This window comes from Pleurodeles waltl, chromosome 11 (genome assembly GCF_031143425.1).
Source record: "Pleurodeles waltl isolate 20211129_DDA chromosome 11, aPleWal1.hap1.20221129, whole genome shotgun sequence".
Lineage (NCBI taxonomy): Eukaryota > Metazoa > Chordata > Amphibia > Caudata > Salamandridae > Pleurodeles > Pleurodeles waltl.
Window position 1 is genome coordinate 906,574,972 of NC_090450.1, and position 1,153,433 is coordinate 907,728,404.

The window sequence follows — 1,153,433 nt, forward strand, 5'->3', positions numbered from 1 at the left end:
AGGGTTTGTGCTGCAGGGGGTTGGGCCTACTTGTCCCAAGGACAAAGTAAACATAAAAACTTGTAGCCCTTGACCCCAAACAAGATGTCCCCAATATCCAGGGGTTGTGATGTGTGTTTCCAATATTGTAACACAGCAGCGGTTCACTGATACTATAGCAAATAATCTCTGCGACACCCTTCCATTTTTCATTAACAGGTCCTGTTTTGATCTAAAATAATTTTTTTATGGATTTTGCCTGAAACATAAATACAACCTTTTTCTGCAAAATGTCTGTAATAGACTCTCACACATCACCCGCATTAAAAAAAAGAAATATAGGAAATTGGTGTTTAAAACAATCTGTTAAAGAATTATTCAAGGTCATCAGGGAAAGATTCTCTACCGAACAGAGCTGGTTTTATTGGGCTCCCTCAAAGGTTGGGGTCCTGGGCCAGAGCCCACTTTGCAAATGCCTTAAAACGTCTCTGCTCCCGACCCTGAAAAAAAGAGACAGCATACTAATCTCTCCTGAGGAGCTACACTAGGGTTATGGCAGCACAGTTCTCCTGCCTCTATCTCATGCAAAACACAGAGGTGGTCGGTTATGGATAATTAGGACCCCCTTCCTTAGAGGTGCAACAAATACTTTTCATGACGGATACGAACTAGGGTTTTTTTCTTTCCAGTTTTACAGATTCGCCAACCAAACTGATAGATTTTGGGGAATAGGAATGGGGCATATTTAAGGAAAGTGGTGCTGCACCTAGTGCAGCTCAACTTTCCTTGCGCCCCTTAGCGCCCCCCTACCAGCACCATGTGTGCACCGTAATAAAGCTATTGTGTACCATGGTGCAGGGTAGGAGGCCATAGCGTAATTTTTATTGACGCTATTGATGTACTTTGCAGGAGTTGAGCCAAAATATTGGTGCTACTCCTGCAGAATACATAGGGACCCATTATAATGGAAGCCCCCTTTTAACGGCTGCTCTCAGCAGGCGTTAAAAGTGTGGAAAATAATGATGCAAGAAAATCCGTCAGAATTACTTGTGCCATTTTTTCAGCCCCCCTAATGGGGGAACGCCCCTTTTGCGTACATTATGCCTGGTGCAGGCATATTATAGTGCAAAGGGTTACATTGTGGCGCAATGCATGCATTGCGCCACTTTGTAAATATAGTGAGAGGATTTTGGCCTCGTTGGGCCACATTAGCATAGAAAAGGGCACTAATGTGGAGCAAGGTGGCGCTAGGGGCTTATAAATATGCTCCTTTATTTGTGTGAAAAAGGCCACTTTATTGAAAGAGGCGAACATCACATAATATAACCCTGGCCTTAAGCCTTACAAAACTAAACCTCACTATACAGACAAGTTACCTATGTTAAACTATCCCCACCCCTACAAAGGTCCCTTCCCTCAATAACCTAAACCTGCAAAGCTCTACCCCCTTGTGGGTTAAACTTCCTCTCTTGAGGCCTTTAACCTCCCATACAGTTTCAATTCAGCTATTAACCTGCAACTAATTTAACTTGTTAAAGAACCTTAAACTTCCCGCTTTGTCCCAGTGTGCGCATGTCTACCTGTTCCCTTTTGGCCTGGATTGCCCCTGCCAACAACAATAAACTTGGCTAACTCCTGCCAACTTCTCGGACAACTGCCACCTAGAAAAAGGAACCAAGCCCTTCTTTTTCTGCCCCCTCAAATAACCTCCCACCTTCTAGTGGATGTTAAGTGCTGCTGCTATGACCTCACAAATCTGCAATAGGTAGAGTTTCATGCCATAGAAGGACAAATGCACTCCACCCCCCCGGACAAATTCCGAACCGTCATTACTCAGGTCCCTGTGTTCAACTTTGCCTATACTATTCCTTCTACAAAAACTCTTCATCTCCTTGTTAATCTTCCTTCTTGTCTTTTCTGTGGCTGCTGGTTTGAGCGCCCCCCTCCAGACTCTCCTGGGTATAAATTCTGTCCACATAATGTGGCTGCCTGACCATTGCCTCTGGACTTCTATAAGGTCGTCTTTCATTCCTTGCAGTAGTGCTACCCCTTTTTTCATTAACCAAATTGTTTTCCCCTAAGTGAAGAAGCTAAATATCTGGACATTATCTCCTAATCATTAATCTATTCAAACATGGCAAGAGTTCCTTTCATCACATCCCCCCCTTTCCCATGCCATTGAACATACAGCCTTGATGGGTCGAAGCGCAAGTTAGTGCTGTGCACACTTCCCTGTGCCTGTTTCTCCGCCCACTTTACGAACAAACGTCCTACAGTCCACTGGGATAGGCTGGGTGCTTCTGGGCCTGGCACTGAACCTGAAAAAACAGGACATGTGTAAGTATGTGCTCACTGACTATCTCAGCCCTCCCCACTGTACGTACCATCGAAAACAATTTGAAGACCACCTTCCTAGTCTCACGATATTGTCCCTACCCCAACCCCTTTTTCCTGCTTCAGGTGCCATTTCAATGCGAAAAGAATGTGTCCCATAATTCATACCCTCCACACCCAGCTGAGTCAAAGCCTTGCGCAAAACCTCTAGAAGCTGGTAAGCAGTTACTGGCCTGCCGTCTTGCTGCGGAAAACCCCTTATCTCCTGTGACTTAATTCCTGCTCAGTACCAACGCTCAACGGGCAAAATTCTGCTACTGGGTATTTGAACAGGAGTACAAATCTGCTCTGCCCCCTTTGATCCGTCTTGGACTTGTGAAGCCAGACTCCCAGTTCTTCCCTGCAGGGCTACACTTCCCTCCACAGTAACCCTCTCATCCCTTTACCCCCCAAAAGTTTAGATACTTTAAATGACCCAAAGAACATCCATGTCATTAAGGTCGCAAGTAGAATCTTTTCATCCCCTCCTGAACATACCAATTTTAAGGGTTGGATTACTGAAAAAAATAACTCCCAGGACAATGGCTGTCTCTTTGGTCCAGCTCGTCCCCTCTCAGGAGCCCGTCCTTCAAGAATCCTTGTGCCCAATTCCCCAGGCGTTGCGGTATACCCCCAAAACAGCTTGCCTATAAAGGCAATCCCTGCCAGTTTGCCTGCTATTGTCACTCTGGACTGTTCTTTCTCAATTAATAACATCAAAAACTACAACATGTCCTCCACTCGATCCCCCGAATCCCTTTTCCAATGCGCCCCACAATCCAAGAACTACCCCCAACCCTGACTATATGCCTGTTGTGTCGAAACTGCCTACGACTAGCTGTAGCATCCTCTGTTGCTTGCTGTTCACAGTTCGGGTGGCATCCAGCTCCTGACCTTGTCTCCCACTTCTCCCACTGTGAACGAGACAAAGCATCCACAATGTCGTTGTTTACACTTTGTACATGTTGCCATCTGAGCATAATGTCAAACTTCAGACACTGCAAAAAAAAGATCCGCAGCAGCTTCAACACTTGTGTGTCCCTTGCTGAGTGCCTGTTCACCACCTGCACTACTGCCATGTTGTCAAAATGGAATAGTACCTTCCTGTGCGCCAATTGCTCTCCCCGCAAAGACACTACTACTAATGGGAAAAATTCCAAACAATGCAGTGCCCCTCCTCCTGTCTTCCAATCTTTTGGCCATTCTTCTGCACACCAATGGCCTTGCCAGTACAGTCCAAGCCTGATTCCCCAACGTGGGGTCTGGGTAAACTTGCACTTCCCACTCAAGCTCTGGCCTCACCCCGAGGGGCACTTAATTAAATGATTCCAAAACTAAAAGCCACATTTGCAAATCTTCCTTCATTCCCGCTGACAACCTTATGTGGTGGTGTGGCAGGGATAAGCCAGAGAGTGACATCCCCAACCTTCTACAAAATTGAGGTGTCTCAATAACACCTGTACCTCCTTCACTGTCACCTTGTGATTTGCCAGCATCAATTCCAGTAGCAAATGCATTGTCAGTTTCTTGTCCAATGGTAAACAGGTCTCCATCGCCCCTGAGTCAAGTTCAATGCCCAAGAACAGCAGCACCATGCTGGGTCCAACTGTCTTCTCTAGTGGTAGTGAAACCCCTAAGTCTTCCGTAATCCCTTGAAAGCTATCCAGCATGCTTTGACAGTCAAGCATGCCCATTCTTCCCACAAAAAAGAAGTTGTCAAGGTGATAAGTCACATGTACGTAGCCTGTCCCCCACGTAAAGGCCCATTGCAGGAACATGCTAAAACCCCCAAACAATGCACATGAAATCGAACATCCAATTGTAAGCTCCTTGTCCGTGTGCCACTGTTCCTCAAATTGAATATCTAGTAACTGAACATCATCTGGATGCACCGGTAACAAGCAGAAGGCTGACTTTATGTCACTTTTTGTCATCAAGGCACCTCTACCCATTTCCCCGACAATACCTATTGCCACATCTACTGAGGAATATGTCACAGAAGACTGCTCATCCGATATGAAATTGTTGATGGAGCTACCCTCCGGCCACGAGAGATGCTGTATAAGCCTGAATTGCCCTTTTTCCTTTTTTAGCACAACTCCAATAGGTGATACCATCAAGTCCACCATCACCCAGTCATGAAAAGGCCCTGTCATCCTTTCCTTTCTGATCTACTTCCACAATTTGTCTTGCACCATATGCCTCAGAGGAGCCACTGATTTAAGATTGCTCACCCATCTGTGCATCCTCAGACCTACATACCTGTTGCGGGTTTTGGGGCCCACACCCCTTGGCAGAATAAGTGGACAGACTAGGCTGGGTAGGTAATACTGATCCATTATTTTTTGTTTTTTTAAAAAAACAATGCAAATGTCCAGCAATGTTCTACAAAGGGAGTTGTTGTTGGTTTCCTTCCCTGGTTGTTTGGTAACTGTTTTTTCTTTCCAAGGGTCTCCCTTCTGCTTGTGGCTCCACTTGCCTCTTGATTTGCTGTGGACCTCAGGGAGGAAGATAGGAACAGATGGTCAGGTAAGCGTGGTCACTATGGTTGTTATAGGGATGGGAGGGGGTGGGGTATGCGAAGAAATCAGAATCACCCGTGCTTTATATCACCTTTGTGCAGTGTGCAGTAAACTTAGAGTTTTCCCTTGTACTCACCAACGTTTCCGTACTGTGCACGTGGGCCACAATGTGTGCGCTACCATCAAGCACTGGCTAAGGTGGGCATCTTCCCTGTCCCTCTGGAGCCACTGTCCCCACCGTCCCCTCCCCATTAGACCTCAGCTAAACACCACCTCAAGAAAGCCAGCTGGTTCTCCCCCATACTCCAGGTGCACCTGCAGACTGCTAGAGAAAAGATGGAGAACAGCAAGTCCCTGGAAGAGTTTGAGGCCTTCAAAGCTGCCACCAAATCCCACCACCACCTCATCAGAGTCACCAGGAAAGCCACCATGCAGGACTGCATGAGCGTCCCTGCTCACATCACCAAAGAACCCCAATCGAAAACGGCTAGCACCCCTTCATCTCAAGACCTCTGCGACAGACTAGCAATCTTCTTCCACTGGAAAATCAAAGACATATATGACAGCTTTAGATCCGAAGACCCTTCGAGCACTCCAACAACCCCCCAGCCCCGCCCACCGAACCATCAAAGATCCTGCACTGCTGGACCACCCTCACCACAGACGAGACCCGCACCATCCACTCCGGAGCCTCTAGGGACACCTGTCCTCACCACATTTTCAACAAAGCCAACACCTCCATCGCACCCGAGCTCCGCCACATCCTCAACTGTTCCATAGAGACAGCCACCTTCCCAGAGGACTGGAAGCATGCTGAGATCCGCCCACTCCTGAAGAAACCCATGGCTAACCCCTTGGACCTCAAGAATTACTGCCCCATCTCTCTGATGCCTTTCACAGCCAAGTTCATCAATAAGGCCATTAACGCTCAGCTCTGTAAGCACATCGAGGGCAACAAAACCTGGGCACCTCCCAATCATGCTTCAGGAGCAACCACAGCACAGAGACTGCCCTCCTCGCCGCTACAGATGACATCCGCTCGCTCCTTGACCGCAGCCATACAGTAGCCCTTATCCTAAAGGATACCGCCTTTGACACAGTCTCACACCTCACCCTCTGCTCCAGGCTCCACGCAGCTGCCATCCGCGGAAAGGCCCTACAATAAATATGCTCCTTCCTATCCGGCAGAACACAGAGAGTAAGACTCCTGCCTTGCCTGGCAGCTGCAGAGTTCCACAGGGTTCCTCCCTGAGCCCCACACTCTTCAACATCTACATGGCCCCGCTCGCATCCATCGTCAGGAACCACGGGCTAAACATCTTCTCCTACGCCGACGATACCCAACTGATCATCTAACTGACCGAAAACCCCATTACTGCTCAGCTCTGACAAGACCGAAATCCTCATCCTGGGACCATCCACATCAGACTGGGACAGCAACTGGTGGCAATCCCCCCTCGGCAACTCCCCACCCCAAATTATCACACACACAACCTCGGCTTCATCCTGGACTCATCGCTAACCATGACACGCCAAGTCAACTCAGTTGCATCCTCCTGCTTTCACACACTCCGACTTCTTAGGAAGATGTACAAATGGATCTCAAATGACTGCCACGAAACCGTAACCCATGCCCTGGTTACCAGCAGACTTGACTATGGCAACGCCGTCTACGCCAGTACCACCCAAAAGAACATGAAGAAACTACAGCACATCCAAAACGCCTCCATCAGACTCATTCTGGACATTCCTCTCCGCGAACACATCTCCAATCACCTAAGAGACCTCCACTGGCTTCCTTTCGAGAAAAGAATTAACTTCAAACTCCTCATCCACGCATACAAGGCCCTCCATGACCTAGGACCCACTTATCTCAAGCACACCCTCACCTTCTACTCCGCCATCAGACCTCTCCACTCAACAAGCACTAGCCACTGTACCCTGCATACGGAAGACCTCAGCTGGTGGACGATCCTTAGCCTACCTCGCGGCAAAGAGCTGGAGCACCCCACCCCTACACCTCAGGCAGCCACCATCGCTACCTCAATTGAGGAAGGACCTTAAGACCTGGCTCTTCAACCGACCCTCAGAGGACAAACTCCCCCAGCGCCCTAAGACCCTTACGGGTGAGTAGTATGAACCCTAATTTGATAAACCATCCATTAAAGCTATGTATGCTGTCTTGTACCTGAGAGAGCCACTCCCTCCTGGGCGAGGTGGGCGTTGCATTCTCCGGCTGGTCTCTCTGTATGGTTCGGGTGGGTCCTGGCTCCTTCTGCATATGCTGTTCGTTTGCTGTCCTCTCCGGTCGCTCCTTTCAGCCTCCTCCGTCTCCTGCCATGCCTTTTTCCTTCTTCCGCATCTCGTCCCTCATTTGTGTCTCCATTCGGCCTGCCTCCATTCCATGCAGTTGAACGTCCTCACACGCTGCATCCACTGGTCCTGTGCGTCTTTCCTCTGTTGTTCCCTAGGGGTACTTGTCAGTGCATGTCTCCTCATCCGGGTGCACATCTATTACCATTGAGTAATTGGTAGTCCTGTCACAATACCCCAGATGGAAACCCCCTGTGAACCTCTCCAACAGTATTCTGGCATCATCTTTGTTCTCATAGTGAGTCAACCAAACTTTTACTTAGTCTAGCTTAATGGGAGTAAGAGCTCTTTCCACCAGTCCCCTGTCCACCCCGTCCTCACCTAAACCTTGGGATTGTGCCTGTGGCTGTTAAGCCAGCTGTCCTGTTGCCTGTGTCTACTGTCCTGTTGCTGTGTTAGATTGACCCCCCTACCCCATAACAATTAGGAGGGGCGTGTCTGCCTGCACATTTAGATAATTTGTGTCTAAATTTATAATACTGTCTAGTGCACAGTCTGTCCTTATTGTGCTTTATTTGTTGACCCCACTCCTCCCTGAGTGGGGCACCCTTGAAAGGAACGTTACACTAGCTAGGCCACTAGCTGTGAATATAGTCTTGCCAAACTTGGCAGGGCCGAAGGTATGGTGCCAAAGATCAGAATCCTCTCCCCTCCCCATTAGTCTTCAGTGTCTACTGCCATGCGTGCCCTAAACTCATTGTCATACTGGGCCAAGGCGTAGCCCCTGTAATTAACATTCGCCTTCCGTGTTGTGTCAGTGTACTTAAATAGAGTCACACACCACTCCGCCTGTTTCTCACAATATACACTTGCATAAATAAAGAGAGCCGCCGTCCATTTCTCAATAGACAAGGGTTCCTTTGGGCATTTGGCCATCTCGTACTCCTCCTCCTTTTAGCGTTCCTTTGCCCTCAACTCCCTAGCAACGGCTTCAGCATCTCTACATATTCCCCATTTTCTTTTGTTGTCGGCATAAGATGCACTCTCAATGGCTTCAACGCACCCACATATGTCAACTTTTTGACTTTCAGCTCTTTACTCTACTTGGGTTCTTTTTTGTCACATTCTTTATCCCCATCTCTAACCCCAACCTCAGGCTTCTTTACTGTCTCATCATGCAATGCCCTCTGCATCCCCCTCGGAGGTGCCAGTCCTTTTGCCGTCTGCTGTACTAACACCTGATTTCTTGTCCGTCTGACCTTCTTTCCCAGTGTCAATCTCCCTTTCTGCACTGTCCTCTGTACCCACTCCGGTGTCTGTCACATATGCTCCACTCTGAAATCTCATATTGCCCTTTTGCGACTCCTACACATCCACACCCACAGACACCATCACCACCATTTTACGTGCCCCCACATGATCTTTACCTGGCGCCAAGCAGTGCTTAATTTGTGCTTGTTGTTTCCGGTGCAGAGCACCAGCACTTATTTTTCTGCCTCAAACATTTACTGCGAGCAAAAGACACATATGGGAAAGACGGAGGAAGAGAAAAGCGAAAAAGCGTCACAATCGGAGAAAGCTGAAAGCTGCAAGAGCTAGCTGAATGGGCAAGGAGTGGCTATAAAGGGATTGAAGAGGCCCGAGATGGCTTCAGGATTACGCTGCCGTAGTATTATGTGTTCGTACATTTAATTACAGTAGCCGGGTGTTTCATGGGAGAGCTTTGGGCACCGGCATGTTTTTATTTCCAAATTAAACACTGGCGCCAAGTTGGTGCCCCTGCTGGAGCCCGCCGCCTCGCCAACTCGTCTCTCCTGATTGCCACTTCCAATCACTAAAGTGTGGCTTCTTTGTCTTTTCCGTCTGTAACACATTAACCACAGAGTGATGAGAATCTCCCCCCTGACCACCCTACCCCTGGCTTCAACATCGTCTCTCCTCACCCTTCTGCTCGTCTTCCTCAACCAGTTCACCTTCCTCTAAACTCTCATCGTCATTATCCAACCCTGTATCCTCATCCATATAAATACATTCACTCCGTTTGGCAGCCTTTGCCACCTGCCACTGCGGAATTACTTCAAAATACCATTCGGCTCTCTGTGTCCTACTCGGGTGGGGGGCTGTACCTTGCCCTCCCAACCTATTTACTAATGCCTGCGGTTGCACAGCCAAAGCCATACCGGGCCTTCTTGTCGCAGTGATCTTGCTGTCCCCCGACGGAGCCCAGCAGGCCGGACAGGGCCACGCCTTTACTTCTTCTCGGGGTCACCGGCTGCAACCGAGTCCTCTGTGTTTCCATACCGTGTTACCTGTAAAGATCCCTATCTCATGCCGCGCAGGGCTTACCTCCCCTTCTAACATCCCTTTGACTCCCTCCTTCACTTTTCCTGTTCTCACCGGCTTTGTGACGGTGCCCCCTTTGTGTCCCAGCCTTACATATACCCTATGGGGCCTCTCTCGGACTCCCCTCCTGTTTGTCCCCCACCCAAGCTGTATGCCCCCTCAAACATCCCCCCCTTCTTCCTCCCTCTTGCTCTGTTCAAGTCCCTCCACCCAAAGGGCGGCCTTATTACTGCCTCCAGTGGGTCCCCCAAAAACCTCGCCAGCAGTCCCCTTGCCCCCCCCCCCCCAGTACGTGCTCTAACCACCCCTCCTTCCTCAACTCTGTCATATTCACTCTCCCCCTCCTCAAGCAGTCCTTGTCCTCTCATTCCCTCTTGCGCCTCTCTTTCTTCCATAAATAGTTCCCCTCTCTCCATCCCTGCTCTTTCCCATTCATATTCCATGATATCCCGCTGCCCTTTGCTTTCCCCATCCCAGCTTGCTGCCCTATTGTGCTGTCCTCGTCCCCTGCTCGCCCCTCCCCCCTCCCTTTCTTTGATGTTACCTTTGTATTAAATTCTGCCCCACCACTGCTCTTCTCAGCATGGTGCCTGAGAACTCCGTGTTAGTGCTGCAGCGCTTTCCGCTGCTGCAAGCTACCAAAGGCACTGCCTGGGCACCAAAGCTAGGGTGACCACCTGGCATTGAGGCAAATTCTGGACAGGACTGTAAAAAATTCAGGACAAAGGGTCAAAATTCAGGACAGAAATTCAGGGCAAAGGGTCAAAATTCAGTACAAAAATTCAAGAACAAACGTCAGTTTTACAGACACACCCAAGAGAGGCCATGCCTCATATTTATTCACTTTGGTCTTTTTGTGATTGCCTCCTGGTATGCTACATTCAGGTGTCACATTACATCCTTGTTCAGTAGTAAATTAATGCCCGTCAGCACTGCTTCTAGGCCATCATCCCTACCCAAATGTACCCAATCTTTCTTGAAGAGAAAGAAACAGCAACATTTTGATTATGTTTCTGAACATTTTAAAACCCCTGGTAAACAGTTTGGGAAACATTAAGGTAATAAACCTTCTGCTAGTTTAAACAAATTGAATAAAAACATCTGGCTCACCCCAACCGCCCATGAACTTTTACCTAAAAAAATGTAATGAGGCAGGGCAGATGGTGTGGGCGACAGTCTCACACCTAATGTCAGGATGTGAGGTACCCACAACTTGTCTGTAGTCTCACAGCACTAGAGTGTATGTCTGGGACTCTACATTTATCTCAGAAATGGGAGCCCGGACTACCAATCAAAGATAGTAAAAGAGGAGGATGAAATTGTGATCAAATGGGAGATCCACGGCAAGTGGTTCAAAGGGTTGTTGCTAAGAACTGGATAAATAAAGAAGAGAAGAACGAGGTGGGACAATTCCTAAAATCAGACAAGATGGGTCCACCAAGTCTATTGGAAGTGTTGGGTACCTGGGGAGTTGTCTCTGCACACAGGAGAGAAACAGAAGAGGCACTGCCAAGTGGTTGAACAAGCAACACCCATCCACCTTGGCAAACTCTTCTGGTGCAATGGTCTGCTGTTCGTGCCAGACCCCTTGCAAGGTTGTGCAAGGCAATTGCCCGCTTTGTCCATGTCTTTAAATGGTTTTGAAATTGTGCAAAAGCCAAACTAGTGATTTGGGTTATCCCTAAGTGTCAAGTAAATATAGAATCTTCAAAATATTTGGGATGTAAATTGCACAAACATAAAGTAAAAATGTTAAAATGTAATTAGTGTTTCTTTAAAATATGGCACTGTTTTCCCCTTTATATACAATTAGATCTCAGATTGAACTGGGAACCAGTTACCTTTTAATACCTAGTGATTAATATCTACCATTCTCCCACTGATTTGCAGGATGGAAATCTCGGCAGAGCGTCACAGTCCCTCCAATCCCAGTTTGCTTTTTAGTCTTCTCTTCTGCTTCATGTAGTGGGCCATGTGGCACTAGTGAAGATGGTGTACTACGCCAATGATAGTAATATTTTGCAAACCTTCTCCTGCTCATCCTTCATTCCTTCTTCAGACATGCCACACATCTGATTTGGTCGCTGCGGCGCTGGCGGGTATCTCTTTCCACTGTAAAGTTACCCGTGAATGCGGATGGATTAGGTCTTCTGGACTTAGAATGCTATTATTCAGCTGCACAGGTCCAATGGGTGGCTCGCTGGCTTTCTGCTCACCTCCCTGCATGAGATGGGGTTTATCAGTAAAGACTTTTAAGGAAGGCTTAATGCACTGCTCATTGTTTCCTACTGATCATTCCACGGATCATCATCCGGGATTATCATGCAAAGCTTTCTCTTGCCTTGCTAGAACCTGTAAACTCACTGACACATGAAACCCTATGCACCTGCACTATCTTTGCTAAGCCTTCCCACTCGCATAGGACGGCTGTGCTCAGAGCAACTCCATCAGTGGCATGCTACAGGTGTCTTAAAATTGGGGGATTTGTTTCTGGACAGCGAGCTACTAAATTTTCAAACCCTTGTGGCAGACTACCATCTTCACCCTGGTCAACTCCTTACTTACAACCACCTTAAATAATCATTAAATGCCCTATTTCATGTCTGCTACCTAGCACTAGCCTTACAAGAGGTGTGTCAGAAGCTCTACACCATAGGAACTGGTGGCAAACTGTTAGAATGGGTGTACAGACCTTTCCTGCAACATGGAAACCAATCCAGGTCTTCTCGTCATACTACCTGGGTGATTGATGTGGCCAAACCTCTGCAAGATACGGATGGACAAAAATACTGGACTTCCCCACAAAGTATCTCACGGCTGTCACTTTAAGTACATTCATGGAGCTTCCTTGGAAATGCATTCCGCCCGTTGCTTGCCATTGGCCTTGTGGTTTGTAACTCACATTTTGTTGCTTTCAATTTGCTGGCTTTATTTGTTTTAGGCTATGCAGCTTGAGTTCGTCCCTTCCCTTGCCCAAACCTTATTTACAGTATCCTTCCGGGTGCTCCCTTTCTGTAAATAGGCCTGTAAATCTTGTTCTTATCTCATCACATTTGCTGTGCATTCAAAAAACAAAGTTAAATGTCAGGCTGTTTCTTTGGTGGGAACTTAGTGTTTACTTTTCTTTCTCTGACTTCAAAGTGAGAGGATTTATGCAACAGTCTTGCTGGAAACTGGGGTTAGGAAAGAGTTTTTTCTATCACATGACAACATTTAAATAAACTTCAGAATATATCAGAATTAGGAGTACAAATGAAGCACATTTTTGTTAATTCCGAACTCTGCTGGAAAGAAATACCTTTATATGATTAAAACAAATCATTGCATTGGGTGATGCAATTTCTACACATCATCATCTGTGCACAGTATAGTCCGATTTGAAAAATTGTATGTCTGTGCAAATGTAATGACCATTTCAATCACAAATGTGTTGTCTGTAATGGCAGTGTTTTACCACACCAGGCATACTCCATTCTGCTCTGCACCACTCCACACCACTGCACCCTACTCAGCATCACTCCACTTTTACACCACTCCATGCCACTGCATTGCACTCTTCTCCATTCTGAACCACTCCACATTATGCCACTGCACTCTATTCTACTTCACACTATGCCTCTCTACTCTACTCTGTACCACTCTACTCTATGCGAATGCACTTTACGCCTCTCTACACCACTGCCTCTAGTCCGCACAACTCCACTCTGTGCCACTCTGCAACAGTGCACTGTATGCCACTGCACTCTTAGCTAATACACTGTATGCTAGTGCACTTTACTCTGTTACACTCAACTCTATGCCCCTGCACTGTACATCAATACACTGTACGTCACTCGAATCTACTCTGCACCTTTGCACTCTATGCCACGGCACTCTACACCACTTTACTCTATGCCATCACACTCTATGCCACTCTACGCAACTCCACTTTACCCTGCACCTCTTCACTCTAAGCCACTTCACTCTACTGTGAAACAATCTACTTTACGCCACTGCACTCTGTGCCACTGCACTCTACCCTGCTCCTCTCCACTCAATGCAACTGCACTCTACTCTGAAACAATCTATTCTACGCCACTCTGGCCACTGCACTGTAGTTAAATGCACTCTACGCCACTGCACGCTGACACTCTACTCTGCAACACTGCACTGGCCACCACTATACTCTACACCACTCTACTCTGTACTACTACATTCTGCACCAACACACCCTATTCCACTGCACTCAATGGCACTCTACTCTGCCCCATGCCACTGCACTCTATGCCAGTACACTCTAAACAACTGCAGTGTATGCCACTGCCCTTTACTCTGCACCACTGTACTCTATGCCACTGTTCTCTGTACCACTCTACCCTACTGCACTGACACTCTACTCTGCAACACTACACTCTACACCACTCTACTTTGTACTACTGCATTTTATGCCACTGCACTCTAGGCACTATACTGTACTCTGCACCACTCTACAATACTCCACTCTGCACCACTCTACGCCACCACACTTTATGCCATGTGAGTCTACTCTGCACTCTATGACTCTGCACTCTATGACACTGCACCACTCTGTATTCCTACACTCTCTGCCACTCTATTGTATGCCACTCTACTCCACTGCACTCTATGCTACTCTACCCCATGCCACTCTATGCCACTGCACTCTGTGCCAATGCACTCTAAACAATTGCACTGTACACCACTGCCCTCTACTCTGCACCACTGTACTCTACGCCACTGCTCTCTGTACCCACTTTACTCCACTCTACATCCCTGCACTGACACTCTACACTGCAACATTGCACTCTCCGCCACTGTGCTGTACACCAATCTACTCTGTACTACTGCATTCTACGCCACTGCACTCTATGCCACTCTACTCTGTATCACTCCACTCTACGCAACTGCACTCTACACCACTCTACACAACTCCACTCTACGCCACTGCACTCTCTGCCACGCAAGTCTAGTCTGTGCTCTATGCCACTGCACCACTCTACACTATTGCACTCCCTGCCACTCTATTGTATGCCACTGCACTCTATGCCAGTCTACTCTGCCCCTCGTCACTCCATGCCACTGCACTTTAAACCACTGCATTGTACGTCAATGCACTCTAAACAACTGCACTGTACCCCACTACACTGCACTCTGCACCACTGGGCTCTATGTCACTGCTCCTATGACACTCTACTCCACTCTACACCACTATGCACTAACTTTTAGCCATGAACAGCAGCCACTCTGGGGTACTACATGGCTAGAACACATTGGCATGACGAGACCTATTGGCTTTGCCAATGTTTGTTAGTACTATGAGGTACCGAGGACCCTGAAAGAACTGTGAATGTGTAAATCCTTATTTTAAACATGCATTTGATGCCTCGTCAGGGGTAGTAAGCACTAGATAAATACAATTACATCATAATATATGCTGCTACAAAATGTGCAAATTTGTGTAGGGAAGGGGACCCCCTGGCAAGAAGGTCTAGTTCTTATCTGTCTTCCCCTCCCTCCCTCAGAGCACAGGAGACTCCCTGCCCTCCACTCCAGCTGGGCAAACTGATCTGCCCTTAATATCGCCCTGCCGTCCCTTGACTTTTGGTGAAAGGCTGAAATTACAGACAAATGCTGTCCCTTAAGCCTTCCATCATGGACAACAGATGGAAGGGCGAAATTATGGGGAGTCAGTTAAATTTACGGACGGGTGGTCACCCTAACCAAAGCCCACCCCTGAGGCCTTGCTCTCAGTGCCCCTCGCTTGTCTAAAGGGTGCATCCAAGAAATCAACTTGCTGCCCCGCTTCCGCCTCACACATACTCGGGCCGCTTGTCTCACATGGGAGCGGCCCCCGAATCCTACCTCTCGCTTCCCTGAAGAAGCTCAGCATGGTGACGCACACGCCATCACTGCTGCTGCCACCACCGCAAAGGCCGCGGCTTCGGGCAGCCTCCCAACATGCAGCCATCTGCCAATAGATCCCAGCACCTGTCCTCCTTAAGGAGTCACAGGGCCTGCGATACTTGCTCATCCTGGGACATTCATATTGCAGGTAAGCTCCATATGCTTTTTTCCATTGCACAAACTATGCCACAGGCATCAACTTGAGCCACAAAAAAGCCCTTGTCACTACAGCCAGCCACCATTTTAATCACTAAAAACAACAGTCGCTGGCCCATTAAAATGGCCACATATGTATCCTGCACCACCCAAGTAGCCCAAACACAGGCCAAAAAACGGTGCAGTCGTTGTCTGCACCATTCCCCAAACTAGCCCTCCTGATGGTCGGCTGCCCCCAAGACCATATTTTGGGAGGATGGGATTTTGTTGACAATGGGTCAGAGGAAAGCGGTAACCACTGTTTCTGATGGATACAACTACCTGTGGATTCCTCACCTTATGAATTCGTCCTTGCATCAGCATCCAACGGAAAGTCTTCTTCCTAGCTGTCCACGTCGACGAGGACGTCATAATGGCACGGCTCCATGTGACTCCGTCTGACGCCAACGTGCCAATAAGAGGTCCTCGTCGGCGTACTGCCGTCAGTTTTCCTGTTTTCCGTGCCTTCAACGCCAACGGTTTTTCTTCCTGGCTTGTTGATAACTGTAGCGCTTTTTGGTGGTTACAATGTCGCCTCCAAAAAAGTCCGGTTTCAAGCCATGTAGAGAATGCGGGGGTCGGATGTCAGTGACCGACCCCCATTCGGATTGTATTTGGTGCCTTAGTTCAGAGCATGATGTGGAAGGATGCTCTTCGTGCCAGAGCATGAATCCGAAAGCTCTGAAAGAGCGTGAGGCGAAGCTTTTCCTAGCAAAAGCGAAGAAGAAGGGCCATAAAAAGGATTCCTCCCATGCTTCACCCAAGAAGCATAAGAAGCAGCGTCATCATGACTCTCGGCGCCGTCATGACTCTCGGTGCCGGTTGGAGCGGAGCCGATCGAGGTCGAGGTCTCGGTCTTCTCGACGCCAGAAGACATGGGAGATGAGTCCTACTGTGACACCTCAGCCCAGGAGTCCGGAGTTGTCGCCGGCGGCATCTGTCTTTGAGGTCGTTCATCGTAGCCCTCAATTTTCGCCGGCGTCAAGGGAGCCTGATGTACAGCAGACCTCGGCTCAACAATACCCGGCTTTCCCGGCTCCAGGGACGGATCCGGCTGCATTTTTTAATGCAATGTATGCCGTGTTTCAATCCATGGCCCCTGCTGGTGCACCGGCGGGTCCCACTGGGCCATTGGCGTTTGATTTGGGCTCTCCGGCGCCGTACAAGGAGGCTCCATTCATGCCCTTTTGCCCTACGGAGACTGTCGGTTCGGCGCCGAGGGTATCCCCTAGCAGGAATTCACCACTTGTGACAGTGGATCCTCCATCACGTCAGCCGACTCCATCACCGAGCCATCCGACATCGATGATGTTTCCTTCCAGACCGGCTCCATCGCCTTCCTGCCAACCGACTCCGCGGAGGTCTTCCTTGGACTCCGTGTCGGTGCCGGCGCCAGGTGAGACTAGGAGTCATCCGTCTCTTCCTGGGCCTGTTCGAGGTTCGAAGTCATTGGCGTCGATGGACTCTTTATCGACGCCGGCCCTAGAGACACATCTTCGATCTCGTAGGAAGGCATTAAGACTTTTGGAGGAGGAGGAATATATAGACAGCTGGAGGAAGGTGAGATTGAGCCTTCGGATGAGTTCCAGGGTCTAGCCACTGCAAGTGGTCTGGATACTTCCCCGGAATGGGACATTGCGTCTCCGGGGGAGTTTACAGAAGAGGCCGCTTCCTTCCATACAGTGGTAAGGAAGGCAGCAGAGTTCCTGGACTTGCCTTTGTCTGTGGCGGAGGTGAAAACTAACCTGCTCACAGAGGTACTGCATCCCTCTTCGTCCAGTGCTGACCCTTTGCTGCCTTTCAATGAGGCTTTAACTGAGCCTATATTGGACTTATGGAAGAAGCCAGTAACAACTCCTGCAGTGAACAGGGCAGTGGCGAGGAGACATAGGGGCACCCCAGGAGATCCGTTTTTTCTATCACAACATCCAACTCCGGAAAGCTTAGTAGTCCAGGCGTCATGTTCCGCAAAGTCTGCTCCTTGAACATTACCTGGAGTCCCAACTGATAGGGAGTCCAAGAGGATGGAGCAGTCTTCGAAGAAGACCTTTTCATCATGCAGTATGGCACTTAAGGCTACTAATTCTACCTGTGTGCTGAGCAGATACGTCCATGCCCTTATGGACTCTGCTAAGGAGATGGCAAAGGATCTGCCACAGGAGATGCAAAGGTCGTTTGGATCCCTTTTTATGGATGCGCAGGCGGCTGCTCAACAAATTATACAATCTGGCCTGGACACTTCGGATTCGATAGCCAGGGCCATGGGAACATCTGTGGCTGCTAGGAGGCATGCCTGGTTAAGGTCCTCTGGTTTTTCTTCGGATGTTCCATCCACCTTAATGGATCTACCATTTGATGGGGAAAAGCTGTTTGGGGACAAGGCGGACTCTGCCATTGAACGGTTTAAGGACTGTCGGGCGACAGCTAAGTCCTTAGGCTTACAGACCTCTGCTACAACTTCTTATAGACCTTTTCACAGGTTTCGGGGGTTCACTCGTGGCTCTGCCTTTCGGAGGTCGCAGTCCTTCGCCCAGCAACCTGCCAATCTGCCCTATCGTGCCTTTAGAGGGCGGGGTAGTGGTAGAGCTAGAGGGCCAGCCCAGCAGCTGTCATCTTCATCATCCTCCTCTGGTGGACAACAGCAGAAGCAGCCCTAGTTTTCCGCACTTTATCATCCATACTTCTCCTGTAGGGGGAAGATTGAGTCTTTTTCTGAAGAAATGGAAGTCGATTACAACAGACTCGTGGGTGCTAAGAATTGTGGAAAAAGGTTATGCTCTCCCCTTTCAGGAGTTCCCTCCTCCCTTTCCCCCCGTCCCTCCTTTTGTTCAGAAGACCATCTTCTGTTGTTGCAACAGGAGGTTGTAACCATGTTGGCAAAGGGCGCTATAGAGTTGGTGCCGTTGCAGGAAAGGGGTCAGGGGTGTTATTCAAGATATTTCCTGTAGGAGGCTGGACTGGCTTGTAGTGGGTACCAAGGGGTACTTACACCTTGCACCAGGCCCAGGTATCCCTTATTAGTGTAGAGGGGTGTCTAGCAGCTTAGGCTGATAGAAAAGGTAGCTTAGCAGATCAGCTTAGGCTGAACTAGGAGACGAGTGAAGCTCCTACAGTACCACTAGTGTCATATGCACAATATCATAAGAAAACACAATACACAGATATACTAAAAATAAAGGTACTTTATTTTTATGACAATATGCCAAAGTATCTCAGTGAGTACCCTCAGTATGAGGATAGCAAATATACACAAGATATATGTACACAATACCAAAATATGCAGTAATAGCAATAGAAAACAGTGCAAACAATGTTTAGTCACAATAGAATGCAATGGGGGCACATAGGGATAGGGGCAACACAAACCATATACTCTAGAAGTGGAATGCGAACCACGAATGGACCCCAAACCTATGTGACCTTGTAGAGGGTCGCTGGGACTGTAAGAAAACAGTGAGGGTTAGAAAAATAGCCCACCCCAAGACCCTGAAAAGTGGGTGCAAAGTGCACCTAAGTTCCCCAAAGAGCACAGAAGTCGTGATAGGGGAATTCTGCAGGAAAGACCAACACCAGCAATGCAACAACGATGGATTTCCAGACGAGAGTACCTGTGGAACAAGGGGACCAAGTCCAAAAGTCACGATCAAGTCGGGAGTGGGCAGATGCCCAGGAAATGCCAGCTGTGGGTGCAAAGAAGCTGCCACCGGATGGTAGAAGCTGTGGATTCTGCAAGAACGACAAGGGCTTGAAACTTCCCCTTTGGAGGATGGATGTCCCACATCGTGAAGTGTCGTGCAGAGGTGTTTTTGTGCAGGAAGACCGCCAACAAGCCTTGCTAGCTGCAAAGGTCGCGGTTAGGGTTTTTGGATGCTGCTGTGGCCCAGGAGGGACCAGGATGTCACCAATTGCGTGAGGAGACAGAGGGGGCATCCAGCAAGACAAAGAGCCCACTCAGAAGCAAGCAGCACCCGCCGAAGTGCCGGAAAAGGCACTACAAAGTGGAGTGAACCGGAGCTCACCCGAAGTCACAAAGGAGGGTCCCACGACGCCGGAGGACAACTCAGGAGGTCGTGCACTGCAGGTTAGAGTGCCGGGGACCCAGGCTTGGCTGTGCACAAAGGAAATCCTGGAAGAGTGCACAGGAGCTGGAGTAGCTGCAAAACACGCGGTTCCCAGCAATGCAGTCTAGCGTGGGGAGGCAAGGACTTACCTCCACCAAACTTGGACTGAAGTCACTGGACTGTGGGAGTCACTTGGACAGAGTTGCTGAGTTCAAGGGACCTCGCTCGTCGTGCTGAGAGGAGACCCAGAGGACCGGTGATGCAGTTCTTTGGTGCCTGCGGTTGCAGGGGGAAGATTCCGTCGACCCACGGGAGATTTCTTCAGACTAGAGAGGAGGCAGACTACCCCTACAGCATGCACCACCAGGAAAACAGTTGAGAAGGCGGCAGGATCAGCGTTACAAGGTCGCAGTAGTCGTCTTTGCTACTTTGTTGCAGTTTTGCAGGCTTCCAGCGCGGTCAGCAGTCGATTCCTTGGCAGAAGGTGAAGAGAGAGATGCAGAGGAACTCTGATGGATGAGCTCTTGCATTCGTTAGCTAAAGAATTCCCCAAAGCAGAGACCCTAAATAGCCAGAAAAGGAGGTTTGGCTTCCTAGGAGAGAGGATAGGCTAGCAACACCTGAAGGAGCCTATCAGAAGGAGTCTCTGACGTCACCTGCTGGCACTGGCCACTCAGAGCAGTCCAGTGTGCCAGCAGCACCTCTGTTTCCAAGATGGCAGAGGTCTGGAGCACACTGGAGGAGCTCTGGGCACCTCCCAGGGGAGGTGCAGGTCAGGAGAGTGGTCACTCCCCTTTCCTTTGTCCAGTTTCGCGCCAGAGCAGGGCTGGGGGATCCCTGAACTGGTGTAGACTGGCTTATGCAGAAATGGGCACCATCTGTGCCCATGAAAGCATTTCCAGAGGCTGGGGGAGGCTGCTCCTCCCCAGCCCTAACACCTTTTTCCAAAGGGAGAGGGTGTAACACCCTCTCTCTGAGGAAGTCCTTTGTTCTGCCTTCCTGGGCCAAGCCTGGCTGGACCCCAGGAGGGCAGAAACCTGTCTGAGGGGTTGGCAGCAGCAGCAGCAGCTGCAGTGAAACCCCGGGAAAGGTAGTTTGACAGTACCCGGGTCTGAGCTAGAGACTCGGGGGATCATGGAATTGTCTCCCCAATGCCAGAATGGCATTGGGGTGACAATTCCATGATCTTAGACATGTTACATGGCCATGTTCGGAGTTACCATTGTGACGCTATACATATGTCGTGTAATGGTGTCCCCGCACTCACAAAGTCCGGGGAATTTGCCCTGAACAATGTGGGGGCACCTTGGCTAGTGCCAGGGTGCCCACACACTAAGTAACTTAGCACCCAACCTTTACCAGGTAAAGGTTAGACATATAGGTGACTTATAAGTTACTTAAGTGCAGTGGTAAATGGCTGTGAAATAACGTGGACGTTATTTCACTCATGCTGCAAGGGCAGGCCTGTGTAAGAATTGTCAGAGCTCCCTATGGGTGGCAAAAGAAATGCTCCAGCCCATAGGGATCTCCTGGAACCCCAATACCCTGGGTACCTCAGTACCATATACTAGGGAATTATAAGGGTGTTCCAGTATGCCAATGTAAATTGGTGAAATTGGTCACTAGCCTGTTAGTGACAATTTGGAAAGAGAATGAGAGAGCATAACCACTGAGGTTCTGGATAGAAGAGCCTCAGTGAGACAGTTACACATTCACAACAGTTAGCAGGCAAGGGACGAATTCAATCCTAATTTCTAATAACCAATATTAACTCTTGGTTACAGGGGGTAAATTATTTGCCCTTATTTATTTAATCAATTCACAGCAATGCGGCATCAGACTCATTGGAGAGAAATCTGTCTCTATCTCTATACACAAGTCTACATACAAATATTTACATCTGACATATAAAACATAAATACATGTTCATAAAGCATTCTCATATAACAAAAATCATGACAATGATACAAACAAATAATACAAAAAATACAAAAAAGGTGTGCCCGTCTTAAAAGCTTGAACAAATAGTCACTATAACACAATTCACAATGTGATCTAATATCAAATGGTAACCAAGGACCTTACACCCAGCTGAACAATACCTAGATGTTTTTTTGGATAGGTATTGTGTAGTGTTCACCCATTTATGCGTCTCAATACATTATAATTCCAAGCCCTTGATTCCATTAAAGAGATGTCGACGCGTTTCGGCCTAGCACTCAAGGCCTCTTCAGGACTGTCAGGGGGCACTGGCAACACTTTCTTAACGCTATGATTAATATCCAACCTTCCGAATTAATGTCCTCTTCCTTTGTTGGTTCTACTCCTAATTAGTCGTGCTACTCGATTTTAGGTATATCCAAGGAAATGTTGGGGTTTCTATTATAGCCCACTCTGTCCACGTTCGGAAGCCTCGCGGAACGCGTCGGCTGCAGAACAGATTCTTCAATCTTGCAACGAGCCGCGTGGAAAAACAACTTGTAACACTCCGAGCCCAACACTAGATGGCAGGATAATGCACAGCATGTGTATCTGCAGCTACACATGCCATCGAAAATATATATGGAAAATGTCACTTACCCAGTGTACATCTGTTCGTGGCATTAGTCGCTGCAGATTCACAGGCTGCGCACATCCCGCCATCTGGTGTTGGGCTCGGAGTGTTACAAGTTGTTTTTCTTCGAAGAAGTCTTTTCGAGTCACGAGATCGAGGGACTCCTCCCATTTCGGCTCCATTGCGCATGGGCGTCGACTCCATCTTAGATTGTTTTCCCTGCAGAGGGTGAGGTAGGAGTTGTGTATGCTAGTAACAGTGCCCATGCAATGGAGTGAATACATATGTACATAATGTAGTTTAAAGTAATATATTTATAAATTTACAAATGTTCAAGATCAGCTTCTAAACGGCTACAGGCTCCCGGGGAGGCAGGTCTGCGCATGTGAATCTGCAGCGACTAATGCCACGAACAGATGTACACTGGGTAAGTGACATTTTCCGTTCGATGGCATGTGTAGCTGCAGATACACATGCTGTGCATAGACTAGTAAGCAGTTATCTCCCCAAAAGCGGTGGTTCAGCCTGTAGGAGTTGAAGTTGTTTGAAACAATGTTCGTAGTACTGCTTGACCTACTGTGGCTAGTTGTGCCATTAACACATCTACACAGTAGTGTTTGGTAAATGTATGAGGCGTAGACCAGCTGCCTTACATATTTTGGTCATTGGAATATTTCCAAGAAAGGCCATGGTAGCACCTTTCTTTCTAGTTTAGTGTGCCTTTGGTGTAACAGGCAGTTCTCTTTTTGCTTTAAGATAACAGGTTTGAATGCACTTAACTATCCATCTTTGTTTAGAAATTGGATTTCCTGTATGAGGTTTTTGGAAAGCAATAAATAATTGTTTTGTTTTTCGAATTAGTTTTTTTCTGTCAATGTACTACATTAACGCTCTTTTGATGTCTAATGTATGTAGTGCTCTTTCAGCTACAGAATCTGGCTGTGGGAAGAACACTGGTAATTCTACTGTTTGATTCAAGTGGAACGGTGATATGACTTTTGGTAAAAATTTAGGATTTGTCCGTAGAACTACTTTATGCTTGTGTATTTGAATAAATGGTTCTTGTATGGTAAATGCTTGAATCTCACTTACTATTCTTAGAGATGTGATGGCAATTAAAAATGCAACTTTCCATGTTAAGTATTGCATTTCACAAGAGTGCATGGACTCAAAAGGTGGACCCATGAGTCGTGTTAAGACAATGTTGAGGTTCCATGAAGGAACTGGTGGTGTTCTTGGTGGTATAATTCTCTTTAGGCCTTCCATAAACGCTTTTATGACTGGTATCCTAAATAGTGAAGTTGAGTGCGTAATTTGCAGGTAAGCTGAAATTGCGGTAAGATGTATCTTAATGGAAGAAAAAGCTAGCTTTGACTTTTGCAAATGTAGTAAGTATCTTACGATGTCTTTGGCAGATGCGTGTAAGGGTTGAATTTGATTATTATGGCAGTAATAAACAAATCTTTTCCACTTATTTGCATAGAAATGTCTAGTGGTAGGTTTCCTAGCTTGTTTTATGACCTCCATACATTCCTGTGTAAGGTCTAAGTGTCCGAACTCTAGGACTTCAGGAGCCAAATTGCTAGATTCAGCGATGCTGGATTTGGGTGTCTGATCTGTTGTTTGTGTTGCGTTAACAGATCTGGTCTGTTTGGTAGTTTGACATGAGGCACTACTGAGAGGTCTAGTAGTGTTGTGTACCAAGGTTGTCTTGCCCATGTTGGCGCTATTAGTATGAGTCTGAGTTTGTTTTGACTCAACTTGTTTACCAGATATGGAAGGAGTGGGAGAGGGGGAAAAGCGTAAGCAAATATCCCTGACCAACTCATCCATAATGCATTGCCCTGAGACTGATCTTGTGGGTACCTGGATGCGAAGTTTCGGCATTTCGCGTTTTCCTTTGTTGCAAATAGATCTATTTGTGGTGTTCCCCAACTCTGGAAGTAAGTATTCAGTATTTGGGGGTGAATCTCCCATTCGTGGATCTGTTGGTGATCCCGAGAGAGATTGTCTGCTAACTGATTCTGAATTCCTGGAATAAATTGTGCTATTAGGCGAATGTGGTTGTGAATCGCCCAATGCCGTATTCTCTGTGCCAGGAGACACAACTGTGTTGAGTGTGTCCCTCCCTGTTTGTTTAGGTAATACATCGTTGTCATGTTGTCTGTTTTGACAAGAATGTGTTTGTGGCTTATTATGGGTTGAAATGCTTTCAGCGCTAGAAATACTGCAAATAGTTCTAAGTGATTTATGTGAAACTGTTTTTGCTGAGTGTCCCATTGTCCTTGGATGGTGTGTTGATTGAGGTGTGCTCCCCACCCTATCATGGAGGCATCTGTCGTTATTACATATTGTGGCACTGGGTCTTGGAAAGGCCGCCCTTGGTTTAAATTTATACTGTTCCACCATTGAAGCGAGGTGTATGTTTGGCGGTCTACCAACAACAGATCCAGAAGTTGACCCTGTGCCTGTGACCATTGTGATGCTAGGCACTGTTGTAAGGGCCGCATGTGCAACCTTGCGTTTGGGACAATGGCTATGCATGAGGACATCATGCCTAGGAGTTTCATCTCCATTTTGACTTGTATTTTTTGTTTTGGATACATGGCCTGTATTACATTGTGAAATGCCTGAACCCTTTGTGGACTTGGAGTGGCAATCCCGTTTGCTGTGTTGATTGTCGCCCCTAAGTATTGCTGTGTTTGACACGGCAGAAGGTGTGACTTTGTGTAGTTGATTGAGAAACCTAGTTTGTGGAAGGTTTCTATGACATACTTTGTGTGTTGTGAACACCGTTCTAGCGTGTTGGTTTTGATTAACCAATCGTCTAGGTACAGGAACACATGTATTTGCTGCCTTCTGATATGTGCAGCTACGACTGCCAGGCATTTTGTAAAAACTCTTGGCGCAGTTGTTATTCCGAATGGCAACACCTTGAATTGGTAATGTACCCCTTGGAATACAAACCTTAAGTACTTTCTGTGTGAAGGATGTATCGATATATGGAAATATGCATCCTTTAGGTCCAGTGTTGTCATGTAATCTTGTTGTTTGTGCAGTGGGATTACGTCCTGTAATGTCACCATGTGAAAGTGATCTGATTTGATGTAGGTATTTAATGTTCTGAGATCTAATATAGGTCTCAGACTCTTGTCTTTTTTGGGTATAAGAAAGTACAGAGAGTAAACTCCTGTTCCTTTCTGTTGGGTCGGTACTAATTCTATTGCTTCTTTCTGTAGCAATGCCTGAACTTCTAGTCCTAGAAGATCTATATGTTGTTTTGACATATTGTGTGTTTTCGGTGGGAGTCTGGAGGGAATTTGAGAAATTCTATGCAATAACCATGCTGGATAATTGCCAGTACCCAAGTGTCTGTTGTTATCTCCTCCCAATGTTTGTAAAATTTGCTTAGTCTCCCCCCCACAGGTGTTATGTGTTGGGGATGTGTGACTTGGAAGTCACTGCTTGTTTTGAGGAGTTTTGGGGCTCTGGAACTTCCCTCTATTCTTTTGGAATTGACACCCTCTATATTGCCCCCGAAAACTTCCCCGCTGATATTGGCTTTGATAAGTGGGCCTTGCTTGTGAGGTTGTGGCCTCTGTAGCCTCTGTAGGTTGACCTCGAAACCCTCACCTAAATTGTGTTTTGCGAAAAGTGCCTCTGCTCTGTGGGGAGTAGAGTGCGCCCATGGCTTTTGCCGTATCAGTATCTTTTTTGAGTTTCTCAATAGCAGTGTCGACTTCCAGCCCAAACAACTGCTGTTCATTAAAGGGCATATTCAGCACGGCTTGTTGTATTTCCGGCTTGAATCCTGACGTACGCAACCATGCGTGTCTCCTTATCGTTATTGCAGTATTTACTGTCCTTGCAGCCATATCTGCTGCATCCATTGCTGACCGTATCTGATTATTGGAGATACTTTGTCCTTCTTCCACCACTTGTTGTGCCCTTTTCTGGAACTCTTTGGGTAAGTGTTCTATGAAATGCTGCATCTCGTCCCAATGAGCTCTGTCGTATCTCGCCAAAAGTGCTTGTGAGTTGGCAATGCGCCATTGGTTTGCTGCTTGTGCTGCAACCCTTTTACCCGCAGCATCGAATTTGCGACTCTCCTTGTCTGGAGGTGGTGCGTCTCCCGAGGTATGAGAGTTTGCTCTCTTGCGAGCTGCCCCGACAACCACAGAGTCTGGTGTTAATTGCTGCGTAATATAAACAGGGTCTGTTGGCGGTGGCTTGTACTTCTTCTCCAACCTTGGAGTTATGGCTCTGCCTTTTACAGGATCCTGAAATATTTGTTTGGAATGTTTTAGCATTCCCGGGAGCATAGGTAAGCTTTGGTATTGGCTATGAGTGGAGGATAGTGTATTAAACAAAAAGTCATCCTCAATTGGTTCTGCATGCAAGGTGACATTATGAAAAGCAGCTGCCCTTGAGACCACCTGCGTGTTGGATGTACTGTCTTCAGGTGGCGACGGCCTCGCAGGGTAACAGTCTGAGCTGTTATCTGATACAGGAGCATCATAAAGGTCCCATGCGTCGGGATCATCTTGACTCATTGCAGTTTGAGTCGGGGATTGCATCAGTGATGGAGTGGCTACCGGTGATGTGTGCATTGATGGTGGTGGAGATGGTGGTGGAGTTGTTTGTCTTGCCACCTTTGCCTGTGGCTGCTTGTCCTTTTCTTGAAAGGCAAGTCTTCTTTTCATCTTAATTGGGGGAAGAGTGCTTATCTTCCCTGTGTCTTTTTGAATGTGGAGCCTTCTTTGAGTGTAGTCTGGCTCTACTGATTCAAGTTCTTCTCCGAACTTATGTCCTTGCATCTGGGAGGCAATCCCGGTTCATTTGTGTAGGAACCTGTTTTCGGTTCCGAGGCTGGATGTTTCGGAATCAAAACCTTTTCGGTCGCCTTTTTGGGCTCCGAGGAAACCTTCTTTATTTTCGGCGTCGTGGTGTCTCGGTGCCGACCCATTTCGGTGCCACTCTCGGTGCCGAATCTGCTCGGAGCCGCTGTCTCGGGCCCGAGATTGCTGTGTGGCGGTATCTCGACCGGAGTCGGATGACTTCGCCACAAGCGTGCCCTTTTTCGGTGCCGATGATCGGTCACCTATTTTTCGGGTTAAGCCATGGCCTGTTGGCAGTGGAGTCCCCTGGGCTTTTGTGGTCTTCTCGTGAGTTTTATGTTTCGACGTCTTACTCACGGTTTTCGGCGTTTCTTCGGGATCGAGCTCGTCCGAGTCCGATTCCTGGATGGAGAAGGTTTCTTCTTCCTCCTCGAAACGCCCTTGTCCTGTCGGCGCCGACGCCATCTGCAGTCTTCTCGCTCTTCGGTCTCTTAATGTCTTCCTCGACCGAAGCGCTCGACAGGCTTCACAGGTATCCTCCTTGTGCTCTGGAGACAGACACAAGTTACAGACCAGATGCTGATCTGTATACGGATACTTGTTATGACATTTTGGGCAGAAGCGGAATGGGGTCCGTTCCATCAGCCTTGAAGAGACACGTGGCCGGGCCGACCAGGCCCCGACGGGGGATTGAAAAAACCCCGAAGGTCCACCGGAGCTCTTCAAAAGTCGGTGTTGATCTGTTGTAACTAACCCGATACCGAACGCAAACAATACCGACGATTTTTCCGAGATTCTAACTAACTTTCTGACCCGAAACATGGAGCGAAAAGGAACACGTCCGAACCCGATGGCGGAAAAAAAACAATCTAAGATGGAGTCGACGCCCATGCGCAATGGGAGGAGTCCCTCGACCTCGTGACTCGAAAAGACTTCTTCGAAGAAAAACAACTTGTAACACTCCGAGCCCAACACCAGATGGCGGGATGTGCGCAGCATGTGTATCTGCAGCTACACATGCCATCGAACATATATATATATATGTATGGCCCACTAACCACCCCCCTTCACAAACTAATTATTTTACAACTCATTGTTATTCTTTTATGTACCACCTACTTCCTTGCAGGCACAATGATTCTATGTAGTAGTATTTCTGATGGACATGCTTAACATGGAAATAAATACAAACACCAATAGAGCTGTCTCACACACCTGCATACTTTATGCTTATTTCTGTAACGTGAACATCATCACTGCTTATTTCTGCAGTAACAAAACGTTCTTAAAGAAAGAGTATTTGTGTAACAAAATGTTCTGCCAATAAATGTAATGCTAACAATTTCCAACCTCAAAATCACTCAAATAAAACAAACAAATGAAGCACAACAAGGTACTGCAAACCACGTATACCAAATATTTTGCATTTTTATTCAGCGTCCTCAAGTACATTAATGCAGCTGGTACAAACCCACAAACTTCATGTTTAGCAGCCGCATGTGGGTCTCAAAATGCAGCAATATTTCTGAGTGCCAGAGGACACAATGTAACTTGAGTGACTAGGATTGAAATCATTCTCAATGAAAAATACAAAACACAGAAGTTATTATACAATTCTGTATTTAGTGGCTCTTTACAGAACTTGTTGTTTTACTTTAACAATGTTTTTCAGTTTCCTATAGAAACTGAATACAGTACATTAGCCTAACAAAAATTGCCCACATGTCCACTAGCTTTAGTGCAACTGGATTGCTATATTTGAAAGGCTAAGTGCTGATTCAAATCCTGTCGCACTAAAGCTCAACCTAGCACACTCACAAGAATAGTTATCGCAACGGTATTCCTATATTTTAATGCTGTGTCTTAAGAGACCACCAATGTTCCCATGAAACGTGTGAGTTTGGAGCCTGCTAAAGCTAGAAAATGATCATGGGTTTGGGATGCTTACCTCTACTGATGGTCAAATGTGATAGTTGTGCAATATGTTATTGTTAAACACTGGCAAAATGTTAAATATCCATAGAGGAAAGCTGTACAGCCCAAGGCTAGGGGGAATTACGTATGCTTTTGTTTTTTAATGTAATAGTTTAGTCTCATGATGTGTTTTGCACATGGTTGTATAGATTTAGAGCAAGGAGCTCCTCTCTGGCTCCAGCCAAAGTATGAAATGTACATCATCAATCAGCACAGGTCTAAAGTAGCTGTTTTAACCATATTAGAGAGTAGTCAAGAGTATTCCACGTTGGGTCTGAGGGTTTGAGCCATGCCAGATTTTCCATATATTAACATAACTCAAAGTTACATACAGTTAAACTATGGCAACGAGATTTAATTGATAACCACAAATTATGTAAATTATTCCCTTTTGAAGTACCAGTGTTGAAAACTCCTGAAGAAAATCCTTTCATATGAGAAACAACCAGCAAGTGGGTCATGTAGGAAAAGGAAGAAAAAAAACACTCATTCTGTTTACACTTTATAAGTCACAAGGTGAACAGAAAACAGGTCTGACATTATCCGAAGTACTATATTAGAAGTGTATAGCTACTTTTTACTACTAAGCAACTTGTGAGGAGTCGCCACACAGTTGACCCTTTCCATGAAGAATTCATAGTTATAAACAGGATACAATACTCCAAAATGTGCAAAGTATAAATATGTGATGGCATATGACATTATCTTTAATAGTGGGACAGAACGTCAATAGCCAGGCTATGGGAAACATTTAAGTATTAGTTAAAACACTCTTTTTTCAAAACTATTGTTGCTTTTTTAAGTCCCAAGGAAAGCACGGTTAGGGCAGTTAAGTTGTACTTTTTCTTTGCAGTGGAACTCTTTAATGCAGAATAATCTCACTGGCATTAGGCCTTCTTAGACATGTACTATAATACCAATTTGGAACTGTCACCTTAATTATCACACAATTGTGGGGAAGTGCTGTTAAGTTTTTATAAAAAGCATGTTGAGGTACCAACAAATGCATACAACTTTTAAATGCATCTACAAATTTAAGATTTGCCTGATTTGTTTTACATTTCTCAGTGCTTTGTACAATACAGTTTACATGTTCCAAAATATGTTTATTACTTAAAGTGTAGACAATGTTAACAACAAATTTGAGCCAAAGTTCTGTATTTTGTGTGTTCCAACTCATACACTCAAACTCGCTCAGCTACTGCCACAGTTTCTGAAAAGACTAAAAAGCTACTTCTTTGCCAGGTTGTTTTCACTTAACTGAGCAAGAAAAAGTCAAAAATTTGATCTTGCATTCAGTAGATGTTTTCATAGCAAAGCCAGCTTGCAAGAGGTGGCACGTTACAGTTTCTGTATCATCCATCTGAGCTTTTGAAGTTGTTCCAAAATGTTAAATACACGTTTCCAAATGAACAGAAAACCCTGTTGTCAAATCTCTACTTTTTAGTGGACATTTCACCATGTCAAAGATGTGGAATGAGATTTGTTGTTTACCATGCTAACTTTGTTCAGAAAGGCTATTGCAGACATTTCTACAACATTTACACTTGCACATGACACTCTGCATTACAAATGTTTCAAAACGTACCACCAAAACGAAATACAGACTTGAATGGCGTCAGAATTTCAATTTTAGAGTCTTGTTCGGACTATAACAAAGTCTCTTTGAAGGGTTGTGATGCACTGTCTTGCAGACAAATGTGGAAAAACTGTGATTCAAAATGTACTAAATTTGGTCAAGTCTTCTAGTGCTTCTTGATGGCTTTGAACAATTGTCTTTTAATCTCATCCAGTGGCAAACTACAGGACTTCAGTGTACATTTAATGACAACTGCTACATCATGATCATTTTATAGCTATCTTTATTATCAAAGCAGCTTAAGCTGTTAATAAATTCAATTTTATTAAAATATCTAAAAGAGTTCTATAAATATTCTTCTTCTAAAAGTGTTCCTGGTTTGAGCAAGAGTCCAGAGCAAGTGTGCATTGTTCTCTCTTGTATATCAACATCATTTTTCCCCACTACCAACATTTGCCTAAGTGAAACAGGTCAGGCGAATTCCTTGTTGCACTCATTGGTTTCATAAAGATGCAACAGTCAAACAAAAGAGTTAATTAGAACAGTTCAGAATGGTAAAGGTTCAAAACTCCCACTCTAAGGATTCCTCCTTATTTGCCGCTCTCTCCAGCCTGTGGATGATGTTGTTCAAGTTGGCAATTTTCTCATGTCTCCTCTGGTTATTAGATGTATGCTTGATGGGTGGGTGTGAAGATCCCACATCTGTAGAAGGACTTGAGCTCTGAGGCTTGACAGAACTAGGGTTCGGCAATGAAGGGGAAATGGGAGCAGAGGAAGATGGGATGGGAGAGACGGACATCATGAGACCAGGTGAGGATGCTGCTGAGGGTGAGTTGAGAGACACCTCTAAGCTGCAGCGGGAGGACTCGGAAGTTGACTTGAAGCTCATTGGGTCACTGTGCAGTCTTTCCACCGCTTCACTGTCTTGCTGCATGTCGAGCGCAGTACAGTCTGGAATTCCAGACTTGTGAACCTTGGGATGCAATGAGGTTCTCCTTGTAAGAGCTCTTGCACTTTGTATAGTCTTTTGTGAATCTTGACCACAAACTTCATCAGTTTGCTCTTCCTTGAAATCACTAGGATGATCAGCTGAAGTGGAAACACTGTCTATGTCTGCATCCACACTGCATGACTCACAATGTTTGTAGCAAAAATCACCAGCAGCATTTTCCACTTCCTCCTGTTTAATGTTGGCCAGATTCCCCTCTCCTGTCGTATGACGGGTAGAATGGATAGAACTATCACACTGCATGGAGTGCTTGAAATGGTTACGTACAGGCTTCCTGTCTTCTGAGTCAAAATCTGGACTTCGAGGAATAGGTTCTCTGTAAGAGTCGTTAGCCGATATAAATCCATCAGAACTGTTCAGTTCTTGGTCTGTATCATTGTCCTGAAGTCCTTCCACTAACATTTCTCTGCGCATGCGTGACCTGCAAAGGAATTGAAGCAAATATTTAATACAAGAGGTGAGCTGTACTGGGCCTTAGGCACCATGGTTGACATTAATTAAACAATACATTTTAGGTAACTTCCTGCATTCTGCACATGTACACTTGAGAGCTCAACATTACCACGGCACCTACTTTCTTTCTGACTTATCAATATTAACTGTGTTTGTAACATCTTAATTTCTAAAATAGTTAGAAGTATTATACCTAACTAGGTGGGTGTACACATTTTCATGATCTTGGTGCTGTTCCACAAACTATGTGAAAAAAGTGGATGCTGGACTGCAGCATCCACTCCCCTCGGAACCAAACACATGCACACACAAAGCTGTCAACAAAAGCAGACACTTGAATGAGTCCCTTTATTCCTGGTCTATAGATCTGCACATAAATGTGCACTAGCATGCCACAGGATAGCCAGATGCACATAAATGTGCACTAGCATGCCACAGGATAGCCAGATACTAAAAAAAAGCATTAGCATTTTGAATTATAATGCATTCATCTGACACTATACACATCCACAGACTGAAAAGTCCAAACTTGCAGGCAAATATTTTCAATCACAAAAAACCCAAATCCAAGAAATGTCTGAATTAGGAATAGATGACAATCTCCCTTCCATGTACTGCTCATGGCATTACAAATGGCGTCTCTAATCACATCATATACCGTGGATGCCTTGTGCTGTGTACAATAAAAGCTATCCTCAAAAGGTGTCCCCTAAGAGACACTAAATGCACTCTGTTTTTTATAACCAAATGTTATTCATTAAATGTAAATTATAACAATAAATATAGTGCAATCCCGATAGTGAAAATAATCCAATAGACATACATCACAATTCAGTACACCATTCACGCTAATCCATGATTTTATGATGTTTGTGAGGGCAACCTCTTGCTGTATAAATAGGCTCTCCTTGTTTCAGACACCAGTCCTTTGCACTACACCATTTGGCAAAGGGAGGGTGGTCAGCAGAATTCCAGTATCTTGGAATGGCTCTTTTGGCTTTCATGATACCAATCCCCAGTTAGGATTATAAGATTTAAAATTCTAATGCTTTAATCTCACACCACACGCAAACACAGACTGAAAGGTCCAAACATGCAGGTGCATATTTGTACTGTGATTTAGTAGGCTATGTATAAAAGGTTTCAATTGCAATTACAGAATTGCTAATGTGACATGCTAATGGTAAAATAAGTAAACTAAACACTCTTCCATGTTAAACCCCACAGAAATCTGTGTCCACACTGTGATTACCCATTCTGGTGGGTTTAACTGGTAACAGGAGGAATTATGTGCAGCAACTGGGTCCTCAAACACGGTTGCCAAAGGTTTGGTGCAGTACCTGTAATTATGAAACCAGTTGATGACAGTGTTTGTCTTCAGGTTAAGCTGGAATGATAGCAGTTCAATTGTCTGTTGAGACGGATAAGGCTCTCGCTGATAAGCCTTCTTTAAAGCCTCCTTCTCTTCCAGAGCAAGAACAACACGAGGCTTCTTCATGTGGAGAAGGCTAAAGTCATGCGCCTGGAGGCTTGGACTTGTGCACTCGGAGCGGGTAGAGGGAGATTCACTACCTGATCCAGGACTTATCAGTCCATAACGCCGCTTCAAATATGCTGAAAAGGACAAAAGGACAGGGTTTATTTAAAAGAAAGTTGGCAGCATGTGCGCCGACAACTGCTTCTGGTGAGGAAACACATTGTGACCATGTAAACCTTCAAGTATGTCTTCTAAAGTCAACTCATGGTTTTCACTGAATGGAATGCACACTTGTGAAGCTACAAATGTTTAAGGCACAACCTTCTTAAAGAACAACTACTCACTCCTGTAGTTTAAGAATGTTTGGACCTTTACTTACACATCCCAGGCAAACTGTAGTAAAGTACTTTTGCCGTTTAATCCTGTACAATGTTCTGCTACCTTTTGGCTAAGTTTGTACTGTTTAAAACACACACATAAAGTGTATACATACTTACATCCATTTTAGTGCAAGTACCCAGGCAATTTTGAAAACAAAGCATCTCCAATCCTGTAAAAAATACTGACATGGGTACACTGTGTAGGGGTTCACATAATTGTATGGGACTTACTACAGGAACCACTACTTGGATCACTGGGACTAGGGGCGCTGTAAGCTTAAACTCGTTGTGAATATGGTAAGAATGGGCTGACTCTGCCTGGTTTGAGATGCACTCAGATGCCTTTGAAATTTAAGCAGGAAGTAGCAAACGGTTACAAGTCTTAATAGGGAACCAGCACTTTACCTAACAACCTTCCACAGTAGCCATGTGAAGTGGGAAAGAACCACATCAGCCGTGAACAAGTATGATCCATTAAACATTTAGTACATGTGCTGGAGACTCGAGGTGTTCATATTCACATGACTTTTGTACCATAAAAAGAAGGTACAGCTCACCTTTCTTCTCCATTTTCTTCATGTCTCTGAGCCTTTCAACGTTGTGGGGGTCGTTGAGCCAGATCTGCATACGGACAAAAGGTTCTCTGCCTTTCAGGCTCAGCTTGTGCCAGGGTTTAGGCCTGGATAGAAGGTCTGACACTGAACCTTGAGTCAGACCCAAAATGCTCTCTCCAAACAGCCTTTGCCCTGTTTTTCAAAAGAAAAAATCTAAAGTGAATTGCATGATGATGAGGATTAGTGACATAATATCACTTGTCGACATATGTAATTCTTTGCATCTGAGAGTACATCTTGCAGGTATTTCTATGTGATACTCCGCCTATTGTTCTTTGTACGTCCATTACTAATCACCTTTATGACGTACACAAGGACAGTGATTTGCTGTGTGATATTTTTCCTTTCAGACTAAGACATAATATTTTGGGGTACTGTACCATCTGAAGTGCTCACTAGACGTAAACTGCTCCCCAAATGAGTGATCAAAACATCTGCTAATCCTCACAACTTTAACAAAATCAACAAAAAAAAAATCTCCAGATGCTTTGTGTTACAACTGAGATATGCCTACATTACATGGAAAGCATTTAGGTCAAGTTCAGATGTGGAATTTTGTGAGTGAATTTAACAAGTCTGAAATGTTCAGGGGAGGAAGTTGAAGAACATTATGCTATCTACAACAGGGCAAACCTTCCAATACTGAATTGCAACACTGAAGTTATTTTGTTTGTTTGTAGGTTTAATGACTCGAGATACTAGAGCAAGTTTGTTTGGCCCGTAAACAAAGTGTGTTTTTGTGCTACGTAAATTTGTGCTACAGCTCTTTTTTTTACTACAAAATGCAGTTCACAAACCTAGGGGTGGAAGTCTCCTCTTCTACCTTTCCCATCTTTCTATTTAGAGATCTCCACACATGTAAGTTTAATACTTAGAAGTAAATGTTGGAGGGACCGGGGGAGTGGCTGAAAAATGGGCAATCTTTAATACAAAATAAGAGGGGTTTAGAGACGTGACCGGAGAGGTTTAGCGAAGGACATGCTAATACACAAACCCACCCACAAAAGAGTAAGACCACTGCCAAAATGCCACAAAATATTTGTAAATATACTCCAGCTTATTAAGTCCACACTTAGGTGCAAATCTGTACTGAAAATTGTGGATTACACATTTAAAATTATTTTAAAAAGTACATTTACATATGGATAAATCTGCACTTGTAAATATACCTTTGTGAATAGGGCAAACTGTGCAGATGTATAATGTAACAAAAGGGAAATACACAATCGTTATCTCCTAAATAATGGGATCGTATTTAAATATGGAATAAAGACTGATATATTGATCTGCAGCTTCAATCTGTCCCAAAGATCATAATTTTATAAGTAATTATCTGTACTGATTTGTTTCATATTGTATGCATTCCACTGCCTCTTTCCCAAAGTGTAGAGCAAATATTAATGACTGTGTACCTGTTATGCCTGTAATATGGTGGCCAATTCAGATTTGTGAAAAACTTGACCCCCAAAAATGCATGTGAGCAAGTGCAACATCAAGACATGAAGAAGCCACAGAGTGTAAAGTGCTGGATTTTGTATTAGGAATTGTCTTTTGTGTCTGCCATTGACCCTAATTAAAGCATACAGTTTTTGCTCGGTAGGAGTGCAGAGATCAGTTTAGTTTAAACCACCCACTCTGCCTCTGAACAGTCTAGTCACAAAGTAAAATGTGTTAGTTGTCAGGCTGTTACCTGTCAATTGAGAAGTGAGGTAGGAGCCCTGGTTCATCCTACAAAATTGATTAGTTGATTTCCATATTTGCAAACCACACCGCGTCCCAGAGGTTTCCTAACGCTGAACTCCCTGACAATCTGCAAAGGATCTTTACTAGTTATTGTTACTTATGAAGGAAGTTTTTAGTTTTGTGAGTTGGCTAAAAGTGAAACTCTACTGGAATAATGTTCCAAAGAGTGGAATCTCTTTTAAGAGGAGGAGACGTCACCCATCCTTGAAAGTTGGCATTTGGAGACGTTCAACAGAACTGGAGAGGTGGAGGGTCTGAAAAGGTGAAACAAATGAAGTTTAGCCCTGAAAATGGATACACAGATACATTGGACCTGTGCCAGAAACTGCCTTATGAAACAGTGGAATATTCCTAGTGGGAAACCAGTGAAAACTGCTGGCTGATGTATGTGGAGGTAGGCTCTGGAGAAGATGAGCATCCATGTTTGTGTGGTCTGCAACTGTCATTTTAAAATGTTTTAGGTAAAACCAGGAAAATCGCATTCCTGATTTCTGAAGTCTAATCTGGATACCAGAGAAGCCCAAACTGCTATCTGCTTGTCCATAGGAGGTAAATAAGGAAGGGTTTTTCTGAGGCTTTATTAAAGCTGTTTTGTTAACATGGGGTATGAATGTCAACTATAACGCCTAACTTCCAGACAAGAGTAGGAGTTATACCTAATCTTGGGGGTTAGCAAGCCAGACCAAGGAGATGGTTGCCTGCTTAGCTGTAAGACCTCAGTCTTAAATGTTTCAAACAGTTCCCAGTTATAATGGGGCACATACATACTTTTCTGAAAAGCAAAGGCGTTTCCACTTAGCTGGATCAATTGTTGTGTATTGTCAATGTAGCTTAAGAATGTGAAGCCAACGGACCTTTTGAGGGGTGCAAGAGTAACTCTGTTTAATACTGATCTCTGCCGCATTTTAAACTGTGCCCCAGAGGTAAAATACTCTCTAACCCTGGTAAACACATGGGGCATGCAGCCCAGCTGGTGATGCCAAGTTTCAAACCTACAGTCTTTACATGTCACCGTGGATGGAGGTCAACCAATTCTGGTTTCGCAAAACTGATGACAGCAGAGAATTACCATTATGGAGAAAGTGGCACTGACCTACAATCACTTCACAACACTTGCTGCACGATGGCCGCTTTAAACACAACATTTCTAAATCAGGTAATGTACTGCTGCAGGAGATGAATATGTAATCTCCTGGAGTGGAGGTGAAAACTGTTGACTGGTATTCCTAGAGTCAGACAATACTATAGGAAAGGGAATCACTGAACAATAACTCCAGGTGTCAGTGATTCAGCAATCAGTGGTAAGGCATGTTTTTTGTAGTATTCATACAAAATACGGCCCAAGTTTAGGTTTTCTAGATACTCTGGTAAAGTGTAGGCTCAATATCAACTTACTAACTCAAGACACCAAACTTGGTGTACTGAAACCCATGAACTGCAATCAGTCCTGACAGACTCCCAGGAGTATTTATTGTTAGTATGTTCCAAAACTCTTCATAATGAATAGACACACTCAAGGATACATACTAGGAATATATTTCATGATTTTGTTAACAATAAAATCCTATTCTAGCACAAGTAACAAGTACATAGCTGGAACTATAAGATAAATAAAACATTGGCAATGAAAGCAATGAATAAAATAAACAAAATATTAAACAGAACTGCAACACTGTAACAGTTTTTCAAACTGATAAGGCTAGGCTGGCCCTGAGGTGCCTGTCTGTGGCCTTCACAAAGGATATTTACAGCTTCTGGTGGCTCAATCCAAGGTTCACAGGAAATCAGAGATTTCCTCCATGCCTTAAGTTTTTCTGTACACTGTTAAAATCCACTTTTCTGATTATTTTGAGAAGGGCAGTCCTCACATTGAATGATGTGAAACGCAAGAAATAACATAATCTTGTTGCACCTTCATCTATTTCTATAAAATGATATGAATTATGTGAAGTAAATGTTATACCTTATACATGTGCAAACAGTATTAAATGCAGCATGTGTTTATAAATGAGAAACGTGCACTCAACTAAAAGAATATATGAAATGCAATAATGGGTACATAGGCAGAAAATGCAAGGTATAAGCCCGGATGTGGTGCAATCTCTAGCCCCATCTTCATGGCCTATGTACAGGCAAAGAACCAAACTCCATGTCTTTCTGGGAAACAGGCACCCTGGAAAGAAGGCGTGTTTAGTTGTCTCTGAGTCCCTCAGTTTCACAGCACAGGAGACTTATTGCCTTCCACTTCAGCTGAATCATTCCAACTGTCAGAATTAACAGTCCGGGGCGGTTGTCTTTCCACAAAAAGTTGGGTAACTGTTTTTCTAAATTTAAGAAAGTATGGGCATGTGATCAGAATCACGGGACGTTGAGCCGAGGCCAAAGCTCGAACCTGGTTACCCTGTTCCAAATGCCACATCCTCTCCACTTATCTTTTGGATTACGGACAGTCAAGGTGAAAGGCACCACAGATTCATAGCATACTCTTGCAGTTATACAGAAATTATTCAACTTCCCATAATGTCCTGCACTGCTCAGCCTGGTCGGTGGTGAAAGTAGCCAGTAAAGTTCCTTGTTAAGACACCGGATATCTCCCATACTGACAGTGGTACTGTATATACTTCACCTGTGCCATATAATTTACCTGTCTCATGCCCGCCATCTGTTCATTGACAGAATTCTTTACTATAAGACTTCACTTGTCCCCCAGAGTATGTCACTGTCTCTACCCACGTCAGTAGAGGGCCCTTGTGAGCAGAACCTGTGTTGATATAAACGAGCAGACTTACTCTGACCAGAACCACCCGGCCTCTAGACTAGGTCAAGAGTGAACAGGTCACCTCCAACAGGGTCCTCATAAGAGACACCATGGGAAGCATGCAACGCCTAAGAGCGTAGACTGCAACTGTGCCACATGTAGTTGTAGAAATGAAAGCACGTTTCTTCTTGTGAAGCGTGGTACTTGCTGTGCCGTTAGTCTGTAATGAATTCTCATCTTGGTTACAAAACTTATTTCAAAGATATTCTTTTGTAAATGAACGTCACCTGAGAACTGTGACTACTACTTTGGACTTTTTTGTGGCATGCTGGGCTATTTATACTGGTCTCTGAGTCCCAGCAGTAGCATGTGTCATTAGTAGTGTTGAATTTTGATGGTTGCTCTGTATGGCCAGCTTCAGTTTGACTGCTTCCTGTGGTTCCCTTGCAACCAACCCACCAACCTTACAGCTAGCAGGCCCACCCTAGAAGTCAACATCATCATCATGAATTTTGGGTATCCATGGTTTGTAGAAGTGTCAGGCTCTAGCTCTAGTATTACAACAATCATTAACAACAAGAAGTACAGGGAGGTCAGAGCATCAATCCTTAAGTCTGATACGTTCTTGCACTTATAGATCAGGGAGACCTGAGAGCAGTGTTTACTCCTGAAAATCGAGATCAGATTGACCTGCTCATGTGACTCCTTAACTTTAAATCAGTGAAAGAGCATAAATGACAGTGACAGAAATATGCTCAAAACATCCTGTTTGAGATTATTTCTCAAATTCTTAGAAGCCTGAAAAAAAGACGCAGTGATCGATTTTGTTTTCTGATTAGAATGCAAAGACCACAAACAGAACTTAATAACAATTTCACGAGTAATATCAAATGCAATTAATAAATGTGTTTGTGGAGTAGTAGAAGAAGAGGGCATTAAATGGAGTAAGTAGATTTTTGGTGTTTCTTTTACGTTATGTAGAATTGCATTTGGCCTTGACTGGTTGTCTGGAGAATGGCTGGCTATAACTGGCAATGTGATAGAAGTTAGTTAATCACTGAAAATGTTACCTGAATATTTCCTGATTTTCAAATTTGTATTTATGATTGAAAACTTGTAGCAAACTTCTCAGTATATTTTGTCATGGCTTTTTATACACTGGCAAGTTTGGCTGACAAAAATTATGTTTCTACCAAAAATTCGACATTGTTGGATGAACTCTCACAGCCTAAGCTACCACTGACGTGCTTTGGTTTGCTAGTTTGGCCCTGTAAGTGTTCTCTTTTAGACATCTGTGCAGTGTTCATTCATATGACAGAAATGGAGCAAAATCATCTGGTATAGCTTCCTCATAAGATCTGACGGGCAAGCCAGGGCCTTGGCTCAGTTTCGAATTAGACCTATCTTTTTCTGGGCAGTTCTGTGTTCTATTCCCTTGAATGCCATTTGTGATGTCATACGCGGAGAATGCTTTAGCAAACTGTGTGCTTGGTTTGCGGCAAACCTGGCTAGTTTTGACAGCGCACCGGGTGCCGTGGTGCACCGATTGGGAACCGCTGCCTTAGGAAGTGCTGCAAATATTTATTGCATTCATTGGGGATTGATGTTCAGTATCAACTAAGGGACTCAGCAACTAAAACTCAATATTAATTGGCTTGGGAGAGTTTTGGTGGTAGGCACTCACCACATCATGAGCAGCACTGGGTATCTTGTCTGAAGCTCCTCAAAATATTTTTGAAAGTTACTCGATTTAAAAAGCATGATAGACCGTTTACATGGAACTTAAGGTAAGTTAGGTGGGTGCCACATTTGAGGTACAAGCTCCCCTCTAACTTTCTGTTTTTTATCGACACTGTACACATTACAGAAATTTGGATCATGAGCTTTTAGAGGTTTTTAGAGGTTTTTCCTTACTTACTGTCTGCTACCATTAATATTGTTGGCGTTTAATCTGAGGTTAAGAATGAAAATTGGGAAATTATGATATGTATCCATACCCAAGTTATTGTCCGTCAGCACTTCTTTGACCTTCTTCGTGATAGCATAGGTGTCCAGCTCAGGGGACATGGCAACTATCTCCTGGATCCCCGCCGGAACATGGTTGTGGTGGTACACCTTCACACTCTGCGATGAAGGGGGCGATGTGCTCTCTGGCTGTTGATGCTCTTTACTGCTCTCCAGAGATGCACTCAGCGATTCTTGGGAACTCTTGTCTGGCTCTGAGGGACTGAGTGGTGGCGATGGGGAGGACTGTGTCTCTGCAGGACTTTCCTCTGCTTCTGTGCAAATGGAACAGAAGTCATTAGTGCAGCAATACAACACGTACTCAAATCTAAATGCCATCTCACCTCACACTAATTATGGAGATTATGTTTAAAATCATGAAAAGAGAACATTTCAAGCAATTACTTTGCAAAAACCCTAATAAAAAGAGAGAACTGTGTTATTGGCGCTTTCCGCCTCACTTACTGAACTAGCTCAGTCTAGTTACATCTGTAAAACGTGGTTACATTACCACCCTCATCCTTCCTTAACTGGATCCTTGACTGGTGTGCGCTTAGACAGCCCACCTGAAACAAGTAACTGAGGTGGTTACAAATCGCTGTATGCAGTTCCTCTACACTTTGTTTCAGATCCATCTTTATTACACCTTCCTCAACCCAGTTCTGACTTTAAAGCGAGATAACCCTTTCCTAATAGCGTGTAATTAACAGTATGTGTCATTCAATGAGTACAGATAATGAGATGGGCTGGTAGAATGGATGAAAGCAACAGCAAAAACAAAATGCATATGTGGTACTGTGGGTATTTACTCTAGACTCAGGGTACTTGTACCCTGTCTCATACACATAAATACGTATACAGTTATCACATCATGAATACAAAACTTAAACAAAAATACTTTACAAACAATCGTAAGTGTCCCAGATACTATTCTCACACAAGAAAGTGCTTTGTGCTATTAGGATAATTCAATGGCATGTCCACAGAGCATAAGCATGTGGTTTCTGATCAAGATTTATTGCACAGAGTTAGCTTTATCCCTCAAATTTAGCGTATTGTCAAATGCATGCCACACTCAACCTCCTCCCAGCCCAAAAAACAACAACAAGATAAAAACTGATCCCTAACTCTCATCAATTCATGGCAGTCCATAAACTGTATGCTGCACTGACTTCAACACTGTGGCACAGGCGATAGGGCCTATCTTTCCGGTCAATATATTGCCATGCCCCAGTGATCTTAAAGGAAGGAAAACAACTTTATGAAAACAGCGAAGAGAGTCCTTTTTCACTGGGTGAAAGTTATATAGCCAAATTAGGTTTTTGGAGCATGGTTAAAATCACTTGCCTAAAAAACACAAGATTTCTCTTGTAAGAATGTGATATTGTCTTGCACTATGCATGTGAGGCAATGAGTGTGTGTACAGTACTTGAACTGTTTGTCAATTAGGGTCATAACCAAGAATGTTTCTTTTATGTCGAAGCACTGAAATGGCGTATGCATATGCTTAAGTTGCCCTAAATCCTTCCTTTCCTGGTCACCCACCTATGAGACCAGAAAGTGTCAGAAGGGACCCAAGCCACTTGCTTTCGCCAGTTTATAAACTCAGCTAGTGCAGTGCCACAGGCAGATCTGAGGGTGCATTCCAGACATATAGCTTCATAAGCCACTGAGCCCCTCAGCTTGAAAATGCTTTAATTGATTTTCAAACTTTAGAGCCCTAGGCACATGCATATATAGATTAGCATCACATGAGGTACCCTAAATGGGAAAAAAAACATATGTCAACAGCGCATTTCACTACTTATGCTCGTTTTCTTTCTACATGTCAGCATACACCCTAAGCAGCCATCAAAAATTATCTTTCCATCTGCATCCCTGGACTGTAAAGATTCGGAAACATTGCACTGCCATCCTTAATTTCAGCTTTGTCAAAGTCATAAACTGGGAGAATCTTTGACATAGAGGTCTTCTTGGAAACCAATGCTGAGCTTTCACCACTCTGATAATCCACATCAGACAAACTGATACAGCAAGGATACTGCACTTCTTGACATCAGCTTGGCCTCAGACCAAATTATGACCAATAAAAATGCCCAAATAATTCTAACGCTCAAACAAGTGCAGCTTGTGAGCTCCAAAGGACCAATTATGATGCTTTCTGCATCCACCCATGTATTTTGGCTTATTCCCAGATTTACTGACACTAGTAAACCTGGGAATGCAACTAAGTGCTATGCCTTCCCAAGAGTAACGCAACAACGGGTAAGCATCTGTACAAGGCATGTAGTGCAGTAGATTCACATGCTCTACGAAATCCCGCCATCTAGTGTTGGATCCAGAGTGTTGCAAGTTGTTTTTCTTCGAAGAACCATTTTCGAGTCACAAGAACGAGTGACTCCTCCTTCTCGGTAATACTGCGCATGGACATGAACTCCTTTGTTAAATTGTTTTTTTGCAGGCGGGTGAGAAAAGGAGTGTAGAGGAAGAATAAAGAAAGAGGTGTCCATGCAAATGTAACTACATATGTACAAGTATATACAAATATAAAGTAACTGGAACGGCCACAGGCTTCCGGGAGGAGGGAGGGCGCATGTGAATTTACAGCATTACATGCCACGAACAAATGCTTACTGGGTAAGTTATATTTTCTGTTTGATTGCATGTGTGGTTGTAGGTTCACATGCTCTGCATAGACTGTAAAGCAGTCCCTCCATAAAAGCCAGGGCACTCCCAAGCAGACCGAGAGCCTGTGCAGCCTACTGCGCATGTGTGTTTGGCCGGCCCAAGATGGCTGGCCAAAGACACATGCGCTCGGGAGTGCTGAGTACTCCCCCTCAGTGCACACCACCCCCGTGGCCCTGCCACTTTCAGTACGAAAGGAGAATAAACATGGTTTATTCTCCTTTCGTTCTGAAAGGTCTGCAGCTTCTGCTGCTGGGGGGGGGAGAGGGTTAGGGGGGTTCGTGGCAGCACTCCTCCACCCTTAAAGAGAAGCCGCCCCTAAATGGTTTGCCCCTCAGCAACAATTTGCTGCCCTATTTTGCTGCACTCTTCTGGGAGAAACAGGAGGAGTTCCTCCATTTCATCCCAGTGGCCCGGTCATCATACCTAGCTAGTAAGGCCTGTAAATTGGCAATAGCCAATGGTTAGCTGCCGGTGCACCCACCCTTTTGCCGGCAGCATCTACATTTTTTCTCTCCTTGTCAGAAGGACAGTCCCTTATGGCCTGGCTATTGCCACGTTTTCGTGCAGTGGTGGCTACTATAGAGTCTGGGGTGACCCGTGACATAATGTATACTGGTTCTGAGGGAGCAGGCTTATATTTTTTTATCTACTCTGGGAGTGATAACCTTAGAGCGGGGGGACTCTTTGAAAATGCTTTCGGCGTGACGAAGCATGCCAGGGAGCATATGGAGAAACTGGATATCCCTATAAAGTAGATGTAAGGGTATCGAGCAGGAAGTCCTGTTTGATGGGGTCCCTGTGCAGTTCTACATTGTGGAAGGGGGCTGCTCTTGCCACTACCTGCTGGTAGCATGAACTATCCTCTGGTGGGGAGGGGCGTACTGGGTACAAATCTGGGTCACTGCTCAATACGGGATCAGGGTCATATGTGTCCCATGGATCTGGATCCTGCTATGTCCCACCCAAATCTTCCCCAGTATATACAGGAGATCCCTGAGGTGCAAAATTTCCTGAAGCAGATGAGGCAGGTAAATGAGGATGGTAGGGAGGTGGACGAGGTGGAGAAGGTGGATCAGGAGGAGGTGGAGAAGGCTTGTGAGGTGTGCTCGTAGCCTTGCCCTTGGAAACCTTCTTCAGAAGTGGAGAAATGTCCAAAGCCTCTTGGCAGGACAGTTTTCTCTTCAAGCATACAGGGGGAGAAGCAATAATGCACCCTGTATCTTCCTGGATATAGAGGCGGTACGGCTAATGGTTCATTGTCTCCAAAATGGGCTCCACAGGGGAAGGTGTAGCTGAAGAGTGGCTAGAGTCTTTCCGCTCCGATGTTCTCGGTTCTTTGGTTTTCAGCACCAAAGTTTTCGGTTGGTGAGATTTGGCAGGTGGAGGTGGTAGCTGGTCGGCTCGGAGCCGAAGTAGTAGGAGTTGAAGTTCGGACTGAGATGGCATTGATGTCTCGAACTGAGGTGCTGGTGGTTAAAGCCGAAGACGATGTTTTTTCAGATCCGGCCATGACCTGGTGTCAGTGATGGTCCGGCGACCTCTGTAAGGGGCTTTTTAATAGTTTTAGGGTGGGCAGGAGGGGCCACGGTACTCATGAGTTGTGTGGATGTCACTTTGTGGCTTTCAATATCCAAGTGCATGTCAGAGTCCTGGATCGAAAAGGGCTCCTCTTTTTCCTGCTCGTCCTGGGCATGTTCCTTCCCAAAGATGTCCAGGGTGTGGTCCGGAGTCTTCGGTCCGAAGGGTCTTCTTTGACCGGAAGGATTTGCAGGCATTGCAGGGAGCTTCCTGGTGATCGGGGAGAGGTACAAGTTATACAAGAGGTGTTAGTCGGGTGGGGAAATTTTGTGTGGCACCGAGGACAGAAACAAAACAGCGCCCATTCCATCAGCTCAGCATAATGGTCGGTGCCGCATGATGAGGTAGGCCAAGCAAAGATGTCCTGGAGGCGTGCAGTTGGTGCCCAGACCTAGGAGTGGAGACAAACATGGTAATACGCGATCGACAAACAATACCATTGATAAACAGAAGACGGAAAGAAAGATTTCGAACCGCAGCGAGTCGAAAGAGGGAGTGAAGACACATCCAAACCTGACGGAGGAGAGAAAACAATCTAACAAAGGCGATGATGCCCATGACCAGTATCACGTAGCAGAAGGAACCACTCGATCCCGTGACTCGAAAATGCTTCTTCGAAGAAAAACAACTTGCAACAATCCAGACCTAACACTAGATGACAGGAGTATGCAAAGCATGTGTATCTACAGCCAGATATGCCGTTGAACATAATTTTATTTTTCTTGGAGTTTTCCTCTTTATAAATGTGTGGCACATTCCTGCCCTCTCCAATTGACACAGTGCAGCAACTTGTCTTGATGCGCTGCTTTCCTTCAAATCTTTGTAAATATGAGCCCTGATGTGCACGCACCCATGTCTTACTATACACTGTGCTCATATAAGCAAGCTGAAGAGGCGCACCCCACAAGAGCATCTTAGACCAAAAACATGCTCAACTGACCATGTCCAATATGCATAATACAGTGGGACTTCTGCCTTCTGAAAGCTCAATATGGCATTGTTAACCTTCCCTACTGGAAACCTATTGGGTAAATCCTATCATTGTATGGATCAGACCTCTCCACAATCATGTATCTTTCTTTTCCATATATAAAACATGTATTACTAGTTCACTCTTGGGCCTCTTTTTTGTGCCTAATATTCATCAACCTCTGCCCTTGCACCTTAGTTATTCAGCTCTTACCATATCTATCCAGTGTAGCAGACCTCATGGCCCTGTAGATAATGTTTGAACAATCCCTTGACCTACACACTAAAGGTTCAAGAGCAGGATTCCTGCAAGGATGCTTCTAACTATCCTCATCCACTGTTTAGCCACCTCTACAGTAAGCACACCAGTTAAGGCAGATGCAGCCCCAAAGCTTGGTTCACTAAACAATGCCAAACAGATCATCCAAAGGCAAATCTAGCTATATTTGATGGTAGGTTTATTGGGTCATTCGAACCCTATGTGACTTATGTGCAGCCTCTGGCCTTGCCAGTGATTGCATTCTACTGGACAACTCTCAGGAATGTCCTGCCAAGCCTTTCATGACGGCATTCCCACACATCAAGTACAATCCAGGAAACATAATATATTCCAATTCTGTGGGTTCACATGCTTAGTAAATGTTTACATCACAGTGATGTAAATTGTCTACAAAATTCTCTATTCAGATGCGGAGCTTCTAGGAAGCTGGCCTGGTGTGTGATGGGTACCTAGGGTACTTACACTTTATACCAGGTCCAGGTAGTGTAGGCTTTGTCTAGAAGGCAGGCTCTCTAGCGGTAGCTGTGGATGAGCAGCCAAGACTTATCTAGGAGACTTGCGAAGCTAATGCAATACCACTGTAGTCACACAGCACTTACACACATGAAAGAAAACACTCAGTGTTACCAAAATAAAGCTACTTTATTTTAGTGACACAATACCAGTACTAGAGAGGCAACCCTCCAATAGGAGGTAGGTAACACACTAAACATATACCCTAGTTACAAGAAATAGGCATGGAAAGTGAAAGAAAACAGTGCAAATGCAGTAAGACAATAGTGACCCTAGGGGGAGCCCAAACCATATACTAAAAAAAATGGAATGCAAACACAGGACCCCCCACCTAGGTAAGTGGAATGTGTAGAGGGGAACTAGGGGTACTAGAAGCCCTCACAGGTAAGTACGACCAGGAGAAAAGGAGTAAGTTAGTGGATTTTCCCCAAACCACCCAAAAGTAAGGAAAAGACAATGCAACACCCAGACAACACTGCAAGAAACCAGGGGTGGATTCCTGAAGAGGAAGACCTGTGGAAGAAGGGGACCAACTCCTGAAGTCACAGAAGAGTCCACGAGGTTTAGGAGCTAATACCCACCCAGCTGTGGATGCAGGAGTTGATCGGTGATGTGAAGAAAGTCAGCACTGAAGCCCTGGAGTCAAAGAAGAGTTCCCGAGGGATGCAGACGAAGTCCCACTCTGGAAGAAGAATTACAGTCGGGTGTTGGTGCAGGAATTCCACCAACAAGCCTTGGCAAAGGCAAATGTCGCGGTTGGCGAACAGTGGAGCTGCCGGGGACCAGCAAGGCCCAGGAGGACTCAACCCAGGAGGGGTAGTCAGAGGGGACCCTCAGCGACACAGAGAGCCTGCAGAAGCAAAGGCAGCACCCACAGGAGTCGCAAAAGATCATACGCAGCACGACTGAAGAAGGGACCCATGCTGCAGGAGAACCACGCAGAGGGATGTGCATCGCAGGAAGAAGTGATAGGGCTGGAGCTCCAAGTAGCCCAAGGTTCTTGGAGGAGACGCAAACAAGCCTTGGCAGATGCAAGAGACGCGGTGCTCGGGGGTACTGTTCTGCGTGGGAAGGCAAGGGCTTACCTCCATCAAAGTTGGAGAGCTGGCAGAGAGGACCAAAAGGACTACTCCGGACCACCACCTGTGATGCAGAATCCACACAGCTCGGGATGAGAGGAGATCCACGCACCCGATAGTTGTTGCAGTAGGTGCCCGGGGATGCAGGGGAGTAACTCCTTCACTCCAAGGGAGATTCCTTCTTCCTTCTTGGGCAGATTGAAGACTTGCCACCCTCAGAGGGTGCACAGCCATGGAAATGTTGCAGGTGACCATCTATCAGGAGGGGGCTCTGACATCACCTGTCTGGCCTGGCCACTCAGATGCTCCCAGAAGTCCCTGCCAACCTTGGGTTCAAGATGGCAGAACCCAGGGACCCTCTGGAGGAGCTCTAGGCACCCCCTTTCCATTGTCTAGTTTCGCGCCAGCGCAGGGACTGGAGGTCCCTGAACCGGTGTAGACTGGTTTATGTATGGCAGGCACGAACTGTGCCCTTCAAAGCATACCAGTGACTTGGGGAGGCTACCCTTCCCAAGCCATGTAACACCTATTTCCAAAGGGAGAGGGTATTGCCCCCCTCTCCCACAGGAAATCTTTTGTTCTGCCTTCCTGGGCTTGAGCTGTTCAAGCAGCGGTAGGACTGAAACCTGTCTGAGGGGTGGCAGCAGCTTGGGCTGCCTGGAAACCCCTGCAAGACTGGTAGGAGCAATGCTGGGGGCCTTCTAAAGAGCCCTCAGAGTGCATGGAATCATACATACTTCCAATACTGGCAACAGTTTTGGGGTATGATTCCGACATGTTTGATACGAAACATGCCTAGGTTCGAAGTTACCATTATGTAGCTGGACATAGGTCGTGACCTGTCCAGTACACGCCTAACATGGCATCCATGCACTCACGAAGTCCATGAAAATGGCAATGGAGGGTGTGGGGATACCTCTGCTAGGGCACAGGTGCCCTCACACACAGGTACTTGCACCCTGCCTTCTGGGCTAGGAGGGCCTGCCATAGGGGTGACTTATAGTCACCTGGTGCAGTTACCTATGGTGAAAAAGGGTGCATGCACCATTTCACGCAGGCTGCAATGGCAGGCCTGCAGAACACTTTGCATGGGCTCCCCAGGGGTAGCATAATACATGCTGCAGCCCATGGGGATCCCCTGGTGCCCCAATGTCCTGAGTACCATATACTAGGGACTTACATGGGGGCACAAATATGCCAAATGTGGGGTGAAAATGGTATAAGTTACAAAGTTAGAAGGGAGACAGCATAATCACTGGGGTCCCAGTGAACAAAGACAAACACACTGACAAACAGGCAAAAAGTGGGGGGTAATTATACTAAAAAGAGGCTACTTACCTACAGAGCTAAAAAGAAATGTCCTGCAGTTTTAAACCATGTTGTTTTGCTGCACACCTGTGCCAAAATTATTTTGCAAACAATCACGATTTTGACTCTATATATACACTATAATTTTCCATTGTAGGCATACTTTGAAAGGACTGTGAAAGGCGTTTTTAAAAGTTCTTAAGACCCAAGCCAATCTATAAATCTGCCAATGTGATTTTCATGCTCATTGTTGTGTAAATCTGTCTCTTTAGATCTTTGGCATTTACCCTAACTATTGTCAATTCTAGTCAAATAAAACACCGTCTGGGTCAAGCTTAAATTGACAAGGGAACTTTTTTGTGCAGTGAATCTTTTACATCTCCTTCCATTAGGCTAAAAAATAAATCAATGAGCTGCAAAAATCCAAGCTTACTTAGTGTGCCTAGTAAAGCATTTACGCACCAGTAAACCGTATAATACCATATTTTTTTCATTATTGAGTATGGCAATAGCATTAGTAACCCCTGTAGTGTTGTTAAGCTGCCATTTCCATATACCGGTGGATTCAAGCAAAGGCCAGGAAGGAGTAAACTGCTAACAAAGTTTTCTCGCATATCTAGCTCATGAGGATAAGGCAATAGATACACACAAGTTCTTCACTGGAACCCTGAGCCCCGTAAAACTATAAAGTCAAGTGAGGATCAAGTTTGAAAATATCCTCACAATGTATAAAGGTCTGCATCAACAGCCCACAACTCAACCCAAAATGATCAGACTCAACTGTTCTTCACTAATCCCCAGTAATGAGCAACTGAATGCCACAGAACATATCAACTATCTCAACTTCAAAAGCACACACAAAACCAGATAAATTCGAAGTTCCCGGACACCCTAGGATCATCAAACTGTAAGTGGAATTTTATCCCAAGTATAATATTTGTTCATCTTGAAGGCGCACTATGATGGACAAAGGTGAACTGCTGGCACTTTATGAAATAATAAAAATGTCAAATAAAAAACAGATGCCCAACCAGACATTTGTGTTTTTTTCCGGCAGCCAGTGGCAGGATGAACTCTGAGCCCCAGAGCAATTGAACATTATAGATTATTTCACCACACACTGGATGAGGGGAGTCCAGGGCTCGAGCTAATGCTCCATTTAATGCACTTTGTGATGTATTCAATCTTAAGAACATTATTTTCTATCAAGGGTTTGTATTTTTTTTTTTTTACTGCCATTTAAACCTACAGATATTTTGATCAACGGAATGGTCTTTTTCAGTTGTTCCCAGCTATTCCTGGTTTGTGGCCTGCAGGCTGGAAGTGGATCTGAAACCTGAGCCTTTATGGCTAGTCTCCATATTCGTCAGCATCAAAAGGTCTTGAGAAAAGAGATCTCCTGTTCAAGATGTGTGAGGCAAAAACATGTTTCTGAAGGGTCTATGATCTACTGCTTTAACACAGCACATGATTTGGTGGAACTGCAAACTGTGCCTATCTTTCTCAGCCTGCTGAAAAAGGTAGTAACTAGAAGAGTTTCCTATCTGTCCAAAAGGTTATGTGCCAGTGTGGTATGGTTGCTTTTGTTTTATTATGTGACAACACAAAACGTGGTAAGGCGAGAGACAGCAAAATACCTTTTATGGCCACTTAATGTTCACTCAGATTATCATCCCTGTAAGGCCAAAAAAAGAAAGGATTTATTTGGTTCAACCAACTTGCCCCGAATCAAAATCATTCTGCTCCAACAACAAACTCACTCTCATTGTAGGTTTGCAGCAGATATTGAACACCGCGAAATCTCTCAAAACTATTGTAAACATTATTTTCTTTCGAAAAAGCTGGTAGTAAAGGGCATTGAATTGCACTGTTCTTTTCACAAATATGTAAAAACAGATCACTATTTAAATCACCAATGACCGTCATATGAAAAATCACAGGTAAAAAAACACAAGCAAAATATACAAGTAGCCTCATGAACAAAGCCTGCGATTCCCAAAAAACACAACTTTCTGGTTCATAAAAGGGGTTTTGCGATCTACTATAAATTGCAAATGGGAGAGGTTGGGAAAGGGCCTTCCGTCTCATATCTGGGAGTCACAATGAAACTGGTTTGCTACCACAACTGTAATTGCAAACAATTGGTCTATTAACCACTTCGTGGTGGTAACTATTAAAAAGAGGGGAGATGGGACAGCTACTTCTGTGGGAAACATGTTGTGGCCTTCAGGAGGACCAGAGAATGGTCTGGAGGATCAATATCCTCGCCCCCCCCAATGTAGTGCCAAATGCAGAACTTATTTTTAAAGCAGCAGCTGTCCCCATACTAGACAACTACTTTTAAAAGTAAATGTTTGTGGCTGGGAAATGCAAAAGCAGGGATAAGTGTTTCTTGCAGACCTCCACCCTACTTTAGCAGCCAGTTGCAGAGGTTGCAAATTGTGAGCCACGTAGTTTTCTTTAGGACGTCAGATTGCAATCCCCTGCGAGTGGACAATCTGCAATGTGACCTATTAGGATATGGGTTGCATCCCAAAATGCACTCCCATTTGTAAACCAGCCAGTGTGCATATTGCACATTCCTGGCTTGCGAATGGTATTAGTACATCAGGCTCGAGGTCACAAAAAACACGGGAAGCCATCATAGAAGACGGAGTTGGTAAAGTAACTGTTGTTGGAGACTGCAGTACACCAAGAGGTGGGTCGGGTTCCACACATCCAGTGGATTTAAAAAAAGGAACATTGTAGTGGAAGCAAGTGCCCTCAATGTGAAGCCAGCTCTGTAATAAGTAGGCCAACGAGTCAAGAGGGTCTCCCCTGTGAAGTCAGTTAGGAAGACCACAGCCAGCAAAAAAAGAGTTCCTTGTGACCAGATAGACTGCAAAAGCAGTTATTGCACAAATATAGTCTTGAAAATGAAAACACAATGCCTCTCTACAACTTGTGTTTAATTCCTAACTCCAGTCACATTCACTTCCCACATATTTTGGTATTGGTTTAATTTAAAACTAAAGTCCTTGCAGAATGAGGGACAAGCAGTCAGGGCAACTACTCAACGGGGGTGGCTGGCGGGTGGTATACAAAAACCCCAAAATAAACACACAAAAAACATTTTACCTTTTCCGCCGGGAGAGATGGTTCTGTCTCTCCTTAGTTCTCTTCTCTTCCCCAACAACTGAAAGCAGACAGGCTCCCAGACCCCCCTAACAACGCTGCTGTCATCAGCAGGACAGCAGCGTTGTGATTGGTCTGAACGGCCTGGTTCGGCCCTCAGAAAGGAAGTGGGAGCCTGGGCACTTTCTCCACCCGGCTGTGCAATACAGATGGGTAGAGAAATGCTAGGTCCACATGACCATTTGGCCGGCCCAACACGGTGGACCAAACCGTCATGCGCACTTATGGTGCACTCCATTCATCCTCCAGTCCCCCTCCAGCCCAAGCCAGCACCGCCCGCCCTAACCTGGCTCCCGAGGTAAAATAAAATGATAATAAGATTGCGTTATTATCATTTTATTTTTCCTTTTACTTCACTGCACAAAGAAGTGGGGCAATGCTCCTTACCAGAGGAGCCGCCGCTGGGGACAAGCATTTGATAGTCTGATTGATACAGGTTGATATTTTTACAGGGAGATATGCAAGGTCGAGATTTTTGTGGGTTATGTTTTGGAGTCTTTGCATAAGATCATTTTGCACATACCACTATAACAGAGAAGCCACAATGGAGCAGGCATGGCTCACAGCGAGCCTCCACAAAGGTGTAGAACATGCTTGCAACGTTCTGCTAAGGTCTGATACCTTTCTGTAGCAATACAACATGGCACAATAATTGTGTTGAGGAAGCTGTTGCAGTTTGTTTCACAACCTTGTGTCTTGAGGTAGTTTGCCTGAGAAATGTTGTCATACTAAAACAACGCTGCAGCTCTAAACCACAATTACAGGTTGCAATGATTTTGTGAGCTTGGGACCGTACCACAGACCTGAAAGGACAGAAATACGTTTTTGCAATCAGTACGGCGCAAGGAGTATTGCCACCAGAAGCAATAATGCGTTTTAGACTGAAGCATACTCTCCCAGTTATAAGGACCATATTTGCAGCACCCTGCTGCGATACCCGGAGCCCTTTGCTGCCTTGTTTTGGTGGTTCAATATAGGTGCTCCGATGCTGCCAAAAACAATAATCCCCATTTAATATTAATTCAACAATTGTGCCTACGAACATTAGGATCCTCTGTGCTAAAATGGCACTTTGCAGTGGTAAAGCAAGCACATCGACAAACCCACATACCAGTACTTGTGGTTTATCATCTACTTTGACGACACATTCCAATTCCCCATATTACATATTTCTTACCTTTCAGAAGTTATTAAGAGCATTACATTTTGCAAGCAGTCTTGTCAGATGCTTATGTGTCAAAGTGGTGTTCTTCCCTCCCCTACCTTTGGAAACAGTACTTTTTAGAGACTGGGGAGAAGACCTTACCTTGGGAAGAGAGAGATTGCTGGGCGAGACCTTGGCCAAGCTGGTCTGTAAGCCACAACTGCATCCGGATGAAAGGTTCACGCCCCTTTTGGGTTAGTTTACTCCATGGCTTAGGCCGGGACAACATGTCACTCACACTCCCCTGAGACAGGCCCAGCACCTACACGAAATGAAAAACAAAAACAAAAAACAGATAACGTATTCAAAAGGCGTGACCAAGTCCCTGATTTCCCTGGTGACTCTCTCTGGCAACGCAATATATATATATTTTTTTATAACAAATACGTTTTATCTGAGGCTGTATTAGGATGATAGCCGAGTCGTAGAAAAGGCCCCTTGGGTCTTAAACAAAAAACAATGCAATCTGCTGCATGTCACAGTTCTACTGAACAAAGTTTCGAGAACACAAAAAAACACTTTACAGACATTTGCTAGCTCATCTGCAGGAAGACATTCTCAACGGGTAGATCGGTGCTCAATTTGTAAAAAATAAGTACATAAGTGCAGGTCCCATTTTTTTTCCCTAGGAGGCCACCTCTTACCTCCACACGTCCCCAGTGGGGCCATCTTTCCCGAATTGGCACAGGCCACTTTGTCCACTGGCGCCACCCCTGCCTGCAGACAGGAGAGGCTAAAAGTCCATAGAACATTCTGAAAGGGCGCTTGTGAAATGTCCCAGAACGTTCATGGTACAATTTATGAGAAAAGCAAGGGTTGAGATATGTCAAAAGGTGTTTTGTGCCACTAGTTCAAATAAAATACTTAACTCACGTCTAGATCATGTAACAATAAATATGATTTATGTTCAATCAAGTATATTTGGCAACATTCAAATACTACAGTGAGCAGTCGACAAATCACCTGCACTTGTAGGTCCAAACTCCTGAACATAGCGTACATCCATCTTCTGAAAGATTATGGTACCACGTTGACTTATTCTATTGATACTAAATGGCCCCATGTCATCATAAACACCATATGTCACTCAATCCTTTCCTTCTGCTAATCTCAGAATGTACTTAATGGTGTCCATTTCGGGCAGGCTAGCTCTGCATGCAGTGGATGCTTTAACAAAGGCACAGGACTGGAAAGCAACATCAATGAAGACATGGAGACATCTTGCATCGTTTCGAGTGCCATAAGGGTATCAAGGGCTAGTCCTAATCAAAAGGCCTGCCGTCATTTCTACAAGAGATTGCGACTGCACAGTGGCTGTGCATGGTTTGAAATTTTCTACGAGTCAAAATGCGTGTAATCATTTAAGAAGCACAGTGAAGAAAAATATGGAAGTATGGGCATGGAAAATCCACACAAAAAAATATTAAGGCCAAAAATGTCCCATCGCTGTTTTTCTCTCAATTGTGGCACATGTGCGTTGGAAGGGGGCTGCACTCATACTGCAGTGGATTAAGGAGGAACCCCATTTTCACGTGCTGCTTCAGCTCTCTACTGCAGGAAGTTAGGAGGTGGTAGATGATGTGCACATATTGCCCTCACGTTAAAGTACTGCAGTGGATGAAGGGGGTGGGGGGCAATTTCACATGCTGCCTCAGCTCTGTACTTAAGTTATATGGTGGTAGATGATGTGCACAAATTGCCCTCGTGTTAAAATGGATGAAAATGTGTGTGCATGGGTTGTCCTCGATCTACACTGGATGAAGTGATAAGGGGGTACATGGTGTGCACGTGCTGCATCAGTGCACTGGGTGAAGAAAGGTGGTATCACCTATGTTATTTGGGCCCTCCTTTGACCTCTGCACCTGACCGGCCCTGGGTTGCTGAGGGTTTGGTGTTGCCTTGAACCCCCAATGATGGGCTGCCTATGCCCAGGAGACTGAACTTGTAAGTGCTTTACTTACCTGAGAAACTAACCAATACTTACCTCCCCCAGCAACTGTTGATTTTTGCAGTGTGTCCTCTTTTAAAATAGCTTATTGCCATTTTTGCCAAAACTGTGTGTACTACTGTTTTAAATCAAAGTTCCATACTTACCTGTGTGAAGTACCTTACAATTTATGCACTTACCTAAAATCTGAATCTTGTGGTTCTAAAATAAATTAAGAAAATAATATTTTTCTATATAAAAACCTATTGGCCTGGAGTTAAGTCTTTGAGTGTGTATTCTCATTTATTACCTGTGTGTGTACAACAAATGCTTAACACTACCTTTTGATAAGCCTACTGCTCGACCACACTACCACAAAATAGAGCATTAGTACTATCTAATTCTGCCACTATCAACCTCTAAGGGGAAACCTTGGGCTCTGTGCACACTATCTCTCACTCTGAGATAGTATATACAGAGCCAACTTCCTACATTGGTGGATCAGCGGTGGGGTCTAAGACTTTGCATTTGCAGGACTACACAGCCAATACCTGATCACACAACTAAAATTCCCAAAATTTTCATTAGAAATAGATTTTTGCAATGTGACTATTTTTCTAAATTTTAAAAATTCCTGCTAACGCCTTGTATAAGTCACTGTTAGCATTTCTTTTGAAGTTTAAAAGTTTGTAAAAGTTATGATTTAAGTTCTAGAAGTAGGTTTTAGATTCTTAAAACGTAATCCCAAATTTTAGAGTTATAATGAGTCAGACAGATGAGATGGTGGTGGAACTCAACCTCTCACCCCTTACCTGTTTCTAGGGATGTCAGAGTTAAGGTCTCTCTGTAAAACACAAAAGATAAAAACTGGGTCCAACCCTACCAAGACAAAGATCCAGGAGCTCTTGGCAGAGTTCACAAGGGACCACCCCTCTGATATGGAGGATACTCCTTCAGATGGGGAAATTAGTGAACAGGAGGAAGAACTCCCCCTTCCTGTCCTAAATAGGGAGGACATGGCTCCTAGAACCCTGCCCCCAAATGTCATAGTCAGAGAGCCTGGTTCTTCCACAGGGGACTCCAGTGCCTCTGTAAGCACTGAGGACAGCCTTGATGAAGAGGACATACTGTTAGCCACGATGGCCAAGAGATTGGCTTTGGAGAAGCAGCTCCTAGCCATGGAAAGGGAAAGAAAAGAAATGGGTTTAACTCCCATAAATGGTGGCAGCAACTTAAATAGGGTCAGACAGAATACTGACATCCTACAAATCCCCAAAGGGATTGTAACTAAACATGAAGAAGGTGGTGCCATCACCAAATGGTTCACAGCTTTTAAGAGGGCTTGTACAACCAGAAAAGTAAGCAGATCTCACTGGGGAGCTCTCCTTTGGGAAATGTTCACTAGAAAGTGTAGGGATAGACTCCTCACGCTCTCTGGTAAAGATAAGAATCTTATGACCTCATAAAGGCCACCTTGATTGAGGGCTTTGGATTCTCAACTGAGAACAGGATTAGGTTCAGGGGGGCTCACAAATCCTCGAGCCAGACCTGGGTTGATTTTGTAGACTACTCAGTGAAAACGTTGGATGGTTGGGTAACTGGAAATGAAGAGCATGACTATGATGGGCTTTATAATTTGTTTATGAAAAAACACATTTTAAGTAACTGCTTCAATGAATAGTTGCATCAATATCTGGTAGACATAGGTCCAATTTCTCCCCAAGAATTGGGAAAGGGGGCAGACCACTGGGCCAGGACTAGGGTAACCAAAACAGACAGGGCACCACACCAAGGACAATTCTTGACCCAAAAACAACCCCCCAAACAAAATCCCAGGGGTGGCCAGTGTAGCCACTGGGGATGACTCCTCAGATGAGGAGGTCCTCATAGCCTTCAACTGGAGAAGGGGCCCAACAGGTGAGTTGGCGATTCCAGAGGGAAGTAGACTCTTCCACCACCTACTAGTGAATGGAATGCCAGCCACCGACCAGAGAGACACTTGTGCCAGCCACACTATTGTGCATGACAGGCTGGTGCTCTCAAACCAGTACATCGCAGGTGAGACTGCCAGAGCAAGGATTAGCCCAGAAAAGGTCACTGATAGGCCTGTGGCTTTAGTGCCTCTAGAAGTGGGTGGGATGTTTAGCTGGAGAAGGGTGATAGTAAGTACAGACCTCCCCCTTGATTGTCTTCTTGGAAATGACCAACCAGAGGTTGGTCAGAACCCAAGAGGGGAACTGGTTCAGTGCCAGGCCTCTCCCAAGGATTCTGGAGGTGCTGCCCCTGAAGTAACTGCAAGTAGGCCCCAGAAGAAAAAGAAAAGAAAAACGTTCAGGAAGGGTGGACAACCTTTAGCCAAGGTTCCAGCCAGCCAAGGAGATTCTGCTCCAGTAGGGGAGAACTCCAAAAGGGCCGCTGGTAAAGTCCAAACTGACCCACAAGAAGTCCTAGCTAGTCAGGCAACTGTTAAGCATGAGTGGGTGGCTCCTCAGCTAACAGAAGAAAGAGTGGAAGCCTTTCATTACAAAACCTTTCAGTCAGGTGGCACATCCAGCCCCTAAAAACGCTAATAACTCTATATGCTAAGTAATTAAACCATCCCAAAACAAGAAATGTTACAACAGATAACATCTAACTTGTGCACTTCACCCTTGAGGGGTGTGTCACTAACCCCCAACACCGCCTACAACACTTCAAAAGCCCGTCCGACCAACAAGGTACACGACCATCACTCAGAATTAAATCCCACCTGTACAGCTACATCTCAATGACTCGAGGGAGGGCTCCTCCAGCCAATAGTATCTAATCCACGAGTCTCCCCACCAGGCAGCACGGCATCTCTCTCTCTCGCCCCTACCACAAAAACCGGCTTTGCAGGACGCCAAGCCAGCAAGTGTCTTTTTCCGTATCTGACTGCAATCAGTCTACGTCAGCTCTCCAATTAAACCAGCACAGAGACGAAGGAGAAAGGGAAGGTCTCAGACACAAATAACTATAGCAATGGGACTTACAGAGAACAAGAAAAATATCAAGGAAGTGCAGGGCATACTCAAGATATGCAGAGATCCCAAGCGAATCTATGGCACAGGTCTTCGCTACACTCGAGTAATATATCAAAACCACTAAACTATGTTACTCTATTGTAGTTCAAAAAGTGTTCTCCCAAGGAATTCTGTCATTAAGACCTGCCTCTACAGTGACCAAATAGAAAACCCAGAAGACTTCCCGTTTTCTTCTGTAGGTATCCATATTCATCAAACAAGTTGTACCTATCTTTTCCAGGATAATCCACCTCAGATCATTCTCATTGTGTTTGTATTCACTGCAGCATGGAACCAACGGAGCTTGGAATCTTAAACTTCTAATACCAGATTTGTGTTCTCTAAATCTTATCCTAATCTGTCTTCGCATATCTCTTACATGTCCTGCGTTACAGGGACAGATGATACAATATATGGCATTACTGCTCTGGCAATTAGTCATGGTTTTGAGATAGACTTCTTTTTCATTGTAGGAGAAATGTTCTGATACAATCCCTTGTACACATGCATGGCAATCTCTGCAGCGACGGTTCCCTAAAATAGGGTTGGTTTCAACTATAGTTTTCTGAATATATGTATTCTCTTGTGGTAGTCTGGCCTTAACCAACTTATCTGTTAAGTTGGGATTCCTTTTGTATGCAATCAATGAGACGGGGAGTGGATCATTTCCCCCCAAACTATTCAGTATGTTCCATTGTGTATTAATGACACCTCTTATCTTGTTATTAATATTTGAGTGCCTAATAACACATACTAGTCTTTGTTGTTCAGTTTTTTGTCGCTCTTCAAAAAAGGTGTCTCGATTATAATAATTTTGCTCTTTTGCATGCATCTCGGATGAGTCGTTTAGGATTTCCTCTCGGAGAAACTTCTCCTTCAAAACGTTTGCATTTCTGTCATATTCTGCCATGCAACTACAGTTCCTTCTAATCCTAAGGAATTGACTAAATGGAATGCCATGTCTTTGACATCTAGGATGGAAGCTTTCAAAATGAAGTAAAGTGCTACACGCTGTGGGTTTAGTGCAAAGAACACTAAAAGTTTCCTTCATCCGCATAAATAAGGATGTCCAAGAATTCTACTTGTTGATTACTGATGTTAGGTGTGAATCTAAGATTATCATCACATAGATTAAGCTGTTCTACAAATTGCTGCAGATATTGTTTTCCTCTTCCCATATAAATAATATATCATCTATGTATCTTTCCCAAAGTTTAACATTTTCGAAAAAGGGGTTACCTCATTATATATAAACCTTCTCTCAAAAAGGCCCAGATAGATATTTGCCACACTCAAAGCACAGGCTGCTCCCATACTTACCCCTTTCATCTGTTTGTTAATGTCTCTGTCGAATTCAAAATAGTTTTCCCACAGGACAATCTTTAGACATTTCAAAATAAAGTTGACAGGCACATTCGTGGCTTCATCCATCAGTAGAATCTTGACAACCTTATAGGCTCCGTCTTGTAGAATATTAGTATACAACGCTTCTATATCCATTGTTACTAATAGATGTCGATTGGGATCAAACGAGAGGCCCTCCACTTTTAAGCTCATTTGTGACGTGTCCTTGATGTATGATATAAATTCATGAACTAAAGTTTTGAGAAACATGTCAATATATTTAGATATGGGCTCTGTTGCTGATCCTATAGTAGACACAATGGGTCTAAAAGGTGGATCTTCTACTTTTTTTAATGAGTTTTGTGTACTCCATAAATTACTGTCAATTTAGGGATTTCGACCTGGGGAAAATTAAACTCCGTTTTAGAGATGTTACCATTCTGAGCTGCCCATTGACAGTTGTCTTTTATCTTAGAACAGATCTGCTTAGTAGGATTACTCCTTACACTTTGATAATGATCTTCAATAGAAAGCATTATTTCCATTTTCCGTTTATAATTGACAGTGTCCAATATAACTATCCCACCACCTTTGTCAAAAGGGTTGATGGTAATGAATTTATTTTTTTGCAACTCTCTAAGGGCTACCTGTTGTTCTGATGATAGATTAAAAGAAGGAGGTGGAACAAATCTTAAGATCTTATTGATTTTGGTCAAAACTGTTTTTTAGAAAATACCCACTTCATGGCCCACCTGGTCTATACTAGGGATAAAGATAGACTTAGGTCTAAGGCCTAAGGTGTCTTGTTCGACTTGCACTTCCCTATTCAAGAATAACTTTTTAAGTCTGATCATACAAAAGAAAGCCTGGCGATCCTTAATAAGTTCAAATTTATCTATCCTCTGACTCGGGAGAAATGTAATTCCCTTCCCAAAAGATCTATAGCTGCCTGTTCTAAATGGGCATTAGATAGATTGAAGACGGGGAGGACTTTAGAAGTGTCTAAGATTTTCAATATTGTTGTTTGCACGTCTGTAGATACTGATGGGAATGATCTATCTTCTACTGAGACCCTCCTCTCCTTCTGTTCTGTTGTCGTCCCAGAGGGCTATTCTCCCCCTTTGATATTCTAATAACGTATCTCTATTGTGACTGGGTTGTGCTATTCCTTATTTTGAGCAATCATGTGTACTCGATCCTCCCTCTCCATCAGATTCAGAGGTCTCGGAGAATGTAACTCTTGGTGTTCTATAAGAATTTGAACCAGAGCTAAATCCTTTGGATAGCTCGTCTAAATAAAAGTGTTCCCGAAGATAATGGTATGTTTTTTTCTTGAAAAAAGAGTCTCGGATCTTTTTTGAGTTTATCTGTCTTCCTTTTAAAAAGGTATTTGTCATGTTTCTATTTGTTCATTAACTTCAGCAAGTTTCTTTATCGATTCCTCTAATGAACCTTTCTGTTTAATTTTTTCTGCCAGTTCAGCTATTTCTTTCTCTAAGATGTTCATCATTTCTTTAGCTGTCTCTATGATCAATAGCATCCGGTCTCTGGAACAAAGGTTGGCTATCAGAGACCATTTTTCCAAGAATTTCTGAATCTCTAAAAAGAGGCCTGGAATATTCCTACCCCTCAATCCTATGGGGATCACTCCAGCCTTTAGATATTCTAAAATGAAATTGGCATGTGCCTCAATTCTCTTAGCTTTTTTCTTTAGGTTGAAAAGTTTATGTCCCTCTTCATTCTGTTCTTTCCAAGGGACATTTCTACTGGCAGTATCTGAGGAGTTGCCTACCAAAGCCAAAAATTGGTCTTCAGAAAACTCAAACGTTTTCAGAGAATCCAGTTCAACAAATACAAAGGTAGAAAGTAAAAGAAACAAAACACAAGGACAAAGAATCAAACAAGGATAAAGGAAAGGTCCAAGGCACTAATCACACTCCGATAGGTATCCAAATGCACAGTTAGCTCAGATTTTGTGGTGGGTCTACTACACTGAATGTGTCCAGATTTTCTATTTTACTTGAAGTGAGGTGGAAGATACAGTCACCACAGTCAGAAATAGACAACCCAAAGCAGCAATGCTGCAAGTGTAAAACCACTTAAATAAAGGGTACCCTGAAGGCAAAAATTCAGTAGCGGGACAGGGAAAAGCTAAGCAGAAAAAGAAAAACAACCCACCTCCTAATTGGTTCCAATACTGGAATCCTTATAGTGATTCTCTAAACGTTGAGCATAAACTTATATTTATAAAAAATATTTTGAACTTGATTATTTTTACTTGTATTTATGCAAATTATTATTCACTGCCACTGTATATCCATACAACAAGTAGAAGGGCCTACATTAATACCTCCTATCAAAATCACTAATACCCACATACTTTCTTCATTCTCACCAGTTAAAAAAAAGTTGTAAAAATAAAAATGGTCTAATAGATATTACTACCATGCCCCTCCACTGATAAGAAAAACAGTAGCATTAATCACTAAATTTACTACACATTGATAATTTTCGAAATTAGACTCAAAGCACTGTATATTCATCACAAGTCTTATTGTATTAAGTCACATCATGTTATATTGATCCCATCATTCCATGAAACGTCCTCCAAAAGGCTGTCTCTATCAGATGAATGTTGAAGGATTCAAGGAGAGAAGCATCAAGATGTCATATCAGGCCAAAGGATCGTGCCGACGCGCGTTTCAGTGTAAAGTGACCAACAGGTCACACACCTTCTTCAGGGCACAGTATCCGTATTTGCTGATTAAAATTACATATGGGAGTATGGTCCTATCTTTTAACACATCTAGAAAATATCAAATGATATAAAGCCAAGATGACTATTTGCTCGATCAAAAACCTATTTAGATGACTGTTTCTTCCACCATGTTGGTTAGTAAATTGGGCCCATTCATATCTGTGCTGAATTTCACAGAAAACAGACTTGTGGTTCCCGACTGTAAGCTGTGATAAGTGAAATAGGAACATTGTGTGATAAAAGCATACTTGTATAGTGCTCTCCCAACCAAAAAGATCCCAAGATTTTATGTTCAAAGGTCGATGTTAATTAGACCAAGAAGGGATCCAAAAAGGGAAAGAAAAAAAGAAGGAAGGAGAGAGAGAGAAATCTGGAAAAGGGGAAGGGATAAAAAGAAATAGAAGAATAAAAAAGAAACGGAAAGGCTCACCTACTGCTCCTTTGCAGTAAAGGTCTTATTCAAAGTGGCAAACTCCAATACTTGCCACCAAGTACTGACTTCTGATTAAAGTCAATAAAGAATCTAGAGACAGAAATATAAATATATCGATCTAACTTTTTTGTTCCCAAGTCCACATCTTCCTCAAAGATTACATATCAAAAGGGTGTGTCTAAGTTCCCCCAAACACCAAGAAGTTATTCAGGTAAGACTATAATATCAAGTAAAGGCCCGCCCTTGTATACCCTGTGGTATACATCACATTAAATCAAATAGATTAATGGCCCATAAAGTACCCCGATCGCTAGGGCTCAAAAACTCCACATTACTTGTACTATGCATTTAATGGAATAGTTATATATACTGAAGACGTAAATTCCACTAGATGGAGAGCTATATTGAAAGCTGGTATCCATGTGCACATGTTGTCCTTCTCTGTACTGGATATTGTAAGCTGATATCCATGTGCACATGCCCTACTCTGTACTGAATACCGTAAGCTAGTATCCATGTGCACATGTTGTCCTACTCTGTACTAGATATCGTAAGATGGTATCCATGTGCAATTGTCCTACTCTGTACTGAATAGCGTAAGCTGGTGTCCATGTGCACATGTCCTACTCTGTACTGGATATCGTAAGCTGGTATTCATGTGTACATGTTGTCCTACTCTGTACTGGATATCGCAACATGGTATCCATGTGCACATGGTGTCCTACTCTGTACTGGATACCGTAAGATGGTATCCATTTGCACATATCCTATTCTGTACTGGATATCATAGGCTGGTTGTCCTACTATAGGCATGTTGTCCTACTCTCTACTGGACAGCGTTTGCACATATCCTACTATGTACTGGATATCATAGGCTGGTTGTCCTACTATAGGCTTGTTGTCCTACTCTTTACTGGATATCGTAAGATGGTATCCATGTGCACATGTTGTCCTACTCTGTACTGGATATCATAAGCTGGTATCCATGTGTACATGTTGTCCTATTCTGTACTGGATAGCATAAGATGGCATCCATGTGCACATGTTGTCCTACTCTGTACTGAATAGCATAAGCGGTTATCCGTGTGCACATATCCTACTCTGTACTAGATATCGTAAGCTGGTATGCATGTGCACATGTCCTACTCTGTACTGAATAGCGTAAGATGGGATCCATGTGCACGTTGTCCCACTCTGTACTGGATATCGTAAGCTGTTATCCATGTGCACATGTCCTACTCTGTACTGGATATCGTAAGCTGGTATCCATGTGCACATGTCCTACTCTGTACTGAGTATCGTAAGCTGGTATCTAAGTGCATATTTTGTCCTACTCTGTACTGAATATCATAAGCTGGTATCCATGTGCTCATGTTGTCCGACTGTACTAGATGGCTTAAGGTGTTATCTACGTGCACATGTTGTCCTACTTTGTACTGGACAGCATAAGCTGGTATCCATGTGCACATGCTGTCCTACTCTGTACTGGATGGTGTAAGCTTGTATCCATGTGCACATGGTGTCCTACTCTGTACTGGATATCGTAAACTGAATAGCATAATAGCACTCCGTACTGAATAGCATAGGCTGGTATCCATGTGCACATGTCCTAATCTGTACTGGACATCATAAGCTGGTATCCATGTGCACGTATTGTCCTACTCTGTACTGGGCAGCGTAAGCTGGTATCCACGTGTTGTCCTACTCTGTACTGGATATCGTAAGCTGGTATCCATTTGCACAATCTGCCCTCACTCAATGCTGGATGTAGTAAGGACGTAAGGCAGTATTCCATGTGCAGATTTTGTCCTACCTCTGTACTGGATAAAGTAAGGCTATAAGGAAGTATATATGTTCCACATGTTGCCCTTGCTCTTTACTGGATGGTGTGTATATAACATGGCGACTCTTGCACTTCTGTACCACCTCCGTGTCCTGGAGGGGGCTGGAGGAATCTGCCAGTGTGCAGGCTCTGTCGGGGGAAAGAGAGCTGATCTGGGAAAGCCCTGTGCAGAGCCTGGAACAACAGAAGCTGATTCACTAACACCTAGAAGTGCGCCCAGGCCGACAGCAGCATCAGGAGCACCAGCAATGGCGAACAGCAAGAGACAGCTGGGGAATCGCAGACCAGGGCACAGGCTAGAAACAGACGCCTAGAAATGACTGAGACTGCAAACACAGCAGAAAGGCCACAGACTATTACCTGAGACAAGAAGCTAACAGCTCAGAAACAACACTTACAGCCACGTCTGTCAAAAATGGCCCAGACCCTGCCACTGTGTGTAAGTATTTTATTTTAATGTTTGTGCCACACAATATCTATCTATCCTTCTAGTTTTGGATTTCGAATTTTTAAACTTACCTTATCAAAAGTCTTTTAAAAAAGTAATATTTGAGTGAATTTACTTTTAATACTATATATGGCAAACCAAAATGTTTGCAAAAATATGACATTTTCAAAAACATACAGTTTGTAGTAAATTTCAGCTAGCACAGCATTGGCAAAACCATTAGGTATTGCCTTTCAGACTAATTGGTTTGCCAATGCCTTTTGGCAATGCTTTCACAGGGCTTTTTAAGTGCTGTACAGTAGCATAAAAAATAAATATATAAAAAGAAGGTACAATGACATGACTGTTGCTGGCGGTCGTTTCGTTCCAGTGGCGCGTGAATGTGCCAGAACTGATGCGTGCACCTGTGTAATAAGGAAGACGCAGCTTGCTTTAATTTTGTATTTACTGATACAAGATGATGGACACCACTTAGATAACTAAATAAAAAAATGTTTAAAACAATGTAGTGCAAAGGTGCAAAATCAAAGAACTAAAATACAACAGACGTTTAGGGGAGATAATGGAGGAGAGGATAGGGAAAATGGGTGGGGGCGAGGAGGGGGACAGCACTGTACAAGGGAGAGAGCAACACATGTGCAAGGAGAAGCACGCATGGAAAGAGGCACAGAGTGCAGGGTAAAGAAGAACATGGGTTCGGGGGAGAAACATAAATAAAAGCGAGACGCTCACAAAAGTGAAAGTAATACAGGGAGGGAACAGTGGCGAACAACACTAAGGGGTAAAAAAACATGGAGCACAAGGGGGGGTGAGGGAAAAGTATGCAAGAAAGAAACACAGAGCGTAGGCATTGGGCATTTGGGAGAAGCACCCCAGGAGAGGAGAGAGCTGAAAAACACATGGACTCTTAAGGAATGCTTAACTAAAAAGAGAAAAGTAGTTAGCTAAAAGTGAGCAGTGGAAGGATGAAAGCTTGCTAATCAAGAGAGATGGTCAACAGGCTATGGTCCTGGGGAGAGACAATCACAAGATGGACAAGCTCGGACAAGGAAAGCCATCCTGAAGTCTCTTCGTGGCATAGCGCGAGACCGGTGAGGCCTTCGTGTGTTGGAGAGGGGCACTGCCTGGCTTGCTTGTCTTTGGCATGGGGACAGTGGTGGCCAGAGACAAGGCGAGGTCTCAGCTGGAGGGAGGGGGGGTTGCTGCAGAATCTCCTGGGCGGGAGAGCCCCTCCAGCATTGTCAGAAATAAAGGGCAGACCCTGCAGCAGTTGAATAAAATGGACAAGTATGCGGTCCCACTGCAAACAGGGGGGCCCTAGGTGTCAGACAGCGCGGACGGGGAACAACAGAAAGACATGGGCCCCTCTGACAATCCCTCACTGGGTGCAATATTGGCTGCCATTCAAGACCTGAGGGGCTGGTGACAGTGGATTTCACCCTTCTTCGCGCTGACCTAAAGAAAGTCGCTGAGGATATTGCCTGGTTACAGTCTACATCTAAGAGGCTCGAGGACCAGGTACATTTTCTCACCACGGAACACGAGAAAATGGCAGCTCGTCTGGAGGATCAGGAGGTGAGGCCCCTCCGAGGACCATCATTGCGTGAATTTTTCACTTTCGGGACAGAGATACCATCCTGCAGGCTGCCAGATCCCACGGTGATCTACTGTACGAAAATGCGACTGTACGTTTTTTTCCAGACTTTACATTGAGGGTCCAACAACAGCGTCAAAGCTTTCAGGAGGTCAAAAAGGTACTGCGGGACCATGAACTCAAATGATGCTCTTTCTAGCGAGACAGAGTAATTGCAGAGGGGAAAACATGGCACTTTGACTCTCCGGAGGAGGCGTGGGAGTGGCTGGAGGGGTCCCGATCAGAAGGCCGCTCGGAGAGCCGGAGTCCTGTGGTGGGACGCGGTGGACAGAGTAGGGCGCTCCCCTCCTCACAGCGGTAGGAATGAGGGCAGGAGACAACGAGATCATCGCCCTAGCATACAGTGATTGATTTGTGGTGTTGCATGGCTCCGGCTGGGACGCGGAAAGCCCAGCGCTCCATTATTGCTGGCTGGAGGCACAGTGTTTGAATTGTACGTTGGGGGGATTGTCCTGCTTAAACCTGGGTGGTGCTGATGGTGAAGGCAAAGATTGGTGGCACTAGCCCACCCATACAGGAGTTTCAATTGTTTTGGGCGACAGGCGCTCCACGGATTGAGGGGTGGGCAGTTTGAAGCCTGCTAAGTGGGGTTGCACGGTGGGGGGAGTTTCTGGTTGGGGTTTGCTGATCTACTGTTTTGGGGTTTTATATTGTTTCTATGCCATTGTACTGATATGTGCTGCTATATGACGCTGCTCGGATGGAGGTGGCATGCAAGGGACTACCAGGGCAGACGATTGGGGCGGTGACCAGGCTGGCATGGGAGGGGCTTATACATGGCAGGACTGATGGTTCGTCCCCTTAGGGTCCGGACATGGAATGTGAACGGTCTGGGAAGTAGTATTAAACAAACTATAGTTCTTAAGTACCTGCGCTGACATGTGCCAGACCTTGTTCTGCTGCAGGAAACACATCTGAAAGGGAACAAGGCATTAGATAGGTTCGGGGACCAATTGGTTGCTCATGCGGGTTACACAACAGATTCGAGGGAGGTGGGTATCTTTCTAAAAAAAAAATCGGTACCATTTATCCTAACACGCACCTGGTGGGACACACCATGGCGATATGTGGCGGTCTCAAGTGTGTGGGAAGGCCACGTTCTCAACATGTGTTCGGTATTTGCTCCGCCGGGACTGCAGGGGTCTTCTCTGGCAGATCTTGGGGCATTACTGCTGAGTCTCCCATCGGGGTTACTGGTCCTGGGTAGTGACATGAATCTGGTGGTAGACTTGGGCTTAGACAGGCTATCGCGTACAGCGGGGGGGCCTGCCGCCCCAACGGTGCTGTGGTCCTTTATGGGCTATTTTGGCCTGGTGGCCTGTGGAGAGAACAGAATCCCAGGACAAGGCAGTTCACCCATCATTCAGTTCCTCACAATTGTTCGTCAAGGCTGGACTACCTGATCACAGTGGGGGCTTCTGTGGGTAGGTTCCGGGAGGCAGTGCACTACTCGAGAGGGATTTCAGACCATTCCCCAGTAGGGGTCATCCTGCTCTGCCCATCGCTGTCATACTCGGTGCTGCCTCGACTTGACCATTGGTATCTGAGAGACAAATCCTTTGTTGACAAAATGAGAGAAAGGGTGACCCAGTATTTAGAGGAAAATCTGGGATCCGTTGTCTCAGCGTGTACAATGTGGGAAGCCTTTAAAACTGTAATTAGGGTCCACGCACAGGACATGATTGGTGGCCAAAAAAAGGAACGTAAATTGCAAGCCGCAAATCTTGAGCGGGCAATAGCAACACTTGAGGCCCGTTAGCTGCTGGCGAGGAGGCGGAGGGCAATCTGCAGCACCAACTTCGGTTCAAGCTTTCCGAGCTGCGCGCCTTGGCTGAACAGCATGCGCGGGCACATGTGCTGGCGATTCAGCGTCAGTTATAGGATGTGGGTGGCAAAGCTAATAAACTACTGGCCTGGCTGGATGGGAGGGACCGTGAGAGATCGTGGGTCAGGAAGGAGAAGTCAGGGAAGGGTGCTATTTGTGGGTCCAATGGGCCTATTGCAGAGGCCTTTGCTGCATATTATGAGGAGGTATATGCCTCGGTGAATCAGATGACTGAGGCGGACTGTGCGGACCTCTTACGAGACATCCCGCTTCTGGAGCTCTCGGTAGAGGAGAGAAACGTGCTAGACGCTGAGATGTCAGAGGAGGAGGTCGCTGAGGCGTTGCAGGGGCTCTAGTCGGGTAAAGCAGCAGGACCAAATTGACTCCCGATAGAGTTGTTCAAGTGTATGTGAAGCAAAGTAATTAAACATATGCTGGCTATGTTTCAGGAGGCAAGGGCGGCAAGAGTATTGCTGCCGTATCAGCGGACAGCGACTATCGTACTGATCTGGAAGAGGGATAAGCAGATGTGTGCCTCCTACAGGCCCATCTGTCTTCTACTTGCAGAGGACAAGGTCCTGGCAAAGGTCCTAGCAACCAGGCTTTGCGCAATTATCACCAGGTTAATCCATTCGGATCAGGCGGGCTTTATGCCGTCCAGATACACGTGTTTGAACTTGAGGAGACTCTATGGGGTTCTGCACATGATGGAACACCAGAATAGTGAACAGGCAGCGCTGCTGTCCCTCGATGCTAAAACAGCCTTCGATAGCATGGAATGGCCCAATATTATGGCGGTCCTTAGAGGGTTTGGAGTGGGCCCGCGATTAAAGGCCTGGATTCGACTGCTAAATCGCGAACACGTGGCTCGGGTGTGGGTCAATGCGACGCTGTCCACGTCCTTCGCTCTATATAGGGGCATCAGACAGGGGTGTCCGCTCTCCCCGATACTCTTCAAGTTGACACTTAAGCCATTGGCGGAGTGGGTCAGGCGGGATCCCCTGATTCAGGGCATCATTTCTGGAGCTACATGGGAGAAGCGTGTCTCCTTCTACATAGATGATATCCTGCTGTATGTCACCAGGCCCCGATGGTCCATTGATAGGATCATGCAGATTCTTCGCATATTCGGGGACCATTCCGGTTTTTGGATTAACTGTGCCAAGTTGTTGGTGTTCCCTTTGGTGGGCCCCCCACACCTCACCCTCACCCCAGGTTGTGAAGTACAGATCTCACCGGATGGGTTCAAATACTTTGGGATATATGTGACCAGGTATCAGGAGCTCTTTCTCTGGGAAAACTTGCAGCCAGTGCTCGACAGAATTCGTAGGGATGTGGCCCACTGGAGGACACTGCCTCCCTCTCTGGTGGGAAGAGCGGCCCTCTGTAAGATGATGACTCTGCCCTGTCTACTATATGTTTTTCAGAACACCCCTTATAGGGTGCTGGTGGAGGTGTTTCGCCGTTTGGGCTGCGACATTAGGCTGCTGCCGGACGGCGGCGGTTCCTGCGTGGCGTTGACGAAGCTGAAACTCAGGGTATACGAGGGCGGGCTGGCTTGTCTGGACCCTCTTCGTTACTACTGGGTGTCCCAACTGATGACTATTAATGACTGGGCCTTTGTGGACCAGGAGGGCCCAGCGTTTCGAGTGGACAGACAGGTGATGGGTGGGGGTGGATATGAGCGGGCCCTTTACGCCCCTGCGAGTTGCACATACACAGCGAGGGTGTTGAGGGCATGGTGGATGCTACCCGCTTCCTTGGTTGGGGTACTTACTACATTGATGGCACGGACATCCTTGTGGTGTAGTGATCTATTGGGGGAACCTGAAGACTCTAGGTGGGTTCCACGGGTGGTCTCTGCTGGGGATCGAGCATTTGGAGGATGTCTGGAGAGGCCAGGCACTTGTACCTTTTGATGCCCTTCACCAAGAATATGCCATGGCGGGCACAGAGCGGTTCAGATACTGGCAGCTTTGTCATGCTCTGGGCAGATACGTCCTGGAGCATGAGCAGCTGCCTGAGACGGCCCCCCCCTGAAGGACCGCCTGCTGACAGGCCCTCTGGGGGCTAAGGCCAATTCACTAATGTACAAGTCTTTGGTAAATGATTCCCCGGATCTGATGACTGCCGTACGCACTAAATGGGAGGCAGACGTGGGGGCACTGTACGACGAGGACAGGGTGAAGGCGAGACGGGGCCCTCTGGAGATGGCCATGAAAGCACAATTTAGATTGGTTCAGTTGCAGATCCTACACAGAGCAAACTACTCCAGGGTGATACTGCACAAGATGGGCAGAGCGCAGACCTCACTGTGCCTGCGGCGATGCGGGCTGGAGGGTACCTACTATCATATACTATAGTCCTGCCCAGTCATACAGACATATTGGGCAGGGATTGCTGGGGTACTGGCCCGGGTGCTGGAGAGGAAGGTCTTGTTGGATCCCAAGCTGCTTCTGTTCAATGTGGCGGGGAGGAACATTGGCCAAAACATCAAGTACTATGGCTGGCTATTGCTGCAATTGTCGCCAAACGTAATGTAGCGTGGGCGTCGGGTGCTGAATCTCCGCCAAGTATTCCAGGATTGGAGACGAATCTGGACTGGCGCTGCAGCGCTGAAAAAGTAATCTATGAGAGCAGGGGCTGCCCCAAGAAGTGAGAGAAAATATGGGGCGGATGGGGGTCTTACAGGCGCTCGGTGTGACTAATGGTGGGCTGGGTACAAGCGAACCTGGGGTGTGGGATTGAAGCGTACCTGTCTATTTGACGGGGGATTGCCCGACTGACATGTCAGAACCTGGAATCTAGATAAATGCTATGATCATATTGCATGTAACAGATAAGAGATGGGGCTTTTATTGCCGTCCATTAAAATGTACAATGGCTGTTTTGTTGTTTAATAAAAATAATTTTAAAAAAAGATATTACAGCACTTGTGACATCTTCTATGATATCACAGGTAACATTACTGATGATATCTGAAGTGACATCATTAATGACATCATAGTGCATGGCAAGTGCACAAGTTATAGTTATTTCAGCTAACTACAACTGGCGAATTTTTTTTGTTTTTTTAAGTTTAAAATGGCATTTTTAACTGACATCTTCACTTAACTATAAAGTCACTTTAACCTCTGTTTTTTTCAGCAAATGTATTGTGTGTATATATGTGTGTATAGATATATACATACACACACATATGTACATATTTACGGTCTAATTTACAAGGCCTGTGGCACAGGGTTGCCCTGCGCCACCAGGAAAGGGCAGAAATGTGCTAAATCTACAAGACGCGATAAGTACTTCCTTTGTGGTTCATTTACTTGTTAGTTATTGTCATAAAATGAGTCACTATAAATTTCCGTAATAAATTTTGGAAAGTAATTGAACCACAAAGGAAGTACTTATCACGTTTCTTTGAAAAAATTCAGAAAATGTATCCCAACCTTTTTGACCAACCCAGGACAGGTAAGGGTTATTGGGTTTTCCTCTTTTGTATACAAATCTACAAGACGCAGCACATTTCTGTCGCCTCTATTGCGCTGGTGCACAAATTGCTGCTATACACCAACACAGGCACCCTTGCAGCATGGTGCAAGGCTGCCTGCGTTGCGGGGATTATTGTTTTTATGCAGGAAGGGACACCTTACTGCACAAAGACAATCACAAGATGTGTTTTCCTCATTCTATGTGTGCTGCAGAATACAGCACACATAGAAAGGACAAAACTGGGAGAAATAGTGAAATGACATAGGAATCTGACACATTCCCAGACTTGTAAATCTGGGAATGTGTCAGATTCCTTCGGGTTCCACGGGTGTTGCGTCGGAACACCCCAAACAACACCCATGGAACGCCCCTTTCACGCAGATGGTGAAAACCCATGCAAGGTGGCTTTGCCTGGCCTTGCAAATATGGGCTGGCACACTGTGCCACCGGAGCGTCAAAAAAAAAAAAGGATGCTCCAGTGGCACAGTGTGCCCCTAAGGCCTCGTAAAGGAGGCCCTTCGTTTTTTATTTAATTTCTAGCTGTGTGCAGAGAGGTTTCTGCAAGATCGGGCACGCCTGCAGAAGCCCACATGGGCCAGAAACAAATCTTTACATTGAACCTTCAGTGCTCTGGGGCTCACTGAGGCTAATGAGTCTTTTCACATGTTTAATCCTCTCTCATAGCTTTAATGATCTTGCAGCATCTGATCTGGCTGCAGTGCCCCATCTCGTGAACATCCTGACAAGCATGCTAAATGAAGGCTGTCTAGCTGAAGGGGCTCTGAGAAAACCAAAGAGATGATGGAGGGAATGCCTGAACCTGTCTGAAACACCGGCGATTACTCTGAGCTCTTGTTTCGCCCAAACTTTCATTCCAAATACCATGCAAATAGCCCTTGGACTTGTGATGTTTCTACTTTCAGATTTTGATATGTGCCACTTATCAAAATGTATGTCTGGTAAAGCAAGACTCAGATTCCAGTGTTCACAGCCTAGGATGAGGGAAAGCATGCAGTTATGTGGTAAAACTGAAATAGTATATTGTCCCTGACCAGAACTCCGAATCTGGCAGTAAATCTGCTGGGAGGAAAAGCTGCACCATGCTGGAGAAACATCCGTTCAGGTCGTTTCACCTTCCAGAAACAGCCACTAGAAATGAGGGCCTGAATGCATTGCACCATTTGACCCTATTGTATTTTTTTTGTCCTATCTGTTCACTTACAAAAGTGAATAACGATATGCTAATCACTCCAGAGTTGACTTACAGGGAGCCATTCGAGCTCTTCACAACTACAACCAAGCGAAAGAACTCCTGACGAACCAGGGAAAGACTAAAATTATTATTATTGGCAATTTATCTACACAAGAAATTAGCCCAATGGCAGCTAGGTGACCTAAAAATGGTAAAAACTGTAAAATATATTTATCTAGGTGTCTGGGTTACCGAAGAGGCCAAGCCGGGGGCTCATATAAAACGCCTCAGAATCAAGGGGGCCGGGGTTATCCACAGTTTAAAGCGTCTCAACTGCCTTCTACCTTCTACGTAGCCCAACTGCAGAACCAATATTAAATGTCCTGAGGTCAAAGCTGATTCCAACCCTAAACTACGTCCACTTAGCCTTCCTTGGCACACTGGATAGATACCTCACGAACTTCCAAATCTCAGCATATAAAAAAAGAAAATCTTGTACGCTCCTCGGCAGGCCAGAAGAGCAAGTCTGAGACTGGAGCTAGGCCTCGCGAGCCTGGAGCGCACGTACCTTAGGGACCTCCTCAAAGCAGGACTCTGCGGGCCCTGCTACAACCCTCAGAGCACAAATGAAAGCACTCTTCAAAGAGGAGGACTCTCTGTGGCAATCACAAGCTCGCAGTGGCAACCAGCTGTTTGAAAATGGAGACCGCCCGTTACCAAAATCAGGACATACCGTTCTCAACCTGGAAAAGAGCAGTAAATGGGCAGGTTAGGTAAACCTCATACAAACGGGACAGTGAAACCCTCCGCCATAGAACTACCTTCGTGGCACGGGACGCCTCCTACATTCATGGGAAAGCCCAGCCCTACTTTGACCAACCCCTCTCAGCCCAGGCACGAAGAAATATTATTCACATGAGGCTCGGTGTCCTGCCGATTGTGAACTTTAACCCAGCCTGGGCATGGCATGATGAAGCAACCTTCTCCCGACTATATAACTACTCCAGAAAATCCCGGCTTCACCTGTTATGCTGCACCTCCAAGCTTGTCAGTGAACAACATCGTCTGGTAGACCTACTTTGGCGGGCCAGGGGGATCAGACGCTCCAGACAAATTTCGGATTTGTGGTTCACAACCAATTCACATTACCTCGCTAGGCTAAGGAAATTCACAGACACTATTTGATCTGCACCTTTTAGAGTACAGAGTGAGATCTGCTCAGACACTACAGTGCAGACCTGGAGCAGCGCCTCTCTGCTGGTACACCTTGGTCTTCTGACGGACTGCACCGGATCCACAACCCCCAACGCAACTATCAGGTGCAAGCGCCAGCCTTGCTTGGCAAGAAGCCATCTCCTTCCCTCTACCTCCCGGGCTCAGATTCAGCTCTTGAGATACATCCAAAGGGACATAAGTCAGTCTAGCCCTGACCCGGTGCACTGGAACATGAGCACTTTGACACAAGCAATTTCTCCCCCTAACAAATTTTAACATTGCTTTCTGATGCTGCTACTTTTTAAAGAAACTTTTTTAGTCCATACCACTTTATGTAATTTAAAAAATAAAAATAAACTTTTTTACACTTTAGAGGACATTGGTGAGCTTTGATGTTTACATGTAATGATTTTAATTAATCGATCATGTATAAATAAACAAATAAAATACAGCAGCGTAGTCCCGCAGAGGAATACATAGGCAGATCAGTCTTGGCCCTGCCCCCAAAAGAAATTGTCCATTTGAACTTTCAGGCAATGCTCCCTCTGAACACGAGCAATCTCAGGAGTTTTCTTGTCTTACAGTACCTCAGCGTTGAGGTCAGGCTTGCATCTTTGGCACAGAAAGCTACACGGCATACGTCTCGGCAGACATGTGCCAACTACGGCATCTCGCTGAAAAAAACAACTAGAAGATGGATACACGGCAAGTTGAGAGCCTGCTGCAGACATCTGTGCATAACCTACAGATTACCAGCAAGAGTCCCGGCTAGGCAGGTTCAGGCCTTTTATCTTTCTGAGCTTCATGCAAAGGTTTCTACGGCGATGGATAACAATAACACAACAATGTCTTACAGGAACAGTTCAACCCGAACTAGCTAGACAGACTCCCTGCAGGGGGAACGCAAGACACTCCAGACTGGTCCTAGTCAGTCAGGTGCAGCTTGAGTCGTGGGACCCATGTCTGGACATACCTGTCAAACTTACAGCAAAGTGAAACGATTTGAGGAGAGTTGTTAGTGCACACAGAAGATGCATACAGTGCATACAGTTACTATAAGGTAGACATGGAATTGAGTTTTGTCCAGCTCTCTCATCTGCACACAGCGTTTTTACCCAGAGACAGGGATTGGGAGGCAGACTCAGTAAAGAAGCGCTTTCATTTTTGTGAGTTACGTGAGACTATATGCCTGCAAATGCCTCAGTATGTGTATTTCAGGTGTGAGGTCGAATGGAAGAGTAGTGTCTCTACCTTAGCCCTTGCTTGTGAACTGCAGTAGAAAGGTTTACATGTGTTCATGAATGAGTATGTAAAGGTTTGAACTTTCCCTGGGAGTAGATGTGGACACAGTGGTCCCTGTATCTGTATCTGTCAGAGGATCTTAAAGGTGATTTTGGCTTCCACAGACAATGTTAAGAGGTGGCCTGAGAGGAGTCTGATTTGGTTGACAGAGCACTTGACTCTAGTCCCTTAGGTTGGGGGTCTCAGTTCCATAAACCTACCAGGTGTCTTAACTTCACTTTCATTGAATGGTGCAGTCTTACCAAAGAGATGAGTTTCGGTAGAGCCTCAAGTGTTTTAAGGTGGACTAGGGCCCAGACATTTGCTTTTGAACCATCTCATTTGGGGTGTTTTGCCTCATCCACTACTCTTGCATCAAGCGCCTTGAACAGCATGAACAACTGCTCCTGTTTACACAGGGCGCAGAGGGGGATATGTGTGTCCTCGGAACAGGAGTGAAACCGTGCCGGATGAAAGCACCGTAACTTCATCCAGACAGCCAAAGAGGCCACTAAACAGTATCTCTCTAATACTAAACGTGAGTCTTAGGCAAACAGTCCATGATATGGAGGCTTGAAGCAAGCTACTGGTTTGGCCATAATGAAATCTTGACATGTTGTCAGGGCACGGTCTACACTACCTTCAGCACAAAACAAATTACCCGTATCAGGCAACCAGGGCCCTACGTTTCGGAGATTAAAAAAAGTGAGAGTGAACACCATTTCCACTGACTACATTGTGAGCAAACAGGCTTCCGAGTGTACATGGGCAGTTGTAGACAACTCTTATCTTAACGTCCTTCTTCTGATGAGGTGACCAGAGCAGCATCTGGCAATGGCTATGGTTAAATAGAGTACAAGTGTTCTTTCACATCACTTCGCTGGCAAAGGGGGGCGGGGATACCTTTAGGAATCCACAAGTTAATAGGCTGGAGAATGGGATGTGGGGTGGGTAACTCTTGTGAAATGCAAGCTAGGTGTGAGGCCTTGTCCACCGTGGACGCTGGTAAAAGGCAGATGATGTGTTGCGTCGTGTGGATGTTGCCAAGAGGTCTACACGCATGAGCATGAAGAGGGAGCCATTGCCCGCAGGGTTGAGTCCTTTATCGGGAGTGCAGCAGGGGCACAAGGGACAAGTAGTTTGAAGATATTACCGCAGTCCAGTATGGCTGTCTTTTACTAAATAACTCAGTGGCGGTTGCCCTTACTTTCATTAAGACCCATGGCACACTTGCTATGCCAATGTGTCTTGGCACATGATATTAGTGTGGTTTCAATTCCAAGGTGAGGGCAGAAGACAGACTGTCCTCTATTGAGACCGAACTGTGAATCGAAATGAGTCTGCAGTTGGATTACGACCACTTTTCCTAAGGTATAACAGTATTTCAAAGCATCAGTGACTCGTAGCAACCACAGATGCTTCCAGGTGCCTGGATGGGATCTCTCACAAGGCTGCAGGTAAGGGGCCTATTGAGTCCCCACCGGACCTGAGGCCTCGCAGCAGAGGGAGCACTGCTACCGCTGGGAACGAGAAGCTGGGTTTTTTGTCTGACTTATTCCAGGGGTGATAATCGTGCTACCGCAATCTAGTAATGCAGTATTACCTTTAATTTAGGATTGTTCTACCCATCAATGACAGTATTGATCTTTACACCAGATTTTCCACTTTTCTGAATGAAACGCAACTAACTATATATGTAGACGAAGGAATTGTATGGATAAAAACTTTAGCGATATTAAAATTAAGTGTGAAAGGCAACGTGGTAGAGAAATTTCTGTGATAAGTAGGTTAGCATGGCATGACAACTGTTTCACAATAAGAATTGTACACTTTACATTTCTTGCACATTATGGCCCAGATTTATGTGGGCGTAGCGCCATTCTAATGCCACATTAGTGTCATTTCTTTTTACACTAATGTGGTGTTACAAGGCCAAAAACGCCACGCCAAATTTAAGACGTGGTACAATGCTTGCATTACACCACTTTGTAACCCCTTGCGCAACATTATGCCTGCGCCAGGCATTATGTATGCAAGGGGGGCTGTCCGGCGCTAGGGGGGAGCCATAAAAATGGCGCTAAGGAACCTATGAGATTCCATTTGCCATTTTAATCAGCTAAGTGCATGCATTAAAAAGGGGCTCTCATTGTGTTCAATGGGCCTCTGGGTGCTTTGCAGGATTAGCGTCATAATTTTTTAAACTAATCCGGCTAAGCGCCGGACTAGCGTAAAAAACTATGACGCTTGTCCCCCTGACTACAGCCATTGTGCGCCGTATTTTAAATGCGGCACACACCTGGTGGCATTAGAAGAGCACTATGGGGCGCATGAAAAATGGCGCTACGCTAAGTGCGACACTTTTCATAAATGTGTCCCAATGTGAGCTAAGTCAAACCATTGGTTTATAAAAGTAATTCCGGTTTTATATCACATAAACATGAAGCACAAATTCAATGCAAGTTTCCATGCTTGGCTTTCATCAGTGACAACAAATGACCTCCTGGTAACCATACCTTTTCTCCGAAGATCCTCTGACAGATCCCATTTTTTGCCAGTTTCTCCTTCACCTGCCTTGTCAGCTCCAGGGTATCCACTTCTCTGTACATGTACAGCTCGTACTGCTCCGGGGTCAGCGGGGCCACGGTTGGCTTTAGGTTTCTCGGAATATAGGCAGGGTAATAGGGCAGACGGTTCGCGCTCTGTGGTTCTGAGCTTCCCCCTTCGGACTTCACCTCTGGCAGCTTCTGCAGTTCCTCCTCCCCGAGCGTGACCTCTTCCTCGTTGGAGATGCTCTCCCCATTTTCTCCTCGCTGCCAGGCTCTGACGTTCACCGTACTCGAGTAGCTCGAAGAGGAGGAGGACAGTGATGGAGAGACAGACGTGTAGGGCCTGTTCATCATGTTCCTCTCCGAGGCCCAGTGCTGGTCGAAGTAGGAGCCCGCATCACCGATTTCCGACTTCACTTTGCGGATAATGCTCTGCACGAAGGCTGCTGGGGAGACCACACTCAGGGGCGCCTGCGTGGAGCTGATGTTGGTGCTGTTCATAAGCACACCGTCCTCCTGCTTGATGTAGACCTGGCTGATACTCTGGCTGGCAGCCATCAGTGCAGAGCGGTCAGGGGGAGGCGTGGGGATGGACCGGCTCCTGCTGCCGGACTCCATCGCCAGGAGGGCTTGTTGCTGGGCCTGCATCTCCCGCCTTGCCTGCTCCAGAATGTTTTTAATTGCATCTTCAGAGTTGCTGTTGCCGTTTGATGATGCTACTGAGATGGAAGAACATTTTGTTTCACCTGTGAACACAAGAAATGATGATCATCACACAAGGGATGGCACTTCAGAGGTCATTAGCGACTAGCTTGAATACTTTGGTCTGAGTTACAGGGTGATCGAACCACATGGTTTGAAAAAAGAAAGTAGTGACAAAACAAACAGAAGGGTGATACTCTGGAAAAGGGGAATTCCAATAGGAGAAGGGCTAGGTGTAGGGTACAGGTTTCAGGTTAAGATGAAAGTGAGGGAACAGGTTTCATGTTGAGGCTACAGGAACAAAAACATTTAGAATTTGGTGTAGCTTCGGCAGGGGACGATGTCTAGGAAGAGTGTAACACCAAGATTAAGCAGAAGGGTGGTGGAAGTGAAAGGAATGTATCTGAACCAAAAGCAGATTTAAATCGAGGCATTCAAAGAAATGTCAATTTCCATACAAAATGGCATTGCCGACCATTTGCATTCAAACCTTTTACACGAAATTAAATATTTTGGCATGAATTGCCATAAAAACTTAAAAAAGTACACGATCATCCACACAGCCTGATTGAACATGTTCAGTGTAAAGGTATCACGTGAAGTTAAAAGTGGGGGATAGAAGGAATACACGGGTTCTAGCCCAACAGTACTGAGGCACCAGCAAGACATTTGGAGAAGTGCCTATCATTTGTGGTCTTAAAAAGCATGTACTAGGTTCATACCAGGCATTTACAGTTACACCACATACCTGGCAGACATGCAAAATAGCGAAAACCTGGCCGATAAGTATTTAATCTCACCTTTAACACACTGTATTAGCAATTAAAACAGAAAATATGTACCACTTCTTGTCTTATGAGAATTGAACATTTTCCCAGTTATTTGCCTTGATTTTGGAAATACTGATAGTGGTTTGTGTACAAAAATGGTTAAACACCTGATTTAACGGGGCGTACTTATGGTGTCATCATCTGTCATAATAACATTACCTTTTTAGGTTATGTCCTCAAGTAATATCTGGATGAGTAAGAGTGGTACAGAAGAACTTATAGGCGAGAGAGAGAGAATGAAAAAATGGGAGTAAATGAGGCAGAGGGGAAGTTAGGAACAGTACTTCTCAAGAATGAGCAGACCTGGTCATGAGGAATCTCTTTGAAGACATTCCCTGTATTCCTGTCCCAAGAAACAACGGAAGGGATTGCTGTTTGTATTCATTTTCAACACCACAAAATGGGAAAAAAAGGCAACAAACAACCTCTGTAAAGCTTCTGTTATGCACGAGTAAATGTATTATCTTTAAGTATACTGTAGGGGGTACCATTGCCCAAGTTTTGAGAGCCATACTATGAAATCTGTAACATGTGTCCGCTATGCCTACTGTTTACTCCGCGAGAATTAAACATTGCTTATATGCAGGTCCATCTATTAAACATGAAAGAACACATTTGTTTGCGTTTTTCCTTTGCTGCTAGAATTGTGACCTATTTAAAATAGGGATGTAGCAACTCGTATGTTTAGCATTCGCCCGAAAACAAAAGCACTTGGACCGATAGTTCCTTTTATAATTAAAGCTCAAAATCAGATCAGACTCTAAAAGCTCCCTCTTAAGTGTTTCAGGTTTAATATTTCTCTCATTTTCAGCCGCAGAGGAAACCAGGAGCAACGTTTAGCTGTTATTTTCATGTACTACCATTTCGGAATTAATGGATTTTCTTCTGATTAGTTAAGTATGATTTGCTCTACCAACACGGAAGAACTAGAAAAAGTCTGTCTGAGGAAGTGCAACACAATGGTTGTCTGTCCCTCCCCCTCCCCTTTTCTCCCCTTCGAAGAAATTGAAAGGTCTGGCTAATGCACCGCTTAATCGCTTAGCTACGTAAGCAATAAAAGCGATTTCAAATAACAGAAAACAGTTCCTTTACAGAGAGAGTCCACCAGGGGGCAGCTGTGCTTCGGTAGAATGAAAAGAGATGATCTCCACTCCGTCGGGGAAGCTGGCGAGTGCTGGACCAGTGATCGTGCGAGTTATCATCCCTTGCACGAGTACACCATCATGTCTTCTTCTGATAATACCGCTTGTGTCAGCTACAAACCAACACACAAAGATGTGGAAAAAAGCAGCCACGGGATGAGTTGCCATACACACAGCAGGTATTATAAATGGGGTGGGGACTTCTGGTTTGGGGCGTCAAGATGATGGTCGCACTCCAGCAGTGCCCTGGACCCCTCCGTCATCCGCCGCCATCCCTACCAACATCAAGCGGCCGGCGAGGATGTACACACCCTGGTAAAGCCTCCTGTGATCCCACGACCAGTAAACGCCCCGGGCGACCAGGGGGGAGTGGGGAGAAGAACGGAGAGGCGCTGCAGCTGAGCTCCTGCCCCCCCGGAACCAAGGCAGCGGGGCTGGTGCCCCCGGGCATCCACTCGGGATATCCCGGCGGTGCCTCACTGAGCCCCGAGCTGAAGCGTTCACTCACCTCTGGCCGCTCCTTCACGGGCACCGCTCGGGCATCCTGGGGCCGTGATCCCTCCGCTACACCGCGGCCCCGACGGGGCCCTTCTCACCGGGGCCGCGGCGGAGACCCTCGGGCCCGCCCGGGGACTGGTCCCCTTGCTCGGTCTTGCACAGGCGGGGTCGCTGGACTGAGCGTTCCCAAATGATGACGGCCTCTCCCTCCCCATGAGGCGGCCTGGAGCAGGGAGCCGACCCATGACCCAGGGCACTCTGGACGAGATCGGCCTCCGCCCCTCTCCAGAAATGAAGGTGGGGGGAGGACGGAGCGGAGTCCCCTCCTCTCCATAACTACTGCCCGCCCCGTGGGTTCTTCTATATTCCATCAGCACCCCGACGGGCCCATAGCACCCCATCATAGGCTAGGCACAGTATTGTTGGTACCACTTTGGGATGAGACTGAGGATGTTCCACCTCCACGCAAAGCCAGAGATAGCAGCATAAACATGACGTGTACCCCCAGCCCAGCCTTGCGGACATGTACACTTCCTGGCCCAGTGAAGTGACCGAGAGGTTCTGCGACACCCAAGGTCCAACCGAGACAAATTTACCAACCTCCAGTAATCCACCCACAGGTTCCACGTGACGGCCCATATAGGTTGAAGCGCCGAGACACGTAGCACGGCTCCACCACCGAGGAGGTCACCTACTCATCCTCTCTGCTTTAACCGACTTGTGTCTGATAAGAGTCGTTCCTGGGTCCTCTATCTGCCTTCTTCTGGGCCACGTGGTTCCCGTAGTAGCGTACAGCTTCCCTCCCCTGCCACCATCTGGATAGGCAGTGAGAGGGCTCTGCCCACCCTGGCGCCCTGCTGGGAATGTGGGTTGGGGCCCGAGCGGAGGTGGAACCTGGGTCCGTTTTGGCCTAGCAACCTCTAGAGGCATTCCCTCCGCCACTTTCCCTACGCCCGTGCCTCCATGACCCTCAGAATATACTGCCTCGTGAGTACTAGACCTACCACTGCAGGGTTTGCAAGGGACACCCGGGGCCCTGAGGACTGAGGCGACCCCATCCCCCGGGAGTGGATCTGGCGGCGATAAGTTGGGGCCTCCTTCTTGCACCTGAAACAGCTGGTGTCCCCGGAGGCTCGCCTGAGGGGCCCCAGTCACGGTCTCACTGGAACACCTAACAGTGCCCCCTCATCTTCCTTGGGACTGTGCTGCGCTCTGTTGGGTGTAGCGGCCAAGTACCTCTCGGGACGGCACTGCATGGTGGCACCCCGCCCCTCCGGGTGAAACAGCAATCCTGGAAACTTTGTGACTAGCTCACGAGGCCCTCCAGGGGGGTCTGTCAACACCGAGAGGACCTGCCTGGCTCTCAACATGGCTCCATGCTGTCTGGCCACCTCCTCTCCTTGATTCGACCTCACCTGTGCCCGATATCTCCAGACCACATGCAGCACTGACTGGGCCTCACGAGCCTCTGGTGCCCCCAGAAAACCGCCGGCACCCTGCACCCACCCGGGACCCAGCTACTCGTGCTGCCTAACGTCCAGGGTAAGCGGGCTGTGTTAACCTCCTGAGTGTGCAGCCGCTGGTCAAGGATGAGCAGTCATGGGCAAGGGCAAACTGCATTGGAAAGCGACCACCCAGACCCGCATGGAACAGTACGTTACAGGCTTGGCCCTGGGGTGGCAGGGGCGGAGGAGGCACCCCCCCTCCACCGGGGACTTGGACACTATCCTCGGCGCCATACAGACCTTCTAGACTGCAGCGGAGATCAGAATAGAGGAGTTTCGTAAGACGTGGAACTCCTACGCCAGGGCTTGCGCAAAGCCATGACCAGGATCACAGATGCCGAATCCTGCATATCTACAGTGGAAGATGAAGTGACCATGTTGAAATACCAGGTTTCCGTTCTTCTCACCCATAAGTCGGAACTCCACCCTCGCACAGAGTATGCCAAAAATCATTCTCGGTACAACAACATCCGCCTCATTGGCCTCCTGGAAGGTACGGAGCCACAGTGGGTGGCTGACTTCTTGGAAACATGGGTCAAGTCTTGAATGCCATCGGATTGACTGTCACAGTAGTTTGCCACAGAGAGAGCCCAGAGGGCTCTGATGCCGAGGCCACACCCTGGGGGCCCACACAGACCTATTATAGCACGTATCCTTAACTTTAGAGACAGAGAGGCAATATTGGGTGAGGCATGGTCCCAAATGGAGATCCAATGTGGGGACGCCAAAGTAGACTACACCAGGGAGGCCCAGCAGCTGCACAGGTCCTAAGTGGAAATTAAGCAAAAACTCCATGCCCTGAGCCTTCCATACCGCCTAGTATTCCCAGCCAGGGTCCGAGTTGTATTCGCTAACAAAGCTCACTTTTTTGACACTCCTGAACCAGTTCCCAAAAGGCTGACCGGCTGGAACAGTGCTACAATATTTGTCTTGGTTCCCTTAGGGGAGCCAAGGCCAATACCGTAGCACACCAGCAAAGCAGACAGTGCGCATTCCAACGGTGGTGGGTGGGGGGGGAGGGGGCCTGTACTGCCCATGCCATGGCAGTGCAGGGGCCCCCCTGTGGCCTCCGGCACTGGCTTACCGCCAGCCTTTCTATGGCGGGGACCTCGCCATGGATAGGCTGGTGGAAAGCTGAGGTGTAATTAGCTCAGCGGTGCTGAGTTCAGCGCTGCTGTGCCTGAGTACAACTCAGACTCCCGTCAGCGCATCGACAGCCAGAGTCTATGACTGGGGCGACAAAAATGGAATGCTCCAATATTGGTTGGTCTCCTGACCATTGACCATCAGGATTATTCCCAAAATCACAGATGAGTTCAGAATGACCCACCATGCCCTATCAGACATTGCTAATGCATTTTTGCGCTACTACCACTTCCTCTATGCACCGTCTCACCATCCAGATCCCGAAGCAATACAGCAATTCCTCACTGACATGTCCCTTACAAGCCTTACCCGAGCAGAGGCTCAAATTCTTGATGAGACCATGATGTCTGAAGAAGTAAGAACTGATATGTTGGCAGTCATCTCTGGGAAAACTCGGGCCTGATGCCATTCCTTAGGAATACTATGTCAAGTTTGGAGAAATATTGACACCTCACTTGCTTGCCCTAAACGAGGAGGCTGAGCCGAACTGTGCCTTTCCTCAAAAGCTGGAAGCTGCCGCCATTGGAGTCATCCCTAAACATCAACCACCCACCACTTCTTGCACAGATTACCGCCCTATCTCCCTAATTAATGGGGAAGTCAAAATAATTGCCACCTTATTAGCCACTAGACTCAAGACAGTCCTTGGCACACTCATCCACCCTGATCAATGTGGCTTAATGCTGGTCTGCAGTACGCGACACTGCCTAGCCGCATCTACCTTGCTCTTGCACATCGCCACCAACTGATGCCACACCTGGCCTTGCTTTTTATTGATCTTGAAAAAGATTTTGATTTGGTGGATTGGGCGTACCTGAGACACGTGTTGAGGTAAGCAGACTTGGACCCTGCTTCCGAAGGCTCCTTCAGATCCTATATACTAAACCCACTGCATGAGTTCAAATCAATGGAGTACTATCCTCAGCCTTCCCCATCGGGAGGGGGACGCAATAGCGATGTTCCCTGTCCCCCCTCCTCTTCACGCTGGCCATCAAACCCCTGGCAGGTCTCCTCCGGTATGATGCACAGATGCACAGATGAAGGTGGAATGAGTCACAGGGACCTCATATACATGTCGGATCCTGCGGTTAACAGCCCTCGCTGCCTCCATATACTTCACCACTTAGGAGGCATTTCTGGATTCCAGATTAACCCGGCCAAGTCAGTGCTAGTTCCACTGGGCCCAGCCAGAGACTGCTTTGACTGGCAGGATGCTATCACCATCAATGTCTTAGCTTTCGTTACCTAGGCATCTGGGTAGTGCTTCACTCAGAACTCACCTGGTCCCTGAATATGGGAAAACTAACCAAAAAGGTGCAAGAAGATCTTATCAAATGGCAAACCCTGCCACTAAATGTGATGGGAAGAATTGCTGTGTATAAGATGATGATCTTGCCAAGATTCCTGTACGTATTCCAGAACTTCCCTGAACCCATCCGAAGGGCCTGGTTTAGAACACTGTACAGCACGGCGGCCACCTTCCTCTGGCGGGTGGCAAAATCACGCTTGACGCTGGCCCACAGCTGGCGAACCTCATTCACTGGCATGTATTTGTAATATCTTGCTTCCCAGCTCCTAGTAATCAATAATTGGTTTACAGAGAGGTGGTCCGATCCAGCCTACCACCTGGAAATAGGGATGTTGGGGTTCCCCCAGATCTTGGCCCTGATGTATGGTCCCCCAATTCCATTTGAAATCTAGACAGTGACCAGGGTGGTCTTACTATCCTGGCAAGCATCTCTAAGGCATACTCGATGGAATAGTCACCTCATCCAACAGACACCTGTATGGCTTGGAAGTTTGCTTGGTGAAGTAGTAGCACTGAAAGGATTTAAGGGTTGGGACTCCATAAGCATTACTCTGCTTGGGGATGTGTGGGCTGGATCTCATATGCGATTCTTTCAAGATTTTCGAGACGCTTACGCACTTACAAAAACACAATTCTATAAATATTTGCAACTGTGCTATTCTCTCCAACCATACATGACCCGTGACAGCCCAATCCCCGAGTTCAACCTGGTGGAGGCTACTGATGGGTGCGCTAAGCTAGGGAGGAACATCCCAAATTTACCATACTCCGGTGATTAACTCCCCAGAAACCCAGGACCACCTCTGGGCTTGATGGGAGGAGGGCCTGGGTCCAGTGGACGACACAGACTGAAGATATGGGTTGATTGCTCCCCGGGCTCTTGCAATCTCCTCCAAGGTGCATTTGATACAGACGTATTATCTTCACTGCGCATACATGGCCCGACCCGCCAATTTCATGCAGGAATCATGCCCTCTCCTTCATGGCGGGTGCTGAAGATAGGAACCAGCAGATTTTTAACACATGGTATGGTCCTGTCACCGCATTTTAAATAACTGGACAGCCATAGTGGCAGAGTTGACTGATGTCTTGGGGTGGGAAGTAGAGCTCTTGCCCTTACTGATTTTGCTGGGAGTGATCGAGGGCTCGGCTGGTTGAAGGGCAGACAGATCCTTCTTGGGAGTTGCACTTCTTGTGTCCAAACACGGTATAGCAGCTGGATGGAACAACTCTCCCCTTCCCCGACCCTGTCTCATTGGCGAATAGGGATGGACTGGTGTGCTCAACATGAAAAACCTGGGTACAAGGCCTGTCCAAAAGAGCTGGTAGAGTGTGGAAGGAATGGCTGGGTCTAATGGGATTAGCTGTATGTTTACCAGATCATGACTTGTAAGGATTCAACTATGATCTATATTATATGTCACTGTGGTTATCCTAATACGGTCTGTATACTGCTCAGAATGGTGCTGTCACCAACGTCAAGTACATAACATGCTGATCTTGTTCCAAAAATCAATAAAAATTTGTGTTTATAAAAATAAAATGGGGTGAATTTGCTGACCAGTAGTTGTGACCTGGGCATATACCAAAACTGCACTGTATGGTACTTCTATGTGCCAACATTACCACCCCATTCACAGTTATTGAAGCCTAAGTGCGAGTTACCTTTGCTATTGGCGTTCTCACACTTTGGGTTTCCTCTTTTGCAATCTCTTGTCCATTGCAAACCTGGATGGGAACAAATCCTGGGAGTGTGTCAAGTTCACATCTGGTAATCTCAAATCAAGCACAAAAACGTTGTTGCACCTGATTCAAATGTACCACTCGCAGGGTTTTAAGTAGTACTTCCTGTCTGTGCTCAGCAGCAGTTCCTAAAAGCAGGTGCTGAGACGGTCTCTATCGGGCCCTCCATTACTGCCCTTACTCAGGATGAAAGCAGATCTTAACCCGTAGCAGAACCACCCTTCACTTCCTTTGATGTAACTTCAAAGAGACTCGTTATAGTTACTTCAGTCTCATCATGTCAGAACTGAAGCATTTTCAATATTATATACAACAAAGCCTTTCTACTTGTTTAACCAGTGCAAGTAACAACCATTGACAAAGCCAGCACTCCTGGCTTGTTTTAGGTGTAATGCCAGTTGTATTATATATCTGGATGCATTGACAGAAAGAAAAAGGAAAATACCATTTGGGTAGCACACTATGCTAAGCACAGATTTTTAGTACATGTGTTTTTAAGGCACGCCCTTAATTATACAGACCACGCCCCTTTGAGAGACCCCTCCGTTTTTTCATCCATTCTTATATTTCTGCCACTCATAGTAGGATAATTTCACACGTCTAAATCAACAACCTAATAAAATTAGGGGCACTTACTAAAGCTGAGAGAGTAGAAATCTGAAATGCATGCGCTTCTTCAAGAGTGTTTACCGGGGCCTACAATGAACTTTTCACAAAGTCATCCTGCATGAGACAGACTCCTGTGCAGCACATTTCACACTCAGACAAAACGTGAATTGGTAAAGACAACAGAGCTGGAGTAGGAAAGCTAGTGCAATGGTAAATAAAGAATAATTTTAATTTCAAGAAAATCACACAAAAAAGGAAAAATAAATCCCACCACCTAAACATGGTGGCTCTATGCTCGCAATAGAAACAATTTAAGTTAAAAAAACAACAATCATGAATAATTTTAAGAGAGCAGTATTGGTGCTTCCTATGAGGCAGGTGTATTCAGAACTGATACAGAAACCTCTTAGTTTTAAGTCAAATTGCAGGAAAATATGATTCTATTGGTGCAAAGAAAATGTACTACTGGTTTTCAATTACTGGAACATGTAGACATATTTTAAATACACAAGGATGACAAAAAAGTAAAAATGTTAAATAATGGAAAGAAAAGATCATTAGCAGACTAAAGTGCAGGCCCACAAGTTCTGACAGTGAAGTGCCCTTCTGTTTAGGAAGTGCACATGTAATGCCACCAATCACAGTGGAAAAGGGGAGCTGGCTGATGTCAGCTGACACACTGTACCGCTGCTGTCAGAAACAGAATGTGAATTACAGCTGAAGAGACCAATAGATGAATGGGACTGACACAAAGCATCTCTGTGTAAGCATAGACATATACTTTTTTAATTTAAGATATGTTTCTATGAGATGAGGATGGTGAGACAACCAAAGCTACATAATGGCAGACCTAAAAAGGGGGCAGGAGTGGGTGTTTTCTCATGTGTAAGACTGATTTCAGTTTTTTCATCACCTACTGATGTCGCGCCGCACCGCGCGGCACGAGCGGAGTGTTCGGCTCAAGCCGGGCGTTCGGCTCGGGCCGCGCATCGCGTTTCTAAGACGCGGCGCGCCCCGAGCCTTTCCTGTACTTTACGAGGCCCCAGACCTTACATGGGGCCTCGCACTGCTCTCTCCCTCTGCATTTTTGGGGTCCCCTGACCCCTCTTACCTGTTCTTGTTTCCTCTTTTTCTTCTTTCTTCTTTCTTGGGTTTTTGCTGCACTTTCCTTTATGTCTTTTCCCCCTTCCCAGGTTACCTTTTTCTTCCCAGCATTCCTCATTCCCTAGTCTCTATGGTTTCTACTCTATTCTGTTCTATCTACTTTTCCCTATCTAAAATGGTGTCCTTTTTCTTCCTGTGGGTCACTTCCTGTTTTTTGGTATTTAAGGGCGGTGTTTTCTTCTCTTCTTTGCGCTGCAACACTTTCTGTTCAGATGGTGTCCTCGCTCCTGATTTCCTTGCCTTTTGGTTCTGGAATTCGCCAATTCTGTGCTATTTGAATTCAGTTCTTTTTGATTCCTGTTTTTTGTTCTTGTTTTTCAGGAGTCATTCTGTTGGAGGTTTTTTTCCCTCTGGCGCTATTTTCTGAAGGTCACGGTCTGTTCTTGGCGTTTCCATTGCCTACAGCACCGTGGCTACCAGAAAGAGTCGCCCCTTTTTGGGCCAAAGCCGAACACTCAAGATCCACGCCACGAGATCCGCAGATTCCAGGCGCAAGCAGCACGTGAGTCGTGACAGATTGCAGCGCCAAACCATTCCGACGTCTTCAAACACCATGGATGACACTGTGGTGGCTGCTGCAGATCCGGATCACTCTCTCCTGACGACGATTCAGCAACAAGCTCAAGAATTACAACAACTACGCAATGAGAATGCTGCGTTACGACAGGCTTTGGCTTTCCGCAGTGGTGATGTTCCAACGCTTTCAGCTTCTACCCATCGTTTTTCCGGTGAACCAACCAAACTGCGTGAGTTCCTTGATTCCTTAACGGTGTACTTCGCCTTCCGACCCACCCAATTCTCCCAAGACAGAACAAAGGTGGGTTATCTAATCAGTGCCTTATCCGGTCCTGCCTTGGCCTGGGCAACCCCGATGGTATCGTCCAATGATCCGGTATTATCGGACTATTCTGCCTTCGTGAATCGCTTCAAACAAATGTTTAGTCGTCCTGGATTGGAGGCTTCAGCGGAAGAAGCCTTATGCGACATTCAACAAGGTTCACAAGATGTCCTACAATACATAACACGTTTTCGTCAGTTAGCGGCAGAGACCACCTGGGTGGAACGTACGCTGGTGACTTTGTTTCGTAGAGGACTCAAAGAAGAAATAAAGGATGAATTAGTACATTCCACCAGAGTGGAAGATCTTCGTGGCCTGATGGATCAAGCCCTTTCCATTGAATACCGCCTTCAGGAACGGAGATCGGAGAAGAGAAGGAGTAGAGGGTCTTTCCAACCAAGCACTTCACGAGTTTATCCGCACCGTTCTGAGGGACCTCGCCCTCCTGCTAGAGACATCGAAGGAGAACCCATGCAGGTGGATACCACTCGAGGTCCTCTCTCCTCTAGTGAGCGGGAAGACAGGCGAAAGAAAGGGTTGTGCCTGTACTGTGGTTCTGCTGGCCATATGCTTCGTACCTGTCCTGTACGTCCGTCAAGGCCATCGGGAAACGCCACTTCCCGTCCTCTGTAAGAAGGGAGGGGACGGGATTATCTGCCATACCTTCCATCAGTTCCTTTCATGACAATACAACATCCTTACTCATAGTACCAGTCCTGTTACAATTTCCTGATGGCCATCAAGAAAAGACTATGGCCTTACTAGACTGTGGTACTAGTGGTATGTACACGGATAAGACGTGGGCCACTACTCAACAAGTTCCTACACAACCCAAGGAAATTCCCGAACAAGTGCACACAGTGGACGGATCCTTGATATCCTCTGGTCCAGTTGATACAACTACTCTGCTGCTGAATTTACAGATCGGTAACCATCAAGAACACGTTGCCTTTGATCTCATAACATCCCCCAACCATACCATCATTCTTGGAATTCCATGGTTCATTAGACATAATCCGTATGTGAATTGGGCAACCCGGACAGTTTCCTTGTCTTCACAATTTTGTTACGAGCACTGTTTTTCTTCTGACAAGTATTGGTCACCTAAGAGATCAATAATTACAGAAGGTACCACCGGTTCTTCCATTAATACAGTCCAAGGAGTCCATGAACACTATTTGGAGTTTCAAGATGTGTTCCAAAAACCATCCAGACCTGTGTTACCTCCACATAGGGACTATGATTGTGCTATTCCCTTGGAACCTGGCACTGTCGTTCCTTTTGGAAGGATGTATTCCCTCACGGAACCTGAAAAGGGAGTTCTAAAAGAGTATCTGGAAGAAAATATACAGAGTGGTCTTATTGTTCCATCGTCCTCTCCGGCCGGGGCTCCTCTCTTTTTTGTACCCAAGAAATCGAAGGATCTTCGCCCTTGCCTGGATTTTCGAGGCCTGAATAAGATAACTATTAAAGATCGTTATCCTTTGCCTCTCATCAGGGATATTCTAGAAGCAGTCAGAGGGGCTCAACGGTTTACCAAACTAGATCTACGGGGAGCCTACCACCTTTTACGCATTAAAGAAGGAGACGAGTGGAAAACAGCTTTTAGGACCCCTTTTGGTCAATTTGAATACAAAGTAATGCCTTTTGGTCTCACTAATGCCCCCGCAATCTTCCAGAGATTTATGGACTCAGTGTTTTCTGACCTTCTGAACCAGACAGTTGTAATTTACTTAGATGATATTCTTATTTATTCTAGAAATCCCGAACTCCATTCTTCCCATGTGAAACAAGTCCTTCAAAGACTCCGGGCTCATCAGCTATTTTGCAAACCAGAAAAGTGCGAGTTTGACAAGACGGAAGTTAAATATCCGGGTTATCATTTAAGTCCCACCGGCATAGCTATGGATCAAGAAAAGGTACAAGCTATTCTAGATTGGCCTTCCCCATCTTCCATTAAAGAAACACAATGGGGGTCATTCTGACCCCGGCGGGCCAGGGTTGGCGGGAGCACCGCCAACAGGCTGGCGGTGCCCCGCAGGGCATTCTGACCGCGGCGCTTTGGCCGCGGTCAGAAGAGGAAAACCGGCGGTCTCCCGCCGGTTTTCCGCTGCCCATAAGAATCCTCCATGGCGGCTAGCGGTATGGGGTGTCGTGGGGCCCCTGCAGTGCCCATGCCAATGGCATGGGCACTGCAGGGGCCCCCGTAAGAGGGCCCCACTTTGTATTTCAGTGTCTGCTTTGCAGACACTGAAATACACGACGGGTGCAACAGCACCCGTCGCACCTTCCCACTCCGCCGGCTCCATTCAGAGCCGGCGTCCTCGTGGGAAGGTTGATTTCCACTGGGCTGGCGGGCGGCCTTTTGGCGGTCGCCAGCCAGCCAAGTGGAAATCCCAGAATCACCGCAGCGGTCTGACGACCGCGGTGCGGTGTTCTGGCGGGCGGCGGAGAATCAGGGCCAATGTTTTCTAGGGTTAGCGAACTTTTATCGGCAATTCATCTTAGACTTTGCGAAACAGACTAGCCATATAACTCACACTTTAAAGAAGGAAAATTTAACAAAAGGATTTGTCTGGACTAAGGCGGCCGAAACAGCCTTTCAAGATTTAAAGAAGGCGTTCACTCAAGCTCCCATCTTAAGACATCCGGATACCAACAAACAATTTATTGTAGTTACTGATGCTTCCGAAAGAGCCATTGGAGCCGTCTTACTTCAACAACAAGAGGATGATGGTCTTGAACATCCTGTTTTCTACTTGTCCCATATACTCTCTATAGCAGAACAACATTACTCAGTACTGGAAAGAGAATTATTGGCCCTGAAAACAGCCTGCCTAGAATGGAGACAGTTCCTGATGGGTTCCAAGGAGCCTTTTGAGGTGAGAACAGATCACCGTAATTTACAATGTTTACGAAATTTCGTATGCCAGAATAGTCACCAAGCCCGTTGGGCCTTTTTCTTCAGTCAGTATGATTTTTACATTACTTATATTCCTGGATCCCAAAACATTCTGGCTGATGCTCTGTCTCGCCGTTATCCAGATTGTACTCCTGCCCCATCTCAACATCTACTGGAACCTAGTAAGATCATTGGAGTAGCTCAGTCTTTTCTGGAGGAGGTACAACTGGAATATTCCAACTTATCTGATCACGAAGTAGAGAAACTAAGGCCTCTATTACATAAAAGACAAGGTTACTATTATTATCAAGATCTGTTATTCCTCCCTACTGACAGAGTAAGAGAAAAAGCATTACAAATGTGCCATGGTTCACCGGTTGCGGGTCATAGAGGCATAAAGGCCACACAAGAACTTCTTTCGCGATTTTTCTGGTGGCCTACCTGGAGACTGGATATTGAAAGATACGTTCAGGCTTGTCCCACATGCGCTCAAGTCAAGATTCCCCGTACCAGACCTGCAGGATTACTCCAGCCTTTGCCTGTCCCGCCAACTCCATGGCACACCAACTCTACTGATTTTATGTGTTCGCTACCACCTTCAGCAGGAAACCGGGTAATCATGGTCACAGTGGATTCCTTTACTAAAATGGCTCACTTCACTGCCCTGAAAAAGCTACCTACCTCCCAAGAACTGAGCCAGATATTTATCGATCATATCTTCCGTCTTCATGGACTTCCACATACCATTATATCCGATAGAGGGCCTCAGTACATTTCCCGGTTTTGGAGATTTTTTTGTAAAACACTAAATATCAATAGAGCCCTGTCATCAGGCTTCCATCCTCAGACAATGGACAGACCGAGCGTCTGAACCAAGGATTAGAGCAATATCTTTGCTGTTTTTGCAATTCTACCCAAAGCAACTGGAACACTTATCTCCCTATTGCAGAATTTTCATACAATAATACTGTCCATAGTGCCTCCAAGGTCACTCCTTTTTCTGTTCCTATGGCTTTCATCCTACCTCTTTTCCTACTTCTCCTCGGTCTACCTCTCCCCTGCCCGCTATCACTCATTTCTCCAAACGACTTCTACAAATCCATAGACTAATTCGATCCAATCTATTACACACCAAGAGATATATGAAGAAAGTAGCAGACAAGAAACGTAGGTCCACTCCGGACTACCATCTGCAAGATAAAGTTTGGCTTTCTTCCAAATTCTTACCCTCACGTCTTTCTCAGAACAAGTTCACACCTCGCTACTACGGGCCTTTCCGTATTCTTCAGCTGCATAATCCTGTCACTGTCCGTCTTCACTTACCTCGTACGTGGAAGATTCATCCAGTCTTTCATGTCTCCCAGCTTAAACCTTATGTGCCTGACCCTTACTCTCGTCAGTTTCCTTGTCCTCCTCCTGTCTTAGTGGATGATGTTCCTGAATATGAGGTTCAGGACATTTGTGACTCTCGTCTTTCTCACAAACGTCTGCAGTATCTGATTCATTGAAAGGGTTATCCTCTCAGTGAATGTTCTTGGGAAGACGCATCTTCTGTTCACGCGCCTCTTCTGATTCAGCGCTTTCACCGTTTATTTCCTCTCAAACCTGGGCCTTCGGGAGGGGGACCTACTGTCGCCGGGCGTTCGGCTCGGGCCGCGCATCGCGTTTCTAAGACGCGGCGCGCCCGAGCCTTTCCTGTACTTTACGAGGCCCCAGACCTTACATGGGGCCTCGCACTGCTCTCTCCCTCCGCATTTTTGGGGTCCCCTGACCCCTCTTACCTGTTCTTGTTTCCTCTTTTTCTTCTTTCTTCTTTCTTGGGTTTTTGCTGCACTTTCCTTTATGTCTTTTCCCCCTTCCCAGGTTACCTTTTTCTTCCCAGCATTCCTCATTCCCTAGTCTCTATGGTTTCTACTCTATTCTGTTCTATCTACTTTTCCCTATCTAAAATGGTGTCCTTTTTCTTCCTGTGGGTCACTTCCTGTTTTTTGGTATTTAAGGGCGGTGTTTTCTTCTCTTCTTTGCGCTGCAACACTTTCTGTTCAGATGGTGTCCTCGCTCCTGATTTCCTTGCCTTTTGGTTCTGGAATTCGCCAATTCTGTGCTATTTGAATTCAGTTCTTTTTGATTCCTGTTTTTTGTTCTTGTTTTTCAGGAGTCATTCTGTTGGAAGGTTTTTTTTCCCTCTGGTGCTATTTTCTGAAGGTCACGGTCTGTTCTTGGCGTTTCCATTGCCTACAGCACCGTGGCTACCAGAAAGAGTCGCCCCTTTTTGGGCCAAAGCCGAACACTCAAGATCCACGCCACGAGATCCGCAGATTCCAGGCGCAAGCAGCACGTGAGTCGTGACAACTGATCAAGGTTTGTTTTACATCCATGAGTTTGTGGAAAATATTTGCTATAGTAACTATTTCTCAATGGAGCTACCTATTTCCTGTTGGTCACAGCTGATCAGATATGAGGATGAGTTTTAAAAGGTCCAGAAACGGGTCGCTTTCCAGCCAAATTAAAACAGCTGGCTAATTAGCAATACAATGAGACAGCTGTTTTGTCCAACCGGGCAAGGAGTAATATTGGGTTAGTGAGGTGTGATAAACAGTTTGCTAATCAAAATAAATGTGCTCGCACAGCACTCGTTGCCTGGGCTAAAACAGTTCTGTGCTTTAGGTCTAGATAACAAGTGCAAAACCACGGATTTCCTTGCGGCAGCACTTTTCTGTATCCGAGGGTGCTTTGAAAATAGAGCACTGAGAAAGATTCCTAAATAAAAATTAGACCCCAAAGTCTCTTCTGATTGATGGCTTGCAATTTGCAACCCTGAAAAAGAATTAAACAATTGTCGACTGTCTTTTTTGTTGATTTATTAAAGAAGCTAAATAAAATATAAAAATAGAAAACAAAGAAACCAAGAAATACTTTTTTTCTATCAATAATAGTTTACCTTAACTACTGATGTTTTTAGCACTGCTGCCGTTTGGTGCGACGCTCTACGCAACTTCACTCCATGCCTCTCTACACTCTGCACTACTCTACTCTTTGTGAATGCACTCTATTATGCACCACTGCACTACACACAAGTCCAGTCTAGGCCACTCCACCCTACTCTGCACCATTCCACTCTAGGCCACTCTACTCTGCAACACTTCACTCTATGCCAATGCAATTTACACCACTATTCTATGCCACTGCCCTCTATCCTGCCCCACTCCACTCTACGACAATCCACTGTATGCCACTCTACTCTGCAACACTGCACTTTATGCCACTACACTCAAAGCCAATGCACACCATGCCACTGCACTCTATCCTGCATCACTCCACTCTACTCTGCACCATTCCACTCTACGCCACTCTACTCTGCAACACTTCACTCTATGCCAATGCAATTTACACCACTATTCTATGCCTCTGCCCTCTATCCTGCATCACTCCACTCTGCACCACTCCTATACGCCAATTCACTGTATGCCACTCTACTCTGCAACACTGCACTCTATGCCAATGCAATTTACACCACTATTCTATGCCACTGCCCTCTATCCTGCCCCACTCAACTCTACGACAATCCACTGTATGCCACTCTACTCTGCAACACTGCACTTTATGCCACTACACTCAAAGCCAATGCACTCCATGCCACTGCACTCTATCCTGCATCACTCCACTCTACTCTGCACCATTCCACTCTACGCCACTCTACTCTGCAACACTTCACTCTATGCCAATGCAATTTACACCACTATTCTATGCCTCTGCCCTCTATCCTGCATCACTCCACTCTACTCTGCACCACTTCTATACGCCAATTCACTGTATGCCACTCTACTCTGCAACACTGCACTCTATGCTACTACACTCAGAGCCAATGCACTCCACGGCACTACTCTATGCCACTCCCCTCTATCTTGCATCACTCCACTCTACCCTGCACCACTCCACTCTACGCCAATCCACTGTATGCCACTCTACTCTGCAACACTGCACTCTATGCCACTCCACTCAAAGCCAATGCACTCCATGCCACTGCACTCTATCCTGCATTACTCCACTCTATCCTGCAGCACTCCACTCTATGCCAATGCACTGTATGCCACTCTACTCTGCAACACTGCACTCTATGCCACTACACTCAAAGCCAATGCACTCCATGCCACTGCACTCTATCCTGCATTTCTCCACTCTATCCTGCAGCACTCCACTCTACGCCACTTCACTCCACTCTTTGAAACAATCAACTGTATACCACTGCACTCTATGCCACTGCACTCTAGACTGCGCCACTCTATTCTGCACTGATTTACTCCATGCCACTGTCATCTGTGCCACTCTACGCCACTGCACTTTGCGAAAATGCACTCAACACCACTTTACTAAAAATTAATGCACTCTACGCCACTATTCTACTCTGCGGCACTGTGCTCCATGCAACTGCACTCTATGTCACTCTACTCTGCAAGACTGCTCTCTCGGCCACTGAACTCAACACTACTCTACTCTGCACCACTACAATGCACACTTTAACACTCTACACCATTGCACTCTTATGTCACTGCACTCTGTGCCACTCAGTTCTACTTCACACCACTGTATTCTACGCCACTCTACTCTGTCACTCTACTCTGCACCGCTTCACTATACAACACTTTACTCTGTGAAACTGCACTCTCCATCACTGAACTCCACACCACTCTACTCTTTACCACTGCAGTCTACACCATTGTGCTCTACATCACTGCAGTCTATGCCACTCTGTTCTACTCTGCACCATTGTACTTTACGTCACTCTACTCTGCACCACTCAACTCTACACCACTACACTGCATCACTCCATGACACTCTAATCTACTCTGCAACAATGCACTCCATGTCACTGCACTTTATGCCTCTCTACTCAACACCTCTGCACTCTAAGCCACTCTACTGTACACTTCTTCACTCTAACCTGTACCACTCCACTCTACCCTACCCTGATCCACCCCACTCTATGCCACTTTATGTCATTGCACACTATGCCACAGCACTCTATTCTGCATCAATCTACTACACTCAGCGCCATTCTACTCTACGTCACTGCACTGTTTGTCAATGCACTTTACTCAAAACCAATGCACTCTATACCTCTACTCTACACCAATCTACTCTACACCACTGTACTTCTTGCCAACTCACTCTAGGCCATTCTACAACACTCTACAACACTACACTCTAGGATACTCCTCTTTATGATGCTCTACTCCATTAAACTCTACTCCACCCTATGACCCTTTACTCCACTCTAATATACTCTACTCCACTCTACTACGTTACTATATTCTACAATGCTGTACTCTAGTCCATGTCACTTTACTCCACTCTATTCCTCGACACTGTACTCCACTTATGGCACTCCACTGTACGTCACTCTACTCCATACCTCTCCACGCCACTCTACTCCACTGTACATCACTCCTCTTCACTGTGCACCACTCCTCTCAACTCTGAAAACTCAACTCCACTCTATTCCATTTCACTTTCCTATACTACTCCACGACAATCTACTCTGCTTTACACCACGCTACAACACTCTACTGCACTCTACTCTTCACTGCTCCAAGACACTCTACTCCACTCTGACACTCTACGCCACTCAACTCTACTCCACTCTACTGCCCCCATGACACTCCAAGCCACATGTACCAGTTGGAGTCAAACCAATATGAATATTGCTAAACCAGCAGTGGGGGCAGGAGGAACTATGCTGCAATGATGTCTAGGTGTACTGGCCCATTAATATCTATTCCACCAAATGGCATGCCTGCTTTGTGCTCTCTAGCTCCAATATTCAAAGAAGGGTTCTTGGCATTTAAAGGAGTGCCTGCACACCTCTCCAGCGGAGATTGGTGTTGGAGTACCCAACACCACTAGCTCTGGCCCTCAGTTTGCATCTCATGCCACACAGACCACACCTGTTGTGGAGCGAGACTGCTTCTCTCTTGAATGCTACATGGGAGTCTGCAAAAGTTGAATAAGTCTAATATGCGCTGCCAACTATAGGAGTATACTCTATCTTTTAGGATCCAACCGAAAGGGTGGTTGACAGGAGCAAAATGTGAGCTAAATGCGTTTTTTTTACGCCTAAGTTGTGAGGTCACACAAATAGGCTTAGCACTCACCGAACGGGGGTGCCACTCACTGCGGCTTGCTTCTGTGCTTGGCAATGCCATTCTGAATTCAAAATTATAGGAATGAGAAATATCATCTTGCCACGCTTTTATCAAAATGGAAACATTTTAAAAGCTTCTTCTCACCTCCTTTTTGCGACTGGATTTCCTTTTTGGCTTGCTCCAAGATACTTTTGATTGCATCATCCGAGCCCGTTTCAGGAGTCCGAATTCTTGGAGTTATACTACCTGAAAAAAAGCAACAGAAAGATATTTCTCACTAATAATGTATTTCTTCAAGTCCAACGTGCATGTCAAAAGACACGGATGTCGCTGCCGAGTTATTTTTAGGGAGCTTGGTTTTAAGAGGATGACAATCCACATTGGTGATTCGCCCTGAAATGTGCACAGCAAGTAAACTCGCTGTGAAATTTAGCCTAACTCACACACGCTTCAAATGATTTTTTTATAAAAATTGAAGAGAATTACTATTATATCTTCAAATACAAAAAAGAATAAAGGTCCAGAGATATGAATGGCTGTTCGCCCTGGGGTGACATGACTGAGGTACGCGTCTTGGGCAAAGGAATCACTCAATTCAGAAATCTAAGCCCGCCTTCTAAGAACCTCGTAAAAACTTCTGCGCTTAATAGGCTTCAGCCATTATCTTATTTTTAACGCTGTTTAAGACTTGGGAGAAGAAGGGAATCTCAAAGAGCCTCTTAAAATCTTAAAAGCTTCCACGCTCAAAAGGCTTCAGTTTTTAGTCTATATTGTTTTAACTCCAAAATGTGAAAGTGCATATTTAATGTATTTTAAGTACCGTTGTTACTGTGTCTTATTTTGCAATGGTGTTAACAAATCAAGCAATAAAGATATTTAAAATATTAATATTAACAAATATAAGTCCACCCTCTCATTTGTAAATTTCCACTGAGATTCGTTATTGACTAGGCAATCTAATCCCCCACGTAGGGAAGTGGCACAATGCAACAGTACAAATTAGCGACTGTATCCCCTGCTGCAAGCAATGGAGAGTAATCTGTAACAGTGCATAGGCGAAGAGGCACCCATCCGCGTATAGGAGTCCATTTCTCTATAAAAGGACCATGCCAGGCACAGGGAGGTGCTCAGATTCAGGCTCAACCATTTTCCTATTGCAAGGTCCTGCCAGGTCCATTTCACCATTGTAGACACCTGGTTAGATCCATGTCAGGGTATTTACTAATTACAGATACATCGCTGGACAGAAAGCGCAGGCAATGATTGTGTTGGACAACTTAACCATTGGAAGGACTTGAATTAACCAAGGCCCATGTTGAACTATTTCTTCTTGGCATGGATATGACAAGGCAGAATGATCAGGTGGATCCCAGCATTCATAAAGTGCAGGGAAAAGCTTTTACTGCACAGGGCTGTATTTGAAATCACAGTGGGACAAAAACCTAATTGATGTAGGGCTGCTGGCAAATAGATGCCTGAAATCCTTGCACTAATCTCAGGGCAGAATGGAGCCTACATCTGGCAAAGGCATGCACGTAAGGAGATATCTAAACACTGCAATGCACCCTGGTCATTCCTCTCAGCCAGGAAAGTGCATCGACATTGACAAAACCATCTGCCCCGGGACGCACTGAACTCCTTCTGCATTGTGTTGTACTTGTGAACCTCTGCACATGTGTATGTACTGGTTATCTGGTATGAGACCGATCGAACTAAGCCATGAAACACAGTCTGTCTGAGACCATCAGAAACTTGCCAAGATTAAACCGATGAAGACAAAAGTTGACTGTGTTAACTAAGCATGCAGACTGTCGACACAGTCCATGCTAAGTCTGAACAACAAGTCTACACAACCAGCATTAAATTTGGGTAGCACAGAGATGATCATTTCACATAAACAGACTACAACAGACAATGATAAAGAACACAAAGACACCACACGCAGGCACCAACTCAGTAACACACTAAAGCAAAGGCAAAAACAATGACAGCACAGACCTTCTAACGAGTTTCCCATATTTTGGTGCAGGGATACTAGCAATCAATAACTCCGACCAGTACCGTCGCACAAAATACGGGGGTTACAAGTTATTCTTCCTGGAATGGGGCATAACACGCAGACCCGGGAATACCGGGTCCAATTTCATGAGTTTTTCCACATTCCAGGGAATAAAAGGACCCAAATCCAAATTCATTTACCACCACTGTAAACCAGGTGAACAGTGGATGCTCGGACTCTGTTTTGGTCCAGAGTGCGGGTGGGTTTCAGTAGAAGCAGGGCTGGGGCAGCATTTGCTGCTCCTCTGTGCTGCAGGAGGGGGGCAGGTGTGGTACCTGCATGAAGCCCCGACAGCTTCTCATGTCAGGTTTGGGTCTGGTGTTCACAAGCCTGGTCGTCTCAAATAACTGTCTAAATGGCCAGAAATGGCTCCTCAATCATCACATTCACCAAGCTCAAAATGTCTCTACTTGGATAAGAGAAAGGAGAACCCAGCAGCTATCTAAACAGAGGAAGGTATGTCAGACCTCACGATTATCACACTGTCTTGGTTCTCCAATGAACAACAGTGAGTGGGACTGGCAGAAGACGAATGTGATGTCCCAGTAGAAAGGGTGATGAGTAAACTGGTGATGAGATCTACGTGACCAACAGATAGAAAGAAGTAATAGTGGGTGTATTTGCACGAGGAGTTACAATAGGATACAGGCCAGAGAACAATAGAGAATCTCATGGCAGTGGAGACGTAAACAGGCACAAACACACACCACACACTCTCGAAGGACACGTTTGTGGAAGTACAAGGGAAAAGTCTGGCATGTTGGAGGAATGGGGACTCACCACATGAGAAAGGTGTTTTTGAACAGGCCTTACACCCACACCCCAAAAGTATCCACAAGGCATGCCAAAGGATGGCTCACAAACACACACATACACACCAAAAAGATACAAAAAACACAATCCACATCACACCATAGTCTAGAGAGACAGATACAGACAAGTACTTGCCTCTGCAGGCAAGGAGCGCGCACGTCTACAAAACTGACAACCTTTCCCACGGAAACCACACACTGTGAAAAGAAAGCAATCAAATACTACATAATTCAGGCTGTGAGGAGCTCCTCTGCCTGCTTTTTCGCAAATGAACTGGGCTAATACATCTTTGTGCCATTTAACCAGGACCACTTATAAGATGAATAGCATATGAATACTTGAGATCAGTGAAATCCAAATTGTAGAGGTGACTCTAAGGTACAGGTGCGTCTTGGAAAGCATTATGAACTATTTAGGCTGCAAATAAATAGTTCTACATCTCAGACAAACTTGATTCACAATGTTGTGATAGCCACCAGGAAGACTGATAAAAGTAGACCACAGTGAAGTCAGGAAGTGTAAAATAGTCTAATGATAGTCAGAGCAAGTACTCTAGATGGATGGTTAATGGAATCAAACTTCTGGAATTGATAATTCAGGTTCTTCTGCTGTTTATGAGAAACTGAAAAAGACAGTTTTCACAACAATTTAACCAACTGCAGTACAGTTATGGATATTGCTCCATTCTTTATTGTTGAACCTGGTGTCTCTGCAGTCACCCACAAACTCTTCTATTTTGCTGAATTTGTTATTGTTGGCTTTAGGACTCAGTTAACTTTACCACAGCTAACCAGTACTAAAGTGCCTGTGCCCTCTCTATTAATTATGGTAAAACTAGCTTATACCTACATTGCCCCATTTACCTATAAGTCCCTAGTTAAGTTGTACTACAGGTACCCAGGTCCTGTACATTAAATGCTACTAGTGGACCTGCAGCACTCTTTGTGCCACTTACTTAAGTTGGAGTTTAAGCATGTCCCAGGCCTGCCACTGCAGCCTTTGTGTGCCATTTTAAAGTGACAATTCAACTTGGGAAAGTACACCTTTTGCCATGCCTAAATCTTCCTGTTTTTTACATATATAAGACACCCCTATGGTAGGCCTTAACATCCCATAGGGCAGGGTGCACTGAATTTAAAAAGTTGGACATGTACTTTTAAGGTTTACATAACGTAGCGAAAGCTCCCCCAATTCGGGTTTACCTATTGCAAGGCCTACCTCTCCCATAAGATAGCATTGGGTGCCTTATTACATTAAATAAGTGATATGTTTTGTTTCGGAGCAGGTAGGAATATATCATGTTTGGTGTCTGAAGAATCAATTAAAAACCCTTGTTAATGGTAAAGTCAGATTTTAGTTACAATTGTGAAAATAGCACTTTTAGAAAGCTAGCATTTTCTTGTCTCAACCATTTGGTGCCTGAAGCCTGTTTCCTGGGTCACATGGCTAGATGTAGTTTGCAGTTGGCTTTTGTGTGTTCTCCCTGGCAGCCACACAGTAGAGGGTCTGTGTGTGTTGGCAGAATGGGACACCCTGACTTGAAGAGCGGAGTGTCACCTGTCACACTTGCATGGCAAAGACACTGCTTCAGCTCACGCACAAACAGCTTCACACTAGCCCACTGTGCCTGCAGACTGGGACCAGGGCAGGGAGGCAGGAAATTGCAGACACGTCTGTAAGGGGGACACTCCAGAAGTTTCTTCAACTTCAAAGTGGGTACCAGGTATATAAACAGGGCTCTTAAAACCACTCCTCAGTACACTCCAAGATCTGTGGATACTAAAGAAGAAAGACTGTCCTGGAGCTAGAAGACTGCACTGCTGCTTGAGCCCTGCTCTGCTGCCTGAGAAGGAAGACTGGACTTGCACTGTTCAAACCAGGTTACCTGGGTGACTCCAAGGACTAGTTATCTGGCCTCCTGCTCTGAACTACAGGAACTCAACAAGCTCCAGAAGTTTCCTGGCAACTGCCCAGCTGACCTGCTGCACTCAACCTATAACCTGCCAGAGTCCCGCAGACTCTGATGGAGTTAGATACTGATCCCCAAGTGGTGTCTCCTAGATCCTGGACCCTTGGTGTGGCATCAGTTGAGCTCCTCCAAGAAAAAAAGGAGATGTCCTGAATGTTTAGAGCTCTTCGTGACCATGAACAGGCCTGTTCATGCCAAGATCTTGCAGCCTGCACTAAGTGCCAATGTGAAGCTCCGGTAAACCTGACTCTTGGCACTAGAGCAACTGCCAGTGACAACTGGCAAACCAAGATCAGCACTTTGCGCTGCAGTATCGAAAGCCTGTGGTGACCATCTGCAGTGAAGCTTCAGCAACAGCCATCTGCTACACACAACAGTATCTTCCATCTACAGCTATGACTGTCCCTGATACACTGCCTGCTCTTTGTACTGCAGAGACGGCCATCCACAAGACTTTCTCTGTTCCTCCCAGCTCCTCCTCAGAGAATGGAACTCTTCTCACTGGACTATAAAAAGTAACTTTTTCAGCCGGACTAAAATGGTCCCCGTATCCGGCCCATACACCATTGCGGTCAGCCTGAACTTCTGACTCTCATCCGGTCTTGCATGACTAAATTACCAAGAGTGGTGCTTTGTGCTTTTAGGTGCTTTATAAATTGGTGTGGGAGTTTTCATGTTGTGTTTTCACTTCATTGCTGTTTATCACATTTATGTATTTAAGATTTTTTGTAAAGAATTCTTATTCAAGATTATAAATTCAAGATAATTATATTTATATCTATAACGCTAATTGCTATTCTCTGGTACCCTTTAAAGTGTGATTTGTGCTCTGCAAAATAAAAAAAACATGATGGAGTGCAAGACAAGAGTGGATCTCTAATGACACCGCGATAGCCCAAACAGTTGGAAAGGGTATTGTCTGTCACGACCACTACTTGCCATAGGCCTGGAGATTCGGTCCTGAGATCACTTTGTAAAAAAGGTTCCTGTTACAGTTTTAATATGATTAGACACAAGGAAGAGTGCATTCAAGTATGCTGTCCCTTTAATGTCGAGCACATACAAAGGGCACATACCTTGTTCCCGTCTATAAAAACGAAATAAATTTACCAACACAAACATAAATAAATTATCAAACGGGCTGGCAGATAAGCCGATAGTTCATCTTATTTACGACCTTAAATAAGTCATGAGCTGGCTCCCTGTCACTCCAAAACCAGCAGGTCATCAATTATTACTAATAAATTGGCATGAGTTAGTGGCTGTGTTCTTTTAAATGCTCATCAAGACCAATCTCGCTCACCCCTTTACTGGAGAACCTACCTTTTCTGAAAGCTGCATTGGGTTTTTGGCTAGGAAGACATGTTCTTAAATAATTTTCTCTGATGTCTGAGGATAAAAATGTGAAACAGTTACACAAGCGCAAAGAGAACTTAATGAGACACAACTCACCTCGTTGGCGCACCTGGATTGTCCTCAGTGCCAGGACATTTTGCTCATCGGAGATGAACTGTTTCATTTTAATAAATGGCTCCTTCCCCTTCACTGTGAGCTTGCGCCAGGGTTTGGGCCTGGCAAGGATTTCGCTGACAGACCCTTGCGAGAGCCCAAGCACATAGTGTCCAAAAACACGCTGCCCAATGTTGTGCTTCAGCAGCTGTTCTTTCACTTGGAAGGCGATTTCAGAGGTATCCAACTGTTCCTCATCCACCGAGCCGGAACTGCTCCCCTCAGACTGGTCGCTTGGTGGGCCGGAATCATTACTAGCAGCTGGATTGAGGCTGGCAGACAACAGATTTGCTTTGGCTGTGTAAAATGTTGATGGGAATGCCAGAAGGCCATTGTTCTCGCTCTTGAACACCGGTGGCATCATTTGCTTGTGAAGAAGCGTGTCTATTGGCATACGGTCACTGCTGGCAATGCTGGGAAACGGGGAGAGAGAAAAGGATCTTTGAGCTTCGTGTCCAGTGACCGGCACCATCAGAGGTTGGGTGGAGCTGTTACAGGATGGGTCCTCAACTGGTGGAAGGGACATCCTCAGGGGAGAAGAGTATGATCTGTCCATTGTCAAACAGTCCTTCCCCAAGTCATCTTCGGAGTGATCCTCTAAAGGATACAAGATAAAAAATATTCTATAGGTTCTCGTTATAGGATCGGTTAGATACATGTAGCAAAGAACACTTACCCTATGACAAAGTACAATGCTGAAAAATTCATTGGTAGGACAGATATTACAAAAGAGGCTTTGAAAGTACAAAGTACAATTCTGAAATATTCATTGGTAGGACAGATATTAGAAAAGAGGCTTTGATTGTTTCACCTAAGGTTTTGAATTTGCTAAGAAAAAATGTAAAACAGCATGTAATTCTAAAAAACAATTAGTCTTACCATTAATTTATATTACAAGTAACGGAAATAAATAGGAGCAATTTGACTTTTCCAGTTATTGATTCGATGGGGTTTGATTCTGTGTTATTACTTAGAGTTAATAATTGAGATATTTCTATGGAATGAGCAGTCTAAATCCCTGGAAGGTATTAGAGAGAAAGGTCTTGGAGGCTGGTATCTCTCATCCAATGGACTGGTAGAAGAGAACAAAGCTGAGGGCAAGCCTCTCCCTTGACACAACCAACCACTAATGACAGAATCAAAGATCTGCCAGACCAAAGAGGCAGGGACCGAAAACTGACGGACCGTCCCTGCCACAGAACACGTGCAACAAGCTCACATTGGAGCTTCCGTCCTGTCAGTGTCGCCAGAAGCAGTAGCACAACTATTCAGACTAGCAGACCACGGTTCTCACGTGTAGCTTGTTGAAACATTTCCCAAGTTATTATGATTTCTCAAATGGAGCGGTCATATTGCCTAGTCTACCACTTCTTGCAGTCACAAGCGCAAACAGATACAAATGTGACAACTACTCCAGGGCTCTGCAAGAGGACAGGCAGTCCCTCTTCCCTGCGTAAAGAGTCACTGCTCTGTAACTACCTTTGAAAGTCCAAGATGCTGCGAAAATACGGCAAACCAAAGTACCACGGCCCATTTCAAAATTTGAATTATTTATATTAAATGCGCCCATGTAGACAATTCACACTAGTTGCAATTGCCTCATGTAGAATAAAAGTCCGGCAACTGCAGGCTGCATTGGGAGAAACACAACTCAAACAATTCCAGATTAATATTTCATGACGCAGCGAGGCTGATGCACTGGTGATTAAATATGCAAAAAGCATGCAAACATGGACCACCACAAACCAGAAGACAAAGGACCCTTGCCCCAGAAGGTCAACAATGCAACGAAATAGCTCATGAATACAGAAGTCTGACACAAAAGATGGACGTTCCCAGACTGAAGATGCCCAGCAGGATTTTTTCTACTGTGCACTACAATGTGTAAAGGTACCGCCCGACACTGAGGGCAGAAGGCCCTGTTAGCGAAGGAAGACCTCCTTGTGAGCGATTCTCAGACCTGCACCTTGTGCATTTGAAGTCCTGGGTCACTGTGCCTCTCTTGAGTCACAACGACACGTATGGTGATTCCAGCCGCAGCCGTCCTATAGGGCGGAGGGGCCACGCCCCCCCCCCCACCTTTTGCCCCTCATGAAGAGTACCGGGTACCTTGCGGGGGAGCCAATGACAGGGGGCTTCGGTAGGGGTGCGGCAGGCGCTGAACCTTCCCCCAAATAACCTTGCAGGACGTCAGGACAACAAGCAAGACATTATAATTTGAGTTTATATCTTTTTGCATTTGCTGTGAGTCCTAAACCAGAGATTAAATATCAGACAATGTCTTCTGGTAAATTAAGTTATTCCTTTACATAAGGATTGGTGTTTACTTTTTCTTTCTCTAGCTGGGTGGACATGGAACTCCCCTCAAGTTTCGTTACATCACTATGAAGATGGAAGAAGCAGCTATGATGAAAAAAGAGAGAATGTCAGTAGATGCCATGGAGAATTGGCATTCTCGGTGCATTTTACTATTTACTCTTGATACTTTAGAGATCCAAGTACCGCGGCACACTAGTGCAACACCGTGAACCTTGGCTTGTTAGCGTTCTGTATTAGTGACGCTTGATTGAGATTTTGATGTTGTTCTTAATCTATTTTTAGAACTATAGTGTTATATACAGGTCGTTCATTGCATGGTTAGTTTTTCCCTTAGGGCTCCAAATGCTTCAGATCACCGAGAGAATATACTGCACAGCCCACTGCACGGATGGCCACCACATACCATGTCACATGCTCCTCTTTTTGTCGCTGTCTCTCTCCGTCTCTTTCTTTCTCTCTCTGTCCCTTGCTCTTTTCTTTCTCTGCCATGTGCACTCTTTTTCTGTCTCTTCCTCTCACTCAGATCTCTCTTCTTGGCTCTGTCTCTTACACTTTTTCTCTATCTCTCTCTCTTTTTCCCTCCCTGCGTCCCTTTACCTACCTCTCACCTCCTTTCTTAAAGTCACTGTTCGGTCTCTCTCCATGTCTGGCTGTCAGTCTCTGTTTGCCAAATTCTCTTGTTTGCGCCTGTCTCTTTTTTTTTTTCTTCCTTCATTCTTTCCAACTCTTCTTCCACTGTGTAAATCCGACCTCCCGAGTCTGTTCGTGCTTCTGAGTCACCCCCTTCCTCTATTCTCTATCCATCACTACTCTTCCTCTATCCTTTATCTCTTTTCCTTGTGGCCTCTCTCAATGTTTCCCTTCCTCTCTGCCTGAGCACCTCCTCCCTTTTATCTCAACACCCTTCTGCCCCTAATTTCTCTTTCTCTCCTCCCACCTTATTAATTACCTCTCCTCTCGCCCCTCTCTTAATCTCACAAGAGAAAATTAATAACCAACAATATAAAGCCATCAGTGTAAAACTCAAAAACCAGCATAGCCATCTGTGTAATACTTAAAAAACAGCACAGCCATTCGTGTAAAACTCAAAAAACAGCACAGCCATCAGTGTAAAACTCAAAAACCAGCATAGCCATCAGTGTAAAATTAAAGAAAAACAGCATAGCCATCAGTGTACAACTCAAAAACCAGCATAGCCATTCCTGTAAAACTCAAAAACCAGCACAGCCATCAGTGTAAAACTCAAAAACCAGCACAGCCATCAGTGTAAAACTCAAAAAACAGCACAGCCATCAGTGTAAAACTCAGAAACCAGCATAGCCATCAGTGTAAAATTCAAAAACCAGCATAGCCATCAGTGTAAAACTCAAAAACCAGCATAGCCATCAGTGTAAAACTCAAAAACCAGCATAGCCATCAGTGTAAAACTCAAAAAACATCATAGCCATCAGTGTAAAATTCAAAAACCAGCATGGCCATCAGTGTAAAATTCAAAATCCAGCACAGCCATCAGTGTAAAACTCAAAAACCAGCATAGCCATCAGTGTAAAATTAAAAAGAACAGCATAGCCATCAGTGTACAACTCAAAAAACAGCATAGCCATTCGTGTAAAACTCAAAAACCAGCATAGCCATCAGTGTAAAACTCAAAAACCAGCATAGCCATCAGTGTAAAACTCAAAAAACATCATAGCCATCAGTGTAAAATTCTAAAACCAGCATGGCCATCAGTGTAAAATTCAAAATCCAGCACAGCCATCAGTGTAAAACTCAAAAACCAGCATAGCCATCAGTGTAAAATTAAAAAGAACAGCATAGCCATCAGTGTACAACTCAAAAAACAGCATAGCCATTCGTGTAAAACTCAAAAACCAGCACAGCCATCAGTGTAAAACTCAAAAAACAGCATAGCCATTAGTGTAATTTAAAAAAAAAAACAGCATAGCCATCAGTGTACAACTCAAAAACCAGCATAGCCATTCGTGTAAAACTCAAAAACCAGCATAGCCATCAGTGTAAAACTCAAAAACCAGCATGGCCATCAGTGTAAAATTCAAAAACCAGCATGGCCATCAGTGTAAAACTGAGAAACCAGCAAAGCCATCAGTGTAAAATTTAAAAAAGCAGTATAGCCATCAGTGTAAAACTCAAAAAACAGCATAGCCATCAGTGTAAAATTCAAAAACCAGCATGGCCATCAGTGTAAAACTGAAAAATCATCAAAGCCATCAGTGTAAAATTAAAAAAAGCAGTATAGCCATCAGTGTACAACTCAAAAACCAGCACAGCAATCAGTGTAAAACTCTAAAACCATCACAGTCATCAGTGTAAAATTAAACAAAACAGCATAGCCATCAGTGTAAAATTAAAAAAACAGCATAGCCATCAGTGTACAAGTCAAAAACCAGCATAGCCATCAGTATAAAACTGAAAAACCAGCATAGCCATCAGTGTAAAACTGAAAAAACTGCAAAGCCATCAGTGTAAAATTCAAAAAGCAGCATAGCCATCAGTGTAAAACTCAAAAAACAGCATAGCCATCAGTGTCAAACTAAAAAACCAGCATAGCCATCAGTGTAAAATTCCAAAACCAGCATGGCCATCAGTGTAAAACTGAAAAATCAGCAAAGCCATCAGTGTAAAAATCAAAAAGCAGTATAGCCATCAGTGTAAAACTGAAAAACCAGCAAAGCCATCAGTGTAAAATTCAAAAACCAGCATAACCATCAGTGTAAAACTCAAAAACCAGCACAGCCATCAGTGTAAAACTCAAAAACAGCATAGCTATCAGTGTAAAACTCACAAATCAGCATGGCCATCAGTGTAAAACTGAAAAACCAGCAAAGCCATCAGTGTAAAATTAAAAAAGCAGCATAGCCATCAGTGTAAATCTCAAAAACCAGTATGGCCATCAGTGTAAAACTGAAAAACCAGCAAAGCCATCAGTGTAAAACTCAAAAACCAGCATAGCCATCAGTGTAAAACTCAAAAACAGCATAGCCATCAGTGTAAAACTCACAAATCAGCATGGCCATCAGTGTAAAACTGAAAAACCAGCAAAGCCATCAGTGTAAAATAAAAAAAGCAGCATCGCCATCAGTATAAAACTCAAAAACCAGCATGGCCATCAGTGTAAAACTGAAAAACCAGCAAAGCCATCAGTGTAAAATTCAAAAAGCAGTATAGCCATCAGTGTAAAACTCAAAAACAGCATAGCCATCAGTGTAAATTTCAAAAACCAGCATAGCCATCAGTGTAAAATTAAAAAAACAGCATGGCCATCAGTGTAAAACTGAAAAACCAGCAAAGCCATCAGTGTAAAATTAAAAAAAGCAGTATAGCCATCAGTGTAAAACTCAAAAACAGCATAGCAATCAGTGTAAAATTAAAAAACAGCATAGCCATCAGTGTAAAATTCAAAAACCAGCATGGCCATCAGTGTAAATTTCAAAAACCAGCATAGCCATCAGTGTAAAATTAAAAAAACAGCATGGCCATCAGTGTAAAACTGAAAAACCAGCAAAGCCATCAGTGTAAAATTAAAAAAGCAGTATAGCCATCAGTGTAAAACTCAAAAACAGCATAGCAATCAGTGTAAAATTAAAAAACAGCATAGCCATCAGTGTAAAATTCAAAAACCAGCATGGCCATCAGTGTAAAACTGAAAAACCAGCACAGCCATAGCCATTCGTGTAAAACTAAAAAAAACATCATATGGACAACAGATGAGAAAGAGGAATACACCGCTCTTGCCTACCAGTGATGGACGATACGTTTGGTTTCTCCGTGTGGTACTTCTGGGACGGGAAGAAGGGTTCTTTCCCCACAAGCAAGCTGTCATCGGATTTTGATGTACTCTGCAAAACAGGCCGCCTTAGTTAGATCAAACTGGCCAAAGAATCCCAAAATAATGTGACAACATAGGTTTAATTTCCGGAAGAGAGCAAATGACTTGCCTGGGAAAGGCTGCAGTTGGCGGAAGCAGACGTCATCGCTTTCAGGATGCTATTGAAAAAATAATCACGTTAATGTGGGAAGTGGTGCGCGGCACGAGATCTTGTTCACAAATGGCTCTCTTCGCGGTGTCTCGGCCGGAGCTCCGGGGGGGCTGTCTGCTTGTAATGTCTAAGAGACGTGTATTTACAGACGTCTCGTGGACTCGATGGGGGGGGGGGTGCAAGCTGCCTTGGAAACTGGCATGCGGTTTCTCATGAGGTCAACATACTCAGCCACAAATGTACTGATATTTTTCATCTAAAAATATGTGAAAATATGACTTTACTGACTCAAATTGGCACTTAGATACAGGGACGTAAACAAGCGGCACAGCAGTTCCTCTTACCGAACTGAGGTACAGTCACAGACCTCTGAACAACAGGCGAGAGGGGGCAGGCGGCTCAAAACAATTCATTTTACACCAGAGCACGGGGGCAAGCCATTTCAATACCTAGTCCAGTGTTTTTTTTCAACCTTTTGACTTCTGTGGACCACCACTTAAATCATTCGTGGAACCCGAGGACACCCACGGAATCGTTTTGGGAATCTGGACCCCCCTTGACTCATTTTTGGAATCTGAGACCCTGGCCTCGGCATTTTCCATGATGTGAAACACAAAACAATACACAAAAATACAGAAACAAGCATGCATCAAACAAATACACAAACGGTGATTTTTCTTTTGGTTCACAAACATCAAAGTATAAGTTTTTTTAATTTAAAGAGAATGCTGGGAGCTTTTTCTAAGTTCAACTGAGGCCAATGACTATCCATACTATATTCTGTTTAATGCAGTTGCAATGTTCCCACGATACCAACTTAATTTTTAACCTTCAGTTGCAAATTCCATCACATTTACAGAACGTTGTAAAATTTTCAATTTTACATGTTGCTTATTTATTTATATACACTTTATTACTCTGTTAATATTATCACATTTTCTAAGCAGTGGCAAACTCGCTAAGGAGGTGTGCGGACCCCCAGGGGTCACTGGACCACAGGTTAAGTATGGCTGACACACATCATTCCCAAAGGAAGCAACCCTCGGAGATTCAGGAATCCTGGGCACATACAAATACATGCCGATCCTTGCCGCTTTGTGTTTTTTTGTCAGGAATTACACACCATAACTGAATCTTGGAGGGATTTTGCTCTGTGACTGTTGGTTACCAGATCTCCAACGAGGCACACCTTCCACAAATCGTCAATATAAAATTATTTAACTAAGCAGGGCAGAGTCCTCTAACTACTCAGATAACACTCTGTTTGGAATGTTGTTTTCAGATCAAATGAAATCTTGATCACCAACATTTCCTGCAAGCAGTCAAGTCCCCGCTTCCTACTGCCAAGATGTCACCAAGAACTGTATCTGATCAGATATGACAACCTCACTGCGGGGCACGTGCTCTCTAGAATGGTTCCTATGGCTGCGGGTCTGAGGAAGGAGATGGTCTTTAAGCCACACCATCAGAGTGGATGACCCTTACCCTCAAGCATTCGGACTGTCAAATGAGCAGCCTCCAAAGCCAACTGCCCCAAGCTTCCGTAAGCACCAAGAGCTTCCGGGTGAGAGACAGCGATGCCCACCCTGTTGAAGGGAGGGGGCCATGCAGCCCCCCCTATTACAATTAAACGGGCTGAAGAGGTCACTCTTCCTAGTCAGACCCAATGCTGCCTTCTCCCCCAAACCACAAGCTTGAATACTGCACCTCAGCTCTGTTTTTATTTCTTCGTAATCCGACTGGCTCCGCAACTTTTCTTCCAGCTTCTAAACAGATTCAAAGAAAGGGAGAGGGAGTTTACAAAGTTTATCAGTGCTCAGCATTAAAGGTGATAACAGGTTATTTGCACTCCATGTGTGAAATGCTCCTCGGCGCGTTGCTTTTTAATGGGATGCTCTGCTACTAGAAATGCTGCGTTTGGATTGTTATTTTGAGTAAATAGATGTGAAAAACATGAAGGTGTGTGTGTGGTGAAGGCTGGGAGGAGGGCCACCTGGGGCGCTCCGCTTTAGATGACAGGAAGAGAGGGCAAGATGGGGGAGTCTTGCTTTGTGGTTCATGAAAAAGTTCAAAGCATGGCTACACACTTTCTACAGGGTCCAAAAGACCTCCTGCCATGCTAGATTATCAGGATAGCCACAAAGTGGCTTGCATCCAATGGATCTGATTGTGTGTGGCCCGGTAACCTAGGAGTTTGCAACGCAACAGGGATCACGAGTTGTGTGGACACTTTGCACATGTTTTAACCCTGCAGGTCAAAGGTGGTAAAATATGATTTGAAACAAATATAGTATTCTGAGTTTTGCAGCAGGGAATGGGGAAGCCTGCATACACGAACCCCACAATATCTGTAATTCGCCATACAGTACCTGATCATTTCAAAAGGAGTTCACAATGACCCCCGCGTATCCAATGGGGAATGATTTACATACTCAGTGTGCTAGCCAATAATCTGATACTGGTTCCAGTACGGCCGACAAAACTAAATACACAGATCCATACTGTACGAATTTTGGAAGGAATGTGCTTGTCACGACCAAGCACTGCTTTAGAGTAGGGTGTTAAATCCTGGGGTAATACCACAAGGGGGTTATAACAGTACGGCAAAAGACGGGGCAAAATTACACATTGATTGGGAGTCTCGGATTGTGGTATACACTGCAAACAGTGAACATGCTGTACCGCATTTTTGCCACCTCGTTGCACTTGGGTACCATGAACGGGATACAACAGAATAGCTGGATTGACAGAAATGTGCTGAGATCAGACTACTACATATTCCTACCGTTTCTGCATCCATGTACATTCGAGAAGGCCCTTGACAGCATCAATGCAACATCACCAGAAGGCGTGACTTGAGGATGGTAATGTGAGGCACCTATTGGTCAATGTAAAGAATCCACCCACTGGTGGATCACTGCCCCACAGTGATACCGTAGATCATCCGCAGCTACATTAGTTTTCAAGCAACAGATGGGGCAGCATCCTAACATCGCTCTCAGTTTCACATTTACCTGAGCTATTTCGATTTATGATCTGAATTTTGTCAGATTCAGAATGAATTCTGACGGAAACAAGGGGAAGCGTGCACTCAGCACAAACCTAATAAAAGAAATAGACCAAGCACCCTAAACCCATATAATGTGGAGCTGACCATACCCCAGCCTAGTATGTCAAAGATCAAGGTCACCAAGGTGACTCGTGAAGTCACATTCTTTACCCATGGGGATCTGTAAACATAAAATGAATGCTGCTCCATCTCAAACCCGCGCACACTCACCCCGACGGGGCATTGCTGCTGGGATTATGGCATCTGCCAAGACCATCCAGTCCTGACCACGCACCACCAAATGTGTTGTCTCTCACCCTGGGCCTTATGCAAAGATAAACCCTTCTAATTTAAATATTGTGCCTTACACAATAGATAAACCCTCCTACTTTAAATGCGGTGCCTTGTGCAATAGTTTAACTCTTCTAACTTACACGCTGTACCTTTTGCAATGGTAAAACACTTATTGGACTTTTTAATGTCTGAAAGGTAACACAAGAAAGCAACTGCTTCCAAAGCAGCTCAGCTTTCGTGGGGCATAGAAGTGCTCCTGCAACTGGAAGAGAAGACAGCGTTACTGCTTTCCTCTAAACTATGGACAGGTGAAAGAGATGCACGTTGTTTCTGCAAGTTTAGAGAAATTATATGGAACAGAAACTCGCAAGTTTCATAAAATTTGCAAAGTTGTTTTTTAAATGTGGGATGAAAAAGGCAGCAAAATTAGTTTTTGCAGGGGAAGAAAACATGCAAATGTAGATTGATTTTTTTTTTAGCAATTATTCAGAAAGAGCGCATCAGGCATGGCTGGAGATGACTGTAGTGTGATGTAGTGTTTAAAGAACAGTACACTACGAGGCAGTAACAGCCCACAACTACCACTCGCGTCATTCGCTGACTGTATCATTCATCCCATGTGACCCTCTACAGCACCCTGCTGGCTTCTGCCTAGGCTCAGCTATAGAAATGCCCTTCCAATACATATGACCACTTTGTCAGCTTGTGCTCTCACCTCCATATACCACCCCTGCCCTCCCCCACCTGGCCACACCCACGCAACGTGTGCCATCTTTATCCATGCACTAGTAATTATAGCTCCTTTTAAGTGGAGGCGATCAGTGAGTCTCTAAAACGCACATTATATATTAAATGGCGCTCATCTGTATGGCTGAACAAGATGCGTCTACCTCTATCGCCTCCGATTTAATTGCCAGCTGCCGCTCAAGATCTGCGATCCGATTGGCCGACGACTCCTCCAGCTCTTGCAAGGAACTCTGGAGGTGCTGAATGTCCTTTAAAAGGCTCCGAATCTCCCGGTCCTTGGCAGCCAGTGCGGCCTCTACCCTTGGTCCAGAGCACACAGGGTAGCCGGCTTTATCCTTCAATTAAAGTAAAACAGAGTTTCACAGGTTCTTCCAAAACCAATGTAATATAATTTTAGGGTCAATTGCACTACTACTTTCAGTTTACAGATCAATTTTCACTGACTGAGGTAGGGATAACAAAGAGAAACAAGCACTGGTAAAGCAAACATATCTGATTTCAAAGTGTCAATTTATATTAACAGAGGTTTTTCAAATGCTGATTATGTGTATTGCACACACAAATGTTGTCTATTACTTTAAAATTTGCCCTGCTGGCTTTGCCAATGCAGGGAAAAAAATAGCACAAATGGTTGCTTTCTGTAAAAAAAACACAGGAAATAAAGAACTGAATGGGATAAACAGCTTGGCGACGGAGTGTACTTTTCAAATGTAAAATAGTTCCTCGTGCATTCCTTGAAAGCACTTCCTGGGTGGTGGATGATACACCAAAGAGCCAATACTATGAAGGGAGAGAGTAATATTCCCCTGGGTGGAGCCAAAGCCCCTCATGTATAATGTAGAGAATTGGTAACAATACGTATTTCAGACAACTGCGCTGTCAAGCCAGCCCTAACAACTATGGTTCCATATTTTAAGTGTTTCATTGCTGGATTAATTCCTGCTCATACATAATGTTGCCAATGTCCTCCTAAGCAGATGTCAATGTGTTGTCAAATTCCTGATCCTCTTGCTAAACAACATTAACACAAATGTGGAAAAACAAGCACAAAAGGACTTGGATGACCAAATACTGACTCGATGTTACTCGGACTAGATCTCCAAGAGGACCTGAAGAAGTTTTTTTTTTTTAGCATAACAGCAAAGTGACATGATGGACCTCTAGAGAGCTACCTTGTACTGCCCTAGAACCAATATTTATTTGCTCTGTTGTCATGGAGTGCTATGGACCTCTCATATGTCTTGGTTCTAGGACATTTCCTTGTGACATTCACTGTCGCACTCTGTGCGCTTGTGACTGCTCCGCAGTGAAATCGCCACCAGACAATGGTTCCCTAACCCTCTGTTCTTTGGTCAATCTCCTCCCGACATACCAAACATTGTTTGTCCGCCCCTCGTCCTCCAACTCACCAAACATTATTTTCTCTTTCTGTCTGGTGAGTCAAATTAAGAGCATCATCCGGGCCATTTGTGAATGGGTGCGCCGTGACCAGAAGCCTATCCTCTTTCTGAGGGTTGCCTCTGCTTCTGTGTTTTTCTATATTTTTTTTATTATCGGGGTGCTCCCCCATAACCTTGCTATTTTCTCTATGGGGGTGCCACCTGCATCCTTGCCCTTGCTTTTTTTAGTTGTTTTTTCTGCCCGCACCTCCTATGGTGTGTTTGACCACAGTGTGGTGCATGTGGCATATTGTCCATCAGTGCAATACCAGCTGCTTTAGAACCGATTATTATCTATTAGGGCACACTGCTGTAAATCTCCATTTGCAAGAATAGGCTCTTGTTTTTATTTGGTTGGATCTGCAACATACTCCACCACTTCTCAAGCTCTCTTAAATACCTTTTTTCACATACCGTCTCCTACCCAAACAGGGACAATGGTTTGGCAGATCTTAGTGTTGTGGGGGAACAGACCGTAGGATCTATTTGACCCAGTTTCTCACTGATTTCTATCCCAGGCTGCATTAGATATTTACAAAACTTATAATTGAAAGATTGGTAATAGCACCTATGAAATGACAGCCTATCCTATCAATCGCTCACTATCTAAATACCTAAATACTATTTTCTGGGCACTAGTAAAAAAAATTGATTATTGATTAAAATGGCAAACTTTTATCCCAATCCATGTGTAAGAATAACTCAAATGATGAAAGATTCTTTCAAAGCACATCTTATTGTCCATTACCAGAGGACCCAGCCAAGACTCTTACTAATAATTTAACGCCGTGTACTGATAAATACTCAACATAATCCTTCTATAATCTAAAAGCACTGATGTCATATGTAAACAGTAGAAACCATGGTACACAATACGCTCTGGGCCCTCCAAAGGGTAGGGAAGCACTAGCAAATACCAATCCAATGTACAATACAACATACTGACTGTGAGTTGTAATGCAGCACCAGAAATAAATTACTTTGGTACTGTACATGTGATTGATGATATGAATTCATATTGCATATTGTTACTTTAAATATTATGCATGTATCTAGAAAGGTGGCACAGATCAAATTAACTGGGACGTTTTAACCTGTGCTGTCATAAGCTTTCATAGACTGCATGTGAATGATCACACGATAAAAGTGCAGAATATTTATTTTACCTGGGACTATTCCTTCTTGACTAATCCACATCTACATTTGAGGAAAAAAATAAAACTTATATGAAAATAAAAGTGTGCTCGCTGAGACACGGACATTCATAAACCTCGACCATATAAACAGTAAATAACCAATTGTTCATCAACTACTTTATGCTTCATAACATTGTAAGCATCAGAAAAACTAGCTAAAAAAATCTAGTGCCTAAGAGAAAAAAGCAGGCTTATAAAAAAAAAGCAGACTTCCGTGAGGAATCTCAAGCTCACCCTTGGTACCTTGCCACAAGCAACACAACCATCATTAAAGAAAAAAACACATGGTTCACATAAAGCAATAGTGAAAACTGTTGCAGTTATCTTCATCTGACTTACAAGAAACGTTTCTGGAAGTTGAAATCGAACAGCAGGGCAAGGCAGGCCAATCTGACATTGTACCACATCAGAGGCCAGATGTACCAAAGGATTTTACCCATTCTGTGTCTATGGGAAAAAGCTTTAGTACATATGGCCCCAGGTTCTCTAAACCTGTGGCTCAGCTGACTGGTCAAAACAAACATCTTCCCATGGGAACTCTATGGTATATGTTGTATAGTGTTTGTGTAGACAGAACTGAACATACAAATGTCTGCCCAAGTTAAACCTAAAAAAATATCTAGATTGTAATATGAGAAAAGGGAAGTTTCATCCAAATACATTGTCTTTTTTCCCACTTATTTTTATTGGCTTTCTCAAATAACATAACAATAGGAAAATACCGTTCAGTACCGATTCACTTCAGACATTCATATTCTTTTGTCCTCATGTGCCTAGCCGTATTATGATAAATACAGTAAGTATAAAGGTTGAGATCTTACTTCTCATCTTCAAAAACAGCATATTTAGATATTTAGTTAGATAGTATAATATGTCTTTGCCGAGTACTTTTCAACAGGTAGAGATGGTGGCAGCCAGTAGAAAGTTAACTACACAACAAGATAATAGCTAAACAAACGAACTTTGGTCCTTCCTGGGGGTCTACATCAGGCACTTCATGTGTCGTCTTTGTGATCACAATCAGTGCGCATGTTCCTTGTGTCACCTATCTACTCTTACATAAAGCAAGGATGGGGGGTGCTGTGTATATTGGAAGGCCTTTGTCTTCTCTTGTGCTCGGTATCGCCTGTCGATTGGGTGTCTTATAGTGGGACTTGTGGTTAGCGAGTCTCCGTTGTAAATGCCGTCTAATTGGTACCCAGATTTTCCCGTGGGTCATGTGAGTCTGTACTTGTATCTGTGTCCGCTCCAGGGTTTTCCCCCCTATGTTCCCAGGCAGCTAATATTTCAGCCCATGGGCCCGCCAGGGGTCTCCTCCACATCCCTCTTCTATCATCTTTAAGTAGTATCCTTTCCTCCGCCCTAGCCCACGTCGTCACGTCCCGTACCAAGCCCAGCACCGTAGGACCCAACCCTGATGTTCACTGTTTTGCTATACAACGTTTGGCCACTACCATGGCCAGATCCACAAACCTGTTACCTACTGTTTTCCGTCCAGACCTAGGATACAATACCACCAGGCAATTCTCTGGTGTACACAGGAGAGTACGATTGAGTGCCTTATGTAACCTGGCAATAACAGTTTCCCAGAATCTGAATATTATCGGGCAACTCTACATCACATAGCCACAATCTGCTTCTGGGGATGAACATCTCGGGCATTACCGAGGATCACCCCCATTTATGACTTGCAATCTGTGTGGTGATAACTAGGTCATGTGCAAGTAATTAAATTGGGTATATTTCAGTCTTGTGTTTCTGGAGACTCGGTGGGTATAGACCAGTACCTTCCTCCATTCTGGGTCCAGTATATCGTGCCCCAATAATGCCTCCCATCTCACTTTAATCCTCGATAATTGTCTACCGACTGTCTGCAAAAGGGCCTGATAGAGCCATTTCACCACATGCCTGGCCCCACCGGGTGTCAATAGACTTTGTAACACTAAATGTGTTTCCGGCTCTCGTTCAACACCCAGCCACAGGCTCTCAAAGGTACGCACAAGAGCCTGGTAGGTTAGGAACTGTCCCGTGAGTATCCCATTTTCTTCCATTAGGTCTGCCAGTGGCATGAGTGTCCCGTGTTGGAAGCAGTCCCCTATTGTCACTAGTCCTGCTTTGGTCCATGGTTCCAGTTGCTTGTGTGTGAAAGTGGTCGGCGGGTTCCCATTTGGGAGTCCCACCAGCAGTAGCCCCGGCGCATATAATGGTGTCTCCTTTGATCTGCAAAGACACCTCCTCCAGCACCAGACGGTGGCATCTAGCAGTGTCCTTGGTGGTGGGGTACCTACTGTTTTGCTAAGCAAATTTGCCAGGAGGGGCCACTGGCCACTCATTTCTTCTGTGCGCCCCAATTCCTCCAGATTACAGGCATCTAGCAAATATGCCACCTACTACAGCTGTGCCACCTCATAATATAGCTCAAAGTCTGGGGACCCCAACCCTCCATCTGGGGGGGTTACAAAGAACCTCCAGGGACACACCATTTCGTCCGCCATCCCAAATCAGTTCCTGTAGTAAGGAATCTAGTTGCTTAAACCATAAGACTTGTATTTTAACCGGCATGTTTACAAAATAGTAGAGTAGTGTAGGTAGCATTATCATTTTAGCCAAAGAAATCCTTGCCATCATCGGCAACCTGAGAGCCCTCCAAAAAGTCACACAGGTTCGGAGTGACCTAAGGGTGGCACCCAAGTAAGCCTTCTGCAAGTTCGTCATGGAATGGAAAACCCTAATGCCCAGATATTTAAAAGAGCCTGGGGCCCAAACCAAGTCACGTGGGGCAGTATGTGGTTACTGCATGTTTGCTGTCGAGGGGAATAGATATGTTTTGGTCTTATTTATCTGCAGTCCTGAGTAGATTGCAAAGTCCTTAAGTAATGACAGTGTGTCCGTCACCCCTCTGGATCCGTCCCTTAGATAGATGAGCAAGTCATCTGCATATAGGGATAGCACGTGTAGTTTACCATCTAGTGCGATCCCTACTTTCTTTCCTCGCAGACGGAACAATGCCGCCAGCTGTTCAATAGCTAGTGCAAAAAGGGGGGGGGTAACAGGGGGTATCCTTGCCTCGTGCCTCTGTAGATATCATATCGGGCTAAAACAACCCCAACTTTCCGCACCCTAGGTGTTGGAGATGTATACAAAAGCCGGACCCATCACACCCATGCGTCGCTGAGCCCCATTTGCCGCATATCGGCAAACAGAAAGTCCCATTGTGTCGAATTGATGGCTTTTTCCAGGTCCACAGACATTAGCATCACATTAGGGTACCACCCCAATACTGGGTGATACATAATATGGTATAGCCTGCGTAGATTAAGGGAGGTATTCCTCATCGGGATGAACCCATTCTGGTCTGGATATATTAACATTTGCATGTGTGGGGCCAGGCACATGGCCAAAACTTTACTCAATATCTTAAATCAAGGTTGAGCATGGAGAGGGGGCGGAAAGACGCGGCAGGAGCCCTCTAACCCCAGACTTGTGAAGCGGTATCTCCAGCACATCTCTAGATGTCTCTGTCAACTGTCCCAACTTAAGTGCCTCTGCGTAAAGTAATTGTAGCTTAGGAGCCAGTATGTTGGAGAATGCGGAGTAAAATTCTGGGCTGGGCGTTCTCCCACAAGCCATCTCCTTAATAGCCACACAAATCTCCTGTGCTGTCACTGGGTTGTCCAGTGCCTCCTGTATGTCGGGGCCTACTGTTTGCAAAGGTATGTGGTTCAGGTAGCCAGTCACCGCTGCCCCAGATAGTTCCCTCGGTTGGCTATAGTGTAGCTCGTATTATGCATGAAAGGTACCATTAATATTATGTGGCGAGTATCTGCGTAATGGGTTTACCTCGCATTGGTGAAGCAACCAGCCAGGCCACCAGACTTCCCACTCTACCCTCTTCATCATATGTCCTAGCTAAGTATTCCTTATAATCTAGGCAGTGAAGCCGATCAAGTGCCTTAAAGTACTCTACCCTAAGGTCCCCATAGGCCGTTTCCTCGTCCACTCCCCTCCCGTTCTGAATATCCAGTTTATGTAGTCAATCCTCCAGCACTCTAAGGACCATATTTACACTTTTTAGTGCAGCATTTGCGTCATTTTCTTACTCAAAAGCGGCACAAACTTACAAAATATAATCATATTTTGCACGTTTGCGACGCTTTTGCATCAAAAAGTGACGCAAATGCGGCACAAAAAAAAGTATAGATATGGGCCTAAGTTCTTCTAACAGTGCTTTCTTGGCCCCCATTTTTGACCTATACAATGGCCTCGGATCACCACCTTTAGCGCATCCCTCTCAATCTATTTATTAGACGCTGAACCCTGGTTGTGTTCAAAGAAGTCTGTAATGGCTTTGTGTATAGAGTCTTTAAAGGAGCTGTCCTCGAGGAGCGAGGGACTAAGCTGCCACAATGGGATTGCCGGGTGTTCTGGTATCGCCCAGAATCATCAGCAGGGGGCTATGGTCAGACAACGTACGGCTTAAGTATTCTGTTTGTAATACAGAGTGTCCTAATGCGGAGGAACACAAACATGTCTAATCTAGTGTGCAATTTGTATACAAAATTGCTAGTGGGGTGAAAAGCTGGGGTTACATAGGCGCTCGGGATCCACAAATAGCATCAATTATAGATCAAGTATACAGGAAAACAAAGAAAAACCTGGGTGCCTACACAAGGGAACACCCCCATCCCTTAAAGGTTAGAAACAACCCAACAAACAGGATTACATTGTGTGGCACACCTAAAAACACTAATAAAAATAGTCCGTAAAAAATTCTACAAGTTCGAGTATCAACTTTTAATACAAATTAAAAAAATTCATTCAATGCTTTACATATTTGCTCCTCATAGGTATAAACATATCTCCAAAATGGTACAATTCAAGCCAACACGTGTTTCGTCTTGGGAACACTTCAAATCGATCCCACACGACTTCTTCAGGGCTCTTAATTTTTCAAAAGGTTGACCCGACTTCAACAAACACAGTCCACGAAATATCACACAAAAAGTAAGTGATGCTTATCTATCATCACAGGATTTCTATACTCCAATGTACGGTTTTGAACCATCAATGCTGATAATTAGTCCATTAATCGGTGAATGTCAAATACAGTAACCGAGTACGTAATAATCGCGTACTCGCGTTTCCTGTTGGTCTTGCAATTTCACTGAGCCGAAGACTAGCGTACTCGCCTCTCCGGTTTCTGCGCAGTAGTTTTTGGAGCTTAATTCTGCTCATATTGTCGATACGATCTGGAGGCGTAATAAAGGTTACTGTATTTGACATTCACCGATTAATGGACTAATTATCAGCATTGATGGTTCAAAACCGTACATTGGAGTATAGAAATCCTGTGATGATAGATAAGCATCACTTACTTTTTGTGTGATATTTCGTGGACTGTGTTTGTTGAAGTGTGCAATTTGTAGACTGGCGAATAATATGAAAATTCACATGTCTAAGTGTGCTGTGCCCTCCAAACCTCCAAAAAGTCCCAGTTATCTAGCCACTGCATCAACCCCTCTGAAGTCTTCCAGAGTGGGGCCCCTGACACCAGAGATGTAGATATGTCTAATTTTACATTCATTGCACTGTTGAAGTCGCCCCCTATGAGTACGCCTCCACAGCCCATGGAGGCTGGGGGATTTGATAGTCAGTATATGTGCTCAAAAGGTACCCCTGCCATTATTCAGATTAGCACTCCCTGTGCATAAGCCGAGTAGGAGGTTGCATAAAGTTGGCCTCGCCATCTAGGGCAGAGCTGTTCTATTTCCTCCATTGTTAAATGTGTTTCCTGCAACATAACAATCTGTGTCCCTCTGCGTTTCATATATCAGTGAATACCATATCTCTTGGCAGCGAACCCCATACATCTAATTTCCCATGTGATTATCATCAGTGTGGGATTGCAGTTGATTCAATTGAGCCATAGCAGTGTGTTTGTTGAGTTTGGTTCCACAGTCCCCCACCATCCAACCCCCAATTGCTGCCCATGACCGACGACCCCTAGGACCTAAACAAATCATTCCCAACTAAAAATTCCCTACCCAAGGGCAGCCCAGCAACGGCCGGCCGTCCAAAGCTAAAAGACAAAAACATTAGTATAAGATCTCTACTTCTCGATTGCACAGGAAGGCAATCTTCCTGGGGGTCTGCTATGCTACGGTATTCAATGCTCAGCTCCAGCCTTACTCAGTTCAATGGTGGGTGTCGTCTGGGTCCACCGGCCCTTAGTTGCTGGCGACGCACCCCAATTTCCGCTGCCCATCATGCAGCATCTATCCAGGCCTCGTAAATCTTGATTTTTCACAACCTTTTAGGTCTTTGGGCCATGTGTTCCAGAGAGGCGCCTGTCAGATCATAACCTCTGCCGTTTGGGGAGCCACAATAGGCAACGGGTCATCCAGTATGTTAGAGGCCTCTGAGCCTGACATATTCGAGCTGTGCGCCAACAAATTATCAGTTCCATCCACAGTCTGTTGTGTTGCCGCTATTTCAGTCACAGCTAGCAATGCATCCGCTCTTTCTTGTTCCGTCTGTGAGGGAGAAGGTTTTTTTTCAGATGAGTCCTCTCTTGTCTACCCCATGTTTTCTCCTAGTTTTTCGTTTTGGGCCTCGAACTTGCGCTGTGGGCAATGAGTGGGTTGTTCCCGTTCCGTGTTCTTACATTCACTTCCAGGCTTCCTCAGGCGTGTTACAGAAATGCGTAGTTCCATTGTGGATAATCCGTAATTTTGCCGGAACAGCTGGTATTGCAGTCCTGCACCGCGTAAGTTTTTCTCTACCAATTGAAAGGATGCCCTCTGTGCTTGTACTTATGCTGTAAAATCAAGGAACACCAACACCTTCCCATTCCTCAGCTCATAGGGGCCATTAATACGTGTCCTGCGGAGAATGATATCTATGTCTTTGAAGTGTAGCAGCTGTGCAACCACCAGGTGGGGCTGGCAGCCCGGGGCCAACAGTCATGCTGGTGCTCTATGTGCCCTTTCTAGGGCAAAGAAAGGGGTAAGGCCGTATGGTGCCATTTCCATTTGGAGCCAGTTCTCTAGAAATGTCACCATGTCTGTGCCCTCCAGTCCCTCCGGCAGTCCAACTACCTGGATATTATTTCGGCGATTTCGGCCTTCTGCATCTTCAGCCCTGTGTTCCATCACCTTCACTATCTGAGTGAGATTACTCAGGCTGCAGGTCAATTCAGCCTGGTTTAATTTCCTCCATCAACACCTCTACAGTTGCGAGTCTCTCTGGCAGTCTGCGGTGTTCCGCCTGTAATAAGCCCAAGCCTACTGAGACTGTGCTTATGTCCTGCTGCAGCGCCTGCTTGGTGTCCGCTAAGGGAGCCTATACTTTATCGAGGTCTAGATGTATGGGGTCATCTCCAGAGTCCTGTTGTGTCTTTTTCCCTATTTTCGGTGGGGCAGTTGTATCAGTGCCATGTACTATATTATGCATTTTCTGCTGTGCTTTGCCCATGGTGTCCTCCTTGATGTGTTGATTTGTGCCTTAAAGATTGAGTCGATCTCCTGCCAGGGCGACTTGTGTTGTAGCTATGGGTCTGGAAGAGGAAAAGATTCAGTCTACCACTCAATGTGGTGCACTACTGCATCACCACAGTGGTCAGCCATGATCTGTGCTTCCAGACCCCATGGATCAGCAGAGAAGTCCCCCGGCATGCCACACCATCTCACAGTCTGTGTAACTGTGTTCTCCACTGTCTTCCATGTTCAGTGCCCCTCCCCCCCGTGCCTCCTATAGTATATTGCCTCTGGGGGGGCTCCAGAGTAAACCTGGGACCCGTGGCCGCCACTGCAGGACTCTCAACGGTTGAAGTCCTCCTCCCTCTCCTTACTAGCAAGTATGATCAGTTGGGCTGCATGCAGTAGTTCCACTGTGTGGTGTCTTCCGTGCCACTATTCAACCTCGTCAAGTCTTTGGAATCCCCCCTCCCGCTGTCCATTTGTTGGGCCCCAGATCACGCAATCAGAGAGAGGTGGGAAGGGTTGTCTCATGCGTATCGCCTCTCGTAGGTCAGTCTGGGCTTTTTTATTCCGTTTTCCTTTTTTTGTTTCTTTCTTTCTTTTATTTTTCCTCCCTCCATCGCCTCCACTCTGGAATTAGCACCCTGCTGCGGCTCCTCCCACCGCTCTGGCCACCATCTCCGTCCCAGTGTTCCAGGCCCCATCCTTGTGCTCCTGTCCCTCCGCGTTCCTTGGTCAGGATCCCAGGCTTGGTGAGGGGTGTCTCCACCCACCGCCACCGCAGCCCAAACTCGATTAAACTTCCCCCCATTCCTCTGCCCCCAGGCTCCGCTTGGGGTAGTGCCTCAGCTGCAGTGGTCTCACCCAGCCAAGGATGTCTCCATCGCCGTGGCTCCCATTCTCTGTTCTCACCTCCAGTCAGCCGCTCCCTTGGGCTTTGCCCAGATGGAACAGCACAGCGGCTCCGGGCAGCAGCCTCCACATACATTATCATACTACAACTTTCCACATGTTTCAGAACATCTCTGGAATTCAGGAAGGTTTTGCCCCAACAGATGACTTGGTACCATTTCTGCCCAAGATGCAGACTCAATCACCCATGCAAAGATGGTAGACTCAAGCATGTGCAATGTTATCTCCCATTCCTCTTCGTTACACTCCAAGTCTTAAGACTCTCAAACTCTATGCAGAGCTGCTTGGTGCTCTACAGCCTCATGATTCACCATATGCTGACTGTACACAACTCCACTTAAAAGTATGCTTAGCTTCAGACATCCAACACCTAAAACACTGCTCGCACATCATACAGCTCTAGATGTTTAGCCCCTACCTGAAGTTTTACCCAAGACAAAATTCCTGTACTTGACAAGAACAAGAAACAGTACAAACCTGGCTTACTGACCTCAGCCCCAACTTTTACCACATACCAAGGCACCTGAATTCAACTTGGACACCAATCTCATCCTCAAGGAACACATTGTCAAAAAAAACCAAAGACAGGCTGGTACTAGCTCTGTCTTCTAAGTAAGTCAAACTATTTCTTCCAGAAAGTGACTTTAGCATAGGTGTTCAAGCCTTCGGATGGTGGTAATGCCGTGCTCCGTGGCCTCCTAGACTCCACACTGGCACCCCTTAAGGGCATCCTATATGCTACAGCACTTTTCAATCAGGGCCTGAAAAAGTAGGATCACATCATCCCCATCCTGATGGAACTCCTTTGGCTTTCCTTGCAGGCCCACACCATCTTCAAAACCAGCTGCATCATTTACAAAGCTATAATGACCAGCACCACCCCCCTCATTTTGGAGACAAGCTCACCATCTCTGGTAGTTCCCAGCAGGCCCACAGCCAGGACACCATCAGGCTGCAGACTAAAAAGCGTAAAAAAAAGAAAAGGCAGCAGCCTTTTCCATCTTGGGACCCTGGGTCTGGAACAACATTGCCATATCCATCAGGGCCACCCCAACACAGCTCCAATTTAGGAAGGAGTTGAAGGTGCACTGCTTTAGGAATCCTACATCACAATCAATTAACCGTTCACATAGTAGCTTCCTCTCTTCACCTGCTGACTTTATGCTTGTATTTGACCCTGTACAGCACTCTGGTGCCTTTTGGCTAGGTTTGCTTTACAGAAATACCATAAATATACATACGTACAAAGCTACAAGAGTGCAGAGGCAAAATTAGACCATCCGTCTGGTCATCATGCTTGACACTTGACACCAAACATCTTACTACAAAGGCCAGACTCTTATAAACACTCTTTCTGCCCTGAACAGTGATGCTACCTTGTGGTAAACAATCCCATTGCTGACTCCTCGTTCGGCTTCACGTTCACATGCAGCTGCCTGTCAGATGATAAGAGTCCACAGGACCTAAAAACGCTTCCCACCATAGGCCACTCTGTGAACCCACACTACTCTGCCAATGAACCACATTTAAACGCATAGTGGACTACTCGTCCACTGCTTTCAGTGCTTTGGAGCCTAGTCAGGAATTTGAAGTGCTACACAGAGGTAACTACAATCAGGGGTGGCTCCTCTGCTATTGTGGAAGAGCATCACCCCCCCCCCCCTCCACCAGCAGCAGCTGCTGCAAAACTTTTACAAGAAAAAGATAATAAACTATGTTTATAATCTTTTTCTTGTAAAAGGGGCTGAGCCACAGGCTATTATGAGCACGGAGGGGGAGTGCACAGCACTCCCCCTCAGTACGCATGTATGTTTGGCTGGCGGTCTTGGGCCAGCCAAACGTACATGGGCACTAAGCTCTCTCTCTGCATTGCTGGGTTGGAGCCAGCAGGTAGAGACTTTCAGTCTGCCTCGGGAAGTCTTGGCTGGGCACTCCATCGAGTCCTAACGCTGCTTTCATGCTGCCAGCAGCATGAAAGCAGCATTAGGATTAGATGCAGGGCAGGCTGGGAGCCTGTGCCTGCAGTGGAGGAGAGGAGTGGCGTGGATCGGAGCGGCGCACAAGGTAAGTTTTAAAAATATATATTTTTGTTGTTGCCCCCACCGCCACCCTGCCCCTTTTCTCTCCTGCGAGCCGTCACTGACTACAAAACAATCCGTATTTACTGCTTATTTCACAAGACGTAGGAGGCTTGCAGTGGTATATCTTTGATAAGGCAGCACTTTGTTTCATATAAAATTTAGATTTTTTTGTTTTTTCACTATCAAAGTTGTCAATCATGTTTGTCTGTCTTTCGTGTTGAAGGGCACAATAAAATGCCACCAGAGATGCCTCTAACTACAGGCAAATACTTTGCTGTTATAACTAAGAAAGGTACTCAATGTGAATGGAGCACACACATCAACCATGCATTATGCTACTTTTCAAATGCCATTTTCTAATGTATGTTTAGGTTTATGTATTCATGAACAAAACACATAGTGATGCAAGATGATCGGCAGTGGTGCATGCCCCCCCTCTCCCCCCCAAAAAAAGTGACAGTGTGCTAAGAGCCACACACGGGCAAAAATGCACCCCAAACATCAATGAAAATGATTGTGACTGAAGAGGGAACGTGTGAGTCATTAAAATGATTCTAGGTGAGAATGACTGGTGAAGTACATTTGTGTCACGCACACATACCCAGGTTGTCAAAGATTCAGACAAAGAAAATGTCGCCGGTATCATCACAAAATGGCTTACCGCACTGGGTGCTTGGGGAGAGCAGCAGGCCAGCCGAATGGAAGTATTCACTGTGGTTAGCTGCTCGCTCAGGCTCTCCACCTCCCTCTGGGCCGCCTCGGCTCTCTGCGAAATACAAACAAAACTAGATTTCTGTTCAGCTGTACACTTTATCAAGCCAGGCAATGATGTCCTTAAATGTCACAAAAGGTTCCCGCCACAACAAGGCACACATGGAGGGAGCAAATGGTCATGAAATCAAGGACTTGGTTACATTTTCTATTTGTTTATAGATTTCTTTTGCTGTCCTGTATTGTGCCAACATGCACCCTTTGACACTCTGTAGCACCGTGCATACAGGCAATCACAGTGGTGCATGCAGTTGGGTAACTACGGTATGGTCACTACATCGCGGTCAAAATCTCCCCACCTACAGAAACATTGCATGCACATTATCAACTACCACTATATCACCAGGATAGGTATACGTAAGCGAGCAAAGATTTACTATTCTTAATGCCACATTGACGATATAGTGGAAGTCGATGTTGTGGACAATATTTTGGTAGGTCGTTATTTGGACCGCGATACACTGACCTCACTCCCCCCACAACTGCAGCTACATGCTACGCGTGTGGTTAATAAGAGCAGAGTAAATAATGGGCGAGATACCTGCATTTATTAATAGGGTTGATGGCTGCTGTACAAATAGTAACTATAGAAGGTCATTAGAGACGGCGACGTAGAGGAAAACCTAAGAGTTCTAGGTCGTCACAGGTCTACTGGTCACATAAGCAAGGCAGCTGACAATCTGCTGTTACTTGCTGCTGTGTCTGGGGATTACCTAGACATGTCTGTCTTTGTGATTTTACATGTTGCTGATACGAAATATATTTATGTGTATATGTATGAAGTGGTTTTGAAAAGTAATGCCACGTGACCTTATCGCTGCTCTGCAGTGTTTGAGTCAGGTGCCCTTGCACAGACAGAGGACCACAGGAACGCCAGTCTGATGCTCGCAATAGTGGAGGGGTAAAAAGGGGTTGTAACCTCTATGTCAGGGCTGGAGTGCCTTCCTGAGTGCTCCTGGTGGGGGCGGAGCCAATACAGACGGCGCATCAGGCCGTGACCACCATAGTGGTGGAGCACGTTCTTGCAGGTTGGGCATCCATCAAGTTCCACCATATTAACATGCAATATGCAAATGCATGCGTGTCATCAACGACCTCTGTATTCACACATACACATGCGACCCCCCACCCGTCCTCCATATTATCGCTCAGATTCTGCCGGTGAAACTGAAGCACACAATGGCATCGTCTACTTAATACAGAGACTTGTAAGAAACTCTAAGACGAGGTGAAACTTTGACTTTGGACAGTTACTAACATTCCAGATGCAAAATGTTCTCTTTAGGGTAAAAGTTACCTGGTCTTTACTCTTTGAAGACAAAAATGCACGCATATAAGGAAGTCCTGACAATGTTCTGACTCGTGACCTCAACCTGGGCCATGACTAAGGCCGAGGGTAATAATTACACACAGTGATTGAGATAATCACCCAGGTGACACGGACAAGGTTTGAGATCCTGTAATGAACAAAACGTGGCATCCCACCTGTGGGTCAGGTTTATCTCGGAAGCAGGCTGCAGGTAACCACCGTCCCTAACTGGGTGAAGCAATGGGATCTTAAGGAAGAACCAATGAGATAAGGCAGATCTTGTGGGACTATGATTTGTCCACGATGAGGCCCAATGATTTCTAAATGCCATTACACTTCTGCTTCAATGTTTTTTTTCCTGAGCGGTCCATACTCTTCTTCCTGCATCTCATGTTACTGTGATGCCTCCAGGAGGTGCAGGAGTAAAACACACTTCCTTGATGTATTTCACATTTTAACCTAGTTAATGCACAATACTCCTGTCAAACTTGTAAGGCTATATCTTTTTTACAAAGAAATATTTTAACAATGAGAAGGGATTGTAGGGGAGGGCTAAAACTCTGCAGTAAAGCAGACGTCAGGTGCTTTGCAATACAATGACATGAAAGAAAAATATACTTATTATGGGGTGTGCAATTAGCAACAAACTGTTCTCCTAATACCGCCTCCTCCTCTGTAATTGAAATTACAAACATGTATTCAGACTTGAGGCTTAAGGTTAGAATTACAACCTATTAATGCCCCTTTTCAACCACTAATTTGGCTTACAGCTGTGATTTTGTGAAGTAGTCGTAACACTTCAGGGAACCTTTTCAGTTCCACATGAGCAATTCAGAATACACGCAAATCATTTCAAACTTCGATTAAAGTGCAGTCTTTTACTGGTATGAAATAATGGTGTGCTTCCCCTTCCTCAGGCTAAGCAAATCCAGACATATGGAAACCAGTGCACGATACTGCATCAATACCACTTGGCGAATAGTACTTGGGGTGAGCACTTTACGTGAGTATTTACGTATTTTCTTATTTTACCATCCTGGACATGCTCCATTCTCAGAGTGATTATTAGTATTAGAGCCCAGTGCAGAAGGCACTCTACTGCCTGTGGCAGCACTTGGGGCCTGATTTAGATTTTGGTGGGCGGGTTACTTTGTCATAAACGGGACAGATATCCTGTCCGCCAATATATATGTGCCATAGAATATAATGCACTTGTAATACGGCGGACGGGATATCAATCACAACTGTGACATAGTAACCGAGTCCGCAAAACTCTAAATCAGGCTCTTAGTTCCACTTTGTTTTCTGATACATTAGACAGTAGTCATATTGCCTGTCCTGAGCAGCTCTTGGTTGGAGCTTTGCTGCAAGATGCCTTCAGGATAAGTCTAACTGCTCCAAGATCAAGAATATTTATATTCAAGACTTCCTTTTGAGAAGACCAGAGGTTGCTTGTCAGAAGATCCTATAACTGAGCAACCCAACCCTTGAGAGAAGCATCTGTCATGAAAAAGATCTGCTGTTCCACAGCCTAAAGGTATTGTCCCATGTAAAAGATTTATTTGAGATCCTAGCAGGTTTGTTTGATTTCAAAGGTGATTAGGGTCAGTTCATCCCATTATCCTGCAACGTATTGTCATTATAGATTTATTTGTCTCTGTAGTACCCTTAATTGTAGGGGAAATTGAGGAATCAATGAATGGAGAGTGACATATTCCTCAGAAGGACCTTGCATTTCTGGGTCATGATGTGTTGCTTTTATTTGCTGTCTTTCTCCCATTTCTTGAGAGGGGTACGCTTTAGGAATTTCTGCACATACATGTGATGCTAGAAATGGGGCTTAATGAAATGTGAGGACTGCCTTTTTCTTTTTGTGAGTCAACGTAATACTTTCACAAGTTCAGATTTTAGTTGACCCCTTGAGTAGGTTTGTGGCATGAGGAAGATTTGCTATGACAATCATCTGGGCATGGAACATGTTCACACCTTGACCTCTTAGATGCAGTTCAACTGGTTCTAGCCACGTTGTTGATACTTACAGAGCTGTGGCCAAACGGTAATGCCTTGAATTGGGAGTGTTCGTCATCTAACATAAACCGTTAGTCCCTTCTATGTTATGGATGAATGGGAAAGTGGAAGTAAGCATCTTCTAGGTCGAATGACGTCAGGTAATCTACATAACTAATGGCTTCAAATATGTCTAAGCAACACCATCCTGAAACTTTGTTGTTTGAAGAACTTGTTTAGAGTTTCAAGTTTCAAAATAGGGTGCTATTCACCAGATATTTTGCAGAAAAGGAAAAAACTTGAGTCAAAATCTTTGGCACTGGCCTTCTTGCAGACTAGCAAAGTAGTGTGATTATATTTGATTGTAAAGCTTCAGGTGCAGATGGTATTCCTACACTGGGGCCGTTGGTAGTGGACTGAAAACAAATTCTATTGCATCAACATGCCATATGTTATCCAACAATGAATAAGTGGATGTGGTCTGATACCATCCTTTACAGAAAGCTCCCACTTTTCTCACCACTGGAATCCGAAATGAGGGAAGTGGGAGGATCAGTTAGCCCTGTACACCAGGCACAATAGTGGTCCCTGCTAACTGAAGAGTTTTTGACTTGACATCGGTTGTGGCCTCCAGTCTGCCGTTTATTGTGCTGTAATGGAGACACAGTGTAAGTAATAACCCTGACCGTAAGGTCAAAAACAGCTGGAAGAGGCTGGCCAACAGCAACTCCTTTTGCCATATAACCAGTGCCTACATAATGGAAAGAGTTTGCTGCAGTTGAGGTACTCAGATAGATTGCATTTTGTTGTCCATTTTGATTCCCTGTAAGGTGGGGCCAACGTGTTATCAAAATAAATGCAGTCCACTGAAAAGAATGGTCAACACTCTAGACTGGATGGAAGGATGTGCTTTGAAGCCACACACTTTTTTATAGAACTGCTTCTGTTGCCATTTGACAGAAAGCAATATTATGATTCTGAAGAAAGACATCAATGAGGGCTGAAGAAGTATATTCTCTCTCACTAAGAATGGGTTTGGCTTGTGCTTGACAATCATCTTGTAAGTTATCCAAAAGGAGGTCTACGTCATGCCATAGTTTTTCTTGATACGATTGCACTAGCATTTGCAATCTTGGTAGATGCTGCAGCAAAGTCAGTAACTGATTTCCCCATTGTGTTCAGGCAGTGGCTCTTGTCGTGATATCTTTGGGCTGACACCATAAACCCATGGTGGTTTTAATCTAGTTAAAAAGGAATGAGTGTGCTGAATCAGGAACCTTATACTTCTCATTGAGATAAGCAACTAAGGAATACTCTATGGCAAAATTACACATACAAGATAAAACCACTTGTAAGAGATGGTCTAAAATAGGACGAGATCTAACGGATTGATTTGATGTGCCCTTAAATTCAAGAAGAGAAGTAGTAATAGAGAGTACTGGTAAATTACATGAAGCGACTGAATGTGTATATTGTCAAGTGCATATTCCATTGTTCCTGAACATCATCTTAGCCCCCTGTGTCATCGTCATATTCAGGATCATCATCTTCATCATCCGAGATAGTATCTTCTTTGTTGCTTTGTCGTTTCGGATCTGGTACTGGACATTTAGTTTGGTCAGCAGTAGATACAAGTGGAGGAGGTAATGTAGACAGGTTCTGACTGAGGGATGAGCTGAAATGCAACTGGTTGTGCAGAGATAGCCAATGCAATTCATTAAGTATTTCGTAAAGTCCCAAAATCCATAGGGACTTATCACATGGGTGTTTAAAGAAAGTCTGGTAGATCCAGAAAAGGACACCACCTTTTATCAACATGGAGACATTTTTGTTAATCTTACTCTTTCTCAGAATTTCAGGGACATAGTTGTTAAAGATATGAAGCCCCTACCCACCCAAGGACCAGGTCGAAATTTGATGTCATCATTATAGTCTGAATACCTAGTAAGGTGGTTATCACCTCCATAAACAGCCTTGTCACTGCACTCATCCTCATGTGCATAGGCACATCCTCATGTGCATAGGCACATGAATGAAACGGAAGGCAACAATGATATAGTTGCTGATACAGGGCTCTGAGGAAGGGTCAAGATTAGTGTCACCAAAAGGCCATGGCTGACAAGGGTGTAAATGGAGAAGTTATCTAGGAGGAGGAGCTTATCAGTGGGATGGTCATCGTTCACAGGATGGTCATTGTCGGTAGGACGGTCTTCAGTGATGATACAGACCTGCTAAGGGCCGCCATCAGTGGGGATCTCCTAGACAAAGTGTTCATCAGCTGCACTATCATCCAAAGTAGATCCCTCGTCAGTGACATAGATGACAAGTGAGGCTTACTCATGGTCATCGTTAAAAGACACCTGCTTTTGAAGAAATCGTAGATGTCACAAAAGAAGGAAGAGACTTTATTGACAATGCTGTTGCCCCCAAAGCTCAACCCGCAGGCACAAAACAGCTGTAAACTGACTAAGCCCTGTGGCTGGGGATGAGAAGTTCAAGGGAGAGATATGACCCCAAAATACAGAGCTTTTTTTCATTAGAAAGAGCAGAACTCCAAGGGTTCCCATTTGTCAGATTGGCATGTTGTAGTAATTCTGAACTTCCAAACCTCTATGGAGAGTTGGAGCTCTAAATTTATCCAACTCACTGGCCAGAGTTAAGGTCATAAAAGGAGATGCATTGGCTACATTTAGTCCATGTTTGTATATGTACTACAGAGGGTTCCCAGCCTGATGACAATGGAGTATGTTTTAAATACCTTCAGAAACCGGTATCCCCACCATCATAGTGAAATAACTCATCAACTAATACTTTTGTTCACTGCACAAGATCAAATTGACTGCATTTAACTGAACTACATAGGCCTTTTTGCTTTTTCTGAATTCATGTGCTATTGCATTTGGTTGTGTTAGTTTTATAAGAATAACCACAGTAAACTCATCTTGCATTCTTAACTTTAGATGCACTGGCTGATATATTTCTGAAATATGTTACTCTAGAACAATATTTTAATTTTTGAGTGCAGTTTATGAAACTATAAATCTTTCCAAAGTCCAAAATACGCCTGAGGGATCACTCTACAAAGTAAGTTAGGGTAAGCATGCTGTTCTGACTTAATTCAATTAATATGAATTACTATGCTCTTCTGCACATCAGTGCTTGTATTATGTGTCTGACCTTTTTCCACCAGCCACCTTGTGATGGGAGTACTCAGCTCGCTATTCTATTCTGTGCTTGATATGGGGGCCATCTTTGCGAGGGATTAGAAGCTTCTTGCACTCTATGATCTTTCATAGCTTGGAGAGACTGGGAATAATGAAATTGCTGATTTATTCTAAGGTAGCTAGCCCATAATGGACATGCTTTGTGATGCTAGGATGGGCGGATTAGAATAAAAGAGGCTTTGTTTAGTACAGGAATCTCAGAAGGGCTGAGGTTACATTCTGCATACAATAAATGCCTATCTCTGAGCAATGGGTGAATTTGAGATTTCTCATAAAACTGCAACTGTGGGCCAAAATACGGTGGGATTACCTGATAGTGTGATTCCTTTTCTGGAGACTCAGAGATAACTATGGCACCTTTAGCGAAGTGAGTAGGTCTTTGTGATAAACTGCACTCTTTGTTGCAAGTATTTGGACAAACGTAAGGTGGGTCCAACCAAAAAATAAATGGAAATACATGTGGAATTAATATGGACAGACTCTTAGTGCACGTACACTACCCTGTTGCTGCTGGGAAGGTTCACAGATAAGGGACACTTCTCCACTTCACCATAGGAAACTGCAGAGCAGGCAGGGAAACGAGACAGTGCTTTTTCCTGATCAAAACCCAACTACCTGTATTGATCACAACCACCTACTACAGCATCTGTAGCAGTACTTCATCAAATGAGAGTAAGAAAGGGAGGAAATCCAAAGATAAACTGTGGCACAGCCCTTACACAGAAGATGGCAGCAGATGCTCATGACCCGCTAATGTTACACTCAATTATGGTCAGGTCCTCCAGACCCTGGTACAGCCAGGAGCTAAATGACAGGCACCATGCCAAAAGTCAACAGGAGAAGAAGCAACGATGCTTACAGCAACAAGAAGACCCACTGAGCCGGCACACTTTCTGCAGGACAGTCATCATAGAGGCCAGGGTACCTACACCAAGTCCACCATTAGCAAAGTCGTCTACAGGAATAAGACACTCTTCAAAGCCATAAACCACTCCACCATCCCAAAAAGAAATATACGGCCATCTACAACTTTTTAAAAAATGACAGCAATAAAACTAGACAAACATAAATCTAGACAGATAATACATACGTAAAAGATGGAGATAGCTGACCGCAGCACGATAATCCTTCAACATGTCCAAAAGGCCAGCTCTTATGAAGGAAACATCATACCATCATCATCAACAGGGAAGTTAGCTGCTGCTCCTCAACATCATCAATGCCTCCCCTCACTGAAGACTCACTCAAGACCAGACAGATCCTGCCCCTGCTAATGAAACCAAATTACTCCCCGATCACCAACCTGCCAATTCTAGGAAAAATCATTGAAAAACAAGGTGAAAACCAGATTATGACAAGAGTGAGAGGAATACTATCCTTCAGGTTTATCATTTACACGATAGTCCTGAATGTATTACAGAGATGGCAACATTCATGTGGCTGATGTGGCATTACAGATCATGGGAACTGTAGACAATCATCCTGCTCTACCTTCCTGCATCATTAGACAATTCTGACCACAAGCCCTGCTCATCCCCCTCACTTAAGGATGTCTTTAATGGTAATGTCCTGTAATGCGCCCTACCAAAAGGAGAGATCTCAGGCTGACCAGATGAACTCCAGCAGGTGTGCGCTCGTCTTATATTGCAGTGTTCCCCAAAGCTCTGTGCTCTGACCAGTTAGCTTTACCTTCTACATGAAACCCAACTGAGTCCTGCTGAACTGACAAGGATATCAAAATCCATCCGTATGCTGCAACATTCAACTATGCCTGGAACAACAGTGATCATCTAAAATGGTTGCCCTCCGACACTTCCAGCCCAACCCCAAGCTCAACCTAACAACAGAATTTGTGTTCTTTGCCAATGACCATAAGCAACAATAAATGAAAAGTTGATTCACAGCAATGAATGCTGACGACGTGACTCCTCAACTCATCCACAGTGTTAAATCCCTGAGTTTCTGCATTGGCAAGAACCACAACTTAAGAATTCATAGCACCAACTACCCCTGTAGCTAGAAAGTAAAGGTCTTTCTCCTGGAAGCAGAGTTCATGACAGGAATCCCCCCTTTGATCATGTCCCAATGCCTTACTGTCTGGCGTCCCAGGGACACACTTTACTGCTTTTATGTATCATACAAGCAGTGAGCCATCTAATCAAAGGCTTCTGAAAATACAAGAGCTAACACTGCCTTTGGAGAGCTCTACTAGCTTCCTCTGCTTTCCTATATCACATTCAACCATCTTTTACAAAGCAATCAACTATAGCACTCCACCATAACTAACAACCAAGATGAAGATTTCCCTACTCACTATCCACTATCCTAAACAACTTATTTTGTGCAGCACTCTATTGCTCTATAGCTAGGTCTTTGCCATATATGTCACTTATCCACTTTCAGTTATCCGCACAGGGGGAACATGTCATATAGTGGTCAGAACCAGAATCACAAAAATTTCTTAATTCATGAGTTACACTTATCATTGCAAAACACTGGATCTATTGTTGGAATTCTGAAATCCTGATCATGTTTTAGGATTTGACAATCTTTCCAAAGCATCTCTCCAAGCTTAAACAAAATTTACAACTGCTGAAAGACCACTAATCCTGCACATTTTCAGAAGTTTTAGGGTTAGAGCTTGCAGAAGAAACATGGAAGTTCCCAGGAGAGTTTAAATGGGGGTAGTCACTGAAAATGTGGTGAACACACACAGGTTGTAACTTTGCAGGTATTCACAAACATTCTCAGTGGTTTTTCACACCCAATTTGATCACTTAATTTTTGCGCTAAAACTGCTGGAGTAACTGTGCAAGCTGGGTGTGAAAATACCCTTATTTTCTTAGCAAATTACTTTATGTCATTGTGTTTAATTTTGTTAAAAATGAGTGTGTCCTATTTACATATTCCCGAACTCTCCTCTAGTCACAAACTTGTTTCCGTCATCTGGTCTCAAACAGCCATCGTAATGTTCCATATTCCGCAACTCATGTATGATCAGTTCTTTGATGGCAGAAACTTTCCTGAATCGAAACACCCCAGTTCTTGTATTTTGAGCTATTTCTAATCACTAAAAACACTGCTGAATCATTTTCTCCACTGATCCTAGTCAAAGTTTACTTACACTTTAAAATGATGTGCTTGTGAGTTTGCCTGCTACTATCTTCGAAGAGGTGCAGGAATACATGAAATAATTTTTGTCAGCCCAGCCACACCATGTCCCATTCAGTACTCCATTGCATTAGATATGATGTGTGAATGAGTCGGTCCAGTGTTAAGAAATCTTTCAGAGGTATTAACCAATTGGGAACTCACTTGTTTCCCTTTCAGATCGGTTGGCAGCTCAGCATTGTATATAACACCAGCAACAGGTGCAACACGCCTGGTGGTGGCGGTATGTTGTGTTATGTTCTCAATCTGGAACCCCTAAAATATCTGGTAAAGTGAGCCTGAGATTTCAACTGGGATGGCGGGGGCGCCACTGGACCGCATGGCCTTGGCCACCACTTCCTTCATCCATTTCGCATGATAGTGGATGTATCATATGGGCTTCACAGTGACACAGCCTCTTTGAGTGTCGGAGCAGGAAGGATCATATTACCGGTGAGACACTGCCACTTGTTGTGCTCACCCTCAGGGTGTTGGAAACCAAAAATTGACATATTAAAAGAGCATATGCTGAGAATTACGTTTCCCATTCTCCACGGTAAACATTTTTGATTACCAGACATCCGAAAACTAACACTATAAACCAAACCAGACGCAATGCAAGCTAATGAGTTGGACTGATCCACTCATTCAACATATTCAAAACAAAAAGTGACTCCTCACCTGATTGGCCTTTTCAAGGTTGGTCATGATCATGCCCAGCTCATCTGCCCTGAGATAACAAATAAAAAAACAAAAAAGTTGTTAAAATCACCTTTTTTACTGTATAGACACAATTTTATTTTTAGACAACGATTTTTTTTTGTTTGCCTTGGGTATCTTCCGCTGTGAGAAGGAGTCCATAATGCTATGATGCCCTCCACGATGCGCTTCAGAAGCTGCCGAACCCCTGGCGTGACGGCTGCGGTGCGCTATATCGGACTCCATTAGATACTCTTGAGGTTGGCAAGAATCATTCCCTTGGCTATGACTAGGATCTACTCGAATGATCCCCACAGCCAGCCACTAGTCTAGACTTCTCATCAAAGTTTCTAGGGTGCCCTTGAGTTTGGCCAAACTTGTTCTCACGTTCTTTACCCAGCCTTGCAGAACCTGTCCCCACTGGATGCATGTGCCACTAATTTGTGTAAGTGTGGTTATAAAAAGATGTGAACCCGTTCAACACATGGTATCGACTTCACATTATTCTGTGGCCGTATCATACGATGCTTTTGGAAGGCGGCGGCAATTGTGATCAAAGGCAAAATTATTTACAGCAAAACTATGTAGTGATGGCAATATCAAATTATCAAAGAACATCTGCTTTGGTATTACGTGATTAAGTGTCCTCTCTCCGTTGCATAATGTGAATGAAAAATATGTTGCAGTGTGTTAGAGAAACTGGCACACATTTGAACAGCTGTAATGCTTGGCAGGCTCTGCTACTGGTATGTGCCAAAGGCGGGAAGGGGATGTTCCTGACTCATAACTACGTGTGGCATCCCCCCAATAAAGAACAGAGAAGCAAATGTTCATTCAATGTGGTGCAAACGGATGGTGCCTTTTTGTTAAAATATCAAAATTCACAGCACGAAAGTACTTTAGTATTTATTTATATTACCAACGGTAGCAAATGTAATTGGCTCGAGATACTTATGCAAGGAGGTAGCTTTGTTTTACAGAAGGTCAAATCTTCATTTTCGGCCAGTGCCACTACACACAAAAATAGAAATCACAGACAAGAGAGTAGAGCTGCAGACCAAGCAGTGCGTGTTGTATAAAATTAGGGTGGGGAAATGGTCGACCATTTCTAAGGTCTACGTTTGCATTTCTTTGAAAACTTTAAACAACCACATGATATATTAGTTCCTTTAATAAATGATTTTTTGTTTTTTTTTGTTTTCATTCTTATCCTTACAAATTCCAATTTGCAAGAAAATCAAACTGCAAGGCAGCAATGGCATGTGTAATGACCAGAGAGTCAAATACCTGTGTATGAGAACTTAGCAGAAGAAGAAGTGGGCTTTGATATCCATGGTTTTCAGTGACTTCACGATGGAAGCAGATGGTGAGCGTGGGGCTCATTAGAAACAATTCCAGAGAGCCAGACCCGGAATACTGAGGACACAGTGACCGAAGTCGAACAATGAAAACTAGGGACAGACGGGAGCGTAGCAGGCAAGTGACATGATGTTCTGGCCTCAATGTGACAATAATTTTTACTTAGGGGGACTGTTTAGGAGACAACTTCTATATAGGTGAATACGCAGTACTGTGAGGAACACAGAGTCCTTATTAAAAAGAGATGGATTTTAGCTTCTAATTTCACCCCGTAGCTCCTGGGTGCTCACAGCCCTGGCTGGTGTAAGTGGTTGTTCTGGGGAACAGTCCTCTTTTTCATCACATGCGCATACTTTACTCTACTAGAAATCTGGCGGGTCAATCATGGTTGAAAGGGAAAGGTTAGTAAACTGAAGCAGAATACATTCAGTGGTTCATGAATAACCGAAAAAAGCAACAGTTTTTAGAACCTCTAATACAAAAGCCAGTATTCCATCATCAAACAAAATTGTCAAAAGCACAGTTAGTGTCATTTAGAAGTTTTGAGGTAGAATTATGTTTCTATTTAATCCACAATTTCATTTACATGTGCTTAGATAGTGGGACAAACAATATCAGGTTGATTTAGGCGAATTTACATTAACCTATTTGGATACCGTAAAAACTCTCAAACTCGGCTGTTAATCAAGCGGCCCTTCAATATGGCTCAATTAAAAATTACTCCAATACGCAGAGGGGACCAAAGGTACATACAAAATAAATCAGAATCGAGGGGATGGAGGGGGCCTAGTAGTAACTGCCGATATTGGGGCCAGACCTTTTAATAAGGCAACCCACGTACGGGAAACTTAAAGGGACCACGCGGTGAACGATGTCACGATACGTCTGAAAACCCAAGCTGACGTCATTAAACAAGCCAACATTCTAGAATGCCTTCTGTTGGTGATTGCAGAGGGTACAGATTATCCTCACTGGACGGTGCCTTAAAGCCCTGAGCCCCGGGTGGAAGAGAATCCCAGTGACGACATTACGCAGTAGACCAGCTTTTCCCACGCAGGGCTTACGCATCTTTTTTTAACCAGGAAGTTTGAGTGACTTATTCAATGTCAATGAATCGCTCCTTGAAAATGTACTTGCTTTGGGAAATGCTAATTATAACTTCTAATTGTTACCTCCTATGAATATGGGATCCCAGGGGTTTAGCTACAAATCAAGTATGAAGTTCACATTCCAGAGTTTCAACTCATTCGTGAAGGGGGTGAATGAAACAAGGTTGTAACACCAGGAGACTGCGAACATTACTCATGGGGTTGATAAAATGCATGACCCCAGGACTTTGTAAATAGGGTTATGCATAAAGGATCCCATGGTTACTGTTTAGGTAATCAAACTTGTAAATAACATACCGAAGCAGAAAGTGAAATCTCTGAAGCACAATAACTAAAGGTATTTGAATTTTCATCTGACGTCACAAATGCATGCGCTTTCTTTGACATCGCCAAGGTGTTTCGTAAAGTAGCAAACTGGCATTGAATAAGAGCTAGGGGCTGATTCTCAAAAATAGAGTAAGTCAGCATGCGTAGTAGGAATGGTGCTGATCTACTCATTTTGGAAATTCAGTCACAGCCAGCATTACTACGGAAGCCTAGAGTAGTCCCAGGTCATGAGACTGGTGCAACTGCTGACATCTGTTCACAGTTGTAACTGTACAAACCCTACAATTAAGTCATGAGAAAAGTAGCCCCGCTAATAACTGCGCAGTTTTTCTCTTTTTTTCTTCCCAGCTGAGACACCCCTATCCGCAAGCACTCACTACGTTCCTGCTCCGAATGCATACTGCATGTTTGAAATTAATACATTTATATTTTGCTTTGTACAGTTTGCTGATGTCAATATTACAAAGTTATGAGTGAAAATGAGTAAACCGCCTGTTCGTCTTGGTGCAATGGCAACCAAAGCTTGCTTTTATAAACACACGATTAGTCTTCTAATCTACCCAAGCATTCGTGGACCCAAAGGAGGGGACTGACAGCATATGCCAATGCAGCGCTCTCTAGCTCCCCAGGTCCACGTGCGAGAAGCTCATCCAGTCCAGGTGTTTGCACTGCATGCTGGGAGTTATAATTCTGATTTAATAATGGGATAAACAGGTCTACCAGTCCCAAACTCCATGCTGCAAAGCAAAGAACCTGGGATGAATGATAAGTTACTCACATATGAAACCAGGAACCTTTAGAGCTCTGCCACTACTGATCTAGCTCGAGGCTTGGGTTTACTGACCTTTGTAAATATCTTGTATCATATTTTAAAGGCTAATGGACAACCAACATAAATTGCTAGAAATCACTTAATTTGGCTACATATCATCCCAGCAGATATGAGGATGGCTGTACCGAGTGAAAACATGAAGGCAATGTGAAGCAAGCAGTAGCGAGGACCACTCCTCGGTAACTCAAGCTACTTATTCCACAGCTTCTATGGTGAATGATCTGGATGCACTCAGTGCCTGAATACATGCTGGAGTCTTCTTAGCAGCCTACCTCTGGCTCTGCTGAAAGCCAGGGTTGTTGAATAGCAAGGCTGCCTACTCTCGAGTCCAGCTCATTCCTCTTTCTTCCACCTCCGTACATTTCCTGCATCTTTCTTACACCTTTGTGGGCTTTAATCCCTGCTTTCTTCCATTGTCATTGTCTTCCTATCGTTCTTTTGCTTTCTCTCTCCTTTTGGGTTCTTCTCTCTCTTACTCTGAGTCAAAGTCTAATGAAAAAGAAGTCCTGGTCACTACCAACGAATAGTAGTGCCCACCACCTGCAACCACCAGCACAAATTAAGCACAGGTTATCATCCAATGTTGATTGTTTCTACTTTTTGGAGATCCCTGCAAAGCTCTCGGTTATCCCAAGAGTGTGATTGATATGTGTGGAAGTAATACATAAATATGAGCAAGCCAGTATAATCCATCATCAGGGCCACATATAAAACATAGAAGAGGAAACGCTTCAAAGGCCAAGCGCTACCCAGTAATAATAAGGCGCTACCATCAGAGCTCTCATTGATCCATTTGAGGCATGAGTTGCTTACTTCACTGCATTTTGTTCCTTCTAGTGTGGCAGGCCAAAATTCCCCAAATAAAAAAAAATAGTTTGATGAGTTACACGTAATTGGTACAGGACATCTTGGAACCTCAGTACACGAAAAACCGGGGAAAACATACATTTCCAGCTTTAATTGCTGTGACATCCGGAACACATTTTGCACCCAGATATGGATGTGTTTTTGTGCGTTCACTATTTCTGCATGATTATGGACTGAGTGACAAAGCCTCAATTCTTGGTAAATAAATGCCTTTCCATTTCCTTGCTTCACCTCCAGTCAAGAAAGTCTTATCAATTATGCAAGACTGAACTCAACACAAAGTCCACCAAACTGATTTCATTCAATGTTTCAGTCTCCTGTTGCCCTTCTGCTCTGAGCGGAAACCTGCCCCTGGTACCCCATCCCTATAACCCCCCCAGGTCCACCTCATAGTCCCCGATAACATCGCCAGCCAACACTCCATCGGCAGGCGTACATCATGCCCTTGGTGCGCACTGAGCGGCAGACTTAGAGTGATGACACTGGTTGCATCGGGCGCCTATCCAGCCTCATCGCACTTGACAAATGTCGCTTTCAGGATGGAAGATGTCCACCGCCGCTGAAAGAATCTGCTTTTGTATTCGGATTCAGAGGTTTTCTATGTTAAACAAACTGTAGTCACTTACTTTGACGCAGCTTCTTTGTCATATTTACACCGCAGGTCAAGCAGCTCCATCCGGGTTGTCTTCAAGGCTGACCAACACAAACAAATGCACAGTGTGAGTAGGATTTGTAATACACTTAATACATATTCATTCTTTTCAACGAACATCAAAGCTGAACACATTCATTCAATTTGTATTTTTATTTTTGATGGCATTCCCTCCCAAGCCAGTGGGATTACGTTCTATTAAACATTTGTAAGACACTCAGACACATTTCTTGGCTTCCAAGCACTACATTTAGCAACATCTCTAGCCACCGTAGCCAGATGATCCTAATTAAGTGGAACAGTTTTAATTAAACCCCTGATTGTTGTGTAGCCTGAATTCTTAGCTGGATAAGACATCCTATGTGGGACTTGCTGAACTTGAGGTTTGCGCCTTCTACTCTAACCAGGCCAGCCCCGGCCTCACATTCGTCCGAAGACAATGAAATAAAAATCAATTCACAGTCGATGTTTGTGAAAAAAATGTGTATACAAAAGCTTTAAAACGAGTTACAGTGAAGCTACACAATGATTTTTATTGTTTCATAAACCTATATTTACTTTCAGAATTTTATTATGTGAGGAGAGAGAGTCCTTGCTGCACCAATCAGGCTTCCCAGTCAGTACCCAGAATCAAATCCACAGAAGGACATCTAGAAGAAAGTGTTGGAACTCTCTGCGGCAAAGCCTCAAATAATGTAAACAATTCCTTGTAAAACAACCACCTTCCTTCCAATTAATCTCCTCCCTCTTCCTGCATCTCCATTCCTTGGTGCCTGATGCATGTCCAACAGTTTGAGCGCTACAACATACAAAAACATACAAGTTAAAGTTAATGTCAGGCTCTTGTTTGTGGAAGTGAGAATCTACAGTCCAGGAAACGTCTGCAACCCTACACAACTATTCCCAATACATGTCCCGCTCTTCCAAAGACCATATCATGCCAGACTCTTGTACACAGTTTCTGTAAAAGTTTACATATCCTCCCAGTCTGCTCAAATCAAATAGGAACTTAGCATCAATGCCATCGAGGAACGGCCCTACATCATTTATAACCAGGTGGGAAATATATGAATTCTCAACCTTATGAGCCTTTCACTCACAATGTTATGTCAGAGATTGCTAGTGATTCTGCTATGCTGCCGGAGAAACAAGCAATTGAGATAAACAACCTCGACCTAATTAATATTTCTCAACGTTTCTCTTTTTTTTTTTTTTTACCAGCTTTGGCTGGTTCATCAGTGGTCGAAACATCGACTGACTAACAAACTCAACTGGCCTGTCATTACCAGAGGGAGAGTAGTAGACCTCACACTGTGAATTCATGCATTCTTGTAGCTATACAGATGTGCAGTTCTCCTCCACTGACTTTGAGAGGCTTCGGACCATCAAAGCCTTCTTTCTTTTCGTTTTTAACAAATTCTCTTTTTAAACTATACCATTGGCCCCTAAGTGGTACAATTTTTACTTTAAAAAGTAAAACTACTTTGTGTTATTGAGGCTTTTCTTGTTGAAAGACCCTTAAGCCCCCGAGGAGCAGCAACAAGGCTTTTTTTGAAAATAGTCACATCTTTAAATATGTATTTAATAGATACCGACTAGAAATGGACTGCAGTGGCAATCGAATACTATTGTCAACGGATTGTAAATGGTACTAATGAAGTGCAACCTTTAGGCCTGTTTACAAAAATCTAACAACCAATAATTAAGCTTAGTTGTTGGTCAGAGAAAAGATGGTGGGTCATATAGGGTTTACGTTTGTGTTTCCGTAATGAACAACACATCCCATAAAGGGCTTGACGAGTCAAAGGGGGAGTCTTAAACAGGACTCCCTCTGGGACCTGGACCTGAAGATATAACAATATATTCTGAAAACGTGTTGTAAATTAGATTTTTAGGAATCTTTTTTAGGAAATGTGATTAATCACACTCTCGAGGCTTTACACCCATCTACACATGTGTAGTATACATATAGTTACATAGATATATATATTGTCCATTACGTATAGACTGCAACCTAAACAGCAGAATCAATAATGGACCATACCTGAAGTGCAAAGAAGGCTCTACACAGCATCAAGGCTTTGAAGGACTCCCCTGAGGACAGGGGAGCAGCAGCTAGAAGCTGGAGATGCTGGACTTCCCTGATTGTTTTCAAATGTTGCTCAGAATCTCACAACCGAGAGTGACTCATTGCTTGAGAGCTCAGGAATGTTAAAGACAATGTACATAAAGATTTTCTTACATTACAGCCAAATTCATACTGGCCTAGACAGAAATCGCAGGATTCCCCAAAAAGGTATGCCTTTGAAAACTGAAACTATAACAAGCAAGTAACATGTGGCTGGCTTCTAGCCCAGCACTACCTGCCTTTTAGATGAACCTGCATAGAGGGACAATGACTTCTTTCTCCAAGGGCAGTATGCTTCTGTCTCCAGCTACAGACCTTAGAATGCTTTATTTCTTTTATCACGGTGGAAATTCTATTTGGTGTTTTCCCAAGGCAGCCACTTGACTAAATACTCTTGAATGAGCTGATGTTGAGTCTGTCTGGTGGTAAATGACTGTCCGTTCCAATTACTACATTCATCAGGATAACACAAGGATCAGAAATGTGGTAACAAAGGTACATGGGAAGACATTGTCATTCCCTATCCAGAAAACAGAATAACTTCTTCATCCCTTTTACTTAGTCCTTCATGAAGGGTACCACTATTTAAATGCCCTGAGTGCAGAGAAATTGTGACCATAGCTACACCGAATGTTTGATTAATGCCGGCCAACACTAAAAAGTGCAAAATGCAGGGTTTCACCTCTTTCCTGCATTGACTAAAACGGCCCATAACTTGCAGGGCCTGCAGTGGCTTCTTACACAAACAAGGGCGCAATTAAAGGCCATACGACTGGTACACAAATACCTCTTTAGTGAGGCACACAGAACCCTTCAGGCTAAAATCATCAAGTATCTCCACAATACACCTATGAAATATTTGTTCATAAACCCCCAGTGGAAACCAGGTTTAAAGTTTCTACCAAACGTGGTGGATATTTCATCACAATGAGCCACTCAAACTTGTTTCCAAAGTCCATCTGAAATCCAAGACTGACCTGAGAGTACGCATTTAGAGTCTGTTGCAAGGGGCTCAAACGGGGATGCTGAAAGGGACATCAGATTAACACAGCAGTAGGGTAACAAGCAAGAGAAGCAGAATCGACATAAGCAAAAGTAAATGTAGGAATTAAAGTAGTAAACATCTGACTGACAGTACATTTTAGAAGTACTATAGTGGATTAAGCTGAAAGCTGGGTGACATCATAAACTCTAGTCCATAAATAGGAGGCGATAATAAGGGTCCTAGGGCGTCTTCTAAAATGTAGGAAGTCTCAGCAGCTGACAAGGGTGCCACGCCCCCAACATATTCTTGCATGGCATAAAAATAGAGTATATTTTTCATCTGATTCTACTGTTACTTATGTGGCGGGCAGTGTACCATGTCACTTTAATGCTCTCTAGCTTACACAGGCCTAAACAGCTTCTGGACATCACATAGGTGTTTAATAACTGCATGTCCTCAAACTGCTTGCCTTTTCTCCCATAGCTGCCCCGTCAATAATTCTAACTGCATCCCCATGTATCATTTCATTTTGCAGTGGGTGCTATGTGGGTCACAATGCATTCACTCGCTCACTCTTGTCTTTAATGATAGGCACAATGTGATGGTCGCCAAAGGCAAAAGACAATCGGAGGTACATATTTCAAAGCTCGCACTGCCAAACTTAGCACTGGCTTTACACAGGGGTGATTAGCAGCGCTATGCACAAATGTCCAGGATCCAGCTCTGCATGCTTCCGGCGGAAGAGCACGTCTGATAAGGCTGCAGAAGATCTCCCAGACTTGGTAAGGGTTTGAAGCCCACACGCCCCTCCCCATCCCATCGAAAGGCTCTTTACAAGCACATAGCGAAAAGAAATGCAGTTTAGCACTCCTTGGAGAAGGATTCCTTTATTGCTGTTTTAACCTGAAACCGGATGTGGATACCTATGGACACCATCTCTATGATTGGGCCCTAACCTCATGCATAACTCAGACTCCTGGATGAAAAAACAACATATTAGATGAGTCGCAGTAAAACTCTCCTTTACTTCAAAACTGTGTCTTCTCTTCTTACTCTGGCCTGAGACTGATGCAAAAAGGCAGGCCATTTTCGTCACCAAGATGAAACATGGTGTAAAAATAAATTTCAGTCCCATAAGTCAATAGAAAAAAAGCTGAACTGAATTTGTAAAAACAATGTTTTTTTTTTAGTTGGGTGGCTGAAGGGGATGTCGCTCTTTTGTACTGACATTCTAGGGTTTTTTTTAAAATACATTTTGCACTAAAGCATTAACTGGGACAATTTTGTTGTATGTCTGAACTCCGACTGCCTTGGATTTCCTCCTGTTTATTTTTGTTTTTCTGGATTTTCTGTATCTCTTTGACGGACCGAGTATCCTTCTGAACACGCTGCAGACACATTTACACCGTTATAATTGTATTCCTTTGTGCACCGAGAACAGCCATCAAAATGTGGGACTCACCAGCCTGGTGTAAGGCGAAACCTCGAGAGTATTGAAATATTAATAATTAGCCCTCGTTAATGCAACAGCAAAAGTGCAAGCAACACTGCTTGTTGCATCTGAGCTAGGTATGGAGCACAGTATTTGTCCACATTTCAAAATGAATGTAATGCTGGTTAAAAAAAGATGTGTAAGGGTAGAGTAAATAAACATGCCGCCTCTCGCTCAATAGCGGATTAAACCTTGACTATCTGGAAACGCCTATTTAATATGGAGACATGAACAATGTAGGATTCTTTAAAGAACCTTCTGTCTTTTAAATTATATTTTCACAACATTCACCTTTTCTTTTCACTTTATAAAGGAAATAAACCATTTTACAATGTGTGCATTTAAAGGGAGTAATATCTTGCCACTCTCTGACCATGAGGTTCCTTGACAACACTGAGGGGGTTATTCTAACTTTGGAGGAGTGTTAATCCGTCCCAAAAGTGACGGTAAAGTGACGGATATACCACCAGCCGTATTACGAGTTCCATAGGATATAATGGACTCGTAATACGGCTGGTGGTAAATCCGTCACTTTTCCGTCACTTTTCCGTCACTTTTGGGACGGATTAACACCTCCTCCAAAGTTAGAATAACCCCCTGAATGTACACATTTCCTACATATAAAATAGTGTGGATTGTCACTGTCTGAGAACGTTATCATCACTTTCATTGGTGTATTCATATGACTCCTAAAAGATGTTAGTTCGAAGATGGATAATGTGACACAGCTGTGTCTCAATAGCCAAAATATCATTTAACATGCTGTTTTGTCAGAATTTGAGAGTAGTTGTGGTGCCTCAAAAGTGGCGAGAATCTGCCTTTGTCCCTAAAACAGTGCACTCTCAGAAGGAGGAAAAACACCTCTAAAGATAACACCACTGTGGAAAAAAAGAGGTCAGTGGAGAGAGAGAAAGAGAAAGACAGAGGAAGAGAGAGAGAGAGGCAGGTAAAGTCTGGATGGTAATGCAAAAGCATATAGTACATTAGAGGCAGATCTAAACCTAGTGTGCATCACACTACAGCTTGGACTCAATATAATGCTTACCTGGATGAAAAGGGTAGCACTGTAACTAGCCCCGGTCACCGGATTTGAGACAGAGAACTGTCATGAAAGGGAGCGTTGGTCCCGCAGAGCTTTATTCGCCGATGTATCAGTAAGAGCGCACCAACATTGGAAGAACATGAACTGGTAAGTCACAAGGAGCTGCAGGGGACCAGAGGGAAGCAAGTACACTGGTACAGCCCTGCCTAACATGAAGAAAAGTACAGCGCGAACAGTGAGAAGGGAAAACACAAACATGTAATCATTACTGGGGGTGGTAGTGGAATGGCTGATGTATAAGCCCTTTTGATCTGGAAGACACGAATCACAGGATCAATACACCAGTGGAAGGGGAGTGCTAATCTGATGGTTCTGGTATCAACCAACCCTGTGATCTTGAAGGGACCCACAAAACGAACTATGGATGGGACACTGTGATCAACAGATTCTTTGAGGATAGCCAAAGTAGATCTCCTACAATATACTTGAGGTGAGGTTGTCTGTACCAATTTGAAAATACTTTATGGCTGCCATTCACTAGAGACTGCGTTGTGGGATTCTTTAAGACAGCGGGAATGTCAGACCAAATACAAATGTAGAAGACATAAGAACAGTGACAATGAGGAACATCCTCAGGCAGAGAGCAATTAGTTAATAACGCAAACCCAGCTAAAAGTAACTACTGCAGACACTTGGTATGATTGTGCAAGGGATAACACCTCAAGTATCGTTCTAATGTTTGATTTAATCTCTCAATCTGTGTCTGTCTGTGGGTGGTAACTATTGAATGTCGATGAACAAACTCCCAATATCCTCACTAATTCCTTCCAAGAAAAATAAACCAGGACACTCTGTCTGTGATGATGACCTCAGGTAACCCAAGTAACCTAAAGATCTGTTTGTGGAAAATCAATGCCAGTTTGGGCGCAGTGGCTAGCTGGCGTAAATGAATGAAATGAGGTCGCTTTGGTAAAACAGACAACCGCAGCCAGAATGACTGTTCTGCCATCAGATTATGGAAGCTCCACAATAAAATCCACAGACAGTTGTGTCCACAGCTGAAGCGCGCTGGGTAACGGCTGCGACAACACTACAGTTTTACTGTGCTCCTCTTGGCCTGAACGTTGATTACATCAAGTTTCACAAACGTCTTAAGTCATCTTGGGCCACCACAAATGTTTGTGAGTTCTACCAAATCTGGCGTGGCCTGATTCTGGACTGTTATGACACCATCATAGGATGTTTTCTGAGCAGACACATCAGACACAAAGGGCCTGATTACAACTTTGGAGGAGGTGTTAATCCGTCCCAAAAGTGACGGTAAAGTGACGGATATACCACCAGCCGTATTACGAGTTCCATAGGATATAATGGACTCGTAATACGGCTGGTGGTATATCCGTCACTTTACCGTCACTTTTGGGACGGATTAACACCTCCTCCAAAGTTGTAATCAGGCCCAAAATGTTTACCTTCGAGAATTAAATACCAGTGCTGAAATTTTCTCTTTTCTGGTTGTTCTGGAACCCATTCTCTATTCATGTTGAATTTCAGATAACAGAAAATCAACGTCCCCTTGAGTGGGTCCCTTTTAACAGAAGAATACCAGAATGTTCTCTCACTGGAATAGCGTCAACCAAAGTTGAAGCGAGAGCTTCTGCTTTTCGATGGCGATCACTGGGCCAATATGATATATTATACTGGGCCTGTGAAAAGAAGAGAGGCCAGTGGGCATGTCGAGGGTCCAAACACTTCATTGATATGAGGTACCCAAGATTCTTACGGTCTGTCCAGACCATGATAGGGAAGCTGCTCCTTCCAAATAATGTCTCAAATGACAGAACACTTCACGAATGTCCATTGCTTCACAGCCATAAATACTGTAATTCCTTTTTGTTGGATTTAATGTGCACAAAAGTTAAACTACTCAATAAGGCTCCTAAGTCTTGCAATGCCTCTGTAACAACATTGCTCCAATTGCTTACAAGGAAGCATCAGTTTCAGCGACAGAGGGTAAGGTGTGAGCAGGGTATCTTAATATTGGAGTTATTGCAAAAGCCTCCTTAAGTTGAGCAAATGCTGTTTGCTAATCAATACCCCCAGTGAAAAGGAACAGCCTCCTTGGTGAGTTTAGTAATAGGGCGTACAATCCTGGAAAAGTCTTTAATAAAATGGCAATAGAAATCTGTGAACCCTATGAACTTCCTGTTTTCTTTGATGGTGGCAGGAATACGCTGTTCTGACAGTTTTACTCTGTTCATTATCCATGTGGAAAACTTTATCAAACATGTAACCCCAAAACGGTGCCTTCTTTGCGTTTGAATATTTTTCTCCCTTAGAATTCAAATAATCAAGGGAGTTATAGAAAATAAGCATGTCATTTAAATACAGTATAACAAAGATGTCTATTAAATCAGAAAAAAATGATTAATAAAATGTTGAAAAACTGCTGGGATGTTACACAGAGCAAAAGGCACCACTAAGTATTCAAAATGCCCACACCGGGTCTTAAACGTGGTTTTCCATTCATCCAAGCAATCCATCAAGCAGGCCAGCTGGTACTCCATGGAACTGAGAGCATGAGGTAAAGATTATATGCTCCTCTCAGATCAAGTTTTGTGAAACTCAGCTGGTTGACTAAAACAGGAGTCATAAGCAACAGGTATCTATGTCTGACGGTGATCTGATATAAAGCATGATAGTTTATGTACGTGCGGTAATCTCCTCCAGGTTTTGGGATGAAAAGAATGGGAACTTCTGCAGGAGGGTTGAAATGACGAATAAATCCCTTCTTTGAATGTTCATAAAGATATTCCTTCAGGATCTGCCCTTTCTTGGGATTTAATGGGTAAATATGCCCCACATGAGGAATCGTCACCTCAGGCTGTAACTCGATGGCACAATCATAGGGTCGATTCTGGAGGTAATGTATCAGCTCCCTTCTTGTTGAAGACGACTTCATAATCCTTCTATCGCTCTGGAATGTCTGAGAAGTTTGAGCCTCGGGTCACCATCAAACAGGACAGAGGTTGTTCTTTGAGCAGTCCTTTCTTTGGGAACAGTGACTTGCACAAAATTGGCCTGTGAAATGATTACTGACCTTAGCACAATTAATCTGAGGGTTATGTTTCATCAGCCAATTAGTTCCCAAAATCACAGTAAAAGCAGGAGCTGCATAAGATCAATATTACCATTGGCAAGAGTCCAGTTTCAGTGGACAGCCCCAAAAAAGTAGTTTCCCACTTCACCTTTCCTAATGTTAAAGAGGTGCCCCCTACTCCGAAGATTTCTCATGTGCCACAATGGCACCCTCGCCTACAGATCGCATACAAGCACCCTTGTCTTCAGACTTCTAAGACCACACCCTAGTTTCTACAATGCCATCCCCAAATTCATCACGCCTCTCACCTTTGACTTCGAACACTACATTTTCCTCTGAGACCTCAACTTTCACCTCAAAGACCACAATGACGCCAACACTGCCAACTTCCTTAAAAACATAAACAACATTGGGCTCACCCAACTAGTCACCAACCCCACAAAGTACACAGGACACACACTCGACCCCATCTTCATGGCCAGCAACAGAGTCAGGAATAGCCACGTCACCCAGCTCACCTGGACAGAACACAACGTCATCCACTTCACCTTCACAGGATCCCCAGGCACCACCATCAAGCCCCACAGCACTCCACATTACTGCTGCAACAAAGTATCTGAGAGCCAGTGGACTGACGCCCTCTACACATCCCACCCTGACACTTCAATCAACCTTGGACAGGCTGTCAAGAACTTCTCCGCCTGGATCACCGATTCCGTCGACAGAATAGACCCTGTCAAATCCACCAAACCCAAGCAATCCACCAAGCAGGCCACCTGGTACTCCATGGAACTGAGTCGCAAAACACTACTGCAAGCGACTAGAAAAGGAAGGAGACAAAAAGGAGCGCCTTTACCTACCGCATCTAAGACAGTGCTAACCATACCAAAGAAGTCTTCAGCATCGTCAGAGAGTTCTCCTAGCCCACGGCCACCAAGAGCATCATCCCTCCTTCTCAAGAAATCTGTCATACCCTTGCAGACTTCCTCCACAACAAGATCTCCACAATCTACAAAACACAGAACCCCAAACCACCGCTGTATCACCCTCAGCCACGTCACATCTGCTGAGGCAAACCCTGAACCCCTGCTCACCACCTGGGACCAGCTCACCACACAAGACACTGCTGCCATCATGAAATCCGTCCACTCTGGAGCTTCCTCGGACCACATATTCAATCTCGGGACCAAGCAATCACAAGGGGCTCACCACCATCTTCAATGCATTCATCACCTCAGCCATATTCCCCAAAGACCGGAAACAAGCAGAAGTCAAACCCCTTGTCACAGAACCCTCTGAGACTTCACTGAACTCAAGAAGTACCTGCCTATCCGTCTACTCTCTACTCTCCTTCCTCGGCAAAGTCACTGAGGGGTCATCAACCACCAACTCACTATTACCTGGAGAACAACAATCTTCCGAACCCCTCCCAATCTGGATTCCGCTCCAGCCACAGCACCAAAACCACCCTGCTTGCTGCCAATGATGGCATCAGACCCGTCCTGGACCAGGGACAAATAGAGGCCTCGATCCTCCTAGACCTCTCAGCAGCGTTTGACACCGTATCCCACCACACCCTCATCAAGAGGCTTAATCACATTGGAATTCAAAAAGACGCCCTCAAATGGATCGCCTCTTTCCTCACCGGAAGAACCATGAGAATTTGCATTCCACTGTTCATCTCAGAACCTAAGAACATCACCTGTGGAGTTCCCCAAGGATCATCTCTCAATCCCACACTGTTCAACACCTACATGACCCCCCTGGCCAACGCCGTGAAAACCCACGGACTACACATATCCATGCAGACTACACCCATCTCATTCTCTTGCTATCAGAAAACCCCTCCACATCAAAGGCCAGCTTCTACAGTCACATGACAAGCATCCCCGGCAGGATGAAGCACAGCTTTCTAAAACTTAACACAGAAAGAACAGAAGTACTGATCTTCGGGAACAACACCTTTCCATGAAAAAACGTATTGTGACCTTCTGAAGTACAACCCTCTCCAACACCCACAGGCCAACTCCGCAAGCTCAGCATTATCTTGGACAACAAACTCACCATGAAGAGCTAGATCAATGCAGTTTCCTCAGTCTTTGCATGCTCCATAAGATCTTCAGATGGCTCCCCATCAACACCAGATGAATGGTCATTCAAGCCCATATCACCAGCCGGCTGGACCATGGAAACTCACTTTACAAAGGGATCTCCAAGCACCTACTGAAGAGACTGCAGACCATACAGAATGCAGTGGCCAGACTTCTCATCAACCTCCCCAAGCGGACCTACATCACCCCCCATCTCAGGAGCCTCCACTGGCTCCCCATTCCAAAGAGATGTCAAAGATGTTGATCCACACCTACAAAGCCCTCCACAATCAAGACCAGCTTACATCACACAATGCATGAACTTCCACCACTCCCCTGACTCATGCGCTTCACCTCCCTCTCCCTCGCACACACCCTTCTGCATCTACCAAAGCAACAGTGGAGGATGCTCCTTATCCCACGGCGCTGCAAAGGCCTGGAACAACATTCCCATGGACCTCAGGACCTCAGCTTCTCTTCAGGAATTCAGGAAAGGACTCAAGACCTTGTTGTTCAACTGAACCCCCTGGAAGCAGATAGCTTGCAGGACATGGATACCCTCACAAGTGATTAGTCGTGCTTTTAGAATCCTGATTAATTAATCCTGATTGATACTGCCTTCTTGTCACAGGGAATCATCTTAGTCTGTTGAAATGTGATATCCATGAAGCAACAAGAGGCCCTACAATGAAGTAAAGTCCACAACTTTACAGGCTCTGATGGAGCCATTAGTTCTACCTTCACACATTAATGAGTTTTGGAAGAGGCAAACCCCTTATTTACACTAGGGTTTTACCTGGGTTTGTCACTCACGGTTGAGACAAAGAGTTTACCAGGTTTTTTGGGCTGGTACATAGGAATTACCTGGCTTCCCCACAATAGAGACATAATTCTTTTTGTGTTCAGTCTCTCATCAGAGGTCGGAGGCCTTCTCATATTACACGTCTGCATGGGTTTGTTCCCAGATGTCTGAGGAGGAGAAGTAGGACTAGAATCTTAGGACTTAGTCTGAAAAAATGGAGGCGTTACTCTAAACGATGCCATTTCTGTTGTGAATAAATCTGCAATACTAAATCAATCAAGTAATTCAGAGAATCAGGGCAATTTACCACTGGTGCGAGGGAATCTTTTGTTTCTTCACGACCATAATAGATGGCAGCAGATGCTGCCTCGTCCGTCGAGGCAACCTCCGTCAACAGTTGTTTAAAAAACAGATACATGAAACACATATTTAGGGCGTTGTTTGATGTTTACTAACCCTTCATGAGTATCCAGCTTGGTTTCTCTCTTACCAAGTGTGGCCATGAAATTTTTCTTTAACGCGGTAGCCCATGCCAACGCTTCTTTTGAGAGATACGATAGCATAAACAGGACTTAGCTTGATCAGATATAAATACTTGTGGGAGAACTAGAAAAGAAAATAAGTTACTTACCTGCAACTGCAGTTCTCCAGTATTGGTATCTTTCATAGTTTCACATGCTTGAATCATTCTCCGTTGTCGAGATGGGAGTCCCGGGTAACTTAATAAGTTATAGTTCACGTTTGGTACTTTTTAAAAAAAGAACATGGATAGGCTATTGAACTGACCTTTTCATTTCCATTATAGCCCATGATAGTAATATATACTGCTTTTTTAAGTTACCGGGGACTCCCATCTCAACGACGGGGAATTATTCAAACATATGAATCTATGAAAGATTCAATACTGGAGAATGGACGTTACATTAGGCCAGAAATGTATGAAGATCACTTGAATACTTCTTAAGGAAGGCACAACTGTATTAGTGCTAAATCCTGAACTCCTAAAACTACTTCCTATAAAGCTCAACAAATTTAGATTTATGGAAACTGTGGAAGAAGTAGGAGTGGTAATGGTACCACTGGTCAGGGAGCTTAGGGTGGCTCTTGGTGCCATACTGTGTAATACAGTCTAACAAAGATGCCCTTTCTTGACTGGCCATCTTTAATTCATCTTGGATTTTACTAGTAGCTTGCACCACTGGCTGAGGTGGATTCACCTCCTACTGCATGAGAACAACTAAGATGGTGCGTGGCAAACTTTCAGAACTCAGGGCCTCATTTTGACCCTGGCGGGCGGCGGGAGCCGCCCGCCTGGTGGGAACCGCCAAATGGCCGCTCCGCGGTCAGAAGACCGCGGATGCCATTCTGGCTTTCCCGCTGGGCCGGCGGGCGACCGCCAAAAGAGCGCCCGCCGGCCCAGCGGGAAAGGCCCTGCAACAAGGAAGCCGGCTCCGAATGGAGCCGGCAGAGTTGCAGGGGTGCGACGGGTGCAGTTGCACCCGTCGCGATTTTCACTGTCTGCAAAGCAGACAGTGAAAATCTTTATGGGGCCCTGTTAGGGGGCCCCAGCACTGCCCATGCCAGTGGCATGGGCAGTGCAGGGGCCCCCAGGGGCCCCACGTCACCCGTTCCCGCCATCCTGTTTCTGGCAGTGTAAACCACCAGAAACAGGCTGTCTGGAAGGGGGTCGGAATCCCCATGGCGGCGCTGCGGAGGATTCACCGGGCCAGGGGAAAACCGCCGGGAAACCGCCGGATCCCCTTTTCTGACCGCGGCTTTACCGCCGCGGTCAGAATGGCCCTGGAAGCACCGCCAGCCTGTTGGCGGTGCTTCCGTGTCCCTCCACCCTGGCAGTCCATGACCGCCAGGGTTGGAATGAGGGCCTCAGACTGTTTGTGATTGCTCGGGAGTGGTGGGAATCCGCCTCCCTTACTAAGACAATACATTCTCAGAGGGAGGAAAAATACCCCTGGAGATAATTCTACCATGGGGAAAAGACGAGTCGGGGGGAGAGCGAGAGATAGAAAAGGTCCAGATGGTAATGGTGCTCAACACTTCACAAAGAGTTGCTAGACCTTTGGGTTTCTACACCAAAAAGCACACAATACATTAGAAGCAGGTCTTTAACCGGCCTGTTCAAGCTACAGCTGAGACTTAATATGGTGCTTACCGGGATGAAGTTAAGGATAGCTCTGTAACTAGTGCCCCGACTACCAGTTTACAGCCAGGAAATGAAAGGGTGCATCGGTCTCCATAGATGTCTCGGTAACAGAATATCCACAGTGGAGGAACGCCAAATGTTAAATCACAAGGACCTGCAGGAGACCACAGGGAGCAGGAAAACTGTTATAGCCCTGCCTCCCTGAAGAAAACTACAGAGGGAACCGTTGAAGGAGAAAAATACAAAAAACATGATGGAACTCCAAAACGGCATGAACTGGGTCAAAGGTGGATAAAGCTCAGCAACCTCTGTTGTGAAGTACAGTACTCCATCCTTGCCGTCCTTTCAACTGACACTGTCGCTCATAGCCCAGAAGTGAAACTAACAGCTGACACTTCAGACCTGAGCTTTGCAGACATAGCCATAAAGGGTCTTCCCAATTTTCATCTATCCGTTCTCCAGAGCTTCCAAATCTGTGTATGTTTATGCCACTTTTGTAACCGGTTAGGTCCTTTGGAAAACAATGTCCTAACTGACCGGGAATACAATTCTTTAGGCCTGAACGCTGGAGAACCAGAGTCTGGGACTGATTCCTGACACTACCGACCTTGTTAAGTTTTCAGAACTCATAATAAAGGATAATGGACAGGGCACAAATGCTATTGAACACCAAGCCCTGCAGACCACTGCTTGACCTTTAGGTCTATATCACCTGGTTGGTAAAATATAATATTTTGAAACAGTAATGGTAATATAACAAAGGGCCTTAACAGCTTCAGCTGAGACAGTGTAGTAGAGATAGTGTATATAAAATTCTAATTAATCTCTGGGGATAATGAATCCAGTCGAAATATAGGTAAGGTGCAATCGATCATGGTCATGTATCCTAGATGGGGTTTACATGCCAAAGGTAGTAGGGATCATCAATTCTGCTAATCGTCTACAATATTCACAAGAAACGTTTAGTGAGGAGCAAAAGTCCCTGAGGTTAGCAATAAAACAAATAGCACCTCACCTTCACTATAGGCTGTACCTTTCGGAAGATGTACATGATACATATTATTATCATGGTGAAGCTGAATAACAAGGCTACTGGCCATGGCAGGACTCTGATGACATCATTAATCATGCGACCTGAGGTCAAGTGCTTGCGCCAGAAAAACTGAGAGAATTACTGTCATTATATCCTAGCTGTAAGTGGGTGTCAATTTTTAATGCTAGCAAAATGATCAGGAAAACCCAACATTAGACAATTTAATACAGCTTACTCCAAAAAGCTTCTAAAAAGTGATACAAATGTGTTTTTTTTTTTACAAAACTCATTCATCGCCTAAAACAGCATTACTTTGGATTCCAAACTCTTACTAAATGGCACTGAAACATTCACACATTTAACACCCAATTTGTTACTAATTTGTCCTTGAAATACAACTTGTTAACCAGGGAGATGCTGAACACTGTTCATTTCCAGGCACAACAATGGGACTCTGTTTAGCGAGCAATGCACAACCACCTTTATTATTATTATTATTATTATTATTAACACTCATTTATAGAGCGCAAGGTTCACCTCAAAGGTATCATGGCGCTGACAAACTACACGTAACATATGGAACAAAGCAAAAACCTGGTTTCCTAAAATCCCCCGGCCCTTCTACAACTTAGGGAAGAGCTAGGTTTTTATATCCCTCCTGAAACTGTACAAATTTCCATCCTTCCTGAGGAAGAGCGGGAGTTTATTCCACAGGTGATCAGCCTTCACCTGGAAAGACCTTCCACCGGACCTCACCTTCTTGAAACTTGGTACACATACCAAATTTGCCGATGCAGACCATAGCTGCCTCTGAGGCCTATATCAACAGAACTTCTTCTTTAAAAGTGTTGGACCCGTCCCATTTACGGCTTTACAGACTATGCACGTTGCTTTAAAAACTATTCTTTATTTGACTGGTAACCAGTGCAGCTCTCTTAAGGCACTTGAAGCTGAGTCATACCTGGATTTGTTGAGTGCATGCTTCTCTTCCATTCTTTGGACCCCGGCCAGTCTTTTCAGTAAATCTTCAGGGACACCCAACAGAAATGCCTACCCACACACAGCGGCACTGACAAGCAACAGCATCACAGGCTCCTCCTGATGTAGGGTCACTGTTGAGAGGCTGTACGTATCAAGTACGACTGCCTGATGTCACATGCTCTTCGTGCAGTATGGTCACTGTTCAGATAACATGGGCATCACAGGTGGTAATGTGGTTCACTGATCATACTTTCGCTGTTGCCATGCTGTATATGGATGGCCATGTGGCGTCACAGGCTTTCCCTGTTCTAGGGTCACGTTCAGTATGCTTTGCTTAATTTGCGCAAGGTCTTGCAACCGTTCAGTACTACCTCCATCTCTTTACCTCTACTGACACAAGCTGTTCATATACCACGAATAATCCTATGCTATGCAGATTTATAAAGCGTAGCTACCCAAAGGTTTTCCAGTGCTAGGTGAGCTAACGCGTGCAGTAGCGAACTGCAGCTGAAAATAGGCTAGTGGGGATACAGCCAGGCTTTAAGCATTTTTATAAAAACGTAACTTGTTCCTTTCAGTTCTCAGATCAGTGGGCATTGAGTTCCAAAGCATTAGGGTCAGATATGAAAAAAGGCCTGCCTCCCCACCTAGCTTTCTGAACTCTTGGAACCTTTAGAAGTTGTGAATCTGAGGATCTTAAAGTCCTTGAGGGAGTGTACGGTACCAAACAGTCTATGATCAGCGAGGGCCCTTTAAGTTCTATTCCTCTGTGAACCAAGCAAAGTGCCTTGAACTTCATTTTCTCTTTAACAGGAAGCCAGTGCAAGGAGGCCAGCACATTTTTGGGAGAGGAATGTTTGGGCAGTTTAAGGATCAACCTGGCTGCCACATTTGGGTCAGCTAAAGTCTCTTGATGATGTATTTGAGTGAACCCAAATACAGGACGTTTCTGTGGTCTAAATGGGAAAGAATCAGTGCTTGGACCACTACTGTTCTAGAATCAGTGGGTAGGAAATCAAAGATTTTCTGCAGGGTTCTAATTATACCAAAATAGGATGCAGCAAGTTTTTTTGCTTGATCCTCCATGGATAGTGCACAGTTCAACCATACACCCAAACTCTTTATGGAGGATGAGGGGGTTGGTGGTGGTCCCAAACTCTTTGCCCATCTAATAGAGGTTTGGAGAACTGACTTATTTCCTAAAATCATCACTTCTCTTTTATCACCATGGAGTTTAAGTGAGCGGTTCGCCATCCACCAAGCGACTTTCTCTAAACGTGGGGCCAGTCTTTGCTGATATGGGCCATTCTCTGGGGAAAGGGAGGTGACAAGTTGGGTGTTGTCTGTATAGGAGACAACTGACGCCCCAAATTCTTTGACCATATCTGCCAAGGGGCTTAAGTAAATGTTCAAAGTGTAGGGCTCAAAGAAGAGCCCAGCGGGACCCCACGTTTTAAAGAAAAGACATCCAAAAAGCCAGGGGGTTCGCAAATTTGATAGACCTATGTTTCTGGAAAGAGGAGAGCCAACTCAAGGCTTTTTGATATTTTAACAGATATGCCCTTGCCCTGCTGTCTGAAGAGCAGAGCAGGGATTTCCATCTTTGAATTACATTTCACATACTTACAGATTTTAAGCACAGAGATGCTAAGTGATTTGCCCAAAATCACATGGTTTTCAATTAAGTACCGATGCTGGGATTATAGCACAGGTACCAAGAGTCCAAAGTCAGTAGCACAGCAAATTAGGCTACTTATGTCTACTCCATATCCCTGTCATAAACATTTTGTTTATTGCTGTGTCAACAGCAGCAAACCGAGGAACAATGACTTTCAGAAACTTCAATCAATTTTCTGAACAAAATAAGAGTTGAAGTAGTCTGAAGGAGGGCTTGTAGATTTATTTAAATGAGGGAATAGGCACGGCTCTGCATCATGCAAGTTGCTGATTGTTGCATTCTGCAGTCAGGTTCATTGCACCTGTTCACTGCTTGCACCGTTCACATTCAGTGGGTAATACGGCTGTTAGATGTTATTTCACATCACCAGGATGTGCTAATATGAAGAAGAGCATGCCATAATGAGTGGGGGAAACGCCTGTGGTATCTCCACTAGACAGTGAGGCAGGCAGCCTCTAGCACTGGTAGAGCCCTGGAGTACATTATGTAGTTATCTACAAACCTGGAAAAAACATAAGTATTGTTCTGAAGTCCACAAAGAGCGACACAGGCTTTTTTTTAAATTCCTCGTTTGAATAATCTGTGCGTCGTCAGTGAACAAGAGCCGCCTTCCCATGGGCCAGTGATTTGTGATGGAGCACTTCCAATTAAGCTCACAGTTACCACCTGACTCCATTTCCCCCTCTACAGCATGCCTTCAACCAATCACTCAGTGAGTGCAGTCTGAGTTCACATCAACTAAACCAACTGGACTACAAATTGCAATGTTTTGTGCCAGGAAGGCCCAGGACTGGATTGCGGTGTCCCAGGTGACACAAGGTGATCTAATACCTGCAGCCATAATATGTGAGCATCTGTAAGGATGCCATGTGTCATATTTATTTGTACACTACAGAGCACTGCAACAAGAAATGCTGTACACAGCAACATAATTTGGCACACTGGATCTCTTAGCGGTCTTGCATGGGTACACAGAGAATGAGGTTGGATGTGGTGAATGGTGAACAATATAGGAAATTACATATATCCATCAGATAAGCATCTCTGCATCTTTACAGTAATAGGTTAGTGTGTAAGATTATTTTTACAAGACAGCAACAGAACAATGCACATAGGACCTCATAGCAATTTTGCAAGGGTACACAGAGGTGGGGTTGGATATGGTGAACAATATAGGAAAATACAGATATCTATCATATATGCCTATCTACGTTCTTCCAGTGATACAGTAGTGCGTACAATGATTTCTGCAAAATCAGGTTTACCTTGAGAACAGTTTTAAATGATACAGGCAGCAGGAGCGAGTCAGTTTCAGCTGGAAGAGAGTTGAGGTTTAGTGTCTGAAGTATGTGAATGGAGACGTGAGATACTGCGTATGGAGATTTGGTTGTAGGGAGGAGGTTTCTGTTGGTTGCGTGTAGGTTGTGAGTAGGCACTCACCGCCTCAAGATTGAAGAGCGGTACTCATGGAAGGAGGCAATTATGGCTTTGAAGATCAGGATCAGTAGCTTGTACAGAGTTCTGCTCTTAGCTAACAAGCAGCTGGCGTGGTGGTGATAGTGTGGGGTCAGTGTGTGTTTGGGGAGATTCTTGAGGGTTCTAGTAGTAACATGTAGACCTTTGCCAAGAGGGCTAAAAGTATAAAGGGAGTTACCTATAGTAGAGAGTTACTGTAGTCAAATTTGCTAAAGACATGGCTAGGTGAGTGTTTCCTCTCCGTTCCAATGCTCTTATTGTCTGAACTTATTGAGTAGTTTCCTCACAATGAATTTCTAAAGCAACACTGCTCGTAATAAAGGTGACCAACGACACAATACAGAGCGAATTTGGGGCCAGATGTAGAAAAAATCTGAATTGTGACCCGCAAATTGCGAGTCTCAATTCAGAATGTTGGATGGTGTCCTTGACACCATCTGCGATCCGCAGGGGGGTCGCAAAGGCCCACCTCATTAATATTAATGAGGTGGGTCGCAATTTGCATCGCGATGTGCTTTTTGTACGTCGCAAACAACAACATTTGCTGTTTGCGACGTGCAAAAACCTTTGTACATCTGGCGCCAAATTCTTTCCTTTGCCCAAAATCCAACTAAAAAAAGCTAAAGAACTGTATGTTCTGTGCAGGTGGCTCAGTCTATGCCCACCTGGACAGAGTATTCCTCAAAAATACTTTGAGCAGGGTGCTACATATTAACGCCATCATACAGCTGATTTAAGAGAAAATTTTCAGTTATAAAACATGATAGCGGCCCACCCTTGGTACTAGAAATGTTGACACATGCGCACAAGGACTGAAATCAATCACAGCACCACATCCTAGTCTACAACATGGAAAAGCTGTGCACGCTCGCTCTTCTGAGATCACATGGTCGGAGTATCAGTAATGTCCAATCCCTACATACCTGAGTGTAACACCTTGATCTTTTCTTCTGCCTCTCCCAGACGGGCACCCAAAGTGATTTGTGCTTCCTGTAGTCCCCTGTGAAGCAAGAACAGTAAGGTGGTTTTAGGCCTTTGCCACGTTTTGAGTTTTGAACTTGCACTCAACCAAGAGCCGATTGTCACAGTATTTTTGAATGATCCTTTAAGCATCTAGACCTGCACCATAACCATCATTCGCATCACTTTATTATATCAAAATGCTTCAAAAAGCACACATACATAAATAACTACAGTCAACACACAGACAGAATTCAGGAAAAGGCCTAGATGAAGAGGTGAGTCCTGAAGATCACCCTGAGTTGACAAATACTCAAGATGTCCTAAACCTTTGACATAAAGGACTGGCAAACTCTTGGCACAACAAATGAGAAAAACACATGGCCTTTGAGTGTAAGCTGATCGTTAACATGAGGAGTAGCACCTGGCCTTCGAGGGCCAGATGGTGTCTGACAGGAGCGACAGGTAAACTCTTGGCACAGCAAACGAGAAACCCTGTCTGCCCTTCGAGTGCCAGCTGATAAACCCTTGAGAAGGTGAGCAGACAATGCCTTGGAGAGTAAATTGTAAAACAGTCATGTGACTACGTTTCGTCTTGCTCTGGGCTACAGTATCAAAACACCCATGCTCAGACTCACGCAACTTAGGACATGCATATGAGTAATCAGCACATGGCAAGTATCAGACATCCAACACTTTCAGGTGTCATACATGAAGCACTCTCATAGTACATACTTAAAGAATCACCTTATTTCTGTATTGACGGTTGATGTAAAACATTAAACATATGGCCTCCTAGCTTCCAGAGCACAAACAAATGTCATCATTCCACAACTGCAACAAGACCTTTCTCCTACAATGATTTCTCTCAGTCTATACATGTAATGCCTCTTCTTGGGACAACTGGCTCCTGTGGTGCAGTATCAACCCTTAGTTAATACCCTGATTATTGGGTTCCAGGCATTGAGTTATGTGGATTTAAAAAGAGCAAACGCTACCCTACTACAAGCCGTCCTGGAGCTGAGCCATGTTTCGAGGTCAAACCAGGGTTAAAAGGTAGATGTCATATTGAAAGAGGAAGCCTGTTCCAGTACTTTGCAGCCAGGACTAAGAAGGAACCAGGAATAGGTCCTGCATGACACAAATGGGAATACTGGCTTGTAGAAGACTGGCAAGGCGAAACGTAAGGGAGGGTTGATAAAAGGAGAGTTTCCTGATGAGATAATCAGGAGACAAGGAAAGGAAAGCTTTGTCAGAGAAACAAAGAGCTTTAAACATGACTTGTTTTTTCATGGGGAACGAATGTGTGGCTCTGCACATTTTCAGGTAAGAGGATTCAATCTGGTAGACTGAGAACAAACTGAGCAGCATCCTTCTGGGCAACCTAAAGACGACTGGTCTGATGTTGTGTTGTGCCCATGGAGAGGGCATTCCCATAGACCAAATTCAAGGTGATGAAGACCTGAATAATGTTCTTCCAGGCAAAAAAAAGGGGGGGGGGCCAGGCAAAGACTCTTCATAATATTTCAAGGGTGGCAAAGCAAACAGCTGAGACTGGATTGATTTCAGTGGTCATAGCTTGTGAGCAAAAAGTTCTCAAATATTTCTGACTGATTTAAAAATGACAGGGTTATCATCCAGGTTTTCTGGCTAACAGGTGGAAAACCAGATATTGGAGGCTTTGCTGAAGAAGATGACCTCAGTTTTATTCCTGTTTAATTTTTAACAGTTCAAGGACATGTAGCTGGCAATGTCCATGTGGTATCTAGCTGATGTCTGGGAGAGAATGTGGAACTACTATGTGCTGTGGTGGTTCTAAAATGCAAGAGAGCAGGACAGCAGTAGTTAGACTGATTGGCTGGAGGAGGTCTTTACTGTAACCATTTCTGAAGTATAAATAAATTCATATTTGACCTCTCATCGACTTGTATTTATTGAACTCGGACTTCACATTGGCGATGAGTGGAAAAGAGCCTGTACCTCAACAGCTTGAGAACTTGTGGTGTGGTATCTCACAATACTCGTGCTCATTGTTGATGCACTGTTTAGGACCTGAGGGCAGGAGGTATTTGAGCATTTACCAGAATTATCTGATGACGATGCAACAAACTTAAATGAATTTAAAGTTTGTATAAAGAAATTGAACATTGATTATATTTCTAAGGTGAGTACCATTTTGGAACACTATTATTTTGGGAAGAGAATGCAAAGGGTAGATGACGGGGGCGGCTCCTTTGCAATGGCAAAGGAGCATCGCCCCACTGGCTCAGAGTCAGCAACTGAAAAATAAAACAATATTTGAATATCATTTTATTTTTCAGCTGCTGGCTCTGAGCCAGCATGTGCAGGGAGGGGAGGGGCTGGCCATGGGAGGGAAGAGGAGGGCTGAAGTGAGTGCATCTAAGTGCGCATGTCAGTTTGGCATGTGCACTTAGGTTTCCCCAACAAACAGCACAGACTCCCATGCAGGGCCTGAGCGGCATAACAAGCCGCTCAGACCAATCCTGACGCTGCTCTCATGCCAGGATTGCATGGGGAGCTTGTGCTGGTGACCCAGGGACTCCTGGGACACCAACACGATCGGGAGAGGAGGAAGGTGGCGGCGGAGAGGTGTGTTTTTTTATTTACTTTTTATTTTTTTGCCCCGCCCCCCCACTTGAGATTGAGATTTGTGGCGACCGCCACCCGTAGATTAATCAGTTAAAGAGTGTATAACTTCTCTGCATAAACTGGATTCTATGTGCAACTTTGGAGTATGATCTGAAGAGCATCCTCGTGATCACTTTATGCTAGGTTGTTGGATTCAGAACACTAAGGATTTTATGAAGTCAGTCATTGTTTGTTTGGTCACATGACTGTTTTTTGGCTCGATTTCTGTAAAGAAAAAAGTCTCACAGGCTACTTGTAAAGGTAGGTGGATTCCTTGCTTATTATCGCCTCTCACTTCTTCATAAAAGGAGACAGCAATTAAGAATGTACATAAACATTCGCCACTGACATCTACTGTGATCTGCAGTACCAACTAAGGCTTCCATCCACCAGAACTCAAAATATGTGCGCTATTAAACTGGGTAATACCAAAGCCTTTTATTTAAAGCATTCAGAAACGGCCAAGTGCTGTATGAAGCGCTATGTAAAAAATAGTTACTTTTTAATATGATGTACTAAAATGGCGTACAAGAAAGATATAATTTACAGGTAAAATAAATAGTATATTTGGCAGTAATTATATCACTAATAAAGTACACATTTTAGTACGCCTGTAACATTACAAAAATCATGTCTTGGAAGTCAGCAAAAAACAATGTATTCAGAAAGGAAGGCTGTAAACAATGATTTACTGTCCTTCATTTCTAAGGTCGTGAGTCTGCTTGGTTGGGATTTTCATATATATTTTAAACATGATTGAATACAAGAGCATCACTGTTTGCAGGTCAGACTCCCACTGCTTCCTGAGCTCCACTAGGGAGAATCTCACATGCTTGGTCCTGGTTTGGAAAAAGCTCGAGCGCTAAAAAGTTTCCTACAAATTCAAACAGTGGGAGCCTCGTGCAGTAATTGTAACAACAAAAACAACAGTGATTAATTTGTTCATATACTGAATAAATATATGATCATTAGGTATTTCTATATTAAGCAATTATATAACTCTTATTACTCTGCTCATCTTTCACACACATTGCTGCTCTACAGACAGGACACTGGTTGTGAAATCGGACTCGTGTACTTCTGACCCGCAAGTGGGACAGCTGGCTATTTCTACACCATGACCCTTTATGTGACTGGGGGCTCTGCTCATAAATTGGGAAATGTTCATGGCAGTAATCGGGCAATAGCACATCTGGAAAAAGTCAGCCACAATCTATTAAAAAAGGGATGAAAATAACGAAGAACAGAGAAATACAGGGGCAGAGAGTGCTGGTGGTGGGGCCTTCATATGCAGCACCCGGCATTCAACAGCGCCGGCTGCAGGCCTCTGGGCACAACTTGGGGTCCCTGGCAGTGCTTTTAAAGTGCAGGTACTATCCGGTACTGAGTACCTGCACTCCTTTAATTTGAGAGAGTGAGTACCTGCACTTTTCAGCACTGCTGAAAGACATTTAATGGGAGAGTACCGGCAGGAGCAAACAGGTACTGGTACTCTGAATATTAAGTACCTGAACTTTTATTTTTTATTTTTCGATTTAAAGAACTGGGGTTGACACTTATTCTTTTACAATTTAAGTACTGCCTGAGCAAGAAATTCAAATTGGATTTGTCACCAAAAAAAAAAAAAATCAAAAGCGTGTACACTACTCACGTACTTTTCTTGTTCTGCTGCGGCATGTCTCTGCGGCAGGGTTTCTGCTAAAAGTGCTTTGCTGTTAATGGTGGTGACGCGGGCCTCCTCTGACACTGTGATCCCAGCTGGAGACGTTCCCTCTCTCTGCTCTGTAGGTGTAAAAATTCACATGAACAGCACGACCGGAAGAAAACCAACGGCGTCTTCCAACGCTAAGCATCAGTCGCCAGGGTGAAAAATCGATTTTCAGAAGTTATGGAAGAGAGTTAATACTTTCTGCAGGTTTCACCACCAGCGGCGTTAGAAAATCACAGCTGGACGTGAAATTTCAAGTTCAGCCCAAAGTCGCCGAAAGTGGTAGCTTGGAGCCTGAGACGCAGCTGTTAGCAGCCTCCTTCAAAGCCTTGTCTGACAACAAGGGTCTGCAATGTTTGCAAAATACTGTGGGGTCTGAGCTTCTTAGGAGACAAAGAATGGTCTTTTAATACTTATTATCTGCCAACGCATAAACAATGCCCATTATTTATAGGAATAATTACAAACATTCCTTCTTTCATAACGGGCTCATGAGAAACAATGATTCTGAGGTAAGTAGGCATTTTGTAAATGGTTTTGCTGTTGTGTGCATGGATGTGCGTAAGCAGAAGGTTTTCCAGATTCATGAACACAAATATAAGCAGAAAGCATGTAGGAGAAGTTAACACTTGGCTGTTAAAGAGCACAAGGCCTTCAATGACTTTTTAGATGAGGTTTATTCTTCTTTTCTACACTTTCTGGTCCAATGCTTGATGTTACATTTTCCAATAGTTTAAGGGAGCCACCATATGTTTCGCCCTGTGTGATCAGCAACTTATTTTGGCGTGAATTTCTAGAGATTGAAAACATAAGCTGTAAAAAACAGAGGGAACATTTTGCTCTCATTTGATTGTCTTTCATTAGTTAAAATCTCAGCCTTCTGTTTATTTTGGTTGACAAAATGATGTTCTCTGATGCTTCGGGGTAAGTTAGCAATAAAGATGCCAATGTAAGATAGGGAACATAGTCATAACCTAAGTATTGATGTTTGCTTCAAAGTATAACCCACCAAGTGAAGGTCGATGTCTCACTTCAGTCATCGATGACACGTTCTATTCCTGAGCATAAGCATTATCCTCCTTCCATTTAACTGGTATGACAAATTCACCATATAGCAATGATCTGTAAGTGAGAAGCCCAGCACTGGAATCTCAATGGTCATGATGACATGTAGTGACAATGTATTTTTTTCACATTCTTGGCCTTGTCGGTTGGCCACAGTTTAGGTTTCACCCTACAATGATGAAGGAATCTCACTGTGGCATCCCCAGTGAGCTTTATACAGTTTACACATTTTTAGAATTAGTTTTGTATTATTTCGCGACAAAGTGTGCTAATATAAAATACAGGTCAGATGACGGATTCCCAAGTTGTACTACCTGCACAACTTTATGTCCCTTTCATGACTACAGCAATCTCTTCGATATCCTCATTAAACAAGATTATCCTCTGAGTCCAATGAACAATATTTTATAGATGTCCCGCTGTTCTAAGAAAAATTAAATCTTTTTCTTCACAGGTTTAGTGATACTGCTACTTTTAACATCAGGCATCAGGGAATCTGTGCAGGGAACAACACGTTTCTACCTTTTAAGTATTATTTGAAGAGGAAATTGCAGTTAAAGCTGGGAATTAATTAGTAAATATGTCCCAGATATAGCAAATAGGTCAGTAATAAGTAAATATGTCCCAGATATAGTTAATAAATCAGTAATTAGTAAATATGTCCCAGATACAGTAAATAAATCAGTAATTAGTAAATATGTCCCAGATATAGTAAATATGTAAGTAATTCGTAAACATGTCCTCGAGGCTCTCAATAGTACGCAGTTCGTTCTGATCTGTCTTACACATTACAGAATGCAAATCAACAATGCACCATTCTGGGCTGAACAAACAATTTTTCGGGTCTTGCTTTCTTTCTTATATAACTCAATTTACTGTTGCTTAGATTCATGTGCATGCTTCAGGTGTTTCTCCGTTTCTTGATGAACAGGGGATGTGAAGGAAGATGTTGCCCTGGTGAAGGGCCACAACTATGGACTATGAAGAAGACCGACATACCTTTGATGCTCAGGAGGAGCTCTGAGTGCTTCCGCCAGTGCTTGCTAAGTTCTTTGACGGTCTTGTTCTCAGGATCAATGCACTGGAGCTGCTGCAACCTGTTCTCTAAACCTCGGGCGGCTTCTAGCAGAGGAACGGGGTCTGTAGGGGAAACAAATCCAGTTCTCATTTATTCTGACAGGCTGTTCCAAAAGGATGTCCTTACAATGCAGGGGCAGCCTGCAGACCTTGAACGTGTTTGCTAATATTAGGCGAACATCTTACACCTGCAACAAGCATTATCAAGGGCCCACTTGCAAGTTATGTCAGCAAGTGACCAGTCTGTGACAGCATGGGTGGCAAGAAAGCTTTAGATCCAGTAACCACTAGTAACTGGAACTGCACTTTCACAAGGGGAAAAGCTAGTTGTACTGTTTCACCACAACCAGAAAAGAGTTAAGAGGGCTTAAAACAGCAAACTTTGTTGTTTGTGTAATCAATCAAAAGAAGAATTCAGATGCCCATTGCTATTTCACAAAAGCTATCTCTCTTCATCATAATTGATATTTGTGCAAACAAGCGTTGCCTTAGATTTCTGACAGTTATGAAAATATATTTCACTGTCATGAGAAGTGAACTATTGACGTAGGCATGCCATGTTCCATGTTACCACTGAAAATGTTATAATTCGTGTTTAAAAAAATATGTGCATTTAATTATGGATTGATGTCTTAATGCTCAGTTGCTATTACGTTCCAGAATTACTTTAAAACATAGTTTGCATCTGAATACACAAGACACAACACCATGCTGCCCCTTAGTTGGAAAAAATTAAAATCAAGAACTGTAATTAAATATTAGCATAAGGGGAAAAACCACATAAGAAAAAATATGAAGAACAAGTCAATACATTTTGACAGAGGATTGCCAAAGAGCTTTAACTAAAGTAGAATTTAAGTGTCACATTGAAGACTTAAAATTGTATGAAAATAATACAGAATGTCAAGAATACATTAAGAAAATCAGAATTACAGGAACTCCAGCTGGAGGAATCATTCACGCCAACTAGTTTATTTAACAACACAAAGGTCGCAGTGTGTACAATATGATTTGTTTCCCTGTCTCGACAAGCAATTCAAACATTCGACTGAGCAAAATAGAATTCCAAATCTGATAGCCTTTCAATCTCTTGAAAATATAAGAAGTTTAACAGTATCTGCTTCATGTAAAATAAACACAACATCATCTAAAATACATTTACAGCAACGTATTCAAGATCTGGATGGGATCATTTTGAAGTAATCTTGAACACAATGTTGAACTGAAATTAATGAAAATATTTCTTTCCGCGCCAACTATAACACAATGAATGATCCTGCACGATGATTAGAAGCACTGTAAAAGTGGGAATATATATTATCCACTATCAGTACAAAAACCGGTAATTCATGACAGCCATAGTTTACATCCTACATTTTAGAAAAATATTACAGGTAAGTATGCAAAAGTGGCATGCACTTAGGTATATGCAATCTGGGGTCGGCTTCACAGTGCAATAAGCGTCTGGATGGCCTTCAAGCCTGGTTTTGAAGATTCAGTTGCTGACAGGAGCTTTCTGACAATGCCCTATCAGTAATGTGTTTAGGTCTATCCCTCTCCTAGGCCAATGCCTCACATTCATTGAGTTGTGAGTGCATGTTTGCTGGTATTTGTTGTGCGGAAGGAGATGCACACTCCCTATAAAAACAGAAAGGCAGCACGGATGTGCTCCTGGTGCGCACAGGGCAAGCCCGCCTACGCCCGTCCGCGTCCGGCCGGTGTCCAGCGCCAGCCTCGCTGCCCAATCCATCTCTCACATTAATTGAAGTGCTGCCTACTCTGCAGAGGAGCTATTGAGACTGAGATCTTCCTGGCCACGTGAAAGCAGGCGACATGTTGATTGAGATGCACTGCATGAGGTTTGCGGTGAGTGCGGTACCCATTTGTTGTGGGTGAAGCATGCAGTGGCAAGGTCAGGACGTGAGCCAGCAATGTAGGTCCCCCAGGGACGGGGGGGGGGTGTGTTGGGGGGGGGGGGAGGTTCAGGCGGAGCATGCTCTTCTATTCGGGCAACCTTGCTGAACGTCAGATCCCTACACAAAAAGGTGATAAATAGCTTTGATTACTGAGTGAGGATGAGAGTGATCTATTATTTTAACAGAGACCTGGACAAGCAATACTTCAACTCCTGATATTGCTTTATCGCTTCCAGCCAATTCTTTGATTGCCCCAGTGGACAGAGTGGGCAGTAGAGGTGGTGGTCTAGCCACTGTGTTCAGAAATTCTTTTCAACTCGCTACCTTTTCACTTCCCAACCTTTAAGGCGCAGAGACCTTAGGGTTCTGTATTTGTACCTCGCTGAAATCTTTGGTGGGAGGGGTTCTGGTTTACCGGCCCTGGGCTTCCCAGGTGATTTTCTTAACACCTTGGATGATGCAACTGCTAGCTACTTAGTTTAGTACTTACACTTCATTCTCCTGGGTGACTTAAATCTTCATATCAATAGCGCCACAGGGGCTCAAACAAGTGCCTTACTTGAAAAACGTACATTTTTCGAACTAAAACAATTTGTAAACTGCCCCACCCATCAGGCAGGCCATATTCTGCATCTTATTTTCTCGAATGGAGATGTGGAAGTCCAAAACGTTCTGCCCAATCTCTGGTCTGATTACTACCTTGTTTATTTCAAAAGGAGAGACCAGTCCCAGTGGAGAAGTGTGGCTCAATGGTTAGAGGCAGACCCTGAAGCAGAGCTCTGGCTCAAGACCAGGGTTCAAGTCCCGCTTCGGCAGGTCTTGGGCTCAATTCCCCTTGACCAGATAATTCTCGCCTCGGTGCCTAATCTAATTCATGGGTCCCACTCTGCAACTCTGGGCAATAGCTTGCTTAATCTCCACAACGGCCCCAACAGCGCTTGGATGCCTGGCTTCACCCTGGGGGTGCTCAGGAGTGGGCGCCTCACAGGGAAAAGCCAGGAGGGGTTCCATAGCGGTATGAGTACAGCGCCTTGAGACCCTAACGGGTGAGTAGTGCGCTATACAAGTGCTAATTTACATTTACAAGTATTATTGAGGCTGGGTGAAGGCTTAAGTACTGGAGATGGGATCTCTGCTAGCGATACGCTGCCAGCACGGAGTGGGGATATTGAGGGGGACCCTCTAGCCGCCAGCCAGTCGCTTGTAGGAATGGCAAATGAAGTGGCTCCACAAAGGGGCTGTGGACAATTGAGACGGTTGCCGTCGTTCATCCCCTGAACTAGCTGCTATGAGAAAACGGTGTCAAATCCAGGAATGGCACTGGAGGGGTGACTACCATTTGGAGGACAAGTAGAATTATAGGCAGAAATTAAAGCAGTACCACAGATTAATAATACGGTCAGTTACTACATTCAAACACTGTTGATTGATCAGCCTATTACCACACTGCCACACTATGCCAAGATCTATCAAATTCTTTCGAGGACAAGATTACTAGAATTGTGCCTAACTTGGACCTGAACTCGACTCCTAGCAACATAGAGATTACCACAATTAATATTAGTAGTCTGGTGGAGGAAAATCTCAGGGAATCACAGATCTCTATGGCGAAATCCAGACAAGCTATTCTGACTTGTAAGTAGGGTTGACAAGATGATCTCAGTCCCCTGCGGATCTTGCCGGCTCTGGTCAAGCTGATCAACCCCACTTTTAACCGCTTGTTCAATCTATTGATCCAATCAGTCAAGCTTCCGCTTTGTTGGCTAGGTTAATTCCTCTGCCAAAAAAGTCATCTGTGATCGAACACAGTTGGCTAATTTTACGCCTAACTCTCTCCTTCCTGCTGTAGCCAAGATACTTGAAAAATTAATCAACTCTCAGCTTTCTGGCTACCTGGACTAGCACTCTCTATTGCATGTGTCGCAATCTGGTTTAAGACCTCACCATAGCACGGAAACAGCACTGGCAGAAGTAATGGACCCAATCAAGATGGTGCCTATATGCACGTGGCACACATACTTATACAACCAAATCACCCACTACATCTCCCTCCACCTCAACCAGCAAATCGCATCGCACACACACATGAACGTAATAAGTCACACACACAACTCAATGCACAACATGACAGGTATCGATCCCCTTGCTATGTGCACACATGGACACCGTTGACAAGTGTAATTGCCCCTCCACTTTGGTGACTGCACACATTTGGCAATGAATACTGGCACCATAATGACAGCTGTGTATGTGTGCGATATGTGTTGTGTACCAGTGTGTCTCCTGTGTCTGACCCACTTGTGTCCCCCACATATGTATGCCACATACATTTTCAAAAAGTACTGTGACATGTATATGTCTGCAGTGCTCCCAAGCTCATGTGCATTGACCCCCCTAGGTACACAGCCAATGCAGGTTCCATACCTTCATGTCCAGTGTCAGGGGGGTTCTTTTTTTCTCTGGGGGTATAGTGACAGCAGTGAAGGAGGGGCCTGTCCAGTCAAAAACGGGAGTGGAATCGAGAGAAAAGGTGGGTTTTTTTTAACCCTTTTTCCCACTATCCACCAAGTCAGACTGCCACCTTTTGCTTGGCGGTAAGGCACATCCAAATCTGCTCAGCGATAAGTGTGGCTGGAGCCCCACCCTCAGCCACTCTTTCCTCTGGCACCGTCGTGGGGTTTGGGAATCTTTGGCAATGTCAGTGGGACTCAGGTGGGTTAAAGTCTATGGGACCGCCAACATCTAAATAGGGCCGTCGGACCACCATCAAAAGATTGGCGGCAGACCCGTTACCGCCAACATCTAAATCAGGTGCTTAGTTTGGCTGCACTTGTCGGTGGTGGCTTTTGACACGGTATCTCACACTATTTTGCCTCAACACCTAGAGGACATTTGTGTTGTTGTTGGTCCATTCTCGGTGTGCCTGGTCCCCTCTTTGAAGAACTGCAGTCAAGCAGTTTGGATGGTACCTCACTTGTCGCATTTAAAAACACTGAGATTTTGTGTGCCCCAATGCTCGGCTTTGAGCCCCACACTTTGTAATGTGTACCTGGCTCCCCTGGCTCCATTAGTCAAATCTTTTGGAGTCAGGATTGTATCATAGGCTGATGACACACAACTCCTTCTCTCTATCGACAAGGACTCCCCAGAAGCACAGGCAGTCTTTAAGGATTGCCTGGCAGTTGTGTTTAAAAGGGTGTGGGCCTGTAACCTACATTGCAACACAGGAAATACAGAAATCCTGTTGTTCGGGTCCCCTCCTCCAAGGATTACTGGTCAGAGTGGGCTGAAACTCACCCTCCCTCCCTACCTTTGCCTGTAATTTAGGGGGTCAAGATTGACTCCAATTCATCTATGCATGCTCAGATCACAGCTATTGTCAGCTCATACCTTGTGCTACTTCATTCACTGAAATAAAATGTGCGGCTGCTTCCTACGCTGGCTCAAAAAGGGGTGATTCATGTGGTAATTACGTCACACACTGATTATGCCAACATTCTGTACATAGGTCTTCCAGACTACCTGCTTAAACAATTGAAAGTTGTGCAAAATGCAGCAGCTAGGCTTCTCCAAGGTGTTCCTCGACAGGAGTCTATATCCCTTCATCTGAAGCTACTGCACTGGCTGCCAGTGAATAAGAGAATTCAATTCAAGGCTCCAGTTATGGTTCACAGAGCTTACTATGACTTGGGCCCTCGCTACCCTCTGTGAAATTACAACATTACTCACCAATTAGACCACTGCACTCATCTTTTGCAGCTTTTTTTACAAGTTCCAAAGATTAGACACAGAAAGTGGGGTGAGGCATTGCTTACTATCTTAAATCTCGCATCTGGACCCATCTTCTAATCCATTTGCATAGGATTAGATCTGAAATCCTTTATAGAAAAGGAGTGAAGACCTGGCTTTTCTACCTGGCTTTCTGAGAGGTGCACCCTGTGGTCCGAGTATTTTGTGGCACTATTACTAGAGCTGGGACACTCTTTCTAAGTAGCCGATGTCCTTTACAGATTGCCTGATTTGATGGGCAACACTGAAGCACTAAACAAAACCACTTAAGCACTTCTTAGATCGGAAGGCATTCCTATTGCCTAGCAGAGGATTGTATCTAAGGCAGTCAGTGATGGGCAGTACTTTACGCCATGTACAGTTCATTAGTGTTGTACTACTTTTTTGAAGACTCTAAAGCGCTTTAGAGTTGATCGAGTAGTTACGGCCTCCTACAACACTGGTACTGATCATGTGAGAAGGGTGTTGAGTGATTTGAATTATCTATCAGTGTTGTGTTTTTCTGTCATGATTGAGGCTCAGGGATTGTGCTCAAGCCTTACTGTGAGAGCATGTAGTAGGATCTTACAGATAGTAAGCAAAGGGAATGTGGGGGATAGACTTGCATGTTGAGTATACGAGCTAATTGGGTTGTAGTCTGAGCATTACTCACTTAAGACCTGATTTTTTGAAATACCATGTCTTTTTTGCTTATCTGAATTCTAGATGGCCTTGGTGGTCTTTTCAACTTGAAGACTATTTGAGAGTTGTCAACATAGTTGAAGCAGAGGAGCTTGAATAAGCATACAATACCGAGAAGAGGTGAAGTGCACAGTAATCAAGAGAGGGTGAGTTAAACCCTGTTGAATAACTACCTGACTGTTGTAAGGTGAACAGCTGGTCGGAAGCAGCATGACAAGTAGGGTTCTGTCATGAACGTACAATTTTATTCAGTTTAGACCTGTGCCCCATATCTCTCTGTCATGGTTTTTGGAATAGTAGTTAATGTCTACAGTGTCAGATGCTGAGGACAAGTCAAGAAGGAGTAGCATCAATGGAGATCATGGAAATATCCCAAATGGAGACTAGTGCTTCTTCCAGGTCTAAATATTGTCTATCGGACTATACTGTAATTTGTTCAGTATAGCTTGAGATCTGGGAGAAAGCTGCCTTTTCATTGAATTTATCTAGGAATGGGCCATTAATAATTTGGTCTACAGCTTGCTGGTCAACCTAGTCAAGTCCCTGCTTTTCTAGGACCAGTCTGATATAAGATATGTTCTGATCACTTAGCAACTCTCCAGATGATGGGGAGGAGTTGAAGCTCAATCTTACCAGTTTGGCAGCAGAGGCCTGTAGGAGGATGGCTTTGAAGATGTTCAGTGCTAAGTTATGCTATGTGTCATATTTATGTTATTTGGTTAAATCGTTGGTTTCCTGTTACAGGTTAAAGGAGCAGTGTTTAGGCTGTGTGGTCGAGCCCAGCCCAATATGGCAGTTTGAGATATTTTCTGATTGTTTTTGAGAGGATAAAAGAACTTCAAACTTACCAACTTTTTCAGTGAATTGTTTCACTGAGGCATCAGTGAGTTCCTGAAGTGTCTTACATTTCTTTAAATAGTTACTTAGTTAAGTAGGATCCACAATGCTTTGAGAGTAGGGAGAGTTCTTGGCTATGTTTGATGATGGCACTTTAAAATTTGGACTGCCTTTTGGAGGCACTTTTTGTTACTGAGCTTTTACTTTTTCTTCTATTGTCTTTTGGGACACCTGATTGAGTTTTTTTGAAGACTAACATCCAAGAAGAACCAACCTGCCTTATGTATCTGTGCGCAAAACTGTTGTTTTGACAGGGACCAGTGTATTGAAAACCCTTCTTAACTACTGGTACAAGTGCATAATAGAAATCACCCAGTATAATGGAAGGGGAGTAATGAGTTTTGCTTTGAAGGAGTTGATGTTGAAAATCTTCAAGCATCTAGTAAATATTGTTGTATTTTGAGACAATATATGGCTACCTTGCCATTGGGAGGTTGAGTGTTAAATTCATGACGTAGTGGTTGCTCTATTCAATGAGGTTGTTTCCTGTAATAGATTAGTCCTCCTGTAGTGCTCTTGAATAACATAATAATCAGCAAATGGCAAATCTGGGTTATGTTGGATGTAAGTTCTGTTCATTGTGATCTGGTGAAGGTTCTGGTGAAGGTTCTTCTCAGAATTGATGTAGCTAGAAAAATGATATCCAAAAATATGGCATATCTGTGCAGTGCTCGATCAGTGTGCATTATTGGATGTTCTAACTGTTGCATGAGAATCATGCACCAGGGTGCCACATGGAGGACAATTGTGTTGCATACTGGTGCTATTTTGGAAATGTGTGAGCAGTGTTCTATCTACTGTGTCATGATGAGTATTTATGTTTCTTAGTGGTGCATGTTGAATGTATGAAGTATAGCCTGTCAACGGTGCTATGATGGATGCTTAGCTGCAAAGCAGGAGTAATTCAGACAGTACTAACATATTATAGTACTTAGTTGAGATTGCTGTCATTGGGGAACAATGTATACTGAATGACAACTATTATCATTACCAGCAATATCAAGAGGACGTGTTGTGCGTTTGATTAGATATAATATTAGTGTTTCCTTTACAACCACAACACATCTTAGTTCCATGAATGTAGCATTTTACAGCTGGATTTTTCAATGGAAGACGTTTTGCTCATTAGGTGCCTTAAAAAAAGAGTACTGAATTATATATTTGCCTAAGAGCCATACTGAATCCGATGCATAGGTGATCTCTTTGACACTGGACAGTTTTAAGTGATATTCTGGATGGCAATGAGCTGAAGGCCATTGAGGAGCAATGAACTGTTGTGTGGTCTAGTTTCTCCTTTTTCACTTTCCTAAAAAAAATGCACGATTTGTTCACATAGTTTGAAGTTTTCAAGACTTTTAGATAAACAGTAAGTCATTTTGGATTTACTGACTGTTGGTACTAGTACACTGAGGGCCTCCTCTATGTCTTCTGCTTTAGTACTTTCCCAAGGACACGTTATTAAGGGTAAATAGAAGCAGTGATCTGGACATCATACTTCCAGCTAAAGCTTGGCTATTCTCCAGTAGAATTAAGGAAACAAAAGTCTGGCAAGCCACTCTAATGAAGCATCACTGCTGCATGCTGCGTATCATATACTGGACTTCATATAATTTCTCACAAGTCTTTAACCTCTACAGTGCAGTCGATGGTCCATTGAAATCCACTGTACAATCGCCACAGTGTGGAGGATGTCAGTGTGTCATCCACAGATGGAGATGCGGGAGACCTTCTGGTGCTTGCACTAAGGGCTTTGCTGATGTGTTACTTATGCAAACTTCACCTCTCTCTGCCCATCAGTGACAGCAGCTTGGATGACAAACATCTCACCAGACAGCAGGAGAAGGTGGGTGAGCACTGCACACAACACATCTGAGTGGGACTGCTTCACCCTCAAGTCTGAAGCTGGCATTGCTGGAAAGGAAATCACCTTCTGAAGTGGGATCACCTACTGTCCATGATGTATGTTGTGATAAGTGGATGTAAAATGTGAGTGGCACAATAACAGATCAATAGCAGAAGTGGGTTTACACATTGCCCTGTGCTGTGGTGGGAAAAGGCAAAATGCAAATGACACAATAGTAGAACACTGAGTTAATATTCCATGTAGAAGTGAACCGTGGCTGTTATCCATTGTGTGGGTTCTGAGTGATTCACACTACAAACAGTGTTTTAAACCTTTTTTATTCTCTTTTATTCCATGTATTGGACATATGATTATAATTTTTGTTTTTTTCCCTTTAGGTGCACTGACAACAATTAGGTAACAGGCAAGACCTACTCTTACCATTTTGCATTACTCAGGCCTGCTTCACAGACTGTAGGGACCTTTTGTTGAATTTGCCCTGACGAAGGCCCAGGAACCTCAACGGGGAAGCCGATTTAAGTGGGTTCATCCATTACCATAGAATGTATACTGTGCGGAGTTGAATTAAAAGGTGAATGATACAATAAATGCTCAATTGCTGACACATTGCCATATGTTGCGTTTTTTCACAAGGAATACATCCTCACACAAAGTAGTTCCTTTCACTACCAGAGATAACTATTGCAATATATGCTTTGCCTTATTGCTTGTGTTGCAAGTTAAAGTATTTTTTAATTCTCTTTTAGGTGGTTTGCAGAACGTTTTCCTTCATAGCATGGAGACAGATAAGTTCTTTTTTTCTTATTGAGCCAATTCTTTCCAATTACTATGCTCTCACTTGCACAGCACTGCACTCTCACTTGCAGCTCATTTCACTCTCAAACTGAGTACGTCTGCATTTCTACCTAGGGCATAGCATTTATTAAGGAACGTTTTAGATGGTGCCTCATTTGATGACTGCTGTTGTGGCCCTAATTCAAATAAGGGAGGAGATCTCTGAAGTAATTCTGATACGAAGAGAACATCTGAGGGAGGAGGTCATGCACCAGAATCTGGAAAGTCATTTTTCAGTTGTGTAGCTTAATCGATCATGACTTGTCTTCGAGTGAATTTGAAGATCATGCCCATGATAGTCCCGTTTGCAAGCACAATCTGGGAAGCTGAAAGACAGTGGCAGGGTAGCCCAATCTGAAATAAAGTTCAGCCTTAAATTCCCCCATTTACTGCAGATGGTGGATGTAAAGTCAATGCTGCAATTTTTGCCTATTGACTTCTTCCTTCTTTTTCTAGGCGAGGACCTCCTTGAGGAAATTGTGCATCAAACAAGTTTGTGTCTAACAGTTTCTGGGGGGAGGGATGAGGCACTCTGGGGCACAGCTGTGAACTCTAACTTCACTTGGATAGTTCAAAAAACATTTCTGGGCCTTTCCCACAACACAAAAATAGTGCATAAACTAACCGTGCAGTCCTAATGGTCAACTGGTACTGTTGGGGTAACACCACTTCATGAAGTTTATTGTCTTAGTGTGTATAATTTCTACACAAGTCCAACTATTCAGGAAGCTGCACAAAGCTGGCACTCTGACTTGTGGTACAGTCTGAAAGCACTGTAAAGAACTCCTTCAGGAGCTTGTTGGTAAAAAACTACCAAAGGCCAGAGCCGTTGCGCTGTATTGCAGCAAACTACTTGCTGTCAAATTCCCAAATACGCTGAAAGTATATGTGGTCACTACACTTTACAATGAGAGTACCTTTCCAGTCACAGTTTAGGATCTGTTGGTAGAGGTCCAAAAGCACTTGATTACAACAATTATATGGAAGGAGTGTCTAATAATCACTAGGTACGCTAACCATGTAATGTGAAGTCACAAAAACTCCTGATCCAGCTGACAACATACAATGCGTATATTGTCTATTATCAGGCCACAACATGAAGACTGATGACCTTCCTTGACTATCAGTTGGCCATTACTGAAAGTTTCACTGCTAGTACTCACTACTGCATTGGTTGAGGTGGATGCTGCAAAGCTGAAAGACCAGAGCAAAAGAGGCACAGATTGTCTTCCGGGGGTATCCTTATAAACAGCCAAAACATGTTGACATTAGTGGACATGGGGGTTAGTGAGTCCTTATCAATTCAAGACAACCACTGTGGTTGTTCCTGAATAAGGAACAATTGTTTTTAATCCTAATCTGAGTGACCCTATTAATAATGGAGACAGCCAAGGTATGCACTGTATGCACCAAGGCAGTTTTATGGAATTAAGATCTGCCTCCCTACATTTACCAGCGCACACTTTATTCTCAGATCCCTTTTCACAAAGATTTTTTTCAGGTTAAGTTTAAGACCGGGGGCTTGGTATCATCTTAACCTGGGCAGACTGGCTGAGGATGACGCATGCCACAACAATGTGAGTGAGGCCTTTCCATCCATAAACGAAGGTTGTTGGAATGAAAGTAGAGAAGAAGGGTTTCTGAGGTTTGTGATTTCCTAGTTAGTGTGTGTGGATCACGGGTTTGCCCCACCTTTGTGTGACATTAGTATAGGAGTTGGAGACTGTGGGGACTGGCCAAACACACATGCACACTGGGTTCTCTCCAACCTGGCACTGTGTTGGCAGGTGGAGACAGCAGCCAGAGGCTCCCAGAGGCCTCGGAGCGCCAAGCCAGGGCACAACAGCCAATTGTAATGCCGCTTTCACGCTGTCAGCAGCATGAAAGCGACGTTAGGACTGACCACAGGGCAGGTTGGGAGTCTGTGCGTGCTGTGAGGACCAAGGAGAGGGACGGCGAGGAAGGTAAGTTTTTAAAAATTATTATTCACTCCCACCTCCAGCAACCGCACTCTTTCCCCCCCGCGAGCCACAACTGACCATAGGGCAATTTTTATTTATTATTGATTGATAAACTCATAATTTCAAAGTACTGAATTAGGATGGGCCTTCCGTGAATGAGTGTCAAAAGCAGCCAAAACCTAAAGGAATCAGTGCAGTTTCCAGCATGTTATTCCTTAAAATTGTATAATCGCTGTATGTCCCCGCCGCTAACATGTTTCTATTCTTCTGTCTCACCTTAGTGGAGGATCTTTTCTCATTGTCCTGCTTCTTACTGTCTTCAATGCGCATTTAGGCTCATGTAATAAGTTTGAGATATATATGTGTATTCTATACCCGATTGTAAAGGAGCAGATTATAAAAGTTATCAAACAATTTTGTAATATGTGTGTATCAAATGGGGTCTGCACAGCATGATGAAAAGTCTATTTAAGAGTCACTTAACAAATTACTCGATCCGCGGATCGAAATGCCTCTGAAATGTATACATCTCCATAGCTTTTCTGTTTCTGATTAATAGAATGGCTGAGCATTTTGTGTTGCAGCTGGTATGCTTCTGAGCTGACACAGCGACTGACCCTATTGTTTGTACCGTGCTCAGCATATGGCTGAGTGACTGCTCTGGCAATGTGGTGGGGGAGGAGTGGGGGGAGTAATGCTTCAAACAGGAGAGTAATAAAGGAGGATGCTCTTTCTCCGAGAGACAATGTAAGCAAATATATAAGTCATTGAAGCCCACAGACACTAGTTTTAGAATGTAAGGACTCACAGGCCATTTTCAGAAGATAATATAATTGTCATTATTTTTAAAAAGTCAGTAAAGCCCGGCTTCTAGGTACTTTAAAAGTTGTCTAATCTTCTGTCAAGACAATTTTAAAAATTAAGGCCCATGAACCCTCTATAATATGTCAGTGTTTGAGTAAGTCAAGTATAAGCATACGGGTGCGGGGACAGTAACAAATGAAAAGGTCATGTATGTACATTACTTAGGCATTAGGCCCCTAAGATTACAAGATGTGCTGTAACACTGCAGATAGGGAGCATTTTACTATAAGACCTGGAAACTCCTTGGTGAAATACAATTGGAAATCAGTGCAGAAAAAAACAATTGGAAATCAGTGGAGAAAAAACACAAATTCCAAGATGTTATTCCGAAAATTCCCATACTTGGGAGTTATCCACACCCTCAACCTTGGGGTAACCATTTCCCTCGTGTTTGTAAATTCTGTTAGGGAAAGATGGGATACCAGACAAAAAACCTGCCTGACCTGTAGAGGGAGCTTCAGCCTTATGGCTTACCGCACAGAGTATACCGATTTACATTACCATTAATATGAGTAGATGACAAACACAAAGCCTTTCCATCTGCGAGGAACCAACTCCAAGTTTTGGGTGTGATGGTAGCGGGTCATCCATGGCGATTCCAAAACTTAAATCTATGTGGAAGCCCTTCTGCCAGGTAGATCATTTGTACCACGTGGTGTGCCAATGCTGCCAAGAGCAGCTCCTCCCACCTGCTTCCAGGATCTCAGAGGAACTTTCTCACTGCTCAGCATAGTCTGACTGGCAAGGCAAAGTGAGATAATCTCTGCAAAGGAGATAGCGCACCTGGTGGTTTATCACCAGACTCAGTGTGGTGGGATAGTAGTCTTCAATTGCAATCAACCAGTCTGAGACTGGCGCCAACATCTACTTGCAAGCAGAAAAGTAATAACGAGAATGTAGCAATTACTTGCCTATGACCTTCGGCCGGAAGCCAAGTATTACCTCCTGTCACAACATTTAAGCCTTCATTACGACCCTGGCGGTTATGAGACCGCCAGGGCCGTTGTCAAGGTCAGACCGCCGCCATCGCAGCAGTCTGGCCTCTACATTACGACCGTGGCGGAGCCGCCACGGTCTGACCACCGGCACCACCAGGTTGCAGCCAGTCGACAGCCTGGCGGTGCCGGCGGGCTAAATCCACCAGGGCAGCATTGCAAGCAGCGCTGCCCTTGGGATTACGAGTCCCCTCTCTGCCGGCTTTTGCATGGTGGTCCTGCCGCCATGCAAAGGCTGGCGAAGACAGGGTGCCGGGGGCCCCTGCACTGCCCTTGCACTTGGCATGGGCAGTGCAGGGGCCCCCATGGACAGGGCAGTGAAAAGCACAATGGGTGCTGTCGCACCCGACACACTGCAATATTGCCACCAGCTTGATTATGAGCCGGCGTCAATGTTGTGGTGAGTTATCTGCTGGGCCAGCGGAAAACTCATAATTGGGCCAGAGGGCGGAAAACCACAGTGTCGGTTTTCCGTCCTAAAGAGTCTGGGGGTGGCAGACTCAAAATGAGGCCCTTAATGTTGGACCTCTGCTAGCTGTGAGCAAACCACATATTTAAACTGAAGACTAAGTAATAAAGTGACTCTGGGCCTGACGTATCATCATCCCGGTTTGAATTTCCTAAATAGTGATTTTTAAGAAATCGCTATTTAAGAAATGCAAAATGGGATGTATGAAAATTGTGACTCAGTAATAGCGATTTCTTAAAAGTCGCAATCGCTATTACCAAATCGCAATTAGGGAATGGGACTCCATTCATCCTTATGGGCCTGTAGGCCCATAGGTGTGAATGGTTTTGCATTAGCTAATTTGCGAATTCCTGTCAGGAATTTGCAAATTAGGTAATGCAAACCCCAGGGTGCTGGCCGCCTAAGGCCCCCCTTTGATGCACCCCAAAAAAATATTTGTGGACATGTAAAGCGCACACATGCCCAAAGGGGCATGTGTGCGCTACATGTCATTTAAAAAAATGCGTTTGTAATGGATTTTTTAAAATTGCACATGCTTACCACCAACCTTGAGTTTGTGGTAATTGCATTTCCTAAATGCCAAATTTGCATTTAGGAAATGCATAATACATGTGAATAGGTAATTGCAAATAGGTATTCCCTGTTTGCGATTTCCTATTTAGGGACTTGCAAATTGCGATTCCCTAATCGGAGTCCCAATTTTAAGGTATTGCTATTTTTGTGATTCCTTAAAATTGCACTGTGAATTCCTTTCATAAATCATGAAAGGCGATTTTGCATTTGCAAACAGTGGGATTTTGCGGTTCGCACCGTTTGTGAATGCAAAATCCTTTGATACGTCTGGCCCCCTGTTCTTTTGATTGAATGACTCGGTGGTGCAACAATCACTATAAACCAAAAGAAAAACCTTCTGCTAGATACTTTAGATCATGTTGATCTAAATAAGCTCATTGAATATTGATACACAAGCAGAGTAATAGCTTATCTAACACTAAGGCAACATCAAGTTTGAGTTTCAGACTTATGCTGTTAGAAATGTTCATGCTAAAACTATTTGATTTGATAATGGCACAATGTTTTGCACTATTCAAAAACTTCTATATGTTGTTAATATGTGCACTAATCAATACTTTTTGTTTAAGAAGATGTTTAATTGGTACAGGGCAAGAATATGTAAGCTTCGACTCTTATCTAATCATGTTTGCTGAAATTCCATTGAGTCTTTGTGGCATTCATGAGATGGTGATCAGATGGTGATCACTTTGCATACACTACCAAACAGCAACCTAAACTCATTGTGGTGCCCGGCTATGGGAAGGTGGTTAAAGGATGCATGTAACCTATTGTGTGTGAAGTAAACCAGTGGGTACCTATCAATCTTGCTGAAAACGAAGACACACCCAAGATCCAAGTGATAGAGTTGGCAAAAGAGCACAGAGACCTCACTGCAAACCAAATGCCAACCTGATCCATGACTGCAGCGGTTAGGTGGGTACTTGGTGTGCAGACCCTCCGTGGGCTTTAATTTTGGCAGAATCATGATAACTTGCAACATGTGAAGTTTTGCAGTTATGTTTCCTGTCTTTTAATCTTGCCTACAGTAAGACATAATTGTTAGTCCACTGAAAGGCAATTTCACTTTAATTTTTGTCCCTCTTGTTCTCCTTCATGGTGAGGCAGTTAATGCAGTATAGCATTAGGATCTCAGAGCTAGGAGCAGTGCCACATCAAGTAACAACTCAGCCACTGGAGATACTTGAAACACTTGAAACAGTATAAGAAGCTAGCTCTGGTTTCAATGCCCTCGAGCCATGGAGTGATCCCCCGGAAGAAGCATGACAGTCTCAGGGTCATTTTGAAAGGCTTTTTTCATTACTCTTGTTAGAAGAATAACTGCTACCAGCAACTGTGGGCCCTTGCCTCCACTATGTCTACAGTAGATAATGTAGTATCTATTTGTTAGTGAGGATGCACCGTGGGTTGTTATACCAATATCCCTCTTCCTCCTCTATTTTATTACAAGTAATCTTACCAATATTTTAAATATAAAGGATATTAATCAGGTTCTCTGTCCCACAGGGTCAGAGGTAGGGCTAACAACATGAAAAGGAATTTTAAAGAAGGACTTGTGGTTCCAAAATAGATGCTTCACTGATAGACCACAGATTCTATATGACGCATTTGTGTGATTACATTTTTTTATAATAATTGTGTCAAAGGGGGGCAAGACGGTGGGTTTGTTTCTTTCTACATGGCGTACTTCCTCAAATGGCCTACATATGGCTATTTATTCAATGCTTGTAATGCAGGAGAGGTATCCACGCCGTAGTGATAATGAGGGAGACCAGAGATAGGATTTTTTGGATTTGTATCCCTAAACAACCGCAAAATTTTGCAGACCTGGTACCCCTGTTTCATTCTTAAAGTCCTGAAAGTTTTACAGCGTTTTGTCAAGGGTGGTGCAAAGAAAAAAGAGGGGTCTAAAAACGGCATAAAATCCAATGCATTTTACATAGATGTTGTATTTTGCATAGCACGATAATTGTCTGCCTGCTTTTTACAAAATTTGGGAGGATCATACAGTATGGTGCGCAGATGATTCTACAGGGTGCAGCAGGTAAGTAGGGTAAGTATTCTATACGTTTTAAGGGTTTTTAACTTAGTTATATCTGTGGCCGCTGTAGTACCGCGGCACTCCCGAGGTATACACTGAAGACAAGCCATTAGTTGATTGGATATGATTGCCCTTAAAAAAGTTAAAGGCCACTTTAGTAAAGTAGTAATAGATAGAGAGAAAAAATTAAGCTTATATATGTGTTTAAAAAGACAGAGTTTTGCGGGAGTATTGTGTTTGAAAAAAATGGAAATACGCTGTAAGACACCATATTTTATTAATATAGTGTATTAAAGAATTTCTTCAATTTTCCATATATTCAAATATGCACATAAAAGTGCACAGAGTAGTGCGGTAATTACTGAAAATTACCAAACTACTTAAACAGAAAATACACTTCACCCATACCGTGGTATAAAAATGTAGAAAAAAATATAAACGCAAATGTTAACATATGAAAATGTTTAGGGGTACCGCATTATTCCCATGCTACGCCTGAATTTCTGAGGAACAATTCTGTTTATTGGTATAATTGCCATGTCGCCCTTACACAGCATAATGCGTACAACCCCCAGGTGCCAGCTGTGAAAAAGAGAAGGACCCTACTATCACTATATCCACAGCATACGCCTACAACCCGGAGGCCGGCGGGGTCAGAGAGGCAGTCTGAAAGGAAAACATAACAAACAACAGAACAAAAACCCCAGAACTCACCCACCCCACCCCCAGGCTTCGAGCTAACCATGGCTGGGAAGTCTGTCTTGTGAAGCATGTGTTGAGTAGTATGTTGGTTGCACGCACAAGATGGGGAAGCAGGACCCCCTAAGTAGCTGGAGTGGGCGCTTCAGGAATCAGGCATAGTACCCTCAATTGAACCGGGCAAGTCGTCTCCCAAAACTCAGAGGACAGTAACTTAATAAAAGGGGCACACGTCAGCATATCGTGTGTGGTCTATGTCTGCTGCAAGGGATAACTTCTCCATTCCCAAGATGTACCATAATATGTGTAGCCAGGAGATGTGCTCATGTGTTTTGTCTGTATCCCATAAAGAGAATATGGTTTGGTGTGCTGCCCCCAGGGCCAAGGCCATTTGCCTCCCCAGAAGAGACTGAAGAGGATAGGTCAAGTGATTGGATAGGCCTAGAATGGTGTAGGCAGGTAATCTTGGGAGTGAGGTGTTGAAAGCACTATCAATATCTTGAAGGACCAGATCACAATAGCGCTTAAGCTTGGGGCAATGCCAGAGAAGATGTAGTAGTGTCCCTGTTCCTCCACACCCCTGCCAGCATTCCTAGGAGCCACCCTGCTTTCACCGCTGCAGTCGTACCGGGGACAAGTACCTATAAGAGAGAATCTCGAATGCAGTTTCAGTGTTAGACATGTTGTGCCCAGAGTGGTGAGCCCTGTTAAAAACCCCCTCCCACTCTTTAGCAGAGAGGGATCTACCCAGTTCCGCCTCCCTCTGGAGCGGCCCTTTGGATTTAGGTGCCGGGTAGCCCTGATTCAGTAAAGTATACAGTCCCGATTTGAGGTGCCTGTCATCACTCTTAAGAAGCACTCATCTTTCGAAAGGGGTCAGTGGTCATCCCATGCCCTGTTTCGTCTCAGGCCCCGTGACCCAGTGGTGCAATTGAAGATAGTTAACCCGGTCAGAGCATTGGACGGAACAATCATACTTGAGGTGATCGAAAGGGTTCATTCCAACAGAGTCAAAGAGGTAGCCCACACGTTTGCACCCCACATCTCTCCATGGGCAAAACTGTTCAGGCTGTTGTCCCGGCCAGAAGTCAGGGTTGGCTAAAATTGGGGTAATGGAGGAAGGGAATGTCTTGAGGCCTACTTTGATAGCTTCTGAATCCCAGACTTGTACTGTGGAGCTAGTTACAGGGGAGGAGCAAAAGCCCCAAGCACTATGTTTTCGGGGAAGCCAGACCTCCTACCATATGTGTGAACCGGCAACTGCTTGATCCATGAACGTCTAGTGTTTCTCCAAAAGCGGGTGGTTCCACTCCACTATAAAACAGAGCTGAGCAGTCTGGTAACATCGGAGCAGATGGGGGTCTGTCATCCCACCCTCCCCTTTCGGTTTATACATCAAGTATCTGCTTAAACAGGGTTTTTTTTATCATCCCAAATAAACTTGTTGACCATCCCTTGAAGAGTACGAATCGCGGGCAAAGGTGGAGTCAGGTTCAGAGTATAAAACAGATAGAGGATACAGGTTAGCACAGTCATCTTGCCTGCAGTGACCTTGCCAGGCGAGGCGAAGGCAGCCCCACGACTCCAAGTCCCTATGGGTCTGTGAGATTAAGGCAGCATAGTTCACAGAAGTCGGCTGGCAGCTGAACGAACCAGCTCAATGCCCAGATCTGGAATGGACTCTGCTGTCCACTCGAAGGGAAAGAGGGAACGGAGGGTCGCTTTGAGTGCTGAATTAATGGCGAGGTTCAAGATCTGCAATTTTTGCATGTTTACTTTGAAACCCAAGACCTCTCCGAAAGCGCCAAGCTCCTCCACCAAAGCCAGGAGTGACTTCTCTGGGTCTGTTGTGGTTAAGATGAAACCCTCTAAATAGAGGCTTATCAAGTGGTGACCCTGCTGAAGGGAATCCCCCGGAATGTGCAAGATGTCCCTCATACATTGAGCCATCGGCTCCATATACAGGGTGAAAAGGAGGGGGGTAAAGGACAGCCCTGACTTTTGCCCCTCTGAATGGGAAAAGGTAGCGACTAACTGCCACTGACCAAATCCCTCGGGGTGCTGTAGATCCTGCCTATCCATTCACAGGATGGGAAAAGGTAGCGACTTTCTGCCATTGACCCTGACCAAAGTCCTTGGGTGGTGTAGATACTGCCTATCCATTTACAAAAACGCTCATGAAGCTGAATTTCCGGAGCACTTTGAAGAAGTAGGGCCAGTGGACATGGTTAATAGTCTATTCCACGTCAATGGACAGGAGCAGAGCCTCCTTTTGGGACCGACAGGCTTTATCTATGAGGTGCAGCAGATAGCTGGCGTTATCGCTGCATTGGCGCGCGGGAATAAAGCATACCTGGTCCAGGTCAATCAAGCTGGACATCAGGGAGCTAAGACGATGTACTAATATGCCAGCAAAGAGCTTGCCATCTATGTCTAAAAGAGAAATAGGTCTATTCGACCTGCAACTTGCTGGGTCCTTGCCAGGTTACGGAGACAGTGTAATGAGTGCCTCCAGTGTGGAATTTGTAAGTGACCCAGAATCCGCAAAAGAACTGAATACCCTGGTAAGTAAGGGAGCCAATTTGTGGCAGAAGGCCTTATAGAATTGTGCACCATAGCCATCTGACCCCAGAGCCTTCATTGCTTTCTTTCGGGCCATGGCTAATATCGCCTCCTCGATACGAATAAGTTGAGCGAGTGCTAAAGCTTCCACTGTGGGTAGGGTGGTGAGCAAGACATCTCAAAGATAATTCCTGGGGCTGTTTGGCGATTGCATAGAGGGAATCGTAGGAATTCCGAAATGCAGAGGCTATCCCCACTGCTGATCGGGCTTCCTCTGCTGTGCGAGTGCAGGTTGCATGCACAGTCCCACGTGGATCTTGCTGTGTAACCTATGTGCGAGCATGCAGCTATATATCGATTACTACTGAAATAGAATTTATGTTTGAGACGCGCCATGGCATATTCTCCACTATCTAGCTCCAGACGCTTGAGTAGAAGCCAGGTACGTTCTAACTCTCTCCATATCATGTGGGCTCCAGTGCACTTGTGTAGGAAAGTACCATCTTGCCTGGCATGTTACCCCCAATTTCACTGTATGTATGTTTGTTTTAGCCCTTGCATCACTGGGATCCTGCTAGGAAGGACCCCAGTGCTCATAGTATGTGCCCTGTATGTGTTCCCTCTGTGGTGCCTAACTGTATCACTGAGGCTCCGCTAACCAGAACATCAGTGTTTATGGTCTCTCTGCTTTATACATTTGTCACTGGAGCCTAGTGACTAAATTTCCCAATTATCATTGGCACACTGGTACACCCATATAATTCCCTTGTATTTGGTAGTGAGGTACCCAGGGTATTGGGGTTCCAGGAGATCCCTATGGGCTGCAGCATTTCTTTTGCCACCCATAGGGAGCTCAGGCAATTCTTACACAGGCCTGCCACTGCAGCCTGAGTGAAATAACGTCCACATTATTTCACAGCCATTTTTCGCTGCACATAAGTAACTTATAAGTCACCTATATGTCTAACCCTCACTTAGTGAAGGTTGGGTGCCAAGTTACTTAGTGTGTGGGCACCCTGGCACTAGCCGAGGTGCCCCCACATCGTTCAGGGCAAATTCCCCAAACTTTATGAGTGCGGCGACACCATTACACGCGTGCACTATACATAGGTCACTACCTATGTATAGCGTCACAATGGTAACTCCGAACATGGCATGTAACATGTCTAAGATCATGGAATTGTCACCCCAATACCATTCTGGTATTGGGGTGACAATTCCATGATCCCCCGGGTCTCTAGCACAGAACCCAGGTACTGCCAAACTGCCTTTCCGGGGTTTCCACTGCAGCTGCTGCCAACCTCTCAGACAGGATTCTGCGCTCCTGGGGTCTGGGCAGCCCCGGCCCAGGAAGGCAGAACAAAGGATTTCCTCTGAGAGAGAGTGTTACACCCTCTCCCTTTGGAAATAGGTGTAAAGGGCTGGGGAAGAGTAGCCTCCCCCAGCCTCTGGAAATGCTTTGATGGGCACAAATGGTGCCCATCTCTGTATAAGTCAGTCTACACGGTTCAGAGATCCCCCAGCCCTGCTCTGGTGTGAAACTGGACAAAGGAAAGGGAATGACCACTCCCCTGACCAGTACCTCCCAGGGGAGGTGCCCAGAGCTCCACCAGTGTATCCCAGACCTCTACCATCCTGAAAACAGAGGTGGTGGGGGCACAGTGGACTGCTCTGAGTGTCCAGTGCCAGCAGGTGACGTCAGTGACCCCCTCTGATAGGCTCTTACCTTTCTTGGTAGCCAATCCTCATTTCTTGGTAGCCAAACCTCCTTTTTCTGGCTATTTAGGGTCTCTCCTCTGGGGTATTCTTCAGATAACGAATGCAAGAGCTCACCAGAGTTCCTCTGCACTTCCCTCTTCGACTTCTGCCAAGGATCGACCGCTGACTGCTCCAGGAAGCCTGTAAAACCGCAACAAAGTAGCAAGACGACTACCAGCAACATTGTAGTGCCTCATCCTGCTGGCTTTCTCCACTGTTTCCTGGTGGTGCATGCTCTGGGGGCTGTCTGCCTTCACCCTGCACTGGAAGCCAAGAAGAAATCTCCAGTGGGTCGACGGAATCTTACCCCTGCTAATGCAGGCACCAAAAGACTGCATCACCGGTCCTTTGGGTCACCTCTCATCCTGACGAGCGTGCTCCCTGGAACACAGGAACTATATCCAAGAGACTCCCACAGTCCAGTGATCCTTCAGTCCAAGTTGGGTGGAGGTAAGTCCTTGCCTCCCCACACTAGACTGCAAACCTGTGTACTGTGTGATTTGCAGCTGCTCCGGCTTCTGTGCACTTCTCCAAGGATTCCTTTGTGCACAGCCTAGCCTGGGTCCCCAGCACTCCGTCCTGCAGTGCTCAACCCTCTGAGTTGGACTCCAACGTCGTGGGACCCTCTTTTGTGACTCTGAGCCAGCTCCGGTTCACAAATCTTCTAAGTGCCTGCTACGGTACTTCTGCGGACGCTGCCTGCTTCTGTGGGGGCTCTCTGAGTTGCTGAGCGCCCCCTCTGTCTCCTCCTCCAAGGGGCGACATCCTGGTCCTTCCTGGTCCCCAAGAGCACCCAAAAACCTCTACCGTGACCCTTGCAGCTAGCAAGGCTTGTTCGCGGTATTTCTGCGTGGAAACACTTCTGCAACCTTCAGCACGCCGTGGGACATCTTCCATCCAAAGGAGAAATTCCTAGCTCTCTTCGTTGTTGCAGAATCCTAGGCTTCTTCCATCCGGAGACAGCCTTCTTGCACCTTCATCCAGGGTTTCCTGGGCTCCTGCCCCCCCTGGACACTATTGTGACTCTTGGACTTGGTCCCCTTGCCTTGCATGTCCTCAGGTCCAGGAATCCTTCTTCAGTGCTTTGCTGGTGTTTGTGGTTCTTGCAGAATCCCCCTATCACGACTATTGTGTCCTATTGTGGTAGTAGGGGTACTTTACTCCTACTTTTCAGACACCCTGACTGTTTTCTTACAGTCCCAGTGACCCTCTACAAGCTCCTATAGGTCTGGGGTCCATTCGTGATTCGCATTCCACTTCTGGAGTATATGGTTTGTGTTGCCCCTAGACCTATGTTCACCTATTGCATCCTATTGTAATTCTACACTGTTTGCATTACTTTTCTTACTATTACTTACCTGTTTTGGGTTTGTGCACATATGACTTGTGTATATTACTTACCTTCTAACTGAGGGTACTCACTGAGATACTTCTGGCATATTGTCATAAAAATAAAGTATCTTTATTTTTAGTAACTCTGAGTATTGTGTTTTCTTATGATATTGTGCTATATGATATAAGTGGTAGAGTAGGAGCTTTGTATGTCTCCTAGTTCAGCCTAAGCTGCTTTGCCATAGCTACCTTCTATCAGCCTAAGCTGCTAGAAACACCTCTATTCTACTTATAAGGGATAACTGGACCTGGCACAGGGTGTAAGTACCACAATGTACCCACTATAAGCCAGGCCAGCCTCCTACATTGGTGGCAGCGGTGGGATATGTACTTGCAACTTCTTTACCACTTTGTCATTTGGTATTTTCATAAGAGAATCATATACTAAATAGTTCAGTATATGTCAACTTAGCCAAAAAAGTTTACTTTTCTATTCTATAACTTTTAACATAGTTCTGAAAAGTTTTTGAAAACTTCTAAAAGTTTTCCCAAAGTTTGAAAAGTTTTTTCTGTGCTTTCTAAAGTTCTAAAACTTTTTTCTTTCTCACTATCCTTAAACCTATACTATCATGTCTGTTGTAGAGCCCACTCCCAAAACTGTTAATGCAACATATGAGAGTTTAAACTATAAAAGTTTGAGGGGTCTCTGCCTGGATAGAGGTTTGAGTATAGGAAAGAACTCTACAAAAGAGTTTCTCTTTAATAGCTTCAAGGTCTGCGCCTGACCATTCCAGAGCACTCCTCCTGTCCCGGCGGCACTGGTTTTCGGCCGCAGAGATAGCTATCACCTCTCTGCGCACCACCAACTTCAGGGTTTCCCAAAGGAAGGGGAAGTCTCCCCATTATCGTTAATCTGACGGTAGGCAATAATGGCCATTTCGATGGATGCAACAGATGCCGGAGTTTGCAATAAGGAGTCACGCAAGCACCAATCGGAGAGCCTAGGTCAAGGGCAGGGTACTGTGAGTGTGAGGGAGAGAGGATGGTGGTCAGAGAATGAGCGACGGGCAGCGGACGCTTCTTTGGCAACGTTACGGAGGAGTAATGTCTCTAAAAGGGGATCTATCCAGGCATATGTCTTATGGGCAGCCGAATAGAATGTGTAATCCCTGGAGGAGGAATACAGTCCCCGCCAACGTCATACAGTCCACATTCTGAGAGCGAGCATAGACCAGACACCGAGAATGCTCCTGTTTGAGCTGATCATTGGCTGGAGCGGGCCAAGTCGCTGTCCATAACCAAGTTCAATTTGCTCCCCACCAAGACTGCTGCATCTGGGGATTGAAGAACAGAGGACAGAGAACTTGTCACAAAGGCCTACTGTCACTGGATTGGGGCATAGGTGTTCACCAGCGTGAAATAGAATACCCTACTTGAAGGTGAATATTTAGTAGTTGACCCCCAATGTCAGCGATTAGGGGTAGGATTTCCTCCTGAAAGTTGCGTGAAAACAGGATGGCCACTCCCCCCTTCTTAACTGGGCAGGTGGACCAAAATTCTCATGGGAGCCACTGAGAGTTCATTCGATGAGAGAGCTTGGAAAGGAAGTGTCTCTCTTGTAATAAACAGATGTCCCCTCTGTATTTCTCCAAGAGGGAAAGAACTGCTAATCTCTTAAAAGGGTTATTTAGACTGCAGACATTAAAGCTGATAATCTTAAATTCCATTGTAGTGTGTCTGCGGCTTCAGTGTCAGAAGGGTGGTGCAGTGGGCAGAGTTTCCCCTCCTAACCACCCTCACAGGGGCTTTCTAGCAACCAGTATGGAACCAGTTTTGGAACGGAGCCAGTATACCCAAAACTTAACAAAAACAAACAAAGAGCACAAACTCTTGGAAATTCAAGCATCAGTCCATAGAATATAGGTAGGTGAGTAGAAGAATGAGCCTAACATGTAGGTCAGAAGCAGAGAAGAGATGCCCTGAAAAGGATCACCCCCTCAGGAGGCGTAAAGGTGGTGTAATTGACATTGTAAATATTTCTGTTTCTGTCCACACCAATGTCTTCCCTACCCACCTGTAAGTGGGAATGGGTGGGATGCCCCGTGTCATGGTTTGTTCGAGTCCCCATTAAGTGAGTCCAATATTGATTGTCTCTCAAGCGCTGTGGTCTCCGGGTCTGGACGAAGGGCGTCGAGTTGCTTGAAGGGTTTACGTCAGTGCTGCCGATGGAGCGGCACACAAGTGTGCGGGATGCTCGAATGAGAGTCCTGGGCAGGTGCCTCTATGCCCAGCATGTGGTAGGCCTCCTTAAGCGATCTAATCTGCTGCACTTTACAGCCAAGTTTGAAGATTATTCGAAAGGGGTGACTTCAGGAGTAGGAGCCCCCTTCCTTCCATAAATGGGCTGTGAACGGCCAGAACTCCCGTCTTTTTTGCAGAGTAGAGGCTGCTAGATCTTGAAACAGCCTGGGTGTGTGCCCTCTAACTTGAGTGTTGGTTGGTCTCAGGCCTTGCCTAGAATCAATTTCTTAACTTGGAAGTCATGCACACAGACTAAAATGTTCTTTTAGGCCAATGTGTTGTAGCCGGTCCAACTTAATGTCCTCGTCTGACGAACCTCCCAGGATAACGCTGAAGAGAGTGTCTATGTATTCTCTCACGTCTGAACCTTCAGCAGCTGTGGGAACCCCCCGGATTCGTATGTTGTTCCACCTTGAGTAACTCTCCAAGTCTTCGGCATGGGATTGGAGGTCGATTTGCTGCATCAGCAGCCGGATAATTTCTTGCTGGGGCCACTCAATCTAGTTGCTACGTCCAGCGTCCTTCTCCTTGAGAGCTGCTACTCTCTCACCAATGTTGTTCAAGTCATGCTGCACCTCCTGAAGATCAGAAGAGAGATCTTTTTTGACTGACTAAAGGTTTTCAAGAAGGGAGGCAAAAAGCACTTCTAAAAATGATCAGGTGACTTGACTTTCAGTGTCCCCGGGTTCCTGAGCTACATCTGGGTTTGCAGCCTGGAGCTTGTCGCCAGCCTGGCCTCCAGGAATCTTCACCAGCGTATCACTGAGTGAGCATCCTCTCTTACCCCTAGGTGATGACATGGCTGGGGCTTCCAGTGTCTGAGTGTCTCAAGTGCTCACAGCGCACCCGGGGGCAACAGGAGGGTCATGGGGCTCTGACTTGGCCAGGACAGTTCTGGAGAGCAGAAAGCAAGCAGTAGCGCTGACCGACCGCATTCCGTGTGCCTTAGCCCCACCAGGGTGCATGACGTCTGGAACCCGGTGTAGCACAATCAATAGGGCCATCGTGGCTGAACCTCTGGGACTCTGGGAGCTGCTAGTAGAGTGCCTGTAGACCCACAGACCAAAAGGAGTGTCCCTGCTGAGTGGCTAACGTCTCGGGGAGAAGTCCTGGATAAGGGAGGGTCCAAGTACAGTTGTTGCACGGTGTGCAATGATGGCCCTGGGTCCCTCGCAGGACGTCTGTAGTGTGCAGGACCTCATTGATAGAGTCCGGTATTGCCCCCAGGCAGGAAGGGCACCCCTCAGCGTGCTCCTGTCCAGTAGGAACCCCTTGGAGGCCTCTCTCCCAACACTGTTGCCGCGTCATCAATGTCCGGGCCACTGAGGGAGCCTCTCGAGCTTTAGCCTGCTTAAGGTGCTGATTAGGCCAGACAGGTCGCAGCATACCCAGGGACAGCAGGTAGGCCTCGAGCCTGTGTCAAGAGTCAGGACTCAGCGCCGCACATTAACAGACCCTGCCGGGCCACATCTTTCAAATTTGCCAGAAGGTGGAGTGGGTCTGCTGCAAGACTCACCCTGCACTGCTGCAGAAGGGCTGGGTCATACTGTCAGCTGTTGCTCCTTGGGAGCCAGTGGCCCACCGTCTCCCACCTCAAACCGGCACTCTGATGTCTGAGGGGAGCTCACAGGCCCAGCTCACCGCGGCCTCAAGTCGCTGGGCTGGTCTGAGCTCCTCCCACAAGCCGGCAACAGTTCAGTCCTGTTGCCCCCGGAAGGCTGCACATGGCTGTGCTGCAGATGGGAGGGTCACAGGGGAGGCCGGCGTGTCTTGGCGGCTGCCATTTTATGTTGCGCACATCGAGATGGAGGGCCCAGGGCTGGCAGATGTGCGGCAACTCCTCCAAAGAGGAAACCGGCAGGCCACTGCTGCTTTTAAGGTGGTCCCGGGGCCCTCATATCTTCAAGGGTGTATGTCGGAGCGGCAGGTATGGCGCTAAGATGGTGCTGCTGGGTGGCGAGGACGGAGAAACTGAGAAAGACATCTTGTCCACGCTCCCCTACTCCATAGTTTTTAAAGAATATATATAGAAAGTTATAACTATTTTGCCCTACCTAGTACCACTTCACTAAAGTGGTAATAGAGGTAATAGTTAGGGCAAAAATACCAAATCTTATATGTACCTACATAGGAAGGTATAACATATGACGTGGGGAAATTGTACTTAAAAACAACATGGCTGCATTTAACTTTTGGAAAGACAATGATTACCTAATCAGCTAATGACATGTGATAACTATGTATATCAGGCCTAAGGCTAACTACCCCCGCAGTTGGCCAAAATACTGCAATAAGGGATATCACTAACTTTAAATACATTAAAACTTAAAAGGGAATTACATTATTTTCCTGCACTACACAAAATAAACATCTGTGCACGATAACATCTAATCTGGACAAATTTAAACAAAATAACGCTCACGGTTTTGGAACAAGGCAAAAGCGATAATAGATATCACTACATTTAAATACATTCAAACTTACAATATAATTACATTACTTACTTGCACTAGATAAAATAAACATCTTCTCAACATAATATTTAATCCTGCTAAATGTAAACACCATATTATTCCTGGTTTTGTCGCAATGCAAAATATAAAAATGTATGCTAAATATATTGGATTAAAACAAGTTTTTTGATCCCCCTTTTTTGCTTTAAACCCAGTTCACCCAAACCTGCAAAAGTTTTACTTCTTCGAGAATTAAACAGCTGGAAGAAGTGCACTAAACTTTGCCGACATTCCTAAAACAGGTGCAAAGCTATCAAGCGATCCATTTTAAAATAAATCATGGGGGATAATCTTAGCAAATTAGAAAAAAGTTAACATATTACCATTTAAATAAAGTTGAATAGGTCATTAACAATAGTAAAAATGAATAGTTAACTATATGTTACACCCTAAACCACAAGTGAATGACACGCTGACCATATAATAATGCACAATTCGGATAAAACCTATATGGCTGACTGTTATCTTTAATAATAAGCACAGCCATCAACCTATCACATCACCGGTTCCAAGCCCCATGTATTGCGGTATACTGTGAACTGTATATTGTATACTAAAGCACAATATAGAAGTACGTTTTATGCAACTTATAAGTGTACAAAGACATACACTATTTATACGTACAATCTCAAAATTAACATTTACATATTATAATTAATATTTTGGATATATAACATTGACATGTTTTCTTTCTTATATTTTACGGTACCTTTAAATACTTTACAAAACTCCACTATATAACACTAAATTCTAATCTAAACCACTGCATGTTACTCCACTCTACTCTGCCCAACTCCACTGTGCAGTACTCCAGTGTACACCAGTATACTCTACACTATAATACTGTTCACTACTGTATTCTACTACACTTTTGTGGATGCCACTTTACTCGATGTCCCAACAATATACTGCTCCTAACTGTACGCTATTCCACTATATTCTACGCCAGTATACCCCACTTTATCATACACTACTAGACTGTATGCACTTCCAGCGTACGCTACTCCACTCTATGCTACTAAATTCTACTAATATACAGTATACACTACTGCAGTGCACCACAATATACAGTATGCTGTTTCAGTTTTAAAAAAACAGCATTGTGCGCCACTCCAGTAAACACTTCAGTGTACGGTAGTAGACTGTACACTTCTATAATTAACCCTATTTAATTCTACGACACTCTACTGTACACTGTTCCACTACATGCCACAGCAATGTACATCTCTAGACTTTACACTAGGAAACTCAAAGCTAGTATAGTAAACACTACTTAATTATACGCTACTCCACTGTATGACAATATACTTTATGGTACCCCAGTATTCGCCAATTAACTGTACCCTATTACACTGTACCACACTGTTCAGTACACTATTCCACTCTGCACTACTGCACTGTACAACACTGAAATATACGCCACTACACTTTATAGAAATTTACTTTCCAACACTACACCACAGTCGATTTTATGTAAGCCCACTGTACATCACTCAACTGTATGACATTCCACTGAATGGCACTCCACTGTAAACCACCTCAGTGTACGCTATTCCAGTTTTACGCCACTCTCATCTATACTCTTATCACACTCCAGTGTAAGCCTCCCAACTGTATGCTATTTTAGTGTACGATATTCCAATATGTGCCCATACACTATACAACACTCCACTCTATACCACCCCACTGTACACCACTATAGTGTACGCGCATAAACTCTACAATATTTACAGAACATAACTCCACTATACTACACTACATTGTATGCTATTCTACTGTATACCACTACACTGAACGCTACTAAACTTTATGCCACTGCAATACACGGCACTCTAATGTATCAAACTTAAGTGTATGCCACTGCGCTGTATGCACTGTAAGTCACTCCACTGTATGCCATTACAGTGTATGCTACTTCAATCTACCTTATTTTACTTTATTCCAGTTCACGATACCAACCTATATTGTACCACAGTAGACCTTACAACACTATCCTCCACTATATTGTGCCACACAACACTCCACTACAGAACAGTAAACTGTACCAATATTACACATTTATTACTAACATTACAATAAACAGAAATTCACAAAAAATCCTTCTTTCCTCACTGCCTAGACCCTTGCATATTAAAGACGTTAGACCATATGAAATCACTGCATTAATAACACAACATTTGTCAAATTGCATGATTTGCCTGAACACACTACATGGTACAGTGGTGAGTTATAGTTACTGTAGTGTAGGGAGTGAGGTGAGAAGACTATGTACAGAGGTGTGCAAGTTATGTGAATTTTAAGGTGCGTACGTTGAAATGAGAGTGATAAGTATGAAGTAGATTAGTGTGAAAGCAGTGCTTAAATGGTAAATTTAAGACATAACTGTACATAAATAAAGAAGTTTAGCTATCTAGAACCTTTGTTTTTGTGTGTGAACACACATTTATATATATATATATATATATATATATATATATATATATATATATATATATATAGGTTCGGTTCAGATATATGAACATAAGGGGGGGAAGTGTAGGTGCATATATGGGTAGTAACAATTAAAGGCAAGCTCTTGTGAGCAACTGGCACCTAGACAACAGCAGCAGCAGAAATGAAGGGAATGACGAGAAGCTGAGGTATAGCAAACAGAAGTGGTTTACTTTGGAATTGCCTTGCACAGTTTTCAATTCAATTTTCAAGAAAACAAAGGAAAAGAAGAGTGACTATGACTCAAGCATTAATGGCAACCTTTTTATTTAGAAATGATGCTTCTTACCCCCAATAGATCATGACTAATTTGATTATGATTCATTTCTAGAAGCAACACAATAACTGAATACGCATGAAAACTATTTTAATCAGACTGTCTTTTGAGGGAGGGCCCTATCATATGGAAATGTGTGTGATCCGCCGGACTCAAATTGTTTAATTGTTCACTCTTTAACAAACTGTTCAAGCATTCTGAACCCAAATATCTGTCTCATGTGGAACCATATTTAACTTCTGCAATCCAATAATTTGTGGCACAATATCACACTGTTAAATCAACTGATCCACGTATCAATAAACCAAGCAAATAATAAATCACTTTAAAATGAGATCAATCATTAAAAAAGTAAAACATCCAAGCAATCAATAAAGCAGTTGAAAGCCAGATCAATCGATAAATAAGTCAACCAATCAATAAATTCATTAAAAACAGATCAATAAATGTCAGTCAAACCCCAAGCAATCAATAAATCAGTGAATAAATTAACCCACCAACCAATAAATCATGCTCTACCCACGGACATTAACTATGCAGGTACAATGCTACACAGTCTCCTTCCTTCCACAACTTTATTTCATTACTGTTTGGACACTGCTCGTTTCTGGAAATTATAGTTTCAGAATTTAATGTAATTAAAGTTTGTTCCATTCTGGACAGTTTTCGGGTACTTATTTTTTTTGCCAAGGTAGATATAAGAAGTAGGCTGTCAGAGGAAGCTATAATCCACTAGATTGCTGCTGTTCCTTAAGAAAGATTTGCATTCAATGGCAGCTTTGTTACCTTACCACATTTGTGGTCAAATTATATATGTAGCATCACCTACTGGCAAGATGCTGAGGTATAAGTAAAAATGTTAGCTAATTCAATACTGTGGACTGTTCTTGAATATTTAAAGATTTTTAGAAAAAGAAATCTAAAATAAATCTAAGGTGTACTATATCAGAGGTCTTCTGTTTCAGAAATACCTGTAAGAATGAGTGAACTCCACTTGTGAGAAGGTGCGTGACAATGAGTGGTATTGATAATTTAGAAGAAGTGATCGTGACTCATACCCTGTTTTTGCATAGTTACTAGTTGCCCGTGCCACTGCATCTTATGTATTGCAATACCTAAATACAGTTCTTAGGTCAGCTATTGGGTTCACGGCAGGACAATTCCAATGATAGGTTTCATGTCATGCCAGATTTTCCATTCCTTTCTGGCACAGAATTTGTCTCTGTCAAAGGGCATCAGTTGGGAAAAAACAAGACTTGGCAAAGCTAATAGGTCTCGCATTTGGAGCCTGTTGGATTTGTCAGTGCCTTCTGGTAATGATTTACTGTATTAGAAAGATGCAAAAGTTAAAGTAAATAGATACATACATTTTTTTTAAAAGGCTTGAGAACGCTGCCAGCCAAGTCATTTTATAGGGTGTAAATGCCTCAACAAGCATGTGTGTCTACAAAGTGACGCAAGCATCATTTTTTTTATTTACTGATCCACGATGGATTGCTAAATATGAAAACAAAATTAAACTGAAGTAGCGCAGAAACACTTTTTAAAGCAGAGGGCCAGCAGCAATTTGCTGCCAGGTCCTCCAAATATATATATATATATATATATGTGTATATGTATATATATATACATATATAGATATATATATATATAAAAAATATATAAAATATCCATCATGTTTCCTCCGTTGCAGCCTGATCACAAATAGGGTGGCCTCGGCGCTACGAGGACGGAGCACCCTCGCATTTAACATCCAACAAACTTCCCCACACAGAGAAAGAAGCGCCGTATGCCTTGTTTACAGCTGAAAGGCACTTTATTACCACATTCAAATTGCAGAAAACCGGTGTTCTTTCCTGACGCGTTTCGGCTGAAAACAGCAGCCTTAATCATAGGTACATGGTTCTCCAGTTTAAAATAACCACGTGGTAAAGCCAACCACTCATTTATCCTGTGGCCTTAAAGTCATAGCGTCACTATTAAAATGCTGCATTTGACCTGAGGAGGTGAACAGCTTCATGAGGATGCCCCCCCACTGCCCAACACCCCCGCCGATGACAGAGATATAGTTGGCAGCCTTCCCTGTATTGAGCTGCCGATTACATTCAGGCCGGCACTCTCACCGCCTTCGCCCCACGGCGTGAGGCACCGCCTACAAGCACAGCTCCTTGCTTCCCATCACCCCGAGAGAAGGGTGTCAATGAGTACATGAGGGAGAAGCAACACAGAGGGTAGAGCGGAACAAAAAAGGCAGAAATTAACATGGAGATTAGGGGAGTTCGGTGGGGGGGGGGTGAGAAACACAGAAGACAGAGCTAGCAGCACATGATGGCGACAGCACTGTGGAGGGTGGGTATTTGGGAAGCATAAGCACAAGAGGGAGAGAGCTGTAAAACACATGCACTCTCATATAGTGGTAAGCCAAAAGGAAAAAAGTAGTTTCCTAAAATTTAGCGGAGGAATGATAGATGATAGACAATCAGCAAGAAGGTAAAGAACTTATGGTCCAGGAGATGGACAAATGCAAGATGGACAAGCTGGAACAAGGAACTCCTTTGAATCAGAACCAGGCAAATGAGTGACAAAAAAGTTAATCAGTTCTAAGCAATAGGTGGGCAATAAGCCGCTGTAAGTGCCTAGTAATCTCACAATAGGCCATTTGGAACGAGACAACTTTGCTGCCTGGTATACACAAACTAAAAATGGCAGTCAGCTAGATCAACATGACCGCAAAAAGCAGAATTCAGGCCATTAAAAGGACTCACGAGATCCAGTAGTCCGAATACCAATGAGAAACTAATACAGCATGCACCTCTTCACAGGGGCAGTCATTTAAACCATACACTGGCCTTTCATGCCCCTCAATCGGTCCCAATTCAGTGTCAAGAGAAACTCCTGAAAATGTCAGCAAGAAGGACTCTGAACGTTCCATAGCAAAAGGTACTCGTGCATCTCACTCTACGAGAGCCTAAAGACGGCTGCATGGTCCAGCTATTCATCCTCATGGACATAAGTGCTGAGTGCAGGTTTCCGAAACTGTGAGCAAATCCACCATATTGAATTTGTTTTTAACTAAATACATCCTGTTTCTGAAGGTCATTTAAAATCAACCTGTGAGTGAAGACACAATATGCCTCTGAAATTCCTTAACTGTATTAAAGAGCTAAAGTAAAGAAAAAACTTTGGGGGTTAACTATGAGATTAGAACTCAGATTAAACCGGAGGTGTGACAGTGACATGCAGAACCTGCTATGGGTAACATAGCATAATGTTTGCTCTTGGCTGTGGCATAGTGGTGAGAGACAGACCTAGCATTGCATGGATGGCAGCAGCAAACATCAACCTGTCTTTTCCTACTGTTTGTACCCTCCGCATCTTCTGAGTGTACGGGCGTGAGATTTGTGATTGCCATTGCTTGTTGCATACACAGAACTGTAATCAGCACCCCCAGAAATGTGTGACTATCCTTACAGAGAGATATTCTTCGTGCTCGTAGTTGGCACCCTTTCCCTTTTCTTGGCTTCACCGTACACAACCCTCAAGGCGTTTTACTACAATGATTATTCTCATGCATCTCTGCCTCCTAGGGAGGTCTCTCCTTATCCATCTTGCATAGACAAATCATCTCAAACAGCGAAGTGGTTGCTCCTGGCGCTTTACGATATTTGCACAGGTGGCTCTAGTGCCAAGCACTACAACTCTAGCGCCTCCGGCGCTACAAAGAATAGATACGAAACTGGGCCTGTACGCCATGAATGTAGACTCAGTGCCATGGGACAGGGACGCACATAATTGTCACTTCGCCTTAGGGGCAAAAATCCTTGCACAGGCCCTAGAGTCTGCTTTTTGACTCCAGGTAGTAAACGTTTCCCGCCCGAGCCAGCTACATAGCACCGAGTGAATTCTTAAGATTTATCAGCAAGGTTGTGTGGAATATATATGACCGCTGTCACTAGACATTCAGACATTTGCTGCAGCCCTCGAGTAACTTCTGGAGCGAGCCCTAAACAGGAAATGAAACTGCAAAGAGATGTGTGTGTCTGATCGGAGCCCTGTCCTTCGCCTTGGGAGCGACTTGCATGCAGAACAGCCTGTGGATGCACAGGGAGAAATAAACACTACTGCATTCCCGCTAAACCCCCGATAAAGCCTGTTTATTTAAGCAAAGGAAGAAAGCCAGACAATAGCCTTTGTGCAAAGGCAAGCAGGTGCATTCCGAACAGTATGTCTTCTCTCTGTCAGCGTTACACCATCATTAGCCAGTGTCTGCTCAGCAGGGTGTGCCATTATGTCTCCCAGGGCTGGTGTAATTATACATTGACATAATTAACCCAGCAAGCCCATTAGGCAGGCCAGCTAAAATTCATCTATAATTATTTGTTGTGCGCATGCTAATGAGTCCATCTGCACTGCCATTGTACAACATGAACAAATTAATTTACAAGTCTGGGTTTTTAATAAGTTCAAGAAAATGCCTCCTATTGTGACAGTGCGCGTACTGTAAACACTATATAAAATGAGGAGACTGGACTTCAGCCTCATGGGAAGGGGCCGTAGCTATAGAGGCGAAGGGGGCGAGGGTGTTGGCGGTGGGGGGAGGGGGATGCTGTCCTGAAAACACATTGCTTGCAGCTGAGGACCTCACATCCAGGAGATCCCCTGGCCATCCAGAGGGCACACTCCTGACCACCTTTCTGGGAGGCAGAGCAAGCACTGCACCTCATTTTAGTCGAAGGTCTTTCAGGGGCAAGAGTGTTAAATTCTTTGCCCTAAAACTCAAAGTGCAATATGCAAATGTAGTTATCAACATGTAACATAATTAGTAACGTAGCTGCCTCCATTAGGCACATATTTCTATCACTATGGCTTAATGAATTGGGGAAAGGAATGCTTGGACGCATGGAGTCAATTAGGGACAGCCAGGGGTAGCCTATGTCTTTTGCTACACCGGCACTGACCCCTGGCACCCATGCTGTCGAGGTCATGAAAGCAGTGGTGGAACAGAATAAATAGGGCTTTAACATATTATTGCTCTTCCCCTAGCATCTCAGAAACAAAAGAAGGCTGTCAAGGAGCCAAGGCCAGACATCCAGTGACCCAGCTCAGGTCCATAATGTCACATCCGCTCCCCCAGGAATTTTGGACAATCAACATTTACAGGAAGTAGGAGCTGAGTCGCCAAAAGACTACATTTCTTTTCTTGGCAAGGCCTGCGATATACTTTGTATTTCACCTCCAACCAAAAACCTGCTGGGAGATGATACACCTAAAGCGCTCCTTCATTTGCAAACCTGAGTGCATTGTTCAAGCTGCTGAGAAAAAATAGATCGGGTTTCCTGCAGAATATTTGCTAATTTTCCTTATTTAATAATGGTGGGGATATAATTCACCTCAAAAACAAGTATTTTACCGGATTAAAGTCCTCCCAGGGCTCTGGACATTTGCTCGTCTTTCTCAGAGGGATGTCTGAGCTATTAGCTACTGGTCACAGAAGTCGACTCCCTACCTGATAGTTCCCATCTTTCTCTTTCGCATATTGACCCACAAGTGGAAACAAGGAAGGCATCCCGGTCAAAACCAATTCCATAAAAATGGGAGGAGATGCAAGCCTGTGTTGCAGAAAAAATTATGGGTCAGATATGGCCCCACCTCTTAATACATAAACATCACAACCTTTTAAATTGATTCAAAATGCCCAAAAAATCAATGGGCTGCTTTTATCACGGAGAAAATCTTTAATATCCAATAAATCCGCAGTACTTAAAGCAGAGCTTTCAGTAATCAATAAATTACAAACATTGCGGGACAGGCGCATCAGCTTGATTGGAATGGATGAAAACTGGCAGTTATCAGGAAAAAGGTGTTAACAAAGACTCAGGGCCTGACTTAGATCTTGGCGGACGGGTACCACCTGTCACAAACGTGACGGATGTCCCATCTGCTGTATAACGATCCCATTATAACCTATGGAGATCGTAATTCGGTGGATGGGATATCTATCACATTTGTGACAGAGTATTCCATCTGCCGAAATGTCAATCAGGTCCTTAGTATTGATGCCAGATGATATACCAGCATCACCAAGAATTTGATAAACAGTCTGGAGGTGATGGGAAACATTAGCAAATTTCTATGGCCAGTAAATGCTAAAGAATGGTGCTGAGCCCAGGCTATTAAACTACATTTAATGATGCAGAGGAAACTATGGTGTGCCATGTCACGTTCCAGTTCAGAAAAATGTGAAGAGAGACTATGGGTGGTCATTATAAGTTTGGCGGACAGAAAAGGCCATCTGCCAAACTCCTGTGGTCAGGTTGCTGCCAGTGCAGCCGCCTTCCCGTGGGTCCCGTTACGAGTTTCCCACTGGCCCAGCAGCAAACAGCCTACAACATTGACACCGGCTCAATCAAGCCGGCAGCAATGCTGCAGTGTGTAGGGTGCACCAGGGCCCGTTGCACTGTTAACTGTCTGCAAAGCACGGAGGGAGGGGCATGAACAGAGCGATGGGGCTGGCCATGGGTGCCCCTGCTCTGCACATGCCAAGTGCATGGGCAGTGCAGGGGCCCGTCTGGGGCCCCCTGCACCCCGTCTCTGCCAGTCTTTACATGGCTGTGGTATTGCTGTGTAAAAGCTGGCAGAGAGGGGGGCTCATAATACCAAGGGCGGCGCTGCTTGCAGAGCTGCCCTGGCGGATTAGGACCGCCAGCACAGCTAGTCCCTCCTGTGGGGCAAAACTGTTGGTGCTTGCGGTTGGACTGTGGCGCAAACGCCATAGGTGTAATGTGCTGTCAGACCACCGCAACACCGCCAGGGGTCGTAATGAGGCCCTATGTCTTGCTTGGAGAAGGAAAGGATTGTCATGCAATCTGTAGTCAAGGAAGACATCCTTGCCAGAGACATGGTATTGTCAAATAAAGATGCATAATGAGGCAACTTGGGCTTACACCTAATGGCAAATGCCAGCCCTAACAAGTTCAATTGTGAGAGCTCCAGAAGGCGATCAAAGAGCCTAACCCATCTTAATGTGGCGTGAAGACAGAAAAAGATATCAGGTATGGAAAGGCTTTCCAACCTCCTGGTAGGACAGCATTTCTGGAATCTGGGCTGGTATTTTGAGGCAGACATCTATTCTTCTTGTTTTATGGTGAAGCTAGCAGCGTAGAGTCACCTTATCTGCACAGTGCCGTTACTCATATGCATGTTATTTTGAACACAGCCATGAAAAGTCTATGTCCCAAAGACGAGGATCCACGGCTGCAAGCAAAACTCGACGAATATATGAAGACTTTTAGTCAAATTCTTGATGTTTTACATCATTTTCTGAGCTTGATTCGCAATGCTTGGAGCCAGAGTTACATCTCTTGCTTCCCTGCACCTCAATAAAAGGCTAAACATTTATTAACAACGGTAAGTATCTCAGTCAGATGAAAGGGTATTATCTTTGTAACAGTATGATTTAAATGATGTAATACTGCCTACAATATTGCGGCAGACAGGAATACTTGTACATGCACATATTACACAGGGTAATATTCAATTATTTTTTTGAAGCGGGTGCCATCAACAGAAGCAAAATATGTAGCAGCTCATGACTTCATGACTCACGTAAGGGGATTTAATGCTCCTTATGGTGGTTGCTCAATTGTGGTACGGATGACTGGGAGACAGACTGGATCTAGTTAAAGATGCATTGGGGAATAATGTTCTGAGTTTAGAAAGACCCATTTCCATGACCGCTGTTTATCTGAAGGTGGGTCTTATTTCAGGTCTGGCTATATCAGTTTGGGATTTGCTGAATGTATATTATGATGTATATTACGATGTTTAGCTGGCATTATTGTGAAGTTTGTTAATTGCTGTCGAGAATGCATTATAAACAAAACCTTTTAGTATTGTCCTTAAATCCCAGATTAAGAGTTCTTAAAAAGCAGTCCTTCAACAGTAGGTTTTAAAAATGGAGTCTGCAGCATGGCTGAAGTGTAACTCTTGGGTGTGACAGCTGGCACTCTCCAGCTCAGGCGATGTGTTGTTGCTGTATCAGACATATATCAGTTGTTTCTTTTGGTCTTAATTTCTTTTTTCCACCTTTGTGTTGGTATCCCTAAGCCTCCCTCCATTGTTTTTCCACATTTGCTGAGATGAGCATGTTAAGAGCTAACAGTGCCTTATATTGCAATCCAGTCTGTTGCTAACTAGGATGGGGCTATTTATTTGTGTGAGCACTTTCACAATGAGCGTCATCTTGGGATGGATTGGTGCTCTTCAGGTGGGTTGGTGATCTATTTGGATGGATCATTGGAGCTGGTTATTCTTACATCCTGACAGCTCTCTCTCCTTTCCTAGAGATATCGTCCTAGTTACCCCCAAGCAACAGGCAATGGGCTTCCCTTTAACAAAACAAACACACAGCGAAACATATATTAGGAACAGTGACACAGCAGAGATGAAAGGTAGAAAATCTCTTTTCTGTGCCCTAATCAATTGCCACTATTTTCTGAACATCTTTGATCTATTACTATTCCAGCTGTGAAATCTTTTATTCCAAACAGAATCCTGGCTGCACGATCCATCTGGTCACTTAGCTAAACACAGTCTTGCAGTCTTTGAGACCAACCTGAGTGTTAACCTGTTCCAGATTGGGACTCTCTTTCCCTGGGGTCATTTCTGACAGGAGGTCTTTTTAAAGAAGCGTGTGGATGAAGCGGCATCATCAAGTTACAATCTGATGCACATGCTTGGGGGGTGGGGAGGGGTCGTCGTTTCACCCCAAAAGAGGTTCATGGCTCCATTGTTGCAGCCTGCGTAAAACTTCAAAATCACATCAGCATCAACCCATTTCATGCATGACTTCCAGTCTGACTTTTGACCATGCTGCAGCATGGAGCCGCTACCTTAGAACCAATAAACAATGCCCTCCTAACTACAGATAAAGACGATGCCTGGGTCCTGATGTTATTGGACTGCTTAGCTGTCTTGGACTACATTGACCACGCCATTCACTTTTACAACACCAGTTCAAACACATGGGCATCTCCAGGTCCCTGAAGATTCCTATCATATGCAGAGTTTCCTAGGATTCCATCTTGTTCCTCATCATCTTCAAGTCCTACAAGAAGCCTTTTGGGATGCTATGCACTGATAACATCATAAAAATCACTGGTACACTAATGACACACACCTGTATTTGAAAGTGTCCCCTGCTCTAGAAATTCAGGTGGTCATTCTGACTTCAGCTGTCTTTTCCTCAGACCGCCAAAGCCACGGGCGCCAGAAGAACGCCAGTGCTGGCAGTCTTCTGACTGCCATATTACGAGTACTGAAGGATTTCTGCCACAATTTGGGTGGAAATCCTCAAGTAGGTGTGCTGGCGGTCGGAGGCGCAGAGGCCGTTCTATCGCCGGCCCAGCACAGCCAAAAGAACTCAGTCAGCCGCATTACGACCTGTAATACAGCCTGGCGGTGTCCTGATGGTGGGATGCTGCCGGTGATGGGAGCGCCGGGTCCCCTCCCCTCAGGGAGGAGCACCTCGTCAGACGAGGTAAGTGTCCTCTGCAAGGGGAGGGGAGGTGGGGTGTGTGAATGAATGTGTGTGAGTGTGTGTATGTGTGTCATAAATTGGGGTAGTGTGGGGGAGTGTTTGTGCGAGAGTGTGTGTCTGTGTGTAAATGTGGTGGTGGCGATGCGTGTGTGGGTGAATGTGAATGCTGGGCTGGGGTGCGTGTGTGCATGCATATAGGCAGGGGTGGGGGTTATGTGTGTATGTATGTTGAGGAAAGAGGGGTGGGGAGAGAGTGTAGGCATGTCAATGGGGGTGAATGTAGGGATTGCATGTGTGAGTGGGGGTGTTGTGCGTGTATGTGTGCATGGATTTGGGGGGTGTTGACTGTGTGCGCATGAGTGTAAGGGTGTTGCGAGTGAAAGTGTCAGGATGTGCGTGTCTGTGGGTGCGTGTGTGTATGTGGGGGGTTAAGTACGAGGATCGGGGTGGGGAGTAAACACGTGCACGGTGGGGGTGGGAGGTCACTACTGGGAGCGGGGGGCTAGTGGGGGGTTCAGGGAGGTGGGGGGTGAGAATGTTGTAAGGGAAGGGGGGTCGGGGCTCTTGGGTAAATGGGAGTTGTCTACCAGCAACAGGAATGCAAATTCCTGGCCCTGGTAGCCTTTCCACCAGGGATTTTGTGGCAGTGCTACCGCCACAAAATCCCTGGCAGAAAAGGGACTCGTGACACCGCCGGCGGTATTGGGTGGACCGCCGGGTTAGAGATGCCCATCTCCGGCCCGCCGGTCTGACCGCCCTGGCAGTAGGCACGGGGAAGTAGCGGTTTGGCACAGGCCAAACTGCCACACTCGTAAGGTGGCTGTCTTTGCCGGCGGTGAGGCAGCCACCGATGACCGCCAGGGTCAGAAAGACCACCTCAGTGCCTCATCTGCTTGCACCTCACTCATTCAGACCTGGATGCTCTGCACCGACCTACCCTACCTAAGCAGAATTCCTGCTATTTGCCAAGATCAGTGAGCTACAACTGGTCCAAACCTGGCTCAACATCATCATCTGGATGGTGTCAAACCCTAACTTTCACCCAGTGCCAAGTCACTCAGACATATACACATATGGGGGGGGGGGGCTGTCACTATTACTAAAAAGTCCAGTAGCTCATGGACCGCCAGGTCAAAGGTTCCACTGGCTGAGGCTCAGCCGGTGAAACCCAGTAGCTCCACCGACCCTCTAACGGGGCAGGGAAACCATGAGTTTGGCAGGCTGGGGAACTCTTGCTTTTGGCTGAAACCAAACTTCTAAGTATTCTGTTTGAATGACCCCACTGGTCGCTCAACATTTGCTGGGGTGCAGCTGCTTTCACTTAACAAGCTTTAGGTTAAAATCTTATTATTTTGCTTTTTTAAGAATTCTGCTTGCTTTATAATTTGCTTACTATAATTTGCTTACAAAGCAGTCTTTGAAAACTCCATATAATAGTCTGCAACTGTGAAACCAGTTATTCTATAACTTTGAGAGAATGCTCAAGGCTAAAGAAGCCGGACAAAAATAAAATAAGTGTAGGAAGTGAAGAAAGGTAGGAGTTAGGAGAAAAAATTAAAGATAAATATATTCAGATTCCTACAAGAGTGAATGCTCCCAAATTATTTCTACATAAAATTAAAATGCCCCGTCGAGTAAGCATTACGGCCCCACTCTCATATTACAAGAACAAGAGCATGTCATATTTCTCTTAACACGAGACTTATTCTATTACAATGCACACTGATGCACAGGGGTGTAGTTTCAGGAAGGCAGGAGTGGGTGGGGGGATTTGGGGTGTGATATACCCAAAATAAATGCATTCTTTGTGCACCAAGAATAAAAGACAAAACAGTGACCTTTGACGTAAAACAGGAGAAAGAAAGAAACAGAGAGAGATACATTTGGTAGATTTTTTTCAAAATGTGAAACCAGCTAACCTGGAATCTATAGCGGCTTCCCTGCTTGTCCAAACTGTGTGATTCCAGGCAAATATTTTATTTCACAGTCTTCTTTATTATCACATATGATACCACATTTGAATACTTGGGTTCAAGATGTGCGCTATACAAGCACCTCTCATGTTTAATTTAACAGGCAATAATGTTGCTCTATCTATAATAAGAATATAGGTCACATTTAAGGTTTACGTAACTACTGACTTGCCTCGTAGTTCACTAAGGGCACTGGTGTTGGGAGGCGAACATGCATTCAAGTTCATGTTTCAATAACTGTGTATGCAGTGATATAATCTCATGTACTAAGGTGAAACGCTTCTGCATGTTAAAGAAATACACTTTTTTACATTTTGACGAGACAGTATTTTATTTTTACATTATGTTTTGAGTATTATTTACAAGCCAAACATTTTCTTGCCTTGGCATGTGCATGGACTCTTGGAGCCAAGTCAAACCCATGGCTTGGCGCATCCTTTTCATTTGCTGGCACACTCATCTCTATTTGCAACTTGGGCTTAGTACACAGGGCTGTCAGCCACTTGATAAAGTGGTTTTTAAAAAGGTGAGGACTGGAAACATGTATCCCTGCATATATGCACTGATTTGACAACTCTGTCATCAAGGCTTCTCAGAGTTGAGACGAAGAAGAATGTGTGCAGTGAATACAGATTTAAAGTGATCCCAGGTTGTTGTGTTGTACTTGACTCCTCACTGTAGTCAGGAGGTCCCATGAAGAACTACCAGGACCAGGTGGGACAGGCAAAGATGTAGCTTTAGGGCGGTGTTTGGGGTGTGGCAGCCCCTAAATACATTCTCTGATTGGTACTGAAGTTGAGTCTGGGGGCCTTTCTTATGTCTTGTTCCTTTTTTGGAGCAGAAATTTGAATGTATATAGTGATCGGTCTACCAAAGAATTAGGAAATCTGCCCTCCCTCCGAAGTACTCCTTGAAGTGTGCAAATTTACTACTTTCTGGAATTAACACACTTTGGCTGTAGTTGGCTTGGAATGCTGTGCCAGTCTCAGACATAGGGGGTCATTCCAACCCCGGCGGGCGGCGGGCGCCGCCCGCCGGGCGGAAACCTCCAAAAGACCGCACCGCGGTCAAATGACCGCGGGGGGTCATTACAACTTTCCCGCTGGGCCGGCGGGCGATCTCCAAAAGATCGCCCGCCGGCCCAGCGGGAAAGCCCCTGCAAAGAGGAAGCCGGCTCCGAATGGAGCCGGCGGATTTGCAGGGGTGCGACGGGTGCAGTGGCACCCGTCGCGATTTTCAGTGTCTGCAAAGCAGACACTGAAAATCTTTGTGGGGCCCTGTTAGGGGGCCTCTGCACTGCCCATGCCACTGGCATGGGCAGTGCAGGGGCCCCCAGGGGCCCCACGACACCCGTTCCCGCCAGCCTCTTCCTGGCGGTGTAAACCGCCAAGAACAGGCTGGCGGGAAGGGGGTCGGAATCCCCATGGCGGCGCTGCAAGCAGCGCCGCCATGGAGGATTCCCTGGGCCAGGGGAAAACTGTCGGGAAACCGCCGGTTCCCCTTTTCTGACCGCGGCTTTACCGCCGCGGTCAGAATGGCCCGGGAAGCACCGCCAGCCTGTTGGCGGTGCTTCCTCTGCCCTCCACCCTGGTGGTTTGAAACCGCCAGGGTCGGAATGAGGGCCATAGTGTGGGCAAACAAAAGACAAAAGGTTATGGGATGAATGCTCGTAAATAGTCCAACCAGTGCCAATCGCTTAGGGAAGCATTACAACACATTGGTTTTCACCCAATGTGCCACTCTAGACAGAGGACCACCTAGTGCAAATCAGCCCCCACCCAGATCTTCGTGGAAACAGTCCATCCCAAACCATGGTCATCTCACTCCTCCAGGATGCAGCACACTGTTTGGTTAGTCAGGCAGATTTGAAAATCACACCCCACACTGAATTTCAATACCAAAGCTCCACTGATGTATGTCAGAAAAAATATGGGCAAGTCAACGGTACTCAAAAAACAACTCTCTTAACCATGGTTTGCTCTGTGTGTGTTTATTCTATATACTGTATTACATTTCTGTAGGAAAATGTGAGCATTTTTGACTGAACTTTTTTATATCTTCCACTTCCAAGCATTTTATTAACATATCCTCATATTCCACACATCAAAACTGAAAACCTGCATAACTGGTGCATATTGCCACACTTTCAATAGCACTTGTACTTGGATATTCATGGTGTAAATTACATGTGAGAGGATGTTCACCACAATTTGCACTGTATTTCCCTGACCACTCCTTAGTCACATTTCCAGAAACACACACTGATATTCAAAAGCTATGATGGCACAGTCTTCATATAGGAAAGTCCAGTATACAGACCTATGTTGCATGCATTTACCTCATTTTCTCTTTTCTATTGCCTCAATCTTGAATTGTGGCACCATCTACTATTATGCTCATCATGTTTTTTAAGCTGCTTTAGTCTTACCTGACTAAAAGTCATAGCAGGTGGTACATTCATTGGAAAGGCCACTATATGGGTGGCATCTTTGCTTTATGGTGTTCCAAGCCATGCTGGTGGCCTGAACAAACAGTACATGATAAGTGTTCTAGATACATGGAACAAACAAGAGCATTTAATGTTCTTCTAAAAAAACAGACATAAAAGGAGTGATGATCCGGCTTTCCTTTCGGATTGCACTAGTTTCTTAAAAAAAACACACTTGGGATCTTTTTCCTATTACTGACCATTCAGTTAACAATTTAGTAATGGGACATCACCCCGAGCCTCTAAATTCCCAGAACATGATAGTGAAATCCGCCGTCAAGGAACCATACATCAGCCTGGGGTTTAAATCAAATCATCCTCGGCAACAATGACATTAATTATGCTTTTAACACATTTTACTGCTCCTTTTCTGCTTCACATCACATCTGTGTGAACAATATCAGGAAGATTTACGATTTTCCTTCGAAATTACAGACATACAGCAGGCACACTTATCAAAATACTTGCTGAGCAATCAGACCACAAAGCATCCCCAATAAAGAGTTATGTTGACATCAGCCATTCAAAACAAAAATGTTGAATCAGGACTTGAGCTGCCTCAAAACATGGAAGGAACATAAATAGGAGTCTATATGCAGCCTGGGAAAAACAGAGGCGCCAGCGAGAACAAGAAGCATCAATAAAAGCCTCATCATAATAGTATTAGTGTGAGTTTCCTCTACTGCTATCTAAGAACGGGAGGTGTCAATGAAAGCTTTTTCTTACAGCAGTGAAAAGTTTCCCTGTAACCTTCCTGTAGCATTGGATAGTAACAGGACCAGCGGTGGCTCCGCAATGGCGGAAGAGCGTCAGCTGAAAAATAAAACAATATTTAATTAATGTTTTATTTCTCAGCTGCTGGCTGAGCCACCGTGTGCAGGGAGGGGCGGGGCCGGGCCATGGGAAGGAGGAGTGGAGTGCAGTCACTCGAGTGCACTTAAAAGTGCGCAAGTCAGCTTGGCATGCGCACTTGAGTTTTTCCAACCCAACTGTGTTGCACAGCCATTTTGGAGAAACAGCACAGACTCCCATGTACTGCCTGAGCGGCAAACCAAGCACCTCAGACTAATCCTGGTGCTGCTGTCATGCTAAGCATAGCATGAGAGCAGCGCTAGGATTGCATAGGGAGCCTGTGCTGGTGTCTCAGGGACTGCTGGGACACCATTATGAGCAAGAGAGAAGCGAGAAGAGGAGTGAGGCGGCTGCAGCATCGGTGGCAGGACAGGTACGTTTTGTTTTTATTATTTCCCTAATCCCCCGTCCTGCCGCTCCCCTGCCCCAAAGAACAGGTAGTGAAAAATGCTTAACAACAGGAAGTGTCACTGTGAGCTTCCTTTGACACTGGATTACAGGAAGTGTCAATTCAAGTATCATCTCATGCTTATCAGCAGTAGACATAATTTGGAGTCTCTTCTAATGCTAGGCAAGGACAGTACCTGGAGGTGAAAGCTCCTTCTATACTAAACGTATAATTAGTTGTATGATGTAGACAGGCTGCGTTGGTAGAGAACATATTGGGTAACCTTACGGTTTCTAGTGCTTTTTGGAGTTAAGAATGGGCGGAATAACTAAAGATTACCATGACTGCCTTTAAGGTGATGGTTTGATCTCATATGAATTCAGATCACACTGGCATTCCAAAATAATAAGGAGTACCACACACTACCTCCATTTAATATATTGATGGAGGGAGAGGGCACCAAGGGAACATAAAAGAGAGATATAACCACCCAGGGAACTTTTCAAGTTCCCAAGGAGTTCACATAGATTTGAGAATTGAACTTGCACTCCTGTCATAACGGAAACAACATTTTATTGCCCTAAGGAAGAAGAATCCTAAGCCCCGAAATGTCAACTAGAATGCCTCAAAGAGCCAATGATATGAAATATTAATTAATTAATTAATTTTGGCCTCCTAAACTGTAAAATAAGTCAATATGGGAGTAGATGTTAAGGGTAGTGATACTCCAGCAATACATGAATCCTAAGGCACTGATTGTTGTGTGACTGAAGGGTAGCTGCATCCTCAATAAAGAATGATAATGTCGTTATTGAAGCATTTAACTGTCCATTCTAAATAAAACAAGCATTGGCAAATCCACTAAATGTCACCTATGGAAAAGCTATTTTATTTCGCAGTCGGGTGGGGGTGGGTAACAGGGGCGGGGTAAGTGGGAGTAAATAACAGGACAGAAGAAAAAAAAAGCGCTATGAAGCCGCCAGCATTAGCTTTTTTTTTTTTAAGCTTCTGTCACTTGCAAAGGGGAGAATAAACAGAGGCTTGGAGAAAAAACAGATGGGAGGGCGGCTGAGAGAGGTAGAAGAAACAGAGACAGGTGGGAGGGACGAGAAGAAACAGGGATGTATGGGAGAAGAAAGAAGGACAGGTAGATGGGGGAAAAGAAACAGGTGCGGGGGTGCAGGTGGGATGAAAAACAGGGACGGGTGAAGGGGAGGGGAAACAGGGACGTGTGGAAGAAGAAACAGAATGGGGTGGGTGGGAGGGGGGAGAAGAAACAGGATGGGGTGGGTGGGAGTGGGGAGAAGAAACAGGATGGGGTGGGTGGGAGGGGAGGAGAAGAAACAGGATGGGGTGGGTGGGAGGGGGGAGAAGAAACAGGATGGGGTGGGTGGGAGAAGAAACAGGATGGGGTGGGTGGGGGGGGAGAAGAAACAGGATGGGGTGAGTGGGGGGGGGGAGAAGAAACAGGATGGGGTGAGTGGGGGGGGAGAAGAAACAGGATGGGGGTGAGGGGGAGAAGGAACAGGATGAGGGTAGGTGGGGGAGAAGAAACGGGATGAGGCTGGGAGGGAGGGGGTGGGTTGGAGGGGAGAAAAAACAAGATGGGGTGGGTGGGATTTAGGGGAGAAAAACAAGATGGGGCAGGTGGGAATGGGGGGGAAAAACAAGATGGGGTGGGTGGGAGGGAAGGGAGAAAAAAAAAAGATGGGGCGGGTGGGAGGGAAGGGAGAAAAAACAAGATGGGGCGGATGGGATGGGAGAAAAAACAAGATGGGGTGGGTGGGGGGGATGGGAGAAAAAACAAGATGGGGTTGGTGGGAGGGAGGGGAGAAAAAACAAGATGGGGTGGGTGGGAGGGGAGAAGAAACAAGATTAGAAGTCACAGGATGGGTTGAGTGGGGAGGAGAAGACAGGATGGAATTGGTCAGAGTAAAGAAGAAACATGATGGCATAGGTGGGAGGGGGAAGAAGAAACAGGATGGGGTGGGTGGGAGAAGAAACAGGATGGGGTGGGTGGGAGAAGAAATAGGATGGGGTGGGTGGGAGAAGAAATAGGATGGGGTGGGTGGGAGGGTGGGAGAAGAAATAGGATGGGGTGGGTGGGAGGGTGGGAGAAGAAATAGGATGGGGTGGGTGGGAGGGTGGGAGAAGAAACAGGATGGGGTGGGTGAGAGAAGAAACATTATCGGGAGAAGAAACAGGATGGGGTGGGTGGGAGGGGGGAGAAGAAACAGGATGGTGTGGGTGGGAGGGGGGAGAAGAAACAGGATGGTGTGGGTGGGAGGGGGGAGAAGAAACAGGATGGGGTGGGTGGGAGGGGGGCAGAAGAAACAGGATGGGGTGGGTGGGAGGGGGGAGAAGAAACAGGATGGGGTGGGTGGGAGGGGGGAGAAGAAACAAGATGGGGTGGGGGAGAAGAAACAGGATGGGGTGGGTGGGAGGGGGGAGAAGAAACAGGATGGGGTGGGTGGGAGGGGGGAGAAGAAACAGGATGGGGTGGGGGAGAGTGGGAGGGGGGAGAAGAAACAGGATGGGGTGGGTGGGAGGGGGGAGAAGAAATAGGATGGGGCGGGTGGGAGGGGGAGAAGAAACAGGATGGGGCGGGTGGGATGGGGAGAAGAAACAGGATGGGGCGGGTGGGATGGGGAGAAGAAACAGGATGGGGCGGGTGGGAGGGGGAGAAGAAACAGGATGGGGCGGGTGGGAGGGGGCGAAGAAACAGGATGGGGCGGGTGGGAGGGGGCGAAGAAACAGAATGGGGTGGATGGGGTGGGTGGGAGGGGGAGAAGAAACAGGATGGGGTGGGTGGGAGGGGGAGAAGAGCGGGTGGGAGAAGAAAGAGGATGGTGTGGGTGGGAGAAGAAAGCGGATGGTGTGGGTGGGAGAAGAAACAGGATTGGGTGGGGGGGCATTTTGGGAGAAGAAACAGGATGGGTGGGTGGGAGAAGAAACAGGATGGGTTGGGTGGGAGGAGGGAGAAGAAACAGGATGGGGTGGGTGGGAGAAGAAACAGGATGGGGTGGGAGGGGGGAGAAGAAACAGGATGGGGTGGGTGGGAGGGGGGAGAAGAAACAGGATGGGGTGGGTGGGAGGGGGGAGAAGAAACAGGATGGGGAGGAGGGAGAAGAAACAGGATGGGGTGGGTGGGGGGGAGAAGAAACAGGATGGGGTGGGTGGGAGGGGGAGAAGAAACAGGATGGGGTGGGTGGGAGGGGGAGAAGAAACAGGATGGGGTGGGTGGGAGAAGAAACGGGGTGGGAGGGGGAGAAGTAACAGGATGGGGTGGGTGGGAGAGGGGAGAAGAAACAGGATGGGGTGGGTGGGAGGGGGGGAGAAGAAACAGGATGGGGTGGGTGGGAGGGGGGGGAGAAGAAACAGGATGGGGTGGGTGGGAGGGAGAAGAAATGGGAGCGAGAAGAAACAGGATGGGGTGGGTGGGGGGGAGAAGAAACAGGATGGGGTGGGTGGGGGGAGAAGAAACAGGATGGGGTGGGTGGGGGGAGAAGAAACAGGATGGGGTGGGTGGGAGGGGGGAGAAGAAACAGGATGGGGTGGGTGGGAGGGGGGAGAAGAAACAGGATGGGGTGGGTGGGAGGGGGGAGAAGAAACAGGATGGAGTGGGCGGGGGGGGAGAAGAAACAGGATGGGGTGGGCGGGAGGGGGGAGAAGAAACAGGATGGGGTGGGCGGGAGGGGGGAGAAGAAACAGGATGGGGTGGGCGGGAGGGGGGGAGAAGAAACAGGATGGGGTGGGCGGGAGAAGAAACAGGATGGGGTGGGGGGGAGAAGAAACAGGATGGGGTGGGTGGGGGGGAGAAGAAACAGGATGGGGTGGGTGGGGGGGAGAAGAAACAGGATGGGGTGGGTGGGGGGGGAGAAGAAACAGGATGGGGTGGGGGGAGAAGAAACAGGATGGGGTGGGTGGGAGGGGGGGAGAAGAAACAGGATGGGGTGGGTGGGAGGGGGGGAGAAGAAACAGGATGGGGTGGGTGGGAGGGAGAAGAAACAGGATGTTGAAGAAACAGGATGGGGTGGGTGGGAGGGAGAAGAAACAGGATGGGGTGGGTGGGGGGGAGAAGAAACAGGATGGGGTGGGTGGGAGGGGGGAGAAGAAACAGGATGGGGTGGGTGGGAGGGGGGGAGAAGAAACAGGATGGGGTGGGTGGGAGGGGGGAGAAGAAACAGGATGGGGTGGGTGGGAGGGGGGAGAAGAAACAGGATGGGGTGGGTGGGAGGGGGGGAGAAGAAACAGGATGGGGTGGGTGGGAGAGGGGGAGAAGAAACAGGATGGGGTGGGTGGGAGGGGGGAGAAGAAACAGGATGGGGTGGGTGGGAGGGGGGGAGAAGAAACAGGATGGGGTGGGTGGGAGGGGGGGGAGAAGAAACAGGATGGGGTGGGTGGGAGGGGGGGAGAAGAAACAGGATGGGGTGGGCGGGAGAAGAAACAGGATGGGGTGGGTGGGAGGCGGGAGAAGAAACTGGATGGGGTGGGTGGGAGGGGGGAGAAGAAACAGGATGGGGTGGGTGGGAGAGGGGAGAAGAAACAGGATGGGGTGGGTGGGAGGGGGGGAGAAGAAACAGGATGGGGTGGGTGGGAGGGGGGGAGAAGAAACAGGGTGGGGTGGGGGGGAGAAGAAACAGGGTGGGGTGGGTGGGAGGGGGAGAAGAAACAGGGTGGGGTGGGTGGGAGGGGGAGAAGAAACAGGGTGGGGTGGGTGGGAGGGGGAGAGAAGAAACAGGGTGGGGTGGGTGGGAGGGGGAGAGAAGAAACAGGGTGGGGTGGGTGGGGGGGGAGAAGAAACAGGGTGGGGTGGGTGGGGGGGGAGAAGAAACAGGGTGGGGTGGGTCGGGGGGAGAAGAAACAGGGTGGGAGAAGAAACAGGGTGGGGTGGGTGGGAGGGGGGGAGAAGAAACAGGGTGGGGTGGGTGGGAGGGGGGAGAAGAAACAGGGTGGGGTGGGTGGGAAGGGGGGAGAAGAAACAGGGTGGGGTGGGTGGGAGGGGGGGAGAAGAAACAGGGTGGGGTGGGTGGGAGGGGGGGGAGAAGAAACAGGGTGGGGTGGGTGGGAGGGGGGGGAGAAGAAACAGGGTGGGGTGGGTGGGAGGGGGGGGAGAAGAAACAGGGTGGGGTGGGTGGGAGGGGGGGAGAAGAAACAGGGTGGGGTGGGTGGGAGGGGAGGGGAGGGAGAAGAAACAGGGTGGGGTGGGTGGGGTGGGAGGGGGGGAGAAGAAACAGGGTGGGGTGGGTGGGAGGGGGGAGAAGAAACAGGGTGGGGTGGGTGGGAGGGGGGAGAAGAAACAGGGTGGGGTGGGTGGGAGGGGGGAGAAGAAACAGGGTGGGGTGGGTGGGAGGGGGGAGAAGAAACAGGGTGGGGTGGGTGGGAGGGGGGAGAAGAAACAGGGTGGGGTGGTTGGGAGGGGGAGAAGAAACAGGGTGGGGTGGGTGGGAGGGGGAGAAGAAACAGGGTGGGGTGGGTGGGAGGGAGGGGGAGAAGAAACAGGGTGGGGTGGGAGGGGGGAGAAGAAACAGGGTGGGGCGGGTGGGAGGGGGAGAAGAAACAGGGTGGAGAAGAAACAGGGTGGGTGGGTGGGAGGGGGAGAAGAAACAGGGTGGGGTGGGTGGTTTGGGGAGAAGAAACAGGGTGGGGTGGGTGGTTTGGGGGAGAAGAAACAGGGTGGGATGGGTGGGAGAAGAAACAGGGTGGGGTGGGTGGGAGGGGGGAGAAGAAACAGGGTGGGGTGGGCGGGAGGGGGGAGAAGAAACAGGGTGGGGTGGGCGGGAGGGGGGAGAAGAAACAGGATGGGTGGGCGGGAGGGGGGAGAAGAAACAGGATGGGGTGGGCGGGAGAAGAAACAGGATGGGGTGCGTGGGAGGGGGGGAGAAGAAACAGGATGGGATGGGCGGGAGGGGGGAGAAGAAACAGGATGGGGTGCGTGGGAGGGGGGAGAAGAAACAGGATGGGGTGGGCGGGAAGGGGGGAGAAGAAACAGGATGGGGTGGGCGGGAGGGGGGGAGAAGAAACAGGATGGGGTGGGCGGAGAAGAAACAGGATGGGGTGGGGGAGAAGAAAGAGGATGGGGTGGGCGGGAGAAGAAAGAGGATGGGGTGGGCGGGAGGGGGGAGAAGAAACAGGATGGGGTGGGCGGGAGGGGGGAGAAGAAACAGGATGGGGTGGGCGGGAGGGGGGAGAAGAAACAGGATGGGGTGGGCGGGAGGGGGGGAGAAGAAACAGGATGGGGTGGGCGGGAGGGGGGGAGAAGAAACAGGATGGGGTGGGCGGGAGGGGGGGAGAAGAAACAGGATGGGGTGGGCGGGAGGGGGGGAGAAGAAACAGGATGGGGTGGGTGGGAGGGGGGGAGAAGAAACAGGATGGGGTGGGCGGGAGGGAGGGAGAAGAAACAGGATGGGGTGGGCGGGAGGGGGGAGAAGAAACAGGATGGGGTGGGTGGGAGGGGGGAGAAGAAACAGGATGGGGTGGGTGGGAGGGGGGAGAAGAAACAGGATGGGGTGGGTGGGAGGGGGGGGAGAAGAAACAGGATGGGGTGGGTGGGAGGGGGGGAGAAGAAACAGGATGGGGTGGGTGGGAGGGGGGGAGAAGAAACAGGATGGGGTGGGTGGGAGGGGGGGAGAAGAAACAGGATGGGGTGGGTGGGAGGGGGGGAGAAGAAACAGGATGGGGTGGGTGGGAGGGGGGGAGAAGAAACAGGATGGGGTGGGTGGGAGGGGGGGAGAAGAAACAGGATGGGGTGGGTGGGAGGGGGGGAGAAGAAATAATGGGGAGATTAGGAGGGGAAGAAACAGGATGGGTTGGGTGTGATTTAGGAAGAAACAGGACGGGGTTGGGTAGGAGGGGAAGAAGAAACAGGACAGGGTTGGTTGGGAGAGGAAGAAGAAAGAGCATGGTTGGGTGGAATAGTATCCAAATCAAAGTGCAAGCATTAGATGGCCAGTTGAGGGACAATAATCAAATTAAATTAATCTGTGCTCGGTCCGTGCTCCACAGAAGAAAATGGAAGTGGCGCATGGCAAGTGCTGCCCAATTAGAAGGCAGCAAAGAAGAGTGACAATGATACCAAGCCCATTATTGAACATAATGATCTTGCAAGCGCAGGTGCATTGGTTAGCGCACATTCACACAGGCTCGACCAAAATCAGTAAAGATTATATTGTTTTTCTAAAACTTTGGCTAAAACTCTTTTTAGAATTTGTGGCATATTGGCCAATGGATACAAATTAGGTTACTATTGTTGTTAGGGAATAAGCAAATTGAAAACTCTATACATTATACAATGGAGGATCGCTATTGTGGGAGTATAACTATAGACCTGGTTAGTATAGAAATACACTGTGAAAGCGTCTTCTGACATCGGGTATGAGTGCTAGTATGAGTTGAAAGTGTCAATCTAAATATTAAAATAATTACCTTTAGTCCTGTCCTCTACGTACAATCGTTGTACTAGATTCTTCAAAAGATGTAGCTACCTAAATATTTGATTGTTTTCAACTACTGGGAAATTAAGGGAAACAGGGGCATCAAGATAAATCAGAGTTTCTGAGTACCACATAGATTTTCTTTTACCTAATCATGTGGGATTCATTTGTTTAGTTCCAAAGGGATTTACTTTTTTCTTGGCAGCACTGAGCTGTAGCAATTGGTTCTCATCCAGAACTCAATGCCACAAAAAATGTCCTTCAGGAAAGACAGGGGTTTGACACCAACAACAGATGCAAATACATATGCGTCATGGGAGTACTTAAGACAGTTCATATCACACGCTGAAAAATTGAAAAAGGGTGACTTATTCAGTGATTAAATATGACAAGGAAAAATAGGGAGCCACAAGATACTTCACATGTCAAAATACTACATGATGAGCTGCCATGTCAACCGAAACAACCTAGGTCCATTATATAAAAACAAGTGCTACCAGAATCAGTGGTTACAAGGAGATCACACACTGCCCTACATATAGAGTCAAGCCAGGCTTCACAAGGTCAAATTTAATAGCAGTGTTGAAGTGATACGAAAATGTTGATAGCACAATTTTTTAATCACTGCCTTGGGTGTCAGGCTCTATGACTGGCCAAAATTAGAGCATCCAAATGACTTTTTTTCAACTCCTAAGAATCACGCCCTCATTAAAGTGATAGGCTCATAGTCCTAACCACTCTAGAGTAGGATTAACAGGGCTACCAAACCTGTGACCAAAAGCTTTGTCAGACTAAACCCCTCCACTAAGGGCAAACCAAATAGTAGCAAATCACTATGACATCCTGAAACACTTGTTGGCCTTGGGCATCCAATATTGTAGATGCTTCGGTCTACTAAGCATCTAGCTCCCACCATTTAAGAAAGCAGCCATATTTCAGCAGGTAGACATCCTGGGGAAATGATAAAAGAGAGGGATGCTAGAGTGAAGGTGTCGGGAGGTAGGAGCAGGTATACCAAAGACACTATAGTGAAAGCCTGGATATCCACTTGGGTGATTAGCGCACCATACAAATTAACAAACATGTCAGGATGTGCATTGTCAATAATCCAAGGGAAGGTAAGAGCAGCCACTGGACTTTTAAAGAAGGGTGGCGGCCAAAGTTTGTCAGCTACAATGAAGACGATCATGGAACTGTCTGACCATAACTGTAGCTGGTAATCGAGGTATAAGATTTTTGCCAGCAAGGAGAGCAAAACCTCAAAACCAGGGTTGGGCTGGGTTGCTGACAAAGCAGCATAAAGGCTAGACAATCCATATTTACAATGGTCCCTTGCAATTAGGAGCTGCAGAAGTGATCTGCCTATCAGGGCAAGGTGGTTGGTGGTTAACCGATGACTTCCACCATAAGAAAGACAGTGGAGATGGAAGAGCACTTGGTCTCAGTGTGCTCCAAGGAATCACAAAAGAGCACTGGGATCTTCCTGTTGGTAAGCAGATCACAGCAGTCCAAGGCCACTCCCCATTCACTACCAGTAAACATTACTGTTGAAACTGCTGTCCATGATACAGAGTTAGATGAAATGAGGTCCAAGTCAGTGATACTGGACATGGGCGTTGCTAGCTTTATTGGTTTTCATCCAGGAGCTAAGTAGGGCTCCGGAGAGAGAGGCCTCGGACAGAAGCACCCATATGAGGACAAAGTAGTTGTGGTAAGAGTGATTATCGAAAAGAAAGAGGCTAAGTCGCAATGCAAAATCACATGGGGTATGGGAAGTGACAGCAAAACGCTACCTAAAAGGATTGTACACCTGGCCAGTCCATAGGAATGCTCTGGAAGGTGGGTGCTGGGGCAAAGCAACCCGGCAGTAGAGAGTCAGCTTGTGTTAGATGTGTAGACACAAACCTGAGTTAGTAGGCACTCTCTGGCAGTATGTGATTGCAAAAAGTGTGAAAGATTAGCTTAGCTCAAGAAGGCTTCAGAGTGTGGGAAAGGCTGGCAGGCCTGGTAGGTCATAGCATATGCTGCAGAAATACACCCACGGCATGAAAAGTAAACAGTCACCTGTGGACTGCAGCACTAATTGTGTCATCCACTAGTGTGGCAACATGAATCATGGCTTCAGGCTTATCACTGTAGCCTGAATGCAGTGTGATCTGTTAATTAACTATTTTTCAGGCAAAAGCTTCCCTTTTAAATATTAGTAAGTCACCACTATATAAGCCTTGTAGCCCACAAGGTAGGATGTTTTATATTAATAAGTGGGGCTTGAAGAAAATTAATATTAGACAGTGCTTAATTTGAAATAGTTGTTGGGGTGGGAGTCATCACACTCATTTTAGGGGACCTGCATTGATTTTGCCTCTTCAGACATTTCTCAAGAGAAATTCAGGGAAAAAGACACAAAGGGTAAAGAAGGAGGAAGAGAAAGATAGAAAATTGTTACAAAAGGAGAAAGTAGGAACCTGCACGAGTGAGATAAAGGGGCAGGCAGTGTCTAGCAGTGTATTAAAGTAGCCTGGGCAGGATTCAAGACTATGCAGCCTTGGTATTCTGCATGCCAATATTTAACAGTGGCGGCCACGTCTTTCTGAGCAGTGTTTTGGACACCAGCTCTCTTTCTAATACAAATTAAGCACTGATATTAAATAAAGGAAGACACTAGGATTATCATAGTACAATCATCACACAGACACACACACACATACACACACCCCTAGTACTCTTTGGAGCCCATGTTTAGTTTTGATGTAGCCAAGGACGTTTCCCATCTTGATAATGCCCTGGCACATATAGTTTTGGGCCTGTTTGCAGTAAAGCAAACAAGAACAGCTTCAAAAGTGAGGAGAGTTATCGATGTGTACTTCTACCCTACTGACTAGGTGAGTCAGGAGTCACGCCCACATACTAGCTGGTGCCAGTCATAAATGTGGCACCCGGCGCCTTCTTGAGAACCCGTTCTGAACCTGCAGAAGATCAGAAGAGAATTGGACCTGCTGTCTGTGTTCTGAAAGGAGCCCCAAAGGACTGGACTTGCTCACTCTTGTACATAGGACAAAAAAGTGGACCCCAAAGGTCATTTGGTTGACTTCCTGGGTGGCTACTGGGAGACAACCTGCAAGAAGCCTTTTTGCTGGAAGTACCCAGCAGACGAGTGGTAATTAGATCTGGACTAGACCCTGCTGTTGGCCTCTGCCTAACGCAATGTGAGTCTCTAGATCGTGGAGGGGGGGGGCTTTAGAAGTGTACTCCTGTGGTTGATTGGGACTCAAAAGAGTAAGAAGTCAGAAGGTAAAATCTTTGATGTAGATGAAACTAGTTGGAGTACTTGACCCAAGCTCCATTACAGACAGCCAGAAATTGAGCCTAGGTCCCAGTCTTACCATGACCATAGACTATCATTGGTGCCTAGCACTTCCTGGCACTAATGATGCTTACATTTTTCAAAATTCATCTCTCTGGTTTCCGTTATTGGATTTTTGACATTTTGGTGTACTTTTGTCTGTTAAATTTTACTCTATTTTCTATTTGGCTTGGGTTTTTTGTTGTTTGGCATTCTTACTTTCTTACTGTTTCAGTACTGATTAAATCCTTACTACACTACCCTAAATTAAGCCTGTCTGCTCTGTGCCATAGCTACCAGGGGTTGACTTCAGGTTAATTTAATGACTTGGAAGGTTTCCCCTGAATAATGTGATTATTCCTTGAAGTGGGTAGTCACCGACCCACAAAAATCTTTGGCCGAAATCTTAGGATAAAAGTGAGCTTTGCCAATGCTGCATAGTTATCTGTATCTGTTAGCATTTTAATTTGTAATTTACTTATGGCAGTGAATTAACCATGAGTGTTTTGTTTAAAGCGGGTTGACACATGATTGGCACATGTTAGACTGTAGTTCAATAAGTCTAACTAACAGCATCTTCCAAGGTTAGGAGTATGGCACTGAAGCAATTGCCAAAACGAACATCAACACAAATTGTTGGCAAATGAAGCCTCTGTTAGAGAGAAAAGTCCATGTCAAGTATTTGCTGAGTACTCTGCATTTCTTCTCACTTCAGGCTGCTGCTATGTCTCCTGACCCAACCCAAACATTTCAGAAGGCACTGATGAGCAGAAAGATGAGCATCTTTCTGAAAGTTCACAGCTGCCATGCAGATTTAGCGGTACACTAGTTTGGTTTAGTTTAAGGTATTTGTAAAGCGCATGGCTACCCAGAGGCCTCCCAGCGCTAATTCGGACCACCACAGACCAGGGAAGGGTTAGAATCTAAATAGCAAAGTTTTCAATGATCTGCGGAAGGAGAGTTTGTGACTGGTCAGACGGAGGACAGCGGGGAGGGAGTTCCATAGTTCAGCTCCCAGATAAGCCATGGACCTCCCGCCCCACTTTGCTCTTTTTACTGAAGGAAGCCTGGCTAAAGCAGCCGTTGAAGATCTGAGAGCCCTGAGAGGAGTGTAAAAGGCAACAACTGATATTGAAAGGGAGGGCCCTCTGTGGTGTAATGCCCTATGTACAACACACAGGGCTTTAAACTTACTCGTTGTTCAACCGGGAGCCAGTGGAGAGAGGAAATGACCCCCTTAGTAGATTGATGTCTGGGAATATTCAAAAGGAGCCGAGCCGGGGCATTCTGAACCACCTGGAGTCTTCTAATCACATACTTAGGCGAGCTAAGGTACAAAGCATTTCCATAGTCTAGCCGTGAGAGAATTAGAGCCTGGACTATGAGTTTTTGTGCTATGAATGCTAGAATTTTAAAGCATTTCCTTAACAGTCTAAGAAGACTACAGCAGGTCGTTGCTATCTTTTTCGCTTGATGGTTCTTGGTGAGCTGAGGGCCCATCCAGACTCCTATGCTCTTTATGTCATCTTTGGGAGGCGGCAGAGTCTTCAGAGAGTCCGGGATGGGAAGTTGTGGCCCATGGGGGGCAGTAATTCCCCAGTACCATCACCTCTGTTTTGTCTTCATTTAATACACACTTAGATTAAGACATCCATTTGGTTACTGCCTGAAGGCAGGGGGTCAAAAGGGAGTGATCAGTATTAGATCTGGTGGAAAAGGAGACGACCAACTGAGTATTGTCCGCATACAACACCAGAGAAAGACCATACGGTTTTATGATCTCTGCTAATGCATAAATATAGAGATTAAACAATATGGGGCCTAGGGAGGAGCCCTGGCCACGCCACAGTTGAGTGCGACGCAGTTGGAGAGGAATGAAAGGTCTAAGACCTGAAAGGTCCTACCCTCCAAAAAAGGAGGACAGCCATTTTAAGGCATTGCCAGTTATCCCAGCCTTTGCCATTCTCTGGATCAGAATGCCAAGATCAACCATGTCAAACCCTGCACTGAGATCGAGTAGGATGATAGCTGTGGCACCTCCCTGATCAAGGTATCTTCTAACCTCTTCCAAGACCTAAGCAGTGCAGTTTTAGTGTTGCGTAGAGGCCTGATGCCCATTTGCGTAGGGTGGAGGATATTGTGGTCCTCAAGAAAACCTAAGAGTTGGATGTTGACATGTTTTTCGATTATTTTGGACACGGCAGGCAGCAGGGAGATTGGCCTATCGTTGTTAAGAAGGGCTGCGTCAAGGTGAGGCTTTTTCAGCACAGGCCTCATTATGGCGTGCTTCCAGTGGTTCGGGACGAGACTCATTGTGAGAGAGGAGTTTAGAAGGTTTGTGAGTGAGGACCAGCACAATAACTGATGACCCCAATGCCAAAATATGAGGCAGGGCTGGGTCGAGAGGGGAACCTGACTTTAAGGAGAGAAGTAGATTAGTGACCAGGTCTACAGTAAGAGGGAGGAAGCCTGAGATGTTATGATGCTGCAGCGCATGCTGGCCCACAGGGTCGAGTGACTAGTAGGTCTTTTCCGGGAAGGCTGAGTAGAGGTCTAAGATTTTCCTTTGGAAAAAATGTGCTCTGTTGTTACTGTGGTCTTGTGATGCATCCATAAGATCAGTGTGTGTGCCTGGTTGGACAATCTCTTTAAGAAACTGAAAGACCTCCATCGGAGAGTTTGAAGACTGCTCAATTCTGGAGGCTTAGTAGAGTGCCTGCGCAGCTTTGATTTCTGAGTAGTAGTGTCTAATCGCTTTTAGTGAGCTGTCATAGGACTTTCTCCAGCGCCTTTCAAGATGCTTGCATACTAACTATTACACTTCAGGGAAAACCACATCACAGCTCCTAAATGTAGGAGTGGAGTGCTGGCTTCCGAGATGTCTTTGCAACTCATATTCTGTAACAAAGAAGCGGAGGCAGAGAAAAATCCTTCCAGAGTTATTAAAATAATTCCTCCCTAATTTGCACGTCCTCCGTGAACAGTTCTTTGTGATGCGATAAGGTTTGCTAACACTGGATTTTACCCTCTTTTAAATTTTGGCTGAGCAATCTGATGAATTTTGAAGGGGGAGAAGGCCTAATGAATTCTGGTGTAGCGAAAGCACCAAAATCGGCTCATTAAACCTTATTTTAAGAAAGCAAGCTCATAACTGGTGCTACTTATGGCACCCAGCAAACTCCGAACAGCGCTGGATCTCTTGGAGTCTAAGTAATTAGAAGTCGTAAATTTTAAGAAAACTGATCATACGGTTGAGGAAGTTTTTGAGTTGCTCACAGTCACCACCGAATACAGTTTTGTTGTTTTCAGACTGTACAGATGTGTTAAAGCGTAGGACTGCTGAAGGTGGGTCTCAATGCTGGAAGCAATTAGTTTGCAGGGTTGGCTTCTAATGCAGCATTCAACGCAAGAAAAAAAAATCTTTTAGTTAGTTCTCATCCACTGTCACACAATAAGAAACAAAGCCCACTGCTTTAGAAAATACATAGGCTTCATTTAAGAAACAAGCATTGGCTAAGCCAATAGGTCACGCCTATGCAAGTGTGTTTTAGCCTTGTTGTGCACCAGTGTAGCTGATGTTCTGTATGGCTAAAATTTAGTGGAATGGGATGGGGTGGGGTAGATTGAAGGGGGTAGACTGAGGTACAGTAGAATAGGGAAGATTAGGGGTAGAGTGGAATGGGGTAGGGTAGGTTGGCATAGAGCAGAGTGGGGCAGAATAGAGAAGGCTGGACTGGGGTAGATTGGAGTGCAGTAGATTTCGGAGGGAGACAGATTAGCATGGTGGAGTGGAGTGGAGTAGATTGGAGTGGAGTAGATTAAATTGGAGGTAATTCGAGTGGGTTAGATGGGAGTAGAGTAGACTAGAGTGGGATATATTGGGGTAGAGTGGAGTGGGGTATATTGGGGAAGAGTGGAGCACCATGGATTTGGGTAGATAGATTGGAGTGGGGTAGATTGACTGAGTGGAGTGGGGTGGAATGGACTGGAGAGGGGTAGATTAACGAAGGATAGATTGGACAGGAGTAGGGTAGACTCGAGTGAGACAGATAGGAATAGAGTAGATTGAGGTAGATTAGAGTGGGTAGGAATGGATTGGAGTGGAGTAGGTTGGAGTGGAGTTGAAGAGAGTGGTGTGGAGTAGATTGGCATGGGGTGGGGTAGGCTGGAGTGGGTAGATTGTAGTGGGATAGGTTTGGTTAGGGTGGGGTAGATTGGAGCGGGGTGAGGTAAACTGGAGTAGATTGGGGAAGATTGGAGTAGGCAGATTAGATGTGGTAGATGAGTAGGACAGTTAGTGGTGGAGTGGGGGAGGGTAGATTGGAATGGGGTTGATCTGGCTGAAGTGGGTTAGATTGAAATGGAATAGATTTGAGTGGCATGTGGTAGTATGGAGTGAAGTGGAGTGGGGTAGACTGGGTAGAGTAGAAGGGAGTGGGGTAGAGTGGAGTGGGGTAGAATGGAGTGGGGTAGATTATGTGGATTGGGGTAGAGAGGAATGAAGTAGAGAAGAGTGGGGTAGATTGGAGTTGGTTAGATTGCAGGGGTGTCGAGACTGGAGTGAAGTGAGAGACTGGGGAAGAGTGTAGTATAGTAGGGTAGATTAGGGTGGAGTGTGGTAGACTGTGTGGATTAGAGTAGGGTAGACTGGAATGGAGTGTGCTAGATTGGAGGGGGTAGATTGAAGAGGGATGTTTGAAGAGGGCTGATTGGAGTGGGGTAGACTGGAGTGGAGTAGAATAGGGTGGGGTACAGAGGGGTACATTGGAGTAGGGTAGATCAGGGTAGAATGGAGTGAGATATACTCAGGTAGACTGCAGCTCAGTGGGGAAGATTGTACAAGAGTTGAGTGCAGTGGATTGAGGTAAATTGGAGTGGAGTAGATTGGAGTGGGGTAGACTGGAGTGAAAAGGAGTAGATTGGAGTAAAGTGGAGCAGACTTGTTTGGAGAGGAGTAGATTTTAGTGGAGTGGGGTAGTATACTGAAGTGGTGTAGATTAGAGCCTAGTGGTGTGGAATAGAATGAGGTACAGTTGGGTGGGTTAGACTGCAGTGGGGTGGGGTGAAGTGAAGTGGGGTACATTGAAGTGGAGATGATAGGGGTGGATTGTGATGGGGTAGATTAGACTGGAGTGGGGTGGTTTGGGGTGGAGTGCGTTGGATTGGAGTGGGTTAGACTGAAGTGGAGTGTGGTAGATTTGAGTGAAGCATGGTCGATCGGAGTGGGAGAGAGTGGAGTGGGGTAGAATAGAGTGGAGAGGAGCTGGATATAATGCAGTGGAGTAGGTTATATTGGAATGGAGTGAGGCAAATTGGATTAGGTACATCAGAGTGGAGTCTTTTGGAGTGGAGTAGATTGGAGTGGATTCAGGTAGACTGGATTGGAGTAGGTTTGAACGGGGTACACTGGAGTAGGGTAGATGGGAGTGGACTGCAGTGGACTGGGGTAGACTGGGATAGATAGAAGCAGAGTGGGTAGATTTGAGTGGAGTGCAGTCGATTGGGGTGGACAGGTGTTAATTGGAGTGGGGTTGGGTTGATTGTGTTAGACTGAGTCTGGGTAGATTGATCTGGAGTGCAGTGGGGTAGATTGTAGTGGGGTAGATTGGGGTAAAGTAGAGTGGGGTAGAGTAGAGTGGGGATGCCTGGAGAGAGGCAGACTAGTGGAGTGGGAAAGATTGGATCATAGTGTAGTGGGGTAGATTGAGTTGGAGTGGGATAGACTGGGTTACAACAGGGTAGATTGGTTAGAGTGGGGGTACATTGGGTTAATGTGGAATAGAGTGGAGTGGTGTGGGGCAGACTGGGTTGGGTAAATTGAGGTTGAGTAGATTTGAGTGGGCTATACTGGAGTGGAGTGGGGTTGGGTGGAGTGGAGTGGGGTATATTGGAGTGGAGTAGATTGTGGTAGACTGTAGCAACTTGGAGTGGGGTGGCATAGAATGGAATGGAGTGAGGCAGATTGGAGTGGGGTAGAGTGGAGCTGAGTAAGTACTGTGGAGTAGAGGGGTGTAGGTAGGAGTGGTGTGTTATGTAAGAGTAAGTGGCGTGGAGCAGAGTGGCGTGGTATGTCACTGAGTTTCTTAGAGTGGAGGGGCATAGAGTGGAGTGGCATGTCGTAGAGTGGAGTAGAGTGTCGTAGAATGGAGTTGCATGGTATACAGTGGAAGGGCATGGAGTGGAGAGACGTAGTGTGGAGTATTCATGGTGTGGTAGTGCACTGCCATTACAGAAACACATTTCAATTGAAATTGCCATTACATTAGCACCGAAATACGATTTTACTGCACATAAACGGTAATGTGTGCAAATATCTTCACCTCGAGTCTTGATGTGTTTTGATGGTATTCAGATATTTGTTTCCACCACACTTCAGAATTATAAAAAAAAGATGTGCTTCATCTGTACTAATTCTGATATATTCTGAAACCTCAGCATAGTTCATTTTTTTTGCTGTGAGCTAGAAATTCATTTTGAAGTCAGAGAAAGAAACATAAATACCAAGCTCCCTAGAAGAGAGAGCCTGACAGTTGACCTCTGCCTTTGAATGCAAAGCAAATGTGATAAGATAAGAACAAGATTTAAAGGCATATTTACAGAAAGCGAGTTTGTAGAAGAATACAGGTTTGGGCAACGGGAGGAAGAAACTCGAGCTAGACAGCCTAAAGCAAATAAAGCCACCAAATACAAAGCCAGAAAATAAGAGTTACAAACCACAAGGCCAATGGAAAGCAACGGGCAGAATGTATTCCAAGTTCAGTTTTTTCAATGGTCCCAAGATGTCTTAAGCAAGCCGGACAGCCGTACTGTCTGGTAGGCTACGACCTAAAAAAAACTATATACACATTCAGCAGATATCAGAGAACATGTCAATCGCCAACCATCATTTTTGCCTTGCACTTAAACAAATGCAACATTTCTTAATACAATGCTCAGCAAGTCATCTTCTCCAATCAAAGCAAATTAGTTAAACTCATTTAGCTAAAAGGTGCAATGAAAGTGGAGTTAACGCTTGTCTTCTGCCACCATCATATGTGTGTTAAACTTTGCCCTGGAGATCACAGTGGGATTTATTCTTTGTTTTCGTAGTGGGATTTATTCTGTGTTTTGGGGAACTGGATTTGTCTTTTACATTCTCTTTCATTCTTTCATTCTTTTTTCTTTCTTTCCTGCTTTATTTCTTTCTCTCATTCTTTCTTTACTTTCTTCATTCATTCCAACATTCCTTCTTTCATGAATCCCTTCTTTCTTCCTTTATTCTTTCTTTGTTTCTTTTTGTTTTCAGTCTTTTTTTCCTTTGTTGTTTTTCCTACTATATTATTCTTTCTTTCTTCCCTTTCAGTCCGTTTTTATTTCTTTCATTTTCTCTATACTTACTTTTTCCTTCCTTCTTTTTGCTTTGAGCCTTCTTTTCCTTATCTTTGTGTTCTTTTTTGCTCTTTCTTTCCTTATTTTTCTGTCTTTCTTTTTCATCTTTCTTTTTTCCTTCCTTCTTTTGTCCTTTTTTCTTTCATTTTTTCCTTCCTTTTTCTTTCTTCCTTATGGATTTCCTTATTTCTTGTCTTCTTTCTTGCTTGCCTTCAGATCACATGAACTCAGAATATAAGATAATCAGTGTGCCCTATCTTTGCAATCCTGTCTTTCTTTCTTGCCTTCTTTTCTTTTTTGCCTTGTTCTCAAATGCAAGAGGCGAGCAGCCAATGCCAGACCAACTGGCTTGTTTGGACTGTATTAGCCAAGGCCTTTTGATTTTACTAACATTATGTGTATAACATCCTTACTTCTAGGGGTTTTCAGCCAGACTTCATCTATTAATCATTCACATTTTTCTTCCACCCACTCCAGCGTCTATTGAGGGGCAATGTGTCTGCCCATTTCAGCCATTGGCTGACTTCACGATAACTTATGGCATGCTGCCCTTTCACAAGAAACACATCCACTAACAAAGTAGTTCCCTTCAGTGCCAGGGAGTACAAATGGTAATGACTCCTTTTTTGCCTTTAGCCAATGTGTTTTGTTCGATAGATGAGGGCCCAACAGCTTCTTGAATGATAAAGTTGTACGAAAACCCTGACAAAACAATAACTTTCAGAAGGCTGGCAGCCAATGCCAGACCTATTAGCTTTTTCAAAGCTTGTTAATAATGTGAATGAAGAAATTAATTTTCCACCACAAAAAAAGTGCTCTAGATTTTTGGTTTGATATTTGAGAGCAGTTTGTAACCGTCTTCATCCAAGAATATTATCAATGTTTCCGTAACAGTATGATCAGAGCATTGAATGTAAACATTGTGTAGGCTGGACTGAGGTTTCTGTGTAGTCATTTGTGAGACAGATTCAATTCTAAATCCAAACAAATGTGCCTAAAAGTATAAGCTGTCTTACTACTAATAAATAGTATTGGCTGTAAATTGTTATGCATGAGTTACCATACAATACCACATTCCATTAAAAGGAGTATAGCAACATAACTTCATTTTTTTTAATTAATTGAGGTAAGTGCTTTATGCAATGCGCAGACTGTAATGATTGAATATTTTAATCAAAGAAATAAAAGCTAGGGGTGGCGACTGTCTAGACACACACAAACAATATTCTGTATTTTGTTAAAACCAGTTGATATGCACCATTTCAACTAAATATGTAACGAGTTAACATTAAGGATGGAGCATTTACTGAACTTATTGTTTCTTACTACCAGGAAATAGGGTATGGCCCAGTAACCCCTGGGAAGGAGGGAACAAGAATACAGTAAGAAAAGTACACAAAAAATAGGTCATCAGGGGACAAAATCCAAAAACTTTTATAACAGATAGGACTGAAATAAAACAGGCCCCAGCGGACTCAACTGCTGCCTTGAAATATTCAAGGAACTTTCATTTGGCGTTGGAAATAGCCCCTCTGTTATAAACTCATTCACCAGAGCAATAGTCATTAATTTTTGTAAGAAGTGTAAGCAACAAATGAAACATATGAACATCGTTCATCTTGTGACAATAAAGCCAATAAAAATAATATTAATCACAATAATTTTATGGAGAAATTGTGATCTTATACTTAATACATCATCATTTCTTGTACAGACGGTCCACCCCATGTTCAGACAACAGACAAAAAATCTACATTTATAAGCCCTTTTGTGCTATTTCCTGGGTTGTACTGTTTAACAGTATGCCATGTCTGAATGAACAGAAAGTAATTAGCTTGTTATTGGCACTTATTATGATCTCTTAAATACCCGGGGAGAAATAAATGATACAAACGTTTTCCAAACAAGAAGAAGCAGCTCACCTTTGTTAGGCATTTATTGGCACTGGCTACACAAACCTTTATCTATTTAAGACCTCATGTCATCAATTCTGCAAGAAAGTACAGTAAGAAGTACACATAACAAACACTGGCAAAGCCATTAGGTCTTGCCTATGCAAGATCTACTGGCTTTGCCAATGTTTTAAGCCACACTGCAAATGGCTGAAAGTTAAGATAAGAAGATTTATTACACAGCCAGTGTTGACAGTGTTGGAGCAGATATGCTAATATGAGAAATTTCTAATGATTTGCCTATACAAACTAATGAGAAATATTGATAAAAGAAACTAATAATTGAACATAACGTGTATGAGTAAAATGTGCCCACAGGGAATGGTCACCATGTGTGTTAACAATGCTAAAATAATGAAAAATATTAAAAATGATGTATTAATATGTCAGATTTGATTGTATAATCTATGTTTTATGATGCTTCATATTCTTAACTTAGCCGAGCTAGAGGCCTGGTCGGCGCTGGGCTTGCTTGCTTAAATGTGGAGACGCGATGAGCTGCCGAGGACTGGAACTGGAGAAAGGGATCTTGAACTCCACAGAGTTCAGACAGGCTGTGCTAGAAAATATCTGCAAATGTACCAGAGGACAGGAGATGATGAAAACAAATTGGTACAATTATGTGTAGAGTAGGCTAAATGTACTTTCCCAGGACTTGAACAGTAGAGGCACTGACTAAAAGACTGTGGGCAACAATTTCGTTACCTGAAGAGCCGGATGATGTTCTCATCGACAGAAGGACCAATCATATTAATGGAACTTGATGCTTGAACCAACGTAAACAAGTGGTAAACAAAAACTATAGGTTAGAATCATAACCCCTGATGAGGTTGACCAATTAGCAATTTGTGGGACAGACTGAGAGACCCTAATAAAAAGTCATGACTAGAAAAGAGGGGGGAGACCGGAGAGGTGAAAGTTGATGACGTCGGGAGAAGCTGTCTGAAGTGCTGATAATTGGGCTTACTCTCTGTGAGCCTGATACTTGCTGATGACTGATTACCTGGAGACGAAGACTGCTCGCTGCTGATCTATCCTGGATAGGTAGCTATAACAATGTGACTGACGTGTGCTTTTTCTTCTAGGTACCAACTGCGCTGTTTTAAAATGTTTTCTCTCTTTAGATAGATTTTTCCAAATTAATGATTTTTGCCTAAATTGTTTTCGCATGCAGACCCACATGCTGATGCTAATGTGAGTTAGGTAGGCTGACAAGGGTGACTTAACGGTGACAGTTGACTGACTGACTTGCATTGCTGAATTATTCAAAATGTTAAAGAATTTGCTGACTTTTGTGGATGCTCGTTTTGCTTATCAATAATTCATGGTGAATAGTTGTTTATGATGCTAATAAAGTTTGATAACAATAAAGCTGAATAAAGGTTTTTCATTAGAATTGTAACTAATAGGGAATAAAACGATTACCCCTTTTGAGAGTAATGGTATTTTCTTATTAGATAGGGCTTTTCTTGATGTTTCATTGTTGATTGCTATGTTTATAGATAATCCATTGGTTACCGCTTGACTAGGATACTTCATGGGATCCAAAAGGTTCATCGACCTATACGCGTCCCCTTGTAAGTTTACTAAGGACCAGGCACGCTAGCAACAGCGTTGTTCTTTTTTTTTTTTATTTGCAGCTATTTTGCACTGAAGCCAGCGCTGCTGTATAATCTACACCTTAATGTCCATGTAGAGCTATTGTCTGGGGGCTGCAAGCTCACACCAGACCTTTGCATGCAACACCCTGTTCAAAATGGGCAAGCATTATGTACAAGTTAATTGACATGAAAGAAAACAAGTACCTAGTGTGTCCTGCACAATTAACTTCAATTTTAAAGACATTCTGCAACAAGCATGTAAAATATGAAAAAGCCTCTTCAAAAATTCCAAAAATGTATTTTATTCACTTACAGAACTGTTTCATCTTAGTAATAGTAGTACATCATTTATTTTCTCATTTATTCCCTTATTTTTTTAAGGAATAGTTGTCAAACATGTATTTTGAAATGTCCATGTTTCCACTCCTGACAATGTCGATAGTGAACTAATAAGCAAGTCAGTCTGTGAACCCTTTGGATGGCCGGGTTTCTGTTCTACATGGATGTTTTAATTAAATTAAATGTTGGCGAGGTTTTTGTACAACGCACATCCTGAAGGTATGTATTTCAAGATCGTATTATAGATAATAATGAACAAGCATTGGTAAAGTCAAAAGGTTTTGCCTATGCAAAATCTATTGTCTTTATTAATGTTTTTTGTACATGTTGCAGATGACTATAACAGATGACTATAACAAAAATGTGAGATGCCGTCTTGGGGAACCGGGTTTGAGTCTTGGCGTCGGCTCAACATCCTGTGATCCTGGCCAAATCATGTAATCTCTTATAAAGTGCTGAAATACTTTAAAGAACTTTTAAGTGCTTTTTGTAAAAGCTGCCCGTACTGTGAAAAAAGGTGATCTGTAAACTTTTAAGGTGTGTCCGTTTTCCAGGTGAGGAGAAGAGGAAGCCTCTGAGGGAGGAAGCCCATGAGGGGAGAGAGGAAAGGTCAGGAAGCGTGGTGCCAGGAGAGGAGGAGGCAGCGTTCGCACTATGTGACAGGGAGCACTGGAATGGTAGACAGTCATTAGGAAGCGAGGAGATTTCGGCCATAGCTGGTTTTGAGTTGGGTGGAGTAGTAAAATATAGCAATTAACTGTGTCCACGAGGTATCATAGGCCTTTTGGCCCCTGGGCCACTGCATCTGCTGCACCATTCCAATCATGGCTCTAGTGCCTGCAAAGCAAATGCACTTGTGACTGCTTGTTTAGTAGTAAAATATAGCAATAATCGGAGTACAGTGGGTTTCCTAGAGCTTTGGCCCCTGTGCCACTGCATCTGCTGCACCATTCAAATCATGGGCTTAGGGCCTGCAAGGTAACTGTGCTTGTGACTGCTTGTTTAGTATTAAAGTATAGCAATAATCGGTATTCAGTGGGTTTCCTAGACCTTTTGTCCCCTGTGCCACTACAACTACTGCACCATTCAAATCATGGCCCTAGGGCCTGCAAGCTAACTGCACTTGTGACTGCTTGTTTAGTAGTAAGATATAGCAATAGTAGGTGTTTGGTGGGTGTCCTAGGGCTTTTGGCTCCTGTGCCGTTGCACCTGCTGCACCATTCAAATCATCCAAGTAGTGCCTGAAAGGTAACTACACTTGGGACTGTTTGCAATAATCTTTGTTCAGTGGGTTCCCATAATCATGACCCTCGTGCCTGCAAGGACAAATGAGGAAATCGGTTATATCCATTAATATATGTATTCGTACACAATTATTGCATAGCTGACCATAAACAAAAAAGCTTTAAAAAAAGTACCTTTAAACTATTCAACTCTCCAAAACGAGTTGCCACAAATGTCATAAATTAAGCATAGGCTTTACACATCAAACTGGAAACCAAGCATTGTTGAATTGTGTTACAATGCGCTGGCCCTTTTCTGTGAAAAGATCTTATCCTGTGCATAGCAGTGAATGGACCAGTAACAGTGTAAATTGACCAAGATCACTGTTAGGCTGCAGCAGAGACTGAATTGTGGCCTTGTATCTTGTTCTTAAAAAGGCAGTTTCACAAATTAACTGCACTCACCAAATAAGAGGAATTTTGCAAAAAACGTGTTAAATACAAGAAAGTCTCTGTAAAAAATCTGAAAAAAATATTTCTTTCACATTGAGAACTGTTTTTTCTTGGTAGTACTAGTACATCAGACTAGATCAGTACAGTCCGCAAACTCTCTCCTGAACTTTGCTTGTGGCCCCCGTTTAAAAAAGGCAAGCATTTATTTACAAGTTAATTGATGTGAAAGAAAGCAAGTAACAAGTGTGTCCTGCACACTTAACTTTCAGGCCAACTTCAGCTGTAAAGACATTTTGCAAAAAACATGTTAAATATTATAAAGTCTCTGCCAAAATACAAAAAAAACTAATTTCATTCACATGCAGTACTATTTCATCTTATTAGTATTAGTACATCATATTAAATCAGTGCACTTATTTTTTTGTAAGTAATAATTTTCAAACATGATTTTAGAAGCGTTCATGCTTCTACCCACCCTACAATGCCAATGGTGAACTTCATGCCCCATGAATGAAAAGCAAATGTTTTGTGCGACTGAAGAACGAGATACCTTTTGAGATGGCTACGTCTAAAATAAAATAAAAAAGGCACAAGCAGTCTCCATGGAGAAAGTATGCCTCATTCCTTTTTCCTGTAAATGCTCTCACTTTGAAGTCAGCCGAAAGCAAAATAATCATCAGGCTCCATGGAAGACACATCTTGACATTTGACCTCGGTCTTTGAATGGCCAGCAAATGTGAAGAGATAGATTTACATGCCTATTTATTACAGAAAACAAGTTTGTGGAAGCATTCTGTAAACACGGCTTTGGCATGGGGAGGTATGAACTCATGCTGGGAAGCCTAAAGCAAATAAAGCCAGCAAATGGAAAGCCAGAAAATGTGAATCGCATACTACAAAGCCAATGGCACGCTACAGGCAGACTGCATTCCCAGGTGAACTTTCAGAAACTCCCCAAGATGTCTTTCACATACCACGCAGATGCACTGCCTAGTAGGCTGCGACCTAAAATGGAGCAGGATTAAGGCCACACACCTTCAGCCATTGGATTTAATGCATTTTGTTATGGTCACATTTCCACATTGTCCCATGTGTATTATCATTAAGTGTTGGTTACGAAGCATGAAGGTCGTCCTTTGGTTTGACTGAATAGCATGAAGGTTGAAATTGAGAGCCAAAAGGTGTTATTTGATGGCCCGCTGACAGTTTAATTACTAATTCATGCTTTTATTGTTTAAGAACTGATGTATGTGCTGTTTGGATGCCTTAGCCTGTTATAAAGACTATTCACTTGCAGGTTCATTTGTCTTATTTTGTCATCATAAAAAGATATTGTAGTATTCACAGCTTATTTTGTTCACAACATAAATTTGTGCAGGCACATGGGCTTATAAAAAGGGTGCAACAAAAGTACTGGTAAAGTTTCAAAGGTGTCTATTATTAATTTCACTGTGTATGATTTTTGAGTTCACATCTTATGCAAACTACAGCTTCTCCGTTTCATAAAATCCTTATTTGAGGGTACCGTGTAACTCAGCAAATCCAGTCTGTTCAGCAATGGTGCCAAACTCCCAGCTTCCCTACTGCTGTAGCCCAAGGTGCAGCTTAGATTAAGTACTTTCTTGGTCAGCTATGGAGAACCTACACAAAGTTGTTCAATCAAATTCTTAAGGATATGCATGGCTGTACATAGCTCCTCCTGGAGGTGTATTTTTCTCTCACCTCATGCTATTACCAATACCAATTTGGTGTATCATTCATTTGCTTCCTATGGAGTGGCTGCACTGCAATGTACGAGGAACTATTTTACATCTTGAAAATATCCTGAATCCTACCACATTAAACTATTTAGCCAATTGATGCACTGTATACAGAAAGCATACATTTATGTTTTGTTTCTTACTGCAGGAGGGTTTATTTTAATGTTTTAGTCCAGATTCAAAATGTAAGCCCGACTGGTTGGTTTTGCCAATGCTTGTTTTTATGAATGCAGAAGATGTGTAGTCTATTGACTATGCTGAAAAGTAAATAATATCACATACTTTTTCAAATGTTTTTTTAAAAAATCACAGTTTATATTCAAAGCGAATCATGGATTAAAGGGTGTTTTTTTCCCAGATAAAGACTTTCCCAAATGGATGCAAACAATAGAAAGACATAACAAGCCATGAGAGCACGTGGGAAGCAGTACTGCTTTTTTTTCTTTAGTAAACCACACTTTTATTTTTTAACAATTCCTATTATCTACTTGGCACCGCACATGATTTTGCTAATTTAACCACTATCCATTTAGACGTAAGTAGGCCCTTAGCTTCTCCTGGTTTTTGTAGCTTGTGTTGGTTTCTGTAGTTATCAATGGCAATCTGAAGTTACCTTATCAATGTTATAATTGATATAGGATTTTGTAATTGAGTTGTTTAATAAACCTTTGAGTTGTCACTTTCTGTGATATCATTACGCTCACTGGCAATACTGTTAGCTGAAGTGTAACCTTTAGGTGGAAATAGTTGTATTACTTTTGCACATTTCAAATCTTTGATTCTTATAAAGTGTATTTTTGAAAGATAAATGTTCCTTACTCTTGAGGGAAATTTCAACTATCTAGTGGGCTTGCATATACTGCATTACTGGGTATCGCAAGAGAGGAAAGGTGTGTTAGGAGGAGGTGGACATGCGGTGTACTCTGAACACCCACAAAGTCCTCATGGTGTGGGTATTCACAAAAGTTTTTCATTGCTTTCCACCTTTATAGCACATGGAAAACCATCTCTGTAAAATACAGGAGTATTTTCAGGGCACGAAAGTGGAGCCCATAAGCCAACATTTAATGGGGGTGTTGTGGAAGGGTTTTGTTAACAAAGAAAAATTTCTCCCACTGCAGACTCAGACGAGCTCAGCAACTACAGGCCGATCTCACTGCTGCCCTTCCCATCCAAAGTTGTGGAGAAAGTTATCCACAAACACCTCTCCAACCAATTCGAACAACACAACCTACTAGACATTATGCAGTCTGGATTCCGCAAAAACCACAGAACCGAAACCGGTTCCATTACAGCAATTGACAACATCCGGGCCATCATGGACAATGGAGAAACCACTGCACTCATATTATTCGACCTCTCTGCAGCCTTTGACACTATCTCACAAAGTACCCTTATCACAAGACTCCACAACACAGGAATACATGGTCCTGTCCTGAGCTGGCTGGGCTACTTCCCTCTAAACCAGACCTAGTGAATCGGCTCCCACCCTTCACCTCCGAACTTAAGAACCTCATTTGCGATGTCTCTCAAAGATCATCATCAACGTCTACATCCCACCCCTCGTCCATGTCATAAGAACCCACAGAATCAACATTGTATCCTACGCAAACAACACTCAGCTCATCCTCTCCCTCACAGACAACAACCACACCATCAGAGCCAACTTTAACACATGCTTGTCCAACGCAGCTAACAGGATGAAACGGAACTGCCTAAAGCTCAACACAGAAAACTGAAGTCCTGCTCTTCAACAAAAAAAGCTCTCCATGTGACTCCTCTTGTGGCTAAAATATCTGGGACTCAGGCACACTACCATGACCATGCCAAAAACCTTGGTATTATCATGGACGACAGACTCAAAATGGCCAAACAAGTGAATGCTGTTACCGCCTTCTGTTTCTTCATCCTAGGCATGCTCCAGAAAATATTCCACAGGCTCCTCAATGATACCAGATGCATGGGCACCCAGGCAGTTATTACCAGCAGGTTATACTACGGCAACACACTCTACGGCGGCATCACGCATCAACTCCTACCAGTGGCGTGACGAAACTTGAGGGGGCCACCCTGCACATGGACATGGAGGGGCCTCACCTCTGGACTCACTCAGCAGCTCCCAGGCCAGGGTACTAAGCTGAGGGGGCCCTGGAGCTCGCCCCCCTAAACTGCAGGGGAGACGGGGGCCTTTGTTACACCACTGACTCCAACAAGGACTCCAGACCACCAAGAACGCTACCACCAGACTTATTCTCAACATCCCCTGCAAAGCACACATCACACCCCATCTCAGAGTCATCACTGGCTACCAATTCAGAAGCGAGGACAATTCAAACTCCTCATCCATGCATACAAAGCTCTCCACAATGTCGGACCTGCCTACCTCAACCACCACCTCAACTTCCATCAACCCACCCGGCAACTGCACTCCTCCTCGTGCAAGTACCCCGCATCCAGAGAAGCAAGTCACAAGGAAGCTCCTTTATCCACATTGCTGCCAAATCCTGGAACAACCTTCCTCACCACAACAGGACCTACCAATCCCTTCTCGACTTCTGCAAGAAATTTGACCAGGAGCCCGATCGGCCTACTCACCTATTCCTGAACATGGATACCCTTTGGGTGATATGCGCGCTCTATAAATCCTCATAACGTAACTTAATATGGCATAACACATTTTCCTTTTAGAAAATGTGGATTTTAAATATCGTAAGACACTGTAAACAATTTGCAAAACTGTTCAGGATTAGCAGATTTGAAGAAGATACTTGGGAATCTGCAAATGGCACAGACTTAAAAGTATAAACCTCTGAAATTATATCTATAACCACTCCGCCTCAGGATAAAAGGTACAGTTAGTTACTTAGTTTAACATATTTTTTGTGAATGATCCCCCGAGGGCAAAATTGATGTTCTACCTCTCCTTTGCAATACATCAAGAACACTTGATGACATGATAAAAGCCTCATTTCATGGTCAAAATGCATTTTATAGTATTTTAGATAAGCAATACTGGATATCATACACAGCTTTTAGAACTGAAATGCCAAAGGCTCAGCTGATATATATATCACAGTGAGAGATCCCTGCTTCTGAAAACTCAAAGGCCCTTGCATGACACTATGCAGCGTATTTTCACACCATTCCTCTCTGCATGGAACACCCCCAGCAGATCTTACCTGGGGCTTCAATTAACTGCTTGTAGACGCTCAGAAAGGCAGTCTCCGCTTCCTTGCTCCTCCGACTAAGTGCTACTACCTTGGGGAAAACAAAGACGCCAAGTTAGGAGATGGGAAACCAGGGCCACGCAAACTATTGCATTTACAAAGGGAAAACATTTTTTTTAAAAACACATTTCATTGCAAGGCATACTTGTATTCTAAAAGGTAGCTAGTGAATAGTGTTTGACCTTAATACATCGCACGCCAGTCACATTTAAGCAAAACAATCACACAAATATTGGCATTTTTGTGGGCCTGGTGGAATATGCCGCATGAGGCAGCCTCGGACATTATTGGAATCTGTTATTTCCTCTCGGATTCTTGTCGAGATTTTCTAAAGCCAGTAACCTTCACTGAAGTAAATTAGGTACATTATTCTTCCTGTAGAGCAAGTGTCTGAAGGCTTCCAGGTAGGCCAAAGGTCACCCACACAGCCGTCCAGTCGTGAACACCTCGTCTCCTGTGCTTCCTGCTGCCTGACATTCTCTTCTGTCTTTATTACCAGGATGTGTTATTTTGCATCAAGCTACAAGTAAAAACTGGGTCAAGTGAAGGGCAGGATCAGGGCAAATCTGGAGTACACTTGCATCCATGAACATGCGTTTTCTAGATGTACAGGCAAGTGAGTATTTACAGTCACTAGTGAATTCTTGCCACAAGGGTGTGAATGTGCTTTTTTATGTCTCACACATTGAGCATGGGATCGTCTCGATTATCATTTTCCAGACAGGCTAATGATGTTTTAAAATCAGCCAGATTTTCAATGTAATCTTTTTCTAAACGTTTTACATGCTTAGTTTGTTCACTATTTTGTGAACTGGCCTCAGCTAGTAAAACGGGGAATGACAGATGGTGAAACTACCACGTGCTATATTTACATATTTTACAGTAGCAAAGAACTGTTTTGTACTGTATCGTTTTAGCATCAAGCTAAACGTTGTTTATTTAATTTCACTCCGCTGCAGCAATTAATTTATTTTCTTTATTTCCGTCGGTCCTTTGATGCAGTCCTATTTCATGTACTGAAACGATTCATATCAAAGGAGGAGTATAAGGGGGCACCGGTGGGAGGGGGTAACAACAAGCGTTTTCAGTGTGAATTGGTCTTGCTTTTTGGCTTTGTCAATGCAGCATTATTCAGGGTGCCAATGGAAATAGCACTGGAATCATAAAAAAGTATAAATGGCTATGGCCAGTGTTGGACAGCATCGCAAAAAAAGAGCAATGATGTGTATGTGTGTATGTATCAACATGCATGCACACATCGGAGTCATGACGCTAAGGAGGGCATCACATGACATATATGAGCATGTGTATCATCACTCATACACAAGGTTACATCAGGTCGCAGCGGCCATTGTGTTTTTTTTTTCAATTTAATGTTCCAAGATGACAGATGCTCTTGGAATAATACATTAAAAAAATGAAATATATAAAAGGTGTTTGAAAATGTGTTTTTACTAAGGAGCAGTCCAGCAGCAAATCTCAGCTGCCAGGGCAGGTGTGGAAGACCAACTGGGGTGGGCAAGGGGTGGGAGAGCAAGACAGAGAGCGCAGTGAGGGGAAGCGAGCACACAGGGAAGAGAGCAGGAAAGGCACTTCCATGGAACAATACAAGAAAAAGAAGTTTCCTGAATGTAAGCAATGGAAGGGCACACGTCATCCAATCTAAACATGGTAAAAAAGAAATGCTCCAGAGGAGGAACTAACAAAGAATAGGGAGGAAAACCATAATACAGGAAGCAGGGAAATGAGATAGACATGAAAGCTATCTAATAAACAAGAAGGGTCTAATCAAAATGCTACTGTATGAATAAAGTTTAATTTACTGGAGACACTGGGGGCCAAATGTATCAAAGGATTTAGCATTCGCAAACGGTGTGAATCGCAAAATTCCACCTTTTGTGAATGCAAAATCGCCTTTCATGGTTTATGAAAGGAATTCGCAGTGCAATTTTAAGGAATCACAAAAATAGCGATACCTTAAAATTGCAACTCCAATTAGGGAATCGCAATTTGCGATTCCCTGAAGAGATATTCGCAAATATGGAATACCTATTTGTGATTACCTATTCACATGTAACATACATTTCCTAAATGCAAATTTGGAAATGCAATTACCACAAATTCAAGGTTGGTGGTAAGCATGTGCAATTTTAAAAAATGCATTACAAATGCATTTTTAAAAATGACATGTAGCGCACACATGCCCCTGGGGCATGTGTGCGCTTTACATGTCCAAAAATATTTTTTTGGGGTGCATTAAAGGGGGCCTTAGGCGGCCAGCACCCTGGGGTTTGCATTACCTAATTTGCGAATGCCCACCAGAAATTCACAAATTAGGTAATGCAAAACCATTTGCACCTATGGGCCCATAGGGATGAATGGAGCCCCATTCCCTAATTGCGATTCGGTAATAGCGATTGAGACTTTTAGGTAAACGCTATTACCGAATAGCAATATTCATACATCCATTTTGCATTTCTTAAAAATCGCTATTTAGGAAATGCAAACCGGGATGATGATACATCTGGCCCTAGATCTTTAACAACACACAGCCAAACCAATGTTGAATGTAGGAGAGACCTAAAAAGGTTACGAAAACTTTTAAAATAGGAAGAGTATCTGTACGAATCCAGAAGAGCACAAACAGGTTGGTTGCAATGACTGGCAGAAAAACCTCCACATTAATACACAAGATGTAGGCTTCCCTTAGCAAATTCCACAAGCAGAGAATAAAGGCCTGCAAAGGAACTGCAGATCTCCACCTCTGCAATGCCATTCACAAGGCATCGGTATTGACAACCCAACTCCTTTAAAAGGAAAGGAGCCTCAATGCCAAACAAAGTGGTACACTGGGAAGAGGAGCTTGGGGGGAGCATGCAGTGATTTGTGGAACTGCCGTCTGCTCCCTCTAATGCCCACTGAATGTATGGTAGAGCAACGAACGCTGGTACTACGCATGCCTGAACAACGCGGTCGGAACAACGACCGTGTTGTTACCATGAATGCCTTCACCACACATTTTTCATTGTACAAGCATGCCTAGTAAAGGCATGTGTGGGAAAGGCATATATGGGAACGGAATGCGTGGTTCTAGCATGCAACCCCCACCTGTCCTAAGGCCCAGAAGTACCTCACCCCTAATACTAAAACTACTCTGACCCCCCCACTCCTAAAACAAACCTACCCCTGATACCTCCCACCCACCCTGAGCCCTAAAACCTTCCGTGACCTCACCCACCTTTCCTAAAAACAACCAAAGCCACCCACCCACCCGCAAAAACAAAACTACCCCGATCCCCCACCCCCAAAAACCAAATTACCCTAAACCCCCAACCCCAAAAACCAAACTACCAGGACCCCCACACCCCCACAAACCAAACTACCCCGACCCCCACACCCCCACAAACCAAAGTACCCGACCTCCCACCCCCAAAAAACAACCTACCCTGATCCCCCACCCCCAAAAACCAAACTACCCCACCCCAAAAACCAAACTACCCCAACCCCCACCACAAAAAATAAAGTATCCCATCCTGCACCCCCCCAAAAACCAAACTACCCTGATCCCCTACCCCAAAAACCAAATTACCCTAAACACCCCACCCCCTAAAACACAAACTACCCTGATCCCCCACCCCAAAAAAAACAAAGTACCCGGACCCCCGCTCCACCCACCTCAAAAACAAAACGCCCTGCCCCTAAAAACCAGAACTACCCCGATCCCCACCCCGCCCCTAAAAAACAAACTACCCCGACCTCCCCCCACCCCAAGCTCTTAATCCACCCCCCACCCCAAGCCCCTAGTCCACCACTAAAAACTACTGCCAACCCTGCCCCAGACCCACTTACATGCCTGCATCCTCTCCCTTAACCACGTTGTTCAGCACATGCCTGGTTAAGGCAGAGAAAAAGGGAGTCGTCATTAACGCAAGTGTGGTTCCAGAGTCGTCGTTCCAGATGTTCCCCATGCCCACTGTGCCCAAGTTCTCAACTGACAAGGGCAGGCAGTAACCATTCAATGCTTTGCAACTGCATGAACTATCATGAAGTACGGACACATTTTCTTACAAATCGAAAGGAAGGAGGGAATGCCCGTTCACCAGCATATTTTTTTTCAAATTTTTGAGACACAAAAATATTTCAGACTCGTAATATCACTTTGGTAGACTACATTTTTGTTTTTCTCTCTCTCACACAAATCCTGCCAATTTGCGAAGTGTTTCTAATGAGAAAGAAATGTTAATACATCAAACTCAACTTAACAAATTACTTTTGTAAACAGTGCATGTCTATTCTGAATGTAGTGCTCTGAGAAGTGATGATCTAAAAATGATTTTAAAAACGTATGGAAAGCATAGTCTTTCACAACAAAACCCAATTCCTATTACTTGACACCAGTAATCCTCAAATCGTGCTCCTTTATTCCTTGGCCTCTCTGCGACCAATGCCAATAACACAGTCTATGCCAACTACAATCGCAGCTTTGTGTGAAGTGGGCACCTGCCACTTGGGAGCAGGCATGAGGCTTAAGACATTTTGTGTGAACAACAAGGCAAATTACCACAGCTTAATGAACTTGAATCCCCACTGAACAGTTCTAGATTTCAAGTTGTGACCCAACAACTGAAAAGACTCCGCATTCTGTACCTAACAACCTAGGTGCAGGAATTTCAGAACCATGCTAGAATTTGGGATAATCACGGATTACAGCTATCACTGTTTGTAATGTTTCTTCCTAAACTGAGAAGGGAAAGACATACACCCACCCCCCAAGGACAGGCTTTAGTACATCCGTAAACAACAGCACAACCTCAGTCAACTTTGTAGATTTCCCACAATGTTTCACCCATTTTTCTTCACTTCAGAATGTAACTGTCCGGCTGGGCACCATTTTGTCTATCTACACTCCTGGTTCATTCCCCTTAAATTTCGAATTCCTTTGCTGTCAATTTGTTTAACTGTCCTAATCTGATTACATCATCAGCCTGTAGAGGCAAGAATTACTGGGAGGACATGGTCTACTGACATCATTAGGTAGGAATTGGTTAACAATCACAATGAAAGAGGATTCAAGCTGCAGAGGGCAAGGGGCTTGGGCACGAGCCACAAAATGGCGACAGGGCAGGAAGTGGATGGCACGCTCCAGCAGAGAACAGAACGTGAAGCGCCATCAAGAAGGTTGAAATCGTCTCGGCTTCGCGTGGGCACAGAAGTGTCCTCAAATGCCAACAGAAAGAAGCTTTTGATGAGGCCTGCCCTTTACAAGATGTATGTGCTAAAGCACGTGTTTTAATAAAAAATTATTAATGAATATTCATGTATTATGAGTAATGGATTTACATAGAAAATGTATTAACCTAGAGGAAAATAATGCACGCATTTGAAAATGTGTCTACGTGAGTGGCTGCCAATGTTCACGAAGTATACTTATTAATGGCGTATTAGTATGAAATATGGAGTTTTTGTTTGATTAATGTAGTAGTAGATCATAAAAAGGGTTATGATTATGCATTAGTTTATTAACTGGAGTGCTTAACTTAGCGAACGTCCTGGCCTAGTTACACGGCCACATGTCAAGCTGTATTTCTAAACCGATTAATAAAACGTTTGCTTAGAGAATTAAACTATGATTTTCCACTGTGCTGATCAAATGTGCACGTAGTTGAAAGTCTTTCTCATGACCGATGTTCTTGCTAAATGAAACATTATAAGTGTAATGTATGTAAGACTGACTTTCTCAGGAGGAGAACACAGAAGACACTGAATGGAGTATAAGCTGCAACAATATTGTAACCTGATGAGCCGGATGATGAGGACTTTACAAGAGAAGCCAATCAGCGACATGTGAACCGTGTCCTAGTAGAAATCATAGATTTGAAGTTTTTGTTTTAATGGACAAAGTGTGAACATGCGATCCCTTGACCAATAGGGACTTGGGAAGTAGTTTAGGAAATCTAACTTAGCCGGACAACACTGAGAAGAAGCAGCCATTGTACATTTGTCTTTTGCCTAGCCCATTTGCCCATTTTCTTTCTTGCTGAAAGGCTATTACTTTCTTGAGCGTCTTGACAAGAGATGTGCTGAACTTTACTGCTTAAAGACTTTGCGTTTTCTGAACTTTGATGCTGCATCCTGATGCCTTGCTGACTGAACTGATGTCCTGATGACGAAGACTATCTTAGCTTGCCGATCCATTTGAGGAGAGGTATATTATTACTGATGTGTTTCTCAAGACTGTTTGCTTTTCCTTTCTAGGTACCAACCGCACTATTTTGATAGAGTCATAGTTGGATGTTTTTCCAAATTTGTGTTTACTAAATTGTTTTCCATAAAGCCCAACATGCTGATGCTAATCTGGTATTAGATAGGATTCCCTACTTATGAAATTCTGTTATAGGGAGTAACGTTTGATGTCTTTTCGTTGCTGAATCTAAATGTATGTGATATTGTTTGCACACTTATTTTTGTTATTAATTTGCACAGTAACTTTAGAATGTGTAGTGGTTCAAGCTTTGATTAGATTACGTTTCTTTCACCGCTTTGGACAGCTAGTGATGTTTCTGTATGTTTATCATTTAATTTTGAGATTATCTTATGTGACATTAGCATTGTTAATATAGGGAAATAAATATTCTAACTTTTACTAAAAGGTGTGGTTATTCATGACTAAAAGGTCATGGTGTGTGACAATTACTGACTATTGATTATTACTGTGATTGATGGTCGTTGATTATTGATATGGTGTATTGATTATTGATTACGTACTGGAGCTATGGTAAGAGCATCCTAATTGCAAGTCAAAAGGTTCATCGATCTATTCACGTCCCCTTGTAAGTTTACTTATTAAGGTCAGACGCGCTAACATATGTATTTAGGCTAGGCTCTGGACTGGGGGTGCAGACGAGAACCCGATTTTAATGTCCCTCCAAATGTCTCTCACTGTGAGCTCAATTTTCATGTGACAAAATAAGCAAGATTGTGGGATGGATAAAGGGTGGCGCTGTGCTCTTCCAGAGCCCGTCCTCTTCATTACATTAGGCGGCCGAACCTCTGACCTGTAAATCGTGTCTAATGCACATTACACAAACGGGAGGGGCCAAGAGTATGGATTTCAGGGGCAGATGATGGATGCTCCAGCCATATCAGATGAAGGCATTAATATCCTCTTTTAAAGTATTTTGCTCCAACCGCTGCCAAACAAGCAAAAACATTACTTACTTAACAGATCAAGAAGCAAACTAAAACGTCGGTGCCAAAACTGGAGCTGAATGCACTTGTCTCAAGCTGAACAACCTACTCATTTGGTCAATTAATAAATCATGAGTGGCAGATGCGCCGCCTGCCAACAGTACCATAGGGTGGTTGCCTGCCCTGCAGACTGAAAAAAATGATGTTGTTATTGGTTTATTTTCCTTTGCTTAAAGCATGGCCTTAAGCTGATTATGAATGACACAATTAAGACCCTCCTGTCCAGCCACGAACATCTTCCTTTGCTCCTGGTGGAAGTGAAACCCATATGTATAAAAGGAAGACTGAAGATCACACATCTTGTGCAGTGCTGTCAGTGAGAAATGTACATAGTACCATAGTGTGCAGAAATGAGGAGGACTACTTTGCCTTGAGGTAACATTATCCACAGAAATCAAGATTGTTTACAGAATTATTCCTGTGATTGCAGAAAAAAGCAATGTTAGGTAGCCTGTCCCCCTCCACCTGGCCGGCACTTTGTTATGGGGGTCCCCCTTGCCTTGAGCTCGCCCATCTCCTCTTCATCTGCTCATTTCTTTCCATTTGCAAGGCACAGGGCTTGTGCTAACGCATCCATCTCCTTTCCGCTGTTACTTGACAACAGACCTATTGTACAATACAGAATTAGAGTGGGCTTTGTGTCCACCCTTGCTCATGGTTCCATGTCTTTTTCGTCTGTCTCACTTCCTTGCTCCTGATTCAGTCGTTTTCCTTCTTTTTCTTGTGTTTGTCCGCCCAAGGTACATTTGGTCTCGCCATGTTATGATGGAATGAGTTGCATCCTTCCACTGCTGGTGTTATTACCTTGAATTGCAGCTCCGCTGGGTGTCTCTTCTTTTTCGTCCCCCTACTTTCAGGCCCCACACTCTCTTTAAAATTTGTTAGCACCCTCAGCGCCCACATGTCTCCTCAGCGCACTCGCACTGTATTGGCTGGCATCCATCTTTCAATAGATTTTAATATATTTGTAGATGGCTGCCCATGCGCACGAGCGATTTTAGAATGTTTTGTCTAAAATAAAGGAAAACCCATTCCAAGACGACAGTCGTGCATGTGCATGCCTATGCAGTAGCCATCTTTGAATATTTTTTTTATTTGTTTAAAAAAAAAAAACAGTCAAGGATGGCTGCAGTGTTTCATAGAGCGGCCATCTTGAATTTCTTTTAGAAAAAAGGATTTAAAGATGGTCGCTGTGGATTTGCATGCATATGCAGCGACAACCATTTAGTTATTTTTTTAAAACAAAAGAAAAATAATTTCACGATGATGAATGTGCATGCCTGTAAATGGTGGTGATCTTTATATTTTTTTTCTTTTAATAAAAAACATTCCTAGATAGTTGCAGACTATGCACAGCCATTCGCGAAAGCCAAGAATTCATCAGGAAAAAAAAAGGAATGACAAAGCAAAAAGGTATCACAGTCAAAGCCTAATGGCTACGCCAATGCTAATTTGTATCTTACTGTTTTCATCCAGTCTAAATCAACCCTTCACTGCCCTGTCACATTTACAGGTGAGAAAAGCTATGTTACGCGACGCCCACCCAACTATAGCAGTTATTAAGACACTTTCTAATGACAAAATATTTTCCTTGTATTTTTTTCCAAGCGCAACTTCACCAGAAAATAGTTAATGAAGAAAGCAGGTTCCATTAATTTGGTATTAGTAGGAAGCAGAAGGTGGATTATTCCTAGGCATGAAAGAAGCACAGATGATCTAGTAAGGGTAGACAATCTATAGAGCATTTGTTGCACATCACATTGGCACGTTGGCATTAGCTTGTCTTTTTCTGAAATAACATTTGCTTTGTCCCAAAATGCTTTTAAGATTTAATAAAGAAAATCATTTGACTCCATACGCCTGAATTCCAGGCTTCTATTTTTTTTAATGAATAAATATATATTGCCTTACATCCCAGCCTGCAGTATTCATTCAACTTCCATCTATTATTTGCTCTTATGGACAGACACTCCTTCACTTCGTCATATGCCCATGTGCTTCCATCCCAAGCCATGAGCAGCTCATATGTCTTGGATCAACCTCCCCGGCATCACATGCCCAAGCATTGCTTCATATGAACATGTGGCAGTGCAGAACGTCAGGTGTCATTATCACAGACCAGGTATTAGCATTTTTTGCCAGGGATCAAGATTCTCTGCCAGTAATCACCATTACATGCCGGGGTCGAGCTCGCGCCGCTCGGAATCCCAGAGATCCATCTACAATAACACCACACCTGCTGCGGGAGAGGCTCTGCTGACAACAACAGATCCACCACAAATGAAGATAGCAACACATAGGATGCCTGGCAATTACCTGCAATGAAACTACAATTCTCAGTCTGTGAGGCACAAAGAGCCCCCTCCAGGCTTCATAAACCCAGAAAAGAAACATTGTACACAGGTTACCATCAGACCAAACCTAAATCACTTGAATCTCACACACAGGCTGGATATAGCTTTGGCACTACTATCACAAGTTGTACAACATCCCTGGAACAGGGAGAAAGCACAGAAACAAGAATAAATAAGAAAAAACAATGGAACTTTCATGGTCTATATAAATCACTGCCACAAATGTTTAAAGATTCTCAATCATATACCCTTTGTCCCATTATACTCGTGTAGGACTGACATCATACACATCTCTGTGACTCTTTGTGCCGCAAGTGGTTCCAACTTCTATTTTGTTTTTCTTCAGTATTACTGCTATCATAGGTAGTCTGATAGCCAACAGTGTGTGAATCCTTCCAGTGGCAGAATATCAAGACCAACAGTAGCCAGGCATCTCCTTGTATCTCTAAGGTAGGGCCTGGCCTGCTATATATTCAAAACACCCCTAGGCCTAGTTTCCTTTCCCCTTCAGGTACTGGCTTACGATGTAATTGTCTAGCAGGATCTCACAATAGTTCACCTTCCACTGCCATCATCATCATATGAAAAGTATTACCCGCATATACCAAGTACTGCCAGCAAATGTCTGGTATTGTCTTTATGTAACATACCAGGAATCACCGTCATATGCCAAGGATGATAATTCTATTATTGAGATCACTAGTATATAGCGCATAGTCCCATTGCTATCCACCATCAGGGATCGCCATCATACTCTAAGTATTGCTTTCATTTGGCAGACATTCTACCCTACACCTTGTACTACACATACCTGGGATTATCATTGCCTCACAATTACATACCAGCTATTGCCATCACATACTAGGAACTGCCTTTACATGCAAAATATCACCATTGTGGAACAACTTATACCATTATGTGCCACAAATCCCAACCATGCAAGAGTTGAGGATATGATCTCACCACGTGCATACTCAAATAAACAGACAAGCAATCACAGACACATGTCCAAACATATACACACGCAAGGAAACACGCAAAAGGAACTCATACACAAATATGCACTGGCAGACGCATACAATTACACTTATGTAGCCACTGCCATATAAATGTATGCACAAGCACATTTTCTTTTTTTTTTTTTTTTCAGAAAGTGGGCAAGTTAACAAAATGTTTTTTTGTTTATAAGAAAAAAAAAGTTTTTCTGTATATCAGAAAATGCAGTCTACAACAATGACTAACATAAATCAAGTGCGTTTCTCTTTTCAATCTTCCAAGAATCATTAAAATGTGTTTTTGGGGAAACCACCACTGATTTTCAGGTGAAGCAATGCAAGGATCAGCCAATGAGCCAGTTGATGCATGTATCTAGTTCATACATAGCAAATAGTGAACACCATTTTTTCATTGAAAAAGTTAGGTTGGTCATTAATGTCAAAGTCACTCAGTAGATCCTAGAACTTGATTGACTGTAAGCCATAGAAGTCTTATATAGGTAAATATTTCTTATCCTGAAAATGGTAAAATTTTGTCTTAGAACTGCTGTAGTTTTCAAATACACAGCAGTTCGAAAAGCACAATACCCTAAGACCATATTTAATGACTGCTTTGAAACATCAAATATTTCAGAAGTACTTTAGGGCGTTTGATGGCTGCGCGATGGTTTTCCTCTCTGTAACACAAAAGGAACTTGAAGCTAAAGTGTGGATGGACAAGGCAACTAAAAGCCATACTTGTGCTTTGGGACCCTTGGAAATCCTCTAGTATTTCACAAAATACATTTTTCCTTTGGCTTTTGTTATATTCTATATAATTCCAGTTTATGCTGCTGGTGGTGACTTAACTGGCACATGAAACACAACAATTCTGCACAATGCTTCATGTATAAAAAAAAATAACTACACTAAGGAAAAATGCCCAAATAACATCTTCAAGAGGAACATTCAGCTGGTCTCATATATATACAGTAATAATGAATTAAATCTGAAGTTACTCTCATCAATTAGTTTCGCCAGCAACATTTCATCCTTTGAAGCCCCCTGCTCCAGTATGTGTGCATTGTATCTGTTTAGGGAGTATCTGGCATATGTGGTGATGGCGGAAGTATTTACAGGCTCTTCCTTTACACTTCTTCAGAAGTCTTTAAGCCGACTTTCTCCTCCTCTTCTAGTCAATCTGTGCTTGGTTTCTTGAGTGAGAAAGCTACTATCTTGAAATGCTTACTTAATTGGTTCACCACTTGGATTCCATAGTGAATGTGAGCAACCGTGATAAAAGCCGTTAAGGTGAATAGTAGAACTGTTTCGCTGGTCTGGACCAGTCCTGTTAGGATGATGAAGACGACGAGAGCCAATGGCAGAAGCAACCAGTTCAAAGCTTGGCAACGGGTGTTACTCATCTGACAAACTATAAGCTTGCATGTGATATTAGCAAAGGCTGTCCCAACCATAAAGTAGAACACTCTGGGGTGAAGCTCGAGGATGTTCGATGGAGATAAGAAGATCCACAGGGTTGAAAATGTGAAGAGCAGCATGGGTGAAATGAAGGGTAACATTGACTCATATAAAGACGTATGCTTCAATGTGTTATTTCGATATGCTTTGTAGACATTAATCAAGCTCATGGGAAGAGTCACAGTAAGAGCACATCCAACTATCATCGATGTGAAAAGGTCCCTGTATAGCAAACTGAACACAGCAGGTGCATACCAGGTTTCCACTCCAACTACTGCAGTCACCAAATAAACAACAGAAATGGTCACTTGACTGATGTCATACCCCCAGGGAAGGAACAGAATCCCTGTGTTGTATTTTTCCTAGTGAGAGAGTATGAAGGAGAATAAAACCACCCATAGGAGAAAGTAAAGCACGAAGACGCTGACACCATACTGCCCCCTTCCAAAGATGGAGTAAACAGTCACAACAAAGTATATGCAAGCCCAGCTGTCCAGGCCGTGGTCAAAGAGCTCTCCCAACGGTGTGCTGGAATTTGTCCGCCGAGCTTGTTTGCCATCAACACCATCAAGAGTGTAGGCTGTAAAGTTCAAGATACCCACTACTATCCACACCCAGTTGGGAACATGTTAATGACCTGGAGCAGATGCATAGAAGTCTGGGTCAAAGAAAGCCATGAGGAAGAAGTTGAAGACGAGTAGGAGAAAGCCAGAGAACGTGATCAGGTTTGGAGCCAACCATCTAGGGACAATCCAAACTAACAACATTTCCAAGAAGTGTCTTCCAGAACCCCACATCTTCTTAAATTTTTCTGCATGCCTTGCAACTTCACTATGGAGTTCCAAAAGGGGTGCATCACATACAGGGAGAGCGGGTTGGTGTCCACAGTGCTATACCTCTTAGCAAGTGCACAGCGCTGAGGCTGTTCCATGCCAGGTACATTCTATGATCAGGAGGCTGACTGATTCAACCTGCAGTGAAGGGCATCATCATGGTCACTGTAGGTGCTGCGGAGATCCCGGGAGTCCATAAATCACGTTTGTTCGTGGATGGAATAAGGTTCTTAACGCTGGGTGTGACGCTTCCAAAAAAACTTTCACTAAGTTGCCGGGATGGGAAGTACTGCCCACATGCTCATAGGAGCTGGGCAACCTTTAACGGCTTCCAGATTGTGATATACTTGCTGGATCACTTTAAGCACCATTACTGCTAGGAAACAAGAGTTGGTTTTTGACTTGTGGACTGGTGTAAGCTGGTCATAGTGCTAAACTGTGCAGTGCTTAGAAACCCGGCGCAGTCCCTTAAAGTTCACAACTGTGTTTGTGCCACCACGGACTGTACATCACCTCCAGGAAAAAGCTGCAGGCTCCCTGACTGACTGGAACATGCTTCACAAGCACATTTTCTGTCCATCACCTCCCACAGACACTTCCGATTTTAATATGATTATCAGGTAAGTGAGTGGTTTCTCAGCAGATCACAGCTCGTCAACACAAGGCAGGACAGAGGAGGGTTCAGAACAGCAGGCCAGACATGGAAACAACTAATCCCAGGTAAGGACCACTGCAGCTGCCTCACATGGTCTCGGCCCATGTCTGCATTGTTCTCTGATCTCTGGTTTCTCCCTCATATTGGCTATCAGTGTTTGGTACAACAAAACCTAGACATCAAACCTCGTGTTGAGCCGTAAATACATCCATTGTATGTGAATGCTAGTGGAAGCGTTCAAGGCACCGTAGGTGTGATTGTACATAGTCTAGGAGAGACGAGATGCTGAAGGTGCGGCCCATTACAGAATTTTGAGAAGAACATGAAGGAATCCATATTTAATAATTTGGAAGAGAGCCACGAGCCCTTTAGGACCCACTAGTAACGAATTATAAGCTTCCCTCATCATTTGCATTCAAAGAGTAGGTATCTTACCTCACAAAGATTTTTTCTTGTATTTTGTTTAAATGTTTTCTGAAGTACCACGTAAGCCAGAAGTCACTGTAGAGTGGTACACTACAGCATGTTGAACCAGATAATAGTAATAGTAATGTGTACTGTACATACACAGAAATACAATACAAATGTTGACAATAAATCTACATTAAGAGGCCAAAGATATAAAAAGAAAAAAATTCCTAGAAAATCAATGACAAAAATATTTTCGATTGCTTAATTAAAATTATCTGAAACCCTCCAATCACAATGATGTTGGCGGTGACTTGTACACCATTGTATACTTGTGAATGACTGTTCCATGGCTCCTGATAATCCTAAATCTAAGAATCTCCAGACTCATAATGCCTGTATTGCTATGAATAAAACTCTCTTAAAAACTGAATTTTCCTGCTAAATGAGCTGGAGTTCCCAGTGGAAGTATCAGAGAAGCTATCTGAAAATGTAAAATTTCCTAGCTTTAGTAAAGGAAAGTTTCAATTCCATTAAGGACACGTAGGCGAGGATAATGCTCAACTTTCTTTTCCTTTAATATGTCCAGCAGTGTTCAACAACAAACTACCTTTCCCAAGAGCCCCTGGGAAGGAAGTATAGAACAAGCAATACAACAGCCAATCAAATATCCGAGCTACAGTCCATATTACCAAACGTCCCCTGAGGCACTTCCTCTTTCTTTCCTGCTTCCAGCAGCGATGGGGCTCTTTATTTGTTTATTTCTTGTTAACGGTGCTAACCTATTTTTCCCCACAGCGTTTGCCCTGGGATCGCGGTAGTGATCCGCTCCATTCGTGGCTGTCTTTGTCAAGTACAGAGGGGACCGCATTCTGCGGTGAGGCTGGTGGCCCGCTAGAAGGCGAGCGATCGGCGCACTCAGTGCCTTGCTTAGTCGTAGGATGGTGCTTCCACCGATAAGTACTATCGGAGCGACCACCCCTTAGCTTGCAGCCGTCCTGGTAATATGACATTCTCTCAAACTTTGCTGGAATCCGCTTCAGCCTACCTTCAAGTGCAGCTAAAGTCACCCCGCTTGCAGAGGGTGAAAGGGGACCTTGTGACACCACTTAGCAGCACTCACCTCCCTTGAGTTAAAAACATGCAAAGGAGGGAGCTAATAGACAGGCTTCGTAGATTACCATTACCCATCATCCCATGCCTGCCGGGTGACTGTCCTTTGCATAATTGTCATTATTTTGAATGCAAAGAAAGTGGACACAAATGACGTGTCTCTATGGCCATCTGTGTGTCAGGGAAGGGAGCACCAGAGGCCCAAACGGTAATGCCCAGCAGGAGATTCATACAAGCTTTATAGATCCCGATCAGTTAGGGGCAGGGAGCTGCATAATATGTATATTTTCATAAGAATTGCATTATTCTCTTACAGACCAGCATAAAAATGCTTCAAATCAATGGTCTTTTTTATTGCAAGAGAAAAAAATCCATTTTGTACTCAAGGTAAATCGTGGAAAGCACAATGAATTCTGATTCTTATTGAATGAATGTTGTTGTTTTTTTATTGTATGGCATTGTTATTAAGCCATTTTAAAACAGGCTCAATATGACACCCTGACCAGTACCGAGACGTTCAGTTCTAAATTGTATAGCGGGAGATTAACAGATATATTCAGTGCTTAATTTGTGCTTGTTGTTCCCGGTGCTGAGCACCGACACTTATTTTTGAGGGCCGGCGCTTATTCTTCTGCCTCAAGCATTTACTGCGAGCAAAAGACACATATGGGATAGAAGGAGGAAGGGAAAAACGAAAAAACGTGTCACAAAGGGAGAAAGTAAAAAGCTGCAACAGTGAGCTGGAGGGGCAGGGAGTGGCTTTATATCGATTAAAGAGGCCCAAGATGGCTTTTACGCTGCCTCAGTATTCCATGTTCACACATTTAATTGCAGCAGCCGCGTGTTTAAGAGGAGGGCTCTGAGCACGGCACCTTTTAATTTACAAATTAATCACTAATCATATTGTGTGCAGGCTGGAGAGAGGGGGGGCAGAGGTCTGTGGCAGGCACATTCATTTTGCTCAAGACGTAGTCACACTACAAGAGACGGGCAAGTTTCACCAGAAGAGCGCAGGGGAAGCTTCTGCTGGGTAGCGAAGGTTAACCACTGCTACCTATCGGGCCCTGTTTGCAAAATCTATGGTCCTCGTTGCAACCACTCCGATCTAATTTATATGAATTATGGTCCTTTAATGCAAATATACATCCAGTTTTCTCTAGTTTGAAACGCTGCTTCTTTGTGCGTTGTAATCAATAATTGTTTATGAGCACAATATAGCCTTGTGTCCTGGCCATCCCAACAAAATAATTTGTAATGTCACTTCCTGTAATGTCATCATGTCTCAAAGGCACATGTTGACCGTTCTAGCTTTTGGTGTACTAACGCAACTTCAGAAAGGTACTGGTTGATACAGGTCACAATCTGAGACTGAAAGAGTTTCTGGAAAGGGTGGGGCAGGATAGTCTAACGTGAGGCAGTATGTCTTCATAGAAAAGTTAGTACATGTATAGAGCGGTCTCCCAAAAAGAAAAAAGGGACTGGTGCACAAATTGACGAGGAGTAAATGTTGGAAATTTAGAGTAACGGTGTAGCCCAAAGTGGTCGCTCTGACTTTTCATTATACATGAAAACAAGCATCCAATATGGGCCGGATTCACAAAGCTGCTTGTGCATGTAGGCTTCACTTACCTACACAAGTTGCTGCTTTTAGGGGTTCAACACTACTTTTGCAATTCACAAAAGTCATGCTGGAATTGTAAAACATCCACTGACACTAATGCTTCTGTATGAGTAAATGTGTGGAAGGGTGGAATCTTTCTGGAAATGTAGGGATGGCCACAAATGTGCTACTTTGTGGGTATCCACAAACTACTCCACATGCCCTCCCTTCTGTGAAAATGTTTACTCCTGACAACTGTAGGAAGGGTAAGGAAAAGAGGACCCTGCGCTCCCTCACCAAAATTGGTGGGAGTGGAGAGGAAGGACTTTCTCCAAGGGGAAAATATTTTCTCCCTAGAGAAGAATAAAATGAAAACATTTAGCATTTGCCCTTCATTTTCCTATGTTAACAGACCTGCACAATTTCACTTGAGACAACGGAATCTACAAAACGTTTCAGGATTACGCCAGAAGAGCTGTGAGTGACACAGATCTTCATGGCATAACCTCGAAAAGTTTTTTAATTTACCACAAGTTGCAACCCTGCACATATGCGAGATACTGTACTCGCGGGTGCAGTTCTGTTACTCTGACTGCCAATAAAGCCTTACAATTACTGTAAAATATTTACAAATCGCAAGATGCTGATGTTTACAATTCTGAATTAAAGGGGCAAATCGGTAACCACAGCTCATGTCTTGAATGGCGCATCATGGCTTTGCAAAGCACACGGGAGTCACATTTCTCCATGGGCGTGATGCGGGCACCTACCGGGGCCCCTGCGGCGTTAGAGGCCTCCAGCCCTTCAGTGGGCCTCAGACTCTTTCAGGGCCCCCCTATTCAGCGCAAACGCCCTGAATACTTGTCGGAATGGGAGACTCACGGCCACTGGCCACACTCTGCAGCGGAGGCTCAACATTTTGTTTTACACAATCGTTTCTGTCCCCGCATGCATGGTCACACCCCCTGCGCCAGCCTTGCGGCTCAGTTTCAGGCGGACAAAGGGTAAAGAGGCAGGGCTTGATTAACGAAAATAAACAAACACTTGTGGGTAAATTGATGATTTTTTGCAATTCCCCAAGGAATTTTAGTAGTATTTTACAGCTGCCTATTTTTCACATGCACAGTCTCCGCCACGAGCGCAAAGAATCCACAGTCGTTAAGATATTACTCTTAAAATTACTTTATGAATTGTAAAAAATCATAAACTTACACAAAAGTGCAAGTTTACCTTTGTGAATCAGGCCCACAGATTTCAGTCCTTCTCTCTGTGAATGAGAAATGTCCAGGAATCAGCACCTTTCACACACTGAGCACACCACTTGTTTAGTGGCAAAAGGAATGTGGGCAAGCCAATTTATACACACCATCCCAATAAGTTAGCCCCAGGCTACCTACCGCTCAGCTGTATTACTAAACACCTAAAACCAGGTCCACCCACCATGGCCTATTTCAGACTCCTTTATTTCCTCTCTAAAGGCTTTGTCATCTTGGTCTCTACATAATCAGTACATCAACCGTTGTCAATTTTATATTCCCTTAATTCACTGCTCTATCAATGTATTTGACACGCAGGGCTCTGAGACTATTATCAGTAGTTTGTAGCGCTATAAAAACAAAGCAAAATACAAATAAAATAAATTCTGAGCACGTCCAAATTACCTCTGGGAATTAATTCATGTGCAAACTGCACCTTTAAAAAAAAACTCGTCTTTAAAAAACTAAAAAATGGCATTGGGGGGAAGGCTACTTTTAGAAATGTTCCCTAAATTATTGATTATGGAACTTGTCGATCTACAGCTTAAACTGCCTCTCACACTTGCCCAAATACTGCACATTTCTGGAAAAAATAGTTAATCTCCCCCTAACTATGTAATGCCCTGTCAATGTATTGCTCCGTCCATAAACATGCAGTGACACAGATTTTTTAATTGTAAGTTATGGATCACTTCTATTTATTCATTAGTGTAACACAGCTAGTCGCCTACAACCAATCAGGCTGCAGCGACTGATAGAATATGGCAGACGTTTAACACAGCTTTATGCCTACAACCTGGAGGCGGCAGCGTTACAAAATGTAATGAGGAAAAGGGAAAGCAAAGAACCTTAACACCCACCAGTCGATCCCCCCCCATTGCAGGTAGGTGGTCTAAGGAGAATCATATGTGTGTGAGCCTAAGGAGAGAACTACTGGTCACTTGTAGCTATATGGTAACTCTATGTTGGGATCACGTTGGTGTGGGGCACCAGGTGTAGTATCTTCAAGTAGGTACAGCAGGTAAGCTCAGTAAATTCTGAAAAGAGGACCTGAATGAAGGGCACCCATGTTGTAGAGTAATCGTGGCCCTGTTGGTCCGTCGGTAGAGACAGCTTCTCCATCCCCAGTAGAAACCATAACCTAGGAGCCAGACAGTATAGTCTGGTGTCTTCTCTGTGCCCAATGTGATAAGATTACTCGATGTGCTGCACCAAGGGCGAGGGACATCTGTTTCCCTTTTTGAGAGGGGAGCAGGAAGGTTAAGGGTTGGGGAGCCCCAGGGTAGTATACGCAGGGAACTGGGGAATTTCAGAATTAAATGCGTGACCTATGTCGTCCAACATGCGTTCCCAGAACAGTTCAAATTTGGGGCAGTGCCACATGAGGGGGAGCAGCATACCAGTATTCCCGCAGCGCCTCCAACTCTCCTTGGATCTGGTCGGTTTCCAAGAATGAAGCAGTGCAGGAGTAAGACACCAGTAGGGAGTTATTTTGTAAGCGGTTTCAAGTGATATGCGCTATAAAATATGTCTCCCCATTTAGTGTCTGTCAGTTCTCTGCCTAATTCCAACTTCCATCTAGATTGGCCTGACGTCACAGGGGGGATAGGCCTGTGTGCCCAAGAGGGCGTATATCTCCGATATTAGGTGCGGGTCATCTTTCTTAAGAAACATCCTTTTCTTGAACGGCATGAGAGGTCTCTGAGCCTAAGGTGGAATGGTGGGCTGTAGCACCAGTGGCGGAGCTGCAGGTATTGTAATTTAACAGCTTCCGCTATGCCATACTCCATTTTGAGCTAGTCAAACAGTAGAATTTATTGTGGGTCGAAAAGGCAGCCCACTCTTCTACACCCTCCCTCCTGCCAGCGATGGAATTGGTCAGAACACATCCCCGGAGTGAAATCAGGATTGGCACAGATGTGGGGTCATCAGGGATTGAAAAGAGGTCACCTACGCTTTGGTCGCCACCACATCCCAAACTCAAAACACAGAGCTAGTGACGAGGGAAGAGCAGAGTCCCCATGCCCAATGCTTGCGGGGAAGCAAACGTTCCTTCCATATGTGGGACACAGCAACTGCCTGGTCCATAAAGCACAGTGTTTCTCCGAGTGTGGGCCGCTCCACTCCACTAGGAAGCGTAACTAGGCAGCTTGTAACTTTCTCCACAGGCAAGGTACTGCCAGTCCCCCCATCCCGCTTTGGGTGGTACATCAAGTATCTGGAAAAGCAAGGTGGTTTCCCATCCCAGGTCAATTTAGAAACACATTTTGGAAGGGTCTGCAGGGTATTTTTTGGCAGGGGTAGGCGGAGGGTCTGAAAGAGGTATAGGAGACGAGGTAATAGTCATTTTAATGGCCGTGCTCCAGCCCATCCAAGAAAGATGGAGGCGTCCCCATGTATCCAAATCAGCCAGACCATGAGATGTACTGTGAGTTTGTAGTATAGAGCGGGCCAGTTTGATCCTAAGGTAGGCAATGTGGCCGGATGTCCACATTAATGGGAATTTAGGGCCAGATGTATCATGAAGGCCTTTTGCAATTCGGAAATAGCGATTTTAAAGAAATCACTATTTCCGACCTGCAAAATGCCACGTATCACATTTGCGAATCGGTAATAGTGATTTCTTAAAAATCACAAATGCTATTATTAATGCTATTACCGAATCGCAAATTGCGATACCGGCCCCATACGCACCTATGGGCCTGTTGGCGAGGCGTCAACCAAGCAAGACCTGTGCTATAGCATATAATGTGGTAGGCTCAAATGTAGCGACATAAGACCAGACAATATGGAGTAGTAAAAAAGGTAGCCACAAACTCTAACATGTAACCAAATAAACCAATGATGAAACAGAGTTCTGAGTCAGGAATAAAGTACTACTATAAGGGGGTGGACCTGCAGCATTGTGCAGTTTGGTAGGGGGGTATAGCTGAGGGTTCCCCCGCAGTCTCAGGCCCATTTATTTGGGGGCAGACTGGAGCCATGAGGTTGTTGAGGCATGCTAATTGGGAGGGTAGAGGTCATGGTGCAGGTTTATTTGTACCCGAGGCCAGGCTGTCTGGAAAAGATTGTCTTTCTTGAACCTGCTCCTCGGTTGATTATGCTTCTGACGGCGGCCTGTGTTCTGCCACTGTGGGCCCTTTTAGGAGATTCTCAGGGGAATTATTGCGTTGCTTGACAAAGGGGATTGTCAGCCATTTTGCAGAACTCAGCGAGTGTTCTATTGAGTCTTTAGTTGGTGTAGTTGACCTTCAAAGCAAAATATTAATTTGAAGGGGTGCCCCCATGAGTAGAACATGTCCTGGGAACGCAGGAATTCCATGATCAGTTTGAACTCCCTGCACCGTTGGAGCATGAGTAGAGAGATGTCTTGAAATAGGCCCACAGTGTGGTCTCTGAAAATCAATGGGTTGCTTGGCCCTAGCCAATCTTAAAATGTCTTCTTTAATCTGGAAGTTGTATACACACACAAGAATGTCAGGTGGTTTGGAGCTGGGTCCTCGGGAGCGGCCGGCTCTGTGTACTTGGTTTAGTTGTAAGTCTCTGTCTTCCTCCCAGTTTAAGATTGAGCGAAAGAGAGCTAGGGTATATTCTTTTATGTTTGTGCCTTCAGAACCAGTGGGGGCCCCCTCTGAAATGAATATTGTTGTTGTTCTCAAGGTACTCTGATTGGGCCTGTAGTAAGTCTTGTTGCTAGTGCAGGAGTAGTATTTCTTGGCGCAGTAGCTCTACATCCTCGTCTCGAGTGATCTCATTTTCTTCCAGACCGGAGACTCTCTCCCCTATTGTGGTCAGATCCGTTTAGAGATCTCATAGTTCCTGGGACAGGTCTCTCTGGAGGTCTTGTAGGTTAGTTTTCAAGGAATTGAACAAAGAGCTCAAAAAGCCCCTTGTAGCCAGCCCAGTTCAGCCTCGGTGGACAGGTCTGGGCCACCCTGTGTGGGGTGTCTTGGCGACACTCCGGTTTCCTTATTGTGTGCCGGTGTGGAGTGGGTCAGCATCTCACGAACAGACTGGCCTCTTTTGTGTTTCGATGCACCCATGAATGAATGGTTTATTGTACAGATATCAAAATCCAATACAATTAAAGCAAAAAAGAAGATCAATAATACATTTGCAATTGAATGTTAAATATGTAGCAAAAACACTCTATAGTTTAAATGCACATACCACAGTAAGAAACGTTCCTAGATAATAATATGAAACCTTCAATTAAAATAAGGCCGGACCGCCACAGCCCAGAGCCCCACATGATGCATAATAAACAGAAGGGCTCACAGTGCTAAAAGCCCTAAAGTGCTTTAGTGCGTAAAATGATCATTACGTTAGATACCAATAAGGATCACAACCCGAGGTGCAACATTGAAGCTCAGCAACCTGATGAATTACTACAAACCAAAGAGGCAGGAGTGGGTGAAAATTTGAAACAATTATCCACTGCTCGCAGGGCCCCTAAATTTTGTTTGGGCGATTTTAATAAATTTGGTCAGTAACACATTCAACATTAAATTTGCAGTATCCAAGGACTTAATAATGGCCTGTCGACAGGAGCGAATCCCCAGTTCCTTCCACTTACTCCATAGCAGAAATCTACGTTCCTTGAGTAGAGCTGGACACAAACAAACCACATATTCAATTGTTTCTTCCACATTACCACAACCACGGCACATCACGCAATCTCCCGGAGTTAACCGCCATAAGAGTAAATGTTTAAAAAAATAAATAATCGCCCATCCTTAAGGCCATAAAGGCCTCTTAATAACGAAAGTCGTAAGACATGACTGGCTTAAAGGAATTGATTACCGACCAGGCATGCTTAGGTTTGGAAAGGAGGGGGCGATCCGAGTGGTACGAGTATAACTGTATAATCTTTTTGACACCCAGTTTGAACAAGGAATGGGGGGGTTGCTTACCTAGAGGTCATCGGCTTCCAATCGCCATTTACATTCAACCAAAAAATGAAAATGAGACCCCTTCGTTTTCGACGTACTGATTTCCTGTCAGAGAACTGCCTCCAAGCTACCTTCCTTGGCCCCGCCGCAACTTATGAAAGAGCTTCAAGAAGGCTCCAGCACCGACTCACGACTGCCAGCTGATCCAGAAGCCCAAATTCCAACCGCACTTGCGCGGGGGAAGCGAGAAAACTCTCTTATAGATCTTATTAACCAGCCTATTTAATAAACAAGAGCCTTTTTCAAACAAAATGTCCTGACCATAAGACAATGAGGGGATTATCTTAGCTCTCATAACTTCCATTAAAAGGAGAAGATTCAGCCCCTTTAAAACTTTAAATAATTTAGAAAAGGCCACCTGCAATGCCACAGCTTTAGATTCAATCTCCTTCTTATGCTTGACAAAGCTACCCCTAGAGCCGAAATGCACCCCTAAACATTTATAAGACTGGTCTGAAACAAGTTTACTACTCTTGTAATACCAACTGGGTCTCAAATGCTTTTTTCTTCCGAAGGAGACCACTTTAGTTTTGAGCAAATTGACTTCTAATTGATTGACAGGAGTATAAAATGTGAATTGATTAAGCAGTCATTGAAGGCCAATCTTGGTATAACTGAACAATGCAAGATCATCAGCATAAAGCAAGTGCAGCCATGTTTAGGAGGGCAGGAGGTAGCGTGCTCCAACCCAACCCACTCACCCTGCTATGAAGCGTATGTACTGCAGACACTCTGTTTGCCTGTGCGTGTAGGAATCCACACAAAAACTTCAGTTTCTGGAGAAGCTGCAGGGCTCCAAAATGAACGGGTAAAGCAGAGGATTGTATTATCTGAGTCTAAGAGTCTTACATCAGCCAAGGCACCTTCTACAGGGTAAAATAACTGTGGACCCCGTGGCAAAGCCAATACAGAGGGCGGGCACAGTAGTCCCGCCCAGATGGCATGTGCGTGACAGCTTGTTTTACTCCAAGTGCAACGCTGGAAGAGGTGAGTTAAATGGTACGGCCCAAGCTCCTGCGCTACGCCCGACAAGGCCCTTTCGCAAAGATCTACGCTGCTGAGGGAGATCACGGCTGGACCTTGTGGTAGTCTGGATTGCTGCTGCTAAGCAGGTAGGTGGGTAGTGAGTCCAGGGAGGATGTCTCGCACTCTAATGGGAAGGGGGGGGCTGCACCCCAAGAACAGCACACTCACCATCATGTAGAGTAGCGGTGAGGGGGCTGGCCTAGCTCCTCGTTGGCGGTCCATTTGGACCTAGTGGATTCCGTCTTGTTATCCACTTCGCATGTGGAAACCGAAGTATGGCATAGTGAGGAAACAGGAACAGTGTCAGAGCGCCGTAGAAAGTCTTGCGGGCCACGATGTGCAGCCGATTGTCCTGCAGTGCGCTTAGATGGCCTCTCCCGCCCGAATACTCTGCAGTCTCAGTGGTGCTGTGTGGGCCGTGGAGAGGCCGGCCGGTAGTGGATGCACCCTCAGGGACCAAAACCATCCTCCATGTTCAGAAAAGATGCCAAACCGTGTCCGCTCGCCTCATACTCATTCCGCCATCTCGGCAGGCCCCAGGGTGGTCTACAGAGTATGCTGCTGCTTAAGTGTTGTTTCACCAAGAGGCCGGGGTAAGGAACGCGGCCAAGGCCTTTGATCCGGGGCTCCCTGTCCCATGTCCTCCACCGACTCCAGTCCATTATGCGCCCCCTAGGCGGTGTCTCAGTTTTTGTAGACCCCATATGGCTCTAGCTGTCAGGGAAATGTAACTGTCGCTGCTGCTTGACTCAAGGACTTTGTCAGCGCTCGCCTTCCGGCCGATCTCCGGGGCCTCGGGTTCCGCTATTGCAGCGAGGCGGCCGTCATGACTGCTCCCTTGGTGTTGTCGTCTTCTGCTGTGGGCAAGTGTGGGTGACACAGGCTCCACAGTGTGGCCCCCACCTGCCTAAGATAGTGTCCCCTCAGCCGACCATTTGGAAACGGATCCAATGCCCCCGATAATGTTGAGATTGTGGTCCTAAGCAGCGGAGAATTACAGGGTGCGTCCTACTAGACTACTATCTTGGCCTAAATTGTAAGTTATGTGCAAGAAAGAACATGTTTTCAAGCATGAGGCAGAAGAGATGTGATGTAAAGGGGTGCTGGGAGTTACAAAATGGAGACTTATGGCCTATTAATGACCACACAACTGAGGTGTGATTGATCTTTATGATGCACTAAATATATACTAAGAACACTTCCCTTGGCTGGAGCTGTATTCATTGTGTTCTTCACAATATAACACTTTCAAGGGAGACAGGCTGTTCCCAGAGCGATCATGACGCATAAGATAGGAGTAAATACTGGAATGTAATTTGGCTCCAACTACAAATCCAACAGCCAAACTAATAATGTGCGCGCACTGGCTTCTTCATGGGGTTTGCATGCAGCTACCCTGGTCTCACAGCACTGGATGCCAAAGGATCAGTGGAGTCTTTTTATAGGTCTGGCATTATGAATGTCTCAAGGGGCAGGAAGTCATGACAAGTGCTTTTGTAGAATAAGGGAGGAAGGGATTCTAGAGCGATTAGAGAAATGCTGCATTATGTTTTAGGAATGAAATTTAGGTTCACACCTCAATAATGAGGCACCTTCTGTTTTCATTGGTGGTGCTGTGAGAAAAAACAACCTTTACAAAAAGCAGGTGCGTACATCAGTACGACAAATTACAAGAAGCAGAACATACAGAGCATTTTGGAGGTCCCAAAACCTGAGAATCACAAAAACGGAGGTCTTAATGTACAAAAGGCATATTCGAAGTGGAAAAATCTTTCCTACTCATAAAGTGCACTGTGCAACCTATACTGAATCAAAGGGGAAAGGTGGTGGGTAAAGGGTGTTCTCCTTTCCTTTGTGATTCACAATACAATGTACAAATACATTGCAACTACATTTGTGGCCCCAAACCATTGATCTGTTAGCAGCTCCAAAAAAAGATTGGTAATGCGTTTGCAAACTACTAGGGACAGCTTGTACCGGTGGTTGTTGGCACTGGCATGTGGAGATCAACGAATGCCACCATTCACTTTTTAAAACAGCCCCTATGCCCTGTCCCTTAAATTTACAGAAGTTGATTAACAAAAAAAATCTCAGCATTCAATGAATGCAAATAAAATGACAGAGGCTTCCTGACCCCTCCCAGGCCCCAATCCACATTTCACAGCAATTTGCAGGGAGCCATAAAAGGAATCCTGCCTCACAAATAACAAATATTAAGGAGGCATGAGTTTTTCAATACCTGTGAATGTGCATGTTATCCTTTCATTGATTTGTACGTTTGTTGCAGCGAGAAAAACAATGCAGGGATTGCAAAACAGTTGTTGTGCAAGGCACTGGATACTTTAAAATCCTATCTATAATTTCTCCTCGTCCCACTACCATAGTTTATTGCACGAAACTCACTACCTGATGTGAAATGTAAAAGAAAGCCAATGAAAATGTGTGATAGTCCAGCAGGGTAAAACCACTAAACTTTCCTCGATCTTTTTGAAAAATTCCTAAACCGATGCATTTCTTTGACAGCACCAAAACAAGCATTTCAAACTGCCAGCATCACAGAAACCGAAAGGACTTTTTTTTTAAAACGTTGCTGATCATTTGTGTGTGTGTATGTGCACGACCAGTGCTGCCAAGTTGTCAATGAAACCTGCGACATCTGTATACATTTTTGGATTTAAAGCCAACAGAAATGTGTATTTTGCAATTGCTATCACAAGTATGGAGATAAAAATTCCAGGGTGTTAAATGTTTTCAGGGAAAAAACTGACACACATGAAACCGAGGCCGCTTGGCAGCTGTGCATGTGGGCTTATGTGAGTTACATGTGGTCTTTGTGCATAGTTAACTTTGTGTGAGTATGTTTAGGCGGGTGGGAGACTATTCTTGTGTATCTTGCACGTGTGTTTTCTGTGTGTAATTGTCTGCATATATGTGGGACCACGAGTGCAAGCCTGCAACAAGAATCTGCATTAGTGCATGTGGTCCTGTATGTTATAAAAGGGTTAGCCTTGATCTGAACAATACCCCAGCTCCAATAGTGTCTAGATTTTGGCACGGAGACTGTTTTGAAATTCTAGACATTTCTATATTTTTGGTGGCCCTTGAACACAACAGCTGGATAATTCACTTTACAATTACGAAATGCGATCTTGTACCTCTCTCGCCTTTTTGGTAGATAGTTTAAGGCAAAAAGGTAGTAGTAACATGATCGAAAGCCAATGTTTTTGGCTTTCCCTCTACCGCAGATGCCTATGTGATCTACTGCGAACATAATGGCTGGGGCTTACACATACTGGGAACCACAGGGAATTTGTTTTGCATTCTAGAAAAAAATACGAGATTGGGAAACATAAATGCAAGCAGATTATAGCGAAATACCTTGACAGTGTTAAGCCCTGGTTCCAGAAAGCCGTTGCAAGAAATCCAATCATCTATCATGGATATGCCAAGCCAATGGACAAGTGTAGAGTCTGTTACAAACTATACCAGTTTTTGGTTCCTCAATGATAACGCCTTTTGCTTACTGGTCAATGGCGCAATTTAAATGGCCCACTTTGGACTCCAAAAACTGATGTAGAGTAAGTATTTACATTCCAAAAAAAGACGTCACATGCCACTACGACTAGATTAAGCATATTGTCTACACTGAATTGCTGAAATAAACATCTGTAAATATCATCTGTGAGTTCTACCCTTAGGTGGCAGGAGCTGCAAAGCTCGACTACGGAGCCCAAAAGGTGCACTGCAGCTCCATCAGCTTCCTCTCAGGAAAGAAAATGTTTGAAGTATTATTACTCATGTTCACAAGAATTTCATGATGGGTTCTAGCTTACCTGAAAGGGGACATCAGGTGAAGGATGTTACAAGACATCTCAAAGCTCCAGCAGATACCATCTAACCAAGCAACGTTCTAGAATGTCCTGTGATTGTTTGTGATGCAATGACTGGATAAAGAAACCTGTTATTTTACTCTACACTGGATGGCTGCTTCAATGACGTTGCTGTGTATAACCACCCTTATAGAGTGTTCTGTTTCCCAAACAATCTCTAATGAAATACTCGAAGCCTTCACTGTTCCTATTGGGCCTTCCCTCTAGGAAGTAGTAAGAAACCTATCTCCTAGGACAAAGTCTCATCTCTACATCAATCTGTTAAGTGCAATCAGAAGTCCCTTAGGGAAATATGCATGGTCTTTATTTAGTGACCACCTGGGTTGAAGTGTTGACTGAAGGTGTTTAGAAGAGTAAGTAATTTGCACTTTACAAATACTCAAACACAAACAGATAGCGATGAATGATATGTGGCTGTTTCATGCGTGCAGAGTCTGCAGTTCAGTGTGACAGTACTCAGAGCAATGATATGTCTACCAATCACATTCCATAGTGATATCTTTCATGAGGCGATGCAGAGGATATAGAGTCTGCTGACATCAAACAAAATGGGAACAGAGCTTCCCATTCTGGCCCAATTTCAATGTTGGACAACCAAAATGGGCACTGACAATCAGTGAGCGGAAAATGAAGACAGGTTAGATCACAAGTAATTGTGTAACTGCTTCAGTTGTAAATACGCATTGTCAGATATGTAGTGGGCAACTTAGCCGCGTACCAGGTGAGTTACTTTATACATTACAACTGCTCCAAAAATGAAATGCTCAATGAGTGGCACTGTAGTCTGTATATCTGCAACTAAACTACAGATGACCCTCTCAAACAAAGGACTGTGAAGGAATACATAAGAAATGGTATAAAGCTACCAAACCTGGTAGAGCTGTGAGGATGTACTAATATCAATACAGCACTATACAAATCTCTGTTAAAATAACATAATTTCACTGGTTTTGTCAAACAGCCATATGGCAATCCAACTAACAATATAAATTAATTGAGCATAAATTGGGCAATATGATTTTACTCTACTGACACTTAGAATTGACAGGACAATGACAATAGACCACTGTCAGAATGGCCATCTTCAGCATTTTTCCCATTCTAAATGGCTCTGTTAAGGTTGCCCTCTAAATTCATAGTTTTTCTTCTTCTGAGCTGGCAAATCCCAAACAGGACTGTGGTTTTAGAGACTCACCATGAGAAAGACTTATTCTACACAGTAATAGACACACAAGACGTGCCACATGAAAAGTAGCACCAGGCAGGATGACGTTCTTTGGGCTGCTCATACATACCACTGCTAGCGCAGGTGTTTTAATAAAATTATTAACGAGTGTTCATGTATTCTGAATAAGTGATTTGTGTAGAAAATATAATAACATAGAAAAATAATGCACACATTTCAAAATGTGATTATGAAGAGTGGCTGCCAATGTTCACGAAGTGTACTTTTTAATATCCTAATACTGTGAAATGTTGAATATAAGTTTGACTAATGTAGTAATATGTTATATTAAGGGTTATGCATTATGATTTAGCATTATTAATTATAGGCCTTAACTTAGCGAGTATCTTGGCCTACTTGCCAGGTAACATGTCAAAGCTGCATTTCTTAAACGTTTAATAAATGGTTGTCCTGGAGAGTTAAACTGTAATTTCTATTGTATTGTTTAAATGTGCTCATAACAGAAGCTTCCTCATGAGAACCGACTGCTAGAAGATGCTGCTCTTGTCAATGTAACATTGTGTGTGTAATGTGTGTGAGACTGACTTTCTCAGACGAAGAACAATGGAGATACTGACTGGAGTGGAAGCTGCAAAAACATTGTTACCTGACAAGCCTGATGATGAGGACATTGCAGGACAACCAATCAATGACATGTGGACGGAGTAATAGTAGGATTAATAGATTTGGAGTTTTAGTTTTTTTGGACAAAGTGTAAACATGCGACCACTGACTAACTGACCAATAGGGATTTGGAAAGTAGTTTTAGTAGTTTTGATTTAATGACACTGCACTGAGAAGAAAGCAGCATTTTCAGCCCAGCATTCTGCCCTTGCATTTTGCCTTAAGCATTCTGCATTTTCACATTAGCGTCATTGCCCATTTTCTTGCTGGCCAAAAGGTCAATATTTCTTGTGCGTCTTGACAAGAGATGTGCTTATCTTTAATGCGTAAAGACTTTGCGTTTCCTGAACTTTGATGCTGAATCCGGATGCCTTGCTGATAGACTGATGTCCCGAGGACGAAGACTGACTGCTTGCTGATCCACACTGAGGATGGGTATTATAAATTAGACTGTTGATTATTATGCATATTTACTTTTCCTTTCTAGGTACCAACTGCATTGTTTTCATACAGCCATAGTTAGATGTTTTTCCAAATTTGTGATATAAATTGTTTTGCATGAAGCCCAACATGCCTATGCGAGTCTGGTGTTAGTTAAGGATCCTCACTAATTAAATTATTCTAATAGAAGAATAATGCTTGTTGAATTTATCTGCTTAACTTAATGTACGTAGTTACTTTGATGTAGTTGACTTTGTTATTAATTTGCACTGTAACTCTAGAATGTGTTGTAGCTCAAGCTTTGATTAGATTACATTTCTTCCACCACTTTGGACAGACAGTATTGTTTCTGTATGTGTTTCATTTGATATTGAGATAAATCTACATGACCTTTAGCATTGTTAATATAGGGAAATAAATTACCAATTGACAAAGTTCCCATCTATACTTGTCATGCAACAAGAGAAGTTGCCAGAATCATGGTTAATGATGCAGAAGAATCATGTGGAGGGTGGAAGGACGGTCGGGGTAGTGAGGGAACACAAGATTTTCAAAGATTTATTGTATTCGATATTTAGAATACCAATAAAAAGAATGCTTAAAAAATAAGTCAGCTCTGTTTTCTAGGTGTATGAATGATGGTAAATTAATGACACACATGAACCTAACCACTCATCTGTATAGAGATGATACTCAGCAATATTTAAGTCATATCGGATTGCTCAGCTAGCTGAATACCTAAGTTGGAGTATCCATCTTTGGTCCACGAGGTTCAGATCTATGACGGGTTTTCAGGACCTCTCCATGAGATACATTTTCAAATGATCTAAACAGAAATAATTTACATGACCAGAGATAACCCTTGAAATCTACTGAGGATCTGGTCTGTGGCCCAAAGATGTACACCCCTGGCCTATGCAATTAATGAGATGAATAATAGCCTGAAGAATATCGTCCATGAATTGATGGGTGTTGCTTGGTTAGGTTCATATCTACTATAAATCACCCAAGGGGCCGCACACAAATGTTAAACAAGAACGGGGTGAGGATAGAAAATCTAGGGTCTCTCGGATGTTGGAACCAGTGCAGACAGAAAATCCCCAGTTTTCGCCAGCTTAATATTTCTTTAGACTTTATTTATGCAGGAATGAAAACTCTTCGACTCCCGATTCAAATCTGGTAAGAAAATGTTTTCGCAATGCAATAAAATGGAAACAAAAATATTAGGTAGTAGGAATAGAGCACGTGCTAGCAAATAATATTGAAAGTCAAATGACCAAAAACGTTTGTGGAGTGTCCAAAAACACATCTCGTCGTACAAGGAATACTCTTCAGTGAGAATTTTTTATTAAGCGAATGAAGTACGCATTTGGGACTTTGACACCGGCGGCAGCAGAACTCGCATGACCTGTCAAGCATACAAGGAATCCTTTTTGGACTACACATCAAGATCTCGGCTGAAGGCCGCTTGAAAATTACTTGTCATTCAAACAAAAGCAAACAAGCCATTTGTAATTCAACAGGCACAAGAACATATTGCCTTTTCCTCCAAACCCACTGTATGCTCACTGGAGCACAAAGATTATTTTTCTGTTACAGGAAAAGTAAAAGGCGGGTGCGTTTTTTTGTCATCTAACACACAATTTCCCTAATTTTAGCTGCATTTGAAATAAACAAAGAAATTGGTGCTTTCTTCAATGTTTCGCAAATAACGTTTCGCTCGCGGATGTGAAAACAATATCGGCAATAGGCCGGACACAATCAATTTCACAAACCACCATACGTGAATGTTTGGGAACGAAAGACATATCGCCGCGTTATCCAACTCTAATCATCTGTCAGTGATTTTGCAAAACTCAAGGCAGGGCCCACTCATGTCGGCGGGATCAGAAGCGGCGGCAATGTTTCTGCACTAGCAATCACGGGTTACATATTTCTCCTTTATGGAGGGCCTCGATTTTGCCACACAAATTGCTTCAGCCAAGGACAACAGAGCCGGGAGGATGACTTTCATTAGACGCCGTGGCGGCCTGGTTCCACGCGCCGCGGCGCGCGGGCTGACAGCGAGTCACGCCTGCGTAACCTTTCGCTTCAGACTGACAGCAGCGAGCCGAGACTGGCCGCCCCTGAGCACGCGCCTCGGAGCATCAGCGGACAATTTCCCAAGCATAACACGGCTGGCCCGTTTACCTGGTTTTATGCGTTCCTGCCGTGGCTATTTTACATTTCTGCACTCTAATCTGCAGACTGTACGAACTGTTATTATTTGAGATTTGTTACCTCTGCTGGGGCGTTAATGGCCGTCAATTGCACGCCTCACCATTGGAGCCCCGGTCGAAACTGTAAAAGCACACGGCAACTAATTGCTTTTTATATATTACTGAATATCGCCCTGTAGCCACTCCTAAACGCTCTAGAAAATAAATATTACTATTACCCAATTTATGGTAATCATTTTAACCACCTGAGACGGATAGAAGGCTGAGCTGGCCTTGCTAAGGTTCGAAAACTTGACCTCCACAATACCGCTTTTGTCAATACAGAATGTTCAGCACACCGAGTCATCCTCCCAACAATGGGCTTGACTCACAAAGGTAAATATACTTCTGTATATTTACTCACATGTTGATCTACTCCTACACCTAGGTGCAGCACTTCATTTTTTTTGCTATTCTCCATTTCCAAATAAGTTACACCTAGGTATAGACGTATATGCCTTCACCACCTCAAATGAGAACTAGAAGTGTAAAGGTGTTTTTAGTAACTTTCCACCTGTTGGTAGAGATGTCCACTACTGGGGTAGAGCTCTCCCTGTGGGGAAATGTATGGAAATTAAATTAAATGTATTCTATTTTTTAAAATATGTAAAATATTTTCAAGTACAATATAAATGCTTCAATTTTCTTACGATAATGGCATTACTCCTAGTCCTACTCCCTCGCCTTCCTTTTAACCAATGAGGCCTCCTGCCTCCCCCCTAGACCCTCCCTTCCCCTTTCAAAACCCCCCCCCACCCTTATCCCCTCCTGTACAAAAACCAAGCCCAAGCCGCAACTCGGACAGTCCGTACCGGGAGGGTGGGAGGGAACGGAAAAGGAAGGCGAGGGAGTAGGACTAGGAGTAATGCCATTATCGTAAGAAAATGGAAGCATTACCTCCCGTCCCTCCCTTGCCTTCCTTTTAACCAATGAGACATAGCAAGAAAAACACACAGGAGACGGACATCGAGTTGCAAGACCCTTAGTTAATATCCTGCACCAAGAACATCCCAAACATTATCTCATAGAGGATAAGACCCGGTGACCAAACACCGACTCCAAACCATCCAAGTCCGACAGCCTATAATGACGCACAAACGCCGAAGGAGAAGCCCAAGTGGCGGCCCTGCAAATCTCCACCACTGAAGTCCCCTGAAGCTCTGCCACCGTCGCCGCCATGCCTCTGGAAGACCTCCCCTGAATCCCTAGAGGAGGAACCACCTCTTTCAAGGAATAGGCCAACAGAATCAAAGATCGAACCCACCGACTCAAGGGAGCCGTGGAAGGTTTCTCACCTTAGCGCGCCGGACCAAAAGTAACAAACAGTGAATCCCCTGTACGAAAAGGAGCCACCGCCCGCAGATACTCCAACAAAACCCTACGTACATCCAACAAATGCAAACGGACCTCCTCCCCTGATGAGGGATCCGGACAAATTGAAGGAAGGATGACCGCCTGCCTGGAATGGAACGAAGAATTGACTTTTGGAATAAAGGAAGGCACCGGAACCAGAACCACCCTATCGGGAAAAATCTTACAAAAAAGGAAAGGAACATGCCAATGCCCCCAATTCCCCCAACCGACGAGCCGAAGTAATGGCGACCAAAAAGAACGTCTTCAAAGATAGACGTCGCAAATCACAGTCCCCCAATGGGTCAAAAGGGGCCCCCGTCAACACATCCAAAACCAAGGACAGATCCCATGAGGGAAAAGAACGTACCGGGCGAGGAAATAAATTAATAAGCCCCTGAAAAAATCCAGGCATCAATCGCCCTTCAACTTGAAGATTACGCCATGGTCCCTAAATGCCTGAATAGCCGCCCACTGTACCCGAAGAGAAGCCACTGACAACCCTAAACGAGCACCGTCCTGCAGGAACTGCATCACCTCAAAGAGAGAAGCGCAGGAAGGATCCAACTCACGACTTAAGCACCAAGACGAAAACACCTTCCACTGTCTACCATAAGAAAGCAAAGTTGAACGTCTCCATGAAGCCAGCAAGGTAGAACTCAAAGCCACTGGCACCTAACAGAAACGCCCTGAATAGTTGAAACGGAGGGAATGCATATAAAAGGCCCTGCGGCCAAGGACATGACATCCCGTCCACCTCCCATGCTTGGGGACACCGAAACCGGGAGCAGAAGCACTCCACTATCGCATTCTCTACTGACGCAAACACATCCAGCACTGGAAGACCCCAAAGCCGAACCAGATGCCGAAACAGAGACCTCCGGAGAGAGAAAAGTTGAGAGGAAGGAATCACTCTGCTCAGTAGATCCGCCCGAACATTTACCACTCTCGCCGAATGACATAAGCCTCGGCCACTAAGTCGTCTGTGCGAACCAGAACCGCCAACCCCCTCAGGGAATCCTGGAAATGGACCAGAGCCAGGAATATAGCCCGCAATTCTCGCCAATTAGATGACCGACTCGCCTCCCGAGGGGACCAAAACCCCCGAATCTGAGCTGACCCCATCCATGCCCCCCAACCGGAGAGGCTGGCATCCGTCGTCACCACCACGGGTCTCAGAGGTGACAAAGACACCCCTACCCTCAGGTGGTCTGCATCCAACCACCATTGCAACTCTCTGTGAATCAATCCGGACCCTGGAACCCCCTCCTTCAGAGAACCGGACCCTGGATCCCACCTACTCAAGAACCACGTCATCAAGCACAGGGGATGGAAACGTGCCCAAGAACCCAAAATATCACTGACGCCAAATGTGCAGTCGCAACCATAGAAGAGCTCGGGGAGCAGACAGTAACCATACCTTCTTTACCAAAGCCTGGAGAGCATCCAACCTTTTTTCAGACACAGTCACCAACCCTAGAATAGGCTGAAACCGAGCCCCTAGAAAAACCAGATCCTGGGACGGCACAAAGTCTGATTACACCCAATTGATCAAAAACCCGTGTTATTGCAGGACCCCCAGAACTTGGGCCACCTGCCTCTGCAAAAGGTCTCGTGAATGGGCATGAATCAAAATGTCGACTAGAAAAGGGTGCAGAAACACCCCTTCTGAATGAAGCAAAGCCACTAGAGGAGCCAGCATATTCGTGAAAATTCGGGGAGAAGATTTCAGTCCGAAAGGCAGAACGCAAAACTGGAAACGATCCTGCCCCACAGCAAACCTCATGAACTTTTGAGAGGACCATGCCCCCGGTACGTGTGGGTAAGCATCCGGCAGATCCAGTGACACCAGAAAATCCCCTTGCCTGACCAATGGAAAAATAGTCCGAATGGACAGCATGCGGAAATGCCCTGTCCTGATCCAGGTATTCACCTCCTTCAGATTGAGCACCGGTTGAAAATCCCCCTGAAACTTTCCGCACAAGAAACAAGACCGCATAAGTGCCCTGACCTCGGTCGTCTAGCGGAACATGGGAAATGGAGTAAGTCCCGCACTCCGTCCAATAATGCTCCACTCCAAGACCCCTCTGAAGGCAGAGGTGTGGGATGCACCCCGGAATCTGGAGGAACCGCCACAAAATCTATGACATAACCATTGGTCATCATGTCTAGTACCCAATGATCGGTTACACTGTCCTCCCAAGCTGAAAGAAAGTGACACAGTCATCCCCCAACCGGCCCTCTGCCAGGCCCACAGCGAATGCCAGGACCCCTTCTTGAAACCACCCCGGGTCTCAGGAGTAGACTTCTTAGGTGAAAAACGCGGATGAAAACGCCGTCTCCTAAACGAAAAGGATTTAGCAACCCTAGTAGGAGAAGATCTGGAATGCTTCTTCCACCCTTTACCCGAAGAAGAAACCCCTTTATAAGGTAAGGCATGCTTCCGCTCCTTAAACGCCTTGGAAAGTATGGATGGTAATAGTTCTCCAAACAAGTTACAACCCTCAAACGGCAGTCTCAACAAGGCCGCCGTTTCCCCTGGATCAGCCTTCCATGAACGCAACCAGAGGGACCTACGAGCCCCAATCAAAGACCCAGATGCCAGAGCCGAAGTACGGACTATATCTGAAGACACATCCGCCAATAATCTGGCCAGCTGTTCCATACCAGCCAGGAGCTCCGAACACTCCGCCCCTTCCTGTACAGCCACCGCCAGTTTATCAAAGCCTTGAACCAATGATTGTGACGCATAAGCAGAATAAATCCCTGCCTCAGCGCCAGATTCTCCGCCGCAAAAGCCCTCTTAAGACCTGAATCCACTTTACGGTCTGTGGCATACGTAGGCACACAATCCTCCGGATTGACTGCCTTTTTGCCAATTAGAGTAGCCAGAATAGAGTCCAGGCGTATTGAAGGAGGAAAAACCCCCTCACCCTCAAGTAAGTAAAGTTACTGAAGGAATCGTGCAACCTGAGCCTTCTCCACATCCTTCCACTCACGAAACACCATATCCTTCACAGGTCCCTGGAAAGGCATGGCAAACATAAAAGGCGTCTGATATTTGAGGAAATAAATGAGACTCTGAGTTTGTAGGTTGAAACACAGGGAAACCTAAACTGTCCCGAACATGTGTCATCACTTCCCACATTACCTCTTCTGGAAACCTATTTCCCCCCAGATGACGTTGATGGGGCCTCATCTTCACTCTCCGATGAGGATTTCCTTGCCGCTACCGATGAGTGCGCACGCTTAGACTGATCAGTCCTGGCCACGCCAGCTTGCAGTGCCCTGGTGACAGCCATTTCACCCATATCCTGCACTTCCTCACTAGACATGAGGGGAGTACCCCTGCCAGGTACCTGTGGGTTCTCAGGAAGAGCAATGCTACCCTCCCCTCCCACCTCCGAGGAGGAAGAAGAGACAACCATGTCCCTTTGCTGGAGCTTTAGGCATGGTAACCAAAATAACACTGCCTTTCATTCCAAAACACTACCCTACATATAGGACCCTGGTCCTCCCTAACAGGGCTCCACCAAACCCTAAAAAGGTCACAATCCTTGTAAAAATCCAAAAAACCACGGGCAGAACGCCCGTCCTACCTGACCAGCATCCAAAAATTGAAGTTCCTCGGTCCTTGCGGCTCCGCGGCGTGGAAACCCGGAAACTAACGCCCCAGCCACAGAGGGCCGGCTGACCCCGTCAGCCGGCCCCCAGTACACGCCTCTCGAGCAGCCATGCCGTTCGCTCAAGACGTGACCCAGCCATAGCACTCCTCGCGGAGCACCGCGTCCCGAGGAGTGCCTCCATCGACGACCTCCAGGCCCCGCCGTGCAGGTAAGAAAGGGAAAGAAAACCGTCTAGCGTGGGCTAGACAAAAGAACAGGAGGGGATAAGGGTGGGGGGGGGTTTTGAAAGGGGAAGGGAGGGTCTAGGGGGGAGGCAGGAGGCCTCATTGGTTAAAAGGAAGGCGAGGGAGGGACGGGAGGTAATGTACAATAATTATATTCAATAAAAACCTAGAACTAATAACATAAAATGTTAGAGCACATTAACGCAAAATAAATGGGCTTTATTAACCAATAATATTTATGTATGAATTTAATTTATAATTAGTTTTTAAGCAACTAAAGAAATACGAACCTTAGTTAACATATTCATTTTTATTTCATTGTTAATAAACAAGGTTAAAATTATGTAAGTAATTAATTTAAATGCTTTTATTCCAACTGAAATACCTTACAACTGGTTGGAGTTTGGTGCTGTAGATGCCAATAAAGGATATTTTATTACATACAGACATTGCTGCAATACCACCTAATTAAGTACCATATTGTGATTTGGAAGTCCCTTTAGGATATCAAGGCCACCAATGCTGCATGGGGGTTTAATACCCGATGTAGTGCACACCATTGGAATGAGTCCCCTATGTAACGATCGGGCCTCTGCTGGCATAAATTACACTCCATCCTGATATAGTAAATTTACCAACTGCAGAAGAAAGGCGGTTACTACATCAGGTAGTGGCTGTCTAAAGATGACTTTTAAAATATATCTTACAAATAACTGCTACGGCAGCAGTTAGTCTACAGACTATTATGCTATCATGGGCACAGCAGCCATAAAGAGTGATGAAATTCCATTTTGGATCGCTCACACAACCAATCAGTTTGAAGAGGTCTATCCACGTACAACACCCCAGCGTAAACATGGAATCCTAACCACGTGTCTTCCCCTGGGGTTGGTACCACCTATAGAAGCAGCACGTGGGGAAATGTATTTCCAAGTATTTACACATAGCAAATCCCCGTTGACAGTGCTCCCGGAGGTGTTGAAACAGGTACAAAATGAGCATGGTGCTACACCATCTCTTGATTTAGGGATGAAATTGATGGGCAATTTTGAGACAGTCATCACAATAATTCTGAGTAACGTTCGTAGAGAAAGTGCAGTTCTAACAGTGCACCAGCAGCTAGCAGCAGTTCTCCTTCAGGGCTGTGAAAGAGAATTTCCCAAAAATATTTTAGAAGTTTACACCTCTGTGGGACAATACTTTAGGTTCACGGGCTATTAAACAGCATCTCAAAGCAAACAAATAAGAGTGAGTGAGTCTCCGGAAGCAGGGAAAAATAAAAGGGGGAAAAAACAAGCATTGGCAAAGCCAACAGGGTTGACATTTGTTTTTTTCTTTAGCATTCTATCTTAGTAACTGGATTGTAAATATTAGAAAAAGGTTCAATAATATTAATTTTAAATTTGAGAAACCGTTAATAGTTGTTTATGTTGTGATATAAATTGAATTAATATCCCAGGGTTCCAAACTCGTAATTTGTACCTTATTTAATATGGCTTTATATTAAAGTATAGTACTGTGTAGTTAGTAAAGTGCCACTGCACCTGCTGCACCATTCAAACCATGCCCCTTTTAACTAAAAGGTAACTGCAATTGTGGCTGCCTGTTTAGAAGTAAAATATAGCAATACTTGGTGTTTAGAGGAGCTATGACAACCTTTGGCCTCAGTTTCACTGCAGCTGCTGCACCATTCAAATCATGACCTTACTGCCTGCAAGATAACTGCACTTGTGACTGCCTGTTTAGAAGTATAATGTAGTAATACTATGAGTTTAGTGGGGTTCCTAGGGCTTTTGGGCATCGTGCCACTGTACTTGCTGCACCATCCAAATCATGACACCACTGCCTGCAAAATAACTGCACTTGTGCCTGCCTATTTAGTGGTAAAATATAGCAATGTTTGGTGTTTAGAGGGGTTCCAAAAGCTTTTGGCCCCAGTGCCACTGCACCTGCTGCACCACTAAAATCACGGCCCTAGTGCCTGCAAGGTAACTGCACTTGTGACTGCCTGTTTAGTAGTAAAATTTAGCAATAACCTGTGTTTAGAGTGGTTCTGACACCGTGTGGTGCCAGTGCCCCTGCACCTGCTGCGCCGTTAAAGTCATGACCCTAGTGCCTACAACATAACTGCACTTGTGGCTGCCTGTTTAGTAGAAAAATATAGCAATATTTGGTGTTTAGAGGCGTTCTGACAACTTTTGGGCCTGGTGCCACGGCACTTGCTGCACAATTTAAATTAAGGCCCTAGTACCTGCACGATAACTGCACTCGTGGCTGCCCGTTTAGTAGTAAAATATTGTGATATTTGGTGCTCGGAGAAGTTATGACAACTTTTGGCTCCGGTGCCACTGCACCTGCTGCAACATTCAAATCATGACCTTTTTGCTTGCAAGGTAACTGCACGTGTGACTGTCTTTTTAGTAGTAAAATATAGCAATATTTGGTGCTTAGAGGGGCTCCTACAGCTTTTGGCCCCAATGTCACTGCACCTGCTGCACCACTAAAATCATGACCCTAGTGCCTGCAAGCTACTTGCACCTGTGACTGCCTGTTTGGTAGTAAAATGTAGAAATAATCTGTGTTGAGGGGTTCTGTCACCCTGTGTCCCCAGGGCCACCGTACCTGCTGTACCATTTGAAACATCATGACTATGGCTCCTGGTTTTATGGTGTTTATTATTTTAACATTTCTGTCTGTATTTATCCATAATTATTTTTTTGCCACTTTATTGGTATTGATCCATATTTAGGTTGTGTTTTGACAATAAATTGAGTCCTAAAATGCTATATTCTCACAGGTATTTAACTCTTAGACATGCACCCATATGTGGAAGCCTGTTGCGTTTCAGCAAGTTAAGCCACATCTAATAAAACACCACAACGATAGGGGCATATTAGCTTTATACTACCATATACTAATACTGCCCTACCACTACAGTAATGTACATTAACATATGCCTGTACTCAAGGAAATCTGAACTTGTTTATTTGTAACTCCCTACCATCTAGGTGCCCAGCTTTTGCCTGGAGTTCATGAAAGACAGCATGGAGAGTCTTTCACAAAAAGCACAATTTTCAGTGTTTTTCTGATTTAAAAAATAAATACAGACAGGAAACACATTGTTTTCTGTTTGTATTTATCTGTAAAAATCAGTAACAACGGAAAACTGGGAACCTTAATCATGACCCTAGTGCCTGCAAGATAACTGCACTTAGACTGCCTGTTAATAAGCCACTGATAGAATAACAATTTGAAATAAAACATCTTCCAATTATACAAATGACTTCTTTAAAAATGAGTGTCTGGTAATTTAAGAAAGAAACACACAAATAATTAAATATTTACAACTGTTATTTATCAGAAATTTAATTAGGTAATGAAAAACACATAATCATGAGCCCACGCTCTGCTTGCTTTACATCTTACTCGATACTCCACTGCAAGATGGCCGACACGTTTACACACATTTCAACACAAATTGACTTGCGTTCAGTTCATCTGTTTGCGTACAAATACTAACAAGTAACCAGTCACCAAAAACCGGAAGGTGTACTTCGGAACGCTGCAGCGACGGCAAAAGCAGAACAGAGGAGCAGGAAGTGACCTGCTAGCGAATATACAGCAAGTAAATTCAAGCAACATTGGTGCGACATTTGAATGAGCAAACAGGAAGTTCAAGTAAGTAAGGGGCAAAGTAGGGGCAGGTTCCAAGTCCCTTTAAAGATTGTTTTTAATACCATTAGACTTCGCAAGCACAGAGAAACCTAAAAACAATGACTGGATTTCCCTCAACACAAGAATCTAGACGGAGTGGATATAATTTGAGAGACTCTGATAACATGAAAAGCCGGCCCGGTATTAGTATTCTAATAGTCGTTCTTCCTGTTCTTTTCAGGACTCTAGGAACAGTGAAAGGCCAGAAAGAAGTGAATGGAATGAGTATTGCAAAAGGACAAGTTACTTACCTTCGGCAATGCCTTATATGGTATAGACTATGTCTAGCTGCAGATTCCTTTTTTTTAAATTCTCCCCAGGAGTCAGACTGGATCCGGAATGTTTTAGTGAGCTGTACCCCTGCAAGCCGCTGGTGGTATCAATTTGGTCCACCTCTGTTGTCGGTGTCGTCTGCACAAGAAATTACATCACAGTCCCTATATAAGTGCCACCCAGACACGCTGATGTCATTTTGTTTTCACAACTTTCCATGCCAGAAGAGCGGAGCCATAAAGAACACTGACCACAGGTGTGTCAAAACTAGGGTCCTGAAAGGGAAATCCCAGCCCCTAGAAATCCATTTGCAGAGTGCGGAGGATGGGTGGGTCGCAAGGGAATCTGTAGCAAGATACAGTCTCTACCAGATAAGGTGTAACCAAAGGTAAGTAACTTATCCATCTGATAGAGACTTCTAGCTGTAGATTCCTTACCTTTGAATAGATACCCAAGCAATAGCATCCCCGGTGGGTGAGTCTGCGAACCAATTCAAACGAGAAAGTCCTGCAGGACTGAACAGGCAAAGTGCCCATCCCTACTGACCTGACTGTCCAGGCAGTAGTGTTTGGTAAATGTGTGCAGAGATGCCCACAATGCTGCTCGGCAGATGTCCAGAGCTGGAACTCTGCGTGCTGATGCAGTGGTTGCAGCTTTAGCTCTAGTAGAATGAGCATGCAAACCCTCAGCGGGTTGCTTTTTGGCCAATGTGTAGCAGAATTTAATGTCACATACGATCCTTCTGGAGATGGTCCGCTTCTGCACTGCCCGACCTTTCTTCGCAACCACATACCCTACAAAAAGTTTGTTATCCACCTGGAACTATTTTGTATGGTCAAGGTAGGACGACAGCCCTCTTTTTGGGTCCAGGCGGTGGAGTCTCTGCTCTTCTTTTATCATTTTCGGCAGAAAAGATGCCTTAGTGCGAAGCACCTCTTTGTCAGGATAAATAGAGAAGTAGTGAGGCTTAGATGATAAGGCTGCAGCTCACTCTGCAGGCAGATGTAATCACCACAAGGAAGGCTGTTTTCAATGTGAGAAGCCTGAGAGGACAACTGTGGAAGGGGTCCAAGGGAGCATGCATCAAAAAGGTTAGAAACAAATTCAGATCCCATTGGGGCATAATGAATGTTGAAGGATGGAAGAAATGAGTAAGACCCTTGAGGAACCTATGTACAATCGGAGACTTAAACAAGGAGGGTTGATCAGGCAACCACAAAAAAAAACAGAAATAGCAGAGAAATATCCCCAAAGAGAGTCCAAAGCAGAGCTCTGCTAGGCAAGGGAAAAAATGAACAAAAGAACCTCAGAGAGAGGGGCGGATGGGGTCAACAGACTTGTCTGTGCACCATGTCACAAACTTCTTCCAATGACAGGCATTTACCATCATGGTGGAGGGATGTCTGACTGCCAAGATTATGTTGCAGACTTCGGGAGGAAGGTCAAAAGCTGTCAACTGCTGTGGTTCAAACTCCATGCAAGAAGGCAGAGAGTGGACAGGTTTTATTGAAGAACCCTCCCATGCTGCTGCGACAGAAGGAGCAGTCTGATCGGAGGATCAATGGATATGCTCAGCAGCTCGGGATACCAGACTCTCCGTGCCCAGTCCAAAGCCATAAGGATTACTTGGGCCCAGTCGTTCCTGATATTCTTGAGAACTCTGGGCAGGAGTGGTATGGGCGGAAAAGCATACAAGAGGCCTTAATTCCACTTGCCGTCTTGGAAACTCCAACACACAAAACTGCCTACTTTGCGCGTTCTTGGCAGAGGCAAACATATTTAACCAAGGCTCTCCTCACTGCTGAAAGAGACCTTGTGCCACTTCAGGGTGGAGATGCTGTACCTGATCCGCTAGGCATTTTCAGCTGAGTTCATCCGCTCTGTCATTCAGAGAGCCCGCCAGATGGTGAACCACCATTGATATGCCCTGTTATACCAGCTACATCAAGAGCCTCCCGACAAAGGGTCCACAACACCACACCACCCTGCTTGATGCAGTACCACATGGAGGTGGTGTTGTCCGTGAACAACTGCACTATCTTTCCCTTGACCTTTGACAGAGGGAAGAAAGGCTTTCAATGCCAGCTGGATCGCACAGAGTTCCAGCGGGTTGATGTGAAGTCTGGATTTTGCCGGAGACCAGATTCCTCTGTTCTCCACCTCTCCCAGATGGGCACCCCATCCCAGGAGTGACACATCTGTCACTACTGTCAGATCTAGTTGGGGTAGGGAGAGGAATCTGCCCTTGGCCCATTTGCGGTTCGTTAACTACCACTGCACATCTTTTGCAGTTCTCTCGTGAATCTGGACCATGTCAGAGTGTTTCCTCTGATGCTGCGCCCACTGGAACTTCAGGTACCACTGCTGAGGCTGCATATGCCATCTGGTATGCATCACCAGCAGGATGCAGGAGGCCATGAGGCCCAGGAGCCTCAGAGTCATTCTCACAGAAATCCAGGATAGAGGCTGAAACATCGGTTTCATACTTGAATATCCTGGACTTGCCACTCGGGAAGATAAGCCTGAAACTATACTGTGTCCAAAACAGCTCTGATGAAAGGGAGCGACTAAGAGGGAGTCAGGGGTGACTTCAGCACGTTTATAGTGAACCTCAGTGAATGCAAGAAGTCCTCTGTAGTCTAGAGGTGGGAGACAACTGCCTGGGTCGAGCTCGCCTTCAATATCCAGTTGTTAAGATAGGGGTAGACTGATACCCCTGATCTATGCAGTTGAGCTGCAACCATCTCCTTGGTGAACACCTGAGGGGTCAAAGGGAGCATGATGAGTTGAAAGTGCTCGTGGCCTACAGAGGACCGCAGGTAACATCTGCAGACATACAGGACAGGGATGTAAAAATAAGCGTCCTGCAAGTCCAATGCTACAATCCAGAATTCTGGGTACAAGACAGACAAGACTTGAGCCAACGTGACCATTTTGAACTTTTGTTTCCTGAGGAAGAGATTGAGGGCTCATAGGTCTAGGATAAAGAGAAGGCCCCTGTCCTTTTTGGGGACCAGAAAGTAGCAGAAATAGCAACACAGCCTACTTTTGGCACTAGAACCTTCTCTATGGCTCCCTTGGCTAAGAGAGCCGCAACTTCCTTGAGGAGAAGGGAGAAATGATCATCTGTCATCCGATCGTAAAATGGATGGAGGAGTAGTCTCAAAGGGGAAGGACTAGCCTCTTCGGACTATCTGCAAAACCCACCTGTCTGAAGTAATGGATTGCCAGTGGAGCAGGTGATGGCGAATCCTGCCGCCAACTGGCCCATAGTAGGGGGAGGCAGACTAGGAGGGTTTGGAGGCTGCTGCAGAGGGGGGTAGGGGTGGACTGACCAGACCACTGGCCACCTGACCCATGAGGTTAGTGGGTCCCACACCCTCAGCCATACAGAGGCTGGGCTGCATGGGCGGCACAGTGGCTGGATGGAAAATGGCACAGTTGGTAACCCTTTCGTTAGCCACGAAAGGGGCGAAAGGCACACTGGGGAGGACGAGGAGCCACACCAAGGACCTGGTTATAGCGTGTAAATCCTTGAAGCGCTCGTGCACCAAGTCTGCCTTGTCTCTGAAGAGACAGATGCCATTAAAGGGAATGTCCATCAAAAAAGCCTAGGCATCCCCTGAAAAGCCAGACGTCCTGAGCAAGGCGTGGTTCCTCAGGGACACTTTCAATCTTACTCCACCAGGGTCAGACTGCCCAAAAACGAGGCACATGGTCTCATAGAACTCTTTAATTTAGGCAGGGATCACTCTGGGTCCCGGAAATTCAGGGAGGCGCTCAGCCCAGGCATAGGTGACACAGAACAAGATCTAAAATGACAACGCTCCCTCGTTGCGCCAGCTGACGGATGAGGAGAAGTCGAAGAGTGCTTCAACTTCTTTGTTTTCTTCTAATGCCTTAACTTACCCGATTGCCCGAGGACTTCAAATGGGACAGCAACAACTTTGGTCTCCGCGACTGGTCTCAGGACCTTTTTCTCGACCAAGACCTTGACCTGCATGGAGTCGCGTGCTGGGTCACCATTAGCTTTAGGAACTGCTCCCACAAGGCCTTCGGATGCACGGCCTGGCACTCAGAGCATGACTTCGGGTCATGGTCACACTTCAAACACCACAAACACACAGGGTGCGGATCCGTCACGGACATCACCCATTGACAGGATCCGCAGGGTGTGAAACCTGTCTTTCTAGAAGACATCCTCAACACACCAAGAGAAAATTCTTGAAAAAGATTTTGACAAAAGTCAAAAAAAGACTAAAGGTTAGCTCACTTTGGATCAGTGCTGGCTGGCGCGGAACGAAAATAACTGATGTTGGCGTGCCTGGGTGGTGCCTATACAGGGAGTGTAACATCATTTCTAGAGCAGAGAGATGCCAACAACGGATGCAGAGCCGATCAACGCCACGTACCGGCATGCAGAAGTACTGTTCCCAAAAATCTTCCAGATCCAGTCTGATGCTTGGGGAGAATTCAAAGGAAAGGAATCTGCAGGTAGAAGTCTTTATCAGAGAAGATGAATATATCAAGTATAAAAGTGAATTAGGACATGACGCTGAAGTTTGTGTAAAGAAAGAAGATAAAGGTTCGGATTCAAACACTCACAATAGAAAAGGAAAGTGGCTGGTTTAACAAATAAACATGCCCTTCATACTACAGAACGTTTGTGGACTGGGACTTGGGTGGTAGTGCTTCTGTACGGCGCAGCAAAAGTGGTGATATTTCCCCAGAGTCTCAAGAAGCATGTGGTAATGATTCCAACTAAAAATACATACAGGTTGAGATGCCGAATGGACTTGTAAAGCCAGACAGGGCTCAAAATGTAGAAATACATATTGAAGGGGATATGCTGTGCAATATAAAATCTATTTTCTGGTTACTCTATTGGAGTCATATGCTATCATTCTTGGAGGATGGCTAGCCTCTGGGTTTTGTAAGAAATGCCCCTCACGGTGAGGAGGTAAGAACACAAGCATTTTCCTCCTTAGTACGTGAAGAAATCTGGGAAAAATATGCATGAGAGTGGGCGCTGAACAGGTTCCTGCACTGTATAGAAACCAAGCGGGGTGCGTCAAAGGATCTGTTCGACGTGTAATTCTCTGAAGGACTGAACCCCAAGTATATGCTTAGTATCCTTTGAAGCCAGTAACTAAGCTCAATATCAAAGCCATTTTAGACCACCTGTAATATTAATGTGTAATAGGGCCTTGTAATTCCATAATGAACACACCTATTTTTCTGATACTGAAGCCTGATAATTCTTACAGAATAATTTTAGATTATAGAAATTTAAATGTACATACACGCACACAAGCTGTACAAACCACTCATAGTGCTGGACTAATGATGAACTTATTGAGAAAGAAATATAAAATGACTCTTGCTATAAATCCAATGGGTTTTTTGTCCAAACTATAGCCCTAGAATCCCAGTATCTAACCACCTTCTCCTTCAGTTGTTTTCAGCACTCCTAAACAAGATTGCTGATTAGACATAAAAGTGGCCCTGAGCTTTTTGCAGTAAGAATCATGGCAATCTTACAAGAAGACCCAGAGGCTCTACAATATATTAATGAAATATAATATAAATGATGACTTGACCGAACATCTGGTTTGTGTGGACAAAATAATGAATTTGTTAGATCTATAATGTGATTCTGCATGGGTGTGAGTTATCCACTCAGGGTAAAGGATTGGCACCTGACTTCCTACAGAAGTTTGCTATTTTACAACATCCAAATACATTGAGAAGGTTACAAGTCCTGATGTGGTTTCTTAACTTTGGTCAAGCTTACTTGTCAAATTATGTAAAATGTGAGCATTACACTCCACTCCACGTACAAGAATTTTTACAATACACATAAAACACACCACAAATGTATTACCTGTGCATCAGTATAGGAGCATGTTCTACATGGACGGCTCTGCACAATTTATGGCTGGTACTAAACAAAAATACTGCACAGCTTGGCCTGCAGTGCAGGGAATTTTTCAAAATTGTGACTTCAAGGCGCTACATGGACACACTGAAGCTTTAGGTGATTTCACTGCACAGCTAGCAGAAATACATGCCCTGTTTGCATTGCAGAAGGCAGATCCGTTGGTTACTGCACTTATTGTGTGTCCAAGGGTAAAATGTGGATTTTCCACACTGGTGCTTAAACAGATTCAGAGATTCAAAAAGGAAGTCAATAAAAAGTAAACAACATTAGGGAAAGGTAGCTGTCCTTCAGGAGAAGCTTCATTTGGTCCATGCACAGCACACAATGGCCGTAAAAGTAAAATAATTCATGTTAAATGAAACTGTGCAGCAGACTTGACTGAGAAAAAGCAGTGCAGACGTCTAAGGCACCTGTCACCTGATCTCAAACCAAGATCAATGCAAATATTTTGGTAGTGATACAGGCAACCTTGATAGGCGGGAAACATCCTGATGGTTTTCTTTCTAAATACTCCTACGTCCTTACTAAAGCTAATGCTCCTATGGTATTTATACCTGGAGTGAGGGACAGACAAATCCATAATGAGCCAGGTAGGTTAGAGTTAATCAGGGTACATCATGAAGAGACAGCTTCTGCACAAGCTGGCAGTAGTGCTACTGTATCTGTTGTACAGCAACAATACTAGTGGCCATATTTACCGAAGCTTACAAAGAAATACGTAGAGCAATGCAATAGTTACAAACAGATAGCACACGCTAGTGTTACAAAGCCAGCGCAGACTCCCCTTACTATTTTTGCCCCAGCCTCAGGGGTAATTTTCCTTGGCAACACAAAAGGATAATGGATGGAGTGCTGAACAATGCAAACACTCACCCCCAGTCACAGATCTGGGTTTAATCCATTGTTCTTTTGCTCATTATGCCACCCCAGTTTGGACCCAGCTATATGCTAATCAGTCTTGACCCTGTTCCTCATGGAAACAGTCCAGCCCGCACTGCCAAGCCAGGTCCTCCCTGGACCAGAAACAAGCATCCTGGGACCAGTTTCAGGGTTTCACCCTTCATCAGCCAGGCCAGCTTGAATCCAGTGGCACAGTGAGCAAGGGACCCACATCTCGGCATACCCTTCCCACTTAGGGCAACTTTAGCAACACAAAAGGATGATGAATGGAGTACTGAACAATGCAAACACTCACCCCCAGTCACAGATCTGGGTTTAATCCATTATTCTTTTGCTCATCATGCCACCCCAGTTTGGACCCATGGGAACAGTCCAGCCTGAACTGCCAAGCCAGGTCCTCACTGGACCAGAAACAAGCATCCTGGGACCGGTTTCAGGGTTTCACCCTTCATCAGCCAGGCTAGCTTGAATCCAGTGGCACAGAGAGCAAGTGACCCACGTCTGGGCATACCCTTCCCACTTTTTTTCCTTGACACTTTGGGCCAATCCCAAGTGTAAATCGGTTTAAATATATATTGACTGAAGTAGATTCATACTCTAGATTCTTTTGGATTTGACCACAAAAGACTGCCACTGGTGAAGCAGTCATAAAAGGTTTGCAGTGCCTAGTAATGATGGGAGTATTTCATAGTTTTCATTTAGACAATGGTCCGGCATTCACCGTAAGGTGTTACAGGATGCTATGTCTGCTCTTGCAGTACAGCGTCATGCATGAAACTGAACGGTGTTAAAGAACATGCCAATGGTACACTTAAACGAGCCTTGACCGCTAGAGTAATTGACACAGGACTGAGATGTATAGGGGTGATTGCACAGTATATTTCGATCTGATGTAGCAACTGTGTTTTCAATCCATTGGTAAAAACAGATATGTACTGTTTCTGTCACGTCCTACTAAAATGCTGGTGCACAGTTTAAACCATCAAACCCCAGAAGGGGGCTCTTACTGGGACTCTGGTAGGACTTAAGACACCAAAATCAAGAAAGAGGGCTAGTAAGATGGGCACAAATTCAAAAAGGGGGCGGTACCTCATTACCCACATATATACGGTGAAGTTTCAATACTACAATTTACACTGCTCGAGTATGTACTCCTAGGGCCCGATTCACAAAGGCAAACTTACACTTATGTGTAAGTTTACTCTTTTTCTGTACTTAAAAACAAATTTAATAGTAACTTTATGGCTGCAGAGACAGATAAAAAGATAGGACAGGGCTATGTTGGTGTGTGCTGGGTTCTGCGCCCCGACTGCAGAGGCTCTGCAGTCATAAAGTTACTATTAAATTGTCTGTACAAAATGAACAAGAGTAAACTTACACAAAAGTGTACGTTTACCTTTGTGAATCGCCCATAATATGTAACCCAAAGTAAGACATTATTGGGAGATGTATAAGACTTTCGGATAGGGGAGCATCATTCAAAGAGCAGTAAATGCATGCTGTGCTTCCATCCCGATCCCTTCAGTCTGGTGAAGGCACGAGCCCAAATACATAGATGAGTTGAGAGACCAGCAGGAATGTCGGTATAATACTGGGGTTGTCTTCATCTGTGGACCTGGTGCATAAGTTTCATGCTTTATTGGTGTGTCACGACTTCCAGGATGTGGCCTACGCTTAACATTCTTGGGTAACCTCTTGGTGCCATTACAATCAAGAGCACTGGCAGACAGGCAAAAGCCTTCCTGGAAAAAATTTATAGAACTGATGAGAATGTTTGTTGAGTGAATGGTGATAAGGGAGCATATTTGACAGATATTAAATATTTGTAAAAAGCAAGCATGTGCAAAGACTGAGAGTGAGGAAATGTTGCAAAGAGACTAAAAGGGCACCGAAGAGCGGAACCGCATGACAGAATAAGAAAACAAGCATGAGGAGAAAAAGCAGGAAGGAAAAGCTTTAAGGCGTCATTGGAACTGAAGTGTAAAGATTGGAACTCAAACGTTAAGACGGATGGGACGTCTATAAAAGGACTGCAGAGAGACATGATGAGAAGGAATCTTGGCACTGATAAGAAAAACAAGAGGGGAAAAGATCTGAAAACCAAGAGCATGCAACTTTCAAGCGAGACTGAATGACAGGATGAGGGATGCTGGCGGTAGTACATGCTATCACTGCAGCCGGTGCAATAACAGCATCTTGGGTAGCGGTGTTGTCATTTTGAGGGCTCCTCACAGAGAACTCCTTTCTTTAAGTTCTCTATCTCAAAACTAATTTCCATAGGTACAGCAAAGGCTTCACACGTCTTCTGGCAGGCTTTCAAACCTTTGGTGCTCTTACACTGTATTGGCACCCAATGGACATTCGCCACTATATCATGTAATGCCCTTTCTGACCCTGCTGCTCTTGTAATTGGTTAAAGGCAGTGGTTCCCAACCTTTTGACTTCTGTGGACCCCCATTTTATCATTACCGGAACCCAGGGACCCCAACTGAATCATTTTAGATTCTGGGGACCCCCCAACTAAGTCATTATTGGAAGATGGAAACTTAATCTGTTACTATTATTTAATTATTTAAGAAGTCGCGGATCCTCTGAGGAGCCTTTGCAGACCCCCAGGGGTCCTCGGACCACAAGTTGGGAACCTTTGAGTTAAAGGCTTTGGAGCCACCATTCTGTTAGTGACAGTACTATGTATAACGATGATTTAAAAGAAAAAGAAAACACTTGCCTACTGTAAAGTATGATGTCATAACTGGGTGATGAAAATATTAAGAAGTATCCTTCACACTATGATAAGCAAATACAGTTGAACTGGACCCAATGAACAGAGGCACATCAGGTCCTCAAAATCAGGCAAGGAATAGGCAGGCTCGATGCCATGCACACAGAATAGGAGAAGCAGGCATCAGAAGTCGACCTGTTTTTAAAAAAGATGTGTGAACTATTGAAGATGAAGTCATATGGAATGCAATTTGCAGTCAAATAGAAATAAGTCTGGCACTAATGTTAGCTCCGATTGCCAACAATGCAGTATTTAGAGCCAAATGTACTAATACGCAAGTTGCAATTTGATGGTTTGAACTGTGCACCAGCATTTTTTTTTACTTGCATGCAGCTTTCGATACAACCTATTTACTAATGGGTTGCACTGCAAAATTCCGATTGGCTGGGGGTTGCAGAGTGATCTAATGAATCATAATTAGGCAGGTCGCTATTTAAGATCCCCTATGACTGGTTAGAAACACTGGGATGGTGGACTGCAAGGGACAACATACGACTATTCCTGTATTCGCATTCCCAAACTGGGGACATGTTTTTCAAAGCAACTTGTTTCCCTTAAAGGAACAGTTGTTGATTTTTTTAAAGTTTCCCCTTTGGGGAGCACAGACAGTAGCTGCCGCCACAACCCCTTGCACCTAAGGCCACCCAACATTATTCTGAAAGGGATCGCAATCCATAACAGACGACTTCCACTCTGCGAATGAGTTACTACTTCCTTTAAAGAATCAGTAACTTCTCAATGGTTTGCAACTGCAAACGCAATGACAAATAACTGATACATCCCATTGCGAAAGGGACTCCCATTCCACTGCCCCTTGTAAATGTGATTCAGAATGAGTTGCAAAACCCCTTATTCAAATCAGAAAGGTTTTTCAAAATCGCGATAGGGGTACACTAGGTGGTTAAAAGCACCTTTGTGGTCGCAAATCCTATAACTTTGCAAAACACAGGTTTTGCAGCTATAAAAGTGCTTTGTACATCCGACCATTAGCATCTTGTTCAGTACCAGTGGATCTGGGACAGACACATTCTTTCTGTAATCTTTGTTCCTACAGGGTTTGCAGGCATGTCCTTATGAAGCAGCATCGCTTCCCGCCAATGCCCTGAAATAAGAGCTGGGCAACAGCAGAGCATGATGCAGAATGTTTTGAAGGCAAGCCATCAATAATCAAGTCTTGATGTAATTCGGTAATGGAAGAACCCCGCACAAGGATGTATCCTTTGATTGTCATTGCAGTATTGGCTGCAGGTGCACCTAGCGTTACACCTGAGATCAATACACAGACGAGCTGCACATCTAAAAATGATGGAGCGCCAGTGCCAATCACCTGCTGAATAATCAATGAACTGGGCAGACCTCTCCACGGTAAAATACCGCACATAGAGCTGCCAGTGTCTCTCCCTCTACCTTGTACAAGCCAGCCAAACATGCAAACTCTTTGTCCCCGATGTTATACAGCCAAGAGCTCAGGTAAGTCCACTACAAAGGATATCACATAAGGGTTGGCTCTAAGAGGAACTGAGTGTGCCAGTATCAGTTATCAATTACTAACCACGCTCACCCTGTCTCCAGAAGGACATCACACAGAATGGGCCTGATATCAATGATCTCTGTCACTCACTTATCGCACTCACCCTGGCACACAGAAGTGTGCCTTCATCGATGCTCTCACACTACCCCTGGCTGAAGAAGAAACGCCACACAAGAATGTGTCTATACCAGCTATCTCACTCACTCACTTATCACATTCACCCTGGCTCCAAAAGGATGTCACACAGGGCTGTGCCTTTATCAATGTTCTCACCCACTTCCCTGGCTCCAAAAGATATTTCACACAGGTTGTGTCTGCATGAAATATCTCTTTCCCTCACTTATTACATTCACCGTGGATCCACAATGAATTCCACTCAGGGGTATGCCAGTATCGATGATGTAACTCACTCCTTCCCTCAAGAACCCCTGTCCTACACAAGGGCCCATTAGCTCCCAACTTTGCTTGCAAAAAACTTTGCACCCATTCTGCTTGGTCTGCAGTGCCTCAAAGAGGTGCTTCACTTGGGAGTCTTACTATATACATAACATATCTCAGTCACTCACCACACCTGCAAAATGTTCATTGACTCCAGAAATGTCCTATATCATCAGAAAAATTGTGATAGCAGTGGATATACCGTCACTTCTGCTTGGTCTGGACATCATAAATGGATTTTTTTTATCTCAGTTAATTCCGTCAGTACCACCACCATCCTGCCCGATTTGCAGTGGCACATTGTGAAGTGGTACCACCACCATCTTGCCCGATCTGCAGTGTCACATGGGGAAGTGGTACACAACCATCTTCCTGCCCGATCTGCAGTGGCACTTTATGAAGTGGTAGCCCCACCATCCTGCCTGCTCTGCAGTGGCACCTTGTGAAGAGGTAACACTACCATCCTGCCTGATTTGCAGTGACACTTTAGGAAGCAGTACCACCACCATTCTGCCTGCTCTTCCGTGACACCTTGTGAAGTGGTACCACGACCATCCTGCCAATCTGCAGCGGCACCTTGTGAAGTGGTACCACCATGATCCTGCCCGATCTGTAGTGGCACCTTGTGAAGTGGTACCACCATCATCCTGCCCGATCTGCAGTGGCATCTTGTGAAGTACTACCACCACCATTCTGCCTGATCTGCAGTGGCATCTTGTAAAGTAGTACCACCACCATTCTGCCTGATCTGCAGTGGCATCTTGTGAAGTGGTACCATTACCATCCTGTCTGGTATGTAGTGGCATCTTGTAAAGTGGTACCGCCGTCATATTGTCTGGTATGCAGGGGCACCTTGTGAAGTGATAACACCATCATCCTTGCCTGCTCTTCAGTGGCCTCTTGTGAAGTGGTACCACCACCATCCTGCCCGATCTGTAGCAGCACCTTGTGAAGTGGTACCATCATCATCCTGCCTGATCTGCAGTGGCACATGGGGAAGAGGTACACCACCATCGTCCTGCCCGATCTGCAGTGACACTTTATGAAGTGGTAGCCCCACCATCCTGCCTGCTCTGCAGTGGCACCTTGTGAAGAGGTACCACTACCATCCTGCCTGATTTGCAGTGACACTTTAGGAAGCAGTACCACCACCATCCTGCCTGCTCTTCTGTGACACCTTGTGAAGTGGTACCACGACCATCCTGCCCGATCTGCAGCGGCCCCTTGTGAAGTGGTACCACCATCATCCTGTCCGATCTGCAGTGGCATCTTGTAAAGTGGTACCACCGTCATATTGTCTGGTATGCAGCGGCATCTTGTAAAGTAGTACCCACCATCATCCGGTCTGGTATGCAGTGGCATCTTGTAAAGTGGTACCCACCATCATCTGGTCTGGTATGCAGTGGCATCTTGTAAAGTGGTACCCACCATCATCCGGTCTGGTATGCACTGGCATCTTTGCATTGGCTCACTGACTTCAAGGGTGCAATACAAGCGAGAGCACAGTCTACGTTTAGGTTCCTTACACATAACCCTCTTGTTGAAATACCCTCGGACCTCAGGACTGGCTAATCTCTTCCTGTCAACTGCCCTGCTTCCCAACGTAATGGGCATGCCTGCCAAAAATCAGACCAATACTTGCAACATAAAATATATGCAATAAAACATACTACAAAGGAGAAACAGATATGCAATGCCATGCTCCTTGCACAGCTTCACTAAAATATTCCGACTGATGCCAGAAACACCAGGGTGCCACAGGGCAGAACTTTACTGCTGTTGTTACTTAACCTAAATAAAAGTCATTTGAATACAAAAATAAATCTTTACATTTGCGTGGAAGAGTAACTAGAAAGAAAGTATGCATTTCAACAAAATATCCATGTTGGAAACGAAAATCGATGTTTGACTCGCATAATAACACTTCCATCAGACATCGGTATTGTTTTACTTGACTCTGAAAAAATAGCAAGTGTACTGTTAACTTTCTAAAGTAAGAGTACAGTACTCCCGCTTGAAAATGCTACCCAGCATCCTCCTGCCTCACTTACGGACAAGGTTCCCCGAGTACCTTCCGTCGCAGACACGGTACAAGCTCTGACTGCTGCGTTTCCACAGGAGACACACTTCTCCCATCTGGTCTTTTTGTAAGGACACCTCCAGTTCATTGCACCGGCAAATGTGTCCTAATTATTAGACCTGTTTTATTTGCCTGCCTGAAACATGCATCAAGGAACATGTAAAGCCACAGGGCACGGGGACTAAACCCAAGTGGACACACAGTGTAAGATCTGCAGTTCAAAAGGACAGAGACATTTCACCCCAACTAGGCTTGTCCAACAAATGCCGTCATTTCACCCAATGTATAGGGACATTATAAGAGTCCCTAAATCAGAGAGCGACTGCAGCACGAGCCAACTTTTAACAAAAGCCAGAATCTGGGAAAGCTGACCAATAAGTTAAAAAAAGGCCCACAATGGGGCATTATACCTGGTGTATTATACATCATGATTTCTAAATACGGTGGCTAGAAACATACGGTAACATAGTAGGCTGGGGACATTGGCGATGCCTGGGAGCATTATTCTTCTGTTGCTGCCAAGATGTGCCCAACATCTACTGTAAACGCTGGGTGACTGTATGCGACTATATGATACACTGTAACCTAATGGAAAACAATCACCATAAATCTTTGACAAAAGAAAAAACATCAGCTTTAAATACTCCATCCCATCCACATCTGGCAAACCCCATCAATCCTCTCAGCTGAAGACATCTCTTCGAGCAGGACCTCAACCCTGCATTACCGCCTTTGCCTACCAGACTCCTACTGAAGACTGCCCCCTCTCCCTTCCACACACCTGTCTTCCTGCACCCTGCTAGAAGTACCACCCTTCCTGTCTGCGACTTATGTGCACTCTCTGCTGAATCCATCGTCTAACTCTCTTACTGTGCCGCTCTGCGACTTATGTGCACTCTCTGCTGAATCCATCGTCTAACTCTCTTACTGTGCCGCTCTGCGACTTATGTGCACTTTCTGCTGAATCCATCGTCTAACTCTCTTACTGTGCCGCTCTGCGACTTATGTGCACTCTCTGCTGAATCCATCGTCTAACTCTCTTACTGTGCCGCTCTGCGACTTATGTGCACTCTCTGTGAATCCATCGTCTAACTCTCTCATTGTGCAGCTCTCCGTTGCTTTGTACCGAGGTTTGGCTACATAAGTACCACACATACATAAATACATAAAGGCAGAGTGCCAAGGGACATACTCTTTCTTCCCTCTTTAATATCCCATTAGAATTTCTGTACCAGAAAATAAAATGTCAGCAGAATTGCTGCCCCGCTCTCCCTGCCTTTTCCCCGCATGCATTTTCTTTTGTAGAGAGCACATGCTGTTCAACTTCAACCCCTTCAAGACCCCGGGAGAGGCCTGGGGCCACTTGCTTCTTGATTTTACATGCTTCCAAGAAATGGCTAATTGTCACTTACAACTGATTGGAATAAATTATGTCCTTATGGAAGGACAGAAATAGGAATAATTCACATCCGACAGTGCCTCTGCCCATGGCAGGATGTGTCACTACACTGCAGCACAAGGTTCCCCCAGTGATGCTGAACCACGGTATTAAAACACTGTTAATAGCTTCTATGATAAACCTTTGTTTTCAGACCGCAAACATGTGATGGATGGAAATGTCTGAATCAGTGGGCACTGGGAATCCCAAGGCCAACATTCCCTTCCATTGTTGTGCAGTGCACACATATCAGCCTCAGCTAGTCATATAGGAAGGAAGAATGTGCCAGTTAGCAAAGGGACTACTTTAAAAGGTAGTTTGTACTAACTGCGGGATAGTTTGAATAAAAAGCAGTCTTTATTAATAAGCAAAAACTATTACAAAAAGCAGTGCTACTAAGGTAATACGTCACATAAAAGGCAGGTGTATTAATCAGGTATAACCCATATAAACAAGATTCGACACAATTGATCTGGTGATGACGCGCAGTTAAGAACAGCACTTCTATACTTACCTATATGTACTTAACTGCACAATATCGATATTTTGGACATATCATTTTACCAAGATTGTATGTAATCACTCTGTACTGTGGTAGAACACCTGGTGAAGGGATGCTGAATTGACGGTGAATGGATTGTTGAAGGTGGAAGGTTAATGAATGTCGATTGGATGGTAAATGGATGAAAATGTTGAATGATAGAAGGACTGGAGAAGGGAAGCGCATGGTGAAGAAATGGGGTATTGTGAACGGATGGTGGATGAGCTGTGAATTGGGACTGTGTGGTCAATGGCAAATGGGACCGGATGATCGTTGGATGTGAATTAACAGCTGATTGACCTGGGAAGCTGGGGCAGAAAGTCGCAGAGAAGTCTTGGAGTAAGAAAGACAAACAGTGTCAGGGTGAGACAAATGAAGCTAACCAGCAGGAGGTGCAGTATGGAGTGTGGCAACATCAACAGTAACAAGGGAGCTGGAAGCAGAAAGCATTATGAAAGATTGCAGCCCAGATGTAGGTACAAATATTAGTAGCAATTTCCAAATTGCAATTTTATCCGAATCGTTATTTGGAAATCGCTATCCCTTATCTATGAAACGTTTTGTTTCATATTCGCAATTCCTAGTGTGTCCCAAAGAGACCTACCCCATGAATATTAATGAGGTAGGTCACAGTGTGTGACCAATTAGGAACGCCTACCATCACAGGGATGGTGGCCTAATGAGGCCAGCAGACCACCATTTCTGTGATTGCTTTTGAATAAAGTTTTTTTTTTGTTGAAACGCATCCTATTTTCTTTAATGGAAATCAGGATGCATATCAACAAGAAAAAAATGTGGTCTGTGGGACCAGTGCTTACTCTTAAAAAATATTTTTCCAACATTCACAAAGAACAATGGGTCCCATGGAGACCCTTTCCCACTTGCGAGTACATTACCACCAACTTTGAGTTAGTGCTAAACTATCAAGGTTTTGCAACCGCATTTCAGCCACTAAGCATTGATAACACTAGAAGTTACTATTTGGCAGGGACGCCCTAAACACGCCCCTTCCAAATAGTGATTTCAACTCCCCAAACTGTGATTCTGGAGAATTGTAGTTTAGATGCTTGTACATTTCTGCCATCATAAACGGCCCGATTTTGCACATTGGGCCATTTGAGACTGAAAATGCTTTGTACATATGGCCCTTACTGCAGAATGGGCACTGTCTGAGGTGATAGGGGAATGAGAAGAGGTATAGGAGGAGGATGAACTCAAGTGGTACAGATGGGGGAGTTTAAGGGTCATTGAGCATAGACACCAAGGAAAGTGCTGCTGGCACAGAGAATGGAACTGCTTATAGTTCATGCAAGCTTGGAAGCGTGTCATTCTCTTTCTAATATGGCATGCATCAATCAATGAGTCCAGGTTACATCACCTGTACTGTGATTCTGCAATGGAATGCTCTTTTGCACACGGGCAGGGCGTGGTGGAAAAGGTGTGTCATTTTTGTACCATTTCATCTTAAGCAGAAGGGCAAAACATCAGCACTCAGTAGATGCCCCTCTAGAGACCAAATCGTGAAAGGCAGACTGTTGCTAAAACAAAGGTAACTACCAGCAACAGCAGCCTTTATTAAATTAGACAAAATTCCTGTACAAAAAACAATCGACTTCGAAAAGGGAAAAGTATAAATATTGAAATAGTATATTCTGTATTAATTATGCAATATTAGTATGTAAATATACAACCTTGTTCCAGGAAGCAGCAGTAATAAGTAAAAGGACAACGCACACCAGAACATGTACCCTTAAGATTATATTATTGGCAAGGGCATTGCGCTCGCCACCATTGGTAGAGTATTCAGGTGTATTCTCTAAATGGATGATTTTTCATGGTGACCTGGCAATACAATCAACTGCACCATTAAGCAAAATATAGGATCATAATACCCCATTAATTCTGCTGCATGCAGAGGAAGCACTTTAATCCATGGACAACCAACCACCAAATCAAAAAGGAAGGAGCAGTCCTTTGGTGCACCCATCCATACACACCGAAATCTGTAAGGATCTTCTGAGATCGACCTCATTTGAACTTTACATTAACCTACACAAACCACTTCAAAAGTACACATTGAGCAAATTCTCTACTAACCACACACAAAAAACACCAAAGGTCTGAGGTGATGGGAAACACCACATTCCATTGTTCAAGTCTTCATCTCAGTATGACACCCTTCCTGAATGACTGATATCAGTCCAGCGGTGGAACGCTCTCTAGTGATGTCAGGAGCAGGTGGCCTAGATGCGCAGTCTAAGATCAGTTTATCTTACTTCAGCAAAAGTCAAAACTATAGAGAAGGTGTTTTCGTTTTAACACTTGAGTTCCATTTTAATAACCCCTAGTCCTGCATAACAACAAGCACTGGCAAAGCCAATAGGTCTGCTACTGACCACCAGCCTTTTGCCTTTGTCAGTGCTTGTTTTGTTTTTTCATGTTTTTTGCTGATCTCAAAAAACACACATTGCCATTATAGTCTCCGGCACTTTAGGGAACTACTGTGTGTGGGGGTGCGCTCCTTGTGAAAGGACAGAATACCTTCACTCACAGTGAACGTAGCCACTGGCAGATGTGGGCTGGACCACTTACACATGCTGTATCCTGCAGTGGGCGGAAGAAAAAATGTGAACTGTATGGATAAAGAGGGCTGGCTCAAAGCCCCTATGAATAAGTATAGTATACATATATGTTTGGTAAAATCAAAAGGACTTGACTAATGCCAGATCTCATACACACACTGATGGCGCAAGATCGCCATAGGAAGAGCCTTATGAACTGATAACACAACCTATTAACCAAACGGTAGGAGGGTATGTCTGAAAGGGGATGCAATGAGATGAACAGCTCCACAGTTTACTGAGATCACCACTCTAGCATGTTGTCGGCGTCCATTTTGCCCGGCTTGCCTTTACTAGCCTTGGTGAAATCCTTTGATGATCTGAAGCATGCCAAGGGTTCAGCCTCCAGATTATCTATCGATGTATCATTAATTTCTTTTTGTTTCCTGCTAAAATGTACGCTGACTCAAGGTGAGAAAACGCAGCTGCGCCGGAGCAGCTCAAATTGATGAATTACGTTTATGTGCCGGGTCCTTTTCATGGCTGGTGACTTTCCAGCAAAGCAATTATCACTGCAGAATGCATAATAGCCTAATTAATTACTATTGTCAGCCCTGCCTCTGTGCCATGATTATACATTATACAGCTAGCTTTTAAAACATTTGGAGGAAAAAATATTATAATTGACCAGGCGAACTGCTGTGCTGCCCTCTCTCTTGTGATACCCTAAACGAAAAAAAAAATACTTGCTAAAATATACAGCCACTTGGTTTATCCTCTCTGCGTGAAATGGCGAGGAACAGATTAATACTTGCATTCAAAACAAAACGCAGAATAATTAAAGTGATCACCACAGAAGGATGAGAAATGAAAAAACGGATATATTCTCGCCCAGCGCAATGAACATTGGTGTACGGTTGGTATCTAGAGGCGGTTATATAGCGCTTGAAGCCCTTGTCAAGGTGCAGAAGCACGTTTGTGGCAGGGGGGTGTGTCACCCTGCGCCTGGGAGTGCATGGGTGGCAGTGTTCCTGTCATATAGTATAGGCAGGTGGTGTTTTGATGTGCTGGGTGATTTAGGGGCAGAAATGGGCCCGTCCCCTGATTTTGTCTCTGCGCCTTGGTGTGTAGGAAGTGAAAAAATAATGAAAGGGCAGGACGTTTAGGCATAAAGATGGCTGCATATAGATACAAAGTGTAAGGATGCCCACTGCCTCTCTTCTCACGGAGGTATGTTCTTAAGAAGGGCCAAAGCTTTTCTGCCTTGGATAATAATGATGTATATTATTTGTTTCCTTCATTTTACTTTCAGAAATATTTGTACCCAGGCTGTCAAGTTTAGAGAGGGATAGTGGGACGACAGGTCCGTTTAACTGTTGCTACTCGACACTGAATTCACTATTAAAGAGAAAGACGTCTGCCCCAGCATTATCTGTAGGAAACCAAAACTTACAACCGCCTTTTGACGAAGGTGAAAGGATGGTATCACGCCATAGGAGACAAAAAAATCACAACACATGCATCAATGAATTGAGATTCATTTAGAATGTTATAATCAAAGGCCACCAACAGCCGAATGGAGATGTGGGTGAAAAACAGAGACAAAGCAAGAACATGTACTTCATCCAATTTTCTGTCTAAATTATGTATTCGACACCGGAATAGGGATTTGTGGCAGTCTAGACTTAAAATACATTAAGTCGTCTGCAGTTTTATAAGAGAGAGATATATGTTGGCACATCCATAACACCAGACGTGGATAGCAATTATATATGGAGTGGAGAAGTAGATACAGAAGAAATACAACCACGGAATGAAGAAACTCAAGAGTAAGGGGAGTTATTTGGTGGTGGGTGGGAGCAATAATTGCTAATTCTAAATCATGCTTGTAAATCATATATAAATATATAGGCATTATGGGTAGTTACCAAGCTGCTTAGACAGAGAGCAGCTACTTTATATGGAGCACCCTACAACACCAGTGACACTCTGAATCTGCTCACCTCCAATGTCTGTTTTCTAACAGGGTTTTAAGCAGAGGACTAGCACAGAGCCATTAACGCCGAGCTAGAAAGGGTCAAAGCCTTTTGACATTTTAAAGCAGTCTTTAAGCGTAGAATTAGCACAGTGCCTTTTACTACTCCAGGTACAGTGTTACAGCTTTGGATTGGCAAAATACCATCCAAGCCAACCTGGAATGATTAAAAGCAACCACTGACACATTATTCACTCAAGTTAGAGTTATCAGAGAGACATATCTTTCTCCACACACAAGACTACATATACATACACAGACACATATTTATGTATACACACACACATATGTGTGTGTGTGTATATATGTATATATATATATATATATATATATATATATACATATAACATACTGGCAGTCGCCAATAGGTAGTTAAAGTTAGGACCTAGTTTCCATTGGAAAAGCAGTTTTTTGACTTGGCTATATCTTTGGTGTCATTTGACGAATCTTCAAGGAATTTCCCCCCCAAAAAAGTGTGCCTAAGTATCTTGTTGTGCATGGAAAGTTTCGGGGGTGATCTATCATGAGGGGGCCAATAAAAGGGGGGAGGGTCAAAAAAGTGTGTTTCCTATTTCAATTCCCATAGGGATTTTGAACACAATTACACCCCGAACCACTGGATGGATGTACACCAAATTTGGCAGAAAAGTATATTTTGGTCCAGAGATCAGAGTTTTTTTTAATATGGTGTAAATCCATTCAGTATTTGTTGAAATGTTAAAGGAAAACCAAATTTGTATATCTAGAGGTGCGAACACTTTGCAAATCCTCCCCAACTCCTGCAGAGATCTGATTCGCTACCAACACTTCAACCTGGCAGTATTGGCTGCCATTTTGAGACTTTAACAAAAAAAAAGGGGGGCAGGGTGTATTTACCCTAACCCCCTAGTTTTGGTTTAGGGGTCCCCCTGGGACCTCACTAATGCAAAAAACATTGTTTTTTAAAAATTCATGGTGAAATTCACAAATATTTGCAAATTTTGCCATTAATTAAAAAAAATCCCAGGCAGATTGGGAGCTTGTGCAGGCTCTCTCCAGCCCAGCAACTGTGTTGCTGGGCTGGAGAGAGCCCTGTGTGCATGTGTGTTTGGCCGGCCCGAGACAGCTGGCCAAACACACATGCGCTCTGAGGGGGAGTGCACAACACTTCCACTCAGTGCACGTCACTTCCGTGGCCCCGCCTCTTTTCCCGAAAAATTATCATAAACACAGTTTATGATAGTTTTTTGAGAAAAGGTTTTCAGTTGCCGCTGCTGGCAGGGGGGCGACACTCCTCCGCCCTTATGGAGGGGCCACCCCTGGACAGCTTTAATATAGAAAATGCACCAGAAATTTATCCGAGGTAGCACTTACTAATTAGCCAGCAGTTGAGTAGACAGTCTGCTGAAAATTGTGGCCTCCTCTTAGATAAATATGCAGGGCAGGGTTCATTCTGGCACAATGCTCATTTCACAGAAAATAAGCCTCAACAGGAAGCATTTACAGATATAAACAAAGCAGGTTCCCAAGTTTAAGCTCCACTTCTCTATAGTACTAATCATTCTAAGTTTGTGCGCATTACCAAGGCAAAGTAAGTCTGTTTTATCTGCATTCCCACCGTGGAAAGTTATGAGTGAACTTTGAAGGAGTTGTTTGCATCCTTGCTTTTTTTTAGCGGAATAATTCAGATAGTGACTGTGATATGGGGATTCTTTATTGTAATCTGCTGCTGAGACAAGATTTTGTGCTATCCCTTTTCCAAGGAAGATGGACAGCTTACTAAAAGGACCCCATGAACGCATTTCCCACCGATTCTGAAGACATGTTCTTGATGAACAGGAATATGATCACATCTCCACCAAACAAAGAAGCGCTTCATGAGTGCTGAAGGCTGTGCGTGGTGCGGGGTTGGGTGGTTATATTGTGTAGGTCACAGGGCATGGCCGCAAGCCAGGCCCTGAGGTCAACCCCCCACAATGCCGTGCGTGGTGCAGGTTTGGGTTGTTATAGGGGGTTGGCCGCTGGGCTTGTTCACAGGACAGGCCATGCACCGCGGTGATTGGATTAACATATAGGAATTCAAATTATTTGAACTAAAAAAAAAAAATACAAATTCACTGCAAAAATCAAAGATTACAGGGACGTCATAGTTAGGAAATGGATTTTAAAAACCATAGAAATTCACTTAGAAAATCAAAGGTTACAGGGAAGCTATAGTTAGGCTCACATTTTAAATGTACAAAACCACAGAAATTCACCTGTTGTTATTAGAATTATTTCAAGTAACTTTAACTCGTGCACTAAGGTAACTATAACTCCTGCCCTCGCCATGCATGCTAATTACCCCAGATATTACAGCACTCAAAACATCTTTTAGAACATCATTGATAATATCACTGTAACATTTTCAGTAACATTATTAATCAGAAAACTGTGCTTGCCGGGGAGATAATCATGCCACACCAGTAAGAGACATCACATCCATATGTCCCTTCGCTCCCTTTCCCCCCCAGTGTTCAACAAACAGTATTTGAACTAGTGAATTTGGTGGGCTGTGTGTCTGCAGGACGAAGCTGATGCAAATAATACACAGCTGCATACTCGGCAATACAACCTGCATGCCTTTTCTCCCTGTCTTCACTCACCCCACCAGCTTTTTCTTTTTCATTTATTGCTTTAACTGAAATTAAGACTGTACTATTGTAATATATTATGACTATCACAGTCAACTGGCTCCAGGGCTGATCCTCCCTCCCCTCCAGGTAACCCGCAAAGTGATTCACTAGGGCAAGTTATACGAATCTAAGGGCCAGATGTATAACAGTTTTCAGGGGTCGCAAACGGAGACTCAGTCCATTTTGCGACCGCTAAAAAGGGTTGTAGCCTGTATCAATCCCAGTTTGGGAGCTGGTAACTTGTTACCAACTAGCAAAATAGGGTTTGCGAGTCACTACTAGGAAGGAGGGTACCAATGGTATCCCTTCCTAACAGCAAGACGCAGGAGGATGTACGATTGTTTTGCGACCAGAATGCGGTCGCAAAACAATCACAGTTTACCGTCTGCTTCAAGTAGGTGGTAAGCCAGTCACAAAAGGGAAGGGGTTCTAAGGGGACTCTTTCCCTTTTGTGATTGACAGCGAAAACTTTTTTTAAGAGCAGGCAGTGGTCCCACCGACCACTGCCTACTCTTAAAAAAAATGAAACTGAAAAGTTACATTTTTATTTTTGAAATGCATCACGTTTTCCTTTAAGGAGAACGGCTGCATTAAAAAAAAAAGAAAATGCTTTATTTAAGAAGAAGTCACAAACATGGTGGTCGGATAACCCCAGCAGGCCACCATCTCTGTGAGCGCTGGCAATTCCTGATGGGTCACAAATTGTGACTTGCCTTATGAATATTAATGAGGCAGGTCCCTTGCGACCCATTTAGGAATCGCAAACAGTGTCTGAGACACTTTTACATCAACTTTTGTGACTCGCAAATTTTGAGTTGCTAAAAATCACTATTTGCGACTCGCAAAAGCTGACCGTCATGCATCTGGCTATTAATACCAGGGAGGATGCAAATGCCATTTTGGAAACGTCAAGTGGCACCAAGGATGATATGTGACAACTGAGTGCTAGTGTGTGTTATAAGATGGAGGAAAAGGAGCGGTCACAATGCATGTAGTCCTGTGTTGGCTTTTTTATATAATTATACATTTATGAAATAGAAAGCTCATACATTATCACTAAATAGAGATGGTCCAAGGTATTGCCTCTTAGGGCCAGATGTACTAAAGACTTATTTTGCATTTCCTAAATAGCGACTCCTTAGAAATCGCTATTTAGGAAATGAAAAATGGGATGTACAAAAATAGAGATTCCCTAATATCGATTCCTACAGTGTAGGAATTGCTATTAGGTAATCGCTATTTAGGTAATACCAAACCATTCGTTCCTATGGGTCTAAAGGCCCATAACTACGAATGGTTTAGCATTTCCTAGTTTGCAATTTTCTAACAGGAAATCACAGATTACTAAGGGGGTCATTACAACATTGGCGGTAAAAGCCGCTTACCGCCGTGCAGAAGACCACCAATAGACCGACGCGGCCGCGGAATTCCGCCACAGCAATTATGACCCACATCTCGGAATCCGCCGAAACTCAGACACCCACACAAGTCCGCCACACCAAAGGTCAGTGTTAAACTGGCGAAAACAAAACCTCCACCTCCACGCCAACAGAAACACGCCCATGCTATTACGACACACGAATCCACGCGGCGGTCTTTCAACCGCGGTATTCCATTGGCGGTACACACCGCCGCGCTCAAAATACACACACATCTCCAAAACACCACCACATTGGACATTTCGAAATACACACACCTGATACACATACACACACCACTCCCACACACCCAACACAATATAAAACACACACCCACATCACCCACAAACCCCTACGACCAAAAATACAGGAAGAAGGCCAGAGAGAGAGCACAGAATAGACAATACCACCACACAGAGGCACACAACACCATCACCCACACAACATCCACGCACAAAACACCACACACCACTACACATCACTACACTCAACAACACAGACACCACCTCACACATCACACACACCACCCCATGGCACGCCAAAGACACCCCCGATTTTCCGAGGAGGAGCTCAGGGTCATGGTGGAGGAAATCCTACGGGTAGAGCCACAGCTATTTGGATCACAGGTGCAGCACACCTCCATAGCCAGGAAGATGGAGCTATGGCGAAGAATAGTCGACAGGGTCAATGCAGTGGGACAACATCCAAGAAATCGGGAGGACATCAGGAAGAGGTGGAACGACCTACGGGGGAAGGTGCGTTCAGCGGTCTCCAGGCACAACATCGCGGTACAGCGGACTGGCGGCGGACCCCCACCTCCTCCCCCACAACTAACAACATGGGAGGAGCAAGTCTTGACCATCATGCATCCAGAGGGCCTCGGAGGAGTCGGTGGAGGAATGGACACTGGTAAGTCAAATCTTAACTATCAGATCCCCCACCCTAACTGCATGCTATCGCACACCCCCACCCTCACACCCTCCCCTATCACTCCAACTCCACACTAATGTACTAAGAACACAAACCACACATCCCAACAACAAGCCCTGCATGACACAACTAAGCATGGTCACCCCTCACCAAAGCATGCTCACTGCACATACCCAGAACAACCCCCTAACCATCATCACACAAGCCCCCACACACGAATGCTAGCACTGGGGTACACGCTTACCCACCCATTGCACACCATGACACACACACATGCAATAATCATGCTCTTATGCCCCTGCAGGATCACGAAGGACCATCACCACACCGGAGGGTCCAGACATCTCCACTCCACCCACAGAAGAGGCCCACAGTGATGATAGCAGCTCTTCCCTAATGGAGCCTGATGACCAGCCCGGACCATCGTGGGCCCCGGGACAGTCGGTTCCCCTTGCACAGGCACAGTCCAACACTGACCTTCCACCCTCTGGGAACACCAGCACAGCACCCACCCAGTGGGCCCAAACCTCCCTACCCAGGACAGGTCAATCAGCTGTGTGTCCACCACTACAGGGAACCCAGGATAACCCATCACCCCAACAACAACAGGGACCTGGGGGCAGTGGTAGTGGGCACACGGTCCAGGGGATGGAGGCACAGGAACACAGGGGAACTGGGAGGGCTGCTGTGCGACAGGGGGCGGACAGGCCAAGGGAACCCACTCTCCACGATGCCCTATCCTCCATCATGGGAGCATACCACCACTCCCAGGAGACGATGGTGACGGTCCTGGTCAAGTTTCAGGAGACCCAGTGCCTGCAGGAGGAACAGTATTTGGGCTTCAGGGAGGAGCTCAGGACCATCAGCTCCGCCTTGGGCACCATCGTAGGGGTGCTGAAGGACATACAGCAGACCTTGAGGGACACTGTGGCCCTCCAAGGGGCCCCTGACACTAGCATGGACGATGAACTGCCCACCACCTCCGCCGGCGCTAGTGGACAGGAGGCACCGCCACAGGACCACCACACCAGCACCCCACCCCCTGCAGACGGACAACCACCACGCAAGCGGTCCCTGAGATCCAGGAACAGGACAGAGCAAGATGGCAAGACCCCACCAGGAAATGACACCACCCTGATTGTCCCCCCACCGTCCCACTTTGTTACCCTGTCCATTCTTTAACTGCCCCAGCTCCACTTCCTATGCCCAGATGGGCAGTGCACCTGTGAGACTAATAGACTGGACTCTGCCATGGACATTCCTCCACCATCACCCATCACCATTTTACAACCCCCCTCCATTTTTGAGCACTTAAATAAACACCCTTGAACCACAAAACATTCTGGAGTCAGTCTATGATTTAGTAAAAATGTATGATCAATGACAGTGTCAAAATGCTTTTTCTATTGTTAAGGCAGCATACCAATGTCACACATCACAAGTCCTTGAAGGATGCATGCAGATAACACACGTTGGTGTTATCACCTGTGAAATCGTAATGGAAAGGAACAACTCAGTTACCAAATAATCCCATTCAATTACACACTGGATAGAGTAAGACGTGTGACAGTGAATGTCATGTTAAAAAATAATATGTTCTCACCTGTGTGTCACTGGAAATATTGCTGTATGACTGACTCCCTGTTGTCGTTGTCTTCTTCCTCAGCTTCCTCCTCATCACTGTCCACAGGCACCACAGCTGGCACTACACCGTCATCTGGACCATCCTCCTGCAGAAAAGGCACCTGGCGTCGCAAAGCAAGATTGTGAAGCATCGAGCAGGCGATGATGATCTGGCACACCTTCTTCGGTGAGTAGAATAGGGAACCACCTGTCATATGGAGGCACCTGAACCTGGCCTTCAGGAGGCCGAAGGTGCGTTCGATCACCCTCCTAGCCCGCCCATGGGCCTCATTGTAGCGTTCCTCTGCCCTTGTCCTGGGATTCCTCACTGGGGTCAATAGCCAGGAAAGGTTGGGGTAACCAGAGTCCCCTAATAGCCACACACGGTGCCTCTGGAATTGACCCATCACATCAGGGATGCTGCTATTCCGCAGGATGTAGGCGTCATGCACTGAGCCAGGGAACATTGCATTTACCTGCGAGATGTACTGGTCTGCCAAACAGACCATCTGTACATTCATGGAATGATAACTCTTCCGGTTCCTGTACACCTGTTCACTCCTGTGGGTGGTGGACCAAAGCCACATGGGTCCCATCAATAGCACCTATGACGTTGGGGATATGTCCAAGGGCATAGAAGTCACCTTTCACTGTAGGCAAGTCTTCGACCTCAGGGAATATGATGTATCTCCTTACGTGTTTCAGCAGGGCAGACAACACTCTGGACAGCACGTTGGAAAACATAGGCTGGGACATCCCTGATGCCATGGCCACAGTTGTTTGAAAAGACCCACTTGCAAGGAAATGGAGCACTGACAGCACCTGCACGTCAGGGGGGATACCAGTGGGATGGCAGATTGGTGACATCAGGTCTGGCTCTAACTGGGTATATAGTTCCTGGATAGTGGCACGGTCAAACCTGTAGGTCACGATTAAATGTCGCTCCTCCATTGTCAACAGGTCCACCAGCGGTCGGTACACCAGAGGATTCCGCCATCTTCTCAATTGTCCCAGCTAACGGCGCCTAGGAAGGACAACAGCGAGGATCGAGTCAACTTTTTTCCAGGTATGTACCCACAGTAATTCCTGTGTATTTTGATTTACAGGGCGACAAACAGGAATTAGTAGTTCCATGTATATGTAAGTGACGGTTATGTCTCCCAGATAATCTCTGGTTTTGTTAAACTGTACACTCATATTAGGAAACATATGTGGCTCATATAAATTGGAGATTCACGTGGTCATCTAGGTCCTGATGAAGCATCACTGGATCCGTATGGACCACCAGGATGCGAAACATGTTGACCCATGATAGGGTAGGTTTTGGCAAATCCCCAATTCCCCCCTTCACTATCCTATACAGAGTGATTGAGCATTATCTCTGGTTCACTCTCTTGACTATTTATATCTTTTAATCTTGGCCCTGACCGTCCATCTGGTCCAATAAAACTATCGACACAGTGGCAGTTTTGTGAGCCAATTTTAACCACGATTTTTTTCGATCTCCTTTTTCACTCATTCACTTCTGGGGTCTCGGCACCATCATTGCAAAAGATCTCCGGCAAAGAGCCCCCCCATTAGGGGTGGTGCCCGTCAGACATTGCAGCGCCGGTCTGACGAGGAGCAATACCGATGATGAAGCATGACATCCTTCGGATGTGTGATGTTTCTTGCTCCTAAAATTTAGGACCCCCGCCATTAGTTTTCGTTCTTTTTTGGTTGGAACAGTGTATTACGCATTTCTTGATGTACCCACAGTTACACAGAACACGACACCAAACAAAAAAAACCTTCCTGTATGTGTGTTGAGTGTAGGCCTAGCTATGTGTGACGCAGAAGTAAATGGAGCCATGTGGGCCCCTGAAATGGCGGCTGCCTGACCTCTAAACTGGGACAATGGGATTGTGGGGTAACTGCGTTGGCGTTGCACACCATCGCGGTAGGCGGTCGTAGACCTCGGCGCAATGCTGCATTGGTTTACATTGGACCCTGTGGGTCCCAGGAGCCAATGAGGAAGTGCGCCGGTGGTGATGATACGCACCGCCGCGGACGTCACCGCCATTTTCTATCTGTTCTATCACTAGATACCTGATCTTCGACAGGAGAGGACCTACACTGCAAGTGCTGCTGTGACCTCGGTCTGGAAGCGACGATGACTGCTGCGTCTGGGGAAAGGGCCCCTGCCTTTACTGCTCAGGAGTTGGAGAAACTGGTAGACGGGGTCCTCCCCCAGTACACGCTACTCTACGGTCCTCCACACCAACAGGTAAGTACACTGGGAGCACGTTGTATGGGCTAGGCCTGGGTGGAGAGGGCTGGTTGGAAGAGGGAAGGGGGCAAAGTGCAGGGAACATTAATGCATGTGAATGAATGTGCCACATGGCTAGGGTAGGGAGGGGGGCCACGCACATTGACGGTGCGGTTGTTAATGACTTCTCTTCTTCCCTTGTGCATGTCATGTAGGTCAGCGCCCACCAGAAGAAGGACATCTGCCGTGCCATCGCCAAGGACGTCCGGACCCTGGGGGTCCACCAGAGACGGGGCACCCACTGCCGTAAACGATGGGAGGACATTCGCCGCTGGAGCAAGAAGACGGCGGAGGCTCAGCTGGGGATGGCCTCCCAACGTGGGAGGGGTGCCCTTCGCCCCATGACCCCCCTGATGTTCCGGATCCTGGCGGTGGCCTACCCTGCGCTGGATGGGCGCTTGAGGGCATCACAGCAGACACAAGGGGGTGAGTACAACATCATTCTGCGGACTTGGCGCGCAGTGGAGGGGTCTGGGTGGGGGAGGAGTCCTGTGGGTGTACCTAGGCCAGGCAGACATAGGTAGACTAGGCCCCTCCGTAATGCAGGCCATGTGGCTCCCTACCCCGCCGCAGTAGAGTGCCAAGTACAGGTATAGATGCCCCTGTGGCATCCATGTGTGCAGAGGTCCACCATAGCCATGTAGGCCAGATCCCAGGAATAGCATCTGTAGAGGCCAGGAGCACGGCATAGTGCAGGGGGCTGCTGTGTCTGTATTGTCCGCCAATGGTCACGGTATGCCATGCACTCAACCTATCTTCCTTCTGTCTCCCCCCCCCTTTTGTGCTCTCCATGTTCTTATGTGCATCAGCATCATCAGGCGGAGGTACAGTGGCACCGGAGCACGAGGGAGCTGCATCCCACATGGCCTTGGAGGGCCACACCACGGACTGTGAATGCACCAGTGGGACGACTCGTCCGACGATAGGAGCTCCCTTGTGGTGGCGGCACCATCTGTGCGCCCCACTTCTACAGGTACAGCCGCCACCTCCCCTACCAGCACCGCCCTCCCAGCAGCCCCTCAGCGTTCGCCCCGTGCCCGCTCACCTAGGAGGGTGGGCATCACCTTCGCCCCAGGCACCTCAGGCCCTGCCCCAGTCACCCCTGCTGCCCTCAGTGAGGAGGCCATTGACCTCCTCAGGTCACTCACTGTTGGGCAGTCTACCATTGTGAATGCCATCCAGGGTGTAGAAAGGGAGTTGCAACACGGTAATGCATTCCTGGAGGGCATTCATTCTGGTCAGGCTGCCCTTCAGCGAACCCTGCAATCTCTGGCCTCAGCACTGATGGCCGCCATTGTCCCTGTGTCTAGCCTGCCCCCTCCAACCTCCTCCACCCAGACCCAATCCCCTGTACCCCAGCCTATCCCAAGCACACCATCAGACCAGCATGCACACACCTCTACACCCATAAGTAGCTCAGGCAAACATAGGCACCACACAACCCACAAGCACACACGCAAGCATCACCCACGTGCAGACACAGCAACATCCACTGCCTCCACTGTGTCCCCCTCCTCGTCGTCTACCTCCTCACTCCCAGTCTCGTCCACACTCACACCTGCATGCACTACATCTACAGGCACCAGGGCTCGCACCAGAACACCCAGCACCACACCCCGCTCACCTGCACTCACCACCTCCACTACCATTTACACGTCCCCTGTGTCCTCTCCCAGTGTGTCTGTGACGCCCCCTCCCAAAGTACACAAACGCGGACACCCACACACCCAACATCCATACACCTCACGACAGCCTCCAGGACCTGCACCTGCACCCAAAACACCTAAAGTGACACCTCCTACAACCACCTCCTCTTCCTCCACTCCCAGACCCCCTCCAACTAACCATCCCAGTGTTCGTCAGAAACTGTTCCTGTGTAAAGTTGACCTTTTGGCCCCCCCACACCCTTCCACTTCATCAGTCCCGTCGTAGCACCTCAGCCAAAAAGCCTCCAATACCAGTGGTGCCTGTTCAAGGTGTGTGGAGTGCACCGGCCACCAGGACTGGCAGTGTGACCCGGAGCCAAGGCACTGGCAGCCCGCCCCCTGTAAAGGCTCTGAAATTGGAAAGTGGCCGACGGGACCCTGTGAAGACTCCTGGTGGCAAAACAACTCACAGGGGTTCCAGGTGGATGGCAGAGTCAGCTGTGACTCCTCCAAAGGTGGGGAAGGGCCAGAGGAAGTCTGCACAGCCTAGTGTGAGCAGCACGGCGGAGAAGGGCGGCATCCTTCCCGGTGGTCGGGACGCCACCACCAGCACCTTCGTCACTGGTCAGGAGACCACCGCCAGAGTTATTACCCAGGAGGGCCCAAGTATCGTCACTGGTCAGAAGACCACCGCCAGAGTCAGTGTCCAGAAGGGCCCAAGTATCGTCACTGGTCAGGAGACCACCGCCAGAGTTATTACCCAGGAGGGCCCAAGTATCGTCACTGGTCAGAAGACCACCGCCAGAGTCAGTGCCCAGAAGGGCCCAAGTATCGTCACTGGTCAGGAGACCACCGCCAGAGTTATTACCCAGGAGGGCCCAAGTATCGTCACTGGTCAGAAGACCACCGCCAGAGTCAGTGCCCAGAAGGGCCCAAGTATCGTCACTGGTCAGGAGACCACCGCCAGAGTTATTACCCAGGAGGGCCCAAGTATCGTCACTGGTCAGAAGACCACCGCCAGAGTCAGTGCCCAGAAGGGCCCAAGTATCGTCACTGGTCAGGAGACCACCGCCAGAGTCAGTGCCCAGGAGTGCCCAAGTATCATCACTGGTCAGGAGACCACCGCCAGAGTCAGTGCCCAGGAGGGCCCAAGTACCGTCACTGGTCAGGAGACCACCGCCAGAGTCAGTGCCCAGGAGGGCCCAAGTATCGTCACTGGTCAGGAGACCACCGCCACCGCCAGAGTCAGTGCCCAGGAGGGCCCAAGTATCGTCACTGGTCAGGAGACCACCGCCAGTGTCATTGCCCAGGAGGGCCCAAGTATCGTCACTGGTCAGGAGACCACCGCCAGAGTCAGTGCCCACGAGCGCCCAAGTACCGCCACTGGTCAGGAGACCACCGCCAGAGTCATTGCCCAGGAGGGCCCAAGTATCGTCCCTGGTCAGGAGACCACCGCCAGAGTCATTGCCCAGGAGGGCCCAAGTACCGTCACTGGTCAGGAGACCACCGCCAGAGTCATTGCCCAGGAGGGCCCAAGTATCGTCACTGGTCAGGAGACCACCGCCAGAGTCAGTGCCCAGGAGGGCCCAAGTTCCGTCACTGGTCAGGAGACCACCGCCAGAGTCAGTGCCCAGGAGGGCCCAAGTATCGTCACTGGTCAGGAGACCACCGCCACCGCCAGAGTCAGTGCCCAGGAGGGCCCAAGTATCGTCACTGGTCAGGAGACCACCGCCACCGCCAGAGTCAGTGCCCAGGAGGGCCCAAGTATCGTCACTGGTCAGGAGACCACCGCCAGAGTCAGTGCCCAGGAGCGCCCAAGTACCGTCACTGGTCAGGAGACCACCGCCAGAGTCATTGCCCAGGAGGGCCCAAGTATTGTCACTGGTCAGGAGACCACCGCCAGAGTCATTGCCCAGGAGGGCCCAAGTACCGTCACTGGTCAGGAGACCACCGCCAGAGTCATTGCCCAGGAGGGCCCAAGTATCGTCACTGGTCAGGAGACCACCGCCAGAGTCAGTGCCCAGGAGGGCCCAAGTACCGTCACTGGTCAGGAGACCACCGCCAGAGTCAGTGCCCAGGAGGGCCCAAGTATCGTCACTGGTCAGGAGACCACCGCCACCGCCAGAGTCAGTGCCCAGGAGGGCCCAAGTATTGTCACTCGTCAGGAGACCACTGCCGAAGTCAGTGTCCAGGAGGGGCCCGGCTGCCACAGCCCCGCTGGGCAATGAGGGAACGTCATGCCACACACCAATGCCCAATCCAGAGAACGTCATGCCACACACCAATGCCCAGTCCAGAACCGGCATGGCAAAGCACCGCTGAACAGTCCAGACACCGCCATGGCAAAGCACCGCTGAAGAGTCCAGACACCGCCATGGCAAAGCACCGCTGAACAGTCCAGACACCGCCATGGCAAAGCACCGCTGAACAGTCCAGACACCGCATGGCAAAGCACCGCTGAACAGTCCAGACACCGCCATGGCAAAGCACCGCTGAAGAGTCCAGACACCGCCATGGCAAAGCACCGCTGAAGAGTCCAGACACCACCATGGCAAAGCACCGCTGAAGAGTCCAGACACTGCCATGGCAAAGCACCGCTGAACAGGGCATGCACCGGGGAAGTATGTAATGTCCGCCACATCAAGCATCGTTATCCCATGTGCGGGTGGGCCAGGGACGGTACAGGAACTTCCACGGGGAGACTAATCCAGTCTGGGTACCAGTCCCCCTCCTGAACCAGTGGAGGCTGTTATCTACTTTGGAAACTGTGGCTTTGCACTCCCCAGGATGGAACAGTGGGCAAGCCACCCACTTGTGAGACTTGAGAGACTGTGGCTTTGCACTCCCCAGGATGGAACAGTGGGCAAGCCACCCACTTGTGAGACTTGAGAGACTGTGGCTTTGCACTCCCTAGGATGGAACAGTGGGCAAGCCACCCACTGTAGATACTTGAGAGACTGTGGCTTTGCACTCCCCAGGATGGAACAGTGGGCAAGCCACCCACTGTAGAGACTTGAGAGACTGTGGTTTTGCACTCCCCAGGATGGAACAGTGGGCAAGCCACCCACTTGTGAGACTTGAGAGACTGTGGCTTTGCACTCCCCAGGATGGAACAGTGGGCATGGAGCCCCGTCGTGGATCTGGCTTTGCACTCCTCCAACTGAGGTGCCCCCTCCTTCCCTTCCCCCTGAGGTGCCTGTAGTATTTCTATCTGATGCCCCGGCAGTGTTCTCTCCGTGTGTGGACAGGTATCTTTTGTGGGCCTCGCCCATGCATTTTTGGACTAGTGGTGCACTGACATTTATATGTGCATATCTGCACTACTTCTCGAAATGTATATACTTTTGTATGGTTAGCTAATATTTTTGTATCTTTTTGAGACATTACAAGGTTTGGACTGATTTCGTTTTGTCTTTGCTTTCTTCCGGAGGGGTTGTGGGTTGTTGATGTTATTTTTGTAAATGCTTTGGTGTGTGTGTTGTAATATGCGAGTGTGGGGTGGGGGTGGGGGTGTTGCGTGTGTGTCCCCCTAACTGTTTCCTCCCCCCTCCCCTATGTCATAGGTGCAGTACTCACCGTTGTTGTCGCCGGCGCAGGCGTTGGTCTTCGTAGATGAGTAGGAAGAGAAGGGCCGGTAGGATTTGGAGTTCAGGCTCCATGGAGTCCTCCTTCCTCGTGGGATGTGTTCAGGTGAGCGTTTTCCCATTGCAGAAACTGTTTCCGCCGTGTTTTTATCCACGGAGAATCCACCCCGGAAAAGGTGGCGGATTGGCGGGTTGTGATACTATGGGCGGTACATTGTCTTCCGCCTGTCTGTTGGCTGTGACCGCCGCGCTGCTTGTCTGTACCGCCGTGGCGGTCGGAGTGTTAAAGTGGCTGTCTTTGTTGGCGGTTTCCGCCACGGTCATAATTCCAAAATTTTTACTGCCAGATTGTTTGCGGTCTTACCACCACTTTAACACCGTCCGCCAGGGTTGTAATGACCACCTAAATCCTAAAGCAAGGGTGACGTTCAGCCTAAGGCCCCCCTTGCTGCGCCCCAAAAAAGTGGTTCACATGTAAAGCGCACATTATGCCCTAGGGGCATGCGTGCGCTTCAGTGCATGTTAAACAAAGCATTTTCAAGTGCTTTTTAAAAATTGCACATGGTTACCATTGACTTGAAGTCGATGGTAATTGCATTTTCTAAATGCTCATTTTGCATTTAGGAAATGCTTTGTACATGTGCCAAGAAACCCCAAATAGGTAATCCCTATTTGCGATTCCCTAAAGACCTTTGTACATAAGAAAAGGGTGTTTTGCTTTTCTTAGCTGGTCGAAATTGTGATTCGGCCAGTTAAGAAATGGAAAGAGGCCTTTGTACATTTGGACCTTTGTCTCATGTTCCTATTTACGCTTTTAACAGCGACGAAAGCATACAGCTGATTCAGTAACAGGATTAATTTGGTGTTCCTCATTTTGCACCCTTCAAATAAATCACGTTTTTATTCACTTAGTACTAGATGGTAAGCTATTCAAATTAGGGACCTCTATCCTGAAGAAAGCCAGAAACCCCATATGATCTGGTTAAATGGCTGAAACATGTTGTCAATTAGTATGGTAGAGATGTGTGTCCCATCTTTGAAGTCCGCTAAGAATTTTATATCTTACTGCAGGGAGACACCAATAAATATTTGAAGAAGTGCCACTAGTATTAGCATACATTAATGGGGTCTCTCCCCGTTTATATAAAGTCAAGCCCTACGAATAGCATTAACTTTCTCAGTTGCTCAAAACATTCTGCGGTCAAAAAGCTCTCTCTGGCTAAAGTCTATCAGGACAAGGAGCAGTCATCTTGGTGGGTAGAGTTTTTATGTCCTAATATAAAACATGTCATACTCTGACAGAGTCAGAACTACCACTATGCTTCTAATAAAAATATTTCAACAAATATATCCCATAATATCAGTTTCTTTTACTCTTTCTCTTGTTTTATTGTGGAAGTGGAATTAGGCAGGTATTTGGAGACAGGAAAGCAGACAGTGGCGGGAATGGGACTAGGGGCCTGATTTAGATTGTGATGGGCGGGTTACTCCATCACAACAGTGACGGATATACTGTCCGCAAAAATATATTTTGCATTATTTCCTATAAGATCTATAGTACAGAGGATGGGATATCCATCGCCATTGTGACGAAGTTTGAGGCTTTATTTTCTGACCAGGTGGGAGTCAAAATCGCTTTATGGCATCACAGCACAATAACAAAGCCAGCATGTTTAGCGTCAGTGGTAAAAGGGATCTGCTCCCTCAATCCTTTCTCTTTCAGCCAAAAGAAGTCAGCTGCCCAGAAGGAATGCTCACTGCAGAATGAACTGCATATCAATGATGGAAATTACAGAGTCACTTAAAGAGCCTATTGAAATCCATCAACTACATGATTATCACAGGAGAGTAAAAGGGCAGATGTAAAGGGTTGGTTAACGATTAGGGGGCATTTGATGGGAAACGTTTCTGGGGGGGTCTGTGCTACGGCTTCAGGAGGACAGTTGATGAATGCCAAAAGCGTCTTGTAACTAAGTCAGGCTGCTAGATAATGCTTTTTGGCAGTGGGCCACAGACTACTTGGAGCTTCTTATTTAATGATAAAATTCAAACACTATTTAAGTATTCACATTAAACCTCTATTATAAAACAAGAGAAGAAATGGAGTTGGCGGATTACATTCAAAGTTAATGTGCCAGTGCAAATTAGAAATTCCCTTTTTCAGCATAAGTGCACAGATACATGCAGCTGTTGTTGTATGAAGCTGTTAATTTTCAGCTTCAGTAGTATGTCTCCGCTCTCTTCTGATAATGGATTTCTTTTTTGCACTAGGTCAATTTTTACATGCCACATGAAAAGTTGGATTACATTATTGTTCGCCTTTTGCCGACTTTTCCTGCAAAATTTCTCAGAGGTGCTGTATGCTATAATATCAGAATGGCTACCCTGTAATTGTATTTGTAGGCACTGGCTGTTTCTCATCAACATGCAGTGGGCCTTTAGTCCAGACCTGTGCTTAATTTGAGCCAGTGTTTTCCAGTACTCAGCACCTGCACATAATTGTCAACATCGGCACTTATGACAGCTGCTACACTGTTGGTGTGATTTAGAGATAGGCAGAACAACAGCTGTTTATTAACTCACTATATGTGAAAAACCACTAATACAGCCACCCAAGCCATTCTTATAGCTTTGGGAACCTCGAACAGTCTGAATTGTCACACTTGTAGGAGTGTGATGATTAATAGTTATACAGGTGGCAAGGCCAATGGGTGGTGCAAGCTTCAGTGGCCTCCTGATATGGGCAGACACTTCCTTTTTTTTTTTTTTAAAGAAATTAAGCACTGGTCCAGACCATTACTCCCTACTGTATTCACAGAGGGGTGCTGCCTATGTTTTCTGCACTACTGCCTTTACACTGATACCTTCATTAAGTGACTTAAAGTAGTGGAGTATTTGCATAATGGTTTATACCTCTGGCGAGGCCATAAAAGAATGCGATTTTTATCGATTTGTAAGAACCATTCAGAAGTGAATACTAGGTTGGAAGGGTGGTGGATGCAGAACTTTCAATGTGGAGATGTTGGTTGAGATGCATGAGGTCTGAAGACAACTCCAATCATGGTGTGGTGTGCGGCACAACACAGTACACAAAGCGCTGTGGAGACTGCAAGAGAATTATAGTCTGTATCTTGGTCTTATAATGATGGGAAGAGCCATGTCTCTTTGATTCTCTTTTGAGACAGTGATTATTGTCAATACTCCTTATTCAAGCTTGCACTGCATTCCCGAGTTTGCCTATCTGGAAAGTGCAGGCGGTTCTGCCAGTTTGAGCTTTGAGCTCGGAGATTCGGGTTGATAATATGGGTCGAGTGTTTGTTGAAAGAAGAGTGGTTCATTACAATGGATTACTCGGAAAGCTGTACGTATAGCCTTGGAAGCGATTCTTCTAGCTAAGTGGACACACTGTAAAGAAAAGAGGCCAGATGGGATGTGGTGAATTTGTTCATATGGACCCACATCCTATCTGGCCTCTTTTCTCTACAATGTGTCCACTTAGTTAGAAGAATTACTTCTAAAGCTATATGTACAGCTCACCGAGTAATCCACCAAGCGAGTTAAAGTTGGGCATACCTACTGACCAGTTACTATAGTCTGCATCTTGGGCTTATAATGATGGGAAGGGCCATGTCTCTTTAATTCTCTTTGAAGACAGTGGTTATTGTCAATACCCCTTGCTCAAGCTTGCACTGCATTCCAGAGTTCACATATCTGGACAGAGCAGGTGGTTCGACAGTATGAGCCTTGAGCTCAGAGACTTGTGTTGGTGGTACGGGTGGAGTGTTTGTTGAAAGAAGAGTGGTCCATTACAATTGATTACTCAGTGAGCTGTACATATAGCTTTGGAAGTAATTCTTCTAGCTAAGTGGACACACTGTAGAGAAAAGAGGCAAGATGGGATGTTGTGCACAATTGCGCCGCACACCGCACAATGGGTGACAAAATTGACAAAAGTAGAAACAGCAAAAAAGGGCAAAGAATTGAGGTTTGGGAGTTTCCAGTTCTCCGCTCTCCCAACAAAGTGAAAAAGATTGGGAGAAAAAGGGTCCATATGATCTAAAGTAACATGCAGCACAATGAAGCAAATGCTGGCATGCTGGGCATTCAAACTGGTAAATGTCATTCATTTTAAAAGTGTATTTGATTTTGATTTGGGTTCAACAGGAAAGGGTTGTGAAACCCGATTTACTAGGTTGCTTCTGCCCAGATTACATATAAAACATTTATTGCCTCAGATGAGAACACCCCTTAGTGCTTGTAAACACAATCAATGAAATAAATGAACTGGACAGTTGTTTGCTTGGTGATATCAATGAAAACAATAAGGGTTGTGTAGTTGTGAAGGCTGTGATAAAACAAAAATGTCGTAGAGGTGCCAGCAATCCCGTGAAGGAGCTCCTGGGTCATGCAGCAAAAGTGTAGAGGATATATGCAAATATTTATCAGGAGTATCAGAGGGACGATGCTGTTCTTTACACACATGATGCCTACTGGTGGGGTTTTGAAGAGCTTTACAATGGCATACATACCCGTACCTGAGTATACAAAGCTGATGAAAAAGAAAGGGGTTCTGTAACTACTGGGGCTGGCTGTACCACCACAAAGACACACCTATTTGTTTCAGGCAGCACTGAAATGAGAGCAGCATTCAGATGAAGAGCTACCTATCTCAAACCTGCCTGTATTATTCAGAATACTGTTAGCCCTTTCTGTATGCATCGTGTTTTTATAAAATGTCCCTTTAACTCTAGCAGTGCCAGTGAAAGCATTGGCAATGCCACTATGTCTGCTTAAATATGAAACTGCCTCTTCAATGACCGGTGGTGAGTTTAGGCATTCAGTAAGTTATCATTATACATGCACTATGTCAATCGCTCTTGCACTCATGAGTTCATTCATCCAACACAGGGGTGTGGAATTTAATAAAATATCTACTTGTCCATGAAACAAGTTGCTTCATAAATCTTCTTGCCCTGTTAAAAAACGTACTTGTTCTTTAGGTGCCATGTAGCGCAGCGACAAATTATGGCAGCAATCTCATTATGTAAAAGCTCATCTCAGATTATGCCAGGGCTAATACTATAGCAGGACTTTATAACTAGCAAGTCCCTTACTTTGCCACCTGTAAGCAGACCTACTTACTGCGGCTGGAGGTAGCAATAAGCAGTAGCTAAAAAGGTTGGAATGCCCTTTTGAGTCTGTGCAAAGTTAAATTGTAAACGTTCAGTAGATTTCCAGAAGAGTAAATGTCTCTACCAGATAAGGTGTTACAGAAGGAAAGTAACTTGTTCATCTGATAGAAACTTCTAGTCTCTGAATACTTACCTTAGAATAGATACCCACGCATTACCATCCCTGGAGGAGGGTCTGAGAACCAAGATCATATGGGAATAGTACCTGTCCCTCTGGACCTGACTATCCAGGCAGTAGGGTTTGGTGAACGTGTGCAGCGATGCCACGTTACTGCCTGACAGATGTCCAGGACTGGAACTCAGAGTGCTAACGCAGTAGTTGCAGCTGTCGCTCTGGTAGAATGAGCATGCAAACCCTCTGGGGGTTGCTTTTTAGCCAATGCGCAGCACATTTTAATGCAGAGAACAGCTCATCTAGAGATGGTTCTCTTCAGCACTGCATGGCCTTTCTTCGCACCCACATACTCAACAAAGACTTGATCATCCACCCGGAACTCTTTGGTACAATCAAGGTAGAACGCCAACGCTCTTTTTGGGTCCAGGCGTTGGAGTCTTTACTCTTCCTTAGAAGGGTAAGGGGGTGCGAAAAAGTAGGCAAGATGATGGATTGGCAAACACGAAAAGGCGTGACCACCTTTGGCCAGAAGGAAGTCATAGTGCGAAGCACCACTTCATCAGAATAGATGGAGAGGTAGGGTGGCATAGATGACCATGCCTGCAGCTTACAGATGTAATGACCACAAGTAAGGCTGTTTTTAACGTCAGAAGCCTAAGAGAACAATTATGGAGCAGCTATAAAGGAGCGCACATTAAGAAAGTAAGAACCAGATTCAAATCCCATTGGGGCATTATGAATGGTGATGGAGGAAACATATAGGTAAGACCGTTAAGGAATCTACTGACAATAGGAGATTTAAACAAAGAGAGTTGGTCAGGTAATCTCAGAAAAGCAGATATAATAGACAAACAACTTTTGAGGGTGCCCAAAGCAGAGCCTTGCCGGGCTAAAGAAAGTACAAACAAAAGGACCTCAGAAAGAGGGACAGACTTGTCCGTGCACAATGCACAAATTTGTTCCATCGCCAGGTGGATCACATTTTGGTGGAGGGACGCCTGGCTGGCAAGATACCATTATAGACATCGGGCGGAAGGTCAAAAGCTGTCAACTGCCACCGCTCAATCTCCATGCAAGAAGGCAGAGACTGGACAGGCTTGGATGGAGAACCCTCCCCTGCTACTGAGACAGAAGATCTCCAAAGGGGCAGTCTGATCGGAGTATCGATGGCCAAGCTCAACAGCTCGGGATACCAGACTTACCCAGTCCAATGCCGCAAGGATCAGTTGGGCCCAGTCGTTCTTGATCTTCTTGAGAACTCTGGGCAGAAGTGGTATGGGCGGAAAGGAGTACAGGAGGTCTGAGCTCCACTCGAGACAAAAGTGTTGCTGAGCGAGTGCTGCCTTGGAAACCCCAATGTGCAATATTGCTGACATTGTGCGTTCCCTGCGGAGGTGGATCAATCTAACCAAGGCTCTCCCCACTGCTGAAAGTGACCTTACGCCACCTCTGGATAGAGACGCTATTCGTGGTTGAGTAGGCACTGTTGGCTGAGTTCGTCTGCTCTGGTGTTCAGAGAACACTCCAGATCTTGAACCACCAGGAAAATGCCTTGGTGCTCCAGCCATGTCCAGAGGCGCAGAGCCTCCTGACAAAGAGTCCACGACCCCACCCTGCCCTGCTTGTTGCACTACCACATGGCAGATGTGTTGCCCATTACCACCTGCACTACTTTCCCTCTGAGAGAGCGAAGGAATGCTTTCAATGCCAGTCTGATTGCCCTGAGCTCCAAATTGATGTGGAGCCCGGACTCCGCCAGAGACCAGATGCCTCTAATCTCTGCCTCTCCTATTTGGCTGCCCCATCCCAGGAGTGACGTATCTGTCACTACTGTCAGATCTGGTTGGGGAAGGGAGAGGGATCTGCCTCTGACTCAATCGCGGTTCAAGAACCACCACCACAGATTTTGTACAGTTCCCTTCAAAATCTGGACCATGTCTGAGAGATTCCCCTGATATTTCGCCAACTAGAACTTCAGGTCCCACTGCCCACATATGCCATTTGGCATGCGTCACCAGCAGGATGCAGGAGGACATGAGGCCCAGCAGTTTCAGAGTCATTCTCACCAAAATCCAGGAGAGAGGCTGAAACACAGGTATGATAGCCTGAATATCATAGACTCGTCGCTCAGGGAACAAGCCCAAAACTGCACCGTGTCCAGAATAGCTCCGATCAAGGGGAGCATCTGAGAGGGAGTCAGATGTGACTTCAGCACAGTTAAAGTGAACCCCAGCAAATGCAGAAGGTCTGCCATAGTCTGGAGGTGGGAAACAGCCTAGTGGGAGCCCGCCTTCAACAGCCAGTCGTTGAGGTAGGGAAAGACTGAAATGCCTGACCTGTGCAGATGAGCTGCAACCACCGCCATCACCTTGGTGTACACTGGAAGGGCACTGGTAAGGCCAAAGAGGAGCATGGTGAACTGAAAATGCTTGTTGCCTACTGTGAACCACAAGTAATGTCTGTGGGCAGGCAGGACGAGAACATGGAAATAGGCATCCTGCAAGTCCAAAGCTACCATCCAGGTGAGGAAGCATCAGATTAGGGAGGTTTGGAGACTGCGAGGGGTGGTGGTGGACAGGCTAGATCACTGGCTACATGATCTATGAGGACGTCGGATCCAACATCCCCGGCCACGAAGAGGCTGGGCAGCATGTGCGGCACAGTGGCTGGAGTGGAACGGACGTGGATGGACGCCCCTTCTGTAGCATGAAAGGGGCGAAAAGCAGACAGAGAGGCTGGGGCAGCTGCAAGGCCCATGGATCTGGCCATAGCCCAGGACTCCCTAAAAGCGTTTGAGTGCTGAGTCTGCTTTGTCTCCGAAGAGACAGGTACCACTAAAGGGCATAACAGTGGATTGGACATCCTGCGAAAAGCCAGACGTCCTGAACCAAGCGTGGCGCCTTAAGGCCACCACTGATGCAACCGATCTGCCTAGTAAGTCCATTGTATCCTGTCCACATCCTATTGTGAACTTCGCTGTGTCTCTCCTGTTAGCAGCAGCTTCGGATAGAATGGCCTGGGCCTCCTCTGGGACCTGTGGCAGCACCTGCGCAACCGAGTCCCACAAGGTATGGGTATAACAGCCCAAAAAGCATATGATGTTCACAGACCGCAATGCCAACCTGGAGAATGAAAACATCTTCTTCCAAAGCTGATCCAGCCTCCTAGAGTCCCTGTCCGGTGGTGCAGAAGGGAATGCACCCGGTGGCGTGGAGGCTTGGATAATCAACCTCTCAGGGGTCGGGTATTGCGTCAGGAACACTAGGTCTTTGGTGGCGGGTAACTGTCCTCTTCACAGGAGCCCCTGTACTGGGCTTGGAATAGGTCCCCAGCAGGACATTAGTGAGGGCTTTATTAAAGGGCAAAATGGGTTCAGAAGTGAAACCCCCAGGCTGAAGCATCTCTGTCAGGAGGTTAGTTCTGACTGCCACCAAAGGCAGCTCAAAGCCCAGGACCTCGGCGACTCTCCATACCACCATGGAGTAGGACGCCCCTTCCTCCATAGCAATGGTAGGGGGAGAAAGCATACTAGTGTCAGGGAACGTGTCCAGATCACTAGCCTCTCCCAGGTCTCTCCGCCAGTCCATGGGGTCTTCAAGCTGGTATTCCAAAGGGTCCAGCGACCCCTCTCAATCCTTACCATACCCCAACCCAAAAGAATAAGGGTCAGGATCTGACCTAGGGATCAAGGTCCCTGTCGAAGTCGTAATCTGTGTCACGCGATGCCGGTCCGGTTCCATGTCAGAGTCAGCAATGAAGATGGGGTTTACCCTGATTGTGGGCACGTGTGGTGTCAGGAATGTTGACGTCGGAACCGTTGTCGGGAAGGTCGAGTTGGTATGAACAAAGCCAGTTTGGATCCAGGAACAGAACCATGGGTCCCCCCCCCCCCCCCCCCCCCCCGGAGCCAAGGCTGAAGCCGCCAGCGTGGACCCCAAGGGAGCCCCTACTAACTTCAGTGGAGTGAGACTGCCCAAATATGAGGAGCATGGCCTCATAGAACTTGTGGAGTTGGGCAGGGGTCATTCCAGCTCTGGGGTCGGCTCAGACGCAGGCTCAGAGGACAGAGGCCTGGAATGACAATGCTTCTTATCCCTTGTCGCATCGGGCGACAGACAGGGTGAAGTTGAAAAACGTTTGTTCTTCGACTTCTTTTGATGCCTCGACTTACCTAACCGTCCAGAGGGCTTGGAGTGGGATGATGAAAATGGGGGCTCTGTGACCGTTCTCTGGACCTTCCTCTCGACCAGGATCGGGAGTGACACGGTGCTGAGCGCCTGGCCACAGGAGCTTTACGGACCGCTCCCTCAAAACTTTCGGATTCATGGCCCGGCACTCGGATTACGACTTCGGGTCGTGCTCCAAACACCAAAAGCGCTTCAGGTGCGGATACGTCACAGACATTGCCCAACGGCAGGATCTGCAGGGCTTGAACCTGTTCTTAGGTGACGACATCCTCAACGCATCAGGAGTCTAAACACTCAAAAATCTTCAACAAAACATTGAAAAAAGACCACTCAAAAAGTGACTGTAGGGTGGCTTTTCTTTGGATCTGCGCTTGGCTGTCGTGGAAAGAGAAGAACTGATGTCAGCGCACCAGGGTGGCGCCTATATAGGTCTGACAACGTCATATCCAGCATGCACAATGCTAATGATAGACACAGAGCAGATCAAAGCCACCTAACCGCGCACAGAGAAAAATCTCCAGATCCAGAATGACACCTGGAGGAAATTTTAAGTTAAGGAATCTGCAACTAGAAGTCTCTATCGATACAATGATACACCTTACTAATCCGAGGTGACCACTCAGTAAACATCACATTTGGAGGCCATCTTGTCATAGTATTGTGCACAGTCTGTTATTGCTACACAGATTCAAGACTGCTGTCATATTGCTTCTTACCATGAATGCTGTGTGGTAACAGTTAAACAATCTTACACTGTGGACAGCATATTATAAGATGTCCACTCACTGTAGAAGCAGTGGCCACAGAGGATGCAAAGCATGACTACTAATGAGGCAAAGGAGGGGCCCGTTGGCACTGTCTGAGAAACTGCAGGATGCTCTTCAAAAAAAGAGGAACCAAACAAAATAAAAGGAGAAGTAAAATAATGATGAATTACATATAAAAAGAAAAATGGAAAACGAAAGGACTGGGTCATCATCCCTGACATTGAAGCATATTCTAATTCAGGTAGACGTGCAATTGTGATCAGCAAAAATGTAGTTGCTCACAAGACAATAGTAAAAATTTGCATACTTATAGAAACTTACCGTCACAATATTCTTGTCCTCAATATTTTGTTCACGATAATTTGAACTCAATATTTTGTCCAACCACCCTTGCCATCATAAACTTTGCCTAACTGCAGTAATTTCTGACAGTTCATGTAACACAAACCTGTCTATATGTTTTAACACAGTATAATAAAAAATCCACCTATAAATGTCTATTGTCTTTTCACAATATATATGTCAGGTCCATTGTTTTTGTCATGGAAAAGAACACGTCTATAGCGTTGATCATTGGCAAGTCACCACAACCAACTCAGCCCTCCTGCACTGAGCCTAAACTTTCCAGAAGACAAAAATTGAAGTAAATCGCTCTTTTTCAGTAGAAGCACACAGTGTCTGCCCAACCAAATACTGCACTCAAGGTAATGAACATGTGAGTGGAGCAAAGCTCCTGTCAGTGGTGCTTCTTGAAGCTATTTTTCTGTTGATTACACAAGGTTGATGCTACTATGCTGTAAAGCCAGACTTAAAAATGGTCCATTTCAAAGGACAGGATTATTTGATTTTGTTTTCCTGAGTCAGCAAAAGCCTAAGGACTGCTCTGGTGACTCCAAGTATGCATTCTCCTGTTTTTAATGGATTATGGCAGAGCCTGTGGAGCAGTCCCACCTCTGCTCTGCCCCTTGCACCTCAATATCACCACGTGATAGCTTCAATGGGCATTCAGGGACTAAACCTTCAGATAAAGCTCTCAGCCTGAACCTCTACATTCAAAATGAAAATATGCACCGACTGGATATCGATAAATGCTGATAAAACACCATTTGTGAATAAATAGCTCCTCTTGAAAAACCACAGGACAAGGAGTGCAGTGAAGCACTGAAAGGTCTGCTCAGGTGGACAGCAGAATCATCTGTGTTTTCCCAAGAGGTTTCACGGCCAAACTAGTACTATCTGTGAATGGTTCTTCTTTCAAAAAATATATTCTGGAACAGTCAACCTCCCTGCATAGGAAATGCGGTTAGTTCCCTTAAGGGCAGGCAATCTGAAATGCAATGGTTCATTATAGTAATGTATACGGTTTGTAAAGCTAATCAGACTCCTTAACTTTCATACATTAACAACGGAAATGATTATTTGCTTGTGTGTACACTGATCTCTCCACCTGGGGAATGCCACGTGGGGGAAGGGCTCTAGCCCAACCCTGGCTGCTAAGCCAACATTTGTAGGGCTCAAACTAAAGGTGCAGGACCCACAGATTTTAGATGAATGCACTTTAAGCAACAACAAATACTCCTATGTATCACACAATAACACAAACGTGTCTGTACTCAGCTGTAGTGCATTATTTGAAGTATGCTTACCTTGATTTTCAGAGACTGATACTGACTAATCCACTTAGTTCCTGAAGTACACAAAGATGTGTGTGTGCGAAAGACACATTGTGTATATTCACCCTCTCTTGCCATTAGAAAATCCGTATATCAGGCTCTAAATGTGATAACCTGAACAACTGCCTGACAATCCACTTAGTCCCCGAAGTATACCAAAATGTGATGGATGGAATACTTTAATTACTCTCAGCCACTGGTAATGGACAGTATTCTGGAGCCTAAACCTCTAAAAACAAAACAAAGGTCCTGCTTGCCCTCCTCAGTACTGATCATTCAAGCAGGACCTCCTGGCCAGTGTCAATAGTGCCTTTGTCCAGCCCATGTAAATGGCGGAAGAAATTTAAGGATTCAACTTGATTCATCATAGTCCTTAAAACTTCAGGCCCTCATGGTAGCAAATAGCGGTTTCTTCTAGCTCTAAAATAACTCTTCCCTTTTCTGGAAGCTGACTTTCACACACTGGTAGTCACAGCACTAATCCTGTCATGACAGGACTGTGCCAAAGCAGTTTACTTGGTTTCTAACAAACTGATGGAACTTCTTCAACTCCTGCAAAAAGCAACCTCTCACTTTTTGTCCGACTGCACCAGATAGGATAATCTTACGCGCATACTATGATTCCTTTGCTGGTTACCTGTATGTCACACGGCTACTCTTAAATCTTGACGATTTAACACAAAGCCATTCAGAAAGGTTCTCCTATGTTTCTTGCTTGCAAATTGCCTTGGCACAATCCCAGAAGAAGCTTGCCTTGGGCCCACCAGTTCCTCCTTCTTATCCCTACACCATAATAGTCTCCCGTTGTGACAAAGTGTTTTCCATTGTTGCTGCAAAAATCTGCAGCTTTCCCTCCGATGCTATGATGTGGACCTGGTCTCCTGTGTTATAGAAACCTCTTGAAAACTTGGCTCTTTCATCAAGATTCGTCTATATCTGTTTTAGCTATGTCATCAATAAACTATATACCCCAGTGTTGTTATTTGGTTGTATTGGTCCTGCTGCATTGAGGCGCACGAGCCCTTACAGGATACCACATAGCATAACACAACCAGCAAATAACAAGACCGATACACAACGGTGACATTTAGGCATAGTTGTGTTTTGCAATTCTTGTTGCTGCTTGGAACCTCTGTGGAGTGCTTTGTTAACCCAATTTTAAATGACTCGTGTCATACATAGTATCAAGTCAGTTCTCCATTATAGAGGCTATGGCAAGAAAGTACTTCTTTAACTATCAAATGACCTATCCGAGAGAGTAGTTTTTTGTTTAGGACTGCTGTTGTTTTGCGAGCTAATGTACTTGTACATGATAAAAGAACTCAAAGAACTTTGAAGCTGATATTTTTTTCGCCTGGAGCCATAAACTCATCACTGCTTTCCCAGCATGCACGTGTCTCATTTGTTGAACTGCTCAACAAGTAAAAAAGCTAATATAACTGTCGATTTATGTGCGTTTTCTTGTAGATTGTGACCAAATCAGCATGACACATAGGCAGATAATGACTTGGTAGTAGCATGTATGCTTGTAACATCTTTCAGTGCAATAGAAGCTCCACATGACATTTACATATTTTTGAGGGCTTGTAGTAAAGGTTATCACTAGGAAAAGGTATTCAGGATTCCACATGAAATAACATTTATGTATGTATTAAACCAAAATATTTGATATTGTACAGATGGACACAAAGAAAGGTAGAAAGAAAAGAAGGTCACAGCAACTCATGTCATGTGACAGACTCTTTCCAACCCTACCTGCTTTTCAGGAGAACCAGTCTGTTGTGTACTTTCTAGATGCCCCTGTATGCCAGACTGACTTCCTGTTTGGATTCCCACAGCCCAATAAATATTTCGATGTGACTGCATATAAATTGTACTTCTCGAGGTGCTCAAGCAATCAACTGGGCAGGACAAACAACGACATTAGCTGATTTAGAAAAAAAGAAAGACCATTCCTATCACAGGAATTACCTTATTTGAGGGCTTTGAGCTGGATAGGGGTACAAACAATAACAAGCACAAAAAGATCCACATTTTCTAAAGTACTGATCATTAAAGCCTCATAAGATTCTTTTATTTTCAGAATATAGCAACTTCTCAGTTTTCTTGTAATTTGACAAGTTCTGGGAGACGCTGGAGTAGGAAAGTGATGGAATATAGAAAGTGGAGGGTGAAGGAGTTGTGAAAGTGAACTTATATGCTGGATGTGAAAGTAGATTTATGGTGTGAGGGTGGATAAAGGGAGAGAGTAGGAAGTGGTGGCTCCTCCACTGCAATTCCTCTCCCAATAAAAGGATAATAAACCATGTTTATTTCCCTTTCCTTGCGAAAGGGGCGGGGCATTGGGGTCAGGAGCAGTGAGGGGAGTGCACAGTGCACTCCCATCAGAGCACATGTGTGTTTGGTCGGCCGTGTTGGGCCGGCCAAACACACATGCGCAATAGGCTGTCTCCAGCCCAGCAACACGTGAGAGCCTGCACAGGCTCCCAGTCTGCATGGGAGCGCCCTGGCTGTGCACTCCCAGCCAATCCTGAGGCTGCTCCGAGTAGCGTCAGGATTGGCGCAGGGCAGGCTGGGAGCCTGTGCCTGCGGTGATGAGGTAAGTGTTTTTATTTTAATATATTTTATTAATCTCCCAGCCCCCTTGGCTGTTTCCCCCCCTGCGCGCTGCCCCACCCCTGTTACACCCATGAGTCGCGACTGAGAGTGGATGGTGCTGAGAGTAGGCAAGGTGGGCGAGTGGGTTGGGATGAGCATGGATTTGGATGAGAATTGACCGACAGTGGATGCAGGTGAAGGTGGCAAGGACTAGAATGGGTCAGTGTTGCAGGGGTGAGAGTGTAGATGGGAATGTGCATAAGAGGTGGTGCGAGAGTGTGGATAGAGTTTAGAGCAAATATGAATAGGTGTAAACGTAATAGTGAGAGTGACACCGTCGACCTGTGGCACAAGGGACATGAGGGTAAGAGGAGGTGCCGGAGGCTAGTGAACCCAGAAGTGGGTCCCGTTCACAATGTTCCACTGGAACCAAGCTATACCCAACTGATGAGCCCTAATAAGGGCCAACCCCGTCTCGGGGTGCTTGTGTTCCTGTTCAAGGAAAATCTGGCCTGGCAATTCAGGCTGGACTGTTTCCATTGGAGCAGGGTCAAGACTGATTTTCATAAGCTGGGTCCAAACTGATGTGCCATGGGGTGCAAAATAAAAATGGGCTGGGATGTGGTCTTGAACAATTACCAGTGGCTGAGAGTAATTAAAGTATTCTATCCATCACATTTTTGTATTCTTCAGGGACTAAGTGGATTGTCAGGCAGTTGTTCGGGTTATCATATTTAGAGCCTGATATATGGATTTTCTAATGGCAAGAGAGGGTTAACACACACAGTGTGTCATTTGCACACATATTGAATTGTGTCATGTACTGATGTAATAACTTACACATGGGACACACATATACACTAAACAGCAGTGGGGGGAGAGAGTAGAACCCTGAGGTACGCCATAGTTTACCAACTCAGAAATGAGCATGAATGGGTGTGCAACACCCTGAACAGTGTTGATAAGAAAGGACCGAATCCTGAATTTTTTCAATACTTGGCCTGAGTTGCCGGTCTCTTTTAATGTTTGGTTGAGAATGATATATGGCAGATGGTTTTGAACAATGCAGAGAGGATCTAAAGTTTGAGAGGGCTGACACCATAGTCGCCCACAACTCTTCAAAGGTCATCTACAACTGAGAACATCACTACCTCTGTGCTATGACTGGGCCTAAAGCCTGGTCAATGGTGAACTCTAAAAGAAGTCAAAAACACACCAGAGAGGAAGTGTCCTGCATTGGGTTCAGTAGTGTTTCTGCTACAGTATACATCAGTTATGAGTCTGTTTAGCACAGCCCAGGTTGCAGTCTTTCCATCTGAAGCTGAAAACCTCACAGCATCTTCACAAGGCCAGACAGCAACCCCTTGTCAAAAAGAGATCAATAGCGTAAACAGAGCAAGATAAGACAAGTTAAAAAGGAATGTCGGATAAATATGCTGTTCCCGATCAGGTGAATTTTACAATAAAAGAATCAATATTGTTCTTAAAATGTTATTTTTAATGAGAAATGAAAAAACAGCGCAGAACAGAACCGCTCAACAAAAGTAACCCGCATTTATAATTAATTTTACGAAATACGAACTGTTCAATTAAAGAGCTCTGCTTCTGTTGTTTTTTTCATGTTATTTCCTCAAACGTTTTATGGTCTTAGAAGAAGTCCTGATTGCAGACCCAACACGTGCTAGGTCATATCTGTGTTCCAGTGGCAGGGCTCCTGGGAGGCGAGTTGAAACAGGTGAAATGTGTGAGGCTGTCAGGGCTGTCGGGAATCGTTTTCGGAGGGTTTCAAGGTTGGAGAAGGTTAGAGCCAGGGAACATGCTACCACTGACCACACAACAGTTTGTTTTTATATGGCTTGTTCAGCATATTTAGCAATTTTATATGGCGCAAGCTAGACTTAAATGGGTGTCAGAGAACTTTACAAAAGAACAGTTATAACACCTAAGCAACTTTGGTTCGTTTCGTTACAATTTACTTACACAGTGAAGCAGGAAGGGCAAAATAAATGTATGATGCCAGTTTCTAGACCGATAGTCTGCTTTGTTGTAAGGAGACACCCACCCATCGCCTTAGAGCTGGCATTGGTCCAGTCCAGGCTCTTCTAGCAACAGGCCTCACAATGACAATGGGTGGTTTGTACATACAAAAATAGCATGTGCTCACATTGTCCCTAGTAAGACATTTGCTCATGGGCTTGTTTTATGGGGAAAAAAAACATTAGGTCTTTCCTTACAAAAGCAGAGAGCTAAATCTTCAAAATAACTGTGGAAAATTGTTCTGCTATCAGGAATAATTGAACAAATAAGAATACAATTTAGCTTAGTATAACTTCCTGACTTAGACGAGTTGGAATAGATATAAATTACAACCAAGGTGAACAAGAGAACCTTTCAGGCCTCTGCTTTGTGGACCAGCACATCCTTTCATGAGAATTACGTCTTGGTATTGCCCGTCCGAGGAAAGTCCATGAGCACTTCCATTTTACCCACGCAGAAGAGGTGTTGTGCTGCAGAGTATGCAAAATACTCAGGCGCAAAATAAGTCAAGCCAAGCATGCAGCTGTGCATTTTTTGTTGTTATAGTCATGCTGGTGCAGTGCTTGCATAAGGTACACGTTTTGATCTGTGCAAGTCCATTTGCAACCACACAAAAAACTGCAATTCGCTGTAAATTTTCAGCAGATTTGCTATGGTACAGTAAAAATACTATTCTGCAAATCTATCTTGGTTACAATACCGAAGTAAGGCAAAAACATAACTATTTGCATTATCCAATCCTACAATCAGGGGAATTTACCACTGAAGTAAACTCGGTGCACTGCAAAACTTCAAGCTTCAGCCACAACAACGTCAATTTGGATTGAATACAGTATGTTACCCATGCTGCCATAAACTGAAAATTGTGAATGTGATTTTCTGAACGTTTGTCAATCGCTGGGCCCCATTAACGAACTGTAAAGCATACAACAAGCATTGTCAAATCCAATAGGTCTCGTCTAGGCAAGAGCTAGTGACTTTGCCAATATGTTTTAGCCATATTGTCAGGGCCACTAGAATTATGCGGCAGAAGGGGGCCAAATTATGCAGCAGGGTTCAGTAAATTATGCAGAAAGAAAAGGCAAATTTTGCAGCATAATGTGGCACATATTGGTATAGTATTACTTCATAATTTGGTCATTTTAAAACGTGCTATCACTGTCTGGGCCTTGGTTGCACCTCATTAGCACCAATGTAATGCCCAAATATAACAATAAGCAACAAAAAGGTGACTAGTCCAGCTTTGCAAAGGGCCCTCCACCACACAACACGTGTCACTGTATATTTGGTAACTTTTTAACTGTTTGAGCTGGAAACAAATATTTTTTTGTTAACTCTGCAGATTATGTGGCAGATGATGGATTATGTTGCAAATCTCTGATTATGTGAAAATCTCCGCAGCTGCACAATCACATGATTCCACTGGTCCTGCGTACTGTACACCAGGGTAGCAGCATGTCTACCATGGCTAAAAAGTTAGTGGGGTAAAGGACAGCAGAGTGGAGTATCATAAAGAGAAGTAGAGTGGAGTGTTCTGCAGTAACGTAGAGAGTTGTGGCGTAGAGTTGAGTGGCATGTAGTGGACTGTAATGGAGTGGCATAGAGTGGAGTGATGTATAGTGTTGGGGAGTGTCGTGGAGGGAATACAGTTTCAGAGTGGAAGGGCACAGAGTGGAGCAGAGTTGAGTGGCAGAGTGTTATAGAGTGGAAGGGCATTGAGTGTGATGGAGTGGTGTAGAGCAGAGTGGAGCGGCGCAGAGGGCGTTGCATAGAGTGGAGGAGATGGAGGAGAGTGTTGTCGAGTGACAGAGCAGAGTAGATTACTGTTTTAGAGCGGAGTAGTGTAGGTGAGTGGAATGGTAGAGTGGAGCAGAGTCGTCTAGAGTCGAGTGGCGTAGAGTAGAGTGACGTGGCACAGAGTTTCAGAGAGGAGTGGCACAGAGTGGAGTAGCGTAGAGTGGAGCAGTGGAGAGGAGAAGAACGGAGTAGCGTGTCGCAGAATTGAGTGAAGTGCAGTGTCTCTCCGGCTGTGTTAACTGAGTCGCGCAGCAATGACTCACCAACTCCATATTCCTACGTAAGACCTCCACGACTAACTGAACACATTTGTCTATTCATTATTGGATGAACACTTTGCTGTATGAAGAAGAGCTAGCGTTCGGTGCAAGAGTTCACTTTGTTGTGCTGTTACCAGGAGACTTTGCACATCTGTCCCTGAGGGTTTATTTTGCTTTCCCAAGGCCAACAAGTTGTCAAAGGAGCCTGCATTCAAGGTTTGACATTCAAAACAGATTAGGAAAGGCGAATAATGCAGTCACAATTTGTGGATGTGTTTGTTTGCCAGAAGATGTCAGTTGGCAGTCGTGAAAGGGAGACTTTTTGCAATGCCACAGAATGCTGAGCAGGGGCACTGGCTGTGAGAGTGCAGTGGCATGCACTGGATGGGCAGCAGCAGACTGGCATCCATCCAAGAGCAGCTTCCCGAGCTCAGATTAATTGAAGAGAATGTCTGAGAGAATACAGAAAGCCTCAGAACAGACAAATATGCTGATTGGTACAAAGCGTACTGTGAGTACTGATGCCAAGGGTATACCGCAGCCGGAAATCACAGCAGAACTTAAAAGTCCATTAACTGCTTTCAAATAGCAGCATCCGAGAGCATCAGTAAATCGAACACTAGCTGCATGCCTGATCCCAGTGGCAGAGGAGAGACATGCAGGTCCGTCATAGTGAAGCTCGTCAAAGTGTTAAAAAACACGTGAACTACAGCATCCACTCTCAAAGCCATAGGGTTCTGTAGTTTTTCGGCGTTATTATTGTTATGCACACGTGTGTTGTGTGTTCAGCTAACCAAGAGGCACTGGCGCTTTGTGGTGGTCTTAACAAAGAAGCCAATGATCGAACAGGCACAGGCTTGAAACTCAACTCTTACCCTTCTGAGCATGAAGCACACTCCTGGGCAGCGTGAAAAACTATGGACACTTATAGACAAGGAAGACAGACTTGTAAAGGGAAAGACCAGCATTTTCCAGCCTGGCAGTGATATGTTTACGCGTTTCCATGAGCTAAACTACTGAATTCATGGGACAGAACTTCTCAGCAAGCCTTTAATATTTTTGGACAAGAGTACCTAAAATGTTCAGCACGTCTTCTATACTCAAAATAACAAGGCTGTGTTGCCGCATCCAACAACAAGGTAATGGATGGAATGTTTGAATTATTGTCAGCCACTGGCAATTGCTCGGGCTGTATTCAAATCCATAATTTGTCACCCACCTTGCCACGCTATACAAAGGTCTGCAATATGCAAATCAGAACCAACCCTGCTCCTCATGGAGACAGTTTGTTCCGAACTGCCAGGCAAGGCCATCACCAGAAGGGAGCGCAAACAACTCCAGATAGTTTCAACTCACGTAGATCTCTACACTGAGGTATAGTTTAAGGCCTATGGTACAGTGAGCACAGGAACCATGTCTGGGCATACCCATCGCACTTAGGGTGTAAACTACAAGGTGATGGATGAAGTGTTTGAAATAATCTCAGCCATTGTCAATCGCTCAAGCCCACATTTCAATCCATCTTTTTCACCCACCATGCCATACTAGACAAAGGTCCGCCTTATGCAAATCAGTACCAGCCACGCACCCTCATGGGAGCAGTCCGTTCTGAACTTTGAGGCAAGGGCCCCCCAGAAGGGACCTCAAACAATCCCAGACAGGTTTCGACCTACTTAGGTTTTTTCAGTGAGATATAGATTGAGTCCTACAGCACAATAAGCATTAGACCCACATCTGGGCGTAAACTGCCACAACAAGAAGGCTGATGGATGGAATGCTTGAATTACTCCCAACCACTGGAAATCGCTTGGGCTGCATTTCAGCCCATTTTTCTCATTCACCATGCCACTCTAGACAAAGCTCTGCCTTATGCAAATCAGAACCAACCCTGCTCCTCCAGGAAACAGTCCAACCCAAACTGCCGGGCCAAGTCCCCTTCAGAAGGGACCACATGCAACTGCCCTAAGTGGCAAGGGTATGCCCAGACGTGGGTACCGTGCATACTGCACCATTGGAACCAAGCTACACCCAACAACTGAGCCCAAATAAGAGCAAAACTGGTCTTGGTTTGCTTGTTTTCAGGGAGGACCTGGCCTGGCAGTTCGGGCTGGACTGTCACTATTAGAGCAGGGTCAAGACTGATTTGCATATGGTTAGGTCCAAACGGAGGTAGGATGGTGGGCAAAAGAATGATGGGTTAGAGTGCTACTCCGAGTGACTGCCAGTGGTTAGACTTACTGCAAGCATTCCTCCCTCCTTTTTTGTGTGCTTGTATAGCACTAATACTTGTGGGTAATTTCAGTAAAAAGCCAGAAGATGATGGGTCATAGAGCCTCAAAAGCGCTTCAGCCCCGCTTGATCGGTATGATGTGCATTGGTACGTTGTGCATATACCTTCCACAAACCTAGCTCCATCTTATGGAGATCATTTGACTGGTGATGGCCCAGCTCTGCCAGTATTTTGGAAATTCCCACCACCTCAGAGGTATTAGTAGTTGCCCGTACAGAACTGTGAGCCAGGGTAATTAACTTAGGAAGGGCATACACAAAACACAGTTGCTTACATCAGTGCCTATTACTTACTACTGACACTATTATCAGGTTCAGAAACAGATCAAATACCTAGCGCTAAAGTTATTTGCACCAGGTTGCTTGAGACCTTACTAATATCTCACGAGTTTTAACATCTCTATCAGAATTGTATATGCTACTACTTCTTGCTGCTGTCTGAGAATACCAAACACATAACCCCATAGCAACAGATCATTGCTCTGTGTAAGCATGGCATGCAGTTATTGTTTGGCATGACATGGCCGTGCATAGTACAAGGAGTGATAAATGAATCCCCATCAGAGTAGGTAATGATTCCAACGTAGTTTTTTTTCCTATCATGTGCCAACATGCCCAAATATACTACAACGAGAAATATATGGTCTATAAAGCCTGCACTACGAGTGGCACAACTTCACCCAGAGCTATAACTCTGGGTGGAATTACTCCATCCACCATTACAGGAGTCTACAGCCCAGAATTATCAGGTGTGCAAACTCAAGACCTGATAACTATGGGTTCATGGAAACTTGCTGTCTTTGATGATGGAGGGGCAGATGGAAAGCTGAACAGCACTGCCCCTGGTCAACCCCTGCAGCAACACAGAGGGAACAGAAAATACTCCCCCAGGCAGGATGAAGCCTGCCCAGACCCCATGTACCCCAACTCCTCCAGTCCAACAGGCCCATTTGCAGACACGGGTCTGTGCGGTTGTGCCCCATTCTGTGGAGAAAACATGCCATCGACAGATTTTGGTGCCGGGATACTAGCTGGAATCTGGATTTCCGGCCTCCAATGTCCCCATCCCAAAATGTGCCAAACTCGTACTGAGGATCAAAGTCATTTGAGATTCCAGAACCAATGCAAGCTCCGACCAGCATTCTTCCAGAAAAGGACCAGGCATTAACTGGAAAATGGTGCAACCAACTTTGGACCAATGTATGTTCAGTAAAATGACACTTTGTTTACAAAACAAAGCTGTTAATTTATGAACATATCATTCATTGATCTCCCTTTTTAACCTAGAATCAGAGACTGAAGGTCTAATCTGCAAGACTTAAATCTGAAGAAGATGGTAGTTAAGCGCAGTCTATTGCGCTAAATACTAAGTATAGTGGGGCAACAAATAAAAACTGCAATTGTTAATAAATCAATGGCTCCCTTACCTATAACAAGGACTGGAAAGGCAAATAGGTCCCACCTACATGAGAGCTATTGGCTTTGTCAATTTTTTTAGCCATGTTGTACAGCAGCATGTCTGCTATGCAGCATGGCAGACAGTAAACAAACAAAAAAAAAAACACACGGTCAGCACTGGCTGCTTCATACTGCTTTTTTCCCTATAATTTCAGCCATGCAGCACAGCATCTGCGCTGCTGTAAAACATGGGTAGACAAAACTCTGACAAAGCCAATAGGTCTCAGCCAATAGCTCTTTCGTCTGCAATACCTATTGGCTTTGCTAATGTCTGTTTTTCTGTCAGGAGGGGAGGTTGGGAAGGGGCAAGAAACAACACAGGAGGGTGGGAGGGGGCAAGCAACATCAGGGAGCAGGACTGGAGTTTGGGAGGAGCAACGATTGTCATGGAGTGGGACATGAGGGTGGGAGGAGGCAAGCAGTAACATGGAGCAAGAGAAGGGATTGAATGATTGGTGGAAGACAGCCTGCAAGCACATGTATTTTTATGGAGTGCTATCACTAAAAAAAAAAAAACATTTGCAATGCAATAGGTCTCGTGTTTGCTTGAGTTAAAGCTATTGGCATTATAAATGCATAACTGGACTTTTCTTGCACTAAGATAGGTCAAGCCTACCGCATAATTTGGTCCTCTCTGTCACATAATTCCAGTGGCAACTAAAGCACTTCCATTTACCTTATTCCTCTATCTGCAGCAAAAATGAAAATATTGCCATTATTTATTATGTTTTTAATATTATTATTTTAGGGCCCACCGGGGAGGTTTGGGCAAAACTGTTTTGTAAAAGGAATGACCCACAAAGCATTTTGGGGTGAGCTTCCGAGTGCAGTAAATATTGTGGTATCTTGACTGTAATGCTCAGAACATCCCCTAGAGAGCACCACTATAAAAATAACATTTGTAAGAAACATGGTCATGTAACCAGAGTCAGCCCCTAGAGACCATAACCATATGAAAACACAATGGCAGAATAGAGGGTGTAGCGCATTACACATTTTCAGAACTAGCAGGCCTACTAGAGTAATATTACAAACAAGGACCTTAAAACACAAACTACTCCCAGCTGTAAAACAAATGTTCCAGTCATGAGAGAACTTAAAAAGACACTGACTGGCGGGAGGGGTTATTATTTTGCGCCCCCCCTAACCTAGTGTGGGGACACAGAGATACCCGAGACAAAAAAGAGTGTGTTGTGTTGAATGTTTTGATGGTGGTCACATTGTCCTAGGACCACCACACAGTGAGTTATGGGTAAAAATGTTTTATAAAACTAATGCCCAGCAAAGCATTAAGGGGCAAGTTTCCAAGTGCAGTAAATATTGCAGTATGTTGATTGTAATGCTCAGAACAGCCCCTGTCGGACACCATAATAAAAATAGCATTTGTAAGAAACATGGACATGTAACTATACAGTCAGCCCCTAGAAGGCATAACAACATGAACACAGAATGGCAGGAAGTAATGCAGTGTACCCATATATGTAGTCCCTAGAGGGCGTAGTGCCTTACACATTTTCAGGCCTAGCAGGCCTACTGCAATACTATTACAAACAAGGCCCTTAAACCACAAGCTACCCCAGCTTTAAAACAAAAGTTCCAGCCACAAGGGAGCTCAAAAAGGCACTGACTGGTGGAAGAGGTTACTATTTTGCCTGCCCTCCCCATCTAGTGGGGGCACCCAAGTGAGTTATGGGCAAAAATGTTTTGTAAAAGGAATGCCAAGCAAAGCATTATGGGGTGAGTTTCCCGAGTGCAGTGGATATTGTAGTATCCGCTCTCCCACTGTGCCGGGAGTAGCTTTGAGGATTTCTGTGTTTTATTTCTGTGTTAAATGCTCCAGTTTGTATATTTTTTAACTGCTAAACTTGTTAAGTGGTACTCATGTAACGCGCTCCTCAGATCAAGGTTGCGCTATATGAAACTTCACGTAGTCATGTAAAGCGCTCCTCCGATCGAGTTTGCGCTATATGAAACTTCACGTTCTCATGTAAAACTCTTCTCCGATCGAGTTTGTGCACAAAACAAAGATAGGAAGAAACAACATGCGACCACGCAGCACATGCAACAGGGTCAGTCTCCCAGGTGGTAACAAAGCAGCCTCAAGGTGCGACAGACGTAAAGCATTTAAATCAAGGACATTTTAAAAGGCAGGCCAAGGAACGAATGAAAGTGATGGGGTTGAGATGGGCATGTTGCAAGCCCACAGATGCAGATTACAACATGTCAAGCGAGAGCGCTTGTGCGCTGCCTAGGCTTGAACTAAAAAGTAGCTGGGGCCCGAACGCTCACGCAGAAGAGGAACACTCACTGGACAAGGAAGAAGTACCTGGGTCATGGGACAAACACAAGAGGATGTAAAGCGGACACAGGGTGACCAAAGGGAAGCACGGAATTTAGTGACGATGAAGCCAACGAATGTTAAGCAACGGGCAGGTTCTAAGGCCCCTTTAAGCGAACAAAATGACTCATAAGCGACATTGCATGGGCTTCAGGAGTGACCTAAAAAAGAAAGAACACCCTACTTCAACACGTTTGCTAGACTAAAGGAAGTGAGTTTTAAAACACTGGGAGCCCTCATGAGGTTGCAAGAGTAGGTATTTTACTTATGAAAATATACCAAAAACGCCAAAGTTCCGCTGTAATGCCTGACCAATCAGTGTTTACTGACCACTTGGAGAGCAGTGACACGCGACTGCTCCAAGTGGGAAATAGGTGAAGCTAAGCATGCTGGTTAGGGTACCGGCACGAGGAAGAAACCAAGATAGTATCGTACTATTGATATAAACATAGAAATAGCACAAGAATAAATACAGTTATCCAACTTTACATCACATGTAAGCATTAAAAACAAAATGCAGCCGATGCTATAGCTCACTCCTGACACTTAAAATGAAATGTGCATTACTAGTTGGAGTACATCGGCCATCTCAACTATTCTTCATTCGGCAGTGTATCTTAGTATACTCTAATTTTCAATCAGAAAACTGTGACACCAGTTCTCTAAGTCTATACCAACAATTGGAAAACTTTACCATGTGTGCATTTCTATCCTTCGCAACGAAGGTTTCCTGTGCAGCCAGCATCCTCCGGATATCCTGGGGCAGATAGGGTAAGCATCCCTCTTGCCAGCTTTCTAATTTTACTTGTAGACTACTGTATCTGCTGGTAATTGTCTTGTTAGTAACGGCGATTAGTAATTAAATTAGCTTCGTCCAATGTTTAGGCGTTTCGCTAATTGTTTTCAAATGTTTTCACTTTAGCGAGTCTTTCCTTCAATCTGTGTGATATATTGTTATACGTTTGTTTTGCTTCCCTGCGGTGTTCAGCAGTTTTGTCTAGCTGCGGCTCCCTTTTGCATGCAGCAGTGTGTTTCCATAGCTAATCCTTCTGCATGCCTGCTGCTGCAGGAAGTATCACTGGCAAGCTGGAATCCAAATCATATACAACTCTGGTTGGCTCACAGCTGTGAGCTTTGTGGTCCACTTTCTACTGAATTCACATCACCTGGTCTGTAGCCGCTAATCTTTTGTACCCCCTGCTGTGTGGCTTTCACTTGATCTGACATTACTTCATCATGGAACAACTTTTGGCCATGGATGGTATTTAGATCTAGACTAGACGCAGCTTTAGATTCTGCTGTCGAAAGATCTACTATGTACAATTGCAATACTTACATTGGCCTTTGGGTCTGGCAACTACTTAGCTTTCTTGTCAATGTCATTCAGTTGCTTCTTATTCATGCTCCTCTCTCCCTTCTTGTGACTTCCTTTCCTAGGAATATACTTTATTTTCCACCTGATTAAATGAGTTTCACTGATTACATTCAGGAAACTACTTTTTACTTATTCTTTCTTATATCTCTGAGCACTCCATGAGAGTGCATGTGTTTTAGTGTTCTCTCCTCAGTGCAATGCTTACCCCATCATAGCCCTGCACCCATGTTCTCTGTGTTGCATCCTCACATTGGCTTGTCTGCCGCCTTCCCCACCATTTCCTTCCCGCTCAGCTTTCTATCTGTTTGTTTTTCTAAACTCCCCAACTTCTCTGAAGGATGCCAGACTGCTGCCTTAGAAGTTTTATTTATTTACTTATGTTTTTTTGGAGGACTCAGCAGATGCAATTTGCGACCAGGCTGCTCCTTCCTCCAAAAAGTGTTTTTGGGCATAGTTATATAAATGATTTACAATTTACCACTCCAATCAAAACATGCATTATAATGAAGTAGTAAAGTCAATGTAAAAATAAAAGTTTGGCACAGCATCACGACACATGTGTGAATGTGTATAGCAGCACCTAGCCTCGCATACATCATCATGATGTGGCCAGTCAAAGAGTAAAAAAAAAACACAACAAAAAAAAACAAGCACTGCTTTGCCAATGTGTTTTAGCCATGTTGTTCACCAGCGTGACTGCTGTTCAGCATTGCTAAAAGTTAGTGGCAGAGTGGACAGTGGCACAGAGTGTCGTAGAGTGCAAGGGCGAAGAGTGAAGCAGAGTGTTGTAGACTCAAGTGGCATAGTGTGGAGTTGCGTAGAGAGGCATACACTGGAGTGGTATAGAGTAGGGTGGACTGGTGTAGAGTGCATTGGCATACAATGTTTCAGAGTATAGTGGCATAGAGTGCAGTGGCACTGAATCCAGCGGTATACAATGCAGTGCTGTGGAATGCTGTGGCGTAGTTTAGAGTGGTGCACAGTAGAGTGGAGCAGGGCAGAGTGGAGTGGCACAGAGTAGAGTGGCACAGAGTAGAGTGGCAGAGTGAAGTGGCTTAGAGAAGAGTGGCATAGAGTGGTATAGATTGGAGTGGCATAGAGTTAAGTGATGCAGAAAGCAGTGGCACTGAGTAGACTCAAGTAGCACAAAGTGCAGTGGCATTGAGTGAAGAGTGGAGCTGAGTGGCACAGAGTGCAGTGGTGCAGAGAGATGCAGAGTAGAAAATCATAGAGTGGTGCAGAGTAGAGTATAGTGGCGTAGAGTTCAATGGCATACAGTGCAGTGACAGAGTGCAGATGTGGAGAGAGCAGTGGTTAAGAGTAGAGGGGCGTAGAGTGCAGTGGGGTGCAGTGACGTAGAGTAGATTGTTTAATAGTACAGTGAAGTGGTGTAGAGTGAAGTGGTGCAGGGGAGAGTGCAGTTGCATAGAGTGGCATAGAGTTTAATGCACTAAAGTAAAGCATAGAGTGCAGGGGTGCAGAGTAGATTAAAGTGGCATTCAATGGGCTGGCTTAGAGTGCAGGGCATAGAGTCGAGTGTTAAAGCGTAAGGTGTATTGATGTAGAGGGTATTAGCATAGAGTGCAGTGACTTAGAGTACAGTGTTGTAGAGTGGCGTAGAGTGGAGTTGTGTACAGTAGATTGGTGTGACCTAGACTGGAGTAGTGTAGAGTGTGTTGGCAAAGAGTGCAGTGGTGTAGAGTGCAGGGGTAAAGAGTGCAATGGCGTAGAGTGGTACAGGGTAGAGTAGAAAGGCGTAGAATGAAGAGGTGTAGAGTGCAGTGTCAAAGAATGGAGTGGTACAGACTGCTGTGGCGTGGACTAGTGTAAAGTGGAGCGGTGCAGAGTAGAGTGCAGTGGTGTGGAGTAGTGCAGAGTAGAGTGAAGTGACGTAGAGTAGAGTATTCGTGGTGTGGTAGCACACTGGCATCGCATACAACACATTTTCAAATGAAATGGACATAACATTTGCACAGATATACAGTTTCACTAATAAAAGTATACAGTGCACAGACACAAATGTGTGGAAACTGCATCACCTAGTTTAATGATTTGTTATGATCATTTTAAAGTATTTGTTCTCAACTCATTTCAGAAATAACAAAAAATGTGCTTCATTTGTGTGTTCATAATTCTTATTTGTTCTGAAATACTAATACATTTCATTTAAATGTTGTCATATGCTAGAAAAAACACTGTTTCCCAACTGCAGTATCCAGCAAGATTGTCACATAAATCCTCTCACTTTGAAGTCAGAGAAAGGAAAGTAAACAAGCACCCTTGGAAGACAGTGTCTGATATTTGACCTCTGCCTCCGAATGCACAGCAAATGTGATGTGATAAGAACAAGATTTAAAGGCCTGTGAACAAAAAGCAAGTTTGTGAAAAGATGCAGAAAACATGGTTTAGGCAACGGCCAAACTGAACCAGGAGAGCCTAAAGCAAATAAAGCCAGCAAATGGAAAGCCAGAAAGTGTGGGTTACAAACAACAAAGCCAATGTAAGTAACAAGAGGGAAGCATTCCGTTCATTTAAATGTTGACATGTGCTAGAAGAAAAACACACTTTCCTAACCCTAGTATCTAACTAGATTGTCACATAAATCCTCTCACTTTGAAGTCAGAAAAAGAAAAGTAAAAAAGCACCCTTGGAAAACTGTCTGACATTTTACCTCTGTCTCTGAATGCACAGCCAATGTGATGAGATAAGAACAAGATTTAAAGGCCTGTTTACAGAAAGTGAGTTCGTGGAAAAATACAGAAAACACAGAGGCAGCGGGAGGGACAAACTGAACCTGAAGAGCCTAAAGCAAATAAAGCCACCAAACAGAAAGCCAGAAAGTGTGGGTTACAAACCAAAAAGCCTATAGTAATCAACAAGCAGGCCAACTTTCTGAAAGTCCCGAAGATGTCTTTAGCAAACCAGACAGTTGTGCGGTCTGAAAGGCTGAGACCCAAATATGGCTGCTGAGGCATCATGATACATACTCAACACACACATGGTGAGTACTGGGGCTAGCCATTATCACGGTGGAGGGGGCAATATTTAGCAAGCACTCGCTTGTTCTGGGGACATTATTAGGTTTCAATGACGGAATATATTTACCTCTAACTTATGTAGCGTAGGCACTGTACTTTTCACACTTTTTCACTATGTTTGACTACTGGCAAAGTATATTAATTGAAAGGTTCCTGTGACAATAAGCTATCAGATGAAAATTTGAAAAACAATTTTTAGAATAAGTTGTCAGGGAGCGCTCCTGTACAAAGTGACATTCTACTGTGGATAGAACACACATCAAAACATTTTGAAAACACCAAATTCAGTGGTTCAGAATGGTCTGCTAGAAAACGTTCCTACCCTCTACAAACCACAGGGAGAGGAAACATAAAGGAAATTCGCAAAATGTGAGTAAGCAACAGGAAGAAAATAGCCTCAGCTTGGGCTTTGGAAAGGCCTTTAACACAGATACTTAACTCAGCCTTCAACACAATTGGCATACTTGATATTCACAGTTCGTTCTGCACCAAACTTCATCACTTCACAAAACAGTACAACTTCATTTGATGCTAAGAAGCTGCCAAGATTGCACTACTTGCTGGGGATAGTTCTCAATCTCCAGAGGATAATGTTCACTGGAAACTAGTTTGCTTATTGGCTATTACAAACTTCATGCAGGTTCAATTACAATTAGGAGTTTAGCAAGAAGACAAAGCTTAATAATCTAATCTTCTAAGGATGGACAATATCTCAACAGTTCTGTACTTCAATCATTTTGGACATATTAGATTCAGGCCCTCATTAAAACTTCGGCGGTCTTTTACAAAGACCGCCAAAGCCGCTGCAGCCAACAAACTGCCAGCGCTGGCTGTCTGCTGCCCGCCATATTAGGAGTTGTTGGAGGACTGAAAGTCCGACTCAGTCGGCCTAGCCGATGAAGTTGAAGAGGCGGGTGCATCGCCAGCACCGCCACGCCAGCAAGACTCCACCCACCGTATTACGAGCCATAATATGGCTTGGCAGAGTCTTTCTGGCGTGGTGGTGCTGGCAGTGCAAAGCCACTAGGACCCATCCCCTCCCGGACGACCAACTCACCGGAAAAGGTAAGGTGATCGTCCAAAAGAGGGGGGGGGGGGAGCTTTGATGGGTTGGGTACATGTGTGTGGTGTGTGCGTGTATGTATGCAAATAGGGGTGTATGAGTGCATGTTTGTGAGCGTGTGAGTGAGTGAGGGTGTCTGTGCAAGTCTGCAGGTGGGTGGGGGTGCATGTGTGCAAGTGTGCATATGCGGAGGGGGACTGTGTTTACGTATGCGTGCATGGAGGGGGTGCGGGTGTGCATGAATCCGGAGGGGGCGGGGTTGTGAATGATAGTGGATAGGGGATGTGTGTATGAGCGATTGTGGATGGGGTGGGGTGAGTGTTTTTTTAGATGGGGTAGTGGGGGTGTGTGTTTGTGGAGGCGTGTGTGCATGTGTTTGTATGAGTGAACGGGGAGAGCGGGTGAATGTAAGTATGCGGGGAAGGGGGAGTGAGTGTATGTATGCGGGGGAGGGGGAGTGAGTGTATGTATGTGGTGCAGGGGGCAGTGAGTGTATGTATGCAGTGCAGGGGGAGTGAGTGTATGTATGCAGTGCAGGGAGGGTGGGGGCGTGAATGTTTGCGGAGGGGAGGTGTGTATGTGTGAGTGGGGGTATGTGTATGTCAGTGTGAGAGCGGGTGGGGGTGTTTGGATGGATGTGTACGGTTTGGGGCGGTGTTTGTAAGTGTGTGGACAGGTGTGGGGGAGTTTGTACGTGTGTGGACGGTGGGAGGGGTGCATGGAGGTGTAGAGACGTGTGTATGTGTGTGCCGGCGATAAGAATTAGGATTCCTGTCATTGGGTGCATTAACGCCAGGGTTTTTGTGGCAGGGAGACCACCACAGAAAGCCTGGCGGTCTGCAGTCCAGTAATCCGGCCGGCAGGCTGAGGCGTGCCGCCGGGCTGGAGGTGCTCATCGCCACCGCGTGGGTGCAACCGCACCGGTGGGCCAGGTGGCGTTGTGGCAGTTTGGCTTCTGCCAAACCCCACATCTTGTGATGCAGCGGTCTTTCCTACCGGGTCCATTGTGGGAAGACTGCCACAGCAAGGCTGGCGGTCTGATGACCACCAGCCTCGTAAAGAGGACCACAGTCTTCTGGCAGAACTAGCTACATGTCTTGAGCACTACACCTTCTGAAGTACATTGAGGTGCAGACAGAATACTTTCCATTTCTGTACACTGATGTGATGGCCTTGAACAAGAGGCATTTCAAAGATCTCAAGATCACAGGCTGCACTGTTACATATTTGTTGAGCTGGTGTAGAGGCATAGTTTATAACAAAAGAAACTCTTTGCATCTCTCCTAAATTCTTACTTTCCTTGACTTTATAGTGAGCAACTTTCATTTATGATTGGATCACTCTGTAATATTCTGGGAAGTAAGAGAAAGCTGAGGTGGGTGATCAAACCACTGGACTGGCTGTTTCGCCTGACTGTCATCCTTGGGTACAGGCTGGTGTAAGAGGTCCCTGTATTGCTCCTGCTGTGCACCTGGATCGATGGCCCAAAGACAGCTGTAGCTGCTGATGCTGCTGTGTCTGACATACAGGATACCCCCACCATGTACAGCAGCCTATATCATCCTATTAAGGTAGTGCCTGTGAGACCTCAGTGTTTGGAGCCCACAGCCACTGATCCCACACCGCATGGTACACCATTTGCACTTACTAAGATTCTTCATCCTCTTGGCAGGCACAATGGGAGAGAATCTGTCAATCGCATACCTCAGACCAGAGGGACTGACCATCCACCTGGATAAGGTTCCTGAGAGACATTTTTTCTCTGCCTTATTCTCCTTCCAGGTTGCTCCCCAGTTCCTAAGACTCTGACTTTGCAGCATTCAAAGGCATTCCAAGAGGATCAAAGCTTTAGAACACTCTCTGTCCCTGCATAGAGTTCAGTGTCTGGACACTGCTGAAAACGCCCTTCTTGCATCTATCTCCTCATACACCTGTTAGCCACCTTATTAGTTGCCATGATCTGTACCAATCATTAGCCACTCTTTCCATGGGGCTTGCTTTGCATATCATCTGCACCATCTTTACCCCTGACTCACACCTGGTTGTGACTTCCTTGCTGGGTAGAAAACTAAGTGAGCTTTTCTTCTCAACCCTCACAGCCTTCCATAGACTTAGTGACTGCTGTGGATTTGAAACTAAAAACGTGCTCAGGATCTGCCTAAAATTTGAGATACAATATACAGTCGTGGCTGGTGACTGGGCAAAGTGGCGGAGCGGGGGGAATATAACAAAAATAAAACAAATATTAAAAACGTACCTTAATCGCACCGCCAGACTGCAGCTCTCCTCTGCACTCTAGGTACAGGTTCCCACCCTGCCTTGCAGCCAATCATGACATTGCTCAGAGCATTGTTATGATTGGCTGGAGCGCCCTGGCTGGGCGCTCCAAGGCAGACTGGGAACCTGGGCGTGCTGTCTCCAACCCGGCAACACAGTACCGGGTTGGAGAGAGCCCTGTGAGCATGTGTGTTTGGTCGGCTGAGATGGTCGGCCAAACATAGATGCGCATTGAAGGAAGTGCTCTGTGCACTACCCTCAGTGCTCATCACCCCCATGGCCCGCCCCTTTAAAAATCAAATGATAATAAACCTTGTTTATCATCGTTTTATTTTTAAAGGTTTGCAGCTGCTGCTGTTGGCGGTGGGGGTAGGCAGCGATCCTCCACCATAGTGGCGAGCCGCCCCTGACAATATCCCTTTCACAAGAACCCATATTATGACCACCAGAGTGACTGAACACGGGGAAAGAAAGTGCACTAATGGGAGGAAATCTTCAGACGCCATGGTGGGCACATACATAGTTTACTGCACTGTTGCACTAATCGTTCACTCCCTACACCCTTGTTGTTTATTCCAATCATGCTAGCCTATTTTCATTTGGGCCTTTGTTGTATAATAGTGTACTTTGTTAGGTGTTGAGGTGCTGCCATCTCTTTCAAGTGTCTGCTGATCTGTTTGGCCCCAGCTAGTATCAACCACACGGCAGACAGTGTAAAAAAGAAAAAAGGCGGCAGCATGCCTTTTCCATCTATGTTCCCGAGATCCCAAACATAATACCCCTACCCATAAGGGCCACCCCAAAGCTGCACCAGTTTGGAAAAGAGTTGAAGACATACCTCTTTAAATAATAATGTATTACAATTTCAATAACACTCCAACAACCAGCTACTACAATTTGTTGACTGTATGCTCGCCTTTAATCCTGTACATCGCTCCGCTATCTTTTCAGCTAGTTTCGTATTACACAAATACCACATATATACATCTCTCTGTATGAATATTACCTTTGGCAGTGAGTGCACACTTCTCATGCATCCAACACCATGATGGAGAACTGCACACACGTTTCCCTGGGTGACTATTGACTCTGTTCTGTTCCTCGAGACCAATGATGCCTTTACCTTGTTAGGCCTGAGCCGTCCCCAGGAACATGGCGTAGCAGAGAATGATATATGCCCCTGAGGAACCAGAATCCTGCACATCCTCTCTGCACAATCTCACTGAGTCGCTGTTCCAGAAGGCCAGGCTTTTGCCTTTCAAGGTCACCCATAGTTTTCCAGGATATAACGTACTAGAGTATACCATGGAAACAAAAATATTTAACTGCTGTCTTTATTTATTTATTGGTGTTGACCAAACACCAAACCCTTTAAATTCCCTACGAAACTCTATTAAAACTAGGTGAAACCATTTATTGCAACTATGTTCTTGAAACTTTGCATAAAAACCGGTTAAAGGCTTAGAGTTTATTTAAATCTTGTGAAAATGCACTGTGCTTGAGCAAAAGCAAACTGAACACATCTGCAAAGTGTCACCACTCAATAAAGGAAAATGAACTTAGATAAGTTTAAATCATTGGAAATGTCCCGCAGGGATGTGTCAAGGGCAGATCAATTCTCTGTGACATTTCCTATTATAGTAAAGGCATAAGCATCCCCTGCAGGGCTACGGGTATAAAGAGACAATGCTGAACTTGTGTAAGACAGGGTAGTTGCAGCTCAGCAATGGATAGTACATGAACCTACAATTTGATGAAACAGTGGCCCAGCGAGAGAGTATCTATGTGAACTTGAAGAAAACTAATCTAACAAAGTCTGCCATCACAAAGTTTTCTATTCTTTTCTCTTCGGGGGAGACAACATACCACCCGTTTACAGTCCCTACGCCCAATCACCTCCTGATCTTCTCTCTTCTAGCACCATGTCTTTTCAGAGGACTTGAGAGCTGCTCTGTTTTGGCACCAGATGCCAGTTAAGCCACTTCCTGTTCCGCCAGCTGCCTTTCACAAGTTCCCTTTCTATTTCCACTACCAACATAGAAAGGGGACTTGCTGTGTTCTTCCTGGTAATGGAAAAGGAAGCATATGTTCTAGCATTAATCTCCAGATATGCTATTTACCTTTTCCTGCTTTGTGGCCTTTTGTCTCCTTAACAACCCTTTAACTTGCTTTCTTCAAGAACTAGGCCTCTATTCCTAACAACAATTTCTTCATTGTTATGGTAAACTGATCTACAAGCATTTCATCTAGCATGCTCTTTCTTTTTGGGGTTTTGCACTTATTTTTTGTTACATTCACATAAAGCAGAATGGGAGACCAAGAGAATCTGCATGATATTAGGAAGTGATATTACAGAGAGGGAGCCTAAAGGAGCTAAGTCAATGTGCTGCACATGGTTGGTGATGCTGGATGACAGCTTCATACTGACTGCTCAAAGGGAACCACTGCCAGTCTGCTCTTGGTTGCCTATCTGGGAACTCTGTACCTTCCCCCTGCTATGATTGCATCAGAGCTATTCAGGTTACACGCCGACCGCGCAACGAATGGAAATCCAAGCACGTTTAGTTTTGTCTTTTGTTATGTTATTTTTTTTTATTTGTACCGCGCACAGCTGCCCCAGCAAAGGGGCGTCCCGGCGCTTTGAGAAGGAAAACACAACACAGCACTAAAAGCGGGCAAAAGAAGACAAAACACAACAAATAAACTTAGACAAATAAAAAGGTCTTTGACACTGCAATCTTCACTGGTCAGAAACTGTAATCAGGAAGTTGAAGCAAGCTCATAAAATAAATCAAACATCTCAATTCACGTCACCAAATGCTTTAGACAAGTATGTGGGCACAAAAGTTATTAATAAAAGACTTCGGGGAAGTATATATCTATCAACAGAAGATTTGAGCGCATGTTTCACCTGATTCAGCTCTCTGTACGGCAAACATGCATTGCCTTTAAATAATTATTTGTATTGACTTTGTTTGACAGCATGAATAGCACATTTAGAAAAGGAAGGAAACACATGCACCACATTTATAATGGCATGTTTTATCAATGCCAGTAAGTCTGGCTTAAAACTGAAAATGCATTTTCATTAACTGGTGTGTTTAAGCACTAAATTAATCATCATGCGTGCCATCGGTCACTCATCTTTGCAGTTGTGCATCCTTTCATCCATCCTTTGACGCATTCATGGTGTCACTAAGTAATCCAGGTACAATGGAACATGTAAGCTCAACCCGCATGTGCAATATAAATTAAAAAAACAAAACCCGACAGTAGGAAAAAACGTGCTTTGAATAAAAATTTTAATTAAACATAGCAGTGAGTGGCCATGTTTCAGAAGTATTTTACATAGTGTACTGTTGTTCCAACATGGCTGCCACAATTAGAAGTAACATTATGGCCCCCATGCACAGGTAAAAAGAAAGCACAATACCATTCCACGTTGGCCTTTCAGTAACTATCACATCTGGGATGTTTTGTGCATGTTGTACCATTGCTGTACAGATCCAAGAAAGCCAACAAAATGCTCCTAAACACATTAGCCATCTTCAAACAATGAAACAGTATAAGCTGTTGGGTTTAGAACTAGTGGTAGCATGGGAAGTCAAACACTACAGATGAAACAAAATGAATGCAAATGAAATGAAGCAGACCTAAAGCAATAAAGGGAGCTACAGGATGCTCTAGAAAACCACAAAAAAGGAGAATGAAGAAATGAAAGGGAACCTATTAAAGGTAAAAATGGCAAACTAAAAGAATTGCAATCAAGCCCTGGCACTAAAGTGCACTCATCTTTAGGCGGGTGTGTACATGTGATCGAGCAACAGATCCAGTGGCTGAAGTGGGCTGAGCCATTGACCTATGCTGTATGCTGTCATAGGCATAAGAAAATGTGACGGGCACTTGAACAGACCAATAGCAGAGAGGGATGGTCCAAAGCCCTTGCCTACGAAGGTACTCTGTGAGATTCCATGTAACAAAATGTTTTTCCAGTCTTTAACACATTGTCTTTGTTGTAACTTTGCATAATAAACAGATCAATCCTGTGGCATCTGATATAACTTTTTCCAATGAATCAATCTGGTCTATAATTTTTAAAATTAGCTTTCAATCAAAACCAACTCAAACCTACCTTGTTACGCTAAAGCTATTAAGCAGTCATAACACTGAAATTACATATTGCAGTTTGCAAAATAACAAACACCACCCTCTCAAAAGGGGCTTAACAAGAATGATCACTTTGCAAATTTTCCAACACAAAGAGTTTGTCAGAGGAGACACAACAAAATTCTCGTGCTGGAAAGGGAGTGTCCCCTGCGAGGTATAAGGGGTTGACCTGAATGCCCGACAGTTTGTATATCTGGTATCCTGACTTAAACATGCACATAGAGGTCTAGGCCTGTCTCTAACTTTGTGAGGTCCTGGACCATCTTCATGACTTGGAGGGGTGCACCAAGCATGCCCTCATTGTGTGGACTACTATCCCTGTCCTGGATTTACGGCACAGAAAGCGGCAGCAGAGCGGAGACAGAGCAACCATTAGAAATTCCACTGACCGATTATTAACATGGAGCTTCTGATTAGTCTTCCTGAGCCCTGCCAGTTGTTGGATGGCAGGGATGAAGAGTGAGATTGCAGACTGTGTTGGGAGAGAGGAGGGTGCTTCTAGGTAGGCCTGCCCTTTGTTCTGTTCCTGATTACACCTTCAGTTGGGCTCAAAGCAACCAGATGCAAAACCCTCCACCTCTTCGTGCCTCTTTTATGGTTTTCCAAGTTGGAGACAGCCCCTGTGCTCCAAGCTGGAGACAGTACCAGTGTTAGCCCAGTGCTGTAGAGAAGCATCACTCTACATAAAGGCTGTCTGGCGAGCAATCTGATGAGAACACTTCAAAGAAGAACCACCTCGAACTGGTTATATAGTTTGAGACAATGACTCTATCTAGTAGTTATGTATTAAAGTGGGACCCAAACCACCCCACTGAGTTTACTTCCATGTTCTTTATAAGCAAGGAAGGGAGTGCTTCGCAGAGTACTAAAAGGAGTACTGTGTAATCAGGACTGGGGTCTGCCTGATAACCAGTGTCCCAGAGGTCGGGGGACATCATCTAAAATCTGTACTTACAACTGGAGAAGCTGCGGATCTACCCAGAAGAAGCTAAAAGTGAGCCAGACTGCTGAGAGTGAGAAGGAGGCCGCCTGGTCCTGCAGGAGGCGAGAGGTCCAGTGCACTTTGGTGGCTGAGGGACATTCCGGGATAGATGACTGCACATGAAGGACCTGAGTGTCCTGGGGGCCCCCTTTGGTTGTTCATGCAGGTTTCTGTCAGGACCCGCAACACTGTGCTCATCATCAGCCATGTCAGGGCTTACATGTGTGATATCACAGACTGAGGCTGGACAGACGCGCTTTCGGACGTGGCCGACACCGAGCATCTGATGCACTTCAACAGACTTTTCAGCTAATCTCAGCCCCGCAGGATTTGCTGGTGGGTCATGCTGATGACAGGAGTTGAAAAAGACACTAAACATACCAGCTATTCTGAGAACAGGGCGAGATTAAAAAGGGTGAGTGCGCATTTGACTGTGAACATAATACTGCATCTGAGCTTGATTCGCAATAACTCACGACTCCTACAATGGGGGTCGGGGTGCCTTGAAGGATGTAGTAGATGGAGCAGGTAGATGTAGCACCTGGAGAGAATCGTATTCAGAGACACTGACTTGTATGATCATAGGATGTGTATTGCATTTAGTGCAAATAAATGATTAAAGTGTTAATTTTCTTATGAAGACAAGCACTGGACTGGATGTTGCTATTATTTTGTCCGTTGGTTGATTGTTGGGCGCTGAGCTTGGAGCGCCTCTACAGTATCTTCCTGAGAAGCCTGCGGCTGCTCACCCTCACTACAGTGACAGTCAAGTTCAGAAGGGGTTGTATTTGTCCCAGTTTGCTGAGCCATAAATGTGGTGGTTGAGGTCATTTCCCAATAGTGTCTCAGGTCTCAGCCTTCTGAGGTCTTGTATCCCCTGACCGCCTGTGGCCCACCAAACACTGACATATTACCTACTACTGTAATCTGTGAGACTTCATGTAACACAATACCTGCCTACATGCTTTAACACATTATAATAATAACCCACTCTTAAAGGTCTATTGACTTTAACATTTGTTTAGTCACAATAAATAAATCAGATATACTGCCTGTGACAAAACCTTTTGTGATAAATTAGGCTCATAGCCTTGATCAATGGCTCGTCAACATAACTAACTCAGTCCTGCTGTGTTGAACACAAGTTTTCCCAAGGGATAAAAAGTGTAAGACAAGCACTCTTTTTCAGTGTAACATCACAAGTTCTGCCCAATCAAATGTAATACATAGGCTAATCAAATTGTGGGCGGAACCAGAGCCTCTCTCTCGCCAGTGATTCTTGCAACTCTTTCTGTTGATCACATAGGTTTAGGTTATAGCTGCTCTTTCGAGCCAGACCTAAAAAAGAACCTTCACACACTCACCCAATGTGACACTCTAGAGGTAAGATTTCACATTCTAACCACAGCCTACAGTTTTGTCAAAATAGCACACGCTGAGATTAATTGTAAGTAGGGTTATCCAAAGTTTCACATTTGTTTTCTCATGAACCTCCCATAATTCTTGCAAAAGTATTCTGCACGGGGTTTTCAATCTAAAATATGTTCGTCCTTTTTAGGTGTTTAATGAAAAAAAGATCAGCAACATCAATCCAGTTTCAAAGTAGCTAAACAAAAGTTTAAAAATTAATTTGCAAGAAAACGGCACATTCATTTTTACCACCAATTTTAACTCACAATGAAATATTGTCAGTTTGCATGGAAGCACTACACTTGTGCATAGAACTAGCAAAAATGGGAAACTCTGAACTACGTTTTGGACAATGAACGGGATCTATGCAAGGCTTCACTTTACACACCCCTAATTGTAAGCTTTTAACACCAAAGCCAAGAAGGCATGAACCAGGAGGTGAGTCAGAGCTACCGACACACGTGTTTAGGCATGACGTCCTTAATAGGTACTCCCTTGAAAGAGCTAGAGCAAGATACTTTTCTTAAGTTAAAATCCAAAACTGAGACATTCTGTGAAGCCCTGGACATGTTTAAAAGTTTAAAAGTCCTCCAAGAGTCACTGACCCCGCCAGTGTGCTTCCTGCACGATTCTGGGGATCACCTGCCCTAACACATCAAGTGCGCTCGCCCAAAGCTTCAGGTATGTTATTATTAAGTGCATCAAACTCAAGGTGTTGTGGCACATACATAGCACAGGCAGCCGCTCTGCTTGCTTTTTACGGTATCAAAAATGGCGGATCTACAGACAGTAAAACTGACCATTCAGGTGTCACTGTCACAATGGCCAGTTCTCAGCGAGCTCCACTGGGGCATTTGACAAGCTCTTATAACCCAAATGGTGAACTAGAAGAGTTCACTGCACAGACAGCATGCCCCCTGTATGTCAATTCCCAACCGTGCTGAGGTTTGTTCCTGCAGCTGAAACATTCATTTAACGTCTGCCTCCACTATCTACCAGTGATTTACGGTAGTGGGCATTGCCATATCGTATCAGCACTTCTGGAACTTAGGACAGGTGCAAAGATGTATATGCTTCATGTAAAGTGATGGTTAGTTTCTCTGTCTGTGTTACTGGGGCCAAATCTTCTGAATTTGGTGATCTTCATAGGTGTATCCTAGCCAGCTGTTTAGACCTGCCACATCGTAGAACCGGCCCTGATGGAGTTTTAAACGTGCACTGCTGACCAGGAAGGATATTTTCAGTAGCTGAGGATCAGAGCTCATCATTATTGATAGGACTGGTGTTGTACATATACAGTAATACCTTCGATATGGGAGTGCTTTCGGGTCCTAGAAAAGAGTTGGGACAGTCCAACTTCCCTCCACTAGCTTCTCACTGCCACAGACCTATCACAGCTCCTCGTTTCCCAAGGGAGGGGGCGTGAGACCCATAGATGCGAACGGTGAAACAGCTCACACCAACACACAGAGTGTTAGACTCCAGCACCCCTCAAGAAACCACCTTCCCAGGTGCACTTCACAAGCGCCTAAATGTGTTTCCGCTCTAATAATATGAAGCATGAAGAGCATGCTCGGTTGTGTGATCTGGTACTAGCCTCGCTGTACTATGTGGAGCCTCGCCTACGATGTAACTGCAAGGTTGTGCAATGTGTGTCCACAAGTGGCCAATCTAAGCAAGATTTTCAGGATACAGGTTAACTATGTAAATGACTCATCAACCCCGACCAGTGTTGGATTGCCCCTCTTAAAAATGATTATTAACAAATTAAAAATAGAAATAAACAAAATATCTGCAGTGCACCCTTATCTTTCTGTTCACTAGCCCATTGTTAGGAATTGGGTCACAGGTAGGCAGTGGTCTGCACCCTGTCCAAGTATGGACCCTCACTCTAGTTAGGGTAAGGGAGCCACACAGCTAAGATAACCCCTGATCAACCCTTTGGTAGCTTGGCACGAGCAGTCAGGCTTATCTCAGAGGAAATGCGAATAGTATGTGTACACACACAAAGTAACACAGTGAAAACACCACAAAAGTACTCCACACCAGAAAAATAGCCAATAGTTATCTGAGTAAAACAAGACCAAAATGACAAAAATACAGCATACACAAGCAACAATACAAATTTTAAAGATTAAATGTAGTATAGCGCTTAGAAACACAATAGCTCCAACTGGGGCTATCACGACGGCTTCAAAGAGTGGTTCTCAAAAGTCTGCCTGCGGCGTCGGTAGCAGTCGTTGCACTCAGCGGGGACCACAGCTCCAGTGCAGACAGCGGCACAGAGTTGGACAGCGGCATCAGTTCCAAAGTTGCTCTGGAGTCAATGTGCTTGGTTTCTTTTTGGTTGAACAAGAACTCGCTCCCAAGGAACCCAGGAACTGGATCTGGCACCACCTGGCAAGCCAGGACACTCAGTAAGAGAGCCCAGGTGCTGACAGATGAAGTCTTTGATGTCCCTGAGACTTATTAACAGGAGGCAGTCCAAGCCCTTAGAGAACTTTTGGAAGCAGGATGTAGAAAGCAAAGTCCAGTCTTTTCACTTCCAGGACAGAAGCAGCAAGCAGCAGGCCAGCACAGCAAAGCAACATGCATAGTGGCAGTCCCTCCTACAGCATGCTGCTCAGAATGCCCTCAGTCCAGAAGGATTCTAACTATGTGGTGTCAGAGGTCCAGTACTTATACCCATTTTTGTCCTTGAAATAGGCAAACATTAAAGAGAAGTCTTTGTAGTGCACAAGACCCTGCCTTTCTCTGCCCTGGCCACAGACACACTCCTGGGGGGTTGAAATTGCTTTGTGTGAGAACACACACAACCCTATTCAGGTGCAAGTGTCAACTCCTCCCACCACTGTAGCTCAGGGAGACCCATCAGCCTGGTTATAGGCCATGAAGATAGGTAGGGCACACCTATCCTCCCTTTGTGTGACTGTCTAGAGTGAATACACAAACGGCTCAGCTGTTATCCTGACCCAGACAGGCAGAGGCATAGAATGGTTAAGAAAGAAAAGGCCCACTTTCTAAAAATGGCCTTTTCAAACTCAGAGTTCAAAATCCAACTTCATCAAAATATGTATTTTTAAATTGTGAGTTCAGAGACCCTAAACTCCACATCTCCATCTGCTCCCAATGGGAAATTACACTTAAAAGCTATTTTAAGGCAATCCCCATGTTGCTCTATGGGAGAGATAGGACTTGCAATAGCGAAAAACAAATTTAGCAGTGTTTCACTATCAGGACATATAAAACACACCATTACATGCCCTACATTTTAAATACCCTGTTCCCTGCCCATGGGGCTACCTTGGGCCTACCTTAGCGTAACCTACAGGTAATAAAAGAGAAGGTTTGGGCCTAGCAAGTAGGTGCACTTGCCAGGTCGAAATGGCAATTTAAAACTGCAATCACCAATACAATTTAGAAAGAGAGCATATGCACTTCAGCACTGGTTAGCAGTGGTAAAGTGCCCAGTGTCCTAAAGCCAACAAAAACAGGTAAGAAAAAAAGGAGGAAGGCAAAATGCTTTGGGATAACCCTGCAAAAGGGCCAGGTCTAACACACACTATGACCCCTCCTGATTTGACCCCTACTGCACCATGAACACACAGTGATGCCATGCTTTCATGTTAAAATCAAGTTACCATCCCAGCTTACACAACAAAATAATGAAGATGCCTTACTCCCAACTACTCGCTAGGAATACTGGCCCTCAGAGCTTTGAAGCTCCCCTGGATCCGCAAAGGTCCAGTTGTATGTCACAACAGGGTTTACACAAATGTATTATACTACAAAAAGTTTTTTTTTTTTAATACTGCCCCATTGAGTGTAAAACTATTATTAATTCCAAGACGTCAATTTTTTAGACAATATTTAGGAGCCAATATTTATATCAGACAATATTCTGGCACCACAACAAGTCTGCTATACAAAGCGCTTTCACTCAATGTGGCACATATCTTTTCAGTACTATATATATCTGCGACTTATTTTGCATAATTAAGGACTTGTCATATTTGCCACACCAACCATCATTTGCTGCGTTACCAGCAGATTTTAGCAAAAATCTTTTTTTTTATTCTAGCTCAAATGGATCAAAAGCATTGGAAGACTCTTTGCAAATGTTAAATGAACATATTTAAGTTACTTATTTATGTATGTGGTTGTTAAACTGGTACTAATGAGGTGAAATCTACCTCCATACAGTATTACCATGAATACAAATTAGAAGATAATGAAATTATACTAGCAAAACATGTTCTGCTTTATGCCGTAAAATTTGTCTTTTCCTGCTAATTTAGTCAACACTGCCACATGATTTGGTGCTCCCCTGCCGCATAATTCCAGTGGCCCTGCTTTTAATGCAACAGTCCCTTCTTTTATAAGCTGATGGCATAACTGCATTTCGGATGGTTGTGAGTGCAGAGAGACAGTGAAAATCTACATGTATTTTTTCCATTTCAATAGGCATTCCCAGAAGTCTTCTCTGGCTGTGCATAAGCTGTCCTCAAAGACATAAGGTATTGAGTACCAGTACAGACATACTTGCGAATAGATACCCAGACTCAACACCCATTTTCACTTTCCAGCTCCTGCGCCTGCCAGCAATCTCAATGCAGAACCCGGGTTTGGGGGAGGGGGAGAGAATTTACCGTTCCATTTTGGTACATACAGAGCTGAACATTAATCATTCATACCCAACAGGTGCATCTCACTGTACCAGTGTTTGCATGCCCGTCCCTAAATAACCCCCCATGCCAAGCTGTTTGCTTGGTGAGACCTCGCAGCTGAAGGGGTCTGCCCGGTGTTAGAGATTCTGATGACTACAAACGTGGACCAGGCCTGTAACAACCTACAGCAACACAAAAGGATGATGGACGGAGTGCTGAAACTTTTCACTCACTCACTACCAGTTACAGAGCTGGGTTGAATTGACTCATAATCATGGTATGAATGTCTGTCAATGTACCAATTATTTTGCACCCAGGGAGGAAGATTCTTGTTCTTAGAGCATCATGACTATGGCCTGACTGATGTAGCTTGTTTCCATCACCAGGCGTTAGTCACTCTTGAAAATTCAGCAGTAAGTCACAAGTAACCCAGAATTCAATCACACGTACTCACAGAAGAAAACTCTGGGGCCTATTCACAAAGGCATTTTGGAGTACATAAAGTAGTACTCCTGGTACTGTTGTACGTACTCTTGCATGCCTTTGTGAACCAGGCCCCAAAACATCTAACTGGCACAGAATTTTGAATTTTCATAAACAATTAGTACACATAGAGAGCAAACTGCCCTGTTTGCTCTATTACCACAGGGAGTTGGACGTTTCGGGGCCGTAAGAGTACGTAAAAGAGTACTCCTGTAGTACTACTTGCCATACTCACAAATGCGCTTGTGAATCGGCCACCGTCAGGTGGGTGCTATGACATTTGAGCCACAATATATTTTTGAAGAACCAAACATTTTTGGTAGGAGGAGCCTGGACCTGCTCGTGCTTGGCGATCACACTAAAAGTCCTCTTAGACATGTTTGTAAGGCTGTCCACCGTGTGCCTACAGTTCTTCTAACCACAATTTTGCCATTTTTAGTTCATTCAATCCATATAAAATACAGTTGCAAGCACTATCTGTACTATTAATCACAATAGGAATGCTACAGCTAGAAGTATCCGCTGCTGCTGCTGTAAGTGTATTTTTAAAGCACCTTGCACAGCTTTAGTTGTTGCTAGCCACTGTGTAGGCCAGAAGCATGAGAACAGAATCCTCACAGTAATTGCACGTACATGTTAATAAGCAGAGAGGATAGTGATGGCCCCTGGCCATTCCATGGCCACTTGCACCAGTGGGCGCATGTAGATATCCAAAAGCAGGGAAGATAGGGATGGCCACGGGAGCATGTAAAAGCAGACAGGATAGGTATGGCCTGTGAAGCTCTCTGTGGTCAGCTGTGCCAGCTGGCTTTCACAGATATTAAAGTGAAAGCAGGATAGTGGAGGGAGCTGGAACACTCTATAGCGGGTGCATGCAGATGAACAAGTTTCTTACTTGAGGTAATGCGCTTTCTGGTGGATGCTCTACCTAACCGCAGACTCCATCTTAGAATATTCCCTAGACGTCAGAGTGGATCAGGAAATCTTTCTTCAGCAGTGGCCATGCGTCCCACTCAGTGGCGGCAGGCAGCTCCAGTTTGTCTTCGTACCCCCCCGCAAATGTGATGGAGCGGAGCAGCATATAAGTGCCACCTGTGCACGCTGAGATCTGTTTTTTTCTCATTCTGCATCCTCAGATGCAGAGTATGAACAAATGTTGGTACCAGTGTGCTGATCTCTAACTTAGGACCTTTCCAAATGTTAAAAAGCAGCCACTCCATGGAACGGGAAGGTGGTGAGGAAGCTGTGGTTAGATTATCCACCAGAAAGAGCACTACTGAAGGTAAGTAATTTGTTCTGCTGATGGGTACTTCTAACCGCAGATTCCTTACCTTAGAACAGATACCAAAGCAAAACCTCTGAAATAAAGTAGGGTAGACGAGTGATGGCTGTCTCACCTTTTATTAAAGCACTGTGAATCACCTCAGCTGCCTCGCTTGCTTCTGCTCTCATCAACCCTCTCTTCTCATTTCAATCCTTATCCTACATTCTGATCTCCATGAATACTTCACAGGAGATTGGTTCTATATGACATCACACTTGACATAGTCCATTCCATAAAAAGAAGCTGCAGAGGTAGAATCGGCACATTAATGGATACAAGCAAACACCACAACCTCCCCAGGTGGAGGGTCTGTGGAGTGGACTCACACGAAAAAGTCCTACAAGACCAAACAGACTCAGGGCCACATTATGAGTTTCTCCAACCGCCAAACTCTTACTGCCATCAGGCCACCTGTGCAGCCTGAACCCACTGGCCTAGTGAGGAACAGGGCCTTAACATTGTAGCCTCCTCCTAATGGAGCAGGCTGCAATGTGGCGGTATGGCGGGTGTAGCAGCACCTGTTGCACATTCCACTGCCCGTAATCTGGGCTGTGGAATTTGCAACAGGGCTGTGCATGGGGGACTCTGCACTGCCCATACCAAGTGTCCCCCAGTCCGCCAGGTGTAAACTGCCATGGACAGGCTGGCGGATGGAGAGTCGGAATCCCCATGGCAACGCTGCTTGCAGCGCTGCCCTGGTGGATTACAACAGCCAGGAACACCAGGCTGCAGGCTGGCGGCAGCCTGGCGGTGTTGAACCGCCGCGGTCATATTGTTGCAGTCGGACCACCACTTTAGTGACCCTGGAGGTCTGGTGACCGCCATGGTCATAATGAGGCCCTCAGTATCCTTCCCATCAGACCTGGTTCTCAAGGCAGTATTGCATCATGAACATACGCCCTGATGCCCACGATGCAGACTGGTACATGTCAACTGCAGGCACCTGACAAGCCAATACAGTGGCAGCAGCATTGGCCCTGTGGGATGGGCTTTCACACCTTCCCACAGTTGCATCTTGGCCAGTGCATAAAATATATTGAGGCAGAGGACTCTCCATCACCAAAGGAACGTCTGCACTGCCCTCTGTTTCTTCATCGAGGAGAACCCCACAAAAAGATGAGTGTCCACACAGCGTTCCTTGGTACAATCAATATAAAATCTTAAAACCATTTTAGGGTTTAGCCCACAGGGCCTCTCCTCCTCTTGCCAAGTTTGAGTGGAAAATGCAGGCAGAGTGATGGGTTGGCCAGAATGTCACCCAAGTCCTCAGCACCCACTTGTCTGGGTAAAAGATGGTGGATGACGAGTTTCTCCGGTGACAAGCTGATGTAATTACAATGAAGAAGACACTTTTCAAATTCAGGAGATGCATCTTAAAACTATGCATTGGCTTGTAGGGCGCCCACATCAGAAATGTCAAGATCAAGTTAAGGTCCCACTGTGGCATCACAAACAGCTTGGGAGGGAACATGCGTGTCAAATCTTCAATAAATCTCACCACAATAGGTGATTTAAAGGAGGACTGCTGGTCTGATAAATGAAGAAGAGATAAAAAGGCTGACAACCTTGCTGAGCTAAAGAAAAAAAAAAAAGGCTGTCCAACAGCTTTACTCGAAAGGTATCTATTTTACGAGTGCCACACCACACCACAAATTTCTCCCAGTGCATAGCATAAATGGATTTCTTGGAAGGGCACCACCTGGTGGCAAGGATGATATCTACCATCTCAGGCAATGGAGTCAAACGTAATGAGTTGCCACTGCTCAATCTCTGTGCATGGAGATTTAGTGACCAGCCCAATTCCTGCAACAGAGGCTACCAAAGTGGTAGCCTAATCAGAGTACAGATGCTGATGCCCGGAAGTACTCGGTACAATACTTTCCTGGCCCAAATGGGACCCACTAGAATGACTTGGGACGGTTGTTCTTGATCTTTTCCAGAACTCAAGATAGAAGACAGGGTCAGGAAGGCATACAGGATTACCATGTTCTATTCCAGTTAGAATGTATCTTCTAACAAGAAACTAGCAGGAACAAATCTTGCAACATTGTGCATTCTTGATGGTGGCAAGAACATCTAGCCTCTTAGAAGACGCCGTGATCCACCTCAAGATGTAGACATACTTGTGATCAGAAAGATACTGTTTTCTCAACTTGTCGGCTCTGGTATTCAGGGACCCTACAAGTTGGTTCAAGATCAGGGGTATGCCTTCGTTTTCTAACAAACTCCAGAGGTGCAAAACATCCCGGCACAGGACCCAGGATTCTACTCCATCCTGACTGATGGAAAACCACATGGCAGTGGTGTCATCCATGAGAACCTACACCAGCTTTCCATTGATGAAGGAAGGAGCCAGAGTAATGGCCTGCTATTTTAACAGACTGACATGGAGCCAAGATTCTGTTGCAAACCAAAGTCTGCTGATCCACAGCTTTTCCAGGTGGCATCCCCAGTCCAGCTGGGGCACATACATCATCTACATCAGCTAGATTAGAAAGAAAGGAGGACTGCGTCTGTACCACTTTTTTTTAAGCTGCCATTTCTGCTAGCTCGTGAGCAGTCCTCCCTGAAATCTGGATGACATTCGTCAGAGTTCCGTGATCCATAATCGTGAGCCTATTGAAACCCACATATTCCACCTGACACAGGTGACAAAGAGAATGCAGGAGGATAAGAGGCCAAGAAGTCTCTGAGATGCTCTCATCAGGATCCAGGACCTAGACTGAAACACCAGGATCATAGCCTAAATATCCTGGACTTGTTGCAAAGAGGAAAGGCCCAGAACCTTACTGAGTCCAAGACAGCTCCAATGGATGGAAGCCTCTGAAAAGTAGTATGATCCAGGACCTAGACTGAAACACCAGGATCATAGCCTAAATATCCTGGACTTGTTGCAAAGAGGAAAGGCCCAGAACCTTACTGAGTCCAAGACAGCTCCAATGGATGGAAGCCTCTGAAAAGTAGTATGGTGCCACTTCAGCTAGTTGATAGTGAACGCAAACAATGTCAGGAGGTTCACTATGATCTGGAAGTTGTCTACCACTGACTATGGTGAGCTCGCTGTCAACAGCCAGTTGTTAGAGTAGGGGAAGACTGGTACCCTAATCTATGAAGATGAGCTGCAACCATCACACTCACTTTTGTGAATATCCGAGGGGCACTGGTAAGGCCATAAGGGAGCACAACAACCTTAAACCGCAGGTAAAGTCTCAGGGACTGCAAGATGGGTGTATGGAAATATGCATCCTGCAGGTTCAAGGACACTATCCACTCGTTGTGTGCCAGGCATACAGTATCTGGACCAGTGTGAGCATCTTGAATTTGGCCTTCTGCAAGAAGGCATTCCGAGATGGAAAGTTCAAAATATTCCAGAGGCCCCCATCCTTTTTCAGCACAAGGAAACAACAAAAGTAACAATCTTCTCCTCTTTCTGAGTCCAGTACCCTTGAAACCGAAACCTTAGAGAGTAACGTTCACACCTACTGCAGAAGAATGGACAAGTGCTTTTTTGGAATTCTCTCCGATGTGGGGGGAATATTTGGTAGGCAAAAGAAAAAGGTAGGGCTAAGCCATGCTGAATGATTTGCAAGACTCATCTGTTGGGCATAATGGTTTGTAACTCTGGGATTAAGTACCGGATCCTACCACCAACTGGGTGGACATGGTCCACTAAGGGCAAACTAAAGTGGTTTGATGGCTGTTGCAGCAGAGGAAGAGGAGTGTGAATACCGATGCCCCTGCTGACCTGAGCTCTGCCTGCCAGATTCATGCCCATGGCCTCAAAAGGACTAGGGTGACTGCTGTACTGGTTGGGGAGATGTTCTCTGTCTATATGCCAACTCACTGAATTCACCTCTGAACTTTTGAATTTGTTTGCAAACAGCTATGCAGGGGTCAACAGACCCAGGTAGAGCAACACAGCTCTATTTTCCTTAAAGCACTCTAGTGCAGAATCTGCCTTTTTACCAAAAAAAGCGTGCAGCATATGCACACAATTTGGTGTTACATAACACTGGTGCCAGCTGACATCCTCTGTGGTATCAAGGCCAGCTCGGAAAACACATGTGGCCACATCTTGTCCATCATGAACTGTCTGAGCTACACAGGCCCTAAGGTCTTTTGGGACTGCAGGCAAGATCTATCAAAGTAAGCCTGGAGGAGAAAACCAGAAGACTGCCAAAAGCCTCAATCCTCCTGGACTCCCTATCTGGAGGAATTGTGTGGAATGAACTGGGATTGACTTTAATGGTTGAAGCTTGAATTACAAGGCTCTCTGGAGTTGGAGGTTTAGTAACAAACTATGAATTGCCAGAAACTAGTCCGTGAGGTGGCCAGAAACATTGTTTTGACCAATTGGCCATCAAAGTATCAGCAAGGGTGTCGTAATAACTGAGCATAAGTTCAGATGTGGCTGGCCCAAGCTGTAAACTTTCTGTTTAAGGTTATTCTTTTTTATTTTGACTGAGGGCAGTTGTAAATCTGGGACCTAAGCAGCCTAGACTACCACTGTAAAGGAGGCACTTTCTTCTGTTGGTGGCCCAAGTGGCAATTCAAACTGCGTCTTAGGGGAGGTATCAAACCCAGCTGCCTGTTGTAAACCCATGTAAAAGTTCTAATCTGTGTAGTGATGGAGGGTGGAAAAAAACATCATCACCCCCATCATGGGGCATCACTTGTTCAGAGTCATAGCCAAAAAGATAATGGTGCCTCTGCTGGTGCATTCACCCTGGTAAAGGTACCAGGTCAGAGTCTGGATGTATGACGACTGGTACCACTTTTGGAATTTCATATTATAACATTGGTCGATATGGAGCTGAAATCGATTCAGTGTCTGACATTGGAATCCGCAATGGATCCACTGTCGGCTTCTGTGGTATTGGTACTGCTGTTGATGTGGACGGCCCGGTGCTGGCCTTGAAGCTTGGAAAGGTAAATCGCACTGACGTTGGTATTGAGCCTGAGGCTGCCCAAAATAACCCCATCAGCAATGATAATAGCAGCAGGCTTTACTACAGCCTGATTAGTACAATAGATGAGCTGTGAAAAATGGAAGGGGATAAAGAAAACAAAATAGAATCCTCTCCTCTACAAGTTACAGCAGAAAATTAATTGAATAGTCAGTCTACAGGTACCTATTTCCATTTGGAGTAAAATTTGTTTCTTGTTTGAAATATCAGTTAGATAAACAAGGTCTGAAAACTTACTTCTAGTGATCTCTCCGTTTCCACCACAGATGTAAAAAAGCACACACGTAAATCCTAAGTATCTCCTTTAAAATATCATGCAATATTAATGTGAATGAGGCAAAAGAGACACTGAGCACCATTTATGGATTGGTGAGTGGCCTGCCAGCCTTGTCATGAGGTGAGGCAGAGACCCTGACCTCTTCCTGCCCAGCACAGGATGCCCTGGCCAATCTAGAGATCCACTCTGATGGACCGTTTTCGTGAAAGTGCTTCCGCCGATGCAGTGGTGGCACTTAAACCAAAACTGTAATGGCAGTGGGCTGCCATGTAATGGCGAATGGCCGGCATTTTCTTTTTGCTTATCAGAAACAAACCCTCAAAGGAAGAGTTTGCTTCTGAAATTTAAAAAAAATTAGAACATTGGAATGCTGGGGGCTCCATTGAAAACAATGGAGTGCTGCGGGCTTTTACTGGCCGGTAAAAGCCCGCAGCGCCAACATTCCAATGTTCGCTTTGTTCACAGCAACAGCTGTGAACAAAGCCTCACGGAGCCCGAGGGGATTTTAATCCCCTCGGGCTCCGTGAATATATTGTTTTTTAATAGAACATTCTGCCCTGAGTGGCAGAATGTTCTAATAGCCTTAGAACCCGCCGTAGCGGGCTCTACCGGCTATTAAAGTCCCTCTCCCTTGTTAAATGCCCTCGCCTTCGGCTCGGGCATTTAACGCGGGGAGCGGGCCTTTAATAGCCGGTAGAGCCCGCTACGGCGGGTTCTAAGGCTATAGTAATTGCCCTGACATGGACAGCATTTTACCCATGCCCTTGGGATCTAAATCATTTTTCCTGTTCGAGTATGTGTTGGACCTCAGGGTCCTAGGTCTCCTTCTGTAGAGATGGCAGAAGCAATAGCAGCTCCAATGCCTCTAAATGAATCTGGGGAACCGTGAGGTGGGAGGGGGAGAAGCTTTGTCGATTTACAGTGGGGCTCCAGAGAAACTAGAAAGGAGGCCTGTGTCACTTTGCCTTTGGGACCGTTAAAAAAATAACAAAGAGATAGCAGACATACAACCCACAACTACAAACACCCCTTATCACTTGGTACAATAAAGAGAAAAAAGAAAGATGGTTTCCACTGACCAAGTCACAATTTAGTTCAAACCAGTAGCCAGAAATAGAAGCCGAGGGAAGGCTAGATCATCACTCAGTCCATTATTACTACAGTGCAGCTCCTTCAGAATAACAGTGAAAGAACATGAGGCCCGATGCAAAAACAGCACTTCCTGTCTTGCGTCAAGCGTGTTTTAGGGGATATCATGATGCCACTATCTGCAGGAATAAAAAACACATGGCCACTGGGCTTTTCAAAATTCTCTGAAGCTCTTTCAGATGATGGCTAGCACATAAAAGAAGCTTCTCCAGAAGAAAGCAATGGCTCATGGTACGTCTCAGCTCAGGTCACTTGAGAGAATGCTTGACTTGGGCACTTTCTTGAATTCTTTTGCAGTTCTTTCCACTGAAAGCTGAAAGTGGGGTATGTGGTTTTTGCAAAATATAATGAGGTGTATAAAATATATATTTTCACTGAAAAAACAGCTTAAAGTGACTTTAAAGTTGGGTGAAAATGTCAGCTAAAATGTAACATTTTAAACAAAAAAAAAAACACTAAAATACATCAGTTATAGTTAACTGAAGAAGCTATGAATTGCCCCTTCCAATGCAAAGTGTTGTCATCAATTACGTCATTTCAGATGTCATAAGTGATGTTATCAATGATATCAAAGGGCATTTTATGAGTGATGTAATAAAGGAGGTCATAAGCACTGCTCGGCAAAGGCGTCAGGTATAGTTTCTTCAGTTAATTATAACTAGTGAAATTCATTGTTTTTTTTAGTTTAAAACGTTTTAACTAAGATTTTAACCTAACAATAGTGTCGCTCTAACCTTTGTTTTCGTTCAGTAAATTTCGACTTTTTTTCATCATAGGAAGCTGCACCAGCACTTCCCCCCAAAAACAATGCCAGACCCCGGGGGACAGCGCTGGGGGATGGATTTTCCGGGGCCTAAGGTGGTTATAGAAGGGGGAAGGGAGAAGGGGGGGGGGGGGGGGGAATGTCGGGCAGCCTCCATCCCCTTTACTTAAAAACACAAACTGCCCTGGGAAACGGGTTCCACAGAGCCAGACCCTATGGCCAACCCTGCACTGTGCACATCATCTGATGTCAGAATTCATCAGTGATGTCATAAATGATGTCATAGAACATATCATGAGTGATGTCATATGTGAAGTCATGAGTAGCATATAGCAGAGACACAAGTTATAGTTAGTGCTGCTAACGATTACTGGTGAATTTCTGTGGTTTTTTTTTAGTTCAAAACCTTAATGTTGTCATTGACAAATTCACCTAACTATAACGTTACCTTAACGTTTGTTTTTTTCAATTAATTCCTTAGGTTTTTTTAAACGAAAAACAGATCTTTTTATCACACCTATATATAACGTTACTTTAACCTTTTTTTTAGTAATATAAATATGTATATAGATATATATATATATATCTATACACATATTTATATCACTGAAGAATATATGAGGTTTGTATATATGTGTATATATATATGTGTGTGTGTGTGTATATATATATGTGCGTATTGATGTAATTGACACACTGGCGACGTGTCTTGACAGCACCACCACGATTTGGTTGCCACACGGCAACGCCATTATGAAAAGTATTTGATATATATATATATATATATAAATCATTCTGAAAAGCATTTTATATGAAACTAAAGAAAAGGGCAAGTTAGCCCTTTAATGGATAAATGTATCAAACAAAACACTGGGGGTTTAATCACAATAATGCAATTGCATATTTGCAATGAACATTTTGCTCCTCGCAGATATGCAAGGGTATTCCTTCAACACTCAGGTACCATTAACCAAGGGGATGCTCTGGTATTCATTAGCTCCCTTTAGCCAAGTGGCCTACGGGGCAGGAGCCTGCAATGTCTGCAGGTTCCTGCTACTCCATCCAGGGTGTCTGGGTCCACCTTTACTCTGCACATGAAACAATGGCCCTTGCAGAGACAGGCAATGGATTACATTCCTAACCCTAACCTTGGGACATATTTGCCCATTACATGCACTGTGCATTCTTGTGAGGACGTCCTGCCAAAGTCAGGAATGATGTAGGGTCAAGAAATCTCCAAAAGTATCACAATGTGATCACGGTCTTCCCTTAGTCACAAATTAAACAAAAAAAATTACGTACATAGAGCAATTTAAGCATGTGCATATGGTGCATGGGGAAATTCGTTCTGCACTTTTACACATGTGCAAGATCTGCCCTTTTTATGTCTGCGCCAGATTTTGGCATAAGCATCGGCACACCCAGTACATCTGGTACTGGCAGCCAGCCTTCTCACTTTGCCAGAGCTAATTTTGTTTTGCCAAGGCTTATGTAAATAAACACTGGTCTTTTGGTCTTAAAAAGCACACACCGTCGTAGTGTTTCTGGCCCTCAATGGATCCTACTTAGTGTGGAGATGTGCTCCTTTTAAAAGGGCAGAATGTTGTCATTGGCAGTGAAATTAGATAACAGCTGTAGTGGGCTGGCCCACTGCTCTATGCAGTATGCAGAAATGTGAGGACAAAATATGTGAATGACAGAACAAGAGACCAATGGATGAAGAGAGCTGGCTAAAACTACTGTACATAAATATATTATATATGCAAGTATATTTTTGGTAAAACCAAAAAGATCTTGACTAACACCAGACCTAAAAAGGAATTGAGAGTGTGTTCCAAAGTTACACAAACAGAGAAACATGCTTATGGGCTATGCTCAGCTTCTTGCAGATATGCTTTTAGCAAACACAATACTATTCAACACTGATGCATCAAATCTAAAAAAACAAAAAAACAAAAATCAGTGGACACTACAGAGGGAGTTCAAAACTTTAATATTTTCATTAGCATAACAAAAACCTCTAATTTAGATATTTTCATCTTTGTATCAGAGTAGAAATATGTTTAAAATAATGACTCTCATAAATGAAGGTAATTAATAGTAGTTTGTTCCTGTACTGTCTAGTCAGCTTAATTTTACCTTTTCAGCTAATAATGAGAAAATAATTTTTGTGCTCGGGGGGTTAATGACATGTAACTGCAAGAGCTGCTAATTGCATGTTCCAACTATTCATCAAAATCCCCATCTGTGCTACTTGATTATGTTTGCTAAATCATTGCTTTGAATTATCTTTTGTAAAGCAACTTTTCTAATTAGCAGGGCTTTCTTGTTGCTCCCTTTTTGTGTGCGGGGATATTCCACCTTTGCCCATTTCAAGTGGGTTCCAGCAAGCTCTCTTTGAGGAGACATTTGCTTCTAGTTGCGCAGCTCTCTTCGGCTGAAATTCGTAATGGTAATTTTATTGATAATTTTCGAACACCATCAAGAAATCATGTGGCTTTCGAATCTTTGAAGAAATTATAAAGAAAGGGATGTGTTGCCATTTTATAAATAGTTTTAGGAGTCACTCACAAAGAGTTTTTTCATGTAGAAGTTGAATTTAATTATGAAAAGAACTGATCTGTGGGGAAGAAATTCCTTGATTCCCAGAATCAGGCCCTTGTTCCCAAGAATCAAGATCAGTGGACATCAGTAACGGCTCGCTGGCTTGGAAGGGGCGGGGCGGCACTGGGGGGTGGGAGGAAATATTATAATTAAAATTAAAAAAAACACTTACCTTCTCCGGCGCCGCGCTCCGATGATTCCTCGCTGGCGCTGCAGGCTCAGGCTTCCAGCCTCCCTGCGCCAATCCTGACGCTGCTGGGAGTGCCCAGGGTGGACGCTCCCAGGCAGACGGGGAGTTTGTGCAGGCTTGGGCTGGAAAGAGCCCTGTGCGCATGTGTGTTTGGCTGGCCTGAGACGGCCGGCCAAAGACACATGCGCTCTGAGGGGGAGTGTACTCCCTCGCAGTGCACGTCACCCCCGTGGCCCCGCCCCCTTTAGCAGAAAACCATCATCAGCAAAGTTTATGATGGTTTTCTGGTTCAGGTTTTGCCGCTGCCGGCTGGGGATTGGGCGTATATTTGGGAGGTGTGGGCGACGCTCCTCCGTCCAAACGGAGGAGCAGCCACTGGTGGACATTTCTGCTTGCGGACTGGATACAGTCATGCAGGCGTACTAGCAGTTTTGAGGATTTTCCATTGGAGTTTCTCGCAAGGGGTGGGAAATTCAGTGTTTCTCTAGGGCTAGCCAGAAAAAGACTGAATAACACTCACAAAGCCTAAATTTGGTTTGAGACCGTTCAGAGTCTGAAGTCCTTTCTCAGCCTGGAACATTACTCATCAAGAGAGCAGGATAAGTCCTTTTTCAGGACATCAGAATGGTTGTATTCCAGTGAAACGGCTTCTCTACTAGAATAAATATATTCCCAGCAAGAAAAAGCTGTTAAAAATGAGGTTTTCACATATCGATATTCCAGTGAGTGTCTAGTGTATGCACAATCCATTGCAGAACATTTAGCAGACAAGAATACATGGCCTGTAGAATCCGGGAGTGTGTACATTTGTGTGGGCAGACAGCTATGATTTGTATAGGCTTACACAATTTTGGAGATGCAATGCCCCCCTCCCCTCAATACTCCTACTCATAACGCACTACGGGAAGCATTTGAACTTTTATAGCTACCCTGACATAGTCCTGTAGTCCTGTAAACTCTAATCCCATGCCTGCTGGTTATCAACCAAACAGATAATTTACATGTGTGGAGTTATCATAAATGTGACATTGCACATGTTGTTCTTTTTGTTCCTCCACTCACTTCACTCTTCCTATTAGTAAATCAGCGCCTAGTCTCTTAAAGGAAATATGAGTATTTGAGGCACTTTCCTACACATACGTCTACGTGTCTGCCCTCCTACAGCATATCCAATGGGACCAGCGATTTTCTGATCAGCACCTGCCAATTTTCCACAGTTGAAACTGCCAAATGCCCAAAAATATTTTGTAATTCCTGATTTTATTAATCCGGATCTGTGATTTTCCTTAACGGATGATGATGTTTTGTGCACCTTATTTTCACATATATGAGTTAATGTATTGTGAGGGAACACCCAAGTGCAACAGATTCGTGCTTTTTTTAACAGATCCCTGCAAGTCACTGAGCCTAACTCAGAGACTGATTCACGAACTTTTTATCGATGCCATGTTCACCTTCAGTTACCGAATCAGAATCTGAGGAAACTTCCCTCCTCAGTTGAAACTTCAAACAGGGCAAAATCTGTTAGCATGCTTACTTCTGCAGCCGGAATTTAGGAGTACGGATCTGGAAACAGTAAGTGGGAAAGGGGATGTCATGTAAGCTTCGTGGGTAGTCACAAACATCTTGCACTTTTCCTACCTTTGGAATGCAAACACATCTAGTCTTGATTAGTCCTGAATTGCAAAGGAAAAAACGCCTCCACATAATACTTGAGGGGAAGAGATTTCCTTGGAGGAGGAAATAAATGCACAAAACCACCCTAAATATGCATGCAAACTTCCAATCATTCCCATGACTATTCCCGAGTATTTGTATGAATTCACTAAAAGTGGAAATCTATTCAAATTATAGGTATTTTTTCTACGATTTGTAAATTTCCAGCGTTTACTGTGCTTTTGAACTGGCCTTCCAAAAGCGAAAGGATGATAATCTACTGAAGAACCAACAAGCGATAAAAAACATTTTTTTAATCAGCAGAGGAACATCTTTCTTCCTCGTGCAGGAGATAAGGAAGCCACAAGCTAAAAAGGAAAAAAAACAACTGATGTCAGCTTACTCAAACACACTGCTGTACTCCGTACTCGTTCCTCTAACAAGATCCATAACATGCAATGGGAAACAGCAGCCACAGAGAGATCTAATAACAGCCTCCCACTATTCTGGAAAATCAAGAAAAATAAATTCTATGAAATAGGTTAAAAATACTGTTACTGATCAGGGGTTCAGGTGTCTGGAAGGATGAAGAATGTGGACAGAATAGGAATAAACCTTTCTGGCAAGGATGAAACCATGTGCGGGCATATAAGGAAGGTGATGTTTATGTTAGTTTTAACTTTTTGATATGATGACATTTGTATAAAATCACAATCAAGACTCTTTAGCTGTGAGTTAAAGGCGGGTTTCAATTTTACTCTATCCAGGCTCATCAGAGTGGGCATCTATAAATTAGATCCACAGGAAGGTGGCTTGTAGACGGAAACCATATGAAGAAGTACGCCAGTTCTTGATGATCTTATGGATCAAGTACTTGGGTGGGCTGGGGGGGGGGTGGAGTTTTATTCGTTAGTTAGCAAGAGGCCTCACTGATAAATTTAACAAGGTTCTCCCCCTTCAGCCAATGAAAGCCCTCTCTGGAGTTGGATACCTAATTCCATCTTCTCCCACCAACATGTAACCCGACTCCTGCATTCATAGCCACGTGCCCTGATTGCAGTAGACATTCAGCCACACCCACGTAGAGAAAGTTGGCAAAACCTAATGCTGATTTCACTAAAGCTGCTCTGACGTATGGTCTTTGATTTTAGGGGAATAAAGTGAACCACTTTTTGAAGTCTTGCAAAATAGTAGAGACATTTGTTGAGGCAGGCAGAGAAAGAGCGCAGTGGTGTAATTTATGTGCTCCATAACTCATGGAACAGATTACCACTATTACCTAATCAATGTCTCCCTGAAATTAACCTCTTCAGTTGATTCTCTTAGTGATATGGACCCTCGTGGAAGGATATAAATATAGTTACAGGCCCTAATGAGGGAGTAGTCCTCTAGGAAGTCATACTAATCATGTCAAATGTTTAAAATGAGTAATCCAAGCTAAGCAACAGCTATATAACAACCACCCACATCCAACAATCAATATATTACACCAGAGCACCGAGACAGCCCTCATTGTGGCTACCGACAACATCCGAGCCCTACTCGACTGAAGAGAAACAGCGGCTCTGATCCTCCTAGATCTCTCGGCAGCCTTCAATATGGTCTCCCACAACACACGCATCACAAGACTGCACAACACAGGCATCCAAGGAGCCACTCTCAGATGGATTGCCTCTTTCCTCACCGGAAGAACGCACCTCACTGGAAGAACTCAAAAAGTCTGCCTTCCTCCCTTCACCTCTGAACCCAAGGAAATCATCTGTGAAGTACCCCAAAGATCCTCGCTGAGCCCCACCCTCCCAACACCTATATGACCCCTCTGGCCAGCATCACCCAAACCCACAGGCTCAACATCATATCCTACAATGACGACATACAACTCATCCTATCCCTCTCCAAAGACACCACCAAGACCAGCTTCCACAACTGCATGACAGACGTCACCAACTGGATGAAGGACAGCGGCCTGAAGCTCAACACGGATGAGACAGAGGTACTGATCTTCGGAAACAAAAGCTCCCTATTGGATGCATTCTGGAACTCTCCTCACTTAGAACTAATCCTACCCCTACTTACCACGCTAGGAACCTAGGCATCATACTGGACAACAAGCTAGCCATAACTACTCAGGTCAACTCCATCTCCTCCTCCTGCTTCTTCAACCTCTGCATGTTTCTTAAGATATTCAAATGACTACCCCAAAGCTCAGGACGCACAATCACCCAGGCCCTCATCTCCAGCCAACTGGGCTATGGCAATGCTCTCTACCAAAGGATCGCAGCTCACCTCCTCCAATGACTACAGACCATACAGAATGCTGAAGCCAGACTTGTCCTGGAACTCCCTGAACGAACCCACATCACCCCCACCTCAGGGAACGCTACTAGCTCCCTCTACAGAAAAGATGCCAGTTCAAGGCCCTGACCCACGCATACAAGGCCCAACACAACTGCAGACACACCTGCTTGAACCACTGCCTGAACTTCCGCCCACCAGACACCTCCGCTCCGCTTCCCCTTATCTAACCCTCACCCCCCGCATTTGACTTAGCAGATGTGAAGGTTGTTCCTTCTTCTACCTAGCAGTGAAGATGTGGAACGAACGGATCTTTCATCTCCAGACCACCCCATCTCTTTCACACTTCTGAAGGTCCATGAAGACCTGGCTATTCGGCTAATCAACTGGACCCTGCGAGCACCTGGGTACCCTCATCGGTGACAAGAAGTGCTATACAAATCTACTGATTGATTGACTGACTTAAAAACATTAACATTTACATACTGGAGGAGACTATAATTCACTTATTGCAGTTCACCACTGTTCTCATACTGCAAGATATTAGCATACACATACTTCAGGAAACTGTTTCACAAACTGCACTGCACTGCACTACTAGTTTCATACTGCAGAAAATTATCACTCCAATACTTCAGGAAACAACAATTCACAGACTTCAGAACACTATCATTTACTTAATCTTGTACTGCAGGATACTATCCCTCATTTACTACAGGATACTATCTTTCACACATTAAATTGCACTACTAATCGTGTACTACAGAATGCTATCATTCATATACTGAATTATAATATCATTCATATACTTCAGGATGCCATTGTTCATATACTTAAGTGGTCCACTAATTTGAAATTGTAGGACACTAACATTCCTTCACTTCTGAATACTAGCATTCACCAATGCAGCATACTTCTCATTCACATACTGCACAGCACTACCCTTCACACCCTGCAGGGCACTACCTTTCACATAATGCAGTTTAGAGTCAGTCATGTACTGCACTTTACTTTCATTTACGTACTGTAGAGGCTTATTCCGCGTACCGTGCAAAGCATTATATTTCACATACTTCCGGGCACTATTATCCATATACTGTAGGATTTCAAATATTTATTTATTCAGATACTTGAGGACACTGTAATTCATATACTGCTTAGCAATACTATGTACTTACTGCAGGTGACACTATCACTATATTAAAAACTGTACTGTAATTCACATACTGTAGGACACTATCAACACAATACTGAAGGTCACTATCATTTACTTCCTGCAGGACACTATCATTCACTTACTTCTGATAAATATCATTAACATACTGACGGAAACTACTGGGTACGCACTGCAAGACACTATGATTGACATACTGCAGTGCACTATCATTCATATACCGCAAGGCACTATTCTTCAAACAAAACAGGGTACTATCATTCACATATCCTAAAGCACCATCATTCACATAATGCAGGGTTCTATCACCTGCATACTGCACATCTCATAATGCAATATATTATTATTTCAATGCTTCGGGACACTATGCAGTTTACATTCATTCACATACTGCAGGACACTATCATTTTCATACTACAGGGTATTACCATTCATATAGCGTAGGATACTATTTAAAACAAAATACATATCTGTATTGATCACATACTGAAGGACACTATTAATCTGGTGCTCCAGTATACCATAATTTACATCACATACTTTTGAATGCTACAACTCATGTATGGAAGCATTTTGTCATTCACGAACTACCGAGTGCACCCATTCCAATACAGCAGGATACTATCATTCACATACAAAAGTACATTATCATTCATGTAGAGAAAGACTCTTTATTATGTCTAATACTGTGGCCACTATCAGTCATATACTGAAGACACTCTCAGACTCATACTGCAGGACACTACCATTCATAAACTGCAGGATACAAGGATTCAAATACAATGGGACTCTGGAGGGCACTGTTAATCTCATGCTACACAATACCACAATTCATACACTGCAGTATATTGTCCTTCACATACAGCAGGACGCATATTTGCATATTACAGGAATCTGTTAATCACATTCAGCAGGATAGCACCATGTATATACTGCAGTATATATGTATGATACACAGCAGGGCACAGTCATTCACGTCCCCCATGACACTATCAGTACCATACCACACCCCACTGTCATTCATGTACAGCAGGACACTATAATTCCAATACTGAATGACACTATCATTCAGATTCTGCTGGACACACTCATTCACATACTGCACCGGACTCATTCATATACTGTAGGGCACTCTCATTCATATACTGCAGAGCACTCTCATTCATATACTGCAGAGCACTCTCATTCATATACTGAAGAAACACTATCAGTCACATACTGCAGGAAACCCATTTATATATTGTAGAACACTTTCTTCATTCACTGAGGGATACTATCATTCATATATTTAAGGGCACTTTCTTAACATTCTGGAGGATACTATTAGTCACATACTGAGGCCACAATCATTCATATTCTGCAGTACACTAATTTATATTTTGTAGAACACTATCTTCATTCATCGCAGGATACTATAATTCTTATGCTGGAGAACACTAACTTTACATACTGCAGGATTCTAAAGCCACATAATGCATACACAATCATTCATGTACTGTACGACACTCATTTATATATCGCAGAACATTAACTTTGTTTACTACAGGCCATTATCATGCATATACTGGATAATAATACCTTCACATACTGGAGAATACTATCACTCACAAAGTGCAGGCCACTATCATTCATATACTGCAGGATACACAGTCATATATTGCAGGACACCTTGTTCATATACTAGGGGACACTCACATTCATGTACTGCAGGGCAGTCTCATGCAAATATTGCATGACAATTATTACAATACTCAGTGGGGGCCAGTAATTCGAGCAGGAAGGGGCAGGCAGGCCACATATGCACACACATACACTCATCCATCTATGCACAATCAGTCACACCACCATGCATTCACAAGCATGTACACATATACCCACCATTCACAAGCACACACACCCATTCACAGCATGCACTCACAAATACACATACACTCATATATACACACCTGCACGCTCACATCAAACATCAGACGTGAGCAGAGATCTCAGCCTTGAGGTTCCTGCAGGATTGGGACTGCCACAGCAATGAGAAGAGGGAGCCGTCCTTACCTCGTCACTGAGTGCCATCGGGTCAGTGAGACTTGTTGATCCCACTCCATGACAAGACGTTACTGACAGATCCTCGGCCCTGCACACTTCAGGGCTTAAAACGGAAGAGCCCAGGTCTGAGGCCATCAGTGGAGATCCCCCTCATCATGAGGGGGAGGTCCTTCAAATGCTTTGTCAGGCCTAAGAGGTCATGCCCACAGGGCTGTGACATCTTCAGTCTGGCAAAGTTCATTCAGGCAGCCTGGCGCCTGCACATTTAGCACATGTCTAGCGCCTGGCTGCTTGACCTGAACATGCAGAGTGTTTGTCACGCTGACCTTTGCTCAGCCTGACAGACACTCTTCATGTCTGCCAAAAGTGTGGGGGTGCAGCCCCTCCACCTTAAGGACATGCCACTGCTAGCAATACAGCATGGTACTATCACTCACATATAAAGACACAGTCATGTGCAAATTGCAGGATGCTAGCATTCACACACTGCAGGGCACTACAAGCAATTTAACAGTATCTCCTTTCCTGCTTCAAGCCACAAACGTCCACTACTTATAAAATGCTTCTGCAATGCTCAATAATCTGGTTGTTTCCCTAAAAAACTAGTTTGAAGGAACCTGCATTTACTCGAGGTTAGGCCTAAGATACCTACTACAAAGCGGAAGTGTCTTCTTGCAAAAAGTGGTCCTTTTAGGATAGGTTAAAAGGACCTCATTTTGCCAGAGTATCAAACGCCCTTTGGAATTCATGATGAAGTGCTAATGAAAGACATCAACAAAGCAGCTGCAGTGGAGCACAGCAAAACCCATCCCTGCCATACATACAATAGGTTATAACTCTCCGGTTCGCCTGTGAACACAGCAAAAGAATGAATCAATACCGGATCGCCATATAAATACATACGCATATCAGTTACTGGACTAATAAAATAAAGCGATGAGCAATATGGAAATAAACTGCGCTTGTGTAAAGCCAGTTATTGTTTACTTCAATATTTTCCTCTGCTGTTCCATAGCTCAAAAGAGACAGGTTTAAAGTAATGGAGCGCTCAGCGGATGACAGATTCAGGCGTGCGGCTGCCGGTGTGCTTTCAGCACCGCTCTCCTGGGGTCCTCTCTGTCTAAGCACATAATCACACCATGGGAAGCCAGCCTGCGCAGAATGATAATTTAAACATGTTCTGGAGGGCGTCTACTTCCTGCCATCAATTTGAATCTGTTTATACTCTTAACATGGCGAACTGGCTTGGTCAAAAAAAAGAGAGAGGCCAACTGGACTGGTTGGCACAAAGTGAATGTTAACCAGATCAGGACCTTCACATTAGAAGAACAACATTGTTTCCGGTAGAATGCTTCATTTATAAATTAATGTTTTATAGCATTATAACCTGCAGCTGAGGGCTAAACCATAAGTTAAAAGCCCTGAACCTGAATTATAGGCCCACGCCGTGGCTCGGGCCTATAACGAACAAGAGGACATTTAACAGTTAGTACAGCCTAGAGTCGAACAGCTATAAAATAGTATTGTTATCCTTCATCCTTTGCAGTGTGTTCAATGGAGTTCTCAACATTCCCATGTTCTAATGGCCTTTGAGTCACCTGATGTGGGCTATACCAGTTGCAGCTCTGGCCTAAGGAGAGGGCCTTTAGCAACATGTATCGCCCCCTGCAGAAGGGCTATAAATGCTCTTTGAACATTCTACTCAATGAGAGTAAAGTGTAATAAACTGAAAAGGGAGAAATACAAAAGCGAAACACTGGAATGTTGGAGGAGAAGGCCTATGCCAGTATTATTGGCCCTTAGTCTTTCCATTGTCTTCAAAGAAGCTCTCAACATTCCAGTGTTCTAATTAAGAACGGGCCTTTAACAACCTGCTGACGGCTTAACCGGTTGTTAAAGGCCCGAAACAGCCTTCCAGGACTGAGTCACGGCACAGAGACTTTAATGGGGGAGAGAACCTTCACAAACAGTATAGCCTGAGGCAGGAGGGTTTTAAGGCTATCAGAACATTCAATCCATTGAGGGTAAAATGTTCTAAATTAAAAAGGAAGAAACAGACAAACAGTCACATTGTGGAGCAGGTGGTTCTCACCAGACATTATTAGCCTTTGTTCACTTCATTGCCTTCCATTGATCTCCCAACATTCTAATGGCTCCAATAAAATGTAGGACACAGTTGGCATAAAGGGTCAGTGGGCTGATCGCCTACCTAGAAGTGTGTAGATCAAAGGCTTGAATGCCAAAGGATAACTTATCTTTAATGATCTGTTGTGAAACTAGAGGTAGCAACAACCAGTTGAAAATGAATGAACCAAAACCTGGCCACAAAAGATGAGAGCACCTGTGGGTGTCTTAGCATTCAGGCTAACAATAACACTTGCTAGGAGTTGTTTGGTACCATGATCATTCTAAAGGTGTGTGATTAATTTTTCATCTCTGTTATCATTTTTGTGATCTTCTGTAGCTTGCTCTCATAAACATCTAGGACTCTGCCCAAGACCATATAGAAATTGTGAAGATAATCTTAGCCTCATAGTTACCAGACTCTAAAAACACAAGTGCCTCAATCAAGTAAAGCAAACAGTGCAAGTGAGGATCACAGAAACAAAACATGTCCTAACTAACAGGGTACAAGTGCACAGCCCCAAGCAGAACAATTTATCAATACTATACAGAGACAACAACCCAACATTATGAATAACGGCGGACAAAATTGATCACATCAGCTATGAAACAAAATACAGCAAATAAATATAATGTAAAAATAAATGCAAAACTAATGTAATATAGCAGTATTCAAATACAATAAAAGGGGTGCCCTCAAACCACAGTAGAGCGTTGATACCAAATACATATACACACCCCGTTAACCTTAAGCCCTGACAATGCTCATCCTTCACAAGTATAAATACCCATCAGCCACACCATGACATCACACAGACACACACACACACAGTCTCTCTCTCTTTCTCTCACTATCTCTCTGAAACAAGGCAAGAGATCACCACAGCAAATTGACTCACCACACACACACACCTGCATCGGGGTGGCCTCCTGCAATCCTTACCTACCCACTACACCGAGATCAAAGCTGCCAGGTGACACCCCTGTAAAGAACTCCTGTACACCTGCTAAAGAATTATAAGCACTATGAATTGCACAAAAGCAAGTGGCATCGCAATGGAAACAGCCCAGCAATAGCCCCTACCTGCAGTGATAGAGACACAGAGACCCCTTTAGCCTCTAGTGATTCCAAATGCACTGATTTCACAGTGACCCCCTAGAAGTAAGCAGAGAATGCCAGACACTGTAGGGACCAGAAAGCCATCACTTACAGCAGACAAGAAACCATCCCTGCATATTACGTCTATGTGATTCTCCCACAGTTCCACATTGGTATTTGCAACAGGCACAGTTCCATTTCTAGCTCTATATCAGCACATATTTGGCTGTTGGCTTTCGGGACTACCAATGGAAGTCTGCTTGTGCATACCTATCCGAGATTTGTTAAGCATAGATGGGGATGTATGGCAAGTGTGTCTAACTGTAGCTCTTGTAACCACTTAAGTTTGTGCTTGGCCTTCTTATGAAGTGTATTTGCAGTACATTTTAGTTTTATGTGTTAGATTAGCTCAGAATAACACAACTTGTGTACCATGTTATTTAGTTTATTGTTGAAGTTGTTTGTCAGTCATACTCTGGATTTTTCTTTTTCTGGGGCGGATGAGTAAAACTTGCTTTTTTGTTTGTTTTCAATTCTGTGATATCAGTTTCTGTGTGTGGCTATACGATTAGGGTGTTAAATCTATTTAGGTGTCAATTTGGAAGAGTAGGTCCATGAGTATGTACAAAGGGGCAGATTTAAAGTTTGGTGGGGGGGTACTCCATCGCGATGGTGACAGTACCCTCTCTGCCAAACTGAAGATTCGCCTGCCTTATTTTGAGTCAGACACACCTTCATTAGGTCGACAGCGCAGACTACTCCATCTCTGACAGAGTCAGGCCCACTGGAGGTTTGGCCATGTGTCTCCCCACCTGATTTAGAGTGGTCAAACACGTGGCCAGTTTTCACTGCCTGTCACCATAGAGAGGCAGTGAAAACTGCAAAGTGCCCTCTTGACATGGAACACTTCCATGGTGAGGTGGGCTTTTTTTTCCCCAAAATAAAATACCACTTTGGGTTTTTCTTTTGGGAAAAAAAAAAACTTTGCAAGTTCGCCATGTAGCTCCATCAATTTGACAGAGCTATCTGTCAAATTTACAAAGCATTGACAGGAATTGCCGTGATGGTGGTTCCTAACTATACTAGAGATGTCCACTGGGCCAGCAGGCATCTCAAAATCTGGTAGGTGGGGATTCCATGAGGGCAACGGAGCACTTTTCTCTGTGGCCCTGACGAGGTAAAACCCAGTCCGCCAAATTCTAAATCACCCTGAAAGTTATTACCTTGTGGGTGTTCAAACCACTGGAAATGCCAACTCCCCTGTAAGCTCTTACAGGACCCACACACTCGCTTCTTGGTTTATGACTGCATGAAAATATTTGGACCCAGCAGAGGTACTGTATCAGTGATACTTCTAAATTATGCAGATTCAGTCCTTACGAATAAGGTACAGGAAGGTATGCTACTCCAATTGTAAGTTGTATTTACACTTCGAAAGCCCTGTTGACTCAAAGAACATGATAGTGTACTACTCAGCGAAATTATCTTCCATACTTTGAACTCAAACTTAACGGGTTAACGGTCAGTGAAAGTTGTACATGATTTACAAACTACAGCACGTCTACTAAAATATTGGAGATCTGGGGTATTTCATTGGCAACTATTCAAAAGCTAAAATTGCTGTTTTTTTCAAAAATAGCGACTCATCACTTGTGCAATTTTTGGCAGATGGGTCAATTTTACACACCTTGAATTAACATGACCACAGAGATAAGTCTAAAAATTGGCCATAGTACACTAACAAGCATATGATTATTATGAATAGTAAACAAGGATATCCAGATTTTGCGACAAATCTTGTCTATACATACTGCCCGGTGGCTGCTTCAAGTATGTAAATGAACAGGTGTGATAGTAAGTATAAAAAAAGTGTCCTTTTACATAGAAAGTATAAAAAATTACTTTTTTACACGGTCCCAGATCCTTTAATGGTCTTCAATATCTTAGAGCCTTTATCAGAGATAATTTCATCCTGTTATCAGAGATAAATTCATCCAGATGGTCCGTACATGCAGGACACCAAATGTTGGATACAGTAAATGTTTATCTCCTATGTGAATCCACATTTTACACCCCGGGACATAGCTGGAGCCAGCCCCAGGGAATGGGGTCCTCAGGGCCATTAATGACTCTGGCATGGCCGGACCCGGGGGTTTGGGTCTCTGGGGGTGAAAACCACCTGGGGAGGGGGCCCTGAAGACCCCTCTCCCTTAATTCTTACGGTCAAGCTTGGGGGAGAGGAGGCTTTTCCTGGAGCTGAAATCACCCCAGGAGGAAGGGCCATTCTCCCTCCCAACATATCAACAAATAACCTTGCCCTGGAAAGTGCGGTCCACTGTGCCAAAATCGGCCCGGGAGGAGGGCTGCATGCGCCCACTCCCCAAAATTTTTAATAAAAATTCCCTCCGGGACCTTGCCAACCTGAGCCACCAAATAAAAAACAAGTGCAGGAGTTCACTCTTGTTTTTTTTTTTTATTGCGCCAGATTTGCGAATCCCACACAACTTTGCTGCAAATTTGTTTTCAACAAAAAAGGTTTTTGGCTCCCAACAGGGTCCCTGAGGTCCTAACCAACGGGGTTAGGCATCACTGTGTTCCTAACCTGACCCCTTTTTTTTGCATTTGTTTTGGACTCGGGCTGAGGCCAGAGTCCTAACATGGCTGCAGGCACTTTCTGGATGAAGTGATGCCAGCCAATCAAATCTCACCATGGGATCTATCGGATTCACAGACCCTCTGTGTCCCTATATATATATATATATACATCTTTTTTCTTTAATAACTACAAAACTACTGAACGGATTTACACCAAATTACAAAAACAACTCTTTCAGGACCAAGATCTACATCTCTGCAACATTTGTTGTCATTCTGTTCCATGGTTCAGCCTGTAGTCGTGTCTAAAATCCTTATGGGAAATTGCATGGGGAAAATGCATTTCGGGACCCTGCTTTTTCTCAACCCCCACTTGATAAAACTTTGAAGACACCAGCTGAAGTGAGTGGCAATCTAGTTTTGAATATTTTGTGAAGATTCGCCAAACGTGGCAAAGTTATATATACAAATACTGACATAATGCCATGTGTGCGATATTTAGGTTCAGATGTGACCAGGATCAATATTGATTGAGTAACTATATCAAAGTAGATTTAAATTATCAAAGGCAAGTATGGATAAGCAACAAAAATAAAACTGAAGTCAGTCCTATTCAATGTCAACTGGAACATAGCAAATTGACTATCAGAAAGTTGAAAACATGCTTTTGTACACTTTTGATTACTAGTTTGACTCAAGGTGGAAAACATAAATTTGTTATTAAGTTTTTAAAGACATTATAAAAGTATACCTTCTTGACAACCTTTACATTTTCCATTAAAAGCCATGACTGTACATACTTTGTTCTTGTAACTACATCATCTTAGATTTGTATTTCCATTTAAATCACACTTAGCCATTGGTTAGTAAATCATGTGTCTGAAAAATGTTCCATAACATAATCTTACCTCAGACTGAAAGCTCTTCAACACAGGAGTCACCAGCTCCCTGATTTCCTGAAATAAAACATGAAACACGTCAAGAAACCTATCACATCCGTTTTTCATGGTCTGTTGTTCTGTTTTACCTAAATAGAGTAATTTTGCTTTAGACAAAGGTACACGTTTCAACAATACATTGACCAAGTACTTTCCTCAGATCTTGCCACTTAAAATACATTGGAAAATATTATTTACTAACATACTGAGCCAATTAGAATATGCAAAATGACATTTATATAAGCAAGATAGCAAGTGGGAAAATGCATTTGCTGTGAACAGTTACTACAGACTGTGGGATATTTAAGTCTGCAGGATGGATAATTTAAGTTTGATTGTTCGTGGAACAGCCACAGGCTCTGATAGTTTCCTGTAATACTGCTAATAATTATTTCAGAGTGCAGGTGGATTTATTTACTGTTGGGTATTTGATATGGCATAGGCCCGGTGAAAGTTAGCACCAGAGTGCCTTGTAGGGAACCGCGGGAACATTCTCTACATGAAGTGCTGTACACAAATGTACTGACACCTTGATGTGATGGGCAATGTGGGTGTGAGTAATGATAGAACTTTCCTTATATAACACACAGTTTACATCACATTAAACATGCTTACAATTTGAGGCATTTGAGCTAAGTTTATTTGTCCAGAATCACAAAATCCTTTAGTCAAATGCTTAAACCAAGATTTGAACACAGGCATCTGTGCTCCTGGGCCATATCTTCGTCTAGATTACTTCACAAGTAATACTTAGTCATTCTGTGTTATGCCAATGATGATCACAGCTATTTCAATATCCGTGTCACTCCAGAACACGTACTCTCAGGATCAAATCACATTTTACCCCTGAAGACATATACTTGAGTAGCTTGAATGTAAAAACCTGTACAACAGATGAACTGATACCAAGAAACACAGCTCGACATCAACATCAACCTACGTGCCTTCACCCATCCCTTAAAATGTCTAATGTCAATACGATGCCTAAATACATTAAGAATGGAATAAAAGGGGGCAAACTAGACCTGATATTATGACCGGCTACAGAGTCAGTTGTTCAGATTTGGAGAAAGTTAAATAAAGAAATGGGATGGAGTAGCCGAATGACCCAGAGGATGCTGTTATGAGAGGGGTCTAGGCTCCCAAAAGTGGTGTCTCAGAAGGGATTTCGTGGAAGGAACAGTATAGGCATCACAACGCTGGCAGAGGTGTGGGATGCCAATAGAGTGGTCCCCTTTGAGCATCTGCAAAGGGAATACCAGATGCCTGCCACGTAATGGCTGAAATATGCCTAGTTGAGGGCAGCTCTTTTGCAAAGTGTCCCCTAAGATATGGAAATACAGGAGACTTTCCACTGGAGATGAGGTTTTTGGAGGGACCAGTAAAGGAGAAATTGATCTCTCTAACATATAAGACATTGATGAGAAACATGCAGCCCCCTTTGTTGGGACTGAAAGATAGATGGATATGGGACTGTGGGTAGCTGGATGAAGAAAACGAACGAGGCACTTATGTTCCCGGAGGAGGTGGTCCTTCTGGCGTTTTTCCACCTCCTTCAACTTAAAATCCTGTACAGAGTCTATTACACTCGCATGCTGCTCCACAGACTGGGTAGAGTGGCAAACGCTGACTGTCTCAGAGGAGGTGGTCTTGAGGGCACCTTTTGCCACACACTATGGAGTTGCCCCAAGACTGGGAACTTCTGGGAGGAGAGCAGGCAAAACCTGGAGGATGCAACGAGGTTAAAACTAGGACTGAGGTGGCATTGCTGGGCATCTGGGCACAGACTGATCATACGCGCCATCACAAATTATTAGTCAGTTTAGAGTGCATAATGGAGAAACGGGACATTGCTAGGAAATGGGGCTCTGGGACTGTTCCTCAATACCAAGAGGGGGTCGATGGCATGTAGCACCTCAGGATATTTTAAAAGGACGTTTTTCGAGGTAGAGGTTATGAACATAAATATGAGAACATCTGAGGCGTATAGGCACCGGGGGCTGGTTGAAAGGGGATGTCCACAGGTGTGACATCAGGTGCATGTGTTGAAGCTACAATGTTGACTTTAACAGATGAAACTGGCTGGGCTAAATGGGAGTTGAAGGTTTGTAAAAGCTTGAAAAGTTTATGGACGGCCGCAATAACATGATGATCTGTTTCTGATTTAGTTGAACTGAACTGATATATGTACCATGATGGGGTTGGAGAGAATGTTTTGGCCGTGTTGTTCTGTTGACATTGCATTAAACTAATAAAAGTATTCTTTAATAAAAAAAATGGAAAAAAACATATAAGTCAGAAAGCAGTGACAAAATCCTTCTTAGGGGCAGCTCCTCCCTATCGAATTCCCTTCAAGTCCATTTGAGATGCGTAAGATACCCTTGTGCTGTTCCAAAAATAGCTGGAAACCGATTTGTTTAAACAGAATTGTTTGAGTGAACCTTGCTTCCCCCTTATCTACCCATTCTTCTTTCTGTCCCACTGTTATCCCACCTGTCTTAGGCAACCATTCTTTCACTTTCTTCATCCACACGAAGTTCACTTCCGCCAACCTTTCCTCACACTGCTTCCTCGGTGTGCTATTTCCACTTACCTCATTCCCTTCCTCCTGACACGACTAAACGCCCACTCTCGGCATGCTACCAACTACTATTTAATCTTCCTGCAACTTTCATCCTCTTCTCTCCGCTCTAAATTTTTTCTTTTCTCCTAATAGAATTTTAATTATAATATGGTGTTTGAAGCTTTTAATATGAGATGAGTTTGATTTACGTATACTCATGAGGGGGTGCATGAACTAAGCTTCGGAGGGAGAAGTGTCCCATCTGGAGGGAGATGGGTCGAACCTGGTTGGTTGGTAGGGTGGGGCATTGTGGAAGGGGAAGGAGGCGAAAGGATTTGCCAAAAAGTTTGTCAGCCAATGAAAATAGAAGAGAAGGGACCGAGAATGGAAGGTTGTGGTGCCAGGGGCTACATCAGGCAGGTTTGTATCAGTAGAGATAGAGACTGTGCCTACTACCTGTTATTAAGTAATAGTTGCTCACTAGGCCTTTGGAAATAATAATTCTCTACACACCTTCATATGCTTTAAATGTCATTGTTTCCTTCGTACTTCCTCGTAGAGTGCTTACCTTGGCCAAAGAGTCCTTTTTTGTCAATTTTTTAACTTATCTTCACCTCTTGTTTAGGAAGCGTTTGATCTTTGAAAACCTGTTCTTTTGTCACTAGTGTGGGGACAGCTCAGCTCCTCCAGGTCTCACGCACTGAGGAGGACCAGCTATACTCAGTTTATTTGCCTGCTCTGCTCTACTGCTCATGGAAAATCCAATAACTTTTGCTTTCTTTGGAACTTTCCTTCATTCTAGAGGTGAAAATATTCCTTTGCTGGCTACCTGCATAATTAAGTATTTTGCCTAGGGCTAGGGTGCAGGAGACTGGGATTTCTTGGAAGTATTGCTGAAAGTCCTGCTGAAAGTTTGCAGTGAGAAATCACTTTTTGTTTCGTTTTTCAAAGATCACATCCCAAAAAACACATTCTTCAAAAGGTGGTCAATCTCTAGGGTTATTCTTCTACACCACGGAACTGGAACTCAATATGTTTTTATATCAAGACTACATGTGCATAAACATTGTTTAACTCACTCTAGGCCTCCAAGGAATTATGTGATCATCTGCCATCTTGTAACTAAAAGCATGTCCCACTACTAACAGCTCTCCAGACCTGCCACTTCGCTGCTCATGAGGTGTCTCGAGACAGCTTTTAATTCCAGACAGTTATCAACACTGTTATGGTAAAGGATCCCACAAATCCGGGTGTGGCTGGAGGATGAGAGCATGAGAGGGCCCCTATACATCGTGCATTCCTGAAGAAAACGTCCTTGAGCAGTTTGAACTTGATGGAAAAATCCATCTTCCACTCGAATGTTTGGCCACTTGAAGACATTACATTGTAAGATCCGCTATTATTTATGGAGATCAAGCTGGGCTGACCTCTGTATTATCTATATATTAACTACATAGTGTTACAATTGTAAACCTGGGTCCACTGCTATTTCACGGCATTTTACACAGCTCCCCATTCACTTTATTGAAGAAATGTGGCTGTTTTCAAGATATTAACCGCACTGCCACTTCCATATGTCCTGAACTCTCAGTCAGAGAGTACACACCCTCCAGCTTGCCCCTCACATGTAACCTGATTGGTGGATGGTACTGCTCTAGATCCTAGAGGGTTCTAGTGGACACCGTGCCACATACAAACAAGGCTCAAAATTGCCTTACGACTTATATGGACGCCTCATGAAAGTCGTTGAGGATTCTACAAGGTTACTCGGAACAGTGTCGGAGCTGCAGTTTCAAGAGGTGGCCTCTGCACTGTGCTTTCACAATGGCCTTCTACCTCTACTCTGACTAGCCTTACAAAGGTATGCCATCGAGCATCCTCAATAGGGCTGTCAAAATCAGACTTTTTGCCTGAGGCAAATACTGCAGAGGGGCCGAAAGCATGAACTGAGGAGATGTAGAATGGAATGCAATGCCACATTTTAGTAGTTTGGAAATGGCATCTCACTGATTCCTCACACTGACAAAATAGAAAAAACTATTAAATCATAAAGAAATTCAAGAAGCTGCCAATTGCCACCTACAGCCTCTCAAACAAATCTATTGCTGACCACCACTCTAAGAATAGCTGTCCATCTCTAGTACATTCAAACCTGGACTTTGGCAATGCAGTTCTCACTGGACAAAGCCAGACTTTTATCTTCAACATGAAAGTTTGACCAAATCACCCCAATCCTTTCCAGCCTAAGGTGGTTGCCAATTAAAGCAAGAACCACATTTAAAATCGAATACCTGGCCTATAAAGTCCTTCATCTCAGTGAGCATCCTTCCTGTCTACTCCCCATGTCTGACAGACAAAGAAGACTAAAGAGCCGAGCTCTCTCTATTTACAAGTACCAAGATCCAGAACGGATCGAGTTCAACACTTACTGTTTTTGGTACTAAACTATGTTTTAGAACTGTCTTCTTGTGGACTTGAAGACCATCCTCTTTCATGTTGTTCAGACGACATTTAAAGGTTCACTTGTGCAGATTATACTTTAATTTTTTGTAACTATTGTTCAGCTATAAAGCACCCTAATACTTCGTCAGTGGAAGAACGCTACATATTTCTGTTAAATAAATAACATTGTTGCCCCTCTCTAACTTCTGAGAAGGTTTAGGAAGGCCTCCAGGCTGTTCTGAGGAGGAAGGTGTACCCACTATTTCAAAAGTTGCAAAAGGGTCTGTCAGAATATGAAGACTGACTAAAACATGTTGGTTGAACAGGACTATCCTGTCCTCATAGAGTTATGGGACTCTTTTAAACTACTAAAAATTGAAATGACTGAATTCCAGCTATGTTTAACCCAGCTCATTAAAAGCATTGTGAAGCAGATACTGGGCTGTACATCATAATGTGGGACATGCGCAGTAGCTAATGAATGGAGCTTAACAGAACCAGCAGAAGCTGCCCATCTCCTACCATGACTGCACTTTTGTAAACTTGCTAACGACAGCCCACCACCTTCCTGGAAAGATCAGAATAAATAGTACTGCTCTGCTTCAAGCTTTGGCTGATCACAGTTACCGTACCTCCTGTAAACACACCGCTATAATTAATACTAGGATTAATTACTTTCAATAATGCATGTTATCTTGAAAGCAATTAAAAGGCATGCCTATCATGTCCTCCAGGTTTGAGCAGCAGATTGACAAAAAACATACTGATTATTAAACAATGCACTCAACCAACATTTAGCAAAACAAGACCACAGGCACTGAAGCACATGGGACCATCATGTGCTGACTGATATGTCTGACCTCCTGAAATCATTAAATTTTAGTTAGTGAAACCAATGCTTACCCGAATATTGCATTCATTTTCGAGGAGAATAAAAGCACTATACTAGGAGGCTCCAAACTATTGACATTAAGATCCCCCACAGGAACAAAATAATTTTGGGCATCCTATTTGCCCCTCAACTCCTGTGGAGGAATGGGAGAGATCCCTCAAGAAACATAGTTAAAAAATAAAGTTCACCCTTTATATTTTTATCACACTCAATTTGTGAACTTTAAAATACTTTGAGTGGGCATATGGTATGAAAAGGAATCTCTTATATTTAAAACTTACACATACCAACTTTGTTAGGCGGTGCCTTTAAAAACTAGGGGGCATATTTATAATGCCCTAGCGCCATATTAGCGTCATTATTTTTTACATTAATGTTGCCCAACTAGGCCGAAATCCCTGCACTGTATTTACATAGTGGTGCAATGCATGCATTGTGTCACTATGTAACCTTGTGTGCTACATTATGCCTGTGTCATACATAAAGTATGCAAAGAGGAGGGGTTCCCCCGTTGGGGGGGCCAAAAATATCTATGAGATTTCCTTGTAGCATTTTTTACGGCACTTCTAACGCCTGCTCAGAGAGCAGGTGTTAAAAAGGGGCTTCCATTATTTAGAATGGGCCCCTATGTACTCTGCAGGAGTAGCGCCCCATTTCGGCACTACTCCTGCAAAGTACATCAATAGTGTCACATTGAATGACGCAGTTGTCCCCTACCCTGCGCCATGGTGCGCTGTATTTTAAATATGGCGCACACATGGTGGCGGGAGGGGGGCGCTAAGGGACACAGTGGCACTTTCCATAAAGCTGCCCCTAGATTTTGCCCCATATATCACCAAAGCAGGCTACTGGTTTTCAGTGCCATGTGACACAGTCTTGGTCCAGTTTTTCAGACACAGCACACATTCAATCCTCCTTTAAAACATTTTTTAAAAAAAATGTCTCACTACACATGCTCCTAGGGGCTCCACCATAGAGTTTTAAGGCCTACACATTCCACGGCTCCTGCCCAGTGCTTAATTTGCTAATAAAAACGTGCCGGTGCCCAAAGCCCCCCTCTTAAACACGTGGCTGCTGCAATTAAATGTGTGAGCAGAGAATACTGAGGCAGCGTAATCCTGAAGCCATCTCGGGCCTCTTTAATCCATTTACAGCCACTCCCTGCCCCTTCAGCTCACTCTTGCAGCTTTTGCTTTCTCCATGTGTGAGGCTTTTCGTTTTTCTCTCCCTCCGTCTTTCCAATATGTGTTTTTTGCGCGCAGTAAATGCTTGAGGTAGAAGAACAAGTGCCGGCCCTCAAAAATAACAACAATCACAAATTAAGCACTGCTCCTGCCATGTTCCCTCTCCTCTAATCCCTCTCCTTCTCTCAGTGTTCGGAGGGGGCTTTAGAACTGCATTAAGTCCTTTAAAAGCAAAGAATATAACATTATATAATGCCATCCCATAACCAGGCCAAATCTCAAAATAAAATAACCCCGAATATTAAATTAACCACGAATAGCTTCTGTTTAGAACCGAATTTTCACTTCTACGGGATTTAAACGAGATATTAACCTGCTGTGGAAACAAGGCAAATCTTACTCTGCAATTATGTATATTTTACAGAGCTATTAATTGAAATAGAGGTACTTTATTCATTGTTGCTTATTCCTGGAGCACAGGCCATTGGCCACCAATGGTTATCTTCCCAGCATCTACTCTGTGCAAAGGCAAAAAATGTCAATTGGGCTATATTTGTAAGAGCAAAACACACTACCTCTGGTACATTTTTCTTAAATTCCCGACTGAGCTCAATTAAATGTTTATGAGAATGCTCGCCTTCTTCCTGCCGAGCAGCCAGCTCCGAAGCAACAGAATTAAGCTCCTTCTGGAAAAGAGAAAGAGAGAGAGAGAGAGGGATTTATTTTAATATTATACATAAGGCTGTCTTGCAAGAGTTTCTTTGCAAGGCCAAGACAGACGAGCTATTGACTGCGAGCAAGCATGAATAATTTAGGGAACGAGGTATTCAATGTAAAACCAAGACGGCTTTTAGATAATCACAGGCTGAACTAATCAATGCTATTCTGTAAAGTTCCTCAAAGCCAAGCGTGACCCAAGTTCATCAGCATCTCTCTAAAATCTCGCAGGCTCCGCCAGACACCGCACGCGGCCTGACTGGAGGCTCCGCCTCCGCCACCGCCACCCCCGTATATCACCGGAAGGGACGCCGTCCAAAGATGACTTACTTGCACTTAAGTGTTCATAAATAAGCTTAGGGAGATATCTATGGCTTTTTAATTTCAGCACGATTTTGAAAAGTGAAGGTGCCAATATTAAGTAAGCTGACCTTCCGCGTATTCTGCACTAAATCACGGGCCGCTAACTTAAAGTGCAGGAAATGTTTCATTAGAGAGTTATGGATTCATATGAAGTTGATTTAGATAAACCTTGCCGCTCTTCATAAAAGAGGCCGGCCAGGCCAGCAGATACTCCTGCATACAGAGGAAACCCTTAGCTGGTCAGATGCAGGAGAGCACGCACAAGCGTACAATGGGCACTTTAGGTTTAGCACTAACCCTATTGGGGTTTCATTTCACACTCTGCATGCTAGGTTTCTAGGATGGGTAGACAGTCAGGGGAAAGAATATTTTTACAGGTGGCTGTGTAATACTAGGCAGACAGGTGGAACAATTTATTTGGGAGTCAAAAGCATCATTCTGCGGTAAAATTACTATTTCTAAGTTGCTTCTTGCAACTCCTGTGAATTAACGACTCCGGCTAATGCTCTTTTTTTTAAAAAAAGAAGGAAGGATGCATTTATCGTTTGCTGGTGTTTAGAAGTTGGCTATTTGTGTTTGTTGTCAATCAGTTGTAGCTTTTACTTGGATTTTCCAATAAAGATTGTTTAGAGAAAAAAAAACTAAAACGGCCACTCATCACTGCTAATGGCCTTGTGACTTCACTTCCTTTGTTGTTACAGGGGTAGGGACACTGATGTCACTTCTGTGACCCATATGACTTTGATGGATAAAGGTCAATGGAAAGCAAGGGTAAGAGCCCACAATGTGCAGGAGGGAGAGATGGCACGTATGCCTGCTGGTTCATGAATATGCTGGGGTTGGACATGGCGGCTTCCTATCTAAACTTATTTTGATCGCCGCTGTCTGCAGCCACCTGGAAGATTGGGTATATACTTGTGCATGGGAGAGTTCAATGTGGAAGGCTTATGTATGCAGTCCATGTCAGCAAATGTGCCATGCACCTGTGTTTTGTACGTACACCTAGTTGCTATTACAAACACTGGCTCAGTTTAAGAGCTTTTTGTTTCAATTTAAGAGTTATTCAGAAAGTATACTTCCAGTGAATTTCTTTTTTTACAGGCACTAGATGTTAAATATATATTACCTTGTGCTACATCAGTATAAGTCTAAGATGTCCAGCTGATATTGGAGGAAGAAGGGTGAAAAAACGTTTTATCAGAGGCCTATAAAAAAACTTCTGCTCCGCTACAGAAATATTTTTTTTAAATGCAACACTGCATTCAAACCCACGTGCAGTGATGCATCTTCTTTTTTTACTGCTCTGATTTTGAAAGCACATTGGGTTTAAATCACTTTGTGCGAGAACAAGACAAACTCTGCAAAGTAAGCAGATTGTGAAGAACTCAGGTGCACAAGTGGCGTGGCTAAAAAATAAGGTAACATATAGGAAAATTTTAGTAACAACAATCTGACGCAGGCCACAGGTGCAAGATCGCACCAGTTAAGCACGTAAGCACAAAACCCACAATTTCTTTGGAAAAGGAAAGATGAATAGGACAATGGATGGGTATGACATGGTTCAATAGTCAGCGTTAACCCGTCATAAACACCTCTTTGTCCTCTGCGTTTGATCAGAAGTGGACTAGCCAATAGGGAAATTGAGAATTTACTTGAGTTTAGAGATGGGAATGGGTCATCTCAGGCAGCATTTGAAGTGGTGTGGCAGAGTTAGCCACACGTCATGCCCTAAAAACAACTGACTCTGCAGCGGTTAGTCTCTAGGACCTTCAGGTGGCACTCTCAGTCACTGTATTTTCTGATTTACCTACTGGCCAAACCACTTCTGTTATGTTATGGCACGCGCGTGCGCACACACACACACACACACAAACACACGCGCATACAGACACACACATTACCTAGTGGCAGTCACCACGAGGTAGTTATAGATTGGACCTAGTTTCTATAGAAAAAACATTTTTTTACTTGCCTATATCGTTGGCACCAGTTTTCGAATGTTCACGAAATTTTCCACAGAAATACGACGCTCATGTCAGCTGTTGTCTGGAAAGTGCAGGGGTGATCCATCACGCGGGGGTAGAGAAAAAGGGGGGGTCCCAGAGCATGTTTTATCCATGTTAATTTCCATGGGGATTTCGAACAGGAGTAGAGGCGGAATTACACCAAATTTGGCAGAAAGCTAACTCTTGGTCCAGAAAGAACCCTTTTTAGTTTGAGCGAGCAAGCGATTTGACCTGTTGTAGGTATTGTAGGCTTTTAACAACACCCATCTCAAGTCCATCACTTTCATTTGTTCCTGGGCTTGCCCTTCAAAAATCATTTGATGTCATTGGCAAATGCTTTACTTTTGCCCCGCACTGAGGCTGTTTTTGTCACGCCTTGTAGACTGCCCCTGCTACATGGACTATTGCACGATTGCCACTATGCTTCAGCGTGGGTGAACTACTTTTTTTCTTTTGTCTCTCCCCTTCGTGCTGCATGGCGGTCATGGTGCTCACGGCACGAACAGACACAACAGCGTGAACTTGATCAGCGGTACTGGAGCGCTGGTCACACTGTTCACAGTTTCCAAATCAGAGTAATTTCTTGTGGCTCTCCCCTTAAATCACTTTAAATTGGTAAATGCTTTACGTAAAACAGAAATCCTCAAAGTGAAAGTGGCTCTCCCGGCACAGCGGGAGACCAGATACTACAATATTCACTGCACTCGGGAAAATGGCCCCATAATGCTTTGCAGGGCATTACTTTTACACAACATTTTTACTCCTAACTCAGCCTGTGGTGGCCCTAGGACAATGGTACCACCACCAAAACGTTCGACACGACACACTTTTTCTGTCTATGTCATTTCTGGGTCCACACACTAGGTTAGTGGGGACCCCAAAATAATAACCCCTCCCACCAAAGGTTTTATATGAAAATTGTATATGTTTTAATAATATCTGCTTATTAAAATGATGACCATGATTCAGGCCAACTTAACATCCTTATTACACTATGACTGTTTGAGCACTCTTGATACGTTTGGGTGACCCTTCTAGTTTATTTTTCCTCTGTGGCTGTTATGGTCTTTTTTGGGGGGATTGTGTTATCCAGCCAGCCAGCCACTCTGATGGTGGGGTGGTGAAAGTGGCATTCTATTGGACTTGGCATGGCAGATTTAAATTAGGCAACATTTTCATTTTTTGCTGCAGATAGAGCAAGAAGATAAATGGAAGTGCATTAGTTATATGCAGGGCCACTGGATTATATGGCAGGAAAAGATGAAATCATGAGGCAGAGTTGACCAATTTATGTGGCAAGAAAAGTCCAGTTATGAATTTACAATGCCAATAGCTCTAACTCGAGCAAATGCAAGACCTATTGCATTGCAAATGCTTGTTATTTGGTGTATATCCATTCGGTAGTTTTTGAAATATTAAAGAAAAAACACATTTTTATATATAGGGATGAAAAGGCTCTGATAATCCTCTCAATCTCGTACTGAGATCTGACTGGCTACCAACACTTCGACACAGAAGTGTTGGCAGCTATCTTGGGACACGGTTTCAGCCAAGTCCCACAAATAAAGATAAAATATAAGAATAGGAACCAGGGGAGGGACACCCATACCCCTTAGCTCTGGTGCTGGGGTCCCAGACCCCCCCAGGGCAAAAAAGTACTTTGATTTGAAATGTGTGGTGGAAATTTGCTTTGGGGTCGAAAAAAATTAAGCATGGTCTCCCGCTCTTGTTTTAAGAAAGCCCCTGGGTGGGCCAGGTCCCGGGGCCATGTTAAAAGTTAAGGAGGGGGCACACGGGCCCCCCCTCCTTGGCTTATTGATGCCACCGGGACCACCACCTCCCCAGAGCTTCATTTCGATAGTATGCGGGGGCCACGCTGCCCTCCAACATCACCCGAATTACCACCACCCTGGGGCAAAATAAGTATAATAAGTAGAGTGGTAATGCAGCCCCTCCCCCGTGTCTGAGGAACCACCACCTCCCTGGGGCAAAGTGTGGCAAATGTACTAGTGGGGGTCCTGCGGTCCTCCCCGCAGCTCCTGGGACCACCACCACCACCCCCCTCACCCTCCCACCGGGGGCTGAAATAAAAGAATGAAAGGGGTCTGTTGCGGCCCCAAAGCCATGGGAACCACCACCTCTCCGGGGCAAATTTCAAATGTCGGAGGGGGATGCGCGACCCCCCTCGAGGAGCCAATAATGGCCCTGAGGACTGTCACCCCCCCAGGGCCGGCTCCTCCTATACCCCGGGGTGCGTGCCCCCAGGACAAGGCTGTCAAGGCTTTGACAGCTCCTGCCAAGTCAGAGTAAACACTCCGGTTCCAGAAAGTGTGACTTGTCAAACAGCTCTCGTTTGCTAGAAACTGAGGTTTCCTCTGTTTCCCTGTTTGTAGAGATGCAGGCAGGGAAATAGAGGAAACAATTGCTCTCACAGACAGGGAGCTGCATATTTAGCAGCTCCCTGTCTGTGACAGCAATGCCAGCTCTATAGGAGGCAGGCAGTCGACTGGGAACGTGGGGGCCTTCAGGCTCTCACTTCGTGGTCCCATTGCAATGGCCGGGCCGCGTGGGATGGGGTCCTAGGGCCAAAGATCTGCCCCTGGAAGTGGGGCCGAGTGGCCTCCACCCCCACACTGCACATTTACTCAATGAGGTAGCACTTACTAACCAGTAGAAAGTGCTCCAGTTGGGTAGACATTTTGTGCAAACTGTGGACTCTTGTTGGATAAAGGAGCAGGTGAGATTCCGCTCTGGCCACGATGCTCATTTCACAGAAATTAAACCTCAAGAGGAAGCACTTACAAATAAACATAGCAGGTGCCTGATTTGAAGCTCCACTTCTGGAAAGGACAAATGATCCTAACTCCTGGGCTTGGTGAAGGCAAAGCAAGTGTGTTTACTTTGCGATTCTGTATTGAAAACTGATCTGAAATCCTTTGTTGCGGTGAATACATCTTTCATCTATTGGAGTGAAATCAGACGCTCTCACTGCCACTTTCACACCCACATAGATCCTCTTATACCCACTCTCACAGCCACTTTCACACTTTCACACCCAGAGACACCCCCTCACACCGATTCTCATTCTGCGGCCAACTCCTGCTGCGCATGGCCAAAGGCCAAGCGCAGCATGGGGTTGGGTGGGTGGCCGCAGGGACTACCTGCAGGCCAGGCCCTGTGGCCAAACCCTGCCACGCACAGAACAGGGTTGGGTGGTTACAGAGGATTGTCTGCAGGCCCTGCGGCCAAACCCTGCAGCGCACAGCTGAAGGCCATGTGCAGCAGTGGTTGGATTAATGTATAGAAATGAAAATTACTTTACATTTTAAAAAAACATAGAAATTCACTGAAAAAGTGAACGTTACAGGGACATTATAGTTAGGAAATATTTTTTAAAAACCTTACAAATTCACTTAAACAACCAAAGGTTACAGGGATGTTATAGTTAGGTTCTGAAATTACTCGCACAAAACCATAGAAATTCAGCAGTGATAGTTAGAGTTAATGCATGTAACTATAATTCGTGGCCTAAGGTAACTGTAACTCGCGGCCTCGCTATGTACTGCTAATTTCCCCAGATATTACAGCACTCATGCCAACTTTTATAATGTTAATAAAAATGTAAATGAAACATTAGAAGTTCAATTATTGAAGAAAAAACTGTGCATGGCGGAGGAGCAAGTTATAGTTACCTTAAGCTACGAGTTATAATTACTTGAAATAACTAAGTATAACTGCTGTATTTCTATTGTTTTCTGCAAATAAATTCAGAACCTATCATGCTACAACGTTCCAGTAACCTTTTTTTTTTTAAGTGAATATAAATATATATATATCTCACAGTTTACTTTCAGTATAGTTTTTAAGTGCCATCGGAATCCGGTACGTTCTCACCCTGATTTTGAGAATTCCATCACAGACTGAAGTCTAGTTGGGTTTTTGAGATGCAACATCACTAGATATTTGTTGTCTGTTGTTGTTTATAACTGCGTTTTATTAATTAATAGATGGAAAGGTTATGACGTTTAAAGGGTGCGGCTAAAGGTCATGTATTACCTGATTTTTGGGTTAGGTGGCTAATACACTGCCGGGCATGCTGTTACGCGGACTTGTTCATTGGAATTAGTGGTGCTGTGGACCAATGACATCCATCTCTGGCCTTTCTTCGCTGTGTTAGTTGGCTGTAAAGTGTTCGGTTTAATGTCTTGTGAGGACTGGTTGGCATGTCAAATATCGGATAGAACATGCGCTGTAGTGTGCGCGGTGATACCCAATTTTACAACATTTCTGAGCTGTATTAGCTGCATGGAGGGTGTCCTGTCTAAAATGCATGCTTTTTGTGTGTTGTTGTTTTTGTTTGGTTAGTGCTCCTGTGATCAACTGCGCAGTGGCCTAGGAGTGTGAAGGGCTCTGTTTATTGTCCTAAAGGAGTAATACAGGCAGTCCTTTATTTGAACGTTAATTGAAGATAAAGAAAGGAAGTAACTAGGTTGTCCTGCGCTGCTTAACAGTAGGAACACCTTCGTTCTTAAAGATATTTTGCAGCAAAACTGTAAAGACACATAACGTCTTTTAAAAACTCAAAAAGTGTATTTCATTGATAAGCAGAACCATTTCATCTTAGGAAAACAGAATATACTAGAGCATTGAGAAGTATTTTTTTAAAGTGATAGTTTCCAAACATAAATTCAGAAACATTATTATTCCCCCATCCTGATAACAGAGGCAAGTCAGTTGTTATGTGCACTTTTTGGGTGACCTGATTTACTATTATACATGAAACAACATTATAGTTAAATCAAACACAGGGTATGGGTTTGCACAGTGCCATAATTAAGAAAATGGGGAGAAAGTGAAATAGAACAATTGCCTAGGATCACACAATTTGATAAAGTGGAGAAGCTGGGATTAATCACAGGTTATCCGGTTTCGTATTGTGCAATTCAGCCACTGGATGTGTATCCTTTGCTGCCCTCTACACCCACCATACTGTCACAACCTCCCTTCAACGCCTCCCCACCTTGACTGCAACTCAGCTGCCATCAATACGGCCCTCGGTCACACCAGAGACCAAACTTGTGGCCCCTGGGAAAATGTTTGCGAGTACCCATGTGCTAAAGGATGCAATTCACTCTTGAAAGGAGCTTTGAAAATAGAGCTTCGTTTGTGTGGTGTGCATTAATCGGGGCAGTGCACTGCCTCGTGCACCCCAGGGCTCGGTGCAAGAGGTCACAGAGGGCAAGAGAAACACCAGTCACACGTGCATTCTCAGAAGCAGCGGGGGGTATGGATTTCTTCACAAAAATAGCAGTTAAAATGTACATTTAGAAATGCCTACAAGGCGGGTATCATGCAAACCTTTGAACCGCTGCCCAGAAACCAGCAGGTGCAGCATTCCTTAAACAGGCAATCGCACACCAGCACACTGCTAACTACAATTATTAACTGAGGTGGAAGCACATTTACTCTGCGTGGCGGGAGCCGCGCGCGCTGCCTTCCTGTTAACAAACACATTAGCACTTGCGGCACAACACTTTTTATTTATATTTTACCGATGGCTAAATCTGTTGCTGGCTAATAAAAAAAAAAAACAGCGATATCCTGAAGACGTGTTTCAACATTAATATGTACCATGTTCGTAGCAAAAAACAAAAATGTCAGCATAAATGCCTCTCATTAACATCAAAATACAATTAAAAGGGATATTCTGAGGAAAAATAATTGCAAGGCAGCCAGCTAGTGTGTGCCCCGATTCTGGGGGTGAACATTCTCGATAATGAGCTACGAGAAGGGAGTGTGGAAACTGAATAATCAAAGTGATGTTTTATAGGACTAGCCACGGCACGATATTTCTTGGGGCATTTAATTTAAAAGGTTTGAAATGGCCATCCTCATAACTGAGTGTTCCATAAATCATTACTGTGCATGATTAGTTACGCTACATTTTAGTGCACTTATGCAAGCCAAGACCCACTCTAAAGTAGTTGCTTAGAAGTTGAAATGAGGGATCTGTTAGGCGCTGTAAAAGATACATACACAGCTTCTTGTGTTCACATTCTGACTCAGGCCACAGGGTAGGGGCGCATGCAACCTTAAAGGAAAACAGAATGCATTTCAAAAACAAAAATGAAAACATTTCTTTTCATTTTTTCAGAGGACCACTGCCTGCTCTGAAAAAATACTTTCACTACCATTCACAAAAGGGAAGGGGTCGCATGGGGGGCCCTTCCCGTTCGTGGATGGGTTAACACCAATTTGAAATTAGATCTAACTGAGATTGTTTGGTCACAAAACAAACCTACATCGCACTGCGACTCGCAATTAGGAAGGGGACGCCCCTTCCTAATTGCGACTCACAAACCTATTTTGCGATTCGGTAAATAGATCACCGAAACGCAAAATAGGGTCTGTACATACCTAAGGGCCAAATGTACGAATATTAGGTTTTGAGACTCGCAAATTGCGAGTCTTAGTAATTCACAATTTGTGACTCACAAAAACTGTTGTACAACAGTGTCAATGACAGTGTTTGGGATTCCCAATGGGGTCGCAAATTACCTACCTCATAAATATTCATGAGGTAGATCGCAATTTGTGACCCCATTGGCAATGGCCGCCCTCAAAGGGATAGTGGCATGCTGGGGCCACAGACCACCATGTCTGTGTCTGCTTTTAAATAAAGCAGTTTTTAAAAAAAAAAAAAATTTTTTAAATGCAGCCAGTTTTTCTCAAAGGAAAACTGGATGTATTTCAAAAACGAAAATGAAAAGTTTTCTTTTCATTTTTTCAAAGCAGGTAGTGATCCGTGGGACCACTGTCTGCTCTGAAAAAATATTTTCACTACCATTCACAAAGGGGAAGGAGTCCCATGGAGACCCCTTCCCGTTTGCGAATGAGTTAGCACCAATTTGAAATTGGTGCTAACTGCGATTTTTTTGTGACTGCATTCATGGACACAAAACAATCCTACATCGCACTTCGACTCGCAATTCGGAAGGGAACGCCCCTTACTAATTGTGACTCGCAAACCTATTTTGCGATTCGGTAAATTGATTACCGAATCGCATAACAGGGTCTGCACATACCAAAACCCTTTTTTTTTTTTTTTTTTTTTTTAATCGCAAATGGCCCGATTCGGAGACAAAAGGTACATTCATCTGGCCCAAAATGCTTTTTTCTTGTCGCAAACAGCAGGCAAGAAAAAAGCTACGTACATGTGGCCCTTGGCGGAAAAGGGAAGAGGTTATGTTAGTTAAATAAAAACTGAACTTGGAGGTATTGCCTTTAAATAAAACCCCATTGGAAAAACGAATAAAAATATGTTTGAAATGTAAAAGGTTAGAAAAGAATATATGGTTTTCCAAGTTACAAATAGGGCAAAACTAGGAATACCACTTCTAACCATTCAAAAACAACAAAGATACAGAGACATGTGTTTAGGAAAAAGTAAATGGGGAAGATGGAGACATAAGTAGGGGGCGCCCTCTCACCTGAAAGTAGCAATACTTTTGCGAAAAATCATGTAGCAGGCTGTAACCTGTGCTTGGCAAAAGTGCTCTATGGAAGAACGCCTGTCAGAAAAAAGGTGACTGTGGTAAAATAACTAGAAATATTAATGTGAAATGTCTAAGTAGATCGCCTGGAAAAAAGATACTAAACCAGAACCAAATAATTGAGAAACATTTTCTTTTTGAAGTTAAGTTAATTCAAATTTACTGTTTCAAATGTCCTACCTCCTAATCAGAATATGAATGGAAAATTGTTTTACTCAAGTGATTCTTCCTAGGCTTTTGCTCTTCTCAGTTATGAATTGAAATGTTCACTTAGATTCAGGGGTTATTACCAAGAAAATTGGAGTAACTGAGAGCTGCTTATTTTATGAGATAAAGAAGTCAGGGGAAAGAAGCGAATATGGCATGATGGTGGAAACGCTAAATGATTGAATTGGGTTGTACTTTTGTATATCAACACTAACAATACGGAGAAAGAAGAATATTGAGGATGAAACATTGAAAGGTACGTGCATAGAGGGAAGTATAGATTTAGTATACCTAACTCCACATCTACATAACTTGAACATATATGTACCACGCAGGTACATATATGTTGAGCCATGTAAAGGAAATCAAGTTTTCCATGTTGATTCCTTTCAATATTTTGTCCTCAATATTCTGTCCCACTGATATTACGAGTTCCAAATTAATGGTGCACATCACTAAATTTAACATTAGTGCTACAACTGTACCGTGGGTTAACATTAACTCTAGTAGAGGGGCATACTGAAGGTGGTGGATGGATGTCAAAGGGATGACCGAGAAAAGTAAAAAGACTGTTTCAAAACAGGAAATCAGGAACATTTTAAAAGAAATTGGTATAAACTGGAACATTATTTGAATGAGAATATTGGTGAACAGACGTTGGCAAGGCAGAGAAATAATGATAATGGGTGTTTATAGCTAAAGTGTTAACAACAATAACAAATGGACACTACATCAAACCCTTAAGAGCTATGTACTCTGCATTGCCAGAGTTCTAACATAACTTGAGTAGCTCACTGAGAAAGGCTCTGCCTTAAAGCATGAGACATTTTTAGATGTTCCTTTTTAGATCCAGCATAGCAGCGCACAAGCGCTGCTTTTCACACGTTTTGGCATGTATCTGGGCTTTTAACAATGCCCACCTCACGCCCACCACTCGTTCATGGGCTTGCTCTTCAAAAATCCTTTGATGACATTGGTAAATGTTTACGTTTGTCCCTCCTTGGGGAGGTTTTGTTACCGCCTTGGCCATCGCCCCTGTTACATGTCTAATTGCACTTTTGAAGAAAAGTTTGACTACAAGCAAACTTCTTTTTCTGTCTCTCCTTCATGCTGATGCTGATGGCGGCCATCATGCTGTGAATCGGCTCGCTTGTGTGAAACTGTTTTACTTTTCATTTTTAATTTATGTGGCAAGAAAAGTCAGGTTAGGAGTTTACAACGGTAATAACTCTAATTCGAGCTAATGCGAGACCCATTGCATTGGAAATGCTTGTTATTTATCTGTTCTTGCATAACCTATGCATTCTTTCTCAAGACCGAGGGGTTCCAGCACGTCTCTTCTTATTTCACAGGGCTCTGCCAATCAGAGCACAGGACAGCCGAGCCACCTCATGAGGAAGATGCAGGGGGAGCAGAACCAAGTCAGGTTATGAAATGGAGAGGGTTAGCTCTTGGTTCATTTATACAAGATCGTGTTAAAGGTAAAAATACAAATGACAATGTTCAACACATATACTTTGGTACCACTGAAGCTGCCTTTGACAGCGGTCACAAGTACCTGTACAATGCTGCAGCCAAATCAAAATGTTATCGCAGACTCAAACCCCTAATAATGCAACATTCTGCATGTCACGTTTGTTTTTCAGAATTAAACAAACATGGAACCCTAAAGAGAAAGCAATATAATTCTTTACATAAAACAGACTGAGGAAACAGACTTCATTAACTTGAAAACAGAGATAAGTAAGAAACAGGGACAATTATAAACCGTATATAATTTATCTCTATTAATTAGGCAACCACTTAGCATTTAATTAAGACAATTTAAAAGGAAATTAAACTTGTAATACCACTGTAGCAAGTCAGTCAAGAGGTTTCTGACTGCACAGCCACTATCTCCTTCATTGAACATTGTGGGGTTTAGATGCATTATAAACCTGAGGGGAGTAGCCAGGGGAAGGCAATATAATTCTACAAAAATCTGATATGAAGCTCTTTCTATAAATACTGAAAAACCCTAGAATGTTTTAACTGTTACCTTAAAAGGTAAGTCCCACGTTTTACCTGTTATCCCATAGTCTTCTCCCACCCCATCAGGTGCTACTGGACCGTTTTGTTGACAATCTTAACTGCTTCTGTGCTGCGGACGTAACGGTTACGTCCCACAGCACAGTGCTCCTGTGCCGAGGACATAACCATTACGTCCCGGCACCGGAGCTTGGAGGGAGTGCTAGCATAAAAACATTTTTTTTCAAACTGCCCTTTTAGACCTCCTTTGTTCCCCCTCATTTTCGAAATGTTTTTGGCTCTTCCCTGTCACAGGCACTTGGCCCACCTACACAAGTGAGGTATCATTGTTACCGGAAGGCTGACGGGAACATTGAGTGGTAGGAAATTTGTGCCGGTGCGGTGTTCCCAAATGTGGGAAAAATTTGATTTTTTAGCTAAATTTGAGGTTTGCTGAGGATTCTGGGTAAGAAAACACTGGGGGATCCACGCATGTCACACATCCCTGGACTCCCTCGGGTGTCTTGTTTCCAGAAATGTTTGGGTTGGTAAGTTTCCCTATATGGCTGCTGAGCCCAGGACCAAAAACACAGGACCCGCAAAAACAGGTAGTTTTGTGTTTGATAACTTTGATGTGTCCACATAGGGCCTTATTACAAATTTGGCGGAGAGGGTTAATCCGTACCAAATGTGACGGTTATACCGCCCGCCGTATTACGAGTCCATTATATCCTATGGAACTCGTAATAAGGTGGGCGGGATATCCGTCACATTTGGGACGGATTAACCCCCTCCGCCAAAGTTGTAATCAGGCACTTAGTATTTTGGGGCATCTCCTTTCGCGGGCACTAGGCCTACCCACATAAGTGAGGTACAATTTTTGTCAGGAGACTTGGGGGAACGCTGGGAGGAAGGACATTGTGGCTTCTCTGTCGATTCCAGAACTTTCCTTTCACCAAAATGTGAGGAAAGTGTTTGTTTAGCCAACTTTTGAGGTTTGCAGAGGATTCTGGGTAACAGAACCTGGTGAAAGCACCACAAGTCACCCCATCTTGGATTCCCCTAGGTGTCTAGTTTTAAAACCTGCACAAGTTTGGTATGTTTTTCTAGGTGTCGGCTGAGCTAGAGGCCAAAATCCACAGCTAGGCACTTTGCCAAAAACACATCAGATTTCAATGTTGCGTTTCCTGTCACGGGCACTAGGCCCACCTACACAAATGATGTACCATTTTTATCGGGAGACTTGGGAGGAACACAGAATAGCAGAACAAGTGTTACTGCCCCTTGTCTTTCTCTACATTTTTTCCCTTCCAAATGTAAGAATAAGTGAAAAAAGAAGTCTATTTGAGAAATGCACTAATTTACATGCTAGTATGGGGACCCCGGAATTCAGAGATGTGCAAGTAACTACTGCTTCTCAACACCTTATCTTGTGCCCATTTTGGAAATACAAGGGTTTCCTTGATACCTATTTTTCACTCTTTATATTTCTGCACATGAATTGTTGTATACCTGGTATAGAATGAAAACCCATTGCAAGGTGCAGCTCGCACTGGGTACCTAGGGTTCTTGATGAACCCACAAGCTCTATATATCCCCATAACCAGATGAGTCCAGCAGACATAATGGTATATGCCTTTAAAAAATCTGACATCGCAGGAAAAAGTTACAGAGTAAAACATGAAGAGGAATGGCTGTTTTTTCAAATCAATTTCAATATTATTTTTATTTTAACTGTTATTTTCTGTAGGAAAACCTTGTAAGATTTACACAAATGACCTCTTGCCGAATTCAGAATGTTGTCTACTTTCCAGAAATGTTCAGCTTTCCGGGATCCAGCATTGGTTTCACACCCATTTCTGTCACTAACTGGAAGGAGGCTAAAAGCACACAAAAATAGTAAAAATGGGGTATGTCTAAGTAAAATGCCAAAATTGTGTTGAAAAATGTGGTTTTCTGATTCAAGTCTGCCTGTTCCTGAAAGCTGGGAAGATGGTGATTTTAGCACCGCAAACCCTTTGTTGATGCCATTCTCGGGGGAAAAAGCACAAGCCTTCTTCTGCAGCCCTTTTCCCCATTTGTTTTTAAAAAAACGAAAATGTTGCTGTATTTTGGCTAATTTCCTGGTGTCCTTCAGGGGAACCACAAACTCTGAGTACCTATAGAATCCATGGGATGTTGGGAAAAAAAGGACACAAATTTGGCGTGGGTAGCTTATGTTGACAAAATGTTATGGGGGCCTATGCGCAAACTGCCTCAAATAGCCAAAAAAAGGCTTGGCACAGGAGGGAAAAGGCCTGGCAGCAAAGGGGTTAAGGTCCAACGGAAGGGATAATTCCTTACAAGGTGTCTGCTATCATCCTATGCCTTTGCATTGGAAATATAAATCAACACTATGTGCCCCTGACCCCCAGTGCTTACAAACAAATGTATGTGAGCAAACTCAAAAAAGGTCTATCAGTTTAAGAGTATTAGGTTCTTTACAGATTTTTTGTATCAGAGGTTTTTTTTCCTTCAATGTGTATAAACAGAACATGAATCAGCATGCTGCACTTTAGAGTAAACACTTGTCTTTAAAGACTACCAATCTTCTTTTAGTGAAGTCTATATTCTAAGACATAAAAAATACATATACACTGCTGTTTGCAGAAAGACACGGTCTGACACCGGTTGTGGTCCTTACTCTGTGATTTGGGAGTTCAGTTCATACTGTGGCCCTCCTTTCGTGGTCCAAGTGTTTTGATGCTGTGAGTAATAGCCTTGCAACGTTCTCCATCAGGAAATAGGGCCACTCACTACTACTGTGCTTTCTTGATACAGACAACGAGGATGACATAGCTGTGGACTTTTTAGTCTGAAAAATATGCTTTGGAATGGATTTGTTGAAAGTGAGTGCTTGTCCAATAGGATTATTGTTTTCTTTGGTCTCTGTTTACCATTCTCGATTTTGGTAACCTCTTTTATAGTTACTCCATTCCACACAGAAAGCCTTTTCTTCAAAGCGCCATGTGTTCATTAGTGCTGTATTTAAACACCGAAAGAAAAATAAAACCTCTCACAGGAAAAGGTAGGAGGCACTGAGGCAATAGCTAATGCATCACTTTGAAATGACAAAATTCAGCCAAATGCAAAGAATCATGCGCACATGACAGCTTGTGCTTTGTAAAACTGAAAGGATACAACGACTGGGGGGAGGGGTTTGTGTTTTTCATCAAAAACCTATATTAAACACTTGAAAGAAAATATATAAATATGTACCCAGTGAATGTACAAGAATATCTGCAAACAAGAATGCTTTATGTTCAGGCTGAAAAATATGTCTTTTCTGTTTATGTCCCAGTCAGAGATTAGATATTTTAATTGTGAACTCTGTACAGATTGATCGACAGCGTCGAGCAACACAGGCAGACCTGCATAATCATTAGCATTCATCTAATGAAACACCACTTCTGATGCCAGAAGATCGTTTTGTAGACAGCAGAGTAACCCACTGTTATGTCTGATGACAACACAAAAAACAATGCAATTTCACTGAAAAACGGCAAGTGCGTAAGGCAGCCAAGCTCATCAAAGCCCTAAATAAATGCTGCAGCGAAGATTTACTGTTTATTCAGTAATTGATTTCTAATTGCAGACTGTGACATTTCCTTCAACAGAAAAAATAAAGGAGAAATCAGATAGGTCACTTTTAAATCGGTCTGTTTACAGCTGATGCTTCTCAGCAACCTATTGCACTGCATCCTGGCTCATTTTTTAGTAGTTACTCTTCAGAAAAGGTACAAAAAAGCCATATACTCAGCACAATTGTAAAATGTTTTATGGCAACTGCAAAGTGCCAGGACTTTAATATTCTGCGATCTTTCTACAGTCAGGAATTTGTTTATGAAATACGAGTTTGGATTCCCACTTCATCATTTCTTTGTCCCAAGTGTAGGGTAAATGTTCAACATCAACTGTAATAGTAATCAAAGGATACCAATTGTATAGTCTTTGAAAGCAATTTAGACCCTTAAGACTTCACCATTTCAGTGAGAAAATACTACCCATCATCATATATAAAAAGACTTTAAACAGTGTTTAACATTGTATGCAGAACCCTTTCTATACAGAACCAGTTTATAAACGTTAACCCATATCCTACTGATATCTATCCTTTTGTTGCTAAAAAGCAAAGAGATGATAACTGCATCCTGTACATCTCCGATTAGACAATGACACTTAAGCAACATTTGTTAATTTTGACTGTTACGTCTGTACTCAGAGCAGTGTCAAGCACCTATTGAATACTGAAGAAGAAAATATTATTTTACACTGTTTGGGGTCAGAAGGACAGGAGGTCGTCAGGACACTACCACAAACGGATGGTCAGGGTGACATGAAAGTTTTTAAAGACACCATGTTGAGGATGGAAAATTATTTTAAACCTACATCTAGTGTTGCGCTTGACAGGTTCAAATCAACACTTGCGCTCAAGCGGATGGAAAAACGTTTGATGAACTTCTCAGAGGATTACAAACCTTATCCATGAACTGTAATTTTGGACCCATCACAGATGAAATGATAAGAGACCAGATCATTGTACATGTCAAGATCAAAAAGGTTCGAGAGCAATTGTGGGTCATGCAAATTGAACAATCAGAAAAGTGGATGAAATCCATAAACAAAGAGAATCAGGCTGGACGTTTGTGGGTGGGTGGGTGGGCAGACATTCAAAAGATTTGATAAGAATATTCATTGCTTTAGGTGTGGAAACACCAATCATGTTGCATTGTCACCTCAATGCCCTGCATTAGGTAAGGAATGTAAAAAAGATGGGTGCATAGGACATGTTGTACATCTATGTAGGGATTTCAAATGAAGCAATAATAGTACTAGAGTTAAAGAAAAGGATTAATGTCTGAGTGAAGACTGGAGTCACAGTGGAGAGGGTGAAAGCAATATTGGCACAGTGTTATCCATTAAAGAGGTTGGCGAGTGTGAGGAGAAGCAATAAGTAATGAGACCATCCAAGTGCGTAGTTTGTGTATTGAATGTGGAACTGGAGCCAATGGCAGCTTCTGGTTTATCATGGATGATAGTTACAGGGGATTAATTTGTGCAGCAGTTTGGAGACATGTTGTGTTTAGACACTCAAAAGGAATCAGATACAATCGCAGAAAGCTTTGACGGTTCCAGAATAGTTATTGTGAGTTATGAGGAAATTGATATTGGGTTTAAAGGCAGATTGGCCCGTATTAAGTTGTATGTGGCAGTTAAGGGTGTAAACGTTTTAGGGTGGCGAGGCATGTGGAAACTGAGAATGATTGTCAACCCTAGGAGCAAGGAGCCTGTCTTGATTGTAACTGATGGCAAAAGTAAGGACTGGGTGATTAGTCAGTTTCCCAAAAAATTGGGAAAGTTGAAAGCTTTCAGTCATAAGATCAAGGTAGAGGATAGTGCAATAGTTGTAAAACAGAAAGTCAGAGGAGTGCCAGTGAATGTGAAAGAGGAATTAAAGAATATGTTTGAGGTCATGGTTGACGAGGGACTAATCAAAGAAGTGTTGTCATCTGAGTGGGTTTCCCCCATTGTGTTGGCACATAAAGCTGACAAAGGTTCAAGATTATGTGTGGACATGAGAGCCCTTAATGCAAACCTGGTAGTGGACTGTCATCCACAGCCAAATATTAATGAGGTGGCATGTATGCTGGAAGGAGCCAAAGTGTTTTCAACATAGGCTGTTCATTCAGCATATCACCAAATTGAGCAACTGAAGAATCAAAATACGTTACTGCATCTTTTACTTCCCAAGGATAGTTTCAGTTAAAAAGGATGCCTTTTGGCTTGGCCTCAGTGGCGTCCATTTTTCAGAGAGCAATGTTTCACATTTTTAGAGACATAGATAAATTTGTCAAATGCTTGAAGGACGATATTCATACATTTTCCTGGAATGAACAAGAACATATGGAACATGTCATGGAGATATGCACAGGACTAGAGTTCCACGGGCTGACTCTAAAGGCGAAAAAGTGCAATTTTTTCTGTGACTCTGTGAATATCTTGGACACACCCTGTCTAGTAATGGAGTTGTTCCAAAGAAATACTTGGTGGATGCGAATATTAATGTCCCTGTTCCAGATAATAAAGAGAAGCTGCCAACATTTGCAAAATTATGCAAGTATTATAGAAAATTTATAGGATGTTTTGCCACCAAAATAGAACCCCTACGAGAAGTAAGAATGAGCAAAACTGAGTTTAAATGGACAGAGAGATAACAAAAAGCATTACAACAAATCAAAGAGTAAATTGAACAGGCGTCCACCCTCAACACTTTTGTTTGAACAAAGTCTGTATTATTGCAGTAGATGCAAATTTATATGGTATTGGTGGAGTGCTGGCTCAGAAATGTGGAAAAGATGAATGATGGGTTGTGTTTGCAGTAAAGACTCCCAGTGATACTTAGAGGAGGTATTCTGTATTCAAGAGGGAACTGTTTGTGTGGGTTTAGGCTACTGAACACTACTGCAACTATGTATGGGGGAGTAGGTTCATACTAGGGACAGACTACAAACCATTAGTTGCGAGAGTACAACTTTACAGTTGAATATGTGCCAGACAAGTACAATGTCACAGCGGATTGGTTGTCTAGATTGCCATGTCCTAGTAACAAAAGTGTAGATGAGCACAATGAGAACGAAGGAGTTGTGACCATCAAGGACTTTGTGAGTGGGGAATTCAAAGGCACATCAGAGGATGTTTGGAAAAAAGAAGTGGATGAGGATGAAGAGGTGACAACTGGGAAAGAAATACTCAATGGAAGGTTGGCCCAAGGAGAAATGCGTGTGTTCGGAGATAAAACCCTTCATTAAAATTTCTGGAGAATTGGAAATTGAAAGTGATTTAATTATCAAGAGAGGAAAATGTGTTTCTCCAGAGTCTACGCAGGAAGACATTAGAAACCTGCGCATGAAGGACACACAGGAATGCCTTTTATGAAAAGGCTTATCAGGTCAAATTTTTCGTGGCCTGGCATGGAAAGGATGATGGACAGAGTGGTGAGAGAATGTTACAAAATGCTGAAAGCGTTTCCTGCGCCTTTAAAAAATGTGTCCTGGCTGACGTTTCCCTGGGGAAAAGTGGCTTTTGACATTTCTGGCCCATATAAGTCATAACTGACTATCCCTCTACATGGCCTGGGGTTAAATATGTTGCGTATGCTACCTCGCAAGTGGTAATAATGTTCTTTAGGGAAGTTTCTATCCGGGAAGACTGACAAGACGTGTTTGTTACGGACAATGGTGCTCAGCTAAAGTCACATGAGATGGAGGAATTTCTAAATAGGTGTTTCATCAAGCATATATGAACCTTAAGACAATGGCCAGGTTGAGCAATTCAATAGGGTACTTAAAGATGGTATTGAAGGAGCACGTAGATCTGGAAGGGAGTAGAAGAATGTTCAGAGAGAAAGGTTATGGATGTATTGTATTACGCCTCATTCTGTCACTGAAGTGAGTCCCTTTTTCTTATTAAAAGGGAGAGACCCAGAATTGAAGGTATGTTCCTGGTGGATAAAAAAAGAAAATCTCAAATGTGACTGTCATGGATTTGGAGGAGATATCTTTAAGGGTGAAGGAAAAAGAAGGAAAAATGAAAAGTAGGTATGATGATGAATGGAGAGTAAGAGAACCCACCTTTGAAGTGGGAGATTGGGTAAGAATACTCAAACCCGGATTTACTGTGAATAAGAGCAGTGGGGTCACTCAGGATGGAAAAGTGTGGAATGTAAGGAGACTGGTCAAATGCAAAAGTGAAACGGCATATGGTCATGAAGTTGGCCAACTGGAAGAAAGTCTAAAGCGTATTTAGAAAAAACAAGCCATGTCTAAGTAGTTCATGGTCTAGTGACTTGAGTGAGAGCGCCTCTACTGCAATGGGTAGCCAAAGTGGTGACATAGAGAATGTTGTGTTAGGAACAAATGTGAATGAATCATTTGATGCTGAGTCTGTGGCATCTAGAGTAAAGAATGAATACAGGATTAGTCACCCACTGGTAAAGTTTAATGACTAAGTATGATTTGCAAATGTAGTGTTATCTTTTTGTTGAGTTGTAAAAAAAAGAGATGTTATATATTTGCACAGGCCATTGACTATATATATATGTTTGAGATCAAATGTAGTTTTTGTTCTGCTGTCACTAAGCATGTGCTAGATTCAAACACAGATTGTCAGTTTCCAGTGGACTTGCTAGGGTCCAGTCCTGTTATACTGTGCTGCAATTAATAAAGGAACTATTTACATTAAAATCGTAGATTTAGAGTTCAACAAGGTCCTCTTCCTGGGTGTGATGGTTGAGGAGCATGAGATGTCTTAGATGACAGCGAACACCCACTCTAGTAACCTATCTGTGCTTTGAACCCACTGAGGGCGCACGCCTAACCTACGATTTTCTTGAATCACAAAATCTAGTGACGCATTTGAAATGGACAAGGATACATCCCCTTCATTTTGGCTCTGTTGGCTCAGTGAACAGGAAGAGTCCACAGAAGGGTTAAGCTTTCATAGGAATGGGTTGTTCATCACGTTGCATCCTTCCATGCTGTTTTTAGCAAAATCTAATGTCAGTCACAGACATGTCTTATCGATTGAAATGTATAGCTTTTTTCTCGGTTCCTGGACATAAATAGGACTGGAAAGAATCCCTGATCTAGAACTTCATAGTGGGACCGTAGTTAGTGGAAAGTTAAATTAAGCTTGTTCTACTCAGTTATCAAAAAGTCAAAAGTGTCACTGTTTGTTGGTGAAAGTGTTGGGTGATTTCTCAAAATGGCTTGGAGACTTGGCAGTTCCTCATAGAAAGTCCTTAGGAACGAAGGCTCCTACACATTTAATCTGAAAATTGTTTTTTAACATTAGGCTTCCTTCTTCTACATCATTCATTAGTCAAAACAGCTAATGCTATCAATAATAACACACCTTGATATTTTTTTCTTTTCTGCTGGGCTTAGTGATCACATAGTTCATGTTGTTCATGCAGAATTGTTTGAGGGTTCCCCAGAAGAATGTGTAATGTGCTGACCCCGCCACAGGCCACATAGAGAATGGGTTGCGGCCAAGTTGCCAAACAAGTCAAACCTGTTACCTCAATGTGAGAATGAGGGTGCTTGTCTAGTCCCCAATTCATGACTAGTTGAAGTCACCTCTGATTACTTTTTGGCCTTGAGGGACCTCTGGTGGTAGCTTAGTGAGTATATATACACTAAGTGGAGTGACAGCTGGGTGGAGGGGGGATGACAAACATTTAAACAAATTATTGTTTTTTTGCCTCAACTGTAGCTGCACCATAATATAGCACCCCAGCCTGCCTATCCATATATGTGATATATCTAAAGGAAATTGTTTTTGCACTAACTTTGCATGTTGTACATGGCCGAAGCCATGTCTGCCAAGAATTTCCCAGTTGTTCCTCCATTATGTGTTTTTGGAGTGTTAATATATCGGTGCCAAAGTGTCCGGCAGTCTGTAAGATAGCAGCACATCTAATTTTGTTTACCCTTACGTTTACCTTCCAAGTAAAGAAACAAACATCACCTAGTGTTAGTGCTTAATTTCAACCAGTGCTTTCCGGTGCTGAGCACCAGCACTTAATTTGGAACACCACCCCTTATGACAGTCTTCCACATGGTGGTGCTGACTGTCTAAAGATGAGCACAACAACAGTTGTTTCTTAATTGAATTTAATTAGAAATTACACACATCTGCAGCTTTGGGAGCTTTAACTGTCACGCTAGTAAGAGTATAATGCTAGTAACTGCTTTGGTACAGTCACTGGCAGCACTGCAGGGGCAATGAGCAGCGCAAGCTGAAGTGGCATCCTGACAAGTCCCTTGGCACTTATTTGTTTAGTTTTTTACAAATTAAGCACTGTCTGGTGTATTATGTCATCTAGCCTGTGTCATCTTCCCCTTCAAATGAAATATAAAAAACTGTGCCCAAGTGAATGTGATCTTGAGCATCACGTGACATTTTACAGCTCATTTGGAACATCAAATAAAGAAACTACACAAACCACCCTCCCTACACTTCTCAGCATGAAGTATTCGCCCAAAAAAAACAAAAAAAAACAAAAACAAAGAGAGCATGTCAACTGCAGGTCATAGAACAGATGTTATCATATTCTAAACCCAGATTTCTAAAATGCCCGAACTATAACAGATAAACCATAGAAAACATGAAGTGGAACTGGAATGTATGGTTCACACTCTAATCAGAAGTCTATTACACATAACACTGCTCCTGACCGCTTCATCAATTATAGTATATTGTGTTTGGGGAAGTCTTACTCATACACTCATTGAGATGTGCGCTGCAAGTGGTCACATGGTCTTCGATATGCCAGAAGTTATACCTCCAACACATGTGGTTAGTATTCATAACACAGAAAAATGTATATTCGACTTTGTGATTCCTTCACATAATATGAAAACGCATAGAAAAAAGACACATTCTTATATGTAGTTCTTTGTAGAATATTTTAATGGAATAAGGCATCATTCTTCTATTTTCTCTCCACATGCTTCACTTGATCAGAGAACACGTGTTTTTCTCTATGTTGGCGCACAGGCCAAGGGCTTTTTCAAGGATAAGATAATAACCTCGGTTTTCACGTTCAGTAAAACCATGGAATTATAGGAAACTTAGACACAGACATGGAAAGCTTGTTTGTATGTCTGTAGTACACTGTATGTAAGATAGCTAATCAGCAGTGCACCTGGCACCTAGGTGGGTCCATAGACTTGATTCTGAGATGTCCCTCAATTTAATATGATCTGAAGGTCGCCTCAGAATCAGATGATTTCCTTTGGGGACCCCGTCAGGTGTCTTCGGAACATACTGGGAGCAATTACCCTACCGCCACTACAAGATGTTGCACAGGAGCTCATGGACGCCAGGACTGTGATAAAATACTGGAAGTGTAGAGCAGCAGCTCTAACAAGTGGTGTCTGCCATGTTGTGCAGTTAAGCCACAGCCCCTTGGAAACTGTCTTGGCCTGAGGTTTTTCTTAGGTTTTCTTTACACGTTAGTTCAAATACTTTAACTGAGAAATACTTCAGAACATTCAGCACCCCATCATTTGCCACTTATCCTTATTCATTGGTTCCTACTGTTTCTTTGCTGTTACTAAGTACAAGGAAGAGTAGTGTGCAGAGCAGTCATATTCAGAAACATGAATTTCCTTGGTGTCTACTTTTTTTGGCTTCACATTTACCAGTAAATCCCATAGTTTTCAATCTGATATGCATTATGCAAGGTGTCACATTTTTTTACTGTCAAGATCTGCTTCTTAATATTCAACCTCATCATTTTGTTTTGTAGCAATGGGAATTATCGTAGTTGGGGTTTCATTTGTATGAAAGATTGATTATAGTTTCATCAAAGTTAATGATTCTCTTTTTGCCACGGAACCCTCAACTGAGTAATTAAAAAATAATAAAGTAATTGTAAATGTTATTTCTGATAGGTGCTTAAATGGTGTGTTCCAAAAATGATCAAAGGACAAAAGGATAAGATTCTAGCAGCCAACAGGAACAGATTACCAAGTGACTGCATGAGCGAACAAGAGTGAGAGAGAAAGTGTGATTTGTGAGTGGGCCAAGGTGGCGTGACTATGAGTGAAAAAGAGACTTCATACATTTAATGTCAAAAGGAAGGTGACACTTTGTGTTGGACAATGCATCAAGAAAGGAAAATCAGGTGTTCGCAACTTGGCGTTCGCAAGAGTCAAGCACTTGCACCTATGGAACAAAGTTTACACATCTTCCAATACCTGGTACTACTGGATGTTCGGAGGTAGCTTTATGCTCACTCTATAATTAATTGGTGCTTACACAGTTCAGGGTCAAAATAAAATAAAATGTACACAGCTCTGCAGAAACTTGCGCCTTACTATGAAGAGGACACGATGAAGGGCTTGTTATCACTGGCTCTAATTATGCCAACCTGTAAGTCAAAATTGCACACAATGGTGTGAAAGGCCTTTCATACTTAGGACAGATTAGCAACTACCAGAGTTCCACAAACCTTTAGGGTGGAGCGCAAAAATATCTGTCCCTCACAAGCAATGGTTCACTATTAATTGAATCACCTTGATTTATTGACTTACACTTTGAAATATATATATTTACATCTAAATGTTTGTCTTTTCTTGATGAAGGATGTCATGTTTTTGAATATTGTAGATGGTTAGCTCCCAAGAATTAAAGTTTTTAAAGCTATGCATTAAAGTAATATAAATAACAATATTGCAATAATAATAATAAAAAATCATCATCATCATCATTGTCCTTCTCCCTGATCGGCTATTCGGTCTTGCTGGTCCAAACAACAATCAATTATAGGATTAGCTTCCACACCTACAATGACACTCAGAGCCACCTAAAGATGCAGGAACCATAATGGGGCAACGAAGCAAATCAATGACATCAAGATAACTAATGGTGATTACCATAATCGTGATCAAGCTCCCTATATTTCCACCAATTATTACTCACAAGACTCAGGCCATCCAGTGAAAGGATAGAGAGGAATGCTAGAGAAGTGATGGAAGAAGTCTCATAAAATATCAGATCTCTCCGGCCTTGTTCTTAAAGTACGTGTTTTTTTGATTCACATAGCAACTGATTAAAAATATTAGCCTCTGCGTGAACACAGATAACACTGAGATCCATCTAAAGAGGCAGGAATTGTAATGGGATGGTCAACTTTTCACTGCAACTCTACCATTTAACCGGCCTTCCCCGTTTGATAGCAAGTGTGCATAACATCGTTCGAAAGAGCCCCTAGAGTACACCATAACAAAAATATCATTTTGTTAGCCCCTAGAAAGCATAACTCCTTGGAAAAAGAAACAGGAGAAAATAATGCAGTCTAACCATATGCTTAGCACCTAGATGGTGTTTTGGGGCTAGCAGGCCTTCTGCAATGATATTACAAATAAGGCCTTTAAAACAAAACTTCTCACAGCTGTAAAACAAAAGTTCTAGCCATGAGAAAGTTTAAAAGATACTGAATGGTGGAAGGGGTTATTATTTTGGGGTCCCTACTAACCTGTTGTGGGGACCCAGAGATGATGTAGACAGAAAAAGCATTCTGAAGGTTGTCCCATTGTCCTAGGACCACCACGGGCTGAGGTATGAGTAAAAATGTTTTGTGAAAGTAATGCCCTCCAAAGCATTATGGGATGAGTTTCTGTGCTGAGAATAGTATAGCATGTTCACTGGAATGCTCAGAACAGCCCCTAGAGAACACCACAATAAAAATAGCATTTGAAAGAAACATGGTCATGTAACCATAGTCAGCCCTTAGAGAGAAACCCACATGAAAAAAGAATGGGAGAAAATAATGCAGCATTACTATATATTTAGTTCCTAGAGGATATAGTACATTATACATTTTCAAGGCTAGCAGTCCTATTGCAATTACATTATAAACAACACCCAAATATAAATTCTCTGAGCTGTGAAACAAAAGTTCCAAGCATGAAAGAGCTTAAACAAATAATGAATGGTGGGAGGGATTATTATTTTGGAGTCCCCACTAGCATAGTGTGGGGACCCAGAGATGGTGTGGAAAGAAAGAGCACCTTGTGGTTAATATTGTGAAGGTGGTCCTATTGTCCTAGGACCACCACAGGCAGAGTTATGAGCAGAAATGTTTTGTAAAAGTAATGCCTTGCAAAGCATTATGGGGCACGTTTCTGTGGCACAAATATTTTAGTATGTTGATATGACTGTAATGCTTAGAACAGCCCCTAGGACACCACAATACAAATAGCATTTGTAAGAAACATGGGCATGTAACTAGATAGTTGGCCCCTAGAGGGCATAACCCACAAAATGAAAATGGCAAAAATAATGTAGTGTAAACATGTATTTAGCCCCCAGAGGGCATAGTGAATTATGCATTTTCAGGAGTAGCAGGCCCATAGCAATGATATTACAAAGAAGGCCCTTAAAAAACAAGCTATTCCCAGCTGTAAAACAAACACTCCAGCCATAAGAATGCTTATTAAGACAGTGAATGGTGGGAGCGAGAGCCAGAGAAGATGTAGACAGAAAGAACATGTTGTTGTGAACGTTTTGGTGGTCCCATTGCCCTAAGACCACCACAGGCTGAGTTATGAGCAAAAAAGTTTATTTGTAAAAGTAATGCACTGGAAAGCATTTAGAGACGAATTTCCAGAGTGAATACTGTGCCGGAAGAGCTGCTTTAGCTTTGAGGATTTCTGCTTTAGGTAAAGCATCCATCAATTTCAAGTGTTTTAAAGGGAAAGCCACAAGAAATTACTCTGATCAGGTAACTGTGAACAATGTGACCAGGGCTCCAATACCACCGATCGAGTTCACACTATTGTGCCTGTTCGCGCTGTTAGTGCCATGGCCGCCATGCAGCATGAAAGGGAGAGACAAAAGAGAAAAAATAGTTCACCCACACTGAAGTACATCAGCAATCATGCAATAATCCATGTAACAGGGGCAGTCTGCAAAGCGTGACAAAAAAGCCTCAAGGCGGGACAAACGTAAAAGCATTTACCAACATCAAGTGATTTTTTAAATGATTTTTGAAATGCAACCCAAAGAACAAATTAAAGTGATGGGCGTGAAATGGGCTTGGTTAAAAGCCCACAATACTTACACAGGTCAAAGCGTTTGCGTGCTTGACCCAATGATAACATTTGTACCATTGAGTTTGGTAATAGTAGCACCTACTACTTACAGAACAACATAACAATAGCTATATAAAAGCAAGCTATTACAGTCTTCAGCCTAGATGTATTACTTTGATGATTATCATCATCATTATTATTATTAATATTATTATTACTATTACCATTATAGTACATGGGATTCTGTAATCCCTGTATAAACTCCTGATTCGAATTTCTTTATAATTGGTGGTGGTCCATCCCCAACCCCCATCCTCCTCCCAGTCACCAATTATAAAGAAAATATGTCAGAACTCGACTATTGTATGTTATTAAAGTAGTTCTGACCTCACAATGCCCCTAAGAGAGCTAGCAGACATGGTGAAAGCAGGTCAGGTCATGAAGCATAATGGAAGCACCTGTTTTAAAGTAACAACAGTGACAAGCAGACAGCATATGTTAATTTTCTGCACTCCTTAGAGAAAAACTAGAATTTTTTGCATGTTTCTACACATTACGAGATACTGCAGCTTTTTTTAACTGACTTGTACTGAACTGTTTCTAATGTCTTTATGCAACAAACATCTAACTGGCTTTGATGTGTTTCATTTTGCACTAGAGGTTTTAATTTTATTCTACATGTTTGCAAACGTCCTCGCTGTATCATATGAAAGAGCTAGGCACCAAGGTCTCAAGTGGTTTGTGGGAAAGGTGAATGTGTGACCATGTATTATACGGGATAAAGTATTCGCTGGCGCACATAAGGATATTGCAAATCACATCGGCATTCCAATACCTTTTAAAGGAACTCGGCCTTCAGTCTCGTTCCTCTATATGGTTATGGAACTCCTCTGTGACTTGCAATATCCTTATAATCCACAGCAGAGGGTACTTTATCCCTTCTATTATTATTGCTGTTATTCTTGTTTTTTAACATAGAACCACAAGGAGTACCTCCACTATACAAAAATTCTGAAACATATGCTGGGAGAGTAATAAGATGATATCAAGATAGAGGAAAATGACCATTCTTTTTATCTTATGTGAGCCATTCTAGTGTTAAGCCAATAACGTGTACAATTATTCCGCCCCAATACATTTACAAATGGAGTCTGAACCAACCTATTGCAGTGAATCGTTCCCACCGAGAAGGGGGGCAAACAAAGAGAAGACTGTCTGCACCATCGCGTGTAGAAGCCGTGGCTGCAGATGGCTTAAAAATGTTGTATTGCCTCTAATTGCAATCAAGAGCAGACATCTGACACTGTGACAGCATCAGCAAAATTGCTGCTGAGAGCACAGAATCTTTGTCTAAAAATAATCAGACATTCTGTGCACCCGAGTTTGTTATAATGGTAATCGATGCTGGAGGCTTTGAATTCCATCAATGTATGGATCTGCGGCGCTCTGCCCGGTGATTGTGCGAGGCACGCTCTCTCTCTCGGCCCAGGCGCTGTGTGATGGAGATAAGCCCAGATTCCTTTCATACCTTCCTTATCGGCTCTAATGCTCCACCAGGCAGAGATGTTCGCCGCGGTGGGAGATTAGTGCAGCCCCTCCGACGCCAAATTTGAGGCTATTGATCAATAAATCAAATCAGGCCAATCAATTGGCCAATGGCAGCCGTCTAGCCCCTGCATTATTCCTGGCGCCCTCAAACCAGGAGCTTTCATGGCGCTCATCCCAGCAGCACGCGCTCCCTGGCCTGCTGCCAGCGGCGGGCCCGCCTAATAGACTCCGGCGGAGGAGCTCGAGCCCGGCAGAAGAGCAATAAATTTCTCATCAAACAGCCGATAGAGAAACAAGATGAACATCTGTTTTGCTGCAATGAAACTCCCGGGCTCTCCTGAATAAAATGCTATCCGCAAACCAGGTCTGACAGACCACCCCAAAGGCGCTTTCCCTTCCACGAGGAAGCGGAGCAGAATATTGGGCCAGTTATTTCAATCGGGTAATTTAAGGAGACTTTATCCCTTCCTCCTCCCCCACTTCACCCCTCTCGCTGCAGCTGCTGCCATTTTTTCGGAAAGTCTTCAAACCCACTCAATAATAAGAGCCACCCAGGGACCCTGTCCTACCAAGGCAGCTTTATGATGCCCATTATGTGGCAATGTAACTTCATTAAGGGCTGTTTATTCCCTGTAAGCATTTTAAGCGCTCTCGCTCACCCATAAAGAACCATCCTCCTGGAGATCAGCAAAGTTGCTTTTTATTGAGATCGCCCAGGCCAGATAGATATCTTTCCAGCACAAAAGGAGCGCGTCTGTCTTGGAAAATGAAATAAAAGAAGGCACCGCCATCTATGACTTGCAGGTTGACATACGCAAGGTCCTTTCTCTTTTCTTTGGATGACAAACCTGTTGCCTGCTAATTGTTTCAGGAAAAGAATATAGATTGCAATTTCTGGGAGCGATCCAACCATGGCACATTCATGCCTCAGACTAGCTGGAGCGGGACGCATTATAGCACTACTGGCATCCTGCGCATCCTGGTTTTGGAGGGAACGCAATGGCATTAAAGGTATGTTCCCTGGACCCTAGGGTCCTGGTTTGCTCCCTCAAAAATGGTATCCTTGAAAGGAGCGCTTCGCTGTGATCACAGTAGATCACAGTAGCGGAAAGCAAGAAGTGGGACCGTGGGACTGTGTTGCTGTGCGATGTCCAATGGATGCATGTGCGGTGTGGGGTGTTATTCAAGATCCTCGGCTTCATAAGAAGATAATGAGAAAAACGCATACTAGGCCTAATACGGAAAGGGTGGTAGGAATACAGCTGGTGATATTTTGTACCCTTCACCTTCTTCCAAATCTTTTCCATATGAATCCTAGTATTGTATAAGCACATCAACCGATGGGCCTAAGATGGGTGTAACTCGATCATAAGTTTCCAGCGCCACCGAAAAAGTTACTTCCTCTATCAAATCACAGACCTAACTACTTGTATGAAAAGACATAGCCTGGTCTGGATCATAAAACTGAACATATTTCATATTGATGACCTTGACTGGCAGTGCCACACCTTGAGTGACAATATCACACACCTCTAGCTCCACAATCCCTAAAATATTAAGAGCATGAAGTAAATTGATACCAAAAAAAAAAAAAAAAAAAAATCTGCAATCCTTAAACCTACTGCTGTCAGTAGCATTCCTCTCAATGTCACAAAAATACAAAAACTTTGCATTTTTGACACCTGCATGGAATAATCAACCGTTTGAAAGTATTCTCCAAAATGTTCTAATCAAGGAAACACATTTATTATTTGTCACATTTGAAAGTCAATCAATCCGATCTTCAAAATCCTGAATGACTTGCACACATTTGCTAATCTGCTGGCATTGCAAGTAACCACTATAGACCCGCTACATAATCTTTAGAATTTTTCCTATGACAAAAGCCCAGACTCTCCACAACTCATTTCATTCAAAAACTCTCTTAACTCATCAGAAGACATTTCACTTTTGACCATTATTGTTAATAATAATGAACTTGCCTTCCTTCCAATCAATTACCTAGGAAGAAGCTATTGTCAACAGAATAAACCTCACCATTTGTCCAGACAATGTCTGCCATTCTAAAGAATCAGGAAGTGTGTTCCTCTTTTTGAGTCACTAACGTTGTTCATCAATCCTTCCAGCATAACTCTCCTTTCTAAATAAACTTTGGTAGGACAGCAAAAATCTTGCCAATGAGATACCAACCTCCAAAATCCCTATCCTTTAAAAAAGGCCTTGTAACCTGGAGAACGCAAACAGGCAGAACTTGCAACTTGGGGAATACATCCCTAACGGACATAAGACAACCTGTACTCTTGTAAGGAAACTAAGGTTGAGTTACTGGTCATAAGCACCATTATCCTCCTCAATCTGGACCAAAACAAACCAGTAATGCCTGTTTGACTATACCTATCCAATGATTTCAGCAACCTGATGACAAAATTCTTCTCAATGGGATCGGTAATGTGATAGGGTGCCAAGGCAAACTGAACTAGCATTCACGTCATTTCTTATTTATAGAATCACATATATATAAGCACATATGAAATATCATCATTGTTCTCAAACGTTGCCTGAGTAGGTCCCCTATGGATCTTAGATTTTAGCCACATTATTAAGTTGTCCTTTCACTATGTTCTCAAGCCTGAAGGTATAATCTTCAGAGATACGCTAAAGCCAAGCAGCTGCTTCTAAACTATCACACCACAGCAACCGAACTCAATCATATTTTTTCCTCGATTAAAAGATGGAGATGAGAAAAATGGAAGTGCATAAATATTTAAAAGAAAAGGAGTACATACTTTCTGAATCACTCTGTTTTCCCCACTAAATTGGCATCTTTCGAATATTTTGGGTGCTATCACAGTACTGCCTTATTTTGATCATTTCCTATAATGCAGAATGCCACCTAAATAACCCAAGGTGCCAAAGTCCTATTTTGGGAAATTGGCAAAATAGTAAAAATCAATATCCATGAAAATCTGTGGAGAAAATATAACAAACCTGTTTGAATCCAGCATCAGGTATAACTTCTTCCAATTCCATAAGTAAAATGACTTGTAAAAATCACTGCTTTTAATATTTAAATTATTTTTTATTGTATTTTGTCAATACAATATAAGGTGTGCATACTTGCTGAACACTTCTAGAACTGAAGCCATCTACCCACTCCCTTCTCCATCTACCACCACTGCAACTGATTAATGACCCGTATCCTACACTTGACCACCTCTCACAAAAAACTAACCAAGTTTTACTGCTTCCATTGCTCTTCAAGATCTCTATACTCCTTTGTGTTAACCAGAATATATGTATTTCTAAGTAAGAAAAACAGGTTTATTTGGTTTTGGTTAAGACAGGCAATTACCTGCCCCCACAATTTACTCAATACAGAATAATAGTTTTTCTTAAATAAAGTAAAATGAGGAGGAGAAGACAAAGTATGGGCTTTTTTCCTATTTTCTCTTTTTCTTTGTCTATCACAAACCAGAAAAGAGAAAAATAAGATGGCAAAAGGAGAGAAAAAACGACAGCCACAGAAAGTGAAGAGAAAAAAACCAAGGTAAGTACATAAAAAAGAGGAGGAGGAAAACAATTGTAAAGATCAGGAAGGTAAACAGAGAAACAGGGAGAAAGGGACAAGTGCACCAACTATATTAAAGAGAAAGTTGGTGGGGGATTTAAAGCAATACAAAGAGAAAGGATGAGATAAAGGATCATCGCGGGAGGGAAAAAGACATAACTAGGGGTGGTGGTAACCCCTTCCACATCATCATTATGACCATGGCAGACTATGTCACTGAAACCACACTGTCCCTCAGCTGTCATCCAACACTCTTCAGTAAAGTCAATCTATTGTATGAGAAGTACACTATGCAACTATCACTGAGGCCACCGTAGGACAGAAACTGGAGTATTCCAACTAGCTTTGTAATGGTGCCCTAAAAACTGGTACTTTTTTTCTGAAATATCAGTTTTGGGGCACACTTATAGAGCTAGTAACTTAAATGAATAAGCAATAGCTAGTACTCTCAAACAAATCCTCATAACCACAATCCCTGTCAAACTGCCCTGGCTTCCACGTCCAGCCAGACTTAACTTCAGCATTTCTACTATGGTTGTCTAGATGATTCATGGTCACGTCCTATCCAACCTGTGCTCCTCACTCTAAAAATATATCAACCTCGTGGAGCCCACAATAAACAAGACGTCAGTGAATGGTAACTGTATCACATACTTTGGCTTCATGAAAAGAAAACTTTTACTGCAAAATTTCAAATAGATCTGCAACCTCAAAAGCTTCACACCTCAAAACTTGAAACGAATCTGCAACCTCAAAATTTTGACTCATCAGTAAACGGGGTCATTCAATTGCTGATTCATCGTAAAACAGCATGTCCTTCTCTGACAGACATGTGCAATCAACATCCTACCATGTTATCAGGAAATCTCGAGATATATGGTGAAACAAAATGTACAAGAAAAAAATAAACCACTTTATTGGAACTATTTAACATTCACAAGAGCAGAGATTTGGCAAAAGTGTTCTTCGTGAGGACTCCCACAGAACTGAGCACCAGCATTCCCATCAATTTCACTTCAACCCTCGAGTCACATTTGGCCAACACATAGTACCTCATTTCTAACTCCAGGCCCATACCATTTCACTTTGCAACCTCCTACTACCATTATGCCTCTTTTTGTCCCAGTTCCAACTTCTGGCCTTGAACTAAGTGGTACCACTCTTCGAAACTCAATCCAACTTAATGTATTCCTCTTAAAGAAATGTAGAGCAGTTTGATACCGGGTCCACAGTAACAATTTAATTTTTCGTTAATGAATAAAATAATAGCTGGTAGAACTACAGCAAAACAGAAATATTATAGCAGATTAATTGACTACTGTGTTCTGAGACGACACCTGTTACTACAGATAGAGGTAAAACAACCTAAGTTTGTGCTGTAATTATCAGGTACTCAGGATTTTTTATGATCTTCCTTTCGTTGTGAAGGAGGGGCAGATATGATTTCAATGTTGATTAAAATATTTAGCAATCCATTGTATTAACCATATAGACTAGTAATGTATCTCTAAAAGCATCAATATATTAATGGATTCCATGACTTCTTTTGGGCTTCTGTTGAGAGTATGCATTATCTGCTCGAATCAACAAAATATCCTTATAGAGAATTATCACTTCTGAGTTCTTTTTAAATATCAATTTCCACTGTCTGTCATGGTTCTGCTTTTCGCATAAGTTTTACAACACACAATAAATGTTAAATAATGTAATAAACGTCTAAAGAGTTTATAGAAATTGACACTCCATAGCATAACAGCTCTAGTTTGCAGGCTTCAGAAGCTTTGCATTTTTCTGCCAATTAAAAATAAATTAAAAATGTATGTACCTTTTTCCGTGCACTGGACAACAAAAGGCCTTTCTATGGCCTAGAGAGGATTTGTCAGAAACATCAACATACACTGGCTGTTTCCATCAAATTAGTAGAGTCCCTTTATGTGTATTTCCTATATCAATTCTACAAATTGGTACATAGCTAAGGAACAACAGAGCGCTGCACACCACATTAGTTCATACAAGGGTATCAGGTCTATGAGCCAGCTTCCCAAATCCCAGGTTGCGAAAGTTGACCATGTACTCCTGTAGATTTACACCTGTATTAGGAGACTATTTCTATACATTGTTCTACAAAGAACTGCAGGACCACCCAAGGAAAAGTGCAATTCACAAAAATCACTGAAGAATTCTCAACGAATGGACAATTCTGGATGAAGATTGGAAATGGAGATGTGCATTCCCACAAATATATTTTTTTCTCATGGATTATTTTTACTTATGATGAAGCCATACTGGGGAATTCTCTTCTCCACCCTGGAAATATTTACTCATGCCTTTCCCCAAAATAGGTTTGTGTGTGCTTCCAGAGTAAGACACCCACCAACTTAAGCACTTATGGATGCTGACTGCATTTTGCAGGGCCATCCCTTCTGCAACACAGCTCTTACGGACACAGAAGATTCACTGCTATAGCAGATATTCTGTATTTGCAAGTAGAACTTACAGTGCAAAATTCTACCCATCCTGATTCTGTGAATCAAAATGAAGAATTTACTTTATCAAATGATTTTTGTTCTGATTTGTGCACATTTTTCAGTGAGTCCTATGTGCAGAGTGGGAAGGGAGCGATTTGAGACTGCAACAGAAACATGGAGAGCGATTCCTATTGCAGAGTCGAAGGCTGCAGGAGCTGGGATGATCTTGATTGATGGTTGACGATACACTCTTTAAATATGTGTCTCTTTCACTTCTTTCTCAACTGTAGGAGTTAGGATACAAGAAGGTGTCATTTAGGTTTCTCACTACACTAAGGGAGAAGGCTTGATGCCCAAATTTTCTCCTGTTCACACATTCTTATTTTGAGTCTGGCTGCGACCAGTGGTGTCCTCCGCAAATCTCAGGGGAGAAAATAAAATACTACCCAAAAAAAACGTACCTGCTGCCGCTGCCCGCCTCAACCCTCTTTCTGCAGACCACTGAATACCAGCACAGGTTCCCCAGCAATCTTGGTGCTGCTCGCATGCTCTATAACTAGAGTGACAGCAGCATCAGGACTGGTATGATTGGCTCGGCCTGCCATTCAGACCGTGCCCTGGGGTCTGTGCAGTTTAAGTGTGCATGTCAGTTTGGCCGGCCTAAGATGGCCGGCCAAACCGACATGCGCACTTAGTGCACACTGGCTCCGCTCCCCCTCCTCTCCCCTCCCATGGACCAGTCCCAACACTCCCTGCACCTGCTGGCTAAGCCAGCAGCTGAAAAATAAAACATTAAAATATTGTTTTATTTTTCAGCTGCTGGCTCAGCCAGTGGGGTGACGCTGCTTCGCCATTGCATCTCTGTTTACAAAATTATCTGTCATTAACAGCTATGCCAAGGCTCCTACAGAATGAGGACAACACCAATCAGCTCTGTCTACTCGACTGGATGATGGCCAGGTTGAACGGGAAACCTGGTGTCGAAACATCGTATTTAATTACATTGTATTACCAACAATATCATAGACCACTACTTGCACTGTTTTACTTATTCATTCCTTGTCACCATTTTTTTCCTTATTTATTATACTGAATATTAATATCCCAAAACTGATAGCCTTTAAAAAATAATTGGGTACCCTAAGCTCCCAGAAGCCACTCTGCTTATTCATGGATTATTACAAACACCTAGACAGTATGATGAAAACTTTATGAAATGTTTCCCGTAGAAACTGTGTCTTCGTACCATCTTCATGTCTTCAAAGTTGGAATTTGGTTCACCACTGAGTTTAAGAATGCTTGCGTTCCAGATCTTGTAAAATTCTTAAATTCTGCAGGCCCAATTGTGGTGGAGCCTCAGCACTGGTGAAGGAAACTCCAAACTGCAGTTTCTCATTGTGGAGATTTTGCCACGACTGCGGAGGCTCTTTGTGAATTTGGCCCTATGAGTAAAGCAATGTAATCCAGCGACACAACTCGTGTTGAAAAGGTTTAAGGCAGTGTACCCACACATGAGCAGCACCAACAATGAGGGAGCTCTATTGATGCTAGTGAATTCCAGAAGATGCAGGATGCTAAGTGGTGAAAATACAATGATTTGATGCGCACTCAGGGCAGGATTTTTTTCATCATATGTTTGTGTGTCCCAAAAAGACATTTACCATTCTTGTTTTTTTCTCCTAAATTACTGTTAGTTCTAGTACTATGCGCTTTCCCAACCAACAAATCACAAAGCGTATTGATGTTAAAATGTTACACCAATTGTCCGGAAGACAAGATGATTATACCTTTTTTGACGATGCTACAGAGCCGAAGGCACCTGAAGGTACTCTGAATCTCTATCTAACAACCTTTCATGTGTAATTCACTTACAAATTAGATGGAAGCATTAGTCTATAAACTTTGAGAGGTAAAACTTGTCACGAGGTTGTGATTTTATTGCAGACTGCGGGTCTTAGAGCGGGTACAGCAAGCAGACTGAACAGTTTTTGGCGGAAAGGCTTGCAACGCTGGGAATCTCCTATTGTGGACTGATCAGAGACCACCCTGCAGTTTCTATAAATGATTCTAATTGGAGCTTTCACGGGCAATTAATGCCTCCAGCGAATGATTATTTGTTTGCCCTGTTCCAGACTAAAGCAAAGAAATTCCAAACCAGGTTAGATTAGATTAGGGCAGTACACAGTCATTCCGAGGCGTCCAAAGAATGCACTAACTACAGGTGAATGAAACAATATATACATTAGTTAATTTAGCTTTCAGGACCTTAGAGCAATGGTTCTGAACCATTTGACTACTGTGGACCCCCAATGAATTATTGCTGGACTCCAGGGACCCCACTGAGTCAGTATTTGAGGACAGGTACACCCCGGCATAAGTAATTCCGATGATGTGGACCTCAAAATAATAAACAAAAATGCAAAAAAGTACAGAGCAAACAAATGCACAAATATTTGAATATTTTGTGTAATTCACAATCTAAAATAGAAGTTTTAATGTTGCATGCTCATTTGTTTATACTTAATTAATTTTAAATGATTAATGTAAATATTGCTTAATTTTACGAAACAGTCGCAGATCCCCTTAGTTGGCTTCACCCATCCCCAGAGGTCCCCAGACCACAGATTAAGAAACACTGCCTCAGAGCCTTCCTGCAAATATATTTTAAACACAGTGGTGAAGTGTACAAACGTATCCACTGTGACGGTGTGAAATGCCTACAAATAAAAACAAAGAAAAACAATATATGTAGCACCACAGTACCAAGAGACCACTTAGGGTAGAGGTGCTTTACTAAGGCAGGCAGACTAGCAGTGACTGTCACAATGTGGGTAGGGGAGGGGAAATGATTTATGTAGTGAAACTGATGGCAAGGGATGCAAAGAGAGGGGGAGAACTTAAGCATTCTGTTTTTTTTTTATATATTGGCAGATATGGGAGGAGTCAAGTTAGTCTTCTGCGTCCAAATCCTCTTGACCGCTATTTCCAGTTAATCTTTGCATCCTGCCTTTCTTGCCTCTGACCTTGGGTATCCTGTCCTTCTGATTATATTCTGTTCCTTCTGCACCTGAAATGTATAACAGGGGGACACATGTACCAAGTCCCAAACGTTTTTTTAGGATACTTCCAGACTTATCATGATCCCCATTTCAATTCTGTGTCTGTACATCTACCTAATGTGAATAGCTTCTACCCTCGAAGTCCAACACTCAACACCCCGTTCTACATCAACACAAGTCATCCACTGGTTTACCAGGTAGGAGGTAAGATTGTTTTTTTACCCAGGTGTGACCTGGGATAGCAAGATCAGTCTATTTAAGGTTCTCAAAACTAAAAGCAAGTTATAATCAGAACTTTAATGAAAAACTTTCAATATTAAGGCCAGGATTTGGTGACCTAAATTGATTAAATAATGAATATAGCTGTATCACTAATGGACAAAGGAAATACAGGAAGATGCAGCACGTGACTACCGGGACGCAGGAGGTGTACAAGAATTATAGGTTGCGGAACTAGAAATTCTGAAAAGCCACAGAGCAATATCAAGAACCCGAATGACCATTAGGAATGCTGGGGGTAGCAAATGTGACAGAGAAAAATCAATGTATAACACCCAGATTGAGTTGAAAACTGAATGACAAGACACCAAGAACTGGATCAATGGGTGTTTCTATTAACTCTTACAGCTGAGACGCCTCAGAAAGAGCCAGGAAGTGCACATCATTCACTTCTAGTCTTCCAAGGGTGCAGCTGCTCCAGTGAGGAGTAATATAACTGTAGGGAAATAACCTTAACCAATCACTGTAACTAATGAGGTCCAGACTAGGAACCAAGTTCAGTCCAGGGAAGAATGTTCAAATCAGCCCCTTGCTGCAAGAGGTTACGACCAGAATGTGGCTGAATTGCTGGGTCATGACAGCACTTTCTGCTCCGGAGGCCGCCCCACAGCCTGCAGCCTACAGGGAAGATGGTAATATATTACAGCCATTGTTACCTTTTACGAAAACATCTGAAAAATATTCAGGCAAATGGAATTTAAAAGGATATCCTGCGAAGACAAGGTGGAACTGATAAATAAATAAGCCAGGAAAACCTTCAGTTTTGACATTAAACAATATCTCACCAAAATAAAGTGGCTCTCACATTCCTCTGTAGGTTATCAACTATGCTTCAGCAGATCCCTGCACCGCTTGGTATAAAGGGGTTCTACACCACGGTGCTACTGCTCTGCCCATTATGTAGGCCCAGCCATGACAGTCGCCGCTGTCTTCCAGCAGGAATCCGCTAGACATAGAAGCACACAGCCAGACACAAGGGCACCACCACAGTGAGCAGTGCTGATGAGCCATGGGGCATTGTCCATGGAAATACGTTCTGCCCTCCGTTTCTGCAGGCACTGTTTGGCGAACTGCTAGCAATAAAGCAAAAGGTAGCACTTTAAAAAAACGTATTATTAAATAAATCACATTGCTAGCACCGTCTCCAACCAATAGGTTCGTCGGTTAAGTTGACTTGCTCTGGGAGGGTTTGCAGAGAGGCACTGACTAGCACCGGTTGCACAGGGACATGCAATGGAGGACTCTATCCACCATGGTTTTGGGCCACCACCATAAGTGCCCAATGGATGATGGTCTTCATCATTACTGTAAAGGAATAGTCACAACAACGGGTCCTCATTAGATGTGACCTGACAGCACAGCTAACTATCTGTGTGATGCATTATGAGTTATTTAATATATGCTAAAAGTGGGCTTTGACACGCCCCAGGGGAATATGGCAGCCCACCTTTGTAATGTTTTTTTTTTTTTTTACTACGCAGCACCTTTGGCTTGCAGCTCTCTGATGCAAGTAACGACCCTGCAGCTTATTTTAAAGGTACCTGTGCAACGTGGTATTTTATCACGCAGGTAAGGTACTAATATTGCATGTGAGCGTCACAACATATATAAAACGTGATTTTTTCTGTAAAACAGACACACTAGGTTACATATTCGTTGTGACTGAATTTAGTGATTTCCATGCTTAATTTTATGTTTCACTGAGTTTTTGCATTCTATCACCTTAAGAAAGCTTCAAAGTTCCCAAAATCCGAAGGGGAGAGAACTACAGATGAAAAATAGAGATCAAAAGAGAAAGAAGGGGAGGGTATGGAAGGGATGATGAAAAAATTCTGCCAATGGAGGGGTCTTCCCCTCCTTTCTTGTATCCGACCATTATCTCTTCTCCCCACATGGTCCAGCCAGATGCCCGAAAACAAGTGACATAGCTAGTATAAAATATAATGAAATTTATGCAATCAAGAATTGATAGATATCACACGTGTATGCAAAGGACTCTGATGAAGATCACCGCACTACAAGTGAATATCAAAGACATGCTGAATAAAAGGAACAGGGAAAAAGAGTCATTGGAAATCGCAGTGGAAGAGAAAACATCTTGGAGACCAGGGCATCCTTACATTCTGAATGAAAAGCGCTCCCATCATTCGAGTATTCAAGAAAGGAGGCCCGCCCAGTATTAGATAACATGTTGTGAGCAACAATGGCAGTATCAGTGCTGCGTACTCATATAGCTAATAATGGTTGACCTGAAAGTGTTTGAACACCCTCCAGAACATTTTGAAATCCAGCAGCTAACTTGTATTATGTATCTGAAATCATTGGAACCACGTGAGATGAACTGTTTGCAGCAATAAGTCATGTCACTGAATCTGGGTGGCGATGTTGTGCAGTGGTTTGAGGTTCCACACTAGTCGAGTTGGAAATTCTGCTTGAGGAGAGCTGCCACAGCCCAGAGAGAAGCAGGCACAAGCCCTAGAGTACCCAGTGATTGGGAGCAGCCCAAACAGTTCTTCTAGGGCTCGTAATACTACACAAATGGCATCCCCAACATGTACACCCTGAATGAGTGTAGACATGTGAATTCATGGAAGCTCGAAATATTGCAGCCTTGATAAGTCAGCTTTTGGATCCAGTAATCATTGCATCTGCCAACCCAGACTTGTCCTTTCACAAAAAAACAGAACAAAATCGCCATACTTTATGTTTAAAGTAGAATACTTAGCATATTTCTACTTTTTTTACATTTGTATGTCCCTTTGGGTGAACACCATCCACAGATGCTGGATATTTCAGCATTAACGTCACCATGTTCAGTATGTTCCCTTATATTTGAGAGTCTGCTGCTACCTAAAGGACTTCAGGTCCCAAGATCCATCTGGTCAGCCTAGTAGTGGGTCCTGAGTGACTATGCACATTTATAGAGGGCATCATACACCCTGGGCTAGGAATTTTTAGATGCTGAATCCAGCTCAGGTTAGTCCCGACTGAATACCATGAATCTGTAGTTCCTGCACCCTCAAGGAGTAGACCACTCAGTGTTTTGGAGCAGTGCCACAGCTAAACAGAATACCAGTTCCTGAATCCATCTGGTTCCTTGACCTTGAATCCAGCCTGGGGCAGGACACAATGCCTAAAGTTATTCATGAATGTCAAGTTTTACCCGGGATCTCTGCAGCTGCCGAAAGCAACACACATGGCTTCATCAGCTGAGGACTGTTTGCTCAAAGTCCCATTGAGTGCATTCGGATTTCAATGAGAGCAGAGAATCCATATGTGTAATACATAGGAGTGCAGACGAGGACTACAGACTCTAACAAGACCCTACATAAAGTAGTGCTTCAATGAAGTGGAAGGCCAGTCTAGGGGTACAGATATTGGTACGTAACTCTCTAGTGAAGCCTTCCTCGTTCACAACACACAAGAGCCCGAATGGCTTCTTATCCCTTGGACACATTCCTCCCAAACGACCTTTAAGTGCAGCAAGGAAGTGGAGAGAAAAAGAAAAAAAACACGTTTAATATTCAATAAAGGTGTCAATTTTGCATGCAGAGGCAAATGGGTCTTCATTGAGGGATTGGTAAATTTCCTCCGAGGAGAGTAAGTGCATTTTCGCCTGCAAGGGGTCCCTGGTGAATAGAAATGGAATGTGATTTGTGATAAAACTCAGCTGCTCTATAAAAAGACGCTACACAAATGTTGCTGTTTCACTGGGGACATACAGAATTGATTGCATTATAGACTGATTCTCTAAGATGCACAATCCCCGCAAGGTATCGCTCAGCATCTATTCATGTTGGAAGCTGGTTGAGCAGAAGAATTTAGATAACATGTTAACTTTGGCCCCGATGTGGTCGCGGGGATTCTAAACCTACTTTACATTTTCAATTATTTTTTTACAGACGACTGGTTCCATTACACCAAGAGAGCCGTCCTCCATTAGGAAGCATCATAGTTCGGTTATCAAACGCGGAGTCGCGCTGAAGTGGCAGAAGGCTTGCATCTTGCTGGTGGATACAGACATCAGCGACCTCAATGCAATATATCGATAGCTGGAAGCAAGGTTCTGAAATGAATTAACCACCTAATAATAGGCGATTAATTTATTTGTAATTTCTCCATCCACTGGGCTACGACTGAAGCTTGTAGAGGTTCCTACACCCAATGGTTTAATGGCGTTTTGTTAAAAGCCTAAACTGTTTATATATGCAAATTCGATCATCCATATCATATTACATCCCATTGTCTTTCGCCAGTCTCTCTCTCTCTCCCTTTCTCTTTTCCTACCCATTCTCTCAGTCTTTCTGCCCCTCTGTATCTCACTATGAGCAATGGAACTCCTCCTTACTCTAACATTCGTCAACCTCAACGGAGAATCATTTTCCCCATTATTCCCACTGATATAATTTACAAAGACACATCTGGAATCACTGAAGTGCAGGCAGGGGACCGCGCAGGCATCAGGCACAGCGGCAACTGGTTCTGGGGCTGTCAGAGAGACACCCCAAGAAGAGGTAGATCCTGATATGCGTATGATTCTGAAAACAGTGCAAATGAAGATGGGATAACGCCACAAACAAATCTTCATACAGCCAAATGGGAAAATCCAAGCCCATCGCAGTGTGCAGGCGGAGATATAATTGTACTGCTGCTGCTGCCACATCAGCTGTAATCAATAGCTTCCAGGGTTGCCACCTCTTGGGGAGCCCAAGTGCAGCTCTCTGCCAAGAAAACAGCAGGCTGTTAAAAAGCCCAATAGCTCTTTCTAGCTAATGGGTGGCCTTGTTCCTTCAACCCTGCTGATTTTCTGAATAAACCTAAATTCCGATAATTGTCTAATGTTTATTTTCGTTTACTTTGGGTTCAGATCTTTTGCCTCTGTATGACGGAAATTGATATTCCCTCCTCTGTTGTAAGAGCAGGCTATTGCTTGTTTTGTCCTGCAGCCGGAAGACACTCATTTTAGAAAAGTTGCAATGCAAATTCTAAAACATAGAGATATGTTGTTGATGTTTTTGTCTGATGTCCCCCTACACTATCATTGAGGAAGAAGAAAGGGAGTCGGTATGGTGGAGGGAGGGGGATGCGAAATAATGTTTATATTATACAATATTTGTGGTGGAGCTAGGAAAAGCTACGAGTGGTTTATTTCAAGTACAACAAGAAAAACTACTGCCATAGGAGTAAGTTACAGATTTTAATTGAATTATCACAATTAATAGAAAACTCCAGTATGAGACCAAATAATCAAATACATTATTTTTAATTACATAGATTGCATTAAAGATTTTGGCAGTAATGAGCAATAAGCAAGTGCTAGATAGTGAAAAGCAGGGTGTCTAAGAGTGGTAGAGGGGAGCCACAGTTGTCCATAGGTTATGCATTGAATGTATAGTCTACTGGTTCTTAAACTGGGGTCCACGACACATGCATGAGGAATCCACAAGTATTTAGAAAATTAAATAATACTAGCAAATTAACAAAGTATATGTATAAAAAGACAAACTGTAAAATTTAAAATGTTAAAGCACTCTGTAAATGTGAAGGAATTTGAAACAGGAAGCTAAAAATTAAGTTGGTATCCTTAGCTTGATTTGTGGGGGCACCACCAGTTCAGCACACAGAATCTACTATGAACAATTTAAATGAATGCAGAAAATCGGGGATACCAAGGGAAATGTGATTTGGGGAACTGCAATGCAAACCAGGTTCTCTCCCATAAAGTGATAACTTTTTTGGATGCACACAAACATCTCACAAGCATGTCTTTTTACACACTTTCATCAATGCATTTAATTTCCACTATCTCTGTCATGTTGGACAGGAGCATGGGAAGGTTTTTGTAGTGCTGACAGATCTTGCAAAATGATTTTTCCTAGGGCTAAAAAGAGGACCTAAGGATTAGTGTAATTCAGTGTGAGTCCACCTGCATTCATTCTGTCCAACGTAACTGATTAGGGTTTCAGTCACTGAGGAGAAACTGAAGCCAATTAGCACACAAGATCACATCTATACGACCTCCTTCAAAGAAGGCTCTTTAGTGGCTTAAATATGTTAAACAGCAGCGTGAAAGAAAGAGAGCCTTGTGCATCCCACATTCCACTGTCACAAAGGAAGACTAACAGGTCATTAAACCTCACCCGCTTCATCATTCTTCTTAGGGAGACGTGAAACCAGAAATTCAAACCAGAAAGGATCTAGCAGCAGTAGCTCTTCCACTTGCTCCAAGAACTTGAAAGCCCATGGTATCTGGGTAATAACTCCCTAATACGCTGGCGTCAAGTGCTGGCCTTTCCAGGATATGCGTAAATACCACTCTTGCTTCCTGGAACCATTTCTGTGCTTCAGGACTGGTTCATCAACATAATGACACCTTGGGCAATATGGTAGTCAAACTTTAAGCCATTTGGTCCAGAACAGGTCCAAGGGATAGCAGGTAGGATGATGGATATTAAATAGAGAACATGATGTGCTTATACTTCTTTAAAAATACTTTAGGACTGATATAAAAGTAGTTGGCAATGGGATGCGTGCAGAAACATTGGCAGAAGTTCTGTTTACTGTCCTGGGCTTACCCGACTTTAGATGACGGATGATGGCTTTTTTGTCCATGACAGAGGTACTGCTGAGTCCGCATCAGGAAAGTCCACTCAACAGACTGAACATCTGACTCAAAGCTAGCAGCGGTGCTACTGGGGAGGGCTCCCCGTTTGGCACAGCGCCTCGATGTCATTTACACTGGTGTTTTTCCTATCCGGATCCACATAATTCAAGGCAATCCCAGGCAAGAAACATTTACAAATGCTTCAAAGGGGCAGGGACATTTTAGTTATGTTTAGTCCAATGACAATCCCCAGTTTAGGACTCTGGGCCTGATTACAACTTTGGAGGATGGTGTTAATCCGTCCCAAATGTGACGGATATACCACCTACCGTATTACGAGTTCCATAGGATATAATAGACTCGTAATACGGTAGGTGGTATATCCGTCACATTTGGGACGGATTGACACCGTCCTCCAAAGTTGTAATCAGGCCCTCTGTCTCTGGAAAGGATACTAGCACTCAGACATCTGACCTGATGTTACTGGTGTGATACCTACAATTTCCGATTTGCTGCATGCAAGTCAGCAACTGATTCCTGAATAACCTGATAATTCTTAATTAAGAATTGACTAAACTCCTTGCAAGGCTCTTCAGAAGGGTTAACCTGACTAGTTAAACACCCTGATTAGAGGAAGAACTGTCTAAGGTCAAACAGTTCTCTGGTCAGGGGCTGTCACGATTGTATCAACCAGAAACCCCTTTGTATGTCATAAGAGCCAGTGTCAGATGAATCAAGTCTATATCTGATCTAGGCTTTCCACGATCTGGACTTAGGTTCAGCTAATGAGTGGTGAAAATAGGGGGTGCTGTGATTCTGTAGGTGAGGCAATGTTTTCACAAATTGCTTCTTCTTTGTCATAAAAAAAGCAAACAAATATTCGCATCTGGTGAAATCCTAAACTTATTTTGTTATGAGGCACTGGTCCTGACAGGTTTTAATTTCCTTTCAAGTAAGCTAACAAATTACATACATAAATGACTTATTGAACAATCTGACAAACAAAAGGTGTTATGTTGATATGGATTATGTACAGCTGCCTAGGCATGAAAGCTTCAAGACAATGACTTAATAATGGAAGGGATAACTATCAACAATTTACGCCCATGTGCTTCCATTATGGCTGAAAGATCCTGGTGTGTGTCCAAACTCGCTTATTTATCCAGAAATAGGCTCCTACTGCAACAAACAGAGATGACAACAATACTTAATGTGACATAACCTGGGCCCATCTAGTCAGTCAAACATTCTTCCCCATCCCCTGAAGACAATAGCGTAGGATACCTTTTGCCATAACACAATAATCAATAAGTTTCAAGCTAAATATAGGTTTTATGTACTTCTTCAGACAGAGTAGTAGATAAGCAATGGAGCCATTTAGGAATCTGTGTAGCATACGTTATGGTACAAAAACAGGGATGTGAAGTTTTATTGATTTCAATATTCCGTGGGTGGCAAATGTTGCATTCAATTGTGCCCTGATGAAGACCCTGCTGTAAATATCCTCTGAGGGTCAAAATGCAGACCACACTTCTGGCTCTGGACTACTTGTACCAAAATGTATTTCCTATAAGGACAATTAGATTTACTGATATCACTGTCCTGAAAACGTTTTACTTATTTCAGTCAGATATTTTGCTATCAAACGTTGTTATATGTTATTAATCATCACTTAGTCACAGCTCATGTGCAATGCACTGTCTCACTTTTTGTTTTTGGAGCACATCATGTGTTCATTGATCAGCTGTCTATTATAAACACTTTTTGATGAAAGCTTACATGTTAGACTGTAAGTTCTATATGACTGATTCTGTCAGGAGCACATTGGAGGCTCCTAGACTCAAAGTAAACAGCAAGTAACAAATTATTACGAAAAAAACACTGTTGCTTTATCAACAACCCTATCCCGATTCCTAGGAATATAGGTTTGGCCTATGAGATATTACTGCCTTATTAACAGAAGGGCTAGTTTTCAACATGTTAATGCCATGTGGTTCCGTTATCCCAAAACATCCTGGCATGTGTTCAATATACCTCATCTATCAAAAAATAGGTTCCCACTGCAATAAAACAAGATGACAACAATGCTCAACCTGACATGGTATGGGACCATCTAATTGGGCACAACTTCCTCCCTTATACCCTGAAAGACAAAAGTATAAGACATTTTTGCCATAACATGAGAGTTAATCTGTCGCAATTTGCTGATTTGTCATTGTTGCTGGCTAAACGCCTATTGTCCAAAAGGTGGAAATCCGCAAAGGTGCCTACTATAATACAATGGCAGGAAGAAGTAAAGAGGTGGGGGCTGGCGGAGAGCAAGGCTCTACGCAGAGAAGAGCATAGTGGTCTGCGGAAGAAACTGATTGCAGTGGAGTGGAATGAGTTAATGTAGTCCTTCAAGGCACTGGATAACACTGATAATGATAGTACCTGATCACTTGTAGGGTTCAAGACCCTGGGTATGGTGGTATACACATCCCTGGCACTGCCACTAGCACACCAAAATGGGTGGACAGACACAGACCCTTAAGGATGGGCAGATCACTAGGCCAAAGGATATTGTTCCGAGATATTGTTGATCATTTTGTATACCAGGACGTCTCATAGCTGCATGTTCCACCAACAATGTATTTATAGGGAAGATGTCCAGTTTGCTGGGGGAGGGGAGGGCGTGCCACAGTGTTAATTGTAGGATATGACAGACAAAAATGTCTTGAGGCTGCAGAGGTACTTAATAGCATGTCCTAAATTGTATTTCTCCTTATGAAGCTGTAACCTGACATTCTTGTTATCACTGTGATAATATGACGAAAGTTTTATAACTGATGTCTCTTCAACTGTTCGGAATGTCTGTATCAAAATGCTAATATATGTTTTAAAAGTAATAGTGTGTTTAAAAAAAAAAAAAAGAAGAGTTAAACTATAAGGTTCCAGCCAAATTCTAGGCAATATGTACTTCTTTAGGAAGAGAAGCAGCTACTATGTTAAAATGTTTTTAGAAAACAGAACTAAGTCTCTTTATACCTGCTCTGAGTGGCCTGTCTATTGTCCTCCATAAACCATATTTCTATTATGAATTAGAATACTTGATCATACATTGAGGTCACAGTGAAAGGTCAGTAGCTGGTCCTCTCCCCTTCTGCTGAATTACTAGTTTCTCCCATAGGAATAATGTTATGTACATGCACTTTATAGGCACAGGTTCTGCAATATATGGCCATTGGGCCTGGGAAACATTACATCGATGCTGGGAAAGAAAGGACACTTAGACTGGATGACATACAAAGAGAAGGAGGTCCCTGAATGCATGCTGTAACAGCGAGTCACTGATCTGGTCGCCGGGCCACAAAGGTGCGCGTGCGCAAGCACACACACACCAGCAGCGGCTCCTCCGCTAAGGAGCAGCATCGCACCACTGCTTTATGTGTTGAATGAAAGGGAAAGATAAAACGATAAAGCAATGTTATTACCATTTTATTTTTCCTCCTGAGCTGAGTTAGAGCGGGGCTGTGCTGGAGGAGGAGGGCTGCAGGAGTGGTTCATGCACAAAAGTGTTGGCCGGCCAAACAGTCATGAGCACTTTGCATTTCTCCATCCGGCTGTATTGAACAGTGCAGAGGAGAAAGTACACAGGGCCCTACTCCCTGTGTGAGCGCCGAACCAGGCTGCTCAGACCAATCACAGCGCTGCTGTCATGCGGGAGTCTGGAAGCCTGTGTGCTTCAAGGAGTTTGCGAAGAGATGAGGAGGAAGGAGAGATGGAACCATCTCTCTCAACATAAAAGGTAAGCTTTTTTTTTTTTTGTACCCTTCACCCCACTTTCCCCATTGACAAGTAGCTGCCACTGACACACACACGCAGAACCATTGGGAACAGAAATGTACAGTGGAGTAAGGAACGATGGATGCACTCGAGGGGAACGAAAACCCTAATATGAGCATAGTGAAGGAAAAACAAGACGCATATTGTGACAGCCTGATACTTTCCATACACCGCTAGATAGGAAACTCCTCTCCTTGGGCAAAAAAACATCTGATCACTCACTTCAACGAAAAACATAAGGTTCTCACACACACACACACACACACACACACACACACACACACACACACACACACACACACACACACACACACACACACACACCCATCCATACATGGTAGACACTACCAAGATCTTTAGCAGAATTAAACTAAATTTACCTTCACATTAACTACCACTAACCATACAAAACTAGACATAGAATAAATATCCGGAAAACATACACAAAGAAACATCCACACACAGCCCAAGGTCGGAGAAAATGCTTCAGGGTCATATTAATCTTTAATAGTGCTACAGAAAGTCTGACATAATCCAACCTAGCAAAGCATAACAAAACACATGCTTGGACTGTGAAACACTTGGGGCCTGCCTGTTCACAAACTGTATTTTTCAGTATGGAAAGTATTATACAATAGCACTACTCACTTACAAGAACATGGCATTCACAAGCCTTTCTTGTGCAGAGGTCTCCATCAAGTTGGCAGAGTTCTACGCACATGTATGTATAGTAATCAGTAGTAAACTCCGAGCTCCAAGAAGAGAATACATTATGATGAAAATGTATACTGAGAACAGATGTGGCTCTGTTACTCTGCCAGGAGAAGTACACAAAGATGACCAGAAGTCCAAGGATGAAGAGCAAGAGGAGAATCACAAAGAACAGAGGTCTGCAAAGGCATATTATTGTCTAAGAAGCCTGAGGCTGGGCAGACACCCAAAAGACAGTCAAATCAGTGACATTTACTTGCTGTATGATGAGTCATAAATCAGATGTTCATTCTGGAAGATACAAGGTAAGACAATCTGACCAACCTCAAAGAACCTCAACAATACGTGTCTTCTAGGACTTAGATGGAAGAAAACCCTCGGAAGACATAAACTGCTGGAAAAAGTACAGAGTCCATGGCACAGTGAAGTGCCTGATATCCTTGAAATTACCTAAAATATAGAAAGGGGAGGGTATCAAAGTAGCTTCTTACAAGGAACCCAGGGCATAACTGGATGGCAAGAGAGCCTAAATTGTAAATTGTGCAAATAAATAGGCGGGTCAATTGACAACCAAAATCGTCATCTGGTTTAGGTTTCATACGCTGAGCTACATTGCCCCTTGGAGTCAGACACAATTTCGCACTTGGAAAGTAGAAATTATACAGGTGTATTTTTTTTTTAATTAGTGAGTTAAGCACGCGTTTCATGTATATAAGCAAAAGGACATGGAAGTCCTAGTATGTTGAATGGTACTTAATGAGCCTGGTACGTAAACTCTGTGCATCACAGATACGCCAACACAGTGCCACAAGTAAGGCGACACCTCACAGCACTCCTAAATTGATGAAATGAAGACACCAGACATATGATCGTAAAACAGAATCCCCAATAAGATTTCTAAAGATTTTTAATAGCTTCAGTTATGAACTTCACTGAATGGGTAGAAGGGTCGGCATCAAAGCTGCAGTTTCTTTATCTGAATTTATTGAAGGGCCTCTACAGACCTAGTCTGGCACTGGAGAGGGACAGAGCCTAGCAGTTTATAGAACACTTCCAGAGCTCATATGGTCAGCGCACGCGTAGCGGTACATTTAGGGGCTGGGAATCAGAGAAGGTGCAGTAACGACAGGCTGGGCATTACAGGCAGAGGGGAGTCAAAGAATGGGCCACAACCACATAGTGGAATGGTATTTTTGTTATTCATTTTATTTATTTCTGTCCTACTAGCTACAAGGATAACAAAGGGCCCTCCAGGTGATTGAGTTTAGCCATGGGTTGTAACACCAAGATGGAAATAGCTGTAGCTAGACAGGCTTTCGAAGAAAAGTTTCAAACGAGAAGAGTGTTGGTGCTTCCAGAACAACGATTCCCTGATGTAGGTCACACTAAGATATGTAACCTTGGCCACTGATCTATAATGCTAATTCTCTGAAGGATTTCCTCGTCTTCACAGACTGTCAGATGTTCAATAGCTTTCATTCCGCCTCTGCAGCCCAGAATCGGATTTAAATAAACAATGGCAAGGATGGGAGTGACAAATGCACCCAAATGCACCAGGCACAATTTCAATCAGGTTTCTAATTAGGTCTGGGCCTAGCAGAGCTCCTGCCCGTGGACATGATGCCATCTGATGCATGCTAGAGAAGGGGTTGTATTGTTCTGCTGGAATAGCTGTCATCAGTGGCACACAACGGGTGCTGGTCTGGTGAACTGTACAGGGACTTTTTGAAAGAAGAGCGTGAAAGGGGGCTTGTTTCTCCCAATTTCATCCTTCTTGATGGCAGTCGCTTACTTGCCTTATGTAACCAGTTGAACGGCTCCAAGTAGTTTCCCTAAACCAGGCTGCTCCATCATGCAATGTGGTTACTCAGCTGACCAAGTGCTTCCCACAGTTAAGCCACAGTTGACAGCACCTCCAGGAGCATCCTGGCATGTCTGTGACCGGCAGGATCTAGAGGCAAGCAGCAGCCCCAGTGTTTCCTCATGTGCTCTATGCAGAAACCACTGTTTTTTTCAGATCCTTGACCATTGTACACCGAAGACTATCACAGACCTCACGACCTCAGAACGCTAATTGCATTTTCCCTACATATAAACAAACTGCCCTGCTTTTAACTATCTAGATGTCTCATTGTCTTACCTTTGATCACTGCTCTATAATCTTTCTGTAATTTTCCCAACTCAGCCATTGTTTCCCATCACATTTCTATCCCGGTTCTGACAGGGCAAATGTTAAATAAACCTATAGCTTACAGTATAAGTAGAGCGGCCTTTGGATCGGCCCCTTTTCAACCACCGGCTTCTATTCAACCCGCCTCTCTCAGCCACTGGCTTGAGACTCAGTCAACCATGTCTTGATTCAGCCCCAGTGGATATATTCTCTCACTCAGTGCTACTGACGTCTCTGGAACACGAGGGACTATTTTATGTCTGTAAAGTACACTGCCATCACACTTTATTTTTTTCTCTCGTCCATGCGTTATATGCAAAGCTATTCTCTGTTTAATTGTTTTGCACTGCAGCGTATATTTGGTATTGCTTCCATCAGTGCTGGAGTGCGAGCGTCAAACCTACTGGCTTACCCAATGTCCATTGCACAGGAAAAGCACAAGAGAGAGGGTGTGTGTGTGTGTGTGTGTGACTTAACATTAAAGGTAATCTATTAGATGGATAGTAGGCCCAGTAGAGTATCAGAAGAGTAAGAAGTGATGCCCACCCCTTCGGATAGAGAGCTGCCTCTCCCTGTGCAAGAGGGAGACGGTGGGAGCCAGAGCTGGATTTAAAAATACCCTCCCATTATTTTCCCTAGGTGCTATGATGTCAGAGAGGGCAGAGGTTATGGGTTCCAGGAGTTCTACTAAGCATGCTGAAAGCACTGCATCTGCACTCACTAAAGCTTAATTTGGGCCTGGGTTAGGCTGCTACAGTGTAGGAACTCGTCCTGGGTGGCCTCAGTGGGCGTGGCTGTGGAGTTCCTATGCAATCAGTCTGGCCAGAGCTTGGGTTCACACCACAGATGGACCCGAAACACAGACCCTCGCCTTTTGGCGCAATGATTTTAGGGTCTTAGCACCTATAGAAGACTGATGTTTTGTTATGTTGGGTGGGAGGGAGTAGTGCAATACAACACAATGTTAAATATGCACACAGCACACACATCCTAAGTCACCTTGTTACACCATATAATAATCTCTCCTGGCACTTCCAGAATTAAAAGAGTGAGAGGCGGAGGTTCATCGTTTTGTTATCTAGTGTCTAAGCTCTGGAGCGCCCTGCCTAGCTACCTAAGATCCAACAGCAATTTGTTAAGTTTCAGGAAGCAACTGAAGACGCACCTCTTCCCTTAAAGCAATGCACTCTATTCTCATGATTCTTGTCAGCGCTGAGAAGCCCTTTCTGGGTAGCAATGCGCTCTACAAAACTCTGTAACATAACATAACAGTGGTGTGCCTATAAGGCAGGGAAGATGACAGGCACTGCCCACTGTTCATCAGCTGCTGTGAGTGACATGTTATGTTGCCTTGGACAGGAGAGAGTGCAGAACCGTGCAACGCTGGTTAGTGGGTATATGGTGGGGAGTGATGCTCTGTTATGTTACATCAAGTGAGAAGGAAAATGCAGATCAGTGTAGTCGAAGTATCGCGAGGGTTGGGGTGAACAGAACGAACAGCCATGCTTGTTTCCCCATCCCTTTCTGAGAATGAACAGCTGTATGGGTACCATGCAGAAACGAGGACATGTCAGCTGAGGCCCTGTTGATGTATTCTATGGATTCTTGAAAGTGAACTGCAAATGGGAGCAAGAGTCGCAACCTACATAGAATAGGAGATGACAGTCTTGGCGGATTAGCAATTTTCCTTCAAATCATGTCATCTACCTGCTGCGCTGTATTTTCATTTGTTTTGACTAATATGAAGCGAAGGTTGCTAATCGGATGGGACACTTGCTTGGTCTTTGTGAAAACAAATATTAATAGGATACGATAGGAAACTGCTAGGTGGATGGTAAGTTGCTAATGTGACATGATGGATGTTTCTGCAGGATTTATTCAGCGCCCAAGTATTTTTTGAGAAATACTTGCATTGTTGTCCATGGACAAAAGACGTGATTTGAGAACATTGACGCTACCGCACCTGAAAGATTGTTGATGATATCTGTATTTATTTCATTTTTGTCTGAATTTTTTTTCACAGACCGCAAGACAGTTCATTATCTTCATTAAGACTTGCAGAATTTGCATGCACCAGTCTCTGAAAAGTATTGTGCTCACAAAATGTGGTCTAGAGTTCTGATACTTGCCATGAATCATATGCTGTGTAATGGCTTTGATGTAGTACAAAGACTGGTCCATATAAAACTGCAAAATAATCTTTTTTCCGCTCTTACCCTTGGCGCCTTACTTTGGTAAAACTTTGACAACAATAAAAAATTGTGATCATCACTGCGCACCAAGGCCCTAGTTTGTCGGTGTAGGTATAATAAATTGTGTGTTTATTTTCCTCTTTTGTGTACAAATAGAGGTCATAGTGTTCTTTTGTTTTTTTAACTGCTCATTGATAAGGTACATGAGAGAAAACTGACACAATTCTGTCTTGTTTCCGTACTGCACATTGGAGATATGAGTTTGGCGTTGTTTTTTAGGGGAAAATGATAGTAAATTGGAAAAATGCTGTTGAACTAATCTAACTGTAGTCATTTTATTTTGTGTATGCAAGTGAAAGGCGTTAACATAAAGTAACCAACATAACTGGAGCGGAAGGAGGAACTTCAGGGATGTCCTGTTTGCACGGTGCTGTAATCTCATGCTTCTGTAGCATCAGTTGTACCTACAACAACCTTGCAGTGAAAACTGGTCTCACCTCCGTTTTGGAGCCATAGAGCTCTGATGGCAACTCCGTTTCAAACACTGTAGGACAAAAAGTAATCACACAACAGATATGTTTTTGGTGTGCAGCAAAATACTCCACAACATAGTAAAATATGGCATAAGGCTGGGATCATGGTGGCATGTACACCGGAAGATATTTCTGGTCAGAGAGCGGAGTACTGCCTTGCAACACTTCCGTAAATATGAAGAATTGTATGCCAGTATCGAAACTGGAGGGAAGGGCCTCAACACAATATTAGCAAACAGCACAGGAAAAATGCCTCCTTCATAATGAAAATTCACGGCTCTCACCCAGAACAGAGGCATTCACTCTAGAGAACATTGATCCAGTTTCACTCCGCATGTCTTGGCACAATGGAAGCCATCTAAGTTCTAGCTTTCCTCAATCAAAGGACCCAAGACTTGCCTTCGAACAACAGAAAGTATTGTGATCATCTTACAGGACTTTTGAGCAGGCCATAGAGTCAACTTTGCACCCCACCCTCAAATTATATAATCACACGACCAGTAACCAAGGGCCAAATGGCTATATCTGCTGATACTCTGAGACCCCCCAAACAATGTATTTTTGGTAGATTAAATGCTCAATACAGGATGGTGTACGGGGTCATGTTTTCGACCACTCTAGGCACCATTTTTGTTAGTTCTTTAATAGAATTCTACTATCACAATTGCCATTTCAGTGTTGAATGCTTAAGGCTTTACAAGTTTCTGAATTTTGATCGAGAGACTTCTGTTTCGCAATGGGGCAGAATCAAAATTATGCCCAGAGAGGCAGATGCGATCAGGACACACATCTGGTGGTGAATAGGATAATAAGCACTTGCAAAGCTAATCGGTCGGGACTTAATGTGCCAAAACATGTAAACACAGGTATTCACAAATGCTGTTTACATGAACTGCATGCACAATGCCAGAAAACAGAGCACTCCTTTTGAAACTACATACAAACAGCAACTCTGATCCGTGATTGACACAGACTGTAAAAATAACTTTGCCAGAGGTGGACATATTTTCAGCACTTGACGTGCCATCATACACCTCCTGATTGGCTGATCCACTGGCACCGCCTTTGCTCAGTATAGTCATTCGTTGGCCTATTCTTGAATTATTGGAACCATTACACCACATTTACTAGGGTCAGCTGTGGTCCGTGACTGACAGGCTTACCACAGCCTGCAAAATTAACTTTGCCAGGACTAGACATACTTTCGGCACTTGAGGTGCAGATTGTCCAATCCCCATCTGAAGATCCACCGGCACAGCCTGTACGCAGTATTGTAAGTCATCAACGTATTCTTAAATCATTCGAACTGTTTCTACACCACCCATTTAGTAGGGTCAATTAGTCATTTTAAACTTCTTCAATCAGACATATCAAAGCCTTGAAAAAGTCCATAGGACGAAACAAGTGTTGACTGTTGAATGCTTTCCCCAGTTTGATGGTGTTTTGTATCAACATCACAGAAAGGATCATAGATCCATGAATGGTTGATGTATTACTTTTAAGAATTGCAGAATAACACTTTTTGATGCATGTGCTCAGATATCTTTAATATTTACACTGTAGCGGAAATCTGTTGTTTATTCATAAAACTACTCCCAAGGAGTGTTTATTAGTGCTGCAGCACTTATGACCTTTCCCTTTTATTATACATCAACCCATGATTGTAATAAATAGGAATGTGCAGCCTATGTCATATCCACTGCGATATTTAGTAATAGTTGTTAAACTCTGACCGACTAGATTTGCTAATGCTTGTTTTTTTTTACATGCCAAAACATTTGCCTGCATGTATACCTACATATGACTACTCTTTCAAAGAGCTTTAGAATTAGAAATAATTCCATCTGAAAAAATCTAAAATACCATTCAGGGCATATGCCTTTACTTTCTGTTTTCCTCTCACTCCTCTTTTGCAAATGCACACTGCACAGATATACTACAATGATGTCGCTACTGAAACATGGTACGACCCTGCGCCTTTAGAAACATCCGAACACCTCTACCTCGTTCAGACAAACCTCTGACTCCCACTTGAATTGAACATCCCCTGCAAAGGCGCTGGTCCAGTATCCACCCTACAAATCTCTCTCCATTCCCACCCTGGTAACGCATTCAGGCCCTCCATACAAGTGCCCCTGTGTCTGATGTAATGCTTTTGAGTCCAACAAGATCCAACACTGGGGGTGTTCAGGCTATTTTGAGTGTGATACTTAACATCTATTCAGAGTTTTGCATACAAAATGGGACATAAATTGCAGATGTTACAGCTTAATGCATCAAAATCTGAATTTGATGATATTTGATGATATTTTACCCAGGCAAATATCGGCGGATTTGACACTGCAAAATGTACTTGATGAAAATTAAGGGGGTGCAGTCTTTGCCACAAATCCTGGAATTCCAGTACGTGCCAAAACAAAGTGCTGAAATACCTGAATATAGCAGGCCACTTCTAAATGAGGGCCTCTACTCAGCTTTTTACAGGAGAAATAAACTACGTCCAAGAGGTATGTGAATAGCAACAAACTTATTGGCTTGTGAGTGGTCATCTACTTTTGCAGGTATGCCCAACAGGAATAGCCTAGAAAGCTGCCACTGGACTTAATAAAAGAATTGCTGCAATCCACCATACAGAAGGAATTTCTTTATTCACAACATTTTGAATGTAAAATTCTTCCAGTCTTGATACTCTGAAATGGTTTGACAATTAGCCCAGTACGCTTATGGTGTCTCAAAGGGCTCTGAAGCTACTGTTGGCTCCAAAACAACCACATAAATAAATCAGTGAAATTCTTAAGATTAAATCATTTTTATTAGATATGTCTACTGAAGAAAACATAGCTGATCATCACTTATATATAGAAGTTGAACATCCACAGTAAAGACTAGCATCTCCCATGGAAAGGACCTAGATTATTATATGCTGATAATCAGACTAGGGTAAGGGAAAAAGGTGGGGGTCAGTAGTATGTGGGTGGGAGCAATATAGTAGTATGAATCGTAGTACTCAATACAGAAGTACTTACAGAAAATCATAAGGACACCCTGCCCTTCACCGAAGCAAAACATCAGGATCATGCAGGCAGTCTGCAAAGCAGACATTTAAAAACAAAAGAGAGAACACATTTGGGAGGCTTCTTGGTACTGGCCTAGTCTTCTCTTGTCTTTCCTTCGAATAATAGTGTTGATAAAATCTTGTGCTGTGTAGGGTTGAGTGGAGACTAAAACACCCCAAGTCACATCATTTGTAACTCAGCCAGACACCCAATAAATGCCTCCAGTCCAATTTTGTTCATCTCTTTCTTGAGGAGCTAGAGATCCTGTCCTTTCAGTTGTGTCACATGTCATAGGTCCAGGAAGATATAGCACGTAACGTAGCTCTAGTCAGCTAATCCCCATAACAATCACTAACCAACTCTACTATAAATGTGCCAACTACACCTAATGAGCCACTTTGTGCCTAGAAGGGCTTCTCGTTACTTTGTTTACATCTCGTGGCTGAGAACAGGAGCTTGAAAGAAACTTGAGTTTGGAAGAAGTCAAGAAGGTGTTCCTTAATGTCCTCATTCTCTGGAGTAAATGGGAATCACATCTCTCTCACTCTCATCCCTTTTGCTGCACTTTCTAGGACCTTGACTTTAAATTTCAGTTTAATCTTGAGGGGGACTACACTGTCCCTGAACGCATTCAGCAACAGAATGTCTGAGCCATTTATCTGGAGCTGTGGCCCATTGTGGAGACTGAATTTTGCAAATTCTGCATTTCTCTATACTAAACACTGTTATGTTATTAAAACTTAGTATAGCGCAACCAACTCACTCCTGAAGGGGTATCTCAGCGCTCCACCAAATCAAGACAAGACGACCAATCAAAATAGCCAGGTCTTCACACGTTTTTTGAACCTATCAAAATCTGAACAGGAACGAATAAGGAGAGGGATCCTGTTCCAGGGGTGGGGTGCAAGGAAAAGACCGTCTGCCATATCTTGAAGTACGAATACGGTGGGAACATAACAACAATTTGTCCTTGGATCTAAGATTTCTGCTAGGGCAGTACTGAGTAAGCTTCGCTCAGAGGTAAACCAGGCCCTCGCCAACTAAGGATTTGTGGATGAGACTGAAAAGCTTGAAAAAGGACTGTTTTTTTCACAGATAGCCAATAAAGAGCTTTTAACGTCGGGCCGATTGGGAGCCAGGGGGACTTTACGAACCAGGCGCGCAGCAATGGTTTGGACTACCTGCAGTTTGGGAAGAAGACATGTACTATCCACTACCCGCAAGACATTCCCATAGGCAAGGCGACTCATAATGAGAGCCTTCATAAAAGTTCTCCAAGACATCAATGGATGCCAGTGAAACACTTTTTTAAGCAAGTTCATAATACTAAAACAGGTGTCCTAAATGGACATAACTTGTTCTTTCAGGTAAACATTCTCATCGACCAACACTCCAAGATTTTTAAATACCCTCCTACGGCAAGGGGCCCAGCTCGGAAGGCCACCAATTGTCAGACCTGTAGGCCTGTGCCTTGCCAAACATCTCGGTCTTGTCTCCATTAAGTTGTAAGCAGTAGAGTCATCTAGGTAGCAATCTTTCTCATGCAGTCAGTAAATGAGATTTTAGTGTTTTCCGGATCTTGCCCAAAAGAGATGATTAATTAGGTATCGTCTGCCTAGGATGTTACGTTAAGCCACAGAATTTGACAATTTGAGTAAGGGGCACCACTTAGACATTAAAAATCAGGGCTTGTCTACTTGATTCAAAATTTAAATGGATCAATTGAGACCATCCGAGTCTTGTATGCCAAAAAATCTTTTAGCCAGTCCAGGGCCTTACCGAGTGGCGTAACAAAGCTTGAGGGGGCTCCCCTGCAATGTGCATGGAGGGGCACCCCTCTGAACTAACTCAGAAGCTCTCAGGCCAGGGTACTGAGCTGAGAGGGCCCCTGGAGCTCGAGGGGCCCCCACACCGAGGGGCGTGGTGGGCCCCATTGGTACCCCACTGGCCTTACCATGGATACCTATCTCATAAAGTCTACAGACCAGGCTGGAGTGGGAGACAGCATCGAAAGTGGCTGACAGGTCAAGTAGAACCAGCATGACTGAAGTGCCGGCATCTAATAAAAGTCTGATGGAATCGACTGAAACCACCAATGCGGTTTATGTGCTGTGGAAAGCTCTAAAGCCAGAATGAGTGGGTTCCAATAAGTGGTGGTCCTCCAGGAAGGATGAGAGCTGTTTATTCACACTACCCTCCAAAACCTTGCCTGGCGGTAAGGAGCAAAGCGGGACGATAATTGGCAAGCTGGTTAAGGTTAGCATTGCTCTTCATTAAGACATGGATGACCTGCACAGACTTCCACTCCAAGAGCAGTTTAGCTGAGTCCAAGGATAATTTAAACAGAGACATGATGGAAGGCGTTAATAAAGGTGATAAAGTGGCCACTATGTGAGAGGGGCAAGGATCAGAGGGGGAGCCCGATTTAACTTTGTCCAACAAATCCCGCACTTGCTCTTGAGAGATGGGTGCAAACTTCTCTAGCAATGCATGGGAGTTTGACAGAGGAGAATTATAGTTAGTTGAGACAGCAAGTTCCAGTGATGAAATAGGAAAGTTCAGATATATTTTCGTGATTTTTCCATCAAAGTAGTCTGTAAGCAAATCACATAATGCTTGAGAAGCGGGAAAAGCAGATGTACAGGAATAAGGCTGGGTGAATTCATTAAGCACCCAAAATAAATCTCTGGCAGAATTGCAGGCCCGGGCAATCCCCTCAACTTTTTAAAATCTGTGTGACTGCCTCCTCTACCACAAGACGTTCCCCAAAACCTCCCTCATGTACATCCTAAGTATAACAAAACTGTAAAAAGTACAGACTCGCCCTCGGTGATGCTCGCTAGTCAGGGGGCGTCATAGCTTTTCTCTTTGTCATCATCGTCATCTTGCAATGAGGCGGATCTGAATAAGAAGGAGTTTTCCTTTTCCCTGGTGATCATGGGTTGTTCTTCTTTGGAAGCCATGCCACTTGGCCATATTTTTTGCAGACACTCCCTTGGCTCTCCAAGGCTCTCAATTCTGCAACTGGTAATTTATGTTATTGTAACCCTTCCCCCATATGGTTTATTAACCCCACTCGCTACAGGGAGCCTACTTTTTTTCCGCTGCTGGCTACAATATAGGACCCCCATTCAGCAACACCAAATCTACTGAATTGACACCCATCTCTCTCCCTTGCCACACCACTCTAGTTGTACCGATCAGCCACAAGCACTGGTAAGCACAGAGTCATTTTGGTTACCTGACCTGCTTACAAGTAAATCAGGTCTCTAGTTTTCATGGAAACAAAACGGCTCTACATCCTTGGATGCAGGATTGGCTTCAACCCTTTGCTTCTACACACAAGGACCGCCAACTTGGTAGGACACAACTCATGCGTTCCAGAGGGGAGCTCAGTTCTCTGCCTCCTTCCGTCCCCTTGTCAAGTCAATGGGCATTCCTGCACCAGCAGTACCCCCCCCCCACAGGGTCAGACAACTGAATAAGGCCCCCGAGAGGATACTGCCACAGAGCTCCACCCTCATCTGTGCAAATTTTAAAAGAACATTTACCAAAGAGACACACTGCAAATAAAACTAAACACTCCTTCTTTGTTCTGTCATCCATGGGAGCTGCAATGTTCCTTCCCACTTTGGAATAACCCGTTCCGTTGTCCCTTTATTACTGACAGTCTTGAGAGAAATCGAGAAAGGGTGTGACCATTTTGGCATGATGATAACTGCTTTACAGAGACTTATAAATGCAGTAACCTGCGTGCCATGGAAAACGTCTGAGATTTACAGACTGGAGTGGAATCACCCTCAAGTTCAGCAACTGACATGCTGAAACAATTAATTTTTAGCATTGACTGTCATGGATGAAGACGTCTCCAGCATCCGGTCAAGATCAAAGTCAACAGATCACTGATATTTGGGGTCACCAAATTTATGATTCCCTCTCAGGCAGGTGTTAACAAACTGGGCAGCATTTTATTGAACTGTCTGGTATTTTTGTGTCAAAGCAGGTACAAACATGCAAAATCAGCAGCAGCCAGTAGTTTTTTCTCTTTAAAAGATATACTTAAAACAGCAGTTACAAGAAGAATTATTTTCAAACTTTTTCCCGCTGACTAAATTGCAACTTTCTTAATGCACAGAAAGGCTAAATGGTCATGTTAGGAAGCAATATGGAGACTTTTTCACAAATTCAAGTACACAACTTTTCCAGAATCACAATATATAAAAGAAGGGTGCCACTTAAACCTCATTTCCTGCCTGGTACTAAGATTCAGCAACAGGGCATATGCCGCCTTGCCTGTGTAATAATGCATGGTTAGTCTTTATTTGAATTGCAAAAGGAAAATACTCGATTCATGTTTTGCAAAAACAGCTCGAGGTATACGGTATCTCATCTTGACAGTCCTCCAAAAGACCTTGAGGTTGTCGTCTTGTGGCCGTGTTTGTGAAGCATGTATTTTCTAAGACAAATAGTTTAATCATGCACACATAACACCGATGAACTCGGGACGTTGGCTTGCTGCCCTGTCAGTTCTGTGAGTGGCAGAACCAGCCATATGGGTGACAAAGCTATATTTATGTAATAAGCCTGCCAAAGCCCATGTCACGCAATCCTGCAATGAATGCAACAGAAGCCTAATGTTACACCAGCCTCAATATGGATCCCTGGGCTCAGGCCCACTGGGAGCGGAGAGGCTCACGCGCACTACAGAGAGAACCTGGATGAAGGGTTTCCGAGGCAAAATTTTGGAAAAAAAAAAGTATGGGGTATGCTACATCACTGTCACATTAAACGTATCAAATTTACACCTCTTGAAACTTTTTTTCTGTGCATGATAGATCCAAAAACTCAGGACATGCTTAACCTTCTGGTAACGCAGGCTGTTGTCCCCATGGCCAAATATCACGCTAAATGCTTACCATTTGCTTTGCTGCAGGGGCGTGGTTTGATCAGTAAGATTGGGGCCTGGGAGGTAGGGGGGTGCACTTCAGATTTCCCAACAATCACGCTGGAATATAATGTTAAAATAAATTATATGACAAGCAGGGCACGCAAGAGGGACTAAGGAGACAAATGCAGATTACCAGGGCAACTAAGTGAAGAAAACACAATATTTTGCAAAATAACCAACATTTGTGAATACTTTCAAAGCAGAGCGGGAGAGTGTGTGTGTGTGTGTGCGTTTTTTTCTATGTTTATGTAAAAAAAAAAAAAAAAAAAGTGAAATCCGACAGACACCTCACCACACCCGACTGAAAGCATCTGCACCCGACGATTTTCCAGAAGATACATTTATCCCCGAAATCCACGCCCCTGGCTGGTTACCTAAGAACCTGCAGGCGTGTGGGTATTGAAAAATGGGTGAAGTCTGACGTCATTCTCCCACAAGGCTAAGCAAAGAGGGTGACCACGTGAGGCACTAACAGTAACAGAAGAGATACAAGATCGTTCCATTGTTAAAGGGATCGTTATTCGTGCAATTGTGTCGACTGGCCAGGCAGTTCTCTGGTCTGCAGCCCTAACATATGTTATAATGGTGAGTTTTCAGAACCCCTGCAGAATTTCAGCAGGCAGCAGCGATCTACAGGTGTGGCGGCAGGAAGTGACCTGTATGTGTAGAGCAGTGCTCTAAAAAACGTTTCAATCACAGCAGGTGGATGGTGTCTGTTGGGTGCGTGCATTGCAAGTGAGATATGTTACCACTGGTGGAGCACAGAGATGGTTTTGAATTCAATCCTTTGCTTGGATGGTAACCAGTGCAACGAAACCTGACCTGGAGGGTTACATTCCATGCGCTTGAGGCTGATGCTTTGTCGATCCATGTAATTCTAAAGTGTGCGACTATTGAAGTTCATCAAGAAAATTACAGGAGTTCGGACAGTATTACAATACAAAGTCTAGAGGCCATGGTCTCATTTAGATTTGGGCAGCAAGGGGGGGTTACCTAAAGACTGGCAGATGCCCTGTCCACCCTACCCTCTGGTTCTGTCTCATATAGAAGCATGGAAGCTCTGTGATTCTCAGGGCCCAGCCACAGCACATAGCTGGTCTCTCAGAAACATCATGTTGGCCACGAGGGAGCCATCTGAAAAAGACACACACTGGCAAACTGCTTAAACACAAAGAAAAAAGCAGACTCTAACATTTCGCAGTGGAAAGACACAAGCAATACTTTCATGCTCCAGGGAAGAAACAAACACATGAAGAGAAAGGAAGCCTGCAGATGGCCAATAAGAAGCAAGCAAACGAGAATGACAATGAAGCCAAACAATGGTAAGCAATAGGTGGCCTCTAGGTCGACTTATAAAAAACAATGTGCCTTGCAAGAGACAGTGTATGTCAGTGCGTGGTCTTACACAAGACCTAAAAAAGATGACTAAAAGCAAAATATATATTTTTTTTAATTTCAAGAAGCACACATTGCAATACTAGTCACTGGAACTTAAAGTACTACTTTTTCTGTGGATGTGTTCCTAGTGAAAGGATATAATGCTGTCATTTACATTGAAATTAGCCAGTGGATGAAGTGGGCTGTTAAACTGAATGACACACATCTGAATGACACAATAACAGACCAATAAGTGAGGAGGGCTGGCTGCAAGCTCCAATAATGATGTATAGTTTACATATAATTAAAATCAAAATATCTTGGCTAATGCCAGACGTAGAAATGCTGTCCAGCCTACTGTGCTGCTATTGGATGGCAGTCTGGCTAGTGTTGTTTATTTTGGCAGAAGCTACTCCTGGCTTTGTTGGCAGAAACACAAAGTTGTTGGGATTTAATTAAAGTCTAAAGCAGGCGTAGATTTATCTGTTGCTGAACCGTTTACGAGGCACTCGGAAATCTGTCCCCAAAATTCAGGTGATTTAAGGGCGTTCTAGTTGCCTAAATCCAAATGGGAGATTTGGGCGGGAAAGGACCAAGTTCCCAAGAACAAACCTGCAGAGGCAGATTGGAATTGCAAGCAGAGATTCACAAGAAACCAAAGTCCAAAAGAGAGCTTGAATGGAGGTAGTGTGTAGAATGGCAGAACCAGTGAGATGCTGGAGTGACTATCAAGAGTAAAAGAGCAACCTGGGAAGCTTGTGAATGAAATCCCTATAACAGGGCACAATAAACCTATGAACAAAAGCTGTCAGTTTTTGCAACTGCTGTTCGTGTCACAGATTCCAATCCTGTCCTGGAGAAAATGGTGTTAATGGACATGCAGCGGACGTCTGTGCATAACGTGCAGATCTGACAACAAGCCAACCAATCATCTTCAGGCTTTTTTCTAATATTACTGTGCCCCAAAAAACTATGCTGTCACAATGACGTATTCCACAACCAAAATAGCATTCTGCATTTTTATCCTAACTTTAACTCAGAATGCCCTTGCCCTCTCTTTTACCTTACTCAAAGTGTAACATTCTACCTAGTCCCTAGCCCTAAGAGCTTATTCTACCATCAATCCTTATCCTACATCACTTACTAGCCCTAAACCCTAGTGTTACCTTTCCGAGCCTCTAACCCTAGCCCTACACACATCAATACGTGATAAGAATATCCCTCCCATTCACCCTAAGCCTCAACACAGACCTTGCAAAAACCCTAATCCCACCCCTAACCAAAACCAAAAGCTTTCCTTTACTACAACAAGCATAACTCATTGAACTCAGTAGCTTTAAGAAGTTTCCATAATCCATGCTAAAGCATGTATGGTCTCTACAAAGAGCACTCCATTAAGGTAACACTGGATCACTGCATGTCTGTATTCAGGTGGACAACAAGCAATTAAGTCATGTAGACAGAAAAAACTCAGTGCAGAGGTCACTGACAATTTAATGCAGGGAGTGCTACGCACTACAACCAGTGTGCTCCGATCACATGATCCTGAAAGGACTCATCCAGGTGCAGCCCACTGTACATTCTTCTGCATTCTACAGTCGATACCATGATACCCGCTGACACGGCCAGACTTTGGGCCTGATTACAACTTTGGAGGAGGTGTTAATCCGTCCCAAAAGTGACGGTAAAGTGACGGATATACCACCAGCCGTATTACGAGTTCCATAGGATATATTGGACTCGTAATACGGCTGGTGGTATATCAGTCACTTTACCGTCACTTTTGGAACGGATTAACACCTCCTCCAAAGTTGTAATCAGGCCCTTTGTCTTCTGATGCTGCTGGTTTTTGCTGCAGTGGGATGTGCATGAAAATCTGTTAGGAATGGACCCTTATGTTCATAGTTAAACTTTAATAGTAACAATCTGCAGCAAAACATGGTCACTTGGATCTTCTTTGCATCAACATTTATGTGCTAAATTATGTATTGTAACAGATACCACAAAGCTATAAAAATGACCTTTAAAACTAAGAACACATGCGCATCAAACATTTACACTGCCTTTATTAAAACTGAATGTCTGTTGATGCGCTTCTATGGATTTTCATATGGAACCTTTGAGAGACTATCGGTAGTAACATAGACTAGATAGTCAATTGACCGCTTTAGTCCTTTCTTACTGCACTGATACCAAACAGAAATGAGAAATTAACGCTTTTAGTGTGGCTATATATGCTTATCTGGCCTTGAGAACCACAAAACATGGGGACGACAGCATGCAAGTAAACTGCTTCTTGCCTGAGGGTCATTTATAAATATACCTTGCGGCAAAAAAAAATTCCACTGTTCCATATTTATAATGGAAAGGTACAGTAACTTTTTAAAAGACAGAAATTTGATGTGAAGAAAAATATTTCTAAGAAACATTAACAGGCTGATTACGAGTTTGGCGGTCCAACCGTTGGACCACCAATACGGTGGTATGGAGGCCGCCACTAAGCCGGCGACCTCCAGACCGCCATATTATGGTGTTCCCACATGACTGGCGGGACAGTCAGTGAGGCGGCTTTTGCTTCGGCTCTAAAAGAGAGCGGAGGCCACTGCCAGCTGCCCTGACTGTGCTGCCAGCACAGTCAGAATGCACACCGTCTGCCATGACAGACAGTGCGCATTCCGACTGCGCTGACAGGGAGGCCCCTGCACTGCCCATGAGATGGGCAGTGCAGGGGCCTCCCTGTGGCCCCATCTTTGTGTTTCCACCAGCCTTTATATGGTGGGGTCCCCGCCATGAAAAGGCCGGAGGAAAGGCAAGTCGTGATCAGCACGGCAGTGGCAACATCAGCACCGCCATGCTTTAACACAGCTTTCACCGTCACCAACGCGTTGGGATCCACAATCCTGTCGGTGGCAGCAGTCTTGGGGCAGTCTGACTGCCAGCATCGTAATCTGCGGTTGGATCATCAAGGTTGTGCAGCCGGACCACCACTGAGGGTACAGCGGTCTTAGGACCGCAGTACTAGTAATCAGGCCCTAAGTCTTAATGTCTATCTCCACATGCAATGGAAGCAATTAAGTCAATGTTTTATTAAGCATGCTTCTTTAAATTCCTCTCATTTAAATAAATGGATGTATTTTTCTGTTATAACTATGGCACAACCTCTACAGGCCACTGGGGGCAAACTACCTAGTGTTTGTAAATGTGACACTGAAATAGGTGAAAATTTTAATGATGAGTTTTATGGGGTTCATATAAACATAAGATTATCTCTTCAGGTTAATTTTGTCCCATTTGAAAGTGTCGCCTTTACACACAGCAGGCATCTTGTTCCCAGAAGTTGGTAGACACAGTGCCATATCTATAACAGAAAAATAAAGCCATTATTTTAAGTGTGAGAAATTTAAAGTGCAGAAAAATGTTTCATTTTGTGAACACTTTTACAGAACATTTTTCTACACTTAACATTTTTCACATAAAAAAAAAATGGGTGTATGTTTGTTTTATACATATAACTGCACATTTGGAGAAAGGGATGTCCTGTGCCACAAGTACATACGACGCAGGCTCTCTGTCACCCATACACATATAGTCCACTTATACGCACACACTCGTTCATACATCCCCGAAGACCACCCTCAAATTGACAGACGTCAGCCCTGTCATAGTGCCCCTCGTCAGAGTAGTTTATTCAAACGAAACTGGCTCTAAGCACATTAGGCTTAAAGTCAATGAAGCTGGTCATATTGGTGTCTGGTAACAAGTTGCTTGGCCTTCAGTAGCTCACAATGATTTTCACTGATCAGAAGTAGCTCTCCCTACAGAAAAGTCTGGCGACCCCTGATATAGCTATTGTTGTGCACCACGATTCACTCAGTGATTAGCCTTGAGTGGTCACGATGCCCCTCTCCTTCCTAATGAATAATAATAAATAACACCATATAACACAAAGAGCATTCGGTATATGGTTTAAGACATAGCATTTTTTTCATGTGTATTTGTTTAAAAAAGAATATTTAAACAAAACCTGGAGGCAAGGGATTAAAGCTGTGCAGTCAGGCAAAATTATGTTGAAGAGTCCTTGTGACTACTAGGAGAGTTGTTTCCCTATGTATGTTGGTATAATACAGTCTGAGAACACCACATCAAAAAATCCAGACAAAAGCAAGGCCAAACTTTAGCCAAAATTGCATTTGGTTTTATTATAGCTTCCGTGATTTTCCTCAGAATAATGTTATACCAAAAAAAAAAACTGAAAATACAAAAACTGCGTATTTGGATTAACTTTAGGCTAGGTCGTACCAGCTAACTTGTTAAAACTATCACAAAATAGGTACTTTCTAGAATGTCTAAAACATTATGGGCCCATGTTCAGACAGCTCTGTGGAGCGTGTGCTAAACATCCCAGTTATCTACTTCCAACCGGTCTAGACTGAACATTCACTTTCAGGAAACTGCAATGTCAAACGTAAATTTGTTACAACTGTGCCCATCAATATTACTACACTCTATGAAATAAGTAAACATGTAACGGTATTAGCTTGAATGCAGCTGAGGATGAAGCTGACAGAAGACAATGCATAGGTTACATGGGGGTATATCCCAGAAAGCAAACCAAGCCTGCAAAACACCAGGGCAGCCTCTCAGTAAATCTGTGGAAGATTCCTACCCCGACAGTGCCATGTTTTCTCTGCAATTTTCTCAGATACCAAATTACTCTCCTGTATTGAATTAGTATTCATTTTCCCTAATATGATCTAAAAATCTAATCATATTACTGCCTTTTATATCGCATTAGAGTTTGCATTTGGATAACATTCCAGCTTGAAACTGTTTTCCAAAGTCAACAATACATCAAAAGAGGTTAGGCCAGCTCCATTAAGAAAGCAGCTCGCGGACCCAGCAACAATGGCAACAGATTCTGCTGTGAAATTAAACAGGATGTTCTACATTACCAGAATATTAAGAAGCAATGATAAGAGGACGTTGCTGTTAGCTACACTGGTCCTTGGAGTGGGTTTAGCCGGTTAAATGTATAGTTTACCAGTTTTGTACGTCTGGCGTCACAGTACAGCTGTCCGATGGAGCTATAGCAACCAATTATTGAAGAAAAAAAAACCAGAGCGGGCTTTGGCTCTGCTCATATGAGTAATTCTCTCTCACCTTGTGCAATGGCTGTTTGGTGTATCACTCCGCCTCTTTTAGAGGTCTTGCACTGTAATGCATGAGAGATTACTTGACATCTCAAAAGTACACTGAATCATCATACAGCAAATTTGTTACCTCATGATGATCTTGGCAGGCCAATAGCAAACACCATAAGACTGCAGACTAAGAAGTGTAAAAAAAACAAAAAAAACAAGGCAACAGGCCTTTTCCATCTACACCTACAGAATCTTGAATAACAGCCCCGTGTCCTTCAGGACTGCCAATGCTCCTTCTATTCCGGAAGGAGCTGAAGAGACCCTTCTTTAAGAACATTACATCACAATTACTTTGAGGGTCATTACGAACATGCGGTCCGGACAGCCATGCCGGCTGTGGCGGTAATTACCGCCACCGGCATGGCGGTCCGGACCGCCATATCATGTTAACCATGAGCCCGCCACTGGCGGAGCTCCGCTACCGCCGCCAGGCAGCCTGACGATGGCGGAGTTCCTTATCCAACAGGGCAGCACTGCAAGCCGTGCTGTCCGCCGGATAAAGAACCTGTGTCCACCAGCCTTTCCCTAGCGGTATACCCTGCCATGAAAAGGCTGGCAGAATGGGGGCCCTGGGGCACCCCTCGGGCCTCTGCACTTGGCATGGGCAGTGCAGGGGCCCCTGTGCACAGCCTCGTCGTGCATGTCACTAATATGCGCAACGGGAGCTGCTGCACCCGCCGCACTGCAGCATTGACGACAGCTCCATGTGGAGCCGTCGGCAATGTCCTGGCCCAGAATTCCACTGGGCCAGCTAGCAGAAACACTGTTTCCGCCTGCCAGCCCTGCGGAATGTTCTTTATTGGGCGGGGTCCTCAACAGGCTGGCGGTCTGTGTTTAGACTGCCAGCATGAACACGGTGGGAAATCCTGCTGTGTTCATAATGAGGGCCTTTATCATTAAGCGCCACAACCCAGGTACCTCTCCTACTCCTCGTTGACTTTATGCTCGTCTTTGACCCTGTACAGTGCTTCACTGCCTCCCGACTAGGTTTGCGCTATAGAAATACTGCATAAATACTTGCATACATCAGGACTCAAAATGCCAGCTGGAACTAGTGGCTTTGCTGATGTTTCTTTCATTTCTTATCTGGCTGTCCTAAATGGAACTTGATATTTTTATTTTAAAATCATGGTATTATAGTCATTATTTCATATTCGTTGTATTATAGTCATTTCGCACACAATGTCAAAATGGATCAAAACGTTTCAGGGGCAAAGGGCGGCTGCAAGCTTTATGTAACTTTCACAAACTTGTAGAAAAGCACATCATCATAGATCCTGAACACTACTGCTAATTATACACGCCCTAGCCTAGAGGGTCTCTAGTGCTTCTTTCAACTTAAAAAATTACAGAGAAAAATGGATGTGAAACCTTGTAAACAACTGCTTCTAATCCGTTTGTAAGTTAATATGCAAGGTACACATCCCCTATAATAGTGGTAATTTAATGTTGACAAAGTGCCTTGCTCAAAATAGATATGCTAAGTGTGCTTACACTGCGAGGCTGGAAGGAGGCCTGTAATCACGAGCGCAGGATCAGCCCTGATTTCCGAGGGTAGAAAATTGCTGTAAATGGCCCTGAACGCATGAGCTGGAGCCACAGAGCACGCACTGTTGGGCTCTGAAAGATATTCTAACAATGTAATTATGGAATTAACATCAGCTTACAGGAAAGTGCACAACCAAGAGCAAGATTTTTCAGGTAACCTCTGAGAAGGCTGTAAAAAACACGTGGATCTCAGGGTGTTATTGCCTTCTCCTACCGCAGGGGGCGTCGGGGTATATCATAACATTTGGGCCGATTTGCAAAAGCATTTACGAGTAAGGGAAGTAGTATTACAGATATACTTTTTTACGTACTCTTACACCCTTTGTGATCGGCCCTGAAATGTCCAACTCTGTATTGGTAAAAGTGCATTGAAGGCACACTACTTTCTTTTTGTACTACTAATTGTGGATGACCATTCCCATTTTAGATAGTTGAGGTCAAGACACGAAGCCATGAAAAAAACATAAAAATTCTATATCAGCACTACTTCACATATTCCAAAATGCCTTGGCCAATAGGGCTCAACTATACCGTTCTGGAAGCCCCCTAGAGAATGCTGTATGTACATAGAGGAACTGAGCACAGCAAAGGACGGCAGGGTGCAATTTCCTGTACAGAATTTCAGTGGCAGCCGGCAGCTTTAGGAGGGAGGGGCAGGTGGGATCCACACACACACACAGACACGCACATCCATTAACAACACTCGTACCATTCAAACATGCACGCACCAAACATTAATTTTAAAAGATCGCACACACTCATTGTTTCACACACGCACGCACATCCATTAACAACACTCATAACACTCAAACATGCACGCGTGCACCAAACATTCAATTTAAAACATCACACACACACACACACACACACACACACTTACCTTCAGCCTCCAGGTCCCAGGAGGGTTGAGACTGCTGCCTTCCCTCATTGGCTGACCTTGGGTCAGCCAATGAGGGAAGGCAGCAGTCCCAGCCTCGTCACAGAGTGGGATGGGGTCAGTGAGACTGCTGACCCCACCCCACTCTGTGACGAAGTGTTACAGATTGACACACGCCCTGGGCACTTCAGGGCTTAAACCTGAAGCACCCAGGGAGAGTGTCAATTGGTGACGCTTTCCTCGTCACCCAGGGGAGCGCCTCGAGGCACCTTTGCTGAGCCGAGGAGGTCACGCCCATAGGAGCTGTGACCTCCTCAGCCCAGCAAAGTTCAGCTCAGGCAGCCAGGAGTGTGCGCAAATCGTGCATGTCTGCTCCTGGCTGCCTGAGCTGAACATGGAGAGTGTCTGTCAGGCTGACCTTTGTTCAGCCTGACAGGCACTCTTCATGAGGGGCAAAAGGTGGGGGGGGGGGTGTGGCCCCTCCACCCTAATGAACGGGCGCCACTGCAGAATTTCTCCAAACTGTATTGGTTTGTTTTGACATAATAATTGTGATATCATCATCTCTCCACATTGCCTACAATATGAAAAGGCATCAATGTTAATGGGATTGTCCACCAAACGCCCAGCACCATATAACTGGTATTTTCATATCCCATTTTTTTATCTGGTCCAGAGACAGCTTTAGACATCTCACCAGCCTCTTCTAATATAGGCACTGGTAAAACCAATAAGTCTAGCGCTGGCTGTCATCCTTGTGTCCTTGTCATGGTCCTTGAACAAATCTTTATTGATGGCAAAGCTGTTGCGCTGTCTTCGATATGAAACAAAATGGCTAGATGCAAAAATATATATTTTTTGTCTTAAAAAAACGCACATTGACTTAGTCCCTTCCCGCAGTGAAGGAAACTACTTTGTATGAAAAAAGTGGAATGTCATCACTTACAGTGAAGTTGTTCAATGGCTGAAGTGGGCTGACGGACAGTCCCATGCTGTAGTAGGCAGAAGAAAAATGTGAATATCGCAAGACCACAGGATGAAGAGTGCTGGCTGAAAAACCCTAGGAGTATGTTTATTAATATGTATATATTTTTAGTAAAATCAACGTTGCACCTAAAAATGTAGCATTGCATCAACAGCGAGGCTTTTTCTTGCCCAATGCAAAGATATCACTAAATGAAGTAAAACAAAGATGGAGCAGGTACATAACATGCAGACGAAAATAAATATTTCTGTGATCTTTTCCACACCTGCTGAAACAATTTCTGGTCAGTTCTGCCAATAATCAGCTACCTTTGAATTATCCCCTTCTACTGAAGCGCATCATACTCCTCAATGTTCCTCACTAAAGATGTCTACGCTGCTTGTTGTGCTCCTTTTCCGTTTCTTCACACACCTCCCGGATATGCCCTCCCTGGGCTTAGCTGCTACTGTGTTGTAAAGGTCCATGCTGCCATCGCCATAAACACATGGGTTCAATATGGTGGTCATGATTCACAGTGCACTGTGTTTGTGTAAGGAACTTTCACGGCTACTTTCTTTGCTGTACTTGCTTTGCATGTGTGAGAGAGGGGGAGAGGGAGAGAGAGAGAGAAAGAGAGAGAAATATTGAGAGGGGAGAGAGTGTCTCTGTCTGTCTGTGTGTTTTTAACCCACAATGTGAGTTCTGAATTGGTCATCAGTGTTGGTAAGCCATGACAGAACCAGAAAAACAGCATAACCTGTGAACATCAGAGCGTTATATGGACTGCTCTTCATAGTGTGTTTAGGAACTTTAGAGCAAGTGTATCAGAAAAATTAAAAATGCACTTATACTTATTTTTTACACACTTTATAACTTACCCTCTTACCTAGGCACGAGCAGAGTTAGAATAGTAAATACACACTTCATCACGGTTAATGGCAGTTTCTCATATACATAAGTAGGAGGGGTGCATGCGAATCAGCGGCTCCGGTTCTGTATGTAAGAGCAATTGTATGCACTTGCTACCCTAGTTCTACCTGAGCTGCTTGTGAGGGGCACTCATAATGCTACTCCCATACGGTAAGTGTTCTGTTCGAAATGGACACTTGTGCATCTGTAGTTCATGCTGTACCTATTCTGAGAGTGGGAGGAAATATTACACTGATGCTGCGGACTGTCGAACTGAGTTAAAAAAATAGGCCTGGGCACCAAAATGAAAGTGTCCCCCATGTCAAGTAATCTCTCATGCATTACAGTGCAAGCCCTCTAAAAGAGGCGGAGTGATCCCCCAAGCCAGATAGCGAAAAAAAAGGTTGCCCACATTTCCCAATTTATAACTTGGAAAGAAACACAGCATGGGTATTTTGCAAGGTATTAGAGACCGCATGCATTTGTGTTTGCTGCAGGCAATTCTTGTAGTAATATCAGGAAAATCAACAGCAAAAAAACAGGCCCACAAACTGCTAAAAAAAAAAAAAAAAGAAGGCCAAATCACTGATCTAGGAGGCCAGCCGGTCGGGTGATGCCTGTTTGTCCCAAAGAACAGTTCGACCTTGGCACTGATGCTGTACCCGTTCTGCATTTGTGAGGCAAGTGTGCACTGCTGCCTGTACTGTGCCTGTGCTCTGTAAGAGGTAAACTCACAGCAGGGTCCAGTGCTGGGATCCTGGATTGTGGTTTGGGTCAGGAAAGCAGATGCTACAGCTGACTTGCCTGGTCTATGTTTAGTGAAGCTCGGGAAACTTTCAGTACACAAAGGTCAAAACTATTGGATCGGAAAATGATTGGTGATTTTGAAGGTGATCTGAATTCAAGTCAGATCCAATTATGGGGGTCGATTGCGTTTAGAGGAGACGAGAGACATTAGAAAATGAGAATGAGGAAATTCAGCCAAAATATTCAAACTTCTCAAAAAGACACTGGGTTCAGCATAAGTTCACTGAGTTCAATAGCTGAATAGCTAAACAGCCAGTCATTGGAAAGGACTGACAAATTATGGAGAAGGTGTGAGCTTCATTTGGGGCTTGCCTAGTTTAGCAATGCTCCTTATGATGCTGCGTACAGGTTGTAAGACTTAACGAACATGGCCACTGGACTGCAGCTTCTGCTAGTAGTTGGTTGTTTGTAAAATGGATCAATCTCCCTGTACTGAAACGCTGTAGACTCAGATTTCCAATAAACATAAATAGGTAGGTCACTTTATGGGGACCAAAAAGTTTTTTTATGTCACTTCTTGTGACAGGGGGTCACTGAGCATACGGTTTCACTTCCACTACTGTAATGTATTTTTTGTTAGGGATTTCTTGGAAGCTCTCTGCCACTTCAAAGTGTCACTCTTCAGAAATGGGCCACTCTCAGTCTCAAGAAGGATTGAAGTGTGTACTGCTTAATAATTATCATTTCTCATAGCAGGCCCATAGGAGGTGTTGCTAGTGGATCAATTGTTCAGGATGATCTAAGAATTCAGGCACAATAGTTTAATTTCAGCAAACGTTTCCCTCCCTCTGTGGCAAACCCACATCATGCACTCATTACAACTGTCTCATCTAATCCCTGATGTTCCACCTCATTACCAATGCCTTATCTCATCCCTGATACACCATCCATCTCTAAAGCCCCTACTCATGCCTCATGCCCCATCTCATGCCTGATGCTTCATCTCCAACACACAATTTCCCCTTGCTGAGCACTGTTAAGCGGCTCTGTATTTCTCATGATCGCGACAGTGACTACGTGTCAGACATTTTCTGTGCTTCTGTCTACTGTGGGTGTTAAGTTTGAAAATTGTGAAAGTAAACACCATCCTCAAAGACAAGCTCCTTCTCATCCTTTTTGTGAATCGTATGTCTTTCTTCTTTCCCAAACATGTTTTTTTATTGGAAGCGGGGTGGCGTGGTCTATCTTCCTTCATCCTACTGCCGCTCAACTCACTCCCATTCCTCCAGCTGTACCTGTCACTGTGTAGTTTCAGTGCTGCAGAACCTTGACCTTGGTCAACCAGCTTTGCCCTAACGGTGCATCTCTTCCCAGAAGCCCTCTCTTTTCCTGTGCGGCTTGCCATAAAAGATGCAATTTGACATTTCTCCTACAAAACAGGAAAAGCATACTTACTGATCAAAGATTTTCAAGCAATGTTTTGTTCTGCATTTGGTATTCACTTTCAACACCATCACTGGCAACCTACATTTTAAACTTTTCACCAAATTATTCCCAGAGCAGCAGTGTAACTTAGCTGTGATTTCCTGGCTCAGTTCATAGAGAGGGGGTTACAAACCATCACATAACATCTGTAGACCTGGGTGAGCTCTTACATTTCTTTAAAAGAAAAAAAAACGTTTTTGTCCAAGTGCTTCGACCTTCGGCTCCAGAGACCCACGTTTCTGAATTTCTCATGTATTAACTCATTTCTGCTTCATCGGGTGAACCAGTGTGACTACTATCCAAGATCCATCACTCTAGATTAAGGCAGCACGCCTAATGTTTATAAATAATATTTTACAATTTTGCTCCATGGGACAGGGATAAATTATTCAGCTGCGCCAAGGTTGTGTGGATCAAAAAGAAAGGACTGTCAGCCTTCTAGGAGAGAGGAAATAAATGGTCTTTGATTACTTGTGTGTGAGCTCGCTTCCAAGGCCTTTACATGAAAATAGGTGTGTATCCTGCTCGCTCTGGTATCTCCAGCTGAAGATAAGAGATGCAGATACTGCACAAGGATAAACCATTGATTGATGCCCAGAGCAGCAGGATTAAATGAGGAAATGTTTAAGGCTGAGTCTGTTCACAAAATGACACTTCATGTACCCGGATTGTTGTACCATGCAATGAATCACTCCTAAGAATATTGTGCGGTGGGACAGGAAGATGGCCAAGGACGAAACAAGAAAACATAGGACGGTGCAAACTGATCACAAGAGGATGGCTCCAGATTGTTGCTCAGATTGAATCGGGGGACACAAAGACATGAATAGATCTACCTTTAGTTTCTCCATATCAAAGGAGCATCCTTTCCCTAGAAATCCAGGAAACACACAAGGATTACATTCTGCAGCAAAACAGAGGGAAGCACAAGTATTGCCACCTCAATGACATTCATGTTTAGTCCTTGACAAATATTATAGTATGCATGCCTCGTGTACCCACATACCCAGGCCTAACTCCAGGTACCTTCTGACTCGTCTACCTCCCTGGAAATACTGAATCACTCCATTAATCACCCAGCAGCCGCCAAGGCCAACTGTTATATCATGGTAGGGGATAGCTACCTGTGTGATACAATTATTTTTCTTTTAGGTAGGAAGGAGTGAACCTTGTAGAAGTGCATGTACTCCTCATAAGAAACAAAAGTAAATTCTGACTGGGACTAACGGGCGAGGTAGAGCACTTACCGCAGGAGATATTGACTCTCATGTTTTTTTCGCATTGGAGAAAAAGGGGTTGCCACATTTTCTGTCAACTAAGGCTGCAAGAAAAATGTCTGCGGGAACATGTAAGTGAAGTGAACTGCTGTAGTTGAATTTCTTCAATCTAGAAGGGTCCTGGTCAGGACTTTTCTTCAGTGAGATGAATAAAAGTAAGAATGTGTCTTACTAAATGCAACAAGAAACTGCATGAATTCACTAGACCTTTTAGGAAGCCGACATTCTGTAACTCAAGATTCAACTCTATGCTTATTACCTCTAGGCTGAGTGTAACAGTGAGAGAGGGGAGATCATCGAGCAGTGGTACAAGCAAGAAGGTTCTTTGTTGATGTACGATCTTCAGTTGTTGACTCCTGAGAGTGGAAAACACTATGATGGATTCATACCATACTTGCTTGCCACATAAATGCTTTCAAGGCCCTTTTCCCCAGATTAGCTAAATATGGGTATGTTTGGTGCACCTAAGAAATGTAGCATCGAAAAAGTAAGGCCGTAGATAGGGAGACAGGCAATGAGTTGGGAAAACTTTGGGCATTGGGGCAGCTTCTTAGCAGTTGACAGCACTGAAAGTTGTGTGACGTCTTTGTAAGTTCGGGGACAGAGGATAACAAAATAGAGAGATAATGGCATTTATTTATGGTGTTTGGGGTGTGCCTGGTTGTCTCAGCATGCAAACATCAGATTAAACACACAGTGACAACGTAGGTGTACACAGAGTAAATGTGCCCTCCATTATACAAAGACTGCTTTGATTTTATGCAATAGTTAAGTGAAGCCGTATATAGCAAGTTATATCCCTTTCTTAAAGTACATTATAGTATTGTTATTTAGCACTTATACAGTGCACAATCGCCCATTAGTATGTACAAAAATAATGAACCTGTAAAGTGTGTGTGGGGGCAACTTGTTTTCGAAATTCCATATGGCTCTTGATTTGTTCGTTAAGTCACCTCGTCGCCTCATTTGGTCTGTCGACCTTTCTTTGGCCGAGATAAGAGATTACCACCCTGAAGTCCATTTCATGCATGATGAAACATTGGAAAATATGCAGGAAATTCGAATTCGTTGCGTCACTGGCATTTATATCAATGTTTTATAAAAGCTATGGAGGAATATTTAAAGCAAGTTTGAAGTGGAATTATTAATAAGCACGTGATGAGGCTGTGAAAACATTGATATAGTAAGCTCCTACTAAGACCATTTCACATTGCAAGAAAGACAAAATTGCAGAGCATTTCCTAACTTTGAAATGGTTAAAAGGAGGAGCCAGATGAAAATGAGTCTTGAACACTTGCACAGAAATATGAGCACACTAAGCTGGAAGGGTGGTACAAATGTACCAGTGACCCTCCATTTGGAGCATAGATCTCCAGGATGCGAGAAAAATGGGAAAAGTGACAACCTTTTTTGGCAAATGGAATTTCTTTAAACTGTTTTTGGACCTTTGATTGTTGATCTTCAGGTGCAGATACAACAACAGCACTAACACAATACCAGTACCGGGACTCAGTAGATTAGGAAGACCCCCGTTTCATGCCTCTGGGTTTTTGAGGCATTCTCCGCTCCCTCACTTCCTTGATGTCCATAAGATGCTTTTTCTAGGACAGGCGGTGCTTAAGCATTCCTTTAAAGGTCTTTAAGCGTTCCACGTGGTCACTGCTGGTGGGACGTGAATAGACATATTCCCCTATTGTGCACACACATGGTCTTCTGGATTCCCCAAGGTGGCAGTTTCCAGAGCCTTTCTTTGATTGTGCTCTACAGTGCTTCTCACTGTGTTCCACTGACAGTTCTCATCTAATGCAATTTCGGTGGGAGGAAGGGGTATTTTTAATCTGAAGATGGGACCTGACCAATATGAAAGACTTTTACAATGCCAAAAATGTTTTTATGTTGACTGGAATGTTCCAATGTGCGACTCGGTGCCTAGAATATATGAAATGATATGGTGTCATCTTCTCTCTGGAGCAGATTTAGAAAGGTTTGCTTAAGTTAGTCCACTTCTGTAATGTCACATACTCAAGAAATGATGCATTACCTCACGCAGAGGGTGTGCATTGTAGCATGTCCAGAAAGACTGCCTGTGCAGGGCTGGATCGTCCTCCAGGCCTGCTATATCACGTGTAAGGCTCTAATGCCCAGCTGTCCATCCTAACTGGCACAAAAGTGCTCTCTCTGGTGTTCCCTGCTCAAAATAAAACGCCAAGACATCATCAAGGATTGAAGCAAAGACGTTTAGAGAACAAAAACAAGCATTTGCAATGCAATGGGTCTCACGTTTACTTGAGTTAACGCTATTAGCGTTGTAGACTTCTAACGGGACTTTTCTTGCCACATAAACTGAAAAGTAAAACAGTTTCACATAAGCGAGCTGACGGCCGCCATTAGTGCAAAGCAAACACACAAAAGGAAACATAAGTTTACTCGCCGTGAAACGTATCAGCAAAAGTACAATTATCCATGTAACCAAGTCGACGTCATGCAAAGCGCTCGACTACTGCCCAGCGAGATCGCGCTGCCTATGAACTAAAGAGAAAAAGTAGTCAGAAACCATACGTAAAACATGAAGCCTCGTATGTTTTTAGTAGTTGGCCGGTACGCTCAAGGCAGGCTAAACACCGGAAAAGGCATGACATATGCATGCCTTTCACTACTGAAATCAAGCGAATTGTAAAGGCAAGCCCACGAACCAACCGACGAGCCAAACAAACTGATGGACAGGACATGGGTGTGGTTACAAGCCCATACAGAGATAACAAAAGGGACGGAACACTTTGCACTCAACCCTAAAAAATAGCAAACAAAAGCTTCGGGACCACTGCACCTCATATATGAATTCCCACCCCACAAAACATCCGAGTTGCCTATCGCTCAGTGGCTTCAGAAATTATATGAAAACACATTATCCGCCACCATTACCACCTAACCACGTTTTTCATTCCCACAGGGTTCATGGACTATAATACCAGCCCGACTCATTCTCTCTATCATACCTTTCCTCTACATTCTGCTGTTTTTTTAGGGTCGAGCCTGCGCTAGCATGCGCTTGCGCGTGTGTATCGCTTGCGAGCCGCTTTGGTAGTTGAAAAGGTCTCGGAGCCCCGTCCATGTCACGTCAGTGTCTCTCATTGGTTCGTGGGCTTGCCTTTTAAAATCTGCTTGCTTTCATTAGTGGAAGGCATGCATACGTCATGCCTTTTCCAGTGGTTAGCCCTCCTTGAACGCAGCGACCAAGTACTGAAAACATACGAGGCTCACTGTTTCCCGTCCGGTTTGTGGACTACTTTCTATTATCTTTTTTCGCAGCACGATCTCCTTGGCAGAAGTCGAGCGCTTTGCATGACATCGACCCTGTTACATACTTAATTGCACTTTTGCCGATAGGTTTCACTAGGAGTGAACTGTAGTAGCGCGATCACGCTCTTTTTTTTCCCATTTAAAGTGGCAAGAAAAGCCCGGTTGGGAGTTTACAACTGCTAATAGCTCTAACTCGGAGAAATGCGAGACCCGTTGCATTGCAAATGCTTGTTATTTATTATTTTCGGCAGCTCCGCAGATAGGTTCATTCTGCAGGAACTCCAGTATACCTCCACGCTTACCTATGCTTTTATTAGGTCGGCCTTATTTGCATAACAGTTCGTCCCTCTTTTGTGACAATGATGGGAGCTGCAGAAAACGATTTGTCTCTGTAACACAGAAGCACGAATATCATAATTTGCCTCGCATATGAGTTTTGTCAATTGAATAAAGGATTCCCTTCTAGTCTTTCTTTCAGTGCTTTCCTTGCTCGTTTCTGAAGGCAGCCGAAGTCCTTGAAGGAAGCATTTAATAGTCCTCGGCTGCTTATCTGTGGCATTGTTTGGCAATCTAGCTAACTGATATATAAAAGATAAAGTGGCAGGAGCAGGCCGCAGGAACACAATAAATCTGAACTGCGTGCACCTGTATTTACAAATCGAGAACAAATCCCCGAATTTGAACTGTCAGTGCTATGAATCACTTTGAGATATACCTCACATTAGCAAAAAGAACTGAATTATATTGCATTCATGATGCAATTAAACAGTTCACTAGGAATCAATGTAAAACCGATGAGGCCTGAAAGTAGTGCATATGGCTCTGAACATTATAAAACATTACCTTCACTCAGATCCCTTTCAGAGGCAATTTATATCTTCTTGTGCTTGCAGCTGCCAATGGTAAACCATCCACTGATTCATATTAATGCGCGGTAACGAGTGAATTTTTTCCCCCTAAATTTATTCCACTACTAAATTACCCATGAAAGCGGAATGGCTGACAAGAGTAATCTGAATTATTATTAGCTCTGTGAGTGTTCTGCATCAGCCCATTTAAACCAGGCAGGAAACCAGTTATCGCGGGTAAGTGTTAAATGGCTGCAATAGTTCTTCGTTTTACTGTTAGTCAAGTTTAAAGTTCAGGAGATAAAACTCTTGAAGACTGAATACCGGTGAAAGTCCAGGACTAGCTGGAACAAGAACGTAAGAACAAGTTGCGAAAACAATGGATATGTCTAGGACAGTTTATTTCCTTCAGCTGAAAATGTCATGTTCCTTTTAACATATCTGATCCTGCATTTAATCAGACAAGGAGGTTCTTCCCAACCATCCTGACCCCAGTAGTACAAAAAGTGTAACAAGCATTGATTGGCAAAGTCATTAGGTCTTGCCTATGTGACTGTTATTGACTTTGACAATGTCTTTTTTTCCACGTTCTACTGTGCAGCATGGGAAAAGTTAGAAGCAGCACTGGCCGCACAAGAGCTCTTTTTTAGGTGGAGCGCGCAACCACTTTGACCTGTTGTAAGGATTGTGGGCTTTCAACCACACCCACCGCACGTCCATCACTTTCACTCGTTCGTGGGCTTGCCTTTAAAAAATCCTTTATCATCATTGGAAAATGCTTTACGTATGTCCCTCCTGGGGGCGGTTTTGTTACCGCCGTGCAGAATGCCCCTGGGACATGGATAATTGCACGATTGAGGATACGTCTGCGAGCAAACTTCTTTTTCTTTTTGTGTCTCTGCTTTGTGCTCGTGCTCATGGCGACCGTGGCACTTGCTTATGTTGACTGTTTTACTTTTCATTTTCAATTTATGTGGCAAGAAAAGTCCAGTTAGGAATTTACAATGGTAATAGCTCTAACTCGAGCAAATGTGAGACCCACTGCATTGCAAATGCTTGTTTCTTATGGCATCAGAGAAGAGGCAACATAGAAAACAGAAGGGTAAAAAAGTGCTATGCCGAGCCCAAAGCTGGCAGCTTTATAGCACTTTTTATTTTATGGCGAGTGAGGGGCTACACAGACAACAGGAAGGTGGGAAGGAACAAGCAACACGCACAACAGGATGGTGGGAGAGCAAGAAGCAATACAGACTGGAGGGACGGGGGAGAAGCAACATGGACGAAGAGAGGGTGGGCGGGATCAAGATGCATGGACAACAGGAAGGGGAACGAGCATCAACAACATGACACAGGAAGAAGAAAGAAAAAAATTGTAAGCTATGGGTGAACTCGAAGCCCCTTTTAGTAAACAAATGTCTAACAAGTGACGTGCATTGGCTGTCTCAGACGAGACCTAAAAAGGAAAGAATGGAAAAGTAACAAGCATCCAGACTACGAAAGTAAAAAGCAAAAATATTTTGGGTTTACACATGACGTAAAACTATAAACTGTTTTTAGAATGCTACCACAGGCTCCATCATAGTAAGGTAGCATTGGTGTAGCACAGCCAGTCGACCCCTGACTATTCCGTAGTGGGTGGCGGTGAGTAGATGAGCTAAAGCCACAGTACATTACTCATCAGTAGATGACCGACAGCAGAAGTTACTTCCATTTGAAGGAGCTTCATTGATATAAGCTTTGCCGTACCCATCTATCAGCAACATGATCCACAGCAGAGAGTGGGTCAGCAAGGATAATAAAACAACTAGACTTGTCTTGTTTGAGGCCATGCTGATTTATGTTTTATATAAGGGGTCTTGATGTGACCAACCGGGGTGAAAAGAATCATACTGGGGATGTGTGCGTGAGTCAGGAAGTTATAACGGGCACTGTCACCCTAAGACCTCCTGTGCTAAATGGACATCTAAACCAAACTATTTATAGTAACCAAACAATTAATTTGTAAGGCTTTTTGGGAAAGCAGCTTGATTAACTGCTTTCATTAAGGAACAAGTTCCACGAAAGATGAGCTACAAAATAACAAGCTCTCCTTCCTGCAAGTGCCCTTTTAACCATGGCACCTTATGAAAGAAAAGTCCACTAGAGTTAATATGTCTGATGAGGTTGTACCAAAGACCCATTGCCCAGAGAGTTTGAGAGCCAGACCCATAAAAAAGACAGCAGACCATAAACCGAGCTTTAAAATTGGATTTTCTGCTAGCATCCAAAGAGTGATCACATTTTTCTGACCATACCATAAGCCTCATTGCCATGTTCTGAGTAGTCTGATGTTTCTTAGAAGATCTTTCTGGCAGCCTCAAACAGCATTCCTTAAATAGCCCAAACTGGACAACATCCCAGTGGCCACTACCTAGCCCCGAAAATAAAGAGGAAGATAGTGATAATGGCAACACACGAGCACTGCATATACCTAAAGAACCATCAACAAAGCGAAACCCAACCTTTTGCCCTTATCGACCAGAAGGGTTGTTGCACCCATATGTGAATGTTAGGAGGTCACTTCCAGTATTAGTGGCGGGGACCTTGAAAAGATGTGCACTTATCCATGCTTGGACAGCCAGCAAAGAAACCTGGAAGGTCACCTGCAGTTTTTCAGAGAGTCTACCTAAATGAAGACCAGCTGTATGTCACCTGCATAGGAGACAACATCCATCCTATACAATCTTATTAGGCCCTCCAGAGGCTTAACATACATACCAAAATATGCACCGAACTAATGCAACATGACTGGTGACTCTGAAGTGCACTTCTTCCTCCTCTTCCCTGAGATATACAAACCTAATGCATCTCTTGGACAATTCCCATCAGCCTTATTTCATTTGAGGGATTCTCACCACTCATTGTGCTAAAGTTTTGTGACCCCAGCTCAGCATCCCTCTTTGCCCCTTGGACAGAGCATGATATCACAGTGATGTTCACCATTTTCCCACCTGATAAGAGATTTACCTGCCCTGGCTCCTTCCTAATGGAGCACTCTCTTACCACAGGGATCCACAGCTATGTGAGAGTTCTCTTATCACTGCACATTTAGTTTACTTGGGGTGCTGAGAGGCTCTACACTAGCAATGGCAAAGTAAATGCACATGGGCTGTTGAAAAACAAAGATCTGTATTCCCTCTTAATATGTATTTCTCACACCCAGTCCTTCACATGTTTCTACTACCATTCACACAAAAAGTATCAAGACAACGTGCTGGGAATTCTTAAGTAAATATGCATCATAAAACACCCATTTTTATTCAGCCACTTTTCAAAGGATTTGTGATTCAAAGAATGACTTGGTTCTCCAGCTAAAATATCAAGTTCTCAACTTGGAACAGCTATTTGGTGGACTCCACTAGCTCAATTGTCTCTTGATTCTTGTACACTGGAACTAGTATCACCCAAATTAATATTTTTAAGTCGGGTACACAAGCGCTTTTCTACCTGTTGTAAGTATTCTGTGTACTTTAAACCACGCCCATTTCACACCCATCACTTTAACTCGTTTGTGGGCTTCGCTTGCCAAAATCCCTTGATGTCATTGGTAAATGCTTTACGTTTGTCCCGCCTTCGGGCGCTTTGTTACTGCCTTGCAGACTGACCCGGTTACATGGATTATTGCACGATTTCCAATATACTTCAGGATGGGCGAACATTGTTCACATTGTTACCTAATCGGAGTCATTTCTTTTGGCTCTCCCCTTCCCACTCCATAGCTTTCATACAAAACACTTGTAATTGATAAATGCTTTACGTAAAAAACACAGAAATCCTCAAGCGGCCCTCCCAACACAGTGGGAGAGCTGATACTTCAATATTCACTGCACTTGGGAAACTCGCCCCATAATGCTTTGCAGGCGATTACTTTTAGAAAATATTTTAGCTCATGGCTCAGCCTGTGGTGGTCCCAAGACAATGGAACGTGATCTTTTTGTCTGTATCTCTGGGTCCCACACTAGGTTAGTCGGGACCCCAAAATAATAACCCCTCCCACCATTCAGTGCCTAAGCTCTCTTATGGATGGAAAATTTGTTTTACAGCTGGGAGTAGTTTGTGTTTTAAGAGCCTTGTTTGTAATATCACTGCAGTAGGCCTGTTAGCTCAGAAAATGTGTAAGGCACTACACTCTCTAGAGGCTACATACACGAATATGCTGCGTTATTTTCTGGCATTTCCTTTTCATGTGTTAATGCTCTAGGGGCTAACTATATGGTTATATGGCCATGTTTCTTACAAATGCTATTTTCATTGTGGTGTCTTCTAGGGGCTGCTCTAAGCATTACAGTATATACACATTAACATAGTACAATATTTGCAACACAGAAACTCGCCCCATAATTCTTTGCAGGGCATTACATGTACAAAACATTTTTGCTCATAACTCATCCTGTGTTGGTCCTAGGACAGTGGGGCCACCTTCAAAACATTCACCACCACGTGCTCTGTCTACATCATCTCTGGGTCCCCACTCTAGGTTAGTGGGGACCCCAAAATAATTACCCCTCCCACCATTCAGTGTTTTTTTAAGTGCTGGGCTTGCTAGCCTAAAAAAGTGTCATGTGAGCCCCCTAGGGGCTAAATATATGGTAACAGTGCATTACATTCTGAAATTTTCTTTTCATGTGGTTATGCCCCCTAGGGGTTAACTATATGGTTACGTGACCATATTTCTTGCAAATGCTATTTTCATTGTGGTGTTCTCTAGGGGCTATTCTGAGCATTACAGTCTAATGCCAAAAGTTTGGTTTACATGATAATTGTATAGGTTTTAGTAATCTCTCATTGCAATTATGACCATGATACAGGCCAACTTAACATCCTTGTTAAACTATGACTGTTTGAACGCTGGTATGTTTGGGTGACCCTTCTATTTTATTTCTCTCATTACTCTCATGTGGCTGTCTTGTGTCTTTTTTGGGGAATTGTGTTAACCAGCCAGCAACTCTGACGGTGGGGTGGTGAAAGTGGTATTCCACTGGAATTAGCATGGCAGATTTAAATTAGGATGCGAAATGGCAACATTTTCATTTTTGGCTGCAGATAGAGGAAGAAGGTAAATGGAAGTGCTTTAGTTATATACAGGGCCACTGGAATTATGAGGCAGGAAAAGAAATATTTAGGAGGCAAGGATGACCAATTTATGTGGCAAGAAAAGTCCAGTTATGAATTTATAACGCCAATAGCTCTAACTCAAGCAAGTGCGAGACCTACTGCATTGCAAATGCTTGCTTATTTTATCAATTTCTGAAGGATGAAAAGCTGAATCGGTTCCAAACTTGGACTTGCAAATGAAGCTCAGATCTATGCAATAAGTATTCCCCCCATAAGTATTTCGTTGGCTATCTTCCTGGCATGTGGTACATTTTCATGATTTGTTCTTCAGATTTTGTGTGTGGATACAATTCATTATGGGCTAACACGATCTGCCTCAGGTAGCTAATAGAGTGAGACACATCTACCCACCGCAAAACATACATTAGGAATCAGCATGTTCCCCCTGAACACAAATTAGGTTATTGCCATCATCATGAACCACTATCGCAAAGATGGCATACACTCATACAGACCACACGGATCAACACAAAGTCTAACATGCACGAGTTATACAACACACAACATATTTAGCTCAAGGAAGGGCAAAAACAGAATATGTGTAGTGTAAACATTTGCACAAATAATCAATAGGGGGCTGCCCTACAGCCAAGAATAGGGAATTTCACAGTGCTTTGGCTAGCATTGGTAAGTTTCAGCATCTGAACTGAGAACTCAGCAGGAGTAATATATGTGGTGCCCTAAAGCTTTTGTCAAGCATACCTGATAAAATACGCTCTGTTTCACACACACACCACATAGACACACACACAGTGTGCTGTAGTAGCTCTCAAACTCACTGTCACTCACTGTCAATGAACATGAGGTGTACACCTGCTACATCTTATGTGAAACTCTCAAAAACACATGCTTCACAGCAGGATGCTCAATGTAGTTAGGTTAAATGTCCGCGCATGTTGCTTAGACACAACAAATACTATGTATACCACCCTATTTGGAGCAAATAAAATTTCCAAGCAGTTAAATATGTGTATACGATATTAAAATAGCTGCAAGAAAAATCTCCTGAGCGAGTAGCTACTAGCTCCTATGAGCAAAAGACGACCATCCAAAGAGCCTTTGGCTCCTACATATTGCCCAACCAGACAAGAACCAAGAAGGAACTTTAGATACTCACGTTACCCTTCTCCATCTTACATGCCATGTGTAAACTTGCTGCTCTAAGATCGATAAACCGATGGCTAATAGATTTTCTTTCACCATGACACACACAACATGGGTGTTCATTAGTAATGCAATACAGAAACAGAAATGTAAATGGATTTTCATTTGAAATTATTTACTCTGTGTCACTCCTTCTTTCTGGAAAATTATCTTCCAAATAACAACGAAATTCCTTATTTCCAAACAGGATTTTCTACTTTCATAATTTCATAAGTGCTCAAAGACTTCATGTGTGAGGAAAGAGGTCTGCGGCAAGTTAATCCAAATACATCACGTACTGTATTCTGAATAATTTAAAAGTGTCCTTTGGTGAATACATAATCAAAGGAACGTTCTGGAATGCTTACTGCTGATCAAAGAGATGCATGACTGGTCGAGTAGAACTGTTTTCTGTATACTTTAAAGGGGCCAATTGAAAAACGATATCACAGTAGGTCTCTAAACCCAAACAAACAGACACCATCAAACAAAAGATCACTCTAGAAGGCCTACTGCTGATGACAGAGATGCAGGAATGGCTAAAGAGAGCTGTTTTCTTTACACTAGACATCCCCTTTAAAGGGGCCGTTTTGGTGAATGACGTCATAGTAGGTTTCACAACTCATGCAGACACCATCAAAGAAAAGAACGTTCTGAAATATCAATTGTTAATTACTGTTAGTGAGACAGGACTTAGTAAAAATAACTTTTTTTTTCCTTTTTCTTCACACTGCAGCACCATCGAGACAACATAACAAAACAATACTGAGTTTCTTTCCAAGTAAGCATTCAGTAATTTTTGACCATTATCAATGGAACGCACACCACACTGCGCATAATGATTTTTAAAAACTTTTATTTTTGTATTGCCTCCAACCACAGTCTCTCAAAGATTGGGAATTCAGTCTCATCCCTGGTGCTCAGTTTAACGGGGAACACACAGGACTTACTCCAGTTGGGCTTAAGTCCTGATATCTGACTAGACTCCTCTGGCATCGCTATTACCCGGGGCAGAGCCCTGCTTGCATCACCCAAATAAGGATATTGTCTGCATACAACAATATTATGTGACCTATCCTTGAGATGCTTATTCTAAGAGACGCACACCGGCCTCATGAAAACATACTGTCAGAGGCCCCACTCCCACTGGAAATAACTGGGGCAATTAAAGGCACCCAACTCTCGTGCCTCTTTTGAATCTACTAGGACGCGATATTACATTCCCTGTCTTAACCGTAGCAACATGGTCGATGTATAATATCTGAGCCCAACGCACCATCCTGCCACCTAGTTCCATTTTCCCCATTGCTTTAAATAAGCAATCCCACCTTTCAGTGTCAAAAGCCTTCTGTAAATCCACTGACTGCACCACTGGCTTCAGATTATCTCTAGAGGAGTAGCCCACAATATGCAGAAGGCGATGTATATTGAGTGATGTATTCCTGCCAGACCGGTGGGTACAAGGTCCAAAAGTACTGTCAAAGTAAGAGATGTTATGATTTTGCTGATGAACTTGCAATCGATGTTTAACATCGAGAGCGGCCTATAAGCTCCTGCCGTTCCAGGCACTTGTGATCTGGGGAGCAGCACGAATAAGGCCTCAAGTAATTTCCCAGTTTCAAAAATTCTATTATAAAGAGAGTGCAGTTTAGGAATAGCTTGTCAATATGGGCCTTGTATAGTTTGGATGGAAGATCATCACCCCTAGCCCTTGCCTGTGGATAATCCCGGTATGACAGTCCTTATTTCCGTGATGTCATGGGACTTTTGATCTCTGCCTGCTGCTCTGCCATGAGTGTGGCGACCTAGTCCTCATTTAAGTAGTCTTCTGTCACTTTTTAGGCCTGAGTGTCTGCGTAAGAATATAACTTGGTATATTAGCTATGAAACACCTTGTTGATTTTAGCCTGAGGGTACTGGGTTTAACACGCTTTAACACCTTAGACTAAAAAAATGTCCAACAGACAGACTGGAGAGCAGTGATGATAGCATGCACTGAACCACACTCCACTGATGCCTCTAGGGGTCCATTTGCTTAGGGCAACTGTGCTCATGTAACCTAGGATGAGCTGCAATGATGGAGTTTATCAGCATGAACCCTAAAAATGTCCTTACACATCTATTGTAGAAAGCATGAGGTGAAGGTAAGGGGAATCACCCACACACTCTATCCAGAGAGTTCGGTTCTTGACCATACTTTCCCCTTTCCCACAACATTAGGTGGTTGTAAGGAGCACAAGCCAGACAAGTCTAATACCTTCTAGTCTGGGTTTCAATGGTCTCACATCAAAAAACAGGTTTTGCTGTTTTGTGAGTTCTGACAAGCAGCAGGCAGTGTGAGGATATAAGATGTTTTGTTTTTGATAACTTAATAATCTGTAAGTTAGATGGACTTGCCTAGAAGCCCTGCCCTAGAAGTATCTGCTGAGTATGGCTTGTGCACTGCCTTAAGTGTTTTTTCTCTTTGTAAATTAACTGAAGGTGCTGAGAGGTCCTGATCTCATCTGCTGGCTTCTCTTGACTGTGTTGGGCCTATGTTAGACCTTCCTTTTAGACTGCACTGTTGTATGATGGCTAGTGCATGTTGATAGTATGGCTGAATTCTGTTGTGGCATGCAGATATCTCTGTAACTGGTTTATCTGTGCTGCATTAGACGTGTCACAGGGGTTCTCATTAATTTTAATTGTAATTGTATTTATATAGCACTTACTACCCCTGACGAGACGTTGAGGCGCTTTTCATTGAGTAGCACGCTACTCTGGAACCCAAAAGGAATTAGTGGTGGATTAGTATAGGGAAATATGAGTACAGTATTAGTATGAGTTAATCTGAGCAGAGGATATGTGAGTTTGTTAGTTGGATTGACTAGCGTAATGGAGCGCTAGAGGAGGGAAGAATCCAGAAGTATTAATTGGAAGTTTATAGTAATAGGATGAAGCTTGGGATGAATAAAGGAGAGATGGAGGAGGGAGGAGTCTGTGGAAAGAGGTTAGGGAGATCATAGTAGGAGAAGGGGGTTCGGATGAGTCAAAGGTGAAATAAATTAGGGAGAATTTAGTAGGGTTGTTTGGGAGATAATAGTAGTAAGCTGAGGTTTGGGGTGAGCCAGATGCAGTAGAGGATGGAATAGCTTAGGCAGAGTTATTTTGGAGATCAATGTAGGAGAATGGGTTTGGGATGAATCAGAGTGGGGATGGAGGATAGATTTATAGAGACATAGGGTGATGGAGAGACAGCTTACGAGAGAGTAACATTTATATTATTTTTTATTTATTTATTTTAAGTTTAATTATTTATTTTTGAATTTCATTTATAGATTTAATTTTATTTAATTTTTCTCTAGTACAGTAGGACTAGAGAGCTAAATATATATGTAAATACATAGTACGGTAATATAAACACAGACTTTCAAGATTTGTAATATTTGAAGTTAATTAAGTGTACTTTTCTAAAATTAATTTATCTTTCCACAATTTTTCAATCGCGAAATGCTTGCTGTTAAATAGTTAAGATAACATTTGCCGATTGTGATATAACATGCTTTGTCTGAAATTCATGTATGTTTTATTTCGAATGGGAACTACTTACTTTGAAGGTGAAGTTGCTCTTTCCCCCAAGGAGTACACCCCACAGGGGTGATGCGGCGGACGGTGCGCCAGCAAGGCGCGGTCACGTGGCTTCTAAATACGCCCAAAGCACTTCTGCGCACGCCATTAAGGGCTGCATAATCTGACTCATTTCAGGAGCAAAGCCTGGCTCGGATGTAGCACGGAGACAGTGTCTCTTTAAGAGCACATCACACTGTATCATCCTTTCGCTTCCTATTTTCGGTTTTATTAGCAAAGCAGCACAATGTTTATACTGGTGGGTATTACATTTGCCAGAACAATTACAGTATGACAAATGGCACATCAATGTAATCCATCAGCGCGGGCGAGACAGGAATCCTTTACCCGGGCCTGCCATTAATTCCCGGCTGCAATCTCTGGGGCCCCATGCCTCAGTATCCATGACAACGAGGAGGACGCCGCGCAAGGATGCCATCTCGTCATGAAAGATGGGCACCTTATTGGCGCACTGGAATTTAACCTTTGACATCTGCATATTAGTCTACTCCAAGCAAGAAATTATAGGATTTTGTGCTGTAAATATGCAAGACATTTACATGACACGCTAACCCTAGCAAAAAGCCTGAACTCTCGCTGGCAACAGTCTTTGAAAGGCTGAACTAGGTCAGTTCACATTTTAATCATTCACTTGTACTACAAGGTGTTTTTTCGGTATCGTTCTACACGGTGCTTAATTTATATTAACAAAATGCAGGAGATAAATGCTTTTCTTAAACCACCACCCTCACCACTCCCACCGGTGCTGCAGAACGCCAAGGTTGTTGTATACCAAGGTGTTTAGTCTTTCTTCTAACTTATTCCTTTTTATTTCGCACCCATTTCCTGTTTCACCGTCTAAATCTTGCTGGTTTCATCCATTCTTTCCCCGTTTGCCTGTTTTACTATCTGTTGTCACAACCTTCTTCCTCCTACCCTGGGTAAAACTCTGGGAAGGAAAAGTAAGTCCCGATGCTCAAAAAAGATTTTCCCCTGGGCCCATCGCTGGATAACTAGGCATTGGCTCTTGCTTATCTTCTCACTGCCATCCAACTTGATGCCAAAAAGGGAAAATACAACAACCTTTGGGGATCTAGAGTTCATTTATTGTTTTTGAGGTGGTAGCCTCAGAGAGTTTCGATTCTGAGACCTTCGTCCAGTGATCAATGAACAGAAAATGTAGGGCCTGATTCACAAAGGTAAACTTAAACTTTTGAGGAAGTTTAGGATTGTTTGCTATTTACAAAGGGATTTACGGTGGTATCTTTAGGAGTGGGGAGCCTCTGCACATAAAAAGACCCATGTTTTTATGAGTGGAGACTCCACACTCGTAAAGATACCAGTCATGAATCCCTTTGTGAATAGCAAATAATCTAAATTCCTAGAGCCACTCCCAATTTTACCCAGGTAAAATTAGGCAGGTCAAATCTGCCAAAAATTACTTGGTAAACAAGATATATGCAGAACTTGAAGCTAAAGCTTAACCACACTTTAATCCTGCCCTGCTTGGGGCTCTGGGTGATGGACGGAAATCCCAAGAGCTTATTTCTTAAGATGCACACATGGCTGTACACTGAAATGATTAATCTTTGAAAAAACAACCCATCTACAATGTGCTGTGCTATTTAATGTTCTATGTACTTCTTTGGCGCACATTCTGCTTTGGTACAGTCTAGCAGCACCAAATGGTTTCTTGCTCCACATTTGAGGAGATCACTGCAGACCTGAGTGTGACACCGTCCTTGAGTTATAGTACATAGCAAACACTCAAACGTTATGTGATGTTTTTTGTTGATAACTAGATGTATATCAAGTTTGTCTGATGTGGATGGAGAACTTGCCAAGAAGTTCCTATACAAACGGGGTTATTTGGCTTGTGCTCTGTCCGGAGGGTTTGTATGCGTATCAACTGAATAAAAGTTGTGCTGTAGGGTTCTGAAATCGATCTGCTGACTTTTCTGGACTGTGTTAGGTGGATGTTATAAATTATGTTTAAATATGTACAGTTGTACTGCGGTGGGTGTTAAACATATGGCTGAATTCTGATGTGGGTACGCTGATACCTATGTAAGGCACAAAAACTAGATGACAGTGTTGAATGTGGTAATTTTTTCATACAATAAAATACGACATCTGGCGACTTCTTCGAAGATGGCACTCTTTGCGATTAGGCCCAGGTGCTTGCCCAACATGAGGCACCCACCGCCCTGGCGCAATTTCAATACTATTGGGCACAATATGGGGGCTAATGGATGGGTCACTGGCGGAGGCAATGGAGTTACCCACTTTGAACTATCTGCTGCAAGCAACATCACCATGGCGTGCGGTCGCTCTGTTGTATATATAGTCCGAAGAGGCTCATAAACCCAGCATTTCAAAAGGTTCGTATAGACTGGCAGGAGGATCTTGAGCTAGTCATCACTGACAAGCAATGGGCCTATTGCTGCTTGGCGGTTCGGTCCTTCTCTGAACGGCCGCCATCGGATGATACATTTCAAATACCTTCACCGCGTATATTACATGCCGACTCATTTGTTTGACTATGGTGTCCATGAGGACTCCTCCTGTCCACTCTGCGGAGACGGCAGAGCTGCCTTCGCACATGTGGCGTGGCACTGCCCTGGCATCAAGCAATTCTGGCTCGCTGTGGCCCAGGTACTGTGTGAGATCACAGGTTAGTCAACTGAAATTTCTCCCTTACTGGCATTATTAGGTTATGGTAAGGAAATGCCGGGGAATTGCCGACGGCTTGTTGCACTGGGGCGCCCCATGGTGCGGCACAGGGTTGCCATGCGATGGATGAAAGGCCCCCTGCCTGCATTACACGACTGGCACACTGATATGACACATTGTAGTAGTGTAGTGGAGAAGTGTGGCTCAATGGTTAGAGCGGCAGATCCTGATGCAGAGGTGTGGCCTGGGACCAGGGTTCAATTCCCGCCTCGGCGGGTCTTGGGCTCAATTTCCTCAGACCTGATAACTCTTGCGTCGGTGCCAATCTAATCATAGGGTCCCACTCTGTAACTCTGGGCAATAGCTTGCTTAATCTCCACAACGGCCCCAACAGCGCTAGGGATGCCTGGCTTCACCTTGGGGGTGCCCGGGAGTGGGCACTACACAGGGAAAGCCAGGAAGGGTTCCACAGCGGTATGTGTAAAAGCGCCAAGATGCCCTCAGGGTAAAAGAGCGCAATAGAAGTACGAAGTTTACAGTTTACTCAATCCAACGCATACAATGATCTCATGCAGCTTCAAAGCTGTCCGAAGGATATCAGAGGGCCATACCTGACGTACCTCAAGCGCTTGAGGGAGGTCGATGTTAAAGAAGAAGGAACAAGTGAAACAGTCGTCAGCATGAGGCAGTGTGGTTGCCTGTCTGTCCTCTGAGGGCGTGCCATGGTGGCTGCAGCTGTGTGTGGGATGATATTGGGGCAAGCATCGCTCGCTGCCCCTGAAAATGCGCTATAAGGTGGGAATCAACACTAACCACAGAACTCAAGGTGACATCTAGATGGACGCTTGAACATATGTAATGGGGCATGCTCTTTTTATCACAATAGCACTTTAAAGTATGGCACGGCCTGCCTTGATCTTGACTATGCTCACGTGAACCTGTAATGTCTGCATTGTGCTTTCTGTACCTCACCAGGAACTGTCAAGCCAATGTTTGCTGTTTGATTGTAATGCAAAATGAAAGTAAAGTTTAAATAAATAAAATAAAATTCGACATCTATGTGTTTAAAATGTATCGAGTGAGATAACTACTGCATATTCTAACATCATTTTGGGGAATAACATGCAGATTTTAGTGTGTAGCACACAATAATATGCAGTTTCCCGTGCTTACCAAGCCTTTCTTCGTTGTTCAACTCTGGCTAATTTGATCTGCCAAATTTTAACGAAAATTGTGGTCTTTGTCGCATCTGGTAATTACTGGGTGCGATGAACAACGCACAACTTGTAATGGTGATCTCTGCACAAACAAGTATTTGTGCAGAGAACACAATTTAACAGGCCAGTTGTAATCAGCCCTATGTTGCATGTGTGTGAGGTGTTCTGACTTATATGTTGTTTTATAAGTTCATGTTTGTTATTTAAATGAAGCCTGTTATATGTCATGGGGCAGTTTTAAAGAAAATGATGAATTCAAATGTAGCTGAACAGACAGAAGAACCTTGATTTGTGTCCATAACGTCCACCATAGGTAAGAGGTCACCATTAGCATTACATAAAAGTGATAGTTTTAAAAACTGAAAGAACATTAGGAAACAAGTTTTAATTTTCTTCTAGAATCGAGGCAGTTTCCTTCAGGTGGGTGATATGTGTGAAATACTGTCAAAAAGTGAATTAAACCTTTGGTGGACCTTTAGCTTACTCAAAGAAGAGAAAACAGTAATTGCTTGCCTAATTCTTGCATTTGGAACACTCGTCTTTAGCACCAAATAATGCCATGCAATGTGATACAAGATATCTTCAACTTCCCAAACATTATCTATTTGACATCCTCTATTTCTTTCTCCTTCAACTGAAAATTCAATTCAGTATTGTAATTTAAATTGGACCGCTCTACAGAGTGGCAATCTGTCAAAAGCAAGCACTTTACAAAATATCTGAACAAATAATACATGTTAGGAGATGTATCTTTGATGTACAAAAACATAGCAGTATTAAAGACTTAGGCCCTCATTATGAACACGGCGGCAACAACTGACCGCCACTGTCCCATGATCTCCGCCGGCCGCATAAAGAACCTTCCTGTGGGCCGGCAGGCAGAAACATTGTTTCCGCCCGCCGGCCCACAGGAAGGCCTGGCCGGGACATTGACCGTGGCTCCAGATGGAGCCGCCGCCAATGCCTCTGCGAAAATCGGACAGTGATCTGTGCGATGGGGCACTGCACTGGGACCCCTGCACTGCCCATGCCAGGTGCATGGGCAGTGCAGGGGCCCCCAGAGGTGCCCCGGTGCACCCCTTCCGCCAGCATTTCCCTGGCGGGGAAACCCGCCAGAGAAAGGCTGTAGGCTGAGGAAACATTATCTGAGGGGTAGCACCGCTGCCCTGTCAGATAATGTTTCCCCCGCCGCCAGGCTGCCTGACGGAGGCAGCCTGGCGGTGAGTGAGGGCTGCCGATGGCGGCCCTCACCGGGTTCATTATGTAGCAGTTTGGCCCGCCATGCCGGCTGGCGGTTTCACCCGCCAACGCCGGCATGTCGGGCCAAACCGCCATGTTCATAATGACCGCCTTAGTTTGTGTAGCCTGCAGCTCCAACTGAACAGAATAGCGCTGTGGACAGAAAATGATGGACTAGAATGTGGCTTGAGTGACTGCCAGAGGCTGAGTCTTTTGCAAGCACGTCACTCATAACTTTTGCGGGATGTACTAAGTTCATCGGGTATGGCCATAAGTTAGCCCCTGGTTTGCTGTGTCACAGGAGTCATGCTAAACCTTATTGATGATGCTCAATGGGTCATACACCGGACTGGGGTTCTCTGGTTGACCTTGATTGTTTCTATTAGGGCAAACCAAGTCTGATTTGCACTTGGCTGCCCCTGTCTGGAGTGATGGGGTCGGCAAGAAACAATGACCTGGACTACAAGCTAAGTATTTGCTAGTGGCTGAGACTTCTGCAAGCATTCCACCCTTCAACTCTGACCTTCACTGTTACATGGCACACATTGACATTTACAATTGCCTGGGGCGAATCAAACCAAAGTCTGGAGACCACTACACTGAGCATGCGTCTGCTTTTGTTCTCTGCACCAAGGATATGCCATTAAAACAGAAAGTTAATCAAAGAGGCCATCACTTCGTGTCAGGCTTGGAAACTTCACACAACTATTGTCAGAGCATAAAAAATAATTCCAAGTCTCCATTTCTTGGGTTGTGCGTGCATCTGTGACTGGATAAGGACTGTTTAGGGCCAGCTTTTAGTTCAAGCCCTGCTTGAGCGGAGTAGCCTGGAGGATGTTACTTACTGTCCTCCTCTGACGCTGCTCTCTCATGCTGCCTTTTGTGCAAACAATCATATCTTACTCCACCTAACATCAGCATCTGTTACATAACGGGTCGACCTCTTGTTCCAGCACCAACCTTCCCCTCGAATATAACCACATCATCTGTTATTTCCAAGACACTGCCAGTTGAACATCACACACTTACTTTGGTGCAGGTTCCAGGGCACTGCACATCTAACAAGCGTCCTGGTAAGACAGAATACAGAATTCATCAGTAACATACCATATTGACACTTCTCTACTCTTTCCTAAGCCTCAACGAGGCATGCTTCATGATTTATACATCTAATATTCGCATATTCACTCTCCTTCCTCTGTTCAGACTAAATAGTCTACGGTCATTGCCTCTGTCCTGCATCTAGACTGCCTGCACCCTTCCTGGACTGTAAGATGAGAACTGGATAGAAGAGCCCTGCTGAAGTCTCACCGGTGATTTACCCAGTGAAAATGTAACTACCTTTGCCTACTGCTTAACTCACTTCCCTATGTACCCGAACACTCTTTCAGCTGTACTCAAGATATAGATTACCTTGATTGGAAATTCCAAAGGAATATCACTTAACAACCAGGAGCATCCCTCTGGAACCTCTTTCTGAGTATGGGAGACTTGCTAAGGTTCCCCAGGACCCTCTGTTCAACTTATGACAAGGTTACACACTCCGCACTGAGTCTTCACTCTTACATAGGCAACACCTCATTACTAATGTCATTATACACCACTGGCCGACTAGAAGCAGAGGAATGACCTTCTTCACCTTCTCCAAATGCAAACCTCATTTTAGCAAGGATTTACCATCATATTATTGCTTAGGAGGTAGCACAGAAGATTCAGAAAGGACAATCAAACACTTGCTGGTGCTTATCACCATTGATCCCGCACCTTCCTAGGTGAAATTAAAACGTCTGACTTTGTCTAGGCCTATTCTTTGCTGCTCCCAGTTCCAACCTGATCCATTCAAAGTGATCTGAGGACCTAAACAAATAAATATATACAACTAAGATGACTTTAAAAGCACAATCTTCTGAAGACGTGTTCTCCAAATATGAATTTTTCCTTGTTTTCCCATCAGAATAAACTTTGTCTTGAGGCACTCGGACCATAAAATGGTAGCAAGGAAATCCCTGCACTGCTACCTATGAAGACAAGAGCATGTTTCAACGCCTTGTGCCTGATCCACAGTGCACTTTGGAGACTGATAACTCACTATCTCACAAGTGGTCCTTCCTGCCAGTTGATGAGAAGCCCAACAACATATTCCTTAAACATGCTTGTTCTTTAATAAATGACCTACAAACATTACAGTGGTATATCCACTACATTCTGAACACATTTCCAACGTTAAACTATTACAGTGGTATAGCCCCCACATTCTGAATACCCTTCCACCTCTCTTATATCTGGAACAAGAACACATGAAGTTAAAAAAACTGCTGGAAAAAAACCTCATCAACTCTCCACATGGATGCCCATTATCCCAAGGCTCTGAACAGACCAAAGAGCTTCAGTAACTTCTAGCCACCTACTGCAAAAGGTTCTGACTGTAAATACCCCAATCATACGTCCTCTTACAAGCACAGTGCTTTGAAATGGCTTCAAAGCAGCATGGGCGACAAACACATCACCTAAATCTTAAAATTGGTATTCATGCTTAATGGGATACCTCGACTCTGCCTGTGTTTTATTTCCATTACGAATATAGGCGATTTTTAATTTGCATGAAAGGGCCCTACCATACCTGATTTTTGCTGCAATCAATTACCATGTTACGATTACTGCAGGCAGGGCAAGGAACTGCAAGAAAGCGACTTTTACATTAAATAAACCGACAGCCACTTCCTTCCTTCAGGAAGAACATCTTTTTGCCAGGTGCGGGCACTAGGAGAAAAGAAACATTCTGAACAGAATCTCGCACTGGTGTACTCCCTGAAGGAACTGCAGAGCACATCAGCGTCAGGGGCTTGTGTTTGACTCACACCTCTTGGAAGCACCGAGCACCTAGTAGACATGTGAAAGCAGGATAATTTGAATATAGACGCCATGTTCCATGAAAGTGGTACTTACCTTGGAAAGGCCTGCACCTGTCAAGACTCCTATAGACAGGGTACCACCGTGCTCTGCGAGGAGAGCTTTCCCAGTGACAGAAGCAGAACTTTATTTCCCTTGATTTTTCAAAATGTCAATAATTCTGACTAAAATCTCTTAATAGATGTTATTTCCTTTGCCAGTCTGTCGTCCGAAAGCATTTTTAACTCCACTGAGAGTGATGGTTTCATCATCTCAATCAACATCATAATTTGTTGGGATGACTGACAAAGGGAGGTTGTCATTTCGTGGCTGAACCAGGAGGGGATGTCGAGAAACAGGTGCAGACCTTTGTCTTCACGTCAACAGCCACCAAAACCAATATTACTAGTCATATGTAATATGTATGATGAAAACGTTTTAAACTTAGAGACCTATGCTCTCTTTTTATTATAACATATTTTCCACATTTTGCATATGTGTGTGCATATATCTATATATTTGTTTTACTCCTGCATAACTCTACTAAAATATGGAATTTTCTTTCTTAGCTCAGTATCAATCATATTCTCTGCCTTTTTGAAGCCACTCCTCTCAATGTTATGCATTTTTCTGTAATGCTTGCAACACATTGCCTCTGCCCCTTAAGGTGCATTTAATACACCGCAAAAGTAGAAACACAATTTGGAACATTTAGTGCGGAAACTCCGCTGATTTGTGCCCTCCCCAGCACTGATATTTTAATCATTACTAACAATCATTAGGTTTGCAGTTTACCCACATCATCAGATTCAAGTATTGGTACTACTGTGACAACATGTAGTAATTACATTTACTCAGTGATTTGTGCTACAAAAGTCTACTCACTCATAAGGTAATTTTAACAGATGGGTCTACTCAGAATCTTGACAAGATTGCTGTAGGGAAGTGCCTCTTTTGAAATGGTCACCGACCCACTTTTTGCATGGTTTCTGGTGCAATTTTGACTGAAAGTGCACTTGGTCCCTGCTAAACAGGTCATATAAATGGGATTCAAGTTGAAGCACTGCCAATGTCACCATGGTGGCTGAACAACTGGTGTCCTCAGACCAGTATCTTCCTGGAAAGACATATAGGCCCTCATTAGGACCTTGGCGGTAAAAACCGCCTACCGCCACAGGACGGCAGCCAAAAGACCGTCACCGGGGCTACCAGCCGTCCGCCGTATTATGACCACAGACGGATTTCCGCCAGAAGGATGACAGAAATCCGGCTGTGGCCATGGCAGCGGCTGGCGCGCCGCAGACCATATCATGACACGATACAGCCTGGCGGTGTTCTGCTGGTGGACGCTGCTGCTGGCAGCATCGCCCAGTCCCGTCCTGTCTCCTGCTGGAGGACTCCCTGACAACAGGTAAGTCGGGTGCTCCGACAGGGGAGGGGGGTGAAGGGTGTTGTGTATGTGTGTGTGTATGTCTGTGCATGCGTAAATGTGGGTGTGTGTTGCATTTTGTATGTGTGTGCATGTATGGATGTGTGAGTGCGTGTATGTTGTGTGACTTCGTGTGCTTGTATGTATGTAAGTGTGTGTGAATGGATGTATGCATGCGTGGATGAATGTGGGAATGAGTGTGTGTGTGTGTGCATGTGTGCTTGAAGGTGTGTGTATGAAGGGGGCGGGCAAGAAGGTGGGGTGTCGAGGGGAATCTGAAGGAGGGGCGGGGAAGACGCCTATCAGTGACAGGGAAGGGATTCCCTGTCACTGATAGTGCATACCGCCATGGTTTTCATGGCGGTAAGGTTGTCACGAAAACCATGGCGGTAGGCAGGGTGATAATCCCGCAGGCGGGCAACTGACGGCCACCGGGCTGGAGAGTGAAGTCTCCAGCCCGGAGGTCGATACCGCCGTGGTGGGCGGTGTGGTACATTGGTGGTTTGGCTTGAGACAAACCACCAATGTCTTCATATGGAGGACATTACCGCCAGCATGTTGGCAGTACTTTCCTCCATATTAACGCCGTCCGCCGGGGTCATAATGACCCCCATACTGTCCTCAATGCTGACAATCAGGCTAAGGTCCATCCCATGGCAATGGTGTCCTTAGAATGAGGAGGGGTTACTGGCCAAATGAAGGTGGTGGTATCTCCTGCTATACCTGTCCAATGTCTGCTAGGGAATGATCTGGAATCCTCAGCCTGGACAGTGGTAGAAAGAAAAACCCATGCAGCTCTGCTGAGTATCCCTGAGTGGGTGTGCATCAAAATCGGAGCAGAGAGCAAAGCACATGGTGATAAAGTAGAGTAGGAGCCTGGTATAATAGCCCAACCTACCAAGAGAAAAGGCAGGAAGACTTGGGGGGCAGCATCCAAACAAATCACAGAGCAGGATCTCTCTCCTGAAGTAGAAGACCTAACAGCCCCAGAGGGAACTGAGCCTCAGGAGCTTGGGCCTTACGTGGCAGAGTTCCTAAGACCAGGGGGACCCTCTAGGGAAGACCTGAGCCAGGGACAACAGACCTGTCACACTCCTGAAGGCCTGAGGCAGCAGGCTTCTGCACAGGAAAAAGGTGATGTTAGTGGTACCCACAGGGCCTATGGGAGGAGAGGCTCCTGTATACTGAGGCTGTGACCTTAAAGCTGGTGCCACCAGGAGACTGGTAGTGCCTCAGCAATGCAGAGAGTCCTTCCTAACATTGGCCCATGACATCCCATTAGCTGAGCATCTTGACCAGACAAAAACATGGAGTTGATTGGTCAACCACTTATACTGGCCAGTCATGTCCCAGAAAGCAACTCCTGTGCCACTTGTCAAGCCAGTAGCAAGACAGGTGGACCCCTTAATTCCACTTCCAGTGGTTGGGGTTCCCTTTGAACTCGTTGGGATTTAAATTGTTGGTCCCCTTGACCCTCCAACAGCATTGGGGAACAGATTTACACTGGTGGTAGTGTATCATGCCACCAGGTACCCTGAAGAAATCCCCCTAAGGACTACTACTGCCCCTGCAATAGCTAGGGCCCAAATTGGTATTTTTACCAGAGTGGGTTTTCCTAAGGAGGTGGTGTCAGACAGAGGTATCAACTTCATATCTGGCTACCTGAAGCACGTGTGAGCTGAATGTGGTGTGACCTATGAGCTCACCACCCCATATCACCCCCAGTGCAATGGGCTTGTGAGAGATTAAACAAGACTCTCAAAGGCATGATTGGTGGACTCCCTGTAAAACTCAGAAGGAGATGGGATGTCCTACGTCCTTGCCTGCTTTTTGCCTACAGGGAAGTGCCACAGAAGGGAGTGAGGTTCTCCCCCATTTGAACTTTTGTTTGGGCATTCTGTTAGGGGACCACTTTGACTTGTGAATGAAGGATCGGAGAGACCTCCCAGAAAGCTCATGCAGGACATAGTGGATTATGAGCTTGGCCTTTGCTCAAGAATGGCTGAGTACATGAAAAAAGCCAACAAAAGCCTTGAGGCCAGCCAGGAGCTCCAGAAGCTCTGTCTTGACCGAAAAGCTGCAATGGTTATTTACCAACCTGGGCAGAAGGTATGGGTGTTGGAGCCTGTGGCCCCTAGGCCCTCCAAGACAAGTGGAGTGGACCCTACCCCATCCTAGAAAATAAAGGGGAAGCCACCTATCTGGTGGACTTTGGCAGATGCAGGAATCCCAAGAGGGTAATCCACGTAAACCGTCTGAAACCATACCATGACAGAGCTGAGCTGACCATGCTCATGGCCACAGATGAGGGACAGGACATTGAGAGTGATCCTCTCCCCAAACTCCTCTCCAGCAATCCCAAAGATGGCTCAGTTGAGGGTGTGGTCTTTTCAGACACCCTCTCTGACCAACAGCAGGCAGAGTGCAGGCAGGCCTTGTACCAGGTTGATGAACTCTTCTCCTAGACCCCTGAAGAACTACCTGCTGCACCCATGGTGTGGACACTCGATATACAGTTTACCTGTCAAAAACAAAATGTACAGACAATCAGACCATGTCAAGGAGAGCATCAAAGCTGAAGTCAGCAAGATGATGGAATTGGGAGTCATTGAACACTCAGAGTACCTGTGCCAGCCCAGTCATGCTCGTCCCCAAACCTCAATCCCAGGGTGGAAGGAAATAGATGAGGTTCTGGGTGGACTATAGGGGTCTCAATGCAGTGACCAAGACAGATGCCCACCCAATTCCAAGAGCGGATAAACCCATTGACAGATTGGGAGCAACTAAATATCTGAGTACTTTAAATTTCACAGCAGGATACTGGCAAATAGGTCTGACACCAGGAGCAAAAGAAGGATCTGCTTTCTCTACTTCTGATGGGTATTATCAGTTCACTGTTATGCCCCTTGGTCTGAAGAATGCCCATGCCACCTTCCAGAGGTTGGTGAATAAAGTCCTTGCTGTGTTAGAAGGCTTTAGTGCAGCATATCTAGATGGTACTGCTGTCTTCAGCTTTACCTGGCAGGATCACCTGATCCACCTCAGAAAGGTCCTTGAGACTCTGAAAAATGCAGGCCTCACTATCAAGGCAAGCAAGTGCCAGATAGGGCAGGGTGAGTTATTATTCTTGGAACACTTTGTTGATGTGGGCCAAGTTCAACCATTCAAATCGAAGATCCAGACTAATCTGGACTGGGAAGCTCCAACAACGCAGACCCAAGTCAGGGCATTCCTTGGCTTGACTGGGTATTAGAGAAGACGTGTGAAAGGCTATGGCACCATTGTGGCACCCCACACAGAACTCACATCCAAAACAATACCCAAAAAGGTAAGCTGGACAGTCCGCTGTCAACAGGCCTTTGACAACCTTACAGAAGCAATGTGCTCTGCAACAGTTCTAAAACCTCCAGATTACTCTAAGCAGTTCATTGTGCAGGCAGATGCATTTGAACATGTATTAGGAGAAGTCCTGTCCCAAATCAATGATGAATGCCATGACAAACCTGTTGCTTTCATTAGCAGAAGGTTTCTCCTCGGAGAGCAGCATTAGAGTGCCATTGAAAGGGAAGTCTTCACTGTGGTTTGGACCCTGAAGAAGCTGAGACCATACTTGTTTGGTTCTCACGTCCTAGTTTAAACTGACCACAGGCCTCTCAGATGCTAATGCAAATGAAAGGTGAAAACCCCAAACTGTTAATGTGGTCAATATATCTCTACAGGGAATAGACTTTACAGTGGAACACAAACCTGAGACTGACCATGCCAGTGCAGATGGTCTTTCTAGGTTCTTCCATTTAGAAGAAGAAGATTCCCCTGGGAAGGGTTAGCTTCATCTTCTTTCATTTAGAAGGGGGTCATGTAGGAAAGTGCCTCGCTTGACAGGGTCACCCCCCACCACTTTTCCTCTTTTGTTTGGGGGTGGGGTCATGTAGGAAAGTGCCTCTTTTGACATACTCCCTCCCCTCCCTCCCCACAGAGTTCTGCCCCCCTTAGGTGTAAGTAAATGCACTTGAGGGCTCAGAATAATAGCCTGCTCTGGGTAGAGGTGTGACCTCCTCTCTCAGGCAGGATGGACATCCCAGGGCAGGGAGCATCAAAGGCCCTGCTGCCTTTGAAATGCGACCCAGGCCTCTTCAAACGGTGGAGGAGACCGACTCTCAGTTCCTGACCCCACTTTTGGCGGCAGGACTGGGGGTAAAATTATGTAAGTTAGGATGTGTGCCCACTCCTAGGGTGGACTAGCTGAAATGGACACTGCTCCTCCATCTTGAATGAAAGGAATTAGGCCAATAGGGTTAGGGCTATGCCACTTCCCAAAGGAAGTGGTCATAGGAAGGGTGTAGTCACCCTAAAGGTAAGTATCCCATTGGCTACCACCTGGTACTCCCTTTAAAACCCCTAAATCTAGTAATCAGGTGGCACCCCTGAACCATAGAATCAGATTCCTGTCAACCTAACAAGAGACGGGCAATACAGAAGACGCCAAAGCAGAGACGACTGAAGACACCAACTGACTTGTCCCCAGCCCTTCCAGCCGTGTACAGCCTTCAAAGAACCTGCACCCAGCAGATGACTGTCCCGCAGCCCAGCTACCTCCTAAGCCTTGGGAGGGCTGACTGCCTTCGATAAAGACCAAGAATTTCCGTGAATAGCAGACCTGTCCAAAAGAAACCATCTCCAAAGAAGAAGTCTGCCTGAAGAACTGCAAAACCACCGCCTGGAACCACCTCTGCAGCCGATGCCCCCAGACCGAGTCCAAGTGACCCACCAGTCCAGTGAAGGTTCCCCAGCGCTTCTAACCAAGAGTTCATTGTGGGCTGACTGCTGCCGGACTCCACAGCGACGCCTGCAGTCTAAATCCACGGACTCCCCATGACCGCGACCTGCCTGGTAAACTGTTTCCGATGCCAAAAGACACCCCTCACCCGGAGCCCCTGGCCCTTAGGAAGCTGGACCGTCAGTGTCTCTATGACCCCCTAGCATCTCTACTTACCTGGGCAGCTGTGGGTTGACCTCACCTAGCCTTCTGGCCAGAGCCTGTAGCTGAAAGTGATCTCCTCCACTGAATAACGATGGGCGCCCGACGCTGTGTTGGCACTCTGAACCCTGGCCGCCCCTGTGCCACTGAGGGTGTAAGTTTTGTGCTGCTTTGTGGCCCCCCTTGTACTTACCTCAACTCCAGGAGATTGACCCCGACACCACTTTACTCACCTGAAAGCAGCACCGCAGTGGATACCCCCTGTCTCCATTGTTTTCGCACCCTACACCTGGCCTCCCTTGTGCAGTGGAGGGTGTACATTTGGTGCCACCATGTGGCCCCCCTGATCCTCGCCTCAACTCCCGGAGACCATCCTCTGACACTGCTTGTACTTACCTTGGAACAGCATGTCTTCATCCCCCCCAGTCTCCATTGATGAACAATGGGCACCAACTCAGACTTTGATATCTGCACCTAGCCTCCCCATGCCATTGTGGGTGCACTCTTGGTACCAACCTGAACCTTGCCTGGTGCTAGTCTAAAATCCTGAAGACTGGGATTGTAAGTTGTGTACTTACCTGTGACACTGCATTTTTGCTTTCCTCCTGTAGGTTAACTTTGAAGACTCTGAAAATTGCACTGTGTCGATTTTTGAAACAAGAAAGTATTTTTAATATAAAAACTGCTTACCTTATAACAAAGTTCATTGGATAAAAGCATATATTAAAGCAACTGTTATTTTTCTAAATTGGTCTTGGATTTATTCTTTGAGTGTGTCTCTCATTTTTTGCCTCTATGAGTACAACAAGTGCTTAACACGACTTCTTGATAAGCCTAACTGTTCGCCCACACTACCACAAAAAGAGCACTAGACCTATCTATTTCTGCCTTGGGGATTTTGGGGATCCAATGGACTCTCTCCACAGTGTACTTCATTTTAGTGCACTATATAGAGAGCTAGCTTCCTACAATTGCTAAATCAAGACAATGCTGTTTGGAAAACAAAACACTGGTGCTCCTATAATCGGACGACTACTATTAGTCCACAGGGAGGGTGGGCCCTGTTGAGGTCAGGGACGATATAGGGCAAGAGCAGATCAAAGGCTGGTTTGCACAAGAGTAAATCCAGCGTTGAATGGCTTAAGTGCAGTCCAAGGACTGACTGCAGACGTGCAAGTCCAGGACAATTGGTCTAAGTGCAGTCCAAGGGCTGCGTGCAGAGGTCCAAGTCAAGGTTGAATGGTGTAACTGCAGTGCTGGATGGCCAAGCTCTCCAAAGGTTCTCCTAAACTCACCCCACTGCTAGCTTCCTGAGGGACAGCCTTCCACTGAGAAACATAGTCGTTTTAAAGACAAATGTGCTGCAGGTGCGAGCAGCATGATATGTAGCAATGTTTGTTTCGACATGGTGAGTATCCACTTTGTAGCACACTGAATTTTTAACATTACAAAGTTGATTTAAAAAGTCAAATTCGTACGGACATACCAGTTGCATACGGGTGAGAGATTTCAAAACAGAAATGGTCCTACTTTAGAATAATTAGTTGATAATAAACGGCAGTGGGATATAAATCAATTGTTTAAAATGTTACCTAGGCAATTACTTTAAATATTAGATACATTTCTGCTTCAACAGCTGTTGTCAATCAGGCATGGGTTGTGGATGTCAAACGTGTTTATTCAACCATTATTACCCTTGTGACCATCTTTCTTCATTTGAGATATTTCTTAAAATCATTTAGGCAAATGTCCACACCCACGTCTGTTTGATTAAAGGATATAAATTACAGGTAAAACTGCTTCATGATTGCACCTCCAGGTGCACTTGCATAAATCCATAAGAAAGAAACCCAAGGTGCAAAGATCAAGAACGACAAACAATCAGAAAGGTAAGGCAATAAGCATACTTTAAATCGATTGAGGGAAGGAGTTTGCTCTGATGCAACTTTCGTTTAAGGAGTCTTGGCTTACAAAAACTCCTTAATGCCATCCTTGGAGGAGAACCAAGCACCTCCAGTTCAGAAAGCTCAACATAGAACTCTTTTGACTATCAGCAACAGATTAATAAACAAGTATTGGCAACAAAAAGTGCTCAGCAGTGGAAGGAGACGAGGAAAGAAAGCAGTACTTGGGCCATGCTCCTAGAGAAGGTCAAATACATGAAGATGAGTGAAGCAAGCATTTGCTGACAAAAGAGAAGCAAGGAAATAAGAGCGACGATGAAGCCAACCAATGGCAAGCAATAGGTGAGCTCTAAGCCCCCTGTGAGGTAATAACATGTCTTGCAGGTGACAGCGCATGGTGGGACCTAAAAAGGGATGACTACCAGACATCCTATTTGTTTGGGAGCTAAGCCATCTGCCAGGTTTTCCATTTCCACTGTTTTTGCTCTCACACAACTGTGCAATGATAGAAAGGTCCTCTTGGTTACATACATAAACCTTATATAAGTAAATACATGAATACATAAATACTAAAAATCATATTGCTGATTAAGTTGCTTAATTTGATGGTCAAATTGGACCTTTTATTTTAAGAGTGGATCGAGCTTCCCTCTTAGTTTGTATACCTTATTTTATCATACTGAAAAATCGACACCAGCATACACTTCGATATTATGTGCCCACCTTCCTGCAATCAAGGAATTAAAATCACTGAGAATTGTATTATGTTCAAGAAATGTGTTTAGATCCCCCAAAAAACAGATATCTCTACAATATTAAGAGGTGATATTGCAGAATATCAGAAGACTACATTCAATCTAAGGAAAGGCTAAGGCTGCTACAATGTCAAAGCATTCATCAGGTGGCGAATGGGAAATGCGAGTGTGAGAAGAGGTGCCTGGTATATTTCACTGATATCATAGCAGCCCAAATTTCGTACTAGGACTTTAGGCGTTAAATCTCGCAGTGGTGTAATCTGTACATGTACAAAGGACAAATGGAAAAGAAAAGGAAAGTCTAGCAGGATGATTACGGAGTTAAGAATCTGTGAAAGAGAAAAGGTATGAAAAGGAAAGCACTGATGTACAACCTTCAGCAGTGCTACCAATGGAATGAAATGGAACAGGGGAGATGAGGATGGAATAACGAGAGGTGAATGTTAGGCTCCGCTCCCCTTCTCCTCCACCAGGAACAGGCACACCCACAGGACAAGAGTGGTGAACTGAGAGTTTAATATCGCTGGGTCAGCTGCAAGGTAGATCTTGTGTTCTTTGGGGTATTTGTGGGGAAGTTGACAAAGTCTACAAAAACACTGCCCACGTAGTTCTTGGCTACTTGTTAGAGCAGCGTTTTACGGATGTCTCCAGTTATACTGATCAACAAAAGCAACCCAGCTACAGGTCAGACAGTTCCATTTCTAAATTGCACCTATTCTGTATGGTGTAATCCTCAACAGTTTTGTCTAACATTTCTACAACAAGGAGATGGCTCAACTGGCTTATTCAGATTGGGATTTTGACAAAATCAGACAGATTTAAAAACAAAATAAGGATTATGTTGTTTTTCGTTGACTTAAAGGGAGTTTCCATTTTCACTGCCTATATTATACGACAGATCACAGAACAAGAGTTGGCTAGCTAATAGTACTTTTAACCACGAGATCAGCAGATGATTTTGAGATTACTCGGGCTGTCCTAACGTCTATATACACTGTTGTCCCAAAATCACTCAGCTTCGAATGATCAGCTTCCTTTATTGTCCAATAGCCAGGAAAATAATGGTGGCAACATTTTTACACCTTCGCCTCTGCAGGGTGATTTAACATCCTTCCTGCCTCAGTTATGTGGCATCTTCACTACAACGCAATCCCTGCCAAAGGCTCACCAAAAAGCCTTTTTATAATAATAATTTTACATTTTGGAGTGTTTTGCTCATGAAATAAAGACAACCAAGAAATACACATACAAAATCATCAAAGACAAATAGATCTCGTTCAGAATAACTGTGGCATGGGTAAGAAAACAATGTAAGCAATAACAATAATCAAAATAAAATAAGGAACCGGCATCACGATTCCAGCACGCAGTAACAAGGTAAACCTTCATAGCTAAAAGACATAAATCAGTGAATAGTAAAAAAAAAAAAAAATATCAGTGACCCAATGAAATGTGAATAGATTTTCACTCACTCTCCAATTTCTCCTACATTCCTTCCAAGTTTTGCCACTAACAGCTTAATTATTCACTTTACTCAATGCCTTTGTGGACAGTGTTTAATCCCTTTTCATCACAAGCAACCCACACACATTTGTGTTGCTGTTCCGACCCACTGTAGTTGTGTGGTTGTGCAGATATTCTGCACTGCTAAGCAACCACCCTTGCCAGGTTGCAGTGAATGGTGGCGGGTCTGGCCACCACACAGAAAGCTTTATCCGAAAAGGTGAATATCGGTATTTAACTTACACTGTCCTAAAACTGTTACTACTGGGTAACTCACTCCTGAGGTTCAAATGGCCAAGGTACAGTATCCATCTGATAAAAGAAACACTATGTCCATCATTTTACATCCGTTCACAAAACAATATAATGCAAAATGGCATATATATATATATATATATATATATATATATATATATATATATATATATATATATATATATATATATATATGTGAGAAGCCAGGCCCCATTCGAACAAACTCAAGGAAATTCTTTGAAAGTAGCTCAACTTCTACGTTCTTCATTAGCCTCTGGCAATGGTCCACCTGCAGAAGGACGTCAAACCACAACTACTCTTGGTTACGTGTAAGGAACAAAGAAAAGAAAAAAGTACACTTGAATGGCCGAGCAAGCTTCATGTGGCAGAAAACTAAAAAACACAGAAGGGCAGAGGACGAGTTGGTGGTACCTGTTTGTAGTGCTGACTGATTAACAAAAGACTACTAATTGCTTTCGCTCGGATTTTGCACCTCTTTTTCACCACAATCTTTCAAATGACAGTGAAACAGAACGCAAAATGCATAAAATCTGTTAACAGCATGTAAGAAATGGATGCAAAAATAGGTCTGCACGTTATTCCATATTTTTAGTGCCTAAGTCACAAAACCCCAGAGGGCACCCTGCGCAAATGTAATTTGCACCTGGGAGTTTTTGCACTGCAATTCAGTGTCAATATCTAATTAAGGATCGAGTTGTCAGCTTTATTCTCACAAAGGAAAAAAAATTCAAACTGGGGACCTAAAAGCCCACAAATCAAATGCTGCTGTCAGAATATGAAAGGAGGGAAGTTTTGGGGTTGCAATGCAATTGCCGCTGGGTGTTTAAGTGGGATATAGTGTAAAGCTTAACCAGAGCAGGTTTCAACAATCATTTCCAACCTACAACTAACAGCGTCCAGTCAGTACAGATGGGTCCTTCTGACCAGCTCTGCCACATTACCTGGGGGCAGTTCTTTGCAAAAAGAAGTTAGAAAGGCTTTCTTATATTTATTTAGCAACGCCTCTGCTTTAAAAGTGATTAAATTAGGTATAAGGAAAGTTAGAACTGAATCAGATAATTAGACAACTTGGTATTTGTAAGGCACACTTGGCACGACCAAAAGGTGATTACTTAGCTGTCTGCACGGTGTGCCTCCATATGACTGTCTCGTGTGTTTGTATTTCTTGTTCCCAATATGTTTGTGTCAGTCATTCCCAGTATCTCCCAGTGTCTGCATTTGGTTTTCCAAAGTTTGATTTTGTGTTTTGTGTTCCCAGTGTCTGCATTTGTGTTTCTGCTGTCTCAATTGTGACATTCATTGCCAGTACCTGCTGTTATGTGTCTGTTCCCAGTGTGTGTTGTGTTCTTAGGGTTTATATTAGCTTCTTGTGTTCACAATATCTGTTTGTGTTTCCTATCCCTGTGTCTGCATTTGAACTTAGTGTCCCCAAGGTTTGCTTTTGTCCCACCAGAATATGTATCTGTGCCTTGAGTTAACACTGCTTATTTTTAAGTCATATGTTTCCAGTCTCTGATTGTATCTTGTGTTTAATGTGTCTGCGTTTTTTTCAAATCTCAATATTTGCATTTGTTCTTCCAGTGCCCGTGCATCGTGTTCTCAGATTGTGTTTCCTAAAGTCTTCATTTCTAGCTGTGTTCTCGATTTATAGATTTGTGGCCCCAAGGTCTGTGTTTGGATTTTGTGTTTCCAGTGCCTTTATTTATAGGTTTTGTTCATTCTATCTCTATTTCATGTTTCCAGTTACTGTTTAATGTGTCCCTGGTGTCTCCATTTGTGTTTGGAGTTCCCAGTGTTTGTTTCTTTATTTTGTGATCTCTGTGCCTTTATCGTTCACGCCAATAGATCAGATTTGGGCAGGAGAATCCAGATTTTAAGAGCCCAAACTAGCCTATTTTAGCTGTCGCCCACCTAAAGTTGCCTCGGCTTTCATATCACTCAATGGGAAAAATGTATTCCCCCAATTTTGTTTTCAGAATCTCCCACTTTCTGAACTAACTGAATTGCACCGAATTTGTAAGCATCTTGAACTGAAATGGAGAAAGGTTTACATGACTGAGGATTTAATAAAGTTCAAAACAGCTTTGAAAATCTATCACGTTCGAATTAAGATTGCCAAAAGACTATACTTCACTGCACAGACTGATAATGCTCAAGCCAATCAGAAGATAGGCCCTCATTACGAGTTTGGTGGGTGACGGACGACGCCTGACAAACTCGTACCGCCACCTGACCGCCATAGTGGGCGGAACACCGCCGCCCTATTACGAGTTCACCGCAGGGCCAGCAGTCGGAAACGCAGAAACAGCATTTCCGCCTGCTGGCCCTGAGGTGAACAGGGCTTTAACACTGATGCCGGCTCGTAGTCGAGACGGCGGCAATGTGGCGGGTGCAACAGCACCCTTTGTGCTATCCACTGCCCGTAATTTGGGAGTGGAAAGCGCAACATGTCTGTCCATGGGGGCCCCGACCGTCGGCGGTCCGATCGTGGCAGCTCTGCCACGGTCGTAATGTGGAGGCCGGACTGCTGCTTCAGCGGTGGTCTGACCTCCACTGCAGCCCTGGCAGTCAGTCTTAATGAGGCCCTCAATCTTCAAAATTGCTATTTCATTTTTGCAACCAATAGCTCCCAGTAGGGAGATACCACCCTCACAAACTTTATGTAACAAAATCTCTGATTACTTAAATGATAAAATACAATCAACATAGTCAGCATTTGATAATTTGCTGCCTCCGATGATGCCCTCAAATAGTGATTCTCCTCTTTCACAACCTTCCTTACAATCTTTTCAAGGAATTTCAATTGCTCAATCTAGCCAAGCAATCTTGACATGTAATTAAGGATGCTCTTTATATCTTTGCCCCCCCCCCACATTCTCCATAAAGTGGTAGTTCTTATTAATCGAATTATCAATGATATCTTGAACTCCTCCTTACAATCAGCTGCAGTTTCTGATGGTTAAAAACTAGCAGTAGTAAAGCCTCTCCCCCCAAAAAAAACGAAATGATCTTAGTCTCACTATTTAATCTCCGACCCATTTCCTTATTACCAGCTCTACGAAAAATACTCAAAACACTGGTCAATTCACAAATAATGACTTTTTTTTTTTAACAAGCCAATATATTGCACCCTAAACAATCAGGCTTTCGCCCTAAACATTCCACCAAAACTACATTATTGGAAGCATATGACACGCTCAAAAGGACATTGGATTCGGGTAAAAACACAGTGCTGATTTGACTACATGTATCTGCAGCGATTGACATTTCACAGGACATACTATTACAATGAACTCACAATTGTGGTATTTCTCATTTGGCGCTGCCTTGGATCAAATCATTTTTATCCAATTGTAGACAGACTGTCAAGTTGGGATCCTTTTTCTCCCAGGAAAACACGGCTAACTCAGGGGTGCCCGAAGGCTCCTCACAAGGTCCTACCTTATTTAATATTTATATGACCCCTTTAATCACTTTAATTTCATCATTCGATATTGATGTTGCTTCATATGGCCAATGATGCGCAACTTACGCCATCCCTAGACAAGTCTTCTTTGGGCACTGAGGTTAATTTCAAATGTTGTTTGACCGAAATTATTCGGTGGATGCAAGATAACCACCATAAATGCAACACCGACAAAACTGAGATTCTGCTCTTTGGAAGTTCCAATACCTTTGATCCCATCCTGTGGTGGCCTACTTCTATTCCCACTCCGCCTCTTCCCCCTCCCCAGTTCAGGTTACCAGAAATTTAGGAGTTAAATTTGATTCAGCTCTTTCTTTTTTGCCTCAAGCAACCACAGTAGCTGTTAACTGTTTTGGCCTTATGAAAACTCTGAACATTTGTATTTTTTTACTTGCTCCCTCTAGCAGCCAGAAAAACAGTTGTGACGACTTTAGTTACATGACGGCTGGACTCCTGTAATTGCTTGTATGCTGGATCTTCTAAACTCACCATCCAGAAGCTTCAGATAGTCCATCATGCCACAGCCAGATTGGTCCTAAAACGTCCTGATCGGGCCTCGGCCTCTGGAGCTCTGAGAATAGTACACTGGCTACCAGTCCATAAAAGAGTCCTTTTTAAGATCCTCCTATTAGTTTTCAGAGCCTACAGAGCCAGGGGACTGGAATATCTATCTGCTAGATTTTCCATTTATGTTCCAGCAGGTCCTCTGAAGTCATCAAAGACTAATCTTATCAAGGTTCCCTCATTTAAACTTAAAACCAAAGGAGGTAAATCGTTTGCAGTTCAAGGAACCAAGGCATAGAATTGCTTGCCCACACATCTTCGGATGATTAAATCTGAGGAGGGGTTTAGAAAACAGCTGAAAACCTGGATCTTTGGTCTGTCGACGCACTTTGTTACTCTTATGATCTGATGTAGGGTTTCTTCTAATTAGTCCCGAACTGCACTAGTTGCTCTTGTAGCGCCAGGATGCTCCCTTGAGAGCGACATCTGCGCTCTATAAGACTCCATCATTCATTCACTTTCCTGTTCCAAAATGTAGCCACAAATGCTATATCCTCTGTTACCAGCGACTTTTTCTTAATCCTTGTGTCTGAATTCCTGTAACCCATGTTTCCCTTTGTCTCCTAATCCCACACATGCCAATAGACGTGATGCAGGCGGGAAACTCCCGTTTTTTTATGCCAAAAATGGCTTTATGTTGGCTGTGTCCTGCCTGAAATTTTTTCTGCTTCAATAGAAGTCAATGAGAGAAATGTATTCTACTGATTATTTTTTTAGAACTCTCCCACTTTCCTCCTTTAAAATGCTGGCATGTTTGTCATTCCAGTGGCTACCTTAGTTCCAGGGCACGGACTCTCACAACGCAGTGACAAGAAGAGTCTAGTCCTCATTTAGAAATCGATACACTGTACATTCACAATTCTCAACAGTGGTAACCCAGCTGGCGGCCATCTTACCACTGTCATCACCAGATGCTGCAGTCAAGTTTAACACAAAGAAAGCAATCTGCAAGAGGCCATGGCCCTCTCTGCTGCGCACAACATCTCCCGGCCACAACCATTACACCACTGATTCAACTGTCTACCAGTCACGGCTCGTGAGGTGTGCTTTGGGGGGTGGGCGCAGGGTGGCAGGGGAAAGGACAAACAAAAAAAATACTTTAAAAAAAAATAATACTTGCCTTCCTCGCCACCTCCGCCGCACCTCAGTCCTCACAGCAGGCACAGGCTCCCAGCCTGCCCTGCAGCCAGTCCTAATGCTGCTTTCATGCTGCTGGCAACATAGTGCCAGGTTGGAGAGAGCCAAGTGAACATGTGTGTCTGGCTGCCCAAGACGACTGGCCAAACATACATGCGCACTGAAGGAAGTGCTGTGCACTCCCCCTCCGTCTCTGTCACGCCCCATGGCCCCACCCCTTTTACAATAAAAGGATAATAGACACAGTTTATTATCCTTTTATTGTAAAAGGTTTGTTGTTGCTGTTGTTGCTGCTGTTGCTGCTGGTGGTGAGGGGCGGCTTCTGCTGTCTACAGGAGGAAGTCACACTGTCTAAATATCAATTGAATTGTTTAACGTTTTTGTGTCTGAAAACATTTCTTGTTCAGAAAGCTTTTCATGCACAAGTTCTGCTGATCCAACAGGGGTTTTCGCGCCTTAACAGATATCAGCAGCTACATATAACGCTTTCGCTTGCCTTTTTTCTCCCCTCTGGAGACCTGCTATTTATCGTTCATTTAAATTGGCAGTTTCTCAATGGATATTTTTTTTTATTTTCCCTAGACTGATTTCTTGTGAAGCATCGAGTCTTGGGGGCTAGTCTGAGAGACGCCAATGGAACAGGCGTCTTTCAACAACATTAATTATCTCAGGCTTTCCATAACAAAAAAATACTTCTTGACCCAATGTTTGCTGATATTTTAGGCGCGCGTGAAGGACGCTCTTTCATCTTTTCATCTCGTGGAAGAAGCTCTGTTTGATCAGGATTTTTTTTTAAAGATCTGAACTTTATGGATTGATTAATTACTCCTGTCTCTTGGCATATTATGGATTTCATCACCTGCTAATGAAAACGAATATCTTACCAAGAAAACACAGCAGCTCAGCAAATCTTTCTGACTTAACTAGCTATTATCAAACTCGTGCTTTAATAATCAAAAGAATAGCCACGCCGGAGGAAGACCTTTCTTTATTTTAAATTAGTAGAAAAGAGAAAAGTAATTGACGTTTTAAAGAATTATTGTGGAATACTCAAAGCTACGTTTGTATTGGCTCAGCATTATCTTGAATGCATGAAACACTTCCAAATTGGCCATTTAGGATGCTGTAAACACAAAGTGTGTGACTGAAGCGAACAGACGTTACAAAAATCGCAAGGGAAATCCATGGATGTATAGGGACCAGGGGTACAAAGTGCTTTAAAGGAACGGAGGTCCCTAGACAAAAAATACATACGTTTTTAACTGGGAAAAACAATTACGCCGAGACATGCTGTAGTGGACAAGTTAAAACCACTTTTATTATGCAAATCAATCAAATCGGTGGGTGGAAACACAAAGTACACAAAATAAACAAAAAGACTCAGGAAATAATGTGTGACACAAATCAAAAAGTTGGTTAGTCACAATTAAATCTGAAGCAGCGCTTCTGGCCCCATGTTCATTACTCTATACCAATGGTTCCCAACCTTTTGACTTCTGTGGACCCCTACTTTATCATTACTGGAACCCAGGGTCTCCCACTGAACCATTATTGGAATCCGGGACCCTCCACTGAGTAATAGCTCAAAGCTGAGGGCCTAATCTGTTAATATTTAAATCTCTAAGCAGTCGCAGACCTCCTGAGGAGGGTTCACGGTCCCCCAGGGGTCCCTGCTCCACAGTCTGGGAACCACTGCTTTATACATTATAATAGGGTGAGTGCGCAGGAGTCGATGACGTTGACACAAACTCTAAATATTGGGTATTCTAATTATCATTTGTGAACTCCACGCTGAACATTAAAATGAGTATGTCTCCTGATCAGAAACTGAGCCACAGAACTTCTCTTGCAACCTCGGACAGACAGGGTTTTGAGAACATTTATGGAGGATGGCAAACCCCCAAGAGATAACACACTTTCTTCCTTCTTCACTCTTGTTGACTCACCTACAACAACTGCAAGCGTAAAAGGTCAAGAATAATAGTTATAAAATCACAACGGACTGGAAATACACCTTTAAATTTTACAAAGCTAAACCACGTTTCACACAATTAACTCTAATTGTAAATGAAAGGTGAAAGTACCTCCGCTTCCTGCAGCTAATCTACAGCAGGTTGGTGACTATGAAAGGCTCAGACCTAACTAGGACCAAACTTGCTTTCGTTCATCAGCAGATCAGTGAAAAAGGTCCATTTATGCCAGATGCATGGGAAGTTTTCAAGATAGTCATATAAAATAAATCTGCATTGAATGAATCTATATAGAATACATTTACATAATCTGTAGATATCCTGAAATTCCATCTAGGAACAGACTGATGCTGTACATCTCTATTTGCACAATCCCATCTGTACTATGGTGTTCTAGACTAATTTCATCTTGATAACTAAAGTATTCGCACACTTCCCTATGGAGTCCCCAAGATCAAATCCAGATATTTGGTTCTCTCAGGTGAGTGCTCCTTATTCTGCACTCCAGAAAACTCTCAAAATACAATTTCTTTACCTCTAACCTTAACTGGACTTGCGATAAATCTTCTGACTTTTTGATATACTATGGGGAGTGCCCAAAAAAGTGGAGCACAGACTTTTTCCAAAACAAGATTCACTTGTGAATTATATCAACAGGTATAACAATCGGAAAAATACAAAATCATTCCACTCTGGCCTATGCTTTATCGTTTGTACACTGGCCAAGCTTTGTCAATTGTATCCCAAAGACACAACAAGATGTTTTTTCGTCTAACTTCTAATATGTGCCCATATTTCCTCCAGTCTGACTCAGACCAAGCCAGAGTTTTTTTCCAGCCTGCTTCTAAGACCAACGTTTCTCACCAGGGTTGTGACTCTGCAAGTAACATTACTTGCTGCTAATAACATCACATAAGGATGCCTAATGTGTGTAAGAATTCCTAATAAAAAGGTTATGTCCATGGGGGTGGATCTGTACAGGCAGGCGCAGAGTCTGTTAGAGAGAATATAGTGATTGCAACAGTGGCCTTTGGTGACTCCTAAATAGTGTATTTTTGAAGCCAAAAGCAGAAGAAAAGGCATTTACAATATTGCTCCGAAAGTAAGGTGCATAATCCACCGGAGCATTTCATTATGCCAGAGCTGATTTTATGACAGCTTCACAGCTGGCAGAATTTGTTGCAATCGGGTGTCTAAAAAATATCAGATGATTCTAGTTGAGTTCACAGACTTTGGCAGAAACTTTTCAAGAGAAGCTTCTATACTATGCTAGAGTGCTTTTTCTAACTGGAGTTTCAGATGTTGTGCCTTTTTTAGTCGGCCTCCTATATAATGCAAGAATCTTGCTCATAATCAACCGCTGCCAAAAATAGGTGCTATATGCTACTCTTATACCCTTTCCAGCAATATGGCTATGACAACACATGTTTTTGGTATAATTTACTTACCTTCTTCATCACTCCCGCTCTCTTCCTTGTCCATTTGTTATTGTGACAGTCGAGAAGGATAAGTGAATCCGGCACTATGATCATGCACAAATATGTAAGTACCATGCCGCCTGTAAATTCAAAAAAGTGTACAGAGAAGTGTTGGTCTCCTTCCAACTGCAGCAGGCAGGCATCTGGTTCCGAAGATAAAACACAGAGGACCTAACACAACAAGGAATAAAGTTGCTCTGGTATATATTCCAGAAAAATAAGGGCACTGTTTTGTAGTGAACTTTGTGGGCCGGTGTAAGAGATTTAAAAGTGATGAAGTATGTAAAGGTCTTTAACGAAGTGAACCAGAGTAAGGATTTTAAATTAACAAAACTAGAAAATAGGAAAACATTTAAACAGATGGGGCTGAGTAAGGCATTAGATGAGATAAACCAGAGTAAGGCTTTTAATCGCAATGGGCCAGAATAAGGATTTTAAATTACCAAAACTAGGGAATAGGAAAGAGTTTTAAACAGATGGGTCACAGTAAGGCTTTAAAAGAGATAAACCAGAATAAGGATTTTTATGGAGATAGGCCAGAGTAAGGAAATGTATACTCCAACTTTTCTACTGCTATGAAGTTCTTGAGTATTTGCATTATTGATTGTATTTATTGAGCATTTTGTAACTGTTTAAAGATATTAACAATAATAATTAGGAGTTCAAATAGTGTACATGTTGGACCTGGCCCTTTTTGCAGGGTTATCATCAAACGTTTTGCCTTCTTCCTCCTATTTTTTCTGAACTGTTTTTTTGTTGGCTTCAGAACTCTGGGCACTTCAACACTGCTCACCAGTGCTCAAGTGCATATGCTCTCTGTCTAAAATGTATTGGTTATTGGTTTATCCATGGTTGCCATATGTGATTTACCAGTAAGTCCCTAGTATAGTGCACCAGGTGTGCCCTGCCCTGTAAATCAAATGCTTCTCGTGGGCCTGTAGCACTGATTGTGCCACCCACATGAGCAGCCATGCAAACTTGCCTCAGGCCTGCTATTGCAGTGCCTGTGTGTGTAGTTTTACACTGCCATGTTGCCCTGGCAAGTTCAACCACTTCCTAAGCCCAAACCTTCACTCTTACTACATGTAAGTCACCCTCTAAGGTAGGCCCAGGGCAGCCCCATGTGTAGGGTTCCGTGTATTTACAAAGTAGGACATGCACTTGTGTGTTTTACATGTCTTGATAGAGAAATACTGCTACATTAGTTTTTCACTATTGTAAGGACTATCTCTCCCATAGGGTAACCTGGGGCTTGACTTGAAGTATCTTTTAAGTGTAATTTCCCATTGGGAGCAGATATGGATATAGAGTTTGCATTCTCTGAACTCACAATCTAAAACACATCTTTTGGTGAAGTTAATTTTTAAATTGTAAGTTTGAAAATGCCACATTTAGAAAGTGGGCATTTTCTTGCTTAACCATTCTGTGCCTCTCCCTGCCTGTGGAATATACGTCTGGCTCCGGTTGACAGTTGAGCTGTTTGTGAATTCACTCTAGACAGTCACACAAAGGGAGATGAGGTGTGCCCTGTATATCCTGATGGGTCTTCCTGAGTGGTGGGAGGAACTGACACTTGCACCTGAATAGGGCTGTGTCTGTCCTTACACAAAGCAGTCTCCACCCAACTGGAGCATGTATGGGACCAGGGCAGGAAAGGCAGGGGCTTGTGCACTACAAAGAATTTTCTTTGAAGTTTGCCTACTTCAAAGGCAGGAATGGGTATAAGTACTGGATCTCTAACACCTCAGAGTTGGAATCCTTCTGGACTGAGGACTTTCTGCCTGAAGAAGAGCTGGATGCTGTAGGAGGGACTGCCACTCTGCCTGTTACTTTGCTGTGCTAGCCTGCTGCTTGCTGCTTCTGTCCTGGTAGTGAAAGGGCTGGACTTTGCTTTCTACATCCTGCTTTTAAAGGTTCTCTAAGGGCTTGGACTGAGCTTGCCTCCTGTTAAGAAGTCTCACGGATATCAAACATTTCATCTGGCAGCACCCAGACTCTCCTGCTGATAGTCTTGACTTGCCAAGTTGTGCCAAATCTAGTTCCCGGGCCTGTGGGAGTGAGGTCTGGTGTAACCAAGAAGAAACAAGCACATCGACTTCAGAACCAGGGCCGCTGTTTGACTCTGCACCGTTGCCTGCACCACAGCCATGGTCCCCACTAAGAGCAAAGACAGTGACCGACGCCGCAGCAGTACCTCAGAAGTCCAACCACAGCGTGAGTCCAGAGTACAGTGTCACTGAAGTCCGTGACACCCGAGACAGCCTCCGCTGCAGCACCTGCGGCCCCATGGTGTGAGCGTGACACTGGATAGTCGACGCCTTGCATCTTGACCTGCTGGATTCATCAACCTCATCTGTCCTAAGGAATAGACGCCTCGTCACCAACGCTGCATCACCTCCCCTGCAACTGTAAGGAACCAACGCCTTTAACTCCCCTGCTTAGCAGTAAGGAACGGATGCCTCACTACCCCAGTAGCAGTACGGAACCAATGCCACACCAGCCTCGCCTCCCCGACTCCATGCAATGTCTTTGTTTCCTCGTTTTCCAAGGTACTGTACCGGGTGTCCGTGCGACTACGTAACCGACCCACACTCCCTCACAAGTGGTGTCGGACTCTTGGGAACAACTCAGTCATGACACGCCAAAATGTTGTGATAGCTGCAGTTGGAGCTATTGTGTTTCTAAGCACTATACTAAGATTTATTCTTTTAAAATTTGTATCTTTGCTTGTGTATGTTGTTTTTTTGACATTTTGGTCTTGTGTAACTCAGATAAATATTGGCAATTTTTTCTAAACTGGTGTGGAGTACTTTTGTGGTGTTTTCACTGTGTTATTGTTTGTGTGTACAAATACTTTACACATTGCCTTGGTGATAAGCCAGATTGCTCCTGCCAAGCTACCAAGGGGGTGAGCAAAGGTTATCTTAGCTGCCTGGCTCCCTTACCCTGACTAGAGTAAGGGTCCCTACTTGGACAGGGTGCAAACCACTGCCAACCAGAGGCCCCATTTCTAACAGTACGAATTTCAAAGAGTAAAGGATTGAATGAGAAGGAGTATTTTAGAAGAGATGAACGCTCTTTAAAGTGTTGGATCAGAGCAATAGCTCTTACTCAGATGGGGCCAGAGTCATGGGATTAAACTATACTGGCCCAAGAAAATGTATCAAGGAGACAGACCAGGTCACAGGCTTTAAAGGAAATGAGCCCAAAGTCAGAGATTTTTAAATACTCTAGGCCACAGTAAGGGTTTTGAAGAGGGGTGTAGGGAACATGTTTTTGGGAGTTGGGTCAGAGTGAAATCTTTGCATTAAATGAGGCCAGAGTAAGAGCTTTAGAGAAGATGGGACCAGCAACAGGCTTTTAATGATACTGGCCAAAGTAAATGTTTCAAGGGCATCAGCCAAAGTAAGGGTGTTAAAAGACTGCTTCACAGTAAAGACTTTAGAAGAAACATGCCTTAACACAGGCTTTTAACAGACGAGGACAGAAATAGGGCATTAAAGAAATGGGCTAAATTAGGGGCTTAAAAGGATGTTACTGGCTAACATTAATAATGCTGTATCTTTGAAGGAAGGTGGAGATTATGAAGAGTATGCCACAGAAATTCAAACTGATGAACTGAGATGTTAATTTGAAGGTTCACATCAGGTAGCCAAATATTTCTGTTGAAGTGGTTGTCTGTGTCCCCGTTGGTGGTGAAATTAAAGACTGAATTGTAACATTTCTATTGCACTTTCTCCAGCTCTTTTTGAGGCCTCAAAGTGCTCTACGACCACAGAGTGTTCCAATGAGAAGATCACTCATCTTACATCAACTGAAAACACACGGCAAATGGCATGTGTGATTGAAACATGCCATTTATGTACTGTCTGCCTATGCATTCATATAAAGGACCTGGAACAGACTACTTTCATAAGGGGCCTCGGCTGCATGTTGAGCAATAGTAACAAAAGAATAGAACCCTGGAGGATGCCACACGTGGCAGATTGAAAATGGGACCTATTATGTCCAATCCTCAGCCTATTCTTAAAGAAGGTTTGACAAAGTTGATGGTGCTCTGTGGAATCACAGTGACAACTCTAAGTCCCCTGTAGAATATAATGACTGAGGGTAAGCATGACTAAGGTATAAGACACTGTCGGTCCACCGAGTAGCTGGAGCACGACCACACCATGACCATTCTTTTCACTGTCTCCTGGTTGCCTAAAACATACACAAAAGCTGATGGAGTGCCATACAGATTAGCAAACTCAATCTAAACAGAAGAAGATAGAAAGCATAATAGATGCAAGAAAAGAGGGAGAAGTTAAATTCATTCTCAACAAATCTGACTCCAAACTCACTCCTGATATACATTTAAGAAGGAATTAGTGAGCTTGTGCCTATATATGTTCAGGCTGTTGGCCAGTAAGTGATTTTACTCACATTACTTCTGTCAGATGATATTCTAGTACTGCTCCATGAGAATCGTAGGCAAACAGCCATTTCTATGCACCTATATCTTCTTATGACTGGGAAGGTATGCATACTTTGTGAGCATGCATTGATGGAATCTCTGCCTCAACAGTTGGCTTTGGGCGGAAACCCTTCTTCTTCACCAAAACCCCCACTTTGCAAGGGGGTTGTGAACTTTGGCGCACGGGCTAGCAGCCCAATTGATGTGGTATTTCTAACAGAACTGAATCCCACACTCTGCTCCCAGGATCCACGCATTGGAGTCCCCACTGGACCTCACTTCCTCCAAGTGATCTTGGTCATCTCATTCTCACAGGGCCCCCTGCTTCTGGGCAGGCACAAACTGCTGAAACAAGCTCTATGCAAGGGTTCTTAAAACTTTCTAGGTGATGTCCCCTCACTTAGCATGGAAGTCTGGAAGACCCATAGTCCCCAGTCATGTTCACAACAGCCAGAACTCGTGCTGAGCTTCTCCGCACTGATGTACAGCTCAAATTGACAATTTGAGGTTCTCAAACACCCCTTTTTATAATACATTCCCAGACACACTTGTGATTTAGTGTCTCTGTCTCTGAATTTTGTGTTCTGGTGGTTCATGGAGTTGCTTATTTGAGGTGCCCACTCCTTTGCTGTGCTCTTCCTCCAAAGAGCGGTCTATCACACCAGGACAGTTTCCAATTTTGATTGCCCCAAACACAGTCAAAGGGAGTGACCAGAAGTTCACACCTGGATGTCAGCCTCAGTCACGTGTGCTTCAGAAGGCTACCAAAGGGCCCCAACACCACTCTTTTTTATTCTCTTATCAGCCTCATCACCTTCCTGAGACGTGCCCAGGCCCACTTACCCAGTGACATCCTTTCAGAATCAAAGAGCTCCTACTGAAGAGCACCAAAGAGCCTGGCTCTTCCTTCCTCTAATGTGCGCCCACTCAGCTCTCAGGAATGCAGCAATCCAGAAATCTGTCTGCAGGAAGCCTCTCCAACAAGCCCTGTGTGTCCCAAAATGGAAACCAGTGTCTTCCATCGATTGTCCTCTTTGCTAGCATACACATACCCCTGTGCACACATGCATTCAAAAGCATGAAGTCTCTAATGTACTGCACCTCTTCCTGGGCACACAAATCTCCTAGCGCGCTCATGCAACCTCACGCTCTGTCTCCTTAACGCAGGCACATATGCACATGCAGTTGCTCAATATATTCTTCCCACAATGTACCATCTCTCCGGCGCACGTACATCCTTGCACGCACAAGCAATTTCTGGCGCTATTTCCCTTGCACCGTACCATCGCTCAGGCACAAGTACATCCTTATGTGCACAAGCAACCGCTCGCTCTATTTCTCTTGCATTGCACCATATGAGGCACACGTACATCCTCGTGCAGCACACAATCAAATGTATACCAAGGGTTGAGATAAGCACACAGCAGTGGAACTTCACTGGGGTGGGCCAGGAGGCACCACTGTAGAGACATAGATACAACAGACCTGTTAATTCTACTGATTACTAAAAACATGAGGTGCTGCCACCATTTCGCTTATGCTGCTAAACTCTAGGTGAGGGCAATAGCTTTACGCCGCCTGAGGATAAGGCTTTAGCCACCCCTCCTGGTCTAAGCAGACCACAGCCCATAAGGCATGCTTGCATTCTGTAAGATCACAGTTTTCCAGGAGTTCTTCAGAATACTTTAGACAATATGCAACTCTTGACTATGCAAAGACATACAGGTGTAATTATACATAGCACACGAGTGCAAATGGGGAAATGCCACTGCTTTAATAGATTTGTTCCTTTTATATTTTTTCTCTCCACATGGAGAAACCCTTTCTCCTACACACCTACAAATAGTGGGGGTGGTCACTTCCCCTTCCCACCATTGCTGGGGAGTGACACCTGTCCTTGTGAACAGTGAAGCTCAGACCTTTTCCAGAGCAGGACGCAGTAAGGGAGTTTGTGAATACCCACAAATGCATTAGTTTAAAGGGTGTGCACCTGAAAGCTACATTTACAAGCTCAAATAACCTTGTGAATAAGGCCCATTTTGTTGTACTTAGCATTACTATATGGGGAAAAACAGCTTTCAACAACTAGCCTCCCACTTTACCTATAGGACCTGATGAGATGTCACTTAACGAAGGGACATTCCAGAACCCATTCTGGTAATTGCTGATATAAGATTGGGGGAGAGGACAAGCTTTTTACTTTTCAGCAGAGAGCCTCTTTAAATGATGTCATCGATCACAATACTGCGCAGGGCTCAAAAAATCTACTTGACCACTCACTACATAGGTGATTCTTACTGCATTGGGGTGTCTTATTTGATCAGGTCCAGCTATTTTTTAATACTTACTATCCCTTCTGGTGAGCTGACACTGAACAGGTGTCCTGTTCAGTTGAAAAGTGGAGGGGCAATAAAAGATGCCTTTAAATCTTGTTGTTATGTCACATTTGCTCTGTGTTTACAGACAGGGGTCAAAAGTCAGTTTTTCTTACAATTAGTTTTCCTTCTGACTGCAGTGTTCCAGGACTTTGTAAGGTGAGCTGTGTGACCTGCTGCTTAGTATGTAAAATAAAAGGATATAAGGTGTCAGGTTTTTCTTAACACACAACATTTAAATGACTAAGTCAACTGTGCAAACATTTCAAAATATATTTCAGTAGATGGGAAAGCCCTTTTTTATATTTCTCTGTGATGAAAAAATATTTTAATAGGATGAAAAAAAATCAGAATACTTTACATGTTGATGTACAAAGGACATGTTTTCTGAAACCCAATTCTCACAGATTGTTAATACACTATATAGTTTTATCAGTCAACCTGCAACTTAGTGGCGAGGTTTCTGGACATTTCTTGGAAAGTTACTGTGTGTAGATGACAATATTTTACCACATCATGGTTTAGTAATATATTTATTAAAATTGAGTGTTAAACAAACTGAGAAACACTCCTGCCCTGATGGCAATGTTGTTAGTAAACTAAAAGAAGTACTAGGTTATGTGGGCTAGACCTCATGGGTATGTGGGCTAGATTCTTGTGATGCATGCAGCAAACTTTAGTCTACTTAATTAAACAAAATAGTTTTTTTGTACTACGGAAATGCTGAGCTCACATATTTGAAGGTGCAATCATAAGTGAGGATTAAGAAAAAGGCGACTCTGTAAACTATTTGCCTAAGATCACACAATTTGAGACCCGTTTAAAGATCACGTACATTACAGTTAGGTCAAATAGATTATTTAATTTACTCGACCTGCAGCTCTAGTAACATTTTTATGATTTTTCGAGCCTTGTTGAGCCCTTCAAAAAGTGCCAGAAGTGGTAGCCAGACAAAAGACCAGTTGGTTTTGAGCGACAGGTTTGCTAAAACCAGGCGTTTAGCATCTCATTGCAGTTGAGGGCTTATAACGCATCCAGTCTCACCAAAGTAGCCTCGCAGGACCAGAAGAAGAAGACTGCGGATAGCCAGGGGCGTGAAAAAGGAGGTTGCTTCAACAGTACTGAGATTAGTACAAGATGGCGGGGACATATAGAAGGTGTTGACAATAAGTATTCAGACGGAAGAAGACAGACGCATGCTGGTTCTTATAGATTAGTATAATATGTCAATATGAAAGAGACAATCTTGCACACACAATTGTGCTTTCTGTAAAAAAAACATTTACAATGTTGTAGACATACATGTTACATGTTTAAACACGCTGAACTGAACCCAACGGTTCCTGGAATCCACACACAGTTGCTAGGTTAAGAAACATTATTTTAGACTAGAAATATGAGAATTTTGCTTTTTTTTTTTTGCATACTGCATTTTTAGAAAACAATAATGAGTTTTAAGTTAAAAAAAGTAATTATTTTGAATAATTTCTCTCAGCAAGAGTATGCCTTGCACCAAAAAAGACAAGCAGGATGTTTGTCGGGCACTGGTCTGAGGAGAAAAGCGTCTAGTTCAAGGAAAAATGTCTGTCATTGTGACGTTTTCTTCTCAAACTTGACTCACGTGAGAAAAAATCACACAAAATGTATTCGGAATGGAGAATTATTTGCGCAGTATTCTCGAAATAGGGAAATTATGCGTGATTACATCGGTGTAACAAACATATTGCACATTCATATTTTACATACTTCCAGTAACATGCTCTATCATGCGCCACTGCTATAAAATGAAAGGCCTCAGTGAAGTAATCAAAGGATCTGCTACTTAGGAGCAACATTTCTTGGACTAACTACACCATAGCTCAAACAAAATCCAGAAACACACAAAACGAGGCCGCGGTGCCAGTCTATTAATGCCTGAAACCTAACATTGATTTCTGCCCTGTAAGAAGCTGGGTCATTAATTCCCAATACAGGTGCTTATACCAGCTAATTCCGGTGAGAGTTTGATGGCACTGTGAAGCAAACATGATAATACTGGATATTAAACTGGTCTGCTGCTACAGCCATCAATCTACGAGAGACCACAAAGCATCTCCTTCCCAGGGAGTCCAGGCTGTCGCATATAATTAACAACACCACAGCCCCCATTCTTTGTGTTCTCAAACATGCCCTTTCAATACTAGCTTCCACACAATGTGCATTTAATCTAATTATGACTAAAGCTCGTGTCTGTTTACTCCAAGAATGGCCTACAAAGAATCAAGATGAACAAGCGTAGCCTTAAACACGACAATGTCGCTGTAGGCAGTAAGCAAAATCAATATATTGTGTTTTTTATAGGTTTAAAAAGAATTTATTGAGAGTGATCCCAAGTTCACCGAGAGCCAAATTCACAAACCTTTAAAAAAAAAAAAAAATCAAACCTACGTAGAGTTGTTCATACGTTCGGAGTAGATTTGTGATTTTTATGGGATTCTCAAATATCTCCTAGGGTGGTCTTGGAAATCTGTGCAAGACGCAAATTTCCAGGCGCAGAACTCTCTGTCTTGAGTCATTAACAATCCACTTAAGCTTGGAAGAAACGTTCATTTCCACCGTTTGTTTGAGAGAAAGCAAATTTCGTGCATCAACTGATTCACAGAATGAATCTGCACCAGTGCAAAATGTGCTGCAAAAATGCAATTTACATTTTTATGCGGAAATGCTCCAGCACAAACAGTGTTCTCATACTCTAAGCAACAAGTGTAGCAGGATTATATTTTCCTGATATCTGGGGAAAAAATGTGTATTTTCCAAAAATGGCAAATAATGGCTGGGGAGAAAATATGTGAATTTTCAAAAAATTAAGGACTGATATTTATTTACTCTGATATGTATAATATATAATGTATGCTTGTATGTGACGCAATGACAAACTGTTGTTTCACCATAAATGCTGATAGAGAACTAAATCAGCTTTTTTGGTGAAAATAATTTTCATGCATAACATTTGTCTATTTCTTCAGAAAATGAACAGCTAGAAACCGAGGACAGGGGGAGGCGTTGAGTAAAACATGCAAAGCTGGTATTTCTGGACAAAATGAATGTGTTTACTGAATGCGACAAGCTGATATATTTGGACAGAATGAGGGCATATCCAGACGTTATACTTCACGTTGATTTTGCAATAATAGGTGCTGTTTTAGCGAACATTTACTGCTGGAGGAATGGCGCTTTTTCACTTCCATGATGGTTAGTTTATGAGTCTTATGGAGGATTTCACGATCTGCATTGATGACATTTTATCACCTCATTATCATTATATACAAGTGCCACTAGGCCTCAGCTCGGTAAGATGTGGCTCAAAGCTGAGCCCTGTAACTTCCAAGAGGCTCTCTGAAATTGTAAGGTCTCTAAATAACAATAGTAGTTCTGCTCTCCCAGAAGGTAAGGGCTCTCACATGAGCAGTGGCTCTTCTGTTTAATATCTGAGGTTGTGAGATTGCAGTAATTATCAAGGTTCAAATACCGTCCCTTCCCATTCGACTCCATGAATTGGAATGCCTCCTTTTTCCACCACAAGATCCAGAGCATCTACGACAGCTTCCTCCCAGAAAATCCTTGCACCGGAACCTGCGACGAGCCCCTCCCCCCCCAAAAAAAACACCCAGACCATCCTCGACTGGTCCACTAGGGAAACAGTCAACATCATGAACAGCACCCCCTCGGACTCCTGCCCGCACCACATATACATCAGAGCTAGCGCATCCATCGCCCCCGGGCTTCGTAACACAATCAACTGCTCCATCAGCACAGGCACCTTCCCTGAGGATTGGAAACACGCCGAAATACACCCACTCCTGAAGAAACCTTTGGCCTACCCTTCAAAACTAAAGCATTTACGGCCCATTTTGCTGCTACCCTACTCTGCCAAAGTACTAGAGAAAGCAATCCACACACAACTATGGAATTTCATCGAGGCCAACAACTCCCTGGCCAGCTCCCAGTCCGGCTTCCGCAGCCACCATGGCACGGAGACAGCACTCCTGGCAGCCACCAACAACATCTGATTACTCCTAAACCGCGGTCACACTGCAACACTCATACTATCGACCTCTTAGCAGCTTTCGACACAGTCTCCCACAGCACTCTGCACACCAGACTCCGCAACATAGGAATCCGTGGAAGAGCCCTGGGATGGATCCACTCCTTCCTCTCCGGGAGGACGCAAAGAGTCAGACTCCCCCCCTACACTTCCAGACCCTCAGGAGTCAACTGCGGAGTCCCCCAAGGATCCTCACTGAGTCCCACACTGTTCAAGGTATACATGGCCCCTCTTGCTGCCATCGTCAGAAGCCACAGTATGAACATCGTGGCATATGCTGATGACACACAACTCATCATTTCCCTCATCGAAGACCGGGACACAGCCAAAAGGAACTTTCACGCAGGAATGGAAGCCGTCGCCACCTGGATGAGAGAAAGCTGCCTCAACTCAACTCCGACAAGACAGAGCTCATCATCTTCGGAAACGCCACCTCAGCTTGGGATGACTCCTGGTGGCCCACAACCCTCAATGTCCCCACTGCACTGACCGAGCACCCCTGCAACTTAAGAATCATCGTCAACTCCTCCCTATCCATAACCCGCCAGGGAAATTCTGCTGCTCCTCCTTCTGGCACACACTCCACAAACTTCGGAAGATCTTTAGATGGATCCAGCAGACTGTCGCAGGACAGTCACCCGAGCCTTAATCACGAGCAAGCTCGACTACAGCAACGGCCCTCTACACCGGCATCTCAACTAGGAATATAAAAAAAAAAAATTACTCATCCAGAATGCCGCTTCCAGACTCATTCTGGACCTCCCTCGCTGAAAACACAGACGTGGCTCTTCGGATGAGGCACCTCCCCTTCCCCCCCAGCGCCTTGAGACACTCACGGGTGACTAGCAGCGCTTCATAAATATTGATTGATTGATTGAATCTAACTGGACAGGCATGATGGGGAAAAGTAATTGATATGGAAGGCAGACTTGAAGGGAGGTGCTTTACACAAGAAAATCAGATCCTGTACATTTCCAACCGTCTACATATTTTGTGTTATAGGTTTGTCAAAAGCTCTCAAAGCCACAAATTAGGCAGGATCTGCAAAGAACTGTATAAATCTAAACCTATAGGAACAGGTGGTTACGACACAACCCTATCCCAGAATAAACCAGTGTAGTTACTTTTGGTTGATGCCTATCTGTCATATTGTTTTTGTTCTTCTTGGGAGTCGACATTGTGGTGGAAAGGAGTACAATAGACAGGAAGGTGAGGATAATTGGTGGACCAGGTTGGTTCCAGACTAGTTTTCTAAGAACACCAAGGGCTCTGACGAGTTACAATGTGTGGTTCTATAATAAGTAAGCCATTAAGTCTGCAATTACTTTAAAGCTCTTGTTTATTCCTTCATACTTGTGTGAGATCACCCCAATCCTAACTGTGCTAGAGACTAAGGATAACTATATTAACTTCTGATGGCTAATTTACCAATAACATTCGGTCAAGTATCCAGCCATCGACCCAGACTGATTGCATATCGGAGGTGCAAGCATAGGTCGTGGAAAGGCAGACCCACGTCGGATTTTCAGGATGACCACTGACTCTGTAAATGTTGTTCATTCGGATTCAGTGCAGTTAGCTTTATTACAAGTGGATAACTTGAAAACCTGACATGGATTTTGCCCTCTTGGGCCTACGTTGATACACGAAGCAGGTGCACAAAACCCTGAAAAGCTAGTTTATTTCTGTATTTTCTTATATGAATATATGTGCAGTATTAAGGGTCCTTAATGCTGAGAAGAAAGGCCAAAATGAAACAGATATTTTGTGTCTGTGTTTGTCCGGTAATGAATTATAGCGCTGATCTTTTTTGAACGAATGAGAGGCTCCCTCCAATCGTTTTTAGCAGCCGCCAAAGCGCAGACAACAAGGATTTCATGCCCCAAATGTGATGCAGTTTATATTGTCATTCTGGAATTCTCCAACTTGTAATCAATGCCGTAAAATGTTTTTTCACTTGATGGAGCCTGCCAAGTTCAAGCCTCGCACCGGCGCTGGGAAACTGCTTTGCTTTTCAACAGAAGTTAATAAATGGTGACAGCGCTAAGTCTATTCTGATTAAGTGCGATGAAAGATATTTTTGCAGCCTGTAACATGAAATCATTACTGGATTAAGCACAGCATACAAAAATAAAATGTGAACTGTGATCTTCACAGACTCCCAGGCAAGACAGGACAGCCAAAGCACCAGTCCAAAGCTTAAATTGGCCTCAATTAAAAAATATTGTGTGCAGCAGGATTTAGCTTTCTGGACACAGTGGGACATGGGAGCTGACAACACTTTCTTGGTACAGTTTACGTTGCAGCTATTGTATGGGTAATACTAATAAAACTGCAATTTACAGCTGAGGTAACAAATACTGCCAATTAATAACTGTTTGTAAATAAATGTATTTATGTAACATTGCAAAAACAGCCCTGGTTTTCAAACTCATAATTCATAAGGATGAGATCACGCCAATTAACTATTTGCAAGAATTCACTGATATCACGTAATGTCCAAAAACTTTGGACTTTAACCAACAGAAAACATAGAATGTTATTTATTTTATATGTATTCTCAAATATGTAAGAGGTAATATGTTTTTGTTAGAATTTTGTATTGCAATACATAATTTAAACAGCACTTCGTTCCCGCAAGACAAGGTCAAATAGTGCTGCCAATCAACTCAGGTTCCTGGTACCCTTTCAGAGGGAAGGATCACAAGGGTGAGCGTTGCAGTCTAACCTATATGAAGATTTTGGGGATGATGCATAAGATTCAGAGATGTGCTCCAGCTTTAGTACAGAAGTGAGGAAATCCATGCAGTTGCACATACAGGTACCAACCTTAGATTTTAACGGCCTAAATCTTGTTGTTATGTGGTTTGGAGGAGCCACTATTCTAGTGTTCTTTGAAAATGCAGCCATTTTGGTGTTCGGTGGACATTTACAAACTACCAGCGGTGGCTCCTCCACTATGGCGGAGGAACGTCGCCACCCCCCGCCAGCAGCTGCAAAACCTTAAAAATAAAACAATAATAAACTATGTTTATTATCGTTTTATTTTTAAAGGGGCGGGGCCATGGGTGAATGACAGGGACATAAGGGGAGTGGTGTGCACTCCCCTCAGTGCGCCGCTGTGTTTGGCCAGCCGTCTCAGGACGGCCGAACACACATGCGCACTAAGCTCTTTGTGAAGTGGCACTATGTTGCCAGGTTGGAGACAGTAGGGCCAGGCTCCTAGTCTGCCTGGAAGCACAAAGCCAGGGCGCTCAGGCCAATCCTAACACTGTTCTCATGCTGCTAGCAACATGAGAGCAAAGTTAGGATTGGCCGCAGGGTAGGCTAGGACCCTGTGCCTTCAGTGCAGCCCCTGAAGACCGGCGATGCAGCACGGCAGGGAGTCACATACGTTTTTTGTTGTTGTTTTTGTTTATTTTGTCCTCGTCGTCTCCGCCATGTGCCGCCCCGCCACTTTAGCGTGAAATGAGCCACGACTGCAAACCACTCTAACTTTGGTACTGTTTATTATAGCACAACACCTCAACGGTTTTACAGCATCATATTTACCTGTTGTTTATCCTAGGTGCACTGAACCACACTGATTTCTCTAGGGGTCTAAGTTCTGATTCCAGAACATTAACAAGTAATTAGTGTGCCTGACAATTGGTTTATCATGAAATATAGCTCTAACTCTTTCCTGGCACTAAGCATGTAGCCAAGAGAAACACATTCAGAGGCCTCAGTCAAAAAAATGCACTATTTTCATGATTTTCTGAAGCCTAAAATACTGCCTTCTGGTCTGATTTGAGGACGTAGTGTTCCTGAACCAGACACTGGGTGGAAAAATGCCTACATCTCTGGGCAGTACACTTGAGGACTGTCAGCTATATGCTGGCGGATGGGGTGTGCATTCGGTAGGACACAATCCTACCAATACCCTTATAACCTGCCTGTGCACTGCTTCTACTTGAGAGTATCACTTTAAGCCTTTTGGACAACAAATACCCAGATGTGATAGGTATTCATTACAACTCTGACTTTGGCGATAATGCATGTGAAATGGGTTTTATGTATTTCTCATCTTATCCAATTGAAATGTTCCATAATAAAGAGTATTTACAATATTTCAGCGTCATGTTCTGCATTAAAATTGAAAAGTCATACATGTGAAAAAAAGGGCCAAGGTGCTCTAAGGGGGATGCAAGGGCAAGGCTAGTCCACGATATGTGGTATCTGACGTTTACAGAGGCTAGTGCACGTCTAGGTCCTTGTGTTCTGACTCCACAGCTAAAATACGCTACTATACTTGGCTCTGGACTTATTAGGCATGGGCCCTACTGTCAGAAGCAGAAGAACATGAAAACATGGAGCGTGGCTACAGCCTCCAGAGGCATTGCTAGGAACTCTGTAAATAAATTCTGGAGAGCCACAATAAGAATAGTAGGATCACTTGGGGCTGGCTGCACCAGATTTTACTGCCATTCAGGTTTATAAACAAACAAAAGGGAACACATGGGCAGTAGCAAGGCCACCACAAATATAAGGGACTTCTTTTCCACTTCATGGAATTATATGGCAGCAATGAATAGTCTTCGTTCCACCAAAGAGATCAACATTTGGACATGAAGAAGGCAAAATATCCTCTACCTCAAGATGCTCAGTTTAATTTCTCAGTTTCAGAAATCACCTGTTCCTATATCCAAAGACACGAGGTGCTATCCATCTTTGACAGAAGTAGACCATGAAGAGTAACTTCGTGGTTCAGAGTACAGCAAGCATTCCATATTGCTTGATTTCACAGGATTAAACACATGGGAAAAAAAATCGAGTAGTTGTTGTCAACGCCCTATCCCAGCAAATATTTTTGCGTCATCAAGTGTTACCAAAGACACAGTTTTAGGGCTGATTTGTAGTTCTCTAGAGAACTTTGCTTCACACTCAGATTTGATGAAAACCACATTTGATGGGAGATTATCTCTCTACCTATCCCAATAGTCAAGCAGCCAGGTTACAGCAGAAACAATATTATTTAATTTTTTAGATATTGCTCTTGAACTGCATAAAATTACATTATCGTTCTCTTAAGGTATACATATTCAACATACCAAACCAACAAGTTACTTACCTCCGGTAACACTTTTTCTGGTGGATACAGTAGCTACCTGTGGATTCCTCACCTTATGAATTCTCCCAATGCACCAGCATTCAACGGAAACTTTCTTCCCAGCTGTTCACGTTGACGAGGACGTCACAATTGCACGGCTCTGCATGCAACTCCGTCTGATGTCATAGTGGCAATAAGAGGTTCTCGCCAGCGTGCTGACATCAGTTTCACCATTTTTTACGTGCCTTTGAACCGAACAGGTGAAATCCGACCTCACAAAAACAACATATATGTACCAATGCCAATACAATATAAACACAATATTAATTTATATAAAACACCCAAAAACGTAAATACATATCTAGCAAAAGAAATCTAGGTATGACCAGACAGGCAACGTGGAGGCGGGTGAGACTGTGAGGAATCCACAGGTAGCTTCTGTATCCACCAGAAAAAGCGTTACCGAAGGTAAGTAGCTTGTTCTTTGGATGGATACAACTACCTGTGGATTCCTCACCTTATGAATAGAGTCCCAAAACAGTACCACACTCGGAGGTGGGTGCCTGACCGGTCACACCAAGAAATTCTGTAACAGAGAACGTGCAAAATGGCCATCCATCCTAAATTCAGAATCCAACCAATAATAATTCACGAAAGTGTGGAGGGAAGCCCAAGTTGCTGCCTTACAAATATCCAACACTGGTACACCTCTAGCCAAGGCCGAAGTGGCAGACTTAGCCCTGGTGGAATGAGCTCTAATACCCTCAGAAGGAACCTTCTTTGCCAGTGAATAACAGATCTTTATGCAAAGAATGACCCACCTGGATATGGTTCTCTTGTGGACAGCTTTGCCCTTCATCTTGCCCACATATCCAACGAAGAGTTGGTCAACACAACAGTCTTTTGTTCTTTCAATATAAAAACTCAGAGCTCTTCTCAGGTCTAGCCGATGAAGTCTTTCTTCCTCCTTTGAAGGATGGGGAGGAGGGTAGAAGGATGAAAGAGTAATAGACTGCCCCATATGGAAAGGAGTGACAAACTTAGGAAGGAAAGCCACCCTGGTTCTCAACACCACCACCTTTCATGCTGATGAAAGGATGTAAAGGGGGGTTTGACACTAAGAGCCTGGAGCTCACTCCCACGCCTAGCAGACGTGATAGCTATGAGGAAGACTGTTTTCAAGACTAACAGCCTCAAAGAACAAGAATGCATAGGCTCAAATGGTGAACCCATTAAAAAGGTAAGAACCAAATTCAAATCCCACAGAGGCATGAGAAAAGAAGTGGGAGGAAACTTGTTAGTCAGGCCTCTCAAGAACCTGACAACTATAGGAGATTTAAACAAGGAAGGTTGAACAGGAAGGCACAGAGAGGCTGACAGCGCCGATAAGTAACCCTTCACAGTTGCAACTGCACAATCGTTCTGTGCTAAGGAAAGGGCAAAAAGCAAAACATCAGATAAATGGGCCTTTAAGGGATCAATTTGCCTCTCTACACACCAAGTAACAAATTCTGCCCATCTGTTGGCATAGACAGTTTTGGTGGAGTGTCCCCTGGCCGATAAAATAACATCCACCACTTCTTGGGGGAGAGAAAAAGAACTCAGATTGCCCCGTTCAACCTACAGGCATGTAGGTGTAGGCTCTGGAGGTGGAGGTGTAGAACCTGCCCCTGCGACTGTGAGAGGAGGTCTTCCTTGTTCAACGCCAGAAGCACCTGCGCTAGAGTCAGCATTTTGAATTTCTCCCATTTGAGGAACCAATTCAAAATCAACAGGTACAGGATAGGTCTCAGTCGACCATCCTTCCTGGGAATCACGAAATATCTCGAATAGCATCCCTGAACCCTTTCCTGCTCTGGAACCAATTCCACTGCAACTTTTGATAAAAGGAGTTGAACCTCCTGCTACAGGAGATGATCTTCTGAACAAAACGAATGACAGGGAGGGATGGGGGAGGGAAACTCACGAAAAGGAACAGCATAACCTTTCCTCACAATACTTAGTACCCAAGAGTCTGATGTGATTAACTCCCACTCGTGGAGAAAATGAAATATTCTGCCCCCTACGGGAGAAGCATGACTTAAAATGGATGGAAAACTAGGGCTGCTTTCCTTGTTGTGCTCCCCAGAGGAAGAGGATAAGGCAGGGTGTTGCTGGGTGGCCCCTCATGTCCTAACCCTCCCCGCCCTCTAAAAGATCTATAGAGAGGGTTGGCAGGCTGTTGTGTGCTGGACTGAGGCCTTCCACGATAAGCGGATCCACAGCCAAACCCCCTAAATCTCTGAAAGGATCTGAAGGGAGTAGATGCAGAAGCCTGTAGCCCCAAAGATCTCACAGTGGCCCTGCTGTCTATGAAACGTTCTAAAGTAGAGTCCGCCTTGGACCCAAACAACTTTTTGCTGTCAAACAGGAGGTCCAATAAAGTTGCTTGACCGTCTGTTGAACACCCAGAAGTCCTTAGCCATGCATGCCTCCTGGTGGCCACTGAAGTACCCATTGCCCTGGCCACAGAGTCCGCTGTATCCAGATCAGACTGGATGATCTGCTTGGCTGCCGCCTGGGTGTCCAAAAGGAGCTCATCAAACTGCCCCTGCATATCCTGAGGCAAGTCAGGCACCACAGCTCTAGCCGTGTCCATCAGGGCATGAACATATCTACACAGCACACAGGTAGCATTGACTGATTTTAGTGCCATACTATAAGAGGAGAAAGTCTTCTTGGCTGCTTGCTCCATCCTCTTGGACTCCCTGACTGATGGAGTAGCAGGAAAGGAATCAGGTGCAGAACGAGCAGAAGAATAAGCCTGGACCACTAAGGTCTCAGGAGTCGGATGTTGGGATAGAAATCCAGGATCCCCAGGAGCAACCCTGTACATCCTTGCTACAGTCCTAGACACTGCTGGAGATGTAACAGGCTTTCTCCAGATATCCAAAATAGGCTCAGTAAGAGCATCATTAAAAGGGAGCAGGGGCTCCGCTGAAGTAGAGGAGGGATCCAATACCTCTGTCAAAATGTTTGTATTTACTTTTGAAGATGGCAATGGAAGCTCCAAAAATTCCATAGCCTTCCTTATGACAGTGTGATAGGAAGCTGCCTACTCCATAAATTCCCCCGGGGATGAAAGATCCCACTTAGCTAGTGGACTGGATACCTCCCCTGAGTCCAGACCCTAAAACTCTCCCAAAGCCTCAGAAATCTCTCCTTCCTATAGTAACTGTCACTGGTATTGTTGCTCTTTCAAGAGCCTCAACGCTCTCCTCCTCCATCTGAGCTTGGCCTCCAATCTCCGCGTCGACAGAGTTAGCCGACGTCGACGACGCTGGCTTCAAGACAGATGGACATGGCATAGGAGATAATGGAGATACACTCTGTCCTGACCGGGACCCATCCGGCGTCGGTATTGACTCCATCGGCGCTGTCGGTATCATTTGAGGCAACGTCATCGGCACCAAACCAGCACCCTCAGACTGATAGAAAGGCACAAACTGAGCCGACTTGTTTGGAGCCAGCGAACCCAACGAGAACACTAATGGAACAGTGGGACCAGCCGGTGCACCAGCAGGGGCCATACCTTCGTTAAAAATGCTGAACATAGACTTTAGAAAAGCCGCCGGATCCGCTCCCGGAGTCGGGAAGGCAGGAAACCTCTGCTTGTCTTGCGGAGCTGGGGTCGGATCGAAACCTGTGCCACCGGCTCCTGAACCAACATAAGTGAAAAGTGAGTAGGAGGACTCGCCGGGGACTCGACTACCTCGATCAGTGAAGGTGCCGGAGAAGCTTGAGGACTCTGAGGTTGGGGAGTAATAGTGGGACTGATCTCCCGCACCGTACAACATTGTCTCGAAGGAGCCCCAGATCGAGACCAATCTCTAGAAGAATGGCGTCGAGAATCGTGCCGGCGCCACTTCTTGTGTGATCTCGACGACTTATGAGATGAAGAGTCTCTTATCTTGGACCTCCGATGATTCTTGTGTCCTCTCTTCGCTTTTGCTAAGAAAAGCTTAGCCTCTCTTTCTTTTAACACCTTTGGATTCATCCTTTGGCAAGACACGCACCCTTCTACGTCTTGGTCCGAACTCAAACACCACAAACAGTCTTCATGAGGGTCTGTGACTGACATACGACCCCCGCACTCACGACAAGGCTTAAAACCTGATTTCTTAGATGGAGACATTGTAACAAGTTACAATAAGACACCTTCGAAACCGTAGCTGTTCAAGAGTTAGGAAACAACAGATAGCATCGAAGGCACAGAAAAAAGGGAACTGACGTCAGCATGCCGGCGAGGACCTCTTATTGCCACGATGTCAGTCGCAGAGTCGCGTGCAGAGCCGTGCAATTGTGACGTCCTCGTCGACGTGAAGAGCTGGGAAGAAAGTTTCCGCCTAATGCTTGCGCATTGGGAGAATTCATAAGGTGAGGAATCCACAGGTAGTTGTATCCATCAGAAACATATGTATTTCTAAATTGGCTTGCTCGTCGTTTACAATTATTTATTTATTTTTGGTTTAATCAAGAAGTGTTGGAGAGCCATATGTCCTGCTCACTGACTGCATTCTAAAAAGTTTTTTTTTTTTTTACATCTTTCTGATCTCTTTAATTATGGCACATTTAGCATTTTCATAGCATTCATCGTTTTAAAGCGGTAAGGGTGCTGGAGTGTAAAATTTAGTTGGGCCAATGTTGACACCTCCTACATCAATTCAACAGTTTCCTCTGTGGTAGTTGCTTTAATCTGAACACATTGTAGTATCCTTGAAAATCAAAGAAAGTTTTTTAAATGTTTCCACTGAGATACAACTATAATTACCATCAAAAAGAAATGTAATAAGTGTTTTGGCAAGTACAGACTAAAATATGATGACTAATGGCCAAAAGCATAGAATCTGGGTAAAAATTATCTTCCAGGACAGAATTATAGAAGACTATTTTGTAGGATTAATGTCTAAAACACAGTTTAGCTATGGAACCGTGTGACCTGGAGACTGCCTTACCAGACAATAACATAATTTTACAATGATATCCAGAGTTGGTGTCATCTATAGGGTCCATCTGTGACTAAGACGAGACGGTGACAAAAGTGTTCACCATTGTGGTCTATCATTGCATATGAATACAACAGAACACGCTAGACATAACTCTTACATCCTCACACATATAACATGCCATCAAACGCAACATAGTTCACAAAACGCAGCCAATTCGACAGCACTCTCACTCAAAACAAATCTTTGAACCTTCAGCTAAAACTAGCATTAAAAAACCACCCCCTCATGCGTACTTTGCATCATGGCTATACCCCTGGCTAGTTATTCCCGGCTAGAAAACAATTTGGTAATGGAAAACCGGCCACCCGGCTCCACTGAAAAATGGCAGCATTATTTGCATACTGTTCCTTAAGCATAACACACTACAAAGATACTTCTCTGGGCCAATCTCATTTTATATTTACATTAACCAACACAAACCATTACCAAACTAGACATTCAGGAAATCTCTGCTAACTACATACAGACAAACTACTAATTAATGGGACTCCCAAAACCAAATTACAAGGGCGTCCAGATGAATAAGGAGCTCTACAATTTAACAATGATTGCAGATGGCAATATACAAATGTCTGAATCCAAAGTTTAATGGCGGCATCAATCGGACACTTTCTATGAAGTTAGATTGTATTTCTCCAGAGATGAAAGTATGAAAACCTACAAACTTTTTAGAACTAATTTATGCTGGATTGTTGATATAATATTAACAACCAACATATGTTTTGTGGCCTGAGTCTCTTCCTTGGAGCATGGGACATGAATATGATTGATTTTACAAAGGTTGTATGGTCATTCCAAAAATTAGGAAGACGTATTCCTAGCCACACCACTGAATATAATTTTCTTACATAGTATCACCTGATAAAGCACAAAAGGATAAAACGTAATTTTGAAATCAATCATGTTCATCTAAGAAGCCCTGAGAAAGTGACTGCCATAATATATCAGAAAAGGATGGACAAAAAACACTAGGTGCTCATGGCTGGACGTTTCATCTGAGCAGAAATAAAATTTTACTTTGTATATATTGTTCGGTTGGTGCTTCCATTAATCTTTGCACTTTGGAACTTATTTTACACTGAGTGGGAAGTGAGGGTTGAAAAATGAAGCCACTAAAAGCGCTGCACCAAAATATTAAAGATCGATACAACTACTGCTGTCATAACACAGCATAACTCTACATACCATTTCTCCCATCACACGTATGACAGCGTTATATGTAAGCAGGGCAACTGGAATTATGTGATTCTGCGGCTTTTAGCCCATAATTATTTGCTGTGTTTGCCACATAATCCATCATTGCAGCATAATGTGCAGACCTGAGCAAGAAAAACATTTTCTAGATCAAAAGTTAATAACAACCTGGTGATGTGTTCGCCTGCTTTAGTAGACTCTTTGCAAAGGCTAACTGGTCTTCTTTCTGTTGCTTATTTAAGTTTTTTTGTTAGTCTGGTACTAATGAGGTGAAATAATTGCCCAGACAGTGTTAACACTTAAAAAATGACAAAATAATGAAGTATTACTATGGAAGAATGTGCCACATTATGCTGCATAATTTCCCTTTACTTGTAGAATAATATATTCAACCCTCTCACATAATTTGCTGCTCCCCTGCCACATAATTCCAGTGGCCCTATATCTAAGTGAACTTGACAGGTGTGCCTCTCAGCATCTGCATGGTTCTAGGGCCAGTGTAGGAGTAATGTTTGCTTTTGGCTCACCTACCTTCCATTAGAAATGGATGGTACCTGCTTGTTCCTGTTTATTTTTAAAATGTTCTAAAGCGTATTAAAACGCAAAAGGAAAATTGAGCAATTTAAAGACGAGGAAAATCTGGAAGTACTTTCCCGGGAGTAGTCACTTGGCAGCCCGCCTCGGGGGCTTCTGAATTTAGAGCGCGCAGGCATAAAGCAATAAACGTTGTCACTCCGTATTTAAAAAGAATAAACAACACTTCCTAAGCAGCTAAAAATACAATTCCACGGGGACCCCACGAGACGCCTTCAAAAACAGGTACTTCGCAAGCGAGAGCGGGGAAAAGCGCAGCGCAAACAGCTCTTAAAAGCGGGGTAACTGCAGGTTGGTGTTCACTCTGTGTTTGGCGGTGTTAAACCGCTGTAATCTCTTCTGACATGTACAGCGTGTGACAATTACTGGCAAATGCAAGGCTGCAAAAGGGCTTGGCACCAGCAAAACTCAAGACCGAAAACTTCCAGCATGTGAGATAAAACAGACCTTTCTTAACTCCTAGCATGTGAGATAAAACAGGAGTTGGTTACTTTCAATGACTTCCCCTCTACTCTGCTCCAAAGAAATGCAAGTGAACGGGAGAGCCGGGAGTGATATCTAAAACTTGGTCACGGCGCTGTCTTTTTGGCCTCAGAACAAGAAGGATCCGATTCAGTAAGTCTGGCAATGAAAGTGTGCTTTACACGAGTGCAAGCAGAGACTGACTATCAAAACTAACAGTGAAATAATGTGGATTCGATTGCCAAGAAACCTTTGTTTCTACAAATGCAAAACCACTTTTAAAAAAGTGTGTTGAGTACCCTTGAAAGGGCCTACTCACAGAAAGATTCTCGTATGGATAAATCTACTCGCAAGGGCATGGAGAGGGAAATCCATGGCTTGTATGCCATAACACCCTCCAACATACATATTTATGGAACAATTCTTGTTTATGTCATGCTGTAGTATAAATATACTCCCTTCTACAACGTCCGGCCAGAGGGGGCAATGAGGGCACATTTTAGGAAAAAACAAGAATTTGCTATGCAATGGGTCTCGGGGTTGTGAGTTAGAGCTATTGGAGTTGTAAATTCCTTTCTGGACTTTTCTTGCCACATAAACTGAAAATGTAAAGTAAAACAGTTGGCATAAGCAAGTCAATTCAAAGCACCACGGCCGCCATGAGCGTGAGTGCAAAGGAGAGTCACAAAACGAAAAAGAAGTCCGCTCACAGTCAAACATATCCGCAAATGTTCAATTATCCATGTAACAAGGTCGGTCCCAAGGTGGAAACAAAACTTCCCCAAGGCGGGACAAATGTAAAGCAGTTACCAATGTCAAAGGATTTTTGAACGACAAGCCCACGAACGAGTAAAAGTGATGGGCGTGAGGTGGGTGTGGTTAAAAGACAACATAGATACCAACACGTCGGAAAGCAGCACATGCGCTCTGCTATGCTCGGCCTAAAAAGGGTTATACAACCATGAATGCCTCATGACCACTATGCCACCCTCCACCTTTACATCTACCCCTACGCTTCATTCCATCACCAGGACACCTTGCAATCTCCAGTCTCATTCGCTGACTTTCCTGTCGTACTTGTTCTCTTTCATTACCTCCCACAAATTAAATAATCAGAAACTGTGGTCAGGAGGCCTGCCTGCTCCCCAGTGTACTAACATCTCTTGTTTGGCTGTGCACAGGAGTGATGAAATTAGTCTACCCCTAGCAGAACGCAATGGGTGTAAACCAAATATGCATGTTGGGAGGCTAGGGAAATTAATGTTAGACGTTGATTTTATGTCCTCCCATACCTTCTCCTGATATCTTTTCAGCTTGGGGCAATTTCATAGTGAGAGGGTAAGGGTACCTTTACCTCTGTGTTGTTTTCCGCATTCCTTGATTTTGGACTTATCCCAACTGTGTTCTCTTTGCAGTGTGCAGTACCAATGCTGTATTATCTTTACCAGGAATTCCCTGATGGCTGGTGATTGTGCGCTGTGGCACACTGCACTCCATTCCCTTTTTGCTAGTGGTCTCCCAGTTTCTACCTCTCATTTTTTTCTGTCCTGGAGTTTTACCTGTTAGTGAAGCGTTGGTCAAAATTTTGAATAAACACAGTCCTTTATGTGTATTCACAAACTCCTCTCCAACGTTCCCCCCACACCCCCAAAAACCAGGGAAGGCATGAATTCTGTTCTTCACAAGGGCAGAGGTACTTTCATTTCAAGGGCAGAGCGGGGATTGTCCAAAGATAAAATTGTTTTCCCTGTGAAGAAAAACAAATTAAAAAAGTTGACAAGTAAGCAAACATGCCCATGTATATTTGTTTGAATCTGGAATTCAAAAAGCTTTTCCATGACTACTCGTGGAAACCAGCAAAAGTCACAGGTTTCCATGCATATTTTTGAAAATGTATTTATTCCTGAAAGTGGTACATGGCACATCTGCACCCACTTGAGGCCGAAAACCTTTGGGTGCAGATTTACAACTATATTTAAGAATTAGGACCTATGAATAAGGAAACAGAATAAGAATTGATCGGTCAAAATAGTGAAAAGTATATGGAAAGTAATTTTGCGGTTGTCTATTAACTTTAATAGAAACATCGGAAAAGTGTGAATTTGAAGGGTCATGCCAAGTCTTGGGACCTCGAGAAATTCTGGTTCAGTGCACAGCTGTCATGCACCACCTAATGAGAAGTGATTTCTAATGGCTAGAGAGGTAATCACGACAGCTTGCTGGACAGGTCTTACGATGGGCTGAAAGGCATGTTGCCAAGTGCTTAACTTGAGACGGTGGTTGCCAGAGGGGCCCACTAGCACTCATTTTCAGGATCAGCACTCATTTTTCAGCATCAGTCAGCAAGAAAGGCAGGGAAAAAAACATAAAGTGGAAAGCCAATGGACTGCAAAGACTAAAGAAACGGCCACAAAGGAAGAAACCAGGAACCTGCAAGAGATAGATAAGGGGCGAGGGAGTGTCTGGTGGTGGATGAATAAGGCATGAGGTGGATTTAAGATTACCAGTCTACTTATTCGGCCCACTGACATTTAACAGTGCCGGCCACCGACTTCTGAGCAGAGTTTGGGTACTGGCAGTCATTATTGTGCAAATTAAGCACTGCATGTTGAAGCTTTTCAGATACTGATGAGCCCAGGTCAATTTTCAAGATTGTCCAACAAATGTTTTTACTGCACACCATGCTATGACTTTTATACGTTGGAAGCATGGAAATCCCAGAAAAAACAAGTGTGAAAAACTGAGGCTGCGAGCAGAGGCCATGCATGGCATAAGTGTGCTTATTACAAGTTTAGACCACCAATAGAGGTCATGTATGGGATATCTAGAGGCAAATGTATCTTTGCCATCTCCCTAACCCCTCCCAGTCCTGGCCGCCCATTCATTCTCATTTTCCCACACCCTCTATTGCCAGGATATGCATATTTCCATAGTCTCACATTACTTGAATCTTCACGTATTCTCATCTCTTGCTTTGACAGCTGTGTCTGCTTTGCTACCAGTGCTTACTTGGATCAGCGCAGTTTAAAAAGCACAGTGCTGTCAAATTCACCACTGGATCTCTCCGTTTTTCATGCATTGCGTCACCCGTATGATCATTCCACTGGCTCACCATCCCTAGGTGGTATTTTGCATCAGCATGATCATCGCCATGCATGAGCGTAATATGTCACAGCAAGCACAACATGAAGCAGTCAGGAGCCCATCTCTGTGGGGAAGGAGTAAAATCATGCAGGTTAATTCACAGTCCTATTGTTAGGGGCAGCACTTTAGTGATGTCAGTTGCACGCCACACCCACACTGAGAAGATATTGCAAATGACAACTAACGGGCAAGGAGACAGTCAAGCTTCTCACCGGACAAATGGATTCTGGGAAAAAACACTGAGGATCATCTGGAAAAAACACTGAGGAGCATCTAGGGGTCTATGCTACTTTTTACAGGAGCTGAAATTAGGAATCTGCTGTGATACTCGTACTGTGCAGATTAAGGTTTTGTAGCTGGGAGAATATGGGCATGTGTGGTTGCACTTTTTTGTTTGAATGATGATTCTTTAATAGCTCTGGGGATTGACCACTGGAGGGCAGGATATTCAAAGATTGTAGATGCATGAAGTATCTACCCCAGAAGAGAGGAAATGCTACCCCGTACGTCAACATATATGCTATGGTATCTGCAAAAGCCTGAGACATGTATTATTCACTGAAAAGATACATAATGCATACGTCAGACATACAGAAACATACAAGTGATTAATTGGCACGTCACTGGCTTGATAAGGCTTAACAGTGTTGTGCTGGTTATTGAGGTGCTACACCTCACTGACTTATGAATTGTAACACTTATTTATTTCTCAAATACTATGTTCCCACCAACTTCTCAGATTCTTACACACCACTATGTAGTAAAGAAAGAACTCAACAAATCTATTTTTAAATTAAATATTCGTAGCCACAGAGACAGTGAAAAAACTCAACATAGCTCAAAAAGTCGTTTCAAAGACTAGGGAACAGATGTGCCTGAAAGACCTGTTTTTAGGTCGAGAGTGCAAGCGTTCTGGCCTGTTGTAATCTATCTGTGAACTTTTAACCACGCCCACTGCATGCCCATCATTATCACTCATTCATGGGTTTGCCTTTTAAAAATCCTGTGTTATCATTGGTAAATGGTTTACGTTTGTCCCTCTTTGGGGCAGTTTTGTTACCCCCTTGGCCACTGACGCTATTAAATGGATAATTGCAAGGGTGCTGATATGTTTGACTGTGAGCGAACTTCCTTTTCCATCTCTCCTTCGTGCTCATGCTCATGGTGGCCTCTGCGCTTTGAATCTGCTCACTTATGTCAACTGTTTTACTTTTCATTTTTAATGTATGTGGCAAGAAAAGTCCAGTTAGGAATTTACAATGCTAGTAGCTCTAACTCGAGCAAACGTGAGACCCATTGTATTACAAATGCTTGTTTCCACTATAGAGAATTCAAGCAGAAAATGTCAGAAAATATCGACAGTGACAGGCCCAGTGCTTAAAGTGGATTACACTACATCAACGTAAGAAACAAACTAATGTCCCACCTGATCTGTCCCTTGCAGCGCAGTGTGAATCATGTCTTACCCTCGAAGTGTAAAGGAGCTGTAGCTGCTCAACTATGGAGAAGATGTCCACTTTCCAGGAACCAAAACTGCCATAGTAAGTCCACTCATATGTGGGTCTATGCCACCCCAGCTCCACCACTGAAGTTAATGACCTGCCAAGAAAGAGCAGCAAGTTCATGAACAGTGACTAATAACTGGCATAAACTAGTATCTAATACATCTTTAAAGGGCCAATAGTCGTATTGGTTCAATTATAGACAGGTAGCAGTTTCTATCCTTGGCAGCCTCTGAACAATGCCACTACAGCCAGAAACAATGAATGGTTGAGTGAATACATTAACAAATGAATGGAAGAGGAACTCAGGTAATGCGCCTCTGCAAAATAAACTACCTCAAGGCGCTTCCTGGTAAATGGGTTGAATTTTAAGTATTCAGCAATTGTTCTTAAAGCGAGGTAGTTGGCTTCCGTGCCAATGGAGAATGGTGTGGTATCCAATCTCTGGGATCCCTGGAGTGAATGTACTTGTCTTCAACTGGACTGCAGAGTGTTCAGGGTAGACAGATTTTGTTGGAAGAATGCATAGAGCATTGGCATTTTTATATTTTATTTTGTTACAGATGTACTGCGGGGCCTTCACCTATTAGCGCTGTGAGCCAGAGACAGGGTCCCTTTCAGTAGCACTGTTGTACTCTTATGAATACTTGTTTCTTTCTGTTTTCCCTTTGCTTTCTCCTTTGTTCCACCGGACAAGCATAAGAAAGGGCATACCTCAAAGCAGCATTGCACTATACTCAACATCCTGCACATACTTTAACATCTGAAACAACAGAGACATCCCACCATGCCTTCACCCTCCACAACTATTACACTTGAAAGAGATTTCCCCTGCCCAGTGCCCCATTTCTCTGGTTTGCTATCACATCGTACACATTAAAGCTGAAAGGCTGCCTCTGAAGTGCTGGGAAGAAATACATGGTTTCCCGCTGCTCTCTCCTGAACATAAGTGCCTTCCCAGTGTTCTTGAGGTGAAGGGCAGACTACAAAAAAATAACCTGAAATGTGCAGTGTATGGGGGTACATATTAAAACTTCAAAACTGACAAAAAGGGAGCGGCTAGACAATTCAGAGATTTGATCTACACGCTCAGGGCCCGATTCACAAAGAGACTTCAAAGCCAGGGTGGAGGTTCTGCAATAAGAAACTGCAATGTGGAGATTCCGCCACAACTGTGGAGGCTCCTTGCGAATGGAGCCCACAGATCGTATGCAGAGCGGGACTGGCCTGCTATCCCCATGCGGGTTGGCTGGAAAGGGCAAGTGCATGGTCAGTTTTATTGGGGCCGTGGGTCGTGACGAGATAAAAAAAAAAAAAATGGCCTACACACTGGCCCTTCCAAGCTGGCACATCTGGCATTGTCGCAGTATCCGACAGGCCAGACCATCAGGAAAAGTTTCCTCTCAACCGCACCCAGGACAGTGGGCAGCTCTTTGGATTAACAGTTTAGTAGCCCACAGGGATGTCCACTGTGCACAAAACAATAGCCACAACCGACATCTAAATCTATTTTGTAAATTATGAACCACTAGAGTGGCCCAGTAAGATCACGATAATCCCTAAATCTATATGAAGCACAGGGAATCTGTTTGGTCATGTTCAAGATGCATATATTTATTACTGATTTGATTATTTTGCATCATGCTATGTCGCCAGATTGCTGTTTGCTTGTTGGGTGATCATGGCTCAGTCTCAGGTTTGGTCACAGGGCTGCTATCAAGCATATGCCTGGTAAGGCTGTCCCTTGTTAAAAACCAACAAGGTTAGCTCACACTATGGCACTGCAGAGGGGCCAGATACCTCATTCAAGAGTGGCAAGTAGGGGAGAGTCCCATTGGGGAGCGACTGAGGACCACGCATCACAAGAAAACAACAGCCACCAGGGAAACAAAAAACGCATCTAAAAGGATACAATGAATCACAAAGAAAAGAAATACAGGAGAAAGAAATGACTCAAACAGATGGACTACCAAAGAACAAAAATATATTTCCACTACAACATTTGGGCTTCCGCCTTCCTCAGGACATGCAGAAAGGTTGTATGCTCAGAGATTATATATATATACATATATATATATATATATATATATATATATATATATCTGTCTAACATTGACTAAGACTAGCTCAACCCAGATTCTTGGCTGTACTGTCAAACCTTACCCGCCTCCAAGCACAGGTGTACAAAATCTCCACAAAACAACCTTCTGTGCCTTGAAACTCTGAAGACCAAAATCCTGACCCACTCTATCTCTCCCAGCGAAAACGTTTGGCCGGTATATCAGAAACGTAGCCTGATTTTCAGCTAATACTCTGCCCTGGGACGTAGAAACAAAAGAAGGACGGCCTCCCCTGGAAGCGCCTTTATAGCGACGCCCGCCGGACCTGTAGCTGCCCATGGCGGACTCGGCAGGGTGAAAGGACACCTGCTGTCTTCTTCGGGCAGTATTGATTCGGCCGCTGTAACAGCCAACACAATTTAGCTTAGTTCTAAATACCTGGCTATCATGAGTTCTGTGACTAGAAGGTTATAAACATCCGCCGAAAACATGGGAAAAATATTAAGCTCACTTATAGTTAATAATATATACTGTCTGTCAAGCTGGCTGTTTCCTAGCGAAAGCCTACTATTAGACACTTATTTAAAAGGCCCTTCAAGGCTTCACAAGAAAGTGCAGCTGTGCACTTTTTTTTTCCTCTGGCAAGAACTATTATAGATAAGCATCTATTCATTCCTGCAGATCACAGTCCCAGCAAATACATTTTCCGCGAAGCAAAGTTCCATATGAGGGTTTTTTTTCTTAGCAAAGCCGCTATTTTGCACAACAGCAATGTTTCGGCTCTGAAAGAGCTAAGCTGAAAGGTGCCTGCCTCGTGGAACCACTTAAAGAAATATATAGGCGTTTAACGCAGACAGCGCCGCAGATGGAGGGAAATAAATGGCTGCTCTGGAGGGAGAATCGGCTTCTAAGACTCGGGCGCGCGCGCGCGCTGTAATTTCACTATTAAACCAGGGACGCTTTTAAACTCGAATTAATCATGTTTCGATGAGACATTGTCATTAAAGTGCACTCTTATAAAATCAACAAGCATGAACATTACTTTACGGAAAACGAAAACAAGTAGGGGAGGAGGAAAGGGTATGAAAGGACAATAACAGTTTGTCCCTCACACGTGCAACCTTAGAACCCTTTTTCTAGAAGGACAAAGCACCCCGCTATAGAAAGAAATTCTACTCATACAGAGTAAGCAGACAAACAGGAGACGATTTTATCTGCTCGTTACTTTTGGATACATGGAAATCTCGTCACTATTTTTTTTCCTAAATACGGTTATCATTTTTGATTGTGGCTGTGTCAAATTCTGCCTCAAGTGCAGCATCACTAGAATTATGCGGCGATTTTTGCATCATTTTACATTTCACGCTTTCGCCACATAATCCTTCATCCGCTGCATAATCTGCAGAATTTAACAAAAAATATTGCTTCTACCAATCTAGCTCAAATGGTTCAAAAGTTACTTAAAATGCAGCAAAGCCTATTGCTGCGAAGTAGAAGGCACTTAGCAAAGGTTGAGTTCTCACCTTTCTGTAGTTTATTGCGATATTTGGGTGTTAAATGGGTACTAATGAGGTGCAAACAATGCCCAAACAGTGTTAACAAGTTTAAAAATGACAAATTAATTCAGTAATACTATCACAAAATGTGCCACCTAATGCTGCATAATTTGCCTTTTCTCGCTGCATAAATTACTCAACCCTGCCTCATAATTTGACCCTCCCCTGCCGCATGATTCCAGTGGCCCTGGTCAAGGGGTAGCAGCTTGCGCACATGGGGAGGCCTGGTGATTGGGATAATTGCTGCTCCCTGGAAATCAACAAGCACTTCCTTTGCTTTCATGAGGAGAGGGCTGCTCGATAAGGACATGATCTGACAAGCCACTGTCTGAGGAAGGCTGGGGTATAGGCAGGGCCTTTGGGATTATGCAGCAGGGGAAAACCAAATTATACAGCCCGGCTGACTAAATTATGTGGGAAGAAATGCCAAATGATGTGGTGTAATGTGGCACATCTTGTGAGAGTATTACTTCATTTTTTTTTTACACTTTATCACAGTGTGGGCCAATGATTAATTTCATGAGTACTAGCTTAACTCACAAATACAGCAATAAGTAACAGAAAGGTGACCAGTCAACCACTGCGAAGGCCTCCTACTGCGTGGCAACAAGCATGCCTGAGTTTTTAGTAACTTTTCATCCGTTGAGCTAGAAATAATTTTTATGTTAAAATCTGAAGATTATGCAACAGATGATAGATTATGTGGCAAATCCATAAAAATGCAGAAAATGCAGCAGCAGCAGCAAAATCACATAATTGTAGAAGCTCTAGTTATATGGCTCAGAGTCAGGCATAGCCTGACACAAAACTGATTATTCTGCGGTCCTAATGGACTTTCATAGGTACCAGTCTATCAGTAAAATGTACATATTTACACACTTGAAACAGCTTGGAATTCCACAGAATCTTTACAGTTTTCTGGTTTAATCTACTTCTTAACACTAGCAAACGTATGTGCAACACCATCACTCCAAGGTCTTTCTAGGTGTCTCTCTCACAACTTCAAAACGTTCTCTTCAACCACACTCTTGAACTAAGAATCAACCAATCGGAGAAGGCACAAATGCTTCAGCCTGTAACTAAATCGGACAAGTCATGGACACTGCATGAGCACAGTAGCAATAATGGCTCAGAGCTGCATTCAATTCCTCCTTCTTTGCCCCTTATGCCACTGTAGACAAAGACCAGCCTTATGCAAATCAGTCTTGCTACTGTTCTAACAGGAACAGTCCAGTCCCACCTGTAATTCCAGATTCCCCTCACATGGGAATACAAGCAACCTGTTTGGACCCAACGACACCTTGTTAGTACAGTATAGCTTGAGTCCAATTACACAGCGAACATGGGATCCACTTCTGGCCACACAGAGTATGAAATATAGGTAATACATTTTGATGGATGAGGCATACCTGCCAAAAGTAGTGGATGTCCTGGCCATCCGATTTAGAGTGCACAACAATACAGTCTAAATCAGACGGATAGGACATCAACCAATTTTGGCAGATTTACTGCATCTGCCAAACTCCAAACAATCCCATCAGTTCTCTAAGAATTTAGGCCCTCATTATGACCCTGGCGGTCGGCGGTAATATGGTGAAAAGTACTGCCAACAGGCTGGTGGTACTTTCCACAATATTATGACATTGGTGGTTTGGTCAGCCAAACCGCCAATGTACCACACCGACCGCCGCGGCGGTAACAGCTGCAGGGCTGGAGATATCAATCTTCAGCCCAGCGGCCGTCACTGTACTGCCTGCGGGATAATGACCCCCGACTACCGCCATGGTTTCTGTGGCTTCCTTACTGCCACGGAAACAATGGCGGTAGGCACTATCAGTGACAGGGAATCCCTTCCTGCCACTGATAGAGGTCTTCGCCACCCACCCCCCCCTCTCCAGATACCCCACCACCCCCACTTCCTCTCCAAACCCCCCTACATTCACACCCCCATTCACACACACACACACACACCCATTCCCACATGCATCCACACATGCATACATCCATTCACACACACATCCGCACACACTTTCATACATACACGCAGGCACGCATTCACAGAACACAACATACACGCACTCATACCTCCATACATGCACACAAATTCAACACGAAACACACACCCGCATACATGCATGCACAAACATTCAGACACACACCCACAACACTCCCCTCCCCTGTCGGAGCACCCTCTTACTTGTGTGCAGGGGGTCCTCTGGCAGGAGACGGGACAGGGTGCTGCTACCAGCAGCAGCATAAGACAGTAGAACACCATCAGGCCGTATTATGGGTCATAATACGGCTGGCAGCGGTCCACTGGCGTGGCGCTGCTGCTGGCAGCAGCACCACTTTACTGCCATCCGCTGGCATGGCCACAGCTGGATTTCTGCCATTCTTGTAGTGGAAATCCAGATGTGGTCATAATACGGCAGACGGCTGGTAGCCAGGGCAACGGTCTTTTGGCAGCCGGGGCAGTAGGCGGTATTTACCGCCAATATCATAATGAGGGCCTTAGTTTGAGAAACTGATTAGGTCATCACATCTCAATATTAACCAAGTAGTCGTTTAGGAGATGAAGAAACACATTCAAATGATGGGCCTAACTCATCAATTGGCTTCTGCTTACTGGTGAACTGGGTGACATGTTTTGCGATCAGACCTCCTAGTGTCTCCATGCAAAGAATGGATAGTATAAAAGAGACAAAAATGGTTGCATCTGCGCCGCCCACTGGATGAACCTGTTGTGGGAATTACCCTTAAATAAATGTAAGAAAGGGGCCTTTCTCCTTGTCAGAGGGAGTACAATCTACTCTTCCAAGGACTGTCACAATCTGTTCATTGCTACTGTCTTGTGAAATGAGAACTCCACTCTTTATCCTTTAAGCTCCTTTAGAGCCCCAGCAGTAGGGCTCCCAATATGGTCAGCCACCCAACTGCCCTGAATCTTTCAAGCAGGAAAATATTGTAGCAAGATCCCTGGCTATCTCTAATCACTCCCAATATTCAGGGAGGCCACAAGGCCAGCAGAGGTACCAGTGTCAGCCCCACACACAGAGAGATACAGTGGGGTGGTCACAAGTACCTTTTCAAGACTTGCAGCTTCCATATTCCAGGGAAGCTACTGCGATGCCCGCAGGGCATAGGTGTCCTTCTGCTCAGTTGCATGTCACTGTACACTGTCTGGAGCGGACATACACAGTGCAAATGTATGTGACTAATATGCTGCAATTAGCGGTTGGCATTTGTGCCAACCTGCACCATAATTCTGAAACACATTGCATTTGCTTAACCAACTTCATCTAACAAGATTGGGAGGGATGTTCCTATGGGAATTATGTATGCACACCTGACTGTCCGACTTACATATTGATTCTACAAATTACACAATATAGTATGTAAACCTGGTAGTGTCAGAAGAGTAGCTTCACTTTGTGTTACCATATCGCAGTAGCGTACCTGGATGTGGTTTGCCTACCTGATTTGCTTCTCTCCAACAGGACTCTCTTGAAACATGTCCCACCATCATACCAGCTGTGATTTTGGACTCAATGGCACTTATACAACCCTGCAATCAACACACTGAAGACGGTCCTGATCAAACCTCTGATAATCCATATTTGAGCTTTCATTGGACACCCAACAATACCATCACATATCACTGTTGTGATCTCATCCACAAATGACCACACTCAGAGATCATTTGCTAGACAGAAATCTCTCACCATTGTGCATACACCATGGCACAGAAGCCATATAGTTACAAGCATTGCCAAACCAGTAAAACCATTACACACCCAATGGAGGGGGTGGGTGGGATCAGACTTTAATATTTTACAAAAACAGAACTACAACTACGCTTCAGCATTGCCTGAAGGGCACAGAATGATTTAACTGACAGCCCTCAGCGAGGTATAAAGCACAGACAATGAGGCAGCATGGGATACTTTCATGCAACCTGTACACGCAGCGTCAATTGTGTAAAATAAACTACTGTATGACAAGGGCTGCTACCTCATCCTGCTCTGGTACACATGAAAAACTGCCTCCCTCTATGTTCCCTCAACTCTCTTTGAAAACCAGGACATGTGCTAAATTTACTGAAATCTTCTGTGGCAGATGGTAAACAAAGGTAAAAAAAGATAACTATACCTGCAAATCCGGGGCGCCCGGTCACCTTTACAGCACATCAATATACACCCTGGAAACATGCAGATGAAATTAGAATAAACATAACATGTACTCACAAGCACAACAATGCATCATAAGACAACGACCTGGGTTGTGATGCATATATTCAATGCACAATAGCAATGCCTACACGCCGGGCTTATAACTGAATGCGCCTCTACCACGTACCGGTGAGTTTGGGCACTCAACAACATATGCACTCTGCCATTCATCCATGCACTCATGCATCCATTCATTCAACCACTGGCTCATTCTTGCATTTATTGAATCGCCTAGCCAAAATTAAAACAAACACACAAACTCAACATGAATACACAAGATAAAATGAAAGACAAACATTAAAAATAGGAAAACATGCTGCCTAAACAAAGTGATCATATGCTTGCAATAAATTATTATAGTATACAGTATTGCATTATGTGGCCATAATACAATGGTATTAAACATAGATCATCTTTGTGTTTAAGTTACAACAATGCTACCATGCTTAGAAGCAATGTGCTGACCATCTCATACTGATAAAGGACAACTTGCTCTTCCTCAGTAACAATCTTTCTGGAGGATACTATATGCACCTCCAGATTCCACATCTCTGTCCATCAGACACCAAACTGCATCTGGAAAAGTTGAAATTGCTCTCCTCCACCAACAGGTTCTACCAATTCTCCAATATGACCCACAGATCCTCCACACTCCAGCATAATGACATCTCTTCCCTGTCTTTTTTTCCCACACCGCAGAGGCAGAGATGAGGCTTACCAAAATGACAGAAAATACAGTGTGCAAGAACTTGGAGTCTTATTTAAAATAGATAGTATGACAACTCTCAGAATGGGGAGGTGGGTGGGTTTGTTAGGGTATCCAGCAGAAACACTGCTATTCACAGTAGGTAACTTGTTCTTCTGATGAACACTTCTAACCCCTGATTCCTCACTTCTTGAATCAATACAAATACAGTACCTCAAAAATGAGGGTGTGAGGAAATGGTCAATCCTGTAAGACCTGCCACACTATTCTGTCAAAATGCTCATCTTTGCAGGCTTCAGAATGGAGGCAGTAATGTCTGTCGAAGGTGTGGACTGAAGCCCATGTGGTAGCACTGCAAATATCTGAAAAGGGAATACTGTGAGCCAACACTGAAAGTTGCCTTCACCCTGATGGAATTGGCTCTGATGGCCTTTGGGGCCCCTTTTTTGAAAGGACATAGCAGATCATTATCATAATTCAATGTGAAATCGTCTGCTTCTAAATAGTCTTGCAGTGCAGCCTCTCCTCCTCGGGTTTATGAAGTGGCTACAAAGTCGGCACGGTGATGGTTTTCCATTTATGATATACAGCAACAACTTTAAGAAGGAAGGAAGCCTTCGATCTCAGGACCAGGTGGCCCAGAAAAAATGAAGTGAAAGGAGGGCGGACAGACAATGCCTTCAGCTCCGTAAAACTCAAGTTGCGTTAATAGCAATCAATATTTAGAGTAAGCAGTCCGAAAGGCACAATTGGGCATGGGCACGAAAAGTGAAGAAATTAGGAAAATGAGCACTAGATTAAGCTTCCACTAGGAGATAACAAATTGCAACAGGGGAATAAAATGGGCCAAGCCATCAAAAAACGTATAACAGTAGGAGACTTCACAACGACCATTGATCTGGCAAAGAAAAGCAGAAAAAGTCAACAAATAACCTTTATCAGTGCCCACAGCAAAGTTTTGCTGGACCAGGGAGTACACCATGTGCAACATGCAGACAAACGAGCCCTAATGGACTCAACTTCCTAATCTGTGCGCCAAGAAAAAAAGCATGACCAATGTCCACAATAAACAGTCTTAGTTGAGAGGCAACAAGCCGGCAAGATGACGTCCGCCACATCCACAGGCGAGTCAAGAGAACTCGGGTTGCCCCTCTCATGGTGAAGGAGAATCTGCCCCTCCCACTGCAAGAGGCAGTTCACTCTGAGTGGAAGCAGACGAATTTAACACAGATATAAGTACAGCAGATTAGATTACCACACCCTTGCAGCCAGTTCGGTGTGATCAAGGTCACATGTGCTTATCCCTGATGCCCATCTCATAACCCAACGAATCAGGGGGATGGGCAGGAACATGCAGTGAAGCTGGAAGTTCCAAGGCCCTCTCAGTAGAAACTGGAGAGTGCTGAGCTGAGGGCACTTGAGTGTTTTCTTGATGGAGAACAGGTCCAATGAAAGGTGCTACTGACGGTTAATGTCGATTGAACCACCTGTGGGTGGAGATGCCACTTGTGATTGGCTTGATGACGCCAACTGAAATTGCCTGTCTGCATATTCAGGAAGCCAACCAGATGATGTACTACTAGTAAAACACTGAGTCTATGCCCCAGACCACAGCTTCAGGGACCCTAGACTCAGGGGTGCAAGCCCACATCAACCCGTATGTGGGCATAGCACAATCACAGCCATGTTGTCTGTGAGCTCCTGAAGTCACTGGCCATAGGTTGAGGACAGGAACTTCTTGAGGGTCAAGCAGATCACTCAAAGCTCGAGCAGGAACTCTCAGGAACAGGTTTCTGACCTCCAAGATATTTAGATGACTGCCCAGCTGAGGGAGAAGATATCGGTCACCACTGTGGTCACTGCCGGCAAAGATTACAGGGGCTTCCTGCAAATGAGATGTGCTGTCAAAACGCAACAACAGGTCCTGTACCACCTCCTGAAAGATTCAAATGTTATCCGGGAAAACCCCCTTATGGTAAGCCCATTGAAAAGAAATGCATTACAAATGTGCTGACATGTACAGGCAAGTGTCAAGAACCAGCAAGCTTCAAGAAGCACACAGACCCTAAAAGCATAACTCTGTGAGGGCCACAAGAAAAACTCTCCCTCAAATCATTGGGAGGATAACCTAAATGCCCCAAACACGGTAGCTGGATAGGAAGGTCTTAAGAGAGACAGCGTCCAACTCACCCACATAAAGAGGAGAAAGTGAGTGGGCTGGAGGTGAAACTTAAAGATGCTGATTGAAAATCCCAGAAGAAGAGCAGGGAGATTGTAGTCTAAAGATTGTAAAACACCAGCTGTGATGAGCCTGCCTTCAGCAACCAATACCTGAGGGACAGTCCTGCAAATAAGCGCACTACAAAAAAACATCATGACCTTTGTGAACTCATAAGGAGATAATGTTAGCCTAAATGAAAAGGTCGCATATTGACAGCTCACCACGAAACACAGTTATCTCCTATATGACTACAGGACTTGTATATGAAAATATGTGTCCTGCAAACTGATGGACACTATCCAGTCTTTCAACTCCAGAGCCAAAAGGATATGCATAAGAAACAGCATCTTGAATTTCTCCTTGTGAAGAATTGAGTTCAGCATACAAAGCTCCTGTATGGAACAAAAACCCCCATCTTGCTTTCGAATCAAGATAATTTTGGGATTAACATTCCTGCCCAATTTCTTTCTGCAGAACCAAGTCTCCTTTCTTAACAGTGCATGAACCTCCTGTTGCAGTATCTGGGCATGGTGAACCAAAGTGACAGAGGAAACTGGGGGAGAGGAAGAAAGTAAGCCCTGAAAGGAAAGGTCATAGCCTTGTTCGGCAATCTGGAGGACCCAAATGTCCATGGTGATGGACTGCCAGCTTGGCAAGTGTAATGACACCTATTAATCTACAGGCCGCACATGCACCATTAAAGATGGGCTAAACTGCTTTGGCGGGGGTAGCCAGGGAAGAGAAAGATTACTATTGCTGTTGCCCTCGAAGACCACTGTGGCAACAAAAAACTCAAATGCCTGCTGCATGGGTTGTGAGGGATGGTGCTGCCGAAAAGGTCAGACCTAGGAGTATAGCCTGAGATTCTTATACTGTTGGTGAAACTAGCTCCAAGTAGAAGCCAGCCCCAAGGAGCAGGCAATGGTTAAACCTTGGCTGAAGCGCTCCAGGGCTGAATGAGACTTCTTGCTGAAAAGACAAGCTTCACCAAAGGGAATGTGTGTAAAACCTGGTGGAGCACAGGGACTGGATGTTAGATATCAACATAGGAACCCATTGACCACACCAAGTTCGCCAAATTCATGCCAGAGGGGAGGCTTTGTTTGGCTGTATCCTGCCCATCATGAAACTTCTCAACAAACACCAATTGTGTCGCACAGAGCATGGCAGTATGAGCCAGAAGACACAGTGCATTAGTGAACTGAGGGTAGCTTCAATCTGGGAGAAGCAGAAGGAAAAGAATAATGGTTCTGCTTAAGAGTGGAAGAAGCCTGCACAATAAGACTCTACGGGGAGAGGTGAGCCATCAAGAACTTTGGGTCACCTGGCACCTAACGATAGAAATTGACAACTTGGCGATTCACTGAAGGAGCAGAAGCAGCTTTGCTCTATGCGACTACATCTGGATATATCAAAGATTCATTAAATGAAAGCAAGAGTTCCTCCATAGGGGAGATAGGCTGCAGGATTTCCTATGGATGTTAGCTTTGATCTCCTCTACTGGTAAGAATAATATTAGAACTTCAGCAGTTTTGCACTAAATGTACATAAATGAGGCTACCTCTTCAGTGGGAGGGCCTAAGAAGCACTCTAGATCCACCTCAGAAGACGTATCCAGGTCCCTGGCATTCTGCAAGGCCAAACTGTCTTTCACATCCTTGCAAACAGAAGGAAGTAGACTGCCAACTGCATTTCTTTCATCATCAGCACACTTACTATGTGTGGCATTTGGATGTGGTCAGAATCGCAGCCAAATAACTCCTGGAGATCACCAAAGTAATCATCATTAGGCAATGGTCTACAGGGAATTCTTTCTCATATACCTGCTTGGATTTACATCTAATCTAGACCTGATCAAAATGAGCTTTGGCTTTGGAAGGTTTGCCACCTTCTGTATCAGAGCCAAAGTCAGTGTCTGAGGCATGATGTACGGATCCTGCACTGATGCCAGTGGCAGTGAAGTCGTCAAGGCCTCTGGGGGAGGAAGAGAAGCTGGTCACCTCTGACAGCATCTGAAAGAGGCTGAGGATTCAAACTGTGCCAGGGAAGGAGCTGCTGGCAGAACCTGGTTGGAAGCTCTCAAGGATCCTTAGGGTCCAGAGGAATGAAGCATAAGATGGCCAGCCAAGCCTGAGTGAAAGACAGATTACACCTGGGTCACCACAAGAGGCCAGAACCTCTGAAAAAGGATTAGGGGCCTCCGGGTTCTCAGCCAGAGCTGAATCAGGTACTGGCTGCATTTTCACTAATACAGGCTCTGATGGAAAAGACACTGTGAGGGTCCAAGAGCGACAAGTGTTTGTGGCAGGAATGACACTGTCTAAACCCTGAAATCTTCGAGGAAGACATACTGTTAACACACAGCAAAAGTTCTAAGGAAAACAACCCAGATATGCCCAAATAAGCGGGGAAAAAAGGAACTGAAGTCTGCCCACTGGGGTGGAGCCATATATGACTCCTTGGCGTCAGGTCCTGACAAAATCTTGAGGCTGAATCAGAGCCATAGCATTACCTGTTGGTGCAAGAGAGCTATTTCAACGTTCCCACATTCAGTCTTGCACCTGGAAGAAATTCAAGAGGTAAGGAATCTGCAGGTGGAAGTGATCATCAGAAACAATGATTCACAACACACAATTCCATTCCATTATAGCTGCTCAGTAAACACCACACTAGGCTCCCATCTTGAAATGGTGTTGTGCACAGTGTATCATTATAGTACTGAAACAAGATGGCCATCCTAATGTTCCTAAAACGGAAGCCATCTTGGAATGGTATTCAATGAAACCACAAGGGCAATAGTATTACGAGATGGCTACCCACTTCAGAGGAAGTCGGTAGACAGAATGCAGCACACTGAAGCTGGAATGAGCAGCAAGAGTGCGGCCTGACACTACTCTTTTGGAAGACACAGGATGCTCTAACAAAAAAGAAAAAAATTGAAAGTGGGCCTATGAATGGAAAAATATCAAAATTAAAGAACAGGACCATCAGCCCTCGCCCAGAAGCACATTCAATTAGCATGTTATCAGACAAAATGCTGTCACTCACAGGGTAATACAGCTAATGGCTGATGTGGGCACTGCCCCATGCCGTATCTTGTCATAAAAAGAAGCAGAATGTGAATGACATCCAAAAAGGCCAATGACAGAAGAGGGGTGACCAAACGCCCCACTATGTATGTATAGATGTATTTTGTTCTGTTAATTTGTCTGATTGTAAGAGCCTGGCAGACAAAAAACACCTGTTAGGGCCTCACAAGGCAACTGTCAGGTACAGTGTCATAAAATTAGAAATATGCACATATTTACAGTTGGTAAAACAATATACAATCTGTCCTTAAAGGGTTTAGCAAAAATTATCAGAATGGAGATCTACTCACAAGGTTTGTCACCAATACCAAAACACTTGCCTACTACAGTACTCTGTGAGATTCCATGTAACAAAATACCTGTCTACCGGCCTTATCACAATTTAATAACAATCCACCCTAAATGTGTATTGATTTTAAATGATGCTTTTCATATTAAATAAACCAGGACTGCTGCCTTTCTCATACATTTTCGTAACAAAGAGATCAGACTTATTGCATCAAAAATAACTTTTCCAAATTAACCTCTTTTATAAATGGCTTGTCACCATAACAAATCCAGGCTCATTTTATTGGGCATACAAGGTAATTGTGAACTATACAGTTACAAAATGACAGCAAACCAAAACACTTGCGCTGAGAGCCTAACGGACAAGTTACATACCTTCTGTAGTACTCTTTCTGGTGGATATTCTAATCCTTGATTCATCACCTTGTGAATACTCCCAGGCACCAGACTGGATCAGGAGAATTTTCTACAGCAATTCCTTCACATGGCAGGAAGTGTCATCATTCAGCTTTGCGTAGGATCTGCCCCATTCCGGTTGTGACGTTGGGGCCCTGATATAGTCATCACCCCCACGTGCTGGTGCAAGTTTCTTTGTGATATCTGCCCACACCTTTGGACCCGGAACCTTAGTAATTGGATTGTGCAGATCTCTAGGATCGAATCTTAAACAGGGATTAGAAGAGTCCATTCCACAGATCAGGGGGTGGGTGGGTCAGTGATGACTCTAAGGTTAGACAAAGTATTCAACAGAAAGAATGTTGCTAAAGGCAAGCAACTTGTTTATCCGATGGATACTTCTAACCACAGATATCTCACCTTGTGAACAGATACCAAAACAGTACCTCCCCAAGTAGTGAGCCTGTGGAATGGCTCGGACCAGGAAATCATGCTCGATGTGAACAAGCAAAATACCCTCCCCGCCAGACCAGGCTATCCAAGTAGTAGTGCTTCATGAATGTGTGAAGTGACGTGGACATAGCAGCCTCGCAGATGTCCAAGATTGGCTCAAGACTTGCCAGAGTAGTGGTAGCAGACTTTGGTCTTGAAGAATGAGCATGTAGGCCTTCTGAGGCTGTTTCTTGGCCAATCTGTTCAGATTTTAATACACAGGACAATCCATCTACAGATGGTTCTCCTCTGCACAGTTTTCCCATTCTTCACTCCGGAGAGCCCCACAGGGATCCGATTGTCCACCTGACAGGCCTTGGTATGATCAATGTAAAAGTTCAGAGCTCTTTTTAGGTCTAGGTGATAATGTCACTCTTCCCCTTAAGACCGATGAGGCGGAGCAAAGAAAGCTGGCGGGATAATGGATTGTCCTTTGTGTGGAGGCGTGACAACTTTCTAAGAAAATGCCTCTTTAATTCTGAGCAGTAGCTTGTCTGGGAAGATGGTGGTATACGGTTGCTGGACAGACAATGCTTGTAGTTCACTCACGCAACAAGCTGATGTTATTGCTATGAGGAATATAGGGCCATATGTACAAAAGCTTTTTCCCATAGACACAGAATGGGTAAAATCCTTTGGTACATCTGGCCCATAGTCTTTAAAGTGAACAATTGGCGATGGCAGCTGTGGATTGGCTGAAATGGAATGCCCATGACAAAAGTGAGAACCAGACTGAGGTCCCCCTGAGGCATCACAAATGGTGTTGATAGGAACATATGGGTCAGCCCATAAAAAAAAAAAACACATTGCAACAAGGTCATTTGAACAAAGATGGCTGATCGGGTAAATGTATAACCTATAACTATTGCCACAGCAAGACCTTGAAGGGCTATAGATAAACAGAAGAGTAATATGGCAACTGTGCCTGTAAAGGTTAGATATTTTGGGAAAACGTCTTTTAGGGTCCCACGTAGATTGTTTTAGTCGATGGACACCTGACTACCAAGGTAACACTCACTATTTGAGAAGCGAGAATAAAAGCCATCAACTGTTGCTGCTGAATCTCCAGGCATGGAGGTGTACGTTGTGAAGGCTTGTCTGCGGGACCGTGCCTTGGTGCTGTGATAGGAGGCCCTCATCCAGATGCTCAAAGCCAAAAGGTCTCCTCTCTCCCAGTCTAAGCCACTAGGATGACATGGGCCTGATCTTCTTCAGAACTCTGAGCAGGAGAGGTAGAAGCGGGAAAGAGTATAGGAGTCCCGAGCTCCAATCAGAGGAAAAGGCATCTCCAAGCAAGTACTGGGTGGAAGGAACGCTTCCAATGCAAAGCAAATCACCCACAACTCCAGCAAATTAATGCAGAGGGGGGTTTCCTCCTGAGACAAGACCTATAATCTCCACCTCTCCAAATTGACCTCCCCAATCCACCAACAATGCATCTGTCACAACCATTATTTTGAGGTGGGGTAGGGTGAGAGATCCACCATCGGTCCAATTGTGGTCAAGCGGCCACCACTGCAGAACGTTCGCCTTCTCCTCTGACACCTGGATGGAGTCCGACAGGTTCCTATGGTGCTTGGTCCACTGAGACTTCAGATCCCACTGCAGAGCCTGCATGTGTCACCTGGCCTGGTTCACAAGGAGGATGTTGGAGGCCAAGAAGCCTCAGAGCTATTCTCACTGATACCCATGCCAAGGGTTAACACATGAGGATCACAGCCAGTATGTCCTGGACTCGATTATGCAGAGGGAAGGTTTGGAAAAGCATAGTATCCAGGATGGCTCCAATGAAGGAGAGCATCTATGAAGGTGTGAAATGTTACAGTGGGCCGACAGGAGGCCATCCTGAATCCCTTATGGCCCAAGGCACTCTAGAGGGACCTGGTAGGTTACCAAACAACTGAATCATGGCTTCTCTAAAAGTCTGAATTCGCTGTGGCTTCGCCGGGTTGCATTGGTATTAGGGGTTAGTTGGTTCCAAGGTCGGAAATTGAGTCAAAGTCTGCAGCCTGGGAATACCCTGTGACTTGCGCAAATTCTCATGGTGGGAGTGGCAGGGTGAAGGGGAGCGTTTTTTCTATTTATGTTTCTTCTTTTTAGAGTTACCGGATGATTTAGATCTGGAGGAAGAATGCTCACCAGAACTGGCTCAAGAAGGAGAATGCATGAGGCTCCTCAACTTTAAATGGGACCGGGCCTTTCAAACCTTTGGTGTTGTTCTGTGGCGTAGAGTTTGGCCTTGCAGTTCCAGATGGCCTTCGGATTCATCCATGTGTGAGGAGCCCAAACACCAGAGACAGACCTCATGTTGGTCAATCGTTGACATTTGTTTCTAGCAATCCTTAAAGGGTTTAAAATCTGTTGCTTTTGGAGGGTCATGTCCCTTGCAAGTTTGAAAAAGTTAAAAAATATTGTCTGTCAAGCCAGACAGAATTTGAGGGAGTGAGCTCTGGATCAGCGGAAAGAAAGGAAGTGACCTCAGTGCACAGAATTGATGACTATTTAGAGACCCCATGGTCATACCCGGGGCAGAACAAATCTGACATGGTGCCGTACAATGCCACCTGCTGATATACAGGTGAACTCCTGAAGAAAATTCCCCAGATCCAGTCTGGCACCTGGGGATATTCCCAAGGTGATGAATCTGCAGTTAGGAGTAAACATTATGCGTATAGTGTAAAGGAAGCAATCGTTTTTTAGCAGAAATGCAGAACTTCTATCAAAACAAATGCTGTATTTGAGAATATCGACTTGTGGGTGAGTCAAATCCCCTCTCTCTGTAGTCCTGCTTAAAGATTTTTTTCTGTTGTTCGCGTAAGGTTTGGTGACAGGAAAAAAACTACAGTCTGGCCAAGCAATGAACAATCTACCCTCAAATCAAGCAAAAGACAGAAAAATCCTTTGGCGCATCTGCCAATACACATAATACTACAGAGACCTTCCTAGATCAAACTAATTTTACTTTCACATTACCTCAAACCATTTTGAAACTAAATACTACATAATCATTTTCCTAGCAACACACAACCAACTTTACTAACCACATACATGGCCAAAGGATGTCTCCTTCAGCGCTGCAAAAAAGACGCTATGGTGGAAAATGCACTACGAAACCATAACAATGGTTGACATAATTACACAAGTTTCAATAACATAAAAAAGAAAGTCCTGCTTTAAGACCGCAGGGCCCGCCTCAATATCCAGAACATCTTTTTTTGTAAAATTAATGGCAGCTGTTTTAGGTCCCATGAAAAAGCCCTCCGGCAGTAAAACCACAAAAGGACATCCAGCCATCCAAAAAGATGTTTGATTCGCATTTCCTTTTACACTATTCCTCTAAACAAACCAGTAAAAAGTAGCAGTCTTGATTAAAGGCCAATACAGATGCAACGACATGCATTTTTATGTCTAGCTTGACAACCCAGCTCTCTGAAGACTTAGTGGTACCATTTAAAAAAAAAAATAGAGAGTGGTTTGATTCAATCTATGAGTATTACTCCCTTCTCTCAGGCCATTTGGTATTTGGTGTATCATTCGACCTTACAGGAAGTGCCTCCCCTGGTATGTATGGTACATACATTGTAAAAATACACTCAATCAGACGGTTGCTGGCTGGTGAATGCAGCAAGTTGCTTCAGTCTCTGATCTCGAACTTGAACGGAACTCGAAGCGGAAGTGAGCAGTCTTCCGGATCCGGAGCCGTGGAGGCCAGTTTGTGGTGTACGAGGAGCAGAGGACGGGAGCAGCACTGGTGCAGACGGTGTGCGGACGACGTTACCCGCTAAACGTCACCCAACAGCGGCACCCGACAGCGACAGTGGCCAGCGGTAACCGGGTGGTGCCAGGCTGCCATACCCTCGCCAGGCCTCGCCTGACCCACGCGGGGAGGGCTAACGCAGGGCAAGCCTAGGGCTCAGGGCTTGGGAGTTAGGAGCCAGGTTCAGGGAGCCGGAGGCACGAAGAGGGGCTCAGCAGTCCACCAGTCCACACAGCGGCTCGAGGAGCAATCCCCATCACGACATACCACCACAAGTCGCCTTGCACCTCGCTCCCCTTCAAATTAAGTCCTTCAAAAAGGGAGAGAAAAAGGGAGAAGAAAAGGCGAGAGACCAACACCAGCAGCAATCTCGGCAGCCCTGTAGTGGCGCACACACTGTTACAACTAGCCACACCAGGTCCCCCGGTTTTCAACAATCCTGGCCTGGAGTCGCAGGGTGGCTGAGCACAGCGGCCGTAGCCAGCCGCTGCTGAGTGCAAGTCCGGAGGGTTCACAGAAGCGGCCCAGCTAAGTCTGGGTGTGGCTTGTGTGCCCCAAGTGAGACCCGCTCCCCCCCCCTCCCGGAAAGCAGATCCAGCAGGAGCGGTTTGGGTCCAAGTAGCAGTCCCACCTCCCCAAGTAAAGATCTTGAAAACCTTTGTCAATTTGCTCAGCAGCTAGTTCTTTAGCCCCAGCGCCCTCAGCAGGCAAGCACAAATGCAATCCGGCAGACCAGGGGGGAAGGGGGGAGGCAACAGAGGGAAGAAACAGCCACAAAAAAGGACAAGCGAGTGAACTCATTGTCAGCTCTTACAGTCTCTTCACCAAATGAAGGAGTTCAACTCTTGGAACAGAGGGCGAACGCTTTCAAATCCACCCCAACTCTCTTAACAAAAAAAGCGGGATACAAAATCACCGACTTTTTAACCGTCCTGCCCTCAACCTCTCAGGACCCAATTGAATCTTCAGAATTAACAATCACAGGGAAGATCCCTGATAAAGAATCTAAAAGGGTCCGCTCTCTCATACGTCAATTCACAAGTCAACTCTTCAACCCGCAAGAGCCAGAATGTCCGGCTCTTAGCAACAATAACTCCAACACACCTCCCCCTCACAGCAGGGAGTTTGAAGGCCGCACCCACCAGAGCAGCCTCTTTAGAGCTTGCCTCAGTCTTGGATGTTAGCACCTGGGAGGATCAATCCTCATGCTTGAGCATAAGGGAGGACCCAACCCACTGGGTCTCTGTTAGCCCCCATGTTCTACCTATAACAGAACCTTTGGATATGGATTTACTCGGAGTTTCTTCCGGAGAGGCACTTAGCATTGCGCAGGAAAAGACCACCAATCCCCTAGAAACCCCAAAAAGCCCATAAACACCGCAGTCTCTTTAAGCTCTTTCCTGGACTGCTCTCAAAATCTTCACCAACATACAGAGGTGCCCGCCAACACATGGGGCTCTCTCGTGTCAACACTTGATGTCATGGCAGTAAAGTATCATAAGGTCATTCTGGGTTTCCCACTGGGCTGGCGGGCGACCGCCAAAAGTCTGCCCGCCAGCCCAGCGGGAAACACCCTTCCCACGAGGACGCCGGCTCAGAATGGAGCCGGCGGAGTGGGAAGGTGCGACGGGTGCAGTTGCACCCGTCGCGAATTTCAGTGTCTGCAAAGCAGACACTGAAATTCTTTGTGGGGCCCTCTTACGGGGGCCCCTGCAGTGCCCATGCCATTGGCATGGGCACTGCAGGGGCCCCGCGGCACCCCCTACCGCCATCCTGTTTCTGGCGGGAGACCCGCCAGGAACAGGATGGCGGTAGGGGGTGTCAGAATCCCCATGGCGGCGGAGCGTGTCAGAATGCCCAGCGGTGCACCGCCAGCCTGTTGGCGGTGCTACCGCCGACCTCCGCCATGGCGGTAATTACCGCCAGGGTCAGAATGACCCCCCATAGTTCTGTTCCTTGCAGCAGGCATATTAACCCTCTGCGCTACTTTATGGTGAGTCAAAGCTGCCAGCTAGACAAAACTCCCATCTCTCTCCCTAGCAGTATCTTGAAATTTTTATTGTTTCCTGAAGGCTGGACTAACAAGGAACTTTTCAGCAGGTGCTTTTTAAACTGCAAGTTTCTTAAGTAATTGCTAAACACGGAGCCCCCCAATCCAGGTCAGCACCCGGTGCGCCCGCACCGCTCGCACTGCCCTAAAGCCGGCCCTGGCTGTACTTTTCAAAGACAAATACCAGAGAGCACAGAAGAAGCATCCAATATAGGTCCAGCACGTGCACCTCATGCTTTCCTCTGAGATTTAGGATATATTTTACCTCCTGCACACAGAAGGCACCCGCCACAGATCCTGGATGTGTACCTCATGCACATTAATGCTTTCTGCTAAGATGTAATGTATGTTATACTTTTTACACACAGAAGGCACTCATCAGAGATCCTAGATGTGTACTTTACTCACATTGATGCTTTCCTCCGAGATTTGAGATACATTATACCTCCTGCACACAGAAGTCACTGACCACAGATCCTGGATGTGAACCTTACACACATTGATGCTTTCCTCTGTGATTTTAAATATATTATGCCTCTTTCGCACAGAAGGCAAGACAAACTTTACCTCTTAGATATAGGAAGTATTTATACACTCCAAACAGATTAAGGATGCTTCACTCATTTCCCAGGGGGTGGGTCCCCCACAGAGAAAAGATGTTGACCTTATAGAACATCGAACAGATAAAGGCCACAGTCTTTAAAGTAGACAAGACTTACCTTTCAAAGGGCTAGGTTGTTTATTTCGGAGCACTGGGGATGGAACCCCCAACCCACCGCCCAAAGATCCAGCATTTATACTTCACATAAAATCAGATGCATCGTCTGGTCCCTCACAGACCCACGTAACATTGTACTTAGGAGGACAGCAGGCATCTCTGAATCCAGGATGAGTACCCGACTTCACAGAAGACACATCCCTCAAAAGGCAAGAATATAATCCTCAATACAGTCCTCAAATTTCAAGGGTTGCACTGCGAATGCATCACTCACAGGTTCAGGATATGTACACTGAAGCACAGGGGAAGTGTGACATGGCTACATTCTTATGAAGCCAGGTGAACGTAGAATGTCATGGAGACTAAGGAGAACCATTTAAAATGGCAGTTGGAAAGGAGTTGACTGGATAAGGTGACAATAAATATACCTCTTACCTATATCTTGTCTTCGGTATTATTTAATCCGGATACCACATTTTAGCCACAGAGGACGGGATCTGTGGCTGTCACCACAACAGCGGTTTGGAGTATCGGAGGTGAAGGGGAAAGTCGATGGCTGGTGGCAGCATTGCCACCGCCCATCGTTTCATAGGTTGTCTTGCAGAAACAATGACGACGCTTCCTGTGACTGGCAGGAACCTCGCTGCCTTGATTTGCGGTGGGTGCAGCAGCTAGAAGGAAGACGTCCCTCGGTGGCGTGGAGTATTTTGGCCCAGAGGCGGCGACTGGTGAGAGGTGCTCGTGATTGGGGCTATTTTGATCCCAAGGCAGGGGCAAGCAAGCACTTCTGCCGTTTGGGATACCTTGTGGCCAGTGTTGCCCTTCAGTGTTGCGGCAGCGTGAGGATCGATGGTCCGTAAGAAATATTTTATTTAGTGGATGCTTTTATTTTTATGAAGCGTGAGCACAGTGGTGAGCGTGTGTACTGACATACATGTACAAGCGGTTGCCGTGTCAAACGTGAGCTACAGGAAGTACGAGACACTATCTGCAAACGAGACTACGTACATTTCTCCACGTTGTCTCTTATTTAAACAGCTGCAACGTGGAGAAGGGAAACATTTAACAAGGCATATGTTTAGCAGCCATCTTGGGGAAAGATAAGTGTTTGATCATGAAGGAAAAGAAACTTAGGGATTTCTGTAACAGGCACACACAAAAATATTTTTATGCCTATACTGGAACACTGTTAAATGTGGAAATTTCTGTGACAGGCACACACAAGATATTTATTCCTGTTCAGGAACACTGTTACATGTGTGATGATGATGGGCACATCATTTCTGTAACTTGTATTTTAGTAAATACAATAAGAAACTGTCACAAGCACACCTAATAAATAAAAAAAAAAGAGAAAAGAAAAGTTATTTTTCCCTATTTATTTCTCCGGTTAAAAATTCTAGTGTTTTCATTTTTTTTTTTTTTTAAAGAAGGGAAATGCAAAATGTCACATCTCCTTTTTCCTGGTAAGTCCAGGAGAACCTCCAGTGAAATGACAAAAGTGGAACAAAATCTTTGTGAACTACTTAAGAGTATGTGGAACAGATCTTAATGCTGAGTGGAAAAATGCTCTATTGCTTCATTGTTTCGGTGCGGAAGGTCAGGAGGTATTACAAAGTTTGCCAGATTTAAGCAATGCTGAACAAAGAAATCTGAATGAGTATGAAATTGGTGTTACAAAATTAGATCTGTACTACTATTTACCTAGAGTGAGCACAATAATGGAACGATATTACTTTGGCATAAGAGAACAAGGGAAAGATGAATCTGTAGAAGATTTTGTTATAACCTTAAGAAAGTTGATGGCTAGTTGTAAAATTTAGAGCTCTAACAGAACAGAGAATTAGAGATCAATTTACACTAAAATGTTTTAATGATAAGATAAGAGAAGAGTTATGGCTAAAAGACAAACCACCTTCTGAGGAAGTTATCGCTATAGCCAAGCGTATTGCGCATACGATGAAATGTGTGGGAGAACTGAGCAAAGAAAACAAGATGAAAAGTTCTGGGGAGAATGTGAATGAGGTAGTTTGCATGGTTCAACATAAACCAGGTACTACAGCAGTTAAAGATAATACAGTTGAATCTAAGATGACAATTGATTTCAAAGGCACTTATTTTAGTTGTGGAAGGACGGGACACTAGGCCAATGCAAATGTATGTCTAGCGATCCAAGTGGTATGTAATCGGTGTGGTAAGAAAGGTCATTATGCTAGTTGTTGTAAAGGAAAAAATAAGAAGGAACAGAGGCAAGAAGTAAAGGAGATAGTTTTCCAGATGAATGATGTAAATAATGAACATCCTTCAGAGTAGGTAAAAGTAGAGAACAGCAGGATCAAAATGAAATTTGATTCTTGGTCACAACTGACTATTATATCAAAAAGAGAATTTGATAACAATTTTGCAAATAATGTAGGACTACACAAACATGATATGAAACCAACAGGATATAGAGGCTCTCCTATAAAAATGTTTGGTTATTTCTTTGGGTTGTTGGAGTACAATGGGAGATTTGTAGATGCTAAAATATATGTAGCAGATAAAGGTGATAATTTGAGTTGGCCACATCAAAGGCGTTTAGGTGTCACACTAAATCCCATTGCAGATCCACCAATGCAAATACATTAAGTTTTAGGTGACAGAAACAAGTTTGTTCCTATGTTCAAAGATCTGTTCAAGGAGAAGCTAAGCTGTTTGCGTGATGACAAACATCATATTAAGTTGCAAGCAGGTGTCAAACCTGTAGTAGCTAACGTGAGGAGGATACCCATTAACATACAAGAATGGGTTCAGAAAACAATTCATTGAAAAAAGAATTATAGAACCTGTAGAAGCCACAGAATGGTTGGCTCCCATTGTAGTAGCGAAGAAACCCAATAACGAGATTTGTTTATGTGTCGATCTGAGAGCACTTAGAGAAGTTATTGTAGATATATTTCCACTTCCTAACACTGATGAGATGGTGTCAACCATAGGAGGAGCTAAGTATTTTACAATGTTGGATTTAGCCTCAGCTTATCATCAGGTTGCACTACACAGGACTTCGCAAGAGGTAACAGCTTTTATCACACCAATGGGTGCGTACAAATTTCCATGAATGCCATTTGGGTTAGCCTCAGATGCCTCAGTATTTCAAAGAATTATGACTGATATTTTGAAAGGTGTGATTGGGGTTCCGAAGTCAGAGTTAAAAGAGTGTTGAATAGGTTACAAAAGGCAGGTTTGAAGTTAAGGAAGGACAAATGTAAATTTTGTGTAACTGAAGGTAATTATTTGGGACATCATATCTCAGGACAAGACAAAGCCAAAGAACAAGTTGGTTGAAACCATTATGAATCTAAAAACAACTGAATCTGAAGAAGAATTAACATCATTTCTTTGAATGGCTGAGTTTTATAGTAAGTTTGTAAGAGGTTTTGTGGATAAGACTGTTCACTTGAGGGAATTATTGGGTAAGAAAGTGGAATTTGTATGGAGTGAAGCTTGTGATGAAGAATGAACAAGTGAAGAATGATCTTGCTGATGCTCCCAGTCTGCAAGTGTTTATTCCTGGTGAAGATACTGCTGTAATAACGGATGCCAGTAACAAAGGTTTAGGTGTGGCACTTGTTCAAATTAGAGATGCAAAATAATGTCTTATAGCATGTGCATCAAGCTGTTTGAGAGGTGCTGAGATAAGTGATTCGGTCATTGAAAAAGAAGCGTTGGCCATATTTGGCCCCTGAAAAAGTTTTAAAATGTGATCTGGGGTTCTACTTTTAAAATAAGATCAGATCATAAACCACTGTAGGAAGTCTTTGAGAAAAAGGGTGGGATTCCATATCTTCAAGAATTAGAAGGCGGGTGGTTGCTGTTCAAGATTTTGATTTCACTGCGGAGTATATTCCTGGTGCAAGAAACTTTACTGCAGACTGCATATCACAGCTTGTTGAAATTGTAGATTCCCAAGATATGCAAGTTGAATGGGATGAATTGAATGAGCAAGATGTTATGGTGTGTGAGATAATTTTGGGCGCTGTACAATAGGATGAATGAAAAAGTGAAGTATCAAAAGATACTGAATTACTCAATATCATGGAGTTGTAAATATCGGGACGGATAGATAGGTTGAGTAAACCAGGTGCAAGTCTTAAGGAAGAGTTAGCAGTGAAAGATGGTGTGATGATGCGGGGTACTAGATTGATTCCACCCGCGTCCTTAAGAGAAAAGTTAATTTACATACCTCGTGAAGGACACAAGGGTACTGCTAAAACGAAAGAACGTATACGTTAGGATTTCTGGTGGCCTGGTTTAGATCTTATGGTGGAACGTGCAGTAAGAGATTGCATTCCGTGTAATATGAGTGGTAAGGTACATAAAACTTGTAATGAGCCTATGGTCTGTAGGGAACTACCTAAGTATCCATAGGAGGAGGTGGCAATTGACATAGTTGGACCGCTACATAGAGGGCATCATGCTCCACATTTGATTGTAATGTTGGATTTTTACTCAAGGTGGGTGGAAGTAACTTGTATGCGTGACATTTCTACCTCTAATGTGATAACATTTCTGTAAGATGTTTTTAAAAGAGAGAGTTATCCATGATACATGCTTTCAGATAACAGAACACAATTTTGTTCACAAGAAATGGAACAGTATCTTAATAGATGTGGGATTATTCATAAAAAAACATCACTATACCATCCTGAAACAAATGGAGCTATTGAGAGACTCAATAAAACTTTAAAGGAGAGTATCCAATTGGCAAGAGTAAATAATTTAGATTGGAAAAGCGAGCTACAAAGGAGAATTAATGCATAAAGGTTGTCACCCCATTCTACCATGGGCAAAACTCCATTTGAGTTATTTAAAGGAAGAGCAGCAAATACAAAACACTGTCCTCGGTGGATGTCTTTTGGCATTAAAAATAACAATATTGGAGAATGGAGGGAAAAAGAAATTCAATGTCAACAAAGTAGAAATAAAAATGATGATGCTCCCAAGTGTGCTAAGAACATTGTGTTTAAAGTTGGGGATTGGGTAAAGATTAAGGCTCCAGTGAGGTGTCAATGGTCGAAATTCACTAAAACAAAACAAATTGTAAAGGTGTTTAAAAGTGCTGTAAAGACGAATGATGGTAGGATTTGGAATTTGAATTGTGTTGTTTCTTCCCAGAAGGAAGAAAATATGAAAGATCCTATGGTGCAAGATACTTTTGGTGCAACTAAGGTTACTACAAATGAAGAACATAAAATTGCAAATAGGAGAAGTTCAAGAGCACGCACTCTTCCAAATTATCTAAACGATTATATCAGAAGTTGATGTTGTAGTGGTGATAAAGGTAAAATGTTAGACGTTGATATATGCAACCATTTGACTAAAATGTCATGTATTAACTATTTGACGACTATAAATATAAATATCTATATTCATCTGTTTCAAGGTAAAATGATAGATGTTCATGATTGTTAGGAGAATAATAATATTAATATGTGGATTAGTTTTGTTGTAAGTGGGAAAAGTGTGGCATGGCTAAGTTCTTATGAAGCCATGGGAACGTAGAATGTCACGGAGACTACGGAGAACCATTCAGAATGGCAGTTGGAAAGGAGCTGACTTGATGAGGTGACAATAAATATACTTCTTACCTACATCTGGTCTTCAGTATTATTTAATCAATCTGGATACCACAGGAAGCCACCTACACAGCTCCAGGGTGTGTGTGTATATCTGCACATATACACATGAAATGCAAACTCACATATCCAGAGTACATATTAGCAAGTGCAGGTGTAGGGGGTGCATCTCAAAATAAAGGGGATCATCTTTTACTGATCTAGGGAATGCTACATCCAGGATTAGGCATATTTGGCACACTGCCGATATATGCATTTCTCTTAATCAGAGATAGGTATTCCTGCATGTAATGGAACTCATTCCACGGAGCACGGAATATTTTCTTTGGAGTGAGTAACATGCATCTTTCGGATGGATAACACATAACCTTTCCTGGTCTCACAAGGGAAACCTTATTTTAGCGTGACAGAAGAACGAGTTACTTACCTTCGGTAACGACTTTTCTGGTGGATACATTAGCTACCTGTGGATTCCTCACCTCATGAATACTCCCATGGCGCCAGCATTCGACGGAAATCTTCTTACTAGTCTCTGCACGTCGACGAGGACGTCACTGTCTCGCACGCGACGCCGTCTGACGTCATACAGGCAATAAGAGGTCCTCGACGATGTGCAGACGTCAGTACCAATCATTTTTTACGTGCATGAGAACAACCAGGCAATGCAATGAAAGAGCAAGGCAACATCCATTATATTGTAAAATACACCACATTGTATGAATAACTGTAAATCTTTTTATGTACATATATATATATATATATATAAAACTCTCTCTTTTAAAATATATACACACACCAAGTATATACATAAAGATATATACACATATACACATATATATATATAAATATATTATATATACATCTATTGCACCCTCAAAGACCAAGAGGAGCGCACTCAAGGATTACTTGGCAAGACCATAAAGGCAACGGGGAGGCGGGTGGGACCGTGAGGAATCCACAGGTAGCTAATGTATCCACCAGAAAAGTCGTTACCGAAGGTAAGTAACTCGTTCTTCTGATGGATACAACTACCTGTGGATTCCTCACCTCATGAATAGAGTCCCAAAGCAGTACCACGCCCGGCGGTGGGTGCCTAAATGGTCAAACCAAGAAATCCTGCAGCACTGACCGTGCAAAATGGCCGTCCCTTCTAACCTCAGAATCTAAACAGTAATGTTTTGCAAAAGTGTGAAGGGACGACCAAGTTGCGGCCTTGCAGATGTCGACCACATGAACACCTCTGGCTAAGGCCGAAGTGGCTGACTTAGCTCTGGTGGAATGAGCTCTAATGCCCTCAGGAGGATCCTTCTTTGCCAAAGAGTAACATATTTTAATGCAAAGAACAACCCACCTGGATAGTGTTCTCTTGTGGACTGCCTTTCCTCTCCTCTTGCCCACGTATCCAATAAACAGCTGATCCTCCAGCCTGAAATCCCTTGTTCTATCGATAAAGAAGCTCAACGCTCTCTTTGGGTCCAGACGGTGCAGTCTTTCTTCCTCTTTGGAAGGATGAGGCGGAGGATAGAACGTGGACAAAGTAATTGCCTGAGCCAAATGGAAGGGTGAAACAACCTTCGAGAGGAAAGCAGCCTTGGTCCTCAACACCACCTTATCCCCATAAAAAGTTGTATAAGGGGGTTTTACTGATAAGGCCTGCAACTCACTCACTCTCCTTGCTGATGTTATAGCTATCAGGAAGACTGTTTTTAAAACCAAATACCTCAAGGGGCAAGAATGCATAGGTTCAAAAGGGGACCCCATAAGGAAAGTCAGGACTAAGGACAAATCCCATTGCGGCATAACGAATGGCTTTGGAGGATATTGATTTAGAAGACCTTTCAAGAATCTGATAACAATAGGGGATTTAAATAAAGATGGTTGGTCTGGAAGACATATGAAGGCTGACAAGGCCGATAAATAACCTTTAATGGTAGCCACTGCACAACCTTTTTGCGCCAGAGATAGAGCAAAAGACAAAACGTCCGATAGATGAGCATGTAAGGGATCAATCTGCCTCTCTCCACACCACGCAACAAATTTAGACCACCTATTAGCGTAGATAGATTTAGTGGAGTGTCGCCTGGCCGCTAATATAACATCCACTACCTCAGGCGGGAGAGAGAAGGAACTCAGGTTGCCCCGTTCAATCTCCAGGCATGTAGGTGCAGACTCTGGAGGTTGGGGTGTAGAACCTGCCCCTGCGACTGTGAGAGGAGGTCTGCCCTGAAAGGGAGACGGAGCGGCGGGCACGTTGAGAGTTGGAGAAGGTCGGAGTACCACACCCTCCTTGGCCAATCCGGAGCTATTAAGATTACTAGAGCCCGGTCTTGGCGAATCTTCCTCAATACTCGAGGAATCAAGGGTATGGGAGGAAACGCGTAAAGCAACTGGCCGCACCAGGTCATTTGAAACGCGTCCCCCAACGCTTCCTGCATCGGATACTGAAGGCTGCAGAACAACGGACAATGCGCGTTCTCTCGAGTGGCGAACAGATCTACCCGAGGAAACCCCCACTTCTGGAAGATTAAACGGACTTGATCTGGATGGAGACGCCACTCGTGGTCTGCCGAGAAGTGGCGACTGAGACTGTCCGCACGCACGTTCAAAACTCCGGCCAGATGGTTTGCTATCAAGCAAATCCGATGGTCCTTTGCCCAGGACCATAGTCGAAGAGCTTCTCTGCAGAGAAGGTACGACCCCACTCCTCCCTGCTTGTTTATGTACCACATCGTGGTAGTATTGTCCGTTAGGACCTGTACCGACTGATCACGAAGGGAAGGGAGGAAGGCCTTGAGAGCCAGACGTACAGCCCGTAACTCTAACAGATTGATGTGAAAAATCTGTTCCTCTGGAGACCAAAGACCTTTGATCTCCAGATCCCCCAGATGAGCTCCCCACCCTAGAGTGGAAGCATCCGTTATGACTGTGGCCACTGGTGGCGACTGCTGGAACGGCTTTCCTTGTGAAAGATTGTTGCTTGCAATCCACCACTTCAAATCCACAGCAGCATCTCTGGAGATCTTGACCGTACCCTCTAGATCCCCTCTGTGTTGAGACCACTGCCTTCGGAGGCACCACTGAAGAGCCCTCATGTGCCAGCGAGCATGCGTGACCAACAGAATGCAGGAGGCAAAAAGACCGAGCAGACGAAGGACCTTGAGGACTGGAACTACCGCTCCATTTCGAAACATTGGAACCAAATCCTGAATATCTTGAATCCGCTGAGGCGGAGGAAAGGCCCGACCCAATGTTGTATCCAGTACTGCCCCTATGAACAGGAGGCGCTGAGAGGGCTCTAGGTGAGATTTGGGCTCGTTCACCGAAAAGCCCAGGTCGAACAACAACTGGGTTGTTGACTGCAGATGACGCAACACAAGCTCCGGGGACTTGGCTTTGATTAACCAATCGTCCAAGTAAGGGAATACTGCTATCCCCTTCCTTCTGAGCTCTGCCGCAACCACCGACATCACCTTCGTGAAGACTCGAGGTGCTGAAGTAAGACCAAACGGAAGGACCGCAAACTGGTAGTGTTGCGATCCCACCACAAACCGGAGATACTTCCTGTGTGACTTGAGTATCGGGATATGAAAGTAAGCATCCTGCAAGTCGACAGACACCATCCAGTCTTCCATGTTCAACGCCAAAAGCACCTGTGCTAGGGTCAGCATCTTGAACTTTTCCTGCTTGAGGAACCAATTCAAGATCCTCAGGTCCAGAATTGGTCTCAAACCACCATCCTTCTTGGGAATCAGGAAATATCTTGAGTAAACTCCTTGACCCCTTTCCTGCTCCGGGACCAACTCCACCGCGCCCTTTAAAAGGAGGACTTCTACCTCCTGTTCTAGCAACAGGAGGTGTTCTTGTGAACAATACGAAGGGCGGGGCGGGATGAGGGGCGGAAACTCCCGAAAGGGAAGGGTGTAGCCTTTTCCCACAACACTGAGAACCCAAGTGTCCGACGTAACAGTCTCCCATTTGGTGAGAAAATGCTGTAATCTTCCCCCTACAGGAGAGGAGTGAGTGGGAAATGGTGGAAGCCTAAGGCTGCTTCCCCTGCTGCACCCCGCCAGAGGATGAGGAAGAGGCAGAGTGCTGCTGAGAAGCTCCCCTGGTGCGGACCCTACCCCTCCCCCTAAAAGATCTATAGGGATGGGAAGAGGCAGGTTGCTGATATCTTCCCCGAAAGGAAGAGGAGGAAGAGCCACGCCCAAATCCACGAAACCTCCTGAAGAATCTGGAAGAGGCCGTGGAAGAAGGAGCTTGGAGTCCCAGCGACTTAGCCGTGGCCCTGCTCTCCTTAAACCGTTCCAAGGCCGAATCAGCCTTAGCCCCAAACAGTTTGTCCCCATCAAACGGGAGATCCAACAATGTGGACTGTACATCTGCCGAAAAGCCAGAGTTACGGAGCCAGGCCTGTCTCCTTTCCACCACAGTTGTGCCCATTGCTCTGGCTACCGAGTCGGTGGTATCCAGTCCCGTCTGAATAATTTGGGTCGCAGCAGCCTGGGCATCAGAGACAAGATCCAAAAGACCCTGGGGAAGCTCTGTAAACGAAGAGGAGATGTCATCCATCAGAGCATGAATATACCTCCCCAGGATACAGGTTGCATTGGTGGCTTTTAAAGCCAGACTGCAGGACGAAAAAATCTTCTTCGACTGCGCCTCCAGCTTTTTTGAATCTCTGTCCCCCGGCACCGTCGGAAAAGAACCAGGCGCTGACTTGGACGAACAGGAGGCCTGCACAACCAAGCTCTCCGGCGTAGGGTGCCTAGATAGGAAACCAGGATCAGTTGGAGCTGTCCGATACCTCCTGGCCACGGCTCTGTGAACTGCTGGGGAAGATGCCGGCTTCTTCCACACCTCTAAAACCGGATCCAGCAGAGCGTCATTAAAAGGTAATAGAGGCTCCGCCGCGGCTGAGGCCGGATGCAACACCTCTGTCAAAAGGTTTTGTTTCGCCTCCACCACCGGCAAAGGCAGGTCCAAAAAACTAGCTGCCTTCCGTACCACTGTATGAAAGGAAGCAGCTTCCTCGGTATATTCCCCCGGGGACGAAAGGTCCCACTCAGGGGAAGTGTCCAGCCCACTGGCCGACTCCAGTCCACGCAGCCCATCACCCGAGTCCTCTAGCTCTCCTTCCTCTAGGGCTCGTTGGTACTCCTGCTCCTCTAGTACCCGGAGAGCACGCCTCCTTGAATGCAGTCGTTGCTCAATCCGCGGAGTCGACAATACCTCCGCCGAAGTCGGAGATCGGCGCCGATCTTCCGAAGCCACCGACGCTGCATCCGGTGCCACAGGTAACTTCGGCGCCGACTGAAGAGCAGTTGAAACGGATGGACCCACCGGAGTCACAGGCCGAAATCTCGACGTCGACGGGATGGAAATCCCTGGGGCCAATCCCTCCGAAGCCACCGGAGCGGCCACCGGCGCCGACACTGGCGCCGAGCCCACGTTCCCAAACGGGAGAAAGGGCATAAAGGGTGCCGGCCGAAGAGGCGCAGGATCACCCAAAGAAAAGGCCAAAGGCCCAGCCGGAGCACCCCCTGGAGCCATCTGTTGGAAGATGGCATACATCGCATTCAAGAATGCGGAACTATCGGCTCCAGGGGTGGGAAAAGCCGGATACTGGGGTGCCTGACTCGGAGGCGACCCCGACGCCGGCCTCGGCGTCTGCGCCGGAGAAAACACTTGAGGCTCCAATACCTCAATCACCGACGCCTGTCCAGACGAAGTTGGAGACGCCGGAGAGAGCAACGGCGTCGAAGGATGCGGCGTCACCGTGGGGCTGACCTCCCATGTCCTCCGGCGCCTATCTGGAGACCTGGAACGAGCCTCCCTTGAATGACGCCAAGATTCTCTACGGCGCCGGGAGTCTCGATGACGCCGATGTCTTGGAGAAGACTTTTTCTTGTGATGCTTCTCCTTTGACTTGGCCATAAACAGCTTCGCCTCGCGTTCTTTAAGGGCCTTCGGATTCATGTGCTGACATGAATCACAAGTCGAGACGTCGTGGTCGGAGCTCAAACACCAAAGGCAATCGGAATGAGGATCCGTCACCGACATCTTGCCTCCACACTCACGACAAGGCTTAAATCCAGACTTTCTCTGCGACATTATTTCCACAGAGAAAGAGTACGCAGCAAGATATACACTGTAACCGCAAGAGTAACAGTTGCTCCCTCGAAGATAACCGTTTCGAATGCACGGAAAAAAGGGAACTGACGTCTGCACGTCGTCGAGGACCTCTTATTGCCTGTATGACGTCAGACGGCGTCGCGTGCGAGACAGTGACGTCCTCGTCGACGTGCAGAGACTAGTAAGAAGATTTCCGTTGAATGCTGGCGCCATGGGAGTATTCATGAGGTGAGGAATCCACAGGTAGTTGTATCCATCAGAACCCATTTTTTAGGTCTTGCTTAGACTTTGGTTTAGTGGTCTTCCTAGCTAATGTAATAAAAAAACATAAATAAGAAATGCATACATATTTACATATATACATAGCATGGCTCTGGTTAGCCCTATTTATCTATCGGTCGTTTGAACTGTCATTACCATTTTGCTTCTGCCCATCACAACATACAACCTGGGAATATAGGTCGGCCCACGTCAGCCACTGGACTATCTTGCACTATGAGTGACAGCATTTTGCCTGCCCATATATGTGCCGATGCATCTAAAAAGACATGCATGCCAGTGTCAGGGTTGGTGGGCCACACTTTACTTTGCTAGTGCTTTTTTTCCTTCCATTTTTTATCCTTTAAATGTTTAATGGTTATGTGTTAAGGTTACAATAATCTATAAGGCAGTAATAAAGTAATGTAGTACTTTTTCTATGCACCAACAGCATAGATATTTTTATGTGATGTGGAGAAATTTAGTTTTACCTCGGTCTTTTCAGTAGCATGGACATGGAGCAGACAGGCAGTGGGAGTGTTTACTTGCCTGCGATAGGTGAATTTAGAGGGTTGGATGCTTGTAGCCTAATTACCTATATCCTTTTCATTGCGTAATAGGGCCTTTTACACTGTTAATGCCCAGAGCGGAGCGCAATAATGTGTAAGTATTTCGTTTTCTCAAAATAAACTAAGTGCAGTTTGTAAAGTGAAATTCAATTTTATAAAAAAAAATGTTTAATACACTCTCTCCGGAGGTGTTTCCTGCTCTTTTTACTCTCTATTAAATTAAAATTTGAAGAACAGGAAAGGGAATGGCCAGACTAGATGTGTGGTGGTCTGCGTCTGCTGTAAAGCAGAGGTACCAGGCAGCCAGGCGAGGCGTGATGAAAGCAGGCGTCCTTTACTGCAGTTACTTATGCAATGCAGCGTCACCTGGCCACAGACAGCGCTATTCTGTAAGCGAAACGGCAGGCCTTGCCGGGCCCCATTTGTTGGTTTTCCCACCTCACATTTAAGTGATTCGAACCAACGTAGGAGCTGTAATTGCTCTGAGCAGCAGGGACATATATCGGAGCTGATGTGGCCGGCGCAGCCTCAATGACACGCGCACCACTTACCATGCTCCTGTACGTCTAGAAACAGGATTATTGCATTGCACATTAACTGTATTTAGTGCTTACTTCCGCTGACAGTGGCTCTTAAGCGCTTTACGCCGAGCAGCACACCGTACCGGAACCCAAGATTCGTGGTGTTTTTTTCCAGTGGTCATGTTTAGTTCACTATTTACATGCTAGTTGTTTTTCACTAGCAAATATCTCAGTTTGAACCCAGTCACTGTGTATTCTCTCTTCTTAATTAAAATAGGATCTGCGTCCAGATTTGCAGCAGGGGCTTGCACGTGCATGCAGGAGAGCAGGGTTTGATACCCCTCACTTTTTGGAGCACCGGTATTTTGACAAGATTCCCGGCTGGCAGGCCCAGGGAGTGAGATGCTGACCAAGCAGGCTCAAAATGGCGCTGCCTGGCACTAGAATATTGTATTAGTAGAAAAAAAACAAAGACACGGACATTTGCACTTAATTGCTGATTGTGTGATACCAAAATACTTTTCGCCTGTCTGTATCACACACACATTTTTTGCACCGACACAAAAACGGAGGCTCAAAGGGATTTTTTTAAATCATTGGAATAAATGTATCACTTATGAATAATTTTCATGTAATATAATAAATGAATTACCTTTCGGAAACATTAAACAACCTGATTTCGAACTGTCTTTGCTACTACCTATGAAATTCACACACAAAAACTCACTCACAAACATGGATCCATATGAAACAATTAGAAAAATCTATGAAATGTATCGTATCCACCTCTGCAACAAGCACAGTGGCTCAATGAGATAAACACTGGCTACTGTGACCCTGCAGAAAGGACCTTTTCCAACACATATTTAACCATTAGTAATATATACATGTGTTAAGCAGTTCGTAAGGGTATCTGTATACTTTAAAAGACATAATTATTACACATATTCATACAAAGAAATAACATATCTAGATACATATATATATAATCAAATTATAAATGTTTATATACACATGGATATGCTGTACATTAGTGTATGAGTATGGTGGTTATGTAGGAAAGATTCAACTCTTCAATAGTCTTCTGAAGAAAAGATAGTTATCCATTGATCTTGTGTTTTGGGGTAAAAAGTGCCATAGTTTGGCTGCTCGGATGGAAAAGGATGTGCCACCTATTTTTTTTTCTTGTATGGTGGGATTTTGAGGCGAGGTGCCAATCTGGAGCAGAGGTTCTTTTGCTGAATGTATTTAGTGATTTTATTCCTGATGTAAAGCAGTCCTGTTACATGTATTGCTTTGTGGGTGTTACAAAGCAGCTTGAAGCTGGATTTTCTGCAAACCGTTAACCGATATAGGGCCTTCAAGGCAGGGGAGACGTGGGGTTGTGGCTTTACATGCAAGAATAGTCTGGCAGCAGAGTTCTGAATCCGTTGTAGTCTTTTCATAGTTGATAAAGATGATCCGTGGTAGAGGCCACTGGTGAAAACAAGTTCAGACAGTACAAGAGAGACAGAAGGCTGGACCTTCTGTGGAAATTCCAGGTGGGGGAAGATGCGCTGCAGAATTATCATAGTAATGAAACTTGATCTTGCTAATTTGTCTACTTGGGCCTTCATTGATAACTTGGAATTCCAAGGTTTCTTACTTCCTTAGATACTTTAGGAGGTGGTCCCAGATCATCAGGCCAGGTGCAGAGTGCGTCATAATTATTCCAATCACCACATGCTAGTATTTCAATTTTGGAAGCATTCAATTTGAGACGGCTCCATGTCATCTGCTGATCAATGGCTCTGAGGCAACTGAAGAGTTTTGAGTTTCCAATGTCTTTGAGGCTTTCCAGTTTAAGGGGTATTTGTGTGTCATCTGCATAGTTATAGCATGTTAGCTGAAATTCATTGGTCATTGTCAGTAAAGATTTTATGTAGATGCTGAAAATCATGGGTGAGATGATACAGCCTTGAGAGACCCCTGCTTTGGTGCAATACGGTTTGGCTGAGAAAGGGGGAGTATAGATGACAATTGTACTGTTTTCAATGTAGGATGTGATCCAGTCGAGAGCAGTACCCTCTACTTCATCTTCGTAGAGTCTTTGTATGAGAGTGTCATGGTCAACTGTGTCGAAGGCAGCTGAGAGGTCCAAGGGAAGTAACGCAGCGACCCTGTTGGGGTCTACTGTCCTTTGAAGGTCATCCCAGATGGCGACGAGGGCACATTCTATGCCTCTTCCGAGGTGTAATCCTGTCTGGTTGTCTAAAAGTATGGAGTTATTCTGAATGAATTGTGAGATCTGGGCAAATGCTGCTCTTTCTATCAGTTTGACCAGGTAAGGCCCATTTGTAATCGGTCTGTCGATGTTGGGGCCAAGCGGGTCCCAGTTTGTTTTCTTTAATAATGGGAGTAAATATGCCTTTTTTAGGTCTTCAGGAAAGACTGCCATAGTTAAATAATTACTGATGATTCTTCTTACTGGTGTGACAGCAGAGGTAGTTGGAATAATGCTCCTGGAGATTTGTTGTGGACAAGGGAAAGAAGGGCGGCCGGCTGGCCTGCCTGCCCTTACCAGATCCAAAAATTCACTTTGTGATATTTGTTTGAAGGAATGCAGAGGCTGAGTTAGCCTACTCTTGGAGGGGATTTTTGGAAATCGTTTGGTGCTGGTGGTTTCACTTTGTTTTCATAGTAGTCCAACATCTCTGCTTTCGTTGTGTAATAATTTGCAAGTTTGTCAGTGAATTCTTGAGTAACGTGATGAGTTCCTTCTGTGCATTTAGGTTTATAAAATTCTTTATTTGCACATTTAACATTTTGAATTTTGTATGAACAGTACCACCCTTTTCAGCTGTTTTTCAGTATTGATTTGTATAACCTGTTATGTTTCTGTAGGTGAAGTTTGTTTTGATTGCTGTTTGTTTTGAGCCAGGTGCGTTGCAGCGTTCTAATTTGTCATTTTATCTCTTTTAGTTCTATATTACTCCAATGTGCTTGTTTTCTAGGTTCCTGTTTGTTGTTCTTAGTGGTATTAGGATATCAAAAGCTTCCTGTAGCCACTCATAAAGCTTTTGAATGGAATGTATTGTGTCTAGATCTGTGTTGGATGTTAGCTGTGCTTCTAAGTACTCAAAACTGAATTTGCTTCATGGTCGATAGGTGGATGCATGTAAGGTGGTCTTAGGCCTGTGGATTTGTGATGTTTTATGTTGGAAAGCTAGGAAATGGTGGTCTGACCATGTACATGGAATAATCCTTTGAAAGGTAACTAGTTCTGGATGAGCAAAAATGACATCCAGGATGTGTCCAGAGATGTGTGTGGGTTTGTGTACGATCTGACATAGGTTCATTGTGACCAGGCCAGTGATTATGGTTTTTGGATGGGACATACTGGATTAGGCAAATCAAATGTTTAGGTCATCACAAATGCATAGGTTGGAGTGTAGTGTTATAAGGTTTGAAACTGTGACTAGAAATGTGTCTGGGAATGTTGCATTGCTAGGTGGTGGAGAAAGAAGTTACAGGAGGAACTTGGTGTAGGGTTGCATCTGGTGATGAGGGCCTCACAACCTTGTAAAGAAATGTCATCCATCAGCTTTGGTGAGATGTATTGTTTTCTAGAGTATAACAGCTAGCCCACCTCCTCTTTTGACTATACAATTTTGTGTGAAATTTGATAGCCTGGAGTAACGGCGTCATGCAATACTGGGGTCAAGTCATCTCCCAACCATGATTCAGTTATGAAGAGTTAGTCAGGTTGTGTGCCAGTGAGTAGGTTGTAGATGTTGTGCTTGATTTCAGAGAGTGATCCAGCATTTAATAGTGGGAAATTTAGAGACTGTTTTGGTGGGTGGGTGACTTTGTTTTGTAGAAGAGTGAGCAGTATTTTTTTTAACTTGTAGCAGCTGTGTCATTATTGCTGGTATTAGCTGTAAGAGGATAGCAATAGCTTTGTTTTTTATATTGTATTCCTTATCCAGCAGGCTTAGAAGTCCCTTTGAAGTAAGTTGGTGACCTGTGTTGTTTTTGTGGAGTAGCCCTGTTGTGTAATAGACATGTGGATGCAAAGTTGTGAAGAGTGGCATGTTGTTTATTTTGTTTGTGTCTAACTAGGGTAGACGATGTGGGTTTGGGGGTGGCCATAGAGCATCTGGGTCATGTTTAAAGGCTCTAAATTATGCAATGGATGAGAGCTGGGTGAATGAGAGTTGTTGTGTTGGCGTATTTGTGTTAGGCGTTGGTGAAGATAGAACGTTTGGGAGTAAAGATGGTTTAGGATGTGCAAACTTCTGTAGTGAGGAGGGTGGGAGTGGATGCATGTTTCTAATTTGTGACAGAATGCATTATGACGTGTGTGTAAGATTTTGGTGTACTGGTTTGTCTTATGTTTTGGTTTTGTGGACTAGTGAGAGGAACTATTGATGTAGTAGTTATCTGAGAAGGATTTGTATATAAAGTATACTGTTGGGGAGTGGAAGTTGAATGGTAAAGGGGGTGGTGATGTGTTTTGGAGAAGAGTGTAAGTGGTGTGTGAGGGGGAATGGATAAGAGTTATGGGTGTTTGTATTTTATTTGATAGCTGGACAAAGTAGTATTTATGGTGGATTGGAGTGTCAGGATTGTTTCGCTGTGTGTATTTGGGGAAAAAGGAGGAGAGTGTGGTGTTGGTGGATAATATGATGAAGACTGAGTATAGGTTTGGTGGTGACAGAAAGAGGTCTGTTAGGAGCATGTAGAGGGTAGAGCTAGTGTTTTGTATGAACAGGGAGTGTGTGTCTGGATGCAATAAGGTTATGCATAACATCAAAAATCAGCTGAGTTCTTGCAGATCTTGCTTTCTGATTCCACCAATAACTTTTGTTACCTGACTAATCAAGATTTACAGCACCCTTGTAATGGGGCCCCTAAATGGACAATAGTATCAGCTGTTATTTAGTGAAGTTGCTTAGACAGGCAAAATGCAAAACATGTGCAAAATGTATAAAAAAACAAATTACTCTAGTTCTAACTGTCCAAACAATAACATTGCTCCATAATTTGTCCTGGTGCAAATGCTATTTGCTCTGTTCTCTAGTACGCGAGCAACAACAATGGCACAATCAGATATGCACTCTATTGTAAGCACAAGAGCAAAGTGTTTTGGTCCCTGTTTGTCTGATTGAGCTGCAGGGATGCGTCAGCAGGATTATGGTAGATTCAGTAAGCATAACATGCGTGTACTGTAGTCTGCCAGTATCACCTTGACCAGCATCTGCACATGGGTGAGTTTCAAAAACAGGTTAATGAAACAAGGCCTCAAGAACCACTTACTGACATCTGTGAATGAACAAAATGCTAACAGTATACTTATGTAGCAACTTATTTAATATGATCCTATAGTAATGTGCCTTTTATACATACACATCTAAAAGCTATTAAATATATATTCAGCTGGAATTATGCATTTGAGCAGCAATGTTCATATAGATTTGACACATTTGCCACATAATCCATCATCTTCCGCATAATCTGCAGATGTTAACAAAAAAAATTGTGTGTAGCTCAACCAGTTCAAAGGTTACTAAAAATGCAGTGGCACGTATTGCGTGCAGTGGAAGGCCCTTTGCAAAGTTGGACTGGTCACCTTTCTGTTGCTTATTGCTATATCAGAGTACTAAACTGGTACTAATGAGGTGCAACCAATGCCCAGAAAGTGTGACCAAATTTTAAAATGATAAAATAATCAAGTAATGTTATTACTAAAGGTGCTGCACTATGCCGCATAATATGACTTTTCTAGCCGCATTACTTACTCAACCCTGCTACATAATTTGACCCTCTCCGGTCGCATAATTCCAGTGGCCCTGTGTATATGTTCATTACTATTTATTTTCTTGATTTTAATGTACCCACATATGTTTACTGACTGGAGTCAAATTCTCCGAAGACATTACATAAAAAAGAACGACTATAAACACATTTATATTTTTATAAATTGTAAGAAGCACATTTTAAAATACCTTGTCCTAAGTAAGCGTGACTAGAAATTAAATTAACCTTTTTTGCACTGTTTTGGAAAACGTCAAGTGAAAGAGATGATATAACGAAGTTTCAGAAATGTACTTTAGCACTTTTAGGCGTCGGACCATCTGTGTAGCTTAAAGCGCTTTTGCGGCAGCAGCTTTTCAAATAGCTATTATAAAGATTCGCTATTTTCTGACTGTACTGGCATTAGGTCTGAAAAGTAAAACATCATAGGAAATTTGAGGTAAGCATATTTCTGCATAGTTTTTTGTAGTAACATCACAATTTCAAGATGAGGTAATAGAAATACCCATTAGTGAAATTACTATGAAGATACCAACAAACTCCAACTAAGCACTGGAAAAGCCAATAGGTCTGACACGGGCTGCAGTTATTTTGGTTTTGTCAATACATGTTTCTCTCCTGCCCTTGTCAATATAACTGCTAAAAGCACAAATACTTTTTTGCCCTTAAGAACCAAACATATGGTAGTTTGTGCAAATGAACGAGTTACTTACCTTCGGTAACGACTTTTCTGGTGGATACATTAGCTACCTGTGGATTCCTCACCTAATGAATACTTCCATGACGCCAGCATTCGACGGAAATCTTCTTCCTAGTCTCTGCACGTCGACGAGGACGTCACTCTAGCCCACGCGACGCCGTCTGACGTCATACAGGCAATAAGAGGTCCTCGACGACGTGACGACGTCAGTACCAACATTTTTTACGTGCATGAGAACAACAACCCAATGCAATGAAAGAGCAAGGCAACATACCATAACATTGAAAAATACACAACATTGCAATAAAATGGCTGTAAATTTAATATAACTCTTTTTTTTTTTTTTTTTAAACCAACAAATATATGCAAATCATGTATATACACAAAGATATATACATATATATATATACACATATAAATATATACAAGTATCCATATATACAACATCTATTGCAACCTTGAAGACCAAGAGGAGCGCACTCAAGGATTACTTGGTAAGACCAGAAAGGCAACGGGGAGGCGGGTGGGACCGTGAGGAATCCACAGGTAGCTAATGTATCCACCAGAAAAGTCGTTACCGAAGGTAAGTAACTCGTTCTTCTGATGGATACAACTACCTGTGGATTCCTCACCTAATGAATAGAGTCCCAAAGCAGTACCACTCCCGGTGGAGGGTGCCGAAATGGTCAAACCAAGAAATCCTGCAGCACTGACCATGCAAAATGGCCGTCCCTTCTGACCTCAGAGTCCAAACAGTAATGTTTCGCAAAAGTGTGAAGGGACGACCAAGTTGCGGCCTTGCAGATGTCGACCACAGGAACACCTCTGGCCAAGGCCGTAGTGGCCGACTTAGCTCTGGTGGAATGAGCTCTAATGCCATCAGGAGGATCCTTCTTTGCCAAAGAGTAACAGATTTTAATGCAAAGAACAACCCACCTGGAGAGTGTTCTCTTGTGGACTGCCTTTCCTCTCCTCTTGCCCACGTATCCGATGAACAGCTGATCCTCCAGCCTGAAGTCCTTCGTTCTATCAATAAAGAAGCTCAACGCCCTCTTTGGGTCCAATCGATGTAGTCTCTCTTCCTCCTTTGAAGGATGAGGCGGAGGATAGAACATGGACAAAGTAATTGTCTGGGCCAAATGGAAGGGTGAAACAACCTTCGGGAGGAAAGCAGCCTTGGTCCTCAACACCACCTTATCCCCATAAAAAGTTGTATAAGGGGGTTTTACCGATAAGGCTTGCAACTCACTCACTCTCCTTGCAGATGTTATAGCCACCAGGAAGACTGTTTTAATAACCAAATACCTTAAGGGGCAAGAATGCATAGGCTCAAAAGGGGACCCCATAAGGAAAGTGAGGACCAAGGAAAAATCCCATTAAGGCATAACGAATGGTTTTGGAGGATATTTATTTAGAAGACCTTTCAAAAATCTGAGAACAATAGGGGATTTAAATAACGATGGTTGATCTGGAAGACAAATGAAGGCTGACAGGGCAGACAAATAACCTTTAATGGTAGCCACTGCACAACCTTTCTGCGCTAGAGACAGAGCAAAAGACAAAACATCTGACAGATGAGCATGTAAGGGATCAATCTGTCTCTCTCCACACCAGATAACAAATGTAGACCACCTATTAGCGTAGATAGATTTAGTGGAGTGCCGCCTGGCCGCTAATATAACATCCACTACATCAGGCGGGAGAGAGAAGGAACTCAGGTTGCCCCGTTCAATCTCCAGGCATGTAGGTGTAGACTCTGGAGGTTGGGGTGTAAAACCTGCCCCTGCGACTGCGAGAGGAGGTCTGCCCTGAGAGGGAGACGGAGCGGAGGGCACAGCGAGAGTTGGAGAAGGTCAGCGTACCACACCCTCCTTGGCCAATCCGGAGCTATTAAGATGACTTGGGCCCGGTCTTGGCGAATCTTCCTCAACACTCGAGGAATCAAGGGTATGGGGGGAAACGCGTAAAGCAACTGGTCGCACCAGGTTATCAGAAACGCGTCCCCCAATGTTCCCTGCACCGGATACTGGAGGCTGCAGAATAACGGACAATGCGCGTTCTCCCGAGTGGCAAACAGATCTATCCGAGGAAACCCCCACATCTGGAAGATTAAACGGACTTGATCTGGATGGAGACGCCACTCGTGGTCGGCCGAGAATTGGCGACTGAGACTGTCCGCACGTACATTCAAGACCCCGGCCAGATGATTTGCTACCAAGCAAATCTGATGGTCCTTTGCCCAGGACCATAGTCGAAGAGCTTCTCTGCAGAGAAGGTACGACCCTACTCCTCCCTGTTTGTTTATGTACCACATCGTGGTAGTATTGTCCGTCAGGACCTGTACCGACTGACCACGAAGGGAAGGGAGGAAGGCCTTGAGAGCCAGACGTACAGCCCGTAACTCTAACAGATTGATATGAAACATCTGTTCCTCCTGAGACCAAAGTCCTTTGATCTCCAGATCCCCCAGATGAGCTCCCCACCCTAGAGTGGAAGCATCCGTTATGACCGTGGCCACTGGTGGCGACTGCGCAAACGGCTTTCCTTGTGAAAGATTGTTGCTCGCAATCCACCACTCCAAGTCCACAGCAGCATCTCTGGAGATCTTGACCGCACCTTCTAGATCTCCCTTGTGTTGAGACCACTGCCTTCGGAGGCACCACTGAAGAGCCCTCATGTGCCAGCGAGCATGCGTGACCAACAGTATGCAGGAGGCAAACAGACCGAGCAGACGAAGGACCTTGAGGACTGGAACGAACGCTCCATTTCGAAACATTGGAACCAATTCCTGAATATCTTGAACCCGCTGAGGCGGAGGAAAGGCTCGATTCAATGTTGTATCCAGTACTGCCCCTATGAACAGGAGGCGCTGAGGGGGCTCCAGGTGAGATTTGGGCACGTTCACCGAAAAGCCCAGGTCGAACAACAACTGGGTTGTTGACTGCAGATGATACGACACAAGCTCCTGGGACTTGGCTTTGTCAACCAGTCGTCCAAGTAAGGGAATACTGCTATCCCCTTCCTTCTGAGCTTTGCCGCAACCACTGACATCACCTTCGTGAAGACTCGAGGTGCTGAAGTAAGACCAAACGGGAGGACCGCAAACTGATAGTGCTGCGACCCTACCACAAACCGGAGATACTTCCTGTGCGACTTGAGTATCGGGATATGAAAATAAGCATCCTGCAAGTCGACAGACACCATCCAATCTTCTTTGTTCAACGCCAAAAGCACCTGTGCTAGGGTCAGCATCTTGAACTTTTCCTGATTGAGGAACCAATTCAAGATCCTCAGATCCAGGATCGGTCTCAACCGACCATCTTTCTTGGGAATCAGGAAGTACCTTGAGTAACAACCTTGACCCCTTTCCTGCTCTGGAACCAACTCCACGCACCCTTTGAAAGGAGGACTTGAACCTCCTGTTCTAGTAACAGGAGGTGTTCTTCTGAACAATAAGATGGGCGGGGCGGGAGGGGGGGGCGGAAACTCCCGAAAGGGAAGGGTGTAGCCTTTCTCCACAATACTGATAACCCAAGTGTCCGTTGTAATAGTCTCCCACTTGTGGAGAAAATGCCGTAATCTTCCCCCTACAGGAGAGGAGTGAGTGGGAAATAGTGGAAGTCTAAGGCTGCTTTCCCTGCTGCACCCCTCGAGAGGACGAGGAAGAGGCAGAGTGCTGTTGAGAGGCTCCTCTGGTGCGGGCCCTACCTCTCCCTCTAAATGATCTATAGGGGTGAGAAGAGGCGGCTTGCTGGAACCTCCCCCGAAAGGAAGAGGAGGAAGAGCCACGCCCAAATCCACAAAACCTCCTGAAAAACCTGGAAGAGGCAGAGGAAGAAGGAGCTTGCAGCCCTAACGATTTGGCTGTGGCCCTGCTCTCTTTAAATCGCTCCAAGGCCGAATCTGCCTTTGCTCCAAACAGTTTGTCCCCATCAAACGGGAGGTCTAATAGGGTCGACTGTACATCCGCAGAAAACCCTGAATTACGGAGCCAGGCCTGTCTCCTTGCCACCACAGCCGTGCCCATCGCCCTAGCCACCGAGTCGGTCGTGTCTAGCCCAGACTGGATAATCTGGGTTGCGGCAGCCTGGGCGTCTGAGACAACATCCAAGAGTCCCTGGGGAAGCTCCGTAAAAGAAGATGAAATATCATCCATAAGAGCATGGACATATCTCCCCAGAATGCAAGTTGCGTTGGTGGCCTTCAATGCCAAACTGCAAGAAGAAAATATTTTCTTGGATTGCGCATCCAGTTTTTTGGAGTGCCTGTCTCCTGGCACCGTCGGGAAGGATCCAGGCGCTGATTTTGATGAACAGGAGGCTTGTACCACCAAGCTCTCCGGCGTAGGGTGTCTTGAAAGAAAGCCAGGGTCAGATGGTGCAGTCCGATATCTCCTGGCCACAGCCCTATGAACTGCCGAGGAAGATACAGGCTTCTTCCACACCTCCAACACCGGATCAAGCAAGGCCTCATTAAATGGCAAGAGAGGCTCCGCTGCAGCAGAGGCCGGATGCAGCACCTCCGTCAATAAATTCTGCTTCGCCTCTGCCACCGGCAAAGGCAGGTCCAGAAAATTAGCCGCCTTCCTCACCACCGCGTGAAAGGTAGCAGCCTCCTCCGTATACTCCTCTGGAGATGAAAGGTCCCACTCAGGGGAAGTATCCAGCCCACTGGCCGTATCCAGACCATGCAGTCCATCACCCGAGTCCTCAACCTCTCCTTCCTCCAGGACTCGCTGGTACTCCTGCTCTTCCAACAGACGGAGAGCACGCCTCCTTGAACGTAGTCTCTGCTCAATGCGCGGAGTCGACATGGCCTCTGCTGAAGTCGAAGATCGGCGCCGATCTCCAGAAGCATCCGACGCCGCATCCGGCGCCGCAGACAGCTTCGGCGACGATGAAGGAACCGGACAAAGGGATCTTGGAGCCGATGGACCCACCGGAGTCACAGGACGAAATCCCGACGTCGACGGGATGGAAACATCCGGAGCCAATCCCTCTGAAGCCACTGGAGCAGCCACCGGCGCCGACACCGGCGCCGAGCCCACATTCCCAAAAGGGAGAAAGGGCATAAAGGGTGCCGGCCGAAGAGGCGCAGGATCACCCAATGAAAAGGCCAAAGGCCCCGAAGGACCAGCCGGAGCACCTCCTGGAGCCATCTGCTGAAAGATGGTATACATCGCATTCAGAAATGCGGTACTATCGGCTCCAGGGGCTGGAAAAGCCGGATACTGGGGTGCCTGGATCGAAGGCGACCCGACGCCGGCCTCGACGTCCGCGACGCCGGAGACATCACAAGAGGCTGCATCACCTCAACCACAGACACTTGTCCAGGCGAAGTCGGTGACGCCGGAGAGGGCAACGGCGTCGATGGATGCGGCGTGACCGTGGGACTGACCTCCCAAGTCCTCCGACGTCGAGCCGAAGGTGACCTCGAACGAGTCTCCTTGCTTGAATGACGCCGTGAATCTCTACGGCGCCGTGAGCCTCGATGACGCCGATGAGACCTTGGCGAGGAAGACTTCTTGTGATGTTTTTCCTTTCTCTTCGACTTCGCCAGGAATAATTTAGCCTCACGTTCCTTGAGGGCCTTCGGATTCATGTGCTGACATGAATCGCAAGTCACAACGTCGTGATCGGAGCTCAAGCACCAGAGACAGTCGGAGTGAGGATCTGTAACGGACATCTTGCCCCCACACTCTCGACAGGGCTTGAAACACGACTTTCTCTGAGACATTGTTACCGCAGAGAAGAACTACGCAGCAGAAAACACACTGTAACCACTAAAGTAACAGTAGCTCCCTCGAAGATAACCGTTTCGAATGCACGGAAAAAAGGGAACTGACGTCGGCACGTCGTCGAGGACCTCTTATTGCCTGTATGACGTCAGACGGCGTCGCGTGGGCTAGAGTGACGTCCTCGTCGACGTGCAGAGACTAGGAAGAAGATTTCCGTCGAATGCTGGCACCATGGGAGTATTCATTAGGTGAGGAATCCACAGGTAGTTGTATCCATCAGAAGAAAGGAACTACTTTCTACACAAATGTGTTCCTTGCCAAAGAGAAGAATGCCATCACTCACAGCTAAGTCAGTCAATGACCGAAGTGGGCGGATCCATTATAGTAGGGGGAAGAAAAATGTGAATGATGCAACAGATCCGTGGATGAAGACAGCTGGCTTAAAAAGGTAAATTATTCCATATAATTTCGCCAGGTCTGGAAAGGAATCCGTGCTGCTTTTTTAGCTATTCTGTGCGTGAACAAGGAAGCAAACGGAGCTGCAGGAGGAGGTAAGCTGGGATAAAACAAAGAACTTTGCACAATCCAGGTCTAGTGCAGACGTGGATGCCACGATCACACTGAGGGGTTGATGGATCTGAACCTACCATCTTCTCTTGCATCAGATCCCTTTCATCGGCCCCCTCCCATCCCTTGTAAGGAACAAGTGAGGTTTCTTTAGCTCATTTTCTTTGCAGTGCATTATCAACATCAATGAAAGCCTTGCACCTAATCAACGGGAGGGCAGGAGACTGGTAGTGTGCTGCTAAGCAACATCCATATTATATCCTCCCAGGTGGCGACTCAAGTCAATTTACACAACGACTGAAATGTGTATCATTATTTGAGATAGGTATATTATGGCTAAGTGGCCTATACAATGGTACTGTAATTTTTGTACTAGCATCAGAATTCATGGACGCGAAGACCACCTTTGAGGACATAAGTATGTGCGTGATAAGAGTGCTCAAAGAAGGAATTTGGCCTTTCTAGCCTGTAACTTCCCGAACAGAAAGTCTGATTTTTCACATGAATGCAGTTCAACAAATCAGACGGTCATGCTACAAATACATCCTCATCATCGCATTCAATCTTGGTATGTGTTTTTCCTGCACTGCAACTAATTTGAGAAGCACATTACTACAACTGGCCACGAGGATCACATTTACCACCTCTGAAATAAACCTGGTTTCAAGCCATGAACTCATGGCATCCGCTCCTCTGGAGGCAGTAAAGGTGCCAGCCATGATATATAATATGCATATTTAACCTTCTGATGTTACTAATGTTTTCGGCGGAAACTGATATATAGTCCGATCCTGCTGACAAGAGAACGAGTCCGTAAGCGATTACTCTGGCCATTAGAGGACGGCTGATTTCCTGCCGCGTTACCTTCATCTTATAAGAGGCGAACCCTCGGGCTTTTGTTACTGTAGCTCTGTCAGGCACTATATTGCTCTGCGGGGGAGGTTTCTACTTCTCTCCCATAAGTCTTTCACAAATGCTCGTTTTAATACACTGCTTTGCCACAAGTGATTTTTTTTAACTAGCTCTGGCTGTTGCAGAGGACGGCATCTATAAATTCAGGATGTAAGGACTTGCTGTGCTTTAGCTAATATAAAATCGTACCTCCCTGAGTAACTTAAGAAAAGCCAGTGCCTGCCTCCGGGTACCCCTCAAGCAGTCGACTTACCTCATCTTGAGCATCAGTCACAAAGATCTGTGAAGCTGGCAGCCTCCCTAAACTCCAGGGTTTGTCAGTGGATTGTTCAAATCTGCCTAGATCCGAACAATTACCTGAAAGAGCTTTTAAACCAGTAACAAAACCAGCAAATCTCTCTGAAAAATGATATCACGACTCTTTATTAGAAAGATAAAATATTGCAATAATGTCTCTAAAAGGAATAAAATCGCTGTGCGTGACGAAGGAGTTGTCGTCTGTGTATTGGGTCTAGCGTTATGGTGAATCAACCTGGCCCCTCTGATATCCTAGAAATTATGCTGGGTTTTTGGAAGTTTGTTCTCCATGATTCATTCTCTACACAATGTTTAAGATTAGAGGAAGATACAGAGAGACCTCCAAAGAGTGTTTGCAACACCCCCTTAAGTCTGTCATGAAACAGGCCGGTCTGTAGGTTCCTAGAGCAGCTTTGCTGGCCTGTTACAAGTACTACAGGGGAGGCCTGAAGACCAATTTAAAGACACTTCCGTTCAAATAGCTTGCCCAGTGCTTATCGCTTAAGTAACCTGAAGGGAAGCTGGCTTCCCCGGATGAGCTAAAACATTCCATCATAACCTGCTGTAACTGTAATGGTGAAGCAGGGTCTGTGAGGTGACCTGCATATTTCCTGGAGATGGGGAACATCCAGCAGAAGTGAAGAATTCAGAAAACCTTTCCTTATTGACGGTACAATCAAGTAGGGTTTCTGAAATACATTTCTTGCTGTATTAGTCCTACAAAGTTCGATTTTGCAAGAAATCTGTGCTGGGAAATTAGCTATAAATTTAGGTTTGAGACATTTACATTTTTCAAAACATTAGAGGTGAAGCCAGTTTTCATGTTCAGTTTTTTCCTTTAAGCAGTGACCTCATCAGTCTCCTAAAGAGAAGCTGCAAGTTTAGTCTGGCTATTGTAATCTGAACCTCTAAATCACATTAAAACTGAGGCACTACGGCCTAAATTGGACCAATCTGAAAACTGATCAGGGTTTCCTGTTTGACTGGAGAAGACATTAAAGTCCCTCCAGGTCCCACCTCCATAGAGAGAGGGGAGAACTGTAATCTTCAGAAGCAACCATTGACAAATCCAATGAGTCTCTCTGATTGGCTCTGCCAAAGACACCAACTGGCTTTGCCAATGCTTTTTGGTGATGCTGTTCAGCATCAGAAAAAACATACACATATTGTTATTGAGGTACTGCCGATGCTGAACAGCACCAGCCAAAAAAAGGGCAATAATGCAAATGCATGCCTGCATCATCCCACAGGCGCACATATGCATCATGATGCTACTGTGGACCCAGCATTCCCACGCATACTTACGCATGTCATGGTGTAGGGGCCATTTCGTTTTAATTTACCATTTCAAGATAGCAGACACCAATCTCAACACAGTAGATTAAAAAAAAAATTTTTTAAAAGAGAGGCAAGCACATTTTTTTTTTTTTTTTTTTTTTAAAGAAAGAAGCTGCCTAGACAGCAGATTGCAGCTGCTGAGTGCTCTTAAAAAACAAACACACACACCTGGGAGGGGCAGATCAGAGGCATGGGATCAATTCAAATCTGGAGTTGAGCTGAAAAGTAAATGCTGCAACAAAAAAATAAAAAAAGCACGTAAACCGAGAGAGGAGCGGGAGCCACAGTAGAGTGGGAAAGTAATTAAAAAGTAAACACTGCCAAGCAGTAGCAGCAATGGGAATCCGAAGGAGTTAAAAAAAAAAACACACACACACAAGCGGAGCATGACGGGGAGGGCAAACCAATGGACTAGCTTGAGGGAAGGGGAGCAACACAGAGCGCATGGTGGAAGGTGGGGGTGTATGGGGAAGCACAGGAGAGGGTGAAAGAGCACGTGCACCCTTCGGAATGCTGAAAGGAAAAGAAACAAGTGTTGGCTATGCCAATAGGTATGGTTTATAAATGAAAGTGCCTTTAGTGTCACTGATGGGTTTAGGCAGTCAATAAGTTATCATGTATGCACTCTGTCCCTCATATCATATATGCACTCTGTCATTTATCTTTGCACTCATATATCCATTCATCTGTCCACTGACTCATTCTTGCACTCACCCTCAAGACACCACCACAATAAAACACACACAAACTCAATAACATATGCAAGATGAATAAAAGAATACAAGTAGAAAATTCAAAACATATTGCCGTCTTAACACATTGCATATGCTGGCAATAACAGATCTAAACATAGCAACAGGTGTCTGTCTTGCAGAGGCATTGTAAATAGTTTATTATTATTTCAGAGTTCCTGTTTGGCCGCCACATTTAAAATCAACGTGTTGGCCATCTTGGAATAGTATAACAATGATACAACTGCATTCCATGATGGTCTCCTGCAGTGCTTAATTTGTAAATGAAGAGGTGCCGGTGCTCAAAGCCCTTCTCTTAAACACGAGGCTGCTGTAATTAAATCTGCCAGCACTGAATACTGAGGCTGCGTAATCCTGAAGCCATCTGGGGCCTCTTCAATCCATTTACAGCCAACCCTGCCCCTTCAGCTCATCCCGCAACTTTCTACTTTCTCCTGTTATGACGCTTTTTTGTTTTTTCTTCTTCCGTCTTTCACATATGTATCTTTTGCTCGCAACAAATGCTTGAGGCATAAGAATAAGCCCTGGCCCTCAAAAATAAGTGCCGGTGCTCAGCACCAGAAACAACAAGCACAAATTAAGCACTGGTCTCCCGGTTTAGAGGAAATGGACACATGGGATGTGGTGCCCAGCAGATGAAATGAGCGGCGGGCAAGTGACCAGTTAGCACTACCCGAAGAGCTGGAGTATCCTCTAATGACACATTAAAATAGAAGAAAAGAAGCAATGGAATGAGAGGGGTACTATAAAAGGAGAAAACTAAAGGATTGTCCAACAAACCCTGACACCGAAGTGGGTGGGTGCACACATAAAGGAATGCCTATTTTTGAATGTTCACCCCAAGTTTTTGAACTGATGCCTGCTGGTCTTTAGACTCTGAGTGTGCACTGAGGCCTTCTAATTAGATCTCAGTGCCAATGCCCTGAGCCTAGAACATGTATGTTACATTGCCTTTTACTGAATTGGCAAAAGCAAGCTTACTTACATGACTCTGGAGTACCATGTTCTAGGGGCATATAATAAGGTCACTGCATGGTTTGCAGCACTGGTTATGCCACCTGGGTTGTTAAAAATAAAACAAGTCTCCCTTCCAGCCATTGCAAACAGGAAGAGCAGTTTCAAACTGCTAACCTGACTTTGCCATGTAAAGCCATGGCAAAGCCAAATCTCCCCCTGAAAAGTGTAAGTCACCCCTTTGGCAGGCATACCAAGCCCTAAGGAAGTGTGCAGCATATTTCATGGGCAAAACATGTATTTCTTATGTTCTCACAATAAAAACACAAAACTATAGTTTTCACGGTGGAAAGACTTGGTCGCCCCACTGCCGTGCAAAAGGTTACAAGCTAACCCCTCAGCGGTGCTAACTTCTAAACGGTGTGACCAAAGTGAATACTCCAAGGCATCAAGCAACTCGTTACATTGAGCCCAAATAGATTCTGAAGTTGAAATTAACGTAACAGGATGTGGTGTGCAACTTTTACAAAATTGCCACTTTGTTTTGCTTTCAATCTCCTGTGTCCTTGACGGTTACACATGGAGCTTGAAGCCGAGACAGCCTTCTACCCTCATAGTAAAATGTGCTAACCACTCTCAGGAAAGAAGACAATAGGGACCTGTGCCGGAGAGAGGTGTTACCTCCAGTCTGCATGAAGCCACACGGGTATTGGCCCATAAGGCAAACTCCAAAGCTAAAGCTGCCTTTGAACAGCACATGTGGAACACATGGTAGAGAAGCAGCTCTTTTGTTTACGTAGACTAGCTGGCACTCTGGAAGGAGAGGGGAACCTGTTGTCAAACCGGTTTTCCAGGGGTGTCTAGCCCCTTTGGTAGCCACACCTTTGGGTTGAGGTAGGGAGTTCTGGATTGTGAGAGTGGTTCTGGCATCTTGAAAGGGGACAGAATGGTGCATCTTGGGGTAGCCAGATGCCATACTTCCCAGGAAATGGTCATCAGGAGGGAGGGAACCTGGTAGCCCATTGTCTACCGATTGCATCTAACATGAGGGCACTTTCTGTGTATAAATTGGGCACCCCTGGCATCCAGAACTTAAATATCATCTGGACTGGAAGAAGGACCAAAGATGGACTGCCCTGGTGTTCTGTGGAACCGGCAAAGAGAGGTTGCACTGGCATGGACTGCACCTGCTGAACCCGGTGGCTAGCTATGAAGAGGGACTGTGCATGCTATTTATTGCTTGTGGGGACGTCGTCTCCAGAGCCTTGTCAAAGCAAGAGACACCAAGGGTCAGTTAGCTGACCTTCTGTTAGCAGCACAGGGCCACAACCACTGAAAAAGCCTGCTGGGGCGAGTTGGTAGCCCAAATCTTCAAAACGCCATTTTTCGTGGCCATGCAGTGCCAGGGACCAAGACTCGATGCTCAACGTGACACCCGAGTTTGCTGATCACAGGAGAGTCATTGGAGTGCAGCTTGGTTGCCCAGAAGCTGAGTTATCCCCCAGGGAAGGTTTGGACTGAGACTGCTATACCAGGGGACTGGTAACCCAGTGGCGACTGGACTACTACCAGCACCGAGGGGACTTCGAGGGACATCGACTGAACCAGGACCGCCTCACCCTTTCTTGGACCGAGGAGTGGCTGCAGGAAGGCCCCATTGACCACATCACATCCACAGTATCCTTAAGCATCTTCAGCACTCTGTGTCCCTTGAATAAGGGCCACCTGGATAGGAAACAACAGTAAGAGATGAAAGTGCCCGGAATTCACTAAAGACTGCTTCACCTGCTGAGGTAACTGTTTCTGAGGACCTTGCCAGTACCCCTGACTGGCTCCCTACTGGAGTTGGTCAACTAAAGTAACTCTAAGTAACTGCATACAGTGCTAACAAACCACACTTAAAGGCCTACTGACTTTAACACATGCTTTACACAATAAAGATGACAGGTGAAATGCCTTTATCAAAACATTTCATAATAAACAGATCAGGCCTAATCACTGGCTTGCCCCTATAACACACTCAGTCCTGCTGTACTGAGTATAAGCTTTTCCACGAGCCCAAAAGTGCAGTACAAGCAGTCCTTGTAACAGAAACAAAGAAATTCAGACCACTCTAATCCTTTACGAAGGGGAGCCAACATGAAGGTGGAACTTAAGCCCCGATCAGTAGTACTTTGAAAGCTGTTTATTGCTGATCACATATGGTAAGGCAACAGTTGCACTGTCAAGAGAGACCTAAAAAACTATGTAGATTAACATAGCACTGGGCATCTCATACTGTTCTCAAACACAAAACTGCACTCTGAAGTCTAAAATTAATGATGGAAGTGGTGGGGATATGTGCTACTGCCAGGGAAAAACAAAGAGTAAATAGTAATTAGTTAGGTAAGACACTTTAACAGCATGTGCTGTGGGTGCCCCTGAAAGATTAAATTCAGGTATCCATATTGCAGCTGCTTCAGGCAGCTGGATAAACAAAATATGCACAGCAGTGTGGAGGGGACACACTTTTTTGTGGAAGCACACATCTTCTGCTCAATCAAAACATGTATGGTGAGCTACCAATATGTGGGTGGAGACAAAGCTCCTCTGTGGTGTACCCCCGAAAGTTCTTCTTTGGGGTGATTGCATCACTGTTGGCAATAGTGGAACTGTCAAGCCAGACCTAAACAACAGTTACTTAATGTGCAGCTCTAAAAGAATCAAAGTCATCCAATTGGAAAGATGGTAAAGAAGCTATGCTCCAAGAAAGGAACAAAAACAAGAAGCTATTGAATATGATGCAAAAAATGAGATCAACAAGAGAGCACCTATAATAAGCAATGAGCTGATCCCAAGTCCACTGTGAGTCCTGGTATTGGCCACAACAGCTCTTTTGACTACAAAGGGTAAACGCTGCCTTCAGGCGAAAACTAAAAAAAGGAACATGATATATGGATGGCATCCCACTATAGGTGTTTCAGCAACATTCTCTTATCTACAGCACAGAAAATGTAGCCAGCATCTTTCTCTACTCACGCTCACACGTACTCATTCATTCCCATGAAGTAGTAAAAAGCCTCAGAATTCTCTCCACCTTGGGATCCGCCGAGAATGGTTGGCCCTCTTGAAGAATATGGAAGAGCTTGCATTGTCACCAATGGGCACCACCACCAGAACATTTCCCCACCAGCTGGCTAAATGCCATTGGCTCCCTCTTCATTGACAAATTACATTTCAGGCCTTCTGTGTGATCCAAATGCCTTCATTTTACCTAGTGCATTTTATGTGATGCATTCTTTATTCATTCAATCTGAATCATACTAAATTGAATCAAAGTTTGTTTCGCCACTACCGGGATATGAGCTTGTGACATTGGCTGTGCATATATTAAACAACAAAGCTATTAAACGCATGAGGTACCTCACTAATTTGCTGGTGGAATACATATCAAGGTGCAAGGTAGGATCCTGCAGAACTCCCTAAGAACAGTGCCTACACTGGCAACAGTGACAAAAAGTTTTGAAAAATGCTTAGTTTAGTGCAGCCAACCCAACATGAAGCGACCATGCCAGGATTAATTATCTTGTTAACAAGACTGGATCCGCACCATGAAGCACTCACTAGAATCAAGGGACCCAGATTCCAGCCACCCCTTTCCTATGAAAGTAAGTCCATCTTGTTAGCTCTGTAGAAGATCATGCTCAGATCCAATCAGTAATATAAGAGCAACTCTGCATCATCCATTCAGAAAGATCGACTTGGCAGAAAAACAATTCAGCTTGAAAGAGGCTGAAAGGCGGCACAGGGTGATATTACATTAGAGTTAATCAATTTGAACATAGGTGCACAGAAGATGTTGTGAATTAGGCTCACAATGTCCAACTTTGACCCACAAGGGCCGGAAATGTGCCACATTTTAGAATAACACAGACTACATGAACAATTCTGTTAGTTTTATTAGCAGAAAATGTGGGCATCGTGAAAACCTGTTAAGACTCTGGACCAACACTAGCAACCTTTATTGTACTCTGTTTTATCCCTGATGTAGGTAAAACAGTGGATGATCTGGGGGTGTGGGGAGAAGGAAGCAACACGGCATGTGCAGGGGAGAGGCTGGAGGGTATCTAAGGAGGGGAAGCAGCACCTGCAGAAGAGAGCAAGAAACACATGCACTTTCATTGAATGCTTAGGAGAAAAGAGAAAATAGTTCCCTGAACGTGAACAACAGAAGGATACAAGTCATCCAATCTAAAGGAAGGTAACGAAGTTGTGCAAGAAGAGGAAGGAAAGCCACTGAATAGAAAGCCAACCAATCTTACGCAATGGGCTGGCTCTAAGGCCACTATAAGTTTTTGGAATGGTCCACTTGAGGTCTTTCGACAACATACAGCTAAAAGCGATAGGAGAGACTTATAAAGAGAACAAGAAAAAAAGAACAAAAAATAGAAAATACCCAAGCGCAGTGGTTCTTAACCTGGGGCCTGTGGACCCCTGGGGATCTGCGACGCCTACTCAAGGGATCTGCAACTGTTTAACAAAATTAGATAATATTCAAATCCATAAATTAAAATGATAAAAGCAGATCCATAAAGAAGAAAAATTGAAAATGTGAACGGTTTTTCTATACTTGATTGTGAATTAAGCAAAACATTTCAATATTTGAGCATTTGTTTGGTGTATTCTTGTTTATGTATTTTTGTGTATTGCCTCGAGGTTCAAACCATAAAAATTGCTTAAGCCGGGGGTCCCTGTTTTCCAAATTGACTCAGTGGGGCCCTCGGATTCCAGTAATCAGTCAGTGGGGTTCCACAAATGTCAAGAGGTTCAGAACCACAGCCTATAGTGAAATATGCAATGCAGTTTGTAAATCAGAACGTGAGCAATCTATTTCAGTTCAAAGATGCAAAGAACATTTTTGTTTCTGCATAATACAGGTTAAAGTTAGGTTTTGGGATCTTTTTCTCACACCTATCCATCTCTAGGTATGTCAGCATGTACTCCTAAAAGTGACATTTTGCAAGACCCCACACACCACCCTCTCTGATTTATTTCTCTCTAATGTATGTTTATCTCAAACTAGGCAGAGAAGCAGAGGATAAAAGATAAAAATAAACTGAAAGAGAACAAGTGTGTGCAAGAGAGACAGAGTCAAGGAGATTATATATAACCTGATCTGTGCCACCGTTATCTATACTTAGCTGTGTAAAATTCGCATAGCAGGGTAATCCGAGATTACAAGACATCACAAAGCTAATGCAGTGTGGGGCTGGAAAGTGTGAGCATAGCACCTATACACAGTTTACTGCAAACAAGTACACATAACGTAGATATAGGGCCAGATTATGGGGCTAGCGGTCCGAAGACCATCAGCCTCGTGGTGGCTGCCTGACCGCTGTGGCGGTCCAACCGCCACATTAGGAGGTTGGCGGGCATACCAGCCAACCTCCCACGGTCCCCACCAGGATCTCAGATCCCGATGGGCTGACGGCGGTGCAGGTTGCAATCAGCCAGGGTGGCGCTGAAGTCAGCGCCGCCCTGCTGACTACAACCTTGTTCTCCACCATCCTTTTCATAGTGGTACCACCGCCATGAAAAGGCTGGTGGAGAACAGGTGCAGGGGTCTCACTGCCCACCACCCTTGAAATGCCCACTATCTGCTGGGCAGACAGTACGCATTTTGAGGGTGCTGGAGCCCCCAGTGTGTGGCAGCACTGCCACCGGATCTATTATGAGCCGGGGACAATGCTGCTACCCTTTTCCTGCTGGGATGAGGTTTCCGTCGGTCAGCCCAGTGGGAAAGTCGTAGTGAGGCCGGCAGGGAGGTCGACCGTCTGGCGACGACCACCCTGTCGGGAGTTTGGCGGACGGGTGTTTCCATCCGCCAAACTTTTAATCAGCCCCATAATCTATTTAAGTGATACAGCCATGAATGTGAGAGACGACAAGAGGGAGAGACAGGCTGACAGCGAGAAGAGAGAAGAGCAATGGTGAGAGGTCGAAAGGTGTAGATTAAGAAAGGAAAAGTAGAAGGAAAGTAAGAAAGGAGAAGGTTTGATAAGATAAAAAGTAAGAACGAGGGGTAAGAGAGAAAGTAAAAAAGTAACAGTAAGGAGAAAAGAGAGAGGGAGGGAGGGAACGGAGTGATAAGGAAGATGGAAGAGTGAAATCAATGTAGGAGAGGAAGTGAAACGAGACAGACTGTGATATTAGGAAGCAGGAAGAAGTGCAAGGGAGGGAGGAGGGACAGAGGAAGTTAGGGATGGAAAAGAGGGAGAAGGGTGATATATCTAGGCATTCAGTTTATATTTTTCCAGCATTTAAAAACTGCGTTTGTGGAAGGCAACATACAAAAGCGCTTGGATCTGCCGAGATGAAATAACCGTGTTGGACCTCCTGAACAACATTGGCAGCCCTGAGCTCCCGTAATTTCCGGGCATTTCAGAGTGAGATGCCTATCTGAGTACTGCAGGACGCCTACACGAAGTATAAATAATACCATATTCCATTGTTTGTCCTTTATTTCCTGGCGCTCAGCCTGCCCCCTGTAGGCCAGACAGTCCATTGCACCCTCGGCAGCAGGCCTAAGGGACAGACTGCCCGTGGAAACGCTGATGCCCTACTGCCGCACCAATGTGGCCGGCATCCCCACGTTCACACATTTCCGCATTTTTATTGACAACGGCAGCCAGTGGCAGATTTTATTTACGGCGGTGCACGACTATCAAATTTTATTATCCACCATTAAATAACAGTGCATTAAAATTCTAATTAAATCCATATCAGACTGAGCGCACAGGCCTCTTTTGCCACTCACTGCACATTACGACCACTCTGGATATATCATACAAATATAATCTGTAGCTTGTGAAGTTTTTTACAGAGCCAACAAAAGAAAGTTATTAGATACACAACAGTGGATTGACTCTTGGGACAACAGCTAACCTTGCCTCATTATGTAACACTATTGTGTAACACTACTAAGAACTTTCCAAAGCTACTAATTTCACTTTACTGAGTGCTCTGACAAAGTGGCACATGTAAATAAATTATAGGGTCTTGTGCAAGATTTGGTGTGGCGGCCCTTGACATTCAGTAAGCCAGCCACCGCACACCCCACAGAAAGGACACGGGCCCATCTTTCATGACCCAGTGCCGCAGGAGGTTACATCACAGCAACAGAAACCAGAAACAACCTTCAACACAAAAGACTAGCATTAAAAATGTTAATAAAGCAGACCTGCATGTGCTGTAAAAAACTAAAGGCCATATGTACGAACACATTTTCCCATTGACACAGAATGGGAAAAACACTTTGGTACATCTGGCCCTAAATCCTGTAATTTTGTCGTAGTATTTTCAGGGCCCCTGAAATTCTGAAATTCTGCAGAAGCGGCATTTTTCACATATGTATAGAATTACTGCATTTGAGACATAAGCCATCATCTGCCGCACAAGCTGAAGATTTTTAACTAAAAAGTGGAAAAGTGCTGTTTCTAGCTCAAACGGATCAGACATAAGTAAAAACTGGCGACTTGTGTTCCTGGGAACAGGGAGGCCTTTCGCAAGGGCTGACTGGTCATCTTTCAGTTGCTTACTGCTGTATTTGGGTGTTAAATTGGCACCATTAAGGTGGAATCTTTTCCCAGACAGTGTTACCCTGTGTTACAATGAAAAAAATAATGAAATAATGCTATCATAAAATGTGGCTCATTACTCCACATCATTTGGCTTTTCCTGACATATAATTTAGACAACCCTGCCTCATAATTTGCTCCTCTTACCCCGCATAATTCCAGGGGCCCTGAATCTTTGTATGGAACAATATGATTTACACTACCCCTATGACAGTAGCTGATGCCTGTGTGCAGCCCACTGAAGGAGACCGGACAGGTAAGCATTGGTACGTGCCCTACACTTCTCATTCTCTGAGCCCATAATAAGATGCAGTCTCAATGACATGGAAATTTGAAGAAAAAAAAGGCAACACAGTGCGCCTGCAGCAGCACCCATCAGAAACATCTTTGACCCTAATTGATAGCTAATGAGAGAAGGAAAATATTTATTTTGACTGCAAAGATTGCCAAAAGGCAGCTGTTTTAAGAAGTATAACCCCACTGGGAACAAATGATGCAAATGCACCTTGAAGCGGACTGCTCTGCTTACATGCCTTTAAAAACATGGTTGCCAAGCTTGAGGCGCCGAAGTCTCAAAATCAGAATTGTTCCATACTGGATTATTTGTGATCAACCCATGAAACACAGAGTGTCCCCTTAACTAGCATTGTCACAACTTCTATATTTTTTTTTCTGTTTGCAGTTATACAATACCGGAAATTAGGTGAACGACTCCGTGACCAATCGGGGATTGTGTCCAAAGGATGACAGAACTAACCGCCTCCATGTTCCATCTATATACAAATTCATTAATCAGCATTATAATTCAGTACACGAGGACAACAACATTAACCATGTTTGGCCCCAATCTTCAAAGCAGTCTGAGCCTTACTGAAAACAGGGTAACGCAGACTGACAGAAGCTCACCTTCATTTGCACTTGGCACTCTACTTTGAAAATGCACTTCACCACCCACCCCTGCAGGAAATGGCTATATAATATGAGGGCTCTTTTGCAACACCCCTCCCCTTCATTCCCCGCGGCAGTGACTATGGATACATGGCAGTCTGAGAAAAGGTCACTGGGGTATCGTGCAATCCATCATCTGGTGTCATTTTCCCCAGTTTGTTTCCCCTGCGGTGTGCCTGCATCATACGTTCAACCGTGAGCAAAAGGAAAGATGGCGTGCTCCGCACACCCCCCCCCAACCGCAAAAATGCATGCTCGCAATAGGGGGGTTTAAGCGCACTCGTTCACAACCATTTCCAGGGGTGGAGCCAGAGCCATTTTCCATATTTCAAGTCCAAAGGGGATTCTATAATATTTTCAGAAGGAATTTCCTCCCCTTTTTGTGTCATCAAGGGGCTCTCTTGAATCCAGACATGATGGAAAAGCTCATTACCTAAAGAAACCGCGACACCCTCCCCCAAACCCAAGCGACATGCACTCTTTGATGCTGGTCCTCTTAACCAGGCAAACGAAAAATGAGCAGACCACGAAAAATAACACAAAATGAGCCTATCAGTTTTGCACTACATCTAAAGACTTTCCTACTGGGTAGCTAGCATGGGCATTCAACATGCAACTATCCCACTAACCTTAAACTTTACCACTAACAACTGGACTAGCGGTATTGCAACTGGCTTTCTCCCATTGTTGGAGGGCATCCATTCCAAAAACAAAACTTGAGCTGTACCAAAATTAGCCTCATGATTCCAGAAACTCATTGTATGCAACTTCCTGTGATACAATTTGTGACCACATCCTTAGGCCCACAATACCATTTAGGGACCACACTAAGGTCAGCCAAGGGAAGAATAAATGAACCCACCCACAATGTATGTTGTCTAAGTAGGCCTCGCCTGTATGTAGACTTACATGCTTTTAAAGCACCTTATAGACTCAGTCATTGCAACCACATTGTTCCAGCCATGGCACCAGATGGTCCAGTTCCTGATCACTCCAACCCATCCACACGTATGCCTTGTCTTCAACAGACTGTACACAATCTATCTAACCAAACCCGACCCTTCCAGCGTTAATGAAGTGTAACCTCTTTCAGGATATATACTGATTCCATGCTTTAGTGCCTAAAGGCGACATTGTGCTGTAGGGTTTACAACACAAGCAACTAAAACAAACATTGTGAAGAAGGTTTTAATGAAGTAATGACTCCCAAAAAACATCTGCAGTGCAAATTCCTTAGTGAAGGAAAACTAGGATATAGGGTGAGTTGTGAGTTACAAACACAAATAAAGGATGTCTTTTGAACAGGTGCGTATGACATGAGTATTACCTTATTAAGTGAAAAAGCAATTTGGTGAATTGTAGTGTCATGGATATATATCTCTGAATCTCCACCTTTCTGAATTACCAAACTGAAAATTATTTTTCAAGGAAAAATTATAATTTTCATTAAAAAATGACACTGGTCAAGTTTTAACTGCTGGGAGTGAAACCTCCTTCCTAACAATTCCAATAAAATCAGGGATGTTTAGAATAGATATTTCACCAACGAACACAGTACTTGAGAAGGGGTTTGAAACAAAAAAATGGAAACGAGTTGTGGTAGAATGACTTCTATGTCTAGCCCCAACCCCCTTAATGAAGAAGGAAAAGGGAACAGAAGCTAGCAGGGATGTGAATGAACTAGGAGAGGAAAACATGTATAAAGGAGGATGTGGAAGTGGCAGCATGGTTGGAGAGAGGTAACGGCCTGGAAACAAAAAACTGCATTAAAAAATGACATGAGGAATGAGTATAAGAGGGTTAGTTTAAATAAAAAGTAAACAGGAAAGGAAGAGCAAGAAACTGGGAATTGGAAGGTCGCCCCTAACAAGGGGGAAAGGAGAGTTAGCGGGGAACGGAGGAATAAAAGAGGTGGATCAGACAGGTGGTCTCATCCATAAAAGGCAAATAAACATCAAACAATTTATAAAATTCAACCTTTTCAAGCTCTTCTTTACGTTCCAGTGATGTCACCTCAAGATGATGTGGGGCAAATCTAACGCCAACACAAAAGAATGCATGCTTCACAGCAGAGATTTCCCACATAAGGCTTCAGGTGGATTTCCCATTGCAGGGTGATGCCAACATACCTTCAGCATGAACACATCACAATATCTGTTAATCAATTCGGAGAGAATTGATAATAAAACACATAATACCAACACCACAATAATTAATGCTCTAAAATCCAAAAACGACCCTTAAAGGTAACACAAAAAATTATTTTTTTACCATTCCACAAGCTTCTACATTTCAGGTGGAAGAAGATATGCTGCCAACAATCTAACGCTGTCCCATCTAGGAATAAATTCTACAAGCTGTTTTAGCCAGTGATTGCGCTGCTAAGAGCTGTCACTCAGACACATTCAAACTAAATACTAAATTGGTCTTGTCTGATTTGGAAAGTGTTTCGTCGAACTGGACATTAGTAGAATTGGATACGCCTCACTAGTGATGGGCAAAACGTTTCACCACCATGCGAAGCTGGTGAAATTCACCATTTTTTTTTTAATGGCCTACGAATCGGAACTGGGTTTTATACCTGCCAAAATTCACTTCATCATTGAATTAGAGAACTGGGCAGATTCTACTACTGAACATGGAAAATCACCTAGGGTTGGCCTGCCTCCCATGAAAACACAACGTATCCCATGGAAGGGTGGGCGCAGGGACAAATTCTGATTGGGTGGAATAGTGGATAACTTATGTAGACCGTTGCAAAATGATTGCCTGAAGTTTGACATTTTTGTAGTCCACTTTAGAAGAACCTGTTCACCCATAAAAGAAGTGAGGGCAGGATTTTCCTCCATATACCATGGACTAAAAAATTGTGACACCAAGGCTTAGTCATCCCATAGTATAAACCAGTGGTCCTCAGCCAGTGGCGGAACTTGAAAAAGGGAATCCCATAACCATGCTGATTTAAGGAAACAAATGCCAAGATTTGCAACAAAAACATGGTGCAAAAAGCTAAAGTAAACAACATAAAAAGGAAATGAACATATATGGCAAAAATCTACATGCAAAACATTTCTAGGTTTTCAAAAACTGTTAGCTTGTAAAAAATGTTGCCTAGTATTTTTGCGCCTCTTCGCATAAAACCTAAGAATTGTTCTTCACCATTTACATGAACAAGTTTTATTATTACTATTTAAAACCAGTACCTTAATGGAGAAAAGCCTTCAACGTTAAGTCCTGCATAAGAGAGTATGACTACCTCTGTCAAAATACGTACTTTTAAGAAAATTCCTAATCCTGTAATCTGCCCCTGTGATACTATATCATTGTGCATACCGACTGGGGGGTTTCATACATTCTCTGGAATATGCTGCAAAAAAACAGTACCAGGCAACACATGCTCAAGGACGCAAACTCGTGCACAAAACAGGGCACAAGGTATGTACACAAATACACAAAACAAGCCTGGCCATCTGTCCCCATTCCTCCAGCAATTATGAAATCTGAATGTTTACTACTGGGAGGAAGTGCGTAGATTAGGCCAGACAGAATGTCCTCATTGGTGAGTAAACGCCTCGGCGTCAATAGCAGTGATGAACCCCAATCAAACCTTTAGCTCCGGCTCTCGTGTCTTGAAGAGAAGAATGGATTTACTAACCAATCAGCAGATGAATCAAACCCTTGATTTAAGTGTGGCCATAATCCCGCCCGCTCAGCGCGCGCGGGTGATTTGCGTATTCCTAAAGACAAACCATCCTGTAAATAAAGAGAGCTCGCATCCCGTCTCCTCGATGCTACTCTTATTGAGTGAGTCAGATGTTCTGCTGATTAAAAATTGATCCATTTCAAAATCTAATCAACAGAATAGGATTCTTTCATATGTTATCAAGGCAGCTGCTGACATCGAAAACCAAACCTGTTATTAACCCATGAACCCCGGTGACCCTAGCCAGACTGGGCTCCAAAAACTGTAAATTATTCAGCAGTCCAAGAGCAATATTGGAAGCCTGATGAATTTACGCACTGACTGGGGCCTTTGTGGGCGAGAGCCGATATCATAGACCCGCTGGTCCCCGGAGGATCCCAGTTCATGACACTGCCAGTGTGTGTCATGGCTATGAATACATTACCGACGTCTGCTCGCGCTCGCCAAGCAAATGGCCGCCTTCGCCCCCACCCCCTCCTTTCCCAGGACCTTTGAATTGGCCATTGTGTAGGCTGCGAGGTTGTTCACACATCATTTATACAATTTCTGCAGAACAGCTGACGCGATTTCTAAAATGTCATGCAAAGGCCCTACTCCTCCAAAAAGAATAAAAAAAGATCCCTCCTGAAGAATGGTGTTTTTTATAGCAAACCGTGGGTGTGTGTTGCTATATAAAGGACACTACTCGACGTATGCACAATGAAAACTACCTGCATGGCGCACAGGCGGTTATCTATTGTAGACTGGCACAAGCAAAATATTCCACCTAAGAAAAGAAAAGAAAATATTGGATGAGCAGCAAAGGGCCCGCAACAACACATTTCCAATGAGGCCTGAATACATTGGAGATGAAAATAAAAGAAGACAAAGAGCCCGCAACAACACATTTCCAATGAGGCCTGATTACACTACAGCCCAGAAAATAAAAGCAGGCAAAGGGCCTGTAACAAGACATTTCCAATTAGGCCTGTAGGCAGGAAAATAAAAGACAAAGGGCCCGAAACAACACATTTTTAATGAGGCCTGATTACACTACAGGCCGGAAAATAAAAGCAGGCAAAGGCCCACAACACATTTCCAATGAGGCCTGATTACACTACAGCCCAGAAAATAAAAGAAGACAAAGGGCCCGCAACAACACAATGCCAATGAGGCCTGATTACACTTCAGCCCAGAAAATAAAAGCTGGCAAAGGGCCTGTAACAACACATTTCAAAGGAGGCCTGATTACACTACAGCCCAGAAAATAAAAAAAGACAAAGGGCCCGCAACAACACATTTCCAATAAGGTCTGACTATAATGTGTGCCGGAAAATAAAAGAAGGCCAGAGTGGTTCTTTCAGGAAGCTGAGAGCTGTTGTGCGACCACAGCCAATGACACTAGATCTCCACTCATTCGATACAAACACCATGTTCAACCCCTGCCATTTGCGCTCAAGTCCACCTTCCAGTCCTGAGTCGAAGAGTTTCGATAACCTTATTGTAGCCAATTCGTTTTGTGCTGAGTTGTCACACTGATGTACTTTACAACTGTCAAGTGAATCGTCATGAAACTAAATTACATTTCTCTTTAAAGATTTACCCTACATAAAATACCAAAACTCAACATAGAAAGTCATTGTACCACCGACCACCCAAAAAATGAATGGCAGTGTGGGTCTGAGATTAAGCGCTTTGGCCCTGGAGGGGTGCCATGTACATAAACACACAAAAAGAAGCAACAACAAACCACTGATTGCACATCTGGTAAAGTCAAGGGACCCTTAGACCATGCATGGTTGGGAGAAGAGAACCAATGGAAGCCATAAGCACAAATCAGTGCCTGGCTAAAGAAGAAAGTGGAACTAAAGCGCCATGTTCCACTACTAATCTAGAAAGCTGCTCAAACCTCACACACTGCACCAAACTCCTGCCTCTTGGACTGAACTACAACCAACACCCTATCAAAAGTACACTCAAGGGGCGTCCAGCACATCAGAGCACTTCATGACCTAATCAAGGTAAGTAAGCGCTATATAAATCACACCTACGGGTTAGCTACTAACAAACAGTCCAAAAATAGCTTTGGGCCTCACAAGAGCTAGGAAACAGCTATATTCATCCTAACACAATACATAGCAGCATGTGCGCCTCTCTATGGAGAGCGTGAAGATGCTCACTGCAACGTCTACCAGAGATTGCAAGTCTTTAATCACTGACTCCAAATTAAGCGACAACCAAAGCTCTAAACCGATCGGTAACTTTATGAGACTATGGTAACGTTCACTGTGCCCTGAAGAATACTGCAGCGCCACTTACGCATTCACCAGCGCAACACCTTCTGTGACTTTCGAACAATGAGCGAACTGCAGAGAAATTCAGGGTGAGCTACCTGGGACAAAGCCAAGAGCAAAGCAACGCATGACTGGAGTCATGCAACACAAAAAGCAAACTACAAGTCAGTGTAAAGAATCCCATGAAGAAACCAAATATGCCTGCTGCTGAAGTGTGTCATTAGGCATTCCAAACAAGTAGGCCTCGTCGTTTCAAACACAAATGTTTTTCCGGGTTGGTGTTCCCCTTAGAAGAGGGCGCTTGGGTGCTAACCTGTGTTGGAGTGTAGCTTTTATTATCAAAATTAACATGAAATGTTTATGAACTAATCCATAATAATGCAGCATAGAAAATGTATTGCTGTGTTTTACTAAACGTGTGTTCGAAATGTGCCCACAGGGAGTGGCCACCAATGTATACGTGATTAATGAAATTGACTAATAATGAAATATGAATGTACTAATGTATGATTTTGTACTAGTATTAAGAGTTATATGTTAAGGATTTGCTAATTAATTCACTAGGCCTTAGCATGAGTCGGGCCTAGCTGCTCGGTTTCATTTTAAATGTGTTTTTCTAACGTGCAGTGTGCTGACTTGCTGAAGGACATGTAGTTGTACTTTTCCAGAAGCTAGAAGATGTAATCGTAGTAGATTCATTCTCATGAAGACTCGACTTGCTCAAGGAGACATTCTTGCCGAATGCAACAGTGTAAACTTGCAATAGGTACAAGGTCGTCTGAACCGGTATGGACAATGGAACTACTGACTTAGTCTGAGAAAGTATAAGTTTGAACCTGACATTCTACCCGTTGGAGACATCAATCACAGGAGACAATAAACTACGTGAGAACTGTTATGGGGTGACAATCTTAATGAGGCGAGACGTAAACCATTGGATGGAGATGATGGTGCGCCAAAACTTGCCCAATTGGAAATTAGGGGACTGTACAACAAGTTTGATACAAAATTCTTGGACACGAGGAGAAATTAGCCATTAGATGCCTTTATGAGCTATTACAAGCCATTCCTAGCCATTTTGCCATTGCATGCTGTTACTTTGTTACTCTGCCCAAAGACTTTGCTGCTTGATACTTCAAACCATCCTTACTTTGCCTTGCCCCATTCTATACTTTTCCTCCTTATGAGGGAGGTATTCCCTTTTGCCCGGTCTTTCTGAACTTTGCTGTGTTTCCTGGCTGATGGCGAATCAACTGCTGTCCTGAGGACGAAGACTGACTCTGTATGCTGACCCATTACGGAGGGTAACTATATGATGACGAATTGTAATTGTCAGTTTGCCTTTTCTTTCTAGGTACCAACTGCTTCTTTGATAGAGACCATAGATAGATGTTTTCCAAATTTGTGTTGCTAAATTGTTTTGCATAATGCCCAACATGCCAATGCTGATTCGAGGTTAGTTAAGGAATTCACTAAACGGACGCAAATAGACAAATGACTGAATCTATGCTTTGTTGAACAATGCGCTAATGATACTCTGCTATAGTTAACCCGTGTTGACGTCGTGCTATGTTCTAATGTTCATGATCTTTGCTTTGATGAAGTCTTATTCGAGTTGCCATATTCTTACAGTGCTGATGTGTTTTCTGGTATTGAGACTAATAAACTTGCTAGTAGAGTGTAATCAATAGGGAATAAACATCATAAACTTACTAAAATCTTGTGTGGTTATTCATGACTGAAAGGTCATGGTGGTGTCCGATTCTTATTAATGTCATTGATTAATTTGATTAATTTGTTATTGTGAATATTGATGAGGTTATTGACTTATTGATTGACATGTTGATTAGTTATCTCGTCTTAAGGTGTCTTCAATCAGGGTCAAAAGATTAATCGGCCTAAAACGAGTCCCAGAGTGAATAAATTATCTAGATTGGGACGCGTTATCACCTGCACTTGTGAGCCATATTGATAAAGTGTAGAAAGGGTTGTGGCTGAGAAAAGCTGTGAACTACCTAGGGTTTCAAGATGTATCAAGGCAGAGGTTGGGACCTACTGGTAACTCTCTGCCATCACTTCTAAGTCTCAATGTCCACAACTGGAAGCAGCACCTTCCAAGGGATGGCTGCAAGTAGACCTTTTTTTTTTACTCTGACGCCATCTTGCAGCATCTACAATCACAAACAATAAGGTTCTGGAATATTCTTTTGCTAGATAGCATCTGATTTCTTAAACATACCAGGACATCTTTCATTAAATGGCTGCTTTAGAACATATACATTTTTAAGAGGAGCAAACAAACAATGCCCTCATTCGTGAATATATGAAAACACCGCCCTGCAAGCTTGGTGGCTGCAACAAAAGAACAGACCTGGCATATCAGGCAGCTGTGTCCTGATTAACTTTCCACCTAGACAGCACCTGAACCAGTACCTTAGGAGTGACTTCCAACTAAGCTGTATCAGGTGTACACCTTACTGGCATGTACTGGCAGGTTATGCATAAATGCTCTTTGCACAAGGCTTTAAGTTGTGTTACGACCAAGTTGTGCCACCACCTTTTGCGTGACCAAGAATTTGTCAATCCTTTGCAATGCAAATGGGCTGTTTGCAGACTGGGGTACACACTTCCCTCTCCCACAGTATTAATGAGGTAGGGAATCAGCCGGGTGCCTCACTGCACACATTATTGAATGCAGTGAAGAAGCTCTGTAAGTTACAGTAGACCTTAATCTCAGAATTCATAGTCCACTGTCACTGTACCCCCGGTCTTAAAGGGACAGGATTCACAAAGCCACAAAAAGGGACATGGTGTGAAAGTGACATTCAGGAGAAGATGCAGTAATCTAAGGGGAAGTCGGCTGTCGAACCCATGAAGCCAGCCTTCTGCACATACACAGGACATCTTCCACTTTGAGAATGGTTAATGCCTGTCCTTGCCCAAGAATGAAAAAGGTCTGTAAAATAAGCACTTGGACATGTAAAGTCAATAATACTTTTAACTACATTAACAACAGCATAACCATACCTATATCAAAGTTTAATTAAAAAAATGTAACAATGTGTTACGCACCTTAAAGATTGGGCTCCCTTTGCAATATATCTTTTGCCCAATTCAAGAAAGCTGTGGCAAAACACTGGGATGAAGCATCATATCACACTGGCTTACTAATGCAGAACTGGTTTTAGCATTTCATAAAAGGAACCAACTAGCAGTAGCTAGTACAGAAAAGGCACATTATCTACAGATAACCACAGTTGAGACCTTGCTCAAGTATGAAATGAGCAAAAGACTTAGACTTGAACAAGATGGATGAAATTAGATTCAGCTAGATTTTGTGAGTACAGTGTGAATTCATTAAAAGGAAAAATACAGCTGGAAGAGATGTTAGTGCCAAATTAATATCTACTACTTAAGGCGTATTAGAACCTAGAGTCTCAGACAAGGAAGTTGACACTTCCTGGTCTTTGTCCTTTGGGCCTCCTCATCATGCCCTATTCCCAATCTTCACTGCTCCACCAATTAGCTAAATTAACCCACTGTATTCCCACCGCTTTAACTAAGTGAGCTACCTTAAGTCTGCACTTTCTGGTACATACGCCCCTGTTTTATGAAAAGCATAAGTTGCCCCAACCACCATAAAAATAAAAAATAAAACAACTCTCGAAAGAAGTAGTAGATTTACAAAGTATGAGGGGATGTAAACAACACTTAGGCACAGAATGTGTTACCCTACATTAGTTCAAGCATGTAGATGAGCACAGTGACATGACCTCAGAGATGGGGATAGCAGAAGCAATAGAAACGTATCTACACACACATTGTGATAAAGGAGTCAGTACACTGTGAAGACCTCTAGGTTTTGACAGATCAAAGTTTTTCTTCAGTACCTTGGTCGGCTGTAGCTGACAAGGAGTCGGTGATCCCTCTGAAGTGTCCAAGGAAGTCATCTTAAAAAAGTGGTTTGGAGGTAAGCATAAGGAGCTCAGAAGCTGAAACTTTCCTATTTGAGGGAAGAGGAAAATGTTTTGAGTTAATACAAGTACACTATAAATCAAAAGGCCCAAAGTACAAAAAAGGCTAAATCTGTTCAGTGTTATCAAGTGTTCACTATGGACACCATGTAAAGTTTTCACTGTGTGTGCTGCACTTCAGAATTAATGCCAAAGGTATGTAGCTAGGTCTAAATACTAGCATAAGATCGGATGTATACTTGAAACGGTCTGGTCAAAGCACACCTATACTGTGCTGACTCTTCCATTAATACAAATACTTAAGCATCTCTAACAAAAGCATGCTTCACTAATATACTAACATCACCAGGCAGTCACAGTGCTGGCACCATATAGTCCTATGTGAAAATCAACACAAAGTGGGGACATGTTCAGAGATGCAACATTCATCTCTGGCAGGCACTCATGGACTAGTCATCATGAAGCCATCCCCTCAACTGGCAGCCAAAGGCAGTTCGAACCTTAATACTTTAGAATGGCTTTCACCACTACACAGACATGTTCCATCACTGACTGACCAAGCCACACAAACATTACTCCAAATGCAGCATCATCCTATGCTTTTGTCTCTAACCCACATTTGTTCTGAGAGGTCCACGTATAGTATCCCAATCTCATTCTCTTGGTACAAATCACTTAATAAAAGCAAAAGAAATCAAAATGCACTACTCTTGCCTTCAATCCTTCAAGTGTAATAGACTGATTTGTAATACTTTTTCTAGGCTTTAGATAGGATTGTAATTACAAACGTCTACATACTAAGAGGGTCATTATGAACACGGCGGGAAACCCCGCCATGTGCATGCTGGAGGTCTTATCACAGACCGCCAGCCCCCTTGAGACCTCGCCGGCACCCCTTCTGCCAGCCTTTCCCTGGTGGGTTCAAGGGTTGGGAAAGGCTGGAGGAACAAGGGTGGTTTATCCGGAGGCCAGCGGTGCCCTGTCAGATTAAGTAATCCGCCACCGTCAGGTTGCCTGTTGGCAGTAGCCTGGCGGTGGCGGAGGGCTGCCTGTGGCGGCCCTCCCTTGTTCATAATATGGCGGTTCAGACCTCCATGCCGGTGGCAGTATTTTCCACCACCGCCGGCATGGCGGTCTGAACCGCCATGTTTGTAGTGAGGGCCTAAATCTTTCATGTATTATATCTCCTAATTTTTCAACTACAGCAAAATAGTCTCCTCATCTTTAGCAAAATATTAATATTTTGAAACAAATATTGCTGTACAGAAACTTGTTTTTGACAATACAATGGTGAATCTGATTTCTAACACGAGTGACTACACACTGGGAAGCACACATTAAAAAAAAAAAAAATCGCTCCAGGAACCACATTTTTGTATCACTACATTCTACTAATCTTTCTTAGAGACAGTGTTCTGTCAATTCTTGACAAACAGGATCACGGAATCATAGGAAAACCTTGCAAACTCACCACATGCACACTATACTGGCAACTTCTCCTTTAAAAGTACTAAGGGAAATATGATTAAATGACTGGGAAACAGACACTCAAGTTAGAGCTAGGGCATCAATCGTGGGACCAGCAGGGTCCAACATTTTCAGATTTTTAAGAAATTCACATAAGCTCAATTTACATTAAACATTTTGCATGGCCAGTGGTTATCTAGAAAATCTGGCTTGGGTCCACCCTACCTGAACCTACTGTGTACACCCAGTTTAGAGTGCTTGTAAGCCTCAATACAGTTTCCAAAGAAGATACACAACCTTAATGGAAAATGGCACTGACAACACCATCACATCTCTCTGGGATAAACAGAGCTGTGATTACTTTCCTTCACCTTTTTTTGTGAGTAAGGAAAAGACCAACCAGAAGTTTGAACAAATATCTCACTGCCTCTCTAGTCATTTTGTATTTTATGGTAATTGCATTTATAGAGTGCTCACTATTCCTCATGAGGCATTGAGGCGCTTTGGAAGAGTAGGGCGATACTCCAGAACCCAAAGTTAGGTTTTTATCCAGTGGTTATTGGTTATTGTTGCTAACTGGGACCTGCCTTGTGCTGTTAAGGAAACCATTCCATGTATTTACTCCAGTTGTTTCTGGTATGGTACATTTATAGGAGTTAGATGGGTGTTATCTTATTTTCTCAGAAAATGGAGTCCACAGTCCCCATCAAGAAAAATATTACCTTAAGTCCTGAACAACTGAAAGCAGAAAGCATAATCTTAAATAACTGTTTAAAGTAACACAAATCACAGCCTGTGACCTGCAACACTCCAGCAAAGCGTGCAGAAAAAGGGGTCCAAGATAGGTAGCTATTAGATATGATAAAACAAGGAGTGTCCTTTTATTTATTTCGGAAGTTTGGTATATCACTGGCATTTTACTTAGCAGCCACGTATGTGTGCCATGTGTTTGTAAGCACACATTTAAATACAATGCAATGCAGGGACTTCAGGCAGTTGTAATAGTTCAGGAGTGTACAGGTCCTTGAAGTGATTTCAGAAGGACCCGAAGTAACTGATATATAGGTGGTAGAAGCGTGAAAGCTGAGGTAAAAAGGCACATTATTATGACCCGGAGAGGCCTTTATGGTGAGCGTGACCTGGTACTTGAGATCTGATTCAGGCGCTGGTGTTCTAAATGTGCCCTTGAAGTCAAGAGATCTTCAAGACTTTTCTGAACTTGAACTAGAACTTAAGCTCAGCAAGACTTAAGGTTTAGTTAAGGTTAAGAGCTGGTTTGAGGCTTCACAATGGAATGAAAAGAGACTAGAGAAATGGCATGGTCCATCCAACAAGCTGAAACCACTCTAATATCTAATGTATTTAGTACCTATTTTAAGCTCCTGCCCCCCTTTTTTATTGTCTGCAACACTATGAAAGCTGTGTCCAAAAAAACACTGCTCACAAGCTAATGCCATGCGCTGATTTAAATTATTTTATGTCCCTTCCTGCTCAGCATATGTATTACAGCTAAATGTGTAAATGTTAAGCTGGCAGTGTTACATCTGTGCAGGTGGTTACAAACAGTGAGCACCACCACTCATATTAGGGCACCAGACATATTTTATGATTAGCAAACTTAGACCCAGAGCAAGAGCGACAAAGGCAGAAAAGGAAGAAAAAAGGATGAGAAAGATAGGAAATCAGTGACAAAGGAAGAAATCAGGCATGACAAAGGACCTGCGAGAGTGAGACAAAGAGTCAATCAAAATAAGGTGGTGGAAGAAAGAGGCAATGGGTAGAATCAAAACTAGGCAGCCTTAGTATTCTGCAACCCCAGCATTCTGCAGCACTGGCCAGGAGCTCCAAAGAAAGGTACGGAAAGTAAGCACTGCAAACTAGCCAGTGCTTGAGGAACAATATCATGTATTGGCCTTCAATAGCTTCAGGAACACAGGATAGGCTGTGTAATTCTTTGTGAAATGGCTTGCAAAACAATTTGGAAATGTGTTCTCTTAGACCTATATCTGGAGTAAATGTCTGACTGTTCTTGGATTTTAGAAATAATCCATATAGTCTTGGGGGGATCCTGTGTCCATCACAGATATCCAGTATTACACATGTATAAATAAATGTAAGCATACGCAAATTTAAGTAGTGTACATTTGTGCATGCATTAATATAAAGCAGACAAGAATTTGCACATTCAAACTCTTTTCAATTTTCCCCATCGAGAAACCTATTCCCCTTCAACTTCCTTAATGTTCACCCTACCTATTCCTCCCATGGAAAGATAACCTTTGCCTTTAACAAGAGTTAAGGGCAAAGGTTATCTGAGTTTACATGCCGAATGTAGATGTGCAATCACTTTCAGAATGGGGTTCTCAAAGACCATTGCTAATTTGGACACTGACTCCTGCAGTTGTGAATTACATTTGCAACAGGTTCCCTCTTAGGGTCAGAGCCATTCCAATATGCTGACGGCTATGCCATCTTGATTTGTTTTTTCAATTTGCTAGTTGCCACAGTAATTTCCACCTTGGTGAGCCAACTTGTTGTGCTTCACATATTTTTGTGACAAGGCTCTGCTGCTTTCTGGGAATAACAGCGTTTGCCCCCACCCAAATTTGAGTGGATTATTTCCCCTAACCAGGGGATCTCAGGTTCCAGTGACTAGCACTGATTTTTTTTCCCTGTTTGATTAAGAGAATTCAACTACCAGCACTTTCCATGCACAATCTGTTTAGTTTCCTGTTAATAGGATCATACACTTCACTGTCTATGTACTTTACAGCCCTGCGGGAATGCGATGCATGTTGTGTTCCATACATGCCAACATTTTAAAAGAGAAAAGTGGGAGATTTCTAAAAAAAAAAAATCGGGAGAATGTATTTCCCCCACTGACTTCTATGGGGCCTGAATTGGGTTACTCTTATGTATGGGATTTGCAAGTCTGCTGCTGCACGATCGGATATTTGATACGCAAATGTACTTTTGTCCCCCTTACCTGTGAGAAGCACAGAGTAAGCACTATGGCAAGCAGAGAGAGCGTGACACAAGTGCTATGCACTGACCTGCAGGAGCAGGTTACTGGCAGTGCATACTCCGAGTTACACAAGACCAGGCTCTGTCAGCTGAAGCCAGCAGAAGAATCGGGTTTTTACATGCAGGAATCGGGAGGCAGAAGACTAGCCTTGAAATTGGTAGTCTCCCGCCTGAATAAGGAGAATAAATGTTCACTGAATGACTGAGCATACATGTGATTTGTGGATGAATTTCTACCTGAAAAAACAGAGATTGCAATATGAGATGAAGGTTTCCTTAGGCCTGAGAGAAATTTAAATTATGCTTGTATAACTTTGACAATTTCACATTACGCCTGTTGCGTAAAATATCTTAAATTATGCCACTTCACATAATTATGCACTATTTACAGTAACAATTTACCACAGATAGGGCCATTCAAGGTAAAATGTTATCACAAATGTTCAGGAATAACATAACTCAAGCTACTGTTGTTTGAGGTTCTTTTGTTTAAATGTACCCTGATGCCACAAATTGACGCAAGAATGCAATTTATGGTCAAATATAGCCCAAAATGACGGATTTACACAATGTAATTACACATATTTTTGCATAGTTTTTCTGCAAATTTTGCATATTTACGCAACAGCAAATTACCACATTTTTCACATCCATAGTTTTCCTCTATGCTGCCTTTACAGACAAGACACTTTCAAAGTCAAAGACAGCCACCATACGGTGGAATTTCTTAACTAAGTGCTGGTGTTGGGCAGTAGGAAACACTGGCACAAATTAAGCACTGCATGTAACTAATACTTGCCTTGTATTAGGCCCCCCAGACTCATTCTGGACCTCGCTTGCCGAGAACACGTCTCCCAGCACCTGAGGACCCTCCACTGGCTACCGGTCGAGAAGCTTCTCATCAACACGTACAAGGTCATACACAGCACAGGACCAGCCTACCTGAATCACCACGTCTCCTTCCACATCCCCGCCAGATCCGTCCGCTCCACCCAGATGGCCCTGGCCACCATGCCTTGCATCTGCAAAAACCCCACCGGAGGACAATCCTTCACCTACACTGCAGCAAAGAGCTGGAACAACCTCCTCCTGAACCTCAGACAAAGCTGGTCGCTCACCATCTTCAAGAAGAACCTCAAGACTTGACTCTTCGGATGAGGCCCCTCTCCTCCCCCCCAGCACCCTGAGACCCTCAGGGGTGAGTAGCTGCACTTTACAAAAAGTGATAGATTGATTGAATGATTGTACCCAGTCAGGAAGCTTGCACCCTGCAAGAGAACAAAGCACCGACCAAAACCAATTTAGCTGCTTGGCAGTTCTCTTTGCAGATCTTCCTAGTGATAAGTTTAACAATGCTCGGAATATCTGCTTCATCACCACTCCGACACATCACTGGGAATGTCTGAGGCCCTCACTTTTTGTTATGTGACAGGTGCTTTCTTGAAATGAGACTATACTCAGGAAGTCTAGTGCTCCCTTGAAATATGCATTCCTTTTACTAGTATGCGCCTGTTACTACCCCACCCCACACACCCCTTTTTAGGGAGAAAGCCTAGGAAAGGATAGCCAGCTCTGGTTGAGCAAACATATGTATTTTGAAATGGTCCTACAAAAATGGACATGGCTTCCCCATAGTGTCCTTTAAATTTATAGGAACTAGCCCTTGCCTTCGTTTGGACTTTGGAAAAAAAAAAAACACTACAGCGCCAGATGGGAGCGATGTATGACTTGTAAATTTCTGCTGCTGCTTCCTCTGCAAGGTAGGGAGCAAGCATATGTTTTTTTTGGAAGAGTATTGAAGCTGTGTTATGCCGGGACGGTTGGAGCTGTGCTGTCCTTTTCGGAACAGGGGCTCTTGACGCAATGAGCAAGAGTAAGGGCCAGCAGCTTTCTTCTGTGTGGAGGACGACTTTGAACGAGTATTGCCTGGGGGCCACAAGGGCCTGCATCCAGCTGGAAGTGACTGATCCAGGACACCTGGTTCATCAGAAGGTCGAGGAAATGCTTGACAATCAAAGGACCGTGTCTGGTGGCGACTCAGAACTGCCACTATTTCCCATGGAAGCCCTTGATCTTGCCTGTGTCATCTCTTATACATTTCGAGAGAGGAATACGGATGGTAACATTTCACTTTACTGACCTATTTGCTGGAAGCCCTGATTCAAAAGTGTCTGAAACATCTCTTTGCCCCTTACACTTACTGAAGTGATGCAGTATGAAAGAAAAGTGCAGTAGGACCTAGACCCTAGATCCAAGGTCCCCATTTGCTACTCACACGTAGTGGGGATCAGTGGAAGACCTTGGCCATGTTGGTATCTCTGTCACTTCATAAATGATAACGGTGAACATCAGTTAAAAGATACTTGGCTCCTACATGTTGGTATCTCTGAGGGAGCAACTCTAGATGTTAACACAATTCCCAACATCAGTGCCCACCTGTCAAAACACTGACTTTGGAGGCCAGTTTGGACTATATTTGGTCTGCCTCTGAGCTATGTCCATTCAAGCTGTCATTGACCACTAGAACCTGCAACTCCATTAGCTTATCTCCAGAAATGTAAACAATTCACGAGCACCCTGAGACCAGCATCTTTGTGGTTTGGGAATTTCAGTTTACTTTAAAAACACATTATTGATTTTCCATAAAGTAACATTACATTTTCAAATCATTGTAGCAACTGTCAGTATATTAAATCAGAGGACTTTTCTTCTCACAACCATAGGCTCAACTTTGCTTATGTAGTTACTGTTTGATAACATGATCTACTTAACTTTTCTAGTATTTACCCACGTTTGTATGTAATAATCATGTTAATCTGTATCTGGGCGTTTTACCTCTTTTTTGTGGGAGCCCCGGCGTTTATCCCACATTCATGCTTTTCCAGACATCTGTTGCCATTCCTCCCAATTTTGTTTCAAACTTGTGCAAGCACCCATATTTATTTTCTGTTTACTTTTGGGTTTCTGGCTTGTAGATTTTAGACAATTTCACTATATACTCAGACTCTGATGCTCAAACCCAGAGAACTGCCTCACCTTGCAGCCACGGTCACTAAGAAACAAGAAACTTCAGGATGAAGAACAGGCAATCTTAGCAGGCTTGGCTCCTCTGTGGCTTTTTGTCAACTAGCAAAAGTTAATTGCATGCCACTGCCCTAGGCACTAGATGTAAATGTGTGGTTTTGGTTATGGAGTGCTTATCTCTATAGATCCCACTATTCTTATAGCAACACACTTGTGGTGTAGTTCAGTAGATGGTTATAAAATGAGAAAATGTACTATTAACCAAAGCCTCCATGAAGTCTATCTACTAAGGGGCTCCATCGGACCCTTGCCCACAACACACATACTCCAGAGGGCCTCAACCCATCAATGCCATGCTCATACCATTCTGAATGTCTCCACCTCTTTCGCAACCTTCCTAGATGCTTGCAAACATGTGACTGTCCTCCCATTGCTGAAGAAACTCTCTGCAGACCCTTCAACGCTCGCCACCTACTGACCTATCTCCCTGCTACCATTCCCGGCCAAGGTCTTAGAGAAAATCATTAACAGACAGCTCATCGAATACCTCAACGACCACTAACTTCTCAAAACCACTCAGTCTGGTTTCAGACCCAACTACAGCATGGAAACTGCCCTCATTAGTGCCACAGGTGACATCTGCCTGACTCTGGGCAGAGGAGACACAGTGGCCCACATCCTCCTGGACCTCTCTGTAGCATTTGACAGTCTCTCACCCCATCCTCATCCAATGCCTACATGACATCGGAATCCAAGGACACGCACTCCAATGGATCTGCTACCTCCTGACTGGAAGGACATAGTCAGCCTGGTACCGTACACCTCAGATGCCTGCAAACTCATCTGCAGAGTTCTGCAAGGATCTTGCCTGAGCCCGACCCTCTTCAATACATGCATGATCCCTAGAGCCAGCATCATTCGCTCACCCAACATTAACAACCTCTCCTACGCAGATGACACACAACTCATTCTCTCCCTCACGGACAACCCGCCGTAGGCCAGGATCAAGTTCAATGCCTGCATGATTGAAATCACCCACTGGATGAAGAGCAACTATCTAAAGCTGAACACCGACAAGAAGGAAATTGTCATCTTCGGGAAGAGCACATCACTGTGGAAGTCTACTTGGTGGTCAACAGAGCTTGAACTGAAACCCACCTCTCCCACCCACGGCAAGAACCTCAGGATCATCATCAACAGCAAGCTTGACATGATTACACAGTTAATGCTATCACTGTATCATTCATGCTCAAGATGCTGAGGAAGATTTTCAAATGGCTCCTAAGCAGTACCCGGAAAACAATCAGACATGCCCTGGTCACAAGCAAGGTGGAGTATGGGAACACTTTTGATGCCAGGATCAACAAAAAACTCACAAGAATGCTGCAGACCATTCAGAACTCAAGAGCCAGAGTCACTTGCAAATTTCCATGCCGCACTCACTTCAAATCACATCTGAAGGAGCTCCACTGGCTCCCCATACACAAATGAGCACAATTCTATGTCCTCGCCCACACTTTCAAGGCACTACATAACACTGGCCCAGCATACCTCAACAATTGAGACTGCTTTCGCAAACCTTCCATACACCTCCACTCAACCAGACTCCTACTTGCACAAATCCCACACATACAGAAAGCCAGATCTGGCAGTCGAGTCTTCTCCTACATTGCTCCTCAAGCCTGGAAAGACCTGCTGCTAGACATAAGAGCTTCCTCCTCACTCTTTGAATTTCACAAGAAGCTGAAGACCTGGCTTTTCGAGTAGTTCCTGTATGCTCTAGGTGCAGTTAGACTCACACCTCCTCAGCGCAAGGCTACCCTCCTGGGTGATAGTGCGCTCTACAAATCCGCATAACATAACCTACTACAGAAACGTATGTGACAAAAACAGGATAAACACACAAAAATGTAGTACAGATTCCTGTTAACTGCGCTAGGAACATAAAGAATCCAAGGGGTCAATGTGAGAAAGTAGCCTCTTTCTAGCCTTGTTACCCCCACTTTGGGCCTGTTTGTGAGTGTATGTCAGGGTGTTTTCACTGTCTCACTGGGATCCTGCCAGCCAGGGCCCAGTGCTCATAGTGAAAACCCTATGTTTTCAGTATGTTTGTTATGTGTCACTGGGACCCTGCTAGTCAGGACCCCAGTGCTCATAGGTTTGTGGCCTATATGTATGTGTTCCCTGTGTGGTGCCTAACTGTCTCACTGAGGCTCTGCTAATCAGAACCTCAGTGGTTATGCTCTCTCATTTCTTTCCAAATAGTCACTAACAGGCTAGTGACCATTTTTACCAATTTACATTGGCTTACTGGAACACCCTTATAATTCCCTAGTATATGGTACTGAGGTACCCAGGGTATTGGGGTTCCAGGAGATCCCTATGGGCTGCAGCATTTCTTTTGCCACCCATAGGGAGCTCTGACAAATCTTACACAGGCCTGCCACTGCAGCCTGAGTGAAATAACGTCCACGTTATTTCACAGCCATTTCACACTGCACTTAAGTAACTTATAAGTCACCTATATATCTAACCTTTACCTGGTAAAGGTTGGGTGCTAAGTTACTTAGTGTGAGGGCACCCTGGCACTAGCCAAGGTGCCCCCACATTGTTCAGGGCCAATTCCCCGGACTTTGTGAGTGCGGGGACACCATTACACGCGTGCACTACATATAGGTCACTACCTATATGTAGCTTCACAATGGTAACTCCGAATATGGCCATGTAACATGTCTATGATCATGGAATTGCCCCCTCTATACCATCCTGGCATAGTTGGCACAATCCCATGATCCCAGTGGTCTGTAGCACAGACCCTGGTACTGCCAAACTGCCCTTCCTGGGGTTTCACTGCAGCTGCTGCTGCTGCCAACCCCTCAGACAGGCATCTGCCCTCCTGGGGTCCAGCCAGGCCTGGCCCAGGATGGCAGAACAAAGGACTTCCTCTGAGAGAGGGTGTTACACCCTCTCCCTTTGGAAAATGGTGTGAAGGCAGGGGAGGAGTAGCCTCCCCCAGCCTCTGGAAATGCTTTGTTGGGCACAGATGTGCCCAATTCTGCATAAGCCAGTCTACACCGGTTCAGGGGACCCCTTAGCCCTGCTCTGGCGCGAAACTGGACAAAGGAAAGGGGAGTGACCACTCCCCTGACCTGCACCTCCCCTGGGAGGTGTCCAGAGCTCCTCCAGTGTGCTCCAGACCTCTGCCATCTTGGAAACAGAGGTGCTGCTGGCACACTGGACTGCTCTGAGTGGCCAGTGCCACCAGGTGACGTCAGAGACTCCTTGTGATAGGCTCCTTCAGGTGTTGCTAGCCAAGGAATCGACTGCTGACCGCGCTGGAAGCCTGCAAAACTGCAACATAGTAGCTAAGACGACTACTGCAACTCTGTAACGCTCATCCTGCCGCCTTCTCGACTGTTTTCCTGGTGGTGCATGCTGTGGGGGTAGTCTGCCTCCTCTCTGCACTAGAAGCTCCGAAGAAATCTCCCGTGGGTCGACGGAATCTTCCCCCTGCAACCGCAGGCACCAAAAAGCTGCATTACCGGTCCCTTGGGTCTCCTCTCAGCACGACGAGCGAGGTCCCTCGAATCCAGCAACTCTGTCCAAGTGGCCCCCACAGTCCAGTGACTCTTCAGTCCAAGTTTGGTGGAGGTAAGTCCTTGCCTCACCTCGCTAGACTGCATTGCTGGGAACCGCGACTTTTGCAGCTACTCCGGCCCCTGTGCACTTCCGGCGGAAATCCTTTGTGCACAGTCCAGCCTGGATCCACGGCACTCTAACCTGCATTGTACGACCTCCTAAGTTGTTCTCCGGCGACGTGGGACTTCTTTGTGCGACTTCGGGTGAGCACTGTTTCACGCATCCTCGTAGTGCCTGTTTCTGGCACTTCTCCGGGTGCTACCTGCTGCTAAGAGGGCTCCTTGTCTTGCTCGACGTCCCCTCTACCTCCAGGTCCAATTTGCGACCTCCTGGTCCCTCCTGGGCCACAGCAGCATCCAAAAACGCTAACCGCACGATTTGCAGCTAGCAAGGCTTGTTGGCGTTCTTTCGGCGGGAAAACACTTCTGCACGACTCTACAAGGCGAGAGGGATCCGTCCTCCAAAGGGGAAGTCTCTAGCCCTTTGCGTTCCTGCAGAAACCGCAGCTTCTTCTGTCCAGTAGAAGCTTCTTTGCACCCGCAGCTGGCATTTCCTGGGCATCTGCCCATCTCCGACTTGCTTGTGACTTTTGGACTTGGTCCCCTTGTTCCACAGGTACCCTAGATTGGAAATCCACAGTTGTTGCATTGTTGGTTTGTGTCTTTCCTGCATTATTCCTCTAACACGACTTCTTTGTCCTTAGGGGAACTTTAGTGCACTTTGCACTCACTTTTCAGGGTCTTGGGGAGGGTTATTTTTCTAACTCTCACTATTTTCTAATAGTCCCAGCGACCCTCTACAAGGTCACATAGGTTTGGGGTCCATTCGTGGTTCGCATTCCACTTTTGGAGTATATGGTTTGTGTTGCCCCTATCCCTATGTTTCCCCATTGCATCCTATTGTAACTATACATTGTTTGCACTGTTTTCTAAGACTATACTGCATATTTTTGCTATTGTGTATATATATCTTGTGTATATTTCCTATCCTCTCACTGAGGGTACACTCTAAGATACTTTGGCATATTGTCATAAAAATAAAGTGCCTTTATTTTTAGTATAACTGTGTATTGTGTTTTCTTATGATATTGTGCATATGACACTAAGTGGTACTGTAGTAGCTTCACACGTCTCCTAGTTCAGCCTAAGCTGCTCTGCTAAGCTACCATTATCTATCAGCCTAAGCTGCTAGACACCCTATACACTAATAAGGGATAACTGGGCCTGGTGCAAGGTGCAAGTACCCCTTGGTACTCACTACAAGCCAGTCCAGCCTCCTACAGTCAACCAATAAGGTTCAATAAGAAGATGGAGGGTGTGGAACAAGAAGGGGAGTCATGATGCACATTTTCGGACCACACACAGTTTTTGACAATTAATACAGTTTCTATCAGCCAGTGTCTGGTGAAAAATTTCCAAGCATTGCTAACAGAAGGGCACTGGGTAGGATCACACTAGAACATACCTGACATAACCAAGATGTTTATATTTGGCCAAAATGTGCAGTTTTTAAATTTGCAAACTAACAAGCAAGATTTCAAAGCTGTGTTTTCTTTATAAACTAATCAATTAAGTCTAAGGTAACATGCTTCCCTGTGACTGGCTGCCACTATGACATAGGACCTTCTTCACTCAACAGCCTCTACAACATATCAATAGACAAATGCACACTTGAACAACATGCAGCAATCAACACTTCTTTTTCAACGCAGCTTAAAAATACAAAACTAAAATGTGAGGATTTCTAAAATCATTCTTGTTCCCTCTACTGGTCTCTCTCTCTTTCGTCTCATACAGAATCCATGGTTCTCTATCAGCCTTTCTCCGAGTCAGTCATTGTGTATCAGTCTACATCTCGCTCCACTGAGAAGCCTCCTTAGAATAGTCTCTCCTTGTCACTCAAAGCTTTGTCTCTCTCTTTTTCCAAAAGTCTTTCACTCTCACCATCCCCCTCCCTAAGAAAGATAAACCAGGCCAAATATAACACCCTACTGCTTAATCAATTATTGCTTTCCGTATAACGTAATCCAAAAAATCAGATGTGATAATGTGGACAACATGGCGTGATATGTGCCATCTCTTTATACGCGGCTTGTATTAAATATGCCAAACTTTGTAGCTAAGGGGAGAAGAAAACGAAAAGGTCCCTGATCATTTCAGCAGAGCCTTGTGTGTTGGTATATAATAATCACACTTGTATGATGTGGAGGCTCTGTGTAGCAAAAAGAGAAAACATCCTTGGGGACTGCAGCAGTCAGGCAATTTTTAAGATCATGGAGAATTAAACTATTCCCTGTTGGGTTTACTAATCAAACAGCCAAATCTTTCATAACTAACCAATCCCCGCAGAGCAATTAAATCCTTCCCCCTTAAAACACTTGGTGCAGCGTCTGGGGACAAAGAGTATAAAAAAAGAAGCAAAAATTCATTTAATAAATTAACAAGGGAAAAGAAAAGAGTGTATCAGGCTTTGTTCTTTTCATTTTTGTAATTATGGAATTCACAGTGCCTGAATAATGTTTTATAAGAACTATGAAAATTCCTAACAGTATTACAGCGCAACACAAAAGAACTAACCTGGTTGCCGTGAAAAATTGCATATTTAATTAAGAACAGAGAGTTCAAAACTATCCAGAGATTTCAAAAGTGCTGTTGCCTAAGGGGCTAAATTACATGCTTGCAGTGCTTCTAACGGAGTTACTATGCGCAGTCATTACCCAGGCGCTCCCATTAAGTGACATCGGGGCGCATGACATCAAATTCATTTCAAGCGCAACAGGAACCGACGCATCCGCTTGGGTAGTTAAGGAAAAGGCACTATCCTGCTGCTGGAAACCAGACCCCTTGTTGATAAAAGCAATAATTAAAGAATAATGTTAATTAGCTGTTTTTATTGGGAAGTACAGTAGTTGGAGACTTTCCAAACCCCACTGCACCCTCTTAACAGTTCTACGCACTGCGCTTCTTCAAAGATTTAAGAATTCCTTGGGATTTCTTCATGATGCCTTTTAAACATGAGATTGTTTTTTTTTTTCAAAGGCTGCTCTAACACAGTCCAAACCTGAAACAATAATGGAGAAAACTATAGAAATTTGCAATCGGCTTCTTGTTTAAATAATGTTATAATTTTAGAGTCAACAAAGATGCACATGAATATATTGAATATAGCATAAATACATAATCGAAATCAGTGATACTAATTTGAGAAGAAACTATGCACCAAAAAATTAAAAATTAAAAATATAATATGAAAGAAGCACATATGATTGCAGTTATAACATTAAAATAATAAGTACCTCATGGACCCCATCATGCAGCTACTACTCAGTCAGCGTCATGGCACAAATGCACGTCCAAATCCTTAAGTAACACATTCGTTTACCCATTTTTACCATAACCTCAGCGGCACATATAATTTCTTCAAATAACCCGCAACCTTTACACACACCCTCATGATTTTGCAAACTTTCAGAAAGTGAATTAGACACTGATGAGTTAATGGAAGGAGAGGCATTAACCCTTTTGCTGCTAGGCTTTCCCCTCGACCACACCCCCAAGGGTTGACTCTTTTGGCTATTTGGAGTAGTTCACACTTAAGCCTCAATAACTTTTGTGCACATAAACTACCCATGCCAAATCTGTGTCCTTTTTTTCCAACATCCTGGGGATTCTAAAAGTGCATGGAGATTGTGGATTGCCCTGAGAAAAAGGCAAAAAATAGGAACATTTTGAATTTTTGGAGAAAAATAGGGAAAGAGTGCTTCAGATAAAAGTGTCTGTTTTTTTCCCCCTGAAATGGCATCCACAAACGGTTTGGTGTACTAAAGTCACCATCTTCTGAGCTTTCAGGAACAGGCAGAGCTGAATCAAATAAACACGTAGCCTATTTTCCTTATGCTCTCAACCTACTTCCAGTTTGTTGTGGAAACCAGTATAAAACCCATGGGTGATCCAGAAAAGCTATACATTTCTGAAAAGTAGACAAAATTCTTAATTCAGCAAGGGGTCATATGTGTAGATCCCACCAGGTTTTCCCAAGGAGAATAACTGTCGAAAAAAAGAAATATTGAAAATGGCTAGGACAAAATGGGCATTGGTGATAACATTTTATCAGTAACTTTTTGACACAATGGCAAATTGACAAAAGCAATCTACCATTATGTCTAATAGACCCTTCTGGTTGTGGTGATATATACGGTTTGTAGGTTCTCCAAGAACCCACGGTACCCAGAGTAAACAACTTAGCTGCACCCTACAATGGGTTTACACTGATTACCAAGCACAGACCAATTCTCATAGCAAAATAGGCAGAGTGAAAAATGCCTAGTGCCCACGACAGGAAATGTCCCAAAAGGCAACATGGATGCACCAGAACTGACCTGCTTTTTCTGATATGAGTAGCACTAGCTTTTGGGCCGTAACTCAGCTTGCACCTAGGGAAACCTAGCCAACCTGTGCATTTTTTTAAAACTAAACACCTAGGTGTATCCAGGGTGGGCTGACTTGCGTGACTCACCACATTTTTTTACCCAGAATCCCCACCAAACCTCAAACATGGATTAAAAAGACACTGTTTCCTCACATTTCTGCGATGGAAAATTCTGGAATCTACGGGGAGCCATAAAGGTCTTTCTACCCGACATCCCGCCAAGTCTCACGATACAAATGATACCTCACTTGTGTGAGTAGACCTAGTGCCCAAAATGCAACATGGACACAGCTTGTTTTTTCCACCGAAAAGTGACCCTCTTTTTCCCAATGTGGGTAGTTCAAGATTTAGGACCCTTGCTCAGTGGGCACCTAGGGAAACATGGGCAACCTGTACATTTTTGAAAACCAGAGACCTAGGGGAATCCAGGGTGTTGTGACTTGCATGGATCTCATTATGGTTTTTTACCCACAATGCCCAGCAAACCTCCAACTTTGCCTGAATCACATATTTTCCTTATATTTCTGTGATGGAAACTTCTGGAATCCAAAGGAATTCACAAAATTCCTACCACCGAGCATTGCCCCACCTGTGCCGATGAAAATGCTGCCCCACTTGTGCGGCTGGGCCTAGTGCCCTCTGGGGGGCAGATCAGGGGCTATTGCCCTCATCAGCCCTGCAGGGGAGGGAGAGGCAGAAAGACTAAATATTGCAAAAAATATTAAGGGGGGAGCAAAAGCCCTTGCCCAAGGGGCTGCTCCCCCCTGAGCACCTAGGCAGTGAAGTGAAATGAGCTGCTTGGCGCTGATCATCATTTCACTGAAAACCAAAAAGAGCCCGGGGAGCTGGGGAAGCCATTCCCCAGCTCCCAAAGCTGTTTTTGGCAGCAGAAGGAAATCCCTCTGATGCCCTAGACAAAAGGTGTAATTCAGCAAGGGGTCATATGTGTGGATCCCTCAATGTTTTCCCAAGGAAAATAACTGTTGAAAAACAGTAACGTTTTGTCACAATGGCAAATTGACAAAAGCAATATACCATGACGTCCGCTAGACCCTTCTGGTTGTGGTGATATATAGGGTTTGTAGGTTCTCCAGGATCCCAAGATAACCAGAGCAAACAACTCTGATGCCCCTACCTGAGGGATTTCCTGTACTGTGAGCGTGGACAGCTAGAAGCCCGAGCCCCCAGCAACCTGATACACACAAAGGTTTAACAAAACAGGAACATCAAAGGTGGTGCTCGCTGCGGCATTGTCCTTCTGCCATATGAGGGAGATGATGTTATAATAGTGTGATTTAGAACCAGGCCCACTGAAAGTATGTTGCAATGAAGGAAAAAATAATGCAGCAGCACTGAGGAAAGTATACTACTAGAAAACGCAAATTTTTCATCATTTTCATCAATTGCGCTGCCAACAATTTTATTTAAAAATCTGCAAATTATAAGCAGATGTTGTATTATGCTGCAAATGTGGCAAGCCCATACAAATGCAGAAAAACAAGGTCTGGAGATTCAAGAGGCCATATCTTTAAACCTACAGCACAAGACTGGTCACATAGGAGGTTTTCAACAATCTGTGTATGGGCTGAATTCCCCTGTCAGCTCCATGCTTAGAGGTGAGAATAAAATACTAATGGAGAGTGAATTTACTGAACAGAACTGTTCTCAGTTTAAAGTCTAAAAAAGACTGAGGGCCTTATTACGGGTTCGGCGGGCGGATTAGGCCATCCGCCGAACCTCTGAGAGGGAGGTTGCGGCCATGGTGGCTACCTCCCTTCCAGGCCCATTGAGCGTTTCCCGCTAGGTCAGCCTGCGGAAACCTCTGTTTCCACCCGTTGGCCTAGCGGTAATCACCCTACAGCATTGTCTCTGGCTTGTAATTGAGCAAGCAGCAATGCTGTAGAATGCAGGGTGCCCCAGCACCCTAGCAGTGTTGCAATGGTGCTGGCCATGGGGACCCCTGCACTGCCCATGCCAAGTGCATGAGCAGTGCAGAGACCCCTCCTGGGGCCCCCTGCACCCGTTCTCTGCCAGCCTTTCCATGGCAGCGCCATCACCATGAAATCGCTGGCGGAGAACGAGGTTGTAATCCCCAGGGCTGCGCTGCTTGTATCGCTGCCCTGGCGGATAAGGACCACCACAACCACCATACCACCTGATCCTGTCGGTGCTGGTGGTCTGACCGCGGCACAACCGTCGTGGTCATAATGTGGCGTCGGACCGCCGCCACCGTGAGTCTGGCGGTGTTGTGACTGCCAGACTCGCAATGACCCCCTAAGTAATTAACTATGACCTTGCAAGTATCAATGAGTTGTGAAAGCCAGAAACGTTTACCCCCTTTAAGCATTAGGGAGACAGTCTGGAGGTTTTGACCACAGCTGTCTTTCAAAGACTGGATAGTTAAAGTTCTGCTGATTACTCTCCTTAATTGCAAAAGGAAAGAGGGACTCCTTCCAGGAGTCACCTGCCACTCTGCACAGAGAAGTATATGTGAAATGTGTCACGTGTCTCCTGATTTCCTCAATTCTAATTTTCATCATTAATCAAGGGCTAGTACATTGGCAAGGATGTTTTTCCTCTTTTGTGAGTGTTTTCGCTTCACTAGGGCCCCTTGTGAAATCAGCTGACAACTTCCATATGTGCTAGTCTGTGAAGGGTGGCACTGTGGCTACTGAGAAGAGCTGCCCTTACCTCGCATTCAGTCCTTGACAGACTGCAATGCCAACAACTCTTTAGATTTGGTAACATTATGGATCCATCGAGAACATAAATCAACAGTTACAACAATTGCACCATAAAAATGCAACGCTAAAGCAGGTTTTAGTGTCCAGCTCTTATGTCCAGTAGAAAAGGTCCACCTTAGGAGTTTCAGCTAGTCCTACATGCATCTTAGACCCAGGCATTATTGCCCTAGCAATGGTATCTACCACAGCCACTCGGTTAACTGTTTCAGGAGTCATTGAGCAGGGAATCGCTAAGGGAATGGCAACAATGGCCATACTGAGAGTCCTTAAGGGATCTTTTTCCATGGCACAACCAAGCTCTCTGTTGTTGGTGCAGAAGTATGTATGATATTTGCTTCTTCAGAGAAATGAGCACAGGAAGCCTACGTGCTTTTATATATTTGGATAAGTTTTAAATATATATATATATATATATATATATATATATATATATATATATATATATATACATACATACACGTAAAGACCCTTCATTTTTTTGCTACCAAGATAAATCTCACTCATGAAGTATATTTTTGTGCTTTGCTGGGCCCCATTTCCCCAGGGGTGAGAGATATTTTCCCTTAAAAGAAGAATACGGTCTGTATTTCAGCCTGTTAACACATCCCTGACTTGCTCATCATATACAACATATTACAAGATCAGAGAAAAGAGAGACCACATGATGCATTATCTTTGCAGTGCTGTTCAACTGGCCATACTGCTCAAGTTCCGCTTTGCCCTACTTATTGATATTGTTCTGGTACTGAATGCGGCTGATGACAATGCTTAATTTCAGAAACTAGGTTAATATGTCCTTGATACCTTATCCAGAGAGCTAACTCATCATGTTCTTGCATTCATTAGGTAAGCACGTATTAACTATGCAGTTCTCCGAGGTGAATGAAGTCTTAAAAACAGGTAGACAAGCTGACAAAGACAGATAAATGTAGTTTACGTACTTTCTTATTGTTATTACATAACATAGAATAGTATAGTTAAATCCACATTTTTGCTGCAATTTAAAACATACATCAACGTGGAAATAACTGTATAAAGCTGTAGGGCCAACTTGAGACAAATTGGGTCTATGGTTAGCATTTGCTTGATGTGTGAGAGTGTTTTTTAATAGATACATTTCGACCTGGGCACCCAGTTGAGCTTTCGGTCGTCCCAGAAAGTGTTTTTCATAAAACATAACAATGTGTTTTTGCCCTAAACTACAGATTGCATCTCAAAAAGGGTCACAGATAATGTTTGCCCAAACTATGGGTCTCAAGTAAGGAAAGGGAGCAAAGGAAGGAAGAGGTTACGTGGGGCGGCATCTGTGTAATGTTTTGAGAACTCCAATAAAGTAGGAATGATGTGAGATTCACAAAAACCTTTGCAGGTTGTTTCTGCAGGACACATTTGTAAATGTAAACCAAACCATAAAACCAAACCATATTACTGCAACTGTGTTTAAAAGATGGGAAAGTGAAACCCATTGCCACCACAGTTGTTGTTTCCACCAAAGTTGCAAAACTAGGAAAGGAGTAGACATATTTCTACTCTCTTAGATCTATGACTTCATTTGCAGCGTCTTAACTCTTACCACCTTTCTGAAGTATCTCTAAAAGTCTGCATTTCCTCCCTGTTTTTTCTATGGGGAGATCCATTCACAGCATTTTCTATGATTCTTCAGGGAAGACATACTTACCCACACTAAGCCACAGGGGTAAGTCAAGATGTGAGCAAGAAAGTGTGCAGGCACCATTTAGCATGATTGGTTGGTAGGATGTGTTATTCCCGAGACTGTAGGAGGTAGTACTTTAGGCTTTTTCTGCTAACGCAATGAGCAGCCCTGAATGCTGTACTCTGCGACAAAGGACCTGCTGGTCCCATAGAGGGTTATTCATTTATTGAGCAGTATCCTTGGACAAATCAGAGAACGAGCAAATAAAGCAATCCCTCCCACCGGGGCCAAGGAGTCTGTGGATAGGCCATATGACGGGAAGGAGCAAGAAGCTCAGTAGCTACTGACCCATCTTGCTCCTGCTTTTCACAGCTAAAGTTATGGAGAAAGCCATCAATACCCAACTCGCAGACCACCTAGAACTCCATAATCTGCTAAACAGCATTCAAACTCGCTTTCGTACCAACCACAGCACAGAAACAGATATCATTGCAGCCACCAATGACATCAGAAGCATCCTCAACTAAGGAGAAATGGCCGCATTTATCCTCCTTGACCACTCCGCAGCTTGTCATACGGTCTCCCACAACTGACTCATCAGAAAGCTTTAGCACTTGGGTATCTGTGGACTGTCCCTCAAACGGATATCCTCCTTCACCACGGACAGAACTCAGCAAGCTAGATTTCCCCCCTACACCTCAGAACCAAACAAACTAATCTGCGGAGTCCATCAAGGATCGTCACTCAGTTCAACACTCTTCAAAGTCAACAGGTCTACATAACACACCTCACGACATCGTCAGAGCCCACAGCAGCAATATTGTGTCATTTGCCAGAAACAGCTCATCCTCTCCCTTACCGACTCAACCAGTATGCCAAAGAAAACTTCGCCAACTGCATGGGCAACGTTGCTGCTTGGATGGAAAACAACTGCCTTCAGCTCAATACAGACAAAACTAAAGTACTTATATTCAGAAACACTCCCCCTGGGACGCCTCTTGGTGCCTCTCCAAACATAGCCCTCCCCCCCCACTCGTACAGACCATGCCAAGAACCTCAGTATCATCCTAGACACTAATCTCTCCATGAGCAGATAGATCAACGCTGTTGCCTCAGCACGCTTCCTTATCCTACGCATGCTTTGCAATATTTTCAAGTGGATCCTACTAAACACCAAACAAACAGTCACCCTGGCTCTTAACACAAGTACACTTGACTGCAGAAATGCCCGCTAAAATGGAATCCCAGCCCAAGTTCTAGATCGACTCCAAACCACCCAGAACGCCACTGCCAGACTCATCCTGAACATCTAGCAAAATAACCATATCTTTCCACACTTCAACAATCTCCACCTGCTTCCCAGTCCATGTCAGATGTAAGCTCAAGCTACTTACTCACAACTACAAAGCTCTCCACAACACTGGTCCGGCTTCCCTTAATCATCGCTGCAACTTCTACCAACCCACCAGACACCTTCGATCTGCGTCCCAAGGAGGAGCACACCTCCCTTGCATCAAGAAGGCCAGAAGCAGGGGACGTCCCTCCTCATACTTTGCAGCCAAGACATGGACCGACTCCCTACAATATCTTAGAACCTCCCTCTCCCTCATGGACTTCCGACGGAACCTCAAGCCATGGCCCTTCCAGACGGAACAAGCATGACCTCCTTCTCCCCTCTCAGGCTTGTGCTTCTCAGCACCTGAATACCCTCACTGGTCATTAGCCAAGCTCTTACATAACATAACGTTGCCAACTACTCCAGCGCCATTTCAATCTTCCATATGTTAATTTAGATTGGATGTATACACCAACATTAAACACTGAGATCTGCCCAGAGTATTGCACAGTAGGCATTCTTAGCAGACATATCTACTTACAAAGTTGTAAAAAGAAAATAAGATTTTTATGAGTTCAAAGACAATGTGCCATAGGCTCTGGATTTATATAACCTGAAGACATAGTTTAAATACACATGGATAACTAGAAACACATGTAAAAACAAAAATGATGAAGAATGGGCAAACAAAAAATGGCAAAGTAAAGTTTTAAGAACAAAAAAACTGTTCTGCTTTTAGCCCAGCAGCTTCCCCTCCAATAAAGTTTTGCAAAATTCATGATAAAACAAAACAAGCATTGACAAAACCAAAAGGCTGGCGACCAATGCCATAACTATTGGTTTTGTCAATCCTTATTTATTTATGATTTTGTTTCACTGCACCAGGCTGATAGAAAAAAATTAAGGCCTTCTCTAAGCCAGACCTGAATAATGACCTAACTACAAAAGGTACCTATTGGGCTGATCTATAGTGTCTATTGATAAACTCTAACAAACAAGCAGCAAGAGACATGGAGACCTACAGAATCTGCAATGCACATTATTGTATATAGGTAAAAGAGTGCTGTTGTGTTTTACCAACAGATGTAAGACATAATAAAAGCAAACTTTAAACCTGGGCTGGCAACACACTTGAAACAGGTTGTGCCTCTCAATTCTAAATGTCAGATTGCATTGAGTTTTCTGTTTAAATCGTACGCTAGTCAGATTGAGTGTGCATACATTAATGTCATCTCATAATTTTCATGCGAATTGATGTTGTCGTAACCCTCTTGTCATTCGCTGACATTGAAGAAGCCAGACAGGAGCGCCTTTGTGGTTGCCATATGATGTACCAGACGAAACACTGCAGCTCAGGAGAACAAAAGAGGCTTAAAATTATCTTTTATTAGTTAAAAACAGTAGATCTGGTTCACAAAGGTAACTGTGAACCTAAGTAACACGAGTGGAAAGACCATAACTGCACTTTTAAATGGATTTGCTCACACTCAAACTGAGATCGACATGCATCAGTCACAGCTTCCCAAGAGTACTCCTGGATTTATTGTGAATTGTAGGAAATGTACTCGGTGCATAAATCTAAGCCTTCATGGGTAAAACTGGGCCCAATAAAGTTGAACCACAAAAAAGCCAGGAAAGTGGACTTTAACGTGTCACTGTGACCTTACTGTTGATGTAGCATACATCAAACAATGAATAACAAAGAGCAAAATGGAACTATACCCTCTTGGTGCATGCCCAATTCATGAAGCCTTCGGAGAAACTAAACTAACCCTATGTGGAAAATATGACAATCTGCACTCCGAAAAGATATATTCTGATGCACTGAAACATAATTTGCAAATATTAAGATTTAAGGGTGTAGGCTGCGGTTTTAAGAATGCTAAAGCATAGCAACTTCTACATATGTCACATTAACTCCCACCTATAATCTCCTTGCCACTACGCTCTCATATACTCGGCCTATCATTGTACCTGTGAAGTACGGATACTAGTGGCAAACGTGTGTGTACCTGAGCATCTTTAAACTGCAATATTACCTGTTAAGAAAAAAATTGACTGTACATTGAGTGCCAGATTTGTGTAGTCACATGAAGAATGTATAATTTACAGTTTGCCAGGTGTAGCAAAAATGCCCTTCAGAGGTTCCGTGGATTACTGACAACTACTGAAATTAGAAACAATATGTATAACATGACAGAAACAGGGTGTACATTACAAAAGTCCCGGAAAACAACTCTGAAGTAGACATCGTCCCCCGGGCTGCATTCCAAGCCACAAACATAGCTTTGCAACTAGGTGACCTGGTTTAAAATCCGATTGCCAACAATATTAATGTGTTTTTTAAAAACGTAGGCCCTCAAAAGAAATAGGTACCACCAGGGAGTGCGGTGGTGCTTGGGGAATAAGAGTGGTCTGAGTAGGACTACAGCATAGGTCAGCAAGCTTTTTGCCCCAATGGCGAAACAGACCTTATGACCCAGTTACCACTTGCAAATGGTATTGTCACCCGGCCTTCCAGTGGAATGCTGAGCAGAAAGGGCTCTCCTCTGCAGAGCAGACCTGTGTTGTGCCACTAAACACAGGAACCTCTATGGCCGCCTTCCTAGGGTTTGGTGGGATTCTGCCAGATGCTCCAATCTCCTGCTGTATCGCAAGGTGACCCGAAGAGCCCACAAAAATACAGCACAGGTTTTAATCCTCAAACATTTGTCTTAAATTCTGGCATTGTGCTCCATCTACTGCAGGGTGTATAACATCAAACAAGCATTTGGCTATGATGAAGCAGGAAGTGAACTCACTGGCAAAGACCTCCACATATAAATATATCCCTACATGTGCGAAGTACACACTGCGGATCGGGCACCACCAGGCCACCAGGCTGTGATACTGGCTACTGCCCCAAGGAGACCTGCAACTGTGTAGACAATAACTGTACTGGAGGCAATAATTGACGATTTGGTGTGAAGTCCAGGTAGAAGATCACACCACCCTTCATCATGGTGCAGGTATCATGATGCATGGAGAATCTGGATCGACAGATGTGCAAAGCAAATTCGGACAATTATGGGGCACACAAGTGTTTGTGAATACTTGTAAAGAAAATATGTGATCGATTTTTTCATTTTTTTAAGTGCATTTATTTACTCAACATGGTCTAAGCCCTAGTTGGCAAAGTGCAACCACACACACGTGGGGTTCAAGCGAGCATCAACAATCCACTCTCAAAAACCACTGTATGTATACGTAGTTATCGATAATCTTCAGTCCACATCACCGTTTCTCGTCATAGAATATCTGGTCCCTTCTTGTGGCAGTTTTCTTTGAAATGTTTGAGTGGTTCATTTTCTCCAAGGAATACAGACCTATTGTATTGTAATGTAATTACATTTATATAGTGCTTACTACCCTGGACAAGGACATGAATAGTGGATATGTATACTTAGGAAAGAAAAAGCTGCACATGAACATTGTTTTGTCTATTTGATTTGTGTTCACTTATGTATAAAACAAAATAACAATGCAAAATCTTACATTTTCCTTAGAAATAAATAGAATTTTATTTGGAAAAAAACGAACATGTCATCTGTGGGTTAATGTGGTTAATCTGCATCCTTCTCTCCACAACGTATGTCATATCCGTCTTAATACTATATATCCACTTGCAACATTAATATATTTTTCACGCTGGCCCTCAAAGGAAAGTCAAAACGTTGTGGATCAGCGATGCCACGTCGGGGGATTTCCAACCATCTCAGTGTTAAATCCCGGCAACAATTACCATGATTTTATTAACCGGTAGAGCGAAACAAAAAAGTGCAAAAACTCATTTCTGCCAAGAAATGAAAAAAACAAAGCCGTCAACAGCGAGCGGGGAGCATTCCCTGCTCTTCGGCTTGTCTAAGCCTTGAGCTAAATTCTACTGATGGTTAGAGAACATGACTGACATCTCTATTGACATCCAGGAGTATATTTTGGTTAGGTGTACAGAAAATTCAATATCTAGCCAGAGCAGAAATGGACAAAAAGGCCCCGATAAAACAAGGAATGACAGGGGAACTGAGGACTACAGGCGAATCAGGTGCCCTTTTCCAATACAGCATACATCTTCTAGTGGTTACGACGTGTGCAGGGATGGTTATATAAACAGTTTTAGAAAGTTATTCTATTGTTATTGCTTGTATAAGGAGGGCAGTGTTTTTCACTGTATTCTGCACATAAATTGATTTAACATGAAATCTACATAATTGACTGTGTTATTTTCACATCGGTAAACGTTGGACTTCTTGCATTATCTGACAAGTCTTGGACAGAAAATGCTTGTTCCAAAGAAATGGTTTCAGAATGTAGAAAAAGTCCTACTGCACTCGATATTTTCATAGAAATGAACCGTTAATATATTTCTTGTTTCATTCTGCAATGTTTTCTGAAAACATTGCTATTAGCAACTTTTCACAAATGAGACTCATTCTCTCCCATACTACAGAGTAATTAAAATTAATTTTCTACAACACATTTGGTTTGCTTGCTCTTAACTAGTAAGCTGGCACTAGTTATTGATTCTGGGTTTCAGAAAACGCAGTAACAAAGTTTTCCTCATTTACTATTTTTTGTTAATTCTGTTTGTTTAATTTAATCAACATGGTTGGAAAAATACAAGGTGGGAAGATGTACACTGAAGAGGTTTTTCTGGCTTAAACTTATAAAGTATTACAAAATCCCTCCTCTGATAATTGATGCCACTAATGGTATGTATAAAATATGTTACACTAAGTAAAATATTGTTACATCTCTGATATGCATATAACTGATATCACACAGGAATGTAGATGGAGATCTATCCATGACAAAGACAGGGACCCCACAAGTGAGTGATCTTCAGGGTCGTACAGACTGTCCTGATCCCTAGCGATCTCTTGTTCCTTCAAAGGATGCCAGTGGAGGGCTTCAATGGTGCACTGCCACCCCATCACAGGTCCAACGCCAGCTGAGTTGCTGCATTATTGATCTATTCTAATAAACAGAGCAAACTGAGAGGTGAATGAGTTGCCTGCGTAAAGCATGTTGCAATAGTCCATGTGGCAACTGAATGCTGCCCCAACTACTGTGCCTCTGTCCTTCTGGGAGACAAAAGGCGATTACATTCTCCAGTGGGTGAATCTCTTAGAGTTAGAGCTTTACAACACTAGAGATCAGAGTTTATCATCAAATCCATATTGAATGACACCAAGGTCTTTTACCTTTTTGACTGGAGATAGACAGGCTTTCCACCTATAAAAAAGAAGGTACTCTGTTCTGTGCTAAACTTCGCAAGTATTTAGAACCCATCCCCAACAAAATACACCTCTGATGGAGGCACTGAGATGAAGACAGTACTGTGAGGTGAAAATGTTCCTGAAGCCTCAGACTTTCAACAAGAATACGAAGATACTTATTTGTGTCACCCGTATAGTAATCACACCTACATCAAAAGCAATAATAATTAAAATAGAGAGATTAAGTAACAATTAAACGTAAGTGCGGATAGTGCAATCTGTCTGCACTCCACCAATCAACACATTTTTCCAATAAAAGAATAAAGAATAACAAATTTGAGCTGGTGTCTTGATGCCAGAAAGGAAGTAAACCAGGGGACATAAACGCGGGGGCTTTGGAATACCTCGAAAGGCACAGTGTATTTTACTCCAAGCCTGGGAAGGTGTTGAAGCATCATCTTTAGCAGAGACGAACACCATACTTCTGGTCCAGATCATCTATCACGTACCGTTTATACTAAGTTCAAGAACGATCATTTAAGAAACTTTGATTTAGTAGCCAAGATCTGCAGTCCTGCCAGATCAACCTTGGAACAATTTGCCTCTGCAACTACATCACCAAGAGGACCACTAGATATTCACCAAATGAAAAACTGGTTCATCTCCAGATAACCAAGTTAATTACCAAATAACCACTTTCTGGTTAAAGCCTTTTCTGCTGACCCTACCACCATGTACTAGGGCAATGAACTACTTTATTTAGCAAACAAACAAAACATTCTGCAAACCGTTAGCAAAACTGGGTGGTGTGATCCAAGGAACTTTGGCACAGCAAACAAATTACACTTTTCCCTGTTGCCCTTATATTTTCAATAATGACCACCTTTAATTCTTATTGAGGTACAATGACATACCGCTACTGTCTGCGTTATCCATTCACACACTATCGCCCTCCCTTCGAACAGCCTTGATCCTTCAGTAAAAAGGGGATGGAGCCTGAGGGGGGACATCACAGGGCAAGTGTCCTTCAAACCCTCTCAAAATCTGAAATATCGAAGTGGTTTCGAGTACCCTTGCCATGTCCAAAATCTAAATAATAAAATAGCACTTCAATAGATTTTACTCCTATGTTAATGATATGCCTGTTTAACATCCCACCACAAGCGACTGGTAGAGGCTCTGCAAAAACAAAATCATACATTTAGAAATAATGTTTTGTTAAAAAATAAAAAATGTATTCTCATTTTGATCTAGCAATTGCAACACAAGTGTTCCGTATACACACACCATTACATTGACAGCACTGACTGGTAATGTGTCATCATCACCATGTGCACCATCACAGGGATGGCACACGACAGCTATATGAGAACACTAATAATAAACAATTTAACAAAACTACCTATCAAACGTGACCATAATTTCTGTGCTTGGTGAGTGCTGGTGTATGACCAACTAATAGCTGAGAAGGGGCTATCTAGAGAAGTCTCACTTGCCACGTCGTGTGCCCAGCTTGGTTGTGACAAAATTGTGAAATGTATATACTCTACTACCAGCGCACAGTTGGGGAAGGGGGAGGTAACAACTCTGTTTAGCTTGTTTCAGCGAACCACACAGGCCCAAAGTGTTCTTAGCACAGTGAACAAGGGAGGATGGATAAACAAACATAACCATTCCCAGTCACATGTTCGGAAGTGCCCAATCCTCCACGATTCAAAGTTTTGTGTTACCCATGTGTCTGATGTATTTCAAAAATAATTAAAGTTTAAGTACTTTGTGTGAAGCTGAAAAGACCAGCAAATTGAGTTCCTGTAAATGGGGTCAAACCACCAGCTAAATAAACTTTACCCATACTCCATCAATCCAACAAGCCCCACAATCACCACTGAGATTGAAGCGGGAAACCTTAAGCTGCAATTTCAATACACATCTCAGTATAGAGCAGCAGGTAAATAAAATCCTGAACATCTGCATTTACTAAGTAAATCCCTTCAGGCAGACTCTACCACTTTTTGTATGGAATGATCTAGCAATTTCCCCATTGCAATAATTTGGAGTAAAGTAAGCAATGTATAGCGCTATGAAATGTCCAGAAGTTAAACAGTAAATTTCAAAACAAGATGAAACTATGCCAGGATGCAGGGACTGTCACTGGAACCACACGTTGTGGTTCACACTGCTCACTCTGGTATCTCACAAAACAAGGCTGAAAACATTTTTCATCAACAAAGGATCTCACGATTGCACAAAAATCTGTTCACATACTGAACATCGACCATGATGATCCGTTTATCCACTATATCCTGCTGGAATAATCTAACCAAGAAGAACAAGAAGCAGATACTTTGGAATGATAGTGGCATTTGTGTGCAATACTCTCCCCGACACCAAAAACGAAATACAAGTGCCGAAATGTACAAAACAGAGGATTCTCATGTGGAATTTACCTAACAGGTTTCTTAAGTCTTCACCCTGGAATATGAATTTAGAGCATGGGTGTCATTTCTCTGTGAAATCTCTCTACACACCTTACACACAAGCAGATAATAATGATGTCTGTTATCATCTGCTGAAGGCATGGCAATTTCGATGCTAATTACATTTTAAGTACAGGTTGTGGGGCCACAAGCTTATTATGAGTGGCATCAGGAAAGTCAGACGCCACAGTTGTCTATTTTGGGAATAGTGGACTTTGCACCATTCCCACCAAATACAATGCAGAAATGAAATTCAATAGCACTCTGGCAACGGTAAAATACATTTTAGTGCAATACAAATTGTAGTTGCCCCAAACTAATGTTCTGCTATAGGTTAAGATGACTGGTAAAAGAACTAACAAAACCCAGTATGAGCCTGGAGATATTTGTCGCTTTCGGGTAACTAGTGTGCTTAGATGTCTGCATTTCATTGACTTTCTTGCCTGAGTGCTAATGGTGTTCTGAGCTGTGAAAGAACAACCACCTAAAAAAGCATGTGATTTAGTTAAACTTCCTGCAAAGTATGAAGTCAGCGGAAAGCACAGATCAATGACAACCTTCAGCTGCAAATAAAAAACTTTTTGGGAGAAGCAATGCCAAAAGGTTCTCCCATTCTGCAAACAGTTGCATAAATGATGGATAGATGAAGGCGGCAAAATACATGAAATTGGAATGTAAAGTGTTATACGTTTTTTAAAAATTCTTGATGTGACCTGGGAAGCACATTTTACTTCCCAGAGGCATTCGATGAAACTGACCATAAGGAAATCACTGAAACTAAGAGACTATTTTCACCTTAAATGACGTGGCCAAACAAGTTACAATTTTTGAAGTCTCACTGGCCTAATCGGTCTCTTGGAAAAAATGATTTGGAACTACTTGCGGTCGCCCCACTATGTGAAGTACCGATCCTGTTACAAATCAGAGATGGACCCAGGAGTGGTCAGAGCACATAAACACAATTAACCATTTTTATTTAATTGTTATTTTCACTTAGATTACATTGAGAACCACATCCACTCACACAAAATACCTCAATTTAAGAACGCTCTTATGAACTATACTTAATAGGCACACGGAATAATTTACATTACTGAAATTTTTTCAAAACTATCCAAAAAGACATTTACTTTAAAAACAGATTTATTATCAAAGACATAGTTAGAGACTTTTGTTGCTTTATTTCCTCTCTTTACTTTCAAATCCTCATTAGAAACACAGCTATAGATTTACTAAGACAATTTGGGCCGACAAAAGAATATGCTAGATAGACTCAACCTCTAAAGCACACAAGTGGCATAGTCTCTTCGATGTCTTTATCCCAGGCGAAGCCCTTGTGTCTAACCAAACTTAAGGTGTGACCAAAGCAGCCTAACAGAAAGTAACTTTGCAGTTCTCTCAAATGCCGGCCCACAGGGGATGACGAATAATAGAAAATGTAATCATGGCTTGTGTGTTTGTGGGGCACCATGGTAAGATTTCTGCTAACTGCCCATCTTTCAGGACATGCTTGAGTATTATTTAAACTATGATTTTACCATAACAAGTCAAAAGTAAATTTAAGTTGCAAACCATGCCTTCTTTTGCCATCACCAAACTATCTCACCTTGCAAGACAGTCTGCACTGTGGCGTTCAGAGTTGGTGTCCTACCTGATATTTTGTTTTAGAATGTGTCTGAAGCAGAGATGTTTCCACTCTACCAAAACAGAGCACTTGGCATTTCAGGGTTGCACATCCCATAACATTTCATTTCTTAGATTTAGGAGTCCACTCCGACAGTTTCACTTTGGACACTGAGTGCCCAAGAAAAGTTCCGATCACAAAAAGGACATCACCATGTTCATCATTATTTGTAGAACATTTAACTTTTGGGGCGACCAAGCCCTTAAAACGGCATCCAAACTATCACAAACACAGAAGTCGTACGGGCTTTTGTGAAAAGACAGTACTGGTTCATAAGCTGTGGAGAATCTACAAAGAGAATGTCCTTTTATCAGCATGGACGTGATTGAATACAGGAGGTCAGGAAATTGAGGCCAGTACAAACAGATTCATTTGAAGTAATGTGGTAGTTGGGAGCTGTAGGAAAATTCATTTACGGCTCAGTATAAGACCCCTGAATCTTACCCTGCCTGTGGGAGCCAATGCCTATGTGCTTCAAAGACGTGTTCACATGCAGGTGTGTTTTAATCACCCTGACTTCCATATTTTGAACTACCTCTACTTAAGGTCAATTGCGTTTGCTGGCAGCCATCTACAGAGCATTACAGTATACCAGTGTTGTCCTCACAATGGCACATTGTAAAGAGAACTTTACTACCCTTATTTCCACCAGAAGCCTGAAATTGGGCATACCTACAAGAAGCTCCTGCCATGAGGTTGCAGGGTGGAGGCCTACAGTCATCTGAATGTCCCTTGAAACCTTCTGCAATTCATCTTTCCAACCATCTTGACTTGTTTCTCCTTAGAATGGTTTGTTGGATGTGCAGCTGAACTTTACACCAGTGGTTCCCAACCTGTGGGTCGGGGACCCCTGGGGGTCCGCGAAGCCTCCTCAGGGGGTCCGCGGCTGTTTGAAAATGTAAAAATATTAGTTCCCAGCTATCAGTAATGACTCCTTGGGGGTCCCCGTGTTCAAATAATGATTCATTGGGGGTCCCCGGGCTCCAGTATTGATAAAATGGGGGTCCACAGAAGTCAAAAGGTTGGGAACCACTGCTTTACACCATTTAAACACCGCCTATTCAGACAAGTCATGAACCCTGTCCTGCTTTTAGGTCCATTGCTATTGCTTCATTATGAAGAGGAAAATGATGGTACACAGATTTCTAGAGTTTATACCAGTCGTGGCTTGTGGCAAGCAGAAGAGGCGGGGTGGCAGGGAATGAAAATAAAATGTAAAATAATAATAAAAAAAAAAAACACTTACCTGAACGCCGTGCGCCGCTACTCCGTCTCCTCGCTGCAGGCATAGGCTCCCAGTCTGCCATGCGGCCAATCCGGACGCTGCTCAAAGCAGCGTCAGGATTGGCTGGGAGCGCCCAGCCAGGGCGCTCACAAGCAGACTGGGAGCCTGTGCAGGCTCTTTCCAGCCCGGAAACTGTTTTACTGGGCTGGAGAGGGCCAAGACGGCCGGCCAAACACACGTGCGCTCTGAAGGAGAGTGATGAGCACTCCCCCTCACTGCTCATCACTCCTTGGTCCCACCCTTTTACTGAAAGTTTATTATCGTTTTTTGGTGAAAGGTTTGCAGCTGCCGCTGCTGGCAGAGGGGTGACACTCCTCCGCCCTAATGGAGGCGCCGCCCCTGGTTTATACCATATGGTAAATACTAATGTAGTTTAGGTATACTGTACCACATTATATTTCAGAAGGAAGCTAAAGATAGTCATGCACATGCGATGTATAAGCGAGTGCATTCATTCAGTGTGGATGATGTATCACCAAAATATTGTAACTGTCAAGTTAACATGGGCTCAGGCTGCATGTAACCCAATCACAGGAGCAATCCTAGCTGATGTATGTTCACAGCACCAGGCCTAATTGCTTAAATACTGGCTGGCTTCAGCAGAAATCATTACCTGCTTATTATCTCACATTTTCATTACCATAGCAGTAGAGATAGAAGGGCGCACGTGCACTGGTCCCATCCGCCCCTGCCTCTCCAGCAGGCTGCTCCAGATTCATCATTGCAGAAACGGGGTGGACTAACGACTCCTGCTGCAGTCAGTGGTCACCTCCATATTCCAAGCCTCTCTCTGTTATAACCTAAAAAGTTGAATATTGAATGGTGCGCTGGTGGTGAGACGTGACTCACATTGCCTTGGGTTGCTCGCTAACATGCACATCGAAGCCATACTGTCTCAAAGCCTTGACAAAAACAAGCCCCTTCCACTGTATATTAATTCCCATTGTATTAAATCTTTATTTCTTCCTGATGACCCCAGGTCACTAGACTTCATTTGCAGTTTCTGGCATGCACAGCCCCCCTTCTAATTCAGCTTTAGGACATAGGGATCCCTACTGTTTGCCCCAGATACTGAGCAGTACATTATTTCACATTCCATGCTTGGCATTAAATGCATTATTGGTCACGCTGTCGCAATGCCCGCGAAGGCCTGCCTGCAGTCCTGCTGAGATTTGCCCCAGGAAGACGAAAAGAAAAGCACTGACCGGTTGGGTTGGCCTGAGCCTGTCTTTGTGAAGCAACAAATCTAAAAAGCGATTAGTCAGCATCTTTCCTTAGGAATGCTGCTGGTGTAGGACCTATCTGGGTGGACCTAAGATGCAATCAGTCAGAGGCTCATGTATACATGCTACTGCTGCAAGGCATGTCAGTGTGGGCAACAGTGCTTATAAGGGATCAGTCACGCCCATCATATACTTGCTGCTGCAAGGCCCGCCACAATGTATGATAGGTCTAAGTAGCAATCAGTCAGAGGCCCATCGTATACATGCTGCCGCTGCAAGGCATGCCTATGTGAGCAACAGTCCTAAGAAGTGATCAGTCAGGAGCCTATCTTATACATGCTGGCGCTACAGGGCCTGCCACTGGGTTCTACAGGCCTAACAGATGATCAGTTAGGAGCCACAGTATACAGGCTGCCACTGCAAGGCCGACCCCTGTACCGCGGGCCTAATACGTGACGTTAGGGGCCATTGTAAACATGCTGCCGCTGCAAGGCCTGTGTGCCCCACAGTCCTAAAAATAATGTCAGTGGCACATTGTATATCTATGGTACACCGTTTCAAGGCCTGCAACGGTGTACCATAGGCCTAAGAAGCGATCAGTCAGGGGCCATCGTATACATGCTGCCACTGCAAGTCCTGCCACAATGTACCACAGGCCTATGAAGCGATCAGTCAGGGGCCCACTGTATTCATGCTGTTGCTGCTGGGCCTGTCTGTGTGGGTAACGGGCGTAAGTAGCTATCAGTCAGGAACCTACTGTATACATGCTGCCAGTGCAAGGCACACCTGTGTGGGCAACAGGCCTGAGATGTGATCAGTCAGGAAGCCATCACATACATGCTGCTCCTGCAGGGCCTGACAGTGTGGGCAACAGACCCAAGATGTGATTAGTCAGAGGCCTATCACGTATATGCTGCCGCTACACAGTCTATCAGTAGGTGCCAAGGGCCTCGTAAGCGATCAGTCAGGAGCCCATTGTATATATTGCCGCTGCATGGTTAGTTTGTGTGTGCCACAGGCCTGTCTGTGGGCAAAAATCCTAAGAAGCTACCCTAGGCCTAAGCAGCGATCAGTCATTCCACCGTATAACCGCTTCCACCTGTTTTAGCCTCATCGTGCACACCAAAAAGCTGTACCTCAGCTGGTGCAGTCCAGAGCCATGGCACCCCTGGGTACCTTTTGTAGAACCTTTACCCTTGGCGGAAAACATCACATTTCCAACTAAAGCATACAGCTTCAAAGCTCGGGGCAGACTTTGTGCACTGTAGATCTGCAACACAGGCGACCATTCAGAGTGACCATTCAGAAAAAAAACGTAAAGTGGTTTCACTTAAAGGTTTCTCAGTGAATACAATCAGAAATGAATAAAAAACATACGAGTGCTTTCGGTTCGCACCTTGGCTGTGGACGTCCTGATCCTGATACTGAATTTGTAAGTTTGAGGTCGATTACAAACTGACTGAGGATGATGCTGAGCAGAAGTCGATCGAGAGAGAGAGAGACAGGAGACGACAGAGAGAGTTAGACAAAGGTAGGGGAAAAAAAGAGAAGGAAGGAGGCAGAGAGGGCGAGAGAGACAGTAAGAGCTAGAGGGGAAAGAAGGATAGAGAGTAGAGTGTAAGAAACAGAAAGGAAGAAATACAAGGGGACAGAAACGAAGAAAGAGTAAGAGAGAACAGCAGAAAAGACAGAAAGAGAGGGAGCCCGAGGCAGTGCAAGAGTGAGGTTGAGAAAGAGTGAGAGTTAGGGCGGGAGCAGTGATCGAGCAAAAAAGAAAAGAGAAAGAAAAAAAAACAGGCCCAGAGAGAGCAAGGGAACAAGAAGATGTAGACAAAAGAAAAGGAAATGAGAAGTAAAAAGAGAGAAAGAGCAAGCGGGAGAGAAAGACGATGTAGACAAAAGAAAAGGAAATGAGAAGTAAAAAGAGAGAAAGAGCAAGCGGGAGAGAAAGACGATGTAGACAAAAGAAAAGGAAATGAGAAGTAAAAAGAGAGAAAGAGCAAGCGGGAGAGAAAGACGATGTAGACAAAAGAAAAGGAAATGAGAAGTAAAAAGAGAGAAAGAGCAAGCGGGAGAGAAAGACAGAGTTTAAAAGGGAAACAAACTATAAGAAGATGTACAGAGCAGAAGAGCCAAAAAAGAAGGACAGAAGGAACAAGAAAGATAAGACAGAGAACGCGAGAGAGGGTGAGAGAGAACAAGAGAAAACAGAGATAGGGCTTGAGAGACGAGTAGGTGAAACAGAGAGATGGACAGAGAGAGAGAAAGAAAGAAAATAAATGTGAATTATAAAGCTGTAGTTGCAGTTTAACTGTACATTCAGTAGGCCTCGTGTTTAATGATTATTAGCTATTATAATTTCCACATGCAGTGCTGGAAACACCATTGTGCTGAATCACATTTTGTTCTGGTGAGTGAGGTGGACGGCTAAGAACAACCAGTGACCGCTTAGAAAGCGCTATGCTCACTCGTTCTGCAAGGCTTGGCCAGGACTTGTCATGGGAAGACTGCTAACAGGATATCTGCCTGCCACCACAGGCTCCTTTCCACCCATGAAGGCAGGGACATTGAAGACTGAAAGACAGTGGTAAAAGACTGAGTCTCACAGCAAAAAAAAAAAACATTGTATGCTTAGTGCAGCGCAAGATCTTGTGAATCGTGATTCAAAGAGTAAGATGGTTGAATGAATGAATGAATGAGCAAGATGAGCTTGTAAGGTGTGCCGCAACACAGGTATCCCGCACTGATGAGGATGGGAAAGACACCATTTTAGATACGGGTGTTGAACGGTCAGGTTTTTAGAGCTTTGTTAAAGGCCAGATGTTTGGTAAGACAACTCAGGGTAACAGGAGAAGAGTCCTAGATCCCATCAGTAACAGTGGAAAGGTGGGCTGTCAATGCGCGCACAACAGATCCCAAGGACAATCAGCAACAAGTGGTTTTGAGAAGAGCACAACGGCGGGTGGGAGAGTGCCTGATGAATGCCCTTGTGTCGAGACATGAGGCAAGCATTATGAAGAGCCCGGTGACAAATGCAATATAAGCAATCTTCAGAAAAGTCAATGCAAGCAGTTGAAATGGCTGGGGATTTGTTCTCTTCTGTGAAGCCACAGAACTTAACTAGTTGCCATGTTCTGGATATGCTGCAGTTGGCGGAAGAGGTGCTTAGAAAATCCAAGATTTACTGTCCAGACAGACCTTCAGATGATCAAGAACCAACTAATTACAATCATATCTTACATAGCATATCCAGAAAAGCTTTGGAACACTGCTAATTTAATATACGAATTAAAATTAACAGTACCTTCAGAACAAATTTAGACTCATCCCTCCTCTAATGCACTAATTAACAACAACAGTGTATCCAAAAAGGTTGTGAAATGTTATTAAATCGATCTAAAAATCCACTTCAACAATATATCCAGTACAGGTTTAGATGTATCACCAAACTAACTCACAAAGAGATCCAATATAATTTTGTGCCCCTACGCAACTAACTAATGCATATGTTAACTAGCACCAGTGATATATATGCAACAGTTTTGGAGAATTAATAAATCAATCCTTCTACTAATCCCAATATGGTATAAAAATAACTATTTTCCCCATCCGCCACATGCACAATTTAGCCCTTAATCCAGAATCTCAGCCATACACGCAGAAGAGTATTGGAACCATCACTGGTCCAGTGCAGAAATTAAACTCGAGAGCACACATCAGCATCAGCCCAAGCACATGATCAGAACAAGCCCACCTCACATCCTACAGTACAGAGAGAGAGTAGAGCTTGCCAGGAAATCAACACTGAAATCATGGCTTTGATGCATACGTGCATGTTTCTGTGCAAATCGAATTAGAAAATACTAATACTTGATACTTTTACTATATTATTTACTTCTTTGTTACCACCCTGGCGACATCTAAATGGTGTTCAGATTTATTGGTGAACAGATATATAGAAACAAGCACTGGGAAAGCCAACAGGTCTGGCCTTGGTAAACCGCAGCGATTGTCACATTTTTTAACAAAGTACTGCAAATATATACCACAAAAAGAAAAACCTTGCTGATATCAGGTTGATTGCTTCCTAGCAGGAAGGTGTACTTAGAATAGGTATACAATCCCTTTTACGTCATAGAAAATTGTGATTCTTACTGGCACAAATAAACAATACTATTGGTTTTTAATTACTGTAAAAGTGAGAACATAGTTAAAACACACAAAGATGATTAAAGAACACAAAGTGTAAAGAATGGAAAGAAAAAAACATTTGTAAGGTAGTGGCCAACCAGTCCTAGCACAGAAGAAGTGCTAGCACAGAAGAACACTTTTTAAAGGTGGTGTGCACATGTGATCAAGGAAAATCCCATTACACGCAGGTGGAGAGAATCAATGGCTGACCTGGACCGAGGGAAATAAGAATGACAACATAACTCAACAACTGGATGAAGAGGGCTGTCCCAAAGTCCCAGTATATATATCTATACGTATGTATAGTTTATTTAGGAAATGTTTTGATTGCCCGATTACCCATTCTTGCCTAATTTGTGGGAATGTATTTTTCAGGCCATTCATGTGATTATTCCCACATAATCTTGCATAAATGAGGAACCTGTGTTACCAAAAAGAGAACCAACATTTAATAGTCCTGTTCTTTCTTGGAGAACTGACATCTTTCGCACAGCACTCAATTCACAGGTTATGATCAGTGTTTCAGGATATGCAGCAAGAAACTGCTGTAGATAATATAAGTGTATTTTCACCCTGCATAGAGTGTCGGTACTGGCTTAGCTACCAGAAGGCTGGCACTAAACACTGCTGTCTGACTGCCTGCATTCTAGGTCCAGTGGCAGTCAAATGGTAAAAACGACATTTAGTGAAACAACAGAGTGTGGCGAGTTTTGCTGTTTTGGGTGCAAAAAATTTGGTAGACTCTGATGGCCTTTTTGCCCACATACAGAAGGGTATTACTAGCTGCTAATAGCTCTTGCACTCAGTAAACGCTCTGGCTTTCAGCTCTGGCCCATAACTGTGAGACAACCAATTAGAGGCAATTGAGGCCTTTGACCCAGGTCACTAAGCGCTGTACAAAGGTCTTAAACGCTTAATCACTACAGCCATTACCATCATCCAGCTTGAGCCTACATAGGTAAAATATTGACACGAAAAACAGTTTTGAGGAATGAAGTCTTCCTATCACCCTAGAATAAACAAAGCGCTTAAATGATGTCCTTCTTAGAAAGTCAGCACACCCTAATTCCTCCAATGATATGTGGCTAGGGGCCAGATGAAGCAAAGGTTTTTACCCATTCTGTGTCTATGGGAAAAAGTGTTCGTACATATGGCCCTAAATCTCGTATTTGCGTAGTGCATAAAATGGCTGAAATAATAGGTTTGGGAGGTATAGACAGGTTTTCCCTACCCTTAAGGTGTTTGGTGTAAAAATCGCAAATGGCTATTTGAATATTGCATATGGAAGGAAAAGCTAATTGGCCAACGCTGGATGAATACAAAGATAACAAATATAATTAGACGATTAATTGCCCACCTGAAGACTGGAAAAGATCTAACAGAAATAAAAAGTAGCCTTAATTTGTGTGAAGGTTAGGAGAATCTTATTAACATTCATGAGGATGAGAGATGAGTAACAAGGACATGAAATAACGGAGTACATGTGCAATGAAGAGAAATGGCAATTTCTCCAAACGAGTAAAGAATCGAAAACAAAAGGAGGAGTTTGTAACTACCTAGCACTACACCAAAGAGAACTTATATTTCAATTTAAAGAATTAAAAACAGCATCTTGAACGGTAACCTATAGCAAAAATCATTTGACAAAAATCAGAAAGACACAGTAAGGGCAGATCATATCCATTCAATTAAAGTTTATTAACTTGGAGGGAAAATCTGAGAATGAAAAATTATTTTTGGTCTCAAGTTAAGGCCCACCAGAAGAAATAAGGCTTTCGCGTTTTGCGTGGGGGGAAGTGACTAGCTATGCAGTAGTGTTTATTACATGTTCTGTATAGAAATACAAAGACAGACACTTCGACCTTCATATATGAATAGGCGACCATCAGTGCTTAATTTAAGACAGTGCTTACAGGTGTGGCCGGCTAGCACTCATTTCTGGGGATGGACATATTTTTCGTCAACAGACTTGGATCCAAAGCAAGAGAGAGAAAAACTCAAAAGGGAGAAAGAAGGAAGAGAAGAAAGACAGAAAAACTGTGACAAAGAGAGAAAGAAAGCAGGGATGAAAAAGAACCTGCAAGATTGAGATAAAGTAGCAGCGAGAGTCTGATAGTGACATGTGGGAGAATCAAAATGATGCACCCGTGGCATTTGGCACCTTGGCCTTTCATAGCACTTCCACAGGCTTCCAAGCAAACTTATGGGGCCCAGCACTTACTCTTTCACAAACTAAGCACTGGTGACTGCTATCAATTCACCTAATGTAAATCACTTCACAGTGTGGCGTGCTACTTGTCTGATAATGCCCTTCAGCACTCCCATATGAAGCACTACATAATGTAATTCTCTGCTCTTCCGTCTGACTTGTCAAACACTGATAGTAGTATCTTACACTATCTAGTCCTAACCTTTTCTTACGTATCTCTAAGGTATTCTCTCAACTGCTTTATGCACCATAAGTAAAGTGCTCCAGACATCAAATAGGTATGATGTTAAAAATATGCAGAAATTGTTATTTAACCCTTGAAGTTACATCCCAATAAAAGCCATCACAGGACATTAATGCGGTCAATTACTGAGGCCAAAGAGATAGGTTAAATTTGGATTTGGAAACAACTAAGCAAATTTGGCGGGCATCTCAAGAAAGGGTCTATGGTTAGGGAGATAAGAATAGTAAATTATTATACTGGTTGGCCCCAAAACCTACGAGTGGCTCACAGGGGGTTTGGCAGACCTGGCCTATAGGCTAGAAATCGGTGGTCTGGGGCTGTCCTGCATCATAGGTCTTATGTACAGAGACCCGATCACACAAGACATTCTGGCAGTAACAAGGATGGTATTCAGGAGGTGGAGAGAGGCACAACGTCATATGGGGTGGTGGAAGAAACTAATACTCCAAACTCTTTTATGGGGATGGAACTGGTTGAGGGAGGTGAGTGCTCTGGAGGGCTTCTCTAGGTGGGACGCAACAGGCATAACCGTACTGGGTAATGTATGGACTGGGGATCACATTCAGTCCTTTCAGGAGCTCCAACAAGAATACAAGATGTTGCTAACACAATTTCATAAGTACTTGCAGCTAAGGCATGCATTAGGATCTCATGTACCCAAAGTTAGGTCCTTTCCAGAATTCAGTCCCATGGAAGCAAAAGTAGTGCTGGGGCGCTGGGCAGGGGAGGGACTTCCCAAATTTATTGTTCGATTGTGTTGAAAGCTTCGGCGACCCTTCATCCCCCGAGAGTTAAATGAGAGGCCTGGATGGTGCCACTGGAGGAGGACGACTGGAGAGATGCCTTAATGGCGCCGCAGGTGCTTGTTATATCCACCAACTTGAGCCCTGTTCAACTATATTATCTGCACTATGCGTATCTCACCCCACACCATATGCATCTGCAGGGCTCAGACCCTCACCTGAATGCGGTCGATGCGGTGGGTCCCCAGCGGACTTCTTTCACATGTTATGGTTGTGTCCCCTCATTGTGCAGTACTGGCAACAGGTAGTGACAACGCTAGTTCTGGTGGTGGGGCAGGCCCTGGAGTTGTCCCTACTCATAGTTTTACTGGGAGTGATGGAGTGAGTGGGGGGCACCCGGGCAGACAAACAATTGACAACCACAGCACTGATGATTGCTAAAAGGGATATTGCAAAATCCTGGCTGGCGAGTAACCCTCCCTCGGAAGCACAGTGGAGGCGGGGAGTGGACTAGTGCGCCCAGATGGAGAGGCCTGTGTATGAGGAAAGGGAATGTCCCCAGAAATATGACAATGTTTGGTCTAAATGGACTGGTGGTCAAGGACCGAATGCGGTGGATTCATTGTAAAGGACACTGTGTAGATGTTACATGTATGTCAAATGAAACTCAGTCACAAAGAAGGAAAGGGGAGGTCGGGTGCATAGGAGATGATGTAACGTGTAATGTTTTATTACTCTGTGTTGAAAAACTACTAAAATTGATTATAAAAAAAAAAGATTGGATTTGGAGGTTGCATTGTTTTAATTAAGTTACACAAGAATTACACAAGAATGGAGACGCTTAACTAGGGCTGGGGTTTGTGATGCACTGAAGAGTAAAACCCACTCAGGTTTCAGGTTAGTCATAATGAAAATGCATGAGGCCAAATAACAAAGATAATTAATAGAGCTTTTTCAGTGTATATTGGTCATTCTAAACACCGGACTAGATTCCATGATTTGGTGACAGGACAACCCATCTCTGGGCAAACTGAATGAAGCTTGGAAATTACTTTGATTTAAAACCCATTTGTAAATATGCTGAGTCTTGAATCAGTTGAGAGCATGTGAAGGGCCATCTGGTAAAGAGTAATGTCTTTCTTCCTGTGATTCTAGGGTGAGATTTGTTAATGATCCTGATCAGCGATTTCACACTTTTTGACATAAAATATACTGTGGTTTGTGTACATTACTGTGAAACCGCATCAATTTAATGGACTGCTCTGACAAACATCTACTCCGACTGTGTTGCAAATTTACAGATTTCCTTCATAGTCTTAGATTGTTCTAGTGATGCAAGGTAGGGTGTTAATATTTACCCTCATATTAAAGAGCAGGGGCATAATATCTAATGCCCTTATTCAGGAACAGTGCTACAAATTAGGTATTAAAAGGTAGTTGTCCTTTTATGCCCTTACTGACTGAAGAACAGGAATGCAGTTCAACTAACCCATTTGCAAAAGCAATTCACAAACCCTGAACAGTGGATGCTCATCAAACATGGGAACATCACTATGGATGCTGCTACGAATTAAGTCCAAACAAATTCAGCACGAGGAGAGTAGTCCACATGTGAACCGTGTAACCAAGGGAACAATACCATGTGAACCTCCACATTAACCGGGTCCAATAATCATACTACATATTATTCTCAAAATATAATTTGTTATGGATAGAAATAATCACAATATCAACTAACATGATAAACGACTTGCACTTTGCAACAAAGTGCCTTATGATGCATATCCATTGGAATTGTCAGCGAATATACCCAACAAGAATCAGAATATGTAGTGCCTAGATAAGGCTTGATGCAGGACATTTTGTTATCAAATCAAAAGTTTCTTGCATTCATATAACCACAATGGAGATGCCAACATCTTCATAATCAATGCACTCTCTACGCTGGTCACACGGATTCAGTTTGAGAAAACAACATGCTGGAACACAAAAGCATGGTTACCAGCAAAACGGGACAGGACACATTACTGATACTCTATGGGTGCAAAAGTAGCCAATGGCAGGCATCGCCTACAGCACAGACACAGCAATAAAGGTGACACACTGAACCCACAGATGGGATCCCTCATTGTCTTCCCCTCCACTGACCTGGGTAGAATCCACAGCAATCACTGCCCTCAGACTGTGAGATAGGTCATGTCACTGTCGTCCACTGACATAAGTCCCTGATCTGTTAAATGTACCAGGCAAAAACTGCATCCCATCAAATAGATCCTCTGACAAACAGGATGGCATAATGGCAGGGAATCACCAAAACACAGCTTTGTAAAACTGATCATGCCTTGACCCCAGATCAGTTACACAAGTGTGAGAAGAGCAGAACCTACCCAGATGCTATGTAAAGAGCTGGGGCTGATGGCACATCGAATTCTGCATTACACGCCAATTAAATATCTGCTAGCAAAGATCCCTGAAATAAAGAGCACTTCTGGAGTACATGGTGAATGCTTCAATAAAGTTTTATGATCAACAATGCTTTTCAACAAATGTATGAATGATTCAATGAGGAACCGCTGTATGGTGCCGTTCCACAGACTGAATCGCCTGAAACATGTTGATACTAATCTGAAATGACAATGTCACAACATTAATATGCCCCAACACCAGAACTCCACTGAAATCACCAAAGATGGGATCTCGTTTTCCACCGAGGGGATTATCAATTAGAAGGAGTTAGGGCCAACAATACTCTTAAACGTTTTAGTGGGCAACACGTGAAAGTAATGGATATGTATGAGACAAGCACATTTGAAAAAGCAAACAGCTCTATTTAAGCCAGCAGAAGGTAGATGTGTTTGCTGTGCTATGTCGTTAGGTGTGATACACCACACTAATGATGAAAAACAAACCCATACAGAATCTGAGATGAACATGGCTACATGGGTTTTTTATGTTGTGGGGTGCCGACCTAGATATACAGAATAGAAACACTTCCCCTTGATGGGTATACAAGCATTGAGAATCGCAATGATGGAAAGTCGCAATGATGGAAAGTGGATGTTCACAGGAGGTGGACCCATGTCAGAGAGGCTGTCTGTGATTCAAGATACATTTTTAGTGCCCACCAATTAGTACTACTGCAAGAATGCTCCATTTAAATTTCTAAGTGCCTCTGTGCAATAGTGTTTTTATGTGAAAACAAGGGAACCCCTATGGGTATAGAGGGACCAAAGGTACATGTATTTATTAAGGTACAATGGTCGCTCATGTGTAACGTGAAAATATCAGAATGTACACAGGAATACAATCTAACCTATAATTTCTGTCCAATGGACAATACGTGAATATTTAATTATGCACATGAAGTCAACAATAGTGAGGGAACAACCAAAAGAAAAAACATCAATTTTGACTCGAAGAACCTAATTTTTAAAACTGACGATTTAAATCAAATGGTTGTGGTCACTATCCAAAAGCACCAATGCTCTGTGCAATAGCGTGACACCCAAAGTGTTTCAGCAGGATGTGTCGCTTATAAAAGTTCTTTCTCTTACTGTGTGCCCACCCTGCAACTTTGTTGATCTTTGAGGCCATGTCATGATCCTGAAAATCATTCTGAATACTGGAGTCACAGGTAGTATTCATACATTCCATATATGTTTCTATTTCAGTTGTGGCAGAGGTACCTTCCTGAAAGCTGGTTTGTGATGGTCATGTGGGTGCAGTTATAGCACTGGTGCAATGAGTCATAGATGTAGGAAAGACTTTTAATGACAATGGATCCACGGCTCTCTCTTGTGACATTCACAGGACCAACATGTCTCATGGCGCAAAAGATTTCAGACACTTCTACTTAAAGCAGAATTACACAGATCCTATGGTGTTTTTTTTTTTTTTTTTATAAATGGGGATGATGTGAAATTGTAATTTTTGACCGCAGAGGTATCTGAAAAGATCAACTCATTCAAGCGTGGCAGATAATTTTTGCTACAAATATTACCCAAAGTACAACGTGCTGTGTCTCTTATGTGGGTTTATAATCGTCCTTTAATACTGTAAATTGATCAATACTGCAAATCGTGGAAACACACGGATTACAATGGAAACAAAATGCCATTCTCCTTATGTGGCAAGGCAAACAAACTGCCAGCTTACTACAAACGGCAGGCTTACACGATTAAATCACAAAAAGGAGAGATGGCCATGTCAACATTTAGTGATTGGAATGAACATTCTAAGCGATGTGCAAATCACGATTCAGGCACAAACGGCAGCCTACCTCCCAGATGAGTTTATAATGTGCTTGCTAACTGTCCGCCCCAGGGCTGTTTACCAGAAAGATTCGTGGCAGAAAAAAAGTGGAACAAAGCTAGCAAAAAACGCACATTCTGATTTCGGCCACCTTGCAGTGGTGGAAAGCATGCACAGGTAGCTTGCTACCCCCCATCAGAAAGATAAGATGGTTACAATGGTGCAGTATTTGTGCATCAAATATGAAGCCCTAGTGTACTGCAAACTATTTGTTTCATTCCACTGCACCAAACTGGTGCATAACCGAGAATGAGCTTCTCAGTTGGTAAACGTCAGTAAATGGTAATCTGTTTTTACACTTTTGCCCTTTCCTATTTTTTTATATTTTACCAGCGAACACTAAACAACATTACTTAGAAACACTACCATTGACCACCATGAATGATGAGAGCCCTTCTGGAAATAGTAAGTAACAAAACCCAATAACTGTATGTCTTTCGATTAAGCACTGGGTGAAGGCATTGGTAGTGAGGTGGTTTTCAAAAGGTATTTAACATTTGATCCATTAAAATGGTCCGAGCATGAAACAGTATTAAAAGGAAAAATATTTCCCACGGTCATACAACAAACACAAATATTGTTAATACATAACAAAGAAGCCCATTTACTACCTGGAGAATGGACGTAAAAACTAAAAGTCAAGAAGTAACAAGATACATAATATCACAATAACCATTTTCACCCCCTGGAGCCCCTGGTGAACTAACCCATGAGCTGGTGGTATCAAAGAACTGAATTCTTTCATTGTACATCGAGAAATCACTCAACGGGGATTACAAGTTTTCCCAGTAAGTATTCCAGGAAATCTGACTTGGTCCACAGTTAATGTCCACCTAGCTGGGCAGACAAGAATTTCTACTAACCTCCTATGGAACTGTTGTGAACATCTCTAACATAACAAATTAATCTAGGGAGCTTTGAAGGACCCACTAGTTCATAAAAAGCTATTACAGACACTCCTTAGTAATACAATGGACTTTACTTTGGAACCTACAGGCTTAATTGAAAACCTGCCAACTGTATTTAAATATTGCAAACATTTAACTATTTTAACGTTTTCAAATTATAGTTTCCAGGATTAACAGCCTAAACCCTGACCAATAAAAAGACTAGTGTAGGGTTTCACTGATTTTGTTTTGTGACTCATCTGTACCCTAGCTTGATGTGATCAGATTAAGCAAAGGTTCTTTGTGATGCCAGAGCAGCATCTTGCAAACTCTTTTTAGAAATTAAGTTTACAAAAATAGCGATAACTGTTGCCATGGGAGTCCCGTGGGGAAAAATGACAAAAAAATAACTTTATTTGTCTGATTTCACAGGACTGAGCGATGTGACGGGAACAATACAGAACTTGTGTACTCTGTCCCCGAGTCCTTAAAAATTAAACTGAAACACCATATAAGTGGGCAGGGTGGGGATACCCTGATCCATTAGAGCTTATTGAGAGGGATAGGGGACTCAGAGGGACCCTGCCTGGGCACAAAACTTAAAACAAAATAAATTGGGTTGTGATGGTCTGGCAGGATTCACCCAGAAGCCAGCACGGCCCCATGCGGCCCTCAATGCTTCTGCTAGAGCCAGCGCGGACCACTGTTATCCCTCTTGAGCCATGCACGACTTAAAAAAAAAAAAAAAAAAAAAAAGAAGAACAAAAAGGGATAGAATGAGGGGTAGGTGGTCTATTGGATGACTGGTCGCCCACAGGGGGTTGGGTGTAGGCCCAGCCCTGCGACCAACCCACCACTGTGCACAACCAGAGGATGCGTGCTGCGAGGTTTGGTAGCATGCACAGGATTAGGTGCTGTCCCTGCTCCCGACTCCCCACCATTGCGAAGGCTGTTTGTGCAGGGGATTGGCTGCCCAAGGGGGTTGGGTGCAGGGGCTGCATGACATACCCTGACCAACACCACATTGCGCATGCAGGGGTTTGGGGCAGGCCCTTCCCAACCCCCCACCGCCATGCCAAAAGCTGTGTGTGATGTGGTTTGCCCTCCTATGGGGGGGATAGGGTGCAGGGCTTTGTCGTCAGCCATGGCCTGTAGCCAACAACCTGCTGCACACAGCCAACGGCCATGCGTGGCGGAGGGCTGGGCGAATACATATCGTAATAAGATATTATATTAAGTTTAAAACATTTTGAGATTTACTGAAAAAACAAAGGTTAAATTGGAGTAAGGCAAGTAAGGTAGTAAGATTGAAACTTACTCTACAAATCTTAGGAAATTCACACACAAAAAAAAAACTAATTCATCAGCTATTCGTAACGGACATAAGTATAACTAGTTGTTATAAGAAGAACTACGTATAACTCCACTTTAACCTTTATTTGTTTCAGTGAATATGGACAGATCAAAAGGCCTTGACTAACGCCAGATGTAACAACTACCTATTCTAGCAAATATTCTCTCTTAAGCAAAAACTGTCATAAATCTGACAGTACTTTTGGCTCGAAATGAGTGCAAAAATTAACAATTGAATTTCATAGGTGTTCCCTAAAGTGTTTAACTGAGGTCATTCATTTCAGCTATTCAAGCAAGACAGGCCAAACATATGCCCTGTTTCATGTGAAATTATCCAACGACTCAAAAGTCATCAATAAAAATATTTAAAAAAGCATTGGCAAAGCCAATATATATTGTGTTGGCTGCAGCCTTTTGGCTTTTCAATGCTTGTTTTGTAATGGGTTTTGAAATACTTTATTTTTGGGTAAGCTGCTGGGCCTCGTCAATCTATTAAAAACAAAACAGTAGCTCAAAGCAAATGTGTTTTCTGGTCACAAAAAGCACCCATTGCCAAGTAGTCCCAGGGGCTGATCGGAACAACGTTGTGCTTCTGTGAAAGGGCAGAATGCGCCACTCACAATGGAGTTAGCCAACGGGTGAAGTAGGCTGAGGGACTGCTTCATTCTATATGGTGTAGTGGACAAAGAACAAATGCAAATAAGTCAACAACAGACCAATTGATTAAACGGCCTGGCTGAAAGCGCCTATAAGTAAGTATATTGTACACATCATTTTAGTAAAAGCAGAAGGTGTTTGCTAACACCAGACCTAATAAGGCATTTCCTGTGTAAATTTCAAGGTAACCATAATTAAGCATACATAACTTGTACAATGCTCAGAATAAAGTATAGCAGTGCTTTCCAAGATCATTTTCAAAGTCATTGAGGATTATACATTTGGGCAGGTGGTTACAAATATATTGAATCTGTGAAGAAAGAGCCCACTGACTCCCTTTCTTTCAAAATATTCCTCTTTGTACACACAAGGACATAACAAAAGGTTTCAAGGCTTCCATTTATAGAAAATGCCAAAACTTAGACTGGAGGAAGGTAGCACAATCTTCACTTCTGTCAACCATTGGCTTTTTATGAACACCTGCAAAATATCTGCGGCATAACAAACTATCGTTTTTACAAGAAGATATCCTCTCTTAAAGTTTAAAATCTGAGTAAAGATTATATCACCCTAAGAGAGGTTCTACCTAAGGGTGTTCCACATCCATTACAGCTTGGACTTTGATTGTTGACGGCATACAGAAAATTAGTAATGCCAGCAAATATCTCAATAATTAATGTTGTAATCAATTAAATAGAATGTGAAATATAACGTATGAAATATATTTGTGTAATTCCCGCTCAATTCGCACCATTTTGTAGATTATCTGCCAACTGTGTACAGCGTTCTGCTGCTTCCTGGCTACGTCCCACCAGTATTACTACCAATACATACATACACTGAATGATTCAACCCACTCAATTAGGGTTGACGTGGAGGTACTGTATTAAAACTTAACTGCATGACGGTCTACGAAATGGTGCTTAAGTGAGTTTTCTCACCGATGCAAGGCAAGCAAAAGTTGAAAAGAAATTGCTGCAGAAATGTTTTCAGATTCACAGAATAAATAATGATGGAGCACATCCTCCTATCGCTAAAAATGTTTCATTGACAATACTCTTTAGGACACCCACTTACATAGCTCTATGATTTTTTCTAGAAGTGTTAACCCTTTCCTCCATGTGGAGAAGTTTCTTGTACTTTCATGCACAAAAAAACAATATGGCCCTAATTCCGACCCTGGCGGTCATAGACTGCCAGGGTCGCGAATGACGGAAGCACCGCCAACAGGCTGGCGGTGCTTCATTCGTCATTCTGACCGCGGTGGTAAAGCCGCGGTCGCCCAGCCGGGTCCGCCGGTTTCCCGCCGGATTTGCTCCGGCTGGGAGAATCCTCCAGGGCAGCGCTGCAAGCAGCACTGCCCTGGGGATTCCGACCCCCTTCCCGCCAGCCTGTTTCTGGCGGTTTACACCGCCAGGAAGAGGCTGGCGGGAACGGGTGTCCTGGGGCCCCTGGGGGCCCCAGAACTGCCCATGCCAGTGGCATGGGCAGTGCAGGGGCCCCCTAACAGGGCCCCAGCCTGCTTTTCACTGTCTGCCTAGCAGACAGTGAAAAGCGCGACGGGTGCAACTGCACCCGTCGCACACCTGCTACACCGCCGGCTCCATTCGGAGCCGGCTTCAGTGTTGCAGGCCGCCTTCCCGCTGGGCCGGCGGGCGCTAACAATGTTAGCGCCCGCCGGCCCAGCGGGAAGGTCGGAATGGCCCCAGCGGTCTTTTGACTGCGGGGCAGCCAAATAGCGGTTCCCGCCAGGCGGGCGGCGACTGCCGCCCGCTGGGGTCAGAATGACCCCCTATTATGTGATCTTAAATCCTTCTCAATCACAAAAGCAGGGTTTGTGACATTTTACAATTATTAAGTACACTTATGGTGGTGTAAAATCCATGTGTCAGACTTTCCAGCTCAAAAAAATTCAAACCATAAGTAGTCAAATACCGACAAACTTATACACTTGTGGTATCCAGTGCCTCTTGCAGATAGTTTACCATCTGAAAGAGCCTACCAATTAGCTCCTGTAAAAGGCATGACTAAATTAATTTACCAGCTGGGAAGGGGACTCCAACACCCTAATGCTGCCTAAGGGGAGGCGTATCTCCAAAATTCCCTGGGGAGATAAGAAAATTGCTAATTGCGCTAATGCACAATTCCACAAAATGTAATCATGTGGATTTACTACCTAACACAAGTTCTGTATCAATAAACTGTGAGGATTCAGAGCATACCAGTAAATCTATGACTGCTGTAGGCTTCCAGAAGAGCTCCCGGCATTCTTCAGGAATCTCATAAATGGGGAAATTTACTCCAAAAGTAGGAGTTTACTTACGGAAGAGGGTTTCCTTCTTTTGCTGCAGGACTTAGTGAATCGCAACCCGAATGATTATAATTGGTTCAATAGTACGCAGTGAGCTGCTGCAAGCACTCCCTACACAGGTTACCAAGTCAGGAACACTGTGAGCCTTTTAAAGCACAAATCCACTACACAGAAAGTCTATTGTGTTAAAGAAACGGTAAAGGTAATGCCATCTACAAAACCTTTCGGGTATGCAAATGTAACAGCAGACATCAGTTGCACAGTGCACAGAATGAGAACTTGTTCATTCCTTTCAGAGTTCAGTATTCTTACAAAATACTAATTATTAAGTACTTAAAATTGAAATTGGCAAACAAAATGTGTGCAGGGTGAGGGGTGGGAAGGGTGTGTGCAGGTTCAAACAGCTGTTGAGATCAGACAGATTAACAACACATGATTATTTACTTCAGCATGCAGCATCAAAATGCAACATGCAATCCACAGCCTCTTTGTACCACCGGCACTCCATAACTCTATCCTCGGGGTTCTTGTCCTTTTAGAGACAGCCTTAAGATGAACTGAAGGCTCTGTGCTAAAGGAACTTAGCATGAACTGTGCCTGGACACCAATTCACTGGCTCTATTTGGGTTCTACATCCCAGGGCTAAGTAAAGGTTATATCAAAAGGAATATCTTATTGCAAAATAGCACACTCCACAAGGGATTATAAACTTTGAAAGCGAGACCAACTTCTGAAAACATACAAGGCTCGATGATTTCTGTCCTATTTCTGGACCAATTTTTATCTTTAGTTACAGTGTGATCTCGCTGGGCAGTAGTCAAGCACTTTGCATAACATCGATCCTGTTACATAGGTAATTGCAGGTTACGTAGATAATTGCACTTTTGCCAGTTACATGGGTAATTGCATATTTGCCAATGGGTTTCGCTGCGAGTGAAATTTTATTTCCCTTTGTGTGTCTGCTTTGCGCTGATGGCTGCCGTCAGCTCGCTTATGTGAAATTTTTACTTTTCAGTTTATGTGGCAAGAAAGTCCGGTTAGGATTTTACAACGCTAATAGCTCTAACTCGAACAAACGCGAGACCCATTGCATTGCAAATGCTTGTTGTTATTTGGTGTAAATCCGGTCAGTGGTTTTTGAGATATTTAAAGAAAACCAAATTTGTATAGCTGGGCGGAGCCTAAGCACAGATCTCATTGTGAGATCGGATTGGATGACAGCACTACAACCAGGAAGTGCTGGCAGCCATCTTGGGACCAATTTACACAATAGCACCCCATTGAAATGCATTGTAGTGAATGGCAAGTTTTGAGGGAGACAAAAAGGAGAACGTATAAAGGGTGATAACAAATTTTAGTTGCAATATAAATCATTTGTTGAGGGTACCTTTCTAATTTTAGAAATTGTGGTGTGTTCTAAGGTGATTTTCCCATGCTAGGATTTCATGGATCATGTTTGAGAGAAAACGGTTTTCTCATGTTTTACCATTGAGGTTATGGAAGGTGCACAAGAAGCTAAAATGACAGCGTATTTTCTGTAAATCACACTATCTTTCTCAGACATATGAGCATGAAGTCAGACATTCACAGTAAAACAGTACTTCCAACAGAAGCAGCTGTCATTTGATTTTCCTGTGTTCTACTTCAGCCTGCCAGAGTGTTTTAAAGAACAACTTGAGCCATAGAAGTCCTACTCATGACAAAAGTGTGGCACACCTGAAGCCACCTTGATTGAATCAAACTAGTAAAATTAAAAACATTTAATTTAGAAAGAAACAAAATGAGGAGCTTTATTCTGTCATAGATATAATGATTAGTGCTATAGAAAGTAAAATTAGGACACGTTAAGTGAGTTCTACAATATCTTACTGTTGTACTTCCAGCAGGATCAGCCTGTCAGTTGCTTCCCTTGTGTTCTACTGCAGCCTCCCAGTGTGTTCTAAAGAACACCTAGAGCACTAACAATCTAACTAATGACAAAAGTGTGGCACACCTGAAGCCATCTTGATTTACCCAAACTGGTAAAACTTAAAACATTTAATTTAGAAAGGAGGAAAATGAGGGGATTCGTTTTGCCATGGAAATTATGGTTTGTGGTTTAGAAAGAAAAATTAGCATGTTTTAAGTGAGTCTCTTCAATTTTATTAAAACAATCCGACATGTGGATTGAAACATGCACTTTCAACACCAGCAGCAGACTGCCAGTTAACTCCCTGGTGATCAGCAGCTTACACTTTTCTAGTGAGCAAATAGAGTGCTAAGTTCTGAATTTATGCCAAAAGTGTGGCACATCTGAAGACCATCTTGATGGTATATAAAGGTGAAAACGGAAAGGATTTTCTACTGAGGATACTGCAGTAAGTAAGGAAATTAGGGAGCCAGGCCCTGTGTCCAACCCTCAAACCCTCACCGTGCACTGCAATGGGCATCTTAAAAGTTTAAAAAAAGAAAAGTAGAAATTCATTGAAAATACCAAAGGTTACAGGGACCTTATAGTTAGGTAACAGAATTTCAAAAACTTCTGAAATTCAATAAAAAAAACAAAGGTTACAGGGACGTTATAGTTAGGTTCCGATTTTACATGCACAAAATCATAGAAATTCAGCTGTTGTAGTTAGAGTTATTTCAAGTAACAATAGCTCCTGCCCTAAGGTAACTATAATTTGCGCTCTCGCCATGCACTACTAATTACCCAAGATATTACATCACTAATGACATCTTCTTTGACATCACTGATAATATCACTGTAACATCTGCAGTAAAATTATTGATGAGAAAACTGTGCATGGTGAGGGTGCGAGTTATAGTTAACTTAGGGCAGAGTTATAGTTACTTGAAATAACTTTAACAGCTGAATTTCTATGGTTTTGTGCGTGTAAAATCTGAACCTAACTATAACATCCCTGTAACCTTAGTTTTTTTAGTGAATTTCTAAAGTTTTTTTAATTCTATTTCCTAACTATAACGTCTCTGTAACCTTTGTTTTTTTCAGTGAATATATGTATATTCACTGTATACTATATATTCATGCAACACTTACCTGCAAAATACTTACATTTTCATTGTAATGGCATGCATGGTAAAGGCATATGCGTGGTAAAATTGTGTTTGGTAAAGGCATATGCATGGTAATTGATAATTAGTAAACATATTAAGTGGTAAAAGCTGCGTTGTAAAAGCTGTTTCCAAATAGTAGTCTCTTAGATCCGTCATACGGTCTGGCAGCCCCAGGGTAATAGGAGGGATGCAAATACTGCAGTCTTGCTGTTTCAGGGAGGTGGTAGTCAGCCTTGGACTGAGCAAAGGATTTTATGGTGGCTCCAACAAAGAAGTCACGTAGCGTCCTGCAATCCCCAACCTCCCAGCAGGGAAAGGACTGGGGAGACAGCGCAGGAGCAAAATCAGGGATGCACGCAATGGGTGAGTTGAGAGATGAAAAGATGGAAAGCCCCCTCCTGGTTGCCAGTCTGCCCCATATAATGTCAGGTCTTTTGGAAAAGTGTAGATCAGAAACAACCTTTGTCCAAGCTTTGAAACCACAATATAAAGCTAGGGACTATATTGTCCCAGTAAAAAATCACTAGGAAGAATATTGATTTGCCAGTAGCAACAAGTTAGAATGGTTCCAAATTGTTGGTATAACAATCTAAAACAACTTAACAAATAGTTGTCATTGTCATCATAAGCAAAGTTTATAGAAATACATATTTCTTGTCCTTTATTACAGAAGATCTGCAGACGATATTTTTAAAGAAAAAAATGATTAAAACTCTCATCCTAAGCAAGGCCCTTGTCCTTGTCCTTATCTCAAATTACAAAAGAACAAGAAAGGATGGATACCAAAGATTCCCTCTGATCCACACTACATGCATAAGGCTTAGGAAGGAGTTTGTGCAGGGCCTGCTTCAAGGGCAAGCATCAGATCTTGAGTATAACCAGGCAATAACCTTTCAGTTTTCCTCTCCTTAAGTTTTTCACGGGCCAATGCTTGAATACTTATCTTGAGTACCCAACTTGGCAGAGACCTTTTCTAGGAAGAAAGCTGTTCTTTTAAGGATTCTACATTTGGAATCAACCAACACCAGACAGCACAAGACACAAAGTCCAATCGTGGTAGCCAGTAATGAAGATAGAGTTCTTTAAAATATTTCATAGGATTTAATCACAGCGTGATCGGCCAAGTGGTGGACATGACCTACACTGAGCAATGCTCATATTTTAAAACTCTATGTAGAGCATAGAAAAATTACTTTAGTGTTGGTAAAAGCTGTACCCTAACGCCAGGAAAATATACCTAAATTGTTCTAATGTTAGGGACTTTTTTCTAACAGAATTCGTACACTTATCCTAAGGTTCATACACAAATAGGGTGTGAAAAGCCTTTGTGAATGTTTATGGATGACCACATAATGACACGTTTGTTGCTGTTCAACTCATCCCCAATCTATACCTCCATTTCCCTTCTCGGGAACACACGTTACAATCTCTACTCTGAAAGTACAGAGGAGGAGAAACCACCAAGCCTCCAGATTTTCTACAGTAGTAAGTATAATTTGCAGTCAGGCAATTGCACTAATCCCACTTCTATGAATAAAGATATTAATGACTAGATGCCTGGAGCATAGCAGTTGAGTAAAGAAAAAGTTATTGTTGAATCTTGACCAAACAATGGCTTTCTCAGGGGAGAAGCTGGTGCCTGAATATTTGGCGATAGGAAAATCAAGGGGTTTGCAAGCAATACTCAGGTGCAGGTTCAAATTATAATCACGAGGCAGCTGTTTATATCCAGAAAAAAGGAAGGAATTCTCTGAGATGTGGCCCTTTTAAAACGTGAATGTCCCCTCTTGCTTAACCATTCTGGAAGAGATGGCCAATTTTCTCAAATTATGCTGACTGTGCCTGTGGGACATGAGAGTAACCTATAACCAAATCACCAGTATGGTCTTCGCACCTCAGGCAAAGGCACACTCTACTAGGGATCAGAGGTACCGGCTCCATTACTAATATTCCCAAAGAACATTCATTTTTTTTTTTGGGGGGTGGAAGGAAATATTTTTATTGGCATTTGAAGTTTGACAGTAATCATGATATTATAGAGCATTGTTACAGAGGTGCCATCTTCTGCATACATAGTATATCGCATTCATAACTGTTCTTATACATATAGCTTAGCTCTTTACATCCATATAGGCCTAATTTGCCCAAGCTCTGGTCATCGTGTTCTACAACAGTGTATGAAACCTTGATCAAGTTTCTCACTTACCGGATATCTTGCCCACGGGTGGGGCCCGCTTGTTATCCAGAGCACACCCATGCCATTTCAAACCATACAGGAAGAAAAAATAACCGTGTCCTCGTAATGTGCAATCTCCAGCGATTCCGCAACGATATTTGAGTAGTAACTGCTCATCTATCGCTGCTGGGTCGGCAGCCCCAAGTTTTATCTGGGATGCACCAGCGTCCTCCGGTGGACGATTCAGGCGTTAATGGCAGGGCCCTACCCCGGGCCCTCCTTAGCACCGGGCTCTGTATGGGCGTCATCAAGGCAGTCAATAGCCTCCCATTCTTCCATAATCTCCGCCCATAAATGTGCTATAGGTTGGCGTCGGAGTCCCTGTGATTCCTCTCTCCTCAAAGTCCTCTCCTCCACACCAGCCCAGCATGTGACTTCGTGTACCCACGTTGTAAGCCCGGGTCCCTCAGGCGTTTTCCGGGTTATTGCTATCCTACGCCACGCCAACACTAGGGACAGGTCTATAAACCTGTTCCCTACTTTTTTAGTAGGTTTCCTGACCAGTAGGCCCAGTAAGGAGACCTCTAGGGTCACAGGTAGGGATCTATCGAGAGTGAGGTTAAGGCGTGCTTTTACTTCAGCCCAGTAAACTCCCAGGGTAGGGCACCCCCAAACCATGTGTCGTAAGTCTGCGTTCCAAGCCCGGCACCTAGGGCAGGCCCGGGGTTCCCCACCATAGATGGACTGGAGTCTATGCTGGGTAAGATATGTATGTATGATATGATGTATGATGATGTATCATATATGTATGAAGTTGAACTGAATTTGTTTAAGGCGAGCGTTCCATGAGACATGAGATGCAGATGCAACTACCCGTCCCCACTCAATCTCCATCAGTTTCCTGCCCGCGTCCGCCTCCCATCGAGCCTTCAGGGAATGTAGTGGTCTACTCGTCATTCCAATTAATGTCTTGTACAGCCAGGTCACCAGGTGGGGTCCTCCACCCATCCGGAGCATCGTCTCGAGCACTGTATGTGTGGGGGTTCCTCCATACCCTCCCCCCATAAGTCTCGTACAGCTCGGGTCACCGCCTCATACCTCAAGAACTGACCCTGTGGAAGTTCCATCCGGTCCAGTAGCTCAGCGAAAGAGGGCCACTCACTGTGGGCATAACAGTCGCCCATGGTAGGCAACCCCACCTCCATCCAGAGGACATCTGTCTCTGTGTAAAGCAACATGGGGGTTCACAAAGTGGAAGAGCAACCAATGGGATCTCAGGTGCGTAGGGCGTCCGGGTCCCAGTCCGCCTAAGTACTCTACGCCAGGCCCTGTAAGCCACAGCCACAAGAACACCACCCCGACGGGGCAGGAGTCCCGGACGAAATAATCCAGCCATCAGTTTATCTACGTGCTGTCCAGCTCCATCCCAATACACCTCGGACACCGATGAGTATTCAGCCACCACGCCAGCCACTGCAGCTGTGCCGTCACATAATAGAGCTCAAAGTCTGGGACCCCCAGGCACCCCGCTTCCGGGTGTAGGGTGGTCAGTGCAACCCTATGGTGCCTGCCATTCCATATTAGGTCTCTGAGGAGAGTGTCTAGATACCAGTGTACCGGAACAGTTACCAGCAGATTAACAAAGAAATAAAGAAGCCGTGAGAGCATATTCATCTTGGACAGCGAAATGCGCGCCTTGAAGGACAACTTAAGGGAGCGTCTAAAACCAACCCCAGATCCAAGGGATAGCATAGATTTGCCCAGATTGCCCTCCCGCAGATCAACTATGTCGTGGTAGATTTGAATCCCCAGATATTTGAATGTACTAGGGGCCCATTTAATATCCGATGGGCAGATGGGGGGTGGGGCACTACCAGCAACCACCGGAAACACACGTGTGTTCCCTCTGTTAAGGCGTAACCCTGAGTAGGTCCCAAAACCTTCCGGTGTCTCAAGCACCCAGGGCAGGTCTCTCTCCCCATCTCTTAAGTAAATCAACAAGGCATCAGCGTGCAACGATATAATATGTTCCACTCCTCCCCGACATATCCCTATACCATGCCCCTCCTTTGTGAACCACTCCGCCAGGGGCTCCACAGCCAAGGCGAAGACCAATGGGGTGAGCAGGCACCCCTGCCTGGTACCCTTATGGATGTCATACACATCCGAGAGCTGCCGCCCGGTTCCTATTCTTGCGGATGGGGAGCCATACAGCAGTCAGAACCTTTGAGCCATGCTTCTCGTAATCCCAATCGTTGCATCATAACTTCTAGCTAGTCCCATTTCATTGTGTCAAAAGCTTTTTCAAGGTCTACTGACACTACTACTGCGTTTGAGTCCTTCGGTGGGGGGAACCATATAATACTGTGTACGACCTACAGAGATTTTGTGAGGTGTTTCTGGTAGGTATGAACCCGCATTGGTCATCATGGATCAGGTTCTGCATATACGGCAAGAGCCTGGTGGCTCGGACCTTACTCAAAATTTTTAAATCAGTATTGAGCATGGAGAGTGGCTGGAAGTCTTTTACTTCTGCATGTCGATCAGTAGTTTTAGGGAGGGGGACCACCAGCGCCTCTCTCAGCGTCACAGGCAGAAAGCCCCGCCCATAGGCTTCTGCATACATTGTTACCAGCCTTGGGGCTAAAATGTCTACTGTCAATTTGTAAAACTTCAGGGGAAGGCCATCCCTCCCAGGAATCTTACCAGTCGCCAAGCCCCCGATTGCCAACTTCACTTCATCTGCCGTCACCTCTGTATACAGCAGGGCAGCAGCCTCCTCAGTGAGGGTCCTCAGCTGCATTCCCGCCAACAAGTCATGTAATGTGTCCGGCAGTGGAGCTTCTGGGAGGGCATACAGCGTTAAGTAATAATCACAGAACGCTGCATTTATACTGAGGAGACATCTCTTAGTCCAACCCATCCTCCTATAACCACGAATAGTCTGTGGAGCAGCGGCAGCTTCAGGCCGTTCAGTGGGACCCATTTAAATTATATTGTCGGATGATTGAGGCATTACATGGGGGAGATTTTCTGGTATGCTTGTTTGTGAATCGGAGTCTGACAGGTGGGTGTCCGAGTCATGGTCTAGGACTTTTATGGCCCCCACCCCATCCAAAAGTTCAGGTTCCGTTAAGGAGGCAGCAGGTCGGAGCGCCAGCTCCTTCCCTTCCTCTGACTGGGTGTGCGAGGGCCTGGAAAGCCGGGGTTGGTGGGTCCCGCTCCGGGATCCCCTCCTTCTCTTTCGGCGCTGGGCAGTCGCAGCCAGTTCTTTTGGTGACCCAGCAGTACCCTATCTGTGACGTTCCAGCCAAGCCCATGCCTACTTGGGGTCCTGACAAAAGTGCACAGTTCCAGCCACCATGAGTTTCAGCCAAGATGGAAAGAGTAGTCCATATGTTACCCCTTCCTCTCTGAGCGCCCTCTTCACCGTCGTAAAGGAGTCCCTCCTGGCTTGTACAGCCTCTGTAAAGTCCAGGAACAGACTTGCTTGTCCTCCTTTCACTTTGAAAGGCCCAGCCATGCGGGCCCTTTGCAACAGCAAATCTCGGTCACGATAATGAAGAAGTTTGGCCACAACGGGTCGAGGCAGCCTACCAGGCTGTGGTCTCTGCGCCGGGACACGGTGTGCCCTCTCCAGGGCAAAGAAGGGCATGAGTTGATTACTGTCCATAAGAGCATGCAGCCATGGTTCCAGGAATTCCAACATGTTTCTCCACTCCTTCCAGCAGTCCGACAATGCGGACATTGTTGCGACGGCTGCGTCCCTCTGCATCGTCTGCCCGCCATTCCAAGCGCCCGTTAAATGTGGTACTTGAAGTTTCAGTGCTTGGTGGGAAGGTTGGATGTTCGTGACTGTAGATTCCACTTCACGCAATTTGTCAGACAGATTCTGATGGTCCGCACGCAGCAAACCCAATTCGGCTGCAACCTTGCCAATGTCTCGTTGCAGGGTGAGTTTGGAGTCTTCAATAGCCCCCAGTATTTTTTTTAAGGTGTCGCTCATCTCTTCTGGCACAACGGGGGTAGCCATCTCTGGCATTCGGTCATGCAAGGCCAGAGATGCTTGACCTATAGGCCCTTGCGACTTGGGCTTTGTTTGCCCCATGGCAAACACCTACGGAATCTGTCTGTTACGTGTGACGTGCCTCTTCCAACGGCTCTCTGTAGCAGGGCCACTCCAGGGACCAGATACAAGACTCTCGGGTCACTTCCAGTAGACACTACGTCCAAAGCATCTCAACGGTTCCACTCACACACTGTCCCAGGGATCAGAGTAGCATCTACCTCTGGTCTTGGGACCTATCAATCCCAACGAGGTTTACCCTTCCCGGTAGGCAAAAAGGAGTTGGTCTACTCCATTCCAGTGCTCCCCGCATCTCCAACGGCCTCGCCGGGCCAGGCCCGTAATCGTCCGTACCCCAGGGGGAATCGCGCTGCCCAGCTATGTGCCCCCCTGTAGGATGAGGCCTCCTGAGCTCTTTATCAGGGCCTCTACTTCTTGCGTCCCTGGTGCCCTGTCAGGCCAGCGAGTCCGACTTGGTCTCCCTCGCAGGAGCCCGCAGGTCTCACGGCCCGGCAGCAGCCTACCCCCAGGGGCCCCGCCTCACTCCTCTGGGCCCCTTCTGCACCAACATCAGCGTGTGGTACTCTCGGCCCGAGGACCCTTCGGCCACATCCGCAAGCCCTGCGTCGCACAACAGGGGGGACCACGTCAAGCTGGGTCCAAGAACATTCGTAAGGTGCCCGCCGTCAGCATCCCCCACCTCTGGTTCCTATGTACTGGTCGTCTCATAGGTCCGGACCCCCTGCCTCACCACCTGTAACACCTCATATTTCCTGTCCGCAGGCAACAATAGGGTGGAGCACTCTCTGGCCCCAGACGACCTCCCGTTGGTGGCTTCGCCACGCTCCTCCAGGCCTCTTCTGTGTCAGCGTTGGCATGCTGCACTCTCGGCCTCGGGCCACCTCTCCCGCAGCAGCGGGACCCGTGCCATGCACTGCGCCCCGACCTGGCCAGACCATGCCGTGCGGAGAAGAAGAGCAGCCCGCAGGCCCGAACCTCTGACCTCTCTCCCCGCGGGGCCATGCCCCCTCCGCTCACGGGCAAATGCGCTGTCTGGATGTCTGGGCTGCGATACAACAAGCACTGGACCACTGGGCACCGAACTCCGCCCGCCGCATTCAGGATAATAGTTGTGGGCCGGTGCAGAGCTGGAGAATTACGCATCCGCCATGTTGGATCTCGCAGCCACACCTCCCCCAAAGGACATTCTTATTGAGACATTTTTTACACTAAGAGATGTGCAAGTTAAAATGCGAATGAAGTTCTTTTACAGACATTAAAAGTGTGGTTCAAGCCATTCCTAGGTGCGAGTGATTTCTGTATGAACTGAGGCACAAGGGAATGAAGTGACCTGCCAAGTAGTACACAATATGCAGATAATAGGATTAGAATACAGGCTACTTGCGCTTCACCAGTCAACAATTTAACCACTATGGCAAATCTTAGGTGCGTGATTCAGTAATTTAGCAGTGAGCTCAGGACTCCCCTTCGGATACGTTTCATCACTATACAAGCCACAGCATATTTGTAAGGGGTACCCAAAATATATACTGCAACACTTTATTTGTACATTCAAAAATATCTATGTTAACGGCTTTATAATAGAAAACAGTGAGAAAGGGCAGCTCTTCACATATGGATTAACCACTAACCTTGGGTCCCGGAGCACAGCATAACATGCTTCAAGGACTCAGAGTTACTAAGGGCTATATAAATGCAATTACAATACAATACATTACAATACAATATGAAAGGTGATCCTTCCAAAGCATCAGTTTTGCTTGCAATTCAACTCCACTCTTCAGAGAGACAAATTCCCTCGCCCTTTTCATGATCCTGTTACATCCGGCTACCTGACATTTAAAAATCGTGATCGGGCCCACCTAAAAAATATTTTTAATTAACATTCTTGCTCTGCATCATTTTCTTAGCTATTCTCATTTTTTCCCCTTTGTCCTCTTCCCCACTATTTATTCCTTAACAAAGCTTTGTGAGAGAACTATAACTCACAGGAGTCATACTAGCCCTGGTTTAACAGCTTTTACATCTCTTGCATATATTACAGATCTCTGATTTGGCTTCATTTACAAATGCACAAGAAAAACACAAACTCATCATCTTGCAAGGGTAATAACAAGACTGTGATAATGCCCCCTTTGAAAGAAAACTGTGCCCTTCCTTGCACGATGTAGTCAAAACACAGTTTTACAATTAAAAGTGATGTTTTTAAAGGCCATCTTTTAAATTATTTTAATAAACATTTGTGGACCACGATGCATTTTAATCCACAAAGGCACAATATACGGTTCCCCAGTACAACAGGCATTGGCAAAGACACTAGGGGCCTGATTACAACCTTGGCGGATAGGATACTCTGTCACAAATGTGACGGATATCCTGTCCGCCGTATTACAAGTTATTACATTATATCCTATGGAACTTGTAAAACGGCGGGCGGGATATTTGTCACGTTTGTGACAGAGTATCCCATCCGTCAAGCACGCAATCAGGCCCTAGGTCTGTCCTGAATTTTGAGTCTGTAAAAATGAGAGAGAGGGAGCCACGCCCCAAGGAGACAAAGCTCCGTAATCAACAGCAGATAAAAGTAAATCTCCCCTTGGGTAGCAAAAGCACTCCAGTGATCCCACACTTAGTCAACTTTTCACACACTCCAAAAATATGCCACAATTTTCATGAAGCCAGTACCATAACAATATAGTAGAATAGAATATGCACCAAGATTCCATATGTTGTATAATAAAAGTTTTTTTTTTTTATCTTACAGTGCATTTATCAGCTGCCAAGACTTAAAAAATGAGTGGTTTTGATACCCAATGGAAGATTTACTTTTATTTGCATTTTGAGTCCTGCATATACTATTGTTTAAGTTTTCAAGAGTGTAAAAACAAAACAAAAACGATAGAACAATACATAAACTAGATTGCAACGCAAGCAGTCAGTTATGGGCAGAATGATGCAATAAACAGCTAATAGTACATGGTGAGAGAGATATACAATAACTATAACAGTCAGTGCACAGATAACTGCACTATCAGGCCAGACCTAAAAAGGGAGCTCACTACCAACTGTGGCCCAGTGTTGGTTGAGTAAGTATCAACAGTGCCAAACGTTCAAAAGCAATAGCAGTGATGTCAGCTCGTCAAGAAATGTCATGGTTCCAGACATCAGCCATAGATCAATGACACAAAACTCACAAGGCCACAAAATGTGTACTGGCCGAGGAGCACTGAAATCCTGCAGTGTCAACCTAACTCTCTCCCAGCATACTTTAGAAAAGGAATGCCGTTCATTCTGGCCACAGTGTGTAAACTAAAAATAAAATCTCTGTGAAAAGTGGTAAAGGTTTAGACTGAGACAACTTGTCAGTGTGGTTTGTTGGTTCATCCTTAGAAACTTTTTGGAAAATGCTGTGGTGAATGGTCTATTTTTAAGCACATTGGTTAAAAGTGGACAGGATTTTAAAGCAATTATAAAGCACATGGTGTGAACTGGTCGGGGCTAGAGTAAATGGCTTGGGTTGAACATGATCTGCCACACTCGATACAGACTAGTCCACGCTGGCCCATTCTGTGTGTTCTCGTGCACCGTGTCGGCTTGTACTTGTGGCTAGGCCAGACAACCTTCATTCCCAAGCTTGCCTGCACTGCAGAGGTCCTGCTAAATCTTGTACTTATCTTTGAAAGAAGAGGGTGCAACCTCATTTCAAAAAGTTATTTCAGGAGGAGGTCATGCTTAAGACCCATATTTGTGACGCATATTTTTGGCGTACTCCATGAATTTTTGGCTGTTTGTATAGCACGATATTCACCAATTACCTGGCCTCCATACAGACTACCGTTTCGCCCAGCAGAGGGTTCCTTCTGGGAATCTTATTTCCTGAATCACACTTGGTGTGAGTGCCTGTTGTGGAGGATGGGGGGGGTTATGGAGATGGTCCATAAGGAGGGGTGGGTCCTGAGAGCTTAGAAGTTAACCTGTGTGAGTGCGTAGTGTGGTGGTCATCGATGTGTGGTGGTTCACAGTGCGGGTGCAGGACTTGAGGTCCGCTGCCAGTGTCACCAGGCTAGCAAGTGCTGTATTCGTTTTAATTTCAAAGTGCAGGTGAAATAATCTGAGCATTTCAATAACCTATTTTCTTACTGATTTTGTGAATCAATGGCTTAATGCATCCATGTACCGGAGAATTTTTTACTTGACCAGTTACAAGTGGTTTCTACTGGATACATTTGGTGGCAAGTCGATTAACAGATAAATACTTAACTGCTTTGGAGAACATGCCAATGAAATGCCTTAAAACCTTATAATATTTTGATTCCATGCGTATCTTTTTTAATTTACTTGGTAATTTGTGATAACCTACAGAACATTCTTTGTCTTTTTTTAATCGCTCATATATACTCCAATGTGGAAAAGCCCATATATGGATGCTGTATGACCATTTGGAACTTAAAATTCCAACACAGTCTGCAACATGGAAGTCAGAAGTTCGAATCCTGACAGGACTGATTCAGCCTTTCGTGATAAGGTCGATAAAATAAATACAATTATGGTGTGCTCCAATAAACACTAGTTATGTACAATAATTTAAAACATCAAAGTCTGAGTAAGCCAGTGCTGCATTAAAAAATATTATTGCGTGTTTAGGATCGATAAAAGTAACTCGCCAGCAGACTCTGCGTTCTCGTCACTTTCTCCTTGAGTAATGCAACTACACATCTCAATGTACTACAGATTCACCCATTCCAACACATCTGCGTGTTTATTTATTCATGATCTTAATATGTCTATGAGGAGCCACGCCACCGGAAGTCGTATGTTGCCAGTGTTTCTTATTTCGGTGTCACTGTTCTTGTCCTTTTTATCGGCGAGCACAAAGTGCTCCGTCCGTTCTGTAATCTCTCTTTGGGCTTGAAACCACGCCCATGCCACGTCAGTCACTTACATTGGTTCCTGGGCTTGCCTTTTAAAATCCGCTTGCCTTCATTTGTGAAAGGCATGCATACATCATGCCTTTTCCGGTGTTTAGCCAACCTACACAGCACCAGTAAAGTATCAAAAACATACAAGGCTCAATGTTTTCAGCCTGGAGTCCGGACTACTTTATCTGTTTATTTTCCACGCAACGCGATTGCGCTGTTTGTTTCTGCTTTACGACGCTAAATGCTCTAACTCGAACAAATGTGAGACCCGTTGCATTGAAAATGCTTGTTATCACAAGTGAGCGCCTAACCCTGTTCCTGCTCTAGGGTAATCCAGGGTCTCGCAGTGGAATGTTATTGCTACCACCATCTAGAGCTGAAGTTGACTCCGACCTCAGAGGCCTCAAGAAGCTAAACACGCAGCGCCTCGCCCAAATAACCAACTGGGCGAAAGTCAATTCACTGATGAGGAATCCTTCGAAAAAATTAAATTCTGGTGGCAGCACAAGCCAACGGTTAACTATGGGATTTGTGACTGAGTACCTTAGGGAATCCCCAAAACCTGATACAGCCATGAAGGACTTACACGTCTGGTTTAACAGCAGATTCTAAATGACACCTCAGAGTTCAGGAAGTATTTACATTGGTAGAATGCAATAGTCCCATGTGACCAGAGTGAGTTTAGGATTACAGAAACAGGTGGTCCACATATTCCAGACACCACTAAATGCACCAGCAGAGTTCCTGCTAGCCATTTGACAACAGGACCATATTGCAGATAAACTCAGATCCCTTCTCTCGCTTCCATTTGCAAGAGGAGTTGTGTATCTGGCTTACATAGGAACAAGCCAACCTGGAATGTGTGAAACGCTGACACATTACACACCCCAAACACCAAGATCAGTTATAGTTCATATTTACGGGTTGTGGAGGAATAGACTAACACGGGGTGAGAAAAAGGATCTTCTAACCTAGAAAAGTCTAAAAATCTTAATCTTCTATTTTGGGTACAGTTTCAAAGGCTATAGAGGTTGTTGTGCTTCCAAGAAGGTTTGGCATGAAGGTACCATTAAATGGTGAAAGACACTTTGTAAAATAATGAACATAATGTAATATGACATACCATCATATGTAGTATAGTTCGCAGGAGGCAACAAACTAAGTGATATTTATGTACCAAGGAAGGAGGTCTGTTCTCCTGAGTCCCATTATTCAACCCAAGCAATGTTCAACCAAATATTAAAACAGGAAAACCTTACATAAGCAATAAATGATCACAGAAGCCGTTCAGTTCACCACAAGCAGTATAGAAAAATCTACTAAGCATGAAGGCTATGTAGGGAAAATGTGAAGTATCAATATATGAAAAGATTAAAAGCTATAAGGTTACCTGGAGACAAGATAAAACTACACAAGCAAAGGACCTTAAGATGTTTTGAGCTGGGCTTATTGTCCATTTCGTAACAGAATCAAAATATGTTCTTGCCTTGAAGTATATCTTGGTACAAAACAGACATGCAAGTTTTACACAATGAATTCTGTGGAGCCAAAGGCATCTTCTTCAGTAAACATACCACCAAGGAGTTACACTAGAGAAAGGAGATTTTTTACATTTTAAGGATTGTCCAAATAAGGTATAATTAAAACACTCACACTGCAATTACTCAGTCTATCGTCATTAAAACCACCAAAAACCTTCTTAGTTCTGTCCCACTGTTGCCCCATCTATACTGACAGCGTTCACAACCTATGAAGAAAAAGTGTTAACAATGGTGGCTAAATAAATGAAAAAGCCCAGTATGTAGATAAAGCCAATAAAAGAATAGTGAATGGAACAAGCTCCTTCCATTTCTAGCAACTAACATCATTCATCTGGTCAATGCTTGCAATGGGAAGGGTATGGTTCATAGCCAAGTGAAAGATGCTGTAATTACACACTGGTTGAGGAAATCTACTTCAGATCCTCAAATCTTGGTGAATTGATCTCCAACCTGCTGTATTGCATTCAAATATTGGGGAAACAAGTGACAAGGCAGCTGCAAGAATATGTGGAAGAAAAACTCCTTAATGATTAAAAGATGCGCAACTCAAGAGGGCAACTTTAATCACTCTACCAGACATCAAAGAATTTCTCATCCTGCAGAAAGACACATAAGGCATGCTTATACTTCATGATTTCTCAGGTCTGCGAACCACAAGATTCTATGCAATGGAATAAACAGATATACATCAGTGTGAGAACCTGGCTTAAGTCGATCCACTCCTTCCTCATGGATTGAAGTCAATATTCGGCCCCTGGTATCACCCTCTCATGAGGTTGTGTGCAGATAACACCACTGCTCCCGAGATCAGACTTTCCAATAAGTTTCAATTATCAGCTTTCCATGCTTCACACCGTTCTGTTCCTCATCCAAACCCAGTGTAGAGAGGATGTGACCTACGCCTTGTTAATGGTGCACCTTGATCACCCCTCTGTTCTATGCAATGGACCACCTAAGAAAGATACTGGGATTGCAGAGAGTGGAGAATCAGGCTGTAAGACTGTGCATGAACCTCAGAAAACAAAAGCAGGTGAACCTGCTTTTAAATCTCTGCACTGGCTTCTGACAGGATCAACAATTACATTCAAGCTCCAATGCAAATCTCAGAAAGCATCCTGTGACAAACGGCCTAGGCAACTGATAACAAACTAGCACCCCTCTACACCACGACACGAGCTGTCAAGAAACTCCTTCCTTAGCCACTTCCATTCCAATCCATCACCAAAGATTCAAACAACAAGAATATGGAGGAAGGAGGATGTCTGGGAACTAAAACTCTGAATCTCTTGAAATGAAAGCCAACTTGAGGGAAGAACCCATCCTTCCACTCTTCGAGAAATATCTGAAAACTAAGCATCTCTCAGGCTGGCCTTCAAACGAGAGCATGTAACGAAGAGGACAGTGACTGAAGAATATCAGAGGGCTAACTCCTTCCAATGTCCTGTTAGTCTGCTATGAATTTAGTGCTCCGAAGTGACAGGAAGGCGATCTGGGGGCACTGCATACCGGACACCTTTTTTTATAAACCTGGGAAGTGTAGAATCCTGGAGGGTGTTTTTTTCTGGCCAGAGAGCACAAGGCAAGGAATGAGTAGGTGATTTGAATGTTATTGAGATTTGGATGACAAAATAAGTCTCTGGCCCATGGGAATCCTGCACGTTTATTATTGTACAGTGAGGTGTACTGAGCCCAAATAGGCTCATGCTGGCAAGGGAGGTTTATTTGTATGTTAAGACCACTGCCAACCGCTTGGCAGTGGGTGGCACATCTGACGCACCAGTGTTAAATACAGCGCTCAGGAAACATTTACAGATTGATGTTCGGCTGGTATTCCAAATAAGAAGTGAAAAATACACCAGCAGTAGCCTGTGTCCTTGAAAATGAAAGATGTCCCTGAAAGGCCTTGTTGAGCTGCGTGGTTCAGATGATGATCATTGCAACATTTCGTTCTCAGTGGGCAGACAGTGCACAGTAGAGTATACTGTGTTACCCTGTTTAGAAGGAACTGCCTTACAAGGAGGAAAACATGAGTAGAGAGTAGCAGGTAAGAGAGGGGTGAAGGGAAGGAGAAAAGGACCCAGAAGAGCGTGTGGATCTGGGCAAATCACTTTAATTTACAATTTAATTGAATAATTCAATTGTAAATTCCTTACTTAATGTACGGAATATTGCATACTTTCCCAACATCCCCATTAATGTATAGCACTCTGGCACCCGTTAGCTCGGTTTGCGCTATATATAAAAAATACAAACAGATACATCACTTGCACCAGTGGTGCCCCAGATACACTGGAAAAATTATACTAAGGTGATATGGAGAACTCTGCTTAAACAGGGTCAAAGGTTTACATGCAGGAACCTGCTGGGAACCTTGTTAGTCACTTCCAGGAGTATGCCTGGCTAGACAGAGCCGGGCCAAAAATAACAGTCAGGAAGAGTTACCAGGACAGATGGAAGAGGTCCAACCACAGAGACTCTAATAGACCCAGAGGGAAGAGGCCAGGTAGATAACTACTGAGTGACCGACCAGTGAAAAGCTGCCGCTGGAGAGGGCTTGGTTGTGACATGCGAGGGGAGCACGGTATCAGGGCTGCTAATGTCCACAGTTTCTGTTTCTGCTGGCCACTCGCCAGGGATAGGGCACACAGCCCCTCTCTTCCCCTGCATCCGACAGCTGCCTGTTTAATATCCTGCCTGGATCCAGTAAAGGGAGAGTTAGGGATACCATGTGTATACAAGGATGTGTTCATATGTGTGTGTAAAGTCAGAGTGACATGAGTTCCTGGACATATATGTGTACAAAAGCATGAATAGTTGTGCAAGGGCAAAGGAGTTTTAAATCTGGGGTTATGCTTGTATGATGGCAGAAAGAGGGCATATGACTGAACCTGGTCATGTGATGCTATCCATAGACATATGACGCTGTCCCTGGCATCAGAGGTAACATCTACTCAAACTAGGCAGTACTTGAACATATGAGGTTGTACCTCTTATTGTGTCATTAATTTGAACATATGAGGTTGCATAAGGGTCAAAGAGGTTGCATTGGGCATATAGGGTTCTACCTTGCATTTTGGTGGTTGAACCTGCACCTATGAAGTTGAACACAGCGTGACTAAACATGGACATGGAAGGTGAATGTATCCATAAATAGAAATTGTGCGTTGTGTTAAGCCCTGGTGGGAAGCACAAGTGTCAGGTAGACCTGTCCACTATAGATAACACAAGATCAAACACTGATCCAACATTCAGTTATGTAATGGCTGCCACCCACCACGTGGATGGGTAACAAGGACATACTGTGGTCACAAAGCCAACAGGTCTCAAAGTAAGTGAGTAATAGAGGGTACTTTACATTTATGAGCCTTGAGGCGCTTGCCCTGAGAAGGCAATTGATTACATATCTGCTGCTAACAAAGGGGTGTAAAGGAGTAAGTACACCACTACTCATGCAGCAAGGTATAAGCCAGTGCATAAGAATGAACGTATGGCACAGTTTCAATGCACAAAAGGGGCACATTTGCCACTGTGACGTAGGGGGAAGTAGAGAGCTTCCCCCATATGCCGGGTCCAGAAAAGCCTTTTTAGTCTGTCTTATCAGCACAGCTCTCTGCAGGACACACATTGCTACCATTTTTTGAAATATATGTAAAGAATGGACTTTGGCTCCACACAGAGAAAGTATTACCCTATTATCTCATGCTCTTACTGTTTGGTCTACAATTCCACCATCTAGAAAGTGCATCCTTTGGAATGAGGGACTATTTTACATCCCAAAAAAGTAAAGTGAATCGTCACAATGTTTGTCATGTTCAACTATCACCAATATGCACTGTGTACAAAAGGCAGCCCTTACTTGCACCTTTTTTCAGCACTGCCAAAGCCAATAGGACACATTGTAAAGCAATAAACAGCAGATGTGCATGCAATAGGTGTATTCAACACCTGTGAAACCCAATGCGTACATGAGGCACATTAAGGCAAGATCTACTGGCTTTGGAAATGCTTGTTTTCTCTTCTTCCTCAGGGTTGAGGTCTCTGCTACTGGGGGCTGGGAATGGGGGAGGGGAGAGGGGGTCATTGAAAGGAAATACTCTGCAAGCTCAGGGCTCCAGCCAAATACAAAACGTATCATTAGTGTTTCAGTTTCTCACTAAAGCAGGAGACTGGAAACTCGGGCTAGACACATCATCTTTGAATCCTGTGAAGACGGTTTGTGCCTTTACAGCTAGTCACCCACAAATCTGACTCCAATTGAAGACCCTGCAGCCTATACTAAATGGCAACAGAGGTTAAGGCGAGAAAGGCAGTGTGAGGTGGAGTGAAGGAGTAGCAGGAAGATGTGAGAAGAAAGTGGGGAAAAGTTGGAAGGTTGGTCGGTCCTGCTCTTCACTGGTCGGAAAGACGTCACAGTGTGAGGGGGCAAATATCCCTAGGCAAAATCTGCATATAAATGTGCAACAGGACGTAGCTTCACGGTAGGTGGGCAACTAACAACATTATCAACTGTACTGTACAGTGGCTGAATGCTACAAGGAAGACATGACTCGTTAAGAGCACTCATGTCTACAACTCTAACAATGAAATGACCCAAAAACAAGCAACAAGACTGCTTTATGGGAAATATATAGTAAACTGACGTGGAATCAAAATTCCACACAGTTAATACCTGTTCAGTAACTTTCCAACTATGTTCCTTAAAGGGTGTCTGGGTGTGCTATACCAAAAGGTTCATTTACGCAGTTATCCATAATGAAGATAACTCACCCTTGCTGTGTGATATCAAAAACTCAAAGCGGGGTGTTGCTATGAAGGTTGGGCTACCAAAAGTTAAAAAACAATTTCTCCTCAGAAAATCTACACTAATGTGTGAGAGGCATATTGGACATGGATATTTAGTGATTACGATTTAAGGCCAACAGTCCACAGAATTTAGCAAAACGAAGGTCAGACTACTACTGCACATTGTTAATCCTTGATAAACAGAAAAGGAAGCAAAATGATATTTGCTCTAATTTAAATGCCCTTCTTTCTGTGGGAGAAAGTGAGAAAATAGGGTTGCTCATTGGGTATGTCTGCAGGGTGATGCAAAATCAATACAGTATTCCAACTTCGCCTGCTGCAACATGTTGTAAAATATTTTGTGAAGTTGGCGAGGCGTTTTTCCTGCTAGCAATAGCACAACTTTTACAGTCATGGTACAACTTTGGGAAATCCCATCAAAACCCTGACAGCACACGAAAGATGACTGCACACATTAAACCAGGTTTTGGCAGATAATTATGCACTCCAACAAGTTTATTTGTTCACTTTATAAAGCATAAGCTTCAGTCAATTGAACTGATCGCTTATTTAGTGCCGTCATCACAAAAAAGGCACTTTGACGTGCTATTAAATGGCAGAACATTTAGATAAATTGAGACGCTGCATCCTTTAATGGATATCTCAATTCCCTATACCATAGGTGTGTAAAAACGTAATCTTTTCAGAGCATTATTTGGCTATAGCATTGTAATCACATCCAAGCTCCTTTCAAGGATTAGGCAAAACAAGATTCCATAAAAAAACGTGCTTGTAAGCTTCTGTAATGAAAAGCAATACAACTGAGACTAGACACCTTATGTCATCATTCCTTTCCTTCACACTGTACAAAGTTGAGTGCTGCACACACTGGAGTATTTTGAAAGCAGAACAAACCTTTATCACACCAACAAGAAATAAGTGTGCTTTTTGCAAAAGCTGCAATTTTCTGCCCCTGGATTTCAAAATGTATTTTATGACAGACCACAGGAAATCACTTTGGCTTAAAGCGCTACTACAAATGCAGAAACTAGCTAAGTAACATAAAATTATCATTTGGTGCACTCTGAATCGTCAACATAGTACAAGACCAAGGGAAAATGTTGCCATCGAGGAAGGACTTCTAAAATTAAGCTTGTGCTACTGAAAGTTGTAAAAAAAAAAAAAAAACATAATGCAATTAAAAGTACACTGCTCAAATATTTTAATCGAATACAATATTCTGGGAATTATTTCTACGGGAACGTGATCTTCTCTCTAGCCCTGGCCTATTAGTATTGTAGAGGCAGAATGCAATTTTTGAGCACAGGGTTGCAGCGTGTCAGACTATCTGAATGTTCTGTGTTTGTCCACCATTTATCAAGGTTGACCAAACTCTGCCTTTCTCCTGTCGACGGAAGGTAAACAGGGCTGTGTGTGCGCACGGAACATTTGGAGTAATAACAGACGGGGTTCTTAATCAAGGGCATTAGGCCGAGCTGGCACAAGGTCACCTTTCTCACCAGGATCCGGGGGCGGCGCTGCCTGGCCTGCCCCACAGCACCACCGCCGCTGCTCTCTCTTACAGCTCGGCACCCAGGCGCAGCTGCCCATCCAGCCAGAACATCACAGGGAATTAAAGCCATACACCTCCTTCTGTGGAGCACAATCGAGCTGGGAAAAAAATCAATCTGGATCTCGCTCCGTTATGCTCGCATTCCTGAGGCTGGTCAGGTCCACTTTCGGAAAGGAATACCAGTTGCCAAGTGCTGTACAAAGGCCATACGCAAAATAGTCTTGGGCGCTTTCTTTCAGTTTTAGAGATCCCTTCATAGAAGCATCCCAGACACTTTGAAAAAAACAACTGTTTAAGGGAACTCGTGGAAATCAGTCTTTTAACGATGATGTCCTTATGAGAAGAGGCGTGCCATTATGTGGTGAGCAGTGTGCCTCAGGCAAGAGGGTATAGCAATGGTGGCGTTTACACACAGCACTGAGGTGGTATTGTTAGGTAGAATGCAGCTTATGCCACATAATGCCTTAGAGACAGCCGTGCAATATTTATGCAAATTAGCTACCACCCTATAGTTTATAAGTTTCTTATTACAATATAAGACATTACTATGCCTGTAAATTGTACAAAGCAGCGCGTGCAAACACGTAGTTTTCCAAGTTAGATGTTTTTATGCATTTTCGCAAATGATGTATTGCGACTTTCACGTAAAGATCCCCAGCTCACAGTCATGTGTTACATTTTAAGAGTAAACGCATAATTAGAACACTTTCATAAAAGCACAATATTACTATTAAACTAAAAAAGGCATATTCATCCCTAAAGTGAGCATCTGTTAACAACAGGATATAAGCCGAGTGCAGACCGCTTGCAAGGTTTGCCAGGTTTACATCTAGACGCTTAATAATTGTTTTGGAAAGTGACATTCAAGGTTGGGCGAGCAGGAGACCCAGTGCTGTAAGTCTGCACATTAAATTATCAAGGCTTGAATAACAATGGACCACAGAAGGGCCCCAGCCAGCCAGGAGCAGATCTGAAGCTCCCGTCTGCTTCCCCCATATCTGCCTGCCATGCTCTTGTCATTCCTTATGCTACAGAACATCAATCATACATAAAGAGGCTGGCCTCAGAGCGGCCAGGTCTGATTTCCAAACATTAGCAGGGAATGCAATTACAGTGCCCTTAATGGCCAACACGATGCGGCTCACCCCTGCAAAGGCAGGCTCTCACTGAAAAACACCTTGAAATGTTCACACACTTACAAAAGAAAAAGATATAACGCGCATTCCAGATGATTGTCTTGTGTTGGGCCATTGGCTGTGAAAGTATTTGCAAACGGGCGAGACGAGTTAACAAATGTCTTTTTGTTTGCATATCCCACTATTTTTAGGTGATAAACTGATACCTGTTATTACAGGGTAATCTTTAACGTGTGAACCAGGCTGTCAGTCTTTCTTGTGGTTGTCCATCATTTAACAATCATTATAATTAAGTCACTGCACCGTAAGGGTCTGGTATCTGCACCTGCAGTCTTTTCCTTACAGGGTAATTAATAGATAACTTCAAAGAGATGTACACATTTCAAAGAGCAGCGGCTGAAATCATGCAACGTTATCGGCTGAAATCATGCAACTGTGTGTGAATCTATGAACAACCCAGCACGCTACAAAGCGTGATAATCCATAGTGAATAGACAACATATGCATCAACAGAACAGCGACCCGGTACATCCGCATGAAAACAATACAGTCTCAACAATGTCCTCTTTGAAAAACGAACGCACGGTGTGATCACACAACCACAAGTAAATACAAAAAAAATCCAGTTTCAAGTCAACACCATCCCTTCCAGTCAGGTACAAATCTCGGGAGATGCGAGCCCGTCTCCAGTCCCAAAGAAGGATAAAACTTCCCCAATCCAGCCAGCGTTCTCGCAGTCGTAAAACGCAAACGCTCGTCTTTGAAGTCGAGAGCAATAAAAGTCCTGAAACAAGTAGCGAGCGGCGGCAGCAGCTCCAGCCCGGCAGAGCGCCGCCGCGCTTCTCCAGGCTGGGAGAGCGAGGAGGAGGCAGCCTCTCGGCTCATTACCGCAAGCAGGGGAATAATAATAAAAGTTTAAGGGCGGCTCGGGTCCCGGGGAAAGGCTGTTTTTTTCCCAGGACGGCGGCGAGGAGCGCGGAGCCGGGGCCGGAGCTCCCCGGGCGGCAGGCGGGCGGCAGTGCCCCGCGCTCCGGCGCTGCTCTATGGTCGCCGCCGCTAATCAATGATTGAACTGAACAAAGGCAAGGGAAGCGGGGATCAATTTCTAATACCTGTCAATCGGCGGACGGGGCGCTTTTCGGACCCCAAACTCGACCCGAGCCAGCCCCGGACCTCGCCACCCCCTCGCCGGGCCTCCGAGGGGCGCCCCCGCGGCGAAAAAGCGCGGGCCGGCCACTCACCTGCAGTCGTCCCAGATCAAATTTCTTCCAATATTGAAACATCGATCCCACATTGGCGGCCATCTTGGGGGCTATTGAAGAGAGCTTTTTTTTTTCTCTCCTCTCTGCGCTCAGAGGCAGGGCTCGGTATCGGGGCTGGACTCCCCGCCTCGACCCGGGCGGGCGCTCCTCCTTTTATCACCCCCTTTTTTTCTCCCCTCAAAGGATAAAAAGCCCAGAAGTGCGGAAAGGGGTGAGCGCGAGAAGAGCCGGGCGCAGCCACCGCCGCGGCATGTTTACCAGGCGCGCAAACACACACCTACAACAAATTACACGCGGGCGCACACACCGAGGACACGCTGCGCCCGGGTCAATTTGGGAAGTGTGCAATTGGATTGCAGTTGACTTTGCTTTGGCGAAAGTTATCGATACTGACGTATAACGTGCTGATCGATGCGGGATGGGGAGGGGGAGGGTGGGTTGTGCAATTCAATTAAACAGCTGGGGCTTTTGAATGTTGTGCTGAGAGAAATGTAAATAAATAAATAAAAGTTGTCGGAGCTGCTCTTTTGCACGGTACATGTGCAGCTAGCTGGGGGTGGGCATTTCTCAGGACGCCCCTTGTGCCCCTGCCTGCACTGCCCGCTGCTGGTATGTGGGATTTAACCACAGCGATCGGACAGCGACAACAATTTTTGACAGTATTGTGTCTGGGAACCAGCAGGCGGAGACTGAATGATAGTGCAATTCTTTCCAGTAACGGAACGTTGCTGCAACATGCCCTCAGCGCCCGGATATTTAAAGAGTGTTTTTTTTGTTTTTATATTTATTTTCCTTCAAAGAACGACTGATGTAAATTATATCTATCACATAATAACTGGAACAGAGGCACGTTGGCAATCTGAGCAAGGATGCAGGATCAATGAAACACTTTACCACTGAAAAGTTAATTATTAATTATCGATTTTTCTTTCCAGATATTAGCGGGTTTCTGGGAGCTGTTGGATTTCTGTTTAAAGAGCATTTTAAATACAATCTCTCAGAATTTCATAACAAAAATCTCTCAGAATTTCATAACAATAATATATATATATATATATATATATATATATATATTTTTTTTTTTTTCTTTCCGTTTGAATACTTTGCATAAAAGAGCAGCCCCGTATAAAAAATAGTGGTTTTAATTGTGACATGATGTTATACTTTACACGTCGCCTGGATTATTATTGCTTAGATTACTTACTGGTAATTCCATACTATTACTTCAAGTACTTCCTCGCCCCAGTCCTTATCATTCAGGAGCTTGTCTCCTGATGTCGACCGTTACCACAGACCTACTGCTATTCTTAATACATAAAGAAGAGAACATCTAATACATGGTGTTTCTTATAATTAAATTCCTTTGACCTAAAATGTCCACCTATCTGACAGGAGCAAGGAAGGCCTCGGAGTAATGGAATTAGAAGTAAGTAATTTAAGCATTACTGCCTCATGCTTCCTTGTTTCAGTTCTTATCTTGGAGTAATACCCACGCATAAAACATTTATGGATAAAACACCACAGACTCGGGTTAAATGCTAAAAACAATTTATTTAACAAGCAAATAGGTTCAATAGTTAGAACTGAACTAGTGCAGAAAGGACTTTCACTCCGAAAACCTCAGAGTTGTCAGACTCACTCTAATCTACAATGATTTGCAAATGTAGGAGGATTAGCCGACGTCACTGCCCTACAAATCTCTTAAGGTAGAAGCTCCCAGGACCTCCATCCAAGAAGTATCCATACTTTTGGTCGATCTACCTTGAATCCTTCCTGGGCAAGAGTGACTCCTTTCTGAATAAGAACACACAATTGCATATTTTATAATTTACCTATTCAGGGAAGAGGTGAACAGATTTAAACCTTTTCTGCCTGAACCAAAGTTAACAGTCTACCTTCCTTCAGAAGGAAATTCTTCTATGTATGTAAGGACTGTTCTTGTTACATCTAAGGTATGAAGGAGGTCATCCTGAGAAACTGGATTTGGGATAAACTCCAATAAAATCACACGCTGCTGAAAATTAAAATTTGAGTTGACTTCGGGGACAAAAGAAGGACCCATATGAAGGATCACTTTGAATGCAAAAGCCTCCAAACAAGGAGATTTACAAGACAAGGACCCTAGCGCTCCCAAACTGCTGAATTGAGTCCAAAACCGATAACAAATTCCAGTCCGAAATAATATTTTTCAAAACAGGTCTAGTTATTGAAAAACCTTTCAACATTTTGGAGAAATAAAGATTCTAACTCTCTTGCTGACACCATTCCCTTAAGGCCTTAATGCATACCATTGTATTTTGAGAGTAGAGGGTGCCAACCCTAAAGTAAAACTATTTTACAGGAAGTCATACATCTTTAACTCATTAGAAGCTATCGGGTCACAATTCATCTGTGTACACCACTTCTTGAAAGTTATCTAATGTTTGCAATAGGCATGCAATGTTGAAGGTCTTCTAGAGGCCTGAACTGGTTGTTTAGACAATCACTTCCTTTGTAATCCTAACTTTTCAACCTTCAGGCTGTCAGTTTTAGACGGGAAGGGACCTCTGTGCTCAACTCTGAGGAAACTAACAGAGATGGAATAAGAGGTGGAACCCATTCACGCTCAGTCCCCATCTGACAAAAGAGAGGAAAAGAGGGGAAGCAGGGTCAGAAGGGCACAATCAACAACGTTCTTGTTCTCTCTTTATCCTCGTGAACGCTTGGTACCAGAGGGAATGAGGAAATGCATAAAGCACTATCCAAGCCATGGAGAAGTCATTGCATGTACCCCCAAAACCACTTGACTATTGAATCTAGAAATTAATCCAGGGCACAGAGCATTCTGAGCTGTGGCGAACAGATTTGTCTGTGGAAATCCCATTTTTGAACTTATGGCATTGAATACTACTGGATTCAGGAAGAAATCTTGGGATGAGGTAAATACCCAACTGAATCTGTCGCCACCACATTGTTCACTCCTCTGATATACACTGCAGTCAGAGAATTTGTTCTGCCCAACTAAATGTTTATACAGTGGATGCCTCATTACTTGTTCAGATAACTCTTCACTGCAGCCCCATTTGAATATTTTTTTGTCATTGTTAGTCCTCATCACCATTGGACATGCAACGCCAGCATATTTGAATACAAGGTTAGGAGACCACTTACAGCATCTTTATTAAAATGTCCGAAACAATCCCATGTCCAGGTCATTCAGAATGGGCCTACAGGATCCAATACCCAGACGAAAGCTGGCATAATCATTGGACTCACCATTTAGAAACGTTCCTTGCCCTTCGTTTTACAGTCTATCATTGGTTGACAAAATTTTGTTTTCTTCTCACTAAAATATGTTCTGTTATAACTGCTATCTTGCTCTATCAACAAAATCTATTTCTTAGTGGATTAGGAGGGGCCTCATTGATTGATCCTATTTTAAATATCAGATATCTAGCCACCAACATGAGATGGAAAATTAGTTTTTATGGTCATGTACTCATTCATCCTTTTCACCAACACTTAACAGGATTATGATTGGGAGAACCCCAAACTTGGATCCTATAGCAGCAGGTATAATTTTACTTACATTATTCAAAGTAGCTTTAAAGTGGGATATGGCATATGTGTATGTTATTTGCATTTGGAAAACTGCACTACTTGCACGTACTGTATTGTATCCTCGCCTACCTTGCAATCCCCAAAGTTTTGCAGGATATCTTGTTCCTTGATTTCAGACCATTAACATCTATAAGATCTCCCCACTTTACACTCTTTGCTGACTTAAGGGGAACACTTAGGCACCTTTTATCAATATAAGGTTCCCTGGCGATTCCCAAATCAGTGGTTGACCCGAATAAAATGGGATTGCCCATCTGCTCCTTAAATCATACCAAACTTTGGTGCTCATCTTTAGTACATTCAGCCTGATATTTTTAAAATGTTTAGGAGAGCCACACTTATTCAGAAAACCATTCAGCCTAGTCAGGCCACCTATTCGGGCTGTTAATCATTGCCAAAAACAACTGCCCCACCTCCAAGTCAGTTGGTTTTCCAAGAAGCACCCTGAAAGTTTCCTACTGGAAAGCCCAACAATATAGTTAAACATCTGGAAGCTGTAGCTCTCCCTCCTTCTACAATCTATACCTCAATTCTTTCCTGGCTAGCATTACCCTTTTTCCAGCCCATAGAAAACTGCTGATATCACTCTGGATTTTTTGAAGAGAAGCTGAGATGCAACATAGCGGAATACATTTCAATAAAAAGGTGAGTTTGGGGAAAATACACATCTTTACTAGGTTAGCTCTACCAAAAATAGACAAAGAAAGATTCAGCCATTTCTTAAGATACTTCCTAATACCAAGCACAACCCTGTCCAGGTTATTTTGGGGTACTAATTTTAGATCCTGAAAGATTTTCACACCCAAATAGTTCATTTGAGTACAGACCAGTCAATTGATAGTTTCTATATTCCAAGCCATAATCCCAGTCTTCTCTTGATTGATGGCATAACCTGCCAAAGGCCCAAACTGACCAGCTAGGTGCTGAAAAGTGTGGATAGCTAATTCAGGCTGGGTAGTAAAAAGTATTTGATCGTCTTCATATAGTGCAATCTTTTTCCTGCACCCATGGCATTCAAATGGGACTATGGGGGTCATTACGACCCCAGCAGTCGGTGGCAATATGGCGGTAAGTACTGCCAACAGGCTGGCGATACTTACCGCCATATTATGACATTGGCGGGTTTGCGGAAGCCATCCAGCCAATGTACCACTCCGACCGCCATGGCGGTGACAACCGCCGGGCTGGAGATATGTATCTCCAGCCCAGCGGCTGTCACTGTTGCGCCCGCAGGATTATGACCCCACCTACTGCCATGGTTTTTGTGGCCTTCTTACCGCCACGGAAACATGGCGTTAGGCACTATCAGGGACAGGGAATTCCTTCCCTGTCACTGATAGGGGTCTCCCCCTCCAGTTACCCCCCACCCACCCTGCCTCTCCAAAGCCCCCCACCCCAGCCACTACATTCACGTCCCCCCTTCACACACACACACATACACACACTGTCCCACAAACATCCACGCATGCATACATCCACTCACACACACCTGCACACACTTTAAAACGTACACGCAGACACAAAACACAACACACACGCACTCACACCTTCATACATGCACACTCGCATCAAACACGCAACACACACCCGCATACACAAACACACACACACACAAACACCCCCACCCCCTCCCCTGTCAGAGCACCTACTTACCTGTGTTCAGGGGGTCCTCTGGCAGGATACGGTACGGGGCGCTGCTGCCAGCAGCAGCGTCCGCCAGAGGAACACCGCCAGGCCGTATTATGGGTCATAATACGGCCGGAGGCCGTCTACTGGCGTGGCACTGCTGGTGGCATTTGCGCCACCTTACCGCCATCCGCCGGCATGGCCACAGCCGGATTTCCGCCATCCTTCTGGCAGAAATCCGGCTGTGGTCATAATACGGCAGACAGCTGGTAGCCGGTCTTTTGGCAGCCATTGCCGCAGCGGTAGGTGGTTTTTACCGCCATTGTCTTTTTGTGGGCCAATATTCCTGAATGTCATGATTTCCTGTGCTAGGGGCTCATTGAACAGATAAAAAGTGTGGGCAAAATAATCAGGATCCAATAAGAAACAAAATTGGCCTATAAAACTGTAGGAAGTTGGGTTCTGGTGCAGTACCCCACCCCTCACACATTTTGCTCGTTTTTTAGATGCAACTTTGACTGAAGTGCACTGGGATCTTGCCAACCATGTCCCCAGTGCCAGTGTTCCTTCTCCAGAACAAGAGACCTGGTCACTTGATCTCTAAGTGACCAGGCCCTTTAGCACCTCTGTTAGTCCCTAGTAAACGATACCACTGGTACCTGGGGCATGTGTACTGCTGGGTGTCTCTACGAGCTGCAGCACAAATTGTTCCACTCTAAGGGACCCAACAACAAATTTATGCAGACTGTAGGCATCTCACAATATGTTTATTGGCCAGGTATCCAAATTTGTTTCAGTTAAGAGACTTGTGGTTGCCTGTAGATCTTGAACTAACGAGGGCTTTATAATAAATCTTCTTTCCTTTGTCCAGCTACAAATTATAATTTTTTTCTCAACTGTTAAATCCAAACTCACTAGAACATGATTTGAGAGAAAAGATGGCATTTATTTAGCTTCCCTTACTTCTTCCAATGAATTTCCTTCGACCATCCAATAATCTATTTGAGAAGTATGACCATATTTCTTGTTATGGAATGAAAAAGCCTTCTTCCGCCCATACTCATTCTCTAAATATCTGCTAAACCCAGTTTCTCCATAAATTTTTTTTTTTACAGAGGCCACCATCTTATTCGCATTGCAATGTGGACCTCTGGTTGCGCTATCTAGGGCCATATCTATGAGAAGAATGGTGAATTATACTCAAAGAGCCTGTCAGGGTGGTGTCATCCATGCCAGGCCTATAATACCCTACTCATGTTGTGCACTTTTACAGCTCAATCTGTAATAGTACTATTATTCACCTTCCATCTACAGCCACCTCCAAGACCAGGATCTAAATATTTGAGTTTGCTCTGATTATGATTGCAACTCCGTTATTAATAGCTACTTGTGTTGTACACACAAATTGGTGAACCCATACCTGGTACTTAAATGCATTTTTACACTCTATCTCAGCTAGGCGTGCTTACTGCAAAATAATAATCTGAGCCCCACATCCTTTCAAACATTTTATTATATTTCTGTCTTTTCTTCACTCACTCTTAGCCCATTCACATTCTGCAAAACTAATCTAATAAGCGTGTCTTCCATTTAGATGGTGCATTTCCTCACATAAAGGCAAACCCATGTTTTGCAAGCATTTGACAGAAAAAGAGAAAAGAATTGGCATGATAATGAGTAATATATATATATATATATATATATATATATATATATATATATATATATATATATAGAGAGAGAGAGAGAGATATGTATAGTATAGTATACATTTGTGAATATATATATATATATAATAATCCCTAAAAAACCAAAGGTGACAGGGACATTATAGTTAGGTTCAGATTTTACTCACACAAAACCATAGAAGTTCAGCTGTTATATTTAGAGTTATTTCAAGTAGCTATAGATTGGCCCTAAGGTAACTATAGCTTGCACCCTAGCCATGCACAGTATTCTCATCAATATTTTGACTGCAAATGTTACAGTGACATTATCAACAATGTCATAGAAGATGTTATGAGGAATGTAATATCTGGGGTAATCGGAAGTGCATGGCAAGAGCTGAGTTGAATTTCTATGGTTTTGTGTGTGCAAAATCTGAACCTAACTATAACATTGCTGTAACCTTTAGGTTTTTAGTGAATTGCTACGATTTTTAAAAATTGTACTTCCTAACTATAAGATTTCTGCAACCTTTGTTTTTTAGTGAATTTCTAGTTTTTTTTTAACCTTAAGAAAGATGCCCATCGCAAAGCACAGTGGGGGGTGTTGGACGCCGGGCTTGGCCTGGCATTGTGCTGACCCCACTCAAGCTTGCTGCTCCTGCGCCCTCCTCCTTGCCATCCATTGTCCACATCCAAGCCCCTGCTTCCTCATTACAGCTTTGTGTGGCAGTTGTTCTGCCACTGCCCTTCCCACCTGCCCTAAACAGTTAATTTGCTGGCACATCCACCTCCTCCTTACCCTGTGTTGTCCGAGTCCATGCACTAGCCCCCTCCCTTCTGCTCTACATGGTCTAATGTGCTGCCACTGCCCTCTCCCTCCTTCCCTTCATGGACTGTTATGCTTCAACTTTCCCTCCTGTCTGTCCAGAAGTGTAAGCTTGTTGCCCATGCTTCTTTCCCCTCTGCGTTCTGTTGTCCATTTGCATGGATCTGTCCCCTTCCTATAGCTTTCCATGGTCCTTTGTGCTGCACTGCTGTCCTGCTTGCCCTGTGTGGTGTATTGTGCTGCTGCAACTCCTGACGCTTGCCTTTTAAGGTCAGTTTGGTGCCCCTGACCATCTCCCTCGTGCCCTTTGTTATCTGACTCCATATCCCTACCCCATTCCTCCTGCCCTCCGTGATTCAATGTACCATACTTTCTAACACTTTGAACTTGGTAAGAGGGAGATTTTGAAAAACAAAACTGGGGAATTGATTTTTCCCATTGACTTACATAGAAAAAGAGGGTATTGTAGGCAGGAGGCAGATAAAATAAAGCCCTTTTGGGCTTACAAACATTGGTAGTCTCCTGTCTGAATTGGGTCAGTGGGCATGTATGGTTGTACTGCCACTTCCTTCTGCCCTCAATGGTCTGTTATATTGACACAGCCTCTCTTGCCTGCCCTGGATTGGTGGTGTATTGCCTCTGCCCCCTGTTCCCCTGTCCTCCATGGACCACTATGCTGCCACTGCCCCTCCCTCCTGCCCAGTGTGGTCTACTTGTTGCCTCTGCACCCTCCTCCTGGCCCTCAATCATCCAAGTCTGTGCCCCTGACCTCTTCCTCCACATAGTATTCTAATGAACAACTAGATTGCTAACATTCTATGGCCCTCATTATGAAATTGGCGGTAAACCCACTTACCGCCACGCTGACGGCTGCCAACTTACTGCAGCGGCAGCGGAAATCCGTTCACCATATTATGACACACACACACCAATCCGACAGAATACAGCCACACACACAAATCCGCCAGCCCAAAGGTCAGTGATAAAGTGGCGGTATCAAAACCCACACCGTTACGACAACAGAACAACGCCCACCACATTATGACCCACAAATCACCACAGCGGACATTCAACGGCGGTAAACCATTGACGGTACTTACCGCCGCGCTCACAATGGACACCCACATACAAAACAACACCACATTGGACAATTCAAACAACACACATCTGATACCCATACACATACCACACCAACACTCCCACACCACTATAAAACACACAACCACGGTACCCACAACCCTTTATGAATACAAATCATTTCCACCAGACAGACACCAAGACCACTGATACAACTAAAGCCATAAGCTACTCACACCTATACACCACTCATGCACTCCACATCACACACCTCAACACATTAATCATCACCAACACACCTCACAGAACACCCATGGCACCACAAAGACACCTCTGTTTCACAGAGGAGGAGCTAAGGGTCATGCTGGAGGAAATAGTCAGGGTAGAGCCACAGCTATTTAGAGCACAGGTGCAGCAGATATCAATAGCCATTAAGATGGAGCTCTGGCAGCGAATCGTGGACAGGGTCAACGCCGTGGGTCAGCAACCCAGAACTAGGGATGACATCAGGAAGAGGTGGAACGACCTACGGGGGAAGGTATGTTCCATAGCAGCAAAGCTCGCTATCCAGAGGACTGGCGGTGGACCCTCACCTCCTCCCCCACAACTCACAGCATGGGAGGAGCAAGTCTTGGCAATACTGCATCCTGAGGGCCTGGCCAGAGTCGGCGGAGGACTGGACTCTGGTAAGTCAACTCTCTACTATTATCATCCCCCTACCTGCATGCCATCACATACCCTCATCCTCACTCCCATCACTCCACTACATCCCACACACTCCACCATCACATCTCACTAATCCCAATGCCAAGCCCTGCATGCCGTACCAATGCATGGACACCCCTCACAGCCCTGCATGGACACTCATCACTAAAACATGCACACCATAGAGAACTAATAATCCCACCATACACTAACATACACAAGTGAAAGCTGGCAGGGCAGATCCAACCATAGAGGGGAAGCCACGGATGTACAATATGTCAGATACATAAACCATAACACATCATTTACATCCCCACAGGTACCCCAGCCAATGTCACAGGAGAGAAGGTGCCAGCACTATCCAGTCCCCCAACTGAAGAGGCCCACAGTGATGACAGCAACTCTGGTCTTCAGGATCTGGATGACGTACCTGGCCCATCAGGGACCACTGGACAGCTGGTTCCTCAGGCCCAGTCACACACCACCACAGAGCCTCCCCCATCAGAAAGCAACACCACAGCACCCACCCAGCGTACCCACACCTCTGTCCCCAGGACACGTCAATCAGCAGTGTGTCCACCTCTACAGGGACCCCAAGCCACACCTCGCACACAAGACAATCAGGGACCTGGGGTCAGTGGCAATGGGCACACGGTTCAGAGGACAGAGGCACAGGCCACCAGGGACACTGGGAGGAGTGCTGTGCGCCAGAGGCAGGACAGGCCCAGGGAACCGACTCTCCAGGAGGCACTCTCCGAGATTCTGGGAGTCTATCAACATTCCCAGGACACGATGGGCCAGATCCTGGACAATGTGCAGGAGAACAGGCGGCTGCAGGAGGGACAGTACCAGGGAATCAGGGAGGACTTGCAGGCCATCACCTGATCTCCGTAGCAGGGGTGCTGGCAGACATGGCCAACATTATGAGGGAGGCAGTCTCACACCAGCGGGCCCCTGCCACTGTCCAGACATCTGAACAGCCTTCCACCTCCGCTGCCGCTAGTGGCCAGGAGGCCCCGCCACAGGACTCACAGGCCTCCATCACCCCTCCCCTGCAGAAGGTGAACCACCCGACAAACATTCCCTGTGATCCAGACAGAAGCCAGAAACACTTGCCAAGACACCTGCCAGGACATGAGACTCTCCTGATTGTCCCCCTTGTGTCCCAATCAGTCACCCTGTCCACCTTGAACTACCATTGCTCCCCTTCCTATGTCCTCATGGACACTGCATCTGTGCTACAAACAGACTGGAACCATACCCTGGACTTTCCTCAGTCATCACCCTATCCCATTGCACTTTCCCCCTATATGTTAGCACTTCAATAAACACCCTTTGAAAAAAAGCCATTTTGAGTACGTCATGTATATCAAATACGTATTCATTGAAACAGGTACAAACATTGCAAATTAACTGTACATAGAATGAGCATAGATTAATGACCTGTAGCTGACTGTAGTGATCACACCAGGAATATTTGTCAAATCACCAACATCTGCAAAATGAATTGCTAAAGGGAACAGTAAGTGGGCATAGAAGTGGGAAATGGCAGCATGCCATTGCCACACAGATTACAACCAAAGTCATTGAAATGTAAAGTTACACTGTCCTACCTCTGTGTCATTGGAAGTATTGACGGATCACAGATGTTCTGTTGTCCACATCCTCTGCCTCCTCATCCTCACTGTCCACAGGTCTACTGCTGCCACACGGGCACCTACAGTCTCCTCCTCCTCCTGCAGAAAAGGGACATGGCATCTGAGGGCCAGGTTATGTAACATGCAGCATGCCACTACTATCTGGCAGACCTTCTTGGGTGAGAAGCACAGAGATCCACCTGTTAGATGGAGGCTCCGGAACCTGGCCTTCAGGAGGCCAAAGGTCCTTTCAATGATCCTTCTGGTTCACCAACGTGCCTCATTATAATGTTCTTCTGCCCTTGTCCTGGCATTCCTCCCAGGGGTCAGCAGCCATGATAGGTTTAGGTAACCAGAGTCACTTGCAAATATTGAGGGACAACATTTAGCCACACACTATCCATTATGGCCTACACCATACCCATACACCAACACATACTGGGTGGGAACCAGGGCTCACCTATTAGCCACACCATGTGCCTCTGTAGTTAAGCCATCACATTTGGGATGGTGCTATTCCTCAGGACAAGGCATCATGCACCGACCCAGGATACTTTGCATTGATGTGGGAGATTTACTGGTCCTCCAAGCACATCATCTGAACATTCATGGAGTGGAAACTCTTATGATTCCTGAACACCTGTTCATTCTGCCGTGGGGAGGGGGACAAATGCAATATGTGTTCCATCAATTGCACCAATTATGTTGGGGATATATCCCATTGCATAAAACTCGACCTTCACTGTGGCCAAATCCTCACCCTGGGGAAAACAATGTAGCTGCACATGTGTTGTATCAGGGCAGACACCACTCTTGTCAGCAGGTTTGAGAACATTGCCTATGACATTCCTGCTGCCAAGCCCACTGTCACTTGGAAAGAACCAGTTGAAATGGAGTACTGATAGCACTTGCACAAAAGGGGGGATTCCAGTGGGGTGACGGATTGCAGATATCAGGTCTGGCTCCAATTGGGCACACAGCTCAGTGATTGTGGCCCTGTCAAGTCTATAGGTGAGGATAATGTGCCTGTCCTCCAGTGTTGCCAAGTCCACCAGGGGTCTGTACACAGGGTTTGTCTCCATCTCCTATTCATCCGCAGCAGTAGGAATCTAAGGGACAAAAGAGTGAGGAGCCGGTCACAAACTGAACAATGGAGCTACAACAGTAGTTTGCATACTGTACACATGTAATGGGTCAGTGTGATTTGTCTAGTATGTGCTAATATCTCTTGTAATGCAGCATTATTCCAGAGGCCTGCCCCCTCGAAATGGCGTCCGCCTGTCCTGTGTGGAAGGACAGGTGGAAGTGAGGTAATCCCGCTGACGTTGTGTGCCGTTGCGGAGGCGGTCAGGAACCGCTGTGCAAGTCCTCATTGGTTAACATTGGGCCCTATGGGATACAGTGCCCAATGGTGATCTACGCTGGCGGTGACGTTATGCACCCCCACGGACATGACCTCCATTTTCGATCATATTCCTCACTTGCTCCCTGACCTTCCATAGGAGAGGAACCACACTGCATGAGCTGCTGTGATCTGTGTCTGGAACCTACCATGGCCCGTGTGACCGGGGAAAGGTCCCCAGCCTTCACTTCAGAGGAGTTGGATAGACTGGTGGATGGGGTCCTACCCCAGTACGGATTGCTACACGGGCCTCCAGACCAACTGGTGAGTATACTGTGTGCATGATGCATGTGGCATGAATGCATGGAGTGGTGTGTGTGAAGGCCTTGTGTAAGGGGGGTGGGTGGATGTCCTCTTGGTGGCATGCAGGTTGTGTGCTGGGCTATGTGTGTGCCAGTGGTGATGGGAACAGGTATGGTGGGCCATATGTGTAATAGGCTGGACTCATCTAATGGTATTTTCCCATGTGTATTGCCTCTGCAGGTCAGCGCCCATCAAAAGAAGGGCATATGGCATGCCATTGCCAAGGAGGTGCGGATCCTGGGGGTCTATGGCAGGCAGAGTACCCACTGTCGCAAACGGTGTGAGGACCTGAGACGCTGGGCATGGAAGACGGCAGAGGCCCAGCTGGGGATGGCCTCCCAGTGAGGAAAGGGTGCCCGCATTTGCCGGTGTGTGCCCCTCCCAATGCCTTCGTGGCTAGCAGAATATATGGTGGTGCAATGCATAGTGCGTAGGCCTGTTCCCTGTGTGTAAGGGTGCTGTGCATGCCAACGGTGGTGTTGGTGCAGCCATTGACCCAGTATTACTTTTGTCTCTTTCCCCCCTTTCTTGTTTTGTCATCCTGTCCTTATGTGCATTAGCATCATCTGCCGGAGTAGCAGAGGAACCGGTGCAGGAGGGAGCTGCATCCCACAGGACCCAGGAGGCAGAGTCCACCGACTCTGAGGGCACCAGTGTGACAGAGGGCGAGGAGAGCACCACGGCGGAGACTGGAGGGGACACTTCAGACAGAGATACCTCTTCCGATGGAAGCTCCCCGGTGGTGGCGGACACTTCTGTGACCACCCCAGCTACAGATACATTCACCACCACGTACCAGCACTGCCCTCCCAGCAGCCCCTCAGCGAGTTGCCATTGCCTGCTCACCCAGGAGGGTGGGTATCTCCTTTGCCCCAGGCACCCCAGGCCCTGCCCCAGTGAGCCCTGCTGCCCTGAGTGAAGAGGCTATTGACCTCCTGAGATCCATCTCTGTAGGGTAGTCAACCATTGTGAATGCGAACAAGGGGCTGGCAGCCCATATGAAACAATCTCATGCATTCCTGGAGGGCATTCACACTGGATTAGCAGCCCAACAGAGATCGATTCAGGCTCTGGCCTCCTCTCTGATGGCACCCATTGTCCCTGTTTCTACCATCCCCCCTCCAACTTCCACTGCCCAGTCCCATTCTCCTCAACCCTAACCCATCCCAGGCACACATACAGACGAGCATGCACACAAGACAACACCCAAGAGTGTCACAGGCAAACACAAGCGCCACGCTTCATCCCACATGCACTCACGCAAACACTATCCAGTTGCAGACACAACAACATCAACTATTTCCTCTGTCTCCCCCTCTTCCTCCTCCTCCACCTCCCACCTAGTTATGTTCACACTCACACCTGCATGCACTACATCATCATCCACTACCAGCATCGTCACCACACCAAGCAGAACACACACCTCACTGGCAGACACCTCCACAACATCCTTGCACACGTCCCCTGTGTCCTCTCCAACTGTGTCTGCCCCCCCAAAGAACACAAACGCAAGCACTCAGACACCCAAAATCCACCCATCTCACAACAGCATACAGCCCATGCACCTGCCCCCAAATCCAGCAGACAGACACCTCCAACAACCACTCCCTCATTCACCACTCCCATTCCTTCTCCCTCGTCCCTAAAAAACTGTTCCTCTCCACCATTGACCTCTTACCTACCCCTCCCCCCGCACGTATGGCCAGGGTATCACAAACCCAGCCAAGCACCTCAGCCACATAGTCCACGGGACCAGTTCCACCCGCACTCACTCATGGTGGAAAGGAATCCAGGCCACATTTACTGAAGGGGAAGGAGCCTGCACCAGCCAGCCTAAAGGGGAGGGAGCCTGCACCAGCAGGCAAGAAGGCCAAGGAGCTTGCACCTGCATGCTGGAAGACCAAGGAGCCTGCACCAGCAGACAGGAAGGCCAAGGAGCCTGCACTTGCCACCCGAAAGGCCAAGGAGCCTTGTTGATGCAGGTGACAAGTGGGGCCTTGGACTTTGGCCTGTGGCCATGTGGCCCACGCAAAATGAGGACCTCACTGTGTCCCTTGTTCTGTACATTTGTATATATCTGTTACATTGCCTACATTATTGTTTCTACTGTGTTGAGCTTATTACAATAACTTTGGTAAATTATTTTTGTCCTTGTGCAGCTGGTTGTGTGTATGGTGTGTGTGTGTGGGGTGTGTATGGTGCGTGTTTGTGTCACTGTCGTTTTCCTCCCCCCCTCCCTTGTGTGCTAGGCGGCTGTACTCACCGTCGTCGTCTTCGCCGGCGTTGGTGTTCGTGGTGGAGCAGAATGTAGAATATCATTGGGAAGACTTGCAGTTCGGGTTCCATGGCAGCGTGTTTCTTCCCTGTGTCTCCAAAGGTGAGTCCTTTCACTTCTGAGGTCTGTTTCTGCCAGGCTTTTGATGTTGTTGGTACTGCCCCGGAAAAGGTGGTGGTTTGCTAGGTCATAATATGGTGGGTGGAACTTTGATTTCCGTCTGGCTGTAGGTGGCTACCACAGTGGTGGATGTTGTTTCTGCCCTGGCGGTCGGTGTGGTACATTGGTTGTCTTTTGGAGATCTTTCCGCCATGGTCATAATTTGGCGGTATTACTGCCACTTTATCACCGGCATGCAGGGTAATTCCACTACCGGTCCTTGTCTGAAACATACAAGACAGTGGCTCAATTCATGTTTCCAACCTGAGTCATCATCCTCACTTAATACTATGCAATATGCGGCTCTGGTCATAGTAGTTAACAATCAAAAGGCAACGATAAAATCAATAACAAATAAGCATTGTATCCATACATCATTTTACAAAATTGCACCTTCATCTTCATTTCACTGTTATGAAACCTTTGTAAATTTTTTAGAGAAGTAACATGAATGAAACTGTATACTTACTATAATGTAGTTCTTAGGGGGACGAGATGTTCCCTAACACCCTGGGAGGGATAACCTTCGCCTCTGTGTCCTTAATATAATTTAAACTTTCCTTCTCGCTAGCTAGGGAATTTTGGATTCTGTGTCAGGACCGTAGGCAAGAATTATGCAAGTTCAAAGCTTACTTACCACTAAGGTTGTGGCATCATAGGTAGGTTTGAAATAAAATTTATTGAAGGTTGATTCCGAAGACCAATCTGCCGCATTCATCATGTCTTCGAGCCTGCCACCTACCTGTATGCCTTTAGATGCCATAGCGCCCCTAGCCGAATGTGCTCCAAACCTCTTCACATCAATTCCTGTCTCTGTCATCACCAACCCTACCCACCTTGTGATGGAGGGTGAATAAACCACTTTAAAAGGTTTTTTAATTGCTATTAGCAATTGACTCTCACCTGCAGGTCTGTATTCACTGGTCGTATGCCTTAATGCAATACACCACACACAACTTAGGAGTATCTGCAAATGCAGGATAGTATACAGACCTGGTATTGGTTTTTGTTCTCCTAGAGATCGTAAATGTTACTCCTTCTGTGGTGAAGGTCCTGATGGATATATCAAATGCTCGCACATCTGAAACCCTCTTGCAATAGATGAGACAAAGAAGGATAGCTAACTTCGCAGACAGGTACTGGTTATCCTGCCAACTAATCAAAAGCTGTTAGACCAAGTTAAGATGGCACAATTCTGAGTACCAAGGTTCTGGTGGTCTACTGAGTCTAATCCACTTCATAAATCTGCAGAACCATGGATGTTCCCCAACCAGAGCGCTGTCAATGGTATTGTGACCTGCTGAAATGGCAGACCTAAAGGAATTCATGGTAATGTACGCCATACCTGTTTGGGCCATCTCTGCTAAAAAATGAATGATGTGTGTAATTTGTGTCCCCATGGGATCCAATTGTCTCTCCCCGCACCAATGATGCCATTCTCTCCAACCTCTTGGATGTGCCAGCGGCCCATGCCTGATGGATACATTTTGAAGACTCCTGCGAAAGGCATTAATATTTTCATTGTCACCTGAAATCCTCGATGCCATGAGGGTTAGATGTCCCTGCAGGACTAATAGGTGAATCTGTCCCAGGGGATCCCTGAGTATAGACGGGAACGAGGGCAGAGCGATCAGGAGGTCCCAGGAGAGTTCCATCAACAGGGGAAACTGTGCCTGAGACCTCCAGTTCGGAGTCAGAATCAGTGACACTTTCTGTCTCTGAGCCTGGGCCGCCACTCAGGGAATAATCACGAACAGTGGTAAGGCATATGGGCTGTCCTTGGACCAGTCCTGCAGGAAAGCATCCACTTCTTTGGCTTCTAGTCGCATGAACCCTACCTGTCCATGAGGGCTAGGAAGGTGCTGCGGTCCAGCTGCCAGTCGCTGCTGTCCACAAAATTCCTGGAGTTCCAGGCCACAATCATGTTGCTGATTCCCTGGAGGTGCACTGCTGTCTCCAAAATCTGTCTCTTGAGGCAGTAGTGCCAGAAGTCCTTTGTGAGATTGGACAGGGCTTTCGACCGAGTCCCCCCCCAAGTGGTTGACATATTGGACTGCTGAGATGTTGTCCATCTTCAGAAGAATACTACAGGATACCTTGTCCTTTGTGTGGGATTTAATTGTGAAGGACCCTGCCAAAAGTTCTAGGCAATTGATGTGGAGACTCAGTTCCTCCTCCGACTATCTGCCTCCATGGAGATCTCACCACATCTGGCTCCCCAGCCGAGGCGGCTGGCATCTGATTCTTTAATCAGATCCGGAGTCAGGCCCAACATTGCTTGGCCATTCCAGGCCTCTATGTTGTCCAACCACCAATGAAGCTCTGATCTGGCTTCTGTCGACAGGGCCAGCAGTTCTGAGTAGGCTAGACCCTTCTTGAGGTGACCCGCTTTCAGGCTCTGCAGATCTCTGTAGTAGAGAGCGCCCGGGAACATGGCCTGAATCAATGATGACAGGAGGCCCACTATTCTGGTGAGTTGTCTCAGAGAGACTCTGGGGGTCATTATGACCCCGGCGGACAGCAGTAAAATGGAAAAAAGTACTGCCAACAGGCTGGCTGTACTTTTCCCCATATTATGACATTGGCGGTTTGGCTCAATCCAAACCGCCAATGTACCACACCGTCCGCCACAGCGGCCGTCACTAGCCCGCCTGCGGGATTATGACCCCGCCTACTGCCATGGTTCTCGTGGCTTCCTTACTGCCACATAAACCATGGCGGTAGGCACTATCCTTGAATCCCTTCCCTGTCACTGATAGGGGTCTTCCCCGCCTCCCCTCCTCCTCCTCCTCCCCTGGCCACCCCACCTGCTTCTACAGACCCCCCCCTTCATTCATGCACCTTCATTCACACACGCACACATGCATCCACACACTCATTCTCACATCCAAGCATGCACGCAAACATCCATTCACACACACATCCACACACACTTACATACATACAGGCACACACGCATACACACAACACAACATACACACACTCACACATCTATACATGCACACACACACAAAACGTCCTCAGGTCCTCCAGCAGGAGACGGGAGGAGACGAGACGGGGCGCTGCTGTCAGCAGCAGCGTCCACCACCGGAACACCGACAGGCCGTATCATGTGTCATGATACGGTCTGCGGCGGTCTACTGGCGTGGTGCTGCTGCTGGAAGCAGCGCCACCTTACCGCCATCTGCCGCCATGCCACTGCCGGATTTCCGCCATCCTTCTGGATGGCAGTGAACCTAATATACGGCTGACGGCTAGTAGCCGCGGGGATGGTCTTTTGGCAGCCGGCGCCGTGGTATATACCGCCAATGTTATAATGAGGGCCTCTGTCCCTTCTGAGGACCTTTCAAATTTCATTTTTCACCTTGGCATTCTTGGAGACTGAAAGGCTCAGGGTGGCTTCCTTTGGTGTCGAATAAGAATCCCAAGAGTGTAATCCTCTGAGTCGGATTCAGTTCCAATTTCTCCTTGTTGATGACAAAGCCTAAGTCCCGCAGCAGGGCAATAGTCATGTTCAAATTGTATGTGAGATGGTGTTGAGACTGTTCCATTAGCAGGAAGTCGTCTAGGTAAATGACCATTCTCACCCCCCTAGTGCGAAGGTTCTCCACCACCGACTGGAGAAGCTTGGTAAAGCATCAGGGGGATGACATGAGTCAGAAGAGGAGAGCCTTGAACTCAAAGGTCTATCCCCGCCAGACAAATTGGAGAAATTGTCTGTCGGGGGATAGATGGGGACTGAGAGGTAGCCATCCTTGAGGTCTAGCTGGAACATCCAATCGCCTGTTCAAAGCATGTCTCAATAGATGGAGGCCCTCCATCTTGAATTGGAGATATGCCAACCACTCGTTGAACTCCCTCACGTTTATGACGGGTCTAAAGACTTTGTCCTTTCTCTGGGTCAAGAAAAGATTGCTTAAAAATCGTATGGATGGCATGTTGTTTTGCGATTCGCCCCTTTCTCTAGGAGGTCTCTTACCTCTAAGTCTATTAGGAGGGAATCCTTGTTTGAAAAAAACAAGGGTCGAGGGCATGCGCTCTGAACAGGTGTGTGGTAGAATTCAGTGTGGAAACCCCTGGCCGTTTGGAGACCCCAAGGTGTTTGATGTGATCTTTTCACAATTGTGGGCAAACAGTCTTAACTTACCCCCTAGGTGGTTGGGAGGGAAAGAAGAGGCAGTGCTAACCAGATTGTCCTTTCTGAGAAGAGTTGGTGCCTCTGCCACCCGATAGGATTTGCCTCTTCCAGTTCCTTGGTTCGGATGGAAATGGCCCTGTCTTCCATCGTTTCAAATGTTATTTCACCTGGTTTGGTTTCTATGGGGACCTTGTACAGGTGGACAGCCGGAAGAGTGTCTCCTGCCTACTCCAGCCCCTGCAAAAACCTTCTCTGGGAAGATCTTCTTTATCGACAATTGCGCCTTGTCGAGGATGGTGAACATGGAGACAAACTTCCCCAGTTCCTTAACAAAGAGCTCGCAAAAAGGTGTCCTTGTGCCACCGCTCCCGCTTCAGATGTTGCAAATTCTCCCAGTTTGGGATCAACTTTTATGAGAAAGTACCTCCCTCTTTCAACTGCAAGGGCACAGTTAGCGCTGCCCAGAAGACAGACTGCCTTCTGGGCCCAGCCCGCTACTATGTCAGTAGACATAGGCATTTCCGACTGTTTGGCCTGCTCTGCCATCTCTATGATTTTGTAATGGGGCCCAGCATGTCCAGAAGTTTGTCCTAGCACGCCCTCCAGAATCAATCTGTGCCCTTCTTCGGGTCATGCATATATTTACTGAAGAAGATGCAAATTTTTGGGTCTATATCGGGCATGGCCGCCACCTTCCCAGCAAATGCGGGCCTAGGCCATTCTGCTCGTAGGCGCGTCCGGACATCCTTCTCTAGGGGTTGGCGAATCTTGCTCCCCACATACTCTGCCACCTTCATGTCTGGAGTCCTTTTAGAGGATCTGGGATAGTTGATCACCTCTGGATCAAACATGTCCAAGTGTCTGGTCTCCCCTTCAGGGGGGTCCGATGCCGAAGAGCCTGGACGACAAAGTCTACCAGAGTCACCCTCATCATCTGATGACATGTCCCCTCCGTCTCACCTTCCCCTTTTGCAGAATCCGTAGGGTCAGGATCCCAATTTGGGGCGACCAGGTTGCCATTGTCCTCCTGACAGGCTGCCTGTCTAAGCGTGCACACACTTTTATGGAAGGTTTCGTATAATTTATTGAAACCCTTGAGGTGCCCTGCGTCACACTTATTGAACTTCTTGCCCCCTGCCTGCTCCCCCCTAGTCCCTGCTCCTAGGGAAGTGGGTTCTGAATACACCCCTGGGATGCTTTTGGCAAGTCTGTCGACCTTCTCTTGCAGAAGTGCAGCGGTAAGAAAAATGGAATTATGACAACGGCAGAAACCACCAACACATACAGCCACTTTAACACTCCGACTGCCATGGCGGTAGCAATAAACACCGCAGCGGTAAGCGCCAACAGCCAGGCGGAAGACAATGTACCGCCCACTCCATTATGACACACCAATCTGCCATCTTTTCCGGGGCGGTACCAACGCTATCAAAAGCACGGTGGAAACAGTACACAGAAGGGAAACAGCTCACCTCTTGACACTCAAGGAAGAACCATGACGCCATGGAGCCTGAACTGCAGTTCTTCCCCATGCTGGTATACCTCCTCCTACATCAGGAACACAAACGCCGACGAAGACGACCACGGTGAGTACCGCACCTAGCACACAAGGGAGAGGGGGAGGAAAAAGAGAGTGACACACACACGCAACACGCAACACCCCCACCCCACGCCCAACACCATACATGTAAACAGATGCAACAACATCACATATACACCCGTAGGCTTTTCATTATGCCCTATTGACGGCGGGAGTGAGGTTCACTGCCATCCTTGCCCATTACCAATGAGGATAAGACGTAAGTGGATTATTTTATTATTGAGATGCTTTTAAACACGTACAAAAGACATTCATGCAAAATACTCCATCTTAAAATGGCCGCAATAGTGTGAAGTCAAACGGGTGTGATGCCTTTATAGGTGTATTATGGGTAATTGTTAATGAAGTTCAAAAAATCGGTCTTCTTTGGCCTTTGGGTTTTTTGTATTTATGTCTTGATGACGGCGGGAGCTAGGCTTGCTGTCTCCTTACGGGCTACTGATGTAGATAAGAAGTAAGTGGATTCCCTTATTTTGAGACGATACCACTTCTGAATAAATATTGAAGATATTCATGTCTAACACTTCATTTTAAGATGGCCGCGATTATGTTACGTTAGTTAAACGGGTGTGACGCTCCCATAGGTGCATCATAGGTAATTGGTAATCAAGTTAAAAAAATTGGTCATTTCTAACCTTCAGGTTTTTTATTCTTGTCTGGAGTGAGACTCATTGCTATCTCGCTGGCTACCAACGAAGATAAGAAGTGAGTGGACACCCCTGTTATCGAGATGTTTTCTTGTTTTGGGAGACCGGGAACATCTTGGCTTACCGCTCACTTTGGAATGAACTTCATTTCAGGATAATATGGTCATTACTATTGTTAGTTTTCCTATATGATGACTGTTGCTGATATTATTATTATTATGCTTGCAATTTAATGCGGCTTGATTTTGGTTTTTTTTCGTTTTACCATAAGTGTTGGTAGTGGAGATGTTTGATACTGGTACTGGATGGATTATTGTGTTTGGACGTGATGAACTGAAATCTTAGGTATGTGAAAGAATTTACATTTAGGAGGAGCTTGTATTGATTGCTATAGGAGATACCATATAAAATGCAGGTTAATTAATTTGGGCACTGATACTGGTAACTGGTGTGAATATTTGAGATATTTTATATTTTATTAGGAATTACTGACGATAGTTGGCAACTAGCTATCATGTATTATATATTATGATCAATGATGATTGGAACTGTTTTTACAAAGAATAATGCAGTTGAGATGGTTACAAACTGATTATAGAAAAAATATAAAAATATATAAAAAATAATAAAAAATAATGTGTAAATAATGTTAAAATGAATTTGATGTGTAGCTAAATTGGTGTTTTTATGATGTTTTGCACAGATGATTGCTGGCGTAATGGTTTTTGTATATTGATGGTTATTCTTATCTTTCTTATTTATTTTTTCTAATTGTTTCTTTTTCTCTCTTTCTTACTGTTTGTAATTTGCTGGTTGTTTTTTTCCCTTGCTTTTTTCTTTATTTTTATGATGATTTTTGATTTTTGGTTTTCACTGGTGATTGTTTGTAAAGATATATGTATATATATATATATAATAATAATGTGTGTGTATGTATTTTAAGATATGGATGTTTGTTGTATTACAGCCCTGAAGAAGTCCTCTTTTTAAGGATGAAACGCGTGGGCTGTGCTATGAATATGGGCTGTGTTAAAAAAGAATAAAAAGAAAATAATAATGAGATCTCTATGGACTTATTTTAAAAATTGGACTTTTGAATTTAGTGTTCTGTGGTGCATCATCTTTTGTATGTATACACCCCGTATCCCTCAGGAATAACGCAAGGATAAGAGGAATTGATTAAATTTAGTGTAATATGACACATTTAGATGAATACGTCCTTAAAGCACTAAACAGTATGTACAATATATACAAATGAAGGGACAATGCCCAAAATGTCTGTGGCCCCCGGGGCCATAACAGATAGGCCAAGGCCACACTTGACTCCTGCCTCAATACGGAGAGAACATTGCAGGGGCATCAAGTCTAAAACACACAGGCACCTCAGGCGGACGGGGATTGGGGGGGGCACCTCAGCTGGAAGATGGTACAACGCCACTGCTCCTGGAGGGGGCTACATGCCCTCTGCGATGTCATGGGGAGTGCAAAGCCACAATCTCTCAAGTGGGTGGTTTGCCCACTGCTTGGTCCTGGGGAGTGCAAAGCCACAGTTTCTCAAGTGGGTGGTTTGTCCACTGCTTGGTCCTGGAGAGTGCAAAGCTACAGTCTCTCAAGTGGGTGGTTTGCTCACTGCTTGGGCCTGGGGAGTGAAATGCCACAGTCTCTCAAGTGGGTGGTTTGTCCACTACTTGGTCCTGGGGAGTGCAAAGCCACAGTCTCTCTAGTGGGTGGTTTGCCCACTGCTTGGTCCTGGGGAGTGCAAAGCCACAGTCTCTCTAGTGGGTGGTTTGCCCACTGCTTGGTCATGGGGAGTGCAAAGACACAGGCGGTCATTCTGACCCTGGCGGTTGAAAACCGCCAGGGCAGAGTGCCGCGGAAGCACCGCCAACAGGCTGGCGGTGCTTCATGGGCAATTCTGACCGTGGCGGTAAAGCCGCGGTCAGAAAAGGGCAACCGGCGGTTTCCCGCCGGTTTACCCCTGCCCCAAAGAATCCTCCATGGCAGCGCTGCTCGCAGCACCGCCATGGGGATTCCGACCCCCTTCCCGCCATCCTGGTCCTGGCGGTAAAAACCGCCAGGAACCGGATGGCGGGAACGGGTGTCGTGGGGCCCCTGGGGGCCCCTGCACTGCCCATGCCACAGGCATGGGCAGTGCAGGCGCCCCCTAACAGGGCCCCATAATGATTTTCAGTGTCTGCCTAGCAGACACTGAAAATCGCGACGGGTGCCACTGCACCCGTCGCACACCAGCAACTCCGCCGGCTCCATTCGGAGCTGGCTTCATCGTTGCTGGGGCTTTCCCGCTGGGCGGGCGGGCGGCCTTTTGGCGGTCGCCCGCCCGCCCAGCGGGAAAGTCAGAATGACCGCCAACGTCATTTGACCGCGGTGCGGTCTTCTGGCGGTCTCCGCCCGGCGGGCGGTGCCCGCCCCCCGCCGGGATCGGAATGACCTCCACAGTCTCCCTAGTGGATGCCTTCTTCCTCAGGGGCCAGGACGCACTACAGCCCATGTAGTCACGACTACACACTGCTCGCCGGTGGTGACGGCTGCTCAGTGGATGGCAGTTGCAGGGCTGGTGGCGGTGTTGTCAGTGGTGGTGGGAGGCTCCAGCACTTCCCCTGCAGCCTCGGACGGCTGCACACTGGGTTTGCTGCTGCTGGCAGTGGTGCTGCTGGCAGTGTAGATGGCGGTGCTGGCGGCGGTGCTGGCGGCAGTGCAGGTGGCGTTGCTACCTGTGGTGGGGGGAGGCTCCAGCCCTTCCCCTGCAGCCTCAGACGGCTGAAGTGCCATGGCTGGTGTTGTTTGCCCAGATGCTGCTCCAGCCCCAGGCACCAGATCCATCCTGCCTGCGGCATCAGTTCCTTTAACATTGGCCTTGGCAGCTGTTGTCCCCTTCCTGCCCTTGGCAGATGGTGGTGCCTCCTTGCTTCCGCCAACTGGTGTTCCCTTCCTGCCCTTGCTGACTGGTGTTCCCTCCTTCCCCTTGCTGGCTGGTGTTCCCTTCCTCTCCTTGCTGGCTGGTGGTGCCTCCTTCCCCTTGCTGGCTGGTGGTGCCTCCTTCCCCTTGCTGGCTGGTGTCCCCTTAATGCTCTTGCTAGCTGGTGGCCCCTTCTTGCCCTTGGCAGGTGCTGCAGGCACACTGGCTGTGCTGACAGGTGCCTCCTTGGAGCCTCTCACACCTGCATTAGCTGCAGAAATTACAGTGGCTGTGTACTGGGTGGCTGAGGTGCTGGGCTAGGTTCTGGCCACCCTGGCCCAAAGTGAAGGACGGGGGGGAAGGGGCAGGGAATAGGTTAAGGGTGGCGAGGAAAAGCTTTTTAGGGACACTGGGGCTAGAAGAGGGTGAAGGTTTGGGAGTGGAAGAAGGGGGAGTGGTTGTAGGAGGTGTCTGTCTGCTGTGTCTCGGTGCAGGTGCATGGGCTGGATGCTGTTGTGAGGTGGATGGCTGTTTTGTATCTGAGTGCTTGCATTTGTGTACTTTGGGAGGACAGGGCACAGACACAGTAGGAGAGGACACAGGAGACATGTGCATGGATGTGGGGGTGGTGACTGCCAGTGAGGGGCGTGTTGCGGTAGGTGTGCTGGTGATGGAGGTAGTGGATGAGGATGTAGGGCATGCTGGTGTGAGTGGAGATGCTACTAGGAGGGAGGTGGATGATGAGGAGGAGGTGGACACAGCGGAGACAGTGGATGTTGGTGTGTCTGCATCTGGATGGTGCTTGTGTGAGTGCCTGTGGGATGAAATGTGGTGCTTGTGTTTGCCTGAGCCACTTCTGTGTGTTGATTTGGGTGCATGCAGGTTTGAAGGTGTGCTTGGGATAGGCTGGGGTTGAGGGGATTGTGACTTGGTAGGGGAAGTTGGAGAGGGGAGGATAGAGGCAGGGACAATGGCTGCCATCAGTGAGTTGGCCAGAGCCTGGAATGCTCTCTGTTGAGCCGCCACACAACAGTGAATGCCCTCCAGGCTGCAAATGCCCTGCTGGACCCTGGATGGCATTCAGTATGGTTGACTGCCCAACAGAGAGGGATCTCAGGAGGTCAATAGCCTCCTCACTGAGGGCAGCAGGGCCAACTGGGGCAGGGCCTGAGGTGCCTGGGGCATAGGAGATGCCCACCCTACTGGGTGAGCGGGCACGGGAAACTCGCTAAGGGGCTGCTGGGAGGGCAGTGCTGGTCCAGGGGTGGCGGCTGTACCTGTAGTTGGGTTGGGCACAGAGGTGTCCGCCACCGTCAAGTAGCTTCCATCGGAGAAGGTGTCTCTGTCAGTACTGTCCCCTCCGTTGTGGTGCTCCCCTCGCCCTCCGTCCCACTGGTACCCTCACCGTCAGTGGTTTCGGCATCCAGGCCCATGTGGGATGCAGCTCCCTCCGTCGCCAGTGCCTCTGCTCCTTCGCCAGATGATGCTAATGCACACAAGGACAAGGTGACAAAACAAAAAGGGGGGGGGAGAGACAGATGATACACCTGGTCAATGCCAGCAACAGCACTACAGTTGGCGTACACAACTCACAGGGAACAGCCCTATGCACTAGGCCATGCACTACCATTTACAATGCTAGTCACCAGGCCATGCGGTACAGTGCCTAACGCCATTAGCTGCACACCTGAAACCGACAGGATCCTGCCCAGTAGTAGATGCCCACTGGGCATCTGAGCTTGCCCATCATGGAACCTACCCTGCCATGTTTGCACTGGCCTAGGGGCACCCACATCCCACATCCCCCACCCAGGTAACACCTTAATGCACCCAAAGTCATGATTCTGAATCTGTACTCACCCCCTTGTGGCTGCTGTGATGCCTTAAAGTGCCCATCCAACTCCGGATAGGCCACCGCCAGGATGCGGAACATCAGGGGGGTCAGGGTACGACGGGCACCCCTTCCTCGTTGGGAGGCCAGCCCCAGCTGGGCCTCCGCCGTCTTCCTTGCCCAGTGGCGCAGGTCCTCCCACCGTTTGCAGCAGTGGGTGCTCTGCCTGTCAAAAACCCCCAGGGTGCGCGCCTCCTTAATGATGGCACACCAAATACCCTTTTTCTGATGGGTGCTGACCTGCAGAAAAAGATACAGCAGAAAAGGTATTATTCATACCGTCTGGACTGTTATGCTCATGGCCCAACATATCCCTCCCATCCCCTTACGCACAGACGTTGCCCACCGAACATGCAGCACTCTGCCCAGGACCCCTCAGCCCCCCCACATAAGGCTTACACACACAGCACTCCATACATTCATGCCCCATGCATCGTGCTCGCAGTGTACTCACCTGTTTGTCTGGAGGACCATAAAGTAAAGGGTACTGGGGTAGGACCCCATCCACTAGTCTCTCCAACTCCTCAGAAGTGAAGGCAGGGGCCCTTTCCCCAGACACTCGAGCCATGGTCGCTTCCAGACACAAGTCACAGCAGCACTTGCAGTGTAGGTCCTCTCCTGATGAAGGTCAGGTAAAAAGTGAGTGAACTGATAGAAAGTGGCAGCCACATCCGTGGCAGTGCGTACCGTCACCACCGGCGTACATCACCATTGGCTCCTGGAACCCGTATGCCCCAATGATAACCAGTGCTGTGTTGCACGGCGGTCGTCGACCGCCTCCCGCAATGGCGCACAACGCCAGTGGAATTACCTCATTTCCACTTGTCCCTCCTCAGAGGTCAGGTGGCCGCCATTTCAGGGGGGCACAGGCCACGGCACCTAACTGCGTCACAGCAGACATAGGCACATCAACGGACCTACACGTTCACACACTGTTTCTGTAAAAAAAGCAAGGCATATTAATCTGAGTACATGTTTGAAAATGACCATCTGCTCACCCTAGAGTTCAACTGCTGAGGATGAATAGGAGATGGAGACATACCCCTTGTACAGACCCCTGGTGGACCTGGCAATAATGGAGGACAGGCACATTATCCTAGCCTACAGACTGGATAGGGTCACAATCCAAGAGCTGTGTGCCCAATTGGAGCCAGACATGATTTCAGCTATCCGCCACCCCACAGGTATTCCCCCTCTAGTGCAGGTCCTGTCAGTGCTCCATTTCTGGCAAGTGGTTACTTCCAAGCGACAGTGGCCCTGGCATCAGGGATGTCACAGCCTATGTTCTCAAACGTGCTGACCAGAGTGTTGTCTGCCCTGGTGAAACACATGCGCAGCTACATCGTATTCCCCCAGTGGGAGGATTTGGCCACAGTGAAGTCTGACTTCTATGCAATGGGACATATCCCCAACATCATTGGTGCTATTGATGGTACACATATTGCCTTTGTCCCACCCCGGAGAAATGAACAGGTGTTTAGAAATTGAAAGAGCTTTCACTCTCTGAATGTGCAGATGGTGTGTTTGGTGGACCAGTACATCTTCCATGTCAATGCAAAGTATCCTGGTTCTGTGAATGATGCCTTTATCCTGAGGAATAACAGCATCCCATATGTGATGTCTCAACTCCAAAGGCACAGGGTGTGGCTAATAGGGGAGCCCATGGTCCCCACCCAGTGTCTGTTGGTATAAGAGTGTGGGGTTAGCCCTAAGGGTGAGCGTTTGGCTAACAGGTATCCCTCGATATTTGCAGGTGACTCTGGTTACCTCAACCTCTCATGGCTACTGACCCCAGTGAGGAATGCCAGGACAAGGGCAGAGGAACGTTACAATGAGGCACATGGGCGAACAAGGAGGATCATTGAGCGCACCTTTGGCCTCCAGAAGGCCAGATTCCGGTGCCTCCATCTGACAGGTGGATCCCTGTACTACTCACCCAAGAAGGTGTGCCAGATCATTGTTGCATGTTGCATGTTGCACATCCTGGTCTTGAGACGCCAGGCGCCTTTTCTGCAGGAGGATGAGGCTGGAGATGGCCGTGTGGCAGCGGTGGAGCCTGTGGACAGTGACGAAGAGGAGGAAGAGGATGTGGACAACAGAACTACTATCATTCAAAAGTACTTCTAGTGACACACAGGTAAGACACTGTAACTTCACCTTCCATTGCAGTTTTGTGTTGGACATTGTACATGGCAGCCTGATTTTCCTATTTCTATGGCCACTTACTGTACCCTTTGGCATCTCTATTTTCAGATATCTGTGCCCCACTCTGGTGTGTTTGCTGCTGCCCACTACAGGTCATACCTATGTATGTGTAACTGTACATTTGAATTGCAATGTTTACAGCTTGTTAAACTAATACACATTTCAATCAGTCGACAGACTCCATACTTGTATTAGTCCAAGGGTGTTTATTTATGTGATAATAAGTGTAGGGGGTATTGCAATGGACTGGGTTGATGGTAGAGGAATGTCCAGGATAGAGTACAGTCTATTTGTATCACAGGTGCATTGTCCAAGTGGGCATAGGAAGTGGAGCAATGGCAGTTCAAGGTGGACAGGGTGACAGAGTGGGACACAAGGGTGACATTCAGGGGAGTCTTATTTCCTGGTGGGGATCTTGGCAATGTTCTCTGGCTTCTGCCTGGATCGCAGGGACCTTTTGCATGGTGGTTCTCCTTCTGTAGCGGGAGGGGTGCTGGTGGCCTGTTGTTCCAGTGGCAGGCCTCCTGTCCACTAGAGTCAGCGGAGGTGGAGGTCTGTTCATCGGTGTAGCTAGTGTCAAGGGCCCGTTGGTGTGCCACTCCCTTCCTCATGGTGTTGGCCATGTCAGCCAGCACCCCTGCAATGGTGTCCAGGGTGGTGTGGATGTCTCTCAGGTCCTCCCTGATCCCAGGTACTGTCCCTCTTGCAGCCGCTGGGTCTCCTGCAGCTTGGCCAGTATCTGGCCCATGGTCTCCTGGGAATGGTGGTATGCTCCCAGGATGTTGGGGAGGGCTTCGTGGAGAGTTGGTTCCCTTGACCTGTCCTCCCCCTGTCGCACAGCAGTCCTCCCAGCTTCCCTGTTGTCCTGTGCCTCTGTGCCCTGAACCGTGTGCCCACTGCCACTGACTCCAGGTCCCCGATCGTCCTGTGTTTTTGGGGTTACCTGGGGTCCCTGTAGTGGTGGACACACTGCTGATTGACATGTCCTGGGGACAGAGGGATGGGCCCGCTGGGTGGGTGCTGTGCCGGTGTTTCCTGAGTGGGGAGGCTCTGTGGTGGTTTGGGACTGTGGCTGGGTTACCAGCTGTCCAGAGGTTACTGATGGGCAAGGTTGGTCATCCTGATCCAGGCGTGCAGAGCTGCTGTCGTCACTGCGGGCCTCTTCTATGGGGGGACTGGATGTTGCTGGCATCTCCTCTCCGGTGACGTTGTGTGGGGGTCCTGTGGGGATGTAAATGCAGCGTTATTGTTTCTGCGTGTGACATCTTGTGCATGGGCATGTTTCCCTCTATGGTTGTTATTACCAAGGCAGCTTTGGCTTGTGTAAGTTGTGATTTGGTTGGCTAAGTGATTGTCACTAGTTTGCATGCTGTGGTGATGGGTGTCCATGCAGGTTTGTGTTGGGGGTCCACGCATTGGTTTGCATGCAGGGCTTGGTATTGGGATCGGTGGGTTGTGATGGTGGGGTATATGTGAGGTGGTGGAGTGATGGGGTGAGTGTAGGGGTTGGAGTTTGTGATGGCATGCAGATAGGGGGGGGGATAAAGTAGTAAAGATTTGACTTACCAGAGTCCAGTCCTCCTGCTACACCTGCCAGGCCCTCAGGATGCATGATCGCCAAGACTTGCTCCTCCCATGTTGTTAGTTGTGGGGGAGTAGGTGGGGGTCCACCGCCAGTCCTCTGTGCAGCTATCTGGTGTCTTGCAACCACAGAACACACCTTCCCCCGTAGGTCGTGCCACCTCTTCCTGATGTCATCCCTTGTTCTTGTGTGCTGTCCCACGGCGTTGACCCTGTCCACGACTCTCCGCCATAGCTCCATCTTCCTAGCAATGGACGTCTGCTGCACCTGTGATCCGAATAGCTGCGGCTCTACCCGGATGATTTCCTCCATCATGACCCTTAGCTCCTCCTTTGAGAACCTGGGGTGTCTTTTTGGTGCCATGGGTGTAGTGTGAGTGGTGTGTGTGAGGGTGTGTGGGGTGATGTGTTGGGGTGTGTGCTGTGAGGTGCGTGGATGGTGTATGGGTGATGGTGTTCTGTGGCTCTGATTCAGTGGGTGCTCCTGGCATGTCTCTCTCTCTCAGTTGTAATTTTTTTTTCCGAAAAGGGTTGTGAGTAGTGTGTGTGTGTTTTATAGTGGTGTGGGTGTGTGTGTTGGGTGTGTCAGGTGTGTGTAGTTTGAATTGTCCAATGTGGTGTTGTTTTGTATCTGTGTGTGTATTTTGAGTGCAGTGGTCTGTACCGCCAATGGTTTACCGCCGTTGAATATACGCCGCGGTGATTCGTGGGTCATAATGCTGTGGGCGTATTTCTGTTTACGTAACGGTGTGGGTTTTGGTACCGCCATTTTATCACTGACCTTTGGGCAGGCGGACTTGTGTGTGTCTGTATAGTGGCGGATTTCTATGTGTGGGTCATAATACGCACAGTGGTATACCGTCGCGGTATGTTGGCGGCAGTCAGCATGGCGGTAAGCGGCACTTACCGCCAATGTCAGAATAAGGGCCATAGTGTGTGACAGAACTCTATCTACCTTTGAAGGCAGGCGTTGCGGCCAATTCTCTTTAGCCTTCTGTGAGGATGAATATTCGTGGTCTCTTGGTGAGTCCATGATAAGTTGGAGGTTAGTGCACAAGGTGAGAGGAGTCTATTATATATATAAAAATCTGTGAATACCTGTTTGCAATAAGGCAACCCCCCGAGCAAGTGCTTGTGTCTTTAAGAGGCAAGGAGTCCTTGCATAACTGGGCACATTCTAAGAGATCGGAAACCTTCTCAGTGCTTACCTTGCGTGAGCACAATGCTGTCCAAGTGCTCACTGAGCTTCCGTGACAGCTCGCGACTCGCCTAACAGATCTTCCTTCAGCGTGAAAGAGCACCCTCTGGAGGACCCGGGTGGTACCAAGAGTGCTCAAGGCCAAAGCCAGCGGTGTGGGAAATCTGATTCAATTATCGCCATAACCACACCACAATCAAATCAAATCAAAATCATTAACATTTATAAAGCGCGCTACTCACCCGTGCGGGTCTCAAGGCGCTAGGGGGGAAAGGGGGGGTTATCGCTGCTCGAACAGCCAAGTCTTTAGGAGTCTCCGGAAAGCGGAGTGGTCCTGGGTGGTCCTGAGGCTGGTGGGGAGGGAGTTCCAGGTCTTGGCCGCCAGGAAGGAGAAAGATCTCCCACCCGCCGTGGAGCGGCGGGTGCGAGGGACGGCAGCAAGTGCGAGGCCAGCGGAGCAGAGGGGGCGGGTGGGGACGTAGAAGCTGAGGCGTCTGTTGAGGTATTCCGGTCCCTTGTTGTGGAGGGCTTTGTGTGCGTGGGTGAGAAGACGGAAGGTGATCCTTTTGCTGACTGGGAGCCAATGCAGGTGTCTCAGGTGTGCGGAGATGTGGCTGTTGCGGGGTACGTCGAGGATGAGGCGGGCCGAGGCGTTTTGGATGCGTTGCAGGCGGTTTTGGAGTTTGGCGGTGGTCCCGGCGTAGAGGGTATTGCCGTAGTCCAGGCGACTCGTGACAAGGGCGTGGGTCACGGTTTTTCTGGTGTCGGCGGGGATCCAGCGGAAGATCTTGCGGAGCATGCGGAGAGTGAGGAAGCAGGCGGAGGACACGGCGTTGACTTGCTTGGTCATGGTGAGAAGAGGGTCCAAGATGAAGCCGAGGTTGCGGGCGTGGTCTGCGGGGGTCGGTGCGGTGCCGAGGGCCGTGGGCCACCAGGAGTCGTCCCAGGCGGACGGGGTGTTGCTGAGGATGAGGACTTCCGTTTTTTCAGAGTTCAGCTTTAGGCGGCTGAGCCTCATCCAATCTGCGACGTCCTTCATACCCTCTTGTAGGTTGGTCTTGGCGCTGGCGGGGTCCTTGGTGAGGGAGAGTACAAGTTGGGTGTCGTCGGCGTAGGAGGTGATGATGATGTCGTGCTTGCGTACGATGTCGGCGAGGGGGCTCATGTAGACATTGAAGAGTGTCGGGCTGAGCGATGAGCCTTGAGGTACGCCGCAGATGATCTTGGTGGGTTCTGAGCGAAACGGAGGGAGGTAAACTCTTTGGGAGCGGTTAGCGAGGAAGGAGGCGATCCAGTCCAGGGCCTGGCCTTGGATCCCGGTGGAGCGTAGGCGGGTGATTAGGGTGCGGTGACAGACGGTGTCAAAGGCAGCCGAGAGGTCGAGGAGAATGAGGGCGACTGTTTCACCGTTGTCCATCAGGGTTCTGATGTCGTCTGTGACTGAGATGAGGGCGGTTTCCGTGCTGTGGTTGGTTCGGAATCCGGTTTGTGAAGGGTCGAGCAGGTTGTTGTCTTCCAGGAAGGTGGTCAGCTGTTTGTTGACGGTCTTTTCTATTACCTTGGCTGGGAAAGGTAGAAGAGAGATGGGGCGGAAGTTTTTCAGGTCGCTTGGGTCAGCCGTAGGTTTCTTTAGTAGGGCGTTGACTTCAGCGTGCTTCCAGCATTCGGGGAAGGTAGCAGAAGAAAAAGAAGAGTTGATGACGGTCTGGAGGTGCGGGGCGATGATGTCGTCGGCTTTGTTAAAGATGAAGTGCGGGCAGGGGTCCGAAGGGGCGCCGGAGTGGATAGAGTTCATGATGGATTTGGTTTCTTCCGTGTTGATGTGGGTCCAGTTGTTGAGGGTGATGTCCGGGGAAGCGGGTTCAGTGGTGTATGGTTGGGTCTGGTGTCCGAAGCTGTCGTGGAGGTCGCTGATCTTGCGATGGAAGAAAGTGGCGAGGGAACTATTGTACTAATGAAGCAGTGATCGCAAACACAAATAAACAGTATGGCATCCAACAATTAAACTCGTAATGAAAAGCTGCGACTTAACTGACAAACGAGCAGTGAAGAAGGAAGAGGAAGAGACGTCACAGGGATATATACAACGTACTGTACTCTAATTGAACAATGGTTGCTATGGAGTCTCCCCTCATTGGGGTACTTGAGACATGTAGTGTTAATGTTTTTTCAGTGTTTTATGTTGTGTTTCTTTAAATTGCTGTGACAGTAAAGTGAGGAAGATGATGCATAATCCTGGCATTCGGTCCTGACACAGAATGTCAGACTTCATTCTCATATGGCTGAGAAAGATAGTGTGATTTTACAGAAAATAAACTGTAATTTTAGCTTCTGGAGCACCTTTCATAACCTCTAAAGAAAAATCATGAGAAAACAGTTTCCCAGCAGAAGGCTTTTTCACAGGGTAAAATTAACTTAGAACATACTACAATTCAGAAAATTAGTATGGTACCATCAACAAATGATTTATATTGTAACTAAAATCTGTCATCACCCTTTATACATTCTCCCTTTTGTTACCCTCAAAACCTGCCATTCACTACAATGCATTTCAATGGGGTGCTATCATGTATATCCCAAGATGGCTGCCAGCATTTCCTGGTTGAAGTGCTCACAGCCAATCAGATCTCATCATGAGATCTATGCTTAGACTCTGCCCTGATATCTAGATTTATTTTTCGTTTAACAACTCCAAAACTACTGAACGGATTTACACCAGATAACAAAAAGCACGATCTGTGCACCAAGATCTAGCTTCCTGCTAAATTTGGTGTAATGTAGATTTTCATAGTTATTTATGAAGGAAAGTCTTAATTTCATTAGAATGGTGGAGGGGGGCTACGCAGCCCCGCTTGAGGAGCCGTTTATGGCCCTGGGGACCACAATCCCACAGGGCCGGCTCTGACTTGGCAGCAGATTTACAGCTGCTGCCAAGTCAGAGGAAACACTCCACTCGCAGTAAGTGAGAGCTGTCAAACAGCTCCCACTTGTTGCAAGCGGAGGTTTCCTCTGTTTCCCTGTCCGCGAAGAGGTAGGCAGGGAAACAGAGGAAACATTGCTCTCACAGAGAAGGATCTGCTTTAGCAGCTCCTTCTCTGGAGTTAGCAGCTCCTTCTCTGTGACAGCAATGCTGACTCCCACAGGAGGCGGGGAATGAGCTGGTACCACGGGGGCCTTCAGGCTCCCCCTGTGGTTCCCATCTGTTCTGTGCGAGCCCCTCACCTGAATTCCAAGCGTTCCGATATCGCAAATCCCCAATCAAGGCGAGGACTAATGTGACCGCGATGAAGAGAACATTGCCCTCTCACCAGTCCTCAAGGGGGTTTTAGGAAGAGAAAAGGAGAAAATACCAGCTTCTGCTTTGTGGTCTGCAGAATCAGACTGCTGGATCCTGGACTGCCTGTTGTGTTGGGCATCAGGACGTCTGATTTCTCAAAATACTAGGTTCTTGGTTTTTAGGAATCTGGGCTTCAAAAGAATTACTTCATTAATGCATTAAACTTGCATAAACTATTGTACATTGCATAATGTCAGTTATTATTGATACATTGTGCATACGTTTCTATAAGGCTGAGCAAATCTCTTCCTCTTTTTACAATACTTTCAGAGTATCTAAAGCAAAGGGCTTCTTTGTGTTCTGGTGTAATCTCTTGATCTCTTGATAAACTTGCTTCTTAATGTTTGTTTAGCGGTATCTTGGATTCTCGCTCAAATGAAAAAGTACACTAGTTCTTATTGTCATAAATTATTTAAAAGACTGAGCTCCCTTTTGTTTAAGCAATTACCTTGAAATGAAGTTACTTGCTTGAAAATTTCAGAAGAACCCAAACTGGGTTGTGAAGAGCACATGTTTTAGCAGTTACAGTTGGAGCAGGTGGAATACAATGTGCATAATCAACAAGCAATGGTTCTAATAAATGAGACATTTAACAAGCATTGGTTATTGCAAACTTGATATTCAAGGATGCAGTGAATATACCCAAATATGTCTGAATGTTGCAAGCAATAGCATCCTACCGTAATCGAGCTCTTGGATATGCTAATGTACCCACGACATCAACCATGGTGACTGGGTGCCCTGGGGAGTACCTAGATGACATGGCCAGGCCCTGTGGTCCCCTCCCCCTCAAAATAAAATGGTTAAGCCAGGCCCCAGGGGGATGGGGCCATGTGGCCACCCCCCGAAAAACTTATTTTTAGAGGTCCGGGAACCTGGGGATTGAGTCCTTGGAACCGAAATCGTCCAGGGAAAGGGGGCCACAGGGACCTGTGGGCAACTCCCACTGAGCATGGCCAAAGCCCATGCGCAGCATGAGGTTAGGTTGTTAGTGGGGTTGGCTGGAGAGCCTGCCCTCAGGCCAGGCCCAGCAGCCAACCCCACCGCACATGGCTGATGGCCGTGCGTGGTGCAAGGTTGGCTGATTATAGGAGGTTGACTGCAGGCTCAGGCCTTCAGCAGAATGAGAGTGTACTCACCCCCTTGTGGCTGCTGTGATGCCCCCAAGCGCCCATCCAACTCCGGGTACGCCACCGCCGGGATACTGAACATCAGGGGGGTCATGGTGCGATGGGCACCCCTCCCACGTTGGGAGGCCATCCCCAGCTGGGCCTCCGCCGTCTTCTTGCTCCAGCGGCGAATGTCCTCCCATCTTTTCCAGCAGTGGGTGCTCCGTCTGTGGTAGACCGCCAGGGTCCAGACTTCCTTGGCGATGGCACGCCAAATATCTTTTTTCTGGTGGGCGCTGACCTACATGAATTGTACAGGGTGAAAAGAAAAGTTATTACAAAATGCACCATCACAGTCATTGGCCCCCATCCCTACCCTTGCCATGATGCACATGCACTCACCGTCGTTTCATGCACACCTCAATCTCCCCCCCCATCTTTCATCCACCCCACTCCACACAGGCATGGCCCATACAGCATGCTCCCAGCGTATTTACCTGTTTGTCTGGAGGACCGTAGAGTAGCGTGTACTGGGGGAGGACCCCATCCACGAGTTTCTCCAACTCCTCTGATGTGAAGGCAGGGGCCCTTTCCCCAGTCGCACGAGCCATTGTCTCTTCCAGACCGAGGTCACAGCAGCACTTGCAGTGTAGGTCCTCTCCTGTCGAAGATCAGGTATTGAGTGATTGAACAGATAGAAAATTGCAGTCACGTCCGCGGCGGTGCGTACCGTCACCACCGGTGTACATCGTCATTGGCTCCTGGGACCCATAGGGTCCAATGTTAACCAATGCAGAATTGCGCCGCTGTCTTCGACCGCCTACCGCGACGGTGTACAACGCCTGCGCAGTTACCTCACATCCCATTGTCCCACTTTACAGGTCAGGCAGCCGCCATTTCAGGGGCCCACATGGCTTAATTGTTAACGGCGTCACACATATCTATGCCTAGCCTCAACACACATACAGGCCAATTTTCGGATTATGATTCGTGTTCTGTGTAAGCTGTGTGTACGTACCTCTGAGTTGTTTGACTCTGTGCTCGCTGTTGTCCTTGATAGGCACCGTCTGCTGGGACAGGTGAGGAGATGGCGGCATCCTCTGGTGTACAGACTGCTGGTGGACCTGTCGACAATGGAGGAAAGACATGTGATTATCACCTACAGACTTGACCGTGCCACAATCCAGGAACTGTGTGCCCATCTAGAGCCAGACCTGATGTCAGCTATCCGCAATCCCACAGGAATCTCCCCTCAAGTGCAGGTGCTGTCAGTACTCCATTTCCTTGCAAGTGGGTCATTTCAAACAACAGTGGCCATAGCTCAGGGATGTCCCAGCCTATGTTTTCCCACGTGTTATCCAGTGTTGTCTGCCCTGCTGAAACACATGCAGAGCTACATTGTTTTCCCTCAGGTGCAGGATTTGCCTGCAGTGAAAGGAGACTTCTATGCCCTGGGACATATCCTCAACATCATAGGTGCCATTGATGGGACCCACGGGGCTTTGGTACCCCCCGCACGAGTGAACAGGTGTACAGAAACCGGAAGAATTATCATTCCATGAATGTGCAGATGGTGTGTTTGGCAGACCAGTACATCTCCCATGTGAATGCCAAGTTCCCTGGCTCAGTGCATGACGCCTACATCCTGCGGAATAGCAGCATCCCTTATGTGATGGGTCAACTCCAGAGGCACTGTGTGTGGCTAATAGGTGAGCACCTGGAAGCAAGTCAGTGGGAATGGTTGTCTGGGTCTGGGGATATCCCTCCAGGTTAGTGTGTGTCTAACAGTTGTCCCTCGCCATTTGCAGGTGACTCTGGTTACCCCAACCTGTGATGGCTACTGACCCCAGTGAGGAATCCCAGGACAAGGGCAGAGGAACGCTACAATGAGGCCCATAGGCGAACTTGGCAGATAATAGAGTGGACCTTCGGCCTCCTGAAGGCCAGGTTCAGGTGCCTCCATATGACAGGTGGATCCCTATTCTACTCACCAAAGAAGGTGTGCCAGATCATCGTGGCCTGCTGTATGCTTCACAACTTAGCTTTGCGACGACAGGTGCCTTTTCTGCAGGAGGATGGTCCAGATGGCGGTGTTGTTGCAACTGTGGAGCCTGTGGACAGTGAAGACGAGGAAGCAGAAGAAGAGGACATGGACAACAGGAACTCGGTGACCCTGCAATATTTCCAGTCAGACACAGGTAAGAATACAAACCTGCCTACTACATGTACTTTAACACTACTACCTCTCTACTGTCTGTCGTTTCACCCAGTGTATGGTCACTGAGTTGTCACTTTCCCTTACGATTTCACAGATGTGTGTCCCACAATGTGACATCTGCTTTGTTTCCTCATGGACTAGAGCTGTGTGACATAGGTATGTTGACATTACAATTGAAAGAGCATTTTGCCACAGTAATTGCTAATACACTATTCTGAAATCACAGACTGACTCCAGATTGTTTTGTGCTTCAAGGGTGTTTATTTAAGTGCTCAATATTGGAGAGGGTTGTAAAATGGTGAGGAATGATGGTGGAGGAATGTCCATGGCAGAGTCCAGTCTATTAGTCTCACAGGTGCATTGCCCAAATGGGCATAGGAAGTGGAGCTGGGGCAGTTTGAGGATGGACAGGGTGACAAAGTGGGACAGAAGGATGCCATTCAGGGTGGTCTCATTTCTTGGCAGGGGTCTTGGCATCGCTCTCTGTCTTTGTCTTGGATCTCAGGGACCGTTTGCGGGGTGGTTCTCCCTCTGCAGGGGGTGGGGTGCTGGTGTGGTGGTCCTGTGGCGGTGCCTCCTGTCCACTAGCGCCGGCGGAGGTGGTGGGCAGTTCATCATCCATGCTAGTGTCAGGGGCCCCTTGTTGTGCCATAGTGTCCCTCCTGGTGTTGAGTACTTCCTTCAGCACCCCTACGATGGTGCCCAGGGTGGAATTGATGGCTCTGAGTTCCTCCCTGAAGTCCAAATACTGTTCCTCCTGCAGGTGCTGGGTCTCCTGAAACTTGGCCAGTACCGTTGCCATCGTCTCCTGGGAGTGGTGGTAGGCTCCCATGATGGAGGAGAGGGCCTCGTGGAAAGTGTGTTCCCTTGGCCTGTCCTCCCCCTGTCGCACAGCAGCCCTCCCAGTTCCCCTGTGTTCCTGGGCCTCCGTCCCCTGGACCGTGTGCCCACTACCACTGCCCCCAGGTCCCTGTTGTTGTTGGGGGTGGTGGGTTAGCCTGGGTTCCCTGTAGTGGTGGACACACTGCTGATTGACGTGTCCTGGGGACAGAGGTATGGGCTCGCTGGGTGGGTGCTGTGCTGGTGTTTCCAGAGGGGGGAAGCTCTGTAGTGGCCTGTGACTGTGTCAGGGGAACCGACTGTCCCGAGGTCCCCGGTGGGCCGGGCTGGTCATCTAGATCCAGTTGGACAGAGCTGCTGTCATCACTGTGGGCCTCTTCTGTTGGTGGTGTGGACATGTGTGGACCCTCCTGTCTGGTGACGTTGGGTAGGGGTCCTGCAGGCGTATAAAATTATGTTTATTACATCTGTGTGTGGCATGGTGTGCAATAGGTGGGTGACCATGTACCCCAGTGCTTGCATTCCTGTGTGGGACCTTGTGTGATGGTGGTTTAGGGGGGTGTATGGGTATGTGCAGTGGTCATGCTTTGGTGATGGGTGTCCATGCTTCGTTGTTGCATGCAAGGCTTGGTGTGGGGATGGGTGGTTTGTGATGTTGGGACATTTGTGAGGAGTTGGAGTGATGGGGTGAGGGTGAGGGTGGGGGTATGTGTTGGCATGCAGGTAGGGTGGGGGACGTAATAGTTAAGATTTGACTTACTAGAGTCCATTCCTCCATCTACTCCTGCGAGGCCCTCAGGATGCAGAATCGCCAAGACCTGCTCCTCCCATGTTTTAGTTGTGGGGGAGGAGGTGGAGGTCCGCCGCCAGTCTGCTGAACCGCAAGGTGGTGTCTTGAGACCACGGAACGCACCTTCCCCCGTAGGTCGTTCCACCTCTTCCGGATGTCATCCCTATTTCTTGGGTGCTGTCCCACTGCGTTGACCCTGTCCACTATTCTTCGCCATAGCTCCATCTTCCTAGGTATGGAGGTGTGCTGCACCTGTGATCTGAATAGCTATGGCTCTACCCGGACGATTTCCTCCACCATGACCCTGAGCTCGACCTCAGAGAACCTGGGGTGTCTTTGCCGTGCTATGGGGTGGTGTGGGTGATGTGTGGGGTGGTGTGTGTAGTGATAAGTGGGGTGATATTTAGTGGTGTGTTGTGTGAGGTGCGTGGAAGTTCTGTGGGTGATGGTATTGTGTGCCTGTGGATGCTTGGTAGTTGTTTGTGGGGTCTCTCTCTGGCCTTCGTTCGGGATTTTGGTCGTAGGGGTTTGTGGGTGATGTGGGTGTGTGTTTTATATTGTATTGGGTGTGCCGGTGTGGTGTGTGTATGTGTATCAGGTGTGTGTATTTCGAATTGTCCAATGTGGCAGTGCAAATGTGTGTGTATTTTGAGCGCGGCGGTGTGTACCTCCAATGGAATACTGCGGTTGAAAGACCGCCGCGTGGATTCGTGTGTCGTGATAGTGTGGGCGTATTTCTGTTGGCGTGACGGTGGAGGTTTTGTTTTCGCCAGTTTATCACTGACCTTTGGTGTGGCGGACTTGTGTGGTTGTCTGAATTTTGGCAGATTCCGTGCTGTGGGTCATAATAGCTGTGGTGGAATTCCGCGGCCGCGGCGGTGTGTTGGGGGTCTTCTGCACGGCGGTAAGTGGCTTTTACTGCCAATGTTGTAATGAGGGCCAAAGTCCTTATATATGAAAGATTTGTTTGGAGTTTAGAGTGGGAACATGGTGGCAGGCTGAGCTTTGTCGCTAAGACTCCCGGCTGCCCTTCGGGGATGCACCTGTAAAAACCCTCACAAGCCTTTAAATGTAGGGAAAGTCATTGAAAACCTACCTCTAGGGTGCAGTCGGCTTCAGGATTGTTGGAGTAGCAGAGTAACAGATTTGTGGATTCCCGCATTCAGGGCACAAGTCGGGGGTACACACTGGTAGACGGAGTCCATCCACTATTTTCACAGAAAGTTAGGCCCAACAAAAATATGCTGAATTCGCTCTGAGACACTTTCAGCAGTGCCTGCACCTTGTCTGCTTTCGTTCTGAGCAGCAACACACAGTCAGGGAAGGGGCTTTCTTATTTTAAGTTCCAGCTGGCCAAAAACAAAGACGAAAGTTAAGGAGCCATCAGGCCTGTTTTTGTTAGGGTCTTCTTGCAGACGAACTATCTGGAGCCTCACACCTAAATGATATGTAAGGGAAACATAAGGCAAATAGCTTATCACTTCACAGGCACTTAACCCTCGGGTGCCCAGGTCGTAACCGCTACGTCCTGGTAGGGGCCCTCGGGAGAAGCGCCAGTGCTCTCCCGAGGGCCTCGCACTCCCCTTCTCTGGGCAGGGGTCAAAGGGGAATCCTTTCTCCTTCCACCCCCACCCGAACCCTCTGTGGTGTCTCAAGAGGTCAGCGAACGATCGTGCGCTGACCTCATCAGAGGCTTCCCCCTACGCACTGGAAGCAGATCAGAGGAGAAATGCAAATGCATTTCTTCTCCCATCATGTGGAGGGGGGAGAGAGGCATCGAAGGAAAGAAAAGGCGATACCAATAGAAATGCCACTAGACACCAGGGAGTTTTTTTTATTTTTTATTATTGAATAAAGGGATCGGCCCCTTTGGCAAGGGCCGCTCCCCAGGGGGGCAATTTAATTTTAGGCCATTTCTGCCCCCCGGGGCAGATCGGCCTATTATAATTAGGCCAATCTGCCCCCGGGGGGCAGAAACCACTAGACACCAGGGATAATTTTTTTGTTTCTTTTATTTTTTTATATGTGGGGAGCGACCCTTTAGGCAAGAGTTGCTCCGCTGGTGGCAAAATTAATTTTAGGCCATTTGGGACAGATCGGCCTATTTTTATTAGGCGAATCTGCCCCCCTTGGGGGCAGAAACCACTAGACACCAGGGATTTTTTGTTTTTAGGTCAATTCCATGTGAGGGGGGCGACCCCTTCGGCAAGGGTCGCTCCCCTGGGGGGCAAATGTATTTTAAGCCATTTCTGCCCCCCTTGGGGGCAGATCAGCCTATGTTTATCAGGCCGATCTGCCCCTAAGGGGGGCGGAATCCACTAGGTACCAGGGATTTTTTTTTTTGCACCAATTTCACGTAAGGGAGCGACCCCTTAGGCAAGGGTAGCTCCCCTGGGGGGGGGGGGGGCAAATGTATTTTATGCTTATTTACTGCCTATTTCTATTAGGCAGATCTGCTCCTGGGGGGGGTGGCAGAAACCACTTAGGCACCAGGGATTGGTGTGTGTGTATATGTGTGTTTTGTTTGAGGGGGCAGCCCCTTGGGCAAGGGTCGCTACCCATGGGGCACATTACTGGGCCTATTTTTTTTCAAAAAAAGAGGGTGGGGGTATGTCCATACCCCCACCCCAAAGAAATGGGGCCAAAGTTGTTCTCCCCACCAGTGGGCATATGGGGCAATTACCCCTGATTCACTCCCCTGGGGGCAGGATACCTACTAGATGCCAGTGAATTAAAAAAAAAAAAATTGTGGGGTGGTGGCTGCCAACCAGTATGGGCATGGTTATGTCCCCACCCCAACTGAAGGGGGTAACAGTCTTTCAGCTCTCCCCCCGCACACTAAAACATCTTATCCCACGGCAAGCAAGAGGATATTTGATTATTTTGGGTTTTGGTTTTACATTTGACCCATGAGAGCTTGGCTAACTCTCAAAATCGTCCCACTTGGAATGGTGAGGGCTGCACTTTTTGGACTTTGGGACACCGCCATGTAGACAAATCCACAAGACCTAGACACATCTGAAAACTAAACATCTGAGTGAGTCCAGGGTGGTGTGCTTCATGTGTACCCCATAACATTTTCTTACTCACAATGCCCTGCAAACCTCCAACTTTGCTGGAAATCATATTCCCCACATTGTTGTGATGGTACCTTCCAGAATCTGCAGGAATCCCCAAAATTCCTACCACTCACCATTGTCTCATCTATACAGATAAAAATTCTGCCCCACTATTCAGCCTAAAAATGTTTTTTTCAAACTGCCCTTTTGGACCCGCTTTGGTTCCCCCTCAAGTCCGACATGTTTTTGGCTCTTCCCTGTCACAGGCACTTGGCCCACCTACACAAGTGAGGTATCATGTTTACCGGGAGACTGGGGGAAGATTGGGAGGTAGGGAATTTGTCCCGGTGCAGTGATCTCACACAGAAATGTGGGAAAAATTTGATTTTTTAGCTAAATTGGAGGTTTGCTGAGGATGTTGGGTAAGAAAACACTGGAGGATCCACTGAAGTCATACCTTCCTGGACTTCCTCAGGGTTCTAGTTTTCAGAAATTTTTCAGTTTGGTAGGTTTCCCTATATGGCTGCTGAACCCAAGACCAAAGACACAGGTGACCCCCCCCCACACAAAAACATGTAGTTTTGTATTTGATCATTTTGATGTGTCGACATAGTGTTTTGGGGCATTTCCTTTTGTGGGCACTAGGCCTACCCACACAAGTGAGGTACCATTTTTATTGGGAGACTTGCTGGAATGCTAGTTGGAAGGAAATTTGTCGCTCCTCTCAGATTCCAGAATTTTCTGTCACAGAAATGTAAGGAAACAGGGTGTGATTACAACTTTGGCAGAGAAGGTTAATCCGTCCCAAATGTAATGGATATCCCGCCCACCGTATTACGAGTTCCATGGGATATAATGGACTCGTAATATCGGGATATCGGTCACATTTGGGACGGATAAACCCCCTCCCCCTAAGTTGTAATCAGCCCCAAAGTGTTTTTGGCCACATTTTTAGGTTTGCAAACGATTCTGGATAACAGAACCTGGTGAGAGCCCACAAGTCACCCCATCCTGGATTTCCCTAGGTGTCTAGTTTTCAGAAATGCACAGGTCTGGTAGATTTCCTTAGGTGCCGGATGAGCTAGAGGCCAAAATCCACAGATAGGCACTTTGCAAAAAACAGCTCAGTTTTCTTTGGGAAAATGTGATGTGTCCAAGTTGTGTGTTGGGGCATTTCCTTTCACGGACACTAGGCCTACCCACACAAGTGAGGTATCATTTTTATCGGGAGACTTTAGGAACGGTGGGTGGAAGGAAATTTGTAGCTCCTCTCAGATTCCAGAAATTTCTGTCACTGAAATGTGAGGAAAAAGTGTTTTTTTGCCAAATTTTGAAATTTGCAAAGGATTCTGGGTAACAGAACCTGGTGAGAGCCCCACAAGTCATCCCATCCTGGATTCTCCTAGGTGTCTAGTTTAAAAAATGCACAGGTTTGGTAGGTTTTCCTAGGTGCTGGCTGAGCTAGAGACTAAAATCCACAGCTAGTCTCTGCAAAAAACAGCTCTGTTTTCTTTGGAAAAATGTGATGTGTCCAAGTTGTGTTTTGGGACATTTCCTTTCGCATACACTAGGCCTACCCACAAAAGTGAGGTGCCATTTTTATCGGGAGACTTGAGGGAACGCTGGGTGGAAGGAAATTTGTGGCTCCTCCCAAATTCCAGAACTTTCTGTCACCGAAAGGGGAGGGAAAAATAGGTTTTTTTTGCCAAATTAAGAGGTTTGCAAAGGATTCTGGGTAACAGAACCTGGTGCGAGCCACAAAAGTCACCCCATCTTGGATTCCCAAAGGTGTCTGGTTTTAAAAAATGCACAGGTTTGGTGGATTTTCCTAGGTGCTAGGTGAGCTAGACATTAAAATCCACAGCTAGGCACTTTCCAAAAAACATGTCAGTTTTCAATGTAAAAATGTGATGTGACCATGTTGCGTTTCCTGTCATGGGCATTAGGCCTACCTACGCAAGTGAGGTACCATTTGTATTGGGAGACCTGGGGGAACACAGAATAGCAGAACAAGTGTTATTGTCCCTTGTCTTTCTCTACATTTTTTCCTTCCAAATGTAAGACATTGGGTAAAAAAGACATCTATTCAAGAAATGCCCTGTAATTCACATGCTAGTATGGGCACCCCGTAATTCAGTGATGTGCAAATAACCACTGCTTCTCAAAACCTTATTTTGTGCCCATTTTGGGAATACAAAGGTTTTCTTGATAGCTATTTTTCACTCTTTATATTTCAGCAAGTGATTTGCTGTATACCTGGTATAGAATGAAAACCCATTGCAAGGTGCAGCTCATTTATTGGCTTTGGGTTCCTAGGTTTCTTGATGAACCTACAAGCCCTATATATACCCACAACCAGAAGAGTCAAGCAGACGTAACGGTATATTGCTTTCAAAAATTTGATATTGCAGGAAAAAGTTACAGATAAAAACATGGAGAAATATTGCTGTTTTTTTCACCTCAATTTCAACATTTTTGTGTTTCAGCTGTTATTTTCTGTAGGAAAATTTTGTATGAGCTACACAAATGACCCCTTGGTGAATTCAGAATTCTGTCTACTTTTCAGAAATGTTTGGCTTTCCAGGATCCAGCATTCGTTTAACACCTATTTCTGTCACTAACTGGAAGGAGGCTAAAAGCACAAAAAATAGTAAAACTGGGGTATGTCCCAGTAAGATGCCAAAATTGTGTTGAAAAATGTGTTTTTCTGATTCAAGTCTGCCTGTTCCTGAAAGCTGGGAAGATGGTAATTGTAGCACCACAAACCCTTGGTTGAAGGCATTTTCATGGATAAATCCACAAGCTTTCTTCTGCAGCCCTTTTTTCCCATTTAAAAAAAATAATTGCTGTATTTTGGCTAATTCCTTGGCCTCCTTCAGGGGAACCCACACACTCTGGGCACCTCTAGACTCCCTAGGATGTTGGAAAAAGAGGACGCAAATTTGACAAGGGTAGCTTATGTGGACAAAAAGTTATGAGAGCCTAAGCACGAACTGCCCCAAATAGCCAAAAAATGCCTGGCACCTGAGGGGAAAAGGCCTGGCAGTGAAGGGGTTAAGAGAGACATGCTTTTGACTTTGTTCAGTCTCTGTAAATAAGAGATATGCATGCACTGTAAGTCCGTCAAATGTGTTGGTTTATCCCAGTATTTACACAAATAATTTAAATACCACTGTTTTGTTTTATTTCTTTTATAACACTACTCATCCCAATGCAAGGCGTCAGAGAGCTTTACATCACACGTAAACATTATACATTGACAATAAATCATATGTGTGTAAATCAATGTACAGGATGTGTTACACAAAACAGTGAGGATTACATGCCCTTCATAGCTCCATGGGACCATTACAATTTATGAACCACGAGTAACAAAAGGATCTTTGTATTATAAGCAGTAACCCGCTTACCTAGCTACATAAAAGAAATTTGTAATCTGCATGTTACATGATGGAGACACATGAACCCTCTATGCTACTTTGATTCAAAACTGGGGCTGGACAGAACACAGATCACTCCAGCAAATGTGTTAACTTCTAGAGCCATCTTACCATTATCATTATTCTCTGAGATTTCTGGACACACAAATATTTCTGCAGGAGGTGCCTTAACCCCATAAGATAAAATGCGGACTTTGCAACCAATTAGGCAGAATAGATTTACTACCACATTTCTTCTTTTTTCTCGCAATTTTTTTGTAGCAGAGTTTAAAAAAAATAAATGTATAAATTGAGGCCCCGATTTTGTGTTGTGGTTGCACCACTGTTTTGGTAGAGCCCTAATACAAAAGCTCACTTTTTTAATCCCCTAATGCGCTCAGATGTACCCATGATAGAAGTGCTAAACATATGTCTGAGTTGTGTTAAGATCGGATGTCACTTCATGTGATGTCACTTCCTGTGAGGTCATCGGTTGTGATGCCACATGCAATGACACACGCCATGATGCCATGCCCCATGATATCACTGCATACTGCCAAACTTGGTTAGTACCCCCACTCTGTTTTTTAGGGCTTGTGCCCTGCCTGCATTATAACCTTGCCTCGCCAACTGAATCCATAGGTGATGTGCCAAGGAATGGGTCTTTATCGGAGTTTCCAATTGGCTGCTTAGGGAGCTGGTCCCATGCAGCTGAAGCAGCAGCAAGGGATCGGGCAGCCGCAAGGAGGTTTTCTTTCAATGGGATGAGTGCCAGCACCAATACTGATGAAAAATGTTTTTGCCTGACAGCGTGGATACCATGGACAGAACCTGCCTAAAAAGGTATGAGCCTCAAGTTGCTGCACTGTCTGGGGGGTATTTTTCCATGTCGGGGGCCACAAATGCTGGAGTTCCTAACTGAATGAGCTTCTCACATTAAAAACCCCGAGCATTTAGACGGCCTACAGGCATATGACAGAAAAAGGAGCTACATTTATTCCATTGAAAGAGGTCAGGGGTCGGGGTCCTGAAACGCTGTGGATAATTGGACGATGTCACCCAAAATTCCCCAGATGAGGGTCAGTATATACAAGTTGGGGTCCACAGGACTGGAGTCCACAGATCTGCCAGTTCAAGCAATAAAGGCAATAAAATCCAAAGGGTTGCAATTAGGCAAAAATGTGAGCAGGCTAGCCAAAATTCCTCTCAGTGAAGACATTGTTAAGCATACAAAGACGGCCCACAATTCCTCTATACCAAGAAAGTCTTTTAACAATCGCATGCCATTGACCCTTCAAACCAATGCCATCCCTATGATCTTTTTTTAAGATTATAGGGCCCCAACCCTTGTCTATTGCTGGTGCAATACCCACTGAACCAGCACCTGCGAATGTTAAGGACAGAGAGTCAATGTCTGGGGACAAAGATAAAGAAGAAAGATGGGCCCGAGGTCGAGTGGGGAGGAGCCTCAGGTGTTTCAAAGTTGATGAATAAAACTCCATCAACTAGACTCAGGTCAGGGAGATCGGTCAGGAAGATGTGACCAATGGAGAAAATGGTGAAATCAGATTTCCACTCTTCAACAAGTTTAAAGTAGTGTCACAATTACCTAGTACGAATGGGAGCATTTGTCAGTTCAACGCAGGGCAACTGGATGGAGAAGGAGACCCTGGTCGCTCTGGTGGAGTGCAACAAAAAACAGACAAGTGACCAGACAAGGCAGAGATGGAGAATATACTGAGAGGTATCTCGGAGGAGATGAAAAGTAGGTTTTATATTTCCACATCAAATCAGAAAGACATTCCCAAATCATGTCAGATGTTGAATACAAAATTCGCTGAATTGGCCGAGAGAACTTCTATTTTAGAAGCATATGTTGCCAACAACAACAGAACTGTGGAAAGAAATGTCAGGGAACTGGCATCTTTAAAAGAGTGAGAAAAATCCACACAAGAGGCCCTCAAAAGGTCTGAGAATAAGGCTGGAAGGATCATGAATGTCCCAGAAGGAGCAGAGGGGGGCAACAGTAAGATAACTTGTGATCAGGTTAATCCAGAACGGGATACTTAGGAGGAAGACTGATATCCTACAAGGAGAGTTGGCACAGGAAGTTCAGTGGCTCCATATGAATCCTTTCTAGCTTAATGACAATAGAAGTAGGCTTGTTAATTTTTGCATTTTCTTATTAATGGAAGCAATTTTATTGGCCGCCCCCAATAAATAGGTATAGTGTGACTCCCTTCAATTCTTCCCCGTTAGAAGAATGAAGTTGATTCGCCAGTCAACATCTAACCTGCATCTCCTCTGAGTCCAGTATGGTTCCCCATCCTGTCTGCTGGCATCAGCTGTTATGACATTTACTGGGGAGGTGGTGGGGTGGGGGAGAAACAGTACACCCTACTGAGATGATCCTGAACCAACCACCAATTCAGCTCTCCCATCATCTTTCTCGTCAAAACCACTGAGGACAGGAGATTGTGAGACCTTGGATCCCATAGAGCCAGAAGATGGTGGACCATAATTTCACATAATTCCATATGTGAGCAGAATCAAACAGTTAAAGGCAAAGACTATGTGGATTGATGAAGTGGCTGTAGCAATGTTCTACAAGGGCTTGCTCTAAGAATTAAAGGATGCTTTGACATGTGGGGTAAATAGACCCAGAAAAATAGAAATCTTAATACTACTAATTCTTCAAATTGAAGATCAGCAACTTCACAGGGTCCACCCTTTGTTGCTCAAAGAAACAGAGGTTTCTTCCTTTTTGGAGGAAAAGATAGAAAAACCAATGCAGACTACAAATCTAAAAATACCCTTACCTAAAGAAAAGAAGAATCATTGTGAAGAGAGACTCTATCTTTATTGCGGTAAACCAGGACATTTCGTTAGAAATTGCCCCCAGTTGCAGGAAGACTACTAGGTATGCCCTTGATTCTCAGACCCTCGACAGGCCATTTTGCATCAAAACAGCTTAGGCTTCCTAGAGCATATTACTTACCCGTTTAAGTTATGATATTCAATGGGTCATGCACCTTTTTTACTCTGATTAACTGTGGAGCATCTGTTTGTTTGATGGACTGTGAATTGCAGAAGACTGCAGAAAGTCCAGTATAGAATAAGACATACACAGACACTCATGTAATGGGGAGCATTAAGGTAGTAAGGCAATATAACATTTAATAGAATTGTGCTCTGATTAGCTGGTAGTGCAAAGCCTTTGCTCACACCATTATGATTTTGCATAAATTGATGCTTTCCTATGCAAGACAACTATATATAAACCCTCAAAATTGGGGGTGAGTCAGAAGACTTTCCTGATTCTCTTGGGTGCTAACAGGGATGCTGCCCGATTTCTTATTGATTTTGCTGCTCATTTGGGACTTAGAAGTGTTCCTGATTTTGCACCTTATTCTGTATTGCTCTATTTGCTGAACACCTTCATGACTTTTACTTTATGCATCTTTATTTACAATGTCTGTACCACACTTTTTACATTTCTGCAATAAACTTATTCCTGTCCTGAAACTCAATTATTGAATCTATCCTTACTTAATTTACTGTATTTTCAATATCCTGTAAGGTGCCTTATCTCGGGGTCACATTGCCTCATGAAATTGAGATTTAACTCCGTCTCCGATTCATCTACCCGTGGCCGTGCTGTTGCGGTGTCATTTTTGGAGTGTACAGTTTTAGGGGTTCCCTGTGCCTACAAAACTTTGGTAGCAGAGGGTGGTTGCAATATAAGAGCACCTCCCTTCTGCTTTAGGGATTTCCTTATTGCCCAGTCTTAGGTTTTTGTGGATTTTCCTTAGTGGATTTTAGTAGAGGATTATCTGCTGAGTTTTTGACTTGCAGTGCTGTTCCTGAGCAAAGAGAATTGTAAGTATAAGTAGAGCGGAATGACTCGTGAGATTGAGAGTGTTCTGGAGTGTTAGTGAAGTATTGTGGTCTGTGGTGTGTGATGTTGTTATGCTGCATGTGAAGTTTTTGGAAATACAATGTTTGCAGTGTTGATTCTTGGTTCAGTTGGTTGTTTGATTACTGTGATACTTATCTTATTTATGATTTGTGTTGAAGAAATCTTTGTTTATTATTGATTGATTTGTTAACCGATTTAGTCAAAATCTGATCCACAGATAGTATTGTTTAACTTTTCTTCAGAAAAGGCAGTGTGTTTTGCAAGGTGCCACATTCACACAGATAGAGATTTTTCAGAATTAATAAATTTCCTTTCCTGATCCTGTGTGTCTAATTAGATTGGGGTTATTTTCTCCATGCTGCACTGGAGTAAGTACACAAGCCAGAGTTAGATTGCCACTAGACAGGTGTTGGCTTTAATTTGAATTGAGTTTGACAAATGTTGCGAAGATACTGGTCTTGTTTCTATTGTTTGCAAGATTAATTTTATTCCAACTTACAGATTTCCTCCTACATAGACTAAACATACTACATGAATTTTGTTTATCGTGTGCATTGAGAAAAGATTGTGCAATTTGTTTTTTTCTTTCACGAAGAGGACGTCCTGCGATTTGCTAGTCAGCCAAGGAGTCACACTGATATTGGTCATAAAATATCACAGAGTTGCGCTGTCACTGATTGGTTGCTTGGAAAGTTGTGCTGTCATTGGTTGTTGTTCACTTTCTTGTTTTGTGTGATTTTTGGATTATTTTTAATGAGAATAATGGGCGCTGTGTTGAAAATGCCTAAAGAACTTAGCGTACCTCATATGGAGGGACAGACTATACCTTCAGAGTGTTCGCTTGCATAGTGTTGATGAAGATTGGGCTTTATTTGTGTACCTGGATTTGCGATTGGTAAGAATATACCTTTGGTGGAAAGGACTTGCAATTTCCTTTAGAGGGTACCTTTGATATTAGAAAGCTGAATTTCTTGAGGTAAACAATGAATGAGAGAAAGCCATTACCTAGACCTATACTATTTGAGGCATAAAAGGGATCAGATGGCCACAGACAAAGGAAAGAAAGAGAATGTAGAAGCAATCTATGGGGTTCTTTTAAACAGTGGTTAGAAAGTAAGTGGGACAATCAGGAGAGATGCTGGAAAGAGGATATGGTAGAAGGGGTGAGAGTTTTCCCCTGTGATAATTAAAGAAACAGTAGACAAAATGGAAGTTGATGAGGGAGGCAGAGAGAAGCGGAGCCTAGAACAGGATTCAGATAAGGAGGATAATTTTTAAATGATCTTTAAAATTCCCGACCTCCTCTATATACTAATGCTATGCAGAGACAGGTGCAGGTCTCCACAGTGCCTGATATGTCCCACTAGATGGGGGCACATGCTTTTTCACTTCATAATAATGGGGCATTTTGCTTGGATCAAGGATGGATCCAGGAAGCAAGAAGCTGTTTTGTGTTTTTTGGATTGCCCATAGATGCCAAGGCCCCGGCCTCCCAAGTGTCCAACCCTTGAATGCCCGTGTGCATCACCTCTGCCCTGTATGGACTCAATTGGGACCAGTCCCACAGAACATGTTTAAAGTCTGCTGCCGAGGTACTGCTTTGGGCGCAAGTGTCTAGGGCGTCTTTAAAAATCCAGTGAATCTGCTTGTGAGAGAGGTAAGCCCTGTGCAATATGTAAAACTGTATTCATTTAAAATTAACATTTCGGGAAATCTTCAGACAGTATTCTAAGGCTCTTTCTCATGCAAGGCTCTGCCTATCTCCTCCCAGGTGTCACTCAGGGGTTGTAGTGAGATCTGAGCATGGGTGACAAGGGCTCTGGACAGGTAAGTGATAAGCCTCCAACCATTTCACAGTATGAATGATCTGGTTGGTGGCCGGTTTAGAATCTCCCATTGCCTCGTTGTTGAAGATAATGTGGCAAATATGTCCGTATGTTAAAAAAAAATCATTTTTTGGATGCCAAATTGCTCTATTAGAGCTGCAAAAGACAGAAGTGACCATCCTGGAAGAGGTCCCTAAAGGTTGTGACTCCTGCCTCATCCCAAAAAATCCTGCTTAGTTAAGTGTTCCAGCCCCATGGGCAGATCCTGGAAAGTTAATACAGGCGCATAGAGAGGAAATCCCTGGTGATCCATGGAGTGATCCATGTCCCCTGGCTAGACACTTCAGAGCCACCTGTAGGATGAGGGGAGGCCAGGACCAAAAAGCAGCCCACTTCAGAAGAGGGCATATGGTGCTGGTGGCCTCTAGAAAGTGCTTCAATAGCCAGTGGTTTTGCCACGTTAATTGGGCCGCTAAGTAGTAGAACTCAAGGTTGGGGGTGCTGCAGTTTTTACAGGGCCTCTCAGAGACAGGAGTTATGGCACATGACCTAACGAGCAGTTTGTCCAGATCCCAGAAAAATCTCTGAAAGAGGACTATCAGGAGATTGGCAAAGTGGTAAAGAAGCTGTGAGAGCATTGCCATCTTTGAGACAGTGATATGGCCCAGGACGGACAGACAGAGTGACTGCCAAAAGATAACTTGGGCTGGGAGGGATGTCACTGTCACAGTAAAGTTACCATAGAGGAGGTCCTGGTCTGTGTGGAATATTTGAATCCCCAAGTATCAGAAAGATTTGGCCTCCAACTGCATCAGGCCCTCCCCCAAGTCCAAGTGCACTGGGGCTACAGCGGGTGTCGGGGGAAGAGGCAGGACTTACTCCACTTCACCCACAAGTGTGAAAGCATCCTGAAGATGGTCAGGAGCTGAGAAATACTGGAAGGTTTGTCACAGAGATCTTTGATGTAGCTCCTGCTGCAGAAGCTGAGAGGATCCTATCAAGTAAGCGGATTGGCCCAGTCCCTCCCATACATAGATGTGCATGAGCTGCAAGTGGTTCCGTCACTAATGCAAATAGAATGGGGAAGAGGGAGCATCCTTGCCTGGTACCCCATCCAACTGATATAATTTCCATTATCAGTCTTCCTTTACCTGGCTCTGATGGTAGGGTCCAAAATATTAGCCAGACTAACTTAATAGGCTGCGCTCTGAAGCTGAACTAGACCTGAATACTGAACAAATATTCCCAACAAAGAGAACAAAATGCCTTCTCTAAATCCACAAATAAGGCTGCCGCTCATGGCCAGAGTATCTTTGTGGTCTCCATAATTCTCTAGAGGTGCCCGATATTCAGAGAAGTGTTTCAATCGGGGATAAAGCCATTTTGATCTACAGAGATCAAACAGGGGAGCACCTGCTGTATATGGTTGGCTAAAATCTTGTCTGGAATTTGTAGTCTGTGTTTAAAACAGCTACAGGGCGGTAAGATACTGGGTTGATGGGAAACTTTTCCTGGTTTTAGAAGTGAGACTTACAGGGCCTCTCAGAGAGCAGGCGACTGGGAGGAGCCCCAAACAAAGCACAGCTTGTTACAGTCTAGCCAGTTTCGGAGCCACATAATTTGTAAAGGTCTTAAAGGACTCTATTGAGGGGCCATCAGTCTCAAGAGTTTGTTGGAAAATGGGTTATTGGTAAGGGCAGGTAGGTACCTACACCTAGCAACAAGCCACTAACCTCCACCTAGGTACAGTTAGGTCTCAGTAAATTAATCCCAGCTCAACCCTTGGTAGCTTGGCAACGAGCGTCAAGGCTTAACTTAGGAGACAGTGTGTAAAGCATTCAAATATCACAAAACAGTAATTAAATAAAACACAGGAAACAGTTTAAAAATCCAAAACCAATTTATAAAAATAGTTTATATTTTTATCTTTAAAATGACACAAAAACGAATAAAATTGGATAAAGGGAACCGGAGATATGAATTTTTAAAGAATTATTACTTTTCTAGCGCTTAGAAACAAAAAGCGCCAATCGGGTCATCTGGTTGCACCTCGACCGGGGCAAAGTCAAAGTTTCAGGCCGACCGCGATGGAGCCCTGCTCGGCTACAAGTCGCGGGAGGCCTCGGTTAAAAAGTTACCTTCTGACTTAGTCTTTATTTTGAAGTTTTTCTTCACCAGGACGAACCTGCCAGTTGAATCCGACCTCCTGGAGCCCTTGTCCGGATACGCGATGTGGGTTTCCTCGGTGGAGATTTTTACCTTCGGACTTAGTCGTTTTTTTCGAGATGAAAATCCTTCGACCGGGGTAAACCTGGATCTTGATCCGACGTCCGTGGAGCCCTTCTCGGATACGATGGCTGGGAGGTCCCGGTCAACTTTTTACCTTCGGACTTAGTCTCTTTTTCTGAGGTTTTTCTTTACCGGGACGAACCACCAAGTCAGGCCGGGTCGCGGTTGAGGCAAGCCGGCTAGAATTTCCACGGTGGGTCGGTCCCTCTCTGGAGCTTTTTTTACAAATTTTTTCAAATCTTTTCCAAACTTCTGGGGCTTCACCCAGATGTTCTTTTAAGGTTCTTTTGGGGTCCACAGCTCACCCCAAGGGTCCAGAAGTTCTGTGATGGTCCTTGGGGGGTGCGGACTTCAACTCCCAGAATGCACCTGGCGCAAACTCCTTTTTGGCCACTGGGCAGTGGTCAACTGGTCTCTTTTTTCAGGAGTTGGTGCAGGGGACTCTGGATAGCAATTTTTCACCTGTAGCAAACAGGGAGTCCCTCCTTGAACCAGTTGAAGCCAGGCAAAGTCCTTCTTGTGGTGAAGCCCAAGTGTGCAGCTGGTGCAGTCCTTCTGAGTGCAGGTTCCAGGTGCAGGCCAGGGGTCCAGCAGGGCAGTCCTTCTTCTCCTTTAGTTCTTTTCTTCTTGAAATCTGGCAGGGATCTGAGGTGTGGGGGCAGGTCTGCCAGTTTTATCCTTGCTCCTGGGTGAAAAGCAGGGGGGTCCTGGTCCTCCAATCAGGTACAGGGTCGTCCCCCTGTGATGACCACTTCCTGGGAAGTGTGGCAAAAATCCATCCCAAAAGGCAACAGTCTCTAAAAATCCAACATGGCTGAATCTGATTTTTGGAGGTTACATCTGGCTGAGCCCACCCACTGGTGTGGCTAAAAATCATAAACACACCCCTCTCCTGCCCTCTCCTAATCTAATCAAGGGGGCACCTAGTTGTCTGGGGTTGCAGGATGTGGGGGTGTTGCTGGGTGCTCCAGATGTCCTTCTCTGCCTTTGAAAACCAGTTTGGCAGCCCTCCCCCTTCCTGCCTCACCATCTGCTGAGGGGAGATTCTCTCCCCCAAGCACATTCCTTTGTGTGAAGCCAGGCCACTTCACACCTCATCAAGGCAGCTTGGCAAAAGCTGCTGCAGGCTGGCCAATCAGAGCACAGCAGCAAAAACAATGCAGAGCTGAAATTGGCAACTTTTTAGGTAAAGTCTAAACTTTTTACCTGAACAAGTTATATTAAATCCAACAACTGGAAGTTGTGGGATTTATCACAACAATTAATTTGATACCAAATTCTTGGTATGCAACATTTAAGGAGACTTTAAAATTTAAAATAAAGTCTCCCCATTCTAGCCTATGAAGGCCATTTACTTCAATGAGGGAAAAACGAATTTGGCTGTTTTTACCTCACCAGGGCTTATAAATCTATTTTTATGAAGTCCCTGCTTATAGTTACATGGCACCCAGCCCTAGGGGCACATAGGGCACACCTTAGGGGTGACTTATATGTACAAATAAGGTAGTTTAAGGAGAAGTACTTTTAATTCCAAAGTCGAATTTGCATATAACTTTAATTTAAAAGCAGCCAGCAAGGCAGGCCTGCCTTTAAAATGACACTGGGCACCTCAGCAGTGCACCTAGGTGTGCACCACCTATGCTGTGGTCCCTAAACCTACATGCCCTACCATATACTAGGGACTTATAGGTAGGTTAACTTAGCCAATTATAATTAGCCTAATTTGCATATCCATTTTACACAGAGCACAGGTCCTGGGACTGGTTAGCAGTACCCAGGGCACCATCAGAGTCAGGAAAACACCAGCATAATGTGGAAAATGGGGGCAAAAAGTTAGGGGGCCTCTGCAATCAGCCCTGTTTTCTCACACTTACCCACAGCCAAATCAATGATCATTGCTTTGATTTCTTGGCTTGTGATCAATGGGTCTCTCTACTCCCGTTCCTCCAGAGCTAGCCCGGGAGGGTAATCGTTTCTAGGAAAGCCTGGATCTCATCTGGCGGGACTTCAGGGCAGTGGCAGTAAAAAGACTAGTAGAAAGAATAAATGTCTTTTGAATGTCCTACAGTGAGTAAAGCAGAATGCCATCCAAGCTATGGAGGGTAATCACTGGGGGTTGTCTGTCCTCCCTGCTAACCAGCCACGCTAAGAGACATCCTGATTTGACCCTCTCTGCATGCGTACAGGCTGTGTGTAATGCGTAATCGAGACAGAGCAGTCATTCCACTAGCAAGGAGCTCTCATGTAGCTGGATGAGACAGAGTATAAGCACCTGGTCCTCAACAACCTTTCTTTCAATGTCATGACAAGTCTTTTCCACCTCATCCAGTTTCAATTTAAGGAATATCGCTCGCCTACGGTATTATGGATACACTTTCCCCTATAACCACTTTAAGGACCTCCCATTCTGTAGCCAGGGAGGAGGTAGACCCACCATTGTGTTCAAAGTATTCAGGTCTGTATTTAATCAGTGTCCCCCTAAATGCCAGGTCTTCTAATGTTGAAGGTTGGAGGCACCAGGTTGGGATGAGGGGGAGTTTTCTGCCCGAGGTTAAACAAAGTAGCAAGGAATAATTGTCCGGTACCTTCCTGCCCAGATTATTCAGGGAGGAAATAGAGGCACAAAGCACAGTCAATCATACAAGGGGAAGGGTACAGCTTAAACTCAAGGATATAGTTGTGCCACATGTCTTGCAAGGACCATTGGGTAAGTCAAGAGACCAGGCTTCGAGTGTTGGATACAGTGGGAGGCCTGGGAAGGGGAGGGTTTGAATGATCCAGTAATGTGTCCATGACACAATTAAAGTCCCCCCTGTGACCCAAGGGATGTATGCCCAATAGAAGGAGAGGTGCTGTAGGAAGTGGGGATGGTCTAAGTTGGGGGGCATAAATGCTGCCTATTATGGATGGGGGGTCCATCCTATATGGCCCCCAACAGGACAAGCCTACCCTCTCGAGTGATTCTTCCCATAAGACACATAGGCGGTCATTACAACATTGGTGGTAAAAGCCGCTTACCGCCGTGCAGAAGACTGCCAACACAGCGCCGCGGACGCAGAATTACGCCACAGCTATTATGACCCACATCTCGAAATCCGACAAAAGTCAGACACCCACACAAGTCCGCCACACCAAAGGTCAGTGATAAACTGGCGAAAAAAAAACCTCCACCGTCACGCCAACAGAAATACGCCCACGCTATCACGACCCACGAATCCACGTGGCGGTCTTTCAACCGCGGTATTCCATTGGCGGTACACACCGCCGCGCTCAAAATACACACACTCCTACAAAACACCGCCACATTGGACAATTCGAAATACACACACTTGAGACACATACACACACCACTCCCACACACCCATTACAATATAAAACACACACCCACATCACCCACAAACCCCTACGACCACTATTACAGAGAGAAGGCCAGAGAGAGACACCACCATCCACAAACTAGCATCCACAGGCACTCCACACCATCACCCACACAACTACCATGCACAAAACACCACACACCACTACATATCACCACACTTATCACCACACACACCACCCCACACATCACCTACACCCCAGGTTCTCGGAGGAGGAGCTCAGGGTCATGGTGGAGGAAATCGTCCGTGTAGAGCCACAGCTATTTGGAGCACAGGTGCAGCACACCTCCATTGCAAGGAAGATGGAGCTATGGCGAAGAATAGTCGACAGGGTCAACGCAGTGGGACAACACCCAAGAAATCGGGACGACATCAGGAAGAGGTGGAATGACCTACGGGGGAAGGTGAGTTCCGTGGTCTCAAGACACCACCTGGCGGTTCAGCGGACTGGCGGCGGACCCCCACCTCTTCACTCACAACTAACAACATGGGAGGAGCAAGTCTTGGCTATTCTGCATCCTGAGGGCCTCGCAGGAGTCGGTGGAGGAATGGACTCTGGTAAGTCAAACCTTTAACTACCATATCCCCCACCCTACCTGCATGCTATCACATACCCCCACCCTCGCCCCCTCCCCTATCACTCCAACTCCTCACAAATGTACAAATATCACAAACCACACATCCCAACACCAAGCCCTGCATGAAAAAACCAATGCATGGACACCCATCACTAAAGCATGCCCGCTGCACATACCCATACACCCCCCTAAACCATCATCACACAAGATCCCACATAGGAATGCAAGCACTGGGGTACACGGTCACCCACCCATTGCACACCATGACACACACAGATGCAATAATCATGCTTTTCCACCCCTGCAGGACCACTACCCAACGTCACCAGGCAGGAGGGTCCAGACATCTCCACCCCACCCACAGAAGAGGCCCACAGTGATGACAGCAGCTCTGTCCAACTGGATCTAGATGACCAGCCCGGACCATCGTGGGCCTCGGGACAGTCGGTTCCCCTCACACAGGCACAGGCCACCACAGACCTTCCACCCTCTGGTAACACCAGCACAGCACCCACCCAGCGGGCCCATACCTCCGTCCCCAGGACACGTCAATCAGCTGTGTGTCCACCACTACAGAGAACCCAGGATAACCCACCACCCCAACAACAACAGGGACCTGGGGGCAGTGGCAGTGGGCACACGGTCCAGGGGACGGAGGCCCAGGAACACAGGGGAACTGGGAGGGCTGCTGTGCGACAGGGGGCGGACAGGCCAAGGGAACCCACTCTCCATGAGGCCCTCTCCTTCATCATGGGAGCATACCACCACTCCCAGGAGACGATGGCAACAGTCCTGGCCAAGTTTCAGGAGACCCAGCGCATGCAGGTGGAACAGTATTTGGGGTTCAGGGAGGAACTCAGAACCATCAGCTCCACACTGGGCACCATCGTAGGGGTGCTGAAGGAAATACTCAACACCAGGAGGGACACTGTGGCACTACAAGGGGCCCCTGACACTAGCATGGACGATGAACTGCCCACCACCTCCGCCGGCGCTAGTGGACAGGAGGCACCGCCACAGGACCACCACACCAGCACCCCACCCCCTGCAGATGGAGAACCACCCCGCAAGCGGTCCCTGAGATCCAGGAACAAGACAGAGCACGATGCCAAGACCCCCGCCAAGAAATGAGACCACCCTGATTGTCAACCCACTGTCCAACTTTATCACCCTATCCATATTGGAACTGCCCCAGCTCTACTTCCTATGCCCATATGGGCAATGCACCTATGAGACAAATAGACTGGACTCTGCCATGGACACTCCTCCGCCATCACCCCTCACCATTTAACTTCCCCCTCCAATATTTTGTATGTATTCTCACCTGTGTTTCACTGGAAATATTGCTGGATGACTGAGTCCCTGTTGTCAGTGTCTTCTTCTTCTGCTTCCTCCTCATCACTGTCCACAGGCTCCACAGCTGCCACAACACCGCCATCTGGACCATCCTCCTGCAGAAAAGGCACCTGTCGTCGTAAAGCCAAGTTGTGAAGCATGCTGCATTGGTTAACATTGGACCCTATGGGTCCCAGGAGCCAATGACGATGTATGCCGGCGGTGATGGTACGCACCGCCGCGGACGTGACCGCCACGGACGTGACCGCCATTTTCTAGCTGTTGAATCACTCGATACCTGATCTTCGACAGGAGAGGACCTACACTGCAAGTGCTGCTGTGACCTCGGTCTGGAAGAGACAATGGCTCGTGCGTCTGGGGAAAGGGCCCCTGCCTTCACATCAGAGAAGTTGGAGAAGCTCGTGGATGGGGTCCTCCACCAGTACACGCTACTCTACGGTCCTCCAGACCAACAGGTAAGTACACAGGGAGCATGTTGTATGGGCTATGCCTGTGTGAAGAGGGCTGGTTGTAAGAAGGAAGGGGGCAGAGTTCTGCGTGCATGAAAGATGGTGGGGGCATGTGCCACATGGCAAGGGTAGGGATGGGGGCCACTCACTTTGACGGTGCAGTTGTTAATGACTACTCTTCTTCCCCCGTACATTTCATGTAGGTCAGCGCCCACCAGAAGAAGGATATTTGGCGTGCCATCGCCAAGGGCGTCCGGACCCTGGGGGTCCACCACAGACGGAGCACCCAATGCCGGAAGAGATGGGAGGACATTCGCCGCTGGAGCAAGAAGACGGCGGAGGCTCAGCTGGAGATGGCCTCCCAACGTGGGAGGGGTGCCCGTCGAACCATGACCCCCCTGATGTTCCGGATCCTGGCGGTGGCCTACCCTGAGTTGGATGGGCGCTTGAGGGCATCACAGCAGACACAAGGGGGTGAGTACACTCTCATTCTGCTGACTTAGCGCACAGTGGAGGGGTCTGGGTGGGGGAGGAGGGCTGTGGGCTACTCTAGGCCAGGGCGAGTTCCGTAGGCTAGGCCCCTTCGTAAGGCATGGCCCCGTGGCCCCCCACCCCACCTCTGTAAAGTGCCAAGTACAGCTATTCATGCACCTGTGTCATCTATGTGTGCAGATGTCATCCATAGCCTTGTAGGCCATTTCCCAGGAATTGCACTGTAGAGGCCAACAGCGCGACGTAGTGCAGGGGGCTGCTTTTGTCTGTCTTGTCCACCAATGGTAGCGGTAAGCCATGCACTCAACCTGTCTTTCTTCTGTTCCTCCCCTTTTTTTGCGGTCTCCCTGTTCTTGTATGCATTAGCATCATCAGGCGGAGGTGCAGTGGCACCGGAGCACGAGGGAGCTGCATCCCACATGGGCATGGAGGCCCACACTACGGACTCTGAATACACCAGTGGGACGGAGGGCGAGGGGAGCACCACGGCAGTCACAGGATCTGCAACCACCGACACGGACTAGTCCTCCGATGGGAGCTCCCTTGTGGTGGCGGCAACATCTGTGCCCCCCACTTCAATAGGTACAGCCGCCACCACCCCTACCAGCACCGCCCTCCCAGCAGCCCCTCAGCCTTCGCCCTGTGCCCGCTCACCCAGGAGGGTGGGCATTATCTTTGCCCCAAGCACCTCAGCCCCTGCCCCTCTCACATCTGCTGCCCTCAGTGAGGAGGCCACTGACCTCCTCAGGTCCCTCACTGTTGGGCAGTCTACCATTTTGAATGCCATCCAGGGTGTAGAAAGGGAGTTGCAACACACAAATGCATTCCTGGAGGGCATTCATTCTGGTCAGGCTGCCCTTCATCGAACTGTTCAAACTCTGGCCTCAGCACTGATGGCAGCCATTGTCCCTGTGTCTAGCCTCCCCCCTGCAAATTCCTCCACCCAGACCCAATCCCCTGTACCCCTGCCTATCCCAAACACACCATCAGACCAGCCTGCACACACCTCACCACACAGGGGAAGCTCAGGCAAACATAAGCACCACACATCCCACAGGCACTCACGCAAGCATCACACACATACAGACACACCAACATCCACTGCCTCCACTGTGTCTCCCGCCTCGTCATCTCACTCCTCCTTCCCAGTCTCGTCTACACTCACACCTGCATGCACTACCACTACAGCCACTACGTCCCGCACCAGCACACCCACCACCACACCCCGCTCACGTGCACTCACCACCCCCACTACCATTTACAGGTCCCCTGTGTCCTCTCCCAGTGTGTCTGTGACACCCCCTCCAAAGATACACAAACGCAGGCACACACCCACCCAACATACATCCACCTCACAACAGCCTCCAGCGCATGCACCTGCACCCAAAGCCACAAAACGTACACCTCCTACAACCACCACCTCTTCCTCCACTCCCAAACCCCCTCCAGCTACCCGTCCCATTGTCTCCAAACTACTTTTCCTGTCCACCCTTAACCTATTTCCCACCACCCCCCGTCCAACTCATAGGTCCCGTACTAGCACCTCAGCCACAAAATCTCCAGGACCAATGGTGCCTGTTGTTACAGGTATGTGGAGTGCACCGGCCACCAGGCCAGCCAGTCTGTCACGGAGCCACAGTCCCCCCCCTGTGAAGCACCAGAAGTTGGCCAGTGCCCGGCGGGAGAGGGGGAAGACTCCAGCCAGCCAAGCCGCTCACAGGGGTCCCGGGGGGAGTGTGGACTCAGCTGTGACTCCTCCCAAGGTGGGGAAGGGGCAGAAGAAACCTGCAAAGTCTGTGAGGAGCAGCACGGCGGAGAAGACCGCCATCATCCCCGCTGGCAAGGAGGGCCCCGCCAGCCCCATCGTCCATGCCCAGGAGGCCACCGCCAGCCCCATCGTCGCAGCCCAGGAGGGCCCCGCCAGCCCCATCGTCCATGCCCAGGAGGGCCCCGCCAGCCACATCGTCGCTGCCCAGGAGGGGCCCCACCAGCCCCATCGTCGCTACCCAGGAGGGCCCCGCCAGCCCCATCGTCGCTGCCCAGGAGGGCCCCGCAAGCCCCATCGTCGCTGCCCAGCAGGGCCCCGCAAGCCACAGCCCAGCTGCCCAGGAGGGCCCCTCCAGCCACAGCCCATCTGACCAATGAAGGACCGCCAGCCACAGCCCAGTTGGGCAATGACGGACCGCCAGGACAAGCACCGCTGAACAGGCCAAAGACTGCCATGGCAAGCACCGCTGAACAGGGCAAGCACCGCTGAACAGGGCAAAGACCGCCATGGCAAGCACCGCTGAACAGGGCAAGCACTGCTGAATGCAAGCACCGCTGAACAGGGCAAGCACCGCTGAACAGGCCAAAGACCACCATGGCAAGCACCGCTGAACAGGGCAAGCACCACTGAACAGGCCAAAGACCGCCATGGCAAGCACCGCTGAACAGGGCAAGCACCGCTGAACAGGGCAAAGACCGCCAAGGCGAGCACCGCTAGCCCATGATCGGCAGGGGCAGTGACGCAACTGGGACCGTCACGGGGTGAGTGATGCACTCTGGGCACCAGTCCCCCTCCAGAACCAGTGGATACATGTATCCACTACCTCTGTCCTTGGCAGGATGAAATACTCTGGGCACCAGTCCCCCTCCAGAACCAGTGGATACATGCATCCACTACCTCTGTCCTGCACAGGATGAAGCCCTCTGGGCACCAGTCCCCCTCCAGAACTAGTGGAGACATGCATCCACTACCTCTGTCCTTGGCAGGATGAAGCACTCTGGGCACCAGTCCCCCTCCAGAACCAGTGGAGACATGCATCCACTACCTCTGTCCTTGGCAGGATGAAGCACTCTGGGCACAAAGCCCCCTCCAGAACCAGTGGAGAAAGGCATCCACTACCTCAGTCATTGGCAGGATGAAGCACTCTGGGCACAAAGCCCCCTCCAGAACCAGTGGAGTATCACACCAGTGGAGAAAGGCATCCACCTGAGTGACTGTGGCTTTGCACTCCCCAGGATGCAGCAGTGGGCAAACCACCCTCTGTAGAGACTTGAGAGACTGTGGCTTTGCACTCCCCAGGATTGAACAGTGGGCAACCCACCCACTTGTGAGACTTGAGAGACTGTGGCTTTGCACTCCCCAGGATACATCAATGGGCATGGTGCCCCCTCGTGGATCTGGCGTCGTGCACTCATCCGGCTGAGGTGCCCCCCCTTCCCTTCCCCCTGAGGTGCCTGTTGTATTTCTATCTGATGCCCCTGCAGTGTTCTCTCCGTCATGTTCGGGTATCCTGTGTGGGCCTCGCCCATGCATTTTGGGCCCAGTGGTCCACGGACTATGGATGGTGCAATACCTGAACTACTAATCATGGTGTATATTTTGTTAATGGTGTATATATATATATATTTTTGCTTACTGATTTTTGATATATTACAATAGTTACACTCATTTCCTTTTGTCTTTGCATTCTTCCGGGGGGGTTGGGGGGTGTTACTGTAATGTATAGATATGCATTGGTGTGTGTGTTCTAGTGGGTGAGGGTGGGGGTGGGGGTTGGGGTGTTGGTGTGTGTGTCCCTGTTTTGTGCCTCCCCCTTCCTCTATGTCGTAGGTGCAGTACTCACTGTGGTCTTCGCCCCTGGCGTTGGTGCTCCTCGTAGAGGAGCAGGAAGACTAGCGCTGGGAGAATGTGAAGTTCCGGCTCCATGCTGTCCTCCTTCCTCGTGGAGTGTGTAGAGGTGAGCGTTTTTCCTTCGAAATGCCTGTTTCCGCCGTGTTTTTATCCGCGGTGAATCCGCCCCGGAAAAGGTGGCGGATTGGCCTGTCATAATAGTGTGGGCGGTACATTGTCTCCCGCCTGTCTGTTGGCGAAGACCGCCGCGCTGTATGTCTGTACTGCCGTGGCGGTCGGAGTGTTAAAGTGGCTGTCTTTGTTGGCGGTTTCCGCCACGGTCGTAATTCCAAAATTTTTACCACCGGCCTGTTGGCGGTCTTACTGCCGCTTTAACACCGTCCGCCACGGTTGTAATGACCACCATAATGGGTTTCCTGCTCTAATCCAAATTAGGGTCCACCTAGCAAAAGCAAGTAATCAGTAGTGTGAACCTGCCCTCTTCATGATCTCTAGAGCCAATCACCCTTGGTTTGCATAATGTAGGATTCCTGGAATAAAGCTTTCTGAAACCCTTTTCTGCCCAGGAATTAATACATTTTATATTGTTTAAGCAGATAGTGTATCCCTCTAATGTTCCAGGAGAATATCTGATATGTTTGAGTATGCATCTTGCCTAGCCTAAGTCAGTCCCACTAGTTCCCAATGCGGGCAGAGGGGTCCAGAGACCCCGTAGGGCCCCAGGGAAACCAAGGGATATAGAATTGAGGGAGGAAAGGAGTTGCCAATTTAACGAGAACCACAACTTCGAAAAGAGAAACCAAAACAAAATATCTAAACCTGACTTCAAATGGCAGGATGCTAGCAGCCAGAGTGCCAAAGCAAATAAAGAAATGTTTGAACTTGTGGGGTAGCAGCTTAGGTGGGTTAAGTGGCCCAAGCTCTTGAGTATGAGAGATACATTTAACACTGAAAATATGTCCTTTGAAGCATGACAGTCGAGTGTAACAGCAGCCCAAAGAGGAACCTGGTGTCTGCCTCTGGGACTCTCTGTGTGAGAGAATGCCCATTAGAGGCACGGTCAGGCCCCTGAAACCCAGCAGGGGCGGGCAGGCAATTTAACATCCTGGAGTAGGCAGAAAGAGGAGTCGCCGAGATCGGAGGCCTCAGAGGAGGAACTAGGTGGGTCCTTCGAGGACTCTCAGAAAGTAGCTGCTGCCACCAGGGCCTACCATCAACCACTATGGACCTGCTCCTGGGATGAGGCAGCAGAGCTCCCACTCCGGGGTCCCTGAAGGCGTTAATGGTGTCGTCCGGGTGGGTAGCGTGACCAGCCTTAGGCTTCGTCTGACTATTAGGGTGCACCCTGACTCTCAGCCCAACCCAAATCGTCCATGGGGTCCAAACAAAGTGGGCTTCCTGGTCCACCATCACTTTTAGTTTTGCAGGGAACAGAAGGGCATATTTAACCCCTATTTCCTGCACTTTTCTTTTGACACATAACAAGGAGGCTCTCTGGTGCTGGCCAGCTAGCATGTAGTGAGGGAAATAAGAATTTGATGGTTGTCTATCAGTATGGGGTCTGGTTGTCTCTCCCATTTGAGGATAGCGTCACCGTCCTTGTGTGGTGAAGGATTTTGGCCACTATGGGTCATGTAGGGGCCCCCGCTGGGGGTGGCGACTGGCACCTGGTGGGCTCGCTCAATAGAGAAGGCATGAAGTCCTGCGGGGGTACTAGGTCCCTCAACCAACCATCCAGGTAGCCACCATGTTTCAGTCTTCAATACCCTATGGCAAGCCTACTATTCATTTATTGTTGCATCCTTCACCCATTTCTCAAGAGTGCAGACTCTTCCCTTCAAGTCCAAGAATGTTGGAGGTCAGTGGTGCAAGGTTGTAGGCCAGCCAGTGACTTCTCTGATTGGGTAACGCGTGCTGCCTCCATTTATGGTCATCCCACAGCACTGTAGGTTCACGTCTTTCCCAACTGCATCTTCCTTTGCTTTCTAGGGTAATGCGGGACATTTCAATAGCATTCATGATGACATCCAGTTTGTTCAGATCTACCGCCTCAGGGTCAGGTGGGGCAGCTGTTCCAGATGACAACGGTGCTCCATCCCTGGCAGTCTTGGTGCACCCTCTGTTGGAGATTGTCATGTAATAAAGCAGAATATGCTGGTGCAGGGCATGTGGGCCCACTTGCAGCCACCAATGTGGACATTCCTCAGCTTTCAGACAGTGCTGCACGAGCAACCTGGCCTTCCTCTAAAGCAGTTTGCCTTGCCCCTAGAGCTCAATGTCTGTGTCTGAGGAGACCACCAATAATATGTCTGTGGTCAGGGTGAAGGGGCTAGGGCTCATGTTTCTGGAGGGACTGGGATATCCCCTCTATAGTGTGTCCGAAGCATGCAGGAAAAACAAAACATCAAAGTTCTTTCCTTCAGTTAAGGTTCCCAAGTGGGGTAAAGGGCCAGGTCCTCACCATGGCAGACCTCAGGTAGCATGAGTCCAACATCTGCGAGCATAGGTCTCTCCCCTGCATGCCTCCCCACTGTGGGCTCAATAGGTGGCTACAAAAGTCTCTAGAGATCCCCTTGCTAACCATCACAGTCATTCTGGGTCCCTGAGTCACCGACTAGGCTGACATAACTGTGAGGGTGCCAGGCAGGCCAGGGAAGCAGTTCTCTAGTGGACGTGGGCTTACACAAGGCGTCCGCCAAGCTGTTTGATCAAGGAGGCGACCCCTGAGGACAGGAGTGCCGGGTCCTCTGACTCACCCCAGGAGCAGGCTCTCGGGTCTTCCGTAAGGAAGGGGCCCCCTCATCTGTCACATGCCCACCCCACAGCTACCCAGGTCCAGCCAACCCCCATGGAGGAGTTTGCAGAATCAGCTGAAGCCACCTCCAATTAGGCATGCGGCATGCTGGAGCTGCAGACTGCTGTCAAGCTGTAGCCTACAAGGTGCAGAGACAGCATCTGCAGAGCCCAGTGTGCCGGGAGGAGGACAACAAGCAGCAGCTGTGCCTCCAAGATACTCTGTTACAGACCCACCATGGGTGGGTCTGTAACAGGGCCAGATTGGGTGGAGAGCATGTGAAATGAGAGAATTTAGCTCAGGCTTTATCCATGTTGTCCCTCCAGTCCATGCCTCTTTTGTACAGGGTATTTGTGACGTGCTTGTATCATCAAAGACAAAAGACAATTGTAAACTAGATACTATTGTACTTCTGGATTGTCTTGCTGACAATGGTCACAAGGATCCACTCACAAAGATGAAGTATTGAACAAAAGGTGACATATATCTTGGTCATTATATAGAAAAAGGAGCAAGGAAAGTCTCAAAATAACTTTTTTTCTGCAGTTTTGAAGATGGGTCCTCCAACCACCGAGAGGGAGATGAGGATGTTCTTTCAAATTATTGGCAACTGTCATCAATGTATTTCAAACTTTTCCTTGACTGCAAACCGTTTAATAAGGCTAACTCAGAGTGATATCAAGACTCCTGTACTATTTGAAGACAAATGTATCAAGACCATCTAGGAACTAGGAGAAAAAATATGTAATGTGCATGCCCTTGGAAGGCCACAGTATAATAAGGAATTCTACAGTTTTAGCCATTAAAACAATGGGTCAGATTGACCAAAAAACATAGGGAATTATGATGCTGGTAGCACATCTTTCTACTATGTTAGATCCAGTAGCTGTAGCTCTTGCTGGTTATCCCACTGCATTTGCAGCTGTTTGTATTGCAATTGAAGAGGAAGGGATTGTAATGGGACACGCGCTGATTATGTTTATTCCACATTCAGCTGAAAGTTTGCTGACTTGTACCAGAAGTCAGCACAACAGTTATTTTACAAGGCAGGAGTAACTCATACTGGCAGCTGAAAACGTCTCTATTAGAAAGTACAATTTCTTGCATTCTGCAACACTTCTTCCTGCCTCAGGAAGCAATGAAGAAAATGCTAGTGTTGATAATGATGATGAACCAGAACATGATTGTGTGAATGTCACAGAATTATGCTCCAACCAAGACCAGACATCAAAGATATTCCGCTCAAAATGGCTGATCTGATTTTGTTTGTAGATTGTTATTGTCTGAGAGACCATTGTGGATGCTGAAAGCTGTTTATGCAGTTTGTTCAATATCATACCTGCCTAATATATCTTCAGCATAAGTGTCAGAGTTGATTGCACTGTTGCCTTCCAAATAATTTGAATGTGAAGATTTATACAGACAGCCACTGTGGATTTAGGGCCAAATGTACACATTTTAGGAACAGTGATTATCGAATTGTGATTTTCTGCAAATTGCAATTAGGAAATTGCTATTCCTAATGTATGATACACATTGAATTTCGTTCAGCGATTCCTAGTGGGTTTCAAAACAACCTACCTCTAGAATATTAATGAGAGACGCCACAGTTTGCGACCCATTATGAATTGCAGCCATCACAAGGATGGTGGCCTGCTAAATCAGCAGACCACCATGCCAGTGATTACCTTTTAATAAAGCAATCATTGTTTTTGAGATGGAGGTAAAAAATGAATGTTTTGCAACTATAATTTAGTCACAAAACATTCACACATCACTGCAATTCATAATTGGAATGGATGCCTAAACATGCCCCTTCCAAATACCAAAGCACTAAACACAAATTGCCATCAGTAACATGTTATTGAATTGCAATTTGTGCATTGTACAAAAAAAAGCATTTTTTGCAGCTCGAAGTGGGCTAATTCCCAGAATCAGGCCATTTCTGTCCACAAAAAGGCTTTTGTTTATATGGTCCTTGGAGTGGTACATGATTTTGGGCATTTGTGGACACAAAGGGGTTTTATCACATCCTCTGGTACATCCATCAGGAATGGTTCCTATACTATGTTTGGAAGCAAAACAGCAACCACAAGAAATTACCATAGTCAAGTGTGTTGTCCATAAGGCTGGAGATTATATGGTCATGCTGGAAAGCAAATAGGCTAGCCAAGTGGCGAGATACTGCACACTTGAAAATGCAAGTGTGAGAGCAAATGAGAAGAGTGACAAGGAAACAGAACAAAATGAATGAAATACAAGTTCTAATGAAGGTACAGAAAATGTACATTATCTCTTGTTAAACCCAATATAGACTTCATTAAGTGAATTGAGGGAACTCTAGAAGGAAGTACCAGAGCATGAGAAACAAAGGTGGGAAATGTTGGGTTTTAAGAAGAGTTAGCAAGGTGTATGGATTACTCCTGAATACAAAGACATTCCCTGATTCAATTTTGTGTTGCATGTCCAGTTATATACATGGCCCAATGCATTTGGAAACGGATACCATGAGCAGGACTAGCAATAACAATAGTTTAATATTAGATTCAGAAATTATTCAGAAACGTTGCAAAAGATCTGTGTCAGAAATGTGTTATTTGTCAAAGAACTAATCAGGGAAAGATTTCACATTGGCAAACCATGGTCCCATTTATAAGACTTCAAGCAGTCTTCATTGGGATGCCAGTTTACATTGACCTTAACTATATTCTGGAGGTGGGCAAGGAAACAAATTAATAGAGCTAGTCGAGTCAGAGACAAGCCAGGGGTCTAGCTTGGCTCTTAGAGTCCGTTTGCCATGTAAATCATACTACAAACATCACATTAAATATGAACAATTCTCTCCAAAATAAAAAAAAAATACATTTCTTTAACATGTGGAAGCTTTGATATTACTATGTCACATTGTATCAGTACACTGAGAAATACTTATTTCAAGTGATAGATTTCAAACATGGACTTCAAACCATTCCTGCCCTGCCTTCACTGTGAAGTGAGAGGCCAGAAAGTTGTAATCTATTAAAACAAACACAATAGTGTTTTGTACTGCTGGCATTCTGAACCCATTTATTTGAAGGCACTTTCATATGTGATAGTGAAAAAAGGAGGATAGGTAAAATAACATATTAGCCTAATATCACTCAATTTGTTTACGTGGGGAAGTCATGGTTAATCCAGGTTTTCTGGTTTCACTTTGTACAAATCAGCCACTAAATGGCTATCATTGTCTCTACTCTTTACCTCAAATGTTCATGCTTTGTTTTAACTCTTTGTGCATGAGGGTAAAGTGAGAGTGCAATGGTGGCAGGCAGAAGACACATGTAAGCTTGGCTCATTCTGGCCTCGAGGTTCCAATATGACCTCAAGCTGAGCTAGAGCCAGGCTTTAGGCTCAACCCTGGCTCGAGCTTTCAGTGGCTCACCCACCTCTAATATATTCTCTTGATTGTCTCTTGATTGTCTGCTTGTTTTCTAAATAGGTCAGGACCTATTCTACTAGGAGACCTGACAGCATGACGGTTGGCAAACTTTTGTTAAGGGAATTGGTTGCTCCAACCTCTATTGAGACAGATTGTGGAACTCATTTAAAGAATTAGATTCTTAAATTGATTTGGACAACCCTCCATATTGATCAGAAGTACCACTGTTGGTATTATTCTCAATCATCTTGCATAGTAGAGAAGATGAATGTACTCATCAAAAACAAACTGGCTAAAGTGTGTGCATCCACCAGCTTGAAATGGCCTGATGCTCTTTCTCTTGTTATCATGAGCATTAGAAGTATGCCGGACAAAAACATTGGACTGTAGCCTCATGAAGTGCTAATGGGCAGAGCAATAAGATTGTGACATTATAATAGCTGACTGCAAAGGTCTGGCTGATGTGGTGAAATATCTCTCTCATCAGGTGAACTTGGCAACAGCACTGTCAGTGGCATTGCTAGCCTCCATGTGACTTGTTCTTGGTGAAAACGCATGTCCCAAAAGCTGTCTTGAGGAGTGTTGGAATGGTCCGTAACAAGTCGTACTTGTAACTGTGAAGTATGCTGGAGTCCCACAGCTGATCCATGCTGCTCAAAAGTGAAGAAGGTGGATGAAGAAGTGGTGACAACAACCACTGAGTCACACAGTCAAGCTCCAGTTCGCAGCGCGGGTGCAGGGGTGGAGTTTGAAGAACATTTTGAAACTGGTGAAGTTGCTCATGACGGTGAATATCCCGGTGAAGGCACTTTTATCCCTTCTCAGTCCAAGAATCAGACCTGTTGTACAGTCATGAGTGGCACCAAGAATAAAAAGTCCCTGATGCAACCGATGAAAAGCTTCAGTTGAAAGTTAGAGTCTTGAGAACCACCAGAAGAAGCACACAATTCACAGCGGTTCGAATTGCTGATGCTCATCGAAGCATACATTAATTAGTGAATTAAGATGACTCAGCAGTAGTCACAAGTGAAGATACAAAAGTCATAATACCAAAGGCAGTGTAAAGAACTTGTGAGGGAAAAGAATAGGAACATTTAAGATTAGGGTTGGTCAAGTAAGACCCAGAAATAGTTTAAATTGATTCAGAAAATAGTGAGTGTAAATCACCTGTTGCTAAAAGACCAGCAAGAAAGAGAATTCTGAACTAAAAGTATGCTTCACCTTAATGGGCATATCTTGCATGTGTGTCTGAAGAAGAAGAAAAGCCAGATACAGGGATGTACAATTCCATAAATTGTTGCTAATTCATATAAGAAATGAGCTGGAAGAAGAGACACCTTGAACATTTGCAAATCCTGACAATGGTGAACAGTTTTCAACTTTGCAAAGAATCCAGATGAAGAAAGAAAGTTTTGAGATTATGAACTGAAAAAAGTTGACTTTGAAGTTTGATTTGAATTTCTTTTTTTTTTTTTAAAGAACAAAGAAGATCCATTAATATTTTGAAGTTCCATACTCTTTAAATCTTGGTTTTAATCTCAATAGCATACAGCAAATGCTGTAAAATTGTTAACATGGTCTCATTGATAATGATAATGATAGTCTTGGTTGTCCTACTATTGTGCCTTATTTCTCCAGTAGGATATTTCTCCACAGAGGTTACATTAACTACATTACATAATAAGTCTAATATACTGACATGTAGGGAATGTTTAGTTAGTGGATTTAATGATAATATTTATGCAAAAATGTTGGCTGATTATGTTGATATCCTGGGGGTTAAGAATTTAATGGCGATGCCAATCTCATTTGGTTTGTCTCTTGGTGTTTTCTTTAGTATATTGAATAAGTTGGAGGTTTTATCACCATATCTGTTAGATTTTATCATTTTGCTGGAGAATCGTCCTGTTTCCAGAGATCTTGGAAATAGGGAAGCTTAAGGTAAATATCTAAATACAGTTGCAAAAACTAATCATAATATTAAACAGGCTAAAAGGGGATGTGTGTGTGTCGTCTGAGTAAAGAACAGTGTGAATTTGTTTAGAAATACAATGCGATGAAAGTGAAAATTTTGAAAGATAGAAAGAATGTAGAGAAAATCAGAGAACAGATTAACGCTGAGCAAGAACATAGGGTTTTGAATTTGCATGCAAGGTTTAGAATGGAGCCTGAGAGAAAGGTTGAATTGTGTATGGTGTGTCCTGAACCTACAGGAGATAGGTCAATAGAATTTGTGGGTGAGAGTGAATGTGAAATAGATTATGCTGTTAGTGATGATTTTATTGTGAGTGAAGACCCAATGCTGAGGGGAATTCATTATGTGTGTGGTAGAAGTTCATATTTCAACCTGCCTCGTAACTGGATTCTTCCTATTTCGCTTTAGTATTTCCTAGAGTTTACCATGGGAATGGGATGAATGATAGTATTGGTGTGAGGAGAGTGAAGCATGGTTTTGAGCAGGTAGTATCAGATGTATTAGGAGTTACGATTCCATCTAAAGAAATGGCTATGAATGATGTGAAAATTAGAAGGCTATCTACATTTGTTGATAGGTTTGCTTCTAAAACTACAGGAGCAATAACACAGATTAATTCAGAGTTACTTGCCATGCGTGCAATGATAATGCAAAATCATCTAGATATCCTTCTTGTGAAGGAAGGTGCTGTTTGGAGGGTTTTGAAGGTAAGAGAGTGCTGTACCTTCATTCCCAGTAACAGTAGGTTTATTAATGTTTACATTTGTAATAGAACTAACATTTCTTGTTAAGTCCAAGCTTTAGAAAAGTGTCTTGTGGTAAGCTTTAAGTTCCTCAGTTAGTGCAACACAAGAGGGTTTTAGTAAGGTTGGTAAATGGATCGCTAGATTGGGAGGTGGTATGTTTAGGACCATACAAACCCATCATTATTGTGTTGATTTGTGCAATAGATTTGTTATGCTTGTTTAAATAGACTAAGCTGATATTTCTAAATTGTGGATGTAAATGGAAAAAAGGGTCATCTAAGAGGAAATAGGACAATAATAAAATGGAGGGTGCCATAGTGAATAATCAACTGAGCCATTGGTAAAATGGAATCACAAGAAGCAGCCAGTGATGCAGAATGAATTATAACTGTTAGATTAGTTGTGATTCTCTTCTGATAGGGATGGCACCCAATTTCTTATTGATTTTCCTACTTATTTGTGAAATTTTTCTTCTGATTTTGCACCTTATACTGTATTGCTCTATTTGCTGAGAGCCTTCAAGGCACTGACATCATGCATTTTCATTTAAACGTCTGGATTGCACTTTTTACAATTTTGTAATAAATCTTTTTTTACCTTTCTATTCCTGCCCTAGAACTCAGTGATTGAGTCTGTCCTTTTTTAACCAACTGTATTTTTAATATGCTGTAAGGTTTCTTTTCTCTGAAACACATTGCCTCAGGAAATTGAGGTTTAACACTATCTCCGATTCATCCACCTATGGGCATGCTTTGGAGGTGTCATTCTTGGGGTGTACAATTTTAGGGGTTCCCCCCGCCCACAACATTAACCTCTGGAGACATTTCACAAGCTACATTATGTCTCATAATGGTTACATTTGGGCCTTCAAAAGTATATTATCATTTATCTGTTGAAGGTTCAACATTTGATGGGCAGTGAACCTTTTGGCTCCGACTGACTGCGTCTGCTTGTTTTATGGACTATGCATTCCAGAAGAACACAGAAATTCTGGTACAGAATAAGACATGGGCAGAACGCTTACACAGAATAGATGGGAAACCATAAACCACTGGAGACATTTCACAGGCTAATTTACATCTTGTGATGGTAACTTTTGAAGGACATGTAGTTTCTTTGACTTTTGATTTAATTGATACCCCATTATTCCTAATTGTGTTGGGAACATCGTGATTGAGAATTCATATTCCTACTATTAACTGGAAAACTCGTATTATTGAATTTTTATCTTAACACTGTCAGGAGGAGAAAAGGAACTGCACAATTTCATGGTTAGCATTCTAACAGAAGGAGTAATTGCTATATGCCATATTTGAGGAGTACCACAATGCTGCTGATATGTTCAATAAAGCTCAAGTTGATTCCCTGCCACCCAATAGGGAATATGATTACCCTAATGATTTGGTTCTGGGGCAGTGAATCCTCACAGAAGGATTTATCCATTGACCATCAAGGTTGGCCAATACTTTTCATTTCAAAATCAGGCGGGACTTACATACCACGTATATATTATTGTGCATTCAATAACATGATTCACAACCAAAATCCCTTACCACTTATTTAAATCTTGATGGATCAAATTAAGGGGGTCATTACGATCTCATCGGTGCTGAGGCTCAACAGAAGACCGCCAGCGCACAGAACCCCCGCCGGCCACATTACGAACATCCAGCTGGGCCTGAACATTGACGCCGGCTCCAAACGGAGCCAGCGGCAATGTAGCAATGCGGCGGGTGCAGCAGCACCCATCGCGCATTTCACTACCTGTAAATCAGGCAGTGAAATGCGCGATGGGGCTGTTCATGGGGGCCCCTGCACTGCCCATGCCAAGTGCATGGGCAGTGCAGGGGCCCTCAGGGGGCTGGTGGAACCTGACTCACTATGCAGCACTGCCCAGTCGGATCAGAAACGCTGCCACCAACAGGCTGCCTGGTGGTGGAAGCCTGGCGGTGGCGGCGTTTCAAACGTGGCGGTTCAGCCGCATTCATTTATATGGCGGTCTGGACTGCCATGCCATTGGCAGCAATTACTGCCACCCCCGGCATGGCGGTCCATACCGCCATGTACATAATGAGGGCCTAAGTCTGCCAAGATTTTGATGAACCGGGATTTGCATGCAGCATACAATCTCAATAGGAGTAGAGAAGGCAGTGAATGGAAGACAGCCTTCAACATCGTGTATGGCCATTTGAATATTTGGTAATGTCCTTTGGTCTACATAATACCACTGCTGTATTGCAGCAGTTGGTAAATTATATCATCAGGGATATCTTGGATCAGTATGTTGCAATCTATCTTGATGATATCCCAATTTTCTATGAGCCTGTGGAGAAACATCAGAGTCATGTCAATGAGGGTTAGTCTTGAGTCTGCAAACATTTGCCTATGGCAAGCAAGTCAGTTTCTTGGGGTTTGTTATGACAGAACAAGGTATCTATATGTATCCCGGCAGGGTCAAACACTTTTGGAATGGGCTACACCTAACAGTGTGAAGAAAGCACAATATTATTTAGGTTTGCCAACTTCGATTGATGATTCAGCCTCAATTTCTCAAAGGATTGTATTGCCCATCACTCACCTCATAAAGGCAGTGGTCAAATCCCAGTGGGGTTGCAAACAAGAAGAAGCAGTTCAACAATTAAAGAAACCCCTCACAACTGCCCCCAATCCGTGGCATCCTGATAACAAATTACCATTCATAGAAGGGAATGATGCTTGAACCTACGCCAAGGGGGCCATTTTGCCCCAGAGACATCCAGAAACAGAAGAATTATATTCTATAATATTTTTTCTCTAGGGCACTCTGACTCAGAATGAAACTAAATCATCTATGATAGAGAATGATTGACTATAAAGCAGGCTTTTAGTCAATGGTCTCATTATTTGGTGGGAGTGAAGCATAAAGTCACAGTCCAAAATGATCACGAGAATCAGAGGGTTTGTCCAATCTATGAGGTTCAGTAATGCTTGGCATGCCAGACACTCTTCTACTGGAGGTGTCATTATAAGATCTCTTATAGTCCAGGAAAGAGGCACGGGAGGGCTGATGCCCTAGTCCGTCCAGCACCAGAGGAAAAAGGGCTAGAGGAAGAGTTACTTCCTGTAATTCTGTCATTACAGCTTGGTGGCCCTTGTGCATCAGAATATCTTTTGAAGGTTCACTAAACACAGACTCTGATTACCAGAGAGACTGGATTAGAAGAAGATCCAGTTCATAGAATGATGAAATGACGTTTGCTATTTCATGAAAATTGACTTTTCATTCTCATAAAGATCCTGCAGAAATCTATCCTTGTTTGGATGTATGATTTCCCTGCATTGTGGGATTTGTGAATTGCAAAAGCTTTAGCTTTGGTAAAGCGTAACTTCTGGTGGCCAGTGAATGTGGAGGAATGTCATACAATATGTCAAAATCTGTTGGGTTTGTGCTCTAGCCAAGAGTGAACATCTACGGTCAGTAGGATACTGAAACTGTGTCCTGCTCCTGCTCGTCCCTGGGCCAACAGCTTTATGGATTTTATTGTAGAACTGCCTGTATCCCAGGGTTACACTATATTATCTGTTATTGTGTATTATTTCACAAGGCTTGGTTATTTCATCCCATTATCTAAATCACCAGCAGACCCAGAATCTGCAATGCATTTTGTGGCTCAAATAGTTTGATTGCTTTCACGTCCTTGGGTGATAATTACACACAGAGGATCACAGTTTAAAACCACTTTTTGGTATACATTGTTACTATCATTGTGAACTGCACAATACAAGTCCACCTGTTCCCTTCCTGAGGCCAATGGTCAAAAAGAAAGACAATCAATCCCTAGAACAGTACTTAAAATGTTTCATTATGGTACATCCTGAGGAAATGGCTTCATTGGTTCCGTTAGCTGTGTTCGCCTGTTACAGCTCTCTACGTGGAGCCTTGGGGTAGAGTCTACCTTCATTTGGACCTATTGGATGTATGCATGGTTATGGCCTCCCTCATTAAGAATTACAAACATAACCTCAGTTACAGCATGACTCCGATAGCTCAATTAGAGTGATAAGTCAGCTACTGCTCATTTGGTGAAGGGCAAGGCAAACTTTAAGAAATGGTTTGACTACTGTAAGAGACCTGTCTCTAATTATAAGATAAGGAACAAAGTTTGGCTTTCTACTGAGCATCTTTCCATTTCCGGGTACCACCCTAAATTGTATGTACTTTAGAAACTAAACAGTAGGTAGGAACATCTGCCCTATGCCTGGCATTACTGAATGGATAGAAGATACAAAAACATTAAACTTTTCCCTATATTTTACCGTAGGGAGATCTCTGCACCAGCAGTGGAGACCACTGCCTACCTGTCAAACATAGTAACTTTGCACTTGTAAATTAGGCTCCAGCTCTTAATTTAGGGTTGGAGACACGTAAGTCTATAGTTTGAGTACGTTTTGGTAAATGGTAAATAGTGAAAAGTAGTAATGTTTCTCAAAAGTGTAAGAGTAAACTTACACATCTAGATTTACCTATGTGTAAGTTTACCTTTGTGAATAGCCATCTCTAAAAGGGAGTTTAAAGCTTTTTGCTGAACCCCCCCACTTTAGCCTAGAGCAGGGGCCATCAAGTGGCTGTTGTTGAGAAGAGCATATAGGGAAAGGATGAGCCAGAGAAAGACAGATTATCTCTGCTACTCCTGTTTTCCAGCTTTTAGCATTGATCCTGCCATCCTGCCACTGTTTTGCTATTGCTGATGAATTCTTATTTGTGAGCAAACCAGGCAGCTAATGCAGGGTAGGATAAACATCTTAGAAAGTCTGACCAAAGTGACTACACCCATTAAGCCACTGCCCACCTAGTGACAGCCAGGCAAGGACTGTATGCTGTGCTAAAAAAGAGCATAATAACGTGTGTATACTAGCACCTTTATAGAACACAGCAAAGTGTGCTGGCTGGGACATTATCGGAAACTTGCAGAAGTGTGATAACTGGGATATTATGAAATTAGTAAGGCGTGCATACTGATGGCATTGTGAAGACTGAACTGACAGAAGAATTACGGAAAAATGTAATAACTAGCATATTTTTTTAAAATACTAAAAGTGGCATAGTGTGCTAGCTGGAGAAATGGGAAAACTACACAGTTTTCTCATTGGAGAAAATGGAAACTAGTAACCCATATAATGAGAAACTGTAAGCGATTGTTTGATTGTTTCCCCAGTTGTTATGTTATGTTATATGGATTTGTAAAGTGCGACTTATCACCTGAAGGGTATCTAGATGCTGGAGCAGGTATGAAGCTTGTCAGCCAGGTCTAGTTGAAGAGCCAGGTCTTCAGATGCCTGTGGGATTCAAAAAGTGATGAGTAGGCGCTTAGGTGTAGCAGGAGGTCATTCCATGTCTTTGGTGCGAGATGTGAGAAGGCTATCCCTCCTGTTGTGCTTCTGCGGGTGTAGGGTGTGTGCGAGCGAGAGAGAGAGAGAGAGAGAGAGAGAGAGAGAGAGGGAGTCAGAGCATAGGTGTTTGGTGGGTTGGTGGATGTGGAAGCGTTAGTTGAGGTATGTTGGTCCAATATTGTGCTGTGCCTTGTATGTGTGTGTGAAGAATTTGAATTGGCAGCGTTTGTGTATTGGCTGCCAGTGTAGATATCTGAGGTGAGGCATGACGTGGGTACACCGGGAAAGGTCGAAGACACCTCTAGCCGCGGCGTTCTCGATGGCCTGAAGACATGGAAGAGGTGGTTTGTGATTCTGGCTTAGAGTAAGTTGCTGTAGTCACGTTAGATAGTGATTAGGGCTTGAGTGATGGTACGTCTAGTGGTCTTGGGAATCCATCTGAAGATTTTATTGAGGATGCATAGCATGTGGAAGTAAAAGGAGTTGAGAAGGGGCGTGGCTTCGGGCGTCAAGATGGCGGTCGCACTCTGAGAGTGCTCTGGACCCCTCCGTCATCCGCCCTTAATTAACGCGGTCCGAAGGAGCAGAAAGACGTCGATTTGGACTCCCCTGTGATCCTGGGGCCCCGAGAGAGGTCGACCGACACGAACGAACGGGGATCGGACACCTCGCGCTTGTGCGGCGATCCGGCCGACTACGGGAGAGGAAACAAAGATGGCGGCCGCAGCAAGAAACAACCGGCCGGGCTGAGATTGCGGCGGACCGGGGAAGCAGCGTGAGGCCCTGGGGGGGCCTGGACCGTGCCCCACCCTCGGATCCCTGTCGTTGAGGGACTGGTGGGACCCCGAACGGGGCTGGAAGCACCAGGTGAGAGGCGCGGCCCCTGTGTGGAGTGACGCGAGCGCGGCCGGAGGGGCCGAGACTCCCCCCCGTCCGCCCAGCCGGCCCGCAGGTCTGAGGTGTAGTGGCGGGGCAGGAAGAAGACGTAAGGATCGCCGACGTGGCTGGGACCCCTTCCCCCCGCGGCCCCCTCTGGCGGAGAGCAGGCATTGGGGCCGTGCGGGAGGTCGGGACCCGGCTGGGAGCCGAGTGGAGCCCCGGGAGGGCGAAGACGAGGCTAGACGACTTGGGAGAGGAAGGGGGGCGGCGACTGGTGACACACCCCCCCCCTCCCGCCGCAGCTACAACAGGGGAGGGACCCGGTGGCCCGATTCCGACCCTCCCTCGGGCCCTCGCCCAGACGGGGCTCAGGTTGGCCCATGGCAGGAGCTGGGAGCGGGCTGAGAGCCGAGAGGTGGAGGAAAGCACCCCGGGGCGGTCTCAAATTTTGAAATCGGGGGCCCACTTGAGGCGGAGTGGGACCCGCTGTTGGAGTACCGGACCCTGAAGGTGGAGGGGCCCGGGCAGTGACCGTGAGAGGATCCCTCCCATCTCAATGGAGGGAGCGAGGAGGGGAACTGGCGGAGAGAAACCGACGACCCGGCCCCTTGCGGTGCCGACAAATGATGCCCCCACAGGGCCCGGGAGAGAGTGAAAGAGACTAGAAGAAGCCCCTGAGACAGTGACCTCCTGCCGTCCTTGCACGGAGCGGCACGTTGGAATCTTCCTTGGTCCAAAGCACTTGATAGTACACTGAAGCCTCGGGCCTGAAAACGCAATAAAGAGGGTGTGAGGTGGTGCCTAAACCACTCTTCCCAGGTGCCGCGATGGGAAAAGACAAAACAAACAAGCAACCTCCGCCCTCCCAACAAAAAATTGATCAGTTCACAACTGCGACGGGCCAACGGGGAGGGGGAGACACGGCTAGCGGAGGACCAGCCCCGGACGGAGTGAGTGCCATTCTCCAAGCTATTCAATCATCGCAGACGGCCGTAGAGACTAAAATTGGAGAGGTGCGAGTTGATATGGGCCTCATCAGACAAGACCTGAGAAACGCAGTGAACCGAATTACTGAAGTGGAATCCCGAGTCTCGCAGAACGAAAACGATTTATCTGACCTTAAAACTAAAGTGGCCCAACTACAAACCCGAACCAGCGAGCTTCACCGCCGTGCAGAGGACGCGGAAAATCGGGCAAGGCGCAATAACCTGCGATTCATAGGTTTCCCAGAAGGCATAGAGGATGACAAGGCCGCCGAATTCCTAGAGAAGTGGATCAAAACTTGGATGCCGCACCAGTCCCTCTCGCCCTTGTTTGCTGTTGAACGAGCCCATAGGGCGCTCGCACCTCGCCCCCCTCCAGGCGGCCCGAGACGTCCGATGATCGCACGATTTCTTAACTTCAAAGATAGAGACAATGGGGGTGATTCTCACCCTGGCGGGCGGCGGAGGCCACCCGCCAGAGTTCCCCCCTCCAGAATACCGCACCGCGGTCATTAGACCGCTGCGGGTATTCTGGGGTTTACACTGGGCTGGCGGGCGATCGCCAAAAGGCCGCCCGCCAGCCCAGTGTAAAACAACCTTCCCACGAGGACGCCGGCTCCGAATGGAGCCGGCGGAGTGGGAAGGTGCGACGGGTGCAGTGGCACCCGTCGCGAATTTCACTGTCTGCAATGCAGACAATGAAATTCATTGTGGGGCCCTCTTACGGGGGCCCCTGCAGTGCCCATGCCTTTGGCATGGGCACTGCAGGGGCCCCCAGGGGCCCCACGACACCCCATACCGCCATCCTGTTCCTGGCGGGCGAACCGCCAGGAACAGGATGGCGGTATGGGGTGTCTGAATCCCCATGGCGGCGCAGCAAGCTGCGCCGCCATGGAGGATTCATTTGGGCAGCGGAAAACCGGGAGACCGCCGGTTTTCCACTTCTGACCCGCCAGGGTTAGAATGACCCCCAATATCCTCAAGGAAGCGAGGCGGCTGGAAGATCTTCAATGGGAAAACCTCAAAATCCTAATTTTTCCGGACTACACCAGAGAGGTCCAAACCCGCCGCAGGCCATACGAGCGTGTTAAACAAAAACTTAGGGCAATGCAACTCTCGTACATGCTCCTTTTTCCTGCACGCCTCAAAGTTCTCATGGCTGGGAAAGCTTACTTTTTTGAATCACCAGAGGAGGCATGGGATTGGCTGATGGAGGAGGGCGTCGGAGCCCGAAGGGGTCCCCCTAAAACTACTGGGAAAACCCAGCGTATCGAACCTTCCTCAGCGGAGGGACCCCGGAGGAGCCGGAGGCGCACCGGATCCCGGAGAGGCAGGCGGAAAGACTCGAACACTCCTCAGACCGAGATTACCACTGATGCCCTCCCGTGGCCTCGGACACCATCCCAGACAGCGGAGAACGACTGCTTGAGTCAATTTCCGGTACTCGGCTGACAAGATACGAGCGGTCCCTTTGCTGAACGCGAGAGGAGATTGGCCACGCTTGGTTTGCTCGGGCAGTCCACAGTGGGGCTGCCATTGATGGCACCGGAGACTTCCAAATGTATGACGTTGGGTGCTCGATTTGTGACCGTTAATTGCAATTGATCCGAATGAAAGGAGGGGTCCACCACTCCACCCCATGACAGCTCTACTGGCTGTCTGGTTCTGGTTGGGTATTTGGGCGACAGATGCTTCCGGGGTGGGAGTATGGGAGGGGGGTATTTGGGGGGGGGGGGAGTTTGGATTAGGTTTAAAGGGCGACAAGTTAGTTAGCCTGGTTTGTAATTTTAAGGCTTCGGCAACACGTTTGAAATGGTCATCCCTGGGCTCGCACCCACACACCCAATCTTGTATAATACCTACACATCTCACGCCTGGCCCTCAATGACCCAGGTTCTCTCCTGGAATGTAAACGGCCTATTAGACAAGATCAAAAGGTCAGCAGTATTTAACACTCTCCGCATATACTCCCCCTCAGTAGTCCTCCTGCAAGAGACCCACCTCCTTGGTTCCAGGTGCCCTATGCTTGCGCGAGGAGGGTATGACAGGGTATACCATGCGGGATTCACCAGAGGCTCCAGAGGAGTAGCGATCCTCCTCCACCGATCTCTACCCTTGGTGATCACAGCTACACAGTCCGATCCGCAGGGTAGATTTGTAGTAGTCGCAGGGACTCTTCAAGGGCACCCATTAAACCTGGTGTGCGCCTATGCTCCTCCAGCAGGGCTTGACGCCTTCCTACGTTCGCTCCACCAAGTGACCTCAGGACTTCCCCAAGGGACCACCCTACTGGGAGGTGACTTCAACGCAGTTCTTGACCCAACTCTGGACGTCTCTGGGGGGATCACCATTAGTAGAGCCAAGCGAGCTTCAACTCTAAGCGACTGGGCGGAGAGCCTCGGTCTGTGCGATGTGTGGCGCACCTGGCACCCCAGAGAGCGCCGGTACACGCACACATCGGCGGCCCACCAGACGCAATCCAGAATAGATCTGGTGTTTATGCCCGCCCTAGACTTCTTAAACGTTGCGGGGGCAGAGATTCTCCCCCGTGGGGTCTCAGATCATGCGCCAATACGTATCCGAATGGGCAGAACGGACCCCACCAGACGGCCTATGTGGCGCCTGAACGCCTGGCACCTACAAGACAAAGATTATACCCAGGAGATCAGGAAGCATCTTGGTCAATATTTTGAGGTAAACGAAGGCTCGGTTCGATCCCCAGGGATAATATGGGCCGCTTGTAAAGCCACTATTAGAGGACACGCCAAAAGCATCCTTCAGTCCCGTGAACGAGACCAAAATTCCCAGATCTCTGAGCTGGAGAACAAGGCCCTAAGACTGGAACGCCAGCAAGTAAACTTGGCATCGGCCACTACTATGAGGCAACTGACTAGGGTGAGAGAGGATATCAAACACATAATGCTGGAGTCGGCCAAGCACATGTGGAGAGCCTCAGCAGCCCGAATCTATGGATGGGGGGATAAAAACGGGAAGCTGCTGCACTGGCTAGCCACCCGCCCCATGGCGAACAGAATTATACCTGAGATCTTATCGGACTCGGGCTCTCTTGTCAAAACATCTGTGGAAATTGCACAGTGTTTCGCCTCCTACTACACTAGTCTATATGCCAAGCACCCACGCCCTGCTATTGAAAGAGAGGCCCCCCTACTAAACGACATTACCCTTCCTGGGGTGTCCCCGGAGACGAGAGACAGATTGGAGGAGGCCATTAGCCTCGCAGAGATTTGCAGTGCAATATCTAACCTGGCATCAGGCAAAACCCCAGGCCCTGACGGCTTTCCAGCGGAGTTATATAGTAAATGCAGCGATATCCTGGGTTACCATCTGCTTAACATGTACGATGAAGCAGAAAATCTAGGCCGCTTCCCTACTGAGATTGATCAAGCCCCAAAACCCAACCTCCGTCACGACACTGTTCAGCGTACCGGCCCATCTCACTCCTAAACATTTAAATCAAAGTGCTCTCCTCGATCCTTGCCTCCAGGCTGAATGAGGTAATGCCCACGCTGGTACACCATGACCAGTGTGGTTTCATGCCTACCCGTAGCACTAGGCACTGCATCAGACGGTTACATCTGGCCCTGGCGCACCACAAAACCCTATCACATACGCACTTGGCACTACTCTTACTGGATTTTGAGAAGGCCTTTGACACAGTAGATTGGTCTTACTTTGAACAGGTCCTACATAAGAACGGGCTCGGACCTAAATTTCGAGGACTAGTGAAACTCCTCTACTCTAACCCGACTGCCCGAATCAGGGTGAACGGAGTAGTCTCTGACCCATTCCCCATTGGCCGTGAAACTCGACAGGGATGCCCGCTATCCCCCCTACTCTTTGCACTAGTAATAGAACCATTGGCGATCTTACTGAGAAGTGACCCACTGATTGAGGGCTGGCGCTGGCCCTCTGGTTCGGAGGATTGAGTGGGTTGTACGCAGATGATGTGCTCCTGTACATCTCTAACCCACCCAAAAGCGGCCCACGTGTCCTAGAGATCCTGAGACTTTTCGCTGAAGCCTCTGGACTGGTCCTGAATCCAGCCAAGTCCTTGCTAATTCCCCTGCATCGCTCTCGCGACTGTATAGATTGGCAACGAAACATCCCAGTACGGAGAAACAGCTTCAAATACCTGGGAATATACATTTCACTTCTGCCCGAGTTAGCATGGGAACTTAATGTCACACCGCTAACAAAGAGAATCAAGTCCGATCTCCTACGCTGGAGAGCCCTCCCCCTGAATGTACTTGGCAGAATTGCGCTGTACAAGATGATGATCCTTCCCAGGCTCCTATACCTCCTGCAGAACTTTCCACTTCCCATTCCCATGAGATGGTTCAAGGAGATGGACTCCTTAGCGCGCCAATTCATTTGGAGCGGCACTCGCACTCGACTGTCGCTCAAAACATGCCAGAGGGACATATATGAGGGTGGCTTGGGCATGTCTAACATCCAATACTACTATCTAGCGATGCACGCACTCGTAATCAATGACTGGGTGGGAGGTGGGTGGACAGACCCTGCATAGCAACTAGAATTACAGACAATGGGCTACCCACGGATCTTTGGCGCACTATACGGGAGCCCGATCCCCCGAGAGACCCCAGACGTGACCAAAGTGGTACTACAGGGATGGCGGACGGCCCAGAAAGTGACGGGGTGGTGGAGACGTCTTACCCAACAAACCCCGCTATGGCAGGGGAAGCAGCTGGCACAGGTAGCAGGTCTGGAAGGCTTTCAGAACTGGGACAACATAGGTATCTCCACGCTGGGTGATGTCTGGCGAGGGTCACACATACGGTCCTTTCAAGACCTTCAGACACAATACTCTTTAAACAAGACACAGTTCCATCGATATCTTCAGCTATGCCATGCCCTACTAGTTCATCTACAGGCAGGGGACACTATACATGAGCACAGCCCCATGGAAGCCAAAGCATTGATGGGAGACCTGGGCAAGGGAGGGGTTTCCCAGATATATCGCACCCTGATTACCACCGCAGGAGGCCCCCTGAGAGAGCTTCGTCAGAGGTGGGAGGATTGGATGGGACCCATGGAGGAAATGGACTGGACAGAAGCACTGATGGCCCCACGCTCCCTTACAATGGCCACACGCCTCCGGTTAATACAAACATACTTTCTTCATACTGCATATCTCACACCCGCCAAATTACATAAAGCGGGCCTCCGCCCCTCGGCGGAATGCCCCCGCTGCAGGAGTCACACAGCCGATTTCTTCCACATGGTATGGGCATGCCCGACCATAGTGGCTTATTGGGAAGCGGTGGTGCAGGAGATCTCTGGGGTCTTACAAGTAGAGGTAAAGAGGTTGCCGTTGCCCCTCCTTCTGGGGGTCATGGGAGACACAGGGCTGCGAAGAGCAGATCGGTCCTTCTTAGGGGTGGCATGCCTAGTGGCCAAGAGAGACATAATGGCAGAGTGGAAGGCCAGAATTGCTCCGACACTGACTAAGTGGAGACGGGGGTGGATTGGTGTGCGCAGCGGGAGAGACTTGTATATGAGGCCAGAGGTTGCTTACACAAACATAGTAAAATATGGGGGAAGTGGGAGGGCATAGCGGGCTTCTAAGCTCTAGACCATGCGTAATGTTTTCACAGTGTGTGGCGGAGGCCTAGGGTTTGACCATTATTGTTTGATGCCGTTGGCATCATGTTGAAGTGTATACATTATTGTTTTATGCAAAATCAATAAATTTTCTTTATAAAAAAAAAAAGGAGTTGAGAAGGAGTTGACTGCATTTTCCTGAGTGGCTATATTGAGCTTGTCATCTAATATGATTCCCAGGTTGCGTGCATGGTTAGTGGGTGATGGAGCAGGGCCAAGCTCTGATGACCACCAGGTGGAATCATGGAGGAGTTTTGTTCTCGAAGATTAGCGCTTCAGTCTTATCCGTGTTGATTTCCTGGCAGTTGGTTCTCATCCATTCTGATTCATGGATCATGCATTCGGTAAAGTTGGATCTAGTAGTGAAGGATTTGTCTGACATGGACTGGATGAGCTGAGTGTCGTCAGCACAGGAGATGATGGAGATGCCGTGGGATCTGATGCTGCAAGTGATGTCATGTAAATATTGAACAGGGTAGGGCTGAACGATGATCCTTGAAGGACTCCGCAGATCATGTCTTTGGACTCCAATGTCGATGGGGAAGTCAGACTTGCTTTGTTCTCTTAGTGTGGAAGGAGCATATTCATTCAAGGACAAGGAATTGGATGCCTGTGTTATGTAGTCGTTTAATGAGGCTGGAGTGAGACACAGTGTCAAATGCTTCTGCGAGGTCCAGCAGTATGACGGCTAGAAGGGTGTGGATCTTATCTGTGGTGGAGATAAGTGCTGTCTCAGTGCTGTGATTGCTTCAGAATCTGAATTGGGAGTGGTCATAAATATTGTGGCGGTCCAGGTGGATGGTGAGTTGTTGGATGATTGCTTTCTCTATCACCTTTGCTGGGAACAGTAGTAGAGATATGGGTCGAAGTTGCCAAGTTCGTTCGGGCCAGCCAATGTTTTCTTTAGGATGGCTGTGACTGCAGCATGCTTCTACTCCTCTGGCTAGGTAGTAGACTTCATGGAGGAGTTAATGATGTTGGTGAGGAATTTTCTAAGCACAGGTCCTCCTAGGTTGTATATATGGTGTGGACAATCCTAACATATGGCAATGAACATGTATTTAGAATTCCCTCCTAATGCCTAGCATCTAGCTTCTAGTGAGAGCACAGCGGTGATAGCCCAATCTGTCCATACTCAGCCCATGAGAGGAGCACTCACCCCCATTACCTAAGAATGAATATCTGCCCTTTGTCTCCTTCGATGGCTTGCAGACACAAGGCTGAGGGGGAAACGTCCGGAACAACGACTCCGGAACAACGATTACGTTGTTAATGCAAGCAGAACCATGCTTGCGTTAACAACAACTCCCTTTTTCTCTGCCTTAACCATGCATGTGCTGAACAACACACATGCGTAGTTAAGGCAGAGAAAAAGGGAGGGTGTATCAGGCGAGGATGCAGTCAGGTAAGTGGGGCTGGGGCAGGGTTGGTGGTAGTTTTTAGGGGTGGGGGTGGATTAAGGGCTTGGGGCAGGGATTGGGGGTCCGGGTAGTTTGGTTTTTTAGGGGCAGGGGTGGGGAGGATCAGGGTAGTTCTGTTTTTAGGGGTGGGGATGGGGGGATGGAGTAGTTTGGTTTTGGGGTGGGGCGGGGGTACTTTTGTTTTTGGCAGTGGGGTAGTTAGATTTTTGGGGGTGGGGGATTGGGGTAGTTAGGTTTTTGGGGGTGGGTGTTTGGGGTAGTTTAGTTTTGGGGGTGGGGGGATTGGGGTAGTTTGGTTTTTGGGGGTGGGGGATCGGGGTAGTTAGGTTTTTAGGGGCAGGGTGGGGGGTCGGGGTAGTTTGTTTTTTGGGGGTGGGAGGTCAGGGTAGTTTTTTTGGGGGGGCAGGGGTGGGGGATCAGGGTAGTTTTGTTTTTGGGCGTGGGGGTTGGGTACTTTTGTTTTTGGGGTGGGGGTTCAGGGTAGTTTTGTTTTTTGGGGCAAGGTTTGGGGGGGTCGGGTAGTTTGGTTTTTGGGGGTGGGGGTGGAGGATCGGGTAGATGGGTTTTTGGGGATGGGGTAGTTAGGTTTTTTGAGGCGAGGGGTCGGGGTAGTTTGATTTTTGGGGGTGGGGTATCGGGGTAGTTATGTTTTTGGGGTGTGGGGGGATCAGAGTACTTTTGTTTTTGGGGTGGGGGGTCGGGGTAGTTTTGTTTTTGGGGCATGGGTGGGGGTTCGGGGTAGTTTGGTTTTTAAGGGCGAGGTGGAGGGGTCTGTTGTTTTTAGGGTGGGTGGAGCAGGTCGGGGAAGGGTTTAGGGCTCTGTATCCGGGGTAGTTTTATTTTAGGGGTGGAGGGATCGGGTAGTTTTAGTATTAGGGATGGGGTACTTCTGGGCCTTAGGGCAGGTGAGGGGTCGCATGCTAGAATCACGCATGCCGTTCCCACACATGCCTTTATTAGGCATGCTTTTACAACAAAAAATCGTTGTAAAGGCATGCATGGTAAAGGCATTCGTGGTAACAACGTGGTCGTTGTTCCAACCGCGTTGTTCAGGCATGCGTGGTCCCAGCATTCGTTGTTCCATCATACATTCGGCTGAGGTCTTAGTGAAAAATGGCATTCAGCATGGATGGAAGGACCCCTATCAAACCTCTTTTGGCTCACATGGTGTTTTATAGAAAAGCATGTTTTTGTTCTGAGAAATAGGCCGGACATGGTCATGTGCCTAAGTGTTAGACCTTGTGCGTGCTCTTGTGGTGGTAATGCCAAACATTATCTTGTGTTGGTCTTATACTGTTCCTTGTCATCCTTGTGTCAGGAACATGATGAGAAATGTCATGCATAATAATAATTACAACGCTCTCGCAGAATAGCAGTTGATTAGGAAAAATAAAACATCCTCACTGAAAAGCAAGCCATTTTAAAATGAATAAATGATAATAGAGCATATTATGTGGGTAAAAGGGCACAGGCCGCAGGTTTAAGCTAAGATAAAATATATGTGCCTGAGAAAGGTACTAAAATGAACCCAGGACAGTGTGCAGTTTGCTGATGATGTCCTCTAGTTCTGGTTGCCTTTGGAATTTGTTGTAGATTATCTCGATTTTGTTGTTGAAGTAATTTCAAAGGTTGCCACAGAGTTCCTCAGAGGGGCTGATGGAGTTGGTTAAGGAGTCTGGGTGGTGAATTCCTTGATAGTGGTAAAAATGTATTTGCTGCTGTTGAAACTGGATTCGATCTTATCTGTGATGGTTCTTTTCTTGGTAACTCCCAGGAGGTGGTGGTAGTGCCTGAGGGCTATCTTGTAGGTTGATCTGACTTTAGGCTGTCAAGGAGGTTATGAGAGCAGTTTTCAGAAGGGTCTTCCAGGTGGAAGTTGAAGTGGACAAGATGAAGGAACTTCTTGGAGGTGATGGTGAAGGGGGAGGATGAAGTCTGAGATGAGGTTGCTGAAGTCGCTTCGTGGACGGGTGGTCTGTAGTTTATGGTACCTTTCTTAGTGGTGTTGTATGCTTGCAGGTTCAGGGTCATGTATTCCATGAAAGGGGTGTCTGGGTCAGCAGGGGTAGTGCATTTGAGGGAGTCTTTGTAGATGATGGCGAGACCTCTGCCTGGTTTGTGGAGGAGGTCCTGACATATAATTTTGTATCCTGCTGATATGGCCAGAGTGATGTTGGGGCCTGAGGCACTAACACATTTTAATTTTGCATCCTTGGAATTCAGATGTAATTTTGCATCCTTGGAATTCAGATTTCTGCTCTGGTCTGGGACTTACTAAACAAAACTCTGACACATGCATTTTTATAATGGTGTGCCGTGGTTACCCCAGTGCAGTTTCTGCTAACGTGAGACTGATTTGACATGCATAAACAGAGTCTCAGGTTGACAAGAGGGAATAATTTCATATTAATATCTAAACCATTTAAAGGCAATAATAGAAGTGCAGTCTATCTTGTCTGTTGCATATCGATCAGTTATGAAACTGTGGAGCAGGACATTTTTCCCACTAATTCAAAGTGAATTTCATAAGCTAAAAAAGCGACACTTATCTCTGCCCGTGACTCATAAGGATAAATGTAGTTTCTTTCTTAATTTGGAAAGAACCTTGGGTATAAAACAACCCTGATGAAGTGATCCTCATAGCCCACCGTCCTTTGTCACTCCCCTCACTATTGACTCCAAAAACGACATCCTACTAGAAGATTTCAACTTCCAGCTGGAAGACAGGACCAACACCAACTCCATTGCTCTCATTGAAAGCCTAGGGAACCTCGGACTGACACGACACATCACCAGACCCATACACTCCATCAGACCCACCCTTGGCTCAGTTTTCACCAACTTCAAAGGCATCAAAATCACTGGAACCATGCCCCTCACCGGGACTAATCACGTCTTCATCCAATTCCTAATGAGCATCCTCTGACAAACAAAACCCACCACCACAAGTCTGGCCAAACACAGTAGGAGCAACATCTCAGACTCAAAGTGTCCCAACATACTGCACCTCAACCAGCCCAACCCTACTGATGACGATTTAAATAGCAAAATCAAACAGCTCAGAGAGTGGGTCAGAAAATGTGCTAAAGCCGTGGCACCCTGTAAACACAGCACACAAAAGAGAACCCGGAAAAAGGCTAGCTGGTACACTGAAGAGATCCGCACAACTGAATAACACTGCAAACTACTGGAAAGAAGATGGAGAATGCAAACAAGAAGGAAACTTACAAAGCATCCCTGAGATGCTACCACCAGCTGATCAGAATAATCAAGAGGAAGGCCCTTACAGAGTGCATAGACAACAGCTCCAACAGCTGCAAAAGAATCTTTGCAGTCATCAATGACTTCACCTCTCCAGCTTTCGCTACGAACAGCATCACCTCCTTCCAATAACTATGCAAGAACTTCTAAACATTCTTTAGCAAAAAAATCTAAATCATCTACAACAACTTCGACTTTCAACCAAAACCCTACACCCTCACATTTAGCCTACCCACAAATAACTACAAAAACTCCTATCTGGAAAATAATCATCACAGAAGAAATAGCCAACATCTTTAGGACCATCCATTCTGGTGTACTGACAGACCCATGCCCCCACCACATCTTCAATCTGGGTGCCTCCACATCAGCGAAGTCCTCACCTCCATCCTGAATATCTCCATCACCAGCATTTCTGGATGCCTGCAAACAAGCAATGGTCAAAGCTCTGCTAAAGAAACCCTCAGCAGACACTACTCAACTGGCAAACTACCACCTGATCTCCCTTCAGTCATAACCAGCTGCATGACCACAATAGCCACCTAGATGCAGTGCTTAATTTGAGCCAGTGGTTTCTGATGCAGGGCACCAGCACTTATTTTTTAGGACCGGCACCTATTGTTCTGCCTCAAGCATTTCCTGTGAGCAAAAGACACATATGGGAAAGACGGAGGAAGAGGAAAACGAAAAAGCGTCACAAAGGGAGAAAAGAAAAAGCTGCAAGAGTGAGCTGAAGGCACAGGGAGTGGCTTTAAATGGATTAAAGAGGCCGGAGATGGCTTCAGGATTACGCTGCCTCAGTATTCCGTGCTTGCACATTTAATTGCAGCAGCCCCAAGTTTCTGAGGAGGGCTTTGGGCTCAGGCACATTTTTATTTACAAATTAAGGACTGCCTAGATGAAATCCCACTGCTTCAAACTCAACACAGACAAAACTGAAGTGATGATCTTAGGAAGGAAAACCTCAGCTTGGGACTCCACCTGGTGGTCAGCAGTATTCAGGCCCATACATACCACCACCCACATGAGAAATTTAGGAATCTTTCTGGATGACAAGCTCAACATGACAGCTCAAGTAAAATCATTTACCTCTGCATGCTTCTACATTCTGACAATACAACAAAAGATCTTCAAGTGGCTACCGGAGAACACTAGGAAGATGGTCACACAGGCCCTGATCACCTGCAAATTTGACTATAGCAACATACTCCATGCAAGAACCACCAAGAAACTCCTGAACAGGCTCCGAAGCATCCAAAACACCGCAGCAAGACTCATCCTCCACCTACCTCGCACCCAGTTCAAACTCCTCACTCACACATATAAAGCACTTCACAACACTGACCAAGCCTTCCTCAACAGCCGCATTCCCTTGCACTCACCTCCCCTGCACTCTCCTTAGCACACATTCCCTGCATTCACAAAACAAAAGCCGGAGGCCGCGCTTTCTCTTACATCTCCCCTAATGTGTGAAACGACTGCCCACATTACATCAGAGCTTATTCATTGCTTTTCAAATTTTGCAAGAATCTGAAGACCTTGCTTTTTTAATAATCTCACCAAGGGGACAGCTGCCTGCTTACCCGAAGAGCTCCTGCATACCCTCACAGGTGATTATTGCGCTATGCAAAGTAACATAACATAACAACATACCATATTTTTCCTCAATGTTAATAGATGATGAGGAATAGCGTCTTCCCCTTTCTAGTAAAAGATATCAGCAAAATCTGCCTATGTTTTGCAAATCGGTTCTGACTTGAGGCTGACTTTTATCAGTTCTGTTGAAGTTGCCTTTTGGAGAATAACATCTTTCAGTTCCTGGGTTTGGGAAGCGCTGGATAACAGTGCTACAAACAATACAGTATACATAGGTAAATCCCTTCATCTTGCAGATCAATTCCCGGATTATGGTGTCTCAATCAAAAGGTCCCCAGTACTACGGGAATACGCGTGAGCTGATGATATCAAAGTTAAATAGTTTCCACATGCTTACAATAAGTACTGGTTAGAAGAGGTCTCCAGACCTGAGAGAAGTGCTATCAATTCCTTTAATGTCTTCTTATTTTTCTTTAACTTGACTGGGAATTGTGTGTTGCACCTGAAAGGCTTAATCCATGAAACAACTAGGAGCTCCTGAATCCATCATAGCATGGAGAGCAATTGGACCACCAAGAGTGGTCAGGAGAACTTGCAGGAAAAAATAAGGTCTTTGAGAGACAGACTGTTTAGTATCAGAAACACCTGCCCCACATGGGTCTGTCTTCTAGGGCTGAGATGACTCGTTTTCTCACAAATGGGCACACAATGGCAAACACTACCACAACATAGGCACATGTTGTTTTTTCCTTTACTTCCTTGTTTTTTTTCTCAGGAGCCAGGGTCTCTTTGATACACTCCACTTGCATTCGTTCCCAACCCATGGATGTCTGTACAGAACCTTCTTGCATGGGAGCTATCACAACAGATGAACCGATCCTCTTTTTCACCGCAGTTGTGCTTTAATCTATGGTATCACGTCTATAACAACCGCGCTGTTGTTGGTCACTTAACTAGTAAAGAGAGAACATCTTTTAATTCCACTTTGAGGCCTTGCCAAAAGGTAACAGCCGCTGCCTCATCAGTTTCAATGGCCTCAGGCATTAACTGTTGCAACTGACCAATATATGAAACGTCTTGATTTACTTGTTTTAAAGTAAGGAACCCATTATGGACTGTCTGTGAGGTTTGTCATAGCTAAATATCACCCTAAATTGTGCCAAGAACTGATCGAAATTCGAAAATCATGGAGACTTATTACCAATCAAACGAAGCACCTATAATATAAAATCCTTTGTGAGGTAAGACAAAATAAAATGTACCTTTGTAGTGTCATGGAAAAGTACTGATCTTGACAAAACATTTGAATGACGCTTGGACAAAAAAAATGTAGAAACAAACACTCCTGAATATTTTTCAGGAGTTTCTAGTAGAGGTGAAGGGGTCACGAAACCCGTGATACAGCTGGATGTAGCATAGTCTCACCTCCCCCAAATCTACTCCAAGAAACTAGATTGGAGTCTGTCACTATGGTGGGACTCCAGAGGTTTTGGAGGAGATGCAATTTGATTAATGCAATTTAGCTGGGATGCCATCTCCTGATTAAGCATACATTGTCAGTCAGAATCTTAGTAATAGTTGAAGACATCCTCAAGCGGATTCTTAGCAGACCCATGTCATCCAGTGGCCAGGCAAACCGCCAAGCTTCCGCCAATACCCAACCCACCCCCACAGTGGTTAGCAGTTTACAGGTTCCCAGAGGCCATTGACCTATCCATCAAGGTTTCAAGTACCTTCCCTGTCTCAATTGAGTGAATCTTTCATTTACTTCAGGGATGATGATGTGATACCAATGTTTGTGGCAGGTCTTAGCAGATCTTGCATTGTGCGAGTGACTCGATTACCCCAGTCCGGATAGACTATATACAGAATGTCTGTCCTCTATTTGGATTCTCGGACTTCACAATTGTGTGTTCATTGCTGTCTTAATTGAGTCCACCCATCTTGCTGCTAATCACCCTCTTCATCCTTTTCCTTCTTCTTTTCTCAACATCACAGACTATTTCAGGGAATTGGGTCTTCACATTATCTCTCCATAGTATTAGCGTGCCAACAGGGCATCTGTGCGTTGTGTGGGAACTCTGGCTTGATTTGTTCAAAAATACATCTGTTTGTTTTCCTAGAAGTCTCCTCCAGCACCATCTATGCATTTCCAAATCGGTTTATTCATTGTTCAGCTTTAGCATCCGTACAGTACAAAGTGGGATACCATCGCTTGTACAGTTCTGACCGTGTTCGTGTAGACACAATCAGATCCCTTGCTGTAGACAATAAATCACATGTTTATCTCCGTTTGTGTTTCCTTGGCTTTTTCAATTATCCACCAGGCTTCAGCAATGATGTTTTGTCTCTTCTTGTGCGACTTCTCCTAAACCCAGCTTGTTCATCTTGTAGCTCTTTCATGTAGGGTTCTAATTTGTGTTGAACTATCATGAGCATTGTCCTGCTGCCATGTGAAATTAGAGAAATTGTTCTGTAGTCGCACGGTCTGTGAAGTCTCCTTTCTTTGGTATTTGAATGTAGATGTATGCCTTCCTTGCTGACCTGTGTATGTCGCAGCCATAGAGTAAAATTGTGAATACTGATATGTATTTCCATGTATGTCTTAATAAAAGTAATTCATGATGCACATCTGCTTCTCGTCTCATGCAGTATGAAAGGGGACATTTGATTTCTACAGGTGTGTGCTAGAAAAACAAGTTTTGCCTGGTTGTGTGTGTGTTTTTACGTGCATGTGCAATAGGGCTCCCTTTCAGAGCTCGACTTTTGGGTGAAAGTCTTCATTGAGGGGGTTGTTTCTAAGAATAGCTAGTTCAACACTTCTGAAGCTGACAGAAATTGCTTCTACGGGACTTCAAAACAGAAGAGAGAAAATCCAATATTTTAGATTGTTTTAAGGCGGTGATGTTTTTGAAGCATAATGCCTCAGCTCTATTTCAATTTCAGACATTATTAAGGCAAACGTATTGGTCTCTGTGGACATGGCTACTGCTTGAATTCGGTTTTGAGACGTGTACTTCACTGCAGCCTACTATTTAAGCTATATTCAGTAGCTTTGATGGACACTGTCTAGCAATGTAAGGGCCCTCTCACCATATTTAGCAGGGTGTGGCTGAAATGCCGCACTAGCGAAACTGCTTGAATTCTCTCTGGGACAGTGCAGAATCTCACTGGCTGGACTTTGATCAGCTCATTGACATGGAGCATCCAGAGGAGGTAGGTGTCAGAGTGTTATGGTAGTCAATCACTAATTATAAAGTGCAGTGTAACCCATTAAGTGGTATCATGGTGCTAAGACCAGATAGTAGATGTAAGAAACTGACCAAATTATTGTTTACGAAAGCAGATTTGAATGATTTTGTGAAAAAGAAGATGGTCTGAAAAGATCTGGGTAATGGAGAAAAGTGAGTCCAAAGTGCTGCAGTGGGAAGACTCCAGGAGAGGAATGAAAAGTCACAGTAGGGCAGTGTTTCGTAAATTTGCTTTTAAGAAACACGAGTTTTCTACTGTAGGCAGATCTATGGACGATGGTTAGAGCTATGGGTTTTGTTACATATGTTTTCCCAAAGAGCTGCCTGACAGCCTCGTCCTGTTTAGGATGGTCTTGCCAAAATACTCCCAAAGTGACATATGTCTCTTACAAGAGACCACATCCTTCTCAAAGACTGGCCATGGTTACAATCTAAATGGTTTGACAGACAATATTTCTCCTCTAGGTCCAAAAAGAAATCAGGAGTTGCAATCCTCCTGGCGACCCACTTTCAGGGACAAGTACTTCAAACTCACTCAGACATAACAGGCCCTCTTCTCACCCTACAACTCTCCCTCCAGGCCCGCCACCTCACAGTGGCTTGCATTTACGCCCCCAATGAACATCAGGATCGCTTCATATAACAGGCAACTGGGAGGGCCCTCGCCTCTCCAGATGCTGCAGTGTTAATTGAGGGAGACTTCAGCTTGGTCCCAGATGTTCTCCTATACCTCTCAATTTAGAGGGCTGGCAGAAGTGGGCCTCCTGGATATCTGGAGGTCTCGCAACCCCACCACGAAGAACTACACGTTCTTTTCTGCAGCACATCAAACATACGCCAGAACTGACTATTTCCTGATCACCTCTCCACTCCTTCCACTGGTCACTCATACAGAGATTGGTGTGGCAGCGCTGTCACATCAGCCCTCTTTCTCCTTCAGCTTGCACCAACTCGTCCAATGCCCACTCTCACGCATGTGGCATCTCAACCCCAAATTACTAGCATGCGAGCCCATGATCCAAGATGTCTGTGACACAATACAAACCTACCTAGCCACCAGTGTCAACCCACACACTCCCATTGCCCTTCTATGGTATGCCCTTAAGGTGGTAGTAAGGGGAATCTTTATAGCAATAGCTGCAAAACTCAACAAGGCTTGGCAGACCAAACGCTCTGCAGTGGAGGACCAAGTAAGGGATTTACAATCATCCCATAGGCAAACAGACTCTCACAAGACACGGCGACAATTCACCTTAGTTAGCAAACAACTCAAAGTGCTAGACGTGGATGCAGCGGAATAGGCGCTGCACTGCACCAAGCAGAAGAATTACGTAGGAGGCAATAAGGCCGGGAGGCTTCTTGTCCACCGTCTTCACATGTAAACTCAGTGCTACCGGATCTCCGCGATCTGTGAACCCCAAGACAATAAGGTGCACCATGATGTGGGTATTGCCGCAGAATTTGAACACTTCTATGCCACCCTGTCCTCTGCCGAGTCGCTAGGCTCGATCATGGCCTCGGAGTACACAATACAGACCCCCCGACCACCCTACCAGCAGTGGCGTAGCGTGGGGGTGCAGGGGGGGCCGGGCGCACCGGGCGCAACATCTTGGAAGAGACTCGAGTGCTAAAATCCACGGGTTAGGGCGCGCAAATTACTTGCCTTGCCCCGGGTCAGGGGGCGCAAATTACTTGCCTTGCCCCGGGTGCTGACAACCCACGCTACGCCACTGCCTACCAGAGAGGGACGCTCATCTCTTCGACAAGGACATCCCGCCAGATGAGGTTTTGAGGGCCATTGGGAGACTTCAGTTAGATAAGACATCGGGCCATGATGGTCTCACTGCCGCCTTCTACACGACATTTCCAGGGCAGCTTGCCCCAGTCCTGACTAGACTCTATAGCTCATTTAGCATGACGGGAACCATCACAGCCACTATGAAGGAGGCCATCATCACGGTCATCCCAAAACCAAGGAAAGATCTGACGTAATATGCCTCTTACTGCCCCATCTTCCTCTTCAATGTAGATGAAAAAAAATTCACCAGTGTACTTGTAGCCAGATTGGCACCCTATATGCTAGGACTAACTGACCCAGATGAAGCTGGGTTTATTCCTGGGTGTAAATGTAGTGATAACAAGAAGCACCTCCTCCACCTCATTGACAAATTCGCCTGCTCTCAGGTGCCTGCTGTTTTGATTTCAGTTGACGTTGAGAAAGCGTTCAACTGCGTACACTGACCATTTCTCCGCTCTGTGTTGGAGAGAATATGACTAGGCCCCCAGTTCCATAATTGGGTATGGTCTAGCTATGCTAGCCCTACTGTTTCTGTTCGGATAAATGGGCTGCTACCCAAGCCCTTCCCCATCACTCATGGAACGTGCCTGGGCTGCCTGTTATTACTGCTTTTGTTCACTCTGTTTATGGAGCCTTTAGCAGAGCAGATTAGGCATCATTCTGAGAAAGGTGGTATCAAAAGGAGAGGGCAAACCCACAAAATATTGCTCTAGGTGGACGATTTATTGTTAGCCTTATCGGTCTATATGCCCATTGCTGACACAGCTCGAATCATTCAGCAAAGCATCAGGGTTCAAGATGAACGCATGGAAATCTCACGTTCTAAGCCTTCCTATTCTGCAAAGCGAAAAGGCATAAATTGAGGTTCTCTCCCCATTCCCCTGGGCAAACCAAGTAGTCTCAAACCTAGGCATTCAATTATTCTCCTCACTGGATAAAATTATTGTCCGTAATAACACAACTGTATTGCAGAATGTGCGTTCTACAATCCAGTCCTGGAGAGGTGGCCTGATATCGTGGCTCGGCTGAATAGCAGCAATCAAAATGTCCATACTCCCACCCACCCCCCACATATTGAAGAAACTGCAGCAGATCCTGGAGACATACATCTGGGAAGGGAGATGACAACGCATGGTCAAGAGGCGATCATACATACCACATCGGTGGACGTGGTATCCCACACCTAGGACCATATGTACAAACACATTTTCCCATAAGGACAGAATGGGTAAAACCCTTTGCTACATCTGGCCCCTAGTGCACTATTATCAGACGGCTCAACTTCCCTACTTGGTAAAGTGGCCGAGCACTGAGAAACACTGTTGTTTGATTGACCAAGCCATTGCAAGGATACATATATGGAAAATCCCCTGGCTTCTCAAGAAACACGCCCCTCCTGGAGTTTATATATCACCAATTGTAAGGGCCATGGTGGAAATGTGGAATAAAGTATGTGTCTCCAAACACCTTTCCACACCGGTCTCCCCACTTACACTGATCATTGGGAACCCGGCCTTCCCCTCAGCACTACAGGACTCCACTTACCTGCCCTGGCAGGAGTCAAATTGCAAACGAGCAGGGGATCTGTTTGATACACAGGGTCTACTGGACTTCCCACAGCTCCAACAAGACTATGGCCTTTCAGACACAGAATAATGGCACTACACCTTGGTCAAACACTGTGTTACACACTCCGAAATGCGCCCACATGTAAGCAGGCCTTTAACAACCTTTGAGAAGTGGCGCTCCCTCCACACACCATCACCTCCTCTGCCTGCATCCGGTGGGAACTGGAATGCGAGCGACAATTCTCAGATAAGGCCCGCACTTCGGCCTGTAGTGCATTTAGGAAGGAGACCCTCCTTAAACTCGCCAACTATTGATACCACACACCTGCGCGAGTCGTGAAATGGAATCAAGGCGCTAATGCAACCACTCAAGCACACTGACCCACCTACTTTGGCACTGCCCTAAAGTACACCACTACTGAGCAGACGTCTTAACCGACATAAACCAAATGTTTAATACTGACCTGCCACGTTTCCCCAGCTATATCCTCCTCGGCCTCCCCAATGCTTTGACAAACTCCCTACGATCCTTGAAAGGTAGAGCGATCACTTGAACACTTTAAACAGCCAAGCAAGTCCTACTATCGAGATGGGGCATGGACAACATACCTACCCACACAGACTGGCTGTATAAACTCTGGGACCTCTTGAGCATGGAGGAACTGACAGCATTCTTATATCATACTCTCCCCCGATTTAAGACCACCTGGGGCCCATGCATTCTGTTCCTAGCCCAGGGACTCCGGTTATTAACGTGTCCAACATACCTTAGAGTGCTGGGTCTCTCCACCGAAACCCCAGGCCCTACTTAACCCCCTGGAGGAGGGAGCTCTCTCTTCTGACTCCACCTGTAACTGAAATGAGGGCCGTTACTAAGAATGATCACCATCCCACCCAAACCACCTCCCCACCTGGGACTTCATGAGCAATCAGTTCACCCCTCCCCCCATTATTCAGCCCGCTGTTGGTTCTACCTATTCTGTTCTTATTCCTCGCCGCCCACCCACTGGATGTAGGGGAGAGGTTTTGTTCTTCATGAAAATTAATAAAAATCGATTTAAACCATAAATAAATGTGGAAATATACCCATTGCAGATTCAGTTTTTAAACTAATCACGAAATAAATATGGATAAATATTTCAAGAAAATAAGAAAAACATAAATAAGTGTAAATTCAGACAGAATGTTAAGAAAAAGAAATACCTAATTGCAATATTTCTAAAAATAAAAGCTGTGGGACTGAGGTCCGCAAACACCCCAGCAGTGAAAGGGCTAATACCCTGGCAGCTCCTCCTCCCTGAACTGAAGATCCCCTGCATACCCAGCAGTCAGTGACCATAGGACTGTCTTCCAGAACTGAAAGGCAGAAGGAAAGATGCCACTTGGGAATGATCTGCACCGAGTTGTCGTAACGTAAGGTGTGTGAATCCTAACACTTGGTCACTGAGTCAATGAAACTTTCACAAGTGCATTCTGTTATGACATATGTATTACATATTTCACACTTCATAACAGGACTAGAGGTTATTGTAGAGATACCACCTTAATTAGTGAAGTTTTCATGTCAAGTTTATGCAGTAGGCACAATTGCCCTCTACACCAATATGAACCTTAATTTACCTTACCAGTGAAATAAATATAACTGTAAGCACCTGTTGCTCCACTTTCTTTGGGCAAGACAGGAGTCCTCAGGGGGAGTTGCAAGAAGACAGTGAGGACTGTGAAGGTGGGGAGAAACCCCATCCTGCGTATGCAGGTTTTTTATGGTGGTGGGTGAAGGGTGAGCCAACCCCCCAGCCCTTCTGCATGAAAGGGTATAGGTACAGTTAGATGGGAATTCAGACCTCAGGTCTTTCCTACCCAGCAAGCAAAATTGGGAGGCTATTAAATTGGGGGTATTTAATGCATTATAACCTTCCTCAGCCATTGGGGAGGTGGAAAGCTGTAGTGAGAAGTGACAACCAGTGACAAACCATGGTCTTGGAACAACTTCCAGGGGGGGATGCTGGCTATAAAAGTCACCTTATGAATGTTATAGAGGTCATCAAAAATATAAGTGCTTCTTTATGAGGCAGTTTGGTCTTGTGATATGTGCCCTTATAATCTTGCATATGTTCTGCACTTGTTTAGTTTCTAAAAAAAAGTCTTCTAATAATACTAATCCAGGGTTCTTATGTCTTGGCGTCGACTAAACATTCTGTGATTTTGGGCAAATTACATAGATTTTGGCGGTAACGGTTCTGCTGTTGAGTTTTAGACTGAAAACCCATCCACCGGAATGTTCGTCCGTCTGCTGTATTCAGCTGTTCGCAGTCCCACAGGCGAAAGCCCGCATTCGAACCACCTTCTCCACCAAGAAACACCTCCTGGGTCGACGGCGGGATGGGGAAAAGTGGCTGACGATGGGACACCAGCCACCCTTCCTGCGATGCATATTTGGCTGTACCTTATCGCCAAGCAAAAGTTGGCAGAAAAGGGGTGAAAAATCACTTTTATTTCCCAATTCCACCTTCGTTTTTGACTTGACATGACTGGGCAACACTTGCCATCGCTGGACTCCAAAGTAGGGTGCGCTGCATTGCCTGGGTACATTGGGTAGGCACTGCACGGGAGGCTGGGACCACTGCAGGCACTTACATGTCACAGTAATTTTTTTAAATCACAGTGCCATTCATATGTCGGGTAGACAATTGTGTCACACATGGCTGGGGACACATTTTCACACTATGCATATCGCACACATACACACGTCATTATTCATTGCCAAGAGAGTGCTGGTACCATAATGACGGTACACTCTTACTGGACAACGGTGTCCATGTGTATGCATTGCCAGGGACCTGTACTATTAGATTTGTGCTATCTGTTGTGTATGTGAGTCAATAAATGTGTGTGTGAGTGTGTGTGGATTAGCTAGTTGAGGTGGAGGCAACTGGAATGGGTGATGTGGTTGTGTCGGTATGTGTGTCACTTTCAGGTGAGATCGATGTTGTTTTTATGTTATGTTGCTGTGTGACACATTCACGTGAGTGTTGTTGTTGTGCGGTGGATATTGTTGTGATGTGTGTAGCTGTGCTTGTATATGAGTTTGGTTATGTAGCTGAATGTGTAGTTGTGTTGGTTGTTGTGGTTGTGCTGTTTGTGTGTGCAGTGTCATTGAGTGTGTGCATTGCGTCATTGATGTATATCAATGTGTGTTTTTCGGAATGTACGGGTTGTGTTGTGTTGGAATTGTAATGGATGATGATGTGTATGTAGTATGTTGTGTAATGTGTTGTGCAGTGGGACACATTTGGCTAAGGTGCAGTGTGTGTGTGTCACTTACCTCTATTCCATAGCCCTTGCTACTATACGAAGCACATTGGGTCCTGCCTCCATCTCCCTGCATCAGCAATCTGTCGCCAATCCACTGCTTGCAGAGATGTATCATCTATATAGGGCTGGCGGAACATCGTTCAGGTCTGCTGCTGATGTGGCTTGGCGGTAACACCGTCAGGATCTAAATCAGGCCCTGAATCTCCCCGTTGTTATGAGAATGTGTAAAGTAACTGGTGCTCATGTAAAGCACTCCTTTACCTTCAGGACAAGTTCATGCTTTGTAAAGCTACAAAAAAAAGCGGTTTGATTGTGCCTCAGAGGAGAAGCTGGGTCTAGTAAACTTGTCTCCTCTCCCTTTCAAGGCCCTCTCCTCTCCATTTTGCAACCAGTTTGGTAATTTCAGAAACTGTTCCATTCTGGAACACTGAGCTACAGTAGAAACAATTCTCATCATAACTATCATTCCAGGAGAAGTAGTGTTTCTCCAGAAAAGTGTCAATGTAAACTAAAACAGACATTGTGTGGTGCTGATGCCTGGCTAAGGGGATATAATGGGCCAAAGTGAGCAGATACTCTCTAAACTGCTGAGGCACTACCACTCTCCTAGTGACACCAGGTTTGGGGTCTCCAGCCTCAGTGAAAAGGAGTCCCTCCTCCCAATAGGCCCTGTGGGAGCCACCAATTTCTCCCTTCTCCCGATCAGCAGCTTACTGTCTCAGGCCTTCAAGAGCGGGACAGGTCCTCGGCTCCTTGCACAGATCTTCCCTAGAGGGTTCCCTGGGCTCAAGAGCGCTGCCATGTAAGGCCCAAGCTCCTGGAGTTCAGTTCCTTCTGGGGCTGACAGGTCTTCTCCCTGAGGAGAGGGGACCTGATCTGGCAACTGCTTGGAAGCTGGTTTCCAAGACTTCTTTCTCTTTCTCTTGGAAGGTTGGGACATTATTCCAGACTCCCAACTAGTTTTTCACCCTGGGCTTTGCTTTATGCTCTGGTTTGTATGCACACCCATTCAGGAATATCCAGCATGGCTGCATGGGTTTTCCTTTCGAACTCAGCCCATGCTGAGGACTCCAGATCATTGCCTAGAGGACTGATATGTCTCAACGGTCAAGTTTTCATCTGAGGACACCATTTGCACAGCCACCATGGTGACACTGGCACCAGTGTCTCTCAGTGTTTCAACCCTAATCCCATTTATAGGTGGCAGTTGTCTGCATCTCTCCAGATTACTGGGTCAGACAGCCAGAGCAGCTACATTCATCCCACCCTCTGAGACTAGGGTTGCCTCAGTAGGCTCACTGACATGGCAAGGGCCTTCCCGGAATCCCATCTGGAGACTTACCACTATATTTACCTCAGGTGCACTAGAGGCATTCTTTTTGTGGGGACAGGTAGGGTCTCCAGTTCAATATCCAAGAGCCCTGTAGTCATGGCATCAAGCCTTTTCATAATCCCAGTTTTTACCCTTGCCCCCACCCTTGGATTGTGAGGACTCTTGGACCCATCCTCCTGTGCAGACCTTTGGGGGTGCTTAGAAGACTCTTTGCTTTTATCCTTGTTCTGGTTACCATCCTTCCCTTGGGGGGACTTTTTGGCCTCCTTTTTGTGGACTCCCCAACCAGTAGAAATTTTGGTATCCCTTGTCTTGACCCAATGGTGTGCCTTCTTCTCCAACTCTTGAGGAGAAAGTGGAGCTAGGTCTACCATTTATGGATGTAACTTCTCTTGAACACAATTACTCAACAGATACTCTTTGATCAACAAATTGTAAAGCCTCTCATAATAATGTGCATTTTTACCTGTTAACCAGTCACCTAGGCCCTCATTATGACTTTGGCGGTCTTCACGGAAGACCGCCAAAGCCACGGGCGCCAGAGTGTGTGGTGTCTGCGTGTGTGCATGAATGTGTGTGTGCGTGGTTGTATGCGTGTCTGTATGTCAGTATGTATGAGTGTGAGTATGCGTGTTTGGATGGGTGTGAGTATGCGTCTTTGGATGGGGGTGAGTATGCATGCATGAATGCATGTATGAATGGAGTTGTGCATGCCTGTAGGTTTGGAGTTGTGAATGCGTATATGGATGTTGTTGTGAATGCGTGCATGGATGCGTGTGAGTGGATGCGTTCATGTAAGTGTAGGTGAATGGGTGTATGCGTGGTGCGTGTGTGTGTGTGCATGAATGTGGGAGGGGGTGTGGGGGATAGTTGGAGGGCGACGCAGTGTCAAAAGGAGAGGTGGGGCGCAGTGTCAGAAGGGGGTGAGGGTTGGGGGTGCAGTTTCAGAAGGGGGTGGGGGTGCTTTGTCAGAAAGGTGGGGTGATGTGGCTGGAGGGGGGGAGGAGTGATTTAGTGCTTGCTGAGGGGGGAGCCATCTACTGGTGACAGGGAAGGAATTCCCTGTCACCAGTAGCCCTTCCGCCATGGTTTTTGTGGCAGTGCTATCGCCGCGGAAATCATGTCGGAAGGCGGGCTTCTAATACCGCCGGCGGTCTTCTGTGGACCGCTGGGTCGGAGATGATCATCTCCAGCCCGGTGGTTCAGACCGCCATGGCGGTATGAGTGGAGATGTGGCAGGCGGGGCAGAGGCCAACCCACCACACTCATAATGTGGTGGTCTGCACCGCCAGCTTGTTGGCGGTGGGACTGCCACATTTCCGACCGCCAGGGTCAAAATGCCCCCCCCCCCAGTGTTTTTACTAAAAAGTCCACAAAATCTACACAGGGCTGACTCTGGGATTTTTGAGTCTCCCTAAAAGTGATTTTGTACTCTTCTAGAGGGAGCCCAAATCCCTCAATCAGGGTGCCCTTCATGAGGTCTCAGGACCTAGCACCTGCTGCATTCAGTGTCAGGAGTCTATACCTGCACTTTTCTGAGAATATTTCCCAAAGGAGAAAGCTTTTGGTTAACCTCTCTTGAAACACAGGCCCTCTCAAAGGTTGTGAACCATTTGGTGATATCATCACCATCCTCATATTTGGGGACAATCACTTTGGGGATTTTAGGGTCAGAGTTCCCTACTCTGTCCCTAGGTATAAGGTTGCTGCCACCATTCATGGGTGCTACACCCTTTCTCTTTCTATGGCCAGCATCCTGTTCTCTAGGACAATTCTTCGAGTCAATCTTACTAAAATAGTCTCTTCTTCAGAGAGCTCTTCACTGGACCTTGAGGGACCTGAGACATCCTCACTAGAGGGAGGTGCTCTGGACACCTTGATTTGTTTGGGAGGTGCAGGTTCCTCTCTTTCAAGAGGTGGAGGGTCCAGATTCTCCTCCTCACTTGATCTGCCCTGATGCTTAGGGTCAGTGGCCCCATCAGTAGGATGGGCCTGCTCAGACTCTCCCAACAGCCGCTGGAGCTTTTCAGTGGTAGGGTTTGGCCAGTTATGATTTTGTACCCTTTGCAGAGGGTCCTTAACTGCTTCTGAGAAAGCTGCAGGTAAGGGGTACGGCCAATCTCCTTATCCATACCCTCTGAGGCTCTCATCATTGTTCTAAAGTTGGGACCTTTTTGGAGCTAAACACAAATTCCTAACACAGATTTTATAGTCCTAACCAAAGTAAGTTTTTAACGTTTTAAAACTGTTAAAACTACAGGGACTTAACCAGGGCCCTAACAGTTACTTTTAAGAATTTGTAGAATAGTAACCAATTCAAAAATGTAGTTTATCTAAAGGCAATGTTTTGATTTACTTGTGTAATCACTTATTGACCACATGGTATCAGCAAATGCAAAGTTACCTTCCCCAATTCTGTTCCACCAATGTAGGAAGCTGCCCTCTATGTGGTGCACTAAAAAGAAGTATACTGTGCAGAGACTCCAGTGGATCCCCCAACTGGTTTGCAGAGGCATAAATTAATAGTACTAACTATCTATTTTGTGATAGTGTGGGCGAACAGTTAATCTTATCAATGACTAGTGCTAAACATTTGTCATACTCACAGAGGCAATAAATGAAACACACACTCAAACAATAAATCAGAAACGAATTTAGAAAAATAGCACTTCTTTTTATATGTATTTTAAATCCAAGAATGTCGTTAAAAGGTAAGTATGTTTTGAAGCATAAATACTTATTACTTCCAAAAGTGGACGCAGTGCAATTTTTTAGTTCTTTAATGTTAACCTATGGGAGGAAAACAAGTTCAGCAAACATGTATTTTACAACAACTTACGAGACCAATCTCTGAGAATTAAGGTAAGTATTGGGCAAGGGTCAGGACCACACCAACAGGTCACTCTGGGCAGTGCTGGGGCAGCCGGGTGCAAAGGTGTAGTACTGTGTTGGGCGTAACCAATGTATTTCAAAGGGGACTAGTCTCCTTGGGAAAAAGGCTGCAGGCTCTGGCTGGAAGCCAGTCGGGGAAAACCAACAGGTAGGTAATGAACGTGGGGTGCTCGTGTATGTAGGTGCACCTTTGTTCCTCTTCTCCAAGGCCCAGAGGCAACGGATGCAGGGGTGTCGCTTGGTGTCGGGTTTCTGTGTCCAGGAGCACTCGTAGTTGAAGGGTTCTGTGGTCTGAGGCTGCAGGCGCCATTGTGGAGTCCAGGAGGGGTGAAACCACAGCGGATTTGAGCTCAGGTGAGCTGGGGAATGTCATTGACACCATGGACACAACTCAGATCGGGCTGTAGGCGAAAGGTGCAGTGATTGTTTCAGGTGTCATGTTTCTCTCACCAGAGAGGCTGTGGGAGAGAGGGCCTTTGTACAAAGGTTGCAGGTGACTTTGGAGAGTCCAGAAGGGGTGAAACCATGATGGACTTGGACTCTGGGAAGCTGGGGACCCTTGTTGGCACTGGAGCTCCACTCCCACTCAGGCCAGTGACGGCTGATGCAGTGGTGACTTCAGGTGTCAGGTCTTTGTGATTCTGGAGGCAGCAGAGCCCTTTCTTTCGAGTTGGTTGAGGAGCAGGCCTGCTGCTCATGGTAGTCTTGACCTTTTTTCAAGACAGGCCATCCTCCTGGGTTTCTGGAGGCTCAGTTGCAGGGCAAGCCATCTTTTGGTGCAGAGTCTCTCAAGGGTTGCAGAAAGGCTGGACGGGTTGCTGGCAGGTCAGCTGCTTCTTTTCTCCTCTTCTGTGGGTGTGACTCTTCAGTGTCCTTGGGCTTCTCAGGTTGTCAGCATCTGAGTTCTTGGGCTCAGGGGTGCCACCTAAATACTCAATTTAGGGGCACTGGAGGGAGTGTCAGGTGGCAGCCAATGGGTTGTCCCCCTTAGGGTGACTACACCCTCTCTATGACCACTTCACTTGGAAAGTGGGCATAACACTGCCCCTTGAGGTCTAATTCCATTTGAAACAAGATGGAGAAATTTAAAAAGTGATGTCCATTTCAGATCGTCCACCTTAGGGGTGGGACTGGCAGAATGTGGGCACACCTCCTAATCTAACTAATTTTCCCTCCTGTCTTGCTGCCAAGAAGTGGGGTCAGAGAAGGGGGGTTGGTCATCTCCACCATCTGGAGAGACCTGGATTGCATTACAAAGGTGGCAAGTCGTTTGAAGCTTTCGCCCTGGGAAATCCATCCTGTCTGGAGGTGTCAACATCTCCACCCAGTGCAAGCTTTTGTCTCTGGCCTCCAAGAGTGCTGGCTGTCACCTTAGGGTGTCAGAAACGTGACTAAAGTTTCTGAACTGGTCAGGACCAGTCCGTCAACACACTAGTAGCTGGTAGGTTTTCACGGGGCACCTTTAAGGTGCCCTCTGGGTACATGTGTTAGTATATCCAATTTTGGCATCAGTGTGGGTTCACCAATACACGATGTTTGATACTAAACATCCCTATCTTCAGTGAAGCCATCATGTAGCTGGGGAACTCATAGTGACCGATGTCCAGCACATGTATTTAAAATGGCTGCCCTGGTCACTTACTATGGTGGTCATTATGAGAATGGTGGTGACTGTTAAAGTAGTGGTAATACCACCAACAGCCTGGTGGCAATTACAGCTAAATTATGACTATGGCAGTGATAACTCCCATAGACAGCCAATGTACCACAACACACCACCAAAGTGCTAACACCACTGACCACGGCGGTAGCCATCAACAGCCAGATGAAAGACAAGGTACCGCCCACCAAATTATGACATAGCAAACTGCCAGGATTTCCGGGGCGGTACCAACGCCATCAAAACCCCGGCGGAAACAGAACACAGAAGACGAAAGACTCACCATCAGAGAAACAGAGAAGACCAATGCCGTCATGGAACTGGAACTTCAAGCCTTCCCGATGCTCATCTACGCCATGCTCTACCTGGAACACCAACGCCGACGAAGACAACGGTGAGTACATCCACCTAGCACACAAGGGAGGGAGGGAGGAAAAGGAGAGTGACACACACATGCACAACACACACCATTAACACACACACCAAACACACAACTAGCTGCAGATGAAAACGAGACACGCGTCATAATAATGCAAGGACAGCATTTAGCCAGAACTGATAGTGTAATTTGATGCCAACAGCCACCATATTGTCCATGTGACAAGAGAAATATGAGTCACTGTTCAGAAAGGGCCAATGGCCAGTCCAAAGTACAAAAGGCCCACATGGCCACAGGGCACAGTCCAAGGCCCAACTTGTTCCCTGATGAAACCCACACTACGCTGTGCAGGGGCATCATGTTAGGAATGGCCAGGCACCTCAGCTGAAGTGGAGAACTTGTCCACTGGTTCTGTAGGGGGCTCCATGCTCATTTCTCCTTGCTGGGAAGTGCAAGGTCACAGTATTTGAGGTGGGGAACTTGCCTACTGGTTCTGGAGGGGGCTCCATGCCCATTTCACATTGCTGGGGAGTGCAAGGTCACGGTCTCTGAGGTGGGGAACTTGCCCACTGGTTCTGGAGGGGGCTCCATGCCCATTTCTCTTTGCTGGGGAGTGCAAGGTCACAGTCTCTGAGGTGGGGAACTTGCCCACTGGTTCTGGAGGGGGGATCCATGCCCATTTCACATTGCTGGGGAGTGTAAGGTCACAGTCTGTGAGGTGGGGAACTTGCCCACTGGTTCTGGAGTGGGTTGCTTGTACAACAGTCCCTGGAGAGTGGCCTACATCTCTGCTGGAGATGAGGCCTGCTGAGTCCCAGCTGGAGGTGAGGGCTCCTTGCCCACTGCTGTTGGAGGGGTCCTTTTGCCTCTCTTAGTTGGTGGAGTGGGAACCTTCCCTTTCTTGGGTGGTGGAGTGGGATTCCTCCCTCTCTTGGGTGGTGGAGTGGGATCCTTCCCTCTCTTGGGTGGTGGAGTAGGATCCTTCCCTCTCTTGGGTAGTGGAGTGGGATCCTTCCCTCTCTTGGGTGGTGGAGTGGGATCCTTTCGTTTCTTGCCTCCACGACTAGGAGATGCCTCCACTGTCCCCGTGGACTGTTTGTCTGAGGTGCTGGGCTGAATCGTTGTGACCCTGCTCTTAGGGGCAGGACGGGGGTGGAGGGAAGAGGTCAAGTTGGGCAAGGAAAGCTTCTTAGGGATGGTGTGGCGGGATGACGGAGGAGGGATGGGAGTGGAGGTTGAGGGAGTGGTTGTTGGAGGTGTATGTCTGCTGTACTTGGGTGCAGGTGCATGGGCAGTGTGCTGATGTGAGGTGGATGGCTGTTGAGTGTCTGAGTGCGTGCGTTTGTGTCTCTTAGGTGGGGCAGACAGGGTGGTAGAGGACACAGGGGACACGTGGGTGGATGTTGTGGAGGTGTCTGCAAGTGAGGTGTGTGTGCTGATGGTGTGGTGATGGTGTGGTGATGATGGCTGTTGATGCAGTGCATGCAGTGCACAGCTGTGACTGTGAGGGAGGAGGAAGATGAGGAGGGGGAGACAGTGGAGGCTGTGGATGTTGTTGTGTGTGTAACTGTCTGTTGTTTGTGTGAGTGCTTGTTGCCTGAAGTGTGCTGCCTGTGTTTGTTTGTGCCACTCTTGTGTGATGTTTTGTGTGCATGCTTGTCTGTATGTGTGCATGGGATGGGTTGGGGTTGAGGAGATTGGGACTGGGAAGTGGTATTTGGAGGGAGGGACGGTAAGAAGAGGGCCGATGGCTGCCATCAGATAGGAGGCCAGAGCCTGGAACAATCTCTGTTGGGCCGCCAATCCACCGTGAATGCCCTCCACTAATGCATTGCATTGCTGCATCTGGGATGCCAACCCCTGGATGGCATTCACAATGGTTGACTGCCCTACAAAGATGGATCTCAGGAGGTCAATAGCCTCCTCACTGTGGGCAGCAGGGCTGACTGGGGCAGGGCCTGAGGTGCCTGGGGCGAAGGAGATAACCACCCTCCTGGGTGAGCAGGCACAGGCAACTCGGTGAGGGGCTACTGGGAGGGCGGTGCTGGTACGGGGGTGGCGTCTGTACCTGTAGCTGGGGTGGTCCCAGAGGTGTCCGCCACCATCAGGGAGCTTCCATCGGAGGAGGAATCTGAGTCAGTGTTGTCACCTCCTCTCTCTGCCGTGGTGCTCCCCTCGCCCTCCGTCCCACTGGTCCCCTCGGCATTGGTGGACTCTGCCTCCTGGGTCCTGTGGGATGCAGCTCGCTCTGTCACCGGTGCCCCTGCTCCTCTGCCAGATGATGCTAATGCACACATGGACAGGATGACAGAAGAAAAAAGGGGGGAGAGAGAGAAAGGGAGTACTGGGTCAATTGCAGCACCAACACCACAGATGGCACACACATTACCGTCACACACAGGGATCAGGATTGAGCACCATGCATCGCAATGGCAATCCTTTGGCTAGGTACCACAGCAAGATGTGAGCCAACCCCGCCAACTGCACCCCTCCTGGGACTCACTAAGCCCTGTCTGACATGGAATGCAACCTAGCTAGGTTACCAGATTTAGCAATACAACCATTACCCTTGAGCTGGATCACGCTGCGATCTCCCACCTGGCATTAAGGGGCACCCAATAACTGACACCCACCACCAGGATCCCATGCCACCTATCAATTATAGTTGTAACACCCACTGTACTCACCCCCGTGTGGCTGCTGTGATGCCCTCAAGCGCCCATTCAGCTCTGGTTAGGCCACTGCCAGTATGCAGGCCATCAGGGGAGTCAGGTTATGATGGGAGGCCATCCCCAGCTGGGTCTCCGCAATCTTGCGGGCCCAGCGTCTCAGGTCCTCCCACCTTTTCCTACAGTGGGTGCTCCGCCTGCTGTAGACCCCCAGGTTCTGCACGGCCATGGCGATGGCATGCCACAATCCCTTCTTCTGATGGGCGCTGACCTGCAGAGGAAACACAGACAGGAGGACACCATTACACATACAATCCAGCCTGTCACACATATGGCCCACAAATCCCATTTCCATCTCCATTGGCACACACATTACCCAGCGCCCAACATGTTCACTACCACCAGACATACCACCCCTCCAAATGACACAATGCTTGCACACACATCTCCATGCAACCTTGTCACATGCATCGTGCCCAAGGTGTACTCACCTGTTGGTCTGGAGGCCCATACAGCTGTCCATACTGGGTTAGGTCCCCATCCACCAAGTGCTCCAACTCCTCTGAAGTGAAGGCAGGGGCCCATTCCCCGGTTACACTGGCCATGGAAGAATCCAGACATAGGTCATAGCAGCACATGCAGTGTAGGTGTTGTCCTGTGGAACGTCAGTAATCAAGTGAGGATATAGACAGAAAATAGTGGTCACGTCCGCGGCGTTGTTCACCGTCACCATCGCCGGTGATCTCCATTGGCCACTGTACTCCATAGAGCCCCATATTAGCCAATGAGCAATAGCACAGTGGTGCAAGACCACCTTCCGCCATGACGAACAACGCTGGCGGAGTTACCTCACTTCCACCTGTCCCTACATACAGGACAGGCGGTCACCATTTTATGGTGGTGGACAACATTCAGATAAACGAGAACTGCGTCATTTCTTTAATTTGCACATACATTGCCATTCCCATTGTCCCATCACATTACTGCTCTATGCACACTGAGATGGGGGTTCCATTGTTCAAATTGGGACACCCTACTCACTCTTGTGTCCCTTAGATACCTACCACTGCGGATGAATCAGAGGAGGAGACAAGACCCCGTGTACAGACCCCTTGTGAACTTGGCTACACTAGAGGACAGGCACATAATACTCACCTATATACTGGACTGGGCCACTATCACAGAGCTGTGTGCTCAATTGGAGCCTGATCTGATATCAGCTATCCGTCATCCCACTGGGATCCCCCCTCTTGTGCAGGTTCTATCAGTGCTCCATTTCCTGGCAACTGGTTCTTTCCAAGTGACAGTGGGCATGGCAGCAGGAATGTCACAGCCAATGCTCTCAATCGTGCTGGCAAGGGGTTTGTCTGCCCTGGTGAAACACATGTGCAGCTACATTGCTTTCCCCCAAGTGGAAGATTTGGCCACTGTGAAGGCAGGATTCTATGCAATGGGACATATACCCAATATTATTGGGCCGATTGACGGTACACATCTTGCGTTTGTCCCCCTGCCAGAATGAACAGGTGTTCAGGAATCGGAAGAGTTTCCACTCACTCAATGTGCAAATAGTGTGCCTGGCTGACGAGTACATTTCCCATGTCACTGCCCAGTAACCTGGGTCGGTGCATTACGCCTTCATCCTGAGGAATAGCAGCATCCCAAATGTGATGGGACAACTACAGAGGCACAGGGTGTGGCTAATTGGTGAGCCTGACTCCACATCCAATGTAGGTCAGTGTATGACTTCTGGTGTTAACCCCATACCATTGTGTAAGGCTAATGTTTGTCCCTCAATACTTGCAGGTGACTCTGGCTACCCAAACCTATTGTGGCTCCTGACCCCTATGATGAATGCCAAGACAGGGGTTGAGAATCGTTATAATGATGCACAAGGACGAACCAGGAGAATTATTGAAAGCTTCTTGAAGGCCAGGTTCAGATGCCTCCATCTAACAGATGGATCTCTGTGCTACTCACTCGAGAAGGTCTGCCAGATAGTAGTGGCATGCTGCATGTTGCACAACCTGGCCCTCAGACGACATGTGCCTTATCTGCAGGAGGAGGAGACTGGAAATGCCCCTGTGGCAGCAGTGGACCCTGAGGACAGTGAGGATGAGGAGGCAGAGGATGAGGATGTGGACAACAGAACATCAGTTATACATCAATACTTTCAATGGCACACAGGTGAGACAGTGGAACTGACCATTCCTCTGATTATTGATGTTTTCTGTGTGGCTGTAGCAGGATGGCATTCGCTTCCTTTGCATCTCTACTTACTTTCACCCATGGCTTCTCATTTTGCAGATGTTGGTGATGTAACAACTGTGTACTGATGTGATGACTGCAGCCAGATACAGGTCATTAAATGTATGCTATCACAGTGTTCAGATCATTTGCCCATGATGTGACTGTTTCCATATATGCACATTTTCATCACATAAAACACTTTCACCCAAGTTGTGTTCAAGGGTGTTTATTGTAGTGCAAATAATTGATGAAAAAGTGGAATGGAATGTGGTGATGATTGAGGAAAGTCCAGGGTATTGTTCCAGTCTGTTTGTAGCACAGGTCCAGTGTCCGAGGGACCATAAGAAGGGGAGCAAAGGCAGTTCAAAGTGACAAGGTGACAGGGTGGGACACAAGGGGGACATCGAGGAGGGTCTAATTTCCTGGTAGTGGTCTTGGTCTTGGCAAGTGTCTCTGGCTTCTGTCTGGGTCGCAGGGAACGTTTGCGGGGTGGTTCACCTTCTGCAGGGGGAGGGGTGCTGGTGGCATGTTGGTCCTGTGGCAGAGCCTCCTGCCCACTAGCTGCAGCGGAAGTGGTGGGTTGGTCAGTAGAGTGGCTAGTGGTCGGGGCCCGCTGGTGTGCTGTCCATTCCTTCATGATGTTTGCCATATCTGCCAGCACCCCTGCTATGGAGACCATGGTGTTGAGAGCCTGCAAATCCTCCCTGATCTCCTGATGGTGTACCTCTTGCAGCCGCTTGTCCTCCTGTATGCTGGTAAGGATCTGGCCCATCTTGTCCTGGGATCGTTGGTAGGCACTCAGGACATTAGTGAGTGCCTCCTGGACAGTCGGTTCCCTGGGCCTGTACTCCCCCTGGCACACAGCGGTCCTCCCAGTGTACCTGTTTCCCTGTGCCTCTGTCCCCTGAACGGTGTGCCCACTGCCACTGACCCCAGGTCCCTGATTGTCTTGGGGGTGAGGTGTGGACTGGGGTCCCTGTACAGGTGGGCACACTGCTGATTGACATGTCCTGGGGACAGAGGTGTGGAGACGTTGAGTGGGTGCTGTGATGTTGGATACTGATGGGGAGGCTCTGTGGTTGACTGAGAGTGGGCTGACCGACTGACCAGTGGCCCCTGATGGGCCAGGTAGTTCATCCAGTTCCTGAAGTGCAGAGTTACTGTCATCACTGGGGGCATCTTCTGTTGGGGAACTGGATAGTCGTGGCACCTCCTTGCCGCTGAGATTGGCAGGGGCACCTGTGGGTATGTAAGTGGTGTATTACACTTCATGTCTGTGAAATATTGCACATCCCTAGCTTCCCCTCTATTGTTGCCCTGCCACCTTTGTTTGTGTATGGTGATGTATTGTAGGATTGTTAGTTCTCCATGCTGTGCATGATTTGGTGAGGGGTGTACATGCACGGCTGAGCGGGCTGTCCATGCATTGGTATAGCATGCAGGGCTTGGCATTAGGGTTAGTCAGATGTGTAGGTGCAGTGTGTGGGATGGAGTGGAATGATGGGAGTGAGGGTGAGGGGGTGTGTTGGCATGCAGGTATGGAGGGTGATGAGAAGTAAATATTGACTCACCAGTGTCCAGTCCTCCGGCTACTCCAGTGAGTCCCTCAGGATGCAGGATTGCCAAGACTTGCTACTCCCTTGCTGTGAGCTGTGGGGGTCCACTGCCAGTCCTCTGGATGGTGCACTGGTGCCTTGCTGCCACAGAACGTGCCTTCCCCCGTAGGTCGTTCCACCTCTTCCTGTTGTCGTCCCTTGTTTTTGGATGCTGTCCCACGGCGTTCACCCTATCCACGATTCTCCGCCTTAGCTCCATCTTCCTGGCAATGGATATTTGCTGTACCTGTGCTCCAAACAGCTGTGGCCCTACCCTGACTATTTCCTCCACCATGACCCGCAACTCCTCATCAGTGAAACAAGGGTGCCTTAGTGGGGACATGGGTGTTGTGTGGTGTGTGTTGTGCAGAGGGTGTTAAGTGATGTGGTGGGGTGTGGGATGTGAGGTGCGTGGCGGATGGATGGGGGTTTGTGGAGTGTGTGTGTAGTTGTCTCAGTGGTCTTCGTGTTGGTCTTGTGGCAATTATTGGTATTCGTAAAGGGTTGTGGGTAATGTGGGTGTGTGTTTTATAAGGCTATGGGTGTGTGTGTGTGGTGTGTGTATCAGTGTCAGGTGTGTGATTTTCATTTAGGCCAATGTTGTGTTGTTTTGCATTTGGGTGGCCATTCTGAGCGCACCGGTGTGCACCGCCAATGGTTTACCGCCATTGAATGTCTGCTGTGGTGATTCGTGGGTCATAATGTGGTGGGCTTTGTTTTGTTGGCGTAATGGTATGGGTGTTCATACCGGCACTTTAACACTGACCTTTGGGCTGGCGGATTTGTGTATGTGGCAGTATTCTGTCGGTTTGGTGTGTGTGTGTCATAATATGGCGAACGGATATTGGCCACTGCGGCGCTATATTGGCGGCCATCACCGCGGCAGTAGGTGGCATTTACCGCCAATGTCATAATGAGGGCCTATGTCTGAGAATTGACAAAGATATAGCAGGGGTATGTCTGTTTGTGCAGATATGCCCTGACATGTAATATAATGCATCCTGCCTTAGGGCTCTAAGGCATGCTCGAGGGGTGACTTACATGCATTGCATGCAGTGTTAGAGGACATGGCTCACAGGTTGTGTGCCATGTCGTATTTTCACTTGTGTCTGCACCAAGACACGCAGCCTCCAATGGCACACTGTCATGTGCTTGGTGAGGGCTACCCTACGGTGGCACAATTTATGTTGCAGCACTTAGGGACCCTCTTTAATACCCCAGGCTCTAGGTACCAGGGGTACCATTTACTAGGGACTTATAGAGGGTGCTAAAGATTTTGCCAATTGGGGAAACAACTGTGCAGATATGGGAAAGAGATCCGGCACTGGGGACCTGGTTAGCAGGAACCCAGTGCATTTTCAGTCTAAATCACATCAAATACAAAGCAAAAAGTGAGAGCCAACCATGCCAAAAAGGGTGCTTTCCTACACATTGGCAAAGCAAATAGGCCTTGGCACTCCGAGACCTATTGGTGGTGTGAATGTCAATGTTTTTCAACCATGTACATGAAAATAAGGCATAAAACATAGGGAGCCTGCCTTTACAGCTGACTCTGCCCGGTACATATGCTGCCGGATTATAACTGACGCTCTTTGTAAACTGGGTTTGGTAAGGTGAAGAAGTGCTTCACACAATGATAAGTGTAATAAAAGGCATGCAGATGGGTGGGGAAAAGGCAAACACAATCGAGGGCAAGGGTGAGGGGAGTGAGAGTTGATAAGAAACAGATGGGGTCAGGGGAGTGAAAGAGAAAGGCAGCAATACGAAGAAGAGAAATGGTAAAACTGGCATTACACCTGCAATTGGAATGGAAAGCAGGGTTAAAACGGAGGGAACATGTATTTACAGCTGACTCTCTGTGCGTTGTTTTTCCTTAATGCATAATAATAAGTGTGAAATAAATCTGAGTGCCTTACCCTTACATTCATTTGGCTATATATAGCATTGTGGAGGTCCATCTACTTGTGTCAACACAGTAATGATGGGTAAACATATTGTGTGCAGCTGCAGCCGTAGAGGGAGCTCAAATGTTGGAGAAGTGTTGCTTGGCATCTTGAAGTAGAAGTTAACTGAACCGCTGGCCACAGAGAGATGTGCCCTCCTGTCACTACATGTTTGAGACTCCTGACACTGTAGGCTTTGCAGTCTGTTTGTATTGCACCACCTTGAAACAAGCATTGGCAAAGCCGATAGGTCTCGGCAATGCCTGAACCATTGGCCTTGTCAATGTGGGTGTCTTTTAGCCATTTTGTTTAGCAGCACATCTGCTGTTTAGCATGGCTAAAAGTCACACAAAAAACTGCTATGCTGCGGCCTGTGCAGGCCCCATTATAGTGCTTTTTTTATGTGAGGAGGGGATGAGGATGGGTGGAGGAAAAGAAACAGTCTGAACAAGAATATTATTATTGCGTAAAAAAGCATTGTATTAATAGTGCATCCAGCACTATGAGCAGTCATTGTGCCCAGACTATGTATTTTGAATGTAGCGTATGGTATTGAGGCATCACACTGAATTGGGCAATTAAGTTTGATGCATGTAGCGCTGTGAGCAGTCATAATGCCAAGAAAAGTTATGTGTTGCAGTCACAGCATTTAATAGGGCAGTTAAAACAAACTACTTGTAAAGAGGAGACTGGCGCCCAAGTTGGCTGATAGGAAATGGGCATAGTATGCCCTCTTACCAATCAAGTGTTGAATCCCAGTATTCCGATGCATCCGATGTCTGGACGGTGTTCTGTTTGAGCACCATTTTTAAAGGGAAAGTGATCGTTAGTCCCTCTACAGTTTTGTTAGTAGCGACGGAGATATCTTAGAGCGTTCTATCAGTAGCCATCTTGGTGTGTGGTGAACTTGTATATGTGGTAATGAACCCAGGGTGATTTTGTAAGTTTGGAAGCATAAACAATCAAACTAATTTGATATCAGGTGACCAGGATATCTGTAGATATTAAACTTATGTGAGAGCTAGATAGTGGTGAGGATAAAAATAAAATTAAAAATAAGTGAGAATGAAATGAAAAAGTATTTTTAAAATATTGGGATTACACTGACTAACACTGGGACATCTAAAAAAATCCTCTTACTTTGAAGGCAGAGAAAGAAAAGTAAACAGTCGCCCTCAGAACACAGCACCTGACGTGATCTCGCTCTTTGAATGCATAGCAAATGTGACGAGATAAGAACAAGATTTACAGGCTTGTTTACAGAAATGGAGCTCGGAGCAACTGAAAACATGAGCACTCCTGTGAAGTGATTACACAGAAAGAAAAAAGTAGTTCCTTAAGCAGTTCCTAAAGTGGGAATAGTGGACGGATAGTAGTATTTGGTACAAGCTCTTGAGAAGGGCTAAACAGAGGAAGAGCCATGATGCATGCATGTCATGCACAAATGGGGAGAAAGAATATGAGAGCGATGATGGAGCCAGCAAATGGGAAGCCTATGGGCAAGCTGAAGTCCACAAAGTATATACAACATGACTCGAAGAGACAGTACAAGCGCTGTCTAACCGAGATTTGAAAACATGCACACAAGTTGCAGATTGTGAAAGAAAAAAAGCGGACACAATTCAGGCACTCAGAGTTGCAGATTGTGAAAGAAGCACTGCTGTCAAGAATCCTCTGATCTGTTATAGTGTAATTAGCAGCACAGTGTCCAAAGGCAAAAAGTAACTTTTTGAAAAAGGAGCTGTCCATTCTGAAAATTAATGCTTTGAGTTGTAGTGCAATATTTTCAGAGAATGAGCAGCGAGAACTTTAAGATGGCCACTGTGCTGCTGAAGCCCCAAATATGGTCTAGTTGTTGCGGTGTGGAGAACCAAATCTTTTGTTAATGCACACATGCAAACATCACGCTGCACACTTCAACTGTTGTTCCTGAGGCAGCAGGTAATGTTGTTTTTGCCGCGCATGTTCAGTGAGGAGAAAAACTCAAAATTTCCAGTTAGTGGTTCAGCGCATTACAATATCCTTCAAGGAAGTGTTACAGGAGTCATGAGTGAGCAGTGTTTTAATCATTTACTGACCACATTTGTGAGAAGCATGCTTGGTAAGAGACTAGCCTCTCATTGAAGTAAAATGAAAGCAGCATCCAATGGTAATTACTTTTCAATTATTTCATGCTATAGCTTTATATATACTGAGATAGCAACACACCGGCAATGATCTTAAGGCTAATAAGAAAGATATTTTTCCTAAAAGACTGTTGGAAGGAAAAGCAAAAGACAGGCAAATCTAAAACCACAAACTAATCATAAAGATTTGCAAGAATAACAAACAGCATCTATACTGCAACCAAGAAAAGCAAGAATAATATACTGAAGTAAATAGTACAAAGTAATAGTTCTGTGTTATCTATTCAATAGATAGAAACACCTTAGACTACCAAAGGTAAATGATAAATATAGGAATGAAGTATAACATGAGAAATTAGAATTGTGATGTAAATGAATAGAAAATTAAAAATACAACGCAGTCATTTATAATGTGTTTGTTATAGTTTACTATAGGTGCTGACACGACAACACTGGCATAAGATGTTTACTCAAGAGGGAGAAGTAGAAGCACCAAGCGACTGAGGCAGTCTCTCTTTTATCTTCTTCCCCTTTCCCCTCTGTTGGTGTTTGTTGCAGATGTTTATTGTCTATGATACACAGTGGCAGTGAGGATTGTGGACATATCTTCTGCTCCTGTGAAACTCATTTATCAGGTACTCTTGAAAGATTGAAGTGCCTCAGAACATAATTTCCACCTGAGCAGAATGGCTGAGGGGATTGATGTTAAGGTCCTTGCTGCAATTTCAGAAGGGATGTAGAAGCAACTAGATATTACCATAGAAGAGAATCACTAAGAGAAGAAATCAGAAGATCTAGCCAAGAATCAATACAAATTAAACAAAATATGGATCAGTTAGTCGCAGAGACAGCTTCAGGTTCTAGAGAAAGAAGGTCTCGAAATATACCAATTACACACCAAGGTTCAGGATTTTCTACACAGGTTATGCATGCAATCTTGATTCCAAGGTGGCATTCATGTATTCATATCTGAGTGGAGACGCCACAGCTTGGTCAATACCCTTGGTCACCAGGAATTAGTCCATATTATAAAATTTTGAAGAATTTGTGTTGGAGTTTTTATGAATTTTTGACAGACGATCCACGTCACAGGCCACAGACAACAAGCTCTGGGAACTAAAGCAAGGAAACCGATAATTAGTAGCTTACCTGTTCTACAAGCTCATAGTGGAGACAAACTGGCCGGAATCAAAGAGACCCACAATCTTTTACAGAGGACTCAGAGAAGCTATGAAAAATGCTCTTGCACAAATTCCAAAGAGGCCTACAGAAATATCAGAATTAATCGATTTGTTTCTGCAGATTGTCATTGTCTAAATGAACACAAGTCGGAGAAGAAAATAGAATTCCGTCCTTTCCCTCTGAGATATGATAGAGTTGAGCAGGACGACCACAAGTCTATTGATACCACCGGCTCTGAAGAGCCCATGAAAATTGGCTCCATTTGAGGATCGTTATCTAAAGAAGAAAAGCAAAAACGAAGAGCTAGTCATTTATGCTTATATTGCCGGGTCTCTGGTAATTTATTGTGAGAATGCCTGAAGACACCCAAAATGAATCTGTCGGTAAAAGACAGACTCTATCAGTAGGAGGGGTTGCCCTGATAGAAGTTAATTACAAGACGACTCCAGCATCACAGCAAGTAGCAAACACTTTGCAGTCTGCCTCTCCACATCTCAATTTATCTCTTTCTACTAAATTTCGGAATATTGAAATTAATAGACTCTAAGTGATAATAGATTCTGGAGCAACTGGCAACTTTTGTGACATCAGCCAGAAAGATGGGAATCCATTTTGTAAAAACGACAACTATAGATTTAATTGATTCCCTACAGTTTCTGCTGCAGAACCACATCACGCCCATTTGGGTACTCGCAGCACTGTTCGGAGACATATTGGTGATCATACCATTTTTTGATACTGAGAACCCTGGACTTAGTCAGTGTGGCTTACAGATACTATGCCCTGATGAAATTCGCATAAAACGAAATGCATTGGCTGCAGGCTACAAATATGATGTGTGATCTATGATGGAGCACAGGATTTGTGCTTTGGAAATTCTTCTGGCAATATAAGAAATTTAAAAAAAATCATGGACTTAAAAAAAAGCTCTTTAAAAATGAGTATAATCGACAGTGGCTTGTTCCCTAGGGTTATATAATATAGACATTGTGAGCCTAACTATAATGTCCCTGTAACCTTTGTTATTTAAGTGCATTTTTTAGGGTTTTTTAAATTCTTTTTCCTAACTATAATGTCCTTGTAATCTCTGGTTTTTTTTCAGTGAATTTCTATGTTTTTTTAACGTGTAGTCAATTTCATTACTATACGTTGATCTAACCACTGCCGCGCACGGCCATAGAGACCAACCCCCATATAAGCACTCAACCTTGCGTCATCCACAGCCTTCACCAGTGCACAGTGGAAGTTGCCCGCAAGGCCTCCCCTGCAGCCTGTCTCTGCGACCAACCACCCTAAGCACTCAACCCCATGCTGCTCACAGCCCTTTGGCCGTTTGGCCAGGAGTTGGACAGGGCATGACTGGGTTTGAGAATAGGTGTGAGAGGGTGTATCTGTGTATCTGGGGGTGAGAGTGGCTGTGAGAGTGTCTGAGTGTGGGAATGTGCACATCAGTGTTTTAGTGGGTGCATTAGTATGTGCACTGGCCTGTGAGTGGGTGCATCAGAGTTTCAGTGGGTCTGTGAGTGAGTGTGTGAGAGTCTGAGTGGGTCTGTGAGTGGGTGCATCAGTGTCTGAGTGGGTCCATGAGTGGGTGTGTGAGGGTCTGAGTGGGGCTGTGAGTGGGTGCACCAGTGTCTGTGTGGGTCTTTGAGTAGGTGCGTGAGTGTCTGTGTGGGTATATGAGTGGGTGCGTAAGGGTCTGAGTGAGTGTGTGAGTGGGGTAAAGAGATTGAAAAAGAAAAATTGAGAGAGAGAGAGAGAAAGAGTGAGAGGGAGAGTGATAGATAGCTTTTTAGGCTTTGATGGTTGATATACTTAGAATGAGATATTTCTGGACACTTTGTAAAGAAAAATGTATTTGTCAACTAAAAAGAGTGAGATCACCTTTTAGGATGAACCTTAAACCTTTGAAGTTTGAAAGAAATTAAAGAAGGAAAATGACCACTGGCACACCTACAGTATACTCTCAACTTTCAGTGTAAAGGTCTGATATCTTAATCATTATGCCACAGGTGACTCCTCACTGGGGTACGTTCAGAGATACCTGTGACTTTCAACCCAAGGATTGCGACAGCACACATACTTGAACGTTCCATCCTTAGGACGTTTTAACAGTCAAAACACTAGTAAATAAACAAACTCAATGCAATGTGATACTAGGATATGAACCTTCAGCCTACTGAGTAAAATTCCAAGACCTTGACCATTAGGCTAGAAGTTACTCTGTTATGTGCAGTATCCAAGTGCAACTATAGCATTCAAACTAAACCTCTTTGTAGTCTAACTCTTTGAAGTCATTGAGTGGAGAGAGAGAGAGCGAGAGTGAGAGGACCGTTGGGTGAGCCTCAAGGCCCCTGCAGCCCTAGCCGGCTCCCCACATCCTGCAGGAGCCAGCATTGCTCATCCAAGTAGGGAGCTTCTTTTAGTAGCAGCTCCCGGTTTGCGGGAGCAATGTTTTCATCTGTCTTCCCTGCATGCATATTCAGCTTTCTGACAGCAGGAGCTGTTTGTCAGCTCCCACCAAGCAATAGCAAACACTTATGTCCTTAGGGTGGGCAGTCCAGGACATAGCAGGATCTGACCCTAGGGGGTGGGGGTCCCCAGGGCCATCAGTGGCTCCTCAAGGGGGCCACAGGGCCCCCCTCCAACTAGCATAGCCCCAGGGAAGTGGTAGTCCCCTGGGCTGCTGGGGGCTATGCAGCGCCCCCCGCACCACATTTCTTTAGTGCCCCGGGGAGGTGGTGGTCCTTGGGGCTGCCGTGGGCCAAGCACCACCCACACCACATAAATTCAGTGCCCCGGAAGGTGGTGGTCTCTGAGGATGCGGGGGGCATGCCTGCACATATAGACCATGCCTCCAGGACCTGACCCAACTGTGGCCGCTATAGAAAACAAGCGCAGGACCACATCCTTGTTTTTTAAAACATTTTCACCGATCTGCCGCAAATCACTGCGAAATGTGTAAAAAAAATCCTTTTTAGCTCTGGGAGGGGGGTACCTGTGGGACCCCAGCCCCAGAGCCAAGGGGTCAGGCTGCCTCTACTCTGGCTCCTTGTTTTTTAATTTTACTTTTTTAGTGGGACTCCCCTGAAGTAGAGTAGCAAGAGGGCTGCCAACACTTCCTGGTTGAAGTGTTGGCAGCCAATCAGAGCTGGCCATGTCCCTACAAGAGCATGTCTTTTTTTGCGAAGTTGTTGCAGCTAGAGATATACAAATTTATTTTCCCTTTAATATCTCTAAAACTACTGGATGGATTCACACCAAATAAGTGAAAGCACAATCTGAGTAACGAAAGCTAGCTTTCTGCCAAATTTGCTATAATTCCATCCAGTGGTTCTGGCTGTAGTCGCGTTTAAAGGACCTATGGGACCTTGACATGGGAAACACAACTTTTTTGACCACCCGTTTTACTAGGTCCCCGCTTGATGGATCATCCAAAACTTTCAGTGTGCAACAAGAATCACTGGGGCACTATTTTTTGGAAAATTTTGTGAAGATTCATCAAACAGTGCCAAAGATATAAGCAAGTCAAAAAACGCTTTTTCTATGGAAACATGGTCCTTAGGTAGGTATACTGAGGACCACCACTAGATTTTATATACATATATATGTATATATATATGAAATCCTTTCAAGTTTCGCCTTTTTGTTCGCACCCAGGCACGGCAGACCGAGGCGGGGTCGCGAACCCCCGTAATGCACACACCGTTCCTTTTAACAAAAAGGAAAACGCCTCGGACACATGTGCCTTCAAATCGAATTTATTTTACTGTACATGGCAAAAGAATGGTGGATGTTTTTCTTTTGCCATGTAAAGTAAAATATATTCTATTTGAAGGCATCTGTGACCGAGGCGTTTTCCTTTTTGCTAAAAAGAACGGTGTGTGCGTATATATATATATATATATATATATATATATACCAACACACACAAACATTTGTATAGTAACCTATAGATATAAATATATGTGTGTGCGTGTGTGGTGTGTGTGTGTGTTTGCGTGCATGTGTACCTATCTGATTCAGGCCTTGGGTATGGGTAAGCAAAGTGAGAAGCACAAGTTTAATATTAAGGAATTTAAAAAGCGGACTTCCAAATTTCTATTTTATATGCAAGGGTTATGGCTGAAGTATGTGGTCCATATGTACTATTTGTATTGTGCGTGTTGACTGTTTGCTTTTCGGTTCTTTTACCTGCACATTTGCAGCAACATATACTATATAAGGATATCAATATTAATTGAATCAATCCACCTTTAGCATACACCACACGACAAAGATGCACAGACAGACACCTATAGGTGAATGGCAGCTGCAGCTCTCCAAAGGGCCAGGCCGGAAGGAGACAGAGAGGAGAAGAAAGAAAGATATGGATTTTATCCTCGGCAGTTTCTATTGATTTTTTGTATTGATTGTTTCAAACTGCACTCCTTTTTATATTAAACGGAACGTGCTCTGTAGCCCTTTTCAAGGGTAAAGAACAGGATCCTCGTCTTAAAATACATAGAAAGAAAGAGAATTCTGACATTTACCTGCCCGGTACCTATGCCGCACTAGGCGACGGCAGTGCGGTGAAATATCTTCATTTTCATGCAGCAAAATCGATAATCAAACCTCTACAAAAATCTTAAAATGCTTGGGTAAATGTTTCATGATTTCAAGCTCCATCCTGACATTCTCATTTCAAGTCACATCCCTTTTAGTTTTTTCAAAAAATACATCCCGCTCATTACCAGATTATGACACTTGCACGTTTTGAGGAGCTCGGAAATGGTAAGATGCTGAAATGTATGCACTCTCGTGTGCCCGGGGACTTTAATTAGTGGTAACCAGGCATAGGCGTCCCTACTCCTATCTTACTCTTTGGTATTGGGGGGGAGCAGGATACAGCACCTCTCCTTCGGCATTTGGGGTGGGTGGCTGCTCTGCAGGCCACTGAGGACACGGTTTGGTAGTTTAGGTAAGAGGGGGTACTTACGGTTATGTTTGCGCGCCTGACCTTAATAAGTAATCTTACAAGGGGACTTGAATAGGTCGATGAACCTTTTGACTCGCAATTAAGATAGTCCCACCATTGATCCAGCACAGGCAGATCAATAGATCAATAATGAATAATTAATCATCAACACCATTAGTCAATGACTTTAGTAATCAATAGGAGTCAGTAATTGTCACACAGCATGACTTTTCAGTCATGAATAACCACCCCTTTTAGTAAACGTTAGAATATTTATTTCCCTATATAAACAATGCTAATGTCACATAAAATAATCTCAAAATCAAATGATGCACATACAGAAACATCACTGTCCAAAGCAGCGAAAGAAACGCAATCTAAGCAAAGCTTGAACCACTACACAATCTAAAGTTACAGTGCAAATTATTAACAAGCATAATTGCGCAAACGACATTACATACATTTAGATTCAGCAACGAAAAGACATCAAACGTTACTACCTAGAGCAAATTGTCCTTAGTGAGGATCCTTATCTAACATCAGATTAGCATCAGCATGTTGGACTTCATGCAAAACAATTTTAGTAAACACAAATTTGGAAAACATCTAACTATGGCTCTATCAAAATAGTACAGTAGGTACCTAAAACAAAAACAACATACATTGCAAGTCACATTTGGTAATAGTATACCTCTCCTCAAGTGGATCGGCAAGCTAAAATAGTCTTCGTCATCAGGACATCAGTTCAGTGAGCAAGGCATCAGGATTCAGCATCAAAGTTCAGGAAACGCAAAGTCTTTAAGCAATAAAGTTAAGCACGTCTCTTGTCAAGACGCTCAAGAAATTATGATGGTGGCAAAAGGCAAAATTGTAATGGCAAAATGATGATTTCTTCTCAGTGCAGTAGATTTCCTAAAACTACTTCCGAAGTCCCTATTGGTCAAGGGATCGCATGTTCACACTTTGTACGATAAAATTAAAACATCAAATCTATAACTTCTACTAGTACTCCGTTCACATGTCGCTGATTGGCTTCTCCTGTAATGTCCTCATCATTCGGCTCATCAGGTAACAATATTGTTGCAGCTTATACTCCAGTCAATGTCTCTATTGTTCTCCTCCTGAGAAAGTCAGTCTTACACACATTACACTTACAATGTTACATTTAGCAAGAACAGCATCTTCTAGCAAGTGGTTCTCATGAGAAAAACTTTTAGATATGAGCACATGTGGACAGTACAGTGGAAAATCACAATTTAATTCTATAAGCAAACATTTTATTAATCGGTTTAGAAATACAGCTTGACATGAGGCCACGTAACTAGGCCAGGACCTCCGCTAAGTTAAGGCCTTCAACTAATAAACTAATACATAATGCACAACCCTTAATATAATGTACCACTACATTAATCAAACATAAGCCTCATATTTCATACTAATAAGCCATTAACAAGTATACTTTGTGAATATTGGTGACCACTCACGTAGGCACATTTTCAAATGCATGCATTATTTTTATCTAGGTTAATACATTTTCTATGCAAATCCATTACTCAGAATACATGAATATTCATTAATATTTTATTAAAACCTCCTGAACTAGCAGTTACAGTCTCTTATAGATGGAGTTCTTGCACACTGGAGAGCGAAGGAAGTTGTAGAGTGCCTTGTGTGATGTAGACCAGAGTGTTCCCAAGTGGGGCATCTTGTATTGTAAAAGGAGGTTGTCGGGTTCTTTATGGAGGTAGGTTGGGGAGCCACTGAGAGTGTTGCAGGTAGCAGAGAATGAGGATTTGATTGACTGGTGTGCTTGAACAATCTCAGCCTTATGGTGGATGGGCAGGTTGGTTAGTTTGGAGCAGGTAGAGCGGTGGGTCATGGCAGTAGATCCATGCAGTTGAGTGAGGTCAGGGAGGTGTGCTTTAAAGCACAGGGTCCGAGAAGGAACATTGGACCTATATCAGAAAGAGAAATGGTATACCTTAATTCCACCCAGAGGCGCTATAGTTAACAAAGCTAATTCTCACCTCATCATCCCATGCTCCACTAGAGCCAAAAGTTTCATAGAAGGCTCATGAGAACTCAAGGGGAAATAGGAATATGACTGAGAGAAAAAACATAGCTGGTAGGAGAAATAGTGCATGTTGTACTGCACTTATAGAGAGAAGAGAGGACAATGTATAACTATCAACCATAATATGTGGGAGAGCTAGAATATTTTCTTTTTCACATTTAAACACCTTCAGTTAAGCCACATTCTCAACTATTTTTCTCTTGAATATTTCAGATGACAACTACAAGCAAATGTCATGGTTAATATAAGCAGAAATTACTTTTTCCTATACTATAATATAATGTGCTTTCTCAGACACAGCTATTTCCCTAGTGTCTTGTTTAACACATGCTGAATCTGAATATAATGTATAAATACTTCTTCTCTCCAAAGAATATATTTCATTGAGTCTCAATTTCTAAAGGGTCAATTATGAACAACTGAACTCCTCGCAATTGTTCCATTATTTTAGGCCAACTTCAACAGGCTTCAAAGAAATATATTTTGCTCGTTTTTAGAAGTTCTAAATCAATGAAGCTCTTTCAACAAAATCCTGATACACAGTACTTCGCTTGCATGCTGGAAAACAAAATGTCTTCAAACAAGTAAGGGATAAGTGCACTTGAAAACTCCAAGAACTGTGTACAACTTTAATGTCTGACTTTAGCTGCGCTAAAACTTCAGATGTTAACTTCATGATCTAAAGGGTCGCTGTTAAACCTGGCACCCTTGGCATGGTTCCCCAATCTTTTTTGATTTCTGGCCTCCTGCTTTGCTGACACCATTTTTGCTGGATTTAGAACTCTGGGCACTTTACCACTGCTAACCAGTGCTAAAGTGCTCTCTGCTTAAGATATGGTAACATTGGCTTATCCACAATTGTCACATATAATTTACTTATAAGTCCCTAGTAAAGTAAACTACATGTGCCCAGGGCCTGTAAATTAACTGATTGTACCAACCACTTCAGTAGCCTTTTAAACATGACTTAGGCCTGTCATTGCAGAGCCTGGGTGTGAAGTTTTAAACTGCCATGTCGACCAGGAAAGTTAATCCTCTTTCCAGGCCCAAACCTTCCTTTTTAATACGTTTAAGTCACCCTAAGGTAGGCCCTGGACAGACCCAAGGGGAGGGTGCAGTGTATTTAGAAAGTTGGACATCTACATTTAAGTTCTACATGTCCAGGTAGTGAAAAACGTCTTATTGTCGTTTTTCACTGCTGCAAGGCCCATCTCTTCCATTGGATAACATTGGGATTGCCTCACTACAGTTTATAATTGTAATATCCAATTGGGAAGAGATGGGTCCCCCAAGTTTGGTGTCTCTGGGATCACAATTTAAAACCCCAACTTATGGTGAAGTCAGATTTTAAATTGTAATTCTGAAAATGCCACTTTTAGAAAGTTGGCATTTTTTTACTTGAAATCATTTAGTGCCTTCTGTCTGTCTCTGAATGCACGTCTGGGTCGGTGACAGCTGGGCTCTTGTGCATTCTCTCCAGACAGCCACACACAAAGGGAGTTTAGGTGTGATTGATTGACCATCAACATCCTGATGGCCCATATTGGACAGGATGGGAGGGAGAAGCTGATACTTACACCTGACTGGTTTGTGGCTTAAGCCCACACAAAAGGCTACATAACCCCCTGTAATGTGTCTGGAGCCAGGGCAGAAAGGTCAGGGACTCTTTGCACTTCAAAGAGCTCTCTTTGAAGTAGCCCTCATTTCAAAAGCACCACTGAGTATAAGAACTGGACTTCTGACCCCACCAAATCAGTACACTTCTGGACCTGAGGACATTCTGCAAGGAAGAAGGACTGCTGTGTTGGAGAAGTGACTGTCACTTTGCTGGACCCTGCTGGACTTTGCTGGACTCCTGCTCTGCTGTACCTGCCCTGCTGCCCTTCGTGCCTGGCAATGAAAAGACTGGACAACATCACAAAACAAAATAAAATGATGGACAGAGTGTTGAAACTTTTCAAACACTCACCCCCAGTCACAGATCTGGGTTTAATCCATTGTTTTTTTTTATCACCACATCAGCCCAGTTTAGACCTAGCCATATGCAAATCAGTCTTGACCCTGTTCCCCATGGGAACAGTCCAGCCTGAACTGCTAGGCCATGTCCTCCCTGAACAGGAAACAAGCATCCTGGGACCGGATTCCGGTATCACCCTTCATCAGCCAGGCTAGCTTGAATCCAGTGGCGCAGCGAGCAAGGGACCCACGTCTGGCCATACCCCTCCCACTTAGGGGGCACAAAGCAATATCACAAAACAAAGTAAAATGATGGACGGAGTATTGAAACTTTTCAAACACTCACCCCCAGTCACAGATCTGGGTTTAATCCATCGTTATTTTGCTTGCCACTTCACCCCAGTTTAGACCTAGCCATATGCAAATCAGTCTTGACCCTGTTCCCCATGGGAACAGTCCAGCCCGAACTGCTAGGCCAGGTCCTCCCTGGACAGGAAACAAGCATCCTGGGACCGGTTTCCGGGTATCACCCTTCTTCAGCCAGGCTAGCTTGAATCCAGTGGCGCAGCGAGCAAGGGACCCAGGTCTGGGCATACCCCTGCCACTTAGGGCGCACAAAGCAACATCATCCTTTTGTGTTGCTAAAGTTGCCCTAAGTGGGAAGGGTATGCCCAGACGTGGGTCCCTTGCTCACTGTGCCACTGGATTCAAGCTAGCCTGGCTGATGAAGGGTGATACCCTGAAATTGGTCCCAGGATGCTTGTTTCCGGTCCAGGAAGGACCTGGCTTGGCAGTTCGGGCTGGACTGTTCCCTAGTGGAACAGGGTCAAGACTGATTTGCATATGGCTGGGTCCAACTTGGGGTGGCATGGTGAGCAAAAGAACAATGGATTAAACTCAGATCTGTGACTGGGGGTGAGTGTTTGAAAAGTTTCAACACTCTGTCCATCATCCTTTTGTGTTACTAAAGCTGCCCTAAGTGGGAAGGGTATGCCCAGACGTGGGTCCCTTGCTCACTGTGCCACTGGATTCCAGCTAGCCTGGCTTATGAAGGGTGATACCCTGAAACCGGTCCCAGGATGCTTGTTTCCGGTCCAGGAAGGACCTGGCTTGGCAGTTTTGCCTGGACTGTTCCCTAGTGGAACAGGGTCAAGACTGATTTGCATATGGCTGGGTCCAACCTGGGGTGGCATGGTGAGAAAAAGAACGATGGATTAAACCCAGATCTGTGACTAGGGGTGAGTGGTTGAAAAGTTTCAACACTCCGTCCATCATCCTTTTGTGTTGCTAAAATTGCCCTAAGTGGGAAGGGTATGCCCAGACGTGGGTCCCTTGCTCACTGTGCCACTGGATTCAAGCTAGCCTGGCTGATGAAGGGTGATACCCTGAAAACGGTCTCTGGATGCTTGTTTCCAGTCTAGGAAGGACCTGGCTTGGCAATTCGGCTCAACTGTTCCCTAGTGGAACAGGGTCAAGACTGATTTGCATATGGCTGGGTCCAACCTGGGGTGGCACGGTGATCAAAAGAACAATGGATTAAACCCAGATCTTTGACTGTGGGTGAGTGGTTAAAAGGTTTCAACACTCCGTCCATCCTTCTTTTGTGTTGCTAAAGTTGCCCTAAGTGGGAAGGGTATGCCCAGACATGGGTCCCTTGCTTACTGTGCCACTGGATTCAAGCTAGCCTGGCTGATGAAGGGTGATACCCTGATACCGGTCCCAGGATGCTTGTTTCCGGTCCAGGAAGGACCTGGCTTGGCAGTTCGGGCTGGACTGTTCCCTAGTGGAACAGGGTCAAGACTGATTTACATATGGCTGGGTCCAACCTGGGGTGGCATGGTGAGCAAAAGAACAATAGATTAAACCCAGATCTGTGACTGGGGGTGAATGGTTGAAAAGTTTCAACACTCCGTCCATCATCCTTTTGTGTTGCTAAAGTTGCCCTAAGTGGGAAGGGTATGCCCAGACAAGGGTCCCTTGCTCACTGTGACCCTGGATTCAAGCTAGCCTGGCTGATGAAGGATGATACCCTGAAACCGGTCCCAGGATGCTTGTTTCCAGTCCAGGAAGGACCTGGCTTGGCAGTTCGGGCTGGACTGTTCCTTAGTGGAACAGGGTCAAGACTGATTTGCATATGGCTGGGTCCAACCTGAGGTGGCATGGTGAGCAAAAGAACAATGGATTAAACCCAGATGTGTGACTGGGGGTGAGTGGTTGAAAAGTTTCAACACTCCGTCCATCATCCTTTTGTGTTGCTTATGAATATGAAAAGACTGGACCTGCATCTCTACTTCCCCAGTACCAAAGTGACTCCAATGGTTTGCTGGCTTGCCTCCTGCTCTGAAGTCTCGGGACATCAAAGACTTCTCTTCCTTCTACGACCAGCACCTAGACTTTGCTTGCTGCAAGTGTTGCTCTACCAAGCGGTGCCAATCCAGTTCAGGGCTCTTGGAAGTGAGTATAAATCGCTGCATCTACCAGAACCTGCACATCTACGCATTGCACCGATCGGAACCAACGCAACGCCTGCTGTGAGATTGGGATTGATGCATCATCAGTGTTGCAGGGACCAGACTGACACATCACACTCTAAACCACTGCATCACCTCTGGAACCACCGCTTTGGAACCAATGCATCACCACCACTGCTTGGAGAAGATTGACACATCGCCCCCTTCAACCTGGATTAACCCAGCACATTGCATTTGGAGACGCCAATCTCAGATCCAGCGCATTGCACCCAGAACCGACGCATTGAGAAATCCTGTGAAACACCCCAACTGCACGGGGATCATAGGCGCATCTTGTGCTGTGATAAGGATTAAGGTATTGTTGCTCAGCAGGTCCTGCATGGGTCCTGTAGCCTGCCTGTGCTCCATCACGGGTGATCTGAACTCTTGACCTTGTCCTGGTCCAGTGTGACCACCTATCCCAATAGGTGCTTATTGCTTCCAGATGCTACTTGCACATTTATTCTCTAAAAAATAATATCTCAACTTCTACGTATTGGATGTTTGTCGTTTTGGGCTTGTTTTATTTATTAAATTAAGCTTTATGTTTCTAACCTGATATGGATTACTTTTGTGTGGTGTTTTCACTGTTTTAGGTGTTGCAAAAAAACTTTACACATTGCCTCTTAAGTTAAGCCTGTATGCTGTGTGCCAAGCTACCAAAGGGTGAGCACGGATTAATTTATGGTGTGTATCTGACATACCCTGACTGGGATTGTGGTTCCTGCTTGAACAGGGTGCACACCTATGCCAACCAGAAACCCATTTTCTAACAGTCACTATGAGCATATCTCAAAATTTCTGCCAGAACAGGTTCTTCAAGTTCTCTGAGTTCCAAGAAATTTTCATTGAGAACAAATATGTTCTCCTAGCCATCAGAAAACCACTCAAACAGTTGGGAAGCAAGAATCAGGAAGTCAGAGCTGCTTTTATATTGTGATGCCTTGTCAACAACTAGACCTCATACTGGAAGTCTCAGTTTTCTTTGAACTCATCTTTCTCAGTACTTGTTACCTTACTGCCTGTGGAATTCAAAGGGAGCTTACATGTCTTTGAATTATTCACAGTTTTTTCACCAGATCCAATTCAGCATGTTACTTCTTTTCCAGCGTTTATATCAGTTAACATCTGATAATTCTTGTGAGGTAGGAATTGACACTAAATATTGAAGCTATCTTCTTACCTAGCCTGAGCACTCTTCTTCTATCCCTGACAGTATCCCCTACACGAAGCCCTGAAGCAGTAACTGGTTTGTATGGCTATTTACAATAAAATAATCTTATCAAGCGAGAAGCATGGAATTGAGCTGCAGGCTCCCAAGATCATTCCTCTGGACCAAAACCTTTCTAGTGAAGAAATACTGTAGTTGCCCTCTTACTCTACAAGAGTCCAAAACAGTTGCTGTGTCATACTGTGGTTCAGACACTGATGCTGATTGTACCAGAGTTGAGATGTTTTACAAAGCAAGTACCTGGAATTACCACTTTCAACAAAGAAACATGAAATACAGTATGGATGCATAGACGTCAATGGAACACTAATATCACTGCTACTGGATTTACATGTCTCACCATCTTAAGGAACCAATAACATGAGGTAACAGTTTTCCTTTCCCCTGAAGTTGAAGATTAGTTGATAACCAAACTTTACACCCTACCATGTATATTGATGTTTTATTCACTTTTTTCAACTTGAAACTTATAAAATTGTTTAGCTTGATCTACATGAAGATGGACTTTTTGCATACTGAGTGTAATTCCCTTATTCAAGTACTAGGCTTGTTAAACGTGGTTCCCTCTGTGTAAAAGAAATTTGAGGATGATAACCCTGCATGTCAAAGAAGGGAGAGAAACCAGTAGTTTATGGTGCTGCTGTAGCCAAACTCATTAAACCATAAATATTTAATCAAATAGAGTCATTTACTAAACATCAATATAAATATTTTACCAACTCTTGATTGACCCTTACTGTTTGGCCAGCTGTTTGGAGATAATGAGCATAAGGCAGAGCAACATCGATGCCCAACTGTTGGCAAAAAGATTTCAAAAATTTGGAAAGAAACTGAGAACCTCTGTTACAAATCACAATGATTTGGCAAACCATGACGTTGGACAATATGCCGGAGGAACAATTGACCAGTCTAATTAGCAGTGGGTAATCCCTTGCACAGTACAAAATGCACTATTTTTGTAAGAAGATTCACAACCAACAATTATAATGGTATTATACTGCTGAGTAGAAGGCATCTGAGATAAAATTCATGGATATTATTTTCGGTGGTCAAGAAAGTGTTGGTAATAGTTGTATTTGCCTAGGAGGTTTTCTTCTTTCAACCTTTTCTCTTGCACATATGGCACATGTCCTTACAAGTCTTTTCTCTGTAATAACTCTTGAGGGTGATTTATTATTTGGTGGATGGAGTTTATTCTGTCGCCCTGACTGAGTAACTGCCTGCCAAATTTACAAATGACGGCCAAGCTGGTGGTCATTTCTGAATCTCTGACAGAAACCATGGTCACTGCGGTTCTTGTCAATGCTTTTTTTAAGTTTGACTCACAGATCCGTCAACAAGACGATGCCATCCGTCAAACTTATTTTTGTTTTATTTTGAAAAGAAGCAGGATTTTCTTCATGATAATAAAACAATGACCCTCTTGCCATGGCGGGGGGGGGCATTTTTAGTTTTTACTGCTCCTTACTGTCATCTTTCACAGTACTTGTTACTTCTCTTCTTGTCAAATTTAGAGAAAGCTTACAGTTATATAAATTGTTCACAGTTTGTTCACCAGATCCAATACAACATGTTTCTTCATTTCCAGGCTTTACATCAGTTAGCATCAGATAATTCACTACAACAGTATCAAGTAACAATACATATGGCAGCTACTTTCTTACCTAGCCTGAACACCAGTCAACTGTTCCTCACAGCCTGTTCCGTTAGGAGTGTTTGTGGCAAGGCAGGCGGGGTTAGGTTGGGGCGCAGGTAGTTAAACGCCAGGGTGTAGCACAGTTTGATATGCAGTGAGATAAGCGGAAAGGATGAGGCAGTACCATCAAGGCAAGAGGGAAGTAATGATTGGCATTCCCTGCTGGTGAATATGGATTAGGTGGAGGTAAGAAGCAGTTGATGGAATTTATAGCAGCTAGAGTGGACCTGGTATGAGGATGTTGAATTAAGACAAGCAAGAGGCAAGTAGGGGTGGATAGAAGTAAGCTTAAGGTGGCATGTGGAGGTAAGTAATGGTGGAAGGTGTGGTAGAAGTATAAGGAAAAGTGAAAACTGTTGGGCTTAGGGGAAGAGTAGTGTGAGAATAGAAAGAGGGGAGGGGTCTTAGCTAGGGAATAGGTCTCAGTAGGTGATGAGAAAAAGATTTCAGTCACAGGACAGGTATAATCTGGAGCAGCCAGAGGGTGCGTCCAGTGTGCAAGCCTTCATGGCTGGGCTGCCAAGATGTTGACAGAAGAGTGATGGTGTTCGGCCACTGGCATAGTGGCTCATGGACACCGGTGCCAAAAAATAGAGAAGTCCGATCGATCTACCCAACAGAGACAGATCATATGTGGAGACATCCTGAAAATGTGTTTGATGGTGGTGAGATGCGGACTACAAGTAAAGGGCAGATATCAGATGGAGGACCGTGTGTGAGTGATGGTGAGACTGAATTGGATTACAAGGGAGGTGACATAGAGATGGAAGAAGGGGAAATTATGTACTGGAGAGATGAGAGAAGTTAAGGAAGTGATGGATGGTCATGATAGGTGTCTGATGAAATAAAAGGAGGCAATTTGGGGGCCAGATGTTTCAAACGTTTTAGCATTCACAAACGGTGCGAATTGCAAAAATCGATGTATGAAAGGCATTCGCAGGCCAAAAACAAGGAATCGCAAAAATTGCGATTTTTAGCGAAGTGGCGTGGTTTTGAGTGTCGCAATCTGCGTATCGCAATTTGCGACATGAAAAACCGAATCGCTATTTGCATATCGCAAATTGCGAGCTCGAATAGCGACTCGCAAATAGAGATTCAGTATTTCATGTCGCAAACTCCGATACGCAGATTGCGACAAGCAAAACCATGTCGCTATGCGATGCATCAAAAATTTGCAAATTGCAAATATTCGCAGAGTGACCTTTTGCACATGCAATTTACCACGAATTGAAACCAGGTGGTAACCAGGTGCAACCTATACAAAGAGGCCCAGAATGCCTCAGCCTCTTTTCCACAATGGCTGCACTCTACGTCATGGCGAGGAGAATGAGGATCTTGGCAGGTCTGAAGAGAGGGAGGAGGAGACAGGAGTGCATTTTCAGAGTGCGCACAACCCTTTTTGACCAGACTGAGGAGGAGATCTATGAGAAGTACAGGTTGAGCTCAGCCATGATACTTGACCTGATAGTTGAGCTACAACCCATACTGCAGCGCACAACACACAGGACCAATAGCATACTCACCCATGTGCAGGTATTATGCTCCCTGCACCTACTAGCCTCAGGGAGCTATCAAGGGGTCATAGCAGCAGCTGGAGGGGTATCACAGAGTGCCCTCTCTAGATTTTTCAACGCATTTCTAAATGCCATGCTGAGCAGGATACACAAGTACATCAGATTCCCCCACACCCCACAGGAAATACAGCAGACATAAATCGATTTCTACCAGATAGCACAGTTCCCCCATGTCCTAGGTGCCATAGATGGGACACATGTTGCAATCTGTCCACCATCGGTCACAGAGTATGTGTACCGCACCGTAAAAACCAACATTCAATGAACATACAGGTGATATGCAATGCCTCCTACATCATAACTGATCTCGTGGCCAGGTACCCAGGGAGCACACATGATTCGTACATCGTTCGCCACAGCGGGATTCACACAAGACTGCGAGCTGGGGAATTTGGTGAAGGATATCTACTAGGTAATTTGCAACTTTACAATGTTGCATTGATGGCAGTGTGACGTCAGATGGCACAGCTATTCATTATACCCTCTGTTCCTTCCAGGAGACCGTGCCTACGCAGTGTGCACCTACATGATGACGCCCTACCTAAATCCGGCAGGACCAGCAGAGCGGAGATACAATTCCTCACACAGGGCAACCCGCAATGTGGTGGAGCGCACCTTTGGCCTGCTGAAGAGTCGCTTCCGGTGCATCCACAAAAGTGGAGGGGCACTAAAGTACAGCCCGGACACGACCTGTAGAATAGTGGCCACATGTGCGATCTTGCACAATATATTGCTACCACCAGGAGCATACCTGTAGAAATATCGGAGCCAGACTCAGATGAGGATGATGATCCCATACCACCCCTACAGCCAGCAGACAGGACCAGTGCAGCAGAGGGCAGGCAAAGGCGTGCTGACATCACGCACAACCATTTCAGATATAAGTAATGACAACACCACCTCACTGACATGTATTCCGGTAGTTAGCACCTTTATTACCTTGACTTCAGGTAACATATGTGTCACTAGGACAAAGCTGTGCATAATAGGCAGACATGAGCCATTAACAGTGTTACACTATTATCATCATAGTGTTACTGTATTGCTACATGTGAAGGTAGTCCCCTGTAGCCCTCAATGTCACTTCTTACGTCCACGCATTCCACTTGAGTGCGCAGTGGCCTCGCCGGCACCTCTTGTAGCAGGCTCACAGGCAGTACTGTGCCTGGCACTGCGACACCTAGGATCCATCACGGGGACTGCAAGACTGCTGAGGCTAGAGGACTCTTCAGTATCCCCAACACCCAGTTCGCTGGATGTAGCACTGCGTGCTGTCAGCATAGCATCCAGAATGTTGGTTATTTGCACAAATCCCTGTGCAACGTCCCGACTGCTATGTGCTGCCTCCACCTGTACGGCCACAGCACGCCGTGATATCAGGGCAGTTGAAGTAGCGAGTCGATTTACAGATCTGCAAAAGCCATTGAATATTCCCATGAATTGCCATTGGCACCTGCGGTGGCTCACACGCTCATGCCTGATCTCAGTACAAAATTCCTTAATGGTATTTGTCAGTCCCTTCGTGTTATCTGCAGCTGTTTGCTGTCCCTCATGCAGCTTGCAGATATTTGCATTCAGAGACTCCAACTGCTTGTGCAGTCCTCCCATATTGTCATTGTGTGACTGCAACTGCCTGTGCATTGCCCTCATGTTTTTGCATTGCAGGTGCTGCACTTTGAGCATGGACGCTTCAAGGCCGCCAAAGATTGATGGGCCCTCGCCTTCATCTGTGTGCTGTGTGCCTGTATCGTGAGGCCTCCTGCGGGGAGTTGAGAGACTCTGGGGCAGGGACTGCTGCCTTCCTGTGGATCTAGCTTCTGGGGGTGGAATGTGGCCTTCATCCGGCATTTCATCGGAGTCCAGGTTCAACTCATGGAGAGGTAACACCCTTGCCCTGCGTCTGATTGGTGCTATACACAATGACTCACTGGTGTTTGAGTCAGACAGTGTTTCTGCATCCCCACATTGGCACATTCTGCTGCTGCTGGGCCTGAGACATCTGCAACGATAATGTGCAGCATGTCATTTTTGAATGTATCACCAAATGTTGCACAATGGTAATAAATGTACACTTACATCGTATCACTGTGAGTTGTGTGTGTTGTTCTTCTGTGTGTCTGTATACTTAATTGCTATCTATGTGCTATTTTCAGCTCAGGGTTGTGGACTACCACTCCCATAAGGCATTGTTGTGCCGCATGTAAGATGCGGAATGGACTACTTATCACAATGCTTTGCACTAATTGCTATTTCCTAAGGGGCATTTGTACATGCACCTATGGGGATACACATCATTATTGGACCTACCTTTGCTGGTGCTGGGTGTGCCGGAAGTGTCAATGTCAGTGACCCCACTGACAGCTTCTGGAAGCAGCGTGGACTCCACCAGGTCTTCCATGGGGGTGGAGGGTGTCTGGGTTGATGGTCCGCCTCCTGTGCTCCTTGCCTCCTTTAGCCTGCTGGCCACCCTCTCCTTGGCAAGGGAACGCAGGTCGTACCACCTCTTGCGTATTTTCTTCCACCGAGTGCTGCGCAACCCCCACTGCGCAGATTTTGGTCTGGAGGATGTCAGCCCAAAGTTTCCGCTTCTCACTCCCTGGTACTTGGAGTGAGCTCTTCCCAAAGAGCCAGTCATGGCCCCTGACCACCTCCTCAGTGAGCACCTCCAATTCTTGCTCACTGAATTTCAGCTTCCTCTTCCTGTCTCCCTTCTCCTTCCCATTGCCAACATTGGCCATGTTGGTATTAGGTCCTGGCTTGCTCCCACAATAGCCTCCCTGGGGCTGGTCTGTGACTCTCTGACTGCTCCTGTGGGTGTGGTACCTGGAAACAGCATGGGCTGACTCACTTCCTGCTTGTGATGTCATCAGGCTGTGCCGGGTAACCGTTTTCGCAATTTTTGAGGTCCACATACCGAATCGCAATTTTATTTGCGATTCGGTATTTGGACCTCGCAAATTGCTTCAGCGATTTTTAAGAAAACGCAATTTCCGACTTGCAATTTTGATACATCACATTTTGCGTGCCGGAAATAGCGATTTCTTAAAATTCACTATTTGAGACTCGCAAAGCAAAATCTTGATACATCTGGCCCTTGGTGCCTTATAGAGTCTTAAACTAAGAAATGCTGAGAAGACAGCACAGGGAAAAGTGGGATAACATGTGGATGCATGTCAATAGAGGATGGAAATGTATTTATTTAATTTATTTATTTATAACATTTTAGAGTGCAGCTGTCACTGTTCAGGTATCCTGGCACAGAGTGCTTCTATCTAGACAGAGTAGCTGCTAGTGTAAGAACATGGGAATGCAAAAACAGTTACATGGAGAAAAGCCAGGTCATCAAGGCTTTCCTAAAGAGCAGTATTTCCGTTGAAGATCTTAGAGTGGCTTGCAGCTTATTCCATAGCTGGGACGCCTTGACCATAAATGCTTGTACACCTTGTCTTGTCTTTTGGAATTTAGTTACACAAATGAGGTTCGCTGAAGCTGAGCGGAGATATCTCCCAGGGGTGTATCTCTTAAGTCTGTGTTGTAGGGGCACAGGGACCTCCGCTTTAGAGGAGGCTTTGAAGACATTCCACATATATTTAAAGGCTATCCTCTGTTTCAGTGGAAGCCAGTGAAGTTCCTTCATCGCATTGGATGCAGGCGACCTTCGAGGCCTGTTGAGTGCCAATTTGTCTGCTGACGCTTGGACTCCATATAATCTGTTAATTAGTCTGGTGCTCCTAATAGTAGAGCGTTGCAGTAGTCTAACCTGCTTAATTTTATGCTGCACACAATTCTTGATTTTGCTTAGGCTGGTAGCAGAGGTAGAATCTTCCTTAGGCAAAGGAGAAATGCAAAGCAGATGCAGGCAGCTTTGTTGACATGGCTCTCCAAGGACAGTTTGTTTTCAAATATGTTCCAAAGATTGTGGTCTGTATCAGAGTGTTGCAGCTCTTCACCGGTCGAAAATTAGAGGGTAGTGACATGGGATTTTGCTCAAATGGTATTGTTGAGTAGAAAGGAGGTACAGACAGAGATAAAAAATGTGACAAGGAGGGAGTGGGTGCAGCCGGCAAAACAGGTGAGAAAGAAAAAGGGGAGGGTAAGAAAAGTCATGTGGTGGGTAATGGAGGCAATATAATGTTTGAGGGTGAAGGGAATTGAAGGCATATAAGAAGGAAGTGAAAATATAGTTGACCTAATGGTACGCATTTTTGGAAAGGGGAATTTGTGGATATTTCCAAATGTTTTCATTGAGAGATTACGATGAAAGAGGGATCAACGGATTACTGATAGAAATTTGCATTGAGGGCAAAAAATTCCAAGAGTTGAAACTTAGACGTCGGCCGTCCCTTCTCTTTGATCTTTACAAGTGGGCATTGTGAGCATCTACAGGAGTGGTGTGTTGCTCTTTTAAAAAATCTGAATGTCATACAAAAAATGCAGCTGGACTCTGGGGGTATGGCATGGTTAAGAAACAAGGAAGAGTTTCGACAAAATGCTGGAAAGCAGTGGAGGGAGGTGGAAAATGAACAGCGCTGCAATAGATGATCTCAATTAGGGCTGCATCAGCGGTTCAAACAACTAGTGTTCTGCGAGTATTGTTTTCATGGACAGCTAGTGGTCCACCAGAATTTTTTTATGGAATCTTTCTTTCTGGTGATTACTACAGTGCCTTTGTGTAAGGAGTTGGTGAACCAAAAGGTGATATTCCTTGTGCAGAATCAAGTGGTGGTGGCTCTGATAAATGGTCAGAAAGTGCAAGTTTTTATGCTAGGAAGGTTTAATTTTGATGTGTTGTTTAGACAGCAGCAACTCAACAACATTGCAGATGCTTTGTCTCCTTCACTGTGGCAGAGGTTCCCTGGCCTACAGTTGGGAGCAGAAACACAGATGACCAAGATGCTGAGGGAGTTTTGGGAATTAGGTGATTGAGAGCTTTACAGCTGGAGAAGAATTCTTTGGCATCTTCGGTAATAAAGTTATAGGCAAACTACATCAGAATTTGATGCCAGTGGGGCATGGAGATCGTTTTTTTTCCATATGCTTGATGCCGACTCATTGTCAGTACAATAGCATGCAAGTTAGCAGGAGTTTTGATGAAAAGTGTTTTTTGGGGTACAATCTAGCGGATTGGGAAGTTGAGGCCCTACGAGGTGACCAACAACTGGGTTATGTTGGTGATATGTTAATAGTGTTGGGAGACATTTGTTTCACAGATGACAACTTGTTGTTATTCCAGTTGTGCGTGATATGTTTATTTTCCAAACCTCCTAGGATTTCAGAATTATCCAGGAAAAGAGTTTGTAGGATTTGATGTGAGGTGAGGTAGATAAAAGTGGATGGAAAGTTTCTGAGTATTTGGTTATTGAATTGTAAAATGGGGCAGTTTGATGGCAGAAAATGGATGGTTTTGTGACAGTCGTCGGCATTGGAAAGGTTCTATGCTGATAGAAGAGGAGCTGAAGGTGAAATCATTATTCATTTGAATGGTTGAAAATAATGGCTTATCAGGCTTTGCAAGTTTTGAGAAAAGCAATGCAAGTATTAAATTTGCCAATGGAACAATTTGGCATGTTCTCTTTTCATATAGATATTGAAACTGAGGAAGACAGCTTAGGTTTCTATAAAACAGAGATAAAAGTTATAAAGAGGTGAATGTCATACTGCGCAACAGGTATATTAAACCTAAATGCCTTTTAGATTTTCAGATTATGTTGAGTTTGTGATTGCATTCAATGTCTTTCTTTTTGTTTACACTGATTTTGAACTAGAGGTTGATTTCTAGGTTTCATACTGAAAAGGACGTGTTGTCGATATTGTGTTTTTCAAGTGCTAATATATTTCATTTTCATAAACAAAATGTGTTTGTCAAACAAACGACAAGTGAACAACTGATTTTATAAAATATAAATGCCTAGCATATTCTTCTATTCTGCAAATGTGACATGAAATTGTGATAATTATGCATGCAAATACATTCATAATAGTTAAACATCTTTGCTTGAGCATACAATTATTAGGTGTTAATAATACATCGTTTATAGAAATGTAGTGACTGCAAAGACATTTTGGCCCTCATTATGACATTGGTGGTAAATCCCACTTACCGCCACGCTGACTGCCGCCAATTTACGCCCGCTGCGGCGGATATCCGTTCACTATATTATGCCACACACACACCAATCCGTCAGTATTCAGCCACACACACAAATCTGCCACACCAAAGGTCAGTGATAAACTAGTGGTATCAAAACCCACACCGTTACACCAACAGAACTACGCCCACCACATTATGACCCACGAATCACCACAGCGGTAATCCATTGGCGGTACATACCGCTGCACGCAAAATGGACACACACAAAACAACACCACATTGGACAATTCAAACAACACACACCTGACACCCATACACACACCACACCCACACACCCACATTACCCACAACCCTTTACCACTCCAAACTATTGCCAGTAGAGAGACATCAAGACCATAGACACAGCCAGAGCCACACACTATACACACCTATAAACCACTCACACACTCTACAGTACATCACACACCCCAACACATTACCCAACACACCCTCACCTACACACCTCACATAACACCAGTGGCACCACAAAGACACCCCCGTTTCACAGAGGAGGAGCTAAGGGCCATGGTGGAGAAAATCACCAGGGTAGAGCCACAGGTGCAGCAGATATCGATAGCTAGTAAGATGGAGTTCTGGCAGAGAATTGTGGACAGGGTCAACACCGTGGGACAACACCCAAGAACCAGGGATGACATCAGGAAGAGGTGGAACGACCTACGGGGGAAGGTACGTTCCATTGCAGCAATACACCAGCTCGCTGTACACAGGACTGGCTGTGGACCCCCACATCCTCCTCCACAACTAACAGCATGGGAGGAGGAAGTCTGGGCAATCCTGCATCCTGAGGGCCTGACTAGAGTAGGAGGAGGACTGGACTCTGGTAAGTCAACTCTCTACTTCTATCACCCCCCTACCTGCATGCCATCACATACCCCCATCTTCACCCTCACTCCCATCACTCCACCACTTCCCACACACCCAACAATCACATCTCACTTATCCCAATGCCAAGCCCTGCATGCTCTACCAATGCAAGGATGCCACTCACAGCCCTGCATGGGCACTTATCACTAAAGCATGCACACCAAAGAGAACTAACAATCCCACCATACAACAAGATACACAAGTGAAAGCTGCCAGGGAAAATAGAACCAAAGAGGTCAAGCCACAGTAGCACAATATGTCAGAAACAGAAACCATAGCACATCATTTACATCCCCACAGGCATCCCAGCCAATGTCAGTGTAGAGGAGGTGCCAGTATCCAGTCCCCCAACTGAACAGGCCCACAGTGATGACAGCAACTCTGGTCTTCAGGATTGGGATGACCAACCTGGCCCATCAGGGACCTCTGGACAGCCGGTTACCCAGACCTAGTCACACACCACCACAGAGCATCCCCCATCAGGAATCACCACCACAGCACCCACTCAGCGTACCCACACCTCTGTCCCCAGGACACGTCAATCAGCAGTGTGTCCACCTCCACAGGGACCCCAGGCCACACTTCATACCCAAGACAATCAGGGACCTGGGGTCAGTGGCAATGGGCACACGGTTCAGGGGACAGAGGCACAGGCCAACAGGGAAACTGGGAGGACTGCTGTGTGCCAGGGGGTGGACAAGCACAGGGAACCGACTCTCCAGGAGGCCCTTGCAGAGATCCTGGGAGCCTATCAACATTCCCAGGACACGATGGGCCAGATCCTGGACAATGCGCAGGAGAACAGGCAGCTGCAGGAGGGACAGTACAAGGGGATCAGGGGGGACTTTCAGGCCATTAACAGCACCCTGATTTCCATTGCAGGGGTGCTGGCAGACATGGCCAACATTATGAGGGAGGCAGTCTCACACCAGTGGGCCCCTACCACTAGCCAGACATCTGAACAGCCTTCCACCTCCACTGCCGCTAGTGGCCAGGAGGCCCGCCACAGGACTCACAGGCCACCAGCACCCCTCCCCCCGCAGAAGGAGAACCACCCCATAAATGTTCCCTGCAATCCAGACAGAAGCCAGAGACACTTGCCAAGACCCCTGCCAGGAAATTAGACTCTCCTGATTGTCACCCTTGTGTCCCACTCAGTCACCCTGTCCACCTTGAACTGCCATTGCTCCCCTTCCTATGTCCCCTTGGAAAATGCACCTGTGCTACAAACAGACTGGAACAATACCCTGGACTTTCCTCCATCATCACCCCATCCCCTTGCACTTGCCCCTTTATATTTTAGCACTTCAATAAACACCCTTGATAAAAAAAGAAGTTTGGAGTATGTGATGTTTTTCAATTATGTATTCATTGAAACAGGTACAAACATTGCAATTCAACTGTACAGAAAATGAGCATAGATTAATGTAGCTGGCTGCAGTGATCACACCAGGAGTGTATGTGAGGTCACCAACATCTGCAAAATGAATTGCAGAGGGAACAGTAAGTGGGCATAGAAGTGGGAAATATCAGCATGCCAGTGCCACAGAAATGCACACAAATTCCATTGAAATGTGTTGTAACACTGTCCTACATGTGTGTCATTGGAAGTATTGTCTGATCACTGATGTTCTGCTGTCCTCATCCTCATTCTCTTCCTCCTCATCCTCACTGTCCACAGGGTCCACTGCTGACACAGGCATCTCCAGCCTCCTCCTTCTGCAGGAATGGGACATGGCGTCTGGGGACCAGGTTATGCAACATGCAACATGCCACCACTATCTGGCAGACCTTCTTGGGTGAGTAACACAGGGATCCACCTGTCAGATGGAGGCACCAGAACCTGGCCTTCAGGAGGCCAAAGGTTCTCTCAATGATCCTTCTGGTTCGCCCATGTGTCTCATTATAACGTTCTTCTGCCCTTGTCCTGGCATTCCTCCCAGGGGTCAGATGCCACGATAGGTTTGGGTAACCAGAGTCACCTGCAATTATTGAGGGACACATTTAGCCACACAGTATCCCATATGGTCCACACAATACCCATACACCAACATATACTGGGTTGGAGCCAGGGCTCACCTATTAGCCACACCCTGTGCCTCTGAGGTTGGCCCATTACATTTGGGATGCAGCTATTCCTCAGGACAAAGACATCATGCACCGACCCAGTATACTTAGCATTAACGTGGGAGATGTACTCGTCCACCATGCACACCATCTGTACATCCATAGAGTGGAAACTCTTCCGATTTCTGAACACCTGTTCATTCTGGCGGGGGAGGAACAAATGCAATATGTGTTCCATCAATTGCCCCAATTATGTTGGAGATATGTCCCATTGCATAGAACTCGGCCTTCACAGTGGCCAAATCTTCTACCTGGGGGAAAATGATGTAGCTGACATGTGTTTAATCAGGGCAGACAACACTCATGTCAGCACTATTCAGAACATTGGCTGTGACATTCCTGCTGCTCAGCCACTGTCACTTGGAAAGATCCAGTTGCCTAGAAATGGAGCACTGATAGAACTTGCACTAGAGAGGGGATCCCAGGGGGTTGAAGGATAGCAGATATCAGGTCAGGCTCCAATCGAGCACACAGCTCTGTGATTGTGGCCCTGTCAAGTCTATAGGTGAGTATTATGTGCCTGTCCTCCAGTGTTGCCAAGTCCACCAAGGGTCTGTACATGGGGGTATGTCTCCATCTCCTATTCAACGGCAGTGGTAGGTATCTATGGGCAAAAAAGTGAGGAGCCAGTCACAAACTGAACAATGGAGCTACAACAGAACTTTGCATGCTGTTAACTTGTAGTGGGTCAGTGTGATTTGTCCAGTATCTCCTAATTTCACCAGTGACGCAGCTATTTTCCAGGGCCTGCCCCCCCCTGAAATGGGATCTGCCTGTCCTGTGTGGAGGGACTGGTGGAAGTGAGGTAATTCCGCTGACGTTGTATGCCATTGCGGGAGGTGGTCGGGAACCGCCGTGCAGCTCCTCATTGGTTAACATTGGACCCTATGGGTTACAGCGGCCAATGGTGATCTACGCCGGTGGTGACGGAATGCACCGCCGCGGACCTGACCGCCATTTTCTATTTGATCCCTCACTTGCTACCTGATCTTCCACAGGAGAGGACCTACACTGCATGTGCTGCTGTGACCTGTGTCTGGAACCTACCATGGCCCGTGTGACTGAGGAAAGGGCCCCAGCCTTCACTTTGGAGGAGTTGGAGAGGCTGGTGGATGGGGCCCTACCCCAGTATGGACTGCTATATGGGCCACCAGACCAACACGTGGGTATACTGTGGGCACGATGGTGTGTGTGAAGGCCTCGTGTAGGGCGGTTGGTGGATGTCCTCTTGGCAGCGTATCGGTTGTGTGCTGGGCCATGTGTGTGTAAATGGTGATGTGAAGGGGTATGGTGGGCCATAAGTGTAACAGGATGGACTGTTTGTCCAATTCTATTTTCCTGTGTGTATTGCCTCTGCAGGTCAGTGCCCATCAAAACAAAGGTATTTGGCGTGCCATCGCCAAGGAGGTGTGGACCCTGGTGGTCTATAGCAGGCGGAGCACCCACTGTCGCAAACGTTGGGAGGACCTGAGATGCTGGGCACGGAAAACGGCAGAGGCCCAGCTGGGGATGGCCTCCCTACGAGGAAGAGGTGCCTGTCGAACACTGCCCCCCCCCTGATGGCCCGCATACTGGTGGTGGCCTATCCTGAACTGGATGGGAGCTTGGGAGTAGCACAGCAGCCACAAGGGGGTGAGTACAGTGCCCATTATTACAACCTACGCATACAGGTGGGGGATGTGTGTCAGTGAGTGCCCCTAGGCCAGGCCAGACACTGCAGCGTAGATCCCCTGGTGGTTATGGTTGTGCAGGGATAATCCTGCTACCTAGCTCGTAGGCATCCATTACTGGTCAGGGATGCTTGGGTCCCAGATGTGCTGCATTTGGCGGTGTGTGCCCCTCCCCATGCCTCAGTGGCAAGCTATTTCTCTGCTAGTGCTATAGCATATTGAGTAGGCCTGTTCCCTGTGTGTGAGGGTGCTGTGTACGCCAACAGTGGTGTTGGTGCAGCCACTGACCCAGTGTATCCTTTGTCTCTTCCCCCCCTTTTTGTTTTGTCATCCTGTCCTTATGTGCATTAGCATCAACTGGTGGAGGAGCAGTGGCATTGCCGACGGAGGGAGCTGCATCCCACAGGACTCAGGAGGCAGAGTCCACCGATGCTGAGGGCACCAGTGGGACGGAGGGCGTGGGGAGCGCCACGGTGGAGACTGGAGGGGACAGTTCTGACACATATACCTCCTCCGATGGAAGCTCCCTGGTGGTGCAGACACTTCTGTGACCACCCCAGCTACAGGTACAGCCTCCACCCCTATACCAGCACCGCCCTCCCAGCAGCCCCTCATCGAGTTGCCTGTGCTCACGCCCCCAGGAGGGTGGGCAGCTCATTCGCCCCATGCACCTCAGGCCCTGCCCCAGTGAGCCCTGCTGCCCTGAATAAGGAGGCTATTGACCTCCTGAGATCCATCTCTATACGGCAGTCAACCATTGTGAATGCCATCCAGGGGTTGTCAGCCCAGATCCAACAAACCAATGCATTCCTGGAGGGCATTCACAGTGGATTGGCGGCCCAACAGAGATCGATCCAGGCTGTGGCCTCATCTCTGATGGCAGCCATTGTCCCTGTTTCTACCCTCCCCCTCCAACTTCCACTACCCAGTCCCATTCTCCTCAACCCCAACCCTTCCCAAGCACACAGGCAGACGAGCATGCACACAAGACAACACACAAGAGTGGTACAGGCAAACACAAGCACCACACTTCATCCTACAGGCACTCACACAAACACCATCCAGATGCAGACACACCAGCATCCACTATTTCCACTGTCTCCCCCACCTCCTCCCCTCCACTTGCCTCCCAGTTTCATCTACACTCACACCTGTATGCACTACATCATCATCTACTACCAGCATCATCTCCACACCAAGCAGAACACACAACTCACTGGCAGACACATCTACAACAGCCAAGTACATGTCCCTTGTGTCCTTTCCCACTGTGTCTGTCCCCCCCTCCTAAGGTACACAAACGCAAGCACTCAGACACCCAACAGCCATCCACCTCACAAAAGCATACAGCCCAGGCACCTGCACCCAAAAGCAGCAGACAGACACCTCCAACAACCACTCCCACTCCCTCTTCCACCACTCCCATTCCTTCTCCCTATTCCCGCTCCAATGTCCCTAAAAAACTGATACTATCCACCACTGACCTATGCCCTACCCATCCCCATCCTGCACGTATGTGCAGGTTTGGAAGAACCCAGCCAAGCACCTCAGCCACCCAGTCCATGGGCCCAGTCATCACCACACCCACTTGTGGTGGAAAAGGATCCAGGCCACATGTCCTGATGGTGAAGGAGCCTGCACCAGGCAGCCTCAAGGGAAAGGAGCCTGCTCAAGCTGCCAGAAAGAGCAAGGAGCCTGCCCCAGCAGGCAAGAAGGTAAAGGAGCCTGCCCCAGCTGCTAGGAAGACAAAGGAGCCTGCACCAGCAAGCATGAAGGTAAAGGAGCCTGCCCCAGCTGCCAGGAAGACCAAGGAGCCTGCACCAGCAGACAAGAAGGGAAAGGAACCTGCCCCAGCTGCCAGGAAGACCAAGGAGCCTGCACCAGCAGGTAGGAAGACCAAGGGACCTGGGGCAGGAACTGTGACAGAGCCCCCACCACCAACCATGGTTGTGCAGCAGTCCGAGGTTGCAGGTGATGGGCAGGAGCCTTCCCGCCCCCCCCCCCCAGCAGCACCACCTCCACTGAGCAGGATTCCGAGGTTGCAGGGGATGGGCAGGGGCCTCCCCCCACCAGCAGCACCACCACCTCCACTGAGCAGCCGTCCGAGGTTGCAGGGGATAGGCAGGACCCTAGCCCCCCAGCAGCACCACGACCACTGATCAGCCGTCACCGCCGGCGGACGGTATGTAATCCTGCCTCTATGGGCTTCTGTGCGGCCTGTCCACTCCAGCACCAGTGATTATGACACCCTCCTGAGAAACTGTGACCTTGCACTCCCCAGGACCAAGCACAGGGCATGCTGCCCCCTCCAGAACTAGTGGGCAAGTCACCCACTCCAGAGACTGTGGCCTTGTACTAACCAGGACCAAGGGCACAGGGCACGAGGCCCCCTTCCAAAACCAGTGGGTAAGACACCCACATGCCCAACACTCCCCAGAATCAAGAGCACAGGGCAAGAGGCCCCCCCCCAGAACCAGTGGGTGGGACACCCACATGAGAGACTGTGACCTTGCACTCCCCAAGACCAAGCACAGGGCATGCTGCCCCCTCCAGAACCAGTGGTCTTGTAACATTCTCTGGCTGAGGAGCCCCCCCGTCCTCCATCCCCCTGAGGTGCCTGCCTATTTACCAACTGATGCTCCTGCAGTGTTGATGCACTTTGGCCTGTGGCCATGTGGCCTACGAACATTGTGGACTGGGCTGTGTTCCTTTTTCTGCACATATGTATATATCTATTATCTTGCCTAATTTATTTTTCATGCTGTGTTGATCTCATTACATTCATTTTTTTTAAATCGTTTTGTCCTTGCATTATTCATCCGAGTTACGGAGTTAAATTGTTTTTGTAATACAGCTGACATTGACTTCCACCTGGCTGTAGACGGCTACCGCTGTGGTGGCTGTTGTTTCCACCCTGGCGGTCGGTGTGGTACATTGGCTGTCTTTCGGAGGTCTTTCCGCCATGGTCAATAATTTGGCGGTAGTTACCGCCAGCCTGTTGGCGGTATTACCGCCACTTTAACACCATCCGCCAGGGTTGTAATGAGGGCCTTTGTCTCTCTATGTTTATTGTGCATTTTACAATTGTTCAACAAGCTCAAGGGCTCAGTAGCCTTGCTCAATGTTTATGCTGACAATGTCCGATAAGCTCAAATTCTCAAGCTCAGACTAGCTAAATTGTCTTTATTGTTTCTTTAATGATTATAACAACAATTTTCATCAACTTCTCAGTCCCTTGAAAACCTTTCATATCAGGCCAGAGGTTAGAGGGGAGCCTTTGTACTAGGATATTGGACAAGAAAGGCACTTCTTTAACACTGACATTGATCAAAGGTTGCTGTGTGGTGGGTCGCCTTCAAAGGCTACTCGCAATCTGTGCACTGGTACACGGCTTTTTGAAAGAAATAGCAGGCTTGCTATTCAGCTAGAACAATAAGGACATATTGTCCTGAAAACAGATATGCAAAGGCATACCACCTTTGAAACTCAGAATTGTGCAGTCTATTTACAAATCTGCTAGAACTAGCATAGCACCCAGAAATAGCACAAAGACGATATTAGGACTATTAATGCAATAACTATGTTAGGATTTTTCCTATTGTTCTTAATACTTATAAATTACTTCCCTCTATTACTGTTTGTTTTCTACGTGGTTACAATTTATGTTATATGCACTAGTTTAGCATTTTTTTAAAAAGCATTTTAAAAACATATTGCTTACTGAGTGAGTTATTCCTTTTTTGAAAGAGGGTTTAGCAGTGTACTAATTGTCCTGACTCATTTTATGGGACCAATTGTTACCACAAACACTTCTTACGCAAATATTGCTTAGTGGATTGTTGTTTGGTTGCAGTCCAACTGGATTTCTGATTTGTGCTGGCACATTGACTGAGTCCTTTGTGTGAGTGGTAAGACAACCAAACTCTGCAACTCTAGGGGTTCCTAGAGAATGTATCAGATGAATGTTGTTTTGATAGTGAGACATTCATAAATAAAGTGGCTTGTCAAACAGACGGAGAAGTAACATTTTAGAAAGCAGCTTTGTTTGGACAGAGCGAAGATGTCAGTTCATTGGAGGGGTATATTGAGGATGATAGCATCCATATTCAGATACGGATGATAACCGTACCTGGATAGTGTAAGGGATGTGGCTGTCCAGATCTGTATATAGTATGAGCTGCTTTCCAGATTAGGACATTTAAAAGAGATGAATTCAGATTTGGGGAGGCTAGAGGGTTTGTGTTACGGCATCTAAAGTTCTTAATTGTTTTGATTCAAAAAGGGATTTGGAGAGGAGGGAGGAAGCCAGGAGTGATTTAGACAGTGAGGGACAAAGACAACAGAGAAATGAGGAGAGTTTGTGCACAGAAGAGGATAAGGATGTTGGGGATTGAAGACATAACGTCTGATGTTCAACTTTCGGAGTGAAGGAGTGCATTTCTTACATTTGAGGAATTAATATTACTCAATGGTTATATGAGACAGGAATGCAGGTGCGCTGGTGTGAAATTATGGCGTTAGGTACAAATTTAGGTAGAGTGGGTATTGATGAAGTTGGGGGTGGCAGGGAATCCCATGTCAAGGTTGTTCCTGGATAGCAGGGTGGGGAACAGTTTTTGAAGGCGGGTGTGGGCGTGGGGTTGGATGGATACAAGGTGGACCAGTGGTGCTAAAACAATTTTGTGACTGAGGGTACTGGCCAGGGGCATCAGCTCACTAAAATTATAAGGGTTCTGCACAATCTTGGTATTACTGAGCCAATACATGCAAAAAAATAAATTAATTAAGTGGGGAGCAAGTGTTCATAGGAGGGAAGGAGGTATATCAAATGGTAGCCCTAGACATTTGAGTGTGAAAATGTGGTTAAATAGTGCGTTATGATGCAATATTCTCAATATATGCAAAACGGTGCCAATTCTTTACCTCAAAGGGAGTTATGTAAAAGAGGCCTGTAAATCACAGTGATTTTAGCTGTGCGTGCACACAAGGGTAAAATAAATATGTACTGACTTGGTTTCTTACAATATTTAGAAATTTGCCTGTTACTACATTCCATGATTAAAAGGCCAAATGAAAATGGACCCCATTTTTAATATCTGTTGAGTATAAAACTGATCTATTTTAAAATCGGTGCCTTTCATTCTTTTAGTACCCGATTACAGGAGTGACAAAAGTTAGTTATTAAATGTAATTTCTTTAAAGTCATAGAACATAGACTCGCCACATAGCTGTTGTCTGTGCTTTGCATAGGTACCAGTGACCCTATCACCGCATTGGAGCAAAAAATATAAACGCTGCATGAAATGAAAACTGATTAAAAGGCCTCATTGTTTTTCATTCCGAGCTGCTTCCATTTCTGGGGGCGCAGCAGCACTTGCCGCCCCCCTAGGTTCATTGCCCCGGAGTGGACGATTCCATCTCAGGGACAAGGGAGGGAGGTAAAGAATGGAGAGTGTTTTGTTTGCAATCAAACTTTAAGGATAGTGACAACAAGTGAGAAGGGAAACAATAAGAAAAGAAATTGAGGGGACTGTAGGACGAATTGGAGGACATGAACTAATTTGAATGGGTATGTGTTGTGTATTGGGGCTGGTCGATACATGGAGGCTTTAGGATGGCGGTTTTGGTAGGAATGCAGATGTATGAGTGAGGCAGGGAAGTTTTAGTTGGAATGGTTTTTGCTTGTAATGCAGATCTGTTCTATTAAAGCATCCTTTTTCACTTGAAGGGCTGGTCTGTGGTGATTTAGCACCACCCCTCATGGTCCTGCTATTGCCCTTGCCAACCTGGGCTCAGAGGTCATAAAGGCAGCATCATGACAAGACAGAAAGGTGTTTTAGTTTGTACCGCTTGCCACTTCCTCCCTCCTCATCAGGAAATATGAGGCGGTTGAGTAGCTAAGAGTGGGGCAAGAGGTGAAATATGTGATGTCCTTTAGGATCACAGGCCCCTTCCTCTGCTACCCGCATTTTGGACAATACATATGTTGCGGGCCTATCAGGATCCTATTTAGACTTAGGCCAACTAGGCAGTTGCTCATGGCGCCCCCTGCTGGGTGCGCTGTCCATAAGCCGAGTGATGAGGGGTGTAGCTATGTGTTCCTAAACTCAGACACTGAAATACCTTGAGTTGGCTTTGATGCCTAAAGTAGCGTAGGCTCCATCTTGTCCGGGTGATCCTGCAGTAGCAATGCCAAGACAGAAAGGATGCTCTTATGAACTCATGGGAACAGGCAAGGCCACCAGAATATGGTTTAAAGCTGCAGTGTTAATTGCTAGAGAAGCACACAAGGATAAAACAAGGTTCTCCGGTATCATGCTCTGTCTATGGAGCAACATTGGTGCTTTGTTTTCAGGATATCCAAATGAGAAACATTTGCATATGCTTATTCCAAATGGGAGTCGCATTCTAAGCAGCTTTCCTGAAGGTTGTCAGCCAATTATGAACAAATTGCTGTACACAAATGGATGTAGAATTTGCCAGTGTCCCCAAAAATATTTTGTCTAAAATTTGATAGTGATGCCCCAGAAAAGATATGGCATAAAGTAATTGTTCTAACATCCTATTGACTTGTTAAGGTGGGGGGAGAAAGCTAAGGATTTTAAAGTTAGAAGATTCTCCATAGTGTACTTACATGCTACACCAGGGAGCTTGGACATTTCTCTTTTGGGGAATTGCATGCTCATGGCCATTCCATATCTGAAGTCCATTTACGCACCTGATGATGAACTCAGAGGGGACTTTTAAAGTGTGGGACAGCCTGGAGACTTTCAAATGTAAACAGTAAATTGGATGTTGAGGGTTGCAGAGCAGAATTTGGAAAGATCGAGGAATGAAGGCAAGAAACAGTCCTTCTAACCACCAGTTAGTGTGCTGCTTTAAAAATAAATTCAGCCAAATTTTAGATACAAAGATATCAAATATTTCAAACATATTACTGTTAACAATGAAAATCACACCTTGCATGGGACTGGGACCCCACTGATTTTGGTCAACATATACTGGTCTGAGCAAGTCAGGGGGCAGCTACAGTCCTGCAAATGCACTGTGGTGGGGTGCGGGATGGATTGGGCACCATATTTTTATGTCGATGTACCGGCCAATGCATTACAGTACAACATAGTTGTGGGAATGGGGAATAATGTTCCACTGGGGCTGTTTTCGGGCAACATCACAGGATAGTCTCTTGAAGCCTATGAAGTGCAAGAAAGAGGATCGCAGGTGTGGTGTGGACTGTTTTTACCCGCCAACACAAAAGTGTATTTCTTGTATTAATGAACACATAGACATGAATGCGCTGCAAATGTAGGTCTACTTAACAGTAGGGACTCACATTTGTAATAGGTTATAAGTGCATGTGGGAACCAATTGCTCCTCCTATCTTCATTAAGGCACAACACATTTCATCCACATAAAATGGTATAGAAGTGGCCAATTAAAGGTCTAAGATCCAGATGTGTGAGAGTACTCTATTGCTGCTTTTCACTAATGCTGCCCTTGTGGTAGGGCAGTGGTCTTCAAGCATTTTATTGTCCTAGTTTAGAGAAAAAAAACAACAGCACCCTGAGAATGACAAATATATATTTGTTCATAATTATTTAGTAAAATTGGCAGCTCTAAACATATTTAGCAATTAACATATTGCAGCTATGTTCAGTTATGCCTTTAAAAAATTAAATCAAATATGCAATTGCCAACATGCTAATGGCAGCCTGGACTCCCTAAAAGTATAAGGGGCATAGTTAAGTGCCCCTAGAGCCACCTTAGCACCGCCATAGCATCATTTTTTTATGCTAAGGCAGCGCTAAAGTGGTCTTTTCCTCAAGCCATATTTACAAAGTGGCACAATGCAAGCATTGCGCCACTTTGTAAACCCTTGCGCCACATTATGACTGTACCAGGCATAATGTATGCAAGGGGGGTGTCCCCCTGGTGGGGGAAGGGGGGGCGACAAAATGCCACAAGGAAATCTAAGAAATTTCCTTGCGTCATTTTTTTCCGCACTTTGAATGCCTGCTCAGAGCAGGCGTTAAAAGGGGGCATACGATTATTTAAGATGGGCCCTATGTACTCTGCAGGAGTAGCAGCACATTTTTGGTGCTACTCTTGCAGAGCACATCAATAGCGTTAACAAAAATGACACTATTGTCCCTTACCCTGAGCCACGGTGCGCCTTATTTTACATACAGTGCACACATGGCGGCGGTAGGGGAACGCTAAGGGGAGCAAGGAAAATGCACTGGGTGCAGCGTCACTTTTCTTAAATCTGCCCCTAAACGTGTCCACTGTGCGATCCTTCATTTGAAATGGGAGAAGGGACTCGGTGGATCATTTGGAGCCCTCCACCCCTCCTCCTCAACTCTGACACATACTTCCACCCAGGACGTGATTGAAAAGAAACATTGATGGCCCTTTCACAAGTGGTTCACTGACATTTCATTAAAAACACAGCACTGTTTTAAGTATGGTGCTTGTTTTAATTCCCTAGAACATAATATAGCCACCTGTTGCCCAGAGCCCGGTGTCTCCCCTGAGATCACTTCAGACCCCCTCAGTGTGAACACCTCATTGGTAGAGTGTGGTGGCCGAAAAACACAATGCCATCATTTGTGCACCAAACTGCACTGCAAGACGTTGTTGTAGACACCTACCATCTTGTTCCCTCCCACAGCAGCTGTCCACACAACTTAGCGTGTACAGCTCTGAGACCTGCTCCCTTGAATGCTTGTGCACACAGCAATGCTTTGACTGGGATGATTGAGGTGGGGACTCTAATAGAGGCGTGGCCTAAACAGCACATCTAAGAAACCTCCAGAGGAGGCTTGGCCTACCTTACTAAGGGCACAGCCTAAGAAATGTGAAATATAATCCTATACTTGACACACGTATACAATGGATCCTTACTAGACGATGAATAACCAAAATCAGCAGGCAACAAGAGACATCTTAACAGCTTATTTAACAGCATGTTACCAACATATAAGAAGCAAATAACACCCTTCAAGGTAAATCTGAGTGCTTGCTGCCGCTACCCTTGGAGAGTCAAGTGTACAAAATAGATATGTTGGCTATTCAACTGGAATCAAATAGTATCTCCGGTGCTGAGATACTGATGGGAAATGCTAGTAGGTACTAGGCCCTTGTTACAAAGGAGTGCTGTAAAGTTGAGTTGCAGCACCAGCATATGAAAGGCATGCAGGTGCAGTTTGTTTTTTAAGTCTGAGGGCTAAAAAACAAATGAGAGGCCTCTGAAGGACTCAGATTCAATGCCCCTTTTTTGCTTCCAAACAGTTGATAGAGAAGGGGTTTTAATAAAAATTATTGATGAATATTCATGTATTCTGATTAATGGATTTGCGTAAAAAATGTATTAACCTAGAGAAAAATAACACACGCATTTAAAAATGTGTCCATATGAGTGGCCGCCAATGTTCACGAAGTATACTTGTTAGTGGCTTATTAATTTGAAATAGGGAGTTTATGTTTGATTAATGTAGTAATATGTCATATTTAGGGTTATGCATTATGTATTAGCTTCATTTATGAAGGCCTTAACTTAGCAGGGGGCTTGGCCTAGTTGCATGGCCTCATGTCAAGCTGTATTTCTAAACCGATTCATAAAATGTCTTCTTAGAGAATTAAATTGTGGTTTTCCACTGTGCTGTCCAAATGTGCTCGTAGCTAAAAGTCTTTCTCATGAGAACCGCTTGCTAGAAGATGCTGTTCTTGCTAATTGTAACATTGTAAGTGTAATGTGTGTAAGACTGACTTTCTCAGGAGGAGAACAATAGAGACACTGACTGGAGTATAAGCTGCAACAATGTTGTTACCTGATGAGCCGGATGATGAGGACATTACAGGAGAAGCCAATCAGCGACATGTGAATCGTGTCCTAGTAGAAATATAGATTTGATGTTTTAGTTTTATTGGACAAAGTGTGAACATGCGATCCCTTGATCAATAGGGATTTGGGAAGTAGTTTTAGAAAATCTAACTTAGCTGGGCTACACTGATGAAAGACAGTGCATTTGCCTATTTTCTTTATTGCTGAAAGGCCATTAATTTCTTGATTGTCTTGACAAGAGACGTGCTTAACTTTAATGCTTGAAGACTTTGCACTTTCTGAAATTTGATGCTGAATCCTGATGCCTTGCTGACTGAACCGATGTCCTGATGACGAAGACTATCGTAGCTTGTCGATCCATTTGAGGAGAGGTATACTATTATCAATGTGATTTGCAATGCATGTTTGTTTTTCTTTCTAGGTACTAACTGCACTATTTTGATAGAGCCATAGTTAGATGTTTTCCAAATTTGTGTTGACTAAATTGTTTTGCATGAAGCTAACATGCTAATGCTAATCTGATGTTAGATAAGGATCCTCACTAAGGACAATTTGCTATAGGGAGTAACAGTCAATGTTTTCCTTTGCTGAATCTAAATGTATGTGATATCGTTTGCAAAATTGTACTTGTTATTACTTTTGCACCGTAACTTTAGAATGTGAACTAGCTCAAGTTTTGTTTAGATTGCGTTTCTTTTGTTGCTTTGGACAGCCAGTGATGTTTGTATGTTATCATTTGATATTAAGATTATCGTATGTGATATTAGCATTGTTAATATAGGGAAATAAATATTCTACCTTTTACTAAAAGGTGTGGTTATTCATGACTGAAAGGTCATGATCTGTGACAATTACTGACTCCAATTGATTACTAATGTTATTGATTATCATTGATTATTAATGTTATTGATTGGTTATTGATTATTGATCTGCATGTACTGGAGATATGGTGGAAACATCCTAATTGCGAGTCAAAAGGTTAATCGACCTATTTGCGTACCCTTGTAATTTTACTTATTAAGGGCAGACGCACTAACACAGTCTCAGCCCCTGCTGGCCCTGGCACACTTAGAGCACAGGCATACAGAAAAAATACAAATGACACAGACAAGAACTACTAAAGGTAGGGCCACCAAAATTGTAGAGCACCAAGGGGACCCAAATCAGGCTCTGAATGAGGGACAGAGGAAGAGACATCCCTATGGACTATTCAAAAGACCTGGAAACACAATTGCTGGTCCTTCTGAATGACAGATGCAAAATGATGAATACATTCGAGAGTAGCCGAGGTAGAACAAAAGAGACCATTACCAGGCAAAATCAAAAAGCACACCCAGCACACTAGAAGCTCAGTAATCTAACAGACTGCCTAGCATTTCTCTTTAATTAAATTTGACTCTCCAGTGCAATGCAATTTTAATGGGAAATTATTTTCTCAGTAATGTAGCCTCGGTCATTTTCACTTTTACCACAAAGTATCTCAAGATGCCTCTAAACTACAGCTACTGTGTGGGTGTTAGTGAAAACATAGGATTAATTTTGCCCCTTCTAGTGATAAAATCCTCGAACCCTTTAAAAAGTAATAAACAGTGAAAGCAGCCACGTCCTCTGATTACGTTGCAGAGATCCCTGCGTTATTTCGGTTGGTTACCATATGAAAACAGAGTGCAAAGCACCGTTTACAAAAAGTCTAGACTCCAAAACGTAGACCACCAAATTCTCAACCTTTCATACATTTCTCTCAATATAAATTTCACACTGCATCTAATTTAACTATCAAGCACCTTTGACCAATTGTGGTATGCCCATGGGTAGAATTGTAAATTAACCCAGTCCTAAAATATGTAGGAAGTGTGTTTGGCCGGATTTTAGAATTAAATACAAGTCGAAATTTTTGAAACGTTGAGATTTTAGCTGTCTGCATTTTGGAGAGTATATTTTTACAAAATATATTTTTGCAGTGTTTTTCTTGCTTTCTACAGGGTTAAATAGTACTGATGTTTTTCACTACAGTACCGTCTACTTGCGGATCCACAAATAAAGTTTTCCAAATTTGAAGTTATGAATCGTTTTGTAAATAAAATGTTGCAACATTGTTCCTACTTTCACTGAATTAGTTTCTTTCTGTGTGTCAATTTTCAGCCTCCACTGCGCATTCCTCTTATTTTTCGTCGGGAAGTCACTACATATGCATGGACATTCATGCCACAGGACACGACTCTCTGATAAGTATCTTGGTGCCATTGGCAACGTCTTGTGGATTCTTCATGACATCCTTTGTTGGTCTTGGCTGGCCTGCAGCCTGTTGGCCTTAAGTGCTCCACACTAGAAGGTAAGAAATAACTACCTTATGCAGAGTGCCTGAAACAAATATGTATGGCATTGTGAGTCTGAAGAGTGAGTGAGAGTGTCAGGATGAGTGTGTGCAGGGAATGTAGTAAGAGTGTGGCGCCCATTAATTTGGAGGTCGTGAGTGCCGTTGTTGTCTTGGGCATCGTGAGTGGTGAGGCCTTAGTGTTTTCTGTTTGTTGTGTGTGTTAGACATGTTTAGGGTAGTGTAGAGTTTTTTTTGGTAAGTGTTGTGTTTGGTGTGTGCGCTGTCAGTTTAGTGTTTGTGCATTAGTCAAGATATAGAAGTTGGGTGTTAGTTCTGAGTGGTACTGGTGTCTGTGAGCCGCGGTGTGTGTTTCTTGTGTTCCATGGGTGTAGTGGGCGACAGTACAATGTACAATGTAAAATGTACAATGAGGATGTGTTTGTCTCGTGCGTTTTAGGAGTGGTGTTTTATCATCATCCACAAAAGTGCCATGTGTGTAGTGAGTATTGTGTTAAGTATAAGGTGAGTGAGCCGTTGTCATATTTTTCCCAGTAGCAGTGTGATAAGGAGCAGGGGAAGAAGGTGGGTGAGATGCGTGTGTGTGTACTAGGGCAGCCTGCCCATTGTGTGATGGGGGGTGCGTGTTTGCAGAAACATGTGGAATCATTATTTATGACATGACCCTGTGTGTGTGTCATCACATTAATGTCCCTACATCATATTAGGGTACATTATACTTTATTTCATACAAAAAATATAAAAATACAAATTTACTCCTGAAAGAGGATCTTTTGTAGATTGGATTATAAATTGGTCATTATATCCTACATTGATATGAAAGTTTTGTCCATCACGATCCCAGTTTTTTTCCCCATAACCTTTCACTTGAAGAATCTCTATCTTTGATTTCTTGATATTGAAAACGGTAAACATCATACATACTTGTCCACGCTATACAAGATCTCTCTTCTTTCCCAAGTTCTTTATCAACATCTTTAACTTTGGTTTCTTGATCCTTTAAGTGTCATTAAAAGAAGTCCATATTATGCAAGACCTATACTCTTTCCCCATAGGCCATCACAAAGAACAGCCAACAAGTGTTGCATCAACCTGCAGTTTTTGTACTGTTGAGAAGGTGTGCTCTGGCAATGTCATTACTGCAATACTGCTGTGACTTAAATTCAGTTGAAAACATTAAATACAATGGCATACGAATAAAACAATATGACCTAAAAACATTGAAGCAAAACACTGCATCCAGTGACAAACGATAGACAAGGCTTAGTGTGTAGGGATAGAACAGAAATGAATATAAGACACACCATCTGTATGCTGGTAACATTGCCAATCTGAAAACCTATTGTATTATCACTGTACAACAATCTTAAGCTCCCCACAAGCTCTATAATGTTCACATGTGAAGACCAGGTGGATAAGTGTATAGAAGCAGCTCAGAGCTCCAGATATCAGTCAGTTCTTCTCAAGCGGAGCAGTGTAGATTTGCTGTCACCCCTGACATCACTATTGATCTATATGTGACCATATTACAGGTAAAATGTGTGAACTAATATTCAATAAATGTGAAGTGGTGCATTCAAATCTTATAATAGAGTGCATTCACTGTAGAGTTAGAAAACTATATACTGTGTGAATAACTTCACTAAATGAAATGTAATCACTGAGTATATTATTTTAACTATCCTCACTGTAGCTGAATGTAATTGCATTTAAAACGTTAACAGGTTATGTAGCGTGCACTAATGTTGGTTAACAGTGAAAAATGATATTGTATTCAATTACGTGTGTTAACAATTTTTTTTTGTTTTATATTAACTATAACATGAAATTTAAGCTGAGAAAATATAACCGATATTACACGATGTAGAAGTAAATTGTGCACAGTATATCATGAAATTAAATGTGCATTAGCTTATTGTTAGCTTGACTAGGCCTGAATCTTTTTAATGTGACAAACTGGTTTCTATTTTCTGCTAATGTGTTATTTCATTGCAGGTATTTTCACATGAAATGTTAGTTTGGAAGTAGATGTGCTATTGTCTTATTCATAGAGAGTCTGAGAAAGCAACCTTGAAAGATACACAGAGACACCAGAGAGAAGCCTTATTCACACATGTTGCAAATGTTGTCCAGGAGACCAAGGACAGTAGAGTTCACAAAACTACTGTGCAACCTAATGCTGAAGTTTCACTGTGAGATGGGAGAAGAATGAGCCCTGTGATGGGCTTATCGATGGGTGGCACCCAATGGATCTTTTATCAGTATTAACTAGGATTTACACTGATCAATTGTGAGGCAGATTTCCCTGGTCCTTGAGAGGTACAGACCTCTGACTTCCCCTTATTCCCCCTCTTTGCTGAGTGTGACGTAGGCTTACACTTAACTCTCTGAAGAAGACTCTAAACCAAGGTTCTGAAATGCTGACACCTTCTCCCTTCTTTTTCACTATCCTTTCCTAGTTTTGTTTCTCACCTGTTGCTTTTATGTCCTTTAGTTATATTCCTATTTTTGTAGATTCAGACTTCTGGCAGTGGGTTGGTGATAATAAGGACTATGAGGCTTGGGTGTGTGAGAATCAAGGATTTTATTTATGGTTCTTTATGGATATGTGATTAGTTCACGAAGATATGATGGCGTGCTCTTCCTAATAGAATGTCTCTTCTCTCTTTCTTTTCCCAGCTTCCCTCTTGACTGGTGCAGAGTTCTTCTTAGGCTCCCAGGCGGACCAGAAAAGAGGAACGGATAAAGGTAAGTCGGGATGGTATAGAAGTAGAGGTCTTTATTAGTAGTATAGGAGAGAGGGAGTGAGAGAGAGAGAGAGAGAGAGAGAGAGATTGTGCGCCCCTTTTGAAAGTGTGTTGAGTTGGAAAGTAGTGGGTGCAGAAACCGTGATCTCTTCGTGTTCTCTCAGACTTCGCTTTTGTTTCTGTGTGCTCTTTAAGAATTACTAAATAGTGGTCTTTCTTATCTGTGATTAACTCCTTTTGTTTAGGATGTTCTTACATTTCCCAGAATACTTTCCTCCTTCACAATACCCTTCTTCTCCCTGCCCTCTCCAGACTCTCCCCTCCCATCTCCCAGCCTCCACCCTCCCCTCTCCCCTCTCCCGTCGTTATCCTTCCCCTTCGATAAGACTTTGTCCTTTAGGAAGGACCGTACCTTTGTTAGCCACGTCCCTCCGGGGACGTGGCGGAGTTTGTGTCCTTCGGCTCCCTTTCCGGCCTTAGGTAGACCGTTTTCTTCCAGGATATCCTCGTTGTTCTTGCCGTTCCTTCCTCCTCCTCGTCTCCGTCGGCGTCTTGTTTTTCCTTTGCGCGCCGCCCGCAAAGTCCGTCCTCTCTTTCAATACTCTCGGGAACCCGGATATCCGGGTTCCCTAGGCAGTTTCCGGCATCAGCGTTGCCTTGACACCGGGGCAAGGCGTCGTCCCCGACATAGAATCAGGGTATTGTTTCCGATTCTGGGACGTCTGGAGCCGGGTGATCAGACAGCCGGCTACACACCCCATCCCATGATCGGGACTGATACAGTGCCGAAGGATCCGGAAAGCGAGACAGGTAGTCAGCAGGCCCCTGGAGAGAACCCGGAATATGATGGACCTGAAAAGAGAAGGGCTGAAGTTCCATAAACCACCGAAGTATCCGGGAGTTGGAATCCTTATTGGAAGCTAACCAAGTCAAATGAGCATGGTCAGTAAACAGCACGAAAGGGCGGCCCAGTAAATAATATCTCAGATTGTCCACAGCCCATTTGATAGCCAAACACTCACGTTCAATAATAGGATAATTACATTCTCGGGGTAGTAACTTTCTACTAATGTAAACAATGGGGTGGTCCTGCCCATTGTCGTCTGGTTGGGAGAGCACTGCCTCTAACCCCACATCCGAGGCATCCGTGTGGAGATGGAAAATCTTGGAAAAGTCAGGACAGCGTAAAACCGGTTCTGTAGTGAGACATGCTTGCAATTGGCGGAAACTAGTCAACTGTTTGTCAGATAGGGAAGGTATCTTTGAAGGACAGTTTTTCTTGAGGAGATCAGTGAGAGGAGCGGCTAAGGTAGAATATTGTGGTATAAAGCAACAATAATACCCAATTAACCCTAGGAAGGAGCAAAGCTCTCGCTTAGTAGCTGGTATGGGAACCTGCTGAATGGCCCCGATCTTGCTTTTCTGTGGTCGGAGCTGACCCTTCCCTATATAATACCCCAGGTATGCAATGTGGTTATATCCCAGATTGCATTTCTTTGGGTTGGCTGTGAGACCAGCCCTATGTAATGCTCGACATATCTCATGGAGGTGGGTAAGATGGTCTTCCCAGGTGTTGCTGAATACCACAATATCATCTAAATATGCTGCAGCATATTTTTGAAAGGGTTTCAAAAGGTGGTCCATTAGTCTTTGGAATGTGGCTGGGGCCCCGTGGAGCCCGAAGGGAAGCACCGTAAAGTGGTAGAGGCCTGACTGAGTGGAGAAAGCAGTTTTCTCTTTATCAGCTGGCGCAAGGGGAATTTGCCAGTACCCCTTTGTTAAATCTAGGGTTGACATATAGCGGGCTTTCCCCAACTTTTCTAGTAAGTCATCCACTCTGGGTATGGGGTATGTGTCAAAGAGGGTGATTTTGTTTAGTTTGCGGAAGTCGATACAGAATCGTATTGAACCATCAGGTTTTGGGACTATGACAACGGGGAGCACCACGGACTGGTCGACGGTTCTATTACTTTCAATTTTAGCATAGTTTGTACTTCTTCTTCAAGTAAATGTCGACGGGCTTCGGGAATACGGTAGGGTCGTAACCTTATTACTTTCCCCTCAGGGGTTCTTATATGATGTTGGACTATATTGGTTTTCCCCGGAATTCCAGAGAAAAACTGTTTATGATGGTTTAACAAATTCTCTAGTTGGTTCTTCTGGTCTCCTGTGAGGTCGGAATTAATATGGGGAGTCTCTATTTTATCCCTGGTGTCTGTAGGATACAATTCTAGGTCTAGTGGTTCTTCAGGGGTTACTAGGAAACCTGTAGCTGTTTGATTGTGTGCTATTGTAGGTTCTTCCCATTTTTTTAACAGGTTAACATGGTAAATCTGAGTTGTTTTGGGGTGCTTGGATAATTCTATCAGGTAAGTAACAGGGGATATGACCTTCAAGATGGTGTATGGGCCCTGCCATCTAGCTAGGAGCTTATTATCGGAACAAGGTCTTAATATAAGAACCTTATCATTCGGTTGGAAATACCGCTGTTTTGTTCCTTGATCGTAATACTTCTTTTGGATACTTTAGGATTTTTGTAGATGTTTCCGCACGTCTTCCCACACTGATTGTAGGTGTGTTTTAAGTTTATGGATGTACTCTAATAGAGGTTTTTCCTCCTCTCCCTCTTCTTCCCATAACTCCGCTGCCATGTCTAAAAGACTACGGGGTTGTCTCCCGAAGACCAGCTCGAAGGGGCTATGTCCTGTTGAAGCCTGTTCATGTGTTCTTATGGCATATAGGACTAGAGGGAGTTTTTGATCCCAATCGCGCCCAGATTCAGAGACTGTTTTCCGTAACAGTGTTTTTATAGTACGGTTATACCACTCAACTAACCCATCCGTTTGGGGGTGATAAACTGAGGTCTTGATTTGCTTGATCCCAAGGATCTTACAGATATTATTCATAAGTGAAGACATAAAGGGTGTTCCCTGGTCAGTCAGGATTTCCTGAGGAAACCCGACTCTAGAAAAGAAAGTGATCATCGCCTGTCCTACTGTTTTAGAGGTCATACTAGAGAGGGGTATGGCCTCAGGATACCTTGTAGCATAATCTACTAACACTAGAATATATGTGTGTCCCTTTGTGGAGGGTAAGAGAGGACCTACCAAGTCCATACCTACCAGAGAGAAAGGGACTTCAATGATAGGGAGGGGTTGAAGTGGTGCTTTCCTTTGGGGTCCCGGATCTATTAATTGACACCGGGGACACTGGGTACAGTATTGTCTAAGTTGGGCATAAACCCCGGGCCAATAAAATCTTCTCAGTAAATATTCTTCTGTCTTTTCCCTACCATAGTGTCCCCCTCCTGGTTGGTTGTGGGCCAAAAAGAGTACCTGTAAGCGATAGGGTTCCGGTACTACTAGTTGTCTTTTCTCAATGTTATTATGTTTTACTACCCTATAAAGAAGATTTTTATGTACAATGAAGTAGGGACTCACCTCATTAGTAGTCTCAGATTTCGCTGTTTTCCAAGCATTACATAGTGATGGATCTTCTCGTTGACTGACTCTGAAGGGTGGAGGTGGAGGGACTATAAGGTTGGCCACTACCTTCTCTATGTTCTTTCCCTTTCTAGTAGTCCAGTATTGTTGCTTTATTTGTCTCTTTTCCCTTCTGGTAGGTTTTGGACGATATGGTTTTTCTTCAATATGACTATCATGAAATGGGGCTTCTGCCCACCAGGTCTCTGGCCTAGCTTGCGATCGCACCCTGTTCAACAGCTCGGGGAACCGTATATAGTCCGTACCCAATATACAGTCTTCCACTAAGCGGTCCATAACCCCTACTGACAGTAAGTCATGGTTATCTTCCCACTCTATGCTTACGAGGGACAGGGGGTAGTTGTTTTTGTCCCCGTGTATACAACAGATCGATACCCATTGGTTGGTGTTTTGCACATCAGCTCTAACCACAGATTGACTACACCCCGAGTCTATAAGAGGCCAGAGCGTTCTCCCATTTATCTTAACGGTTTGCTTGTATTTAGGATCACCCCCACCGGTACACAAGACTCTTCCTCTAGTAACCCCGATCTCCATGGGTTCAGGGTTTTCTCTTTTCCGGGGGCATATTCGGGCTATATGGCCCCACTCGCCACAGCTATAACACTGTGGTTGCTGCATAGTTGGACTTTCTCCGAGCTTGGGATGTCTGGCTTCTTCTATGGGATTCCGAGAAAAGTTCCTTAACAGCACAGGTGGGGGTCTCGGTGCTGTCTTAGAGCTTAGGTTCTTGAAGTCGATTGACCTGTGGTAAGCACAAGCTAAGTCCACGGCCATATCAGTATTGACATTTGGGTGTTGTCTTATCCAGCTCCGAGTGGACGGGGGAAGAGATTCCAAATATTGTTGTAAGATTACTGCCTTTATAATGTCCTCCCTCTCTGTACCTATAGGTCCCAGCCATTTCAACCCCAGGTCCTTGACTTTATAATAGAATGTCCGGGGATCCTCTGTCTGTCCCCATTTAATCTTCCGGAATCGTAGACGATAGTACTCAGAGTCATGACCTACCCTCTCTAATATGCTCCTTTTAACGTCTTTGTAGGGTGTGGTGCCATCCGGATTAGCGGCCTGATAAGCCGTTTGGAGAATACCGGTCAACAAGGGTGCTATATATTGCCCCCACTGGTCTTCTGGCCATTGGGCAGAGGAGGCCACCCTTTCATAGTTAGTAAAGAAAGCGTCGGGATCCTCTCCGTCTTGGTACTTCTGGAGAACTGAGATAGGTACATTGGGATGGACCTTGCTTGCTGCGATGGTATCCGTGAGCTTTTGGAGGGCTGTCTCATGCACTAATTGATTATTAGCCATGATGGTGGCCTGGCTTTTTAGCGCACTCTGAAGTGCCGCTCGGTCCTCCTTAGCCTCCCTTTTATGGGCCTCCCATACTAGCTGCAGGTGCCGTTGCCCTTCAGCTAGCTGCTGTATCATGTCCTCCAGAGTGGGTTTGTCCCCCATTGTCTCTTCTTTTCCGTTTATCCTTTTATCACCGTTCAAAGTCCCACTTCTGACACCATTGTGGCAGTGGCTTGGTGATAATAAGGACTATGAGGCTTGGGTGTGTGAGAATCAATGATTTTATTTATGGTTCTTTATGGATATGTGATTAGTTCACGAAGATATGGATGGCGTGCTCTTCCTAATAGAATGTCTCTTCTCTCTTTCTTTTCCCAGCTTCCCTCTTGACTGGCGCAGAGTTCTTCTTAGGCTCCCGGGCGGATCGGAAAAGAGGAACGGATAAAGGTAATTCGGGATGGTATAGAAGTAGAGGTCTTTATTAGTAGTATAGGATAGAGGGATAGAGAGAGAGAGAGAGAGAGAGAGAGAGAGAGAGAGAGAGAGAGATTGTGCGCCTGTGAGAAAGTAGCCTCTTTCTAGCCTTGTTACCCCCACTTTTGGCCTGTTTGTGAGTGTATGTCAGGGTGTTTTCACTGTTTCACTGGGATCCTGCTAGCCAGGGCCCAATGCTCATAGTGAAAACCCTATGTTTTCAGTATGTTTGTTATGTGTCACTGGGACCCTGCTAGCCAGGACCCCAGTGCTCATAAGTTTGTGGCCTATAGGTATGTGTTCCCTGTGTGATGCCTAACTGTCTCACTGAGGCTCTGCTAACCAGAACCTCAGTGGTTATGCTCTCTCTGTACAAATTGTCACTAACAGGCTAGTGACCAATTTCACCAATTCATATTGGCATACTGGAACACCCTTATAATTCCCTAGTATATGGTACTGAGGTACCCAGGGTATTGGGGTTCCAGGAGATCCCTATGGGCTGCAGCATTTCTTTTGCCACCCATTTGGAGCTCTGACAATTCTTACACAGGCCTGCCACTGCAGCCTGAGTGAAATAACATCCACGTTATTTCACAGCCATTTACCACTGCACTTAAGTAACTTATAAGTCACCTATATGTCTAACCTTTACCTGGTAAAGGTTCGGTGCTAAGTTACTTAGTGTGTGGGCACCCTGGCACTAGCCAAGGTGCTCCCACATTGTTCAGGGCAAATTCCCTGGACTTTGTGAGTGAGGGGACACCATTACACGCGTGCACTACACATAGGTCACTACCTATGTGTAGCTGCACAATGATAACTCCGAACATGGCCATGGAACATGTCTAAGATCATGGAATTGCCCCCCCAATGCCATCCTGGTATTGGGGAGACAATCCCATGATTCCCCGGGTCTCTAGCACAGACCCGGGTACTGCCAAACTGCCTTTTCAGGGGTTTCACTGCAGCTGCTGCTGCTGCCAACCCCTCAGACAGGTTTCTGCCCTCCTGGGGTCCAGCCAGGCTTGGCCCAGGAAGGCAGAACAAAGGACTTCCTCAGAGAGAGGGTGTTACACCCTCTCCCTTTGGAAAAAGGTGTTAAGGCAGGGGAGGAGTAGCCTCCCCCAGCCTCGGGAAATGCTTTCATGGGCACAGATGGTGCCCATTTCTGCATAAGCCAGTCTACACCGGTTCAGGGATCCCCCAGCCCTGCTCTGGCGCGAAACTGGACAAAGGAAAGGGGAGTGACCACTCCCCTGACCTGCACCTCCCCTGGGAGGTGCCCAGAGCCCCTCCAGTGTGCTCCAGACCTCTGCCATCTTGGAAACAGAGGTGCTGCTGGCACACTGGACTGCTCTGAGTGGCCAGGGCCAGCAGGTGACATCAGAGACTCCTTCTGATAGGCTCCTCCAGGTGTTGCTAGCCTATCCTCTCTCCTAGGTAGCCAAACCTCCTTTTCTGGCTATTTAGGGTCTGTGCTTTGGGGAATTCTTTAGATAACGAATGCAAGAGCTCATCAGAGTTCCTCTGCATCTCTCTCTTCACCTTCTGCCAAGGAATCGACTGCTGACCGCGCTGGAAGCCTGCAAAACTGCAACAAAGTAGCAAAGACGACTACTGCAACCTTGTAACGCTGATCCTGCCGCCTTCTCGACTGTTTTCCTGGTGGTGCATGCTGTGGGGGTAGTCTGCCTCCTCTCTGCACTAGAAGCTCCGAAGAAATCTCCCATGGGTCGACGGAATCTTCCCCCTGCAACCGCAGGCACTAAAAGACTGCTTCACCGGTCCTCTGGGTCCCCTCTCAGCATGACGAGCGTGGTCCCTGGAACTCAGCAACTCTGTCCAAGTGACTCCCACAGTCCAGTGACTCTTCAGTCCAAGTTTGGTGAAGGTAAGTCCTTGCCTCCCCACACCTGACTGCTTTGCTGGGTACCACGTGATTTGCAGCTGCTCCGGCTCCTGTGCACTATTCCAGGATTTCCTTTGTGCACAGCCAAGCCTGGGTCCCCGACACTCTAACCTGCAGTGCACAACCTCCTGAGTTGTCCTCCGGCGTCGTGGAACCTTCTTTCGTGACTTCAGGTGAGCTCCAGTTCACTCTTCTTCGTAGTGCCTGTTCTGGCACTTCTGCGGGTGCTGCCTGCTCCTGAGTGGGCTCCTTGTCTTGTTGGGCACCCCCTCTGTCTCCTCACACAATTGGCGACATCCTGGTCCCTCCTGGGCCACAGCAGCATCCAAAAACCCTAACCGCGACCCTTGCAGCTAACAAGGCTTGTTTGCGGTCTTTCTGCACAGAAACACTTCTGCAAGCTTCTTCACGATGTGGGACATCCATCCTCCAAAGGGGAAGTTCCTAGTCCTCTTCGTTCTTGCAGAATCCACAGCTTCTACCATCCGGTGGCAGTATCTTTGCACCCACAGCTGGCATTTCCTGGGCATCTGCCCACTCCCGACTTGATCGTGACTTTTGGACTTGGTCCCCTTGTTCCACAGGTACTCTCGTCTGGAAATCCATCGTTGTTGCATTGCTGGTGTTGGTCTTCCTTGCAGAATTCCCCTATCACGACTTCTGTGCTCTCTGGGGAACTTAGGTGCACTTTGCACCTGCTTTTCAGGGTCTTGGGGTGGGCTATTTTTCTAACCCTCACTGTTTTCTTACAGTCCCAGCGACCCTCTACAAGGTCACATAGGTTTGGGGTCCATTCGTGGTTCGCATTCCACTTCTAGAGTATATGGTTTGTGTTGCCCCTATCCCTCTGTGCCCCCATTGCATTCTATTGTGACTATACATTGCTTGCACTGTTTTCTATTGCTATTGCTACATATTTTGGTATTGTGTACATGTATCTTGTGTATATTTGCTATCCTCATACTGAGGATACTCACTGAGATACTTTGGCATATTGTCATAAAAATAAAGTACCTTTATTTTTAGTATATCTGTGTATTGTGTTTTCTTATGATATTGTGCATATGACACTAGTGGTACTGTAGGAGCTTCACTCGTCTCCTAGTTCAGCCTAAGCTGCTCTGCTAAGCTACCATTTTCTGTCAGCCTAAGCTGCTAGACACCCCTCTACACTAATAAGGGATACCTGGACCTGGTGCAAGGTGTAAGTACCCCTTGGTACTCACTACAAGCCAGGCCAGCCTCCTACAGCGCCCCTTTTGAAAGTGTGTTGAGTTGGAAAGTAGTGGGTGCAGAAACCGTCACCTCTTCGTGTTCTCTCAGACTTCGCTTTTGTTTCTGTGTGCTCTTTAAGAATTACTAAATAGTGGTCTTTCTTATCTGTGATTAACTCCTTTTGTTTAGGATGTTCTTACATTTCCCAGAATACTTTCCTCCTTCACAATACCCTTCTTCTCCCTGCCCTCTCCAGACTCTCCCCTCCCGTCTCCCAGTCTCCACCCTCCCCTCTCCCGTCGTTATCCTTCCCCTTCGATAAGACTTTGTCCTTTAGGAAGGACCGTACCTTTGTTAGCCACGTCCCTCCGGGGACGTGGCGGAGTTTGTGTCCTTCGGCTCCCTTTCCGGCCTTAGGTAGGCCGTTTTCTTCCAGGATATCCTCGTTGTTCTCGCCGTTGCCCCGGTCGTTCGTTCCTTCCTCGTCTCTGTCGGCATCTTGTTTTTCCTTTGCGCGCTGCGCGCAAAGTCCGTCCTCTCTTTCAATACTCTCGGGAACCCGAATATCCGGGTTCCCTAGGCAGTTTCCGGCGTCAGCGTTGCCTTGACACCGGGGCAAGGCGTCGTCCCCGACATAGAATCAGGGTATTGTTTCTGATTCTGGGACGTCTGGAGCCGGGTGATCGGACAGCCGGCTACAAGACTCTAAGGAGATTTCCAAATTGCCATGGTTTATTTATTTAGTTGACTTAGTTTACCCTAGTGTGTAAAAGATTTGACCAGCGTTTGTATTCTGAACACCAAATCATCTTTTTGATGTTTTGCATTGCAGTGGCTGAATTTCTAGTTTGCCTTATGCTAATTAGTTCAGAAGATTTGGCTACTCTATTGTTATTCTGTTTCTTTACAGCATATTGTTTAGATTGGTTTACTTTAACCTTAGTGTTAATTTGTAATAAAACCTTTTAACTTTATTTCCGATTTTGGTTTTCATTTTGTAGCCAAATGGGTTACACTGCTTAGTTGATGTTGATGAATTGTTGTTTGATTCCCCAGGAAATCCCTTTCAAAGGTTCATCAGCCTCGAAATAGAGCATACAAAATACTCCATCACTGCTGTAGCTTCTCAGTGTCTCACAGTCGCATCTAAGTGTCTGACCGGATTACTTTTTGGGCAGAGTCTAACATTGTGCCATAAATGTTCTTTGTGTTAGTATGTGTGTTGAGTGTGGATGGTATAAAGATGTTTGTTATAGATTGTCTTGGTGTGAACCACTGCTCAGAGTTTTGGTGAAAAAAAACATTTTTTAAGTATTCACCTGAAGGTTTGTGGTTGCTATGGTGTGGCAAAGGGGCAAGTTCAAGAGGGTTTTTGCTAATATTCAGAGTGGATTTCCATCTCATTACATTTGCGGTTGCTTGGTACCAAGGGGTGTTACACAATTACAAATCCAAGTAGCAGAGAAATCAAAATAATTGTAACTGGCAAATTTAGGATTTTTTCCATCCGAGTTGGAATCTACATGTTATATGGGCCATTACAGTAGTCTAGCTACCACTAGACTAAGGAAATAATGGCTATGACTGTTTGCGAATTGAAGTTGGGAAGAATGACTTAAATGTAGTGGACTTTTGTGGGGATTTGTTTCCATGAATAAATACTCCAGAGCTGGCCAAGAAGCAGTTTGGATTATCAGTAAAATAATGCTAAGTAGCAATAACTTTGTATTGTTTAGTTTAGCCATGAAAAAGTATACTGATGTGCTGAGGGGAAGATGGTGGGTTGATCCAGGGCACTGAGACTTGCCTCCCATGATGCCTCCTCGAGTGCAAGCCAGTCACACAGAGACTACCCGCCCTAGAGCATGAGCATTCGGTCACATTAGTGGTACCCCCAATGTCTGATTTGTACACTGCTAGTTTGACTGGCAGGCAAATCTACGTGGCAGTAGATCACCCCGGTTGGTGCATTGGTCCGGCGCTGGCTTGCGGCTATCACAGGCTCTTGCTGAGAGGATTACAGTATTAACTGTGGCCGTCTGGAGCTAAACTGGGGTACCATGCTTTGGAGTTCTACGAGGCAGGCAGGGAGCCTGCAGTTCTCTTCGGGCCCATACAGCAGCCGGTCATTTAGCCCCCAACCCTGGACTTCACAGCCCACAAGGACTGCATGGACAAAACGGACAGCGGATGTTAGATGAGCATCAAAATCTGTGAGTCGGGTGCCCAATACTAAGGCTGCTCGGGCACTGTTGTTAGCTTGCTCCAAGTCTGTAGTATAAAAACTCTTATTGCTGAAGAAGAGAAATCCTTGGAAGAGGTTTTGACGGCAGCTGTCCCCTCCATGAGAACAGATTAGTATTTTTCATCTGCTACAGCTGGCAGCCCCTGGGAACGCAACAATGTAACTGAGGCAGGAGTTACAGACTCTGTGCAACAATGTAGCGGCAGTACCAGCACTCCCTCACCATCCGTGCACCAGGATATTGCAGCTCAGCTTGCTCTCTCAGAGGCGGTGATGGTGGCGGCAGCTGCGACTATAAATCCAGCTTCAACTTGCTCCCTTGACTCAGCATCGGTCTCAAGCACACATACTGTGAGTACATTAGTCACTCTTAAGGGTGGCACAAGGGGGGAATCCTGTGAGAGCCTCTGTTAGCCTACCAGGCGTAGACCATCCTCTTACTGCTGCTTCTGCTCCTAGTCTGGATATCCAAGATATACAAGCTATACAAGCTTCTAAAAAGTATACTAAGCCCAACAGTGCCCCACCGCTGTCTCTGAGCCCAGTAACCGTCTCTGTTGATGTTGATGTCACTGGCTCCCATCCCGGTACTGGCCCTGGTTCTGTCCACTCTTCACCAAAGCTAGTTGAATCTGGAGCTGCAGCATCCTAGGCATCTACGAAGTGGCAGTGGTCACTCAGTGGCCGGGTCAGCGCTAGAAAGCAGAATGCAGCATTAAAGGGGATGCCTCCAGATGGCTGCCAAACCACACAGGGGAAGAAGCAGACTGGTGGTAATATTCATAAAGACAGCTTACTACGGGACTGGGCACTAACAAAGGGGGGCTCCAAGGGTGAAGTCAAATTTACAAAATCTTACCTGGTGACTGACAACATTAATACTGAGATCAAGGCGCAACCCTCAGGCGGGGAGTGACCCCACAGATGATAGGATCACCCCCTGCAGCAACACTCATAGATATTGACCTACCGCTCCACGCCAGCCTGGACGCCAGCCCCAACTTCTTTTGCAGTGACAATGGCCAGTCAGTCACTCGCCCAGGGGCCTATATCTGCCGCTTGCACAAGGAACCCAGGAACCTTCTCTTCAGGCAATAATGTCTCTGCTGCAGGCTCAGAGGGTGGAGGCGCACTATGCACAAGTCCCGGCAGACAATGTGGCAACACAGCAATATTTGGCGAAGGTTAGCAGTAAAGTGATGGCTCTTTCAACAGAAGTGGCAGAGTTACGGCAATCGGTCGTTGGCACTGAAGAGGTGGGCACCGCCACAGTCAAGTCTGTTGTGATCCACGACCATCACCTGACCCTGGTGCAGTCCAAGATTGAGGACTTAGAAAACCGTCAGAGGAGGAACAACCTGCAGGTGTTTGGAATACCTGAAGGAAGGGAGGGTGATGACCCCCGTCAGTACATTGTTCAACTGTTTGGGTGGGCTTTTCCTGACCAGATGAACTGGTACATGGACTCACAGATCCAAAGGGTGCACCGACTGCCTATCAATCGAGATAGAATCAAGATTACTCCCAATTCACGTACAGATCATCCTTGTCCCATCCTGGTGTATGTGGGCAATTATTTTGCTAGGCCAAGCAATCTTTCCGAAGGCTAGGCCAACGTCGCCTGTGGCAGTGGATTTCTTATCGATCTTTGCTCAGACTGGAGTAAAGTTACAATGGACAAGCAATAGAGACTGTGCCAGTTGTTTGACCCCTTTAAGGCAGTTGGAGCTCAAGTCTTCTTGCAGGAGGCTCAAAATAACTCATAATGGGCGGACTCAGGCTTGCTTCATGGAAGAGGATGCGAGGATGGTTCTTACCAACCTCAAAGGCCCTACAGAAGGCATAGGATGCAGCCTTAATTATACAGAATGCAGCTGTCTAGCTTGTTTCTATGAATATTCTCTTCTTTAGGTCTTTGTTCTCCATTATTTATGGGTTGTTTCTTTGAGGGTTCTGTATTTAGGGCTTTCTGTGTTTAATGACTGGTGGTTGGCAGGTGCTCAGGGGGCACAAGGGATGCTGTTTCAAAGGGCTGTTTAGGTCTCAAACATCCTAAGGGTGGGGAGGATCCCCTCTACCTGAGACATGGGTGGAGGAAGGTTAGGGGCACTGGCTGAGTCCTGTGCTGGTTGGGGTTGGGGTAGACAGCAAGTATTTGGGGACACCACTTCTTGCAATATAGGTTAGGGACTCTTGGGGATAAAATATGTCATATTAGTCAGATCAGTCAGCTGATACTAGATTAACCGCTATGGGCGGTGCACAGTGGCATTATTATGTTTTTGGATGCTACAATGAGCTTGGTAATTGCGTATCTTAGATGAATATGTTCAGTTTGAACTGTATGTGTTAAAATGTGTCCAGCCTGAACTCCTCTAAAAACAGCAATTAGTACAGGAGGAGATTAAAATGTATGGCCCACATATAATATCTTTAACGAAAACACACCTTGCTTATAAAGACCGTCATTTGTTTAAGCAGCAGGGATGTGAGCTGGTCGTTAGTACTTCTCACACAGCCCCTATAAGAGGGGTGGCTGTCTTGGTGGCAAAAAATATAGTATATGCAGCTCTGACTGCTCCAATGTTAGGGGCAGATGGGCTAGCCCATATCATGGTGCATGGCAAGAAATTAGTAATCTGCACTGTTTATGGTCCCAATTGAGATGACCCTGAGATGTTGAACATACTTAGGCCCTCATCATGACATTGTCGGTAAATCCCACTTACCGCCACAGTGACAGCTGCTAACGTACCGCCGCGGTTGCGAATATTCGTTCTCCATATTATGACACACACACACACCAATCCGACAGAATACTGCCACATACACAAATCTGCCAGCCCAAAGGTCAGTGCTAAAGTGTCTGTACCAACACCCATACCGTTATGCCAACAGAACAACACCCACAACATCATGACCCACGAATCACCACAGCGGACATTCAATGGCAGTAAACCATTGGCGGTACACACCGGCGCGTTCAGAATGGACACCCAAATACTAAACTACACAACATTGGCCAATACCAAATACACACACCTGACACTGATAGGTGCACCACACCCACAGCACTATAAAACACACACCCACATTGCCCACAACCCTTTACGAATACAAATTATTGCTATCAGACTGACACCAAGACCACTGCGACCACTAGACACACACACCACATACACCCATATATCCCTCATGCACCCAACTTCACACACCCAACCACAGTACCCAACACCCACACACTTACACACACCGCATAACAACTATGTCCCCACAAAGGCACCCCTGTTTCACAGATGACGAGGTGCGGGTCATGGTGGAGGAAATAGTCAGGGTAGAGTCACAGCTGTTTGGAGCACAGGTACAGCAATCTCCATTGCCAGGAAGATGGAGCTACGGCAGAGAATCGTGGACAGGGTGAACACCGTGGGACGGCATCCAAGAACAAGGGATGACATCAGGAAGCGGTGGAACGACCTACGGGGGAAGGTACATTCCGTGGCAGCAAGGCACCAGCTCATCATACAGAGGACTGGCGGTGGACCCCCACCTCCTCCCCACCAGCTCAAAGCATGGGTGGAGCAAGTCTTGGCATTACTGCATCCTGAGGGACTCACTGGAGTTGCTGGAGCAGTGGACACTGGTGAGTCAACATTTACTACGTATCGCCCCCATACCTGCATGCCATCTCACATCCTCACCCTCACTCCTATCACTCCACTCCATTCCACACACTGCACCTACACATATGACTAACCTCAATACCAACTCCTGCATGCGATACCAATGCATGGACAGCCCTCCCAACCCTGCAAGGGCACCCATCATAAAAGCATACACAGCATGGAGAACTAACAATCCCACAATACACCACCATACACAAACAAAGGTGGCAGGGCAACAGCAACAATAGAGGGGAAGCTAGGGATATACAATATGTCACAGACATGAAGCATAATACATCACTTACATACCCACAAGTGCCCCAGCGAATCTCAGCGGAGAGGAGGTGCCATGACTAAACAGTCCCCCAACAGAAGATATCCCCAGTGATGACAGTAACTCTGGACTTCAGGATCTGGATGAACGACCTGGCCCATGAGGGACCACTGGTCAGTCGGTCACCCCAGCCCACTTCCAGTCAACCACAGAGCCTCCCCCATCAGTATCCAACACCACAGCACCCGTCCAGTGTCCCCACACCTGTGTCCCCAGGACACGCCAATCAGCGGTGTGCCCACCTGTACAGGGACCCCAGACCACACCTCACCCCCAAGACAATCAGGTACCTGGGGTCAGTGGCAGTGGGCACACCGTTCAGGGGACACAGGCACAGGGCAACAGGGACACTGGGAGGACCGCTGTGTGCCAGGGGGAGGACAGGCCCAGGGAACCGACTCTCCAGGAGGCACTCACCAATGCCCTGGGGGCCTACCAACAACCGCAGGACACAATGGACCAGATCCTTACCAACATGCAGGAGAACAAGCGGCTGCAGGAGGAACACCATCAGGAGATCAGGGAGGACTTGCAGGCTCTCAACACCACCATGATCTCCATAGCAGTGGTGCTGGCAGACAGCTGCCCATTCAACATCATGAGAGAATGGACAGCACACTAGCGGGCCCCTACCACTAGCCAGTCTATTGACCAGCCCTCCACTTCCGCTCCAGCTAGTGGGCAGGAGGCCGCGCCACAGGACCCACAGGACACCAGTACCCCCCCCCTGCAGAAGGTGAACCACCCCGCAAACATTCCCTGCGACCCAGATAGAAGCCAGAGTCACTTGCCAAGACCACCGCCAGGAAATTAGACTCTCCTGATTGCCCCCCTTGTGTCCCACCTTGTCCACTTGAACTGCCTTTGCTCCCCTTCCTATGGCCCCATGGACACTGGACCTGTGCTACAAACAGACTGGAACAATACCCTGGACTTTCCTCAACCATCACCCATTCCATTGCACTTTTCAATCAATTATTTGCACTACAATAAACGCCCTTGATCACAATTTGAGTGACACCGTTTTATGTCTGAAAATGTGCATTTATATGAACAGTCACATCTAGTGCAAATTATCGTACAAATAATGACCTGTAGCTGTCTGCAGTAAATGCATCAGGACACTGTTGTCATATCACTAACATCTGTAAAAAGACAAGCCATAGGTGACAGTAAGTTGAGATGCAAAGGACATGAAAGCCTTCATGCTACAGCCACACAGAACGCATCAATAGTCAGAGCAATGGTCAGTTGCACTGTCTCACCTGTGTGTCATTGGAAGTATTGACGTATAACTGATGTTCTGTTGTACACATCCTCATCCTCTGCCTCCTCCTCCTCACTGTCCTCAGGGTCCACTGCTGCCACAGTGTCATCTCCATCCCCTCCTCCTGCAGAAAACGCACATGTCGTCTGAGGGCCAGGTTGGCAACATGCAGCATGCCACTACTATCTGGCAGACCTTGTCGGGTGAGTAGCACAGGGATCCACCTGTCACATGCAGGCTTCTGAACCTGGCGTTCAGGAGGCCGAAGGTCCTCTTGATTATTCTCCTGGTTCACCCAAGTGCATCATTATAACGGTACTCAGCCCCTGTCCTGGCATTTCTCACAGGGGTCAGGAGCCACAATAGGTTTGGGTAACCTCACTTGATTCCTGACTTTCCACAGGAGAACACCTACACTGGGTGTGCTGCTGTGTCCTGTGTCTGGAACCTACCATGGCCCGTGTGACCGGGGAAAGGGCCCCTGCCTTCACTTCGGAGGTTGCATGGAGATGTGTGTGCAGGCATCGTGTCATTTGGGGGGGGGGGGTCTGTTTGTAGTGTACATGGTGGGCGCTGGGCGATGCGTGTGCCAATGGAGTGGGAATCGGGATTTGTGGGCCATATGTGTGACAGGCTGGATTGTATGTGTAATGGTGTCCTCCTGTCTGTATTACCTCTGCAGGTCAGCCATCAAAAGAAGGGATTGTGGCATGCCATTGCCAAGGATGTGCGGACCCTGGGGGTCTACAGTAGGCAGAGCACCCACTGCAGGAAACTGTGGGAGGACCTGAGACGCTGGGCACGGAAGACCGCAGGGGCCCAGCTGGGATGGCCTCCCAATGAGGAAAGGGTGACTGTTGGAACCTGACCCCCCTGATGGCCAGCATACTGTTGGTCGCCTACCCAGAGCTGGATGGGCTCTTGAGGGCATAACAGCAGCCACAAGGGGGTGAGTACAGTGGCCGTTATTACAATCATTGGTAGGTAGCATGGGATCCTGGTGGTTGGTGTGAGTTAGTGGGTGCCCCTTAATGCCGGGTCAGAGTTTACAGGGAGATCCATCTCAAGGGTAATGGGTGTCTAGCAAATTCAGGTAACCTAGCTTGGTTGCATTCCATGTCAGTCAGGGCTTTGTGCGTCCCAGGAGTGGTGCAGTTGGCAGTGGCACTGTTTTGGCCAGGTAATACACTCCCTGCGTGCACAGTACCACCAAGCCGTGCCCGTGTGTCCCCCTCCCCGCCCTCGCTGCTTCTAGGGATCGAGGCCCTCCGGGACCCGATCCACTAGAGTGTCTCTCTGGTTTCTCTTCTTTTTTCTGTTGGTTTTTTTCTGCTCTTTCTGCCTTTTTCAACCTTTAACTCTTTGCCTTTTTTTCAACCTTTTACTCTTTGCCTTTTTTCAACCTTTTACTCTTTCTTTGCTTTTTCAAACCATTTACTCGTTGCCTCTTTTATCCTTTCTCTATCTTTTTCTTATCTCTGGCCTTTTTGCCCTCTTTTACTTTTTTCGCCTTTTTTCCTGCTCCTTTTCCCGCTCCCCCCACCCCCTGCACCCCCATTCGCCCGCACCTCCTGACTCCCAGCTGCTCCTCCCTCCCCACTGCCTTCTTAATGGCGGTCACTGCGTGCTAAGGTGAGTGTCTTCTGACCTGTTTTGGCCAGGTAATACACTCCCGCACGCACAGCACCACCAAGCCATGCCCGTGTCTCCCCCTCCCCGCCCTCGCTGCTTCTTGGGATCGAGGCCCACCGGAACCAGATCCACTAGAGTGTCTCTCTGGTTTCTCCTCTTTTTTCTGTCGGTTTTTCTCTGCTCTATCTGCTTTTTTCAACCTTTTACTCTTTGCCTTTTTTTCAACCTTTTACTCTTTGCCTTTATTCAACCTTTTACTCTTTGCCTTTTTCAAACCGTTTACTCTTTGCTGTTTTATCCTTTCTCTAACTTTTTCTTATCTCCGGCCTTTTTTCCCTCTTTTACTTTTTGCGCCTTTATACCTGCTCCTTTTCCTGCTCCCCCCGCCCCCGTACCTTAATTCGCCCACACCTCCCGACTCCCAGCTGCTCCTCCGCCCCCCCTCCCTTCATAATGGCAGTCGCGCGCAGCGGGTGTGCCGCTGGCGTGCCAGTGGCGTGCCAGAGTCAAGTCCGTCTGCACCCATCCGCGCCTGGACTGCGCCCAGCGCCGGAACCCCTGGACCCCGCAACAGCCACATCTCCAGCCTCCGCTACGACGGCGATGCCCTCCGCGCACTCAATACTGGCCGAGACACCACCTGCTTCCAGGCCACTCCGAAGAGCACACACGGGCCTTTCTCCTGCCACAACTGCTGCTTCACCTGCATCAGAGCCCACAAACCTCCCAGGACCAAGACCAACTACCTCCGCTGCATACTCCTCAACACCCGCTCCGCACGCAAGCACGCCATTGAGCTCTGGGACCTGCTTGACTCCACCACCCCGGACGTAGCCTTCCTAACCGAAACCTGGTGGAATGACTCCTCAGCACCTGACATCGCCATAGCCATTCAGGGCGGGTACAAGATCTCTTGCAGAGACCGCACAACAGAACCGGAGGAGGCATAGCTATCATCCACAAGGTCACCCTCGAAGTCAAGACCCTCCTGGACGACTCCCTCAGCTCCACTGAACTCCTGCACTTTCAAATCCACACCGACCCCAACACCACCCTCAGAGGAACGCTCATCTATAGACCTCCTGGACCCAGGGCACCGCTCAGCAACGCCATCGCCGACCTTGCCAGCACCCACGCACTCGCCTCCATGGACTACATTCTCCTCGGGGACCTGAACTTTCATCTCGAAAACAATAACGACATCAACTCCACCACCCTGATCGACAACCTCGGCTTCAGACAGCTCGTCAACGTACCCACCCACTCAGCCGGTCACACTCTAGACCCCATCTTCTCCACAAGCGACCACGTCACCTTCAATCACACCACCAAACTCTACTGGACAGACCACCACTGCATCCACCTTCAAGAAACAAATCGAACACCACCTCACTCAGCAACTACCCCGCCGACGCTGGGGCAAAGTCACCGAAGATCAGCTAATCAACGCCCTAGCCCAGAAAACACCCACCAACCCTGACATCGCCGCCCACAACCTCAAGCTATGGATCAATGACTGCGCCAACGGCCTCGCACCACTCAAGAAACCCCTCAACAACCAAATCAACAAAAAAGCCACTTGGTTCACCAACGACCTCCAAGCCTCCAAACGCAACTGCCGTAAACTCAAGCAAAAATGGCTCCTCGAACGCACACCTAACAACCACACAGCACTCAAGGACGCCACACGCAGCCACCACCAACTCATCAGGCTAGCAAAAAGATCCTCCTTCAAAACTCGCCTAGAAAACAACGCTCACGACTGCAAAGAACTTTTCAACATCGTAAAGGAGCTCTCCAGCCCAAGCGCCACCGTCAACGACATCACCCCCTCCCAAGAACTATGCGACACCCTAGCCACCGCCTTCCACAGAAAGATCGCAGACATCCACAACAGCTTCAACACTCCTCACACCTCGGACACACCTACACCGCCCCCCACAAACCCCACCCGCTCCAGCCGCCTGACCTCCTGGACCAGCATCAGCTCCCATGCCCTCACCTCAACTGACTACATCCTCCTAGGCGACCTGAACTTCCACCTGGATAATAACAACGATACTAACACCACCAACCTAATCAACAACCTCACCAACCTCGGCCTCAAGCAACTTGTCACCTCACTGACCCACTCCGCAGGCCACACTCTCGATCCCATCTTCACAACCAGCAAACATGTGGCCTTCAGCCACACCACCGAACTCTACTGGACAGACCACCGATGCATCCACTTTTCCTACCAAAAACCAGTCACTCACCACCACCAACCACACACCACCCCGACGCAACTGGAGCAGAATATCCTCAGACCAACTGATCTCCACCCTCGCCCAGACCCCCCCTGGGACCTCAGACCCCAACACAGCCGCCACCAACCTGCACCACTGGCTAGAAGACTGCACCAACACCCTCGCACCGCTCCAAAAACACCCTAATACTCAGCACAGAATCAAGGCCAGCTGGTTCACCCCAGATTTACAGGAATCCAAACGACGTTGCCGCAGAACGGAAAAAAACTGCTGCCGTGACCCCACCGCCTCCAATCGCTGCACCTTCAAGGAGGCCCTTCGCAGACATCACCAATTGATACGCACCGCCAAAAGGACCCACTTCAAAAACTGCATCGACACCAACGCTCACAACACCAAAGAACTCTTCAGCATCATCCAAGATCTAACCACCCCGAAGGCATGCTCCAACGAACCCCCGCCATCACAGGAGCTCTGCAACTCACTCGCATCCCACTTCCGTCGAAAGATAGAAGAAATCCACAACAGCTTCAACTCCAAATCCTACCAGCTAAGTACGAACACGCTCAAACCCCACGCTCCAAGAAACACCCACCTCCTCCACACCTGGACCCCGGTCAACACAGAAGACACCGTGAACACCACGGCCACCATCCACTCTGGATCTCCATCGGACCCCTGTCCACACCACATCTTCAACAAAGCCAACACCATCATCGCCCCCCATCTCTGCCACACCATCAACAGCTCCTTCGAATCAGCCACCTTCCCAGAGAGATGGAAGCACGCAGAAATCAACGCCCTGCTAAAGAAACCTAAGGCAGACCCTGACGACCCCAAGAACTACCGACCGATCTCCCTCCTCCCCTACCCAGCCAAGGTCATCGAAAAAATTGTGAATAATCAACTATCCCGGTTCCTAGAAGACAACAAGGCACTTGACACCTCCCAACCCGGATTCCGCAAAAAACACAGCACCGAGACCACATTCATTGCTGCAACAGACGACATCAGGACCATGCTAGACAAAGGAGAAACAGCAGCACTCATTCTCCTGGACCTCTCCGCAGCTTTCAACACAGTATTCCATCACACTCTCCACACACGCCTCCACAACGCTGGAATCTGCGACAAAGCACTGGACTGGATCTTGTCATTTCTCAAGGACAGGACCCAAAGAGTTTGCCTCCCGCCGTTCCTATCAGAAGCCTCCAATATCACCTGTGGCGTCCCTCAAGGATCTTCACTCAGCCCCACACTTTTCAAAGTATACATGGCTCCCCTCGGCAACATCGCACGAACACACCACATCAACATAGTCTCCTACGCAGACGACACTCAGCTCATCATCTCCCTCATGAAAGATCCCACCACTGCAAAGGACAACCTCCACAACGGACTCCACGCCATAGCCAGCTGGATGGAAGCTAGCCACCTAAGGCTAAACACAGAAAAGACAGAATTACTCATCTTCGGCACCAACCCCTCAGCCTGGAACGACTCCTGGTGGCTCACCTCCCTAGGATCCACACCCTCACCCACACTCGCAACCTGGGCGTCATCTTGGATTCCACACTCAGCATGACTCAGCAGGTCAATGCCATCTCCTCTTCCTGTTACTACACCCTCCGCCTGCTCTGCAGAATCTTCAAGTGGATTCCCATCGAAACCAGGAAGACCGTCACCCATGCCTTGGTCAGTAGCCGATTGGATTACGGAAACGCCCTATATGCGGGAATAACAAACAAACTTCAGACAAAACTGCAAAGAATCCAGAACGGATCCGCATGCCTCATTCTGGACATTCCACGCTGCAAGCACATCTCACCCCATCTCAGAGACCTACATTGGCTACCAGTATCAAAGAGGATCACTTTCAAAATCCTCATCCACGCACACAAGGCCCTTCACAACACGGGTCCGACCTACCTCAACGACAGACTCACCTTTCACACCCCGACCCGCAACCTTCGCTCCGCCAACGACGCCCTCGCCTACGTTCCTCGCATCCGCCGCACGATCACCGGAGGAAGATCATTCTCCTACCTTGCCGCACAGACCTGGAACTCCCTACCACTCCACCTCCGCCTGACCGATGACCTTCTATCTTTCAGGAAACACTTTAAGACCTGGCTTTTCAACCAGTAGCTCCCCCCCCCAGCGCCTTGTGACCTTCCGGGTGAGTAGTGCGCTTTACAAATCCCTGATTGATTGATTGCTTGATCAACGACGACGAAACTCGCAAGACCATGAATTCCTTCCACTCCGGATCACCATCAGACCCCTGCCCACACCAAATATTCAACAAAGCAGATGCAGTCATCGCACCACACCTACGGAAGGTCATCAACATCTCCTTCGAAACAGCAAGATTCCCGGAAAGCTGGAAACATGCTGAAATCAACGCTCTACTCAAAAAACCAAAGGCGGACCCCAAAGACCTGAAGAACTTCCAGCCCATCTCCCTGCTCCCATTCCCAGCGAAGGTCATTGAGAAAATCGTCAACGCACAGCTCACCCGGTACCTCGAAGATAACAACATCCTCGCCCCCTTCCAGTCTGGCTTCAGACGAAACCACAGCACCGAGACCGCCCTCCTCGCCGCCACAGACGACATCAGAAGCCATCTCGACAATGGAGAAACATCAGCCCTCATCCTCCTAGAACTGTCGGCCGCCTACGACACTGCCTGCCACCACACTCTGAAAATCCGCCTCCTCAAAGCAGGGATCCAAGACCAGGCCCTCGACTGGACCACATCCTTCCTCTCCGGAAGAACCCAGAGAGTCCGTCTCCCCCTGTTCCAATCCAAAGCCACCAACATCGTCTGCGGCGTACCCCAGGGCTCATCCCTCCGCCCGACACTGTTCAACATCTACATGCCCCCCCTCGCACAAGTGGCCTGCCAACACAACCTCAACATCATCTCCTACGCCGACGACACACAACTCATCCTCTCCCTCACCAAAGACCCACACACTGCCAAAACCAACCTCCACGAGGGCCTGAAGGCCATCGCCGACTGGATGAGAAGTAGCCGGCTGAAATAGAAATCGGACAAAACAGAGGTTCTCACCCTTGGGCCCACCCTCTCCGCTTGGGATGACTCATGGTGGCCAGCCTCGCTGGGCACCCCACCGACACCAACCGACCATGCACGAAACCTCGGCTTCATCCTTGACTCATCCCTCTCCATGTCAAAACAAGTCAACGCCATCTTCTCTTCCTGTTACAACATCCTCCGCATGCTTTGCAGAATCTACAAATGGATCCCAACCGAAACAAGAAAAACAGTAACTCAGGCCCTCGTCAGCAGCAGGTTCGACTACGGCAACGTACTCTACGCAGGCATCCCGTCCACCACCTGCAACGCATCCAAAACGCATCCGCCCGACTCATCCACAACATCCCTCACCACAGCCACATCATCCCCCACCGAAGAAACCTACACTGGCTCCCTGTCGACAAGAGGGTCACCTTCAAGCTCCTCACCCACGCACACAAAGCACTTCACAACACCGGACCAACCTACCTGAACAGCAGACTCAGCTTCTACACCCCCACCCGGCAACTCCGCTTCGCCAACCTCGCCCTCGCCTCCAATCCCCAAATCCGGCGCAGATCCTCCGGCGGCAGATCTTTCTCATACCTCGCCGCCAAGACCTGGAACTCCCTCCCGTCTGACCTTAGACAAATCCAGGACCTGCTCACCTTCAGAAGACACCTCAAGACCTGGCTCTTCGAGCAGTAGCAGCACCCCCGCCCCCCCCAGCGCCTTGAAACCCTCACGGGTATGTAGTGCGCTTTACAAATAGACTGATTGATTGATTGATTGGTTGTCCCTCATCTTGCTGTGGCATCTAGCCAATTGAATGCCAGTGCAATGCATAGTGCTCATTCCTGATCCCTGTGTGTGATGGTACAGTGTATGCTAACTGTGGTGTTGGTGCTGTAATTGACCCATTGCTCCCTTTCTCCCCCCCATTTCTCCTTCTGTCATCCTGTTCATGTGTGCATTAGCATCATCTGGCGGAGGAGCAGGGGCACTGGCAACAGAGGGAGCTGCATCCCACAGGACCCAGGAGGCAAAGTCCACCAACGCTGAGGGAACCAGTGGGACGGAGGGCAAGGGGAGGACCACGGTGGAGACAGGAGGTGACAACACTGACTCTGATTCCTCCTCCGATCAAAGCTCCCTGGTGGTGGCAGACAACTCTGTGACCACCCCAGCTGCAGGTGCAGCCACCACCCCCTGTACCAGCACCGCCCTCCCAGTAGCCCCTCACGGAGTTGCCCTTGCCCGCTCACCCAGGAGGGTGGGCATCTCCTTCGCCCCATGCACCTCAGGCCCTGCCCCAGAGAGCTCTGCTTCCCTGAGTGAGTAGGCTATTGACCTCCTGAAATCCATCTCTATAGGGTAGTTAACCATTGTGAATGCCATCCAGCGGCTGGCATCCCACATGTAGCAATGCAATGCATTCCTGGAGGGCATCCACAGTGGATTGGTGACCCAACAGAGATCTATTCAGGCTCTGGCCTCCTCTCTGATGGCAGCCATTGTCTCTGTTTCTACCATCCTCCCTCCAACTACCACTTCCCAGTCCCAGTCTCCTCATCCCCAACCCATCCCATGCACACATTCAGATGAGCATGCACACAAGACATCACACAAGAGTGGCACAGTGAAACACAGGCACAACACTTCAGTCCACAAGCACTCACACAAACACCAGACAGTTGCACACACATCCACATCCACTGCCTTCACTGTCTCCCCCTCCTCCGCCTCCCACACTGTCATGTCCACAATCACACCTGCATGCACTGCTTCAACAGCCACCACCAGCATCATCACACCAAGCAGCACACACATCTCACTAGCAGACACATCCACAACATCCACAACATCCATCCATCCACACGTCCCCTGTGTCCTCTCCCACCCTGTCTGTCCCCCCTCCTAAAGGACACAAATGCAGGCACTCAAACACCCAACAGCCATCCACCTCACATCAGCACTGCCCATGCACCTGCACCCAAGTCCAGCAGACGTACTCCTCCAACAACCACTCCCTCAACCTCCACTCCCATCCCTCCTCCTGCTCCAACGTCCCTAAGAGGCTTTTCCTTGCCGAACTTGACCTCTTCCCTCCCCATCCTCCCACCCGTCCTGCCTATAAGAGCAGGGTCCCAACGACCCAGCCCAGCACCTCACCAAACAGTCCACGGGGACAGCGAAGGGACCTCCTAGTTGAGGAGGCAAGACAGTGCAGGATCCCACTCCACCAGCCAGGAAAGGGAAGGATCCCACTCAATCAGCCAGGAAAGGGAAGTATCCCACTCCATCAGCCAGGAGGGGTAAGGTTCCCACTCAACCATCAAAGACAGAAAAGGTTCCCACTCAACCACCAATGCAAGAAAAGGTTCCCACTCAACCACCAATGACAGAAGAGGTTCCCACTCAACCTCCACTGACAGGCAAGAAGTCCTTACCTCCAGCTGGGACACAGCAGCCCTCACCTCCAGCAGAGGCTGCCCAGGAGACACCTCCCCCAGCAGAGACACAGCAGCCCTCACTTCCAGCAGAGGCTGCCCAGGAGACACCTCCCCCAGCAGAGACAATGCAGCCCTCACCTCCAGCAGAGGCTGCCCAGGAGGCACCTTCCCCAGTTGAGACACCACAGCCCTCACCTCCAACAGAGACTGTGAGCTTGCGCTACCCAGCATTGGGAATGGGCATGGAGCCCCTTCCAGGATCAGTGGGCAAGTTCCCCACCTCAGAGACTGTGGCCTTACACTCTCCAGCATTGGGAATTGGGCATGGAGCCTCCTCCAGAACCAGTGGGCAAGTTCCCGACTTCAGCTGAGGTACCCCCACCCCCCATCTCCCTGAGGTGCCTGTCCACTTCTGTGATGTTGCCTCTGCACAGTTTTGTGCATAGTTAGTCAGGATCAAGTTAGGCCTTGGACTCTGCCCTGTGGCCATGTGGGCCTTGTGGACTTTGGACTGGGCATTGGCCCTTTCTGGACAATTGTTTATGTATCTCTGTTCTAAAATTGGTTCATATGGTGGCTTTTGCCTTGCAATTAAAATTTCAGTACTGCCACCTGTAGTCCTTGTATTATTATGCTGTGTGTCCTTTGCCATTGATTTACGTCTGCAGCTGGTTGTGTGTATGGTGTGTGTGTGTGAATGGTGAGTGTCGTGCGTGTGTGTGTCACTCTCCTTTTCCTCCCTCCCTCCCTCCCTTCCTCCCTTGTGTGCTAGATGGCTGTACTCAACGTAGGCGTCTTCGACGGCATTGGTGTTCCTTGTGGAGCATGGCGTAGAAGAGCATCGGGAAGACTTGAAGTTCTGGTTCCATGGCGGCATTGATGTTCTCTGTGTCTCTGTTGGTAAGTCTTTGGTCTTCTATGATGTGTTTCCACCAGGCTTTTGATGGCATTGGTACTGCCCCGGAAATCGTGGTGGATTGCAGTGTCATGATATGGTGGGCGGTACCTTGTCTTCCGCCTGGCTGTTGATGGCTACCGTTGTGGTGCATGGTGTTAACGCCCTGGTGGATGGTGTGGTACATTGGCTGTCTATGGGAATTATCCCCGCCATGGTCTTAATTTGACGGTAATTACTACCAGCCTGTTGGTGTTGTTATCGCCACTTTAACAGTCACCGCCAATGTCATAATGACCACCTTAGTCTGGAACTACTTGACTGGTCTGGTGATGTGCTAATAATAGGAGACTTTAATTGTATAATGAACTACACTATAGATTCAACAAATCATTGTGCCCTACCCTGCATTACCAGGACCAGGACATCTATTCAGGAGCTTGCCCGGCTGCATGGGCTTGTTGATGCCTGGAGGACACTACATCCTACTCGTCTGGGATATACATTTTATTCAACTCCACACAGGCACTACTCTAGAATCAACATGATATTTGCTACGAGGGAGCGCATCAGGGAATTAGAGATGAAGACTAAGGTATCGTCTGATCATAATGTGATATTTTTACTGATTAATCTATCAAGGTCAGTCAGGCAACAGCACCAGTTTTCATTTCCACGATACTTGCTTGCCAATTCTGTTTATCATAAGGATATGGCAAACACTCTTGGTATACTTAGGTGTAAATATGGAAACAGCTTCCCCATTGGTGGTATGGGACACAATGAAAGCTTAAGTCAGGGGCATTACCACACAGTTTATCTATGCACAAAATAGGTAAGTGCATAGCACAGCTGATCGGCTTGGTCAGGCACTTTTGCAATTAGACGTTCTGCATGCATCTGCTATTATAAGCAAGAACCCTGAGGAGCATGCTCTTCACATCCAACTCATTAACAGACGCTTTCAGTCAGGTCAAACTTTCAGGGAAATCATGGCTGCTCGCTATGCTAGAAATAAGGTTTTTCAATATAAGTAAGGGGACCAGGTTGATTGGGTCTTAGCTCACCAATTTTCAGACAAAAGGGCCTCTAGTTTAATAGAACATATTAGAGGCTTGACGGGTTAATACATACTCTTTCCCAGGCTACTGAAGGACAGCTTATTATATTCTATTCAGAACTATAGATTCAATCTTATACTTTACCTACGTCAGAGTCTAAGGCTTATGTTCTGTGTAGCCAATTTCCGAAACTCGAAGAATTACAAGCGTCCCAACTGCAGATTGATTTTTCTGCTGGGGAACTGGAAGCTGCTCTTGCAGCTCTTCCCTCGGGTAAAGTGGCTGGGGAGGACGCTATACCTCTTAAATTCTACAAACATTTAAGGAATTTATAATACCTCCCCTTGTGCGAGTACCACAGTGTATCGATGAGGTCTGTAAAGTCCCAGACACGTAGAACATGGCAAAGATTGCAGTATCCATCAAGAAGGGTAAGCCTTCTGAAGAAATGGGGTCATATCGACCCAATTCACTTATCAACGCTGATGCAAAGATTTATACTGAGGTGTTAGCTACTCGGCTCGCCTCGGTCTTACCATGTTTAGTCTCTGAAAGAGAGTAGCTTGGCTGTGCGGCGTCTCTGACACATGAACGTGAAAGGGTGGTCACTTTTATGGTTTTCACAATTTGGTGGTCACATTACTGCATAATGTGAAGAAGCGCATTTGTTTAAATGGTGCACTACAATACATACAAATAAAGTGCATGTTTGGATATAACGTTTTATGTAAGCTATATATTATCATTATTTGAAGTTATGTTATGTATGATGTTTTAGAAGTATTAGTTTATATATCATTTCGTAGTTCAAATGTAAGTAGCAGAACTCATAGAATCTGAAATTAAACTTGTGTTGTCATTAACTTGACTGAAGTGAAGGCTACATATACTTTTAGTTACCTTTCAACGTGGAGTTTGTTCTTTGAATGTTTTCTTTCCCAGCTACAGGCGTAAGGATCTAAAACAAAGTTAATAAGGAGTCCATTGTGCGTGAAAGAGAAGAATGGCTGAGACAAGTGGTGCAAGGATGAGAGGAGTATCTTGGAAGTCGGCAGCTATAAATCTTTTGAAATCACTGGAAGCAGGAGTGCACCAAGGTCAGACGTTCGAGGCTTCTGAAGTTGTAGATCCTAATTAAATTAATTGGAGGTTTTGTTTTTGAAATGTAATGCCATTTCCCTTGGTGAGACAAAGACTTAAAGAATAGTTTAGTTAGCAAAAGACTCAGACTCTTTATGCCCCTTACGCATAGCGAACCTTTCTGAGTACAGACCCCATATTTTCTATGTGGCTTTAGGCCACTGCACCTCTCTTGACCAGAATCTTCTACTGAACTTCCGTTGCTAACCTTTCTCAGTCTTTTAGTATTAGGAAAATAGAGGATCTAGATTTAATGGTTGGGCAGGGGAACTTAATTTCAGAATACAGACATCACGTACATTTCTTGATTTTCTGCATTGTTGCTATTGAAGTTTTGGTCTTTTATGTGTTTCAATTTAATATTTTACGATGCCTTCACTCTCCATTGGTGATTTTGTATCTTTACACTATGGTTTTGAAACTCACTTATGTAACTTTGGCTTCAGGTCTGTAATAAAGCCCATTGAAACTTTAACTGGACTCTGAGGTTTAATGTGTGACTATTGAGTTGCACTGAATTGAATTTGATTAATTGGATAAAATTATCTCTTCACTCTTTGGAGCAGAGAAGAAAGACCTATCAGACCCCAGTTGAAAAGATAGGGCCTCATGCTCCATCATCTCGAAACAGCAGCACAGTTTTATTCTTGGTAGAGATACTACCACCCATACCAATGCTACTATAGCCACTTTCGACATGGCAGAAAAAACAGGATCTAAGTTTGTTATGATTTTATTGGATGCTGAAAAGGCTTTTGATTGGGTGACCTGGGTAACGATGGAGACTTTCAGGATCGGTTGGTGATTCTGTAGATTAGTACAGTCTCTTTATATTTGTCCTCTTGCAAGACTTCATTCAGTGGTGCTCTCACCTCATCTTTCAAGATTTAGCAGGGCACCCTGCAGTGGTGCCCCCTTTCACCTCTTTCATTTTCATTATATTTAGAGCCATATTTTTTGTCATTACAGAGGAACACAGGGATACAGCGTTTTACCTTCAGAGATCGGATTTTAAAGATTAATGCCTATGCTTATGATGTTGCTATATATTCTTCTATCCCGTCACCAGCTGTGAAATGTGTAGTTGAGGAGGCTGGGAAGTTTGGTTTGGTCTCGGGCTATAAATTGAACATTGCTAAAACGCAGGTATTACTGAATACCGGGGGTATATCTCAGAGCTTCTTATTTAGGTATTCAATTAACTACGTGGGTCAAACAGATTTTGGAATTAAACTATGAGCCTTTTCGGCAGTCTGTTACCTCTAAACTTCGATCCTGGCATAAGCTTCCGATAAGTATTATTGGTAGGTTCAACATTATTAAAATGAATGTTCTCCCCAAATTTTGATATTTGTTTCAGGAAATCTCTTTGAGAGTCACTAATTCATTTTTTAAAAGATTAGAGAGGGTCATCAGTAGTTTGATCTGGGGCTATAAGTGTGGGAGATGTGCTTTACGTCTTTTAAAACTACCCTACAGGCAAGGGGGACTGCAGCTCCCAGACTTCAAAAAATATTTTTGGGCAACTTTCGCTGTTTACGTAATTTGCTAACTCCATCAGATCCTGGTTCTTTAGCCTTTGGGTATTACTTGGCTTTAGGCCATGGTCGCAGGCTCTTCCTCTATAGGGTCACTGACACCAACTACTACAAGCTGGTAAGATTTAAGTTTGTCAGGGACACTGTACCCATCTGGCGAGATGTCTCTGCTAAGTATTCTATAAAGTTAATACATGGGAAAACTACACTCTGGAACAACCAAGCATTTCCAGCAGTGTTCCAGGATTCCATTTTCATGGTTTAAGCAGGTTTCAGAGCAGAGACAGTTGGACAACTTTCTGATGTGAATGGTTTCTGTTCTTTTGCGGCCTAACAACCTGTTTTTAATCTTTCCCGCCATCAGTTTTTCAAATATCTTCAGTTGAAGGATTCTTTTTTATCTAGTTGTAAGGGCTGCATTGATCTTGAAGAATCTGACATCCTGTTAAATATCACGAAAACTAGCCAGAGGTCACAAATTAGTATCATCTACCAGGGGCTCTGTCAGCACAGGAGCGACAATAGTCTATGCCTGTCTGCCAAATGGAGCCAAGTGCTCTCAGGGGATGTGACATTGTCGGAAATATATAGGGCCTTGGAGACAGTTGAGGGTGCTGTGCATTTTGTCAATCTGAAAATGCATCAATTCATAACTGTATGTATGCTCTATCACACACCAGTAAAATTTGTTAACTGGGGGGCGAATCTTAACTTTGCAAAAGCCAGCTGTCCTAAGTGTGGACTCAAAGCTGCAGATATCCTCCATATGTTTTATGCCTGCCCTACCCTACCCTTCAGGAGTTTTGGGAAAGGGGTGACCCAACAGATGACTGTAGACCTGGTTTATGAAATACAGCTTACCTCCACTGAGATAAAGTTAGGCTATAGAATGCAGCAGGATATTGGGTTAAGGAGATAGTTGTCTATTCTAATCATCTTTTCCAGGCTCTGTATTGCCAGACCCTGGGTATCATCTGTCCCTCCACAAGCTATGGAATAGTGGGGAAACATTCAGAAAGTTTTGGACTGGGAACAGCCTCTGGCTATAACAAGGGGAGTCTGCTCCCTTAAGAAGTTTGAAAAGACTTGGGGGATCTTTAATAAGGAACTCTAGAGTACTATTCTGTTAGCATTGCAACTTGTGCATCTTCTGGGAATTGTTTATTTGTTGCTGTATCATCCCGGATGGAAATACCTTTGTATATGGCCCTTTCTCATTTGTGTTTGAATATGAAGTGCCTCTGTGTATGAGCAATTTGAGAAGGGGGGTCCTTCCCTCAGAATTGTTTTATCCCTTCTTTTTGTATGTGATCTGATTAATTCTGACCCAATTTTATTTTTTTAAAGAAAAATTATACTGATGTGTATATTTGATGCCAGTCCCAACTCTCCACAGTGAATCTTCCTGTCATCACAATATTTGGGGGGCCAGTGAATGTGGATGGGAAAAATTAGAAAATTGGGATGGAAGGTCAGCATAGATGATTCAAAGATGTCTCAAGATTGGTGACCTATTTCCACAAGAATGAACCCAGATACACTCTAAACAAAAAAGGAATGGCAATAGGGAAATATTTTGAGTGACACCCAACATAACTAGTAATGCTTAGGGAGATCAATAGAGATGTCTTACCAGCTTCTTCCAAGATGAAGGCAATGACCAGAACGAGGAACAACATGAGCCATCCTCAAACCAGTGCGAAGCTTGAAGTACTTTGGCTTACTGCTAGGCAGGGGGGGTGAGGTGTTAGTTCCTTACAGTTTCAGGGGAGGTGATGTGGTGTTCGTGGCGAGGCATGGGTTTCTTATGACCAGGTGGAGTTGATCAATCCAGCAAGTTAAGACACAAGGCATCGACTTTGCAGTGTTACAATCACACAACTGTGCGACAGGTGCTGAGGCTGAGTCGAGTGTCATGGACGTTGGGGACACGGCATCCAGGACTCATGCGGTGGCAGGACTTTGGAGGTGCCCTCCGCCCGAGTGTGGACCTAAAGATACTACTCATAAATGCCCTTTGTGAATTCCCAAAGTCGTATAACTTAGATAGTTGGTCTAAGTTTAGACCAAACGTCTAAGTTTACCTTTGTGAATCGGGCCTCACATCTATATCTGCAACCAATGGGAAACTACATTTAAAAGATCTTTCAAGGCAAACCCCATGTTACCCTATGGGAGCAATAGGTCTTGCAAGAGTGACAACCGAATTTAGCAGTATTTCACTACCAGGACATGTAAAACACACCAGTACATGTCCTACCTTTTAAATACACTGCACCCTGCCCATGGGGCTGCCTTGGGCCTACTTTATGGGTGACTTACATGTAGTAAAGGAGAAGGTTTGGGCCTGGCAAGTGGGTACACTTACCAGGTAAAATTGGCACACACTGACACTGCAATGGGAGGCCTGAGACTTATTTGCAGGGCTACTTGTGTGGGTGGCACCATCAGTGTTGCAGGCCCACTCGTAGCATTTGATTTACAGGCCATGGGCAAACCTGGTGCACTGTACTGGGGACTTACTAGTAAATCAAATATGCTAATCATGGAGAAACCAATCACTAATAACATTTACACAGGGAGCATATGCACTTTAGCCCCGGTTAGCAGTGGTAAATAGCCCAGAGTCCTAAAACCAACAAAAGCAGGTCAGAAAAACAGGAGGATGAAGGCAAAAGTTGGGAATAACCCTGCCAAGAGGGCCAGACCCAACATCTACGAAAATGGATTCCAGGTGAAAACCAAGAACTCAGTGGGACATGGGCTGCATGGCAAAACTACATGAATGCCAGGCATCACAACAAAATGAAATAGCTGGGTGTCTCTGTTAACTCACTATTCTGTCTTATTCCACCCCGGAAGTAAAACATTTTTCCTTGACCAATGCTGTCCAGAGTTGCACACTCCTGCACCAGCCACCACGTTCCGATAAGCCGTCTGCATCAGAGAATGTGCCTTGGGCAGGACCACAACACTTGCCCCCTTTGCCTTCTAACTCAGAGAAGTAGGTCAATCCTTACAAGTTTAAGCTAGTTATGTGATATCAATTGATCTACTGTCAATAGGCATGTGAGTAGATCCACAATGCGGTTGTATGTATGTTGTTTATTTTGGGTACTATTTCTGTGTTTATAGTGAATTTGCAGCAGCTGAGGTTGAATATTCATATGAGAGGAGGGGTGTAGGCACTGGAGACAGAGATTAGAGGGTGGGCCTCGGTAAGGTATCACAGAAACAAATGTTTGGATCTGATGTGTAAAGAGGCTGGTGACCCCTGAGTCCTATCTGACAGCAATCATTCAATCTAGTCTGTTGGGCTTTTCTGCATTACATTGCGTGTTAATTGATTTTAGAGCAGTGTGGTTTATTAGTTTAAATGTGGCATAAATGTTGAAGAGAAATAATGATCCACTTTCTGCGTTTCCATGTCATACTTTAACTCATCCTACAGAGACATCTGGCAGGCCTCAAACACATATAGCTCTAAGTAGTGAAGTGCTTGTTAAAATCAGAAATACATTCTAGACTGGTAAGCTAAGGAATATGTGAGAGTGGAAAGCAGGATGCAGGGTTACCTGAGCACTGGTGTTTGGCAACTAAAAAGTTCTCTGGGGAGGCAGTAGATGAATAATGCAATTGTGTTGTTATGGTTCAAGATCTTAAAATATTGTGTCAGGGAATGGGTACAATTGTGATTCAGCTCTTTTGCTGGTGGTCACTAGTCGTAGTTTTTCATATTGATGAACATGCAGGTATTCTGATATTGTGTAGGAAAAGTGTTATATTTTGGCCTGTAAATAGTAGCCCTGTGTCCTTCTTGCTATTTGTAGGCAGTATTGTAATGGGATTTGCATGAGAAGCGCTATTTCTACTCAAGTGTGTGCAGTTTATTGCCTGGTATTTAATGATGACCAGTTTGAATTTTCTGGCATGTTTTCTTTTGTCAGGTCAACAAAGGCTTTTGTGATCTTTCAATTATTAATTAGTCAGTTGTTTAATCTAGTTAGGGGTTCAGAGAGAAGGTCCATGTCAAGGTTCGTGCCAGGTAGTATTGTTAAGAAATGTTGCCGGGGCTTCCATGCTTATGGTTAATCATGGACGGCGTTCAGTAGGAGTGACTGTATTTTCAGGTCTCCATCTGTAATGGTTTGTAGCAGTCCGGCTCCAAAGAAATCTAGGTGCCCCAATCCTTCCAGACATCTTTGCACCCTCCAGCACTGTAAATCATGAGATATTCTTATGTTGCTTAGAAGACTGTTTCAGTATTTCTGGAAAAGCATGGTAGTGTCTCAGATCCTTCCTCAGAGATGCAGGACAGCTAATGAAACTAGAACAATAACACTTTTAAAATGATCACTATGGACTGTGGTGTTCCCAGGAATCTGCCTTACCAACTCTGCTCCACACCCAATACACGTTCCCTTTTTTTTTTTTTTTTTTTTTGTAAACAGTATGCCAGCAACATCCGGTTAATTGCTGATCTGGTGTCATTCCAGTGAATCATCCATATTGTTGGATTGCTTTTGGCAATAAATATTAGAGGAGACCAAATAACCTATGCTGTGATACCGATGCAAGTAAAAAATTCAAACATCCCATCACTGAAGTGCTGACCCTCCCAACTAAGTCAAACCCCAATCCTGGTTGATCACCCATAAAATTTGGGGAGACTCCTTGATTTTCAGCTACCCCTTGACCCTATGAATCAAGCAATTATAAAACCATCAAACTTTTATACTTGTACCCTGTTCAAATCTGTTCTTAATCGACAGTGGTGCATTAGTGCATTAGCGCCTTGAGACCCGCACGGGTGAGTAGCGCGCTTTATAAATGTTAATGATTTGATTTGATTTGATTGTAAACACCTAATTCAAGTAATACTGGTATCTAGACTGCAGTACTGCATGGTCGTGTATTTGAGAATCTCCAAAAAAGTCACACACAAGTTTCTAGTGGCACAAAGCAAGGTTATCTATGTTATCTTCGGTATACAAAAGAATGCCCATATATCCACCATGACAAATGAATTGGCTTGAATGACCATGGAATTTTACATTCAACACAGCGCTGTGTGTCTCATTTGGGAAGCTTTCAATGGAAAAGCTAAAAAACCTACTGGTCACAACTTTTTCATCTTCAGCAATCAGCCTGATCCCTGCACTCGTATTCAGACCGAAAATGCACAATCCTCAAACAGTACATTTTGGGGTAGATCACTAAGACATTGCTGATTTGCCACCCCACCGATGCTGTGCCAATACAGTGCAATTCATAATCAGCTCTTAAAAATGGCCGGAACAAAGCTTTATAACAATCTCCCGAAAGATCTGAGGCTAAAAAACAACCTGATAAGCTGTACCAGGAAATTCTAGTAGCACTTCCTAGGACTACAAGCTTGAATAACAACTGTTCTCTAATGAAGGCAGACAAATGTCACTGGATGTTTTTAAACTCTCTTTATTACCACTCTGATTCTGTGTTTCTGTTTTTATTTGATCTTACTGCAACTAGGTTCCTTTATTTTACAATTAGGATCTTTTATTCGCCCCTCTGTTAGTAATTCATGCCATTTTTAACTAGTCACTTGCACACTCTGTTTGTTACCAGATCTGATTGTTTTCTGTATGTCTTACTGTGGTCGAGTATCACTGCATCGAGGTCGACAACATCAGCTTATAAATTATTGCTTCCACTCCACTGCCTGCCACTTCTTTGCAAGGGAAGCATATATTTGCTGTTCTTAACTCCAAATCTGTTTAAACAGAGTTTTCAATGCAATGTGGTGGTTTGGCTGACGTAGTGACTGTGATATGTTTGCCATGCGATTGAATCTTCTGATGAGCAAGACTGATTATCTTCTTACTGATGATCATGACAGTAATCTCGTGCCAAAAGGAAACCTGTATACTCAGTGCTGTTCAATTAATACTGATGTGGTTATGGAAGCTGATAAGGACCATTTCACTGAAACTGACTGAAATAATCATTCTGGAAGGCTTCAATGCTATGCTGGGCTCGAATAATGTTAATGATTTCAGTATTTCAGGTATGTTTAGTGGACAAATTATAAGAACATGGACAATAAGACTCCCTGCACGGAGGAGTGAGGCTGTGACCAGGTCTGAACTCACAATATTACACATTGACAATCACTGCCATCAAATGAAATACCAAAAGCATCAAATGAGAGCCGCAGCTCTCAAAGCCACCGGTGTAGATAGCACTGTCAGTATCTAGATGGAGCTAAGGCTGCTGTCGTCAGCAGCCAAAACAGTCAGAATAGTAACAAAACTACCCATCAAGGCAGTAAAATTAATTTTGTGTATGTTGAGTCCGATGTTGCAGACACAGTAGCAGCAACTGAGAAACACTACTGAGAAACGCAACAACAGAGACCAGAACACACACAAAGCAGACAGAGGGACCAGATGAAAACAGACTACAGTGCTCATTACGACTTTGGCGGATAAGGCCTCTGACCGCCGTGCTGGCGGCTGCCAAAAGATCTCCAGCATGGTAGTCCTCAGACTGCAAAATTACGACTGCTGGTGGCTTTCTGCCATTTTCGAGGCAGAAAACTGCCACCAGTCGTACTGGCGGTCAGCAGTCTAGTGGCGGTTGCACTGCTGACATCTCCACGCCAACAAAACACTGCCTGCAGTATTTCAATTCGCAAAATGTCGTGGCTGTGTTGTGTTGGTAGGGCGCTGGTGGCGGTGCAAGCTCCAGGACCCGTTCCCTCACAGACGACCACCTCGACGACCAGGTAAGGTGACCAACTGAAAGGGGAGAGGGGGTGTTGTGTGTGTGCGCGTTTGTGCGTGTGAGTGTGTGTATGGATTTGGGGGTGGGATGTTGCGTGTGTGTGCGCGCATGATTGTAAGGGTTTTGTGAGTGTGAATGAGTGAGTGTCAGGGTGTGCTTGTCTGTGGGTGCGTGCATGTATGCAGGTGCGGTGGGGGCTAGTTCAGGGATCGGGGTGGGGGTAAGTACGTGTATGCGGGGGGGTATTACTGAGAGCAGGGGGTGGAGGGTTTTATGGGGGGTTCAGGGATGGGGGGTGAATGTTGTAAGGGAGGGGGTGTGGGGGACTCTTGGGTGGATGGGGGAGTCATCTACTGGTGACAGGAATGCAAATTCCTGTCACCGGTAGCCTTTCCGCCAGGGATTTCGTGGCGGTGCTACTGCAACAAAATCCCTGGCGGAAAGGGGACTCGTAATACCGCCAGCAGTGTTTGGTGGACCGCTGGCTCAGAGATGCTTATCTCCGGACCTGGCAGTCCGACTGCCCTGGTGGTAGGAACGAGAAAGTGGTGATTTGGCACAGGCAAAGCACCACACTTGTAATATGGTGGTCCACACTGCAGGCCCGTCGGTGGTGGGACCGCCACCGCGAGTCTGGCGGTCAGAAGACTGCCAGACTCGTAATGAGGGCCTGTATCTAATGCACCACGTGCTTCCTCACTACAGCAGCATCACCTGTGGTACTTTTAAAGATGTGTAAAAAATGGCAGTTTGGAACAATGGTGGGTCAAACGTCCGAATCATGATCACAGCAAGCTTAGAAGCTGCCTAAACGAAATAACTGGAAAAGAGTTGCAATGTAACCTTCTTGCACGATGATAAATGCCATGATTTGGAGAGCTGTGTCAAATGCCCTGTTTGGCAGAGCAGGTTCCAGCTGGGGACATGGATTCTCAGAGCTCATCAGCAGATGGTTCTTTGGAACAGTTGAGTGTGATGCTGCAAGATTTCAATGGGGATGGTTCAAATTTCTTGTGGGGTAGGGAAGAACACAGGGGAAAACTATGAATTATAAGCAAAATTCTGTATGGTTATATCCCTGCAGTCAGTACAGTTGAAAGGGAAAGATAAGGTGTAAGGAAAGGCCTCTTTTTGCATGTACATCCCTACATTTTTGGGCTGACACTGCTGGTTTTATGACTCTGAGAGTGCACTGAGGCCTGCTAACCAGACCTCAATGCCAGTGTTCTGACCCCATGCAAAGTATATGTCAGATTAGATTCACCCAATTGGCAAGGCCTGACTTACTTATATCTCACTAGTATGTGGTACCCAGGGCATGTACAGCAGAGTGTCCACTCAGGGCTGCAGTACTGCTTGTGACACCCTTCGTGTGGCAAGGTACAAAACGGCTTCCAGCCTGCCACTGCAGACTGGAAGAACGGTGTGTATGACTTTGCCATTTAAACTAATGACAAAAGCCACCCTGCCCATTAACACTATACGCAAGTCTCCCCTAGGGAAGGCCTAGAGAGCCCTATGGCAGGGAGCTGTATTTTGTTAAGTGAGGCAAACATATTTTGATATGTCTTGACAGCAACACTTCAAAATTGTTGCATTTCTGTGGGTAAAGTTGGTAGCTCCGCTAGCTAACATAGGGTTACCAGGTGACTTCCCCCCCCCAGCTAACTTTTGACTGGGACTACTAAACTAGGTCATATGAGCTATCAACTTAATTGTGACATTAAATGTGATCTGATGCTCAGATCAAAATGAATGCCACTATTAATAGTTGGCCACTTTGAGAAAAGTGACCACTCTGAGCTCTGCTTGTCCAGTGGCCTTACAAAGGCACACACACACACAGACAGCTTTCTGACCACCTGGGGAGTCATGTGAACGACTCCCAGGCTCAAGGGCAAAGGCAGTGCCGCAGCAGCGAGGTGTCACCTTCTCTACTAGGATGGCCACTCAGGGAATTATCCCAGAGGTGTGCTTCAAACGGAAAGCTGCTTTTGGTGGGCTGCCTGACCCAACACCCATGAGCAGGATGTCTAGACAGTATGGCGACAGGGCCAGAGGCGGGAAACTCACATCAAAACCAGTTCTACCGTGGGTGTGCTGTCCACAGATAGCCACACCTCTAGGTGGGCTACTTTTGCTCCTCACGACCGAGGAAGGGTCGTTCCATCTTGTAGTGGACAAGAATGTGGCATTCTGGGATAGTCAGATGCCACACATCAGAGGAACTTCATCACTAGGTAGGCGGGGACCTCTAAGCCCATTGGCAAGTGGCCGTGTGGTGCCCTCAGAGCACGTTCCTGGGATAAATACAGCACCCCTGGTACATTGACCCTCAGTACTCACTAGATCTGGAAAGAGAAAGAAAAGAAGACCACTTTGCACCCATTGGAAGTGCACAAAGAGTTGGCTAACCCCCCAGAACAGCAATGGGGTTATAAAGCTGCAGGAGCCCAAGTTGCATCTATGGTATCCATCACAGAAATCTTGCAGCCTCCAGACTCTGGGTGCCTCCTAGGAAAATTCGGAGATAGCCAAAAGGTGTACGCTTGTCTGCTGGAGCTATGAGTGTTGGTTCTGAATGAATTTATCACCCAAAAGGGACACTAGCCTTCACCAAAGATTTCCACCGGGGCCACTGTGTGGAAAAAGGGCAAGATCTCCATTGGCAGCCCTTGGAATCCTGCAAAGACTTAGTGGAACCCCAAACTCAGTGGCCAGAGTTGCCCCACTCACCTGTGGACTGAGGACTCAACTTGATGTCACCTGAGTACCCCACAGCATCTAGAGTATCCTTGAGCATCTTTGATCCTGCATCCCTCAGAATCAGAACCACTCTTTTATCGTCTACGACGGTCATCCTGTAAAGTTTGGATCTTGCTCTAAAAACCCTCTGGTGAAGAGGTAACTGTCCAAAGTATCCCCTCTGGCCCACTGGACCTCTGTCCTGCTGGACTTGGTTGTCAAACTCGGGAAGGAGTTGCTGAACTAACTTTTGCAAACTTTTCAAAAGTTTCTAAAGTTTTTGCTGACCAGTGCTTGTTTGCGGTCACCCATTGGTAAGCATGGCCAAAGGCCATTTGCAGAGGACAGGAGAGGGGGTGGGGGCCAGGCTTGGCCTGCAGCCAGGCCCTTCGCCCAGCCCATCGGCATGCACGGCCTAAGCCTTCAGACATGCTCGGTGAGGAAGGGCTTGGGCCAGTCCCTGTAACCAATCCCCTGTGGCAGCCATCCCCCCACTGCTCACGGCCTTCAGCCACAAGGCAACAAACCCCCCCTTCATTTTTAATGTTTGTTCCTCCTGCAGGACTCTTACTGGACCACAAGTGAGGGACATCCCTCTAGCTTTTGCGAGAATCCCACGGCATCGCGAAAAGGCCAGAAAATACATTTTCAAACACAAGTAACAACTCTCCATGTCCTATAGTGATGGCCGCAACATTTTCTTTCATGCTGGCTAAAAAACAGAAGCACTCACAAACAATTAGATCCCTCCAATTTTTAAATTTGTGTGCCCAACTATCAATTTATCTATAAATTCTCTACCTTCATTTCTCAAAAACTACTCAACAGATTTACACCAAATCACAAAAAGAGACTTTCTGAGTAAAGATCTGGCTTTCTGACAAAGTTGGTGCAATTCTGTTAAGCTGTTTTGGCTGTATTGTTATCCAATTTTCCTATGGAAAATGCACAGGGAAAAAAGTGTTTTGGACTCCTCTTGAAGGATTACCCCAAAACTTTCCAGGAAGCTGAGGTGGATGACCTTTTTTTTATTAGGAAATGTTAATGAAGATTTGTCAAACAGCGCCAAAGTTATTAGCAAAACAAAAAACACTCTTCCTGTGGTAACTCTGACTCATGTATAACTACAAACGGACCACCACTATATATATATATATATATATATATATATATATATATATATATATAAAATGCTTGTCACATTGAAATGTGCTCCAAAATATCTAACTATAATCCAATGGTGGCCGCCAATAGGTAATATAAGTGTGCATGTGTGTGCGTGTGTGTATATATATTGTTTTTATATATATATATGTACATTTTTTCATTTGGAACAAGGTGGGCTATGAAGAAGACCGATCTGGTTGAAACGCGTTGCCCAGAGTCTTAGTGTGTTTTTTCAGTTCGTATGACTGGTACGGAATAAAATGATTATTGTGCAGTAAGTCTGGAGTGCCGGCGTCCCTTTCATGATTGTGGTTTGGAAGGGAATCTTTGTATATATATATATATATATATATATATATATATATATATATATATAAAACCAAAGGTTACAGGGACGTTCTAGTTAGGTTAGTTAGGTTCTGAATTTACTCGTACAAAACCATAGAAATTCAGCAGTTATAATTAAAGTTCCTTCAAGTAACTATAACTCGCGCCCTAAGGTAACTATAACTCGCGCCCTTGCTATGCGCAGTTTTCTTATCAAGAATGTTCTTGCAAACGTTGCAGTGATATCAAAGATGCAATACAAGAACTCATCCATGACATACTATGTGGAGTAATTAGCTGTGCATGGCCACAGAATGAACATCGTGTCATACGCCGATGACACACAACTCATCATATGCCTCACTGAAGACCCGGACAAAGCTAAGAGGAACTTTCACACCAGAATGAAAGCCATGGCCGCCTGGATGAGGGAGAGCTGCTTCAAGCTCAACTCAGACAAGACCGAGCTCATCATCTTTGGAAACTCCACTTCAGCCTGGGACAACTCCTGGTGGCCCACATCGCTCAGTGCCCCGCATACTCTGACCACGCCTGTAACCTAGGAATCATCCTCGACTTTTCCCTATCAATGACCCGACAGGTAAACGCAGTCACCTCTTCCTGCTGGCACACCTTCTGCCAACTCCGCAAAATCTTCAAATGGATCCCGGTCGACTGCCGCAAGATAAGCACCCATGCCTAAGTCACAAGCAAGTGCGACTATGGCAACGCACTCTATGCCGGCACCACAACATCAGGAAACTACAACTCTTCCAAAACGCCGCCACCAGATGAGTCCTGAACCTCCCCCGCCAGGAACACATATCCCAAAACCTGAGGATCCTCCATTGGCTACCAGTGGAGAAGCGAATCAACTTCAAACTACTCACCCACACCTACAAGGCCCTTCACAACATCGGACCGGCCTACCTGAACCATCGCAACTCTTTCCAGACCCCTCTGCTCAGCCCAACAGGTGATAGCCACCATCCCACGCATCGGGAAAACCACTGCTGGAGGAAGATCTTTCGCCCAACTCGCAGGTAAGAGCTGGAACAACCTGCCCACACACCTCAGACAAAGCCCATCACTCACCATCTTCAGGAAGAACCTCAAGGCATGGCTCTTCGAATGAGGCCCAAACCCACCACCAGCACCTTAAGACCTTCACAGGTGAGTAGTTGAGCTTTATATAAACTGATGGATTGACGGCAAAGGCACAAGTTATAGTTACCTTAGAGCGCGAGTTATAGTTACTTGAAAGAACTCTAACTATAACTGCTACTTTTCTATGGTTTTGTACGAGTAAATTCAGAGCCTAACTATAACGACCCTGTAACCTTTGTTTTTTTCAGTGAATTTCTATGGTTTTTTTAACGTAAAGTAATTTTAGTTACTATACATTTTTCCAACCTCCGCCTCACACAGCAGGGGTTGGTCGCAAGCCCTGGCCTTGCACTAGGCCTTGTAGCCAAGCCCTTATAACCACCCAACCCCGCACCACGCATGGCCTTTGCCGTGCGCAGTGCAGGTTGGCCAGAGGGTCTGTCTCTGTCAGTGGATGTGTGAGTGGGTGTCTGAGTGGGTCTGAAAGTAGGTAGTGAGTCTATGAGTGGGTCTGAGTGGGTGCATGAGTGTCTGAGCGGGGGCGTGAGTGGGCGCATGAGCCTCTGAGTGCATGTATGAGTGAATGAATTAGTGTATGAATGAGTGTGTTTTTTCTTTCAAATTTTCCCATAATCTGGAGTATTTTGAGAATAATTCGAGGAAATTCGTGAAAATTTACACATTTTCACGAATATCGCATGCCGTGATGCAAAATTATAGTAATCCTATAATTTGCTCCTAAAACAAACCTATATCACACCTCTGGGATCAGGGTACCTTCACCCTGACCCCTTATGCCACTTTCAATTTGAATTCCCCCCCTCCCCGGGGACTGTGTCCTGTGAAGTAAAATGGTGGTCGCAACTTTCTATCAGCGGTTGCTATCAGCCAATTGCATTGCTTCTTTTTGCACGCGTATTCGTGAAAATTTACGAATTTCGTGAATTATTCACAGCCAGAGATATACAAATGTATTTTCCCATAATTTCTCCTAAACTACTTAACGGATTTACACCAAATAATAAAAAGCACAATCTGTGGACCGGCAGATAGCTTTCTGCCAAATTTGGTGTAATTCCTTACAGTGGTTCGGACTGTGAACATGTTGACAGGCCCTGGGGGAATTAACATAGGAAATGCAATGTTTTTTCAGCCTCCTTTATCTTGGCACCCACTTGACGAATAACCCTGAAACTTCCTGTGCTAAACAAGAATCACGAGCCACTTTTTTGGAAAATTTTGCGAAGATTCATCAAACAGTGATAAAGGAAAGTCAAAAAATGTTTTTTCTATGGAAACATGATCCTAACTTAAACTACGTACTGGCGACTGCCAGTAGGTAATATATATATATATATATATATATATATATATATATATATATTAACAGAAGAAACCAAAGGTTACAGAGACTTTATAGTTAGGATTCAGCATTCTAAAATCTTTAGAAATTCACTGAAAAAACCAAAGGTAAAATAGACGTTATAGTTAAATTCTGAATTTACACGCAGAACACCATCGAAATTCAGCTGTTAGAGTTATTTCAAGCAACTATAGCTTGTACCCCAAGGTAACTATAACCCCACATCACACTATTTTTAACCTTACCCTATCCCAGTTATAATAAAGTATGGAGTGACCTGGGTATAGAAATACATTTAATTCACTCTCACTGCACTTTCCTCACAGATCCCTTGGAGTCTCCATAACCAGTGGTGACTCCTCTGCCTAGCTAGAAGTAAAGAAAGGCCCAATGATGTAGCTATCAGCTAGAAGTACACCAGAGGCACTAAAATACTGCTGGTAGAAGATAGCTGGCGAGGGTCTTTTAAATAGGTTTTGATTAACCCTGGAGAAAGAAAGTGAGATGGTTTACTCCCTTGATGTTTAAGGTGCTTTCAGCATATGTCTGGCTATGTCTTCAGTCAGTGTACCTTTCTAAACTGTCACCAGCAACAGAAGTCTATAGCATTTATAGCCTTTCATATCTTATGCGAGCTTAGAAACTAAATCAATCAATGCATCTCTTATTAGTCTAGGAATTGGCCTTCCTCAGGGCTTTGCTACACACTTTTAGTAATTTTTCAATAAGTGTGCCAGATTATGTGACATACATTTCAACTGATATACCAAGTGTCTTCCCTTTCTTTATATTATCAAGTGTGGTTTCTTTGTTCAAAAGTCACTTTTGGTAGTTGTGCAGCTCTCAGATAGTAAGTAGCAATTTACGAGTCAGGAGTTTTGTTGGGCGAGTATAATATGCAAAGGTATACTCCGAAAATAGAGTTAATACAAACATATGTTTTTATATGTGTTTTTGTATATTTAAGAGATAGTAATAAATTATTTCGAAAGCAGTGCGTGTTTGTGCAGGAGAATGCAACAACTGACAAGGAAGTGGGAAAAGTAAAAAGAAAGAGAAAATGTCAAAACGGCAACTTATTTAGAGTGCCTCACTGCCCATAGGAGCAGAAATGTATTTGCCTGAAATATTACATTTTTCTGAAAATAGCTTCCTGTACATCTAAAACATGCACCTCCATGCACTTAAATGAGAAATAGATAAACCTCCACTGTTTACTAAAAAGTTACCGTTTTAAAATTAAGGTTGTACAAGGCAACAGAGAGAATGGATAGTCCGAAGACACAAGGGTCGAAAGGATCAGGTAGAGATCTCCTTCATTAACTGCTTTAAATATATTATCCCATAAATGAGTAGAAGTCGTGTTTCCCCTCACTTTCTTTTTGAAAGTGCCTGTTTTAGGACTGTATTTATATTAACCCCTTCCATGGATAAGACTTTCCATTCAGTAACTCCTGTGTAAGCATCATGGTGGTCAGGAGTGCTCCCCTTCTGCCATGAAAATGGAATGTTGACGCTCCAGTTGTTTCCACTGGAGACTCAGCAGACAAACTGCTGTTGTTGTACAGGTTTCACTCAGCATGGACACCTTTTTTTCACATTGATGAGGAAGATATTTGAAAAGTTATAGAAAATGTATTCTTATTTTATCTGTCTAAAACAATCGCCATAATGTCTATCAAAAAAGTGAAACTTCTAATTTTGGTAATTTACTTCATTGTGCTCTTTCGAATATGCTTTCTGTCCCACATCCCCTATTCCAGCAACATTGTGTCCCGGAGTGACTCACGTTTGTCCTCAGTAGGAAAAAATGTTAGCACTTTGGTACTTCACGAGAACTCGTCTAGAAGCTTCAGTAGGACACTAGAAAATCGAGTAACAGGCTGTGGTTACTGGTAAAGGTACATGTTTTACTTAGCGTGCCATGTTTGTGTTCTCATATGGATCAGGAGGATATTCATGAATTCACTGAAAATGCCTCCTCATTTTAACTTCTGAACTACTACCCATAATTATCGTGGGAAAATCATGAGAGAAAACTATTCTCTCAAAGATGGCTCATAATCTTTCCGAGAGTGACCTCACTTTAAAACTCACAGCAATTCCTAAAATTAGAATGGTACTGCAAACAACTCACTGCATTCATTGAGTACCATTATCTGATTGGAGGGTGTCCACTGGATTTGCAGTTCTTGATCTCCTCGCAACAGTATCCATTTGTACAATTGATATTCTGTAATTTTCTGTATTTTTTCAGTACTCTTTGCCCTTATTTGCAGACATGTCAATTGTCTTCTAGTGAAGAAATATCATGAAATAAAAAATAATGTCCCGTCTAAGAAAGAAGCTGAACCCTTACTACAAAAATGAATAGCAGATTTCCCTTCTAGTATGATTCTAACTTTGGTTGACCATTCTTGTTCGATTGGGTTGCTGACCTACATGTTATTGCCTTTCTGGTCCTATTATGTCTTTCTTCTACCAGCTTTGTGAGTTTCGTGAAGTGAGTTTTTTTTCTTCTAGGTTTGGCAGTAGGTTCTCTGAGCACTTGGGTGAGTGTTGTCGTGCGTGAATTGATGTTTTCACAGATTGCAGAAGAGTCATCTAATCTTGTTGGACTTTCAAAGGCATGTAGGAGCTACATTTTAATCTCATCAGCAGAACATACATTAAAGCATCTCCCCGCTATGTGGTCCTTTTCCTGGGATGGCCCTGTCTAGCTACAGCAAGTTTCAGTAACAGGAGAGGCTCGAAGGGTGGTCTTGAGTCCACACTACTCTTGTTCAAGAGTAGGGTTGCCACCTTTTTAACAATACAATATCAGCCATTTGTTTACGTCTTGCTATTCTGGAATAACCTAGAGCACATAGGTAAAATAATTGTGTAAAACTGCCTGTGCCGTTTTGTAACATGGAAATTACCCGCCTGTTGCCATGCTCTGAAACAGTTTAGACAGCTCCCAAACATTTTTACTGACTTATGTGTTTGCTGATTTGGGTTTATGTTTCATCAAGGACAAAACATTGAATTTCAATGAGTTTCTGAAACCTTTTACCGGCCTAGACTTAAATGTACAGTCCAGGATCATGGAAAAACACGACAGATTAATTGGTGTAGAAAATGCTTCCGAGACATAACTTGTACCTATTTGGGAAATGTGGAACAGAATGGAAAAATAATGTCAGTGCATATTTCAGAAAATGTATGGTCCTTAGTTCTAAGAGACGTACATGAAGTGAACAGTGACTTACTAGGCAACACATTTGTTTCAGATCCTGCTGGTGCCACACTTCTTTGCAGAAGGTAAAACTAATACCTGATGACTAACTCTGAAAATGCACTCACGATGATAATACTTGCTTAGTCATAAGACAAAAGCAAGGAGACGGCACACAACAGCAGAAAGAAGTGAGAACGAGGGACAAGCAAGGAGAAAAATGAAGAAGAGAGCAGTAAAAACGAGGGAGAAGCAAGGAGAAGGCACACACAAACAGGGGGAAAAGCAAGGAGAAAGCAGTGAGAATGAGGGAAAAAACAGGGAAAGAAGCAAGGAGAATACGTGAGCAAGACAGCATGGGGAGAACTGGGCCTGGGACATGTCATTAACGATAGCCATTATGCCAGTGCCAACAAATAGTGTGCCATAACAACAAGGGTGCTCACTAAAAGCCAAGGATAACCAGAATGATCTATGGGGTGGGTGCCAGCATGTCACAATATGTCACTAATGGCCAGCATTATGCCATCCCTGGGATGGGCTCCATCATCACCCTCGTGAGGATTTGGCTCTATTTAAGCTAATGTTTCTCACAATATGACAAGGACAAACAGCATTACGCCTAAGTTGCATTTTAAGGTTCTGATGGTGTCTACAATATTTTAAGAATAGTCAGAATTATTCCAGTGGTGGACACCATTGTGCCAAGGGTGCCCACAATGTCTCAAAAATGTCCACAATTAACGCAGGCCCAGCATTATGATACCAGGTACCATATCAGCATGCAACAGATGCTGTCATCTGTGCTAGGAACTTCCAAAGGCAACAGTGTGTAGTTATGAGAAGGCAACACATTCTTAGTATTTGTGCCCAGCTCAGCCTTTGACTCCTGTGCTTGGTGCACCAGAAGATGTCTTTTCCTTTGCCTCTTAGGTCACACCAGTATCTCTGTGGTTGTGGTCGCCCAGACAAGTGTTTCCACATTTGCGCTGAATGCCGACCTTAAAGCTCGAAAGAGAAGAAGATTGTCAAATGTGGGGTTATTCTTCTCATACCTGCAAGATGCCATATCTGTGAAGATGTAGGCGTGGCTAGTCTCACATATCACCCTTGCCAAGATGGTGACTTTTTCCAATGATTGTTGTTGCATCTTTAATCTAAGATGAAGCTAATCAAATTTGTGTGATATTTTCTGGGACAATACCGAGAAGACACAGCTTTATAGAGTCCTCCAGCTCCCGCCCCGCAGCCTGGGCCAGGACATGTATCACTTTCCCCCAAAAGCCTACAATCTGTGTTCACTGCCATGTCATGTGAAGGAAGTCTACAGTAGGTTGTCCATATCTCCTGCACTCCATGTCCGTCGTGTGGTAAATCTTAGTGAGTTTTTAGAGGTCATGTATGTTCTGTGTAGGAAGTGAAATTGTATAAGTTTGCCTTGGGGAATACTTGTTTTGTTTGCTCACAGACTTTCTTCCATTCTGAGGATGCCAAGTCATCTTGGTAGTTTGCGTTCCAGCTCTCCGGAGCTCAGTCAGTAGTCTCTCCCCTATCAGTTACTAAGGCCGCATACTGGTGAGTAATCAGTTACTTGCTGTCTGCTAATGCTGATGATTGCTGCACTGAAGCATGTTCCTATGGCTTATCTGTAAATGTGTGCAGTATGCGCTAACCTAGCACAATGTACAAACCCCAAAGAGCTCTTCAGCTCGTGCAAACAATATAAATCTGTTGTTAAAATAAAAAATCACCCACATGTTCGCAAACCCCCATACGCCATGCTGCATAGAAGATGTCATTGTGCATATTGTAGATTGGCCTCAGCACTCACAAGGTCATACCCTCTGCAAAGGGGGATCTGTGCAATACTTTAGATACCACTTTATGCCATACTGTTGGCATTTATTGATGCAAGTAGGAGAGATCTCATGGGATTTCAGCACACATCGGGAATGGTGTAGGAGTCCTGTATGCCCGCCAAGAGCATTTTTTTGCAATTGAAGAACTAAACTTAACAGACAATGTCCAGTCCTTGACAGAAGCCCACTAATGCCAAATATGTTATCAATTATGGGCTTCATCACACCAGTGGTGGTCCCATATACCTGGTGGCACCTTATCTCATGGCAATCGAAAATACATGGGATCAGTTCGGGAAGCGATTGGGGAGCAAAACTGCTGAACAAAAGGACGCCAAAGACAATAGGCACACTCTCCCTGTCACATACACATGCATGTAGACATGGACACAGCCATAAATTCATGGGCATACAGCACATACACACTCATACTGGCGCATACACACATGTATAGAGACAAACATGACATACGCTTGCACTAGCTGCTCATCGGGTCCTCAATGTCTCGCATCAGTGCCTTTTTGTTTATTTCGGTTTGACATGTTCAGATTGTGATTTGATGTAATGTATAATTCTTCCCAAAAATGCAATAAATATATATACTGACAATGTCCTGTTACAAATATCAATAGCAAAATTTGATTGCCATTAGCTATCACATGGATGACTAAGAGTGGGCTGCCAATCTTGGTTTTTTGTAGTCTTCTAACCACTTTCTGAGGTTATCATCCCTGGACTGGAAGCAAAATACAACCGTGTCAGCCAGGCTTGCAAAAAACGCATCTCTATCTGCAGTTGCCAGGTTTCTAATGGAAGCGCCACAGGGACAGATTTGAAATAGTCCTGCAGGCGCGAATCAGGAAATGCACTGGAGGAGCACCATCTTGTTAAATCTTTGCAGATTAAAGCCTTGCACCTCGGGTTACAGAAACACTGCAGAAGTCTCAAGGTGGGCCTCATGGCTATACATTGGCACAGGGCCTAGCTCCCTGGCAGACTTGGAAAAGGACCGTGCCAGTGCTTCGAAGAGCAAATGCAGTCTAGCAAGAGACTTGTCTAATTATACAGTTCTAGAAATATAGAAAATTTAGGGGCAGATTTATACTCTGTTTGCTCCAAATTATCGTCATTTTTTAATGCAAAGTCGGTGCAAACTTAACTCCGTATTTTTATTTTGACGTTAGATATGTCTAGTGTCAAAATATAGGAGTTTTCACCATTCTCTGGATACGTGAACCTACCTTGCGTCAATTAGATGCAAGGTAGGTGTTCCTATCCAAAAGATAGTGCTAGACCCATAGCGCCATATTTATCCCCGTGCAAAAATGATGCACCGGTGGAATGCAGCCCCAAATAATAATGCTAAGCTCGCTTAGCGCATTATTTAACGCCTGTTTCAGACTAGACGTTAGGGGACCTGTGGACCCATTTCCATGGTCAAACACCATGGAATGGGCCCAGAGGTGCCCACCTCAAGCCCCAGGAACACCCTCACCCACACCAGAGGGACACCACAGGAAGGGGGACCCAATCCCAGGTAAGTAGGGTAAGTATAGGTAAGTATTAGGGGATTTTTTTAAAAGTGCCATTGGGGGTCCTAACAAGGGGCCCCCTGCATGGCACTGGGGGCTATGGCCATGCCAGGGGACACTGGTCCCCTGTGCTGGTCATTGGGATGGTGGGCATGACTCCTGTCTTTTCTAAGACAGGAGTCATGTTTTAGGATGGTTGTGCGCCTGGAAATGACGCAAGGCTGGTTAGCGGCATTTTTATTGCCGCTAACCAGCCTAACGTCATTTTATGACGTATAACCTCCTCACCCCATACCGCCACCCTCACCCGGCTACAGCCATTTTTGATGACGCTAGGCCAATCTTTTTTTTAAATTTATTTATTTATTTATACAATTTTACATAGTACCAACAACAACAGCCCCGAAAGCTCCATAAAGATCGTTAGGAGTCCATTAGCGTGTGCACAAGGCAATCCGGAATAACAAGGCAAAGTCCAAGAAAGCAAAGTCCGCAGCAGGGTCAAAGCCCTAGATTCAACAACCATCCCATCTACAGGCCGATAGGAGCTGCAGAAAGCACACCCTCAGGGGGAACCTAAATACAGAAGCTCGTGGGGCAAAGAACCAATAACAATCTTAACATTAAAAGGACAGAGGCAGCCGAACAAATCCACTCAGCAGCAACGCCCAACAAACACCATTTTCCACACATACAGGAGCAATATTCAGTCCAAACAGTCTGCATATATGCTCACACCCATCAAAAGGATGCTCTCGATTTTAACCAGTGGATTCCATAAAGGAGCGGAAAGGTGCCCAAATATCTCTCGGGCGAGAACGCGCCGGGGCCAACTCCCAAAAGATGGACAGCTGCGCCTGGCAGAATGCAGCATCCCTCAGCCAATCATCCATCCGCGGAGCCCTTCCCCTCCCCAGCAGACCGCCACTCTTCGCTTTGCCAACAAGAGCAACATACCAACAAGACGTCGCCACTCCGATGGCACCCCATCCAGCAGACCCATCAACACCACCACGGGAGAGAAAGACAAATCCAGGCCAGTCATACCAGTTATCGCACACATCACTTCACCCCAAAAGACGCGTACCGCTTCACAAGTCCACGCCAGATGCAGAAAATCAGCATCCGGGGCAGAGCTTCGCTCACATCGGGCATCATCCCGCAACTGAGAGGGGTATGATACAAGCGATGCAGGAACTTGAAGTGTATGAGCCGTAATCTATAACTGGGCGACAGTGCTCTCATGTGCGCACAGCAGCTTCTCCACATAGCATCAGTGATCTCCTCCCCAGCATCTCTCTCCCATTTGACTCTCGCAGCCTCCACCACCACCCGTCGCTGCTCCTCCGTACACCTATAAAGTTTGCTAATAAGCTGACGCAGGGACTGCATGCGCCAAAGCAGCTCAAGCACCTGACAGACCCGCGGCATAGTCGGAAGACCAGCAAAGGGCACCCTGAGCATCGCGTATACCCACAACAAATACAGCCTATGCAGCACATTATCAGCCCCATCGCCTAGCGCCTCCTCAAGCGCCCGCAGACGCTCATTCAGAAACCAGCCCCTGAGCAAAGACAGCCCGAAAGCAGAAAGAAAGTCCTGCAGTCGCACATCACTTAACATTCTCTCATCCGCAACCTCCAGCACCGGCATCGCAGGGGCAAAAGGCACACATTCACCCAACCGACGCAACAATGCAGCCCAAGCCCCAGACGTACACGCAACTGTGTTCACACCCATGGGAGGAGTCGGAGTTATGCATCCAAGCACTCTCGGCAGCCAGTCCGGCCATACCGCATCACTCTCTGCCACAAGATGAGGTAAATATCTCACCGGGCGGATCCAAAAATATGCAAAGTGGGCCTGAGCACAGTAATAATACAACTCCAGATCTGGGGCGGCAAGCCCACCCAACTCAAATGGCAGCGTCAGCTTCTCCCACGCGATCCTGGGCTGCCTGCCGGCCCACACCAGACGCACTAATGCCGAACGGAGTCTCCGCAGAAAGCTCAGGGGCAGCACCAGCGGAAGATTAACGAAAAGATACAGAAATTTAGGTAAAACCACCATTTTGGCAATGCCAATGCGCCCAATCAGCGAAAGCGGCAAGGAGCGCCACATCTCCAGTCTGTCCTCCAACCAGGCCACCAACCTACCATAATTGGCAAGCCACAGGGTCTCAACATCACAGCTGAGCCATACGCCCAGATAACGGACCGGGCCTTCCGCCCACTCGACAGGATAGCGCAATGGAAAATGCACAGTGCGATGAATAAGAGGAAGCACCACCGACTTGGACCAATTCATCACTATGCCAGAGAAGGTGCCGAAGCGGACAACCTCAGGAAGCAAAACATCCAAGTTCTCACTCGGCTCACGCATATACAGCGCAATATCATCCGGGTACATAGAGACCAATATCGGGCGCTGCCTAAACTGCAGTCCCCTAGGATTATGGTGCTGCCTCAAATAGGCCACCAACGGCTCCATCGCAATAGCGAAAAGGAGCGGTGACGAAGGACACCCCTGCCGAGTTCCCCGGGCCAACGGGAAGGGCTCCGAGATACATCCATTCAACCGGAACCTAGCAACTGGATTCGTATAGAACAAGCGAATCAACCCAATAAAGCATGCACTCATACCTACCCTGCCTAGCAGCGCAAATAAATAGGGCCAGGACAGGGAATCAAACGCCTTTGTCGCATCCAAGAACACTGCAGCCGCCTCACCCTCCGCCGCGAGGCTACCCAACACCGCAAAAAACGTGTGCAAATTATGCACAGTCGAACTCCCCGGCACAAAGCCAGACTGATCCGGGAGCACCAGCCGCGACATCAACTGCTGCAACCGAAGCGCAATCAACTTAGCCAAGATTTTATTGTCAACATTAATCATGGAGAGCGGGCGGTACGAATCGCAACTGCAAGGATCCTTGCCTGGCTTAAGTATTGTAACAATCAGCGCATCCCTCAAGGAGGCGGGGAGAGAGCCCTCCTCCAACACCTCAGCATAAACCTGCAACAGGTAGGGAGCCAGAATATCAGAGTACTCCTTGTAAAAGGCAGGGGTCAAGCCATCGAGGCCCGGAGCCTTGTCACCAGGCAATCCACTAATTACTGCCTTGATCTCTTCCATCGAGAAGGGCTCATCAAAATAGGCCCCATGCTTGTCATCAAACCAGAGCAGGCTGACGTCATCGAAGTAGGCCTGCGCTGCATCAAGATTTGACCCAGCAGGTGCTGAATACAAGTCCTCATAGTACTGTGCAAAGACCTGCACAATCCCCGCCGTTCCTGTTACCCACTGTCCTTCCCACCCGTCTATCTCAGTGACATACCCACTCGCCCAGGGCCTGTGCAGCATCCTCGCCAAGGTGCGACCTGCCCTGTCACCCTCCCCATAACGCCTGGCCCTGGCATATTTCCCCAAAAAGCACACCTCGCGGTCGGATGCCTCCTCATAGCGAGATACTGCATCCCGCAAATCCGCCAACGTCCCACCAGCCCAGTCCGCTGCCAGTTTTGCCTCCAACTCTGCTATCTGAGACTCCAGCTCAGCCCCGCCGCAGGGCACGAAGCACACCATGCTGCTTGGAGAGGCACACCCCTCGAATAAACACCTTAAAGGCTTCCCAAAGCGTTCTGGCAGAATCCACCGACCCATGATTCTCAGCGAAAAAATGCAAAATGGCCTCCCGCACCTCCTCACGGAACACCTCATCACGAAGAGCTCCCTGCGGCAAGCGCCAAGCAAACGCAGCCCGCGGAACCCCAGGTATCGACAGCCGCAACCACACCGGAGAATGGTCCAAAAGAATCCGGGCCAGATGCTCCACTGAATGCGTCCATATCTCCACATCCCTAGTCCCCAGCCAGCGATCCAATCGGGACCAGCTATTATGGACATAGTTAACACATGTGCCCTCTCGCAGATCCCCATGCTTAGCTCTCCAGAGATCAACCAAAGCACCATCACACATCACATTCTTCAAAGCAGCAGCAGCAGCAGAATGCCTAGGCCTAGTTGAACTCTCCCGGTCCCTCTCCGGATCCAGAACCACATTAAAATCTCCCCCCCTCACCTCGCAGAAAAAGCCAGGGTCATCCACATTAGGCCCGTACACTGACACCAACCGGCAGGGCCTGTCCAACAATGTCCCGCCCAGCAGCACATTTCGCCCATTCGGATCTGCAATCACACGATGCGTGCGCCATTGTAGCCCCCTGCGCAGCAAGATCGCCACCCCTCTAGCGTACCTGGAGAACACCGCACCATGACACTCTCCGATCCACCCTGCCATCAGCCGCTTCATCGTTTGGGCCACCAGATGAGTCTCATGAAGTAGACACACATCTATACCATGCCTTTGGATATAAGCAGAGACAAGACGCACCTTCCGCTGATCATTCAAACCACGCACGTTCCACGTAAGGCAACTGACCGCCGTCATTGCCCCCAGCATCCTCCCAACATCATTTCCAGGCATCCCGCTGCAGAACCGACCACCACCGCCATCCAACTCCATCCAACACATTAACACAGTAATGCAAGTCGAACATCACAGAAACAAGAAATCAGAACCCAGTTCCCCCCCCGCCCACGCAGACCCCCCAAATGGGTCAAAGCAAAACACCCCTCCCTTCCCCAAACAGAGAAGATCTGAACCCCACATCAGAAGGAAAGGACTCATCCAGGGGTCGTGAAGCTAGCCATCCAGCCCATCCGAAAAACAGACAGGCCGGAAGGGACAAAGGGCTAATACAAGAGGTAGATAAACTGATTCAGAAGCTCTGAAAAAGAAAATCAGCGGCACCACCGAGATGCCACCCGCGATGATTCAGGGCCAGCCGTCATCACAACTGCAGAACAGTCAATCACTATCACTGAGGCGCGCCTGCTCCGAGCCCGAAGCTCCAGCCTGTTCAGCCGCAGGGCGCCGAGGGAGCGTCTTAACAAACTTGGCCACCAGCTTCGGATCAGTTAAGAAATGCAGTGTTCCACCATGTTGTATCCGAAGCTTAGCCGGGTAGATGAGCGAAAATCGAGCTGCAGTCAGACTCAGAGAGCGCTTAACCAGCAAGAATGCCTTACGCGCCGCCTGCACACTTGGAGTGCAGTCCGGAAAAAATTGCAGCTCAGTGTTTCTATATACCACCGGGCGGCGATCCCGAGCCAGGCGCAGCACAGCATCGCGATCACGATAATTCAAGAGACGAAAGATAACGCGTCTCGGCGGGGTCCCAGGAGGGGGCCTGGGCCCCAGGGATCTATGAGCCCTCTCCACCACCAGCATACGAGAAATCTCACCTGGAAACAGATCGGCAAGCAGTTGCTCCACAAAATCCTCCATCCTGCCCATGTCCGTGGTCTCAGGGAGGCCAAGTAACCGAACGTTATTGCGCCGGGACTGCGCCTCCAAATCCTCATTCTTGGCCCTAATGACCTCCACTACTCGCTCCATCTGCAGCAAACGCTGTCTCTCCCCGTGCCACTGATCCTCCATCGCCGAAGTGCGCGACTCCAGCTGCTCAAATCGAGCGTCATGCTCATCCACCCGAGCCCTGATGCGGTCCATCTGCTCTGCCAAGTGATCCAACTTAGCGTCTATTCCGGCCAAGCTACTTTTAAGATCCAGGAACATGGATTTGACAGAGGCCTCCGAAGGCCCATCCTCCATCTGCACCTCACCAGATTGCAGCGTGGCAACGCTTCCCTTCCGCCTACCACCCTCAAAGGAGATCTTGGCCTGTCGCTGCTCCGCCTTACCCATCGCGGCCGCCCCGGAGAGCCCGACTCTAGGCACTCCACCAAGTAGCCAGAGGCAGGTGAGTCCACAGCAAGCAGAGGGGAGCCGGCCACCCACAGGGAGCTCTCCAGCCACTGATTAGAACACACCCGCCTGCAGCCGCACTCCTCCGGAAGAAGTTGTCCAGCAATCGCAGCACCAACAGCCGTCTTCTCAAATACACACAAGGTACCCCAGGCGTCTCCTCAGCTCTCCACAAGTCCCAGAGAAAGGGGAGACAAAAGCTCTCCGGCCCCTGCAATGAGCAGCAACGAGGCCTCCCCCCCGGCCCAATCCGGCCGGCGACAGCGCAAGGCAACGCAGGCCCCCCCAGCAGGGGCTCACCACTCGAGGCCCAGATCAAGGCCGCCTCCCAGTAAGCCACTGAAAATGGGCCCTCTCTGTCCTGTATCTCACGGGGGCCCCCTCACTGCAGAAATTCCACCGCTCTAAAGGGCCCCCGCAAACCTCTTCCAGATCAGGCCTCTCCGTCTCCGGTCCCTCCTCCAAGTCAGGAAAGGCCCGCAGTCGTGACGCGCGCCTCCAGGCAGCCGCGCTGCACCAATCTAGGCCCAACTGGGCCTACCACTTCCCAGGGGAGAGAGGGGGGGCCGCGGCCCGGCCAGACCGCCGATAACCCCCCAATCAGCACCGCCGCACCTCCTTTCCAGGCAGGCCACGGGGGAACAGCCCCCGGCCTCCGCAGCCATACCAGAGCGGGGAAGCCCAGCAGCCGCGGCGCGCGCCTCCTAGCAGCCGCGCGCCGCAAAGCAACTGCATGGCGCCACACAAGGCCCCAACTGGGTTCACAGCTTCACGGGGGCCGTGGCCCGACAAGACCGCAGAGGGCCCCCCAACCAGCGCCGCTCCTCACCTCTCTTCGATGGGGCGGCAAGAGAGCCCCTCACGGCCCCACAGCAGCCCCGCGGCAGCCCTACGGCCCCAAGCGCGCCACCCCACCTCCGGCCCAGCCGTCCGCCGGCAGGACCCGGCACCTCACCGACTCCCCCAGGCACCAAGTCCACAGATTTACAAACCGGGAGGAGCCCGGTCCGTTCGCTAATGCCTCCAGTCAGGGGGAGCGCCTACAGCACCTCTGAATAAGGAGAAATGTAGAATTTCAGCCCCTAGTCCGGCGGAGCCTCACACCGTGTCGGCCATCTTGCCGGTCGGCTAGCTCCGCCCCCGACACTAGGCCAATCTTAGCGCTGGCCTGCTCCATTCCTTAAATATGGCGCTGGCTGGTGCTGTGGAATGGCGCAAGCCGGCGCTAAAAAATTTTCTGCAAAACTGCATTAGCGCAGTTTTGCGGCAAAAAGTTTAAATATGCCCCTATGTGTAGGGTTTAGAAGGGGGGTATTTGTAATGGGCTGCTGCGATCTGCTTATGTCAATTGTGGTACTGCAATGTCTTGCACAGTATTTTAATGAAACCTTAAAGCAGGTTAGTTGGTATCTTTACTCTACGGCAAAAGTTGAACAGAGCTTCAAAGCAACACAACAAATTGGCTTAGTATAAAGTGGCATCCGTAGTGAAGAGCTGTGGTGTAGTTCGGTAGTAGTAGTCTTGGTGAAGCTGAATTCTTGCAGGATGGATGCTGTGGATAGGTGCAGGGTGGAAACTGCAGGGCATTAAATGTGGTGCTAACACCCAACCATCCCAGCGCAAATTGGATGTTCTACTGAAGAATGGCATAGAAAATGCTGTTAACTACAACTACCAGTGTGATTTCGCGGTTTGAAGGTTTTATTTTATTTACCAGTTTGGTATTTTAACACATCTCAGGTCATCTTACTGCCCTATGTTATGTCTTATTTCTCACACTGTAAACATATTCAATCTTTATTTTATTCTGTCACACACACCTGTTGGCACGTCTGACCTTAATAAGTAAACTTACAAGGGGACGCGAATAGGTTGTTGAACCTTTTGACTCGCAGTTAAGATGTTCCCACCATATTTCCATTATATGCAGATCAATAATCAATAACCATTGAATAACCTTAATAATCAATGATAATCAACAACATTAGTAATCAACTGGAGTCAGTATATAACACACACCATGACTTTTCAGTCATGAATAACTTCACCTTTAGTAAAAGTTAGAATATTTATTTCCCTATATTAACAATGCTAATGTCACATATGATAATCTCAAAATTAAATGATGAACATACAGAAACATCACTGGCTGTCCAAAGTGGTGAAAGAAACGTAATCTAATCAACTACTGGAACTACTATACATTCTAAGGTTACAGTGCAAATTAATAACAAGAAAAATTGCTCAAACGATATTACATACATTCAGAGTCAGCAAAGGAAAACATTGACTGTTACTCCCTATAGCAAATTCTCATTAGTGAGGATCCTTATCTAACATCAGATTAGCATTAGCATGTTGGGCTTCATGCAAAACAATTTAGTCAACGCAAATTTGGAAAACATCTAACTATGGCTCCATCAAAACAGTGCAGTTGGTACCTAGAAAGAAAAAGCAAACATTGCATGCAAATCACATTGATAATAGTATACCTCTCCTCAAGTGGATCGGCAGGCTAAGATAGTCTTGGTCATCAGGACATCAGTTCAGTCAGCAGCGCATCAGGATTTAGCATCAAAGTTCAGAAAATGCAAAGTCTTTAAGCATTAAAGTTAAGCACGTCTCTTGTCAAGACGCTCAAGAAAGTAATGGCCTTTCAGCAAGAAAGAAAATGGGCAAATGCGCTATGCAAAAGGCGAATGCACAATGGCAGCTTCTTCTCAGTGCAGCCCGATTAAGTTACATTTCCTAAAACTACTTCCCAAGTGCCTATTGGTCAAGGAATCGCATGTTCACACTTTGTCTAATAAAACTAAAACACCAAGGGGGTCATTACAACCCTGGCGGAATGCGGAGAACCGGCGGTAAGACCGCCAACAGACTGGCGGTCTTACTTTGTGGAATTATGACCATGGCGGTTACCGCCATGGTCATCCGCCGGTTCTCCGTTCCGCCCGCCAGGGCGGAGACGACCGCTGGGCTGGAGACCTCGGTCTCCAGCCCGGCGGCCGTCACTAGACCGCCGGCGGTATTCGGACCCGGCTTACCGCCGTGGATTTCCAGCAGTTTGAACCGCCATGAAATCCATGGCGGTAAGCACTATCAGTGCCAGGGAATTCCTTCCCTGGCACTGATAGGGGTCTCCCCCACCCCCCACCCCGACTCCCTCCCCTACCCCCCACCACCCCTGCCACCCCCAAAGGTGGCAGGGCCCCCCTCCCCACCCCGACCCCCAACATCACATCACCCATACCCACACGACACGCACGCAGGCACCACCTACACACTTACATGCACACACGCCGACATACATGCCTACATCCACACACACAGTCAGACACGCACACCCACATTCAAACATACACGCACACATCCATACAGACATACCCACAGACATACACGCACTCATTACCATACACACAACACCCCCGCAAGCATACACGCACTCACACACACCCTCTACATACACACACCCCCATGCACCCACACAACACACAACACCCCCCTCCCCTCACGGACGATCGACTTAACTGGTCCGACGATCCTTCGGGAGGGGATGGGAGCCATGGGGGCAGCTCCGCCGACACCACACCGCCAACAGAACACCGCCACGGCGAATCACAGGACGTGATTCGCTGGGCGGTGTTCTGTTGGCGTAGCGGTGGAGGTGGAGCAACCTCCACTTCCCCGCCTCCCGCCAGTATGGCTGTTGGCGGATCTCTGTCCGTAAAAGGACGGAGAGCTGCCAACGGTCATAATAGGCTGAGCAGCAAACCGCCACCACTGGCGGTCTTCCGCACGGCGGTCCCTCGGCGGTCTTTCAAAAAGACAGCCGAGGTCAAAATGACCCCCCCAAATCTGTAATTTCTACGAATACACGGTTCACATGTCGCTGATTGTTTTCTCTTGAAATGTCCTCATCATCCGGCTCATCAGGTAACAATATTGTTGCAGTTTAGGCTCCAGTCAGTGTCTCTATTGTTCTCCTCCTGAGAAAGTCAGTCTTACACACATTACACTTGCAATGTTACAATTAGCAAGAATAGCATCTTCTAGCAAGCAGTTCTCATGAGAAAGACATTTAGCTACGAGCACATTTAGACAGCACAGTGGAAAATCACAGTTTAATTCTCTAAGCAGACATTTTATTAATCTGTTTAGAAATACAGCTACACATGAAGGCATGCAACTAGGCCAAGACTTCTGCTAAGTTAAGGCCTACAATTGATAAAGCTAATACACAATGCATAACCCTTAGTATGATGTACTACTACATTAATCAAACATAAACTAAATTTTTCATATTAATAAGCCATTAATAAGTATACTTTGTGAACATTCGCGGCCACTCACGAGACACATTTTTCAAATTAGTGCATTATTTTTCTCTAGGTTAATACATTTTCTACGCAAATCCATTACTCAGAATACATGAATATTCAGTAATATTTCTATTAATACACCTGCTCTATCAATCCCTCCTCTGATGACTAAATATGTCATCACACTAAATTATCACTCACAAAGTTTTGCTTCTGCTAAAATTCTGTCAATTCAAGCCCTTCATACTTTTGTTCCCTTTTCGAATTTTCCCTAAACAACTTTTCCCTTTTCTTTTCTTCCCTCCTCTGATAATTCACACAATTTACATATTCCCCATTTTCCAATTAGGCAAATCATGAGAATTAATATCCCCTGTATAATTTTCAATAAAATGCCTTTCCCAATGTTGCTGAGCCAATTTCCCACTGAAGCAAAACCCTTGCCAATTTTCTCCCAAACACCTTGTTCCTTCAATTCTTTCAAATCAGCACTGTCATTAGTCAGATAAGGAAGTAGGGACCAGATGTAGCAACTTCCGCATTTGTGATTCAGAAATTGCGAGTCTGTGCGACTCGCAATTTCCGAATCGCAAGTGCGGATGCAGAACGGTGTCTCAGATACCGTCTGCGACTCGCTATGGGGTCGCAAAGACCCACCTCATAAATATTAATGAGGTGGGTCGCATTTTGCGACCCCATAGCGAGTCCCTGCACTCACAGGGATGGTGGCCTGCTGAAGTCAGCAGACCTCCATGTCTGTGACTGCTTTTTAAATAAAGCGTTTTATTTTTTTATTTTGCAGCCCGTTTTCCTTAAAGGAAAACGTGTTGCAAAATAAAAAAAATAACGAAACCATTTGGTTTCATTTTTTCAGAGTAGGCAGTGGTCCATTGGACCACTGCCTGCTCTGAAAAATCCTTTTGGGCAACATTCACAAAGGGGAAGGGGTCCCATTGGACCCATTAGCGCATCTAGAGCTAATTTTCCTTGTGTTTTAATTGCACTATAAGCATAATCATTCTTGTAAGTCCTTTTCTCTAAGCCTTTTTCTAACTTCTCCTTCTATGCCTTTCTCCTGTAATCTGTGTGATCTAAGAAGCTCTTTTCTAAAGGTGTAAGCAAGCATGTTAGATTGTTTCTGTGAGCATAAGCTGTACCAAAAGCTAATGTAGGTTCAAATAACCCTCTAACTAATCTTGTCATTATCCTTAGCTACTCTAATCAAATACCTAATTATAGGGACAAACAAAAATCCCACGTCATAGTTGGAGTAGAAGTACTTGATGTACTCCTGGTTATAAAATCTTGTTAGTGGCAGACTACAACTTATTCCATACATTAAAGGCAACTATGAAAAGTAACTCCTTCAACTGATTGACACATAACAATTCTTCACATCCATTGTCTCAACATACTCACTCAGCAAGCAATAGAAGACATTAGAAGAAAGTCCCCCTTGGGCATTAGTGCCCTCATGCAAATACTTCTCATCCAACCTAAACTTCTATATTGCCGCTAGTGCAGTAGTTGTCTCGAAAGCAGAAGTATGGTTGGCTTTGCTCGTATCAAGAACAGTCATAGCCACAATCAATATCACACACCATATCACACACACAATTGCCAACCCAATACTCATATTTTTACAGCACCTATTTTTGCTACCCTGCTGGCTAATGTTGTTCATGATCTGTAAAGAGTCAGAAAATAGAAGAGAAAATGCAGAAAACTTGCAGCAAAAATCAAAAACAAAAATCTTCTTTCGGCAGTTATTTACAGCTCTCAGTCTTTCTTCCAGGATCCCTTTGTCAAAAATCGGTAAGCAGCTTGTCAAAATCAGGTTTCAAAGTCAAATCAGGTTATCCTGTTACATTTCAACAGTCTGTTTCTCAAACGTTTTCCTCAGATTGTTTCAATAGTTCAGTTCATCAGCTTTCTTCAAGTGCCAAAATAGTGACCTGGAATATCTCGATCAAAATAAAAGGGCCAAAATTATTTCTGCCATTCACTTGCAGCTGCATACACCCATTCAGGACCTGCGTATCTTCGACTTGCTATTCTCTTTCGTTTCAACTTTCGATCACCATTTAATTCTCCTTCACTTCGATCTCTCCTTGTTGTATCTACTTCTTTGATTGTTATTTCGACAACTACTTTCGTTCTCTTTGCTTGTGACTGTGGCCACTAATCTCCTTTCAGTGGACCCTTCGTCAATGTTCTTTTCAGTGTTGAACTTGACATTTCTCCTTGCTCTATGGTGTCTTCTCTTGACAGACCTGCAACTGGTTCAGGAGGAGTCAGATCACAGTGAATTCGATCCGCCTCAACTACTTCCCCCTCTGGGACTGGCAATTGCTCTGTTTGTCTCTCAAAATCACCTGTTTCTTGGAAAGCCTTCCTCTGACTAGACTCTCCTGCTGCCTCATTGAGATAGGCTCTCTGTCATCCTCCTGAAGGTCTTCTCCTTCATCTCCCCCAGGAGTGACTGACCCATCCACAACAGGCTCAGATCTGGTTTCAGTTCCTCCTTGTTCTCCTTTCAGCCCTGATACTTGTTTTGCTGTTGTTGGTACTTTCAAGAACTCTACTTCGTCATCAGTTGGACATGCCACTTTCTTCGTGTGACTGGCATGGATCCAGTTTGGAACTTCAGCGCACTTCACAGCTGTGGTAGTTGTCGAATCTACCTGGAAAGGTCCTTTCCAATGAGGCTCCAAACACGTTTTCCTCATGTGTTTCCGACCACAAACCAGGCACCGGCCCTCAGATTGTGCCCTGGATCATTTATTGGTGGCAGTGTGGTGGCTTCCACCTGCTGAGAGAAAGAGCGGACCGCGTCAGCCAGACCTTTGCAGTAGTCCAACACCATATCATCTGTAATGTTGACAAGTGCATTGGCAGGCACCGCTGGCAACCTCATGGCTCAGCCCATAAGGATCTCATGCAGCAACAATCCTGTTTTCCTCTCTGGTGTTTTTCTCATTGTTATCAGAACTAAAGGCAGTGTGTATGGCCATTTCAGATTCGTGGACGCACACATCTTTGCAACCCTTGACTTGAAGGTACCATTCATTTGCTCCACTAGTCCCAATGCTTCAGGGCTTCAGGGCGGTAACTACAATGCAATGCAACTTCTGCTCTGTTCAATGCTGCACACAGTAATTACTTCATTGTTGAAGTGACTTCCCCTATCTAACTCTAAAGAGATGGGAAACCCAAAACGTAGTATCAGTTCCCTAAGCAGTAGTTTCGCTACCGTGAGACTGTCATTTCTTCGTGTAGGTTATGCTTCAATCCAGTGACTAAAGATGCACACAATCACCAACACATATCTCAAACCTCAACACACAGGCATTTCAATAAAATCCATCTGAATTCTGCTGAATGGGCCTCCTGCTCTTCCAATGTGGCTCAAATTAACCACTGTCCCTTTGCTGCTGCGTTCATTTGCTGGCAAATGACACAACAATGGAAAACTGCTTCAGCAACCTGTCTGAACCTTGGGTTAAACCAATTGTGCTTGAACAACTGAATCACAGCATCGCTCCCAACATGTGCTTGACTATGATAATATCTAGCCATTTGAGACAACAGACTATTAGGCAAAACCAATTGCCCCTTTTCTGAAACCCAGAATTCATCTTGTCGTTGCGCACATTTTGTTTTGCTCTATGAACGTTTTTCACCCCTGTCAACATTATTCTGCAACATTTTCAATTCCTCGAAGGTATCAATTACTTTCAATGCAAAATTCAAACACGTTTCATCTTCTTCAGGAACAGTTCCTGCTTATCTTTGAAAGATGTACAGTTCAATGCGCAAAACCTTGCGACTTGATCCGCATATCCATTTTCTAATGACACAAAGGGGGTCATTCTGACCCTGGCGGCCGGTGGCCGCCAGGGCCACCGACCACGGGAGCACCGCCAACAGGCTGGCGGTGCTCCCACGAGCATTCTGACCGCGGCGGTTCAGCCGCGGTCAGAAGCGGCAAGTCGCCGACTTACCGCTGCTCGGGGGAATCCTTCATGGCGGCGGAGCGCGCTCCGCCGCCATGAGGATTCTGACAGCCCCTACCGCTATCCTGTTCATGGCGGGAAACCCGCCATGAACAGGATGGCGGTAGGGGGTGCCGCGGGGCCCCTGGGGGCCCCTGCCGTGCCCATGCCAATGGCATGGGCACGGCAGGGGCCCCCGTAAGAGGGCCCCGCAAAGTATTTCAGTGTCTGCCATGCAGACACTGAAATACGCGACGGGTGCAAACTGCACCCGTCGCACCCCTGCAACTACGCCGGCTCAATTCTGAGCCGGCGTCCTCGTTGCAGGGGCATTTCCTCTGGGCCGGCGGGCGCTCTTTTGGAGAGCGCCCGCCGGCCCAGAGGAAATGTTAGAATGGCCGCCGCGGTCTTGTGACCGCGGTGCGGTCATTTGGCGGCGGAACCTTGGCGGACGGCCTCCGCCGTCCGCCAAGGTTAAAATCAGGCCCAAAGTCTTGTGATTTTAGATGTGCACTGCATTTCACCACGGCAATGGACGGAATGCTGAACAATGTCAAACATTCACCCCCAGTACAGAGATCTGAGCCTAAATCCATCGTTTTTTTGCTGCCCATGCCATTCCAATTTGGACCCAGCCATATGCAAATCAGTCTTGACCCTGTTCCCCATGGGAACAGTCCAGCCCGATCTTCCAGGCCAGGTCTTCCCTGGACTGGAAACAAGCATCTGGGACCGGTTTCGGGGTTTCACCCCTCATCAGCCAAGCTAGCTTGAATCCAGTGGCATGGGAAGCACGGGACCCACGTCTGGGCATACCCTTCCCACTTAGGGCGGGAAATGTAAAAAGAACAAGTGATGGACGGAATGCTGATCAATGTCAAACATTCACTCCCAGTACAGAGATCTGGGCCTAAATCCATAGTTTTTTTGCTGCCCATGCCATTCCAGTTTGGACCCAGCCATATGCAAATCAGTCTTGACCCTGTTCCCCATGGGAACAGTCCAGCCCGAACTGCCAGGCCAGGTCTTCCCTGGGCTGGAAACAAGCATCCTGGGACCAGTTTGAATAACATGCAACATATCTTTAATCCTTTCACCATTTCTCACAGGTGAACCAGAAGAGGTCATGAAACCTCTCTGCAACCACAACTGTCCAAAATCATGGACTATTCCAAATCCATACTGGCTATCTGTATAAATAGTAACTTTCAGCTGGGCCAAAACATGGCACGCTCTAGTAAGGGCTACCAGTTCCGCTACTTGGGCAGAATATACACCTCGAAGCCAAGAAGCTTCCAGGATTCCAGTAATATGCACATGGCATATCCTGCTCTCACCGTCCCTGTATTGTCTCTTAGACAAGAACCATCAACAAAGATAATTTCGGCATTCTCTTCCAATCGGGTATCTCTAATGTCAGGTCTTTGTTTTGTACACAAGTCAGTTACTTCAAGACAATCATGCTCAATGTCTTCCAATTTCTCAATTTCAACATTCTCATTTAAAAGTAAGGTTGACGGGTTCAGCACTGTGCACCTTTTCAATTACACATTTGGTGACCCTAGAATATTTGTTTCATATCTGGTCAACCTTGCACCTATTAAATATTAGGTTTTCGTCTTTGTAAGTAGGATCTCAATAGAGTGAGGGACCATAATAGTCAAGGGATGTCCCATCACAATACCTGCACACTGTGTAAAGCTCTGCCCAACTGCTGCAACTGTACGCAAACAACCTGGTAAGGCTGCTGCAACTGGGTCCAAAGTAGCTGAAAAATATGCTAATGGGCGGTTTACATCTCTATGGACCTATGTTAAGACAGACAAAGAACATGCATCAGGCTCATAACAAAACAATGTGAAAGGTTTCATGTAGTCAGGCATACCCAAAGCTGGAGCTTTACACAAACTATCTCTCAATTCAGTAAATGCTTTCATTCCAGCCTGGTTTAACACTATGGGATCAGTGACTTCCTTGTGAGTCAGCTTCTGCAATAGCCTCGAAATTACTGAAAAATTGGGAATCCATTGGCAGCAGTAATCTACCATTCCTAGAAACATCCTGACATCTCTATGTGTGGTCGGGGATTCATCTGCAATATGGTTGTAACCCTTTCTCTGGATATCTTTCTCAGTCCATTCTCAATCTGGTGACCCAAGTATTTTACTTCTTTCTGACAGTATTGCAATTTAAGGGGAGACACTTTATGACCATTCTTTCAAAATGGTTCAGTAAGGCAATCGTCTCATACTTGCACTCGTCCCTTGTTTTGGACGCAATCAGCAAGTTATCAATGTACTGCACCTAGGTCGATTGGAAAGACAATTCCGACAACTCCAAATTCCTTTTCAAAATCTGATTGAATATGGAAGGTGACTCTGAAAACCCCTGAGGAATTCTGAACCAACAATAAACTTGGTCCAAAAACTTGAAACAAAAGAAAAATTGACTGTCCTCATGGAGAAGCACAGAAAAGAAGGCTTGCGACAACTCAGTGACAGTGAACCATTCAGCATCACATGGAATCTGAAACATTATCACAGCTGGTACCACGGGACAACATTTGACCACAATGTCATTCACTTTTCTCAGATCCTGAACAATTCAAACTTTGCCACAGGGCTTTTGCAAACCCATTTTCAGTGAATTACATGGCCTGCTCAACACTTCCTTCAGAACCCCTTGTTTTACAAAGTCTGCAATTATTTGGGCGACCTTCATAAGGACATCTTGTGGCATGGGGTACTGGGGAATTTGGGGAAAAACTGCATTCAGCTTTACAGTAACTTAAACTGGCTCAACTCCCTTTATCAGACCTATCTCTTTTCCTGTCAGATACCACACCTTCTCCTTAACCGTTCCCTGTAAACCAGGATGAAGCTCCTTCACTGTAAATACTGGGAAAAATTCAATCAGAGGGTATTCCTCATTTACTGTCTCACATTCTGTCTTTGGGGCTTGGTCATCTTCATCATCACTATTCATTTGAATCTCAATTCCATCATTTGAACAAGTAATTGAGCATCTTGATTTACACAGCAAGTCTCTTCTCAGTAGGGATACTGGGCTTGAGCCACAGACTACGAATTTGTGCAATCCCTGGAAGTTGCCAGTTTTAACCTGCACTGGATCGGTAATTGGGTTGGTCAAATACTGATTCACTACACCTACAATCTAAACTGTTTTACCTGAAAGGGGCAAGTTCGGAACCTTAAATGATCTTACTGGGGAACTTGTGGCTCCTGTGTCAACCAAGAATAAAACTCTGTGACCCATGACTTTTCCCTTCACTTAGGAACCTCTCTGATCTACCACTAAGGAAGCTGCAAGCACACATGGCTCCTCATCTGAACTTTCACTCCCCTACTCATCGTTTATTGCATTCTCACTGTGTAACAGAAATAGCTGTACTGTGTTATTACTTTGGTTAAGCCTCTGACTTGTGACCTGTTGAGAAAGTATCATTTGCTGCTGTTCCATTGGGGCTTGAGGTATTTAAATTTGCTGTCTAGGTACCATGGGAACCTGCTGTTGCATTGGCTGCGTCTGTGTCATTTGAACACGTGGCATTTGCACCTGCTGCATTGGTTGAAAATTCTGTACTTGATTCACATTATTTTGGAAGTTTGGATTAGGACCTCTCATTCTCGGTCCTCTCATATTCTGGAATGAATTGATGTCATTAGAGTGCTGAACAACACTTTCCTGCACCATCATTGGACACTCCTGTTTCCAATGACCGATGGCTCCGCAAACGTGAAAAGTCAATAATTTCTTTGTTCCCTGCACATCATTCTGAATCAATACAGTACCCAAACCTGGAGCGCGATTCACATTACCTCGGCGACCTCAACCTCTCATCTGGGGCTGAATTACAATGTTTTCCTGCTGCTGCTGTGGTAGCTGTTGTAGGAAATTTCCCTGCATGTCTGTCTGTGCAGCTTTAATCTGCATCTCCATCACTTTCTCTTTCAGCTTTCTCAGCTTTAATTCATTTTCATCGTTATAGTACTTTGCATACTGCAACACCTCATCAATCGGCTTTGCTTGCCAGCAGATCAAATGACTCTTAATCATCTGGCTAATTTCATGTCTTTTGCCTCAACTGTCTCTGTAGCACTGTAATGCTTGAACACCTGCAACAATCTCTCATAAAACGCATGTGTTGACTCTTTTGCTTCCTGTGCTGTCCTGTCAATTCTCTGCCAATCAATGTTCTTGGGTGAAATTCTTGCTTTCAAAAATTCAATCACCTTAAAGTAATATTTTGTTACCTCGGGAGAGGGTGCACCTGTAATTTTATCTCTCTCTGGTTCTCTTGTTGGCCAATTTATACTCCTCTTAGGCTCTATCTACAGATCGGTTGGGACTAGTATCTCTAATAAGGTTTTCGAATCCGCCCAAAGGCACTTTGCAAGTTTTACAAACCTTTCTGTCTGCTGATACCACTCTACTGGCTTCTCTCTCAACTTTGGATGATCATTTGTGAATGATAGAATGTCACTTCTGCTCCAAGGGACGTGAACAAAATTCCTTCCTGGAATCTCTCTTATTGGTAACATTTTCACTGGATCTTGGTCTTGCTGCACATTTGCAGTCAGCTCCACAGAATCCCTTTTTCTCCTATCTCTTTTCTTAACCATCTGCCTTCCCACTTATCTAATGCTTCCCAAGTCTGGGCACTTTGAAGTAATTCCCCAAAGTGTGCCTTAGTTCCGGCAGATCTCATGTGTTCAAAATCTTTAGTCTCAAAATCTAATCTGTAACTCCTTTTCAAGTGCTTTGTTTTCTCTATTTCTATGCCATACTTTTCTGCCAGGTCTGCTGGCTTCTGATGCACCTTGCTCACTTCCCTTGTAATCTTCGGGCATAGATATCTCAACTCCCCTTCTGTGTAGGATTGTAACCTGTTCACACCCATAGTTCCCTCAATGAGCTCACCCGCTTCCATGCTTAGCCTAGCGTAATTCAAGTACTCCTCTCCCTTCAGAGCACTCTGAGGGGTATTCAGCTTGTCTAAGCATTCAGTCAACTGCTGAGCTGTTAAACCTTGCAACAAAATGTTGCTGGCCTGTACCAGTGGCACCTGCTGTGCAACTGCATTTGGGGTCTGCGGTGTCAATAACCTCATGCTCTGACTAATGTTGGACCCTACCATAGTATCTAGAAATACTCTGAATTGACTAAGATCCAGCAGTGATCTTGATCCGTCAAAAGTCTGTCCCACAGGAGAGACTACTTGAGTGTTCTTGTTATGTCCTCCCCCGTTGAATTCTGTGTCATTACACCCTGTTCACATACACTAGGTTTCTTCTGTGCAAATAGGAGACCAACAGTAACAGGTAAAGATATAGCATCTGGGGTTGGTCTGGTACCTAAGTTCTGCGGGAGAGTAACTCCCATGTTCTGATTCATCATTGAAGACATGTCTGGCTGTGCTCCTGTTACTGGAGTGAATCTCGGCATGGCTTGTGGCTGCACTTGGGGCAGTAAAAGTGAAGTTGGTTCTGTCTGAACCAACATCGGTCTCTGGAAAGTCTGTCCTGTTGGCACTACTAGGTTTGTGGCAGCTTCCATAACAGGTACATCAGGGTAAGTTCTCTGGGCCTGTGGTGGTTGCAACTGGTTTTGTACTACCTCTGTGCCAGGCTAGTACCAACCTGTACCAGACTCACTATCCCATTAACCTGTGTCAGAGCTGAAGGATCACTTGGACCATTCTCATGTGCTGCATTTGGTGGTAGACGATTTCTCAATAACTGTGTAAGAGACTCATCATCGTCTGACTCTTCCTCCACTGTCCAGGATTTTCTAGCCTCCCTACTCTCCTAAGGGCTTCTATTAGTCTTTCTAGTATACTTCCTTCCTTCTTTTTCAGAGTCTTGTGTAATCGCAGGAAACAGCTTAATTCCATGCAAAGTCTCATTTCTCCAATTCTCTGAACACTGTCCCACCTAGCCTCTGTTAATGTCTTTTCTGCTTACTCATTCTCCTCTCAAATTTCTGTTGCTGTTGCTGACTGGCTACTAGCTCCCAAATCGCTAATGCCACAAACTGTGCTGGTCCCGTGAAGGGGCTTCGATTCATATAGCACCATCCTTAAATTCTCTAAAACCATTCAATTGAACGTTCCATTTGTAGGGAATGCTAAGTTTCCATCTTTCTCTGTTACTTTGCACCACTGCTTAAGCCAAAGACATGGCGCAACACCCTTCTATTCCATTACAATGTAAGCTGGTGTATCTTTTGGCGGTGTAGCCTCACCTATACTCGCTGTAATGTACGTACCTCCCCTTAAAGCACTCTTTAAAGCTTTCAAAAATGTCATCTTTTCGACCTTTATGTTATTCAAATCAAATCAGGAAGTGACTTTTAACCCCAGAGTTCTCTTCATCCACTTTCTCAACCAATTGCGCCTCATGAACGGCTGCCAATCCGTGCACGACCCTTCTCACTAACCAACCTATCCCAGTGCGGCTCCAATGACGTCACACCCACACGTACTGTGGCTGACAAAGTCTCGCGGTTTGCCCTCCCAAATTTCGATTCACACAAAACGAATGCAAAAATATTGCGAGCACTAACCAAAATCAACAACCAAAATCTGCTTGTTTCCTACAGGAAAGGTAATACAATCGCTTCAGAAACGTTACTGATTTTTCACTGACGGCTCTTCCGGCACTTACAGCTACTCCTTCTTTCTCAGTTTCCCTGATTCACAAGCAAAATTCGACCTGCAAATTTTTACTTTCAACCGATCAGTGGATCTGTCCTGGTGCACACAGGACTCGCCAGATCTCAGTTGAAATTTCCTTTCACTCACTTTGACTCACTCTCTGACTTGTTGACCATGCCAGATCGACCTACTAAACCAGACAAATTACAACATAGAACCAAGTGTCTCATACACTTTTCAATATACTCCGGAGTCTTAGACCACGCAGGGTCCGTACATCAACAACCACAAGGAATTTGTTTTAGCACAAAGAGCCACACACATGTGAAGTTCGATGACTTCCCTACTCTCAAACTGCGGAGTATGCACACTCCTTCTACAACTTCATTTGGAGTACGCAAACTCCCTAAACCCTCACAAACATCACAATTCACCTGCTATTTGCATAAGCTGAGCAAGCGCAAAACCCTACTTCATTCACACTATCTCTAGAACGCTGAGACCATCCGTAAACAACCATTGGCAAGATCTGAGATTCTGGGAAAGTCATTTCTGGACTCAGGGGAATATTTTCTCTCCAATTAGCATCATTGAAAAATAAAATCTAAATCTCAGTGACAATGAACTCTCAAGGGACACGATCATCAAAATACTACCATCTCTGGGAACACCTATTATTTCTTGTTTAGAATCTCTGAGACCAAATATTCTGCTACCTCTCTCTGGGCATCTATGACGAGCTCTTAACGAGACAAACCATCAAGCTTTTACTATCTCTGTGAATACCTGTTATTCTATACCAGATGTCTATGATGGGCTCTTAAGGAGACAAACCATCCGTCTCTGCTACTATCTCTGTTGGCGCGTCTGACCTTAATAAGTAAACTTACAAGGGGACACGAATAGATCGTTGAATCTCTTGAGTCGCATTTAAGATGTTCCCACCATATCCCCAGTATATGCAGCTCAATAATCAATAACCAATCAATAACAATGATAATCAATGATAATCAATAACATTAGTAATCAATTGGAGTGAGTAATTATCACACACCATGACTTTTCAGTCATGAATAACCACACCTTTAGTAAAAGTTAGAATATTTCCCTACATTAACAATGTTAATGTCAAGTATGATAATCTCAAAATCAAATGATAAACATACAGAAACATCACTGGCTGTCCAAAGCGGTGAAAGAAACATAATCTAATCAAAGCTTGAATTGTATGACAAGACTCAAGGCTCCAATTATGCTTTTCTTTTCTTATTTGATTAAACAGCAGCTGCAGTCAAGAACCACAATTCCCATGAGGCAATGAAAAAGTGGCCAATGTGAACCAAGAAGTAGTCACAGTAACACACCAATCACCGACAGAGTAGCCCTATAATACATATCTTGACTGAGAACAGCCCTCTTTTCTTGCTGCTCGCAGTCAAGATAAGTATTTGTTTCTTTATTCGCTATACGGTAATTTGTATGCATGGTATGTATCAGTAGCGGTTCCTCGCTTGTTTGCTGTAGGTTTTACATGCGTTATCGCATCGCGCTTCATTTCCTTTGTTCAGTCAGCTTGTAGCCGCATTTTGTTTCCCCACCACGCACGCTGCCCAACGTTTCTTCCTCAGCGCGACCGCCATTTTACACTGAGATCGCACTGAAGAGTCGGAATTCGTGTCTCTCTGCCTCACCGATAAATAAAGTGTTTCCTGCTTCTTTTCAGGCTGCCGGTTCTGGTTTTTGATCACCCGGACCTTTCCGACGGCTTCTGAGGGGCTATCTATTCCCTGCAGTTCATTTCCTGGTTCGTGTTTTCCCCGCCCAGAGGCGGAGTTTAGTCTCTCCAGCTGGCCTGAAGGAAAAAAATTAACCCTGTCAGCACCATTCTCTACTCCAGCCAGTTTATACATATAAATACTGCTTAATATGGATAGCTCCCCATTTTCCCATGCTGCCACAGAGGAGGAAGAAATGATTAAGAGAAATCTCAATTATTTTATCCAGTCTTCAGTGGAACAAGCAGTCTCTGCTTCTATTGATAAATTATTAAAGACATTAGAGAATTCAGTTGTACAATTAATGTCTAAGACAATGTTGGCCCACTCTGCGGGGGAAAGCAGAGAGTTTTGGGGAATTTAAAAAAATAAAACAGCGCTTTTGAATAGTGAAGATTCCTCACACAAGGCGGAGGACGCGGTTCCTCAAAGGCCTCCCTTATGGGAGGGGATACTTTTTAAAAAATCGTCAAAAAAATGCGCAACCAAAACAAAACACATTACGCCCATTGTGATTTCTAAAATTTTGGACACTGATGATGATGATGCGCATGATAATTATCCGGATTCAGATCTTTCCGACAAAGACAATAGAGACTCTGGGGGTCATTATGACCCCGGCCGGCGGCGGAAGCCGCCGGCCTGGCTGGAACCGCCAGAATACCGCTGCGCGGTCAAAAGACCGCCGCGGGTATTCTGGGTTTCCCGCTGGGCTGGCGGGCGACCGCCAGAAGGCCGCCCGCTAGCCCAGCGGGAAACACCCTTCCATGAGGATGCCGGCTCCGAATGGAGCCGGCGGAGTGGAAGGGGTGCGACGGGTGCAGTTGCACCCGTCGCCATTTTCAGTGTCTGCATGGCAGACACTGAAAATCTTTGTGGGGCCCTGTTACGGGGCCCCTGCAGTGCCCATGCCATTGGCATGGGCACTGCAGGGGCCCCCAGGGGCCCCACGACACCCCATACCGCCATTTTGTTCCTGGCGGCCAAAACCGCCAGGAACAGGATGGCGCCGGTTTTCCGTTTCTGACCGCGGCTGTACCGCCGTGGTCAGAATGCCGATGGGAGCACCGCCAGCCTGTTGGCGGTGCTCCCGCGGTCGTTGGCCCTGGCGGATTTTATCGCCAGGGTCAGAATGACCCCCTCTGTCTCTTCTTCTCCTCCTCCTAAAAAAGCGAAGACACAAACCCTTTTGGGTTCCAAAACAAGTAGGGTTTTTGACGCTGAGGGTGAACCCATGTTTGATCCCAATGACATTCAGCACCCGCTCTCTACCACGTGGTTGCCTGCGGATCATGTGGCAGAATATCTGACCTCTAAATTACGCTCTCCCCTTGACAAACAGGTCAGGTCAAAGCTCAGGTCGGAGTGTCCCCGTCCTTCCCTTCCTTCAAAGATTACAAGTACTCCTGTTACAGACACTCCCCTCATTACCTTCTTTTCCAAATTCGGAAAGGACCCTCGAAAGGGAGTTGACAAGGCCTGTTTTACCTGCCAGGATACACTTTTGGATGTGATGGGCCCCTTATCCCGTATTTTTGATATGGCAGAGGCAGCCTGCTTGGACAATGCTATCCTTGATCCTGTTGAATTCTCATTGTGGGTACAATGGGCCGTTTGTTTATTAGGGAATGCTGATTGCGCCATAACCCACAAGCCTAGGAAAGGATTGTTACTCAAGTTGGATCCTAAGCTTTTCAGTTTGGCAACCTAGACCCGGGAGTCAAAGCGGAAGGTTGCCTATTTGGAGACTCGTTCGTCAAAGAACTCAGTAAATACGTGGCCACATTCGCTTCCCTGGACAAAGCTCAGCAATCTTTAAGAAAGGTGTTTTCCAGCTTAGTTTTCTCCAGGGCCGGTAGAGGCAGGAACCGCTTTGCCGGCCGATCATACAGCAACCAAGGTTCCCGTGGTGCCTACGCCAGCGCTTACCAGGAATACAAACCTCAGTTTTACCCTCAGAAGAACCGAGGATTCAGGAGCAGGGGCTGCAGAGGCTCCCGTTTCTCTTCCCAACCTGGTAAGTCGTCCCATTATTATTCCGGTGGGAGGTCGCCTTGCTTTTTTCCTTCCAAAATGGCAGTCTCTCACAGCAGATCCCTGGGGTTTGAACACAGTTCAGAGCTGCACTATAGAGATTTATTCAGAGCCTTTTCAGGCAAACTTCCCTCATCCGCCCCAGTTCTCGTTGGAAATGGAAAACATGATCTCCATGGAAATTCAATCTCTTCTCCAAAAGCGAGCTATTGTCCCTTGTTCCCTCGATCCTTCGGGGTTTGTCAGTTCGGTTTTTCTAGTTCAGAAGAAAAACAAGAAGATGCGTCCGGTGAGCAATCTCAAATCCCTCAACCAATTTGTAATTTACCGTCACTTCAAGGTGGAAACCATCCTATATCTCAGGGATTCTCTTCTTCAAGGCGATTGGATGGTTCGTTTAGATCTCCAGGATGCTTATCTCACTGTTCCTATGCATCCAACTTCAAGAAAGTTTTTGCAGTTCCAATGGCACGGTCAAATGTATCACTTTTCGTCCCTTCCGTTCGGCCTGTCTTTCACGCCTTGGTGCTTCACAAAACTTATGAAACCAGTAGTAGCCTCCCTCAGAGCTCAGCGAGTCAGACTAATTATCTACCTAGACGACATCCTCCTTATGAACCAAAATCGCTCAACCCTTCTCCATCACGTTCATTTAACCTCTTCGCTTCTATCAGATCTAGGTTTTATTATCAACGATGAGAAATCTTTCCTGATTCCAGTCCAAAGAATCGAGTTCTTAGGTTTCCTAGTGGATTCCGTGTCCGCCATTCTTCTTCTTCCTTCGGCAAAAATAAAGTCTATCAAATCAGAAATTCTTCAGACCTTACGCAGTTCTCGCCTTTCCTTCAGGTCACTAGCAAGAATTGTAGGCCTTCTATCCTCTTCAATTCAGGCCATCTTCCCAGGCCCATTACATTATCAAGCTCTCCAAAGACTAAAGATTCGTCATCTTCGAAAAGGGTTGGCTTATTCAGATCCCGTTATCCTAGATCAAGACTCGCCTACAGAATTGCAGTGGTGGATAGACCATTTAGACGCTTGGAACGGCAGGACTATCTTTGCGCCAGCCCCAGATCTTGTATTAGAATCAGATGCAAGTGGGCTGGGTTGGGGAGCCCGGTGTGGTCCAATCTCGACTGGAGGCACATGGTCTCTAGAGGAGTCCAAGTTGCACATAAATTGTTTAGAGATGTTTGCCGGGTCCTTTACAATCAAAAGCCTTGCAAGAGACAAAGGGCCGCCGCCCGCCTCGCGGGAACCGCCATATGGCCGCTCCGCAGTCGAAAGACCGCGGAGGCCATTCAGGCTTTCCCGCTGGGCTGGTGGGCGACCGCCAGAAGGCCGCCCGCCAGCCCAGCGGGAAACCCCTCCCCACGAGGAAGCCTGCTCCGAATGGAGCCGGCGGAGTGGGTATGTGCGACGGGTGCAGTTTGCACCCATCGCGTATTTCAGTGTCTGCATTGCAGACTCTGAAATACACAGTGGGGCCCTCTTACGGGGGCCCCTGCAGTGCCCATGCCATTGGCATGGGCACTGCAGGGGCCCCCAGGGGCCCCGCGGCACCCCCTACCGCCATCCTGTTCCTGGCGGGCGAACCGCCAGAAACAGGATGGCGGTAGGGGGTGTCAGAATCCCCCATGGCGGATGGGGGATTCCAAGGGCAGCGGAAAACCGGCGGGAGACCGCCGGTTTTCCTTGTCTGACCGCGGCCAAACCGCCGCGGTCAGAATGCCCGGCGGGGCACCGCCAGCATGTTGGCGGTGCTCCCGCATCCCCGGCCCCGGCGGTCCTTGACCGCCGGGGTCGGAATGACCCCCAAAGTTTGTTGTTCAATTCTGCTCATAATGGATAACATTTCAGCGGTTCATTACATAAACCATTTAGGAGGAACAAAGTCCAAACCTTTAGCGGAATTAGTGAAAGGGTTTTGGGATTTTTGTCTTCAAAACAAAATTTCAGTCCAAGCAGAATACTTACCAGGCAATCTAAATACGGTGGCAGATTGGCATTCTCGCCATTTTTGAGACTCAAGCGACTGGAAACTTCATTGCAACGTTTTCCAATCCATCTTCCGCAGATGAGGGCCTTTTCGCGTAGATCTTTTTGCGTCCCGCCTCAATGTGCAACTTCCGCAGTTCTTCAGCTGGTGCCCAGATCCCTCGCGTTAGCCTTCGATGCTTTTTCTCAGGATTTGTCAACCTCACTCAACTATGCCTTCCCTCCTTTCATGTTGATTGCGCGTCTGCTAGCGCAGGTTCGTAGTCAACAGGCTACATTATTCCTCGTTGCTCACTTTTGGCAGTCTCAAGTATGGTTTCCCACTCTTCTGGAACTATCAATCGAATCCCCGTTTCTTATCTCTTCCTTCCCAGATCTACTCACCAGTCCCCTCGGTCTTCCTCATCCCCTCATCCTCGACAATCTCCTAACCCTTTCAGTATGGAAAATATCAGGGAAGCCCACTCTTTCCCTTCTATTTCGGCACAGGCTTCAAACCTCATCGAGCTTTCCTGGGGTCCTGGAACAAAAAAAGTGTATAAATCAGCTTGGTCTCTCTGGCATAGCTGGTGTCTGGGAAAACACATTGATTCAGTTACAGCAGATGTAACTTTCGGAGTAAATTTTCTGGCAGCAGAAGCTAACAAAGGTAAGACTTATCGTACTATTAACTCATATAGGTCTGCTATATCTTTTTCACACATTTTCAGCAACGGAAAACCAATCGGAGAGCATCCTTTGGTGTGTCGCCTATTAAAGGGAGTAAAATTGTTCTAATCCACCTAAACCTAAATACAGTTCTTTATGGGATGTAAATGTTGTCTTTAATTTGTTTTCGTCTTGGCCAGACAATGAGTTGCTACCTCTCAAAAGATTACCGGCCAAGTTAGCCATGTTGTCGTGCCTCGTTTCTTTTAAACGTCTTTCTGATGTTAGAGCACTAGACATTACAGCACGTTCTTTTACTCCAACAGGTGTTCTATTCAATGTTCACAGGCGTACAAAAACTGGTCTTTCCTCAGTCTTTTATCCTTATTTTCCAGACCACCCCAAATTATGTGTGGGCCAGTGTTTAAAGGTTTTCGAGCATCAGACAGCTGATTTGAGGACTTCTTCCTCGTCACAACTCCTGATTTCTTTCAGGAAGCCTTACAGACCTGTCTCTTCTCCTATTCTAGCTCGTTGGGTCAGATAGATTATGAACCTGGCAGGTGTTGATATGTCCGCTTTCGGGGCTCATTCTGCTAGGGGAGCTATGGCTTCCAAAGCTTTTTGGGCTGGCTCCCGTCTGGAGGACATTCTCAGATCGGCTGACTGGTCTAATGATAATGTGTTCAGAATGTTTTATTGCAAGCCTGTTCACCATGCTTCTCTAGATGTTATTGATTTGCTTTAAAATAGCATAATAGGAGCCTCCGATCTTCTCATAAAATGCAGATTTTCCTAGTAAATTTATGAAGGAAAGTCTTAATTTTATTAAAGACACAGAGGCGAGTATTATCCCGCCTCTACAAATTCTAATGCTTATTATTTTTGTTCCCTCCCAGCAACATCTTCAACGACTCCACAAACTTCCTTTTAAGGATTTCAACGTTCAACACCACCATGTTTCTGGATCCCAGGGTTCAAGATCTTCCACGTTCCATATCTGGACTTTTGACTGTGGTTCAAGAACTTTTGTCGGTGTTCATGAATCTGTTGTTCTATTATTCCACTGTTTACCTCTTAAGCTCGCATAAGAAAAGAGGGCTGTTCTCAGTCAAGATATGTATTATAGGGCTACTCTGTCGGTGATTGGTGTGTTACTGTGACTACATCTTGGTTCCCATTGGCCACTTTTCCGTTCCCTCATGGGAATTGTAGTTCTTGACTGCAGCTGCTGTTTAATTAAATAAGAAAAGAAAAGCATAATACTCGCCTCAGTGTCTTTAATAAAATTAAGACTTTCCTTCATAAATTTACTAGGAAAATCTACACTATTACACATTCTAAGGTTACAGCGCAAATTAATAACAAGAACAATTGCACAAACGATATTACATACATTTAGATTCAGCAAAGGAAAACATTGACTGTTACTCCCTATGGCAAATTCTCATTACTGAGGATCCTTATCTCACATCAGATTAGCATTAGCATGTTGGGCTTCATGCAAAACAATTTAGTCAACACAAATTTGGAAAACATCTAACTATGGCTCTATCAAAACAGTGCAGTTGGTACCTAGAAAGAAATAGCAAACATTGTATTGCAAATCAGATTGATAATAGTATACCTCTCCTCAAGTGGATCGGCCAGCTAAGATAGTCTTCGTCATCAGGACATCAGTTCAGTCAGCAAGGCATCAGGATTCAGTATCAAAGTTCAGAAAACGCAGTCTTTAAGCATTAAACTTAAGCACGTCTCTTGTCAAGACGCTCAAGAAAGTAATGGTCTTTCAGCAAGAAAGAAAATGGGCAAATGCGCTAGGCAAAAGGTGAATGCACAATGGCAGGTCCTTCTCAGTGCAGTCCGATTAAGTTAAATTTCCTAAAACTACTTCCCAAGTCCCTATTGGTCAAGGAATCGCATGTTCACACTTTGTCCAATAAAACTAAAACACCAAGGGGATCATTATGACCCTGCCGGTCGGGGTTAATATGGCCGTACTATCGCCAACAGGCTGGCGGTACATATTGCCATATTATGAGATTGGCGGGTTGGCTACAGCCAACCCGCCACTTCTCCACTCATACCTCCATGGCGGTATGAGCCACCAGGCCAGAGATGTCTATCTCCAGCCTGGCGGCCCACCGAGTACCGCCCATGGCATTATGAGGCGGCCTACCGTCATGGTTTCCGTGGCCTTAGCAATGCCACAAAAACCATGGCGGTAGGCCCTACCGGTGACAGGGAATTCCTTCCCTGTCACTGGTAAGTGTCTCCCCCACCCCCCAACACTCACCTGATGTCCCCACCCCCACTCCAACCGAACTTCACCTCCCACCCACCCCCTAGACACACTAACCCCCCACCGCGATATACAAACTAACAATCCCAACCACTCCGATCCACAAACACACCTTCCACCCCCTCCGATCCACAAACACACCCCCACCCCCTCCGATCCACAAACCCCATCCTCCCCAATACACACACATCCGCAGACATGCACACACCACACAACTGACCCCACAGCCACACGCGCACACATCACCCCCTCCCCCACCCCCACCAGTCACAGCACCCCTCACCCCACACCCCCTCCCTGCATACATGCACACAGACACTTACATGCACCATGCATACACCCATTCATTAACACTGCCATACACGCATTCATACACACACTGCATACATGCATTCATACACACACTGCATACACGCATTCACTCACACGCATACAACCACGCAACAAAACACACACAGATGCATTCACACACGCACTCACACACTCAGACACACACACACACACATAAGACACCCACCCTTCCACCCCACTCCCCTGTTGGATGCCCGACTTACCTCGTCCGCCGAGGAGGTCGTCCAGCAGGGAACGGGAAGGGGCGCTGCTACTGCCAGCAGCACCCCACCAGCAGAACACAGCCAGGCAGCATTTCTGGTCAAAATACGGCTGCCGGTGTTCTACTGGTGTGGCGTTGCTAGTGGTGGCAGCACCAGCTTACCACCGCCCACTAGCATGATCACTGACGAATTTCCACCCTTCTTGTGGCGGAAGTCAGGCAGTGATCATAATATGGCGGACGGATGGTAGCCACAGTGACAGCATTTTGGCGGCCGTCACTACGGTGGTGGGCATTTTTTTACCGCCAATGTCAAAATGACCACCCAAATCTGTAAGTTCTCCTAGTACACAGTTCACATGTCGCTGATTGGCTTCTCTTGTAATGTCCTCATCGTCTGGCTTATCAGGTAGCAATATTGTTACAGCTTATACTCCAGTCAGTGTCTCTATTGTTCTCCTCCTGAGAAAGTCAGTCTTACACACATTACACTTACAATGTTACAATTAGCAAGAACAGCATCTTCTAGCAAGCGGTTCTCATGAGAAAGACTTTTAGCTACAAGCACATTTGTCAGAACAGTGGAAAATCACAATTTAATTTTCTAAGCAGACATTTTATTAATCGGTTTAGAAATACAGCGAGACATGAGGCCATTCAACTAGGCCAAGACCTCCGCTAAGTTCAGGCCTACAATTAATAAAGCTAATACACAATGCATAACCATTAATATGATGTACTACTAGATTAGTCAAACATAAACTCAATTTTTCATATAAATAAGCCATCAAAATGTATACTTCGTGAACATTGGCGGGCACTCACATAGACACATTTTCAAATGCGTGCATTATTTTTCTCTAGGTTAATAAATTTTCTACGCAAATCCATTACTCAGAATACATGAATATTCATTAACATTTTTATTAAAACACCTGCTCTATCACACCAGCTTTAGAGAGGCACATTTGCCTGTAAGGAGATCTTCTGATTCCACTCGTAGCAAAGTGTGGAATACATTATCTCTCGGCCATGGTAAACACTGATAACAAAAGGATCAGTATTTATTGGGGCAGGTAAATAACTCCTTGTGTTAGTGCCCCCTCAAAAGAGAAATAAAGTGGTTTTCGGTGATTTCATACCAAAAATCCGCAGGTCCCAGAGTTTTTTTACCTGTTAAATTTTGAGAGGTTTGATCTGCTTAAATTTCACTCACGGGGTCAGGCTTTATTGCACCTGGTGTTTACTGAGGATGGTGGACTACGGTAAAGCAATACTTGCTTCCTCCACACAACCAGGTGTTTGCACCAGGGCCACAGTGCTGGGGCCTCTCATGATGAGGGCCTTGTGGATGAGGTAGAACTGTCAGAGCCAGAGAGGGACCCTCCCCTTTTTCTTCTTTTCAAGCTTCTGTTGTTCTGGGTAGAAGATCATCAACTTCAATTACCAGTTTATCGAAATGGGGCATAGCATGAAGATTTTGCTGCTTCCTGCACCAAACTCTATATTTTCTGTGATTTACCAGCCATTTTTCCCTGGTAAATTTCTTCAGGTTTGACATGGCGAAATGTCCCAGTTTGAAAATCGGACTGTAGGATAAATCTGACATACTTAGAATTCAAGCACCTGTGCAACAGTGATTTGCATTGGTATCAGAATTTTATGATAAGCTCGTAATTGAAGCCTTATAAGTTGCTGGCGTACTTCAACCAGAAACCTTTGTTAGATCCTATCTGCCTTCCTTTTATTGTTCTCATAAGATGTTTTGTAGCCAGGGGGGTGTCTCTGAGGGCAAAGGTAGGGTGAACAGTTTCTCTACAGTCACAGATTTCAATGTAAATATTTTCATAATTCTTTCAAATTATTATTTACTTGTAATATTCTTTCAATGGCCTAATTCAATTACTCCACTCTTTATATGAACGTCAGATATGAGAAATTGAATGCAATATTTTTCAACAATGGACTCTGAAGACAATATTGGCTACATACACAGATTTTTTCAACTTTGAAATAGCTGCACCTTGCAACTTGGAGTTGCTCTTCCTACATTCATTGGTAATTATAACATGACCATTGTGAAACGCTATTCTATCACTGTGAAATCAGAATATCTTCAAATTCCTAGAGGTCCAGGAAACATCTCTTGAGAAACAGTTCCACAAAAGTAACAAAAAGCAGAAGGAACGGTGTAAATTAAGGATCAAAGGAGGCCATGAACAAGCCGGCCAATAAAACCTACATCAGCTTACAAGATGGGGGCAGCCGGAAAATCCATGGGCCATTTTAGTTTGGGAGACGATTGCCCAAGGAATGGATTGAACTTATATCACTTTAAAAAGTTTTAAAGTTATGTTATTTAAAAATGCAACGTAACATGTTTGTAATTTTTTTAATAACCTATAAATTCAATGTCATTTCCCAGTGGGCCAATGTGATGATCGAGTTTACGTGGTAATGCGTCCACTTAGTGGGGTTGATGTTATGTTCAGTAGATGCCCTGGGGTTGATCTGATGGAGTGTGCCATAGAGTAGTCTTCTGGGCCACCCATCACCATGCTTCAGTCCCCTGGCATCCAAAAATCACACGTTTCCTGACATCATTAGCTGTGACTTTCTCATTATGATAAACTGAAAATAAGTAAGAATTACATCCCTGCTGATATTTTTTTGGGGTGCTGGCCTTATAGGTATACTGACTCCAGGGGTACTTTGTTAGAGTTTTTGGCGCATTGACTTTAAGCCAATGTCAAATAACTGGCGCAAGGTATCAAATGTGGTTGTGTTGTACCAGTAATGGAGATGGGTCTGCCAGTGAATGCTGTAATTATCAGAAAATCCACCAGTTGACATGCCTCCAACCACATTGTATGGTGGAGCTTGAATCTGAACTAAGGTGCCTTTGCATACATTTTTTATATGATTTGTGGGTATCGAACCAAAATACAGTAGCCTATATATAATTTCCCCAAAATATATTCTCCTAAATATAATTTGCAAACATATTGCCTATCCACGTTAATACTAAAACAAATCTACAGCTATTAGAGTGATACTTTTCTAAACAATACGTCGGTCATGGCATTTATGCCAAACAACATTTTTGATCAATATTCTGACACTGTCTACCCTTATTCCATTGCATGGGGCATGTCTGGGGTTGAATACAGAATCAGAAAGATAACACGTGCAATCTGGACACTTAACATGCAGATTATTTAATAATTTAGGGCTAGATGTAGGAAAGTTCAGATTTGCAATTTCCTAATTGTGGTTTGCAAAAAAATCGCAATTAGGAAATAACAAATCTGAATGCACATACGATTTGCTGCCATATTTTATGACTCACAAAGTAGTTGCTTCTTTATTTTGGTAATCACATTTTGCAATTTTCAAAATTAAGATACTGGCTACAAATTGCGAATGCAACCACAAATACAGAAAAGCACTTCCTGGTTCTGGGTAATGACCTCAAAACCAGGAAGTGCTTCTCATTTCAAGCCTGAAAAGCAGTCAGAAAGGAGGTAATGCACAGATTCTGGTTCAAATTGTGATTTGGAGCATCACGCCTCGGCTTTTTTATACCAGCAATGGCCAGCCAAGAAGCACAGAAGGAGTCAGTGGGAAGAAGAAGAGAACTCAAGTTCTCAGAAAAATACCTTGAGATTTTAACAGAGGTGTGCTGCCACAATCATGATATCGTGTTTGAAAGTTTGTCCATGACTGTCCTGGAGGTGCAGAAAAAGACAATATGACAGGAGATGCAGCAGAAAATCAATGTTGTTGGAGTAATGCAGTGTTCCAATGAAGAAATCAGGAAGAGGTGGTACGAACTCAGGTCGTGCACAAAGAAGAAGGTTGTGACTTGACTGAGTGAGTCCTAAGCAACAGGAGGTTGCCCGCTTCGTATCTCAGTTTGCGATCTCTAGGATCCACAGAGCTAGCGGTACATCGTTTTTTTTCATTAACAGCTCCAAAACTACCACAGATTTACACCAAAGCTCAAAAAGAGATCTTTCAAGACCAAGATCTAGCTTTCTGCCTAATTTGGTGTAATTCCGTTCAGCAAAAAATAACAAAAAAAACCCTTTGTTATAGTTAGTAAAAATGTATTTATTCTTTCTGTAGAAACCAAACATATACTACACAACATTACAAATTCTAAAGTTATAGTTATACCTTCAATTTATAATCTACGCACCACCTTGAAATTGCCATATCTTTATTTATTCTTCATATACAAATCAACCTTAAACTACACAAAAATTAGAAATTTTGAAACTATTCTTATATCTTTAATAATTTATAATTTACACAATACTTTCAAATTACTATTACTCATGCACCTCCATACACAGTGTATTGAACTTGTTAGCCTAAGACTGCTGGGTGGAGAGGGTCAAAGTGCGCAGGTCACTTTGACAGGCTCAAGACAACCGGCCAAAGTGACATGCGCACTTTGGAGCGTACAGTCAAGCCACTGCTCCAGTCCTTTGCTGCCAATCAGCAGCAGAGGACACGTCCCTATTTTTCCTTGCAGGCTGGTGGCTGAGGTGCTCCATGATGAAAAAAATGGCAATGAAATGTAATTGCCATTTTATTCTTCATGTTTAGCGCGGCTCGCAGCAAGCAGGGGGTGACGATCCCTCACCCTAATGAAGAAACCGCTGCTGCTCACATTGCCCACATCACTTCCCAGGTGCTGCTGCGTTTTCCATTCCATTCCATTGTTTGTGTATACTGGTAGGACCATGGTTGATGAATTTGTTAACATGTGAAAATGGGTCATCTATCGCTTCTTGCTTGTTCACGATGTGAGAAAGCCTGTGCGCCATTTTCGAAGCACAAGCATGTGATTTCTTGTGGGACCTTCCCAATGTCTAACAGTCCACCAGTGTCTGAGGAAGAGGTGCCTCAGCAAAGAGTAATTACAGTTTTGAATTATTCATCATCATACCTTCACCTTGTGGTTTTCATCCATGCAGATGAACGATAGGTTTCTCAGGTTGGGGTGGAAGTTGTCGAGAGTCTTCCTTTCTTCCTGCTGGGACTAGCGCACCAAGAGCAATTTGTAATCTGAGGTGATCTGTGGACTGCAAAAGTTCAAGGGCTGCTACTGCCTTGTCGTAGGCATCATCGTGGCCTATGTTGGGGAGATTGTGGAATAACACAAATTTATTTGGTGATTCAGTGTATCAGGCATGTTTTCACCCCTCCATCAGTCTCGTTGGTAGCTTTTAAAAGATTGTTTGGGTAGCCAGTCTAGATTTTTGATGTAAGGGCTGCTGAGTCTAGAGGCGCACGCTGGCTGGATGCTGAGAGAGGGCAGTCATGTGTACCTTCAGGGCTGGACCCCTCACACGGGAATCATCTCCCGTCTCCGGCACAGCTGGACCAGTCGAATTGGGCAGAGTTTGCCAGTGGGGACCTGGGGACTGAATGCCATTCCTCGTCGCCAATGTTCTGTTTCGGTCAACCACGAGGGAAACAGTGTTGTCTCACCGCGTTTGTGTCTTGCTGTCACACATACACATAACATCACAACTTACTGTGATGCTGGTCATGAACTAGAAGTCCTGCTCGCCCAGGGCCAATATTTCATTGATGCAGCAGGTGCAGTGGCACCAGGGCCCAGAGGTCTGACGGGCCCACTGACCCCGATTATTACTGCATTTTACAATTCACAGAGCAGAGGGGGGGCATTTCCTTCCTTGCGCTAGAACCACTGACACGCTGGCTACTCTAAAGTGCACGCCCCAAGTGCTTCTATTCCCTTTGTGCGGCCACACCGGGCCTTAGGGTGTTGTGTATGGCTGGGATGCCCAGGGCCTCTTAACAACCCTCATCATCTGTGAAACAGAGAGTTCTCTACACGTTCTCGTTTACATCCTTCTACGTTTTGGTCCGGAAATTTGCAAAATTCACCAGGATCAGTCCAGCTTATAAAAGGTAATGTTTCAAAAGGTTAATTGCAACAACAATATATCTAATCGTATTTAAAGTTGTAAACTGCTAGATGTACTAAACCCAAATAGTTTTAAGATGTGTGAAATGTGTTCTAAAGGTATTTTAAAAATGGAGGGGACGGATAATGAAGACTTCGAATCTGTATTACACTACTAAGGATGACGTTAATCAACCAGGGCGGAATTAAAAAAACATACACGGAGGCTTCGCTTTAAAACTGCAACTTGAAGAACATAACCCAAATACGTCAAATCTAATGAAGTGGGAGCCTTTGAGCTAGCCTTTAATGATCTGGAGTTTGACTCGAGCGTCACCTGCCGGCCAAAAGGTGAAGAACAACTATACATAAACCTAATGGGTTGGAAGTGAATGAGCGGTTTTCGTTTTATTCCTTGTGTATAACGTTTTAGGACGTAATTTATCCTGAGACCTCTGCTGCTAGCATTGTGGTGGTTTGTGAACAGGACACACTACATTTACTCAGGGGGTTTTGATCTAACTCACTTGGCATCTGATAAAATGGCGGGGAAGAATGCATATCCTTTCAATTTATAGGTTAGTTACCAAGACATAGGAAAATTACACGAAGACAGATTTTACATCTATGTGCCGATATCTGCACACGTGCGAACTTGAGCACTCTAGAGCTGTAGAGACGGCACATGTATGTATAGTATTTGTAAAGCGCAGCATGCCGTTAAGGCCCCTTCGGAGTATCTCATGGAGACTACACAACTGGCCTCATTATTTACTTTTTAAGTACAATGTTTAAGATTTAATACGCTGAACTTGGCACAATTATGCCACCACGGAAAATGTAACAATATGAAATGGCGTCAGACCATAGGAAATATTTGCGTGTATTCTGGCCTAAATTACATTATGATAATTATGTAACATGATATACACGAGTGATCCTTGAGCTTTCTAACCAGTGTTAAACTTATTAACTGTGAGAAATGAGCACCGTCCATTTAATCCCCCTGGCTGTTTTTGCTGTTTAGACTACCTGGGACTTGTTCCATCTTACTACCGGAGTCTGTGAGCTCCATTAGAATGGACTGAGAGTGCTAACCACCAGTGTCCACCTTTTAAGATAAGGTCTGCCGCTGTTTGGCTGGGCTAGTTGCACATGAACACACGTGTACACATATGTAGTCTGAGCATTTGAGACTACGGTCTAGTTTATCCTGGCATCTTTGCACGGGTAGTCTGTTGCAGAAGGGAACCTTCAAAGATTGCTGCTGATCTGATGGTCTTATAATATGACAGCATTAATAGTGTGAGTAGGTACAGCTGTAGAGATTACTGAAAATTGTTTGTGTGTCACTGTATCATACACTGTGGGCGAAATCTGCACCAAACTACAGTGTCAGCATCATGAGTTGCAGAGGCTAGTGAGGCACAGTGATCAATTAATTACTCTGCTTTTTAGCTGAAGGATCAAAGAATTACTGGCTGATGGCCACAAATTCTTACGCATGCTCCCACAGAAACAAAGGAGGACAGCCAGATCCTGGATCCAAACTCAGGAGGGGATACACTTTGAGTTTTGGAGGAAAGGGATCAGATAGCTGTGACAGTTGGGATGTGGTTTGAGGCTCTCAGAGAGATCTTTCAACAAAGCCCCTCAAGTCACAATGTTGAAGTGTCCCAAAATGCTGAGCAGAAGGATGGGAGAGGGGGTTGAGTCATGATGTGCCACCCTAGAATTCTGCAAAGGTGCCTGCTGTTTAGAACTTTTCACCCATACTTAAAACCCCTGCACAAGGGAAAGACATTTGACAACAGTCCCCGACCTGGGGAAAGAAACACAGAGGAAAGGCCAGCTTGAATAGAGGCCAAGCCTGGCCCCTTGATGTAAGAATGGACTGAAGGACTTCTGATTTCAGTTGGCATTCGGGGACTGGATTTGCTTATCCAGGGCCAGTAGTGCTGTCTCCCTATACCCTCTGGGGAACAGTAGAGGGATGGACCTGCGGGAGGGGACTATTGGGGGGGGGGGGGGCGGTCTCCTGGATATTCTGAAGGCTAGTTTTGCAGGAGTGTGACCTCCAGAAAGAGGGGACTCTGACTTCTACTGCCCCGGAGGTGACCCTGACAAAGCCAGTAAGCCCCGCCTTTCATAACTAAACCTTTATGTGGAAGATTCTGTAGTTCTGTGGTTCAGGGCTCGCTAGGGATGTGAACTGTCAGGAGTATGTCACTCTAGGTATTTACATCTGCCATCATGTATGTATTTGTAAATTAATGCATTGAATTTAGTAGTGTGTCCATAATTAAGTACTTTTCTTTTTTATAAGAAAAAAACATGACTTTACAATGAGTTATTGGGTGTTGTTTGTGGTGTGCTTGCGGACTGGGATATGCACCCACACCACCTCCCGTGAGTAGTCCTTGTACCAATCTGACTTGCAACTCTGGGAGAATCAAGTGCTACAATGGGGTACTTGGTTCCGATGAGATGGAAAGTTGCAGACTTATTATTTGTGGACGACCCTCATCCTTTGCAACTAATAACTAATTTTCATACATTGACAGATTGCCAGTAAACAAGTAAGGCTGCGAGGCAGACATTTCTATATAGTGAAAGGCCATCAAGGACTTGTTGGTGCCAACTAAGGGACCTGTCATTTATCATTCAGCCCATAGAACCTACAGCTTTCCAAGAAGTAGTAGGAAGACTCACATTAATATGTAACCATTAGGTTAAAAAAACATCAGAAGCCTAGCACCCAAATCAGCAAGGTTGACAGGTATGTCATTGGCCAGCCTGGTACACTGCTGCATAGGACACATGGTTGTCAGTTAATATCTCACTTGTGCTCTCCAGTACCTTACTGCAGCAAGAACATGGGGTTGGTGGGTCACATTATGCTTTGTGTGGAGGGGCCAGCTGTGGGAGGAGCAATTGACAAATGCTGACATTCACCTGGAAAAGGAAGCAACTCTGACTAGGTCAGGAAAAGTAAACTGGTGCAAAAGCTACGCGGAGGGAGAGTGGCAGATGCCCCCGTAACTCCTGTCAGTGTAGGGAGATGGTCCTCTAAAGAAATGACCCCCCTGGGATATCAATAGACTGGTACCCTACAGTATTCATGTAATTGTTTATTTGGCGGTTTTATGTAGCGCTGCCGCACCAATGTGACACCCTAGGAACTATGCAACGTTATAATCCATCCACCATCTCCCATAGATGGCTGGTTATCCTAACACTCTCATTTCGAACCGTTTGCATACTATGTCCTCTTCCACGAGAAGGACCATCTCCATTCTCCAGGAAGTCCTGAGAACACCACACTTACACGTGGCTCTGGCCTAGGAAACACACCACACACATTCACAGTTTGCACACTATATACATAGCTCAGACTTAGGGCCATATGTACGAACACATTTTCCCATAGACACAGAATGGGCAAAACTGCTTAGTACATCCGGCCCTTAGTGAAGACACAACTCACCGTAGTCTGAGAAACACCGCAGACATTCACAAATGAGTCCATACCAGATGCAACCGATATATGCCCAATAACACTTAATTCAGTTTTTATCAAACTCCCAAAAGCATTCTTTATGGAAGATTATCAACTCCTACCATTGGTCCAGACATACCTTCTGATGTTCATCCTCAAACAACACGCATCACACAGAAACGTTACACCTTCATGTGCAACATAGCAAATTAGCAATATAGTTAGCAAAATACAGACAACCAACGTCACTGTCTCGCACCATAGTAACACACACCATAGATTCATTCCTATGCCCCACCCACTCATGCGTACAAAATTGCATAACTATGACCCTTGGAGGGTGATGCATATATGGAGAATGCCCTGCTTCAGCCGAGTAATGGACTTCCGATCCCCTTTACAGAAAAGCATGAAAGTCCTTTGGCACATCTGCCCATACATATAAGATCTACATGTCTTTCTTTCTTTGAAAAAAAAGAAGTTTTTATTGTTTTATAAAACTGACTACTCAAAGGTATGAGACAGGAAATCGTACAGCCAGAACATATTGAAACAGCCAGATAAAACTTAATATGTAAAGAAATATGTACAGAGCTGAGTAGGTGACTATCCATAGGAATGTTGAACACACAGAAAACATAGTGGAAATAAAAAACATAAATATCAACCATAGGAGTGAATGTTTGCAGTTATTTATTGTAGAAACAGCATGACATACATAACATCTGTGAATTGAACCACCATGATATTCATATTGGGGACTAGCTCCTGTGTTGGGGGGACCACTACCACATATCCCGCCATGGCAGAGTTTACCCACATAGCCATCATCATATTCAGTCATCCTCTCCCTGATTGCACACCAGAAGTCCAGAGTGATCCAGAGTAGGGCAAGCTTCCACAATCACATCCCAGGCCTGGGCTACATTGTGTCTGCACAAGCCCCGTCTCTCCTCCCTTCTCAGTGCAGTGCCTTCATATTCAGCCCATTTCTGAAGTTCATTAATCCATTCCCACAAATCCAGGCCCATGGTGCTCTTCCAGCTCAGCAGATATGGTGCTTGGCTGGTATAAACGACAGATCCACAAACCTACTAGTCACCTTCTTCACTTTGGTACATGTGAAACAGCCTAGCAAGCATACCCCGGGGCGTTAGGGGGTATGCAGTCCCAGTATCCCAGTATAAGCGCAGTTCCGGGCACTCCCGGACCATATGAAAAAAGTCAACTCTTTATTCCTGGTACCTAGGGTGTCAACGCTTCAGGCCTTAATAAGTAAACTCACAAGGGGATGCGAATAGGTCGATGAACCTTTTGACTCGCAGTTAAGATGTTCCCACCATAACTCCAGTAGATGCAGATCAATAATTAATCAAATAACGTCAAGGATCAATGATAATCAATAGCATTAGTAATCAATGAAGTCAGTAATTCTCACACAGCATGACCTTTCAGTCACAAATAACCACACCTTTAGTAAACTTTAGAATATTGATTTCCCTATATTAAAAATGCTAATGTCATGTAAAATGATCTCAGCTCATACAGATACGCATACAGAAACACCACTGGCTGTTCAAAGCAGCGAAAGAAGCGTAATCTAACCAAAGCTCAAGCCACTTCACATTCTAAAGTTACAGTGCAATTTGATTAACAAGAACTTTTGCACAAACAATATCACATACATTTATTCAGCAAAGAAAAGACATCAACGTTACCCCTATAGCAGACTTTCATTAGTGAGGATCCTTATCTAAAACCAGATTAGCATCACCATGTTGGGCTTCATGCAAAACAATTTAGAAAACACACATTTAGAAAACATCTAACTATGGCTCTATCAAAATAGTGCGGATGGTACCTAGAAAGAAAAAGCAAATAGTCTTAAGAAACACATCAGTAGTAATACACCTCTCCTCAAATGGATCGGAAAACTAAGATACTCTTTGTCATCAGGACATCATTTGGGTCAGCAAGGCATCAGGATTCAGCATCAAAGTTCAGAAAACGCAAAGTCTTTAAGAAATTCGAAAGAATAGAGGTAAACCTTCAAGAAGAATGGGGAGAATGGCGCATCTCCTCTTGGTGCATACCGGCTAATTTAGATTTCCTAAAACTACTTCCCAAGTCCCTCTTGGTCAAGGGATCGCATGCTCACACTTTGTCAAATAAAACTAAAACATCAAATCTATACTTTCTACTAGTACTCAGTTCACATGTCGCTAATTGGCTCCTCTTGTAATGTCCCGATCATCCGGCTCGTCAGGTAACAATATTGTTGCAGCTTATACTACAGTCAGTGTCTCCATTGTTCTTCTCCTGAGAAAGTCAGGCTTACACATGTTACACTCATAATGTTACATTAGGAAGAACAGCATCTTCTAGCAATCGGTTCTCATGAGAAAAGACTTTTAGTTACAAGCACATTTGGTCAGCAAGGTGGAAAATCACAATTTAATTCTCTAAGCAGACATTTTATTAAGCACCTGACAAATACAGCTTGACATGATGCCCTGCAACTAGGCCAAGACCTCCGCTAAATTAAGGCCCACAATTAATAAAGCTAATACATAATGCATAACCTTTAATATGATGCACTACTACATTAATCAAACAAAAGCTCCATATTTCATATTAATAAGCCATTAATAGGTAGACTCTGTGAACATTGGCGGTCACTCACATGGACACATTTTCAAATGCGTGCAACATTTTTCTCTATATTATTACATTTTCAACGCAAATCCATTAATCAGAATACATTAATATTTCATCAATAATTTTTATTAAAACACCTGCTTTAGCAAGGGCAGCTAGCATGTGCCTCAGGGAACGAACAGTTAATCCTTCCAGGTGTAGTATGTTCTCTGTGGAGGTAATAAATACTCTGTAAACTTTAATCTAGCATTTCTAGTCCCATTGGATGTGCAAGCCAAGATAGTATTTCAGTCCGCATTGGAGAGTTGCACTTCTAGGCCTACAGACCGTTTTTCAAGAAATCCCGATAGGTCATCCTTAGAAGCTGGCAGCAATGCATGGTAAAACAGTGTTATTCCTCTATTCATACCATCTAACAAATGCATGCTCTACAAACAAGTATACTGGGGTGGTTCTGCCATTTCCAAATTACACCACCTGTGCTTTGTCATGATTAGAGGCCCATACAATAAAAGTGACACCGTGGAGGGCCAGGCGACGGGTAAAGCTCCTGAAACTCCAATGCAATGCCTCCCTCTCAGACGCCTCCTATCAATGTAAGCACAAAGACCCAAGTACCAAGACCACTCCAATTCCCCTTGTGGTTTAATTCCATCAATGAGTCAAGAGGGATCTCTTTAGCATATGGGGTTCTAGTGTGGGTTTCTCTGTATTACTCTGACCCAGACATAGGAAAATGTTCTAACCGGTATACCTTCCTGTGCAACGAGTGATCTCTTGTAGGGACTAAGCAGTAACTATGTCAGTAGAGTCCGCGAGGGAGTGCTCTGCTCTCCAGCCTCCACTTGCTCCAGTTGGTAACTCACTACCTGGCAGCCCATTGTAATTGTACCGCCAAGTAATACAGCTTCAGATTGGGAACTGCTAATCGCCCCTCGTCTGTTTGTAATCTCAGGTTTGGCAATGCCATTCTGCCACATTTTGTGCACCAGAATCTGGATAGGCATAGCAGCAAAGAAAGTACAGTGCCGTCTGGAGTAGCACCATTTTAGAGAGCGCTATTCTCCCCATGACTGAGAGGGGTGTAGGGTGCCAGAATATGTCTAAGCGCAGTCAATATCGCCAGCATATTCCTGTCAAGGAGGTCTTGTTCTGATCTATAAATGTGCTTCTCCCAAATATTTCAACGTAATTGGTTCCCACTTTGTGTCGTCTCCCAATACAGTAGGCCTACCATTGTCAGGTGTTGCTTACTTTAACATAGTACGTGTAACCCCAGTGAATTTGTAACCCTGATGACTTACCAAAATATCCAGAGTCTCAATTTCAACTTTGAGTGGGCAGCTGTCAATCAATAAGCCCTGGCAACACTGTCCCTGGGAAATTATCAATGCCAGTGATTCAACAGCTAGCGCAAAAAAGCAGCGAAAAGGGGGCTACTCCACCTGTTCCCCTAGAAGCGACACAGAGTTCAGAGAGGATGTAACCCATTTTATAATCTGTGCCATCAGTTGGTGTATAGTATCCTGACCCAAGACAGAAATCCTTGACACAGCCCCATGCAAACCAATGTGGTACATAGGAACTCCCATTGGAGGGAATCAAATGCCTTTTTAATGTCGCTGACAGCACCAGTGTCTCGGGTGATCCCGCAGTGGGTCGCTCAGGACTTGAATCAGTTTCCTAATATCAAACATGATGCTGCGCTTGGGTATGAACCCACTCTGATCTGAGTGAACAAGGCGAGTCATTTGGGGGAGCATTCTGTCAATATCTTGCTCAGTATTTTGTAGTCAACATTGAGCATCAACAGCGATTTACAAGAAGTGACCTGTGATGGGTCTTTATCTTTGACCACCCGCACAACGTGGCCTGCAAACACCCGTGTGCTCTGCTTCATCAGCTTGGGGCCAAGCATGTCAATGCAGGGCAAATAAAATTTGGATGGGAGGCCATCTGAAGCGGGTACTTTACACCACGCCGTCTCCTGCACTGACACCCTCACTTCTTGCATAGTTGTTTTGGCTCATCAAAGGAGTGCTTCCACCTATGGGAGCTTCGGGGGCGGGGCAGCCAGGACATAGTCCCATAAGTCTTGCTCACTTCCAGTCTGCCTTGCTGCATAGAGCCTGTCATAATATGTTTTAAAATCACATTTATCTCCGCCTGAGTGCAGAGGGACTGGCCCTCCTCAGAGAGAAGGCTAGGTATTCAACCATTCTCTTGTCTTGGTTCATGAACCATGCAAGGTGCTGCCCAGCCTTATGGTTCTCATTTTGTGTCCAGGTGAGGTAACATATAAGATCTGTATGAATCTCCCCAAAACACACTATTTACCTTAATGCTAATCCATACAAACCACTTATCAACTACACACTCAACATTCTCCCTACTAAGCCCTTACAATCAAATATCAACAAACATGAGACACAATTGATTGGTGGCCTTTCCAGTTCCATACAAAAGGACGCTCCCTGACAATGCAGTACGGTGCCATGAAGCCAGTTGTTAATGCTTTACTAAATTCGAACAACATAATGTAACTTAACATGACTCTGTCATTTCCAGATGTGAAAATATTGTATAACATAGAAAAACAACTATGACATAGTACAAGCAGGAAACAAACAGACCAGAAGAGCTCACATAATCATGAAATAGGTTTGCTCAGCACCACAAACTAGAGTGTAACTGAAACAGAAAACTAAGCCTTGCTCAAATGAACTAACAGGGAATTCATAATGCCTACTAAATTCAGCTAACAATAACCTGCCAACTAAGGAATTGTGAACTACTCTGGAGGAAAAGTACAGGGAACAATCACGGATTGCTGAGGGAATGCCAGAGCGCTGTCTTCTGAAGTGTTAAAAGTAATAAGGCCACAAACTATGTCACTACACATGAGGCTTAGACTGCTTGATGGTTAAAACTACAACGCATTCTCCTGCCGTGTAGTGAAACTCAACCAGAACAACAATCAACTATTTGGAATGCAATAGGTATTGCATTTGCTTGAGTGAGAGCTATTGCCGTTGTAAATGCATACTTGGACTTGTCACATAAATTGGTCAACCCTGCCGCATAAATTTTGTCCTCTCTGCCGCATAATTCCAGTGGCCCTGCATATAACTAAAGCGCTTCCATTTACCTTCTTCCTCTATCTGTAGCAAAAAATGAAAATATTGCCATTATTTATTATTTTTATTTATATCATTATTTTCACCCCCCCCAACCTAGTGTGGGGACCCGGAGATGACTTAGACAGGAATTGCACGTCATGCTGACCGTTTTGATGGTGGTCCCATTGTCCCAGGACCAGCACACTGTGAGTTATGGGCAAAAATATTTTGTAATAGGAATGCCCCACAAAGTATTATGGGGCGAGTTTTTGAGTGCTGCAAATATTGTAGTATCTTGACTATAATGCTGAGAACAGACCCTAGAGGACACCACAATAAAAAGATAGCATTTGGAAGAAACATGGTCATATAACTATATAGTAAGCCCCTAGAGGGCATAACTACATGAAAAGAGAACAGCAGAATGTAATGCAGTGTAACCACCACTACCGTTGATGACCCTAACGAGCAGATGGGGACCTAATACTACTTCTGAAATTAGCCCTGTATGTGACAAATCTCCGGAAACAGTTGAACATTTCATGTTTTTTTGTCCTGCCTACTTAGTCCCAAGGTCCAAATGGATCCGTAAAATCTGCCAGGAACTGATGATAAGGAAATGTGCCCTAGCTCTGAGGATCCTAAAAAGTCACAATTCTAATGTGTTAATTTACGCAGTAAGCAAGTATTTAGTTGCTGCATGGCATATACGTAATTCTTATATTAACAATGTTCTTAATTGATTTTAAGCTTGTGCATCTAGGGATTTTATTAATTTGACTTATTATTCATCTTTGCTCTTTGGTTTATGGTAGATCTGTATTGTGTTTTACCTTTTTTATGATGATATTTTATCTTTGTACTGCACTGCTTTGATGGTCTGCTGGCCGAATAAAGCTTATTATTATTATTAACAATATATTTAGCTGCTAGAGGGCTAATGCCGTTCACATTTTGAGCCCTATCAGACCTACTACAATAATATTACAAAGAAGGCCCTTAAAACACAAACTACTCCCAGTCCCAAAACAAAAGTTTCAGCCATGCGAGCTTAAAAAGGCACTGAATGGTGGGAGAAGTTACTGTATAGGGGGCCCCCCAACCTCGTGAGGGGACCCAGAGATGACCTAGACAGAAAGAGTGTGTTGTGCTGAACAGTTTGGTGGTGGTCCAATTGTCGGAGAACCACTACAGGCTGAGTTATGGACCAAAATGTTTTGTAAAAGAAAGGCCCTGCAAAGCATTATGGGGTGAATTTCCTGAGTGCAGTGAATATTGTAGTATTGGCTCTCCTGCTGTGCTGGGAGAGCCGTATTGAGGGTTTTTATATTGTTCCTGCTTAAAATGCTTCAGTTTGCATATTTTTCAACTCCTTAACTTATAAGTAAGTGATACTCATGTAAAGCACTCCTCCGATCGATTTCATGCTAAATGAAACTTAAAAAAAAAATGAAAATAAAAAAATGAAAATATAACACCCCTCCAGCTTGCAGCCTTTGGGCGCAGACACCACAATGAAACAGCAGCATGCCCAAAAACAAGGTAGAGGAAGAAACAACATACGGACACGAAACGTGAAGCAGAGAGGCAAAAGAAAAAAGTAGCGCACCACACTAAAGTGCATGGCTGAACTTGCAATAATTCATGTAATAGGGTCAGTCTCCAAGATCGTAACAAAGCAGCCTCAAGGCAGGAAAAACAGAAAAGATTTACCTACGAAATCAAGGGAATTTTGAAAGGCAGGCCAAGGAATGAATGAAAGTGATGAGTGTGTGATGGGTGTGGTGAAAGCCCATAGAAGTAGATTACAACATGTCGAGAGACACTGCATGTGTGCTGCCTAGACTCAACCTAAAAAGAGCCCAAGGGCAGCCTTTAACAACTCTCCTTGAAGGCAGCACCCAGAAATAAAAGCCATGAACGCTGAAAGTAAACATTATAATCATGCAGTTTTGATAAAGTCAGGAATAACACATTTTTATCAGAGTTGTTTTGGCCAGAAAACAGGTACCCCAGTGCTATTACCAAAAGGTACAATCAGTAGATGAATCATTGGATAAAAAGCACCATCGTACACCTGCCCGGGATCAGCAGCACCAGTAATCACTATCACTACCACGACTATTCTGAGCTGAAGTTTCTAATTGTATGGTCAGAGCAACATTAAGGTTGAAGAGGGCAAGTTCAAGCTCCATATTTATAAGCAGCTCAGTGCAAGGGTATTGGGAACTATATTTTGCATGGGCAAATCAAATGGAATGTTTAAATAAACCAGAACAGTACGTTGTGGAAGATGTAATTTCTAACTGCTTGGCATCCAGCATCACAGCATCAAGGACAAGTTCCTGTATTAGATTTTCCAGTTGATCAGAACAATACACTTTGGAAAATGTTGTTTTGCTTTGTGAATGCTAAATAACACTGATGATAGGCAGGTGTCTTTCAGGCAGTGCTTAATTTGAGCATGTGGTTTCTGGTGTGGGGCACCAGAACTTATTTTTGAGTGCCAGTACTTAGTTTTCTGCATCAGGCATTTACTTGGAGCAAAAGATACTTATGGGACAGGCAGAGGAAGAGAAACAAGCATTTGCAATGCAACGGGTCTCACATTTGCTCGAGTTGGAGCTATTAGCGTTGTAAACTCCTAACCTGAATTTTCTTTCCACATAAATTGAAAGAAAAAAAACAAGTGCTATCATGCTATGTAAAGCCCAGTATGATCACACTGGGTGGAAAATAAAAAAATAAAGTAGTATAGAAACGAGGCTGAAAACTTAGAGCCTCCTATGTTTTCAGTAGTTGACCGGTGCGCTCGAGGAGGGCTAAACACTGGAAAAGTCATGACATATGCATGCCTTTCACTAATGGAATCAAGCAGATTTTAAAAGGCAAGCCCACGAATGACAGGCGTGTCATGGGTGTGGTTAAAAGCCCAAAGAGAGATTACAACAGGGACAGACCGCTTGTGTGCTCGACCCTAAAAATGAAAAAGCGTCACAAAGGGAGAAAGCAGAAAGCTGCAAGAGTGAGCTGAATGGACAGGAAGTGGCTGTAACTGGATTAAAAAGGTCTGAGTTGGCTATAGGATTACGCTGCCTCAGCATTCAGTGCCCGCAAATTTGAGTGCAGCAGCCGCGTGTTTCAGAAGAGATTTGGGCACCGGCACATTTTTATTTACAAATTAAGCACTGGTCTCAGGGCCTTTCTCTTGACTTTCCAGACATTAGTGGGCAAAACTGATGCCTCTTAATGGCTATGGCCAGTGATCCTTCCAGGTTTTTGCCTGTCATTGTGAGAATACCTGGCAATCTCTCCCAGCTCATTGTGAAAGACATCCACGGCCAAGAGTATACCAAAGCTGAACCACTCGTACCGTTGTACACTTTTGGCTCTGCAGAGGTATCTAGGTGTAGATGGTACAGGTACTACTAAGAAAGTTATTTTTCCTACTTCTTCACCGATACCGTCCTCTTCAAGTTTTGTCAATTCCTTTTCCACTTTAGATCCTCCATGAAAAGGTATGCACTGTTAATGCAGGACTCCAGTATGTAATTTTTATGCTTGTGCTTTCTTCACCCTGTGCCATGATATGGGCAATTCTAAGTTTTGGGGGACTTTATACCTTTCTGTGCTTTGAAGTACTCTAAATGGATCAGCCAGAGAGGATATGGTGAGTTACAGTTGACTGAGGTCACATAGCATTGTCAAAGAAGTTGGTGAAGAGCTGGAGAGTTATATTGACATGTTAAGGTACTCAGCAGAAGGATCAACTATGTGCCTTCAACCGCCCAATTGCAAACATTTCCACTGTCACTTGCACTAGTTTGTGGCCCTGAATTGGACATCACATTCCCATGGCATCACATTATTATGCAGTTATGCCAATTATTGTGATCCAATTTGTCGATTACTAATTTTCTAGTCCATTTATATTTGATAAAATATTTTATCTGAGTCCATTCTCTGAATCTGAATGATTCATTCAATTATTCCTTAGTTTTTCCTTCTCTTCAGTAATCATAGTTCATATGGATAAGGGTATGTGTATACCCCCAATGTTGATTCTGGTCCATAAGTAGAGCAGGGTACTCAGCGACATGTCTGAGTTGCACTTTAATGGCTCTAAATCCAAACTGTTCCTGATGGGAGAACTGGCAGGCAGATTGGAGAAGGAACTTCCTCAATTAGATCTTCTTTGGGAAACAAACGGGGTCAGGTATCTTGGGATTAGACTCGCTCATGGAGCACCAGAGGTTGAGGCTGCAAATATAGGGAGGATGCTAGACGGGTTAAGACCAACTGTGAAGTTCTGAAACACCCTCCATTTATTCTTGATCTGGAAGCTGGTGCTGGTTAAATGATAATATTGCCCTGTGATGCCTCTATATCTTTCAGGGTGCCATATTTGAGATTTGTAGAAAATACTTTGTGGACTTAAATAAGTTGATTGTTGAACTTCTGTGGGCCTCTGGGAGAAAGAGGGTTAGACTGGCCACTATCATGCGCCCTTGGAGTGAGCGAGGTCTCAAACTACCAGGCCTGGAACTTTATGATCTAGCATCTCAGCTGCACCATGCAGTGCGTTGGATGGACGACCTAAAGAATTGGGAGAGTAGATTGCTGAACGGTACTTGTAATAGCACCCTGCCGACTCAAGTGCTAATGCTGGGTGCAAGGGATCCAGATTATATGCCATATGTGGTAAAACAGGTTTGCTGGGCATGGGAAAAGGCGGTTAGACTTGGTTTTGCAGAGCCCCATTTGCACAGAACGTTAATATTTCAGCATTACGCCCATTCACGCTCATTACACAGTCAATATCGATGGATAGGTGACATGCGGAAGGATGGGTGACTTTGCGGGACTTGTACTCAAACATTTGCTTTGTCACTTTAACAGATGTCATGGAATCGTTTCAATTAGGTACTGGCCGATTCCTACAGTTTGCAAAAATGGCAGCAATGCCCATGGAGCTTGGCCTCCCTTCCCAGAGGCTCCCAGGGCATCCCAGACATTGGTAACTCTTTTTAATATGGTGGGGGGGGGGGGTCGGCGATTGATCTCGCACATCTTTAAAGCAGTGAGAGAGGACTTACCACTGGGAGGCTTACCGATACATGCTAAAAAGCATGATGTTTTGGAAGCACCACTCTCGCCCATGGACTGCTCAGGAGTCCAGGAGGGGGTGAAGTCCACCTCTTTTAATGTGAGGTTTAAGTTGATTCAATATAATGTAGTAAATCAGGTATATTTCACCCCTACTACATTACATGCATTATACCCAGTGCGGCCCTCCTCCCGCCCCACTGTAAAGGGCAGGGTGCGGACTTCAGTCACATGTGTTGAGTGGTGCCCTAAATTAGATGAATACTGGGAGGTGATGTTGAAGTCTCTGAACGAAGCCACAGCTCGGTCCATCCCAGGGATATAGGGCAATGTCTATTGGGACGGATTCCTATAAGGAAAAAAAATAAACTTAGTAGGAAGTTCCTCCTTCTGGGCATTGTACTGGCCAAACACAGAGTGGCCATTAGACAGATGTTCCTGGTTGCACCGAAGAACGCAGAATGGCTGAGGGATGTAGCTGAATGGGCGAATGCTGAGGTGTGCCAAATGCAAAAAACAATGAGGGATAATAAACTTGCATCAACCTACAGGCCTGAGCGGCAGTGCACACTGAGCTACTGGGTCCCCCTGATGCATCACCCCCTTGAGCATGATTGAGGAATGTAGTTGGATGTTGCATGATGGTTGACCGAGGAAGGGGATGGGAAGGGAACCTTTGCCCTACCTATAATTAAGAAGCATTGCTGCCTGAAGGCCTCATTTGCTGTGCCCAGTTCATAAAATAGTGTTTAATCCTGAATCAGGGAGGTGATGGGAGCCTGTGGGGAGGGGAGGGAGGTCGGGTAGTTAAAATAAGTGATTATTTTTTAAGTGCTCCTACATAATGCACCTGTTGTGATATTGTTTGCAAAACGACATAAAAACATATACAAGAAAACTAGAGCAGGCTCGAATATTCCCCTACTAAATGAACATACACAATGGTCTAATTAGTTCAATACCTTTCATCTTGTCATTCATAAGTAACAATTGAATACACAGGCCTCGTTCATTTTTTAGGGGTAGAATGTCCCCAAATATTCTATCCCCCATAGTTTAATTTTTAGCATATACTAACTCCTCTAGTTAATGTCTGTATTATCTCAAATATGACTTTCTAAATTGGCTAATATCATGTCTTTCTTGATTAAAGTGTCTATCAACCGGTAATTTTACATGTCATGTTTGCATGCCTACTTTATGTTCTGAAATCCGTGTTTTTATTGTCCTCCTGTTTGGCCCACATATGCTTCTACCCATGGGCATTTCAATATATAAATCACATTCTTAGATAAACAGAGGACTTACTGCTGTACTTTCATTTTATTTCCTGCTGTAGGATGTATAATCATATTGCCTTTTATGATTTTAACACACTGTGCACAGCTTAAACATATTCCACATGTTTTCCTAGTTAAATATGTCTGCTTTTTTGGTTTCTCAGTACCTGCTATAATCAGTATTTGTCATACAGTTCCTTTTTGGCATAAACAAATAATGGTTTTCTAACACTAAGTTATAATATATTTGAATTGTTTTTAATTATCTTTTAATTCTTAGGCATACTTTTTTGTTTCATTGCTCTGCCTCGAGCAGGTTAGTATCATTTCGATTCAATGTAGTCTTTTTTAATTGATTTACTCAATGGCATCTCCATGATAATAGGATGAATATTTTATCTTGTTTTATGACACATTTTCTCTGCTTGCTTCCTTTTGTTGATTTTTTGTGCATTTCTTTTTCTGTAATTTCATAGAGCTCGTTTTCTGTTATTTTCCTCTTAAGCCTTGTAGTTGACAGTATGGCACATTTTCAACCAGGACCTGGATGAAAGCTTCTTGCATCAAATATGCTATTTTTATCAACTGGTTTCATACAAATGTTCGCTGTTAAGTTGTCATTTATTATACTAATCTTTACATTCAAGAATTCAACCCCTGGTCGACCTATAGCTAACATGAATTTGATGGTCTCATTACATGTATTTAGGAACTTACAAATTCATGCATTTCTCCTGTGGTCCTTGCTAAGTGCATAAAACAGCTCCTTTATATCTTCATTGTTTAATTAGATTTTGCTACCATTTCTATATACTCAGGCCCTCATTTTGAGTTTGGCGGGCAGCGGATGTACCCTGCTAGTAAACCCCCAGGGAAACAAACCTCCTTCTTTGGGGATTTGTCTCTGATACATTATGAAGGGTTTGCCAAAATTATGTTCTTGCTGAAGATGGTCCTACTGCATCACCAGAAGAAATTTATACAAAGAAAATGCTGTGCCAAAGAGTTGCTGAACTCTAGATTTGGCCGACAGGTTACACCGGTAACACGTCAAGATCTAGCCTTTTATGCCCATCCGCTTGTCTGTGCAGTCCCCAGATGAAATCGGAAAAAGCAGTGATCTAACATTTTAATACTGGATTCCTGGCCATGCATGGTCTGGTCTGTAACTTATAGCTCCATGGATATAAGTAGCCGTGCAAGGAGGCATGAGTAAAATGTTGTTCCCATGTCAAATTTGTCAGATAACATATTCCTTCCCTGGTTTGGGGTTAGTGACCTGTGCAAGGCAAGGCATTAATTTCTCTATGTTCCTTTCCATTTCCATATTCAATAGGAATAATTATCCAAGGGCCTCTTTGAGCACATTGCATTACTTAGCTCATGCAACACAATTGGCACATGCGCAAGTATTTCAAGAACGGTTCATGGATGTCAAGCTGGTTTGTTGTGTCTTGAACGCCTGGGTATTTCCATCCACTCAGCCTGACACTTTCAAATTATACATAGTACATCTAGGGTACCCACCTCCCCAGTGTGGTCCCAGAAGGGCGTCAGTGATTTGTTCAAGGAACACGAAAAATAGCATTTACTAAAATAGGTCGCAGCTGCATGTTTTTGTAGTAATTACCACCCAGACCTGTGTAAGGTGCCAGACAGAACCAGACACATTCTTGCACATACTATGGGAATGTAGAGCAAAGCACGATTTGTGCACAGAGGTTCGTCTTAGTGTCCTATAATTGAGTCTCAACCAGACTATAGAAACCACAATATTCTGTACACACAACCTCATGTTTGAGATGTTGCCGATACACTAAAAACTATCTCTGGAAAGTGTTTGACTGCTACCTTAATCTAGCTCCCCTCTATATCAAATGCCTAACATGCTTTGGTGAGTTTAAACCTCCAGTCACAAGGTTAAGGCCCTTATCTATAGTAATTGAATCAAAATTTGAGACTGTGGAAGTGTTTTAAACCAAGGATTGCCTCTAATTTGGCAGTATTTTGCCATGAGTCCCTCTGAAGCCAAAAATGACCTTCAATATACACGAGCCAGCGCAACCTCTGAAGAGTAACAAGAGTAACACGCAGGCACACACTCACTCACTCACTGATGCTCACTTACATTCCTCACTCACAATTATTCTTAACCACTAACACTCATTCATGTTCACCCATACTGCCTTGTCTTCACTCCCACACAACCTCCTACTCATTCTCACTCATACCTTCTCATCCACTTGCACCCACTCTTACCCTCACTCAGTCTCACTTATTTGCACTTATTGTCACTCAGTCATTCTTACACTTACACACACACACACGCACACACACACACACGTTTACATACACAAGACGCTCTCTTTCACTTTTTCATACACACTCTACTTATGCTCACTTATATTCACTCACTCATGTTCTCGCACCCATTCTCATTCACACTGCCTCACACCCGGTCGTTCTCTTTTACTCACCCACACTAACTTGCACTCACTCTTAGTTTCAGTCTTTCTCACTCTTACATATACTCCGTCACTCATTCTCAGTCACAGTTACACTAACTTTCACACTCCCACTTATTCTTAATAAGTCCTCCTGTCACTCATGTTCACTTGCAGATAAGTGCTCAGATGCCCACACGCTCACATGCACACATTATTTGAGAGGTTTTGTAGAGTTCTTTTTTACATAACTTCAGCTGCATTCATCTGCCTGCTGTAGAGGGCCTTAGGACCAGCGCACATCTCCCTCCTGCCTCATGTACTGAAGCAAGAAACTGAAAGCCGGGGCCTTGGCCATGACTTCACCAGCCCTGGACAGTCTCTCTGATGGCTGGCACTGTTATGGCTATACACCTGTGCTAGCCATCAAACAGATTCACTGCCTCAGGACCCTGCTTGACCCTTCCTAGTAGCGAGGGTTGGCATTTGTTTTACACCAACAGTGAATAGATTACTATAATCCACTTTTTGGTATGAGTGGCAGAAAAAGAAACACGCGTCTTGGGACTGGTACTCTGAAACCGGTCCCAGGATGCTTGTTTCCGATCCAAGGAGGACCTGGCCTGTCAGTTCCAGCTGGACTGTTCCCATGAGGATCAGGGTCAAGACTGATTTGCACCTGGCTAGGTCCAAACTGGTGTGGCATGGTGGGCAACAAAATGATGGACTAAACCCAGATCTGTGACTGGGGTGAATGTTTACAATGTTCAGCATTCCATCCATCATCTGTTCTTTTTGTTTTTAGCAGCCTTGATAACATAAATTGTTCAGTTTCCAAAGTTTGCAAAATGTTTTGAGAATGTTGTACAAATTAGGAAATTCAGAGAACCAAGAAAGAAGTGCTGCTGTGCTGTCATGTTGGTCACATCCCACTTGTGACATTTGTCAAGCTGCTTATGCGTAACATGTATGATTTTATAAACAAGTATTTTAATCTTTTTCACATGTTTATTTTTTGAGATTTAGGCTTAGAATACTGTGTCATATTGAACAACATGCTACACAATATATAGTATCTACTTTAGATGCTTAAATCCATATGCAGTATTTTAACATATGATATTTCATGATAGTACAATACATGTAAATATGGGCTATCTTTTTGGGTTTCATACATTTTATGCAGCAGAATGTCAAATAAGAGAGTGAAGGCATTGGGTATTTGTTCATTCATCTTTGCCCATCAGTTCAGGTTGTAAAATCCTTCAGGAGGCATAAGTTGATCTTCCATTGTACAAGAGAGCATCATATCACCTACGCCATTGGAGCTGTAGTTGCCTTGTTCTGTTGTCCGGTCCATCCTCTGCGAGAGAGAGAAAAACACAGTGCAAAATAATTATACTGTCCTTGCAGGACCTACAATTCACCTTCTGTAACACTCACTGCTTCCTGTTAGGTGGGGGGCTGAAAGAAATCCGGTGCCAGAAGAGTGTACATTATTTTTTCACAAGTGCTTTCAATCTTATTTCTGATACTTAGCATCAGGCAATGCTTTTGTGATGATGCTGTCATCAGAAGTTATGGAGCTTCAACTCCCAATGCATGTGACAGGCCTTCACTACAGTCATTGTCCCTGGCTTTGAGAAGCGCATACATTTAATACAAATACATTCTCATTGGTTCCTTCTTTGAGGGACGTATGTCATCATATTGACTGACAAAATATAGTGCTGCCATAATATCATATCCAGAATATTGAGTAGCACAATATCTTGAAGAAATGTGTATATAGTTAAGTGCAGGTTTACTATTTATTCCACATCTATGTTCCTTGATGATCTATAAAGTGTTAAAGTATATGTGTATGTGTGTGTGTGTTTAGGATATTTTATTGCACAAAAAGCAGTTGTATAAAAACCCAAATGGAACCATGAACTAATGGAACTAGTTTAGTTTCCTGTGGAATATGGATTTGATCGTTATCATGACAGTCCCAAATCGGCCAAAGTGACATGCGTACTTTGAAGCTCTCCACCCAGCTGTGTTACGACAGCTGGGTGGAGACCAGGCACAGGCCTCCAAGGCCTGAAGGAGTGTCCAGCCTGGATGCTCCAACAAATCCAGGCACGTCTTTCATGCTGGTTAACAGCATGAGAGCAGTGTCTGGATTAGTTAGGGGCACTCTTCCTCTATTGCAGAGCAGAAGCACAGGAACAGGACGTGCAGCCCATGGGCAAGTACCTTTTTTATGTGTGATGCATGTGTGTGTAATGCATTTGTGTAATGTGTGTAAATGTGTACTGCATGTAAGTGTAGTGTTTATGTTTTAGTTGGTGTTATTTGGGCTTTTGGTGGGAGGAGTGGTTTGCTCTAGGGGTTTGGAGGGAGGGTGTGTTTTTTATTTTTTATTTTTGCATAGTGGTGGGGCACTACACTTGCCCCACCACTTTGAAAAAGGTACAGGCCGCTGCTGTACGTCAGGCTTGCCCCTTGCCACCCCTGGCCTCAGAGTATGCAAAGCAGTGCCATAAATAAAAAAAAGAGGTAAACAAGGCCTGGGGAGCCCTGTTCACTTTCAGAATTCTGAAGGAAAATGCAGCACTTCCAAACATCCTGCAAATCAAAACCAGTCCTGTTTATCCAACAGCACTTGGTGTTTGAGACTTGCAGTTTTGTCTTTATCATATGCATGCTAGTAAAAATCACAGCATGCAAGCCGCTGTTTGATGAAAAGCAAAGGCTGCTTGATGGTGTGATGCATTACGTGATGCCTGTTGAAGGGGTGTAACAAAGGATTTGCGGACCCCCTAGCTCCACAGGCATCCCTCAGCACAGTACACTGTGCATGTGTGTCAGGTCCCCGTCTGGGTCTAGGGGGAAGGGGGCCCTCTACAGGTACTTTGCATGGGGGCCCCTTTAAGTTTTGTTATGCCATTCAAACAATCAGTAGTTTTTTGTAGAGCGCTGGCTTGCTATCCCAGAAGGTCTCCAGGCGCTGTGGTGGTGCTGCAATTCTAATCTGATGGGAGATGGTGGTCAAAGTGCCAGGTCTTGAGCTACTTTCTGAAGGTTTCCAGTGAGGGGAACGTGCATAAGTGGAGTGGGAGGTTGTTGCAGGACTTGTTGGCGAGGTAGGAGAAAGAGCACCCTCTGAATTGTTTGTGGCGGATATGGGGATGTGGGCCTGGGCAAGGATGGCTGATCAGAATTCCCTGGTCGGTCACTGGAAAGTGAGGCAGTTGCTGAGATAGACGGGTCTGGCCTTGTGGAGGGCCTTGTAGGCATGGGTGAGGAGTTTGAAGAGGCATCTGTGATGTACGGGGTCCAGTGGAGGGCTCTGAAGTGGGGAGTGATGCTAGTTCTTCTGGAAAGGTTGAAGATGTGTCTTGCTGCAGTGCTCTGGATGGTCTGGAGGCGGTTAGTGAGATGCTTGGTGGTTTCAGCGTAGAGTGCGATACTGTAGTCTTGGCAGCTGGAGATGAGGGCCCAGGTGACTGTTTTTCTGGTAGAGAGGGGTATCCAGTGGAAAATCATGTGGAGCATGTGAAGGGTGTGTATGTAGGTGGAGGAGACAGCGTTGATCTGTTGCTTCATGGTGAGTTGGGTGTCCAGGATGATGTCAAGATTGCGGGTGTGACTGGAGGGCGTGGGAGCGGGTCCGAGGGAAGTTGGCCACCATGAGTTGTCCTAGGGGGAAGGCTTGTTTCTGAAGATGAAGATTCCAGTTTTGTCTGAGTTTAGCTTGAGGCAGTTGGTCCTCTTCCAGGCGGCGATGTTGGTCATTGTGTTTAGGAAGTTGGAGCGTGTGGAGGTCGCTTCGTCAGTGAGGGAGAGGACGAGCTGGGTGTCATCAGCATAGGAGATGATGTTGAGTGTGTGGGTCTGTGTGACGTCAGCTGGAAGGGTCATGTAGAAGTTGAAGATGGTGGGGCTGAGGGAGAAGCCCTGAGGAACACCACAGATGATGTCTTTAGGGGTGGAGATGTAGGGTGGGAGGTGGATCCTTTGTGTTTGGCCGGAGAGGAATGAGCAGATCCAGTTGAGAGCATTTTCCTGGATACCGATGTTGTGGAGTCTGGTGATGACAGTGTGATGAGAGACGGTGTCGAAGGCTGCAGATAGGTCGAGGAGGATGAGGGCTAATGCTTCACTGAGGTCTAGGAGGCATCTGATGTCACTGTTGCTGCAATCAGGGCGGTTTCAGTGCTGTGGTTTGGTCGGAAGCCGGATTGGGATGGGTCAAGCAGTTTGTTGTGTTCGAGGTAGTTAGTGAGCTGGCGGTTGATGGATTTTTCAAGGACTTTGGTGGGAAATTGGAGGAGCAAGATGGGGTGGTAATTCATGAGCTCGCTGTGGTCTGCTGAGAGCTTCTTTACAACGGGTTTAACCTTGGCATGGTTCCAGGCATTGGGGATGGTGGCAGGGGTGATGGGGGTGTTTATGATTTCTGTGAGGGGTGCTCCTAATCACTCCTTTCCAAGGTTGAAGAAGTGGTGTGGGCAGTGATCTGTTGGGGATCCGAAGTGGGTGGACGTCATGATGGTGAGGCAGGCTTTGGTGGAGAGTTGCTTCCCTTTGGTAAATCGGAGGAGGTAGGGAGGGGTGGAGGGAGGCTGAGTGCGGTGGACTGGGAGTCGCAGTTGCTGTGGATGTCAGCAATTTTGTGGTGGAAGTAGTCTGAAAGCTTGTTGCAGAGTGCTTGGGAGGGTTGGATCATGTTCTCGGTGGCGGAGGGGCAGGCTAATTCTCTGACTATGTTGAAGAGTTCTCTGGCGTGGTTGGCGCTTTCCTTAATGCAGGTGGTGAGTGCTTCTTTCTTGGTCTCTCTGAGTCGGCGGGTAGTATGTTTTGAGGGCTGACATGAAGGAGTTGAGGCTGGCGTGTGTTTTGTTGGAGCACCAGTGTCTCTCTAATTTCCTGCAATGGCGTTTGAGGGTCCAAAGTTGTGGTGTGAACCATGTGGTTTGCTTGGAGGGTCTGTTGATTGTGGTGTTTTTCACAGGGGTGACTGTGACTGCTGCGGATGAGAGCCCGTTTCGAGAGGGTTAGGACGCTGAGTTCAATGGTGTCCGCTAGGCTGCGTCTCTTGTCCTTGAGGGTAGCGATCCAGGCAGTTTTGGTCTTTGCCCTAGTTGCTGCACGGGAGTGTGGGGGTCTGGTTGAGGTGTTGTGTTGTTGCTTGATGGTGAAATGTTTGATGTGGTAGTTGGTCCATGTTACTTCGGTGGTGTGGGAGAATATGGCTCTGTCACTTGTGGAGAAGATGGGGTCCAGCGTGTGTCCTGCATTGTGGGTGGGGTTGGTGACCAGCTGGGAGAGGCTGATGTTCTTTAGGTTTTCAAGGAGCGAGGTGGAGCTGCCATCATTTGGTTCTTCCTGTTGGCAGTTCAAGTTTCCCAGGAAGATGTAGTGGCTGGAGTTTATAACCAGGGGTGCGATGAAGTCCGGGATGGAGACTTACAAGTTAGGGCGGTGTCTGGGGGTCGGGCTGTAGGCAAGGGATCCTCTGATGGTGTTATTGGCATTGGGTTTGATCTGGAAGTTGAGGTATTCCATGATAGATGTTGTGTCATCGTCTGAGGCGGTGCAATGGAGGGAGTCTTTGTGAATGATGGCGATGCCTATACCATGTCTGTTCTGGTGGTCGCAGTAGATCATCTTGTATCTGGGGTGGGGATTGCAGTGGCGATCTCTGATGCTGATGCGGGAGTGAGCCATGTTTCAGTGATGAACATTATGTCAGTTGCAAGGGTGGTGATGGTATCCCAGATTTGGATGGGGTGTTTGCAGAGGGATTGGGCGTTGAGTAACACACAGTGGAGTTGTGGTTTGCCACTGGGCATCTGTTTTGTGGCGATATTGGTGGCTCCTACGTCGCTGGAGAAGTGCCAGTTGTGGCAGGTGAAGGGGCCTTTTGTGGTCCAAGGTGAGGCGATGCAGCAGTTTGTGTTGCATGTCTCCGGCATGAGGTTTCAAATCTTGTTGGGGGTACTAGTATCGGGCTTCAGAACCAGGGGTCCTGGTGTTGGGTGTGGTCCAGGCTCGGCACTGATGGGCTTGCATTTGGCACTCCTTTGGTGCAACCCCTGCGATCGCCCACTGGGCGATTGTGCAGCGACTGACATTAAGTAGTTCCTGGGGTGGGGACGTGGTGCAGTGGAAGGAGGGCAGACAAGGGGTTGGGGAGTTGAGAAACAGCAGGAAAATCTAAGCTTCGGGGGCTGAGGCGCAGGGCAAGAACAATGGGCTCAAAAACTGGATAAAACAGCACAAGGCACCACAAGCAAAACAGACAACTGGGTAGAAAACGATGGAAACAAAGAAGGAAGCTCATCGCAGAACAGACAGCATACAAACTGGGCAGGAAGGCTAAAAACAGAATAGACAGGCACCGAACTGGGCAGGAAGACGAAGGGTCACACAAGGCAGTGGAAAGCGGAACAGACGGGTACAAACTGCACAGGAAGATGATGGAAACACAAGGCAGCGCAAGCAGAACAATATTGGGCGATGGATAACTCAAGGCAGCGCTAGCAGATCAAAAACAGGCACCAGAGGGCAGCAGAGGCAGCAAAAACAAGGGCCATGCAGTGGGCGAGTGGCAGCGGGGGGACCTGCTCAACTGGCCTGTTAGTAACGTTCCAGAGTGCCCCGTTCACTGGTACCCAGTGCCTAATTTGTAAATCAATACGTGCCGGTGCCCAAAGCCCTCCTCTTAAACACACGGTTGCTGCATTTAAATGCGTGAGCATAGAATACTGAGGTGGTGTAATTCTAAAGCCATCACGGCCTTCTTCAATTATTTAAAGCCACTCCCTGCCCCTTCAGCTCACTCTGGCAGCTTTCTGCTTTCTACCTTTGTGACGCTTTTTCGTTTTTCTCTTCCCCCGTCTTTCCCATATGTGTCTTTTGCTCACAGCAAATGCTTGAGGCAGAAGAATAAGCGCCGGCCCTCAAAAATTAGTGCCAGTGCTCAGCACCGGGAACAATAAGCACAAATTAAGCACTGCTGCTACCCATCATATGTACACGTTTTTTTGAGGGAAGTTTGAAATGACGATTTATCTCCTACTTTACCTGTTTTATGGGATTGCTTTGTGTAGGAGGCTGGCCTGGCTTGTAGTGAGTACCAAGGGGTACTTACATTCTGTACCAGGTCCAGTTATCCCTTATTAGTGTAGAAGAGGTGTTTCTAGCAGCTTAGGCTGATAGAAGGTAGCTATAGCAGAGCAGCATAGGCTGAACTAGGAGACATGCAAAGTTCCTACTATACCACTGGGGTCATATGCACAATATCATAAGAAAACACAATACACAGATATACTCAAAATAAAGGTACTTTATTTTTATGACAATATGCCAAAAGTATCTCAGTGAGTACCCTCAGTATGAGGATGCCAAATATACACAAGATATATGTACACAATACCAAAAATATGCAGTAATAGCAAAAGGAAGTAATGCAAGCAGTGTAAAATTACAATGTATTGCAATAGGAGCTCATAGGTATAGGGGCAACACAAACCATATACTCCAAAAGTGGAATGCGAATAACGTATGGAGCCCAAACCTATGTGAGCTTGCTGTAAGAAAACAGTGAGGGTTAGAAAAATAGCCCACCCCAATACCCTAAAAAGTAGGTGTAAAGTGCATCTATATTCCCCAGAGAGCACAGAAGTCGTGATAGGGGAATTCTGCAAGAAAGAACAACACCAGCAATGCAACCAAAGTGGATTTCCGGACGAGAGTACCTGTGGAACAAGGGGACCAAGTCCAAGAGTCGCGACAAAGTCGAGATTGGGCAGATGCCCAGGAAATGCCAGCTGAGGGTGCAAAGAAGCTGCCACTGGATAGTAGAAGCTGTGGATTCTGCAAGAACGAAGAGGGCTAGAAACTTCCCCTTTGGGGGATGGATGTCCCATGTTGTGAAGAAGCTTGCAGAGGTATTCCCACGCAGAAAGACCGCAAACAAGCCTTGCTAGCTGCAACGGTTGCGGTTAGGGTTTTTGGATGCTGCTGTGGCCCAGGAGGGACCAGGATGTCGCCAATTGCGTGAGAAGACAGAGGGGGCGCCCAGCAAGATAGGGAGCCCTCACAGAAGCAGGCAGCACCCACAGAAGTGCCGGAACAGGCACTACAAAGAGGAGTGAACTGGAGCTCACCCGAAGTCACAAAAGAAGATCCCACGACGCCGGAGGACAACTCAGGAGGTTGTGCACTGCTGGTTAGAGTGTCGGGGACCCAGGCTTGGCTGTGCACAAAGGAAATCCTGGAAGAGTGCACAGGAGCCGGAGCAGCTGCAAATCACGCGGTACCCAGCAATGCAGTCTAGCGTGGGGAGGCAAGGACTTACCTCCACCAAACTTGGACTGAAGAGTCACTGGACTGTGGGAGTCACTTGGACAGAGTTGCTGAGTTCCAGGGACCACGCTCGTCGTGCTGAGAGGGGACCCAGAGGACCAGTGATGCAGTCTTTTGTTGCCTGCGGTTGCAGGGGGAAGATTCCGTCGACCCACAGGAGATTTCTTCAGAGCTTCTAGTGCAGAGAGGAGGCAGACTACCCCCACAGCATGCATCACCAGGAAAACAGTCGAGAAGGCGGCAGGATCAGCGATACAAGGTTGCAGTAGTCGTCTTTGCTACTTTGTTGCGGTTTTGCAGGAGTCCTGAGCAGTCAGCGGTCGATTCCTTGGCAGAAGGTGAAGCGAGAGATGCAGAGGAACTCTGATGAGCTCTTGCATTCGTTATCTAAAGAATTCCCCAAAGCAGACACCCTAAATAGCCAGAAAAGGAGGTTTGGCTACCTAGGAAGGAGGATAGGCTAGAAAACATAGGTAAGAGCCTATCAGGAGGAGTCTCTGACGTCACCTGCTGGCACTGGCCACTCAGAGCAGTCCAGTGTGCCATCAGCACCTCTGTTTCCAAGATGGCAGAGGCCTGGAGCACACTGGAGGAGCTCTGGGCACCTGCCCTGGGAGGTGCAGGTCAGGGGAGTGGTCACTCCCCTTTCCTTTGTCCAGTTTCGCGCCAGAGCAGGGCTGGGGGATCCCTGAACCGGTGTAGACTGGCTTATGCAGAGATGGGCACCATCTCTGCCTATCAAAGCATTTCCAGAGGCTGGGGGAGGCTACTCCTCCCCAGCCCTGACACCTTTTTCCAAAGGGAGAGGGTGTAACACCCTCTCTCTGAGGAAGTCCTTTGTTCTGCCTTCCTGGGCCAAGCCTGGCTGGACCCCAGGAGGGCAGAAACCTGTCTGAGGGGTTGGCAGCAGCAGCAGCTGCTGCAGTGAAACCCCGGGAAAGGTAGTTTGGCAGTACCCGGGTCTGTGCTAGAGACTCGGGGGATCATGGAATTGTCTCCCCAATGCCAGGATGGCATTGGGGTGACAATTCCATGATCTTAGACATGTTACATGGCCATGTTCGGAGTTACCATTGTGACGCTGTACATAGGTAGTGACCTATGTACAGTGCACGTGTGTAATGGTGTCCCCGCACTCACAAAGTCCGGGGAATTTGCCCTGAACGATGTGGGGGCACCTTGGCTAGTGCCAGGGTGCCCACACACTAAGTAACTTGGCACCCAACCTTCACCAGGTGAAGGTTAGACATATAGGTGACTTATAAGTTACGTAAGTGCAGTGTAAAATGGCTGTGAAATAATGTGGGCATTATTTCACTCAGGCTGCAGTGGAAGGCCTGTGTAAGAATTGTCAGAGCTCCCTATGGGTGGCAAAAGAAAATCTGCAGCCCATAGGGATCTCCTGGAACCCCAATACCCTGGGTACCTCAGTACCATATACTAGGGAATTATAAGGGTGTTCCAGTATGCAATGTGAATTGGTGAAATTGGTCACTAGCCTGTTAGTGACAATTTGGAAAGCAGAGACAGCATAACCACTGAGGTTCTGGTTAGCAGAGCCTCAGTGAGACAGTTAGTCATCACACAGAGAAAACATACAGGGCACACTTATGAGCACTGGGGCCCTGGCTGGCAGGGTCCCAGTGAAACATACACCGAAACAACATATATACAGTGAAATATGGGGGTAACATGCCAGGCAAGATGGTACTTTCCTACACAACCCCCCCCAAACGAAGGACAATAAGACTAGCCATGACCTGATGAGTCTTCATTGTTTAAGTGGAAATATCTGGAGAGTCCATCTGCATTGGAGTGGGTACTCCCAGGTCTATGTTCCACTGTATAGTCCATTCCCTGTAGAGATTTGGACCACCTCAACAATTTAGGGTTTTCATCTTTCATTTGTTTTAGCCAAAGTAGAGGTTTGTGGTCTGTCTGAACAATGAAGTGAGTGCCAAACAGGTATGGCCTCAACTTCTTCAGTGGCCAGACCACAGCAAAGGCCTCCCTCTCTATGGCCGACCAACGCTTTTCTCTAGGGGTCAACCTCCTGCTGATAAAAGCAACAGGTTGATCCTGGCCCTCAGAATTGAGTTGTGATAAGACTGCCCCTACCCCTAATTCAGATGCATCAGTTTGAACAATGAATTTCTTGGAGTAACATGGGCTTTTTAGGACAGGTGCAGTGCACATGGCCTGTTTCAGCTCCCCAAAAGCTTTCTGACAGCTAGCTGTCCACAATACCTTTTTAGGCATTTTCTTAGAGGTGAGGTCATTAAGAGGGGCTGCTATGGAGCCATAGTTCTTTATGAACCTCCTGTAATACCCAGTGAGGCCTAAGAAGGCTCTCACCTGGGTCTGAGTTGTAGGGGGAACCCAATCTATAATAGTTTGGATTTTCCCCTGAAGTGGTGCAATCTGGTCTCCACCTACCAGGTGTCCCAGATAAACCACTTTCCCCTGCCCTATCTGGCAATTTGAAGCCTTGATAGTGAGGCCTGCCTTTTGCAGGGCCTCCAAAACTTTCCACAGGTGGACCAGGTGATCATCCCAGGTGGCGCTAAAGACAGCTATATCATCTAGATATGCTGCACTAAAAGCCTCCAACCCTTGTAGGACTGTATTCACCAACCTCTGAAAAGTGGCAGGTGCATTTTTTAAACCAAAGGGCTTTACTGTGAATTGGTAGTGCCCTCCAATAGTCAAAAATGCAGTTTTAGCTTTAGCATCTTTTGATAACTTGATCTGCCAATACCCTGCAGTCAAATCAAAGGTGCTTAGATACTTGGCAGATGCCAGTGTATCTATGAGCTCATCTGCCCTGGGTATAGGGTGAGCATCAGTTTTTGTTACCTGGTTGAGACCTCTGTAATCTACACAAAACCTCATTTCTCTTTTACCATCTTTAGAGTGAGGCTTTGGTACAAGCACCACAGGAGAGGCCCATGGGCTTTCAGAGTGCTCAACCACTCCCAGTTCAAGCATTTTCTAAACTTCTTGTTTTATGCAGTCCCTGACATGGTCAGGCTGCCTATAGATCTTACTTTTGACAGGCATTCTGTCTCCAGTATCTATAGTGTGCTCACACCAAGAAGTGGTGCCTGGCACAGTAGAAAAGAGTTCAGAAAACTGACCCAGGAGATTTATGCAGTGGTCTTTCTGCTCAGCAGTAAGACAGTCCGGTAAAACTACACCTTCCACTAGAGCATCTTGTTCTGTGGAGGAGAAGAGATCAGGGAGAGGGTCACTCTCTTCTTCCTGTCCTTCATCTGTTGCCATGAGCAGGGTGAGATCAGCCCTGTCATAGTAGGGTTTTAGGCGATTGGCATGGAGCACCCTAAGGGGACTCCTGGCAGTGCCCAAGTCAACCAAGTAGGTGACTTCTCCCTTCTTTTCAACAATGATGTGGGGTCCACTCCATTTGTCTTGGACTGCTCTTGGGGCCACAGGCTCCAAGACCCACACCTTCTGTCCTGGTTGGTACTGAATCAGAACAGCCTTCTGGTCATGCCATTGCTTTTGGAGCTCTTGGCTGGCCTGAAGGTTTTTACTGGCCTTTTTCATGTACTCAGCCATTCTGGATCTTAGGCTGAGTACATAGTCCACTATGTCTTGCTTAGGAGCTTTTAAAGTTTGTTCCCAACCCTCCTTTACAAGTGTTAGAGGACCTCTTACAGGGTGTCCAAATAGGAGTTCAAAGGGGCTGAAGCCCACTCCTTTCTGGGGTACCTCCCTGTAAGCAAAAAGGAGGCAAGGTAACAGGACATCCCATCTCCTCCTGAGTTTTTCAGGGAGTCCCATTATCATTCCTTTGAGAGTTTTATTAAACCTCTCTACCAGTCTATTTGTTTGTGGATGATAAGGTGTGGTGAATTTGTATGTTACACCACATTCCTTCCACATGGCCTTCAAGTATGCAGACATAAAGTTGCTACCCCTGTCTGATACCACCTCTTTTGGGAAACCCACCCTGGAAAAGATTCCCAGGAGGGCCTTTGCCACTGCAGGTGCTGTAGTGGTCCTAAGAGGAATAGCTTCAGGATATCTTGTGGCATGGTCCACTACCACCAAGATAAACCTATTGCCTGAAGCAGTAGGAGGGTCAAGGGGGCCAACTATGTCAACCCCTACCCTTTCAAAGGGGACCCCAACCACAGGCAGTGGAATAAGGGGAGTCTTTGGGGTGCCACCAGTCTTGCCACTGGCTTGACAGGTGACACAGGACTTACAAAAATCTTTTGTGTCCTCTGACATTCTAGGCCAATGAAACAGGGGGACAAGCCTTTCCCATGTTTTAATTTGCCCTAAATGACCAGCCAAGGGAATGTCGTGGGCTAGAGTTAGGAGGAACTCTCTGTATTGCAGGGGAATGACCAATCTCCTGGCTGATCCAGGTTTAGGGTCCCTTGCCTCTGTATACAAGAGGTTGTCCTCCCAGTAAACTCTATGTGAGTCACTGCCATCCCCATTTTGCTGTTTGACAGCTTGCTGTCTTAGACCCTCTAATGTGGGACAGGTTTGCTGTGCCACACTCAGCTCCTCCCTGGCAGGCCCCCCCTCCACCCAAAAGCTCAGCAGTGTCTGCTTCCAGCTCCTCTGGTGAAGGTTCTGCACGGGGGGAATTCTTCTTCCTCAGAAGTAGAATCATCTGTAGAGGGAGGGATAGTGGGTAGGGATTTACCCTTACTAACCCTAGCTTTAGGGAGCACTTGGTCCATTGTTCCAGGATCCAAGTCACCCTGTCCTTTTTGCTTTTTGGCCTGAGCCCTTGTCAAAGCAAAAATATGCCCAGGAATGCCCAGCATTGCTGCATGAGCCTCCAACTCCACTTCTGCCCAAGCTGATGTCTCTAAATCGTTCCCTAGTAGACAGTCTACAGGTAAATCTGAGCCAACCACAACTTTCTTTGGACCAGTAACCCCCCCACCCCCAGTTGAGATTTACAACAGCCATGGGGTGGCTAAGAGTGTTGTTATGAGCATCAGTCACTTGGTACTGGTGACCAAGTAGGTGTTGTTCAGGGTGTACCAGTTTCTCTTTTATCATGGTAACACTGGCACCTGTGTCCCTGTAGGCCTGAACCTCAACACCATTGATTAGGGGAAGTTGCTTGTACTTATCCATATTAAGGGGACAAGCAACCAAGGTGGCCAAATCAATGGCACCTTCAGAGACTAACACAGCCTCTGTGGTCTCCCTAACAAGACCAACCCCAACTAAATTACCAAAAGTGAGCCCAGCTACTCCCTTGGATTGGCTATTAGTAGGTTTGCTCCCACCACCACTGCTATTACTAGGGGCACTAGGTGTAGCAGTAGGGGTTGTGGTAGTGGGAGGCTTGGTGCTTTTCTTTGGACAACTGGCATCAGTTGTCCAATGGCCTTTTACTTTACATAAATAGCACCATGGTTTCTTTACTTGATTAGAAGAGGATTTGGACCCACCACCCCCACCAGAGTGTTTTTGTGGGCCTGATGAAGACTCATTTTTAGATTTGTCCCCACCCTTGTCTGAAGACTTACCATCCTTATTCTTGCCATCCTTGTCACCCCCTGTATGAACTTTTCTGTTCACTCTTGTTCTGACCCATTTGTCTGCCTTCTTTCCCAATTCTTGGGGAGAGGGGAGATCTGAGTCCACTAGATATTGGTGCAACAAATCAGACACACAGTTATTCAGAATATGCTCTCTCAGGATCAGATTATACAGGCTTTCATAGTCAGAAACTTTACTGCCATGTAACCACCCCTCCAAGGCTTTCACTGAATAGTCAACAAAGTCTACCCTGTCTTGTGAGGACTCTTTTCTGGTTTCTCCAAACTTAATCCTGTATTGTTCAGTGGTTAAGCCAAATCCATCCAAGAGTACATTCTTCAAAACTGTAAAATTATTGGCATCACTTTCCTTCACAGTAAGGAGCCTATCCCTACCCTTTCCACTGAAAGATAGCCATAGGATAGCAGCCCACTGCCTTTGAGGGACCCCCTGTACAACACAGGCCCTCTCAAGTGCAGCAAACCACTTGTTAATGTCATCCCCCTCCTAGTAAGGGGGAACTATCTTGTGCAGATTCCTAGAATCATGCTCTTTCACAGGATTAATATCTGTAATACTGCTGCTGCCACCATGGGGTCCTAACCCCAACCTCTGTCTTTCTTTTTCTAAGTCTAAAGATTCCCTGTCTAGAGCCAGCTGTTGCTGTTTAAGCTTCAGCCTGGACTCTTCCACTCTCAATCTATTGAGCTCCCTTTCTAACATTCTGTCATCAGGGTGGGTGGGTTGGGCATGCTTTGACACAGAAGAATGGTGTGAATGAACAGAGGGAGAATTGTCCCTAACAGTTGGCACTCTAACAACTTGACCTGCAGGAATGACATCCCTACTGTGATGAGAGCTCACATTAGTACCAGTCATGCTAGGTGGTCTGCTGAGGGGCAAGTTGGAAAGAATACCATCTAACATTCCTACTGGGGCTACCCCAGAATCAGAGTGTGAACCATCTGCTAACTTCTCAACTGATGTGCCAGCTAAGGCCTTATCATTTTCAATGAGCATGTTAATCAACAATTCTCTAGAGGGATTTTTCCCTACCCCTAAACCTCTATCAATGCAGAGACTCCTCAACCCTTTCCAGCTAAGGTTATCATAAGCAGTGCTGGCCAGATCAAGAGTAGGACCTGTACCAGACATGATAGAAAAAGGTTTAGGGACAGATAAAGGAAAGAAAAAGTTTCAGGACTTTTTAAGGAAACAGAAAAAAAACTTTTTCAACTTTTTAGAAACTTTTAGAAAGTTTAGAGGTACTTTTCAGCACTTAGCAATTGAGTAAGAGAAGAAAAGCAAAACTTTTTGGTTAGGTGTACATACACTGAACTTGTTTTGTATATTTTTCTCTTATGAAAAGTACAAAATGACAAAGTGGTAAGCAGTTACAAGTACTTATACCACCACTGCACCACCAATGTAGGAGGCTGGCCTGGCTTGTAGTGAGTACCAAGGGGTACTTACACTCTGTACCAGGTCCAGTTATCCCTTATTAGTGTAGAAGAGGTGTTTCTAGCAGCTTAGGCTGATAGAAGGTAGCTATAGCAGAGCAGCTTAGGCTGAACTAGGAGACATGCAAAGTTCCTACTATACCACTGGTGTCATATGCACAATATCATAAGAAAACACAATACACAGATATACTCAAAATAAAGGTACTTTATTTTTATGACAATATGCCAAAAGTATCTCAGTGAGTACCCTCAGTATGAGGATGCCAAATATACACAAGATATATGTACACAATACCAAAAATATGCAGTAATAGCAAAAGGAAGTAATGCAAGCAGTGTAAAATTACAATGTATTGCAATAGGAGCACATAGGTATAGGGGCAACACAAACCATATACTCCAAAAGTGGAATGCGAATAACGTATGGACCCCAAACCTATGTGAGCTTGTAGAGGGTCGCTGGGACTGTAAGAAAACAGTGAGGGTTAGAAAAATAGCCCACCCCAAGACCCTGAAAAGTAGGTGTAAAGTGCACCTATATTCCCCAGAGAGCACAGAAGTCGTGATAGGGGAATTCTGCAAGAAAGAACAACACCAGCAATGCAACCAAAGTGGATTTCCGGACAAGAGTACCTGTGGAACAAGGGGACCAAGTCCAAGAGTCGCGACAAAGTCGAGATTGGGCAGATGCCCAGGAAATGCCAGCTGAGGGTGCAAAGAAGCTGCCACTGGATAGTAGAAGCTGTGGATTCTGCAAGAACGAAGAGGGCTAGAAACTTCCCCTTTGGAGGCTGGATGTCCCACGTCGTGAAGAAGCTTGCAGATGTGTTCCCACGCAGAAAGACCGCAAACAAGCCTTGCTAGCTGCAAGGGTTGCGGTTAGGGTTTTTGGATGCTGCTGTGGCCCAGGAGGGACCAGGATGTCGCCAATTGCGTGAGGAGACAGAGAGGGCGCCAAGCAAGATAGGGAGCCCTCACAGAAGCAGGCAGCACCCGCAGAAGTGCCGGAACAGGCACTACAAAGAGGAGTGAACCGGAGCTCACCCGAAGTCACAAAAGAAGATCCCACGACGCCGGAGGACAACTCAGGAGGTTGTGCACTGCAAGTTAGAGTATCAGGGACCCAGGCTTGGCTGTGCACAAAGGAAATCCTGGAAGAGTGCACAGGAGCCGGAGCAGCTGCAAATCACGCGGTACCCAGCAATGCAGTCTAGCGTGGGGAGGCAAGGACTTACCTTCACCAAACTTGGACTGAAGAGTCACTGGACTGTGGGAGTCACTTGGACAGAGTTGCTGAGTTCCAGGGACCACGCTCGTCGTGCTGAGAGGGGACCCAGAGGACCGGTGATGCAGTCTTTTGTTGCCTGCGGTTGCAGGGGGAAGATTCCATCGACCCACGGGAGATTTCTTCGGAGCTTCTAGTGCAGAGAGGAGGCAGACTACCCCCACAGCATGCACCACCAGGAAAACAGTCGAGAAGGCGGCAGAATCAGCTATACAAGGTTGCAGTAGTCGTCTTTGCTACTTTGTTGCGGTTTTGCAGGAGTCCTGAGCAGTCAGCGGTCGATTCCTTGGCAGAAGGTGAAGAGAGAGATGCAGAGGAACTCTGATGAGCTCTTGCATTCGTTATCTAAAGAATTCCCCAAAGCAGAGACCCCAAATAGCCAGAAAAGGAGGTTTGGCTACCTAGGAAGGAGGATAGGCTAGCAACACAGGTAAGAGCCTATCAGGAGGAGTCTCTGACGTCACCTGCTGGCACTGGCCACTCAGAGCAGTCCAGTGTGCCAGCAGCACCTCTGTTTCCAAGATGGCAGAGGTCTGGAGCACACTGGAGGAGATCTGGGCACCTCCCCTGGGTGTTGCAGGTCAGGGGAGTGGCCACTCCCCTTTCCTTTGTCCAGTTTTGCGCCAGAGCAGGGCTGGGGGTTCCCTGAACCGGTGTAGACTGGCTTATGCAGAGATGGGCACCATCTGTGCCCATCAAAGCATTTCCAGAGGCTGGGGGAGGCTACTCCTCCCCAGCCCTGACACCTTTTTCCAAAGGGAGAGGGTGTAACACCCTCTCTCTGAGGAAGTCCTTTGTTCTGCCTTCATGGGCCAAGCCTGGCTGGACCCCAGGAGGGCAGAAACCTGTCTGAGGGGTTGGCAGCAGCAGCAGCTGCAGTGAAACCCCGGGAAAGGTAGTTTGGCAGTACCCGGGTCTGTGCTAGAGACCCGGGGGATCATGGAATTGTCTCCCCAATGCCAGGATGGCATTGGGGTGACAATTCAATGATCTTAGACATGTTACATGGCCATGTTTGGAGTTACCATTGTGACGCTGTACATAGGTAGTGACCTATGTACAGTGCACACGTGTAATGGTGTCCCGCACTCACAAAGTCCGGGGAATTTGCCCTGAACGATGTGGGGGCACCTTGGCTAGTGCCAGGGTGCCCACACACTAAGTAACTTGGCACCCAACCTTCACCAGGTGAAGGTTAGACATATGGGTGACTTATAAGTTACTTAAGTGCAGTGTAAAATGGCTGTGAAATAATGTGGGCATTATTTCACTCAGGCTGCAGTGGCAGGCCTGTGTAAGAATAGTCAGAACTCCCTATGGGTGGCAAAAGAAATGCTGCAGCCCATAGGGATCTCCTGGAACCCCAATACCCTGGGTACCTCAGTACCATATACTAGGGAATTATAAGGGTGTTCCAGTATGCCAATGTGAATTGGTGAAATTGGTCACTAGCCTGTTAGTGACAATTTGGAACGCAGAGAGAGCATAACCACTGAGGTTCTGGTTAGCAGAGCCTCAGTGAGACAGTTAGTCATCACACAGGGAACACATACAGGCACACTGATGAGCACTAGGGCCCTGGCTGGCAGGGTCCCAGTGACACATACACTAAAACAACATATATACAGTGAAATATGGGGGTAACATGCCAGGCAAGATGGTACTTTCCTACACTTTGCTACTGTTCTTACGGTGCCTCTTTGTTGAGGGAGGTCTACATAGTGATTGTCCGTGTTGCATTTCATTTGTGACAGTGGCCTGCATTGCAGCAGGCTCCCATTGCAGCTTTGAGAGGGATGCTCCCACAGCTGCAGTTAATGCTTTTCATGCTGCTGCACAGCTCCTGCCAATCCTGTGCCACTGCTACACCCTATAAGTGTGTGATGGAGACTTACTGTGCAGCCCCTTCCAGTGTTGTGTGAGGGATGACTTCACAACTAATGCCTGTGGTACATCTGCTGTTTGTGAGGTTGGTTTTCGTAGCTTCTGCCCATACTGTGAATTTTCAGTCTGTGCACGAGGAAAGCTGGCACTGCTGCAGGGCACGTTGTGTCTATGTGAAGGAAGAGGCAGTGCTATTCTCAGTGTTGCACATCTAATGTGTGAGTTAGGAAAGCTCACATTGCTGCTTCCTGTGTTGTACTTGTTCTGTGAGACGAAACCTTGCCATTTCCGTGTTGCATCTGTGTGTGTTTGTTTATGGAGGGACTTGTGCATTGCCGCTTTGGGCTTACCTGTCCAAAGCTAAGGAAATCTCTGTTGCTGCCTTTGCATCCTATTGTCTTAAAGTTACCTTTATAGGCCATACTCAACTTTGAGACCAAGATATCCCAGCACAGCATTATAAGTAATCTCAGTAAAAAACTAATCTGGCTCAACAGGGCTAGGAGACTGAGGCCTGGAGGAGAGAAGAGTACTCAACAGGTTGACAGAGAAGGCCAACGAGTGGCAATGAGAGAATGAAGAAGGTAAGGTGCGCCTGAGGAGGTGGGTGGACACTAGAACCAGGTAGAGAGGGTGATGATCAACGGGAAAGAAAGAAGTAAAGTCCTGAAATCACTGACCTTTCCTGCTACCACCCTCTGCTACCCTTTCCAGCATCCCTGTTGGAATGGGAATGGGCAGCTTGTGCACAAGTCAAGATCATATAGGACAACATGGCCTTCTCCATCCTAGAGGCAGACTTCAATCCAGCCCGTAGCACAGAATGGTGGCGCCGATACTGGTTGACCTGAGAGATGAGTTGGATGTTAACAGGCCTGATGCTCAGATTTGCTTTGATCTGCCAGCAGCATTTGAAAGAATTGACCGTTCCACTCTTCTTAAAAATTTGACAGAAGTGGCAATTCAGGGCACGTCTTGGCAGGTCACTGTCAATCTCTCTCCATCCACGCCTTAGAAATCTGTTGCAAAGATTGGATGGAATTTAGCAGGGCTCAGATATAACCTCTGCCTTGTTATTTGCGGCCTGATTTAGAGCTTGGCAGATGAGATGCTCTGTCACAAACTGACAGGTATCTAATCCACCATATTACAAATGCTACAGGATTTAATGCACTTATAATACAGCGGACGGGATTTCTTTCATGTTTGTGACAGAGCATCCCATCTATCAAACCCTAAACCAGGCCCCTAATCTTTACAATGTTCCACTTGCAATTATTCGATCTTCTCTCAGGGAAGAAACGTCTATGAAGCTGATTACACCGAATATCTTTTGCGGATGTCCAGCAGCTAAAAAGCAGCAGATAATTCCCCTGCTTCCATCCATAGGTGATTCTCGCTGTGAGATGCTGGATGACCAAGTGTTTCCAAAGCAAACCCTGACCAAACTTCTTGTTATCTTTTCACTATCCATTCTGTTAAACATCTGAGACTTCAACATAATGTTGAAAATTAATGGGATATAAAAGTAACTCAGAGTAGCCATGATAGTCCATGAATAATGCTTTTTACAACTGAGGTAAAGCCCTCCGATGCACCTCTCATTGAATACTAGCCACGAGGGGATGAAGCTTCACCTCGGAAGGATGCACTGGACATTCAAAAGAGAGGATGGACCTTGGGATGTGCTGTGGATTCCGAGCAGCCTTAGGAGGAATGTAATACTGTTTCTTAAATCATCTATTTATATGACAGTTGTGTTTCAAAAGTTGCCAACTCTTGATAATAGCAGAACATGGATGTAAGTCTTACAGTGGGTAAGTCTGCAAATTTTAGGCCACAATTGCATGGCTGTGTGAGTCATACAATGATTGCACCGGTGTAGGTAGTGATTGAGCTGCTAGTATGTCATGCAGTACCTAGTAATTGTTGTTACTCTGTTATTTTATTGAATGTATTATTGCTGTTCAAACAAACACTAACACATTGATTTGCAACCTCCCCAGGCGCAGACCCAGTCCCCAAAGCCTAGTCTTCAATGATATGTATATCCGCACTAAGCATGCACTTATTATCGAGAACTTAACATCAATGATGTCAATTTGTGTGATGGGAACAAGGTGAAAGGTCACATGATGTCACTTCCCATGCTGTCACTTCCACTAACTCTGGCATTTTCGTGAATTTACATCCACACTCAAGAGTGATAATATTCTTTGCAATTTTGACCATTTGTTATGTTTGACCTTCAAATTCAACGTACAGAGGTCACTAAAGGAGAATTTCCTGACTCGCACCGACTACAAGGAACCAACGGCAAGAGCAACGACTAACAAGGGCAAGTTTGTAGCCATTTTGTTTCACCGTGTTGCAAACTGCATTCCAAATTCTTGGAGAATGCAAGGCTGTGAGCAATACCACCCTGCTGAGGAGTGAAATAACTGGTATGGCTGAAAAATACAGTTGCACTTATTTGAAGAGCGAGACTACTTTGTGTAATAAAATTGATTATCAGAGGGACTCTCTGGAAAGGGTGTAGATCAGTGCTTAATTTGAGCCGGTGGTTTACTGTGCCGGGCACCGGCACTTACTTTTGAGAGCAGGCACTTATTTTTCTCCCTCAAGCATTATTGTGAGCAAAAGACACATATTGAAAATATGGAGAAAGAGAAAAACGAAAAAGCTTCACAAAGGGGGAAAGCAGAAAACTGCAAGAGTGAGCTGAAGGGGCAGGGAGTGGCTGTAAAACGATTAAAGAGACCTGAGATGTCTTCAGGACTACGCTGCCTCAGTATTCCATGGCCGCACATTTAATTGCAGCAGCCTCGAGTTTCAGAGGAGAGCTTTGGGCACCAGCATGTTTTTATTTACAAATTAAGCAATGGTGTCCATAGCATTGGAACAAGAACGAGGTAAGACCAGGAGAACAGGAACCTCAGTACAGGGGGTGTCTACGAGGAAAACAATCACAGAAAACATGTGATGCAAAGTCGTGAAACTTTGTCACGCATGAAAGCACAGCCCAGGCTTTATAGCTCGCTGCCTGTACCAGCATTCCTTATTCGTTTTTGGAATATGATATATATTTGAAGAGTAAAATAATTATAAGCCTTAAAAATACCTGCGGTCATATTTGTGTGCAGAGTGAAACATATGGTGGCTGTTTTAAGGAGCTTTAAAAATACCTACACATTGCAAATAACAATGATGTTTGATTTTTTTTAAATGTCAGCTATTGCTTTTCATGCCAACCAACATGTTAACCTATTAAGCCTGATTGTAAGGCACACAGAAAATAATAAAGAAAGCTGAATGTGAAAGGAATTTAATACTGTACATTATTTTTACTGATATTGTGGGATCCACACCCATCAAAAGAATACCTCGTTAGAGAGCTTCAAACAGAATCCCTATCAATTTCAATTACAGAACTCATCCGAGTCGTCTATGGAGTGTGAGTACCCACAGCACATTTGGCCCACCAGGGAGACATATTGTAGGTTCTCATATCGGACACCGACAATGAATAGGATGAAGACCAAACAAGGCACAGATCTAGGCAAATGGGGTGTTCTGGATCAGGTCTGGATGCTTGTTGTGCAGGTGGGCACAAAATGGACATAATACGGCTCCAGATACAAATTTGGATACTCTTTAATTTTTGAATGAGATTTCCAAGAACAGGGATTAAGTTCTAGACAATAATAGTTGTAAAGACAGCAAACACTGGAAGTTTCTGTTTATATTCACTTGCTCCAGGTAGTCAGTGATTGGTGCCCTTCTGTATTTCAGGCAGTCGCGTCTCGTGGGGGCGGGTGGGGGGGCAGGCAGAGAGGGGGAGTAAACATTAATTTAATTTAAAAAACCAAAACACTTATCTTCACACGCCACAGCGCCGCTCAGCTCCTCTGTTGCAGGCTGCAGGCACAGGCTCCCAGCCTGCCCTAAGGCCAATCCTGACGCTGCTCAGAGCAGTGTCAGGATTGGCTGGCAGTGTCCAACCAAGGCGCTCCCAGGCAGACTAGGAGCCTGTGCAAGCTCTCCCAGCCCAGCAACTGTGTGGCTGGGCTGGAGAGAGCCTGCTGCGCATGTGTGTTTGGCCATTTTTCTGCTGCTGACGGGGGGCGACGCTCCTCCACTCTAACAGAGGAGCTGCCCCTGGTGTCTGGATTGTGAAAGTCTCTGGTAGGCATCTTGTGTTCCACAAAGTTTTTATGTAGCTTGAAGCTCTCTCTCTCTATTGTCTTTGCTTTGGGTGTCCCTGATGGTCTACCTGCCCTCGGACTCATCCAGTGCTTAATTTGTGTATAAAAATGTGCCGGTGCCCATAGCTCTCCTCTGAAACTCGCAGCTGCTGCATTTAAATGTGCGAGCACAAAATACTGAATATGTGTAATTCTAAAGCCATCTCAGGCCTCTTTAATCCAGTTACAGCTACTCCCCGCCCCTTCAGCTCACTCTTGCAGGTGTCTGCTTTCTTTCCTTGTGACGGTTTTTCGTTTCTTTCTTCCTCCGTCTTTCCCACATGTGTCTTTTGCTTGCAGTAAATGTTGAGGAAGGAAAATAAGTGACGGCCCTCAAAAATAGGTACTGGTGCCCCGCACCGGAAAACACCAGCTCAAATTAAGCACTGGACTCATCCCTCTTTATTAGACTCTCTAAGCTACACAGTAGCAGCAAAACTTTTAATGGTGATATGAGCACCTGAACACACTCATTTTCCAAGGCAGTAAACTGAGCCCTGAGTGTGGGATGGAGCTGAAGTCTGAGAGCACCAGCGGTGGCTCCTCTACAGAGACTTCAGGGTGCAGCCCTTCCACTTGTGAGGCACTGCATAACGCCCCAAGCCAGTGTTCATGAAAACACAACTTTTGCGTTTTCTTGATCACTACTAGTGTGCAGGTCAGCCCTCTTGGCCTCTCCACCAGGCTCCTGATGAGAGAAGGAGGAGGAGGGGGCTGAGCGATGACCCATCTACAGAGTGGTGTTTAAAAGCACAGCACTCTGTAAGTGGATGTCTGGATTGCGCATGTGAAGGATGTGGTTCATCCATGGTCCCTTCCCACGGGTACAAACCATTTTGTTTAACAGACACCCTGCAGACGCCTCAGGCAGCACAGAATATTTTCTTAAATGGGCTGTGAGGGCAGACCAAGGTCAAAGAGGATTCATACTGAGCAGGTGGAGCAGGATCTTAAGCACAGTGCCAGCTTCTGATAAGGCTATGCTTCCATTCCTATCAAGAAGCTGGGAGAGGTCTCGAGGTGGACCATCCCCTTTCTAATCCTGGCCTTGTTGCTCTGCCTGCTTCTTCGCAGGGAATCATGCCTTTCTGGTTTCAATATCCAGCACTGAATTCCTGCTTTGGTGCTGCCGTTGAACCTTTGAGTTGCCAGCAAATGAAACAAGCATTTGCAATGCAATGGGTCTCGCATATTTCAAACAAGTTGATTGTCATCTTTTGACAACAGCGCCCACAAGCAAAAACAAGAAAAAACATGAGTGGAAACTGAGAAAAGACGACTTAACAAAATAAAATGAAGTTAGCTGTAAAAAATTAAACTTTGCAGTTTTGTTTGTCTTGCTGGGCACGTTTTTGCCAGTCACAAGCCTTCTATTTGCGGAGCACTGGAAGATAGAACATAATAGTACCTTGATCATGTCGGGAGCAGTAGACGGGCACTAATTAAGTTGAATCAATTAGTGCTTGTCCATACTCCACACATAAAAAAGGAAGTGATGCCAGGCTTGCCTTGACGAATTACGAGGCTGTAAAGAAGTGTGCCACCCAAACCAACAAATGGTGAGTGACAGGCGTGCTCCAACCCCTTTATTGAACACAACAGAGTCTCGCATGTGAGACATGTGCGCTAGTGCATGCACTTGCAGGCTCGACCCTAAAAAAGTACGAAAAAAATAACTTGGTGTTATTTCCTTCTGTATTGGTGAATAAATATTGAGAGTGATTGAGAGAGAATGAGACTGAGTGAGAGTGCGTGTGTTAGTTTAGTGTAATAAGAGTAAAAGTGAGTGAGATTCAATGAGTTTGAGCGTGAGTATGAATAAGTGAAAATGAGGATGAGGGAATGAACAAAGGAGCATGGATGAATTAGATTGGGTGAGTAAGAGGGAAATTGTGAGAGGTAGTGAGAATGATTTAGGGGCTCAACAATCAGTGGTGCAGCAGGTGTAGTAGAATCAGGGCCCAGAGGCCTGAGGAACCTACTGAAACCTATTTTAATGAAGCACAACACCTGTACACCAGGAGCTCAAACCAGAGCCCCTGGTACACCGGTAGTTGTGAGGGAGGGTCAGTGACTGTCAAAGAATGGGTGTACGGGCATTGGCGAGTAAGAATCAGTGAGTGTGTGGGTACATTTCTGTGTCAGTGACAGTGAGTGCGAATGAGTAGGTTGCAGATTGTGATTTGGCATGACTGAGTAAGAGAGTGAGTGAATGAGACAGGAGTGATTATGAATGTGTGAGTTTAAGTAAGTAAGAGTGTGTCTGTTGGCATGTTTTATGCTTGTGCGTCTTTTGCTGGCCTTAGCATACTCAAAGTAATTGTTGGCTAATGGGGGAACCCAACCTAACTTGCTGTAGCATGCTTATTATGATAGGTGATTATTAGCATAGGGTAGGACACCTAATGACAGAATGTTGGGACTGGCATACTAGAGGTAATACTTAGCAACATGGGATATTGGGTTGGGATGTTTGGTTGGGTGAAACAAACCATGAGAAAATGCTGGCTCCGACATACTGGAGGTAATTTGTAAGATAGGTTATTTCTGGTATATGGGCAATATCAATGACAAAATACTAGTACTAACATTTTATATGTAATTCTTGGCATAAGGGGGGACCCATGACAGAATTCTGGAACTGGCACAGTGTAGGTAATTCAAACCGTACAGGGGGCACCCAAAGCAAATTTTGAAAACAATTAGGTGAACCCGTATGAAGTATTACACCCCGCCACTTTCAGATATCACCCCTGCCACTGGACACCACACTGTAGCAGACCCTGGAAGATGGGAACCAAAACCACAAATGAAGGGTGAAGTTGAGCACGACCTTAATAATGAATGAAGTTTGGATACCTACTTTTGCAATTTTTTTTGTTCATTCTGATGTGCTTCCCAAGGCGGATGTTTCTTGCACCATCACAGAAGTGCCTTGGCCAGTTTATAAATATTTTTAGGTGTGCGTTTCAGAATTCTGCAGACCTTCTCCTGCTCTCACCCAGCAGTTTTTATTTAGGATCGGCAGACCTAGCGAAGTTCTACTCCGCGGAATTCCACTGAGTTATCTAAAAACTCTGTGAAATGCCATGGAGTTCCTTGTGTGGCAGAATGCCATCTGGCCCTCCTTTGCCCTCCTTCACAAACTTGCTACTGATTAACAAGCACACCACCTGTCTTGCAGCAAACTTGCTACTTTTCCACTTGCACACAGCTTCAGACCGCCCTTTCTTTAGGGCCCAGCACTAACCTTGCTTCCCATTGTGCTCTAAGGCTCTCTCTCAGGCCACACACACCTCTGTTTGGTGGGGGCTGCCAAACTACCACTCAGCAGCTCATGCTCACCCAGTCTCCAGCTCTCCCTGCTGGCCTCTGCATTGTAATCCATAACAACACTTCCTTTCTCAGGGACTCTGGGGAGACAGTTTCTTTTCCGTTGAGCTCTGTCTGCAAGTTCCCCTTTCTCCAAGCAGACATCCCCCTAATATACAAATAATGTCCAGTACCAGTGCCACCCCCATGTGCACACAGAAGAGACACCGAGATGAGGGTCTAAATGCTCTCTGAGTCCAGGGTCCCCATTGCCAGTGGCTTGGCTCTCTGCCTACCTCTGCCCACTTCTCTCGGGCTGCTGAGGACAGTGAAAGGAGGGAGGCCTGGAACCGGAGCTGGCGTGAGTGCAGCCCCTCAGCAGCAGCTTCCAGCAGCAGCAACCATGCTGACCAGCAGAAAGCAAAGCCTTAGGTATGGGCCCCCTTGCCGGTCATAGGGAAAATGTTCTCTTCATTTTGGGTCGAGTGTAAAGTGCAGCCCAGTTTTCAGTTTTCCTTTGGCAAGTTATGGACCACATGTATTTGGATGTTATTGCTGTTTTTCAATTTATTTTGTCAGAAAGAAAAAAAAGTAGAAGAAATAAAAAAAGAAAAGTGAAATTAGTGGGGAAGCTGTGCAATTTAGCTATGGACAAGCACCAGCAAGGGTGGGTGAGCGGTAAGGGTGGGCAGAGTTCGCTGAGTTATGTAAAAACTCAGTGAAATTCAGCTTAGTTCCACATGCAGCAAAATGCCACCTGGTCCTACTGTGCCCCTTCACAAACTTTCTACGGATGACCAAGCACATCCCCTGTCTTGCAGCACCTTTGCACTTGCTTCTTTTGCACACAGACTCAGACCGCCCTTTCTTTGGAACCCAGCACTAGTCAGCAAGCAGCAAACCAGCAGTGTGCCATTTTCACAAAGTGCCTAGCCTTGCTTCCCACTGTGCTCTAAGTCATTTTCTCAGGCAACGCACATCTCTTCCTGGTGGAGGCTGCTGGACTACCAATCAGCAGCTCATGCTCACCCAGTCTCCAGCTCTCCCTGCTGGCCTCAGCACTATAGGCCGTAGCACAACTTCCTTTCTCAGGGACTCTGGGGAGACCGGTTCTTTTCCGTGGAGCTCTGACTGCAAGATTCCTTTTCTCCAAGCACACATCCCCCCTCATATGCAAATAATGTCCAGGTCCAGTGCCCCCGTGTGCACATAGAAGAGATACCAAGACGAGGGTCTGAATGCTGTCTGGGTCCAGGGTCCCCATTGCCAACAGCCTGGCTCGCTACCTACCTCTTCCCCCTGCTCCTGGGGTGCTGAGGACAGTGAAAGGAGGGAGGCCTGGAAACCAGAGCTGGTACTGGTGCCGATGCAGCCCCTCAGCAGAAGCTTGCTGCAGCAACTCGACGCTGACAGGCAGAAAGTAAAGCCTTAGGTAGGGGCCTCCTTGCCTGTCGATGCTGACCGGCAAAAAGCAAAGCCTTAGGTAGGGGCCTCCTTGCTTGAATATAGAGCAAATGTTGCCTTCATTTTGGGCAGAGTGTAAAGTGCAGTCCAGTTTTCAGATTTCCTTTGGCAAGTTATGGGCCACATGTATTTTGATGTTAATGCCATTTTTAATGTATTTTGTCAGAAAGGAAAAAAGACTAGAAGAAACAAAAATTGAAAAGTGAAATTAGCTAGGAAGCTGTGTAATTGAGCTATGGATGAGCACCACCCAAGGGTGGGCGGCGCACGGTGAGCTCCGCTCTGCCTCCCTCTGGCAGAGTTTTCTTTGTCAAACTCCGTGCTCCACTTGGAGCGCGGATTTCCCAAAACTCCGTAAACTTCACCAGCGGAGCGGAGCTCACCACTGACCCCTAGTTTTTAAGGTTTGGTATGGCAGCATAGCTGTTGCCAGACAATAATGTGAGTATATCTAAAAAGGAGCTGTGGCTCCGACCAAATGTGGGGATCCAGGAGTTCTTGTATTGATTGGGCCAAATAGGAGTGCTTCCAGAAAAAAGTGCTTACCCTTAACACAGCTGTGATTATTTTGTTTATTTATTCAGCTGCCTAAGGTGAAATGCTATTAAAGTGTCTTAGATAACTAGATAATTTATGTTGTTTTTCTCTTGCAGCAGCACAGATGGCAGATGGGAGGAGGACCACCATTAACCTACATGGATTTTTAGGTCTAGCTTGATAGTACAATTGTCATCTGACATTTTAATCTACACCAATATTATTTTACAGTTCTTTGCTTCAATACAAATACATATCTGTCCCCGTGCTATTTATTTGTAATGCTTCACATTAGCATACAACATGTCTTTAAATTCAGACCTATTGCATTACCAATGCCTGTTCAAGGATGTGTTAACTGTGAATACAGCACTTGCCACACACATTTTTAGCGAGTTTTCAGCTTCTGAGGATGGCCACTGTCATCTCCGTATATTTAGCAAATGTGGGTCATAATTCGCTCACATGAATGTGGGTCTGGTATGAAAGAATCCTGAGAAATACTCATTTTACTATTTCTGGATGGGTTCTTGGAAAGAGCACTGATTGATGTGTATTTGGAGGCCTGGAGGTGCCATCTTTACTGCTCCATGGGGTGCCCTGGCAGCCTGAATCTGTTCCACCTGTGTGCCACAGCGCTCAGTGGCATTTATAAAGCAGCTGATCCGTGTCAAGTAGACATGGATTTATTTAAACCATTTCAAAACATTAAACTCCAATATTTCTTTTCATTAGGAAGGGCATTACACCGCCTCGCATGAAAGGTGACTCGGCCAGCCGCACATCATACATTAGTTATCAATTTATTTCACCAGAGTCAGATGCTGAGTGTTTCAATGGGAGCCTCATGCAGATCAGCTGCGGACGCCCCTGGGAGGACGCGCGATGTCCCGCTCAAACACACGAGTATGTTTTAATGTCACATAAAGTGCGGATCCAATAAAAAATGTCATTTTTTGGCCACAAATCCCACAGTGTTTCTCCACGGGGAGGAGTGCATACATCATTGTGATGAGGACGAGCTTTTTCTGTGCCCATTGCTGATGGACTAACCCAAGCTGCCCACAGTACATCTTCTGAATATTGCACTCAAGGTGGTACACGTTGAGTTTTCTGTGAGAGACATTGTGCATCTGCCCGAAGGAAACATGGCGAATGGATAAAACAGGGATGGATGGAAATGCCTGCATCACTCTTAATGAGTGGGGATTCCTCTAGTCAGCATTCCATTCCATCATTTTCTGCAAGACTCAGGTACTGATTTAGATATTGGTGGGTTACTCCCTCACAACGGTGACAGAAATCCAAATCTCATTATATCCTATGGGATTTAGGTTTCGGTGTATGGGATATCCGTCACCGTTGTGATGAAGTAACCCATCAGCCAATATCTAAATCAGGCCTTACAAGTCTTAGAGAAGGAGACTAACCTAAGTGAATCAGCCTTAGCCCTGCCCCGGCCTGCACATAGAATAGTCCATCCAGGGCTGCTACGTTTACGCTCTGTGCAATAACACAAGCAACGTCAGTCGAGTTTAGTCCTCAGTCTGTCATTAATGACTCTCCGATGTCTTATATCTTTTAATTGGTGGGAAGTCAGAATAGGGGTTGATAGTGGAGGTAGAAGATTCTTACAAGAGCCAACATGAGCCAGACTGCTTGTTGAGTGGAATGAACAGTTTAATGGCATCATAGAGGTCCCTGATATGGCACAAGTCGCTGATAATCCTGACCCTTCGCCTTACTGGCTCTCACCGTCTCTCTGTCCACTACACCTCTATTCTGCAAAGGAAGATGTCTAGTTTGACCATGTAACTAGCAGGTCCCAACCGGCATACATTATCAGCCCCGAGAAGCAGAATTATTGGCAGAAATGGAGGCCCATATTTTTACTTTTTAATTGCAGCATTTGCGTCATTTTTTGAAGCAACAGCGGCGCAAATGTACAAAATACAAAAAGTATAAATATGGGCCTGAGTTTCGTATGCTGCCAAACATTACATAACCTTTAGATCAGATTACCAAACTATGGCTGTTTCTTTTGTGTTTCGGGATATTTTCATGTACATATTTTTAAATGATTGTAAAATTGTATCTAAAGTAAATATACTTGAAGGCACCCGAGTAGAACAAATAATCAGTAGGACACATCACCAGAGTGAATGGTCAAAAAAACATAGAGATGGCATAAACTGAAGACAATCGAGTCGCCATCACTGATGTACACATTTGATGATATATCTTTGGTTCACATTGTGATTGGTAGTCAAGTGTCATTTTTTAACAGAAACAGAGCAACACGCCCACATTAGAACCTGAAAAGATAAAAGATAGACAACACAGGAGTAAAACATTAAGGGGCATATTCATGAAAAGTGGTGCTGCATCTAATGCAGCACCACTTTTCTTGTGCCCCTTAGCGACCTCCTAACGCCACCATGTGTGCACCGTATTTAAAATACGGTGCACCATGGTGGTAGTCAGGGGTACTAACGTCGTAATAGCACGCAAAGCACCCAGAGGCCCATTGAAAACAATGGGAGCCTCCCTTTAACGCCTGCTCTTAGCAGGTGTTAAAAATGCTGATAAAAATGATGCACAGAAATCTCATAGATTTCTTTGTGGCCATTTTTTTGGCCCCCTTAGCGCTGGAATTTACCCTTTGCATACATTATGCCTGGCGCAGGCTATCCCTGCTCTGCCATATTCTGCAATGCTCTGCTCATTGCCATGCTTCCTGCCTAATACCTGGGCCAAAAAATTGTGTCCAGAGCCCTGGCTGTGGACCTGGATGCATTCTATGCTGCAGTGTTTTAGTGTCCACCTAACAACAATTTTTGAACTTTTTTTTAAAACTTCGCCAACTTTGGGACTTTTAATAAAGTTCATCAACTTCAGAAACTTCACAAATTGTTTTTTTAAAGAAACCAGTAAAAAGGAAGAAAGGAACAAGAGAAAGTAAACCAGCAACACTTTCATATGTTCCCAAAAATCCATTTGGGAAAAATACTTTTGTGGGGACATCGAGCTCTTAATTTGTTAAAAAAAAAATTAAATAGATGCAGAGGCCCCAAACTTTTTCTTAAGGGCCTACCAATGGTGTCGTTTTTTTTTTATTGAGCTTTAACAACAAACAGAACCAGCCCATCTCAATAGGGTGGCCAAAGCTTCTTTCTTACATATGCATTAACGGCAGCTAGAGCCAAATATATGTATCAACATATCATATGACAATTAATTAGAGCAAACAGTTCCCAAAAACAGCCAAACATAGCGATCTTCTGCGGCCACCCAGCAGGTCTGCTAAGAAATAATAACATATAGTAAGAAGACAAAATCTGAGATGCAGCCCAAGGGCCATAAAACACAATCCAACAATATAGAAAAAGAGAGAAAGAAGAGGCCAAAAGAAAGAAAGGGCACAGAAGGCCAATGCAGCTATCCAACAACAGTATAACCGCAAAGAGTGAGGGATGCCATGGACAGGATTCTAACCTTCTGTATTCACAACGAGGTGCGTAGCCCCATCCTCTGGCTTCATACTTCGGACTCTAAAAAGGAGCGCAGGGGAGCCCAAATGTCCCTAGGCCGAGACCCCTCAGGCATCAACTCCCAATATATCATTAGCTGTTCTTGACAGAACGAGGCATCACGCAGCCACTCAGAGCCATGGGGGGTCCCACCGCATCCCCAACACTTCGCGACCCTGCGCTTAGCCAACAGCAGCAGTAGTCCCACCAGCCTCTTATGCACTGAGGGGATCTCCCCCACATAACCAAGAAGCGCAAGTTTAGGAGTAAAGGGCAGATCAAGACCAGTCATCATCTCAATCATCTGCAGCACCTCAATCCAGTAGGCACGCACATCAGCACAGCTCCACGCCAGATGTAGAAAATCTGCATCTGGCGCAACAAGCATCCGCAAGCAGACCCTACACCGCTTATATTATACACCCATGCAAACTGCGGGGTGTATAATATAAGTGATGGAGAAATTTTAAATGAATAAGGCGCAGTCTATAATTGGGGGACAACACCCTCATTTGCGCGCAGCATTTTTGCCACACCTCAGCAGGTATGACCTCGCCGATGTCCACCTCCCAGCACGTCTTAGCAGTACTCTCTGTATCAGCCATCTCGTTCTGCATACAGGTATATAGCTTAGTAATAAGTTTGCGTGGGGACTGCGCCTGATACATCAGCTCAAGCGCTTGACATGTAATCGGATCCACAGGGAAGCAGGGGAAGTGCGCACGAAGCATCGTGCCGATGCGAAGCACGTATAGCTGATTTAGTGCTGTATCACGCCCATCACTAAGCGCTACCGACAAGGGGAGAAACTGCCCCTCAGTGGACTGGTCACCCAAAGTAGTTAAATTCGATTAGCGGAGAAATTAGCGCAGATGGGTATCCCGGAACATCGGCACATCTGCAACATCGAGCACCGACATCGCAGGAGCAAAAGGCTCACGCACACCCGCCCGGCGCAACAGCACAGTCCAGGGCCGTGCCATACACACCACTGTATCCACCCCACACTGCCTGGGCCGAGACGGGTTCCCGAGTACCCGCGATAGTCTGTCCGGCCACACTGCATCACTTTCTGGTGCAAGGTGCAGCAGGTATCTGATAGGACGGAGCCAAAAATGCGCAAAGTGTGCCTGCGCACAATGGTAGTAGAGCTCTAAATCCGGGGCAGCCAGACCGCCTAACTCAAATGAAGGTGTCAGCTTTTCGCATGAAATTCTAGGTTGCCCGCCAGCCCAAGCCAGCCTTATCAGCGCAGAGCAAAGTCTCTGTAAAAAAACTTGCAGTGAGGACAAGTGGTAGGTTCACAAACAAATATACAATTTTTGGCAAAACTACCATTTTGGCTATCGCAATGTGACCCGTAAGCGAGAGCGGCTGCGAGCGCCATGACCCCACCTTCTCCTCTAGCCACGCTATAGCTTTGCCATAATTTGCAGACCAAAGCGTCTCTACATCTCTGCTCAACCAGACGCCTAAGTAGCGCACCGGACCATCAGCCTATCCAAATGGGTATTTAGAGTAAGACCACGTCGTTCCAGTGGAAAGAGGCGACACCACCGACTTGGACCAGTTGATCGTAATCGCGGATAAGGCACCAAAACGCACTATTTCATCCAACAGAGTGTCAAGATGATGCCGCGACTCGTGAACACACAAAGCGATGTCATCCGCATACATAGATATTAATATTGGGCGTTGGCAAAACGCCAGCCCTCTGTGATTATGATGCTGTCTCAGGCGTGTCGCCAGAGGCTCCATCGCTATTGCAAAAAGCAACAGAGAAAGTGGGTAGCCCTGCCGAGTGCCCCAGGCGACCCGAAAGGGGTCAGATATAATTCCGTTAACTCGCAACCGAGCTGAAGGTTCTGAGTACAGCAAACGAATCAACCGGACAAACCTTGCGCTCATCCCTACCCGAGCTAGCAGCGCAAACATGTACTTCCATGCCAAGGAGTCGAAAGCCTTAGCTGCGTCTAAAAACACCACCGCCGCATTATCCTCCGCTGCAATTGTGCTCGCTACAACAAAATACGTATGAAGATTATGCGACGTAGATCGGCTCGGTACAAAGCCAGACTGATCCGGCAGCACCAGCTTCAGGAGCTATCATCTTAGCCAAAATTTTATTATCTATATTGATTAAGGAGAGTGGTTGGTATGAGTCGCAACTGCATGGATCCTTTCCAGGCTTCAGAATAGTTACAATCAGAGCCTCACGTAGTGTGGCAGGAAGGACTCCGGTCTCAAGTGATTCTGCGTAAACCTCCAAGAGGTGCGGCGCAAAGATATCAGCATATTCCTTATAAAAGGACGGAGTCAGGCCATCCAGTCCCGGCGCCTTATCACCAGGCAGACTACAAATCGCCTGTTTCACATCATCCACAGAGAAAGGAACATCTAGATAGGACCTGTGCGATTCATCAAACCATAGCAAACTAATCGCAGAGAAGTGTTCCTGTGCCGCCACAGGATCTAACCTAGAAGGCTACGCATATAATTCCACAAAAAAATCAGGACACGCATGATCCCGGTGGTGCCAGCGACCCGCTCGCCGGACGCGCTAGCCAATTCAACAATATAGTTACTGGCCCGCGGCTTACGCAGCAGGTCAGCCAGTGTACGACCTGCCCTCTCCCTCTCCCCGTATCTCCTCGCCTTGGCATGCTTCCCCAGAAAACAGATCTCACGCTGCACTGGCTCCTCATATTGCGTCATAGTGCTTCTCAGAGCTGCCAGTATATCCCCAGACCAGTCCACAACTAGGCGTTTTTCCATTTCAATAAGCTTTGCCTCCAGGTCCGCCAGATCACGCTGAAGCGTTCTCAACACACCATGCTGTTTAGAGAGGCATATACCACGAATCACCACCTTAAAAGCCTCCCAGAGAGTACCAGCCGAGTTCACAGATCCACAATTCTCCACAAAGTAGTGAGTAATAGCCTTGTGAATCTCGTAGTGCACCATGTAGCAGGCACCACATAAAGGCTCGCCCAGCACCACTGAGCACCGCCAGCTCCAACAGAACCGGTGAGTGATCTGACAAGGTACACACCATATGTTCAACCGACTGTGTCCAAAGCTCCACAGCCCTGGTACCCAGCCATCTATCAATACAGGACCAGCTGTTATGTACATAGTTAACACAGGTGCCCTCCCTGGCGGTACCATGCTTCGCCCTCCATATGTCTACCAAAGCACCCTCAGCCATCACAGATGACAGGGCCCTGGCAGCCGCAACATGCTGCAGCCTGGCCAAGCTTTCACGATCCGCCACCGGGTCCAGAATGACATTGAAGCCCCCTCCCCATATCAAGGGCCCATTCCCCAATGATTCGATCAGCCTCCACACCTCCTTGAAAATCTCAGGGTCATCAGTGTTGGGGCCATAAACCGAGAAAAGTTTGCAAGTTCTATCCAATTAGGTGCCACTCATCATAACATAGCGGCCATTAGGGTCCACTATAATCCTCTGAGTATGCCACTGCAGCCCCTTCCGGAACAGAATTGCCACCCCTCTTGCATAGCGTGAAAACACCGCACAATAATATTCTCCAATCCAGCCAGCTTTTAACCTGTTCTTAGTCGTCTCAACTAAATGGGTCTCCTGCAGCATGCAAATATCAATCGCGTGACGCTTCACGTAAGCGGAAAGCAACTGCACTTTCCGTCCATCGTTCAGTCCGCGCACATTCCAAGTAAGACAACGTACCGACGTCACATCTCCACGTGCCATCGCAATAACCAAACAGAGGAACTATCCACCCACAGCATTTCAGTATAGGTGCCTGCCGCATATATGCAGAGAAGCAAGGAAAGAGGAATAAGAATAGGAAAAGTAGACCAGAAACAGCGTGTTACCCCCCCCAAATGGGTTGAGGCAGTAATCCCACCCACCCTCAAACCTACAACCCACAACACAACAATGCACATTGTTAGAGGACTCATCCAAAGCGCGCGAGCCAGGCCATGTGAACCACCTTCCTGAACGGGACAGGGGGGCAAGGGACCCGCTAACAGAGCTTACAAAAGAGCAACCAATATGAACAAGTATCACAGTGACATGGCGCCCTCCACACACCCTCCAGAGAAATAGCCCCAACCAGCACAATCACAGAACTTTAGTCACTGTCACTTAGGGCGTCTTTCTCTGCACCAGTGACCCTCGGAATCCCCGGCGATGCCTTCTTGGGAACAGTTTTAGCAAACCTGCCCGCCAATTTCGGATCTGTGAAAAAATGCAATATGCCCCATGCTGCACTCTCAGCTTGGCAGGGTAAATGAGAGAGTATCTAGCCTCTGTCTGGCTCAGGGTGCGCTTAATCGGCAAGAAAGCTCTATGAGCAGCCTGCACCCCTGTGGTATAATCAGGAAATATACTCAGTTCAGTGTTCTCATAGATCACTGGCCTCCGCTCCCTTGCCAGTCTGAGTATAGTATCTCTATTCCAGTAGTTCAACAAGTGCACTATCATAGGGTGCGCCGGCGTGCCAGGCGGCGGACAAGGACCCAGTGATCTGTGAGCCCTCTCTACCACCAACAACCGGGATAGTTCTCCGGGAAAGAGGTCAGACAGAATGGTTTCTACAAAATCCTCCATCCGCCCCATATCCGTCGACTCCAGGAGGCCAAGTATGCAAATTTTATTGCAGCGCGACCGTGCTTCCAAATCCTCGTTTTTGTTACGAATCACTTCCAGTACGCGCTCCATATGAAGCAGTTGCTCACCGTCTCCGCGGTGTTGATCCTCCAGCTCCGACGTCCGCACCTCCAGTTGCTCGAACAAGACATCATGATCGCCCACCCGTGCCTTAATACGATCCATTTACTCCGTCAGGTGGTCAAGCTTACCATCAATGCCAGCGAGGCTGTTTTTAAGGTCCAGAAACATAGCCTTCACCGAGGCAACCGGGGGCCCTTCCTCTGACAGTGTCTCCTCCGCCGTGGAGCAAGACACACCACCCTTCCTTTTACCCCCTTCAAATGTTAGCTTAGCCTGTTTCTGATTGACTTTCCCCATCTTCAGCTCCGCAGAGGAATCGGCGGCCAAAAACCAGCGCTGCACCCAACACAAGTAGGCGCCAAAGAAAGCGAGATCCTCATGGCCAGGCAGCACTCCGATATCACCACCTCTAATACATCAGCAACAGCGGGTCCCAGCCGGGAAGAAGGGCAGCACAACGATCCCCAGATGCAGTCTCACGCTGGCATCATGCGCTCAGAGACCTCTGGGGATAACCAGTCTCCGCTGGCCAGTGGGGAAACCCGGCCTACACCCCTGGCCCAGCCGTTCAGTCACACGTCACCACACTGGTCTCACTGGTATACCACAGCCAGTCTCCAGGTAAACCTTGGGCGCTGGTTCACGTCCACTTGTAGTGTGTGACAGCTACAGCTCCTCCAATGAATATGCAGCCTCAGGTAAGTGCAGCACCGGGAGCAGCACCCAACCCAGGCGAATCCCCCAACTCACAAGGAGGCCTGCGGCCTGACCCAACCGCCGATAGTGCCTCGATGCTGGAGGATAATAATCGCCTTCCAGTTGAGCCCCAAATGCTCCTGCCGAGCACTAGCACTGGCCAACAAGATCCGCAGCAGTGTGTACTACAGGCCACGTTAGTAATAAGAGGCTGCAGCCCGCAAGGCGTGCACGCACCTCTCGCGCAGCCAGGCCTGTGTCCAAAAGTGGGGCGAGCCGAAATTCCTCCCCAGACCAAGCGGCCCGACCACGCTGTCCCCAGCAGCAGCCAGTTGGCCCACACTCGTCCTGTCCCTGGTGAGATAACCGGGGGGGGAAGCCAGCACCAACACGGAGCAGGCCCCACTACCCCCTGGAGCCCGCGGTCTGCCTTGACCGCTGATCGGGCCTTGAAAGGAGGAAGACCGCAGTCCGCCGCCGAAGACTGCCCACAGATCTGCCGCCAGGACGGCACGTCCAGCAGGAGCCGCCGAAAGAGGCACCGCGGCCCCTCGCACACCCCGGCCCGCCCACCTCCTGCCTCGCCCCACCTCAGAGGCCGAGTGCGTCTCCTGTGCCGCCGGGCCCTCCTCTTGCATCCAGGTGTACTAAACACCACTGGTCGCCTAGTATTCCGCAGAAGCGGCCCGCAGCCTCTACACAGCTGTCGGGGCACACTCCCGCCCAACGTAGAATCGGAGATGGTGCTCTCAAGAAGAAATGCAGAATTAAGGCCCCCAGACCAGCAGAGCCTCACGCAGTGGCAGCCATCTTGCTGGTCGGCCTAGCCACGCCCCACCAATGGTGTAGTTAAATGCAATGGTTGTTAAATACCAAGCTTCTCTAGCTTGATTCCACCTCATGGCTCTTTCTTCAACTGCTCTACACTTTTGGTTTCTTATTCTCACTCCTGCAGATTTAGCTTAATTCCTGCTTTCCTTTTTGTCAAAGGTTTCCTTTTTATCTCTTCTTCTGATTTTCTAACTTTTCTTGGTCATAAAAAATGGCAGGCTGGTGCCTACCACCTGCAACCTCATCACAAATTAAGCAATGGAGAACCTTCCACATACTTTTGTTAGCATTGCATTTACTAGTAGGAAAGTTGGGTAAGTTGACAAACTTCTTAACTTCACAAATGTGTGGTGTAGAGTTGTCAGCTTTACACCACTTGATAGGTACAATTTGAATTTTACATACCCCTTTCCAAGTACTGGGTATCGGACCCCGCTGCTATTTCGTTAGATATCATGTTTATATAACTGGACCACATCACTGGCTCAGAATTGTATAAATCCCCCGGTATCTTATCTGGACCTGGGGCTTTAGAAGGTTTCAGGGAATTAATTGCAGCTAGTGTTTACTCCAGGGTAAAAACAATATGGTCATTCTGTTTGTACACATCCGTTCCCGGGTTTACATACCCATAATCCCAACCAGACAGTCCCCGGAGCGCTCTTCCCATTGTGGTAGCAAACAACCACCTGCGGCAAGACTGCAATCACTCTGTAATCATCACAAATTATCAATGCTTGTTTCATAGTCTACACAATAGTCCCTCCAGTAAGCCACCCCTCCTTCATCACAGCAACCTAGATAAATAGCTTGTATAGTTCCCAAAGCCTGTTGGCATCCGTGCGCTTAAATATGACTGTGTTGTGGCGAAAGCAAACCCTTGACCCACAGTGTGGTACTGTATATCCTAGTGTCTTTATCTCATTATCTAAGCCCCTATACTTCAATTTGGTTTCATATTGAATATCCCAGAACTTACATGTTATTGGTAGACCTGGGCGGAGTGAACGGAGTCTGGCTTTGCAGAATTCCGCAGAGTTAAAAAAAATCTGTGGAATTCTGCTAAACCGGAGTTACGTGTCCTGCGGAGTCCTCCTGCATGTGCCCGTCTCAGAAGCGCTAAGCAGGGTCAGGCCTGGTCAGCCAGGCCCGACCCTGCTTAGTGCTTCCGAGACACCGCATTCAGGAGGGCCATAGGCAGTGAAAGCCGCTGTTAAAGCCCTCTTTTGCGCCGGCCTGTCCTGTGTGCAGTGCAGGCTTCAAACGGCAGCTTTCACTGCCTACAGCCCTGGCCTGAATTCAGGCAAGGGCTGTTTCAGTCCTTGTTTGTGCACCAGTGTACACAAACAACAACAACAAAAGAGACAATGACTTACCTGGGTCTTCCCGGGGGTCCTCCTCTCCTTGTCGCCCATTGGGGCCGAGTCATACTGGGCTGCAGTGAACACCTGGTGAGCTCCGCACTGCTGGCGGGGCTAGCGGAGGTTTTTGGACAACTCTGCACTCTGCTTGTTCCAAAAACTCTGTTAGCTCCATCAGCGGAGCTCACCTAACACCCTTAGTTATTGGTATTTTATATTGTTCATCCAATCATTCATATTTCAATGTAATCTCGTATTATATATCATAGGGCATATAATTCAATGTAGCCTCGTTTTGTATAACCCAGTGTCTATTTTTCAGTATGGTCTGGTTTTGATTATCCAAGCTCCTATATTTCAACCTGGTTCAGTAAAGTTCCTTTATTTCAGTGAAGTCGGGTATTGTAGATCCTAATTCTTATATTTAAGTTGGCGTGTTGGTTATCTAAGCACCCACTGTCTCTATCTGCTTTGTCTGCTGGTGGTCTGCATCCGTTTCGCAGTAATCTGTTGTTGCATACAGTAGGGCCTGATGTACAAAGCCTTTTTGCAGCTGCAAACCAAACGCTTTGCAAAATCGCAGGGTTTGCGACCTCAAAAATCCTTTTTACAATGTACTAAAGCAGTTATACGAACTGGAACTCCTAAAATGGTGTTTGCAACCATTTTCAAATCTCCTGTTTATGAGTTACAAAGGTATGTATCCATGCGAGTTGAACACGCAAGGATTCCACATGAATTGTGAGCACTTTGGTGGAGGGTTGTCAAACCATATCCCTTGGGACATTTGTATAGCAGCAAATAGTCTCATCGAGTTCCATCAACTCTAAGCTACTTTATGGGGAGTCAAAGCTGCCCCTAGACATAGCTTCCATCTCTCTCTCTAGCAGGAACAATAATCACAAGAGGTATCCTAACATTTTATTGCTTCCTGAAGGCTGGACACAAAAGGAACTTTTCAGCAGGTGCTTTTAAATCACAAGTTTTCAAGTTTTTGATAAACACAGTGCCCCCCCTGAGGTTAGTGCCCCCTAATTCAGGTCAGCACCTGGTGCGGCTGCACCGCTCGCACCACCCTAAAGCCGGCCCTGCTCGTAAAGAGGCCCTATGTCTTCTGACAAAATTAATGTTTATTCTTTTACAATAGAAATTGGTGTTTACGTTTTTCTGACTCAAAAGTTAGAGGATTTTGTAAATCATGATGGGGTAGGGAGTGTAAAAGGAAAAGCTGTAGGAAGTCAGTTGCTTCTAACACAAAAACATATAAATACCTGTAAATGAACTGTACAGATATTTGAAAATATACCAGCAGTTAGGAAAGCACAAATGAAACAAATTGATTTGTAATTTTGAATTGTGATGAAAAAAAAGACTTTAGCAGTGCAAAACAAATTTAAACACTTTAGTTGGTGATGTGTAAATGATAAATATTCACTGAAACCCAGCTCTACACATTATTGTTTGTTCGCTATACAGCTTTATCACATAAAACTGCATGTCAATGAAAATGTTGTAGTCATTTCAATGGAAAATGTGCTCTGTGTAAATGACAGTGCTCTACCACACCATGCTTTAATAATATTTTGAAACAAGGTACTCCAGAATGCTCTCCTGGCTAAATACCACACTGTAGGAAAATGGCTCTCTGTTGCAGTTACCCCCCACTTTTTGCCTGATATTGATGCTGACTTGACTGAGAAGTGTGCTGGGACCCTGCTAACCAGGCCCCAGCACCAGTGTTCTTTCACAAAAAATGTACCATTGTTTCCACACTTGGTACACCCCTGGCACACAGATAAGTCCCTTGTAAAAGGTACCAGTGGTACCAAGGGCCCTATGACCAGGGAAGGTCTGTAAGGGCTGCAGCATGTGTTGTGCCACCCTTAGGGACCCCTCACCTAACACATGCACACTGCCACTTCAGATTGTGTGTGTTGGTGGGAAGAAAAAGGCAAAGTCGACATCGCATCCCCCTCAGGGTGCTATGCACACAAAATACTGCCTGTGGCATAGGTAAGTCACCCCTCTAGCAGGCCTTACAGCCCTAAGGCAGGGTGCACTATACCACAGGTGATGACATAGCTGCATGAGCAATATGCCCCTACAGTGTCTAAGTCCATTCTTAGACATTGTAAGTACAGTGTGGTCATATAAAGTATATGGTCTGGGAGTTTGTCAAAAATGAACTCCACAGCTCCATAATGGCTACACTGAATACTGGGAAGTTTGGTATCAAACTTCTCAGAATAATAAACCCACACTGATGCCAGTGTTGGATTTATTAAAAAATGCACACAGAAGGCATTTTATAGATGCCCCCTGTATTTTACCCAATCCTTCAGTGCAGGACTGACTAGTCTGTGCCAGCCTGCTGCTGCGAGACGAATTTCTGGCCCCATGGGGTGAGGGCCTTTGTGCCCTCTGAGGCCAGAAACAAAGTCTGCTCTGGGTGGAGGTGCTTCACACCTCCCCACTGCAGGAACTGGAACACCTAGCAGTGAGCCTCAAAGGCTCAGGCTTTGTGTTACAATGCCCCAGGGCACTCCAGCTAGTGGAGATTCCCGCCCCCTGGACACAGCCCCCACTTTTGGCGGCAAGTCCAGGGGAGATAATGAGAAAAACAAGGAGGAGTCCCCCACCAGTCAGGACAGCCCCTAAGGTGTCCTGAGCTGAGGTGACCCCTCCTTTAGAAATCCTCCATCTTGATTTTGGAGGACTCCCCCAATAGGAATAGGGATGTCCCCCCCTCCCCTCAGGGAGGAGGCACAAGGAGGGTGTAGCCACCATCAAGGACAGTAGCCATTGGCTACTGCCCCCCCAGACCTAAACACACCCCTAAATTGAGTATTTAGGGGTGACCCTGAACCCAGGAAATCAGATTACTGCAACCTGAAGAAACAAGAAGGACTGCTGACCTACAAGCCTGCAGAGAAGACGGACGACGACAACTGCTTTGGCCCCAGCCCTACCGGCCTGTCTCCAACTTCGAAAACCTGCAACCAGTGACGCATCCGACAGGGACCAGCGACCTCTGAAGCCTCAGAGGACTGCCCTGGACTAAAGGGCCAAGAAACTCCCGTGAGCAGCGGCTCTGCTCAACACCAACAACTTCTTTGCAACAAAGAAGCAACTTTCAAAGACTTCACGTTTCCTGCCGGAAGCGTGAGACTTCACACTCTGCACCCGACGCACCCGGCTCGAGATCCAGAGAACAAACACCACGGGGAGGACTCCCCGGCAACTGTGAGCCCGTGAGTAGCCTGAAACAACCTCCCTGAGCCCCCACAGCGTCGCCTGCAGAGAGAATCCAGAGGCGCCCCCTGACCGCGACTGCCTGTAACAAGGGACCCGACGCCTGGAATCAGCACTGCACCCGCAGCCCCCAGGACCTGAAGGAACCAAACCTCAGCGTAGGAGTGACCCCCATGGGACCCTCTGCCTAGCCCAGGTGGTGGCTGTCCCGAGAAGCCCCCCCTGTGCCTGCCTGCACCGCTAGAGTGACCCCCGGGTCCCTCCATTGATTCCTATCTGAAACCCGACGCCTGCTTGGCACACTGCACCCGGCCGCCCATGTGCCGCTGAGGGTGTGTTTTGTGTGCCTACTTGTTTCCCCCCCAGTGCTCTACAAACCCCCCTGGTCTGCCCCCGAGGACGCAGGCACTTACCTGCTGGCAGACTGGAAACGGAGCACCCCTGTTCTCCATAGGCGCCTATGTGTTTTGGGCACCTCTTTGACCTCTGCACCTGACCGGCCCTGAGCTGCTGGTGTGTTAACTTTGGTGTTGCCTTGAACCCCCAACAGTGGGCTGCCTATGCCCTAGAATTGAGACTTGTAAGTGTTTTACTTACCTCACAAACTAACCTTTACTTACCTCCCCCAGGAACTGTTGATTTTTGCAGTGTCCACTTTGAAAATAGCTTATTGCCATTTTAGCAAAGACTGTATATGATATTGCTTTTATTCAAAGTTCCTAAATTACCTATGTGAAGTACCTTGCATTTTATGTGTTTACTTCAAATCTTGAACCTACGGTTCTTTAAATAAACTAAGAAAATATATTTTTCTATATAAAAACCTATTGGCCTGGAGTAAGTCTTTGAGTGTGTGTTCCTCATTTATTGCCTGTGTGTGTACAACAAATGCTTAACACTACCCTCGGATAAGCCTACTTCTCGACCACACAACCACAAAATAGAGCATTAGAATTATCTAATTTTGCCACTATCTTATCTCTAAGGGGAACCCTTGGACTCTGTGCACACTATTTCTTACTTTGAAATAGTATATACAGAGCCAACTTCCTACACACACCTTTACCACACTCCTGCAGAATAGACATGGTTTGTTTGCTCTACTTGTTCTTTGTGACACTCATGGAGTTTTCACATTCATTATGACTTCAGTGATGTAACATTGATGGCAGCACCCCCACTTTGAAAATTGTTGCAGCACTACTGATTCCCGCAGGCACCTATCATCATTCGCCTGTCCCCTTTTAAAAGGGTAGAGTGTGTAAAGCAGTCCTATGCAGCAGTTTAGACTGTGCCAGACGAAACCTGAATCTAATCGTTATCTTCCTAGCATACATAAGTGCTTCGTTCCAATGTGTGTCATTTATTGGGCACAACTGGCCATCGTGATCAGAGATATTCTAGATCACCGGTGACCTTATTTGCCAGTCTCTTGAGTATTAAAAGAATTGCCTTAGTCTTCAGTGGAGCACTAAGAAGGCCCAGCAGGGCCAGCTCTCTTCATCAAATATTCCTCTTTGCACAGTAGTCACTGCAATTCCACTGTAGGCAACAGTGTCTGTAGGACGTCCTCTACACTTCTAAGCTAATTCTTTTTGACTTAACATGGGGTATTCTAAAGTACACAATGCAGTCATAGCATGGTGAACCTCTTGCACAGGGTGGCTGGAGAAGGGGGATTATTCTGCTAATGCTCTACATACAATATAATTTAGTTGAGTATCCTGACTAAGTTTTGTGCTAGGAAGTTTGTTTTGTCTTGGTAGCAAATATTCTTAAGCCGAGTATTTGTGAAAAATCAAAGCTATTTCCAGCAGTCTACCCATGCCCTTCTGCAATTTGTCATCTATGACCAGATAGATATGGTCATCCCATGATGTGGACCATCAGAGACCTAGAACCAATGTGGCCATCTGAATCCAGCAGGCCATTAGCTCTATTGTGAAAGCAACAACAATAAAATACATCAGTGACCCATCCCTGTTTGCAAGAGATAGGCACGTTATAATACTCCTTTTACTCTACATCTTGCCAACAAGACAGTATATAACAATTACACACATGATCTTCAGATCGGGGCACTTTTAATTTTTGTCAACACTGCCATTATAAACAGCTATTCAAAGGAATGGAAATGTTTTTTTTCCTTTCAATTTACAGGGCTACTATCAGTTCCTACTTGATTGGCCTAATTCACAAACAGTCTCCAGAGTCACGCCGGAGGCCTCATAGTCGCGGTGTGGGTTCGTGACTCGTGACAGGACAGCTGCAATGGGAAACTGCTGTACGGAGGTTCTACCACAGTGCAGGACCCAAGCCACGACTGTGGGGCCTCTTTGGTGACTGCAGAGGCCGTTTGTGAATCAGGCCCTATATGTGTACTTTATACATTTAAATAAGCTTCCCAAATTAAGAAGTGTCACCCTCGATAGCACAGGCTTGAGTGACTGGGATGAGTTAATCCACTGATCATTCTACACTGATTAATGAGCAGCACCTTTGCCAGTATTTTAGATTCAATAGTTAATAGGGATATTGACTTGTGTGAGGCACATTTTTCTCTAGGTCCACCAGCTTTAGTTATTGCCAAGAATATCGCTATTCCGATGCTTAAGGGAAAGACGGTACCATGCCAGCATCCAGAACCAAGTTCAGAAAGTGTCCTGTTATTTTAGAAGTGAGGATCTTGAGCAATTCTTGAGCAATTCTTGAGGCAGACCATTATAACCTGTTGCCTTCCCATGTTGTATTTGTGATATTGCCTCTCCCATTTTCATGTCAAGGTGACAGCGTCCTTCTGTCTCATTGTGGACATCGCTTAGTCATCTATGTATTCTCTGAATTCAGTCATATCTATTTCCAAGCTGGACTTATATAGGGAACCATAAGCAAATGTTCAAGCTATTTCCACATCAATTTGCTTGAGGATCTTCTTTGGTGCTCACAATTCTCTAAAATGCATGCTGTGGAAAGAGCACAGCTTATTCTGACCCGAGTCCAACTTCAGGTGCCCCACCCAGACTTATCATTGCAAGTTGTTTAAATTGTAGGGATTGTGATGGTGGCCTTCAGGTTGGCCAAGGAGGAAAACAGTGAAATTAAATGCCAAGGTTTCATCCTATCAGTAACAGGAAACCAGAAACCAGATGAGCCTTTGTGGAGGACGATTTTTGAAAAGGAGTCCACAGTGACCATGATTACTTGATAACCTTTGGGAGAAGGCAGGTCTCCCACAAAGTTGGTGGAAATCATGTTCCAGGGTTTTCGAGGTATCAGAAGAGTTTTAAACCGTCCTGACAGTTTTGCATGGAAAGACATTCCTTGCGCACATATCGGACATGAAGGACTGAAGAATTAGTTCCAATGTTGCCATGACTCCACCGTGAACAGCAATTGGTGAATCTTGGTACATTCAAAGAGCTTCCAGACTTAGCTCCTTGTGAGGCATGAATAATGCCTGCTCCTTGAAGTAGAAATTATCTTGCTGGAACAAGCTCTCCTTTATTGTCCGCCAACCCTTGCTGTTCTCTTTGAGATAACTGTTTTGAACTATTTCAAGAAAGAATTGCACTGCCCCTAAGGCTCTTTAAGATTGAATTATGTGCTGGTTGAAGTTAAGTTGATATTCTGTATATTTTTGAGAAAGACCATTTGCTAAGATATTCTTGGAACCAGGTAAACATGTAATAGCAAAGCCATATTGGTTGAAGAAGTATACCCGTCGGGCTTGAAGGGTGTTTCCCCATTGCATGTTTCTAAGGCATTGCTGGTTATGGTGCTATGTGTGAATCTCAAAAGGCTCCTGTGATCCAGGTCTGAATAGTTTCTTTCAGAATCAGTCAGGATGTGAGATAAAAAGATATGGGGGGTCATTCTTACTTTGGCGGGCGGCGGAGGCCGCCCGCCAAAGTAACCCAGTCAGAACACCGCACCGCGGTCGAAAGACCGCTGCGGTGATTCTGAGATTTGCCCTGGGCTGGCGGGCGGCCGCCAAAAGGCCGCCCGCCAGCCCAGGGCAAATCAACCTTCCCACGAGGACGCCGGCTCAGAATTGAGCCGGCGTAGTGGGAAGGTGCGACGGGTGCAGTGGCACCCGTCGCGTATTTCAGTGTCTGCATAGCAGACACTGAAATACTTTGCGGGGCCCTCTTACGGGGGCCCCTGCAGTGCCCATGCCATTGGCATGGGCACTGCAGGGGCCCCCAGGGGCCCCGCGGCACCCCCTACCGCCATCCTGTTCATGGCGGGTTTCCCGCCATGAACAGGATGGCGGTAGGGGGTGTCTGAATCCCCATGGCGGCGGAGCGCGCTCCGCCGCCATGGAGGATTCAGAAGGGCAGCGGTAAACCGGCGGGTGACTGCCGGTTTACCCTTTCTGACCGCGGCTGAACCGCCACGGTCAGAATGCCCTTCGGAGCACCGCCGGTCTGTCGGAGGTGCTCCCGTGGCCGGTGACCCTGGCGGTCACCGGCCGCCAGGGTCAGAATCAGGCCCACGGTGTTCAAACCCATCATCTGCCTGTAGCTGTAACAGAACAGCTTCTAATGCCCTATCTGAAGCGTTTGTCTCAACAATACATTTCTTGGTTGAGCCTGGGCGTCATAAAATTGAAGAACTGGTAAAGATTTCAGCTTAATGAAGGTATTCTCAGCTCTAGAGCCCCAGCAAACCCCCTATTGAAGTCTTTTGTTCTTCTAGACTCAGGTAATATCACTGGTAAGCTGGACAATGGCTCTGATAATTTGCTGGTAAAAGTTTGCAAAGCCTAAAAAACATTGTGTTTCCTTAACAATAGTAGGCGTGGTCAGTTCAAAATTGCTGCTTACTTTCGACCATCCATAGATATCCTTGGGCATTTTAACATAAACATAAATATCCAACCTCAGACCGGTCGAATTTGAACATTTCAGGCGTGCAGTAGAAGTGGTTTTGTCGTAGTAAACTTCCTTAACCTGTTGCTGATGAGTTAAGATATCTTTAGAATCAATCAGTAGATTTGTAGAGTCCTGCTTGCCAACCGTGAGGGTATCCTGGTGAAATAGATCATAATGTCATCAAAGTACACAACCACAAATTGGGTAAGCATTGGTTAAAGAAAAAATGTGGTCCATAAATCTCTGGAATATTTTTGAGGCATTACATAAACCAAAGAGTATGATGCTGTACTTGAGGTGACCAAGGCTGTCTTCCATTCATCTCTGGTCTAGATAAGGTGAAGCGGGAAGCAGTTGTTAATTGTCATCCTATTTAATCCCTCATAGTCTATACATGGCCTTAGTTCGTTGGACTTCTTTGGAACACAAACATTTATATCAAGATAAATATTGTCTTAGGACCTCCTTTTTGGCTTCAGATAAGGAATAAATCCTGTCAAAATGCACTGCAGCTCCTGATTCCAAAGGTCTGACATAATCAAAATACTTGTGATGTGGTAAGGACAGCTTCTTAGGTTTCTTGAAAATGTTGGAGTATTGCCAATACTAGGGCAGAACGGATGATAAGATATTATTCAAACACACACACACCCTGAGGCTTATCTAAGACCTGATGTTTCGGAGACTAATAATTCTCAAAAGAATAGCAGTTCTCATGGCAGAATTGGCAGAAGAAAAAAATGTCTTGGTTACCCAGCTCACATACTGGTTGTGATGCACCAACCATGGTACTCCCACTATTGGAGTGTATTTCAGGGATGCTATAATATCTAAAGGCAGTTGGTTAAGTCTGTTGAGCTGACAAAGCCTTTCTGGTCCAGTCTTCCTGGCTCTTGAATTTTAGAAGCAAGAGCGATACCTTTCACCATGATTCAGACTAGGAAGCACCTAGCAGCAAATGCCTCCACGAATGAGCGACAGAGAGGAAAAAGCCAGCCAGCAAAAAACCTCAGAGGCATTGGCCAGGACTCTCTGCTTTAAGGTGGCGAGGTGGAGGAAGTTGGTTGGTGATGCAGCAGAGAACTTGCTTGCTATGAAGAACACAGTTCCTGGAAATAAATTACCAGGGGATGATGAACGTGATGGAGAAAGACTTTCCAAAGTGTTGTGTTGCAGGGAAACGCTGAGGAACTCCTTACATAGAGGGCGGGCAGAAAGCTCACCCAAAATTAAAAAACTTCCATTCTGGTTTACGGTAAAATATAGCAGATCATTGATCCACATCTGCGGTCTTGGGTTGAGAACTGTCCGTCCTTACGCACACATCTATAACCAAACACTGGTAGCATTAAAAAAATTGGACATGTATCAAAGCAATGCCAGGAGTGCCCGGGATTTGAAGTTAACTCCACTTCAAAAACAAGAGATTTGTACACTGAACTTCCAATACCTAACAGTGAAGACAAGCATGACTTACCCGCATGTGCCTTGCAATGCAAATCTGCAATCATTAGTTGCCAGTTCTCTGACCAGTCAAGGCCCTTTCAGACCTGGTGCCTGCGCCTCGAGGCACCCGCCTCACTCCCTCACCGTCTCTCGCTCATTCTCACTCGCTCTCTCCAGTTCTCTCTCGCACCTCTTGTGCCTGTCAATACCTGTTTCCTCCTGTTCTCCTTGTGACTTTTTGCCTTGTGCTCTTGTGTGTGCCTTCTTGCCTTGTGCTCTATTGCCCTTTTTTTACCTCTGTGCCATCTCTTATGCCTCTGTTATCTTTTGTTACCTTTTTGTGCCAACTATTTGTGCCTTTTGTCTCTGTTACCTTTTTGTGAGATCTCTTTGTGCCTTTTGCCTTTCTTGTTACCATTGTCCTCTTACCTTTGTGCCCTCGTTGTCCAAGTTTTTTGCCATCTTCTTGTGACTCTTTACTTCTTTGTCCCCTTCCTGCTCTCCTACTGCCTTCTGCACCCTCTTCCCCTGCTCCTTCCCGCACCGTGCAGCGCTACTGCAAAAACGCTGCCAGCACGCCTCCTCTCTCCCAGATCTATCTAATGGTCACAGCAGCGTGGACACCCCACTGGCGCACCAGCAATGCCATCCGTGCCTGTCCGCACCTGGACCGCACCCAGCACCATGAACCCTGGCCCAACCGGTCCCCACCGGTACTGAGCGGTGTTCCGCTGATCTCCAAATCTAAACGACTAGGGTGACCACCTGGCATTGAGGCAAATTCTGGACAGGACTGTAAAAAATTCAGGACAAAAATTCAGGACAAAGGGTCAAAATTCAGGACAAAAATTCAAGAACAAACGTCAGTTTTACAGACACACGCAAGAGAGGCCAGGCCTCACTATGTTGTCAGTGCATGTATTTACTCTTTTTTAACATAGCACTATTTATTTACTGTGGACCTTTTGTGATTGCCTCCTGGTATGCTACATTCAGGTGTCACATTACGTCCTTGTTCAGTAGTAAATTAATGCCCTTCAGTACTGCGGCAAGGCCATCACCCCTACCCAAATCTACCCGATCTTTCCTGAAGAGAAAGTAACAGCCAAATTTTGATTATGTTTCTGAACATTTTAAAACCCCTTGCAAACAGTTTGGGAAACATTAAGGTAATTAATCTTATGCTAGTTTAAACAAATTGAACAAAAACATCTGGCTTACCCCAACCGCCCATGGACTTTCAACCTAATTTTTTTTTAAAGATGCAGGGCAGATGGTGTGGGCGTCAGTCTCACACCTAATGTCAGGATGTGATGTACCCATAACTTGTCTGTAGTCTCACTGCACTAGAGTGTATCAATGGGACTGTACATTTATCTCAGAAATGGGAGCCCAGACTACCAATCAAAGATAATAAAAGAGGAGGATGAAATCGAGATGAAATGGGAGATCCAAGGCAAGTAATTCAAAGGGTTGTTGCTAAAAACTGGATAAATAAAGAAGAGAAGAACAAGGTGGGACAATTCCTAAAATCAGACAAGATGGGTCCACCAAGACTATTCAAAGTTATTGGGTACCTGGGGAGTTGTCTCTGCACACAGGAGTGAAACAGAAGGGGCACTGTCAAGTTGTTGAACAAGCAACACCCATCCACCTTGGCAAACTCTTCTGGTGCAATGGTCCGCTGTTATTGCTTTTGAAGGGTGAGCAGGGGCCAGACACCTTGCAAGGTTGTGCAAGGCAATTGCCCGCTTTGTCCATGTCTTTATATGGTTTTGAAATTGAGCAAAAGCCAAACTAGAGATCTGGGTTATCCCTAAGTGTCAAGTACACATAGAATCTTCAAAATATTTGGGATGTAAATTGCACAAACAAAATTTACAAATTTTAAAATTTGATTAGTGTTTCTTTAAGATATGGCACTGTTTTTGCCTTCATATACAATTAGATCTCAGATTGAACTGGGAACCAGTTACCTTTTGATACCTAGTGATTAATATCTACCATTCTTACACTGATTTCCAGGATGAAAATCTCGGTAGAGCGAACGGTCCCTCCAAGCCCAGTTTGCTTTTTGGTCTTCTCTTCTGCTTTCCGTAAAGGCCACGTGGCACTAGAGAAGATGGTGTGCTACCCCAATGATAGTATCATTTTGCAAACCTTCCCCTGCTTGTCCTTCATTCCTTCTTCAGACAGGCCACACATCTGATTTGGTCACTGCGGCGCCATGGGGAGCTCTTTCCACTCTAAAGCTAACTGTGATTGCGGGTGGATTAAGTCTTCTGGACTTAGAATGCTATTATTCAGCTGCACAGGTCCAAAGGGTGGCTCACTGGCTTTCTGGCCACCTCCCTGCATGAGATGGGGTTTACCAGTAAAGACTTTTAAGGAAGGCTTAATGCACTTCTCATTGTTTCCTACTGACCATTCTACGATCACCATCTGGAGTAACATGCACGGCTTTCCCTTGCCTTGCCAGAACCTGTAAACTCACTGACACGAAGAAACCCTATGCTCCTGCACTACCTTTGCTAAGCCTTCCCACTCGCACAGGGTGGCTGTGCTCAGAGCAACTCCATCAGTGGCATGTTGCGGGTGTCTTAAAATTGGGGACTTTGTTTCTGAACAGTGAGCTACTAAATTTCCAAACACTTGTGGCACGCTACCATCTTCACCCCGGTCAACTCCTTACTTACAACCACCTTAAATAATCATTAAATGCCCTATTTCATGTCTGACACCTAGCACTAACCCTACAAGAGGTGTGCCAGAAGCTCTGTACAATAGGAAATGGTGGCAAACTGATAGAATGGGTGTACAGACCTATCCTGCAACAGGGAAACCACTCCAGGTCTTCTCGTCATACTACCTGGGTGATTGATGTAGCCAAACCTCTGCAAGATATGGACTAAAATACTGGACTTTCCCCACAAAGAATCCCACAGCTGTCACTTTAAGTAAATTCATAGTGCTTCCTTGTGAATGCATTCTGCCCGTTGCTTGCCATTGACCTTGTGGTTTGTAACTCATAATTTGTTGCTTTCAATTTGCTGGCTTTATTTGTTTTAGGCTATGCCGCTTGAATTCATCCATTCCCTTGCCAAAACCTTATTTACAGTATCCTGCCGAGTGCTCCCTTTCTGTAAACAGGCCTGTAAATCTTGTTCTTATTTTATCATATTTGCTGTGCATTCAAAGAACAAAGTCAAATGTCAGGCTCTGTCTTCGGTGGGAACTTAGGGGGTCATTCAGACCCCGGCGGGCGGCGGGCACCGCCGAATGACCGCACCGCGGTCAAAAGACCGCGGCGGCCATTCTGTGTTTCCCGCTGGGCTGGCGGGCGACCGCCAGAAGGCCGCCCGCCAGCCCAGCGGGAAACCCCTTCCCACGAGGAAGCCGGCTCCGAATGGAGCCGGCGGAGTGGGAAGGGTGCGACGGGTACAGTAGCACCCGTCGCGAATTTCAGTGTCTGCTATGCAGACACTGAAATTCAAAGTGGGGCCCGCTTACGGGGGCCCCATGACACCCCTCACCGCCATCCTGTTCCTGGCGGTCGGAACCGCCAGGAACAGGATGGCGGTGAGGGGGTCGGAATCCCCCATGGCGGCACAGCAAGCTGCGCCGCCATGGGGGATTCCCCTGGGAAGCGGAAAGTCGGCGGTACACCGCCGACTTTCCGTTTCTGACCGCGGCTGTACCGCCGCGGTCAGAATGCCCAAAGGAGCACCGCCAGCCTGTTGGCGGTGCTCCCGCGGACCCCGGCCCTGGCGGTATTTACCGCCAGGGTTGGAATCACCCCCTTAGTGTTTACTTTCCTTTCTCTGACTTCAAAGTGAGAGGATTTATGCGACAATCTTTCTGGATACTGGGGTTAGGAAAGAGTTTTTTCTATCACATGACAAAATTTAAATAAACTTCAGAATATATCAGAATTAGAAGTACAAATCAAGCACATTTTTGTTAATTCTGAACTGTGCTGGAAACAAATAACTTTACATGATTAAAACAAATCATTGCATTAGGTGATGCAATTTCCACACATCATCGTCTGTGCACAGTATAGTTTGATTTGAAAAACTGTATATCTGTGCAAATGTAATGGTCATTTCAATCAAAAATGTGTTGTCTGTAATGGCAGTGTGTTAGCATATCATCCACACTGCACTCCACTCTGCTCTGCACCACTACACGCCACTGCACCCTACTCTGTATCACTCTACTTTACTCCACTCCATGCCACTGCACTCTTCTCCATTCGGAACCACTCCACATTATGGCACTGCACTCTATGCTACTTCACACCATGCCTCTCTACTCTACTCTATGCCACTGCACTTTACGCCTCTCTACACCACTGCGCTCTGCTCGTCTGCACGCCATACCACTCCAGTCTAGGCAACACCAATCTAATCCGCACAACTCCACTCTCTGCCACTCTGCAACACTACACTGTACGCCACTGCACTCTAAGCTAATACACTCTATGCTAATGCACTTTACTCTGTAACACTCAACTCTATGCCCCTGCACTCTACATCAATACACTGTACATCACTCTAATCTACTCTGCACCTCTGCACTCTATGCCACGCCACTCTACACTACTTTACTCTATGCCATCACACTCTATGCCACTTTATGCAACTCCACTCTAACCTGCACCTCTCCACTCTAAGCCACCTCACTCTACTGTGAAATAATCTACTTTATGCCACTGCACTCTGTGCCACTGCATTCTATTCCACTGCACTCTACCCTGCACCTCTCCACTCTATGCAACTGCACTCTACTCTGAAACAATCTATTCTACGCCACTATACTCTAAACCACTCTGACCACTGCACTCTAGTTCAATGCACTCTACCCCACTGCAAGCTGACACTCTGCAACACTGCACTGGCCACCACTATACTCTACACCACTCTGTACTACTGCATTCTGCACCAATATACTCTATTCCACTGCATTCTATGCCGCTCTACTCTGCCCAATGCCACTCTATGCAACTGCACTCTACACCAGTGCACTCTAAACAACTGCACTGTATGCCACTGCCCTTTACTCTGCACCACTGTACTCTATGCCACTGTTCTCTGTACCACTCTACACCACTGCACTGACACTCTACTCTGCAACTCTACACTCTACACCACTCTACTCTATGCCACTGCACTCTAGGCACTATACTCTACTCTACACTACTCTACAATACTCCACTCTGCACCACTCTACACCACTGCACTCTATGCCACATGAGTCTACTCTGCACTCTATGACACTGCACCACTCTGCATTACTGCACTCTCTGCTACTCTATTGTATGCCACTCTACTCCACTGCACTCTATGTAACTCTACCCCATGCCACTCTATGCCACTGCACGCTGCGTCAATGCACTCTAAACAACTGCACTGTACGCCACTGCTCTCTACTCTGTACCACTGTACTCTACGCCACTGCTCTCTGTGCCACTCTACTCCACTCTACATCACTGCACTGACACTCTACTCTGCAGTGTTGCACTCTCCACCACTGTACTATACACCAATGTACTATGTACTACTGCATTCCATGCTACTGCACTCTATGCCACTCTACTCTGCATCACTCCACTCTACAGCACTTTGCTCTACTCTGCACCACTCTACACTACGCCACTGCACTCCCTGCAACGTGAGTCTACTCTGCGATCTATGCCACTGCACCACTCTACACTACTGCTCTCTCTGCCACTCTAATGTATGCCACTCTACTTCACTGCACTCTATGTCACTCTACTCTGTCCCACACCACTCCATGCCACTGCACTCTAAACCACTGCACTCTACGCTAACGCACTCTAAACAACTGCACTGTACCCCACTGCACTTACTTTGCACCACTGGGCTCTACGCCACTGCTCCTATGCTACTCTACTCCACTCCACACCACTATGCCACTAACTTTAAGCCATGCTGAACAGCAGCTACTCTGGTGTAAAACATGGCTAATGGCTAAAACACATTAGCAAAGCCAATAACACTTTCGTAGATGAGACCTATTGCTTTGCCAATGTTTGTTAGTACTATGAGGTACCGAAGTACCTGAAAGAACTGTGAAAAATACAATTACATCATAATAAAGGCTGCTACAAAATGCGCAAATACATTTCGGTTAAATAAAAAAAAAGTGCTTCTTAAATACAGATTTGAATAATATACAGTTAATACCTAGTACTAAAAACAATTATAACACTCCATTAAAACCACACACTCCACAGCTCACCTTGGAACACCATTACAATACCTCTCTAAAAGAAATATCTTTGCCACCAGAAAACTTCAAGTGACTCCTTTTAGTAAAGTCAATGCAGGTTTTCAAGCCCCTTTGTATTTGCAGATTTACCAGTTGGGCACATTTGCATGTCTTTAGGGAAGGAGACCCCCTGGCAAGAAGGTCTGATTCTTATCTGTCTGCCCCTCCCTCAGAGCACAGGAGACCCCCTGCCTTCCAGTCCAGCTGGGGAAACTGATCTGCCCGTAATTTCGCCCTGCCTCCGTTGCCCTTTAGGTGAAAGGCTAAAATTAAGGATAAATGCCGTCCCTTAAAGCTTTCATCACAGACAACGGACAGCAGGGCGAAATTACGGACAGTCCGTTAAATTTACGGACGGGTGGTCACCCTATAAACGACACTCTCCGTGCCGTTGCCACATCACACTGCGCAGAAGGAGCATTCTCCTTAACACACTACCGCTTCGTGTGCAGTAACTCACCTACCAGACTGGCACTGCAAACACACATCCAGACTTCACCTAACACATAACCCAATTCTGAGAGCAAACATGCACCCCAAGACACGCTATCTTGCATCCCCTCAACACCTGCTCGCTCAGCAAGCATGCTGCTGTTACCTTTTTAACATATTGTGCATCTTTTGGTAATAAACCAATTTTTTTAATCCTTCTATATTAATGCTCCTTGATTAACTTCTGGTGAGTGCCGCATGAGGAAGATTGCAATGGATCCAGGAAGTGGTTCCGCACTCAGCTGCCAATCCTGCTGGGTGCGCGGTCCATCTCACCGGCACCCATCATCATTAGCAGACTGCATGCGTGACATGTGCACGCTGCAAGACAGCCTGAAATGGAACCAGGTCTAGTGTTACCAGCATCCTTAGTGGTTTGCACGTGCGACAGGCGTACGCTGCAAGACACAGTGTTTAAAAGTCCGACAAGCGGGTTTGCACAGGTAACATGCAAGTACAGGTTATGTGATTCTAGGGGCCAGATGTAGTAAACTCCAATTTTGCGACTTGAAAATTGCGAGTCTGACCGACTCGCAATTTGCAACTCGCGAAATTGGATGCAGAAAGGTGTCTCAGACACCTTCTGCGACTCGCTATGGGGTCGCAAAGACCCACCTCATCAATATTCATGAGGTGGGTCGCAGTTTGCGACCCCATAGCGAGTCCCTGCACTCACAGGGATGGTGGCCTGCTGTAGTCAGCAGACCTCCATGTCTGTGACTGCTTTGTCAATAAAGCAGTTTTTTTTTCATTTTGCAGCGCGTTTTCCTTAAAGGAAAACGAGCTGCAAAATGAAAACTAAACCGAAACCATTTGGTTTCGTTTTTTTCAGAGTAGGCAGTAGTCCATAGGACCACTGCCTGCTCTGAAAAAATATTTTTTTCCGCATTCACAAAGGGGAAGGGGTCCCATGGGGACCCCTTCCCTTTTGCGAATGAGTTACCACCAGTGTGACACTGGTGGTAACTGCGAGTTGGTTTGCGACCGTGAAAGCAACTCTGAATGGCGATGCGGTCGCAAATAGGAAGGGAACACCCCTTCCTATTTGCAAGTCGCATTCCCAAATTGTGAGTCGGTACCGACTCGCAATTTGGGGATGAGCATCGCGTTCGGCCTTTTGCAACATGCAAAAGGCTTCGTACATCTGGCCCTAGGTTACTTAACCAGGTGAGACCTTGACAAAGTAAGCACGGTACAGCCAAGTGAATCCTCTATGCAGGATCCTGCACATTCATACCTATTGATTATTTTTGCCTCCCTCTTTATAGGCAGAGTGTGACAATAGGCTCGCCTCATCACCATGGGATCTATGAAGCACTATTGGTGCTTTTTATCCGTATGTAGCATTATTTTTATTTGTTTGTATTGCCCAATGGGTATGTTCAAGGTGGATGTTCTATCACAGGGTTTTTGACCAACTAGCGTATCAGGTGTGCTCACTTTGTTTTTTCTCATTCACGCTGCATTGAGGATGTTTTTTAGGTGCATGGGCAAATACCACAATAGAGTGTATTTTAAAGCAAGCAGCGCTTCACTAATAATGCGTTATGCATAGTCCTTACTAAGTTCCCTTTACCTGGACAAGCTTATTCTCCTTTCCTGTATTTCAGGTTTTGCGGAACAAAACACGAAGTAGGTGTATTGTTTCTATTGCAGAGTGTGTGATGTAATAACACTTTGTGCTTACAAAATAAGGAGTGGCCTCAGTGAGACTCTTGGTCCTGATGAAAGTCACAGGGAAAAGGTGGCAGAAACATCTAGAAACATGTAGACCGAGTTCAACGAAAGTAGGGTCATTAAACTCAAGATTACTTTCTACTTTTTCTTCTCCTGTTTTAATCATACCGCCCGGAGGACAGAATAAAACACAGTTTTTCCTACCAGACAGGTGTTTTAACTTTACTTCACAACCGCTCCATCGCCTGTCCTCCATCATTTGGATTGATTAAAAAGGACATAATGCTCCCGTGTAACCCACTGGTTGTAGCACACCCTGTTCCACAGCGGAACGAGCAGAACCCAATGATGAAGCATGCCACCAAGTGGAAACCTTCGTGGGTGAGGGTTACACTATAAAAAGCATTTTGCTTTTTGTCTCAAGGGAGAATTAGCCCACACATACGAGTAGGACTCCTGGTGTTTGATCAACTTTCATGGCTAAGAATGAACCACCCTTTATAATACCTTTTACCTCGCCCCCCTTTTTAAGAAAAACTCGGCATGACAGCCCAAGTCAACTCTGCGACCTCCACCGGAATCACCAAACAGCTCCTGAACAGATTCCTGACTCTAACCCTCCAGAGTGTGATCAGTCCTCAACTGACCTCACCTCTCCCAGATAGCTAATCACCTCAGAGAGCTCCATTGGCTCCCCATACAGAACGGACTCAATTCATAATCCTACGGCAACTTACAAAGCACTACACATCATCAGCCCTGCACACCTCAACAGCTGCATACACTTCTACCATCCCACCAGTCACCTCCATTCGACTGGACTCTCACCTGCACACATACCCCACATACACAAAAGCAGAGCAGGAGATTGTGCCTTTATGCACATCTTCCCCAAAGCATGAACCAACTTCCCACAGAACATCAAAAGATCCTCATCAGTTCTTGAGTTCTGCAGAAAGCTGAAAACCTATTCAAAGCATATAATAGCATACCTTTGGAAGAATTTGTGAATTTCAGAAAGTCTGTTCCCATGCAAGTGAGTTGTTGGAGAAATAAAACACCTCCCATTTTTAACTATATTTTGAACAGCATTGTGAGAGTGAACCACACTTATCTATTGGTATTTATTTGTTTGCTTCTTTCATTTTTCGTTTGTTCTCTTTCCAGTTCTTACTTGTCCCTCATTTCTTTTTTTCTTTCCATCTTTCTTTCCTTCTGTCTTATTATCTTTCTTACCTCCTACCTTTTGTTTTCTTTATATTTTTCATTATTTTTACACTTTTTCTCTAGGTCGCTGGGCCTGCCTTCTTTGAGAATAATTGGTTCCTTCCCCCCAGCTAGGTCATGCTATTCTCTTTTTATTTTTTAGCTTCTTTATTTCTGAGATCTTTGAGTCATTGGTGAAAGTTAAAGAGGTCTATCAAGAACAATTAAATAATTGAATGTGAGGGAATAGGCAATGGCCGAGAGGAAATCCCCATCCCCCACTGTAGATGCTGAAATGGGTGGACCGCGATGCCCTTACACCCAAGCATGAGGTAGTAAACCATCAGATACAGTAGATTTCAATATGTAATTTTTATGCATCCCGAAAAAATCTAAGACAAACACAGATTTAAATCTGAGCATCTAAATGTATGTTTTGTTTATTGAATCAAGCTCAGTTACCTTCACTGGAGAAATGCAAGGAATAGATGACAATGAATCTGTATCTAAGTGGGGTGAGACCTACCAATGCTCAGCAATGGCAGTGGTGAAGAACAGACACTGGAACAGTCTCTAACGTGCCCTCTATTCATACCATTTTCTTTATATTTATAGATTCTCACTAGTATTTACCCACTCCTCCCCAAGTAGATGTCACCAAAGAACTAACACAACCCTATTACAATGGAAAATAAAATACTACGAGGTGTTTGAGATACTTCAAGTTTTCAAAATTAGTAGAACTGGCCATCACAAAATTGAGTTTTCAAGTACACACCTCACACCTTGATCTCTTTCTTGACTGGACACTCAAGATGCAGTCCTTGCTTACATTTAATACATTTTACTTTGTGCTGAATGGTACATATGCTCTTGTATCTTAAGAGTATTTCCTTTTTCCAGATGATGTATTGCTGTAATTTGAAACATATTAGTCTTGTACAGTGCATACTACATACTGAGCCACCTCAAGGTAACTAGGTGAGTTAATGGTGTGTGTTAGACCTGGCATCCTTGGCATGGTTTCCCCTAACTTTTTGCCCTCTGACCTCCTGTTTTTCTGGCTCATTTTTCCTGGTTTTTATAATCCTGGACACTTTACCAATGCTGTCCAGGGCTAAAATGCAGGTGTTCTGTACACTAAACATGGTAACAATGACTTCTCCACAATTGGCATATTTAATTTACTTGTAAGTCCTAGCAAAGTTCACTCTACATGCTTAGGGCCTATACAATAAATACGTCTAGTGGACCTGCAGTACTGATTGTGCCACCCACTACACTAGCCTTCCAAACATGCCTCAGGCCTGCCACTGCAGAGCCTGTGGGTACAGTTTTAAACTGCCATTTCGACCTGGCAAGTGTGCCCACTTGCTAGGCCCAAACCTTCCTTTTTATTACATGTAAGTAACCCCTAAGGTAGGCCCTAGTTAGCCCCAAGGACAGGGTCCAGTGTATTTAAAATGTTGGATATGTACTTTTAAGTTTAACATGTCCAGATAGTGAAAAACTCTTACATTCATTTTTCACTATTGCAAGGCCTATCTCTTTCATAGGATAGCATTGGAATTACCTTAAAACATCGTTTTAGTGTAATTTCCAATTGGGAAAAGCTAGAAATATGGAGTTTGATGTTTCTGGACTCATAATTTAAAATCACAATTTATGGTGAAGTCAGATTTTAAATTGTAAGTCTGAAAATGCCACTTTTAGGAAGTTGGCATTTTCTTACTTTAACCATTCTGTGCCTCTGCCTGTCTCTGAACACATGTCTGGGGTTGTTGACAATTGAGATTTATGTATTCCCTCTAGACAGTCACACACAAAGGGAGCTTGGGTGTGACATTTGCATCCTGATGGCCCATCACCCAGCTGATGGGCCTTCCTTGGCTAGATGGGTGAGAGGAGCTGACACTTACACCTGAATAGGGCGGTGTCCCTTCTCACACAAGGGCTGCCTAACCCCCTGTAGGATGTCTGGAGCCAGGGAAGGACAAGACCTTGTGATCTTTAAAGGCCTCTTTGAAGTCTCCCCCACTCTAAAGACACATTTGGGTATAAGTACTGGGTCACAATCCCCAGCAAATCAGATCTCCACTGGAATCAATGACACTCTGACACGAAGAAGTACTGCTATACTGAGAAGAGGGACTGCCACTCTGCAACTACATTGCTGTGTTGGCCTACCGCTTGCTGTGCTTTAGGAGGGACTGCCACTTTGCTACTTGCTTTCCTGTGTTGGCCTGCTGCCTGCTGCTTCTTGCCCGCAGTGAGAAGGACTGGACTTGCTCTCCACATCCTTGGACTCAAGAGTCTCCAAATGCTTGCTGGCTTGCCCCACATTCACCTGCAGTCTCAGAGACATCAAAGACTGCTTGTGAATCTCCTGGTTCTGCCATACTCTGCTATCTGTGAGTCCTACCCTTGCCTGAGGTGCCCCCCTCCAGTCCTGGGCCTCACAAGTGGGTTTTGCAGCTGAAACCTGCAAAATGCGATGCATTGCCCCAAGTGCGGGAGAAAAATCGGTGCATCACTCATTGACGGCGATACAGCAGCTGCCTAATGACAGCAGATTCACTGACTAGGTGGCCCAACAATGATGCTCTGTGCACCCCAATGATGATGCATCGTATTCACTTCCACGAAGCCCGACAATGACACAGTGCCCCGAGTGTGCTAAAAATAGAGACACATCGTGTCCTCGCCGTCAATGCATTGCTCCATCAAAAGTACTGTTTCAGAGGACCCTGCGTGGGTTCTGTATCCGGCCTACTCTCCATTGTGATTGGCCTGGATTTTGGATTTACACTGGTCCCTTGTGACCTCAAGTAACCTTTTGACCACTGTTGACTTCTAAGCACTTTTTCACATTTAGGGGGTTATTACAACTTTGGAGGAGGTGTTAATCCATCCCAAAAGTGACGGTAAAGTGACGGATATACCACCAGCCGTATTACGAGTCCATTATATCCTATGGAACTCGTAATACGGCTGGTGGTATATCTGTCACATTTGGGACGGATTAACACCTCCTCCAAAGTTGTAATAACCCCCTTAATGTTTAATAATGTATATCTCTACTTCTACTGATTGATTTTTGTCATTTTGTTTTGGTCTTGATTTGCTCAGATAAATATTACCTATTTTTCGAAATGGTTGTGGAGTCTTTTCATGGTGTTTTTATTGAGTTATTGTATTTTAAGTGTGTTGCACAAATACTTTACACATTGGTCATTAGGTACTGAGACTACATGTGTATTAGGAGTGGGTAAAGAATTCTGCTCTGCTGGCGGAGTTTGTGGACTTTCGCCCAGTCTGCATTCCTACAGTAAAACTCCGCCAACTGTTAACTTGGCTGGTGTGAGCGAGAATTTGTGTCCCCTAATATGATTTTCAGGTCTTAGAACGTCTCCTGGAGAAATTTCTCAATGCGGGAGGTAGTGGTATGTCGCAACCTTTTGCGTTGAGAAAGCTGCAGCTCAAGCAGAAAATCTACTCGAGTGTCATAAAGAAGCATCACCCTCTGGTGCACCATGTGGTGCCATTCGTTGCTGATTTTACAGCGTGAAACACGCTCGCAGAGATCCAAATCAGCGCGAGCAGAGCGACGTGCCTGAATTCCTCCCGCTTGTGGACCTCCACTGAATCTTGCAGAGATTTTATATAACTCCGCAAGTTCCACCCAGGCCTAATGCTCATCCACTTCTTGGCCTCTCTGTAGAGTGCACTGAGAGATAAGCACAGGTGTAAATTGTGATTGCAATTTTATGTGGGAAGTGTGTGGGGAAGATGCACAACTGTTGAAATATTGACAACACCAAAAGAAAAGAAAATGCACTCTTTATAGTTGGGGAAGGCTCCTTTTGTATGTATGTGTGACAGAGAGAGCGAAAGAGAGAATCGTGAAATGAAGGAACAAAAGAAAGTACATGCTGAAGGAGAGACTGAAAAGACAGCAATGGATGAGATGAAGTGTGAGATATTCAGATGTAGGGACTTCAGAAATGATGTAGGGATAAATAGGACACAAATGAATAACAAAGTGAGAGAAGGCAGAGAAAGGTGATGTGTAGGGAGAAATCGAGTTATTGAGATACTCAGAACGATACCCTCTTCCGCTTATCTGTTTAATTGTCAAATTCATATTTTCAGAATTTTTCAACATCTCATAATTTCAGAAATGACACATAACCAATTCAAATTATACACGACAATATCATTGTTGTTACTCATTCACTTTACCTTGAACAAAAATTAGTGCTAAAAACCTTTGCCAAAAACAACAGGTATTTCATTTGCCAGGTGAATGTGTCCTTGGTGTGGAGGCCATATGTTTATGTGTGATAACGTTGGGTGAACTAATACAAAACACAAAGTGTGGCATCCAAATACTGGTCAGGTGGCACGCTGTGATAAGCACAAGATTCTAGTTCGCATGCTTTGGCCATGCCCATAATTAAATAGGCCACACTTCTTGCAAATGGCTCCTAGTTATGCTTCTTGGTACACCACCCTTTTCGCCCTCCTTAAAGCACTGAACTTACAGATCTATGCATGAGCTTTCCAAACTTCACAGGACTCCTCTTCTGATATAAATGAAATGAATTAGCAAAAACATGCAGGTTATTTCGCAAAAAGATGAGGAGAGTATTTAGAAGTGCAGTGTGGGATCTTATTTATAAAGTTTAGCAGAAATCCTAGTATAGCTCTGTGGTGACCAGTACCCCACTAGCTTGGTACTTCAGGAACTGACCACACCTCGTAGCATGCCAGCCTTTTTATTCAGCCTCGAACATCAGGACACCAGACTGTACTAATGCCTGGAAGCCCATGGAGCTATGCAAAATGGTTAATTGTAACACCCAAAATAACCCCTCCGTAAAACAATGCACAACATTGCATCCCTTCCTTATTTAGGACTAACCAAACTCAAACATATTTCAAAACATTTACCAGTGCCACCTAACAAACATCAGTCTAGGTCACATATACAACAAAAAGGTAGCAGTTGTTACTCTGACACAAAGGGGGTCATTTTAACCCTGGCGGTCAGAGACCGCCAGGGCTAAAGTGGCGCCCATACCGCCAACAGGCTGGTGGTAAGGGGACCCATATTTTGACCGCGGCGGTAGCGCTGCGGTTGCACCCCCGGGGCCGGCGGTTTCCCGCCGTTTTAGCCCCGGCGATGATAATCCGCCAGGGCAGCGCTGCCCTGGGGATTATGACTTCCCTACCGCCAGCCTGTTTCTGGTGGTTTGCACCGCCAGGAAGAGGCTGGCGGTAAGGGGAGTCCTAGGGCCCCTGGGGGCCCCTGCACTGCCCATGCCACTGGCATGGGCTGTGCAGGGGCCCCCTAACAGGGCCCCGTGCAGCTTTTCACTGTCTGCATAGTAGACAGTGAAAAGCGCGACAGGTGCTACTGCACCCGTCGTACGGCCGCAACACCGCCGGCTCCATTAGGAGCCGGCTCCTATGTTGCGGCCGCATCCCCACTGGGCCGGCGGGCGTAAACTAGGTATGCGCCCACCGGCCCAGCTGGGATGTTGTAATGGGGACCGCAGGAGTGCCGCACGGCGGTTACAGCCCGCCAAGCTTGTAATGACCCCCAAAGTCCTTAAGTCATTGTGAAGGGGCAGTAATGGCCCTGAGGTGACATAGCTCCGCACCCCCTTGCTGGGTCAAACACAGGGACATGGAGCTACCAGAAGGAGATGACCTTGAAGGGGGTTTTGTGGCTGAAGATGTGAGGGCAGAACACCCCATGACAATGGAGGGCCTGACTGCCAGCTTCACGCTGTTGTGCTGCAGTTACCTCAGAAGGCGAGTCCAACTCATCTGACTGCCACCCCACAAAGAATCCTGATCAGGCAGACTACAGTTTGGAGTCCCTTGCACTTTCAGAAAATGTGAAATGTTCTGAGTTTTGGTTCCTCTGTGGCCAGTGATCAAGGTCCTTTTCACAGCAGTGATAATCCATAAGGGCTGTTCCAAAAGGCAAACGGAATTTCCCCCGGTTGTCGATCTCGCACCAGCACAAAATCTGCAGGCCGGATGAGGAACTGTTTTGCATGCCTTCTCCTTGAGGCATATTCATTGTTGCTGGCCTGCCGAGCATTCGATTGATTGGGAGGATCTGGGTGCTCATCCCACAAAGGTTGATGAGGATTTGTGTCCTTGATCATTTATCCTAGGCACACCTGGCTGGAAGCTGGTTGACTGCAGTGTCACTCGATACTCCTGCAGAAACAAGTAGATGGCCCACTCCACATTCTTGCCTTCTGCTGTTGCTATCCAAATAACTTTGGCCAAAGTTCTTACAACTCTCTCCAGCTCTCCATTGGCTTGAGGCCATCTTGGGGTAATGCATCTGTGTTTGGTATTGCAGGACTGAAGATATTCGGCCCACTCCCAGCTGATGTCATGAGGCCCATTGTCTCTAAGAAGTTCTCTTAATGGTCCATGAGTAGCCATGACTTTTTTTAATCTTCGGTATCACCTCGGCAGCACAGGTGGAGGCCACTATTTCTAATGTGGGAGTAGCGGGAGAAGTCATCTATCATGATAAGCCTGGGCTCGCCATTGGGAAAGCTTCCAAAATCAGTGCTCGCACGCTGTCACAGGGATTTTGGACCCTCTTCTCTGGTGACTGGGGTGGTTGGTTCCGGGGAATTTCTTGCTTAGCAGGTGGTGTAGACTCTTACTACTGCTTCCACACTCTGATCAAGCTCCAAACACTAGACTTTCCTTCTCAGTCTGCTCTTCATTTTCACCATATCCTGGTGCGCCTTGTGAGCTAACTTAATATCTTGTTGTTTTAGGTTGCTGAGTAAGACTAGGCATGGTCCTTGCATCAGGGAGCCCTCTGTGGTTATTGAGAACTCTTGCCTCACTAGGTACAGTGCTTGTAGTATCAACTTGATATTTTCAGTCCTTCAGACGAGTGATTGTGTTTTGCCTTCCAGTCACTGGCCCGTACCGCTTTGATGGCTAGTTGGAGGCAGTCGTCTTGTTCGGTGGCTGCCACAACATTCAACAGGGACATGGGTAACAGCTTGGAATGCTCTACCACCAAACAAATGTACCCTTCAGTGTCCTGCATCTCACAACTACCTGGAGCGCTTCAGGGCAGATATGTCCTTCATCATGGTAAGCACCTGTAGGACTTGTTCGCGGAGATTTACTGCGGCACACCCTTCTATAAATTGCACTCTGACTTCATCTTTCTCATCTGGCAAGGTTCATGTGGAGGCCAGGTCTCTCAGGTGGGTGTAGAAGACATCTACAGATTTATCAACTTTTTGGCATGCCTATCAGAGGAGGAAGAGTTCGTAGTTGGGGTTTGCAAACGATTCAAAATAGGCAGTGATAGCATTCTTGAGTATCAGGTATGTGTGGGGCGGCCCAGCTTACACTACCGTTTTGGCGATTTTATGTAATCTGCCCCTCTCACATAGTGCAGTAGCGTCCGCTTCTTCTCATTTTCCCTGCCCATAGCTTCAAAGTAGGTTTTGAGATTTTTGGCCCATGCCTTCTATCTTGCGGCCTGGGTTCGCAGAGGACTTCATGGGCCACCGGAGCAGAGAGTGGGCAGGCTTGCTGGTGCAGCAGGGTCGACACTGGTGTTGGCAGGCAATGAGGGTCAGGCAGCAAAAGCTGCAGGCGTTGGAGCTAGAGCAGGTTGTGGCTAGGTGGCAGAACCTGCAAGTGGATACCAGGGCTGCAAGAGAAAAGGGAAAAACAAGCATTTGCAATAGGTCTCGCATATTTCAAACAAGTTAATTGTCATCTTTTGACAACAGTGCCCACGAGCAAAAACCAAAGAAAACATTAGAAGAAACTGAAAAAGACGACTTGGCAAAATAAAATTGTTAGCTTTAAAAAATACAACTTTGCAATTTTGTGCCTGCTGAGCATGTTTTTGCCGGTCACAAGCCTTCTGTTTGCGGGGCACTGGAAGTTAAAAACAACAAATAGTACAGATCACGTCGGGAGCAGCTGACCGGCACTAGTTAAGTTCCATCAATTAGTGCTTGATCCCTGCTCCACACAGAGAAATGGAAGTGATGCCAGGCTTCCCTTGATGAGTTACGAGCCTGTGAAGAAGAGTGCCTGCAAACCAGCTATTGGTAAGTGATAGGCGGGGTCCAAGCCCTACAGTGAACACAACAGCGTCTCACATACGAGACGCATGCGCAAGTGTACGCACTCGCAGGCTCGACCCTAACAAGCCAGGGAGCCAGTCATCATTTCCTCGAGGTAGGCTGCTCAGCAGTCTCATGCAGTGGGATTCGGGAACCGGAAGCCTCGAAGACAGCCACTCGCCTCCTAAAGAGAGGAGAGATTCTCAAAACCAGGCAGTGGGCTAAGCAGTAGCGCATCACAGTGATGCTCTCCAGCGTGGGCCCACAGACACCTCAGCTGCCAGAAGGCCGGGCCGTAGTAGAATAACCCTCGCCTCTCACATAGGCCCTGAAAACGCCACACATCCTGCAGGGCACTGAGGCCGCTGATAGGCACATCATACTTAAGTAAATACTGCTGGGTAATTCAATATGTATTTGTGTGAGTCAGTGAGGGTGTATTTATTACGACTCGACAGGGTTTTTATAATTCACAGTACAAGGAACCCTGCAGCTCCTTTACCCAACTAATCTATAAAAACACTGAACTAAGCAAGTCATGTAGCCTAGTAAGAGGAACCGTAGAATTACCAGGTCTCTGTCCTTTACATATTGTTTTTATGCACAATAAGTGCCTCATGTGACAATCCCTGATATGACTGATAAGTAGTCATTGATATTTTTTGCCTGTGGAACATAGAGATTGTTTTTGACAAAGTTTTTCTCATTCATAACTTCTGCACTCTGTGGGCCTTGTTCATAAAGCCAGTTGCGCTTGTGAATCAGATTTACACATGCAAATGGCTGTATTAATGTAAGGGGATCACAAAGGTGACTGTGCACTTACATCCTCTACTCATGTGAAAAATCACCCCTAGAAGGTATAACATTATGGTGGTCATTCCAACCCTGGCGGTCCATGACCGCCGGGTTGGAGGACCGCGGGAGCACCGCCGACAGGCCGGCGGTGCTCCAATGGGCATTCCGACCGCGGCGGTAAAGCCGCGGTCGGACCGGCAACACTGGCGGGCTCCCGCCAGTGTACCGCCGCCCATTGGAATCCTCCAAGGCGGCGCAGCTAGCTGCGCCGCCGAGGGGATTCCGACCCCCCCTACCGCCATCCAGTTCCCGGCGGTCCGCCCGCCGGGAACCGGATGGCGGTAGGGGGGGTCGCGGGGCCCCGGGGGGCCCCTGCAGTGCCCATGCCACTGGCATGGGCACTGCAGGGGCCCCCGTAAGAGGGCCCCTAAATGTATTTCACTGTCTGCTGCGCAGACAGTGAAATACGCGATGGGTGCAACTGCACCCGTCGCACAGCTTCCACTCCCCCGGCTCGATTCCGAGCCGGCTTCATCGTGGAAGCCTCTTTCCCGCTGGGCTGGCGGGCGGCCTGAAGGCGGCCGCCCGCCAGCCCAGCGGGAAAGTCAGAATTACCGCCGCGGTCTTTTGACCGCGGAACGGTAACCTGACGGCGGGACTTTGGCGGGCGGCCTCCGCCGCCCGCCAAGGTCCGAATGAGGGCCTATGTGTTTGTATATGCACTCAAACATCCTTCAAATCCAGAGCAATACCACCTCCTGGTGATGTAATATGTATGGGTATATCCCACTTGAGTTGTATGCAGTGTGTGTTCGAGGGTGTGGTTTTCCTGGAAAGTTTGGGAACACCCACAAACATAAGAATTTATGAGTATTCTTAAGTCTTTTCTGACCTATTGCCACACTGGAAATGGTCAGAGATTTAAGAAAACACAAAGAGTGTTGGGAAGGAAACACCCCATTTTGTGGTGGTGTATACAGGAAAAGGTCTTTAACCCATAAAATGTGCCTTTGTGCAGCAGCGATGGCACTTCAGCAGGTGAAAGGCTATAACATGTACAATTACGCTGACAAAAATGCCAATGTTCAGGTGTGTAGAGTAATTTTCAAAATATTTTCTGAAATAAATCAGGAAACTTGCGACTGGAACAGCATTCCAGGTATACTTCAGAAACATTTCGTCAAATGCAAATTTTGGTAAATCTGTACTCAGGAATGCAAATGTGCAATATTTTCTTGTAAACTGGGTGCTTTTAGTTTTGCAAATTCTCACACTTTTTCACAGATGTTAAATGTAATTCCCGGACGCCAGATTAATGAATTAATGAATGCATGAGTGAGTGAATAAATGAATGACATTTCTAAAGCACACTGCTACCCTAATAAGGGGCGTCCTGGCACTAAGGACCTAAAAGTATGCCAACACTCATATTTGTTGGAACAACCAGGTTTTCAAACCCTTCCTAAAATCAGCATTCAGGCCATGCAAATTCCAGATGCTCACATTAGATAAACACATGCACTGCATATGGATGAAAGCGGTTAGATTGATTATCTGGCCTGTATCTGGCTCTCTTGGCTCTATAGTGGACAATCCGGACACACATCTCACCAGCACTCGAACCCTTACACTGGCATCCAGAGTCTAGACTCATCACCTCTAAAGCAGTGCACGGGAAGTTGAGCTATCACTGGCACTGGAGTACTCCCTCAACATAAACTGGGAGACTATCACAGGACAGGATGGCTGCACTCTGGACTGCCCCGGGTGTGACTGTCTTTCAAAACGTTTCAAACTTGGAGAAGTGCCATCGGGCCCGATGACACTGAATAAGACACACCACAACTTATATGGGGTAAAAAGCCACTTTAATAGAACAGGTCTGTGAACCAAACATCAAACTACCTGGGCGAAGTGCCTTACAAAACTAATAAAACCTCACTAATACAAAACAAAATCCTCCTAACCCCACCCCCAAGTAAATTCCTCCTATTCCCCTCAATCCTCCTCATACCCTTTCTCCCCAGAGCTGTCATAGTCATCCTGCACGCTCTGACGTCACCAACTCTCTCACCAGTCCCCTTTGTCCAATCCATCTCCTTGCTCATTGACCATATCCCCACCATCCCTGTGCTGTGGTCACCCACCCAGAGAACCTCCTCATCCCCAACCGCTCACCAGAAAAACCCAGAGGTGTTTTCCTGTCCCACCAAAAAATGCTCACTACCTCTGATAGTGACAATACCTCATCGCCATAACTCTTCACCCAGTAATTGCGCTACCAACAACCGTAACTCCATAAGATAATACTCCATTCCTAAACCAGACAGATGAACTCTATCTTGGCGAAACAAAGAAGCATCCTCCTGCACAGTCTCCTCGAGCCTCAAGGTGGATGTACTCAAGCAACAACAGAAACTCATAATTTCCCTATTTACTTTGCGATGCTGCTTCTCAGTTGCTCTGGGTTTAATCGCACCCCTCCACGTTCTCCTTTTAACCAGTTCTGTCCAAACAATATGTGTCCTAGCCCAAGTCTCCTTAATATGGAAAATATATTTTTTAATAGCCTTCAGTAAACCAACTCCTGAAAGATTCACAAGGTCATTTTCACTTAAATATACAACTAGGAGAGCTAGACAAACTCTCCCTTTCAGATGTCTAGATAAAAACCCAAACAATCCCCCAATGCATCCCACTTTTTCTCCACCAAGTCCTAACTGCTTTCCATAGATCCGCTTTTCCGCATCCTTGGCAGCCCAACGGACAAAAGAGTGTCCCACAAAGCAAACTGTCGAACAACTGTAGAGAGGGCCGGGCACACAATCTGAGAAGGAAAGAAACATTGTCATAAAACTGCATTCCAATAAACCACGTACAGCCTTATGTAACACTTATAACAATCAGAGCACCACCTTCCCTTTGCCCTGATTATGTTCTCAGCCAAACCCAATCTTCTTGCTTCAGTAGCTGCTCCAATACAGAACGAATGGGTCCCAAAATGATGAGGTGGAACACCCAAAATAGCCAATGCCTTTCTTATTACCTTTAGCACCTGAAAGGCAGTCAAAATTGACCCATCCTCATGAACAAAAACTGGACCCCTCCCCAAAGTATTGTGCAAAATCCTACCACTTTTGCCATGGACAATGAAGAACGTTGTCAACTTTATACAACACGATCTCTTGACCCCTGCCCAACTTGTAAGTCCTACATTGAGGTAACCATAGCTGTACTGACATAGGCCAAATGGAGACCTGTTCTCTCAAAAGGCTAACCCGCCCTCTCAAACCATGAATCTTCGACATACGAAAAGCCCCATGAAACAACCATACCATACATAATGAAAATAACACCACCTTCCAACCAGAAAAACAAGTATCATGCAATTTTACCAAAACCCCTAATAAATAGGCCTCCTTCTGTCTATTCTTGTGCACACTTCCTGTGTCCACCCTGCCACTAATCTGCGACAAATGTTCCCTTCCATTGGATTTTAACAACAAAAAATTCACCATAAAATGAAACAGCAGCCAATTTACCAGGAATAGTAAACAATGCAAAACCCAAACCAGTCAGTGCCATAATGAACAGTAAAGCATCTGACTGCCTTAACAACTTCCCTTCTGACATCCCCGATCTCCTCTGAGCAACACTGATGATAAACTCATGCCAAGCTTCTGGTGGATTCCGCTACAGACTTCTCAATCAGTCTTAGGATTCTCACCTGCCCAACTGCCAGCAGTCCTGTGACATCCTCATCTGCTTCACATCTGCTCCTGGAGCTAACCCACGTAACCTCCGCCACTGCGAGATAATTCATCCACAATATTATCATCTTCACCTGGAACATATCTCGCCCTGAAGAGAATGTTAAACTTCAAACACTCAAACACTCCAACAGAAAAACTCTGAGCAGCCTCAAGACTTTCTCATCCTTTGCCTTCTGTGTATTGACCAATGAAACAACTAGTTATCCACATTAAAAGTCACCTTCCTATTGGCCAAGTATCTGCTCCACAAAACCAAAGCCAAAATTCCAAAAACACGATGCTCTTCACTGCTACCTTCCAGTCCACTGGTCATTGTTGAGCTACCCAGTGTCCATCCTCAAACAAGCTGAAAACATGCGCACCTGCAGCATCCAAAAAAATCGGAACCTGCCACAACCATTCATCTTACAAAAATAACATAGTGACTCCATTGAATTGTTTAAAAAAAGTCACCCAAACTCTCATGTCGACATGTGTGGCTCCTGACAGGCACGCTCTGTGATGAGGGAAAACAGCACCTGATGTAGAAACCCAAGTCACCTACAATAAGCCCTCCCCAAATTCAGATTGCCAAATACTGACTGGATCCTCCTCAACTTCATCTTTTTGGACACTGAGGCTTCTTCCAGCATCTGCAACAAAATTTCCACTTTTTCACTAAGTAAACTCACCTCCATAGTGACTGAATCGAATTGAATGCCCAAAAAACTCAGGCATGTAATTGGTCCTTCAGTTTTATCCAGAGCCAATGGGACCCCCAATTCCTCCATCACACCTCAAAATGTTTTCAGTGCCCTGCCGCATTCAATGGAACTCGCACTCCCACAAACAGAAAATCATCCAAGTAATGCGTAATTCTTTGAAAATCAATCCTGAACTGGAAAAGCCACTGTGAGAAAGAACTGAGCAATTCAAACAAGGAACATGATACTGAGCAACCCATTGGTAACATCCTGTCAGGGAGTATGGCTCCATCAAACTGTAAGCCCAACAAAGGAAACTCATCAGGGTGAACAGGCACTAGCTGAAAAGCTGACTTAATGCCTGACTTTGCCAGCTCCGCACCCACAAAACAATCACGTACCAAAAGTATGGCATCATCCACAGATGCATATGCCACTTCAGAATCTTCGGTGGCAATGAAATCACTGATGGGGTCACCTGCTGGCCATGAGAGTGTCGGGCTGGCTCTCATTATTCTAATGAGACTACTGGATGTGAGCGGCAGAATCGCCTGCAATGTAGGGGACTGAGTCTAACCCACTACAGGTGACACCTGTTGGCCTAATCCCGGTTTTGCTCCGGCTAACTAGCAGTGCCTTATCTCCACGCAAGAGCAGGGATGATTGGACAGTCGAGCGCATGACACAATTGACTCCTCAGGAAAATCGTGGTCACTCAGATCATATCCGTTTCTCTCATTTACATTAGTCTCACATATACAAGGACAATCAGGGACAGTACATGTTTAAATAAGGTTTTAATGAAGCAACTGCATCTTAGATAATAAAGCATGTACTGCAATAACCAGGATGATGAAGCATGACAGGATTAAAATTGTGACAAGGAGAGTGAAACATAAAAAAACGCTACCATATTGTCACTATGATCAGCAAAGTAATTCCTACCTAGGCTAAATTAGAGCACAGTATGTTAAGCTCTAGTTCTGCCCTTGAGGGTCCCCTGGGAAGACATAATTCCTCATACCTGAGCAAGTGGCCTGAAGTCTGCATAAACAGCTGTAGCGAAGCATTCAGCAATCAGCATACAGTTTTGGTCATCTGGCTGGAATCTCCCTCTAACGTGTATGGGACAGAGAAGTGTTTTTATAATAAAACAGCTGATGTTCTGAGAAAATGTCCCTACGTAAGGATGTGTATGTTTCTATGAACACTAGAGACAAAGCGTTACCACGTTTACCGGCAACATATCTTACTGCAGCCTTGAGAAAAGCACAGAGTGAAAGAAATGTCTTGTTTAAGAACGCAGTGCTGGCCTAGGCAAAGAACAGCTAGATAGAGATAAATAAAAAAAGACCGCAAATGTGGCTATTGTTAAAATAAGAAACAAAGCTGAATAAAATATATCTAGGTTCAAGTGCACTGCGGCAGGCCTAGTGTGCTAAAATAATGTGCATGGAGCTATAACTAAAATGGCTACACAACACCTTCCCCTTGCTGGTTCAAAGGTGGTTCAAAGCCTTATCATATATAAAAGCTACTAAAATTCAACCTAAGATATATATAAAAATTCCAATAATGACAAGTTAAAAAGACACTTGAGCAAAAATAAAAGGACAATTTAAAAATGTTAGCATGTGACGTAAAAAAGGCTGAATTTCAAGAGTCAAAGTAATTTTGGAAGTTGCCAATCGAATCCGGGATAACTGAAGACAGGAAATCTTCCACTTCGGCGGGTGGTAAAGACCAGTCATACTCCAGTTGCTCCGGGAGTGTTGCTCCGAAGTACTGCATCATGCGTTCACGACACAGCTGCGCTGGTGGGAGCGCTTTCAGTCCTCCTTTGTTGCGGCGGGACAGCCATTGCACAGAAAAGGTAGCAATAGGAAGATGCCACCTATTATAGACTTAAAAGGGACTCTATCTCTGCTAATGACCTTCCCACCTGAAGTGCGTATGTCCCGCATGCAGATGTGAGCGCCACATGTTTTTTCGAACAATAAAGCCTTGAGTCTGCTCAACTTGTCAAAATTCACAGTGGAAGTAGCGATATGGGGCCAAATCTCAGCTACTTCCCTCTGTTGTGTAGGAGGAAAAAGTACATTTCCGCAGCATGTAACAATTTTAGAAACTGAAACAGCATAAACTATTCTGTCTCGCATCCCACAACAGTTTTCACTATTGAGGAGAACATAGCTGCCATTTGAAAGCACCTGGAATGCAGGTCTAATCAAAGGGAGTGGAACTCCCTTCAGATAACAAGCCAAGTTTGCTGCTGAAGCGTTACACGCCCCATGCAAGGACAGCTGTTTACAAACCATCGAATGGTTGACAGAAGTCTTGCATTCACTACTGCTAAGAAAGACCTCTTTCATGCCACTGAGACATTTGTATGAGAAGGGCCGCTCCCACACCTCATGGATGTAACTATCTCCCAGCCTTTCATATCTGCCTACTGGAATGTGTTTTGAGCAGGACGTGATTTGGAGTGTTGAAATAGGCAGATTAATGACTCAGCAGATGGTATTTCGGCCACAGTAGAAGGCAACTTTTCTAACTTTTCAATATTTAACATTACATAAGTTGCTTCTTTCTTAGCCATTAGTTGATGTTGTCGCGTTACATTAAAGGTAGAAAATATCTCCATTGCGTTAACGTGTTGCCAGGGAATGCGACCTGCCTTCAATGTTTGAAGTGTCCAACCCAACTGCATAATGGACCTTAGATGACTCTGTCCATGGTGTAATGAAGACATATCACTTTGTATTATGTCTATTGCAGAAGAAACAATGTTGTTTAAGGTGTATATCCGGTCGGACAGGGTATTAATCCCATTATCTACAACAGCTAATGCCTTCTGTAAGTTTTCCTGGTCTATTTGCCTTAACCGGGCAGCAGCTTCTTGTTGGGAAAGCTTCCAAATTTCATTATAGACTGCGTATAAGAAGCGCTTTCAGCGTTGTTTTCTGGGGCCTAACAGGAAGTCCTGTAAGTCAGTGTTATTACACAGGAGACTGAGGTGTTCTCTAACAGCATCTAGTGAGGAACTCTTCAACCACTGCTGGCATAATTTCCCTGTACTGTATGTTGTTACAAAACCTGCATGTTCGGATGACACATAGCCAGGGTCCAGTTTAGTAATTCTAAAACCCCCGTGGAGTTTATAAAACGGTTATGACGCCCTTGGTATCCTTTGGCCACAATAACCACCCACCAGGGCGTGGCAGTGAAGCATTAAACATCCCATTCTGGACCCATTCATCAAGCAGTTGCATTTATATATTTTTACCATTTGTAAAAGTTTGCAGGGGCAAGAATATTGGGCACATTCAATTCCTTAATTTTTGCTAAGCCTAAGCAACTTGTCTGTTGTATGGTTTCATTTAAAAATATCATTTGAACAGGTATCAGGCATGCTCTGAATAGAGCTTCCTTCCCCCTTATTTGCCAATTTCTAGTTCCCCCCACACTTTTTAAGTCAATCGACTTCAGCCGATATTCATAGCCTTCTATAGCCATCTGGGAAACAAAGGAATCCGAAGAAATAAATTTCATATTTGTCAATAATATGTGTACATTTTCCATTAATGGGAATATAAAATAATATGACTCAGCATTTTTAACATTGTGCCCAGAAAAATATGCAAACTTTTCAGAATATGTTTTAGAACTTCCTTGTGGTGGAGTTGGACAATGTTCCCATTGTGTGTAATTAAAAATAGTCTTTGGGGTACTTGCTCTGTGAATGAAATGGTGCCCATAATAATTATAGCAAAACATATCACCATAATTCTCTTTGGATTGATAAACTTCCTCACTTTCGAATACAGTAAAATACTGCAATTCAGTCATCATAGAAACAAATGTTTTCACATCCCAGTCATCAGAAACAACTCCGGGTATTATTACATCATTCATTGAAAGTTTAAACACATATGGTATTTGAATGACCTCCGTGGAGCCGTATATATCAAATGTGACTTTATCCCAAACAATCCCATCAGGAATTGGTATAGCAGAAATGTGCACGAAAGACAAGTCTCTGTGGACCTTGTGTAAAGAAAAATGGGGTTTTTGGACCTCATCCATCAGTTCAACTGTTGATCTTTCAGGAAGAAAATGACCATGTATTAACAGAAAGAATGTTATGACAAAGCTTATCCAAAGGAGGAAAGCTAATGCAGCCAAGGAAAGCCACAGATAGTTCTATGGGAAAATAAATTAATTTTTTAAGACAGTTTATCAGCATAGGTGGTTTTGGCAGTTCAGATGTAGAAGAGGCAAATGAGTCTGAGAAAGTGTTGTTGACGTCGGCAAAGTATCCAGAAGCAGTTTGTGCAAAAGCTGGAGCCGTATTTGTAGGAAGAGAACTGGTAGGGGTCTCCTGTGGTGGTTTGTAGTGAATGACGCCATCCATCTGTGTCAAATTGATCAATACTTTCAGTATTGTTTGTTGTAACAGATGTTAGTGGAACTAATGCAAGATCATTTTCCACCCTCCACAAGCTCGGAGAGGTGTCAGCGTTGCTGCTCAGAACTTGCAAAGGGACATCTTGACCAGTAGTGAGAGGGATTCGGCAACTACAGACTGCTCCTCTTGGTCTGCCGTGCAGGATCAGCCACATGGTGTAGCTTGACATTGTCGATAGATACAAAGCGGTTTTCTTTGGCACCAGCCAACTGTGGTAAAATGACAGTTCTTGTACCGTGTATTCCCAAAACTGGGACCGGTGCATGATAAGAAGGACTGAACTCCTTTTTCACAGCAACTTTTTCACGTACTATATCTCCAACATTAGGAATCCAGCTGGTAGGTGTTACTGTACATCCTTAATTCCTGTCGCGGCAGCACTGGCAGAAGTGTTGTCGTCATGGAACTGTTGTAATTCCTGCAAGACAGTGACATGTTCATTTATGTCAAAAGGAGTTTCTGCCGCCTCCACGTCAGGACCACCAAGATCTGGAACATACATTTGAGTTCCAAACAGGCACTGGTATGAAGTACGACCCCCCAAGGGACCTTCTAGGCAGATTGTTAAGTGCTCTCTGGACTCCATCCAGGTGATTAAGTCAACTATGACCCATACCTAAGACTCTGGCTGTTAAGGATTGCTTAAAGTCATGGTTTCGTCGCTCCATGACACTATTTCCTTCAGGATGAAATGGAGACGAGTAATGGAGATGGACCCCTAACGAAGCCATGGCGTCCCTCAAAGCCCTTGAGGCTAAAGCAGGGCCCTGGTCCGAGTGGAAAGCCGCAACTGCATGTGTACCGATAAAGACTCGCACATCTTTAATAACAGTCCGAGCATCAGCCGAGCGTTGTGGCCACACCCATAGAAATCTAGAGCATGAGTCAACAGCAACTAAAATATATTTGTATGCACTGTCCGTTGTTAGGGGACCACAATGGTCCAAGTACACACATTACAATAGTTTGTTGGAAATTAGGAGGGGTGTCTGCGGTGGGCGTTTGACGGTGGAACCCTTAATTTGTTGGCAGATGTCACAACAAAGGACATACTGCTTGGCCTGTTTGTATAGACCTGGCCACCAATAATGTGCTTGCAATAATGATATTGTAGCCGCCACACCACCATGGGCAGATGCTACCCCCTCATGCGCTGCTTTAATCAAATCTGATCTAATATCCTTGTTGGGAATTACTCAAATCCTAACGCCTGGTATCTTTACTTCGGGGTCTAGGCAGCCTCTCATTCGGTAGGAATATTTAGCAGGAAATGTTTTTGAATGGGGTGTGCCTTCAGCCGTGGCCTTCACAGCTGTCCATATGTCATCGTCCGGTTTCATTCCAGAACGGGTTACTGCAGCAACAGCAGCCGTAGCTACTGCTGATTTGGGGGCTTCATCTGCCAGTGTATTTTCAGCAACGTGTATTCCAAAGTGCTGGTGTCCAAGTGTGTGTACAGCATGTACGTTTTTTGCAGCCTTCCCTTAAGATCCGCTACTTTCCCCCACAGAAGTCTGTGTTTGATTGTGTTGCCTTTAGAATCTTTGAACACATTCTGGTGACAGTAATGTAGGGATTCACTGAAGGACTGGACACAGTAATATGAATCACAGACAATCAGTGTGAGCTGTGCAGGATCCCTGTGTTCCAGTGCCAACACCAGAGCTTTTAGCTCTGCTAATTGTGCTGTGCAATCCCCTAGGGTTTGCGTGAATATATGTTGGGGACAGAATTTATTATCCTTCATGTAGCCACTTACGACTGCGCAAGCAGCGGAGTATTGATGTTTTGTGCCAATTGCAAGTTGTGCTGAGCCATTGGTGTACATGACTCTTTGATATTGATCAATAGGCAGTGTATTTGCTGGAACTGGGTATTCTAGTTCATATTGCAAAAATTCTTGAGTTTGTAATCTTACAAAAATGTAGTCAACATCAGTGGCTGTCAAAGACGTTGCCCATTGAATCCAGCATGGATGTAATGCTTTAGCGTTTGGAACGCTGGCTTTGGTAACAGCCTAAAGGGCTGGAATTGGAGAGACAACAATAATGTGTTTGCCTTGGGCTAGTGGTCTTTCTTTAATGATGGCCATTTGAACAGCAGTGAGAATTTTTTCAGTGGGAGCAAAGCGTTGTTCTGCTGCTGAATACAAATGTGATTTGTATGCAATCTGGACTGTCTCACCCTCATTGAAAGTTACATAGGTGAAACCAATGGCACCAGCAATTATTCTGATGACCAGATGTTTTTTGTTGTCCCTTGTGTGTAAGTGTTGTGCTGCAAGCATGTCTACTGGGGTTGAGGTTGGGGATGATTTTTAATATGGATTACATGATAGGGGGAATCTTTATCCTATCCTACGTGATTGCGATATTACGCGGGTGCCTGCGCCAATGCCCAATCGATGGTGTAGGACTCTGCGATCTCCTCGGGAACAAGGGGCGAGAAAGAAGGTTTGAGAACATCTTCCCCATATGGGCAGGTACAGACAAATTCAGGTGGCCATCCCTTTTTGGCCAGTAGAATATCATTTATGTTTAAGACGCAATCCCAAATGTTTGTATCGATTGTGCGCTCAGTGTCTCCTTCTAGTTGTAACGTTACTTTGTACACCCTATCAGGCGTGGAGACACGCATGTCCACAGTCTCTACGTGTAGGAGTCATCAGTTGCTTTCACCTCCAGCTCCAACTCTGCCCAGGAAGGGCCTGGCAGCTCTGACCGCATGGATCCTGGCCTATCCGGGGATGGGAGGGACACTGTGGACTCTCAGCCATAGGAAGGACGGTGGGTCTCTAACGGTCTGGAAGCGGCTGTGTGGGGCCCATTCATTCTGCTGGCATGGCGCTCTCGCCATGCACCCGGTCTTCTGACTGGAGAAGGGAGAGTGCAAGCTCGGTGGGTTCCGGGGGAAACCGGCAAAGGGTATACCACATCTGTTTGGTGGCTTATGAGCGCCCGCTCTCAGCTGCTCGACTACTCTGGACCTGTGAACAGCTCTTTTCACCAGTGAAATGCTTCATTTTAGAAACAGATTCTGCTTTGAAGACAGTTTTTTTAGCTCGACATTAAAGGATGCCCCCTCCCCTTCTTCATTCTAACCTTCTTTCGTTGAAAGACATTATGCCTTTTAAGTGGTCTATTGACATCAGATTATTTTTGTTCGAAGTTTGGCTTTCTCAACTGTCCAGATTGTTTGATTCTGAGAAAAGCACTTTATCTCTCTGCTTCTTGGTTTCCCTATTGCTAAGAACAGGATATATGCTAAAAGCAATTTAGTCGTAGTTTTGCTCTGAGATATAAAGGATACATTTTTGTTTATTTGAGCTTGCTTAATGTTTTTGGTTTCTTTGTGGGGTTCTATAGTCTTGTTTTACATTACACTGAGAAAGCCCTGCTCTCGTGGCTTCAGCTGTGTGTTGATGACCTTTGACCTGATGCTAAAAACATGCCTCAGTTGTTAGGGGAATCGATGCTTGGCTTAAGCCTCACTAAGTGCACCAAACACTGGGCCCATCCCCACAGGCTGCTAGTGCACAGTCTTCTTTTTCTTTCCATCCCTGCCCTTCCTGTCTTCCTGACTGCCTCAGAACATGAGAGCCCACACAGTAATATAGAGGTTTTTGCTGCAAGCCAATTTTCTATATTACAGGGGAATTTCCTACGTGTCCCCTCTTCAATTTCAAAATGCGCAAAATCAAGAGAAAGGCAGGAAAATGTTGCCCTTTCCTTCTTGTAGTACAGCAACCAACAGTGCATACCTTGAAAAACATGGATAGCAAAGAAAGATCTTGTAGATATTTGGGGTTTTATGCTATTGGACCATGTTTGGAAAGTGTGTTTGACATTTACGTGGCCTCTTGGCTCTGGTTTGGTGATGTGTATTTCTTGTGAAATGCATGTACCATGAAACCAGTAATATACTCCATTCATTTATCAGCCAGGGACATTGCTTTGATTTACAATGATTCCATGATGTGCTACATGGCTAAACATCTTTAAGGTCTCAAAGGCGATGCCAATGCTTGTTTAAAAAGTCTGCATCATGCACCTTAAGTAGATGGGAAGGAACAGGCTTGTGTTTTATGTGCTCTTCGCAATTCTACGTCAGTACCGGAGGCTTCGGATAATGCTTATCTCTTATCTTTACAGCAACACACAGCAGCCAATAACAGTAAAGAAAAACATGAAACTACATTTCCCATCATCATTATCAGCCTCGTAATGACCCTCCAATCAGGCAGCATAATCACTCATAAAGTCCGAAGCAAGCAAAGTCCGTCCTCTTTCTTTGCTGCTTCGCACCAGAAATAAGTGCCTTGATATTACTGTTGTTGTGTTATGAGTGTTTACATTCATTTTATTGTTTGCAGGAAGCGCAGTTATTGCCTTCATGCGCTAGCTCTGTGAAAGTAGGCTTAGGTCAGCGGTTTCCGTTTTATTGTTTAAAACGATCGACAATCGTTTTTTTCCAATCGTCTTGCCGTGGGGGGCCTTAGGGAAACGCGGCCTCAAAGGGTAGTCCCCTTTCTGTACCGACGATTGCGCATTCTCAAACCAAGACGATCTTGTTTTTTTACTGCTCTCTTGACTCTTCGTTTTTCCTCACATTCCTGGAGGGGCTCCAATAATACTGATAGAGCGCTGCTCTAGGGGGAATAAGTGCCAGGCCCCTCAAGAACTTTGACTGCCCTAATTTGTTTTTGAAAGTGAATTGTATTTTAGTTTTACCGGCAAGTAAGGTCTGTTGACCTTCTGGGCACTGGGGTTTTTCCTCCCCTCTCATTGCTAAGTGGCAATAATTATGTTATTTGGGACCTCTGATTGCCATAGTGCCCCCTTTCTCATTATGGCTCAGCAAGATGATTACTATGGGGAATATTCAGAAGGCCATCAGATGGAAGAACGCCTAGTTGAGGCTCTTGATTTTCATGTGCAAGACTCTGTAAATAGGGCTTTAGTAAAGGCTTTACGCCCTTTTGCCCAACCTATATTTAATTTTGGCCTCAGACGTTTTGGTGCAGGCTCGCGGAACCCCACCCCTAATGAGGTTGAAATAAATGATCCTGGCCGGTCTGAATCACACTCCTTTGAGCATACCATTAATGCGGTATTAAATGATCACGAATATGGCGCCTTTTTTTAACAGGGCTCGGTTCTCACGCCACAGTCTACACGCAATTCTTCAGACTCCCCCTCTACTTCCGACTCAGAGAATAAGTCCTCCTCAGACAAACGTAAAGGCAAACGCAAATCCAAAAAGTGGCATTTGGACAATCCTGATCCTTCGTCCCCTCCGGCGAAGAACCTGCGCTTCGACCCTGATAATATCATCCATCCAAAATCAACCGAATGGACACCCTGCCCGGAAGTGGCAACTTATGTTCAATCCAGACTCAGAAAGAGTTTTGAGAAAGATGTTCGTAGTACTCTGAGATCAGAATGCCCTCGCCCAGCCCTCGAGGAAAAAGTAGCGGACACTCCAGAATTGGACCCACATATGATTACTTTTGTTAAGAAATTTTCCAGAGACCCCAAGAAGGGGATTGATAGAGCTTGGCGGGGCTGTCAAGATAAGTTTCTGGACATCTCAGGTCGCCTTACCAAAATCTTGGATTTGGCCATCCAGGCAAAATAGTGGCAAGAGCCCATCGATCCAGATAACCTGCCGGGATGGGCCCAGCAAGCCATCTGCCTGCTGGGTAACGCGAACTGTTCAATGTCTACTGAACGCAGGAAGTCCTTCCTCCTCTGTATCGACCCCAAACTGTCAGATCTGGCCTCAGCGGACGCTGGGCCAGCAGCTAAAGGACTCTTGTTTGGCGATAAGTGTGTGAAAGATCTTGCCAAATACATCGCTACCTTTTTGGCGCTATACAAAGCCCAGACTTCCATTAAAAAAGTTTTGAACAGTGGCCTTTTTCAGCGGGCCGGGCGTTTGAGAGATCGCTCGTCAGGCCGTTTCTCTTCACAGAGCTCCCGCCTTTACCAAAGAACCCGTGGGGACTCCAATTATCAATCCAACCCCAACTTCTATCCCAACAGAAAACGTGGCTACAGGGGTCATAACCCCAGAGGTCCTCGCAGAGGAGGTTATTATGGACAAAATGCCTCTCAAACAGGTGAGTCTAATTCCCCACTCAGGAGTTGTTTTGGGGGGCAGAGTGAGTCAGTTTCTGCAAAATTGGTTGTTGATTACTCAAGACGCCTGGGTGCTAGACACCATTTCGGGCTACCAACTAGAATTCTACTCCGAACCCCTTCAATCCGAGATTCCCCTCCTCTTCTTTTTTTCCCAACAAGAGATGTTTTTTATAGATCAAGAGTTAAAGGCGCTGTTACTAAAATGCGCTATTGTAGAGTCGTACCCCCATCCAAGAGGCTTCATCAGCACGATTTTTCTAGTCCAGAAGAAAGGGGGAGGGTCCCGCTTAGTCCTCAATCTGAAACAGTTCAACACTTGGATAATATATCGACACTTCAAGATGGAGGGTATTCATCTTCTCAGGGACCTGTTACAACAGGGAGACTGGTTAGTCCGTTTAGACCTCAAAGATGCGTATTTGACCATTCCAATGTTGAAGATTTCTTCAATTCTTTTGGCAAAATCAGTGCTACGAATTTGCGGCCCTTCCTTTCGGCCTTTCGGCAGTGCCCTGGTGCTTCACGAAAGTGATGCGCCCAGTGGTGCAATGGCTGCGAGAAAAAGGAGTTTGTTTGATCATTTATCTAGACGACATCCTAATTATGGCCCAGGAAGAACGCCTCGCTCATCTCCATCTTTCATGGACGATGCAGCTCCTTCAGGATCTCAGTTTCATTATAAACATAGAGAAGTCTCAACTTATCCCAGTTCAGAACATAGAATTCTTAGGTTTCAGGATAGATTCCATGGCAGCTCTTTTGAAACTGCCTTTGACAAAGGGGCTTGCTATAAAGAAAGAATTGAAGAAGGCCTTGTTAGCTCCTTCGATTTCCTTGAGGGTACTTGCCCGTCTGGTGGGCCTCCTAGCATTGTCCATTCAGGCCATCTTTCCGGGCCCTCTTCATTATTGTGCTCTTCAAAGACTGAAGATCCTTCATTTTCAAAAGGGTTTGACTTATTCTGAATCGATTGTACTCTCCCAAGACGCTCAAACGGAGCTACAATGGTGGCTGAATCATATGGACGCTTGGAACGGCAGGGCGATATTTGCCTCGGTTCCAGAAGTGGTCATAGAATCAGATGCCAGCAGATGGGGCTGGGGTGCCAGATGTGGATAGATAGAAAGAGGGGGTCGCTGGTCTCTGGGGGAACTCAAACTCCACATCAATTGCCTAGAACTCCTAGCGGGCTCTTTCGCAGTGAAGACTTGGTCCCCGTCCAAATAGAAATGTTGTATTCTCCTAAAGATGGACAATATTTCCGCGGTTCGATATATCAACAAACTGGGGGGAACTGGTTCCAAGATGTTAGCGGAAATTGCCAAGGATTTTTGGCACTTTTGTCTAGCTCACCAGATTTCGGTGTCAGCGGAATACATTCCAGGGAGAGTGAATTTAGAGGCATACTGGAATTCCAGGTATCTGAGGGATGCCAGCGATTGGCAAATTCACCCCAGCATATTTCAGTTTCTGAACCGCCTCTGGGGCCCATGCAAGATAGATCTTTTTGCTTCCTGTCTGAATTCTCACCTCCCACTCTTTTTTCAGTTGGAGACCAGATCCGAATGCCCTCAGCTCGGATGCGTTTCTCCAGAATTGGAAGGGACATCTTCACTTTGCTTTTCCCCCTTTCTCAATGATTCATCGGGTTCTATCGCAAACCATTTGACAGAAAGCAGAATTGATTCTGATAACTCCGTACTGGAAAGCACAACCATGGTTTCTGATAGTTCTAAGCTTGTGCTGCGCTGCCCCGGTTTGAATCCTCGCGTCCCAGGACCTCTTACTAGACCCTCTGGGGAAACCTCATCCCCTGATCCTAGAGAACCAGTTGGTACTCATAGCTTGGAGGATTTTGGGGAATCCGCTCAAGGTCCGGGAATTTCAGAAGACACTAGTTTTTTTCTTTCCCAGTCCTTGGCGCCTAGTACGCACAAACGATATGCCTCTGCATGGAAGAGATGGTTGGATTGGTGCGATCGAAGGAAAGTGGATCCCATAGGGGCCACAGTGTAAATGATTACGAATTTTTTGTCTCATGTGGCGGCTCAGGGTCTAGCATACAGAACAGTGAATAATTTTAGGTCAGCCATTTCGGCTAAACACCCCCATGTAGAAGGGAAACCAGTAGGTGAACATCCATTAATTTGTAAACTGGTGCGCGGTGTTCGTATGCTTCGCCCTCCTCTTCCGAAATATTCATCTCTTTGGGATGTAAATGTCATTTTAAAATTCTTGATGGCTTGGCCAGCTAATGGGGGCCTTTCAAGGAAACAATTATCAGCAAAGTTGACTATGTTGCTTTGTTTAATCTCACGCAGGAGAGTTTCGGATGTCAAAGCATTGGATATTGCAGGTAGAGTTTTTACTTCTTCAGGAGTTTCCTTTCGTATTTCTAAACACACGAAATCAAATTCGAAATGTATCAGTTATCCAGCTTTCAGGGATAATTCCAAACTTTGTGTAGTAAATTGTTTGAATTTCTTTGCGAAAACCCTTTGGGCCAGTCTCTTCTGCCACTCTTGCGAGATGGGTCAGAGGGTTGTGGCATAGATGTTTCCATTTTTGGAGCTCACTCTGTTAGAGGAGCTATTGCATCTAAAGCTTTTAATGCAGACTCCAGATTAGAGGATATAATGACAGCAGCTGACTGGTCATCGGACTCTACATTTAAGTTATTTTATCATAAACCAATTGTTAATGTCGCTTCTAATGTGATCGCTCAGCTTTGAACTAGCATAATCCGAAGCCTCCGGTCCTGACATAGAATCAAAAAGTTTCTAGCTTACGCAACAAGAATTTTAAATTCTATTAAGGACACGGAGGCAAGGATTATCCCACCCAGGAGAGTTGTTTATTAACATCTGAGAATCAGAGATTTTCTCACCCTGTATGAAGTCTATTATGTATTCCATTCTTGGCAGTATTATGTTCAAATGCATTCACGTATTAATGTTGGTCAAGATGTTACTGTTTTCTTTCTTTATTTAGATGAGATACCTACCTGATGGAAGTTGACGCTTTCTGAGATGTCTTGGAGATGTCCTGATGTTTTCCGGCACCGTTGTGCTTTTCGATCTGAGTTCCAGCTGAGGTTCTGCTTATGGCGTCTTAGTTTTCTAGGATTGGTTCAGTTATCTGGTTAATGACGTACAAAGAAAGAGGATGGACTTTGCTTGCTTCGGACGTTATGGGTGATTATGCTTCCTGATTGGAGGGTCATTACGAGGCTGATAATGGTAATGGGAAATGTAGTTTCATGTTTTTTTTTACTGTTATTGGCTGCTGTGTGTTGCAGTAAAGATAAGAGATAAGCATAATCCTCGCCTCCGTGTCCTAAATAGAATTGAAAATTCATGTCGTGTAAGCTAGAAAATGTTTGATTCAGAGTGATTGTTAATGCCAGGATTCGCTGTCTAAATAAGAGTCGGGCCCAGGGTGGGGAGAGGGGGGATTTAGGAACACGGTCTCTTTGGCCATTGTCACAACCAAGGGCAGGTCAGGGAATTTTTTTCTCGCCCAGTCAGAGTTAGGCCTAGGTCTTTAGTCCGATTATAGGAGGAGCAAAGTTTTTTGTTATTTTATTATACTGCTTTTGAGGATAAATAATTATGTCTGCCAATCGTGTTTTTGCGGGCGTTGAAGGTTTTGCAGCAGGGAGGGAAGGAGGATTTGCTCCAAGATGGGGTTTTGGAGCAGGCTTGAATAGGTCTGAAAAGACCCAAAAGACTTTCGGCTGAAGGTGTTGCTGCAGTGGTAATTGTGTGTTCTCTACTGTGGCAAAAGGTTTATAAAGCAAGGGGGAAGTCTTTGTGTAAGTCTTCTGGTGTAAAAAAAATAAAGTGGATAATATCTGGAAAGAGCTGAGGGATTTTAGCATAGGTGAGGCTTCTGGCTCCATGCCGGCTGTTGTGGTGACGGTGCCCAAACATTTATGCAGGAGACGGAACACTTCAATCAAAGATTGGGCCGGGAATCGTGGGCTGGGATCCCTGTCAGGGGGAGCTCCCACGGGTGCGGTGACCATCATTAAGCAGCAGTTAGTGTCCAGGACTCCAAGTGGGAATGACTAGCTGGGCCCATTGGAGGAAGGAACGCTGAGCGCACCCAAGATGGTAGCGTCCACGAGGGAATCAGGAGCTCTGATAATCATATTGGACTCTAAGGGAGAGGAGCTGTCAGGTCAGCAGGGAGAGCTGCTCAATCCAAGTGTGCATCACTGTGCAGGCTCTATATTTGCAGCCAATTTAGCCTGGGGGAATATACCAGTAGTTTCAGGGCAGCAGGCACCCAGGGAAACTGAAGTGCAGAGGTGGCAGGCACTCACTCCAGCTAATGCAGTTCATTTGGCATGTTCTGGTCAAGGTCAGTTGTCACAGGTTGGGTGTGCAGGGCAGGTGCTAGGGCATAGTGTAGGTGCACAAGTGGGACAGGGGGTATGGTTGAGTTGGTCAGTGAATACTGCAGAATTGAGTCAGTCAAGGGCAACTAGTGGGCAGTTTGTGGCCACTGGGCCGAAGTGAAGGATGGGTCCAGAGGGACCATCCGGACGTCGGATTAAGACTACATTGCATCCTATTTAGACAATGGAGGTGTCGGAGACGGAGAGCTATGCAGTACCAGTTCCGGGGTGAACATGGTGCTGGAAATGGTGCGGGAAGAGTGTGATGTGATGTTCGATTATAATGATGAGGCTGTGTCCCTGGAGGAGGGTGAGATTGTGGCTGAAGAGGGCTCTGCCCGTGTAGTAGCTGGGGGTCTGCGGAGGGGTGGTTTGAGGATAGTGGCAGTAGCTTTGGTGTTTTACAGAAGCAGGCAATGCGACGGGAGGACAATATCCGGGTCAAGCACAGAGCTAGCGGGACCAGCAAGGACCCATGGGCACAATTAAAATCAAGTAAGTTGTCGAAGCGTGAGGGGCAAAAAGTACGGTATGTGTCTGTTGGAGTAGGGCATAGCCCGGAGACAAAATGCTTGGTTGCATCCGGCACAGGAGGTAAGAAGTCGGTGGGTGTTGAAGCTAAGGTGTGTGACATTTCTAGTGAGGCACAGTTGTTGTCAAGCGAGGAGGTTGGGACTGAAGGTAAGAAGTCTGCTGGGGGAGGGCAAAAGGGGGTAAAAAAGGATAGTGTCAAAAATAAAAATAAACTTCCTTATATGGGGTTATCAGTGCCTTTAGGAGCACATTTGTTTGATGCCACTAAAGAAAATATTTGGAGAAGAGAATTGATTGATGTGTTTAAGTTGTTACATCAGGAGCTTCAAGCTAAAGAGGGTTCTAAAGAGGAGGAGTGGGAATTGGCTAAGCGTCCTAAAGTCCCTACCAAGATTGAGAAATGGACTGAGAATTTGATTGAATTTTTTATTTATGCAAGCGTCTTTTGCAAATGCCATCCAGAATGATGCGTTCCGTTCCTTAAATACATGGATGTAGTAAGGAGAGCGCAAATGGACTATGGTGGATTTGCATGGTACTGTTATGATGAGTAATTTCGCAATTGTCATGCACTTAACCCAGATTAGGATGAGGTGATATCGATAGCGAGCTATGGATGCAGTGGATGAGAGCAACCAAGACTGTCCTGTTGATTCATATGACTAGTGGTTTACCGGTCCCTTATAAGTCCTTTCAGGGTTATCCCACCCCAAAGGGGATGGGAGGAGCAGGCAGAGGTGAGTTGCCACAGAACGGGTGTGCTGGTCTTTCAGCAGAGGTTCTTGCACACACACTCAGTGCAAATTTCAGCATGATTGTGCAAACTGTGTCAGGAGACACCCAGTCACACAGTGCCTTGGAAATTTACCACATACCTGGCATGATGGGGAAGGACGCAGCTAGCAATTGCAGGAAAAGGGCCCTACTCCAGTTAAAATTGATGTGTTGCAACACTGGCTGTCTTTATAGCTTAACCAATCTGAAGCAAAAACACTTTTTTGGGGTTATAAGGATGGTTTTAAACTCTGTTATCAAGGTCCTCAGGATCAGTGATGGGCAAAGAACTTAAAGTCTGCCACTTCTCATGAAGATGTGGTCAGGGCCAAATTGGAGAAGAATGTTTCGGAGGGTCGCATTTTCGGTCCATATTTTGAGTGGCCCTGGGTGAATGTGATCATTTCTCTACTGGGGGTTGTACCCAAAAAACAACCAGGTGAGTTCAGACTCATTCATCATCTCTTGTTGTGTAGCCATTTTAGTTATAACTCCTTGCATGTTATTTTAGCACACTAGGCCTTCCTGGAATTGGCACAAAGCACCAATACTCTGCTGCTTGCGCAGTCATAAGTGGCTACATGGAGGATAATGAATTTTGTCCCCTACATACATTTATGCAAACCATAGGGGATTGCACAGCACAACTAGCAAAAAGCTCTGGTGATGACACTGGAACATACGGATCCTGCACAGCACACGCTGATTGTTTGTGATTCGTACTATTGTGTCCAGTCCTTCAATGAATACCTGCATTATTGGCATCAGAATGGGTTCAGAGATTCTAAAGCCAACACCATTAAACACAGATTACTGTGGGGGAAAGTAGTGGATCTAAAGAAAACGCTACCAAATGTCCATGTTGTGCATACACTTGGACACCAGCGCGTTGGAATACACGTGGCTGGGAATACAGTGCCTGATGAAGCCGCAAAGTCAGCAGTTGCTACGGCTACTATTGCTGCAGTAACCCGCTAAGGAGCGAAACCGGACGCTGACATATGGGCTGCCGTGAAAGCTACGGCTGATGGTACGCCGTACCCAAAAGCATTTTCTGCTAAATATTCCTACCGAATGGGAGGCTGCCTAAATGCTGAAGTTAAGATACCAGTCGTAGGGGTTCGATAAATTCCTAATAAAGACATAAGACCAGAGATGATTAAAGCAGCGCATGAGAGGGCAGCATCTGCCCATGCTGGTGTGGCGGCTACAATATCATTGCTACAAGCCCGTTTTTGGTGGCCAGGCCTATACAAGGAGGCCAAGCAGTATGTCCTTTGTTGTGACATCTGCAAACAAATCAAAGTTTCCACTGCTAAACGCCCACCGCAGACACCCCTCCTAATTTCTAACAAACCTGTTCAATGTGTGTACTTAGACCATTGCAGTCCACTAACACCGGATAGTGCATACAAATATATCCTAGTCGCTGTTGACTCCTGCTCCGGATTTCTATGTGTGTGGCCACAACGCTCGGCTGATGCTCAGACTGTTATTAAAGATTTGCGATTCTTTATTGGTACATATGCAGTTGCGGCTTTCCACTCGGACCAGGGCCCTGCTTTCGCCTCAAGGGCTTTCAGGGATGCCATGGCTTCGTTGGGGGTCCAACTCTAGTACTCGTCTCCATTTGATCCCGAGGGAAATAGTGTCATGGAGCGATTAAACCGTGATTTAAAGCAATCCTTAACAGCCAGAGTCTTAGGTACAGGTCAAAGTTGGCTTAATCACCTGTATGGAGTCCAGAGAGCACTTAACAATCTGCCTAGAAGGTCCCTGGGGGGGTCGTACTTCATACGAGCGCCTGTTCGGAACTTGAATGTATGTTCCAGATTTTGATGGTCCCGGCGTGGAGGCGGCAGAAACACCTTTTGACATAAATGAACGTGTCACTCTCTTACAGGAATTACAACAGTTCTGTGACGACAACTCTTCTGCCAGTGCTGCCTCCATAGGAATTAAGGATGTACCTGTAACTCCCACTGGCTGGATTCCTAGAGTGGGGGATCTAGTATGTGAAAAAGTTGCTGTGAAATAGGAATATGGCCCTTCTTATTGTGCACCGGTTCCAGTTTTGGGAATACACGGTACCAGAACTGTCATTCTACCACCGTTGGCTGGTGCCAAAGAAAATAGTTTTGTCTCTATCGACAATGTCAAACTGCACCATGTGGCCGATCCTGCACAGCCGACCAAAAGGAACAGCCAGTAGTTCCCGAATCCCTCTCACTACTGGTCAAAAAGCTCCTCTACAAGTTGTAAACAGCAACACTGACACCCCTCCGGGCTTGGGGAGGGTGGAAAATGATTTTGCATTAGTTCCACTGACATCAAATAATACGGAAATTACTGATCAATTTGATACAGTTTCGACACAGACAGATGGTGCTATTTATTCGGTGCCACCACGGGAAACACCAACTCCCCCAACAAACACGGCTCCAGTCTTTGCACAAGCTGCTTCTGGATACTTTGCCGACATCAATGATGACTTTTCGGACTCATTCGCCTCTTTGAAACCTGAACTGTCAAAACCACGTTAGCTGATAAATTGTCTGAAAGTAACTTACTTCATTCTTCCATGGAACTATCTGTGGCTTTCTTTGACTGTACTAGCTTTCCTTTTTTGGATTGTGTTCGTCATCACTTTATTTTTATTAATACATGGTTACTTTCTTCCTGAAATATCAGCAGTTGAACAGGTGAATAAGGTCCTAAAACCACATTTTTCTTCTCACAAGGTCCACAAAGACTTGTCTTTTGTGAACATTTCCGCTATACCAATTCCTGATGGGATTGTTTGGGATAAAGTAACATTTAATATATATGGCCCTACGGAGGTCATTCAAATACCATATTTGTTTAAACTTTCAATGAACAATATAATAATACCCGGGGTTGTTTCTGATGATTGGGATGTGAAAACAGATGATGCTATGATGACTGAATTGCAGTATTATACTGTATTTGAAAACGAAGATGTTTATCTATCTAGAGACAATTATGGTGATATGTTTTGCTATAATTATTATGGGCACCATTTTCATCCACAGAGCAAGCAGCCCAAAGACTGTTTTTAATTATACACAATGGGAACATTGTCCGACTCCACCACACGGGAGTTCTGAATCATATTCTGAAAAGTTTACATATTTTTCTGGGCACAATGTTAAAAATGCTGAGTCGTATTATTTTAAATTGCCACCTACAGAAAACATACGCATACTATTGACAAATACTAAATTTATATATTCGGATTCCTTTGTTTCCCGGTTGACTATAGAAGGCTATAAATATTGGATAAAGTCGAATGACTTCAAGAGTGTGTGGGAAACTAGACATTGGCAAATACGGGGAAAGGAAGCTTTATTTAGAGAATGCCTGACACCTGTTCAAATGATATTTTTAAATGAAACTGTACAACAAACGAGTTGTTCAGGCTTAGCAAAGATAAAGGAATTGAACACGCCCAGTATACCTGCCCCTACAAAATTTTATAAATGGCAAAAATATTTAAATACAACTGAAGATCAGCTCGATGAGTGGGTCCAGAATGGCACATTTAATGTTTCACTGACACGTCCTATCGGGTGGTTATTGTGGCCAATAGATACCAATGGCTGTCACAAACGTTTTATTAACTCCTCAGGGGTTTTAGAACAAGTAGACCGGACCCTCGCTATATATCGTCTGAACATGCGGATATAGTAACAACATACAGTGTAGGGAAACTATGCCAGCAATGGTTAAAGACTTCCTCACTAGACGCAGTTAGAGAACACCTCAGCCTCCTGTCTAATAACACCGACTTACAGGACTTCCTGTCAAGCCCCAGAAACCAACATAGAAAACACTTCTTACATGAAGTATATATTGAAATTTGGAAGCTTTCACAACAAGAAGCTGCTGCCCAGTTAAGGCAAATATATCAGGAAAATGTAAAGAAGGCATTAGCTGTTGTAGATAATGGGATTAATACCCTGTCCGACCGAATATATGCATTAAATAACATTGTTTCTTCTGCTATAGACATTATACAAACAGATATGTCTTCCTTAAATCATGGACAGGGTCAGCTAAGGTCCATCATGCAGTTGGGTTGGACGCTTCAAACACTGAAGGTGGGTTGCATTCCCTGGCAATATGTCAGCACGAGGGAAATATTTTTTTCTTTTAATTTAACACGACAACAACAACTAATGGCTAAGAAAGAAGCGACTTACGTCATGCTAAACATTGAAAAATTAGAAAAGTTGCCTTTTACTGTGGCTGAAATACCATCTGCTGAGTGGTTAATACATGGGGTCATTAATCTGCCTATTTCCACATTACAATTCACATCCTGTTTAAAACACATTCCGGTAGGCAGATACGAAAAACTGGGAGATAGTTACATCCATGAGGTGTGGGAGCTACCCTTTGCATACAAATGTCTCAGTGGCATGAAAGAAGTCTTTCTTAGCTGTAATGAATGCAAGACTTCTGTCAGCCATTCGATGGTTTGTAAACAGCTGTCCTTGCATGGGGCGTGTAATGCGTCTGCAGCAAACTCGGCTGGTTATCTGAAGGGAGTTTCAGTCCCCTTGATTAGACCTACGTTCCAGGTGCTTTCAAACAGCAGCTATGTTCTCCTTAATGGTGCAGACTGTTGTGGGATGTGAGACGGAATAGTTTATGTTGTTTCGGTCTCTAAGATTGTTACATGCTGCGGGAACGTACTATTTCCTCCCACTAAAGCAAAAGAGGTACCAGACATTTGGCCTCATATTGCTACTTCTAATGTTAGTTTTGACAAGTTGAGCAGACTCAAGGCTTTATTGTTTCAAAAACATGTGGCTTTTACATCTGCACCCGAGACCTACGCACTTCAGGTGGCAAGGTCAACTTTCTGAGACACTTTAGGGAACTCGTGGGACGGATATTTAATGCGTCCAGTACAACAGGAATCGCAAATTTCTTTAAGGCTGTTGGTTCTGGTTTTGTTCACACCTTCTCCTCCATATTCGGTTTAATACCATCAGCCATCCACTCAATATTCTCCAGTATTTTCGGGGGAGTTCCAATAACTTTGGCTATAATAGTTGGCGTTTTGTTGTTGCTATTTTTTATGCGCAATGGCTGCCCCGCCACAACTAGAAGGAACAATAGCGCTCCCATCAGCGCAGCTGTGTCGTGAACGCATGATGCAGTACTTTGGAGCAACACTCCTGGAGCAATTGGAGTGTGACTGGTCTCTGTCATTCAGACCAGTTTTACATTGTGTGCAGCCCGTGTTTCGGTACCTCTGGTGCTCTTTGGAACATGCACTGGAAGTTTGTCTTTTTACGCAGCGCTTGCTTTCTTTGGATGCTGATCTGTTGATGTTCTCGCTGAGGGATCATTACCAGACATGCACGTTGAGGGTGCGTTTGCTACGGGAAGCTACTTATGAGTTGCCCTTCCTGCAGGATGTGGCTCTTGACTCATCATTGGGCACACCACGGAATGCCGCCTTGGCTGAGGCTCAGGCTACGGAACACAACTGCTCCTTGGTCCTTCTCGGCAATGCCTTTCCAACTTTAACACCTGCTGAAGTGGAAGATTTCCTGTCCTCCATTGTCCCGGAATCGATTGGAAATTCGAAAAAATAACTATGACTTTTGAAATTTGGTCCTTTTCATGCCACATGTTAACAATTTTAAATTGTCCTTTTATACGCTCATGTGTCCTTTCAACTTGTCATTATTGACATTTTTACATATATATCCTAGGTTGAGCTAAGTAGCTTTTAGGTATATTTAGGCTTTGAACCACCTTCAACCGACAAGAGAGGGTGTTGTGTAGCCATTTTAGTTATAGCTTCATGCATGTTATTTTAACATACTAGGCCTGCTGCTGTGCACTTTAACCTAGATATATTTTATTCGGCTTTGCTTTATTATTGTTTATTATTGTTACAGAAGCCACTTTTACAGTCTTGTTTTATTTTCTCTCTATCTCATTGTTTTTGCCTAGGCCAGCACTCTGTTCTCAAACAAAAAATTATTGCTCAGCTTCTCTGAGAAGCTAGTTATGTCATGCGCTCGCTGCCAAATCATCCCTGCCCTTGGGTAGAGATGAGGCAATGCTAGCTAGCCGGAGCAGAACCCAGATTGGAGCGATAGGTGTCACCTGTGGTGGGTTAGACTCCCACACCGCAGGCGATTCTGCCACTCGAAATCCAGTAGTCTCATTAGAATAATGATAGCCTACGCGACAACACTAATGTAAATGGGCAATCGTACAATAATCCATGTAACAGGGTCAGTCTCCAGGGCGGGCACAAAATAGCTAAAAAGCAGGACGAAGTAAAGCATTTACCAAAGAAGCAAAAGGAATTTTGAAAGGCAGGTCAAGGAACAAATTAACCTGATGGGAGTGCGATGGTCGTGGGGGAAGCCCACAGAAGTAGATTACACCATGTCAAGAGACAGTGCATGCGCGGTACCTAGGCTCGGAGTAAAGAATTGTTGGTAAACGCTTGAGCATTTGCATCTGTTCTTACACTTGTGCGCAACACTTCATGATTTGCGCAGCTACCATGTATGCAGCACATCCCAGAACGCCACGCACTTCACCCCATACAATATAGCCAAACTGCAACCCACACCCTTGGAACCATGCAGTCTGAAGGGAAACAGAATGCTTCATGGCCTCCGAAGGAATATGGAGTGATATATACATTCTACAACACAATAAAATGCTCCTGTATCATGTTACAAACATAGGGTGTGTTTGTTGGGGTCATCTTCCTTACAGCATAATCTTTCCTTCATTTTCAAGTATACAGAGTAATGCAGGCACATTCCTCAAAGAGTTTTCTTGGCAGCAACATAACAGTTAGTTTTGCAATTTGAGGGGAGTGTAAAATGAGGAGAGCAAAATTCAGAAACATTTGCAAATCTTTTCAAACAAGTGTTTGGCATTTAAGATTCTCTAGAATGGGCAAATTTTGTGTGGTGTAAAAATGTGTTAAGGTTTCACCAGCAGTTATAATTTACAAAGCGTCTGTGCAGGAGGAAAGACATTCATTAGACAAATATTTGTATTGAAGAAAAATTGTATTTCAAAATATTGAAAGTCCTCAATTTCATGTCCATACGCTTGTGCATTCTGTGCAATGCATATTGCGTTAATACAAAGGGTTAAGGAAACAGACGCAAGTGAGCACATCATAGAAATAGTAAGGGCCAAATGTAAGAAACAATTTGATGTAGCGCCACTTTTCCTGCCCCCCTTAGTGCGCCCCTAATGCCACCAGGTATTTAACATACGGTGCACCATGGCGGTAGTTAGGGAACTAGCGTCAGAATTTTTTACGCTAGTTTGTCGCTTGGCAGGATTAACGTCAACTATTTTGACGCTAATCCTGCAAAGCACCCAGAGGCCCATTGAAAATATTGGGAGCTCTGTGCAGGCGTTAAAAATGCCGAAATCATTTAGATTTCTTTGTGCCATTTTGTTGGTCCCCCTAACGAGGGAACGCCCCTCTTGCATACATTATGCCTGGCACAGGCATAATGTGGCACAAGGGGTTACAAAGTGGCACAATGCATGCATTGCACCACTTTGTAAATATGGCACGTGGAAAAAGCCACTTTAGAGCCACCTTAGCATAAAACAAAATGACGCTATGGAGGCACTAAGGTGGTGCCAGGGGCTCTTAAATGTGCCCCTAAGTGAGTTACTGCTAAATTTGTGTCTGCTGAAGATGAACGCAGCTGCTTAGATTTGATTTCTTTAATAATACTCATATTGTAACTTTTTGTTTATTATAGGCTCTTACATTTTTTATTAACTTGTTTTTGTTATTTACTTAGCTTTTCTAGTCCTTTTAAGACGAGAGCTGTTATTGTTTATTCTTTAAATCATTCATTATTCTAATTTCCATGTACATTTTCTTCAATTGTGCCTCTCTTTGTGGCGCTATGCTATCTTAGTAATAATAAAAGTTTAAGAATAATCAATAATCAGATCCTGCCCCAGCTCTACTGTCTTTACAGGCCATAGCATGTTAGGAAATGTACCTATTTAACAATGAGCCACTCCACCCTGCCTTGCATGAACATATTGTATTGTAATTGCACTTATGTAACAGCGGTGCTGGAACAATCTTGAAAGTTGGAGTGATGACCAGTGCCTCAGTTTCACTTCCAACCCGATAGTGTGTGGTGCTTCCAAATAATTTTTCAGCAGTCCAGTTTGACCGACATATTACATGTGTGATATAGTATAATTGGTTACGGTCATTTATAGTGAACACATTTCCAATAAAATGCCATATGGATGGTAATGAATTACAAAAATAAACCACTAGATGGCAGCATATAATGAACTATTTCTTCTTTTTTTTGTTTCAGACCTACAGCCGCAGTACACAGAGCCATTAACACCTCAGGTCTTCATCATATCCAGGCCTACTCTAAGAACACTTTGGGACAGTTTTACTAAGTACTTGCACTATCCTTGCGTGATGCAAGTTGGTGCAAGGCAAAATAAGTCCTTTACTGGGATTTAGTATGCCACGCAAAGCTACTTTGTATGGCTTTGCGTGGTGTAGTAAACACAAAGGGGCAGATTTACCATTCTTTCACACAAGGCTGCAAGGCAACTTTTTGTGCTGTGTTGTGTGAAATGGAGAGAGCAGAAATGCTCCATATTTACAAGTATATGGAGCATTTCTGCTCTCTCCATGCTGGTGCACTGTGTGTTGCCTAGAGCCAGCCCAGGCATCCTTGCACCATATTTGTAAGAATGCCTGCGTTATGGGCAGGATTGTTTTTGTACAGACCTTCCTGCACAAAAAGCAATCCGTAGAGGCATAGTCCTCTTTCTGTGTGTGCTGCAGAATGCAGCACATGTGTAAAGAGGAACTAACGCGAAAACATAAAGATATTTCTCTTAGTTACGCCCTTGTTGGGTGGGCACACCATGTTGGCGCAAACTCTGGTTTACAAGTCTTTGTACATCTGGGTTTGAATCTAAAGATATTGGTAAATGCATGAGAACACCCATGCTCCACCTGTGTAACGCCTATCCAACTCAAAGTAACGCAAGGCAGCCTCAAAGCTGCATTCTTGTAAGAAAGGACTCTCCTAGGACTCTTTATAAAATCCCCAAAAATCAAAAACATCACATTTGATAATATCCAAATTCACACTGGGCTCTGTTGACAATGCCATCTAGGTTTATTCACAGAGGACCCTTGTCTTTACAATACCAAGGTTCATGTAAGGTCCTGCTTGTGAAGATACCTAGAGTCTTTCAGGATCTTATCTTCAGTGTAACCAGAATCACTCAAAACGTTGTAGTCCATGCTACTCAAATTCATGTTCCCATAGATCTCGGATCTTAACAAATGTTAAAGTCACTCAGAGATTTGCTTCTTAACTCTAAGTCTCTTCTAGGTTGTTCTTTTTTACAGTACAGACATACTCCAAGCTTTATTCCTAACAAAAACTTAAATACTCCAAGATCCTCCTTTGATAATGCAGAATCATTCAATAATCTGCTCTTGATAATATTCAGACTCATGAAGAGCAGAGCCTGAAGTTGTGGTCTGGGCACTTTTACCAGAAATAGACAAACTCAACATTAAGATTGAAGAATGATGTCCATCCCTCTACCTGTAATGTCAATTTGTGTTAACTCTAGTTTTAGTGTACATTCTTGGTACCTGAAAAACTTAATTTTCCCTATGGCTAGGTCTACTCTGTATAAGTACCTTTATTAAATACTGAGTGGAGTTCTTTGTCCGATTGCATCCCATGAAATGTAAACACATCTGAATGTGCAACAATCCTTTGCCTCAGTCCTCACAGACTAGAATACTGAAGATGCAGATCCCTTTCAGGATACTCCATGTCCAGGAGGTGGAACTGCGCATGCCAACAAGAGTCTGGGGACAACTTATCCTGGGAGCAAGAAGTGAACCGTGGATGGGGTGAAACAACAGTTCAGTCAAAGTGAATGGTGTAACAGTTGAGAAAGCTCCCATGCTTGCTGTACAGCCACTACAGAGGAGAAGACCAATATCTCACACCTCATCAGAAAATAGTTTACTGGAGTTTCTAATTACTTTTACAGCTTGTGCAAATGTGGTAGGTTTTATAGGTACAAGGGTTGTGTCTGTGCCTTCTCATGGTGAGATGTACTACCCAACTCCAATTCACAAAGACTGATATACTCCATTCACTATGAGACCTCCTAACTGTCCTGGCACTTGCCTTTGTCAGCACCACTCTACAACTAGGAATTGTCAAAATTGTAGGAATTCTACTGCTGGGGGTTAGGAATTGACAACTGCTTTATTATTATTTTTTTTCCCATGTCCCATCTCCTGTGGATGTTTAACATTCTCCAAAACGAAATATGAGAGTGCATTGCACACTTTCACACAAATAGGGCCTCACAATGGCGGTCGGATCACCGCCAATGTGGCTGTCCGAGCGCCACATTACGACCACAGTGGTAGCGCTGCGGTTGGACTGCCAGCACTGCCAGTTTTTGCCTACACGCCGGTGTGGCGGTGCTAGAGGTCCTAATCCACAAGGACAGCACTGCAAGCAGCACAGCTCTGGGGACTATGACCCCCTTTAATGGCAGCGGTTTCATGTTGGTAACCCCTCCATAAAACGGCTGGCAGAAAAGAGGTGCAGGGTGCCCCAGAGAGGCCCCCGCACTTCCCATACACTTGGCATGGGCAGTGCAGGGGCCCCCGTGGTCAGCCCGTCGCAATGTTTACTCTCTGCTTTCCAGACAGTGAACATCACGACGGGTGCTGGTGCACCCTACGCACTACTATTATGAGCTGGAGACAATGCTGTAGGTTGTTTGCCGCTGGGCCAGCGGGTGCAAAATTGTGTAATACGATTGGCTAAAGTTACAAGAATTTCAGTGTTTCAAAGGAGGTGAAGGTCAAGGAAGGGTTGTTCATAGAAATTATTTTCCATAAATAGAAAAAGGGGAAAACAATGACATTTCTAAAATCCTGTAATGTTCTTGCCTCTAGGAGTACATCCCACATGCCAATTAAATACGGTGTGCACCTTCTACTTACTACACCACTTAAAACTGACATATGTAATTGTGAGCTGGGAAGGACAGTATTGGGCTTATAATGACTTTGGTGGACGGAAAAGCCTATCTGCTGAAGTCCCAACTGGTAGGTTGTCGCCAGTATGGCAGCCTCCCCGCTGGGCCCATTACAAGTTTGGCGCTGGGTCAGCGAGCGGAAACACAATTACCTTATTCATATAGGCATTAGTTTAGAAGAGAAATTGAAGGAAGACAATACAAACAGCCTTAACAATATGAGTTTGTAGGTGTTCACTGAATTTCCGCAAGTTACTCACCTGACCCTCTTTGTTGTCTATTGTAGAAAGTTGGCTCTGTAGATACTATCTCAAAGTGAGAGATAGTGTGAACAGAGTCTAAGGGTTCCCCTTAGAGGTTGGTAGTGGCAAAATTAGATAATACTAGTGCTCTATTTTGTGGTAGTGTGGTCGAGCAGTAGGCTTATCAGAGGGTAGTGTTAAGCATTTGTTGTACACACACAGGCAATAAATGAGAACACACACTCAAAGACTTAACTCCAGGCCAATAGGTTTTTATATAGAAAAATATTATTTTCTCAATTTATTTTAGAACCACAAGATTCAAAATTTAAGTAAGTACATAAATTGTAAGGTACTCGGCATAGGTAAATATGGAACTTTGAATTAAAACAGTAATGTACACAGTTTTGGCAAAAATGGCAATAAGCTATTTTAAAAGTGGACACAGTGCAAAAATTAACAGTTCCGGGGGGATGAAGGGGGAGTAATAGTTAGTTTTTCAGGTAAGTAAAGCACTTACAAGTTCAGTCTCCAGGGCATAGGCAGCCCGCCGTTGGGGGTTCAAGTTAACCCCAAACACCCAGCACCAGCAACACAGGGCAGGTCAGGTGCAGAGGTCAAAGTAGGGCCCAAATAGCATAGGCGCCTATGGAGAATAGGGGTGCTCCGGTTCCAGTCTGCTAGCAGGTAAGTACCTGCATCCTCTGGGAGCAGACCAGGGGGGTTTTGTAGAGCACTGGGGGAGTCACAACAGGCACACAAAATACACCCTCAGCGGCACAGGGGCGGCTGGGTGCAATGTGCAAAGTAGGTGTCTGGATTCAGATAGGAATCAATAGAGAGACCCCGGTGTCACTCTGGCGATGCAGGCAGGGCACCGGGGGCTTCTCAGGTCAGCCACCGACTGGGCAAGGAGGGGGGCCAACTTCTGGTCACTCCTGCACCGGTAGTTGGTTTCTCTCGGGCCTGGGGGCTGCGGGTGCAGTGCTTCTTCAAGGTGTCGGGTTCCATTGTTACCAGGCAGTCGCGGTCAGGGGGAGCCTCTGGATCCTCTCTGCAGGCGTCGCTGTGGGGGTGCAGGGAAGTCGTCTCAGGGTGTCCACGTCGTGGGAGTCGCCTGGGGGTCCTCTCTGCAGTGTTGGTTCCTCTGGACACGAGCCGGGGGCGTCGGGTGCAGAGTGTTGGGGACTCATGCTTCCCGAGTGAGGCTGGAGTCTCTTTAAAGATGGTTATTTCTTGGTTTCTTGGACAGAGCTGCTGTCCACGGGATTTCTTTGTCCTTTGGTTGCAGGGCAGTCCTCTGAGTCCTCAGAGGTCGCTGGTCCCGCTGGATGCATCGCTGTACAGGCTCTTTGAGTCGGGAGACAGGCCGGTAGGGCTGGGGCCAAGTCAGTTGCTGTGTCCGCCGTGTCTGCGGGACTTTCAGGTAAGCAGTCCTTATTCTTGTTTCAGGTTGCAGGAATCTCCTTTCCTGGGTTCAAGGTCACCCCTAAATTCTCAATTTAGGGGTGTGTTTAGGTCTGGGGGCAGTAGCCAATGGCACTGTCCTGGAGGGTGGCTACACCCTCTTTGTGTCTCCTCCCTGTGGGGAGGGGGGCACATCCCTAATCCTATTGGGCGGAATCCTCCAAAACAAGATGGAGGATTTCCTGAGGCAGGGGTCACCTCATCTCAGGACACCTTAGGGGCTGTCCTGACTGGAGGGTGACTCCTTGTTTTTCTCGTTATCTCCTCTGGACTTGCTGCCAAAAGTGGGGGATGTGTCCGGAGGGGCGGGCATCTCCACTAGCTGGAGTGCCCTGGGGCACTGTAACACCAGGCTTGAGCCTTTGAGGCTCTGCCAGGTGTTACAGTTCCTGCAGGGGGAGGTGTGAAGCACCTCCACCCAGTACTGGCTTAGTTCCTGGCTACAGAGTGACAAAGGCACTCACCCCATGTGGCCAGAAACCCGTTTGGATGTGGCAGGCTGGCAGAAACTGGTCAGCCTAGCACTAGTAGCTGGACTGGTATACAGTGGCATCTCTAAGATGCCCTCTGTGTGCATTTCTCAATAAATCCCACACTGGCATCAGTGTGGATTTATTGTGCTGAGAAGTTTGATACCAAACTTCCCTGTATTCAGTGTAGCCATTATGGAACTGTGGAGTTCGTGTTTGACAAACTCCCAGACCATATACTCTTTATGGCTACCCTGCACTTACAATGTCTAAGAATTTGCTTAGACACTGTAGGGGCATAGTGCTCATACAGCTATGCCCTCACCTGTGGTATAGTGCGCCCTGCCTTAGGGCGGTAAGGCCTGCTAGAGGGGTGACGTACCATGCCACAGGCAGTGGGTTGTGGGCATGGCACTCTGAGAGGAGTGCCATGTCAGCTTAGTCTTTTTCTCCAGGGGTACCATTTACAAGGCACTTATCTGTGTGCAAGGGCTGTGCAAATTGTGGAGACAAAGGTACAGTTTAGGGAAAGAACACTGGTGCTGGGGCCTGGTTAGCAGGGTCCCAGCACACTTTCAATCATAACTAGAATCAACAAAAGGCAAAACGTTAGGGGGTAAACATGCCTACAGTGGCACTTTCCTACATCTATCCACTAACAAGGATGGAATTTCTGCACATCTGGCGGAAATTCCACATAACCTTGTACTCAGTCCACCAATGATGTTATGCAATGTACTGACCTGTGGGTCGGCAACTGTGTCTTTGTCAACTGAATAGACTGATATATGAAAGAAATAACAAATTAATGTTTTCAGTTGTGTGTACATCATACAAAGTAAATTTAATGGGCCATTTTGACCCAAACCAGAATATTTGTTCCGTCACATACCTCGATTAAGGAGCAAGAGGGAGTAATTTGCATATCCATTGTTGCTTACATATTTTGAAAGAATTGAAAACTTTAGAAAGAGTGCAGGCCAATGGTTCTTGCGACTGTGAAATTTAGCAGTCCTTTGTCATATGATTTTTGCTTTCATCACCTCAAGGATCCCCAGAATTAACACCAAACCTCATGTTACATAGGCCCAGATTTTCAAGGTCCTGTCATCACCAGATTGTCACTTTTAGTGATGTTCTGGTGGGCTATGCACTGCACTGTATTTACAAGATGGCGCTAAGCCACTTTTTGTGGCTTAACGCCACCTTGTAAATACGGCCCTTTTACATGCAGCACTTTGCATGGAAGGGGCGTGCAATGGGTGTTGCTGTGGGAGAGCATTTTGACACTGCCCCAGATTTACAAGATTTTGTAAACCTTAGGGAGTGCCACAGTCTTACGCCACCCCAGGGGTGGCTTTAGCATGGTGCTATGAGGAGAAATGCTTTAATTTCTCCTTGTTTTTTACTATTTCTGTGTGTGCTGCGTTCTGCATAGAAAGAGCAAAATGCCATTGAAGATTGTTTTTGTGCAGGAAGGTGGTCTTCCTGCACAAAAACAATCTCTCCCTCAGTGCAGCCATCCTTGCACCAACATGCGAGTGTGGCTGCGTTGGCGCTCGGCAGCAAATGTAGCACCAACACAGGGGGCAACACAGGGATTAAATACGGCGCATCCCTACATTTTGAAAATGACGGAGCACGGCACTGCCAAATTTGGCGCAGCGTCGCGCTTCGTCATTTTCTCGTAAATCTGGGCCATAGTGCCATCACTTCCATGCAGTTAAATGTGGATTCTGTTTGCATGAGACTGCTTCCTGCTGGCTTCACTACATCTAACGTTTGACCCATTTGGTACACACACCAAAGACTGCAATATAACAACATTAACAGGCTTTTTTATTGCCAGCTTTCCTCCTAAAATCTGGCTGCAGCACCTGCCATATCCCTTCTTCCAGCTCCATTGTTTATAGTGCTTATTACCCTTGACAAGGCATGGAAGCTCTTTATGGCGATCAGCAGGCTATTGTGGAACCCAAAGTTAGTGGTTAATTTTGTGTTTTTTTTGGTTATTGGGTTTAAACTTGTGCTCCCAAAAGAAACCTTTCAACTTATTTATCCTAGTTTCTTTGTGGTGGAAGTTAGTGGAATTAAATGTTATTGTTACTCTGGGAGATCTGTAATTTCATTCGAATGATCGGTGGAGTGAATAGACAGGGCAAAGGGAGATTGGAATATTGATAGATTGCAGGCAAGTGATATATGGTTCCTAAAGAAGGAGGGGTTATGGAATATGGTTTCAGCTGTTATAACTCAAAAAAGTCACATATAGAAAGTAACCAGAAGACATGCACCTTTGAATGTGAATTTAATAAGGACAGACACTTTGGAATAGGAGTCAATTAAGGGGAAGAGAGCATTCAGAGGGTGGTAGGTATTTGATGGTTATAAATCAGGTAATTTGTTCCCTGCATGGACTTTTGCAATTTAATGGGATATTTGGTAGGATGTATGAAGATTGCAGTGTATAGGGGTTTGATCGTATACTAGCATGCTTTATGTCTCGCGACAAAACTTATCCAGACAAGGCAGGGGTATTTATATATTTTCAAAACCCTGTTTGCCATGACATTTAATTTAATTCAAAATGAAAAGTCACAACAAGTCCCAGAGCGGCGACATAGTCGTCGGATTGTTCATGTTTTCATGGTGTTTTAATGTAGAACAGAACGTTGCTATTCTGCTGTTCTAAAGCATTTCAAACTTCTAACCAAGAGGTGGCGCCCCATACATGCATACATGATTTTTTACTTTAAGCACAGTATTAAATGTACAGCATACATGGCAACATTTTAGAAGAGAAAAGTGAGAGACTAAAAGAAATTGGGAGAATGTATTCCCCCATTGACTTCTATTGGGGCCTGAATCGGGTTACTGTTATATATGGGATTTGCAAGTCTGCTGCAGTTTTTAGGATATGTACTTTTTTTAGCTAAAGCTAGGCAGCATTCATGTCCTGTCTTGACATATTGTAATCTACTTTTGTGAGCTTACACCACGCCCGTCTCACACCCATCACTTTCATTCGTTCCTTGGCCTATCTTTCAAACTTTCCTCGATTTCATAGGTAAATGCTTTAAGCTTGTCCTGCCTTGTTATCGCCTTGGAGACTGATTCTGTTACATAGATTATTGCACTATTGGCCATATACCTTTGTGTGGCAGACTATTTTTTTTCTTTTTCTTTTGCCTCTCCACGTTGCGCTTCATGTCCGTATGTTGTTTCTTCCTCTTCTTTGTTCTTGGGCATGCTGTTGTTTTTTTGTGGTGTCTGTGCCCAAAGGCTGCAGCTGGAGAGGGGGTTCTTTTTTATTTATTTATTTTTTTTTCTTTGGAAGTTTCATATAGCGTGACCTCAATCGGAGGAGCGCTTTACATGAGTACCACTTACATACAAGTTTAGCAGCTGAAAAATATACAAACATTGAGGAGAAACCCTCAACATATGCCTCCTGTCACAGCGGGACAGCAGATACTACAATATTCAGTGCACTGGGGAAATTCGTCCCTTAATGCTTTGTGGGCTTTTTTTTATGACACATTTTGGACCATAACTCAACCTGTGGTGGGCCTACGACAATGGGACCACCACCAAACCGTTCAGCACAACACACCCTTTCTGTCTAGGTCTCTGGGTCCCCACACTAGGTTGAGGGCAATAGTAACCTCAATTCAGTATCTTTTTACAGCTGGAAGTAGTTTGTGTTTTAAGGGCTTTGTATGTAATATCATTTCAGTAGGCCTGCTTGGTCTTAAAATGTGTATTGCACTGTGCCCTCTAGGAGCAAAATATATGGTTACACTGCATTACTTCCTGCCATTTTCTTGTCACGTGATTATGCCCTTTAAAGGCCAGATATATGGTTACATGACCATGTTGCTTCCAAATGCTATTTTTACTGTGGTGTTCTCTAGAGGCTGCTCTGAGCATTACAGTCAAGATACTACAATATTCACTGCACTCGTAAACTTGCCCCATAATGATTTTCTGGGTATTCCTTTTGCAAAACGCTTTGCCCATAACTCACGGTGTGGTGGTCCTAGGACAATGGGACCACTAGCAAAACATTCAGCACAACACACTCTTTCTGTCTAGGTCATCTCTGAGTCTCCACACAAAGTTGGGGTGGACCCCAAAATAATAACCCCTCCCACTATTCAGTGTCTTTTTAAGCTCCTTCATGGCTGTGACTTTTGTTTTACAGGTGGGAGTAGTTTGTGTTTTAAGGGCCTTGTTTGTAGTATTCTTATAGTAGGCCTGAAACTGTGTAATGTGTTATGCCCTCTAGGGCCTACATACATGCTTTAGTTAGACCACTGGAATTAAGTGGCAGAGGGGACCAAATTATGTGGCAGTGTTGACCAATTTATGTGGCAAGAAAAGTAAAGTTATACATTTACAACGCCAATAGCTCTAACTCAAGCAAATGCGAGACATATTGCACTGCAAATGTTTGTTTTCCTTAGCTGTCAAGAACACAGAGAAAGTGATGTGGCAGACAGAGAGAGCGTGATGCAAGTGCTGTGCACAGGTCGGTCTGTTGGAGCAGGTTACTGGCAGTGTATACTCTAAGTTCTACAAGACCAGGCCCTGTCAGCTGAAGCCCCTAGAGGAATCTGGTTTTTACATGCAGGAATACGGAGGCAGGAGAATAGCTTTGAAATCGGTAGTCTCCCACCTGAATCGGTAGGGTTGGCATGTATGGTACAGTAAAGTATGAAATAATATGGTTTACACAGTTTTGGGTCATCTTTTGATTGTTCTTGCCAGAGGAACGTAAACGACTTACATTTTGATCAATTTGTGGCTCTTAGTTTGTGCTTCTGTTGATTTTACCACGCTTGGCTTGTAACTTGCTGACTAATGACTTATAAAAACAAGAATAGGAATTTAACATGCGCAGAGAACTAACAACATATGCCCTGATTTTGAGATTGGCAGTAAAAACCGCCTACCACCACGGCGATGGCTGCCAAAAGACCGACGTCGGGGCTACCAGCCATCCGCCGTAGTATGATCACAGCCGGATTTCCGCCACAAGAATGGCGGAAACCCGCCTGTGGCCATGCCAGCGGATGGCGGTAAGGTAGCGCTGCTGCCAACAGCAGCGCTACACCAGTAGACCACCGCCAGCCGTATTATGATAAATAATACGGCCTGGCGGTGTTGTGCTGGCAGACGCTGCTGGTGGCAGCAGCGCCCGGTCCCGTCTCCTGCCGGAGGACCCCCTGAACACAAGTCGGGTCTCTGACAGGGGAGGAGGTGTTGTGTGTGTGTGTGTGTGTGTGTGTGTAGATGTGTGTGAATGTTTGAATGTGTGCGTGGATGCGGGTGTGTGTTGCGTGTTGAATGCGTGTGTGTATGTATGGAGGTGCGAGTGCATGTATGTTGTGTCATGTGAATGCGTGTCTGCGTATATGTATGAAAGTTTGTGCGGATGTGTCTGTGAATGGGTGTTTGCATGCGTGGATGCATGTGGGAATGGGTGTGTGTATTCGTGTGTGTGTGTGTGTGTGTGTGTGTGAAGGGGGGCGGGGAGGACTCTGGAGAGGTGGGGGATGGGGGGCTAACTGGAGAGGTGGGGGAGACCCCTGTCAGTGACAGGGAAGGAATTCCCTGTCACTGATAATGCCTACCGCCATGGTTTTCGTGCTGTAAAGAAAGCCACGAAAACCATGGCGGTAGGCGGGGTCATAATCCTGCAGGCAGAACAATGATGGCCGCCGGGCTGGAGGTGGATATCTCCAGCCCGGCAGCTGTTACCGCCGTGGCAGTCGGAGTGGTACATTGGCAGGCTTGCTTCAGCCAACCTGCCAATGTCATAATATGGCGGTAAGTACTGCCAGCCTGTTGGCAGTACTTACTGCCATATTAACGCAGACCTCCAGGGTCGTAATGGCCCCCATTATGTGTTTGTAGAATAAAATCCCATTTATTTTAACAGCTGCTGCGAAGGAAATAAAGCTTGATTTTAGATGTCAATCATCGCGCCTCAAAGTTCTCTTCTGTCAAGCGGGAGCTGTTAAGTGAATACTGGATTAGCTTCCATTGCTTTGCATGTTAGGTCACATCACTTTGCATTATGGTACTTGTAGTCTTACTTTGACGCAGTATGTCCTATGCTGCGGTTCTGGTGGGGCCTGGAGCTGCTATTTTGGATATCATTTTGTATAAAATCAATTGTATTGTTTTTAAAATTCCAATTCATCCTCTGTTTGACTTACATATCATTTAGGAGAAGTCTAGAACGCTCTGAAATGTCTCTAAAATATTTCACACTCGTATTAGCTGCTTTATATGTTCGAGGGTAAAATATGTATATTTTTTCTGATTTTCTTCATTTTCGTACTGACTGTAATGTAAGCATACAAGCTGTATCGGATAAATATTGGCAAATGGCAACCGTCGAACATAGCATGAAAGGCGAGTATGGATGAGAGGGCACATATATGACCTGTAGAGGAGGGGATGGCTACATATGGCAATTCCCGGATGAACACAGCACATTGAGCCAAGGGCAACAGTGGGCAAAATTGAAGGGGGCAGAAAAAGGGGCATCTACGGTGTAGAGGGAATGAGAGTCTGGGGGAATGTAAGTAGTTGGGCAATGACATGGAAAATGGTATGTTACAGAGTGAGGGTGCAATGAAGGGGGCAATCTTAGAAAGGGGGTACATTAATGATAATTAATGTTAACTAATGTTGAGGATTGGTGATGGGGTGGGGAAAGGAACACCTGCAGTACAAAGTAAATCTACACGTAGGGGTACTTAGAATTGCTATTTGGAGGGCATGGAGAGCTTGTGTATGAAGAGTTAAAGGGCACATTGGGATAATTGTCTATGGCATAGAAAGGGCATCTGGGGCAAAGGCTGCGGGCACTTGTATTCACTAATAAAGGGCAGTTAGTTTTGGGGCTCGGAGCAAGAGAACCTGAAGCACAGAGGAACCTGGGGGCATTTAGTGAGGACAGTAAGCAAAGGGCGGGAAGAGGGTAGACCCGAGGTCACTTGGCACGTGGGGTGTGGCCTTAAATAGAAAGTGTCAGGGGTACAGAGAGAGGGATAAGCCATACACACATTTACATGGAAATAAGGGGTGGGGTGGGAGAAGTACAAGAGAAATAAATCAGGGGTCCATTTGGGTGTGGAACTGGCCGTGCTAAATTGGGTACGGCTCCATCAACATCACCAACTACCAATGGCTACATGGGCTCGTGCCAGGTATTTAAGAGTGACAAGTGTGCTAGCGCGTCAGAGCCTTGATAAGTAAACTTACAAGGAGACACGTTTAGTTGACTGACCTTTGGACCACGTTCGGGGACTTCCCAGTACGAGATGTCTTTTTGGCATCACAAATCAATAGATCAATAAACCAATCAATAATCACGATAAATAATCAACAAACTAACCAATAACATTTAGTAAGAATCATAAGTTGAACACACCATGCTCTTCCAGTCATGAATAACCACACCAGTTTGGTTAAGTGTTAGGATATTTATTTTCCTATTAATTACAATCTAATGTCATTTCTGTTAATCTCATTAGCAATTTATCTCATTAGTAACTCTTCAGATTTGCAATTAGAATGGAATTAATCAATGCATAGAGAATATTCATTCAGTATTAACACGTCATTAATAAGAAGCAACTTAGCAAAGTCTCAGTAATACATGATTCAACAAAGCATGAACTCAGTCATTTGTCTATTTGCGTAGGATATTTGTGAACACCTTAACTAACCTCAGATTAGCATTAGCATGTTGGGCTTCATGCAAAACATTTTAGCAAGCACAAATTTGGAAAACATCTAAACTATGGCCTCTGTCAAAAGAGCAGTTGGTACCTAGAAAGAAAGGCAAACAGACAATTAAAATTTTGCATCAGATAGTTACCAATCCAACAGATCAGCAAACAGCGTCAGTCTTCGTCCTCAGGACATCAGTCGATTCACCCGCAGCACAGATAGGACGAGGCATAGTCTCGATATAGCACAGCTAAGGAGTAGGATCTTCCCTCATATGGAGGAGAAGTAAGTATCAGGTAAGAACAGGTAAAGGAATGGTTTAAAGTATCAGGACAAGGTAAAAGAGTTAAAGTCTCTGTAAAGTAAGTGGAGTCTCAAAGTTTCTCCGCCCCAACTCCTTGGGTCATTCTGTTAAATCAAAATGGCCTAATTTGCCCTTAACTCCTCATTGGATAATAATTGGTGCATCGTTATCTCTGTCCAATAATCCTTCACGCAACTTGACAGAATTTTCTACAAGCCACAGTTCTCATGTTGCGAATTGGTCCATGTTATTGACGTCTTCATCGGTTGGAATGTCAGGTAAGAAAAGTTACACTTTGCGCTCCAGTCAGTGTCTCCATTGTTTTCTCCTACTCCAGTAACCTTGCACCTGTTACGAATTACACTGTTGCATTCGGCAAGAACGTCTCCTTGAACAAGTCGGTTCTCATGAGAAAGAATTCAAAACATTAGTACGTAATTAAGTCAGAATTAACAGCTTTTATTAGTCTTCGTATACATTGGTAGCCACTCCCCGTGGGCACATTTCAAACGCGTGCATTATTTTCTATGTTAACACATTTTCTATGCAGCTTTATCACACAATATTTTGCAAGCTTCTCATGTTAATATTGCTTTTTAAAGACACTCTCCAACAAGTGTCATGTGTGAACTCTCCCAGAACCCCATTTCCACCCAGCAAAGAACCTCGTTGATAGTTTTGGGGATCCAAGGTATCTCTGGGTGGCGTTTTTTTTTGGATTAAGGTTTTAATTATTTTTTGGTCCGTTTTTGGTCACTTTTTGACAAGGTCGCAGGATCTTCACCACCACAACAGAAAAAGCAAGGGAACACAGGGTTACCCAGAGAATTGAGGCAAGGTCTAGACATACTATTGCAAAGTTAGCTACCTTGTTCACGTCTGCCTGGCACCATTGTTCCACTGGGCTGGCAAACAGAAGCCTAGAGTAACAAGTCTTATAAGAAGGCACAAGAACATTGTAAATACTCCCCTTTCATAGATTAGCTTTGGTCATAGTGCTAAAGAAAAGTAGTATAGTTTCGTACAGCGCAGGCGCTAGAACCTGTTTGAACTCATAACTTGAGCCCAAAAGGTGCTAACAACTTCCAGATATTGTACATATTTTATATGTCTATCTGCCCTATTTTATTTTATTTTTTAATTAGGACCTGTATTTTTTCTAATGAATAGGTTCGACCAGAATGGTTTGTTGTATATTATTTGTTTTATAATTTATAACATTTTCTAAATAACACTACTTTTTTTGAGTAAGTCTAGTCTGCTCGTCCAATCCCTGGAATGTCAAGTGTTCTCACAGAGTAAATGAAGAATCCAGTTGGAGTACATTAGCCCTGCAAATAAATCCACTTTTTGCTAGATAACGTTACACAAAAACCTTTTGGCAGAGGACTATGCCCAAAGGTGAAGTCTTGGATCTGACAAACTATGCACACTTCGCAAAGTACTAAGGCTTTGAAGGTACTGAAGGTACTCTGTACGATTTGTCGGCAGGTAGGTAAATAGCAAACACACTTCATTATTTAACTGGCAGCTGGCTAAATAGTACACAATATCAACACAATACACAAAAATAGCAAAGATCTCACAATCTATTTTTGTATAGTTACTTGGTAGTCAGACAAAAATATACATCATCAGTGAGTAGATACCTACATATATTTGTGATTTGCCTTAACTCTGGTCAATGAGTACATAATTACTAGTCTTTAGTCTTTGGTATGGTAAATAGTGAAGTGGTTTACTATCTGTCCAAGCTGTCCAATTGCAGTCAATGCACACATAATCTCTGCTGTAAAACCGTCAACTGGGTAAATAGTACAGTTGTTACCACTGCAGCTATCTCCGTGGACATAACCCTGCGGTGTATCTGCTGATACCTATAAAGTTCTGATTCAGGTCAAAGGCTTTTTTGAGTTACTCTAATATTAGGATCTTCCCATTGCAGAACATGGCAGACAGAATCCTGCAGACCCCTTCCCTCCTTTGTAGGAATAATTATTCCTCAAGAGGAGGTGTCAACTCAAGATTAAAACACAGGGGGCTAAACAGTGATGAGAAAATACTGAATCTATTGAAATAATCCCACACCGTTAACTCTGTATTTTGGCTATGGTACATGCTCAATGGCCTGCAATGCTTGAGAAGCCATATGATGTCTCAGATTGATCTACCAACAATGGCAATCACCACGTGGACCCAGTTTTTTTTGGGCTCCTACAGAGAACGCTTTCCAAATAGTCATCTGCTTTATAACGGGTTGTTATCTTTGGGAACACCAATCATTTTTTCTCTTTTGTGTCTTTCAAACCTTTCCTTGAGATTTACAATGGTTTTCCCTTCTTTGTGAATCTCATCATGGCTTTTTGGACGTCCTCAAATATATTTTTCAGGGCGAATTAGCAGAATTTGAAAACATCTGTAGTAGCTCGGGCAGTATATTTATTTTGGCTGTAGCTATTCGACCAAGTCAAGATTTGTATCAATGCTGCCCTTTCTTTAAATCATCTTGTAGCACCTTAATCACCACTGGTTGTTTGCTTTACAAAGATTCCTAACACACCCCTAAGTTTTGAATTGGTCCATTTGTGACCTTGGATGAGCTCGGTCCTTCGGTGTGGTCTAGGTCGTCTCTTGAGAAATTAATAGGGAGCAGTTCTGAATTATTTATGTTTCACCTGTATTTACTGAGCATTGTTTAAACCTGTGCCACGGATCTTAACTGGACCCTAACTGAGATCATGATGTTTCCAGAAACATCATATTCTCCTAGCCAAGAGTTCAATGGTCACTGAGAAGAACACTCAGGACATCAGACAACCCTGTCTGAAACCCCTCGATAAGATTAGCAGGGAAGTGAGAGCTCCATCTAAAGGATTCTTCCTTTAGCCTCTCTGTACCCTGCCATTGCCATATTAATGAATCTTCCTCCAGGGCACACCTGGTTCTAACCTTTTAAACATCAAGAGTTATCAAGGTTACACACATTTATTTTAGTAGCATATTTGCCGAGCTGAGCTATTGTCAAATGACCTTTGCCCCAAGTCAAGCCCCATGTATGAGTGATGCAGTATAGTGGCCATTATGTTCATTAGAATCTTGCTGCAGACTTTAACATCAATATTTAGTAGCACAATTGGCCGATAAGCTGAACAAAATATATGATCCTTCCCAGGACTAGGAATTATCAATGAGCCAGGGAGCTACACTACTCATGTCTGTCTTGGACTGTGGCGTACTGGTACACATCTTTGAAGACTGGGCCAATTTAGTGGAGAAATAGTTATAAATGTCTTCAATGAATCCATCCAGACCTTGGATTTGTATTAGGTATGAAGGCTTAAATTACTTCTTTAATATCATCTGAGTCAATCAGGGCTCCTAGTACCACAGCCTGGGTTCCAATGCCTTATGCAAATGCAGTTTAGCCAGGAAAGCTTCACTGCACCTGATCTGTTTCAGAAACTTATGAGCACAATTCACTGTAATCATTTCCCATACCCTTCAGAACTTTCACTTTACAGATGGCATTCAGTTTATTTGCTAATATCTCGCTGGCTTTATCTCCATTTTCGTAAACCTGCCTTTTAAGAGCCAAGAGCGGCATGTCGGACTTCTTAATTAGAAGCATATTCAATTGATCTCTGGTTGCATTTACTGCTGTTAAATCTGATTTGGTCCCTGTTTACTAAAGTTTATCCTCCAAAATTGTTATTGTTTTCCATGACTCTTTTGTGTTAGAAGGTTTTCCCTTTTCTGATTATGGCCCTAAGAACGTCCTGCAGCTTACTTAAGCTAAGAAACATTCAAACAGCACCTGCCTCCGTGCTGGGGCACAGAAACACCATTCTGGGCCTGGGGTTGTGGAGCCCCAGTGGAAACATTCCACCTCCAGACATTTCCGAAAACTAGGCACCTTAAGGAATCCTGGGCCATGTGGCTCACGAGGATGCCACCACTTTTTTGTTACCCAGAATTCCTGGCACAAGTCAAACAATGGCTTAAAAACAGAACGTCTTCCCATTTTCATGATGAAAGTTCAGAAATGTGTGGCTAACAGCAAAACTCCCACTAACTAGTGCTACAACACAACTACTAATAAAAACAGCACCTCACATGTGTGCATGACCCTATTGTAACTGACCGGAACATGCCAGTGACTGTGACTGTGTGTAATATAGTGTCAATGTGGCCCTCACATGGTCAGAATTTGGCCTATTCCTGTTCCATACAATACGGTCAACCACAAACAGAGGGCACCATTTTATCAGGGGAAGTGTGGGAACTTTGGATGTAGGATCTTTGCTATCTATCTGAATTTCAGGAGTTTTCTGCCACACAAAAGTGAAGAAATTGGGATTTCTTTTACTCATGTTTTGACATTTGCATGGGACTCTGGGTGATCAAATGTGTTCGAGTTCGTGCAAACCACGTCGTAGTGGATTCCCCTGCATAAATTATGTTCAGAAATGTGTGAGGTTGGTAGGTTTCCCTGGGCACTGGCTGACCCCAGGCACAAATTCAGCAGATACCTCCCATGGAATCTGCCCCATGAAAACAATTCCCACATGTCTCAGGTGTGGATCCGTGCTAGGGATTTGCGAAATGTATGTAACTTGCTTTTGTGTAATTATGCTATATCTCAGCAAATTAGGCACAATTATGTGTAATAATGCAAAATGCCAATCTGTCATTCAGTTCCATATTTTAGCACTAATACAAATAGTGCAAAAATTAGACACCGCAAAAAACAGCTCCTTGCTTGTTTTGTTGTTTGCAGGTGCTTGCATTAGAATATTTAGCAAGTGCTGTAAATGTGGGATTTTTATTCAAATCTATTATATTGAGTGTTTAGTAACGTTAACCCAACAGACATAATGACAACCCAGTGCAGGGTGGTTTACAGTCCGGGCAATCAAATTAGGTTTACAGTCAACAGCATGGTGGATCAGGCGCACAAGAATTCCAGCCCACCTCCTCCATCCCAGGCATCCCCACATGACAAGTTATGCTGTAATGAGTTAATCAACATAAACAAACCACAGTGTGATAATAGATGTCCCGGGACATTTCAATGTTTGTCAAGTCATCATCAATGCACTGCCATGGGTAAATGTTTGAGGGCAACCCCTTGCCTTATATATTTGTTCTTCTGCCAGGATGCACCAACCAGTCCATATTGGATCCCCACATTCTCACTGTCAGGACTCCCGCTGTCCCCCCAGCAGAATATTGTATTTTGCCTCTCCACGATCAGTGTCATGTTACAGAAGAGGAGAGAGTATCTGTCCAAGGCCTGTTCACGCCATATTTTCAGTGTAACCTCTTAAAGGGTAACCTCTATTGATTTTCGCGAGCCCTTGACATTATGTGCTGTACCCCGCCCACAGCTTCGGAATCCATTGGCACTCACAAACATTACGCAATAGCATACTCCTCTGATTGCACCCTCTCAAGCACTTGTTAGTGTCCATCCTGCCCATGGCAAAAAACCTGGTCCTAGGGTAGTAAGCTCTGTGTAATAATGTCAGTTGCACCTACCAAAATCCATCTCCAATGTCTACCTCCCTTGCATAACTACAGGCTGCACCTGTTATCTAGCCAGGTCCTGTTCCCAATTCTCTTGCAAGGTGGTTAGCAGGGCAAACAAGAAGTAACGTGCTATAGATTTGGGATATGGCATATTTGTTCAGGGGGTCTCAGGACACTTTATTCCAGCAAGTTCTCTTCTGCTATAGCTTGATATAGGCTTATACCTTCTAAAAGAATATATCTGATCCATAAATACTCCAAATATTGGCTCCCTGCTAGTTTATGCTGTTCTTGCAAGTCTGTTAAGGGCATTATCCCTCCTGTGCTCCATCCCCCAAGCTTGGAGATACCCAACAAATCCCAATGCTCTGCAATTACTGAATCAGAGCTTTGCACCACATCCAATTCACTAATGGCTCTACTGCCACAGCAAAGAACAGTTGGGAGAGGGGCATCACTGTCTGATCCCTCTTTTTTCTTTTTTTTAAATATTTTTATTAAATTTTCATTACAGATCTAAGTACCATGTCTTTGTGCTTACATTGGCAGGATTTGGTTGATCTGGTAAAACATTTACATTCAATCAAAAACAAAATGAACACAACTTAGGTCTTATTATAACATCCAATATATTTATCTGCTATGTCCGGCTAATGAATCTTGTATTTTGGTATTTAGTGGCCCCTCGTTTAGCTGCTTGGTTACACTATTCCCTGCTGCCTCCTGCTTTGTTTGAGGTGGTGGGGAATGCGGGTCTGATGTCTATTTATGGTATGTGCTGGATTTGTATTTGTTGTGCGTGTTCTAAATATTTGCTCATCTCTTGTTGGCTGAAGTGGGTAGCAGCAGCTATAGGGCGTGGGAGTGGGTGTGTTCTCGTCTAGTATGATATGTCTCGCCCGGTTGCTTTATTGAATTAGAAGTGGTCAGGTACTATCTAGTTGTGTCTAAGGCTGTATCATTACCCTGTTCATGGTGGTCTCTCATCATTTTTAGCCTCTAGTCTGGCTACTAAAGTTTCCTAGGCTTCACATCCTGTGTGTTGTTGGCCCTCCCGCGCTAGTTTCCTTAGTACCTGGTATTCTGTTCGGGTCCAGCGCAGTGTCAGGGTGTGCCAGGTTTTCAAGTCAGGCGCTTTGGGTGTTTTCCAGTTCATGGCTATCAATCTTTTGTACATCACTTATGCTAGGTCTGCAAACTTATGTAGATGTCTGTGTTTCTTTTCTCTCGTCCTCAGCACTAATTGACAGGACTTAGGGTCAACTGTCAATGCGATACCCATCAGTTCTGTAATTACTCCTACCACTCCATTCTCTCCTTTTGTACCTGAGGATACTCCCAGACCATGTGGTAGAAGTGTGCCAGTGGGGCATTACATCTAGGACAAGTTGGGTCCGATCCAGGGAACATGCGTTTAATCCTGGCTGGTGATAAGTATGTTTGGTGTGTGTAGTTGAATTGTGTGTAACGAAATCTGGGGTTTCTCGACACCCCTCGAGTGTGATATAGGACTTTCGTCCAGTCCTCTTGGGGTATCGGGTCTGGCAGAACAGTGTTCCATCTATCCCTTACTTTCTCCAAGTTAGGTGCAGGGGACTTATTCAGGATTTTGTATAGGTTCGTCACTACTTTTATTTGATTATCATATTGCAGCATGGGGGAGATCGCTGGCTCTTGGTCTCCAGCCGCCCATGTCTTTCTGATTGAGTGACATATAGCATAGTAAGCTAGGAATTGCCCTGGGCTCACTGCTGTGAGGGCTTGTATAGATTCGAATTACATCAGTTTCCCATCTTCGAAGCAGTCTCCTACCGACTGTATGCCTGCCTCCGTCCAAGTCGTGAGTGAGTGCGACCTAGCCGCAGCCCAACAGGGATCTGTTCCAGAGGGATGAGCGGCGAATAGGGAAGTGCCTTATGTCCTTTTTGTATGTACCTCCCCCAGCATGAATGTGCCACCACCATTAATGGATTGTCAGACGCGCCATTTAGTGTTTTATTTGTTAGCCATGTGATCAGAGGTTCTCCCTGTAGTCGCGCCAGCAACCATGCGGATTCCGCCAGCGCGGGCCTGTGGATCCAGTTTAGTATCCATTGTAACTGTGCGGCAGTGTAATAGAATTCGAAGTTGTGGGCGGCCAGCCCGCCAGCGCTAATTGGGCGCTGCAGCGTGGAGAGTGCTACGCGCGTCCTGCCCCCACCCCATATAAGCTGCAGTAGGACTGCGTTCAAATTATGAAAAAAAGCTCTTGGGGACACTGAGTGGCAATGCCGCAAAGTAATATAGCAGCCTGGGCAATATCAGCATGTTCGCCACCGCCACCCTGCCCAGGGGTGACAGTGGTAATTTATTCCAAAAGCGCAGTGACCCCTTCATAGAAGCCAGTGCTCTCCCCAGGTTGCCATCTCTGAGCTCCTCAGTTTTATGATATATGTAGACCCGTAGATATTTAAACGTGTCGAAGCACCACTTCAGGCGTCCTACAGGGGCGTTTTCTTTTCTTGACGGGGACCATCTGGTTAGTGGGTACACACACAATTGTTCCCGGTTTACCACCAAGCCCGATATCCCCCGTATTCGGTCAGTAGCGATATTACTGAGGGTATCACCTCGCTTCCTTTCCGTACATATATTAAAGCGTCATCTGCATACAGTGATTTACCGTGGTATAGCCCATTTCTGATTATTCCCCATCTGTCTTTCATTGCACGTATTCTAGTCGCTAATGGTTCCATCGCTATGGCAAATAACAAGGGAGAGAAGGGGCATCCCTGCCAGTTGCCTCTGGTGAACGGCAAGCTATCGGATATAACCCCTCCCGTTTTCACCCTAGCTTGTGGTTTGGTGAACAATGTCTGTACCCAGCGTATATAATTAGGGCCGATTCCCATGCGCTGCATAGTGGCAAATAAAAAGTCCCACTCTAGTGTGTCAAAGGCCTTCTCAATGTCTAATGAGAGTACCATCTCGTCATGTGCATCCGGGGGGGTGTCTCCCATGACGCTCAGCAATCTCCGGATGTTTAGAAAAGTATGACGTTTTGGGATGAATCCATTTTGGTCATTGTGTATCAGGGTGTGTAGGATGGGAGCTATCCTGTTAGCCAATATTTTACCTAGTATTTTACAGTCTAGATTTAGGAGCGAGAGTGGTCTGTAAGATTTGACATCTGTGGGATCGCACCCTTGCATGGGAAGGACCACTATCATTGCCTCTCTCTGTGTTGGAGGCAATATCTTATTGGACCATGCCTCCTCGAATACTTTCATCAGATGTGGCCTTAAGCGTGACGAATAACTAGAGTAGTATTCTATTGGGAGGCCGTCTGTACCTGGCGCTTTGTTCCTAGGCATCTGCGCTAAAGCTAATTCCAGCTCCCCCAGCGACAGAGGAGCCTCCAGTATCTCCCTATCTGCCTGTGACAGCTGCGCCAGGGGTGAGCCTGCAAGAAAGGACTCAAGTTGTTGGATCGTGCATATTGTGCGTTTGGTATAAAGGTTCGGGTAGTATTCCCTGAACGCCCCATTTATCTCTTCTTGCGTGGTGGCCATTGTGCCTGCGTCTACCCTTATAGCCCCTATAGGGGACTGCTGGCGGTCCTCGCGCAGGAGCCACGCCAACAGCCTGCCCGATCTGTCTCCCTCTGTTTGTGGGCGCATTAAGTGATATTTGTGGTCATGACGGCGGAGACGGGTATCTGCTTTGTTATATTTTGTACGCGCTTCTTTTAGCCCTGTGTAGGGTATCTCATTGCGTGCCACTTCAATTTCCATTACTCTTAATTCCTTTTCCAATTTGCTGACCTCCGCATGGAGGGTGCGTCTCACTCCCCAAGTGGTTGAGATGCAATGACCTCTGACTACAGCCTTATGCGCTTCCCATTCTACTGCTCTTGAGTCTGTAGAGTCTTTGTTGATTTCCCAGTACTGTCTCAGTGTTGTGTTCAGTCCTTCTGCAAATGCCTGATCTTGGAGAACTTCCACCTGTAAACGCCAGGTGGGGATTACTGAGCGTCTTCTGCCCCAGTTCAGTGTTATTCTAAGCGGCGAGTGATCCGATAGTGTCTTGGCTAAGTATTCTGTCCTGTTGACCAGTGCGCATATGTCCTGGGTTCCCCATATTATGTCTATTCCTGTGTGTACTTTGTGGGGTATTGAATAGAATGAGTATTCCCTCTGTTGTGGATGTTTCATGCGCCATAAGTCATGGAGTCTCATGTCGCCCGCCCATGTCAGTAAAGGGCATCTAACATTTCTATTTGTTGACGCTTTCGGATGTGTATTTGACCAGTCTAATACTGTGTTCGGTGTGCTATTAAAGTCACCACCACATATGGCCGGGGCTTTGGGATTTGCCAATAATGCTGGAGTAAGTGTGCCAAAGAATTCAGCTATTGCAATATTGGGGGCGTAGATCCCGATTAAGGATAGTTGTCTCCCGTCTAACTTCCCCTCTATTACCACATATCTGCCCCCTTGGTCAATCCTATGCGAGGTTTGGACATATGGGACGCCACCTGCTATCCATACCAGTACTCCTCTAGCAAAGGCCGAGTATGTTGTGCCTATGACCTGTCCTCCCCACTTCCTGCGTATCTCCTGTAGGTCAGAATCCAATAGGTGTATTTCTTGTAAAATGGCGATGTGTGCTCCCTGACGTTTGAGGCGTGCATGTACCCGAGATCTTTTGCTTGGTGCCCCCAGACCCCTCACATTCCATGTGACTATGTCATATTGATGTGTGGTGTGATTCGCATTTGGAGACATGTAACATTGTGTGGTGTAACTGCTTGTGACACGCTCCAGGTTACAATGCCCTACCGGGCTCCACCCATCACTGTCGGATATATAATTAAGACTGACAGCCACAGCAGTGTTTCCTGTATTTTGGATTGACCTATAGTGTGAAAATTAACTGTTTCCCCCCTCCTCCCACCCCAAATAGTTCCCTAACCCAACTATGAACTCGAAATAATCTACACAACAAGAAAACATGTATCCATGTGGATATCTGTAGGGGAGCTATTTTGGCAACCAGATGTGGCTCTTATACGGAGCTCACATCTTTCCACAGACCTAGGCCCTCATTCTGACCTTGGCGGGCGGCGGAGGCCGCCCGCCAAAGTCCCGCCGTCAGGTTACCGTTCCGCGGTCGAAAGCGGGAAAGAGGCTTCCACGAGGAAGCCGGCTCGGAATCGAGCCGGCGGAGTGGAAGCTGTGCGACGGGTGCAGTTGCACCCGTCGCGTATTTCACTGTCTGCTCAGCAGACAGTGAAATACTTGTAGGGGCCCTCTTACGGGGGCCCCTGCAATGCCCATGCCAGTGGCATGGGCACTGCAGGGGCCCCCAGGGGCCCCGCGACCCCCCCTACCGCCATCCGGATCTCGGCGGTCCGACCGCCGGGATCTGGATGGCGGTAGGGGGGGTCAGAATCCCCGCGGCGGTGCAGCAAGCTGCGCCGCCGCGGAGGATTCAATGGGGCCGCGGTACACTGGCGGGACCCCGCCAGTGGTGCCGGTCCGACCGCGGCTTTACCGCCGCGGTCGGAATCCCCATTGGAGCACCGCCGGCCTGTCGGCGGTGCTCCCGCGGTCCTCCGCCCTGGCGGTCAAAGACCGCCAGGGTCAGAATGACCACCCTAGTCTGCATATACATATGGGCGCTCCCGGAGTGTTTGACCCCCCCAAATAGCATGATCAATGACAGTAAACAATGCTCTCAATAAGGAGGTGGAAGTTGTTCAAAAGATACTCATAGGTGGAAGTTACATCCTCCATCGTATAAATTCGCACACGAATGTCCTGTGCCGTCCTTCAATTTTATCACTCAGTTCAGAAGGAAAAGCGGTTTGACAGCTTGCATTTATAGTGCATCCGCAGATCTGGGGGTGAGCTTCAGGCCCTTTAACACTTCTGTTAATGTGGAGTCTGAGCTGGCCGAGTCAGATTCTGGGCTGTCTGCAGGGATCGCCCGAAGTGCCTAAAAGGAGTTCTGTGTGTGCAGGGGAGTTTCTTTCAAAACTTTTGCCCTTTCTTCTGCTGCCTGTTTTTCAGTGGTTTGTCCCTTGGGTCGTTTCTTGGTGCGCTTCCGCGGAGGGGAGATGAGCCATTCCTCTCCCTCATCCGTTCCCTCCTGGGAACGTGCAAGACCCTTGGCGTGTAGCCACGTCCAGGTGTCTTCAGGAGAAGTGAATACGTGGGTGCGATCATCTGATATCACTCTTAATTTAGCGGGAAACAATAGGGCGTATTTAATATTATGCTCGCGGAGGCGTTGCTTAATTTTTGCATAGGAATTACGTTGTCTCTGTACCTCTCCGGTAAAGTCTGGGTAGGCGTTAACAACTGAGTCCTCATGTCTGAATGGGCCTTTGCTTCGGAACTGCTGTAGTATTGCATCGCTGTCTCTGTAATTTAAGAATCTAGCTATCAGCGGTCTAGGTGGTTGGACCGGGGCGGCAGCCTCCCTGGGACTCTGTGCGCCCTTTCCACGGAAAAGAACTTCGATGGGGCCCTATTCAGCCCTTCTTTGATTAGCCATTGTTCTAAGAATATTTCCGTTCTCTGCTCTGGTAATTTTTCGGGGAACCCTAGAAAGCGTACGTTATTGCGTCGGGATCTGCCTTCTGCTTCTTCAGCCCATCGCCATGAGATCTTCACCTCTGCGTCCAGTCGTTGAATTTGTTTTTGATTATCCGAGGCCGTAGGAGTCAGCTCATTCAACACATCTTCTGCTGATTTCACTCTCTCCGCCAGTTTGCGGTGGACCACTCTAAGTAGGTTCAAATCTTGTGATACTGTGTCTATTCTATTTTCCAAGGAGGATTTAGTGTCCATGATCGCCTGCAGTACTTTTTCAAATTGTGTAGAGTGGGCTTGGAGTGTGCTTTCCAATGACTGTAAGGTTGGTATTAACTGTTGATCACTAGATGCCGGTCCATGTGTATTTCGGTCTTGACTTTTCACAGATTTGGATTTCCCGGCCATATTGCTTTACTGTTGGTCAACTTTTGAGGTGCAGAGCAGCGTGACTGTGTGCTGCTTGGGCGACAGATTTCACTTTTGGTGCGCACCCGCCCCACCGCGTATGGTTCTTCACTTTGGCGCAACCAGGAACCATTTACGTTTCCCCCTGGGCAAACCAGTCGGCGGAGGCACAAGCCGCAGGCGTATGAATAATAGACACTCCCTCCAATTTGTAAGTGTCCTGGATCAGGAGCACGTTTCCTCAAGCAGGCTACCCGGCCGTCACCAGTGATGCAGCGTTTTGGGCTGCCCGGGTCACCCCCTCTAGTACGTCCCCTGTATTGTGCTTATGCGCAAATTTGGCCCCTAGCGGGGACGGGGGGAAGCTGGGTGTCTGTGGTGAATGAGGAACAATGGTGGGGGGGGAGGACTCCAGCCTCGCCCACCCAACTAGCTCCTTCACGGGACCTGTGTGAACATTGCTCGCGTTGACAGGTAGGGGGGAGAATTTTACTGTTTATGATGCAAGGGAAGCTGTGCCTCTGGCTCCTGGATATCACCGCCGGGCCTGGGTATGAGATCACTGGCGCGGCGCGGCTTACGAGCACACGCGGCCGAGCCGATTCACCTCCTCTTGCCAATGTGTATTTCCTCCCCAGGTGGCAGGCAGCCACCGTGGAGCAGCGCGTGTCTCCAATCTTTAGCGCTTGGGCTCCACTGCACATCGGCCGCTGGGACGTCCCGCCCGGCAGCAAGAATATGGAAGTCGCGGCGGCTGTCTCCACTCGACGCAGGTGGGGGGGGACAAGGGGGGAGAAGCCACAGTCATTTCTGGTCTCCCCCAGTTGGAAGCCCCCCACCGTAACCACCCACTCACCGCACGCCGATGCCTCGCGGCTGGGACAGCGGGCAGCGCCCTGCTCCGTCCGAGCCTCTGTGACCTCCAGCGATCCCTCGATGCCGCGGCCGCCGACTCCCACACGGCCCTTGCTCAGTCCCAGCTGCCACGTCGTTTTCTGCAGCTCCTCTTGGCTCCGTAGCGGCACGCCGACTTCCCGGGCCAAATTTCTGTGCTTGCGGGCACTGAGCGCCACTCCGAGAGCGCCCTGTAGGATATTTTCGGTGAGCCTGAGTCGGAGCTCACGCTTTAGGCGTCCTTCGAGGCCTCCATTTTGGCTCCCCTGTCTGATCCCTCTTACCAGCTCAATTTGGCTGGAAATACTGCAGTTCACCTGGCCCCGGACATCAGTTTATTGCAAAGAAGTCATACCTAGGCCATAAAAGAGGGACCAAAGCCCATTTGCTTTAGCAGCACCATCTGGTAGGGCCATGCTTTCAAGTGGAATACCTGCTCAGCATCCAGTGCTAAAAATACCGTCGGCTTCTTCACATCTCCCCTGCACACCAGGCACCCGAACAATCAGCTAATGTTGTGCCTGGTTGAACTGTAGGACATAAGGCTTGATTAATCTTGGGCAATGATGTTATCACCTGGATCAGGCAATTTGACAAAATCTTTTGCCAATAATTTTGTTTCTATGTTTAGAAGGGATATCAGGCTGTACAAAGCACAGTCCTCCAGTAATTTTCCCTGTTTATGGATGAAGACAATGGTCATCTGGCTAAGATCTCTTGGGAGCACACCCACTGTCCTGGACCTATACAAAATGGTTTGGGGTGGTCGCACCAACCAACTCTGCACACATTTAAAAAATTCCACAGGCTGGCTGTTAGGGCCCAGTGATTTCCCACTCTTAATCTGTGTCGGGGCTTCTGCAATCCCACCATCTTGTTTCTCCCCATCCAGTAATTTCCTGGTATCCTTCACTGACTTGGAGACTGGAATGTCTCTGATTAAATTGTCAGATCTTCCCTGGACTTCCCCTGCTCTGCAGGGCATATATGTTTCTGAGAAAGCGTGCAAATGCTTGAGTGATATCATTAGCTGATTTCACTGGTGCTCTACCCTCCGAGTACACCTTATGTACCCACCTGTGCCCCGCCTCTCTCTTCACAACCCAGACCCACGGTTTTCCAACCTAGTTTCCCGCCTGGTACAACCTGCTCTGTTGCGCCCTATAAAGTGTCCTACCTTCTTGTTGCATAATTCAAGTGACTAGTACTGGACCTGGAAGTTTCACATATTGCACCTCACAAGTTTGCAACTTCGGCCCAAATTTAAGAAGGGCCTAGCGCCACCTAGCGCCAAATTAGTGTCATTTTTATGTTAATGTGGCGTTAGGTTGGCAAAAACGCTGCACCAAATTTAAAAAGTGGTGCAATGCACGCATTATGCCACTTTGTAAGCCTTTGCGCCACATTATGCCTGTGTCTGGCATAATGCATGCAAGTGGGCATACCTCTGTTAGGAGGCCCAGAAAAATGGCACACTGAATCTATTGAGGCACACCATTGTTTATAATGGGCCTCTATTTACTTTGCAGATTAGTACCAAATTGTTTGTCTCTAATCCTGCAAAGTACCACAATAGCATCAGAAATTATGACGCTCTTGATCCTAACGTGTGCCATGGTGTGCTGTATCATTAATACGGCATACACATAGTGGCATTAGGGGGGCGCAAGAAAAGTGGCGCATCATGGAATAAGGCGCCACTTTTCTTAAAGTTGGGTTCTTGTTTCTAGCTCCCTGTCCTTCTTTTCCCTTTCTTTCTTTTTCCATGATATATGAGATACTAACTGGCCTTTCACCATTGTTTTATATACCTCCCCCAAGACCACCCTTGAGTTCACTGACCCTTAGTTTTCCTTAAAATAAACTTTTGTCACCTCCTGGGTAAACGTCCTCATGGCGCAGTCTGTCTGATCCCATGGATCCAATCTCCACCCAGAACTGGTGCAGGGCAGTGGCAGTAGCATACTCGTAACTAAAAGAGAATGATTAGAAATGGCCCTTAGCAAGCATCTGGAATTTCAATAGGATGTGCGAGCACCCATAAGTAAAGCAGTCTAGACTTGGATTTCATTGAGTTGAGGAATAGCGCTGCTGCTGTCCTGGGTGGAAAGCCTGCCAGCGATCCACTAACCTCAATGCCTCTGTAAATGCCTGTTACCAAATATCATCCCTTGGTTGCTCCCAGGTCATGACTACTTTAGCCATGTATCCATGCAAGGACTGGTTAAGGGCACCGCCCACTATGAGGAGCGCTTAAGGTCCCAGCAATCCATTTCCCAAATGTCCCTATCCCAGCTCCTTGTAGGTCCGAAGAGAGGTACTATGGGACCACTACCAACATTTCACCATTCCATTCACCACGCACCACTGCCCAACAGCGTAGTGGGTCTGACCACGTCTTGTTCATCTGAAACAATAAGGATCTTCAAACCAATATCCCCAGCTCCGAGAACCAGCTGAGAACCCTGCATGCACAAGCATTTTGTATTTGCCCCTGTAATGAAAAACCACAGGTATTGCCTATCAGGTGCGTGTTTAATATAGAATCAGTTCTGGGGACTGTCGAGTGAAATATTTCATCACCACATCTCTCTTCAATCTATTGTCCAAACCATCCACATTCCTGGGTGGTATCGTAAGCAACATGCTCCGCCCTCACTGTATATTAAAACCTGTGTCATGTATGGACCCTTCCTGGGACTCCATTACCAACCCACCCATGCCATCCTGATGAATATGTAAATAAGCCAGCTGCATTAGTTATCCCCCCCCCTTTTGAACCACCCCCACCCTATCACCAGATGCAGCAAGTTTACATCTAAATAGCCGAAATGCCTCTCACCTTCCCATGAGTATTCTATACATCACCAAACCGCAGCAGAAATCACAATATTGAGCAGGCATGGCCTGGCCCTTCAGGCTAAGAACCTATAGATTGCCACTCACACATACAGTAGACCCCAGGCCACCACCTATCCTATCATACCGGCAATTCACCTGCATCAAACAATGCTTATCACACTATATTGTCAGCCATCATCGGGGTAACCACTGGCATGAGTGTCCTGTGTGTCTTTGCCAGAGGCGATAGTGCCCTCGCCAGAGCCCACAGAGTCTCTATTAAGTGCTGCTCATTTGTTCTTTGGAGTTCACTGACTGCCGTTTTGCAAGTCCTCCACAACTCTCGCCCTTTCCGATTTTGCCTTATCTTTCACGAGTCGCAATTTGACCACGACATAGGCAGCATCATGACTTCTGCTGTTCCCCGCCCTTGGAGTGATTCCACCCCTGGTGCACCGGCATCGGGGAGGTGTTCCACACCAGCTATTTCCAAACTGCAGCCACAGTAGCAATGAAGTATGACTCCTCGTGGACTGTCAACCTGAGCTTTGCCGAAAAAAGTAGAGTGTATTTTAGATTAAAGAGTCTCAAGTGTTTCTTCACCACGAGAGATGTTTCATGTTGCTGTTGCATTATGTTGGTGTAATCTGGATAGATGTTTACTGGACTCTCCTCGACTTGCAAAAGCTAGCGAGACCGTGGCCCTTGTAGGATGTTGTTCCACTGTCAGAAATTAAGCAGTCTTGCTAAAATTGGCGGTGGTGGTGTCCCTGGCAGAAACAGCCTTCCCGGGACTCTAGATGCATCTTCTCCCTTGAGAAGTTCTAGGCCATTCCCCCCCACAGTGTTGACAGCAATCAACTTTCCACATACAGTTTGAAGCTAAGTTCCTTGGCCTTTTCTGACATTGTTGTGCCTAGAGTGATCCTGAGCATCACCCAACTGGGCTGATAGAGAACACATTTCATTATGTAAAATTTACATCTTGGCGGTATTGTTGACGACCATTGGTATTACTTGTGACATAGTGGATTCTGTTTCTGCCACACTTCCACCAGCTTCTTATGGTCAGTTTGGGGCAGGCCAATGCCTAGAGCGACCACCTCGATCTTGTGTTCCAGTGCCCCCTTTGTGATACATATCACGCCAAGCATCTTCTCTGTGTGGGATTCTAGATCCATATCTACTTTTGCTTGGCCTTGTCATTCATCAGCTGGCTGACGTCCCATTTGCCTTGTGATGGTTTCTTATTTTTAGAGTGCTGCATTGCCCAAATTCAGCAGCCTGGGATCACAGGCATTGTGCCCATGGAATACCAAGAGGCAAGAAGGAAGCCACTCCCTATGACGGTCCTTCCTGTGGTCCAGGTCCCTGACCTGCAATTGGGCTAAGCTCACTTCTCAAACGTTGAGTAGCCACGGCCTGTGAGGAAAGCTCACAACCTCTCAAAACACCGAGTGAATTCTAAGGATTTCCCTATATACAACGAACCATCTGGTTCCCCCTGGAGGTCACCGCTTCATATCGACGGCAAACTCTGTACCTCGACCAGGAGGAAGGCACCAGAGGGAAGTCACACTCTGCTCACCAAACTGTCAAGCCTCACTGCAGCTCTCAAATTCCAGAGCCCTTTGTTGCTACCACTGGTAGACCCTGCAATGTGTCATCGGTGGAGCTCCATGCGGGCACAGTAAAGGCTCCTCTGCCCTTACCTAAGAGGGACAGAGGTAGACCCCCTTCCCACCCTCCACCGCCAGTTGATGCATGTCCCTCACCTGCTGGACACTCTTTGGTCTCCAAAAGGGCCTGATCATCGCTCAGCTCTGAGTGCAACTTGGTAGGGTACCCCCGTCCCGGCAATGGCACAAATCTGGGCCCCAGCACCAGTGCTTAATTTGTTTCTTTTTTTGCCTCAAGCATTTACTGCGAGCAAAACACACATATGGGAAATACGGAAGAAGAGAAAAACGAAAAAGGTTTCACAAAGGGAAAAAGCAGAAATCTGCAAGAGTGAGCTGAGAGGGCATGGAGTGGCGGTAAATGAACTGACGAGGCCCGAAATGGCTTCAGGATTACGCTGCCTCAGTATTCCGTGTTCGCACATTTAATTGCAGCAACCGCGAGTTTAAGAGGAGGGCTTTCGGCACCGGCACCGGCACGTTTTTATTTGCAAATTAAGCACTGCCCAACACCAAATACTCCCACTGTCCACTGGTTGGTTACGACGATCCCTACATGGGCAACCGGGAGCCAGAGCCCTCCCCCGCCTCTGATCTCCAGGCACCCTGTGTCGTGTTTCCCCAGCTCTTTCCCGGGGGCGGAGTACTTCTACCCCTCCAGCTGCGGAGTGGGCTACCCCTGCACTGTTTCTGCTTGGTCAGGGCTCCCTGTGTGCTTCCTTCTCTGTTTATGGAGCTGCCTGCCGTCGCTTATCTGTTGCAACTGCAGTGGGCCGCATCTAAACTCTTGGGGGTACGGGGGTGTTTACTCTCCAGTCGCGCCACCCGGCTCAAAGTGCAGTTTGGTCGGGCGCTGCCATCTTGGGCTCCACAGCTGCCTCTGGACTCACCAAAAAGGTCCTTGAGTCCTTTCATCTGCAGGGCCTGTGGCATCGGAGCTCCGACCTATACGTCATTTTCCACTGACGTCCTGGCCATGCTCCTAATTTTGGGAATTTCGCGTAACAAGCATAATTCCCCAAAATTACACACATTATGCCAACGTAATTAAAAGTTTGTCCAGGCATAATCCTTTCTTAAACACCTGGAAAACTGAGACACATCTGATAACCCCACACACATAAGCCCTAGGGGAGCACAGATTTGGGTTTTGACTTGGCAAAGATGTATTCTTGTGTGAGGAATAATGAACAAAACTACCATATTTAGAGGTAAATCTGAAAAATGTGTTGCTCATCCTGTTGTACTGGTTAACCTATCTGGGCAAGGGTGATCTGCCATGCATAGAAACAAACCTCGGGAAAGGACTGTTAAAAATACATGGCTGAGGTTTGTTTTCGTAGCGTCCAAGAGCGATACCTGCAACCAAATGGCTGGTATCTTGCAAATGGTTTTCCATATTTGCAAAATTCTCTGCACCCAATTTGCTGGCTGTGGGCATCCTGAAACCATAGAAACCCCATCCATGTTTGGTACCCTCATGTTCAGTAGACTAGCCAGAAGAATGTTAGGAGTGGTCAAGCCGTTTAAAATATATGGTTGTGATATGTTTCCATAAAGCCCAGGAGTGATACATGCAAACAAAAAACAGGCAGCCTACACTGATATTTTGTCTGCAGTCGCTTTCTACATTTCCAAAATGCACTGCACCCAGTTTATCACCAGAGGGCACTCTGAACCCATATAAAAACTCCATGTTAAGGAAACAGGAGGAGCAAAGCTGATTGTCAAAAATGCGCAGTGAAATGTGCTAGCAAGAGGGAGACTTTAGGAAACGACTTCGTCGTGAAAAATGCAAAAAATCTGACAACATTATGTTTAGCGCAATCTCGCAGCCAGCCACTCAGGGTGAGGGAGGTCTGGCACCCAGAAATAGAAACCTTACGAAGTGTAGTTGTTAAAGTATATTGTTGTGGTGCATCTCCATACAGCCTATGGGTGATAACTGTGACCAAAAGACAGGAGCCCTACACGTGCATTTCACTTGTAGCTGCTTCCCATGTTTCCAAAATGCACAGCACCCAGTTTATTGACTGTTGGCATTCTGGTACCCATAGAAAACAAGACCAAAGAGGAACATGTGATTAAACTAACTAATGCCATTTTTGTTTAAATGTCTGGCACAGGGGTGTGCAATGAGAGGGTTAAAGTACTAATAGGGCACTAGCCAAATGCCCTAAAGTGTGAACAACTCCTAACATGTCTCTGTGTTTGCTTTTGGATGAAAGAACATATTCAATTAATGATGCTAGGAATTACCCAACAGTTTCATCTAGGACTTTATTTACAGTTTTCCAAGAGGTTCTATTTATGCCAAAGCCCTGGTTCAAAGTCTTGGGCGTTTGCCTAACAAATCAGTGCATTCTGTGAGTTATAATCCTCATTTGATTTCATTTCAACCAGTTGGACTAACACACCTGATAGCGACTTGGAAAAGGACATCCAAAGACTCATTAACTAGTGCTCAAAGTAGATGGCATGATGTGGCAGCCTTAACTATAGAAATAAGTTATCATGTAAAATTCAAGAACTGGAGACATTGATCTTTAATAAAAAGACTTGGTAGTGAAGCTTAATTTGGTGAAAATATAGATTTGATGTCCTGCCACCTTTTTCTGCCCCCTTTCTCTACAGCACACGTAATGGTCACTTCATGCTACCCAGCACAACATCTCAAAGACAGTGCTTGTGAGAACTACTTAAAGAACACTACATCATTATGCACTAGCCATCAACAACCAAGTCACATCTATTATTTTCGACTCTATGCTCAATCATATACAGCACTCCTCTACCTTTTGGATAGGTTTGTGCTACAGAAATACCATATACACATATACACACATACTGTAGAAAAGCAGTGTGAATCAATATGTAAGAAGATGCTTTTATTATTTCCATTGCTTTGTGTGGCCGCCTATTCATGTATCTCAGCTGGTTCAGACAGTATAAAACTATCTTAACAAACAAATGATCCACATTTTTAAGGTGTAGATATAGCAAGAATCTGTCCAAGGAAGCGCTTAGAAGCTTCTCTGAGTCCCAGCGACACTCAGTAATAGATCCAGTGCTCCAGTGGCTCGGATAAGGGTGAATGGCTCACTTCCTGGCACTTTCCCCATACCCAGGTGGACCAGGTACGGCTGCCCCCTCTCCCACCTCCTTTTTATTCCTGTGAAGGACCTCCTGGTCCTCACCTCCATGATAAACACTTGCATCGCAGTCTCCAACTTATACATGGCCCCCTCTTGCTGTCTATGTATGCTGATGATATCTTGCTGTTCATCTGCTATCCATGAAACAATCTACCACCCCTAATTCGCGGTATCCTGCGCTTTGTGGGTTTCTCTGGCTTACATATAAACAGGGCTAAATCTGAGCTTTTTTATCTGATCGACTGTACCCATCCACTGCACTTGGAATATATTTTGAAGTGGTGAGCAAACTCCGCCAAATACTTAGGCATACACCTGAATAGGGAAAAGGACAAAATCCTTCATCTTAACTATGACCCGCTGTCAACCAACCCTCCACATAGGCGGAACAGTGGATTAAACTCCCACTCTCCATGGCCGAACATGTAGCAATAATCAAAATGGTCATACTCCTGCTTCCTCTATCTCTTCCTTAACATCTCCATACCACTGATACAACGCTTCTTTCTCACCCTCCGCAGTCTCCTACTGTGACTCATATGGGCTGGCCGTACACCCCAGATCCGGTGGGACACGCTGACCCTACCTTACGAGCATGGCAGCTTTGAGACCCAGACCTTTCATTTTACTACCTTGCCACGCAATGTCAATATGCCTATCGCTGGTTCCACCCAGATGCCCGTGTCCCATACCTCAAACCCGAAAAGGATCAGCTTAGAGACCTGCCGCTATCCTCTATATTACCAAAGGGGGTTTCTATGGCCCCTTCCGATATTCAAACCCAATCCACTACCTGCTGGGGATGGAGGAAACATAGGCGCATACTGGGAGGAGGAATTCTTTACTCTTCTGCCCTGCTCAACAACCCTTGGCTCCCCCTCACACGCAAGAAGTTAGTCCAAAGCCCCCTACAACGCTATGGCCTACATACCATATGGGATCTCTTCCCAAATGGTCACATCCTTGCGCATGCTGACGACATTTGCTTCCACAATGCCATATACATGGACCATTTCATTCGAAGAAGGCTACACAATTCTCTGCGTTACTGTTTACTGTCCAACCCCTTAGCCCTGGTTGACTTCTCACCCTTAACGCTCATCATATCCAACACTGATGAAGGACGTTTAGTCTCTCTGCTATATCAAAGTTGCCTAGCAATGAAACTTAATTCTGCCAGGACTGTCAGGGAGGCCTGGGGAACTGATCTTGGACATTCACTCTCCAACAAAGTCTGGACATATTGTTGGTCCTAAACGAAACTGAGATCTATCAATCACAAACATAAACTAATACATTTTAATTTCCTACACCGGGCCTATACCACTACCAAGACCTTGCCCTCTGGTGATAGACATTGGCACGCCTAGACCCCACACGTTCATCTCAGTGCCCCAAATGTCATGCCCCAGAAGTCGACTCCGCACACCTGACCTGGGTCTGCCCTTCTAATGGGCAGCTTTGGACCACTATTTTCTCTCTAATCTATACTCTGATAGGGGTCACAATCACACCTGCCCCCCTTGTTGCACTACTGGGGTACAGCAGTGATGCCCCCAGTCCGTCCATATATTCACTTCCATAGCACTTCTGCTTGCAGAACAAGAGCGGGTACTACATTGGGGCAGTAGCCACTGCCCACAGATTCTGCCTGGCTGAAAAACATGATACATTGTGACAAAATCAGTGAAGACTGCGCACAGCTACAACCCAAGACATCCAGACCCAGGGATATTTGGCAACCATTACAGGAATACTTACCCTGCAATCGGATCCTCAGACAGGCGCCCTCCACCCCCACTCCTTCCCAGTTCTCCCTCTCCCCACTATCATGTATGTAGTCTCTTCTACACCCCCCCCCCCAGAACACCAGATCATGGGCATACTCCATGTAAAGGCCAGTGCCACTTCATTTACATACCGGGTATTGGGGGATTTCTCTGACATGCTTTATTGTTATATGGATAAGGAATCTTTTCTTCTTCTCTTAAGTACTGTGTCATGTAGTAATGATCGTCCTTACCCCTTTGAGCAATGTGTCACTGTTCGTTATGAATAATTGAAAACTCAATAAATAAAGTTGAAAAAAGCCTATGAACAGCCCGGGTCACCCAGCCCCTCGGAGGGGGGGGGGGGGGACGTTCTGTCGCCCATGTTGGAGCCAGTCTAAGATGGAGGAGCCCAGCAGTTCTCACAAGGAGGGATCTCAGTAGGCTAAGGCATCTGCTGCAGCTGACCCCAGGAAGAGACTTCCAAGCAAGCACAGAGGAGTTCATGTCACGACCCTCTCATAAGTGGTAACTGCAGTCTAGATTTCAAGAGCAAAATGGAACCTAGGAGCCATAATGAACCGACAAGAAAGATGAACGCTTATGGCGTCAAGAACCTATGGCCTGGTCACTCGGAGCCATGCATGGGAAACCTTCCTCGAGGTCACATCTGTCACCGAGGATTTCGAGTTGGCTCAACTGAGTGGGAAGTATCCCAATCGTCATCATTCCATGTTGTTAGCTGTAGTTTTGCTTTGCTAACTATAAATGCAGAATGGCAGGTACCAGGACGCAGAAAGAGTAGCAGGGAGTAGCGAAGCTACCCACATCTGAGATGGATTGGTTTAAGATCCCTAGATCTCCTGGGCTTTCCAATTTTTCAAATTCCTGAATTCAATTACGTAACAGAGATAAGCGCTTAGAAAGAGCAGAAAACTGGCCGTAGTGCAACAGTAAAACGAATTATTTTTTATCTGTCACGCCGATGCTACCAGTTTCATTTTACACAAAAAAATACTTTATGGAAAGTGAACCACGGAAGTTAAAATCTCCAGCCTTTTAAAAGGCAGCCGACTCTGTCCCTGCTCGTAAAGGCTCAAGGGGGTGGTTGTAGGAAGAAAGACTGCACGCGCAGCTGGTTCCTCTGCAGTCGGGGTTCGGGCCTCAAACGGCGTGAAACAGGAGGAATATTTAAACAGAATACAAGGCATGCTGATCAAGGCGGATAACCTTTAAAATCTAAAAATACACCCACATTCCCGGTAACCCACTGCTCCATGGTGGGGGCGGAAGCAAGCAGCAAAGGCGCTCGCTGTAGACGGAGAGACAGTACGAGTTGGTAGCTTAAATTAAAGACACATACTCAAATCGGGGTTACTGTGTAAACACAAGTTCATTACCACTCTGATACTGCTCGTTGTGCATCGAAGAATGCACCTCGCGCATTGCTGAACATATGAAAGGAAAACAAATCTGCAACGTAGCACACGTAATGTCAGACGTCTATAGATGCCAATTCAACAAATGCTATGAGCGGAAGTGACGTCACACGCCCTTTAACGTCCGATGTCATCACAAGATGGAATCCTTGCCTTACCCTTAGCCACTCAACAGCCTTGTATTTACTGCTGAGGAGCTGAACATTATGCGAGGTGTGAACATTGCAAGTGTTAATGGTAAATACTTATACCCCATGATATGGTATTTACTGACTGGAGTAATAAATACTTCTGATTCTGAGATTTCCTCAAGAAAATTAGTAATTGAAAATAGATTCGATGCTTTCAGCATAGAATTCTGCTTGTCAGACTATTTACATGACTTACCTGATTCCTGGGCAAACAAGGGGGTATCCTAGGAACAGCCCACTCCAGGCTCTGTTTCAGAATGCTCAGGTTTCCCAGGTAGATGGGTGAATGGTGATAGCGCGTCAGAGCCTTGATAAGTAAACTTACAAGGAGACACGCCTAGGGCGATGGACCTTTGGACCACGTTCGGGGACCTCCGAGCACGAGATATATTTTTGGCATCACAAATCAATATATCACTAACTCGAACAATATTCGCAATACCTAATTCACAAGTCAATCATTAACATTTAATAAGGATCAATTAAAGCGAACACACCAATGACCTTTCAGTCATGAATAACCACACCAATTTAGTTAAGAGTTAGAATATTTATTTCCCTATTGGTTACAATCTAATATCATCTCTGTTAATCACATTAGCAATCAATCTCATTAGCAACTCTTCAACTTAGTATTTAGAACACAATTAATCAATTCATAGAGAATATTCATTTAGCATTAACACTGCATTAATAAGAAACAGCTTAGCAAAGTCACAGTAGTGCAAGATTCAACAAAGCAAGAACCCAGTCATTTGTCTATTTGCGTCAAATGTGAGTGAGCACCCTAACTAACCTCGAATTAGCATCAGCATGTTGGGCTTCATGCAAAACAATTTAGCAACACAAATTTAGAAAACATCTTACTATGGCCTCTATCAAAAGAGCAGTTGGTACCTACAAAGAAAAGGCAAACAGACAATTACAATTATCATCAAATAGTTACCCCTGTAGGAAGGTAGCCTCTTTCTAGCCTTGTTACCCCCACTTTTGGCCTGTTTGTGAGTATATGTCAGGGTGTTTTTACTGTCTCACTGGGATCCTGCTAGTCAGGGCCCAGTGCTCATAGTGGAAACCCTATGTTGTCAGTATGTTTGATATGTGTCACTGGGATCCTGCTAGCCAGGACCCCAGTGCTCATAAGTTTGTGGCCTATATGTGTTCCTTGTGTGGTGCCTAACTGTATCACTGAGGCTCTGCTAACCAGAACCTAATTGTTTATGCTCTCTCTGCTTTTAAAATTGTCACTGCAGGCTAGTGACTAATTTTACCAATTCTGATTGGCACACTGGAACACCCTTATAATTCCCTAGTATATGGTACCTAGGTACCCAGGGTATTGGGGTTCCAGGAGATCCCTATGGGCTGCAGCATTTCTTTTGCCACCCATAGGGAGCTCAGACAATTCTTACACAGGACTGCCACTGCAGCCTGAGTGAAATAACGTCCACGTTATTTCACAGCCATTTTACACTGCACTTAAGCTTAAGTAACTTATAAGTCACCTATATGTCTAACCCTCACTTGGTGAAGGTTAGGTGCAAAGTTACTTAGTGTGTGGGCACCCTGGCACTAGCCAAGGTGCCCCCACATTGTTCAGGGCAAATTCCCTGGACTTTGTGAGTGCAGGGACACCATTACACGCGTGCACTACATATAGGTCAATACCTATATGTAGCGTCACCATGGTAACTCCGAACATGGCCATGTAACATGTCTAGGATCATGGAATTGTCACCCCAATACCATTCTGGTATTGGGGTGACAATTCCATGCATCCCCGGGTTTCTAGCACAGAGCCCGGGTTCTGCCAAACTAGCTTTCCGGCATCTCCACTGCAGCTACTGCTGCTGCCAACCCCTTAGACAGGTTTCTGCCCCCCTGGGCAGCCTGGTCCCAGGAAGGCAGAACAAAGAATTTCCTCTGAGAGAGGGTGTTACACCCTCTCCCTTTGGAAATAGGTGTGAAGGGCTGGGGAGGAGTAGCCTCCCCCAGCCTCTGGAAATGCTTTGATGGGCACAGATGGTGCCCTCGCTGCATAAGCCAGTCTACACCGGTTCAGGGATCCCCCAGCCCTGCTCTGGCCCGAAACTGGACAAAGGAAAGGGGAGTGACCACTCCCCTGACCAGCACCTCCCAGGGGAGGTGCCCAGAGCTCCTCCAGTGTGTCCCAGACCTCTGCCATCTTGGATACAGAGTTGTGAGGGCACAATGGACAGGTCTGAGTGGCCAGTGCCAGCAGGTGACGTCAGAGACCCCTCCTGATAGGTGCTTACCTTTCTCAGTAGCCAATGCTCCTCTGTGGGCTATTTAGGGTCTCTCCTGTGGGCTATTCCTCAGATAACGAATGCAAGAGCTCACCAGAGTTCCTCTGCACTTCCCTCTTTGACTTTTGCCAAGGATCAACCGCTGACTGCTCCAGTGCGCCTGCATAACCGCAACAAAGTAGCAAGAAGACATTTTTGTAGCGCCTCATCCTGCCGGCTTTCTCGACTGTTTCCCGGTGGTGCATGCTCTGAGGGCTGTCTGCCTTTACCCTGCACTGGAAGCCAAGAAGAAATCTCCTGTGGGTTAACGGAATCTTCCCCTTGCCAACGCAGGCACCAAACTTCTGCATCATCGGTCCTCTGGGTACTCTCTCATCCTGACGAGCATGGTCCCTGGAACACAGGAGCTGGGTCCAAGTGTCTCCCACAGTCCAGTGGCCCTTCTGTCCAAATTTGGTGGAGGTAAGTCCTTGCCTCCCCACGCCAGACAGTAATCCTGTGTACTGCGTGAACTGCAGCTGCTCGGGCTTCTGTGCACTTTTGCAAGACTTCCTTTGTGCACAGCCTAGCCCAGGTCCCCAGCACTCCGTCCTGCATTGCCCAACTCGCTGAGGTGGTGGGACCCTCCCTGTATGGAAACAACTCTGCATCCTCCAGCACGCCGTGGGACATCTTCTGACCAAAGGAGAAGTTCCTGGCACCTTCGGTTGTTGCAGAATCTTTGGCTTCTTCCACCCGGAGGCAGCCCTTTTGCACCTTCATCCGGGGTTTAGTGTGCTCCTGCCCCCTGGACACTTGCGTGACTCTTGGACGTGGTCCCCTTCCTTTACAGGTCCTCAGGTACATGAATCCATCTTCAGTGTTTTGCTGGCAGTTGTTGTCCTTGCAGAATCCCCTATCTCAACTTTACTGTCTTTCTGGGGTAGTAGGGTAACTTTACTCCTACTTTTTAGGGTCTTGGGGTGGGGTATCTTGGACACCCTTAGTGTTTTCTGACACTCCCAGCGACCCTCTACAACCTACACTAGGCCTGGGGTCCATTCGTGGTTCGCATTCCACTTTTGGAGTATATGGTTTGTGTTGCCCCTAGACCTATTTCTACCTATTGCATCCTATTGTGATTCTACATTGTTTGCACTACTGTTCTAACTGTTACTTACCTGTTTTTGGTTTGTGTACATATAGTTTGTGTATATTACTTACCTCCTAAGGGAGTGTATCCTCTGAGATACTTTTGGCATAATGTTACTAAAATAAAGTACCTTTATTTTTAGTAACTCTGAGTATTGTGTTTTCTTATGATATAGTGCTATATGATATAAGTGGTATAGTAGAAGTATTGCATGTCTCCTAGTTCAGCCTAAGCTGCTCTGCTATAGCTACCTCTATCAGCCTAAGCTGCTAGAACACCTCTATTCTACTAATAAGGAATAACTAGACCTGGCACAAGGTGTAAGTGCCACAAGGTACACACTATAAGCCAGGCCAGCCTCCTACAACCCTTCCAACGAATCAGCAAACAGCGTCAGTCTTCGTCCTCAGGACATCAGTCAATTCAGCATCAGCAAAGATTGGACAGAGCAAAGTCTCAGTATGGCATAAAGAATAAGGCTCTTCCCTCATATGGAGGAGAAGTAAGTATCGAGTAAGGATTAGATAGAGGATGATTCAGCAATCAGAAGAATAAACGTCAAGATCTCAAAAGAGTGATGGCAAAGTATGGCTTGGAGTGGAATGTCCGAATAATGGCTAATAATGGCTAATTTCCCTTCGGGTCATGCGGTTATATCAAAACTGTCGAACTAGCCCTTAATTCCCTATTGGATAATATTTGGTGCATCATTATCTCTGTCCAATAATTCTCCACGCACCTCACTAGAATTTTCCACAAAACACAGTTCTCATGTCGTTGATTGGCTCCTGTTATTGACGTCTTCATCGGTTGGAATGTCAGGTAAGAAAAGTTACACTTTACGCTCCAGTCAGTAGTCCCATTGTTTTCCCCTACTCCAGGCAGCCTTGCACCTGTTACGAATTACACTGTTGCATTCAGCAAGAATGTCTCCTTGAGCAAGTCGGGTCCCATGAGAAAGAATTTACTACGGCTACACACACATCTTTAGTTTCTGGAAAAGTACAGCATTGTGTCCTTCAGGAAGACAGCACATTGCACATTAGAAAAACACAGTTTAATATGAGACCAGGCAGCTAGGCCCAGACCCTCGCTAACTAAGGCCTAGTAATTTAGTTAACAAACCCTTAATACATGATTCTAATTATGATATGCTAATACAATTCAAACATTAGTACATCATTAATTCATCAGTAATAAGTTTCATTAGTCATCGTATATATTGGTGGCCACTCCCCGTGGGCACATTTCAAACCCGTGCATTAATTTCTACGTTAACACATTTTCTATGCAGCTTCATTACACAATATATTGCAAGCTTTTCATGTTAATATTAATTTTAAAAGACACACTCCAACAGTAGCTCAGCCAGTCCAGGTTTGTGGCTATGCCTTCTGGATCGTTCAGTCTTCATTCCGTTATAAAATAAGGACTGCAAGTCCCAGTATGCAAAGAAATTGCCTGCATTCACTGAGCCAATCACACTCATGGACGCTGAAAGCCTGAGATGTCTGCTGTTTACTTTCTGTACCACACCAAGGTTGCCAAGGACAAGACTTAGATAGCAGCTACTGCCTTTAGCTCTCCTAAATGGTTTCAATGCTGTCTGTAGTTTTTCCTGTTTGTTTTACCAACAGCAGGTTGAATTTTAGGAGTTGCACATGCTTGCAGGATCCCGCATGTACAATTTAGTTGGTTTAAAGGTAATTGGACAAAATAATGAGTTTTAAATATTCGGTCACAAAAATATTGGAAAATAAATACTGTGATACAAAAATACAATGATGCAGAAATATTTTTGTCAAGACTATTGTTTATTTAAGTAATATTGTTGTCAAGAAAATCTTTTTTGATAATATAGTTTTCAATAATATAGTTGTCTAAATTTTTTTTTATAATTACCTTTATGTGTTTTAGTTCTTACATTAACTTTGTGTTATTATTGTTTGTACAATTGTTAATATATTTTTGTAATTTTAAGTGATTTATCATTTTATATTTAATTGCTAATAGTAATTTATAGCATTGTAGAAGTTGCTAAGTTTGTAGGGGTATACAGTGGGAAGTTAATTAGGTATAATTAATTAACAATTAATTGTTAATTTACTTAAATTTTCTAATTGATTAATTATGTAAATTGTGTTATAATTATATTTTTTAGTTATATACTAGGTGCCGGCTGCTGGGTTTTTAGGGGCATAGGGCGGGGAGATATTTAAGTAATAATTAATTAAAATGTAATTATTAATTATTTAATTGACCATTAATTTTGTTAACTGTGTTATACTTATTTATTTTAGTTATATTTTAAGTATGGGGTACTAGGTTTGTGGGGATATAGTTTGAGAATGTAATTAAGTAATAAAAAACCTTGATTGCTAATTATTAAATTGTTCAATAATCATGTATATTGTTTAATTGTTTATTCATATATATATATATATATATATATATATATATATATATATATATATATATACACATCTGTGAACAAGGCTACGGCTGAAACGCGTTGGGAGGAAATTCGTTGTAAAGAGTAAAAAGCTTTAAATTATACTGGAAGTGTCCTGACCTTTCTTGTCATTACAAGATTTTTCTTTTGCATTTTATGGCATTTCTCGAAGCCATGGTCGGACCGCCACGTTTTTGAGCCTCGGTAATTCGAGTCCTTTTGGTGAATGAAGACATATATATATATATATTCTACTGTTGCACAGACTGGAGTGAGAGTAGTAAATTTAACCCCTCCGAAGTCTAACACTTTTTCTACTGTTGTACAGACTGAATTGGGAATAGTAAATTTAAATCCTCCAAAGTCCAATGCTTTCCCTAGCGTTGCACAGATTGGAGTGTGAATAGTAAGTTTTACCCCTCCAAAGTCCAACGTTTTCCTTACTGTTGCACAGACCAGAGTGGCAATAGTGCATATTACCTTCCTGAAGTCCAGTGCTTTCCATACTGTTGCAGAGACTGGAATGGAAATAGTACATTTTACCCATCAGAAGTCCAACACTTCCCCTACTGTTGCAGAGACTGAAGTGGGAATAGTAAATGTAACATCTCTGAAAGTGTAGGTTTTCACTACTGTTGCATACAATGGAGTGGGAATAGTATATCTACCATTTCCAGACTTCAGTACTTTTTTTAAATTTAATATTGTTTAAATAAATATATTAGTATTATTTGTTTAACTTTACATTATTTGTATATATATATATATATATATACTTTTAATTTTTTTTTACAATATTCTTAGTAAATGTGTTTTTATTTTTTTTAAAGCTTATTAATATATACATATATATATATATATATATATATATTTATATATATATATATATATATATATATATATATATATATATATATATATATATATATATATATATATATTAACTACTGGTGGTTGCCAGTAGGTAGATCTAGTTATGACCTAGTTTCATTAGAAAAAACATTTTTTGTTTTGCCAATAAATTTGTCGCCGTTTGAAGAATCCTCAAGAAACTTTAAAATTAGTTTGACACTCACTTTAGCTGCTGTCTTGAAAGTTTTGGGGTGATTTGTCAAACAGGGGCTGAAGAAAGGGGGAACCCCAAAATATGCTTTCCCATCCATTTTCCCAATTTCCCATAGGGATTTTGAACTACAAATTTGGCAGAAAGGTAGCTGTTAGTCCAGAAAAAACCATTTTCATTATTTGCTGTAAATCAGTTCAGTAGTTTTCGAGATATTGAAAGAAAAAAATATATAGATATCTAGAGAAGCGGATCCTCCGCGGATCCAACATTCCCCATGCTGATATCTGATTGACTGCCAGCACTTCAACCAGGAAGTGTTGTGAGCCATTTTGGGACTTGTACTCAGCTGAATCCCAGAAAAAAATAAAAACAAGGGGTCAGGGAAGGAATACCCTGACCCCCTAAGTCTGTTGGTGGGGTCTCCCCAGGACCCCGCCTGGGCCAAAAACTTAAAAAAAATATTTTTGCAATGAAATTCTCAGAAGATCTGTGAACCTCAGCAAAAATGTAAAAAGAAAAAGACAACCGCGGTGTCCTGCACTTGTTTAAAGTTAACTTCCAGACAGGCCAGGTCCCAGGGTCATGGTGATCTGTAAGTAATTTGAGGTGGCTGCACAGATCCCCCTCCTCAGGCTCCAAAGAGCTCCAGGGACCATCACCTCCCCAGGGCTTCATTAATACATTTGAGGGGGCCGAATGGGCCCCTTCCTCAGGCTTCAAGGATCCCTGGGGTCACCACCTCCCCGAGCTTTAATAGTAAATAAGAGCGGGTCACTCACACTTTCCTTGGCCCAGGAGGATCCCCACCTCACCGGGGCCAGAAATACAAAAGAAAGGGGAATGGCTGGCCCTAAAGAACAAAGGAGGCGTTCTGTGCAGCCCCCCTCCTGGAGCCACTAATGGCCATGGGGATCGCCACCCCACCGGGCCAGCTCCCTATCTCCAGATGTGCCCACCCTTGGGTGATAGCAGTTTGCTGTTGCTTGGCGGGAGCTATGACAGCTCCTGCCAACCAAGAGCCAACTGTAAGTCTGCTTCCAGCGGCGGGGAGCAGGAAAACTGCTCCTGCTTGCGAGGAGCAGATTTTTCATCTGAAACCAGATGAAAGGATTGCTCCCGCACCCAGGGAGCAGCATTTTTAGCTGCTCTAGGCGTGCAGAAGCAATGCCAGCTTCTACTGCAGGCGGGGAGCTGTCAGGGGTCACTGGGGCATTGAGGCTCCCATTGCGGTCCCCAGGAGAGATAAATATTAGCACATCTCCACCAAACATACCACTTACTATTTATAATTAAGAGGAAGCACCCTTGTTTAGTGGAGATTCAACTCTTTGTAGTCTTGTCGTCTTCTCTACTTGAGGACTCATGTTACTGCAGATTTCTGTATGAAGACGCTTGCGAAAGAATCACATTGCCAAAATTACAGACACTCAAAGTCACTAGCCATAGAACCACGGGGTCCTTTACACAGCTGTAGTGTGGAACAAATCAAATCAAATCAAATCATAAACATTTATAAAGCGCTTTACTCACCTGTGAGGGTCTCAAGGCGCTAGGGGGATGGGGTTACTGCTGCTCGAAGAGCCAGGTCTTGAGTTGCCTCCGGAATGCGAGGTGGTCCTGGGTGGTCCTGAGGCTGGTGGGGAGGGAATTCCATGTCTTGGCCGCCAGGTAGGAGAAGGATTTCCCACCTGCCGTGGTGCGGCGGATGCGAGGGACGGCGGCGAGAGCGAGGTTGGCGGAGCGAAGTTGACGGGTGGGTGTGTAGAAACTGAGGCGGCGGTTGAGGTATTCGGGTCCCTTGTTGTGGAGGGCTTTGTGTGCATGGGTGAGGAGTCGGAAGGTGATCCTTTTGTTGACGGGAAGCCAGTGCAGTTGTCTCAGGTGGGCGGAGATGTGTCTGTTGCGGGGTATGTCGAGGACGAGGCGGGCGGAGGTGTTTTGAATTTGCTGCATACGTTTCTGGAGTTTAGCGGTGGTTCCTGCGTATAAGGTGTTACCGTAGTCCAGGCGGCTCGTGACGAGGGCGTGGGTCACGGTCTTTCTGGTGTCGGCGGGGATCCAACAGAAGATCTTTCGGAGCATGCGGAGGGTGAGGAAGCAGGAGGATGATATGGCGTTGACTTGTTTGGTCATGGTGAGAAGTGGGTCCAGGATGAATCCGAGGTTGCGTGCGTGGTCTGAGGGGGTTGGTGCGGTGCCAAGGGCCGTGGGCCACCAGGAGTCGTCCCAGGCGGACAGGGTGTTTCCGAGGATGAGGACTTCCGTTTTGTCTGAGTTCAGTTTCAGACGGCTGAGTTTCATCCATTCTGAAACGTCTTTCATTCCATCTTGCAGGTTGGTCTTGGCGCTGGTGGGGTCCTTGGTGAGGGAAAGTATCAGCTGAGTGTCGTCGGCGTAGGAGGTGATGTTGATGTTGTGTTTGCGTACGATGTCGGCGAGGGGGCTCATGTAGACATTGAAGAGAGTCGGGCTGAGTGAGGAGCCTTGTGGGATGCCGCAGATGATCTCGGTGGGGTCTGAGCGGAAAGGTGGGAGGTAGACTCTTTGGGAGCGGTTGGAGAGGAAGGAGGTGATCCAGTCCAGGGCCTGTCCTTGGATTCCAGTGGAGCGGAGGCGGGATATTAGGGTTTGGTGGCAGACGGTGTCGAAGGCAGCTGAGAGGTCGAGGAGGATGAGGGCGACTGTTTCTCCGTTGTCCATCAGAGTTCTGATGTCTTCTGTGACTGAGATGAGGGCGGTTTCTGTGCTGTGATTGGCTCGGAATCCGGACTGAGAGGGGTCGAGTAGGTTGTTGTCTTCAAGGAAGTTGGTAAGTTGCTTGTTGACGGTCTTCTCTATGACTTTGGCAGGGAAGGGGAGGAGCGAGATGGGGCGGAAGTTCTTCAGGTCGCTGGGGTCCGCCGTAGGTTTCTTCAGTAGGGCATTGACTTCTGCGTGTTTCAAGCTCTCGGGGAAGGTGGCAGAAGCAAACGAGCTGTTGATGATGGTCTGGAGATGCGGGGCGATGATGTCGTTGGCTTTGTTGAAGATGAAGTGTGGGCAGGGTTCCGAGGGGGCACCGGAGTGGATGGAGTTCATGGTGGCTTTGGTCTCTTCTGTGTTGATGTGAGTCCAGACGTTGAGGGTGATGGCTGGGGTTGTAGGTTCTGTGGTGGTTGGCTGGGTCTGGTGACCGAAGCTATAGAAAGCTATACAAAGCAGGTGCCCCAGTTGAAGCTCCGCTTCCATAAGGTACCTATCATCCTAAATTCTTGCCCTTGGCCAAGGCAAAGCAAGTGTGTTTTCTCTGTATTTCCACCTTCAAAACTTATCTGAAATCCTTGATGGAGGTGAATGTATCGCCGCTCTTTCCGAGTGCAATACATTCTGCTGTGACTTTGACAAGTGGGTTATTTCTTGTCATCACCTATTGAGAACAGAGCTTGCCGGTCTCCCTTTTAACTACTATGAGTATGCAAATGTGCAAAATGACCTATTTGGCTGAATAATGTGTGTGTTGCTGGTTTGGATCCTATGGGGTGTTGGCTACAGGGCCTGGCCTGCGGACAGCCCCTACAGCACAAGGCTGAAGGTTGTGCATGGCATGGGGCTGGATGCATGCAGGGGGTTGGCAGGCATTCCTCACTCTTTCCTCATAACGGATCTTTGGTTTTGGTTGACTGTTCACTTCCAAAGTTGTGACGAGCTGTGTTTTTCACCAAATACATCCTCTGAGGCTGTTTGGCTAAAGGCTGTGCATGGTGCAGGGTTGGATGCCTATGGGGTGTTGGCACAGACGGCTAAAGGCTGTGCATGGTGAGGGCTGGTTGCATGTGGGGGTTGGCCACAGGCCAGGCCCTGCAGCCAACCCTTCACTGCATTAAAAAAACATAGAAATGCACTGAAAAAAACAGAGGTTAAAGGGATGTTATAGTTAAGAATTACCATTTAAAAAAACCTTAGAAATTCACTGCCTATGTGGGGCCAACCCCTCCCCATACGCATCCAACACTGCACCACACACGGGCTTTAATATGTTGGGTAAATAGTTATGCATGGCGAGGGCTCAAGTTATAGTTTTATAGTTACCTTGGCACAAGATATAGTTACTTGAAATAACTAACTATAGCAGCTGAATTTCTACGGTTTTGTGTGTGTAAATTCATAACCTGCTATAACATGTAACATGTAACTTTTGTTTTTTTCAGTGAATTTTCTATACACAAACACACACATATATATATATATATATATATAATTTTTATAGCAGTAAATTAAAAAAATAACCCCAAAATGCAATACCATGTAAAATATATATTTCTAGTTTTACATCATATATGTGTGTGTGTGCAAACATACACACATATATAGTAATATACATATGTATCATATACATTTTTAAATATGATTTAAATGTATTTAATTTACATTATAATAAAATGTTTAACATTTACTATTTAAATTATATATATATATATATATATTAAAACATGATATGTTTGTACAATATTAGTGTAAAACAGTTTCTTTCTGATCATTTTGTACTTACCATTATAAGCATAGGAAAAAAATATTCTTGTAATCCATATTTTTGACACAATATTTTTGTTCTACAACATTGTTGATTCAGATATTATGTCAGTGATGTGGTTAAAAGCCATGATTGGACGATTTTTTATCACATGTACCCTTTAACAATTTATGTGCCTCAGCAGCTGCTTCAGGTGCATCTTTTGCTGCTAGTCAACACCTGTGTTTGCATGCATGGAAGGCAGATGCTTTGCAAAAAAGCTATACACATGAAGCTACTGTTTTGGGGTTCCAAGAATTTCTGTCCCCAATTAGAGGACATGGTGAGAAAAACCTGTAGAGAATAAAAAAATCAATCCCCCCGTTCATCCATCATCAAGGAGTAGAGCCTTCGGGTATTGGAGAGCCTTTGGACCTAACTCACTAGGTACATAATCAACCCTTTCAAGGTAGGTGTTGTGACCAGGGGACCGCTGCTGGTGTCCAATTCTGGATCAGCCTCCAACTGCAACAAACCAGTTGGTTCACACTGAAGCAAAACAATTCATCCCTCCAGGTAGGGGGGCATGTCCATTTCTCCAGTCAGAAATGGCAACATTCATTGACAGATGCATAGGTCAGACAGTTGGTACTGGAAGGATATTTCATCAACTTTTCCACCCTGCCAGCCTCTTTTTTCTGACTGAGTCCTCTCACAAGAGACCCAGTCTGATGCAATGCACTTCTTCTAGGGATTCAACTGCTTCGGGAGTAATCATCTATTTTCATGGTGCCACCAGAGAAGAGATTCCTCAGATTCTCTTCCATTCCCTTTTTAGTGCAGAAAGGGTCTGGGGACTTTTTGCCTGCACTGGATCTCAAAGGAATAAATTGGCATATTCCTCAGAGACCATTATAGATGGTAACATCACAAAGAATCCTTCCATTGATCAGGTTAGATGTCTTTCTGTCATCTCTGGATATGTTGGATGCCTCCCTTCATATCCTCGTATATATGGTGCAGCAGAAATACCTTAGCTTCACTGGGGGAGAGGTGCCTTACCAATTCTGAGTACTGCCTTTCGGACTTTCATCAGCATCAAGAGTTTTACAAAGCTCCTGGCCCCATTGGTAGGTATTTAACATTCCAAAGGAACTCAAATCTACTACTTCCTTGATGACTGGTTAATTACTTCTTCTTCTTCCTCTAAGGGTTTGGAGAACGTTCAGCAAGTCTGCAAAGTTCCGACGCAGTTTGGGTTCCTGCTAAATTACAAGAAATCCAGCCTCCACCCTTCCCAGTCCCTGAAATTAATTGGGACATTGTTCAGGACAGACTTTGGTGAAGATTGGTGGGGGGGGGGGGGGGAGGGGTTCTAACATTTGGCAGACAATCTCATCTCTCATCTGTGTTGTCGAGAACTCAAGCTTCAGCAAGGATGTGGTTAGCACGCCAAGGTGAGATAGCTTCAATGTTGGCAATATGTTCTTGGAGTTGCATTTGTTTGTATCCTGTATTACACCATATCTTTCATCATTGGAATCCCAGGTCTCAAGACTCCGAGGCCATGATTCACATAACTCCAGAAATACAGTGGGACCTAAAGCGGCTCTCACCATCTAATCTGAGCAGGGAACACCAGTTGCTTACTCCTAAGGCATCAATCCTAATGACTAATGCCAGCACCATTGGAGGGGGAGTGGTCTTGGGAGGTTTGAAGGCTCAAGGCGAATGGAACATTTTCGAGAAGACTCAGTCATTGAAGTGGAAAGAACTGGCTGACATTTGGAAGGTTCTTCTTTGGTTTTCTCCCAACATTCAAAATCACCTCATCTGTCTGCAGACAGACAACCAAATTGTGAGAGCTTATGTCAACCGCCAAGAGGGAATGCAAACATCTCTTTATCTCCATTTCCAGAAGAAAGAGCTTTGGGCAGAGAGCAATCTTATCTCTCTCTCTCAACAGTTTATCTTTCGGGGAAGGAGAACTGGCCTGTGGGCTTTCTTAGCAGAACATTCCGCTCCTTGGTAATCCTGTATCTCTTGCTCATTCTTTTCCAGAAGATTGCTCTCAAATTTGGGTGTCCATAGCTGGATCTTTTTGCCACGGATGAGAGTGCTTTACGTTCATGTTTCTGCAGTCTGGTACCATCTGAGAAGGTCTGGGCGATAGATGCCCTATTCATTTCATGGCATCTGGGTTTTCTGTATGGGTTCCATCATTTCTCCTGATTCCCAAGGCCCTCAAGAAAATCAAGGTAGATCATGTGGACATCCTCCTTGTTCTTCCGGAGTGGACCAGGAGACCTTGGCTTCCCCTTCATTTGGAAATGAAACAGTGCCCTCACTGGCAATTACCATTTCATCCCTCACCACTGAGGCTTCCGCTCTTGAAGGCGGAAACCCTTAGCCACTTGAGGCTCAGGGTATGGCTCTTGAGAGATTAACTTTGTTGTCACTGGTCTGCTCCACAGAAGTGCTGGAAATATTCAGCTATCACGAAAGGCTTCCACCTTCAAATTTTATAGTTGTCACTAGAGGGATTTTGAGACCTGATGTAAAGATAAAGGAATTTTCCCTGGTTCTTGTGATCCTTTGAGGTGTCTTGATTTTCCAAAGGGACCGGTTCATGTCGGACTTGGCTGTCTGCACTATCAGAGCCCAGTGGCCATCTATACAGTGGTCCACTGATGGCTACAGTAGCCCCTTTGGCATTATGATTGTTCTTTTTACAAAAACCAGTCACACATTCCCCAGTTCCTTCTTGAGATTTCCCCTCTAGTGCTCCATTCATTAATGGGCCCTCTCTTTCAGCCCTTGCAGCTGGTTTATCTGAAATTTCTGTTGGCTAAGATTTTATTCCTAATTGCCATCTACTCAGGTCAAAGGATTAGTGAGATAGGCGCATTGCTTTGCTCCTCCCTATTCCTTAGACTTTGTAAGGATAATGTAATTCTAAGGCTGAGCCCTTTTTTTACTCCCTAAGATCTCATCTTTTCACTGTGAGGATGATAGTGTGCTTAAAGCCTTTTACCCTAATCCCTTTTCGCCTGAGGAGGAAAAGCTCCATACATTGGATGTCCCTAGGGCAATTTTCATTTCCCTGGGCAGAATGAGTTCTTTCCATAAGGCTGACTTTCTCTTTCTCACTCACGGCCTTTCCGTTCAACCCTCAACACAATATACACTCTCTTAAGGTGGATTAAATTGGAAATTCTTAAATCTTATGAGCCACCTAGAATTAATCTCCTCTCTACTGTCCAAGGCAAATCAACAAGGAGTATGGCCGCCTCTTGGGCAATGTTAAGGGTGTTTCCTTGAAGGACATTTGTAATGCTGCAACATGGGATTCCCCACACTCATTATCATCAGCTCAAGGAGTGTGGTGCAGCATCACCTTAGTTTGGTGATCATGTTTTGTCTTCTGTTGATGGTATTGGATTTATGAAAACTTTATGAAGTATTCATTAGATTCACGGAGGTGTAGCTTCAATATTAGTTTGTGTGGCTCTCCTTTGTTCTTATGTCTACACACAGAACCAATCACCTTCTGCTTGGGTATTGAGTCACTGCGTTAGCACTGGGACAGGAAGATGAACGAGGAGGTAATGAATATTACCGGCAAGTGACCGGGTCAATGCTGCTGTCATTGAAAACTCAGCAACCAGGTGTTTCTGCGAGCTCGCTGCTTAGACAACTACCTCATCTTCGGGCTTTGAAATTAAGGAGATAGGTCGAACAATCAAGGTTTGAAGGGCACCTTGGGGAAGAACAACTAGCTCAGGCAGCACATATATCACTTCCAATAAATATTATGTCCAAGGACTGTTATCATTTTAAAAAGAAATAAGACTTATAATAATAATAGGTAAATATTTTCAGTTACTTTAAGAGATTCTCTGAAACAGATTTTATGCATGATCACAGTGTGCAGGAATAGATGGGAGGGATGGTAAAACAATGACAATTATAATTTAATAAGTCAGTGTAGAAGATGCGATCATTGTTGGTATACCTCACTAATGCAGTCTTGCACAATTGTTTGAGGATTTTGCGTGAACCACTGAGTGGCTGGAGGCGGGCATCCATGTTGGAGGTACACTTCTTCACCAGCACCACATGCGATGGCCTCGCAGTCTCAGAGTAGGCTTTGCAAGCAAAGAGAGCTCTTTGGAAGGCCAAACTGGCTGATGAAGGTTACAGCTGCTAATAGCTGCTTAGAGTTGCACAGTTCTTATCGCTCTGTGCTGGGCTCCTCATGGGTAGATTACGGCAGTGGAGGAATTCAAGGTCTTCGCTGGTGGCTCCTGGTCATCTCTGCAGGATGCTGGCTTGCAGTCAGTGGCTTAGCACCATTGCAGGTCCTTAAAGCCGGTACGGGCTACAGCTCGGGGGGCCTGAGAGGGCCACAGATGCTTGCTTGTGTCTGTGGGTATGCAGGCGATGGATGTCTCGTACTGCACAGAACTTTCAACCCTAGACCACACCTTTCTTGGTGGTGGAATTAAATAAAAAGCTTTTTAGAAGACAGGTCGTTAAAAGTATCCACTTAAGTGAGCCTCCATCAATTAGAGGGAGCGAGAATGAGGGACCTGTTGTTGACATCATCAAGAACTTGGCACTCGACCCACGTTGGTGCTGGGAACCAATTAGTAAGTATCAAGCTACAATCCAACTGTGCTCATCACAAGGCCTTCGCACAGCATTCAGACCATCTTTGTCCATACAATGTTCTAACTTGTCACAACTCTGCAGTGCCCCGTGTGTGCATCACAGTCATGTGCGAAGCTCCTTGTGAGTCGGGTCCCTAAAGCCACTCTTTCCCTCTTAACAAATGTTACACGGTCCTGGAACTTTAGACAGTAGATTACCAGAACCGTTATAAAAACACAGATGGCCACCTGCCTTTGTCGAGGCCACGCTGCAAATGTGTCCTGGAACATCCAGAATGCTGCATTCAGGAAATACTCGATTGCACAGTTTGATGCCCTGGCGCTCTCCTCCACAGATATAGTTGCCAATTCCAACCAGTTCTAAAATGTCCTGGTGCGCTTCCAGCATACCACGAATAGTGACATTCACTGTGCTGATGCCATGACTCGCAGAGCCACAGTGCTTTAGATGGCTCTTACACAGTGGAAGACTGCCAGCTACACTTTCGATTTTACTTGGAGATGTTGCTGCTGCATTTTTCCACAGAGATAAATGAAAATGGCCTGTCCCCCCCCCCCCCTCCCACCCCCACCTTTTAAAGTGTAGGTTTGGACAGCGGTGCTTTCAAATAGCTATTTGGCTCACAGGATTGAGCTTTGGATTCACGCCTTTCAGCCACTGGCTTTATTCGACCAGCCTCTTTCAGCCACTGCCCTCAGACTTTGTCAATCACATTTTGGCTCAACCGAGTGCATTATTTGTCTGTTACCTAATGCTGCAACACAGTGACATATTTACAAAGTGGCGCAATGCTGGCATTGCACCACTTTGTAAACCCTTGCGCCACATTACGCCTGCGCCAGGCATAATGTATGTAAGGGAGGCATTCCCCCGTTAGGGGGACAGCAAAAATGGCACAGTGGAATCTATGAGATTCCACTGCACCATTTTTTAACACCTGCACAGAGCAGGCATTAAAAGGAGGTACACCATTATTTATAAAGGACTTCCACGTACTTTGCAGGATTAGCTCCAACATTTTTGTCATGTAATGCAGCGCCACTTTTCTTACATTTGGGCCTTTGTCTGGTCCTGCTCACTCCCTCCTGAGTCTAAAGTACTAATGTGTCTAATGTACTAATGTACACTAGTGTGTCTAATGTACTGATCTAATGTCTAATGCCTAATCTAATTTGCTAATGCTGCATGCATTAACACATTATTATAACTATTGGCTCTGCAAATACTTGTTTCTCTTGCAGTAATCAATCAATCAATTAGTCAATCAATTCTTTATTTTTTTTGGTTAATTAAAACCATAACAATATTGCAAATTAAAAACAATGGCAATATTACAGTTTCAACGACATCATAAAGTCGAAAATAAGTTAAGAAAGAAGTGCAATCGCTCGTTCTGAAGATACAGCTATAATTTAATCAATAAATAAACTTTGAAACCAATCTTAATAGTTATAGAACCAGTGCAAATCTGCATTTGTGCAATTGAGCCAGCCAAGTTAAGCACACGTACAGACTGAATGGTTCAACCCGAGGGGGGTTCAGTTCCTTTTGATGGCATCCAGCCCGTCATCCGACGATACCATTTACTTTGGTGAAGACTTTGACTACGATTAATCAATTGGAGCCATTGTCATGAACCCCACAAGTTTACAGTTTAACTGCGGGTCCACAGGGCTGAGGCTCACAAATATCGCATCCTGGTACAATCAAATGCCTCCCTCGTAGAAGCTTCTCTTTAGTATAGATAAGCGGAACTTGTGTAGTTTAGGACAGATGCAGATCAAATTGGTAAAGTCCTCATTTTTTGGAGTTGCAACGTCTACATTCTGCAGGGCCGGTATATTTGCATGTTGGACGACTGGCCAGTGCTTGTGTTTTTCCAAAATGCAAATTCATAAGTCTGCGCTTTGCATGTTCCAGAAATGGAATGGTTAAGTATTGTGTTGGTTTTCAAGCCTCGTAGTGTTTCATCACCATCCATGCATGCGATTGAGAGCTAAATGTACCTTTATCTCCTAGACATGATTGGAATTTCACTGCCCAGTTTGTCGCCCTTTGGAAGATGTCACATGGCACACTCAAGCCCATAGTTCAGTTAGATGCAGCTGCTTGATGGAAAGGTTTAAATATTTGTGGTATGCCAACTACTGGTAGCTTTGCAAACACAACCATAATGCGTTGTTAAGCGTGGCGTCTTCAGCCTGCCTTATCTCATACCAAGTTTTTATTGTTATCAACCTTCTAGCCAGGTCTTGCTTTATGATACCGAACTCAAGCCATATTTGAGCCAGGGATGAACATTGAGGAAGGGAGAACACACACCTAAGGGCATTAGTCTTCAATTTGTCCAGCACTGCCGCATCCTGCCCTCTTATGGCCACACTTGCATATGCAATCGGTGGCAGTAGCTTGGCGGAGATGACTGTTAACAGTGGCTGAAACAAAGGTCCACCCAACTTTGTAGCTAAAGTGTTAAAGGAGTAGATTAAGACGTTCCCTTCCTTCACTATGTATTGTTTTTGATGGAAGACGTTTCCTCTTGAATCAAGGTACAGCCCGTAGTATTTGTAATTACTTACTACCGCCAAACGGATGTCACTTAGAAGAATCGTGACAGCGCGCCCTATCGGACTCCTGACAGACATAGGGGGTCATTACAACCCTGGCGGACGGTGTTAAAGCTGCGGTAATACCGCAAACAGGCCGGCGGAAAAAAATAGGGAATTATGACCGTGGCGGAAACCGCCAACATAGACAGCCACTTTAACACTCTGACCGCCACGGCGGTACAGACAAGCAGCGCGGCGGTCCCGCCAACAGACAGGCGGAACACAATGTACCGCCCACAGTATCACAACCCGCCAATCCGCCACCTTTTCCGGGGCGGATTCACCGTGGATAAAAACACGGCGGAAACAGACATTTCAAAGGGAAAACGCTCACCTCTACACACTCCACGAGGAAGGAGGCCACCATGGAGCCGGAACTACAAATACTCCCTGCTCTTGTCTTCCTGCTCCTCTACGAACACCAGCAACGTAGGCGCCGAAGACAACAGTGAGTACTGCACCTACGACATAGGGGATGGGGGAGGAAAAAAATTAGCGGGGACACACATGCAACACCTCCAACCCGACCCTCACCCACTACAACACACACACCAATGCATTTTCAAACAGCACAGTAACAACCCACAACCCCCCCGGATGAATGCAAAGACAAAAGGAAATCAGTTCAAACTTTGTAATGTATCAAAATACAGTAACCAATGATATACAGATATATATCAACATTATAAAAATCATACATCACGATTAGTACTGCAAGTATGCACATATCAATGTCCGTGGACCACTGGGCCCACAATGCATGGGCGAGGCCCACACTAGATACCTGTCCACAAACGGAGAGAACACTGCAGGGGCATCAGATAGAAATACAACAGACACCTCAGGGGGAAGAGAAGGGGGGGGCACCTCAGCCGGATGACTGCACCACGCCAGATCCACGACGGGGCTCCATGCCCATTGATGTATCCTGGGGAGTGCAAAGCCACAGTCTCTCAAGTCTCTACAGTGGGTGGGTTGCCCACTGTACCATCCTGGGGAGTGCAAAGCCACAGTCTCTCAAGTCTCTACAGTGGGTGGGTTGCCCACTGTACCATCCTGGGGAGTGCAAAGCCACAGTCTCTCAAGTCTTTTCAGTGGGTGGTTTGCCCACTGCGTTATCCTGGGGAGTGCAAAGCCACAGTCTCTCAAGTCTCTACAGTGGGTGGGTTGCCCACTGTACCATCCTGGGGAGTGCAAAGCCACAGTCTCACAAGTGGATCACAGTCTCCACTGGTTCATGAGGGTGACTGGTGCCCAGAGTGCTTCATCCTGTGCAGGACAGACGGAGTGGATGCAGGTCTCCACTGGTTCTGGAGGGGGACTGGTGCCCAGAGTGCATCACGCTCCCTGTGACGGTCCCAGTTCCGTCACTGTCCCAGCTGCACATGGGCTAACGATGCTTGATTTGGTGGTCTTTGCCCTGTTCAGCAGTCTTCACCATGGCGGTCTTTGCCCTGTTCAGCGGTGCTTGCCTTTGCTGTCTCTGACCTGTTCAGCGGTGCATTTCCATGGCGGTCTTTGCCCTGTTCAGCGGTGCTTGCCTTTGCTGTCTCTGACCTGTTCAGTGTTGCAGTGCCATGGCGGTCTTTGCCCTGTTCAGCGGTCTTCACCATGGTGGTCTTTGCCCTGTTCAGCGATCTTCACCATGGCGGTCTTTGCCCTGTTCAGCAGTGCTTGCCTTTGCTGTCTCTGACCTGTTCAGCGGTGCAGTGCCATGGCGGTCTGTGCCCTGTTCAGCGGTCTTCACCATGGCGGTCTTTGCCCTGTTCAGCGGTCTTCACCATGGCGGTCTTTGCCCTGTTCAGCGGTGCTTGCCTTTGCTGTCTCTGACCTGTTCAGCGGTGCATTGCCATGGCGGTCTTTGCCCTGTTCAGCGGTGCATTGCCATGGTGGTCTTTGCCCTGTTCAGCGGTGCTTGACTTAGCTGTCTCTGACCTGTGCAGCGATGTGTGGCATGACGGTCCCTCAGTGCCCAACGGGGCTGTGGCTGCCGGGGCCCTCCAGGGCACTGACGCTGGCGGTGGTCTCCGGACCAGTGACGATACTGCTGCCCTCCAGGGCACTGACTCTGGCGGTGGTCTCTGGACCAGTGACGATACTGCTGCTCTCCAGGGCACTGACTCTGGCGGTGGTCTCCGGACCAGTGACAATACTGCTGCCCTCCAGGGCACTGACTCTGGCGGTGGTCTCCGGACCAGTGACGATACTGCTGGCGGTGCTGCTCTTACCAGACCTTGGAGACCTCTTCTGCCCCTTCACCACTTTGGGAGGAGTCACAGCTGACTCGGCACTCCCCCCGGGACCCTTGTGAGCTGTTTTGCCGGCAGGAGTCTTCACCCTCTCCCGTCAGGCACTTTCCAACTTAAGGTGCTTTACAGGGGGTGGACTGGCAGTGCTTTGGCTCCGTGTCACACTGGCTGCCCTGGTGGCCGGTGCACTTCACAGACCTTTAACACGCACCACTGGAACTGGACTCTTTTTGGCTGAGGTGCTACTACGGGACCTATGAATTGGAGGGGGGGGTGGTGGGAAAGAGGTCAACGTTGCTTAGGAAGAGTCTCTGACGAACACTGGGATGGGTAGCTGGAGGGGGTCTGGGAGTGGAGGAAGAGGAGGTGGTTGTAGGAGGTGTAACTTTAGGTGATTTGGGTACAGGTGCATGTACTGGAGGCTGTTGTGAGGTGGATGGATGTTGGGTGTGTGGGTGCCCGCGTTTGTGTACTTTGGGAGGGGGCGTCACAGACACACTGGGAGTGGACACAGGGGACGTGTAAATGGTAGTGGGGGTGGTGAGTGCAGGTGAGCGGGGTGTGGTGCTGGGTGTTCTGGTGTGAGTCCTAGTGCCTGTAGATGTAGTGCATGCAGGTGAGAGTGTAGACGGCACTGGGAGGGAGGAGGGAGACGACGAGGAGGGGGACACAGTGGAGGCAGTGGATGTTGCTGTGTCTGTATGTGGGTGATGCTTGTGTGAGTGCCTGTGGGATGTGTGGTGCCTATGTTTGCCAGAGCCACTTTTGGGTGTTGAGGTGTGTGCATGCTGGTCTGATGGTGTGCTTGGGATAGGCTGGGGTACAGGGGATTGGGTCTGGGTGGAGGAAGTTGGAGGGGGGAGGCTAGACACAGGGACAATGGCTGCCATCAGTGCTGAGGCCAGAGATTGCAGGGTTCGATGAAGGGCAGCCTGACCAGAATGAATGCCCTCCAGGAATGCATTACTGTGTTGCAACTCCCTTTCTACACCCTGGATGGCATTCACAATGGTAGACTGCCCAACAGTGAGTGACCTGAGGAGGTCAATGGCCTCCTCACTGAGGGCAGCAGGGGTGACTGGGGCAGGGCCTGAGATGCCTGGGGCGAAGGTGATTCCCACCCTCCTGGGTGAGCGGGCACGGAGAGAAGGCTGAGGGGCTGCTGGGAGGGCGGTGCTGGTAGGGGAGGTGGCGGCTGTACCTGTAGAAGTGGGGGGCACAGATAGTGCCGCCACCACAAGGGAGCTCCCATCGGAGGACGAGTCCATGTCGCTGGTTGCTGATCCGGAGACCGACGTGAAGCTCCCCTCGCCCTCCGTCCCACTGGTGTATTCGGAGTCCATGGTTTGGCCCTCCATGGCCATGTGGGATGCAGCTCCCTCGTGCTCCGGTGCCACTGTACCTCCGCCTGATTAGCGGTGCATTTCCATGGCGGTCTTTGCCCTGTTCAGCGGTGCTTGCCTTTGCTGTCTCTGACCTGTTCAGCGGTGCAGTGCCATGGCGGTCTTTGCCCTGTTCAGCGGTCTTCACCATGGCGGTCTTTACCCTGTTCAGCGATCTTCACCATGGCGGTCTTTGCCCTCCGCCTGATGATGCTGATGCACAGAAGAACAGGGAGAGCACAAAAAGGGGTGGGGAAACAGAAGAAAGACAGGTTGAGTGCATGGCTTACCGCTACCGTTGGCGGACAATACAGACACAGCAGCCCCCTGCACTACGCCGTGCTCTTGGCCTCTACAGATGCAATTTCTGGGATATGGCCTACATGGCTATAAGTGTCATCTGTCCACATAGAAGACACGGGGCATGTATACCTGTACTTGGCACTCTACAGAGGTGGGGTGGGGGGCCACAGGGCCATGCCTTACGAAGGGGCCTAGCCTACGGAACTCGCCCTGGCCTAGGGAAACCCACAGCCCTCCTCCCCCACCCAGACCCCTCCACTGCACGCTAAGTCCGCAGAATGAGAGTGTACTCACCCCCTTGTGTCTGCTGTGATGCCCTCAAGCGCCCATCCAACTCAGGGTAGGCCACCGCCAGGATCCGGAACATCAGGGGGGTCATGGTGCGACGGGCACCCCTCCCACGTTGGGAGGCCATCCCCAGCTGAGCCTCCGCCGTCTTCTTGCTCCAGCGGCGAATGTCCTCCCATCTTTTACGGCAGTGGGTGCCCCGTCTCTGGTGGACCCCCAGGGTCCGGACGTCCTTGGCGATGGCACGCCAAATGTCCTTCTTCTGGTGGGCGCTGACCTACATGACATGGACAGGGGAAGAAGAGAAGTCATTACCAACTGCACCGTCGAAGTGACTGGCCCCCATCCCTACCCTTGCCAGGTGGCACATGCATTCACAGTCCTTAATGGTCGCAGAACTCTGCCCCCTTCCTACTGACATCCAGCCCTCTCCACCCAGCATAGCCCATACAACGTGCTCCCTGTGTACTTACCTGTTGGTCTGGAGGACCGTAGAGTAGCGTGTACTGGGGGAGGACCCTGTCCACGAGCTTCTCCAACTCCTGAGCAGTGAAGGCAGGGGCCCTTTCCCCAGACGCAGCAGCCATTGTCTCTTCCAGACCGAGGTCACAGCAGCACTTGCAGTGTATGTCCTCTCCTGTCGAAGATCAGGTATCGAGTGATTGAACAGATAGAAAATGGCGGTCACGTCCGCGGCGGTGACGTCTGCACCGGTGCGTATCATCACCGCCGGCGCAATTCATCATTGGCTCCTGGGACCCATCGGGTCCAATGTTAACCAATGCAGCATTGCGCCGCGGTCTACGACCGCCTACCGCGACGGTGTACAACGCCAGCGCAGTTACCTCACATCCCATTGTCCCAGTTTAGAGGTCAGGCAGACGCCATTTCAGGGGCCCACATGGCTTCATTTACTACTGCGTCACACATACCTAGGCCTACACTCAACACACATACAGGAGGAGTTTAGTATTTGGTGTCGTGTTCTGTGTAGCTGTGGGTACATACCTGAGAATTTGTTGACTCTGTGGTCGCTGTTGTCCTTCTTAGGCACCGTCAGCTGGAACATTTGAGGAGATGGCAGAATCCTCCGGTGTACCGACCACTGGTGGACCTGTTAACAATGGAGGAGCGACATTTGATCATCACCTACAGGTTTGACCGTGCCACAATCCAGGAACTGTGTACCCAGTTGGAGCCAGACCTGATCTCACCAATCCGCCATCCCACAGGAATACCCCCTGAAGTGCAGGTGCTATCAGTGCTCCATTTCCTTGCAAGTGGCTCATTTCAAACAACTGTGGCCATGGCATCAGGGATGTCCCAGCCTATGTTTTCAAACGTGTTGTCCAGAGTGTTGTCTGCGTAAATAAAGATAATACACTGTTCCAGTTGACGAAGGAAAGGATACTAGGAAGGGTGTCCTAATCTTTAGGAGCAAAAACCTCACACACCCAAAAGGGTGTCATGCTTCATCATCGGAGTTGCTCCTCGTCAGACTGGCACTGCAATGTCTGACGGGCACCACCCCAAATGGGGGGGCTCTTTGCCGGAGATCTTAATAGATGATGCCACGACCCTACATAAGAGCGTGAGGGGAGGAGATCAATAAAAGGTGAAAAGGTATAAGATTGACTCTCTGAATCCAGAAAAAATTATCTATTTAATAGTCTGCACGGTGATCAGAGGCCAAGATTAAAAATAGTGAGAGTGAAACAGAGGTAATGGTCAATCACTCTATGATAAAAAAGAGAAGAGAGGGCGGGGAATTTCCAAGCCGTCCCTCGTCAGGGTCAACATGTTTCGCGTCGCTAGTGGCCCAAATGGGTCCGGTGACGCTTCTTCAGGACCAGTTAGCTATATGTATCTCCTAATCATAAATACCATGGATAATTACACACTGAAATTGTCAGTACAAGAGTATCCAGTCGCTTACACTAGTGTGTGGAGGAAATACTATTCCTATCAGTCGCCATCCCCGTTTAAGGAACGCGCTACATGGGACAACTCGGACCAGTCATCAGGTTCAAAACTTGTTAGTTGTGGGTGCTCCTGGCTGCGAGCAACCTACCCGGGTCCGCGTCTCCCGTCAGGCTCGCAGCCAGGAGCACCCACAACTAACAAGTCGTCCGAGTTGTCCCATGTAGCGCGTTCCTTAAACGGGGATGGGAGACTGATAGGAATAGTATTTCCTCCACACACTAGTGTAAGTGACTGGATTGGAAATTCCCCGCCCTCTCTTCTCTTTTTTATCATAGAGTGATTGACCATTACCTCTGTTTCACTCTCACTATTTTTAATCTTGGCCTCTGATCACCGTGCAGACTATTAAATACATCATTTTTTCTGGATTCAGAGAGTCAATCTTATACCTTTTCACATTTTTTTGATCTCCTCCCCTCACGCTCTTATGTAGGGTCGTGGCATCATCTATTCATATCTCCGGCAAAGAGCCCCCCCATTTGGGGTGGTGCCCGTCAGACATTGCAGTGTTAGTCTGACGAGGAGCAACTCCGATGATGAAGCATGACACCCTTTTGGGTGTGTGAGGTTTTTGCTCCTAAAGATTAGGACACCCTGCCTAGTATCCTTTCCTTCGTCAACTGGAACAGTGTATTATCTTTATTTACGCAGCTACTGGGAGGCTATACACTGGACCAATAATCCTCCCTATCCCTTTGTTTATTGATCAGAGTGTTGTCTGCCCTGCTGAAACACGTAAGGAGCTACATCGTTTTCCCTCAGGTGGAGGATTTGGCTTCAGTGAAAGGTGACTTCTATGCCCTGGGACATATCCCCAACATCATAGGTGCTATTGATGGCACACATGTAGCTCTGGTCCCCCCACGCAGGAGAGAACAGGTGTACAGGAACCGGAAGAGTTATCATTCCATGAATGTACAGATGGTATGTTTGGCAGACCAGTACATCTCGCAGGTAAATGCTATGTTCCCTGGCTCAGTGCATGACGCCTACATCCTGCGGAATAGCAGCATCCTGTATGTGATGGGTCAACTTCAGAGGCACCGTGTGTGGCTATTAGGGGACTCTGGTTACCCCAACCTGTCATGGCTATTGACCCCAGTGAGGAATCCCAGGACCAGGGCAGAGGAACGCTACAATGAGGCCCATGGGCGGACTAGGAGGGTGATCGAACGCACCTTCGGCCTCCTGAAGGCCAGGTGCCTCCATATGACAGGTGGTTCCCTATTCTACTCACCAAGGAAGGTGTGCCAGATCATCATCGCCTGCTCGATGCTTCACAATCTTGCTTTGCGACGCCAGGTGCATTTTCTGCAGGAGGATGGTCCAGATGACGGTGTTGTGGCAGCTGTGGAGCCTGTGGAGCCTGTGGACAGTGATGAGGAGGAAGCTGAGGAAGAAGACATAGACAACAGGGAGTCAGTCATACAGCAATATTTCCAGTGACACACAGGTGAGAACAATTGTTTACTATTACATTCACTTTCACACTTCTACCTCTATCCTGTCTGTCGATTTCAACTAGTATATGGTAACTGAGTTGTACATTTCCATTACGGTTTCACAGGTGTGGTTACCAACGTGTGTCATCTGCTTGCATCCTTCATGGACTTGTGATGTGTGACATAGGTATGTTGGCATTACATTTGAAAACGCATTTTGTCACTGTCATTGCTAATACACATTTTCAAAATCACAGACTGACTCCAGATTGTTTTGTGGTTCAAGGGTGTTTATTGAGGTGCTAATTATTGGAGGGGGTGGCAAAATGGTGATGGGTGATGGTGGAGGAATGTCCATGGCAGAGTCCAGTCTATTAGTCACACAGGTGCACTGCCCATATGGGCATAGGAAGTGGAGCTGGGGCAGTTCCAATCTGGACAGGGTAACAAAGTGAGACAGTGGGAGGACAATCAGGGTGGTCTCATTTCCTGGCGGGGGTCTTGCCATCTTGCTCTGTCCTGTTCCTGGATCTCAGGGACCGCTTGCGGGGTGGTTGTCTGCCTGCAGGGGGTGGGGTGCTGGTGTGGTGGTCTTGTGGCGGGGCGTCCTGTCCACTAGCGCCGGCGGAGGTGGTGGGCAGTTCATCGTCCATGCTAGCATCAGGGGCCCCTTGGAGCGCCACGCTGTCCCTCATGGTCTTTTGTATGTCCTTCAGCACCCCTATGATGGTGCCCAGGGCGGAGCTGATGGTTCTGAGCTCCTCCCTGAACCCCAAATACTGTTCGTCCTGCAGGCGCTGGGTCTCCTGAAACTTGGCCAGGACTGTAGCCATCGTCTCCTGGGAGTGGTGGTATGCTCCCATGATGGAGGAGAGGGCCTCGTGGAGAGTGGGTTCCCTTGGCCTGTCCGCCCCCTGTTGCACAGCAGCCCTCCCAGTTCCCCTGTGTTCCTGTGCCTCCGTCCCCTGTACCGTGTGCCCACTACCACTGCCCCCAGGTCCCTGTTGTTGTTGGGGTGGTGGGTTACCCTGGGTTCCCTGTAGTGGTGGACACACCGCTGATTGACGTGTCCTGGGTACGGAGGTATGGGCCCGCTGGGTGGGTGCTGTGCTGGTGTTACCAGAGGGTGGAAGGTCAGTGTTGGGCTGTGCCTGTGCAAGGGGAACCGACTGTCCCGAGGCCCACGATGGTCCGGGCTGGTCATCTGGATCCAGTTGGCCAGAGCTGCTGTCGTCACTGTGGGCCTCTTCTGTGGGTGGGGTGGAGATGTCTGGACCCTCCTGTGTGGTGACGTTATGTAGTGGTCCTGCAGGGGTATAAGTGCATGATTATTGCATGTGTGTGTGTCATGGTGTGCAATGGGTGGGTGTGCGTGTACCCCAGTGCAGGCATTCCTGTGTGGGGGCTTGTATGATGATGGTTGGGGGGTTGTTATGGGTATGTGCAGTGAGCATGCTTTAGTGCTGGGTGTCCATGCTTAGTTGTTTTATGCAGGGCTTGGTGTTGGGATATGTGGTTTGTGTTGTTAGTACATTAGTGAGGAGTTGGAGTGATAGGGGAGGGGGTGAGGGTGGGGGTGTGTGATAGCATGCAGGTAGGGTGGGGGATATGATAGTTAAGATTTGAATTACCAGTGTCCATTCCTCCACCGACTCCTCCGAGGCCCTCTGGATGCATGATGGTCAAGACCTGCTCCTCCCATGTTGTTAGTTGTGGGGGAGGAGGTGGGGGTCCGCCGCCAGTCCGCTGAATCGCGATGTTGTGCCTGGAGACCACTGAACGCACCTTCCCCCGTAGGTCGTTCCACCTCTTCCTGATGTCCTCCCGATTTCTTGGGTGCTGTCCCACAGCGTTGACCCTGTCGACGATTCTTCGCCATAGCTCCATCTTCCTGGCTTTGGAGGTGTGCTGCACCTGTGCTCCAAATAGCTGTGGCTCTACCCGTAGGATTTCCTCCACCATGACCCTGAGCTCCTCCTCGGAAAACCTGGGGTGTCTTTGGCGTGACATGGGGTGGTGTAGGTGAATGTGTTGATGAGTGTGGTGATGTCGGGTGTTTTGTGCGTGGATGTTGTATGGGTGATGGTGTTGTGTGCCTCTGTGTGGTGGGGTTGTCTATTGCTGTGCTATCTCTCTGTCGCCTTTGTCTCTAATTTTTGGTCGTAGTGGTTTGTGGGTGATGTGGGTGTGTGTTTTATATTGTATTGGGTGTGTGGGAGTGGTGTTTGTATGTGTCTCAGGTGTGTGTAATTCGAATTGTCCAATGTGGCGGTGTTTTGGAGATGTGTGTGTATTTTGAGCGCGGCGGTGTGTACCGCCAATGGTATACCGCGGTTGAAAGACCGCTGCGTGGATTCATGGGTCGTGATAGCATGGGCGTGTTTCTGTTGGCGTGACGGTGGAGGTTTTGTTTTCGCCAGTTTAGCACTGACCTTTGGTGTGGCGGACTTGTGTGGGTGTCTGAATTTCGGCGGCTTCCGAGCTGTGGGTCATAATAGCTGTGGCGGAATTCCGCGGCCGCGGCGATGTATTGGCGGTCTTCTGCACGGCGGTAAGCGGCTTTTACCGCTAATGTTGTAATGACCCCCATAGTATTTGTTTTTGTTGAATTTACCTCAGAATTGTTAGCTCTGGCATATATCAGGATGTTAACTAATCTTTATAGAGCCACTTTTGTTGAGCTGAAAAGTATGTCATCTGCATACAACAGGTGGGTGAGATGGAGGGGACCCAGCCGAGAAGGGTGGGAACTTTCCTGATTCAGGGCTGGCGATAAGTCTGCCACGAAAAAGTTGAAGGCGTGGGGCACTAACACACATCCCTGCTTGAGCCCTTGGTAAATTGGTATCTCCCTCAATATTCTAGTTTTGTCTCTAATGTTTACTTGGATGCAGGTTTCGGATTAAAGCTGTTGTATTGCTCATAGCAGCGTTTCGGGGAGACCCCAGCTCTTTAGCGTGTTCCACAGTAGCAAGTGGTTAACACTGTCAAAGGCTGCTTTAAAGCCAACAAAGCAAAGATGTCATTGCTTCTTGGTCCGGTTTTGTTGGTCAATTAAAAATGCAGTTGTTAAGATGTTTGTTGTTGTGCCTTGGCCTTTCCTGAAACCTGTTTGGTTTGGTGGGATCACATTGTTTGTATTTGACCAATCAATTAAGTCTGTCAAACTAATTCAATTTTATTTATATTTTGGAACTCGACTGAGGTCTACATAAAAATAATTAATGTAAACAATGCATTTTGGACAAAAAACTGTAAATCACATCAAGATTCTATACAGGGATAAAATAACATAAAGTACGCAGTCCTGCTTATCATAAAGGTGCAAATTGTAAATTGCAAAAATCCAGTATAGAATACATAAAGACATAAAACCATAATAGGCAACACAAAACTGTTGACAAATGTGCAAATAGCAGGAGGCAAAAATCCAATATAAAGTGCAGAGGGCAAGATAATAAAATATCAAAGGACTGGCAAAATAAAACATTTTATATGCAAAAGCACTAAATCAATTTCACCACTGCAAACAGTATTTTAAAAATGCCATCAAAAACATTTAAAAAAAAATATATTTTTGCATAAGCCATTTCAGTGGGAAGGGCAAACAAAGTTTAGCATTAGTGCCGAAAGTTATTTTTTGTTTAAGAAAAATAGGTTTCAGAAAACAACCTTGTGCAAAATGCAAATTTGGGCTAACAAAAATAACATTATTCAAATTTTGAATATGGAAGAAGCAAAGCTCACAGTACCTCTCCTCTCTCGGAATACCCTCTCCGGCTCCTGGAATATTGTGCAGTGGAAGTAGATTCAGCCTTAAAAACAAACTGACTCTATCCCCATGCGGAAGATTTTATATGAGAACGGTTGAGGTTGTTTATAAATACTGCTACCAACTATTATTTCATTTCTCGCAAACCTACTGCAGAGTAAGATTTCCTTACTCCTGCTCACTGTGAACAATGACCTCTTTAACAAGTTTTTCAACACAGTTTTCGGAAAAGGGAAAACCTCAGCCTGTGAAAGTTGAAAGATTTCCGAGGCTTTCAAAAAGGCGGTATAAAAAGCACTTTTCCTTCTCATAGTTTGGAAAATTTCACGCTTCAGCGCTGCCCAATGGAACCAGTTTCCCCACCCAATATACTATTCCCCCATCTCAGAGCCGCTGCCAACGTAAGCAAAAAAGTTGAAGGTGACCCAAATTCCAATGAATAGCTGACAGGGAGTCCATGGAGTTCAGATTACAAATTTGATGCCAAATGTGTCCCTCCATTTTTTTTTTTTTAAAAAGCCCATCACCGAACATCCATCACTTTACAAGCGTAACTCACCGTAGGTGGAAATTTTACTTTGTACAGTGATAGAACATGTGAGAACTGCCTCTGCCCACAGCATTTATGCAAGCTTTGAATGAGGGAGGCCTGAGCCAGCACTTACCTCTGCAATGATTTACATGATCAACACTATCACAGTTACCAGAAAAAATCCTACCAAGATAAGGGCAGAACTGCACTGTTTCCATCACAGAATTTCCTAATGTCCAACTGAACTTTTTCTTCAGTCTAACTCTCCCAGTTTTAAAAAGCATCACTTTGATATTAGCTGAATTTATCTTTAAAAAAGGCTCCTTAGCGTTTTTTTCCAAGCCATCTAGCCGTCTTTGAAGACCTGTTGGAGTTAAATCCAACAAGCAAACATCTGCATAAAGGATGCAATCAACTTGCGTCAACCCACGTTTATGGGGGTCTCCTTTTTCAGAATCAACTGCACTAGGCAGCTCATGAGTGTATAGGGAAAAAATACAACAGTACTAACAAGCACCCCTGCTTTAAACCATTCTGTGTAACTACTCTCCTGGATAACCCCGATTACCCCCCCATTGAAAACACAGGTCCAAGTGGAAGAGTGCAAAGCAATTATTAGCCTCATGAGGTGAGCCAGGATTCCTTGCGCTGTTAATTTCCCCCACAGAGTCACCCGGTCTACCCTATTAAATGCTGTGTGAAAAATCAATAAAAGCAGATTACAAGGGCATACCCCTACTCTTGGGGTACTTTTCTATCAGCGACTGAATGACAGTAATAATATTAGGTCAGCTAATATGAGGGAGGCATCATGCTTGGCTTCAACATCCTGGAGGACTATAAGCCTGTAATTGGCTCGATTGCCCCTGTCACTTCCTTTAAATACAGGGTTCATAAAGGAACCACAACAATTCTCAAGTATGACGCCACTTAGCTGAACCTCCTTATATAACGTAGCCAGTACTGCCTACCAGAATTGGGTGACTTCTTTAAAAGCAGCCTGTGGGAGACATTCAGCCCTGTTTCTCCATCTTTGCACCCAGCAAGCAGGACTTTATAAACTTGAGCTGATGAGTAGAAGTTGCTTTCGTCAGCGAATGGAGTTTGCTCTATATTTTTTTCTTCAAGACCTACCCAACTATTGGACTTGTCAACAAAGATTGTTGATGAAGTTAAATGTCTCATGGCCTGTGCTTGTTTTCACAATTACCAGCTCCTAGAGGACATTGTTTTATAGCAAATACATTGGAAAGATGGGTTACCCATAACAGCTCTGAGATGTTTGAGTTGTTTACTACTTTTTCTTGTCTGTTGAGGCTGTTTATTGTCTTCCAGAAGTTCCTTGTGTTGGTCTGCCTGGTGTTGAATATTAACCTAGTCTAAAAAGCATCCTTGATGGCTTTCATATCTTCCCAAAGTTGCTTTTTGTATTCTTTCTTTAACAGTTTTAGATGCTCCCAGAGGAGGGACATCTGAGAGGTTTGTTTCAGTTGCCTGTCGATTTTCTTTAGTTCTCTTCTTAGCACAGCACATTTGACCAAGAGATGAGGTTTCAATCTTTGTGAGGCTGATGCACCTGATATCACTGGGGTGGTTTGCGTCAACAAGTCAGCACCAAAGATTGCCCATGCTTCTATTTGATTTCTCGCAATGTTGATGCCGTGGGTCATTAGTTCTTAGGCCAGGGATATAAGATCTGCTATGGATTCACTGTTCCATTGCATTCGTCTTCGGTTACTCGAGCTTGTTTCACCAATATCGTCTGCAGTCAGCGCATGTGTTTGTGGGATTAATCCTACAAGTAGAGTCTGGTATGAGTGGCCACTGTTTGTTGTGTATTTGATGGAGAAATACTGGATCAGTGGGATTAATGGCAAGGAAGCAACTGTATAGTCAAGAGTTGATCAAGAGTTTGGGCCATAATAGGTGTAATTCGGGGGTGTCATCTGTCAGTCTTCCATTAGGAACCCTCAGCCCAAGGAATTCCATGGTTGTAACAAAATTTTCCCTCTAATTAGAAATCAACGTTTGAACATTGAACTTGATTGGGTCAGAATGTTCTAGAGTATTTTGTCAACATTTAGCATGTTGTCATTGTCTGGGGTGTAAATTAAATTTGAGTTATTGTTTAAATTATTGTTCCTAGGAGCAATTTTCCTTAACCAAATTTGGATGAACATAAACATTAAATAGAAGAACCAGAGGCCTTGTGTCTTGGGCCCATTTACTAAGTTTGATGACTTGGAGGCCAGGGTCTACATGGGGTAGTTCTTCTGTGGCGATCTCTAATCTAAGCAAAATCTAAACCGCTAAGCCCCCTTTCAGTCTTCCACAGCTTTGTGCTTATGTGACCTTGATTTGATGATGCATGAAACCTTCTACTGGGAGGTCTACCGTGGACCAGTTTTCTTGAAGAGTGAAGATATCACAAATCTCCAGTTCTGCAAGGGAGAGCAATCTTGCAGCAAAGTTTTTGGCCTGGCTATGTCCCATGATAGGAGGTTCAGGCCTGTATGCTCCAATACTGTTTCTTTCTAATGATGAGTTCATCTGCTCTTTGAGACATTTACCATAGAGGGGATCCAATCCCACTGGGGGCAAGTTGATCTGCCAGATTGATATTTATGAACTGGCCCCTAAATTTGGCTAATGGAGTTACTTCTTGCACCCCGCAAAACAGATTGAGCAAGGAAGACTGAACTTTCTCTTTCTGCGAGAAGGGAAATGGGTATTCAGACGCCTGGTAACTCTTTAACATTACACCCCAGTTTTCAAAGATGTAAGCGAAAGTTAGGATTATTGATGCTATGCCGCCTGTGCCCCAGATTGTTATAGGGCAAAGATTCTGGGCTGTGGCTGTAGTCATCTAGCATTAATGTTTTAACTTCCAAAGCCTGTACCAGGCCCATATTGTTTGAAATTGAGATCAAACATGACCAAGAGCGTCCATCCCTGCATCTTCAGCAGTGGTGCCCGTAACTGACGTTACAGTCACTCTCCGGATTTAAGGACTTTGCACTTGCTGTGCATGGGGTGGAGTGAAATCTATTTGGAACATCGACCTGTGCTTCTACCAGAATGGTTGTAGGTTCAGTATCAGATGCTAGCACTGGGGTCTTTCCTCTAGAACTGACAGTAATAACAGGCTTTTAGATTGACTGTTGCGGTGGACTCGCTTTGAAGACTATTGATGTATCTAACTCCTTTAGGACACTGAGCGAGTGACACCCTGCTTCTTGGTCATATTTTTGAGGTGTTAGAGGATGAGGCAGCCCTGGCCTGTCCTCAGGCATTCTGTTAATTTCTGCCACAGAAAGCTTTAGGAATGCACATTTTTGGTTTGAATTGATTTTCTTTAAGAAGGATGCTATGGGTGCTGGGGAGCACCCAGTAGGGATACTTCCATCGGGGGATTTAGTTGCTTTAGCCCTTGGGTTCCAACGCTCAGTGCTGAGCACTTCCAGGGTTTAAGAGTTGGCGGTTGTCTAGATTTTCCTGAACTCATCCTATCCTAGGCACAGATGGGAGAAATCTTCATGATTTACAGCTCTTTAGATAATTTTAGTTTGTTTATTTTTGCTTGGAGGCCACCACTTATGGGGTCAAGTGAAAGTTCAAAAAGGCGAGGGTGAGGGCCTGATGAGGCGAAGGCTCAGTGGGTGCAAGTTGAGACTACAATGCCTTGTGGTCTCAGTACCTTGCACTTTATTTTTCCTGGCGATGTACCCTAGACTAGGATAGAATTTCATGATCCTTTTTTCACCAGGGTCCGCACAAGTCTGCACCCCTACAGCAGTATGCTATGGATCCTCCTTGAAGCCGACACCTAGTCATCAGTCTTCTCTCTCCGAGGGGTTATGGTGGGCAGGAGGTGAGTGAACTTTGGGTTTTCTATTGCTAGAGGGCAAAGCGCAGGAGCACACCGGGTCCGCAAGCCACACCTGAACCTAGTCAGGCCATTTCCGTAGGCTGGGGCTTGACCTGCGTGCAGTGGGACCTAAACCCACTGCTACCTCACCAAAAGCCTCCTCTCTTACCCCTCTCTTGATGGAGCTTCTGGAATACTGTGGTACGACCAGGGGTTGTGCTGCGTCTCGCCGCGTGTTCTACAGTCCAATTGGGGGAGCACACCTGCCACTCTATGTTCCATGGCTTGGCAAAAACTGGCAGGCAGGCGGTCAGTGGTCAGGCAGGCTCAAATAAGGGCCCCCACCCTCCTGGACACCGCCCCCCAAAACCGCCAAGGATCGGCGAGCTTTGGTCCGTGAGCTCTAGAGCTTTCGAACCTGCACCGCTCAGCTCTGCTCTGCTCCGCTCCTCCTCACCACTTTGTGCATCCTGCATCTGTGTTGTAGAAAAAAGGCACCTGCTGCAGAGAAATATGATAAATTGGTAGATGAAGGCCCAGGGTCTCTCCAGCACGTTGTACAGGTAGTTCTGCAGCTTGCAGTACTTGATGTTTCTCTTTCAGTTGGAAAGTGATATATGGATGACGTCCAACCTCTAAAACAATTTGGGGAGTCTTTCCTTAGGTATGGCCTGAGTAGTGAAATGCCCACAGTTCTACTGTTGTAAGTTATGCCTGTTTGTATAGTATAATATTCCATAATTGCTTGGCTTCTTGGAGCCTTTATTTCACATGGTAAATTAATACCTGCAACCTATGGGCTTCTCAATGGAGTAGAGGTAAGAAACGACACTTGAGGTGCGATAATGCGGGTTTAGGGTACGTGTTTTGCCTAAAGTGGTGTACAGATGAGAAGGTGAGGGACTTTACAACCCGCAACCCTAACCTATGTTAGTGTGAGCTCAGGACTATCCCTTTGGAGTGTTTCCCATCACCTCACAGGTCATCTTCTAAGCAAAAGATGAGCCGTAGGGCCTGATTACGAGTTCCTCGTAATGCTCCAACCCATACATAAACTCCAGTTTATGCTTCGGTTGCAAATACGAGCATGAAAGTAAGGCATCAGATAATTATCAAATGCATTTAATAACTCAAACTTCATTAAAATTCAGCAGGTCAAGCCTGCCAAAATGTAACAGGAAAACATACGGCATTTGCCATATTTTGTGGATTTTGGGGTGTTAAAACACAAAAATCTGCATGCTAGTCCCCATGAATTCGTAATAGGTGTTATTTATCACACCCAATAAATAACGTACCCCGTGGTATTGTTATTTCTCAAGGGCGATAAATAACGACTTAGCTCGTAATCAGGCCCATGTGGGATAGAGTTCGAGAAGGTCTATTAAAACAAAAGAACATTGCTGTAAACCGTAAATTACAGGTGTGAATCGTCCCTTCAGAGTTCTTCCCTGTTCGGACCCTTTGGCTGAACCTGAACACATAGTGGGAATAAAGACATCACTCCAGACTTGCATGAGGGATCAAGCACTCTGTACTCACACTTATATTGATAGCCCAAGATGCTTGCACATAGGCTACATTATTAGCTGAAAGGATGGCTCCTCAGTTAAGTGCTCCTTTCTTATGGCCATTCCCTTGACTCGTGTCATATTTGGAGTCCCAGTATGTCTCTTTGGGAAACCTATATTTTCTGTTCCAAACGCCATTTGTGGGTGCATGTCAGAGTGTAGTGGTTAGATGGCTGTGACTGCTCTTTTTCTTGTCTGGATGTTTATTTCCTAACCTGGGTTCCAGTTGCAGTTCGCGCGACGGTGACGGGGCGGGGCTGCACGCGGGAGGAGGTGGGGGGGATTAACAGGGGGAGGGAGAGGGGATTAAATGTAAAAAATGTAAACACTTACCTGTGCCGTTGCTGCCTTCCGAACTGCGCTGCTCCTCTGCCTTCAGGCACAGGCTCCCAGCCTGCCCTGCGCCAATCCTGACGCTGCTCAGAGCAGCATCAGGATTGGCTGGGAGCACCCAGCCAGGGCGCTCCCACGCAGACTGGGAGCCTGTGCAGGCTCTCACAGTTGCTGGGCTTGAGAGAGCCGACTGCGCATGTATGTTTGGCCGGCTCGAGACAGCCAGCCAAACATACATGCGGAGCAAGGGGGAGTGCTGAGCACTCCCCCTCATTGCTCGTCACCCCCGTGGCCCCTTCCCTTTTCCACAAAAACGATAATAAACAAAGCTTATTATCGTTTCGGTGGAAAAGGTTTGCAGCTGCCGCTGCTGGCGGGCGCGACGCTCCTCCACCCCTATGGAGGAGCCACCCCTGCTGGGTTCCAATAGATTGTGCTACCCTAGCTCCTTACTGCCTGCCTTCAAGTACTTGAGGGTGATTTGTCCTCATTCTCACCCTTTTTCTGCACTTTCCCATTCCACTGTCCCTTTAAATGGGTGTTTGGTAGTTCTCACCCTGGTATCACTCTGAATAGTCTCACTCTTCTCATTTTTCTGTATTTCTCCTTGACAGCAAGAGGTACTAACTCTGGATTTTTCCTGCTTCACAATCTCCTTGTGACCTAAAAGATGTTCTTTACTGTGATGCTTTTTACCGCTGGGGCCACAGTTCTTTGTTCCAACCTTGTTCCATGGCTGGTTATTCCCCAAGAGTCATTTAGAGAGCAATATGCCCCATATATATACACATGTGTTACACATGTGCATATATTGCCATGCACTTACAATAATTGACTATCTTCTCTAAATAACTCCTTGGGCACCACTGTCTTTATAATTCTCAGTTACACACAGGTACTTGTGGGAGTAACAGGATGCCTTCTTTTATGTTTATTCATTCGAGTGAGGGGCCATTAATGCATGTTACAGCCCAGGGCCACTGATGATCCTTATTTCCGGGGGTGTTACCACTATGGAGGAGTGAGAGGGAAAGTTGTGGTGACCTATCCAGGCATCGCCCCATCTATACGATTTCCTACAGAAGCTTGTTAGGTCGCTATTTGTTGTGAAGGAAAAGTGGTGTATTCTGAGAGGACTTCGTATATTTTGATGTTTCTAACTTAGAGTGTGGTCATTAAAAGGACTCACAATTAGTTGTAGTCTGGAGTACGCAGAAGGAGTATGGACTGGCCGCAATATCATGGCCAAATATCGAAAACCGAAACATCAAGGAGGTAAGTGCACATAAAGAGGTACAGATTGACTATTCTTAACCCCACATCAACTTTCCTTGAAGATATATATATATATATATATATATAGACACACACACCCTTTTAAATGGGAGGGTACTGTCGGGTATTGAGTACCTGCAGTGCTTCAATTTGAAGGGGAGAGTACCTGCACTTCTCGGCACTGCTGCAATATATTACAATGAGTGAGTACCGGCAATTCTCATGAGCAAACGTGTATTTTAAATAGAGAGTTCCTGCACTCCTAGATTTTCATTTAAAGCACTGTATATGTGTATCATTGAGGCACACAGATGAGAAATCTGGTAAAGCAAATATTATATCTGTCGATATTACTTTGTTCCTCGATATTCTGGCCACAACATTGTGTCCTCCCGATATTCGTTCTACGATATTATAGACCCACACCTGCAAACCCCTGATCCGCTTGTGTGGCGTCCAGATAGGGTTGTGCAGTCCAGCCACAGTGAGATGAGCGGAGTGAGACAAGAAGGGTGAGACATCATTAACAAGGTGAGAAAGTGATGTGAAAAGTGGAAGCAAGAAGCCTGAGGTGAGAAGAGTCTGGTGAGAAGATTTATGAGGCAAGAAGAGGAAAGCAACAAGAGAGGTACCTGGAAAACAGAGATGTGGCAACAGTGCTTCATTTGAGCCGGTGGTTGCTGGAGCGGGCACCGGCACCTTTTTTTGAGGGTCGGCACTTATTTTTCTGCATCACACAATTATTGCGAGGAAAAGACACATATGGAAAAGACGGGGGAAGAGAAAAACGAAAACGCTCTTAAATGGAGAAAGCTGCAAGAGTGAGCTGAAGGAGCAGGGAGTGGCTGTAAATGGATTAAAGAGGCCCGAGAAGGCTTCGGGATTTCGCTGCCTCAGTATTCTGCGCTCGCACATTTAGTTGCTGCAGCCGCGTGTTTCAGAGGAGAGCTTTGGGTACCGGCACGTTTTTATTTACAGAAGAAATAAAAACGTCAGACGAAAAGACCAGTAACCTGCATTTCTAACCTGACTACCGGCCAAAAGTTCTGTTTGCCTTTCTGAAAAGTCTCTTGCACTAAGAAGGAAGCATCATTTTCTGACAGTCAATGAAAATAACAGCTATTTCTTCTGTCCAAGAACCAGTCAATCTCTATACTCACCTGTTGGTTACCAAGAGTCAGGCTCGTGAGGGTCCCCAGTGCCATCTCATTCAATCGGGAGTAGGTGAGGTCGCCATGTCAGGGAGAGAGGCGGGGGCCGTACATGGCTTCTGAGAGTCGAAAGCAAGATTAAGCTCAAGGAAATAAAATCAACAAAAAACAACCGACTCTAAACAAGGGAAATTCATGAAAAAGTGGTGCAATTCGGCCACGTGTGTAAACTGTTCAGTTTGTATAATGCAGGCGCTCACAGTTTGTGTGATGCTGTCGCCAAAGTAATGTTGATTCTGCGTTGAATCCAGAGACTGCATGTTCCAGTTCCCCTCTGACATCACTTTCTGTTAAAGGGACCGAAAGCAGCTCAACGCCACGTGCAAAGTACGGAAGCAATAAAGTACACTTTGCTGATGGAGAAATACGGCATAAGATAAATTAAGAACAAGGAACGGCCTACTTTAATTTTGGGAAAAAACTTCTTTGTCCCGTTAACCGCCCCAAATTTAAGGGGGTTATTGTGAGTTTGACGGCACCCCGACCTACCAGGAGTAATTCCTTTGGTGGCAAATTTTTTCCAAAAGTGTAACGACATGACTTCTGCATGGTATTCTTTTTGTTTTTCAGAAGCAAATCCTCAGAGTCATGGTCTGTTTCTGAAAAACAAATGTCCCCGACACGCAGGGAGTTTTTTCCTCAGCATTCGCAACATTTTTGTCAATTTCCTAATGGGGATACTGTACCTCACATGTGTATCTGGCACGGGCCATCGCCCGCGCGGATGCAGCACCCGTGGTCATCAGTGAAGGGCTCTGCAGGGCAGTCAGCTGAGGCTCTGCTATGGAAACTAGGGTCGCCTCTAATTGAGGTGGGGGGACAGGGGTGTGTGAGGTTGCTGGAGTGAGGCCTTCCTTCCGGTAAACACAAAATGGCCCTCCAAGACTTATTTCACACGAGATAAGTGCATGACCTGTTTATCCTTGAAGCGGTCTTAGAGAGTGGCCGCGGGTTGCATTATATCTGTATTACTCTAACGAATCATGCACAAAAATTGTTTATGGAATTTTGGAAATGTTTGCTATAAGGCTTCTATACTCAAACATCAATACAACGAGTATAACTACGTTGCGTGTGTACCCCTTTAACGTACAGCTCTCTCTTAGCAACTCTGTACCAGCCTGTAAGTGCTGCCCTTTTAAAGGGGACATACCCTGCCGGGCCAACAAGAGTAGAGGCTGTGCCCCGCCCTTGTGAAGCAAGCACAACAGAATATCAGACATGAAAGGAGTGAGAAATTATAGTGATTAGTCGCTGGTATGTCAGGCTCGCCAAATAAATCCCCAGGAGTTTGAGAATAGATTTTCCAGGCCTGCTTCATATCTGCCCTGCCGATGCCTTTGGAAATATCCCCCACTTTCTAATATGAGACCACAGGGACGCACTTCAGCGATGCACAGCCTTCATGGCAAAGCACATCAGTATGTAGGAAATGCAACCCAAGTGAGGGATGCTACACAGAGTGGCCGCGCTGCACTTGATGCTCCTCTGAATGTGTCCCCTAGAGCCGTGGCGGCTGGTAATTTTAGGAGGGGGGGCAGGCAGGAAGCACACTCACACATTCATTCACACACGCACGCACATCCATTTACAACACTCATCAACATTCAAACATACACACACGCACCAATCATTCATTTAAAAAAAACACACACACACACCACCACCCCCCCTTCAGCTCGTAGGTCCCAGGAGGGTTGGGACTGCTGCCTTCCCTCACTGGCTGACCTGGGAAGGCAGCAGTCCCAACTTCGTCACAAAGTGGGATGGGGTCAGTAAGACTTCTGACCCCCCCCCACTCTGTGACGAGGTGTCACTGATTGACAGTCGCCCTGGGCGCTTCAGTGCTTATACCTGAAGCGCCCAGGTCAAAGCCAATCGGTGACGCTTCCCCTCGTCACAGAGTGACCTCGAGGCACCTTTGCTGAGCTGATCAGCCCAGCAAAGTTCAGCTCAGGCAGCCAAGAGTCTGCACAAATCGCGCATGTCTCACTCCTGGCTGCCAACATATGAACTGCAAGTAACAAAAGAAGGATCTATGTGAAAAGCAGTAACCTCCCGACTGTTCCACATAAAATACAGTTCTATGATTTGCATGGTACACATTCTTTGCAGTCGCTACACACTAACGCTCTGCAACACTTTCTGACGAGTCAAAACTGTAACTAGGTAAAACTCCAACTCTCTCCAGCAGGAATATTAATCACCAGAGTTATCGTGACATTTCTAGTGTTGCCTGAAAACTGCTGGGCACACAAGGAACTCTGCAGCAGGTGTTTGTAAAACCAATGCTATTTCTAAACATGGTGCCGTCTGTGGTTACTCCAGGCGCCGGCTTTGGGTGGGTGCTAACCTGGATTGGGGGGCACTGACCTCAGACGGGTGCTGTGTTTAGCAATGATTTACAAAATTTGCTAGTTAAAAGCACCTGCTGAAAAGTTCCTTGTGTGTCCAGCCTTCAGGAAACAATTAAAATGCCAATATATCTTGTGCTTAATGTTCCTGCGAGTCAGAGAGGTGGGAGTTTTTTCTAGCACTTTGACTCGCCATAAAGTATCGTAGAGGGTTGATATGCCTGCTGCAAAGAACAGAACTATATTTTATGTGGATACCTGAGTGGATTAGTAAAGCAAGCCTTTACAAGCGCTTTAAAACAAATGAATGTATGTGAAGGGGGGGCATGGAGAGATGAGGGGCACATTTGCTGAATGGTAGTGAGTGACTCCGAGGAGGTGGTCATAGGGTGGGTGTTGGGAGGGGGGCAAAAAAGACTGTGGCACAGGGTGCCACCAGCGATAAGCCGGCCCTGACTCCAGGTGCGGCTACACTGGCTGCACATCCCTGGAGCCAGCCCTGAGTCCAGACCAGTCCTTGCAGGAAATGTAAACACTTTAATTTGTATTTATTTAGTTTTTAAAGGGTCTGGCAGCTCTCATTTGATACCAGGCTGCTCTGGAGTCCACACAGCACTTTCATGAATCTCAGTTGCTCCCTCACCCCCAGTTCTCTCCCTGTTGCTTCCTTCCACCATCCCACCCCCATGTGCGCACACCCATCATCACGCATGGACCTGACAGCAGAAGCAGCAGCCGCATCATCTTATATTGTTTCTTTTTTTGTGGGTGCTGCACAGCATCAGCAAAACATTTGCTTTTTGTGATCATTGACAGAATATCGGAAATGCAAATATTGTGTGGACAGAATATCGTGTTAAAACTAAAGGGGGCCAAAATATCGAGAAGATAGGTGGACATAGGTAAGTATAGTTTTACTATTCTGAGCTCTACATCTAAGTACCTGAAGATATCGTCTAGGTACATATATATGGAGTTATATATAGTAAAACTTGCTTACCTTTAGAACCTTACCTTTATGATATTTTTGTCCTCAATATTTTTGACACAAAATATAATATTATTCATACAATATTTTTTCTCTGGTATTTTGTCTACACACCTCTTTTTGTCAATGTTACACAGCATCAGCAAAAAACATTGGCAAAGCAAATAAGTCAACAAAGAGAGACCTATTGGCTTGCAATGCTTGTTTATATATTTGGTCTAGTTACAATAAATGTCTGCATTTTTTTATCTTTGCTTTTTTCTATCTATTTTGTACTGTAGCAAGATGTTGCACAAGTAGAGGATGACCACAAGCGAAAGGCATCCTTCCACTATTCAGGTCTGAGTTTTGACAGCACAACTGTCAAACTGCCCAATTGCTAACAATATACAGAGTGGGCTTTGGTCCGCCCCTTTCAAACAATTTGCCAGTAACTAATTGGCTCAGCCCAGTGGAGTACTCATCTCTTATTGTGATGTTATTCACAGTTTGGGTATACACTTGTGTTGTTTCTCAAGTGCCTGCATTGAACTGCATGAGGGGTTACTTTGCAATAGCCCTTTGCCCTCTGCTGCTAGTTCCATCTCAAGTGTCTTGCTCTAATGTGCTAACACCATGTAAGTTTGCAATTAAATCCAGACGCATTAGCTTTGCTGTTGACTACTGTAGAAAGGACAGGCAGACAGAGAAGAGGATGATGTGCCCTCACTTTAACCCCAGCAATGGTGCCACTTGTTGCCCCACCACCAAAGCTGTTCATATGTGTAATCACTGCAACCTTTGCATTTGTTTTGATGTGGCCGCACAGTGTGATTTCTATGCCTATCTTTCATTCACCCTCCTTCTTGGTAAGATTTGTTCCCTGAGAAAGGACCGATCCTAGGTGTTAATTGTTTGACGAAGAAATTGCCCACATTTACCTTCTACTCACAGCATCCAGGCCTCACGGGGGCATGAGTGTCTCAAATGTGTTGAGGGATGAGTTTTTAGTCTTTCAAATAAACCAAACAAGCATTGGCAAAGCCAATAAGTATGGCATTGTTGGTCAGCCTTTTGGCTTCACCAAAGCTTGCTTTTTTGTCATGGTATCCCAAAGCTTTATTGTTGAGAGATCTGCCATGCCCTCACCGATATAAAAAAAATAATGACTAAAAGCAAAAAGGTCTTTTGGTCTAAAAAAATACACATTTCCACAGTATTTCCTGGCACTGAATGGGACTACTTTGTGTGTATATGTGCTCCTTGTGAAACAACATAATGCTATTACTCACAGTGAAGTTAGCCAATGGCTGAAGTGGGCTGACTCATTGCCTCATGCTTACATACTGTAGTGGGTGGAAAGAAAATGTGAATGACACAACTGTGGCTGCAGAGGGCTGGTTGAAAGTGCCTAGAAGCAAGTACATTATAAGTATAACTTTAGTAAAATCAAAAGGTTTTGACTAACATCAGACCTAAAAAATGTCTGCAGGAACAAATGCATTAAATTGCGAGCACAGTTAAACTCAACTTTTATACTATCTATCACTCATTTATGTAGCGATTTCATCCATATCATGTTGCATACAATATTTTTGTTTTCAATTATGTTTACCAGAATTTGGAAAGGTAAAAAGGTAAATTGCCCATGTCAGGACCATAAGGAAAAAAGATGTAGCAAGCCAATCAGTTTGACGTATAAGTGAAATAATGTCTTCCTTTCTTGAATGTTTGGGAGCATGATTACTTGGTAGGATGAGTAGTCTAATATGGGAATGACTCAATGGTTAGGCGATTTGGTTGATGAGTGAGTGTATGGAGGGATAAATGAGGTGGTGATGGAGGATAAAATAAGTGCACAATTGGATAAATGGGGTAGGGACAATGTGTGAAAGGCTACTAAGACAGGCTATTTCAATGGGAGAGCATGGGCAGAGAATAGGTCAATGTTTGGATGGGCGAACAAGTGCATGATGGATGGAAGAGAGAGTGGCTGGACGACCGGATGAATGGGCGAGTGCATGAACGAAGGAGCAGGGGTGAGGATTGGGCAGGGGCAGTGAAGTGAGCAGTGTGTGGGAGAAGAGGCAGTGCATGGGGTAAGAACAGTGTACCAGGCAGGTTAGACTGAGCAGGTCAAGACTCATGCTCTGTATGTTTCCACCCCTGACACTGGTCATGTTACCTGGATCTCCCTGCTTCTCACTCACCTTTGGAGTTTGTGATGAAGATCTACACACTACCCTCATTCAGCACCTAGTGGATTAGCAGTGCTGTCACATATCTGGAGAAGGCCACGGTCACGCCACTAAAACCTGGATTTCTAGGGCTACAGCTTCCATGATGCAGACAGAAGCTCCCTGCCCTTTCCCAACTGCAGGGTAGACTCAGCCACAGGTAGCTCAGAAGGTCTCCAGTAGATCAGAAGGATCTCTCTCAAACATATTTTGTGTCCACACTGTTGATAGTAAGCTGGGAGTTCCTTCACCTTGGAGCAGATGCCTGCCTTCTGCTGCCAGTACACAGGGGGTTAACCTAAGCATTACTTAAAAAGGGGGATTACCCCTGGAGTCACCCAGGAAAGGCACAGAGGCAATGCAGCCTGCATATGGGAATTAGGAAATATTGAGATAAGGCACAGACATGGATACCAATGCCGAATGATCAGTACACAAACAACGCTCGGAAAAGTTCTTTGGGGAGGTGGTATTCAGTGGTGTGTGAACCACACAAGGCAGAAGATTTTGCAGATTACACAATGCAGTGCTCCAAAATATAAGAGGCGCAGGAATTTATACTTTATGGTCTTCAATAGCACTCAACACATCTAGAGGCTACTTCAAAGGACACTACACAATAGCAGGACACACAGGAAAAAGTTACGCAAAGTAGGCTACACCGAAGCAGGGGAGGAGCACCAAATGCCAGATATGATCTGTAGAAGCGGTGAACGAACGTAGAGGCAGCTAGTAAAGGAAAGCCCTCTGATTTGTTGAGGGAGTGCTAAATTCAGATGAGACGATAACCGCAGAAGTTTTTTCACCACACAATTACTAAAATAGAGAAAAGTCTGCAGGTACAGTCTACTCCAAATTTACCAGTTTGAACTCAAATCAGAATACTTTCTGTTACCAACCAAATCTTAAACAAGACCTAACTCATGAAACCTGTCGTTACAGGTGGAGTTTCAGTCCAGTCGTGCATTTATTCTGTTCTTCTTCAGTCCTCCACAGAGGTTTCAATGAATAAATAGATTTTTGTTCTGCTAATTAATTTGCTTAAGGGTGCTTCTACAAAATCACCTTTCGAGATGCAACTTAATTCATAAACTAGGAATTGGTTTCGTTTGGATGAACTCAAGGGAGTACAAATCAGAGATTTGCAATAAATAGGTGTTAACTATGGGATAGGCTCTGCATCTTTCCAGCTCACTCTCATCAGGAAGTGACATTATTACATTTTCCGGCACCTTCTCTACCAAACATTTCTTTGCTTCATTTACCCACGTCCATCTCTACAGGAAATGCCATCACTGGTTTCCTGCCGAAACTACACTTAAAATATGAATCCAGAAATGCAGGTGTCTTTTCCCAACAAGCATCTCAATGGCATGATATCACTGCTTTTCCCACTCTCCATCTCCACAGGAAGTGACAATATAGGCTTCCTGTCAAAACTATCTTTAAAATAAGGAGTCAGGCAAGCTGACCTCTTTTTTCTGGCATCCAGTTCAACAGTGAGTGGGACGCCTGCATTTCTCAGCATCCAACTCTACAGAAAGTGAAAATAGTGGTTTCCAGCCAAATCCATCCTTAAAAGAATGCATCAGACAAGGGGACCTCATTTCCCATCATCCATCTTTTCAGAAAGCAACATCACATTTTCAAGCATCCATTTTTACAAGAAGTTACATTGTCGTATTTCCTTACTTCTATCACTATAGGAAGTGACAACACCGGCTTCCTACCTGAAACTTCTTGTCTCATCTCCTACTTCTGTTAATTCTCGTGGCGTTCACAGGTAAAGGGAGACTCTGCCAGCAGCATCTCCTACTTGGGCCTGCTAGAGCCAGAACCCATCTGCCATTGTAATCTCATCAAGCACCTACAGAGTAGAACATCATCGTGCACCTAGTCCAACACCCCTAGCTACACATTAACTGCCACAGATCCTCAAAATATTGAACACACGCTTTAACTCATGCTTGTCAGTGTGCACATACTGCAATGCCACACACTGCAGACACTACAGATCTCATCACTTACAACACTCTTGATGTCCTGATAACAACCTCATCATAGCTGCATTCAGCACCATCGACCATCCCACTTTCATCCACACCCGGAAAGCTTGAATGTGATACTCTTGCATATTCTTCACTGGTTCTTACCCATCCACCAAACGCAGTTCGTTCCCATGGTCACCCTCAGGTTCCAGAATCAGCTTATTTCACAGCAAGGGAGTAACTCGATCTTTTATAATAATAATAGCTTGTTTATACATAGAGCTTTTATCCGTATAGCTTTACATATACAAATATTCTGTATGTAATTAATATTACCCAAGGTAACTTATAGTGCTGAAGAAGATATAGGATTGAAATTTGGAACCTCGTTGATGCATTTATATTTTGGTACACTCTAAAGTTCTACCATCAGGGAAGGACGCAGGTGGAGGCAAGCTGTTCCTAGTTTGTTGCAGTAGGCCAGAATATGGGCAGACTATATATCCCTGGAAGGTCCTCTCTTCCATCAACTATGTTATGTATTCTACAAAATAATGTTTGTGTTTTTGTTTGCATAGAGTTCACATCAAACTGAATAATTTGTAAGCAAGTGATGCAATTCAGGATGTGGGATTGATGCAAGAAACATCTGATTGTCGCTCTTGATAACAAAGTCCTTCAAAGCAGCGCTTCTACTACAACTACTACAAATAATGTATGGCATATACTACCTCCTGACGTACATTATAGGGATGTTGCACTCATGGAGTTCCATGGTCATATAGAAGAACAAGGCTGATGAGTGAATTCCCTTATAAGGTCATGGAGCTCCGAGGTGACTTGCAATATTTTTTTAACATATAAAGAAGGTATATTATTCCTTATAATACATCGTCACACTGTCACCCTTTTCACAAAACAGTTGAATCTTTGGTTTCTTGCTCCTTCACATGAAGGAGAAAATACAATTGCACACTTGGAAGGCTAAAAGCTGAATCTGTAGAGCAAAATTAAACACCCCAAAAAAGTTAGGGGCAGATTTAAGGAACGTGACGCTGCACCTGGTGCATCGCCACGTTCCTTGCTCCCTTTTGCACCCCCTACCGCTATCATGTGTGCACCGTATCTAAGATATGGTGCACCATGGCGCAGGGTAGGGGGCAATAGCGTCAAAATGTTTGGCGCTATTGATGTACTGTTAAGGGTTAGTGCCAAAATTTTTACGCTAACCCTGAACAGTAAATAGGGGCTCATTGTAAACAATGATGTGCCCCCTTTTAACGCCTGCTCTGAGAAGGCGTTAAAAGTACTGCAAACAATGAAACAAAGAAATCTCTTTGATTTCTTTGCCCCATGTTTTCAGGGGAACTCTGAATGCAGGGGAACTGGCGCAGGCATAATGTAGTGCAAAGGGTTACAAAGTGGCGCAATGCATGCATTCCACCACTTTGTAAATATGGCGCGAGGAAAAGGCCACCTTAGCATCAAACAAAATTATTCTAAGGAGGGGCTAAAGTGGCATTTGGTTCTCTTAAATCTGGGCCTTAGTTTTTTATTGCAAAAAAGTTATTAGTTTAATGTAAGTCAGATTAGGCTATCTTGTAGCTCAGAGTGTGTACACTGTCAAGGAATTGTTATTGGCAGGCAGACTACTATTCCTCCCATTATATATGGAGCATGAGACAGGGCTACATAAAGGGTCAGCCACGGGGGTGGATGCGAATCACTGTTGTAGGGCTTGGATCTTTTCCTAAAAAAAAGACAAGATCTGATCACAGAGGGCCTGAGAAGGTGGGATCTCTCTTAAGAGAGTTTTAGGCTGCAGAAACATTTTAGATATGTTAAAAATAGCCTGATTGGCATCTACAATTTGTAATGCTGAAGTAGGTTTATTTTGCTATTTTAATCAGTTTATGAAATGAACTTAGGCGAGTGACTGGAAGGAGAGTATAGGAAAAAGTTAGCCACACCTGTGGGTGAGTTAGCCAGACCTGCAGTTGAAGGTAAGACTTCCTCCATTTTGATTTTTGAGGAACTGTGCATTCTGAGACAAACAATGTCACACTTCCCAGGAAGTGGTCATCACAGAGGCAACTTGAACCACTTTGGTTGGGGTGAACGCTCCTCTTGCTAGCCTAGAATGTGGAATAAATATGGAAGATCTGCAGTAGCCCCGCTGATCCCTCCCTGAAACATCTGAAGAGGAAGGACTGCCCTGCCTGACTCTTGAATTGCACCACAGAGGACTACAATCAGAAGGACAGCACCTGCAGAATGTTAAAGGCTCCACACAAGAAGGATTTTGCCTGTCTTTTTGTCTGAAGGATAAGGAGTGGACTCCCTGAGCAGCAACAAGTAGAAAAGTGCTGGAAGAAGCTACCTGCAACATCTACTAAGAGGACAACTCCAGTTGACCTGCTTCACCAGGATTTTCCTGGACTGACCAAGTGCATTTTGGGAGTTGGAGGCCCAGACACCTAACAGGCAAACCAGAGCTTTTGAACCCTTGGCTGGTATTGTGGACCCATTCAGACTCTCAAAGAACCTTTCAGAAGAATATAGGAAAGTTTGGGACCTTTTGCACACTTTTGTGAAAAAGCTCCAGAAGAAGACAGGCTCGACCACAGTGGTTTGCCCCACTAAAGGCTCCAGAGCTCCCCAATGTCGACGCCAAGGACAAAGACCTCCAGAGACCCACTAAGGCATCTCACTAAAGCAGGCAGCTGTCGTCGAAGCGAACTCTGGATTCAAGGCCCTGATCACTCGATGTTGAGAAGAAAAGCTCCAAAAAAGTAACTAAGTGTAAAGGTATAATCTTGACAGGACCTACCGCTTAACTTATCCAACCCACGCTCCATTGCAGTTGTCCTAAAACTTTGACTGTGTCCCGGTCCAGTGCCACCAGATAGCTGCAGTTCGCGCTTGATGCTTTTTGGCACTAGAATGCAATTTTTTTTATTTCATCTTTAAAAAATTATATCTCCGGTTTTCTACACTGAATGTTTGTCATGTTGGTGTCATTCTAAAGATAAACATACTCTCTATTGTTATAAATTGGTGTTGGGTTTTTATTGCGTTGTGTCTTTTACTTATTTACTGTTTTGGTGATATTAAATGCTTTACACTTACCTGTAAGTTAAGCCTGTCTGTTGGTTGCCAAGCTACCAAGGGTGGGGCACAGATTAATTTACTGAGACTTGACTGGACATATTTAGTGATTGAGGTGTTATTACTAGCAGAAGGTGCATACCTCCACCTACTAATAATATACTTTCCTACAAATAATAATAATGATAATAATAATAATAATACTATATGCTGTTTTTATAGTACTCTATATCACAGCACTTTACATAGAACAATTCCATGTCAAATTATTGTTCCCCAAACTAACCTCCTACTCATTGCATTGACCACATTAAATTTTCCTTGCTGGGATCTGAACTTGCGATCTGCAGTTCTCTCACAGATCTCAACAGTGTCTGCTTTATCTTTGCAAAGTCTAGATCTATCACGTGTTCCACGTGTTGCACAAGAAAAATAAATCACTGGGAAGTACAAAGATTTTCCTATCGACTTTTGGAGACTAAACAGAGTCTCACTTAGATGAATACTGCAAAATAGACCTATTCCCAGTAAAGTGAAGGGTACCAGATTTTTGTGTTTAATCAATTCCTGTGACATTGTTGTGTACTGCATATGCTAATTATTCCCTCCACTTTTAATACGTGTTGTATGACGTTTTAAAAGGCCAAAGAAAGACACATAGGGCCCTGTTATGAGTTTGGAGGATGGAAAACTCCATCCGCCAAACTCCCGACAGGGTTGCCACCGCATACGCGGCAACCTCCCGCCAGAGCTATTATGGGTTTCCTGTTCGGTCAGTGGGCGGAAACCTAAGGCCTAAGCAGGCTTAGCGGGAAACAGGATACAGCATTGTCTCCGGCTCGTAATCGAGCCAGCGGCAGTGCTGTTGCCCGCAGGGTGCAACAGCACCCTTGCACTGTTCACTGCAAAGCAGACAGTGAACATTGCAATGGTGCTGGCCAGGGGGGCCCATGCTCATGGCAAGTGCATGGGCAGTGCAGGGGCCCCCCAGTAGCCCCCTGCACCTGTTCTCCGCCAGCCTTTTAATGACAGTGTTACCACGATGAAACTGCTAGCGGAGAACGAAGTCTCTGCTCTGCCCTGGCGGAATTGGATCTCTGCCACCGGATCAAAGATCCTGGCGGGGCGGGCAGCTCCCTGACGGTCCAACCGCCAGGCTTGTAATGTGGCGGTCCGACTGCTGCATTGGCAGCTGTCCATAGCACCACCTATAGACTAGGTCTATAGGTCTATGGACCGCCACACTCGTAATGAGGCCCATAGGGTCTGCAGTTCTTGCAGTTAACACATGCACTAATCCACACTCGTGCATGCCTGTCTTTAGAAGTGCTAGCACATTAAATTGACATCTATTGGCTTTGCCAATGTTTGTTTTCGAAATGGTAAATTCCTCCACTATTACCTCTATAAAAATGTTTGTTTCTAGATCAAAAAGAGCTTTCATACATCCTTCGTTAATTGTTTCTTTTTATTTTTGTTAATTCTTTATAATGTTCAAAGTTTAGCAATTAGAAAATCCACTGCAGTTTGCTAGGGAAAACCCTTTTTTGATACAAGTAATGCAGACAAGAGATGTTGATTATACTGCATTACTTCACTTCTGGTACCTCTCCAGATAACTTGGAAGTGTTGAAAATGATTTTTTGTGATACTAAATAAAACTAAAGAATTGAATTAACGAAGACAACTTAAAAAACAAAAAAACTCAATGAATGGGAAGACATTTTGGGTCACCACCACAGGTCCACTAGTGCCTTTGGTGGTTTGTAAACTGTGCAAAGCCATACCTACCTCCTGTGAGGACGCTGGCCCTAAGCATGGAGTAGGCCAGTCAGTATCTGTAGACAACATTCAGGATTAGGTGTCTCAACAGTTTGGTCCCTCCTAGGGAGGGATTGGTAGGTTGATTCCCAATGCATAACCTCCCACTATGCCTTTTACTTTCCTCCCTAGATCATGGAGTTGCCAGAGATACATTAGCATTTTAGAATGCGGCATGAGTAAGAACCAAGCCTCCCACTGTTGTATACCAGGTGTGCATACTGAGCAAGCAGCCAGCCCTAGAGTGAGCATGGATATCATCTGCAAGTTTATCTGCTGTGACAATAGGCTCATGCCAGGTTCTGGATGGCCAAATTGGATCCATATATGTTTCTCCACATATGAGAGCATTGTGCACCAGCTGACATAAGTTGCCCTAGTAATAGAGCTTGTCATGCACAAACTTTGACGCCTGTGCTTATGTGGGGATGGTAGACTGGCAGTTGATACAGGTTTTGTGAAGGTAAAATAGATGGAGGCAACATAGATGGTTGTGTTTTAGGGAACACCACACATGGGGCAGTACATCTTGTCTGTGCCCTTCATTCTTGCTCAGGCCTAGGAAGCCCACTCCTGTATGACATCCTGTATAACACGAAAAGGAACTACGGCCTGCTTCATGCCTACATCTGACTCACATAGACCAAGGAGTGGTAAGTGGCTACGCATGCTGTCAGATAAAGGAAGCTAGGGGAGGAACCATGCACCTTAAGTATGCTGCTCCTTAACAAACTAAATGTTATAATGGGCCTGTAGGTACAAAGATCCAGGCACCAAGAACCAGTTTGTGAGACAGCTCCAGCATAAACTGAACATATCTATGGAGTGCCTCAGGCCTTAGATGGTTAGGGCAGAGCATAAGTTGGCAGAAGGACAACCTCTTCCAATTCAATCTGATCATGTTCATATTGTGCTCAAAGGCACCCAAGCTTTAAATTCAGAAACCATTGACTTGAAATATGTTCTGTGGCGAACACAAACACAAGGAGACATGGAAACTGGCTAGGATGGACAATGGAAGACATATGAAAACCTACAGAAACTAGTCTCAGCATACCATCTCAAGGATGGGAAAGGAAGTTTGGGGTGCAAGTATCTGAAATGGAGGTCCAGATCTGTATGTGAAAATTTGGAAAGTTAACTCCACCCGAAATCTTTGGCTGTTGAAGCTTAGATGCTCTTTTGTTATTGCTTAAAAAAGCTTTATTAACATACGATCTATAGATTTAAAAACGTTCTGAGGAAGTTTCATTGGGAGCATAGATAGGTAGATGCTAATAATAGGCAACATCATCATTTTGATGGTGTCCAGTGTACCCCACCACAATAAAAATAATGGGGACCATTTTTCAGACAAACTGAGCAATTTTAGTTTTACTATTTAAATGATAATAGATATTGGGGGTCATTACAACATTGGCGGGCGGCGGTAGCTGTAACCGCCATGCGGCCGCCAATGCAGCCGCACTCCTGCAGTGCCCATTTGGAAATCCCCGCTGGGCTGGCGGGCGGAAACCAAGTTTCCGCCCGCCGGCCCAGCGGGGATGATGGCCGCAACATGGGAGCCGGCTACAAATGGAGCCGGCGGTGTTGCGGCCGTGCGACGGGTGCAGTTGCACCCGTCGTGCTTTTCACTGTCTGCATAGCAGACAGTGAAAAGCCGCATGGGGCCCGGTCAGGGGGCCCCACGACTCCCCGTACCGCCATCCTTTTCCTGGCGGTTCAGACCGCCAGGAAAAGGCTGGCGGTCGGGGACTCGTAATCCCCTGGCGGATTACAACCGCCAGGGCCATTGTGGCAAAAAAACGCCGGCCCCGGCGGTGCGACCGTGGCAGTACCGGTCTTAGACCGGCAGGGTGGTAATGACCCCCTTAATGTGCAGCGAATTCCATTTAAAGCCAAAAGTCTGAAACATGTATTTAAGATAGTGTTTATTAAGGGATAAAACCACTGATTTAGCAATGTTATATTTATAGCTAGAAACAACAGAATATTCTGTCAATGAGTTCGGGGATTATATGGACTGGATGAGATACAAACAAAATATTATTCACATATACAGTAAATTTAATTTCAGTGTCCCTATTTGTAGATGCTGAAAAGGCAGTAGATTGACATATATTTTCCAGAAAAGGTTCTAGACCTAAAATAAATAATTTTGGGGGTGTATATTTTCCAGGAAAGTTTCTCGAGCTAAAATAAATAATATTGGGGATAATGGACAACCTTACTGTGTGCCTCCCTGTAACTGAAAGTATGAAGATTGCAGTCCATTCATGAAAATGGAGGTATTAGGAGAGGAGTAAAGCAAACTGATATATTTAAACATTTCAGGACCACAAACATGCTATTTCAGAGTTCCAAACATATATTTCCAATGAACACGTGGACTGCGAGGTGAAGCGTATGATATTAAAAATTGTTCTAGACTTGTCTGAAATGTATCTAGCAAAATCTTATTACTCAATTCCAATTAAATCAGGAATAATGAGGAAAAGACACAGAGCTACAATCAGTGCTAATTAGGGAAATGGGTCTGAAGTTTCCACAATGAGATCAATCCTTACCTGTCCTAGGGATCAGACAAAGCATAGCTTCTGAAAAGGTACCATGTACCTTGTTTTTAGGGAGGAAATATTTAAATAATACCAGAAATTTAGTAATCAAGTTTTGAGAGAACTGTAAGTAGAATTCAACTTAAAACCCATCTGGACCCAGAGTTCTATCTTTGGGTAAGTTCTGGAGGGCTGCACTAATTTCAGCAAATTAAATGTCTGTGTCCAGTTGAAAACGATCTATTGCGCAATCTTGTTGTTTAAGATAGAACTGAAGAATTAATCTAGAACCTCTGTCGATGGAGAATGTTCTGGAGTGTATAATTGGGTATATTAGTCCAGAAAACAATCCAAAATTCCCTGATCTCTACAATGTCTATGTCCTAGTTTATCATGTACAATTGTAATGTTAGATTTTTGCTTTTTAACTTTAAGATAATTAACCAAACTGTTGCCTACCTTACAACGATCACCATAATATTTTGTCATAATTTGTAATAAAGCCCCAAAAGGACTTTCAGTAGACTTTTTTGTTAAATTCCATTTTACCCTTTATTAAAAATATCAATGAAGATTTGTGATTAGAGGAGAAATATTCATGTTAAAGGGCTTTGATAAGTTGCAACAAAGCAGAAGATTCTTTCAAATCTTTCTTTTTCTTTAATGCCACATAGTTGCCTGTGTAAGCAGTTTGCTTGTTATAAAGAATTTAGTGGGGAATTGCTAAAACCTCTCCACAAATGTATGATCCTTTAACTGGGCATTATTAAATCTGCATCTATTAGGATGAGGAACTTCCAACAATAAGTCAATGGCAACAGTAACTGGGGCATGATCAGAAAATAGTATAGGAACAATTTCTACCTTTACTAATGATTTGGGAATATTCTGAGTTACAAACAGGTAGTCTGTTCTGTATCTGGATTAGTGTACAGGGGAATTATATGAGAATTAACAGTACTCCCCGCATCATCCCCTAGAAAAAACAGATTTTTAAAAAGATTTTTGCATTTTATTTGCTAGATATTTAGACTGCGAACATCTATCCATAAATTGATCTATCAATCCTCCAACACTTAAATTGTTCTTACAGCAAGATCTAAGCATGTTTGAGCACCAAAAAGAAGACTAGTCCACTCCCAAGATAAAGGAAAATAAAGTATGTTTCGAAAGACAGGCCCGTAGGGTCACACATGATGCCTAACATGTTAAGAACATATAAGACCAAGAAAAGAAAGTCACTTACCATGAACATAACAAAACAATGATCGGTGTAGAGGTGGGGAAACATGTAGACACAGGAACACAAAACATTTCAATCCAACCGTTTTGAACACAAACTATACCTGCATATAAAAGGTGTTAACATTTTTAGTAACAGAATGAGAAGGGACAGGAATTAACTATACTACATATAAAAGTGTGAAAAACAATAACTGAAAACTAGGAATCAAGGGCCAGATGTATCAAGCGTTTTTGCATTCGCAAACGGTTTACGAATGCAAAAATGCGTTTCACGATGTATGAAAGGCATTCGCTGTGGGAAAATAAGAAATTGCAAAAATAGCGAATTTTTGCAAATGAGACACAAATTAGCGTATCGCAAACAGCGTATCACAAATAGCGATATGATTTACTGAATCACTTTTTGCGAAACGCTAATTGCGATACAGAATAGCGAATCGCAGTTAGCGATCTCCTAAATCGTGCCGCTATTTGCGAGATGCAGATTGTGACACGCAAAAGCGGATTTGCAATGCGATGTAGCAAAAAATCACAATTTGCGATTATTCGCAGAATGGCCGTTTGCACAGTCAATTTACCACAGACTGAAACCAGGTGGTAACCAGCAGCAACCTATATAAAGAGGGCCAGAATGCCTCAGCCCCTCTTCCACAATGGCTGCACTCTAAGTCATGGCGAGGAGAATGAGGATCTTGGCAGGTTTGAGGAGAGAGATGAGGAGATAGGAGCGCATTTTCAGAGTGCGCATAACCCTTTTTGACCAGACTGAGGAGGAAATTTATGATAAGTACAGGTGAATCTCAGCCATGATACTTGACCTGATAGCTGAGCTACAACCCATGCTGCAGCGCACAACACACAGGACTAATAGCATACCACACATGTGCAGGTATTATGCTCCCTGCACCTACTAGCCTCAGGGAGCTATGAAGGGGTCATAGCAGCAGCTGGAGGGGTATCACAGAGTGCCCTCTCTAGATTTTTCAACGCATTTCTCAATGCCATGCTGAGCAGAATTCAACCGTACATAAGATTCTCCAACACCCCACACGCATTACAACAAACCAAAGTTAATTTTTACCAGATAGCACAGTTCCCACATGTGCTAGGTGCCATTGATGGGACACATGTAGCAATCTGTCCACCATCGGCCACCGAGTATGTGTATCGCTACCGTAAAAACCATCATTCTGTGAACATACAGGTGATATGCAATGCCTCCGACATCATTACCGATCTCGTGGCCAGATACCCAGGGAGCACACATGACTCTTACATCTTTCGCCACAGTGGGATACACACAAGACTGCTAGCTGGGGAGTTTGGGGAAGGATATCTACTAGGTAATTTGATAGTTCACAATAATGCATTGATGTAAGCATGACGTCAGACAGCAAATGTGCTCATTTTACTGTCTGTGCATTCAGGAGACAGTGCCTACGCAGTGCGCACCTATATGCTAAAGCCCTACCAGAGTCCTGCCACTCCAGCAGAGAGGCGGGACAATGCTGCACATAGGGCTACCCGCAATGTGGTGGAGCGCACTTTTGGGCTGCTGAAGAGCCGTTTCAGGTGCATCTATAGGAGTGGAGGTGCACTACAGTACGGCCCTGAGACAACATTCAAAATTGTGCCCACATGTGCTATCCTACACAACATAGCAACCACCAGGGTCATACCAGTGGAACTCACGGAGCCAGACTCAGATGAGGATGATGATCCCTTACCACCCCTTCTACCAACTGACAGGACCAGTGCAGCAGAAGGCAGGCAAAGATGCGCTAACATCACGTGCAACCATTTTTGATGTAAGTAATGACAAATCCACTTCAATAATATGTATTTCAGTATTGCATCTTTATTACCTTGACTTCGGGTAAACAATGTGTCATTAGGACATAACTATTCACAATGGGCAGATATGATCTATTAACAGTGTCACACTATTAGCATCATAGCATGACTTTATTTCTACATGTTGAGGTGGTCCCCTGCAGCCCTCAACATCACTTCTTATGTCCACGCACCACTTGAGTGCTCAGTGCCCTCGCTGGCACCTCTGGTAGCAGGTTCACCTGCAGTACTGTGTCTGGCACTGCAACGCCTCGGATCAATCACAGGGACTGACAGACTGCTGAGGCTGGAGGACTCCTCAATGTCACCAACACCCAGTTCGCTGGTTGTGGCGCTGTGTGCTGTTTGCATGGCATTCACTACGTTGGTAATTTGCACCAGTCCCTGTGCAATGTCCCGACTGCAATGTGCCATCTCCACCTGTGTGGCAACGGCACGCCGTGATATCTGGGCTGTTGAACTTGCAAGCCGATTGACTGATCCACAGAAGCTGTCAAACTTTGCCAAATATTGGTGATGGCGCCTGCGCTGGCTGACGTGCTCCTGCCGTATCTCAGTGCATAGTTCGCCAATGCCCTGTTTCAACTCCTTGGTGTTTTCAGCAACTCTTTGCTGTCCCTCAATCAGGGTCTCCAAGTGCTTGTTTTGTTACCCCATATTTCTATTGTGAGACACAAACTGTCTGTGCAGTGACTTCAAATGTTTGCATGGCAGGCGCTGCACCTTCAGCATGGAAGCTTACAGGCTGCCAAATATTGATGGGCCCACTCCTTCTTCTGTGACCTGTCTGCCTGCATCGTGGTGCCTCCTGAGGGGAGTTGACTGATGCTGGCGCTGCTGCAGGGACTGCTGTCTTCCTGTGGGACTCACCTCTGGTGGTGGTGTGGGTTTGTGTTCTGGCATCTCATCTGAGACCAGGTTGTACTCTGGCAGTGGTAACACCCTTGCCCTGCGTCTAGTCAGAACAATACTGTAGGACTCACTGGTATTTGAGTCAGACTGTGGCTGTGTTTCTGCTTCCCCCACTTTTTCAGATCCTGTGGCAGCAGGGACCGAGTCATCTGCAAGGACAATGTGCAGCATGTCAGTTCTAGCATTTGTCACACATTTCCACAGTGTTGCTTTAAATGTACAATTAAATTGTGTCACCCTGAGTCGTTTGTGGTGTTTCTCTATGTGGCTGACCACTATCTTGTTATTTATGTTGTGTATTCACCTAGGGTTGTGTACTACCACTTCCATAAGGCACTGTTGTGTTGTATGTAAGATGTGACATGGACTACTTTTCATTGTGCATCAAGCTAAGTTCTATTTCCTAAGGGGCATGTGTACATGCACATGTGGGGATACACATAATTACTGGCCTTCCTTTTGCTGGTGCTGGGTGTCTCTGAGGTGTCAATGTCAGTTACACCACTGTCAGCTTCTGGCAGCAATGTGGACTCCACCAGGTCCTCCATAGGAGTGGTCGGTGTGTGGGTGGATGGTCCATCTCCGGTGCTCCTTGCCTCCCTAAGCCTGCTGGCCACCCTCTCCTTGGCACGGGACCACAAGTCATACCATTGCTTGCGTATCTCCTCCACAGAGCGCTGTGCAACACCCATTGCGCATATTTTTGTCTGGATGTCAGACCAGAGTCTCCGCTTCTCACTCTCAGGTACTTGGAGTGCGGTCTTGCCATAGAGTCTAGCATGGTTCCCAACAACTTCCTCAATGAGCACCTCCAATTCTTCCTGGAGTGGAAAAGCTGGTGGAATGGGGGTGCCCGGACTCCCTGGGGGCCCCTGCACTGCCCATTCAATTGGCATGGGCAGTGCAGGGACCCCCATGCACAGCCCGTCTCGCATTTTACTGCCTGAAGTACAGGCAGTGAAATGCGCAACGGGTGCTGCTGCACCCAGTGCACCGCCACTTTGGCGCGGGCTCGATTCCAAACAGGCATCAATGTTAAGGCCGTCTTCTTCACATTGTTTCCGCCCACTGGCCCTGCGGTGAACTTGGAATAGGGCCGGCAGTGTCCTGGCAGCTCTAGCGGTCAGGTGGCGGATTGAGTTTTACGGGCAGCCTCTGACGGCCACCAAACTCAGAATGACCACCTCAGTCTCTATTGAACAATATTGTGCACTCACCCATTGCCCGCTTGTGAAGAAGATAAGCACTTTGGAAGGGGTTATTAAAGAATTAACATCAAGGTCATCATTGCAATCTCCAGCTGCTGATCCCGTGCACTCATGTCATTGCACTACATCAATTACCCTTGTTATTAGTAGGTATCGAAATTATGCATCCATACACAGTATATGAGCGGAGATGGGGCTCTGAGCTGCGGTCAGATACCAACATGGCTAGTACTGTTGACGTGTGCCCTGGGGGGAGGGATGTCTCGGCTGCAGGTGACTCGCTGGGTAGTTCTCGGTGGAAGAGGCCTCCTAAATCTGTGAGCGTACATAACCCACCTGATGAGGTAAATCCAATAAAACTGCACCAGATCCTGAAGTTACCTCCGGAGTGCACCCCCTATGTGGCGGTTTTGACTGGCATTCATCTGGTTCAGGTACAAAGAGAAGAAACCCATACAGAACTTAAAAATAAAGTATGTCATTGGCTTGCTCAAAATACCAGCTTTGCAATTTGAGAATATGACTGTATCCTCATGCTGAAAAGAGTCGGATGGATTGGTCCCTCCCCTAAATCAAAACAAGGTGATTGTATAGTGATAAATTGTAGACACCCAGAGCTGGCCCACCGACTGATATCTGGCACAAGGCCCATCACTGAGAGCATGCATGGGGTTTTGTGCGTAGTATTGTGTGTAGCCACTTTAGTTATTGCTTTGTACATTATTTTAGCACACTAGGCCTGCCGCTGTGAACTTTAACCTAGATATATTTTATTCAGCTTTGTTTATAATTTTAACAATAGCCACTTTTGCGGTCTTGTTTTATTTTCTCTCTATCTAGCTGTTCCTGCTTAGGCCAGCACCACGTTCTCAAACAAGACATTCTTGTTCACTCTGTGCTTCTTTCAAGGCTGCACTAAGATAGGTTGCCGGTGAACGTGGTAAAAGTTTTGTCTCTGGCATTCATAGAAAAACACACATCCTTACGTAGGGACATTTTCTTAGAACATCAGCTGTTTTATTATAAAAACACTTCCCTGTCCCTTACATATTCTTAGAGCATCAGCTGTTTTAAAATAAATACACTTCCCTGTCCCTTATACTTTAGAGGGAGATTCCAGCCAGAGGACCATGACTGTATGCTGATTGCTGAACACTTCGCTACAGCTGCTTATGCAGACTTCAGGCTTTTTCTCAGGTATAGGGGATGATGTATTCCCCGGGGAACATGAAGGGCAGAACTAGAGCTCAACATGCTGTGCTCTATATTAGCCTAGGTAGGCATTAGTCCATCGACCTTAGTGACAATGTTGTAACGTTATTTCTATGCTTCACTCACCTTGTCACATTTCTAATTCTGTCATGCTGTATTGTCCTGGTTATTGCAGTACATGCTTTGCTATCTAAGATGCAGTCACTTCATTAAAACCTTATTGAAACGTACACTGCCTCTGTTTGTCACTGTGTATGTGAGACTAATGTAACTGAGAGAAACGGATGCGACCTGAGTTACCACGATTTCCCTGAGAAATCAATTGTGTCATGTGCTCAGCTGCCTAATCATCCCTGCTCTTGGGTAGAGATGAAGCACTGCTAGTTAGCCGGAGCAAAGCCCTGATTAGGGCGTCAGGTGTCACCTGTAGTGGGTCAGACTCAGTCTCCCACACTGCAGGCGATTCTGCCACTCAAATCCAGTAGTCTCATTAGAATAACCCGGATAAGGGCGACAGTATCACTGGGGTAGTTTTATCACCCCTTTCAAATCAATACACAGTGGCAGAACATAAAACACAGCGGTCTCAGGCCAAGAGTAACCTCACGGGAATCTCCCCTGCTCTTGACATCTAATAGAGTTCTCCCACTTTCAGGGCTGGACTCTAAAGATTGACTCAGCTGTACTACAGATTATTGGGGGAAGGTTTGGTATCGAGGCCACCTATGCATGCTTATCTAGTGAAAAACCCACATATGGTGGAAGCTGTCGATCCTAGCCATAAGGGAAGCTGTGCCAAATTCCCAGCCCATGAACTTCAAACCCTGCCAGAAAAAGATGGAGTGCTAGCAGATCTGAGACAATCGTTACAGACAGTAGTTGATCCATACTATGCTAATTCACTTATGCCATTCACTACTGAAGACTCACATGATTCTATCAACTAAATAGGGATCACCCCTTGTAAGAGTACATTGAGAGGCGTCAATTTGATTAATTTTACAAAGGAAATGGAGGCCGTGGCATTTAGGATAAAGATCAATCTGGGAACCATGATCGGGTGTTACAGCTTAAAAATGAGGAGTTGATATCCTTCATTAATAATTTTGATGTTGTTTGTTGTCAGGAGACCTGGGTATGTAGCAGTGAATCTATGCCATTTGACGGATTTCGCTTCCCTGATTTCCCTGCTATTCCATCGGCTGCAGGCGGGGAAAATGGGATTTAATAATCCTGGTCTCCACCTCATTAGGCTCGCTAAGCATTAAGATGTTGAGCTCCAGTTCCCATTATCAAATTTTAAAATTATCCTCGCCTAGAGTAGGCAACATTATTCTAGTCTATTATAATTTTTTCTATGCTCAACTGTTGGGGATTAGTGAGGATTTAGAAGGTACCGTCACAACTTTAATAGGTAAAGAACCTGGAAATGTCTCTAATATTTTAAAAATTGCTGAGTGTCCCCATAGTGAGTCCCGGGCTTGCGGAAGTAGAAATGAACAGGGGGAGTACATGGGTCACTTTCAGCACTGAGCATATGGGGAAGCTCCAACTAGTCTAATTTTAACAAACAATTTGCTTTTTACCTCAGAGCTAACTAGCCAGTGCGGCAGGAAAGTTCCAACCTTTGTGGAGAGAGGGAAAGAGTACAATTGACCACATTCTCTTGTCGGTGAACCTACTTCCCCGATTAGAACATTTTGAGGTGTGCTCCTCGCTCTTTAGTGACCACCACCCCCAATGTATTAGTTTCACATTTCCACTGCCAGTCTCTCAAGCTACCAAGCTAAATCCCCCACCCAACATATGCATTGAATAAGGGGGTACGTTGAAAATGGTTACATATTAACCCCAATGTAGTCTTTAGGGACCTAAATCTAAAGATACGAGCAGAGATTGTATGTTGTCTATCGGATATGGCCGACTTGGTGGATACTTGTGGCAGCTTTTCTGAGATATTATAAATCAGTCTCAGAAGCTTCAATCCCAAAGAAGCCTCGGAAAGAGCATCCTGCGCAATCTTGGCTTAACCAAGATTGCACAATAGCTTATAAAGTTCTAAAAAACAAATATAGTTCCTCTGGATCAGATTATAGTTAGGCTGGCAAGATGGGCTTATAAACAAACTATAGGGAACAGGAAAGCATAGATTAGGGCAAGAGCCTGGGAGGACTTGGAAAGAGCAGCCCTCTTGAAAAAATAACAGGGCATTCTGTGAAATAGTTAAACAACCTTTTTCTCAGGAAACTCCCCCACAGGCATGGAAAGACACATCCTGGAACTAGCTTGGGTTAGGCATTTTACAGATATCTTTTCTTGTGGATACTATAAGTCCTTATCTAACACCACTCCCCTTATTTCCTCAGTAGAGCTTTTAAAATGTAGTGAGTCAATTCCAGTTGCTGATGTGCGAAAGGCAATTGTAAGCTCTACAACAGGGAAAGCGCCGGGGCCAGATGGGGTCCCAGCCGAGCTTTTCAAACATAACCTTGATTGTCGGGCTCCCCTGCTTACTAATGTCTTTAGAGTGGTAGTTAAAGGGGGGGGGGATTGAGACTTGGAGGGAATCAATAATAATCCCCATTTTTTAAATCGGAGTAAGAAGTTCCCCCTC

General features: G+C 45.1%; 2 protein-coding genes and 1 pseudogene across 5 annotated transcripts; 1 reads left to right on the forward strand and 2 right to left on the reverse strand.

The window, feature by feature from the left end:
* Positions 1–28,487: 28,487 nt before the first annotated feature.
* CUX2 (cut like homeobox 2) lies at positions 28,488–690,466 on the reverse strand. Of its 4 annotated transcripts, XM_069214852.1 has the most exons (24): positions 615,584–615,680; positions 553,206–553,254; positions 545,405–545,537; positions 399,698–399,808; positions 392,012–392,059; positions 246,693–246,771; positions 171,909–172,049; positions 169,792–169,918; positions 165,451–165,527; positions 145,534–145,600; positions 140,396–140,444; positions 129,915–130,019; positions 116,291–116,482; positions 113,765–113,823; positions 112,016–112,064; positions 111,817–111,916; positions 105,684–106,337; positions 99,535–99,636; positions 78,827–79,605; positions 53,966–54,125; positions 41,064–41,345; positions 34,509–34,697; positions 33,435–33,708; positions 28,488–32,062 (listed from the first exon to the last, which is right to left on the reverse strand). In XM_069214852.1, the coding sequence occupies exons 2-24, from the start codon at positions 553,241–553,243 to the stop codon at positions 31,195–31,197; spliced, it is 4,683 nt and encodes a 1,560-aa protein (XP_069070953.1). In that variant the 5' UTR covers positions 553,244–553,254; positions 615,584–615,680; the 3' UTR covers positions 28,488–31,194. The 4 variants fall into 4 exon arrangements, with proteins under 4 accessions (XP_069070953.1, XP_069070955.1, XP_069070954.1 ...); XM_069214854.1 differs by lacking the exons at positions 545,405–545,537; positions 553,206–553,254 and adding an exon at positions 690,326–690,428 and having other exon boundaries at positions 615,584–615,696; XM_069214853.1 differs by lacking the exons at positions 545,405–545,537; positions 553,206–553,254; positions 615,584–615,680 and adding an exon at positions 690,326–690,466.
* Positions 257,939–259,592, reverse strand: LOC138266523 (ethanolaminephosphotransferase 1 pseudogene; annotated as a pseudogene).
* An 83,694-nt stretch (positions 690,467–774,160) lies between the features above and the next one.
* LOC138265158 (uncharacterized) lies at positions 774,161–774,589 on the forward strand. Its single transcript, XM_069212705.1, has one exon. The coding sequence runs from the start codon at positions 774,161–774,163 to the stop codon at positions 774,587–774,589; it is 429 nt and encodes a 142-aa protein (XP_069068806.1).
* The last annotated feature ends 378,844 nt before the right edge of the window (positions 774,590–1,153,433 follow it).

Coding starts and splice junctions, on each gene's coding strand:
- CUX2 (XM_069214852.1), bottom strand. CDS start 553,243: ATGTGCTGTAAAGGTGACCGGGCGCCCCGGATTTGCAG. Junction 145,601..165,450: donor GATCAAGGTGTTACACTCAG/GTATGTAGGGAT, acceptor TGTGTTGGTCAG/CCTTGAAGACAACCCGGATG. Junction 34,698..41,063: donor GCTGACGGACAATAACTTGG/GTATGGATACAT, acceptor TTTGAAAAACAG/GGCAAAGGCTGTTTGGAGAG.
- LOC138265158 (XM_069212705.1), top strand. CDS start 774,161: ATGCCCACGCTGGTACACCATGACCAGTGTGGTTTCATGCCTACCCGT.